Source organism: Ambystoma mexicanum, chromosome 5q (genome assembly GCF_040938575.1).
Source record: "Ambystoma mexicanum isolate Mex_15411 chromosome 5q, UKY_AmexF1_1, whole genome shotgun sequence".
Lineage (NCBI taxonomy): Eukaryota > Metazoa > Chordata > Amphibia > Caudata > Ambystomatidae > Ambystoma > Ambystoma mexicanum.
Genome location: NC_090933.1, coordinates 417,801,405 through 418,771,660, shown reverse-complemented (window position 1 = coordinate 418,771,660; position 970,256 = coordinate 417,801,405). Strand labels below are relative to the sequence as shown.

Sequence of the window (970,256 nt, the reverse complement as noted above, 5' to 3'; positions counted from 1 at the left end):
TGTTAGGCAGATGAGTTTATTTACTAATTGACCTTGAGGGGGCTGATCTTGCTTGACTGTTCCGTAGGTGCTGTTTTATAGTGTCACCAGAAATTGAAATGTCAACAAGATTTATTGCTTTTAGGTGGCCCTTGGGGTTTTGTCTCACTTGGTAGCTGTAGAATATACAAAATTCCTGTATAATGTATAAGCACACCTTTAGCAATTGGTAGTGGCTTTTAAATGTATTCTTTATGCTTGTGGTCTCTTAGTATCCTCACGGAGCATGAATTAACATTTCATGCGTGTCTTTTATTGCATCTATACAGGTCTTTTACTGCATTAATTTCTCTGTATTACGGTTGCCATGGCTACATAAATACACTTACTTCTGGCCCCAAAATGCCCGTCATGTTACGGCACGCCTTAAGGTTCTTTCCTTGAATGACTTTGCCGTTGAGCGAATACTCAGGGGTTCATATGATGCGCTTGCACTCATGGGGCGTCTGAGCTGATAAAAATAGCTTTTTCCCTTTATTTTCCTCACTCACAGCAACTGCAAGCAGCTCTTCCTGCGCACACTTGATGCCGCACACAGAGATGTCGGATTGCTGCTGCTCCGACACCAGCCTCTCATCCGCGGCGCCGTGGCAGGATCCCCCTCTCGTCTGCAGCCGTACGGCGCTTCTCACACAGCTGCGGTCTCAAAGGGAACTCTGGGGCCACCTTTCTGGAAAAGGTACCTCATCGCCAATTGTTATAGATGAATCATAGGCATTACTTGTATAAGTAAGTTTATTGACAGAGCCCCCGGAGTCTAACCATCCGAGGCAAGATTACAAATCACAATGGTTCTGGAATGGCTACATTCCTGAACCATGACAGCATTGAATTCCACACACTACACGGTGATGACGCGCAGTGTGTGGAACTACATAACAGGCACTCACTCGAAAGATGTACTCCAACATATGTGCACATACTTACACGCCGTACACAAGGCCCGGAAGCTTAAGATCAGGCTAGGTGTATTAGAGCTCTGGAAAGCCTTTGAGGAAGAGACAGAGGGGCCTAAGAAGGAATGGATGCTTAACATGTGTGAGGGGGAGCACGAGCAGCCCACAGCCCTGCTCCCTACTTCCTCTGAGGAGAGCGCTCACACACAGCCAACAGCCCCGCCATCACCAGCTGAGGCAGGCATCCACACACAATTCACAGTACCGCCTCCATATGAGGCAAGCACACCAGCCCTGACCATCACAGGAATATACTCACTACTAGCAGGAGCTGTAGGGTATAGTAATCCCAGATATGAATCCCCTGATGAGGAAAGTGATGATAGTAAGGAAAGGGGCCATCAGTGCCAATGGAGAATGATGCATGGCGCAGCTCACAGAGACAGTTAAGGGATTAGGAAGAGTATAGAGGACTACAAAGCTGAGAAAAGCAGCTAAGAACAGCTAAGGAAGAACTCTGGAAAGTCAGAGGCATGCAGATAGATGGTCACAGGGTGAGCAGCGTACCCATAGGTAATGGAGATAGTGGAGGGACGATGATGGAACCAGAGAAATGGGTAGGAGAAAAAATATTGTTAAAACTCAATGGGAAAGGCACAGAAAATAATTATGTGAAGGTAGTGGAGTATGAAGAAATGAAGGAAGCAGCCAGGGAGGATTTCAGGAGGGAGGCACAGGAAGAGATAGAGCAAAATGCACAAAGGGAGAAAGAAAGGGAACGGAGAGAAGCAGCAGAGGAGATGCAGAGAGAGGAACAGGAAAGGCAAAGAAAGAAAAGGGAGGTAAGAAAAAAGGACGAGTATGTAAAGAGGCTAAATGATAAGAACAGGAGAATGGCAAGAAAAAAGGAAGACATTGAAAAAATGAGGAAGGAAATTACCCAAAAGGTGAGCAGAAATATGATGCCAGAGATGTGGGGAGAAGGGAGTGGGACAATAACCCCAGAGACCAGGGTCAGAGATGTGTTGGCAGAGATAATGAGTGGAACATATGTAAGGGAGTCTGTTAGGGAGTGAGTTTTGATCTCATACTTGAGGATGACGAAAGTGGAGCAAGTATCAGAGAGCCAGATTGGGTAGGCATTGATGATGAAGAGGGGGGAGCGGAGGTGACGCAAGCCCCACAAATAGATACCACAAGACCAGGAATAGGAGAGATAGCAGATTTGCTGGTGCCAAACCTAAGCCTATATCCACCACTCACATCAGTACTCCCCATAAATCAAGACCATAGATAACCATATTTCTTAAGAAACTTGCCAGAACGCAAGCCATATAGCTGTGACATTGAAAAGGTGAACCCACGCAGCATCACCTTTGCGCAAGAAAGGGATAACACAATTCTCCCTGCTCCACAAGGGATTAGAGCAGCCCCACTATAACCCATGGAATCAGACAGACAAAAATAACTTGATGGATAAGCTACCATTACTGACAACAGGGGGGGTGTGGATCTATAAGCTAGAGCAAAAGACAGCTAGGATAGCATTAGCTATAGGTGACATGAAAAGCCTATTTGCATCCATACCTGGTGATCAGGCAGAGGATGTGTGGAAGCGAGCAGGCTATTTTGTAGTGACAGAACATAACACCACCAGATATGACGGGTCACCATTCAATACATGTAGAGCTAATATCTAGAAGGCATTTAGGGTGCTATTTACAGACCAATCTGACATCAGTGCCATAATGACTAGTAAGATGGGGCCTGCTGAGGACCCCACCGCCTATATTCAAGACATTAAAGAACGTTGGTGTTTGAAAACTAGAGACCATTGTGATAAAAATATACCAGTGTTTTAATATATTTTATGTCAGGGCCTACCTGAAGAAGTACAGAGACAGTTAAAAAGGATTGTGCCGATTGAAATGAGAACATGGCCAGAGATACAATTGACTATTGTCCATCACTGTAGGTTAACGCAGGAGAAGGATAAACAGAAAATAGAGGAAAGGAAAAAGGAAGAGGCAAAATCTGTGCAGAATGAATTATCCAAAATGGCAGTAGAAGAAGCGGTATTGATAAATACAGGAAACTGGAATAATGGACAGGGATCTGTCATGCTAGAGCAGGGCATAGGTGGTTATTTTGCAGGAAGAGGGGAGAGTAGTTTTTACCCCAGTAGAGAAAGCAGATTTATTCACAAAGGGAGCGGATTTGGGTTTGGAGCGCCACAATGAGGGTTTGGTGGGGAACAGCCCCACTTCAGAAGACCTGCGGGCACTGTAGCAGTATGTTGGACATGTGGGAAAGTAAAACACATTCCACGAGCGTGTAGAAGTAGAGGAGCAATGCAGTAAGGTGCAATGCAGTATGGGCCAAGAGTGGGGATGGCATATCCACTACCACATGGAGCACCACAGCAAGTCTATGGTTATTATTACTACACACAATATTCACCAGCTGAGACACAAGCACAGGAGGTGCAGCAACCACAAGGGCCACAGAAACATAAACGGTGCCATACCATACAGCCACAGATAGCACCACAACAACCAAAACAAGCACGGCAGATGTTGATACAGCAACCACAGAATGCAGCGCAATCACAACAAGCAGTGACAGAGTGTGATACAAACATTTTGTCACAGACACCCCGGATAGGAGGAGTGACAGCGGTTGGGGCAACCCTTTTCCAAGGACAGGACGGAACATGTATTCCCAAGAGGACAGCCCACAGAATAGCTTGATGTGCCCTATCCTATCAGTAACCACAGACCCTGAAGAGGAACCAAGGATGGCGGTAGCTATAGGCGACCCTTACTCTTTTAGTTGACACTGGGGCAACAAAATCCTGTGTCAGAGAGGGAAGATTTCCGATGTCAGGAATATTCATGGACAATTAAGGCTTTTCTGGGGGTAAAAATTCAATTCCTTTTACTGACAGTTTGCCATTGACAGAAGGAGAGCAGACAGTAGCTATCCCAGTCCTGTATTAATAATAATAATTTAGCATTTATATAGCGCTACAAACCCTCAGGCATCTGACTGCTGCTTATTATAACCCACGGTGTGTGGTGCTCATTTGTTGACCTCGTAAGGATGAAAGGCAGAGTTTGGCCATGCCAGGATTCAAACCTGCGGCAGCAGGCTCGGCATAGATGTCAAAGCAAGCTCTCTACTCGCTGTGCTATCGGACCCAGCTGGGTCCAGGAAGTCACCTGTTAACATACTGGGATAAGATCTTATGGCCAAACTCAATATGTCAATATCATTCACAGAGGCTGGCATAATATGCTCTACATTAGGCATATATTTCCAGAAATCAAAGGAATAAGTATGAGCCTTTCATGGGCAGAAAGTCCAGAGGGGAGTGCCAGTGGATACTGAAGTATATTTTTATGGAGTACAAGTGATGCTCGCATGGCTTCCCCGCATTGATGGACAGCTATTGAAACTACCCACAGACCTTTATTCAGAACACAGGTACCTACAGAAGCAACTGAAGGAGAACAGGTTACAATTGAGCTAGAAATGGCTGTAGTGGGGGAGGATAGAGTGATTTTACACGACAATGATGAGAAAGGGGAAGTTGGGGCACAGTGATAGCACATGACACATCACACTGACTGACCCAGTTGACAGATGATGAGTTGTTTGACTAAAGAGACTCTCATGATGAGGTATTGTTTGAGATACATATACAATGTCAATTGAGAATAGAGTATACAGAGGTGCCCCAACAAATACTGCTAGCTAAAAAAGTACCATCATTTATAGAGGAAGATTTGGCAAGGGTACCCGGCACACTATGGACGACCAGTCAATATGATGTGGGGTTGTTAAAAGGGATTGGAGCAGTAAAAATCTAATTAAAGAAAGGGTCAATTTTACCTTTAGTGAAACAGTATCCAATGTCCAAAGAAGCAGATGAGGGTATTTATGAAACAATATATTTGCTCATTAAGAAGGGAGTGATAACGCCATCAGAATTTCCTTGCAACACTGCTGTATACATAGTGAAAAAATCTCAGGGAGGTTCATAGAGATGTATTTATTTATTGATTTATTTATTTTACATTTATAAAGTGCACAAAACTCTCAGGCATCACGGGTTAGCAAAATTAGCACGATTGCGTGACATGCTGCATAAGGACTGACTGTATTACGCACATGCAGACCGATGCCCAAAACACTGTGAATGCGTCAGTAAATGAGTTACAGGACTATTTGATGTCCATGGCTAAATACCTGTCTCTTTCATTTCTTGACAGGAAAAGGAAAGGCAGGGATGTATTGCTAAAGGCACAGAAGAAGACGAAATAGAATTGAATACTATTGCAGTTGTTAACTTTTTCCTGTAGGTCAACATAGCCAACATAAGATGATACAAGAGTGCCGCCTCTCTGGCCAACTACTAGGATCCAGAGGGAGAAGAGAATGAAACCGACCCATTACAAAAGACCAAGTGCATGCTGAGATAGAAGATAAAAGGAACTTGAGAATAAAGGCGATATAAATCACGTTGCACCACTTGAGGAACATTAACGCTGAACTATCACTGGAACAGTAAGAAAGGAGTTAATGCTGAGGTATTTTTTAATATATCACCTGCACAGTATTAAGGACTATTTTTTACAAGAGCATACATCTATATTGGACTATTCTTTCTACTTTTCATCTTTACATTTTTACTGGGACTATTTTGTATCTTCCACATTTTATATTTTTATGTTTTTATCAGCACTATGTTTATATTTTTATATGTTTACAGTCTTTATCAACAAACAACTAAATAGTGGAAGTGGTTTGAAAAACAAATCAATCAAATCTTTTATTATTGTCATTATCAGTGGTTGCAAGTGCTTGAAAAAGGTATATACAGCTCGCCTCACTGTACGAATGTTTTCATATCCTTATGTTCCTGATCTCTTCATAATACCCCGATCAAAACACCACAGGACAAATCTACAAATTACTGACACTATGGCTATTACAGTCCTTCTGTTTTTCTTTGTCTTTTGTTGTTTTTATTTCTTATTTTATCTCACACTGCATTTGACTGATTTTGATAAGATACATGTGTACCTATGGCATAATGTTAGTGAAGAAGGTAAAAAAAATAGATATCCAGTTAGAGCAGGAAATGGTATTCCACCCAGTTGTGGAGACAGTAAGGGCTAGGAGAAGTATTGCAGATGATGAATATGGGTATTTTAACAATTCCATAAATATTGAACAAAACTCGTGGTATAGGTCAATGGAGAGCGTGGGGAGAGAGAAATCAACGGAAATATGCTTTGGTTGCTCACTTATCCCCTATGCCATGACAGCCTCTGGAGTACTTATACCTCAAGAAGTACCTAAGTCCAGAGCACACAGTATGCCAGACCAGGGCACAATTTCAGAGACAAGCAGCCATGATGAAGTATCTCACAGGATCAGCATTCCCATACGTACAACTATGTAAAAGAGGCACACATGATGGGGAGTATAAGAATGAAAAGTAAGGTGCTCAAGTTCATACTATCAGGTCCGAAAAGAGGAGCTGTCAAAGTAGTGGATCAGCAAATATTAAGGTGTACAGATGCCCAGTTTAATTTGATACCTCATTGTGCCAACAGACCACAATTGCAAATAAAAGGAAAAGTATATTCCTCAGGAGGATGGGTTGATGGAATAATGGGATGCAAAGCAGAGGCAGTATGGACTGCACCAATAGAACTGATAAAAAAAATGCAGACAGAGTGTGCCATGAGGAATGGAAACAAACTGCAACATTTTTAACATGGGTGGAACATGAAGCAGGACCTTTACCCATAACCGACATTATGCTTTAGAAATAATGGTTCAGTAAAGCTTGGTAACAATGAAGGGTGCAAACTCATTATGGATTGACCAGGTATGAAAGTTGGCCCAGCTGTACTAATGGACCATTACTGGGCCTGCAGTACAAGAGTTTATATGCAGCTTTCACCCAACTGTGGTGGCATATGTACAATACTGCTACCAAGTGCACCAGCATTGGTAATACCACAACGTGAGGTTGACATTGGGACTTTTCCTTCAATGGCACACAACAGGAAGAAAAGATCCCTAGGCCTAAAATGCAAATATAGAACTAACTATGTTTCCAAGGAGGCCAATGCTGCATTCAATGAAATCCCAGAGAGTCATACCTTGTTTAGTAAAACAACAATTTTCATCACATCCTTTCTAATGCCCAGCCTGCAAGCAGCAGTAAATGCACACTGGATCCAGCTAACCAGGTGGGACCTGTTACAAATGATTAATGCCACAATAAAAGGCTTCAATGCCATCAAGGAGGAGTTAAGAACAGTTAGATTGATGACCCTACAGAACAGGTATGTTCTGGACCTCCTCACAGCCATGGAGGGAGGAGTGTGCACAAGAATAGGGCCAAGTTGCTGTACATATTCACCTGCACATGATGAGGAAAATGGGACCTTGACAGAGGCCATATACTCCTTGAAAGAGCTGCATGATAAAATAGAAGAGGAAGTGGATGACATTGAGGACAATAGCTGTTTCAGTTATCTATTCTCCTGGATGCCTACCTGGCTGACAGATGCATTCAAATTTCTGTTGGCAATTTTGGTACTGGTCCTAATGGCATTTTGCATCTTGAGAATAGCAATAAGGCAATGTAAAAAGACTGGCAAGAAGGCACTCCAAATGACAGTAATGGTCAATGTGGCTGACACCGTACATCAGTACCCATTGGGTCAGCCAGCTAGATGCCTGTAGCATTGTTTACATGCCCAAAGGATACCCATAACTACAATGAGTATTGGATGAAATGTGACGACAATGGCAAGTGCTGGCTTATGACACACGGTCCAGCAGAATACGTAGCACAAGGAGGTAACTTGAGGGGCATCACCAGAGTGTGGCTGCCCAAGGATGGCTATAATATGAATAGAAAAAATGAAGGAGTGGTCGATGACTCGACTAGAGGGGTGGAATGTAGTGGGGCAATTATTGGCTAGAGAGCATGTTTAGGCTCTGCCCCCTGCCTTCCTCAGATTATAAAATTATAAGATAAGAAAGGACACATTTGAAACTGCACTTTAAATTCTCCTGGAAATGCAGCTGACTCAAAGAATAGTTATTTTGCACTACATAAGTAGGGAACAGGTAAGGCATTCGATTGCACAATTACTGTGTTTTAAAATAGAATAGATTAGGTGACAGGAAGGCATGTACACAAGATAGGGACCCACTACACAAGTAGGGCAGAATATTGTAGGTAGATAAGGTTACTGCGTACACATAGGGAGGAAAATAATGTGACAGGCATGCACCAGGAAATCAGTAGATAACAAAGCAAATGTATCCTGTAGAGGAAAGAAAACATGACAAGCAGTTGCCATTTTAAACTGCACAAACACAACAGAGAATTAAGCTCTGTAGCTTTAACAGGGGCCTCACAGCTAAGCACGCTATTTGAGACAAATACATTTAATTCAGGAAAAATGCTTCAGTGGCTGGACATTGCTGCCTCAAAGGAATGTCAAGGCCGAGGACAGATTAGGGGAGGTTTACATAACGGAAAAAGATACCATTGTGATCATTCAATTATTAAGGTAATTCAAGTTACAACAACACAGCAGACTATTTGAAATCGAACAGAGTATCTCAGTAAATTTCCCAAGTGACTGACAGATTAATATCTCAGCGATTGGCTAGGCGTGACAGAGAAGCGCGGATGCAGCTAAAAAGACAAATAATTGCTGTGACGAAATCTTAACATGGTGGAAGTAGCATGACTCACAAAGTCCTTGAAACTCACAGACATCATAGCGGAGATAACATGGACGTCTTATTTAATTAAGAACAAAGGCGATACGCTTGTCCTCTCCTCACATCTACATACACAGGTCACCATGCCGTCAGTTCACGGAGAGTGTGACCGCATGTTAACTGATAAGCATATGTCCTTTTCACGGCAGAAGTAATTTAGAGATTACCAATAATTTTCAAGCACGATGAGGTCGTACATTTTTATGGGATGTTTTATGGGTGGGACCTTAAATTGAGAGTTACCCAATCAGTAGGGTGGGACATATAGATACTATATGTAGTTTAGCAATTAAGACCAGTGAGCAGTAGAGATTGCTCAGTGATTATGATGACATCAGAGCGACTCATTTGCATTATACAAACTGGGTTTTCTGTTCAAAACAGTGAAGAATTTGAGAGAGAGAGCTTTGCTGTTGATCTTGTGTTCTCCCTAGCTTTGCATACTTCCAATAAAGCTGGGTTACCTTGCATTTGGCATACCGCAATCCACTCTGTGTTGTCTCTTTAGTGTCAAATACCAGGTAGAGGACTATACTGTTTTTGGACCTTTGATTTTCAGAATAATACATTTTAAAAACTGGAATGCATGCAATCATCAATCTAGTTGTGTCATCTACCTTCCCAACATTGACAGTAATCCATTCCAAAAACTATGATTGTAGAAGTATTACATGAAATCTTTTATTCTCTAAATGGTCTATGTATGTATTAATATACTGTTGTTGGACAGCTGAAGTGCAACAAATGAACAACAACATTATAATACAGTATATTTTTGGTGTCAATAATTGATTCCCTTAATTTTTGCAGGATGACAGAATAGTGCTAATTCTAACGCCAATTCCCTGTGACATCAGTGAGGTTCAACAGGTACATTTCAAAATCAATTATTGTTAAAATGTTGTACTTACATACAGTGTTTGACTTTACCTTTTAATAAAGTACATTTTTTGAAAGTTTTTACCAAAATGCTCTTCAGGGGATTACTGTTTCTGTGTTTTATGGATAACCTATGGCTGAAAGTCAACAATCATACAACTTTACTTCTGAAAATCTAATCTTTGTGGTCAAAGAAGTTAACGTTAAATTGTCTAACTAGTATCCAATTCTTATTGAATGTGTTGTTATGTACAAGGAGTCTACTTCTGAAGAGGTTGAGATGGAAAAGACACATACACCACAGGTATACAAATAATACTGAAAGTCATCATGTATCATCTAGTGTACCTTTAATGTAATTTTGTGTATTAAGTGTTTTTTCTCTTTTTTCTTTTTTATATTTATTTATAGGATTTTCAATTATAAAGTCTCATATAAGACCAAGGATTAGAGATGCAATAGATAAACATATAAACCTAAAATGCTAATTAAGGACAGCACATCTATGGCAAAAACAGCAGTTATAAACAATCAAGAGAAAAATAAAGGAAAGAGGGAAGGAAAGAAGCGGAGGAATAAAAGTAAACTGTGAGCCAAACTAAAACAAAAGGTACACATAATGTAAAAAAACGTTCACACATATAAATCATTATATGTACCCAATATTGCATTATAATCATCTATAGATGTTTTCCGTATAAAAGGCATTCCTCATGCAGTGGCTTGTCTGAACTCTTCAATTTTCTTAGGATCATTTTCTTGGACATTGTTAAATCTCTGTACAACCAGTGTTTTGTCTCATAAGGCACATTCGGAATCAATGACAATTGACCCAAAACAATAAGCATTGGTGGCCTGGGAATATTACAATTTGTCACTATCTCCATTCCATCAATAACATCATAACATCATACCAATAATCCCCAATTTTGCTACATTCCCAAAACATATGCAAGTTTTTATCCCTCGCAGCTTTACATGACCGGCATAGGTGAGTTGTTAACAGTTTACAGTCTCGCATCTTGGATGGCGTCCAATATAAACAATGAACAATTCTCTGTTGGGTGTAGCTCAGATCCAGTTCTACCTTTATCTGAAAGATGTTGCTACATATGCCTGAACAAACAACTTCTGATATAGGAACTTGAAGCTCGTTACCCCAGAATAAACGCTTTGAGTCAGCAATACAGGAAGTTGGAACGAGTAGACGATATATAACATTGAGGCAGACATTGAGTGTACCCTCAGAAGACAACTCAACTCTGGTTCATTATTCAACTTTGCAATAAGTGGGGAAAAAATTGAAAAAAGAACAGAAATTTGGAAAAAAATAGACACTTGAATGTTGTATAATAATTGATACTTATGTACCTGATGCACGTAGCTTATATTTGTAGCGTAAAAACAAAAAAGTCTGCCAATCCATCTCAATCAAGGCATCTTTAAGCCAGCTTTCTGCCAGGAGTGCCAATGTATTGTAGAATCCCCCCATGTAATAGCTGGATTGTACCAGAGGCTTGATTCAAGTGACAGCAGGTTTTTAACATGTAAACTGATTAGATCTGCTAAACCCTTCCTCTCAACAAGCAGCTGTACCACACTGCCAAGAGCACTTGTGTTGTCCAAGTTGGACTACTGCAACGCCCTATATATTGGATCCAGCAAATACATCACCATGAAAATTCAAATGCTCCAAAATAACACCCTAAGAGCAGCGTTAGGAATGACCAAAAAAGATCATATATCAGCAGTAAGGAGACAATCTAACTGGCTCTCCACTATCGTCAAAATCACACTCAAAACTGCCTCACTAACATTCAAGTGCCTTAATAACACAGACCACGTTACTTGATGGAGAGGTTCAATAGAAGACCTACGATCCGATCTACCAGAGCAGCCTACACCAACTGTCTGACAGTCCCCTCCTTCAAACGGATGAAATTTGGCGGTAATAGTTTCCCTGTAAAAGCTGCCCAACTCTGGAACTCCCTTCCACCCATACTCAGGGTGGACCGAACTTACCCACACTTCAGACGAAATATCATCAACTGGTTTAAAACCAATGATTTTTAATCCCCGACTAGCCACTTCCGCTCAACCTCCTCTCTTCCCACCGAAATAACCTAGCTTAAATGTTCTATTTACAGTTACAACAGCACACATCTGCAATCTATCCCTTGTATTTCCCCTGTCCCTGTACCTGTTATCCTACAATCTACATCACATGCAGGTGGTGATCCTTACTGTAACTAGAATGATACTTTGTACTGTATTATATCCTTGTATATTTGTGTAATATCTATGTAATCCTGTAAACTATGCTATATTTTGTATCGTACCTTGTAACTATGTAAGCTGAAAACTTCCTTGTCCTCACGCCCTGATACCCACGGGTCTGGTGCGCATTACAAATCAATAAACAAACAAACAAACAAATAAACAAACAAACATTATGTTCCTTATCAACATTTATTTAGGTTTCTACAGTATGATGAATTGGTGGTGGCACTAATCTATTCATCTGATGTTTTCCCATCGTCAACAAGCAGTCCATAGGAATGAGAGCCACAGCATCATTCTCAATAGAGACGCAAGCTGGGTTTGAATTAGAACTCGTATTAAGCTATCCCTGAAAGTCTCATAATGAGAACACTACGTGGTAATTCTTCAGTTTTGGATAACCGAAAACACCATCCTTGACCAGAAAGCCTCAACATCTTCATGGGGATACAGGGTCTCTTTGTCGCACCCCTCAGGAAATTATTTAAAATCTTCTGTGCCTCCTTCAGAATCTTGCTCAGAAGTGGAAGTGGGAGCATATGAAGAGGTAGAGCAATTTAAGCAGGATAGACATTTTTATGGCACCATTTTTTACCCCATAACATGAGATTCAATTTAGACCAGAGATTACAATCGGAAATAAAATCTTGTAATGTGATCCTAATGTTGTAGATAAATAATTGTTGAATATTGCTTGTTACTTGAATCCCCAGGTATTTGAAACTGTCTTTGGCCCATCGTACCTGTTGATCCTTGCAAAAGTTTCTGAAACACATCCTTGTTATCGGGAATATCAAAGTCTTTGAAACATTCACCTTGAAGTTGGAGTATGTGACATATCGTAAAAAAGTGTTTCCAACATATTGTTATAAGGAATTTCTGGATCAGACATCAAAATAGGTAAATCATCAGCATACAATAAAACCTTAGATGTATAAGAACCGCAATTCATTCCTTTAATAGCCTCATGAGAACGAAGAGAGGTTCCATATAATGATCAAAGAGAAGGGGTGAAAGCGGACAACCTTCACGCGTTCTGAAACGTGTCCGAACGTAACCCATTAACAAGAACTTGAACTTTTGATTCATTATATAAAACTCTGAAGAGACTCAAGAATTTAGGTCCAAAACTAAATCTTTCCAAAACCTGGTAGAGAAATGGCCAGTTCCCTCTATCAAAAGCATTTTCAGCATCAATGCTTATCGCGGCAACTTGTTCAGATCGATCTTTGAAAAGGTGGATCAAGTCTATTAATTCCTTCATATTATCACAGCTTTGTCTACCGCTGAAAAATCCTGTTTGGTTATTATGCACTAGTCGTGGTATCAGCACCCCTATATGGGTAGCAAATATTTTTGTCAACATCATGATGTCAACATTTAACAAGGAAATCGGCCTGTAATTAGTAGAGCCAGTATGATCTCTAAAAGGTTTAGGAATTAACGTAAGAAACGCATGGACTCTAGTAACATACCCCTGCCCACAATATTCACATAAACCTGCCTCAGCGCTGGTTTCAAACATTCCTGGAATGTATAACTGTGGTTGTTAGGAGGCCGGAACCAACTATGGGGATGTGGCGAGGGGCCAGGGACATGGCCAAAACTATGGACGATGGTAATAGCCAATCAGGGGGAGGGTGGGCGGTAATGGGAGACGGGCACGAGGATTCAAGGCAGGCGAAACAGGCATGGAGAAGAAGGGTGGAGTGGGGCTGCAGGCGGGCTGAGGAAAACTTTTCCAAACAATTTAACTGGCCCGAAAAGGTCAGTTGAGCTTTAACACTCACCTGTGGGTGTTAGGTGGCCAGAACCAACTATGGCGATGTGGGCCGGGGACATGGTCAAAACTATGGACGATGTTAATAGCCAATCAGGGGGAGGGTGGGCGGGATTGGAGGCGGGCGGGAGGATTCAAGGCAAGCAAAACGGTTATGGGGAAGAAGGGTGGAGCGGGTCTGAAGGCAGGCTCGGGAAAACTTTTCCAAACAATTTAAACAGGCCCAAAAAGGTCAGTGGAGCTTTAACACTCAACTGTGGGTGTTAGGAGGCCAGAACCAACTATAGCGATGTTGCGAGGGGCCGGGCACATGGTCAAAACTATGGGCGATGGTACTAGCCAATCAGGGGGAGGGTGGGCATTATGGGAGGTGAGCGGGAGGATTCAAGGCAGGCGAAACGGGTATGGGGAAGAAGGGTGGAGAGGGGCTGCATGCGGGCTGGCGAAAACTTTTCCAAACAATTTAAACGGGCCCAAAAAGGTCAGTGGAGCTTTAACACTCACCTGTGGGTGTTAGGAGGCTGGAACCAACTATGGCAATGTGGCGAGGGGCCGGGGACAGGGCCAAAACTATGGACGATGGTAATAGCCAATCAGGGGGAGGGTGGCCGGGATGGGAGGCAGGCAGGAGGATTCAAGGCAGGCGAAACGGGTATGAGGAAGAAGGGTGGAGTGGGGCTGCAGGCGGGGTGAGGAAAACCTTTCCAAACAATTTAAACGGCCCAAAAAGGTCAGTGGAGCTTTAACACTCACCTGTGGGTGTTAGGAGGCCGGAACCAACTATGGCGATGTGACGAGGGGCCGGGGACATTGTCAAAACGATGGACGATGGTAATAGCCAATCAGGGAAGGTGGGCGACATGGGAGGTGGGCGGGAGGATTCAAGGCAGGCAAAATGGGTATGGGGAAGAAGGGTGGAGCGGGGCTGCAGGCGGGCTGGGGAAAACTTTTCCAAAAAATTTAAACGGGCCCAAAAAGGTCAGTGGGGCTTTAACACTCAAATGTGGGTGTTAGGAGGCCGGAACCAACTATGATGTATATGTGAGTAGCTGCGTAAATGGTCCACATCGCAAAGGTGCGATGGTAAACAAATCCTTTCATGTTGCAGTGTCTTACTGCACTCCCTGAAGCAAGGCTGTGTTCAACGCAAACAGTGGCATATCTCATCGCTGCTGCTGCAACAAGTCTAACATGTCCTCCATAATAAATCTGCAAAGGTGAGCACCTTAGGACAGTTACATATTTAAAAGTGTGTGGGATGGAACAACGTAAGGTTGTAATAACGTTCCCAAATGAGCGAAGGAAAAGGGAATGCACTCTGTATACATATATGTGCAATCCACATACCAGTATCACACTGATCCCATGCATGGCCGGTTTGCTTTGCGCGGGTTTTGGGGGTTGTGCCCAAGGCCTAGGCTCTTGGGTACACCCACTACAAGGCAATGGAGCCATGCATGGTAACATGTGGCCACGTACCGTAACTGACTACAGTTACGTATGGGTATAGGAACGCACCCAAACAAGGCAACAATCTGAAACCTACTTCCAACCAGTGGCCAGCCTGTTAGGTCCAAGGGCCCCAGCCATTCGCACTAGGCAGTAGGGGCTTTGCAGTCACAACACAACATTGTACGCCGAATGCAAATATCCACATATCATCTGCAATACACTCCCCATCCCCAATGGAGTCTGCCTGCACTCACCACAGAAACTAGTCACATATGCAGCTACCCGAATATGTGAGTAGCTGCGTAAATGATCCATATTGCAAAAGTCTGATGCTGAAGAAATCCTTTCATGTCGCAATGTCTTACTGCACTCCCTAAAGCAAGGCTGTGGTCACGGCCACACCATTCCAAACACAAATGGTTGCATGTCTCACTGCTGCTGCTGTAACAAGTCTAACATTGCCTCCACAAACAATCTGCAAAGCTGAGTAACACTTACAAATGTAAAAGTGTGTGGAATGGAGGAGCGTATGGTTATAATAACTTACCCAAATGAGTGAAAGAAAGGGGAAAACACTCTACATACATATGTGTACAATCCATATACCAGTATCACACTGCTCCCATGCATGGCCGCAATAGTTGTGCGTGTTGTGCCTAAGGCCTATGCTCTTTACGCCGAATGCAAATATCATCATATCACCTGCAATGCACTCCCCATTCCCAATGGAGTCTGCCTGCACTCACCACAGAAGGTAGTCGGCTCTGCAGCTACCCAACTATGAAGTATATGTTAGTAGGTGCGTAAATGGTCCATATCGCAAAAGTGTGATGGTACAAAAATCCTTTCATGTCGCAGTGTCTTACTGCACTCCCTGAAGCAAGGCTTTGTTCACGGCCACACCATTCCAAACGCAAACAGTGGCATATCTCACCGCTGCTGCTGCAACAAGTCTAACATGTCCTCCACAATAAATCTGCAAGGGCTAGTTCCTTAGTACAGTTACATATTTAAAAGTGTGTGGGATGGAACAACGTATGTTTATAATAACGTACCCAAATGAGTGAAGGAAAAGGGAATGCACTCTGTATACAAATATGTGCAATCCACATACCAGTATCACACTGATCCCATGCATGGAGGCATTGCGTTCTGGGTGTTGTGCCCAAGGCCTAGGCTCCCAAGAGCTGAGGCCTTGACCACAAGCACTACAAGGCAATGGAGCCATGCATGAGAACATGTAAATTGAAATCCAAGAGATTCAAAAAATAATAATGGTAAAAAGTTGAAATGAAAAGACAGACAAAAATAGGTGGGGGAGTGGGATGGACAGGAAGGGTCAAGAGATGGGCATAGACAGCTCAGTTAGTTAATGCTTCATCCTTAATAACATTATTACCGTTTTACAACGTGTCATAATAGTTGTGTTACCTCTTGTTCTTTGGAGTGCCCCTATTGTTTAAACTTGTGCAGATATAATCTGCTCATCCAATAATGGGTTAGATCCCTTTGAAAAGAATAACATATATTAAGATTAGCTATAATGTTCTGGTGATGCCGTACGGCATTGTGATGTTGGTGCAGTAGGCATGTTACACTTAAGATAGTGCACATGTTTGATCCAGTTTACTCGTCTATCAAAATAAGATCCGCGTGGGGTTTAATGTTACAGTATATTCTGAGCTCACGGTACTACATCACATTTAGAAGAGGAAAAGTGAAAAGAAAGAAACGAGAATTCCCGCCGCAGTTCTGCGATGGTCTCTCACCTGCAGCTTTAGTGTTTCGCGTACGATCACGCGCTGAGTGTTTGAAGGGGGCGTCAGAAAGCGTCTCCTTGTTAATAAAGTAAGTGGAGGTCGCCATGGCGACGTGCTCCAAGTCAAGTCCGTTTTCTAATTTTTGAGTTCATTGTTATCCTTCTGATTAACGTGGCGGCCATTACAGAGTGGTAGTGAATTAACTGCTTAATATTTGCTCGTAATTGTCTATTCAAAGATCTCAGTCGTGTAAATGTTTACTGTATGTTACTTAGTGTTATGGTTAAAATATATATTCAGAATCTACAAATTATTAATTAATTTGATAAGCGTGATAAACGCGTTATAGTGAATCAAATAAAATTCTATTTTAAAATAATAGTCTATGCCAAATGCTTAGCGATAGTGTTTGCCCACTGCAAGGAAAATTAAATCCTTTGAATCTGAGTACATAATCTTAATGGAAACGCAGCATTCAGGGCAGGGCTATTGCTACGTATTGCCATAGTCTGGAACAACAAATCATAAGCCCATTTCAAACTGGAACATAAGTAGATGCAGAATCGCCCCTTATTAGAGTCGATTGTCATCCGAGCTCCAGGCTAATAATAGTAAACATATTATTCGTTGACATAAATGTATACAGAGGCTATGTCCTGTATTTTAGACAGTAATCATATATTTATAGACATAATAATATGGTGTCAAAATGATACCCTAGTATAAAACCGTGAACTTGATCTTAGTTTATCTATGGGTTGTTGTATATATATTGAGAGTTTCTTAGTGGGAGTGACCCATTAGTCTGATACATACATTCTAAGACTTAGGCAATCTGTGAGTCATTGTACTTATGATAAGAATTCTATGGTCAATGCGATAGTGTCTGGTCCCTCTTAGAGGAAAGAGACCATTTCATTGTCTGTGTTAACGACGGTGAACTGTAGAGTTGAATTTACATATTATTCTCGCTTCCGCTTGTCTCAACTTTTTCTCCTTGTTGCCACCTCTTTTTCCCATGGAGATTTTCCGGAGACCAATAAATTTTATATTTGCCTTGTTGTCCATTTGTTGACTTTCTTGCCAATGGATGACTAGTGGTAGCCTTTGGTCTTGACTCCCAATTTTGGCCAAGTGTTCTCGAATCCGAAACCTGAGTTCCCTGATAGTACTGCCGATGTAGACCAGGTTGCATACGCATATGATCCCATAGACCATGTACTCGGACCTACAATTAATAGGTTGCAAAATCTCCAGCGTTCTTTTATTAGTGCCAGTGAATGAGTCTGTTGTGTTGTGTGCATATTTGCACATTGTGCATTGATCCACACTTCCTGAATCCATGTAATGGTGCTTGTAGCCAGGTTAGAGGTTCCTCCCTGGGTAGGTCTGGTAGATTTGAGGGACTCAGTTTGTTTTTGAGAGTCTGGGCCTTCTTAAAGACAAAGTACATAAAGACTATGATCGAATCCCAGAGGGCAGACCAATTCTGAGTGGAATAGGGTGGGCAACGGAGAAAGTCTCCCAATATTTAGATAATATCTTAAGACCTAGAGCAATGCATTTGAAAGTGACAGATGTCATTCTAAAGCTCAAAAATGTGATTTGGGAAAAGGGTTATCAACTAGCAACATTACATGTAAAAGCCCTCTACACATCTATCCAACATATCTGGGCTTTAAGATCAATAGATCATGCCTTCAAGGATGACTCGGCTTCAATGTATCAGCAAATACAAACGGTGCTCTTCAGCTTTAACAATTACTTCTATTGACAGACCAAGGGTGTAGCAATGGGCACTAAATATGCTCCGGCCCTGGCCAACATTTTTATGGGACTACTAGAAGACAAATGAATTTATCAAGACGAAGCGTATCGGAATCAGCTTGTTCATTGGATGCGATGTATCGATGATATATTGATAATATGTAAAGGAACAACCACAGAATTTGTTGAAATTAAGGACAGGATCAATTGGAACGAAATGGACATACAGTTGACAGGGTATTGTCATGAGGAGAGCATTGACTTCTTGGATCTTACAATATACATCAAGCATGATTGAATCAAAACCCGCACATATAGAAAACCTACGGAAGTAAACTCGATTTTACATGCAAAGAGCTGCCATTATGGAGACCACCAGGGGGCGCAGACGCGATGGTCGCTTGAGCCACCGTCTCCCTCTTCAAGCCCGATAAAATCGCCTTTTCGAGCAGTGCAGGGGAAACTAAAGCACGGAAAAACCAGCAGACGAAGAAGATAAGGCGTCCTGGCACCCACCCAGCCATAACCCAGGTGACGAGGCTGCGAGGAAAAGCAGAAATCAGCCTCCGATCGGAAGCCCCCGGGCAGCACAGAAGGCCCGTACTCAGAAAAGCGAGGAGAGGGGAGAAAGAAAAAAAAAATGGCCGCCGTCATCTGAGATACGCGCCGCGCGCATATGAAGAAACCCGACAAGGACTGAAACCAGCCCACCAGTAGCATCCTGCGCCCAGCGAACGGGAGAACTCCAGCCCTACAACGAGGTGCGGCAGCTACGAGAACAGCCACAGCGGTCCGTAGCGCCCGGCTTACCGGAGGAGGTTAAGCGACCGGCCAGGCAGGCAGCAACCGGAGTGAGCGGCCCGGCGCGGGTAAGCAGTGCCCCAAGCGGGCCTTTCCGCTCGGGAGCCAGTCCCCCCCCCCATCGGAGCCAACTCCTAAGACTCTGCAGTCCCACTCTACGGCGCGAACCGCAAGCGAGGGTCATATCCCTCCACCCACGCCACACCTCAACACTTGCACGCTCGGGCCACGCCGCACCTCCGTTCAGCAACTCTCGAGGGCCCAGGCACACAGCCACTATACGTTTTCTCCTAGGGGGCCGTACACGGCAGTAGGCCACAGACACCAAGCCGCCTGCGGAAGGAGGCCCGTGTTTCCTCCGCCCAACTGAGGCTCCCCCCTCCTCACCAAGCATCAAGAGAGCGGCCATTCCCGCAATCCCAAACACAGAGTGACCACAAAGTCTACCCCAACAGCTCCGATCCGCCGCTCCCACATCACGGACCCCCACGAGTACCATACCCTGTGGTAGCTCGTCACCACTAGCGGAGCCTGCGGCCAACCTAAGGACCATCAAGGGCCCTCCACGCACCTTGCGGGGCGCAGAGACAGCCGTACAGCGAGGCACCCGACCCACCCGAGCAGTGCTTTTGGGGGGTGGGGGCGATACTGAGTCCGCACCGGAGTCACTTAGGGCAAAAACGCAGGCAACGTGCCACGAAGTCCAGGGCAGCCCACCACGGAGCTGAGAGTGTCTCCACCCGAAGATCCAACCAACCACAGAAACACGATCGTGGGTATAAGCACACCTCGGCACAGCAGTCCTTGCTCACTGCAACAATAGCCTGGAGCCTCCATAGGTATCAAAGCTGGATCCACGAACCTTGGCAACCCTGAGAAAGTTTAGACGTAATAACGCAACCATGGAAGCGGAAGAAGCCCAAAGCACTTCAGATATTCCAGGCAATGACGGCGACAGCGCAACAAAGTCGGACATCCGTCTGCTGCTTGGGGAGATTAGATCAATGAGAAATAACCTAACTGAAATAGTGTCAGACCTACAAACGAAAGTGGCCAAAGTTGAGGACCGCCTGGAAGCGGTTGAAAATAACCAACAATCAGGAGACATCGCCACCATGCAATACGAGGCTAGACTACTAGACCTCGAGCAGAAGGAAAGGGACATGGAATCAAAAGTGGACGACCTTGAAAATCGGGAGCGACGCTCCAACATCCGCATAATCGGTCTGGAAGAAGAGCGAGGAGAGACACAGTCAAGCCTGGAGAGCACAGTGAAATCCCTAATCTTGTCTCTCTATGATGAATCCGCCCCCCTGACCCTTGAGTTCGACAGGGTGCACAGGGCAGGGGGCTCGGCGAGAGGACCTCGATCGGTCCTAATCAAATGTCATTACTATATGCAAAGGCAGGACATCCTACAAAAAGCAAGAACGAAGGACACGATCAATTTCCGTGGCTCAACAGTCAAGATATACCAAGACCTTTTAGCGATGACCCTCGCAAAAAGAAGAGGGTGTCGTCCCCTCACGATCTGGCTCCGAGAGAAAGGCGTTAAGTACCGATGGGGCCACCCATTCTCCCTCACATTTGAGTTTGACAGCGAAGAATACAGGCTTACCTCGGTGGAAGAGGCGGAACGAGCTCGTCGCCACCTACAAGGTCCAGCAAGAGACTCAGACGCAGAGGGCCGAAGGGCCCGCGCCGAGATCCAACTGAAAAGCCCTCGAGAAGAGGCCGTGCGCAACAGAAATGGAAATTCAAACGTTTGAACACTCCTTGAACTGCCTACACTGCACCTTGTGTCTGTACACTGTTTAGGGGCTCTAACTCGGGCCGAAATGGTCGCCATGAAGCTCCATGAAAGTTGTTTTTTTTTTTTTTTTCTCTTTAAAGTTTGTTTGCCTAGACGGGGTTAGGGGCTGGGAGACACTCTAGGTCTATGTCCACCATTACGGTCTCCTATGCATTCTGTCCCTGCACAAAGAACAAAGTTACACCCAGGGCTTGAAGAGGGGTTCTCCTAAAGTGGCCCTCTTTGAACGAGGGTGTCTCCTTTCTTTTTTCTTTACCCTCTTCCCTTTCCGTGGGGTGAGGATGTCCCGTATAGCACTCCACACTAGGGAAGGGGCGGAAGGGACGGGGGGATCCAATTAACCACTCGACAAAGCAAGCTCGTGAAGCACAAAGAACCAACTCAAAAGTACCACAACACAAGGCAGTTATTCACTAACTCTAATATGGAACAAAGGGGTCAAGCAAGCCACAATACGAAAAATGCTATCCAAACCCTAGAATATGGCTAACTCACAGGGCATAGTCTTCGGCTCCCTCAATGTCAAGGGCTTAAATTCCCCGCAAAAGAGATCAATGCTAGCGAGACAGTTCGCGCAATCCAAACTAGATGTTCTCTTCATACAAGAAACAAAATATATTAAAGGTGGAGAAAGAAAGATCTTAGGGAGAGACATAGGGGAAGCATTCTGGGCATCTGGACCGGAGAAGAAGGGGGGTGTGGGCATTTTGCTGTGTAGGTCCCTGGGAATGCAGGTTCTTCATATACACAGAGACACGCACGGGAGATATGTCGCACTCAAGGGGACACTGAGAACACGTACCATCACACTGTGCGCAGTCTACGCCCCCAACCAGGGGCAAGCAAGCTTCACTGACCCCCTGTTCGATTTCATTGAGGAATGGAGGGAGGGTTCACTAATTTGCGGGGGTGACTTTAACATAGCTATAGATCGTGAATGCGACTGGTACTCAGCTCGACCAAATTCCCTACCCCCAAGCACGCTACAGGGCGACAGATTCGCAAGTCAGCTCAGGGAACATCATTTAATAGATACCTGGTGTGTAACTCACCCAGGGGAAAAAGCCTTTACTTTTTATTCTCCACCACACCACTCCTTCTCCAGGATTGATTACCTACTACTGGGGGCGGAAAACGAGGGTGACATCTTAAGTACATCCATCCAAATAGTAGCCTGGTCAGATCACGACCTGTGCGGCCTAGAATTAGACCTGGGCCCACTCCCAGCCCTGGACCGCCGGTGGCGATGTAACGACCTGTTATGCAGAGACCCAATTTTCAAGGACTTCCTTTCGGAAACCATCACAGAATACTTTGACATCAACGACACTGACGGTATGTCACTGAACACAGTGTGGGAAGCAGGTAAAGCCACATTAAGGGGCATTCTTATATCAGAGGGGGCCGCCAAAAAAAGACTCCGGCTACTCAAGGAGAAAAAACTTAAGGAAGAGATCACTCGACTGGAACGCTCCCTTAGGGAGCTCCCCACCAGCGATATTGATACAGAAATGAGAATTAGGAAAATGAGAGAGGAACTAAAAGATATATGGAAAGGCAAAGCCCTCACTCAGATTAAATACCTCAAACAGAAGTTCTTTGAAAAGGGGGACAAAGCGCACACCATGCTAGCGAACAGACTCCGCAAACAAAGGGCAGATAGAGCAGTCCACAAAGTAAACGATGAACAAGGCATCCCACTCACAAATCCCCAAGACATAGTGTCTCGCTTCTCCAATTTTTATGCAGACCTATACGCTGCTAAGACTGATGGCACCTCCCCCGACATCAAAGAATACCTAACCAATATGTCACGCCCACCCATCACTGAAGAACATCTAGAAATGCTAAATGCCCCAATCTTGGCAACAGAGGTGCAGGGAGCGATCTCAGCCCTCAAGGTTGGCTCAGCCCCGGGACAGGATGGTTTCACGCCAGCCTTTTATAAGAGAAACGCCGGCACACTTGCGCCATTCCTCGCCAAACTATTTACTTCCATCTTAGAATCGGGTCGAGCTCCCGACTCCTTCACTGAATCTATTATCATAGTAATCCCCAAAGAAGGTAAAGACCCCATAGAGTGTTCATCATACCGGCCAATTTCTCTCATAAATGTAGATGCAAAAATTTACTCCAGCATATTGGCCGCCCGCCTCGCCCAGATTCTCCCGCAACAAATTCACACTGACCAGGTAGGGTACGTAAGAGGCCGGCAAGGGGCAGATAACGTTAGAAAAACCCTAGACCTCATGGCAACTCTCCGAGAGGCCGGCGAGGACCCCCTCTTGTTATCAGTAGACGCCGAAAAGGCTTTCGACCGTGTAGAGTGGTCCTTCTTGAGAGCTGTTCTAGAGTGGGTGGGGTTGGGAGCTGCATGGACACAAGGAGCGAAAGCACTATACCGATCTGCCCGGGCCAAAGTATCGATCAATGGTATCTCATCGCAAACCTTCAACCTTACTCGAGGTACAAGACAAGGCTGTCCGCTCTCCCCTCTCATTTATGCCCTGGTCATTGAACCCTTCGCCCAAGCCATCAGGTCCAACCCGAGCATCAGAGGAATCCCGCGAGGCGGCAGGGAGTACAAACTGGCGATGTTTGCCGACGATATCCTTTTATATCTGACCGAACCCTCTACTTCTATCCCCGCTTTTTTCCAAGAGTTGTCGCGATACGGTCCCCTATCAGGCTTTCGGGTCAACCTACAAAAAACCATAGCTGTCCCCTTGAAAGACAATACTGACCTAGCACTACGTTTAAAGACAGATTGGGATTTCAAGGTGCAAACCGACTTAGTCCGCTACCTGGGGATTAATATAACGGTCTCCCTGGCTGACCTTTTCGAAGCCAACTACACACCACTGTGGGTAGCCATCCAAAATGACATCTCCAGATGGCGCAAACTCTCCATGTCATGGGCGGCGCGTTTTACTGCCATCAAGATGAACATTCTCCCACGATTCCTATTTTTATTTCAGTCCCTCCCAGTCATTGTTCCCGATTCCTTCTTAGTAGAGGTAAAGCGCATACTATTAAGATTTCTATGGGCAGACAAACGAGCAAGGATCCCATATTCCACACTGATCCAACCTAAAGAGATGGGGGGCATGAGCTTTCCAGACCTGGGAGAATATTATGGAGCGTCACAACTCCGCATACTCCCGGATCATCTGTGGGAAAACCCAGAGAAACAGTGGGTGGCAATAGAGAACGACATCTTTGATCCGGTCACCCTGGGAGAGTGGTTGTGGGTCCCAAGATCAGCCATGACACAAAGGATTAAACAGCACCCCATTCTGAAAGTATTATGGTCTCTCTGGCGTCCATCCCGTGCCATGCAGGGAATCACAACATGGCCCTCTCCTTTGAGTTGCATCTGGTCCCCACCTATTCAAAACTCACTGAGAGCAGTCCAGCAGTCACAGTCATGGTACGAAGCGGGTCTAAGTCGGGCGGGACAGCTTTGGAAAAATGAGGTGTTTACAACCCGGGAGGAATTACAGGCTGACTTGCAGGGCACAAGTGTCTCCCCTTTGTCCTTCCTCCAGTTGCGAAGTGCCATGCACGACCCAAGGTGGGGCAATTCGTTAAAGCGCCCTTTGACACCATTCGAGCAAATCTTAAGCTCCCCCCAAGCATCGAGAGGTCTCATATCAAAGTTGTACAGAGCACTAGTCACGAGGGGTCACAGTCCACGCCCACCTTCAGAAGTGAAATGGGAAACCGACCTATCCATAGAAACCCAAGGGGAGGTATGGAAAGGAATATATAGAGCGGTATGGTCATCATCGGTCTCCATGCAATACAAAATGCACAATGTGCGATTACTGATGAGATGGCACTACACACCCCTTCGCCTATCCAAAATGTTCCCCGGGACATCTCCCTACTGCTGGAGGGGTTGCGGAGAGCAATGTGACTACTGGCACCAATGGTGGGGTTGTGACAGAGTCCAGGTGTACTGGCGGGAAGTGCTGGGCTGGATTCGAGACATAGATGGGGTCCTCAGAAACCCAACGCCCACACTAGTTTTGTTTGGAGTTGAGTCGGAAGATGATGAAACATACGAATCTCTAATGTACCTACCACGCAATCTTCTATTAGCAGCCCGAGTGTGCCTGACCATAAAATGGAAATCGATGATCCTACCATCAAAGAGAGAATGGTTAATAAAGGCCCACGCAATATACGAAATGGAAAGCCTAACGGCAGCGATAAATGAATCTCGCAGGAATATCGAAATGATTTGGTTGCCCTTTCTAGAATACTACACGACATATTGGGAGCCCACAGACTAAGAACACTTGCTTACCATCTCAGCCAACCAAAGGAATCAGGGCATCGCCCTATGCCACCGGACGATTGCTTACCCCAAGCCCTGTAGGGGCTTCTTCCTTTCTTTTAGTAGCAACTTGCAGAGCCCATGCAATGCTGTAATGCCTAAAGTGGTGTTGAACTTTTATTTAGAGTGGTGTACAAAGCGACCGTCTCGAGTGGAGGGGGGGGTGGGGGAAGGCCGGGGAGGGGGAGGGAGGGGAATCAGAAACACAAGACTAAAGTTCATCATCGCTTTGCACTTCTCCCCTCTTTATGTTTCCTATATATATGTTACATGAAAATAATACAAGGGATTTTTGTTGAAGTAACCAATATTGCTATTGTCTTGATGTTGAAAATGCAAATAAAAACATATTTAAAAAAAAAAAAGAGCTGCCATTATAGACCCACCATCATGAATATACCCGCAGGAGAATTCCTAAGGGTGCGAAGAAACTGTCAGACAATGGATCACTTTGATAAAGAATGTACATTACTAACATCAAGATTCCAGGCAAGAGGTTACACAGAGAAATGTATTAAGAAAGCTTGAGATAAAAGTTTAGCAATCACTCATGAAGAAACTCTCATGGCCAAGAATAAAGAGATAGAACAACCGACCATTGGTTTCATTACCAAATACAACACAGACCACAGAATACTTTATAAAGTCTTAGCCAAACACTGGCATCTGCTTAAACCTGACGAGAACATTGCAAAGAATGTAGATGACAAACCAAGGATTGTCTTTAAGAAGGCCCAAACTCTCAAAAACAAACTGAGTCCCTCGAATCTACCAGACCTACCCAGGGAGGAACCTCTAACCTGGCGACAAGCACCATTAAATGGATTCAGGAAGTGTGGATCATGCACAATGTGCAAATATGCACACAACACAACAGACTCATTCACTGGCACTAATAACAGAACGCTGAAGATTTTGCACCCTATTAATTGTAGGTCCAAGTACGTGGTCTATGGGATCGTATGCGTATGTAACCTGGTCTACATCGGCAGTACTATCAGGGAACTCAGGTTTCGGATTTGGGAACACTTGGCCAAAATTGGGAGCCAAGACCAAAGGCTACCACTTGCCATCCATTGGCAAGAAAGTCACCAAATGGACAACAAGGCAAATATAAAGTTTATTGGTCTCCAGAAAATCTCAATGGGAAAAAGAGGTGGCAACAAGGAGAAAAAGTTGAGACAAGCGGAAGCGAGAATAATATGTAAATTCAACTCTACAGTTCACGGTCTTAACACAGACAATGAAATGGTCTCTTTCCTCTAAGAGGGACCAGGCGCTATTGCATTGACCATAGAATTATTATCATAAGTACAATGACTCACAGATTGCCTAAGTCTTAGAATGTATGTATCAGAATAATGGGTCACTCCCACTAAGAAACTCTCAATATATATACAACAACCCATAGATAAACTAAGATCAAGTACACGGTTTTATACTAGGGTGTCATTTTGACACCATATTATTATGTCTATAAGTATATGATTACTATCTAAAATACAGGAAATAGCCTCTGTATACATTTATGTCAATGAATAATATGTTTACTATTATTAGCCTGGAGCTCGGATGACAATCGACTCTAATAAGGGGCGTTTCTGCATCTACTTATGTTCCAGCTTGAAATCAGGCTTATGATTTGTTGTTCCAGACTATGGCAATACGTACCCATAGCCCTGAATGCTGCGTTTCCATTAAGATTATGTACTCAGATTCAAAGGATTTAATTTTCTTTGCAGTGGGCAAACACCATCGCTTAGCATTTGGCATAGACTATTATTTTAAAAAATAATTTTATTTGATTCACTATAACGCGTTTATCACGCTTATCAAATTAATTAATAATTTGTAGATTCTGAATATATATTTTAACCATAACACTAAGTAACATACAGTAAACATTTACACGACTGAGCTCTTTGAATAGACAATTACGAGCAAATATTAAGCAGTTAATTCACTATCATTCTGTAATGGCCGCCACGTTAATCAGAAGGATAACAATGAACTCTAAAATTAGAAAACAGACTTGACTTGGAGCACGTTGCCATGCCGACCTCCACTTAGTTTATTAACGAAGGAGACGCTTTCTGACGCCCCCTTCGAACACTCGGCACGCGATCGTACGCGAAACACTAAAGCTGCAGGTGAGAGACCGTCGCAGAAGTGCGGCGGGAATTCTTGTTTCTTTCTTTTCACTTTTCCTCTTCTAAATGTGATGTAGTACCACAAGCTCAGAATATACTGTAACATTACACCCCACGCAGATCTAATTTTGATAGACGAGTAAGACTTAACTCATATAACTTTAACAAACATTATGACCGCACCACTATTATAGTGTCATCAGAGTTCTTTTGTATTCCGTTGTCACACACTACCAATTTTTACGAAATACCTAGGTGTTTATCCGATCTGGACAAGCAAGGAAACTGGATCAAACATGTGCGCTATCTTAAGTGTAACGTGCCTACTGCACCAACATCACAATGCCGTACGGAATCACCAGAACATTATAGCTAATCTTAATATATGTTATTCTTTTTAAAGGGATCTAGCCCATTATTGGATGAGCAGATTATATCTGCACAAGCTTAAACAATAGGGGCACTCCAAAGAACAAGAGATAACACAACTATTATGGCATGTTGTAAAACGGTAATAATGTGATTAAGGATGAAGCATTAACTAACTGAGCTGTCTATGCCCATCTCTTGACCCTTCCTGTCTATCCCACTCCCCCACCTATTTTTGTCTGTCTTTTCATTTCAACTTTTTACCATTATTATTTTTTTAATCCTTTGAATTTTCATTTACATGAATGGATATGTAATTTGTTTCTTTGCTCTATGTGGATTTGCTTATTTCTGTTCATTGTATAATATGGGACCAAATACAATGTCGTATTGTTATTTTTGGCTGTTATTTTTGGCAAATATATATTGTACAGCCCTGATTTGAGAAAGGTCTATTAAGGGACCGAAACACGTGTCATCATGAAGGGCATTTCTACAGATTAAACTTCATATTGTTTTTTTAAAATTGGGCGCAGTCTCATTTTCGGTGTTTAACTTTTTCTCAAATACTTTTTTGAGTGGTTCTTTCTTGGCTTAACCACTAACCGTTTGAGACGCGACCTTGGAAAGAGGAAAGTTTAGTGAATAACCAATTGTCTTCTTCGACAATAACATCACATAAAGGGCATTTCTACAGATTAAACTTCATATTGTTTTTTTAAAATTGGGCGCAGTCTCATTTTCGGTGTTTAACTTTTTCTCAAACACTTTTTTGAGTGGTTCTTTCTTGGCTTAACCACTAACCGTTTGAGACGCGACCGTGGAAAGTGGAAAGTTTAGTGAATAACCAATTGTCTTCTTCGACAATAACATCACATCATACAATTTGAAGTACAACTAAAATGTCGCAATGTTAGACTGGACCGATCTAGCCAAGAACACGTAACTTTCCATGCATGGGAACATGTGGCCACGTACCATAACTGACGAACGCCACAACACAATGGGAACCCACTAAAGGCAACATAACCACCGGCACCACTAGCCAACAGCACAACACATTGTCAATATCTTTGTATCATATGCAATGCAGTCCTGATTCCCAATGGAGCGTCCATGCAGTCATCACAGAAGGTAGTCGCCTGAGGAGGTACGCTCAAATTGCTGCAGTGCTTGCAGACACCACTCGCACACCACCGTCCTCTTCGACCTAAACAAATATATCATATGTTCCGCTTTTCACTCCCCCAAACTTTTCTTCCCCTCTTTACACACCCGATCCTGCAAACCATGTTCTGCAACCCCTTCCGGCACCACACTATCCTCCGATACACCATGACAGCGTTTCCCAAACAATTTGACACACAGCACACTTCCCTCCAGCCAAACACCGGCGCGTCCAATGTTCGCCAACATCAGGGCATGCTGCAAGCCAATGAGACTTTTGTCGGCGGAGTGAACAGGGAAATGGGTCAGTGGACTAGAGCCGGATATCACACATTTTTTTAGATGTACATTTCAGTTCTTTGCAACAAACAAAATTACTGGTCAGATTTCCTCCAAAACCACGCGTTCGGAACCAAGCCCCCGCTCCTGCCGCAAATTGCGCAAAGTTTTTGCCCATTCAGTCTGTGGGGAACAAAAAAGAAATTTGGGACCCTCCTATAACTTTGCCCCCCACGAAACCTCACCAAACTTTCCAAAACAAAAATCAGCGGGCCCCATTACTTTTTTGGCAACGTTTCATCCAAATTCGTCCACTGGGAGCAAAGTTATAAACTGCCCAAAAAGTGGTCTTCCTATGGTTATAGCAATTTAACTATAACTACACAGCTGCTACCACAGGCCATGTTATTAATTCTCTTGGTGTTATTGTAAAAAAATAAAAATAAAAGTTGATGTCGTATAAGAATTGTAAGTGTTGTTGTTGTAAATTCTTTGTAAATCTTCTGGGAAAAATGTCTATAAAAAGTACTGAAACTTGTTTTTTTTAATCTTCTATTAGAGAACTAACATTCCTAAATTCCAGCCTGGAGAGGACCCCCGGGACCTGTAAGGGAAGGAAGAAAGGGGGTGCCCTGCCACACTCTCCAACCCAAAGATGGAAGGGGATACTGAAGTGCCCTCTCCCAAAGGAAGGAAGGAAAGGGGGTGCCATGCCATACCCCCTAACCCACAGATGGAAGGGGATACTGGAGTGGCCACTCCCTGAGGAAGGAAAATTATACCAAGGAAACCCCACTCTGCCCTACTCTTCCCCAAAAAAAAAGTCACAGAAGAGCAGGGGGGATGTGTGGGGTACATTTAAGGCCCTAAACAGAAATCTCTTTTCACCTCAAAAAACCCCATTGAAACGCTGCACCAAAACAGCTGTGCTTTGCTTTCCCTGTCACATGAGGGGCAGGCAGTTGAAATCTGCAATCCAAAAATGGCCCTGCATTGCTTTTGTTTCACTTGAATGACATGGAGTCATGCACTGCATCAAAGACGGCCTTATTGTACTGTTCATTCACATGAGAGGCAAGCAGTTGAACCCTGCAATCCAAAAACGGCCCTGCATTGCTTTTGTTTCACTTGAATGAAATTAAGTCATACACTGCATCAAAAACAGCCTTATTGTACTTTTCATTCACATGAGTGTGAAGAATTGCAATCCTACAACCAACACAGCTTTTGCTTTTCATTTCACTTGAACGTCTGCCCTTGAAAACATTGCAAATGAAAAATAGCTTGGCTTTTTCTTTTATTCAGTGTTAAATCAAAGAACCCAGTGGAAGGGGGCCTACCACTCATTGTCAGTGGACCAACAGCAAATGCCAACTCACTCAAAAAGAAAAAATTAAAGAATCCGTGACATACAAGATAGGAGTTCAAACATCAGATGCAGAAACAGATTTCACACATGTAAAACATAAAGAAATGGCTTTAAAAAGCCACTGTGAAAGGATAGCTTTGCTCGCACAGAAATGTCAGTGTAAAATGCTGTGGGTAGGGGCTTGACTAAGCAATGTACATTATGTGCCCACCCACTAGACTTCAATCACCTTGGAAGAGGCTCACAATACAGAAGAAAACAGTTTTTGGGCTCAGGCAGGAAACTTCTTAACTGAAAGCTCTGCTCTTCACTGAAAGTCGCAGCTACTAGTGAAACAGCCTGCAATGACATGTGATGTACTGGGGGAAGCTTATAATTCCCTGCTCTGCCAGACTTAAAGGCAGGGGCTCAGGGATTTCAATGAAGGCAAGTGTTGCTAAAAACTTAACTGGGATGTGTGAGTTCCTCCTGCATCCACTACCAAGGACAATCTGACAACTTCAAAGGGGGTAATCAAAATCTCTGGTCACCGGCTGTGGGGGATAAAGTGCTCCTCCCACAGAGGGGGACAGATCTTCCAAATTGACATTAAAGGACTGAGTCCATTTTTAGGCATTTTTGTAACAATTAGAATGAGAAATCATTTCGTTTTATGCTATGTTTTTATGTAATTTCCAGGTGGTTTTTAAGAGCTGTAGTGCATTTCCCTAGGACTGTGGCGACTGAAATGGCCAGTTAAGACTAGTTTCTGGCTGCTCTGAAAATGTGACAAGTATTTGATTTTGATGGAAAGATGGATGGTAAAATTAGGAATATGCTTGATCATTTGCAGAATCATAACTATTATATATTTAAGAAAAGCAACTAAAATATACCAAAAGGCCCTACTACTTCGTAAAGAGTTGGTGATCGGCTTACCTAATTCCCTATGACCATCTCAAACCGCATAGCTAATGCATATGTCAGAGGCTAGTAGAAATATGAAGTTATGAGACATAACTGGGTTTTTGTCAAAAAGTGGCCAAGAGAACAAAGAAAGGCAAAAAAATGCCAATAGACAGATGGTGCTCTCTTACCTTGGACTAATCATGCCAGGGGCGGAGAGATGAATGGTAGACTGTCCTATCTGAGGGATAGAGGTAATTATAGAGTACTCCCCCTAGATTGTAAAGTGAGTGATGTAATTTGGGCTATAAAAAGGGGACTGTATTAAATCAGGGGAACACACAAGAATCTGGGGAGACAGGAGAAGGAGGACGGAGAGGAGGCAGCTGAACAATACCAATGAGAGTGCAGTGAGCAGACCCCTTGCCTACCTGTCCAGAGTGTCCCGAGATCCAGCTGGCTGTCCAGAATCCCAAACCAAGGAGAGTGCAGTGACCATACCCCTTGTCTAGCTGTCCAGAGGGTCCTGAGATCCAGCTGACTTTCCAGAATCCCAAGCCAAGGCTTACTTTGTAAGTAGCAAATAAGCCCAGCCCTAAATTGCATAAGCGCTTCCTTTTGTAGAATTGCTACCATTGAAAACCCAGTGAAAACACCATTGAAACCCCCAATTGAAAACCACATTGACAACCTCACACTGCTAGAATAATTCAGTCACCTTCCCATAGAAGAATTTGTGTTTAGCCTGTGTGTGTTAGCATATTCCCTTTGGTAAACCTCTCAGTGTCTATGTAAATCCTTAACATATTCTTAAGTAAATCAAGTAATTCCCCATTGAGATTCAGGGTACAAGTTGGTTAAAATTCAAAATTAACCCCCTTGTCCCCGGTGTCTTTCTTTTATAATTATAGGCATTAAAGTATTGCCTCAAAAGAATTAGTCTCCTTGCAACTGAAAACCGAATTTGTCCATGCATTGTGTGCTTTACCCCACAAATTCCTAGTTGCATCTGTCCTATTAAAACCCCAAACCGTAGCCAGATTGAGAGCAATCCCTTTTGTCTACAAGTCTATCTGTCATGTGTCTCTATCCCTGTCAATGAAAAACGATTTGCCTATTCTGAGCTATACCCCTTCCCTGAGTTGCCTGTCATTGTAAATCCTGTGTAAAACGAATTTCCGTTTGCCTTTTGTAGTTTTTCTTTTGCATTTGCTTTCTCCCCAAAATCGATCTTCCTACTTTCTTTCCACCTTGCCCTGGTGTGCTGATTAGTAGTCTCTAAGCTTCCCTATCTCCTCAAGTGTAGCAGCACAAATTTCCTTTCATTCTGTCCCATAGCAGTTGTGCGTAATGATCAAAATCCCATTCTGCCATTTTAGCTGCAAAAAGGGGTTTTCACTTTCTTTGCTGACTTCCCATCTGGGGGAGATGGGCTGTAATCAAAATATGATTTTCTCTCTCTATCCCTACTCCTTGCCACTACCTTCCATTCAAAGGAATCAAGTTAGCCGATGTTTGGGGGTGAGTGCTGCAGGGGAGAGTGCTTAACCGTTGGTGTTATCTCTTTCTAAAATTGCTCTTTTTCTGTGATGCCATTAACTATTGTGAGAATTGTAACAGTATATCTTAACCTAATTGTTTTGTAGAGATTAGTGCAATCGCTTACCACAATAGTAGTGGCTGTAAAATTGTTTGATTTTCCTTTCCATTAAATAATAAATTAATAAATATCTTATTTATACACACCGGCCTGATTCCTGGTCCATTGTGACATGGGGTGTTTGTGGTGGTTGGGTACGAGACGGGTTGGAGGCCTATTCAAATAAAAGAACCTGTGGTTTATTAAAAAATAAAAAGTGCTTTATTTTAGGCCACATTCATTGTCGGAGAAGGAGTCCCTGGCTGGATTGTGCTGTGTAACAAAACCGTGACACTACCGTTCCCTTGGGGACCTTCTCCCCCAGGTAATCCTCCCTGCTAACACCACCCCCAGGGTTGGGATCAGGTAGCAGCTGCCTTCCCCATGCCACCTTGGAGGAGATTTTAGGTAGATTATTTGTGAGGGCTATGCAGTATTCATCACACTACCCTCTACAACCCCCTCACCCTTTCCTGAGACTGTGCCAGTGGGTCTGTTTGGCCACATCCATTGAGACTGGGTTGTCCAATGGCCTGGTGGAGGTGACTGGGCCACGGCGTGACACTCTACGAGGTCGGGCAATGCAGCTTGGAGGGATCATCACCTGTGCTCCCGTACCTCCACTGCAAGACTGGGTCCTTTTTTTTTTATAACTCTGTTTATTGAGTTTAAACAACACAACATAAAAACAAACATGAATCATAGGCTTACATAAGATGAAGGCAGCATGGCATTAACAACAGCTAGAAGGGCCCCACGAGGCCTAGGACCGTAAGACAGTTATGAGACAAGGCAGGTAATTAATGCAACATTGATACTGATCTACTCCCACCAGCGGGTTTCAGTGAGCATCAAGCCATTTACCCCATATTTTTTCGAATTTTCGGGGGCAACCCCGTGCGTTATAGATCCGGCGCTCTGAAGCTGCGCACCTGTCCAGCTCATTACCCCAGCGGTTCAGGCACAGTGGGTCGGCAGAGCCCCATTTAGCCGCAATAAGTCTTTTGCCTGCCCCCAACGCAATTTTGACAGGTCTACTTCACCCCAGATGCCTAAGAGTACCATATTGGGATCCCTACGGATTGGCGTCGCCAGGGCAGCAGAGATCGTGTTAATACAGTTCTCCCAGAAGGCCTGTAATACCCGACAGTCCCATATCATATGGTAGAAGGTGGCAGGCTCAGTTTTGCATCTAATGCAGGTCCCGTCTTCTATTCCCCCCCATCTGGCCATTGCAGTACATGAGTGATAGGAGCGGTGAAGGATTCTCAATTGTATTAGTCTGAGCTTGGATTCTATACCAATTTCTCTGGGGGACATTAATGCATCAACCCAGTCTTCAGGTTCCAGTTGACCTACATCTCTTTCCCACTTTGCTTTGTGCCCGTCTAACTGTGTAGCCCCGAAGGAGTTAAGGGCCTGGTAGAGAGTGGAGGTGACCTTAGAGGAGATGCGTTGCGGGAGGATATTGGTCTCAATGGGAGAGCAGGGGGTATGTTTGTCGTGTCAGGGAATTGGGTGCGGATGGCGTGGGCCAGCTGCGCATGTCGAAACCGGTCCATGGGTGTCAGGTCGAATTGCTCTTGCATGGTCTCAAAATCCAGGAGGCAACCCCCTTGTATCACATGCGCTTTTGTGTGTATCCCTTTTGCGCGCCAGTGACCAAAAGAGCCCATTTTCACTATTTCCGGGAGGAGTGCGTTGTGCCATATGGGTTGTGATAGCGTTGGCTTTCCTTTCCAGCCGATTAGTTTGTGTGCATCCCGCCAGGCACGTCGAATATGGTGGGTCATTTTGGGCAGCGTCAGGAGCTGGTTGTGGGTGGTGTACAGGATCTGCAGCGGGGTTAACGGGGCCATGATCTCCAGTTCAATACGGATGTGTGGTAGTGTGGGGTCTGCGTGTGTCCAGTCGTTTACTACCCCTATATGTGCCGCCAGGTAATAGGTGCGTATGCAGGGTAGACCGATGCCTCCCTCCCATACTGATCTCTGGAGAGTTTCAAGGGCGATCCTGAATTGTTTCCCACCCCATAGCAGCGTGTGTAGGTTTTTGTCAATGAGTGCGAAGGTTTCTCGGGGGATGAGGAATGGGGTATTCTGGAGAACATACAACAGTCTGGGGAGGGTCATCATCTTGAATAGCGCGGCTCTACCCATTAGCGATAGGGGGAGTGATTGCCAGTAGGGGGTGTCTCTGTTGAAACGCTCAATTACTGGTTGTAGGTTAAGTTGGAGGAACCCTTCGAGTGTCGAGTCAAGCCGTATACCCAGGTATTTAAATTCCTTAACAGAGACATGGTATGGCAGGTCTCCGGGATCGCAGACCCGCCACCCTGAATCGGGAAGAGAATGGTTTTGGCTTCATTGACCTTTAGGCCCGCGAAGCTCTGATATTCCCTAAGAATGAGGGAGACAGCCGGGCATGAAGTGCTCGGGTTACTGAGGTATATGAGGAGGTCATCCACGTAGAGCGATAGGCGGTCCCCCCCGCCCCCTTCCGGTCAAACGAAACCGGTCCAGTTGGTATCAGCTCTGAGCTCAATTGCAAGTGGTTTGATGGCCAGGAGGAAGAGAAGTGGGGACAGCGGGCATCCCTGCCTCGTGCCATCCTAGCCATGATCGCCCACAGAGCATCCCACCCCACAGAGTCCAATGCTTTTTCAAAGTTCACCACCAGGAGGGCTAGTGGGGCTGGAATTTCTTTGGCTCTACTCAGCGCCAGTTGGACTCTGCGTAAGTTCATGCGAGTGGATTTATTGGGCATGAACCTACATTGGTCTGGGTGGACGACGGTCTCTGTCACCTGCAGTAGTCTGTTGGCAAGTGTTCTGGCGAGGACCTTGGCTTCGCCGTTGATCAGGGATATGGGACAATAGGAGGCACATTCCTCCGGGGGTTTCCCAGGCTTGTGTATAACTATTATGTATGCCTTCCTGAGGTCTGGGGGGAGTGCTCCTAGTTCTTTGCTGCGTAGGCACATGCGGTGCATGTGGGTAGATAGTGTGCCACCGAGGTATTTCCATGTTTCTGTTGGGAACCCATTGGGACCCAGAGTTTTCCCGGGTTGGAGCTGTGCAAGCGCCTCTTGCACCTCGGTGTCAGTGATTTCAGCATTCAGGAGATCCGATTGGCGCTGTGAGAGTTTCGGGATCTCAATCCGGTCAAGGTAGCGTGAGGGTTCAACTGGCAAGCTCCCGGTGGGTGGGGTAGAGAGATTTTGGTAGTATGCGGCGATTGCTTGAACAATGTCAGAGTCATCTGTCAGCAGTGTTCCATCCGGAGATTTAATGGCCCGTACATGTCCCCTGCTTTGTTCGCGTCTCTCTAACCAGGCCAGGGTCTTATTCGCTTTGTCGCCCCGTTCATAAATTTGGCTCCAGACTAGTTGATGGGCTGTTCGTGCATTATCTAGAGACAGGTTGTTAAGGGCGTCTTGTGCTGTGAACAGCGCCTCTTTTGCCTCTTGGTTGCTGTGTTCTAGGATTTGCCGTTCAGACTCCAAGACTCGTGCTTCTACTTCTCTGATCTTTTGGACTTGTCGTTGTTGGTGGGCGGAAACCGCTGAGATGGCTTCCCCCCGGAGGACAGTCTTGTACTCCTCCCAGATCGAGATTGGGCAGTCCACTGAGCCTTCATTGAGTTCGAAATATTCCGTTGTCTTTTTTTCCAGCTCCTCTGCAATTTCAGGCAGACGTAGATGTATGTGTTCAGGCACCAGTTACGATCCGGGCGTCGGCAGGAATTCTTCATAGTTAGAAGGAGCGGAGAGTGGTCCGAGATTCCCCTTGCGAGGAATTCAGCATCCAGAAGTCTGTGATTTATGCTGCGGGGGATGAAGGCATAATCAATCCTGGAGAGCGATTTGTGGACGCCAGAAAAAAAGGAAAAACCAGCCTCGTCGTTATGAAGTGAGCGCCATGTGTCCGTCAGTCCCAGGGCTTCGGCGAACATGGAGAGTGGTGTGGAGGTGGGGCGGCTTCCAGATCTCCTATGAGATCTATTGACTGCGGAGTCCATCACTTCGTTGAAGTCCCCACCAATCACCCATATATCGGCCTCTTCTTCCAGGAGCAAACTCCGTAGTTCGGGGAGCAGTTCTTTCATAAGCGTGGGGGGGGGCATAGATTGCTGCCAGACCCCATTTCTCACCCCAGATGTCAGCAAGTATCAGTACGTAGCGGCCCCGGGGGTCAGTTTTGACCTTCCTAACCTGTAGGGGGACTCGTTTGTGGAAGAGTATCATCGTGCCCCTGGCACCTTTCGTGAATCCGGCATGGTAGGTACGCGAGTAGTTAGATCTTTTGAAAAAGTTGGTGCTCGTGCCTATCAAGTGTGTTTCATTTAGGAGGGCAATGTCTGGCGAGTGCCGGTTAAGGTACTGGAGCACCAATTTTCGCTTTATGCTGGAGCCGAGGCAGTTAACGTTCCAGGACAGTATGGTTACCTTGTTGGAGTTCATTCTATCTGTGTGAGTCTCTTGTTTGGGCATCTGAAAGGATCAGTGGCAGTTGCGCGTTTTCCGGAGGCATGTAGCGATTTCCTTTCAGGGGAGGCGTCCGGGGGTCGCCTCGTAGTGATGTGCCTGCTGACTGGATGATAATTGCGTCAACGGTCCTGGCCATAGACAGTGCTTGGCTTCCTTGCCAGCGTTTGTCAGCTTCGAGCCTTCTTGTCCCATGATTCTGTTTCCTTAGATTCCCAAAACTCCCCCCACCCTGTACTTCCCCCCCAACTGGGAGCACCTGTCACCCAAACATTAAACTTATATCTTGGTAAACTTCCTCAGGATAGCCTGGACTGTGATAGCGCCAGCGCCGCATTAGGAGCGGCGGCCTCTAGGTAAGCGCTCCCATGTTATTATGTTGCAGATTAGTCCCCCCATATTGCGTGGGCCTTACCCCATTTCCGTAGGGGTCCCCGTCTTGTCGTCGTCTGCATTGGTCGGAGATCGAGGGGGCGAGGTCCGCCCGGATCAGGGCCCCTGTGTGGGCGGGCCCGGTGGTGTGTGCCTCACTCTGGAATCCGTGAGTACTTGGGTTTCAAGCCAGTCCCATGCATCTTTGGGATTGTAGAATAGATGAGTGGTGCCCTCATAGTGGACTTTGAGCGATGCCGGGAAGAATAAGGCATATTTGATAGAGAGCGACTGGAGTTTCATCTTGACCGAGTCAAATGATTGGCAGGCTTTTTGGACTTCCTTGGTGTAATCGGGGTAGAACCCGACCCTGTAGCCGTTTTATGTGATCGGGCCAGAGGCCCTTGCCATTTGTAGGATCGCATCTCGGTCGCAGTAGTTCAGCAGGCGTGCGATTATCATTCTAGGCGGGGCGCCCGGGGTAGGTTGGCCGGTGGGGACTCTGTGTGCCCTTTCTATGGAGAAGAATTTGGACAATTTTTTGGGGGCAAAGACATGAGCGAGCCAATCTTCAAGGAAAAGTTCAGCGCTGGGGCCTTCCTCCTTCTCCGGTATCCCTAGGATCCTGAGGTTATTGCGCCGCGCTCTCCCCTCACTTTCCCCAGCACGGTATTCCAGTTGAGCAACTTTTTGGGTAATCGCGGTGAGTTGTTGCTCCAGTCGGTGCACAGCGTCTTCTGTGTCTGACACTCTCTGTTCTGCCTCACCAACCCTAGCCGGCAGGTTGCGAAGGTCCTGGCGTATAAGGGACACCTCAGTGGATAGACCTCCTATTTTGAGTTCCAATGATGTCCTTGAGTCCCCAATCGCTCTCATGAGGTCCGTCAAGGAGACTGGGGGTCATGGGGCTTGTCGCTGGCCCCTTCTTCATCTGGGGGCTGAGTTTCGAGGTGGGGAGGAGCCCCCACAGTGTAGAGGTCCATTTTGCTTTGTAGAGTTTGCCGCTTAGACTTTTCTTTTCCCATATCGTGGTTGATCAGCCCCGTATGATGGGGGTCCGGGTGCCTCACGTTGTCACCCAAAGGGTGAATGTAGGGTTTGGGAAAGGGCTAGCGTGAGCCAGGCGGGCGTGTAGAAGCAACGCAGGGGCCCGTTGTGTGTCTGTGCAAGGGCTGCGCCAAGAACAGAATAGCGTGGCCTCTGTAGGTATTGGTCTCTTTTCCTGGGCCGCCGGGCATGAGTGGAAAGCAAATCCAGCGCGGGGGCAAGCACGTGGCAGGGCCCTGCGAGGGTCGTTCTGGCACGTATCTCCCCGGATTGCGGTCGCTGCTCAGCGGGGGGCAGAGAGGGAAAAAAGGTTTGAGGGTCCCCCGTACACGAGGGATGGTCCAAACAAATGCGCAGAGAAGTGTCTCTCACCCACTCACTCGTAGTTTAAGGCCACTGCGCCTAAGCCTCATTGGGGGGGCCGTGCCGGAGTTTCATGCAATGGTATGCTGCTGGCCAGTGCCTTTCTCTGTCCCTTATGGTTGTACTTGTTGGTTCTGTAGTCTACGCAGCAGGTTCGAGCTGTATGGGGGGGCCCTTGAGGGGGAGACAGGGTTAAACCCCCACGCTGCCCGCACGCGTACCTTATTATAAATGAGTCTGTCGGCGGCGTATCTTCAATCCGCGGGGGAGCGCAGCACACGGTTCTCCTTGTCCTGCTGCAGCTCGACCCCGGGCGCTGCCGTCTTGCTGATGGGGGGGGGCAGACAGCGTGGGCCCGAGCCGCGGGCAGATATGCAGGCAGGCCTCTGAGTCACAGAACTCCGCCCGTCCCCAGCGCCGACGAGGCCAGGCGAGGCGCCGTAAGGAATGACTCCAGTTGCAGCTGCTTCGTGTCACGCCCACCGTAGGCGTTTCAGTGCCGGGTCGATGAAGGAGACCGCAGTGGGCCTCCGGCGGTGTCTGTAGGGCGACGTTGGTTCTTGGAGGCGAGTTGGCCCTGTATGCCGGTGCGCCTTCTCGAAGAGAATTCCCCACGTACGCCGTGTCGTGGAGGAGGCGGGCGCTATGCCTGTGCCTCAACGGCCACGGCTCGTCCGTCTGCAGGATTCAGGCAGAATCTCGCGTCTCCTGCTCCGTTTTTCCTCGGGGTTGCGGGCACTGCTTCTTCGCTACATCTGCCGCCCCTGGAGTTATTACACAATGAGGGAAGTTATTGCAGGATAATTGTAGCGCCCACCGGGAGCCGAGATGATTAGGTCCGCATGCGCCACGCCTGCATGCGTAGTCCCCAAGACTGGGTCCTTTGATGGGGCTGCCTGACGGTACCTCATTGATTGTTACTGGGATTGCTCTGCCGGACTGCTGTGTGTTGCCAAGAGGGTGGCAGCAACCCCGTCAAGGATTTCTGTTCGTGTGTGTGTGCCCTGGGGGCCTGATCCTCGTCTGTTGGATCCTGCTGCTGCAGCCTCCCACAACCTTCATGGGGAGCTGGCCCGTTATCTTTGTGGGCCTGTGAGCCCCCTACTCCTCCAGGCACTGGATTAAGTACTTCCTATCTAGACGAGTTGAGCACGTTGGGGAAACGGTGTGACTGGTGCTGGGTGTTCACATAGCACTACAGCTGGTGCGGACTGTGGCATTGTTCTGGTGGACACAGCGTCATTTCTCAGAGGGCTCCTTATGTTCCCTGTGGGTTTGGAGGTGCTGATAAGGACTGAAGGAGCTGTAGTCCTGCCTGCAATCTCTGCTGAGCTGTTGATGATGACTGGGGAGGCTAACAAGAAACATGGCCCTGTGGACACATTTACTAGTACTCCAGCAAGGACCTTAAGGGCAGTACACAGGCAGGGTTGCAGGTGTGGGAGAGATCCATGCAGGCCTCATTAAAACCCTACCCAGATCCTATTGTGGGGGCCATGCGGCTGGGTTTTACATCTGTTAACTCGAAATTGGATGACCTATCGGTTAATATCTGCTCCTTCTATGTAAAGCTTGAGAAGGAAAGTGGTCGGATCACGATTGCTGAGACCAGGATTAGGGAGACCAAAAATAGGGTTTCCACAACAGAGACTGACTTGGTTATTCGTAAGAGGGAGCTGACAGTGACCAGGGCAAAGTGTGAGGCTCTAGAGTCCTGTTCTAAGCGTAATAATGTGAGGCTACTGTGGGTACCTGAACCGCCACTCCAGGGCTCTATGGAGACATTTGTTGAAGAGCTCTTAACCACCATCCTAGATAAGCCCACACCACATTATTTTCCTGGTTGAGAGGGGGCGCATAGAGCCTTTCAGCCTCCTCTGAAGCCTGAGGCACTGTCTCGAACCATTGTTGCGAGACTTCTTAATTACAGGGACAGAGACCTTATCCTGAGATTGTTCAGAGAGAGAGGCGAGCTGCGGTTTGAATCTACCTGGATTTTCATCTACCCGGACCTCTCTCCTGATGTGCAGTTGGTATGAAAATCATTTGATTCTGTCACGAACCCCCCTAGTAATTGCCAAATACTGTATGCTGCCCTGTTCCCCTCGAAGGTACGCATTCAATTCAAGGGCCGGGCATAATTCTTTACATCACCAACAGAGACCATGCTGTTTGATGAATTCAATATACCTACAAGGCCCTCAAACCCAAGTAAAGCAGTTGGCGCCACAGGGGATGAGCCTACTCCTCTGGCCTGAGACGATGGTTGACTGATCCCACTTCGTCACCCAAGATGTGAATCTGTGCACATTGTTTCTGAGGATGCCCACTGAGTGGACTGTACTTCACGCAGTGTTTTGCTTAATATACTGTGGGGTACCGGTAATGCTAGCATGATATGATATATGATATGATATGATGTTGCGTTTATAGCGTGCCAGTAGACAAGTGTTTCTAGGCCTGACAAGACAAGGAGGGGGAAACAAAGGGAGAACAAAATAATGGACTAGGCCTTGTCTCATTCAGATCGTGCAAGCGTGGGAAAGAGTGAAGGGGAGAAGCACCAGGAGGGAGGGGAATTGGGAAGTGCAGTTTAGCCACAAGTACAGCCAGCGGTGGCTCATAAGTGCAGAGAGAATGGACTGTAGGAGTACCGATACAGATCCTGAAGTGCTGGGGAGCCCGGAGGCTTTGAGAGGACAACTGGACATGTGGGAGCCTGGTTTCACAGGGTGACCGGTGCGCAGAGCAGTCAGGTGCATCAGCAGAGGAGAGGAAGAGAGAAAGCAGACGCGAAAAGGAAGGTCTTGAGTTGCTTCTGGAACCAGAGGTGGTTCTGCTCGAGTTTGAGAGAGGCACGGAGGCTGTTCCAGAGGGAGGCCATAGCCGAGGAGATAGATCTGCCTCCAACTCTTTGCTTGGAGAAGCATCTGACCCTCAGAGTGTTGGAGGTGGATGAGCGAAGAGCTCGAGAAGGAAGATGTTTTTAAGAGAAAGCTGGGGGTAGAGCGGTCCCAGGCCCCAGAAAGCCTTGTGGACAATGCAGAGGGTCTTGAACTTGATCCTTGCAGCCACGGGGAGCCGGTGAAGAGATTTCAGAGCTGGAGAGATACGATCCCTGGGCTTGAGGCCAAGGACAAGTCTCACAATCCTGTTCTGTATAAGTTGTAAAGGTCGAAGAGTAGAGGCAGGAAGATTAAGAAAGAGGCTGTTGCAATAGTCCAGCCTAGAGAGGACCAGAGCTCTGGAGACAGTGAGCTGCTTCTGGGAGAAAGTGAGAAAAGGAAGAATATCTCTGAGGAGGTGCAGCTGATAGTTTGACTTCTTAGAGACGTCAGAGATGTGAGGAGAGAAGGAGAGGGTGGAGTCGAAGATTACACCAAGGTTCTTAGCCTCATAAGAAGGAGCAGGAAGAGGGCCGAGAGTGGGCGGCTAGAGAGAGAGAGAGAGGAAAGGAGGGAGTGGGTGTCCCAATGAGGATGATCGCAATCTTACTGGCATTAAGGCAGAGATCATTAGCGGCACACCACTTCTGAATTTTGGCAGACGGTCTGGTATGAGAGAAGAAGCAGAGGTGGCTTAGGGGAGCCTGAAAGAGAGCTGAGTGTCATCCACATAACATTAAAAGTTGGAGCAGAAAATAGTGATGCAGTGGGCAAGAGGTGTCAGGTAGTGGGTGAAGAGCCAGGGAGAGAGGTTAGACCCCTGGGGAACACTACAAGTAAAGGGAGAGATAGAAGAGAGAAAAGACCCCAGTTGGACCTGAGAGGGTCGGTCAGGAAGAAAGGAGGTCAACCAGACCAGGGCCTGATCAGAAATACCAATGTTGTTGCAGAGGCAATTAAACAGGATGGCATGGTTGACAGTGTCAAAAGCAGAGGATAGATCCAGGAGACTGAGGGCAGAAGGGAGATTAGAGTCAAGATTGCAGAGCAAGTCTTCACAGGTGTACAGGAGAGCAGTTTTCGTGCTTCTGGTAGCTCTGAATCCAGACTTGTGGTCATGGAGGCAACCAACAGATTCAGTATGTAGATTAAGCTGGGAGATGGCCAGCTTTTCCAAGAGTTTGCCCAGGAAAGGAATGATCGAGATTGGGCAATATTTAGCCAGAGATGAAGGATCGGCTGAGGGCTTGGGCAGGGGAAAGTTCCAGTGGCAAAGGAGTGACTGCAGGAATCGGCCAAGGCTGGAGAAAGGGTGTTGATGTGGTCCTTGATGGTTCTGGATGAGCAGGGGAGAACCTGCTTTGATGAGAAACAAAAAAGTGTTTTGGGTTACTGTTTCTCTTCTGCGCCCTTATAGAAAGAAAAAATATGTATACCAAACTTTTTCTTGATTTTGTAATAAATAGATATCTTTTATTCAAACATATTGTTATGTTTGTTGAATTGCCCTCTATGATAACACGTGTTTCGGCGAAACCATCGCCTTTTTCAAATCAGGGCTAATGTTTTAATTTGGATATTCATAATACTTGAAACGTTCATTACTGTGGTCCCATTTGAAACAGTATTCGCGGCTGAAGGGATTTAACCCATGACTTATTGAAGTCCACAGTAATGAACGTTTCAAGTATTATGAATATCCAAATTTATCTTTGCGGGCGATGGCTTCACCTCGGATCACGCTCAGTTGGGCTCAGACCCCTCTTGCCTCTTGCAGGATTTCTCCTGTCTCAATTTCTCAAAGTCTTTTTCTAGGGTGATGGCTTCACCCCTTGGATCTCCCTCAGTCGGGCGCAGACCCCTCTTGCCTCTTGTGGGATTTCTCCTGCCTCAATTTCTCAAAGTCTTTTGCTTGGGTGATGGCTTCAACCCTTGGATCTCCATTGGTTGGGCTCAGACCCCTCTTGACTTCCTTTTCACTCTATTCTCAAGTGTTACGGGATTTGCGTCCTTTTCTTTCTCTCAATGCAGGATTCACATCCCTTGTTTTCTCTCAATGCGGGATTCACTTCCCTTGCTTTCAATGTGCTTGTAGATCAAATTCTCTCGATTGTACAGGGATTTTGCTCGACCCTCTGTATGACCACTTTGACCTATTTCGCTGGCCCTCCTATGGCCTTCTGGTGTTTGCCGTTTCTCTCATATGGGGCTCGACCAGAGTCTCTTGAATTAGCACCCATGTGGTGCCGGTTTCCCTTTCCAGCTGGTCTCCCCTTCCCCTTTTTACAGTTAATTCAAGGTTCATTAAACTTGGTTCAAACTTGCCACTTTGCGCTTCTCATTCAACAAAGCCCGGTTCTTATCAGCTCTCTCCTCGACTCAGCGGCTGTGATGAACTGCTTGGCTGTTGCCTCTCTGGAGTCAAGGCCAGCACCATGGGTGCGGGAACTTCCCATGCTCTTGCTTATCACCATAGGTTTGCCCTGTGTACCGTTGACATCTGCTGTTGGACACTTGCGCTTTTATTTGTGGTCTTGGGCTCTCTTCTAGGAAGGCTCTGTGGGTCTGGGACGAAAAGGGCAAGGTCACTTCTCTCTTTGCCACCCTCCTGATTCGTCTTGTCATGCTGTCTGCTGTATTCGCCTTACTCGTCCCGTGCTCTCTAGCTCCACCTTTTATCCCTGTGGCGAAGGGAAAGGGCTGTTAGCTGTGTGTGATTCTGATCAATTGCCTGACTTTGTCTGACCCTTGTATTGGCACATGTCGGATAAACAGCTGTGGTGTTAGTCCGTTGTCCTTTGTGTGGTGCGAAAGTGGAAAGTGTTAGAGATAGAAAGGGGGTTGGAGGCAGTGGTTTGGAATATCCTCCGTGAGAGGATGGGGAAAAGGTATAAAAGGAAGGGGAATACGGTGTCTCACCCGTTGGTGTCCCACTCCCACTCCCAGAGCACCCCCCTCCAGGTGATCCTCCCTCACTGGTCCACCCCCTGGAACTGGATCCAATAGCGATGGCCGTGTCCTGGCCACCTGGAAGACATATCCTCGAGGTTTAGACAGGGAAACAGCTTCAGGTTTCTCACACAAGCCAAGGGCACACCCTGCAGAAGTGTTGGAGGTGTCCTAGGATGGGCAGAGGAGGAAGGATGTCATTTCCTATGGAGGCACTTTACTCATAACCTCCTTATTTTGTTCAGGTTCAGTGAGCCCTAGGCTGTGCTGCCGTGCCGCTTGGAACACATCCACTGAGTTGTCATACAGTTATGTATTTGTTGCGATCGTCTGTCTGGTTGGGGTGGACAGTGTGAGTGGGAGCAAAGGGGATAGGGTATTCATAAAAAGTTAAACAACAAATCAGTGGAATCACATGACGAACGGGGGGTGGGGAGCTTGGCACAAGCTTGCATTTTACTATATTCACTGTTATGGCACTCCCTCAACTTCCAACCCTGGTGATGCTTCAGTTGTGGAACGTCCGTGGTATCAACAATCCCGCAAAGGCAAGGAAGCTGATGGCATACATTGAGCAACATGCCCCATGAATACTTATGTTGCAAGAAACCCATGTACTTGCCAACATGCATGAACTCTTTGCATCCAGATGGGGTGGAAACAGATATTACACAGCATACTCCTCACAAGCACGGGGAGTGCAGATGTTAATACACAACTCCCTGCATTTCCAACATTCTAATTCTGTCATAGATGCTGGGGGCAGGTGTTTCATTACACAGGGCATATTGGCTGGCTTTCCAATTCTTCTAGTGAATTCCTAGGGCCCGAATCTATAGGATCCTGCATTCTATAGGTGGTTGGCTGCTATACTTGATGCGTCAGCTGAGCTTCCGATACTCTGGCGTGGATACTTCAATACTATCCTTGATACACTGCTTGACCGATAGACAATGACCCATAGATGGCTCTAATCCGTGGCAAAGGCCATAAAGCAGATCATGGAGATATTTAAACCCATAGGGTAGGGAATATTCGGTCTATTCATCAGTACATGATATGATGCCCTGGATTGACAATTGGTTAATTTCTTCCTCGCGGCTCCATTCCCTGTTGGGTTGCTGCATTCTAGCTTGCACATATTAGGATCATTCCCCGGTAGTGCTCTGACATTGGGGGTGAATTGCCCAACGCGCCCCCAATGGAGAATGACTCTGTCAGTGCTTCTGGATGGGGAATTTGTGGGTGCGTTGAGCGAGAACATTGAGGTTTTCCTCACAGCTAATATGGGCTCGACCTCATCTTATGCTACACTCTGGGAAACTCTTAAAGTGTTGGTTGGGGGGGTTATCTCCACCTCTGTGGGGATATTGAAACAAATTAGAAGGGAACTGCAAACACAAGAAGGTAAAATACGTGCTCTTGAAAAACAGTATGGCAGGTGCCAAGTGGCAAGGTTGAGGTGGTTAATCAAAAGTTGCATGATTTGGCTGAGAGGGAAAATTATCATATAAACAAACCTTTAATGGCATGAAGTTATGGCGAGGTCGACAGGCCGGGCAGGGCTCTGGCCCAAGATGTACACTCAAACTATACAGGGACAACGAAAGCGAGTGTCCAGACACAGGATGGAGTGGTCCACACAGATAATTCCTCCATTTGCAGCGCCTTTGCTGACTTTTACAGGGCATTTTATGTGAACCAAGATGGGAAAACCCGGTCGGACATGAACATTAACCACTCTAAAATTACGCTCCCAACCCTTTCCACAGAATCTGCAGTGGCTTTGAATGCCCAGTTCTCACTGGAGGAGATTCTGGCTGTAATCTCAGACTTCCCTCGGGGAAAGCCCCGGGCTCGGATGGCCTAGTCACCGAACTGCATAAAGAGTACAAACATATCCTTGCACCACTGTTCCTCCAGGTGTGGAATGATAACCTGGAAAGAGGTGTGCTCCCCCCACACTTCAGGAGGCTATAATCACGGTCTTATTGAAACCTCATAAGCCACCTGAGATGCTTGGTTCCCTCGTATCATCCCAATCCCTGATTAATACTGATGCAAACATTTATGCAAAGCTCCTGTCATCCCGATTAACTCCTATCATGCCTTAATTGGCTCACCCGAACCAGGCCGGCTATATTCCCTCCATGTCCACTGTTCTCAAACTGAGCCGTCTCTTTTGTATACTCTCCCAAAACAATCCCCAAAGGGAGGCAGTGGCAGCAACCCAAGATGCCGAGAAGGCGTTCGGCTCAGTGTCCTGGGATGTTTTATTCTTGGTGTTGGATGTGTTCTAGCTGGGATAATTTTATATCAACTGTGTTAAACTACTCTGCACGTCCCCACTCGCTAGGGTATGGGCAAATGGCATGTTCTCCCCCACCATCACATTGGGAAGGAGCACCAGACAGGGTTGTCCCTTATTCCTGCTCCTTTTCGTTCTATGCATTGAACCGCTGGGGTAAATAATCTGGGTATGACAGGGACATTATGGCCTCCTTATCTCAGGGGCCTCCAGATATAATATCTTAATATGCCGATGTCACGCTATTGCTCCTCCCCAAACCCAGCCTAAACCTCTGACCAATATTCGCGGAGATTCAAATCTTCTCCCAAAAATCTGAGTACCATATAAATTGGTCTAAATCGGAACTGTTCACACTCACGGACAAAACAAATCCCCCTGGGAACTTGATGGGCTTTCTATGGGCCACAGCATCTTTTAATTTCCTTGTGATTCGGGTTTCACTATCCACCGATATCTTGCTTGCCGAAAATCTGGCAGCATACATGCCGATTCTGAGGGCTAAACTAGAATTCTGGTTGAGGCTTCCTATATCATTATATGGCTGCCTTTCTCTCCTGAAAATGATTGTTCTCCTGAAGCTCCCGTATTATTTTACCGATATGGCTGGAGAAGGTATTTTTTATTCAACTCCTTTTGCTTGCGTCAGGTTTAGTATGGGGCACAAGCACCGCCAGACCTGCATGGGCAGACATGGTGAATCAAACCATACGATTTGGGGGTCTTGGCCTCCTCCGACTTTGAGTTATACGAGCTGGGGTCCCAGGCCGAGATTGCAGCAAACTAGTATGTGTCTCCCTCCTACTTATCGCCACTTGGACATTGAAAGATTTGCAGCAAAACCACTGAATCTATGCTCAGTCATTTTGGGAACACTATATGGTGATGACTGTTAATTCGACCAGGTGCAGACTACGATTGGGGCATGGGCCAAATTGTTTCACCGTCTGGATTTAGGGACCCATTCAGTAGAAATGCACCATCTAGTAGTTTCCCTGATATCCTACCTTCACAAGATCGGCTGTGCAAATTAGGTGGTTCAGGGACTGGGTACTGACGATGGGGAAATATTTTTCCAGAAGGGAATTGTGTCTCTAGATCAGAACTTATGGCCAAAATAGATGATACCCTGATTCTATTGTTGCAATATGACGGCATCAGAACAGCTTTTCAAAGGAAATGGCCATCTTTTCTGGCTGAACCAGAAATGCACGTGATTCTTGACACGGGTACCAGGCCTCGATGGGGCATAGGGTGGTGTCAGACTTGGACCACAAAGCCCAACTGGCACCTGCGAATATTATGCGTGTACGATCCGTGTGGGAAAGAGACATTGGACCCATGTCACCTGATGATATTTGGGCATGTTACTGTCTGCTTACTAAGGAGGTATCTATAAATGCTCCATACCGATTGATTCCGTTCAAGGTTCTCAATCGGCTGCATTATACCCCGGTTACTATATTCTCCCCAGGTACTTCTGATGCTGGCCCTCAGTGCCAACAATCCCCTGCTGATTGTCTACATATGTTTTGGAGAAGCCCACCTGTATTCGAATTCTGGGCCGAAGAGGCAGAAATTCTGTCCGAGATGACATCCATGCCCCCCTACATTCGCCCCATTGAAATACCTCCTTGGCGACATTGGTAAAACGACAATTGTGTGACATAGGCTTTCAATTTGGCGTGTATACTCTCCAAGAAGTGCACACTTAAACACTGGAAGTCCCATGGTGCCCCAACTGGGCAGGAATGGCTGCCTGGGCTGACATACCTCTTTGAGTCTTGTTTTGACTGTTATTTCTGTGAAACTATATATTTGTTATCTCAATTGGCTGACCTATATATACAGCAGAATAATCACGAGACTGGCTTGTATGGATCAAATATGACTTTTCTTATCTTCAATGGTTAAGTTGTCCGTAAGTCACGTTTTACAACTTACTTCTGAGAAAGTATTTAATTGTTCTCTCAGTTGTGTGATACAGTGCCATCTCAAAAAGAGCACATTTCGAAATAATAATTTCTGAATCCATGATCGCTTGCTCTGCAGTGCTGTGCCTCATACAGTTCCTGCAGCATCCCATTGGTCAGGGCGGTTTCCCGCACTCGCCTCCTCTGGCCGCTCCATTTACTTTCACTTCACAATGCCAATGACGCAGAACTGGTTGACGTGTGTGGTGTCTTGTGTTCTTGGCCCGTGCCCTGCAATTGGGTATCCTGCTGCATTATTTCTGACACCCCGCAGGTGTTCCAGTATTCATTCAGTAAGCCTTGCCGCGGGAATCTTAAGCATGTATACAATGAGCTTTGTCGCTAGTTGATGAAATAGTTGATTGTGTACATCCTGGTATCTGCTAGGTTTACTTTTTGAGTTTTGCTCTATGCATACAACCATGGTGAATAGGTGGCACATTCACAAAAGCCATTTGGCTTGGCTGTGGGACACATAGTTGGTTCATTCTTTGGTAAAAGATTTAATACTATGTGGTAACTTGAGGGAAGGTTTATCAACACTATTTTACCCTTTTCTGTCCTCTTTTTAGTACAGCTTTCATACTGGTGAATATGTTTAAACCTTGGAAGGATATCTCAGGGGCAACATGCTCGTCTTGGAAGCAAGACGACATGGATCAACACAGGTTCGATCCGGTATTAGGCGCATTACAAATAACCTAACATATCCACTTGTGAAGTAAGCAGAGATGTAGCTATGCACTAAACACTGATAAACAACTCAGGGGCGCACCATGTCCTAAACTCATTTTAAGAGCCAGTATTCATTTAAAATATCAGTTCAATGCATCCTCCACTTTTTTTTTCTTGCCTTGTTTTCGGAAATGCCATACTCCCCTGTGAAAAGCACCTGCTGGAATTGAAAAAAAACCAAACACCCTAATGTTTTGGAGGAGAAGGATTGGTTGTACTATCGATGAAGATCACTGGTTAAGTATTTGTGCTAATACGTGTCTATGCTCTTTAAGCCTAGTAGAGAGATCCCGACAGATTAAAATCATCAATAGAGTATACTGTACTCCTGAAAGGCTGGAGGAATGTCAAGACAGCTCAGACTGTTGGTCGTGTGTTCATGATATGGGTACATTTGAGCATGTGCTATGGGCATGTACTAGTGGGCAGGGCTTTTGGTTCGAATTTGGCAGGATTTGAGATGCAGTGTTAGATAAGAAAATAAACTTTGATTTTAAGACTTTGATACTCGGTAGCAACGTTCTTTTGGAGGATCTGCCAATATCTCAAAAGAAGTGGGTCTATCGAGGTGCGATGATTGGTAAAAAAATCATATTGAGAGGGTGGAAAACGACAAATCCTGTTCTGATTGAAGTTTGGATTGATGAAATGCATGATATGGCTGAGATTGAAAGTATTATATTTTGTAGGAACAAGAAACTTATTGTATTTGAGAGAATATGGGGGAAATTCCTTGCCTTATATTAATTTCTAATTGATGGATTTGATATGAACCTGGTTGTGGGTGAGGGGAGGGGGGTTTCTTTTGTAAATATTTAGAGGTTGCATGGATGTGTGATAATTTTGTATTTTATAAATTGTTTCTTCTGGATGTTTCATATTTGTTACTGTTAAAATTTTAAATAAAGTTTTTTTTAAAAAAAGAAAACATTTTTATTCATCATTGAATTCCATCCATGCTTTAAGCAGAATAACTAAGACCCTGGATTTAAGGTCTGTTTGTCTCTTTCATGTATCACTATATTGATGCCAACTTCAGTGGACAAAAACGCTATGGATGCTTTTGTGAAATGCTGTTTGCAATGGCCTATATCACTTGGATGACAAAGTCAGTAAAACTACCTGGAAGGGCAGAGTGTAAAAACAATGTTCAGAACTCAAGAATGCAAAGGAAGATAACGACATAACAGTAAAAGAGGCAGATAAAGGTGGTAGTTTAGTAGTCATGAATACCTGTTACTGCAGACAAGGAGTGTATCTGTAGTTCAATGACAAGGAATGCTACAGAAAGCTGCATGGGATTCCAGTTCAATAGTTACACTTTCGTATCTTTAGATGTTAACGTTCATGACGCAAGCATTGATCACACTTTGGACTTGGTAGCAATTATATAATTTTTAGACAAAAAAAACAGCATCTTATAATGAACAAAACATAATGATACTAGAGATGTTAGTGGCCGAAACATGTCTGGGGATGCTTGTGGTTTGTGGTTTTGTGCAGAAGGGATGTGATCATTCAGTTCTGGGGTGGGACCAATCCTGATTTGCATATTGTGTGTCCCCTTTTGTAATGGCTTGGCAGGCAAATAACAATGGTCAGGAGGGTTGCCCATAGCAATGCCAGAGGTTAAGATTAATTATAAATCTTCTAGCCATCACCCCTTTTGTTTTGCTATACTCACCCCGAGTGGGACAGGTATGCCCAGACGTGGATCCCAAGCTACTCCTCATTGATGAGGCACAACAAGGCCGAAACATATCTGGGGATGCTTGTGGTTTCCTGCAGAAGGGATGTGACCAAACAGTTCGGGCTGGACTTGCTCATTCTTGGGTGGGACAAAGCCTGATTTTCATATGGTCTTCCTCCTTTTTGAATGGTTTGGCAGGCAAAGAACGATAGTCTGGAGAGTTGCCCAGATCAATACCAGAGGTTAATATTAATTATAAACCTTCCAGCCATCACCCATTTTGTTTTGCTATAGTCACCCAGAGTGGGACGTTTATGCACAGACGTGGGTCCTGTGCCGGCTGAGCCTAGAGAGCCAAGCTACTCCTCTCTGATGAAGCCCAACAAGGACGAAACATATCTGGGGATGCTTGTGGTTTCCTGCAGAAAGGATGTGACCAGTTTGGGCTGGACTGCCCCCTTCTTGGGTGGGACAAAGTCTGATTTGCATATGGTCTATCTCCTTTTGTAATGGCTTGGCAGGCAAATACCGATAGTCTGGAGAGTTGCCCAGAGCAATACCAGAGGTTAAGATTAATTATAAACCTTCCAGCCATCACCCATTTTGTTTTGCTATAGTCACCTCGAGTGGGACGGGTTATGCCCAAACTTGGGTCCTGTGCCGGCTGAGCCCAGAGAGCCAAGCTACTCCTCTCTGATGAGGCCCAACAAGTCCAAAACATGTCTGGGGATGCTTGTGGTTTTGTGCAGGAGGGATGTGACCAAGCAGTTCGGGCTGGACTGCCCCCTTCTGGGTTGGGACCAAGCCTGAGTTGCATATGGTTGTTCCCCTTTTGTAATGGCTTGGCAGGTGAAGAACGATGGTCTGGAGGGTTGCCCAGAGCAATGCCAAAGTTTAAGATTAATTATAAACCTTCCAGCCATCACCCCTTTTGTTTTGCTATAGTCACCCCAAGTGGGGAGGGTATGCCCAAACGTGGGTCCCGTGCCTGCTGGGCCTAGAGACCCAAGCTACTCTTCACTGATGAGGCCCAACGAGGCCGAAACATGTCTGGGGATGCTTGTGGTTTTCGTGCAGAAGGGATGTTTTGGTGGGACCAAGTCTGATTTGCATATGGTCCTTCCCCTTTTGTAATTGCTTGGCAGGTGAGGAACGATGGTCTGGAGGGTTGCCCAGAGCAATGTCAGAGGTTGAGATTAATTATAAACCTTCCAGCCATCACCCATTTTGTTTTGCTAGTGTTTAACTCGTAACACAACTTGTTCACATTCAATACGTATTTGCTTCTGCAAACCAAGTGTACCACAATGGGGGCTCTGCCTGCCCCATTCTTTGCCAATCACTTTATGAAGTACGAGTAAGAAAAATCTGACAATATCAAGAAATAACTTGATTTTGGCTGTAAAGACTTTAAAGCTAGAAGACACTGCATTAAAACATAGTATTTTTGATGGAAAGAGTTTAACTAAACTCTAGTTAGGGACTAAGACATACCCTTGCAAAAATATCCCGTATGGTCCTTATATGCAATACCTCTTTTTTGACTAAGGTTTGTTATATTACTTATTTTCTGGATGAATTACTAGATCACTGTAGCTAATCTCATTCAAAACGAATGTTATGTGTCTTTGCAAGGAAACTCAGCAGCCAAACTCTGAACAAAGGAATAACAGAAGTACGAGTGAGGACAACAGTAACAGAAATATCTAGCGAAGAATAGGCAGTCAAAGTAAGCAAGGTTCAGGACAGAGACCAGGGGTTAAAGGGGAAAAGCACGTAGAGAAGAATCTAAGTGCAATGGTACAGGAGACTGGAACTGCAGACTAGAAACTATGGACCCGAATTAAGGAACAGCAGAATGAACTGTAGACCAGGAACAAGGAAAACTCAGGACTGAAACTCTGGACTAGGATAACAAGGACGGGACTGTAGCATGTAACACGAATAAAAGGGACTGCAACTCTGGGCTAGAATAAAAAGAACGGAACTGCAGTCAGAGAACAAGGAAACTCAGCACTGGAATCAAGGAATCTAAAGCCAGTAAGCACGGACTATGGGCACAGAGCAAGAAACTGCAGGCAGGGAATACGATAATTGGTGGTAGGGAGAAAGGGCTGCAGACAAGGAACGGGAGACTGCAAGCAGGAGAGCAGGGCTGCAGTGCAAGAAGCATGGAGGTGCAGGGAAGGAGACAGGGAAGAGTAAGCAGAGTAGCTGGGCTGTCAGGCAGAGAGCACAGGGCACTGGAACAGGAGCAGGTTCTTGCAGCAACAGGAAACAGCTAAATTCTGCTGATCAAGTCACAAAGGGCAGAAGGTGAACTCAATACAAGAGCCCTGTGCTCCTGCAGGCAGCTGCTTGAATACTGACCTACCCTGTGCTGAAGCAGGCTCATTAGCAGCACCTGCCTGGAGCAGCACACCTGAAGGTAATCTGCCTCCTCCCGCTCTGGTCCTGGGAAAGTGAAAGCAGCACTGATATCTAGGGCTTCTGGATATTGTGGTTTCAAGACTGACGCTTAGGAATAATCAGGGAATGAGAACTGCCCCAAGGTGCATTATGGGAATTGAAGTCCATGTTTTCGGATATACAGATGTGTGAAAGGAAATCTTAAATAATGATTTAGGGTCTTCTCTGAAGATGGTAGAAAACAACCTCCAGATCTCCAGACAGTACCACTCAGGGGCAGAGATGCAGAAAAGTGACAGTATCCCCCCTTGAGGATCCAGTACTTGAAGGGAAAAAAGGGAACAGTCATTATTTGCCATAATGTGCAAAATGACAGAAACTACCAGACACAGCCTCACAAACCAGCACCCTCCATGTTTTGCTGAATGACAGTCCTTCCAGTGGCACGAAGAGACATTCTTTATATGCGCAGAATCCCTGACTCATTTCTTGATAAGCCATTTGGTACCTGATGACACAGTTGGAGTCTTCAGGCCTGCAATCATAGGCTTGGTTTTAAGTCCAGCAAGCCCCACCCACCCGGTGCCTTCCTGGTTGACGCTCTTCTTCCCTACTTAAGGAGCCCTTCAGCCTCTTTTCCTTTGCAGATGGGAAACAGGTGCAAGTGGATCTTGGTCACCTGGCCTAAGCCCCACCTACCTTCTCAGCCCTGCCTCTTCCTTCCTGATCTTAACTCTTAGATCAAGGGCGTCTCTCGCCCGGGTGTCTGAAGCAAAGGGCAGACGAAGAAAGTTGCAATTCCTGTTCGGACCAGGAGGATCCAGGGCCCGAATCCCAGCTCAGACAGCAGGTAAGCATGCGCCAACATGTGTTTACTCCCTCTGTCCCCACAGGCCATCCCCACCCCTCTGGTCCCCCTGTTATGTTCCCTTGTGCCCCCCCCTTCTTGAACACAGCTGTTGCTGGTTTTGCTTGATTCTTCCACCCTGCTCCCCCTGCCCCACCTCCAGCCTACTTCTGCAGGAGTCTGTCCTAATACATTCTGGTTTCACCATCACCATCTTGTGGCCAATGCTGGATTTGACTTTTATGGACTTCATTGATTCATGGTACGACACCCTATCTCATGGTGGCCCTGAATCATGCTGTTCCCATCTTCATCTTGTATCCTGGCTTGCAACATTATGTGTTACTACTGACTTCTGCAATTGTATTCGCTCTCCCCTCTTGCTTCGCCACTCTTTTTGAATGCTTACTCTCTGTTCTCCCCTCCTCTCCCTTTCTCCCTTTTCCTATCTTATCCACTCCTCCCATTACTTTCTTCTATGCACTTACTCTATCAGAATTGTCCCTGGATTTAGTATGATAGCAACCTCGTCTGTCTCCTCCCACCTCCCCTTACTTGTCCCCCCACACCCCTCCAGCACTATCTGAAATGTCTCCAGGCCTAGTACGATAGTCGCTAGTTTTGTTCCTCCCCTCCCTTTCTGCACCCCACTCCCTCACCTTTGGTTTTCTCCTGCTCTACCAGAAAAGTCGTCAGGCCTAGTACGGTAGTCGCCTGTCTGTTTCAATTTCCTTCCCACTCTCCCCCTCCCTTCCTTATCTATGTCTTAGCTCTTGCACTATCTGAAATGTTGTCAGTCCGAGTACGATAGTTAATTTCACATCCTTACTGTTCATGTCCTGTAAGAATGTCATTGTGTTTTCCCGTGTTCCCTCCCTTGCCTTGAGGCGCTTTGAAACACATTGTGCATAGGCGCAATATAAATAAACTATCATATCATCATAAGTAAAGTTTTAGTGTATTTGCAGACTGGAGAGTTGAAAACAACTGGTAATTGATGTGATTTTCCTTCCTTGGCAAAAAACTGTATTTTGTCAGCAGCAGGCAAACCAGAAAGTGTTGGAGATAGGGGCAAATGTTCTTTTGTCATAGCAATACAGTCACTGGTTGCACTCACAGTCTCACTCGAAAGGGGAGCTGTAACTTCAATAGCAGACTCAGACGATTCCAAGCAATCAGAAGCAGGAATTGAAGGTGCTTCTTGGTCAATTGACTCCAGCAGTGCACGGAACTGTTCATCAATCATAGTCTTCTCTCTGCTGTAGTTTGGTCGGAATTAGCAGCCCCACTGGAGCTTTGAAGTAGATTCATGGCATCAGCACGATCATTTGAAAAGTGAACAAATGTTTTATGTTGGATTAGAAATTGTTGGAGCATCATGCTAATCACAGTGTTTATCATCACCTCTTCAAAAACTGGGCTAGGGTTCAAGTCTTCCGCCATATTTGGAGGAATACATTTGGTTAAAGAATGGTTTACAGTCTTTTGTGGCTGGGATACAGAAGAAACAGAAAGTAGAACTGAACAACTGAGTTTGGGTTCAGGTTCGAGAATTGGCATATCAAGGACAAGTCCATCGTTCACGTGTGGGCTTAAAACTGGAGCCACAGATAAATTTAGAGGTATGTTGAGTCCAGGCAGTAGAGCAGTGGTGGTTTCTGATTCTAGGGACAGACTGGAATCTCATGCGGGTTCTGTAGCAGAGAGTAGGATATCAGTAGCAGAGCAATCTTCAGAAAAGGTGATAGGCATGGGGTCAGGAATAGTCGTTACCTGATCAGTGCTCAGAAAACATAGAAATAGACCCTTGTTAGAGGATGCAGACGCAGTTTGGAATTCCCTTTTGAGAGAGACATGGTTTTTCCTAAGTTCTAAGCATATGCTTTGTTCATGGCCTCCAACTGCTCTGCATGTGTTTGCAACAATTTCTTAAGCTCTAGGCCAGGTCTCATTTCACTAAGGGTGATAAACAGAATGTCAGGTTCTGGACACTATGAATCTTGATCAGGTGACAAGTACCCAAGGGAAGGATTATGCTAATACAAATAAAGGTATTCATCATAAAGATCTTCTGTGTGTCTTTTCAACTGCCAGAAGTGCTCTTGTACTTGGGCTATGCTCACATTGTTTTCACATTCCTATATCTTAGGTGCTGATTTAGCAGGGATACTAGTTGTTACAATGTGAGCGCTAGCTGCTGGTTGGGAATGGACGCTAGCCACTGGTGTTGAGCTGATGGATCCCAGGGTGTGTACTGGTTTCTTATGCATGGGTTGTACCCATTTGTCTTTGGAAAACTGAATGACTTGTTTGAGAAACAGAGTTCCAGAAACAGGTTTTGAGCACTGGACAGCTAGCCAAGCAGATCCAGAGCAAACAACTTGAGCCACTGGAATCTCCATTACATACTCTGATTGCAGGTCCACCAGTATGTGTGAAAAATCTTTTGCTGCAGCAGTGTTTTGACATTGGGCCTGAAGCATGGCAGCCTGGGATACAGGAGTACATGGTTTGTGCACGGGATGGGAGTCGAATGCAGGGTCAGTAGACATGCTAGAAAGCACGTGAGTGTTCTCCACTGTTTTGGCTGACAAAATCTCCAAACATTCATCATCTTGCTGCAGTTCTTTTACAGATAGGGACTGCTGATCATAATTACACATTTCATAGTAGTTTAACATAGAAGGGTCAGAGAGCCAGTGAGTGTAGTACTGTGCTTGTAAACTTTTGTTTTCTAGGACAAGTATGTCTTTTAAACTAGGGGTTTTGTTTGCTGTCTTTAGGAAACCTTTAGATTTAGGTAGAGGTTTCTTAAAATGAAAGGAAATCATTTTAGGTTGTGGGGTAAAAATACAGCTCCAGAGCAACAGAGATGGAGAGGCCATGCTAGGCCCCTATTGTGAGAGTGAAGCTGGCTAATTTGGAGTTCCATTGAAATATAAAAGCCAGTATAAAACAGTGATTTCGACATAAGGCCTAGTGGAATGAAGGAAATTATGTAAAACTGCAGCAGTGCACGTGGAAATAAAAGACACATTTGAAACACTGCGCATGTGGAAAATACCAAGGAGGAATGATGCCTGACATTTATGAAATAAAGTCAAGTCACAGATTGCGTTTATCAGGAATAAAGAGACATCATTTTCATCATGGCCTATTTCATTTTTATAGCGGTGAACACTGGTTTGTTATGTAACTATGGCCTTTCTGTGTAAATAATACTAAGAGTGGACTTATTTCTGTTCAAGCATTCTATTAAGAAAAAGTGTATTTCTTGTCAGCAAGCCTAGATGTAATACAAAATGTCATGTGTAAATATGTTTGTTACATTTAAATGTTATTTTTCAGAATTGTGTAACTGAACTGGTTGTATCTGGAACTGTAACCCGCCAACCCCTCCAGATCTTTGGACTGAGTTATCAAGGAAACAGGTCTGGAACTACAGTTAAAAATATAAAGAAATGTTGCAAGAGAGATCTGCAGTGATGAAGATAACACAGCCAAAATAAATGACCTTTAAGGTCAGCTCCCCCATTAGCTGTGCATTAGATTGGGAAAAAAAAACTTTGAAGCTCAGGAGGGGAGGGCATGATCATATGGGCCAGTCAGTTGGTGGGGGCTACCTGAAACTGAGTGACCTATGTGATAAAAGAGAATCTATGCCAAATTGAGCTCACCACAGATTCAGATTAAAGGGGATAAAAAGCCAGTCGGGACCATGTAAAAACAAATTTTGTGTGATGGATACAACTTGAGTTATGAGAAGTATTATAATTCCAGACTTCTCATAATTCCAAGGGAATAGAAAGTTGTTGTGATGATAGGTTATTGAAGTAAGTTTTGAATCAGGAAGGGGCAGATGTGCGACTATTTCGGCTCAAGAGTAAATTGATAAAAATGGTAGCTCCACCCAGGAAGGACATGCCGAAATAAAATTAATATTGCCCGACTGTCAGGGCCACTGGTCATTGGCCAGTCACTTCACATCCTGCAGGGTCCCAATGGACCCAATCTTGGTGCCTTTGGCACCAAGCTCATGATAAAGTGTGCTTTGCACACAGACTGTTGAAGGTACGTGCATCTGGGCAGGGCGGGGCCCTAGCAATGCATGGAAGGCACGTGCAGAAGGCAGGAGGAGTGATAAGGTGGGGCCTCAGGGCAGGGCCTAAAGGGAGTGGCTAGGGCCAGGCTATATAAACCGGCCCCACCTGCATGCTGGCACTTCGCGTTAGTCTGCTAGTGCAGTGTAACACTTACCGCCGTACAGAAGACCTTACCTGTTTTAGCACGTGTATCCTCGGTCTCCGGAACCCTCCAGCATCTTACCTTGAGGTTAGCCACAACATCGCCTCACTTCTACAGCTACTCCAGCATCTTACCTTGAGGTCAGCCACACCACCGCTTCACTTCTGCAGCTACGCGCGCATCTTACCCGAGTCAGCCGCACCTTCGCTGGAAGCACTGCTATCGCTTCACTTTGGTAACTACACACACATCTTACGTGGGTCAGCTGCACCATCGCTGGAAACACTGCTATCGCTTCCCCTTCTGCAGCCACGCGAATATCTTATCTGGTTCTGCAGATCCTCGCAGGTGCCGCCTGGCATCCTTACCAGTCCCGAAACTACCATCAACACGGGATCTTCTTCCGGCACACCATTCTCGAGGATCTTCATCTCTGGCCGCCTGTCGGAGTTCGGAAACCGCCCATAAAGCACTGATCAGCTGCACCTGCAAAGGGAAAGGAAACACAAGTTTAGCACTTGCATAGACTTTCATACTCTAAGCAGCGAGCTTCAGGTGGAGGCCATTTACCTCTGGTAGCTCCTCCGGAGTAGACTTTGTCATCACATTTTCATGGGCCAGCTTCATACCTACAGGAGAGAGAAAGGACAATATAGGGTTACGGAAAATAATCATGGAGGAAGATTAACACTATCAATACAAGCAATAATCATAGTTACAAAACTTACCTTCAAGACGGAATGGTCGCAGCCCGTCTGGACCTTCACGCCAAGGACCAGTGATGCAACTAGGTCCATCTACAGCGCCCCTGCTGGAAGAAAGCAGGACGGAGAGCTGATCTCTCAATCAAAACAGGTGAGCCTGCATGGGCAAACTCTTGCTCACAACCTTCTGGCACGCAAGGGTTGGGGGGAATCCCAACAAAACCACGCCATTTTCACCGTCTTTCATCTTCTCTCAGGAGCAGAACCAGTGTCCTGGGTCCTCGACAATGCAGTGGCTGGGGGAGAGAGCTGATCCACGGGAGCCAGGTCCAGGGAGGGCTTCAACCGCGCCCCAACGCCACCACGGAGACCAGGTGAGTGTAACAGAACGCGAAGCCTCTCCGAATCTCTGCCTGGGCGTTATGTATGCTTCAGAGACTGACCAGTTGGCTCAATTGTTAGGGGAACTACGAGCTGAAGTACATGCCTCCAGACATGAGACTAATTCGTTAAGAAGGGATCTTATTGTTGCACGAGAAAGAACTGATGAACTGGCAAAGCAGGTACTTCAAACACATGCGGGGCAAGTTCCGTTACCTGGGATCGCCCCAGCCCCTTTGCCACCATCACCACCAGTACAAGTGGTGCTGCCAGGGGCTGTACCGTTGGCTGCAACCGAACGATTTACCAGCGACCCCAATAAATATGCGATATTTATAAATCAGTGTCGCCTGCATTTTATGGGCCGTCCAGGGGCTTTTCCGAATGACAGTTCCAGAGTGGCCTTCGTACTTTCATATTTAGGAGGCAGTGCTGCAGATTGGTCAATACCCTTGGTCAATCAGGACGACCCAGTACTCCACAACTTTGGGGGGTTCCAGCAGAAATGGAAAAGTTGTTTACGAGACACTCCCAAGGACAAGCTCTGGATAATGAACTATTGTCTCTAAAACAGGGAAATCAGGAATTATTGACATATATAGCCACCTTTAATCACCTCATTGCACAAACCAACTGGCCCGAAGAAAAAAGGACCACGTTATTCCATCGAGGATTGTGTGGGGAATTAAAGGATCTGCTAGCCCAAGTGGTCAATCCTCCCGAAGGTTGTACAGAGTACATTAATCTGACGCTGTAACTGGACTGTAGATTACAAGACCGGAAATTAGATTGCACAAGAACTGAAGGGAGAACATTCTAGATGCGAATCAGGGATAACCACATCAAGGCCCATCAAATGGCCAAACCCATGCAAATCGGGGGATTACGAGCCCCCATAGCTAAGGCAGAGGAGGAAAAAAGGAGGCAACAACAGCTTTGTTTATATTGTGGCAAGGCTGGACACCTTCTGGGAGATTGCCCAATGAAACCTCCAGGAAAACTGTAAGTGCAACGGATAATAATGATAACGAGCAAGACCAGGCTTCGGCTCCGGAAAACTCCAACGCCCGACAAGGGTCGGGGTCCCCTTGTTGAGCGAGATGAAGAAAGCAGTTCAAACCTCACACCTAGTCATTCCGGTACTTATAGTCCACCCTCAGCAACCATCAAGGGTACACGCCTTGGAGGCGTACATCGACAGTGGAGCAGTTAGTAACTATATTGATCAGGATCTAGCAGCACAAATAGGCCTTCCTCTTCAGCATAAACCGCAGGCGGAAAACGTAACTGCAGTGGATGGCTCTCAACTATCCTCAGGACCAGTAACGCAACACACCGAAAACGTTACGCTGATATGTCAGGACGGTCATCGAGAAGACATCTCTTTTGATCTTATTGGAGCACCACAGTTCCGGATGACCCTAGGAATGCCGTGGCTGGAGATCCATAATCCCAGAATAGACTGGAAAACACGAGTGCTGAACTTTCCGCAAGAATGCACCAAAACCTGTTTTCCTACGAACTTGTAGAAACCCAAATCCAAAGCAAAGGCACTTCTGGCCCTTGTGAGCACCTTACCCCCGGAATATCTGGACTTTCAGGATGTATTCCAAAAGGAACAAGCAAATACGTTGCCCCCGCATAGACCCTATGAGTGCCAGAGCGACCTGATACCCAGGACCCAAATCCCGTGCAGTCGAATATATGCCTTGACCGAGCAAGAAAATCAACACCTACGAACCGACCTAGATCAGTACCTGGTGAACAGATTTATTTGTCCAACTAAGTCCCCTGTATCCTCAGCGCTCTTCTTCATACCCAAGAAGGAAGAAGACCTAGGAACGTGCATCAATTACAGGGCTTTGAACCTAATTACGGTTAAAAATAGGTATCCTCTACCACTCATCCCAGAACTACTCGACCAGGTAAAGAGCGCTCGGATCTACGCGAAGCTAGACCTCTGGGGGGCTTATCACCTTGTACGAGTTAAAAGTGGCGACGAGTGGAAAACAGCATTTCGGACCAAATATGGACTTTTTGAGTATCAGGTCATGCCCTTCGGGTTATGCAATGCACCAGCGGCATTTCAGTTCTTTATGAACGATGTACTCCACAAACTATTGGATGTCTGTGTTCTTGTTCACATCAACGATATCCTCATCTATTCTCAGTCCAAGGAAGATCATGTGGGCATATAAGAGCTGTGCTGGAAAAGCTCCGTCAGCACCGATTGTTTGCCAAACTGGAAAAATGCTCCTTCCACATCACAGAAGTCGAATTTTTGGGATTTATGCTTACTCCACAGGGTGTTCGAATGGACACACGCAAGGTTGAGTCTATCCTCAAATGGCCTTCCCCGACCTCTACGAAAGGGGTCAAAGCGTGTTGGGATTTGCTCATTTTTACAGACGATTTATACCACAATTCTCTCAGATCGTCCATCCGATCACATCCCTTCTAAAGAAGAACAAGAAATTCTTATGGTCCGCTGAAGCAGAGAGTGCTTTTCAGAAATTGAAACAAGCCTTCAACTCGGAGCCTGTACTTCGACATCCTCGACCGGATCTACCCTATGTGGTTGAAACGGATGCCTCCAGCATTGCCATGGGAGCAGTGCTATCGCAAAAGGACCCTGAGACGGGCCAACTCCATCCCATAGCATTTTGGTCTCTCAAATTTTCAGCACCCGAAAAGAACTATGCAATTACCGACAAAGACCTCTTGGCAATCAAAGTAGCCTTCAAGACCTGGAGACACTACCTGTTAGGGGCCAAACACACAGTCACTGTTATTACTGATCACTGTAATCTACAATATTTATAAACAGCTAAAGCTCAGTCCTCACATCAACTCAGCTGGGCTTTATTATTTGCTGAGTACGATTTTATAATAACCTATCGATCAGGAGTGCGTAACAGAAAGGCAGACACCCTATTGAGAATGGGAGAGGACCAAGATGCCTTCAATCCAGTCGACCCCATTGCCATTATACCCGAAGAATGGATTAGACACCAGATCGCCGTAACTACCTGCTGGGAAGACTTAAAAATTGATCCCCAAGGTCAGATGAACCAAACTGCCCAGAAGGAATGTTTGAGTAAGGGGGATCAATACTCTGTCAAAGACAATCTGCCATACTTCCAGGGAAGACTATGGCCCTCATTACGACCCTGGCGTTGGACCATGGTGCTAATGGCACCATGGTCCATGCCGGTAACTTACCGACTCCGCCATGGCGGAATGGGGAATTACCGCCCCATTCCGAGGTTGGCGGGGCGGTAATTCCCCATGCCGCCATGGCCCTTCCCCATTCCCATTTTTGCCCCAAAGGGCTCAATGGGAAAGGGGAAGGCGCTAAGTACGGTGCCGCAAATTGCGGCACCGTTCTTAGCACCAAGGTCCCTTTGCGGGTTGGTTTTTAACGCCTGCAAAAAGCAGGCGTTAAAATCTCCAACCCGCAAAGGGACCTCGTAATAAGGCGTTAAGGGGTTAACGGCGCCGCCACCTTTTACGGCGCCGTTAACCCCTTAATGCCAGGGTTGTAATGAGGGCCTATATGTTCAAAACAAGGAAACACGCACTAAAATAATAGCGAACTATCACGAGTCACTGGTGGAAGGACACGCTGGAACTGCCAAGGCTAGAGCCAAAATCCATGCCAATTAATGGTGGCCCTCTTGGAGGAAAGATGTAACCCTGTTTGTTACCACTTGCGGTGTCTGCGCACAAAACAAAGCCCAAAAACTAAACCCTGCAGGACTATTGAGACCATTAGGAGTACCACCGACACCATGGCATACTTTGTCACTGGACTTCATTACTGACCTGCCACCCTGTGATGGGTTTAATACGCTATTAGTAGTGGAAGACCTATTCTCCAAGATTGCGCATTTTATCACACTGACAGGACTTCCCACCACCGCTTCTCTGGCCACAGTATTTCTGGAACAAATCGTTCTACTACATGATTTCCCATCTGTACTGGTTTCTGACCGGGGAACTCAGTTTTTTTCGGCCTTTTGGAACAGATGTTGTATGATAGCCAAAATTGACCTCTGGCTTTCCACGAGTCATCACCCCCAAACCGATGGTCAAACGGAAAGGACGAACCAGACGCTGGAACAATACCTGAGATGTATGTTGCAACAAACAGGAAAGTCCTGGAAAAACATTTTCTGGCTAAGCGAATTCGCATACAACAAGTTTATTCACACCAGCATCGGGCAGACCCCATTTAACACAATGATTGGTCGACGCCCAAGAACATCCTCTTTTGATCCCCTTGACGAGTTGGAGATGCTGGCTGTTATATCATTGCATAGGATAATCACTCAATCCCTTAAAGAAGCCACCGAAAACTTGAACCGTGCTAAGGAGCAACAAAAGAAATTTGCCGACCGACATAGGAGAGAGGCTCCACAATATCACGTTGGGGATAAAGTGTGGTTGGCATCCAAACACATTCCATTAAAAGGACCCTGTGCATTTCGGCCACGATACCTGGGACCATATCCGATTAAGGCCATCATAAACCCTGCGGCCATGAAATTGGATTTACCAGCCAACATGCAAATCCACCCAGTTTTCCATGTCTCTCTTCTAAAGCCAGTGAAACCGGACACACACATTTCAACACCATCTGAACCGAAGGTTATTGCAGGGGAACTGGAGTATGAGGTAAAAAACATCCTGGACTCCAAGAAAGAACGCTCAAAACTTTATTATCTCATTGACTGGGATGGCTACGGCCCCAGGATTGTACTTGGGAACCAGCTGAATTTGTCCATGCTCCACGACTCATCAAACAATTTCACTGGAACAACCCCACCAAACCGGGACCTGAGGGAAGGACAATCCTGAGAGGGGCCTTTAGGGGGAGTGCTGTCATGGCCTTTGGTCATTAGCCAGTCACTTCACATCCTGCAGGGTCCCAATGGACTCAGTCTTGGTGCCTTTGGCACCAAGCTCATGATATAGTGTGCTTTGCACACAGACTGTTGAAGGCACATGCATCTGGACAGGGCGGGGCCCTAGCAATGCATGGAAGGCACGTGCAGAAGGCAGGAGGAGTGGCAAGGTCGTGCCTCAAGGCAGGGCCTAAAGGGAGTGGCTGGAGCCCGGCTATATAAGCCGGCCCCACCCGCATGCTGGCGCTTCACGTTAGTCTGCTAGTGCAGCGTAACACCGCCATTCAGAAGACCTTACCTGTTTCAGCACGTGTATCCTTGGTCTCCGGAACCCTCCAGCATCTTACCTTGAGGTCAACCACACCATTGCCTCACTTCTGCAGCTACTCCAGCATCTTACCTTGAGGCCAGCCACAACATCGCCTCACTTCTGCAGCTACTCCGGCATCTTACCTTGACGTCAGCCACACCACCACTTCACTTCTGCAGCTACGCGCACATTTTACCTGAGTCAGCCGCACCTTAATGGAAGTTCTGCTATCGCTTCACTTCAGTAACTACGCGCGCATCTTACTTGGGCCAGCCGCACCATCGTTGGAAGCACTGCTATCGCTTCCCCTTCTGCAGCCACGCGCATATCTTACCTGGATCTGCAGATCCTCGCAGGTGCCGCCTGGCATCCTTAACAGTCCCGAAACTACCATCAACATGGGATCTTCTTCCGACGCACCATTCTCGAGGATCTTCATCTCTGGCTGCCTGTCGGAGTTCGGAAACCGCCCATCAAGCAGCGATCAGCTGCACCTGCAAAGGGAAAGGAAACACAAGGTTAGCACTTGCATAGACTTTCATACTCTAATTAGCGAGCTTCAGGTGGAGGCCATTTACCTCTGGTAGCTCCTCCGGAGTAGACTTTGTCATCACACGTTCCTGGGTTATCTTCATACCTACGTTAGAGAGAAAGGACAATATAGGGTTACGGACAATAATCATGGAGGAAGATTAACACCATCAATACGAACAATAATCATAGTTACAAAAATTACCTTCAAGATGGAATGGTCGCAGCCGATCTGGACCTTCACGCCAAGGACCAGTGACGCAACTAGGTCCATCTACAGCGCCCCTGCTGGAAGAAAGCAGGACGGAGAGCTCATCTTTCAATCAAAACAGGTGAACCTGCATGGGCAAACTCTTGCTCACAACCTTCTGGCACGCAAGGGTTGGAGGGAATCCTGACGTCACCACGCCATTTTCGCCATCTTTCATCTTCTCTCAGGAGCAGAACCAGTGTCCTGGGTCCTCAACCATGCAGTGGCTGGGGGAGAGAGCTGATCCACGGGAGCCAGGTTCAGGGAGGGCTCCAACCTTGCCCCAACGCCCAATGCGGAGACCAGGTGAGCGTAACACCGACTGGCCATAAAATACATAAGTTCATGCAGTTATCTGAAAAATCAGGGTAGCTGCCACGTTCTGAGATTTTTCACCACAAAAAGGTAAAACCCACCTGTCATTTTGAAATTATGTATTTTTCCTCCTCCCTCAGCTTTTATAACCCATACCTCCCAACTTCTGGTCCTATAAGCAGCCAGTTGCTGAACTTTCTTTGACTTATCAATTTATCGACTAGTTGACCTATCGACTTTTGGGACCTTTCTTTGGGCTTTTGATTTCTCCCTTGACTTTCCCACTCTATTGCTGGAGGTAGTCTGCTTCTGGACTCTTGCAAAGAACTAGCAGAGGGACAGGAAGAACTACCAAGGCCTTACACATTGTAGGGGAAACAGAGACTGGGAAATCTAGAAGCTAGCTAGGCCTGCCATTTGAGGAGCCAGAGGAAGTCTGGGTGCGGGAGACTATCCTTGACCAAAGCCTTTGACCTGGTCTGAGCTGTTCTCAGAGGAGCCCTGCTGTTTCCCTGGATGCCCCATAACCAAGGTCTCCCATGTAATGAGAATGAGATATATCCCAAAGCATCAAAATTGTGAGGGGGCGGGGGGACTCCCAGCCTTTATCTCCATCTCGCATAGCAGGTAGGGGGGTGGTACTGGAAAGACCCTTGGCACATTTTATGAAATCCAATTAAAATTATTTCCACTATAGAAAATCACCCTGTGCATTTAAATTAAATAGTGTTGGGAACTGCCTCTCTTAATCCTTTCCATTAAATTGTGGGTAGGGGGGAAGCTGTGTAGATCCTTAATGCATTGAATTGAAGTTAAATCAATTAATTCCCATATAGGAAATCACGGGATGGGTGTTGTTAGAGGTAAAAACTAACAAAGTACATGCCCAGTGTGTTAGAGTCGGTATAGACAATAAAGTACTTGGGTGACTCTACCTTTCTGAAACCCCTGTTTTCTGTACCGAAGGGGGGTTTCCATAATCCCAATATAAGTAAGTCTAAAGCGCTGCTATTCAAGTGTATGTAGAGAGTGCAAAAGAAAATTTCCCCTTCATTTACTTGCATCCCAAAACGATGTCCCAGAGCTCTGCATTCAATGCAAATAAAAAGGCCACAACGATTTTCCCATTGAGTTCCTTTATTGACTTTGCCTTTCAAAAAAAAAAATGATTTTGCTACTGGATTCCCACTCCCTGTACATTGCCTTAAATCAGAGGGGTCATATCTAATTGATGCTTGCACGGTGGGGTTTCTGGGAGATAGGAGTATTGTGCCAAACTAAGAAATCACTGTGTGTTTTGTGTGTTTCCTATTGGTTAATTTGCAAGAAATCTAATGTAAATTGTGACTGCCAAATTCGAAATTTTACCTGTGTCATATCGAAACTGAACGTTCTTCAAACATGTGTTAGTCAATTGGTGAAAAAAATTTGATTTTGTGATGTCTAGTGCCACAGCATTGGTGGTTGATCTTTTGGTTGCTAGTACATTTTGTCAAACCTTAAATAAATCTATATATTCTTATTATACACCAGCCTGGCTTCTAGCTCATTGGTGGTACATGAGACGGGTTGGAGGCCTCACTAAAGTTGAATCTGTATAAGGGCTTTGGTTGTGCACCACCTTGCTTTTGGGGAAAGGAACTTCCTGAGTTGAGAGTGACTGCCTAATATAACGTGACACGGTCTGTGGATACCTTTCCTGCCTACTGGACATGAATGTATAGGCTCTTGCATTCTGTCAGGGTTTACACAGGACACCCAGGTAGGATTGGGGTGGCTGTGCCAATGTAAGAGGGCAGGCAAGTGCATACAGCAGGCGGGTAAACCAGAAGGAAGAATAGACAAGGTCATTCTGAACAACATAACAGGATGAAAGGGCAGACCTTAATGGGGAACAAGAAGGGATGGGAACCATGCACTGGACAAACAATGAGGAATCCCACTAGGGGTGTATACACAGGTTGGACTAGAGACTACCCACAGATATAAGGGAAGCTAAATGACCCTGTGTAAGTTACTTTTACAGGCACCACTCCTTGCAAGCCCATGGCAGGGTGAAGCAGGAGTGGCTTCTGTGTCTGGACCCTTGGACACAAACAAGGAGTGTACTTACACGAGACAAGCCGGTACAGGTTCAGCCAGAACCTCTAGCGGATGCCCTCTGAGGGAACAGAACAGTACAACACAGTGTTACATTGAATTCACTATATACTACAAGTAAAACGAGACAAAGGAAGGGGCAGAGATTGCCTGCTGGGAAACCCAGCAGCCAAACTCTGAACAAAGGGATAACAGAAGCACAAGTGAGGACAACAGTAACAGAAATATCTAGGGAAGAATAGGCCGTCAAAGTAAGCAAGGTTCAGGACAGAGACCAGAGGTTAAAGGGGAAAAGCAAGTAGAGAAGAATCTAAGTGCAATGGTACAGGAGACTGGAACTGCAGACTATAAACTATGGACCGGAGTTAAGGAACAGCAGACTGAACTGTAGACCAGGGACAAGGACTAGGATAACAAGGACTGGACTGTAGCATGTAACAGGAATACAAGGGACAGAAACTCTGGGCTACAATAACACGGCCGGAACTGCAGTCAGAGAACAAGGAAACTCAGGATTATAATTGAGGAAGCCGCGTGCTTCACAGACTTAAACAGACATCAAATACACGTTTAGATTCTCTATGCTAGCAGCTCAGAAAGACCACTAAGAATAAAGGAGCAAAGAAAAATGTCCTGCTCTGCTCGCTCCACAAGCTAGTGCCCACCACAGAGGCACATTGCATATTGGCCAATCCTCATGCGGCTAGCCTGCCTGAGCAAAGCTAACCATGGTTCCCCTGTAGCATGGTCAGAGAGAAATTGTCAGGATAACCAACACCATTCCTACAAATGTCTCACCCTTGCCTAGCAACACCAGATGTCTCTGAAGTACACAAGCCTAATCTCCAAAGTGTGTATCCCTCAAGGAAGCGTCATGGGGAACTGATCTGGTTAACACACAGAGAGGGAAATTAGAATCCAAAGTGGTGACTCACCTATATAAAGGGGTGATTTCACCTGTGAACCCCAAATCCCCTGCAAGTTAACCAATTAAAAGCAGCCAGTCATTAGCCCTCACTCAGTTGCCAACACAGGTGCAGACCATCCTAAGGAGGCTAGCTCAGGGATGGGGCACAGGGCTATATAAATGATGTTCTCAGTGATTGGGTTAGGTGCTGGAGTAGGAGCTGAAGAAGGGAGTTTGGAGGAAGTGGGAGAGAAGGGATTATGTGGAAGATGTTGGAAACAGCAAAGAGGGTTTGCAGAAGGAGGGGTAGAGAGGAGAGAATTTGGAGAGAAGTTGGGGAGAGAGAAGGGGTTTGGATGAGGTTTAAGACTAGAGGTTGCGAAGGAACATCAAGAGGTGAAAGGAGAAAAACATCAGGAGGAGAAAGGAGGAAGACTGCAGAATAAAAGGAGGAGATTATGAAGAGATGGTGATATAAAATTAGGAGGAGGTTACAGAATAAACGAGGGCAGGAGACAGGAGCCGGGGTAAATGAGGTGATGGAGGCTACCATAACATTGATTATTGGAGAATCGTTGAAAGAAAAGTTGTGATGGTCCTTCTTAAGACCAGGACTGAGGACCATGCCAGGAGAAGAACCTGAGAGCACGGTGGGGGAGACCCTTTAAACATGAAACTAAGAATCCAGGATAAACCTCACTATCGTCTGCAGCTGGTAACAGAGACCCAACAGCTTTTGCTGTCAATGGATTACTTTTGACAACTGTAATGACTCAAATATGACTTGAGACTGTTGAACTGTGGTGAAGAAACCAATCATTTTAAAATGTGATTGAGAGAGAATGCTATTTTATGTTAATAAAAGCCTGATGTTTCCTATATCTTGTGGCCGGCCACTTTGTGGACCCTACTCGTTTTCCGAAAATAATGTACATTAAAAGTTGGTCAGCGATGTTATCTGCACTGCTTCATCCTGGGAGCTCTTTCAGATCAGACTGCCAGACTGATATTATGTGATTTCAGTAGTTTTAAACAATTTACTGAGCCACCGAAAATAAAGGTTAATTCGGAAAAGCTGAGGTTGATATCTCCACACCTTCTTCGTAATATTCCAAATGTTGAAGGCAGGACTACGGTCTGCCACCAATGCTCAGGGTAGCATTTAACTAATAGTTATCTGCGGCATTAGCTGGTATAACTCAGTATGACAAACCACAGATTCTATGCCCCCACTTGAGTCTTTGTGCACTTCCATCCAATTCTCCGATATATTCTGTGATCACCCTGCTAATCTTTCCAACATGACACTTAAAGAGGATTTCTCAGCACATTAGCCACACCTGAGGAGCACAGCAACACTATATGAAAGAGGCAAAAGCACACATGTGCTACACATTCAAAATGATACAGCTCTATGACAACCAGACTCAAACGTGTCATCCCGATGCACACTATTCTCAAAATATTCATCAATATATTGCCAGCATCACAGCACTAGACCTAAACATATCAATCCATCAAAGATTCCTTATTTTTTGTTACCAATCTGTAAGCCCACATAGCCCCAGGAATTTTCCCAGCTGACAACAAATCACATCTGTTTTTTATACAGCTTCAAACATCACAGTTACCTTATAACAAAGAACAAAGAACTTTTACTCACTGTAGCAGCAGGCGTTGTAAACAAGTATTTAGCCCCCGTGTAATGTAAGAGACTTCTTCACTTTCATTCCAAGGTCCTTTTCTCTAGTTCAAGCCTCTCAAACCTAGGTAGGGGGCTCCTTTTGAAGTATTCTAGATATTTCAGCTATCACACTGGATTCATATTAATGAATATCCTCATTCAAGTAACTTACTAGTAAAATAGTGCCACGGTCTGCCGCGGTCTGCCACGTGCGGGTATTTTTCCGGAGCGGGATATTTCTTAGAGCGTATTTATGACAAAGGGCACCCTCCAGGACTGCATCCCAGCATGCGGTGGACAACCACGTCAGCCACACATAGCGCCATTTGCACATCACACGGAAGCTAAAACGGCATCCAGCTAAGACCCAGTGCTTCCCAACAAGCCTTATTTGCTGTGTGGCCTGCATTTGCTACATGGATGTTTTCTGGGGGCTATGCATCCTCAGTCTGCTCCCTGTCTCAGTTTAAACAATTCTTTCTTCTTGTCTTCGACCCCCTGCCTACCTCAACATGGACTGCTCCAAGGAAACCCTTGGATTTGCCAGTGGGGACTATTTTCTTCTGGTCTTCGGCCCTCCTGCTGTGAAACATAGACTGCTTTTGTATTCCCTCGGCATTGGCTTTTTGGATTGTTTTCACCATTTCTTCGATCATGGAACACAAATTACTTCAGAACTTTGGCATTTCAGACTACTCCTTCCTGGTCTACAACCCTCCCTCCTCCGGATTGCAGATTGCTCGGGGAATCTCCTTGGTTCTGGTTTTCTTTGAAAACAATAGAGCATGGAACTGAGATAGACTTGCTGATTCGCTTTGAGCTTTTATGTCTTCCTTGGAGAGCAACTGCCTTGCATCTACTACCACTGGTACCCAGGGTATTGGTCAAGGGAAGGGGTTGTGTCTTGCCTCCCTGTGGGATACCATCTTCACTTCTCTTCCTTTATTCATAGCCTAGCGAGAGAGCCAGATGACATTATAGCTTAGCGAGAGAGCCAGATTACATTTCTCCGGCCCTTTCCCAAGCGTGTTTCCGATTCTTGGAGCTGGACAGTTGGAAGGAAAGCCTTGCAACCACTTGAGGCTGGGCTTTCGGACAGATGTTAATCCTGTGGCACTCTGCATAGCAGATAGCAAATAAAATGTTTCCATGTCTAGTTTCTTTCCAGTATTTAAATTCACTTTCCCATGGATGCCTGTAGTTCTGAAGATCCTGCACATTAGAAGCAAAATATCCTGCAACATTAGAAGCAGAAGATCCTGCACGTTAGAAGCAGAAGATCCTGCACATTAGAAGCAGAAGATACTGCAACATTAGCAGCAGATGATCCTGCAACATTAGAAGCAGAAGATCCTGCAACATTAGAAGACGAAGATCCTGCACATTAGAAGCAGATCTTGCACATTCGAAGCAGAAGATCCTGCAACATTAGAAGCAGAAGATCCTGCAACATTAGAAGTAGAAGATCCAGCAACATTAGAAGCAGAAGATCCTGCACATTAGAAGAAGAAGATCCTGCAACATTAGAAGCAGATGGTCCTGCACCTTAGAAGCAGAAGATCCTGCACATTAGAAGTAGAAGATCCAGCAACATTAGAAGTAGACGGCCCTGCACATTAGAAGCAGAAGATCCTGCAACATTAGAAGTAGAAGTTCCAGCAACATTAGAAGCAGAGGATCCTGCACATTAGAAGCAGAAGATCCAGCAACATTAGAAGTAGAAGACCCTGCACATTAGAAGCAGAAGATCCTGCAACATTAGAAGAAGAAGATCCAGCAACATTAGAAGCAGAGGATCCTGCACATTAGAAGCAGAAGATCCTGCAACATTAGAAGCAGACGGTCCTGCACCTTAGAAGCAGAAGATCCTGCACATTAGAAGCAGAATATCCTGCAACATTAGAAGCAGAAGATCCTGCACATTAGAAGGCACACTAGAAGCAGCAGACCCCACAACATTTATTTCATCCTCGACTCCATCCGACAGTTGACATCTCTAAAACATCCCAGCACCCGAGGGTTGGGTTTGCTGTGTATTATCTAATTGCATGCTTCTAGTTACTACATCTTCAATTTCTGCCCCTATCTCCTATGAGGAAAGAACAATGTTCTGATGATTATCGCTTGATTCACCGTAAAACAAAAACGAATAATGTGGGGCCGAGCATCATTTCACCAAATTTAGTGAAGGCTGGTAGATCTGCTTTGAATGATGTATGATTCAGTAGATAATGTTCCGCTTTCGCTTTTTCTTTTTCAACAAATATTTTGATGAATAAATTCCAATGTTCAAACCATTATAACGTTCATGTTACACTTAACCCAAGGCAGGTACATATCGCTTACAGGAATAAACAAAATGCTTGTTACAATCACTATTAAACCTTCACAAGCCCCTCCTCCCCCTCATACTATTAGTAAAACACACACGCTAGACACAATATACCACATAGGTGGAAGTAGTGCACACTGGTAAAATAGCTTGAGGGTTAAGCGCTCTGCTTAACATCTCTGTGTGATCTGCAGGTTGCAGGTCTGAACTTTGGCAAAGCCAACTCAGCCTTATGAGGTTTACTAATAAGTACCAAGTTTGGTTAGGTGATAATAATTGCATATAAACATTTTCTACATAAAGTGCTTCAGTGAAAGCATGGGAAAAATAACATATTATTACTGTTACTACACAAGCTCTGACAAGAGTGGTGTAACACAACATGTGGGGGCACACCTTCAAACCCCCCCCCAAACTCATCAAGAAAGCAGAGCTGCATCACACTGCAGGCTGGCCTGGACCACCACGCATGTGCAATGCGCATGAAGAACATGCTGCTGCACTGGCACACAGCACACGGCACTAGGTGAAAAATGTAAGTATATGTTTTAATCAAACCTTAAATATTTCACCTAGCATAAAAAGAAGGGGGCTGTGCCTGGCCCCTGGTACACAAATGTACCAGCCATCTGTGTTGTGGCCAGTAATAGCATGCATGGAAATGATGCAATAAGAGGACATGTTCATGCTGACTCTGCCAATATATGCCAGTATCCCCATGTAAGAACATACTCATATTGGCTTTACCCTTAAAGGCAGTAATAATACCATGCCACAGGAAACAAAACACATGTTATTGCTGGCTGCATAAATGTCATCCACCGACCATGTAAGAACACTCTTCTTGTTGAATTTGCCCTTAGTGGCAGCAAAAAAAATGCCCAGTGAGAAAACACTACTTGCTGGCTTCACAAATGCTTCCGCCTCCACCATGTAAAAACACTCATCAAGTTCAGATTCGCCATTTCACAAAAATGCCAGGGGTAGCGGAAGTGATGTCACATGACCCTTGACCAATGATGGCATCACAGGAAGTGATGTCATTTGACCCCACCTGACGTGACATCACAGGAAGCGATGGAACACGACCTTTCACATCTTGACAAAACAGGAAGTGGCATCACATAACATTGTTCCTAAGTACACTACGTAAAACATGGTTACAATATCACTGTAATGTGATATACATTTCATACAAGAGAGGATCACCATATGTATCGTTGATTTCATTGTGTACTGCCATATTACCAAATTAATGTGAATGCAAGCAGCGTCAGAGACCAAATGATAATGATGTATTATTATATAGCATTACGCTTAAGTGCTTCATATAGAACATGTATACATACAGAATAACCCAACCTGTGTTGGAACTCATTTATAAACCTCAGACAGATGAAAGACTGAGTTGGCCTTGCCGGAATTCGAACCTTCAACCTGCAGATCACACACACATTGCAGCAGCGAGCGCTCAACTCACAGAGCTATTTTACTCGCTATAGCTATTTTACCGGTTATAGTAAAATGGGCAATTACATGTCTAAAGGTTCCCAAATTTAGAAAGCAAATTAAACTCGAGAGTGGATACCATTAAACTAGTAACTGAGCCTTAACAGCAGGCCAGTTCATCTGCAGGTCTGGTGCAAAGTTCGTCACATGTCAAGCCTGCATGGATTTACTTTTCAGACTTTAGAGGTTGGCAAAATACATACCATTGGGCGGGTTCATAACTGTGTAGTAAAGAATTTAGAGTAAAGCAGGGAAAGCAGCGCACCCACACGGCATCGCATACTGTGGGCACTCGTTACCTCTTATTTACAAACAAACATCCTGAATTGCATGCCATGGAGATAGGAAAGATAGACACATTACAAAAAAGCATTAGTTGTGGCACAATTAAATCAAGGCCCACTTTATGTGCTATGGTAAAACATTTCTGCACTGTACACAAGCTTTTAGGCACACAGATTTTGTCACATGACCGAGGACACCGAGATGGAATGTCTTGTGACTCCTGGAGACTGCCCTTGGGTGGTAGCAGTGTGTAATGATTCATGTTTGTTTATGTTTGTTTACTTTTGCCTGTCGTTCCAGTTTCACGAGCCGTGCTTAAAGTTCCATTAGGTTCGTGAAACTGGAACACAGCGATTAGTAGTTGACTCTTGGACTGTTGGGCGTGTTGGTGCTGATGGGCCCGCCTTGAATAAACTTACCTGAAAAGAAATCACTTGGTTACGGTAATCCTTTCATTGGCAACAAGGTGTCCAGGCGGGCCCGCCGCACGTCAGTTCCTGCCATCTGGGCCGTGGAGCACATCGCCTACAGTCTGCGTCGGCTGGTAGCCGGCGTACGAGAACGACGAAGGAGGGGCGGATCCGCCTCTCCCCGGGTTGTCGCAGCGGCCAACCGACTAGAGCCTGTCTGTGTCAGCTCCTGCTGACAGAGAGGGTCTGCTCCGCATCGCAATGAGTTGTGGAAGCAGCGCAGAAAAGGGCTGTTTCAAGTTGAGGTCGGTTCACAGTTTGTGAACATAGTAGCCGCTCCACCCTTCCCCTGGGTGTTGCAGGGGCCAATGAACATCTGGTGAGGGGGTGCCTGTCATCTTCCTGCTTTCTGTCAGCTGGCCCAGTCACGCCCACTAGTTTTTGTTGCTTGCCTCTACCGTATTAAGTTAAGTTGTATAGAGGGGCACTGCCAGACACCAGTTACCGTTACATGTAAACAACGAGCAACTGTTTGCTTTAAAGAGCATTCAGCTCAGCCTGGCCTGGGTTTACATATATTAAGCAAGGAAGGGTCGAGGCAATTAGAACCCTGAACTAAAAGGACAGTAGAAGTAGTAGAGAGACCACAGAAAAAGGGACACCAAGTGAAATTACAGCCAAATTGCATAATTGCAGCACTAACTTGAATTGCCTTCAGTTCAGTCAAAGAGTTCAACGCACTCATATAATTTTTTTAAATCAAATTAGCAACAATGGCAGCTGCCAGCATGTCTCCTCCCCCACCTTTTCTGTCAGAACCTGGTACTCCAGTCATCAGATGGGACAGATGGAAGAAGCTATTTGACACTTAATTAATTGCCATTGGGGGAGATAAGTTTGCTCCAGCTAGGAAAGAGGCTGTATTATTGCACAATTTGGGAACTGAAGGATGCAGTGTCTTTGATGGTTTGTCAGAACCTACAGAGGTAGGACAAGGAGATGAAGATCAGTTTTCAGTAGCCATCAGGAAGTTACAATTGCACTTTGAGCCAGGGAAGAACGTTACTTTCAAAAGACATAAATTCTTCTCAAGGGGCCAAGAGCTTCAGGAACCAGTTGAAACCTTTATTGCCGCACTACGGACCCTGAGCCATTCATGTGAGTTTCGACCTTTGGCTGATTCACTCATTCGTGATAAGCTGGTACGCTGAACAAGCAACAGTAGGGTACAAGAAAAGCTACTATCAAAGGATCTATCTCTTGAACAAGCAGTAGAAGTGGCGAGAGGAATGGAAGAGACCTCCAAGTATATGGCGAGTATGAAGTCAGAGAAACAAGTCAATGAAGTTGCAGCAATCAGAGGTGGCAAGAAGTTCAACATTGGGAAAAGTTCAAAGTGTTTTTTTAAGTGTGGTAGTGCTTGACATGTCTCTTCAAATCCGTTTTGTCCTGCCCGAAATGCCAATTGTCTCAAGTGCAAAAAGAAGGGGCATTTTGCCAGACTTTGCAGGGAAAATTCTTCAATAGAAAGTATAGAGACAAATACAAGATGTCCTGAACAGGAAGAAAATGTTGGAGAATACCAACAGGCACAAGTTAAACATGTGCTTGAAATTGGAGACGTGTCAAATGTAGAGAAAGGACTGATTGATGTCTTCATGGTAAATGGCAGATTAGTCACCATGAAAGTGGACAGTTGTTCCCCGTGGACATAATGTCTAGACAGACATTCGAGAACTGTGTAAATGGGAAGATCGAGCATCTGAAGCAACCTGACATTGAACCCTATGCATACGGCAATGTCAAGCTAAACGTAATAGGGAAGTGTCCTGCTACCATCAAGTTTAAAGGGAGGAGTTGCGAAGCTGAAATTTTCGCAACCAGAGAAGGATCATTGCTTTTAGGATGGAGCGAGCAGAAGAAGCTGGGGATACGAATGCAAGCCAATGCTCAGTTCCCCGTCATGATTGCTGAAGTGAGGGACCATTGGGAAAAGGAGTTCCCAAATGTGTTCACAGAGGATCTTGGGGGATTGAGAGGTTATGAGCATGGAATCAAGTTAAAGAAAGGTCCTGTCCCAAAAATACACAATGTCAGACCTGTTCCACAGAATCTTAAAGACAAAGTAAAGGCAGAGATTGAAGCTTTACTCCAGAGAGGCATCATAGAAAGGGTGGAAGGATCAGAGTGGTTGTCACCAGTTGTCGTAGCTACAAAATCCAGCGGGGACATAAGATTATGTGTGGACTTGAGGGATCTTAATAAGAACATTTTGGTAGACCGTCCTCCCCTGCCCATAATCAGTGAAAAGCTGGCTACGTTGAGCAAGACGAATAACTTTTCAGTGATTGACTTGTCGCAAGCATACCACCAAGTTCACTTTCAGAAGATTGTCAACATCTCACTGCTTTCATCACCACAGAAGGGACATTTAGATATTGTAGGATGCCGTTCGGCTTGGCATCAGCAGCAGCAGTATTTCTGAGAGTGATGGAGAAGGTGATGGACGGTGTTCCGAATGTGATCATTTTCCAAGATGATATATTGGTGTTCGCTGAGTCTAGTGAGAAACATGATCAGTTGTTGATATGGTACTGTCGAGGTTGGGGGAAGCTGGACTAACAGTAAGGAGGAGCAAGTGTAAACTGTCTGTAGCCAGTGTTGAGTACCTAGGTCATGTTGTGTCGAGTAATGGTATCAAACCTAAATTGAGTCTCGTGGATGCTATTGAGAGAGCTCCATGTCCTTCAGATAAGGACCATGTTAGGTCATTTCTTGGTTTAGCAGAGTATTAGCATAAGTTTGTGAAGGATTTTGCTAGCATATCCACTCCTATAAGGGCTTTATTGAAAAAGGGGGTGAAGTTTCAGTTGTCCATGCAATGTGAGGAAGCATTTAGAAAGATTAAACAAGGAATTGCACAAGCTCCTTCCATTGGGAAATTTGATGCCATTGACCGGACTGTACTAGTGGTTGATGCTAGCATGTTGGGTTTAGTAGCCACGTTGATACAATATGATACCAATAAGGTTGAAAGAGTTATAACGTTTGCCTCCAGAACCCTCAAAGGAGCTGAGGAAAACTATTCATTTATAGAGCGAGAAGAGTTGGCCATGTTCTGGGCTGTTAATCATTTTAAATACTTTCTGTGGGGAAGTAGGTTTATTGTGAGGTCGGACCACAAACTCTTAGTACAGTTGTTTGATAGTGGGAGATGGGCTGTGGGATCTCAAAGGATAAGCAGATGGGGTCTTGGTCTTCAGTTGTATAATTTCGATGTTAGCTATCTGCCGGGAAAGAAGAACTTGGTGGCAGATTGCCTGTCAAGATTGCTTGTGGAACGGGGCCAACCAGTACCAGTTCAAGATTGTGAAGAGTGTGTTGTTGCTGAACTTGTAGGTGTAGACCGAAGGGAATGGGAACAAGCTGAGCTTGTAGATCAGGATCTTAAACTAATTAAGCAGTGGACTGTGGACAGGTAGCCTGACAAGGAAATCCTTGAGAAGAAGTTTGATACCTGGTGGGAAGTTAGAGAAGAGTTGAGTATGGTGGGAAGCAGACTGAGAAGGAGGAGTTGTATTGTTCCGCCAGAAGGGGTATGAATGGGTTTGTTGGAGCTGGCACATCAAGGCCACATGGGCGAAGGAGCTACCAAGAGGAGAGTGCGACATAGCTACTGGTGGCCCAGGATGGACAGGATGGCTGAAGAATTTGTAAAAAATTGTAATGTGTGTCAACTGAGTGATAAAAGTAAGGTTGTGCGAGAGGTACCTTTGAGTCCTAACACTGTACCAGTTCAACCGTGGCAGAAACTAGCTGTGGATATTTTGGGACCCGTGGCGGGTTTGGGTGATGGATTCAAGTATATTTTTGTTCTTGTCGATTTCCATTCCAAATGGGTGAAGTGGGAAGAAACCAAGGAAGTGACGGATAGAGATTTAGTTTCATTCTTAGAAAAAATATTCCTCAGGGAGGGTTGTCCTTCTGAATTAGTGTCTGATAATGGTGTGCAGTTTGTTTCCCAGTTTATGAGGACATTTCTAGAGGGATATGGCATTAAACACATCAGAACGGCACTTTATCATCCAATGGCTAATGGATTGGTTGAGAGGGTCAACAGGTATATCAAGGGAGGTATTCAGCTTGCCATGCATACTGGACAGAACTGGAGAGATGTATTTAATCACATGATGTGGAGTTATTTAGCTACTCCTCATTCCACTACAAATGTGTCTCCCTTTGTGTCACTCAAGGGCAGAGAGCCAGGGTCTAAGCTTTGTCCCGGTTGGTTAGGATTGGCAGGGGCAGTTGTTGTGGATAGAAAGGCTATTATGAGACTTATAGAACAGGGGCAGAATATCAATAAAGAGTCTTTTGACAGGAGAGAGCGTGTGAAGAGTAGGAAGTGGAAAGTGGGAGACTGGGTGTTAGTGAAGAACCCCAGGTTTTCACAAAAGTGTGTGGATAGTAAATTCATTGGACCAAAGAGAATTGCTGCTGTGCGTGGAAGCGTCGTCATCTTGGAAGGAGGTGAAGTGTGGTCTCAGGGCAGATTGGCAAGAGCTGAGACAGTGAGGGATGAAGACTGTGAGGATCCTCAGGGTGTGAGTGATGAGAAAATCACATGTGAGGAGGATGATAGTAATGCCTCAAGTACAGGTTCTAAAGTGACTAACAATGATGCCTCAAAGAGACTTGCACGCAAACCGAGTTGGTTGAAGGATTTTGTTCAGTGATAATCTCAAAATTGAATTTTGTTTAGTTCTTGTTATTTTTTATATGCTATATCTGTTTTGTTTATTTCTTTGGGTGTTAGTTTCTGTTCTGGGGGAGGGAGATATGTAATGATTCATGTTTGTTTATGTTTGTTTACTTTTGCCTGTCGTTCCAGTTTCACGAGCCATGCTTAAAGTTCCATTAGGCTTGTGAAACTGGAACACAATGATTAGCAGTTGACTGTTGGACTGTTGGCCGTGTTGGTGCTGGTGGGCCTGCCTCGAATAAACTTACCTGAAAAGAAATCACTTGTCACGGTAATCCTTTCACGGTGCAAGGTATAAATCAACATAACAGTAACAGAGGCAACCGCTGAAAAAAAAATGCTATAACGGCAACTTGCGAAAAGCAAAATACATAGGGCCTCATTATAACCGTGTAACCTGGCAGTAAACTGCACACGGGCCTTGCTATGGTAATGTTTATTTGTATAGCGCCTATACACAAGCAAGTGTCTCAAAGCACTCAAGGAGGGTGGCAGCATGGTGAAAAAACAACAGTCGTTCAGAGTCCTTGAAATTCTGAAATGATAATAGTCTGCACAGGCAGAGTAAGTGCATATAATACAATTAACAGTTGAAACAACAGCAAATAGGTCTGACGACGACTCTGAAGTTTTCCAAGTGCAATTAAGGAGTGAAGAAAGGGGGGAACAGACAGACGATCTTCGGTGTATTCGGATCGTCCAAGTGCACAGACGGTTACAGGGGAGGGAGAGGTGAAGGGGGGGACAAGTCCTGCGGGTGGAGGGGGGGTCCAAGTGCACCCAGTCGGTGGAGACTGGGTTAAGTGCAGAGAGAGCCCCTCTCTTGGGTCATTGCTCAAGTGCAGTGGTGATGAGACGGGTGCAGGGCATCTTTTATGAAGCTTTGCCGACGGACAAAGACGCCTCCGGCTTTGTCCGTCGGCAAAGCTTTAAAAAGGATGGATTGAATTGTGTACTTTTCAAGCCATCTTTTACAAACATAGAAATGTTTTAAAAAGATGACTTGAAAAGTATGCAAACCATAAGGCATGCACACAAATATATAAATGTTATATATTTGTGTGCGGACCATACTTTGGTTTGTTTACTTCTCGACCCATCTTGAAGTACACAAACCATAGTAAGGCACGCAAACAAATATATAAATGCAAGCATTTATATATTTATGTGCGTACCTTACTATGGTTTGTGTACTTTTCAAGCCATCTTTTATAAACATATTTCTATGTTTATAAAAGATGGCTAGCATATTAAACAAACCATAGTAAGGTACGCACATACATTTATAAATGCTTACATTTATATATTTGTTTGCGTGCCTTACTACGGTTTGTGTACTTTTTTAGTCCACGCCCACCCAACAAGCCACGCCCCCAAATGAGCCCCCCCCCCTCGAAATCTTATCCCACTTAAAGCCCCGACAATGCCCTAGCAGAGCTCCAACAGAACAAAGCCACCATTCGTGTCGCCCACAGTGATTTATTGTGAGAGGTGATGCTGCTGCCTGTTTGTGTGAAAAGAAGGATACTGTTAAAAAAAAAGGGAAGAGTGGAAGGAGAAAAATGGAGAAAAAAAAGAGCTATAGGGTCATTCTATGCATGTATGTGTTTTCGTTGTATGATTACACATCCTACATGGGGATAATGGTATATAGGTGATTCCTGGTAAAGTAATTTGTGATAGGCTTCCCCTTATGAATAGTTATTCTGGTCAAAATTCTTACTAGGATGGTGTGAGAATTCATGTATGTATGTATGTTAATTAATTTTATTGAAAATACAAATAAAGAGTTTTTTTTTAAAGGATACTGTTCTTTGTGATAGTCTAGTGGCAATGAGTTTTTAAACAGTATGAAGGAAGGATAGAAAAAAGCAGGGAGAAAAATAAAAGAAGGTTAATGTGGGAACAAGAACAGACCTGGAAGAAAGGCGAGACATTGGTCGAATCACAAAGGAATGAAAACGGATAACTGCAGAAAAAGAGAGAAATGGGGGGCAAATGAGATGAAATGTGATTCGAGAAGCCGGATAAACAGTCAAAACACGAAAGGGGCAGCGTTAATATGGAGATGAAAAGAGAAAGATTGAATAGAGAAAGAAAATTGCAGCGAGATAAAAGGAGAGAAGAGAAAAAACACAGTAAGTGACGAAAGGATAGATTGCATTGCAAAAGGAGAGGAAATAAAATAGAGGAAAAAGTTTAAGTGAAGAAAATGGACAACCATGGCAGTAGGCACTTGGGGTAGAGGCTGACCTCATTCATCACTGTGTGGTCCTCTAGACATAAAAAGAGTATTTCAGTCACCTGGAATTCCGTGACCTCGCAAAAGACTTTCAGTCCGCAGCCCCGTCCCTCTATGCTCTCGCACCTGCTCTGTGGCTCTTAATATCCTTACACTCATTGGTGCCCATTTTGGATTTTCGCTGCAGGGCACATTTTTAACACTGACCTGTTAAAAGTATCACGATTTGAAACGAAAATGTGTAAACACCTTAAAGTAGTTAGCTAAAGGATGTGGTTCGTGTTAAGGTGTCTGAAGGTGCTCGCAGGTGCCTTGTTTTGTAACACAGGTGTTGCTATCACAGAAGCGCAGGGACAGGACTGCCCTAATTCTAGCATATTGTCACAGTTTGCACAGGCTCCCAGGAGATCTCCATATATGTTACCAGCAAGCCTCTGGAATGAACTGGAACGAACTTGCCTGTTAGGAGAGGTACACGTTTTCGCCTCAGCCACAGAATCGTGCTCTACATGTAGTGGTGGCGGGGGGAATTTTTCAATTGGAGGGGTGCACATTGTTGCCATTAATAAGCATGAGTGAACGAGCAAAGTGAGGGAGCCTTAATCAACCAAAGGGGATTCCGCTGTTTCTCCCAGTGAGAACATTGAAAAATAATGTCTTCCAATGGTGCATTTTACAGCACACCTTCTGTGTAAAAGTGGGTAAAAATCCACACAGATTGCAATTGATTTGTAAGGGAACACATGAAAAAATGCAATAGTTGCCACCAAGATTGCACAGGTGCATCTTCCAATGCATTTTCATGATGCCTTTTGCACGCAAGCGCCACAAAGATTCGCCAAAACAATTCATGCTTACTGTGCCCATACATGAATGTTTATGCTTGATGCACAAATCCAGGCCAGTATCCCCACATAAGAACATACTCCTGCTGGCTTTGCCAGTCAAAAATGCCATGCCATGTGTATTTGTTTGTTTACCAGATACACCATTTCCCTTTACAGCTTCAAAAGGTTCTACATTGTTTTGTTGAAGTGAATTACTTTGTGGTAACAAACTTAGGCAAAACAACTTTGTGGGTTTTTTTGTTTTTTATTTTTTACACGGACGGTTCCCCGCCTTACCCTCCTTTCACCTTCACACCCCTGCCCACCATTCTCACCCCCAATGGCCACATTATTTTGTCAAAGTGGATTACCATGAAGTAATTCACTTTGATAAAACAATGGTATATGCTTCAACAAGATACAGACCTTTTGGGTAATATTGTGTGGTTGTTTCTGCAAAGCTCTGGAGATCCCTGCTGGAACACTTCTGTTCTGATCAGAAACTATGCGTTTTGAAGAAAGGTGAAAACATTTTCGTTTTAATTGCTTTCGTTCTTTTGTCTGTCTTTCCCTATGTTTTAGACCGAGTTCTGAAATACCTCTGGGTGATAGCGCCTCTCTGCCCCCTACACAAACAAATCCAAATACATATCCAGACTGGATTCACTGTTGTAGACCACTATGACCACGCAAGAAGACTCATGTCAGTTTCACCTTGGATGCAGTGAAGAGGGAAAATTTGAGTGTCCCTTCCCTCCTGATGGGCACCCTAACCGGAAGAAGCACTCCTGAAAGAACAACTATTGACTATCAGAGATTGCACCCGGTCCCACCGCTCCCATCGCAAGCTCACATCACGATAGACAGCCAGCCATCCGCCCACTCAATCCCACGATGTCAAGAGCCTTAGCCAACACCACCAACGGTAAACAAGACCGAGCTGGAGATGATTATATGGACCAACTAGATTGATGTCCCTGTAAACCATGTTGCAGGTCGTTAGACACTTCATGACGACATAGACGCGTTACACAGGAAGCACACGTGCAACAGGCACAATCGGGACATTCACACACCAATCTACACGAAGAACATATGCATACAGTTCTATGAGCTAGAGGACAGTGAGACACATCATGTTTGCATGTTTATTATTTTTTATATAGGACGCTATCGCACAGCAGAAACGCAAGATGCCAGAAGAGCTTGTGCATATGCTTGCAGATGTTACTCGCTATTTACTCTATGGATTGACAGGAGCACTCAAGGGACCTGATTACTCACTGCATGCGCTTAACCCTTGAACAATCATATTGGAAGAATAACCAGAAATTAGGTAGGTCTCAGAGCGATCCATTATACTAAACTCCCTTTACAGAGATCTCGACGCTGCAAGCTGCTGAGCGAGCAGAATCACCCTGGCAAGAACGACACCTCAAGCTAAAATACAAATCAAATCGAAGTAATTTGACTTCCCTAGCGGTCTCCTCACACGTGATCCGGCCGACCTGACATGATTACCAAGAACTGGAAGCTGGGAAGATGCAGCCATCCCACGTCTGAGACTGAACCTTGCCACATAATTGCAACAATCCACCTAAAATATGCGCTGGGACTGGACTGCCCTCATGGCATTAGCAAAGACCTCATTGTTACACACTGTCACATAGTTACATCTTGTTGATACATAATATACGAGAGCAGGTGTCTCACGGGCTGGTAAAATTGTTAGTCCCAGGCTTGGGGGTCCGCAGCCTGACCAATCAGTACACTGGAGGATAGGGGCTGGCAGCTGGAAACTCCAGCCAATCATCAGGGATTCTAATGTAACAATTGTCAGGTAGCAATTTTTAGGGATGAACCAAGTGCACCACCTGACACTGCGACCACCAATAATCACACACCACTATATGTCTCTATACTGGACCGACCACTCTGGTGACGTCACAAGTGTACAAAAAAGGCCTGCGAGCCTGAACTTAGTGAGATGTACTCAGTTGGAACTTGATGCCTTGTATGTTGTCCCTGCTCATTTGATATAATAAAACTGCAATTAATCTTTGCTCCTTGTGTGGACCTCGACTTCTTTGGGACATTGGAGGGAGTTAGGGCCCTCTGTGAGCTGGAAGTCCGCCGACCCTAGGTACGGCTCTGACGACCCCAGAATCTCCCCTAACAAGTTGGAGGCACTGCTGAATTCAGCTCCTGAGGCCCCTCGCAAGACAGCATGCAACGTCAGCTCGGCAAGGTGCGGCCCCCTCCACCCTCAGACCTCGGAGGACTGCAGGACCCTCGTGTAATTGCGACACCACCAGACAGCATAACCGGAGATTGGCTGTCGGGAGCCAACTTAAAGAAGGTATCCCGCCCGCAGTTGGCGAGTGTCCACAAATGGTCCAAAAGAGGCGAGACAAGCCAACTGGGAGGGAAGCCAGCAGCCGAGTGGCATCTGCAGATGTGCACCTAAATGTAAGTGTGGTCCGCACAACGAGCAACAACATATTGTGTGGGTGGGGGGAGGATTTGTGCGTAGGGTGGAGGGCGGTATCACATTATCATAACATTCGGAACCAAGGTAGTGATTGCCAGGTGTATAAGTAAAGGGAACGGAGCGGAGGTAGTCCCTTCTTGTGCAAGCTAGCTTCTTGGGGGTGGGACAGTGGGTCCTTCCAGGAAATGGAAAGGCTGTTACGCCGAAAGGTCTGGACAGTGAACACATGTGTGGGGGGAGAATATGGCTTTCCTATAAATCGACGTTGTAATTCAGTGAATAGATGTGGTTATGGACGGTCTTCCTATTAATTGAGTGATTTAGTTCGATCAATAGATGTCGAATTCCCGTATAAGTTTATCTTAAGATTGCGGAAGATAGGTGACTGGTTGAGTTTCCAGTATGGGAAGCGTATCACACGACAGGCGACGCGACAGGTGCAGTACACCTATAAAAAGGAGAAGAGGTGGTTGATGTATACTCCACTCCGAGGGAGGTAGGAAGACAGCTGTGGGGATTTTGGATGTAGAATTAAGAGGGCGGGGGTATGTGTATGATACGTGTATGAAATGTTAGCATGAAGATTTAGCTTGGTGACGTCACCCATAGGCCATTGCGTAGGATATTGCTTGATTAGCAGGTGTAGAGCTCGCGACTCAGCGCTCAAATTATAGAACAGGTGGATTAACGACAGCGCAGACAGGTCCGGCGAGATTGAGGGGCATGCTGAGCGGCAGCAGCCCAGTAAAGGCGGGGTGGTACGAAGGTATGCCGCACTGGAGTACGGTCGCAGGGGGCAGATACATTGAAGGGGCTTTCTGGGAGGCGACAACAACCATGAAAGTGGATTATACTGCATAAGGAAGACGGTCGCAGGGGGCCGTAGGCTTTTGAGGAGCATGCAGGACAGCGTCAGCTCCTTAGAAAGCAGGGCGGTACGAGAGTATGCCTCACAAGACGAGCGGCAGTTAAACGCCACATGTAGCACCAATTGAACATTAAACTGTATAATGAAAAAAAAAGTAATCCTTCTTCTAACAGCGGAAAATCGAAAAACCTCAATTTGAAGTCAGGTAAAACACAAGAGTGAAAGACAACAATGTATCACAGGGGTGGGGGAGGAACACCATACAGGATGCCTGGGATGGCACTAACCTCAATCCAACATATTTGCAATAAATTGCCTAACTACCGAGATAAAATAGTGCAGGATAGTGTACAATGGACTAAGGGTACGGAAGGGAAAGCATTGATACAATGGCCGTCTAACAGCAGTTTCTCAAGGAATACTTTGCAGTCACTACTCACATACGTACACAACACATACAAGGAAAAGAAATTAGCAAGCCGCCTGGAAATATTTGAACTGTGGAGAATGTTCCAGGGGCATTACCATGGAATGCTGAACTTACAGGAGGCAAAGAAGGAGGGAGGGAACACATACGCCCCAACTTCTGCACCTCCCAGCATCGCCTCAGATGATGCGGATGAGGAGGAGGAACAGGGATTATACCCGATTAGGGAACTAAAAGAAGCTGCAGAACCCTGAGAATTAACTGCAGTGGAAGGATACTCAAACCCCACATACAAACCACCCCCATACACCTCAAAGGCGCACGCCACACGGACAGAGGTAGGTAGCCCAGATGTCAAAGAAGGGCTGAGACAAACAAAGAATGAATTCGCAGGGATAGGCACAGATGAGTGGATAGGGGTGCAAGTGCTATTGAAATTACAAGGAACCACGACGGGAGAACCAGAAGGGCTAACAGAAGCAATAAAGAAGTTAGAGTTGGGGAAAGGATGTAAGAGCAAACCGATGAATACCACGGAAAAGGAGCAATTACGGGAGGAGGAGGAGGCAAAGCTGGAAGCGAGGATAGCTGAGCTGAAGGAGAAGAGGAATGCGTTAGTGAACCAGTTAGAACAGAAGGAGCGGGAACGGGAGGCGCAGATAGCATCAGAAAGACGGGAAAGGGAGGAGTGCAACAGAAGGGAATGGGAGGAATTGCTGGAGAAACAACGGAGAAAGGTAATGGGGAGGATAACAACTGGGAGGTTTGAGCAAGCTAAATATGGAAGCAAAGGTTATAGAGCGCTAGAGAGAGAAAGGATTGAGGCTGAACGAGAATAGGCATTCTGGTGATGGAAGATATTGCTGGACAGCTCCCGGAAATACGAGGAAAGCAGGCTGAAGGAGTTAAGGTTAGCAGTGACAGAGGAAACGCGAAGTAAGAGAGAAGAAGACGAGGAAGCACTACGGAGGATACACAAAGAAGTAATGGAAGAAATAGATAGGGCACGGGCGGGTGCGGAAGAGATCGAAGAGCACCAGCGTAGATGGATACCGACGAGCGCAAGAGGAAAAGAAAATATGGAAGCAGCAAACTTTACAAACATGGATCTTGAAAGTGTAACAGTGCGGTACCCAATACCACGCAAACTAACATTCTCAAATGTGTTTTGCAGTGAGGAAGACGAAGATAGCAATAGTATAGGTAAGGAAGGGTTAAGTAAATTGCACATTACACGAACAGGCACAGGAATGTCATGGGAAGGTAGAGCTCAAGATGAAAAGAATGGGGGACGACACACTGACACAACCACAGAGGACGCGACAGCAACAGTGGCACCGCAAACACCCTACATATATAGGCTCCGAGACCTCCCAGGGCGCAGAAGAGATAGAACAGCAATTACACTATAGTCACACACACTGGGGGGATACTCTAGCCGAGATACACAGACTGCTCAGGGAATTTGACAGTCTGGCAAGGAGGGAAATACAATATATTGCGGCCCCCACCCGAGCACGCAGGTACGGAGAGGGAAACAAGGCGGGGAAATTGCTGGCTAACCTAGTAAAACACGAGAAGCAACAAACCCGGATCACTACCATCCAAACAGCACAGAACGAGATAATCACAAGCAAACAGGGCATAAATGATGAATTTGATCATTTTTACAAAATCCTATATGCAAACAAAGATAAGAAATCTCTTACTGAAATTAAAAACTACCTTGCCGCACTAGATCTCCCGACACTTCCAGGCGTAAACAAACTGGCCCTAGAACAGCCCGTCACAGCAGAAGAACTCACGGAAGCAATCAAGGACCTCTCAATTGGTAAAGCTCCAGGAGCAGACGAGCTCAACGCATAATTATATAAAGAGTTTCGGGAAGAGCTGGTCCCTATATTGCTCAAGACATGGGAAGAGGCCCTAGGAAAACAAATATTACCCTTAACAATGCGGGAGGCCAAAATCATGGTACTACCCAAACCGCGGCGTCCGCCACAAGAAATGTCATTTTACAGGCCCCTATCGCTTATAAATGTAGACGCGAAAATCTTCGCGAAAGTACTGGAGAACCACATGCTGCCTATAACACCGACGCTGCTATATAAAGACGAAAGTGGATTTATCCCGTAAAGATCCACGGCATTGAACCCACGTAGGCTATGTGCCATAATGGCGCAAATAAATCCCAATAAACAGGCGGTAGCGCTGTCCCTCGATGCCGAGATGGCGTTCGATTCTGTCTCCTGGGAATACCTCTTTTTGGTACTCGAGGCATTTGGAATAGGCCCCAACTTTATAAAATACGTCAGGCTACTATACACTGCCCCTAACGCAAAAGTGTGCACCAACAGAACCACCTCGGAGCTGTTTGAACTAGGCAGAGGCACCAGACAAGGGTGCCCGTTCTCCCCAATTCTATTCGCCCTAACCATAGAACCCATGGCAGCAGCTGTTCGACTGCGACATAAAAACAGGGGTATCATGCTGAAGGGAGCCACCCAGATAATTTCATTATACGCAGATGATAAACTGCTGTATGTTTGTGAACCCGAGGTGAACATCGCCCCCATAATGGCAGACATTCACGAATTTGCTGAATACTCCGGATACAAGGCAAACACTGCGAAGTCAGAAATCTTCCCACTCACCCCCTCCACAAAGTGCCCTGCGTTATCATGTGGTCTCAAGTGGTCAGAGCGTCATATCAGATACCTAGGGGTACTGTTCTCTGGGAATAGACAAACCCTATACGCTGATTATCATGAACAGACACTGCAGACACTCAACTCCAAACTGCAAGTCTGGAGACAATTCCCCATTTCGCTTCACGGTAGGATCGCTATACTGAAAATGATCGTGCTTCCTAAACTGCTATATTTATTTGTAAACATCCCTATATGGCCGGGCAAGGAATTCTTCTCCAGACTCCGATCCTTGGCAGTGGCATTTATTTGGAATGGAGGGGTGGCTAGGATGGCCTGGGAGAAGATGGTAGAACCATACGATAGTGGCGGAATTTCTGCCCCAGATTTTGAGTTGTATAACCTGGTGGCGCAGGCACAGTTCCCGAAGTTCTGGTCTGAAGCAATAGACAACTCGCCCCACACATGGATAGAGACACATACCACCTCACCCACTGATATCAGATCGGTTATTTTTGATACAATATATAGAGATGCATGTGATTATGACCCTGTGAGTTGTACTGTAAGAACCTGGGGGGCAATATACAAGAAATTGAAACTAGAGATACTCTACAATCCGGAAATTCCCCTCTGGAACTACCCAAATATCCCCCCACATTTGACATAAGCATACAGGAAACTTGGGATCCCATTAAAGAAATGAAGGTGGGAGATATGTATGTAGACGGAAAGTTTGCGACCCTAGCGGAATTCACGAGAGCTATGGGTGGTGGTCCTCTCCGAACATTGCAATACTATCGAATGCGGTCTACTTATCAGGGACGATGGCCATCCTTCCCTGACGAGCCCCCCTCTCACCCAAGTCTACAACTGGCTACATCGTACGGAGGGTTGGGGAGATTAAAGAAAAATGGGAGTCGGATATGCAAATATCAATACCAGATGAGAAATGGGTGAGATACTGTGCATTTACCAAAACGTTATCGCTTAACGCGGGGCTACGGCAAATACAATTCAAAATACTCAATAGGCTGCACTATACACCTGCCAAAAGGGCAAAATTTATGCCGGATGATTCTGGCAGTTGCCCCAAATGTGGGACTCCACAAGCAGATTCATATCACATGTACTGTAAGTGCCCGGCCTTGGTACAATTCTGGGGGAGGGTGGCTGAAATGCTTATAGAGATCACGCAGATTCCCCCACAGCTGACTCCTCAGAAGTATTTGTTCGGAGATATTGGGAAATGCTCTGAAAAAGTTAGAAGACTATTTAATGTATCATGTGCAATCGCCAAGAAGTGTATTCTACAGGCATGGAAAAGCCCGGCCCCCCATGCATGGAGACATTCCTGCGCGAATTGACGTACATTAATGAGTGCGAGGAACAGTACGTCCTAACACAACCAAGCATGTGCCGACCAAAAGACGTTTGGGGCCCCTTCAGGGCATATCAATGTGATTTATGCTCGGACAATGAAATCTCTATGTAAAATGTATATTGATTGTATGTGCACAGAGCCATTAATGTACACTACACAGGATGTAATGTTGAGTTGATGCCTTATGTCTATTTTACCACCAATGAAAAGATGTTTAAAAAAAAGAACAGCAATTACACACGACAGGGGGCACACGTTTAAACGGGGCAGGTATACAGGGCCCCGGGAACCATCACACGAAACACCCAGCAGAAATATCACAGACATCGAAGCATCACACACAACACCCACCAGAAATATCACAGACATCGAAGCATCACGCACAACACCCACAAGAAATATCACAGACATCGAAGCATCACGCACAACACCCACAAGAAATATCACAGACATCGAAGCATCAACCACAACACCTACTATATAAATTACAGACATGAGAGTGGAAGACAAGAGATTCCAATAAAGACAACATTACTGACAAACCACAGAGGAAAGGGCTGAATATTCACAGATGCCATTATTAGAGAGGGGGGAGTAAGCCACACTATATACCATGGAAATACGCAGACAGAGAAAACATTAAGAATAGGTTGCCATCACGGAGCGGAGGGGCTGGGAAGTGAATATATGAAATGGAAAAACAGATGGCAGGGCACAGATTGGCAGTGGGGGACATAAAGGGACTATTGGTATCAATACTGGGTGACGCAGCAGATGACATCTGGAAGAGGGCGGGATTCCCAGGGGTAACAACACAAAACACAACACATGATGGATCCCCATTTGAGAACTATAGGCACATGGTGTGGTGAGCATTAAGGGTAAAATACCCTGATACATCAGACATAGGGGCAATTACTTCACGTAAGATGCGTGACGATGAGGATCCCGTCAGCTACCTTCAAGATATTCAAGAGCTTTGGCGCCTTGAAACTCGTGAGCCGTGGGACAAAATGCTGCCTATCTTCTATCACATCTTGATACAAGGGTTGCCTCAATCTTTGCAGAGGCAACTCAAGGAATTAGTGAGAATGGAGGCCAAAGCATGGTCAGAAATACAACTAACGATAGTACACCATTGTTTGTTATGGCAGGAAAAGATGAAACAGAAAGCGGAGGATAGAAAGGCGGATGATGCTAAATTAGTACAAAAGAAATTGTCAAAATACGCCCTAGAGAGAGCATTAATAACAAGCCCTGCACCACCAACTCAGACAGCAGTGTCCAAACAACTACCACAACCAAAAATATAACAACAAATACCAAAGCCACAACCACAACAACAATTGCCACAGCAGTTGCCACAATACAACACAGCACAACAGTACCAACCACAGATGGGGGGGACACATGAGTATGGGTGGGTACCAACAGAACTTTAGAGGAAGAGGAGGGGGCAATAGGGAGTGGGGATTTGGGCCACCAGCACACTATCCAGGAGGAGGGTTCTGGGGTTACCCACAAGGGGACAGAGGAGGAGGATTTCCATGGCATGCACGTGAACCCCCCCCAATGTTGGACCTGCGGACTAGTAGGCCACATCTCCCGCACGTGCAGATACAGAGCAGCACAACAAGGATGTGGCGAGCAAGGGCCACAAGGCAACCAAGGGGGTCAGAATGGGTATTATCAGCAAGCAGGACAACCACCCATGGTACAACAGCAAGGCATGCCCCATATCAACAAGTACAATGGACACTGCTACCCCAGCAACAACAACAACAGCAACAACTACAACACATCCAGACAGTACAACAACTGACACAATTACAGGATGATATACAACAGCCAATGGACACAATGGCGGTAGTACCGGTAACACGAATGGGAGGGGTGACTATAATGGGACACAACCCTTATACTGGCAACGGACAATCACTATACCCACAATAGGACAGCCCACAGACTACCTTATTGTGTCCCATCCTATAAGTAACACCTAACCCTGCGGAGGAACCTCGCATAAAGGTGGTGATAGGTGACAAGATGTTTTCCTTTTGGGTTGATACGGGGGCCACAAGGTCATGCGTACAGGAAGGGAACTACACGTTGTCAGGCAATGCCATGAGCACTCAAGGATTTTCTGGGGCTCGAGAAGTGGTTCCATTTACTGATAGCATCTCCCTATCTATTGGGGATCATGACTTTTCACTACCCTTACTATACTCTACACATGCACGCATAAATACTTTGGGACGTGACATAATGAGCCGACTGAACATGACCATCTCCTTCACAGAAAAGTGTATAGTGTGCTCCACACCAGGCATACACATGCTCACAGCAAGACAGATACTCCAGGCATATTGTGGCAAGAGTGTACAGAGGGGGGAGCCGGTAGACCCAGAAGTATTTCAATACGGGAGGACATGGCAATGGCATGGTTACCAGGAATAGCAGGGAAAGTTTGGAGAGGACCAGGTGAGTACCTTTTCAGGCCAGAAACGCCCACAGATGAGAAAGAAGGAACGTTTGTGTCAATAGACATTGAAGGGATAGTGGCACGGGAGGATTGGGTTGCAGTACACGCCCTAGACAATGAAGGGAAGGCCTGGAGGGCAGTAATAGCGTTAGCAGAAAGGTGCAGATTGATGCAAATATCTGATGAAGAACTCTTCTCACAAGAAAAGGGAACAAGTGAGATGATGCTGGGAATAAGTGTGTATGTTTGGATACGGCTAACACACACAGAAGTGGGCCAGAAAATGGCAATGGCACTAGAAGCACCACTCCCAGCACCACCCTCATTCTGTGAGGAGGACTTAGCAAAGGTACCATCTTCCTTATAGACAACAAGCCCCTACGACATGGGGTGCATCAAAAGCATAGGGGGGAGTAAAAATAAAAATGAATAAAGGAGCAATTTTGCCCAGAGTTAGACAATACCCATTGTCAAAAGAAGCAGATCAGGGCATTTATGAGACAATAAGCGCCCTCATTGAACTAGGCATTCTGGTACCATCAGAATCACCTTGCAACACTGCTGTGTACCTCGTCAACAAGGCAAACATAGGTTCATGGCATTTCATACAGGATTTGAGACCCCTAAACCACATTGCCGAAGCAGAATATCCAATAGCAGCCAACCCAGCTACAATACTTTGACGCATTCCAGCAGAGGCTACACCGTTCACCGTGATTGACCTCAAAAACGCCTTTTTCTCGATACCATTACACCTAAATTCCCAAGACTTAACAAGTTACATGTATCGCAATACAAAGTGGAAGCACACAAGACTACCCCAAGGATACAGCGAGTCACTATCAATTTTCAACAGAGTGATCCAGATGGACCTAGGGAATATAGAGACAGAAAGTCCGATTTTACAATATGTGGATGACATCCTCATCTACAGCACAACAGAAGACGAATGCAGGAAGGACTCTATCAAAATGCTTACAGTACTAGCAGAAAAAGGATACAAGGTAGATAAGGCAAAATTGCAATATTGTCAGGAAGAGGTTCTATAGATAGAGCAAATGATATCTCAAAAGGGCAGGCACATAGCTCCACAGAGGGCACAGACAATACTAAACACAGCACAAACACAGACAGTACGAGAATTACAATAGTTCCTCTGCCTATGTAGCTTTTGCAGGGCATGGGTGTTTGATTACAGTACATACACAGGTCCCTTACATATAGCTCTAAGGGACGCACAAAGGTGACAGAGGTGCTGAATTGGACACGGGAAATGACAGATGCATTTAATGAATTAAAAGAGGTGATATCAACAGCACCAGTCTTGGGTACCCCTAACTATAAAAAGGAGTTTATAAATTCTCACACTCCGATGGGGTAGTAATGAAAGCGGTACTAACACAAAAGACAAGCATGGGCCACAAACAAATTGCATATTACAGTGGTCAGTTAGACCCAGTAATGACAGGACATTTGCTGTGGGAACAACACTTGGCTGATGCAGCTTTTGCTGTAGAAAAAGCATCCTCAATAACAATGGGATGTTCTCTTTTTGCAATTTTACACAAGCCAAAAAGCACCGACTGACTACACAAAGAGCAACAGGCTATGAAATAATCCTATTCCGACCAGAACTAAAGATAGTAAGGTGCAAAAATGTTAACCCAGCACAATTCCTAGCAGAAGAAGTAGGAGAGGGAAAATATGTCCATGATTGTACAAAAGCTATTGAACTATACTCAGAAACACGTAAAGTAGAGGAAGACGCACTTGAGGGGGGAGATGTACTATACAATTGACCAAGGAGATGGGGTAAGAAGAACGGGGGCAGCATTGGTAAGATTAAGAGAAGACTGGACAAGCAAGGCAGTAAGATGTGTTAGGTTACCACCTCAGTATTCAGCACAAGCAGCTGAATTAGTAGCCCTGATAAAAGCCCTTAGAGAGAGTGAAGGAAAACGGGTCACTATCTATTCAGATAGTGTCTATGTGACATCAACAGTGCATTCTGGTCTAGCAAGGTGGTTAAGGAGAGGGAAAATGGGCAGATCGCGCACTCCTCCTAGGGGAACTAATTGAGGTTGTCACATAACCAATAAAACTAGCATTAGTAAAGTGCCAAGCACACACTAATGGAGAGGACCCAATATCAAAAGGAAATGAAGCAACCGACTTCTTTGCAAAACACGCATCATATTTTGGGGAGTTATGGGACCTCCAATAAAAACAAAAAGAGAGGGGAGGGGCAAGACAGATAATAATGAAGGAAGGCTATAACAATTTACCAGAAACCAAAATAATGGAAATACAGGCAGCTGCATCTATGACAGAAAAAGAACTCTGGGTAAAATGAGGGTTCTCAATGTCCCCTACAGACGCCCTCTGGAGACAAAATAATACAGGAAAAGTAGTGATGCCTCTCACATTATTACAAACAGCATTAACACAATTACACCATCCTGCACATACTGGGAATGAAGTGATAGCGGCACGAATAGGAGAATCATGGTTTTGTCCTGAATTAAATGCCCTTGTAGCGAATTTCATTAGTAATTGCATCACCTGCCAGCAATTAAGGCCGGACATACACTTAAGGTGATCAAAGGTATAATACCACGACGACATGTCGACATGATAAACGTATGCCAAGGATACATTACATGATTGTGGTAGTGTGTCCCTTTACAAGGTGGATAGAAGCAGGCCTGTGCTCCCATGCTGATACACTAAGGGTGACAAAATTCTTAGTTAGAGATGTCTTCTCAAGGTGGGGCATCTGTGAAGTCCAAAGGTCAGACAACGGCCCCCACTTCGCCAACAAACTTTTCCAACACATCACCACGTTGCTGGGGATAATTCACAAGTTTGCGTGTGCATATCACCCACAGGCCAATGGCATCTGTGAATGCCTCAACGGCCTTCTAAAAGAAAGAATTGCTAAAACACAACAGTCAACCAAAAATAATTGGCTGTACTGCCTCCCCCTGGCTCTATTTGAGCTATGGAGCAAACCCGGGTTGGACTACCACCTCACACCCCACGAGGTGGTGACCGGTCGCCAAATGCACCTCCCACTGGCTCCACCCACAAGGGCCATATATGATTGTGGGGGGTAGCGGAAGTAATGGGGAAGGAAATGCATGAATATGTCAATTCACTGGTTACTAGTGCCTCAGCTATCTCTCAACAGATCCAACGGACCCAGGGAGGTCAGAGAACGACCAACAAGAAGCCAACGACAGTCAAGGCACGCTTTTAACATCAGGTGACCTTTAAAAAGATCAGAGCTTCGTGCTCACAATGTAACCGCGCGAACGGCCAAGAGGACGCCGCCGTGTTACAGCTTGACACCGCCGACGAAAGCACAGGTAAGTAGATAATTCTGAGTGTGTGGGAACGTGGGAATCACCCGTATTTGAAACTGAGCTTTCCCTTCATTGAAATAAAGCACATACGCCCGCTCCACTGTGAGACTGCAGCACAAAGGTGGTTGCCTTGGCAACCTAACGAGGAGTTAACATTGTAAACCTAGAGCTATAGACGCTCCTAAAGAGGGCGCAGCCTATAATTGAAAAGTCTGCGCCCCCCTTGACCATTTACCGCTTTTTAAAAAAAACTATGTTAACGGGTAAATAGGATTAAGGAGAGGATCTCCAAACTAGATGAAAAGGAAGATACCTAAATCAAAAAACCGGCCAATTTATAAATGGTTAAAGTGCACGTATAATGGGAATTGAACTACCTATATTTCACGTGTTTTAATCCTCTGTTTAAGTAAAATAACAGTGAACGCAGTCCCTTACAGAGTATGTATGCCTCCATTGGAGTAAAAAACAATGAACTTCACAATAGGTATTAGCGGATACGCCAACTAAGTAAATAGCAGTTTATAACATTAGCACATTGATGCCAGCACGCTCGCTCAATGGGGAAGTAATTGATTGTGCCTTACTTATAGGCATGTTACCGGATGTCGTGGATGACACCAGATCAAACTAACAACAGTGGATCACGAGATATCGAAAGAAGAGAAAAGAAAGCCTTCTGAAGAGTCAACCACTCCCTTTTCACATTCGTAAGTCACTTCAATATATAAAGGGGATCATTGCCATCCATGCTAGCCGTCCAATGTATTAACTACGATCTATGTGTTCCCTGTAAACAGGGTTCCAGATACTGGGAAATACGAAAGATATCCGGTATTTACAGCTCCAAGGTCTGCAATAATACAAGTCGACCATAGGTGGGTGTTTTGTTTTGGTTTATGAATTTGGCCATCACCTTGAATAAATACAAGTGGGCAGAGCCCGATGCACAATGTAATGTATATGTAATTTATGTTTTTAGATTCGTCGTTTTGTATGAGGAAAAGGGGAATGAAATTAAAGTTCAATATAAGCACGACTGTCCTGAAGATGGCCCAATACCTACCATATTGACCATCGCAGACTACGATGGTACCTGAAAGAAGGGCCGAAACATATGTCGACCTAGAGGAAATTCCAATGTGTTTTCCGTTGTCATGCATACTGTAAACAGCCAATATGCTTAAAAAATTGTAATCTGTCAAACCCCTAGTCCATATAATATATGAATTGGAATGAAAGGTGTGATTGATGAATGAACAATCCTATGAATGTTTTTATGTCAAGGTTTTATGTAACTATTAAAGTGATTTACAATTTTGTATTCATCGGACTCAGTCATATAACTGGCTCACTAAAGGTCTGTGGGACTGTAGAAATATAAAACAGTTCTATTGCACTTTCACCTGTGTCATCGACAGGCCGTAGAGAGAGGGGTAGTCAGTCTGGTTTGTTCCTTGTTCGTTCCAAGCAATAGACCCAACGATAAAGGAAGGTGCTCCTGCACAACATTAGCCACAGGTGGAATGCACCCAGATTTAAAGGCCCTCATACAGTAGAGAGGGTTGTGGATAGGGCCGTCAAATTAGAAGACAAAACTGTTTGGTCGCATCTTCATGACATCAAGCCCTACAAAGCATCAACTTTGCCCCACCTCAGCATCGACAGGGCCGATGCTTCAGCAACGGATACAGCAGATAACAGCAGCACCTCATTTTCAGTATCTACCACTTTAGATAATTCTAAGGACACAAATTAACAAGAGCGCACAGGCCACTCAATGGTTGGGCGCTCACAGACATCTGACTTTCCCACAGGGAAATTGATGGAAATTTAAAAATGGGATGCTACCACCAAATATATGTCAAATTTTATTACAAATGCTGGTTGTACAAATAAAGAACGCTACGACATAGATAGGGCTATGCAGCAAACACCCACCCATTACAAATACACTGTGTCACAGTATCTTTGCATGTTCTCTTCTTCCTTTTGTCTCACACATGCAGGGTTCTGCATTTGACAAATGTATGTGACTAAAATGTTGAAAATAGATTGAAAATTCAGTGATTTAGAAGTGTCTCCCATTGAACACCCTGAAGCACTCTCCCACCAATATATTCACGCCCTGCGAAGACCCACCCACTCCAGACCAAGGCCACTACGCATGTATTATAATGCATTTATTGAATATATAGCACAATCAGACCTACAACTCCACCACACACTACCCATACTCAGAAATAGAGCAATGAGGAGGATTTGGGAGGAACTTTTCTCCTGGGCATTAAACGATCACTTAGTTCATCGGGCTTAAAATACTTACCAATACTAATAGATTAACGCTGATTTACTGTAATTTTCAGGCAAGCAACTATATTATCTCAATGACTGCAAGACTGCAGGGTAAGTGGTGATAATGGCTACCTTAAGAAAGATTGTAATAAAAATAATATGGGTAGTCTTGTCTACTGGACTGGTAGCTGCCATTGTGTGGCAAGCTTACACAGCCTTGCATGTATCCGCAACACCCCATACTAACATTTCTCACACCCAAGCTTCAAGGAGCACTGTGTCAGGTGGTACGACAAGCACAAACGAGAAGGTATGAAGAGCTAAGCGTAGCATTGGCACTGATGTTAATGGGGTTGACACATATCTCACGGGTACAGCACATGTTACAAACAACATGTGGTTCAAGCACATGTCAAAAATTGGTAAGGACACAACACAGGATAGCTGCTATGTCTGCTCCTTGATCCTGTATGCCATGAGTGCTTCCAGAACCTTTGTAGCCACAGAAATACCAGCAACAATGGCACAATGTCTTCTATACCTTGCATTGTTCGAAAGACAGGGGAGATTCCAAGGAAAAATGACAACCCTCCGGTGGAGATCAAAAGCAACGTACCCGTACGAGGATAGTTTTTGATGACTACTGGCAGCACACACAAGCACTCCGGTACATAACTGACGGGCCAGAGAAAGGAGAGACGAAGGAGGTAACGTTAGACTATCTGCCATGCAAATGGAGAGCCAGAGAAACAGGCAGAGAACCTGGATGCTGGGAACTCCCCCAGATGTTGACATACAGAAAAGTATACACAAAGGAAGGATGGGTGGATGGAGTGGTGAGAAGCAAACCATTAACATTAACCAAGGCTGCAGTGAACAAAGTACAGGAATAAAACAATAAGTGCCTCAAGGAATGGGCTAAGAGTGCAAGTCTGCTGACATGGCTGGACAAAGAAGACGGGCCACTAACGATCATTCCTCTTACAACACCGATGCTATGTTACCAATACGATGGAGATATTGAAGTAGGGACAAACGAGGGATGCAGGAGAATAGAGAAGCTAGGAGACATGGGATTATCCACAGCGGTACTGATGGACCACTATTGGGCATGTGGGACAAAAGCATATGACAAACTACCGCCTAACTGGGGAGGGATCTGCTCCCTGGCACATGTCAATGTACCCTCGCTAGTGGTACCCCAAAAATATGTCAAGATGGACGACTTCCCTAAAATGGATGAAAATGACAAGCGTAGAAAAAAATCATTATCCCCTACCCACTACCATCCAACAATGGCATCACCACAGAGTCACCATTATGAAGAGTGAATAGGCAGGGAAATTACTTATGGGGCAAATCAGAAGCTGCACTGGACAAAGTACCAGCATCACATCGGCTGTTCAGCAGGGCTGCCATGTTTTTCTCAGCAATAATACACCCAGGGTTCCAGACATACGCAAATGCAAAGTGGCTCCAGATTACACGGTGGGAACTGATGATGACGATTAACTCAACAGTTAATGGATTTAACGCAATAAAAGGATAGCTCTGAGCTATTCGGTTAGTGGCCCTACAGAACAGGTACGTGCTGGACCTGCTCACAGCCATGGAAGGAGGAGTATGCGCAAAAATAGGGAGCTCCTACTGCACGTTCACACCAGCGAATGACGAAGATAACGGAACATTATCAGAAGCAGTATCGCAATTGGCAAAAATGCACACTAAAGTGGAAGAAGAATCAAAGGGCACGAAGAAGGATGGAAGAAGATGCTCATATCTCTGGTCATGGATGTCATCATTGCTAGCTGATGGCCTACAAATACTAGCGGGGGGGCCTGATACTGGGATTTGCTTCTCTACTTGGAATAAAACTGTGCATGGCAAAATCAAAGACAACTGCAGAAGAAATTATTGGGATGAAGCTAATCCTACCTGCAGAAGGCGAGCAACAAAGGGACATAACACATATGGAACGAGAGAGGCTAAGACAACAAGTAATGGAATCAGACATGTACCCACCATCAATGAGATTAGAAAACCCAAGGAATCCCAAAATGTATGTCGGAAAATGGGTTTACTGCAAGCCCGGAGGAGGATGTGTATACATGTACTGGTCATTTGAAGATCATGTGAACCACTATGGACATCTAGCAGGAATGACAAATGTATGGCGCTTGAGGGACTGCAAGAGAAGCGACAATTTTGTGGTCAACAAGTTGACCAGAGGGGGGACTGAAGAGGGAAAATCTCAGTGTCCCTTCCCTCCTCATGGGCCCACTAACCGGAAGAAGCACTGCCGACAGAACAACTATCAACTATCAGAGATTGCACCCGGTCCCACCGCTCCCAACGCAAGCTCACATCACGATAGACAGCAAGCCATCTGCCCGCTCAATCCCACGATGGCAAGAGCCTTAGCCAACACCACCATTGGTAACCAAGACCGAGCTGGAGACGATTATATGGAGCAACTCAATTGATGTCCCCGCAAACCATGTTGCAGGTCATTAGAGACTTCATGACGACATAGCCGCGTTAGACAGGAAGCAAAAGTGCAATAGGCACAATTGGGACATTCACACACCAATCTACATGAAGAACATATGTGTACAGTTCTGTGAGCTAGAGGACAGTGAGACACATCCTGTTTGCATGTTTATTATTTTTCATATAGGCCACCATTGCACCGCAGAAACGCAAGATGCCAGACGAGCTTGTGTATATGCTTGCAGATGCTACTCGCTATTGACTCTATGAATGGACAGGAGCACTCAAGGGACCTGGTCACTCATTGCATGCGCTTAACCCTTGAACAATAATATTGGAAGAATAACCAGAAATTAGGTAGGCCTCAGAGCGATCCATTACACTAAACTCCCTTCACAGAGATCTCGACGATGCAAGCTGCCGAGCAAGCAGAATCGCCCTGGCAGGGACTGCCCCCACCAAGGCCATAATGTTGGAAATTGACATTCCTCACTCACGGTGCCACGATGAGCCCAGCTACAAGGAAGGACACTTCAAGCTAAAATACAAATCAAATCGAAGTAATTTGACTTCCCTAGTGGTCTCCTCACACGTGATCCGACCGACCTGATATGATGCCAAGACCTGGAAGCTGGGAAGATGCAGCCATCCCACGTCTGAGACTGAACCTTGCCACATAATTGCAACAATCCACCTGCAATATTCGCTGGGACTGGACTGCTCTCGTGGCATTAGCAAAGACGTCATTGTTACACACTGTTGCATAGTTACATCTTGTTGATACATATTATACCAGAGCAGGTGTCTGGCGGGCTGGGAACAATGTTAAACCCATGCTTGGTGGCCCGCAGCCTGACTAATCAGTAGACTGGGGGACAGGGGCTGGTGGCTGGAATCTCCAGCCAATAATCAGGGGTTCTAATGTAACAATTGTCAGGTAAACATTTTTAGGGATGAACCAAGTGCACCACCTGACACTGTGACCACCAATAATCACACACTGCCATACGTCTCTATACTGGACCTGCCACTCTGGGAGCCAACCCGGCATGGCATTAGGTTCGGGGAAGGATTTTGGTAAGTGACGATGATTGTGACGTCACGAGTGTACAAAAAAGGCCAGCAAGTCTGAATTTAGTGAGATGTACTTGGTTGGAACTTGATGCCTTGTATGTTGTCCCTGCTCGTTTGATATAATAAAACAGCAGTTAACCTTTGCTCCTTGTGTGGACCTCGACTTCTTTAGGACTTTGGAGGGAGTTAGGGCCCTCCATGAGATGGAGGTCTGCTGACCCTAGGTACGGCTCTGCCGACCCCAGAATCTCCCCTAACAGCAGTAAAAATGCTGTGTGACCATAAGAAAACATGTCCAGACTGGCTACACCAATGTAGGCCAGTAAGACCACAAAAGAACAGTCATCATGTTTGCTTTTTATATTAATGTCAGTAAAAAAAGCAGCTTTCCCCCTCCCGGACACTCTCTACACCCCACAATCAGAGGTCCACTCCCTGACAGGCACACAGACAAGACTACATATTCATACAACGCACACTCTCTCATTCATACATGCACCCAAAAATAATACACGCAATCTCATTCACAAGCGCACTTACAGACACAAACCCTTGCACGCACGCATGCACACATACATACATACTTTTTTCTTACATTCAGCCTCGGTCCAGACTTCAGACACCTCATCATCATGCCACCTCCCAAGATGGCCTCTGGCTACTGTGCAACATGCAAACAGGAACCAAGAAGCAATGAGAGCACCTAGTTCTTGTGCATGCGTGGTGGAGCCTGATTACCACCATCTTACATCAGGAGCCCCCCGTAGCACATTTGGCCCTGCACTAGCACTGGGGAAGAAATACACCCCCAGCCTTACATGGCCCAATTGACATGTACACTGAGTACTGAACTGTCAAATGGACACCATGTTTGCTTGTGCAATTGAAGCCAGCCCAGGAGCACTACCACAGCTGCTTGCTACAGCTGAGGAAGTGCTTCACGTTTTCACTGGACTGGCTTGGTTCCTCCATAATGGGTTGTGGGGGCCACCCGATCACCCATTACAGACAAGCCGCCACGTCAACATGCAAAGCATCTATCCATATAAAAATTCTAGAGTCCAGCAAAGGCAGTAATGCTGGCAAAACACTGCCCACCTGCTCAACTGAAATCACCACTTCATTCGCACTCTTGTTTATTAAACATATGCAGATAAATAGCACCATTTACTCTGCGCCCATGATCATAATATGCAGGCATGAGTACTTTATTCCCTACCTGATGTGTAGTCGGAAACAGAGGTGCCGAGCGCAGGGGGGCAGAGGAGGCAGTTGACCGTGTACTCCTTGAACTACGGGAGTCGGGTGGGGGGGCTTGGGGGGGGGGGTGTCACCTTGCTCCCTGCATATTCCGCACGTATTCGTATGTGGGCGACCAAAAACAAAAACAAAAAAAAAAATTGAGTGCTGTGCGGTTTTAAATCGCTCGCCACGACAAGGCTTCTGGCTCGTCTCCTGCTGGGCTGAGGCTCAGTGAAATGTTAGCATGCATCTTGCAAAATTATCAAGTGCTATCCACTTCAAAGTAGGAAAGCCACCTGAGCCCTAAGTGCAGGGTGGGGGGGGGCTTCCGGTGGGGGGAGAAGGATGCCAAAGCTGTTTGGTAGTCAAGAAGTACAGGGAAGGTGGAGATCCAAAAGCAGAATGCTGAGGAAAGGCAGCTCAGCAGGTTAGGTGACTGTTGTTGAAAGGTTACATATTTACACATGCCTGTAAATGCATTTTTTTCTATTCTTGCAGCAAAATGGACTCTAAAATGGGTTGTTTCGACCTGGGGATGTATATGGCTCCCTCGCTTCCCTCCGTGTGCGAATTTCTGCCCCAAAGAAAAAATCAAAAGTTGGCACCCATGGTTAGACTGACATTACCCTGTGAACATTGTTGATGTTAGTTGAGCCCTGCCTAGCACGGTATCTCCGTGCAAGGCCATGATTTACCTGCAGAACGGCCGAGCACGCATGGAATGTTACACATTTACAATGTGTTATTCACATTCCAGTAGAATGCATTCCAGACATGATAGGTTCATTGTTACAAGAAATGTTTTGGGCACAACTAATTAATGAATAATAAGCCAGCACTGTGTTACTCCCTTCCCCACGAAATATTGCAGGGATGAACCAGTGGTGAAGTGTGTACACTGTGAATGTTCTCTGCTCAGTGGCGTACCGAATGGGAGGGGCAGGGAGGCAAGCTGCCCCCCACCCATCTGGCTCTTTTAAGAGCCAGACCAGGACATTTTTTCAGTGGGACACCTTTCCCGTTCGGCACCTCAATGAGGGTTCCCAAAGGGAAAGGAGTCCTGCTGACAGGACAATGTGTGCCGAGCAATTCCTGGCGAGCAATTCCTGCTCAGCACGCTCATTGTCCTGGCAGCTAGACACCTTACCCTTTCCTAACGGTAGAGGTGTCCCGCTGCCAGGACAATGTCTCAAGGAGCTCAGGGCAGCAGAGGGGCTCTCGTGTTGATCTGTGTAACAGAGCATTACAATGTGAGCCATTAGGCACTGATGGAAGGGAGGAGGGTAAAGAGGGGACTATTATCAGCGACTTTTGTCCCTTTAGAAATCTGAATGGGACTGAGTGTTCAGAAGTGAGAAGGGTGCATAATGCAGCAGGCTTTATGAAATAATGACTATAGCATCAAAACCCAAGGGGGATTTATTAGACTCAAAGTAATCTGCATGATGCTATTCTGACTTTGCATGCAGGATGGAGAGAGTAAAACTAAAGCCATACTCTTATTGCTCAACATATTTCTATGACAATGTATGTAGTGTATAGTTAGTATACTATGAAAGGCTAGTTTATTATGTAATGTGGTTTTCTTCCAAAGCATTGCTATAAAGTATTATTTAAGCACATAAAATGAAAAGCAATACCTTAATAAAGATCTATATCAACTAAACCTGGCAAGATGTGCTCAGTTGCTTAAATTGTTCACATCTCGGTTTCACCATTTAACCAAAGTCTGTGATCCTGGGCAAATCATTTAATCGCACTGTGTCTTAACTGCAGCTCTGTAAATGATTCTGATTCACTTCATAGCTTATGTTATTATATATCATGCTATTATTAAAAAAAGCCTAATGACTATTTATTTATTTATTTATTATTTATTTATTTATTCACATTTGTAAAGCGCACGTACAGCCCGGGGGCATTGTGGCGCTTGTTACAAGAGATTGCAAAGAATTTTCATTGGGGAGGTTACATCTGACCAAAAGGTCTCTTAGTTACAGGATACAGTAGTCAACATTTTTCTTTGAGCAAACAAAAACACAAAACACAGCAGGTTATGTTGGTTAAATGAAGAGTAATGCTTTGAGTGCTTTGCGGAACGCAAGGTGGGATTGAATTATTCTGAGGATAGGCGGGAGGGCATTCCACTGTGAGGCAGCTATCGTAGGGAAGCTGGATCCTCCTGCGCGGGCCTTTTTGGTTTTGGGCATCTGGATAAGGTTAGAGTAACCCTCCCTAAGGGGTCTGGTGGCAGTGTGTTTGACAATCCTCTGTACAAGGTATGGAGGGGCAGTGTCATGGAGGCATTTGTGTGCCAGTGAAAGAGTTTTAAACGTGATTCTCTGTTTGACTGGGAGCCAATGGACTTGTCTCCTGATTTCTGAGATGTGTTCTTTCCTTGAAGTCCCAGTGGCTGCCCTGAGGGCATTGTTTTGCGCTATTTGCAGTTTAGAAAGGGTTTTACATGACGTCCCGGGAAGTAGGGCATTGCAGTAATCTAATCTAGAGCCAATGATGGCTGTAGCTATGGTGAGGCAGTTATGTTGTGAGAGGAATGGTCTGGCTGCAGTAATGATTTTGGCGTAGTAGGCTGATGAGGTGGAGATGGCATTTACTTGTCTGTCCATGGTGAGGTTTGAGTCTAGGTAGACGCCCAGTGTTTTGACGTGGTCAGACACTTTTACAGGTGTATTGTCGGTGGTGAAGGATGAGTATTCCTGACTGAGGTTACCCAGGGTGGTAGGTGAGCCGATGAGTAGGAGTTCTGTTTTTTCACTATTTAAACAGAGCCAGTTGTCGGCCATCCAGGATTGGATGGTTGAGTATATTTCCGAAAGATTGGCCATGTCAATCTTGTAGTCACCTGAGAGAGGGATTAACACCTGCGTATCATCCGCATAATCGGTGTATGAAATGCCCATGGCATCCAAGGTGCTGAACAGTGGCCTAGTGAACAGGTTATAGAGTGTAGGTGCTATGCAGGACCCTTGTGGGACTCCACATGTAAGTAGGTTCGGGGCGGCAGTGGCCGAGTCGGAGAAGACTTTTATAGCCCTGCCTTGGAGAAAGGAGGTGATCCAGTTGCGTGCTTTGTGTGAGAAGTTAGCTGCAGAGGCAAGGTGACGGTACAGCGTGTTGTGGTCGACCAAGTCAAACGCAGCGGATAAGTCGAGGAGTAGGAGAAGTGCAGGTTTGCCTAAGTCCCTCAAGTCGTCCATTTGGTTTTTTAGGTCGAGGAGGGCTGATTCCGTGCCATGTCTTGGGCGGAAACCTGATTGGGGCAGGCCTAGGAGTTGGGTTTTCCTCGAGGTGTTTTTGGACTTGTATATAGGCTGCTTTGTCGAGAATTTTTAGCAGGAATGGGACTGTGGTGATTGGTCTGTAGTTACCGGGGACAGTGGGGTCGAGTGTTGGCTTTTTGATTAATGGGCGTACCCAAGCTTCTTTGAGATCTTTAGGGACAAGGCCTGATCTGAAGGAGGCATTGATAAAGGCAGTGATAAAGGGAACAAGGGCGGGAGAGGAGTCTTTGATAAGTTGGGCAGGGCAGGAATCACCTTTGCAGTTGGAGGGTTTAATAGACTTAAGCAGGGTAATGGCCTCTAATTCAGTGATGTCTCTAAATTCAAATGGGGGGAGGATTTAGGTGCTGGTGAGACAGGGACTTTACTATGCTGGCTAGCTATTAGCTTTTCTAGCATTTTTTGGTGGCCAATGATTTTGGCCTGCAGGGTGTCGAGTTTGTCTAGCATTGCAGATTGAATGCTGTTACACCATTTGGCATCCTTGATAAGCGTGGGTGGAGGAGTAGAGGGTTTTTCCAATTCTCTGAAGATGGAGAATATTTCCTTGGAGTTGCATTTGGCGTCATTGATTCTAGTGTTAAATGAAAGGACTTTGGCTTTGATGACATTGTTTTTATATGACCTGGAGATGATTTTGAAAGCCTCCCTATTTGTTTCTGAGGGGTTGGCCTTCCAGGTGGAGAGGGCGGATCTTTTTTCTGAGCGTTGCTTGGGTAGCTCATTGGAGAACCAGGAATTGGAGTGCTTTATTTTCTTGGCTTTCTTGAGGGTTAGGGGAGCAATTGCGTCTATAGCTTTGGTGATGATACTTTTGAAGGTGCTTGCGAGAGTTTCTGGGTTGTTGGAGGTGGGCGTTTGTAGCGCGGGGACCATTAGGAACGGTGCCAGATTTTCTACTCTAAGTTTACGTGAACTCCTGGCGTATGCTGCTAGGCAGGGGGTCTGAGTGGGTACGGAGTCTTTTTTAGTGGTGAGGTTGAATTGGATATAGTGGTGGTCGGACCATGGGATGTGGGTATTGGCGGTGACCAGGATGGAGCAGTTGTGTTGGCTAATCCAGTCCAGGGTGCGTCCTTTGATGTGGGTAGGTTCAGTAATGGTGAGCGTGAATCCGAGATTGGTAAGGGCTTTGTTAAGCGCTTTGGCGTGCTGGTCTTTAGGGTCATTGAGCCCTAGGTTGAGGTCACCCTGGAGGATGGTTTGGGATGTTTTTTTTATATTGTCCGATAGAGCGTGGACAATGGAATCTTGGAAGTCAGTGCAGGGGCCAGGTGGTCGGTATACAATATGCATATTAATGGTGCAGGTGTGTGACACATTGATTTTAAGTGGGCGGTATTCACAGTTGAGTCCATTTAGTCCCTGGTGTGCTGGTGATTCCCTAATGATAAGGGAGTTCTTGGCTATGAGGGCGACGCCCCCTCCTCTCTGGTTAGTACAGTCATTCCTGAAGATAGCATAGTCTGCGGGGATGGCTAGGGAGAGGGCAGGTCCTGAGCTATCATTTAACCAGGTTTCCGTAATGGCAAGTATGTCTAGATTGTCTTTGGTGATCAGATTGTGGATGTCGAGGGGATGCGCAGGAATAGAGCGAGCATTAACTAATGCACACTTTAACGTATGGGCAGAATGCTGTAGGGTGGTTTGTGGTGTGGTGCGAGGTGCAGGCAGTTCAGTGGGCATAGGCACAGTGGCAACAACAGTGGGTGCAGGCAGTTCAATGGGCATAGGCACAGTTGCAACAACAGTGGGTGCAGGCAGTTCAGTGGGCATAGGCGCAGTGGCAACAGCAGTGGGTGCAGGCAGTTTAGTGGGCATAGGCACAGTGGCAACAACAGTGGGTGCAGGCAGTTCAGTGGGCATAGGCACAGTGGCAACAACAGTGGGTGCAGGCAGTTCAGTGGGCATAGGCACAGTGGCAACAACAGTAGGAGCAGGCAGTTCAATGGGCATAGGCACAGGTGCAACAACAATAAGTGCAGGCAGTTCAGTGGGCATAGGCACAGTGGCAGCAACAGTGGGTGCAGGCAGTTCAGTGGGCATAGGCACAGTGGCAACAACAGTGGGTGCAGGCAGTTCAATGGGCATAGGCACAGGTGCAACAACAATAGGTGCAGGCAGTTCAATGGCATAGGTAGAGTGGCAGCAACAATGGGTGCAGGCAGTTCAGTGGGCATTGGCACAGGTGCAACAACAATAGGTGCAGGCAGTTCAATGGGCATAGGCACAGTGGCGGCATCAGTGGGTGCAGGGAGTGCAGAGCCATGATAGTAGGCAGGGTAACTATAGTGAGCAGTAACCTCCTTGCAATGCTTTTGAGTAGTGGTTTTAAAGGCATTATACGTGAGCTTGATTGCACAGTGATGTTCAGTGAACGGGGCGAATCTGAGAGAGTTTTGTGATCCGCGTACATGAGTGTGTCGGTGGGAGGCTTCGTGTGGGAACCTGCTTGAGAGCCTGAACTTTCGGACGTTAGTGGGCGGAGCGTAGTAACTCATCAGAGCTGGTATGATGCGTGTTCGTAGACGGAGGTTCCTGACAGGTAGGGGAGCGCGGTATGTATGGGTAGGGAGCTCATAGCAACGGTGGCCATACATTTGACAAGTGTAGGCGGCATGCGAGGGAGTGCGCTCTGAGCCTTACCTCTCCTAATGAGTTGGGCACCATCGAGCGCCGACGAGCAGCGAAGAGCTGCTAAGAGGGATGATGGCCTTTTCTCCTGGCCTTACCTCCGCGGCTTTGCCTCGGCGAGCCTCCTCTCCCTTTAAATCAGGAGAGGAGGTTGCGGCGAGGTGTGGGGGCCAATCCGGCATCTCCGAGGCTGGTGTTGTGCCGGTCACAGGCACGGCGGCCATTTTGGCTTGGGGACGGCTCCCTTTGTTGCTTTTTCCGGACGAAACAGTTGATGTTGACGAAGTCGGCATCGGGTGGGTGGGAGGGATACTTGCAGGAGTAGAGGGAGACTCGACTGCAGTGTTGGAGATCCCTCGCAGCGGAGCTGCTAAGAGGGATGATGGCCTTTTCTCCTGGCCTTCCCTCCGTGGCTTTGCCTCGCGGCGAGCCTCCTCTCCCTTTAAAGCAAGAGAGGAGATTGCGGCGAGGTGTGGGGGCCAATCCGGCATCTCGGGGGCTGGTGTTGTGCCGGTCACAGGCACGGCAGACATTTTGGCTTGGGGACGGCTCCCTTTGTTGCTTTTTCCAGACGAAACAGCTGATGTTGGCGAAGTCGGCATCGGGTGGGTGGGAGGGATACGTGCAGGAGTAGTGGGAGACTCGACTGCAGTGTTGGAGATCCCTCGCAGCGTAGCTGCTAAGAGGGATGATGGCCTTTTCTCCTGGCCTTCCCTCCGCGTCTTTGAGTTGTTCCATATATAATAATAGTGCAATTTAGGGATTCTGCACCACAAACCTATTTGGCACTTTGCTTACTTATGGCAACTTATTCTAAAGTCCTTTCCATGGTGCCTCCAAGTACCAAAGACTGATGATGCTCCTTTGGATGTCCTTTTCTGTGAAGTCACTTCTGTTGTTGCAATCCATATGCAAATTAGGAGGTTTGTTGTATTTTGCCCCAGAGCGCCTGGACAGGCTATAATATATGGGTTTTCTGCATCTATAATGATCCAGCAGTTTTATTGCTTTTGTTATGTGTTAAAATGCCATCTGCCACTAATGTTACAAAAAAAGTAGATTGGGGCTGGGGTGGGCAGTTTGATTGCACGAACGAGGTCGTACGGAATTGTGTGCACTACATTTGGGGGCAAACTTAGCCGGTCAGTTAGAAACAGCAAGTTCAGAGCTTGTTTTGATATTCGTGCAGAGCCCGCCAACGCAGGTTCGAATCCCTGTACGGCCAAACTCAGCCTTTCATCCTTCCCAGGGCGATAAATGAGCACCGCACAACGTGGGTATAGTAAGCAGCGCTCAGATGCCTGAGGGTTCGTAGCACTATATAAACGCTAAATTATAAAAAAAAAACATTTTTATGAAAGTAGCAGGACCTTTTTCGTGGCTCGGCCTCCCTCCACCATCCAGACTTGCACTCCTCCCCTATCCGCCCCACTTCTTGATGCTGGATAAACCGCTGTCTGTGCCTTTACACCAGCAAGGCGCTCCTGTCGCGTGGCTGAGTCAGCTTTTATCTGCTTTCATTTTGCTCTGGAGTCGAAATTCCGAAAGTCCGGGTTGATATTAAGCGAAGCATGAGAAAGGACCCAGCAGAGGAACACAGGAATGCGAGGGTAATGCGAACCTTGCAGACGGTTTCCCGTTCAGGGCGGAGGAGTACAGGACATGGCGCAGGACGTTTTGCAGTAATGCAGTGCAGAGGCGGCACTGGCAGGAAGAGACAGAAACAACATTCAAGAAAGCATGACGTTGGAGTCGGAAGGAGACATAAATCAAAGTACCAATGAAAAAGTGGCACAGCCGCAAATGGAAATCAATTCCTTTTGTGGCTGACTGGGCCTGATTTATAAAGCGTTTTCCAATGGGATTTGGCCATTGTAAAACACTTGTTTTTTTTATTTTGTATTGTGTTTTTAGCCGCACTTGCGCCTTTTCACATCACATTACAAATACAGTTTGTAATAAATATAAAACAAGAAATTTTGATGTGTACAATTTTCAGATACATTTTTGCTCCGTTAGCACATTCACAGCTCTCTGTGTCAGCATTGTTTCGTGCCCTGAACAAATTCTTTGCCAGAAAGAGGCTGCTTCAATCCACCATTCATGATTCACACATTTTGCAAATTTTTGAATTCTTATGTCCCCATTCATGGAATATTTGCCTGGCTCAAAGTGAATTTACGCTGCTGAAAAGTGACTTTGCACTGCTGACCCAACCCTGATTCATGGAACTGTGCAAAGTGCATTTTTGCAGTGCAAAGTCGGGGCAAAGTCAGCACATAAGGCCTCATTACAAGTGCGGTGGCCACGGAATGAACGGTGCCGGTAAGGGACAGGCACCGTTCATTCCGGGCCGCCACATTACGAGTTCTGCAGCGAGTCCCGCTCTGCACACCTGGTCAGACCAGACCTGCAGATTGGGACCCGCTAGCAGAACAGGATGCTAACAACGGGCCCGTCATTAATGGGCCCGTTGTTAGCATCCTTCCCATTCCCATTGAGCCCTATGGGGGCTCAAATGGGAATGGGGATGTACCAGGACCGGGTCCCGCGAAAGGGAATTACCGGGCCCTGCAAGGTCGGATGGCCCGGTAAGTCCCCTTTTGCGGGACCCGGACCCGAGTTTGGTGGTAGCCATGCCGCCAAAAACGGCATGGCTACCTCTAAACTTCGTAATGAGGCCCATAGACATTTTTGCGTACAAAATGACTTTGCCTGGACTTTGCAAGGCAAAAATAAACTTTGCACAGTTCCATGAATCAGGGTTTGTGTCGGCAGTGCAAAGTCACTTTGAACCGGGCAAATAGTCCATGAACCAGGCCCTAAGACTTTGAGTTCCACAACAATTTTGAAAAATGAGGCCCATTGGTTGAGTAGTATCTATTAGGGAGTTTTTTGGTAACGTGTTGAAAATGTTATCTTTTAAATAATATTTGTCTAGTAACATTGTTGAAAGCTACACAAGCTGCACTGTGAAGTGACCAAAAATGGCCTACTTTGTCCCAAAAACTGTCCCACTTTGCCCTAATGCCCTATAGACCAGTCCGAACCTACAGGACATATTCTTGAAAGTAGTGTAGGTGGGGGAAAATGGCACCAAGTGACTTGCTAATAGGTTTGAATGGTAATGAAGAGAGCAAAAAGAGTGTTGGTGGAAACAAATGCAAACTGGAATGTAGAAATCATAGACGAAAGAAAGAGCAAGTATTGACAAATGCAATAGGCATTAGTTTTATATGTTGAGCCTATGTCCAACCTACTTGTACCTGCACTCCCCCCCTCCAATGCTTGTTTGTTACAGCACTTGCCCTTCCCGAATGCCTCAAGGCCTAGTAGAAATGTTTTTTGTTTGTTCTCCCCAACCTTGTTCCCCTGCATTTTTGTCTTGATGCCTTCTTGTTACAGCACCTACACGATTGAAATGTCTCAAGGCCTAGTAGGAATGTTTTTGTTTTGTTTTTCTTCTCCCTTGCCCCCCCCATTTTTGTCTTGATGCACCTTGAAACACCATGTGAAGTGTAGGCGCATTACAAATAACCAATGCAAATAAATAAGGTTCTTTGGCAATAATGAAGCATTAGTGACCCACACCAGAAGGCTGTAATAAGTGGTTGGTGCCCACATGATGTAATGGGCTCTCACGCTTGTGCAGGGGGATACAGGGGAGGCCTCACTTTGGGCATTCCGTGACAGAGTATGTCTATGTCTCCTTGACTAGTAGCCAATTTATCCTCTGTTTCTGTCACATCCAAGTGGCCTGTTTTTTATCATGCTGTAGGTTTGACAAGTTGAATGAAAACCTCATGCCCTGGTAGTCATATTGATTTACAAGAGGAATAATTCTCAGCAGTATTAAAACCGACCACAACTCACCAAGCTTCCACATGAAAAAATCCCGATAGCTGATTTTTCGCCATTTACCTTCAGTCTTTGTTTTTTCATAATACTAGTAAAATCCTCTGAAATGCCAGAATGGGGCAGGCTGATAGGACACAATATTTGGTGCATGCCAAAATAGAAATGTGCATTCCATCCACTTGAGGCATGTCCACATTAATTGTACACAATATTTAATACAGGGGGATTGGTAAAAATAATTCAATACAAGGCGAGAACACACCCCAGACCCACTCCAAGGGAAACAGTGAAGGGTGTTGTTGCCAAACCTTTTATGCAATAGTGGGCAACTGCAGACCTTCCTGCATGCAAAGAGAATACAACTTTTAGTAGATTAGGAGGAATACTTACTACCAGGAGTGTAGCTTAGAGCAAAGATCAAACAACAGAATGGAATGTAGTTGCTAAATCCATAAAAGGAACATATAGTGGTATTTATTTGACAAATATGGATTTGGAAACTAAAAGATGAGGATTAAGAACTTGATGTTGTGTGCCAATACCTTTGTGAAACCCCATTTGAATGGGAGCTAAAATGTTGTTGGAGTTCCCCATTCAGTATTTTCTTACTTATGACGGCTTTCCCAATGATGATCAATGAACAGTCAAGCAATGGAACAAGACTGTGGGGTTTAATTGCAGCCCCAGGATCAAATGAACTGAAACTCCAAGTTAGGCCCAAAATGTTCAAAAATACCTTCTTGTCATGGGAAGGCACACTGGCCGACTGAAAAGCCAGCATCAGGAATGTCAACACTGCAAATGTGCCTAGTAAATTCAGTACTTCTGCAGTTGAATGAAGGAATATGTGAAAAATGAGAGTAGGCTGCAGAAGGTAATTGGAAAGGCACATTGAGAGCTGACAGATAAAAAGGCAGCATTTCATTTTCAGCTGCCACATCCAAAATGTGATTTTTAAAGACAGAGAAACATACTTATTAAGTGGGCCTTGCACGTAATTGTCAAAGCTAAATAAAACAAAAAAAGAGGCCTACTTTTCATTCAAGGTGATTGATGCTTGAAGTGATCATTTGCAAACACAGACATTGCTATCATGGAAAGGAGTGTATTTGCAGCTTAAAGCAATGAACAGCTGGGAAAATGAGCAGTAGTGGCAAGATGCAATTATATTTAAAATAAACAGAAGCCCTCATGTGCGCAAGGAAATGTAACCATCACAAACCTAATTGGCTGTTTCTAGAGAGATGACTTTACATTTCCATTTCCTTAGAAGGGCTCGCTTTCTATTTAGAACACTGAAGCAGTAACAAGGAATTTTATTGGGCCTATTCTCTGAGATAAGCAACAAGATGACCATTAGTCCTGAGAGATGAAAGGCTGAATGGTTAATTGAAGGCCCAAGTGAACAGCGGAGTAGCAGAAACTGGAGCAGATGGTCCGAGGAGAAAATAAACTTAACTGTGAAATGAAAGTCAGGATCTGCATATATGTTTGAAGAGTCCCATTACCTTAAATGGACAGTCATAATTTGTTCAATTTCTCAAGAATCATAATTCGCACCATAATGGTTCATGTATCACTAAAAAGCTGCTGAACAGGCCTATCTATTGAAGTAACTCTTATCAAAATTCGACCTTGGTCCAAGAGTTACAACCTAAAATATGTTTTTAACTCCCCAGAACATGGCACAAAGCAGAAGTGCAGGGATGTAATAACTTAATAAATTAGATATTTATGTAGAAAATATCACATTCATAACTATTTTCATTTTTTATTAAACCGTGAAAAGCAGCAGTTTGAATGTGCAACCTCATGCAAACATTGGAATCATTTCATCAAGTGCGGCATGATTAGGGGAATCTTAATATGTATATATTTTTATGTCTATTTGTAAAATACAAAATTTTGCCATTTAGTGACTTTTTAGGTGAAAAATTGATAAGTGTAAAATGAAAACTCCAATGAGTGCATTCATCCCTCCCATCATTTCAACTACATAACTCTAGGAAGCTATCCATAAAAACAGGCTCGGCCTTGGGGGTGGCGAGGACTGTAGGAGTCCAATGAAAATTCAGGGCTAATAAACTAGCACCTCCTAATAAAAAATTTTCAGAGGTGTGGATTTGAGATTAAAAAGTTGATACACGAGATTCCAAAATGGCCGCGATCCTCTAAACACTGCAGCCACCAAGCTCCTGACCCATGAGGCCCCGTAGCCACATATCCTGACTTAATAAGCCCTTCCCAAGTGACGATAAAGGACACAGCAGCCTCAGGAGCACAGCGAGACATCGGGGGGACCCCTTTCAGCCTTCCACAGATGTTGAGCCGAGTTCCCAGAGGGCGGTCTGCTGAGGTGCCGCAGAGCCACGGCGAGCGCAACATATCCGGCCCCAGACCCAGAGAGGGCTGTGGAGCTCCCACTCCTGGAGCGCCAGCGTGGCAGAGCATGACGACCCAGCCGCCGGACAAGAGAAGCTGAGCCCTCCCCTTCCCGCCACCTCTATCATCAATCCCCAACGCGGATCTGGGGACCTGCAGGTAGCACGAGCAGGTCGGCTGCGCAAGCCACATCAGGCGCTGGATCCAACCCGCAGAGGTACCGGAGGGGGTGCACCCCGATGCCCAGCGCTCACCTCAAACTGCGGACTTCGTCCTGTCTGCACCATCCAGGGTGCAAAAAGAGTGGAGTGGCCATGGGGTGGCCCCTTACCGTGGACAGAGTGGTGGAATTAGGGGACCCGCACACTAACGGCTCCCCCTCATCCTGAGACACCAACAACGGCCTGCAGGCAGACTCGCATTGGGGAGTGGCCCGCCCAAGGGGACACCAACGCCAGAGCGTTCCCCCAACTGCAACACAGCAGGGGCCTCCGTGGGGAGAGGACACCGCACAACCCACCACACATCCAAGGTACAAGCAGCACCCACTCCCGCAGACAGAGAGGGAAGCAGGGCGGACCCACGCACTAATGGCTCCCCCTCACCTTGAGGCACCAACAACAGACTGCAAGGGGAGTCACACCAGAGAGCACCCCGCCTGAGGTGACATCAACACTGGAGCGTGCCCCCCACCATAACACAGCAGACCAAGGTACGCATGGCGGCCACTCCCCACTGGTCCCCCACTCCACCCAGCAGCACACACATAAGAGCGGGGGGACATCTTCGCTCCTTACTGACAAACTTTCCCACCACCTCCCGCGACCACTGGGCTCATAGTGGCCAACTCCCCAAGTGGGGACTAAGACATCTGAGCGCATTAGAAGTGTACAGCAGTAGGTCAAGTGAGGGTGCCGTGGGGCTCCCTCCTGCGATCAGTCCCGGCTGGGGATGCCCCGCTCGTGCCACGCCCACCGTCTGCCTGCCGTTCGTGCCCACCGGGACCACCAAAATCCGCCTGTGCCCCCCTCCCAGGACTGAAGGACCGCAATACCAGTGCAGGGGTGCTTTGTCCTGGCCCTTGGCCCCAAAATCAAATGCCAAACCCCCAGGACATTTGACCTCAGCACTAGGCATTGGGATCCCAGAGAGGGGTCTATTCTAACCGCAACAACAACCCATCCTGGGGAGGAGATGTGCACACGGAGGCTACCCAGACATCCAGGCCGTCACGAGGAGGTGCACCTTCCTATCCTCTCCTCAGTCACCCCGTCCGGATGCTACAGTCAACTGACACTGGGAGGCAGCGCGTCTACAAGAAGGAGTGATAGCATCACAAGGGCCCCATAGAAGAACGCCCTCCCTGAACTGGCCCAGTGGGTGACCCCGCCAGTACAAAGGAGCCTAAGATTCCAAAGGCATGTCTAAAAATAAGAGCAAGGACTCCCAACTGCCCTTAAAACCACCCAGGAGAGCACAGGGGGGTTCCCTAGACACAATATGGGCCAAAGACCAAGAGGATGCCCAGGGGAGTCACCCCCGCAAGTGGTTTACAGAGGTGCCCCAAACGGACTGGTAGGACAGTGAACAACCAGTCACACAAACAGCGCTGAAACATCTCCTTCCCGACATAGTAGACAAGATCACCACAGCCGGGCAGAAGCAAATGGATGCACTCAGAGAGGATCCAGTGGAAGGTCTCCAGGAAATCAAGAGGGATATCAATAAGATAGAGGAAAGAGTCGATACGAACGAGAGAGCTATCCAGGACCTGGCCGAGGATGCAAGGAAGACGGATTCCCTCCTGGACACTCTGGCTCCAGGTGGAGGACTTGGAAAACAGGTCCAGGCGCTTGAACATTCGCATTAAGGGCCTTTCGGAGGACCCGCAAGACCAAGACTTGCGCCAAGTGGTAAAGGGTATCTTTGCTGATCTCCTTGACATGGCAGCTACGGCGGACATAGTGTTCAACAGAATTCATAGAGTAGGCCCTAGAAGGTCAGACCCTGGCTCCAGACCAAGGGACGTCCTGGTGGCGTTGCATAGCTACACTTTGAAGGAAGAAATTCTGTCGAAAGCACGGCAGGCCAGGCAAATCACTTACAACGGAGCAGAGATAGCATTATATCAGGATCTAGCTCAAGCAACCCTGGTCAAAAGGAGAAGAATGGGACCTGTCTTGACCTACTTAAGGGCCCAGGATATACGCTATAGATTGGCGCATTCATTTGCCCTGACGTTTGACTGGAAGGGGAAGTCACAGAAAACCACGACATGTGAACAGGGAATCGCCCTCCTGGGACTTGAAGAAGAAACTCCACCGGCGAACATGACATCCTCTACCCAAAAGACGGAGCGCAAACCATGGGAATGGTCAACGGTGCGGTCCAAAAAATCAAGGAGTGATGCCCATCCACATCTGTGAGGCCCCCGGCTGAGGAAGGAGAAGGAGGTCCAGGAAAGGCTATGGCATGTCATGAGCGAAAAAGCAAGATGATTGGGGAGGGCATAACTGAAGATGAACACGGCTGCGGTTATACAATAAAGCCTAAAGTGGGGCCTTAAGGCGGGAGGGAGACTCATTACTTGGAATAGGATTGGTACCTCCCGCATTGGACAACTGGGGGCAATCTGTGGAATGACTCTCAAGGTTATGATTCAAGGGGGGGGCCACTGGCCAGTTGTTCCGGCCCACTAGGGGAGGGGGTTGGGGAGGAGGTTCAAGGAAGCCCGATCTGCAGAAGGAGGGAACCAGGTCAGGGGTCCCAGGCGAAAGGGGAGAGCATCTGGGAGCAAATTCGAAGCCAAAACCCAAGAACCCGAGAGGCCTATATAAAAATATAACTTCCTGACCCAACATGCCAACTAGAGGTAAACTGAAGATCCTCTCCCTTAACGTCAATGGCCTAAACTCTCTGGTCAAACGGGAAAAATTAGAGCGCTATATCAGACGCGAACAACCGGATATTGTGACACTCCAAGAGACCCATATTCATTCCCTAGACAGGGGGAGGGTTAAAATTCGGAGTTACTCTAGAACACTTCAAGCCACTCAGCCCGCCGAAAAAGCAGTGGTCCTCTTAGCCCTTAAAGACGGATTAGACTTGCACGTCACAGGGAAGGACTCGCACGACCAGAGAAGATACTTAGTGGTATCACTGGAGGGGAGTGGGGAGGCTTACACGATGGCCACCCTGTATGGCCCAAACACAGTGCAAGATCCCTTTATCCAAACTGCCATAGAGAAACTCGAGAAGTTTGCCAAGTCCCCTACCCTACTTACTGGTGATTTCAATATCGCATGGGACCCGACCAAAGACAGGAGCGCCAGTTCGGCAGCCCCACAGGGGAGACCAACGCATGAACTGGATGAGAAAATTAGTAACCTGGCCCTAGTGGATGCATGGAGGGGGATTCAAGGGGAGAAAGAGGGTTATACCTTCTATTTGCATGCCGACTGCTCCCACTCAAGAATCGATTACATTTGGGTCTCAGCCATCCTACTGGGGAGGGCGCAGGACATCACCATCGGCACTATGATACTATCTGACCACACCTCTATAATCCTAACCTTGAAAGCGAATAGGAGACCCTCTGGGCTGTGGAAGTGGCACTACCCGACACCCCTTTTCAAAGACCACCTCCTTATCTGGTAGGTCGAGGAAGAAATAGAGCGCTTCTTCACGAATAACAGCATTGGGATACGACGCTCCAGGTTAGGTGGGACGCCTTTAAAGCTACCTTGAGAGGGACAATAATAGTGATCAAAGCGAGAACGGACCGGGAATTAAGATTAGAGGAGGTTCGACTAGAAGAGGAACTCAAAAGGATAATGGCCAAAATGGGGACATATCAGAACTCGGCTACTAAAAGAGCGTACAGGGCAGTCTGAGGACAATTAGACATAATCCAGACCCGAGCGGTGGAGCGCAACCTTCTACACCTTAGGCAGAAATACTATATTAAACCCGATAAAGCAGACCGCTTGCTGGCGAGAATGTTCCGAAGGGAACAGAAAGATAAAACAATACTGAAAATTAAGGTGGGGGAAGAGAGGACTAGCACCAACAATGAGGATATCAAAAGGGAGTTTACCTGATTCTACTCCTCTCTCTATGCCTCGGACAACCCATCATAGACGCGCCAGCTATAAATATTTAGACAGAGTTACCTTACCCTGCGTATCCGAAGAGGAGAACAAGCTTCTAGAATGGGATGTCACTGAGGATGAAGTCAGTGCTGCAATCAAATCCCTACCTACGCTTAAATCGCTGGGCCGGGATCGCTATGTAGCTGAATTCTATAAAACCGACAAGGACGTACTAATTCCAATTCTAACTGCCCTTTTTAACCAAATTGGTAGGGACAGTGCCATTACAAGATCAATGGATGAGGCAAAAGTCGTCCTTATCTACAAGAAAGGTAAAGATCCCACCAAATGCAGCTCCTACCGCCCCATAGACCTGATATATGTAGAATCTAAGATACATGCCAAAATCCTAGCAACAAGACTCAAGCAAATATTCCCAAATTGGTCCAACCGGACCAAGCAGGCTTCGTTAGGGGCTGGCAGACCGGCGACAATGTTAGGAGATTGGTGCATCTAATAGAGAAGGCCCATAAGAGAGGAATCCCTGCTCTCCTCATGGCGGTCAACGCGGAGAAGGCCTTCGATCGGGTGGAGGGGGGTTTCCTCTTTGCAACTATGCGGAGAATGGGCTTCGGCCCCAAATTCTTGGACAGGATCAGGGCCAACTACCGTCACCCAATTCTCTGTTTAGCAGTAAACGGACAATTAATGGAACCAGTGACTGTTGAGAGGGGTACTAGGGCGCGGCTGTACCCAATTCTTTATGTGTTCCTCTTGGAACCTTTCCTTGCAGCGGTGAGATCCAATCAGGATATAACAGGTGTGCCCTTTGCAGGGAGAATGCATAAAATCGCAGCTTTTGCGGATGACATGTTACTGTCCCTGACGCACCCAGATACTGCCCTGGCAGCGGTAGAAAGCGAGTTAATGCAATTTGGGGCTGCGGTAGGTCTTAATATTAATGGCTCTAAGACAGAAATCCATAATCTTACCATTCCAATGGAAGCCGTCATGGCCCTAAAGGAAGCCTCCTCCAACAGATTGGTTGGGCACTCTATGACTTACCTGGGTATAAAACTGGCCAAAACAACCGAACAACTGTACCAGGCTAACTACCCAGCCTTACTGGAGAAACTTAAGACCAAGATGATCGACTGGGGCCCCGTGACTATATCATGGTTAGGACGCATCAATGTGTTAAAACTGGTCATGCTCCCACAATATCTGTATTGTTTTGCTGCCCTACGGGTATAGATCCCACCAGCCTTTTTCAAGGCCCTGAATAAAATGACTAATAGGTTTGTGTGGGCTAACCATCCCCCGAGGCCGGCGGCTAGCTTGATGAGAGCCCCTACAGATCAGGGGGGACATGGGGCAACCAGACTTTAGGGCATAATATAGAACCGCCTAATTGAAAGTAATATGTGACTGGCAGAAGGATGATCGGGGGAAGATATGGAGGCCTATGGATACGGCAGTGATGGGGGAAGATCTAGAGGGAGATCTGTGGAAGCCTAAGCCGGACAGGCCAATCCGGATGTACAGTAGTGCAATCCTATAGCTGGTGGGCCAAATGTGGGATGAAGCGGTGAGGACAGCCTATTTTACAACTTACCCATCGCCCTACACCCCCCTGTTCGGCAATACGCAATTTACGTCGGGGCACAATACTACTGCATTTAATGCATGGCAACACATTGGATGCAGGTTAGTACGAGATATGTTAGTGAGGGTCAGGTGAAGCAATTTGAGCAATGTAAGCAGACTTCGCGTTAGGCGAAAGGGAAAGATACAGATACTACCAGTAGAGTCACTGGCTTCACCACCCACCTTGTTACAAGCGGCAAACCGCCAACTAACCCCCTTCGAAAGGTATCTTAGCAGGGATTCCGGGCACAGGCACCTGATCACGGCTATATACAAGCATATAAAAGCAGGAGAGGATCCCCCATGACGACCCTACATGAGGAGATGGGAGGTAGCCACAGGGTGCGCAGTGGAGGCGAAAGTGTGGGCCTGGCTATGGACACAGATTCCCACGTTAACAAGATCCTTGCAAATAAGGGAGATGTGGTTGAAATTGGTAATCCAGTGGCACAGGACTCCCTCGAAGCTCCATAGAATGTACCCAGGGGCCTCACACCTTTGCTGGAGGGAATACGGAGCAGTGGGCACATGGGGCACATATGGTGGGAATGCCCTAAAATTGAGAAATACTGGTCCGGGGTCCTAGAGGCAGTCAACCAAGTCCTAGGAATTAACTACAGGGGAAATAAGGGTCTTGCGCTGATGGGTTTGGGGGATTCACTGGGTACAATAAAGACCAAGGCGGGTCGTAAGCTCTATGTAATAATGATGATGGCGGCGGCGGCGCTGGTTCTGGCCCGTAAATGGAAAGCAAGGGACCCTCCACAGGACCACAAATGGGTGGCTAAAATCTGGAACCTGTTAGCACTCGAGTGGCTCACGTACTCCATTCAAGGGGACCACATTAGGTTTGCTTCAGACTGGTCATCTCTACTGAAGTATCTGAAGGACGGGGCAAGGGTAGTATGGTGCCCTCGGGCCATGTGGCTCTTGGGTTTAGTAGAACGCCCCGGAGAAGGTGACCCCTGAGTGGGCAAAGGATGTCGGCAGCCACTCCCAGCCGGACCGCCAATGTCATGCTTACCACAGAACATGGACACCCAGAGAACTGCTTTACCTCTGGGCGACTCTCGAACCAAAGTGATGGGAGAGGTGTATGGGGGGGTTCCATTCATGTTCGAATGTGTTAATGTTTATAAAAATGCCAATAAAAAGTTACATTTAATAAAAAAGAGTTGATACACAAGCCAGAGAGGGGAGAGCGGTCAAAGAACATCTGGGTGAATACTGAAAGAGAGTTGCAGAATTTAGCTTTGCCTGGAAGACTGCCTGACACTACCTGGGCTGGAATTGTTGGTGAGAGTGATCAAGGAAATCAGGGAAACAGAAACTGATGATGGTATCTTTGCGTGCAGAGCCAAACAGAGGGATGAATGGGAAGGGGCGTCCTTGTCTAAAAACAAAATTCTTAATTGTTCACCATTCCTCAGACCTAGCCTTAGAGCAGAGGGGTGATAAATATACACTGAATGTCAGGGTTTTCGGGGCTGGGGCAGAGAGGTGTCTTGCTAAACGAAATAAAGCAAAGTCCCGAATTGAAATGTAGACTCTCTGCAGAGAGTGAGAAAGCGACTCCTGGTAGAAGAGATTCTGCGTTGCCTAGGGGCGAAGGAAGAACTTTTCTATCAACCCAAAAGGATTATCAAAAGTTTGTTGCTAGCATTTCTAAGTGCACAGGGAAATGAAATATACAAAGTGCTGCATGTGTGAAATTGCTTTTGTAAATAGAAAAAGGTTGCAATTGATTTCAATCTAAACCTTATCAAGGAATGCCAATGCTCTTGATCTTGTAATGTTCGAGGTACTATCTAATGTTGATATTAAGGAATGTGTGTGTGATAGAAGATTTCAACTGTTTATTTCACCTGTGTTCCATTTCCATGAGACCCAGAAGTGAAAACACCCATGGGGTGCAATTTCATTTTCTTTTCTTAATGTTGATTCCCAAAAAGTGTGTCTTTGTATTGCAGCTTTGTTTTGTGCCACAGAGAAAGTGGTGTAGGTGCAAGTATTAATTGAACCTATTATGTAATAGATATATATTCTTTCAATACACAGGTCTGGTTCTTGGCTTAACATTGATCAAGGGGAAGAGATTCATAGGTTCTAGGTGAGCCATAGAGAGGGCTAGATAGAATATCAAGGTCTATTTGTGTGGCGCTGTTGATTGGGGGGAAGTACTCCTCAGATTACCAGTCAAGACAATAGGTGAGATGTGATGACCAATCACCCTTCTTAATAATAGGGATAGTAACGGATCATCAGAAGAACTCCCTAACTTAATCAAGATGCTAAAAACATTACAAAAAAAGCAGAGCCCAGATTTCCAGATTAGTTTTCAAAAAGACCTGATGGTACATTATCCGGTCCTGGACATTTGTTTGCTTTCAGGAAGCTACGGCCGCTATTATATCATCAAGAGTAAAAGAGGTGTCAGAGCTAGTGTCAGGATTAGCCACATACACTTTTGCCAAAGTTACATTCTGCAAATGTTGGAAATCACCGTAATTATCAAAGTGGCATGTGGAGATAATTTCGAAAGCCTATGTTTGTGAAGAGGGTGGTCTCTTGTTGAGCTCAGCTGAGAGGGCAGAGATCAAATGGGCATAGCGTCTGACTTACTCTTCAGAACAGATGTGATTTAAGCAGGTGAGCGGAACAAGCAACTACTAGTAAGAAGCAAAGGGACTGGCACACTTGCATTGAAATAATGACAGCCATGATCCGAATGGATGCTGTACTATTAGTAGGACAGTGCGTGCAATTATCAGCATGCCTTCCATACTTCTTGTAGGGAATAATGACACTTCTCAGCTGGGATGATATACGTGTAATGGGATGGAGCCAGCACTTATTAGGACAGCTGTGGCACTTTTAAAAGCGAGAGTAGCATCCCTTCTCAGCAGTGGGGGCTTGTTTTCATTATTCTCAACAGAGTTGCTATTCCTTCATTGGCCCAGGACTGCTGCATTATTAATGTGAGTGCACCAGCTTTTTGTAGCAAAACTGCTCTTTGTGTAATGGGACAGTGCCCATAATTTTCTACAGAGCTACTTATATATTATTTCACCATTGCTGGCTCTCCTCTTCGCACACAGGGCACACTTTGAATTTGACAGTGCCATCACGTTACAGTAGAGCTTACAATCCATAGTGCTTTTTTCTATTGCTATAGCCGTCTTCAGGAGAGAGCAATTTTTTTCAAATTCTATGGTTGTTTCACAAATCCGAAAGTAGCATTCAAAAGAAGAGGCAAACTCGAGGACTCTGAGTCCCTGTACGAACTACACAGAATAAAACACATTTTAAACTGCCAGTGCAAGAGGCAGTGCCTTCGCTATGCGAGAGACATGGCAACGTCAAGAAATCACAAAGCAGCTTGACTGAAACCTTCGGGCTGCTACGACCCGCAAGAAACAAATCGAACATTGCTGTTGCCAACAAGAAGGACAACAGCATCTAATAATCGAGACACATCTATGACCACTTAAGCAAAAGCATCATATAACTTTATGATCGGAAGGCAATAATCAGAAGCCGAGTCCTCATCAAGAATCTGTCAATGAGGTCAAGACACCTAAATACAACCTGTCCATGAATACAAAGAGGGTGTGAAACATCTGTTGAAAAGAAGGGGTTCCTGTGAAACACGCACGCAATTTGGAAGAAATTGCTCTGTCCTAAAGACGGCTATAGCAATAGAAAAAGGTACTAGCAATAGTGCCTCATATATTTCTTAATAGCCGAAACCTATGCCGACAGTTCCAAAGGCTAGAATACCATGCCTAGCTGATGGAGATTATAACTCACAGTCTCCCTAAATAAACAATGTGATTAAAAAGTAGGACTATCACAAACAAATAACAAATCAGTATGACTTGTATAGTTTTCGCAATTTTGAATAAAGACCATTAAATATGCGAGAGGACCATAGGATCACGTACTAACCCCACTCTTCCCTGTAAGAAACGAAATGACAAATGCCTGTAAGAAAAATGTATAATAACCTTTATGGGTCTGTAACAATTGTATATTCCAGCAGTGCTTTGACTGTCAAACTTGTTTATGATGTTTGCATAATGAAATTTGAATAAAACTTTTTTTAAACTGAAATGGTGTGGAGCAAGTTCAAATAGCTTGTTTACAAAAATAGTACAAGTACTCAGCTATTATTTGGTGCACGTTCCTTTAAAACAGTTGTCTTGAGGGAGGGGTAATTGGCTACTGTGATGCTGGAATTGCATCGGAGGGACAGGGCCTCTGTATCCTTGTCCTTTACTGCCTTTTTATCGTGTGTTCTGTCGTGTTTTCCGCGCAGGAGTTCATGTGGGACTCCTGGCGGTGCAGCTCTCTCTCTTTTGGTTTGGTGAGCAGACGCATGGGATACCCTTACGGCACCCATTGGTGGGGGTACAACCCTGTGCCCCTAGGGTATGTTTTTGGGCACCTGTGGGTGGCCCACAGAGCAGGGTATGGGCTGGTGGCAGCTCCATGCTGAATTTGACAGGTGTGCTGAGTATCGTCCATTTTGGGATACCCAGGCTCTGCCATTGGAATCAGTTGGTTCCTGATGGAAAACAAGATGGCCCCTGTGGCCTCTTGCTTTCTTTTGCTGTTACCTTGTTTTCCCAAAGTCCTGGGAAGCCATGACTCTGTCCCTGCCCCCTGACTGGCTTTTGGGTGGAAGTTCCATATATGGTGTTGTTGTGAAGTCCAGTCCAGTCTGGCTGGAGCCTTCCCAGTGACTGTATGTTGTGGGTACACCCTGTGGGTGGGACCTGGGTGAATGGAGTGTGTGACCAATATGCACTTCTTGTTGTGGCTGTCTGGTTTCTGGTATGAGAGACAAAGACTGAGACAGCCCTGCCCGACACTGGCCTGAATGCAGTGTGTAGTGTTGAATGGCTGGGTACTAGTCCCAATCCACATTCCTTGTTGTGAGTGTCTGAGAGGGAGGAGGATGGCCTGAATGCACTGTATGCCTGATTGGCTGATTGACTGCATGAATGCCCTTCTGTATGATTGGCTGCTGAGTGTGAGCCAGCAGTGTGGATGAGAGACAGGATAGTATATCTGGGGACCTCTCACCACTGGAAATTGTTCAGAAGCTGTGTCTACACTTGAAGAGTAACTGGAACTGCTGATCCTCGATGCCCAACTGGAAGAAGAAGACTTGCTGTTGCATTTGCTTCGACCTGATCTGAAAGCTGCCGAAATCGTTGAAGACTGATCCGAGAGAGGACCTGGTAAGTCCCCTCTTCCCGTGCTTCGAGGGACCATCGAGCACTGCTGACCTTCGCTGAAGCTCCCTGGAAGTCAGACCCTCGAAAGGCTGCCGACCCGAGACGGGACCGTTGAGGAGAACGAAGTGAAGCAGCAGGACTTTGCCGCTGTCGAAGTCCATTGCCGTTGACCAGGGTTCGCAGGTTTGTGTAACCGCTGGAGGCCCGTCGAAGTTGTATTGCCCCAGAAGAGTGGACTGCTTGACGCTGTGCCGCTGACAACCAGAACCGCCCGCTCCTTTGCCTAAGAACATTTGAATCGAATGACTCCCTTGTCCGCAACGTCGACCGCTTTGTCCCGCCGGAGAAAGTCAAGGCCACCGACGCACCAAGGAGAATCCGCCGGTGGGTTTCCCGCCACGCAGAGACCACAAAGACTTCGACGACTCGACGCCCTTGCAGGGCCACAGTTCTTCAGAAACTCTTTGCGGTCCTGAACAATCACTCACTGAGGTGCCCCGCACACCTCATCCTCGCAGGACGTCGCCAACGAGCACCGCCTGGATCGACGGCGTGGTCTCGGCACCCTCGAACTTCTCATCGACGTCGTCGACACCAAGTTCACCTTCTTCAACGCCTCTCGACGATCTGTGGCTCCTGCTTTAAAGGGAGTCACTCAAGAAGGATCCGTCGACGCTTCTTCGAAGAACTCTACTCCACCAGGTACATTGGGGAGGTAAAAACATTATAGGAGAGAACAAGACTATTTAGCAATATATGGATTGGGCTTGTGCTATATATCTTTATTTTACAGGTTGCCCAGGTGGGGGATCTCCACACAGAACTGTGTCTAGTGGTACGGGGCCAGTATTCTGCCTATTGTTTCAACCAACTTGCTTTCCCTCCTATCTCTATAGCTGGTTTCCTTGTTATTGATCTGTGTGACATTCTAACAGTATAGTTGATGCACTTTAATGAGATCTGATAATATTGGTGGTACCACTTTAGAATTGTATACATTTACCATTGTTGATTTCCGAGTACAAAGTGTGTTATTGTGATAGTGTACATACCTTTGAATATTAATTATATAAAGACTGTGTTTTCAGTAATACAGTGTGTGGACATTCCTTTGCGGGGGCTTGGGAACTACACTGTACTTAAGAACCAGCCTGCATCACCTCCTGAGAAGCTAGGCCTTGATTGCTCGAATACGTAACCAGGAATAGAGAGTCTTGGCTGGGGCCCTCTGTGCCTCTCCTCTACCATATAGAGAGCAGAAGTACAGACACTCCCCTCCAGTCTTTACACCTCCACAACCTTTCGCTTGTGTAGTATCTTCCCTCTGGAAGGCAATCCCCCGATAACAAAAAACAGGGATACACCCACATTTGAATACCTAGCATGTGACTACTACTGAACTAGCCTTATCAACCTTTTTTCATACTAAATATTAGTTAGCAGTTGCACGAACAAGTTCCATAATTCTTTTATAGGGAGGAGAAGATTATATTCAGTAGTTGTAACTGAGTGTGTTGTATCTTAGTGGCCATATGAAATACTATTTGCAGTTAGCAAATCTTACATTTCTTGGTAGGCAGGAGGAGATTATATTCAGTGTCTGTCCGTCTCAGTGCCATCTTTTAGTGACTGGAACAATTTGGTGTCTGTAAATTAGTGCATTGTATTTTAGTTGACATACTGAATATAAGTTACAGACAAAAAGTCTTGTATTTCTTGGCAGGCACGAGTAGATTTTATTTAATGTCAGTATCTGATATATGGCAGTAACCTGGCATTGTCACAAGGGTATGAAACTCCTCTCAGCCAGGGGTGCGTGGCCTAAGAAGGACACATCCAGTGGGGGGCGGTGGCAGTTGAGAGGGCCCAATTCCTTTACCTTCTTGTGCCGGTATGTCTTTTTGCAGTACACCTCTGTCTCACGTCATGCCTCCATTGCAAGATGCTCACCAGTGTTTTTTTTGTTTTTTGTAGAGACACATCGACCCCAAAGCATCTAAGCAAGATTTCTAAATCAGCACCCTAGATCAGCCTACAGGAGGCAGGCATTAGACTAGTACTGAGCCACAACAATGATCACCTGAACATAGGCCCACGAAGCAAAGCCGAGACACCAGCGTGGCTCTACACTGCCAACCTGACCCAGCATGGATAGATAGAACCGCAGTGGAGAACTGTCTCCAAATGCGGCCGGTTGGAGGACTGCAGCCTGCTCACCGGCAATTCCAGTGGGCCTGCTCCAGCACAAGGACAATCCCTTGACCACCAGGGACAACAAGGCAAGTGCTTACCAGGGACTCTTACCTCAGGCACACCCTGAAGGGGTCCCCAAAACATGTATCTGAACTGTTACCTCCACAACCACCGTTGTTGTTCCATGGCTGAACCTTGGGGAGAAAGTGTTTGGGGCGTAGACCACTACTTATGTTTTTTTTAATGTTGTCACACCCAGGGTGGGGATGATAGGGCCTGATTGGCGAGGGACAGGAAACCAATACCACCAAGAGAAGGGAGATACAACTCAGAGACCAGCTAATGGTAGGCAATTTCGGGAAAAGGTGAGGAATTGGCTCAAGAATGGAAGTGATACTGCGGTGTGAGGGTGCATGATAGGGTGGTGAGTGTGGTTAGGTGAGTCAGTGTAGGGAGTGAGTGTGAAGTGTATGATACAGGGAGAAAGGAGGGTGACTATTAGTTGGAGGGAGGAGGGATTTGTAGTTTGGAGAAGGAAATAGTAGTAGGTGTAGGGCATAATAGTGTGGTGGAGGGAGTAGGGAGGGAGTAGTAGTGTTGAGTATGGGGTAGTAGTGTGGATGAGTGCAGTTTAACATTAAAGGGTGGAGGCAAGATTATAATGAGTGGGAGACATTGAAGGGACAGAAGAGTAGATAGAGGAGAGAAGAGTGGTGGGTGGATTTGGAGTAGGAGAGTAGTAAGAGGTCTAGAGAGGAGATGGGAGATAAGAGTGTGAGTGTGACAGATACAAGGGCAAATTGGGCAAGATATCTGCTATGCATATTCCCTATCCCTGTAGAACACTAATCACTGTATAGAGCGGGGACAGTCTTAGGAAGTCCTTGATGGAGACTAGTCAGAGAAGGTAACTTGCCTTTTGGTCCTCCCAACTAATATAAGACAGTAATCAGAGAATAGGTGAAGAGCGGGTCCCAGGAATGCACCTCCTCACCCCCATGAACATGACGGCCCGAAGAGTTAAGGATGCCCGAAGTCACTCATTTTATGATTTATAAAATCACAGGGCTTTTATGATTTATAAAATCACAGGGCTCGCATTCAAGCCCTGTGTTTCCTGTGGATCTACACGCGAATTACTTTGCCAGAACTACAGCATCCAGAAGGCACTGGTCTGTTTACGCTGGGCGGAGCTATTTAACGGGAGTCGCGCGCGCACCGCGCGCGCGCACCGGCGAAGTCCCGGTCTAAGTCCCGCTTTGCCGCTGGAGAACGCTGCTAACGCTGCTCGCATTCAAGCCCTGTGTTTCCTGTGGATCTACACGCGAATTACTTTGCCAGAACTACAGCATCCAGAAGGTGATTGCCGACAGAGACAGACATTCACACACTCATCAGAGCGGACTTCAGAGCGGACTTTGCTGGATACTAATATTTTATTTATGTTTCTTGTGTAGGCACTGGTCTGTTTACGCTGGGCGGAGCTATTTAACGGGAGTCGCGCGCGCACCGCGCGCGCGCACCGGCGAAGTCCCGGTCTAAGTCCCGCTTTGCCGCTTCGCCGCGGCGACCGTGGCTAGTGGCGAAAACAATCTGCACATTGATAGTGTTTTCACACATTTTAGGTAAATTCTAGTCAACTTGACTGAATTTAGGATATTTGGTTGCATTCTTTTTTTCTATTTTAATCATGAAACGACATGCAAACACGTTAAAGTCTGGCATGCCGATTGTAACCATATTACATCGATCTAATGGCGGCAGTTATTCTAAGTCTCCTACCACCGTCACAACAAAAAGGTCCCGACTTAGCTCCACTCCGAGATCAAATTTCAGTTGTACGAAACAAAGCAAAACAGACATTCTCCAAAGAATGGATATTCGCCCGTTTTGCAAAGACTCAAGGCAAACTTATCATGAAAAATTGACAACGGAAAAGCTAATAGGGACAAATTTGCAACAACCAGTGACAGAGTTTGCAAACTTGGAAAATTACGCAAACAGTGACTCTACGAGTAGAGATTCTGGTGGATTAAATGCAAATGATAAAGAAAAAATGGCGATACAGGTGGGGAAAAGTTGTATCGGTGAGTCACACAAATCAATTATAATCACCGAACCTATTGTCATGTTTGCTAAGGAAAATGTCTCACTCACTGATAGTGCTATACTCACGAATGTAATAACTGGGAAGGTAGTTCCTTCTCCTGAAGTGTGTAATATGTCTGGCATAACTGTAAGTGATACCTCAACTTCGATGCCACCGGTGGAGCATATGTCTCAAGATTTTCCCGTTATTGATTTAGAGATTAACTCCTCTGCTACACTCTCTCACACAAGTATGCAAAATTTATCTAAGTCACCGGCGTTATTTACGAATACGAGCCCCATTGACTCAGATGCAAATCCCTCTTTTATTGCTCCTACGCCAAGAAGGGCAACGGGAAAAGTCCCCGTGGATAGGCGCTTTAATGATTCTCGAACGGTAAATACGAGTATAGCTCTAACATCAATGAATAATGCTATCTTGGCGCTGGCCAAGCTGTTCGAAGTTCTAGTTGTGAAAGCAGACACACACTCAAAACAGTTTGACCAGATATTTGAGAATCAACTTATAATATCTAATAGATTAGAAAATCTGATCAATACAAACATACTATCAACATCTACACGATCTGTGTTAACACAGACGACACCAGCTGGCGAACCTACTGCTCAAGAGTTTCAACCTATACCGTTTATCCTGGAGCCCATAGTAGACTCCATGGAAATGGAAATCGAGCCAAAAATTAAAACACAAAAGATACCCACATATGCCTTGTTTGATACTAAAAAAATTGGGAATTTTAGTACTAAAAAACCACCCGTACAAGAACAGATAAAAAAAACAAAAAATATGAAAATGGGGAGCCGTCAACCCTCACAAGTTAAAGCTTTCATTAAGAAAGTCTCAGCGTCAAACACCCTAACTATTGCGGCTTCTAAAGCTATTACAAAAAAATATGCGTCACAGAAACGTACAAAAAAAGCAAACACACAGCCAAAACCTGACACAACTAATGTGGCCCCAGCATATAGCCCTCTGAATAACTTGATTAATGCAGCAAGTCAGATCTCACGTAGTAACCCTAACGAACTAAGTGGCAGTCTAGTGACCAATGACACACTCAGTAGACGTGATACAACAGCTGCTGACAATACCGGCAAGCCGCCGATGACCCAGAGCATAGAGGGCGATGACCAGCGCCGCAAAGAAATACGAAAGGCTGTGGACGATTATTTGGCCTCTAAATCAATCCCAAAAAATCTAAATTTCCCGCAGGTGGACTCAACTAATGTACAGCCACTTGCGCTGGACACAGCTGCAACTTTAAAAGAACCAACTTCCCTGGATATAGGGGAAGGGCTTTCTACTACGGCCCTACAACCTACATGGAATGCGAAGTCTACAAAAAGTGTCAGGATAGAGGCTCCGGAGACTAATGTAGATCTTACTGGGGACATAGAACGACTGGTTCAGACAACTATAACGAAATTCTTGGAGGCCTCTATGGTCTCGCAAACAGCCTCTTCTCTAAATAGACATATTGGCGTACCTAAGAAAATAAATGAGCCAGTACCTTTAGCCAAACAAAAACCTGTTAGTGATGGCATCAAACGGCCGGCGACACATTCTCTGACCCTGAGTTGCTTGCCGATGCCAGCTATACAGTATAATTTAAATCGGGCATCAGTACTAGCAATTTTCCATGACATCCCAGATCTTGAGGATATAGGAACTGGAGACATCGAACTTGTGGAATTCCCAGACGCCTCCAACCAATCCCTAGTCAACCTATGGATTAATTCGAGAGTAGTAGTAAACACAATTTGGGCTGCGAAATCGCAAATCACTGATCTTGGCTTTTCAATATCTGTAACTCCAGAGGCAGTGGAGAAGATCTCTACATCCCGCCCGCTACTCTCAATCCAGAAAAAAAATCGAATCCAAGAGCGTTCAGAAAAGACTTGCAGCTGTCAATGCCAGTTGAAGCAAGGATAGCATACGACACTTGAACCACCTAATCTCCAGTTTGCCAGTTGGAATTCTAGAGGGCATCGTCATTTAATCAATAATCCCACGCAGCATGAACTGAATTATGATGTCATACTGCTCCAAGAATCCTGGTTAACCAGTACCCCTTCTTGGGACAATTATGATGTATGTTTAATTCCAGCACAAAAAAAACGTTTGGGACGCCCGACATCGGGTCTACTAACTGCTGTTAAACAATCTTCTGGACTAAAAATAGCATCATGGTTTTGTCCGAATCAGTTTATACAAATGACTAGAGTGAGGGGCGAAGGGCTCACATGTGCGATCATTAACATCTACTGGAATCCTGCGGGAATTTCTGATGAAAGCCTATTTGAATCCCTGGCACAAGCCTTTGACATAATTATGCTGGATGGACTTGTAGATTTGATCTACATGGCAGGAGATCTAAACTTACATTGTCTAGGTCCATACACTAAGTCGGAACAGAAACGACTTGATATGTGGTCGATGTTTACTAAGGCACGCAACCTTCACATGCTGAATGGAGCCTTTACACATGACATTCCTCCTAGACCCACATGGCAGCGGGCCAATAGCAGTGGGATCATCGACTTCACTTATGTTAATGGGAAGATGTTAGATTTGGTCCTAAATTTCTGTATAATTGAAACCAAAGAAAGCGATCACAACATTCTGCAGACAACCTGCAGGAGTAATAAAATGCCCTGCAAGATACAACCTCTCTATCTCAAAGGGACACATGAAGTGAATCCGGCTGGAAATCGAATGAAGTGGTCGGAACACTCACTAAAAATTTTTAGATCAAGCTATGATGCAAATCTAACAAATAATACCATGAGCGATATTGGGGCTGTGGATATTTATTATGACCTAATGCAGCTCTTTTCATCATCTTCTACTAAACATAAACAAAAACAAATACCGCATCTACACATCCCTAATCATGAAGTTAAACTGAAAAAGGCCAGTGTTCGAGCTGAGAAAAGAAAGGCCAGCAAACTCCCTACAGAATTACGTCAGGCAACTATCGTACGAATACAAACAAATTATAGAAATTGGGCAAGACACATGAAAGCTAAACTTTATCAGAAAGACGGGGAAGAAATGCTTGCCTCCTTAGCTTCAAAAAATCTGGCCCGTTCATGGCACACTATAAACCAAATAACATCAGGTCATCAAGTAGCAATTCAATCAAACGATGTCTCAGAGGACTTATGGGTAAATCATTATTCTGACCAATTTAAAAGTGCCCAACCTTTTTCATCCAGTTCAGTAGCAAAGTTTGATGCTACATTTAACTTACGTTTCACTAAAGAAGACATAAAACAGCTAATAAATCAGGCAAGTAATTCCAGAGCTCCTGGTCCAGATGGCCTATCTAACAGTCACCTAAAACAATTCCCGGATATTTGGGCGGACATTTTATGTCTCATGTTTGCAACAATTAACAAATCTCAAAGAATTCCCTCATCCTGGAGACAATCGATCCTTATTCCAATATATAAAAAGGGAGATCGCGCATGCCCGGCAAGTTATAGACCAATATCACTATTGGATGTCTCAGGAAAGATTTTTTGTCGACTCATCTTACGAGATCTACATGAGTGGACCAAGAATCAATTGAGACGTGATCCCCTTCAATCGGGTTTTGTCACTGGACTAGGAACATGTCCTAACATTATGACTATTAATATGCTGAAAGCCCAATACTCAGTAAAGAAACAGACTCTTTTTTTTGCATTCATAGACTTCCGGGCTGCGTTCGATTCTATAGATCGAACTCTTCTTTTTAATAAATTGAAAGCGTTCGGTTGCCCCAGTTCTATTTTGGCCCTAATTGTGCAACTACACACTAATACGACGACGCGCGTGAGATTAACACGCGAAGGCCTGTTGTCGGCATCTATTCCGACATCTGGTGGACTCAAACAGGGATGTATATTGGCATCTACATTGTTCAACCTCTTTATATTAGACATAGGCATGGCCTTTCTTGGTATTAACGCTGATCCTCCTGAGTTGAGTGGGCGACGCATCCCGTGGATGCTCTATGCAGACGACTTAGTTTTGATATCACAGACACCAAAGGGGTTGCAGAATTTGCTAACTGCTCTTTCACACTACGCAGCTGCAAACTTTCTCAAAGTGAATATAGCCAAATCTCAGATTATGGTGTGCAAACCCCACGGGAAAGGGAAAACTTACAATGGGCCGTGGTTTTTACAACAACAAATCATGGAAATTAGTTCCAACTACAAATATCTGGGTGTGGGCATTCATAATACTGCTAGCTATCTTACTGACTCACACATTTTTGACACTAAATTGCTGAGCCTTATATCGCAAGCAAAAATTTTGATATATAAATATGGGAAGTTTACGTTAAAACATATTCTGATGTTTTTTGAACAAAAAGTAGCTCCAATTTTGCTCTATGGGGCAGAGACCAAACTATATAACGATGACAACCATTGGAATAGATTAGAGGCCACTTTTTGGAAAAAGGTGCTGCGGCTGCCAAATTGTGTACCTCTTCCTATACTAAGATTTGAATTGGGACTGAAATCGCTGCATAGCAGAGTGAAATGGAAAATGTGTGTCTTTTTTCGGAAATGTTTGCTTGGAATTACTGATAATAACATTTTGAGCACAGTTGCTTGTCACTTAGCAGGTTCTGTTGCCTTCTTTCCCTTGAGATGGCGAAACCAGGTTATAGACACCCTAGCTAGAGCGAACATCTCCTTGCAATATCTCATGGATAATCCAACTAGCGCTAAGAAAAAATTCTTTAGGTGGGATTGGATTATAACCCATGAATTATGTGTAAAGTACAAAGACTTCGACTCAAATCTTTTCGGCCCTAAACGATTAGGACAAGCGGCTGGATACTTGCTTAAATGCCCCTCGGCGTACATTCGTAATAAATTCTTACGTGTGAGACTGAATCTATATCTGACAAGAGAGATAATGATCAGGCGTAAAATTATTCACGCAGATCTTAACTTTTGTCGCTTTTGCAAAAAGCAAGAGGTAAAAGAGTCTCTACAACATTTAATTGTGTCATGTCCACTGTTGCATGATATTCGCCAGAAACACTGCAAAAAGCTGTTTGAATTGTACATGGAGAAGGATGAGAAAGAGATTTGGAGTATGTTATTCAAAAGTACCAGATTCCCAGTTATGAAGGCTATGGTGCATTTTTTTGAAAATGTTCTATTTGATGAAATACAATTATAAGGATTTTGAATAGCCCAACTGATAATGTGAACTATACAAATGTAAAACTTAATAGCTACACTTGGACTATTGGTTTTTTTTTTTTTTTTAGATGAGTTTGTAGTTAGGTCGACTAGTTATTATAATGATGATTTTAAAATGCTTACATAAATGTCAAGTAATTGTACCTTGTGTAGACAGAAAGTTGTAACTCCGCACCTTCTCATCCTTCTGTTTTATCCCTTCTATCATGTTTTTACCTTTTGTACGTCTAATATATTTAAAAGTAAAAAATTTTGAAAAGTTGATGTAATCAGCTATAACAAAATAAAAAAAAAAAAAAAAAAAAAAAAAAAAATTATGATTTAAAATGAAAGTGCAAACATTCCATTCACTCCCTTTCTAGGCGAGTTTTGATAATGTTTCGGGTTTCATTTTCGCTTGTAACAATGATACAGTGTTGTGTTGGCCCAACAGTAATTCAATGACAAAAAAAATGATCTTCGTTATTCATGTGTGAAGGATGACAAAAGTATTCAGTTTTCCATTTTTGTGCATTTCTTTATTGTGATACAAGTCTCAGTTGTGAAAAAGAAATAACCTCAACATGTGTTTCACCACTTAACATGTGGATTTTCAGGAGGTGAGTAATTTTTAAATCAAGATTACTTTTTTCTTTCCAGTATTTTGGCTCGATTTGTTGGCACGTCAGCTTTAATCCTTATTTTTTGGATTTCTATTTAAGTTCATTAGACTTCCAATTTCTTGAAAGTTGATAGAGGAGGATCATGGAGGATCATTCCTTCTCTCCCTGGCTGTGCGCCATCTCACTCATTTCATGAACAACCCCCAAGTGCACCACTGACTGGCAAATATGCAGAGAGGTATTCCCTCAGACAGCCATTTTAACCATATCCAGTGCCTGTCCTCACGGATACAGGTGACTCAACGGTGACCATGGATCCAAACACTATAATGGACTGCATCGATTAGGTGGCCATCACACACAAATGTCTTAGGGGTTCTGGCCCATGCTACCTAACAGGAGCACTAACAAAAAAATGCAATATTAGAACACTGAGGTCAAATAACTGAAATCAACTACAAATTCCCAAATGCCACCTTACCAAAGTTATAAAAAAGTGTGTTTTTTTATGGTAGCTGCCAAGGCATGAAATGATATCCCACCTGAACTTAGAGATATCGACTCTATAGCAGTTTTTAGAAAAGGAATCAAGATGATGCTATTCAAATAACATTGGATACTTGCTGTTAATCGTTATAAGAGCTCTCTGACTATTTGCTGTGCCCTCACGTCCCCAGGTGTCAACATGTGCAGCCATGCACAGCTTACACAAACACTCACTCGCATACGTGAAGATCATGCTTACACAGTTCTGTAGACAGAGGACAGATACATATTCATACTGTCAAAGCTTTGATTATTTTTCTCATTAGCCAAATGCAGTAAAACTAAATGCAAGGCATGAAGGGATCCTCAGCAAGCTTGCAGATGCTTATGGCAATAAACCGTATGGAACTACAGGAGTAGTGTATGGAGCCTGGTAGGACCACATACGACTAACTTATAGGAAAAACAGTGCAGTATAAGCGTATAGAAATCACATTATAAGTCTAAGGAAAATTACAAAAGGACTCAAGCTACAGGACACCAGGCAAGGGAAGCAGGCTCAGGATGCACGAAGCAGGAGACCAAGCTCACAGCCAAGGTCAGAGATAAACAAGCGCATTCCAAGCTCCAAACGACAAAGGGCCAGCTGCAGGAAAGCAGAATAAATCCTCATAAATTCAGACTTAAGGAGCTTGATTTTGTGGTCCACCACCACATGATGCGGCCGAACTAGACAATGGGTTTTCACCCGTGGTGGGAAGCCGAGCCGATCTCAGCAACCCAGACGAGAAGTGAAACAAATGTTGCAACATGGAGCGCACTCTCATAGGTAAAAGTGGTCTACTACCAGATATATTTGGGACACATGGGGCTTCATTACGACACCCGTGTTAGCCGTGCCAGTAAAAACGGCACAGCTGCTGCCGGAGTTGTGTTATTTTCCAGTGCCTGGCTTCGGGGAATTAATAAGGGCATTACAGATTATATTGAATGCATGTACATGACAGTGTCACATTATAGTAGGCAGGGACAATATTAGTTGTCAGTAGTTGCAGAGAAATCGTTAACATTCTTGGGAAGCAAAAGGATGTTATGACTGTAAGTGAGTGCATTTGTTTTGTAGTTGTGAACTAAATACCAGTTGCAGAGAAAAAGTCTTATATTTCTTGGCAAGCAGTACAAGATGATATCCAGTGAGTCAGCAAAGTTCCATCTTCTTGTGGCTATGGTGAAGTTTTCATTGTGTGCACCAATATGTGTGGATCACTTTAAAGTGCAAGAGCAAGAGGTTCAGCCCACTGTCTCTGGAGCAGAAGGGAGAATGTAGTTCCAAATTGTATCTGCTGTGCATATGTGCAGAGGTGCAGGTTGTGGAATGACCCTGGTCTCTCCCACCACCACCAGATCCACTGATGATGGATCACAGGAAGATAATGAGGATGATGGCCACAAAAAAGGTGGTAACCCATCTGAATCAAAGGCTGTCATGATTCCTGCCCCTCATGTCTCCAGCCCTCCAAGATGTCAGGCTGGAGCCAGGCCACGATCACCTACATGACCCTCAAGGGCCTCTCCATCCCTCCAAAGACCCACTTGGAGTCAGACTTGGCGCTTGTGGCACCAGACTCACTCACTCCCATAGGATAACATTGGGGATTGGACTTGTAGTGCATTGATGGGGACAAGATGGATTCCCCCACATAGTTCGGTTCCCAGAACTGCATGTGCAGTCTAGTCTTTTGGGTGTGGTTCAGCCCAAAGACACCTGGGATACCCAGAGACTATTTAAGCAACGCCGAGGCTGAGAAACATGCTTTGTGTTTTCTGCACCTGCAGCGTGACACTCACCGTGTTCGGATCGGTCTCCAGTAGGCCTGCATCTTTCTTCTGCGCTCAGCTCCTGCAAGAACACCGTTAGGAACAGCCTTACCTTGCGGTGCTTCTGCCCATCATTCATCGCTCCTTCTGTTTTGTGGGCATCTTCGGCAGTGTCATTCCTATCCCGGCACGCCGCTTCCTAAGATAAAGGGAAAAGAACAGAAAAAAGGCATTAGCAAGCATTCAGCAAATCTTCGCTTATTTTTAAAGACTGTACGAGCTTCAAACGCTTACCTGAATCCCAGCCGCTCTGGGGGAACTCTGTCTCTGGAACTTCTCATCCATCTGCAAGAGGGAAAAGACACTCCAGGTTAGCGTGGAAACATCTAGAGGCGCCGCATACCGCGCTTGCTCAGGGCATTTCTTCTTCATAACCGGCATCCATGCTGAAAACGTCGCGGCACCTAAAAGACACAGAAAAATAACTCAGTTCAATACAAATACGAAAGGGTCGCATCGCGCATCGTGCTCTCACTCACCTTCAGCTCTACTCATCTCAGCAGCACGTCGCCATCCCCGGACGCCGGCCATCATCTAAGAAAGGAAAGGAACAAAGTTAGAGAACTGATCAAAAGACTCATTATACTTACCTGTCGGACTCTTGCCAGTGAAGTAACTAGGTAGAAACGAGCCTGCATCAATCAACGCACCCCTGCGCTGAAAGCAGGACGGAGAGCACACTTTCCAAGAAAACAAGGTGAGCTGTGGATCTGTTCTGACTTGAGTGTCGTGTAGACCGATGAGTCCTCTGTCCCCAAGTGACGCACAGGGGAACTTAATAGAAACCCGCTGTGTGACCTTTGAGGCCACAGGTGGGAGATGTCTTCCCAGATCCACGGAGCCTCTGGAACACCGATGCTGCTGTCGAGAAGGAACGGGGTTAAGTACCAGGCAATCACAACACAGTCAGATAAACAAAAGGATCTAAAATGTCTTACCTATCTGGTGTAAGGGTAACCCAGGGAACCTAGTAGAGAGGTTTGAGGCTCAGTTGATGCGGCGGTCCCTGGAATGGTAGAACCGCAGGTTAGCGTGGATGAAGGGCTAGCCACCTGTAGGAGAGAGGGCTTGACTTGAATCCCAAGGAGGGAAAGGGCGTAGAAGTTCAGCAAGGTAACCAGGGATGATCCAAAGGCAAGTCGAGGTGAAGTCCAAAATCCGGCAACAGGTCAACAGTTCCAAGCAAAGGTACAAAAGGGGTGTCCGAGGGAGTCCGAGGTAGAGTTCCGTGATCAAGATAGCAAGGAGCAAGTAGTAACGCCAAACAGGGTCTGAAGCCAGCTGAGAAGCAATGAGTGTTCTGTCTCTCAGACCTTTATACTGTGTGTCTGGGAGTCATGTGACGTCTCTGGATCATGTGACGTCCAACAAGGACACGTGACTCTGGATCACGTGACCGACGTGGTGACGTAACACCGCCCCTTCTGCCATACGCTCTCCAAGGCAATTGCCAATGCAGAAAGGGCTGCAATCGAGCCCGTACACCAAAGCTGGTACGGGGTTTCCGGTTCTTTGGGTTAACCGAATCACCTGAGCCTGGAACCGTGGGAGGGGATGGTGGAGATATGTGAGCAGTGTTCTGATGTGTAGCGAACTGGTGTGCAGAGGATCGTCTAACATAGCCCCCCCCAACGGCCCACGACCCCGTGGGCTGGACGGATGATCCTTATGGAAGCGGGTCACCAGCCGAGGGGCGTTCAGATCCAAGGCGGAAACCCATGAACGCTCCTCCGGGCCGTAACCCTTCCAATCCACCAGATATTGGAGCCTACCCCTAAACCATCGGGACCCTAAAATGGCCGACACCTCAAAGACATCAGGAGAGGACAGGGACACCGGTGCAACAGGGGTACGAAGGCGGACAGAATCGGGGCAAGGCTTGAGGAGGGACACATGGAAGACAGGATGGATACGCCAAGAACTAGGAAGCACTAGACGAAAAGCCACCGGATTCACTACCTGTGAGACTACATACGGGCCGACAAAACGAGGTAGCAGTTTCCGGCAACCCACTAGGCGAAGGTGACGTGACGACAACCAGACCCTAGAACCCACCACCAAAGGGGGAGCAGCCAGACGTTTGCCATCCACACGGGCCTTCATGGCAGTCTTCGCTTCCGTGAGATGCACCACAGTACTAGCATGTACAGCAGACAGATCCCTAAGACACGTCGTGGCCGCAGGATTCGAAGAACCAGAAGCATCAGGGACTGGCAAGACCTTGGGATGTTGGCCGTAGAGGGCATAGAAAGGAGAATAACCTGTAGCTGAATGAGCCGCGTTATTGTACGCGAACTCAGCAAGCCGCAAAGCGGCCAACCAGGAGGTCTGATGTTGCAATATAAGGCAGCGAAGATACTGCTCCATAGATTGATTCGTCCTTTCGGTCTGCCCATCGGTCTCAGGATGATATGCCGAAGAATACCTGGTATCAATGCCCAACAATTTAGTCAACGACCTCCAAAACCGAGAGGTGAACTGTGATCCTCGATCGGATATAATGACCGAAGGGAGGCCGAATAACATGAACACATGTTCAAAAAACAAGTCCGCCAAGACCGGGGCCGAAGGAATACCTTTACAAGGGACAAAACGAGCCATTTTTGTAAACGTGTCCACCACTACCCAGATGGAGTCAAAGCCTCGTGATTTGGGGAGATCGGTAACGAAATCCATAGTCAGTGTATGCCAAGGCCTGGGAGGAACTGGAAGTGGAAGTAGCAACCCAACCGGTCGGCCTCTCCGATGTTTAGCCTGAGCACACACTGCACATGAATTGACATAGCAGTCTACATCGCGCCTCATAGAGGGCCACCAACACCAGCGCTTGAGAAGATCTAAAGTGCGCTCTTGACCGGGATGGGCATTAAAAGGGGCATCATGAGACCACTCAAGGGCCAGATTACGAGTGTCAGGTGTGGGAAGGAATAGACGTTCATGTACGAAAGGCAACCCATCAGAAAACACGGGGTCCCATTCTCGCAACTGGTCGGAGAGATTGCTAGTCCAAGATCGGACCGAGTCTAATAACGACAATGAAGGTGTACAAAGACAAATCACATGACTCTTTCCGAGAACAGTGTCAGGAAAGGTTGGCAACACGACCCCCCCTGGGGAACGTGACAAGGCGTCTGCTTTTCCATGTGCAGTGCCAGGACGATGCATGATACGAAAATCAAAAGAGGAAAAGAAAAGATGCTATCGGACCTGTCTGCTATTAATGCACTTCAATGAGGCCAGATCCTGCAAATTCCGGTGATCTGAGTAAACCGTGATGGGATGTTTGGCCCCCAGAAGATGATGGCGCCAAACACGAAAGGCATCCATGACAGCCAAGAGTTCTTTCTCCGTAACAGTGTAATGAGTCTCAGTACTGGAGAACTTACGGGAATGGTATGCCACTGGATGTAATTTGCCTGTCGTAGGACACGTTTGTGACAATACCGCACCAAGAGCAAAAGAAGAGGCATCTGCCTCTACTATGAACGGAAGATCAGGATTGGGGTGCTGGAGTACCGGTGCGGTAGTGAAAGCAGTTTTCAGAGCCTCAAAAGCCTCCTGATGTTCCCCGTGCCAATGGTAGGGTACCTGAGGACTAGTCAGAGCCGTGAGCGGCGCAACAATTGTGGAAAATGATGAAATGAAACGTCTATAAAAGTTAGCGAATCCCAAAAAGGACTGCAAGGACTTCAGTGTTTGGGGTACTGGCCAATCTAATACTGCTTTGACCTTAGATTCGTTCATGGATAACGCCCCAGGGGTGATATGGAAACCCAGAAACTCAACAGAAGTTTTATGGAACTGACATTTCTCAGGTTTGGCAAATAAGGAATGTTCTCTCAAACGGGATAGTACTTCTCGAACATGCTTTACATGGTTATCAAGATCACGAGAAAAGATTAAGATGTCGTCCAAATACACAACCATGTAAACGTCCAGAATATCCCTGAATATGTCATTCATGAATCGTTGGAATGTGGCTGGGGCATTACATAGGCCAAAAGGCATGACTAAATATTCGTACAAGCCGTAACGAGTACAGAAAGCCGTTTTCCACTCGTCTCCCTCGCGAACGCGTACTAAATTGTATGCGCCACGTAGGTCAAGCTTGGTGAAAACGGAAGCATGAGTTAAATGGTCCAGAAGTGGGGTGATTAACGGGATTGGATATCTATCCTTTTTTGTGATAGCGTTAAGACGCTGATAATCCACACAAGGGCGTAAATCCCCCTCCTTCTTGGGTACAAAGAATATGGGACTTGCTGCTGGTGAAGTGGAGGGACGGATGTGTCCTAAACGTAAGGCATTCTGTACATACTCTTTCAATGCTTGTTCCTCCGAAGGGGACAAAGAATAGATCCTGCCCGAAGGGATAGCGGAATCAGAAAGTAATTCGATTGGGCAGTCATATGGTCTATGTGGAGGAAGTACCTCGGAAGAGCCCCGATCGAAAACCGATTCGAATGCATTGTACTCAGGAGGAATCCCAGACACCAACCCCCCAACAGTATGCGAATGAACAATCTCTGGATCATCAACAGTGAGTTGAGCTAATGCTCCTAAGGCCCGAGAAGGTGTGTCAGAGGCTTGATGGACCGGGAGACAGTAATTCTGACAGACTTCGGACTCGAAGAGTACAGTGCCTGACTGCCAATTGATCAGTGGGTTATGTTCACGTAACCATGGAATACCTAGTATGATACCAAATTGGGGTGTGGTAATTAAATCAAAACATATGGTTTCTGTGTGTGTTTCTTGTATGTTCAACAAGAGGGGTGCAGTTTGGTGTCTAACAGGACCAGAAACCAATGCAGAGCCGTCTACGGCTTGGACATGTTCCGGTCGTGTTTTTACCACTAAAGGTAGGTTGAGGGAATGGGCCAAATCGATATCTATGTAATTACCAGTGGCACCTGAATCAATGATGATATTGACTGCATGAAGAAGGCCTGTAGAGGGACATAGAGTAGCCTTTACAGAGACGGGTTGGACACGAGCAAAGGCAAGAGAGGTACCCGGAGATGATGACGGGACACTCGACCTGTTCTCCGGATCTAAGGTCGAGCCATCCGAAAAACCTGGCTCTTCTTGGGACGTCGAGGGCACTCTTTCACAATATGCCCAGTAGTGCCACAATAAAAGCATGCATTGTCCACCCTTCTACGTTCCCTCTCTGATGTTGTGATAGGACTACGTAAACCTCCCACTTGCATAGGTTCTTCTGTACTGGAAGCAGGAGTGCTAGCAAGAGTAGGATGGGAGGAGACCCCCAATTCAGCTCTACGCTCTGATCGTCGTGCATCTACCTGCAAGACGAGATCAACCAATTCCTGATACTGAGTAGGCATAGAAGGGATCACTGATAAAGCATCTTTCATGGTATTACTCAACCCCCTATAAAAGACCACCGCCCGCTTGTTTTCTGGCCATGATGTTTCTGCAACTAGCTGATTGAAACGGGTGATGTATTCTATCAAAGTCCTTCTACCCTGAGTCAGTTCCAAAAACTCCAAATCCCTAGACTGCGCCTTGTGTCGAGTATCGAATACTCGGGACATTTCTAGAACCAACAAATCAAAGTCGTAAAGGACTGGGCTATTATTCTCTAGCAGGGGATTAGCCCAAGCGGCAGCCGTTCCGGCTAAATGGGAGAGGGCGAAGGCGACTTTAGTAGTGGCAGTAGGAAAAGCCAAAGGTCTGCATAAGAAGTGTAACTTGCACTGATTAACAAAGGTTCTGAATTTCTTGGGGTCACCTTGATAGCGTTCCGGAGCAGCCAGGGGGGAAGGAGATGGGAGGATCATTGGAGTTGGGACTGTAGAAGTAGCCAAGGGAGGGGGTGTAGTGAAGGAGCTGGCATCTCCAAACTCAGGGTCTGCAGGAAGGGAATGCTGAACACTTTGTATGGAATCCAACCTTTGGTGGATCACTGTGTTCGCGGCTGCCATATCTGCCCTTAATATTGTAATTGCCTGGACTAAAGCAGCTATGGGTTCTTCCGTGGATCCCTGCATCGTCGAACACGACTATACGGCTTCTCAGTCTGTTCTGACTTGAGTGTCGTGTAGACCGATGAGTCCTCTGTCCCCAAGTGACGCACAGGGGAACTTAATAGAAACCCGCTGTGCGACCTTTGAGGCCACAGGTGGGAGATGTCTTCCCAGATCCACGGAGCCTCTGGAACACCGATGCTGCTGTCGAGAAGGAACGGGGTTAAGTACCAGGCAATCACAACACAGTCAGATAAACAAAAGGATCTAAAATGTCTTACCTATCTGGTGTAGGGGTAACCCAGGTAACCTAGTAGAGAGGTTCGAGGCTCAGTTGATGCGGCGGTCCCTGGAATGGTAGAACCGCAGGTTAGCGTGGATGAAGGGCTAGCCACCTGTAGGAGAGAGGGCTTGACTTGAATCCCAAGGAGGGAAAGGGCGTAGAAGTTCAGCAAGGTAACCAGGGATGATCCAAAGGCAAGTCGAGGTGAAGTCCAAAATCCGGCAACAGGTCAACAGTTCCAAGCAAAGGTACAAAAGGGGTGTCCGAGGGAGTCCGAGGTAGAGTTCCGTGATCAAGATAGCAAGGAGCAAGTAGTAACGCCAAACAGGGTCTGAAGCCAGCTGAGAAGCAATGAGTGTTCTGTCTCTCAGACCTTTATACTGTGTGTCTGGGAGTCATGTGACGTCTCTGGATCATGTGACGTCCAACAAGGACACGTGACTCTGGATCACGTGACCGACGTGGTGACGTAACACTGCCCCTTCTGCCATACGCTCTCCAAGGCAATTGCCAATGCAGAAAGGGCTGCAATCGAGCCCGTACACCAAAGCTGGTACGGGGTTTCCGGTTCTTTGGGTTAACCGAATCACCTGAGCCTGGAACCGTGGGAGGGGATGGTGGAGATATGTGAGCAGTGTTCTGATGTGTAGCGAACTGGTGTGCAGAGGATCGTCTAACAGGATCAAAGGGAAGGGTTGGACCCCGGGGAAGAAGGGGTTCAAGCATACAGAGACAATAGGGAGTTAAACTCTACCAATCCTGTGTTTCAGGCCCAGTCTCCAGTCGAGTAGACTCCAGGGAAGGGTTTGAGGTCGTAAGAGGTCAGAAGAGACTGAGTGACGTCCCCGTGGATACCAGGTGAGCGTTACAAAGGGCCCTGCAACTCATGAGTTTGGAGATCAGTGATACAGAGGAGAAGTAGGAAGAGGATGATGGCACTGTTACATAGATAGGAGGAAGGAGCAAAGATACTCTTCACATTTGTACATGGTCTTTCAAAGGAAGTGTAAGGGATCAATAGTCAGACTAGGACACAGAAATCAGTTTTGGTACAACATTGGTGTTTTACTGATAAGAAATTGATAAGGAGGGTCGGGGAAATCCTATCTGTCCCTAAACCTAAGAGTGGTTTCCCTGCCTCACCAAAACTAAGGAACGTCTGTGTCAGGATGTTACACAAAAGATTGTCCTCTTCCCTCTGTCCAAAAATCCTACACTGACTCTCACACTCTAAACTCAATATAATGTAATAATAATAATCTTTTATTGTGGTTAGTTCAACTTGAACTTTACACAAACACATTTCAATTGTGAATGTCATGACAAATTCCTTCAAGACGTTCAAAACAATTAAGACAACAATTCAATTCACTTCATCTTCGTTAGCTATACCGTCAATCATTCATACAATTTATAAAATGTATACAATTTTTACAATTTAAATTGAAAATTCTTGATACTAAATGCCAAAAAGAAAAATGATCAAGAAATCGTGCAAAACTTTGCAAGTCAATTAAAACAATTAATTTTTTAACAGTTAATTTAAAACATTAAATTAGATTAGATTACATTAAATTGAATTCAATTATAGCACAGCAATCTGTTCACCCATGATTTATGATTTATATTTCAAGCCCTTAAAGTACTTCCCTTTACGAGTACCTCAGCCTAATGTGACTGCTTCAACAGGCAACAACAACTTCTTTACCTTTAACCAGACCCGATACAAGGCAATTTGCGAGGAAATAGAGTCCATGTTTAGACAGTAGTCCCAGAAAGATTCAGGTAAAATAGCCTCGTACCTATGAACAAGACTCCCAAGATTACACATATATGTAGGGCCCATTCGCACTCACTGAGTCAGCACGTGCCTAGAGGTTTCAGCTTTATCTGGCAACTTATAAATGTGACAAAAGCGGTCCTGAGCAGCTATGCCCATCTGGGGTCCACGGACGGTCAATATTGGTTAATGATTTGTCCGTAGCTGTAATATGAATCACCTTATTGCAGGGTCTGGACACAAAAGCAAGTATGGCTGCTTCCTCCTATAGCGGTGCACCATGTGGGACACAACCTTGTATCCCTTTAGTTTCGAAAGGTGGGAATAATTGTTGCCACAATACCGTTAGTTAAATCCCCTCTCAAAAGACTTTTTCATATGTATGGAAGTTGTGCCTTTGCTGAAATCTGGGATCCAAATGATGTCAGTAAAAATGACTTAGTTCAAGGTCTTGTAATTGAAACCCCTAAATACAGCTTCCCCATCAAAACTTTGGGCCAAACCTGTCAATAGCTTACAGATAGTGCAAGATCTAGCTTTTATGTACACACATCCTGTAGCACGGAGCGCCATTCCCCTCAGTGAAGTCAGCCCAAGTTCCAGGTGTAAATATTCGATGGAGCAAGAGGGGCCTATTCCCAAGACCGTATGCCCAAAAGGAGCGCCCTCTAATTTATTCAACCAATAGTAATCCTGCATGGAGAGGGCCTCAAGGCCATAGAGTACAGCTGGTACAAAGCACTACCTGTACAGTATAATAATTCTGGCTATTGAGTATCCGGCATGGTTTTCTGCGAATTTGCATGCCTGGAGGGTTAGTTGCTTGGCTCTTCTGCTTTTGTTGTTCATTATATGGCTGTAATCAGGAACAGCGTTTATCCCTGGTCCCAAATACGAGTCAGACTAAACATACTCGATAGTACCAAGCAGAGTTGAGCATACGCTGCAAGTTCATTCAGCATGTTCTTCATACCAGTGTAGGTGCGGTCATACAGGACCAGGGTGTCCACATACAACATACCCACCATAGGTTGTTCACCTATGTTTGGGGGACAATTTGCTTTGCTAATCAGGTGTAGTAGGAGGTCAGCTAGGTACAGGTTAAACAGCATGGGAGCCAAACATCCTTGTTTGACTCCCTTATTTAGGCATATAGCTGTTTCAACCGTTCCTTCATTTTCCAACCTTACTCTTGCCCTATTATCACTACGGAGAAGGATCAAGATCTGCACAAGCCAGTCAGTGCATCCCAGTTTCCTAAGTTTAGACCAAAGTGTATCCCTGTTCACTTGGTCGAATGAACTTCTGAAGTCCACAAATGCAACATACAGTGTGGTATCGGTCTTACTATGAGTGGTCTGTGTCAGGAAATCTAGGGCTCTGATGTTATGGGTAGTACCTGACCCGGGCCAAAGGCCAGTCTGGGTGTAGTATGTTGTTACTGTCCACCCACCTCTGCAATTCTCTTAATACTAGCGTAGCAAAGAGTTTACCTGTAACGTCCGACATGAACAGCAGCCTGTAGTTATTAACATTTGTCCGCTCCCCTTTCTTGTAAATTGGTATAAGGACAGGCTGCTGCCATGAGGACGGTATTCTTCTTTCTCGACATACTCCAGAAAACAGGATAAGCAGAACATCTGCCCAATTTTCTGAGTCCCTTTTTAGAACTGCATTTGCTAAGCCGTTCGGGCCTGGTGCTCTTGGTGTCTTAAGTTTTCTGATGGCAACCACCAGTATCTTCCTTCTCATAGTGAGTGGCCAATACACTTCTGATCTAGCAATCCCTGGAGGGGCTGTCAGGATCAAAGAATTTGGAAGTGATGTGACTACTCCATTCAGCCCCAGAGATACCCAATCTCTTTATGATCTTATTTAACTTTACACTCTGAGCTATGGCCAGTATTTTCCATATTTCACCAGTGTCTCGTGACTTTAGAGCTCAAACAAATTGCTGCCATTCTGACTTTTGAATAATTAACTGATGGTGTGTTAACCACGTTCGATATTCTCTTTTTATAGTTGCGATTGCGCTTTACACCGTCAACTGAGGGCCGTTGGGCTTACCTTGAACTAGTAAATCCCGAATGGCCCTGCGTTTCTTTCACTTACAATCACAAACCTTTATGTCGAATATTTTGCTTAGCCTGGTGTTACTCGTTAATATAGGGTTTCTGGGACATGCCCCTGCGGTGTGTGCCAACTGATAGAGCCATTCTTCTATTTCATCCGCATTTTTACCTTTGAGCCTTCTCCAGCCAAATTGCCCCTGTGATAAAACAGTGGCACATAGTTTTGTTATTTCTAATTGATTTCAACTAACACAGTTTCCTGCATGGTTGGGCATTAGATCACCACACATATGAACACCCATGTCACTGATATTCTCATCAAAAACCAGGGTAAGCACCAAATGATCGCTATATTAATTAAATGTCACTTTCAATGAAATAACCCGTTCCAACAGACATGTGTTAGCGGTGAAATATTCCAGAGTGGCCTTTTTTACACCTACCGACCAAGTCAGTCCACCAGGACAGTCCCCTACAGTCTGTCCGTTTAATAAGGACAGACACCATTCGTGGAGATAGCCAAGCCACTGCTTACCCTTGGCATTAGAGGTTTGGTGAGGCATATCACACTATTCGACCACATTTTGTATGCCTCACCCCCTTCCCTGTACACACATTTGGCATTGCAATCGCCACAAAGAATTATCGTGTTAGTAGCTGCTAAATATATTGTGGCAGAACATGGTCAAGATTGTCAAACATATTGTCTGTGGAACTAGTACCAGGAGGGTCATAGATGTTAACAATTAGCACTGATGAAACTGGACAGAGTAAATAGCACTGGATGGAAAAGATGGAACTGAAAAGAGTGGATGGAACTGGACTAAGTGGATCGAACTGGACAGAGTAGATTAAACTGGACAGAGTAGATGGAACTGAACAGAGTGGTTAGAACTGGACAAAGTGGATAGAATTGGACAAAGTGGATGGAACTGGACAGAGTGGATGGAATTGCTGCCATATATGTTGTCCACGTGCCTTGTCTCAGGTGCTACTACAGATAACCACCATATCACACCACTACGCTTACTCTCTACTATACACCATCATTCAACTAGAATACAGCTATACCCCTGATAATTCGGCCTAGCTGTTCACTTACGAATACGACCCCATGAACACCTCATCACACTAATAAAACGCAGCTAGCTGAGCACATTCCAGCCTAGCTGTTCACATAGGCCTTCCTATGGCCTAACGCAGCCAGAACCCAATCTGAGTGTCCATCCACTAGACTACACACATCCAAATGATATCCTCAGCACCAAACCTATCGCTAGAAAGCAGTTTTCATCCAACAACTACACCAGCTGCACACATATCCGGTGCACCCATGCACCATACAACACTATCTCTCTCTACTGACTTGAACTATGGTTCCCAAGAGCATTCGACCTACCAGCGCTTTGGGGTCATACCATTGATATATAAGGCGCTATATAAATGCCAAGTAACATAACATAACATAGCATAAATTGCTGTTCCAATCCACTGCTGTTGCCACATATCTCTACTGCCAGAATATTGCTACCTGGCGGCCTTGTAGAAATCAATTTGGGGTTAAGATTATTTCTGACACCTATCAACAACCCATCCGCTGGGCGACTCACACTCCCCTTGGTGGCCTCTATTTGATATATAACATATCCGTCCTCCTCGATATTAAATGTAACCCATGCCTCTTGTAGCGCAAATACTTCCTGTCCTGTTAATAAATCCAGAGAACCGCCTGTATGTAGCAAGTGATTGAAGCCCCTAGTGTTCCAATTTAGGGCTGCACAACTTCACTGGTTGGACCTTATTTTTGGAATCACTCTCTGCAGCCATTCCCAACTCTTAGCATCATCATACTTTTTCCCCAGCATATGGCATAATAATTTGCATTAGAGATTTTGCTGCAGGATTGCGATCTTTTGCATTGCGTACAGCATGTGGTCACCTTCACCTTTGTTGTTTTTTATAAAGCACAAATGCCAGGTGTAGTAGGGATGCCTGATGCTGGCAAATTAAGGCAGCGGTCTCAGGAAGACAACAGTGAATCCTTGTCACCATCCCTGGTTTGGAACGGAGAGCTTCTATAAAATCACACTCTCCCGAGTTTAAAATCATCAATGATGGAACTTTATTAAACAATGCCATAAGGGCAAAGCAGTTTAAATTTCAGGACCCCCTTGCTTCTATTGCTGGGTCAATGGTAAGAAGTTCAATTCTGCTGTTTTCAGGCTACTTGTGATCAGTACCGTAGTCTCAAGGGTTACATCTTTGTTAGTGGGATTCTTGTCGCTAGAAAGCTTACTATTTCCTCTACTCGAAGTAGCTTGCTGTGCTATGGGGATGGTTTGTTTGGGGTGATCCTCCCTTGCTACCAAGCTGATTAAGGTTCCAAAATTCTGAGCAGACCTCCTCTTGCCGCGTGCTGCTCGTTTCTGCTCTTTCTTGGATTTCATGTTGGTATCTGATCTGACTGTTGAGTTAAGCGGCTGTTTTTTCTGGAGAAGCTGGCTGTAGAGGTTTGGACTTTGCTGTCTTGAGCGCCCTCACCTGGAGCATTTTAGCCAGCCTTTGTTGTTTTCTCGGGGTTAGTTAGTAGGAGAATTTGCTTCTTCCTCAATGTTGTTTTGAGTGTCAGTGTTGATTATTTGGACATTGTCAAGGGGTTGAGGGGGCAGCGATATATTAATGGTGTTGATCAAAACGGTGCAACGGGCAACACCAAACGTTTGCTCAGACATCATCTGATGTAGTTGTGTAATGGAGGCCCCCTGCTTTTTTAATCCTTGTGTATTGACCCACAAAGTTTCAGCAGCATTTTAAGGGCAAATTGCAACACTCCGTTGCTGGATACACAGTCAGAGGTCTTGTGCGTACTGTAATTGTGGGTAAGGTTGGATAGTGTAGGATCGTTATCCGTGCCATAGTGCAAGTTGGGGCTCGCTGACAGTCTCTGTTGGGAGGCGGTGCTAGGTAGGGCATTCCTGGCCCTCCCGTCTACAGCAACCTCTGGGGGCTCTTGTCTTCCTTCCCTGTCCACACCCTCAGCAGAGAACACCATTATTTGATTCTCAGAAGCTCTAGGAGCATGCAGGGTGCCTCCCTGTAGTGCAAAGCACATCTTCAGTAGCAAATTATCATCAACGTTGTGGGCAGAGGTAGTCGTGCTCCCTTGTGATGTACTTATGACCTCTTCAACTGTTGTTAGTGGAGCATGTTGGTCGGGGCAAATCATTTTTACTGGGAAATATGCTATCATTGTGCCTCTGCAACTGTTCATAAGCCCTGTTACAGGAGCTATATGGCTTCTCTCTTCAGTAGCAGAATGCTCACTTGCTGCTGCAATTTGATTGATTAGTGATTTTTCCAATCGTAAAACGTAGGGCCTTTTTGAGAGACAGACAAGGGCTTTGGAGCGACTTTGTATTTTGTCTGGAATCAGTTGGGAGGGACAGGAGCGATGGGAAGGGGAGGAAAGGCGAGTGGAAGGGAATTGGCGGTGGTTAGGCAGACATGTGTGTCACTGTGCTACACAGTAATCCTGGGCTTTCAGTGCATACGGCAGATAGAAATGCCTGTTTTTTTTTTCTTTTTCCGCTCACCTTGGGTGGTGGAGAAGTGGGTTGGTAGCATTGCCTTGTCAGAGAATCACGAAGCAGCTTCCGGGTTTAAAATAATTCTTCCAACCCCTACGGCCCCCAAGCGAACCACGAGCAGACCACTTGCCTTCACCACTTACATGGTCTGCGCTGCGCTCCGTGCTGTGCTTGTGGTTTTGTAGTGGTGAGTTATGGCTCCTCCTCAGGTGTTAGCAATGAACAAAATACTCTGCAGACCAAGAGCAGATAACTTGCATTCACCACTTACACAATATAATGTGTAAAAGGGGATTCTGGTAAACTATATAGCTTTCTTTTAAAGTACTCAACATAACGTTTTTAATGTGCAGAATAGAAAAGAAATGAAAGTTCTAATAGAAAAAGGGGGCCTCCCTTCCCCTATATTTTCTCTGGTCCTTCGATGTTGTGAAGAATCTGATAGGATTCTCCCCAGGAACATGGCCTGGGACCCTTCTCATGTGGCCCAGTAAAGGCAGATGCTTCCTGATCCCGAACCTGGGGCTGATGTACTGCGGGAGGATCACATGCGGGGGAAGCAGGCCAGGGAAGACTAGGATAAATCCCTCTTTAACTTTCCCCATAATCCCACCCTTTTAATGGCTTTTTGCCAAAATGAAAAAAGTAGCAAAATCTAACTTTAAAGAAAAAAACAACATGTCCCAGAATCCTAGAGGGACTGAGACGAGGAAGGGGGCCGAAGCAGCATGTAGAGGTAGTCATTGCAGAAGTCGGGCAACTGAGGTTAATGGCTCACACCTGAAGCCAATTGCCAAACCTGTGAAGCATAAAAGGGAGGAGCAGGAAAGGAGAGGGAGAAGGAGCTGGAGTATAAGTTGGAAGGCTGGTAGTAGTATTAGCAGAGGAGAAGCACCAGTCTGGTAATTCACGAGGAAGTTGGAGCACAGAAGGGACACCAAAACGCGGAGACAGCAGATTTCACCTGCAAGTTCTGAACAGGGTCCTGTGCACCCAAAACCTGTATTGCCGTGGCTGCATCAAAGAAGATGTGCTGATAGTAAAGTTTTCCCCATATGCGCCAAGTTGCTGTGATTGCAGAGCCATGATCATGTTAATGCCCGAAGGCAGAGGCAGAAGGCAAGCCGAAGGACTGGGGAGTAAAGGAGACCCCCAATCAACGTGCCAGACCGGAGACACCTGTGCTGGAGAAGGGTGTGGGTCCCAAGTGAGCGCAAAGTAGTAGTAGAAGTTGAGGAAGTTGGGAAAGTGAAGCAACCCGCAGTTGCAATGTTCCTGTAGCCAGTGAATGAAGCTCAGCATTCAGGTTCACTCACCGAGCATTGCCGGTAACTGTAACCAGCTCTAAAATAACTTGTGTATAATTAAAAGCAAGTAAAAGTTGTATTTTGCTTTGAAAGCAATTCTTAACAATGGAAATGTAGCACGCGCACTAATTGTGAAAGCCGTAGTGTTCGCGTGAGAAGTGAAGAACATTTCATCCATTGTTGAAAACATTTTCTGTTACTGTAGTGGTCGCGTGTCCATACTTGAAAAGGGAGCGCTTGCTAAAAACATTTTGAACACTAACATTGACCTCTTACAAGAGTTACAAGTGAATACAGCATCAAAGGAAAGTTGCGTGTGGCCAATTGTGTTTCCAGAGAGAAGTACAAAATCATCTCTGTGGATAATATATGGGAATACAATTATTTGCAACCCTTTAAGGTTAAAGATCTGTTTTAAAGAGTGGTTGTGTGTGCCCAATTATGTTTTCCCTTTGAAGACTGAACCTTGTAGTATCCTGAATTGTCCTTCTTTATTTCAAGAAGTTATACTGACGAGGAGAACAAGCATTACCCAACCCAAGAGGCAAACCCTTTCTGTAGTGAAAGAAGTCCTGTTTAAACCCATCAACCTAATCTGGGAGGTTGCTAATGGTCCAGTGGTCTCTGATACATGTGTGGCATTGTTACCTGAAGCTGAAAGAGTGGCACTACAGCTTCTGGGTAGTGACTTGAACAGCTACAGTGTGAGTAAAGCTGGGGAAGGGAGATGGGTGCTTGTGAAGAATATGCTGGAAGTAGCCTGTAATGCGTAAGACTGTTGAAGCTGAGTGTAAGACAGTCGTGAGAGAGAGGCAGGTTATATTAGTGGGAGTGAGGCAGAATGAAAAGGCAAATAGGCTGCCCCTGTTCTGGAACTTATAGAACGGACGAGTGTCATGCCTACCGGTATAGGTCGAAGTACCTTGTTATTACCTGCCTAATAATTCTGAAGTACAAAGTAGATGTAGGACTACTTGAACTCTGGTAGTGTATAAAGTTGTCAATGGATGTCACAGTGAAGTGGTACAAAGAAGTGGCATACTGTGGAGCAAGTGTCTGTTCTCCTAGTAACTATATATTAGAAGAGTTGTTGTTAGAAGGGAATCAGCAACCCAAAGAGAAGCATCCCAAAAAATATACCAAATGTACTGCAGAAGTCCTTATCAATTGTAAATCTGTATATGAGAGTGTTCTATACCTATTTGTTGAACTGTGGCAAATAATCTTGGAAAAAAAAAGATCCAGGTTTGGTGCTGGTTCCTTGTCTTGAATTGGAAGCAGATCTTTTCAACCAAAACCAGAGAATTGCTACCAGTGGATTATTGTTTGATGAACCTTTGGTTTTGAACATTTGGAGAACTGATATGAACTGGTTCAAGACTTTTCTTTTCTTTGAAAATGGTGAAACTGACTTTAGAATCTGGGGTAGGGATCTACCCAGGACAGGTGATGGTCATCCAAACTTTGTCCAATATTATTATCCTATGTTGCGTTATTTCTTTATTTTGAATGTTAGTTGTTTAGAGTGAGGGCCAGTGTACCCATATTAGAGGTTGTTCCATTAGCATTTAGAATAGGTAGGGAATTCCCTGATAGAGTAGGACAAGCAAGACTTTATTTGCAAACGTTTACTTTAATAAAATATCAACTTTTGAGGAAACTAAACAGTTTTCCACCTCCTATTACTGACCACACACGCTGTGTATCCAGCACTTCTGGAAATAGGTCAATAATGTTCATCCGAAATGAAGGGGAGGAATCCTCCCCTTTATTTTGCTCTTTTCCAACTGTTTCCGTCCACAGTTTTAAAAAGGGACAAACTCTTCCTTGCGGTCCTCCATTTCTTATATTCCCATAGTTGTAAGAAAAATACTTCTTTTCCCTTGACTTCTTCTATCTTTCACATTCAGCACTTTAGAGTCGTTCTGCTTCAAACCAGGGGAATGTCACTTCCCTTTGAATTCCTCTATTTGATACATGTTACTTCCACTATTCAACTTTACCCCAGGGGCCGGAGTTTTCCCTTTGAGTTTTCCCTTAAGCACATAGTTCTTTACAACGTTCAATTTCTCACACTCTGTCAATCTTCTACCCTTGGTATAGTCTAAAGCCAGGATATTTGTAACTGTCTAACTGATCCTTTAAAGGGGTAGGAGTCCTCCCTTTTGGATTCCCAATTTCAGGTTCACTTCTTCTCTCACTTTTGGTTTACTCTCCTTCCAGGCTATTACTTCTCTTCTCCCTCCTGGTTTATTCTCCTGCCAAGATATTGCTTCACTTCTCAATCCAGGTTTCTTTCCTGCCAGGATGTTGCTTCACTGCTCATTTCTGGTTTACTCTACTGCCAGGATGTTATTTCACTTCTTTTCTTACTCCTTTCCTGGGTGTGAGTCCCAGACTAACTGGTTGCCTGGTGCACTAACCTGCCAGGGCTTTTCCTTTCTCTGTTCTCTTTTTCTTTCAACCACGTTACAATGTTTCCAATATTGGCTACCTGACCCTTTCTTGACAAAGTTCACGATTGTGTTAATTCCTCTTTTCAAATGTTGGGTCTCTGACACTCTCTCAACACTATTTGCATGTATATGAAATCTCCTTCTCAAGCATTGGGACTCCAACCCATCCTTAACACTGTTCTCATATGTATTAAGTATATCAAATCCTCTTCTCAAGCATTGGATCAGCGCCCCTTTTTCAACAATGTTTACATCCGTGTCAGTTTCTTTACTGTCTTCAGTTGAGCTCTCCCGCGCTAACACTGCAACACAGCATTCACCTTCAAATGCCCCAGTAACCCACTTGTTCTCACTGGGTTTACCAGGCAGCTTTGGAGGCTCTCGTGTCTCGTCTTCTACTTCTCTCGCGATCTGCTGATTGGGCATGAGTCACGTCAGTTGGTCAGCTATCTCTTTTCCTTCCTTCACTCCGGACGGCTCTAGGTGCCCATGGTCATCAAGTGGTAAGCTTCCTTCAGCTTGGTCTCCATACACACTGTTTGTGTCAGCCTCTGTGCTGCTTCTTACAGCCATCTCGTCTCTGGCATCCCGACCAACATCAGAACAAGTTACATACAGCTTCTGACTCTGCCTCTCTCTTGCACACAGACCAGCTGTGGCAACTTTAAACTTTCCGGCATTGGTCAAATGTTTCCAAAGACTAGAACGCGATGCTGGCTTCCGGCTTCTAGTCATCTTCATTGCTACATTCTTCCTCCTCATCTCAGTACTAAAATGGGGAGGGGGGAAATAGGGTGATTGGTTGGGAAAACCTGGAAAATCATCATCTATGGCACAATAGGCCATTCAGGTATATTGTAAAGACATATGGGTTGAATTGGGGCTGTAAGATTATTTTGATACAAAGGTTTCCTACCTTTCTGGAGTTGGTCTTCCCCTGCATGGTCCTCCTGTAGATAGCCACCCCCAGGGTCAGAGTCAGGTACCTTCTGCCTTTCCCTCCCCACGTAAGAGAAGCTTCCCTCCAGAGACTCAGTGAAAAAATTGCTAGATTCGTCACAGCATCTGTGAGATTTGAATGTTTGTGATGTCAGCTGTGGTAAGTCAGAGTCAGGAGACGTAAAAAGAGGCATGATTTTGTTTTCTCTTCTAATTAAAAATACCTAATCTTTACCTAGGTGTGTAGAAGGGAGAGACATAAGGTAGGCAAAGGTAGGCAAAGCCCTACTTTATAAAAAAGAAAATCCAAAAGGATGCTCATCTAGGTGTCACGATGGCTAAACATAAATGCAATCGTCCTTCCAGAATCCTAATCTAAGCTAATGTCTCTACCTTCTACTTAAAAGAAAAAGATAATACAACCACAATATCGTTTTTTGACTTTGCTCAATGAAAGGGAAGACTGCTGGCTTCTGACCGCCAGCCCTGCGTCTCCTTGCCATAGACCCTTGCCTATGTTCACAGTCCAATAACTATAGTTTGTGCACTGCTATAGAGGCATCCTGGGATCCAGCTGCGTCTCTCTGACTCGCCTGCTAAATTGAATTTCTCACAGTGTTTCTCCCTTTGGGGAGACTTTCCTCTATTTGGATCCCCATCTATCAGTCCTTTCTCCCCACTCTGGGGCTTCTCAATATTCTCCCCACTACAGGACCTGTCTTTCTCCCTCCTCTGGGGCTTCTCGGTTACATCCCCGCTCCCGGGCTTGTATCTGTCTTTCTCTCCACTCTGGGGTTTCTTGGATCTTTCCCCACTCTGGGGCTTGTCTCTGATTCTCGCACCACTCTGAATCTTCTTGGTTCTTTTATCGCTCTGGGGCTTGCCTTTCTCTTTCCCCTTGTGCCTGACTCCCTCCCCCTTCTGGGGCATCTCTGTATTATCCCTGCTCCAGGGTTTGTGTCTCTCTGTCTTGTCATGCCACCCACCTCCTGTTCCGCTGCAGCGACTGCATACCCACTAATAATGGGCAGTGCTCCTCGGGAGGGTTCTGTAGTCTGTCTGGCATTCCTCTCTCCACTGAGCCTCTTACTGAACTCTGCATCAGTCAGTGGATCTCTTCTTTCTTAGTCTCTCTGCCAGGACCAGTGGGACGTTTCTTCTCTGGGCCTTTCCTTTGCCGTTCTGGTTCTCTGTTCTTGCTCCTGTTGTGGAGTTGACCACTTCTGGTTAGCCATCCAGGAGACCTTGCTGCACTCGCCAAGTGCACGCCACCATATGGTGCACCGCGTCTGGTGTCTTTGCTCTCCTGCTGGCCATACCTGCTTTTTGCGCTGCAACATATTTGGAATCTGGGAGCTGCGCTGATACCTTCTCCTGATTGACTCTTCAGATGACATGCCTCCAAGTAGCTGTTCTTTTCACCTTTCTGCTGTTTCCTATAAGGACCCAGTCAGGTTTGGGTCAGAAGCACAACCAGCCATTAAATGGTTTATAGGTATATTATACATCTTAACTCCTACATACCCAATAGATGAATTAGTGTCAGGGAGGAGGGATGGTGATTTACAACCCTCTCTCAGGGTTTCCTGTCCCCTCATGGGGAGTCACTTATATAGGGATCCTGCTACCCTCACGGACATCATTTAGGGGTCGCCAGGGGTCGCAACTGCGACCCCTGAGTTCTCACTTTCTACCCCTGTGGTCTGCCTTGCTACCCCTAAAAAGAAAGAAAAAAAAAACTTAAATTTATTTTTAAATGGAAAGTCCTGGCCTGGGGCCAGCACCATGTGGCTGTTTGTTTCTGGAGGGGCTGGCTTTCTTGTTCAGGCCTCTTAAAAAACAGGGGGTTCCACAAGTCTACCACTTTGAGCCATGACCCTAAAAGAAAGTATAGGAATAACAAATAAGATGTCTTTCTGGAATTCTATACATTAATTGCTAGACTCATTAAAGGTTTATTTCAGGCACACTTCAGGGGACGAGTCACTGATTTAGCCTGTTCTTAAACACCTCAACTTCACAATGCAGGCAAAAACTTCCAAAAAGCACTAGAGTAGAATAATCATCCATCCCAGACCATGTATTTTGCTTTTTGCAAGTTGCAGTTATAGCATGTTTTGGTTTCTGCTGTTGTCTCTGTTATGATCATCACAAGACATTCCATCTCAGTGTCCTTGGTCACTTGACAAAAAATCCTTGTGCCTAAAAGCTTATGTACAGTGTAGAAATGTTGGACTATAGCGCATAAAGTGGACCTTGATTTCATTGTGCCACAATGAATGCCTTGTAATCTATCTATCTTTCCTATCTCCGTGGCATGCTGTTCAGGATGTTTGTTTGCATGTATGAGGTAATGAGTGCCCAGAGTACGGGAGGCCATGTGAGGCAATCCTCCGAAGACTAAAAAGTAGATACACGCAGGCTTGACATGTGGCCAACTTTGCACAAGACCTATAGATGAACTGGCCTGCTGTTAAATCTGTTACCAGTTAAATGCTATCCACAACCCTCGCTGTAGTGATGTGTGTGATTGGAGGTTGCAGGCCCGAATCCCGACAAGGCCAACTCAGCCTTTCGTCCTTCTGAGGTTCATAAATGAGTACCAACACAGGTTGAGTGATGTTGTATGTATATTCATTCTATTTAAAGTGTGTAAGTGTAAATGCTATAGAGTAGCACATCATTATCATTTGGCCTTGGACGTCTGCTTGCATTCACAGTAATTTGGTAATATGGGCCCACACACACTGATATTAATGATACATATGGTGATCCATTCTTGTATGAAATGTATATCACATTACAGTGATATCGTAACCATATTTTTTGTAGTGCACTTAGGAACAATGCTATGTGATGCCACTTTCTGTGTTGTCAAGGGGTGAAAGGTCATGTTCCATCGCATTCTGTGATGTCACTTTGGGGTGGGGTCAAAGGACATCACTTCCTGTGATGACATCAGAGGTCAAAGGTCGTGTGATGTTACTTCTGGTAACCCTGGCATTTCAGAGAAATGAAATCCCTAAGGTTTTGAGTTGTAGTTGGCTCATCTCCTTAGTCCCAAAGGGGGTGATATGATATGATATGATATGTTATTTATAACCCACTTAATACCCAGAGGTTTCTAAGCACGGACCCGGGGATCGAGCCTGTGGTGCTCTGTGTCCTCTTGCTTCCAAGGCAAGCATGTTGCCCCTGAGCTATCCCCCTTAGGGAGAGTTGACAAACTCCTTTGATTCATCACACATCATGTGGCAGTTACAGAACAAACTCTGCCACTTCCAGCAGTACCTTCTTGCAAAAAAAGTCCAAAGAGTTCAACTTCTTTATGCTACAGGACAAAGAAAGAAAGTCTCTCACCAACTGCACCGTGTGCAATAAAACTGTGTGCTATGATAAGTCTGCGACCAAGATGAGTAACTCATTCTTGCAGTGTTATCTGATACAACACCACACACAGGATCAAGATGAAACCAGAAAACTTAATTTGGGGCCCTCTCAGCACCAGCAGCCAGTAACCATGCCATCCCTACTGTGTACTCTGCTGTGTGCAATCTGGGGACTTCTAAACATGAAGATCCTTTAGCATCGACGTGCTCTCTCAGTTCCGGCCCTCCTCGCTAGGTGCCTGCCCCACCCCTGTCCTGGTGCGGCTGGATGTGTCGTTATCCTGAGTTTCTTGCGCATGCTTCTTCCATCTGTGTTCACTAAAGAGATGTTTGGATTACTGTGTATTCCCACATAGGATCCAATTGGTGAAGGCTTTTCTATCAAGTACATTGGACTTCTGTAACACAATTTATCTGGGAATACAGCCACAAGGATGCAGTTGCATTTGGCCCACAGGGATCATATCTCTCTTGCCCTTTGCACTTTATATTGACCCCCAGTTGGCCAACATTAACATTTCAAGGCTCTCTCGGTTACTCATAAAACCTTTCACAACTCAGCCCAGCGTTCATGAGCCGCAAGGTTCAAAGGTATCGACCCTCCAGAGTGCACGCTCAACCTCAGCGAGTGGGTTTTCTTGCTACCCCCAGATTCAGATTGGAAAGATGGAAGGTTGCTTGTTTTCTGTCCAGGCAGCAAAGCTATGGAACTCCCTGTCTGTGGCCCTTCGTGGCATCTCAAACCATCAACACTTTAGACATAAATTAAAGACGTGCTCCTTTCTACCATTATGATGGCTTTCTTGCTTGGGCTAAGGGGGATGTAACTGCCTCTTGAGTTTCTTTTTCTCTGGCTGTTCCCTTTCCCAGCACCATGATGCCTTTTCAAGGTGGATGTTGTGCTTTACAAGTGATGATACTATAGCATACCATTCCATACTGTCACCCCAGGAAATTGTGCTGCTGTTGTGCCATATATCTAGCAACTGATAGCAGCATTATTCGTCCCATTAAAAATCCAAATATATTTCTGAAAGGGGCCTCATCAGTTGAATAAAATACAGTTGAACATCATATCCTGAAAAGCATACTGTTTGAATAAATCACATATGATAATAATAACACCAATGACAGAAATGCTAGGGAGCTCATTTTTGAGTTCTGCATAAATTACGTGGAGCAAACATGCTACTTTTGCATCGACAGATTGCCTCTGGGCGATTTTCCACTTTTGCATGATTGAGTGAAAATGTGGAGTGTAAAAAGGTGGTGTGAACACTTGTACGCCACTATTTTCACTCCACCGTGCAAAATAATCAACCGAACCTGCCATGTAAGTGTAGAGGACGAGCTAAATAACCCTACCAGAAACTCCACCCCCATGTTGCCTATATGTTGTGAACCAGAAATTGTGACATGTGTAGTACCAGTGAGGATGCCTGTACCTAAGAGAATCCTGGAAACAAGGTATCCATTGAGAAAACCCTACATGCATTCACGAAGAAATAATGGTCTTCTGGACAGAGTCCTGGAAGAAGTATGAAAATGAATGAGAAAGAGGACTGGTGATGTCACGTAAAGTAGAACTGACACACCTGGAAAAAAGACACAAATGAAAGACGAACATAAACATTCTGTAAGATCTGAAGAGGAGGTGTCGAAGTTAAGCAACATTTCGGGATCAAAATGAAGATGCTTGTGCAAAGAAACACTGAAGAAAATGCAAAGTCATTTTACACTTGTACAGATGCTGTAACGCAAGTAGACGAAGTAATCCTGAGGCTGGCTACATAGTGAATAGACTGCGGAGATGCGCCAACGTAAATACATAGGAATGTATAGAATCTGGATGTTCCACAATGCACTTTAGTAAGCTTAAAACCTGGTGAAGAGAAGGGGCTTGAGTGTGACGCAGTTAGAAAATAGCTGAAGGCGAAGGAGAATTCAAGAAAGGCTTGGCTGGCCCAGCAGCAAGATTCAAGGCCACCGTGAGCCTAGTTGTCTGTCAAGAAGCTACATGAATGTGAAAAAGAAACAAACTTCTATTTTCAACGGGACTTGTGACCCTTGGGGATGTATGGCAAGAGGGCGAGGCACTAGACTTCAGTAGGCTGATGGAAGACACCGGGGTGCATGTAGGCCAACATATTACCCACACTAGAGTCATTAAACGGGTGTTGGACAGATGGTCTGCGGAAGTGCTATCAGAGCAACCTGACATGGTCATCAAGACAATGTATGATATCTCGGAGGGTGGGCAAGAAGTGTCCCGTATATACGAGTTACTCATGTCTAGGGTGGGTAAGGAGGTGCTGCAATTGAGACGGGATTGGGAGGAGGAGGTGGGAGAACCCCTGTTAGATGGACAATGGGACAGAGTTCAGAGGTACCACAAGAAGGTGTCTCGCAACGCAGGACTTCAGCAGATACAGCATATATGAACCCTGGTAGGATTGCCAAGTTTGGAAACCCAGCGGCGCCAAAGTGCCCACGGTGCGGGAAGGCGGAAGCAGGGCTGGTACACATGTTTTGGGCTTGCCCGTAGGTGGGCAGATTCTGGACAGAGATCAGGCTATGCCTGGCGGATAAAGGGATTGCATTGGAGGTAGAATCAGTATGGGCATGTTTGCTGGGGGTGTTCGCCAGGCCGCGTAACCTGAAGCACGGTAGTAAACTGAGGGACCTGGCCTACATTCTGGCCAAGCAGAGAATCGCAATGTGTTGGAAGGCCGCCTGGTGCCCCAGGATAGAGGCGTGGTGGGCGGACCTCCTAAAATGGCCGGAGGCAGAATTGACAGTTTGGTACGAAGCACTCAGTAGGGGTGGGGAGGAAGAAGTGGGACCCTTGATAGAATGGAGGCAACTGGTGACCACACTAGCAGGCACCCCCAAGGTGGGTCCCAATGAGGTCACTGCACAGGAGACGTGAGTGCAAAACAAGATACTTTGGCGGGCAGCATGGGAATAGGGGCTCGAGTTAAAGCGGAGTGGGGGGGACCGCAATGTTTGATGTATGACTATATCACAGTACACTTGAATGTACAGGTCCTCTAAGTTGTAATGTTTGGTGTGTTGATATTAAAAAATAAAAAATATAAAATAAAAAAAGAAACAAACTTCTATTTGAGGTGGAATGGAAAAACACTGAAGGAGTCAAGAGTTCATCATTTAATAGTCTTATATGCAATGAAGAGCTCGGAAACGTGGTCTCCAGTCACATGGTCAGATCGAAATATACTTTGGGTCGAGATACACCGAAACCAGAAGATAAGACCATGCCACACTCCCTTTTATCCTCAGGCACACTGAGCTTTTACAAGCCCAAGTTCAAAGCCTAATTGAATGACAGACCGCAGGGGTGATGATAGATATTGTGCTAATTGGGTGGGAGGCATGACCAGGCCAACCTTCCCAGCACCTGGGGTAACCAGCTTGCGTGCTGCTAGCAAGTGGAATATTCCAGAAGGGTACAAACGTGCCAACCAATTATAGAGAGCCACGTATCAAAGAGCCCTATTGTTTGTGTAACCAATAGAGTGTCGAATATTAGTATGACACAGAAGATGGCTTTGGCTTGGGATGTGCTTAGTTGTGCATCTGATTTTAGAGACCCAATCACAATCCCAGTCAGTATCGAATGTATACCTAGATGTTCCCGTTAAACCTATCACATCCCCAAGTAGGTTTTCTTAGTTTGCCACGTAGTGTGACGTAAATGATGATGAATGTGTGCTATAAATGTGTTTTTTCATGTAACATTTCAAGAGAAATCGAGTGAACGTCTGTTGATGTCTGTTGTAACTCCCTGTTTTAGATAATTGTTAATAAAACATTACTAAATTTTGCCGACTTCCTGAGTCGGTTTGATTATTGATGTATGAGTAAGGTCTGCATCCCCATCCATCTCTAAGTATTGCTACTTTGTCTTAAAGGTCCCCAGGTCCCGGAGTTCACGTGGTAGCAGAGGTTGGATGGTTAAAGATCCGTCAACCAAGTAGGCTTTTATGGGTCTCGGAATGTCGGACATCCTCCACCATTTAGCTGGAGGACCGGGAGGCTTCCTGTGGATAGTGGCCCAAAAAGTTTTTTCAATACATAAAGGGATAAATGGGATGGGTCCCTCTTTCATGAAATCCCCTCCTGGTTTCTACAGGGAGCTGAGAAGACCGAAAGCAACGGTGGCCGGTTGAGGAGGAGACGATCGTGAGGGTCAAGAGCTGAAAAGTGAATGATGAGTAGATTGAGAAAGGTGGCAAAAAATAAATGAGCATTGATTGGGGAAAGTGATAATGGGAAGAAAGTAACAGAGGGTTGTTGGATATTTAGTTAACGACGAAGAGCATCACATAGATGTATGTATGACGAGGAGTGTCACATATTAAGCCCATAATTCTACATTCAAGGATGTATAGAAGAAGTTATTTCAAAATCCAAGTGGATAAATAGGCAACAAGTGAACAAGGTTTGCTTATGGAAATAACTCCCATCAGAGTCAAATTTAGGGGCAAGAATAGCAGCGAGGAGCGCTGAGAATAGATATATGTTGGGGCCGGTCAGTTTGTCCGTTTGTGTATTGTATGTATTTTATGTATAGAGGAAACAATGAGATGTCGAAGAGCGACAAATGATAGATTGTATTAAGAGGTTGGGAGTACATTATTTATTTATGTTGGCTTTGATGGTATTGACTGAATAGGTGGATTGAAGTAAAGTGAGACATAAAGATTTGGAGCAACGACAATTGGTGGATGCTCATATTTCATTGTTTTTCTGAGAAGTATCTCTGTGAAAAACAATGGTAAGTATCGACAGTCAATTGATACTTGTCACAATGGAAGATGTTACTCCACTCATGCACCTATGCAAACAGCTGCCAAAACATGCACCCAAGCTTAAGCAATATAGTGCAGAATTGGCTAAAGGCACGGCAGATAAAATGTTCATGCCATGGCCACAAGGGGGATCACTGTCAAAAGCAGTTTTGCAACAAATGACCACAAACTTGCAAGCTGCGTACACAGGAAAGAAATTAGAGAAATGGTTAGCTAGCCTCAAGCTTTGGAAGATGTATCAGGAGGAACGGGAAGACCCTCCTCCTGAAGACTGAATGCTTAACCAATGTAAAGAGGGGGTTGATGAGCCTTCTGCTCCCCCTACCGTGCCTGAAGTAAATGGTGATAGTACAAAAGATGAAGGATTGTGTCCATTAAGGGAGCTTAAAGCAGCGACAGGATATAGTAATCCGATACATGAGCCACCTGTGTATAGCAGTGACGAGAGCCCAGAAAGAACTCCAGAAAAGGAGGGGATCTCTAAAGTCCCACGGGACAAAGAGAAAGGTGAACAGCCGAGTGTGACCCTAGATATAGAATGGGAAATTAAGAGATGGAAAGGAAAAAAACACAAAGCTGACAAGATAGCGCTCATATAGCACAAATGGATGGGTGGTCATATACTGCTCAAACTTGATAGGAAGAGCATCGAGGAAGTAAGACAAGGGAAAGATCAAGATGAGCAAGATTAAAAGACAGGGAACAAGAGAAGTGATTGAAAGAAGACAAGTGTAAAAGAAAGAGTAGACAAAGACAAGAACAGATAGTTAAGAAAACAAGAAAGAGCAGAAGAGCAAATAAGATATGACAATAGACAATAGACAAAGAACAATTGAAGATAGGCTAGAAAATATGAGAGAAGAGGAGGCAGAACCAAAATTAAGGGATAAAAGAATGCAAAGACAAAGAGACAAAGAGGCACGTAGGGCAAATGAAAGGAGAGAAGTGAAAAAAACAGAAAGAACAAAGGGTTAGAGAAGAAACAAGGAAACAAAGGGAATTTGATGAAGAAATAGAACGAAAGAGAAGACAGAGGGCACACGACATTGATCGCATCGAGAAAGAGCTAATGCAACCAAGTGCAGTAGTATTATGGGACGACATAGAGGAGAAGACATAGAGGAGTTTCTCCCATTGCAATTAGCGATGTCAGGACCCTTTAGGGTAAACCCAGAGGAGAATTTCAAGACAGGAAGTATCAGAGACAGAATTGAGAAGGCTTATCAGGAGATGAGGACAAAAAGTGAATTGAGAAACAGAGGGAAAGACGATCGATCTGAAATTGCCCAGTCACAAGGCAAGGAGGGAAGATTGTTTAGTTTCAAGCACAGAGCCTTGTCTTTGGACAGGCTGACTCTAAACAGAGATGGGAAAGATGATAGCCATACTAGTTGGGGACAAGATATGTCGGACGAAGACAAGGAAACCTTCAGTGAGGAGGAGGCTAGTGCATGTGGTCATGAGGGATGTTTCCAGACAGGCAAGGAAGTAAGGTGGTCAGACTTAGACCAACCTAAAGAAGGGACGCCAGAGCCTATGGTTAACCCAAAGTGACCTAAAAGGTGATCTCATAGTGAGAGGGGGTAATCGCCACCATATGTGAACAGACTGAGTTCATTACCAGGAAGAAGGCGATCAGGAACCATTGTCCCTACTATGGATAGGCAGACGATGGGAGCCGATTGTGATTTTGTGATTTCGCAATTCCCCTTGTTAGAAAAAGGAGGGGCCGGACCGTAGTATATCCCATGGCCCGAGATGGATAAGAACAATTTAAAATGCAAATTGCCCAGCTTAACGGCGGGGCGGGGAAATGGATCTATGACTTGGTAGAAATGACAGGAGGAAATACTTTAGCTATAGGGGACAATAAGGGTCTTCTAGCAGCTATCCTTGGGTAAAGGGCTGACAACATTTGGATGAGAGCAGGTTACTCAAGTGTCACAGGACGGAACACAGCGCATGATGAAGTGCTGTTTAATAATTGCAGAGCAGCAGTCTGGAAAGTGCTTAGAGTTCAATATCCTGATACGTCAGATATGGGTGCAATTATGGCAAGCAAAATGCAGGAATACGAAGATCTGCTTGCTTACATTCAGAATTTTCAGGAACAGTGGTCTTTGGAAACTCGAGAACCTTGGGGGAAATCAATATCTGTATTCTATCATATCTTGTGTCAGGGACTGCCAGAACAGGCACAAAGACAGCTCAAGAAGCTGGTGGGTATGGAAGCAAAGCCATGGCCAGAAATACAGCTTTCCATTGCACACCATTGCTGATTGTTGCAGGAGAAAAATCGAAAAAGGGAAGATGCTAGAAAGCTCGAGGAAGCTAAGCTAGTACAGAATTAGTTTTCAAAATATGCTATAGAAGGGGCGACGTTGACCAGCGGAGAGGGGTTGGGGACACAGCAATTAGTGGGGGTGCCACAGGTGATAATCAATGGCAGTCGGATCAAGGAGGGAACAGATTCATGCCAAGAGGCAGGGGAACAGGTTTTAGAGGAAGAAGAGGCTTTCAGAATCATCAGGAAAGCTTCCAAAATAACCAAGGTGGTTTCCAGAATGTGCAGACTTATAATCAAGGCATGCAGGGAGGGCAGATTAGAAGGGTCCCTCCTGTGTGTTGGACATGTAGAATGACAGGGCACATTGCGTGAACATGTGGGAGACAAGGGTATGTACAGAATGGGCAATTCTCAAGAGGGAGGACAGCTTATTGTCCAGCATATAGCGTAAAAAGTAGGGATGGGTTCACCCAAGATCAGACAGTGTATCAAGCACAAGTGCTGCAAACACATCAGGCTTTGCAACCACAGCAAGCACCATTGAATCCGCCACAAGGGCAGTCACAGCACACAACCATGCAGATACAGCAGAGTGCAAACACAGGACAGTTATTGACTCCTAGAGTAGGGGGGGTCATTCGCAGGAGGGAATCCTTTTACAGGTACAGGAATAAGCATGTACCCACAATATCACAGCTCACAGGGTGACTTGATATGTTCAGTACTATCAGTGACGCCAAATCCTCAAGAGGAACCAAGGGTTGGTGTTACCATAGGAGGCAAATCTTTTTCTTTTTTAGTAGACACTGGGGCAACTTGCTCATGTATACGAGAGAGAACATTTTTGTTATCAGGAAATGCCATGAATGCTCAAGGGTTCTCTGGAGCTACAAGTAGAGTTCCTTTCACTGAGAAATTACCAGTCTCTATAGGAGAGTGTGATATGTCTGTCCCATTATTGTATTACAAAAATACACCAGTTAATATTCTGGGCCGAGATTTAATGACGAAGCTAAATATATAGTGTTTTACACGCAAGGAATACATTATTTAAATGTGGGTGAATTTATCATGGCCATTACAGGATAAATAGCTGCGCGATGAACGCTGTTAGAGCCAGAGGTTTTTCACTATGTCGTATGCAATTTGTTAACGTGGCTACCCGGTTTATGAGAATTCCTGATTAATTTTTGTTCATGCGACATATACCTATGGACGAAGAAGGGGGACATATTTTTCCCCTGGAATTACAGGCAGCCATTGTGCGAGAAGGATTTGATGACAAGGGCAGGCCATGGAGAACAGTGATTGTCATTGGGGAAGGGTACAGGTTGACTGATATCAATGACAAGGACATGTTTAAAGATGACCCGTCAGACAACGAAGTAATGTTTGAAATGAGCATTACTTATTGATTCAGGATAGTGCAGCAGCGTCCAGCATTTTTTGATGAGGACATGGAAAAAGTGCCAACTTCTTGGACTATTGGCCTCTATGATGTAGGCCTTTTGAAGGGGGTAGGAAAAGTCAAGATTAAGTTGAAACCAGGAGCAATTTTACCTCGAGCAAGACAGTATCCTATGTTTTTTGTATTTTTTAGACTATATCAGCCATGATGGAACAAGGCATCTTGGTAACGTCAGAGTCACCATGTAATACTGCAGTGTATTGGATTAAGAAATCGAAGGGTGGGTCATGGCGTTTAATCCAGGACATGAGGCCGATTAACCAAATTGTAGGCAGAGTTTCCTCTAGTTGCAAATCCTGCAACGATTTTAAGTAGTATTCCCCCAGAAGCACGATATTTTGCGGTGATTGATTTGCAAAATGCATTTTTCTCATTCCCATTGCATAAAGATTCCCAAGATCTTGCATCATTTACGTTTTGTCAGACTAAGCTGAAAAGCACACATTTGCCCCAGGGGTACTGTGAGTCCCCATCGATCCTTAATAGGGTCCTGCAGATGGACATAATCAATATTGATTTGCCAAGTGTTGTGCTGCAATATGTAGATGATATTCTAGTCTGTAGCACAACAGAAGAAGAGTGCAGACGAGACTCGATTCAGCTAATGATTATTCTGTCAGACAAAGGATATAAAGTGGATAAGGAGAAATTGCAGTATTGTCAGGAAGAGGTGTTGTACATAGGTCAGTTAATTTTGCATTAAGGAAAGAAAATTACACCTGAAAGAGCTAAGGCAATCATGAAAACAACAAAACCGCAAACAATAAAGCAAATGCAGCAGTTTTTAGGACTGTGTAATTATGTCAGAGCATGGATATTTGATTATAGTTCATATACGAGACCCCTTTCACAGGCTCTGAAGAAAGCACAGGTGAATAAGGAACAATGAATGGACTGAGGAGATGTAGGAAGGGTTTGATGAATTAAAAAAAGCAATTTGCACAGCTCCAGTTTTAGGAATTCCCAATTATTCTGAGGAGTTATTTTTATTTTTGCACACAAATGGAACAGTTATGACAGCAGTGCTCACACAGAGAACCACATTGGGGTACAAACCCTTGGCATATTATAGTAGGATTTTAGACCAAGTTATGAAGGCTCACTTCCCTTGCAAACAATCATTGGCAGCAGCCACATTCACTATAGAGAGGTCTGCAAGCATAGTGATGGGGTGTTCCATGAATTTATTTGTTGAGCATGCTTTGTTTGCTGTTTTGGAGAAACCTAAGGGTACACTGACGTCTCAAAGAGCTTTGGCTTATGAGGTGGTTATATCAAATCCTGTGCAACCTGTACTGGAACTGTAATGAGCCAGCAGCCAAGAAAGTCATGGACCGGCTGTTGGAGGAGGTTGACGCTGCAATGATTAACAACTCTAATTTGAATGTATATTTATTTGTATATTTTATTTATTTATATAGAGCTCCTGGCCCAGGGGCATCCGGGCGCATTACTTAGGTTGCATAACAGAAATACAGGCATAAACAGTAGGGATAACATACAGTGTTGGAAAGAGCAGGAATTTACAGTCATGTACAGGAACACTATTATGTGATTGTTGAGCAAAGGCAACTATAATACAAATTATACAAGTATATACATATTCATCTTTATACAGTAGGAGAGGTATACAGTTAGTGACTACCGTGCCAATTAATAGATGGGCAAGTCTTGTACGGTTAGCCACACTTTGGCCTTGGTCTTGAAGGCTAAGAACGAGGGTTCAGCTCTGAGAGGGTTAGGAAGTGAGTTCCATAATTTCGCAGCCAGAACTGGGAAGCTGTTCCCCCCTGTTCTTTGTAGCTTGAAGCGGGGTATAGAGAGGCAATTAGCCTGTGCGGTTCTGACGGGTCTGTTGGTGGTGTGGTAGGCAAATCTGCAGGCCAAGTAACTGAGTGCCTGATTGACCAGGCATTTATGCGTCAGAGCAAGTGTTTTAAGGGACACTCTTTGTGTTACTGGGAGCCAATGGAGACTTTGGGCCTCATTCCGAGATGGGCGGTAAGGGGTTAACGGCGCCGGTAACGGTGCCAGTGCCGTTAACCCCTTACTGCCGCATTACGAGGTCCTTTAGTGGGTCCCGCTAAGGGTGGCTGGTTTTACCAGGCGCCCTTAGTGGGAGCTGCTAAAGTACCAGCATGCTAACAACGGGCCCGTTATTAACGGGCCCGTTGTTAGTATGTTCCCCATTCCTATTGAGCCCTATGGGGGCTCGAATTGGAATGGGGATGGGTTCCCTGAAGGGGGAAATACTGCGTCCTCCAAGGTTGGAATGGCCTGGTAATTCCCCATTCAGGGAACCTGGACCCGGTATGCGGTAAGGGGGTAGCCATGGCGCTAATAGTACCATGGTTACCTCCAACCTCGGAATGAGGCCCTTCGTCTAGTGTCAGATATGTGGTAGTTCTTAGGGATATTTAGTGCTGCTCTAATGGCGTTATTTTGGATAATCTGTAACTTGTTGAGATTGCTTTGGTTTGTGGCAAGATAGAGGGCGTTGCAGTAATCAATTTTGGACATCACCAAGGTCCTGGCCAAGGTAGTGCAATTGGCTGGTGTGAGGAAAGGCCGACAAGCTGTCATGAGCTTGCAGGTGTACGCAGCAGCCGAGGGCATCGCATTAGTTTGTCTAGAGAGGGAGAGAGTGGAATCTAGATATATGCCTAGAGTTTTGGTATCATTTGTGACTTTAATGATGTTGCCATCAATGATGAAGGATTTGAAGGACGGGTCTAGTTTATTAAGTCTCTGATGGGAGCCCAAAATGAGGAGCTCTGTCTTTTCGTCATTGAGACAGAGTTCGTGTTGGGCCATCCAGGCTTGAATAACTTGGTAGATGGTGTTTACAGCTTGTGTGTCAGCTGTGTGGTCAGCTGTGATGGGTATGAGTATCTGGGTGTCATCTGCGTAATTCATGTAAGTGACACCCAGATAGCCCAAGATATCGAAGAATGGTTTTGTAAACACATGATATAGTGTGGGGGAAACACATGATCCTTGTGGTACCCCACACGGGACTATTGAAGGTTCTGAGGTCGCAGTGGAGAAAACGACCCTCATGGATCTGTTTTCCAGGAAAGAGCTGATCTCCGCAGTGGCTTTGTCAGAAAAGTGGGCAGCTAATTTGAGGTGACGACAGAGGATTTGGTGATTTACTAAGTCGAATGCTGCTGATAAATCAAGGAGGAGTAGGAGGGCCAGCTTACCCTTGTCTTTTAGATCTTCAATCAGGGTTTTTAAATCGATGAGTGCCGTTTCAGTTCTGTGATGTGGACGAAAGCTAGATTGTCTGAGGCCTAGGAGTTTATTAGTTTCCAAATAGTCTTGGATGCACGGTCCAAGATTTTTAACAGGAAACGCACAGTGGTGATAGGCCTGTAATTTGTCCAAATGCTTGCATCCAAGGTAGGTTTTTTAAGAAGTGGGATGACCCACGCATCCTTCAAGTTGTCTGGGACAATACCTGAGTTGAATGATGAATTTATAAAGGCAGTGATGAATGGGGCTAAATTATGTGATGCCTCCTTAATAATGGTGTCTGGGCATAGGTCACCCTGACAGTTGGATGATTTGATAGTGTTGATGATGTTTTCGACTTGAGTGATGTTGAGGGGCGAGAAGCTGAATGGTTTATGCATGTGTTTGCTAGGTTTAGTATTATCGTGTTGGGGCTTATGTTGCGGGTCAATCTGCAGGGAGATTTTTTTATTGTTGATTTTGGTTTGGAGTGTGGCTATTTTGCCAAGGAGCACCTTCTGGATGTTGGCACACTAGGTACTGTCTTTAACACAAGTATCCGGTGGGGCAAAAGCGGATTTCTGTTCTTTTAGGATCTTAAATAACTCTTTAGTGTTTGATTTGGCTTGTAGGATACGCTTGTTGTACGTGTCTTTTTTAGCCTTTTAGCCTGGATGATGGCATCTTTGTAGTTCAAGTGGCTAGGGCCAGGCTCTCTTTGTTTATTTCAGTGGGATTGCTTTTCCAGCGAGCTTCTAGGTTGCGTTTTTCTTTATATAGAACCCTTAACTGTGGTGTGAACCACGAGTTGAGGTGAGCACGTGGTTTAGGTTTCCTACGTTTAATAGGTGCAATAAGGTCTAGCGATCTGAACATAGTCTGATTAAATGTGTCTATCAGGACTGTAGGATCAGCGCAGGAGGAGGACAGTTTGTTGAGCGCTGGGAGGAGAAGGGGGAGTAGTTTAATGTGATCTTATGTGGGGTATTAATTGTTTAAATAATTGTGGTGCTCTTATAAATTACTATACGAGTAATTTACAAGAAGCGGAAAAACGAGGGCTGTCATTTAGGAAGGAGTTCCAGTTGAGAAATATCTCATTACTAAATGGCATAACAATGGGGGATATACCGCCAAACCCCACTTGGAGGAGAGGGACTGAATCCAGTATTCTGGACTACTTCCTTGCCTCCAATAACTTCCATTCTAGTGTAGCGGCCTTGTCGGTTATTGAAACCGCACAAAGTGACCATAACATGTTGAAACTATGACTCCAATTGAGTGCCAACATAAAGCTTACTCCCGAAGGAGGAGATATCCTAGAAGTACAGCCAGGAAGGAATAGAATGAGACTATCGAGCGAACATGTAACAAAATTATCAAGAGACCTAAGGGACAATGGCAGGCCGGAAGATATAGACTATACGCATTCTCTGGCCATCTATAGTGAAAAAACTGGCCCAAGTAGATTTAAGGGATTTTGCCATATATATTAATTCGACCATGAAGTTGATACAAGAAAAAAAGAACTATAGCGAATACAGAGAGCGCATACAAAAAATCCTTCCCTGGTATCATATGCAGTTGTCAAGAAAACTAGGACAGCGCATAATAATTGGTTGAAGCAATATAGGTATTCCCTAATGCAGTCAAATGCGGAACATATGCTGCAATTGGTTGCATCTAATAACTTGAGGGAAATTTGGCAAATCTTTGATATGCTGGATGGCCCCCAGCAGAGTCTCATTTCTAATCCTATTCCAGCGAAGGACTGGATGGACCATTTCTCCTTGCTCTTCGCAAAGCCCAATTTACATGTTATGAAGGCTGCAGAGAATTCCTGCTTAAGTTGGGAGTTTGAGACCGAAAGGGAGGACATCCTTGCCTTAATTAGAACCTCCAGTAAGTCCAGAGCCGCAGGTACAGACGGCCTTACAAATTTGGCATTAAAACAGCAACCAGAGGAATGGGCAACTTTTTTACATCGCCTATTTCTCCTGGTGAAAGCAAAACGTACCATTCCGGCCACATGGAAAAAAACTATTATCGTACCAATCTTCAAGAAGGGGGATAAGTCTGTGGCAACAAACTACAGACCTATCGCCCTCTTGGATGTTATTGGGACCTTGATTCTTTGCAGCCTTGATTTTCAATCATTTTACGTACTGGAGTTGGGACTCCAAACTTCCGGATGGCTGGCAAGCTGGTTTTGGAAAAGGAATTGGGACATCGCTCAACCTTTTTCTAATTAATTATCCGAAATTAAGAACTGCAAAAAAGAACAGCAAAAATATATACCTTGCATCAGTGGACTTGTCACATGCTTTTGACTCAGTCAATAGAGAGAAGCTTTGGCTGAAGTTAAGGGACTGGGGCTGTCCTGCTGATTTACGGGAGGCTATGGAGGCTCTTCATTCTAATACTAGTATTCAGATCAAACTAAATCAAAGGGGTGACATGACACAGCCCATTAAAACAGGAGTGGGCATCAAGCAAGGGTGTCGCCTAGCACCAGCCACCTTTAAACTGTATATTTCTGACATGGATGATGGTTTTACGGATATTAGGGGCTTTCTACTATGTATTGTGGGCATCCTATTGAAAAGACTGTTGTATGCAGATGATGTTATTCTTCTGGATGAAACTCTGATTGATCTTCAGCACCAATTGGATGCCTTGGCATCTTTTTTGTCCTCCAATTACCTGAGAGTTAATGCTGCCAAATCAGCGGTGCTCATTCTTGGGAAGTTAAGGCGCCATTCGTTAAAGTTTAAGGGTTGGTATATAAATGGTGATCAGATTCGAGAGACAACATAAATGCTCTACTTGGGTATACCAATTAACGCAAGCTATAGCGAAGCCCCAAGAGTAGCAGTGCTGGGGCGCAAACTGAAGATGTTAATAGCCCAGGCTAGATTGATTAAACGTAGATACTGCAAATTTACAATGGCACCCTTGCTACGCTTTTACACCATGAAGGTAGTTCCCATTATGACCTATGGGGCTGTGAGCTCTCTTCAGCTGAGTTGGAAGTTATGGCAGGGTCTCTTCTGGAGAGCCATACTTGATCTCCCAAATTGCATACCGATGGCGGTGATAAGACAGAGTTTGGACTGAGCTCTCTTATTACCTATGTCAGTTGGAAAACACTATCCTTCTATCGCAAATGCTTATTGCCTCCACCGGATAACGGTTTTGGGGTGCTGGGACAGGCGCTAAAAACAGGAAAAGAGCATTTACTCGTTGAATGGAGTACAAAGTGTTTGGGACTGTTGGACTCAATCAACACCACAGAAAAACAACGCATTGAAAATCCAGACTACGTGAAAAACGTCTGTATGAGTATGACTGGATTGAGACGTCTGAGTCTGCGCAGTCGTCCAAACTTTATGGCAAATATTGTGTAGCTCTAAATAAGCACGGTTCAACTAAGTTTCCTTTGGCTGTGTTGCGACAACAATTTCTAAGATTGCGCTTTAACATCTTTCCTACAAAAGAAATTCTTGAAGCCAGGAAGCCGAAAAGTATTAGAGACTACAAATGCAGGCTTTTTGGTCACAAAATGGAAACACTCTGCCATTTTATCATGAGCTGTCAGGGCGTTATGGAAATTCGATGCAATCTGTTAGGCAGATTTTTTGTGAACAACCGAACCCTAACCAAGAAAGATATTTGGTTACAACTGTTACAGGGTTCAAGGTTATCTGCTAGTTTCCTTGTTATAGATGGTATCAATCATTTTCTAAAAGCACGAAGGAAAGAAGCAAATCTAGATTGATAAACTAGTTGATTTCTTGTGTATTATGCTGTACAGGTTGCTGGTAATTATGATTTCATGGGATAACAAGAATTGGTCGTTTTCATTGGTTTTAGTTCTTCGCTAGTTTTTGTTGTTTTTTTCTTTGTAGTTTTCTTTCCTTTTTTTTTTATTGGTTTAAATGGTTGCATTATGTGCTTTTATTGCCACCTAAATTAAAACTAAAATTGTAAATGGTAAAAAACTTCTCTTGAAGCTAAATGCTAATTAATAAAAAAAAATTAAATAATTGAAAAAGAATATCGGATCCAGAGATCAAGATAGTCGGGTGTAAAATGATGAATCCTGCCACATTTGTAGTCAAACCACTGGCAGCGGATGAGCAAGTGCATGATTACTCAAATTATGAGGAGTTCTATGATGAGATTCCAAGGGTAAAGGAGAATGCTTTAGTAGCTGGGGAGGTTCTCTTTATTGATGGGTCTTCGAAGATTGATCAAACTGATGGAGAAAGACATTCAGGTTCAGCTGTGGTAAGGCACAGAGTGAACAGGGAATTTGAAGCAGTAGCAAGTGCGAGACTTCTGTCTCATTTTTCACCGCAAGCTGCAGAATTGGTTGCACTTATTGTCGTGCTCAAGAATAAAGCAGGGCAGGAAGTGACAGTGTAAAGTGACACTGCCTACGTGATGTCAACTGTGCATGCAGGGTTAGCATATTGGAAAAGGAGGGACTACCTCTGAGCAGACGGCACTCCAATGCAATATGCCGCATTATTGGACAGGCTTATTAAAGCACTACAACTCCTAGTAGGCCTAGCAATAGTTAGGTGTGCAGCACATACTAAGAGAACTGACTTTATTTCATGTGGAAATCAAGCCACAGACGAAGAGTCCAAAAGGGTTGCATATTCATCTGATATTACTAGTTTTGATACGACTGATGTGAAGGAAAAAAATGGTTGTAATAATGGTTGTAAACGAAGGATTTAATCATTTGTCAAGAACACAGTTGATGGAAATTCAAGGTGGAGCGCCACAGGAAGAGAAAGAACTTAGGACACGAAAGGGGGGTTCTTTATCCCCTTCCGAAGCACTGTGGCGACAAGACAGTGCTGGTAATCCAGTGATGCCTGTAGCCTTATTAAGGGCGGTGTTAGAACAGCTACACTACGCTGCACATTTTACTAGGGAGAGCCTCATAGCAACCATTGCAGAGGACTGGTTTGTACTGAACCTGTTAGAACACATTGCTTTTTATATAGTAAATTGCATCGTATGTCAAAAGTGTACTGCTGGGCACATGCTGCGAACAGTCAGAGGAGTAATTCCTCGACGAAATGGTCCTTTTCAGCATTTACATATTGACTATGTTGACATGCTGCAGGTTTGCAATGATATAGGTATATGATAGTGTGCTCCTTCTCAAGATGGGAGGAGGCTGGTCCATGCACACATCCTGTTGCCACTTGTGCTGCAAGGGTTTTAGTTCAAGAAGTATTTCCTCGATCGGGAGTATGTGAGGTGCTGAGATCAGACCATGGACCTAATTTTTTGAATGAGGTATTCAAACAGATTAGCTTATTGCTTAGTATTAAACATAGGTTTGCTTCTGCTTATCACCAGCAAGCAAACAGACTTTGTTAGAGACTTAACGGTCTTCTCAAGGAAAGGAGAGCAAAACTGAAATTGACACTGAAGAAGGGGTGGCTGCATTGCCTGCCTCTTGCATTATATGCATTGAGAAATCAGCCCGGCTCTGACCACCACCTCAGACCCCACAAACTAGTTACAGGGAGGTGGATGAGAATGCCTCTGACTCCTCCAACGAGGACTAGGAGTGATGCCCAGACAACTGCAGAATTGTTAGTAAATTAGCTACATGAGTACTTAACATGTATGACCGCTAGTATCTCTGTCATTTCAGACCAACTCAAGCGGAAGGGGTGTGGGTCTCAGAACACAGATGAAGACAATACAGCAACCGGACCTAAAAAGCTATTTGTTCCTAAATGATTTGCTGGAGTCACAGTTCTAGTAAGGAACTTCACAAGGAAGTGGCACAAGCCCAGATTTAGTGGCTCTTTCGTAGTGGAAGACATTACTCAGCAGTTAAAGTCCCAGGGAGGTGAGCTTGGATTCACTTAGGAGATGTGAAAGTCTATGCTGGAGAGGCCAACATACCCCCAACCCATTGGGAAGCAAGTCAAGAAGAAGAAGGTCAGCATGTGCAGACTCAATCGATGATGAGGAAGAAGGACGCAAAGACTATCCAGTAGATAGACGAAAGTGTACATTTGGACTGCGGCTCCTCTGAAACACTCCTTATGGATATTATAGCAGAAAGTGAGAAATGTACTGTTCTTGCGCCACAGGAGGTTGTTGACATTGAACTTTGGAGTGCTGAAGTAAATGTTAAAATGCCTGATTTAGACTTCCTTTTTGACGACTGGAAAAGGGAGCAGTTCCCTCACTCGTTTCTCACAGAGTTTCTCGTCCTGTCTAATAACGATGCCCATAGACTACTTGTCATGATATTTTACTATATACTTCAAGTTCATCCTTATCTTGTCTGGTGCAACACCAACTCTTATGTGTTTCCACAAGATCCTATAAATTGTCCTGCAATCAGTCGGTTACATATGGAGATTATAGAGCAAATCAGACATCTACCTGAGCAATTAATGAGATTTCATGATTCAAAATGTTTCCTTCCTTAAGAAGTAATTACAGGCAAACATGTGGTCTATTGAACATATTGCAATTCCAGAAAGTGAACAGAGTCAACGACGTGTGGAGAGACACCGATGGTGGAGCCTAATGTACTGGTGCATAATTTATGCTTGTTCAGCATCTATTATCATTTTTCTGTTTCTATTGATCCACACTGTTTACTTTAATGGTCCCAAAAGGAAAGGAGTCCCGTTAATCCTTCCCGCTCCAGTTATCTTTGCAGAACAAGGCACTGTAAGAAGGCCAAGGACGTACGTGTTTGCCCCTACAAGAGTAGCCCATGTGAAGGCACTGATAACTCTGACAAGTGTCCCTAGGATTCCTCCAGTAGGAAGAATGTATACTGATGTATTTCATGAGTTGCTTATACAAGCTCATCTGGCAAGAAAGAGACCTAAGAGAAGTGCAAGGGAGGATGATTATGAATTAAATGATTATTTAGACAGTACAGCACATTTGGGGAATAACATGTGATATCAGAACATGAATGAAGTGGGAACAAGAACTTCTAAGGAGGATTGCTATGTATGTACTCTCTTGCCTTATGCTATGGGAAAGTCTAAAATATTCATAGCTATTGAGATAGATGTCCAAACAGCGCATTGCCCATCTCACCTTGCACTCTGTCATACAAGAGGTTAGTTCCAGGGTCGTACGGCATCCTTGGTATGGGTAACAGAATGATCAGCCCCAGAACAAGATGATTATGTCCAAGATTTGAAGACAAGAGAAAGAGTACACACCAGAGAACATGTGATGGGATATGAACAGCCTGGCATGAAGGGAGCTGTAATCAGATGAGAAATAAACAGGAAGCTCAACTGCCAAGGAAAAACTGATGAAGAAGTTTGAAACTGCAAAGAAAGAGGCCAAATGCTAATATGGGGAAGAACACTCTCTCCAGATGACTGGGAAGAAGGCATAGTCCTATGCAAAGCTGTGGCAGTAACTGGTCATCATAAACCAGTTATCAAACAAGTGGAAAATGGATGCAAACCTCTCTGGCCAAGGCTTGTAAAGCTTCTGACATGGGTCAAAGACAAAGGAGACCCATTGCAGATAGTGCCTTTTGCTAGTGCAGAGCTATGCTTCAGAAACAATGGCACGAGAAAAGTTGGAGAGCATCAACAGTGCAGTCGGATTTTCGATGTGCCAGGAATGAAAGATGGGACAGTGGTGATAATGGATCACTACTTGGCCTGCGGATCCAGAGCATACATGAAGCTGCCCAGAGATTGGGGAGGACTGTGTTCGATCATGATTGTTCATGTTCCAGCATTGGTGATCCCGAAGAGTGACCTGAACATTGGCGAGTTTCCGAAAGCAGATGCTCACCTAAGGAAGAAGAGATCTGCTGATCCCCTTGATAGAATGAAGAGAGAAACCTGTTTCTCTGCCAAATCAATAGAGGCCTTTGATTCTATTCCATATGAATACAGGTTTTTCAGGAAGACTACTTCAGTTTTTAGTGTTATCTTTATGCCTAGGATCCAGAAGATGGCAAATGCCAAGTGGTTATAGCTAACCAGATGGGAGCTTCTGCAGCTGATCAACACCACCATAAAGGGATTCAATGCTATCAAGGAGGAGCGAAGAGCCATACGCCTGATGATTCTTCAGAACAGATATGTCTTGGATATGATTACAGCTATGGATGGAGGTGTTTGTGCCAAAATCGGAGATTCATGTTGCACATTCATACCTTCTCACAACAACGAGAATGGCACCTTGACAGAAGCCATAACGTTGCTGACTAACCTACACGTCAAGATGGAAGGCAGGTTGTGTCAATCTTCTCATAGGTTCCACAATGGTTCCACGATGGATGGTGAACATTTTCAAGTTCCTGGGATCCCAGTTGGTGATGATCATGTTTGGGTTATGTGTGATCAAGCTAATAATCACACAATACAAGAAGACTGCGAAGAAAGCAGTAGGAATGAAGATTGTGATTGATGTCGAATCCGGATTCAAACCTAAATATCTGACTGATGAAGAAATCAAAGACTACGTAAAGGCCCAGCATTCGTGCACCTGAGGGAACAAAGTTCCTGTATCCGAAGAACCACAAGAAGTATGTGAGAAGATGGATTTACTGCAGTCCCAATGGACAATGCAGTCTTATGACCTGGAGTATTGATGAGCATGTGAAATCAAAAGAGTCATAAAGATTTGGACTCCAAAGAAGCACTTCTTCAGACGAGGATGTCTTGATGTGCAGATTGATGAGAGAGTGGTTGATGAATCGCCCAGAGGGGGGAGTGCAGAGGGAGACCCAAATACCCCTACCAGAAGCTCTGCCCCCATGTTGCCTATATGTCGGGAACTGGAAATTGCGACATGTCCAGTACCAGTGAGGATGTCTATACTGCAAATAATTCTTGAGACAAGGTATCCATTGAGAAAACCCTACATGCATTCACGAAGAAATAATGGTCTTCTGAACAGAGTCCCGGAAGAAGTATGAAAATGAATGAGAAAGAGGACTGGTGACGTCACATAAATTAGAACTGAAGCACCTAGAAAAAAGACACAAATGAAAGACGAACATAAACATTCTATAAGATCTGAAGAGGAGGTGTCGAAGTTAAGTAACATTTCAGGATCGAATTGAAGATGCTCATGCGAAGAAACACTGAAGAAAATGAAAAGTAATTTTACACTTGCACACATGCTGGAATGCACGTAGACAAAGTAATCCTTAGGCTGGCTAAGTAATGAATAGATTGCAGCGATGCACCATTGTATATACATTGGAATGTTTTGAATCTGGATGTTCCACAATGCACTTTAGTAAGCATCAAACCCTGTGAAGTGAAGGGGCTTGAGTGTGGCACAGTTGGAAAATAGCTGATGGCAAAAGAGAATTCAAGAAAGGCTGGCTGGCCCAGCACCAAGAGTCGAGGCCACCGTGAGCCTGGTTGCTGTCAAGGAGCTACATGAACCTGAGAAAGAAACAAACTTCTGTTTGAGGTGGAATGGAAAAAACACGTATGGGGTCAAGAGTTCATCATTTAATATTATTATATGCAATGAAGAGCTCGAAAGCATGGTCTCCAGTCACATGGTTAGATCAAAATAGACTTTGGGTCGAGCTACACCAAAAGCAGAAGATAAGACCATGCCACACTCCCTTTTATTCTCAGGCACAGAGATCTTCTACAAGGCTAAGTTCAAAGCCTAATTGAATGACAGACCGCAGGAGTGATGATAGATGTTGGGCTAATTGGGTGGGGAGGCATGATCACGCCAACCCTCCCAGCACCTGCGGTAACCAGCTTGCGTGCTGCTAGCAAGTGGAATATTCCAGAAGGGTAAAAACATTCCAACCGATTATAGTGGGCCACGTATCAAAGAGCCCTATAGTTTGTTTAACCAATAGAATGTTGAATATTAGTATGACATGGAAGATTACTTGCACTTAGGATGGGCGTAGTTGTCCACCTGATCTTAGAGTCCCAATCACAACCCCCATCAGTGTGGAATGTATACCTAGATGCTCCCGCTAAACCTATACATCCCCAAGTAGGTTTTCTTAGTTTGCCACGTAGTGTGACATCAATGATGACACATTTTTGCTATAAATGTGTGTTTTTTCATGTAAAACGTTGAGAGAAATCGAGCGAACGTCCGTTGATGTCCGTTGTAACACAATGTTTTAGATAATTGTTAATAAAACAGTAATACGTTTTGCCAACTTCCTGAGTCGGTTTGATTATTGATTTATGAGTAAGTTTCGCATCCCCATCCATCTCTAAGTATTGTTACCTCGTCTTAAATGGCCCCATGTCCCGGGGTTCATAAGCATGGCAGGCAGTGTTTACAATGGATTCCTATGGAGTCCACCTGCTTTTTTGCTGGTGTAAAAGGAAGACAGGTTTCATAGGAACCAATAGCTTTTGAGTCAGCATGAAAATACATGCTGGCACAAATGCTGGAGTATTTGTATGGTATTGAGGAAGAGTGAGGCGGAATTGTAACTTATGATCCCCCCCTCATCTCCGCAATCCATATGAATGAAAATATGATTTGGAGAACAAGCGATACGTACAATTTTATGTATATTTATGCACTGATTTTACTCTATGGCATATCTAAAAGGAGCTCCAAAGTATATCATTAGACTCTTCACACCGTCACAAATCAAAGAACTTTATTTGATGTGTTCCTGCACATTTACATAAATTATTATATCAGAATCAGAATATTCCAATCCAGAATTCTAAGGGAGGGGGCTACTTTGCAGCTAACACATCACTCTTATTACACACCAAGTTCAATGGTCCAATGGAAGAGGGGGTGGCGCTGTTCGGTGTATATTAGTGAATGAAAATTATGCTATTGGGTAGGGGTTGGCTTACTATGCAAACTCATGTTTCTCTGGGAGAAGGAGAACTGAATCAGTTTCTGGCTACCAGCCAACCAACACAATTTGACTGAGAAAACCTCTATGAAATTTGCAGTGTAGGTTGAGATACTCCGGCAGAAAGATTTGTGAACTGAGCCATAAGAGTCATATCTGACAAAACGAAAAAGGTGTCTTGAAGTAAGTACAAAATCCTATAGCACCAGTTTTGTATTTGTTACCCAAGATACACAAAATTTGATACAGCCACCAGGATGCCCAATTATAGCAGCTATGGGGAGTCTATTACAACCGTTGGCACAGTATTTAGATACAGCTATCCAACCCCTCATTCGGGACAGTCTAACATACATTCGAGATACAACTGACTTTTTGAACAAGTTGAAGGGGATACAGTTTGTGGAGGGTCGCGACATTATGTTCACCATGGATGTCGCATTCCTCTACACGAATATGATATGATAGGATATGTTATATATAACACACCTATACACAAGTGTTTCAATGCGTGAAGTGCACAAAGCTGGATTGGAAGCCATTGAATGGCTACTATTAGCGAATGAGTCATGTAAAGCGAAAAAGATATTCCTTTTAATCTTGCTCAAACTGGTACTCCAAAATAACTTCTTCAAATTTGGTGATGCGTTCTATTTACAACTGCCGGGCACATCTATAACTGGTGCAGAGTTATGCAAGTATCTTTATGCTATATGTCGAGCATGTATTGAACTCACCAAGATTGATACAACATCTGACAATGTATGTAAGATGTATTGATAACATCTTTGGGATATGGACAGGACCAGAAGAGGGCCCATTGGAATTCTTTGAAATGATGGACACTATGAACACAAGGATCACATTTACCACGGCATCTAGTAGGTCTAACATCCATTTCTTGGATGTGGAAATTTACCAGGATTGTGGCGAATTAAAGACAAGGATATTTGCTAAAGAGACCGTTAGAAACAGTTTATTATTAGCCACAAGTTTTCATCCAAAACGGACACTACGCAGCGTACCATTGAGCCAGTTCCTGAGGTATCATAGAAATATCTTGAGTCCAGATGAGTACCAGAGAGAAGCACTGAATCTACAACATAAGCTTGTAAAAAGAAAATATGATCCAGAATTGATTGGGGAAGTAGCGGATAAAGAGGGACAGATCCTTTGATAATCGCTGCTGACACCAAAGCCACCGAAACCAGACCCAGGAATGATTTATGTAACCACCTACGCCACACAGAGTTCACAAATCAAGAAAATAATTATAAAAAACACTGGGCAATGTTGCATATGGACCCTACTTTTGAAAGATTATTTCCTACAGTGCCAAAATGTACATATAGGAATAGTATGGCCCTGAGGAACTCGCTGGTGAGAGTGGATCTTCTCACTCCCAAATAACTGAGAACAAAATTGACGTGATGTAATTATAAGCACTGTGACAAACTCATCAGAGGTGACACTATCACACACCCTTATTCAGGAAAAGAAAATCCATTTAAAACACTCCTGTACGTGTTATTCATCTAATGTTATCTATGGATTGAAATGTCCCTGGGGGGTTTTCTACATGTGTATGACCACGAGGAAAGCCAATACATGCTGGACTCAGCATAAATCCAATCTATGCACTAAGGACCTTAACCCACCAGTGGCAACATACTTCCTAGAAGCCAGACATACCATAGCCCAATTAAGGTGTACCATTCTTGAGCAAGTGATTTTACCAAGCAGGGTAGGGTGACCTTGTGAAGAAATTGTTACAGATGGAGATTGTATGGATAGAGTGCATGGAAGCAATGACACCAAGGAGTATAAAATATGATCAATATTTCACTTGTTACCTGTGAGGGGTTACATGCGCCTTCTGGGTAGTTCTGTTATTTAGAGGTTGGTTGTCCCAGGTTGATATGTCAGGATAATAGACTGTGAGCAGGTACACCTGCAGGCTGTTTTGTAATTAAGACACTTGAATGCAATGCTTGTGTCTAACCTCCAGTATTACTACTATATTATAGGGGCTTCATGGTGAGGGGTTTGGTGCATGCTGTTTGGTGAAATGATGCCCCTGACAGCATCACACCTGGCCACTGAAGGCAGAACACTTTTGTAAAACTATTCAAAAACTATTCTTGGTACGTTCTTTTTGGTGAACTTTGGGAACCTCATTTAGGTTTGATCATGCACTGGTTGGCACGTAGAGGAGAGATCATCTATATTACCTTGGAGTCATGTACACTTGTAATGACCACAGATGGCTATCTAATGGCTTTGATCTCATGGGTGATGGCGATTGAGTCCACTGAGTGATGCAAGTAAAGTTTACATTTCTACTGACTGCCACTGTGCAATAAGGTTTTAGTTTCCTCGTGTTACGCAGTTGCACTATTTGAATGTGTACACACTAGCCACTCCAAGATAGCCATCCCCCGAGAGCCGGCCTCCACGGACCCAGAAGTGCTCAACCGCACATGTCTTTGCCATAAGTACGGACGCAGGGCAGCAGACCGGTTCGCCAGCCCGTTGCCCTGCTGTCCGCATGTATATTTGCAGTTACATTTGCAAGTACAATTTAGAGGTTGATTGTAAGAAGAATGGGGTGGATTAAAGGGGGAAAGACTATTTACGTACTGTTTTACTTATGGATCGTGGAGAGTTTAGCGTAGAAGGAGCTTCTTGCGTATTGAGTACATACGACTGGCCATAGATAAGTGGGTGAATGGAACGTGCCTTTAAGGGCACTTACTAGTGTGATTCAGATGTTGAATTGATGGGAATTTGATCGAGGTGCTTGCTTGTGTTTTTCCTTTAGGTGCTTCACAAAAGGTTGGTGTTACTGTTATTTACTGGCAGCTTTGAACCCATGTGCTTTATGAATTATGGACAGGTTTACTACAAAAGGCATGATGTTGATATATATATATATTTATGTATATGTATATATAATCAATGAAAAAACTTTGTTAAAGGGACATTATGGGTAAGTTGCACTAATAAAAACCTAAGCAATTCAATGAAAAAACTTTGTTAAAGGGGCGCTATGGTTACAAGTAAAACCGAAAAACCCCAGAAATTCGCCAGTTATGGTAAGCTAAGCAACCATAGCTCGTGCCACCACTGTGCACTGCTAAGACTACCACTCAGGACATCAAAGATGACATCTCAAATATCTCAAATGTCATTGATGACATCACTGATGACATCACATATCTGGGCCACTTGTTTTTGTTCACTGACATATATAGGCCAGGCGGTTTTGTTCACTTCAATCAGAATATTAAAATTGAAAAGGTGCTATATATCTTGACGTTAACCTTGTCACATGTTCTTAAAGTACTTTGCTTAGAGTTTGGTCTCAGCTCATGGTGCACATACATGTGCAAATGAGCATGCCTCAAACACACAATTCATATACATGAAGATAAACTTTAATGTTATTAACATTTTCTGATGATGCTGTTTCTTTCTTCATTACTTTTGTTTCCCTGTATGTGCCTCTGACTCGTATGCATTGTGCTTCTTCATATGTATTGTCTGTACTACCACAAGTCTTGTAAGTCTTGAATTGCTAGCTAGTTATTACATGTTTAACATTACTCAAAACTCTGATAAGGTAGCATTCATTTGTGTATTATCCAAAATTACACGATTATAAATATTGTACTGCTATGGTGCATGCTGCAGGTTTCTGTTTCTGTATTAACAACAGCACTCCAATACAATGATTTTAGATGAGTACTTTCTTTAATAGATTAAGTAGTTCATGATAGGTCTCCCGATCACCCCTGACATCTTGTTACCAACAATATAAACACAACCCTTGTAGGGACTTTTCATCAAAATGTATTTCACTTGTGATGTCATCAGTGATGTCATCAATGACATTTGTGATGTCATCTTTGATGTACTGGGTGTTAGTCTTAGCAGTGCACAGTGGTGACGCAAGTTATGGTTGTTTAGCTTACCATAACTGGCAAATTTCTGGGGGTTTTTGGTGTTACTTGTAACCCTAACGTCCCTTTAACAAAGTTTTTTCATTGAATTTCATAGGTTTTTATTAGTGCAACCTAACCATATCATGACTTTAACAAAGTTTTTTCAGTGAAATGTATAGGTTTTTATTAGTGAAACTTAACTATAACATCCCTTTAACAAAGATTTTTCAGTGAATTTCATGGGTTTTTATCAATGCATGCTATTTTTCGTACAACTTACTAATATTATAGTTACCCAATATAGCAATATTTGTGTCCAATTTACAAAGTGTCACCTTAAAACTCTGCTATTTCCCACCTTTTAGAATCATTTTTAACACTTCTATACACTTTTTTAACTATTTCAACTGGTTTTGCATCCGTAGACGTCTGCGAACATCTGACTTCATTGCAGACCTTCCGGACAGTGCCACATGACCATACGCTGGCGTGAGGCATGATGACGTGTCCAGGAACCCGTCCGCACTTCACAATAAGATCCGTGCTTCACGGACAGTTCGGAACTGCATTTTCTACTGATCTAGTAACTTTCAACTTCAAAATTTCCCTTGCACAGCTCCTACACATATTCCTACTCATTATCCATTACCAATCTAGTACACAGTACATACTTTTAGCAAAACTGCTATTTATCTTAAAATGGCATCAGCTAATGCCATCCCTCCTCCTCAAGAGCCACCACCCCTGCTGTAATCAAGGAGCATGATAAACACTGCCCCCACCTTAGAAATAACACACGCGTAACATTTTCCCCTGTCCACTTGCCCCTCCATATTAGTGTTTGATGCCTCTTCCCACATTTCCCTCCCAACCTTTTGATCTAAGCTATCCTGCCCAAAAAAAAAAAATACATACGAAAACAACAAAAGAAATGTTCCTTTAGGAAACACCTTTCACAGTTAAAAAATGTTATGCTAATGAGAATATTGTGGCATTCATCCCCCGTTCCAGGGACTGGAATGGTGCATACCGGCCCGGCAGCCCAAATTATCAGCCCCCGCGAAGCGAGGGTGGATAACGAAGTCTCTGGACCATTATCCCCCATTCCAACCCCTGTAATGGGGGATGAAGGCCATTAGCACCCTAGGTTCCCAAAGCAGGAACCCTGGGTGCTAAAAAAGAGAATTGTTCTTCCTACACCGGGACACCTGCGGCTTCCCGGTGTAGGAAGGAAAATCCTTTTCCAAGAGGGCCACCATGGAAAGGGAAGGCAGGGTTCCATACAGGCCCCCTCTTCGCTTTCCATGGCAGCCTGCAGAAGGCGAAAAGAGAACCCTATGACCATATTACCACGAGCACATTTTTCTTCCCTTTCAAATCTATCCCAATTTCGAATAACTTTACCAAAAAGCAAGTCCCAGGTGGACATGGCCACTTTAACCCCATTTGTCGTCCCTCGTGGTCATGGCCAGTAGCCAGATTGTCCGGATCATGACCTTATTAAATGACCCAGACAATCGGGCCACTGCCCATGGCCACAGGCTACACCTCAGTCACCAAAGGTATATCTCTATTTTTTGTACCTACATTATGACACTTGTCAAAAATTAAAACACGGGCACATTTACATAATCATGCTTTCAGGTCCTTGCCAATGCTCCCCGCATAAGTTTGCTGGAAATCCACCCATGTTTTATTTTTTCAAAAGTGTCAAATATGTGCACATACAATAGTCATATAACCTAGCCCCCACTTGACAAAATCCATTCAGACTTTACAAAAACATTTATATCTAGATTTATAATCTTTTTGCAAACCATTGTGTAAATTCGTCAAATGGCACCACATTTATAAGCCTTTACAATATTTTGGGACCCACCCTCTAATTTTGCCCCCTCTTGACAAAATCCACCAAACTTAGCAAAAACATTTATATTTAGGTCTATTATCAGTTTGCCAAATTAAGTGTACATTCGTCAAATGGCACCTCATTTATAAGCCTTTAAATTAGTGTGGGACCCCCCCTTCTAATTTTGTCCCCTCTTGACAGAATCCCACCAAACTTTGCAAACCCAGTTTCATTAAGTGGCGCCAAAGTTATAACCCATCCAAGAACTGCTTTTCACCAACCCTGTAATGCAGAGGTGTCTGCGAACTTCACAGGACTTCCTGAACATCTGGACCATTCGCGGACTTTACGACGAAAAACACCCGTCTTTTTGCTTCTTGCAGCCATATCCCATCCCATCCTCATCACCCCTCAACTCCCCAGAGATTATTTGATAAGTTTGACAAGTGCAATGGTGTGTTTTTTATATGTTTTTACCGCGATGTCAGCGGACAGCGGCTGAAGTCCACGAATCCAAGATGGCAGCGTTTCCAAAAATCTGACGCACTTCACGCTTTTCACCAACCAGTCAGTGGGTGTGTCTGATGCCCGTCGACAGCACGTTGCCCTCTAAGCCATTCAGAGTCCGGTCTGCGGACCGAACAGGGAAATGAGTCTGCGGACTGGACCCAGATAGCACTAATTTTTATGGACCTACTTTTTGTTCGTTTTAAAAAGAACTGCTGGACGGATTTCCACCAAATTTACAAAAGCACGCTTTCGGGACCAAACCGCCGCTCTTGCCACAAATTTGGTGAAAATCCGTCCTGCGGTTTGGGCTGTAGGCGTCAGCAAAGTTTTTCTCCATTCAGTCTATGGAAGAAAAAAAAATGTGGAAGCCTCCTATAACTTTGCCCCCCCCCTTGACAAAACCTCACCAAACTTTGCAAAACAATTCAGAGCGGAAACTTTTGCAAAGTTTCATGAGGATTCGTCCAGGGGGAGCAAAGTTATAAGCTGCCCAAAAAGGGCTCTTCCTATGGGTTTAGCAATTTAACCATAACAACACGCCCGCTACCGCGGGCCGTATAATATATATATATTACACGCCCTGCGTTAGCGGTCATGTCATTATGATTAAGTTGCTCAACCCAAAGGAAGACCACTTTTTTGGCAGTTTATAACTTTGCTGGTGGAGTTGGATGAGGTTTCGTGGAGTGGGGGTAAAGTTATAGTGGGGTCCCAAATTTGTTTTTTTTCCATAGACTGAATGGGCAAAAACTTTAAACACGGCTACAGCCCAAATACTTTTTTGGCAGTTTATAACTTTGCTGGTGGAGTTTATAACTTTGCTGGTGGAGTTGGATGAGGTTTCGTGGAGTGGGGGTAAAGTTATAGTGGGGTCCCAAATTTGTTTTTTTTCCATAGACTGAATGGGCAAAAACTTTAAACACGGCTACAGCCCAAATAGATGGACGGATTTTAACCAAATTTGCGGCAGGAGGGGGGGCTTGGTTCCGAAAGCATGCTTTTGTGGGTTTGGTGAAAATTCGACCAGTACTTTTGTTGCAAAGAACTGAAATGTACGTTTATAAAAATGAGTGATATCTGGCTCTGCTCCACGGACCCATTTCCCTGTACGCTCCGTGGACAAATGTCTCATTGGCTTGCAGTATGCCGTGATGTCGGCGAACATTGGACGCGGCCGGTGGTTGGCTGGTGGGAAGCGTGCTGTGCGTCAATATATTTGGGAAACACTGCCATGGTGTATCGGAGGACAGTGCAGTGCCGAAAGGGCCTGGCAAACATACTTCACGCCATGTGGTGGCGGGAAGAAGGGATGGAAAGGGGGGAGGAGAGAGAAGTGGTTCATCTGAGATATGTCATTAGGTGGAAGAAGACAGTGATGTGCCTGCAGTATCCATGCGTACTGTACCAATTGGTGGGTCCCTCCACAGGTAACTACCATGTGTGGTGAATGAAGGTAGCATTTGTTACAGCAGGCTAGCTCGTGCAGCGACCTCTTACCGTGGTGACTGTTGGCAGCTCAATTGCGGAAGGGGAGTGCATTGCACATGACATTAACATTGTAACATAGCGTGTACTATGGTGTGTTGCATGTGGTAAGCCCATAGCCCATTCGATGCATGGGTGGAGGCCTTGCACCGACAACTGTGGGCCTCATCACGACCTCGGCGGTAACCCTTAAATCCGGCGGTAGCGCTATTACCGCCGGATTTAAGGGTCCGCGGGATCAGGGCTTCGGCGGATTTCACACCAGCTCTGAGCTGGTGTGAAATCCGCCAAGAATTCGCGCTAATACCGCCGGTGGGAAATCCGCCAGCGGTATGAGCGCGAAATTTCCCCATTGAGCCCAATGGGGAATGGGGCATTCCCGAATGGGCTCAATGGGGAATGGGGACTTCCAAGTCCGCCCAACTCCTGATCCCGCGCTATTAGCGCCGGGGGCTATGGCGGTCGCGCTAATAGCCCCCGCGCTAATAGCGCTACCGCTACCGCCGAGGTCGTGATGAGGCCCTGTGTGTCCGGGTTGAAAGTAGGTTTGACATTGTTGCCTTGTGTGTGTGGTTCGTCAGCATTGCATACATTGTTGGTTCCATGGGTCTGGTGATTGTTAGCACATCCTACAGTGTTTAGTCCATGGCTGCAGCTAATGGACTGAACAGTCCTGCAGTGTGTGCACTGGGTGCAGTGTTGAAGTACTGTGTGAATAGAAGTGGGTAGGGTTGAACTGCATATTTTATCGGCTTGGGTAGTGTCCATTGCTCGGAGTGCTGAGTACTGTACTTCACTATGCAGTATTGGTTTTGTGCACTTAATAGAGTGCTGGGAGCACGGCCACTGTTGTGAAGATTTTGTGGTTTGGTTGGCAGTAATACAATGCTATGTGAATGGAAGTGGGTAGGGGTGCCGGACACTGTGGTATGTTTGTCAATTCTGCTCATTGTTAAATGTTTGCATGCATCGCTGTATTATGGTGCGGGGGTTGGGTAGAAGTGCTGCTGCCTATGTTACGTTTGTGGATTGTGGTACCTGGTCAAATGTTTGCCTGCATGGCTCTGTTATGTTGTGCTGGGTGTGGGCAAGTCCTAGACTATTGGGTGCATGGCGAAAGGCCGTAGGCGGTAGGCCATACACCCAAGAGACTAGGCCTTCACGACAGCCACCACAACATAATGCAGCCACGCAGTTTTAACTGTGCATCTATCCAAGGGTGGTGACCTTTAAAGAATGGCTGTGGAGGACATTTTACACTTGGTAGAACACCCGAAGGGAGGTGATATGCGTACATTACCATATGGTGTAGGTCATTGCACGTGTTGCACATTAGGGAGACACATGTGACCATTTGCATTTGATATGGTTTGCCCCTTATAAGACCCTTGCTTTAGGAAGTGCTTTACGATATTGCGCCATGAAAGGAAGTCCTCAGCATCACACATTTAAAATATGAACAATGTACACAGACACCCACATACTGTTCACCACACCCCATGCAACGTTATGCAGCCATGCATGCAAACGTGGCCAGGGTGAAAGTTGGCAGGCTGAATTGCAGATGGGGAGTGCATTGCACATGACATGAGCATTTAAACATAGGGTATATTATGGTGTCATGTGTGTGGTGAGGCCCTAGCGCCTTGGATGCATGGCTGGAGCCCTTGCTCCGACAACTATGTGGCCTGCTTGCAAGTAGGTTTGACAGTGTTGCATTCTGTTTGTGGTTTGTGAGCATTGCATACATTGTTGGTTCCAGGGGTGTAGTGATTGTTAGGACATCCTACAGTTTTTAGTCCATGGCTGGAGCTGATGGAGTGAACACTCCTGCAGTGTGTGCACTGGGTGCTGTGTTGAAATACTGGGCCTCATTACACATTAGGTGGTAACCATGGCGCTAGTAGCGCCATGGTTGCCACCGGTATTTTACCGTGTCTGCCTTGGTGGATGACAGAATTACCGCCCTACTCCAAGGTGAGCGGGGGCGGTAATTCCCCATTCACCAAGCCCCCATAGGGCTCAATGGGAATGGGGAAGGCGCTAATTACGGTACCGCAAATTGCAGTACCGTAATTAGCACCAAGGTCCCTTAGCGGGCCTGTTCCTTGACGGATGGTAAAACCAGCCGTTAAGGTCGGGTCCCGCAAAGGGACCTCGTAGTAAGGCGGTAAGGGTTTACCGGTACCGGTGCCCTTACCGGTACCAGTAAACCCTTACCGCCTACCGTGTAATGAGGCTCACTGTGTGTATAGCAGTGGATAGGGTAGAACTGGATATTTTATGTGCTTTTGATATTGATATTGATATTTTATTTCTATCACGCTCGTACACAAGTGTTTCAGAGCGCAACAAGGCAAGGGAGGGGAACAGGGGAGAACAAAACAGCGATCTTACTAGGCCCAATGGTATTGAGAACGCGCAAGTGCATGGGTGAGGGGGAGGAGAAAAGTGCATGGAAGGGGGGAGTGGAAAGTGCGGAGCAAAGGAGAAACAGATCAATAATAATAAATAAATAAATAATAAAGGCAACAAACAGTGGTAGTGCAGCCATCAATTGGCAAGTGCTGGGTTTAAGGCAGCAGACAGGGTAGGTCTGATAAGTGCAGGAAGAAAAAGGGGGGACTGTATGGGTACAGATACAGACACGGTGCTAAGAGAGAACAGATCAGCAGGTGGGGACAAGGGGGGAGAAAAGGCAGAAGCAAAAAGGAAGGTCTTGAGGTGCTTCTGGATCCATAGATGGTTCTCCTCAAGTTTTAGAGTGGCAGGGAGGCTGTTCCAGAGGGGGGCCCAGCCGAAGACACAGATCTAACCCCAGCTTGTTTCTTTGAAAAAAACGACTGACCCTGAAGGAGTTGGAGGTAGAGGAGCGAAGAGCTTGAGAGGGGAAGTATTTGATTGGGTAGTGTGCTTTGCGCAGAATACTGACTATTGTACTGCACTTTGATTTACTGGTTGTTTGCACTTACTACAGTGCTGGGAGGAAAACAAACATTGCTACCTGTACTTTGTGGTGATGGGTGCCGCTCTGGGTGAATCTGGATGCTGAAAGCGTAGATAATTTTGAAGAACTTTTTACTGGAGGTGCGTTGAAATCACACGAGACGTGTACTCTGAGTGTGTACCGGTACATATGGAGTACTGTACAGAAATGATAGTGTTCGATGCAAAGGTCTTGGATGTCATTGGTGCATGCCTGTGTGACTATTTAATAGTACCTAATGAGGGAGTGCTGGAAAAACAATAGTGGAAAGGGAAGAAGGACTGTCCCTGCTTTACTGGGGCGCGGCCCTCGCTGTAGCTGGGAAAGCACACGTGCCATATCCTGCCCTTCTCAGCATGGTAGGCATGGTAATGCAACTGGGGGGATTATCAGGTGTCGAAGGTGTGCTTCATATGAAGGGGCAGTACTATTTTTTCCCAATACTCTGTGTGCTGAGGTTGGCAGAGATGGAGAGACACAGAGTACTGATCGTGGGTGATACCTTTGTGCAAGATCTGCACAGGCATGCCATGCAAAGAGGCATTGCTGCTTATTTTGAGTTAGAAGGGGTGGCAGCTTTCTGGGGCACTCTCTATGAGTGCAGTTTCGGCGGTATGGTTAACCTCTGCAGATATGCAGCTTCTGTTGGTACAGTTGATGTTGTCGTGGTGCAATATGGAGCTCTACATTTGGGGTACATGTCGTGTGGACGTTTGCTCCGTCACCTGGAGAAGTTGATGAAAGCAGTGATGCAGATTTTTCCCACTGCCAAGGTAGTTTTCTCATACATACCACGAAGAGGAGCCTGGGACCATGCCAGTGTAATTTGTCCACAGCCAGAGGTCGGAAGGTGTCTTATAAATAGAAGCATGTGTCAATTTATGTGCAGTGCTGGGATGTTCTCCACCGACTATGACATCATTCATGAGCGGAATTTGCACTGGTTCCATGCAAATGGCATTTCTTTCACCACCATTGGCAATGCTGTTTTGTTTTACAATGTGCCAGAAGCGTTGAATCCTGTAAAAATTTAAGGAGGAAAAGAAAACAGCAACTGAGATAAAGAGCAAAAACACGTTAAAAAAATAAAACAAAAATAAAGGCGCTTTTCAGAGCCACCACTGAAGATGAAATCCCCTACCCTGGTTGAAATGATATGGGGGGTCATTACGACCTGGGCGGTAAGGTATCCCGGGCACCGGTAAGGAGACCGGTGCCAGTAATCCCTTACCGCCCTATTCCAAGGTCCCTTGGTGGGGACCGTAAGGAACGTGTGGTCTGACCACACATCCCTTACGGGTCCCGCTAAGGGACCAGGGCGCTAATAACAGGCTTGCAAGTCGCAAGCCCGTTATTAGCGCTCTCCCCATTCCCATTGAGCCCTATGGGGGCTCAAATGGGAATGAGCAATGGTTTGTTCAATGGGGACTTACCGGTCCCGCCAGGGTCGGACTGCACCGGTAAGTCCCCATTGAACAACACCGGTGCCGGACCCGTTATTGGAGGCAGTCATGGAGCAAATAGCGCCATGACTACCACCAATCTCGGAATGAGGCCCTCGATATGATAGGTTATTTATAACGCGCTTAATACCCAGAGGTTTCTAAGCATGGTCCCGGGGATCGAACCTGTGTTGCTCGTTTACTCTTGCTTCCAAGGCGAGCACATTGCCGCTGAGTTATCCTCCTAGGACAAATGTATTCCCCCACTCCTGGCGATGTGGATGAATCTGAATGCAGAAGTTTTGGATAGTTTCACAGAACTTTCTAGTGGAGGTGCTTGCGAATCACCTGAGACTTGCACGCTGAATGTTTAACAATACACATGGAGTGCTGTATAGAAATTATAGTGTTGGTTGCAGAGGTCTTGGATGTGATTGGTGCATGTGTGTGTGAATATTTCACACTACATACTGAGGGAGTGCTGCAAAAAGAACAGTAGAAAGGGAAGAAGGACTCTCCCTGCTTTACTGGGGCACGGCCCTCACTGTAGCTGGGAAAGCACACGTGCCACATCCTGTGCTTCTGAGCATGGTGGACATGGAAATGGAACTGTGGGAATTATCCAATCAGGTGTTCAGGGTGTGGTTCACTGGAAGGGGCGGTACTATTTTTCCCCAATATGCTGTGTAGTGAGGTTGGCAGAGATAGAGAGATGCACAGTGCGGATCGTGGTGATACCTTTGTGCAAGATCTGCACAGGTATACCATGCAAAGAGGCCTTGCTGCTAATTTCGGGTTGGAAGGAGTGCAGGCTTTGTGGGGCAGTCTGTATGAGTGCAGTTTTGGCTGTATGGTTGACCTTTGCAGACATGTGGCCTCTGTTACTACTGTTAAAGTTGTCGTGGTGCATTAGGGGGGTCTACATTTGGGTTACATCTTGTGTAGATGTTTGCTCCGTCACCTGAAGAAGTTGATGAATGCAGTAATGTGGCTTTTTCCCAATGCCAAGGTGGTTTTCTCATGCATACCACCAACAGGAGTATGGGACCATGCCAGTGTAATTTGTCACCAGCCAGAGCTCTGAAGGTGCCTTATAAATAGAAGCATGTGTGCATTTATGTGCACTGATGGGATGTTCTCCACCCACTATGAGATCATGAAGTCGCAAAATATGCATTGGTTCCATGACAATTGCATTTCTTTGAACACCATTGGCAATGCTATTTTCTTTTACACTGTGCAAGGAGCGTTGACCATATTTCGGTACAAATGTAAGGAGGAGAAGCAAACAGATACTCATATAAAGAGAAAAACAAAAATGGTTGTTTGCAAGCACGTAAACAAAAATAAACATGGAAAGACAAAACGATAAAACAAAATAAAAACAAATCTTTTCAGAGTCACCACTAAAGACCCGATCTGCTACCCTGTTTCAAATGTCTCCCCCTCCTCCCATTCCTAGCAGTGGATTCCGCAGTAGTTTCAGGATTACACTTGCCACATCCGTCCATTTTCAGGATGGCAGGCACGGATATGGGATTGTGGAAGCTAAGGCATTGCTCAATAAGGTTTCTGGTTTTGGTGTGTATGCAAAAACTGTGGCAGAAGGTCTATTTGTAAGGAGAAATGCAGAAGGTGGTGGTTGAAGTGTGCAAGATAAGGGGCACACATCCTGTTTGTATGCATGCACTGTATGTACTTGCTAAAGTTGCTAAGATATATTCAGTGCTGCTTTTGTGTGAAATTTTTGCGAATTTTGTAGGAAATAGGTTACTGCGGAAAATAATTCTGTGAAGTGTGCAAGGTAATTGGCAGGCATCCTGTTGTCATGCATGCAATGTGTGTATGATATGATATGATATGATATGATATGGTGTGATGTGGCATTTATAACGTGCCTATGTACAAGTGTTTCAAGGCGTGACGAGGCAAGGGAGGGGGAACAGAGGGGAGAAAGAGAGACAACGATCCTACTAGGCCAGGTGTCACTCAGATCGCACAAGTGCATGGCTAGGGGAGGGAAAAGTGCAGTACATGGGAAGAAGAATAAATAACAATAGGTAAAAATATGGCCCGCATATGGCAAGGATAAGTGCAGACATCAGGTGATGGTGGGACTTTTAGGGAAATAGAAAACAGTCGTCAAGTGCAGGGGTTGCCAGAAAGGCAGTGCAGGAGTGCCACTGGTGGGGGGAGGTGGCCTGGGCCCGAGATCAGAGGGTGGCCAGGTAACCTGTGCAGAATCAGTTTCAGCCAGGAAGTCAGCAGGGGAGAGGAGGAGAAAAAGCAGAAGCAAAGAGAAAGGTTTTGAGGTGCTTCCGGAACCAGAGATGGTTCTCCTGAAGTTTCAGGGAGGCTTTTCCAGAGGGAGGCCCCAGCCAAGGAAAGAGATCTACCACCAACTGGTTGCTTGGAGAAGCAACTGACCCTGAGGGAGTTGGAGACGGATGAGCGGAGAACTCGAGCAGGGAGATATTTAGGAAGTGAGGGTTGAAGTTATTGAGGCCCCAGGGCCCAGAAGGCCTTGTGGATAATGCAGGGGGTTTTGACCTTAGTCCATGCAGCCACTGGGAGCCAGTGCAGACATTTCAGTCCTGGAGAGATACAATCCCTGGGCTTGAGGCCAATGAAAAGTAGCGCAATCCTGTTCTGGATGAGTTTCAGAGGGCGGAGAGTAGAAGCAGGAAGATTTAGAAAGAGGCTGTTGCAATAGTCCAGCCTAGAGAGAACCACAGCTGTGGAGACAGTGAGCTTCTGGGAACTTGGTTTAGGTTGGTAAGATACATTCAGTGCAAGTTTTGGTGCAATATTTTTACGATTTCTGTAGGAGATGGGTTAGTGCAGAAAACAATTCGTAGCATTGTCGGAAGGAAAGAAGAGTGTTCCTGTTTGGATATTACAATGGGTGATATGGGTAAATGAAAACATTGAAAGCATATACCATCGAAGTGCCATTTGATGGTAGGTGATGGGAGAAAAAACAGTATGTTTTTTAAGTATGTAATGTATGTTCAGTGGCAAATACCGTGCTCAGGGGCACTTATAACAGAGTTGTAAACATACTTCAGAAAAACTATTCATACCTCTACTTTGTGGTGATGGGTGGCCATGTGGATGTATGTGGATGCAGAAATCTTGCATAGTTTTACTGAACTTTCTACTGGACGTGCCTTCGAATGACACGACACTTGCAGTCTGAATGTGTAATGGTACATATGAAGTGTTGTACAGAACTGACAGTGTTAGATGCTGACGTCTTGGAAGGGATTGGTGGATGCGTGTGTGACTATTTCACAGTAGCCAATGAGGTAGCGCTGGATAAAAAATAGTCAAAAGGGAAGAAGGACTGCTCCTGCTTTACCGGGGCGCGGCCCTCGCGGTACTTGGGGAAGTGTACGTGCCACATTCCGTGCTTCTTACCAACCTGGCCAATGGTAATGGGAATGTGGGGATTATCCAATCAGGTACTGAGGGTGTGGTTCACAGGAAGGGGTGGTAATACTGTTTTTCATTACTCTGCATAGTGAGGCGGGCTGATATGGAGCAACGTATTGTGTTGGTTTTGGGTAATGCCTTTGTGATAGATCTGCACACGTATGCCCAAGAAAGACACTTTGATGCGATTTCGGTTTGGAAGGAGTGGACGCATTGTGGTGTGCTGTCCATGTCTGCAGTTTGGGCGATATGCTTCTTCTTTGCAGACAAGTGGCCAGTTTCGCTACTGTTCATGTAGTCGTCGTGCATTATGGCAGCATGCATTTGGGTTACATGGCTTGTTCACATTTGTCCCATCAACTGAAGAAGTTGGTGAATGCAGTGAATAGGCTTTTTCCCACTGCCCAGGTGGTTTTCTCAGCCATACCACCAAGAAGAGTATGGGACTATCCTAATGTATGTTGTTCCCAGCCAGAGGCTGGAAGGGGTCTCATCAACACAAGCATGTGTGATTTTTTGTCCGCTCGTGGGATGTTCTTCTGCAACAAAGACAACATTAATTCTTGAAATGCTGAGTTTTTCCATGCAAATGGCATTAATTTGTCCAGCATTGGGGATGCTCTTTTGTTTGCCCATCTACAGGAGGCGTTGAAAAGTTTATTGTAAGAATGTGAGGAGGAGAATAAAACAGAAAACAGAAAACCCAATAAAAAAATAAAGATGTTTGTCTAGAAGCACCTAAAAAAAAGGCTCTTTTCATCGCCACCACTAAAGACGAAATCCCCTACCCTGGTTGCAATTTATTCCCCCACGCCCGCACACAGCACGAAAGCCACATCCGCTTTTGAGGATGGCAGGCCTGGAAATGAGACTGCGAAGGCTAAAGGATTGCACAATAACGTTTCTGGGTGTGGTGTGTACGGAGAGGACTGTTGTATAGAACTGATAGTGTTACATGGAGAACTCTTCAATGTGATTGGTGGATGCGTGTGTGACTATTTAACCGTACCCAATGAGGGCATGCTGGAAAGAAGATAGTGGAAAGGGAAGAAGGACTGTTGCTGCTTTATTGGGGCACGGCCCTCGCCGTACTTGGGGAAGCGCACGTGCCACATACTACCGTTTTCAGCATGCTGTCCATGTGAATGGGACAGTGGGGACTATATGTACTGATGGTGTGTGTCACAGGAAGGGGCGTTAATATTTTTCTCCATTACTGTGTGTAGTGAGCCGGGCTGACATGGTTGCCATTACTTGCAAAGGTAACGTAGCAGAGCAGATTTGGTCCGACATCAATTACAGCTCAAAGCTATATGGCCCGCTACTCTGTTCTGAAAGTTACAGATTGCGGAGCACCTCTGGGGTGTGGCCTTTTGTAGGGCTGCTGTGAAAACCTTGCACCCGGAAAACAGGCCTACATCATTCAAACAAATACATACATGTGGAATGGCACATTGCGGGGTGTTTGTTAGCGTGTACTTTCCCAATAACACTCTGTAGATTGCAGAACACTACTTTTCTGCTGTCCGAGGGTCCGGATCATGTCTGCGAAATAAGGGCCCACGCGTGGGTGCGGTTGCATGGTGATGTCGCAAATGTTCTTGATTGGGATGGCTGTCCGCAGGACGCGTTTTGGGCAAAATACTTTGTGCGCATGTGCATAGGTGTCCTATGCACACCGTTGGGAACTCTGGACTGATTAATAGTGTGACACACGTGAGCCGACCATTTTGGGACACGCTGGGTGTTTATAGGGTATGGCAGGTGGGATGTTTATGTGTACAGCTACCTGTAGGACGTGAGTGGGTGGATCGAACTAATTAAAGTTTGTCACAAGTTTGTCCGTATATGCTGCACAGGGGCGGTGACACCAGGAGACAGAGGAAGAGATGCGCAAGCGCGTACTTGTGCAAAGGACAAACGTCCACTCCCACAACTAATTAAAGATGGTTCACAAGATGCAGGCATGCGGGTTGTACTCGTATCATACAGATGCCTCCATTGTGATTGCGGATAGGCCAGGCAGGTGCGGTGTCCGTAGGACACCTCCCTTTTGCTTAATTACAGTCATTCCTACCAGTACTGTGCACCCCTGAGTCATAACAGCATTTTAAAAACAAAGGAAAAGCCACATATACACTCAGCAACAATTTAAATATCAACGTTTACTTCCACACATTCATTCATACCATTAAGAAAGGGAAGGGGTAGCAGAAGTGGATACTTATTGCGGGGAACTGGGGATTTGCAGTGCACGGTGTTGGCGCGAGTTATAGTTGCTCAGCTTACTATAACTGGCGAATTTCTGAGGTTTTTCAGTTTTACCAGTAACCATAACTTCCCTGTAACAATGTTTTTCCATTTAATTTCATAGGTTTTTACTAGTGCAACTTAACCATAACATCCCTTTAACAATGTTTTTTCACTGAATACATACATATTTAAATATACAAATGCTGAAGACATTGGAAGTAACAGGTTAACAGCCTTGAGAAAGGATCAGTGTTTTTCTGAATCTTGTCGGCATATTTGAATCCTCTATTATTGACATCTAGTACAATGGACACTCCATGTTAATACTGTTTCATTATTATTATTATTATTATTAATATTATTATTTGAAAATGTATAAAGTGCAAACTAAGGCTCAAAGGCATCTAGGAACTAATGTCAGCAGCACTGCGAATACGCTTCTTACTCATAAACTGCATAGAACTGATTTAGAACAAGTGGGTTTTCAATGCTCTACGGAAAGGGAGATAATCAACAATGGCTCTTAAAGGTAGCAGAAGTGAATTCCATAGACCTGGGGCCAGCACTGAGAAACAACAACCACCCAGTTGCTTCCGCTGGTACCTTGGTATCTTAAGAAGTAAGTGTGAGACGTAGCATAGTTGTCTGGCTGGGCAGTAGCGCTCTATCTTATTTTTTAGATACTCTGGGCCAGCATTGTTCACAGCCCGATGGGTGACACAGAGTGTCTTAAACTCAATCCGTGTTGCCAGAAGCGGCGCCATAAGAACCATAAGTACCGGTCTTGCTGCTGAGTTCTGGAGCACCTGCATGTATGCGCTGGATCTGATATCTGGGTTGTCCCAAGTATATCCCATTGCAGTAATACAGTGACCCCATTATAGTTGCTGTTACCAGTGTTGTTTGACTGGCTGGGGGTAGCAGGGGAAGACTTTTCTGAAAAGCCTTCAGTTTTCGGAACCCTGCGTTACAGTGGGCAGGAGCTTAACCCCAAGGCTTTTTACTGATACACAGGGCACAGAGCAGGGACCCAGCAAGTCAGGCCAGTACTGCGTGTTCCAGACGTAATCTGCCTTTGAGGCCCGAACACCAGGACCTCTGTTTTGCATCCATTCAGTTTTAGCCAGTTTGCCGACATCCAACTACCTATTTTCTCCAGGCAGTCACAAAGTTTTCCGGTGAAGGGAAAGGATTGATTTTCATGTGTAGACAATATACCTGTGATGGATAACAGTTGTGATATTGGGCCTCATTACGAGTTTGGATGTAACCATGCTGCTATTAGCGCAATGGCTGCCTCCAAACTTGTGTCCGGTCCGTGTAGTCAGAATGGGGACTTACCGGGTCATTCCGACCTTGCAGGACCCAGTAAATCCCCATTCTAAAAATTATTCCCCATTCCCATTCGAGCCCCCATAAGGCTCAATGGGAATGGGGAAGGAGCTAATAACGGGCCCGCAAATAGTAGGCCCGTTATTAGCTCCCTGGTCCCTTAGCGGCTCCCGCTAAGGGTGGCTGGTAAAACCAGCCGGCCTTAGTGGGACCCGCTAAGGGACCTCGGAATGTGGTGGTAGGGGGTTAACGGCACCGGCATCCTTACCGGTGCCATTAACCCCTTACCGCCGCACTCGTAATGAGACCCATTGTCTTTAAGGTAAATGGAGTGTGAAATTGGTTATTCACACTTTTGGATTGTACTACATTTTATGTACACTTTTTAAACAACTAGTAAAGGTAACAATAAATATATCAACAATTAGGTTGGAAATGACTCGTTTTTTCTAATGTTTTAGAGATGAATATTTATTTTACCAATTGGAAAGTGTAACAAGTTGCATTGAATGTGTTATGGATTTCTTTCCCACAGGAGTGAAAACGGGTTTCACCAGTTGGCATTAACTGGGTAGTTTTTGGCTGCGCCATAGGAGGACCAGAGCTGGTGGACGCCTTGTTACCTTGATTCAAAGGCAGAGGAGAACCAGATGACCTTGAATTCCAGTGCCTTCTCATTTCCCTGCAGTGAATAGCGCCAGCCTCAAGGGGCTCTGAGATATCTGATTGCTGCTCACAAAATGGAATTTGACATCTAAAATGCAAGTGAACTCTGGGCCCATTGTATTTCAATATAAATCCCTTTGCAAAAGAACTACTGGGGGGCGGGGGGTCATTTCTCTCCACAAACTAAATTAAATAGCAATTTTCTGAGTTTGTTTCATAAAGCAGTTAATCTCCTGGAATCAGTGGTTTATAATGCATATGACGTTACAGATTTGGCAGCAAAGGATTTAAAAGACTATACATACAAGAACCATACTTTTACAATTAAATGACACAAAATAGAATATTTACTCCAAGGAGGAAAAATAGTGTGGGAAAACCAAAAGGAAATTTAATTTTTTAATCCGCCTTTTCATAGTGTTTTAATCCCTGCACATGTCCCTGCTCTCCTCTCTCATTAAAAAGAAAACATGTGAAATGTTTGCTTTCACCTATACACAACTTCAAAACCAAACTCAATTTTTCTGAGAAAAATATCTCTCTGTCCATGAGTTTGGAATAGAAACACGTTTGTCGCTACCAGAGAAGCTAAAACCTGTTGAAGTTCGTGTTATTATTGCATTCCAATACAATGATTTTCTGATAGAATTCCAAATGCATAGCCCATTAGAATAGTTTCCCCACACTTCTAAATTGTTTATTCTGAGTCGCCTGTTATTTTCAACAGGAAAGCTGAATGTTTCAGTATGAGTGTTTAATTTAGAGTGTCTATCGTTAATTCAAGTTGCCATTTATATTCAAACCAGAATTATCAAGCCATACTTGGCTCATGAGAGAATGTAAATATCTGTGCTCATAATTGTTTTCTAATGTTGATGAGTTTCTCCATTGGATGAAGTGCATTTCATTCTCCCTTAAAAAACTGTTTTATAAATTCAATTTACATCTAAAATAATATATTATAATGACGATTGCAGTGTAAAATACATGAGCATGTAATAAAGAATACCCATTCATACTTGCTTATATAGATGTTTGTGAATTTGCAAAGGAACCCATTTTTTTGTGTTTTGATAAAAAAAGTTAGTAGTGAGGCCAAGTAGGCAGAATGCAGGGGTAGCATATTTTCATTGTAGTCTGAATTCAACTGTATTGTTTTTAAGTAACTGCCACATCATAGTATGTTAGGGGAGTTTTGACTTTTACTTTTTAAATGAAACGAAAATATTCTGGTTAATACAGCCTGCTTCTTGTCCCAGATGGCAGGGTACACATGTTGTAGCAGGGGAGGAGAGTTGGGTGAGAGCATTCAATTGGTGTCATTCCTCCACAATAAAAGAATGAAATATTAATTTGGTATTTTTACACCACCTTTGTCTCCATTAGTTCTTTCTCTTTCACCCTCTCCTTCATCTTCACATGCAACCCCTTTTTGTCTGGCTATGGGCAGCCCAGCACTCCTGCTTCACCCTTATCCACCTCCTCTAACACTTCAAATCTTGATGTGACATTGTCCAGGAATGACACCAGGGGATCTGCAACTACAATGCTCCTCTCCTACATCAAGTCAAGCATTGCCTGCTATTCCATCCCAGTCATATACAACACCTCTGGCATAAGGATACCCTGCACCAGCCAGGCTTCCTCCACCTGTACCTCTACTGTTTCCTGTTGTGGCAGTGGCAACCCTTGTGTTGTTGTCAGCCCCACTTCCTCCTCCTCATCTGCTCCCTGTGTGACACTGGCAAGCCATCTGTCAACCTTGCCTCCTCTCCTCTGAGACTTCCTCCAATAACTCGCCGACCTCAAGCAACACCTGCTGCGGTTGTAGGAGCCTGGAACCTGTAGGGCCCATACCACAAGAGGCACACCATTGTCCTCCAAGAATGCCTTCTGGCAATTACTATACTCGTGCCATGAAAGGTGGAGCTGCTTTTTCTCCTCCAACTCTCCTCTTCCAAATCTATGGTTCCCACTTCATCATTTCAATTCTCTTTCTAGCAGGAACAAACACACAAAAAAAGCAAAGACAAGTGATGGACTAGGGAAAACAAAGAGACACACACAGGGTTATTATACACCCAAAGACAGATGACTAAATAGGAAGGCTTTAGGTTCCACAAATAAGTGAAATTACAAAAATAAATACATATATCTAAAAACATTTTTGGAGGTAAAAAGCAAGGTAATGGGCACAAATGGAAAACGTCACACAAGGCCTAGCAGGAAAACACATTGTCAAATGGGATTATGAATTCAAAAGGGAAATGATTGTGTTGCTTTTGTAAACATTCTGAGGTGGCCAGACACAAAGGGGGGAGGAGCAGCGGAAAGGGAAATCTTTTTGAAATGCAACCAAGCAAGGATAACATGGGAAGACAACAAAGAAGACCTGATAATCACACTAACACATGAAGGTCCGCAAATAGAAACCACAAAGCACTCAAGTATAATGTATTGTCAAGAAGGATCAGAAAACATTGCCAAATTGTAAGAAAACACCCAGGGCTGGAAATGTATTTCAAAGTGGCCCCATATTTTGCCGAACGAGCGAGCACAGCGCATGAGCCCAACCCTTCTATGAGAGGATTGAGAGTATCCCCAAGAAAATGTTGAATAAAAATAGTCGAAATAAGCGCATTTAAATCATGTTTTAAACATATATGGATTAAAAAGTGATGTTTTAAATAAGTTCATGTTCTCTCAAAGTAGCTCTTCAATGATCGAGGGACCTGGGATTTTATACATTTTGCAGATGAGAAAAATTATTCATCCGGCATTAAAGGTGCATTAAAGGTGCATTAAAGGTGCATCCCTAATCCATTTCATCCTATACCTGTGCTGGGCAGGGCACACAGATAAAATGAATTCTTAAACGATTATTGGCAATGCCAACAGTTTTGGCTTTTGTGTAGGCATGGGAAAGGCATTAGCCAGGCACCGCCGAGTGGTATTAACTAGATTGTAGAAGCTGCAAAGTGGTGAGAGCACGTGTGCATATTACAGCAGTGCCCGGTAAACGCCCAATACGAGAAAACACTGGCAGGCACTTTGAGCACAGAGTTTGAGGGCAAGCCATGATAATACTGGTCCAAAAAGATCCCAGGAGGACGTGTTTTGGGTGGAGAGGGGCAGAAAGCGGTGGAAATGGCCATAGGAATTAGCATAGCCATGGGCAGTCAATGGGTTTATAAATAACCAAACAACACGTACAAGCTTTGTGTCCCACCTCATGTGATATTTCTACCTAGCTGTACTCTAATGCAATCGTTTCTGCTTGTAGGTGGCACTCTAGCCAAATCTAACGAAAAGGTCGACTTTGTATAAGATCAGTGAGTCATGCCAATGAAGCGCCCGCAATGTTCTGACAAAGTGGTTCAGCGCCTGCGCGTTCAGCCACAGTGGTATGCTCATCAGTGGCTCCACTTCACCAATGACAACGTATTTGCATGTTGCACTTTTTGTTAAGGTAAAATCTGGATAGAGAGTTTGCAGCTTCATTCAGCACCATACATCCAAAATATCAAAGCATGTGGTGGGTGTGTATTCACGGTACAGATTCACAGTCCATCTGTGTGCCAGAAAATAAAATATAAGAATTCTCTGTTGAAAGCTCGCACACATTTCGCATGTCAGAAAACGAAATTGCATGTCATTCAGACAGTCCATTTTGACAGCCCTTCCTCCTCAATTCAAAGTGAACTAATCATTGCAGGGGAAAAAACCTCCTGTTATCAGTGACTATTGACAGGTGGCAGAGAGAGTGCGTCCACATGAGCTGTGAGTGGAGCCAACGAGGCTTTTAGTTCACCCCCTTCACCCCACTCACCAATGCGTCTAAGCTGCAAGGACGCCCAGGCAGACAAACCAACAAATAAATACACTCACAGAAAAAGAGATGCAGAATTAAGGAAATGTGCTTTGACAAAAGCAAACAATGTAGCACAATGTAGCATGGTAGTGCGTGTTCACTTAAGATGACTGTACAGGTTTTATGAGGACTTAATGTCAAGTACCTAGGCATGGCGTTTAATAGCAGTATGACACAAGGTTTAAACTATTTATGTGTAAACAGGTAACAAAATGGACCTATTACAATAAAATACAAGCAGCAGCAGCCGACATTTAAAAATAATAGCGCGTTTTATATATGCAATAAACTGTTGTCAGTTCCTAAAACCATAACCATTGCTCGTGTCGACTCGAGTTGTGCGCGTTCTCCTAATCTCGCTGCGGAACGTTGTGCGCAAATTGATTTCTACGCCACTATTATCCAGGCCCCGTGGATGCAAATCTTCAAGCGAGCATTATCCCCTGGTAATAGGACAGTTCGGATGATTGAAATGTTAAGTGTTTACATTTTAAAAGTTAAAACAACGTAAAGCGTCAAGGTTTTCAAATTCCTGTTTCTTTGTACCCCCTACAAAAGAGTGGAACTTACTCGGGCTGGCAGCTCATTTTTCTAATCAATACATTTCCTGGGCCCTGTGTGTGTTTGCACATTTCTCATAATCACTGTTTTAATTGGCATGTGTACATGCCTGGACTGTCCCATCGGCACACTGGGAGTTTCCCTGCTAGGCCTCGGGACATAGGGCCTCTTTTTCTTGGTGGAAGGATACATGGGATTAAAACCCATCCACTCATGATTTAGGCCAGCCTGCCAGAGCCAGGCCTGCAGGCCTTGTGCAGTAATATTGCCCAGTGTGCCGCCTGTCTACCGTTGGCTCACCTGGCATCTGCACCATGTCGGGGGTGGCCACCCGGGTGATGCGCATGTGCCCTAGTGGGCTGCTGCCTACTACTCTCAGTCTCAGACGCAGTTCAGTGCTCCAGTCAGACATGTGAGTTGACGATGTGAGCACAGCTTAGCAGCTGCCGGCCGCCTGTGTTGAATTTCAACAAAAGGCATAAGCGCACACTGGCAGTGCCAGCATCAGCGCCAGTGGCACTGGGGTCCAATCTTGAGTCCCGACCGTCTGACGCCCCCTTAGTTCCACTTCCACAGAAAGATGTGAGGTAAGGCCGAGTCAAGAGCACCAGGGTGGCGTGGTGTGTGTGGTGCTATTAATCTAAGCGCTGTTGTGAGCAAGGAGAAGAAAGGCAGTTTCAGAAAATCATGAGATGTGCTGCGCATGTGCTGCTGCTACCGGTACTGCGTTCAACCCCTCATCAATTTAATTTACGGTCAGATGAATCAGATGTATAGTGGGAGAATAATGCCTATAGGCAGCCTGTAGAAAAGTGTGCTGCGAGAGGTCCCGCAGCAGGCCCCCGGACACCCACAAATGTTCATATTCTCGCCAGAAAGCAGAACGATAGCACCCTGTCAATCACTAAACAGCCTTAGCGGCAACAAACCTGCAGGGCACACCACTGCGTTCGGACAAGTAAGTCACGCATTGCTGCACAGGTCCCATTAGCAGGCAATTAACCCACTAAGATATTTGTTTATTTAAAGTTTGCCACTCTTCCCTAAACACGCCCCTCGTCCCCTCCAAATATCCTCTCGACAACACGCAGCATACCATAACAAACAGCGGGACGGCCAACAATCATACAGAATCCTTCGCTATTGGGGGTGGGTGCAGGGGGGGTGACATCTCTTTTCATTACAGAAACGCAGCCTGACAAATGAGGGCTAGCATAACAACTCTGACTCCCCTGTGTGTCTCATGCCTTTATTCTGTGCCCCCACTCACACCCCGCTGTGTCATCAGGGCCACCCACTCCCAGCCCACCGAGAAGGCTGGTAATTACTGCCCTTTCGGCAGACCCCACAGGAGAGGAAAACAAAATAGACAGCCCTGGAACAAAGCAAATGAGATAAGGGAGGTGTGAAGCTGTGCGTGCTGGAATGTGATATCATCGGAGCAGAGCTCCTCACACCTCCATAAATTAGCGGTATAACCCCGATCGCGGGGGGGGGTGACAGCAGGGGAACCTTCAAGGACCTGTTTTCTACCTATAGCAAGAGACAGAGCAGTGCCTCTGACACCGTGAGAGTGGTAACTGCCGGCAGCTCCTGTCAGCCAATCGGAAAAAAGCATACTGGGCTGATCAAATACGATGATCTCGAGGTCGGGCAGTTTTACGTGACTGGGCTTCAATATGATTATTGCAAACTGGCATGCTGTGGGACCTCTGAATAACAATAGATAGTTTCAAATAATTCTTTTTCATCCAAATCGTCGACTTGTGAAGAGCTCTTCGCTCCTCTACCTCTAACTCCCTCAGGGTCAGTTGTTTTTCAAAGAAACGAGCTGGGGGTAGATCTCTGTCTTCGGCTGGGGCCTCCCCCTGGAACAGCCTCCCTGCCACTTTAAAACTTGTGGAGAACCATCTCTGGTTCTGGAAGCACCTCAAGACCTTCCTCTTTTCTTCTGCCTTAACTCACCCTCTCCCCTGCTGATCTGTTCTCTCTTGGCACCGTGCACCTGGCCAACCTCTGTCCTCCGGGGCCAAGTACCTGCTCACCATCCCAACCTCCCGCACTGCCTACTGGGGTCTGTATCTGTACCCATACAGCCCCCCCCCTTTTTCTTCCTGCAATTATCAGACCTACCCTGTCTGCTGCCTTAAACCTAGCACTTGCAAATTGCTGGCTGCATTACCACTGTTTGTTGCCTTTTTTATTTATTGTTATTTATCTGTTTCTCCTCTGCTTTGCACTTTCCACTTCTCCCCCCTTCCATGCACTTTTCCCCTCCCCCCTCTCCCATGCACTTGCACGTTCTCAATGTCACTGGGCCTAGTAAGATTGCTGTTTTGTTCTTCCCTGAGCCACACGCTCCCCTTTTTTCATCATTAAGTATTCACGACGATGCTGAATAACTCCATGTTGAAAAAACAAATCGATTTTATTCACACAAACACTGCCTCCCACATGTGCAATACAATTCAGATTCAAACAACATTCCTTCTCAAATAAACAGTCTGCGCGATGTTTCTGTCTTATGTCAACAAACTTTCTTTCCATGCACTCATTAAAACTCAAAAAATTCAAACAATCCAAGTTGTCAAAACATCCAATTTTAGCACTATTCACTTTATCTACGTTCTCCTTCGATGCTATCCAAGTTTCTATGTCATTATACAAAAAAATATATATTTCACTCGGTAACAAAGGCAAAATACTGGTGTTATCACTCCTGCAAACAATGTCATTACAAATGTCATTTCTATTCAAATCAAACATTTTTACATTAGTGCATTCTTGCACAGGTGTCTCCAAAAATACAGTTTCACAATGCAAATCTTCATAGGCAATCCCTCTATGCACTCTCTTCATGTCTGTGAAAAATGCACTATCGCTCATATTATTCTGAGGTAACTCTTTCTCCCCACGAACAATATTCATTTCTCTAGGAACTCTGTTCCCACCCATCACTGCTGTTGACAAGGATATCAATGGGTCTACTACTGCTGGGACATTTTCCCAGTCTTTAATTATATTTCTGAGACGATATATTACTGCTTGCAAGTCACCAATATATGGATTCATCTCTGCCATGGCTATTTCACTATTCACTTTTAATATGGTTGGTGCCAGTGATACATCCCAGGCATCAAGCATATTTCTAAGCCGATTCCTTATTGCTTTTAAATCATTAAAAAATGAGCTAATTCTGCAGTTTTAATTTACAAACCTCACTACACTCAAGTGAGTTTCGGAAAACAAGTTCCAAGACTTCTCTAAACAAGCAGATATAGTCTATAGCTTGCCAAAAATGTGCACACACATTTCACCCAATAGGACTCCAAAGCAAAGGTTAGATTTCCCCAAAAAGTGTCAGTCTCTGCGGATTACCAAACATACAAAATACCACAAGCGTCTTCAAGAAAAAACTGTTTCTCTAGCTCGGCTAAACAAAATGTACATTCATTGCCCTTAAAAAATTGCCAGTCATGAAATACTGATCTAGCATCAATTCCAAATTCAAATACCGGTTTCAAAGTTAGTCAGACAATTGCGTTCTCCTTCCTACGGTGAACAACATTGTGGACGAAGCATGCTCAAATTCATAACAACCCCAAGACAGACAAAACATAAAACATAAAAAATCTGTTCGCACGAACTAACAGAAAACAAAACACAGCTGCACACGATGTTCAGACTTTGACTGCTGCAACATCGATAAGTGAAACCCTCTGTTCCATGTTATCAGTCAGCATTAGTGAAGTCCCGTGTTACGGGCGCCATTTTGAGAGACCGTAAACAAATCCTATCACGGTCTAGCCCCCCTTGGGCAACCATGCACCAGTCTTAGACAATCTTAGATAAACTCATAGGGTGGAGTGGATCACTATAACCCCCCCTGCTTTCGTATCTCAGGGCCTTTGTGCACTGTGTTACTTCTAGATTACTTCTAACATACTCCTATAAACACAATAACATACGACACAATGAAAACACATGAATTGATTCAATTATAACAATAGAATACATTTATTCATACATAACAATGCATGATGATGATGCAAGCACTACTAGACTATGCAAATATCGAATTTGAACCTTTTATGCTTCTGGTGCAAATCTACCATGCAGTGAATAACTATAAGCCTTACAGGCTTCTAATGCAAGCTATCAGTGTCTAATGCAATATACATATGGCAAGTGCCAGCATTCAGCATTCCTCTCCATTCCACACCATGCTTCACACTCACTCTCTCTCTGACAATCCCTGTGGGATTACCCCAACTATCTCTGTGTGAGTTTCTGTTCAAATCTATAAGTTTAGGCCATAAACCATACTTCCCATTTGCATGTGCATCTCTTCCCTCTCCAGCTCTATCTTTGTCAAGTCTCTCCTCTATGCACAACTCTGCAACTAGCCAGTCAGTGTCTGCCTCTCAAGATCTGGTCACTCGAACTGCCTCTGCCAAGCTCTCGATCTCTGCCAAGCTGGTCTGCCAAGGCTGCATTACTGCCACACCAAAACGTCTCTCTCTCATCGAACTCCATCAACATCTAAAAACTCCCCTCTCTTCAACTCTGGTTCTACTAATCCATGACGTATACAAATCCCTATGGTTACTTCGTTCTCTAAGCTAAGAATGTTGCTTTCTCTGCCAGCATTTCTAAGCATGAGCAATGCCTGACAGTCTGTGTTTGCATGTACTTTCACTTCGTGTTCTTGTTGTGTTCTTTCACAATGTGAAATTTCAAAGCATATCTCTGTCATGGCCTTCTGTCTGCCTGCACAAAACACCATCTATCATCTTCATATTTCTCCATTCACAAACCATGAAATCTCTCTCTCCTTCTCATGCATGCAAAGCTCTGCAAAAGCGCCTCTCCCTCTCACCATGGCAAAAGAGCACATGGCACTGCCTCCCACCTTTTCTGTCTCTGCAAAGCTCAGAGCCATGCTGATAAGGCTCCTTCGCCTTCCCCACAAGGCCAAAGGTCGTGTTCTCTCTGTTTGCATTCCTTTCCTTCACAGTGTACCATAACATTTCGCACAGAGCCCAGTGGCGCTTCTGTGTCGCCATTCAAAATGGCTTTATAATGCCAGCTAAATGCTTTCTAGCGTTTACGCTTTCTCTCGCAAACCCAAGCGCTATATAATGCTCAAAGCATATTCTAAGTGAACACTCTATGTGCATGGTGTCTCTACAATGCATACATGTGTACATGTAACTACAAAACCTAACATGTGTCTCTAAATGGCTCTACATGTCATTCCAGGCCTCTTTCATTCTCTGAAGTGCCTAGCACGTTTCTCTCTCAGCCTAAGCACTACATAAATGGCATAATACATCATTCTAAAAGCATCTCTTTCGACATATATGGCAATAACATAACTAAGCAAACCCTTCATATAACAGGCCTAACTTGCTACAATTACGCTGATGACACACAGATCGTTTACAAAATACAAGACACACAGGAAGGCAACACAACCCTGGACTAATGCCTACAAGAGCTCTACAGCTGGATGAATACAAATAGCTTCAAACTCAACCCGGGCAAAACGGAAATAATGATCATAGCTAAAAGCGGAGAAAACAACCACTACATCCCATACCTAACGGAACTGGGAACAGCACTGACTCCATCAACGATAGTAAAGAACCAGGGAGTCTTGATGGACAACGAACTAACACTTGAGCCACAAGTGAACGCTATAATCAAGAAATGTTTCTTCTTCTTCCTGCACACGGTAGCAGCCTCTAACTAGGAATGCCGGTTCACCTATTAAAGAAACTTCAACGTATCGAAAAGCAGTCAGACTCCTGCTCAAACTCCCATGAAGAGAACACATTATTCCAGCACTAAAAATGCTACAATGGCTACCAATAAAACAGCAAATAATGTTCAAAAGGATGTGCATAACACAAAGAGCAATCCACGGCGAGGAGCGGAGTTCCTAAATGAGAAAATAGCCATCTGCCATTCGGCAAGACCACTTGGATCAAGCAACAACATTCGCCTGGAACCAAAACCATACAATAAAAGAACATTCGGAGGATCATCTTTTGCTTAGCTGGCAGCAAAAACCTGTAATGGCCTACCAAAAATCATACGCAATAGAAGGGGTCACCTGGAATTTAAAAAAATACCAAACACTTGGCTCTTCACTCCAGAACAAGAAAGAAACTACTAGGAAACAGACCTAGCTGGAAACAGGAAGCCGGGGACGGACCCACAATAAAAAATGCCACTCCGCAACATGCCTGCCAACTAGGCTTTCAAACAATATCAAAAACACACTGGATGGTCATAAATGTTGAGCGCAGAAACCCAAAGCAGGGAGATAAGAAAGAACCTGCTAACCCAACTCTAAAACCTAAAATGTCTGCATATTTTTCTACAGAAACTCACACCACCACTTATCTGCACAGCAATCCGCACAGACTTCACCACAGTGCAACAACATAAAAATAACACATAACCCGGCACAACAGCACATGGGAATAGCACTGACCCATAAATCACACCAAAGCTCAGAGAACGGTGCAAACCGAACTGAAGCTGCCAACAGGACATCACAACTCTCACTTCCCTATTCCCACTATACCCTACTAACCCCTCATACACCCCCCTGATTTTTCACACCCTCCTTTTCAGATCCGCCAGAGCTCCTGGGGACCACTCCGGTGGTGATAATGTGCAGTATAAGTACCCTCTAACATTAACATTTACACTTAGTTATTCAGGCAAATTAAAAGATACATTTTACGATTCATATGTGGAGAACAATGTTATTTCATTTTTTGTTAATTGCACACTCTACGTGCATGGTGTCTCTACAATGCATACATGTGTACATGTAACTACAAAACATAACATGTGTCTCTAAATGGCTCTACATGTCATTCCAGACCTCATTCATTCTCTATAGTGCCTAGCACGTTTCTCCCTCAGCCTAAGCGCTACATAAATGGCATAATACATAATTCTAAAAGCATCTCTTTCGACATATATGGCAATAACATAATTAAGCAAACCCTTTATATAACAGGGCCTATTTCTCTCTTCAAATGCATGGTCCAATGTGAATATCTAATGTTACTATTTCATGTACTCCTAATCAGAATATATGATGGATTACTAAACAGGATGAATGGATAACTAAAGGGGTACTACTAAATAATGGTTCTCTAACAATAGGTAATGATGGGTAATGGTGTGTAATGATTCTGTACTGATAACAAACCAGGCCTCTATATTCTATCAGGTTCTACATCTCTATGGCAAACTGGATAATCATGTGCATTAACTGACCTTCCTCAATGCTCTACCATGTGCTTGTTGCCACTCCTGCAATGGTTCCTACCCCTTCTGATCTTGTATCTACCACTGTCTGGGCCAGACGCATCCTTTGGAACCTTCCTGTTCTGACTCTCTGTGTCCTCCAGCGTCTTGATATTCACCCAGTCTCTCTGGTCTCCATTTGTTACCTTATGATATTCCTCATACTACTCAATGACCACCTCCTGATGTCTTTGCTTCCTCTTCTTAACTCCTCAAACAACTTAGCTTAAAGTCTGCAATCCCTCTTCCTGATATTCTGCCATCTCCTCTAGATAGTCAGCATTCTCTTCCTCTTCACTAATTTCAACCACTTTTCACCTAATGTTCCCCCTCCTCCTGAATGTATCAATTCACCACCTTTTGTTGTTCACCCTCCTATTTCTCCAACCGCCTCCTTCTGCCCCTCTGATCCTAAAGAGTCCTTCTCCCCTCCAAGCTTCTTCCCCTCTCTTGGCTCCCCACCTTCTTCCGACTCCTCACCCTCTCAAAGCTCCTTCTCTTTACCTACACACAAAAACCAACTCCAAACGACCTCCAACAACTCGCTCTCTGAAAAAAATGTTGGGTTTATATATACCCATGACCCCTCCCTCTTTGGTTTGCCTCCACGTGATGATTTGCTCCTTTGTTGAGGAACAGATGGGGGATTGGGATTGTCTTGACTTAATCCGCTCACCTGTGCTAACCAAGGGACTGGAAAGGTATGACAAGCTTTCACAGGGCTTGTCTACCATTTTGGAATGCACAGAGTTCTTGTGGTTGGTACCAGCGGCAGCTTGGGGAGGCTTTCATCTATCCTCTTTTTCTCCTTTGGTCAGAGAGCCAGTAGCTACTCTCTGTGGGAGGTGCTGTGTCCGTATGGTAGTGAAATGCAAGTTTGCAAGTTTGCTTTTCCTGTGTTTCGTTTGTTACTGTAATTTGATGCATGAATGTCTGAGAATTCTGCAGTTTTGATATTGGGACCAATCAAGGATTTCTCTTTCAACGCAAGGAAAATGGATGTCCATGCTAGAATGATCCATGTTTGCACGAGGAAGGTGTTGCATGCAAATGAGCCTGTTTTGGGCTTTGCCAAGTGTTCACTTGCCATCACGAGGAGAATGGAATCCCTCACTACAATATTTATGTTGATTATTGAGTATGTTGCATATGATTCAAGGAGGTGTTTCTGTTACTATTTATTACTCTATTGCTGAGCCATGTTACTTTAAAGGTGCCACGCTGGCGTCATGGGGAGGCTGCTTGAGAAAAGCAGATAATGAGCTAGTTGACAGTGAGGGGAGGTGTTATTATTTAGTCCTCCGCGTCCGCGTGGAATCCCTGACTTGTACATAGATCCACTTAAAGGGCCAGCAACCCTCAAGAGGTCCCTGTGACTGTCCCCTGACCTATGGTGGGGCTAAGTGGGGACGACCAGGGCACCCCCATACACCATCGCCGTGGCCCTCATCCTCTGGCTGCAGAGGCACCCAACTTCCTTGGTCACCCCACTAGAAATCCCCAGATCAGGCAGAAGACTTCATCAAAATAAGCATGCACGCATAGGTCTACACACACACTCAAACTACATGTGTGTTATGTTTGCCACATTTCAAGAATCTAATCCATTGGATTGCCATACAATGAAAGAACCTTCCATCCACTGAAACGCCCCTTAAATCTGAAGGTCATTTAAATTGCATTAAGCAATATGACATAATTTCATGAAAGGCCTTTTATATTTGCATGTGCCATTGTGACCTTAGCTTTAATTGGGCATTTTAGATACTTAGGCCTTCATTACAAGTTGTAATGGTAAAAACAAGCAGGTTTCCGGATAGCACATGTCTGGCAAAGGTTTTTTTTTTTTTAATAATCCAGATTACTGGTCACCGGGGTTAGGGAGAATTCTCAATAAATGGAAGATTCACCTTACCTAATGAGTCCCTCAGCAGCTTTGCTGGATTTCTAGGGTTTATTTTTCACCTGGTAAGAGTGTGAACCTTTTTCCCACTCTTACATATGTTTTGGTGTGTGAGTTTTCACTTTTTTTGTGATCTTGGGCACTGGAGCCTCACCTACTCCAAGTGCACCACTTTATGTGTGTGTTACACAGCACCTTCAGTGCAGTGACACTGGGTTGTCTTTGAGACTTCCGTCTGACTCCATTTTTCTGGGGCTGACTACTGTCCCCCAGAAATAGGTGAAGTTGCCATTAACTTTTTATAGTCTCTTTAAATTACAGACCCAGTACACCCCATCTTTCATGGAGTACTGGAAAGGGTTAACTCCTATCCCTTTTTGTCTGTGCCTCTTGGAGCCTTGTTTTGCTCCCTTAACGTTAAGACTTGGCTGGTGGCAGTGGTATCTACCCAAACCTTTCTACCACGATTATACCATATAAATGTGGTATTGATATAGGCTATAATAGTAGCCTCAAACATAAACCCCGCTTGGCCAAATACATTTTATTTTTGTTCCGGCTGGGTTTATTCGCCATTTCTTTTTGTTAAAGTCTTTCTCATGTTTTACTCTGCGCGCCAAACTGGGGATTATTCCTTTGTTCGCTGTCTTCTGCACAGAAGCTCTCCTTAAGGCGTCTGATAGTCTAGAGGGGCAGGATGTGAGGGAGGGATCTTCGGACCCCTGCCATGGGTTGCCTTAGAAACTCAAGTCACACTCTTGTCTGATTGGCTAAGAGGACTGGCCTTGCCAGGCCAGCCACCCTGCTGTGTGATTGACAGCCAGGCTGTATGAATGGGGGAAAACTGCATAAAAAGCAGGTCTCTGGGACTGGAAGAGCAGAGTCGCCACTGGAACAAAAGAACCAACGAGGAACTGGAAGAAGAGGACCCCTACAACAACTGAACCGCCCGGTGAAGCCCTGCTGCAGGTCCCAATCTCCAAATCCGACGACAGAGAAGATCCTCCAGGAAACTTCTTCCCTTGAGCTGGTGGGACCAACCAGTTCACCCAAACTGCAATCCAGGACTCCTCCTCTGGTCGAATTCGCTGTACAGACCTACAGTGGGCCGGATAGCAAGGAAGGTCGGACCCTGCTTGGGTTTTAAGAAGTGCACCTTTTATTTGTTGTTTTGCTCTGCTGCTGGTTTCTTCCCCGGGTGGCGCAGGACCCTCCAGTCTTCCTATTTCTTGTCAGTCCGACAGTCACTTCAGGAACCATGAGCCTGCAGGAACCGCCAGGAACGTCCGCCTCAGCTACAGCTCCCTCTCTGTTTTAAGGTACTGTGCAAATCCGGTTGTGCATTTCGCTCAGCCGCGGTGAAAGTGTTTGAAATCTTTCTCCAATCCTAGGGCTTGTCCTTCTCTTCTCCTTTACCTAACATTTCTACCGACCAACCTCGTCCAGAATCTGTGGCAGAAACTTTACTGCGAACTACACTGAACCTATTACCTTGAGCAAAAGACTTTTGAACCATTGACTTTGGCCCTAAGCCTTTTCTATCTGATTTTACCCTTGTAGTCTCTCTTGTTCAGTTGCCCTGCTTACTTACCTGTTGGTTTTGCCTACTTTCTAATAACTTTGTCTTTCCCTCCCTTTTAAATTGCTGGAGTGCCATTTTGCTCCCACTTCATTTTCTGAGCCTAACTTTAGAATTTAAGGGAAGTGGTGTGGTGTATTTTTGATTGTGATTTTTATCTTGCTTATAATAGTGAAATGTTATACAACTGTTGAGTAAATAAATATATATTCCTTTACTTAGAAACCTTGAGTCAGTGTTTGCCTGAACCATATTAATTGCCTTCCCTTGTGTAAACACTTGTACAGCTCACGTACTCTTGAGATAAGTCTGGCTGCTCCGCTACTGCTACCACTATAACTGTGTAGTACAGGCTTGTACCAAAGTTGGAATTGTACTGTCACTTGTAGTCTTAATTGTGTGTAGTGTTCCCAAAGGGTACTGCATGTAATTCAGCCTAACAACAGGTGCTGACAGTATTGTTCCCAAAAATGTCGGAAACCAGAAAATTGCCACCTAGCTGGGGTAAATCTATAATTATTCATTTAAAAAAAGGGTAATGGGTCAAATCCAGCCTTATAGATTCCTGGCGATGTTGGACTCCAGTTAAAACATTTTTGCGGGCCTAATATTAAGTAAACCTAATGTCTGGATATAGCAGAAGGGCCTGTTGCCACGTTACCAAACTGGGGTCAGATGTGGTTTTAGCACCACCCATAATATGTGGGCCCTTAATTATATAAAGGCAAATATAATTTGAAAATTGGGTAGGAAACTCTATCTAGGTTACGTAGATTATTCCTGCTCAGTTGACAGAGCTTGCCAACCCTGGTTATGGAATACAGTGGAGAGCTGGAACATAAACCCTACACGGCTCCATTTTATAAAATTACTTTATAAGAACAATACAGCATTAGTGTGTTTGGATGCTAATGGATTATTAACTAAACCTATAAGAGCAAATAGTCCCCTCTTCTAAAAAAAACATTAAAAAAGATAACTTTGATATGGGGCAGTGGCCGATACCTCTGGAAATGTACTTTAAAGAAAAGGTATGAAGAATATACCAAACAAGGCTTCCTATCAGGTCAACCGAGATCTTACCTCACTAAAATCTGCTCTCAAGAAGAGAGGAGATTCATAAGTTACGTGCACCTAAACAGTCTACACACATTAGATTAGATTGGTGCTTGGTACAAAATAAATAAAGGGGATCAGTGATGCCGCTTTTGTGGACGGACAACCAGACATTTTCTTACTAAATCTGAATCATTAGAAGAAAAATATAAAATTAGTTATAAAAGATTCACCCGTATGGAGAGAGGCTACAAATCAGATCAATTCTGGAATACACTCTTTGGGGGGAATTGCTACTTATCACGATCTCAGGTTTTCAAGTATGGAAGGAAATGGGGTTCACTGAATGTTATTAACAACCTAGCTCAGCTCGATCCTTTGATAATGACTATAATTGCAACAGTGTTGCAGTTGTTTTTTCACTGTATGCGATAATCACCAATATAAAAGAAGGGGTTGATATTAGACTGATGATGATGTCTGATATATGTGCTGTGCAATATAACCATTGCTATGTTATCTCTGAGTAGGCAATACAATGGAATATAAGTAGTTATCCAATAGGGTTAATGACATGCGGACAAATCAACATACTATTTTATTATCAGGCATCCGTGAGCACTTGGCAACAATGGCTCCCGGCCTGTATTCAATAGGAATGATGGAGAATAAGAATGTTTCCCCCATATAATCAGGAAGATATTGTAAATTAAGATGGAGCGCAAGATGTAGCTCTGATTAACAGGCCAATTTCAGATGAAACCTTAATATAAACCCACATAATCCAGTGGAATCAAATATGGCCATTGGTGGGGAGACCTGAATATGTCATGCATAATCAAGTGGAATTTAATGTGGCTATACTTCTAACTGGAACAGGTTATTGGTGTTAGAATCCCTGGGGCATTTTGATATTTGTATGTAAGCCCCAGTGAACATAATAGCTCATGGCGCAACGCAATGATATCATACCACGCATTTGTAAGCGACCGCCATTTTGAAAAACTCTGTGTGACTCAAGACATTTTCTACAGGAGATTTGGCCTCACACAAGCCCTGGGAGGTGGGTGCCCTTTGCTCTATACTAGTTCAAGGCCACTGGCAGCTGGTAGTTTTCAGTTTCCCTAACTGTTATTTGGTTTGGGCTTTTTTCCAGATAGTATCCTCACTGGGCGCTTTTCAAAGTGTTCAGGTGGGCCTGTAAGGAATAGGACATTTCCCCCGTCTGGAACTGGGGTCTAAGACATTGGATAGAGATGATTTTACAGCCGTCTCCAGTAAAGACTCAAGTACGTTTGTGAGTCTATGGTGCCTAAATGTCTGGACCTTACTATTGACAATCAAAGGTCTAGTAGTTAGTTGGTGCTTGGTTTTTAATCCCTAGAGAGCTATTGATGCGTCGTATGAAAGACGGAGTGCACTCAGAGAGAGGTTTTCCATCTGAGGTAAGAGTGTAGACATTAGTAGCAGATAGTCACAATCGGCTATGAGAGAATCCACAACTATTGAGGTTGTTTTACAGGATTGCAAGAGGAAGACCTATTGACGTATTCTAAGTGAGGAAGCCAGGGATAACAAGAGAAGTGGTTGCATTTGGTATAGAGAAGTCATTTCAGACAGACCACTCAGGTATATTGCTAAAGTTTATATCTAAAACCCTTTGAGGAAGGGTTGTTGTGAGGGTAAGAGACCCTATAAGTGTAATAAATGTACGTTTGTTATCCTATTAGGGATCTCCAGGAAGACCAGGGCGATAGATGGTTGGAAACATCACCAGTTAACACAAATATGGAATAGGTTTGCCCATGATGAATGTCCAGCAAATTTTGGTCTTGACAGCACAGAATCTTGCACAAGTTGGGCTCTTAGTATAGCGCAAGAGAGTGGGATCTACTTATCCAAGCTAGCAAAATTCAGATTATATTTAATGGTGGATTGATATTGTACAATTTGTGTATACATACTTCTATGTCTTGCTATTTTTGTATTAGATTGTGGTTTTATCCATTACTTTTTGGGTTTTATGTAAATATTATGGTGTATAACAACATTTTGTAAAAACTTGTGTCAAGCTTTAGGTCCAATATATGTTTAGGACCAACTCCTTTTTTCTGCGGAGGTTAACCTAGGACACACTTCATATCACCTTCCTTTTGTGTATTTACTATATACTTCCCATCAAGTCGGAAGGCTGTGAGGGTTGGCCGATGTGAGATCAGTGGAAGGAAATAATTAAATTACTTGAAAGTTTGGACACAAACTGAGTAAAGTCATTAAAAATTTTAAAGAAATTGAGTTAACCGAGTTAATAAGAGTAATAATGAGATTTGTATTAATTGAATGACTGGAAAATGGTATATGCATAGGTGATCTGTTTAAAGGTTTACTTTTCTCTTTTAGATGTACGTATTAAATGTATCAAATGTTAATTGATGTATTTTAGATATTTAAAAGGTGATCTCTTTATATGAATGATTTAATATGGTGCAACAGGTTTATGTATTTTCACTTGTAACCATAAAGCACTTTAATAAAAAACAAAGCAACCTAGGAGGAGATATTCTGCAAGTGTGCCAAAGTCTGTAGCACAATGTAAAATCAACTACGCCTCTCCTTCAAGACCATCTCTGGCCTGTGTGGTGTTTGTTGCAGCCATTAAGTTCAATCACTTGTGGAGGGCATCTGCTCCCAAACTGGTTTACTATCCTGCGGATGATTGATTAGACCGCGTTGCCATTACAACATTCTGCATTGCCACCACTTCTGACTTGCCAGATGGTCTTTAGCACTCTACCGTGCATTAATCGTCTACAGCGGTACACAGAATCCTGGTGGGTCTCTCGCAAGGTGGACCATGTGTCAGCAGGAGGGACAGCCTGGACAGCATCTGGTGCCTTGTACCCTTCAATGCATGGGTCAGCTGAGGTTTATTGTGGAAAGGCCACATCATCTTCATCATCACCATTACCCCCCATCTGCCTGGATGTGGGTGTTGACAGCTGCACTGCAGAGTTGGTGAAGTTGGTGGTGGTGCATAGGTAATGGAGGCAATGGGAGCCATAGCTGTGGCACTGGTGCTAGCACCACCATCTTGGCTGTGAGTCTTCATCATCCCCATCTTCCTCCTCCACCACATTAACTCAGCAGATTTGCCAGCTCTTGTGCAGGATGGAGTGACCAGCCAGTCAGAAGCTGTTGCAAGACGCATAGGGTGTTCAATACACAACAGGCTACTTGACGAGCTCTTGCAGAGTCCTACCTGCAGCCCCGCTTCCTGAGGTGGCTGAGGGGGGTGACTGTAGGGGCAGAGCCTAAGGTGCTCAGGAGGTAGGGGGCATAGGAAAGGTCCAACCCACACAGCTGCCTCTGAGTTCACCACCGGTAAAAAAGTATTCCTTTCTTTCAAATAAAGGAATTCATATTGCAAAGGCAGCAAGCAGCCTTTGAGGTGCTCTAGAGACACATACCCTCTGCCCCATCTCAGTGTCCAGCGTATGCTCTTTGTGCTGAAAGAGTCTTTAAAGTGGGGGTAATTTATAAGTGATGGCTCATTTATCAAGCCACTGCTTTTACACCACAGGGATAAGAACTGAACATGTGGCATTTTCAATCTGAAGGCCAGCACAAAGCATCAGTTAGCTGACCAAATCTATGCATTCTCCCAAGAGAATTAACGTGCCTCACAGAAAAAGTTTTAAACTATGTTCTTTACTATCATGTCTTTTTATTTCAGGCTCCAAAACATTTTTTGTGTATTACTTTTTAGTTACATATGGCGCATGCATGAGAAGGTTAAATGTCATTTTCTTGCCTAAATGGTCTGGTGGCTGCTTTGAGGCATGGACTAAATGCATTCTCTCAGCATCAAAGACGTTTTCATTTCCTTAACATGCCAACCACTGGCAGATGGCTGCTCAATGTGACTTGGCACCTTGATTAGGAAAACAGGGTCCAGTGATATGCGTGCAGCAGTCATTTGTGCGCTGTCCAAGTCACCACCCTGTTTATCAAGGCGTCTATATGCTACTCCTCTATGTAACAGCACAAATGACTCTTTTTGTTGGATGTGTCCCATGTCCATACAATAGCGCACTTTTAATACTTAAACACATATAGTAATCAAAGAAGTACCCTCAAATATTACCTCCACTAGGTCAAACACCCTTTCGACACCACCACACCATGATTTTCACTAACTCCAGGCTAGCACTAATAAGAGATGCTAATGCCAGCTCTGGTAGATAAAGCATGGGCCTGCTCATTTTTGCAGAAATAACCCCTAAGGCCTGCGCAGTGTTGAGGAGGTACAGGCTTAGGAACTATGGACGCTGTACCACATATCAAAAGCCGGTTTTGTTCAAAATGCTTCATCAGTTTATTAATGGTCAGGCTAATATACAATCCTTTCTGTACATTTTTCCCTCTTTATTGGTTGTCTCTTGTATGGGTATCCATTCTAGTCTAAGGATATAACTCCCTAAAGATGTCTCTGTATTGGCGACTGGGCATGCTCAGACTAAAACACAGCCCCATCTCATCTAAAATTCTGCAGAAACAAGAAGCAAAAGAGCTCTTATACCCCATTTCAGACCCTCCAGGATTTTGCGGCATGAAATGGCAAATTTTGCGGCAAGAAATGGCATATTTTGCGACACAAACCTTTATTTATGGAAGTATTTTTGCAGCACAATTTCTATTGACTGGAGGGTGCAAGATTGGTACATTGCAGGAAAGAGGATGTGTGCAAGGCTACAAGAGAGCCAGGGTGTCAATATATGAATCTTTTATATCAAATAGAAAGAGTCCTAGATGTCTCTGGCTTGGCAGAACAGTGTTTGTTTTGGCTACGTTTTTTGGTTTAATGTGCATGCCTGTTTATTATTATTAACGTTATTAATCATTTTCAGTTGTAATGCTGAAAATATTCCCCTTCTATGCAAACACCAAAACACTTCTCACCCAACACACCTCACACGTCTCACCAATTCCCCATCACAACTTGTATTTTTGAACCTCACACTCAGTCATACACATACTCACATGCTCTGTCACACTGCTAAGTCACAATTTGCGCTCTCTAGTCCCTGCCAAACTCCAAATCATACTCCCAACTCACACGGTACACTGCCCAATTCCTCCCGCAGTATACAGTCCTTCATTCTTGCATGCTACTTCTGCATCTTTCATCCTTTCTCCCTTTCTATCACACTCTTCCCTCATCCTTTCTTCCAATCTGCAGCTTAGTGCCCCTTTTCCGGCCAACCCCTCTCTGCTTTTGGCCCACTACTTGCCCTGAGCCCATGTTCCTTCCACCTTCTGTACCTACGCTCTCTCGGATTTCTGGCCCACCGCCCCCTGCATCTGCCCTGATCTCTTGCCCACCACTTCCCCCTCTGACCCACTGCTCTCCCTCTGATCTCCCTTTGCTTTCTTTCCTACCACGCCACAGCTCACCCATCCCTCCCCTCACACTCCTTTCTCTCACATATTGTGACTATTTTTCAATGTTTGAAGAAAACTGTAGATTTTGTCCTAATAAAATGGGGCATCTAAAAATAGAGAACAAGATGTGCGGTTTTTAGATTACCTATTTTTGGAAATGAGCAGGCCACCTTAATCTCAAAGGTGGCCTGCACATTTCAACGGGGCTGAGCTGTAGCGCAAATGATGCGCTGGCCAGCCACCTTGAATGGGTTTGTGATGGAAGCGCTCTCCTGACAATGGTCTACAAGCTCCCCGTGCATTTGAACGTGACTGGCCCTTAAGGGTCCTGCCACTGTAAAATTAAGTATTGCATGAGTCAGTAGGGTCAGTCAAGACCCTGTAAAGCAGTGGCACCCCTCGTGCACCTATTTAAAGTGGGCACATAGGGTGGCCTACAATTTCTACACTTTTAAAAACGCATATTCCTTGTCAATTTGGGATGCGCTTTTAAATGCGCAGAAACGCCCGCTGATTTGCGCGAAGGGGTGAAAAAGGACATCTGAGTGGGTGCATATAACAAGCGTCCATTCAGATATCCTTTGTGGATCGGACTGCTCTTTTCTTTTTTGCTGAAGTGATGAAATTTGCTTGAGCATTTCATTTCTTGAGTCCAAAAGAAAGAGCTGAGAAACTGGCCCCTTGAGTTCTTTAAAAAGTATTTTATTTCGAAAATGGAAATTTATGTGGATGTTTTTGCAAAAACAGCCGTTTTTTGTGCTTTTTTTGCAAAAACGGCCATTTTGATACTGCATTTTGCAGTATCACAAAATTGCAATAAGCTGGAGGGTCTGCCATTTGAGTGGCTAATGTTGCAGCCATTTTATCATTAAATCCCAAAACCTAAGATGTTCAAATGAGTATGTATGGTTCATGGTTACAAACATTTAATGTTAGGATGAGTGTTGTGAACAGCCATGTGAGCACCAAGCCATGTGTCTGTTATGTATTTACTGATTCAAACATACATTTTTATCACAGACTTGTTTTTATCAAATATAGAGATCTCTGATCTTTGTTATATTTCTGCAGTGCTCTGTGATTCAATTCAAAGCAGACAGGAACACTCATTGGTGCTATGTATCCCTGTTCCCTCTCTCATAGGGATATTTTGACAGAGTACAATAGGAGTGTAACAGACTGTCCACCTTGGAATGATAACCTTCTATCAGAAAGTAATTCATACGGTTAGTGCTTAGCATAGTGTTACTGTGATGCTGGAAATGCATTGAAGGGACAGGGCCTCCATGTCCTTGTCCTGTTGTCCTCATATCATGTGTGTTCTGTGTTATTTTCTGCACGGGAGTCCATGTGGGACTCCTGGCAGTGCAGCTCTTCCTCTTTTTGGTTTGGTGAACAGACCCTTGGGATACCCTTATGGCGCCCATGGGTGGGGGTACAACCCTGTACTCCTATTGTATGTTTTTAGGCACCTGTGGGTGGCCAATAGAGCAGGGTATGGGCTGGTGCAGCTCCATCTGCAGTTGACAGGTGCTCTGAGTATCCTCCATTCTGGGATACCCCGGCCCAGCCATTGGAATCAGTTTATTCCTGATGGGAGACAAGATGGCCCATGTGACCTCTTGCTTTCCATTGCCTCTTACCCTGTTTTTCCAAAGTCCTGGGAAGTCCTGACTCTGTCCCTTCCTCTGACTGGCTGTTGGGTGGAAGTTCCATAGATAGTATTGTGGGGCAGTCCAGGCCAGACTGGCTGGAGCCTTCCCAATAACTGTATCTTGTGGGTCCCCCCCTTGGGTGGGACCTGGGTGAATGGAGTGTGTGACCAATATACATTTCATGTTATGGGTGTCTGGTTTGTGGTGTATGACACAATGACTAAGACAGCCCTGCCCGAAACTGGTATGGATGCAGTGTGGAGTGCTGAATGTCTGGGTGTTTGTCCCATTCCACAGTCATTGTGAGTGTCTGTATAGAGAAGAGGGGCCTGTATTCACTATGAGCCTGATGGTTGGCTGCCTGCCTGCATGAATGCCCTTCTGAATGATTGGTTGCCTGAGTGTGACCCAGCAGAGTGAATGAGAGACCAAAGAGTATATCTGGGGACCTCTCACTGATGGAAATCGTTCAAAAGCTGAAGTCAAAACGTGATGCTTGATCTCGAAGCCGAGCCGGAAGAAGAAGGTTTATTGCTGTTCCCCTTCGACACAATCTGAAAGCTGCCGTGCCTTCAAGAAACTGATCCAAGACAGGACCTGGCTAGGAGACCTCTTCCCGAGCTATGAGGGAACATCGTGCACCAGCTCACCTTCACTAAGGCTCCCTGGAAGTCAGCCATCGAAAGGTTGCTGATCAGAGACGGGGATTGCTGAGGAATCCTGAAGTGAAGCACCCAGACATTGAAGTCCATCGCTGTTGACAACCATCATCGTCGACCGGAGCCGCAGCACTCCATTGCCTAAGACACTTCAATCAAGGACTCCCTTGCTCATCACCGTCAGCCTCTTTGTCCCACCGGAGAAAGTCAAGGTCGCCGCCGAACCGAGGAGAATCCGGCGGTTGGTTTCCCACCACCCGAAGTCCTCAAAGACGCTGACGAAGATCCGAAAGCTAGACGTGGGCGAGTCTCGATCGCCGACGCCAAAGGCAGATGACTGTACACCCTTGCTGGGCCTACGTTCTTCAGTGACTCTTGTGGCAACAAACTATCATCAGCGAGGTGCACCGCATGCTTCATCTTCGCAGGACGTCCACGACCGATCACCGACCGAAGCTGCTGTCTCAACGACGTTGTTCACCTTTTCTTCGAGAAATCTCGATGCTTCGTGGCTTCTGCCTTAAAGGGAGTTCACTCAAAAGGGATCCGTCGACGACCCATCGTCAAACTCTGCTTAACCAGGTACATTGGGGTAGTAGAATATTTGTAGAAGGAAATAAGACTCTGCTAAACAATATATGGACTGGGCTTGTCAATACTTTATTCACAGGTTGCCCAGGTGGGGGGATCCCCAAACAGAACTGTGCCTAGTGGTGGGGGTCCATTATTCAGCCAGTTGTTTAACCAACTTATTTTACTCCCAGGATTATGGCTGATACCTTTTGCTATTTGATTTGTATGCCATTTAAAACTGTCAGCAGTTGGTGCATATTAATGGAATCAAAAGTAATTGTTGTACCATATAGAGACTGTATATATTTATCATTATAGTATTGCCTGAGCACAAAATGTGTTATTGTGATTGTGTATATAACTTGAACCTTATTTATATAAAGAACTGTGTTATCACTAACATAGTGTGTGGACATTCCTTTGTGGTGGGCTTGGGGACTACACTGTACTTAAGAACCAGCATGCATCACCTCCTGAGAGCTTAAGCCTTGATTTCTCGCCCATAGCTACCGAATAGAGAATCTTGGCTGGGGTGCTCTGTGCTTCTACTCTGCCATAGAGAGGGCAGGAGTACAGATAACACCCCTCCAGTCTCTACAGTTACCCCTTGCACAATCCAAGTGAGGTGGTTCCAACAGAGTGCCTGCAAGTTGTCTGTGGGCTCTCAGACCCCGGCAAGCTGGTCACACCACTGTGTGTCAGTATGGGTAGTTTGAAACTGAATTCAGGGAAGCCCTTCCCTAAGAGCAGGTGAAAGAAGTACCATTTATTTGGGCATCAACAGCTGTGTTTTCACATTAGATTTCTTCTGTAAAATACTTGAATTACAATGTAATGAAACCAGCTTCATTTGTTTATCAAGTACCTGGAGCAATTGTTAGCAAAGGGTGGTGATAGTGCACCAGAATCTGATATAGATGGTTCCCAGTTGGCTGAGGAACTGAGACATATCCAGCCAGTTGATAGTGACTGTTTCGACAGTCAAAGTGTCTACATACAAAAGTTGTGACACAAAAGCATACAAAACATACAAAACAAAAGTTTTGAATGCATGTTTTTTTCTTTTTTTTTTAATGGCGGGGTTTCCCCCCAACCCCCTGTTTTCTTTTTAAAAGAAACTTTTTTTCTATACGAAAAAAAATAAAACCTGTAACATGAAAAAAAATGCATTCGAAACTTTTTTTTCGATGCTTTTGTGTCGAAACCTTTGCATGTAGAAACTATTTTTTCGAAACTATGACTGGACACCATCCAGCCATCGCTTCAGAAGAGTTCTATTATGCCCCTTCAAGTTTTGCAGCACATTCATCACACAAAAACACATTGGTTGTTTCCAAATGTGTGGGTTGCCACTTACAGTGGCAAGTGGTGAGAGGAGCTTTAGTAAATTGAAACTGATAAAGACATATTTGCGCTCCACATTGGCCGAGGAAAGGCCATCAGCCCTTGCAATACTTTCAATTGAGAGGGAACTTGTTGAAAAAATTGATTATGCAGCAGCAATAAATGCTTTCGCAGCAGCAAAGTCAAGGAGAGTGCCCTTAACATAGACTAAAAATTGACACAAAACTTTAAAAGTAGTATGTACTGTTTGTGTGCTCTGCTTTGTCCGAGGAATTACTGCAAAGTTCTTGAATCATGATGTAATAAAACCGGTTTCATTTGTTTAGCTGTGATTTATTGACCTTGGGTAGGAGTTACTCAACAGTGTAGTTTGGGAGAGGCGAGTGGGCGGGACGCTTTCTATTGTTTTGCCCTGGGCATCAAATGGACTACAAACTGCCCTGATAATATTACCTGCGCAGGCTAATGATTGCAGAGGTGTACTGTCTCCAGCTCCTATAGTTTAGTTATGTCCCCCTTCACCTCTTGCAATGATTGGGACAGTCCCGCTCGCATAATGCTCAATTGCGACTGAATGGTGTTCACTATCTTGTCCCCAAAATTCTGAAAGAATTGGCAAAGGACCTCCTGGGTGACCACTTTATCTTTTGCAGTGCCTGCCAATGCCCCCAGGTGCTCTCCTGCCCTGGGCCTCTGGTTTCCTCCAGCCGGTACCTCGTTTTCTTGGTGCCAGAGTCTCTGCAGATTGCCCTCCTGTGGTTTCACAGACTTGGGGGCAGCTTGCATGTCCTTCCTCTTGTTTTTGGACATAGTGCGTAGGCAGGTCTGATGGGGCGAGCCCTGCCCTCGCCTCTTCTCCCTGATATTGTTTTGCATCCTTTGGACCTGTTCTGGACATGTTTTCAGGGCGTAGGAACCTCCTCCCTCTGCCAGTTTGTGGGTCTACCCCTGACTGTGCGGGGGGGTTGGAACTCCGCTCTAAATGTGCGCAGTTGAGCAACTGTTTGTCCTCCTCCTCATGTTTCAAATGATCCTCCTCCTGGCATTGGTTCCAGGATCACTCTGCCCTGAGCCCAACCAAATTGCCACTCGCTTATTCTTCCTTGTCCACCATGGATGTAGAGGGACTCTTTAGCCCTCTATTCGGCCTTATGATTGGTCGGGGGAGGCCGGGGACGCCACCGGTCACTGTCTTCTATGCGTGGTGCGCCTCTTGCTCCCTTGTCTCCCTTGCTGTGCTTCTGGGTGGAGGTGTGCTGGCTGAGGCACTATATGCGTTTCCAAAATCCAAAATTTACCTCAAATGGGCCTCCAGCCACCCCAGCTATAAACACCAAAGAGCCTCCCTGGTCTTCGCTGCAAAGTGCTGGCTTCAAAGCTTGGCCAGGGGCCCTCCTGCCACGCTCCACGACTCCTCAATGTCACTCTGCTCAAAGTTGGTGATCACTGCCTGCTGATCACTGCCTGCACTGGCCAGCCTCTGCCTGCTTGCACACTTTTCCTGGGCCAGGGCGCATGCTTACCTGTGATGGTTCTCCCCCCAAGGGGGGGCAAGGGAGAGTCAAGCTCCTCAGGGTCGCCGCCTTCCTGCCTCTTTGATATGCGGCACCTCCCGGGCCACATGGCCGCTCCGGGTGCTCTTCTCCGGTCCGCAGCTCTCAGCAGTGGGCTACAGGTTTGGCCTCTCCAGGTCCTCCTGATCTCTCCAATGAGATGCTGCTTTGCCGGCGCGGGGGTGGCCCAGTCCGGACTCGATATTCCCGCTGCTGCTCACCCGCAGGGGAGCCCCTGATCCAAGAATCCAGCCCCTGTGGACCTCCAAAATCGCAGGCAGCTCCTTCCTGACGGGCTCCTCCGCCGTCCGACAGCGGCTGCTTTCCGCCACACCACCTTGCAACCGCACTGGATCCTCAGCCATTTTGGGTCTCCCTGAGTGGTTCTTCTTGCTCACGGTCTGCAAGCGTATCTCTCAGCTTGGCCTGCATTGACGTAGTGCCCCTGTGCCTCTGACACTGCGGAGACGAAGGCCGCTCACGCGCCTCTGCAAAAGTCGCCCACCGTACCGGGCTGTTGCACTCCACCACAGCAGCCTACATTGATAAATCCTTGCCTGGGGAAGGCTATTTTAATATATCTTTACTGTCTTTGGCCCAGGGGGTGGGGGGAGTGAGAGATCCATGATCACGCTGCTCTCCCCTCGGTGGCCATCTTAGAATCCCAATCAATTTAATGGGTATCCATCATAGATGTTAGTACAAAAGGCTTTTGTTTTTACTAGAAAGGATGATATGTGCTTTTATGTGGCTGCACTGGTATTTTGGGGCACCCAGTCTAGCCATTCTTTGCTGTGGCATGACATTTTTTTTTTTACTGGGATTCTATGACAAAGCAAGCATAATGAGTGTTATTATGTGTCTAGACTGGCATTTAGGGAAGCCAATCAAGCCATTTCATACTGTGGGGTGCCTTTTCTCACCGGGTATCAAAGGTAAGGCAAACATGATACGCATTATTACGCATCTAGACTTGCCTCCTTGTGCAGTGTTTGGACATGTTTTCTTGTTGTGACAAGACATTTTTAAAGGCAAAGCCAACAGGAGTCTGAGACGGAGCCATGATGGACAAGTTTTCTTATATTATCATTACTGGCATTGTGTTATGTGCAGTTGATTTGTACCGCACCACTGTCACCCAGGGGAAGTGTCCAGGCACTTGCGTGGATCTGCAAAAAAGTGGGGTGGGGGTTAGTGGGGAAAAGGGTGAGAGAACAGGTTCAGAACCAGGAGGAACTGGAGCCTGTGAGTGTTTTGCATGTGGTCACTTGTGAGCAGCCTCGCGCATTGTAACCGTATGGGTAAGATTCCATGCCTCGGGTGTTTGGTAGTGTTTGGCATTGGTGTTAGTTTTGTGTGGTTATGATGGGTTGGTTGTGTGCACTGGTTAGATAGTGACCATAAGGGATTCAGTCACAGGTGGTTGTAGCTGTAAGGTCGTCCGGCATCTTGGTGTGTTGTTGTATTTTGGATGGTATTGGGCTATGTGGGTGGTTCACTCTGAATGTCGGCATAGTAATGGTTCTCTGTATGTTAATTAGGGTGACCTGTCCAAGATCTGGTGCAGAGGCGTCAGTTATATAGGAGGAGCAGGAAGGGAAGAAGGTTAGTAAAATCAGGCAGTTTGTTTTGGTCTCTCTAGGGCGGCCCTTTGGATACCGCTTGACAGTATTTAGCCAGGTTCTTGTTTGCAGTTCTTTGGCCCCTCTCGTCTCCTCTCTAGTTGTTTGTCTATGATGTTGTTGTTGCTGGTGTCCCTTCTAGGTTGACATTGTCTGCTGAATAGGTTTTGAGCAGTTTCCAAAAGGTGATGTGGTCGTCTGTGGTTCTAATTACTTTGGGCAGGTTGTTCCAGGTGTTAGCAATTAGATGTGAGAGTGCTGTTCTGACGAATTTCCTTTTTTCGTGGTGTTTTTTGCCTCTATTTGTAGGTCGTTGCTGGATTTTAGCTCCCTTCCTGGGCGATACTGGCTAATCTTGTCTTGGAGGAATTCCGCTCATTGTCTGTGCAATGCTTTGTGGGTGATGCACAGGGCTTTGAATTTGATGCACTTTTTTACTGGTAACCAGTGTAGAGTTTTCAGTGCTGGAGTGATGTGGTCTCATCTGTTTAGTCTTAGTAGGATCCTGACTGCTGTATTTTACACCCTTTGAGGTTTCTTGGTGAGTCTTTCTGGCATTCCTAGGTAGAGGCTGTTTGCGTAGGTAATTCTTATGAGTATCAGGGATCTGAATAGTTGTAGGAGGAATAAGCATTTTTTGGTGGTTGCATTGACGTGCGGTTCCTGTGATAGTCCATTGTCCATGAGTATTCCTAGGTTGTTTACTACATTGGTAGTCTCTGGTTGCATCCCCATGCCAATTGGCCAGTCCGATTGTGGGTTCCCTCCGTCGAACACTGCGGGTGAGAACATTATTTCTGTTTTTGCTGGGTTCAGCTTGAGGTTGTTCGTTGTCATCCATGTCTGTGAGGCAGTTGTTGAGGGTTATTTTGTTCCTGTGTTCTGTTTATTTTCACAATCAGTGATGTCGTCTGCATAGTTGTAGGCAGTAAGTCCGTAGGATCAAATGATTTTCATCAGTGGGCACATATAGATGTTGAAAAGTAGAGGGGAAAGGCTGGAACCCTGGAGGGAGGACTCCACAGGATATATTTCTGGTGTTTGAGGTGAACGGTGGTAGGTAGGTTCTTACAATTCGGTTTGTTGGGAATGAGGTAATCCACTTTAATGTGGATTCGTGCATGCCACATTCCATCAATCTTTTTTTTAGTGTTGCATGGCTGATTGTGTCAAAAGCCGCTGAAATGTCCAATAGAAGGAGGGCCGATTGGGTTTCGTCAGTGTTAATTTTCAGGCCGTCCCATATTGATAGAAGTGCTGATTCTGTTCCTCTAATTGGTGTGAAGCCAACTTGTGATTGGTTGAGTATTCCGTTTGTTTTGATGTGTGTAAGATGGATTTTGTGGACATGATTCTCCAGGATCTTTGCTGGGTAGGGCAGTTTGGCTATCGGTCTGTAGTTGCTTGGGTCTTCTGCGCTTTCTGACCTTTTTTTATCAGTGGTTTGATGTATGCTGATTTGAAGGAGGACGGTACTATTGTTACGCTCACCTGGTATCCACAGGGACGCCACCCAGCCGGGTTACTCGCTGGTATGCTTCTCAGTTTTGCCCAGATGTGGTCTGCGGGGATAGTTCTGCCTGAAAATACAGGAGGACTGTGTTCAAGACTGGCCGACTGGGGTAAGTATCCTCCCTCCAACCCCCTATGATTTCAGCCCCTCAGTGGCCCTCTTCTCACCTTGTGGTAGAGTTAGGCGTGCTCTCCGTCCTGCCTTCTTTGCAGAGGCGCGTTGTCTTTCGTGGGCGTGTGCGGTCCAGTTACTTCACTGACGCCAGCCCGTTTGATATCGTTCAGGTAGGTCTTATTGCTGTTCTTTATTATTGTTGCTATCCTACATGCCTCTCTTTGTTTAATAATGTCTCTTTTTCTCCCTTAGGTATGCAGAGCTTCAGCGCGGCGAAATGGCTTGGTTGAGCCCCGCTGGTAAATGATGGCGCTTTAAGAGCGCTATGATGCGGTAAGTAAGCGCAATGCGCAGCGCTGCAATGGCTTGCCTTTGCTAACCTGTTTTGTCTTCTTTCCTTGCAGCGCGTGTGGAATTTCCGGAGTGGTGCCAGCCGAGAGGCGACCAGCCAGGTAAGCCTTTTGAGCAGTTCGGAATTTGCAATGTCTCTTCTGCTTTCTTAATGTTGCATCTATCTTCCTCTTTCAGGTCATGCAGTCCGGGAGGCGTGTAGATCCAAGGAAAGCTGTTCTCAGGTGCTGCAAGTAACTAAAGATAAAGACTGCAGGTAAGATGCTGCTGCTAATGATGTTCCTTTTGTCTCCATGCAGGTTCTGCTTCTCTGAGGTTCAGGGTTAAAGCTGGACACAGTGAGCGTCACTTTGCAAGCTGCAAAGTAACGCGAAGCGTGTTGTCTTGCTCGGGTGTGGTGTAAATAGCCCCAACAAAATAGTCCAGGTAAAGTAGTCCCTAGGCTACCACACCCAAAACACTAGACCGCATAGCTTGGTTCCGAGGAACCAAGCTAAGTGGATGTCTCCATGTGGGCTGACAACACAATAAAGTAGTTCCCAAGCACATTGTTTTTCATGATGTATGAGCCTGGTGCCATAGGCGCCTGGACTGGCCCTAAGAGGGTTTTGGAAGAGGATGCCAGGCTCTAGAGGCCCGAGTCCTGACTCCACCTGGCCAATGGGTTTGCCAGAGGGGGTTTTAGGCGAGGGTCATGACAGCACTCCCCCCTAAGGCCCCTCCCATGGTGTTCCTTCTGTCTGGGCCAGGGTTGGTTGGGAAGTTCCGATGGAATTTCCTGATTAGATGTGGTGCGTGGATATTCTCACTGGGCTCCCAGGATCTATCCTGTGGTCCAAACCCTTTCCAATCGACGAGATAATATAGCTTGGTCCTAGAGTATTTAGAGTCCAAGATATATTTGACTTTGAATTCTGGTTCTCCGTCAACAAGTATGGGCTTAGGTGGTGTCCCAATCCGTGTGCCGGGTTGCATTGGTTTCAGGACGGACGCATGAAATACCGGGTGGATTTGTAGATCAGGTGGTAAATCCAGTTCCACGGCTATTGGGTTGATAATTGCCTTAATGGTATAGGGTCCTAAGAATCTGGGATGAAAGGTCCGGGTTCCCTTGATGGGTACGAATTTAGCGGCTAACCAAACTTTGTCTCCTACTTGATAATCATGGGCCTTTTTCCAGTGTTGGTCGGCGAATCTCTTTTGTTTTTATTTGGCATGAATAAGATGTTCCTTGGCCCTTTTGAAAGCCTGAGTAATGGTTGTGTGTAGAGTCTTTACCGCTGGCATTTCCAAGCTGGCTGGAAGGTCTAGTTCAGAGGTACGTGGATGTCTGCTATAAAGGGTATAGAAGGGCGTTTGTCCCGTGCTTGAATGCAAAGAATTGTTATATGCATATTCGGCTATCCATAGTAGGTCTTTCCAATTCCTTTGTTCGTGGTGCAGCATGCACCGTAAATATTGCTCGAGTGTCTGGTTGGTTCTCTCGATTTGGCCGTCCGTTTGGGGATGGTGACTGGTAGATAGCCGAACGTCGATCTGCGCCATTGCACAACATTTTGTCCAGAAGTTAGAAAAAAACTAGCTGCCTCGATCTGAGACCAGAACCGAAGGGAAGCCATGCAGCTTAACCACGCCCACCAGGAACACTTTTGCTAAAGTGGCTGCGTCTGGGAGGCCTTTGAGAGGAATAAAATGGGCCATCTTAGAGAATAAGTCCACAACTACAAGCATGGTGTTGAACCTTTGGCTTGGAGGTAGATCAGTGATGAAGTCAAGGCAAGGAGTGTGCCATGGAACTGGAGGAATGTCCAATGGTTGTAGGAGACCAGATGGTTTTTGTTTCTGTGATTTATTTTGTGCGCAGACACCGCAGGACTGAATATACTGAATGATCTCCTTACGCCAGGTAGGCCACCAAAAGTTCTCTTTCACCTTAGCTAGGGTTTTGGCGATCCCAGGTTGCCCTTCGATCAGTGAATCGTGATAGTTTGAAATAATATGCTGTTGTAATTCCTTCTTGGGTACATATAGGCGATCCCTAAAAAAGGGTAGATGGTCCTTGATGGTATATTGTTCTCCTTGAGTTTGCCATGCGAGGAAGGCATCAGGATTCATTGTCCGTTGGATTTCTTTTCGTAGTTCTGCTTGTGTTAAGGCTGTCGTGATACCCAAGAGTTTGTCTTCAGGTATAATAGGTACTGGGTCTGGAGTTGTATATACCATGTCATCTATGCCCATGCGAGATAAGGCATCTGCCTTTCTGTTTCTGACTCCTGGTCAAAATGTGATTGCATAATCATATTTGGCGAAGAAAAGGGCCCACTGAAATTGGCGCGAGGACTGGGCCTTGGCTGTTTTGAGATATTGCAGGTTTCGGTGGTATGTGATGACTGTAATGGTGTGTCTGGCCCCTAGAAGGTAGTGCCTCCAAGCTTTAAAGGCAGATTTGATAGCCAGGAGTTCCTTGTCCGTGATGGCATAATTAATCTCTGGAGGTGAGAACTTTTTCGACCAGAAGGCCACAGGATGTAGCTCGCCGGTTTCCGGGTCTCTCTGTGAAAGGACAGCCCCCATTGCGAGACTGGACGCATCAGTTTCAACGACATAAGGGAGGTCTGGACGAGGATGTCGCAGGATTGGAGTGGATGTAAACCTTCATTTAAGTTCCTGAAAGGCTTCTTCTGCTTCTTCGGTCCAAACAAACTTTTTATTGTTTTTTCGTAATAGTACTGTGATTGGGTGCACGACCTGAGAGAAGTCTGCGATGAACCGGCGGTAGAAGTTCGCAAAGCCCAGCATGCATTGTACCCCTTTCAGAGACGTCGGTGAAGGCCATTTCGCAAAATGTTTTGGCAGGCAGCTGATTATCTGCTAAAATGTCCGTCTTCGCTATTAAGAAACCAAACATTGAGATTCCGGATGAATCTATGGCCAACAAAACAAATCTTACTAAGAAGAGGCCTAATTAAAGCTGAAGCATCATATTGTCGATTATGTAAAATTAGTGGGATGGAAGAGACACTCAAACACATACTAATTGTGTGTGTTGCTTTGGAGAGGCAGAGGGAAACTATCATCTATAAGCTAACACGACCACATTATATAACTCGTTCTACTGATGAATTATGGTATGAATTGTTTGCTACACCTAAAATTTCGATAAGAATAGCTACTATGCAATTTTTAAATTAAGTTCTACTCACAACTTAATCCTTGATTTTTATTTATTAGATTTTGATTTTTTAACTATTGAACTGTGATTCTTGCTGAAACTCGGACGATGGTGCTTAATAGGCCTTCTCTTTCCTTCAAAACTTTTAAAAATTCCTAAAAATGGATAAATGTGTCTCTCAAATGTAATGTAAAATAATGAAATATTGTATCTTGCATTTACATTTTAATGATTTATTTGCACAAAAAACTATGTTTTGAAAGGTTATATTAAAATTTAACCAACCAAAATAAATTTTAAAAAAAAGAAGGCCATTTCAGAATGGCATCTACCTTGTGCACGTCCATTCTGATGCCTCCTGGAGTAAGGATAAAACCAAGAAACTCTACTTCGGTGATGTGAAAAAAGCATTTTTCAAGCTTTGCGAACAAGCGATGTTGACGGAGCTTGGTGAGGACTGAACGAACGTGACTGACGTGATCTTGTTTTGAGGCTGAGTATACTAAGATGTCGTCTATGTACACTAAGGCGCACACATAAATTAACTCCCTTAAGACGTCATTCATGAAATATTGAAATGCTGCAGGAGTGTTGCATAACCCGAAGGGTATGACTTGATCTTCAAACAAGCCATACTTAGTACGGAAGGCAGTTTTCCATTCATCTCCTTTTCTGACTCGGACCAGCTGGTACGCTGCTCGAAGGTCCAATTTGGCATAAATCTGGGCATCTTTAACTTGGTCTAGCATCTCAGGGATAAGTGGCAAGGGGTAGCGGTTCTTCACAGTGATCGGGTTCAATGCATGTTAGTCAATACAGGTTCTCAAGTCCCCATTCTTTTTCGGTACGAAGAAAAGAGGACTGGCTGCGGGGGACTTCGAAGGATGGATAAATCTGTTTGCAAGGTACTGGTCTAAACAGGATTTCAAATGAAGGTTTTACGGTTCTGTGAGAGCGTAGATCCTGCCACAAGGGATTTGTGCACCAGGAACAAGATCGACCTGACAGTCATAGGGCCTGTGTGGCGGCAATGTATTGGCTTGGTCCTTTCAGAATACATCCTGGAAATCATGGTATTCACTTGGCAAAGTATTAGTTGCTCCCAGGGTTGATACTGTCACTCCGGGAGTCACGGGGATACAGACGTCGGGTTTCTCCTCTTGGTAATAGCAGGCATGGGAGCAGTCACCGGGGAAGGTTAATTTTCATGCCCGCCAGTCTATCAAAGGGTTGTGAGCAACCAACCATGGCATCCCTAGTATTAGCCTGAACTGAGGTGCCCTGATGAGATCAAATGAAATAGACTCCCGATGTCCGTCCTGGCACAGCAAGGTTACCCTAGCTCTGCACTGGGTTACTGGTCTGGAACCGATTTCTGTCCCATCCACGGTGGTTACCTTGTCCATAGTTGGCTTAGAACACAAAGGAAGCCCCATCTCTGCTGCCAGTTCTTGATCAATATAATTTCCAACTTCTCCGCTATCGATGTGTGCTTCAACGGCATGCATTCTTGACGACTGTTGGTGGTTAATTAAGATCACTGGTATTGCAAAGTGCGAGGTCAGCAACTCTTTCTTCTCACTCGACAAACTGACCTCTACTTTTGTCGAGCTTGGTAGTTTTCCGATTCCTTAGCTTCATCCTTCTCTGTGGCCCCGACTGTTCTTCTTGGGGGTTTTACTGGACAGTCCTTCAGGAAATGTCCTGGTTTCCCACAATACAAACAAAGTTGTTGTTGTCTTCTTTTGTCCCGCTCTTGTTTTGTTAATGGAGGCCGTATCCCTCCAATCTGCATGGGTTCTACAGCATTATCAGGTACACGGGGTGTGTTTTCCCTTGGTCGAACATAAACGGTCTGAGGGTCCGTCTTAGACCGGTCTGCTTTTCACTCCTGCAACTGGTGGTCTAGCTTGTTACTCACCGGACGGGGAGTATACCAAATCGGTGGCCGGAAGGCGCAGGACTGAACTATTGATTGAAGAGCTAGGTCGGGGCCTCCAACCTATCCTCCTCTTTTTGAGGGCACAACACCTTTTTAACGATATGACTCTCTGCTGGGTAGGACCAGGCAGAGAGACTGATCGCTCAAAAGGGCGGGGAGAACACGCCGCCACAAACCCAGTGTAAAGGAAAAACAAGAGATGAGCAATTGGGAATACAGAAAGATCCCTTTCCCTCGATACTTCTTCCTAGTAGTACCTGAACTATGCCCTCCCCTTGAGTCAAGGCAACTGGAAACCACCTACAAGTAAGAGAGGAGAATGTAACCTGTCCTGACTATAGTTGTCAATTAGCGAAGGAAAATGAACAACCACACAAAAGAAAATACTTACCACTAATATGCTATTGAATCTGTAATATCCAAAGAGTTCATGACAACGGAAGTGCAAAATAACAAATAGGTAGGTTAGTTAGGGAAACTGAGCCCGGGCGGAACGAGGGCCGCACTAGAGTCGGGTAGGTGCACTATCCGCAAAGCGTCCCTGTGCACTACTGAAGAAAGTTCAATGGAAGTCTGATTGTGGCAAGAGGATGGTAACAGCAACAGCAAAGGACACAATTGAGTTGGAGTGTTGCAGGTGATATAGTTCAGCGGCAAGGTACAATGAGTACAGGAGATGTGCTTGTTAGCAAGTGGTGAAAAGAAGAGTCTTACCGATGCCGTGATTACAAGGTTCCAAACCGGCAGGCAAAAGCAGTCTGTGAATGAAGAAACAGGTCTGGTATACGAGCAAGTTGATTTCCAAAAAAGCGGCAGGCAAAAGCAGTCCGTGAATGAAGAAACAGGTCTGGTACACGAGCAGGTAGATTTCCAAAAGCGGCAGGCAAAAGCAGTCCGTGAAAGAAGAAACAGGTCTGGTACACGAGCAGGTAGATTTCCAAAAGCGGCAGGCAAAATCAGTCCGTGAAAGAAGAAACAGGTCTGGTACACGAGCAAGTAGCGTAGGGTTGAAGACGGAACTTCTAAATACCGGGATGCAGCTTTTAATCAGAAGCAGCGTTTCGTCCGGTTCCGAGGTTTAAATCGGGAAGGAGAAGGCGGAACCGGACGAAACCGAGGCTCACGCGTCATCACCTCTGAGCTGACAGAGGGAGGCGGAAAGCTGGGAATTGCAGTCCAAAATTGCCGCGGAGTGAGCCGAAGCCACTATTCTCCAGGGCAGTTGCCAGTGGGTATAGAATGGGTTTGCGCAATGACGCATACCCTTACGGAGGGCAACAACCTTCCTGCGGGCCTGCCGAGGCGTAACAGCATCCACCCCCAAAGGCGGCACCACCCCCCTACGGGCATGGAAGCGGCGAAGCAGGGCCGGGGCATGGATATTAGATAAAGGTTCCCAAGACCTATCCTCAGGGCCAAATCCCTTCCAGTCAACCAGGTAAAAAGGACGACCCCTCCGAAGTCGAAAGTCCAGGATATCAGCCACCTCGAACTCATCATTGCCATCCACCCGCACCGGGGGTGGGCGGACCGGCAACCGCATGTTGGCTGGGCAAGGCTTCAGCAGACTGACATGAAACACTGGGTGCTGTTTCCAGGAAGAGGGCAATGAAAGGCGCACATCAACTGGATTTAAGACCTTTGTAACAGGAAAGGGACCCACAAACTTGGGTAAGAGCATACGTTTACCAGGTATTCTCAGGTTGCGTGATGACAACCAAACCTTCATACCCACACGGTAGTTGGGTGCAGGTTTCCGATGCATGTCTGCATATTTCTTTGCTTTTGCCTGAGCATGCAGCAGGTGTTGATGAACGACCCCATGAATGGACTTGAGGTCCCGAACACACGCATGAGCAGCTGGATTGTCAATGGGAAGGTCAGGATCCAGGGGCAAGGACCGTGGATGGTGTCCGTAAAGTGCAAAAAAGGGAGATACACCAGAAGCGGCATGCAGAGAATTATTATAAGCGAATTCAGCGGGTGGTAGCAACGCCAACCAAGAGGACTGGAAACGAAGTGTAAGGCAGCGTAGGAATTGCTCGAGAGTAGCGTTGAGCCGTTCAGTCTGCCCATCGGTCTGTGGATGGAAGGCAGAGCTGAACCTGTCATCAATGCCAAGAGATGCCGTCAGAGCACTCCAAAAACGTGACGTAAACTGCGGCCCACGATCCGAAACCACAATAGAAGGCAGACCAAAGAAACGGAACACGTTTTTAAGGAACAATGAGGCCAATCTCAGAGCAGAGGGCAAACCCGCACAAGGAATGAAAAGCGCCATCTTTGTGAAATAATCAATTACCACCCAGATGGTGTCAAAACCGTCTACCCGTGGCAGGTCCACAATGAAATCCATAGAGACCATGTACCATGGCTTGTGAGGGACCGGGAGTGACTGCAATAAACCCACAGGTTTAGACCGGGAGACCTTACATTGAGCGCACACAGAACAGGAGGCCAAATAGTTAACCACGTCTTGAGACATAGACGGCCACCAGGCCCAACGACGGAGCAAGTCCAGAGTCTTCTTTTGGCCTGGATGAGCAGCTATCAAGGAGTCATGGGACAAAGCAAGGGCATGGAGACGAGCTTTCCCCGGGCCCACAAACAGGCGGCTCTGAATATAGGGAAGTCATTGTACCACGTCAAGATTTAGGGCTACACATTCCTCCTTATGTGTATTCACCCAGTCAGAGATTAAAGAACGGAGCAAAGGGCGTGGAGTACATGCACATACTACCCTAGAAGGCATCAGAAGAGGGCAATCGGGTTTGCTTTGCTCCGGGTGAGAGGGCAGGCGAGACAAGGCGTCTGCACAAACGTTGAGACGGGCTGGCCAATACATGATGGTGAAATTGAACTGAGAAAAGAAAAGGTGCCAGCGGGCCTGTCGGGCAGTGAGACACATCATCGACTTGAATGCCAATAGACTCCGATGGTCAGAGAAGACAGTAACCGGATGACGGGCCCCCAATAGGTGATGACGCCATTCCGAGAAAGCGTCCTTGACTGCCAGCAACTCTCTTTCCGTGATAGAATAGTTGCGCTCGTATGGTGTCAGTTTTCTCGAAAAGAATGCAACCGGATGAATCTCACCCGAGTCCTGACAGGGTTGTGACAGTATAGCCCTGATGGCCGTCCCAGAAGCATCTGCTTCCACAAAAAAGGGTAGGAGCGGATCGGGATGTTGCAACACTGGAGCTGAAGAAAAAGCCGCCTTTAAGGCCTCGAAGGCGGATTGCGCTTCTGGTGTCCATCGGTATGGTTGTTTCGAGCTAGTTAAAGCTGTTAAAGGAGCCGAGATGGTAGAAAACGAAAAGATAAAGCCCCTGTAAAAGTTCGAGAACCCCAGGAATGACTGTAGGGCTTTGGTTGTAGTAGGAACAGGCCATTCCAAAACGGCCTTAACCTTGGACTGGCTCATCCGGATGCCCCGATTGGTAAGGTCGTAACCTAAAAACTCAACCTCTGATGAATTGAAGATACACTTCTCGGCTTTGACGAAGAGACGGTTCTCTCTCAGCCTTTGTAAAACGAATCTCACATGTTCGGTGTGTTCACTCTTGGATGAAGAATAAATCAGTATATCATCTAGGTAGACCACAACAAACCGGTCCAGACAATCGTGAAAGACATTGTTCATGAATGCCTGAGAGGTGGCCGGGCCGTTACACAACCCGAAGGGCATCACAAGGTATTCAAATAACCCGTACCGGGTCTTGAAGGCGGTTTTCCACTCGTCCCCCTCTCTTATGTGGACTAGGTTGTAGGCACCCCGCAGGTCAAGTTTGGTAAAGATTATAGAAGAACCTAGCTGATCCAAGAGTACAGAGATCAAGGGGAGAGGGTACTGGTTCTTAACTGTGATTGCGTTTAATGCCCTGTAATCAATGCAAGGGCGAAGGTCGCCTTCCTTTTTAGGGACAAAAAACAGAGGAGACGCTGCCGGTGATCTCGATGGTCTGATGAACCCTGTAGCCAATGCCTTGTCAATGTACTCTTTTAGCACCTTGTCTTCTGGCAGTGTGAGCGAATAAACCCTGCCAGCAGGTATTTTAGCCCCCGGTACCAGGTCGATAGGACAATCATATGGCCTGTGTGGGGGCAACTGGTCTGCGTCACCTTTATCGAAGACGTCCCGGAAGGAAGCGTATTCCACAGGGATATGCGGTTCGATGGCATTGGTAATGGCACCTATCAAGGCCATTGAGGCCACCGGGGCTTGACAGGAAGTACCGGAAATGCTACTGGTCTGAAAACACCTTTCGTTACAGACAGAGGAAGGGAATTGTACCACCTTCCTGGCCCAGTCGATGTCAGGATTGTGGTGCTGTAACCACGGAATGCCCAAAATTACACGAAGCTGGGGGGTCTTAATTAGGTCAAATGTGAGTGTTTCAGTATGGCCGTCGTCCGTCTGCATACGGACGAGAGACGTGCTTTGAGTAACCAGACCCGAGACCAGAGAAGAGCCGTCTACAGCATGTACGGCTTCAGGTTGTGGTTTAGAAACCACAGGAACGTTATTGCTCATGGCATAGTCATAATCCATATAATTCCCAGTAGCACCGGAATCAATTATAGCCTGAGAAGAGAAAGAACAGTCAGTTGTAGTGGTAAATACCACTGGCAGACTAACGGGTATGGTAATTGCCACATTCGAGTCCAAAGATAATACCCCCGGCGTAGGGACTCCTGCTATCGCCGGGTTCTAGCGTTTCCCGCCTTCTTAACAGGTCTTTTTGGACAATCCTTGAGTTGCTGCTCAGACGAACCACAGTACATACATAAATTGTTGGATCGTCGGTGTTCACGTTGTGCAGGAGACAACGGACCACGCACTGCCCTTATCTGCATAGGTTCAGAAGAAGCAGAGGAAGGAGGATTAACGGAATCAAGGGAAAGGGGTACTGGAGCCACATTTTTCCGTTCTCCCTTCCTTTCAGATCATCTAGCGTCTATTTGTAACACCAAATCAAGCAACTCCCCGAATGTGGTAGGAATTACTGGCACAGTAGCCAGGACGTCTTTTAACTCCTCAGACAATCCTTTGTAGAATACCGCAGATTTCTTCTCTTCTGGCCAATCCGTCTCGGCTGCCAACTGATTGAACCTAGTGAGGTATGCAAACAAGGAAGACGTACCCTGACGTAAATTCAAGAATTCTAGGTCCGTGGCCTGTGACTTGTACCGGGTATCAAACACCCTATTCATGGCTGTGATAAGAGTGTCACAGTCATACAAAACATAGCTATTGGATTCAAGCAGGGGATTAGCCCAGGCTGCCGCCGTCCCTCCAAGGTGTGAAAGGACAAAGGCCGCCTTCGTGGTAGGATTGGGAAAGGCAGAAGGACGACAAAGAAAATGGAATTTGCATTGGTTGATAAATGTCCGGTATTGCTTTCGGTCACCAGTAAAACGTCCGGAGGGGCCAATGGGAATTGTATGGCCATCAGAACAGGGCCAGAGGTGAACCCAGAGGCAGAGGCTGTATGGGCTCCAGAGCCTGAGGCAGTAGCACCGGACGGATCAATCCCCAGAGTCTGGGGTGCAGGAAAGGGCCTCAGGTTATCAATCCGATGGTGTAAGGCATCATGCGCTGCAGTCATGTCTGCCCGTAGTTCGGATACCAAATGAACCAGAGTGGCCAACGGATCCGCTTCTTCCATGGCTTCTGATTTTGTTACTCACCGGACGGGGAGTATACCAAATCGGTGGCCGGAAGGCGCAGGACTGAACTATTGATTGAAGAGCTAGGTCGGGGCCTCCAACCTAGCCTCCTCTCTGTGAGGGCACAAGACCTTTTTAACGATATGACTCTCTGCTGGGTAGGACCAGGCAGAGAGACTGATCGCTCAAAAGGGCGGGGAGAACACGCCGCCACGAACCCAGCTGTAAAGGAAAAACAAGAGATGAGCAATTGGGAATACAGAAAGATCCCTTTCCCTCGATACTTCTTTCTAGTAGTACCTGAACTATGCCCTCCCCTTGATTCAAGGCAACCGGAAACCACCTACAAGTAAGAGAGGAGAATGTAACCTGTCCTGACTATAGTTGTCAATTAGCGAAGGAAAATGAACAACCACACAAAAGAAAATCCTTACCACTAATGTGCTGTTGAATCTGTAATATCCAAAGAGTTCATGACAACGGAAGGGCAAAATAACAAATAGGTAGGTTAGTTAGGGAAACTGAACCCGGGTGGAACGAGGGCTGCACTAGAGTCGGGTAGGTGCACTATCCGCAAAGCGTCCCTGTGCACTACTGAAGAAAGTTCAATGGAAGTCTGATTGTGGCAAGAGGATGGTAACAGCAACAGCAAAGGACACAATAGAGTTGGAGTGTTGCAGGTGATATAGTTCAGCGGCAAGGTACAATGAGTACAGGAGATGTGCTTGTTAGCAAGTGGTGAAAAGAAGAGTCTTACCGATGCCGTGATCACAAGGTTCCAAAGCGGCAGGCAAAAGCAGTCTGTGAATGAAGAAACAGGTCTGGTACACGAGCAAGTGGATTTCCAAAAAAGCGGCAGGCAAAAGCAGTCCGTGAATGAAGAAACAGGTCTGGTACACGAGCAGGTAGATTTCCAAAAGCGGCAGGCAAAAGCAGTCCGTGAAAGAAGAAACAGGTCTGGTACACGAGCAGGTAGATTTCCAAAAGCGGCAGGCAAAAGCAGTCAGTGAAAGAAGAAACAGGTCTGGTACACGAGCAAGTAGCGTAGGGTTGAAGACGGAACTTCTAAATACCGGGATGCAACTTTTAATCCGAAGCAGCGTTTCGTCCGGTTTCCGAGGTTTAAATCGGGAAGGAGAAGGCGGAACCGGACGAAACCGAGGCTCACGCGTCATCGCCTCTGAGCTGACAGAGGGAGGCGGAAAGCTGGGAATTGTAGTCCAAAATTGCCGCGGAGTGAGCCGAAGCCACTATTCTCCAGGGCAGTTGCCAATGGGTATAGAATGGGTTTGCGCAATGACACTTTCCCTTGCGGAGGGCAACAACCTTCCTGCGGGCCTGCCGAGGCGTAACATAGCTGCACAACCAGATTTATGAATTCGGCACAGTCTCTGGGTGGATCAACCACCTGGGCTAAGACGTCCTTTAATTCACCTCAGAAGCCTCAATGGAATAACGTGGTTCTTTTGTTTTCTGGCTACCTAGCTTCGGCAACCAGTCTGTTGAAGGTAGCAATGTAAATTAACAAGTCCTGATTCCCCTGTCGGAGGGACAAGAGTTCATTGTCTACTCTTTGTTCCTGGGTATGGAGAGCAAAAATTTTTTCCATTTCTCTCTGGAACCCCCCAAAGTAATGTAATAGAGGATCGTCATGGGTCACCAACGGCACCGACCAATCTGCTGCACTATCACTCTGGTATGATAAGACAAAAGCTACCCGAGCTTGGTTGTTTGGAAATGCTCCAGGCCTACAAAGAAAATGAAGGCGACACTGATTGATGAATGCTGCATACTTCCGTGGGTCGCCTGACAACCTTTCCGGTGGTGCCAAGGGAACTGTTCCAGGTAACGTGATCTGTACTGGAGTGGGGGTAGTAGATGGTGGGTTGCTCCCAGGCAGAGGAGTCTGCCCTGCCTGTGATTGCAGGATCTGCCTACTGATTTCCTCCGTACGATCTTTGGTCACTGGCAAGTCCTTCGGAGAGCATTAGTCTCTTGTCGGGCAGAATGAACCTCAGCACGAAGCTCTCCTATTAATTGGGCCAATTGGTCAATTTCTGATGTCTCCAGGGCGCCCTGGTGGATTTGTTACGATAGGCTTTGCGTTCTGTTACGCTCACCTGGTATCCACAGGGACGCCACCCAGCCGGGTTACTCGCTGGTATGCTTCTCAGTTTTGCCCAGATGTGGTCTGCGGGGAAGGTTCTGCCCGAAAATACAGGAGGACTGTGTTCAAGACTGGCCGACCGGGGTAAGTATCCTCCCTCCACACCTGTATGATTTCAGCCCCTCAGGGGCCCTCTCCTCACCTGTGGTAGAGTTAGGCGTGCTCTCTGTCCTGCCTTCTTTGCAGGGGTGCGTTGTCTTTCGTGAGCGTGTGCGGTCCAGTTACTTCACTGACGCCGGGCCGTTTGATATCGTTCAGGTAGGTCTTATTGCTGTTCTTTAGTATTGTTGCTATCCTGCATGCCTCTCTTTGTTTAATAATGTCTCTTTTTCTCACTTAGGTTTGCGGAGCTTCAGCGCGGCGAACTGGCTTGGTTGAGCCCCGCTGGTAAATGATGGCGCTTTAAGAGCGCTATGATGCGGTAAGTAAGCGCTATGCGCAGCGCTGCAATGGCTTGCCTTTGCTAACCTGTTTTGTCTTCTTTACTTGCAGGTCGCGGTGTTCTTCGGCGCGTGTGGAATTTCCGGAGTGGTGCCAGCCGAGAGGCGACCAGCCAGGTAAGCCTTTTGAGCAGTTCGTAATTTGCAATGTCTCTTCTGCTTTCTTAATGTTGCCTCCATCTTCCTCTTTCAGGTCGGGCAGTCCGGGAGGCGTGCAGATCCAAGGAAAGCTGTTCTCAGGAGCTGCAAGTAACTAAAGATGAAGACTGCAGGTAAGATGCTGCTGCTAATGATGTTCCTTTTGGCTCCATGCAGGTTCTGCTTCTCCGAGGTTTGGTTGTATAGCTGGACACGGTGAGCGTCACGTTGCAAGCTGCAAAGTAACGCAAAGCGTGTTGTCTTGCTCGGGTGTGGTTTAAATAGCCCCAACAAAATAGTCCAGGTAAAGTAGTCCCTAGGCTACCACACTCAAAACACTAGACCGCATAGCTTGGTTCTCAAGAACCAAGCTATGTGGATGCCTCCATGTTGGCTGACAACACAAGAAAGTAGTTCCCAAGCACATTGTTTTTCATGGTGTATGAGCCTGGCACCATAGGCGCCAGGACTGGCCCCAAGAGGGTTTTGGAAGAGGATGCCAGGCTCTAGAGGCCCGAGTCCTGACTCCACCTGGCCAATAGTTTTGCCAGAGGGGGTTTTGGGCGAGGGTCATGACAACTATTCCTCTTTTGAGTGATAAATTGATTAGGTTCCGGAAGAGTTTTTTTTTAAATCTCTGATGATTTTGAATAGTTATTTCTGTGAATTGTTTGACGATTCTATTCTTGTGTCGTAGTAGAGGTTTTTTTTTGCTTTGATGACTATTGCTTTGTATAGTTTGAGTTGTCTTTGGTATTTTATTTGGCCTTGTCTGGTGTATTGTTCTCTCCATTTTGTTTCCATTTTTCTGTGGAGTTTTTTCAGTTCTTCTGTGAACCATTTTACTGCCAGTTTTTTTGGTGTTTCTTCGAATGTTTTAGCTGGTGCTAATTGGTCAAGGGCCTTGGTGATCCAATTGTTGATTGTGCCTTCTGTTGTATCTATGTTTGTATCGGTGAGATCTCTTGTGCCTAGGTTGTCGTGGTGGATTGATGGCATGGCAGCCTCGTCTGCTAGTTTTGTTGCAAAGTTGGGGTTGTAAGAAGATGGTCTGTAGAGCAGGAGCAATACTATGTTCGATTGATCGTTGAGTTATATCTTGATTAGGTGGGATTCATAGTCTTCCGCATTGCTTGTGGTGATTTGAGATGCTCAGGCGTGTTTTTTGTGGATAGTTGCGATTCCGCCTCCTCTCCGGTTTCTCTGTTGGCGTGTATTAATTTATAATTGTTGGGTATTGCTTTGTTCGCGATGCTTTATAGTGGTCCGATGGCCAGGTTTCTGCAAGTAAGAGCACGCCTGTGCCTCCTTCGCTTAAGAGGTCATTGATTTCTGTTGAGTGTTTTGCCATGGATCTAATGTTGAGGAGGCTGCAGTGTAGTTTGCTTGATTTCCCTTTCGTGTTGTTGTTAGTATTATTTGTTCTTACCAGTGTGTTGCTGGTTGGGTTTCCGGTCCAGTTGGGTTTTTCCCAGTGAGTCTTTTGCGTAGGGTGGTTCTTTGTTGGTCAGTCTCTTTGTCGAGTACACTGATAAGGTTTATGGTGGGATTGGTTAATTGCGGGTGGTAAATAGGGTAGCTAACCCTCTGTTCCAATCTTAGTGATACGGGGGGTGTAGAGTGTGATGGATTACAATTTGTTCCTTGTTCTGGTTGGGGTATTGTCCATGGTGGAGCCGGGTTGGGATGGTTTATTAGTTGTCGTGTTCCGTTTGGTGTCCTGGTTGGGTCTGTATTCATGATGCCTGTTAGCTGTCGGTTCGTTGTTGCTCTGCTGTTTTGTTTACCATGTTGTCGTATGTGGACGGGTAGCGAGCATTGTAGTCTGTCTTTGCTCTGTTATTTGTATGTCTCCTTGGGCCATCTCAGATGTTTGTCGAGTTTTTGGGGGTTGTGGGATCATGCTGGTTGGTGCCTTCCCTAATGGTTTGGGATTTCTTATTATTTCTGTTGTCTTTTCTGGCCTCTCTGTCTTTCTTGTGGCGAGGCATGATGTGTGGGTTGTGTTCCTTAGTAGGCGTCCTCTTTCGATTGGTGTTTTTCCAGGTCTTTTGGTTTTAGTCTTTGCTGTTTGTGGTTTGTTGTTGCTTGTAATTGATGAGGTACTTTTGTTTAGCGTTGTTGATTATTGGATTTTGCGCAACGCAAACATGAATACTCTGTGAAGGAGTGCATGTGAATACTGGCATATATTGGTGCAGTCATGGTAGGAAGAATTCTCCCTTCAACCTTAGAGACCCCCAGCTCTTTTGCTGGACTGTAGGACATTCTTAATTTTAACCCTGGAGTGAGTGAGACCTTTTTCCCACTCCCTCATGTGTTTTGACCTGAATTGGATTATGCGTTTTCACTGTTTTGGTAATCTGACAAACTCCACAGGCATCTACTTTTTGTAATGTGACACACAGCACCTTCAGTGTAGTGTCACTGAGAAATCCTTTCGATTTCTCATAAGGTTTAAAATACCTTTTCTTGTGTGAACTACTGGTCCCAAGAATAGTAAAGTGACATTAAATTTACTTATCTCTTCTCTTTGTGGGTCCAGCACACACCATCTTATGTGGAGTGCAGGGGGGGACGGGTTACCTAGTAGCCCCTTATCCTACATTCTCATGTAACATTTTGATGTTACCCTCCCTACTTCAAATGCCTGGTGGCAGTGGTTTATGTTTTCCGACTATTGTGCTTTTCTACCGCTGGCTGAACCCTCATCTGCAGGGTAGCACCCATGTGTGACCATGTTATCAAAATGGCCCCTGTCTTCTTTTTTTGACATTTTCTGTTTGTGAGGTCTTTCTTGAGTTTTACTCTGTGCATCGAAAACAGATTGGCGTCCTTTGTTTGTCTTTTCTTCAGTGGGCTGCAGCAGCGAAACCAGCCTCTGGCTCCAGTGTGTCTGGAAGGGCAGGATGTGAGGGAGGGTCCCGAAACTCCCCTGTCCTTTGTCTCTAGCAATGCCTGAATGCAACCAGCCCTGATTGGCCACCCTGCTGTGTGAATGACCGCCTAGGCTGTTCATGAATGGGAGAAACCAGCCTAAAAGCCGAAGGTTTTGGCACTAGAGGCATAGTCGACCACTGGGAGAAACACCCGACAAAGAAACCGTGAGCGAATCTTGCTACATCCTCCTGGACTTTTGAATTGCCCGGTGGAGCCCTGCTGCTGTGCTGAAACTCCTTTTTCAATTCGACAGAGAAGCTCCGGAATGGACAACTTCTCCCCTTGGGTTAGTGGGACCAACTAACCGAGAGACGAACTCCAGTGGACCATCATCTGTGTCTGGCTGTACTTGTTCATTCCTGCGAGAACAGAGTGCCAGGGGTCGAGTAATCCGTAGTCTAGTGCAACGTCTGAATCCAGCTAGAAGCTCCAGGATTCTCCTAAGGGCACTTCAGAAGCAGGACAACCAGAGCTTGAGTCCCCTCACCAGAGTGCAGGACCCAAGGAGTGAAGGAAGCCCAACCAGTATCCGAGATCCGCAACGGTGCCGTTTACTAAGTGCTGAAACCGCGAACTGCAGCTGAATTGAAAAGAGCCAGTAGCTGCTGACAGCCTCCCAATTATCGCTGGAGCCCTACAGATGTCCTCCCTCTTGTCTCCATGATTGAGGCTCAGGAACACTGGGTCTGCATCGCTGAGGACAGAAGCCAGCTGGACCACTCTTCTTCAAACCAGAGGTACTGTTTAGACCTGGGGTACTTACGTCACTGTCTTGTAGCCGTGCTTTTCTCAGTTGGGAATTGCAGTGGCCTACTTTTAGAGTTGATTCCAACTCTGTTTTCACAGGCCTAACAGCGTGTGACCCTACAAGTGATTTTCTAACAAACTCCCTAACTTTGTGCAAGACCTTTGATTCTAAGAAGTGCCTCAGCTCCATTGACTGTTTCAAATTGACTTTGGCTGTCCTGGCTCCCTGCAGTGTCTTCTAGTCCATTGACTTTGATATTGTTTGTCCCTCATAGGTGGTAACTTGTTTTAGACTCTTACTGCTGGGAAAGGCTTGTCTAGATTTCATTGGAAGATTTAGTTGTCCTCACATATACTGAGAAACTATTTAACCTTTTCCCTTCCTTAAACCTTTCCTTTCTGTAAGCTCAGAATCTGATTGAAGTCACCCAAGGGTGTAGGAATTGTGTAAGAAGCATACTCAAAGATTATCCACTAACTTGCTCTAAATCTGAAAAGTTATTTTAAAGTATATTTACATTGTTACATGAATTGCCTTTCTAAAGAGCGCGTATTTAAAAATGGATGTTAATTAAATAAATAACTATTTAAAACTGAAACTTTGAGTTAAGTGTTACTTGGCTACTTGTATTTACAGATTTCATTTGTACAGCTCTACAGTTCACATTTATCCCTCTTGAGATAGGCCTGGCTGCTCAGTCACACTATCAACATGTGTAGAACAGACCTACACCAAAATGTGGGTTACCTAATACCAAGCAGATGAGTGTTGTGTAGTCTCACACAGTGGGACTACACCAATTCTTACCTACCAAGTCAGCATGATAATGTATTGATTGTGACAGTGCTGGGTTCCTGCTTTTGACTGGGATGGCAAAGGATTCTCACCCAGCGGGTTTATGCTACGTTTAGGCCTCTTTCTTTTTTTTCTTAATTTGTATATCGTTTCAGAAACAGAACCTTTACCAAAAAAAAGATATTCCAATACATAAAGAGAACAACATACAAATAATAAAAATAAACTTATCATACATGATAATGAAGTAAAATGAATTGCTTATTTTTTCACCAACATTTCATAACATATTTCTAAAGTTTATTCACAACAATCTACAAATCCTGATTTCATCTTAAAATACAATTGATATTTTTAAAGAAATCGATTTGCCATGCAACATGTTTCACCAAATTACATCTGGGAAGTATCTTTCTGTTTGAGATGCAAATTTACCAAAATAAGTTTCACGCTCCTTACTAATGGACTCACATTCTAACAGTAATTGTCTTAGAGTTTCCTTTATGGTTGCACTTTTACAGAAGCGACAGGGTACGTGTCCTTTTCCCAATGTATCTCTTATTTCTTGAATGTGCCCTGTAGGCATCACGTTAAAGTGAAACCGCATAACTTTACACCTTCAATTTCTGTCTGGGAATTTATTTAAGCATGGTTCCAAAGTACCCGCCAACTTCCAATCGGATACCAAATGACAATACAAAGGTGACCTCTTTACTTTTTCATTAGTTTCGGCCCAACAGACCATTTGATTCAGCTTTTTACTTGCATCAGCTTCCTAATTAGGAGTTCTAGATCTATACTGATTTTATCTACCAGATTTCGGGTCGATTCATACAGGGAAAGTAAAAAATTTGATTTAGTTTTACCCAGTCTCAGTTGCAGGCCCAGAATTGAGCATAAATTATTGCCTGATCCCAATAAGAGTTTTCTTAACAATGCCAATCTTTTCCATTCAATTTGACTTTCAAGCGATTGAAGGCCTAATTCATACCTATTGGCTGATATAGGAATACATTTTGGAAGATAATATAGAATACTTCTCCAATACTTAGCCTCGATCTTTGCAATAATTAGGTCTGCACATTGTGGGAAGAATTCTAGGCCGTAGCTGAGTTTGGGAATAACTTTCGAGGAATAGAAACGTAACAGAGGTAGAAAAGAAAATGTGCAGTACATCCTGTCAACTCTCTTGGTCTGTACGATCAAAGTAGTCAAGCGTTGTTCGAGCATATTACAATATGCACATTTTGTTATGTTTGCAAACACAGGATAGTCCAGGTACACAAAAGATCGTTGAATTTCAAGCTTATGATTATTTAGGTACCAGCTATATCTTGTAGATTTACTACTTGAACCCAATATTAGAATCATAGATTTCTTTTCATATATACTTAAACCATTAACCTCAATATATTCCTTGAATTTGTTTATCATTCTTTGTAATCCTATCTGAGTTCGATCTATCAATAGGAAATCGTCGGCATAAGTACACCAATTTAGTTTTATCCCTTCAATTTGGGGTGAGATAAATGAGGCCGCATCCATTGGGGTCCCCACATCAACAACAAAAAGATTAAACAAAGTGGGGCTAAAGATACAGCCTTGCCTCAAGCCATTCCATGTATGTATAGGAATTGATAGTTTGCCGTCCCTCGTGCAAATGAATAAGGAGAGACAATATATTCTTAGGCATTCCAAGTAATAACATTTTGTCCACAGCAGAGGCCTGTTCACTCTATCAAATGCTTGAGATAGATCTATGCTAGCCACATAAGTCGGAAAAACGTCTTTCTTACTTTGATTATCCTGTAAAAGTGAAAACATTAGACCATTCACTTTCTGAAGCCAAATTGGTTGTACTGGAATATTGCCTCAGTTTCTATCCATTCTTCGATCAGACTCAGTACCAGACCAGCGAATATCTTAGAATCGGCGTCCATTAGTAACATGGGCTTATAATTTTGTGGTGCACCTCTATCCCCCTTTTTATATATGGGATTAATATAAGAAATTCTCCAAGAGGATGGAATATGCTTTGAGACTGTAATATTTCCAAACAACATATAGAGGGCATTTGCCCATTGAAATGGGTGCCCCTTGAATATGACATTTGCTAAACCGTTGGGTCTCGCCGCTCTGGATGAATTCGATTTTATTATTTGGGTCGTTATCTTGGCTTCTGTAAAATAACACTCCCAATCAAGTTCATAGATTCCAGGAATAGGTAAGGAAGGGTTTTTGTTGGCGGCATAAAGTTCCCCAAAGTGTCCTACCCAATCCTCCTCCGAAACACTATTCACCTTAGACATTAAGAGAGGATATTCCATTGCATGTATAAGCTTCCAAAAATTTCTGGAGGAGCCGTCTTTAAGTGCTCTTAGCATAGCCTCACTATCCATTTGTAACATCTGAGCCTTACGTAATTACAGCCAATTTTTTTATTTTTGTTTTTCTTTGTGAATGAACACATTTTGCCCTTCCCAAGCAATTGGAAGAGTTTTAATTTTCCGAATATTTTTATTACACATTTTATTATGGTTGTTAACTAGATGGTCAAAAACATGTGGATGATTGAGACTAGCAATACTCCTCTTTGGGCTGATGGAACTAGTAATTATATTCCCAGTGTAGTTACTGAATTCATCACTCGAGAATGACTTTCATCTTTCTTCTAGTTGTAACCCTTGGCTATCAAGATTGAGAGCTGTGTTTATTTTCGGCACATTTCCGGGATGCCAGGTTATTCTATTTTTTGCTGTGTTCACTTCTATGTTACTCTTTATCTGAATCCTTATGTGTTGTTGAAGTTGAACGTGCATTTGAATTTGTAGAAATCTATGATCACTAAAGTCATTGTTAATCAGATCCAAGGATGGACATACTTTAAACAGAGAACCTGACATGAATATATGGTTGATAGTTGAATTGTATAGACCATTCGATCAGGTGTAGGTGGCATCCAAGCTTTCATTCAGTTGATTCACGTGATAAAGACCCCAATTCGAAAAAAAGTATACCAAATATGACCTTGGAGTTTTTTCCGAGGGCAACCTGGTGGGCTTCCCTCAATTGTTTGACCTTCCTTGCCGACTCCAAACAACAGTATACCTATATTTGGTTCCAATTTTTAACCCTTGTTGTCTGTTATTGGAATTTCAGTGTTCAAATCACCTGTGATTATTACATGTAGGCCTTTATATTTAATGTTCAAATCAACCAAGAGTGCATTAATCTCCTTAATTTTGTTACCAAGGTTATGAAGGGGGTAAAAGTATATATTTACCACCAAGACATACATTGCCCCCTGCATTTAGACATTTCTAAAACGGCTACCAGGACTCCAAGTACCGGAGAGATAGTTTCTAGGATTTTTAAGCCAACACCTATCTTTACTGCAATGATTAGCCCCCCTGAGGGGCGACCCCTACTTGATTTGGTCACCAATTGAAACCTTGAGTCAAAGCCATCAATGTGGAATTTTGATGTCAGCCATGATTCCTGGATACAAATAATGCTATTGGTTACAAGTTCCGCACACAACTCCTTGGAGGAGGTTATATGGGAATAACCCCTTGAATTCCAAGATAATAGAAGGATCTTATTCTAGTCCCGCTTTTAGATTTTTAAGTTCTACTACCGATTCCTTCAGAGTTTGTGCCAACCACATTCATGAATTGACGTCATCACTTTTGGGAGGGAGCCAGTTGCTTTCATAGACATTTCTCTCTTTCCTGTCCTCTCTAACTTCGTCCACCTGTACATAGGGCCCAACCCCGAAATTCCTGTTGTACCCCTCTAGTCTTTCTCTAAGATCGTCCCTCTTATTTCCACTTGGTATATGGCCCTGGGTTTGCGTGTTTAAGGTAAGATTAAAATCTTCACATCATATCCCAATCTATTCAGTTCCATGATTTCCTTTAGAACCAAGTCGTGCATGGTGCGTGCATGGAAAACTAATCGTACAAAGTCAAAGCATTCAGGATGAATGTAGTCTATTAATTTTAAGTCGGCAGATGTAAGGAGTCTCAAGTTAGGAACTTCCTTGAACAGAGAAAGCACACAGTTTCTGATCAGGCTGGGGGGACCTCCATAGTCGAATAAAAAGAATATAAATAGGCTCGTATGGTCTATCATTATTGGTCTACGCCAACAGATTTTCCCGAAATCCTAGTTCTGGGGAAGGTTAATTGTATTGCCCTCCAAGTCTGCGTTATACTGAGTTGATTCTTCATTGAAATGGTTCCCACTATTTCTTCCAGCATCCAGAAGAGTTCCTTGTACTTGAGACTCCTTCATTGCTGGGTTGCTAGTGCCTTCCTCATGAATAACACTTGTCTTAACAAACAGATTGCTAACTAGAATTTCGTTTTTGGGTAGAATTGGATTTGGATGGTGTAATAAGGTTTGTTCAATCGTACGTTTGATCAAAGAGACCAGGGAGGAATGATCCAAAGCTTTCTGCTCTTCTATTTTAGCAATATCTATCAGATCCTTGTCCATCAGGCCCGCACTTGGATCTGATTTATGAACCGTGTCATCTTTTGGTAACACAGGTTTAACTGATTTCAATTGCTTGTTAAATACCTCAAAAAATGTATTTGGTCCCACAAACTGATCCTTAATCACATTTGGAGAATGATTTGGATCATTAGATTTCTTCTTACCTTCTATTTAGACATACCCTCCTTTCTGGGTTTTACTAAGAGGCGCTGAATTATGGGACTTTAGACCAAACACATACGGTACTTTTTGTGGAGGATCATATCCTCGTAATTTTTTGGAAAACAACTGGTATATTTCTTTACTTTCGGTCTCTTTCATTCCTTTAGTACCCTTATGCCTCATTTCCTCTGTAAGGGTATTCGAGGCTGTACACACATCAATTTCTTAGAGCTTGTCGGGTACACAGTATCCCGAGCGGGGCCTGTATTTCCTTTTTTCTCATTCTGGCCATTATACCGAAGTGGGTCGGGTTTATTACTTAATTTTTTGACCTCTTTGTCATTTTCCAGCACATTTCTCTTATTCACTATTTGGGGAGCCACCACCGACTTTGGAGGGTGACTAGGGTTTGTTGTTTGCATTATACCTAGTGAGGATTTAGATTCCTCATCCAACTGGTGAAGGTCCTTCAGGACATCGTCGCATGACTGATTTTTCTGTTTCCTTTCATATTTGTTATGACTTATTTTGGAATTGTTATTTTGTTTTGCCTTCCGTTTTTCTAGGCGCATCATAGAGCGTCTTTCTTTACGGGTAAGTACCACGATTGGGGTTCAATCGGTATGTGTCTCCCCCTCCAATTCTTTGTGATTACTCTGGGATACAAACTTGCCAACTTCCGTTTCAATATCTATCAAATCCGTCAGGACCGAAGGACTATCGTGTGTGATAATATCCTCCTTGGAAGAAGAGGTAAAAGTAGCTTCCATACATTGCATAAGATGCAAACATTTTATTGCGTCCGTCAAGGTAGTTACCAAAGATATCAGCTCACTGGTTTTCTCAGTGTTTGATGGTACTTCTTTCGTTAGACACCCATCCTTTTGGTCTTCCCTTTCACCCACAATTCCACTATTTAGTTCAGGTGCCAGGTCTTGGGGGTTAAACAAGTTTGTAATTCCCCCCACCTCTTTATCACCCTCTGTGCCTACAGTTGGGGTCTGCAGGAGAGGCCTATAAGGCGGAAGGATCTCACATTGTGTGCAGCTAGTTTTTTTTTTGTTCCATTATCATTGAGGCTATTACGTCACATGTAAACATCGCTCCATCCATTGTATTTAATTTAGCCATAATTTCCACCTATGTATTTTTCATTGACCTTATTTCCCAATGGGTTTGTTCGTGGTCCTTGTCTAATAAATTCAAAATATGTGTTATTACCGGGAAAGTATGCTCTCTATCCAGAAGTGTTTCTGCTTCAATAAATGAACCTCTTGTTCCCCCATGATTAGAGTTGTCGATGGGCAGTTCATTACTCTTACTTTCGTTACCGTAGCTAGAATTTGTTTCCAGGTCAATGTCTATGACCCTAGATTTTATGTTTAGTTCATGAACAGGAGAGCTAGACTTTACTTTAGGTGGTGCTATGGGGTGCTGATGACGCGATGCTGGACTTGTAATTCCAGAAAGAATTGTGGATACATTTGCCTTATCATTAATCGCCCGAGAGCTTTTAAGCATAAAGACGTTTTCCACTCCTGTTGGCCAACGCTGAACAGGTGTAGAGGGGCCCAGGGAGAAGCGAATACGTCTACCCAGCTCCTCCTCAATGGCAACTAAAGAACAGTCCAAGATTTTATTTCCAAACTGTTCATGCAGTGCTCCATCCATGTAGGAGACCCAAACTCTCCTGGTCCCCCCACCCCACGGAGTCACTCTACTCTCCTGCTACCAGATGCCTGTCATTCATTTCCTTTAATGAATATGTTGTAAGAGTACTATTACTAGTAACATTCATTCAACCGCCCTGCTGCCCAATTTCATTTTTTTCAGTTTTTTCAGCATCTATTTTTGGACTACCATGAAGTTGCGCAACTACTTCAGTACCCATACATTCTGTGCCTTCTGTAACTTTTTCTTGGATGCAGGAAATGTCTAATTCAACTATATGTTGCTCATCCATATTCACGTATTGTGGGGTGCCCGTGAGCTTTCTGCCACTCCTTAAACCGTTAACCATTTTCTCCGTGGGTTGTCGTATTGTGTGGAAAAACACAAATTGGGACCTTGTTATTGTAATAGCTCACTGCACAAGCAGTACTAGTAAAGGGTTGCTGCATAAGTATTTAGTCACATCTATATTGTAAACCAGAGTGACAATTACCTTGCTTACCATTGCGTATATAACATCTGTGTTTCGGACAAAACTCAAAACTTTTAGATTCCGGGTTTGTTATCTACAGCTTAGCAGTGTGGCGTTGCCCCGTAAGGGCTGCGCACGCGGCGGCGTGACGTTGCACGTTGCCGCGTGCGGCTTAAATAAACGGGGCGTTCCCGGAAGCCTTAGAGCGACCAGGGAGCCCGAACCTAACGGACGTGTGCGTGTGAGCTCTATTGGGTTGGGGGCTCACGGGCACGCCTGGGGGCAAAGGACAGACCCCCAACAGTGGCGACGAGTGATATCGATGCCCGGGCCCGGCGGTGAAAGGCTTCCGGAATTTTTCAAACAAACGGAACGTTCACGGACGTTTCGTTTCATGCCGTGGCTGCGGACCGCACACGCGGCTGGCGGCCATTTTGCATACGAGGCCGCGGAACTTCTCGGAGCTCCGGTTCGGACCGAGAAGGTGATCCGGGTCTAATTTTTGGATTTTGTGGCTGCTGAGTGCATGACCTGCACGCCCATACCCAATTTGTGTGTTTTCATCAGGTTTTGGGACTGTTACGTCGAGTGTAAGCCAGGATAAGGACTAATATGGTAGGGCCTGCTTAGTCCAGTCCATACACGTGGCTCAATTTTTGGGACTTCTATACGGCAGTGTTTTGCTGCAAGGCGGCAACAAGGCACTTCCTCACCCCCTTCATCATCAGGACACTCTTTTTGATCCTCTTCATCATCACGAGGTGGTGGCCGTTCTGGGAAGTTCTTCGTGTGTCTTCACCAGGCTGTGTGTGGCAGAGGGGTGCATCCTTCCGCATGGTGATGGTGGGAATCTGAGTTGCGGCCCCAGGTCTGGTAGTGGGGTGCCTGTGCGCTCAGTCCCATGTCCGACAGCGACCAGGACGGTGACACCGCGGATCCTGGGGAAGAATCTCAGGACGAAGGTCAGGTGGCCCAGCCTGCAGCTCTGCAACCGCTGCCACCGGGGAATCAGGGGCCTGCACCACAGGCACCACTAGGGGCACAGCCTGTTGCTCCACAGGGCCCCCCCATTATGGCTCAAGCTAGAGCCCAGGCGGCCCTGCAACCGATACCAGAATTCGATCCTACGGGCCCCCCGTCCAGTCTGGGGCCCCGATGGAAGAGGTGGGTGGCCCGCCTGGACATGTACTTCAGGGCTGCTCTAGTGGATGACGATGACAGCATGGTAGCTACCATGCTGTACTCGGCGGGAGCCGCGGTTCAGGAGATCTTCGAGTCGCTGACTCTGGTGGACCAGACCTATGGTGAGGCGAAAGCGGCTCTCCTTGCACACTTCCTTCCACTTGCCAACGTGGACTTTGAGAGATTCGTGATGCTGTCGGCCAAGCAGAAGGATGATGAGACCTTGGACACGTTTTACGGCCGCCTGCGCCGCCTTTCCCAAGGGTGCGCGTGGGGGGACGCGGAGGACATGATACGGACAATGCTGATCCAAGCATGCTCCTCCGGCAAACTGAGGAGACAGGTCCTCAGAGAGCCGGGAATCACTCTGTCCCGTATACTAGAACTGGGTCGATGTCACGAAGTGGCTGAGGCACGGGCAAACAAGATGGAAGCGGGTTCACGCTCGATCAAGGCCGAAGAGGTGTGCGCTGTGTGGCGGGGCGGCAGAGGAACAAGAAGGCCTGGTGGAGCCCCCCGAGACAGGGCAGGAAGATCGGGGGAGCCATGTCAGAAATGTGGCTATGACCTCCCCCACCCCACAGAGTGCCCAGCCGCAGGAAGAACATGTGGCCTATGTGGGCTGCCGGATCACTTCTCGAGAGTGTGTAAGTCGGCTCTACCTGTCATGGTACCCAGAGGTCCTGCCCGAATCTGGACTCCACGCCAAACCCGGCCATCCAACGTGGCCCAGGTGGATCAAGCGGAAGAGGAGGCTCAGGCAGAGGAGGCTGAAGTAGAGGAGGAGGAAAACATCTTCTTCGTCTCAAGCATGGGGATCCTGAAAGGCAAAAGCAGGAGACAGCCAAGGTGCGTGGTGGAGGTGAACCGCTCGCCTGTTCCCGTGCTGGTGGACACCGGGGCATCGGTCAATGTTATGGCGAGGGGACATTATGACACTCTTGACCCATTAACAAACCTGGCTGTGCCAAGAGCTCACATCTTCGCCTTCGGTGGACTCGAGCCCATACCGCTGGACGGAGCGTTCATGGCTGAAGGTGGAGCATGAAGGCTCCAAGATCAGAGCCCGGTTCTATGTGACCCCCATAAGCAACAACACCCTGCTGAGCTGTGCGGCTGCGGAGGCACTCGGGATAGTGAGTTTTGCGTACTCAGTATACCTGGAAGATATCAACGATCTGCTGGACAAGTACGCAGCCCTGTTCAACGGCATTGGGAGAATGACCGGTGATCCAGTCCGGCTACACATTGACGACTCAGTACAACCAATTGCCCTGAAACACCGGAGAGTTCCTTTTCATCTGAGGGAGCAAGTCGACAAAGAACTGGACAACCTGGTGGCCTTGGACATCATCGAGAAAGTGGAAGGCCCAACACCATGGGTGTCCCCCATTGTCGTGGCCAGGAAACCAAAGCAGCCGGACTCCGTTCGCATCTGTGTGGATATGAGGCTACCCAACAAGGCCATAAAAAGGGAGCGACACCTGACCCCGACCATCGATGACATAATTGCTGAGGTACAGGGGGCCAGATTCTTCTCCAAACTCGACCTCAGAGCAGGGTACCATCAAGTTGTCCTCCATCCGGAGTCCCGGTACATTACTACATTCACCACCCACCGGGGTCTCTACAGGTACAAGAGGTTGAGCTTTGGGGTATCGTCAGCTGCCGAAGTGTTTCAGAACATTATCCGGGGTGCACTTGCTGATCTTGAAGGGGTACTCAACATCAGTGATGACATTTTGGTGTTTGCCAACACGGAGGTGATCCACCTGAAGCGCCTGGCCAAGACCTTCGAGAGACTACAGTCACTGGGCCTCACCCTCCATAGGGACAAGTGCGAATTCTTGCGCCCATCAAAAGATTCTTTGGGTTCGTGTTCAAGGAGGGAGGGGTGTCACCCGACCCGCGGAAGGTTCAGGACATAAAGAGTGCACAGCCCCCGGAATCTGTGTCGGAAGTGAGAAGTTTTCTGGGCATGGTGACCTACTGTGGTCGGTTCATCCAAAACCTGGCCTCGAGGTCTGAGCCGCTCAGCGCTCTTACCAAGAAAGAGACCGCCTGGCACTGGGGTCCACTGGAACAGTCGGCGTTCGAGGACATCAAGAGCGCCCTAACAACGGAAGACACCATGGCGTTTTTCGACCCGGCGCTACCCTCGGAGATTGTGGTCGACGCCAGTCCGTTCGGCCTGGGGGCGGTCCTGACCCAGGTGGACCGGGATGGAAACCTCCGGCCCGTAGCATACGCAAGCAAGGCGCTCTCGGAAACGGAGCAGCGGTACTCCCAGATCGAGAGGGAGGCCCTGGCGGTCTTGTGGGGATGCCGACATTTTCGCCTCTATGTGCTGGGGCGCCCGGTGACTGTGGTGACTGATCATAAACCCCTGCTCCCGATTCTGGCAGGCTCGTCATCTAAGCCCCCGGCCAGAATTGAGAGATGGATGCTCGCACTGCTTGAGTACGGGGTTACGCTGGAATACCGGCCAGGTGCCAACAATGCAGCGGACTTCCTGTCCCGTCATCCCGGAGTGCGTGGGGGAGTGGCGGGAGACACCTGCGCAGAAGAAGCGGACGACCATGTCCGGATGGTGGTGGAGGGAGCAACACCAAATGCACTGCCCCTGTCGGAGCTGGAGGCTGCGGCGGCCGAGGATGGGTGTTTCCAGATACTGAAGCAGTCGATGCAGAGCGGTTCCTGGAAGCGCGTCTTGGAAGCTCTCGCAGGGCGGACCCATGAGGCGAAGACCGCCCTTGAGCAGCTGTGGAAGGTGAAAGATGAGCTGTCCTACTCGGAGTCGGGGCTCCTGCTCCGGGGAGATCGCATAGTGGTCCCCCACTCCAAAGTGGGTGAGGTGATCGCTTTGGCCCATCACGGACATCAGGGTGCTGCCAAGACAAAGGCGAGGCTGCGGATGAAGGTCTGGTTCCCGGAGCTGGAGAAAAGGGTTGATGACTTTGTGGCAGCCTGTGTATGGTGCCAGGCAGCCTCCCCGGTGCAGAGGGAACCGGCTATCGAAGCAATGCCTCGAGGGACCAGGCCCTGGGAGGTCGTACATGCGGACTTTGGGTCCACGTCCGTGGGCACCCATTTTCTGGCCATAGTCGATGAGTACTCCCGGTACCCCGAAGTGGAGTTTGTGGAATCGGTGGCATTCGAACATGTGGTAGTCGGCGTGGAAAAGATCTTTGCAACCCACGGATTTCCCCTGACGCTGTGCTCGGACAATGGGTCGCCATTTCAAAGCGAACGTTTCTCGGAGTTCCTGGCCAGTTGTGGAGTTCAACATCGAAAGATATCCCCTCTGTGGCTTCGGGCCAACGGCGATGCGGAAAGACTGATGCGAACACTAAATAAGACATTACGGATTGCGCAAGGACAAGGCCAGCCCCTCCAACGGGCATTGTATCAATTCCTGAGAGTGTATCGCACCACCCCACATGCCTCCACTGGTGTCGCCCCGGCGGAAGTGCTGTTCCGGCGATGCCCCCGGGGTCTACTGCCGGAGGTACAGGAGAGAGAACCCGGGATTATCAACGACCAGCAGGTTGAGGCCGACCGACTGGCCAGGATCAGCCAAGAGAACGTGCGCCAGGGCCTGCGGCCCCAGCGGCTGGAACCCGGGGATGAGGTGCTCATCCGGAACCGCCATCCTCACGGGAAGTTGTCCCTACCTTATGAACCAGCGCCTCTGGATGTGGTCGCCGTGAAGGGGTCAATGGTGACGGCCTCCGATGGGCGAACGGCTGTCACCCGTAACGTCAGCTTCTTCAAGAAGCTGGGGGACTCGAGAACTGAACCCCCTCTGGATCCTGGTGTCGCCGAGATCCCTGAGGAAGATGGGCCCCCTCTCGGTGTCCCGGCCTCTCCGTGTCGGGAGGCTACTGGTGATGGACTGCCGGTGCCGGAGGTGAGCGGGAGGTACCCCCAGAGGACTGGGTGAGGGAAACCCGCTTACCTCAGTGAGTATGTGTTGGGACAGTTGGAGAGTCGTCCGGGGTGAGGGTGGCTGACATTAAAGGGGCCTGGGTCCAGTTTGGGCAAGTTGTTTGTTGTGTGATATGTTGTGTTTAACTAATAATGTAACTGTGTGTCCTCCTGAAAAAGGAGGAGTGTGGCGTTGCCCCGTAAGGGCTGCGCACGCGGCGGCGTGACGTTGCACGTCGCCGCGTGCGGCTTAAATAAACGGGGCGTCCCCGGAAGCCTTAGAGCGACCGGGGAGCCCGAACCTAACGGACGTGTGCGTGTGAGCTCTGTTGGGTTGGGGGCTCACGGGCACGCCTGGGGGCAAAGGACAGACCCCCAACAAGCAGTAGTAACCTTCGCACCTCCTCACTTGTCAGCCTAACAACCACTTGCCACAAGTTGTATACGCACACGCGAGTGCACGAGAATAGAGCCAGAATATGGTTGCCAGAAAAGGAGACGAAGGCTCAGGAAGTTGCGTGATGGGTGAAATAACGTACAGAGCTCCAGGCGTTTGTGTACAGCCAAACTGCATCGGAGAGACTGCGGTACACGGTCAGCGAGGCAATCCCCAGCCTAACAGATTCTTATCAACATTTGCATGTAATATGTTTATTGCTCAATAAAGAAGTCACGAAGTGGCCCAATATCATTCACTATCTTCCCTCGGGTCCAAGAACTGAATAGGCAGCATGAAGAGAATAGCCACCTCCCCGCCTCACCCCGAGCAGCGAACAGCAAACAGTCGCTACTTGGGAGCTACTTGCCGGAGCGCGCGCGGCTTCTGGGATATGCAGTCTTTCAGACAGAGGGGGAGGGGCCAACACCAAATATTGCCTAAAAAAGCAAAATACAGGGTGTAAACGCTTATATGATACTATGGCCCTCATTACGACCCTGGCGGAGAACCATGGTGCAATTTGCACCATGGTCCATGGCGCTAAGCTGCCAACTCCGCCATGGTGGTTGGCGGACTTACCGCCCCATTCCGACCTTGGCGGGGCGGTAAGTCCCCAATCCCCATTTACCCTTCCCCATTCCCATTTTTGCCCCATAGGGTATAATGGGAGTGGGGAAGGCGTTAATTACGCCACCGTAAATTACGGTAGAGTAATTAACAAGTCCCGTAGCGCCATGGATTTTTCCGCCTGCAAAAAGCAGGCGTAGAAATCACCATGGCGCTACGGGAACTCGTACTCAGGCGGAAAGGGGCGCCATGGTTTACGCCAGCGTAAACCCCTTTCCGCCAGGGTCGTAATGAGGGCCTATGTATTTCTCACAACACCATTCTAAGGTATCCTAGGAATGTAGTTCAAATTAAGAGCATACCATTACAAAGATAAAGTCCAGTGCAAAATCCAATGCAGCGTAGCAGTAGAATCTCGTGCCAGCAAACAGTCGCTACTTGGGAGCTGCTTGCAGGAGCTCGCACGCTGGAGCGAGCCACACCTGGGATATGTAGTCTTTCAGACAGATGGGGAGGGGCCAACTCCAAATATTGCCATTACAAAGATAAACTCCAGTGCAAAATCCAATGCAGCGTAGCAGTAGAATCTCGTGCCAGCAAACAGTTGCCACTTGGGAGCTACTTGCCGGAGCAAGTAGGCCTCTTTCTTCAACGTTGGCCCAACATAGGGCCTGATTCACAGAACTTTTTCATATGGGATTGTGCCATTATAAAATGCTTCTGTGAATTAGGCCCAGTCTCCAACTTCACCCATGCCACATTGGGTATTGTGAGGGTGCTCGGTGCCTGCTTTTGACTGGGATGGCAAAGGATTCTCACCCAGGGGGTGTATGCTATAGGCCTCTGCCTTTTTTTACTTTGGCCCAACATAGTCTCATGCTTTACCCTATCCACAGTGGGGTGTCATTCAGCATAGGTACAACTGAGCAAAAGCAGAATGACAATCTGTATTGGTCCGCATATCATCCTACAAACTCTGATGTTCTGAAGTAATCAGTAAGTCATCCCCAAATCATCAAGAACAAACATGTTTCATGGAAGTGCTCGTGAAGTAAGTGGCAGGTCATACCAGAATCATCCCCAAATCATCATGGAGAAACATGCAATCTCTTGAAGTGATCAGCAAGTCATCCTAAAAGCATCAGGACCAAAGAGTTTTCTAAAATAGGGAGGATGTTAGCATATTCATTGTCATCCTAAACTCATCCCAAATCATCTCCCACCATTCTGAGATATTTGCTGATGACTGTAACAGCGTGATGACTTCTGATGATGTGGGAATGACTTCTAGTGTAGTTCGATGATCATCAGATGACCCCAGGATGGTCTCTGAAGTCATCCTTTTAGACCAGGGTTATTGATATTAAGGAGGGTTTTGTCGCCTGACACAGAGGTGTAGTTTGGGAGTGACGTGTGTCAGTCAGGGGGGCACATTCTAGTGTTTCGTCCTGGGCACCAAGTTGGCTATAAACTGCCCTGCCTGTCCGTAAATTATTGTGCCATTGTTTTCAGTTGGAGCTAGATAGTGGTCATCCAAAATGTAATCTGCATGTGATGTACACAATGTCATTGCTGACAGGTCGTCCCACTGATTATTGATTTTCGGGACAGGGTCGGATCAGCTCCTCGGCCTCTCGGCCCGTGGCAAGGTCAAAATCGTCCCAGGGGAGTGGGGGCCGGTTTCTGCCCATGCCTGGGCTGGTTTTGGAAGAAAGAAAGATTGTGAAAACATTTTGAAAAAAAAAAATTGAAAATATTTTTGAAGAAAAAAAGAACACCTGCAGCGGCATAATTCATCAAAGCAAGGTAACACATGTTACCTTGCTTTGATGATTGATTTGCATGCATGATGTGTGCATCATAAATTATGATGCATGCATCATTCACATGCTGCTGCAGCATGCAAAGTTGAGGTGTCGGGGCTGCCGCCGGGCCGGCACTCCGGGTGGCAAGGTACCCCCTGGAGTGTCTGTGCTGTTGTATTAGTGATACATATGTAGTAGTGATATCAGTGATAAACGACCAATTTTAGAGTAAAATAAGCATCTATTTTGGACTATGTATTTTCTCTTTCGCAAGTGGCAGTAATAGCATGTTTTTTTTCTGCTGTTGTCTCTGTTACAATCATCACAAGACCTTCCATCTCAGGTGTCCTCGGACACTTGACAAAATCCTTGTGCCTAAAAGCTTCTGTACAGTGTAGAAATATTTCACCATGGCACATCAAGTGGCCATTGACTTCATTGTGCCACAATGAATGCTTTGTTGTAATGTGTCTATCTTTCCCATCTCCCTGGCATGATGTTCAGGATCTTTGTTTGCATGTATGAGGTAACGAGTGCTCAAAGTATGGGATGTCCTGTGAGTGTGCTGCTTTCTCTATTTTGCCAACCTCTGAAGCCTGAAAGTAGATGCATGCAGGCTTGACATGCAGCCAACTTTGCACCAGACCTGCAGATGAACTTAACTGGTCTGCTGTTAAATCTCAGTTACCAGTTTAATGGTATCTACTACAGAATAATTGCTCATTTTACTATAGCCGATATGATAGCTCAGTGGGTTGAGCGCTCACTGCTGTGATGTGTGTGATCTACAGGTTCGGATCCCAGCAAGGCCATCTCAGCCTTTCATCCTTCTTAGGTCGATAAATGAGGTTGGGTGATATTGTATGCATATTTGTTCCATAAAAAAGAGCTTAAGCGTAAGTGCTACACAATAACATATTATCATTTGCCTTGGACGTCTGCTTGCATTCACAGTAATTTGACAATATGGATCTATACATACAGATGTTAATGATACATATGGTGATCCATTCTTGTATGAAATGTACTTCACATTAGTGAAATCATAACCATATTTTTCGTAGTGTACTTAGGACCAATGCTATTTGATGCCACTTCCTGTTTTGTCAAGGGGTGAAAGGTCGTGTTTCATCACTTCCCGGGATGGCACTTTGGGGTGGGGTGGTGATGTCATCAGAGGTCAAGAGTCGTGAGGCGAGGGGTGGCACACTTTTTTGAGGCGAGGGTGGGGCACTTTTTTTGGGGTTCCGGGCCTATTTCTTGTCCCCAGTCCGACCCTGGTTCAGGATGGGGTTAGACTGCACTATTGTTTGTCGTAGCACTGTGCTCTTGTAAGTATTCAGAATGGACTCCAAAGTTAAAATGGCCGCTGCTGTATATCCGGTTTTCGATACATGTGAATGAGGGCCTTAGTGGCTGGGCTGAATTAACGAAGAATGATTCAACAGCTCCACTGTTTTTAGAATAATTTGGCAACACCAAGAGCGAGTAATAAGAGTATATGCACATATATTTTCAAGAGTGAGATAGCAATAATGAAACTCATGTGCCTCTGTAAAATAAATATCTTCGGCCTTCGGTGAATTAAATGTGGGGTTTCATGGTAGGTAGGAATGCAAGTGGTTCGGTCGGCCTGCTGGTTTCCTACAGAGACATTTTTCTTCTTTAAAAAATGTCCAAATGGCAGCCTACAGATGTTAAATCCAAGATTTACTCCGCCCACGCCAGTTCCTAATAGAATCACAAAAGAGGATTTCTGGGATCCGTCGACTAGCTACTGCATTGACCTGACGACATTTCCACATTTCGAGTTGGCCCTGAGAACAGCTTGTGTCCCGAGTTTAATGCGTGTGCACTCCAGCAGCATTGAATGACCTACCCGCCTGTTACATACAGTGCAAAGTACACCACATGGGGTTTTACAGTGCTGATCTTAACGGAGCTTGAGGAAAATACAGGGAGTCTCCTTGGCAACCCCACGTGTGTTGCATTCGTGTATATGTAAGCTATCGACAAGAAGCAATTAAGCTGAGCAGTGAGCGTTCTGCAAATAACTGTAAACCTCTTTTTATAATACCAATCTTTTGGGGATGACGATGTTAGAGTCTCAAAGAAACAATTAATTCGAATGTTTTCAATCTTGTCGAAGTCCTTAGAGGCAATTCGGGAATTGGGAATTGATCACGGAACGCTAGGGTGTCTGCTGACAAATGACTCGCAATATTGTCCTATCTCTTTATTGTTTTATCATACTAAGGAACGTCCAGCAGTGCAGTGGGAAGTTACTACTATCTTCTCAGAATGTACTCACTTCTCATCGTGAATAACATTAACACTGTTCTCGTTAAGACTTATAGACCTTGGGAGGGGTCATTATCGCTGGATAATAACCCACCCTAAAGTTATTGGCTGAGGCAAAGCCATGGGCTTTAAGTTCAGGAAGAGTAATTAGTCCTAAGCGATGATATTCCTCGCTGCCTTTACACAGTGGAAGACAATTGTTTCTGTGCTGGGAGTCAGGCTGCGCATAAGTCAACATTTTTGGAATGAGGTCTACACCAGAGGTCATAGATGCATTCCAAGCTTTCTGATTGGCTGAAAGGCGGTCTTTAAGCTTACTTGACCACAACCAAGGGCTGTATGAGGAGTTAAAGGCCCTGAAGACGAGATGCAGGCCCAAGCGCAGCTCATGAGCGTCGCTCCTGATATTATTTAGCATGTGTATTCTTTCAGTAGCCGACTAGATTTTTTGGACCGTAACTCCCATGATCCCTTGCCAGAATATTGAACAGTGAAAGAACATCAGGGATGAAATCCCAAAACATCTCGGAGGGCTGTCACATAATGAATAGGAATCTGACTGTGAGGTCAAGGCACGATGGACGTTGACGTGAGGAGGAGCAGGACAGACATGGAAGGAGGATGCCTGCAACAGGGAAGGCGGTAAGGGGCGAGGAGTGAAAAGGGACGAGGAAAGAAGAATGGGCGGGCCAGCAGAGCAATACAGAGAGTTAAATGGCGGCCAAATGGAATTAAAATCAGTTGGAAGTGATCGACGTGTGGCCAATCTACCACTTATGCGAGAACATTCCAGCTATACTGGCTCATGTAGCCTGCAGATTGTCCAACGGCGTGTAGAGGTGGACTCGAATACCCCCACCCAAAGCTTCTCTTCAATTATGCCTATATGTTGGGAGCCAGAATGAGAAACACGTGCATTGCCAGTAAGAATACGTATATCAAAGAGAATCCTGGAAGTAATATTTTGATTAAGGAAGCCGTACATGCATACACGACAATATGATGGCCATTTGAATGAAATCCCAGAGAAAGAGGGAAAAGCAAGCGAGAAAGCAGATTGGTGACATCATGAAAAGCAGAGTTGATGCACTCAGAAGAGATGCAGAAGACGAGAGAGCATAAAGATTCTATAAGCACTAAGTTCAAGGTATTAAAGATGAGCAACATTTCGGGCTTGAGATGAAGATGTTCATGCTGTAGAAATAATGAAGAAATTATCGAGTCATTTTATAAGTGTACAGAAGCAGTAACGGAAGCAGACAAACTATTCTTTAAGGCTGGCTATGTAGTTAATAGATTGCGGCAATGCGCCAATGTATATGCCTGTTATAATCTGAATGTCGTGCAGATATGTGAGACCTCTGTCCCCAAGTGCCGCACAGGGAGAATGACAATTCGCTCCCTAGACAACCTTTGAGGCCACAGGTGGAGATGAATCCGGGACCGTGAAGTACTGGGAGTCCCAGGGAAGCTGTAAAGGAAGGCAATGTTAAACACCAAGCAAGCAGGGCAAAACGTAGGTAGACAAAAAATAAGGGGAAGACTCTTACCAGGATTCAATAGCTGAAAGGGATTCTGGGGCTCAAGATGGTAATGGGCCCTGGATGTGAGATACTGACTGGAAGGCAATCCACTTGAAGAATTTCGAACACTGGACAGTCCCAGGTCTAAAACCAAACGTAGCAGTATGAATATGGAGAGCAATGAAGAACACAATCCAAAAGGGGAGTCCGTGTATGCGGTCCGAGGTCAGAAGCCCAGAATATCAGTCCAAGCCAAGGTACAGACAAATCGTGATCCAAAAGAGTTCCAAAAAAGGGTAGCCGAGTTCAAGAATCCAACAAGACACAAGATAACGGGACAGGAGCCAAACAGAGTCTCAAGAAACAGCTGTGAAGCGTGGTACTGAGGTATTCCTCTGCTTAAGTACCTTTTGGTGTCGGATCATGTGATCGTGAAGCCAAGTCACGTGAACGCGAGTTCCGGTCACGTGATTTCTGATCACGCGACCGTGAAGCCAGGTCACGTGAACGCGAGTTCCAGTCACGTGATCGGGTAACTCTAGCAGCATAATGCGAAGAATCAAACCTGTTCTTTTGGTGACCTAATCTCCATGGCAGCTGCCAATGAAGAAATGGACGCAGACGTGAGTGTGGAGTAGTGGTGTGCGTATGTTGTGACTGTGTGCGAGCCGGTCTGGACCGCCCATGTGAGCTCCGGAGAATGAGTGGGGGGTGAATTCGGGCTGAGGGGGACGAGGGGGAACTGGTGTCATCTGATGTTTGGATGGAAGTCATGACAATGCCTAAGAAGTATAAGGAATATGGATGATTGCACAATTCACTTTAGCAGAGCTGGATTCCGAAAGCAGGAAGACATTTTCAGTGTGTCGCAGTTAGAAATACAAAACTCAACCATGGAGGCGGATCAAAGAAAGGTTTGGTTGGATCAACACCAAGAAGTCAAGGTCGCTTGGGGCCTGTATGTGCATACAAAAAATTACAGAACTGTGAAAGAGCAAAACTCCTGTCTCTAGTGAGAGGCGAGATCATTGAAGATGTAAGAGGTTCATCAAATAGTAGTATTTTAAATGCAGTAAGACTCAAAATCGTGGTCTACAGTTACGTGGTCAGATGAAAATAGACACTATGATGAACTATGTCGGAATCTTCAGCATGGAGAACATGGCCGAGTTCAAAGCCGAGTTCAAAGCCTTAATTGACTAGTGGGCTGCAAGTGTGATGATGGATGCCAGGGCTAATTGGTGGGAAGCCATGGCTGTGGCCATCCCACTGGCACATGGATGCCAGCCTGCGTGCTCCTTACACATGTGGAATATTACAGAGGGATACAAGGGTGCCAACCAATTACAGAGAGACACGTAATAGAGAGCCCTATAGTTTGGATAACCAATGGGTCGTCGTGTATTTGATGACGTTTGTAGTGACCTGCTCTAGAGGAGGGCTTAGTTGCCCCACCTGATGTAGAGACCCAATCACTTTCCCTGACCAGTATGGAACGTATACCTAGATGTTCCTTGTAAGCCAATAACCATTCCAAATAGGTTTTTGTAGTTTGCAACGTAGATTGGCATCAATAGTGACAAGGTTGCAGTACATAACCTGCTTTTTTATGTGTTGAAATGAGTGTGAGGATCGAGCAACGTGTTGATGTTCGTTGTAACTGCTTGTTTTAGATAATAAACATTAAAAACAGTTGCATTTTGCCAACTTCTTAAATTAGTTTGATTATTGATGTTTGAGTAATATTCTGCATCCCCATCTGTCTCTAAGTATTGCAATCTGGTCTTCAGGGCCGTCACGAGGGGAGTGCAGGGGGGGCAAACTGCCCCGGCCTCGCACTTGCGGGGGGGCTCGCGGCCCCCTCTCCTAAGTGGAAGGCAGCACAGTCTCCCGTGTCCTTCATTCACACGGGGGACTGTGCTGTCTGCCCCTGCAATGATTTTGCTGTTTGTTGCGAAGCCGTTTGGCTCCGCAACAAACAGCAAAATAATGGGAGACAGCAGGGCTCAGAAGTGAGCTCTGCTGCCTCCCGTCATTCAGCTCAAAACGTGGACATGATGCCTAACAGGAGAGGACTGCTCTCCCGTCAGTCAGTGTGTTCATGTTGCTCAGCGTGACCACGCTGACTGATGGGAGAGGAGTTCTCTCTTGTCAGTCAGTGTGTTCACGTTGCTCAGAATGACCACATTGACTGACAGAAGAGGAGTTCTCTCCTGTCAGTCAGTGTGTTCATGTGTCAGTCAGTGTGTTCACGTTGCTCAGCGTGACCACACTGACTGATGGGAGAAGAGTTCTCTCTTGTCAGTCAGTGTGTTCACATTGCTCAGCATGACCGCATTGACTGACAGGAGAGGAGTTCTCTCTTGTCAGTCAGTGTGTTCATGTTGTCAGCGTGATCACGCTGACTGATGGGAGAGGAGTTCTCTCTTGTCAGTCAGTGTGTTCACGTTGCTCAGCATGACCACACTGACTGACAGGAGAGGAGTTCTATCTTGTCAGTCAGTGTGTTCATGTTGTCAGCGTAACCACGCAGACTGATGGCAGAGGAGTTCTCTCCTGTCAGTCAGTCCTGTCAGTCAGTGTGTTCATGTTGTGAGTGTGATCACGCTGAATGATGGCAGAGGAGTTCTCTCTTGTGAGTCAGTGTGTTCAAGTTGCTCAGCGTGACCACGCTGACTGATGGGAGAGGAGTTGTCTCTTGTCAGTCAGTGTGTTCACGTTGCTCAGCATGACCACACTGACCGACAGGAGAGGAGTTCTCTCTTGTCAGTCAGTGTGTTCATGTTGTCAGCGTGATCACGCTGACTATTGGGAGAGGAGTTCTCTCTTGTCAGTCCGTGTGTTCACGTTGCTCAGCATGACCACACTGACTGACAGGAGAAGAGTTCTCTCTTGTCAGTCAGTTTGTTCATGTTGTCAGTGTGATCACGCTGACTTATTGGAGAGGAGTCCTCTCTTGTCAGACAGTGTGTTCACGTTGCTCAGCGTGACCACGCTGACTGATGGGAGAGGAGTTCTCTCTTGTCAGTGTGTTCACGTTGCTCAGCATGACCATGCTGACTGATAGGAGAGGACTCCTCTCCTGTCAGTCAGTGTGTTCATGTTGTCAGCGTGATCACGCTGACTGATGGGAGAGGAGTTCTCCCTTGTCAGGCAGCATGTCTACGTGTCGGCTGCGTGGGTGCTTTTTTTTAAGGGTGCATGGATGTAAGGTAAGTGTTTTTTATTTTAAATGAAAAGTGTATATGTGTATTTAAATTAAATTGGTATGTATATGTGTATGTATGAATGATGCGTGCATGTTGGTGTTTGTGTCAATGCTCTGTTTGGTTTTATGTATACATGCATGTATGGAGTTGTGTAACTGGTGGATGAATGCATGGGTGAAAGTATTTTTTGTGAGTGTGTGGTCAGCACCACCCCTAAATGTAGCCGCCCTTGGGGCCACTTGATTAAGGGGTGGGTTCATGGCATCAGAGGTGCACCTAGGCTAAAATGTCAGGGGGGAAAGGGACCTAACACTTCAAATGTTGGGAGAGGCGCTAACGCCCGAGGCTGTGAGGAAGGGGCAAACTTCCTTGTGCGGGGGCACCTAACATCTTTCCACATTTTGAATGAGACTATTCTGGTGAAGCTTCAATGTTACAAGCAGCTACCTCTTGCCTTCATTTCTGAAACGTCACACTTAAGGACTGCTGTGAGAATGAGATGTCTCATGTCACCACTTCCCATTTTATCACTCCCCTAGCATGCAAGTCCTAACCACACATCACGATTTCAATTACCTAAAAATGTATGGATATGAATGCAGGTGCTAACAGTGAAATGAATTCTCATGGCCATGCTAATACCTATGGCAATTCTCACCCAGTTCCTGCCCTCCCCACCCAAAACTCCTCCTCACTAGAACTCTTTGAGCTAGCTTTAAACATGCCTTCACATCAAACTTTGCCCTCAATGTGCCAGCAAGTGTTTCTTCAAAGGAGTGTTCTGAGAGTTCATGACTTCATTGGAGTTGTAAACATGGAACTGGTGTAATAAAAATGTCTTAATCAGGTCTGCCTTTGGCCACTCAATTTGAAAACACCCTGTGTGTCTTTCGTTGAAGTTCTTTTAAAAATAAGAATTGGCAAAGCCAACAGGTTTGGCTTGTGTATAAGTATTAGGCATTTACCAGGCACTGCTATTAGCTGCTCATGTACAAAAACCATTTTGCACTGGCACTATCAATGGCCAGCTAATACCAATACAGAAGTGCCTTTCCAATGCCTACACAAATGCCCAAACTGTTAGCATTGCCAGTGCTCTTTTTGCTTTACCCATGATGCACAGGACTATGCATCAAGGTTAAAGCAAACATACTACTTGGCTAAATTGGCCCACATTGAATGTAGGCCAATCTAGCCAGTAATAACACTTATGGTACACAGTCAGCCTGGATATACTTTCTGTGGCATGGCATTTTTACTGGCTGGGAGTCCGTACATGGTAATAATGGCATATATTGACACAGCCTGCATCGACATAATGAGAACAACCAGCATGAATATATTTTTGTACTAGCATATCTCGCGTGGAAAGGCGGCATGAAATGTATTGAAAAATGTTCCTATGCACAATTTGTGATGTGCAACTATTGGGAATTTCCATGTGCTTCCACACAAAACCAATTGCAAACTGTATGGGTTTCTACCCAATTTTGCAAAGAAAGTGCCGTAAAATGCATGCTTTTAACCCAATGTTTCAAACATTTTCTTGGGGGTGAGAACCCCCCTCAAGCAACCCTTGTTTGGTTTGGGCTCCCTCCCTGTGCTCTGTTGATCCTGCCTAATTGGCACAAACATTTAAGCCTCTTAAGTTCAGAAATGTACCAGCCTCCACTGTACATCATTTGTCACTGTGTATGATGTGTGTTTTAATGCGCACACGGGGGCAGGGTGCTCCTTAATGATATGATATGGCATTTATAACGTGCCTGTACACAAGTGTTTCTAGGCGCGACAAGGCAACGAGGGAGAAACAAAAGAGTAGGACAAAACACAGATCTTACTAGGCCTTGTGTCATTCAGATCGCGCAAGAGCAGGGAAGGGGGGAGGGGAGAAGTGCCAAGGGTGGGGTAGGATGCAGAAGTGCAGGAACAAAGGAGAAACAAGAGTGCAGCCAACAGGGGGCAAGTGTGGGTACTCATAAGTGCAGCCAACGGGTGGAGAATAAGAGCAAGAACAGGGACTCTAGGGTTACAGATACAGACCACAAGTGCAGGGGAGCCAAGAGGCAGTGCACGATTGAAACAGGACAGGCAGAGACCTGGGCCCGAATTCAGAGCTTGACCAGGTGACCAGTGCATGGATCAGGCAGGTGATCAGCAAGGGAGAGGAAAAGAGAAGGCAGAAGCAAAGAGACAGGTCTTGAGGTGCTTCCGGAACCGCAGATGGTTCTCCTCAAGTTTCAGCGAGGCAGGGAAGCTGTTTCCAGAGGGAGGCCTCAGCCGAAGAAAGAGATCTGCCCTCAACTCTTTGATTGGAAAAGTGACTGACCCTCAGAGAATTGGAGGTGGCGCAGTGGAGAGCTCATGCCATCCTATATATATTTATTCATATGATAAAAAAGTTAGTCTGGCATGAACCTTTCTTCAGTAGAGAAATCTAACTTTGCTGTAGTTGATTTGCAGTTGTAGTAATAAAACATATTTGGGATCCTGCACACAAACTCAAGGGGAGATTTCTCGAGTCTCCTGTTTGCGGAGGTGCCGCCGCTGGCCGAGTGCAAAAAATTATAAGGGGGCCTCACCAAATGTTTTGCCCCGGGCCTCACCACATCTTCTGACAGCCCTGCTGGTCTTAAAGGGCTGGGTCGGATGTCCCAGTTCAATCGGAACACCATGAACATTACATGGGTTACAATACAGTTTATAATGCATGCACTCAGAAATGTACTGTAACATTAAGAAATTGCTGCTCCATTTAATCCTCACTGGAAAAAAAACATGAAAACGCTTCCGGTTGGGTGCAAGAAAATGCATATATATTTTAATGGTGAACTTCTTCCAGCTTGTGTTTCTTGCACATGAGGGCACGCACATCAGCAGGACAGTTTTCTGAAATAAAAAGGAAAACAGAAAATGAACAATTTAAAAAGCGGATACATGTACTGTAAAGGAATTATGATGAGCTGTGTTGATGACGGGGAGGGCAGAATTGTTTAAGAGGAGATTCAATGTACCTGAATGGCTCCTGGCAAATAACATTAGCATCAGGCAAATGCAATGCAGGTGCATGTGCGTTAGTGTTACTGCTGTTTTTGCGTGGGCAAATTATGTGCATGCACAAACTGTGATTGCACATGTGCATGTTTTCATAAACCCACCCCTAACATTAGTTACGTGGAGGAGGCTGAAGATCAAGTAAGAGCGAAAATGTGAAATCCAATCTCAGGAAATTACAGATAATCTGAAGACTTTGCAAGGAGTAACCAGAATAACTAATCATTGGACCCTGGCTGAAGGTACAGTCTGCCTTACATCTTCTGCTAGCGAAGGAAGGCCATGACCTCCCAAGAGGGAGCAAGATCTCTCCCCTAAACATCTCCCAGGGAGCAGAGGGAGATACCAAATCCAGAGGACCCCCCAGCAGCTCCAAAACCTGTACCAGCCAGCACATAGCGTGCCCTGCTAAGCTCTGCATCAAACTTCCTAGGTGGGAAGTGCCAGAAAGTCTCTGAACCTGGAACCAAGGACAATGAAGCTGCCTGCAACAGACTCCTTAGCTTTGGGCCATCCGTCTTAAAGGACGACACAAGCCCAGTGAAGAAGCTAGAAGTGCATCGACAAGCATCTACTGACATCCGCCTTAAAGGAAACTTTAGATCCAGTCGAACCCCTCGAGCTGCAACTGAGTGCACCGCTGACTGTTGGTATGCGGCATTCGCTAAAGACATCTGAGACGCATCGACCCGTGCTTCGGAAATGCCAACCAGCAATGAGAAGATTCCTGACCCCCGAGCAGCCGTGTAGGCCTGCCTGCAGCTGTCCGTCTAGCCTCACTCACCAAACTGGTTCCCAACTTATACCTGCTAATGTCTCCTGTCTTGAACTCTGTTGTAGAAGCTGCAAACCGCCCTGAAACGGACTCAACCCTGTCGAGCACAAAGAACACCTACAAGCACAAGGTACATTGTGGTTCTGTGCCCCTGGTCCTTCTCTGAAGGCCACTATTGACATTTTATGACCCATTGCTCCTTTTGTGCTGAAACCAAGTATCCTTGAACTGTTGTGATTATTTACTATACCGACTATCCTCCTGTCAGTATACAGAGTGCATCCCTTTTTCTTCTTTGAAACTGTCTGTGCTCTGCATTCCTATACAGGGTGGGTTATATTTCGTAGTTTGCTAGAATTGTCTGTTGAGATAATAATAGATATTTTTATACAACCTTGTCTGGACAGTGCCTTTTATCAATGGGTAATCATTGTATTTTTTCTGTGTTGCAACTAACCAACGATCCACAACCTTTCGGAGATAAGCCTGTCATTCCGTCCATGTCACCAAAACTGGACAAGGAGGTTTATAATTTGCTTGTGTTTGCAATCTGCTCGGATTCCTTCTGGTGTACTAGAGGTGTGGGGCTGATTGATGGTTTACAAACCAATATTCATCCCAGGACCACTGGTGCCCCGGAAGTTGATTTGTCACACCACCAAAGCGAGTGAAGCAACTGTGGCATCGTGTAGGTAATCTCTGTTTTTCTTTTTTTCAGGATTGTCATCAACTTGCAGTTTTCCAAAGCTTTTCACTCTGCTTCCCACGGGGTTGTGCTGTATAACCTCTCATATGTTCTCACAGCTGCTCAAACACAGCCTTCCAGCAATAACAGTTCACTCTTGCCGTTGCCCAATCATGCACTGGTGATACCACATGTATGTAACAATTGCAGTAATTTAGCATTTACCTCTACTACATGTCTACCACCTGTACAAAGAGGTCGTCAACCTTGCTCATAGCGACCGCACATCTAAAATGCCTTAAATGAGTTTTACCTGAAATAACCTCACCCAACCCAATTATTCCTGTCAGGAGCAACAACTTGACAGAGTATGTCAATTCAACTCCTGAAAAACTGTTAGTGGGTCATTGGACCTCATTATGAGTCTGGTGGTAACCCTGCTGGTGCTTCCGGCGGGTTGCCGCCAGACTTGCAACACTTTACCGGCACCTGGCATCCCGGTGCCACTGGGACATTACAAGTCCCGGCGGTTCGGGAGGTAAGGTGCCAGTAAATGTAAATCCCCATTCCCATGAAGCCCCAGAGGACTCAATGGGAGTGGGGAGACAGAAGCACCGGCACCGTTGGTAACAGTGCTGGTGCTTCCGTGGAAACTCTGCGTGCAGGTGCCATTGCGGTCAGACCTGCCGGCCACAACGCCCCCCGCCCGCAGAGTTGTAGTGTGGCGGCCTGGAATGGGTGCCGGTACGTTGCTACCGGCACCCTCAATTACGGACAGCCACACTCGTAAAGAGGCCCATTGTGCTGTTCGGTCCACTGCCAGCAATATTAAACAAAAGTTAAAAAAAGGCGGAATAACCTTTACTCTTCACTTTTATGCTCGGTTTTGCTAAACAGTAAACGCCACCTGCTAATTATGCTTTGCAGGTGGCGCTTACTGATGGATTTCTGTGGAATCCACCTGCTCATTAGCAAGTGCAAGTGCAAAGCAGATTCCTTAGTAAGGCATTGCTTTTACACTTGCATATTGTGGCATGGGTGGAGAGTAGAGCAATTACTCTACTCCAGAAATCATGCCACTCTACAATACCCCACCTCGGAATTGTGAATGTTAGCAAGTGCCACACTCGGATAAAATTGTGAATGTTAGCAAGTGCCACACTCGGACAGAATTGTGAATGTTGGCAAGTGCCACACTTGGAACCGTGACTATTATCATGTGCCACATTTAGATAGAATGGTGAACATTAGCCTGCCTTGCATCTAGATAGGACTGTGAAGGTTAGCAAGTGCCTCCCTTAGAACTGTTTTATTATGTGCCACATTTAGATGGAATTGTGAACATGTCACAGGTTTCCCCCTTCACACCTGTCGGCGTTCTTTATTTGAGTTCTTCGATGGAGTCTTCTTGCGCACAGTGCGGGTCTTGTATAATGCTGTGTGGATGTCCTCGGGTTCCAGCGTGCGTTCAGCGTTCCAAGTCCTGGATCGTTCAGAAGTCCGAGAAGTCCTGGAAACAGCAAGGCGTGTACTCAGGAAGCGAGTAAATGGAGATCCAGGATGCAAGTGAGGACAAAAGGGGAAAGGAGTGGAAGAGTAGGCAAAAATAGGGGACCGAGAACCAGGAATCATGAGGATAACAAGAGCGAACTACGGCAGCACACGTCTAGCCACAGTAAGCGGTAGCGTTGAGATGCGCAGAGCCGCGGGGGGGTGTCTGCTTTATAGAACGTGATGCGTCTGACGCGGAAACTAGTAGACAGCGTTCCGTGTTTGGCAGCCATGTTGGGAGTACTGCTGAGTGCAAGCCCCTATGTGTCAGGGACCAGGAAGTCCAGAAGGGACGCGTCCGATGGTTCATGACAGCATGCCCCCTCCGAGGGCCTGTTCCTCCGTGTTTGCCCGGGTGTATAAGATGATACATTTTGAGCAATCTGGGGGCATTAAGGTTTGAGATTGGTTCCCAGGTGCGTTCACTGGGAGGGTATCCTTTCCTCTCAACCAGATACTGTAGCTGACAACGTCTGTACCTGGAGTCACATATTCTGGACACTTCGTACTCTAGCTGGTCATCGACAAGTACAGGAGTAGACCTTGGAGCAGTCCGGGAGGACTGGACGTATGTTTTCATTTGAGATGTGTGAAACACTGGGTGGATCCTCTTCCAGGAGTCCGGTAGTTTGTGTCGGAAGGCCACTGGGTTAATAATTTCCTTTATGGAAAAGGGGCCATAGTACCGGGGAGACAGCTTATTCGGCCAAAATGGGGTAAGTTTCTTTCTTGGATGGCGATTGAAAGGCCTGCAAGATCACAAGTTTGCTTTGTCCAGGAGAGTTCAAGGATGGAATAGACGTGGAGCAAACATCTCTCTCCCGAAGCTGTGCTCCATCTAGGATCGGGAGCTGGCGTCTCCCGAATGCCGTGGAGGAGCTAAGGGATATTCTCTTACAAGATGTTTATCTGAGGCACAATACATACATAGCCTAGTGTGAATCCGTTGCATTCTTTCTTGCGGGGATATGGGTCCACGTAATGCCCCTAGTTGCATGGGTTTTGGGTCTGTAGTGGGGGCAGGAATGGGCTCAGGTTTAGAGGAAGGTTCTGTCGAGGTTTTTTGGTAAGGCACTTTAGTCTTTTTCTTTTCCGCCTTCCTTTCCTGGATACGGAAGCCAATTTGTAAAGAGAAATCCATAAGAGCCTGGAAGGAACCTGGGCGAGCTACCCTGGCCAGCTCATCTTTTATTTCCTCATTCAGTACTCTTTGAAAAATGGTAAAGCAGCCCTCCGAGGACCAATCTGCTTCCTTGGCCAGTTGCTGAAAGCGTGTCACATAGGTCAGCATATCCTGGGAGCCTTGTTGGAAATCCAGTAGGCGTTCCTGGGCACTGCAGACCTGTTCTCGGCATTCAAACATGGTCTTTAGAGCCTGTACGAACCCATCATAGTCATCCAGGAGGGCATCTCCAGAATTAACCAAGGGCGTAGTCCAAGTTAATGCATTCCCGGAAAGATGCGAAATCATAAAGCCCACCTTTGCCCTGGGGGTAGAGAAGCAATAGGGCTTAAAGGTAAAGTGGAATAAACATGAATCAAGGAATCCGCGAAGATTGTGTGATGAACCATCATATTTATCCACTACTCTGCCCAGCAATACACTTTTCTTGGTCGCAGAATCACGTGACAGGACTAATTGTTTTTATGCAGCATTCTCGGTTTTGAGGTTCTGAACTTCTGTTGTCAACTCCTGCAAGCCGCGCATAAGGTCTTGGACTGCTGCCTCCATGTCCGTGTTAGTTTGTTGGCATCTCAATCTGTCACAGGTTTCCCCCCTTCTCACCTGTCGGCGTTCTTTATTGGAGTTCTTTGATGGAGTCTTCTTGCGCACAGTGTGGGTCTTGTATAAACCTGTGCGGATGTCCTCGGATTCCAGCGTGCGTTCAGCGTTCCAAGTCCTGGATCGTTCAGAAGTCCGGGAAGTCCTGGAAACAGCAAGGCGTGTACTCGGGAAGCGAGTACACGGAGATCCGGGATGCAAGTGAGGACAAAAGGGGAAAGAAATGGAAGAGTAGGCAAACATAGGGGACCGGGAACCAGGAATCAAGAGGATAACAAGAGCGAACTACGGCAGCACACGTCTAGCCACAGTAAGCGGTAGCGTTGAGACGCGCAGAGCCGCGGGGGCGTGTCTGCTTTATAGAGTGCAAGCCCCTATGTGTCAGGGACCAGGAAGGCCAGAAGGGACGTGTCCGATGGTTCATGACAGAACATTAGCCTGTGTCACATCTAGATAGGACTATGAAAGCTGGCTAGTGCCACACTCGGACAGAATTGTGAATGTTGGAAAGTGCCACACTTAGAACTGTTTATTATCATGTGCCACAATTGGATAGATTTGTGAATATTAGGCTGCACTGCATCTGGATAGAACTGTGAAGGTCAGTAAGTGCCACACTTGGACAGAATTGTGAATGTTAGCAAGTCCCGCACTTAGAACTGTGAATATCAGCATGTGCCACACTTGGACAGGATTGTGAACATTAGCCTGCGTCGCATGTAGATAGGACTATGAAGGTTGGCAAGTGCCACATTTGGATAGAATTGTGAACGTCAGCCTGCGTCGCACCTGAATAGGACTGTGAATGTTAGCAAGTGCCACACTTGGAGCTGTGAATGTTGGCACGTGCCACATTTGGATAGAATTACAAGTCCCAGCAGATCGGGTGGTAAGGTGTCAGTAAATGTAAATCCACATTCCCATGAAGCCCCATGGGAGTGCGGAGACAGAAGCACCGGCACCATTGGTAACAGTGCTGGTGCTTCCGTGGAAATGCTGCGTGCAGGTGCCATTGCGGTCAAACTTGCCGGCCGCAACGCACCCCGCCCACAGAGTTGTAGTGTGGCGGCCCAGAATGGGTGCCGGTACGTTGCTACCGGCTCCCTCAATTACGGACCGCCACACTCATAATGAGGCTCATTGTGCTGTTCGGTCCACTGCAAGCAATATTAAACAAAAGTAAAAAACAAGGCAAAATAACCTTTACTCTTCACTTTTATTCTTGCTTTTGCAAAAAAAGTAAACGCCACCTGCTAATTATGCTTTTCAGGTGGCGCTTACTGTTGGATTTCTATGGAATCCACCTGCTCATTAGCAAGTGCAAGTGCAAAGCCGATTCCTTAGTAAGGCATTGCTTTTACACTTGCATATTGTGGCATGGGTGGAGAGTAGAGCAATTACTCTACTCCAGAAAATCCTGCCACTCTACATTACCCCACATCGGAACTGTGAATGTTACCAAGTGCCACACTCCGATAGAATTGTGAATGTTAGCAAGTGCCACACTTAGAACCGTGATTATTAACATGTGCCACATTTAGATAGAATTGTGAACATTAGCCTGCGTCGCATCTAGATAGGACTGTGAAGGTTACCAAGTGCCACACTCGGACAGAATTGTGAATGTTGGCAAGTTCCACACTTAGAACTGTTTATTATCATGTGCCACACTTGGATAGATCTGTGAACATTAGCCTGCGTCGCATCTGGATAGGACTATGAAGGTTAGCAAGTGCCACACTTGGACAGAATTGTGAATGTTAGCAAGTCCCGCACTTAGAACTGTGAATATCAGCATGTGGAACACTTGGACAGGATTGTGAGCATTAGCATGCGTCGCATCTAGATAGGACTGTGAAGGTTGGCATGCGCCACATTTGGATAGAATTGTGAACATTAGCCTGCGTCGCATCTGGATAGGACTATGAAGGTTAGCAAGTGCCACACTTGGACAGAATTGTGAATGTTAGCAAGTCCCGCACTTAGAACTGTGAATATCAGCATGTGGAACACTTGGACAGGATTGTGAGCATTAGCATGCGTCGCATCTAGATAGGACTGTGAAGGTTGGCAAGTGCCACATTTGGATAGAATTGTGAACGTCAGCCTGCGTCGCACCTGGATAGGACTGTGAATGTTAGCAAGTGCCACACTTGGAACTGTGAATGTTGGCATGCGCCACATTTGGATAGAATTGTGAACATTAGCCTGCGTCGCATCTAGATAGGACTGTGAAGGTTACCAAGTGCCACACTCGGACAGAATTGTGAATGTTGGCAAGTGCCACACTTAGAACTGTTTATTATCATGTGCCACACTTGGATAGATCTGTGAACATTAGCCTGCGTCGCATCTGGATAGGACTATGAAGGTTAGCAAGTGCCACACTTGGACAGAATTGTGAATGTTAGCAAGTTCCACACTTAGAACTGTGAATATCAGCATGTGGCACACTTGGACAGGATTGTGAGCATTAGCATGCGTCGCATCTAGATAGGACTGTGAAGGTTGGCAAGTGCCACATTTGGATAGAATTGTGAACGTCAGCCTGCGTCGCACCTGGATAGGACTGTGAATGTTAGCAAGTGCCACACTTGGAACTGTGAATGTTGGCATGCGCCACATTTGGATAGAATTGTGAACATTAGCCTCTATTGTCATACCAATGTGAACATTAGCCTGCGTCGCATCCACTCTGCAGGATGCTCAAATCTAAGTGTAGCCTCCATCACTGTCTGTTATATGTTAAAACCCACTCACTGCGGAACCTAGGCCTTTCTTCCAGTATACAAGACACTCAAATCCAGGTACAGCGCCCATCAATGTCTACTGTATGGAGAAATATATTGTGAAACCTAGGCCTCTCCCCCTCTCTACAGAATCCTCGGATCCAGGTGTAGCCTCCATATCCGTCTATCATATGTGGAAAGATCCACTTACTGTTGAACCCGTGACTTTTACGTCACTTTGCAGCACTCTCAACTCTAGGTATAGCCTCCATCATTGTCTATTGTATGGTGAAACTTAGTGTAGTGTGAGACCTGGGCCTCTGCCCCACCTTACAGGATTCTTAACTCTAGGCATTTAGCCAAACTGTTAAAGCCAGCTGCGAGACATATAGCCCACTAACCAAATAAAGCGCAAAACCTCTGCATACCTGACTCATACAAAAACCTACACAACCACCTCTCGTACAGCAAGAAGCACGCACTTTACCACACTGCAACAACAAACACATGCGCCACACCAACAGCACACAAGGCATGACTTCGATCCGATACTCGCACCAAAGCTCAGCACACGGTGTACACCGAACTGAAGTCGCCAACAGGACACCACTTATCTCACTTTGCTACTCCCGCTTCACCTTACTAATCCAACCCGCCTTCTCGTTTACAGATCTGCCTGAGCGCCTAGGCACCAATTCCATTGGTGGCGGTCCGCTGTACAAATACTTTTAACATTAACATTAACATAAAAATCTTATTCAGGTTTAAAGCTTGGTGCTCTTCCAAGACGAGGAAAAAAGGAAAGCAGATTCAAAATCCCCGTTGTGCCCCTCTTACCCCACAAAATGGCATACTTTTAAGATGGAGCACAAAAAGAGTGTGTAAAAGCTTTTCGCCTTGTTTTTACGCTTTCGTTTTGCACTTTGCTCAGGGAGTGCTTGGAGGTTGATGGTGCTTGGTCCTTCTGAACTTTGCTGGTTGCCCATTTTACAACCTGACCTAAGATGGCAAACTTGTTTAGGCCAGTGGCTAGAGGTCAAAGTACAAAAAGAGTAAACAAGCATAGGCATAATAACAGTAGCTTGAAATGCCAGCCACATGTAGGATTATGGATGGGTATCTGTCCAATATGGGGATATATTTCACACAGGGGCTCAGATTCACATCAGATAGAGAGGGAGGGTGAAGCTCGAGCTGTCCATGCATGATGTCCTATGGACAGGGTCGGATTGGCCCCTCTGCCGGGCCGAAATCGTCCCTAGGGTGTGGGGGCCGGTTTCTGGCCGGTTTTGAAAAAAGAAAATGAAAAGAAAAATATATTTTTTCCACATTTATTTTTCAAAAAGCCTTTCATCCTTCTTAGGTCGATTAAATGAGTACCAACACAGGTTGGGTGATATTGTATGCATATTTGTTCTATAAAAAAGAGCTTAAGCGTAAGTGCTATACAATAACATATTATCATTTGGCCTTAGACGTCTGCTTGGATTCACAGTGATTTAGTGTACTTAGGAACAATGCTATTTGATGACACTTCCTGTTTTTTCAAGGATCGTGTTTCATCGCTTACTGGGATGTCACTTTGGGGTGGCAATGGCATCACTTCCGGTGATGTTATCAGAGGTCATGGTTTGTGAGGCGAGGGGTGGGACACTTTTTTGAGGCGAGGGGTGGGCCACTTTTTTTTGGGTAACCCGGCCTATGTCTTGTCCCAGTCCGACCCTGCCTACTGAAGCCCAAGAGGAAAACACACCCTAGTTAAAAGCTACCCCTTTAGGGTGTGTATGGATTCCAGCAGTGCAGGGAGTGGAGGGGAGGAATGAGCTAACTATATACAATATGGACATACAGGGTTCGCAAACCCCACAGCAAGCCAAAAAGAAAGAAAAAAAAATAGCGGGCAGAGAAAAAGTCAAAATCCCCTTCTGTGAGCAGTTGATTATGAATTCCTGAAACCCCTGCCATGACGTCACCCTCAGCCTTCAGAAAAAAAAGTATTTGCTAAAGCTTTACACAACATTGCTGTCCTAGTAGACATCGAAGAAGCAATATTAGTAAACTGTGGTAATATTGAAGGTAAGAAGAAAAAAATATGATTGTAAAATCCCACGTAGCACTTCTATCATGCTGACACAGAACGTTTTAGCTCTGCCCTCACAGTCGCAGGAGGCTGGCGCTGGTGTCACAACTCGGTGTAGGCAGGGAGGTGTCGAACAAGGAGACAGCCAATGAGCCCAGGAATGTGCTGACGGGCGCCAAACCTTAATGACGCAGTCCAGCTGTGCAGCAGTAACAGCAACTGTTCCGACAGCTTATTCCGCAGTATGACTTGAATGCGTAGGTGCTGTGAATGACTATATGCTCAAGACGTCATCAATACAAGCATGACATGGATGTATTCACTGGTTGTGAGGTGCGTGTGTCCCTCCGTCTTATTACTTACCCATAGTTAGTTCACTTGTCTGTGTCCTCGTTTTGGCTTCCGCAGAAGGATTCGGACCCGTGATTTAGCTTAATTGCCTCGTGCGCTTCTATCATGTAGAATATAAACCTTTCCAACAGTTGTAAGTCACACCGGCAAAAAGAGTAGCCATTACTCCTCTGAAGAACGGTCGACGTACACGGAGCTCACAGCACTGAGAGCACAACCGTCATCTTGAAGAGTGGAATGCAAGCACTGATGTGCTTAAACATACATGTTAATATTGTGTCACTGGACTTCAGGAGGCAGACTTACACTGAAATGTTTTCCAATCACATCTCTAAGACATATTTTGGAGGAACTATAATGGGGTTTGAACTGTACAGTTCTGCACTTCTGTCAATCGTGTGCAACACTAACCAATGCATTGAAGACAAATTCATATGCCAACGATGCACATGATACTGAGAAAGAAATGCAGTTTTACAAATGTTTGAAGATTCACAAAGGAATAAGAAAATAAAAGCATTTACAATGACAGAGGGATAACACTGATTATTCAAAAAGCGAATAAGCAAGGGCAAAACAACAAATCAAACAATGTTTCTGGTTCTGAAATAAATAAGAAATGGCAGGCTGGGCTGTGGCCTAGATGCTGAAGTGACTCAGCATTTCTCTCCACCGTTTGTGCCTAATGAGTCTGGCCCGCACACATGCTCTGCTCCCCCTGCAGGTACCAAATTCATAGTGGGCGAGTGAACCCCTGTTGTCTGGCCGACCCCCAGCTGCATTTTGTAACGTTATCTAGAAGTGATGTACTGAGGTCAGACAAATCCAGCAATGACTGCACCCACCTCTAAAATGGCTGCCCATGGCTAGGTAGCATGAGATCCTCACCTCCCCAGAAGTATAAATCCAGCGCCACATTTCCACATTGCAGGGAGCATGGGCCTCTAGGAGAGCTGGAAGGGTGGCCGACTCTGGCAGTACACAAGCTGGGTGTAGAAGACAGAGGGGCCTGCTGTGACGCCATGGCATCAGAGGGTTGATAACCAATCCTGATGTGCTCCAAGAGCTGACACATCCTGTGTGGTGTCCTGTGCAGACTCCTCCCCACGAGACAGAGGGACTTGCAGTGCCCCCATTACATCAGAGGGTTCATAACCAATCCTGATGTGCTCCAAGAGCTGACACATCCCTGCAGGGTGTCCTGTGCAGTCTTCCCCCCACACTGGGAGTTTCACTGGCACAGCTCAGAGTTCAGAAAATGGACGATGTGCAGAGAGCCCTTCTTCTCTGGCCTCAGTGCTGGTAGGAGCTGGTTCCCAGGCCAGGTGCCAAAATGGAAGGACCAGAGAGGCGGACCTCTCCTGTTGAGAATTGCGAGTTTGGGGAGAATCTTGGTGATGTTGGGGATCAAATGACATGCGTAATCTGCTTCCAAATGGTCAGGGAATCTCTCAATGAGAAGACGACCTTGGAGTTAGTTTAGTGGAAAGTAAAAGTCTTGCAAAAAGAAGTAGGTGCTGTATTACTTTTAAGCAAACTCTAAAGCGCTAAAGAACTGGCGAGAGAGCGCTAGTTTGACTCTACAAGAAATCGGATCCTCAGAAGACGAACTAGTGCTTAACCCAACAAAAGTGGCGACAAAGTTGGAAACTTGGGACTGGATAAAGACTCAAGACTTAGCAGGAGCCTACAAACTGGCTGCTCATATAACTTCAGCTAGCAGAAAAATAAACTACACAAGGAAATACTTAGAGACTTCCCCAAACAAGCAATATCGTCAAACCTTCATGAGAGCCCGCCTCAACATTCTGACAACGAATGAAATACGAGCAATTAGAGGCACATCATATTCAGATGGATGTCGATTTTGTGGGAGAGTTGATCTTAAGGAATCCCTGAGACATCTTCTATTAAACTGTATTGGTCTCACGAAAGAAAGAAACATTCACATGATCCACATCTTTAAGGGCCTCTACCACTATGAAGAAGAGAATTTGTGGAATCGTCTAATGGAGGGCGACAACGTCAGCGAATCCATTGCAGTAGGTCAATTTCTACATCACATTGACTTTTCAAAACCACAGAAATAGGTTTACACTCGAGCCCTGTAGGATTACAAGTGGATAAACCCTCTGTGAAAGCCCTTGGAGGTTGGGCAGGAAGCGCCCCCACTCTCTTCCCCCAAGCCGGACTTTGCCTCCCTCTGGGTGGACAGGTTTGATGTATCAGGACCAGGTAAACCGATCAAATATGTCAATAGACCCTGTGTCATGTGGAACTATGTGGAACTCCCACGTGGTTCGCTTTTTAGTTTTTCTCCAAACCAACCGGACCACGAGGAGGCATATTGGGAAGACATTGGGAAAATCTGGACAGAAAATGCTTGTATAGAGATTGTAAAAGAATGTGTAAACATTTTGAGTCAATAAAAAAAAATTACTTTTAACCACATCAAAGAAATCTCTAGGATTTACTTGGATTTAAAATAACGTAAAACTGGACATCTTATTTATTTGGGGCTTCCAGTTACCGCCAAACCCAGTCCTATATTTGTGACTTTCTTTTGCCACAAGGCTAAAATCTTAGCCGGTCAGATGTGTAAAACCAATACAAAATACAGTACATGTTCAGCGTTACTACTAATTCAATTTTATGAAGATAAGGTGGTCCTGAATTTAGTCTATGGCGCTGATATCTTGCAACCTTGGGTCATGGATGAATTGGAGTGCCTTGAATTAATGATGATATTTCGTAAAACACTTGAACTCCCTAATTTTGCTCCGGCAGCTGTCATTTGTTTTGAGTGTGGACTTTTATCCTTGTGAGCGAGAGTAAAAGTGGAAGAAATTGCTGCTTTACCGCATTTCTTGATCCACCTGAGGAGTCCTTATTTAAGGATCTTCAGAAATTATTGATGGCCTCCGTAATGAACTCCTCATTATGAGTTTCTCTTTTTTGTGCCTTAACATTCTCTAAGAGGCTGAAACCACTAGTGAGATATTGGTGCCGACCCCATGTGGTGTTAAACTAGCCTCAAAACGTAAGGGTTGGGCGAATACGTGTAATATAACCCACAACTACAAACATTATTTTCAATTAAAGAATAACCACAAACATATAGGAGGTTTGGCATCGTACCTTAGGTGTTTTCCAAATGCCATCTATGGGGGCATTTGATGAGGTTTAGATTTATCCTTTTACCCACCAGAGACATTTTAAGTATTTGCAGTCAGCTGCCAAAAGATATTTCTTATGACCGATGTTGCAGTTATGAAAATTTAATTGACAATTTGACACACCTAGTCATGAAATGCCCAGCTTTTCTTCCACTTCACATTTTGTATTGTATACATTTCTATGTAACTGTGACTTCATAGATGTGGAAAAGTTGTGGCAATGTGTGTTGGGGGAAACTATATTTCAATGGCTTTATCTGTTCTTAGATATCTTGCGCAACTAAAGCTTTTTATGATGTATGATTTGGATATGGAATTTTAGTTATAAATATTTATGACTCTTTTTTTCTCTCTTTTCATTGTATTAATCTTTCTCAACTTACTTTTGATATGACTTGTAAAAGGTGGATATAAAAAATAATCTAGGTTCCTGGATGGAACAGAGGAGTATAAGGAAGAATGTGATTCAAATAAATATACTATAGAATCCCTCATTGAGCAACTATGCTAAGCTTCACGTGTTCACAGTGAAGATCCACTGTGAAGTTTCTCTAATCAGCTACCAGGCAGCTACTCGCTGACATGTGCACATCGGGTCCAGACATTCATGGAATCCATCCATCTAGGCTTTCTGATTAATCAGTGATTTCCAACACTCCAGAGATAATCAAGCGACTTGCAGCAACACATAGTGCAAGCAGGTTTGGCAGAAACATCCAGGGCACAGCTCTGATTTAGCAAATCCTATAGAATTAATTTAAGAATGTGAAAGAAGACCTGAGCGATATATTCCACAAAAGAACTTGGTAGGCTGAGAGCTGATGTGCCACCATCAAATAATGAGAACAAACGGAGTATCATGGAATGTGGAGACAAAGTTAAAAGAGCAACTCCCTCCTCCAAATGTGTGACCACTTCCAACTGAAGTATGAGGACCTACAAAATAGGTCCGAGTGCAAGGATGCCTGAATCAAATTTGTGTAACGCTCACCTGATTCCCGTAGAGGCGCCGGTCTTGACTGGGCGTATACCGTATCTTCAAAGGTGATGTGTAACACACGGCTGGGTCTTTGGGCTGGTAAGATGTCTGCAGATAGAAAATATGGGATTAATGAACTGGGTTATTGAATGTCTCTCTCTTCTTCCCTTTCTCTTCTCCTGTAGAACCCCGAAGGTTAACGCTCTCACCTTAGGTAAGTGAACGCCGTGCTCTCCATCTGCCTCGGGGCAGGGTGCTGTAACCAGTTTCTTCACTGGATAAGGGGAGCAGGCCTCTTGACTTCAGAGGACTGCTGTCCGTCGTTTACTGCACGAACGGTAAGTTTCGAGTAATTCTAATGTCTTTAAAGTCTTTAGTAATGATGTCTCTTGTTTTGCAGGGTTCCGGCGATGGTGGATGACGGGCTGAAGTGAGTTGAAGATGGAGCCCGTGTGATGAATAGAAGCGCCTGGAAGCACGTAAGTAAGCGCTTGTTGCCTGCTTCACGATGCGCTCTAACTGTCTTTTTATTTTGCAGGTACACGTTCGGAGCGGCTGCAGGGTGCAGGAATACCCACTGGGTTAGATGTGGAAAGGAGTAATGGCACGTGAGTATTAAAGTTCCCCAATGTCTTTAAACGCACCTTGTTTTGTCTTTCAGATGCGGGATGCAGCGCCGAACGCCTCCGGAGCGTGCGAAGAGTTGGTAAGCTTTTGTCTTTCAGATGCCGGAATGCAGTGTGAAGACCTCCGGAGCGCACGAAGAGTAGGTAAGCCTTTGTCTTTCAGATGTCGGAATGCAGCGCGAGGCATTGGTGACAGCCGATGGACCAGGTAAGTGAAGAGCTGTCACTGAAGACCGTAATGCTAACCTGTTCTTTCTTGTCTTTATAGGTGTTGCTGAAGACTGGATTCAGGATGGTAAGCCTTTTTCCTTAGGCCCAGGATCAGATGCAGAAGACACGATGAGCGTTCTGCTGCAGAGGATGCAGAATAACACAAAGCAAGATTCATCCATCGGGTGTGGTTTAAATAGCCTCCTGTAGTGCTTAGGTGTCTCCTTCCACAGCCACGCCTAGGTAAGAAAAGAGTTCCTGCTTTCCAGAAGAGTTCCAGTGTTCTGAACCTAGGGAGTGGCTCCTGCCCCACCCAACAGGAAAAGTAGTTCCAAACAGAAGAGGATCAGAGGCTCAACTGGCAGGCAAGTAAGCAGCATGGTCTGCTGCAGGTAAGTCCACCCAAGCATTATGAGCCCGGCGCTTCCAGCGCTGGGACTGGGCATATTTATGAGCCTGGTGCCACTGGCGCCAGGACTGGGTCCAAAAGGTCCCAATTGGGACTGGTTGGCACTCGGAACCTGGGTTATGGATCTGCTTCCAAGGGAGTTGGGAAAACCCTGACCTTTTGGAAGCAGAGATCATGACAATTTGTAAACGAGGAAACAGAGGGAGTGAACATCTTGGTCTGTGTCCAGGACGTATTTAAACTATTTCTACTGTATTGATTTTCATCATACCCTGCTTACCAGAATGTAACAACCAACCCAAAGGTAGTTAAAATGTCAACCTATAGCTGTGACAGGGTTTGTGGCAGACAACAATGCTGTACTGCTGAGCACTTTACAGGTTTACCAGTGGACAGTAATATTGTCATGGGCTATCCCCAGAGCATATATGAATCAATGTCTATTACCCTTGTGTGAATAATAACATTAGATATTATCAATAGTGTCCCACCACAGTTTATCACTAAAAGGTCAAGTATTTACACTTGTCATATAGTGCCGTGTATACTCATAATTAGAAACACACCAATAATGCTTCACCCATTTTGTTTACCATGTGCACATACTTATTCTCTTGTAGAGATGATAGATTAGAGTTAAAAATTGTATAGTCAAACAATATGGAATTTTTGACATTGGCAATAATGTATTGGAACATAGTCCTAGCATCCCACCCTTCACATATGGACTTCTAGAAAATCAAAGCAATCTACAGCCAATTTGATTTATTTAATTTATTTATTTATTTGCATTTATAAAGCGCACAGTCGGCCCGGGGCATCGAGGCGCTGTTATAGAAGGCTTTTTCTTATGAAACATGCGTGACATGGTTTCTCAAATTACACACATACATTACAGTCATCAGATGTGTAGTTACTTAGGATGCAGTTTACGACGTCGTTTCAATACATGTGGTTCTAGCAGAATAGTTTTGTTTTCAGCAGTTTGCGGAATGTGGGGTAGAATTTCTTCGTTTCTTAGTGAGGTAGGCAGGGCATTCCAGTTCTTGGGTGCCAGGTGCTGAAAACTGGACCCTCCCGCTTTGGTTCTTTTGAACGTGGGTACGTTTATCTGATTGGAAAGATGTGATCTAATGGGTCTTGTAGAAGAGCGGAGGGTGATTCTTTCCGACAGGTAAGGTGGGGCTTCCCTGGAGATGCACCTGTGCGTAATGGCCATTGTTTTAAAGAGAATGCGTTTTTTAACTGGTAGCCAGTGGGCATCTTTCCTGGCATGAGAGATGTGTTCCCTCTTAGGAATGCTGAGGGCTGCTCTAAGAGCACTATTTTGAATGACTTTAAGTTTATGCAGGTTTTTGGCCGAGGTACACCAATCAATTAAGGTGTATAGACATGTAAATCATGGTACAGTACACTTTAGAATTATACCCAAAGTAAGAAGTCTGTCAGGATTGGAGAGTGTGGAGAAAGGTGACATTATACCAGCCCATGTAAAACCATTAAATGGAAAAGGCTAAAAACTCTGTCAAAGGTCCATGGCTTCTACGGGCAGTTACCTAAAACAATCTAAAGCAATCTAAAGTTATGGATTAAAAAATACAGGTAAAGTATGTTAAATTGACCGGTTTAAATTCTTCTCTTCCATCTTCCAGTGCTGTGATTGGTTGACATATGCTGGCCAATGAAATGCTGGTCGGGCAAAGGTTTCAATGTGTTTAGCCCAAACTCATATCACAATAAACTCAGTGTTTCAAAGTTTTGTTTTTTGTGTTTTTAAATGTATTTTTATTGATTTATTTATTTATATAGAGGAGGAACAATGCTCTTTTGAATACAAAAAAACATACAATTGATAAGAAATCAGATTTGACGGGAAACAGTGAGCCTCTTACAATGGGATGAGTTTGAGGGACATTCTGACCAGGTTGTGGACGGGAAATAAATGGAACAGTCACTCGGTATAATTCATAAGTGGACATTCATAGATTAAGGACTACGAACATTGGACATTTTTTAATGCAGGTAGGCGGCACGGCCAGCTGTGCTTGGGATGTGCTCATGCTGGATTAAGTGCTAGAGTGGAGGCAGAGGAAGAGAGGGACAGCGGCAGGTTAGAGGTGGGGGGGGTTAGCTAGCCGGATGATGAGAGGTAGCTTAAGGGGGTTACTCAGATTCAAAGAGGTAGTTTTGTTTTGAACAAATCCGTTTGGACTGTTTCTCGGATGTCTGGGGGAAGAGAATTCCATGCAAGAGGAGCCGGAAGAGAGAAGGAGCGGAAGCAAGAGTAAGCACAGGGAGGGCGAGGAGCCACAAGGGTCGAGGTCGCAGATTAAAGATTATGAGAAGGCTTGTAGAGTTGGATAGGTGAGGATAGATACAGTGGTGCCTTTCCATGGATAGATTTGTGAACCAGGAGAAGACATTTAAATCTGGCCCTGTTCACCATCGCCGGCCATCCAGCTTGGTGACAGTACGAGGAAGTAGGTGTGAAGTGAGGGAGTTCAAAGTGAGTCCAGTTAGCAAAGTTAATGTTCTTGTCGAGAGGAGGGAAAGCATAGTTGGGGAGACCAAGGAAGATGCTGGCACAGTAGTCCAGTGTAGCGAAGACATGAGTGGTTAAGAGATGCTTGGCGGTGTTAAAGGAAGGAGGTGCCTGATTTTCCTAATATTTAGGAGGTTGATGCAACCTGCTGTTCCAGTTCTGGAGCTAAATGTAGAGAAGATGTGAGGAGGGTCATAAATGACACTGAGGTTTCTAGCTGAAGAAGAGTAGGAGAGAGTGTCAGGTGGGAACTGGATAGGCAGAGGAAGTTATGAGAGAGTGCTTTTGGCAGGGAAGAAGAACATCTCTATTTTGGTAGAGTTTTACATCAGAGAGTGCGTAGCCATCCAATATTTAATGGCAGAGAGACAGTTGGAAATTTGGATAGAGAGATCCGAGGAGAGTTCAGGAAAAGTAAAGAAGATGTGGTTGTTGTCCACAAAATGTTTGCACAAGACCCCAAAGGAGGAGATTAGTGTGCCAGGTGCAGAGGTGTATAGTGTAAAGAGGAACAGAGCCAAGACAGAGCTTTGTGGAATACCAATAGTTAGGTGTGAATTGAGAGGTGTTGTTTCTCCAGGAGACAGAGAATTGACAAGGTGCAGGTACGACTCAATCCAGGCATGGGCTCAATCGCGAATCCAAAGCAGAAAGAGAGGTTTAAGGAGATTAGAGTGAGCGACAGTGTCAAAGTGCTGTGTGGCTTGTGTCCAGGCAGACACACAGGTGCTCGAGGAGGCTGCCATGGAGACGGGGAGGAATTTTCAGTGAAATTTTACAGCAGAGGGTTGGAAAGACAGAGACAAGGACAAGGGAGCAGGCAGGGCTAATGCCATAGATAATTACTTTAAAAGAAATATACTCAACAACTGGCCCCCTCTCTGCCGTGTGTATACACTGCAAACGTGGTGGTGATTGCTCGTGAATCCACTGAGCCCCGCAGCTGGTCCTGGATGGCACTGGGACGTTGGAGCTCAGAGCAGGAGTCTCCAGATGAGCCAACCCCTTAATCTCTGTGTCCCTGCGCATAATCATTTAACTACCTCCAGTCCACTGTGTTTTTGGGAAGTATCTGGCCCGCTGTCACAGTCGCGAGCACCAGCAATTGCCTTAAAGTGAAAGGAGGATACATCGACACGCACAAGTACAGTCGTACCGTATTGCCTTGAATACGTGCACACTCTGCAAGGGGAAACACTGCTGCTACCGTAACTCTCAGTGTGTGTATGGCAGGGAAACCCGCCCTGTTGCTGGTTTGCCTGCTGTTTAATAGGCTCAAGAGGTGGAATCTGCTGGCCCAACATCCAACTTCCAGCAGCCTCACTGTCAAGTGGAGATTAGAGTGGGACATCAATACCTTTATTTCAACACTTCCAACATAAAGGCTTTCATTTTGGCACTTCGTTCCACAAGGAGGAACTAATATTGTATTGTCAGTGAAATTGAACAGCATTATCATATTGCCTGCCTGATCATCACCATATCCTGCTGACATGGCCTTTAATAGTGTTCCTCCACCAGCTTTCTTCCTCCAGGAAATTGAAGAGCCTGCTGTACCCTGGAAAAGGTGGATAAAGTCTTTTGAGCCCTATGCAAATGTTCTATGTGGTGGCAATTATACTGTTGACAGGAAGACATCTCTCCTACTGCACTGTTTGGGTTCTGCAGGACTGGGCAAATTTGAGGATCTTCCTGACCTCTGAGAAAATGTTACTCCTAGGATATGAACGAATATGAAAAATCTGTTAAGAAAACGAGTAAGCACTAGGAAAAGAAGTTGAGTACTATATTGGAGCGAATAAAATTTGGGAGGAGTACACAATAGGAGGGAGACAGTGTGGAACAATATATCACTGCTCTTAGGAAATTAGCCAGGACATGCAACTTTAGAACTCAACTGGATTAATGCCTAAGGTTAGAGACAAAATGTGGTCAGAAGATGATCCCCCATTGGAAACAGTTTTGAGAGTCGTCAAGGAAGTGGAGCATACAGAGAGATGTGTCAAGGTCCTGGAGGACTGGATAAGGGATACAAATGTAAGGGGGCAAATCACACCGCAACCAGTGGTGGTGCCCAAGGTTAATGATGAAGTATCTGCAGTGGGCAATAATTCATCTGGAAAGAAGAAGCCAGGAGGTAGAAAACCAGAGGGGTGGATGGAAGGACGATGGGAAGAGCAAACCAGTCTTCCATCTGAGGAAGCGGAGTAGTCCAAGATGGAGTAGCCCAAGAAGATGTCTCAGATGCGACAGCGCAACCCACTGGGCAGAAAATCTGGAATGTCCAGTTTTAAGGATCATCTATTTGATTTGTAAGATGTTGTAGGAACAGAAAAACGGCCACACATTGGATTGGCAGTGATCACAGTGAAGAGGAAGGTGAGGAATGTATATTGATTGTGGTAGATGAAGATGAAGATGAAGAAGAAGAACTAGACAGTGCCAAAGCTCCAGTAGCTGTTGATGCCATCAAGATGTCCATGGTGATTGGTCTGGTACTAAATATATGCTCTTGCCCTGAGTCAATGGGAACATTTGGGGCACCAGTATCTCAATAAGGCTGACATTAATCCAAGAGCCTTTGGAGGAGCAAGAGTTGATTTACTTGTACGGTTTTGGGCCACTCTGAAGTTCAAGGATAGAGAAGCCAGGGGCAAAGTTTACGTGTCAAAGAAAGGTACCACTGCCCTATTGAGCTGGACGCATCAAAGGAAACTTTGTGTAGGACTAGATCACAATGCAGATGGGGCGGTGCTGACCATTGAGAATGCAGGTGGCAGAAGTCGTTTGCTGGATGAGGTATTTCAAGACAAGATTGGATGTCTGTGTGGATTTGTACTTAAAATAAAGATGAAAGACAACTGTGTACGGGTTGCGTAAAAATTGCGTAACATCCCCTTATCTATGAGAGAGAAGGTCAAACAAGAGATAAGAAAATTAGAAGACCAGGGAATCGTAGAGAGTATAGATGCATCAGAATGGGTAGTTATGGGTAGTTCTGAGGATGAGTGCTGGCAAACTCAGGATTTGTATGGATATGAGAGAACTAAACAAGCTATCTCGGGAGGATAGCTCAGGGGGCAAGGTGCTCACCTTGGAAACAAGAGGACATGGAGCAACACAGTTTCGATCCCCGGGTCCGCGCTTAGAAACCTCGGGGTATTAAGTGTGTTATAAATACCCTGTCATATCATATCATGTCAAGTGTATGGTCCCGGAGAGACACCCATTGCCAAACATTCAAGAGATTATATCGACCATGGGTGCAGCAAGATATTTCTCCACGTTAAACCTCACTTCTGCCTATCATCAGGTGAGACTGCATTTCATCACCCCGGAGGGGCTGTTTCAATACAAACGCATGCAGTTTGGTCTTGTGTCGGGGGCCTCAGTCTTTCAGAAACGTATGCATAAGCTGTTTGATGGAGATGAGGGCATTCTGTGTTTCCAGGGCAATGTCTTTGAGTATGCAGATGACCTCAAAGTTCATGATGAAAGGTTAAATGGGGTGTTCAAGAAATTGTGTGCTGCAGGGATGACGTTGAGTCACAAGAAGTGAAAGATCAATATACAGGAGATTGAATATCTGGGGCATGTCACTTCGGCAGATGGCATAAATCATAAGAGACATCTAGCAGAAGTCATTGAGTGAATGCCAAGTCACAAATGCTGTGAACAAGTCTGGACATTCCTAGGGATGGCCGAGTATTATTCTAAATGTATTCGTGACTTTGCAAAGCCTACTGTGGCCATGTGTGAATCAACCATGATGAAAGGGGCTTTGGGGCATGCTGGGTGGCAAATGTGTTTCAGGTGGAACGGGTAATATGGAAAAAGATTCTCAGTAGCTTACATGTCGGGGGATTATATAGTAGGGACTTGCCCTGGAGTGTGGACCGAACCTCCGCTTGGCACTTGGATGGTAGGGATCTCTGGGTTGGGGGGGCGAGGGGGTCTTGAACAGTGGGTGATCTGTTTGAGGATGGGAGATTACTGCTGTTTGAGGGGTGGACGGCTCGCTATGGGGTTTTGAAGGGACACTTTTTGATGTATGGGACAGTCACCAGGAGATTGATGGCTATGTGGAAGGACATTCCTGATGAACCGAGCGTGAGCCTGTTGATGCAGGCATTTCTCACACATGACAGGGGAAGGGCTAAAATCTCCCGCATCTACCAGGCAGTGTGGAATGAGTTCCTGTTGAAGGAACTGGGAGTCAAGAGTAAGTGGGAGAGGGATATGGGCAGCCAGATGTGACGAGGGGGAGTGGACAAAGGTTTGGGAACGGGCCCGTAAGGTTTAGAGAAACACATGGTTTCTACTCATACAATTTAACATATCACACAGAGTCTACATGACCCCGGCCAAACTGCATGCAATGAACAACAACCTTACTCAGGACTGCCCTCAGTGTGGGACTGGGCCAGCAGGGTACTGGCATATTGTATGGGAATGCTTGGTCATAACACACTACTGGGGAGCGGTGGTATCCAAGACACAGGGCCTCATTCCGAGTATGGCGGTAAGGGATACCGGTCACCGTTAACGAGACCGGTGCCGGTAATCCCTTACCGCCACATTCCGAGTTCCCTTTGCGCCCTCGTCCTTAACGCCTGCTTTTAGCAGGCGTTAGGGACGAGGGCGCAATGGGGCTTTTTAGCCAATAACGGTGACCGTAAAGTACGGACACCGTTATTTGCAATTTCCCCATTCCCATTGAGTCCTATGGGGGCTCATTTGGGAATGGGGAAGGGCCCTGGGGAATGGGAAATTACCGCCCTGGTCAACTCGGAATAGGGCGGTAATTTCCCATTCCACCAGGGCGGTGCCGGTACGGGTCCGGTGCCGACCAAGACGCTACTACCGCCATTGGTTAGCGCCGGACTCGGAATGAGGCCCACAAAGTATTAAATCAAATGGACCAGTTTATGTTGATACTAGGCAAACAGAGGATGGCCATTACCTGGATGAAGCCGCAGTGTCCATCGGTAGAGTGGTGGATGGAATATATCCGCAGGAGGGGATGGTGGAGTTAGATATTTTGCAGAAAGCTAGGGATCCTGGGCAGGAGGAAGGGGTTACGGTGGACTGGAGCCAGATGTTAAAAGATCTATGGTCGTCAGCAGACATGAATCCCCTGTGAATGGGACAGGTGGGACAGTAGGCGGTATGGAGGAGGTGGGGGTTGGATCATGGGGGAAAAGGGTGGGTAACTTTAGGGATGGGAGACTCTTAGAGGAGGAGGGATGAGTAGGGACGTCATTTCATCAAAATGCATGGGGTAGAGGAAGTGACATCACATGACCATTGACCTCAGATGACATCACAGGAAGTGATGGAACACAACATTTCACCCCTTGACAAAACAGGAAGTGGCATCACATACATAGCATTGTTTCTAAGTACACTACAATAAATATGGTTACGATATCACTGTAATTCGATATATATTTCATACAAGAATGGATCACCATAAGTATCGTAAATATCAGTGTTTATAGGCCCACATTAGCAAATTACTGTGAATGCAAGCAGACGTCCAAGGCCAAACGATAATGATGTGCTATTATATAGCACTTACGCTTAAGTGCTTTACGTAGTACAAAAATACATACAATATCACCCAACCTGTGTTGGTACTCATTTATAGACCTCAGAAGAATGAAAGGCGGAGTTGGACATGCCAGGATTCTAACCTGCAACCTGCAGATCACACACACATCGCAGCAGCGAGCACTCAGCTGGCTGAGCTGTCTTACCAGCTATAGCTATCTTTCCGGCTATAGTAAAATGAGCAAATACATGTCGGAATGTTCTCAAAGTCAGAAAGCAAATTACACTCTGTAGTGGATACCATTAAACTGGTAACTGAGATTCAACATCAGGCCAGTTCATTTGCACGTCTGGTGCAAAGTTGGCCATATGTCAAGCCTGCGTGGATCTACTTTTCAGGCTTCAGAGGTTGACAATATATATATACCCCTGGGAGGGCTCATAACTGTGTATTAAATAATTTAGAGTAGTGCAGGGAAAGCATGGCACTCACTCAGCATCCCTTTCTCTGGGCCCTCGTTACTACATACATGCAAACAAACATCCTGAACAGCATGCCAGGAAAGATAGGCACATTACAACTAAGCATTAATTGTGGAACAATGAAATCAAGTGCCACTTGATGTGCTATGGTCAAACATTTCTACACTGTACACAAGCTTTTAAGCAAAAGGATTTGGTCAAGTAACCGAGGACAGCGAGATGGAATGTCTTGTGATGATTGTAACAGAGACAACGGAAGAAATAAACACGCTATAAATGCAACTTGCGAAAAGCAAAATGCATATAGTTTTTGTCTGCATTGTGAATTTGAGGTGTTTAAGAACAGACTAAATCAGACTAAATCAGTGACTCACCCCTGAAGTGTGCCTAAAATAAACCTTTAATGAGTCTAGCAATTATTGTATAGAATTCCAGAAAGACTATTTGTTATTCCTATTCTTTCTTATTTAGAGTCACTGCTCAAAGTGTTGCACTTGTGAAAACCCCTGTTTTCTTCAAGAGGCCTGAACAAGAAAGCCAGCCACTCGAGAAACAAAGAGCCACATGGCACTGGCCACAGCCCAGGAGCTTCCATTAAAAGAAAAAAGGGGTAAGGGTAGCAAGGGAAACCACAGTGGTCGCATTTGCGACCCCTGGTGATCCCCAAATGACATTCCTGGGGATGAGGGATAGGTGATTACGGAGCTTTACCCTTAACCGAAGGTGAACAACACTTTTTGCTTCCTGATTGGTGAGACCTGTATGCTAAGGAAAGACTTGAATGCCTAACAGTTCAAGTAGACTGAAGGGGTTGAGGGGGCTGTTGTGATGGGACTGGGGCAAAGGGGGGTTGTTGCTGTTTGTTTTTCATGCAAAATGCCAATACAATACATACATTAAAAAAGAATGAACAGGGGGCGTGGCCTGCAGCACCAGCGATGTGGCAGCTCCATTGATCGCCTCCGCATGGGTCCACGTCCTTTGATATAATTCCTCCGGTTCCTGCCATGCCACTCGCCTGCACGACCTGTTATGAGATGCTGGAGCCTCCCCTGCGTCGCTGACCGCATTCTGGGCACTTATCGGACCCGGGTTTGCTGAAACGCGGCAGGGCCGCTCTCCGGAGCCGGCGTTATGGTTCCCCAAGATGGCATCTGCTACTGTGTACCCTTCCCCCCATGGCTCATTGGCCGCATTAAGCCCGCCGGGGCCTGGCTTCGGGGACCGATCCCCCTCCAGCTTCAACCAACGGTGCACCGATGTGGGCACTGCCTATCTCTCGAGTGGCCCCTGCCTTCATCATCGGCTGGCCTGGGACTTTTGGCCCGGCGGTGGTGCGGCGGTCCTCCGCGCGGACGAGCCTGCCTGCGGGACCTGAGCCGCCCGGCTCTATCTCTCGGCCCCCCCGCTACCTCCCTTCAGCAGGGCTGCCTGGAGTTTGCGCAGAGTCTGCCTGCGTCCAACATTTGCGCAGGGCTGCCCGCGCCCCCATTTACCCGGCCCGTCCGTTGACGGATCTGACTGCACGGCCGCCAGCTGTTCCGGGTCTTCTGGCCCAGCTGCGACGCAGCAGACCTCCGTGCGGCAGACCTCGCCTCCTGGCCTTGAGCCTCTCCGGCTCCATCTCCCTCTCTCTACCGGCTGCCTCCCCTGACAACACCCTCCAGCAGTCTTGCGGGGCCCGCCCGCATTCATCATTCGTGTGGGGCCGCCCGCTCACCTAGCTGCCCGGCCCTTCAGTGGTGGACCTGATCTTCACTCTTCCTGTGGTCGCGGAGTCAGCCCGTTGACTCCTCTGGCTGGGGCCTTAATCCTGAGGGACCTCGCCGGGGCTGCTCCCCCCTCCTTCCACCGGAGTCTACTGCCTGCCTGGGCCTTGGCCCCATTGGGTCCACCTTACAGGAGCGCTATACATCCCCCATTGGAGTCGGGGCCACACATCACCTGCTATTAGGCTCCCTCACGGCGTCGGCTGCCCCCGGCTCCATGTCATCAGCGCTGGAGCTGTCCGGATGGGAGCGGGCCACCCCATACCTTTAGCAGCCGTCTCCTGACCGCTGCACTCCTGGTGCGGACCGGCATCAGCCCCAAGTCGATAAGGAGACATATTTCATTCCTGGACTCCCGCTGCTCATCGCCCTCTGGGGCAAGGAACCCACCCTGCTCCTAGGCAGGACCACCATCGTCTGGGACAAGGGGGTGCTGATAGGCATCCGGGCCTGTGGCTGCTCGGGAGATCCAGGTCCCACATGAGAAGGGGCAAACCCAGCATAGCCGCCCTTCCCCGCAATAATCAGTCTCCTTCTTCTCTTGGCGCAGGGCCCCCGCTCTCCGCGGTGACCCCCCAATCTGCAAGCCTCCTCCTTGGGGCCCCTCTGCCAGGTGCATTCTGATTCTCTATGGCCCAGAGGAGCCGCTCCCCCCATCCTGCAGTCTAAGCTACGCCACTGACTTCCTGGGGTGCCCCTGCCCACCCCCATTTCTACAGCCAAAGGGAGCATGCCTACGACCCCTGCAGCCTGGACTAATCTGCGGAGGGTGACCTCTGGACCTGCAACCACTCTGCCTCACGGATCGGCGCCACCAAGGTATTTGATCGCTCTTGAGGGGATTTAACCACTTACTATCCGCACAGCCTCCTGGGGCGCCCCGGCCTACTCCACCTCCCTAGCCCTCGCCATCCCCGGAACCTGCAGTCGGCACCCAGAATCCCTGTGCGCAGTTGTCGTGCCGAGCCCCCTGAAGCTGTCCTTCACCTTAGAGCTATGTCTAAAGCTTTAAAAAGCACTAAATCTGTTGACATTTCCACCATGCTGCTGGCCCCGGAGAGGGGGAAGAAGACCGACCCCCCCCAAACTCACCCCCCAGAAATCCACTGAAGATAAAGGGTCGCTTGCAACCAAAGAGGACCTCCAGGCTTTCATGACCGACATCAAGTCAGAATTCAGGTTCTGCATGGCCGAACCTACGACCAAACTGAAGCAAATCGAACAACGAGTCAGCAACATCGAACGTAGGTTGGGGGAATCTGAGGAGCTGGCTACGGATCACTCTAACACATTAACGGAGGTCCAGCCCTCCATCCAGGCACTAATGGACAGAACCGAAATCATCGAGTTTAAGCAGGAGGATTTGGAGAATCGCTTCTGGCGCAACAACCTCCGCATTCGCGGGGTGCCCTTCACGATCTCTGATAAGGAGCTTCCCAGATACATAAGCCTCGTCCTTCAATCCCTGCTGCCAGACCTGGATGAGACGCAGCTCCTGCTTGACCGCACTCACCGGTTGTGCCCCCACAGATACAGATCCCCCTCCAGACGTCATCACAAGAATGCACTTCTACACCACCAAGGAAGCCATCTCAGCGATAGGCCACTCAAAAGATGAACTCTCTTTCAAGGGTTCCCCATTACAGATTTTCCAGGATCTCTCCCCCTTAACCCTTCAGAAGCGCAGGTTGCTGCACCCTCTCTCTCTCTTCCTGCGAGACCAACAGATCCGCTACCGCTGGTTGTTCCCCATGGCACTACAGTTTTCGTACTGCATGCGGAACACGACAGGGATGTCCTCTATCCACCCTGCTTTTCGCCTTGGCTATGGAACCGTTGGCCCAGCGAGTTCGCCGAGATCCCCTGATCTCTGGCCCTAGGATCGGCACGACCCACCACAAAATTGCTCTCTATGTGGACGATGTTCTGCTGACCATCACAAACATCAGAAACTCCATGAGGGCGGCCCTGGCTGAATTCCGGGCCTTCAGGAGAGTCTCAGGTTCCGCTATTAATTTCCACAAATCGATTGCACTCGGAGTGGGCCTGCCTCCAGGCGAAAGGGAAGCCCTAGAGAACCACAGTCCGTTTCAATGGAGCACCCAAGTTATCACATACCTGGTGGTCTGGATCCTCGTCGACCCAACGAAGGTCTACCAGGTCAACTTCCCCCCACTTTTTGCGGAATTGGAAAAGGACCTAGCCTGCTGGCAGACACAGGAGATTTCGCTGCTGGGGTGTATAACGACGAGCAACATTAATCTCCTTCCTCGCTTTCTCTACATGTGCGCTGCCCTCCCAACCGCAATTCCCCTCCCCCCCTTTGCAACGACTTCAAAGGAAAATCAGTGGCTTTATCTGGAAGGGCAGGATCCCTCGGAGAACGTTGATGGTCAGCACGAGATTGGGTGGGCTCGGGGTGCCGGACCTTCGAAAATACTACATTGCACCGCAGCTGGCCCACTTTCAAGCATGGGACCTCGCCTCCGGATGCCCGAAATGGGTAGAGATTGAACTCCCTCTCCGCTTCCTCCCGTTCATCCCTACCGCGCTACGCCGCAGCTGGCCAGATGTGCTGACCGCCACAAAGCAATTGATAAAGGCATGGGAGTGGGCCCGCAGACGGGGAGGTATCACAGGAGGCTTCAGCGCATCCTCCCTGATTTTCCTCAACCCCGCCTTCGCCCCGGGAGCCCGCCCACGGAACTTTAGGAACTGGGTGGCAGGAGGCCTCGAAACTCTGGGGCAACTCTTTGAAGGGGGGGCCCCCCTCACCTTCGAGCGCTGTAAATCAATCTTCCAGCTAACGGAGGCATACAGATTTACCTATGCTCAGCTGAGGCACTGGTGCTCCCACCCCCAGACTCGGGCAGCCGCAACAAGGCCCCTGGCCCCGCTGGAGCTCACGATGAAGGACCTGCCAGCCCGGGGAAAGATCTCGGCCCTCTACAAGCTATTGCAGGATGATCCCCTCCGCTTCAGGCCCTCCGATATGGGCCACTGGGAGTCGGACCTGTGTCATGCGATCGAGGACCACACATGGGTGGATGTTTGGACTAGAACACGCACAGCATCTCGGTGCGTCACCAACTCGGAATGCGCCCACAAACTCCTGTTGCATTGGTACTACCCTCCCCTACGCCTCCACCGCTTTCAGAGCGCCTTGGACCCCCACTGCTGGCGCCTCTGTGGCAACCCAGGCTCCTACTTCCACATGTGGTGGACTTGCCCTAGGGTGAAGGAATTTTGGACCCAGTGTCTGGCCACCATTCGGGACATCACCCAGGTCAAAATCCCCTTGATGCCTGAGCAGGTCCTCCTGGGAATCCCACTCCCGGGCTTATACCCGAGAACGGGGAGCAGGGAGGCGCTGATATCCCGACTCCTGTTGGCCGCCAAAACCACAGTGGCTCGCACCTGGAAGTCGGCGGACTGACCACTGATGACCCTATGGTGGCTTAAATTATGGGACATATTGATAGCAGAAAAGGTCACAGCAGCCAAAGCGGGACTGCTCTACCGATTTACCGACATTTGGGCCCCGGTCCTGGACTATGACCAGAACTACCCGGCCCAGACCTTCAAACCACGCTTGATTGCGAGAGCCCTTCATACGATGGGGGAGGACTCGCCGCCTGCCCAGGCCGAATGAGGCACGTATCACCGTCTTTCCGGGAAATTTGAGGTGGGGGACGGGACACTGTTGTCTGATATGCTCTGTGAGATGTAATCATCGTTAATGCTCTGTTATCCTGTGTGTTGAATTATAAATAAACAATTTAAAAAAATCAAAAAATAAAAAGAATGAACTGTGCAAAAATCAATTATGGTCTGCAATCTAGATATCCTCCCTAGAACTCTAATCTTTTCTCCTAACAAAATTGAGCCAACCCGCCACAAATATTTAGACTGCCAACTATCAAAAACTGAATAGTGCCCAAGAGATCTGTTTCCTATAGATTTGCAATTGATTTAGCAAAAATGACCATGCAAAGGCAATCAGAAGCTAGTCTAAAGTGTTTCCCACAGTACAATTCTAGCCAGCCACAGAAAAGCAAACTTAGCCATACAATTGCTTTATTTAGGTTTAACATGAAACCTCTAATATTAAATCTCAATTGGCATTAGGTACACAATTTCTCCCATGGGGTAACATTGTCTTTCTGAATATGAAAGGGCCAACTAAATGACATGGCAAAAAATAGCCTACTCATGCATTATCCAAATGTAAATTTACAAAGTGGTTGAAATTACATTTCACAAGTCCTCTTATAATGGTGTGACAAGGTTAGTAGCCAAGCCTTTTCACAAGGGGATGGGAAACTGTCTCAGCCAGGGTCGAGAAACCTACCTGGGACCAATCCAGAGCCAGCTCTGCCCCTGAGTTGGATGGCAGTAGAGAGGGCCCCAATTCCTGCCTCCCCCCACTACTAGGTTGAGGGTGTACATCACTGTAGGGAATGCTTCGGTTCTTGAGGGAATGGGGAGATCTGAGTGTGATCCCTTACAGGTTGATAACTGATAGATATGCTGAGTTATGGGGGCACTGATAACTTCAGGTGGTGCCTGATAAAACATGCCCTCATGGAAATTACTAATATGTGGATGATGAGTGGCGGTTGAGGGGGGCAACAAGTAGCTTGTATCAACAAGCTACTTGTCGCATGACTTTGTCATGAGGCCAAGAGGTGTTACAACAGTCGAAATAGCTGACATTTTTTAGACTAGCTGACAACTAGGGTCCAGGAAAGTCTAACTTGGGAATGTAAGGGAATGTTTGGGAATTGGAAACTTACAGTTTGCGGATTGGGGGATTTGTGGCAGGCTTCCCAGGTAGCATTTTGGTTTCACTAAATTCTCGGGCGTAGGCGATAGACATTTTCTATATTACATATAAGCATTTTACATCACACCATATATTTCAAATTATGGTCTTCAAATGTTAAAGGATTGGATTTGTCAAACAAACAACAGGTAAGGATATAGAAGGAGATGAAGGATGCAGGGGCTTCATCGGTGGTGCTCCAGGAAAACACATCAAAGGTTATGATCAGAAGAGACTCAGACACAGTGACATCACACAAAAGCATGAGTAGATGTTTTGTTTTAGAGGAACCTTCATTTTCGGGTCCTGGATTCTAGAAGGGATAGAGAAGGAATATATACCATGATTAAGGGTGATATAGGCCCAGTTCTTCTTACAATTGTTTAATTTTATGCCCCAGATTTAGGGCAAGATGCTTTTATGCACACTCTGTAAAAGGAGCTGTTAGCATTTGGAAAGGAATATGGATCCTGGCATGAACTTAGTCATAGACCCAGATATGGATAGATCCTATGTTCACATTTGCCACTCAGTTGGTGGGACCTCTGCTAAATTGAAGGACAAACCTAGGGAACTAGGCTTGGGTGACCTATTGCACACCCTTTAACCTGAAATTAAATATTTTAGCGTAACTCTTATTCAAGAATTGATTATTCTACATGACAACGTCACTACTCATTAAGACTGAGGGGGTAACGATGGAGGGCATCGGACTTTCCAGCCATGCTCTGTTACTTCCATTGTCTAACATGGGAGAGACCCTACACAGAACAAACATTGGGCACTGGAAGAAAACCATAAAAAATTTAGGGTTAATGAAGAGCTTAAAGAAGCAGTTTAATAAACTGGGTGAAAAATCCCTGAGCAATATTTGAGATGTCCTAAAGGTGGTCACAGCGGGGACGTTATTAGTGCTGGCTGCATCTATGAGAAGAGTGTGACGTCTGTCTGAGAATGCTTTTCAGAAAAAGCTGAAGAAATTGGAACCAGAATGGATCTCATGGCACACATCCACCATCTCTATTATCCAGGGCGGCACACAGACAATTGGCTTTGGTGACGGGACAATCGTAAGCAATCCAAATTAATAATGCAGAAGATTTCCTTCTCAAACTCAGGCAGTCATTTATGAGTTGGGCAGCAGGGCAGAGTGACCACAAACGCAAGAAGAACGAGGGGAGGGAGGACAAACATGCACTATTTCTGCACTTTTATGAAGCTTTGTATCAAGCAGTCTCTTTAGATGACGCAGCCCACACTATATAGTTAAGCTTCACATATCTGCCTTCAATGACTGAATCCTGGAAAATTCACTAGACAGACCTATTGCCTCACATGAGGTTCTAGATGCCATGAAGCACCTGAAAGCCCACAAATTACTTAGCCTAGAGGTACTAATGTAGCTAGAAATCCTGTTAAGTGCAGAAAATAGACTCAGAGGAGGCATCAAGGTGCTAGAAACAGATCTCAGTTGTGGGCTGCCAGAAAAAGCCAAACTCTAGGCAACAGCCAGGACTTCCAAGTGTCTCCTGAAAATGAAGTAGTCAGACTCATCCGAATTGTAAAGGGTAAAGAGTTCAGTCGAAGCCGGGACAGCAAAGGTGCAGCCAACCCATCTATGTCTATAATCTGGACTAAGAGACCTCTTTAATTACTCAGACTCTCACAAAGCCCATTTATTCATTCAGGGATGGGGAGAGCATAGCTCCATCTATGACTTATGCGCACATGGAAATCATCCCTAAACAAGGTAAGGACCTTAAAGAATGGGCTTTGTACCACCCAATAGAACTTATAAACTTAGACATGAAACTATTCACAAGAGTATTAACTCAAAGTCTGGACTCAGTGCTTCCTAGGATGATAGAGGCCAACCAGTCAGACAAATGTAGCCAATCCTAACACCTTAAATAAGAAAGAGAAGGTTTTTATTTGATAGACAATGCACGCAGAACAGTCAACCCTACCATACAATTGGTCTTAGATATCAAAAGGGCATTTGGCATGTTGACTAGGAGTTACTGGGGAATGTACTTTAGCAATTCAGTTTTAGGGCATTCATAATACAAATGATTTTGACCAACTATTCTAAGCCATTGTCATACATAGCGGTAAACGGCAGAGGTTTAGCTTGTGGATTGGTGCAATACATGGCTGCCCTTGTTTCCACAACTATTTGCCCTGATCATGGAGCCTGTTGCAACTGTAATCAGAAAGAATGCCTCCATAAGGGTCTTAACGATTGGCAAGATCTGCATACATTTTTCCTGATTGTAGACAACATGGTTTTAGTGGTATCAGATCTGGAAAACTCCTTGGTAGCCATAACCAAAGAAATTAAGGCATCCTTTTCAGTGTCAGATTTTAAGTGGGGCCATTAGAAATTGTGAGATTTCGCATTCCTATACTTTGTGAAGTTTACTGCAAAATCTGTTTTCCACCAGTACCATTAAATGCCTGCAGAGTGGTTTGCTCTGAAGGCATATAAGTATGTATATGTGATTATTATCCGGATAAAGGATGCTCTGAATGTGCTGCACCCCCTCCCACTCGCAAACAGATTTCTCTAGCATATTACCTGCCAAATGAAAGAATTGGGTGAGTAGAAATATTCATGTAAAGCACTGTTTTCTGAAATTATTTCTCACAGAACAATTACTTCCAGGTGAAAGGGATGGAAGAGAAGACCATGGGCTTCATTAGAAGTCCAGCAGCCGTACCAGACTTGCTTTGCAGCCCCGGCGGTCCGTGAAGCCAGGCGCCGGAATATGAAATTCCCCATTCCCATTGAGTCCAGCAGGACTCAATGGGAATAGGGAGCACGGAAACATTGGCACCGTGTACAACAGTGCCGGTGCTTCCGTGTAAGTCTGCGGGCGGTTGCGGTCCCGCCCGCCAGGTCAGACCATGGCTGGCGGGATGGCACCCGCCCGCAGACTCGTAGCGTGCCGGTCCGGTAACAACGGTGCCGGTAGGCTTACCGCACCGTTGTTACTGGACGGGCACACTTATAATGAGGCCCCATGCCATGCATTGAAGGCAGCAAGCAGGATAAAGAGTAAACCACTTCCACTTCCTGTTTTTCTCTTGGGCTGATCTAAGAATGAGACTGTGTAAAGAAAAGGTGTTCTACTGCACACCTAAAGTGAACTTTATAGAAAATTCCATTTGATTTCTTCTTGTCTTAAAGATAACGAGTATCCAAATTTCAAGCACGCTAAAGGGTCTCTAACAAGAAAGGTTTGATCAATGCAGTTCTACGAACTTCAGATAATACACTTTCTTGCTCCAGATGAAGGGATTATATTCCTGAAACGCGTTGAGCTCATCTTTTTATTTGAAAGAAGACAACTACTGAATAATAAAAGTAAATTCTCCAATAACGAGACAATGGAATTATGGATCACATTTATTGAAAGGATTGAAGGTACAATGAATGGCATCATCAATTACATTGGTTTATAGCAACTTTGCCTGTGAATTTACAGTAAATTACTTAATTCATATGCAAACATCGAATTATAAATAAGAATTGACTGGTTTAACCTGTACAAAGGTGTGCAGGGGATAGGGGTATCCTCACCTTAGGATATCATTTTCTTATATTTTTTTTAAACTGTTTTTATTTACTTTTTTGCAGAGCAATCAAAACAAAAGGCAAATACAAAACATAGCCCCAACCTTGGACAATACCCCCCACCCCACCCACCTTCTTCCGTGTCATGTAATTATTTAACCGTTGCACATCTATACACCACTGTCATGAAATGAAACGTAACTTATATCGATCACGCACCAAAGAGTGAACACAATCTCAACCAAAGTTGCATCGGGATACCATGCTCAGCCAGTCCCAGAGAGCTTTACCCTCGGGCGCAGTGCCTGGGGATCGTCCAAGTTGGCCTGTGTTCACCTCATTGGACATGTAGCTCCTGAAGGCTGTCCAGTAGTCCCTGGGTCTGCTGTTAAGAGGAAGTGTTTGGTTATTTAGCGTCTCCCTTCGTTCACAGCTTGACATAGTATTGACCCACTGTTGTAGGGTAGGTGCCGTGGCTGACCCCCACAAGCGTGCTATCAAAGATCTGGCAACAACAGAAGCCATACCAACCTGGCGTTTCTCAGTGCAAGACTTCACATCTACCATTGCCAACAACCATGTTTCAGGGGTGAAGGGAATAGAATCCTCCACAATCCTCCTCATAACCCCAGCTATAGCAGACCAATAAGATTGAATTTGAGTACAAGACCAGGCCATATGATAAAAGTCAGCCGAATTATGTTGACATCTCTTACAATTCGGGGATCTAGGAGGAAACAGTTTATGTAGGTGTACGGGGGAGTGATACAACTGGTGTAAAAGTTTGAAGTGGATCAGGCGAAATCTATTATTAGCAGAAATAAACTTGGACTGGGTGAGAATGGAACACCACTGGTCCTCTGACATCGACTTCTCCATATAACCCTCCTATTTGATCTTATATTGGGTTGTGGGTGGAGGCCCAAGAGATCGGGTCAAGCCATATAGAGACGAAATCACCCTTCTAAAAGAAGTTGGAGCTATAATATATTCCAGCACAGGTAATATCTGAGGTGCGTTAGGGAAGTCCGGACATTTTACTCTCAATACCTCCTGGAGACGGTAGTTTAACAGCAGGGTAACTGGGGACCAGTCTCCTCTACCCTTAAGCACCTTCCATGTCATGAATTTACCACCCATGGCCAAATCCCCCAATATGAAGATCTGCAGGTTGCGGAAGTGTTGAAGGAATATGTGCTCGTGTGTGAGGGAAATCCTGTGGACCTTATATATGGCCATTGAGGGTGAGTACCAAGGACCCAGTCCGGCCCACTTCGCCAACTGGCCCCAGGCCCTGAGGGTGATCTCCAAGGGTTGTACCTCTGCCCTCAAGTGACGATCCTGAACAGCCCACAGCTGTCCTCTAAGGTCATCGGGCTGAGTAACAGCTCTCTCGAGGCAAGAATGAGGAAACTCATTCGTGGGGGACCACCACCAAATGGAATATTGAAGTTGGGCTACAAGATAATACAGAAAAAGATTGGGAACCTCCAGACCACCATTGGCATACGGGCAACACATAGTATGCAGAGAGATACAGGGATGATTCCCGGCCCATATCAACTTGGACATAATTGAGTTTACACGTTTCCAAAAGGATACAGGAGGCCAAACCGGAACATTGTTAAAAATGTATAGTAATTTCGGCAGAATGACCATTTTGGATAAGGATATACGAGCCGCTTGAGACAGATGTAGCCAAATCCATGTGTCTACTCTATGTTCCAGGTGTTGCAGGGACGCAACATAATTCTCCTCGAATAATTGAGAAGGGGAGTTGGAAACCTGTACACCCAGGTAGCGAATGCCCCTTGGACACCATACTAAATTCTCCCCAACATCTAGCGGGGAAACCCCCGCTTTGAGTGGGAGCAACTCTGATTTAGACCAGTAAATTTGAAAGCCGGAGAGGGCACCAAACACCGAGATCTCCTCCATGAGGGGGAATACATTTGTCTGAGGATTATTCACATATAACAACATATCGTCCGCATAAAGTGAGACGATAGAAGTGTAAGAACGAATCGCCACCCCGCGATGCGAATGGAATTCCCTCAAGACGCAGGCCACCGGTTCGATGGCTAGAGCAAACAAGAGAGCAGAAAAAAGGCACCCCAGCCTAGTACCACGCGATGGGTGTATAGGAGTTGACTGGATCCCGTTGTTGTACACTAGGGCACGTGGGGCTGTATAAAGAAGTCTAATCCAATAAAGAAACGTGGTGGCTACACCTGTATGTCGGATGACCTCAAACAGGAAAGGCCATTTCACTGAGTTGAACGTCCAAAGCCCCAACCGCAATAGGAATGTCAGAGTTCACATTGTGCATCAAAGTGAATAGTCTACGTAAATTATTTTGAGTAGATGGGCCAGAAATAAACCCTGCCTGATCAGGAAGGACCAAGGCGGGCATGTGAGGATTAAGCCGGTTAGCGAGTAAAGTTGCAAAGATTTTGTTATCTGTATTTGTCAGCGACAAGGGCCGATAAGAGGAGCATTTTTTTGGGGTCCTTGTTAGGTTTAAGCAGTACCCTCACCAGGGCTGTCCTGATGGATTCGGGAGAACCCCAGAAGAAGTAGCCTCCTCAAACATACTGCGTAATTGGGGGATGAGCAGGTCGGGATACCATCCGTTCCCGGCGCCGTACCGTCAGGTAACAAATTTATCACCTCAAGGAGTTCCTCCTCCGTAGGGGGGTTGTTAACAGGCACCCCGGACTCCGGGTCTAACCATCCCAAGGCAATCCTATCAAGGTATTGGGTGATGTCATCGTGCCCCACGGTACTTTGGGTAGTGTACAGTCTTTCATAATATTGGTGGACAATTTCATTTATCTCCCCTGTATCTCTAGTGAGCACCCCATCCAAGGATTCCACTTTCAATATAGGGTCACGACGGTGTTGCTGCCTAATTACCCAAGCTAGGGTTCTACTGGGGCGGTCCCCCTCCCCATATCTCGCAGCCGTGATGGGGTCCCCCAGGTGCCTTTTCTCCCCTCCATCAATGAGCCGATTTCCCGTCTTTTCGCAGACAGGTCGGCCTGCAGCTCGGGGGAATCCATCCCAGCCTGTAGGAGTTCCAGGTCCCTAATTTCCTTTTCTTTAAGAGCAATGGCCCTACGAATACTTTTCAGGACTCCACCCTCCTGGCACATACAGCAGTCCCGCAGGAACACCTTAAACGCCTCCCAAACAACCCCCAAGCTCGGGACAGAATCCTTGCTGAACTGAAAGAACTCTATAATGGCTTGGCGCATGTCCTCCTGGAACACCACATCCTCGAGTGCACAAGCTTGAAACCTCCATCTGGGTTGTTTTGGAGGGGACAATGGACCCTTGAATTTTACCAGAACCGGGGAATGATCCGATAGGGTAGGAGGAAGAATCATACCCCACCTGTCACCCGCACAAGTCCCGGAGACAAGTAGACATAGTCTATCCTGGAGGAGCTCCCATGCACGCTAGAGTGAAAAGTTAATTCCTGGTCATTCAGGTGGAGAAATCTCCAAATATCAGTCAGGGAATAGTCTGCAGCGATGGATTGCCAGGTTTGGGCCGCTTTGGGACCACCTCATATCCCGGGAATGACTGCAGGTGCTCCGAACACGCTAGAAAGAAATCAGGGAAATCATAGTTGGGGGCGTAGATATTTATAAATAGGACAGACCAAGTCGCGATTACCCCCCCCCACTAAGACGAACCCCCCTTCATCATCGGACACCTGACTATGCAGTTTAAATTCCAATGAGTGGTGTATATGAATAGCAACACCCCGAAAGTATGTGGAGTAGGAAGACCCATACCTGTGGACACCCCAGCCGGCTAAGGCAGGAATTTTGTGCTCCTTCCTGAGATGGTACTCCTGAATACATAAGACATTAACAGGATGTTTTTTGACATAATTAGAAATAAGACAAGTCTTTTTCCCATTAGTAAAACCTCGTATATTCCACGCAAGCAAAGTGATGTTGGAATTTATGGAAGCAGGAAGCCCCTGAGGAAGAGTCACGGTATCTCTAGAGGTATATTTATTGTTTGATATGTAACACCTGGTGCGTCACATGGTACATCACCAAGTGGACATATTACAAAAACTTGATGCGATTATGATACCATGGATCAGGAAGAAAAATCCCACCCACCCCACCCCTCAAAACTAAGAATATCAACCTGAATGCATCTGTTCCCACCCACCCTCCACCCACGCCAGAAACAACAACCTACAGGCCATCGTAATCCTCCCCCCACCCATATACCCACCAACAGAAACATCTTAACCCAAACAAACGCCGCTAGACATGGGGGGTGCCGGCGGCCGCTGTGCCACTCGTGTCAGGAGGCCAGTTACCAAGTATGTCACACCACATTTACGCTCCAAACATTTCAAGTAGTCTTGAGAGCAGCCCAGTGGGAAGCAAGTCCTTACCCTCGCCTCGAGGTGCCACCCGGTAGGAGAAATGACATAACTTCCTTATGTACTATGTCACGGGGAGAAACCCCAGAGTCTGGGATTTCTACTGCGAAGCGTTCTGCCGCCTCTGGAGAGGTGAAGAAGAATGTCTTTCCGTCATGTACTTTTCTGAGCTTGCCCGGATACAGCATTGCATATCGTATACCTTTCTTCCGAATATTTTTGGCATTTTGAAATGGTTTCCTCTGGTCCTGAACCTGCTGGCTGAAATCTGGAAACGGGCCTATCGTCGCACAGCCCCACCTCAGTGTCTTTTTCTCTCTTGCAACATGTAACAGAGTGTCTCGGTCACGGTAATTGAAAATACGTGCAATGATGGCTCTCTCAGGTGCACCCGGGGGGGTCTGGTTGCTAGCGATCGGTGGGCCCGCTCTACCATGAAGTGCCTCGTGACCGGGGGGTTGTCAAGGATCTCAATGAGTAATTTCTCTACAAACAGCTCCATATTGTCTATCGAGGTGCTTTCTGCCACCCGAGTAATCCGTATATTATTACGCCTGGATCTCCCTTGCAGATCATCATTTTTGGCCACAACTCTCTGCACCGTCTGTCGGAGAACAGCGACTTCACTTTGTAATGTGGTGATGTTATCTTCACTGAGACCCATTCCTTTCTCCGCCTCCGACACCCTGCCGCAAAGTTTATCTACTTGGACTGCTGATACGTCAACCTTGCAGGTTAATGCATCAATTTTGGCACCAAGACTATCTGTACTGCCTTTCAGGGCCAGTAGGGTCTGATTAAGCACCGGGATGTCCAGTTGCGAGGAGCCCGGGTGTTCCCCTGTGGCGGGGAGTCTCAATCCGATCTCGTGAATTCCTCCATCCTGGATTGCTTCTTCTGGTTTCCCATCCCCCATAGAGCTCCCTATAGTCAAGTGGTTGCGGAGATCAAGAGTGCTACGATGGCAGTTTGGGCTCCCACCTCAGAGCTAGGTGCTCCTGCCAGTTGCTGAGTCAAACCGAATGGGCAAGAGGGAAAAGGCGCTCACAGCACTGGAAAGGTAAAACGAAATGCGATAGCCCAAAAGCCAGCTCGAAAGACCATATGGGCAACAGAGGTGGGGAGCGAGTGGAACCCCCACGAGGACATCAAGAAGCTCAGGTAGTGAGGGCTGGTTGATGCGTGTACCAAGTAGATTAATAAGGAGTCCACCTTGGAGGCAAAACACATGCTACCTTATCAGGCCAGTCCCCCTTTCACAGTAGGGGCCCTCTCCCTCTGCTGGGTGAGAGCTCTGGGGCCTGAATGAATGCTCTGCGGGAAACCCGGGGGTCCCGGGGGCAGATGCCGCTCATCAGATGAGGAATGTATCGGGTGGTGCCTCTTCAGGTCACGGGGCCCCCTCCCCATCAACGCCAGTTAATCCGGGCAACACCTTCCTCCCGATCCCTGGCGATCTGCTCCCCAGAGGCAAGCGGGACCGCTAAGCTTGAGCTTGAGCGGTCATGGAAGGCTGCAAATGTCACTGCCGGGCTGTGGGTAGACCCGCGGCCGCCTCAGCAATGGCCCCGCAGCTCGTTACTCTCGGCGTTCAGGCCAAGGAACACACTGCGACCCAAATGGGTCCCAGGCAGTGTGCGTGGCGGGTCGGTCCCGGGGAGCCACGGTCGCCACAGGCCACTTCCAGCGCCCGGCCCTCAGCTCTGATGCGTCCGCCCCGCTGCCACCGATGAGAAGGCCGGTGGGGGATGGGCTCCTCACTGCCTCGTGGTCTCACAGTTTGTCGCTGAAATATTGGAAGCCATAGCCCAATGGGGACCGGAGTGGCTCCGGTCGATGCAGCAGGTATTCAAGCAGGCCCGGAGTGCAAAATCCGCATCAACAGCTGTTCCAATCTGTGAAGAATAAAGCCATATATTCCGGCCCCTAACAGGACACTCACAGGTTGCGGCCATCTTACGCGCTGCACAACAGTGACCCCCCATTTCCTTATATCTAAGAATGAGATTAACCTCGTCCTCATGATTGGAAGAATCTAGATTCCCCCTTTGGTCTGATGTGTGTTCTCACACTGTTTTTCGTACTAAAACAGAGGTGGTTATTGATTACATTTATTAGAACTAATGTGTTATTTCTTGGTGATTTCTTTTCGAATTGTTTTGGGAGGGATGTGTGGTGGGGAGTATGCAGAGGCCCCAATCATGGTGATTTAATTGCATATTGCATTTGCAATGTATGATTTGTGTGTGGGTACACGGTGTGCAGCACAAGAGAGGAGGCAGAGAAACAGAAAGACAGACTGTGCCTAAGGATGGCGGAGAGGGGGTGCAGAGGGTGCATTCACAATTCTGGCCAGCACCTTCCTTTGTGATTTGCGGATGATGGGGAGACATTGGGGGCTTGAAATGAAAGTACATTATTTAGAAAGTATTCAACTGTGTGAAACAATGAAATAATACATGCCCTGTATATTTTTTAATTTGTTGTAACTGTCTAAAAAAATAAATCTAAACCATTTATTTTATTTGAACTGCAATTTTCTAAAAATGTGTTACACTATATATAACATGTATGATATTTTACACTTTGCAATGATATTTTTGTGAATTTGATTGCCAGTAAATCTGTGTGCCCAGTGTAAAAAATCTGATATTGTGTTCAAATTCAATGCTCAAAAAACGGAAACTCTTTTATGCGCTCCTCCCGTGCCCGCCCATCCGTTTGGTGAAATGGAAGGTGTTCTGGCCCCAGAGCCTTTTTGTAACTCCTCTTTGGTCAGAGGCGCTGGGAGAGTGTCCAGCCCTGTTTCAAACGTGAGGAACCTTGGTGTCTGGTTGGAGACTTCCCTCTTTAGAGAGCTAGGTTGCCTTGGTGGCTAGTTCCTGCTTCTATCATCTTCGATCACTTAAGAGACTGCTGGACTATTTACCTTTCCCGCACAAGATTGAACTGCTGAATGCGCCCATCTCTGGTAGATTTGATTTTTCTAATGCGATTTACCAGGGATTACTCAATCAGACTCTTCGCCGACTGCAGATTATCCAGAATGCGTCTGGAAAGATCATTTTCCATTTTGGTCAGAGAGATCATATTTCGTCATCGCTATGGCCAGTACACTGGCTCCCTGTGGCTCAACTGGTCAAATTTAAGACACTGGGCCTCATTCCGAGTCTGGCGGTAACCCTGCCGGGGCTACTAGCGGGTTGTCGCCGGACTTGGAATGAATTACCGCCACCTGACTTCCCGGTAACACCAGGGGATTACAACCCTGGCAGTCCGGGAAGTCAGGCGCTGGCAATTTGTAAATCCTCAATCCCATAGAGTCCAATGTGACTCTATGGGAATGGGGACCACAGGAGCACTGGCACCGTTGTTAACAGTGCTGGTGCTTCCGTGATGGTCTGCCTACCGTGGCTGCTGTTCACAGCAGGGTCAGCCCTGTTGGGCACAAGGGCTCCAGCTGGCAAACCCGTAGTGTGACGGTCCGGAAAAAATGGTGTGGATAAGCTTACCGGCACTGTTGTTTCCGGACCGGAACACTTGTAATGAGGCCTATTCTGCCTTATGCATAAAGTCTTTTATAATACTGCTCTCCTGTTCTTCAGAGCCAGATTTCTTCGGTACACTCCTTCTAGAGCACTGCGTCATCTTCTGCTGTTTTTTTTTGTGCCACCAAGATTCAGATTTGAAAGATGGTGCGGACGTTCATTCGATGTCCAGGTAACCAAATTGTGGAATGGACTTCTTTTGTCCGTATGCCTCATTAGCGATGACCTCCTGCTGCCTCATCACGCGTTTGGCAGAAACCCTTAAATGCGGCGGTAACGCTATTACCACAGCATTTAAGGGTCCGCCAAATCACAGGCTCAGCGGATTTACCCCTAGCTCTGATCAAATCTGCTGCGATTATGCCGATTTTCGGCACTATTACCGCCGGCGGTAATAGCGCTGAACATTCCCCATTGGACCCAATGGGGAATGGAAAATTCCGAATGGGCCCAATGTGGAATGGGGACTTACCGTTCTGCTGAACCCGTGATCCGGCGTTAATAGTGCCGGGGGTTTGGCGGTAGGGCTAATAGCGGCCAACTCGTGATGAGGCCTGTGAAGACCCTTCTGTTTCCCTAGTCATTATTTTTCTCGAGGGCAATTTTCAGGATAGCTCTGTCAGTTGAGTCTTTTCAGCACTGTGATACCTTGATAAGGTATATGTTTCACTTTGTAAGTCTCGCTCACATACCATACCATACCATTTATTTATTATTCATTATTTATTGGTCTAATAATTGCCAATTTAATTTTGTATTCATATTTTTTATTGTTCATGTATTACGTTTTGCATTTTTATTAATCTTGTTTATTCTAATTTCTGATCAAAATGTTTTATCACTATAGTATTTTTCATGTATGACAGCGACTTCTTTTTTCAACTTGATTATTATTATTTGTGATCAATATGGTCATTTTCATGAATTATTACAATGTTTTAATCACCTTGAAAATCAGGAATTCTGATATATGTATGTATTTATTTGCATATTTATTGGCCTTTGTAGTTCACACATGCAAACAAGTTCACCTCAGAGCACAAGGAGGAAAGTGGACCGTCAAGAAGAGGGTGCAGGAGACGTTCAGCAGTCATAGGAGAAGAGGTAGGTAGGTCTTCAGGTGTTTGTGGAACCAAGCCCGGTTGTCTCCACTTTGGAGGTAGGTGGAACGGTTGTTCCAGATATTTGACGCTAGAACTACAAATCTTCGGCATCAACTTCTTGTTTTCTTAAAAGTAAGGACTTGAAGGAGTGTGGTGTCAACAGACCACCGAGTACAGGTCGACAGTATTTGTTATGGTCCTGCAGATAAGTAGGTTCTGATCCATGGAAGCCTTTGGGGGTAAAAGGTAGAGCCTTAAACTTGATTCAAGCCTCGAAAGGTAGCCAATTAAATTGTTTCACGACTGACATAGTATGGTTGTGGGGCAGTAACTAGAAGATGAGCCTTGCCACTTTGCTCTGATTTCCTTGGAGTATGTTCATTATAATATTAAGGAGGATGATATATAGGGCATTGTAAAATTGCGTCTTGCTAGGATTTTCACTCTGGATAATTGGGCTCTGTGGTGGTTTGGAAGGTAGTGGGTGATGTTTTTGTTGAGCCTAAGATGGTAGCAGCAGCTATTTACAACAGAGTTCAGTTATCTCACTAATTCATGTTTGTCGTCAAACAGTGCTCCAAGGTTCATGACAGGGATGATATCAGACAGCAGTGAAAAGTGATGTCCCAGTGGGGACGTGGCATATGATTAATTGTGCATCATTCCCATACATTTGAATATAGACTGAATCTTCTGATGAGAAACTAGAGAGTGTGCCTGTGGGTGTTAAAGAGAAGGGGGGCCTTTGTGGGCCCCATGATCTAGGGAGGGAGAGAGGGAGAATAAAGGGCCCAATCTGACCTCTTGCAATCTTTGGTCTAAGAAGGAGATGACCCAGTCTACAGCATGACGGGTGACGCTGGATGCACTTCCAAATGCTCATAAGAATTGGGTGGGTAGAGGCAGACAGTGTGGCATCAAGTTGTTCTAGGATATGTTCTATAACGTCGAGCAATAAATATTCTCTTCTGTGAACTGCTCTGAAACCTGATTGATGTGGAGGTCGTTGTGTTGGAGATTAGCTAGAAGTTGTTTGATCACCAGCTTTTTCCATAAGGTTTACCAGGCGAAACAAATTGGACATGGGGTAGTAATTCTCAGGATGGTCCAGGGCTAGAGAAGCTTTCTTTAGGAGTGGGGTGATTCAGGCCTATTTAAGTATAGTTGGGAATCATCCTTCTTAGACAGATGTGTTGATTATCTTGGAGAAGACATGGAGAATACTGCCAGTCAGACAGATTCGACTCAAATGTTTTCAGTTACCGATTTTTCTGTAATGATGGGTCTATTTAACAGGCTGATGCTTTCTGAATTAAGAAAGCAAACTGATGCTATTACAGGTCTGACTGCAGAAATAACTTTATTACCATCAAGATTTACAGAATCATTAACCAAAATAGTATCCAACCAGGTTAGGTTAACCCACAAGGAAGGTCTGGATATTATTGACACTGAGAATTGGAGATTAACCCACGTTTTGTCACCTGACGAGATCATTGTCATTCCTGCAACCCAGGAAGAATTATCTGAGTTAGCTTTTGAATGAATGAAAAAAGTACCCGAAGAACTTGATAAACTAGTTCAGGTGGCCTGTGAAACTCATAAACAAAATGAAACTGGAATTCAAGAACCAAAAATGTCTAAGAGACAGGGAAAAAATTTGCAAAAATGAAGAAAAAAACAACAACAATAAAAATGGGGCACTTAAAAAAAACTCAAGAAAGTTCTTGAGGGATTGTGATCCTATTAAGGACTATGATGAAGTTATAGTAGTTTCCGAACAGAAAAAAATTAAATGCAAAGAGTCTTTAATAAATAACGAATATTCCTCGAACCTGAACAGGTGTAAAGATCAAGCAACACAGAGCGTTTATACGGAGGGGGACCTTGCACTCTGTGATATTATGAAAAAAAAAAAAATAAGAGTTGATATGTTAAAAATTTTCTGTAACAAATCCTTATATGTTAATACTTTAGACTCTCATAAATCCCCACACGAGAATGGCCCAATCAACCAAATAAATCACGGGGTAGTCATGACGGAGAGAACGACTAACTCCATGGGTGACAGTGGGGTCATCTCAGACTTTGCAAGGAAGCATGTGGGTATTAATATCAATACTGGCTTAGGCAATATCGACTGGAAGGTCCCGCTAGGAAAGGCATGTAGTGATACATCTATTGGCACCAACTCCAATGCTACCTCCAATAATCTCACAAGTTGTGATACACCTTCATCTAGCCTAACTAAAGACGTAGCCACATCACAAACCATTAAAGATGATGAGCTATATCAATCAATTATTAAGGTTTTGAAAGAAAAACATCTGCAAAGAATTTATGCACCTTCTGGCTGGGCAACCTCCTGACAGTAAACCAGTTTCAACTTATGAGGAGTATTGTGCAGACACTGGTAGTTCAAAGCAAGTAACCAATCTTGCGAGCTTGAAAATACAGGGTGGGGGAAGAGAACAACTTGCGGACCACCGGGTTTCTGATCTGAAAGACCCTGTACACCCTGATCTACCCGGGCTAATTTTGACATCCTTATTCAAAGACTCAGGTAATACACCTCTAAACAGGCCTTATATTCTATCTTTATTGGGTTAAATTGCAGACTTAAGTCTTATATCATCGGCAGACATAGAGCTAGTCGACTTTATACATAAGTACAGACTAGACTATGTACGATTGGTGATTCTCTCGCCACTGGTGAGAAATCTGCTATTGAAAGAGGCTGAACAGTTACAATGTAGAGGCTTCGACATTTTCGAATTTGTTCACACTCTGCCTAACACCAAACAAAGACTCTTGAAATCGAGTACATATGAGAAGGAAGTTCCATCTCTTTCAAACTCTAGAGCAAACCACTGCACAGATGATAACTTGGAAAAACAGGACTGGAGGTGGCTAGCCCTGTCGTTACGCGAGTCCATAGATACCCTTAAACAACTGGGGAAGCCCCTGTAGTGCCTTTTCAAATCGTAAAATTACTTAGTTGGAACTCAAGAGGATCTGTGAATTTGTTGCACAATGTGAATCTTATGAAGGAACTCTCACAATATGACTATGCTTTCATTCAAGAATCATGGTCAAGGGTTCATTTATGTTGGGAGGGTTACACTGTTTCTTTGTTATGTGCACAAGGTGGCAAGGTGGGCTGTCCTAAGGGAGGCATCATCATTGCTCTCAAGAATGTACGAAATCTGAGATTTACTGGGGAATGGTGCTTTGCCAATCACTTCTTACAAGTTGGGTATATACTGACGTTCAATGCAGTTGACACCTCTTTTCTGTTTGTCAATATTTATTGGAATCCCTCTGAACAACCGGACCATCAACACTGGAAGGAATGGTGTAACCTAGGCTCACTAATAGAAACTTGCTAGTAGCAAATCCGGGGGGTAACCTTGTAATTGTGGGGGATTTGAATGCAGATTGCCTGGATGACCCTTTAGTCGGTGACCTATATATCTCCAATTTAGATCCGTTGACCAGAACAGGGAGAAATTCTAAGCTCCGCTGTAGAATCTGGTCACACTTTGCTGAGGTATGGGGACTTGAACTATTGATAAATAATCATCTTACTTGGAAGGCTAGAGGATATGAATCTATTATTGATTACATCTTTTGTTCTGTGGGTTTGTTCAACTGTATGGGGACGTTTGATACAATTGAAAATAATTTTAGTGACCACTGTATGCTTACAATTGAAATCTATTCTTTTGTCCAACAATCTGTAAAAATGAGTTATAAACATGGTGTGGTAACGAACTGTGTAGGTAACAGAATAAAATGGACTCGAAAAAAAACGCTAACTTTATCGCCACTATGGTAAAAGATCACGAGAGCCTCTCCTACTATCAGCGGGCGGACCAATACTCCGCCCTAAAGTTTACAGACTATATAAGTATGTCCCTTTCTAAAATGGAGGAGTTATTCAGCCACAAGACTATTTCTAGGAACTCAAATGCCCATCTTTTTGACAGGGAAGTTTGGGATCGTAAACGCCAGTTGAGGAAAGAGATTAGAATCATCAATAAATCAGGATACCCTACAGTTTGTATGGCCAGTATGAAAAAGAAATTAAAACAAGGTTATAAAAATTGGTCAATCCATCATAGAAGTATTAGATTTCAGCGAGACGGTGAAGCTATGTTAAGATCCTTATGAGGATCTAACTCCGCCAACGTCTGGAACCTAATCAATGAACTTGACAATCCACAGAAAGAGGCTTTCTTTAACCCCATAAGTAAAAACACCTGGTTGGGGCACTTTTCCAAACTTTACTTTTCCAAACTTGTCCCGGGAGGATAGCACAGCGGCAGCGTGCGCGTCTTGGAAGCAAGACGACACAAAGCCACAACAGGTTCGATCCCCGGGTCCGCGCTTAGAAACCTCCGAGTGTTTAAGCGCGTTATAAATACGTAACTAAGACAAATAAAAAAAAAAATCTAATCTTAATCTGTGTTTCCTCTGTAACAGCGCCTCGATGCCTCATGGGCTGCAAGTGCGCTTAACAAATGCAAATAAATAAAAAAAAAAAATTTACGGTACTAAAGGACCAAATGTTTCTGTAAATCCGAATAGGAAACCCACATGGCTTTTGGACTTCACGAAGAAGGACATTGCAGATCTGATTATCAACAATCTATCAAACAAAATCCTTAAGCTTGAACCGGATATATGGGCCAAAATTCTGTTTGTTTTGTTTAATAATATTCAAATTACTAAATGAATCCCTCAGTCGTGGAGGGTTTCTATAATTATTCCAATGTTTAAGAAAGGTTCTAGACAATGTCCGTCTAGTTACAGGCCCATCGACATCACAGACCCGAAATCTAAATTGTTTTCTTCTTTGGTGCTTAGAGATATTCAGAAGTGGATTCAAGAGAAACAAATTTTGGATCTGAGGCAAATAGGATTAAAAAAAAATATAGGTACCGACTGCAGTGGTTTAATTATAAAATGTTTGATGGCAAAATCCTTGACAAAGGGAGCAAGATTGACCTTTGCCGCATCTATGGATTTGAGTTTGGCATTCGATCTTGTAGACAGAAAAACTCTGTGGCAGGTGCTAAGAAATCTGGATATGCCCCCGACCCTTTTGGATATTGTAATGGCCATTTACTCCGATATTGGAATGAAGGTCAGACTGGATTCTGAAGGTACTCTTTCTAAAGAGCTTAAAACGTATAATGGCCTCCGTCAAGGTTGTATGTTGGCACCTACGATTTTCAACCTTTACGTCAGTGACACCGACATAGCTGTCCAATAATGGTCTAGTGTCTCCTAGATTGTCTGATGTTTACCTTCCTTGGATGGCTTATGCGGATGATTTTCTGCTTATGGACAACACCAAGTTTGGCTTGCAAAGACTGCTAAAAGTATTTGAAGAATTTGTCTGTGATATTTCACTCAAAATCAACCCATTAAAAACAATGATAGTTCGCCTTGGAAGAGCAAATAAGAAGGAGAATTCATATACTTGGTTGTGTGGTAACAAAAGAATTAAAGCACAGCCTGTATTCAAATACTTGGGTTTTTCTATATCATGTACTAACTCTAGGACTTTGTTGAAGACACAACTAAAACTAAAGGCGGACATAGCCATAAGACAAATGCGTGCTCTGGAAGCTAAATTCAGCAAATTTTCGATGGTACCACTCAGGGAATTCTATCTTAAAAAAATAATTCCCTGGCTAATGTATGGTATTGAACTCCAATCGAATAAATGCTGATCTGACATATATTGAGAGTTATATCTGGAAGTCGGTTCTTTTCTTTTTACCGAAATGTATCCCATATGACTTGATAAATTATGAATTTGGATTAATTTCCCTTTCGGCTCATGCAAGATGGAAAAGAATGGGTTTGTGTCGGAAAAGTAATTCTGGGGAGGAAAGGTCACTGTATTTATGTGCAGGTGGGGATTCCGCTAACCCTTTTATTCAGAATCTAAATTCAGAGACTTTGAACTATCTAAAAGCTTTAGGTATGTCAGTAAATACTTTACTGAACAAACCAAGAAGCGTGTGTTGGGTTTCGACTGGTTAAAAATCAAAAATAAAAATCAAAAATAAAATTTTGGAATACATTTTGTATAATCAAGTGTGTTCGACACTGAAATGGTATCCTGTAATGGAAAGCTATTTACTAAAATATCCAAGTAAACAAATCTGTCATGACCGTAGTAACTCTGGAGCTTGGACTTGGTGTAGATTCTGTTTAGTAGAAGGGATAGTGGAATCTCTACAACACATCTTGTTGGTATGTCCGGCATTGAAGTCCAATAGGTTTATTTACTTTGCACAATACATACAAAATGCTGATAATGTAAATAGAGAATTCATTTGGACCAGAATGTTACGTAACAGCGGTGATAATCTAACCATTTGTGTAGCCACCTTTCTGAGGAATGTTTGTGCTCTATACTAGTTTTAAAGACGTCTTTTTTGTTGAATTTTAGCTAGTAAGGAAGACTGAAATGCTCACTGTTATTGCTGTTAATTCTAGTTTGATCTAAGTCAAAATGTTTATTGTTTTGTTAGTATTTGTCTGTTTTGTTCTTTTTTCTTCTATGTGCTTTTAAATATGGATTTCTTTGTACATTTTACGGTTTATAGTAAAAAGAATTAAGGAAATTGTTCTTACAACTTTGTAAAGGTTTAACATAAACCAAAACAAATAATAATAAAAAAAGAAATACTGCCAGCTGATTTGGTGAGTCGTTGGTGGGCGCCAAAGTTCCTGCATTCTTAATTCAGTATTGAAGAGATTGAAGCAGGGGCGGTAGAGGTGGCTCAAGGGGGCATGGACGACGTTGGCCCAGGTGGGGAGTTGGCAATTCTATCTTTGAGCTTCTCGATTTTTTAGATAAAAACGTTGTGTATGAGGTTAAGCTGATACTTTGTATGTATGTGTAAACATTAGTGTGAAGTGGATTGTTGAGTGAGCTGGGAGGCTCAATTTGTAAGTCTAGATTCAGTTAAAGGAGTATAAAACCAAGGTGAAAAGGCTCACACCTGCGTTTACACTGATTTGTTAGCTGTGGGACAATTTCTACACGTTTTGCAGACAGAGTAGGAGAAAGGAGGGGAAATACACTGTCTGCAAAACCACCTACTTTTACGCCTGGGTGAGATTTTCATGCAGGAATAAAACAAATGGGATTCCTATGGAATCCGGCCTGCATTTACTGCTGGCTAAAAAAAAGCAGGCAAATACACTGGGAATCCATTGTGAATGCTGCTCGCAAAGCATAATTGACAGGAGGCATTTACATTGTTCACAAAATGGAGAGTAAAAGAAAAGAGTAAAGGTGATTTTTATGCTTTCCCTTTAAACTCCATTTTGTGAAAATGAGAAATTGCCTTCAGGGGATCCGACAGTAAGTGCCAACGCTGGCGGTCCTTTACATGCAATTACCATTTTTGATCAAATGAGGCCGTGGCTCTTTACAGAGCAGGCAACTGTGGAATTGCATATGGACGAGCTGTAACCTCAAAAATGTACATGCTAATCCTATCAGTAGGGTCCTCCTAGAGTTGTGGACAATGTGGCCAAAAAGCGTGGGCTTATCTCTTTTCCATCCGCCTTAGCCCTCTTTCTTCCGAAGAACGACTTCACCCAAATGGGATAGGAGTTGCGAGTGCTGGAAAGAGAGGAACTGCGCTATAATAGGGAACTGGTCTACAAAGCTGCTCTCAAACCTTTAAATCAATGGTACTAGGGTGCGGGATTTAGTGAGAGATAGAGGGTGCAGTGCCATCAGGTCAGGCCCTAGGTATCACACAGAGAGGTAAAAAGAGCAGTGTCCCAAAAACTGATGTCCTCTAAACCTCTTATACGGAGAGCAACCCTGTCTAATTTTTTAGGTATCCAGTGATGTTACCGAAACGAAAACAGAGAATGGGCCTCATTACACGGTAGGCGGTAACCATGGCGCTATTAGCGCCATGGTTGCCGCCGGTACCGTACCGAGTCCGCCATGGTGAATGGCGGAATTACCGCCACATTCCAAGGTGTGTGGGGGCGGTAATTCCCCATTCACCATGGCACTTCCCCATTCCCATTTGAGCCCCCATAGGGTTCAATGGGAATGGGGAAGACGGCAATTACGGTACCGCAAATTGCGGTACCGTAATTGCCTCCAAGGTCCCTTTGCGGGCCCGTTCCTTAACGGCTGGTAAAACCAGCCGTTGAGGTCGGGTCCCGCAAAGGGACCTCGTAGCAAGGCGGTAATGGTTTACCGGTACCGGTACCCTTACCGGTAACGGTAAACCCTTACCGCATTGCGTGTAATGAGGCCCAATGACCTTTTTACCGAAACCGAAATAACGAAAACATATCACATTTCTTTACAAAAAATGTATATAGGTGTGGGGTAAAGGGGTAGAGGTGGCGGTTGCAGGAGGGTTTTGAAGCACGGGGGATTTGGGGAGACCCCCAATTTAAAAAAAAGAACAAAAAATATATTTTTGCAGTAAAAAAGGTTTGGTAAAAATGTATTCTCTGATATGTCATTCGTTAACATCACATAGATCCCGCACTGTGAAATGTGAATCGCCACCATTTCAAAAAATCTCTAAGAACCACTGTCTGTGTAAATACGTCCTATGTCCTTGTTGACACCTCCCAACTGTCCTCTTTCTTCCCCATCACACTGCTCATGGTGCGAGGCTAGCAAGCTTTCGGGAAATGTGTATGGTTCCCAGCTTTACCATTACAAGAGAAATGCTGTTTAGGTCCCATCGCGTGCGGATTAAATGTTATATAGCTCTTTACAGTGCATTTATATTATCTTATGTTTTATTATGCTACGTCACTGGGATTTAAACCAAGCATCAATGTCATTTGCGTGGTCTCGGGGCGCTGTGCCTATGCTATAGAAGATGTATTCAACTAATATCACTAATATTGTAGCATGAAAAAACGGTGTGTTCACATGCAGGAAAATATATAGAAAAAGCCCAAAGATAAATACAGTGAAGATTGCGGTCAAACAGAATGCACAATATGCTGACATGTGTACAATGCCAGAGACCCATATGGGAGCAGCCATGCTGTATAGTAGACATGTGCAGCGTGCCTCCTGCCTGCTGCTGGCGCATATCATGTTCGCGTGTGTATTGAGTGCAGAGGGCCCAGGCGGCGGCTCCCCGGGGAGCCGTAATGCAGCTCCTGCTTTTGCTGCTGCTGCAGCAATGACTGCTGGTAAGAGAGAGGCTCGGCTGCCAGCTTCCGCAGACTCCACAGCCGCACCGCGCAGCCTGTCCTGGGCTGACACTCTATGGACTGGAGGCTGACACTCTATGGACTGGAAGGCGGGGAAGAAGCAGCCGCCGCCGCCGCCGGGGAGGCTGCCCCATGCATTTCTCGTGCGCCCTGACTGGGAATGAGGCGTCGCTGAGATGTGCAGAATGTCCTTCAAGGTAACGTGCTGCGTATGCCCTCCCGCGCGCTGGGGGCCATTGTGTGAGGTGCCACCCGGGCCTTGGTGCGGCATGGGCAGGGTCTTTACAAAGTGACGGCATCTGTCGCTCTTCGTGCTCACGCAAAGCCACGTTTTAACGCTTCCCCGTGAGTGGTCCTTTTGCATGGTATACCCACGTTCACTGTGTAGGTGTTCTCACTAAAATGTTCCCTGTCTGTGATTCTTAGCCGAGTTACTGGGGCTGTTCCATTACAGCGCGAGCCGTCAATACCCTTTTCCAACACTCCTGTGGGCGGGGGTCTGAAAGCACACAGCCACTGCTGCCCTGAGTGATGTTAGCCTGGATAATCACATACATTATTGGGTCTGTGGAGCCTCGCCTTTAATATTGGAATCCTCCGACTCTTCTTCGCACTCTTGCACATGTACTGCCTGCCCTCTTCTAATATCCTTGAATCTTTAGAAAAAAAGAAAAGAAACGTGACTACTTCCACCCCACCCATCAAGACAGCACTACCCCGCCCCAGCTAGCCGAACACATTCCCCACAGACCACCCAGGTCGGTTCTTGGGCAAAGCAAGACTAGTTGGCTTCCTAGAGCACCACTGGCAGTGGTCCCTGGATTTGTCTGTATAGTCTGCAGGGGGTGCCTCTGTGCCAAGTGGAAGGGATGGTAGACATATTTGCCCCCTCCTGGCGCGCAACACTCCACCAAGTCAGAGCACACCCCTACCCTCAACCCTGCTCCCATCAACACTCTGCCCCTTAGATTGGGCTTCCTCATCAGAGCAGAGGCAAGTAAAAGGCAGCACACACAACTCACTGCATACATGGAAGTCACTGCCATGCTTCCGGGTCAGTTGCTATGTCACGTGGGAATGCAGAGCATCAACAAGACATTGCACGTGTGCATGCTTTTGTGAGCGTGCGGGTGCTGAGGGTGCTGGCACTTGTTGGTAATCCCGTCAGGGGGGGCGAGGGTTGACTGGGCCAGCATATCGATGTTCCCTTGCAAGGAGGCTGCGATCCACCCTGATGTGCAGCGTGAGAAGTTGTCAGCCCTTTTCAGCAGGACTACGAGACCGTGTACCCACAGTTGTCAGAAGGTTCCAAATGTCAGTGGCCACCATCCTTTCCTGCTATGAGGCATACATCTGGTCAGTGAAAATGAGCCAGATCTTATATCCAAAACTACAAAGCGTACACTCATCACTTTAACAAACCCCTTCCCGTCACCTCAACAAATCCCCTAGTCCCGGGCAGCGCTACTGTGCCATTTCTGCAGGACTGAGGCATTCAATTTTTGATAGGCTCTATCTTTTGGGGTAACACGCATACACATGCTCCAGATTAACCTGTGGTAGAAACAACTGTTGGATCTTCCTCCATTCACAATTGACTCAAACGATTGACACCATGGCCCTCATTCCAAGGTTGGTGGTAGTCATGGCGCTATTAGCGCCATGACAACCACCAACAACGGGACCGTGTTCAATGGGGACTTACCGGTCCAGTCCGACCTTGGTGGGACCGGTAAGTCCCCATTGAAAAAGCCATTCCCCATTCCCATTTGAGCCCCCATAGGGCTCAATGGGAACGGGGAAGGTGCTAATAACGGTACCTCATATTGCGGTACCGCTATTAGCTCTGAAGTCCCTTAACGGGCACTGTCCATAACGCCTGGTAAAACCAGGCATTAAGGAAGGGACCCGCTAAGGGACCTCGGAATAGGGCGCAAAGGGATTACCGGTACCGATGTCCTTAACGGTGCCCTGTATCCCTTTGCGTCCACCTCGTAATGAGGCCCCATGAATTTATTGCAAGCAGTGATTGGAAAAAACAATACACGTCTGAAATTGGATTGCTTTTGTGTGTGCAACATGAACAATGAAAACAGCTCTTGTCATAAGAGCTAGCCTCACCTATGTCAATGTCAGCATTGATCCTTTCCTCAATCTCATTCATTGACATGGGACGCAACCCGACCTGGCGTTGAGGTACTGCAGCCCTACTGCTGCTTTCAAACCTTTTACATTGTATTCCCCAATTCCTTGGCCCCTTCCCACCTCCCCCGCCCTCCTTCCTCAGAAAATGAGTGTTTTCTGTGAGCTGGTTGCATCCATGCCCACTGCACTCTGCCTTTATACTCATCCTCCACCCTGGTTGCATCTTTTCGTGGTGGACATAAAAAAGGGACTCTTGGGCTAGAGGGTATTGTCTGCACTGCCTGGGAAAGAAAGAGGACTTGGTGTGCCAGTCCCTAAATCCTTTGCCTTTCTTGTTTTTATTTTACATTGTTCTGGATCGGTCAGCCGGGCGAGCTACCAGTAACTCATGAGCTACCTGTTGGAGACTACTGCCCCATCCAGTTACTGCCCTTCTTAGAATCACTGTAGTGCTTTTAATTGTTAATTATCGCTTCTCGGTGGTAAATTGTTTTCATAATGCAGCAGGACAATCACTTTCCAGCATGGCGGCTACCATTTTAATCTGACAGCAGCAACACTTAGGTGGCTATACCTTTGAAAGGGTTTTGTGAGCAACTGCCAGGGACAAGAGTAGTATTTCCCAGTGGTGCTCCTATCCCTTTCATGAGACAGTATCACACCCTCATCAGTGGTATAATAATGTTATTGGGAAAGTACCAGAACATCTCAGCAGGGAACAGGGTGCACATTCGCCAGTAGCAGTACTTTTCAACAGGGCCATTTTTTGGGGTGCTTCATTTGAATTACAGCTTGGCTGCTATAATTTGAGAAAGGGGCAGTACTGAACTTCTGCCAATGTCTTTTTCTTCTGACAGTAGAGTTCTGCTGCGTGTTAGCCATCTCAGAAAAATGGCCACTGTTTGAAAGATGGGCGCTTCCAAACACAATTCACTTGCTGTATAAGCGCCTTACACATGCACAATAAAAAATAAATAAATAAAAAGATCCTGCAAAACTCCCGACCTAAACTCCCGACCTGCTGTGATCCGCTATAAACATGGCAGGATCTAGGGACAGGCACATTTTCCCATGCACCACCCAGTTTGTAGATGTACACAAAACATCTCTCTCTCTCTCTCTCTCTCTCTCTCTCTCTCTCTCTCTCTCTCTCTCTCTCTCTCTCTTTCTTTCTCTCTCTCTCTCTCTCTCTCTTTCTCTTTCTCTCTCACTGTCTCTCAATTCTCTCTCCTTTTTCCTCCAAACCAGTGCCTCTGTCGTGCAGAGTCTCGGAAGGCTCAGCTCTGTCACCTGTTCAACATATTGTCATGACCACTGTGAGGGGGCACAAGTTGTGCCACAAGCAGGCTCCCACCAGAACCCTGAGGGCCTTAAAACCACTGCAAAAGGGCTCCTGGAGCCAGTCCTGGCTCCTTTGGCACCAGGCTCATATGTAGGAAGGAAGGGCTGTTCAAACTAGGTCCCATTTATGTACATGGGCCTTTAAATCCAACATGGAAGCACCCACACAGTCTAGTTCTATGAACCAAGCCATGCGGTCTAGTGTTTTGGGTGTGGCAGGCCTGGAACTACTTTCCCTGGTGGTACTACTTTACCTGGGGCTATATAAACCACACCCTGACTGCAGAACATGCTTCGTGTTATTCTGCAACCAGCAGCGTGACGCTCACCGTGTCCAGCTCCTGGTCTTCAGCATCTTCCTGTAATCCTGCAAGAACAAGATTATTCTGTTTTACCTGAGAAAACACCATCCAGCCCGCAGCATCTCAACTGGACTGCAATCTGTGGAAACCGAGAGAAGAAGAAACATCACTCACCTGTGAGTACTAGCTTAAGGCCTTCCGGCGAACCGCTACCACAGCTGCTGTTCGAACATTGCGACCTGCAATAACGAGAAAGGGAAAAACAATATTAGAACGCGCGCTTCCAAAACATTGAATTCCATCAGTCTTACCTGAATTCCATCGCGCTACGCCACGCTTCCATCCGGAGCACCACAGCAACATCTGCAAAGGAAAAGAGACATATTCAGGTTTGCTTTCAATATCAGACAACCGCACAGCGCTGTACTTACCTTAACGGATTCCGGGGGCCTGTTTTTCATCGCGCTCTCATCCACTCGCAGCACCACAGCGGCCTGTGAGGAGAAGAAGAAGAAAACACAGGTTAGCTTTAAAAGACAATAAAGGCGCTGCGCTTTGTGCTTTCTCTTACCTAGAAACGCGCCTCTCTATCCGGCACGCCAGCATCAAGACCTTCACACCAGAAAAGAAGGAGACAAAGACATTAACAAATTTCCACCATAAGCAGAACAAAGACTTACAATTAACAAACCTACCTGCCTACCAGCAGATTCGGGATAACAGTAGGCCTGGGCCCAAGGAAGGCGTACTGCACCAGTGAAGCAACTCGGGCAGCTCGCCAACAAACGTCAAGCGCCCCTGCACAAGAAAACACAGGACGGATAGCTCACCCTACAAATAACTAAGATTCATTATTCAGCACTGGGCAACTACGCATCCAGGGTTCCAGATCTCAGAGCCTTCCAGGCGCCCCCGGGGATATCAGGTGAGCATAACAGAACACAAAGCCTTTAAACCTTATCCACCTGGGCGTCATGGAGACATATGAAACTGATCAGTTAGCCCAGCTTTTGGGACAATTACGCACCGAGGTACACGCAGCCCGGCAGGAAACCAATGCCTTAAGACGAGAGTTAATAGTCACAAAAGACCGTACTGATGAACTAAGCAAACAGCTACTACAAACACAGGCGGGGCAGGCTCCATTACCCGGATTTGCCCCATCCGTCGCTACACCATCATCAGTCAATCCAGTACAGATATCGTTGCCGTGGCACGACCAGAACGGTTTAATGGAGACCACAGAAGGTACGCAACATTCGTGAACCAGTGCCGCCTCCATTTTCTTTGTAGGCCTGGGGCTTTCCCAAACGACCAGGCGAGGGTGGCCTTCGTGTTATCATATTTGAGTGGAAGTGCCGCAGACTGGTCGGTACATTTAGTGAGTCGGGATGACCCATTACTGCAGAACTTCAGGGGTTTTCAACAGGAGATGGAAAAGTTATTAGCTCGACACTTGCATGGAGATGCTCTTGATAACGAACTCCTGTCCTTCCGCCAAGGTAATCAAGATTTGCTGACTTATATTGCCACCTTTAATAGACTGGTTGTAGAAGCAGGGTGGCCAGAAGATAAAAGAACCACGTTGTTTCATCGGGGCCTACGAGGAGACCTGAAGGATGTCCTTGCTCAAGTGGTAGACCCACCTAAAGACTGTGCAGAGTTTATCAACCTGGTAGTTCAGTTGCACCACAGATTACAAGATCGAAGAACAGACCGAAGTAGACTCGAAAATCGTGCCACATACGTACGTTCAAAAGATAATGTTCAACGCCCATCAGAAAATACCACAGAACCCATGCAGATTGGAGGAATACGACCCCCTTTAACCAAGGTTGAAAGAGACAAGAGGTGACAGCTACAGTTATGCCTATACTGCGGTAAATCGGGTCACTACCTCAAAGAATGCCCAGTGAAACCTCCAAGGAAAGCGGTAGGCGCTACAGAGAAAGAAGATGATGGAAAGGATTTGGAAAACTACCAGGCCCGGCAAGCGTAGAGGTCTGCTTATCGAGCGAGAAGGATGAGTCACAGACCTCACATTTCGCCCTACCAGTAACCTTGATCAATCACCAAGGACTGTCACGGATGCATGCCATAGAGGCATATATAGACAGCACAGCAGTTGGTAATTACATAGATCGAGATCTGGCAACAGAAATGGGACTTCCCTTATGCACAAAACCAACAACTGAAAAGGTAACTACTGTTGACGGTACAGAAATTGCTTTGGGACCAGTAACCCAATGCAGAACAGAATTAACCCTTCTGTGTCAGGATGGACATCAAGAAGCAATCACGTTTGACCTCATCAAAGCTCCTCAGTTCCGGTTGATCTTAAGGATGCCATGGTTAGTAACTCATAATCCCCACATAGACTAGCAGGCTAACACATTACCGCCACATAGGCCCTATGACTGTCAGATCGACCTGATACCTGGCGCACTGGTTCCTTGTGGTCGAATTTATGCACTTACGGAAACCGAAAATCTCCACTTGAAGTCCTATCTGGATCAATACCTGGCTAATGGGTTTATCCGCCCTTCAAAGTCACTGGCAGCCTCTCACTTATTCTTCGTACCCAAGAAGGAAGGAGATTTGAGGACTTGCATCGATTACTGCGCACTTAATCAAATCACAGTAAAAAAACTGCTACCCTTTGCCCCTTATCCTGGAACTGTTGGACCAACTCAAGGATGCCCGAATCTACACCAAACTAGACCTCTGAGGAGCATACCATCTTGTACGTGTTAAGAAAGGGGATGAATGGAAAACCGTGTTTCGCACCAAGTATGGCCTATATGAATATCAGGTAATGCCTTTCGGGCTGTGCAACGCTCCCGCAGCGTTCCAATACTTCATGAATGATGTATTACGGGAATTAATCGATGTCTGTGCCCTGGTCTATATTGACGACATCCTAGTGTATTCCCCCTCTGAAAGAGATCATGTAGAACATGTTCGCCCAGTCCTTGCAAAACTTCGCCAGCACAAACTGTACACTAAACTCGAGAAATGCTCCTTCCATGTCACCAAAGTTGAGTTCCTCGGTTTTGTTCTCTCGCCAAAGGGAGTCAAGATGGATTTACACAAAGTAGATGCCATCCTTAATTGGCCGTCACCTTCTTCACTTAAAGGAACCCAAAGCATGCTCGGCTTTGCGAATTTATATCGCTGATTTATTCCAGATTTCTCACGGATAGTCCACCCAATCACATCGTTCTGAGAAAAAACAACAAAAAATTCCAATGGACTGAAGAGGCGGAACAGGCCTATCAAGAACTCAAGAAAAGATTCACCTCTGCGCCAATTTTACGACATCCTCACCCTGATCTCCCCTATATAGTGGAAAATGATGCTTCCAGCATAGTTATGGGAGCAGTTCTCTCTCAAAGAGATCCAGGGACAGGCCAATTACACCCGTGGCCTTTTGGTCATGTAAATCCTCCCCACCAGAACTTAACTATGCAATTACAGACAACGAATTGTTGGCAATAAAATCATCCTTCAAAGCCTGGCGGCGGTATCTATTAGGTGCCAGACATACCATCACAGTAATCACAGATCACCGAAACCTTCAACACCTAAAGTCACTAAAAGCCCAAACATCACGACAGTTGCGGTGGGCTCTATTCTTCACATAATTACGTATAACATACCGACCGGGAGTTCGGAATAGGAAGGCCGGTGCCTTGTCTCATATGGGTGTTGAAGAGAAAATGAACAGTACCCTGGACTCTGTTGCCATCATCCCAAGTGATAAACTACTGGGACTCACTACCACATTGACTCTGAGTGAACTTCAAGATAAGATTTGAACCTTAATGAACCCTGAGATTTTGCAGAAATGGAATTCCCAAAATGAACATCACACGGTTCTGGATGGATGACCCTACTTCAGGGAACAACTATATCTACCAAGTAAAGATCTGCAAGAATTGGTCATGTCTGGTTATCCGATTCCCTGATCGAAGGCCGTCCCGGAATTGCTAAGACTCTAGCCAAGGTTAAACGGAATTATTGGTGGCCAGCCTGGCGTAAGGACATTGCTTGATTCGTTCTATCCTGTGGGATGTGTGCACATAATAAATCACAAAAACAGAAACCAGCTGGCCTCTTACAACCACTGGATATTCCACCGGCTCCCTGGCATACTCTTTCTCTTGATTTTATTACGGACTTACCTCCCTGTCAAGGTTTTAATACCATTCTGGTGGTTGTAGACCTGTTCTCTAAAATGGCACATTTCATTCCATTCAAAGGATTTCCTAACGCTACCGGTCTGGCAAAAGCATTTCTTGAACAGATTATAAAACTGCATGGTATCCCCTCAGTCCTAATCTCAGATTGTGGAAGCCAATTTGTATCCAACTTCTGGAGGAAATGTTGTACCATGGCACAAATCGATGTTCGATTATCCACTAGCCATCACCCCCAAATGGATGGGCAAACAGAAAGAACAAACCAGACATTAGAACAGTATCTATGTTGCATGCTGCATCGAGTGGAAGAGAATTGGAAAGACTTGTTATGGATAGCGGAATACGCATACAATAACTCCATACACACCAGCACGGAACAAAGCCCGTTCTAAACAATATACGGAAGACATCCACGTACCTCTGAACTAGACTCTCCCACGACCTTGGAAATGCCAATGGTAAAGACTCTACACACAAGTATAACCCAAGCCTTCAAAAGGGCAAATGAACATTTACTGCAAGCCAAAGACAGACAAAATAAATTCTCGGACCGACATCCAAAGAAAGCTCCCGATTACCAACTTGGAGACGAAGTCTGGTTGGCATCAAAACATGTGCCCATAAAAGGTACCCGGACCTTTCGTCCAAGATATCTAGGACCCTATACCATTGAATCGGTGATAAATCCGGTGGCCTTCAAGTTAACTTTACCACCAAGCATGCAAATTCATCCGGTGTTCCATGTGTCACTTGTAAAACCTGTACAACCAGGAACCTGAGTCTTAACACCAACAAAACCTGTGCTAGTTGATGGAGAGCCTGAATTTGAAGTTAAAAAGTTCCTGGATTTGAAACGTACCAGATCTAAGCTATACTATTTAGTGGACTGGAAAGGGTACGAGCCTCAAGACAGAACTTGGGAACCAAGTGGACATATTCACGCAGCACATCTGATTAAGAAGTTTCACCTGGATAACCCCACCAAACCCGGACCGGACAGGAAAGATACCATGAGACGGAGCTTGGGGGTGGAGTGCTGTCATGACCACTATGAGGGGCACAAGTTGTGCCACAAGCAGGTTCCCATCAGAACCCTGGAGGCCTTAAAACCACTGCAAAAGGGCTCCTAGAGCAAGTCCTGGCGCCTTTGGTCCCAGGCTCATATGTAGGAAGGAAGGGCTGTTCAAACTAGGTCCCATCTATGTACATGGGCCTTTAAATCCAACATGGAAGCACCTACACAGTCTAGTTCTAAGAACCAAGCCATGTGGTCTAGTGATTTGCGTGTGGCAGGCCTGGAACTACTTTCCCTGGTGGTGCTAATTTACCTGGGCTACATAAACCACACCCTGACTGCAGAACACGCTTCGTGTTATTCTGCAACCAGCAGTGTGACGCTCACCGTGTCCAGCTCCTGGTCTTCAGTATCTTCCTGTAATCCTGCAAGAACAAGAACAAGATTATTCTGTCTTACCTGAGAAAACACCATCCGGCCCGCAGCATCTCAACTGGGCTGCAATCTGTGGAAACCGACAGAAGAAGAAACATCACTCACCTGTGAGTACTAGGACGGATAGGTGGACGCGCATTTTCCGTTGCTGCAACAAAAGCTTGGAATTCTCTTCTATTTTCCCTCTGGGCTATGGACAATCATTTCTCCTTTCGCTCTTCCCTGAAGCCATTGTTTTCTAATTCAGATCTAAACCTGTCCTTGCTGGTTACTTAGGGTCCCTTTAGTGCCAAGATGCCCTCGGGCGGCCGTCGCACTTATCAAATTCCGTTAACATAACATAACATTGGCCCTGCCTTATACATCAGCCTTTCAAACATATTCTGCAAGAAGGGTGTGGCCAAAAAGATGGCGTAGCAGCTACTCTTCATGCTCCTCCACAAACCCTTCATTTTCCCCTTAAAGGAATGTAACACCTAGATCCTGAAGAAACTTGAAAAACAAACAGATCCCAGATTTGGAGCATAAAATGTGAGAAGAATCATTAAAGATAAGTGAGTCGTATGTGAGATGCATCCTAAAAGTTATAAGGGTCCAAGACCGCGCAACCTCCTTCACAAATGAAAAGGTACCATCAGCAGCGAAACCAGTGTCTCAAATGCACACAAACAGAACTGCCACAACATGTGCAGTGTTAATGCAACCACCCTTCAAAGAGACACCAGACAGCTGCAGAACAGGCCCTCGCTCCCTTCCCTACACAAAGCAGTGCTCCAAACCTTCTTCACACAAAGAGAAGGTTTGGAAGGGCCTGCAGCTTCAATCACACACATAAAAGCAACTCTCATGAACTGAACAGCTATAATATGGACAGCAGCAGTGCAAGATTCCCTGAAAGACATGGCACAGACACAGTTTAGGCAGTAGAACCTGTCCACTGCGCACTGAAGTGATGACTGAGAGGCAGCAGCTGTAGGAGCTTATTTGAAGTTGTCACTCACACGCAAAAACATGTGCAGAATGTGGAGAAGCTGTGCAGGTTCAACTGTCACACAACTGTCACACAAAAGAGTCAGTTCATGCCCAGCTGCTTCCCTCACACACCCAATAGGGGCAGGTCAGGAATAGTACACTCTTCCTCAAAACACAGAGCAACAAGCAAGGTCCTGTCACACAGCTGCATCATGGCCAGCCACAGTCCAAGCTTGTATCGTAAATACACAACGCATAAGCACGTGGATCACAGCCAGGTGCAGGGCAATCTTCGAATACACACTGAATATGCTGCAATGTAAACGTCATTCATAAAATAAACACCTACAGTAAAAGGAACGGCATCACAACATCTCTCTCAGGCACAATGAACATGTACAACATGAGCAAAACATCACACACTGAAAAGGTACAGCACTAATCCGACTGCCCTGTGCACGTTCCTTCAACCAGACATTTAGCAGTGACAATCACAAGATTCCAATTTCCCCCAAACAATGTAAATAATAGTGAATTACATATTGCTGACGGGATGTGTTCCGAATCAGAAGAAGGACTTGGACTACATTGGGTCATAGTGAATGAAGTTTATTTAAATAAAAAGAAAAACGCCTAACGTGTCCTATATATGAGGGAAATTCCCAGCCTAGCAAAACAAAAGCTAAGAATGCACGTCAAGTCCAACGTAAAAAGTCTTCTGTCCGAATCCTAAACAACTAACTTGCCCTACCACTTTAGAAAGCACCTAACTAAAAGGAAAAAGGTGAGGCTTGCACATTGCCTCGGTATGGGCTTCTGCCTGGCCCAAGTTATGCTTGACTTTTTCTCAGTCTTCAAAGTTCCTTGTCACAGAAGGATATTCTTCACAGTCTTTGCATGAAGTTATAGGTTTCACTCTACTTTTAATAAAATAAATGGTCTCTTGGTGCAAACATTTCCATCCCTCCAGAATTGCTTGGAAATAAAACACGTTCACCTTCAAGGCGTTGGGACTCTCCCAAAGTCCTGAAGTCCTCCGAAAGGTTGTTTTTCTTTCACCCAAGTTATTTGCAAAGGGCGGCTATCCACTCAGGTTTGTCAGACTTTTATAGCTTCTCAGCCCTAATTCAAAGTGTTCATGTCTCTTTCTTTTCCCCTTAAATAGGGTATTCAGACATTCAGGTTTTTCAGGCTACCGTCACCTTGAAAGCTTTCGCAGAAGTTATTCACAATGTTCACATCTCTCTCATTCCCTCCATCACAGGGTTTTTGCACATTCGGATTTCCCAGGTTCCCGTAACCTTGATAGCTTTCTTAGCCGTTGCTCACAATGTACGTACCTTGTAGCGGTATGCTCTACGTCGGGTTTCTCAGGCTCCTGTAACTTCGTTGATCTTTGTAGCTTTCACTCCAGGCACTGGTACATCTAAGCGGAACGCTCTCCCTCGGGTCTCTCAGGCTCCTGTAAATTCATAGGCTTCCCCCTTGGTTACTTGTCTCGCTAGCTATGGGCCGACTTGTGCAGAGCTCAGTGATCTGAACCCCCTCATACGATCTGGTCTCTGAATCCATTACTGGCCCACCACAACTCCTTCATGGTTGCAACACCAGGTGAGACTGGGGTGTTTCCCTCTCTGCCTCTTATTTGACCTCAGCTCCTCGATTAGGTATAATGCCAAGCTTCAGGCGTTCGGCCAGCGTTCCGCTCACCTTCATCACAGCAAATGGCTCTGCATCCCAGCATGGCTCTGCCCCTCCAGGACATTGATGCTGTGGATGTTAGCCTCTGCGTAGCCATTCTCCTTACTCCATAGAAGTCCATCTTCCCATTACACCACGTTCTGCTCTTACACACGATACAGGAATAAACAAAATGTGTTGATTGTGACATTCAAGTTGTGTTCAGTATTACCTGTAGCCAATAGAGGTATAGAAGGATCTTTGTGAAATACGGTAATTACAGGAGATATTAAAGTCTTTTCCACATCCCTATATACAGACCAGGTGGTTTGGACTGTGAGTTCCTCTCTGGAATGGGAGTCCTTCTCCCCAAGAGGGGAGTCAGTCCCATTGAGTTCCCACTAGCCCAGACCCCTCGCGAGGGTCTTGTGTAGCGGGCTCAACTCACTTGCCTCGCAGAGAGTGACTCCCCTGTGGCGAGAAAGGACGAATTGTCCAGATTTGTCACATATATTAAAAGGACGCACACCTGATTAATTTCAGACAGAGTTAGTTTACAGCCGATCCAGCCATAATTAGTGTGATAATTCTAAGAAATCAGCCGATTAACCACTCTCAGAATGTACACTTTTTTCCAAATTCACTCCCGGACAATATTGTTCCAGGAAAGGGTCACTACTGTAAAGGTTCCTTCCGCTGTGTATTACTTTTTATGACCTGGCCTGACCCATTTGTTAGTCAGTGGTTTTGACTGTCCTCTCTGCTAGGGCCATAGTGTAGTTGCGTTCTTCCTGAGGCCAACCGTTGTGGCTCTGCTGCAGCCGCATGTTATGTGAATGCAGCACCCTCACCTTGGAATTTGTTATGGTAGCTTCTTATTGTGCCTCTGACCACCGTGCAACTCTGCCAAGGCTCTTTGGAAGCTAACTGATGAGTAAGTGCCCGTCACCTGCAACCCATGCCCCAAACCTATTTGCACCCATTTCTCTCCAGTGCCCCCCATATGTACAACATGAACAGGTAGTTACCAGCTCCAGATAGGTGGACTCCATCTGGCAAAAAAAAACCTGTACCGTTAGTAAAACTGTGTCTGATAAAACCCAGACATCTGAGTATTTTTCCAAGTTTATGTCCAAATAATGACTACACAATTCACTGCCAAACTTTGTCCCGTTTTAATCTACCCTATGTGTGATCTCAGACCAAATTAAGTCTGTTGTTCCTAGGATGGAGGTTAGGTATATTAGAGTACCTTTTATTTTTTGGAGTACTAGGGTGCTGACAAGATCTGTCAGACCATTACACCCCAGATGAGTTACTATTATGTTTTGGCCAGGCTACCTTGCCAGCCTTGAACTTACTGCACCCAATAAGGCATCCCATTTCATGCCAGGGGAACCCAACTATGTCATCTTAGATTCCATGAAACCGAGGCAGTGACCTTTGGGACGCCTCCAGCTTTGCTGTGCCACTCTAACAATATAAGAGTGTTCACTGTCCCAAATATGCATCATTGAGGAGAACATAAAAGGGGGCAGCCTTCAATTTCGGTCAAAATTAGTTAAGTCACACCATAGCATACGGACACATTGTGCCTGAAAAAGAGGCTGAGTCAAGGGGACAGACCCTAGTAAAGGGGATCTTGAACTGCCCTACCCACCTGTCATGATGCACATGAAAACCCAGAAAAGGAGGAGAGTCAGGTGGAAGCAGTGTAGATAAAACAAAAAGGTCTAAGGTCTAATGTTGGTCGGAAGCATAACAGTCCAAGGCACACTGGTAGAAGGTCAGTGCACACATGCTCCTCTGCATGATCAAGGGGAGGGCTGGCTGCAGTATACCAGAAGAAGGCACAGGTCTGTGTTTGTGCAACCCATGGAAGTAGCTGAACAGGGAACCAAAGGAGGCACAAAGCACAACGACGTATTATCTTGTGTGCTTTGCACATGAATGCACAAGCCTGGCCTCACTATGCAATCACGCATTCTCTCCAGATGAAACAAAGCAGAAGGCCCTATTTTGGAAGGCACATGTGAGTCAGCTGCTTCCCCACTGCCATGATTGACTGTGTTTTCTTCCTTGCAGATATTTCTTGCCCCACTCATGAAGCTCCATCCTCAGAAGGCATGCTACTTTCTGCAGCAACACATAGAAAGGGGGGTTTGACAAATTCTGTCAATCTAAAATTTTATTCTTGGGTTTATCTAGATTGCACATTTCTATCAGCATCCAAGCGATTTATAGTCAAGGAAATGATTTTTATATAAGATCAAATTGTAGACGTAAATCTAGAGCGATCATTAGAGCTGATGATATAGTAAGGGTAAGAGCATTGGGATGCGGCAGTAGATTTGAGGTTTCAAATACTTTGGATGAGAATGATTGACTGGCGACAACCAGGAGGCCCCTTGCAGTTTGTGCAACAGTGCATATGAAAGGGGGGCGTGGCCAACGGACGTGCGATGCAGACGTGATCTCTAATCGCTCCCGGGCCGCCAGCCTGATCCTGCGTCCATCCTGCTTTAAAACTATATGGGAGATACCCAAATACACCTCAGCGAAGCTTGATATCCTGCTCCAGCGAAACGTGGCACTGCGGACTACAATCGGTGTGTATATCAGGAGATGCACCATTTGAAACTACGGACGTTTGCCCGTGGATGGACCGTCCAAGATGGCCACCGGGAACCCAACATAGGAGCGAAGCGTGGCGACGCAGCGAGGGAGTCAACTGGTGCTGAGACAGAGACGTCCTTGGCGGCGTTGCCACCGTGAGCACAAGAAACAGCCTGTGCATTGACCCCCCGTCTCGCGGGGTTGTGCGGTGTGCGCGGGCGAGCAGAGTTGGACTGAGCCCGCCGCCCTCCGAGGCGGACTCGAGGCAGATCACCATACTCGCGCTGCGCAGCGGCGGAGAACAAGGCCTGTGCCGGAGAGGCCCTTCCCCTCGCCGCCACATAACAACAAAGAGCGGACACATTCCAGGGACTCGAGGGAGCGCGATCAACATCCATACCCCCAAGGCCCGAGAAGACCGGAGAACCGTGGTGCGACCTCTCCCCTTCCCCGTGATACGGCGCAGGCACTCCGCTTCGCGTAGAGCTCCTGCCAACTCCCCATCACAGCGGCAACATCCCCCGGAACTGCAAGGAGCTGTAACTGAAACCACCAGTAAGGAGGAGGCGGGGAGGCTGACGGGGGGCGGTGGTCATGGATGCGGGTCCGGGTCTGGGTCCCTGCCCGCTTCCTGGCTATACCAGCGCTGCTACAGAGCTACAGAGCCACAGAGCCCTCGCAAACCCCGGCAGCCTCTGCTCGGGTACGTTGGGATCAAGACATTGGGCCTCCTATTAACTTGGACACACAGGCACCTGTCCTTAAGTAAACTAAGTGTCATAACGATCCCTTGAGGCACTGAAACTGTGATGTGGAGGACAGTAAACAACCCCAAAATACGCTGCAGCCCATTCCGCGCGGCTCCGGCCGTTGATACCCAGCATTATCGGAGGCGATCCAGCACGTGCGCTTCACAGCCAGTCTGGATGACGCACCACACCTCTAAACAAACTAGCCAACAGCCATAATCAGAACAACTGTGACCACGCACTTGCGACAGCCGCAATCCCAAACGGAGCCCTATGGCTGGTGATTACCCCATGCACACAGCGGAGACGGAACATAGGTGTCTTGCATGATTTTGGTCCACAAGACTAACCATACACTGCAATCAGAACCAGGAGCAATTGCCCCCACTGCCACAAAATCAGCTGCTTACCCGAGTTGTCGCTACCTTCCCCCCCTCCAGGCGGGGCCTCCAACTCCAACGCCGCCTTGCCAAATAAGCAAAATGGGGAAGGATAAACCTAGGAAAACATCGACACAAAGCAGGATCGAGCAATACGCTACAACACCAGTGTCCCGCTCCCCGGGGAGGCTGTCGTCTACGGAGGCGGACTGCGTGGAGGATAATATCTCCCTCAGAGACATAATGAGTGCCATTGCCAGCTCCAGAACATCGATGGAAAAGAAGATAGACAGTATTGGTGCGGACGTGTCCCTGCTAAGGCACGATCTGTAGAAACTAACTTCACGCACAGGTGAAGCAGAGGCACGGATCTCAGAGACTGAAGACAACATGCGAGGGGTAAACCGTCAAATGTCCAACATGCTAGCCCGAATCAAAACCCTGGAAGCAAGAGCAGATGACAGTGAGGGCAGATCCCGGCAAAACAATATTCGCATTCTTGGCCTTCCCGAGAAAGCAGAAGGAGACTGCATGGAACTGTTTCTTGAAGAATGGCTGATAAGCACATATGACGCAGAATCCTTCTCCAGGTTCTTCTCCATCGAGCGGGCACACTGCATACCAAGTGGCAAAGTCATACCTGGCAAACCACCACGCACAGTTATTGCGAGATTCCTGAACTACAGGGATAGGGACACTGTGCCACAATTAGCAAGATCGAAGGGAACAGTTAAGTACAATGGATCAAAAATCGCTTTCTTCTCTGACTTCACCAGAGAGGTCCAGAAGGTGCGCCAGTCCTTTGACCTGCTCAAAAGACGCTTACACTCATTGGGAGTCAAATATGGGTTAATCTTCCCTGCCCAGCTCACAATTTTCCATAAAGGCACGACAGTACATTTCACTGATCCGAAAGAGGCGTGGAACTGGGCTGAGACACATATAGATGGTGACTGGAGTGGCGAGGGGAGAAGGAGAAGAAAACATAACAGACCACAACCTGAACGACCACCAGACCAGGAACCCCAGCAGCACCCACTACCTGGGATCCCGCAACAAGAAAATGAATAACGAGTCCTGATACCACCCAAGTAAATCTTAATGCACCAATTGTGAACTAAAGTGCCCACGTCCTGCACTATAACTCAACCATGAAGCACACGATGGCTGGCGGCCACCCAGCAGCCACCCCCCTAGACGAAGTAACGAACTCATAGCACCGATAGGAGCCACTATACCACCCAGTCTCAAGTTGTTTCCAGACTGGAGAGCCCGGCTACGGCAAAGCGGGCACATGCAAGCGAAAGTTTAACTGTTTATGAGTTTGCGTTGGGCCGACAGATGCTTCAGTTGTGGGCGAAGTATGGGGAGTGGGGAGTTGGTACTAATATTTTTATTCAATATTTAGCATACAATGACACCATGAGCACATTATACGAGGCATTTGCTGCGACAATACCTGCCTTGTTGTGTCCAGCACAAATACAACCTACAGAATGCATCTGGGAACCTCACAACCAATTGCCTGATGGCGCCTGCATCGACTCCAAATAACAAACGCCTAAAAGCTCCTGACATGGAATGTGAATGGACTGGGCTCCAGCATCAAAAGAAGACTTAATCTGCAATACATAAACAGGCACTCCCTGGATATAGTCCTCCTAACAGAAACGCACCTGGCGAGAACCACAAAACTATTCCAGAGATCCGACTACCGCACAGCGATACATGTGGGTTTCTCCATGGGGCGAGAGGAGTACTGATACTGATCCATAAAAGACTACCACTTGAGATCAAACATGTAAACGAGACAGTGGTGGACGATACGTACAGTTGCAGGCTACACTATGGAATCAAACTCTGGCGATTATGGCAATATACTCTCCACCGGCTCTCCTCAATACTTTGCTAGCTGACATTACCCCCATCCTAGCGACAAGTATGGCAGACACATGCGTGACAGGAGGGGACTTCAATGAAGTAATGAACAACGCCCTATATCATACGCATTTGAGGGCCAGAAACCCCACCACTGTCACCAGACTCGCCGCCTTTGCGTCCGCACTGGGGCTCTGAGACACGTGGCGAGATCTACATACAGAGGAACGTGAATACTCCTTCCACTCAGGAGCGCATGCCTCAATGTCTAGGATAGACTACTTTTTTTCTTCCATCCCAGAACATTCATAAAACCTGTAATGCATCCTTCCTTCCACGAGGCATATCCGATCACTCTCCACTATTATTAGAACTGGAAATGGAGAGACCACGCCCACTGCCCACTTGGCGTCTTAACTCCTACTATTTGGGGTTTCCAGACCTACAAGAGAAAATAGAAGCTGCCACCTCCAACTATTTCGAGTTAAACACAGGCTCAACAGATGACCCTGCTGTTCTATGGGAAGCATACAAGCCAGTCCTCCGAGGAGAGATCATATCATGGACTTCCGCGAAGAAAAAGATGCAATGTGAAATGATTACTGAAGCCGAAAAAGAAGTTGTGACCAAAGAAGCAGAACATATCTCCGGCAACACCCATCAGACACATAGAGCCTTAATGCTGGCACAGAAAAAGTTACATAATCTGTCATTAGATTGTGCCAAAAAAGCGCACAGTGCCATGAAAACACGGCTATATGAAACAGGGGAAAAAGCAGGCAAGATGCTCGCATGGTTAGAAAAATGCGATGAAGGACAGCGTACAGTAAAGAACATTAAGACAAGAGATGCCAAAATAGGCTCCACCGATGCAGAAATAGCAGAACGCTTTGCTGACTTCTACAAAGGACTCTATGCGTCCCAAATTGGCACAGCAGACAGCTACATACTGGATAATACCAATCTTCCAATCCTCACCACGGAACAAGCTGAGGCGCTAGATAGCAAAATAACAGAAGAAGAGATCTCAACAGCCATTGCACAACTCCAAGCAGGCAAGACCCCAGGCCCCAATGGTTTCCCAATCCACATTTGGAAATGATTAAACCACCTAGACTTACCCACCCACCTACTCAACCTGTTCGAACACTTCTTAATAAAAGGCGAGCTCCCGCCAGACCTTCACAAAGCCACAATAATAGTGATTCCCAAAAAAGACAAACCCCCAGATGAATGTAGCTCCCACAGGCCCATATCATTGATCAACAGCGAAGCAAAAATACTGGTGAAAGTGTTAGCGAATAGACTCCAAACGGTCATCAGGGCACTGATCCACCCGGACCAATGGGGCTTTATGCCCCAAAGATCAACAAGAATGAACATCCGCAGGCTGCACCTGGCATTGGAGGGAGCACCCACACTACAGCAGTCTGGGGCACTGTTGGCCATAGATTTTGAAAAAGCCTTCGATTCGGTGTACTGGGAGGCGCTATGGGCAATCTTGAGAAAGATGAACTTCGGTGAACCGTTCATACAATGTGTCCAGCTTCTATACAACAACCCGCTGGCAGAGGTGAGAGTGAGCGGATGGCACTCGCGCATTTTTCAATTGGGGAAAGGCACCAGGCAAGGATGTCCCCTCTCGGCAATGCTGTTCGCCGTAATAATTGAACCAATGGCAGTCATTCTGCGAGACGCAACCACATGGACAGGTTTCCGCTGGAATTCGGAATGGGAAGATAGGATATCCCTATACGCGGAGGGCCTCCTGATATACTTAGGTGACCCGGCAATCTCAGGCCCCATAGTCACTGAAATTCTAATAAAATACGGAGCCTTTAGCGGGCCTCAGGGTGAACTGGCCCAAATCTGTGCTTTTCCCAGTGAAGGGTGTAGACTGTATACCATCACACGGCTCCCCATACCAAATTGAACTCACACAGTTCCGGTATCTAGGCATCATAATCACCAATACACTCGATACTTACATATCCTGAAATCTATACCCACTAGTTAACAAAATTGCTCAAGATGTGGTCCACTGGGAAGCATTACCGCTGACACTACTAGGCAGAGCAGCGCTCTCCAAGATGTTGGCTTTACCCCGGTTCTAGTACATCCTTCAAAATGCCCCTCTTCACATCCCCACGGAGGAATTCCAAAAAATAGACGAAACAACACGTAAACTGCTGTGGGGAGAGAAACATCCGAGGATAGCTCTCAGAACCCTCCAACGTTCAATCTGGGAGGGGGGAATAGGTCTCCCCAACATCCAAGTCTACAACTGGGCGACCCAAATGGCGATAGTAAATGATATACTTCATGGCAATCCAAAACTCCCCCACATACAGGTGGAAATAGCTGCACGACACGACATGTCCCTGATCGAAAGCCTTTACAGAAAGAAGTGTTACTCTCCCGAGTGCTCAATAGTGGCGCAGACAGCCCAAATATGGAAAGAGGCACACAAACATATTGGCTGGGATAATAGAATCACCCCAGTCCAGCCCATCTGGAATAACGCCTATCTTACAGGCCTCAGTAAACGCCCCAAATTGCCTAGCTGGAAAGCAGCCGGTATACAAACTTTACAACACATATATGTGAATAACCAGCTCATGCCATTTGCCGAGATCTCTGTTAAATATGGCCTCCCAGCCACCGAGTGCTATCATTACGGATAGCTGCATCATGCACTCTCAGCACAAAGGGACCAAATGGCTGACATGCCGGAATGCACACCAATAGAAAGAAACATAGTCATAGATAGTGTAGACAACAAAGTCACATCCGCCATGTATAACGCCATCTGCTCATTTGCCACACCAGAATTATCAGGCCTGAAGCTGAAATGGGAAAAGAGATGTGGGCCCAATTCTACCCGCAGAATGGATTTCGACCCTAATGTACCCCAGAGACATTGCAATCTCGGCCAGAATCAGGCTCATTCAACTGAAGATCCTTCACAGGATACCCGCGATTAACACTATAGAATTGGGGAAAAGCGACTCACCCTAACTGCTTACGCTGTAAACAGTAGGAAGGAACCTTCTACCACATCCTATGGCAGTGCACACAAATACAAGACTTTTGGCGACAATGCAGTGAAAGACTCTCGAGGGTCATGGGCCGCCCGATACCAACCGACCCCAAACTCCTCCTCCTGGGGATCAAATAAGAAGGAGAACTGTCTCGTTTTGAAAAGCTGCTACTCTCAATGTCCGCAGGGATTGCCAAAAGAAACATTGCACAACTGTGGGGATCATAAACAACCCCAAGCTATGATCAATGGACTGCGGACGTAGATGCTATCATCCTAATGGAATGCCGAATATACCAAGCACGTGGCTGCCCAGGCAAGGCGGATAAAATATGGGGAAAATGGGAACAAATATCATGAACATGCAGGGATCGTGCGAATGTACTTCCTCACGTATCTTCGCCACCACTCCAGGACACAATACAACTACCTGTTAACACCCGGTTGTGAGAATCAAGAATATGCTGTAGTTGGCCATGTATATGTATAATCCCTCTTTGTATATGTATATATACACGCACACAGCAACTATGCACAATGCTCTTTCATACTTATGCACAGTTATATTTCTTTTGTTTGTTTGGATATTGAATGTTTTGGATGTTTTGAAACTCAATAAAAATGTGTTATTAAAATAAAAACTGCATATGAAAATGGCATGGTATAAAAATGTGCCCTTTAATGATTGGATACCAGAACATAGCTTGCCTTTCGTCTTGTATCAAAACTGAGTTTTTTTGGTCTTTTGTCGACATCTTTCATATTTGTATGCTCAGAGAGACCTTGTAGGATTGCACAATAGAGTGTGGCACGTAAAAATGTAGAGTCTGTCTGCTTGATGTCCATGTTGGCAGACTGTATAAAGTTGAATGAAAAAAAAGTTTCACAATTCAAAGCAGCACAACGTCTGTAAAATGTACAGATTTTTTTGAAGTTCAAAGATGGACACTTGGTTTCATGGAATTATTTGCATGTAAAACAGGGATTTGCGTGCCATTCTGCCCGCACATCCCTGTTTGGCGAATGGGGATTTGCGGGCAGAATGGCACGCAAATCTCTGTTTTACACAGAAATAATTCCATGAATCAAATAGGTGCCAACAAGGCAATGCATCAGTCAGCTGGAAACAGAAGTGGTTCTATTGCTTTGCCTAGACTGCACAGCTTTTCTCTGAAGTAATTAGGACATAGGCCCGGGTTTGGTAAATGGTGCAATGGGTACAGCAGTAAAGCCATGCCCCAAGCAAGATGAGATTCAGTTTGTCACTGTCAAGCTTAACAAATGTCATTGAACCAAACTAACTGCTCACACATGTGCATGTGTCTTACTTTATAAAGATATGTATGATATACTATGATTGGTTATTTATAACGTGCTTAATACCCAGAGGTTTCTAAGCACGGACCCGGGAATCGAACCTGTGTTGCTCTGTGTCGTCTTGCTTCCAAGGCGAGCACGTTGCCGCTGAGCTATCCTCTTGAGACACATAAAAGAGTATAAAAGAGAACAGTTGCCCCTTTCTCTGGCATGCACAGTTAGTACGTAAAAGTCACAAGGCCTCAGCCTTGACCATGCTCTTGTGGATGTAAGCCACACGATTTTCAAAGAAAGTATACGTTAAGTGGCACTGCCAAGAGTTTACACACTAGCAAGTCTCTAATTACTAGACTTTGATGCAAGAAAAGTCTATGTTAGCATCCCTTGCACTGTTGACTATAACAGAATTCATTTTGATACACTCCACATGCATACACGTATTGAGTGCCCAAAAAGCATACACCTCTGAAAAACGTACAAACCTGAAATTGCACAAGTCCCTACTCAAGCTGATAAAAAATATTTAAAAACACACAATTTAAAGCACACGTTGTTCCTTTTCAGAAAACACTACCAGAGTCAACTGCTCTGCAAAAGTTTACAGTTTCAGCTGTCACCATGTGTAGCCAACATTTATTGCATGCTGAAGGACAGCCAAACTCAACCAAAAATCCAGCTGTACATTCTGATGTATTTTCCGTAAGAGATTGGTTTAGTGGCTAAATGTGGAGGAATTGGTCGAATTCACCTTGAACTCATAAGAGGATCCTCAAGACTTCCTACTTAGTTTCTAGTTGTTGTATAAAGTGGACGCATTTCTGTGAAGGGTATTCTGGAGATTGCCTGTACATGGAAGCATTCATACAGCCTCTGCAGCCATGTTTTAAAAGCCACTGTGCCTTTTGGCAATTAAAGAAGCAGAGAGGCAGGCGGCAGCAGTCCCTGACAATGGAAAGTGTGGGGGTTTGGACTCATGGGGGAGAACTGAAGGAGGGGCATTTAAGGGGCAGCCAGAGCAAAGGGCATGAAGTGGCAGAGAAGCAGCCAGAGAGCTTGGACAACATTAGATTACTTATGAATTACTCTGACTAGTCAGCTCATGAGTTCTTGGTAATCTAACCTTTAGAGTACAGAGTACTGCCCTGCATTACTGCTGACACAACTACTAGTAACCCAAATACTGCTAGAGGCTACAAAGATGAATCATATCAAACCTGATTGTTTAATGGCTGTTTCCATGGTTGAGTACCTTATTGGTTACATAAGGAGTTGTAATTTGTAATTGGGTATTTATAACGCGCTTAATACCCAGAGGTTTCTAAGCACGTACCCGTTGCTCCGCGTCATCTTGCTTTCAAGCTGAGCGCGTTGCCCCTGAGCTATCCTCCCGTCTCACCGCCTGTCTATTGGGTTATGTAGTTTTAAGACTTTTCTTTCCAATGCTTTCAGTGCAGTAATCTTGGTTTGTGGCCTCGGATGCATATACATCTTTAACACCTCACACAGCTGCGGCTTCACATTTTATGATAAGCTACATGTTAGAGCTGATTAGAGATTACAGACTGCTGAGTACTGTATCTGGAATAGCACAGGAGTAACCACCAGGACTCCTAAAATACCATCTATGAAGTGTTCAATGTCTTGTCTCGGTGGCATTAGATTTTGGTGGAGTCACCCTTCTGCAAGGCAGCGGATAGATAACTGTACAGGAACCGTGGGAGAAGTCAGACTTTAGCTGCCTCTGTAGCCAGTCAGTGTCTTGATTTCTTTTGAATTTTTCTTTTGATTTTTGGATGATATGTGCTGATTCCTCAGATATGGTGCACTGTTTGTGCTGCTTGCTGCACATATGAAGTCATCAATTGTCAGAATGTATTCTAATACATGACGTGTATGTTTTTAGATTCTTCTTAATTGCTACTGCTTTTATGCGACTGAATGATTAGTTGGGTTTACCTCCGATTTCAAATGATGTTTTAGCTAGGTTGGTTAACTCGTTTTATTGAAATGTTGCTAAATTAGAGCCAAGAGATTTACTTGTGACAAGGAAAGTCACTTGGGTCAGTTCATATGGCAAAAACATAAGTGGGGATTGGATTGGCATGGCATTTCTTTCACTATATTTAACTAAATTACTAATGAGCTGTTATTTTGAACAAGGTTTGGGAGTAGCAAGAATGAAATTGTACATTTTCATGGATGTTTATCAACCGTAAGGGAGATATGCAACACTAGGTGTAGTTGTTTCAACAAGTGCACTAAACCACAATAACATAGTGAAAACCACATTAATATCATCTAGCAAACCCTCTACAAAAGGATAAGCAAATGCAAGGGGTTTATACTGTAGACAACCCAAAAGAATTTAAGGATGATTCACACCCATGCATGAATGTGTACATTGATATACAATGCTTTTCTTACTGGAGGTTAATGAGTGACTTGAATCAGAGAGTAATAACCAAATAGACACAAAGCAAAATAATCAGAGGCCCTACATTTTTTTTTTATCATGAAGCATAACAGAAATAATAAATATATTAACAGACATGAATGGAATTTCCTTTTTCCAATTTTATGCAATAAAATGACTGGAAACTTGGGCTAATTAAGCTCCACCCATTGGGGATGAAACGTTGGTTGCAGAGGACACACAAAATAAACATGATAGGAACTCTGGGTGGCCTTTGCATCTGGAAATTATTAATGCTGGGCTGTTCATTTGGTAAAGTTGCGATAGGGCTGTCTAGTAATATTTAATTGTGGCTAGCATGCTGTGTAATTATAAAATGTTCCATTCGAAACATCTTTACTACACTCCTAAGAGGAAAGCTCACTCTGACCTTGTTGGAATCGCTCTGTAAATAATAATGGATTTTATTATGGGGCAAGCTAGGTAACAGAATTATCAAGATATTGTGAAACAACTTTATGTATTTCGTCGAGACAGACAGAGTACAATTAAACCAAGCATTTGTGTCATTGCAAAACGTACATAATATATGATATTACATTGATACAGTGGTCGAAGTGTACGAAAAGAAGTAGTGGAGCTATTCTGCTGGTCTGCCCCGCTCCCCACAAACCCCTTTCCTGCACCCCCTCCCACACACAATCCAAACCCCCAAAAAACACACCTGCTATTTATCGGAATAGGCAATGCAGTGCGCTGAAGTGCAAGCTTCAACTTCTTCCTACAATTATATTTTAAAACTAAACCATTGCAGAAAGGTTTCTTTTTAAAATAAAAGTATAGGAACAGTGAAACTTAAAATTAAAAAGTATGGGAGCACCGCTCCCGCCCACTTCGACCTCTGGATATTACATTGCACATTCCCCAATCCTGACCTCATCTGATTTACACCACTTTAAAGCAGATTTGGCCCACATCTTGCTATACCCTTCACTTCCCAAGTTCACCTTTACAACAAGGCAGTAAAACAACCAATATTGAAGGAAGACAAACAGAAGGTGGATGAATTGGAGTGAATCCATGGAAGGATTTCTTTGAAAAGAATAAGAGTAGAATTAGAAAAAATTGTCCTGATGAGGACCTTGTACAGACAGAAACAGGTAGAAATACGTGCCAGCTGTTGTTGGACAGGAAATAGCTGTAGTTGGACATCAAATCTTGAAATAATCTATTATCAAACTAATGTGTCTATGTGTATGGCGCTAAGGGGAGCATGTGTTTCAGCTACATAGTGAGTAACTAAGACGCCATCAGCCTATATGGAGTTCTTATATTCCCTATCTTTGTGGGGTATTCCCCTAATGCTTTTGTTCTTAAGCACATGAGAAGCTAAAGGTTCCATTGAAAGATCAAACACCAGAGGGGACAAAGAACATCCCTGCCTTGTCCCTCTAGTCACTGGGATAGGGAGCGTCCCTTTACCATGAACCCATATTTTCGTAGGGGGGTAGCGTAATGGGCTAAAATATGTTGCTGAAATGTTGGGACAAGGCCACTTCTCTGAAACAGCTTTTTAAGATAGGTCCAATCTAACTGATCTAAAACATTATGGGCATCCAATGTGTTTACTCCTGCTTTCATACTCATATTTGCTGCTATTTCCTCCTTATTAAGAACCCTTCTAATATTGTCCTGCATGTTTCTATTGACAATAAAACCTGTTTGATCACGCGGGATCAGGGCAGAAAGTACCATCATAAGACGGTTGGCTAAAATGTTTGTGTAGATCTTAGCATCTTTATTCATGAAAGTAATCGGATGGTATGAATCAAGCAAAGCAGGGTCTTTATTTGGCTTAAAGATTAATATAGGTGATGTCTCTTGCATTGTTGCTGCTGTATGCCCTGTTTCAGGGACTGTATTAAATAGTTTTTTTAGGTGTTGAACGAATAAGCTGCAAAATGTTTTGAAGAACTGAGATGTGAAACCATCTGGGCCAGGAGTGGTGTTCTTAAGCGATGTGATGGCTGCTTCCACCTCCTCCTCAAGGATTGGTTGTTCCAGTTGTTTAAATACGTCCAGAGGGGGAGCATGAAAAACTCCAGCTCTTGGGTACTGCCTCTGGCCGACCTGATTTAGGGCTGAGCCGGTCATGGCTGCTGAGGAATGCTGATGAACAAGGTTAAGCTTACTGTTGTTGTCATAACACATCGACACCGATTGACCTTTAAGCGCAGCAATATTATTACCGGATTGTCGCTTAGCTATAGTTTATTCGCCTTGTTACCCCTGGTATAATAGTATTGTTTAGTCTTTAGAAGTGCTTGCGAGGTACACTCTGCTAAATGGGCCTCCAGTTGAGCCCTAGCAATTCTCAATTGGCGCATTGCTTTCAGTGAACTGGTTGATCTATAGAGTTCCTCCCTTTTTTGGACCTCATCCTCCAAGACTGTTCTAAAACTTTCCCTTGTTTTGAAATAGGCGGTTGTGAGTTTTATTATTTCACCTCTTATGACCACTCTGATGAATCTTGTGATGTCATCACTCCCTCTCCAGAGAAACATTCTCCTCATATGGCCAGGGAAAGGCAGCCGTTACCTGTCCATGACTCTGAGGGTGGCTGCCTGAGGGATGACCATATGGGGGAAACAACCCTCGGAGGAGGGAAGGAGACACGCTAGCAGCTACATGGTATCCCCCTTTTCATTCAGGATATGGTATTCACCACTGTAATTCCCAATCCTGTATGGCCTATTGTAGAATAGTAACAGACCATCCAATATGTACTGATACTAAGACTCTTTCAAATACCTTTAATAAAAAGAATGGGTCGTGGAAGAGCACAAGAGTAATGCTGAGCGCTGAAGCCACAGAACCAAAGATGTGCTCTAGTTGTTGGATGGATCCAAAATGCGCCGGGACATTTAAAAGCCTGTCAAAGTGAGAAAGATGGAGGACCACTACTCCTGACGCAGGTCGTGGAGCGAGGGAGAAACCAGCTGCATTAGGGAGTAGAAGAGCTCCAAGCAACATCGTCACGAGAGGCTCAGAGATACGCCGCACAGAGGTATTCAGCAGGAGAAGCTGTGGAGAGAAAGCGGGGACAGAGCGGGTACCGCAGAGCAGACAGATCGCCAACAGAACGAAGAGGCACCTCGCTGGTGGGCCTGCAGACTGCGGAGAACACAGAAGCCACCACCAGAGACCGGTGAGCCCAGAAAGGGGAATTGGAATGCCAGGGCGCTTTGCAGAGTACACCGCACAACAATAAGAGACACCAACATTGATGGGGTGAACCTGAGCAAGGGAGCAGGGATGCCAAGTTTACTACAAACGGAAGCAGATGAAAGAAGGTCAAAGCCCCAATGCTTGAATGACTGTTATATGTTGTGAAAGTCCTGGCAGGAGAGTTTACCAGGCAACCTGTTTGCGAATCTGGAACCTGCACCCAAATATGAGATTACACTGAGAAAGTCCTGGCAGGAGGGTATATCAGGCAATCTGTTCGCGAGGCTGGGACCTGCACCCAAATATAAGAGAACAGTTAGGAAGACCTGGCAGGAGAGGGTGCCAGGCAATCTGTTTTGCGAGTCTGGGACCCACACCTACAATTGAGGGAAGAGAATACCAAAGAGTATACCAGGTGAAATGATTGCAAATCTGTGACCTGCAGCTAATGATGTGAAATCCAGGGGAAAAGAAGCTTACCCCCTGTACTGGAAAGTGGAATAGAATGTGAAATTGTGAAAGTCAGCTGTGAAATTGTGGAAGTCAAGGCAACCCTTTTAGTGTGTAAAATCCAGGGGAGGGGAACCTTGCCCCCTAGGCTGGAAAGTTGCATATTGTGGAAAAGAGAAATTGAGAATCAGAACAAACATACCTCGTAAAGTACTGTGAACTGTAAAGTGCCTGAGAAACTCAGGGAGAGAGAAGCACCTCCCAAGAATTGTGATTGTGAACCATAAATGCTGGAGAAACCTAGGTGGAAGGAAGCCCCTCCTGTGAATTGTGATTGTGAACCATAAAGTATCTGAGAAACTCAGGGGAAGGGAAGCACCTCCTGAGAGTTGTGATTGTGAACTATAAAGTGCCAGAGAATCTCAGGGGAAGGGGACCCCACCCCTTCCTGAGAACTGGGAAACTTTGATTATTCGTTTCCTTTTGTACTTTTGGGAATTTGTTGCTGGAAATGCTGAACAATCCACAGATGGTCAGCTGAGAGTCTTTATCCCTTTTCACTTTATCTTGAGTTTAGTATGTTAGGGTCGGGTTCGTTTTCTGACACAGGACGGAGAACTCTTTACTTTTGGACATTTTGAAATAGGCATCCTTTAGTTTTGTTGAGGCAGCGAAACCCCTCATAGCAATAGGGTGAGATAGGTCTTTCTCTTTTTACTTTAATAAAAGTCTATAGCAATCATCACAATGCTGTTGTGTCTGAGTCTTACTCCTGAATCCTTACACAGTCTTATTCACGTCCCATGGCTACTCCCACCGGCTAGTCATCTTTAAGATTTATATGAAAATACATTTTCAATGGCTTGTGTAAGTTCCTTCCTGACCCACCAGATTACCTATTAGCACTGGATCAAATAATCTCTGAAGTTTATGAGTTGGAGGTTCCGATCCAGTAACAAAGAGAGCAGAAAAAACAGATCATGACCGGAAAGAGTAGTTATTTCTGTATTGGAATCTGGAATTAAGGGGATCAGCAGCAAGGACACTAAAATAAATATGAAATAACCGCTGTAGACATGTGAGTAGCGTGTATAGTCTTTCTGGGTATTGTTCCTAAAACTCCAAATATCTATAGCGGCCCATTTCCCTAAGAATGTTTGCGAAGGCTATTGAATTCCTAAAATCCGCCCGGGTAGTGGGTAGCATTTTATCCACCATGGAGTCGGGGGCTAGGTTAAAGTCTCCCCAATCACTACAGCTCCCTTTAGCAAACATCTGAGCATGCTGCAGGAACTCCGTTAAGAAGAGCTCCTGCCTATCATTCGGGGGTGTATAGAAAAATAAATGTGATTCTGTGACTCATAAAGGTTCCCTTGAAACATTAGGATCCCGTAAGTTCCGTGATTTCACAAACACAATAGACCTTGAAAAGAGTATTGCAACCCCTCTTTTCTTTACCCCACTTGATGTGAAGTAACCTGTGAAAACTGCAGTGCTTTAGTCTTCCTTCATCCGCCTTTACAAGGTGGGTCTCCTGCAGAAATACCACTGAAAGGGACATGCCACTCAATTTAATTCAGACGGATCTCCACTTAATGAGGGAGTTCCATCCCTGGACATTCGAGGTCAAGAACTGCAGGGAATCCTCCAGTTTACAATCTGGGGGTCTGTAATAGGATCTCTGAATCAGATTGGTAAATTTCAGAAGCCCCCCCATCAAAGTGTCCCAGTTTGCGATCACTTCTCGTGACTTGTCTGTCTCAAAAGTTTCTGCTCTTAAAACATTTCCCCACTTCCACCCTCCCAACATTACCCATCAAACAGATTACCACAGCCGTCATAAATTGACTTAACCATTAGACAATCATAGAGTCAACCTGGGGAACACAGCAAATGGCCCCTCAACTACAGCCATAAACCTCAATTTGACACCCCAAGATAACTCCCAGTGGATGCAAGGATTACATTCAAAACCCTCTGCATTGTCCACAAGGCTTTCTGGGGCCTGGGACCAAAATACCTTCAGCTATCCCTGCGCAAATACCTCCCCTCTCGAGTTCTTCGCTCCTCTACCTCCAACTCCCTCAGGGTCAGTCGTTTTTCAAAGAAACAAGCTGGGGGTAGATCTCTATCTTCGGCTGGGGCCTCCCTCTGGAACAGACTCCCTGCCACTCTAAAACTTGAGGAGAACCATCTCCGGTTCCGGAAGCACCTCAAGACCTTCCTCTTTTCTTCTGCTTTCGCTCCCCCTCTCCCTTGCTGATCTGTTCTCACTTGGCACCGTGCCCCTGGCCACACTCTATCCTCTGGGCCCAGGTACCTGCTCACCCTACCACTCTCCCGCACTGCCTCCGGGCCACCCCTTGCACTGGGGTCTGTATCTGTACCCATACAGCCCCCCTTTTTCTTCCTGCACTTATCAGACCTACCCTGTCTGCTACCTTAAACCTAGCACTTGCAAATTGCTGGCTGCACTACCACTGTTTGTTGCCTTTATTATTTATTTATTGTTATTTATCTGTTTCTCCTCTGCTTCGCACTTTCCACTTCTCGCCCCTTCCATGTACTTTTCCCCTTCCCCTCTCCCATGCACTTGCGCGTTCTCAATGTCACTGGGCCCTCCCTTGCCTTGTTGCGCTCTGAAACACTTGTGTACGAGCACGATAGAAATAAAATATCAATATCAATATGAACAGTTTTCCCGTTGGAACTAGAATTTAAAGCGTTACGTTTCCAATTATGAATATGTGTCCGGAGGACTCTTCCTTCACAATTCAGTTGTGTTTTCTTCATCACTCAGAGTGAGTCGTTACGGCTCTGCATAGTCTTTTTCACTTCACGACTTCTTCTTTCTTTTGTCCACGGACCCACTCTTGTAGTGCTACACATGGACGAGGAGAGTGACAAGTATTTGCCAACAGATATTTCATAAAACGATAACAGTTGCTCCGCTTCCTGCATTGACTTTATGATCTGATTGCGGTCCATGTAGGCAAACAGCAGTGCCGTAGGGAAGCCCCATCTATAACAGATCTTTTTCTTGCCCAGCCATTCCATCATCGGTATCAGAGCTTTACGTTTAGCCAAGGTCACTGCAGCCAGATCTTGGCAAAGTCTGATTGCTGTCCCTCTAAAGATTATCTCGTTGAGTTGTCGTGCTTTAACCAGGATCAGAGTCACTTAGTATCCAGTAAGTCTTCTTAACCGGCTCCAACAGCGAAGCTGATGATGGGACAGCAGTGCACGTCCACACAGAGAGCTCCAGCCTCTGGGTCACTACAGCACTCCTAAGTGGGAGCCGGGTAGCCCTTCCGCAACTATTATGGCTGGAACCACTAGACACGCATCTCGAGTGGCCTGCTGATAATGCTGGTAAGACACTTCAACCTTTGATCTAGCTCCTCCCTTTTATTTCAGGCTCTGAGAGAGGAAGGACCGATCTGACAGGCTTCTCTGGCCTGCAACCAGCGTTGGGCCGCTGTGCAAGGCCCCGATTCTACAGTGGCAGTGCCACTATCCTTCTGCCTTCTGTGTCAGACTGCATGGCCTCACTCCCAAGGAACTCCTGCTGAGCTGCAAGTCCAAGGCTAAATCTTCACCAGACAGGACTCTGCTGTATCAGCTGATGAGCTGTTCAGATTATTCTTCCGTTGAGCGTCAATAAGGAAGCTTAATTCAGGCCCTTATCGCTCGATTTGCCATGTTGTGTTCAGGCTTGATACTCAATAGAGTATTTGGGCTTTGATATTCCGCTTCTAAACTCCAAGTGTCTGAAAGTTTGTACTGAGGGGGTTAACATGTTTATTCTTTTTAAAAGGATCATATATTTACACACTAAAAGGAAGAGTTAAAGGCAACACTCCTGTTAGACCAACGTATCTGCATAACAATTGGGGATCAGCAATAGATTATATCCTTGTCCAGGGAGAGGATTGGTTTATGATCGAGGAATTGAAGGTTGGTTTGCAAAACAGAAGCAATAATTTGCTAATGGAATTGATTATGGCTTAAAGCCCAGTTAGGGGGGGGGGGGGCACGATTTGAAAAAATATGAAGAAAATGTAACAACTATTAATAATGTGAAAAATGTGAGATGGCTTAACCATGACTAAAAATCTATCTTTGTGTAGTAAGGTTTAATAGATCTGAAATTGAGAGTTGTTTGGATAGGAATCTCGATCCTGTGAAGGTGATTGCAGATTTGGTTCAACTAATGAAGCCATTTGTTTCTGTTCCAGATGGCAAGAGAGCATCTCAGCAAAGGATAGGGTGGCACAGAAAAGAATGTAAAGCACTGAAAAGGTCTCTTCTTAATGCATTGAAAGCACCACAATCTCTTGTGTGTAGATTTCTTCTCAGGAGAGATTGTAAAAACATGTGTGCAGTGAAGAAAAAAGAGTTTGAGTTGAACACCTGGGATTAGTTAAGAAAGTCAACTGATGATCGAGACTGCAGAAATTCTTGCCATTGTTAGCCAAAGCTTACTCAGAGAATCACGATAATACCTGTGTTGACAACCAGGTGGTTGTAAAAGAGTTTGTAGGGTATTTATTTAGTATTATGATAAGTCGGAGGGCACACCACTAAGTTCACAGCAGCAGTTGGTCATGAAAGTGAATTAAAGCACTGTGGTTGATAGTGGGGAAGCCATCTGAAACTCAAACAGGACAGTATAAAAAAGTACTTTTTTGTCTATTTACCCCAAATGGAGTTTGGAAACAATTAGAATCCCAGAGGCTGATGAATTAAAATATAACTAGCTGTTCCTGGCATAACATACGCTGTTTAAGCATGTCTTAAATGTCAGTATCAGTCGATAATTCATAGGGTCACTTCTGTACCCTTTCTTAAAAATTGGAATTACAACTGAGTGCTCCGAGGATGTGGGTGTAGGTCCCTCTGACTTGTCATTGAAAAGGCTACATGTATCAGATGGAATGAGAGGTATGTGCGGTATAAGAACAGTATCTAAGTTTCATAGATCACACAGGCCTCCATTATGTGTCTTTGTAGACACGTAATGGTCAACCGTGTTCCTTTGCAGAGTCCCTGTTATGGCATAAGATTGTGTAGTAGCATAATTACAGCACCTACTTTCAATTTTAGCTTGTGAGGAGTCATTTGTTCTACAGAGTTTTGCTCTTTAGAGATTGAAACGTTGAGCCAGTAATTAACTATTTATTGACACTGAAACCGCTGTGCCCTCTGTGAAGAGAAGTGGCGGTGGAAAGAAGTAACTTCTAAATGTTTGCAATAGTGGAAGGTGAAGATGACTGCTGGACGGCAGAGGGCAACCTAACACTGCTAAATTGCATCCGTATGTTGAAATGATAGCTGTTGTTGAAGTAGGTGCACTTTGTCATTTGGACATCAGAGGGCAACCTAACACTGATCAATTGCATCAGCTGAGTACGGAATCATACCTAAGCATTTTATATATAGAGATTTCTGTTATAATTCTCCCATCCTGGAGACAAGTAGTGATTGTTCTGATATTTCAGAGAGGAAATAAGACAAAACCATGGTCATACAGCCCATTGTCGCTAATTGCCATATTGGTAAAAAATGTGTTGGAAAAACATCGGAAGTGAACACACTAAAAGTTCAAATCCATTGCCTTGATAAAGACCCCTGGTCGAAACATGCGTTGGCAAAACCACAGCAGAAATATTGACACAAAAAAAACAAATAACATTTTCTTCTCACTTACTAATTGGGAGTGAAAATAGGATCATCATGGAATTTTCAAAAAAAGTAATATAATTAATAAGATAGTTTTTGCGTGATGTCTTCTCACAATTTGATACTTCATACTTGATGTCTTACCACAATCTGAATTGAACAACATGTAATTTCGATATTGTGCTTTACACTGTCTATTTATATTTGGTGGATGCCGTAAACAACAAAATGTATCATTTACAGAATAGAACGTATACTATAACTGTATGTGGAATTGACTTAAGTAACATTAGAAAGCTCATTTTCTATTGATAGGCTGAGTGCTCCTTCTCACTTTTTGAATTTGTTTTCCTTATGACATCTGGCTAGGTGTTGTGAGTGGTCAGTAATGGGAGCGGACAATTGCTTGTAGATTTCTCAAAATATGCCATTTCATTAAGGAAATTATAGACAGAAAATATGTTACTTGCTTTACTCTAGAGATAAATTCCCTGCCTAGTCTAACAGGTAAGGGAACATTCTCTAGCATGAGATAAACGACCCTCACATTAAACAACAAACATATACAGAAAATATATATAGCAACACAATATTCTAAACAATATTAAAACAATGTCTAAATGGCCGCCTGTCCTGTGTAAGATCCCTTCCCAAGTATTCAAAGTCAACTCAAAATGTTAAACAAAAAAAAGGTTGAATCAGCTCTTGGTGTTCCAAGTCAAAGAAAAAAGTTAATCAAACAAAAACCCACTGGTAATAAATCCTTGTTCCTGGATGAAAGGTCCACTTCCAATTTACAGAAAAGAAATAGCACCAATGGTAATCCTGGTTATGATAAATTGCCTCTTCTTCCAGATAGTTTGCCACACTTCAAAAGAAGGTGACATTCCCCTGTCTGTCAACAACACTCAGTTCTTACTCAAAAGTTAGGACTTTGATATTTACAACTTTACATTGATATATTTGTCAGAATGCTTTCTTTGTGCTGCTGCTTCCACTTCAATAACCAACTTCTACTGTTGGTACCATGAGAAAAGTCACCTTTGTCCCACAGTACGTTACTAGTTCATACCACTTCAATGCTACATCTACTGACAACTTATTACACCACTACAGTTTAAGTACTATTACCACAGCTCAGTACTTTGAATTGTTAGGCAGGCTTTGACAAGACTCTACGACCTCTTCAGGAAGGCAAGGCACTCTTCCTTTTAATAACTTTCTCAAAGGGGCAGCCTCTTTGCCTCTCCTATCTGTCTGCCATAATAACAACCTGGTCCTGCCCACAAGACTCACTTCTCTCTGGCTTCCACAGTCTTTGGCACTACAGGTTGTGTCTACCTTCAGAATATTCTTCACAAGCAATTATTTACCCATCCCCTGCTTTACTCACACTTTTCTGTTAGTTATCAGCCCCAAGTAATTACCAAATTGCGGTACCGTAATTAGCACCCTGGTCCCTTTGCGGGTTGGTTTTTAACGCCTGCAAAAAGCAGGCGTTAAAGTCTCCAACCCGCAAAGGGACCTCGTATTAAGGCGGTAAGGGTTAACGGTCACCGGTACCATTAACGGTGACCATTAACCCTTACCGCCGTCCGTGTAATGAGGCCCAAAGTCTTTTCCCTAAAATGAAGTCTCTTGTTCGCAAGATGCCTGGACACATACAAAACAAAACAAAGTTCCTTCTCTTCTTCAGGTTTTTTCAAAGTTCAGAAGTTTAAGGGTTCACGGTTTCCAATGGATCTCCCTCAGCCGGGCTTGGAACCCGGGTCTCCCTCAGCCGGGCTCAGACCTGTCGTTTAGGCTCGGACCTCTTTATCACAATGTTCACAATTGGTCTCTCTCTTTCGGGCATTGGACCCCTTAAGCACAATGTTCACAATTGGTCTTCCTCATTCAGGTGCCGACCCCTTAAATATAATGTTCACAATTGGTCTCCCTCATTCGGGCATGGACCCCTTAAGCGCAATGTTCACAAATGATCCCCCTCGTTCGGGCTTAGACCCCTTATTCACACATTTACAGATCTCCCTCAGCCTGGCTCGGACCCGTTATTCACAATTCCTTCTTCCTTAGATAATCGAAGACTTTCAACTGTGCAAGGCCTTTGCTTAATCTCCGGATGATCAATAAGATTTATTTCACATTCATTCCTTTGACACTTGAACACACTGGGGTTCTTTCATTCTCAGAAACTCACTGGTTGCCGTGTTCACAGTTCTCCTGTACTTTGCCTGCATCGCCAGCAGCTTGCAGCCTCTCCCCAGCACTGAGCCAGCGTCTCAGCTCCACGTTGCCCTCCGGTGTCTCAAGGCTTCTTTCTGCACACTAGCTTTCCGGGTCCTCTCCGTGATTTCGTCTTCTTCCCAAAAGGTCTTTGGGTTCTCAGACGGTATGCAGTGATAAAATCGCAGCAAAAATGTCACCTATACAAAAAATCACTGCAAAAATGCTGTGGTTTGACCCGGTGAAGGTGAACCCTGTTATACCATTTAAGGGGAGAGGGGGTTGCGGGGGTGTCCCCCGCTCCCCTTAAATAGTATAATGGGTCTGGGGGTTGCAGGGGTGTCCCCCGCATCCTTTACATGGATTGCGGCAGCAAAAACACAGCATTTTTGCCGCAATATTTTGTAACCATAGCAATTTTTCCCGCGATTTTAACACATGGAACCTCTCAGAACCCTCCTTAATGCTCACATACAAGGGTCTCCCTCAGCCGGGCTCGGACCCCTCTCTGTTTAAAAAAAAATGTTTTTGGACTTCCAGACACAGAATGCAGCTCCTTATATTTTTCTCCCACTTCACCAGCTCCCCGAAAATGGCATTCTTTCAGTTTGGGAGCAACAGGAGCACAAGGGAGTGTTTGACTGAGGTCAGGTTCCTACCATCTGCCCCTCAAAGGCCTGGGCTCTCCAGCTTCACCCAGGGGAGGACCTCTGATGTGGGTGCCCCCAGGCAACCCCAGCTGCCCCTGGTTTGGCTCCCTGGAGGCACATCTCCCACTTCACACTGCAGCCTCCCCTGCACTTGCAGGTCCAGAGTCTGGGCAGTTCTCCCTCCTCCAGGCATTTCAGGTTGTCCCCAGCTCGATTGGTCGCCCTCCGGCTTCTCCGCACCCTCCAGCATCCCCAGCTCACTCAGAACGTGTTCCTGTGCTCTGCATTTTATACTGGTAGGGAGGTTTAACCAGTTTCAGGTGTGGGTGGTTGAAAAGGGAGGCCTGACTCTGCCTGTCCTCGTTCAGGGGACAAGATGGAGACTGCCCATAGGGATCCTTGGTACATTGGTTCCTATGGACAATCTTCATAGCTCTGTTACTCTTCTTCTTCGTCCAAGTGGTTTTCGAAATTGGGGAGGGGGAGACAGGGTAAGATTCACAATATCCCAATTGGGTTGGGAAAGAATCAGATTTTTGGTAATTAGGAAAAGGGGAATACCGCGTCTCACCCATCGGCATCCCACTCCCAATTCTCAAGGTCCTTCACTCAGGTGATCCTCCCGCACTGGACCACCCCCAGGGTCTGGATCCAAAGGCAATGGCCGAGCCCTGGCCACCTGAGCAGAGGATCCAGGGGAAAAAGAAGTTAGAATACCCTCTGGTTTCTCACAAGTTGCACTGCTTTCTCGACTTCCATTACCACTTCGACTGCTTCTGGCTCGCTGGGGACTCACACCCTTCTCCTGCATGGGTGTCTCTGGTTACGCTACTCGAATTGGTAGTTCCTTTTCCTCCCGAGAGCTTTCACTTGCCTCTTGCTTCTCGCCGCAGTCTCCTGCACGTTCACAGCTCTGCAATCACAGCAATACAGCTCAAATGGGGAAAACCTAGACTTCTGCAGGTCTTCCACTCCGCAGCCTCTGCATTTTAGATTTTGGGAGAACATGACTCTCTCAGAACGTGCAGGTGAAATCAGATGTATCCAGGTTCTGGTGTTCCTCTTAACAATTCTCAGGTGTGGGCTGTTAGGCTCAATTTCCTGACTATGGCCACTAGGCCTAATCGCCTGAGTGCTAAATAAGCACGCCTCTTCCTCATCCTAGTGCCTGGGATTCCGGGACTTGTAGTCCCCTTCAACAAAATTAGTTCTTCTGACATCTGAGTTCTTTTAACGGGTAGATTTAATTTCCCTGTACTCTTTGAGAGAAGGACTGTTAGAATTAGTTGTCATAGAGGAAGGTAATTTATTAAAGACAACATTGCCATATTCCTATACATTGTACTCTTGGCAGTAAGGAGGAGTTTTGATTTGGTATACTAAGAAGGCATCATGAAGAAGGACAGAGACAACAGATTCTAAATTCAAAATAACTGAGTTTATTAACTTAAATGTCAGGATGGAAAAAGCCCTAACTTTCCCTATAATAAGGTGCAATTTCCCTTACTAAATTCAACTAAGGAAAGTCTGAGTCAAAGATTTCAATTGAGGAATCTGTATCCAAAACCTATGTTTGCCCTCAGAACTATAACTATACAATGTGCAGGGATGTTAGCAACCAAAAAGAAAACAGTGTTCTACACAAAGTCCTGAACTTCTTCCAGCTGCTAGCTCTTTTTCAGCTCCCTTCCCCAAGTATAAAACAGTTCAGCAGAGTAAAGTCTAAAAATCCAGTTTCTGAGAAGAAGTACAATAGTCTCTTAAGGTCTCAGGGTTTCCTCCCACAAGTTAAGACTCAGGGTTCCCTTCTCCAAGTCCCAAATCGCACTATTTAAATGATCTTCAAATGAAAGGATTCTAGTTAGGACCCAGGGATAACCTTCCAAAGTTCAAAGTGCCACAATTCCAAAAGAAACCCAAATTGTCCTTGTATTTAATAGTTTAGTTGGAGTGTAAAGTTCGAGATAATGTTATAGCTTTCTTACAGTTTGAAAATGTCACTGAAAATTAGGCCTTCAGTATTCATTGTTTGCCTGTTCTTTTCACATGCTTTTATATTGAAGCATACAGTGATTGGTTAATAATATATATTCGTTTTAGCACTTCAATGTGTGATGATTTGTATTCATTTAAACTTTATTTCCTCCTTTAGATTTCACCTGTTTAAATCTGTTTAGTAGCAAAGTCTTAGTTCTGTGTAACGGCGAAGTCTTAAGTCAATTTGGTGTTCAATAATTAGACCTCTGGTTTAGGGTTTGTTTTCCCTTCATATGGAGGTCAATAATTGTTTGTTTTACTTTAAATGCAAAGTTCAATGTGCACAGACCTTCGAAAACATGATTCTTGCTACACGCGACTACTCCAATGCAAGAGATTCCCTTTTATTTAATATTGAACAATGTAACTGATTGTTGCACTTTAATTAATTAGTTTGGGGTTCAGAGACTTTCAAAAACATGTTCTTTGTCACAGGCGACCACTCTGATACAAAGTATTTCCCTTTGTTGTATTGTTAACATATATAGTTGTTAGTTTCCCTTTAATTGAACAATTTGCTGTTCAGAGACCTTCAAAAACGTGCATCGTGCTACACGTGACCACTCCGATACAATGTATTTTAGGAAATGCTTCAGTTCACACCCGCACACCGGATTTCTCAAGCATTAGAAACTCACTGGTCACTCTGAATGCTTGTGCTGCCGCACGGATCACACAGCCTTCTTACGTCTGTGTCAGGGCTTCAGTTCCTGCTCCTCAGACACTCATGGGGCGGTCCACCACCCCAGGGGAATGGAAAGGAACGGCCAGGCTTCATTCACGGCTCCCTTCAACTTTCCTATTCTGTTCCAGGGAGCCCCCACTCCTATGCAATACAGTCTGGTTCTCTGCTGCCTGCACCGACCTCCTGCTCCTGCCCCTGTCAATTCCCCCTGCCCTCGGTTGGGCTCCATTTATACACCTGCAGCGCCTTGACAGGCTGCAGGTGTGGATGATTATTCAGCCCTGCCTGACTCTCATTAATGGGACATGCCTGACATTTACTACTCTTAGCAGGCAGCTTCTTCAACCTAGTATTAGAGTGGTAAAAGGGCACAGTCTTCATTGCTCTTAGTTGCCTCTTCTTCGTCCCAGTACTGTCAAAGGTAAATTGTGGAGAAATGAGCGGAACTGGCCTACAATAGCCCATAAAGATTGCAGAACGGTTGGGTTGATTATCACTATGGAAAGGTGGGATACCATGTCTTGTCCAAGGGTATCCCACGTTTTCTCACCCTCCTCCTAGGTTTTCGTGGCTTGTCTTTTCTACTGATGATAATTTGATCAAAGGGAATGGGATGACAATATCCCTCAAAAGGTTCTGGGACTAGGTTTCATCATGGGGTGAAAAGGGGAAGTACTGCGTCCCACCTGATGACATTTCCTTCCCTCTCCCTGAGAATCCTCCACCCAGGTGATCCTCCCTCACTTCTCCACACCCTGGGCCAGGATCCAAAAGTGATGGCCTCTCCGTGGCCACCTACACAGAGGATCTAATTGGGGAAGATGTGAGAACACCCTCAGGTTTCTCACAATACCTTAAAAGATATTTCCTTTGCTAAGTCTTGTTCAGTTTTTTTATAAAACTTGTGTCCACATTTCTAATTTAATATAGGGGTCAGGGACATTACAACGACAATAAGCTATTACCTCTTTAGATACATTTGGAAGAGTCTTACTATCAGAGGACAAATACTGTGCCTTATCCCACGGAATCTCCTCACCACCCTGGGCCCTGTTTCCTCCCAGCTGATCCTCCCGCAGAACACCACCCCCAGGGTTGAAATCAAGAAGCGTCTGCCTTCAACTAGCCACCTGGGAGGAGACTTTAGGCAGGGTTTCAGTGAGGGATCTGTAGGATTCTTCACAATGTCGGGCAACTAGAAACAGCTAATTTGTCTCACAATTTAGAGCCTATTCAACTGTTAACTTGATACGTCTTGTCGCCAGTCATTTTAGGTACTGCCAATTTCCTTTTATTTCTTAACTGCACTGCACTTTAGCTGTACCTTGGGACAAACATCACCGTTCTCACGTATGTTGGTAACTGGTACCAAATTATGTGAGTTTACCTGCTCAGCCAGGACCAGGCTAAGCATAGCCCCGACCTGTTGCCCTTCCAGGGTGATGGTGTTGTAATAGGTAGCCTGTGTGCAACAAGAAGCTGGGAATTAGAATATGAGGAAAGTGGACAGCCTGGAGACTCCACTCGTTACCATAGGCTACATGCTAAGTGTTATGAGAGGCACAACATTGTGATTCAAAGAAAGGGTTGCTTGTTTTATGAAGGCTTCAGACACCCATTTCAATCATTTTCCTCAGTATGTTTGTTGGCAGAGCGAGAACCACCTCAATCCTGACTCTAACTTGCTTATATACTGTACTCAGTGACGGTTGAGACTTTGGTCAATCAGGGCAATGTCTGTCAGGGTAGTGAAAAGCAATTGTCCAGCATTTATCAGGTGATTGAGGTACCTGCCAGAACCTGCAGTCTTTTTTTCCAGAGGATTACCCTACTGTCTGCCAAAAGTCACAAACACTGCTTACACAGTGCACACAGTCAAGGACAAATTGAAATTCCACCCGCCCCCACTGAACACCAATCACCTGGTATTGTGGCAGCTACATAACTTTGGTTTCAAAATGATGGACTGTGGATATTCTTGAAGTGCCCCAAAATGCGGCGCACACCATCATTTGACCTAAATTGGTACCTTGGCTGCAGGAAAGTAAAGAAAAGCATGTTGATAAGCAAAGAAGGGGTGTTGGAGCTGGGGATAGGATGGCCAGTCCAAATACATTGGAATATTGAATTTGCAGAATTTCGGGCCCCTTACTGGGTACTCATCATCTTCTTAAGCTCATGGGAAAGTGTTCTGGAAGAGCTAAATAATGAAACGAGGGCACAAGCAGCTATGTAGCATTAGTCTGATTTTAGGGGTTGTCCTTCCAAAGATAAGTAGGGGCTCTCAGGAATATCATACGCACAAACTTTGAACTATCCCCACAAGGAGGCTTCAAGAGCCACAAAGGAACCTCCTCACCCATGAAAACCTATTTGCACTACAAAGGAGCAGGAAAGGAGAGAGGGGCTGTCTTTCTGGACTAAGGTTGGCTTCACTGATTTGGACCCTAATATTTAGACTTTTAAGCAATTTGGTTTGATTTCTGGGATTAGAATCAAAGATTGTATTTCCATAGTTTTGAAGCTGGTTCCAAAAGCTATGAAAAGACAGATGCGTTGGCAATCTGGTTTCCCTTTGGTTGCCTTGCCATGCTCTGCTTTATTATTGCATGCAGGCCCTTCAGAGTCCCCAATATTTTCGATTTACAAGACAACTCTGTGTCTAAAACCTGATTCTGTGCACTGCAGTATGTGAGATTTAAGGGCATCACCCTGTTGTCTAAAGCTTGATCATGTAAGGTGAAGTATATGCAAATAAGCAGATAGATTTGCTGTATAGAGCCTGATCCTGTAGGGGGCAATATACACAATTTAGGAGGATAGCTCTGCTGTCTAAAACCTGGCCCTGTAGGATATGGTAGATGTAATTTAGGCGATAGCTCTTCTGTCTAAAGATTGTGTTAGGTACAATATATGCAGTTTAGGGGGATACTTCTGCTGTCTAACAGCTGTCCTGTAGGCAGTGGCAGAACCACCCTGAAAATGTTGGGGGGGGTCTAACCTACAGTTTTGAAAGCTGGTCATGAGCAGGGCTGCCGACGTCCCCTTCCTCTAAGCCCAGGCAGCTGAATAGTCGGCACACCTTGCTTTGACCCAGTAGTTGCATCTTTTACCCTAAATCAGAGATTATAAAGCAATGCTAATCATTAGAGGCATGGGCCAGCTGAGCCCAGCAGTTAAGCCTTTGGCTGCATCATAGGGAGTGTATTGATATAATCGCCGGGCAGACACTTGTCCTCTATCTCTGTACATTTGCTGCTGCTAATGCCACATTAATGATTGTTTAAATATTTCCCCCTCCCAGGTGAGAAATTGACATTGTCTCTTGTTCTCAGATGTAGGGTTGCCAGCACATTTCTTCCTTGCAAAAGTCCATACTAGGTTCCCAAACCCTACTTCTCAAGGTCCCTGGGCTAATAGGGGTCCCTGAGCCCTTGCTCTCTGCCTTGAGCTTCACTCTCCTACTGTGGTGTCTCCGGTTTTAGGAGGAGTTGGCATTCAGGTGTCAGGTGGAGCCATGGACCATGGGCTCTTTGTATCTTTAGAGGCTAGGCACACATGTCTCTCTCTCTCTCTCTCTCTCTCTCTCTCTCTCTCTCTCCCTCTCTCTCTCTCTCTCTCTCTCTCTCTTTCTCCAGTCCTTGATCTTGCACCTGTCCTTTGCGGCTCTGGGCCTCTACTAAATTCTCTGCTGAGTGCTCCTTCCTCCTCCAATCTCAAGCATATGCCTAGGTCAAACCAAGTACACCAGAACCTTCATGAGCTGACTAGCTATTGGGATTTCTTTTTTCACTTACTCTTGACTTCTTACAACCATCTCCTTCTCCTTCTTGTTTCCAACCCTCTCTAAACTATTATTATCAAATTATTGATGGTTCTCCACTTCCCGCCACCACCTCCTTATAGTCTCCAAACCTATTCTGAGGTGCTCCAACTTCCTTCTGTCCTTCTCCACCTCCTCCTGATGATTCTCCATCTCCTCTTGATCTTCACAATCCTCCTATCTGCCTTCACCAACCTCCAAACTGACACTCCCCATCAACCTCTCTTTATGTTTCCTAACCTACTCCTTGCCATCACCAACCTTCTCCAGATATTTTTCACCAGTCCCCTCCTGATGCCTTCTACCAACTGCATTCTGATGTTTTGGCACCTCCTTCTATCACCAACCTACTCCTGACACACTTCTCCAAGCCCCTCTGGATATTTCCCAACCTCCTCTCACTATCAATACCCTTCTCCTGATGTTTTTCAGCCATCTGCTTTCTATCCCAAACCTCCTCCTAATGCCTTCCATCATTCTCTGTATGATGTTTCCCAATCTCTTCCTCAATGTCACATATTTCCTCCTGATGTTTCCCATATTTCTCCTCACTAACATCAAGCTCCTCATTAACCACAGCCTTCTCCCCCTCTGGTCTCTCAATACCCCCTTCTCACCTTCAGTCTTATTTCTAGCTCCACTTTCATGTGTGTGCTTATCCGTACTTGCTTCTCTACCCACACCCCCTGCCTCCTCTTCAGCTCCTTCTCCTTCAAACTTGCTGAAGCGCCCATACCACCAGATTGAGCTTGCAGGCTGGTAAGGGACTTCGCTGCACATTTCAACCACACTCTGGTGTTAGGGGACTCAGCTTTGACAGCTGACTGGGAAATGACATTTCAGAGCCACTCCTGAGGATGGCCTATTGCCCTGAGGTAAAACCTCCACTTCCAATACCTGACAATATCTTCCTCCATCTTGGGGTAAACCCCTGCGTCTGCACTCTAATTCCCACCACCTCCTCTCTACTCCTAGGCCCCGCTTTTGTCCCTTGCCCATGTACGTCTTCTTCTTCCCCTTGATTCTAAAAACCTCCTCCTGCCTTTCTCCTTCTTTCCTTTAACTGCCTCCTCCTTCAACTTCCAATTACCCAACTCATTGTTCTGCCAACTCCCCCCTGAGGTTACCACCTCCTCTTTCAGCTCCTTTTGCCCCACCACCACCTTCTGTCCACTCTGAATCCCCAATCTTACCAAATCCTCCTACACGCTGATAGCTCTTACCACCTTAAAGTGTGCTGGCAAGGACACAGATAACAGAGACGCGGAGACAATGGCAACGAGGATGGGATGCAGGTGCAAGGAGAGACCTTGTGAGACATGTTAGGCAAGTGACAGGAATATCTCTATCGCCCTCCACCTCTACAGATGTCACCCAAAAGGATTAAGTTTATACAATGAACGGAATGACCCCAGCATCGGAGGGAGACATCATGTTACTGGTGGGTGATCAACAGGCTAAGTTCCTCATGGATACCAGCGCCACCCTAAACATCATGTGTATATCAGAATATCGCAGGATGACGTCTCCAACCCAGTTGAAGTTATCTGATCTCAGAGTTTTTCAGTCGGCTGTGAGAGGACCGGTGCAGAATCACAGGAAATTCTCCACAACAATCCGCTACAAGGAGAAGTGTGGGGAATTTCACGTACTGCAAGGGGAAGTCCCTGGGAGCAACCTAATGGGGTGCACCACTGCTCTTGAGATGGAAAATTCTGCAGTGTCCTACACCGTGTAACATAGACTGTCAATCAAGCAAGCCTTCCCGACTTTGTTCGAGGGCATCGGATGCCTCAAGGAAGACCCTGTGACGCTTCACACTGATGACTCCATATCGCCCCTGGCTCAGCACCCGAGGAGAATACCAGTTCATTTGTAATCACTCGTCTAAGAAGAGTTACAGTGTTTGCTGAAGGAAGGAATAATCAAACAGGCCGATGGTTTGAACCCCTGGGTGTCCCCCATAGTGGCTGTACCCAAGAGAGTATCACGCGTGAAAGGCATCCCGGAATGCACCTGGATGATATGATCAGCCTGCTGAACGGGGCAAAAGTCTTCTCGAAGCTCGACTTGAACAAAGGCTATACTCAGATCATGATAGACCAACAGTCCCGATACATCACCACGTTTGCCACACAAATTGAGCTCTTCAGATACAAGAAACTCAGATTTGGCATCTGCTCGGCAGCTGAAATACTTCAAGAGAAGGTGCGGGGAGTGATTTGGCATGTGAATAACTGCTTCAACTACATCCTGGTGTTTGGAGCCACCATTGCTCAGCACAATCAAGCTCTTCACCAAGTCTACACAGCACTAGGAGAGGCTGGCCTGACACTGAACAATGTGTGTTTTACAAGTCTCGCCTTAAATTCTATGGATACGTTTTCTGACACGAAGGCATGGCCCCTGTTCCAGGCAAAGTGGCCCCATCTCCATGATTTCAGCTCCCCAGGATATCATGTGAAGTCAGGTCCTTCCTAAGGATGGCCAGCAACTGCTGCCAATATCTCTGAGACTTTGCGACCACCAGTGCCCCTCTCTGCGAACTTACCAAGCAGGGCAGGGCTTTCCGATGGCCTCAGCAGTGTGAGGAGGTATTCGCACAAATAAAAAAATACATACTTTGGCTGAACGCATGGCCTACTTCAACCCAAACATGTGAACGTGAGTGACTGTAGATGCCAGTCCAGTTGGTCTAGGGGCTATTCTGGCGCAACATCAACCTAGGTGAGAATCCCCCAGAACAGTGATTTCCTATGCCATTAAGAGCCTGTCAGAGGTAGAAACAAGATATTCGTAACCTGAAATGAAGAGGATGGCTGTTGTATGGGTTTGCCGGCATTTTCAGATGTCTCTTCTTGGCAAGCCCTTCATGATTGTGATGGATCACCAAGCCCTGGTGACCATCTATGGAAGCTCTAAATGCAAGATGACGCCACGGATAGAGAGATGGGGCCTGTGATTGCAGGATTTTGACTTCACAATTGTTTGCAAGCTTGGGAAGGAATGCAAACCAGCTGATTTTATGTCGCGGCACCCCCCAATTGGACACTTCCACCAATAACTCAATGGCAGAGGAGTACGTGAACTTCTTCACCCATCACGGACCCCAAGGGCCATCACGCCAACAAAGATCCTGGTACACACTGAACAGGATGTCACACTGAAGCGAGTACAGGACCAGATTAGGTCCGGAAGGTGGAGGGACACAAACTACACAAACAGAAATGTAAGGGAATTGTGCCATAACAGAACTTCAGGGCTTCAGGAACATAAGAGAGGAATTATCAGTATTTGCAGAAGGGCTTGTCATATGAGTGCACAGAATAGTGATCCCCATGGATTTGCGACAGCAGCTCATAGAGCTAGCTCATGAAGGAATGAAGGACACCGGGGGGTGGTGGCCACGAACAGACAGGTGAGAGACACCATGTGGGTCCCAGGACTAGATCAGATGGTAGAACGCACGCTTGGCACCTGCCACCTGTGTCAATGCACATCCAAGCCTAATAACCCTGAGACTCTAAAGATGTCCGACATGCCAGAGCTCCCATGGACTCACCTGGCGATTGACTTCTTCAGTTCCTTTGGGGAGAGCAAGTGCTGGCTGGTCATCATGGATGAGTATTTATGATTCCCTCTAGTAAACATGATATCATCCACGGCTGCCAGTGCTGTCATACCAGTGCTAGATAGCATCTTCTCTGCATGGGGTATTCCCGAACTCCTCGAGTCGGACAACTATCCGCCATTCAGCAGCCCGGAGTTCGCAAAATTCATGCAATACATGGGTATCCACCACAGAAAGATTACTCCCCTATGGTCAAAAGCAAACAGCATGGTGGAGTGATTAATGGGCAGCCTGACGAGAGTCCTCCGACAGAAAGAGCTACGATCTCTGTCACGCAGTCAAGCCCTGTGCAACATGTTGCATGACTACAGGAACTCCCCGCATGGCATGACAGGAAAGTGTCCCTCAGAGTCTCTATTCGGCAGGAGAATTAGAACCAAGCTTCCTTACCTGATAAGTGATCCAAATGAGGATTCTGAACAGGCCAGAGCGACGGACGCACACAAGAAACAAGACATCAAGGCATATGCCGATAGCAGGAGGCAAGCCAAGAGCTCCAACCTGCAAATAGGAGACAAGGTGCTTGTATGTAGATGGCAGGAAAGGAAACCAGACTCGAGATTTGATCCAGACTACCTGACAATATCCCACGTCAATGGAACCATGATGACTGCCCAGTCTCCTACCAAGGTGGTCACTCAAAATGTCTCCCAGTTCAAGCTGTACAAGGAAGAGGATCAAGAACAGGATGAGAGAGATACCTCGGTGGCCTCAGGTAATGAGCCAGTGAGAGAAGAGACTGAAGAGGAGCCAGAAGGATGTTGAGCAAGGCTGGCCAAATGCATTAGAAGACCTGTGCATCAAATTGAAGAAATGTAAAGACAGAACAGTGACTCTTGTTTTGCTCAATGGGGGGAGATGTAGTGTCGGTAGCCTCGGAGTTCCGTCATATGGGCCAATTGGCATGCGCAGTAGGGAGCCTGGGGAGCAGCAGTTCACTGCAGGGAAAGAATAAAGAAGGTTCAACCTACTGAATGCTCCTGTTATTATTGCAAGCCCTGGCCTGCCTTTATATATGTGTGTGTGCCTGCATTTCCCTATGCATGCTGTACTCTGACGAGAGTCAAAGTTGAAAGAACCCAAAAGAATCAGACACACCTCTTCCTGATCTCGACTGCTGTCGCTTTCCAGTCTTTTCCGGCTCACCAGGCTCTTTCCTCTCCAGCACTTTCTAGTCTAAAGTCTTCTCCAAAAGCAAACCTACTGTAGTCCACAATCAGCAACATTGGCTGGGTGCTTTCACACAGTGCTCCCTACTCCTCCTGGATGTGACTTTCATTGAGGGTCTGCACTTGTGACGGTTGTATGTGATTTTTAAAAAATGTTATATGTAAATTTCTTAGTTTATTACAAACTTTACTTTACATATATACATGCTTTCAATAGGTTCCGGACAACATAAGCTAATTTATTAGAATTTTATCAAGATAGTCTATTACTGCACAGACTAACATGAAGTTTTGTCCAGACAGAATTGCCAGCCACCACATTTCCAAATCGTCATTTTTGGGTGCATATTTGCTCAAAAACAGGCTTCTTTGGGATCTCAACATTGAACATTTGATGAACAGATGTTAAACTGATTCTACCGCACAGAATCAACAGTGATTGTTTTGAGTCTCTACTGATGTCTTGTCAATAGCATCTCTTTCTTAGGATAAAGATTTAGACAAAGCCGCAGAAATTGATCTCAGTGATATCTTGATGCAAACCTCTCCAAATATTTTACAGTTTTATTCACGCCCCTCGCCTCGCTAACCAGATCTAATGTAGTGGTATATTTCAGTCTTCCATTCTGGGTTGCTATCCAGTCGCAATATGAGCGTTTTTTCTTTGCAGTACTGGGGTTATTTAATAATGTTTCGATGTCAATGTTGGCATGTATTAGTTGGACATGTATCTTCACGATCCATTCCTTTAGCAATCCATAGAATGGCCTCTCGGCTATGGCACTAAAGATTTTATATGAGGGAACTGACATCTTTAAAGACATTTTTCTCATCATTGCAATAGATTTCCACAAGACAGTTGCAAACATGGGCTCGAGCCCAATTTCATAACGAATTGCAATTGGCACACATCTTGGTAATCGCAGGAGTTTACGCCAAAATTGGCTTTCCAAAACATCCCATACTACTCTGCTGATATTCAAACTCGCTTCGCTCCCAAACGTGATTGTAGCTACCACATTTTGACGATAGAACATTAAAATGCATGTTATTTTAACAAAAAACCAAAATACTCAAAAAATACCACATTGTTTTATTTGGGGGGGTCGCCCCCAAAAACGCCCCATTGTTTTAACCCATCCCAACCCCTCCCCACCTGTTTTAACCCCTTACCCCGACTGTATATATTTAATCTTTTTCTGTATTTTTTCTGTAGGTTGGTTTTGGTAAAACTTACCTCGTTAAAATGTTTTCATTAATATCACAGGATACCCTTGTGACATCTAACTAAGTGAGACCTCGGATTGTTTTTTTAATCTCTAAGTGCACCTGTGACTGCTTTAAGCGTAGGGGGTGGAACTAATCCTATAACTGGCCTTTCTGCCATCTTGGAAGAATCCCTCTGTGACCCTCTCCTGGGCTTCTAGTGCTATGCTGAAATCTCCTGCTTTCACACTAGGTATGTTTTCTACACGGAGCAGTCTACTGAATAGTCTGTGTGCTCAGAAAAATTGCAATATTGTATCATTGGCAGATACAGTCCCAGGTTGGAAAGCCGCAGACTTGAAACATTTTATCAAGAAGACTAGCTGGATTATTGAATGTCCATTCAAGTATTGCAATTACTTACCTGATATTCTGGATGAAGTTTTCAGAAGGTTGTAATACGCGGTGCCTGTGTCTAGTGAATGGAGATGTTTTCTCTTAAAGAAAAATTACCTTTTGCTACAATGGAGCTGGATGTTTGTTTAAAGAGAGCTGCAGTCTCTTTCACTTCAGGTGGGGGTGCCTTCTCTTTTTCCCGCAGGGTCTTACCAGGGGTTTGGGCAGGGGTAGTACTTCCATAACTAACCTGCCCTAGTGGACTGGTAGATTGTGACAAGGCTGAGGAAATGTCTCCTGCCATGTGTCCGTCACCACTAGGTCCAACTTCCATTGGTTTGGTTGGCACCGGGCCCCATGAATTATCATCTTGTCGGTCCCCAAAACCATGACAGCGCCTTAACCAGGGGCTGCCACGGATACCTGTATTGCTTACTTTTTATGTCATTTTTCTGTTTGAACTAACACCCCAATATTCAATAAATACAAAATATAGTACATATATAGCATGCAAGGAAACTTTGGATGACTTTATTTCCAGTATTCCTACTTCTCCTATGGCCGGCCTGGATCTTAAACCAATATACCCATTAAGGATAGAGTCCTTTGTAAAATATGCCAGTGTCTTCCCAAGATACCATGACATTTTTGAACTTTCTGACGTGTGTAGTGTTTAGTCTGGGTTGCGTTGATTTCGATTTTTCTGCTGGTCTCAGAAATAATCATTTCTGTCCGTCTGCAAGATTTTCCCCAATTTAATCCTGATCCGCTGTCACTGTTTTATAACTTCTTGTACAAAAGCACTGTCACATGTTATTAAGTATCTAGTCAAAGTCTAAATCCCACAAACACTGGTGTCTGGCCTGCAGAAATGATGCATAAAGGATATTTTGTAATGATGCTAGGTCGATTGTATGATAGTGCACGTGATATATTAGTACCTGCTGTGGGCTCCCTGTGCATAGTTGTGCATATCTCATTCATTATCACCTTGAGTCTGAGATCTAAGACATCATACTGGTTCTCATGATAAGTGACAGAGAACTGATTGGAGATTTTGAGGATTAGTATTTAGGAAATCAACAAAGAGAAGTAGGTCTGAAATGTGGCCTTTTCAAACTAAAACCATGTCATTGATATAACATAGCCATGCTATTCCTTATCTTTGCATGTGTATGTATGTAAAGAACAGACATGTCAATTTCAATCAGTAGGGACTTAATGTAACACATTATCAGTTGGCAGAGGCATTCCCCTGAAGGGTAGCTGTATATTAGAGAAAGATGAGAACAAGTGGTGAACCAGTTTATAATGGTGTGAACAAAACGAGGCATAGACCGGGGGAAAAACAAAACCAAAACACCACAGAAATATGTGACTTATGAAGGTAAAATTAACTTAGGTTGGCAAGTGCTTTAAAATATAGAGGAGTACTGTCCAAATAAATGACATTACACTATGAGACCACCCTGGAGTGAGCAGTGGTTTGAGAAGGTTAATACGTAAAGCAGTGGTGGTGGTAGAGTTGAATTGTTGCAATCTGAGGTCGCTATCAAATAGGACCCCAAGGTTGCTAGCCTTGGGCGAGGGAGGAAGCAGTTCGGGCAGGAAGATGACAGGAGAAGGGGGGGTAGGGATGATGTTGTCCATTTCTAAAGAGTTTAGCACGAGGGAGTAGAACAGCCATTCAGTAACCGATTGCAGTGAGACGTTGCTAATTAGCTCTAGGATGGTTTGGGTGAAGAGAAGAAAGGAGAAACAATTCAGTATTGTCAGCAACGAGGTGCTAGTGAAAGCCAAATGACAAGATAACTCTTCCTACTGTAGAAGTATAAAGGGTAAAGAGCAGAGGTCCAAGATCCAATCCCACCCCACAGGAAGAGGGGTGGGGTCAGAGGTCTGTGAGTTCCAGGAGCTTTTAAAGGAGTAACCTTGCAGATAGGAGGCAATCTAGGCTAGAGCAGATTGGAAAGCCCAAGGTCCTTGAGAGTGAGGAGGGTAGAGAAGTGGTTGACAGTGTCAAAAGTAGCAGAGAGGTCCAAAAGGGTGGGTATAGAGGAGATTTTGAAGTGGTGAGCATTATAGAGAAAGTTGGAGACATGTATGAGTGCTGTGTCGGTGGAGTGTTTACTATGGAAGCCAGATTGAATTAGCTCTCCCAGGCCATTATGCTCAAGGTACTTAGTGATCTGATGAAGACCACCGGCTAAAGGTCCTTGGAATAACAAAGTTGGAGGGAAACCGGATGATAGGCCAAATGGATGTTTGGGTCAGCAGAGGGTTTCTTCAAAATGGGTAGGACAGTTGCAGGTTTGAAGTAGGACCAGAAGAGTTCAGTGGAGAAAGAGCGGTTAAAGAATTCAGAGAGATATGTGCCTGTGATTGAGACTAAGGGCCTCATTCCGAGTATGGCTACCCCCATACCGGGTACAGTGTCCGGGTTCCTGGAATGGGGAAATACCGGGCCATTCCGACCTTGGAGGGCCCGGTATTTCCCCATTCAAGGAACCCGGACCCGGTACACTCCCATTCCCATTCGAGCCCCCATAGGGCAAAATGGGAATGGGGAGGATGCTAACAACGGGCCTGTTAATGACCGGCCTGTTGTTAGAAATCCTGGACTGCTCGCGGATGCCGCTAAGGACGCCTGGTTTTACCAGACATCCTTAGCGGGTCCCGTGAGCAGACCTCATAATGAGGTGGTAGAGGGTTAACGGTGTTGGCAGCTCTACCGGCACCATTAACCCTCTACCGCCTTCATCGTAATGAGGCCCTAAGTCTTTGATTGTTTGAGCTGCAGATGATGGGCTGGCACTGGAAAGGATCAGTACTAGCATGGGAGTAGAGGTAGGGGAGAAATAGTCAAGAGATGAAGGAGGAGGGGCAAGAGGTGATAGACAGAAGGAGGATGGAGGCGGGATAGTGGGCAGGGCTGTGAGAGTGTCATACATTTTAGAGATTTTAGGGGAAGATAGTGAGCAAAGATATTATCAGAGAGAGAGGGGGCAACAGATATTGGCTTGGAAGTGTGAGCATAGCTTGGCGGGTATATGAATGTTTTCAGGGGTGATTATGTAGGGAAGAGATTAGGTTTGTGAAGTTGGAGGATTTAGTAGACTCAAGTGCATAGGTGAGGGCAGTGTTAGGCCTGCCATGCGTATATGACTTGTGCGTGCGGCATGCCCTCACTTACCTACCGGCAGGGTCCTGGCAGGCATACCGTTGGCGGTGGCTCCTCCAGCGGTGGTCCACCATGAACCTAGCGCAACCTTGATGCCACACGCGGGGCACGCGTTGAACACCACACATCGGTGCCGCCATGTTGGTGTCTCTGAGGTGAGGTGGAGCACCGCCCCTTGGCTACCCAGTACTTCCATCAGCGCCCTGGGTTGCCAGGGCAATGTGTCTCCTGCTATGGCACGAAATTCCAGTAAAAAGGGCAGAGAAAGACTAGGAGTCCTTGCATATTAACGCTTCTTGCCAGTCCTGTCCCTATGTTAGTTCTGGCCTCATCTGCACCTTGCTCTGAGCCAGTCACTGGGGTTGTTCCCCTCTCCTCTCCACCACTTGCCTGCCTTTTGGATCCTGATTCTACCTTACCGGAACATCATCCATAGGATCAACTTGCAGCGCTCCACAGTACTTTGGCTACTATTTCACCTGCACCTCTGACAGTGTTCCACACTGTTCCTGTACCACGTAAATACAGGAGTGCTATACTTTGGTATAGGAAGCTTGTCCAAGAGGTCTGGGACTTCCTACTACTCCAGAGCCTACTGGGTGAGTCTCCTGTGATGCTTAGACTACAGGTTCAGTCACAGCTGCTCCTTCGAGATCATGAGATCCAAGAAAGACTTCAGGACCTCCACACAAAAAAACATGAGTTACACAAAAAAACATGAGTTACTCCTTGACAGGCAGAAGGGGAATTTTTTGTACAATAGCAGTGGTGTGGGAGTCAATGATTTGTAGGTCACAGTGCATGTTTGTTTTGAGGGTTTCGATTTCAAAGGTGATCTAGGGCTGATGGTGGGTGGTGCAATGGTGTGAATGTGCATGCAAGATAGTGTTGGTCAAAAGGAGACATAAGTGCATAGTGAAAGTTAACAAAAACACTATCAATGGAAGAAAGTTAACAAAAACACTGTCAACACTGTGTCCCCTCTCATTGGAGAAGGGAGAGAAGGCGTACAGGGTGGAGGGACGAGGACATTACAGAGAATGGTTAAGGGAGAGGAGTCAGAAGAGGAGAGTGAAGTAGAGAGAAAGGCATGGTAAAGAAATCTCCCACCAAAGTGGGTATGCTGATCATGAAGGGAGTACACAATCATTCCATATATTCCTCTCATTTTCAAAAACCTATGTTTCCTCCCAGTATCCCACGAGGAGGTTGGCATAGGACAGGGCAAACGTCACTCCTGTATCCATCCTTTTTGTCTGAGAAAGAAATGGTTGTTGAATAGAAAATAGCTATTGGTTGAAATAAAATCTATCTTTTGGACAAGCACGTGTGTATTGACAGTGAAACATTTATAATAATGTGTATAGGAAGGCGAGAAGTGACAAGAAACTATGCACATGAGCATGCATAGCTGACTCAGCAATCCCAGGGATGGGTGCCTTTCATTGGTAGATGAGATGCAGAGATGTCCTGCAGTCCTTTTAATGAAACAAAATGGGCAAATACAAATTAATCCAACCCATCCTGATGAATTTCTATACTGGCCATACATACATATGGTTATTACGGAAAAAAGGTAAATAAAAGTGGGCAAAAAAGGGAAAAAAGGGGCAAAAAAGGTTGAGGAGAGGAAGCATGGGTAGGGTTGGGCACGCCCATTAATAAAAGAAGGGTTGTCAAAAAAGATTGCTCATTTTGCTCTTTTTGTTAGGGCATTGAGAAAAATGCCAGTTTACATTTCAGACATACAGGCAGATGCAAAAAACGGGTAGAATACAGGCACTGGGGCTGCCTCAGGGAATGACTGTGGCATACAGTTCAATCTATAGATATTACAGAATTAACAATTTAGGGTCTATAAATATGCCACAAGATCACACTTTTCTGCATGTACCTCTATGCACGGGTAAAAGGGCAGGTTGCAGGATCGGGTATGATATGATAGGTTATTTATAACGCGCTTAATACCCAGAGGTTTCTAAGCGTGGACACAGGGATCGAACATGTGTTGCTCCGTTTCGTCTTCCTTCCATGGCGAGCACATTGCCGCTGAGCTATCCTCCCGAGACTAGGTAGTGGAATAGTGCAGTAAGACTCCTCGGGTGTCTTTCAGGGAAAGGAAGTTCCTATTCAGGGTAGTCTTGGAGCCAGATAGAGTTGGAATTGCCATCAGGTTGGGGGAAGGCGGGCTCGGTGATGGGTAGCACGTAGTGTGGAGGAGCGAAAACAAGAGGTAGCGCAGGGAGGAGGAGTGACAGAGAGGTTGCATGGGGGCGAGTAACAAGGGATGGAGTTACCTTGAGGCGGTGTGCAGAGGGGAGAGCATATGAAGGGATGTTGAATGGAAAGAGAACACAGGTAGAAACATGTAGTATCATTTTTAGGCAGGGTAAAGGATTAGAGAGAGCATTCCACAAGGAAGCTGGAGCAGTAGTCCACCTTCCCGAGGGTAGAGATAAGTGTTCTAGCGGAATGAAAGGGGTGCATGTTGAGTAGGTTAAATCTCCCCACTATAGAAGGAGAGGTAATACATTGTCGAAGCTTCAGATCGCTGTTAAAGAGATCCCAGCGGTTGCCAGCCATGGGAGTTGTGGTGAAGGTATCTGGGGATAGGTAGTGGAGAAGGAAGGAGGAGGAGGTATCAGAAGCAGTAGGTAGATAACTTGAGTTTTAGAGGAATTAAGGGCCATGCAGTGAAAGGAAATCCTGTTATATATGGTAGTCAGGCTGTCGGTCATGTGGAAGACAGATCTGGGGTAAAAGAGGGAGGAAAGAAATGATGGGTGTCTCATCAGCAAATACATGATATGAGAACTCAAAGGAAGAGATGAGCTTGCCAAAAGTTGAGGCTTTGAGAGTGAACAGGAGATGGCCAAAGTCAGGCCCTTGAGCGACCGTATCGGGTAGAAAGGTTACAGTGAATGTTTCAGAATTCCAGAAAATTGGAAATGAGTAACCAGCTAAGTTGGATGCAAGCCAGGCAGGGCTTCTGCCCTGTAATATGAGGTAGGAGAGAGTCAGGGAATAGATGAATGATCAACAGATTTGAAGGCAGCTGATAGATCAAGAAAGATTACGAGAGAAGATAGGTGGGAGTGGTTGGCAATAGCAAGAACACACCGAGAAATTACCCTTTAGCAGTGATCAATAGACCAATTCATGAAACATGTATTCATGTTTTTTTTATTTTTAAATGGTTTCTGTTAATTCTCAGATTTTTTATACATGGAATTCATTCTCAATATAACATAATCATAACTCATAATCATAAATCAATATTTGTAACCTGGAGCAAAAACCTGCTCCCACACATTCATGGGTGTCAAAACAACCCCTTCTATATTTCTATCATCCACATACTTACCACATGCATACCATTCAGACATAATACGTTGTAAGGAAAACCAAAAAGATACAAAACAGAGATCCAATGTACATATAGTAATGGTTTTGCTCATTCGTCAGAAACGGGGGTGTCACAAAATGATGGACATTACTCCACCTCTTCTTTCAATCTGGAAGTTTAGCAAACAATGAAACTGAACTTAAGGTAAGTAGTGATCTGAACAGTTATCTCCATACAGAGCTTGATTGAAAACATGTTTGTATCTAATGTCGTCGACTCGAGTTTCGGCTTGAGTGCTCCTCAAGATGACAATTGGACCAGCCTCATCAGGGCGAGATGAATTAAGGTGTAGACAGAGAAGGGTCCTAACAACCATGAAGGTGAGTCTCAGAAGGAAATCGTCGTTGAATTGTGTAGTGTTCAACAGGGCTCAGTGAAGATTCCTGAACAAAGGACGTCGGCCCAGCGGTGCCGATACAATTTTGTGTGTTGACAGGGCAGCGACTGGAAAGAATTCCAATGGCCAAACTGTGTCACAGACTTAATCTTGCTATTTAAGGATCGCGCGTGCCGCGGTCTAAACTAATGCCATGACGGACTAGCGAGTTGTGAATCTGAGGTAGGAAAGAGTCAGGGGAATAGATGAATGATCAAAGGCGCTGAAGGCAGCAGATAGATCAACAAGGATCAGGAGAGAAGATAGGTGGGAGTAGTGAACAGTAGCGAGAAATCACTTAGAGATATAAGTAAGCATTGTTTCTGTTGTGGGACAACTGTAGAACTCAGCCTGAGGAGTTTTGGAGGGGGGGTGTGACAGAGTCTGTGTGTTTCCAGGAAATTGGGTGTGTGGTTGACCGTCCTGTGCTCTAGATCTCTAGACTAGTTTGGGAGAAGAGAAACAGGTCAGTGATGCTGGGATCAGCTATGAATCTTTCTAAGAGGGGTAAGATGGTTACCACTTTATAACAAGCTGGGAAGAGCCATGAGGACACGCGAGTTTGGGAAGAGGGAGAGGTAGGCGCAGGTCAGGGGTGCCAGTCCCTTAGCGGACTAGAGATTAAAGGGGTCTGGAGGACTCCAAGAAGGGTTGTCTGGCCAGATGTTCAGATGTAGAGCTAATAGACCCGAGAGTCAGAAATCACCACCACATGGACCCACCCTTTATTGCCTCCAAAGAGGTCACCTGTAAACCATGCTGTACACTAAAGACGTGATGGCCAGCTGCATATCAAACACATTCTTGTGACTGAACTGCAGTGATTATGGATGTTAAAGGTGGACACTGAGCTATGTTACAATGTTACAATGTTTCATACTGGACTTATAAGGTGCATCACGCAATGAGCAGCCAGCAGTGTGTGAATGGCTCCTACCATAGCAAGGAACTGGTATCATTTTTTTTCTCATACTTGAAAAAAACATCATGGGGGTCATTCCGAGGTTGGAGGTAAGGGATCACCGGCGCCTGTAAGGGCACCGATGGCGGTAATCCCTTACCTCCGTATTCCGAGTTCCCTTTGCGGGTCCCTCTTTACCTCCTGCTTTTAGCAGGGGTAAATTACGGGACCCGCAAAGTGACCTTGGAGTAAATTACGGCACCGTAATTTACGGTGCCGTAATTACCTCCTTCCCCATTCCCATTGAGCCCTATGGGGGCAGAAATAGGGATGGGGAAGGGCTATGGTGAATGGGGAATTACCGGTCCATCCAACCTTGGAATGGACTGGAAATTACTCCATTCACCATGCCGGTATTCCATGGAGTAAATAGCTCCATGGTTGCCAATCATGGAGCTATTTACTCCATGGTGTACTCCTGACTCGGAATGAGGGCCCATTTTCTTCTTAATTTCTTCCCATTGGTTAACTGCATTTGCATACTCTCAATCATTTGTTTGTTATAGTCTCATAATACATTTAAACTTAACTTAGACATCGTTCCATAGAATCTTCAAGAGTGTCTGGTCATTGGGGAATATTGATAACTGAAAAGAAACACGACGTTCCAGAAAAGAAATCTTACGCTATGCCATAAACTCCCATTAGACAAACTCTGATCCTCCTTTTATGTCTGTGATTGATCCTGAGAATAAAGCCATACTTCTCCTTTACTTTCTTTTGATATTCTATATGCTACCATAGTGATGTAGACTGGTACTTGGCTGGATGACATTGTGGATTGTTGCTCCTCTAGGCATCATTGCTCAGCGTCCAGGTGTTGCTTGGGAAAAATGCCTCCTCAGGTTTTATTACCTGAAGAAGGGTCTGTAGTTTCCTGGCAAGGACACAGTTAACAGAGCTCTGGAGCTCTGCTGGCTGAGCCAATGAGCATGTGCGAGGCTTACGCATGCAGGGTGAAGAGCCCAGGAAGCTGCAGTTCGCCACAGCGATCGAATAAAGACAGTTCAGCCAGCTGCAGGCTCCTGGTCTTATTACAGGCTTGGGCCTGATGAGTGTGAGTGCATGCTGTTTTCCCCTATTGCATGCTGTCTTCCCTCAAGGAGCAAATTAAAAGGCAAAGGTGGAATTTCTCTACTACAAATAAAGGAGGACAGGAACATTTGTCACAACGTGCCCTGTAGAGGAGGTCATGAGCTTGCGCCAAAATTCTGCTAACTGTCGGAATGTCAGAAAATGAAGAATAAGGTAGTGCCGCAGCTTTTCGCTGGCCTGGACCATTCGATATGGGTGATCAGCAGGCGTTGGGGCCTCGATGGGAAAGATGGATTTGGAGATTTGAAAATTACTTCCATGCCCACAACCAGACTGCACCTGACAAATCTGCAAGGCGACTACTGGTAAATCTAGTAAGAGATGAGGTGGAGGATCTCATTCCCACTTTCCCGCCTGAAGCCATTGGAACATGCGATGGTCTCAAAGCAGCGCTGAGCAACTACTTTCACAAGCAGCACAACATTGACCATGAGAGGCCCACCTTCAAAGTAGCCTGCCAGATGACGAGCGAGTCCATGGATGCCTTCGCAACCCGCCTTCGAAAACTAGTGGCGCATTGTAAATTTCACAAGTTCACAAATGAGGAAGCCATCAGACTGAGGATTATAGGAGGATGCCTGTCCTCGTTCAGGAAGAAGTTACTCTGGGAGCCACTTCCACTGACAACGATATTACAAACATGAGCAGACATGCAAGCTTTGCAATTCGAGATCGATAAGACTCTGAGCCGAGAACAAGCCTAACAGATATCATCGATGGGGCCGGCTCGGACAAAGCCTACCAGCAACATCACACCCAGAGGGTTCCCCTTGTCCGGAAGATGCTACAGGTACGGCCTTCAATTTCCTCACCAGGAAGGTGTGAAATGTCCTGCCTTTGGACAAGCATGTACCAAGTGGGGTTGGGAGAACCACCTAGCAGTTGTCTGCCACTTCCCACCAGGATGGTCACAGGGATATGGCTCCACGACATACCGGTCAGAGTCCAAAGCATGCAGTGGTGCTGGAAAAAGAGATGCTGTTGCAAGGAGAGACTGTGTGAGACACGTCAGGCAAGTGTCTGCCATCTACAGAGGGTGTCCCACGGGAAAATGTATACATGGTGAACAGAGTGACCTCGACCTTCGGAGGGCGATATCACCTTACTAGTGGGCGATCACCAGGCCAAATTCCTCATTGACACTGGCGCAACCCTCAACATAATGTGCATATCGGAATATCACAAAATTACGTCTCCACCCTAGCTAAGGTCATCGGACGTCAGAGTCTTGCAGTGGGCCAGGAGATGTCCTGTGCAGAACCAAGGGAAATTTGTCACGACCATCCGCTACAGGGAAAAGTGTGCGGAAGCTGAATTTCATGTCTTACAAGGGGAAGTACCCGGAAGTAATCTGCAAGGGCGTCCCTCTGCCCTTGAGATGGAAATTGCGGCTATGTCATACACCATGCAACACAGACTATCAGTCACACAAGCTTTCCCGGCGCTGTTTGAAGGCATTGGATGCCTCAAAGAAGACCCTGTGACACTTCACATCGATGAGTCCATAACGCCAGTGGCTCAGCACCCGAGGAGAATTCCAGTTCACCTGCAACCTCTCATTGACAAAGAGATACAGTGGTTGCTAAAGGAATACATATTTGAACTGGCTGATGGTCCGACCCCCTGGGTTTCTCCCATAGTGGCTGTACCCAAAGGAGGATACTCTGACAAAATATGCATCTGCGTGGTTAAACGACAGGTGAACAAGGCTACATTCGCTATGCCGATCGTACTCTTCAGTTACAAGAGACTCAGCTTCGGCATCTGCTCGGCAGCCAAAATATTTCAGGAGAGGGTACGAAGAGTGATTAAACATGTTGGCAACTATTTCAACCACAGTGATGATATCCTGGTATTTGGAGCCACCCTTGCTCAACACATCCAGGCACTTCACCAAGTCTGCATGGCACTCGGAGAACCTGTCCTGATGCTGAACAAGGACAAATGTGTGTTTCACAAATCTCGCCTCAAATTTTATGGACACATTTTCTCACATGAAGGTATGACCCCCCACCCAGGGAAAGTGACAGCCATATCTCAAATCTCAGTTCTATAGGATGTCATTGAGGTGAGGTCTTTCCTGGGGATGGCCAGCTATTACAGCCAATATCTTCAAGATTTTGTGACCATCAATGCCCCGCTTAGGGAGCTCACCAAACAGGGCAGGTGAACTGGATAGCCCAGCCCCTTTGATAAGTAGCAATTACCCTTGAGATGGATGGGGATGCAGATTTTATTCATACATCAGTAATCAAAACGACTCAGGTAGTTTGGCAAAAGGAAATCTGTTTTAATGTCAATTATCTAAAACGGAGTACAACGAACATCAGCACTCGCTCGATCCTCTTACTCAACAAATCTTACAAAAAACTGAGGTTATATTAAGCAAAATCGTCATCAGTGGCGTGTTGACCTGCGTCATTACCAACGTCATCCTCTGTGACAAGCTACAAAAACCTATTGAAGGAAGTGATAGGCTCGAAGTGAATATTTAAGTATAAGTTCCATATCAGTATAGAACACTGAAGGAAAGTGATAGGGTACTTAACATCAGGTGGGGCAACTAAGCACTCCCCTTAAAATGGCCACTATGAACGTCACTAAATACACGACGTCCTATTGGCTACACAAACTATAGGACCCTTAATTATGCAGTCCTCTACAATTGGTTGGCTTCTAACCCTTGTCAGTACTTTTCCACCTATGTCCAGCAGCTTGCAGACTGAACATCCAGGTGCTGGTGAGCTCGTCTTAACACTAGCTTCCCACCAATTACAAATTAATCCATCATCACTTCAATGGTCCAGTGTCAATTAGGGCTTTGAAGCCTGGCCTTGAGTTTGTACTGTGCTCTGAGAAATTTTAAGGAGTGTGGGCACACTCTGTCCTTGTGCGTAGGTGTGACCACCTGGTTCTTCCAACTTCATTCTTCCACGTGACTGGAGACCATGGAATAGAGCCTTTTAGTGTATTAAAATACTATTTTCTAATAGTCCTCTGACGTCTTTTATTTTGATCAAGCCTTCTGAACAAGAGTTTCTGTTCTTTCACATGAATTATATCCAGTCTCAGTTCACTCCAGTTTGATAAGACCTTGGCTTCTTTTGCTCATCCAACTCCTCTGCTGAGATTAATTTTGTAATTCAATTTGATTTTTAACTGAGACACACTGAAATGAGGCATTCTTGCTAATGTCTAGCACTGCTTATAATTCGTTGTGGAAACGTCCATCCTTTACTCGTCCATATGCATTTATATATATATATATTGGCGCTTGCCGCAATCTACGATAAAGCTATCCTCAAGATTGCTTTGTCTGCTTGCATTTCTTTTGCATCTGTACACAAATAAACTAGCTTACTATCTTCATCTGGTTCTAAGGCATAAGCTTTTTCACCTTGATCGAAAGCTCTCACTTATCCTTGATACTTTCTTGATGCCTTATAGAATATCTGCATTTCTGGTCACTGCATCTCTTCTATAGACATCAGCTCAATTCTGTGTGACGTCACCATTCTTCTTGGCCATTCATTTGCTCTGCTTCTTCAGGAATTTCATTCAAATGGCCATCATATTTTCTTGTATGCAGATACAGTTTTCTCAATGGGTACCTTGCCTCCCAGATCTTCTTAGGTATTGGTACTTTCCCTGGTACTGCAGAGTCCATACTCTGCTCTTTGTCTGTTCAACTGCTCCGTGTATGTCTCATACTCTAGTTTCCAGGCGGGGCAGGGCAGTTGGAGTAGGTGTACTTGGCTCTACACAGGGCATTCCACAGGTCTCACCAATGTGAGGAGGCCTTCATGCAAATTAAAAGGGACATTGCTCCAGCTGAGCGCATGGCCTACTTCAATACAAACCTATGCTCAGAGGTGACTGTCAATGCCAGTCCACTTGGCCTGGGGGGGGGATCCTAGCACAACATAGACCTGGGCGAGAATCCCCCAGAACGGTGATCGCATATGCCAGCAAGAGCCTGTCAGAGGTTGAAACACGATATTCACAACCAGAAAAGAGGGGCCTGACTGTTGTGTGGGCTTGTGAGCTTTCAGATGTTTCTACTCGGCAAGACCTTCACAACTGATCATCAAGACCTGGTGACTATCTATGGCAGCTCCAAACGCAAGATGCTGCCTCAAATAGAGAGGTGGGTCCTGCCACTGCAAGATTTTGACTTCACAATTGTTCACAAACCGGGGAGGGAGTACAACCCGGCGGACCTTATGTCACGGCATACTGTGTCAACCATCAAATCGATAGCCAAAGAATACATTTTCTCACTCACAATGGGCCTCCAAGGGCCATCACACCAGAAGTAATCTGGGGACACATGGAACAGGACGCTATGATGTTGCGAATACAAGACCTAATTAGGTCTAGAAGGTGGAGAAATGCAGATTTCGCCATCATAGAAATGGGCGACTGGGCCGTGACAGAACTGCAAGCCTTCAAAAATATAAGAGAAGAACTATCAGTATTGGCAGAAGGGCTTGTCTTGCTAGGTCACAGAGTAGTGATCCCTCTGGACCTGTGGCAGCAAATCATAGACCTGGCCCATGAAGGACACAGGGGAGTGGTGGCCGCGAAGAGACGGGTGAGAGACACCATGTGGTTCCTGGAACTCGATCAGATGGTGGAGCGCTCAATCGGTGCCTGACACTTATGTCAGTGCACATCCAGGCCAAATAATCTGTAACCCCTAAAGATGTCGAACATGCCAGAACTCCCATGGACCCACCTGGCGATAGATTTCTTCGGCCTGTTTGGGGAAAGCAAATACTGGCTGGTTATCATGGGTGAGTATTCATAATTTCCTATGGTACACCTGGTATCCACCAGAGCCGCCAATGCCATAATACCATTGTTGGACAACATTTTCTCTGCATGGGGCATCCCGGATGTCCTTAAGTGAAACAATGGCCGGCCATTCAGCAGTCTAGAGTTTGCGAAATTCATGGAATATATGGGCATCCGCCATCGAAAGATTACTCCCCTAGGACCACAGGCCAATGGCATGGTGGAGCGATTCATGGGAAGCCTCAAGAAAGTACTCTGACAGAACAAGTTACGTGCCATCTTGCTCAATCAGGCCCTGTGCAACATGCTACGTGACTATCGGATCTCCCCTCATGGCATGATGGGAAGGTGTCCCTCGGAATTGCTGTTCGGCAGGAGAATCAGAGCCAGACTAATTCACCTGGCAAGCACTCTGAGAGGAGATGGGGAACGGGTGCGAAAAAGGATGCCCGCAAGAAGGAGGACAGGAAGGCCTATGCTAACAGCCGCAGGGGAGCTAAGAGCTCCAGCCTACAAGTGGGAGACAAGGTGATCGTCTGCAGAAGGTAGGAGAGGAAACCGGGTTTGAAATATGATCCAGAATACCTAACAGTATCCAGCGTCAAGGGGACAATGGTGACTGCTCGATCTTCTAACAAGGTGGTCACTCAAAATACCTCCTAGTTTAAACAGTACAAGGAAGAGGATCAAGAACAAGATGAAAGAGACACCTCAGGAAGTGAGCCAGTGAGAGAAGAGACAGAGGAAGAGCCAGAAGAACGTCGAGTGAGACCGGCTAGGTGCATCAGGAGACCTGTGTGTCTAATTGAAGAAATATAAAGACAGAACTGTAAATGACTGATATGTTTGTTCGACAGGGGGAGATGTAGTGTCCTGGCAAGGACACAGTTAACAGAGCTATGGAGCTTTGCTGGCTGAGCCAATGAGCATGCGCGATGCTCGCGCATGCAGGTTAAAGATCGCACGTGCAGAGTGAAGAGCCCGGAAAGCAGCAGTTCACCACAGGGATCAAAAAAGATAGTTCAACCTGCTGCAGGCTCCTGGTTCTATTTCAGGCTTGTGCCTGTTGAATGTGAGTGAGTGCTGTTTTCCCCTCTTGCATGCTGTCTTCCCTCAACGAGCAAATCAAAATAACCCCAGGCAATCTGACAGGGTCTACATTCCTTACAAACCAGTCCTCCCTGGATAGGTGCACAAATGCCTTTGCTAAACGTTTTGTGAGTGTGTAGACAGTGGCATCATTTATTGGCTTGTGGGCACATGCCACGAGTGACAGATCTTTGTAATGTTGCATATGTCCCTCTAAAGAGTCCTGATGATTCATTAGTCTACTCAAGTCAGATGGTTATGATTCTTAAGGCAATACAGAAATCCTTTGAGCTTCTCAACCTTGCATGAAGACAAAGCATAGTTAATGGCCATGATCGCCCATATGGGGCTGACTCCCAGTATTCCCATTAAAATCCCTTTCTTCCAGATCTAGCATTCGCCATCCATGTTACCGTGGATTTTTAAAAAGCAAGAAATGTCACATGCTAACTGCTGTGTGATAGTAGAATAGGGCACTCCAGCTAAAAAGCCACAAATGCACATGCATTGCAAGCGGTGGGCACTTAGGCGTATGATACGGCCCACTAAACCAACCCACACACTCACAGGATATACAGTACCACTGATATATGATGTAATGGTGCACGAGCTTACCCAGTGTGACTGTACACCACACCTTGACGGTGCTGCAAGAGTGCCATGTTTCCACACAGTGCACAGCCCATTAGAAACCACGATCTTTGTCCATAAACTGCATTACTGAGGCGCAATGGTGCAGTCACATAAGCAGTACTTTAGGCCATGAAGTGTTGAACGAGGACATATTCCCATTACCCTCCGAGCTATGGGTGTGTAGAGCGTCCACGCTAGACATAATAGCGATTATTACAAACCTAAAAAAAATCACGTGTCTTAGGGCCTGATGGGGTGTGCAATTTGCTATTAAAAAAGCAACCAGAGTTTTGGGCTGCAGCTCTGCACCTATTATTTGTTCAAATAGGCACATTAGGAACTATTCCTAAATCCTGGCAGTCTAGCCACATATTAACTGTACACAAAAAAAGGTGCTTGGGATTGCCCGAGTAACTTTTGCATGTTAGCAATGCTCGACACTTCATCTAAGATATTTGCCCGTGTCCTATTGCAGGAACTGAATGTGTGGATCAGAGAAAAAAAGATCTTGCCACCCAACCAAATTGGATTTCGAGAGGTGTCTAGCACTGTGCATGGTCTGCTGGTACTATCCACCACGGTTGAACACTCCTGGGAGAAACTTAATCTTGATGTGTACTGTGCATATATCGATTTCTCTGCAGCGTTCGATACGGTGCAGAGAAATAGACTATGGAAGAAGTTCTATGCATGGGGCATCCCAATGGGTCTCCTTAAGATGCTCATGTTGCTGCATACTGACACTGCAGTGCGGATTCGTTTAAACGCAGAGGGCAAATTATCAGCATCTATGGAGACGTCCAGTGGTGTAAAACAGGGGTGTATGGTCGCTGCAGTATTATTCAATCTTTATTTGGCGGACATGCAAACTGCATTCCTTCTTAATACTGCTAATCCTGTGAAGATCACCGATGTCATCATCGGATGGCTATCACATGCCGATGATCTTGTACTTTTAGAACACCCGCAGGTCTCCAGCATATGCTAGATGCTCTTGTCAAATATTGTGTTGATAATGGATTGTCAATCAATATTGACAAAAGCAAAGTGATGGCTTTTACAAAAAAAATGAAAGCCAAAAAATATATGTGTGGTCGCTGTATGGGAAAACAGTGGAACAAGTGACGACCTATAAATATCTGGGAATTATTGTGGATGATCGATTGACATGGGCCGCACACTGGGCCTCTCTTCAAGCTTGGTGTTTAACCTCCACTAATGCACTGAGTATATTTATTGGAAGAAATTGTGGATATTCTGTTTCTGCAGTGTTGACCATATATATAGCAAAAATAAGATCAATTGTACTGTATGCTATTATTGTATGGGGCACAATTTAAGCAGGCGGGTGGAGTGTTTTGAAGCTCGCTTGTTGCGTAAACTGCTCCGCTTACCATTGAATGTAAGTGTGGAGTATCTTTACTTGGAATTTGACCTGCTTGGGATCTCATACGCATTTATCAATCACTGTGTGATGGGTTTTGAGAAGCTAAATAGGCTAGAAATGGACACAATTACGGCACCCTATGTTGCAGCGTTTCTGAGTCTGGGTGGTAAAGTACCGATTGGCAGAATGGGTAAATTTAAAATGTTATACACCAAGTGGGTTGGTGTATCTTTAATTCCTGGACAAACTAGTATATATAGTATGAAACACATGCTAAAACGTAAACTGAAAGTAGTTACGAACAATACCTAACTAACCTAGCAACAAAATCACATAGTAGCACTTATTGTCAAAAACGCATTGCCAGATGCTCCCCCCGGGCTACATCAATGCCTATCCCAGTCCACACACTGTCCGGCTATATTTGCTGCTGAAATTTAATACATCTGAAGCGCTGGAAACAAAAGGTGCCCAGATAGGTATACAGCGCGATAGGCGAATGTGGTAACGAAGTAATCGAGTCAATACATCATCTTTTGATTGTGTGCGACAGTTTGAATACTTTGCGTCATAAGTACATGAAGTCATACAATAATCTCTTGGATCTTGATGAAGTAGATGTATTATTGAAGCAATTCATGAGTGGAAACGACATCAACTTGATATATTTTTTGGTTGTATGGGCCTCATTACGACCCAGGCGTTGGACCATGGTGCTAACAGCACCATGGTCCATGCCGGTAACTTACCGACTACGCCATGGCGGAATGGGGAATTACCACCCCATTCTGAGGTTGGCGGAGCGGTAATTCCCCATGCCGCCATGGCCCTTCCCCATTCCCATTTTTGCCCCATAGGGCTCAATGGGAAAGGGGAAGGCGCTAAGTACGGTACCGCTAATTGCAGTACCGTGCTTAGGACCAAGGTCCCTTTGCGGCACCCTACTTTAACGGCTGGTCTGTACCAGCCGTTAAGGTCGGGTCCCGCAAAGGGACCTCGTAATCAGGCGCTAAGTCTTTACAACAGCCCGGTGGCCTTTTACGGCTCCGTTAAACACTCAGCGCCAGGGTCATAATGACCCACAATGTATTGAATTGTAAATTGATGAGAGATGTGATTGTTTTAAATTCTGTTTGGTTTTAATATTGGTGATGTGCATGTTTAATCTGTGTTATACAAAGCATTTTTTTGCTATAAGTATACAAATAAACTTTGAAACTTTATATGATGTAATGGTGCACGAGCTTACCCAGTGTGACTGTACACCACACCTTGACGGTGCTGCAAGAGTGCCAATGTTTCCACACAGTGCACAGGCCATAAGAAACCACGCCCTTGGTGAAATCAACCCGTCCCCGCCTGTCTACTCGCTGGCGTGTGTGAACAGGCTCGGAATGTGCATTGGCCCTTCTGATGGGTATCTCTGCGCTTACAGAACATATTACATTATCAAAATGACTAATTCAGGAGGCGTGCTGGAAGGAGAACATTCTTAAAATAGCCGCGAGTCTGCAGAACAATCGCCTGATGAATGTGACAGTGAAACGGGCGCATTGTTTGCAGCGCACCTGTCAACATTACGCCCCTGTTGCCAGCCGTGCTACTCGGCAAAGCAAGACGCGGCACCGCTGTTTGATTTGGAAAGAACACTGCTTCGGTCTGTATGCCTCAAAATAGCTTTTCATTATGGTCGTCGAGACACTGACTGACCATGTTTTTTTTTCTTCTTTTATTGTGATATTAGTCGACATTTTTGACTTTTTACACAAACAAACATTACAAACACTAACTGACTGACCATGTTCTTTGCAAGTCATTGCTAAATGTAGCCTTTGACGAGAAATGTTTTCTGGGCATTCGGTACGTGTAGGCCTCGTTACGAGTGTGGCAGTAATTCCTGATGAACCAAATTTAAACATTGTTAATGCCACTTGGTCTGGTGGGTTTAGCGCAGGATTACGAATGGGGTAACGGCATTGTTAGTCCCCATTTGCGGAGTCCGTGTGGCATTTGGAGGAATAATCGGGAGTGTTCATCCACCTTTTGACAGTAAAGTGGAGGCCATACCTTCTTTATCACGAAACTCATCATGTGGCGTTGCGAAAAAGTAGCCGCAAAGTGCGGAATGGAATTACCAGAACGTTTTACTGGCCCGACAAACTTGGAATTAATCCCTATGTATCGCACGATTCATGTTGCACGTTGACTTTGCGCAAATCTCTCTTTGATGATTGGCTGTTAATATTCTGATGAAATTGACAGAGGAGTAATTAGTGCTTTACACTAGCATGTGGAAGAAGTCAAGTTGATTTCTTCATTACATTCATGTAACGTGGACATGCATGTAAAGTGTGGCTTCAAAGGGTGAAAGAAGTATTGGGGTGACACATTATTGTGAGGTTGAGGCACAAGGTCCACCGTAGGGATGACGCTTAGCTCTGAAGGAACCCTGTCTTGAGGCCCTTTCAGAATTTCAGGCAGGTTGTTCGCAGGCAGAGTGTGGTTAGGAGTGAGTTCCAGCGTGTGCCACCATGAAACGAGAAAGCCCTGCCTCCTTTGGTAATGGGCAACCAGAGGAGAACAGACGGGCCTCATTACATGGAGGTAGCCAGGCCCTTAATAAGGGCATGGCTGCCTCCACACCTGGTTTCAGGTCCGAGTTCCTTCAATGAGGAATTACCGGGCCCTTCCAACCTTGGAGGACCCGGTAATTCCTCATTGAAAAAACCCATCCCCATTCCCATTTGAGCCCCCATAGGGCTCAATGGGAATGGGGAGGGAGCTAATAACGGGCCCTTTAATAATGGGCCCGTTATTAGCTCCCTGGTCCCCTTGCGGGACCCACTAAGGACGTCTGGTCTGACCAGACGCTCTGAGCGGGTCCCGCAAGGGAACCTCGTAATAGGGCGGAATGGATTTACCGGCACCAATACCAGTGCCGTTAAACCCATTCTGCCCACCTCGTAATGAGGCCCATGGTCGTGGGATGTGCCCCATTACCTTGTGCACACAACTGAATTCACAGAAGTGTTTTATAATGACAAAACCCCATTGGAAAACGCTCTGTGAATCAAGGCTCTTGTGTGTGCATAGGAAAGGATAATTGCCTTCTGAAGTAGAAAAATGATAAAATTATCATTCTTTCAGAACCCTAGATCAGGGGGGCACCGGGGAGGATTAATGTTTGTCTTGGTAATTGGCTTGGCAATTCTGCATCTTATTATATATTTATCTATTTATTTATTGTTACTTATTAAAATGTATAAAGCCATTTCATCAAAGCACTGTACATTAGTTAAACGTTTGCCATAACTAAAGAGAAATTGCAGAATTTATCAGACATGAAGAACGATTTCATTTAAGTAGAAGGAAGACTTTTTTTTGAGAGAAGAACAGAAAGTAACCAACCTGGAATGACCGGAGAAAGAAAGGCCATTCCAAAGTTTGGGCGCCAAGGGGGCGAATGACCCAAAACGAGGATGCGAACACGGTGGGCGAGATACTGTCATTGAGATCAAGGACGAAGTGTCTGAGGTGGAGCATATACTGAGAGCGAGGAAGCCAAGTAAGGAGGAGTACGATCATGGAGGCATTTATATAAGATGCAGATGAAATGAATGTGGAGGCACAACAAACATGGGGACCTCTTTGGAAATGTATTCTATTTGATATTATTTGAAGTCACCCATTAATTACTAACATCACTTGAGTTTTTGATGTGCATTATTGAGATATAAATACCCTAATAAGCACAGTCGTGCTATAGAACCAGTTTTTGTTCTTTGCCATATTGTGTTTCATGTTGTCACATGTGCTTTTTAGAAAAAGGACCAATGGTGTCCATTTTACTATGTGTTATAGAATAAAATGAAATATATGTTTGTAACCCAAACCTCTTTTTCATCTTTTGCTATTTGTTCCACATAAGATGATATTTTTGGTTCAAACACTGTGAGTTTGAATTTCCAACCTAAATGTGACATCAGTAGGTAGCTTGCTGTGGACTCCTTGTTTCTCCACTGTTTTGCAGTCCTCTCCCAATGAGCCACTAACAAAAAAGAGGACAAACCTTGCTCTGTAGGCAATTTCCGGCAGGCAGGGAAAGGAGGCCAATGAAGTGAAGCAGGAGACGGGGGCAAAGAGAGCAAAGCAAGCAAACAGCAGGAGTAAAAGTAGACTGAAGAGGAGTGGGAACACAGACAGGTTTACCCGCAGGAAGACAAGAGCATTAGTCAAGATGCGAAAACATCCTGGCAAGGAGGAGAGCCTTAAGGTCATTCTGAGTCATAATGTGAGAAACCACAGGTGGATGATTTGGCCTCGCAAGCATTAACCTCACTGGCCATCTTGCTGTAAAAATGCAAACAGAAAAATGAAACTAGTACATGAAGATGGGCAGGCTGACAAAACAGGAGCGGTGATAGTAGCATCCGAGAAAGTTCAAATAGCCCCACTTTAGCAATGCTCCCTCTGTGAGGATGTGAGGAAACTCAATGCAGAACCTGTCATGTCTAACAGCACACATTACCTGAGTGGCCTATTTCCTCTAGAAATATGGCCTGGCTCCCTTGCTCCTACCGCTTCCGGTAACCGCCATTTTATGGTTGATTTCCAGTCCTCCGTAAAGTTATCACCTAGTTTTGAATCCCATTGGACTCCAACGGGGAAATGTTGTATTGCTGCCTGGGTAATACCGCATCTGTTAATGCATTTGTGCGGAGGTCATTTCCTCTACACAAAAGCAGGTGCATTTTTGGGAAAAAGTGATAGTAGTGTGGAGCGGTAAAGCATGCAGTATTTCCACACTACTCGTAACGAGGCTCTAAGATGCTCATTATAGAAGAATCACCGTCCACCTTGGCGGACAGTGATTCTTCCCGCCATGTAGGGAGCCCAAGCGCAGTGGAATTAAATACAATAAGCCCGTTCTATCTTCGGTGGGCAGGGAAATGGTCAAAACGCCCACATTTCCTAAAACCGCCTCCCCAATGCCATCGCAGGGTCCTCCGGCCCTAATTCTTGGCAGACTGTTACCACCCATACTCTAAAGAGGTCTTCAGTACATCTGGGATGGCCCAAATATCAAAACAAGACCCGGCGCACATAACAGCTTCCAACATATCTATTGCACGTGAATGCCAACAGAACACAAGAGAAGAAGGATTTGGTATACAATAGGTGAATGAATGTTCATCATACCTCAGACGTTAGCCAATAGACGTGCTCGCCATGATACAGAACGTGTCCTTCAAAGTATTTCACATTTCAATGAGACATGATTGGTTTCGTAATTAGAAAGTGATAACACGCAAGAGCAGGGCAGCCCTTAACTAAATAAATAGAGCAATACTCCATGCTGTGTTCCACAAGGCATGGCTAACTGAGGATACCAGCCTTTCCTTTGTGTGCAGCGAAAACACGGCAATATGAATTCATGTGCATGGAGATCCACGCGATATGGGTCTGATGAAGATACCATTGGTGTGAAAACAGCCCTTATTACGAAACAGCTCTAGACCCAGGGTTTCTGGCTTCCCAAAGACCTATACATTGTGCACCAGGGCCTTTAGGGGGATACCAAGGTGTGTGGGTGACTGCACATTCCTCCCGTGCTTCCACAACAATGCCCACCTGTGACAAGGCCAGTACCCTGACCTTGTCAGCGTCAGGGTGGGGCAAAAGCCCCACTCCACAGGAGGTTGAAGAAGTTAGGGGGGAAAGTAGAAAATAAGGGCACCTGGCGGAGTCCTGATTTACCCAGCTGGGTACATGTATACATATCAAAAATAATCAGGATGAAAGATCCTACAAGCGGTTTGTCGTTCTGAATGTTGATATTTATTTCAAAACAACAGAGAGCATTATTAGTGACTCAATGTTTACTTTACATTACTTTCAATAAGCACGAACGTTTAGAGCAAAACAGACAAGGGTGATTGTATTCAGTGGTAACACAGGTAAGTGTCAACCTCAGAGATATTGAGGTCAAAACTTCACATAGAGACACATTCAGAAATGAGGTAGGAAGGACGTACAATTCGAAGAGGGTGCGCCTGGGACAGAACGTGGTCTCAGGCATGGTTTACACAAGGTGTACACAACAGTTTTTACAAAAACATACACAAGAGGGGGATGGTCCAGTTGTGTCACAGGGGATCGACACAGGTGTGTTTCGGCCAGATAGGGCTTGATTGGAGCCTGTCTGAGTTTTGGCCTTCGTCAGGATTGACACCAGTTGCTCTGTAGTCCGTGGTACCTGTGGGTGAGAGAAGGCTGTAAGGATCTTGGAACGTGGTTGACTTGTTTAAGAGATTACTTAATAATGGCTGAGTGGTGCCGTGATGACACATCACATGGTGTATCAGAGTACAGCTTACCTGCTGCTGCTGTAGCAATGAGAGGCTGTGGGCAATCCTCAAGTGGTTGCTGGTTGCCAGGTGCCTGTTGCACTTAGAGTGGTCTCCTGAAGGCCGAAGTCCCTCAGTGAGCCGGATAGGGCCAGAGTGGGTCCCAATTCTGAGAGAAAAACAAAAGTGGACCATGAAGCGTGAGGCGGTCCAAATTCTAAATGAGTAATCTAGCTTGATGGATTCTCTGCTTTAATAAGAATGCATCAGGGGTCAGAGACCTCAATACTCCGTTGTGGGTGATCGTCGTAAGCCAGGGCAGAGCGCTGACCCTGATGAGGAGTGAGGGTGGATGGAAGCGAAGTCTACTTATGTGCTTGGCCGTGGTGATGTCCAAAGGTGTAAGTGGGGTGAGCTGGTGTAAATCCAGGTGAGGACGGGCGCTTTAATGGCAAGCGTAATCCTACAGCTGTGCAGAGCCGTGCAGAATTTGTTGTAGCAATTGGTGTGAGTGGTGGTAGTGCTGACCATGTTCAATGGGACTGAACACAGTGGTCTAATAATTGGCTGATCCGGGAAGCGGTGTAAAAGGACTTCAATCTGTAGGTGCAGCGTTTATTGAAAACTGGCACATACAGAGTGGTGGTGGTGAGTGGTGGTAGTGCTGACCATGTTCTATAGGACTGAACTCTGTGGTCTAATAAATGGCTGATCCGGGAAGCGGTGTAAAATGACTTCCCTCCGTAGGTGCAGCGTTTAAGTGAACACTGGAACGTTCAGAGTAGTGACAGTACCCGGATGCGCGAGGGACCTGTGGTAGTGGTGAGCTGGAACACGGGGCGCAATTGTGCCTAGGGGTCTCTAGTCAAAGCACGTAGACATAGTGGAATAGTAAAAGTCGGTGGCAGCTATGCTACAATACATCCGAAATTATAGGAGCCAACAATAAAAGACTGGGAGGATCTAAAACAACGGGTTGAGCCAAAAAACGTCAAACAACTCGGTTCGTGGTGCTAGCTAAACATGAGGAAGATAATACGGCGCTCCATGGGGTCAAACTTACCGCACTGTGTCCGGAGCGAGCGTCTACACAGGGTCCTCAGCAGGCAGAGGTTGCTGTGTGCGGTGGACCGGCTTCCGGGTGTTTTGAACATTAACACTGGAAGCAGGTCAACCAATGGGGGAGCGTGGTGGATTGGGAGGCGGCCGCTTCAACGAATCCCCACGGACTCCAGGGGTCAGCTTATTAGGTGCGGGCTGGTTCATTGCAGGGAGGCGTGGACAAACACTCGAGGTGTTTGGACTACTCAATATCCAAGGCATCATGGGAAAGGTAGTCTCATGTGTAAAGCCTGTATACTCTGAGCAAATTATGAGTAAATCAGCCGGGGGAACAGGTGCGCAAACGTGGCGTGTGATGTGGGCGCACTAGAGGGAATGCTCTGGTTGAGTGGGCCACGTACCTCTAATTGCCAAAAGAATGTGTACGAACACTTATGGAACCTATACTGATTTGGGACGGTACCTCTAATTGTCAAAAAAATGTGTACAAACACGTATGGAACCTATACTGATTTGGAACGGTAGTCCAAAGAATGGAAAAACACTGGTGGGTACCAGGGTCGGATTGGCCCCTTGGACTTTCGGCCCGTGGCCGGGCCGAAAATCGTCCCTGGGGAGTGGGGGCCGGTTTCTGGCCATGCATGGGCCGGTTTGGAAGAAACAAAAAGAAAAAAAGAAAAAAGAAAAAAATGTCAATTTCTTTTTTTTTTTTCAGAAAGCCTTTCATCCTTCTTAGGTCGATAAATGAGTACCAACACAGGTTGGGTGATATTATATGCATATTTGTTCTATAAAAAAGTGCTTAAGCGTAAGTGTTATACAATAACATTATCATTTGGCCTTGGACCTCTGCTTGGGTTCACAGCATTTTAGTGTACTTATGAACAATGCTATTTGATGCCACTTCCTGTTTTGTCAAGGGGTGAAAGGTCGTGTTTCATCGCTTCCCAGGATGTCACTTTGGGGTGGGGTCAAATTACATCATTTCTGGTGATGTCATCAGAGGTCAAGGGTTGTGCGGCGAGGGGTGGGCCACTTTTTTGAGGCGAGGGGTGGGCCACTTTTTTTTGGGTGACCGGGCCTATTTCTTGTCCCAGTCCGACCCTGGGGGGTACATGCAGTACTATGCATGTGTGACATAAGGGAATACTGGATTGCGTACTCATAAACCGCAACAGGAAAAGTAGTTCATAAAGACACAGTTGTGGTCACATTCAAGTGATGCAGCGCCATACCAAAGCATATTGGGTATTGGTGGTGTGTCAAGTCAGCCTCTGAAAGGTCCTGTTATGATGCCCTTTCAAACCATTTTCTGTGTCCCTTGCCTGAGTATGCATTTTAATTTTCTTAAATGTCACACATTTTAATCAATGTATGCACCTTTCTTGTTCTGCCGTTGCTGGGACAGGACCAGTATTCCCTTATGTCACACATGCATAGTACTGCATGTACCCCCAGTGTTTTTCCATTCTTTGGACTACCGTTCCAAATCAGTATAGGCTCCATGCGTGTTTGTACACATTTTTTTGACGATTAGAGGTACCATCCCAAATCAGTATAGGTTCCATACGTGTTTGTACACATTTTTTTGACAATTAGAGGTACGTGGCCCACTCAACCAGAGCATTCCCTCTAGTGCGCCCACTCACACGCCCCGTTTGTACACCTGTTCCCCGGCTGATTTACTCAGAATTTGCTCAGAGTATACAGGCTTTACACATGAGACCACCTTTCCCATGATGCCTTGGATACGGAGTAGTCCAAACACCTCGAGTGTTTGTCCACGCCTCCCCGCAATGAACCAGCCCGCACCTAATAGGCTGACCCCTGGAGTCCATGGGGATTGGTTGAAGCGGCCGCCTCCCAATCCACCACGCTCCCCCATTGGTTGACCTGCTTCCAGTGTTAATGTTCAAAACACACGGAAGCCGGTCCACCGCACACAGCAACCTCTGCCTGCTGAGGACCCTGTGTAGACGCTCGCTCCGGACAACGCGGTAAGTTTGACCCCATGGAGCGCCGCATTATCTTCCTCATATTCAGCTAGCAACACGAACCGAGTTGTTTGACGTTTTTTCGCTCAACCCGTTGTTTTAGATCCTCCCAGTCTTTTATTGTTGGCTCCTACAATTTCGGATGTATTGTAGCATAGCTGCTACCGACTTATACTATTCCACTATGCCTACGTGCTTTGACTAGAGACCCCTAGGCACAATTGCGCCCCGGGTTCCAGCTCACCACTACCACGGGTCCCTCACTCATCTGGTTACTGTCACTACTCTGAACGTGCCAGTGTTCACTTAAACGATGCACCTATGGGTGGGAGTCATTTTACACCGCTTCCCGGATCAGCCATTTATTTGACCACAGAGTTCAGTCCTATAGAACATGGTCAGCACTACCACCGCTCACCACCACCACTCTGTATGTGCCAGTTTCCAATAAATGCTGCACCTACAGATTGAAGTCCTTTTACACCGCTTCCCGGATCAGCCAATTATTAGACCACTGTGTTAAGTCCCATTGAACATGGGCAGCACTACCACCACTCACACCGATTGCTACAACAAATTCTGCACGGCTCTGCACAACTGTAGGATTACGCTTGCCATTAAAGTGCCTGTCCTCACCTGGATCTACACCAGCTCACCCCACTTACACCTTTGGACATCACCACGGGCAAGCACGTAAGTAGACTTCGCTTCCATCCACAGTCAGCTGATTTTATGGAAATCACTTCCACCCTCACTCCTCATCAGGGCCAGCACTCTGCCCTGGCTTACGACGATCACCCACAACGGAGTATTGAGGTCTCTGACCCCTGATGCATTCTTATTCATGCAGAGAATCCATCAAGCTAGATTACTCATTTAGAATTTGGACCGCCTCACGCTTCATGGTCCACCTTTGTTTTTCTCTCAGAATTGGGACCCACTCTGGCCCTATCCGGCTCACTGAGGGACTTCGGCCTTCAGGAGACCACTCTAAGTGCAACACACACCCGCAATCCAGCAACCACTTGAGGATTGCCCACAGCCTCCCATTGCTACAGCAGCAGCAGGTAAGCTGTACTCTGATACACCATGTGATGTACCTTCACGGCACCACTCAGCCATTATTAAGTAATCTCTTAAACAAGTCAACCACGTTCCAAGATCCTTACAGACCTCTCTCACCCACAGATACCACGGACTACACCGCAACTGGTGTCAATCCTGACGAAGGCCAACACTCAGACAGGCTCCAATCAAGCCCTATCTGGCCGAAACACACCTGTGTCGATCCCCCGTGACACAACTGTACCATCCCCCTCTTGTGTATGTTTTTGTAAAAACTGTTGTGTACAACTTGTGTAAACCATGCCTGAGACCACGTTCTGTCCCAGGCGCACCCTCTTCTAATTGTAGGTCCTTCCTACCTCATTTCTGAATATGCCTCTGTGTGAGGTTTTGACCTCAATATCTCTGAGGTTGACACTTACCTGTGTTACCACTGAATACAATCACCCATGTCCATTTTGCTCTAAACTTTCGTGCTTATCAAAAGTAATGTAAAGTAATCTTTGAGTCACTAATAATGTTCTCTGTTGTTTTGAAATAAATATCAACATTCAGAATGACGAACCGCTTGTAGGATCTTTCATCCTGATTATTTTTTATATGTATATATGGAGTTAGGGGGGATCCAAGCCAGCCCCATGGACAGGATATTGTGAAAGGACCCCGAATTCCATCCTTCCTTTGTGCGGAAGTGTTTCTGTGTAGGCAACTCCCATCTCAGGTCATACCTTAAATGACCTTATATCTGTGAGGGTGTCTCTAATTTTTCCAGAAAGACATTATTCTACCAGTCAGGAACCAATAAAAAGCATCAAAGGCGTAACCCAGTGTAACACAGTCCCAGTGCCAAATGGTTGGGAAGAAAGTATCAGCAAACAGAGGAGAGAGAGAGAGAGAGAGAGAGAGAGAGAGAGAGAGAGAGAGAGAGAGATTTCACCTCCTATGCAGCCCAGTGCTGCTGGCAAGCCCCAGCGAATAGAGAGAAAGTCACAAGGGAAAGCTGCAGTCAGGCGAGATCAGCAGCAGGACCACCCAGCACCACCACAAGACCGGCTACCAAGAAGAAAGGCTTAAATAGTCCCTAGACCACCAGGGACAAAAGAAGCGGGCCCTCTGTGTGCCAGCCCTGATTTGTCATTATTTTTTTTTATTTTTTTTATATGTGTGTGCACCAGCATGTGTAGTGTGCTTGTCCTAGGTACATGGTTGCTAGCGCACCTGACCTGCTCTACTCCTTCCAGGGTGCGCTTGCTGGATTTGTTCCCACCTGGTGTGTTTGCCTGGCCCTGAAGCGAAGACCAATAGGTAAGTGTGAAATGTATGTTTGTGCACCTGTTTGATTGTAACGAGTGCACTCTGAGAGAGAGAGAGTGTGTGTGTGTGTGTGTGTGTGTGTGTCTGTGTGTGTGTGTGTGTGTGTGTGTATGACTGTGTGGGTGTCTGGGTGTGAGTGTGAACATGAATGCAATTCATTCATGTGTTTGTATGGCCAGAGGAAATCAGCATTGCTCTGTCCCCCCGACCATATGTGGGTCTTGCACTTGCACCAGTGTCAAGTTTCTGTAATCTGGCACCTGATAGGCAGACCCACTCACACTACCATGGTGCTAGCTCTGCCAATGCTTTCCCTATGTATTATCTACCTCTATTGTACCGCGCTTTATTGCGTCCTAGCTTTATGTAGATGCATAGCTAGTTCCTGAAACAGTGACTGGGGCAAGTGTGACAAATCAACTTCCGGGGCACCAGCGGTCTAGGGATGAATATCGGTTTCTAAACCATCAATCTACCTATCCGAATAGATTGGAATACAAGTACAGTATAAGACCTCCTTGTCCAATTTCTGGTAATGTGGGTGTCCACAGTTCAGGATGAAACCGCTGCAGCCACAAGAGACCTGGCCACCATTAAAAGAGCAATTAAAGAGTTAACTGAGAAGCAGGATGACCTCGAATCAAGATCTCGAAGGAACAATCTGCGCATCATAGGGGTGCCCGAGTCGGCGGATCAGTGGGACATGGAGGGTGGAATCCCTGTTGAAAGAGATCCGGGAGGCGAGGCGTTCTCAGCTGTGTTTATAGTGGAGAGAGCCCATCGCATACCAAGTGCCAGAAAACCTGTGCCGGGTGCCCCAGCTCGGCCACTGATCGCCTGACTTCTCAACTACCAGGACAGAGACCTGGTGCTGCGCAGGGCCAGGGAAAAAGGTTCCTTGTCATACCAGAACTCCCTGATTCGTTTATTTCCGTACTTCTTAGACAAAGTTCAAACATCCAGGAAAACCTTTCTAGACGTCAAAAGACAATGCAGGGAAAGGAACTTAAAATATACAATGCTATTCCCGGCCAAACTCTGGGTGGAACACAATGGAAACATGCTTTTATTCCACACCCTGGAAGAGGTGAATGCCTTCCTGGAGACTTTGCCTACGGCGCCACACCGATGAAGGATCGATAGGTTACGATGAATGAATCCTTGGAAAGTGCACCAGAGATCAAGCACAACACGGAACTATGGGTACTTGAACACCATCTACAGTCTGGAGACAAGCACAGTTACAGGTTGCCCGGATAACTGGGCCCAGGTGAGCCCCCAAGCGGGAGCACAAGTTGGTTATTATGGTTGTGATAGTTAAGGGGGCGGGGGAGCTGGCAGGTTGGGGTTGCTGGTCGGGGTGTGGGGAGGGAAGACAAGGGAGGTGGCCTTGTGGGTTTTATGGTGGACAAAGAGTTTAAGCGAAGGTGGTACATTGAAGACTGGGACTACAGAACAAACTGGTGGTTGGGAGGGCATAATGTAATTATAAGAGCAATAGGGCTCGGTCACTTAGATACTTAACCTGGAATGTCAGGGGCCTGAACTGTCCATCCAAGCATTTCAGGGTTTTGTTGTACATGCAACGTCACCAAATAGATGTGGCGCTTCTCCAGGAGACTCACTTGACCTGGGAGGGGAAACAACATTTGGGAAAAGCTGGGGGTGTCACTGGTACTTCTCCTCCTATTCCTCATACTCGTAGAGGGTATGCATTTTCCTGCTTGCTACTGTGGCGTTTTGCCTGGACCCGGTCGCCAAGGACGAGGAGGGCAGAGGTCTCTTGGTAAGGGGCTCTATACAAGGTCGACAAATCACTTTAATAAATTACTATGGGCCTAAGCAAGACACACTGGAATCCGTGGGGTGGATAGATCAACAACTCGAGAGTGCACCCCACAGGGAAATGATCTGGGGAGGGGGTTTTAATGTCGTCATGGACCCAGACGGGGACAGGATGGTGGGAGCCTGTAATTCGCCACCCAAGGCAACTAGCAAGTTGAAGGATATGTGCTGGACATGGGAAGTTGGGGACATTTGGAGATCCAGGCCCCTTGGCGATACTGGGTACACATTTCAGTTGTCAGTCCACAACTCATCCTCCCGGTTGGATTACTTCCTGGTCTCTGACCCAGCTGCAGGACGCGTCTCAGGTATCCATTCTGGCACGCACATTATCGGACCATGCCCCTGTGTCGTTGACTGTAGGAGTCCCTGGCCGAGAGACCGGGAGACCGCCATAGGTGTTAAAAGTGAAGGGCTATCGGATGGGGTGTTCCGAGAGGTCCTAAGCAAGGCTATAGATACCTTTCTTGAGCTTAACATGGGATTGGTGGAGTCTTGGGTGACACTATGGAAGATCTTCAAATGTGTTATAAGGGGGGAATGCATTTCAAAAGAGGCCGGGGTACTTAAGCAAATCCGTAGCCAAATAGCCGAATTAGAGACACACATTCAACAGCTGCATTCAAAGGCACCCATACCTACACTAGTAGAAGAGGCTAAGATTAAGGAACAGTTACAAAGATTTAGGGAGTTAGCAAATAGGGAAGTGAAGCCAAGGTAGCGAGAGCGGACAAGTCAAATGGTTGTGTTACATTTGGGGTCCGTACATACACTATTTGATGGCCTCCTCTCAGGCACGACAAGTGAGTATCAAGTACCCCCCTCCCTCCTCTGTGAGAATGTGCAAGACTGGGATGGGTATGTTAATTTGTAGGAGAAGGGGTGATGGGGACAGACCCAATGCCACTACTGAGAGGCACATGCCGAACTACCAAGGCCAGGGAGATGTTGGGAGGCTGTGATGTACTATTGTTGAGAAGTATAAACAACTTGAGGAAGTGGAGGGCTCTGAAAACCACCAAGGCACTCTCCAGGGGTTGTTAGTACTTATTGTAATGTGCCGTAAGGGATGATGTATGGCGCTGTTTATGATGTGAAATATTAATAAAAAGAATTTCAACAAAGAAAAAATGGTTTGGCAAACACACAGCGATCCTGGCTCTTCTGTCTCGTAGGTTGCTATGAGCCCCAATCCAGGGGTTCAGGGACAAGACAGTTCTTTTTTGTTCTCCCAAACATGGGGGAGGCTGGGAAACACCTCATTGAGGTGCAGGATACCAGTGTAGCAACCAGTGTAGCTGGCAGTGAGTCTTGCTCCAGCAGAAGGCCATGCCCAATGTGTTCTGGGGGTGGTTAGGGAGCAGCACCTGCCTCATCCTTGGACACTCAATCTTCGCCTCACTGGCAGAGGGGTTTGTAAAGTCAACTCTCCCAAAAGAGGTGGAGAATGAATTCTTTATTCTGCCTGGATGGTTCAAAGGTGAATCAAAGAAGGAGCGGGAAACCCCCTCTTTTATAGGCTTTCTGTCTGCTTTCTCCATCACATCCGATTTCCAACATACTGCGACACCCAACATAACTCATCTGATTCTTGTGCCTTATATTTGACCCTTCAGAGCCCCATGTTTGTTTCCTGCTTAGTGATTGGCCTGTTATTGCTCTGCCCTGTTTGTGGGATGCCTGGATGGTGGAGCTTCATGTCACTCAATTTGCACTCTCTTTGCACGTCCCTGGGTGGTGAAGTTATAAAATGCCTGTGAGACATTGTGAGGTCAGGCAAAATGTGTGCCCCTCTCGTTTCATATGTGTTCTTTAATGTGAGTCCAGAATTCGCACGTTTCCATTGTACCCTATCTGTGGCACTCCTAACCTGTTTATGTAGGGTTTTTACCTGGTTCCTTCTTCTGTTCACAGTCTAGATTCATCTCCATCTCTCTCTCTTTATCTCTCTCTCTCTGCCCCTCTCTGCTTCTCCTACCTGCAGAGGACCAATCCTACAGATGCAATCCTACAGGTCCTTTGATTATAGTATACCTGGTTCCATCAAAAGCAGCCTATTTCGGGGCACAGTAGCTCTGCGCTAGTAGTGAACGTAGTCACAGATTCCACTTGTATGTAGATTCCTGCCACCATTGCCAATAGCACTATGGCCGGGATCTACAGTGCCTTGAACCTACCAATAATCACTATGGGGGTGGTAGGTGTTAGCCACACAACACAAGACTGACTCTTTCTTGGGGATATTGACATTATAGCCTGGGGAAGACAATAGATGTGGCGGTGGTCCCTGGATTTCCCACGCTTGTCCGGCTCCAGTTATCGCACAGCCCTGGATAGACCACCTTATAGGCTGGCTTTCCTGGGCTGCAGAGCAACCTCCAGGCCTGCTGACGGAGCCAGACCTTTGCCGTGTCACCATTTCCAAAGTTCCCATTTTCAGGGAAGCACTTGCCGCACACATAGACAGAGCAGCCTGTACTGCTTACTGTAGTGGTTACTGTGGTGATAACACTAATGGTCAAGCATTTTTCACTTCTTCGAACAACAGTTGCTGCTAAACACTTCAACTGTAAAGCATATTACAGGTTTCAAGGATGACATACTTTTGGAATATGGAAGAGCGTATCTTCCATTTCCCAAAAATATGTCATCCTTGAAATCTGTAATATGTTTTCCATTTCCACGTTTGTGACAAAATAGGTTGGCATTGCTGAGCATGATGTAACCAGCAAAAGAACACAACATCAGTTCCCTGTATTTGCCCCAGTGGAGTGCGCTGCTTTATCCCTTCCTTATCATCTGCAATGTGTTTTATGGATACACAAGCAAATAGTTCCCAGCAAGGGAGATGTGGGAATGAAGGAATTAGGATGTTGCCGAGAAGTCTGTTTTGTGAGGGAATGGAATTGAAACCTAAATCAAGTATAAAGTACTTTAGTTCATTGGCGCCACCAAAGGTGTGTTGATGACAAAGTTGGAAAAAGAGACTAAATAATTTAAGGTGACAAAATGTCTCTCTAGTAGCAGTTTCCTGGAGATGGACAATGTAGCGGGGGGGGTGGGGGGTTGTTATGCATTATGGCCTTTTTGATGGTCAGGCTGCTCCTTTTCCGAGCAAATCTGGCAGGCTTTATAATTTGAGCAGTGAGAGTACCAAGAACAACCATGTTCCCCACCCCCAACACTACCTCCTGCAGCACCAGAAATACATCAGCGCCTTTGCCATCATCATTCCTCTGCCAGGCATCTCAGCTGGGAGCATAGCACTGTCGCCATGCCTGAGCAGGTTCTGGTAGCCACAGCAAAGATGCCAGCCTGACGTCCTTGTCATTCCACATGCACAACTCACTGTGGTGGGAGACCTTGCAGATCAAAGGGTATGCTTCCAGAATCACTGCAGTCTTTAGGTGACATGATCATTGACTAAATCAGGGTAAGACAGCATAAGGCCAGGCATCATTGTAGAGTATACCAGAATTGCAGCCCCCCCGAGCCCCCCAGCCACACCATTTGAGCCCCTGTTGGCTGTGAGGCATACCAAGTGTCTTGTCTATTCCAGAAGAAGCCCTGCCCAATACGATAAAAGGACATTGATTTTTGAATTTCTAGAATTTATTTTTTTATACAAGTTATTAACACCGACATGACTGTAAGACACTCTTGTATCATGCAACATCTGTTTAAATGAAACAGAATTCAAATGGACTAAACGTTCATTTGTTCTCGCTTCATACAAAGCGAGATGTGTTGTTTTCTACATTAACTGGGTGCCTGTAAGTATATGAAATGAACGCGGAGCCGCCGGTGGGAGACATTGGCTGAGCCAGGGTTCTGCCCGTGGGCAGAGCCACTCCACCAGCCTGCAAACCTAGAACTGCAGAGTCTGTCCAGACAGCATGCATGCTCTAGCATTCACCTCTGGATGCATGCCAGGAGACACTCATGGTGTGGCATGTTGGATTCCCTTGTGCATGTCTTCCTACCAGGTCTGGCGGCAGTTAGAACTTTCAACACAGGATGCACCTGTTTCTGATGTGTACAATGGAATAAATGGCCCTGAGCTCTCACCCGTACAATTGTGTTGGCTCAATCTTCACCAATCTGCTTCAATATTTCCATTATTTATGGATGGATTTTAATGTCTAATGTCTCATTTGAAAGATATTTTAAGGCCTAAAAAAGCAGTCCTAATAAGTGGCAAGTGCATGGAGCGGACCGACATCTTTAACTGATTTCAAAGAAATACGCTGTGATTGGTTCTTGGAGACAGGATTGCTGAATACTACATCCATGTCAAAAAAATAATTTTAAATGTTTTCAGGGATGTTTGCGATATTATATCTTCATCTTTCGCACCCTTTGAGTAACAGATTTCCTTCTAGGGTTGCCCAGCATCTGCCATAGTTCCTGAATTGTACCCGACTTACACATTCTGGCACATTTGGTGGCATCTCAGGAGGGTTTTCATCCCTTGCCGAGGCATTGTGTACATTCTTCACATGTCTTTGTGGAATACTTAGTGGTATGCATGAGCATCTCTGGCTTGATGCACCCGCTCAATGTCAGTTTCCATTGGCTATGTTCACTCAGCAGCATTGCGCATCTTCTGACTTGTTTCCTCGGTGTAAACAGTGTGCAGTGGACACCTCCCAGGTCTCTTGCAAAAGATGCAGGCTTTTCTTGTCACTTCTTAGCAGCAGTGCTTTGGGATCCTGTACAGGGAAACGCCTTCCTGCTCACTGTGCTCCCATCAGCATCTTCAGGCTCTGCTTGTTGTATCTGGCCCGCGGTTTATCAAGATTACCAGTGTGTGCCCATGTCTTGTAAAAGGACGAATGCCACCTGGTATTTTAGTGGTTTATTTCTTCTGCAGAGGTATTTTCAAAGTGTTCTGCGAGGTGTTTATAATCACTTTCTTCGCGCTCATTTAGAATTCTTAGAGCTTCAGGTCTTTTTTGGTAGATTTTGTGCTTTGAACTAAAGCCTCGTTTTGTTGGCGTTAACACAATAATCACAGGTGAAAGGCTGTACCACTCATGCACTCGCGTTTGGACAGCGATGGGTGATCTAGCTGCATTGCACCATCCATAACTTCACACTGTTGCACCTGAAACAGATATTAAAAGTCAATCATTGAAAAAATATGAAGAACTGAACATATAGCACTGATGCTGTAGTCGCACATCTGTACTATCAATATGAAGAACTGAACATATAGCACTGATGCTGTAGTCGCACATCTGTACTATCAATATGAAGAACTGAACATATAGCACTGATGCTGTAGTCGCACATCTGTACTATCAATATGAAGAACTGAACATATAGCACCGATGTGCTTCTGCCATCCAAATACACAATAAGTCCTTGCAGCATCATCACAAGCAATGATTCCTTTTGTTAAACTCTATGAATCAATGAAACAATCCATCCGTGACCAGGCTGCCATCTTGATCACCTTAACCACCAAAATGGAACAAATTGATAACTTCATCGTATTTCTGAAACAACAAATGCAGGCCGAAGCTGAATCGACGATGCAATGGCAACTACGGCTTGCTGATCTAGTAGCACGCCATCACTGTCAAAATGACAGTCTGACTTCCGGCCTGCTAGATGCAGTCAAATGGATGAGGAAGCAGACAAACTCAGTGGATGATTCATGTGGATGCCAGCATAAATAATCGGGAGAAGGAAACCTAGCAAACCTGGGTGCTCAAAGACCCTCTGATGTGAATCCATCAGTTACGAACACCACGGAAGCTTCCGTCTCAAGTGATGTATCAAGCACGCCACCAGGAGAACCTCTGATAGCATTGACTTAGTCGCTTCTGACTTGCCAACGCGCTCCAATAGTGGTGTGGCTCAGTCCATACCCGGGGTCAAAAAATCTTTAGACAGGTCAGGTTTACCGGTTTCCTTCACTGGGCCTGAAAAGCCTCCCCAAGGTCAGCTCAAACTGGACCCGCAAGCACCCCAATGTGCCTCATTTGGCATTTTTGTCGGTCCTGCAAAATCAGGCAATGTTGGTATTTCAGCGAAAGTAATAATTGCCGTTCCCTCAGTCAAACTGACGGCGCCGTCCAAGAAGCAAAAGTGTGTACGGCTACAAGGTCCTACAAAAATAAAGCCAGCAGCTCTGGTCACTCTAACACAAAAAAATGTGTAAGGAACTTGACGACTCCCCCAAGACTGGGGTTATTTCTACGCAACGATGGTGCTGGTGGAGGTGCCCGTTCCAAAGTGCTTGATGGCACTGTGCCGCCTTCGAAACTACTCTCAAAAAGAAGGCGAATTAGCTCTGATGACTGTTAATCAGTGACGTCTGTGGTGTCTGTTTCAACGGAGCTTTGTGACTTATCCATGTATCCTTGTTCTGATGAAGATGACAGTCCTCAGATTCCTGATGCTAATCTAACTTCGGACACTACACATACAAATCGTCAAGCAAAAGGTGCCAATGGTCCTGCTTCTTCCAATGGCCATGTCAAGTTCCAACCTAAATCCGGAGCGGATATCGGAAGGTTGCCGATAACAAGTCCGATTGCCCCGAGTCTAAATCCAAAACTTACTCTGAATCAACGTAAACAACTTACGCATTTCAAATCTCGTGTTCACGATTCTAAATCAACCCAACTGGCTGGGAATAGCTGTAAGCTAAGGCTCCAGAACATCCACAGTGACGATAAAGAGCTGAATCTCAATAGAGGTAATGTGTTGAGGCTGTTTAAGTGTATTCCGCCACTCCGCTCGATAACTTCAGATGACATTAAAATCGTTGAATACGTTACGGAGCAGTGCTCTGACTCAGTTTTGCTTCACATTGATTCAGCGGGGGTGCGTAATTCGATTCTCAAAGCTGCAGACAACCCATTGTTTTTTGGCTTTGACATTTCCTTAGAACCTGTGAAAGCCACTGGAACTCGTTCCTTTGACTGTGTTGATTACAAGCTGAAGACCAGGAAAAGTTCGGATGTGTCTCATGTGCGGACTCTTATGTGCACTGCTCCAACTCAGAGTCGCTTTTATAGCTCAAATGCAAGCCATGAAAATTCTAACAGACTCTATGCACAGGCCTAGCCATGATTGATCCCCTTGGAAACGCAAAACTTTATTCTATCATGGAACACCCGCGGATTTAAACATTTAATAACTTTGAGGTCTCCTTAGATCAAGTTTTCGCAATTTGCCTGCAGGAGACGTGGTTATTAGACACTCCTTGGAGAGATGGCTACACTATGTCAGTTAACCCTGCAGTTAAAAATGCCCAAGGAAGACCAAGTGCTGGGCTAATAATAATGACTCGCATTACTCAAAACTGGTCATCTCCGATCTGTTCAAATCCTAACCATTATGTACAAGGAATCATTATGCACACAACGAATTCCAATTTAGCGATGAGAAAATATCTTCTAATTGTCAACAGCTATTGGAACCCTGTAAAAATCAGTGCAAAGGTTTTTGTTAAGACTGTATGTAAATTAATAGATGATGCAATGCTGTTATATAACAACTTAACAATTATTTGTTGTGGGGATTTTTACTGTTCTTGGTTCCAATTTGATCAGCCAAACAACTGTTACAAGCGGCGTCCATTGAGGGATGTGGTGGCCAGATGGCAAATGTGGGCTGAGGCAATGAAATCGTGTGACTGCATTATGTTAAACGGTGCTGTCCGCGGCGACATCCCTGCCCAGCCAACCTGGCATCGTGAGCCCCACCACAGCATCATAGATTACTTTTGGGTCTCAAGGAATTTTGAGTTGAAGCTCTTAAGTCTTCAAATCCAAAATAAGACCAATAGTGATCATAAGCTTTTGAAACTTATCTGTCTTCTAGACACTACTATTTCTGGTCAAGTATATAATCCTCCAGTTGAATCTAATAATGTGGGTAATCATCTTCGAATAAATGCCTCGCAGATTAGCCGCTTGACCGACAGATTTATCGGCTTATTGAATGGCGTTGATTATCCCACATTATTAACTGATCATCAATTCGCCATTAGGGTTCAGGGCCAAAAGCACACCCAACACAACCATGCGTTCAGCTTAGTTATGCACGAGAAAAAAAAAGCTTTGAGTCGAGATTTGCGCCTAATAAAAAATAACTCACTAAAAAGCAAGGTACTAGATGCTGTGAGAGTTAGAAGAGCCATCTATAGGAACTGGGTTACCTCACATAAAGCCATTATCGAACAAGATCGTGCCGAGTTGATGATAAATCTTATAATCACTAAGAATACTCAGGAAATTTGGCAGATATTGAATATGGGCACAGTCGACCGTTTAGCCACACCTCAAAATACCATCTTTGGTGACAGATGGTCCATACACTTCTCTGGTGTTTTTGCTAGCTCAACTACCCCCTTAGTGTGTCACTTGGTTGTAAGTTATGGTTCTTGGGCTGTAGAAATGTCACTCGAGGAAATTGAATCAGCAATCAAGCGTCTAAAGAACTCTCGTGCTGCTGGCCCTGACCTGATTAGCAATGTGATGCTTAAAGAGAATCTAACGGTCTGTGCCCTCTTTATTGAACGGTTATTTGCCAGTATTGCTTTGCAAAAACGTCTACCTATGTCATGGCTAACAGCCATTATAGTCCCCGTCCACAAGAAAGGTAGCTGGGACCTTCCTGACAACTACCGACCAATTGCCATCCTAGATTCAATCGGAAAGATCTTTGGCTCTCAGTTGCGACTGAAGCTTGTTCAATGGGCACAGTTAGCTGGCATGATGTACGGCAAACCAACTTCGCAAAAGGCGTGGGTGTCGATGTTAATCTTTTGATTCTCACAATCCTGAAACTTGAAGCCCAGAAAGCTAGGCATAACATTTACCTAGCATTTATTGACATGAAGCAGGCCTTCGACTGTATAAATCGAGGCCTCCTCTGGAATAAATTAAGAAAGTGGAATTGTCCATCAAATATTCATGATCCAACAATGGCTCTTCACTCGAACACCTCGATCCGGGTATGCCTAAATAGAAGTGGTGAACTGTCCTATTCTATTCTGACGGCAAGGGGTGTAAAGCAGGGGTGCCTGCTTGCCGCGGATTTGTTCAAACTATTTTTGGCGGATTTACCGGGTCATCTTGCACATGCCCATTGCTTTCCTCCAAAGATTAATCGAGTTCCAGTAAGTTGTATTGCCTACGCGGATGACGTAGTGTTGATTGATAGAACTCAAATTGGTCTTCAAGGGCTCTTCAGTTCTCTACATGAGTATCTATTGATCAATGAGCTCACAATTAACACTGAAAAAACTAAAATTATGTAAATCGGCATTGTCTCAAGCAAAAAGGCTAAGGCGTTCAGATGGGCTGTATGTGGCCAGTTCCTCGATACTGTGGACTCTATAAGATACTTGGGTGTGCAGTTCAACAACTCCATCTGTGAACACCAATGGGTGAAAGATCTGAAAATAAAAACCATGAGTCTTGCTTTCCAAGCAGCAAAAATAAACAAAAGTTATGGTAAATTTTCTTTATCACCGGTTCTGACGTTCTACTTACAAAAGGTAGTTCCCATACTCACTTTTGGAGCTGACGCCAGCTGGAACATCAGTGAGCAAACTTGGAATTCTTTAGAACAGCGTTTTTGGCGCTATGTCCTCCGCCTACCACAATGTGTTTCAATGATATCCTTACGAGATGAATTGTCACTGAACTCTTTGTACAGCCATGTGATCTGGAAATCAATTACATTAATGTGAAAAATGTCTGTTGAAAATCCAGCACCCGCCTATCAAATATTCAATAAAACCTATGCTGATAATAATGTCACCTTACTAGACATGTGGCGACTCAGAGTACAAGCCTGCGTTGATGCTGCAGGAATCTCTGAGTTCGATCTTCTTATTAGACCACAACACGCAAAAAAGAAATTTGATTCTTGGGCTTGGATCGTCAACATAGACAAACAGGAAAAACTGTCCTCAGCAAATTGGTTAGGCATTGAACAAAAAAAGCTAAATATCCGGTCGCATTATTTAATACATTCTCCCTCTCGCTACTATCGTGAGCAATTCCTCAGATTTCGATTGAAAATCTTGAAATCCAAGGAAATTCTCTGGCAACGAAAAGACAAACTGGTAAAAGACAATTTATGTCGTTTTTGCTCCTTGCCAGTTGAATCATTGAAACACTTAGTCATTGAGTGCGAAAACCATTGCTCTGCGTTCTGTACACTTTAGTCAATTTGCTCCTCTAGACGATGATTGACCGCTTGGTGGCACAAGATTTCATCCGGTGCAAATGTAAAACATGTTGGTGCAATTGTGAACTATTTAGATGCACTTCTGAAATGTCCACTTTGAGCAGTGATCCGATAGTTTTGTTTTTGTGTTCTGGAGGAAACTAATTGAAAAAGAAACGATACTTCTCCAGCATGGGGTCTGGCATGGATTCACATGCTCATGAATATTCCCCGTCGTCAGGCTGGGAATCCTCGGTAAAGAAAAAATCAGTATCAGTTTCGTTTCTGATCTGTCTGGGTCATACTGCCCCCAGCCAATGACTGCCCTCTCCCTAAGCCCCGCCTCTGGCAGCCATCCTCAGATTTTTAACGCACGCTCAAGTGTTGGGCGTCCTCGTGTTTAGCTCTCGAGTTTTTTTACTGCGTTTTCACGTTTTTTCAGGAGAATTTCTCATTTTTTCAGTTTAATCGAGCCTCAAGCTCCACCGTTTCTACTTCCGATAACGTGGACCCGTTTCGGAATTCTTCTACGCCCCTCAAGGGTGAAGTTTTCATCGAGTTCACACTTCTCGGAGGATTCCGGAAGATCTGCGGCCTACCTCAAGGACATGGCCCAGGACAAAGGGAGCTCGACGCCTGGATCCAAGCTGTTCAGGAACTGCCCTGCATGCAGATTATATAACGTTTTCAAGGAGGACGAGCATTTGCGATGTCTCTACTGCCTCCATGGGGACAAGACGCACGTGGAGAAGGACTGTGCATTCTGCAAGAACCTTTCTGAACGGACCAAACAAGATCGTCGTTCCCGCCTCGCCACCTGGCTGGAGAAGGGCACAGCAAGTGAGAAGGCGAAGAAGAAGTCTGAGCGGGCTTCTAAGCCTTTTGATGGCGCCCCGGCGATGGGGGCCCAACAGAAGGCCAAGCACCGTGAGTCCGCGGGCTCCAGGAGTGCCGAAAGGTCGGGCTCTTCGGTTGCCAAACAGGGCGCTACTTCCCCGGCACGTTCGACCACGAGCCAGCGCTCTGGGCCGGGGAAGAGGAAGTCCGAAAACCCGGGTAGGCCGCTGGAGCGGACCCGGTCGATCTTGAAGGGGGAGCGAGGCGTTGACCCTCCCCCCAAGGCGAAGGCCCAGGACGCACCTAAGGTGGTGAGGGCCTTGATCCACCCGGCTAAGGCCTCTACCGAAGTGGTCTCTGCGACCCTGGCGGAGCCGGCTGAGACTACTCCAATGGAAACGGTCTCTGGGCCCAGAGTATCCCTGCCGCCGCGGAGGAAATCCTCTTTCCAGCCCATCGCTAAGACCCCCGTGAAGCCCCCGGCTGAAAAAGAGGGGGGGGCGGTGGCCGTTACAGACTTGGAATCAGCCTCTGAGCAGGAACTGTTGGAAACCGAGAGGGGCCTCAACGAAAGGTCCATAGGCCTCAACGAGAGGTTCATAAACCTCAACGAGAGGTTCGAGAAGGTTCGATCCCAGGGGACGGTCCCTGCTGACGTGATCGAGGATAGCGACGAGGACGACGAACAGGGCCCACTGGAGCGGCCATCCTGTCCGTCGCAGCCATTGCCCGAGCCCCAGGATAGCTCGGCGGCCATTTTGTTGGCAATCCAATCCTTATGTACCGAGATAAGGACGAGATTACCACGCACCCCGATGGAGGAGCCAGAACCAGGCCCGTCGGGAAGCCCTCCGAACAAGCGGAGGAGAGTCCACCCCGCTCCACCCTTCGTGACTGCGAGACCGGTGGACCCCTCATCCCCCTTGCCGGGAGAGGATACGGCGACGGATACAGCGACTGGGACGGACGATGACGGCGGCGATGACACAGTAGACATCCCGTCGTCATCCCCCCCGTGGGCGTCCCCAGCCAACGAGGTTGGCTCTTTCCACGCCATGATAACCAGGGCATCTGAGCTCTTCCAGCTCTGCCCTGAAGAACAGAAAAAGGAGGGGTTTCTGTACCAACGACGGCAGGCTAAGAGGAAGACGGTCCTCGTGGTGCCTTTACTCGACGACATCTGGGACGAGGGGCTTGCTGTCCTCAAGAACCCTGCCACGACACCGGCCAAGAGGGACAGGTACGAGAAGAAGTACCGAGTCCCCGATGCCGCCCCCTTGTGCCTCAGGGCCCAGCCCACGCCGGACTCGGTCGTCTCGGCAGCGGCTAAGAAGAAGGCAGCAGGCACGGAGGCCTCAACTTCCACTTCCCCGCTGGACAGGGAGGGTAATAAGTTGGACTCTATGGGACGACGAGTCATCTCGTCTGCGGTGACGACGATTAAGGCGGGCAATGCCTTAGCGATCATGGCCCGCTAGGACAGGGAGCTCTGGTTCAAGATATCTCCCGGGCTAGATTTCCTGCCTGATGACAAAAGGGCGGAGGCCCTAGAAATTCTGCAGGAGGGCGAGGTGGCGTCGGATCACGCCATCACGGTGGCAACAGACATTGCCGATACCGGATTTTGCCAACTGGGCAACAGGGTTTGCCCCCCGACGACGAGGATGGCTCAAGACGACAGACTTTCGCCAGGACGTCCAGACCAGAGTGTTGGACTTGCCGTTCGACAGCAACAACCTCTTTGGTAAGGCGGTGGATGAGCCTCTACAGGCCATCAAGACCGACTCGGAGATGGCCCCGGCCCTTGGGGTGCTTCAGCAGCGACGGCCCTTTCGGAGCTCTGGAGGCAGACAGGGTGGCTCCAAAGGATCCAGCGGTGGCTCCTCCACCTACCGCCAGGCAGCCCGCTCCTCTTCCCAGGAGGCCTACATAGGTCACGGCAAGCAAGGGGGTTCCCGCCATCGTCGCCAAGGAGGCCAAGGCGGCAAGGCTGCTTCCAAGCAAGACTGACCCGGCCGGGTGGTCGGGCCTCCACCGAAGCACCCCAGTGGGAGGCCGACTGGCGAAGTTTGTCAGGGTGTGGGAGTCCATTCCCACCGATCGTTGGGTGTTGGACACCCTGGCCAACGGGCACTCACTGGAATTCCTAAAGAAGTGCCCTCGCATTCCTCCCGTGGCCAGGAAGGAGAATCACGTCCCTCAACTGCTGTTGGAGGTAAAGGCGATGCTCAAGAAAGGTGCCATCGAGCTCGTCCCCAGGAGGCTCCGGGGCTCCGGAGTATACTCAAGGTACTTCCTTGTCAGGAAGAAGACAGGCGGTTGGCGCCCCATCCTAGACCTGCGTCGGTTAAACAAATACATCAAGGCGCAGAAATTCAGGATGGTCACCCTCCAGCACGTACTGGGGCAGCTGGAGGAAGGCGACTTCCTATCATCGCTGGACCTGGAGGATGCTTACTTCCACATCCCCATTCTAAAAAGGCACAGGAAGTTCCTCAGGTTTGTGGTTCAAGGACGCCACTACCAATTCAGAGCCCTACCGTTTGGATTAATGTCGGCACCCAGGGTTTTCACCAAGTGTCTGGCACCAGTGGTGGCGCGGCTGTGCCTGCAGGGGATCCACGTCTACCCCCACCTGGACGACTGGCTAATCCGGGCAAGGTCAAAGGAACTCGCCTTTGATCATATGGCGAGGACCGTCCGGTTGCTCACGGAGCTGGGGTTCTCCATCAACTACCCCAAATCCCACCTGGTTCCGTCGCAAGTAGCACTGTTTTTGGGGGCGAAGCTCGATACAGTGGAGCAATTGGCCTCCCCTTCAGAGGAGAGGACCAAAACCATCCTGGGCAAGGTACGGCGACTGTTAGCCACGGACGTGGCCAGGGTGAGGTCCATCAAGTTCAAGTCCCTTCTCGGGATGATGTCCTCATGCATCTACATTGTGCCCCTTTGCAGACTTCGGATGCATCCGCTACAGGAGTTCCTCGACGCCCGCTGGTTTCAGGCGGGGGGCTGCTTCGAGGACAGGATCCCCCTCGACGACGAGTTCCGTCGGGCGATGCTATGGTGGGGCACCCGGGCTCACCTCACGACGGGCACGGACTTTCAAACCCAGGCGTTTCAGGAGACGGTGACTACGGACGCCTCTCTGGAGGGTTGGGGGGCCCACACCGGAGATCTCCACGCAAGAAGCCTTTGGCTCCCGGAGGAGAGGTCTCTTCACATCAACATCTTGGAGCTCCGTGCAGACGGAAGCAGGGGGACACCAGATCCCCAGCCCTATCCAAGGAAGCCCAGGATCTGTGGCACTGGGCCGTCGGCCATCGGATGTTTCTGGTTCCCTTCCACCTGGCAGGAATAAAAAACACCATCGCCGACTCACTCAGCAGGGAGCTGCGCTCGTGCCACGAGTGGGAACTGCGCCTGGATCAAGTGGATCGACTCTTCCAATGATGGGGCAAACCCCAGATCGACCTGTTCGCGAAGGCGACAAACTCCAAGTGCCAGAGGTTCGCCAGCAGGTTCCCACAGCCGAGGAGCATGGGAGATGCTTTCTCGTTCCCTTGGGATGGCCTGTTTCTATATGTGTTCCCTCCATCGCCGTTGCTGCTCCGCCTCATCAGCCAGCTCAAGAAGTCCAGGTGCAGGATGATCCTCGTCGCACCGGCGTGGCCGAGGCAGGTCTGGTTCCCGGACCTCCTGGACTTGTCAACGTCCCCGCCAGTCAGGCTGCCGGCGGACGCTGATCTTCTCTCCAGAGAAGGAGGCACCATTCTACATCACGACCCACAGTCGCTGAACTTGCAGGCCTGGCTCCTGCAGCACTAGAGTTTGGAGGGTACGATATCCCGGCTGATTGCAGAGAGGTTCTTGCAAAAGCCAGGGAGTCCTCAACTCTCAAGTGTTACGGTCATAAATGGAAGAGGTTCTCTGTCTGGTGCCGTGCACAGAAGATTAACCCTCTGCGGATTACGGCCCCTCAAGTGCTGCCGTACTTACTGTCGCTGGCCAAAGCTGGACTGGCTCACGCCTCCATAAAAATTAATCTGGCTGCCATCTCCCGATATACCAGGACTACGGGACGGGCGTCCTTGTGGTCTCATCGCCTGGTAAAGGAATTTATGAAGGGACTATTCCGATCATTCCCGCCGGTGAAGGCCCCTGCCACGGCGTGGGAACTTAATGTGGTGCTGACCAGGCTCATGGGAGCCCCATTCGAGCCTATGCATTCGGCGCCTTTGAAGTTGCTGTCATGGAAGACAGCGTTCCTCGTGGCCATCACCTCTGCACGACGAGTGGGAGAGATTCAGGCCCTATCTTGCAAGCCTCCATACTTGACTTTTCATGACACAAGGGTAGTGCTTAGGACGCACCCCTCCTTCATGCCCAAGGTGCCGTCGGACTTCCACCTCAACGAGCCCTTGGTGCTACCAGTTTTCTTCCCGTCGCCTTCGACGCCGGCCGAGAGGACTTTGCACTCGCTGGATGTAGCTAGAGCGCTGAAGTTCTACGTGGACCGCACAAAGAGTTTTCGGAAGACGTCACAGCTATTCGTGAACATTTGGGTCTGTGAATCAAGAGAATGCTCTCTCGAAGGCTTCCATTTCCAGATGGCTCTCCGGCTGCATCATGCATTGTCACCGGTTGGCAAACCGACCGCTGCCCGGCCGTCCGAGAGCCCATTCGACCACAGCGATCGCTGCTATCATGGCGTTCCTGTCTGGTGTGCCCCTGCTGGACATCTGCAGGGCTGCTACGTGGAGGTCATCGCACACCTTCACAAGATTCTACTGCGTCGATCGGGACTCCAGGGAGGAGTCCAGGGTCGGCCAAGCAGTGCTGTGCAACCTATTCGCTTAAGGTGAGCCTGGTGAGGAGGTAAGAGATGCTTAATGTTGAGTTGTTGTATTGCTTAATGTTGAGCCTGTTGCCACCTCCCGTGGTTGTGCATGTGTATACTGCTATGTATTCTTTTATTCATGAGCATGTGAATCCATGCCAGACCCCATGCTGGAGAAGGAACAAGTTACTTACCTGTAACTGTTGTTCTCCAGCATGGGTCTGGCATGGATTCACATGCGAACCCTCCCACCTACCCCTCTGCGGCTCTTCACTTGGTCATACTGCCACTTGGCATGCTACCAAATCTGAGGATGGCTGCCAGAGGCGGGGCTTAGGGAGAGGGCAGTCATTGGCTGGGGGCAGTATGACCCAGAGATCAGTGATTGGTTACTACTAAGAAAGACAGATCAGAAACGAAACTGATACTGTTTTTTTCTTTACAGAGGATTCCCAGCCTGACGACGGGGAATATTCATGAGCATGTGAATCCATGCCAGACCCATGATGGAGAACAACAGTTACAGGTAAGTAACTTGTTCCTTCTCATGCTCTGTACAAACTGGTTGACGTGTCCTTCTTCTTGTTTTTGCTCATTTACCTCCTTTCTCTGATGTGCAGGGCTGCTGGTCTTCTAAGAGCTTTTTGAGTTTTGAGTTGGGCCAGCAGAATTGAAACAAAATTTTTGTTACGTATGTTAAAACTGTAGATTTTTTCAATAAACAAAAAGACAAATAACTACACCTCTGCACGGTGTGGACCTAGATGCAAACCTCACCGCCCTCGTGCAAGGTTTCAGCCATAACGAAAATGTTGCATTATCCACTGTCCTTCAGAGTAGCCATCCAACACTATCCCTTTGGGCCCAGGTACCTGCTCACCCTGCCACCCTCCCGCACTGCCTCTGGGCCACCCCTTGCACTAGGGTCTGTATCTGTACCCATACAGCCCTCCACCCACCTTTCTTCTGTACTTATCAGATACACCCTATCTGACTTACCTAGCACTTGAGACTTGCTGGATGCACTACCACTGTTTATCGCCTTTATTTATTTATTTATTTATTTGTTTGTTTTACTTATTATTTATTCTGTTCTCTCCTCTGCTTCCACACTTTCCACTTCTCCCCCCCTTTTCCCTTTCCTATGAACTTGCGCGCTCTTAATGTCACTGGGCCTAGTAAGGTCATTGTTTTTGTTCTCCCCTATCCCCCTCCCTTTGCCTGGTCACGCTCTGAAACACTCATTTCACTATCCACATGACGGCCCTTAGCACATAGTGACCTGCCATGCTTAGCATTTAAGCTTCTATATGCTTTCGTAGGCATCCTGAACCAGGCATGGTGGCATCAAAGTGTGAACACGTGACTTGATAAAGGGAGCCGCCGTGAGAACTGAGTTTGAGCGCTCATTGAATGCCATTTTTAATGTGAACTGTTGCGCCCTGGAATGGCAGGCAGTGGACTGCAGATAAAACAAAGTACTAGGAGTATAAAAAGTTGCATAAAGTATCATTTTCCTTTTTAAACAAATCGACACCGGGCAATTTACTTTTGAATGACTGAACTGTCACGTCACAATGGTCTACACTTTAAGAGCACTGCTTGATGAAAAGGTGTTGCACTGTTTGTAGAGTGAACTTCATATCCAGCAGGTCTCACAATGAATTGGCAGAGAATGGGGGGGGGGTGTCTGCGGCTTGAGGGAGTTTTCAGGGGGTGCACTGATCATTTCAAATGTGTGCTATTGGTTGGCCAAATACAAAACGAAACAAAGATATTAAAGTAAGGGTTAACTACGGCGAAGTCCTAAAAATCTGAGGAGCAAAAAGTGACCACCTGCTAGGTGGCTGTCACTAAGCAATGCAAGCATGACACAATAACAGCACCATTTTCTTTGCAGTGGCAATGACCCTCATCTGGCTGCTTCAATTGTCACAGGCCCTCATTACGACCCTGGCGGAAAGTGACTGACCTGACCGCCACAGCGTAAATAGCGTTTCCGCCATTGCACGACGGAGCAAAGTGCGGCTAATTCCGACCCATCGGGCACGAGCACTACTCCATGGCGGAAGTGCAATGTCCGCGATGGCGGAAATGTCCCCAAAACGCCCCCCACCGCCGTCGTACGGCGCCCTAGGTGCAATTCCGCCACCCATCTTAGCGGTCACCGTAATGAGCGGCAATCGGAAAGTACGGTGACCGTAAATATACGGAAACGGAAGTAAAAACATGGTCCCGGAACGGGAAACAGCACGCCGTACACCTATAAAATCAGAATTCCCACACAACCATTAAAAATACTACCCTGAGACGCATCACAACCCGTCATCCACCCTAGTGAAAACAATAACAATGGGAAAAGTAGCGAAAAAAGAGTGCGACCGCAAGCGGCAGGTCCACTTCTCCCGTGAGGAACTCACCGTGCTCACAGAGACCCTCCAGGAGAATGCTGCCGTCGTCTTCTCGACGCAAATGACCAGGACGGCACTTGCGAACAAGAAGGCCATATGGGCCCTGGTGGCACAGCGGGTAAGTGCGGTGGGGACCGCACCCCGCAACCCACAGCAATGCAGAAAGCGATGGGACGACCTGCGGATACGCGTCCGGAGCATACTTTCTGCCAACCGAAACATTGCCACAGCTACCGGGGGAGGATCGGAATCACCCATCAAGTTGACCCCCTGGGAAGAAATCTGTGCCTCCACCATTGGAATGGAGAGTATAGAGGGAGTCGGAGGGATGGAGAAAGGAGTGCAGACATCCGAAGAATCAGGTAGGTGGGCCAAATAAAACAATGCTAAATCCACAATGTCCAATCATGTGAAGTACCATGTGTCCACATAGTCCAACAGTAACACATGTCCAGGAGAACGTCCACATACATCGGCCTGATAGCGCACTTCAATACTCACAATAAATACATAAATAATTAAAAACCCTAAAAACACCCTCTACACGTGCAGCATGCACACCCTAACTGCAGGCTGCAAAACAACTGCATCCTCAATCCACACAAAAATGAAACCACCTCCAAGGCCCCGACCCAAATCACCCTCAGGTACCACCCCAATGCATCTGATACATTGCCATTCCAATTTCAACAGACCCATTAATAACGCTCGCCCTCCTTTACTCCACCACAGGGTCCGATTCAAACGACGAGCTCCAGGACACCCCTACCAGCACACCTGCAAAGAGGGCCAAGACCAACGGCCAAAGACCCTCCACCTCAGCTGCACGCATCAAGACACGGCAGCAGCACAAATCAAGTGACAGCACACAGGAGGGAACTTCAACAGGCACCCCAGCAGCCAGCATGCCCACAACAGCACCACCACAGGTCCCCCCAATGGATGCCACAGAAGGCACTGCATCTGGTGGCAGCAGCACCATAGGTGACACTGCATTAATGGCAGCATGCTCCGACACAGAAAACGGGGATGTCGAAGTAAGATCCATCCATGACCTGTCTCAATCCCCCTGTTTGTTCCATCCCGTACACCATGAGGATAGCACGCAGGGGCACCCACAAGACGACGACTGGCCATCCCCCACAAGCCCTGTGGCAAGGCAACATGAGGTGACCAGCCCTTCTGTGACACCACCGCAAATGGCCATGGCCCAGCAGAGGCAACAGTCCCTCGACCAGGTGATCGTGCAACAGCAGCAACTGGCCACGCTCCTCAAGGACCATGCTGATGAATGTGGGGGTACTAAGGCAGCCATAGAAACATCTACTGAGACACTAAGGGCACAAATGGAGAGTAGCACCGAGAGCCTGAGAGTACAAATGGAGAGAAGCACCAAGAGCCTGAGAGTACAAATGGAGAGAAGCACCGAGAGCCTGAGGGGTGAACTGCATGCGACGTCCAAAGACGTATGTGCTGAACTTGCCGCTGTGCGCCGTGTGCTCACTGAGCTCTCACAAACCCTTAGGGACATGCATGGACGTGAGCAGGCAGAGACATCATCCGCTGCAAGTTCCGTCCAGGGCAGCCCCCAACGTAGATCTGGGAGGAACCTGCGCTCCACAGGCAGGGGTGCCCCTGATACCCGGAGAGGGGGCTTGCAATAGCCTCTGCCCACTGACAATGAGCATCTTTGGACACTGGTGTTCGGGGGGGAGGTAGGAGGGTGGAGGGGGTGTGTTGGGCTTACTTGGGTGGCGGGTCGATGGGGTGTGTAACATAATTTCACATATGCGATAAACATTTCACTATCATCCAATGAGATGTGTGGACATTGATCTTTGTGTACGAGGCCATTATAGGCGTACAGTCCATATTGTGCATGTTCCAGACACACACAGTGCCACAAGTCCCGTGTCCATGTATCAGCCACCAGGCGTGAGTGCTAGAAGCATGAATCTATGAGAATCTGACGAATGTCTCGGCCCTCCTGTGCCTCGCGGACTCCTTGAGGTGCTGCCACATCCCCACCCTCATCATGACCATCTTCAGGTGCTTGCAGTTCTGCGTCAGGGGGCATGGGCACATTTCTACGTACGCACATGTTGTGTAGCATGACACATGCCATGACCATCTTTGCCACCTTCACATGGCGGTACAGGAGTGCCCCGCCAGACCTGCTGAGGCAGCGGAAACGAGTCTTCAGTAGGCCGAATGCCTGCTCTATGACTACACGGGTACGTGAGTGGGCATGGTTGTAGTCCTCCTCATGCTGGTTCTGTGGGTTCCGGAGTGGTGTAAGGAGCCATCTCTTCAGTGGATACCCGGCATCACCTGTATGTGGACAATAAAGGATGTTTGTGGAATGACATTGCTACGTACGGCCCCCCCCCCCTTCCTGCCAGGTCATTGCCGCATCACATACCCCACATTATCATGCATGAAATGAGACTCACCGAGTAGCCAGGATCTGTTCCCTGCGTGTTGCTCCATGTAGCGTGGTATTGTAGAGTTCCTCAAAACCATAGAATCATGGGTTGATCCAGGAAATCGTGCACAACAATGTGTAATGATCCTGTTGGAGTCACACACCATTTGTACATTCAGAGAATGAAATTGTTTTCATTCTCTGAATGTACAAATGGCGGTTGGGCTATCTATCATGCTGACAAGGTCAGCCTGTGTCATGTCCACAATGGCGGTTATGGTGTCCCGGTCCAAACGGTAGAGGGTGTGGATCTGCTCATCCGTGAGGTCGAACGGATGTGCTCGGAGGCGTGGGATTGCGGGCTGCCTGCGTGGTGGTAGTGGCTGTGCTGGCGGGCCTTGCTGGCCCTGCCTTGCCCTCCTCCTCCTCCTGCGTCTCCTCTGTGCGGCCGGTTGTTGTAGTAGTTGCTGTTCGTCTTCTTCTTGAAGTTGGAGTACTTGCAGTGCAATCAGGTCCCCCAGGGCCAACATCGCTAGTCCTGCCGGTAGCATTTTGGTGTGGGTGTGGGAGGGGGTTGGGTGTGCAATTTATGTGTTTTCAAGCTGTATTGCCTCCACCTGTGGTGATTCATTCCACCTGCGCAAGCTGCAATCCCCTTTGGGCGAGCACGTCCCGCACACAACGCTGCAATTCGACGCATGGCATCTTGCTATTACAATCATGTATATGATCCCGATGGCAGTGAAATATTGGTTCATATGTTCATTCTGCTATGGTTCCATTGTTTCACATACTATCTTTGCAGTCGCGAACAAACTTGTGAAGTGTCAGTGGAATGTAGTACTCGATTAACGGTGGACCCTCATGCAGCACTGTACCGCGGTTCACCGACGGGCGGGGCGTCCCATTTGTGAGTGAAGCCAGTTTGCATTTACACACAATGCTGCACTACATGGATGGATTTGTGATTTCAAGCGGTCACAGATGCCTTTTCGACGTGATGTTGCAAATGAGGTATTCGAAGGACGGCGCTTTCGGTCTTCAGCTAGCGGCGAGGAGACGCCCACAGGTCTGACTGCAAATATAACGTTCTATTGTTTAGTGTCCTTGGGACAGGGGCCATGGCGAGAATGCAATGATTGATATGAATAGTATGGGATGCGCAATAGCGTAGTGGACGATGAGGCAGGACGTTCCCAAATACATCTTACTTCACAACACTGGAATCCCGGCCTGGAGCACAGTGGATTTTGCAGACTGCATTACGCACAGACTCAATGGAAATTTCACATGTGATGTGAGTAAATAATCAGGCATTTTCATACCGGGATGAGGAAATGATGTATGGATGCATGGACAGATGATTTGATGGAGAGTTTGCCATGTACAGGGCTTTTTGGAATCTATTCACCTCCCCTGCGCTATGTGATGCAGAGCTGCCATAGTGGGACCATCGTCTATCTGCCCTTGTTGTACCCTCCCTGTCTCGACGCGCCTTCATACACTTGTGTCTATGCACGTTACTAATCCCATCGAATGGATTCTGTTTTGACAGACGCATGCACACAAGCACTCGTGTGTAATAGTGTTTCCAGCTCGATTTTTATAGTTATGATTCGCAAGTGATTTTTGGGTGGGAATAATCCTTTGGAGTGGGCTAGCATGCATATGGCTGTAGATTTAGTGTGATCATTGAAGTGAGTAATACGAATCAAGTTCTGATGGCCTACTATTCTTTTTCATTTCATTTGGGTGACAGGTATCTCCTCCCCTTTTGCCGCTGCCATCTGTATGCCACTCCTGCAGATGGCTTTTACTCCCGACACCTGCTGCTTCGAGTTAATCAGTGGAGCACCATTACGATCTTATGGGACGATCGCCAATGGGCCACATGCCCTTACGCAGTACTAGTGGCTAGGAGCAACATTTCGAGCTTTCAGCTGGACTAGTGCCTACCTAATGGGACGGCCCTGCGGTTCTAGGCGCTTCCATGTTGCCTTTTTGAACGTGAATGTAGCCCCTGTGTACCATGAAGGAACAGGGCGTCACACAAGAAGAAGCTGGTCATTTATTGCGGATGCAGCCCACAATGATGAAATGTATTTTGGGGTTCATGACCTAATGGCTGTATGGGCTTGGTGATTTTGTGGTGCATTAAATGTCTATTCTGATATTAACCGTGTAGCGTTCTTCTTTGCAAGTAATGTAGCATATTCCTATTTGTGGTGCGATGTTTTGTGAGAAGATCTGCATTGGGTTCCGGCTTATGAGTATAGTTGCGTGGTACTGTACTGGCCGCGTTTGCCTACGAAGCCCAGTGTGGTCAGGGATAGGGGCTACCATTGTGACTGTTTTAATGATGTCCTGCTCATGGGCGGGGGATTTGCTTTTGTGTAACAGATGCCGGTCAGCCAGGTGGATTGGTGGAATGATGTGATTATCTGAATATGGCTGGTCACAGGTGCCTGTGTTTGCGTGCGTTTCTTGGAGGGAGACTGAGGTCATGTCCATTGGAATAGCTTCTGTATTCGTGCCATCTGTGCCCTGCAGCTCCCATTGGCCCCTCTTGAGATGTGCCTGGCTGCTCAGTCACTCTGCCAACTTGTGTGGTCCATGCTTATGCTGATGGTTGGTTGGTTTACTGGCAGGAGTACAGGGCTGCTGCAGTCTCCCTCAGGATACTGCTTTGTATGTTGCCTTACACTGGTGTCAGTCGATGGGGGGGCCTGTTTTTGTTTGTCTCATTTTTCTGCTCATGTTGCTGTACTTGAACCTTCACATGCCTGTGCTGCATCAGTGCGGCAATGGTGCCATGGCAAATATGGATGGCCACTCACAAGGCACTTGGAGCCCCTAGATTCATTTGTTCGTTGGCATGCATGGGTGGCTTGTACATTTCACTGGTTGCATTTGTGTCTTCATTGTGCAATGTGGCCAGGGAGTGGTGTACAGGCACTCAGTAGGGCCGTTTACGGTTGATTCGCGAAGCCGTACTTCTCACCATGGCGGAATGGTACTTTCCGCCATGCTTGATGGCGTTAGGTACATGTCCGCTTGGATCGGAATTCGCGTATCATTACGCCATGGTGGTAATTACGGTTTGGCATGGCGCGCGTGCGCGTACTTGGTGCAGTTAGCGTTGGCGTTCACTACGGTGTCGCTAATGGCATCGTAATTTACGGTGTCGGGTCATAATCGCACCGAGCGCTATTCGATGGCGGTATTGCATTTCCGCCATCGTTTTTCGATTTCCGCCAGGGTCGTAATGAGGGCCACAGACATTAGAAAACAACACAGGGAAAAGAGAGATAAAGCATCACTGCTCGGCTCGGGCTTCTATCTTCACTGTCCTGACCAATGGAGAGACTACCTCTAGCAATTCCAGTGGCAGGCCTGCTCGGCTGTTAATGCCTTATTTCATAAGTGATCATTATGAGATAATTATTATGCTTAGCAGTTCCACCCACATGAGCTACACATACATTTGACACAGAGCCAGAGCTTCCCAAAAATACATATAACACAATAGGAACATTGGCTGACTGTCCAATGACCCATGGAAGTAGCGTGTTCAGATGCTGCTCTTTTGTCCCCATGGAGAATGCAATCAAGAATTGGTGACATTATTGTAAACGGAGCTCAGCACATAGTGGCATTCCATGCTCAGCTTTTGAATGTGTGTGTGCACTTTGTGAGCACAGCATTGGTAGTGTAGAGGTCTGAGCACTCGACGTAGAAAGAGGGTAGGCATGGGTGCTGGATGCATACCTCTCATTCAAGGCCTTTTTTTTCTTTGAACGCATATGGCTTGAAATGGCTCATAACGGCCTATTGTAAAAGCAAATGAATAATATGGTGAGTTATATGGTTTTTCTATATTCGGCTATTAACACTGGAATTCCTACACTGCGGCTGTACAGTGGCCTACACATCAAGCACACTGCTTGATTGAAATGTGTGCTACTGTTGGTAGAGCAATTTTAGGGAGCAACAAACGTGATCTACGGAGGAATGTGTACATTTCGATCATGTGCTGTAAGGACTACATCCTCCAAAAGAAATAGGTCAGAGAAATGAAAGCCCCGATTGCTGTACTGCCAGTGTGGGGGGGATAAGGAACGGATAGCCACGCCCGGGCCATGGATGACTGGCCAGCAGTGGGAATGCCCATAGCATACCGTACCATAGAAAGAATTAAAATGCATATTACACATGCTCCTTCACTGTACTGTATGTCAGGAATGCAACCAGAAATAAGATACACATTCTCTGTATCTGAAAATCAAGTTTAATGGGTCCTACACAGGAATTGCACTGGCTGCTGTGGCCTAAAATAGCCTGTGCCTGCATGAAAGGGGGCTGTATTCAACGCTCTGCTTTTGATAAGGCCAGTAATCATGTGCAAAAGAGCCCATGACTGCATTATGACTTGTTGTTCCCTAGCCTCTTGCAAGGGGCTGGTTTGCTGTTTTCATGTGGGTGCTTGCTGTCTCCCTGGGATGCAGGGACCTATTGGCTCTTGATTGTTGTGAAATGACTGCCGATGAACACATACGCAGTGGCAAATATACGTCATCTATTCTTTCTGATGTGCTCTCAATGCTGTGTTCCGGTCCGTCCTTGGACTATTCGAGATCGTGTAACTCTATTAAAGCAGTAAGGTGAAACATTGGAAGTAATGTGCTCTCACTGCTTTGTTCCGGTCCGTCCTGGGACTATTCGAGATCGTGTAACTCTATTAAAGTGGCAAGGTGAAACATTGGAAGTGATGTGCTCTCACTGCTGTTTTCTGGTCCGTCCTGGGACTATTCGAGATCATGTAACTCTATTAAAGTGGTAAGGTGAAACATTGGAAGTGATTTGCTCTCACTGCTGTGTTCTGGTCCATCCTTGGACTGTTCGAGATCGTTTAACTCTATTAAAGCAGTAAGGAAACATTGGAAGTGATGTGCTCTCACTGCTGTGTTCCTGTCCGTCCTGGGACTATTCGAGATCGTGTAACTCTATTACACCGGTAAGGTGAAACATTGGAAGTGATGTGCTCTCACTGCTGTGTTCCGGTCCGTCCTGGGACTATTCGAGATTGTGTAACTCTATTAAAGTGGCAAGGTAAAACATTGGAAGTGATGTGCTCTCACTGCTGTGTTCCAGTCCGTCCTGGGACTATTCAAGATCGTGTAACTCTATTAAAGCAGTAAGATGAAACATTGGAAGTGATGTGCTCTCACTGCTGTATTCCAGTCCGTCCTGGGACTATTCGAGATCGTGTAACTCTATTACAGCGGTAAGGTGAAACATTGGAAGTGATGTGCTCTCACTGCTGTGTTCCGGTCCGTCCTGGGACTATTCGAGATCGTGTAACTCTATTACAGCGGTAAGGTGAAACATTGGAAGTGATGTGCTCTCACTGCTGTGTTCCGGTCCGTCCTGGGGCTATTCGAGATTGTGTAACTCTATTACAGCATTAAGGTGAAACATTGGAAGTGATGTTTGTTTTTTGTTTGTTTGTTTGTTTGTTTGTTTATTTATTTGGTAATGCGCTCCAAGCCCTTGGGCAGCTGGGCGCAACACTACAAGTAGACTCGTAACTTAGTTACAATGCCTGACACAGGCTATTACAAAACAGTGGTAACTTACAACAAATGATACAGGTGATACAGTACATATTGGATCAAGATGGGTAAGCGCAGAAGAATACCATGTTAACAAATGTATAATGTGATCAGTTAGATAAGGGTGAATATCGTTACATATCATTGTTATGCAGCCATTTGAGAGCGTTGGATCTAAATCTAGTGTAGGGTAATGGTTGCCTAAGGTCAGGTGGGAGTATGTTCCATGATTGTGCAGCTCTAACTGGGAAGCTAGATCCACCTGCCGTGGAAAGTTTGAATCTCGGAACTTCAAGTAGGAAGGTGTTGGCAGATCTCGTCAGTCGGTTAGAGGGTCTCCAGTTGATTCTTTCAGCTAGGTATGGGGGTGCTAGATTGTTGAGACATTTGGATGTGAGAGAAATGGTTTTAAGGAGGATTCTGTCCTTTATCTTTAGCCAGTGGGCCTCGGTCCGGTGTTTGGAGATATGCTCTCTACGTGGGATGTTCAAAGCTGCTCTTAGAGCGTTATTTTGTAGTCTATGGAGTTTGTCTATGACCGACTTATTTGCACCTGAGTATAAGGCGTTGCAATAGTCCAGTCTGGACATGACAAGGGCATTGGCCAAGGTGAGCCACTGGCACTGGACAGGAAGGGTCTGGCAGCACGGATGAGTTTACACGTGTAGGTGGTAGTAGAGGCGAGGGAGTTCACTTGCTTTTTGAGGGTGAGCGCTGAGTCGAGGTAAAAACCTAGAGTTTTAACCTCTCGCATAACCTTAATAGTATTATTGTAGATGTTAAATGAGGCATAGTCCGGGGTGAGTTTAGATAGGTTATGGTCTGATCCGAGGAGCAGGATTTCAGTTTTATCGTCGTTCAGGCAGAGGCCATGGGTGGCCATCCATGCCTGAATGAGGATGTAGATTTTATTCACCAAGGCCAGGTCCGCTCTATAGTTGCCCAGAAAGGGGTATGAGGATCTGGGTGTCATCTGCATAATTTGTGTAGGTGACACCCAGTCTGTCCAACTTGTCGAACAATGGCTTGGTGAAGTGTTGTACATGGTGAGTGAGACACAGGAGCCCTGTGGGACTCCACATGTAATTTGGATGGGATCGGCACAAGTGGAGGTGGAGAACACCCTCATGGTCCGGTTGGCTTGAAAGGATTGGACCCATGCTATAGCTTCTCCTGTGAAATTGGCAGCAAGCTTGAGGTGGTTGCATAGAACTGCATGATCCACCAGATCAAAAGCTGCTGACAAGTCCAATAGGAGTAGCAACGCTATTTTCACACTATCCTTGAATTCCTCCATTTTAGTTTTAAGATCTATCAGGGCCTTTTCAGTGCCGTGGAGAGGGCGAAAGCCCGATTGGTGCGAACCTAGTAGATGGTTAGCTTCTAAGTAATCTTGAATTTGGAGATAGGCTACTCTATCAAAATTTTTTAGTAGGATAGGTACAGTGGTGATAGGCCTATAGTTGGTTGGGATGGATGGATCAAGGGTTTGTTTTTTAAGAAGGGGGAGGACCCAGGATTCTTTTAGGTTGGCTGGCACTGTGCTGGATTTGAAGGAGGAGTTAATGAGCTTCAAGATGAATGGGGCTAAATCTCTGGCTGCGTCCTTTATTATTTGAGCTGGGCAACTGTCGCCCTTTCAGTTGGAGGGCTTCAGTGAGAGGATCACCTTTTCCGTGTCGATAATGGAGATAGGTTTGAAGCTAAAGGGGGGGATAGTGGTAGGTTCAGTCACTAGAGGTGCTTGTTGATCAGTAGGAGTGAGGGCGTCTTTTTTATTAGTTATTTTAAGTTGGAGGGTGGAAATTATATTCGATAGGGCGTTCTGTATATTAGTGCACCATATCTTGTCCTTGGGGACCGTGTCAGTTGGTTGAATGGGAGATTCCATTTCCCAGAGGATGGCAAAAAGTTCCTTGGTATTAGATTTGGCATTGTTAATTCTGTCATTGAATACGTTTTTTTTTGTATTGATGATTTCAGTCTTGTAATATTTGGTGAATTGGGTTAAATTCGCTTTGTTGTCGTCGGTAGGCGAATTACGCCAGATAGTTTGGAGTTTTCGTTTCTGTTTTCTAAGGTCCTTAAGCTGGGGTGTGAACCCAGCATTAAGGTGGGCTTCTTGTTTAGCTTTACGTAGTTTTGGAGGTGCAATAGTATCTAGTGCATGAGACATAGCTTTATTAAAGGTGTCTACTAGGGTGTCTTGGTCAGTAATGTTCTTCAGGCCATTAATAGTGGGCAGGAGGAGGGGGATGAGATTTTCTGTAGTAATGTTTTTTTTACTTCTGGTGGGGAGTGGTGGTATCATTTTGATAATTTTAGGGCTGAGGAGGTCAAGTGTGGCAGTGAAATTTATTAGATAGTGGTCGGTCCATGGCTGAGGGGTGATGTCAGTAATGACTATGTTGCAGTTAAGTTCAGATACCCAGTCAAGGGTTCTGCCTTTGGCATGTGTGGGGGAGAGGACTTTTTGGGTAAGGCTGTGGTCATTTAGGATAGCTGTTATAGAGAGGGCATTTTTGTTATCTGGCTCATTAAAGCCGATGTTAAAGTCACCCATCAGCAGCGTTTGCGAATGTTTTTGGGTATTGTTCGCTATGAGGGTGGTAAGGTCATCTTCGAAGGTTCCCAAGGGACCTGGGGGCCTATAGATCAAATGAATAGTTAGCGTGCGGTTATTGGAGAGTAGCAATTTTGCAGAGAGTACTTTGCAGGAAGCACAGGGAGGTGAGGTGGTGAGTCTGATAGGCAAAGTGGTTTTAGCGATGATGGCTAGGCCACCACCTTTAGCATTAGGTCTATCTACTCTATGGATCTGGTAATTGTCAGGTACGGCTAACATCAGGGAGGGTCCTGCTGCCTCGTGGAGCCAGGTTTCTGTTACGGCAAGGAGGTCAATACTGCTGTTGTTTAGTATGTCAGCAATTTCAGTTGCATGGGCTACCATGGATCTAGCGTTGATAAGGGATCCAGTAAGTGATAGGGTATTCTTAGGACTAGGATAGCTTACAGATTTATCTGTGTGCTTGTTTTGACTCGGGTGTTTCTTTTTATCAGAGTGAGTGGGATTTGGAGTCGGAGTTAAGGGTTTCGTGGCTTGAGTTTGCTTATCCAAGTGCGTCTGTATAGTTGGAAATCTAACAGTATTGTTTATGCTGTTTCTTTTGGGTTCGTATATGCAAGGTAGTCTTGCCCTAAGTCTCAAGTTTCTGTCTGTGGGGGGCTAGTGCTGTAGGTAGCAAAGGCCATGATTGTGGTTAAGAGGGTCAGGGAGGTCAGGTTTCTGCACATGGTAGTTAGAGTAGTTAACTGGTACAATTTACTTCCCTTACTTCGCTAGGATGTCTGGCTAGGGTGACGCAATATAGATTGCGGGTGGGTGGTTGTAACCGGGGGTTCACCTAGTGATATGGAGCATGATATTCAAGAATCACAATATGAACTAAAATGCATAGTCTGTTAGCGACCATGAGGCACAACGCAATCAAAGTGGTCTGTTAATGACCATAAGGCACAACACAATCAAAGTGGTCTGTTAGCGACCATAAGGCACAAATACAATCAAAGGTGGTCTGTTAGCGACCATAAGGTACAACACGATCAAAGTGGTCTGTTAGCAAACATAAGGCACAACACAATCAAAGTGGTCTGTTAGCGACCATAAGGCACAACACAATCACCGTGGTCAGTTAATGACCATAAGGCACAACACAATCACTGTGGTCAGTTAATGACCATAAGGCAAAACACAATCAAAGTGGTCTGTTAATGACCATAAGGTACAACACAATCAAAGGTGGTCTGTTAGCGACCATAAGGTACAACACGATCAAAGTGGTCTGTTAGCGACCATAAGGCACAACACAATCAAATGTGGTCTGTTAATGGCTATGAGACGCACTAAGGGGCAATCAACAGGCATATGTGGCATAGAGCAGCTATAATGTGCAATCGGAAGGCAAATGTGGCCTGCGACTATGAGGTGCAATTTTTTTATTTTTTCGGGGGTTTAGGGGTATGCAGCATTTATACTTTCTCTCCCCGGGGATAGGACACTACTAGTGGAGCGGAGGCTGAAAGCCGACAGTGCACAGATAATATGCCATACGTGCAATGTGCAGGTGCATTTCGTTTAGTTTAGATCACAGAGCCTATCCTGTGTGTGTGTGTGTGTGTGTGTGTGTGTGTGTGTTTTCTCGATAGTTAAATGGGAAGTTCTTCTTAAGTAAATCCATCTGGCAGGACCTTCTTCATTCATCTGATGTACCCTCCTTATCCCGTTGTCCACATCTTGTATTATCACATAGGCGTATTATGCAGTATGCAGCACGTCAGGACGATGCAATGCACCTTGTCTGTGCCATTCGTCAGGACCCCCTACTCCGGGTGGTGTCGGTTAGTAATGCTTCAGAAATCTGCCCAGTCATGGAGCGCGCCCTGACGAGGGCCCTTCGGTTGCATTGTAATCGTTTCCCAGAGGTCTTAGCGGGTAGCTCCCTAGGAAGAGCAGCCATGTTAGTGCGCAGTGAGTTCCCAGTCCCCTCCATGCAATGGCACAGCAGGACACGGTTTACCTAATAACATTAAAGCACAGAGTACATGTCACTGTTGCTTAGATGTGTGCAGTGCATGTGCATTGCCCTCTTCTTCGGGCGAGTCCACACATGCAGTCTCAAAGCAGCAAGCACACGTTTCACATCAGGTCATATGCACATGGGTAGTTAATCAAGAAGCTGAATGCATTTCTATGATAGTGAAGTTTGAATGACGGCCCGGTGCCCCGCCTGCAGACCATGCTTTAGTACATTCACCACAAAGGTAGGTCACAGAGAAACACTTTCTGATGTATATTCATTTGGGAACAGATCAGAAAGGGCATGACACTACCTTTGGAGGCACCAACCTGTACTGCTGGTGGTGTATTGGAGTGTGTGTGTGTGTGTGTGTGTGTGTGTGTGTGTGTGTGTGTGTGTGTCTGTGGGTGCGTGTATTAATTCATCTTGATCCAAACATAAGACCAGTCTTTTCCACATGGGTTACTCCTTCACCGGGCATGGAATCCATCATGTACCTTTCTCTTGTGATGCTGTATGAGGTTGCAAATGCAGCATGTGTTCATGTGCCCTCAGTGTACATTCCACAAACATGGCACCATATGACTGTATCTTCAATGTCCTCTCTGGCTAGTCACTGCCATGATGTCTAGGCCCCCTGTCTTGGGTGCAAACAGGGTGTATGAGTTGACAGATGACACATGGCACTGGAGAGTAAGACCAAGCATGAATGCGCCTCGATGCCTCTGGGCTGTGGGAGCGCTTTATAAATGTAAATAAATAAATAAATAAAGCTTTAGCGAGGCCCTCAGCTTACTACCCTACACTCTGCCTGAGCAGAGGTAGATTTTCCGCTGTGCCATCTCCTCAGCACTAGTCTCTGTGAGATCTGAAGTACGCTTGCATGTGGGTCGTGACCAATGTCTCATTCCCGTTGTGTCTGCCCCAAACCCCGTCTCTTTTTCACTTCTCCTCCATCCACATAACGCTTCAAAGCTGCCTGCTCGCAGCGCAATTCATTACACCATCCCGATAAACTAAAACAAAATCATCGAATGAATTAAAGCTATTTTCTGACTCTTAAGTATTAAAAGCATGTCTCCATCACAGATCACCTGCATACAACTGTGCCCTCCATGCAACTTCTCTAGCATTGAATTGTATTAGGTCTTTGTGTGTGCATTCAATGTCACAAGCCATATCTGTAAAGCCTGTTATGCCATGAAAGTTGGCTTTAATCACATTGGCAGCACCACTTTACAAATATATACGTGGCTTCATACATACATTGCATCCTGACAGCCCACAACTACTCTGAAATGATGCTGAATGTGGGATTTTGTATTCACCTAGCAATTACAACACTAGTACAACAAACAGAGGCAGTAGCCGTATAATGCAGGATAGTCAACACCTTCACTATGGACACTTTCCCAAGGTTTACTAGCTACCACCACTTGCGCAAGTGTCGCCAACGATGGAGCCAAGAAGCCCAACTCAAGTGGGACCATATTAGATGACGTTGTGTGTGTGTGTGTGTGTGTGTGTGTGTGTGTGTGTGTGTGTGTGGAACTGTGCACCAGGATCAGGAAGTATTTAATGAGATGCTATATATCACAAAACATATAGCGTCTGTGGAAGTGGCCTGAAGGTGACAGTCGGGCAGTGGAGGCTGTTATTTTTGACCGAGATATGTACTGACTGAATCTGGAGCCCAGTGTGCTCAGTGAGGTGGGAAGCATTTACCTCTGTCTGTGATGATCAGCGTTCTTTGGAGTGGACTGCTACTGCTTTAAAAATGGAAAAGAGCGCGTCAGCGGGCGTGTCTGTGGAAGTGCCCTGAAAGTGGCAGTTGGGCAGGCAGCTGTTCGACAGCTTGGCAGTTGGTTAATCTCTCCAAAGACCACTCCATAAACCGTCAGTAACATATTTTTGATACGCGCTTATTAACTGCGCATTTGCCTTACGTTGGGGCAAAACTGCCGGTCATCTCTGCCTTTGCCTACTGTGAAAATAGTTCTGAACACAATAAGGGCAAATTTTGCTAAAAAATGTACTGTAATTTAAGGCACAAACCCCCACAGAGCAAAAGTAAGGTTATCAATATTGACAACGCCAAGAAAAAGGCGACAGAAGAAATGGTAACAATGAATTCACCGACCAGTAAAATGCTGCTTGGGAGAAGGAAAATGTGAATGGAATTCATTGTAATGCTGAAACAGCGGACACGTCTTTGGCACCAATTGACAATAATTCCCTTTGAGATCTATGCTATCCTTTGCAAAGCATCATTGGAAGTGGAACAACGACAACAGAGCCAGCGACAGAGCCAGCAACCATAAGCAGTAGATCAACAGAGATGCCACAAGCTAAAAATGCCAAAGAAGTTAGGGCTCCCAAGGTGATGTTACAGAGATTATCAGCTTCTCTCAATCTTTCTGTAAATATAAGCACAAGTAGCAGCACAACTAGTAACACTACCTTAGATGCCCCGAACAGTGAACTGCAGGCAACAATGGCATCAATACAATTTGCCATGAAAGTGCTCCTAAGGTTATGTTACAGAATCCTGGAGAAGATCAGGGACAATAAAAAAGAAAATCACATAGACCCAGATGCACTCGATGGAGTAAAATCCGCGGCACATTCTATTAGACCTATGACACCCACAAATCAGGAAGTAGATCAGCAAATTTGCAATAACTTAAGTAATACTGTTGGAGGGAGTGGTGTGTCCTTGGGATTATCAGTTATCTATCTGACTAGGATACAGAAAAGACAGATGAGAAAACGGCAAAACCTGCGTGCAAAGCAATTGAAAAAATCAGTTCCCGAAGCTGATGCTATCAGCGAATGCCCTAGCAAGAAAGTCTTTAAAAAAGCCAGGTAAAAAGGCAAACCAGAAACGCAGAACAGCCAACCAACAATTTATAGTTTTGACCAGCTGGCTCATCAAAAACAGCGCAGTGGGCTCTACTGGTGAACTAAATAATATAAACGAATCTACGGAGGTAGAGTCTGATTGCAGTGGGGTATCAGAGGATGAACTACCCTGCCTGAACACAGTAAATAGAGTACTCGTGGAGCCTGAGATACAAATAACGGGGGTAACATCTGGCCCCTCTACTGTTCCCAAGACCAAGACATCAGAACATTTGTCTCCAGTGTTCTCAATAAAATGGCTGACCCAACGCAATCCTAAAAAAAGCCTAAATAGTTCAGATCTGTTGGAATTGCTTCAAATGACCCCCCCCCCCGCTTCGTGTTCTTGATACTGCTGATTTCGACTTGGTAGAGCCCTTAAGTGTGTGAATAAAAACATATAACACATACATTACGTGACTAAAGAGACGTCCCACATGATACACGATTACAGAGTCAGAATACGTGAGCTGGGTTATGAACTTGACGTGGAGGAAGGACCTATAATATCTGAGATGTCGAGACTGGCGGGACACTTAGTACTAAAAGCGATCTAACTGGGAGTAAAAAGACCAGTGACATAACCTGGGTGACATCAGAGGAGTTTTGAAATGACTGCTTGATGCTGTAAGAGCCAAAGGTGAAGCTTGAGATTGAACCTGCAGTTTGATTTCGTGTAACACACGCAGCTTTATGCATCTACTCAGTGAACAAGGCTCTGTCAGGGCTAATAGCACTGCCGCCAAACCACCCAGCGCTATTAGCGTCGATCATGGGTTTGGCGGAACGGTAATTCCCCATTGGGCCCATTCGGGAATTCTCCATTCCCCATTGGACCCAATGGGGAATTTTCAGCACAACTACTCTCGGCGGTATTACCGCGTGGTTATTGTGCCAAAAATCAGCAAATCCCTGGCACATTTACCCCCAGCTCAGCTCAGAGCTGGGGGTAAATACAGCCAAACCCGTGATTTGGCTGACCCTTAAATGCAGCAGTAATAGCGTTACCGCCACTTTTAAGGGTTACCGCCAGACTCGTGAAGAGGCCAGATGTCTTTCTCCTCCAAGAAACTTGGTTGACTACCCCAATAAAAGTTGATGGATATCAACTGCATCAAAGACTGGCAAAGAAGGGGGAAAGAGGTTGACCAAGTGTGGGCCTTATAATTCGGGTATCATTTCACAAGGGTCGGCATATAAATACCAGGTTTGGATGCTAATCTTCTAGCCATAGCTATTGTAAGCCCGAGTAGCAGATCATGACTGGTGGTAAAAAATCGATATTATCCTCCTGGTGGCACCCAAAGTGAATTTATATTTAAAACCATTGCCTCCCTGCATTCTGACGGAACCTGCATTGATGGAAATGATATGATCATCATTGGAGGGGACCTCAACGCCCGCTGCACAAGTCTGAAAGGGTGCGAGGAACCGAGTGTGTTAATACCAAGAGCGTGATGAAACAATGCAATGCAAATCACCAAGGGAGACACTGGTGTGATTACCTGTATGACTGAGGCCTTACTATGATGAATGGCAGAACATATGGTGGTCCTCCTGGTGATAACACATGGCATGCAGGTAACCAAGTCGCAACATTCAACTACATTTCTGTAAATCAGAACCTATTGACCCTCGTATGATCTCTAATGATCACTAATAATGAACACAGTGATCATAGTATTCTTAAATTAAAATGTGAGAGTTGGAGTATGGTTAATACACAAGAGGAAATTGGAGACCTTGATATCACTCCTGGCAGAAACAGGATTAGCTGGACCCATAGAAATGTAGAAAAAGCACAAAACGTTGTCTGCAATCCTTCGACCATGGACCTGGAAAGGTCTGGTAGCCTGTCGGTTGACGGGATGGAAGACTGGCTAAAAGATTTGGTTGCAATTATAGCAATTCAAAAAGGCAGCTTTATGCTGTCAACCAAAGGTGTCCCTCAACATTATTTCAACAAGGAAGTTAGAGATGCCAAGAGGGAGAAGCGCAAGGCCATCCGGGCCATTAAGTCCAATACTCCCATAACATACATAAAGATCAAAGCAATTAAGCAGATAAAGAACAAATATGGGAGGTGGATAAAATGATGGCGCGCATCACATAGAATTGCACAGTGGCAGCACTTAGTCGAGGTGGCCAAATTGAGAGATTACAAGAAAATGTGGAAACTCATGAGTAAGACCAGAGGCTGCAGAGAAAACCAGATAGTCAATCCCGTCAGCTCAGTACAATGGCTGAGAATTCTGTGTGCCCACCAGTCCCTCTCAATCCCACAAATAAGGGGCTTGGTGGATTTAACATGGTAATTAAGAAAGAAGATATCATACATATGATATCTAAGTTGAAAAGCTTCAGAGCCCCGCACCCTAACAACCTTGCAAATGTGGTATTAAAAAGAGACCCAGAGACTTGGGCCACAATATTAGAAGTCCCGTATAACAAGGTTTGCACAGAGGGCAAAATACCAGCTTTCTGGAAGAAAGCTTTATTAATTCCGGTCTTCAAGAGAAGCAAACACAGATCCGTCAAATTACAGGTTGTTGTCTCTCCTTGACATTACAGGCAAAATATTTGCATCTTTTTTGCTCGATGAAATTCAAAGGTGGCATACAATTGTTGGATACATTTCAAACAGGCTTCAGACCTGGCACGGTGGTAATTAATAATTTAAGACTCATGGATAAGAGGATATCTCACGCCGGAAAGAAAGAAAGCCCGGAACTCTATTGAGCATTGGTGGACTTTCACGCTACTTTTGACTATGTTGACCGATGGAGACTTTGGTAGAAAATGGAAGCATTGGGGTGTCCAGGATCCATACTAAGTGCTATTAAGATCTCACACAAAAACACCAGTAGACAGGGTAAGATGGACAGCAGGGGAGCCACTATGGACCCGATAACTATCAATGAAGGTGTAAAAAAAGGATACGTGCTGGCTCCCCTGCTGTTCAACATATATTTGTCGGATTTGCCTGTTTTTCTGCGAGATATTGACAATTGTTCACCCACAACTGCCAGTGAAAAGATCTGCTGCCTCTCATATGCAGATGATCTGGTGATATTTGATCATACATATGTGGGGGAAAACATATTACTGGATGCCCTGTATAAATATGCAGATCAAAATGCGCCATCCATTAATTTTGAGAAAACTAAGATAATGTATTTCACTGGCAAGAAAACTGGAAAGCCAAAATGTGTTGTAAATGGGAATCATATCAAGTATGTTGCTAGCTACAGATATCTAGGGTTTGAATTGACAACCAGTGGAAACTATGCCGAAATCATCTGAACCAAAAGTAGGAAGGCTGTTGTGTTAACATCTCTTATTGCAAAATGTGTGGCAGAGTCCTCAGGCTTCAGCTTTGTGGGCATCCTGACATTGTCTAAACAGTGCTTCTGTGCCACTATGCTTTATGGCTTAGAGGCATAAACGATGCAGGATCTCACAAGTGACTGAAGGTGCGCAAGGGTACCTTTTGGAGGAGGATTCTCGGAATAGCTCTTTGTGTCCCCATTGAGTTGCTCCAATTAGAATTGGGCTTGATGTCACTCCCAGCCATGGCATTCAAATGGAGAGGTTTGTTCTTTATAAAATCAAGAACTAATCCCAAATGCCCCTTATTAAAATGCTTGGGTAGGTATGTGAAGTGGGACCGGGGTCGGACTGGGACAAGAAATAGACGCGGTCACTCAAAAAAAAGAGGCCCACCCCTCGCCTCACGACCCTTGACCTCTGATGACATCACTGGAAATTATGTAATTTGACCCCACCCCAAAATGACATCCTGGGAAGCGATGAAACACAACCTTTCACCCCTTGACAAAACAGGAAGTGGTATCAAATAGCATTGTTCCTAAGTACACTAAATTACTGTGAATCCAAGCAAACGTCCAAGGCCAAATGATATGTTATTGTATAGCACTTACGCTTAAGCTCTTTTTATAGAACAAATATGCATACAATATCACGCAACCTGTGTTGGTACTGATTTATCGACCTAAGAAGGATGAAAGGCTTTTTGAAAAAAAAGAAAAAGAAAATGTGAAAAAAAAAATCTTCCAAACCGGCCCAGGCATTGGCCAGAAACCGGCCCCCATTCCCCAGGGACGATTTCGGCTCGGTCACAGGCCGAAAGGCCAAGGGGCCAATCCAACCCTGAGTGGGACAGCTCGAGAAGTATACGCTAATGGTGCAAACAACTTTTCAGATGATTGAATGGTGCCCCAATTGGGGGAGTGAATATTATGAGCTGGAGAAACAATTCACTCAAAAACTAAAAAAGTGGGACTGGGTGAATAATATGGCCATATGGACAGCTTCAGACAATATAAAGCCATATCAGTGGTAATTTACAACTTTAATAAGCCTCACAAGTACCTTTTGTTATGCCCTGCTCTGAGTTTGCGTAGATTTATACTGCTCCTGTGCACAAAAAGGCTTCCTGTGTTGGCTGCCAAAGGGGCTGAAAGGGGTATTCCCAACTCTGAAAGAACGTGCCATGTTCGTCAATTACCAACTATGGAGGAATCTGCAAAGCACGTTCTGGTCGAATGTAGGGGCAAGGGGCCACTATACATGTCTCTAGGGGGGTTGGGGGGGTTGTCGATTATTATGATAGCCTGAAAGATGCTCATTTCTGGACGTGCTGCCGGAACGCTGAGAACAAGCTGCTGCACATTGCTTTGCACTGTATATGGGAGCAGGCAGAAATGCTGTTGTTGAATAGAAGATTATAAGGAATTTTATGATAAGAATTACTAGAATGTACTAAATTCTCCATTTCAAGCTGAACTATCATTTTAATGTTAATGGACGTATTATAGTGGAAGTGAATATGATGAATAACTATGTATAACTCTTAGTCAATATGTATGGATTATTCTATATATTTTATGGGTGTATATGTAGTACAGTGATTCAGTGTGCCTAGATGAATTGTATTGAATTTGATGTATTATGCATCTGATATGTGTAAAGCTCAATACGAGCTAATCACATTAATAATAAATAAATAAAATAGTGGGACTTGCGTTGCTGAAGATCACAGTCTTAAAGAAGGCTGTGTTTGTCACATATTTATTTCTTCTGATCTGCTAAATGTAAGGCTCTGGTAAATGGGTTATTTCTGCTGAGAAGTATGTCATTTAACTTTCACCAGGAATACACAGTATGCATGCAACCCCCTGGTGATGAATTAGAGGAGCACTAACACCCCTTCACTGGATACCAGCAAAAGAAAGAGTTGCTGTCGAAGCAGTGTATCAGATTGGTATAAACTACGCACACAAAACATTTCACAGGTGCCCTTACAAGCGTAGGTACCATCCTTAATGTCCCTTCACCCCAAGATCCATTGCCCTTTCCACCTGCCCTACATACACTCAGATCAGGAATAAGCAATATAGGGCAGGGACCAGTATTGCCTAACATAGCCCACTATGCCTATTGAATCACCTACTTTTGCTTTTGTTACAGTCTCTTCTACTCTTATCTTATCCTAATCCTATTACGCCCGAAGGCATCATGGCGCTGAAGCACAGCAAGGGTAGTAACTAACAGAGGAACCACATTAGACCAAACACGTCTTCAAGAGACAACAAAAAGATAAATGATCCTTGGTGGCACGCAGCGGTTGCGGACGTGCACGCGACGGCTTTGCTGCTAGCACAGAGAAAGCACGACCCCCCACAGGAGTTAGTGGATTCGAGGTACTTGGATAGTGAGAGATTTTTGAGAACGCAAAGGACGACTAGGCACAAAGGGGCGGAATTTAAGCTGTAAGTATTCCGGCCCGTGCCGTAGAAGGCCCAATGAACTTAGCACATGGCCTTAAATTGAACTCTCTGAGCAACTGGGAGCCAATGCAGTAGTCTCAGGGCAGGGGAGATATGCACACAGAAGGGAGTCTGGATTTGCAGCCTAGATGCAGCATTTTGCAGGAGCTGTTTTAAGTTACTTTCCAGGGCTTACTAGCATAAAAAAGAATTCCCATGTAATGAAATGATTTACCCGGCTGATGCTTTTCCTACATATAAAACCAATCTCGTTCACCCAATGCCCCAGGGGGATTTATCATGCTTTCATTAGATTTACTTTCCAAACATTGGTTTTTATTGAGATTTCTGGTAAAATCATATTTTGCTGCGTCCTGTACATTTGGCACTGTTTCCTTTTAATTGGGATCAAACACCATCATCAGCACATGGCCAGTATGGAACTTTAGGCTTGTTGAGTACCTTTTGGCTCCACAGTTCCAAAAGGGCAGATAGGAAGGGGTTAAAGGAAACCACAGCCATGCGGCAGCTTTTTATATGTCCCTCAGACAATATACCCCAAGAAGTTCGATACTTCCCTTCTTCTCATTTATTTAGTCATTCAGCGTGTCGCACCACAGTGTCGATCATAGCCTTTCTCGATTTACGAAACGTACTCTCACCGTTAGCATCCCATTGGGTATCCCAAAACCTCTTAGATTGCCACATAATTTATTTAGCTCTATTCTTTCTGTTTTATCAAAGGAGCATGAACACGCTTTCGATTGTCTTAACCAGTAGATTTGTTTGCCAGACATGATAAGACTCCATTGATATCGGTAGAGTTTCCTTGGCAGAAGCCAATGTTCCTTATTGGAAATGTTTGTTATTCCTGGAATGCCTTTCATAAATACCTCAATCCCATCTCATTCACATTTTGTCCTGGGCAACAGAGAATGTAGCAATCCCTAGAGTATATTTTGTGGGTATATCTTTTGCAGATATGCGCTTATCTGCCGAACTTGAACAAGTGCTCCACACTGTTGGGCCAAATCCATTGCGTTACTAGGACTGCTTGACTGTGGCGCGCGCGCCGACTTAACTCCATGTCAACTAGTGGTGGTTGCTTATATGAGCTTTCTGGCCGCATATGCCCACATGCACACCGTCCGTGCATACATGGCCGCTCCTTGCTTTCTGCATGGTGTAGTTTATGTGTGGGCCAGCATCTTTGCTTGTGCACTGTATTCATTATGTGGGCTTATGGTCCGGAGCCGGTGGGGTACAGTCTTGTAATTGTGCCATGTCCAAGCCAAGGATGCCATACACACTGGCTGTAGTGATACATGCTGCTGGTTGACTGCCAGCCAATGTTGGCACGGGATGCTGTGTATCAATGCTCATCTAGATAATAATCCAGAAGCGGGTCACTATGCCCACTGATGTCCTGATCTGATGAAGGAAGCAACAGTGAGCCTTGGCAGCTTGCTCGGCAGGCTCTCCTGGCTGGCAACTCATCCCGGAGGTGATGCTCTGCCTTTGCCACAAACGGTGCCATTCACCTGTCATGGTTTCTCAGCCTCTGTGGTTGTAATGCCAGGTCAAGCAAGGGCAGCAGACATACTGTGCCTGATTGACACGAAATGTGGTAGTGGTCTGAGCAGAACAAGAAAAAAGAACATATTAACACAAGCAGGAATGGGTGAAAGAGAGAGACACATTCTGTGCGAAAACAACAATTCCCAACGCAAAGTGTAATGCAGTTAGCATCAGAACAGGGCGAAAAGAGGAAGTCACACAGAGAGAGCATGCAGTGTGCTGCAAAAAAAGGCCTACCAAAGAACAACAGGTTACATTTACCCTTTACCCCATTGGTTTCAAGTCCTTAAGGGAAAATAATTGAACAATGTCTAACTGTATACACATTTATTGGGGTCCATGTAAATCAATTTCTCCTTAAATAATGAAACCGGTGATGCCATCTTACTTTGAGTATTGGATTGTGGAAACTGAGTGGGTGCTGTGGAAGTGGATGGGGTGCCTTGGGTGTCTTGGTCTTGGTCGCGGCCTTCTACAACGGGGTCCTTGGCAAAAGAGAAAAGGTCAAAAGGGAGAGAAGAGCGCAAACAAAAATGACAGCGGAAATAATTGGGAAAAGCACCAATTGGCACATTTTACAAACTCTACAGAATCCCTTGGCTACCATTTGTAAACCTCAAAAATCAAAAACAAACATTTTTCAATAAAATAGAGCAATTATAATAATAATAAGTCAAATATTATTGGGTAAGATACATAATATCAAGGAAGCTCATGACAGGAAGCCAGCTAAGCCCTTAAGAGTTAAGCCCCTTAAACAGTTAAAAGGGGGAGCAGGGGGGGCCTTCTACAGTCATCCGTGAATGTTGCCTTTCCTCCTCCAACTCTGAGGAAATGAGTCAATAAGCTCAAAGTTCGGCCTCCCCTATTATATATACTATAACGCATTCAGGCCAAACAACAATTTAAAAATGATTTTCGTAAGAGAGGAGATGTAAAGAATAAAGAGAAAGGTACAGAGGACTGACCATCAAGGTGCTTGTCCCGAAAGAAGGTTGGCTGACCACCAAGGTGCTTGTCCAGAAAGAGGGTTGGCTGACCATCAAGGTGCTTGTCCCGAAAGAGGGTTGGCTGACCATCAAGGTGCTTGTCCCGAAAGAGGGTTGGCTGACCATCAAGGCGCTTTTCCCGAAAGAGGGTTGGCTGACCATCAAGGCGCTTTTCCCGAAAGAGGGTTGGCTGACCATCAAGGCGTTTTTCCCGAAAGAGGGTTGGCTGACCATCAAGGCGCTTTTCCCGAACGAGGGTTGGCTGACCATCAAGGCGCTTTTCCCGAAAGAGGGGTGGCTGACCACCAAGGCGCTTGTCCCGAAAGAGGGTTGGCTGACCATCAAGGCGCTTGTCCCGAAAGAGGGTTGGCTGACCATCAAGGTGCTTGTCCCGAAAGAGGGTTGTCTGACCACTAAGGTGCTTGTCCCGAAAGAGGGTTGGCTGACCATCAAGGCGCTTTTCCCGAAAGAGAGTTGGCTGACCATCAAGGTGCTTTTCACGAAAGAGGGTTGACTGACCATCAAGGTGCTTGTCCCGAAAGAGGGTTGGCTGACCATCAAGGTCCTTGTCCCGAAAGAGGGTTGGCTGACCAGCAAGGCGTTTGTCCCGAAAGAGGGTTGGCTGACCATCAAGGTATTTTCCCGAAAGAGGGTTGGCTGACCATCAAGGTGCTTGTCCCAAAAGAGGGTTGGCTGACCATCAAGGTGCTTTTCCCGAAAGAGGGTTGGCTGACCACCAAGGTGCTTGTCCCGAAAGAGGGTTGGCTGGCCACCAAGGTGCTTGTCCCGAAAGAGGGTTGACTAACCATCAAGGTGCTTGTCCCGAAAGAGGGTTGGCTGACCACCAAGGTGCTTGTCCCAAAAGAGGGTTACCAGAAGAAGTACTAGCATTACAGGAGATGGAAAAGGTACTGTCAGCCAGCTAGGTGGTGGCCCAAGCAGGCGCTTCATCCTAGAAGCCAAGCTGGGCGAGAGTTTAGAGGAGAGAGCAGCAGAGATTGCAAGGAGGGTGGGGTGGTGCATTGGAGACAAGTGGGGAGAAAGATGGAGACATGAGTGGGCTCCAGCTTTTGTGGACAATCTTGTACAACTCCCAGATTGGAAAGGGTCCTTCAGTCAGATCAGATCAGGAAATACGTGTATTTGGATAATTGAAATTACATCCATAATACTTAAAAGAAAAGAAAAAGAATAGCAAAGCACGGCACACAATAACATTCGGTCAAAAGATCATGAAAGTGGGTCCTTATGGCCACGTAAAACGACTAAATGCTATGCGCAAGGTGTGTTACAATGAAGTTGAGTAGGCACATTAATAAGCAGCAACATATAACACCATCTCCTCCAGTACACCTAAACATTGGCTATCTGCTACTCAGGCTAGTCAGCCTTACTCAATTATATGACAAAAGTCCACATAAAGTATTAAAATGCTGATTGTAAAACGTAGCCCCGATGAATAGTTTCCATCTGGGATTTTGGAATGTGCTTTTAATAAGAGTGATAGGACCTTTATTGCAATTGGTTGTGTGTGTCATTTGTATGCTTTCTTGGTAGTATGTGCAGGCTTAAGGGTAATTTATGTTGCACCTTTTCATGACTTGGTCACAAAGTGAAATAATGGTTTGACTCGGTTTAAATCATTAACTGTACACAGATGGAGAATAGCTATGGTCAGTTTGATCCATGGGTCAGTCTATGAACTGAATTTTCCCGTTGGATTGAATTTGGGATAGAATTATGTTAGGAGGGAGAAAGTAAAAAAAATTGACATTTTTTAATAGAAAATTTGGGAGTCTCCCACCTAAATCTGGAGGGTTGACATGTATGACACAAAACATGGCTGCAGTGTGGGATACAGGAAGGAATCTGCTGGCATTTGCTGGAACCTGCTATAATGTGCAGGGTGATTGACCTTCTGATTGGCTGAGGTGCCTGTATTAATTCGAATTTTGAATTCTTGAGGAAATCAACAGGACTGATGGCTAGGTACCCAGCCACGACAGAGACGGTTATTTGAATAAGTGTGTCTTTAGTGCCTTCTGGGAACTGAGGAAGTAAGCTAACACTTGATAGCACTTCGACTGTCTAGTGGCACCCAGAGATTTGGCAGCGGTTTAGATGGGGATTAGGTTTCCGTCGATGTTGAAGGAGTTTACCCTTGAGTTCAGGCCAGTGGCGTTCTCTTCAGCGGGTCAATCAGAGACACCAGGCCTGGATTAGTGTTCTCTGGGTGGTTCAGGGACCTATGAAAGAAACAGCTCACATTTACTTTCTCTTTGTGGGTTTTGGTCGGAGTCTACTGGGCAAGGTGGTGGATTTTGAAGGGGTTTGGTAATCTTTCATGACCGTGCATTAGATGGTATTGCTTTTTGATTCTTGATTGCCCCCCTTTGGGTGTTTATGGGGTCCCCTTTGTTGCTTTCCCCCCCTTTCCCCTTACTTTCCCTCATAAAAAATAAAAAGAAACACTAAAAAAGTTTCTTTTGTCTTTTCTCCTATTTCTTTTCCGCATTGTATTACTCCATAAAGTTAAAAAAAACAAAAACCCATTAGGCGGTATGTTTGTCCCACTAGGCCTTGTGTGACTTCTTCCATTTGTTTTCCAAATCTTGCTGTTAACGCCCCCAAAAATATAAACATTAAAATACTGGTCACTTTTGTATTGCTACTTGTTTGTAAACATTGGAAAAAGCCCTAGATGTGTGTGTGACTCGGGAGTGTCTGCAGGTTTGTCCCAGGAGGACACACCTGCTCATGCCCCATCCTGGGCACACCAGCTCAAGCATCCCTCAGTCCTCTTGCAGTCTCAGGCTGACCAAGCACCCTGTCCTCCATGTGTACTGTGCCAGAAGCAACGTCCACCAGCAGGCATTCTCTACAGTCAGCAGCAGCACCACACCTCGCCATTGGTCTTGCGGGTGGTAGACATGCAGGTGTCCAGCTATTTGGGTAGGCACGAAGTGACCGAATGATGCATCATGCTGGCATGTATTGCCCGGTGGCCATCAGTCATGGGAAGCTGAACACCATGGCAGTGGTTCTATGTCATTCCATCGCCCGTTTTCTTTGACGCTGTTTTTTTGCTGCAAAAACTCATTGTTTTTGGGGGGGGAGTTTTCCCCCAAACGCCCCTTCCCAGCTATTTACAAACTCGTCCCCACACCCCCCATCCCATTATATTCCCTTTACCGGCCACAAATCGGCGGCAAAACATTGAGCAAAAGAAAACGGGTGATGAACGAATGTCGTACCCATGGCAGTGGAGGATGACATGGAGCATCACATGCGACCCTCTTGCAAGTGACTGAGGGGTCATTGGGCAAGAGGAAATAAAACGGCAGATGGAGCGACTGCCTTTGGACACAGAGGCATACGAATAGTTCCCCAAATGTTGAGGCAGTGCTCTCCAGCTGTGTGATAGGGTCGCAATGAGTTCAAGATGCAGCTTATTTGCACCATTGTCTATAGACATGGGTTTAAACACGTTGAGAAAGGAGTTAAGGAGTTAAGGCATTATTGAGATTCAATTATTAAAGGATATAAACTTAGGCCTGTGATAGTGCATGGCTGCATTTTGAACGTGCAACAGTGTCATAAAAACCCATGGAGGCAGTAATCCAAATACTTCTACTCCACCTGTTCTACAATATGTGCCATTGTCAACTAGCGCATGCACAATGCTGATCCCCATGTTAGTCAATATGTTGCATGGTAAAAGGAAAATGCACAAGGCAACCACTGAATTCAATGTAAATATTCCCTGAGCTGGATGAAGTAGCACCCGAAAACATAAGGCCTTGAAGAGGCTGTCATGTGGCATCACACAACAGGTCATCTACTAAGACAGCGAGACCATCATGCTTGGTTAGTTCTATGAATTCTTCATCTCGACATTGATGGCCTGGAAATGATGTCATGTTCTCTACAACACCTGTTTAGATGAGGGATGGGTGAACCTGCTCGAAAAAGATTCACGCCTATCCAAACAATGGGGACTCCAAAGGTTTGAGCCATTTGATGCTGCGGCTTGAAATGATTTGGCATTTTTGGATAGGAATTTGAGCCACTCGTATTGATGTGAGTATTTGATAGTTTGACTCGACTCAACGACAGCTCTTTGGTCATTCTGGATTCTAGGCTACTGCTCCAGCATCCTAGAATTCAGTTTTACTTGTGCCTGAGGAAATTACACAAAACTGACAAAAAGACTGCAAATAAAACAAGCTCAGAGCATGCACTTTTTTCATTTGTGTTCATTTTAGAAATGTGCAGATCACCTTATCCACAAAGTACATTTCACCCAGGCTTTGTGGCAGCGCAAATGATGTGCTAGCCAGCCCCCTTGTGTACATTAGTCACGATTGCACGCTCCTGGCACTAATGTATGACAGGCTCCCAGCACCCATGTCGATGCCGGGACCACATTTCGCAATGGCATGCCCTTAAAAGGCGTGATACCATGAAATGTCAAAGAGAAAGGAAAGTGTCTGCACACAATGTGATGCACACATTCAGACGCCCTTTGAAAGTCAAGGGATGAGATGTGCAAGCATATCTAATCACTTGCACCAACAATGTTTTTAGTATCTGCCCCATCCTTTCTTACACTGCACATGGATTTTAAATGTTTCTAACTTAACCCAGCACATAATGCCCTATGGCTCGAACTGGGTCAAACCAATTCGACCTGAAATCAGACATTTACCAACCGTGCCCGATTCGACTCGCAAGCTGTCTATATGGCGGCTCGGAGAAGTTGAGCCGATTCAAACCTTTTCTTCAAAGGTCCTCACCCGCATTCAAGTCAAGCACTTTAAGGCTCACACATCCCTAGTTTAGATCTTTCTAGTTCTGCTAAATCACGTGATAGCAGTGGCAATAGAACATGAAAATGCACCCAAGCAATGTATTGCAGTTGCAACTCTTGCCATTTGTTTCTGGATGCCATGCAGTCATGAAGCAGGGACTGGCAAATTCAAAAATGCCCATCTTTTCAGCTCTCATTGGACAGGGAGAACTGATCAAATTGCCTAGGGCACTTCAGTTTATCATGTTAGAAGGTGGCTCTCTGTGCACCACTTGGGTTCTAAAATAGCTGGAGCAGCACTCAAACATAGAACTGTAGCATCACAAACAGTAATGGCATCATTAAATATTATGGTCAGTCATCAACACAGCAGTCAGTCACTGGAGCGAGCTGTGGGACAACAGCAGCAACATTTTCTGGGGCAAGACCACCGGCTGGCTACGGATGAGAGAGCTGCATTAAAAGTCTTCTGGATTAATTCCCGACATGTGCATGGTGTCGCCTCATATAATAACCACAAAGATGTAGTACCGACTTGGCCACCCTGGCACCCAGTATTAAAGCACAGAGTGCAGGTGAAAGATTCTGTTTTTGGTTGCCCTATAGTTTTCAGAACATCTACACTTTGCAGGTTTTGGTGGACCATGAAGCCATGCCCTGCTACACTCATCTGGCTACAAAGGTGGTGATGGTGGTGTTGGTAGTGAGGCTGCCACACACTGATGTTTTGACAACCCTATAGAAAGGTGTAAGGGTAGCTTTATAGCTTTATCCTTGCCTCCTGTCTCTGTAACTCTGGCATTGGCCACCTTCTTCCCCTCCTCGGGTTCTCTGGTTTCCAATGTCATATTCTGTGGCCTGGACTCAGGTGGGTTAGTTTTACCTTGGCCATCATCATGGTCATCATCAACATTAACCTCAGACTGATCATCAGTGAATGTGGATGGTATGAAAAGAGAAACATCCCATATGCTGTACTCTGTGTGTTGTTTTATTCTGGCTAATCAGATGAAATAATCTGCAAACCCTATTCCCTTTCTGTCCCAGAGACAGGATTTAGCTTAGGATCCGACTAGAGACTGACCTGTGCTTCAGTGCGTATTTTAGGCGCTTCTCCTCTGGCAGCGGGTCTGCAATGAAGTCTTAATTGCGTGTCCCGAAGACAGGGAAGATCCTCTCTGGAATCCACCCTTTAAGGGAACAGAGAACATGGTGACAGGCAGGCCGACCCCCAAGACTGAGGAAAATCCCAAAGTGAAAAACCCCTGGGTGATGACTGCAGAAGGTGGTGTCAAAGGGTTAGCTGAAGAACGGTTTGACAGGAATACCAATTCCGAAAGCTGGGATACGTAGAAGGTAAGCAGCCAGGCACTCACTTCAAGGGGATAGGAACAGAAGGTAGGTCCAGGAACGAAGCGCACAACAAGGACGGAAAGAAAAAAACAGGGAATGAACCTACAGGAAAACAATGTGGCAACAGATAAGGATTACCTGAAGTTGCAATGCAAAGCTGCAATGGAGAACGAGCAAGATAGCAGCTCCAGCACCGGAATGGGAGCTGCACCGTGGATGTAGGTAGCCATCCTGGACAACAACGTAACGTGCACACAAAGCACGTTACAGTAGTCACCTTGGTTGAGGCTAATACGGCTGTACAGGCAGTCGCAGCTGGGAGCTTCCAGCGTAGCGTTGCCTGCTTCCTCCAGGATCCATCCAATGTCGGCATCGATGTAGGACACCTCCTCCACATGCCTCCCAGTCCTACTTTCACTCACTTCTAGGTATTCCGGATATGTTTACACCCAACATGGTTACTTTTCCTTAGCCACATGAAGATGGCATGTGTCTTGTGCACTTTACAGCCACTGACTATAACCTGCCCCTACCTCCAAATCACTATAAGACTTTTTCTATGCAAGCAGCAAGTATTTTCTGTGGCCACAAAAAGAGGGCAAACTTAGTTATAGACAGTTAATCTTCGATGAGTTATTAAACCATTTCTACACAAGCAACTAACAGGCTGCCTCACCACTAAAAGATGGGACAAAAATGTACAGCCACTCAAAGCATTTTCCTTCTAAGTAAGAATTCCATACATTTGCAACTTCACAAGCAACAAGCATTGTGTATACCAACAAAAAGATGACACACTCAGTTACAGTCACTGAATGCAGTACCCTACCTGCAAAGAATGATATGACTTTTTCTATGCAAGTACCACATTTTTTCTCTGGCCAGAAAATGTCAATGCACTCAGTTACAGACAATGAATCCTCTCTCAACTATAAATAGCTATATGATGTTTTTCTATTCTAGCAGCAAACATTTTCCATGGTGACAAGAAGATGACATGCTCGGGTGCAGACAGTCAATGCAATTTCCTGCCTCCAAAGAATTATACGACTTACTCTGTAAGCAAATAATGGATCTTTCCAGTAAAGGAAGATATACTGGTTTACAGTCATTAAATGGAATGTCCTGCTTGCTCCCATACAACTCTGTTATGTTTTTATCCTCACAATAACAAGAAAATGGCACATGTGTCTTTGCTATGCAATGTGATCACTGGGACTCTCTCCTTCCTAATACTAAAATGGCACAATCACTTTCAGCCTCTGAATAAAATCTTCTCCTGGTTACCAACAAATATTAGACTTTTTCTCAGAAACGAGTATTTCCCCTAACCTCAAAAATACAGTGCACTCTCCCTCCTCCAAATAATTATAAAATGTTTCAATACAAGCCACACTAAATTTCCCTGTCCACAGAAAGACAGCACACAGTTCTCGAACCTCCAAAGAGTTGTACAATGTTTTCTACGCAGGGAGCTAATGTTTTGTCTTGCTACTAACAGATGGCGCACTGGTTTACATCCACTGAACATAATCTCCTCCCTCCCTCTAAACGGAGGAGAAATGTCCATGAGTTTACATCATGCAAGGTGGTTGCTGGGATGTATTAGCAGTAGTCACACGCGCATAGCATTTATTATTTCACTTTTGACTCCTCCGCCTTCACTAAATCTAATCTAAATTTTCTGCCTGTCCCTTTGAAGTCTATTTTACTTTTTCTAACTTCCCTTAACATATCAACATAATCTTATTAATGTCACACCTATCCTTCCACTAAAGCCTATTCCCTCCTCTTTCTGTAGCAACCTTGCGCCTCTGCCCCTATCTAATAAGAATGAATCCTGAATCGATCCATGCATGTAAATATTAAACAAATTTAGCCCCAACTATGGAAGATATTTTGCAAAAACCACTGATAATGTTGAGAAAAACTTGATTTGCCAAAAATACCCAATAATGGGATTTTTAAAACAATGATTCAATATTTTTCACAGGCTTACCTGCCCATGCAAACATAAGCACAGAAGACCAAATGGACAGAGGTGTGAACTTAAAATGAGCCTATCGGGTGGTGTTAGTTTAAAAATCAGTCGATGTTGAGCGTGAACCTCTGCCTGGGTAGCACCATGTGTGCCTGCTCCAATCCCATCCGAGCTGCTAGGCTCTATGAATAGGTAGAAGCTGGGAGGGCCAATGAGAAATACAAATAAGAACAGCCAACAGCAGCTGCTGGATGTAAGATAGGAACAGTCCGAAAAAGAGCCAATAAGAGATGACGAAAGAGGAAAATCTCACAAAGGCGCGCGAGAGAATGAGAGTAAACACGTGCATTGAACACCGACAGCGTCCGCCCTTCTGCTGCTCTTCCCGACAGCACACACCGCGCTAGCGGGCCAAGGCCCCCGATCACATAGCGACCCAGAGTGCCCCAACACACAGCACCTGCTACCAGCGCGTCAAAGTGTCAACCCAGGACCACGAGATACTTCTTGGCCTGATGTTGAGGTGCCGCTAGGATGGGGGCCTACACAGCGTCAACCGACACCCGCTAGCTTACACAGAGGAACAGGGTGTTGCTACAAGAGAGACACGATCCGAGGGCCAGACGGAGGCATTCTTTAATGCACCCGAAACATCCATGGACACAGCAACTTTCTGCTTACACAGTCCATAATACATCGAGGGAAACATACCCCGGCGTAGTCCCAGGATTGGTCTTTATTCGTTCATCTGCAGAAAAACATGACACACATACAAATTCATCCATGTTATGGTTGTGTGGTATTATGTTTAAAAACGCCAAGTTCTGTGTGATAATAATTAGTTCACAGTGATAAATTATGTACCAGCACTGAAGTGCAAATAAGTGTCTATGCGATTTAACTTAATGTTACCGATGTTTGTATCACAATTGTACATTTTGTTTGAAATGTCTTCCAAAAGTAACTGTTAAAAAAGAAATGCTGAAAAAAAGTTAACAGCAATATGATAAAATATGAGAAAAAATTCAAACATTGCCTGAGATGAATGCAAGAAAATACTTTTACCAATGGAGAAGTACATGGTAAATACCAATAAAAGTGTCTTGCCCAACTTTGAAAAAGTCTAACTGCATGATAATTTAGTGCAATTTATACAACCTCACTTGGACAACCGGTCGCAATCGTTGTTGTAGGATTATCGGTGGGCTGACTTACTCCAGCCACTCTTATGAAGAACTATTACATAAATGATTTATAGTATATCTAACTTGCAAGTGACAGGACTTCTTCCATTTCCTTAGCCTTGTTTGGCCCTTATCCCTCCCACTCAGGGGCACCCCTCTAGTTTTCTACTAGTAAACATGTTACTGGCAAGCCCTTTCATTTTTACCATTTGTACCTTGTATCACTAGGTTCAATTTTTATTTTGTATTTTTACACTTTTCAGTGACATTCAAAGTAAAGAGAATATTGTAGTGTGCAGTAGAAAAGACACACGTATGTGATGATTCTTTCCACTTAGCTCTCCTAATAGTGGGGCATCATAACAACCCTATTGTGCCTTTTATCATAAAGGTGCCATATATGGCACATATACACCTTGACATGTATTATTATTATTGTATTTATTGAACGCAGACCTAGCTTCGAGAAGCAACAGTGCGCTTTACAAAGGTATTCAACAGTACAGATGCATTACAGAGTGCTTTTTAGACGTAACAACAGAACAGATATACAGCGAGGGTGGGATACAGAGGGGCACAGAGGAGAGCTACTGCTGTACTGGGTGGTGGGGTGGAGTGGGGAGGACGGCGTCTAGCGAGTCAGGTGGCACGAGGGGTGATGTGATGGCCTAGGTGTTGAAGCAGAGAGATTCCTAGAAGAGGTGGGTCTTGAGTTCTTTTCTGAAGTGTAGGAGCGTGGGGGCGAGTCTGGTGTTGACAGGGAGTGGGTTCCATAGTCTTGGGGCGTATGCAGAGAATGCTTGCTTCTTGGTCTTTTCCTTTTTGCATCGGCGGATTTCAAGTCTGCACGTGTCCTGGCTTGTGGTGGTGTGCTGTCCACCGGAGATGCAGAATTTCTTCCCAAGGGAGCTGGGTGACTTGAGAGCGACTGCCTTATAGATGATGAAGCAAGACTTGGAGGTGATTTGTCTGTGCAGTGGGAGCCAGTGAAACTCGATGAAGGCCGGGGTGATGTGGTCGTATCTGCGTAGACCCTTGATGAGGCGTGTGACCGCATGTAGGATACTTCTCAGAGGCACAAGGGAGGACTACGGGAGGCCTTCGAGGAGTGCAGTGCCCCATCCAGGTGTTATAGGACTAGTGCTTGAACGGTGGATCTAAAGCTGTCCAGAGGGAGGACTTGACTTTTCGTAGGAGGGAGAGCTGATACCAAGCTGTCTGAGTTTTCTTAGCTATGTGTGTCTTGAAGGAGAGGTGTTTGTCGAGGTGGAACCCAAGGGACTTGGTGCAGGAGATGAGCTCAGGTGTGAATCCCTCAGAGTTCATGGGTGATAGCCAGGTCTATATGTCTGGGTGTTCGATGTTGTTGGTGAGGAGTATTAAACAGATTCAAATAGGAACCCACTGCATATTTGGTCAAGGCTATTGTGGGCATTTTCCAAAATGGCAACCCAGGAAAGTAAATCTGTGGTTACAACAGCCAATTTCTGAACACCTATGTAACTTCAGGTTTAGGTAGTTGAAATCAAAGCTATTAGCAGGTTGTGTAAAATAATTTGCAGCAGGGTATTGCTGTTGTTTGACTCATTTAATGGTTAAATAAAAGATGAAAAACAATTGCTTGCACACATTTGTACCATAATAAACTAAGAAAATATCATTTTTAAAACCAAACTTGCCTCTGAAGTAACCTAAAACAATCAGCGTCGCTTCTTTTGCAGGTTTAGATAAACATTTAGATGACGCCCAATTCCCACAAATAAATGCATATTATCACATTGTCTGCAACTACAACACTGGCATGGGGATAATCCGATGTGCATTCAAAATCTCAGTAGGGCACAATCATAATAATAGAAGACTCAGGCTCAAAGGATCAGTCAAAATAATTGGTCGTTATCAGCAACGAGACATTTTTCCAACCGTTCATATAAGTAAGCATCATTCTCCCACTCAGTGACCAAGGAGTTAACTTTGTGAACACTCACCTTCACAGACACATGGAGCTGCGCAATCAAGTGCAGCCTTTTTTCACTTGCATCTTATCAGGCAATTCTTTGTGCGCGCTTGCATGGCACACGCTTAGGGGAGGTTTTTGCTGTTTCTGGAAGTCTTGTCCAGTTTAGTTCATACAATCCCTCATCAGTTTTGTCCCAGCCCCAGTTAATTGGCAGAGCCAGTTTGGGTCCTGGGGGGAGTATCTGACCCCCAAACATGGCTTGCATGGTAGACTGTCTTCTTCACTTGCTCCTCAAGAGCGTCCTTGGTTGGTTGATTCTCCTATCCGCTGGAACCAGTCATAAAAAGCAGGTACTTCTCCACCATCAGCAGTTCTCAGCCATTCTCTCTCATAAGCCCTATGCTGCAAGTTATATAGTGCTGCTGTGGTGATCCGGTGAGCTGTCCTTCTGAGAGCCACATGTCCAGCTCAGAGGAATGGGTCTGCTCTCCCTGGTGTTACAATCTCAGCCTGAACCAGTGCTTGCACTCACCGCTTCCTTGGAGCCAGTCTCCTAGTCTCCTCCATGCTGCCATCTCGATATGTAGTCCACCGAGCATAAATACTACTTTGTCCTCACCATAACTGTCTGGCCACTTCCATTGAATTTGTTAGCCAAGGCAAGCAAGGGTTGGTCGCAGGTGTGTGTCCTGGATCTAAATGCTGGGCTGCATCTTTTAAGACAGGAAACGAGTATCTGATCACAGGTAGTATATGCACACTTTTGAGTAACAGTGGACGCTGGACTGTGATATGGCTCAATCGTCTACTTGTTGGTGGCTAGCATGACAAGCTCAACACGCTATGTTGCCTTATGTCCCAATTTTGTTTTCCAAGACTTGTCTTGAATGCTCTAACCACATTTGTTCTTTATCAGTCTGCTATTTGGAGCCATCCCGGGTCAGTGTCACCACCATAACTGGTGGGAGAGAAACTACGTGATGTTTCTGGTAACAGGAGGCACGTCAGTGTATTGGTGTGGTGACTGGTTGCTAGCTTTAGCAGCCAGTTGCCACACCAATACACTGAGCTTGCAGCCCCATATCCTCCAACAATGACAGAGCCTTGATACACTCCTTCACTGGGGAAAGAGGGATACTGAATTAGGGAGATAGCAGTGCCGTGGAAGGACTCCTTTGCTGTTGTTGCCCTCAGATTGTGTTCTATATTGTCTACAGCAGCAGTTGTGAAGACGTTGCCATACATCTTCTGGGGAAAGACCACTTGTTCCCTGAGAAACTGCAGACAGACACTATATCCCACCTGAGACGAGAGTCGAAGAATGCGGTCATAGGAGATACCCAAGCCCAGCTGTGACAGTCTCGCTACCAGTTCCCACTTGCATCTGTGAGCATGTAACATCAGTCCTGTATATCCGGGTACTGCCGTCTCTTGTGTAATGCTGGGTCAAACAAGGCTTGTTGCAGTCCCACGTGTCCACTTGAGTTTGATGCTATTGTTCTTCATGTGGTCGATAAGAGGGCTGCAGAGAGTGTATCTGCCATTAGATATTTGATACTTGGACCATCTGCGATCATGTGCACCAGGGCAAGCTGTATTGAAGGCACCCCTTTAGGGAAGCCATTGAATGGCTTGGCTTCTCCAAACATACTGCTAGGCACAATTTGTGCAGCATGTGCAGGATGAACTGTGAGGCTAACATGGTGCAGCGCACATGTTTTGCTGAGAGCCACACCTATGTTCTCTTCAAATGTAGTCATCTCTTCCCTCACTCTGTGCCTGCATGCCTGGAAACTAAGAAAACAGGCTTTCCTTGAATTGGGTAGAGTGGACCCTGGTGCAAGCCTGCGCCTCAGCTGTTCCATCCTGGACTGATAGTGGTGGGTGGGATCAGCCATCTTCCTGGTGGTGTTTCTACATCTAACCTGGTCTCCTTAGAGTGGGAAACCAGTTCAGCAAAGGCGACTGCTGGTGCTTCTCTTTCTTGATCAATGTCCGTGGATACAATAAACTTGACTTTTCTTGCACAGGTGTACAGATCCAGTGAGAATGCTGTGTGAGATTTGGCTTCAGTAGCTATTGTGTCTCCATCACAGAGTCAATCCAGCAGTACCGTGTCTCAAAGCATCTCTGCACAGCAGTCCCTCTTGTGTTTGTCCTTTTTTAATGTTGCTGCTTCATAGTCATTGTGGCATTCATAGTCAAAATACTGCCTAGACAAAGTGTTTAGATTTGAAATCAAAAAGAATTATCTACTGTGGACACAGAACTGTTTGTTTGTTATGGAAACCAGTGGAAAGATTTTTGTAAAAATTGTATATCAATTAAAGCAAATTAAAAAAGTGTTTAAAAAAATGTTGCTGCTTTATGTGGACCTTCTGCCCAAGCAGGCTACCCGCTGAAATAAAACATCTTAGACTTCTTTCTAGGTACTTCTCGAACGTGAATGTGACCTGCTTTGTTTACATAAAGTGAGTGCATACTCACTGTCACCTTCTATCTAGAATGCTTGTTTTTCTTCTCTTTTAAGTTTAGTATTGTTGCACATTTGTCTGCATGTATTACGGATACCTAACCAAACTAAGGTTCTCGTCATCTGTAGTGAGGAGGAGTTGCTGCAGAGTTTCTGCAGTCATTGCAGTGAGCGGTGTGCTGTGAAACAGACTTGGAGTCTTTCTACGCTTGCTGTCATGGCGTGCGTGGAGCCCTTCATAAACCCTGCGATGCCGCGGAGCTGCCGCAGAGTTGCTGCAGAATTTCTGCAGTCATTGCAGTGAGCGGTGTGCTGTGAAACAGACTTGGAGTCTTCCTACGCTTGCTGCCTTGCCGTGGGTGTGGCCCTTCATAATCCCTGCGAGGCCGCAGAGCGGCCACAGAGTTGCTGCAGAGTTTCTGCAGTCATTGCAGTCTCTGCCGCAATGGCGGCTTTGGCGGGCCCGCCCCCTGATCCATTGCTTGAAGAAGAATCACTTAGCAGACTGCGGAGCGGTCGCCTGAGATAAGAAGTGACGACTCTGCCGCTTAAGCTGGATCTCGACTCCGAGCTTACTGCTCCCCACTGTAAGATTCACCCACCACTGACGACGATTTGCGACTCACAAGGTACACAATATACGCATGTACAGTCGCACAAAACCAGCGACTCGGATCAGTTTTTTCTTGCAACAAAATCAAGGTCGGAGCGGGTGTCTGCATCCACCCCTCCTACCTTGACTTCTTTTGCCGGAACTCTGCTGACCCAGAACCTCCTGCCTCGAGCACTACCTCTCCCCCGCTGGACACCGGAGACGTAATAAGGGAGACAGGGGAAGAGGGAGCTGGGGATCATCGTATGTGCCAGAGCATGGGAGGCTGTGATACACCGGCACCCCCCTGCGTGCAGCGGAGTAGACTCAGTGTTTATGCACAGCAGGGCTCGGGCTGAGTCTTTCCCTGTTCCAGAGATGGTCTGCAAACGCCCTCACGTCCAGAGACGGCGACACTCACATGCACCAGCGGGGGCCCATTAACAGTGGCGCAAATAGACGGGGAGACTTATCTTCCGACTTTGCAGACTTCGGATAAAGAATGCAACCGGAATATTGACTCACCTAGTTTCACCCTAGAAGCTGGAGGGTCAACAGACATAAAGAACCCAGTTGCTATACAGCCTCAAAACTCGATTGAAACACACCCTGTCTTAGCTATGGCAGAACTGGAGACCCCCCTAGAGGACCTGAGCATGTCTAACACATCGTTCAGAGCTATGATTACTTCATACTCAACCGACGATGAGTCTGACACCTCTATGACTCAAAAAATGTATCAAAAGGAAACTCCTGTGCAAATGAGGAAATTCCAACTTCCTAACAAACTGGAACTAAACAAAGCAAAATGGCAGAAAAAAACGCAGGATGGCTTGAAATCTGGGAGACCTATCAAAAGGAAGAGAAAAACAAACTCGCAACCTCCCAAATCTTTATGCCAACGGATAAAACTGAGCAAAGACATGGAAGACACAGGTGCTGAACTGACTACGCCATTAGACCCGAATAAAGAAAACGGCCCGCAGACTGACAAAGCTGACGAACAGGCAAAATTGAATGAATCAAATGTGAAAATACTCGGGCCACTTGATAACTTTTTTCACAAACGAAAAAAATGTTAACATCCTCAAATGAACTGTTGGATGCAGAACTTTTAGAAGGTGCAACAGTCTCCCCAATAAAACTAACATCAAGTCAAAATTACGAGGACGAACAAAATAAAAAAAGAAAGGAGCAACACAAGAAAATAGAAGGGAGTGTCACAGTAACCCCGGCCAGATGGCACTTTGGAAAACCCCGGGAGCGGGCTACCACAAGCAAGACCAGACAAACATAACTCAGCCACTTAACACTGGATCCATGCCCAGAGACTTAGGAGACCAAAACAACCCTCCAAGTGAACAAGAAAAAAAACTTATGGTGGACAAGAGAAAAAAACAAGAAAACCAGAGCACGATACTCCAACTAAATATCACAGTTGATCAAACACAGAAGTTGAAACCATCAAAAAGGTGCGTGAGTGAACTAATAATAGACTCACCGACCAAACGAAGAGGCATTGTTACGGATAATCAAGCTTTGTACGATGAACTCCTTCTGGTGCCTCAAGAAGGGCATAACGGCAAATCTAAATCAGCCTCAACACCTACACCAGAAAACTTTGACACACCATTCAAAAACAAAAGACTCATTGTAGCTCAACAACTAGTATCCTAAGAGTCCCCAAGCAAAAAACCAGACCTGCTGGCCATAATGTTCACAGTGACCATAGCGTTGGCACCCTTCAATAAACTATATGAATCAATTAACAACACATTAAAGGATCAATCAACAATGGTCTCCTATGTTCAAACTAAACTTACATTCTTGGAAGGCTACCTCATTCACTAGAGGCCTACAAACTAGAGATTGGGGAACTCAAACAAATAAGGAAAATACAGAAAAAGCCAGATCTGTGGCCTCACAAAGTGATCATTACCGTAATAACCCGGTCACCAACCTGGTTGGAGCACCGTCAAGACCTCCCACAAACCCCTCTTATGTAGATCTTACTCAAGAAAATATGGAAGTCCCACAAGATAAAAGTGCAATGGATAAAACACAGATCCCTGCAAAATTGCCAAAAGAGGTCTGGACTAAAACAAGCAAGACCCAGACTGGCGGGCCTATTGGAATAAGTCACAATAAAAACACAGGGCTGAAAGATGGGAAAAAAATGACAGAAGCGAGCCCTTATAACTCATCGAACTTAGAACCAATCCTAAGATTGACTAAAACCACAAATCAACTAAAGACATACAATGGTCCCATGGCTCAACAAACGACCAAACAACAAACATTGAAATGGTCAACGAAGGCCTCAAGAAATGAAGAAGACCATCCAGCGCACCAGCATGAGGAAACGAGATCCTTCCAAAAATCGAATTTTAGAATCGGGGAACCTCAAGGTATCATACAAACCCCAGAGCAACCCAAACTAGATGAGGGTTCCTTAAAAGATAAGGATGGATCGATAACAGACTTATTGGACATCAGCCAATACCCGATAGACGACCCTGAAAACAATTTACCAGAGAAAAAGGAAGAAGAAAAGAAGCTGACAGCTACAAAAGAAAACTTACCAGGACCTATACTGGCTAAAACTCCAAAAATTGCGGTCCCAGACTCTCCAATTTTCTTAACTCTTGAGAAATGTAAGAGAGCAATTAACCACAAGACGCTAGACAAACAGGAGGGTAATAAGTGCCAAGAAAGGTCTTGTGGTCAAACAGGAAGTAGAAGAGAGACAAAGGCAAACTCAAACTGGGACAAAAAGACACGGACAAACAGCGACACCCGGAAAGACGGGTTTAATGCTAAACAACCAGGAAGACCAAATACCTGGGAAAACCACAAACTCAACTCTACATCTTCACAATCCCACTTAAATAACAACTGGAGTGGTTCAAGATCTAATATAAAGACGGTGTCAAGTCAACATAGCTAACAAGACGTGAACCATTCAAGGCACTCAACAAGACACAATAGGTCGGAAAATCACAAACCTAATTCCACTCCTATACAAAGGAATCCAAACATTTGGAGTGATGCAACAACAAACATTTCCAGGGACACTAAAAGAGCGCAAATGACGAGAACCCTGCGGACAACAAACACCCATTCCTTTAAACTAGAGAAAATACTTGAAGAAGGAGGAAACATCAGTTTAAACAGAAAAACAACAATGAAGCTCTTTACTAACATCCAAAACTTGAAATCTCTCAGAACAGACAACATTGATATCATTGAATTTACGGATAATAATCATATGGACAGTGTCTACCTCCCTATATTATCATCACGAGACACTTGTTATCAGCGACCACAGACAAACTGCGATCTTTGGGCTAAGATCATGCCCGTCAACAGGATAAAGAGCGGCCACACAACTACTTTAAAAGGGCCCGCTCACTCAGTACAGAAAAAGAGCGACATAGAAACCAAAGAAACCACTGACTTACCCGGACCCAAGAAAAAGCGGCAAACTCGCGCTGTGAAAACCAGAGTGACACTGGCCTTGAACAGGGCAATAAAAGATCTTCAAGATATACTCCACCATCGAGACGAACGGCATACAAGAAAAAATGTGTTTCTAGAATGGAACACCAACGCCAACAGGATACACACAAGGACTCTAACAATGTAGACACGAGTACACAGACATTGACGAAGATCGACTTCCCCAGGGGACACTCCCAAATTGGAACATCACCATCACCAGGGAAAAACCGAATGCAAAAACTGACGAATTAACCCAAAAAAACAAGTAGGGTACAGAAGATATGGATCTTAAAAGATGGGCTTAGTTATCGGAAACGTTAGCTCACTCTGCGAGATTCTAGCGACAAAAACAAAATCGAGAGATTGAACGAAACATATCAGAGAAGGTAAAAACCTGGCAAAACTCTAACCTAGTGACCTTGGGATCCTGGAATACGCGAGGTTTTTCTCACCGCACTCAATCAGGATAAGTAAACCTAGGAGCTTTCGACTTGCTGTGTCTCCAGGAGAGGATTTGAGATCATTACTTCTCTAGCTATTAAAGGTCCAAAGGGGAGACCAGCGACTGGACTACTGATAGCTATACGTTCAGGCAGTGGCTTCACGCTCGAATACATCGTGAGGAGTGATACATTTTTTTTAGCCATAACGATCTCGGGACACCAGCCACCGCCAGCAGAGGGAAGAAAGAGAAAAGTCCTTCTACTGTTAATCACCATTTACTGGAACCCAAAAGCTCAAACCGACAAGTGCTTCTTAAACAAGCTTGAATGTACTATCGATGAAGTGACAGCCAGACAGAACATTGGTCAAATTGTGATATGTGGAGATATGAATGTTACCTGCCTACACTCCACAAAAGACACTGGAAAGGACGCTTATGACCTAGGGAGCTCAGACCCTGCACTGATAACAAGATCACTGCAGCAGGCCAGAGGGGTATTAAGTTGGAACACCTCCTGTCATCCCGAGACCTTCACAACCTCCACACCACAAGGTCAAAAGAAAATCTCACTGTCTCGACTTGGGAACAGGAAGGTATGAGAGCAAGCATCGACCATATCTACGTCTCTAGGTCCATACTAGTGCTGATCACCAACCTGGAGGTTAGACGCACGACAAATAGTGATCACAATATCCTAATCACAGACTGGGAGATACCACCTAAACCCGTCATTCAATATATGGAACATCAGATCAAATTAGCAACACAGAGCACAAGACTAAAGCTAACCAGTACAGCAATAACAAATGTCACAGCCCAATACTACAGATCTAAAGGAGAAATAACAACAATCTCAGATCTAGCAAAGCTGGATTACAGACCGCTACTACAACCATACCTTCAATCCATACAGAAGAAACATCTTAAAATCAAAACTCATTTACACACCAGGAATAAACTGCTAGTGGAAAAAAGAAGGTTTATGAGACAAGTAACAAGAACGGCTAAAACCTGGCTGACTTTAAGGAACAAACAAATTGCAAAACAGGCAAAAAGAAACTACAAATCCTGGCTGAAAGATAACAGACTGACTCTATATCAAGATAACAGACTGACTCTATATCAAGAAGATTCGGAGGCCATGTTGAGATGTTTAAGTGGAAGGCGAACAAAAGTCTTCTGGTCCCTCATCGATTCAACAGGCAACTCTACTCAGGACGCCTTGGTGAACAACGTCGGAGAGCAAAAATGGATAGACCATTTTTCAAAGTGCTTTAAGAAGTCTGAAAAAGCAAAACCACACAGAGGCTCCTAGCCTACCACAATATGGACACTTGAATATGACCAGTTAAAATCAAGAAACTAAAATCATCCGTGCTCCGGGACCAGACAGGATAACTAATCAGGACCTTAAAAACAACTGGGAAACATGGGCCCCCTTAATATCCAACATCATTGGCACGTGTGGCAGGTCAAACAGTATCCTGCCTTCTTGGAAAACCTCAAATGTAGTCCCCATCTACAAGAAGAATGAAAAAACTGACCCTGGGAACTACCGCCCTATAGCATTGCTGGATGTGACGGGCAAACTCTTTGATTGCCTATTGCTGGAAAAATTTCAATCATGGGTGAAAACCTCAGACTGCCTGGATCCATTCCAGTCAGGCTTCGTCAAAAGCTCAGGGACCCAAGCTAACATTCTGATATTGAGTGTTATGAAGGCAAAGATCCTGGATGGTGGCCGAAGAATATTCTTGGCTTTTGTGGACGTAAGCCAAGCCTTTGATCGTGTGAACAGGGACAAGTTATGGGAGAAATTAACAACATGGAACTGCCCTAACTCTATCATAGAACCGATTAAATGTCTATACTCGGAGACCTCAATGCGAGTGCGCCTTAGTGGCGCGGGTCAGCTGTCTAAAGAAATTCAGACCTCGCGAGGAGTCAAACAAGGCTGCCCGTTAGCACCTGCTTTGTATAACACTTATACAGGTGACATCGGACTCCACGAAATCAACTTAAGAATCTTCCTGCCAAAATTAGGCAATGACAAAATCAGTCAGCTACTGTATGCAGACGACATCATTCTGCTCGATCAGACCGCAATCGGTCTTCAACAGAGACTAAATGGTCTCCAAGAATATGTATGCGAAAACGACCTGGAAATTAACATCAACAAAACAAACATTTTGATCTTGGAAAAACATTGCAAACACAAAGGAACCGGACAATGGTTCATTGAGGGGAAAACGTTAGAAAATGTGACATCCTTTACATACTTAGGAGTGACCATTAACTGTAATCCGCAAGAAAAAACAATGCAGGAAACTCTATGGACCAAAACAAAAGCCTTGACATCACAAGAAAGAAAAATTGACAGAAAATACGGTCGATTTTCTATGCAAGCGGCTATCAACTTTTACAAAGCGAAAGCCACCCCGGCCATTACTTATGGCACTGAAGCAATGCCAGACATCCCAGACAGTATTTGGCCGAGACTGGAAGGTTTCTATTGGAAAGAAACGCAGAACTTACCGCAATCAAACCCAATTGCCTCAGTGAGGAGTGAACTAACCCTGGTTTCCCTCAAAGCGACTGTAATGTTAAATGGGTTGATGCTGTACCGCAAAACCAGAATTTCCAAACTTGAACTATTCAAACTAATCAGAGAGGAAACCAAAACCAAACGCCATGTTCTTTCTGGAGAGGAGCGCCTGCTACCTTTTTTGAAACAAGATGTTGACAGCCTGGTCCAGGAAAAATCAGGAACTGCTCCAGGAGATTGGAAGCTCGGAGACGGAGCTAGAAGAAAATCCCAACAAAGCAAATGCCAGACTAAAAGACTGGGACTGGATCCAAACTCTCCAAGACGCCAACAAAAACAAACTCACTCAACATCTTCCAGTGAATTTACAAAAAGTCAACAAACGGTTGAATACCTGCTTAAGTTCCCAGACAAAGGTACTCGATCAACCTTCCTAAGAGCTCGCTTAAATCTGTTAAAAACAAACGAGATTTTAGCGATACGAGGAATCTCCCAAAACAACACATGCCAATTTTGCAAGGGAGTAGAAATCGTGGAAACATTAAGACATCGGGCCTCATTACACGTTGTGCGGTAAGAACCGGAAATTAGCGGCATGGCGCTATTAATGTGTCCGCCCTCGCAAAAGGGCGCTAATAGCGCACGATCACGAGTACGCGGACACGAGCATAGCGCCATGCCGTTAATGACCCTACCGCCATGCCGGTAAAGTCCCCTAAAAGTCCCTTACCGGCTTCCATGATAGTGCAGATAGCACCTCCGCCCTCGCGCTACATGCAAATAGCGGTCACCGCTATTAGCGCTGACCGTTAAATTGCGGAACCGGAAATAGCGTCATCGCACAGGAACGGGAAAGAGCACGGCGGCCATCTTTAAAAACACAATCCATTGCCATCCTCTGCCCCCAGGACCTGTTTCGAGTTGTGAGCAGTGCAAAATCATCTGGGACACCTGCATCATGCCCAAGGCACTAAAAAAAACCTCCGACAGGCAGCGCAAAGAGAAATATATGCCAGGGGAACTGAACATGCTAACACAGACCCTGGCTGAGAATGCTGAGGTAGTGTTTGCTAATGACATGCGCCGGCCAACTTTATTGAAAAAAAAGCCATCTGGGAGGAGGTAGCTGTCAAAGTCAGTGCTGTGGGCACCAGCACGCGCACTGTGCGCGAATGCAGGAAGAGGTGGGACGACCTCAGACTGCGGGTGAGGGGCATCCTGGCTGAAAACCATCGCATTGCCAGTGCCGGTGGAGATGGTTCACCTATCCGAATGAAGGAATGGGAGGAGACATGTTCCAACCTGATTGCCGTCGAATCCATTGAAGGAGTGGGCAGCATGGAGTTCGGCGTGGGTACCACTTCAGATGCAGGTGAGTGTACACATGACAGGATGCGATGTGAATGTACTGCCCCCCCATATGTGAGCACAGACTCCTCTCATGCATGGACACACATCCACACATGCATCCATCCCTCACCAAGTCAGTGTCAGACCCAAACACACACACATGCACACATCACCAGAGACAAGTTCAAAACACAACCATGCATGGATGAGGCACTGAACTGGCACATCACCTGCATCCACAACTACTAAGTCCCAATGGCCACAACTGCACCATTTACGTAATCTGCATTAAGTATATTGAAACGCAACCAATGCCATCCCCCTTCTCGTCCCTGACAGGCTCACATACAGATGGTGAGGATGCCACTGATGCATCACAGGCACCAGCTACGTGCAAGAGGCCAAGGGCACAGGAGCCAAAGGACACCCCAACAACATCCAGGGGCAAGGGTGGAAGGCCACACCTGACGAGCAGAAAACATCGCCACAGTGCCACTGCCAGGGCAGTAGTAGCTGCACCAGAAACTGCAGCTCCACCACCAATGCCTGCCACCGAGGGCCTACCATCAGCTGCGGCTAGCTCCGCTGGTAAGGCAGCCGCCACTGCCCCCCTATCCGATTCGGAGGACACCCTAGTGGAGCCTATGGTGATGCACACCCCAAGCCCCCCTAGAACCCCAGAGCCAGCCCCAACCCAGACCCCTGGGTCTGATGTGACTGTTGAGGACAACTACCCAGCAATTATGTCCCCCATGTTACCTTCACCTGCTGCAGTGGGTGCATCAGAGGGTACAGCATCCAGTGCACGGTCACCCAGCACTGCCCCACAACTGACCACCATCCTGGAGCGACAAAATGAGCTGACTGTGCTGGTTGGCCAGCATGTCAAGGAGGCTGCCCGACTCAGGGAGAACATTGTGGAGACGGTGAGGCACTCCACTGAGAGAATGGATGCTAACACCGACAGGCTATGCAATGAGATAGCGATGCTCAGGGAGGTCCTTGTTCGCATGGCCAACACCATGGACCGCCACTTTTCACAGCCAGCCCAGTCTGCCCCATCATCATCTTCGGGATCGAGACAGACAAGCCCCCTCAGGCGTTCTACACGCACCACCAGGCGCACGACTGACCGTCCCCAAAATCCTGCCAAAGACAATGGCAAATAGGGTGCCAATGGAGATTCATCTGTGTGCATTGGCCAGGGCAAACATGCCAGACACATGAGGGACTGTTGGTGCGGGGTGGGGGGTAGGGTGTTATGGGTCTGTTGTGGGGGGTGGGGGGTAGGGTGTTATGGGTCTGTTGTGGGGGGTGGGGGGTTGGGTGTTATGGGTCTGTTATGGGGGGTGGGGGTAGGGTGGTGGGATGTTTTGTTACTTGCACTTCTACACCTTTCTGTTTCTCAATACACTGGTTAATGATCAAAACACAGGCTTGGACATCTTCATTGTGTATGTGTACTTTATTGGCGACAGGGTCCATTGCATGCTCCCAAACATACACCAGGGCATTGATACCCATATCCATGTGACAGTACGTAAACATGTTCCTCAGAATATTTGGTTGATCAGATGCTGTCTCACAGCACGTCCCTCCTGCCGATCCCCTCTTCAAGACCTGCATCCCCTTCACCTCCGTCCTCATCACCATCATCATCCTCATCAGGTGCTTCTATATCAACCTCAGGGGGCAGTGGCACATTCCGTCTGATACACATATTGTGCAGCATGACACATACCGTGGTGATCTTGCCCACCTTTTCATGTCCATACAGGAGAGCACCGCCAGACCTGCTAATGCACCTAAACCGTGACTTCGAAAGGCCAAAAGTCTGCTCGATCACGATGCGGGTACGGGTATGTGCACAATTGTATTCCTCCTCGTGCCTGTTCTGTGGGTTCCGTACAGGTGTGAGGAGCCAGGTCTTCAGGGGATAGCCCGCATCACCTGTGTGGGGGAAGGAACGGGGTCCTGTTACTGTTCACCTCAAGAGCGGCCTGTTCATATCACTCAAATTGATATTGCATTGTGATTCAAGTACACAATTGACAGCATACATGCAGATGGTCTGGGTGGCAGCAACGTGCAAGGGGGAGGTTGACCCTGCAAGTAGACATGCCACATTGATGCCTCAAACATTAATTGACATGTCCTGGGTGATGCGAGGTCTTCGGTGTCCCTGGGCCCAGGCAGATATGTTTCCACACTGCTGGTGTACTGCCATTCCAACATTGATGTTGCCATGCAGAGAGGCATCTCTTCAGTGGTGGAATAGCTGCGTGGGGAAATGCTATGGCTAGTGGCGATCCCTTTGCATGCATTATAGGGCACATTGCATTATTGATGTTGTGCTGGACTAATTCATGATGCAATCTTGATGGCATGTGTGGAATTTTTGTATTTTGTGGCATGGAATGTTGTGCAATATGTATGTGGATGGATGTTTAATGTTACTAGACCTGGAATGTCATCTGTGTTGTGTAGCCTATACTTGTATGTCGGTTCATCTCAAGTACGTTGGCGCCTTCCCAGATGGACATTGCCGTACATCTGTATGTGCATTTTGCCCACATACGACAGGCTACACCCAGTTGGAGTACGTATCTCCCCCCCCGCCCCTCTTCACACCCAGTTGGAGTACGTATCTCTCCGCCCCCCTTCACACCCAGTTGGAGTACGTATCTCCTCCCCCTTCACACCCAATTGGAGTACGTATCTCTCCCCCCCCCAGTCACATTGCCATGTACTTGCCCTGCTACTCACCAAGTAGCCACGAACGTTGTCCGGTGTGTTGCTCCATGTAGCGTGGGATAGTTGAGTTCCGCAGGACCATGGAATCATGGGTTGATCTGGGAAATCGTGCACAGCAATGTGTGATTATCTTGTTGGCGTCACATACCATTTGGACATTGATAGAGTGGAATTGCTTCCTGTTTCGGTAGACTACTTCATTGTGATGTGGGACCACCAATTCCACATGGGTACAGTCGATGGCCCCGATGCAACTTGGGATGCCTGCCAGTGAATAGAAGCCAACTTTTGTGTTTGCAATCTCCTGGGCAGTCCGTGGCATGGATATGTGTTCAGGTGCATGCTTCAGGAGGGCATCGAGTACCTGGTTCAGCGTGCGGGAGAATACTGGTTGTGAGATGCCATGCATCTGTCCCACTGTATGCTGGTAGGTGCCTGTGGCCAGGAAGTGCAGCACATTCACCACCTTCAGTAGCGGGGGTATGGCAGTTCTGATGTCTATGAGGCTCACAATGTCGTCGTGGATCATGCTGGTGATGGTAGCCCTGTCCAGACGGTACAGGGTGTGTATCTGCTCAGGGGTTAGGTTAAATGGACTGGCTCTGATCCTGGGGATTGGTGGGTGCCTCTGTGGTATGATTGGGTGCCGTGGTGGTGCTTGCTGTGCCTGTCTTGCCCTCCTCCTCCTCCTGTGTCTCCTTTGTGCTGCCTGTTGTTGTTGCAGCTGCACTGCAATGAGGTCCTCCAGGCCATGTAATTCTGCCAATATTGGAACCATCTTGGTGTTGGAAGGGGTGTGGGAAGGGGTGTGGTGTGCTCCTTTTGAGCTGCCACAGTCTCCATTGCCTCCACCTGTGCTGATTTTCTCCACCTGTGGCAGGTGGGAACACTGCTCAGTTCTCTTAGCGGGTGGTTCGCGATGGCGGTATTAGCGCCATGGCGGTAAGGAGTTTTAGGTGCTTTACCATGCCGCTATTAGCATGGCCGCTTGACTCGTGATAGTGTGCTATTGGCGGCATGGCGCTATTTACGGGATGGTGGGTCGCGCGCACGCGTACTGCCCGCTATTAGTGGCAGCCTACTTAGCGGTGCCGCTAATAGCGGTGAGCCGGGTCGTGATCCGCATGGGGATTTAACGTTACCGGTATTCCATTACCGGTAACGTTAAATCCCTACCGCCTACCGTGTAATGAGGCCCATCTACTCCTATCATGCAAAGGAACCACTATAAACATGCAAATCCACGTGGGAGACCTGTTTAAAGACGCCTATATTCTAGACGAAACATACTGGTGGAACCATTTAAAGAGTGGTAAAACCACGAAAACAGTGATTGCTGTAGCAAGATTTTTCAAATGTCTGGGTCTGGATTCAGAACCTACAAGAGCAGCGGATCATGAAGCATCCACATAGCTGAGGAATGAACTTAGTGTTGACTTTATTTCAACAAAAAGAAAATGGAGTAAAGGACCGTTTAACCGAATCGACGCACACATCTTGTGAAAACTGTAACAAACAGTTAAACCAAGAAATAAAAAAAATAAAAAAATAAAAATTATGGCACTGTATAGTGTTTGCAATAAAGGCTGCTTCAATGCCGTGACCCTCGGGAATCTTTTCAACTGGAGAGTTTGTGGAACTTGTCCTAGTTCTTTCACCTTGATCAGGTTCCATTCTAGGGAATTATACCCACTTGGCCTACCTTTCCATGTGGACTGTGGAGGGCATGACAGAGGGTTGTCTGTCTTGAATTCTTGGGAAATGAGGCGTAGCTTCCACTTATTGTGAGCTGGATGGTGATGGCATAGGGTGCTTAAGATCAACTAGCTGGAAGCTCTAGGGCATTATTTCCTTACTACCTGATATCAGTCCTGGGCAACACTTTGTTTAGTATAAAGCCATCAGCAACCACCACCATCAGTCAAAGGGCTTGGACTAGGTTCGAATTTCTAAGCAACTGCAATGACTAGGGCCTAAGTATATGGCCAGATTCTGCTGATCAGCATCCACAGCCAGCAACTTCTGGAGGAACCTACAAAGATGAAGAAATATGAATATGTTAATGCTAGCAATGTTGCAACCACATAACCTCCAGCAAGTCACTGCAACAGCAGCAACAGCACCCTATACAACCCCTACTACTCATCAACCACTGGATGCTGAGCAAGCAATTTATTTCTATATGTATTGCACTGTTTTATTTTAAAACTTTTTATATAATAGAATATTTACAACAAAGCTACCATTGGTGATTTAAGAGGCAAAGTCAATGGCAGTACTGCATTAAGATGTTTCTGGTGTTGGATGACATCAACCAGTTGCTGGTGCCACCAAGATATTTTACACATCAATCACTGGTGGCAACCATATTGTCAGTTGAGGGGTTAGTCTTAAATAGATAATATTAGTTTTTCCTGTAACAAATGGATAGAGATAAATAGCAATTGCTTCTCCAGGGTCTCGATGGACATCCATAGTATGCATAATAGCCCCCTCTCGACATGCAAGGCTCCCCATTTCAACAAGTATGTGAAGTCACAGTAGCTGGAAGTAGCCATTTTTAAAAATGGGTGCTACAGCTGACCGACGACCACATCTGTAATGGCTTGCTATCCAAATCAATGCACCCTATAAGTACCTACATTTGTGCCAATTGTATTGATTTTATTAGAAAATGCACAATTGTCATGGATGTTGGGGCTATGCGGCTACACTCTCAGGTTTGTAATACAGCCATATTTGACTTAAGGCATGACACTAAAAGGCCACGTGGGTAGTGAATCTCCAGTGTACAACTCTATTTAACCTAGTCTGACATGCACACTATATAGATTCTTTGCAGTCAAACCAAAAAGAAAGCATAAGCTATGCAATGCACACATCTCGCGTTGTCACTCTGATGGTATAAAGGGCTGCATGCTGACACCTTTTTCAGCAGGAAGCACCAACTGAGATGATATATTGAGCACGTTAAATACATGTTTTTGTTTCATCTGCTCAGCATTTGGTACTAACTGCGCTAAACTAACTCAACATTTTAAGCCAACCGCGGTACTCATCTGTTGGCGGATTGTCCCTAAAGTCCCTCAGTTGGTCAACTTAATAAAACTGTCACAGGAACCCCCAGACGAGGTGTTCGCCCCCTCGTGTACAAGCTCATTAGCATTAGAGACATTGTCATCGTGCTCTATTGTGTCCTTGGTGGCCTTCAAGGCACTTGCCTTAGACTCAGGACCAATAAGTTGGGCGGTGGTTAAGCGCCACACAATAGAGCCCAATGGTGTCATTCTTATCCTCCAATGGTGAATTATTTTAAGTGGTTCAGTATTGTCAGTGGCTCAGTGTTATCTCAGATACATCAGTGGCTTAGTGTCTTCAGTGGCTCAGTGTCATCAATGAGCAAGAATCTGGCAGCCTGGGAGAGCTCACTCGCCCATTAGCTGTCCATTTCTGTGCCTCTACCTTATGCAATAAAGTTCCTGTTTGTGAAGCGCCCTCCACTTAGCTGTAATGTAAAATACTACGTGGTCTGAAGCAAGTTGGGCCAGGCTAAGAAAGGTATCTTCCAATCTTGATATGCAAGCTAGGGTGCTCCACGGCTCTGGCGCGACCTGAGGTGAACCTACAGGTTCTGCGTCTGCCAAGATCACCTGAGGATAACGCTTGATGTCATAGCGTGTGGACTGAAAGGAAGACAAACTTCAATAAAACATGATGTTTAATTGGAGACGAATGAATGAACATAAAGTACAAGTAACAGGTCAAAGTTTAATCTGATTGCTACGGAGGCACTGCCTTAATTGGGTGTGTGCTTGGGCACTTCTCCTCTACACTCAAAGCACAGAAGAACAAAAATAATGTATGTTTTCCCAAGATTAGCAAAATTCTACTCAACCCTTGGTATTGTCTGAAAGATCTGTGCTGGACTCTTCCTGTTGTTATATAATAAGAAACGAAAACCTAGAGCAACATAGGAGATCTTTGTCATTCAATAAACTAATTCAGCACCTGAAGAGAGAGAGGGTGAGAGTGTGTGTGTTTGTGTGTGCGTGCCCATGTGTGTGCGCGTGTGCAATCCTGCATATGAAGGAAAATGTAAAGAAATGTATAAAAAGTTTAGTCATGTTTCCTTTTCTTTGTTTTGGCTCTTTGTTACTGCTTGTACCACCAAAGAACCAAAGAAAGGCTGTATGTGGGCAAATTTGCAGAAACCTGCAGATTTTTGTTCTAACCACAATGTGGTGTCCCTTTACGAGGACTGCAAGTGTAGTCACTTGTGTACGTCAATAAAGGCGGGTCCCTGCGGTGCATGCACCAGTTGGAGACCACCGACTACTGACCTGTGTCCGTGTCGGTCTGTTCACCACTCTGGGGCTGACCGGGACCAGGTCCCATACCTACCAAATTGGCAACGAGACAGGATCCCCGGTTTGTTAAGGCTCACTGCTGGTACTGCCACGGCAGGTTTCCTATGTCTGCCGGCAAACCTGGGTGAGTTTGTGGCCCCTCCCAAAACTCCCCTGCCCTGCCTCACAGCCTGTGTTACATGCTGGGCATGCAAGAGTACAGAGGGGGAGGCACGCATCCCCCGATTCGGTCCACTTAATGGGGACATTGTTCTTCTCCTTGAGGTGCAACCCCTCGTTGGGCATCTCGTTCCACTAGCCACCAGCTTTCAGCACAGGGCAATCCTGCCCCTAATCCAGCGCCATGTACTACCACCAGTCCAGTGCTACGCACTGCTCGTTGGGCACCTCATGCCACCAGCTTCCAGGACAAGGTTTTCCTGCCCCCAATCTAACGCCATGTGTTGCCACCAGTCAATGCCACGCACTGCCACCAATACAGTGGGCAGGGTTGCAGTTCAGGAGGTGAGTGCTTATGAGCCCTGACCCCATATTAGACTGTTGCTCTGGTGTATTCCTCACCAGTTGGCCTTGAACCTGCGTCTATGAAGAACCACCACAGTGCGTGATCATGGGGGAGGAAGAGGATGCACCGCAGGCTGCCAGACTACCATGCTCATTGGCACAACTCACCCCTTTACAAGAGTTTGACATTTCAGGAGCCCCGTCATTGCTGGGTCCAGATGGATTGCATGGGTGAAAAGGTTGGACATGTTCTTCAAGGCCACGGGCGAAGATGACGACAAAACAAGGCCCAGGTACAACACCTTTGAGACTCTACGACCCGTGGATGATTTGTTCGCAGCGGCCCAGTCTTAGAAGCACAAAAAGATCAGCAGAATCCACCTGGCGTAAATCACCCTCCATCTCCTACAAAACTGCATTTACATCTGCATCCGCTATTTACAAAGCTGCCATCTTTTCTGCAAAAAAAGAAACATACAATTCCAGAATCCAGGATGCCAAATCCAGTACGAAAGAACTCTTCAGCATACTAAAAGAAATCGAATCCCCTGCATGGCCCACACAAGACTGCATCAAAAACCATTATATCATTGGTGTGCTAAAATACAGCAAGCCCTTGCAGATAAAATCACCCTACTCTAAAATAAGATCAAAGCTAAAAAGGCAAGCATCACCATTGTCTCCCAGCCCACCCCTGACCCAGAAAAAACATCTCATCCTTGCACCCCTTTCTCCTTCTCGCAAGTAACGTCTAAGGAAGGCATCATAAAAAGCCTAAAACTATCCCACTGCCAAGGCGATATCTGCCCTGCCACCATCATTAAAGATGTAGCTAAAAAACTAGCCCCTTTCATCACCACACTGATAAACTCCTCATTCTCTTCCAATCAGGTACCTAACAATCTCAAGGTTATGCCTTTACTAAAAAAAAACAACCTTGATCCTAATGTCCCCACAAATACAGGCCCATCCCCACCGCACCGTTCCTTCTAAAAATTCTGGATCGTGTGGCCTATCTACAAATAATTCAGAAGCACTTAGAGGAGAATGATCTCCTAGGACTTAGACAATCAGGCTTCAGACCCAGACATGGAACTGAGATAGCCCTCCTAGATCTAAAGATCCAAATGGACGAGGCGAAGGACAAAGGCAAGCTAGCAATCCTCCTACTACTCGACCTATCTGCAGCCTTCGACCTCGTCGGCCACAAAATTCTCAACAAGCACCTTAACACAGCGGCAGCATTCTCCACTGATGCATCCGACTGGGTTAAATCCTTCTTATCAAACCGGACCAACAGAGTCTTCTCTCCCTCGGCCTCAGCAGACCCCACTCCGATATTGTGTGGTGTCCCTCAGGGATCTTGCGTGTCACCCACATTATACAATATATATACAAAGCTACAATTCGACCGCCTGGACAACATGGGTGTCGTCTACACTAACTATGCAGATGACACTCAAGTCCTTATCCGCCTCACTGGCTGCTACGATCACGATTCCAAACTGCTAAATAATATCTCTCTCGAAATCCAAGCCTGGATGGCCACCAACAGCCCTTGCCTCAATGACGATAAGACTGAGTTAATGATCGTGGGTACTCAGGCACGTCTGAATAAACTCGACACTAGATACTCATCTTGCGTCATTGACGGCAATATAATCAACGTCTCCAAAGAGATAAAAACATTGGGCGTCTACCTCGATTCAACTCTTTCTCTCAAAAAACAGGTTAACAGTGTGGCGTCCTCCGTGGCCTACACTAATAAACTTATCTACAGCTGCAAATCTTATCTATCTGCAAGTATTTGCTTAACACTGGCCAGAGCACTTGCTTTATCTAAAATCGACTACTGCAACACACTATTCCTTGGCTCCTCAGAACATAATCTAAACAAACTCCAGGTACTCCAGAATAACTCTCTGAGAGCAGCACTTAGTCTTTCCAGATCATGCCACATTTCCACTCACAGACAGAACGCCAACTGGCTACCCATCTGTGACAGAATCACACTACGCACCCTGGCCATCACGCACAAATGTCTCACAAACTCAGCCCCGAAATACCTGGTTGACAGAATTTGCAAACATCAACCCACACGCACTACCAGATCATCTCACTCCCACAACTTGGTGGTCCCAAGATACAATCTAAAAACAGCCGGAGGAGCCAGCTTCCCTATTCAAGCTGCCAAACGGTGGAACTCTATCCCCATCCCTCTTAGACAGGAACCCTCCTTACTCACCTTTAAAGCCAGTACAAAACATTGGCTGTGTAACAAGCCTCCTCATTAAAATGTACTCACCAGGCAAGCCGTTCACTGCCTATCTATGCTACTCCTCAGCATCTTGTTTAGCCATACTACTGTGCATTATCTCATGTATCTCATTATCTGACCCACCTGTAACCAGGGTCCTGATTGTTGATCGATTGTATTCTGCCTACCTGCCTATGTCTGTAACCTCTAAGTTTTTCAAGCGCCCAGTTACCTCAGGGTTTGGCGCGCGATACAAATATTAAACAAATACACAAATACAAAAATACAAAAATACAAAAGCAGCTCTGCTGGAGTACTTTGCACCCATGGCAAATGTGGACTATGAGAGGACCCTCATGAGGACTGCTGTGCAGAAAGAGGGAGAATCTCAACGCTTTTCACAGCAGGCTGTGTCTCATGTCAATGGCGTGTGCTTGGCTGGACGTGGAGCATGTGGTACACCATCAGGTCATACAGGGCTGCCCCGAGATCAAGCTGCAGTGCTAGATACTGCGTGAGCCTGGAATCACGCTCACGTGCATCCTGGAGCTTGGACACTCCCATGAGCTGGCAGATGTCTGGGCGAACAAGATGTGCTTGGTGCATGTGCGGTAGGACAGAGGCAGTTTCAAAGGAGTGACAGGTGCCAGCAGTGGAGCAAGAAAGAAGAAAGAGGGGGGGACACATACCAGTGCCTCAACTGCAGTTATGACATCCTCAAACCCCAAAGACTGACCCGCGAAAGGCCATGTGATCGGTCGCTTTGGTATAGCAAACCATTTTGCACTTGTCTGCAGAGCACCAGCACCATCAACTCATTCAAGAGGCTAGGTGTCCTCGAGACCGGTGACGCAGAGGTCACAGCGCAAGGTAGCCCGGTCGAACAAGGAGAGGGGACACATCCCAGTGCCTCAACTGCAGTTATGACCTGCTCCACCCCAAAGACTGTCCCGTGAAAGGCCATGTGTTCGGTCGCTGTGGTATAGCAAACCATTTTGCACTTGTCTGCAGGGGCCAGGTGTCCTCGAGACCGGTGACGCAGAGGTCACAGCACAAGGTAGCCCAGGTCGAACAACCATCAGCGGAGGAGGACGAGCCCGAGGAGCGGGAAGAAGATGAGGAGGATGTCTTCTTCATTTCGAGGATGTAGGTCCTGGAAAGGTTGAAACAGCGTCAGCCCAGGTGCGTAATTCACAACTGTGACACCCCGATACCCGTGTTGATCGACACTGGCGCCTCTGTGAGCATCATGGTGGAGGACCATTACCAACAGCTGGATAGCACAGCACCCCTAAGAAAGTCAAACGTGCACTTTTTTTACATTCAGCGGGAAACAACCGTTGCACCTGGAGGGCGCAGTCGTGGCCCTGGTCACTCAGGAAGACACGTCAATCAGGGCCCTTTTTTTGTCACCCAGGTGAGTGAGGTGACTCTACTGGGTTGCGCTGCTGCCGAGGCATTACACATTGTGAACTTTGCGTTTGGAGTGTATCTTGAGGACATCCAGACGCTGCTCACCAGATATGCGAAGGTATTCACTCGAATTGGGAAACTGGTGGGAGAACCAGTGTGGCTGCACATCGAAAAAACACGGTTCAACCGGTCACTTTGAAGCATTGCAGGGTGCCTTTTCGCCTGAGCTCGACAACCTGATCAAACCAGACATTATCGAGAAGGTAGAAAGTCCGACTCTATGTCTTTCACCTATGTCCAAGAAAGCCCAAACAACCAGACGGTATACGCATCTGCATGGGCATGTGTCTCCCGAACAGAGCAATCCGTCGGGAGCGTCACATCACGCCCTCCCTGCGCGACATCCTGACTGACCTACAGGGTGCACGTTATTTTTCCAAGTTGGATCTCCTTGCCGGATACCACCAGCTCGAGCTGGATCTGGAGTTGAACTATATTACCACCTTTAGCACACCTAAAGTCCTATACAGATATAAGTGCCAGAGATTCGGGATTTCCTCGGCTGCAGAGGTATTCCAAAACTCCATCAGCGGGGCGCTGGCTGGGCTACAACGAGCAATCAATATCAGCGACAACATCATGGTCTACGCAAAGTCAGATCTGAAGCATCTAGAGAGAGTGTTCTGCAGCGCATCCAACATTTAGGTCTCACCTTGCACCAAGACAAATGTGCGCTTATGCAAAGAAAGATCGAAGTCTTTGGATTTGTGTTCCAGGAGGGTGTCTTATCCCCTGACTCGGCGAAGGTGAAGGACATCAAGGAAGCATGTTCCCAGTAAACGTGTCAGAGGTTAATAGTTTGATGGGGTTGGCCACATACTGTGGCAGGTTTATACGGAACCTACCCACCCTTGCTGAACCACTCCAGAGTAAAACGAAGAAAGAATGCACATGGAGATGGACGGCGCTTGAGCAGAGCATGTTCGATGACTTCAAGGGGGCTTTGATGGCAGAGGACACAATGGCGTTTTTTAAACCAGAGAAAGGTTCAGAGATCATAGTGACGGCCAGCCTGTTCGGCTTAGGGGCCGTGCTTATTCAGCCGGGCGAAATCGGTGTGGACCGTCCAGTGGCTTTTGCCAGCCGGGTGCTCTCAGCGACCAAGCAGAGATACTCACAAATTGAAAAAGAAGCCCTGGCAGTGCTTTTGGGGTGAAGGCATTACCATTATTACATATATGGCAAACCCGTGAAGGTCATCACGGACCATAAACCCCTGATACCGATCATGACCGCTTTTTCTTCCAAGCCACCAGCGAGAATAGAGAAGTGGCTGCCTGCTCTACAGGAGTATGATGTTGAATTCACGTTCTGCCCAGGGATCACCAACGCTGCAGACTACTTGTCATGCCACCCTAGCCCGGGTATCGAAAGTACTGAAGAGGTGGAAACAGAGGAGTACATAAACAGTCTAGCAGATGTGATGACCCCAACCCTCATGGTGATCAACGACATTCGAAAGGCTTCAGTTAATGATGAATGCTTCAGAATTCTCCAGTGTGTTGGAGCAAAAGGAAAGTGGCGCAGAGTCCTCGAAAAGTTTGAGGCACGGAGCACAGAGGCAATAATGGCGCTGGAGCAGTTGGGGAGAGTAAGGGGAGAACTCACATTTCTGGAGGATGGCCTGGTACTAAGGGCACGAAGATGGTGGTTCCTGCTAGGCTTGTGAGCAAAGCACTGAAATTGGCACACAAAGGCCATCAGGGTGTTGCCAAGACCAAGGCATAGTTCTGTATGAAGGTGTGGTTTGCGGTCCTAGAAGAGCGAGTGGAAGACATGGTCTGCACTGTGTGTGGTTCCAGGTGGCACTGATGCACAGACGAGAGCCCCGGATCGAGTCTATGGAAAGGAGCCATATCCCATGGGGCACGGTACACATGGACTTCGGTTCGACCTGCAAAGACAACCACTTTGTGGTCCTCATCGATCAGTGGTCAAGATACCATGAGGTCCAGTTTGTTGAATCCAAAGCTCTGGAGGACGTAATCCCGGCGTTGGAGAGGGTATTTGCATTGCATGGTCTTTCAGTCGAAATATGCTCTGACAACGGGCCTCCGTTTCAAGGAAGAGGGTTCGCAGAGTATCTGCGCGACCACAGTATTACCCACCGGAAGATCATGCCACTGTGGCCGAGAGCAAACGGGGATGGTGAGAGAGTAATGAGGACATTGAATAAGGTCTTCTGGATAGCCCACGGACAAGGGGAGTGCGAGAGACGCACCCTATACAAGTTTTTGGCAGAGTATCGTGTGACTCCTCACTGCTGCATGGGGTGGCACCCGCTGAAGCACTATTTCAACGATGCCTGCAATGGTTACTCCCAGACCAAATGCCACGCACACCTGGAATCAATACAACGGTGACCAAGAATTCCTGTTTCTTCAGGAAGATGGGACAGTCCCCAGAGTCAAGCCCTGAGTGACGGGGGAACGACTCTGCATGGAGGTGGCCAAGCATAGACAGCGAAAAAGAAGAAAGGAGCCAGGAGGGCCCGACATACAGTGCCAGGGGTGATAGCGTCACGACCAAGGAGGAGGCTTGACCTCGGCAGAGAACGACCCGGGAGGGGAAAGGCGCTACCCTGTAAGAGAGCACCGCAGGCAGCACACCTACCTGCGTGAATTTGAAGTGGACTTTCCCTGATGCTGGAAGGCACCCGTTGGTGCAATTCTTCATTTGGTATAGTTGAACTGATATATCTGTGTTTGAAATTGATGTACTAGATTTACAAAGGTTGATGTTCTGTAATAAGTGGCCATATCATGTTTGCTTGAAAAAAGAAAATGAAACGGGAAGAGTGTGGTGTCCCTTTAAGTGGACTGCGAGTGCAGTCACGTGTGTACACCAATACCCTGGGAGACCACTGCTTGGGGCCTGACCAGGACCAGGCCCCATACCTACCAAACACAAGTCCCTTTGAATCCCTCATGCCTGACCAGACTCCACGACCCTGCTGCATCTGTCTCTTCAGCTTGTCCTGTGCGCTAGGCACAGCAAGGGTAGAACGCATGTTGCTCTATGAGGAAGGGTCACAGAGTCCCTTTTCTCCGACGGCAGCGAAAGTGGCATTGCATGCATCAGGAACGCAGCTAAAGGCCAAGGACCAGAGCCGGAGAGAAGCTATGCTCCTTGTCGGCTGCTGGCAAGCAGAAGGAAAGGGAGAATAGTCCAGTGGCCCTGCTTTTCTGGCCTCCAGGCTCACCACTCGTGCAAACAGTAGCTGCCATTTGATGGTTATAAGTAGGAAATAATGTGAGGAGCTGGGCATCTGAGAGCGATATATGGCAAATCATGTGCGTATCTGGGTATTCAATGACAAATGACATGAGTAAATGGGCAAGTGATGACAATGCTTGGGAAATGCTGTGAGCAAAGGGGCATTTTTGTGGCAAAACATAGTAAATGATGTGAATCTGGGCAACTGATAGCAAAATCTAACGTACGCTGTAAGTAGCTGATATGATATGGCATTCATAACACGCCTATACACAAGTGTTTCAAGGCGCGACGAGGCCAGGAAGGAGAACAGAGGGAAGACAGAGACAACGATCTTACTAGGCCAGGTGACATTGGGATCGTGCAAGTGCAGGGGGGAGGGTAAAAAGTGCGAGGGGCAAGGGAGAGGAGAAGTGCAGTACATAGGATAACAGTAAATAATAGAAACAATAAATAGGAACAATAAAATAAGAAGTGCGGCCAGCTGGTGGCAGGTGCAAGGATAAGTACAGACATCAGGTGTCAAGTGCTGTTAAGGGGCTGCAGGGATACAGAAGCAGCCCCAGAGTGCAAGGGTTGCCAGGGGGGCAGTGCAGGTGTGCAACTGGCGGCGAGGGGACCTGGCCCCAAGAACATAGGGTAGACAGGTGACCAGTGCAGTTTCAGATTCAGCCAGGAATTCAGCAGGGGAGAGGAGGAGAGAAAGCAGAAGCAAAGAGGAAGGTCTTGAGGTGCTTCCGCAACCGGAGATGGTTCTCCTCAAATTTCAGAGAGGCAAGGAGGCTGTTCCAGAGGGAGACCATAGCTGAAGAAAGAGATCTACCACCAACTCGGTGCTTGGAGAAGTGACTGAACCTGTGGGAGTTGGAGGCAGATGAGCGTAGAGCTCGAGAAGGAAGATATTTAGGAAAAGAGAGTTGAAGGTATTGAGGCCCCAGGCCCCAGAAGGACTTGAGGACAAAGCAGAGGGATTTGAACTTAATCCTCACATCCACTGGGAGCCAGTGCAGCAGAGATTTCAGTCCTGGAGAGATAGGATCCACGGGCTTGAGGCCAAGGACAAGTCTTGCAGTCCTGTTTTGGATGAGTTGTAGAGGGTGGAGAGTAGAGGCAGGCAGATGTAGAAAGAGGCTTTTGCAGTAGTCCAGCCTAGAGAGAACCAGAGCTCTGGAGACAGTGAGCTTCTGGGGGAAGGAGCAGAAAGGAAGAATACCTCTGAGGAGGTGCAGCTGGTAGTGTGACTTCTTAGAAACGTCAGAGATGTGTGGAGAGGAGAGTGTGGAGTCGAAGATGACCCTGAGGTTTTTAGCCTGGGAGCAGGAAGAGAGCCAAGGGAGGCAAGCCAGAGAGAGACAGGAAAGGAGGGAGCAGGTGTGCCGATGAGGAGAATCTCAGTCTTACTGGCATTAAGGCAGAGATCATTGGCGGCACACCTCTCCTGGACAGTTGGAGATGAGAGAGTGAGAGGTGATGGCTGAAAGGAGCCTGAAAATGCGCTGCACTGAAAGTTGGGGCAGCGAGCGGCAATGCAGTGGGTAACAAGTGCCAGGTATTGGTTGAACAGCCAGGCAGAGTGGTTAGACCCCTGGGGAACAGCATAGCTAGAGATAGAGAAAAAGGAGAGGAAGGACCCAAGTTGGACCTGGGAGGGTCGATCGGAGAGGAAAGAAGTCAGACAATTCAGGACCTGATCGGTGATACCCAGGTTATCAGGGAGACGTTTGAGCAGAATGGCATGGTTGACAGTTTCAAAGGCAGAGGAGTGATCAAGTAAGATGAGGACACAGGGGGTGTTGGAATCAAGGTTGGAGAGCAGGTCTTCACCGATGTTCAGGAGAGCAGTTTCCGTGCTTCTGGCAGCTTTGAAGCTAGGCTGATGGTCATGGAAACAACCAACAGATTCAGTGTGAAGATTAAGCTGGGAGATGGCCAGCTTTTCCAGGAGTTTGCCCAGGAAAGGAGTGATGGAGATTAGGCGATAGTTAGCCGGGCAGGACGGGTTGGCAGAGGGTTTCTTAAGAAGAGGGTGCACAAGGGAGTGCTTCAGGGGGCAAGGGAAGACTCCAGTGACGATGGAGTGGTTGCAGTAGTCAGCCAGAGCAGGAGCCAGGGTGTCAATGTGGTCCTTGATGGTTTTGGAGGAACAGGGGTGTACCTGTTTTGATGAGACTTTCATAGATCAGATGTGTCTAGAAACCTCGACTGGGGAGGACAGGGGCAAGGCAGAGAAGGAGGGAGGAGGGGTGGCTGAAGAAAGGCAAGAGGAAGAGCAGGATGTAGAGGGAGGAGGGGGAGAGGAAGAAATAGAGGATAAGATGTCCTGAGTTTTAGAGATGAAATGGGAAGCCAGAGCTGTGCAGAGGGCCGGGAGGGGACAGGAGAGGTAGAGACTGCAGCAGGATTGGCCAGTTCCTTGTATATATCCTTCCATTGTATATTTTAAACAGTTCGGCTGAGTTGTTAGATGCCACAGAGACGCAGGCTTGGATGTGAGCTCTCTTCTTGGTGCGGACAGAGAGCCAGTATTGCCATTGGAGCAGGCAGCAGGCAGCAGGCCAGTTTGTCAGAGGATGTACCGGAAGCCCGCCATTTCCTCTCAGCCACCCTGCACTTGCGTTTGACGGTGACAAAGTCTTAGTCATACCAAGAGTTGCACTTGGCTTTGCGCTTCAAGCGGATCCTCATGACAGGGGCAAGAACATCAAGAGTATCAGATATAGCAGCGTAGAGCATGGAAGGGGCTGTGTCAAGGTGTGAGTCAGCCAAAGGCAGAGGGGTAGGTGAGAAAGTAACGGCGGAAGCCTCAATTGACACACACTTCATGGGTCGGATAACCAAAACGGTGAGTGGTAGTGCTGGAGGTGGCTTGGCCTGAGGGGTAGAGAGGGTGAGCTGGGAGGAAAGGAGAAAGTGATCACTCCAGGAAAGAGGAGTGGTGAAAGGGATAGAAAGGGGAAGATCTGAAGAGATCAGAACATCCAGAGTGTACAGTGCAGATTGAGTCGGGCCAGAGGGGAGAATAGAGAGCACATGATGGCAATGCCTGGCATTTAGCATGAGTAGATGACATATACTGCCATTCGTAGCAAATTGTGTAAGTGCTTGAACAAATGATGGCAATACCTGGAATTTGATGTGAATAACTTTGGCATATTATGAAGTCACCCTCCTGGAAATGCATGGAAAAGGATGAGCGTGCATAAACATTTCGAGTTAACAATTTTTATTGAGGTCAGAAGAAATCCGAACAGGCATTGGTAATGCCAACAGTTTGGGCTTTTGGGTAGGCATGTGTAGGCATGGGAAAGTAATTTGCCAGGCACAGCCGTGGTGGTATTAACAGCCCATTGATGGTAGCAGGTGTAAAATGGTGTGAGTACCTGGGTATCTAATAGCAGTAGCATGTTCACAACTCCAATAAAGTCATTAACTCTCAGAAGACTGCTTTGAAAAAACACTGGCAGGCCCTTCGAGTGCAATGTTTGATGGTAAGGCTTGATTAAAACAATCTGAAAGAATTCCTTTTTTTATTATTAGGCTTGTTGGCTAATACAGCCTTTAACACCATTTATTACAACATCCACACATGGTTAAAAAATCATCATATAATAATAGAAAGAGAAATCATATAATCACAGATAAATACAATAAAATTCATAATATCATTCACAATAATATACATTACTGTACTAATAAGATTAAATTAAATATTTTTAAACTAGTTCTTGCCATATATAAAACGCAGCGAAATTGAGCATAAAAAGCCCAATATGGATCTGTTTGAACACTCTTCAAGTCTCTAACAAACTTCCCATAACCTTGCCTATGGATGGGAGTTAAATAAGAGCAGCTGGTTAAGAGATGGCATAAAGTTTCCACCTCTAGGCCACATATTTGACAAACTCTGAGCTGATATGGGGTTTTAACCCATGCACCTAAGCGATCATTTGTTGGCAATTGATCATAGCGCTGCTTCATCATGAATCGTCTAACTTTAGAGTTTTGAGACCTTACAATATTGGTAAAAAGAGCATTACTTGGAAACACTTGCCGTACAGAGTGTTTGAAAAGTTGATTTCATAGAAAGCCATTGTGTATTATTGCTTCTATACCCACCAGTCAGCTTCTTTTTCATTTCTTTGCAATAGAGACCTACATTTAGAGGTGGGGGGGTTCACTGTGAATCCAATCTCCTCATGGAATATTCTAACATCCTGTATCCACATCCTGTATCCAGTCTCCAAGTGCCCCACTAGGAGATTCATCCCTTACAATTTTAGAGAAATTGGAGTAAAGAGAAGCTCTATCATTAGATTCTAAAATAAAGAGGACTACAAGTAATGTTTTGCCACGTGAGAAGGGTGGTCATGCCCAGTCCGTTGCAAATTGCCTCTTTTGGGTGGGTTTTCAGTAGGCCTAGCGCAGCTTGCCACAATTTACCTTCCAAAACCTTTAACCACCGGGTTTCTTTATTGTGGAAAATGTCAAGTCCATATATGCTTGTTTTATATATCTTAAGGAGTCCCTCGATAAAATATTATCTGCTATTAGTCACAAAAGATTGAATTGCATTAAACCTTCTTTGCACTTTTGTGATGACATCATTAACAATTAAGGTGGAATTAAAGGAATCATAAATCGGAACCCCTAAGTAAATATATTTCTTTATGTTTTGTAATACATTGTTATCAATTTTCCAAACAAAGCCTGGTGTCTTTTTCCTTTTGGACTTAATATCCTTAATTTGTGTATTATTTAAATTAATGATCAAATTGTTTGCAATGGAATATTTTTGTTGAGCAGCCAAGCTACGCTGAAGGTCAGTGGGAGTGCGGTTGGATATAACAGTATGGGCCACATACGTAAGCCAGGCAATCGACTGCTGACCAATTTGGGGCTGAAAATTATGACATTCTTGCAGTCATCCAGATCAGAAACTTGGGGCCAGGACGGAGCCGTGTTTTAACCCGTAATTTGTACTAATCAGTGGGGCCAATTTGTCCTTCTTGATTTAATCTCGGTGAAGAAGAAGTTTCGGAATATAAGGATTACATAAAATATCAAATCCGGAGGTGAATGCTCTGAGGTTCGCCCAAACTCAGGATTGGATGGAGCGGTAATGCAGCGGTAATAGCATTACTGCTGCAATTTACCGCTCCACCCCTGATGAAGCCTATAGCCTCAGTGGAAGCACTGCTCTTAAAATATAAGTCATGTACATATTTACACCAAATTATTTCAGGAATAGGCTAAATATCTCATTTATCTGAGAGATAAATCATATGGCTATTATATAGCGCCATGGCTGTGAATAGTTTGTGAATCCTAAGCCAATTTTATATTTAGTTTTTAGCCTTGCCACTGCACCCTGTGCTTCCAGTGAGGTTAATGCTGATTTTTTAAATTTCTTAATATTCACCCTGAGTTTATTTTTTCTTTGGCAATAATCACATCATATGTTTTACCAGTTTGATTTTCAGAGCAAATATTTTTCCTTTGCGTCATTGCAATAATTACAAGACTCACTCTTCAAAGGAAGCATGCTGAACCATCAAATGAGTTTCTGCATTGCAAGCTTTTCTCCAACCAAAGAAGTCTATTTCCAGTCATGTTGCTTCTACACATACCAAGAGGACATTTTACAGTGGCATTATCTTGAAGCGGAAACATACATTTCACTACCAGATGATCACTTAAAGTGTTAGAAATACGTTTAAAATCTAACACATATTTAAAGAAGGTATTAGTCAATAAAAGATAGTAAATCCAGCAAGAATGCAGACCATCTGACCAAGTATGGAAAGGGTTGTGGGAAGGTTTTTATTTTATTTAATTTCGGCAATCCCTGTATTTCTCTTTGTTTCTATATTGGTTTGAATGATGTTTCTTTTCATTGTTAATGGATGAAATGATGAATGACGTTTTCCTTTAATTGGATGTAATAAAAGTTTTGTAAAAAAAACTAAAATTACACACAAAAAAACAAAAAAAATATTTTGGAATTTACAGAGCGCATCAAACCCAGAGGCATCAAGGCGCTAGTTAGAGAAAATCCGTATATCAGCTGGAATAATGTATGTGATAGTGTTCATAGTCAAAGGTGGTTAGATCAGGCAGTTAGACAGAGGTCGGGCCCTGGGAAACCAGCAAGGTCTTCGGATGTTTTTGAAAAGCCCAATAAGATTGTTCTGATCTTAAATTCAGTGGTAGAGAGTTGCAGGTTTTGGCAGCAATGACAAGGAAGCTCAGTACACTAGATTTATTTAATCTAAATCTAGGGGAGATAAGCCGGTGAGCATGTGCGGAGCGTGTCGATCTTAGTGAATGAGCTTTTTTGAGATTTTTCAAAAGTAGTATCCGAGAGGCATTTAAGTGATGGCTAGAGTTTTGAAAATAATATGCTAATTGATGGGAAGCCAGTGAGCATTTCTACTGACTACAGATATATGTTAACGCCTTGAGATGTTTAGTGCGGCTCTGAGAGCATTATTCTGAATGATCCGGAGTTTATTGATGTTGCGGGTGCAGGTGCCTGCAAATAGGACATTGCAATAATCAAGTCTAGAACCTAAAAGCACCCGGGCACGGGCGGGGCAGCTGTCTTTGGACAGGAAAGGTTGTTAGGTGTGGATTAGCTTAGCGGTGTATCCCAAAGAGGATGCAATCGTGTTGACCTGCCATGTTAGGGACAAGGTGGCATCTAGATAAACACCCAATGTCTTGACGTTACTGGAAACAGGGATGGTGTTGCTGTCAATGGAGAAAGAGTTGTAGGCAGGGTTGAGCTTGTTAAGTATAATTTATGAGCTGACCAGGAGGATTTCAGGCTTCTCATCATTGAGTCAAAGGAGATGGGAAGCCATCCAGGCCAAGATAGCTTGGTAGACTGATTGCAGAGTGTGAGAGTCCAAGGAGTGGAAGGAGGATCTGCGTATCATCAGTATCATTTGTGTAAGTTATGCCTAGGTTGTCCAGAAGTTCAAAGAGGGGTTTAGTAAAGATGTTGTAAAGGGTAAGGGAGACGCAGCAACCTTGGGAGATGCAGCAGGTGACAATGGTGGGGTAGGTGGACGAGTCAGTGTTCGAGAACGCTCTCATGGATCTGCTGTCCAGGAAGGAGAATATCCAAGAGATGGCTTAAGATGAGAAATGTGCAGCTGATGCGAGGTGATGGCATAGGATTTGGTGGTCCACAAAGTCAAAGGCAGCCAACAGGTCGAGCAAATAGAGGAGGGCTGACTTGCGCAGTCTTTGATCTCATCTAGGTTCAGCTTCAATATATAATTGGAGCAGGCAGAAACTCTCAATAAAGGAGGGCCGATCTCTATTGGACCCAAAATCAAACTGATCAGCGGAATGCATGTCACCTTTTACAATGCCATTTGAATTTTTAAACAGGTGGTAATAGAATATGGGTTTTTTAACAGTGGCTGAAAAAACCGCAGCAGAAAAGACCGTAGTGGTTTTGGCCAAAAATTTGGTTTGGCTGTTACGATAAAATAACCCAAATTAAATACATTACCCAATCCCACCCACCAGCCCTTACTGTGACGCCTCTTCCCATTCACTTCCATGATCGGAAACCGGCACTAATGTGTCCTTTTCTTTTTTGTATATTTTTTTTTTAACTTTACGTGAACGGCTGTGGGGGGCTCCCCTGCTAACATTATAGTGAACAAGGTTGCAGGGGACATATCCGCAGTCTCTGCTGCCCTTGTTCACTATAATGCCACCGAATGGGGGATTTGGTTAAGATTTTCGTCCGTGTGAACTTTTCGGACAGCTGAAATTTGACCAAAACTCCCATTTGATAATTTATTTTCGATCAGTTTGGCCTTTTCCATTATGATAAGGATCCATTTTCAAATCTCCTACCTATAAGGGCAGCGTTGAAAATTCAAGTCTCCTGCAATAATGAAATGACCACCTGAGTTAAAATGAGACAATTCACTAAGCACTTATTCGATGTAGTCCAGAATATTAAAGTCTGAATACCTCCAGGTGGATCATTAACATCAATTATTTATATACACTGAAGCAAGGGAGCTAAATTAATAATTAAAACAGCGGCTAAGACACAATGATTCTTATTCAGAGGCATGAATTCTCTTAAACACAAATCGTTACTTGCACCTATGATCAGCCCTCCAAAAGGTCTACCTAAGAAATTATGCCGTGGCAGTCTCTGAATATTATAATAGCTATCCAATTGGTAACGATAAGTTAGCCATGTCTCCTGTAGAATAAAAATATCTAACTAATAAGAATCACTGGCCCTGCAAATTTGAAGTAAATGAATGAAAGTCCCTTGAATTCCATGTGATTTTTGCAAGAGACTTAGAATTTGTTTATATCGGTCAATGTATCCCCATCAAAATCTCCCTCCCTATTACTAGGAATTCTGGACTTAAGTGCATCTTCTGTGTAATCATTCAAGGCCAAGATCATTTTTTGAGCAATCAAGTTCAATTCATTGGAAGTAGGATTGGGAGATCTTTTCAAAATGTTGCAAAATCGTAGGGGGAGATAGAAGTGGAACATTTGCAGGCTTTTTATTAGTTCATACCCTATAAGTAGAAAATGTTGAGAATGAAACATTATTAGTTCTACAATGACAGGTGAAATGAAATGATATGATATGATATGATATGGCATTTATAACGCGCCTGTACACAAGTGTTTCAAGGCGTGGAATGCACAAGAGACTAGTTGACTTCATTTTCTGTAGCTAGAATTTCTACCAATGAGATGTTGTTTGAACTTATTACACGTAACTGTGGCAAACATGGTTACGATTCAAGAAAGGAACGACCAATGTAGCAAAATGTTCCACCATTTCTACTCTTTTACACACGTATTTGTCACCCCAGTTAGTGTCTATAGCTGCAGAAACTGTCTCTCTGGAACTTGCATAGCTGATCCAGTGGAGCTGCAGGTAATCATTTCTGATTCTCAGCTATCATTCCATCAATCACAACTTCTAGTGGAGACTGTTTGTGTCCATCAACAGGGTGGTCTATACTGCGAATAGTTGAACGCAACACCTTGCCTGTGTGGACAATCCAGGCGTCCAAAGGCGCCAGCTTGAGGCTTGGTAACAATTTGTTTGGGTCTTTACTCAGAGGAACTAATAGGTAATATTTCAAAGCGGTTGGAAGTTTCCGTACAAATATGGTTGAGAGGAGTTGTTATTGCCAATGACTGATTGCGTCCCAAGTTCACTTTCTGTTCTTTATGGTGGGGCGCGTTTAGTCTTTTTTTCTTTTTTCTTATTACAAAGTATTCTTCTCAGCTGCCATAAATGACATTTTAGTAATTAAACTAGTTCTATTGACGACATTTTCTTCGAGGGACTGACTAATCGGCGACATGGCCAGGGGCACATTTTCTGGCTGATACAAATTGCATTCCGTATATCATTAGAGTCAGGCACCAGCTGAGAAGTTTTATGCAGAATCTCATTACGTGCAATATTCTTATAATTGTCCCACTCCCCATCATGTTCTTCGGAGCTCGTGTCAATTTAAATCACATCATCAACCAATCTCATGCGTGCATACTTGATAATTTGTTGTTCTTTTTGCATGTTGTTGCAAATAGAAAAGAGCGCTTTCAATATTATTGGTGATTCAGAATCCATTTGTTCAACATCAGATGAGTCGGAAGAAGTAAATTAATCGTCAATTTCCTGTAAAGAGGCATATGTACTCTCACCTATTTGTGGTAAGTCAGGCAATTTGGAGAGGTAAGATGAATTGTTGAATTGGTGGGAGCAGAACCAATAATAATATCTGATGGGTCTATCGTGTGACCTGGCGAAAATAAATGAGGAGCCCTCAAAGAGTTTTGTTGTGAGTTGACGCACATATTTAATAAAGAGTTGCCAATTGGGTTGAGAAGAGAGGTTTGCGCTGGTTTATGCGGCACCACGTCATCACTTCCAACCATTGCCTCAGCCTCATTCAATCTGGAAGCTCCGGCTGCTGGGGTTTGAGGAAAGCTGTAATTTTACCTTCCTCACTGTTCTCAAGGACCCTCTTCCCTGTCACATTATTGGTAGTATCAGCGCCTTCCAACTTGCTCTTTACACATTTCTTAGGGTTCCCATTATTGGGCAGCACCCCACTTCTAGCAGCGCAAGCAGCACTGCGTAGCTGATATATTTTATGAGTCACGGGCATAACAGCACTTTCTGAGCACTTACAAATGCTACGTGTAACACGTTTAACTTAAAAAAGGAACAGTAACAAAAGAGTTTCCAAATTAAAATAAGGAATAGCTAAAAAGCAAAAGACCTGAGTTCCTCCGTTCCACAACAGCCCATCTCTGTCGACTGGCTCGTGGGAGTGGACCGCCCAAAGGGCAAACCGCTCCGCAGTCACCACCCACGCCCACGTTAATTCAATGCAAATACAGAATTGTAGCAAATTGCATGAGCAAGATGTCTGCCAGGGTTTGTATGCAAACTCAAAAATATGAAGAAGTCTGTGATAGTGCTGAGCCAGCGTAGCCGTATAATCGAGTGGCAGAAGACCAATGGCACTTCATTTAGTGTACTAGGACCATCCACAGAGGCTCCCCGCTAGGGTGTACTCTGTTGTTGCCTCAGCACCAGAGTTATTCAGAAATGGGCCACCGGGAATAAGAATAAAGCAGCCCGACCCCTGGCAACCTCAGAGCAGCCCAGCACTGTCCGGCTCAGGTCTGCGACTAGAGGAAGGAACCAAGGAACGAGGAACAAACAAGAGTGAAGCGTCAAGCTGCACTGATCGTAATCCGACACTCTATTAACAATTTGCACTGAACTGTTGTAGCCAGCGCTGCGGAGGGGGCTCCCTGCAGCTCGAAAGCGCGAGGAAGTAACTTGGGAGGGCAAGAAGGGCACAGGGGCATGGGCGAACACATGGGGCAGACACATGGTCAGCCCATACCCCTCCCCTCTCCCTCAGCTACAAAGGAGCCAGGCAGGATGAGGGCACCTCAAAGGGGCGAAGCACATTAGCATTTCCCACACCCACACAACAAGAGAGCAGGAAGATAGGAAATAACAGCAGGTCACCAACAATGGTCACCATGAGGCGCTAACTACAGTTGGTGCCAGCCGGGCCGGGGGCACAGAAAGCCGCCCCCACACCCATGCAGTGCCTAGGAGGATTCTACAAGGATGTAAGGAGCTGCCTGTGCAGCAAAAAAACACAACCTTGGTGCTCCGTACGGAGCACCATGAGTCATCTGTGTACGCAGAGGATTTTTCCTTTTCCCCAAGAACCCACTCACCCAAGAAAAGAAAAAGGAGAAAAGGGAAGAAGAAAAGAAATACAGGGCCACGAATGGGGCCCGCGTCACAGGGCCACGAACGGGGCCCGCTTCGTCGTGGGAAGAGGAAGGCGGCACGGGCCAGAGGGCACAACCCTGAACCTCGTGCCCAAAAGTGTACTGCTCCTAAGTGTTCCTAGGGAACTGCTATTATATAGTACTTATGACACATCCACATTATGAATATTCCCATGCATTGGATTGGACATTAATTTTCTCCCCACCTCTCTAGAGCCCTGCCTTTGCCAGCCGATAGGGCAAGGGATTTAGGAGGTCTAGATTATAGATAGAGAGGGGAGGAGAGACATGCATCTGTTTAAAATGACATTTAAAGTTACTTTTATTGTCTCTCAGAAAGTCACACATGACACCTTTCTGCACTTTACAGATAACCACAATAATATATATACATATTCCGATTCAACAATTATGTTTGATATGGTTATTATTATTATGACTATTATGTTTGTGTAATATTACGTAATGTACAATAAAAACCACTGCCTTTTTATTGCCAACACTTATACAATGTTTCAGTGATCATTGGGGAAACACAACATGGGTAACAGTTGCCAAAGCATCTTGGCTCCACTGGTTATTGTTTCAGTCAAAGAGTTCTCTTGAGTAGGTGTTTGGACAGAGAATGGCCATAGGGATTACCATGGTCAGGGGCAGTCAATTGGGGGGGGGCAAATAACCAAACAAGACATACAAGCTGTAGTGTCTCTCTTTCTCCCTTTCTGTACTCTAACATGTCATGCTAAGCAAGAAAATGATATAATAAACACAACATACAAAGATAATAAACAATGATAAGAAATAACGTAGTAAGTGTTTTTGTTATACAAATGTACACATATTCTTTATTTATATTTATTTTATTGTTTAAAGAACAGACCTAACTTGAGAGCATTGGAGCGCTATAGAGTGTGGGTAGCCAGTGTTTGGGCTGGCATCTTTAAAAAGCAGCGCAGTACTGTGAGGTGTGGTCTCTGCATCTGTTGGGATTAGTCCATGGTCAGGTGTTGTTGAAAAAGGCACTTTTTGAGAGCTTTGCGAAATTGGAGAACTGCCGGGCATTCTGAGCTGACACTGGGATTGAGTTCCAGAGGGTGGGTGCATGAGAAGAAAAGGATTGTCTGCGGGTCCTCTCTTTGTGTACAGTTGTGATTCGAGATGGCTACTTGATTTGCTATGCGAGGAGCATGTACCACCTGATATGTGGAGCTTAGCTGCCAGGTACGGTGGTATGCCACTCGTAACTGCCTTGTAAATATTACATGCAGTCTTGAAAAGTATCCTGGCCTGGAGACAAAGCCAATATAGTTTGTGTACAACGGGGGTGTTTCGATCAAACCTCCGTGCACCCATAATAAGAAGTGCTGCAGTATGGTGGACTGCTTTTAGGGAAGCCAAGGGAGCGGCTGCAGGCCCTTTCAGGAGAGCATTTCCCCCAGCCATGTGCGAGACCAGAAGGGACTACACTACAGTCCAGAGTTCTGTGGCTGAATGAAGGGTTTTGATTTTGCGAAGGATGGCGATTTGGAGCCAGGCCATTTGGCTATGTGTTTCTGAAATTGCACGCTGCGGTCAATGTTGAAGCCGAAGGATTCATATATATTATTTAGTGTAACAAAGAATTCAACTCAAGTATTCTATTTTTTTTAAAGTGTGGCTGCGGACTCTCGAGTGGGACTTTCCCAAAGAATAGGCGATTTTTGCCGTGTTCGTTCTCGCAGAGGGGCGCCTATGACTAATTTTTGATTGTTTCAAGGTTCTTAGGTCTAGTCACCCTAAGTGTCCCAGGGTCATCCAGAGGTGGACCCCTTCCTCACTGTTCTCAGAGAGGCACAGCACCACCTCACTGATGAGGCCCAACAGGGCTGAAACACGTGTATGGGGTTGATGTTGGTACTGCTGTTCAGAAGGGAATTGCCATAGCATTTTGGACTGGACTGCCCATGTGAGCGGGACAAAGACTGATATGCAAATGGATATTTCCCTTCTGTGAAAGGTACAGTGAGCTAAAGTGTGGCTGCTGACTCTCGAGTGGGTACCTTCCCAAAGAACAGGTAGTTTCTGCTGTGTTCCTTCTCACAGAGGGACACCTACGACTCATATTCAAATATGTATTTGCTTCAAAAGTAAGGATATACAAGCAAATATCATAAAATTAACAACACAATTGGGCGGGGAAGAAACGCATCGAGATGCTATTGACATTTGATGCCAAAGCCTGGCTCATGGAATCGGTGCCTGGGCATACTATGGGAAAACCATGGCATATGGTAGGAGTACAGCGACACAGACATTTCACTGTACAAAAGTCCGAGCTATTGACCTTTACAATTCTATTTGCTTTTAGTTGCGCTGAGGCTTGTGGGCATGTAGCGCGCTATAAAAAATTAAATAAGCTAAACTAAACTTGCAGGCAATTTTCCTGTTTTATTGGATGACAACTTTTCTTTTATCCTGTATTTGACATAACAGTGGCAAGGCTGGTGAGAGAAACAATAGTTGAGCATTTTCTGAAATGTTCAGCAGAGGAGTAGAACGCAGAATGCAGATGCCAATTTTGCCAGTGGCGCTTGGATATACATTAGAGGCACCTTCTGCTTAACACAAGCAATTGCATCATTTTGGGTGGGACAGGCCCATAGCGAGAGGTATAATTACTGGGAATATCCGTTCCTTCTGGATTTCCTCTGGACGCTGTAGGGAAGGAAAACCCATGATATGAACTTGTCTGTCGGCAATTAAATGTGAACCGTAAACAACTGAGAATGAAAAACTTCATAATCACTACTTTAATGTGCTCATAAGATGTCACCTCAAGTGAACTGATTTGTAAAGTCACCGAAGCACGTAAACGCATCCAAATAAGCCCTTGCTAACGTGCATATCCATTTACATCAGTGGTATTCAAACTGTTTTAAGGCGAGTCCCCCTTGAGTACAAATGTTGTTGCCTAGCCCTCTCCATTCCCCCCAACCTGAGTAAAAATATTGCTGTTATGTGCTTTCTGCTTATATTTTCTATTTTAGAATCAGGCACCATACTCCATTTTAGAAGCACCTCGTGTCCCCCCCGGGCCACAATATGAGCCCCCGGGCAGGGGCAAACCCACAGTTTGAAGACCACTGATTTACACCAATGAATGTGCTAAATGTAGGATAGCACAGGGGCAACCCGCTGCTATTGGAAACAAGACCATTCAGAGCAACAGAGGTTTGAATCCCAGATCCGTGCTTAGAAACTGAACTCAGATATGGTATTATGTTTGTTATAAAAAAAAAAATAAAAATAAAAAAATCCCCAAACACTGATATATATATATATATATATATATATCGAAAGAAAAAGAGGAAAGGGGAACCGCACTCTCCGCGGACAGAATAAAGGTGCCCAAATAAGCAAAAAAATAGTGCAGCTCACAACGTAGGAATGGTCATCAGTTTAATTAAATGGGTAATACAAAAATAAGATAAAAACACCACCGGAAAGGCAGCAGCAAGAACAGAGGCAAGACGCCTAGAGGCACGACCCGCACACAACGCTTTTCACGCTCAACTGAGCGCTTGATCACGTACATATATAGTGCATAATGCAGAAATCTATAACACTCACCAAATGTCATAAACTACATACGCACACACATCTGAAAAATATTTCAACAGTCAAATATATATTTAAACATACATATATCAATAGGTGTGTTGGACGGTCGGGTGAGAATGGAAGCTATAGTTCATGTGTAACTTTCGTCCTGTGCTCTTGGTAGTCTTTTCTCCCAGGATATGGTAAGGTGATGCAGCCGGCAGCACTGCACCCGCTTGAAAACCCCATTCCAGATGAGAGGGTGGGTTCATCAGACCCTGCAGAATATTGCAGCATTAAATTGAAAATTCGGCAGCAAAAAAAGCAAATTTTGTGCAACAAAATTGTATTTATTGCAGCATTTTTGTGGCACATTTTCTATTGACTTCAGGATCTAAGATTGGCAGGTTGCAAGAAAGGGACAATGTGTGAGGCTACAAGAGAGCCAGGTTATCATTGTTGGCACCTTTTGTATGAATTTAATAGGAAAAGTCCCAGATGTCCTGGGTTGACAGAAAAGTGTTTGTTTTACTCTACTTTTTGGTTTGATGTGTGTGCCTGTTAATATTAATTATTTGTATTGATCATTATCAGTTGTAATTGTAAAAGTATTTCCCTTCTATGTCCTCCAAACACTCAAACACCTCACTCACCAACACCCCTCACATTCACCAATTCCCCATTTCAGTTTACAATCCTGAACCTCTCACCCTGTCAGTCATGTGCATATGCACGTGTTCTGTCATAATGCCAAGTAACAACTTGCACTCACTAATCCCAGCCACACTCCAAACCACACTCCCAATTCACTCCTTCCACTCTCCAGTTCCTCCTGCAGTCTACAGTCCTTCATTCTTTCAGACTCCTTCTACATCTAGCATCCTTTATCCCATTCTGTTGCACTTTCCGTGCATCCTTTCACCCAAATCTGCAGCTTCCTGCGTTTATCTGACCAACCGCTCCCTCTGCTTTCTGGCCCACCATCCCACCTCTGGCCCAATGCTCCCTCTCTAATCCCTTGACCATCACTTCACTCTCTGGTCAACTGCTCTCCCTCTCTGCTTTCTCACCCATTGCTCCCTCTCTGCTCTCTTCATTACTGCTTCACCCTTTGCTATCACTCTGCTTTCTTGCCCATCACTCCCCATCTGGTCCATTGCTTCCCTCTCTCCTTTCACCCTCATGTTGGGACTATTTTGTAATTCTGTTTTATAATGTAGGTGTTGGGCCAGGCCCTCAAAAAATGGAGCATCTAAAAATAGAGCAGAGGAGGTGCTGGTTTTAGATGCTCCATTTTTGGAAATTAGAAGGTCACCATATTCTCAAAGGTGAACTGCGTATTTCCAGGGGGCTGAGCTGTAGTGCAAATGATGTTCTTGCCAACAGCATTGTATACATTAGTGTTAGGAGCGCTGTCCACACTTAGAATTGAGAACATTAGCCTGCGCCGTATCTAGATAGGATTGTGAATGTTAGCATGTGCCACACCTAGAATTGAGAACATTAGCCTGCGCCATATCTAGATAGGATTGTGAATGTTAGCATGTGCCACACCAGAATTGAGAACATTAGCCTGCGCCGTATCTAGATAATTATTGTGAAGACTAGCGAGTGCCACACTCAGACGTAATTATGTAGATCAGCAAGTACTACACTTAGACAGAACTGTGAATGTCAGCATGTTAAATGTAATATAACCCACTAACCGATATAAGCTCAAACTCCCTGCATACTTATCTCACAAGAAACTCACACAACCATCTCTCGCACAACAAGAAGCACGCACTTCACCACGCCGCAACAACACATAAGCCGCACCAACAGCACACGCGGACTGACACCGATACAATATTCGCACCAAAGCTCAGCACCCGGTGTCTACCGAGTTGAAGCTGTCAACAGTACACCACTCCGCTCTCTATCGTACTCCCTCTTAACCTTACTAACCCAACCCACCTTCCCGTTTACAGATCTACCAGAGCGCCTGGGGACCGATTCCGTTGGTGACGGTGCGCTATAGAAGTACCATTAACATAACATAACAATGTTCTACAGGTTCCGAGCGCATTTCACTGTGATGTGCCCTTAAAGGACCTGTCACAATAAATTGTGATACAAAAATATATATAAATATTTCTATCCTGGGGCCAGATTATCTAATATTTTCACCTGTGCTAAAAATTGAGCGAATGCTTTGGCAATACGGAATGGGGTAAACAGGTTTTGATAATCTGGCCCCTGGCTGAGGAATAGAAATGCAAGTGAAAAAGCAGTCGTTAATACCGCTGCTGTCACACTTTAAACAAGAAGAACCTTACATGACACGGTATGAAAAGACCATGTCATGCAGTGAACACCCCCCTGCACTTACTCCAAGCAGGTGCATGGGATTGCCTTAGTTTTCTGCACATTTAAAAGCATATCCTTTTTGTAAATCTGGGCTGCATTGTAAATGTGTAGAGACGGCCCCTGATTTACGCAAAGAGGTAAAAAAGCCATTCGAATGTGCACATATGAGATGTTTTGACGCAAGAAATGTGCCAGCACTTTTCCTTATTTGCGGCAAAGAAAATGAGAGAACATGGCTATTTATTTCTTTTTATTAAATGATGGCAGTTTTTGCACTTAAAAAAAACCTCCCGTTTGTCAAAGCATTTTGCCGCATCACAGAATCGAAGAATTATTCTTAGCTATCAGAGGGAACTGGGAAAACAGTATTTAACTGATATTTTGCTTTGTGGAAAACAGAGCATTAACTCCCAGAGCGTACTGAGAAAACATGCATTGATCAACATGCTGCTTGTTGAGAAGTTACTGCATGCTGGGAAACTGGGTTCTAAGTCCCAAATGACTTGAGCAAAGATTTGTTGGCTGAAAGACTGCAGGATTGGAAGGTGAGTCTTAACTCCTAGAGGAAATAGAGAAAACATTCACTCAATCCTATTTCCCTCTCTGAAAATTCCACCCTGCCTTCCTCCCAATAGCCTTTTAACCCTGAACCATACATCGAAACCCCTGGGTGCCTCTCCTTTGTTCATTAGTCCATTATTTCCCAGCTAGGTTTGTGCTCTATAAATCATACACTGTAACAAATAGGTTCAATAGGTTGAATATTTATTGGGGGGCCTCTCTCAGCTCGGGGAGTTCCTTCCCTCCCAAATCAAGGTGTCGCACAGTAAAAAGCTTATCAGATTCAGTCTTGGTCAGGTTTCCAACCTGTCTAATACCATTCAGCTTCTACTCTCTGTGCCACCAATATGCCAGGAACCAGGCCAATGTATAGAAATAGAAATATATATTTATTTAAGTTACACAATGAATAATAGCTACACCACAATAACACAAGCCACCAACTCCGTGGCACAACACAATAATCACAGCACCTGAAAAATATTCTTACGTTAATAGATTGACATGTATTTCTTAATAGACTTTCATTTGCAAACACAAAACACAGGCTGAATTTTAAATTATATCAAACATAGAATTTCCCTGCACATTAACACATAGGAAACTTTAAAAACACACCATCATTACTTCATTTATCAACATGCTCTTTTCTCCCATCACTCACCCCATCTACCCCCATTGGCATCAGTTATCTGTGACACCCCTTGATTTAAAGGCACGGTTTGGGTAGTGGGAGTATATTGGGAATTTCGTTTGGTTTATCAATTTGAAAGGCAGGATTTTAGAAATGAAATCTATGGAAACAATGTTTTGGAACAGAACACATTCAATCGAAAAGAGGCAGGGTCTTGGGATTCTTGTTTTGGAATTAATGGAAACATTTGATTGTGAACACAATACATTGAAAATGAAAGCCAGGGTTTTTAGGATACTTGTTTTGGGACCAGGGACACCTCTCTTCTGTAAGGAAGTCAGGGTTTACAGGAAAATAGGGCCACCCAATTACTTTATTGGCTAGAGTAACTATAACACACTGGGAATAGGATTTGTTAATTTCAATTTTAACAAGAATCATCCCGTGATCTTTTCTACAGGGGAATTGATTACATTAATTATAATCAAATGGCCATGGGTCTACATAGTTTTGCTCCCCCACCCACAATTTAATGGAAAGGATTAAGGTGGGTAGTTTCCCCCCACACAATGGATAGCTTTAGGATATATCTACTTACATGGGAGATCTCTGTTCTTAGCTCTGGAGGCCAGTCATAATTTAGGACCCTCATTTGGTAACCGATAGGCAGCTCACACCTCAGGCCTCTATTCACAGCAAGGTCCCACCAGCCACAGGCCTTTTTCCATGCAAAAGTCCCCAGCAAGTGCCCAATTGCCTCCTTATCTCTCTCTGTCTACATTCTGCCTTTCTTTTTCTGTCCTTGTCTGTCTCTCCAGCTCTGTCCTAGGGAACTGCTATTATATAGTACTTATGACACATCCACATTATGAATATTCCCATGCATTGGATTGGACATTCATTTTCTCCCCACCTCTAGAGCCCTGCCTTTGCCAGTCGATAGGGCAAGGAGTTTAGGAGGTCTAGATTATAGATAGAGAGGGGAGGAGAGACATGCATCTGTTTAAAATGACATTTAAAGTTACTTTTATTGTCTCTCAGAAAGTCACACATGACACCTTTCTGCACTTTACAGATAACCACAATAATATATATACATATTCCGATTCAACAATTTCTGCCGGGTCTGGGGATACTACTTGGATCATGTCAGGACCTTCCTGGAGAGAGCTATCATTTTTCATTTTTTATTCATTCACCCCAATAGTTATGGCCATCAAACTTCACAGAACCAACATTAATTTTTCTGTCCATCACCTCACTGACTTTTACATTTTCTCTGATTTATGAGGAGGCCAGAATCACAGTTTTCTTATTAACTTAAATTCTACACATCACATAAAATTGGATTTACATGGGAATGACAGGCCTTTGGAGAATTTCGAAATGCACTCATTACAATGCACAGTTCTCCTGATGTTAATGAAATGGTGTCCCATGTTATTTAAATGGCAATACATTAATATGGGCCAACCTTGAGTTTCCATTTCTCAAACCCCAGGCAGTTTTGTTTTCTCCAAAGTCACATGACCTGGACATCTGCTTATCCATCTTGGCTGTTTATGTAATAGTCTTTGAAGTTCCATTACCATTCTCCATTTGAAGAGAGGCAGTTTATTGGGGCCATGACAGTCCTCAAAGCTCAGGCATGTCTTACCTCATATGTCTCTTCCACAATTTTAATCTGAAAACAGAGTATTTTTTAGCATTTTGCTGAAACAGACATGCATTCCTAGTAGGCCTCAGCCAAAGGTCTCTGGGGTCAGTGATCCCGCTGCACAGTCCAGTAATTCAATGGGGGGTCCTGCAAAAGCAAGCTACATGTATAATTCTGAAGGGAATGGCCTTTTAAATCAAAAGAGATTTTTTCCATGTAACAGTTTACATGTAATCTGAGCTTTCTGTCCATGTGTAATGTATTTTAGTCTAACAGTTGTAAAGACATGAGTATCCCATATGTATTGTCCACACATAGGCCATTATTTACCATGGGAAACCAATGTCCACTTTAAAACTTTAAAACTCCAAGTAGGCCTTTCCATTTAAATGTCAGTTTATATGTTGGAAAGTGTTTCTGTTCATGTCAAATGAAATGTGTCACTTGGCTTCACTTGCAGATATGTCACACCTTCTCTTTGATTTCTAGATCACAGTCTTATAGTGCATTAGAAGTCAATGTAACATGCTGTTGTTTGTCATCCTCAGTCAAAATGTGCCTTTTCCTATTTTACATGAAGTCCGCCTCTGCAGCGCCACATGTCTTTTTTGAATCCATTTGACACATATAGCAATAGTACAGTTCTTTCCTGCACCTGAGTGCCTTTCCATTTTGGTAAAGTTGAGTGAGGCACCTTTTCTCACATTTACTAGGTCTCGTGTTCCAATGGGTCTCATCCATCAGCCAGCTTTAATCTCACAGCAGTGGCCTTGCATCGCCTCTTAGTTCATATCATTCTGGGGCTGAATGTAAACCCCTCCAACACATACATGCATACACACACACTCATTCACTGATGTGCTGCATGCTGGGAAACTGAATCTTAACTTCCATCGAGAATTCAGAAACCATTTCTAGGTAGTATCTGTATGATTGTGATGTCATGTGAGTAGCAGTCTGGGGAGAATGCAAGTGGCAGCTCACTGGAACATTCCAGGACAGATAGTCAAGTTACCCGCAGGGATGGGTCTGCTACCGATGATTCTGTCCACCTAGATATGTTTCTTGCAACTGTACATACAGAATAAAGATACAGGTACAGTTCCAATTCTTATTGGAACTGAACCTTGGTAAACACTTCTGCTGTAGGGTCTAACATTTCAAGTGGCAACAAGTCGACCACATTTGAGACAAGGAATCAGACCTTTTCAAGTGCTGTGGTGTGTGAAGCATGTGGAGATGGCCCACCACGGCACTACCCTGAAAATGGATTAAAGCTTCATCCTTGTCTTTGTGCTCTGGTTTCACTGCTATGTGAAGGGTGCACTTGTTAGGAAGTGTACATGGTATGAACTATTCATCTCAAGATAGTAACTTATCACATATGAGTTTATTAGGAGGAGCCCCCAGGAGGCCAACATCTTCAATGCAACATCTTCGTGTATAGCTCCATCAACATTCTGGAACGATACACGAAGACGTTGTCAGGGTTACAGTGCGAATGCATCTAATGGATTAAAGAACTAAAACAGATTACAAATGTATGTAACATCACAAGAACACTTTTTTAGCAAGGTGGTTATCACGGTCCCCAGTGACCATGTTACTTAGTGCTTGCCACATTGTGGGAAAGGAGTGCTTATTTGGGGACTGTAATCACACCCCACAAATCCTCAGTGAGCGCTGCATTGGTGTGGGGTTGTGGGCACATGCATTGTGATAGTGTGAAGGGCTAGTCTGATGTAGTGGTTGTGCAGCGGTCATGGCTGTAAGTGCTTGGCAGCTTGGACAGTACGACCAACGGGGGTCTTCAGTGCACCCTGGCATCTGAACTGCTAATGATGACATCTCCCAGTGGGGATTTTACAAATGAATCGGATATTTGGGCTGAGAAATGCGCTTTCAAGAAATGTCTCCTTCCTGCAGAGAGAAACACCACAATGGAATGTTGTGGCATCTAAACCCTCCACTGGGGTCGCTGTGTGACAATTAACAGTGCATCGATGATGACTGGTGACAGTGCTGCCATTTTGGTGGATAGATGCAATCCTGAAATCACCATTCATAAATCAGGTGGTGGCAGACAGGTGCCGGATGAGGAGTCTGGGGTGGAGGACATCAGACTGTTCGCGGTACAGTCCATGCTGTTGAAGACTCTGGTTGTAATGCCTGCTAGTCAAGGAAAGACACTCAGGACCTGATGTTGGGATCTTTGGGGCCACCATTTGTGGATGTCAAGGTGTGTGTGCTCTGCACAGCCGGTGCTGCTACTGCAGTGCAGGACTGCAGCCATGCTACGTGGCAGGATCATTATGGAGTTTGCCCCTGAGTTCCTGGTTTTGCTTATGGATGTTAGGATGCTCGGAATGAGTGGAGTATGAGTGCGCCCCCTGTGTTCTTACTGTATTCTTCTGTAGCAGCATTCAAGTTCTGTTGTCAAATGAAGTGTGGATTCGTTTCGTCATGAGAGAGAGGCCAATGCATGTTGATAGTTGTATGAATGAGGCTGCCTTATGTTAAGTTTCGGGTTCCCCTGTTGTTATGCAGGGTCTGTTACATGCGTGGTATGCCCATGGGCCTATGACATGGCCCCATTCATGTTTCTTGAGGTTCTTAGGTAGAACTCCATTGCAGGGGCCAAGTGGCCAACATCTTTTGTTCACTGTTAGTGGATGTTAATGAGGGCACATGAGGTTGGAATCAGATTAAAGCACAACTCATTTTTGATTGATATGTGAGTCCTCCATTGTTAGTGTATTTCGTTGTTCTTTTTGTTAAATTCATATTGTTTGCAAAAAAGGTGTGGTTTGTGCAAAGTTTAGGAGTGGGGTCTGCAGTGAGTTCTGTGTCATTTTTTGTAGCATCAGTATTTTTAGTATCACTAGATTGTTCATCTCGTTCAGGACCACTAGGCTGTGGTCAGGTGTCTGCTTTGTGTGTGAGTGTACTCTGATAGTGTGTCCTCAAGCCTTCAGTGAATGGTTGCAGCCTACATTTAGTTGCATGCTGAGAGTGCAGTGGGTGTACCTCGTGGGAGTGATGGGTGTGTGCATGTATTGTTAGTGGCCGACATGTGATTGAGTACGATTGCTGCTTTTGTGTCTGAGCGGAGTGTCAGGTGTTTGCATGGTGTAACCTATATTTACTCAAGTACTGTGACTGCTACGGCTGTGCCCAGTGGGAGTGTCAAGCGTGCACCTGGATTCTTAGTGACCAAGAGCTGTTTGAGCATTTAGACTGCTGTGGTTGTGCTTGGTGGGATTGTCAGTTGCGTGCATGGTCTATTTTGTAGCCTAACTGGCTACTGTAGAGGTTGTGACAGGTGGGAGTGTCACCTCCATGCAGAGTATTCTGTAGCCTGTATATGGTACTGTGCAAACTGTGCCTGTTCCTGGTAGGAATGTCAGGTGTGTGCATGGATTGTTAGACACCAAATGGTACTTGTGAGGTTATTGCTGGTGTGAGTATCGGTACATGCACAGATTGCTAAGAGTCACTATGTGGTCTAGCAATGTGATTACTGTGGCTGGGTCTTGACTAGCAGTTGTGTGTGGGTGAGCAGAGTGTTAAGCATTGTGCTGGCATCTCAGTTGTTGATTGCATGATGTGGTTTATATGTATGTGGTGTAGACATGGTTTATGGAAGAGTGAAGCCATCTCTATGATGTATGGGTGTGAGTGTGATGTCATGGGTGATGGTAGGAATGTATGTGGGAGCTCACTGGAACATTTCATGAGAAGCAATTAGCTACATGGATGGGTTTGCTACCAGTGGGTCTGTTCACCTGTTCACCTACATACATATATTGTAACCTTGTACGTAGGGAATAAAGATTGTACATGAATTGGAATTTAAGCTTGGTGACTACGTCTCCTGAAAGGTCCAGTGTTTCACTTCCTTTACCGACCCCCTTCATGTTATCTCTCACAGCAAATTTTGAAAATCTATATTTTCGGATATATTGCATGATGGGGACAGAAGTCTTAATCCCAGAGTCAACTGAGAAAGCATTCATTGTTTGATCTTCTGCATACTTGGAAACTGATTTGGATATCGAGAAATTCACGTGAAAGGAGCGGGGAGTGCAACATTTGGGATGTTACAAGTGGGCAGAAGAGGAAATGAGAGCACACCCAAACAGAGAATTAGAAAATCCAAACATGAAAATGAGTTAAGGGAACAAGAATCACAGCGTATGAGCCAACAGAGAGAACATTTAGCCCGTTTGGCTGGCATTGAGAGACAGAAAATGCAACCCAAAAAGGATTTTTAATAGACCCTCTATCCGTGGCAAGGATTATGGGGGTACCCCAGAACCTCTAGGTAGATGGGGAAATACTATTCTGAGGGACAATATGACATATCAAACTATCCGCCCCTTAGAAAATATGAGTCCCATAACCCAGAAGACCAATGAGAAAGAGAGAAGAGAGAGAGTATCCCCTGTACTGAACTCCTGAATGATCATCACACAAGCTACAAGGATCTATGAAGTACAGAACCGAACAACCTGCAAAAACAAGAACAAGACCCTCAAACAAACGCCTACTTCAGTGGCCTTTACGGTAGCTGAGGTGGAGTGTACTCCTCAGTTGGATTTATAGACCGGGGTCAAAGACATAGTGTACACGGATGGCGGAGAACCATGGCGCTATTAGTAAAATACCGGCACCGCCTTGGCGGAAAGGGGAATTACCGCTCCATTCCAAGGTTGGCGGGGCGGTAATTCCCCCTTCCACCATTGCCCTTCCCCATTCCCATTTTTGCCCCATAGGGCATAATGGGAATGGGAAGGTGCTAATTACGGTACCGCAAATTGCGGTACCGTAATTAGCTCCCTGGGTCCCTTTGCGGGTTGGTTTTTAACGCCTGCAAAAAGCAGGCGTTAAATCCCCCAACCCGCAAAGGGACCTCGTAGTAAGGCGGTAAGGATTTACCGGTACCGGTATTTTACCGGTACCGGTAAATCGTTACCGCCATCCGTGTAATGAGGCCCATAGTCTTCTGATGTTAAGGAACCTAATAGACAGAGAAGACCCTCTGTTCAAAGCCAGCTCACAAGTGCTCCACCTGGCAGCCAAAATATTATCAAAATATTGTTAACATATTAAAAACATAGAAGCCCATTTGCCCATAGCCATAAAATGTCCTCTATCCCCTTGTGTCCAACACCCATGTCATCTGAAGCAGTGTGACACAATGTAGCACTTAGTAAAACACCAATAAAGTAACATAACTACAAATGATGAACCTGGTCCACGCTTAAAATCAAAATACTTTCCAGGGCAAAAGCAGAAGTCAGAGATGCGGATGCCAAGAAGGTGCCATGCTGCACATGGCTGCTGAGCGCCCGGAGATGGGGAAATGGCGTTCCACGCTCTTGGAAATGCACATTACATTTGGCTTGGAAGAAATGCCGACTAAGGTGGGAGACACACATTTTTCATTCCCTCTTTTTGGGATGATTAGATTGTAATTGACGAGTGTTTGCTTCTTCAGGGGTTCCTCTCACCCAAAGCCCTGATGAAGGTAGGAAGTATTGCACAATATCAACCTATATATAAATGTAGCATTCTGCAATGGGCTCTTGATTCCCAACCTCCAAAAATGTTATGCAATGTACCCATTTCTGATTTTTGTAATGGTCATATCAGGTATGGGTCTGATGATTTTGTAGTTATCAAAGACATGATTTTTCGAACAGAAACACATACAGTGCGTTAGACAGTAAGCTGGGCTGTCTTGCAGACCCATGTATGAACAGAGGCTCTGGTAGTGTCCAAAAGTCAGACATTGGAATGAATAGGAGGATTGGAGACATGAAGAGTCATTTTGGGGTTTAAGAAATGAAACATGGACTGCCCTTTTCTGGGACATAGTTGGGTATTTTGGTGGCAGAAAAGAGAGATGCTATGCACTGTTCGTGTCTCCCAAAGGGGCTCTGCACATCAGCGATGTATCTGGCAGACCATATGCTATATTGCTATGTTCCAGACACTGCCTTGCAACCATGTTCAGTGCAATTGTGTTGTAACTCAGTGCGCAGTCATCGCTCAAATACAGCACACAAAGCCACAGTCTTCCGCTGCAGACCTTGTTTGTGGCATGTGTGTATACTATCTGGCGCACCAAACATTAGAATCACCTTTCGCTGCCGATTATGTACCTGTATAGATATGATCAGTGAAATAATCACTAAGCTGGGAGACGCCTGTTGTGTAGTGAATAGTACTTCAGAATAACTCAAAAAAGGGTTTTTTAAATCATAAATTTGACTTGTCAGAAAAAATCCATCAGTTCCTGAAACCTCTGTAACGTAGTCTTCTTTATTTATTTTTCATTTACTTTCATGCAGAAGCCCCAGCCGATGCATTTCTGACTTATAGTCCTTCTTCAGGGTGGCTCTAAAAAATACAATAATTGCATTCTTATAGAGACAATTTCTTATAGCAGCTTTTACATAACAAATTCATCATCATTTGCTAATACACGACACAATGTCACAATGAATCCTATGTTCATACCTTTTCATTGCAATTTCTAGGTATGGCACACACAAAAGCATGGCCTGCAGCTAGGCACTATATACAGCACTCTTATGCATCAATCAAAACCCACAGCTTTACTGTGGATCATTTTTAGACATATGTGTGTGCGATACACAGCCTTGAACTGTTAACAATGTGTTCAGGTCAGATAAAACATGCAAAGCTGACAGCCTATGTTTGACTACCAGGCTTGGCGTATGTATGTATCACCCCGATAAAGTGGAAATGGCTTTCACCACTGGCCCAGGCTAATTGCACGTGGATGGCAGCCTGCGTGTGCGCATTGTGCTGCTCAGATACACACAACACTGCCCCTATTCCTTTCACTGTGGACCATGTTCAGTACAGGTATGAAGCTATGGTCCAGGGCCTGTGGCCAAGAAAACAGTCAGCAAACAGTTAGCTGAGTAAGCACATTGCTGAGTTTTCATTGCATTCCTTGCATTCCCATAAATACGTATTCTTTTTGCATCACGCCTCGGTTTAGACACATTGCCAGTTTCTACAATGCCCCATTACATTTCCAGATGTCTGAATGTTACGTCAGTGATATTCCAAGTTTCCATAATGCCCCGGAATGGCTAGATTCCCAATGTGTAGACATTACAGGTTTTGATTATGCCACACATTTACCATATGGCCAGTTTGCATAATGCCCCAGTGTGGCTTCATTATGAGAGTCAATAGGTCTTCAACTTGCCCACCTTACTTATTTTCATTATGCGCCAATAGGCACGCATTACAATGTTCTACAGTGTACCAGAAGTCCCACATAACCCGCTTCTAGTCAGTGCTCCTCCATAACCACTCCCATGATCCTCGACAATTCCCATATTACACGTTTGCCTAATGCCCCAATATGTCCACATTACCAATTCCTATCATGTCCAAGTATGCCCACGCTACTAGTCTTCATAACCCATCACAGTGATCTCTTACCAGATTCCATAATAGCCATTATCACCACATCATCAGTTTCCACGCTGCACTAATATGGCCGTGGGGGAATAGCACCCCAGTTTAGTGCTCGCATTGGGCCAGCCTGCGCTTGGCACGTTTGAATACTGTGGCATGGCCAACTCAACCACTCATCCTTCTGGGGTCGATACACTGAGTACCATTAATTAGGGTAATCATAACTCCAGTTATTACAGTGTTTAGACGCAATAGAAATCTGACATGAACGACTATATAAGAACACATATTATTATCACTGTTATTATTATTAATATTATTATTATTATTATGCCTAGCTTCAGTACTGCCACAATTGCCAGAGAGGTCCAATTTAAAAAATGTCTCAGTTTGCAAGGATTTTCAGTTCCCATAATAGTCCAGCATTCAGAGGAACATAGTATGCCCTAAAACCTGTTTTCACAATGCCTCAGTTTGCACAGATGATCAGTTACCATAATGCCCATATATACCAGCTTTGCTGCTGCCCTTGAGTCATTGTTGCGTTCAAGGGCCTTTTTATCCTAAGAATACCTTCCGTTGAATTGACTCTAGTTGTTCAGTAGCTCCGACTCCATACAGCCCCAGAACTGTCAATATCTAAAACAGATACCGTTGAATAGAAAATATAGTCTCTATAAGATCTAGACTTCCTTTAATCAACTAATGTCAAGAATTGCAAGATGTTTTTAAGCAACACTCTCTAGTAAAAGGAGATCAGCTCAGTAATCACATGGAAAAGCAGAACATCGCTATAGAGCTGCCTCTGTTATAGGCTCCTATGTTTAAAGAGACAAATATGTTAATTTATCTAGGATTTCCAATTTATTCCAAGCCATCCTCTAAATTACTGTGTGCCAGGTTAAAAAGAAAATTGGCTCTGTTATATGCCCAAACCAAGAAGTTTCTTTGGCATTATTGTAAGTTAACGTTCACCCCAGTGATCAGGTTTTATGTTCGAAAGGTGCTTTCCTCGATACTTTATGATCTGGAAATCTATAAGCTAGACTGGAGTAAACTGGAAGTGATCGAAGGGATGTTTTGGAAGACATTACTGTGTCTCCCTGAATTTTGCCCATATGTCATGCTGAGACATGAGTTAGGGATACTGTCCTGTAGGTCATATGTTTTTTTCAGCTAATTTAAAACTATAGTGGAAAATCCTTGATCCCTTATACGCTACATTGCACTCAGCGTGGCTTCAAGAATCATGTAAACCATTGGATCTTTACACACTGGAGTGTGATCATTTCTTGAGGGGCATCGACTCTTGTAGTATAACATTAAGGGGTAATTCTACAAGAACGTATAAGTCTATTAAGCTAACGGAATGGTGCAGGGATCAAAATACACACTCTACATACTCTATACAAAGAGTTTGCCAGATTGCATAGAGCTCAGGATACATTGCCCAAGTACGTAGTGCAATTTCCAGACCACTTTTTAATCAGGTTTTTATGCGTTGTTGCTTCAATTTACTAGGAACCTTGTAAGGGTGGGGGCTTATTAGGGGCCTCCCTTTGCATTCTATGAATTGTCGCTTTTGCATATATAGGGGTTCCTGTGAAACATTAAAGCATTTATTAACTGAGTGCCCTGCCATCTAAACTGTTTGGGAGGTTTGTGAACAGATATGAGAAAGGAAGGGCAGAAAGGATAGCTCAGGGGAAGTGTGTCTTGGAAGAATGACAATGCATCGCAACACAGGTTTGAATCCCCATCTTGTGCTTTGAAACCACTCGCTGGTATTAAGCGTGTTATAAACGAGCAATTATAATTATATGAGGATACATCGAGTGACAGTTTTTGGGAGCGACTGATGAGAGGGGACCATGGCACTGGTCCACTATTTAATTGGGATCCATGCTCTTTTAAGAGAAAATGTTTACATATGTTTATAAATGATTGCACTTTTAAAATAACCGGGTGTGTATACAAATGCTTAACCTGAAACCGTTTAATCAGAGACCATTTTTTTTCCTTTAAACTTGTTTTTATCAGGTGTTACATCATTTCCAAGAGACCCACATCAGCATTACACATTCATGTATCCCTCTGTCGTTGATTATGGCACCAAAACATTCCTCATTGCTCTACTTTTAATCCCTGACTTGAAAAATCATTCTTAGTGACCTTGGCTTGAAGCATCTCAGTCTCATGGAGCTCAGGTGTTGTATCAAGGGATTCTATATTGTGTCAAATGTTGACACATTGCCCCTGAGCAGGGCGGTATGTTTCTCCATGGCAGCTATTTCCCAGAGCTTTTGCAGCCATTGGCCCGGTGACGGGGCTTCCTTCTTGCCCCGCATTGAGGCGATCACTAACTTTGCAGCCAATATCCTACTCCGAACCAGTCGTAGCTGGATGTCCATTCCATCCCACTCGCCTTCTGAAGAAAGCCCCAACAGAATAAATTCCGGGTTAAGAGCACACCTCAGTCCCCCTACTTCATATATCACTTCCTCTATGGCTTTCCATAGCTCACCCATTTTTAAGCAGCTCCCCAAGATGTGCGTTAGAGTAGCCTCCTGCCACACAGCCTCTTCATGAACTGTCTGCATCCAAATGCCATACCTTTCTTCTCTTTCCAAGATCAACAGCAACGCCAGTCACGCGTTTCTGCCACAGGGTCCTTGTCACGCGTTTCTGCTACAGGGTCGCATTGCGCCTATTTCTTTAGAACAGGGGTCTCCAACCATTATGTTTTCAAGAGCTACTTGTAGTTAATGTCCAATAGACAGGAGCTACTGGCGAGAGCTACTGGGGTGGTGATGTCCATGAGTATGAGAATGTGTACCACAATGCTGGTGGGCAGTTTATTTGCTCTTTATATCAAAAAGGAATAACATATACATTTGCCATATTATCATTAAAGTTAAAAACATCTTTATTACATTATTTTTTATTAGTAGCTGTCTTCTAAGAAATTTTAAGCATTTCAGAATGTAGGAAACCAATCGAGATAAACCCACCACGGGGGAAAAAGGGAAGTTCATGGGAATAGAGCCATAGAATCAATCAATGGAATATACTGCCCACTGTGAGGGAGCTAAATAAGGGGACAGATCAGGTCAAGGAACATAGAGATATATTCAATCAATCTTTAATAAACACATATTCAATTACCGTACAATTAAAAACAGCATAAAAACACATAATTGATGCTAAGCATATCCAGTTAAAGTGCATAATATTTTACTGAACATCCTAGGATGTAAGCATAAGTGCATTGTGCCTAGCTTAATTCAAAAGTACATAACTTCCGTGGACAGCAAAGATCCTCAATTGAACCCCCAACTGTATTTAACCAGGGGGATGTATTATAACCAATCTCTATATATATGTAAGAGTTAGTTAGTGAGGCTTAAGGAGTTATGTAAGGCACTAAAGTCACGCAGATCAACAATAATCAATATTGTCTGCGAGATGAAAAGGGTTATGCCTTAGTCCAGCCCACCATTTCTTTATAGAGAACAAACAGCTAACCTGTGCTTGTCCCCAATCTGACCAAAATAGTCACCATTCCTTTATAGAGAACAAACAGCTAACCTGTGCTTGTCCCCAATCTGACCAAAATAGTCACCATTTCTTTATAGAGAACAAACAGCTAACCTGTGCTTGTCCCCAATCTGACCAAAATAGTCAACAACCGGTACCTAGTACAGCTCCCAAACGTATCGTGGGCTGTACTGGTATCTGAACATAGGTAGTTTCGACGATAAAAATAATAACAATGTTTCAGCTGTCTGTCTCTCGCCGTAGCAGGAGAGAGAAGACTTGACAATCGTCTTCCTCAGGACAGGGCAGATTAGGTGATACATTCTAAAATCTAAACATCCAAATACTCTGCATTTAAATAGTAAAGAGCCATCTGGGGCCACCTAGTACAAACAATGTCTTTCTAGGGCCACATAGTACAAACAGTGTCTTTTGAATTTATTCCATATATCCAATCTTCTTCAAATAGTTCTTCCTTAATTCACCCAGATGTTCAATATATTCCCTCTTGTTGATATTCGGAAGTAAGGGTTGCATTGAAGGTGGATATATAAAAGACCAGAGGAGGGAAAAGAAAAAAAGGAAAAGAACAAATGTAAGGTAACACATAAATCAAAAATATGTATACAAAAAATGTTTTGATTAAAACATTCCTTGAACCGATCTAACAACCCCACATGTAGCATCCTCCACGCAGTTAAAAATCCTAGGTTCCTTAGTAATAATCCAGGATAAGCCCCATAAACTGTACGTAAATCAGACAAGGGGAACCCAATTGAATTAGTAAAAAGTGACAGAGGGGCTTATAGTCCCTATGTCAAAGCCGTGAATATACTAAAGAGATTATGTAATCCAACATGGCATAGCAGGGAGAGGGAAACCAGAGTCAATATGAGAATCCACTACCATCCCGGTGGCAATAAAGCTAAAATGCAGAGTGAGGGACCTCCCGGCAGTCCCATACATAGATAAATACCATTTCCATACCTTTAAAGGGAAAAATTTCCATTAGGTGTATTCGAAAAATAGCCATCAGGGTAGAGAGAAGAAATATTATTATTTCTCTTGATGATACTCCCCTGGAATCTTGTCCAGGTGCACAGTAGTTCAGGCTAAGTGGGGAAAATATCCCATCAACCGGTAATCCTGTGCAGATCCGATCCTGCATAGAAAAGAGGAAAAGAAATAAACAAGGAAAAATAGGAAGGGGTTATGAAAAGGAGCCATGAGAGAATCACATGCGCTCAAACATATCATTCCTTCCTAAAAATGGGCCCTCAGTCTCAACGGCATTAATAATAGACATACTAGATACAATAGGTACAATGCTGGAAGAGCCTCTGAATCTCATTCTCCTCAGGTAGTACAAATCTACTCTAGGAGATTTTCCTGGAAGCCGGCTACTCCACTCAAGCAATATGTCTCCTATAGTTCCAGAGGCCACTATATAGCGGGAAAGCCAGGAGACAAGGAGAGAGAAAGAAAAATGGAAAGGAAAAAGAAAGGGCGCCCACAATGGAGTCTGGCCCCCTCCCTTTCCTCCTCCTACACTAGTAAACACTAGGGAACAGGCCACGGAATCCGATAAAGTCGGCAAATAAGCAGTGACAGGAAAAAAGGTACAAAACAAAACAAAAACGATCTTACCGCGTCGGCATATAAGACGTAGTACAGGCGGTCGCAAAGCTGTCGCCGTTATGGAGCCAAGTTCCTCAGGCTAACGCCGGTTCCGTGTGCAGAATGGCCGCCGTAACGAAGCGCAGCTAAAAACAGCTGCTCACGCTGATTCCGTGTGCAGGATGGCCGCCGTAGCGAAGCGCAGCTCAAAATAGCTGCTTCAGCTAATTCCGTGTGCAGGGTGGCCGCCGTAACGAAACGCAGCTCAAAGCAGCTGCTTCCGAATTCAAGGAGGACTCTTGGCTAAATGAAATAACGCCTCATCGTGCCACGTGACTGACGCAAAATGTCATGTGACTTAGTTTCCTTAGTCTAGTGAATTTTAAAGGGGCAAAGCGCATATTTACGCCACCTAATAGCAGAGACCTCAATTGTCATACCGATATTGCAGCGAGGGCCCCAGATCACCGGAAACAATGCCGGGAAGCAAAAGGAACAAGAGAAAGTAAGTAGCAAACAGAAAAAAGGAAAGGCAAGCGATAGTAAGGCTAAAATGATCTCTAGTTTGGCATATAGACACCCGCACTGAATCTCAACATATACCAAGTGAATTTTTGATCCAGCTGTTGGAATTGGCACTTACCAAAAATTATTTTAGATTCAAGAATTCCTATTATGTACAGGTGAAGGGTACAGCAATGGGGGCATCTTTTGCCCCCAACTATGCTATCCTCTACATGTGGCAATTCGAGAAATCGCTCATTTTACATGAGTCCCACCCATTTTTTACAGCTATACGTCTATATAAAAGATATATAGACGATATTATCATGATTTGGGATACTACTAAAGGGGACCATACCACCTTTCTCCCCTGGATTAATTCTCTTAATCCGCATCTTAAATTTACTATGACCTCTAGCAACATCTCGCTTCCCTTTCTGGACTTAACAGTCAATACTGATGGTGAGCACATTTTTGTGGACTTATTCCTTAAAGCTACAGACCGCAATTCTATTTTGCGGTTTGATAGCTTTCATCCGAAAGCACTCAGAGAAAGTATCCCCTATGGGCAATTTCTGAGAGCAAGACGAAACTGTACCAAAGTAAGTGATTATTCTACTCAGGCTGATATCATCACTACCAGATTAAAAGCTAGAGGATATCCGGATCATTTACTCAGACAGGCTCGCAAGAGAGCTAGATATCAACATCGAGATATACTACTTACCAAACAGAATAAGCCAGATATTACTAATCAACGTATTGTCTGCGTAACTACTTTTAATTTGTATCATAAGGAGGTCAAAAAAATGATTTATAAACATTGGCACCTTCTACAACTTAATAATCCAGAATTGCGACGACCTTTGTTTGCCTTCAAAAAAGGAAAAAACCTTAAAAACTGGCTGTCACAGGCAGATCGAGTTAAACCTATCTCTCGACAACCCACATTAACTACACTATGGGGTTTTCAACCCATTATGGGACATTTCCCGTGTGGGTTTTGCAATGCTTGTAAGTCTACTACAGCATGTTCTAAAATATGCCTTAATGATAAAGTCTGGTCCCTTAAACAACATACGACATGCAACTCTTCTAATGTGATCTATGTTATAGTCTGCCCTTGTAATAAATCTTACATAGGTAAGACAGCAAGACCGGTTAAAACGAGAATTTCGGAGCATAAATCAAGAATTCGGACGAACACCCACAATGCTCCACTAGTGGCTCACTTCTTAGAATTGAATCACAACTTTGATGATTTCAAGTGGTGGGCATTGGAACGAGTTGTGGGTACTGATCGTCTCAATACTGCTACAAGATTGGCACAGAGGGAACAGTGGTGGATGTATCAGACCGACAGCTACCACAGTGGACTTAACCATCAGGAAGAATGGCTCCAGTGTGTGACTTGAGTACTATGGTTCATTTGTTCACCACCAATTATAAACAACCTCTTCCCCTCTTTTTGTACTGTCTTCATCTGTACTTAGAGGATGGTTTTCTACCGTTCAATATTGGGGTAGCCATTGATGGGCATATATCATTACACGCATCAGACAGTGATGCTGTAACAATTTAGAGAGTTTTATCAATTGTTTCTCTATCATCTTTTTGTGTTACAGCACCATGGCTGGTCATTTGATGGCTTTTTTCTAATAATGGCACGCTATTGAAGGTTCATGCTTCATACCATTACTTTTGTGTGTGTTGCCCCTGTGGAGGGGATTAACTAATGAAGCACTGTTGCATGACTTTTTGTGGTGGTCTATATGCCAAACTAGAGAGATCATTTTAGCCTTACTATCGCTTGCCTTTCCCTTTTTCTGTTTGCTACTTACTTTCTCTTGTTCCTTTTGCTTCCCGGCATTGTTTCCGGTGATCTGGGGGCCTCGCTGCAATATCGGTATGACAATTGAGGTCTCTGCTATTAGGTGGCGTAAATATGCGCTTTGCCCCTTTAAAATTCACTAGACTAAGGAAACTAAGTCACATGACAATTTGCGTCAGTCACGTGGCACGATGAGGCGTTATTTAATTTAGCCAAGAGTCCTCCTTGAATTCGGAAGCAGCTGCTTTGAGCTGCGTTTCGTTACGGCGGCCATCCTGCACACGGAATTAGCTGAAGCAGCTATTTTGAGCTGCGCTTCGCTACGGCGGCCATCCTGCACACAGAATCAGCGTGAGCAGCTGTTTTGAGCTGCGCTTCGTTACGGCGGCCATTCTGCACACGGAACCGGCGTTAGCCTGAGGAACTTGGCTCCATAACGGCGACAGCTTTGCGACCGCCCGTACTACGTCTTATATGCCGACGCGGTAAGATCGTTTTTGTTTTGAACCTTTTTTCCTGTCACTGCTTATTTGCCGACTTTATCGGATTCCGTGGCCTGTTCCCTAGTGTTTACTAGTGTAGGAGGAGGAAAGGGAGGGGGCCAGACTCCATTGTGGGCGCCCTTTCTTTTTCCTTTCCATTTTTCTTTCTCTCTCCTTGTCTCCTGGCTTTCCCGCTATATAGTGGCCTCTGGAACTATAGGAGACATATTGCTTGAGTGAAGTAGCCGGCTTCCAGGAAAATCTCCTAGAGTAGATTTGTACTACCTGAGGAGAATGAGATTTAGAGGCTCTTCCAGCATTGTACCTATTGTATCTATTATGTCTATTATTAATGCCGTTGAGACTGAGGGCCCATTTTTAGGAAGGAATGATATGTTTGAGCGCATGTGATTCTCTCATGGCTCCTTTTCATAACCCCTTCCTATTTTTCCTTGTTTATTTCTTTTCCTCTTTTCTATGCAGGATCGGATCTGCACAGGATTACCGGTTGATGGGATATTTTCCCCACTTAGCCTGAACTACTGTGCACCTGGACAAGATTCCAGGGGAGTATCATCAAGAGAAATAATAATATTTCTTCTCTCTACCCTGATGGCTATTTTTCGAATACACCTAATGGAAATTTTTCCCTTTAAAGGTATGGAAATGGTATTTATCTATGTATGGGACTGCCGGGAGGTCCCTCACTCTGCATTTTAGCTTTATTGCCACCGGGATGGTAGTGGATTCTCATATTGACTCTGGTTTCCCTCTCCCTGCTATGCCATGTTGGATTACATAATCTCTTTAGTATATTCACGGCTTTGACATAGGGACTATAAGCCCCTCTGTCACTTTTTACTAATTCAATTGGGTTCCCCTTGTCTGATTTACGTACAGTTTATGGGGCTTATCCTGGATTATTACTAAGGAACCTAGGATTTTTAACTGCGTGGAGGATGCTACATGTGGGGTTGTTAGATCGGTTCAAGGAATGTTTTAATCAAAAAAATTTTTGTATACATATTTTTGATTTATGTGTTACCTTACATTTGTTCTTTTCCTTTTTTTCTTTTCCCTCCTCTGGTCTTTTATATATCCACCTTCAATGCAACCCTTACTTCCGAATATCAACAAGAGGGTATATATTGAACATCTGGGTGAATTAAGGAAGAACTATTTGAAGAAGATTGGATATATGGAATAAATTCAAAAGACACTGTTTGTACTATGCGGCCCTAGAAAGACATTGTTTGTACTAGGTGGCCCCAGATGGCTCTTGACTATTTAAATGCAGAGTATTTGGATGTTTAGATTTTAGAATTTATCACCTAATCTGCCCTGTCCTGAGGAAGACGATTGTCAAGCCTTCTCTCTCCTGCTACGGCGAGAGACAGACAGCTTAGACATTGTTATTATTTTTATCGTCGAAACTACCTATGTTCAGATACCAGTACAGCCCACGATACGTTTGGGAGCTGTACTAGGTACCGGTTGTTGACTATTTTGGTCAGATTGGGGACAAGCACAGGTTAGCTGTTTGTTCTCTATAAAGAAATGGTGACTATTTTGGTCAGATTGGGGACAAGCACAGGTTAGCTGTTTGTTCTCTATAAAGAAATGGTGGGCTGGACTAAGGCATAACCCTTTTCATCTCGCAGACAATATTGATTATTGTTGATCTGCGTGACTTTAGTGCCTTACATAACTCCTTAAGCCTCACTAACTAACTCTTACATATATATAGAGATTGGTTATAATACATCCCCCTGGTTAAATACAGTTGGGGGTTCAATTGAGGATCTTTGCTGTCCACGGAAGTTATGTACTTTTGAATTAAGCTAGGCACAATGCACTTATGCTTACATCCTAGGATGTTCAGTAAAATATTATGCACTTTAACTGGATATGCTTAGCATCAATTATGTGTTTTTATGCTGTTTTTAATTGTACGGTAATTGAATATGTGTTTATTAAAGATTGATTGAATATATCTCTATGTTCCTTGACCTGATCTGTCCCCTTATTTAGCTCCCTCACAGTGGGCAGTATATTCCATTTATTGATTCTATGGCTCTATTCCCATGAACTTACCTTTTTCCCCCTTGGTGGGTTTGTCTTACTTTGGTTCTCCCCTGGGTTCATGGTGTTGGTGACGCCTATTTTTTTTTGATTACAGGAAACCAATCGAGAGATATTTAATGTAACACTGCAAGCTATCAATCAATGCTAAAAAATGGAGTATGTATCTTGAAACAACAACAGCACTCAGATGCTGCAGATGGAAACACAGTTTTGATTTCAGGAAATTCATGTTTAAAAAAGGTAGATTTGCAGAGATAGGCAATCACATTGGCTGATACACTACTTGCAATAGTGTTTGCCCTTCAGGCCCAGATGCAGCCCCTCAGCGTAGACACAGCTTTTGACTATTTTCTATGCAGTGCGTGACAAAGGACAGTGCACAGGAAGTGGCCCAGGGACTTCAGACACAAAAATAAATGCACAAAGCATTTTGGTGTCCGATGCAAGGAGCTAGTGGCTCACGATCTACTGTTTCGAAACACTGGGCGTCATTGCAAGTGTGGTGGTCTGTAAATAAGGGTGATGGTAGAAATGTACCGGCACCCTTTCCGGACCATCACACTACAAGCAGGAGCGGTTGCGGCTGGCAGGTCTGACCTACCTGGCGCAAAGGTTCCAGTAGGCAGACTTGTCATGGAAGCACCGGCACTGTTAGCAACGGTGCTAGTGCTTCCGTTTCCCCACTCCCATGGAGACCTATGGGACTCCAGAGGAATGGGGAACAACATTTTTCCAGCGCCTGACTTCCCGACGAGGACTTGTTATGTCCCGGTAGCACTAGGATATCAGGGGCCAGAAAAATGTACAAGTCCAGCGGCTATCCGCCGGTAGCACCGGTGGGTTGCCGCAGGACTCGGAATGAGGCCCACTGGCTTTAGAATATTTAATTACATTCACTCACCAAACTGATTGAAACCTTTTTCTTATCAGTCTTTATTTAAGCTGAGGATATGGAAATAGCTTTGCATTTTAATCCGGTAAGAAATCCCAAAATGGCATAATGCATCTGATGCATTAATTCTGAAATTGAGTAATAAAAATTTTAAAAAATGTAATCCGTCCTTGTCAGAAATCCTTCCAATCAGTGATTAGCAGTTGGACCGCTTAAATAGCGCCCAGCCAGAAACACTAGGGTCATACACTATTCCTTCGAAGATAGCAAAGAACATCGGAGTGTCCACTAACTCCAAGTTACCGCTGTCTACTTAATTTGGAAATGTGGTCAAAACAGAGTTGTTTTCTTTAGAACTGCCAGGAAGCCTCACCCATTGCATAGTATAGCCACAAGTGGACCAGCGAGGGCCCTGGTCCAGTCACGCCTTGGATATGCAAATGGGAGCTGCGAAAGAATGCTCTGGTCGCTTGGGGCAGTGCCTTAAATTATGGGTGAGGACAGTAAAGGGCTAAGTAGCCCAGATGAAGGATTATCTCCATTTAAATGCTAATACTGCTGGTAGAAGCAGGGACTGAGATTCAAAGGACTCCAGTGGGAATAGACTTCCCTCAATAAGATGAGAGGGTGGTGGAGGCACTTGGTAAACCACTATCAGAACAGGAAGTACTGGTGGCTGTGAAAGGATTGGGAACGTTATATTGCCAATGGAGCTTTACATATCAACTATAAAAAATTTAGAAAATAGGACCACCAATGTGGACGGAATTCCTAATGAAATCTACTTGATAACAGATTAAACAGGATTTTGGTGAGCTGTGTAGAGAACAACAGGGGAAACCTCAGAGTCTTAGCACCTTCAGAAGAAAGAACATAGCTTTGTCCCATTAAGAGAAACAACAAACTTACACATTTAAGGACCACCCAGGTTAATGTGGGTGTTTTCTTCGGGGTTCCCAGATGGTACTTACTAATCTGGGTACTCATGAGGATGGAGATTCCTGTGGGATTTCTGAAAATTGTGTCTGCCATGAAGAGCAACGTGGGCAAACCCCAGACTTTTTTGAGACATGTCAGTAGTCAAAAGGGCACCCTTGAAGGGTTCCCCCTAACCCAACCCATATCAGTTCATTATAATTGTAGCCTTTTGTTCATACAACTAAAAGATGTTAGATCATTACCCGGTTTAAATAGTTTGCAGAAGTTGAGGTTAAATAGCTCAGCACAATCTCACAACCACAACACTTGTGTATAGGCGCGTTATAAATGCCATATCATATCATATCATACCATGTTGAAATCATCCTTCTGGAAACATAGGGGCTGAATCATGGAATTATTTGTGCCGAAAAACGGGGATTTGTGTGCCATTCTGCCCGCAAATCCCCATTTGTGAAACAGGGATTTGCGGGCAGAATGGCGCACAAATCCCCGTTTTTCAGCGCAAATAATTCCATGAATCAGCCCCAGAATATCTTTCAAGGAGGAAGCTCTAGTCCAGTGACACAATCTCAAATTGCAGAGCACACCAAGAGGACCGGCCGCCTTATGGGGTATCCAAGCACGTGGTGGGGCACAGGTGGAGACTTATAGATAGGAAATGAGCTATTATGTGGATGTACACATGGGGGGACTCAGCCCATCAGCACAAGCACATTAAGAATCTCGGAAACAGTAAATACTCAGTTGAATGGGTATTGAGTTTGCAACACAACCACAATTATTGCAAACCACTAAGGATACCCTGGGGTTGATACTACAAAAAAACAGATTCATGACCCATTCTGGTTCCTAATGGGGGATGGCATGGTTGAGAGGATCATGGGCGTATGATACCATTATCAGTGGCAAGCAAATCAGAGGGTCCTGGATTTGTATTTATTTCTGATCACCAAACAACTTGTGACACAAAGTGCAGATTACTTTTTGGACCCTTAAAACCTGACAAATATCTCTTGTCAAGGAGCATTTGAAGTTTCCAGTTGAAATACAGATGCTATCAAGGCATCGAGGCAGGAGCTTCCATTCTGCTACTGGAAGAAGCATTCTCCTCATGGGGGATTCCAGAAATCCATGAGATGGACATTGGTCGCCCATTTAATGGACATGAGTTTGCACGGTTTGTCAAAAACATTGGCATTATCCACTGAAAATTCACTCCCCTGTGTCCCCAGAGAAAAGGGAGGGTGGTGTGCTTTATGGGAAGCTTTAAAAAAAAACCACTCCAACCCTGGAAAGTCAGTTGGGTAATTGGAAATCAAACTCTCTGTGTCACACTGCTGGCCTACCCAAACACACCACACAGTTCAACAGGTGAATGCCTAGCAGAGCTCATGCTAGGATGGTGGCCACACACGAGGCTACAAGGGATGACAACAGCCCCGCAACCATATCAGAAGGCATCAAAGCCACACGGTTTGTGACTTGTCAGAGACGGTCATGTGGGCACGTGATGTGACGGCGCAGGGAATCATCATGGTCATGTGACCATCAGTGGCGAGGGAGGAGTGTTGGAAAATAAATGGTGGTACAAGCCAGATCCTATACCTGTGTTGTGTGTTTATGTGAGGCGCCGGCATGCATGGGGGCTGCCCATCTATATAGAACATTGGCGACAAAGAGTTTCTCGAGTTTGCCAATCTAGCAAAGCGCTCAGGAGAGTGCAGTGCTCACGGGGGTGGTGACCGCCGGACCAGCTTTGTGAGGTAACCCAGACCCACCTCTTCACTAGTGCTAGTGTGGACGGTGCTGCTATTGCAGATCCCCACCTTCACTGCATGGCATTCCCGGGCCCCAAGCAGCTCTAACAAAGCTCTGCCATGCTCGCAGCAGGAGCGCGCCGTGGCACTGTCCCATGGGATCGGCGGGACCAGGTTCAAGATCGCAAGGAGCGCTTTGTGAGGGTTCCATGCCAGCGCAAGGAAGCTGGCCCTGCAGCTCTTAAGGTTGGTGCTGAGTCACAAAAACAACAAAAAAAATAAAAAAAGGCTTCATAGCATAACTGGTAACACGGACAGTGATATACAAGAGGGCCACAATCATAACTATGGGTGCTACTTCAGAAAAGACACAGCTCCCCACCTGTCACACCACAGTGCTGCCAGCGGCTGAGGCTACGCAGCTGCTGCACAATGGGATATACAAGGAGCACAGAGAGCCCACTATACTCTACCCAGGCAGGACCAGTAAGAGGAGTCACACTCACTGCCAGGTCCACAGCTACATATTGGACCAGCCCAATATCAAGGAAGTGAGCCGATAAGATGAGGGATCCGGATCCATCTCCTGTGCCACTGGCACAGCAGGTGAGGGACTCCTTCCCAGTACCCACACTCTTCCCGTTCAACACGGCGGACACCACGAAACTGGGCCCCAGGTGGTCCAGATAGATCAAAGAGTTTGGCCCTGAAGTCAGAGATATCTTATATTCGAATTACTGGAAGACGTCGAGAACACCTACCTAGACTTGAAACGCATCCTGAACGAATATTTTGTCATTCACAAAAACGTTGACTATGAGCGTCACGTGTTCCACACCACCAGGTAGCTGCCCAGCGTGGCCATGGACAAATTTGTGACACAGCTGAGAGCAAAAGTCAAACACTGCAACTTTCATTTGTACTCCAACGAGGAAGCCATTAAGTCGCACGTCATCGCAGGATGCGAATCCGTAACCCTCAAGAAGACGTTTCTGCAAAAACCACACAAACTGGCTGAAAATCTACTACTGGCTAGGACGTCCACGGCCCTAGAGCTCCAAGTATGGACCATGACTAACCTACACATCGGACCGCCGGTCACCATCAAGGAGGAAATCCTACACAAGGTAGCAACCCAGGCAGTCGTGACAAAGGACGACAGACGTCACTGCTTCAGGTGTCGGTATGAGTTCCCACATGACGGCACATGCCTGGCCATAGGGCAGGAATGCTCTGTGTTGAGAAGATCACTTAATGTCCATGTGTCCACACCAAGAACACCCCGACCAGGAACCTTGGAACACAGGACACTGAGATACAAGTCCCCTCTCCGTCCAGCAAGGGATGACAGACACAAGCAAACTGACAGAAAGTACCACGGCATAGAATAACGGGGCACCAGAACACGGCACTTACCGTCACCTGAGACGCGACAAAAAGGGATAAGGCATGTACACCACCTGCGCACTACTGCCTCCCCTCCACGAGCTAATCGGAATCACCATCAAGCTCACAATGGAGAAGGAGAGTGTACCTCTACGCCTTAGGTAATCCCAATGTGGCAGTCCACAGCCCAACACTACATCTCAGAGTACATGGAAAGTTATTTGACTACCTAATAGATTCGGGCGCATCCATCAATGTGATGCCAGAAGAAGAATGTTGAAAGCTAGCACAGCCCCCCATCCCAAGAAGGCACAAGTCGACATCTATGTCTATGGAGCCAAACAGCCGCTGCCTTGTACAGGAGCATTCACAGGAACCTGCACAGCCAAAGGGAAACAAGACCGCATCACCATCCACGTTATCGATGCTGAGGCATCCTCAGCTTACGGTCCGCAATCCAAATGGGACTCTTCCACATTCTCTACAACCTTATGGCTAGCAAAGACATCTCGCTAGCAGCCAAAGTCGAAGCAGTGTTACCAGCTTTCTTCAAAGGATTGGGAAACTGAAGGGTCGGCAAATGCAGCTTCATATTGACACATACATGAAGCAGACAGCACAACATTTTTGAGGAATACCATTTGACATCTGGCACCAATAGAAAGGGACCTACAGTCACTCCAGGATGCCGATGTCATTGAACCAGCCATTGGCTCTACCCCATGGGTCTCGCCGGTTGTGCTCATTCCAAAAAAGAGCCCAGAGGGACAGATACGGCTCTGCATTGACATGCGTGTCCCCAACCAGGCTATGTGGAGTGAACGCCACCAGTCACCACGCATCACAGATCACAGACATGATGCACCTATTGAACGGGGACAGAGTGTTCTCCAGACTCAACCTTAATAAAGGATACCACCAGGTGGCGTTGATTGAGGAATCCGGATACATCACCACATTCACCACCCACTTCGGTCTGTTGCGTTACAAAAGGTTACACTTTGCCATATCATCAGCATCCAAAATCTTTCAAGAAGAAATTCGAAGAGTAATATGTCATATACCACACTGCATCAGCTACAGTGACGACATTCTCATGTTGGGACAGTCACAGGAATCCCATGACACCACCCTACTAAAGGTTTGCAAGGTGCTCAACAAGGCAAACCATACCCTCAACAAAGAAAAATGTGCATTCAACAAATGAATGCTCACATCCTTCAGACGCATCTTTTCGGACAAGGGCCTAGAGTCAGACCAGACAAAATCAAGTCCTTGACCAAATCCCCAAGCCCTTCTAACGTGGCCCAAGTTTGCTCATTCCTAGGCTGGCAATCTGCTGCTCACGCTACCTCCCGGACTTTGCATCCACCAGCGCCCCACTACGAACCCTAACAAAGAAAGACCACAAGTTTACATGGACACACACCCATCAAGAAGACTTTGACAGGATTAGGAAGGAGATAGCGGCATCAGTGTGCATGTTATACTTTGACCCCCAACCTGCACACAGAAGTAACACTGGACACAATTCCAGTCGGTCTCAGCGCCATCTTGGCTCAACACTCAGGCGGCAACCATGCCCCAAGGAAAACTGTGTCATATTCCAGCAAGAGCCTGACAAGCAAAGATAGAGAGCCTTATTATCATCTGGACGTGCAAGCACTTCCAAGTATTCCTATATGGCAAACGTTCACTGCTGTCACAGATCACCAAGCCCTTGTTACCATATACGGCAAGCCTACTGCTCAAATGCCACCCTGCATCGCCCGATTGGGCCTTCGCTTACGAGCTTACCAATTAAATATTGTCCACAAACTGGGAAAAGAAGCTAACCTTGCAGACTTCCTGTCCTGGCATCCTCTGGCATGCACCTGACCAACCATTGATCGAGTGGATGGATATGTCAATTAGGTAGTACACCATGCAATACCACCGTCAATTTCTCTGAATGAACTACACCAGAACACGGCTGAGGACCCAACTCTTGAGTTAGCAGTGCCCTGCATTTGAGATGGGAGATGGAGGGCAGCGGAACACGTGGCAATGTCCAATCCAGCCGTCAACGGTAGGCTATGGAAGACGCTTATGAGGCTGAAAGATTAACTATCTCTCACTCCGTCAAATCTAATACTGAAGGGTGACAGGATAGTAACACCAGCACCGTTACAGCAGCGGGCGATCAGCATAGCACATCAGGGCCACCGCGGGATTGTGTCGACCAAAAGACAGCTAAGAAAGAAAGTATGCTTCTCCGGCATGGACAGCATGATCGGGAACACGCTCAAATTGTACCACTTAGGCCACAGCATACAACCGCATCTGGTTCCTGAGCCTCAGCAGACAATGCAGCTACCTAATCAGGTCTGAGAGGAGATAGCCATCGACTTCTTTGGGTCGCTCCGGGCGGGCGAAAACATCCTAATAGCCCTGAATGAGCACTCCCAGTTCCTTGATGTGGAAATCCTGCAGTCTATCACAGCCACCGCCGTGATTCCAGCACTGGACAGGATGTTCTTATCTTACAGCATACTGAAAGTGGTGAACTCTGACAATGGACCCCCTTTCACCAGCTCCCACTTCAAAGACTTTGCCCATTACATGGGTTTTCACCACAAGAAGGTCACCCCACTATGGCCCCAAGGAAATGGCAAAGTTGAACGCTTCATGGCCAATGTCAAGAGGGCAGTGAGGGTGGCCAACAACACGCAAACATCACTTTAACAAACACTCTACCAGCTCATGCCCCACTGAACTGATGTTCGGCCACCCAGTCCGCACAAGGCTTCCCCATGACGCAGTCCATCGGGCTGCGAGTGTACATGACCAAGAAATCAGAGAAAGAGATGAAGCGGCAAAGTCGAACATGAGAGAGTACGCTGACCTCTGCAGCAGGGCCCATGCCTCTGACTTTCAACTGGGAGAGAGTGTCATCATAAAATAAACAGTTACGCACAAGGACATGCCACCGTTTGACCCACGACCGTTGGTGATAAGGGACAAGAATGGATCCATGACCACCTCAGCACGGGCAGAGGAACGAATAACATGGAATGCCTCTTTCTTCCATAGAGTGAAGGAGGAACCTCGTGAAAAGGTGGAGAAGAGTGACTGTCAGAGTGAAGCGATAGAGGAGTCCGCGTTCACTGGTGGTGAAGTGGAATCGGCAACAGAGGGAAGTGTTGAGCAGAGCGAAGAATGTCCGCAAGCTGAGGGGCGACCTTGCCGGACCATAAAAAGACCCCGAAGATGGATTGAAGAAATGGGGTAGGACCTTGTTATTTTGGGGGGGAGATGTGATATCGTGTCAGGGACTGTCATGTGGACACGTGATGTGAGGCCACGGGGAATCATCATGGTCATGTGACCATCAGGGGTGAGAGAGGGGCATTGGAAAATAATAAAAGCCCGATCCTACATCTATGTGGTTGTGTGTTTATGTGCGGCGCCCGAATGCCTGGGGGCCGCCGATTAATACAGAACACGGTTGTGCATCATTAAAGAAAATGGAAATCTACCGAGACCGACAACGCAGAATGCATTCATCGACTATCGAGGAAGGAGACCAATTATTGGTACCAAAACATTAAACTATAAAACCCAACACCAAATTTCAAAGCGTGGCGCTGACGCTGCCAAATATCAATGGAACGGCAATGATGCACAAAATGTCTTACATTTGAAAAAGCTTCTCAAAGACATTAAGGGCGGGGGCTTAAAGAAGATTAACAATGGGAAGCGGGAGTGTCGCAAGGGCAACTTTCAGAATAGCTGAAGTACTGGTCGATTGAAAACCACCCGTAGAGACTGAGAGAATAAATGTGTGGCAAGGCGTTGACAAGGGATAAACCTGGCTAGGATCTGAAAAAACAAGAGCGTTCCCACACCAGAAACTAGGCTGACTGGGGACACTAGGCATACATCTTCTGAGGAGATAGGCAGGCCAGGAAGTTAGGGGTGGGGAGACACTGCAGTGGCAGAAATTATTAATAATTTGTGTTCTTAAATAGCACTTCTTGCCGCATTCCATAGGTTCGAAGAGTTGCAGTAGCAGGTGTATTATTACTCGATTTTTTAATAGTACTTGATTTATCAACCTCGGAAGGAGGAACAGCATTGTCGGCCCTGCCACAGGACTCGAACTTGTGAAGTGTAGGCTGCTCTCATGTCGGAGGAGAGCACCTAACTAGTGAGCTGCCCACCCCGCAACTAGCTCTCCATATAACTAGCTGTGTAGGACATGGAGGGATTAATAAAGAAAGTATTGGAACCTCTTATAAGCCTCAGTGTGGGCTTTGGCATTGCTGTCAATTGGCCAGAGACTGGACAATTATGTCCAGCAGTCATTAAGTTATACCATACATAGGAACATGTTGGTGCAGTGAAATGAACCCTTCATAAGTCACAACTTCCCCCTCCGTCTGCAATGTAATTCAAGACAATGGTTTGCCTGCGCCTTCCCTGATTTCCACCTACCAGCCTCTTGACATGGTTGGGCAGGCTGTTGTGTCTTGAGTCTCCCTTGCCTGCTGCTGAGTGAATGCATAGCTAGATGGAATGCCTGATGGAATGTTGATGTGGAGAATGTTGATGTGTGAATTCCCCTGAATGTTCCATGGATGTCAGTTGAAGCTGAGAGCCTGTGAGAGTGGGAGCCAGTGGATGTTTCCCTTACCTTCCTTTATAAGTACCTTGTAACTTACCTGCTTGCTATTACCTTGTCAACTGAAACTGAAGTAAAGGAGTTCACTTCCCTACCTGGTGTCTCTGAGGTCTTCTTCATTAAGAGCACACCCTTACTTACAATGGCGGCGAGCTGGCCTGGAGGGAAGAGCCAGGAACCTGCAGTAGCTGTCCAAGGGGAACAGCACCTGGAAGAAGGAAAGGGAGCATGAGACCACCTGAGGAACCATTCACCGGCCCCCGCACCATTTAAGGTGAGCTGACCCCCTGGCTAAAATTTTGGAGCAGCAGTGGCAGTGTAACAAGGGGTTGCTTTGGGGGCAAGATCGTAGCTGCAATGGGCAATGTGGGAGCAGTTTGGGCTGGTCTGTGTTGGCGCAGCACCTGTGGCGGCTTTAAAAACCTGGGAGAGACTCGGTGAGGCGGCTGGGACAGCCAGGCACCTGGAAATTGGCGGCTGTTATGGCCCGAGAGAGAAAAGAAACATGGATTGTAGTTTAACGCCGCGGTTCCAATGCCTGCGGTGTCTAAGGCCCACAGGAACATCAGGTACTGTTGCGAGGAGCTGGGGGTGGCACCAGCATTGTTGGGCAACAGGCATCACACACCTTTAAGTCGCGCTGCTTAGAGCGCAGTGCCCCTGGTGCTTTCCTTTTGTGTGATGTTGGAAGGGAGGAACTGCTTTCAGACCACATGTGGGACGCTCTGCTGTCCATACCAGCAGGTTTTTCCAGCATCTGTAGAGGCGCTTTGAGACAGTTGTCTTACTCGTGCAATCATCTTAGCGTAGCCATCAGTAGTTGCTATCTTGGTCACGTGAGGCCTGTGAACTGATTTTGAGATACTGGTGTATACAAGTTAGACATTTTCCATGTCATTTGTGTTGGATTGAATTAACATGTTTAATGGTGGTGAGCTATGGTTAGGTGTGAGTTTTGCTGTGGGGAATTTAGGATTTGAGTTTCAGTTGTGTTAAGTGACTCCGTTATGGGTGAGCAGTGAAGAGAAAATGATGTGGCCTCTATTTCGTAAACAATGATGATCCAATGGACAGCGATGTAGAATGTCAGATAAATGTGTGTGTTTTCATATATTTTGCGTACGCAGGACCTCCAAATATGATGGACTTGTAGCTCAGGGCAATGGACTCGGTAAGAGCAGGGACCTCTCGTTTACCATGTCTCATTGGGCTCATTGACCTATGTTTGTGTGGTGAGGCAATATGCGGTGTGTCTCATTATGTAAAATTCAGCTTCTGCCCTACAAAACCACCTGGTGAGTTTGTGGCGGCCCCACCCTGTTGAGTGTGTGTTTAGCAGTGATGTGTCCGCCAGAAGGCTCGACCTGACTGTTGTGTGGTGAACGGCCCGCTGGAGTGCCTGACCTGGCCACAGGCAGCCCGGGATGTTGGACACCTGGCACTTTGGTAGTCTTGGACCCATGCCTATTGTTTTGTTGTAGTGGTGGGTGTTGGACACCCGTAGAGTGTTGGATGGGTACCTGGGGGGTGTACATCCCTCTACTTTTGAAGACCTGCAGTTGGACACCCTGTACCCTTGTGCAGGTGGTCCCCTTTTTCCAATAGTGTGTCTGGGTGGGCACCTGTTGCCCTGTGTTCTGGCGTGTGTGGTTTACGTTAGCGCTTTTGGCGGTGTCGTTTTTCCAGGGTGTACTGTTCTCTCAGTGCACCGCAGTTTCTGGTGGTAGGATGTGAGATGGTTGTGGTTTGAGACTTTATGGACTTGTGGCGTTGGTCTGGTTTCCTTGGTTAGAGTGTCTCGTTGCGGGCCCGCAACAAGACTGTCATTAGTGTGTGGATGGGTTGCCCTGTTCATATGCAGGAGTTGAGGGTATTAGGTTTGAGGGAGTTTTGCTCCTTGTTCTCTGGATTGGAGTGAGTGGTTGTGGGAGCTTTTGCTTTCTGTCTGAGTGGGACTGGGAGTGTTGTCAGATTTCTGGTCGCTTTCTCAGATGGTTTTTCCTGTGTGCTCTGTTCCGTCCCCTTTTCCGTTGGTATGTGTTGAGGGGTGAGATGTGTTGTGTCTTGTGTCTCCCTTGCCTGGTGCTGAGTGAATGCATAGCTAGATGGAATGCCTGATGGAATGCTGATGTGGAGAATGTTGATGTGTGAGTTCCCCTGAAGGTTCCATGGATGTCAGTTGAAGCTGAAAGCCTGTCAGAGTGGGAGCCGGTGGATGTTTCCCTTACCTTCCTTTTATACTTACCTTGTAACTTACGTGCTTGTTATTAGCTTGTCAACTGGGACTGAAGTAAAGGAATTCACTTCCCTACCTGGTGTCTGTAAGGTGTTCTTCATTAAGAGCACATCCATACACAGGCACGTGCCAAAGTGAGAGAAAGAGCAGTAGCTCTTGTGTTAGCCCTATAGCCTGATTGCACCGCACCCTCTCTGAGTTCAGATACTAGTCTGGCTTATCATCGGTCAGTATTGGTAAGGAAGACCACATGTGAGTAGAGTGTGTGCTATTCCTTAGTTTTCTTTCTTTAATTAGCAAGCAGAGCCAGCAGGTATTATAAAGTGAAATAAAACACATCACACATACCGACATCTACACTGCATGAGTCCATTCGATGCAGTCTGGGGGTAAACAGTAAAGCACAGTCTCTATAGAATAAAGACTTGTTTGCGGCATCAAGTAGAATATGCCCTTCATTTCTCCATACCTTGGCTGTCAGAGCACCATACATGTGAGTGCCAAATGCATAGCTTTGTACACTGAGGGCCTCATCACGAGTTGGGCTGTATCCTGGCTGTAATACCGCCCGACTGTAATAGCAATAGCACCGACAGGTCCAGCGGTATTACCGCCGGATCGGATCACAGGTTGGAAGATAACGGTAAATCCCCATGCCCCAATGGGTCCATTGGTTTCAATGGGGCATTTTCAGCGCTAATTATGCGGGCTAATACAGCTGGCGGTAATACAGCCGAAAACAGAGGATTTTCACCTCGGGAGAAAGGCCGGAGGTAAAACATTCCATTTAGCGCCCAACTCGTGATAGGGCCAGTCCTTAAATGTGGCATTAATGATGAGGCCGTAAGTGCCATGTAGTTTAAGTGCCAAATGCACGTCTCTATACGCTAAGTGTACCATGTCAACTCTGATCTTTTGAGTTAAGTAGACTTGTCCATGAGCACTGGGTGGATCGGGGAACATACATGATACCATAAGCGGGAAAAAATGAGAGCTCTCATGTCATTTCGAGGGCCATCCTTTCACATGATGTGGATAATTCCTTGTGCTGTAGGTTGGCTAAAACTGGGATCTCTCTTTATAATGCCAAGCCAAGGCATTTGCCTTCTTGACTTAGCCAGCTAGGCCCAAGGAATTGAAGACTGAGAGGCATTGCGATGTTTACCTGTGGTTGGCAAAATCTTTATTCTGTATTTATTTATTTTTCCATTTATAGAAGCGCGCAAAGCCCCGGGCGTCTAGGTGCTGATCACAGACAAGAAATGATAGTGAGCAGAGCATATCTCGGATTAGTTGAAGAGGTGTGTTTTAGCCTTTTCCTGAACAGATGGTAGTGGAAGTGGTCTAGGAAGCAAAGCGGTGTTAGAAGCCGTATATGCACACGGCACTACAGCCTAAGTGTGTCGTGTGATCCCAGAAGCTCATCCCAGAAGCTCAGCAGGTGTTGATTAGCTATGGTCAGAAGTTAGAATTAACACTGCATGTGATTGGATGGTGTTGTTGTGTTTATTGCTTTATCTAATAGTAGGGATTAAGGGGAGAGCTGACACCTAGGGGCGGGCATGTGGATTAAAGACATGAGATGTAGTCTGATGACAGTATCCAATCACACTTTGGACTACTAGAAATTGGAAATTAAAAACTGCTTTTGTTTATTTTCCTCTTATCACTGCAGATCTTTAAAAATCCAAAGTGCAACACGCGTTGTAGTTTTACCTGGTAGTGGCCTGAATGTTCACATGCCTTCTCATCTCAGAAGCTAATTAGAGAGTTGAATTGTAAACTGTTGGATAAAAGCCCCCCTTATTATGCCTTTTTTAGTTTGGACTCTGTGGTGCTGAAAGCACTGCCTATAAGCAAAACGATTGTCAAGGGAAGTGAGGTTAGAGAGTGAGATGTGAGGAGGGAAACATAACCTGTGGATGTTGTTTGGTTGTTTACCCACCCGCGCATTGTCTGCCCATGGCCATGCTAGCCCGTACGGCCATGCCCATCCCCTACCTGCCCCTCCCTACCCAAAACACATCCCCCTGGGATCTCTTCAAGTCTAGTTCTGTCCTTTAAGAGCAGCCGTCTTGAAGGTAGCTGCATCACTGCAGCAATGCATCATGTTACGCTGGTCCTGATGTAATACAATTGTGTTAACCACGTATGCATTCAACGACTTCATTTATATGGGATATGGCTGTCCTTGCATCTGTCCCTTGCATGTAATTCTTGTTCAAAACAAGCATTGCCAAAGGCAACAGTTTTGGCCCTTGTACTGACATAAGATAGTTATTTTCCAGTCACTGCCATAATATTCCCAGGTACTAGCACCATGGGCCAGTTGTTGCCATACTGTGACCAGATAGTACCATTATGGCATTGCCTGGAAATGTGCATGCCATGCCTACAAAAAAACTGGCCAGCGCTTTGCCAATGCTTGGTGGTGTTGTTTGCACCAGTGGGCAAAGTTCAATAGACATCACATGGCAGAAAAGAGACCCTGCATAAGCGTTGGCTTTAGGTGATTAAGGTGTTATATGCGCAAAGCTAAGCATTGTCAGGAATGCTGATAACTTAAATAGGAAACCTCTTTATAGTAAGAAGGCATTGTTTCTTGTCTATATACCCTCTCAGTAGAATGTACCCTGCCCTCTCTAATTTAAGAAGTTAAGCAGAGTCGGTCCCGGTAAGTGGTAGATCGCAGAATGTATATCTGTAGCAAAGAGTTGTGGTAGTTTTTGCTTTCTTCTTACCCCAGTGAGAATAAGATGGCAGAATGGAATTTCAATGGGAAGGGAGAAAACGTATGCTTAGAACATGTTAAGTTTGTGTTGTTGACTACTTATACCAGCAGGATGAATGCTGGGCATCAATGGCCAAAAAACATATTCTCTGTCAGATATAGGTAGCCAACCTATCACCCTTCAGGTGCCTTGGCCTATAACTCCCATGAGCACTGACAATTGACTTGGCTGTCTGGAGCTGACGGGAGTTGGAGGCCAGGACACCTGGAGGGTTGCCCGTTGGATGCGCCACAGTCGGCTTGCACAAAGATGGGCATTACTTGGCTGAGAGGCTTTCAGGCAGGCACAGCAGAACGTGGCATGTGTGTGTTCCCGGAAAATGGGCAGACTGGATTGCGTTGCCTGCTTATGCTGCCCTTTAGAGTCTTCCTTCTTTCCTGCTTGGATCCAGGAGGAATCTGTGTGGATTACATTCTATTAATCGTCCTTTTGTCTTCTTTCAGAAAGAAACTCCACTGGCTAATGCTGCATTTTGGGCAGCAAGAAAAGGAAACTTGGCGCTTCTGCAGCTGCTGCTGAACAGTGGCCGTGTGGATGTGGACTGCCGAGACAGTGTACGGGCTAAGTATGCATTCTTTGATGTGAATGTTAATGAACTCTTATAAGGCGCAACTCGCCCGGAGGCCTAAGTGCACAGCAAGTAATAAAGAAAACAGAGACTAGAGAAGCCACGGAAAACAGACGCCAAAGACTAAGAAGATCTAATCATTGGAGTTGAAAAGAAATATTTTGAGAGATTTCTTAAAAGGAGGAAAGTCTGAGCCGAGACGTAGAGAGACAGGGAGAGAATTCCAAAGGCGTGGAGCAACATAATCGAAACTAGTGCCTCCAGAATGAGTAAACTTGTATAGTGGCTGCTCAAGTTTGTTTAAGTTTCTGGACCCAAGTGAGCGAGACGGGTGAGGAAGTTTAATCCTAGCTTTCAAATAGGATTGCGCATTTGTAGGTGAGGGATAGCACCTTTTGAGTAATGTGGTGCTTAACAGGAAGCCAGTGTAGAGAGCTACAAGCTTCAGTAACGTGGTTCCTTCTCAAGATGTCACATACAGCTCAAACAGCATTATTTTGCGCAACCTGTAAGGAGGCCAGGTTAGACTGAGTAGTGCCAGCCAAAAGGATATTGCCGTAGTCAAGTTTGGAATTACCAGAATAACAGCAAGGGCCGCAGTGTTAGAATTGGACATAAATGGTTTAATTTACCTAATAAGGCACACGAGGCCTTCAGCTGGCTGACAAGTTTTTTCATATTTAAGTTAGAGTCAAGACATATGTCAAGGGTCTTGATAATAACTCCAGAGATATTGAAAGCAGTGTATCTGAGTTCCAGCTTGGCAAGGCGTTGGGGAGTACCAACAAGCATTATCTCAGTTTTATTGCCATTGAGATCAAGGGAGTTCTTAATCATCCAATCTTCGATAGCAGCATAAACAGAAGTGATTTTTAGGAGGTCCAAATCGTAATTGCTAGTCAGTTTAATCACCACCTGGGTATCATCAGCGTAGTAAGTATAATTTACGTCGATGCTACCGAGAAGGTCAAAAAGAGGTCAAGTATATAATTTAAAAAGGTTAGGAGAGAGGCATGCTCCCTGCGGTACACCACATTTTAGCAATTCAATAGGAGATATAAAGCCCCTTAGAAGCAACACAGGCAGATCTGGGACCTAAAAATGAAGACAGCCAGCACATGGCATTGTTTGGGCAATTCGCAATGGCTCCTAATCTCTACACAGCAGTGAATGATCGACAAGGTCGAAAGCCGCAGAGAGAACCAGGAGCATCAAAAGTGCAATCTGTCCTGAATCAGCAATGTGACACAGATTGGCTTTTAAATCAGCCAAAGCTGTCTTAGTACCATGAAGAGCATGAAAGCTAGACTGTAAGGGACCCAAAGATAGTTGCTTTTGATATGCTGCTGTAATTGTGTATATGCAACCTTGCAAACCTTGTCTGAAATTTTCAAGAGGAAAGTGACATTAGTAATGGGGCGATAGTTATCCACAGAGGCAGGATCAAGCGTAGCCTTTTTCAACAAAACAGGGGACATAAAAAAAAAAATTAAGAGAAGCAGGAACAGTAGAGCTAGTAAAGGAAGAGTTAATCAGTCCGGTAACAAGAGAGGTCAGACAGCTAAAAACGTCCTTAATCTTAACAGGAGGGCAAATGTCATCAGGGCCGGGAGGTGGCTTAAGGTGCTGGGCAATGTCAGACAGTTCAGCTTCAGATATCTCTTTAAAGTAAAAGGTAGGAATTAAGGTATCAGAAGAATGATCGCCAGAGACCTCATCAGTTGAGGTGCTATGAGAATTAGTTAGTTTAGCTTGTAGTGAAACAATTTTATTAAAATACTGATTAAGTTTAGCATTGAAGCCCTGTTGGATGTCAAGACGCCACTGGTTACTTTCAGTGATAGTTGGGTAAGAGTTGACCTTGCCCTCAAACTCCTTAAGAATAACAAAAAGGTATTTTTGAGAGGACTCAGCATTACTAATCCGGTCATCGTAGAACTCATGTTTAGCAGCCAAGATGGCAGTTTTACAGTCAGAGGCAGCTTTACAATAAGAAGCAATATTGTCCTCAGAGAAATTCTTCCGCCATGCCTGCTCCTTTTTCCTTTTCAGTGATCCGAGTCCTAAAATTTCATCACAGAACCATGTTTTTGACAAATGTAACAGAAGAGGGGGAGAGGTTATCAGTAATAGAAGATATAATTGCTTTATATTGCTCTACTAAAGTAGTAGTACAATCTGAAGGTGGCAGGTTTAGTAACATGTATTGGGCAAGCTCCTTGAAGACAATAGTGGTAATCTTATGAATATTCCTGATCGTGTGTTCTACGCAAGGATTAGAATTCAGCCTAGTGACTTTGGCCGAAAGATCCATTAAAAAGGAAATGAGGCAATGATCAGACCCAGGACATGTAAGGACTTCAAGATTATTCAAAGATAAACGATGGGACAGCACCCAGTCCAAAACATGTCCTTCTCTGTGAGTGGGGGTCTTTATTAGTTGATGCAGGTCATAGGCCTCCAATGAAAGCATCACACTGATTGCTTCAGAGTCCTGCGCATTATATGCCCAATAATTGAAGTCACCAGGGATGACTACATAGGCGGAGGATTTAATGAAATCACCAAAGAGCATCAACAGCTGTTCTTCAAACAGGGGCATATATAAAGGTGGACGATATATGGTAAGAACACAAATAGAGGTGTTGGAATCAATAGCAATTTATTTTAATAAAGTGTATTGACAATCATCAATGGATGAGGAATTGCAAATATGTGATGTCAAGGAATCTCTAATAATGACTGTAGTGCCACCGCCCCGACCAGATTTGCGATCAGTCCTGAAGATTTGATAGCTGTTGGGAAGGGCTGTAGTAGCAACATGGTTAGTCATATCAGAGAGCCAAGTTTCAGTGAGGCATAAAATAGCGAAATGCTTTGTAAGTAATAGGTCAGAATTCTCGTCAGCATGTCTCACAAGAGATCGAGTACTCCAGAGCCCCACTTTATTTTAAAGCGGGAGAAAGTGGGAGGATTATTCACTGCATGATTAGCAGGGTTGGACTGGGACAACAAATAGGTCTGTACACCCAAAAAAAGTGGCCCACCCCTTGCCTCAAAAAAGTGGCCAACCCTTGCCTCACGACCCTTGACCTCTGATGACATCACTGGGAGTGATATCATTTGACCCCACCCCAAAATGACGTCCTGGGAAGAGACGAAACATGACCTTTTACCCCTTGACAAAACAGGAAGTGGCATCCAATAGCATTGTTCCTAAGTACACTACAAAAAATATGGTTATGATTTCACTAATGTGAAGTACATTTCATACAAGAATGGATCACCATATGTATCAATAATATATGTGTGTATAGATCCATGTTGTCAAATTACTGTGAATACAAGCAGATGTCCAAGGACAAATGATAATATGTTATTATATAGCACTTACGCTTAAGCTCTTTTTTATAGAACACATATGCATACAATATCACCCAAACTGTGGTGGTACTCATTTATCCATCTCAGAAGGATGAAAGGCTGAGATGGCCTTGCTGGGATTCGAACCTGCAACCGGCTGATCACACACACATCGCAGCAGTGAGCGCTCAACCCACTGAGCTATCATATTGCTATAGTAAAATGAGCAATTATTCTGCAGTGGATACAATAAAACTGATAACTGAGATTTAACAGCAGACCAGTTAAGTTCATCTGCAGGTCTGGTGCAAAGTTGCCCGCATGTCAAGTCTGCGTGCATCTATTTTCAGGCTTCAGAGGTTGGCAAAATAGGGAAAGCAGCGCACTCACAAGACATCCCATACTCTGAGCAGTCGTTACCTCATGCATGCAAACAAACATCCTGAACAGCATGCCAGGGAGATGGGAAAGAGACACATTACAACAAAGGATTAATGTGGCACAATGATGTCAATGGCCACTTGATGTGCTATGGTCAAATATTTCTACACAGTACAGAAGCTTTTAGGCACAAGAATTTTGTCAAGTGACCAAAGACACTGAGATGGAATGTCTTGTGATGATCGTAACAGGGACAACGGCATTAAAAAAAACATGCTATTACTACTTGCGAAAAGCAAAATACATTGGGAGTCATTACGAGTTTGGAGGTAGCCATGGTGCTATTAGTGCCATGGCTGCCTCCAAACTTGTGTCCAGGTTCTTTGAATGGGTACTTACCAGGCCATTCCAACCTTGGAGGACCCGGTAAGTCCCCATTCAAAATACCCATCCCCATTCCCATTCGAGCCCCCATCGGGCTCAATGGGAATGGGGAGGGAGCTAATAACGGGACCGTTAATAACAGGCCAGTTATTAGCTCCCTGGTCCCTTTGGGGGACCCGCAAAGGACGTCTGGTCTGACCAGACGTTCTGAGAGGGTTCCGCGAGAGAACCTCGTAATGCGGCGGTAAGGGGTTAACAGCACCGGCATCCTTACCGGCACCGTTAACCCCTTACCGCCGTACTCGTAATGACCCCCATAGTCCGAAATGGATGCTTATTCTATTCTAAAATTGGTCATTTATCACTAATACAACAGCACAAATGACCTTCGCGTAACTGAAAGCAGGAACTGGTCTCTCTCCCCCTCTCTCTCTCTCTCTTGCTTTCTTTCTTTCTCCCTCTCTCTTTCTCTCTGTCTCTTAAATTCACCCGCACTTTAGTAGGTCATCCAAAAAATGTTGTCCCCCGAAAGTTACTGCGCATGCTTATAATTTTTCCCTTGCCATTTGTTTGTTTAATCTCTCTAAGGTCTGAAAACTCAAGGTATTTTGGGAGCCATTTCCCTGCTTTCCAAAGAAACACATGCAGTTTCTGAACCAAAGTTATTCCTGATTTATCATTCAAATGAAAAGAAAAAACATCAGCACCATTAAAATCGAGTGTTTCGATAAGTAAAGGCCCTAGATGAATGTATAGCAAAATAAAAGATCAATTACCGCTGCATTTAAGGGCTGGCCCTATCACGAGTTGGGCGCTAAATCGGCTGCTTTACCTCCAGCTTTTTTCTGGAGGTGAAAATCCCTGTTTTCGGCGGTATTACAGCCGGCTGTATTAGCCCACAGTATTAGCACCGAAAATTTCCCATTGGATCCAATGGACCCAATCAGGAATGGGGATTTACCGTTAAGGCCCAACCCGTGATCCGGTGGTAATACCACCGGACCGGTCAGTGCTAGGGCTATTACAGTCTGCGGTATTACAGCCGGGAATTGTTCTGACTTGAGTGTCGTGTAGACCGATGAGACCTCCGTCCCCAAGTGACGCACAGGGGAACAAAATAGAAACCCGCTGTGCGACCCTTGAGGCCACAGGTGAGAGATGTCTTCCCAGATCCACGGAGCCTCTGGAACACCGATGCTGCTGTCAAGAAGGAATGAGGTTAAGCACCAGGCAATCACAATACAGGCAGGTAAACAAAAGAATCTAAAGTGTCTTACCTATCTGGTGTAAGGGAGACCCAGGTAACCTAGTAGGGAGGTTCGAGGCTCAACAAGATACAGCGGTCCCTGGAGTGGTAGAACCGCAGGTAAGCGTGGATCCAGGTAGGCCACCAGTAAGATAGGGCTTGACTTGGGCGTAGAAGTACAGCAAGATACTCAGGGATGATCCAAAGACAAGTCGATGTGCAGTCCAAAAATCCGGCAACAGGTAAACAGTTCCAGGCAAAGGTACAAAGGGGTGTCCAAGAGAGTCCAAGATAGAGTTCCGTGGTCGAGGTAGCAAGGAGCAAGTAATAACGCCAAACAGTGTCCGAAGCCAGCTGAGAAGCAATGATCGTCCTGCCTCTCAGTTCTTTATACTGCGTGTCCCTGGGTCATGTGACGTCTCTGGGCCATGTGACGTCCACCAGGATCACGTGAGGAACGCCACACTGTATCACGTGACCGACGTGATGACGTAACGCCGTCCCTTCTGCGATACATCCTCCAAGGCAGCTGCCAATGCAGGAAAGGTTGTAAACGAGCCCGTACACCAAAGAAGGTACGGTGTTTTCGGTTCTGTGGGTTCACCGAATCCCTTGAGCCTCGAAGCTGGGGTGGAGATGTTTGGGGAATGTGAGCAGTGTTCTGATGTGGGGAGGCCTGATGTGCTGAGGATCGCCTAACAGGAATACAGTCCGACTCGTGATGAGGCCCCAAGTGACCCCAGACCAGCCCCTCCCCCTGCCAGAGTACCAGGTCCGCCTTTCTGGGGCTGGCTGGCTGCTGGCGTGGCGAGTCGACACTGGCGGGTGAGTTGCTCGGGCCACGGCACACTGTCACACACTGGTGGACACTGGGCACGAGAGGGAGGGTAATCCCCGGGGCCCTGCCATCTCCATTCTATTTGTCCTCCAAAGCAATTTTTCCGGCTAACAGCCTAAACGTAAAACAGTAACTCTACTGCACACAGGACAAGGGAGTCTGTTCGATCCAACACACATGGCAGCCTCTTTGTACAATACATTGGGTAACTTGTTTCACATATTTGACAGTCTGCAGATGCTACCTAGATTAGGTAATGGCAAAAACCGACTGTGTGGAGATATTTGCCTAATGCAGTATTTTTTTATGGTGTTCACCTTTAAATGCCTCCTAAAGCCATAATTATTTCGACATAATTTTAACTCCCTTATAAGGAGGTGAACCCTATTTTGCCCTCTGCAATATTAGATGATGGGGAGTACCAAAGGGGCTGCGAATGTGTTTATTCTGCGCAGACAACAAAGGTAGTGGGGTGTACTTCTCGTCTCATCAGCAGCGGGTTGTACCCCTGCTGAACCGGGTGCATTTCCTTCCCTCAACCGGAAGAAAATATACTTGTACATGTATACCATCAGACATGGGGCAATTCTCGAATACCTCATGCAGTCTCCTAAAAATGCTGTACTTCAAAATGAATGTAATGGTGGTGGTAACGTCATAAAAGGTGTTTTCTTCTGAGAATACCACATGTGGAAAGAATAATTACCGAATACGGTAAGCCACAGTGGAAGTACCTAAAACTCCTAATGTACCCCATGTTGCGCAGCATAGCTTCCAGTGGACTCACAATATGCATAGTGGATGCAATTTTCTGGCCAGCATTTCGGGGGTGGGAACAGAACAGTTCAAAACATGTTTTGTGACGCAGTTGAATTGTCTAGCGAGTAGGCCCCACTTCACCACATTTATTTACTCTTTCTTTATCCCCGCTCCCTCTTTCTCGTTCTTTTCCCCATCCCAACCTTCTTCATACCCCCTGTTTCTCCTCTCTTCCGTGTTGTGTTTCACTAACCGCGCTATACTCTCCCTGGCCCAGGGATAGCCTGGCCCTGTCTCTCTTTCCCTGGTTGTCAGCAAGCAGGGTTGCTTTCAGATCGGTGTCTCTTGCCCGCAATGGAGACAGACTGCGAGATAGGCACAAACCCGGCAGAACTTGGCTGGCAGCATTAATGAATGCCGCTGAAATCTAATCATATAGTGAAGCGATCCGAGAGAGAGTAGAGAAAGAGAGGGAGCCATTATTTTTCCATATTAATGGGCATTCTATGATGTGAGAGACCTATCCCTGGCAGGGGTACCGTGACCCGCTCCCAACCTGTAGGTGTCGGGATTTTTGCTAAATGAGACCTCCCTTCTTTAGCCCCCAGCCGCTCCCAAACCTCCTCCCTCACTCTATGCCTGGAAGCTTTTAATTCCCCAGCCCCTCCAGGGGACTGCTAAGGTTACACATCTGGCTCCCATGGGGATGTCCCGGCCACCAAAGCCAGGCTGACTGCAGCCCTTTGGGCCCGACGAGGAGAGAGCTAGGGAAAAGGGGAGGGAGGGAGCTGGTTTTCCTCGAACTTCAGAAATTTTACTCACTTCACTCACCTCCCGGACGTGGGGGCCCTTGCCATGTGGGGACCCCAGGGAGGTGCGGGCGTTGTAGAAAATCTACAAGTTCTCGCCCGTGGAGTAGTCCTCCTTCAGGCTGCTGTACCCGCAGCGCTGCTCATTCTGCTGTGTAGACATAGGGGGCAGAGCTAGAAGAGCGCTCATGTCCGCAATGAGCTGCTCCACCCCCCTACTCCATGCCGTTGCGGGTGCTTTTTTGTTTTTTCTCCTTTTCGCTAAACGACAACCCGGCCCAGGCAGGGACAGAAACCTGCCCTTAGGGACTAGTCCACATATAAAGGATTTCAGCACGCCCACAGGCCGAGTGGCCGATGGGCCAATCTGACCCTGATGATTAGCACAAGCAATATTTGAGTCACGAGAACTAGAAGATACAGGAGCAGGCATAAGCTGCAAAGTCTAAGAACCAGCAGAATTAGATTAGTCATAGGGGGTGACATTAAGGGAACGGTCCAAAGCCAGTGTACATTTCCAGCATGGGCAGTTGTGGCAAATGCTTGCATGGCGGAAACGGGGCAGGTGAACCGGAAGAGGAAGGACGGAACAGCACGGACCAGCACAGACCAAATAGTTCCTCTAAAATAACAAGTTCAGTTCAACAGTGAATGACAAAATCATTAACTCAGTATTCTAACACCTAGACTACAATAGAATAGGGAACTGTAGTTCTTAGGAACAGAGGAAGGCAAAATGCTAAAATGAATAGGTCACGGAACACAAAATAAGCAGCATCCTACAGAAATTAAAATAAACAGTTCAGTTCCGCTGTGAATTCTAAAATCATTAACTCAGTATTCTAAAATCTAGCAGAGTAGAATCTGATCTAAAATAATGAATAGAATATAAATCAAAGATTCGAGCAGCAGCAAGTAAATAATCAAAGTAAGCAGGGGGAAGGCAGCACTTCCTTATAAAGACCAGCACAGACCGGCGGGTTCCTCCACCGCCGGCTGTTCACGCGCATGGACAGGAAGATAAGGAACCAGAAGACTACAATAGAATAGGGAGTTGTCGTTCTTAAGAACAGAGGGAGGCAAAATGCTAAAATGAATAGGTCACATAACACAAAATAAGTGGCGTCCTACAGCAATTCAAATCATTTATAATATGCTAAATGTATGATATCAAATGCAGCACTACAATGTTTCCACTGTGAAATGGCGAAGTACCATGATTTAACCATGTTTCACATTAAGCAAACGATTATACTTTTGTACAGTCATTGGTAGCAATATTAGAAATCTCAGCCATAACGAGGCGTGGAGTTTTCCCTATTGAGACCATTGACTGTGGGGCACCCATTTGTTGTTCGTCCCCCACACCAGTGCCATATTATCCATTAGGCCAAGTAGTTACCGGCCTATGGGCCCCTCGACTTTTAGGGGCCCCACCACAAGAGATCAAAATAAAAAGGTGCAGAAAATTAAAAACATATTATGAGATAATTTGCGAGGGGGTGCCTTGACATTTCGACTGCTTAGAGGGCTTCATAGGGTTTAATCGGGCACTGTCCCACACCAAAGGATTGCTGAAATTAACCATATTGTATTTAGAATATCATTATAAATAAACACTGAGCCCTTATATGTGATGCAAGATTCTTTATGGTCACGCACTTCACGTTCCTATGTGCTCTTTCTGTCCCTCTCCAATCCCTATGATGTCACTTCCTTCTCCCATGACCAACACTCCTCATTGTAAACAATGATTTAATTATTTATTATAGTGTTTAACAGTTAACTATCAACCTTTCATGCTGTTATATATTAAAAAATATAAAATGTATTGTTCTAATTGAGAAGATAAAATAAAAACAAAATCAAGCAAAATTCATGCAATCATTATTCAAGTGTTTCTATTACAATTACAATTACAATGACATAAGCTATCAACTAATCCTGGCTAGTTGCATTTAACTGTTCATCTACTCATATGCATCATTTAATTATTGCTGAGGAAAGGGAAATAGGACGACTCATCAAGAATCTCCTCCAAAATTCTTCAGTCTTGTTGCAACCTTCCCAATGAACACATGTACCTAAATATGCAACATGCCAATGTTCGTTAGCAGAGCAGTGCGTGCAACCATGAGTTCAGATGGATCCATGTGATCTACGTAAAAAAATAGAAAAATATTAACGCGGTGTAAAAGACCGAGTTTTTTCAGGTCAAATTCCATACTTTTTTTTGGTTTTTTGCACTTATTTTTTTAATAATGTGGGGGGAGACCCCCAGACCCTCCCCAAGTTCCCTATACCTTAAGTTATACCCTTACCCCACCCCCATCTATTGTTTAGTAAAAATGTGTGAAAATCTTGCAAAAAATCGACCAAACAAACCACCTTGTTATTTTCTCATTCGTATTTTGGGGGTTATACCAGTTCAGATGGCAAGTGGTCAGTGCAAAAAAGTACGTTGGTGCCTTCAGCAAAAAACGAAATTTCTCCTCCTTGGGAGTCTGCAGGATTTTGTAAAAACCTGATATAAACAACAACTCTACCTGCTTGAGCAAGTAAGACCGATTCACAAGGATGTGTTGCCCTTCTCATGATAGTCACTGCTTCAAATGCACACTTGCCCTGAAGCTTCTGGATCCCCTCAGGTTCCATCTGATAATGCCACATTGACCGGTAGCTACTGATCCTAATTGGTGCTTCTTATACATGCATCTGATTAAATGGACTGCAATGGATTTGAAGTAGTACAAATAAATATTATGCAAGTGATCATGATGTGGGTAATTACAAAGCCCAGCTGTTTATGTGCATTCAGACATGCACCTGGAGAATGTTCCCAGCAGGGTTATTTGAGCAGTAAACGGGTGGGGCATTGGCAGGGCTCTCCCCAGCACCAACCTCTTGTTCGCTAATGGATACGCTGCTGATGCATAGTCCAACCCTTTAAAAAACTCTTTCCTGGAATGTGTGGGAGAGCCCTCCACATAAACATGGCGCCAATAGAAGTGCCACGCTATCTCGATTCACCTATCAATTGGTACTAGGATGCCAGCATGCGTTGGTAATCGAACTTTGCTGGTTTTATATTTATGCAATTCTTTCGTGATAAAAACACGGAGGAATGCCACAGCATACCTGTAATTACTGTCAGGGTGACATTTCATTTTAAAACATATGAGATAGGCCGGCCCGGGTGCAGTTAACTCATGATGTTTAGATTCGTTTGTAGAGAATTATCTAACATTCATCTGTCTTCTTCACTGATACATGTTCCAACATTTCACCCACACCCTAATGCTTTTTTAAGGGAAATTGAAACAGGAAACAATTCACCAATCAATTTAAAATCACGTAGGCCTCCCAATGCTGGACTCTATGGGAATGGGGATTAACAAAATTACCAGCACCTGACTTCCCAGCTGCCGGACCTGTAATGAGGCCCATGCACATGAATGTCCCTTTTCTGATGAGAGTTTGTAAATGTATGTCAATTTGTTGAAAATCCATTTTATATTAACACCAATTTAAAATGAATATGCTAAAAATGGGCATGATGTAATAGTCTATTCTATCTTCTGTGAAAATTGTACAAGTAATTATAACATAAGGAATAATTATCAAATCAAAACCGTGTTCATAGCCCCAACATGTATGAGCATACATCCAGAAAGATCCCCCAACAGATTTTGATGTCAATACTAATTGAGACCATACATCTGCTAAACCAGTTCATGAATGACATCCTGAGAAGCACTTTTTGGGTTCCATTTATTAAGTAGGGAGTCCCTACTTAATAAATGAAACCCAAAAAGTGCTTCTCAGGATGTCATTCAGGAACTGGTTCTGTCCTCAGTCCAAACCTAAACTATCTAGCTGGCCCTACCACTATTAAAGGAAAGGAAATTCGCATAAGGGACTCCCTCCCATAGCGATAGGGCTAAGTGAGGGACTTCCTTTTCCTATAATAATACTTAAGTATTTTCTCAAACATGTCCAGTTGTCCACGTCCTATCTCTGATCCATCGCAACAGTCTGCCTTGTATTATCTTTCTATTAACCATGAACAACAGAACTCCATTTCCTATACTTATTCACAACAAACACACATGTAAATGTTTATTCCATATAAGAAAGCTTAACATTAAATGTAAGAAGTTCACAGCATCATTATCAATCATTTTGCTTTTGGACCATCTTGGAAAACAAAAGCTAAGTTACAGTTGAATTGCTGCACAATCACAAGATTAGGAAATCAAAATAGCATTGGACTAAACCTGGAGCTATTATTATTATTACAAATCAGAGAGGGTATAACTGTGGGGTTGGTGCGCTCAAGCCCTTAAATCTATTGTTAAGGCCGGCTGCATAGCCATCACAAGGTGATAGAACCCTCACCAATCCCAAAATCAGAGTTAGAAAGTGTGATGCAAATCGCGGTCAGCCGAATAGTTAAAAGGAATACAAATATTGTTTGATAATAATTATCCTTGAAATGTATGAAAAAAGTCCATTGGTAGTTTTGCTGCGTGCTTTTATTTTGTGTTCGGGTTCACGTGTTTCTAGGTCGTTCTCAAGGCTAATGTTGATATTTTAGAAACCAAATTGCAGCCTTATAGTAGGAGTGATTGGGTAAGCTGTGCAGCGTCAGGTCGTAGCATCTGTGTCCCGGATGATTATCCAAATATCAAAATAAAATCGCTGTTTGGATCCCTGGCACCGCGCGTCGGATAGCACCGGACTCTAAAATATCAACATTAGCCTTGAGAACGACCTAGGGTCGAAACACTTGTCGGCTGAACACAAAATGTTAGATTATATATTGTTGCACTATGTTAGATTATATAGGACCGCATTACAGTTTTGGTGGCATCTCGGCAGTAAATCCACTGAGATACCATCAAATGGATTTACTGTTACCACCACTTGGTCTGGCCGAATTACCAACAGATTACAATTGGTGGCGTGGCAGTGTTTGTCCCCATTTAAGGAGTCCATAGGGCTCCATTAAGATTTTTGCGGATTTACCGTCGGAAGTAATTCCGCAGAAATTGCTGGTTTTTGGCGGTAAGGTGGCAGAATTATGTCCAGCATTTTGCTGGAGGTTTCTCCTCCACCTTACCTCCACACTCATAGTTGGGCGATGCAGTAATGTGGCGGTAATGCAACAGTAACTCCGCTCCCGCCGCCTAACCGCCGCTTTGAGATGCATCGCCCAACTTTTAATGAGACCCATAGTGCTGTAACTTTTAAATTTAAGGTTTATTCACTTGACACAGGGCAGCAGGAGGTTTTCGTTAATACTCCATGTCGGGGTGTTTTTTCTCTTATCATAAGACCACATATTCTTCTTAGTCATTGGTTACCAGAAACAGGCATGGTTCATTGTGTACTGGACTTAAAAAAGAATAAGTCACTGGTCTAGGCCATAACTAAATAGAAGGGTAAAGAATTGTAAAAGTCTGGCAATGCCACATCGCAGCAGTGGGTCGTGCTGTGAGCAGAGATCAACACTGCACTTTGAAGACATTTTCCAACGGACCAATAACTTATATCTTAATTGTATTGCTTCCTTTACTTTACACAGTGCATTCATTTTCTTTTATGTATTGTGAGATGGTTTGGATGTTTTTATCCAGAACATCATCACTTCCTGAACTGCTAAAAAAGTAGTTTTTTTTTTCTGTCGCATTGTAACCCGCCGCCAAGGACAATGCTGCCCCATCTCTGGCCTTTTTATACAAAAATAAAAAACAGAATGTATGTGCTTTCTCCCTTCACCCACCCCTTCGCACCTGCCTGCCCCTCTACCAATGTACCATGTCTACCATGGCTTAAAGGAGAACCTGCCCTATGGGCAATTCCTGTGAATTAGGAGAAACTGTACAGACCTGGACACCTTAAAAAAACACACCGAAGGAATACAGCAACGTCTCTTACAAAGAGGGTATCCTAGAAGAGCTGTAAAACACACTCGCAAACGGGCGGCCAACACACCGAGAGAAGCTTGGCAACAAAGAAAAGGAACAACTGAACAGGTTGGTGTGTGTGACCCTGTTTAGTCCTATAAGCAGCATTATCAAAAAAACTATCAATAAACATTGGTACCTCATCACGAACAATGGAATTCTGGCAAACAAACCGTTCTTTGCCTTCAAAAAGAACAGAAACCGCAGAGAACACCTGGTCCACACGTATCGCGAAACAAAGACCAAGAACACTTTGGCGGGAAACATGGTGATTACCACCTGTCAGAGGACAGCACAAATGCGGAAATTGCGTAGCATGCCAGTTCACTGATACTAAACTATCTTTTGATTGGCCATGTTCATTGGGACATGAAAAGGCATACGAATTGCAATAGCAAAATGGCTATATATGCCATCCTGTGCCCATACAATTTGGTATACATCAGGAAAACCAAGAGGCCCGTCAAACAGAGGATCTCTGAACATCGTTCATTTATTTGACACTCTGTGGCTGACAAACCACTAGTAGACTACTTCAAACAAATGGGACACACAGACCGGGACCTCAGATGGTTTATACTCCAAACAGTCAGTCCTAGTAAAAGAGGGGCCAACAGTGAAAAACACCTAGGGGAATTGGATTAGAGGTGGATTTATCGCCTGGACAGTGTCCAGCACGACCTCAATGTAGTGATAGAGTTTCAGGGATTATGGCACCAATAAACTAAATTGTACTACCTCCAGAAAGGGTTCGCATTTATCCCATACACTATTTTCACCTCGCTCTTTGACCCTGTATGAATTAGCCATCTATGACTTTACGATGGACTGGAATGAAACAGGTGATGCAATATGAATACGTGATTACACTTCTACAACCTGTGTGCATTCACATGGAGGAGGAGGTCTGTTCCAATGCATCTTTCAATGGACTGCTCCATGAGATGTGATATTATAGGAATATGTAAACCCAATTTTCTACACCATACACACACACATCCACATTCCGCTGTAATCCACCTCCCCTTCTCCCAAGGGGCTCACAGACGGGTCTACAGTGCGTTATTTACAGCTCCATGATCATGCCATATGCGATCGGCCTGTCCTTGCAATATTGAGCAGTTCCACACTATCCGCAGCCCCACCATATTCGGGCCTCCTAGGACCACGTGGGAGATGTACCTATCAAATTGGAATGCAACCCATGGCTAAGTCGCTAAGAGCTTGCACATTTTTAAAATATCCTCTAGTCCAGTGCTGATTCTGTACACTGAACGGCGCATTCCAAGATGGCCAACAGCATACGACCTCTGAAAGCATCGCCTTCGTTGCCATGATGCCTCTGCACACAACACGAGGCGATGACTGCCTCTGGATTTGTCAACTGCAACCAGGCGAGCAAGAAAACCCAAAATAGGAACATCTCCACGATTGGAGGTAAGAACAAATGGTCTCCTCCGCAACCTACATGGGCAGTTTTCAAATTACTCAAACACGCTGGCAGCACAGGGACACAACATCTCTCCTTGCGCTCGCACAGGCAGCTCACTATCACCATTGGAACCACTAGATTACCAAGGAGCGGGCACGATCTACCGCACAACCTACTCGGGTAGGTTTCCAATCATTCAAATGCACTGGCAGCACAGGGATTAAACATCTCTCCGTTTACTTGCACACGCAGCTCACAATTACCATTGGAACCACTAGATCACCAAGGAGCGTGCACAATCTCGATCACACTCACACCTCCAGGCCCCATATTTGTAATAGATCCATTGGATATCTGCAAATTATCATTTGAACAGCTGGGACCTGGAATTTATGCTCTACCATGTCATTTATTCAGACACAACCGCCAACGTGGCAAAATTGGGATCACGCATGGATATCCATCCACGTAGGTAACCAGTTGGTACCCACACTGATCTTGCAGGCCTTAGAGTGCTTACCAGTTGGGTAAGTGCTACATCTAGTTCCCTCAATAATGTGTGTGTGTATTATTACCACATAGGTGCGGATGCACGGAATCATGGCCACTATGTCTAATCACTTATAGATCTCCCAGATGGACTCCCACTGCAGGGGGATAGTCATGCCTATGGCGTACCTGAATCATTGAATCATTGAACGCACGTGCTCAATCATTAAGGCACAGTAAGCATGCCCTCCCGTACACAGACCCACACTCATTCACATTATATTTGTCTTGTAGGACAGCCAACCTGAGACCAGACATCAATTCCCCGTCCTGATGAAGGCCTACTAACTTGTAGCCAACAGAATGGGCTCTAGGCTAAAACACAGTCGTGTCGACTTTTAAACTGCACAGTCCCTGATTTAGAGAGCGGGCACTCACTGTGTTGGTGTAAAAACCTGTATGAACTTTCTTTCCCATACTAGCCTCTCAGGGTAAATAAATTAGCTATCAGAAACTCTTCTATGTACTAACAGGCCGATTCATGGAATAATTAGCGTGGCGCAAGTGGCCAAAAACGTGCGATTCGCAGTGGAATAGCGAAAATCGCAGTGCAAGTGCGAAAATCGCACGAAAAGCAGCGCACATCGATTCATGGAAGGCCGTGCGCGAGAAAAACATCGGATGTGCGCTAAAAAAGTGCGCGGCGCACGTTGGCGCACAGGCCATCTAACGGCGTGCGCCAGGTCACAGCGAAAATCGCACAGGCCACAGCGAAAATCGCACATAGCGCGGCGCACACAACAAAAGTAGGCGGAACACGGGGCGTAACACTCGGAATGGGGAACAACTTGACAAAATGTGGGCGTCACGGGGGAAGTACAGGGTGCAAGTGCGCGGAACGCCCACACGCTCGCCTACAACACGTATTCATGGAATCGAATAGGGCAAAAAAGCGCACGGTCAAACCAGCGCACAGGCACAAACACGACCGCCACAAGAAAGCAGGCGGTAGCGTCTCTGCGCCTGTAATAAATGTGCGCCAAAAGGTGCGCCAACAAATAGCACCTATATACAGCTATGATGAATGTCCTATACTGTGGCCCTCCAGGACAAATGACGTGCAAAGGGGTACCCACAAACACGGACACCCGCTGACTGAAAAATAACGTGTGTGTGTATTGCGGGGTGCGCGGGAACTTTCACACGCGATTTGGCAGGGTACGTGGATTTCAGGGGTGCGCAGGAAGTTCCACACGCGATTTGGCCAGGTACGTGCGCGGGAATTTCCACACGCGACTTGGCTGGGTACGTGGATCTCAGGGGTGCGCGGGAAGTCTCACACGCGATTTGGCAGGGTACGTGGATTTCAGGGGTGCGCGGGAAGTTCCACACGCGATTTGGCCGGGTACGTGCGCGGGAATTTCCACATGCGACTTGGCAGGGTACGTGGATCTCAGGGGTACGCGGGAAGTCCCACACGCGATTTGGCCGGGTACGTGCGCGGGAATTTCCACACGCGATTTGGCTGGGTACGTGTATTTCAGGGGTACGCGGGAAATTCTACACGCGATTTGGCTGTGTGCTCCCAGGTATTCCCTGTACACCCTCCACGGACCCTGCAGGCAGCCGACACCACAGGGGACTACCCTGCACACCTGCTCATGTCACCCAGCACCCCCACCCCCCAGCAGTGTGGGGCACCCTCCACCAGGCCCCCACTCATGTCTCCCACCACCCCCACCCCCCAGCAGCGCAGGGGCACCCTCCACCAGGCCCCCACTCATGTCCCCTATCACCCCCACCCCCCAGCATCCAGGGGCACCCTCCACCAGGCCCCCACTCATGTCCCCCTGCACCCCCACCTCCCAGCATCCAGGGGCACCCTCCACCAGGCCCCCACTCATGTCTCCCACCACCCGCACCCCCCAGCAGTGCAGGGCACCCTCCACCAGGCCCCCACTCATGTCCAACTCATGTCTCCCACCACCCCCACCCCTCAGCAGTGCAGGGGCACCCTCCACCAGGCCCCCACTCATGTCCCCCTGCACCCCCACCCCCAGCATCCAGGGGCACCCTCCACCAGGCCCCCACTCATGTCCAACTCATGTCCCCCTGCACCCCCACCACCCAGCATCCAGGGGCACCCTCCACCAGGCCCCCACTCATGTCTCCCACCACCCCCACCCCCCAGCATCCAGGGGCACCCTCCACCAGGCCCCCACTCATGTCTCCCACCACCCCCACCCCCCAGCAGTGCAGGGCACCCTCCACCAGGCCCCCACTCATGTCCAACTCATGTCTCCCACCACCCCCACCCCTCAGCAGTGCAGGGGCACCCTCCACCAGGCCCCCACTCATGTCCCCCTGCACCCCCACCCCCCAGCCACCATGGGTATCCCCCACCAGGCCCCCACTCATGTCCCCTATCACCCCCACCCCCCAGCAGTGCAGGGCACCCTCCACCAGGCCCCCACTCATGTCCAACTCATGTCTCCCACCACCCCCACCCCTCAGCAGTGCAGGGGCCCCCTCCACCAGGCCCCCACTCATGTCCAACTCATGTCCCCCTGCACCCCCACCCCCCAGCATCCAGGGCACCCTCCACCAGACCCCCACTCATGTCCCCTATCACCCCCACCCCCCAGCATCCAGGGGCACCCTCCACCAGGCCCCCACTCATGTCCCCCTGCACCCCCACCCCCCAGCCACCATGGGCATCCCCCACCAGGCCCCCACTCATGTCCCCTATCACCCCCACTCCACAGCAGTGCAGGGGCACCCTCCACCAGGCCCCCACTCATGTCTCCCACCACCCCCACCCCCAGCCACCATGGGCAGCCCCCACCAGGCCCCCACTCATGTCCCCTATCACCCCCACCCCCCAGCAGTGCAGGGCACCCTCCACCAGGCCCCCACTCATGTCCAACTCATGTCTCCCACCACCCCCACCCCTCAGCAGTGCAGGGGCACCCTCCACCAGACCCCCACTCATGTCCAACTCATGTCCCCCTGCACCCCCACCCCCCAGCATCCAGGGCACCCTCCACCAGGCCCCCACTCATGTCCCCTATCACCCCCACCCCCCAGCATCCAGGGGCACCCTCCACCAGGCCCCCACTCATGTCCCCCTGCACCCCCACCCCCCAGCCACCATGGGCATCCCCCACCAGGCCCCCACTCATGTCCCCTATCACCCCGACCCCCCAGCAGTGCAGGGGCAGCCTCCACCAGGCCCCCACTCATGTCTCCCACCACCCCCACCCCCAGCCACCATGGGCAGCCCCCACCAGGCCCCCACTCATGTCCCCCTGCACCCCCACCCCCCAGCAGTGCAGGGCACCCTCCACCAGGCCCCCACTCATGTCCAACTCATGTCCCCCTGCACCCCCACCCCCCAGCAGTGCAGGGCACCCTCCACCAGGCCCCCACTCATGTCCCCTATCACCCCCACCCCCCAGCATCCAGGGGCACCCTCCACCAGGCCCCCACTCATGTCCCCCTGCACCCCCACCCCCCAGCATCCAGGGGCACCCTCCACCAGGCCCCCACTCATGTCTCCCACCACCCCCACCCCCCAGCAGTGCAGGGCACCCTCCACCAGGCCCCCACTCATGTCCAACTCATGTCTCCCACCACCCCCACCTCTCAGCAGTGCAGGAGCACCCTCCACCAGGCCCCCACTCATGTCCCCCTGCACCCCCACCCCCCAGCATCCAGGGGCACCCTCCACCAGGCCCCCACTCATGTCCCCCTGCACCCAGCTCCTCACAATCCCCAATCATGTGCGTTATGGTCAGCCTCCACAGCCAAAAGGCCCTACCAAGTAACCCATTCACCCACATGGAAATGGAAATTACATGTTACACCCCCAATGTTCATAAAGCAAATGAACCCATGTCTGTCACACACAATGGTTGCAATTGAATGGGAAAACACCCAACATGACATGCATGAAACCAATGAGATGATACCACACAGTGAAGTATGAAAACAAAATTGTATTAAAAAAATTGAATGCAAATGAAATGAAACAAACTACAATGGCAATGAAAAAAAGATAAGCTGCATGTCCGTCCAAAAAAATCAAAACTACAAATCCAAATCCCAAAAAATGTTGTCCAAAGTCACATTAAAAATAAAATCAATCCGAGAGAGAAAAATAAATGCAAAGACGATTGCTCCATGGTGAATAAATAAAAACAAAATAATAAAACAATCCAATGAAGAACTATGTACAAAATATCCAAGGGTCCATGAGCCCAACTGAACAAAGGAAACCTACAAAAAACCCTAACTAAAATGCAATTATATACAAAAAGTGGAGCAGTGTCCGTCAACTACAAATCATAAGAAGAAACAAAGGAAACCTAAAACTAAAGAACTATATACAAAGGCGGCGGGCAAGTCCAGCGGCTCACTCCGTGGTGTTCCGGGCCAGGGCATCATCAAACTCCTCGTCTATGTCCCGGAGGCGGTCCTGTTCCATGGCCCCAAGGGTCCGCAGGGACGACGCCATCTGCTCCTCCAACCCCCTGCGGATTGCCTCGAGGCACTCGGCCCGCCTCAGGGCCCTCCGCATGGAGATCTCCGTCCTGACCATCGTGAGCCGCGCCTCTTCCGCCCGCCGCCGCTCCGCACCTATCTGCTGGCCCAACCGCAGCCACACGGAAGACACTTCCTGTCCTGGGTCCTCCTGCCCTCCGGCCGATGCCTGCCCCTCCGATGTTGATGGCCCCGAGCCATGATGCCTCCCACGTTGACTCTGCTGCTGCCTCCGACGCAACTGCCTCTGCCAGCACGACGGCATCCAGGCTGATGGAATCCGCCGACGCCGTCGTGCACGTGCCCTGCCTGATGATGCCGGCACATCCTCCATCTGCTGGGGTACAGTTGCTGTGGTGTCCACCCCTGCTGGACCTCCGACTCCCGACTGTGGCAGGGATGGGATCCCCACCGAGCTGGCTGCATTGGTCAGGGCAGGTCCACAGGGGGCCCTGGTGGCATCTGGGCCGGAAGACGGCAAGGAGAACAACCGGCTTATAGCCTCCACAGAGGAGGAGAGGGCCGCCAGATTGGCCGACACATGCAGGAAACACCCGAACATGGAAGATCCCAATTGGGCCACGTCGGCACGGTGCTCTTCGTGCTCCCTGCTGGTGCATGGTGGTGCACTCACAGGGTCAGGGACAGCGACATGCACAGGCCCCTCCACGGTGACCTGTGCTGCCTCCTGCCCCTGCCCCTGGACTGCACCACTTGCACCAGCAGGGATGCCCCCACCAGGCCCCATGTGTACCTCAGTGGCGGCCTCCTCCTCCTCTGTGGAAACCACCAACCTGGATGGCTCCTCACCGTCTTCCGCCGTAGCAGGCCCCTGTGGGGGCTCACCCACCCCTTCCGCTGCAGCCGTGGGGGCATCCACGCCGCCTTGCTCCACAGCGCCGTCTCCGCCCTCTTCTTCACTAGCCGCTGTGTAGAGGGAGACATAGAACACAAGCATCAGGGTACTGTACAATGGTCCCCTAGACAGGAAGCAATAGCAGATGAGTACCACTGTCAAAGTACACTTCCATCATGTCCCTCCACAACACATGGGTCAGTCCAGGCAAAACACACACAGTAACAGGCATGGTGCATCCCATGGACATTTCCATACATGTCCAATGGACTCTTGAAACATACAATGATATGGAACTCACATGCATCATGGGTCATGCCTATCACATGCACACACTTCACCTCAGTCACATCCATCTGGCCTCATACACCCCAAACACAGCGGATACAAGGATAACTAGGCTGCATCAGTGAATCTGTGCATTGTCACACACATGTGTCATGCATCCATGGCATTCACAAGTCACAGACAGGCAGATCAGGCACACAGACATGGCTACCATATATGTACCTGGCATCAGCACCCATCCCTCACCCATGTCCAGGAACGGAGACCGGCATGCTCTCATGTGTAAAATCTGCATAGGGCTCCCCATGTCGCATTTAAACACATGCAACAACCATGTGGTTCACACATCACTGGTCGCACATGCATTACCATGATGTCCCTGCACACATACATGCATACATGGCCTATGTCACACATACAGGCAAGTATCAGACAACCAGCACACCGCAACATGCCCTGTCTCACACAGCAATGCTTGGCCACTTACTGCTCAACTCCAGACGGGTCTCCCTCTCAAGGTTCTGGGCGTGGAGCGCTGGGCGTACGCGTTCCAGGACCCTCATCTGGATGGAACTCATGCGGCCCCGGCCCCCCTCCACGAGGCGCCGGGCCTTTACGAGGGTCCTGGTCCTCAAGTCCTCCCAGCGCTTCTTGATCTTCTGGACGTCGCGGGTTGCCACCCCCTCCTCGTTGATGGCAACCACACAGTCGGCCCAGATCCTCTCCCGTCCTTCCTTGCTGGCGCGGTATGATCCAAAGAGGGCATCATACTGCCCCAGGACATGCTCCACCAGGACACCAACTTTGGTGGCAGTGAAGCTGGTGCCCCTCTGCCCCTCTGGCCTGGGGTTGCCACTGGTGCCAGATGTTGAAGTGCCCTACATGGCAACCCCAGTGGCAGGAGTGGGTGGGCAACTGGGTCCTGGGGCTAGGCTGTGGAGCGATGTTATCCCAGTCGGGAGTCTTCTGTTCCAGCAGGGGTGGACACAGCAACTGGACCCCTGCAGATGGCTGATGTGCAGGCACCAAATGGCAGGGCACGGTGGCAGCAGGCAGGCAGGCAGGCAGGCAGCAGCAGATGGCACGTGGGAGGCTGCTCGGGGCACTGGGGGGCAGTAATTCGGCCTTCTGGGCAGGAGCGTAGTCTTCCGTGTGTTTTCGCGTGGCCAGCTTGATACGGAGTGATTTGGCACGTGAAAATCCTGCACGTCAGGGTGAAATTCGAGGAAAGGCCCTTAGCGCATAAGCGCGTCAGCACGCATACGCGATTCTATTGGACCAAAGGCCCTCAGCACGTAAGCGCGTCAGCACGCATACACGATTCTATTGGACAAAAAGCCCTCAGCGCGTAAGCGCGTCTGTGACGTGACCCGCACGGGTGTTTCCCTCATAGCACGTGATGCTGGAGCACACGTGGAAAGACTGCACGTCAGAGTGTCATCGCGTGTAATTGGACAAAAGTGCGCGTACACGCGATTGGCCTATGTACGTGTATTTCAGGGGTGCGCGGGCACTTACACACGCGAGTACATCAGCGCACGTGTATTCCGGGGTGCGCAGAAATTTCCACAAGCTATTGGCCTGGGTACTGGATTTCAGGGGTGCGCGGGAAGTTTCACACGCTCGCCTACAACACGCGCAAAGAAACACGTACATCAGTAGGAAACAGGCATACGTCGACCCGCGACGCATAAATTTGCGCGCAAAAAACTAACCAGCTCAGACGCCAGGATGAATATACCGTTCCTAGCAGCAGTGGCCGTGGGCTACCAAAGGAGGAGGAGGAGGATAGTCAGGGCCAGAATTTTCACACCCAGAACCAGCCTTTTCGGGATGCCTGATGACCAGGTGTATGGGAGATGCAGGTTTCCACCACACATAATACTGGACCTGGTGAGTGAGTGGGAGGATGACCTCACATCACCCACCCTGTGCTCCCAAGGAGAAGGTCCTCAATGTACTGCACTTCTTAGCCACTGGATCATTTCAGCGGACAAGTGCCATAGTGGGTGGGGTGTCACAGGCCACGCAGTCACGCTGCCTACACCAGGTCTTGAACATCATCACTGCACGCCCATCAGTCCGCAGGCACATATACCTGCCCAGAACACCTGCAGAAAGGCATGCTGCCGCCCTGGATTTTTACGGTGTGGCACGATTCCCCAAAGTGCTAGGTGCCATCGACTGCACCCATGTGGCTCTACGTCCCCCCAGGGCATCTGAGCACATTTATAGGAACCGCAAGCACTGGCATTCCATCAACGTGCAGGTAGTATGTAATGCCAAGGGAATCATCACCTCAGTATATGCCAACTATCCCGGGTCCACCCACGACAGCTTCATTTACCGAATGTCCACCCTAAGCCGGGACCTAGAAGCTGGGCGGCATGGCGATACATGGCTGCTTGGTGAGTATGAATGCCACTGCACATGCATGCATGTCAGATACTGAGCAAGGTCACAACCCCACCAATGATACCCATCACCACCTCCACAGGGTCAGTGCCTACCCTCTCAGCCCCCACATGATGACGCCAATTCGGAACCCCACCACGCCACCCGAGGTAAGATATAACACAGCCCACATTGCAACCCGGGGCATAGTGGAGCGCACATTCGGAGTGCTTAAGTCACACTTTCGCTCCCTTGACCGTTCTGGCGGGCAGCTGTTATACGCTCCCCCAGTAGTGTGCAGGATCATAGTGGCAGCATGTGTCCTGCACAACGTTGCAACACGCCGGGGCCTGGCCGTGGACATGGTGGTGCCCCCACATCCCCAACCACATGCACGCCCGCTGCGCATGGGAGGGGAAAGGGCACGGGGGGAGGCAGCCCGTACACAGCTAGTGGCTAATTACTTCACATAGAAATCACTGCCCTGGCACATACCATCTGACAATCAATGATGACTCAACCTGACACTGATCCTGAATGTCTGGAGAATCAACCGTCAAAACCATATTAGCCTGAGATTGTTCACCTGGAAGTGTTACAATGTGTGCATCCCTACCTACACAGACACCACCAATGCAGTTTCGTGAAAAAACACATTCATGCAGCTAAAATGAATACCCACTTGCAAAATGCAACATGAGGACAGTGCCATGTCACCCAACCCATCCCCAGCACCGCCACACGACACACCGTGCCATGTCATGCTATGTGCAGGTAAACAAAGTAATCCCCACAACATGACACAAGTGTCACAAAGTACAGTGTCCCTAATTGAAACTCGCTACACCTGAAATGCTCACAGTAATGCAGGACCAACAACACACTTGAGCAGGTATTTAGCAATAACACTTATCAGCTACTGACCCTCAAACCTACCATTAACATGACATTACGAATGTAAGGAATCAGTAGTCTCACCACCTGGAAATGCCTGCATTCCCACCACTTCCAACTGTACAGTGTTGCCGCCATGTAGAGTTGTCGGTGCACTGCTGCCAACATGGACCCCATCTCCAAAGTAGAGGGCCTTGTGTAGACATGAGGAAAGGACCTGCAAATTAGGAGGTAGACATGGATGATGAGTTACACATCAATGCAACATGCAGTGTACAACACAACAGCAATATGCACTAGGAATGTATACACAGTATTGACTAGACTACCCACACATGTAGTGGGAGTCCAATGTCACCATGTACGTCAATGTCACTTGGGCACACCCTTTGCAAGCCCATGGAAACGGGAAGCAGGAGGGGTGTGTGTGACAAAAACCCAAGCATCTGAACCAAATACATGACAAGCCTGCATGTGCCCAGCCACAATGCAGCGTATGCCCACGGGAGCCACACAAGGCAACACACTGTCCCAAAAAACTAAAATTCAAAAATGGCCATTAATGGGCCCGGGGGGGGTTGGGGAGGCCACCCAGGAGGTCCGAGGACAGGGTGCACACCAAAACCCACCTGTGTGGATCTTGCGAAAAAAAAACACCTCCATGGGCTCATGGCCCACACGGCTACCCTATTGTGGGAGTATCACTGCTGTCGCTATTATCACCCTGTACAGCTGCATCCGGAGGTGGTGGCACTATGGGAGGCAGCCCACGCAAGACCCTAGTCTGTTCCTCCATGGCTGCAAGCATGCGGGTGTGGTAGGTCTCGTTCTGGAGGATGAGTGTGCGGAGGTCCCCATGCAACAACTCACAGGATGCCCGGACCTCCGCCCTAGTTGCCTGCATCTCAGCTGAGAGCGTACGGGTGAGACGCTCCAGCTGCTGTTCTGTCCTTCGGTTTGTTGAAGCCTCAAGCTCAACAAGAGTCGTCCTGAGGTGAAGGAGTTCCAGCCTCAGGGCTTCCCTGTGGCCCTGGGACTCTATGGAGATGGCTTCCTGCAGAGTCGCCAGTGCCGCCCGCCTGTCCCTGTTGGACGCCAACATGTCCTCCCTGTGTGACTGGCAGATGGAGTCGGTTGCCTGCTGTAGTCGCTCCATCAGCCTTTCGGGGGGGACAATGGAAGTGGCCACCCTATCCATGGCCTGAGCCATCATCTCTGATGATGCTGCCTGTTGGGTTGCCATACCGTAAATGGATTGCTCCCATGCGTTATTGCCAGGTGGCGTACGGCCACCACCTCGGCGGGCACCACACCTGTCTGGGGCAAGGCGAACTGCGCCTTGCTGTGCCGGCACTGCCTGAGGCTGCAGGACTGCATTCCCCCTCTGATCTGCTGGCCCAGGAACAGGATCAGACGTCACGGAGTGTGACCCTGCATCCGTAACCACCAAAGGCGTAGCTTCCAACACTGACATCCCCATTGAGGGTTCTGACCCTGGTGCAGGTGGGTGGGACAGAACAGAATCCCTCCCAGGAACACTCACCTGCGACGGCACGTAGGTCTCATCATCCGAATCAACACCTGAGTACAGCTCGGGGGAGGTGCAGCCAGAGACACCCCTTGATAGCACGACCTGCAGCAGTTGTGGGTTCTCACCCACCACCACACCACTGGTGGTCGGTCGGCCCTCAGACCCCTCCTGGGTCTGCACCATCTCCACAACCCCAGCAGTATCAGGTGCGTCTTCCCCTGCAAAGACATAAAAGCAAACAAATGGAAACAGGCATTAGCACCATGGCACACAATGAGGGCTGAGAAGCAACAGAACCAGTACTTGATTGACACATGTCCCACATGACTAAAACCCTCCCATGCATGCACCCTCACTGCGTATGAAGGGTAGGCAAATGGCACACACTGATGACACCAAGATGGAAGATGAACACATTTTCTGCATGCTGCCTGGCAGTGGCATCACACATTGGCCTGTGATTGCCCGGTGAAATACACATGCCATCACACAGATGGCATGTACCATTGCTATTGAGTGAAGATGGAGAGAAGGGCAGCACTTATTCATTCAGTCCAGTTCCCTCATGTAATAGCTTTTCTAATTCAAACAGGTCTGATTTTTCACCTGAAGCTGCCAGTCCAAAATGGTCCGATTGCACAGGGACATGTCTAAACAAATGATATCCAGGTAACAAAGTCACTCCACTTTACCATAGCCATGTCAGACATGTGACTAGAGGACTGAGAAATGCCTAGTAAAAGTGGTGGAATGCAAACAATCTGCCTGAATGAACAGAGAAAATTAAGCAACAATGTTGTGGCAAGGTGACACTTCAAGGGCAACTGGCGTGCTGTTGGGCTAGATGTCTACTGTTGGCAGAAGGGATACTGCTATGGCCAAATGCTGCTGCGCAGAATGTATTGCATAAAGCACATGGGTGACCCAAACGACTCAGGCGCACACACCCTCACCTGGCACACAAACAGAAGCCCTCACACACACACCATGCACATGGATGACACACACATGCATGTGCACTCACCGGACAATGCCTCATAATCAGGCAGATCTCCCACGCCTTGGATCTGTTCCTCCGTGACGTAGGTCCCAGCGACTGACTCATGTGGAGTGAGTTCCATGTCTTCTACTGGAGACCCACCTCCAGTCACTAGAGTTGCGGCATGACTTGAGGCCAGCTTATTCTTTGCCCTGCGCTTTAGGTCATTCCAGCGCTTAGAGCAATCATTGGCTGTGCGCCTCACGATTCCAAGGGCACTTACGATGTCCGCAACGGTCTGCCAGTGTGCCTGGCGTTGTGCAGGTGTGGTCTTGGATCCTGCAACAATGACCATTTCGTTATCATGTGCGGACACATACTCGACAAGTGCATTCAGTTCGGCATCCGTGAAGCTGGGCTTCCTCGACGGGCCGGACTGTGTAGCCGTGTCTGGGGCATCAGTCTGTGCCGGACGAGCACTCTTCCTCTTCCGCTTGGAAGGTGGTGGTGATCCTGAGTGTCCTACGCCGCTCTGGACACTAGGGGCAGGAGCCCTGGTGAACTCTGTATCAGGAGTGTGGGATTGCACACTCAGCATGGGAGTTGGTGCAGGCATTGGCTCAAGTGTAATGGTGTCAGGGGGAATGTCAGCAGGATGGACTAGGACCGACACTGTCCTGGCTGGGTGTGTGAGAGCTGGGGTGGATGGAGCCGCAGCTGCCCCTGCAGCCTCTCCACCCTGCCTACTTGGAGCAGCAGATGACCTTGCTGCCCCTGATCCACGTGGCCTGATGACATCAACGTGCACCAGCGCACGTGTCATAGGCCTGCTGACCTGGAAGTCAGCCATGGAGTCAGCCAGGTCTGGTGCCACAATGGGCTGGTCCAACAAGGGCTGAGCATGGATGGTGTCAGCCACATCAGCCTCAACCAGGGGGGGTGGGGGGTGGGGGGGGATTATGGGTGCCCTTGACTTGTCCTCCACACATGGGGGGACAGGGTCACCCTGCAAGTAATGACCACGTCCCCTACCGGATCCACCACGGCCACCACTTGTGGCTCGTCCACCTTTGCCACCCTTACGGATTCCTCGCCTCCCAACCATGGCACTGATGTTAATGTGCGTATGGGAGTGGCTGTAAACTATTGTCCTGGGCAATTGGGGGTCAAAGGGGTTGGGTACCAGATGGTAATTGTACCCCAGTGCTCTAGCAAGGCTGAATGTGACCCCTGGGGAAAGATGACGGGTCACGCAACGCACAGGAAGCCCAAAAAAGGGAGATGACGTGCACGCAACCCCTCCTAGACCACGTGTGTGGAAAAAAAAACCTGCACTACGCTGTGGCACCCAGTAACACAAGAATGAACGTATGCGTGTCACACGCAGCCTAGATTGACCTCTGAAGGGGTAGGCTACACACGGGGCAAGAACAGATGTTAGATACGTGCGTGACTCACCGTCTGCCAGGAAAAAGAGCGTGAAAAAGAAGCGCGTGTGCGCGTTGGCAACACCCCCGCCAAAAGAAGAATTGTACTCTGTCTGAGGAGACAGGAAAACAGTAGAAGGGAACGCTGTTTGAGGGAACAGGCCCAGGAAAACCAGAAAAAGAGAAAAAAGAGAAAAAGCTGTCAGAGGTAACAGGGAGTACGAACTTGAAACGCCGTAAAGTAAATCGCGTGTGAAACGACAAGAAGTACGGATTTCACCCACTCGCTCTCCACGAAAAGCACGTACAAGGAAATGGTGTTCTAACGTACCTTTTATGCAGGCCCACACGTCCAGCGTCACTTCCGCGTGTACGCGCTAGGGCCATTTCCACCAATTACACGCTTTGTCACTTCCGCGTGTACGCGCTAGGGCCATTTCCACCAATTACACGCTTTGTCACTTCCGCGTGTACGCGCTAAGGCCATTTCCACCAATTACACGCTTTGACAGTCGGACGTGTCTTTCATTTTTTTAACACGCAACATTTCAAATATGTGCCATATTCAACGTGCACGTGACTTCATAGACGCGCATACGCTGGTGGCCTTTGGGCCAATGAATGTACAGACGCGTGCTGACGCGCTTACGCGCTAAGGGCCTTTCCTCGAATTACACGCAGACGTGCTGGATTTTCACGTGCAAAATCACTCCGTATCAAGCTGGCCACGCGTTCACACACGGAAGACCACGCTCCTGCCCAGAAGGCCGAATTACTGCCCCCCAGAGCCCTGAGCACGCTCCCACCTGCCATCTGCTGCTGCCTGACTGCCTGCTGCCCACGTGCCCTGCCATTTGCTGCCTGCACATCAGCCAGGGGTGCTGTTGCTGTGACCACCCCTGCTGGAACCGAAGACTCCCGACTGATTTTCCATCGCCCCACAGCCCAGCCCCAGGATCCAGTTGCCCACCCACTCCTGCCTCTGGGGTTACCATGTCGGGCACTGCAACATCTGGCACCAGTGGCAACCCCCGGCCAAGGAGGCAGAGGGGCACCAGCTTCACTGCCACCGAAGTTGGTGTCCTGGTGGAGCATGTCCTGTGGCAGTATGATGCCCTCTTCGGAAGGTTGCGCGCCGACAAGGAAGGACGGACTCGGATCTGGATGGACATCGTGACTGCCATCAACACGGAGGAGGTGGCAGTCCGCGACTACGAACGTGTCAGGAAGCGCTGGGAGGACTTCAGGTCCAGGACCCTCAACAAGGCCCGGCGCCTCCTGAAGGCAGCGGATGCTAAGGGGCGCCGGGGCCACTTGTCGGAAGATCAGATGAGGGTCCTGGAACGCATATCCCCAGCGCTCCACGTCCAGGTCCTTGAGAGGCAGACCCGTCTGGAGTCGAGTGGTAAGTGTACATGCATACTGATTGTAAGCTGTGCGTGTGGTGTGCCAGGAGTGTGCAGGTTGAACATGTATTTTTATGTGGGCAAGTAGGGGGGGGTGTACAGGGCCGTGAGGGTGACACATGCGAGGGGTCTCATGTGTGACACATGGATGGTGCTTGTGTGTGTGGGCTTGCATGGCACAGGATGTGGAGGAATGATTGTCAGGTGTGACATGGATGTCGATCGGAACACTGCGACAGTTGGTGGAGGTGTACACATGCATGCAAGTTTGGTGGTGTGTGTGCATGTGTAGTGTACTCCCTATGTTGCATGTGATGTGTGGATGACCTTTGGCTGCTCATGCTGTTGTATGTGAATGGATGGTGCTGGCTGTTGCAATATGGCTGTGGTATGGCTCATGTGTGCAGGTTGAAATGACATGTGTGTTGGGGATTGTGATGCCATGTCTGACGTTTACCAATGCCACTCATGTATGACTGTCATGTGTGTATTAGTCCATTGGACAGTGCCCTGATGCCTGTGTTTTCTTTCTCCCTGTCTGCAGCGTCAACTGATGAAGAGGGCGGAGAAGGTGCTGTGGAGCACAGCGGCAGGGGTCGCACCACCAGCCGGAGACGCAAGGCCCGGATCCTCTCCCAGGTTCTGATCTCGTCGGGGAGTGAGGAGTCCGGTGCCGTGTCCCAGGCCGCAGCTGCCGAGGGGAGGTCCAAGAGGCGGAGGTTGGAGTTGGACTCCTCGGCAGCAGAAGGGGCAGCTGGGACCCCACAGGGCCCAACGGAGGAAGATGGCATGGAGTCATCCAGGTTGGTGGGGGGTTTGGAGGAGGAGGAGGCCGTGCAAGCGACAGAGGCGGGGTCTGGAGGTGGGGATTCCACTGGTGCTAGTGGTGCAGTGCAGGATCTGGGACAGGAGGCAGCACAGGCCGCCGCGGAGGTGCCTGTGTGCAATCCTGTCCCTGCCCCTGTCACTGCATCATCTTGCACCAGCAGGGATGCCTACCTCCAGACCCGTTCTCAGGGAAGGGATTGGCTTACAACACCTGGCCTTCCTCTCCCTGCGGATGTGGCTATCCTGCACCAGGTTTAACCTGTCCAGGGTGGGGTGGCGTTGCGTCAACGGGCCATGCGAGCTGACCTGCAGTCTTTTCATGATGAGTCTGCACGTCTTCTCGCATGGCTCGTTGACTGCGTTGACCCACTGGGACAGCTCACCAGGGCTGGATTCCTCCGTTTCCTGGACCTTGTTCCGACCCCCTCCTCCACGGAACCCCCTATGCCCCAGTCGTCCTCCATGCCATCTTCCCACCCATGTGTCACCTGGGTGCCCTGTGGAGCTGCCTCCGACCGTGCGGCCAGGCTGGTGGACAACAGATCCCTGCCACAGTCGGGAGTCGGACGTCCAGCAGGGGTGGCCACATCAACGACTGCACCCCAGCTGGAGGAGGATGTGCAGGCACCATCGGACAGGGCACATGGACAGCAGCAGCTGCAGCAGCAGGAGGCTGTAGGTGGGAGCCATCGGAGGGGCAGGCATCGGCCGGAGGGCAGGAGGACCCTGGACGGGAAGTGTCTTCCGTGTGGCAGCGGTTGGGCCACGCCATAGATGCGGAGCGGCGGCGGGCGGAAGAGGCGCGGCTCACGATGGTCAGGGCGGAGAACTCCATGCGGAGGGCCCTGAGGCGGGCCGAGTGCCTGGAGGCAATCCGCAGGCAGTTGGAGGTGAACATTTCGGCGTCCCTGCAGACCCTCGGGCCATGGAACAGGACCGCCTCCGGGACATAGACGAGGAGTTCGATGATGCCCTGGCCCGGAACACCACTAAGTGAGCCGCTGGACTGGCCCGCCGCCATTTTATATAGTTATTTAGTGATAGGTTTCCTTTATAGTTTATTTTTATTTGGAGTTGACGGACACTGCTCCACCTTTTGTATATAGTCCCATTTTAGATAGGTTTTTTGGTAGGTTTCATTTCTTCTGTTGGGATGATGGACCCTGAATACTTTGTACATAGTTGGACTTTGGATTTGGACATTTTTTTTACTATGAATATTTTTTCCCATGGAGCAATGGTTTTCTATTTCTTTTTTCCCTTCATTTCCTTTTTATGGAGTTGAACTTTGGAAGTGATTTTTTTGGATTATCATTTATTGATTTTAATTTGAAAAGGGACAGCCAGCTTAATTTTGTTTTTTTTTTACTTGTGTATTTTGTTTAATTTTGTTTGCCATTACTGTTGTTATTAATACATTATTTGGATTTTTTCATTCTTCAATGTGTGGTTTCATCTCATTGTTTTCATGCATGTCATGATATGGGTTTTCAGGTTCACTTGCAACCATTGTGTGTGTGTGAGACACATGTGTTGATTTACATTGTTTCCATTGGAGTAGTATCATGGGCGCATGTAATACTTGGTTGTGTCTTTGGGCTGTGGTGGCTGGCCATGAGGCCCATGCTTGAGGATTGTCAGGGCCTGTGGGCAGGGGGACATGAGTGGGGGCCTGGTGGGGGCTGCCCATGGTGGCTGGTGGGTGGGGGTGGTGGGAGACATGAGTGGGGGCTGCCCATGGTGGCTGGGGGGTGGGGGTGATAGGGGACATGAGTGGGGGCCTGGTGGAGGGTGCCTACACACTGCTGGGGGGTGGGGGGTGGGAGACATGAGTGGGGGCCTGGTGGAGGCTGCCCATGGTGGCTGGGGGGTGGGGGTGGTGGGAGACATGAGTGGGGGCCTGGTGGAGGCTGCCCCTGCACTGCTGGGGGGTGGGGGTGATAGGGGACATGAGTGGGGGCCTGGTGGGGGCTGCCCATGGTGGCTGGATGGTGGGGGGGTGGTAGACATGGGTGGGAGCCTGGTGGGGGCTGCCCATGGTGGCTGGGGGATGGGGGTGATAGGGGACATGAGTGGGGGCTTGGTGGGGGCTGCCCATGGTGGCTGGGGGGTGGGGGTGGTGGGAGACATGAGTGGGGGCCTGGTGGAGGGTGCCCTACACTGCTGGGGGGGTGGGGGGGTGGGAGACATGAGTGGGGGCCTGGTGGAGGCTGCCCATCGTGGATGGGGGGTGGGGGTGGGCGGGAGACATGAGTGGGGCCTGGTGGGGGCTGCCCATGGTGGCTGGGGGGTGGGGGTGATAGAGGACATGAGTGGGGGCCTGGTGGGGGCTGCCCATGGTGGCTGGTGGTTGGGGGTGGTGGGAGACATGAGTGGGGGCCTGGTGGAGGCTGCCCATGGTGGCTGGGGGGTGGGGGTGGTGGGAGACATGAGTGGGGGCCTGGTGGAGGCTGCCCATGGTGGCTGGGGGGTGGGGTGGTGGGAGACATGAGTGGGGGCCTGGTGGAGGGTGCCCCACACTGCTGGGGGGGTGAGGGGGGGTGGGAGACATGAGTGGGGGCCTGGTGGAGGGTGCCCCACACTGCTAGGGGGGTGGGGGTGGTGGGAGACATGAGTGGGGGCCTGGTGGAGGCTGCCCATGGTGGCTGGGGGGTGGGGGTGATAGGGGACATGAGTGGGGGCCTGGTGGAGGCTGCCCATGGTGGCTGGGGGGTGGGGGTGATAGGGGACATGAGTGGGGGCCTGGTGGGGGCTGCCCCTGCACTGCTTGGGGTTGGGGTGATAGGGGACATGGGTGGGGGGCTGGTGGGGGATGCCCATGGTGGCTGGGGTGTGGGGGTGGTGGGAGACATGGATGGGGGCCTGGTGGAGGGTGCCCCACACTGCTGGGGGGTGGGGGTGGTGGGAGACATGAGTGGGGGACTGGTGGAGGCTGCCCATGGTGGCTGAGGGGTGGGGTGGCTGGGAGACATGAGTGGGGGCCTGGTGGGGGCTGCCCATGGTGGCTGGGGGGTGGGGGTGATAGGGGACATGAGTGGGGGCCTGGTGGAGGCTGCCCATGGTGGCGGCTGGGGGGTGGGGGTGGTGGGAGACATGAGTGGGGGCCTGGTGGAGGCTGCCCCTGCACTGCTGGGGGGTGGGGGTGATAGAGGACATGGGTGGGAGCCTGGTGGGGGCTGCCCATGGTGGCTGGGGGGGGTGGGTGGGAGACATGAGTGGGGGCCTAGTGGGGGCTGCCCATGGTGGCTGGGGGGTGGGGGTGATAGGGGACATGAGTGGGGGCCTGGTGGGGGCTGCCCGTGGTGGCTGGGGGGGTGGGTGGGAGACATGAGTGGGGGCCTGGTGGGTGCTGCCCATGGTGGCTGGGGGGTGGGGGTGATAGGGGATATGAGTGGGGGCCTGGTGGGGGCTGCCCATGGTGGCTGGGGGGTGCGGTGGGTGGGCAACATGAGTGGGGGCCTGGTGGGGGCTGCCCATGGTGGCTGGGGGGTGGGGGTGGGTGGGAGACATGAGTGGGGGCCTGGTGGGGGCTGCCCATGGTGGCTGGGGGGTGGGGGTGGTGGGAGACATGGGTGGGGGCCTGGTGGAGGGTGCCCCACACTGCAGGGGGGTGGGGGTGGTGGGAGACATGAGTGGGGGCCTGGTGGAGGCTGCCCATGGTGGCTGGGGGGTGGGAGTGGGTGGGAGACATGAGTGGGGGCCTGGTGGGGGCTGCCCATGGTGGCTGGGGGGTGGGGGTAATAGGGGGCATGAGTGGGGGCCTGGTGGGGGCTGCCCATGGTGGCTGGTGGGTGGGGGTGGTGGGAGACATGAGTGGGGGCCTGGTGGAGGCTGCCCATGGTGGCTGGGGGGTGGGGGTGGGTGGGAGACATGAGTGGGGGCCTGGTGGAGACTGCCCATGGTGGCTGGGGGGTGGGGGTGGTGGGAGACATGAGTGGGGGCCTGGTGGAGGCTGCCCATGGTGGCTGGGGGGTGGGGGTGGGTGGGAGACATGAGTGGGGGCCTGGCGGAGGCTGCCCATGGTGGCTGGGGGGTGGGGGTGGTGGGAGACATGAGTGGGGGCCTGGTGGAGGCTGCCCCTGCACTGCTGGGGGGTGGGGGCGATAGGGGACATGAGTGGGGGCCTGGTGGGGGCTGCCCATGGTGGCTGGGGGGTGGGGGTGGGTGGGAGACATGAGTGGGGGCCTGGTGGGGGATGCCCATGGTGGCTGGGGGGTGGGGGTGGTGGGGGACATGGGTGGGGGCCTGGTGGAGGGTGCCCCACACTGCTGGGGGGTGGGGGTGGTGGGAGACATGAGTGGGGGACTGGTGGAGGCTGCCCATGGTGGCTGAGGGGTGGGGTGGCTGGGAGACATGAGTGGGGGCCTGGTGGGGGCTGCCCATGGTGGCTGGGGGGTGGGGGTGATAGGGGACATGAGTGGGGGCCTGGTGGAGGCTGCCCATGGTGGCGGCTGGGGGGTGGGGGTGGTGGGAGACATGAGTGGGGGCCTGGTGGAGGCTGCCCCTGCACTGCTGGGGGGTGGGGGTGATAGAGGACATGGGTGGGAGCCTGGTGGGGGCTGCCCATGGTGGCTGGGGGGGTGGGTGGGAGACATGAGTGGGGGCCTAGTGGGGGCTGCCCATGGTGGCTGGGGGGTGGGGGTGATAGGGGACATGAGTGGGGGCCTGGTGGGGGCTGCCCGTGGTGGCTGGGGGGGTGGGTGGGAGACATGAGTGGGGGCCTGGTGGGGGCTGCCCATGGTGGCTGGGGGGTGGGGGTGATAGGGGATATGAGTGGGGGCCTGGTGGGGGCTGCCCATGGTGGCTGGGGGGTGCGGTGGGTGGGCAACATGAGTGGGGGCCTGGTGGGGGCTGCCCATGGTGGCTGGGGGGTGGGGGTGGGTGGGAGACATGAGTGGGGGCCTGGTGGGGGCTGCCCATGGTGGCTGGGGGGTGGGGGTGGTGGGAGACATGGGTGGGGGCCTGGTGGAGGGTGCCCCACACTGCAGGGGGGGTGGGGGTGGTGGGAGACATGAGTGGGGGCCTGGTGGAGGCTGCCCATGGTGGCTGGGGGGTGGGAGTGGGTGGGAGACATGAGTGGGGGCCTGGTGGGGGCTGCCCATGGTGGCTGGGGGGTGGGGGTAATAGGGGGCATGAGTGGGGGCCTGGCTGGGGCTGCCCATGGTGGCTGGTGGGTGGGGGTGGTGGGAGACATGAGTGGGGGCCTGGTGGAGGCTGCCCATGGTGGCTGGGGGGTGGGGGTGGGTGGGAGACATGAGTGGGGGCCTGGTGGAGACTGCCCATGGTGGCTGGGGGGTGGGGGTGGTGGGAGACATGAGTGGGGGCCTGGTGGAGGCTGCCCATGGTGGCTGGGGGGTGGGGGTGGGTGGGAGACATGAGTGGGGGCCTGGTGGAGGCTGCCCATGGTGGCTGGGGTGTGGGGGTGGTGGGAGACATGAGTGGGGGCCTGGTGGAGGCTGCCCCTGCACTGCTGGGGGGTGGGGGCGATAGGGGACATGAGTGGGGGCCTGGTGGGGGCTGCCCATGGTGGCTGGGGGGTGGGAGTGGGTGGGAGACATGAGTGGGGGCCTGGTGGGGGATGCCCATGGTGGCTGGGGGGTGGGGGTGGTGGGGGACATGGGTGGGGGCTTGGTGGAGGGTGCCCCACACTGCTGGAGGGGTGGGGGGTGGGAAACATGAGCAGGTGTGCAGGGTAGACCCCTGTTTTGTGGGCTGCCTGCAGGGGCCGTGGAGGGTGTACAGGGAACACCTGTGAGGACCCACCCAGCCTAATCGCGTGTGATTATTCCCGCGCACCCCTGTAATACACGTACCCAGCCAAATCGCGTGTGATAATTCCCGCGCACCCCTGTAATACACATACCCAGCCAAATCGCGTGTGATTATTCCCGCGCACCCCTGTAATACACGTACCCTGGCTAATCGCGTGTAAAACTTCACGCGTACCCCTGTCATACACGTACCCAGCCAAATCGCGTGTGAAAATTCCCGCGTACCCCTGTCATACACGTACCCTGGCTAATCGCATGTAAAACTTCCCGCGTACCCCTGATATGAACGTTACCCGCTTTGCGTTCCTTGTTTGGCAGCCCTGTAAACTGGTCCAGGGTTAGCGCAGCCCTTTGCGATGATTTAGCGATTTTGATGGCTTTTCCTTGCGCGAGGGCGTTCTTGGGGGCGTTACTGGCGCTGCTGCAGGGTCGCTGCGATACTCTGCGCCACGGCTGGTTTGGGAGCCTGAAATCCATGAATACGCTGTGCGCGGAAATCTGTTTTGGCGCACGCGCCTTGCGCAGACAATCGCACGCGGACACTCTGCGCCAGCCGCTTGCGACACTTTTCTGCGTAATTCTATGAATTACCCTGTAAGTGTCACTATCACTATTTAGTACAGTGTATGTTAAATGTTGGGAATGTGTCAGTACCTACTGATCTATGGACTACATTGAACTGTTTAAATTACAAATGTTTGGTTATTGTAATAATCCACATTAAATTGTTTTTCTGGGTCATTGTGTTTACGGGCTCACCCCGATCTTTTGTTGTTTAAAATACCATGAAAATAGAAAATGGGTTCTTTCTAGAGCTGCCTTTTTTTTGGCAAGCATCTTTGTTTGTCTTCTTTTCACGTTAAACAGGTTTGTGCACCACACATTAACCTGTTTATCAAAAGAAAAGCCATAGCTGGTATTCTATTAGTATAAAAACTGGGGCCAAGCCATACTGGCTAGAAGCAGCATCATTGCCCTTTGTTATGGCGCTCACTTCACTCAGAAAACTAGCTTGGGGTGGTGCTAGCTGTAGATGAATGTCAGTGTATTTCTCCCCAGCTCCTCGCACATCAATCAATGTCCTCCAATCGACTAAAGTCTGCTTGGGAGAAATGTATTCCATAGCCCTTTAGGGTGGCAAACTTGTGCTTGTGCTGCCAAATTATGTCTGAACCATCGAGAATCTTCAATCCTTCCTCAAACAAGCTAAAATGTGTTTCTTTGCAAAATCCTACTATACAGTCTGAGTGTGTTGCCCTCTCCTACCCTGTCACATGATGTGTAAAGTCCCATCCACTTATACCCCGCTGTGCTTCCTACGTAATCTATATTATGTGTACATAATGCCTTGGAAAGATTGACAATATGATATCCTACAGGAACAGGGTAGATCTACTAAAAAACAAAGGTATTTTTCATAAAGCTGCATATTTGTTCTCCAATTAACATACAAGCTCAACTGCTCTTGGATTACATGACATACGATTGTTTATGGTACGGTGTCTGCTGTCAGAGACAACACAGAGTCAACCACATTCTGTTGGTCATGTATGAACTAACTTTATTTGCACCTCCTCATTTCCCAAGTCCCCTTTGGTCACATGACCTGATATGTCCCTTGCGCTTCTGACGTGCAGAGTGTCTACGACACTACAACCTCTCCGCAAAATGAAATAATGTCTTACGCTATCTCTTCAATCCACCTCTTGGGATGCCTTACGATTCTGCCAGGTCTGAACTCAGCTGCTGGAGCTACCTCGATTTCTCGTCCATTGACGAGCTCTGGTCCTTCATCAGTCAACTCATCTTCATCACCAGGGTAGCCGGAACCATCACACTCCCTTGGGGTGCCAATGCGTCAACTCTGCCTAAGGCAGGTTCAAACTTCCTGAAAAAAGAAACTTTCCTTGTTATGGTCTTGTCCAGGTGAGCTGCCGTGATCATTGACCCCTTTTTCCATGTCACTATTAAAGACTGCGTGCCAAACAGTGGCACTCCTTTATGAGCATTGGGTTGTCGCACCAGGATGCTTTGCCTTCACAAATGTCAGAGGGGCTTGCCCTGCGACGACAGCCCACATAATCCTTAATTTTTTCCTTTGCCTTCATGTAATTTGCTCTCATGCCCCCATCGCTGTCACCTGGCCCTTTCTGACATGGTGTTAGTGGCAGCCTTGTGCGCACTGTGCGTCCAAACATTAGTTCCCCATGGCAAACCCCTGTGGAGCTATGCGGTGTGTTCCTCTAGTCACGCAGAAGCTGATACAGAATTTGTTCCAGAGATCTGCAGGTAATATTAGATATGCGCCCTGCATGTTTCAAGTTGGCCATGAACCGCTCCACCTCCCCCTTGGTCTGTGGCCATAGCGGCATGACTCTCTGGGGTGTGAATCCCATGTAATCAGCAAACTCCTTGAAGTTATTTCCAGCAAACGGGTCGGGATGCCGTATATAGAGAAGATGCTTCCCAACGCTGGAATAACCGCTGTGGTAGCTGTCGACTGCAGCAGTTGCACATCCGGGTATCGCAAATGCTCACCCAGTGGTACCAGGATGTATGTGTCAGAGTGAATTGGTCCAAAGAAGTCAATCACCACTTCCTCCCACATGTGTTATAGTAGCGTTGTCATTTGTAGTGATTCTGGGAAGGTCTGCTGCTGCAGACTTATACAGATGTGGCATGACTTGAGGGTGTTCTCTAGTAGTCTGTCCATACCGGGGAAACACACTTTTTGCATGAGTAGCCTCTTGGTAGACACGATTCCCTGGTGCCCTTCATGTGCCACATCAATGGCCTGTTGATGTTGCAGACCTGGTACCACATTTGGGTTGCCTTTCAGTATGATGTCGGATTGGGTGACAGAGAGTTCATCCCTCAGTCGCACCAATGTTCTCCACAGTCTTGTGTCTATGGTCTGGCTCAGTGACACTGCGTTTGCTGCCGAGTGCCACTGCCCATTCTTGGTGCATGCCAACACCAGGCACAGTGTTTGGTCCCCCCTTGTCCACTTGCTGAGTTCTTCCAACGAGATTGTGTGCAGGTGGGCGTGGTGTACAACATAATTGATGTACCCTTCCATGCGGTTGCTCGAGCGTTCCTGGCTCTGCCATGGATGGCGGGAAAGGAAATCCACCAGATTGCCCTCTTTTACAGGTTTGTGAACTATATTGAACTTGTATTCCTGCAATCTTAGGCCCCACCGGGCGATGCGAGGGGGAATTTGCGCCGCCGGTTTGCCGTATATGGTAATCAGGGCTTGGTGATCTGTGATGACGGTAAAGGACTTACCGTACAAGAATAGATGCAAGTGCTCACATGCCCACACAACGGCAAGGCTCTCTTTCTCGGCCTTTGATTAGCGTTGTTCGGCTTCCTTTAGGCTCTTGCTGGCGTACTATTCTCTTCGATGCATGGTCAATTCCAGAATGTTGTGCAAGTATGACTCCCAGCCCGATGGGGCTGGTGTCTACCATGAGCTCGGTCATCAGGTTTTGGGGCGAAGTATGATGTGCATACAGCCTTAGCTATGTCATTTCTGATGCTGTCATATGCCTTTTGACATGGTGTATCCCATGTGAACATTTGACCCTTCTTCATGAGCTTGCGGAGAGGGATACAAACTCAGGGAGGTATCGCGTGCAGTAGCTCGCGAGACCTAAAAACTACTGCACTTGAGCCACAGTCATTGGGCGTGGGGCTTCTCTAAGCGATTTTATCTTGTCGGGATCTGGTTCTATTCCATGGGCTGAAAATATGTGTCTGAAAAACTTCAGCGTTGAATTGCTGAATGTGCATTTGTCCTTGTTGAGGGTCAGGTTGGTGTCTTCCAGTGCTCTGCATACCCTAAGTACTGTGGCGTCATTGGACTCTTGTGACTTGCCAAATATCAATATGTCATCACTATACTTTATACAGTCCGGGATGTGGCATATCACCCTCCTTATTTCTTCTTGGAAGATCTCAGCGGCTGAGGGTATCCTGAAATGTAGTCTTTTATAATGGAACAGCCATGCGTGAGTGGTGAAAGTCATTATGTAGCAGGATTCCTCACTTAGCTCTATTTGGTGATATCCCTTATTTAGGTCCAGCCGAAAGAAGGCAGTTGCTCCGTTCAGTAGGTACATCATATCTGTGATGCATGGTGTTTGGTGCGGCTCTCTCAGAGTCAATGCACAATGCAGACTCCTTCCGCCCCTTTCTTGGGTACTGGGACCACCAGTGATATCCATGGGGTAGGTCCCGTGGTGGGTTCAATGATGTCCTCTCTTATGAGTGCTTGCAGCTCCTTTTCCACCTGCAGCTGGATATTAAGAAGTATTCCCCTGTAATGCTGTGCCGCAGGTTTGACGGAGGAGTCTATGTGTAACTTTATCTGTCGTCCTTTGAGTTTCCCTATTTCCTTGAACGAGGATTGGAGGTTGCCTCTATCTTTGTGCTTGGAGTGATGTACTTGTTGGCCATTATGCAGTATAAAATGTGACTTAGTCCCATCTGGATGGCCAACCAGAAACTCAGTATACAGCCGCTCGTGGTCTCAGCATCAATGACATAGATCGTGATGCGATCCGAGTTGTCCTTGTAGTGACAAGTTGTGGTGAATATCCCTTTACATGACAATGGCTCCTTAGCGCCATAGGTGTATTTTTCTATCTGGGCTTTCTTCAGGCATGGTGGTTGTTTCAGTTTCATGAAATCATCTTTCGGCATCAAGTTCATTGTCGCTCCTGAGTCGATGAGGAAGTTGTGTGCCTTCCCTTGTATCACCAATGGAAGTACCGAATTATGAGCCATTGCTGTCGGATTGCCCAAAGTGTATAGGTTGCCTTTCACTTCTCTGTGCTTTACTGTGTATCTGACTCAATCGTTGACAGCGTTGTTTTACGCAAGTGATGAATCCACCTCTTTCCTTTCCTGCGTGCTTCGGGTGATTTCGAGTACCGCGGCTTGACGATGCGCATTCTCGGCATGTATATCTCTTATAGGGCATTTCAGTCTCTCATCTCGTTGCATATTGGGCATGTGATTTGTACCGATATGATCTGGATTCTTTATGGTATGTTCCTGATGCCTTAGTTGATCGACACGTAGATTTGAAATGGTCATCACCCCCAAACACTGAGCATTCTTGTCCCATTGCCGAACATGAGCCTTCGTGGGTGAACTCATACCTGCAATGGAAACATTGTTTCTTGTCCCTCTTTTCTTCTTTCACTGACGTGGCATAAGTTGCGAGTTTGTTCTCCTATTCCTCCTTTACCGCTGCCATGGGTGTTATCTGCGACTTGCTAAACGTCGACACTTGGTGTTCCAGCGCGGTGGTGGTTCTTACTAGCAGCAGTATTTCCACCAAAGTGTGTGTCTTCTGCAGTAATATTCTTCTTGAACATCATGGAGATGCAACCCGCAATAATCTGTGATCTGATTGCCTCTTCATTTGAATAGCAGAGAAAATCACAGTTATGGACTTTGGATCTTAGCCTCGTTACGAATGTGTCCATTGTCTCACCCTTCATCTGCATGGTAGTGTGGAAGATGTGACGCTCATAGTGAAAATGTTTGCATGTTGTGAAATGCTCATTCAGAATGTGCTTGAGCATCGGATAGGTATAGTCTAGGTCTTCAGGCAGCTCGAAGATAATGTCTCTCACTTCAGGGCCATCGTGAGCATGAGAAGTCCTTTTATTCGCTTGTCCTCTTATGGGCATAGGGCGTCCAGGTATACATCAAACTCCCTGATCCATCTAGACCATCTGGACCCCAGGTTTGTTATGTCCGTCATATCAAAAGGGAACATCGTGGGTATGGAAAATGTGTTCCCCACCTGTTGTGCAAGCCGCTGTGCCAGCCCTCCCGGCGCTGGGCCTGGGTTCGCTTGCATTTAATCCTGACCCTGCATTCTGCTTCTCTGAGTTGATGCACTTGTGCGGGTTCACCCTCACTGAATTTCCAAAAGGCGCTTGCCTTTATTCACCTTCTCTTTTCCCTTCTTTTGTATATTCTGACTCTACCTCAGCTCCTTCCCAGTCCCCCATGGCTTTGCCAGTCTTTACCCCTGTTCCGCCTAGCGATGCAGCAGCTCCTCACTGACTCGCAGCAGGGCTCGGACGCACTATTCAGGTGCGGTTGACATGGGTGCGACATGCTCAACTGCCTGCCTAGCCACAGCTGGGTTCAGTCTTTGTCGCTAGTGTGGTGTGGTGTCAGCCTTCTGGCCGACCCAAGTCAGAGACAACACACAGAAACGGCCACACTCAGTTTGTGTATATATGAACTAACTTTATTAGCGCCTCCTCGTTTCCCAAGTCCCCTTTGATCACATGACCTGATATGTCCGTTGTGCTTCTGGCATGCAGCGTATCTACAACACCACAGCCGGGTCATGTATACATTGACCTACTGGCTCCCAATGCAATTTTGGGTGTATTTTAACGTGATTACATTGCCAAAACTAAAATAACCACTCATGCTTCATGCTTCAGAGCACTTCCTCAAGACTGAATAATCTCAGGTCAGTGTCTGAGGCCGCCATCTATATTGTCTCGGGAGGATAGCTCAGGAGCAACGCGCTCGCCGTGGAAGCATGAAAACGTGGAGCAACATAGGTTCAACCTCACACGTCCGCGCTTAGAAACCTCTTGGTATAAGCACAAGGTAACATTTCATTTTTTGGCAATGTAATTACGTTACAAAACATCGCATTCTACTTGTATGAACCTTATTGCTCCATCAAAACTATCTTTAGTCAATATCATGTTGGATATTCTCACTGCAGAAAAACTAGTTCAGTTAAAATCACATTGGCAGTCATCGCGTTCATGTATAGCAATGTATTGCCAGTGGTCAAAGGGGGCGGCAGCGGTGCTCATCTACGTTTTAAAAAAAAGATTTACTGTTCCTATACTTTTATTTTGTTGTGGTTGTGGCTCTCCATTCTCAGGCATGATGGCCCTGCTGCTGCTGTCTTGAGCCCGGGACTCCTGCAACAATGTTTAAAAGTTGGTAAGGCAGGCGCTCTGTTACCAGTCATTAGCTTCTCCTCCAAAAGCACGTTGGCAACCATGGCTTTCCCCTTCCCCCCATCAAGGGGAAGATTTGTGCTATGGAGGGAGTTGTTTCTGGTCACCTGCCAGTAAAATCAAGTGTGAAAAATACAAGTACCAGAATCCTCAGAGTCAATTAACTTGCCACACCTGAAAAAGAAATGCAGAACACGCCTGAAAAAGCAAAGAAACATAGCCTCCCTGAAGACTGATGGAGTCATGAAAATGTGCGTTTGGAGGAGAAGCTAATGACTGGTAACAGAGCGCCTGCCTTACCAACTTTTAAACATTGTTCCAGGAGTCCCGGGCTCAAAGGCAGCAGGGCCATCATGCCTTACAATGGAGAGCCACAACCATCGCTTTCCCCCTCCCCCGATCAAGGGGGAAGATTTGTGATAATGACTGGTAACAGAGCGCCTGCCTTACCAACTTTTAAACCTTGTTCTGGAATGGTTTAGTTTTAAAATACAAGTGTAGGAAGAAGTTGAAACTTCCCATTCAGTGCACTGCACTGCACTGAACATTTCCTCAAACAGCAGGTGTGTTTGTTTGGGGGTTTGAATTGCGCGTAGGAGGGGCGTGGATGGGTTTTGGAGGAGCGGGTCAGGCCAGCAGGGAACATACTTCTGCTACTTCTTTTCATACACTCCGACCACTGTGTACAGCGATGTACAGCCTCCTCGACACTTTATAACCGGTAGGGCAGGAATACGCTCTGCTGTGCACCTTTTCCTTTGCTGCATGATTGTCCCAGGTGTTTACTGGCGCCTTGCTGCTTTGTGCCCTGAGACCTTGAAAAGCATGAACTGATTGCCAAAAGTCGACATTCCTTGTATTCCATGTTCATTTCAATAGCCTGGATAAAATTGTATGAGGTGGTGTGCTTTCTAATGTACCCACTACCTTTATAAATCTCCTGATGTACCTAAATCTGTGTGCGCGTGGGTGGGGCGGTTACGTCCTTTCTTGCATGGCTGCAACCAAATGCTGAGCTGGGTCTTGTTACAATAAGAAGCTACTTGCCGTTTCAACATTTTCCACAGGGTCCTGAGCTCAGCCGATGTGATGAGATCATCTGTTCGCTTCTATTATGTAAAGTTACGTTTCATTTGTGTTTCCACATGCCCAGCTTGGCTCTACTGCCCTCATGGTCGCCTCCTACTCTGGCCACATCGAATGTGTACGGGAGCTGGTACTACAAGGAGCAGACGTTAATCTCTGCAGGGAGGTAGGGATGCTTCGGCAGCTCATACCCACTTAAATTCCAGTGTTTGCTTGTGCATGTGTTTTCCTAACAAGAACAGAGCACCATTATCTAAGACGTTCTCACCAAGAACACGGCTCTCAGAAAGTGTTGACTGGCGTGGAAAGTAATTTATGTTTATGCTTATTAAGTTTATATAGCGCTTTAATCCAAAGCGCTTTACAATAAAACAACAAGATACAAAAATGGAAGAAGCAAGTTAACAATCATGAGACACACCAGCGTAACAATATGTAAAACAGTTTCCTTGCATATTGGAGGTGAGGGAAAGGTGAGAAGGAAGGTAGAGGGGGTAGAGAAGGGAAGGGGAACAAGATTCAATTATGTGATATAAAGTCAAGTGGATGTGAGGGGAAGGGAAGGTATGGGGACAGGTGAGAAGGGGAGGAGAGAAGGTAGGAGGTCAAGGGGGGAGTGAAGAAGAAGGGCTTTCGGGTGGAGCGGATAGAGAGCGGTAAGGAGTTCCAGTGTAGTGTAGAGGGGCTAGGAGCTGAAAGGAACCGAAGCGACAAGCAGCACATGGACACGCGGGAACAGTAAGTAAAAAGAGGTCAGCGGAGCGGAGAGAACGAGAGGGAGTGTAGAAGGAGAGGAGAGGAGAGAAGAGAGATAAGGAGGAGCAAGGTCATAGAGAGATTTGATGACCAAACAGAGGAATTGAAATTTGAGTTGGGAGGGGAAGGGAAGCCAGCCAAGTTGAGAGAGTGAAGCCAGCCAAGTTGAGAGAGTGAGGAGGAAATAGAGTTGCAAGTTTAAAGTACATAGCAATGAGTCTGCCAGTGCACATGTAATTCCCCCAAGTGGAAAAAGAAATAAACTTCAGAAGAGGCTTTTAGCATTCCCGATTGCTCGATTCATGATCTCAAGGGCATACGTTTGACTTTACTCAAAAGGTAGAAATTATGAGCCAGTGTATGTGTAGTGACCTAAGTCAGTAGTACTCGAATAGGACAGGGGGGATAATGCAGATTTCAAGATCAGCAGCAGTGGCTGCATTGTCTATACCTAGAACCAACTGGATCAATGGTGGAGAGCAAACTTGAATGGGTCAAACCTTTGAGAACTGAGGTCAAGAATGCCGATCCCGCCTCATCTGGCCCTAAATATTAAGTCTTCCACCACAATTGCTGAGCAAGATCAGGAACCTGAGAGTTATGTCTGTCAATAACATGCTGATGCAGTCACAATACAATGCCGTTCTTAGTGAAATATGGCAAGGAATATTGCATGCTAGCAAAAAGTACCCGTACTCCGCACAGGTTCTGTGGACAAACATGATAACACTCTCATCAATTGTTGAAAATCAATGATCCTGTAGGTCGCTGTTCCAAGCCGCTTATCGCTTGATGTGCTTTTCACCCTGAAGTAAACTACGCAGAGAATGGGTGTGTGTGGCTGGCTGACATACCCCAGAACAGACATGGAGGGGAGGCGAGAGTTGGCATGCTGCAGCATACTGGGACTTTCTCTGCATTCTCCCCACCTGTCCCCTCACCCTGGCGTGGTGCAGTGCGTTGTGGTGCAAAAGTCTCAGAAACGGTGTGTCCTTTGAAATATGGTTTTCAAGGTCCCACAGAAACCTCTGAGTTTTATTCTGTGCCTCAAGACGCTTAAAATGAGCTTTGTCCGGTCCTTCGGGCAACCGTCTGATCTGTGGAGGGGCTGAAATCTGGGGAAAGGGATGGGTGTCCAAATCTCATGTAGCCAGTAATGTCCAGAGGGTCCTAACAGGTAACTATACAACATTTGGTGCAGACTGGTGGAACAGTGTGGAATTGTATAAGGAACAACTAACAGATTTTCTGCTTTAAATATATAGAGAGAAGAGATTAAAAGAATATTGAAGGGACGAGGTAGGTTACTAATCATGAGGCTCACTGTATGCACACATTTCTGCCACCCAATGCATAAAGGCTCCACATAGAAGACACCCAGCGACCACCCGGGGTGTTCTAAAAAGGTAGGCAAAGGTAACAGGTAAAATCAGCTGTGAGTCACTTATTGGTACCAAAACAGCACCAACGCGGAGGGGGAGGTCTCTTTTTGGTATAAGGGTGCAACGTGATAGAGCATGCACCAGAACAGCAACCATGCTTTCAAAGGCAGAACAAGATGAACTGAAGGCTGAGAATATAATGTTGTTAGTTTGTTACATAACATCCTGAGGCTCCCACCCCTCACCACCCCAGCATACACAGAATATACTCCTTTTGGAGAAGTCTGACTGTCAGAGCGAACATCTGTGCCAGCCACTAATGTACATCTAATGTCAAACTTCTTGTTATATAATGGACTGTGAGGACACGTTGTTTAGCCTTATGATTCACTAACACAAGTACCAATCAAAAGGCTGCCTCTCAGATCTCATGTGAAACATGGAAGGATTGAAGGCACCGCAATGTGATTATGGCACCAGTGGCAGAGGGGCAGCCGAGGCATCCATCCCTTTTAGGGGCCCACCTCCATGTTCCAGTGCCCCCTCATGCACCCCTTCATCCTACTTGTCGAGCATCATGGCAAGCATGGCCTTGAGTATATGGGGAGCTTTGCCTGGTGGAAGGGGTCGGTTGAGCATCTGCACACAGGTTGCTTGACCACCAAGCTCAGTTCTGGGCTTGAGCCTCATGCATGTTCTTCTCCACCCCCTCTGCAGACCCACCACTCACCATCACTTGGGTACTGACTGACTCTTGTATGCAACATGCCATCCACAACAGACATCTTGGCCAAAATACGGCCTTTCTCCGTGCATTCAATGACCTCAATTACAGAAGGAAACAAGAAATCTGCACCCGATCACTGGAGTTGAGATTATTTTAGAAGGAAATATTGCCACCCACTGGTATTGGTAGCCTCACCCATGTGCAGGTAAATGTTCTTTGCCTTCAGGTGCCTTGAGGTATCTCGAGGTTGAGGAAAAGTTTCAAAAGGCATTTTAACAAATCAACTTCTTTCCATGATATCGAGTGGCGGAGACATTTTTGGTATCTACAATAGCTCCCAATGAAGAATTTCCTCATGGTGGTACACATGTGATTTCCACTGCATTCTGGCTCTCCTCTGTCTATCTTCGACAAGCAATTTTCGCTTGAGAATGTCAAACCATCACCTTACCTCTAACAGAACTGCACCTGATTTAGCATGCTAACCTTTCACAACCCCTCACTTTCTTACTAATTGTTTTCCCACTTTTATTAATGTGCCTGTCACATTTCTGATTTATTAATGATTCCAGAAACTGTGCCGGGACATCTACAACACATCGACATGCCCTGAAATGCAAAACACAATGATACAATCTACAATCTGAAGCCTATCCTCAGAACCCAAATGCCCCAAAAATATTGTTATATCCTCCAGTCCCCACCCGCACCCCTTCACCATGCGGTATGCGTCACTCAATGAAACAATTCTCTCATATTATTATTATTATTATTATTATTATTATTATTATTATTATATTTATTGAGCGCAGACCTAGTTTCGAGAAGCAACAGAGCGCTTTACAGAGGTATACAACAATACAGATATACAACAGAGCTTTTTACAGAGGTATACTCCATTACAGATGCATAACAGAGCGTTTTTCAGAGGAAACATCAGAACAGATATAAAGCGGGGGTAGGATACAGAGGGGGACAGAGGAGGGGTGCAGCTGTACAGGGTGGCGAGGAAGACGGGCAGACATGAGTCAGGTGGCATGGGGGAGACGTGATGGCCTAGAAGTTGAGGAGAGACTCCTTGAAGAAGTGGGTCTTGAGTTCATTTCTGAATTGTAGGAGCGTGGGGGCAAATCTGATGCTGACAGGGAGGAGGTTCCATAGTCTTGGGGCATAGACAGAGAAGGCTTTTTTTCTGGTCTGTTCCTTTTTGCAGTTTCGGATTTCAAGTCTACGCATGTCCTGGCTTCTGATGGGGTGCTGTCCATCGGAGATGCTGAATTTCTCCACAAGGTAGCTGGGTGACTTCAGGGCGACTGCCTTATAGATGATGCAGCAAGACTTGACAGTGATGCGTGCATGCAGTGGGAGCCAGCGATGGTCGATGAGGGCCAGGGCGATGTGGTTGTATCTGCGTAGGCCCTTGATGAGGCGTGTGACTGCATGTAGGACACTTCTCAGGGGCACATGTGAGGATGACGGGAGGCCTTTGGAGAGGGCATTGCCCGCATCCAGGAGTGATCGGACCAGTGCTTGAACAGTGTATCTAAATTGTCCAGAGGGAGGAAGGGCTTGATATTCCACATAAGGGAGAGCTGATACTAAGCTGCCTGAGATTTCTTAGCTATGTATGTCTTGAAGGAGAGGTTTTTGTCGATGTGGAACCCGAGGGATTTGTCACAGGAGGTGAGCTCGGTGTGAAACCCTCGGGGTTCATGGTTGATAGCCAGGTCTGTATGTCTGGGTGTTCAGTGTTGTTGGTGAGGAACAGGAATTCGGTCTTGGAGGGGTTGAGCTTCAGGTACATACTGAACATCCAAGACTGGATCAGCAAGAGCAGTTTTTGAGCCTGTGGATGTCCTTGATGGGGTCGATCTTTAGGTAAAGCTGTGTGTCATCGGCGTATTAGTGGATGTTGTGCGTAGCTAGGAGGGCTCTCAGTGGCTCCATTAGATTGAAGATCACTGGGTAGAGGATGGAACCCTGCTGCACTCCAAAGGTGATGGGTAGCATTGGCAATCTAGAGGAGTTCATCTGAACAAACTACTGCCTGTTGATGAGGTGGGAATTGGACCAGCATAGGACATGGTTGCTGATCCCCATGAGCTGATGCAGGGTGTCCTTGAGCGCCTGGTGGTCTACTGTGTTGAAAGCGGCTGAGAGGTCAAGTAGAACCAGGAGGCAGGGCTGGCCATCATCAATGATGTTGAGGGCATTGTCGTCCACCTGTATGGTTGCTGTCTCCATGCTGCATGTGGGTCTGAATCCGGATTGGTAGGTTTGGAGGAGATTGTTGGTGTAGATGTGTTGCTGCGGTTGCATTGCTACTACTTTCTCGATGATCTTAGCTAGGAAGGGAAAATGGGTGATGGGGCAATAGTAACCTAGGTTGTCGGTATACAAAGAGTGTTTCATTAGTAGAGAGAGGATTTGGCCTGTCTTGAGGGTCGATGGGAAGGTGCTTTGAGTTAGGGAGCTGTTGATGATCTCTAGGTAGGAAAGGAGAGCTTCTGCAGGAGGGTCTTGAGGATGGATGCTGGGAGGATGTCATCTGTATATGAAGTGGCTTTGAGGGAGGCCAGGGTTTCTTCCAGGTTTTCTGTAGATAGTGTCTTGAATATTGTTCATGAGGTGGCGATTTCGCAGAGGGATGTGAGGTGGGCCTGTGGATGCAGAGCCGGTGTCTATGTGCAGGCAAATCTTATATAATGGCATCCTACACTAGGACTGGATACAATCACTGTTATTGCCTACTTTAAAAGTTATGTTAGAAACGACACCCCTTTCTTCATTAAATACAAATAGATACTCTGATATGCACAATCCATGTGAATCCAGTAACCATGCCCTAATCCGTGAGGACCATTGTTATACCTTAACATTTTAACAAATGCTCATCCAACCCAAAAGTCATAACCTCTGGACACTCCAATTCTCAAAGCATACTCATACCTTGAGATATCCAGACATCCAAAAACCAATCAAGATCTGCAAGGGACAGCCTGGCCTGCAGACTGTTAACTATTTCCATGCCATGACTCATAAAGTCTAGAACAATGCTATGCATTCTGGAGTACTTAGGCATTCTGTACAAATACCCTTTGCACATTACCCATGCCTTCCCATTGAATACCCGCAATTGGCCAACATTTTGCATTTCCTACATCACATCCTATATCATCGATGTGTACACACAGGCACACACACACACACCCATTACAACTCTTTCAAAACAACATTAAAATGTCATTAGTACTATTAAAATATGTCAGAACACTGCTTCCTCCCTATTGGCTTTATCAGTGGGACAGTGTGGCAGTGCCTGGAGATTTCATTTCCATAAAAGGGGTGCCTAGTGAAACCTCTATCACAGAGGAGAGAAATTGCCTTCCATGTACTCCCAACCAGAATGAGCTAGACAAGGTGCCAAATTCACAAGGTAGCATTTTAACTTCTTTAATGGACAACAGGTTATCTCTCCAGGAAAATATCCTTACTTATGTTTTGGTCATTGAATTACCTTTGACTATTCAATTATTAATCGTAGGAGTTGTTACATTGTATGCAGCCATTTTATGGTTACCGGGAGTGAGAGCGATCACATGCTTCAGATTATGTTAGGTTATGTTATGTCATTGGGATTTATACCATGCACTGCCGCCATTTACATGGTTCCAGGCGATCTGCAGGATCTGGGGGGAAGGGGTTAGGTTAGTGGAGAGAGAGAGATGGAAAATGCATGAACGCTTTGCTGTTGGGTTGATGTGTGAAGTACATAGGTACCTTGAGCTCTGTGTGCAGGTCTGTTTCTAGGTGTCCTCTGTCACAAGCATAGAGACGGTTGTGTCCAGAGGAAAGCCTTGCACACCCGTGGTGCTTGGATGCATTGGCCGTGAATGTGATTTGTTAGTTGATTGGGGAAGTGTAGGATGTCTGTTGGGAGGGTTATTTGGTTACTGCGCTAGTGGCTTAGATGGAATTGGTATAGTGTGTTCGAGCACAAAGGTTGAAAAGGTTAGTGCAGAGAGGTTAGTGGATGGCCTGATAGGCAACTTGGAGCATCTATCCTGAGCAGTCATGGTGACTACTTGGTAGTGGGGCCCTTTGGCTGAGGTATTGGTGAGGAAATGCCCTCAGGCAACCTAGTTTGGTTCTGGTATCTGTGGCAGTGGAAAGTGCACATGGCTTCACCTTTTGTGAGAACAGAGAAACACAGGGAGCAGTGGAAGGCCTAGGGAGCACACAACAGTGGATAGCAGTGGGTGAGAATAGATTCTGAGAGGAGCTCAGAGTAGGCATTCCAGAGAGGGCAGATTCAAAATGGGGTCCCTAGGAACAACTCAGCATACAAAAAGGTCAAGTTGTTATATCTACGAGTCAGTCACGTGAATTACCTTGAGCATCAGAGAGCAAAACACTCCATGGCACTACACTAATTGGCCGCAAGCAGGCGAAATCACAGTGGTGCAGCAGGGAGCAAAAGCTCAGACCAACAAAATGACAGTAAGAAACAGGAGCAATATGGCAGTGGGACACGTGAGAGCCAATCTCAGCATACAGCATCACAGTGGGTCACCTGAGGAGCAGTGTAGTTTAAGGTAGACGTTTCCAAATTCTATGTGAAGAACTCTAGACCACATTGTAGAAGAAAACTCTAGGCGGCTCAAGACCGTTCACTAACTGGAAAAAGCTAGATGAGTCTGAAAGGCAAAGGGGTAGCATTTTATTCGTAGCTTGGTTTACGTCTCATCATGAGTGAGTGAATGTCTACGTTCCTGACTAGTATATCCTCTGACACTTCGGTCCTTCCACCAGCTAAACAGAGAACCTAGCAAAATCATACATAAAGGCCAACTGTGCCGCAGCCTAACAGTGTTCAACGTCTGTTATAACCAAGGGAGGAGCTACAAGAAGTCAATGCAAGACAAAAAAGATTTTCAAATGTTGGCTTGGCACATTGGCTGAAATAGAAAATGTTATGAGTGAAACATCATTGTCGCAAACTTTGACTATTGGTCAATAACAACTGGTTTACTACTGCAAAAACAAATATTGGTCTCATTGGGTCTGAGGACTGGGAATCTTGTAAAGCACTTTAGAACTACCTCAGTGGTTTCTGTTCCAATAATTCACTCTTCTGACTGGGCCCAACAGGGATGTAGCAGAACCACTAGTTGGCAAAAATGATACAAAGGTTAAGGACTATAAAGTTGCTGGGATTGGTTGTGTGAGACTGCATTGGTGCTAGATTATAGATACTGGGTCACATTTATGGATCAATGACATTTTATTTCATGTCAACTCACTTCTCTCCTAACCCAATGGAGCCATTTTAATGTGAGCCAACTCATCTTAAAAGCTTTCTCTGGCCATTTCACATCATGCCATCTCTTCGAACTTCGGGGTTTGTTTTTGCTATTTCTTTTAACATGTTTTCCACCATTCTTCATTGTAAAGCGGAGTTATTTTTCACCCTTCTTTATTGGAAAACAGTGTGAATTCCCCCATTTCCTCACTTTTAAGCCCACTATCTATTTTAACTTTTTTTTCTATTTTGTTCACCTTTTTTCATTCGTCTTTCCCTCTATTTGTATGCCATTTGCCCCTTTCCTGTTTACTGTTTACTATTTTATGTTTTTAATACCTTTTTGATGCTCCTTCCGTTGATGTTTGCAATTTCAGTAAGTTGGCCTTGCACTGAGTAGAGATTTCTTCGAAGTCTAAATGTCTTTCATCGATTTGACTAAGCTGAAATTGGCTGATACCACATTTTTACAAATTTCTTTTAGAGACTGCTTTTTACAGTAATTGGCCAAACACAAGACCCATGCTCCTCTGTCAAAACCCTCAATGGGCTCGGTGCTTGCTCCTCTATTGTCTAGGCTATTTAATTTCAATCTCCCGCAGGTATTATATACAATTGATGATATCCCCTGAGAATTTTCCAATTGTTGTGCCAACTCTGATACCTGCTGTCCTTGCCCTCTTGGCCTAGACTCCTCTGGGTCCACAGCGATATTTGTCCTGTAATGAAAATCAACCCAGATGGAAAGGGTTTAAGGATGTCAATAAAGTTCAACTCTACATATCCTTAAAGTTGGTGGCCAACGGCCATTTCCAATAGTTTGTTCAGAAAGGGTAGACATGATACTGGATGGAAACTTGCTTGGTTTGTTGAGGTGCATTGAAGAGTTCTTATGACGTGGAAGATCCACTTCTTGCTTAAAATCAACAGTTAGAAGGCCTGAAATGAGTGATCAATTAAATGCTTGGCAGGCTAACTCTGCACTGTACCCCTCTTTAGCTCAACACCCCACATAGCACAACCCTGGCCACAGTGGTGCATCCTACCCAATACCTAGCCAAGTGCCCCAAAAAGTATACACCTGAACCTAGTGAAACACCTTGCCCAACATGCTAGAAATCAATCCCCTGTCCTAAGTCATGGAATATGCTACCCCCTCCCTAGCCCAACACACCTGATGAAACAGAACAAGTGATTAATCATCACATTTGTCTGTTCCTTCTTCATACTGTCTCAGAAAGAGGAGCGGTTAAGGCCAAGAGCCCTGGCAGAATATCACTGTTGGCTTCAGGAAGCCGTGGTTGAGGACATGATGTTGGTGATAGATGTAGATGTGCCCTCTGGCATGTGCAACAATGTCACTAGGTGCTCTTGCAGCTCCAAGATTCTACAGAGCAGGTTAACCCTATGTATCATGTTGTCAGCTGCCTTCCTAGTACAATGGACCTGGCCTACTATGGCGGCAGAGGTTTTGACCTTATGCAGCGGAGGTAACTTAAGTAGTACCCACCCTTCTTCGTGTTCCTGGCATGCATCTGTTGGAGACATGCAAGGGCCTCCAATTGTCTTGTGGCAACCTCCTCTTGAACCGCCTGCCGTTGCTCCATGTCACAATGGTAGCCAAGTATATGGGCAAGCTCGAATCACTTGGAATATAATGTGCCAGAACCTCTAAGTCTCAATCGAGTGGGTGTTTCTTCCAGTGGTGATGTACCTGTAGATGGGCTGCGAAATGTCTATGAGTGTCTGGTCTTCATCAGTGTCAGTATCGTCATGATGGCGGCCAAACAGAGGCTCATAGCGGTCAACATTCTCAGCCAATGTAATGTCTTCCTTCACCTCCTCCTTCTCTGGAAAATGGCATTTGACAACCTCGACTGGCTCTATGATACTAAGCCTGAGGCTGCCTGCAGCGGTCAGGAGACCCAAAAGAAGCATCCATGATCGTTCTAGGCACTGCCCCTATGACCTCTGGCCCCAAAACAGCCATCTTTGGAAGGTCTTTCCCACTCCAAAAGGGACTTCAACTGGGCTGGGAGCAAACAGGGCTCACCCCAACATCACCAGATGCCCTCTTTCCATCTTCCTGCGGCTGCCTGCAGAGGTCAGGACACCCAAAAGAAGCATCCAGGATCGATCTAGCAACTTCCCCTGTGACCACTAACAAAGTTAGTTCCGGGTTAATTTGGGTATATAAGTACTCTCCTTTTGGCATCCTTTTGGCGTCCATTTGCCCATGCGGCCGAGAAAAGGGAAGACAAAGCTAAGGGTTGTGACTATATCCTTCTCTATTTCATTCTGTGTTCCCTGTTAGCCTGTAACGCTCACCTGATTCCCGCAGAGGCGCCGGTCTTGACTGGGTGAATGCCGTATCTTCAAAGGTGATGTGTAACACACGGTTGGCTCTTTGGGCTGGACCTCTGTGCACTGTATGTCTGACTCGAAGAGTAAGATGTCTGCAGATAGAAAATATGGGATTAATGAACTGGGGTTATTGGGTGCCTCTCTCCTCTTCCCTTTCTCTTCTCCTGTAGAACCCTAAAGGTTAACACCCTCACCTTAGGTAAGTGAACGCTGAGCTCTCCATCTGCCTCGGGGCAGGGTGCCGTAACCAGTTTCTTCACTGGATAAGGGTGCAGGCATCTTGACCTCAGAGGACTGCTGTCCGTCGTTAACTGCACAAACGGTAAGTTCTGGGCACTTCAAATGTCTTAAAAGTCTTTTGTAATGATATCTCTTGTTTTGCAGGGTTCCGGCGATGGCAGATGGCGGGCTGATGAGAGTTGAGGATCGAACCCGCATGAGGAATAGAAGCGCCTGGAAGCACGTAAGTAAGCGCTTGTAGCCTGCTTCACGATGCGCACTAACTGTCCCTTTTATCTTGCAGGTACAAGTTCGGAGCTTTAGAGAAGCTGAAGGGTGCTGGAATACCCACTGGATTCGGCGTGGGAAGGAGTAATGGCACGTGAGTAATAAAGTTGCCCAACGTCTTTAAACGCACCTTCTTTTGTCTTTCAGATGCGGGATGCAGCGCCGAAGGCCTCCGGAGCGTGCGAAGAGCTGGTAAGCTTTTGTCTTTCAGATGCCGGAATGCAGTGCGAAGACCTCCGGAGCATGCGAAGAGTAGGTAAGCCTTTGTCTTTCAGATGCCGGAATGCAGCGCGAGGCGTTGGTGACAGCCGATGGACCAGGTAAGAGATGCGCTGCCACTGAAGACAGTAGTGCTAACCTGTTCTTTCTTTGTCTTTACAGGTGCTGCTGAAGACTGGATTCCAGGATGGTAAGCCTTTGTTCCCTTAGGCCCAGGATCAGAAGCAGAAGACACGATGAGCGTTCTGCTGCAGAGAATGCAGAATAACGCAAAGCAAGATTCATCCATCGGGTGTGGTTTAAATAGCCTCCTGTAGTGCTTAGATGTCTCCTTCCACAGCCACGCCTAAGAAAAGAGTTCCTGCTTTCCAGAAGAGTTCCAGTGTTCTGAACCTAGGGAGTGGCTCCTGCCCCACCCAACAGGAAAAGTAGTCCCAAACAGAAGAGGATCAGGGGTTCAACTGGCAGGTAAGTAAGCAGCATGGTCTGCTGCAGGTAAGTCCACCCAAGCATTATGAGCCCGGCGCTTCCAGCGCTGGGACTGGGCATCTTTATGAGCCTGGTGCCACTGGCGCCAGGACAGGGTCCAAAAGGTCCCAATTGGGACTGGCTGGCACTCGGAACCGGGGTTATGGGTCCACTTCCAAGGGAGTCGGGCAAGTCCTGATCTTTTGGAAGCAGAGATCATGACAGCACCCCCCCTCAAGGCCCCTCCCAAACCGGGCTTCTCCGGGGGTTTGGGCTTGTTAGGAAATGTTCGATGAAATCTTTTGATTAGACGAGGCGCGTGGACATATTCTGCAGGTTCCCAGGATCTTTCTTGGGGACCGTAGCCTTTCCAGTCAATCAGGTAAAATAGTTTAGATTTGGAGATCTTGGAATCCAGGATGCTTTTGACTTCAAACTCGAGTTCTCCATCAACTAGAATAGGCTTTGGAGATGTAGTTAGTCGGGTTTGAGGTTGCACGGGTTTTAATAGAGAGACGTGCAAGACCGGATGTATCTTCATGTGAGGGGGCAAGTCCAACTTGACCGCTACTGGATTTACTATGGTAGTGATGGAATAGGGACCAAGGTATCTTGGGTTGAATGTGCGTGGTCCTTTTAGAGGTAGATATTTGGTGGATAACCAGACTTGATCTCCTACTTGATATTGGGGGGCTTCCTTCCGATGTTGGTCTGCTCCTTTCTTGTATTGTTCTTTAGCCCTTTGAAGGTGAGAAACGGCTTCCTTAAAGGCTTGGGTGATTGTAGAATGCAGGTGGTCTACTGCTGGTGTTCCAAGATCTTGGAGTGGATCCAACTCCGAGGTTCGAGGGTGACTACCGTATAAAAGAAAAAACGGGGTCTTCCCAGTTCCCGAGTGGACAGAGTTATTGTAGGCATATTCGGCTATCCAAAGGATATCTTTCCAAGTTTTTTCAGTTTGTTGTAGCATGCAGCGCAAATACTGTTCCAGAGTTTGATTGGTCCTCTCGGTTTGTCCGTCGGTTTGAGGGTGGTGGCTGGTCGAAAGTCTCACATCACTTTGAGCCGACCGACAGCAACTTCGCCAAAAATGAGAAATAAATTGACTACCTCGATCCGAAATTAGAACTGAAGGAAAACGTGGAGTCGGACGATGTTTTTGAGAAATTCTCGGGCAAGAGTTGCTGCTGTTGGTAAGCCTTTGAGTGGAATGAAATGCGCCATCTTGGAGAATAGGTCCACGATTACTAGGATCGTATTGTATCCGGAGTATGGAGGTAGATTGGTGATGAAGTCCATAGAAAGCGTATGCCAAGGGCGAGGCGGGATGTCAATAGGGCGTAAGAGGCCGGCTGGTTTTTCCTTTTGACTCTTGTTTTGGGCGCATACTCCACAGGACATTATAAAGTCTCTGATATCTTTTTTTCAAGACGGCCACCAGAAGTAGCGCTTGATCTTTTCCGAGGTCTTGGTCATACCGGGATGTGCTTCCATTAAAGAATCGTGATAACAAGAGATTACCTTTTTCTGTAAATCTGTGCTGGGCAGGTATAACCTTTCTTGGAAATATAATAGGTTGTCCTTCACCGTAAAGTCCTTTCCCTGCAGATGCCAATTCTGTATGTCTGCTGGAGTTACCAGTAGCCTGGCTTTATCCTTAACTTCCTCTATGGATTGTGTGGCGATTACACCTAGAATTCTTTGTTCGGGAATGATAGGTACAGGTTTAGGATTGATCAAATGTTCTTCCACTCCCATCCGAGAAAGGGCATCAGCTTTACCGTTTTTTGTACCAGGTCGATAGGTAATTATGAAGTCAAACTTGGCAAAGAATAGTGCCCAACAGAGTTGCCTAGAGGATTGAGCTTTTGCGGTTTTCAAATATTGCAGGTTTCGGTGATCTGTAATCACAGTAACTGTGTGTCGGGCCCCCAGAAGATAATGCCGCCAAGCCTTAAAGGCGGACTTGATAGCTAGAAGTTCCTTATCAGTAATAGTGTAATTGATTTCAGGAGGCGAGAATTTGCGGGACCAAAATGCCACGGGATGCAACTGATTGGTTACTGGGTCCTTTTGTGATAGAACTGCCCCCATGGCAAGGCTCAAAGCATCAGTTTCAACGATGTAGGGGAGTTCTGGGCGAGGATGTTTTAAGATCGGTGCAGAGATAAATCTAGTCTTCAAATTCTGGAAAGCTTGTTCCGCCTCGGTAGACCATTCAAAACGTTTGTTTTTCTTTAACAAGGCGGTGATGGGCTGGACTATTCGAGAGAATTCGGGGATAAACCTGCGGTAAAAGTTAGCGAAGCCTAACATGCTTTGAACACCTTTTACGGAGGATGGCGATGGCCATTTGAGAATTGCATCGACCTTCTTTGAATCCATACGCACTCCGCTAGGTGATAATATGAATCCCAAGAATTCAACTTCAGTCACGTTGAAAACACATTTTTCCAACTTAGCGAAAAGTTTGTGTTGACGCAATCTCTCGAGGACCATTTTCACGTGTTTCCGATGTTCAGTTTCCGATGAAGAACAAACGAGGATGTCGTCAATGTAAACAACAACACACACATCTATGAGCTCTCTGAGGACATCGTTCATAAAATATTGAAAGGCGGCCGGGGCATTGCAAAGTCCGAAGGGCATGACCTGATATTCAAATAGCCCATACTTGGTGCGGAAGGCCGTCTTCCATTCATCGCCCTCTTTTACTCGTACCAAGTGGTAGGCTCCTCTAAAATCCAGCTTTGTATATATGCATGCTTTTCTGACTTGGTCCAGGAGTTCAGGGATCAAAGGTAACGGATATCTATTCTTAACGGTGATCTGGTTCAGGGCGCGATAATCTATACAAGTTCTAAGGTCCCCTTCTTTTTTTGGAACGAAGAACAAAGCTGAGGAAGCAGGGGACTTGGAAGGACGAATAAACCCATTCGCTAGGTATTGATCCAGGTATTGTCGGAGGTGAAGATTCTCAGGCTCGGTGAGGGCATAAATTCTACTACAAGGAGGAGTAGATCCAGGTATCAGGTCTATCTGGCAGTCATAAGACCTTTGAGGAGGTAGAGAGTTAGCCTGATCCTTCCGGAAAACATCTTGGAATCCTAGGTATTCAGGAGGTAACTGAGGAGCCTCCGAGGAAATTGCTGCCAGTGCAACACCAGGTCGAGGGTGACAAGTGGAGACACATTCTGGAAACTGAACCGTTCTTGCTCGCCAATCGATCTGAGGATTGTGCTTCTCTAACCAAGGAATTCCTAGAATAATCTGGAACTGGGGGGCCTTGATCACATCGAACACGATCTTCTCATGGTGTCCATCTTGACTTACTAGCGTCACTTCTTGGGTGGTATGCGTTACTGGTCCGGAGGCTATCTCCGTACCATCCACCGTAGTAATGACGTCCTTTACAGCCTTTGGACAAAGAGTCAGATTCATCCTCAAAACCATTTCATGATCCACATAATTGCCGATGGCACCGCTGTCGACGTAAGCTTCAATCGCATGTAATCGATCCGGATGTTCAGGGCTAATGAGGACCATAGGTATCACGAAATGCGAGGTCACGGAACTGGTTTTAACGCTCGGCAAGAGGACCTCTATTCTTGTCGGGCGAGGTCGTTTCCCTGCTCAGAGTTTGTGACCCTGGTAACTGCAGCTCCTACTGCCTTCTTGGCTGGTTTCACCGGACAGTCTCGAAGAAAGTGCCCCGAGTTTCCGCAATAGAGGCATAATTGCAGCTGTTTTCTCCTTTCCCGCTCCTTTTGTGTTAGTGGTCCTTTCAGGCCCCCTATTTGCATGGGTTCCCCGGAGTCTACTCCTTTGGTAGGAGTTGGTGGTTTGGAAAATACTCGAGCATCAAACTTGGAACGATCGGCCTTCCTGTTCTGCAGTCTGTGGTCAATTTGAACGACTAAGTCAATATAGTCCGAACAGTCTTGCGGGGGATTCACTACTTGGGCTAACACATCTTTGAGCTCTCCACGTAGACCTCTATAAAACAGCGTAATCCTTTTGTCCTCAGGCCATCGAGTTTCCACTATCAGTCTGTTGAAAGACGCAATATAAGCCAAAAGGTCTTGATTACCCTGTCGCAATGAAAGGAGCTCATTGTCCAAGGCCTGCGCCTGTGAATGTCTTGCAAACAGTTTTTCCATACTGAGCTGAAAAGCTTGAAAATCATGGAGAACCGGATCATCTTGATTAACTAGAGGGATCGACCAGTCTGCCGCATTGCCACTAAGGTACGAAAGCACGAAAGCTACCTTAGCTTGATCAGTTGGAAAGGCTGCTGGCCGGCATAAGAAGTGCAACCGGCACTGATTAATAAATACTGCAAACCTCTTTGGGTCACCAGAAAATCGTTCGGGCGGAGCCAGAGGTACATTCCCAGGTAGGTTGATCTGCACTGGGTTCGTAGAGGATGTTGAAGGAAGATTTGCCCCTGATGCGGGTAACGGAGTTTGTCCGGCTGTGACTGTAGCAATTGTCTAGCGAGATCGTCTGTTCGCTCCTTGGAAATAATCAGTTCCCTTCTTAGCGCATTCTTTTCCTGACGGGCTGCATGCACTTCTGCTCTTAGTTCCCCAAGTAACTGGGCTAGCTGGTCGGTATCCGAGGTTTCCATAGCGCCTGGGTGGGAGTTTTGCGATAGGCTTTGCGTTCTGTAACGCTCACCTGATTCCCGCAGAGGCGCCGGTCTTGACTGGGTGAATGCCGTATCTTCAAAGGTGATGTGTAACACACGGTTGGCTCTTTGGGCTGGACCTCTGTGCACTGTATGTCTGACTCGAAGAGTAAGATGTCTGCAGATAGAAAATATGGGATTAATGAACTGGGGTTATTGGGTGCCTCTCTCCTCTTCCCTTTCTCTTCTCCTGTAGAACCCTAAAGGTTAACACCCTCACCTTAGGTAAGTGAACGCCGAGCTCTCCATCTGCCTCGGGGCAGGGTGCCGTAACCAGTTTCTTCACTGGATAAGGGTGCAGGCCTCTTGACCTCAGAGGACTGCTGTCCGTCGTTAACTGCACGAACGGTAAGTTCTGGGCACTTCAAATGTCTTAAAAGTCTTTTGTAATGATATCTCTTGTTTTGCAGGGTTCCGGCGATGGCAGATGGCGGGCTGATGAGAGTTGAGGATCGAACCCGCGTGAGGAATAGAAGCGCCTGGAAGCACGTAAGTAAGCGCTTGTAGCCTGCTTCACGATGCGCACTAACTGTCCCTTTTATCTTGCAGGTACAAGTTCGGAGCTTTAGAGAAGCTGAAGGGTGCTGGAATACCCACTGGATTCGGCGTGGGAAGGAGTAATGGCACGTGAGTAATAAAGTTGCCCAATGTCTTTAAACGCACCTTCTTTTGTCTTTCAGATGCGGGATGCAGCGCCGAAGGCCTCCGGAGCGTGCGAAGAGCTGGTAAGCTTTTGTCTTTCAGATGCCGGAATGCAGTGCGAAGACCTCCGGAGCATGCGAAGAGTAGGTAAGCCTTTGTCTTTCAGATGCCGGAATGCAGCGCGAGGCGTTGGTGACAGCCGAAGGACCAGGTAAGAGATGCGCTGCCACTGAAGACCGTAGTGCTAACCTGTTCTTTCTTTGTCTTTACAGGTGCTGCTGAAGACTGGATTCCAGGATGGTAAGCCTTTGTTCCCTTAGGCCCAGGATCAGAAGCAGAAGACACGATGAGCGTTCTGCTGCAGAGAATGCAGAATAACGGAAAGCAAGATTCATCCATCAGGTGTGGTTTAAATAGCCTCCTGTAGTGCTTAGGTGTCTCCTTCCACAGCCACGCCTAAGAAAAGAGTTCCTGCTTTCCAGAAGAGTTCCAGTGTTCTGAACCTAGGGAGTGGCTCCTGGCCCACCCAACAGGAAAAGTAGTCCCAAACAGAAGAGGATCAGGGGTTCAACTGGCAGGTAAGTAAGCAGCATGGTCTGCTGCAGGTAAGTCCACCCAAGCATTATGAGCCCGGCGCTTCCAGCGCTGGGACTGGGCATCTTTATGAGCCTGGTGCCTCTGGCGCCAGGACAGGGTCCAAAAGGTCCCAATTGGGACTGGCTGGCACTCGGAACCGGGGTTATGGGTCTGCTTCCAAGGGAGTCGGGCAAGTCCTGATCTTTTGGAAGCAGAGATCATGACATAGCCCCTGTTTTCCACAAGTGGCAGCAAAGATGCCCTGCATACAGCACACAATCTAACTCCAACACTCCACTAAAACAACTATTTGCAGACACCTGCACCTGTGAGCACCCCTAGCTTCCTAATTACTGTACTGCCTCTCCACACTGTGCTACTCGCCTATAATGCATTCTATCCTCCTCCAACTCACCTATCCCTATGCTTTGACCAATCACACTACAACTGCTTCCTTTCCTATCCCTATTACAAACCTCACAACTCAAAACTCCCACTACTCCATCTCTCTTCCACCACCTTCCAACAAACAAAGCCGACAAGCTAACCATACCTCTTCTAACATCTATCTACCTCACCCCTCTTCATCTGAGACTCAACTTCGATATTCTACCTACCCTCATTGACGCTCACACCAACTCATGAGTGGACTGGCCTATAGGGAACTCTGGAGATTTTCCGGTTGGCCTCTGCACCCTGCACCTCTTTTGTGTGGTAACCTATTTTGTTTCCAAATGTTCTCATAGGAAAAAGGTTGGGCTTTCTGAAAATGTGTACTATTGGACCACCTTGAAAATAATTTACAGGGCTTCTTTTGGTTCCCAGTCCACCCCTGCTCCAACCATCCTCGCCAGCTACAGGGCACCCTAAACTCACTCCTTCTAAGTCTGTGACTATCAACTCCACTCTCACATGACCTAGCTCAATACTTCACTGCAAACATCTCTAAAATTAGAGACTCACCCTGACCTTCCTCACAGTCCCTCCTCCTACATTTTACACTCTGCCTACTCTACCATCATCCACCGGCTCTATCTCCCACTTTAGTCACACGAATGCTGACAAAGTTCTATATCTACTGATTAAGACTAACCCCTCTTGTGCCCTATCAGACCCTCTTGCACCTCATCAAGTCAAATCTATTGCCCCTTTAGCGGCCCCTCACCTAGCCGAACACTTCAACCTGTCCTTCCACTTGTCTTGTTTTTCCTCTGTTTTCAAACAGCCACGGCCATCCATCTCCTAAAAAGGCAAGAGGCTGACCCGAACCTATCGGATAGCTTTCGGAGTGTGTCTCTCCTTCCACACTGCTCTAAAGTGCTTGAAAGGGTTTTGTTCAACTGTCTTACCAATTTCATAGACATCCCCAACCTTTGAGACCCCCAAAAAGAAGGTTTGCGCTCCTCTCACTCCACAGAAACTGCTCTCATGAATGTGTCCAACTTCTTCGCCTCTTTTAAACACTCCAACGTATCCTCTATCCTAATTCTCCTTGACACATCTGCTGTCTTTGACACTGTCGATCACTCTGATTTCCTTAATACTCTCTTTCTTCTTGAGATTCACGATTAAGCACTTGCATGGATTGAATCCTACCTTGCATCTCGCCAGTTCTCGGTCTCCTGGAGGAACAACACCTTTCAACTCACTCCTCTAACTGTTGGTGTTCCACAAGACTCTGTCTTGGGCCCACTCCTCTTTACATTCTACACCTCTGCACTTGGGGCACTAATCTCCTTTGGGTTCTCGTACCAACTCTCTGCGGATAACACCCAAATCTTCTTCTCTTTTCCTAAACTCTCCTCTGATCTTGCTATCAACATTTCAAACGTCCTCTCTGCTATTAAATACTGGATGCCTTTACACTCTATGCTGTTGAACTCTACCAAAAACACAGGTGCTTTTCTTCTCTGCTAAAAGCTCTCTCTCATCTCTTCCTCTGCCTATCCAGATCCCACCTGACACTCCCCACTGCTCTTCTTCAGCAAGACACCTTGGTGTCATCTATGATCCTTCTCACACCTTCTCTACTTTAAGCTCCAAAACTGGAACCGCAGCTCACCTCAAGCTCCTAAATATTAGGCAAATGAGGCACCTACTTCCTTTTAACACTGCCAAGCATCTCTTAACCACTCTTGTCTTCTCTAAACTGGACTACTGTGCCAGCATCCTCTTTGGTCTCCACAACGATGCTTTCTGTCCTCTAGACAAGATCATTCACTTCGCTACTAGGACTCTCTTTGAACTCCCACACTTCATACCTACTTACCTGTACCATCACCATGCTGGGTGGCTGACAATGCAAAACAGGGCCAGATTTAAATGTCTTCTCCTGGGTCACCAATCTTTCCACGGTAAGGCACCACTGGATCTATCCTCCTCTATCCAACTCTACAAGCCTTCTTGTAATCTCTGTAATCTCTGCTCTGCATCCTCAACTACCCGTGTGGCTCCTCGGCCTCCGAGTGCTTCCTCTCGCTCCGGCTCCTTCTCTCTTCTTGCTCCACTTGCATGGAATTCTCTTCCCCTGGACGTCCGAGAAACAGTCCACACAGATGTGTTCAAAACCAAACTAAAATCCTACCCCCTCACCTCTGAGTTACCCTCGTAACCTACCTCTCATCTGCCTGCTAGATAACATGTTCCCTTGCCTCTTACCTGCCTCTTTCCCTCACTTCCTCTGCATCCACTCTAGCACTTCACCCATCATGGTGACATCCCGAGCACAGCTGGCCGTATCACCTACCGGCACTTAAAAATGTCCAGTGTTCAATGTCCTTAATCTATGTGTGTCTACATATGTATTGTGCCCAGTGGCTGTTCCATTAACTCCCCTCCACAACCTGGCCATAATGTCCCTCAAACTCACCCCATTGTAAGAAGCTCACTGCTTCCCGCCAAGTCTGATTTCTTATCTATTGTACGTCCTATTGTGATCAAAAGAGCATTTTTCCTCCTGTATATATATAAATCAAATTAATAAATAAATCTGTCACCAAAATGGTTGCATGTGCTGCAGCTTCAGCAGGCGTTGATAGGTAGATGTGTGCCACGGAGACTGTTTAACTGCCTGATGTTCTGTCTGCCAGGGAGATATCCTTACAGCCATGCGACAGAAGCACTTGTGGTGGTGGCGCTAGCAGAAGTGATTGGAGTGGTGCCTGCAGAGGTGGTGGCGGTGCCAGTGCCACCAATGATACTGTTGGCAGCAGGAGTAACCGGATCACTGGTGGCTGGGGCACTCTTCGCTGCCGGGCCCTATGGCTGCAGGTCTCCTACTCCTCTGATTCAGTCCCTAACTCTTCTGTTTGATGAGAATACAACACACCGCTGCTGGACAGAGAGACTGGCAAGTGTATACCCGAATAATGCCCTCTGGGTTCGGTCCATAGGTACGTTATGTGCCGGGGACATGAGCCACTGAAATGACAATGACAACACTGGGTGAATCTATTGGGGTCCCTAGGCAATGCCAGCTGGCTTTTATAGGGCCATTAGGTATGAGCATGGGTCAGCTGATGGTCTGGCTTCCAGATGCAGAGCCAAGGTTTGGCTCTTAGGGGATTTATTTAGAATGTTCACCCCTATCCTAAGCAAATCCTCCAGGCGCATGATGCCTTTCTGTTGCCCTGGTGCAATAGAAGCTTTGCAGGTGGGCAGTCACACACACACCAGCACTTTCTGACTTACCAGTGCATCCCTATTGTCTTCATGTGATGGCAATGTGCAACCATTGTGTACACATTGGATGACACATGTTCACAATGTGTGTGAATGTCTCTCACCTCTATGTCAGCAAAGGAACCGCTGACATGTTGTATAGCTCTATGCCTCTATCCAGCACCCATAGATTAACTGAACATTTCTGCGAGTAGAGAGATCTTCCCAGAAGTATTGGCATGGGGCATTGGTAGACTGCATGGCTTGGCACATGGCTCACACAAGGTGTTCATATGTGCTGATGTCACACGGTTGTACACATGTCACATGAGGAAAGTTGGCTTGGGTACTACCAACCCCTACAATGGGCAATGTGTATTTTGCCTGCATATCACAGATCTACATGAACAGACAAGTGTGTTGTCCTTGACACTACATTGTTCCTAGCTGCCCATTACACTACCCAACTCGACATGGCTGCCCTAACCACTTTGACATACACTGCCGTGTGGCATGAGTTGTGTCACATAAGACAAACTTGCACTGTGCACCCCTCAGTTATACAACAGTGACACATGTGACCCTAATTCGTTTTGGGGGAAGTACTCTGACTGTGTGACATGCAGCTACTCTTTGTGCTGTTAGATGTGGTGGGTATTGTGCAGGCTTGCTTGTGTTATTTGTTTTAGCTAAATCGGCCCCTAAATGGTATTTTTTACAGGCGCAGTTGTCACAGTGGTCTTTGTATTGCTATGCCGCAAGGATGTGGACAGAACACAGAATGCCCGTTAGTACCCTGGACTAGAGTGGCCAAACCCAATGTCCTGTGGCCACTAAGGACTGTCTAATATTAGTTTCCACGTATATCTCAGCTGTGCTCCTACTATTCTGGTCACAGGAGCACGGTGGTGACAACATCCATATGCAAAGGTGTATTTTGAGAGGGTCATGCACGGGAGGAGTGTACCCACCGAGACATGGCAGGGATTCTGCATCGGCCTCTGCCTTCCCGGTGCCACAGGTGGTTATGGGTTCAAGGGTCCCACCCATTTTCTTCTCCTAGGCCCTCAGTACCAGTGGCTCCATTGTGGCTCATCCAATCGCCCGTTTCTCGGTCTGGTGTCTGGGCATAAGACTTATCCCCCACAGGTAATTCTGACACTTGTGTGCCTTATCTCCCATACAAGCCTGGGCAGCCACTGCAGTCACCTTGATCTGCTTTTTCTTCCCCATCGAGGGTTTTGCAAAACGAGCAAGGTGCCAATAGTTCCTCCTCTGCAAATGTAAACTTGCACTCTCTGTCCTCACCCCAGACTTTTGGCAACCATGGGAGATGGACAGCGCTCTAACAGGCATAACGACAACGGATTACTTTTTTCAAAATGGCCGCTAAGGCCGGTGTCATGCTGCTCGCTGCAGAAACAGACTTTTCTTGGATGAATGCAAACGGAAATTATTTTTTTCATGAAAGTCCACTGGCGGTAGTGGTATTTTGGTGTTTTCCTCCAGCAATAATGGTATTTCCAATACTTTCAAAACTGTTGCTGTCATCATGGCGGTAAGGTCATAAATGACTCGGCTGACTGCAAATACCACAAGTTTAGGTGGTATCAGTGTCAGACTGGCTTTTCATGGCAAAAACCACCACAACTCGTATTGAGGCCCCTAATGTGTAACACTTGAAAGGAATCAAATTCCTTTCTAAGAGATTTTTTTCTTTTTTCGTGTGCTCTATTATAATGGGTGCAGCCACTTGCGTCATTCCTTGGATGCATTATACTAGCTTAGTACTTCATTTGGGTAATAGAGGTTTCTACCAACTACGGTGCTAAACGGGAGCAGGTGTGTTCCTGCTACACAGCTCGGATGGGCCAGTCATCTCTCACTGCTTCCAATCTCTTCAGGACCTTTTTTTTTATAAAAACCGAATCATTCTTTCAACTGATCAAAAGTGTTCCTGTGATGTGAAATAGGAGATACAAGATCCTGCCCCTCCTATTTAAATTACATGGGAAAGGGGGACAATTTCTGTTTGTTTTTAGTTTTTTATCTAAGGCATGGCGGATTAGGACAAAATGTAAATTGTCTTAAAGCCTGGTAAAGATAACTGATTTTAAAATGTATCGTTTTTAGTACCTTTTATATAATTGCATTTTTATGCGATATGATGTTGTTCATGGTCAATTTCTATTTTTGAACCTTTCGAATAACTGTCTAATTGGTGTTCTTGTAGTAAAATGATCAATTTTCAAAAATGTTAAAACATTTTTTGGATTGATTGATTGACAATTTCTGCCAGAAGAAAAGGTCAGCGGGGATCTGTCCCGGCAGGGGTGTTGCTAGGTCTGGAAAAGATCTGGGGCTATGCCAATGTCGAGACTGTCGGAACTTGGGGCTAGTGAGCCTTTTGGTTGTCGTCCCTGAGCTTCTATCTGGGGCTACAGCCAAAACACTTGGGGCTATAGCCCTATCATGCCTCTGTGCATCGGGAACCGCCCGTAGCAAGGTTCTCACGAAAGGTGACTTGGTTTTTGAACCGGAGAGCGAATGAGGGGGCACAGCCCAATAAGTAAAATCAAAACTACTTTTAGAAAATGAACTATACGTGAAGTAAAAGGAGTAATGCAGCCACCCAACTAGCACTAATTGGGAAAGCAATGATCCACACTAAAGATTAAGGCCAGTTAGCCTTAATACCACGTACTCACATAGTAAGTGCACACATGCACAACACACCAATTGATTCAAAGTTTACGAAGAATAAGAAATGCACAGGTTTTTATAATGCAAAATCAAAATAGATTGGTGATTATCAATCATAAAAACACATAGTCATACAGAGGAGAAACAGTAAACATGGACAATGCACTTTGGATAGTAATCTATTCTGCTTCAGGGCAAAACGTTTCTCAATGGAAATAATGGCATACAATGGTCTTGAGTGCTTGCTCTATAAAGCTCATCATACTCATAACGAGGAGTAAGCAACCAATAGGGCTGCCAGCACGGAGGTGGTACGAGCTGGTGCCGCGACCAAAACGGGGTGTACCAGTCCAACAAAGGTGATAAGGTTTTTGAAATAGACATATAATGAATCATTGACCTCGGGAAAGACATGTGACTGTCTCAGCCACTGCACATTGTACAGTTTATGTCCCTAAGCAGTGCATAACTCCTACATTATTTTCTCCGCCTCTGTTTTGGAGAATAACTCTTTCTTCTCCATTGAAGGTGGATCATGCACGGACAGGTTTGGAAGTGAGTTTAGGTCATGTATCTAGCTTTAAGAGATTTAGAAACTAAATCTTTTCTGACCCCTGCAGCATTTTCCTGCCCCAAATAGAAATGCCCATGCTTGCCACAGGTCAGTTCATCAGATTCCAATTGCTGCCCAAGACCTGTTGGGCTTTATTACATAAGAACTACAATTTTTAGGGTGGATAGTGAAAACAAGCAGTAAAAAATTATGCATGTTGTTTACAATTATCAATGAACTCATATTGTGGTGTTGGTGAGAAAACCAGGTATAACAGAGGCCTGGGGATGGTTAGGAGCTTAACCGCTTGGCTCCCAAAGGCACAACAACCCTTTCCCCAGAATAAAAAGAGGACTCAGTCAACAGCAAGTTAGCACTGTCGTTTATTACAAACAACCAACAAAGACGATACAGGACAATCACGATTCTCCAGTACTTCTCAATTTCACAAGGTGCGTTTCACAGTTTTGATGTCACATGGCGTCATCACGTGGGCCCTCCCTCTAAAACCTATCCCCATTGCTGGTTGGGTGCTCGGAGTAGTATAACCTATGGATCACCTATAGGTGTCTTAGTCGATTGACCGTCTCATGTCAGGTGGCTAGTCTATCCATTCCCCATGAACCTATTACATTTTTTCAGAGACGCAGATTTACCATTGGCCCTTGCCCTCTGTCATCCACCCCTGGATTTCTGTCTCCTAATTGGTTGGAACTGGTCTCACTTGGCCTGGGACCCGATGCAGTTCTCAGACCTTGTGCACCTCTTCAAGGTGATTTGGAGTGACTATGTGTCCCAAATGTATCTAGTAGACCACCCTCGCCTATGTTCTTCGCGTTGCAACATTTGTTTCACTTATCATCTGGGTTGCTGAGAACGGCTCGTCTTCCCACCATGGGTGAATACCCATTGTCTAGTTCCTCCGCATCATGTGGTTGTGGACCACAAATTGTGCTCTTTGGGTCTGCATGTATGAGGATGTATTGTGTTTTCCTGCACTGGCCCCTTGTCATTTGGAGCTCGGAATGCTCTGGTTTATCTCTGACCTTGGCTGTGAGCTCAGCCTTCCGGCTTCGTGCAGACTGAGCCTGTTCACCTTGTCTGGTGGCCTGTAGCTGAGGCCTTCTGTGATTTTATAATGTGATTTCTACATGCTTATATTGTGCTATGTTTCCTATAGGTTAGTTATATGTGGTCCTACCAGCCTGTATATATATATATATATATATATCCTATAGTTCCATAGGGTTAATTGCCATAAGTATCTGCAAGATTGCTCAGGATCTCTTGTGGCCTTGAGTTTAGCGTTATTGCATTTGACTAATGAGAACAATAATAAAAGCTTTGCCAGTATGTATATGTATCTGTCCTCTACAGAACTGTGTAAGCATGTTGTTTGTGCATGCAAGTGAGTGTTTATGTAAGCTGTGCATGGCTGCAAGTGTTCATCGTGGCTAATGCAGCTATGTCGTGGTATCACCAGTGACGTCAGCACAGTGGCTTCTCAGCACCTAATCGATGCAGTCCATTATGGTGTTTGGATCCATGATTACCGTTGAGTCACCTGTATCCGTGAGGACGTGCACTGGATAAGGTTGGAATGGGTGTCTGAGGGAATACCTCTCTGCATATGTGTCAGTCAGTGGTGCACTTGGGGGTTATCCGTAAAATGAGTGACTTTGGGCATCCTTGACTCTTCCGGCCATCATATGCATGGGGGTGAGGAGGGGCATTCCTGGGACCCTCTCTTCAGTGGGTCTGTAGAAGAGGTCGCAAATCAGAGCACTTTTTGCAGGGTGCTTGTAGGAAGTGAGGTCAGGTCATTTGTATAATAAATATTACTGGCTAACAACAAACTGTTGGCTTAAAAAAAAGAATGAGTCTGTAATCCCATGTGTAATTTTCTCAGTTCTTACATTACCCACAGATAGTGTTCTGGCAATAGAGTACATCTTCATTATGCGTAATCACTATATATATCATCACCTGCATTATGGTACCCATATTCCATGCAGGAACTACAGGGGAATGTAAGAAGCTTAACAGAAAAAAACATGCATGAACACAATTTAACATTGCTTAGTCTTGAAGTCTAATTCTATACCTTTCAGAATGTTCCCTAGAATAATTAGTTCTTGTGACTTATGCTAATGGATTTCAAATCGCAAAACAACCAATTTCAAAATAAAGTAAACAAGGATTACAGTACAGGTGTGTGATCTATAGCCCTATGCAAGGGATACTGGCATTAACAAAGCTACTTCATAAAAGTTTAAGTGATTGGTCAATAGGCAGCCCCCGGCATTCGGGAAATGCTGTTCATGGCCGCGCACCAAAATAAAAATCAATGTGTCAAACACAGCTGTGTCCCACAGGCTTTCATCTGTGCATGCATAATTTAAAAGGAGGGGCATAAACTATGAGCTTCCTGACATTTTGCAGATTCTTCATCAATTTGTAGGAAGTGGCCACTTTTATGGTATGTTTGAAACTCTAGGATCTTTGAGAAAATTAAACACCTCCCACATTGGCGAAGGTTAATGAGTAGCTACGTACTCCTTCTCTTTCCCAACAGCCTGAAAAATGCAGCTTTTAGATGAGGCCTTACACTACTCACACGTTTGTTGGAATCGGGTTCTTTCCGCTGATTTTTACCCAATCCCTTTCCAGGTATATAAAAATCACAGGCAGGAGAATGTGATGGGTCAAAGTTCATTCAAAAGCGATGTCTGATTGCCCAGTGAGGATGTTCAGCAAGTTGGACACCAGGGGATCCGGAAGGAAGTGCAGCTGAATATCAGGTGAAATTGACTAAAGCCATGTTGATGGCATGACTGGGTTATTGCAAAGTAATATACTCTAGGCTCCCAAAGAAGCACAGCAAGAAACTCCAGAAACTGCAAATTTAGGTTGCCAGAACATAGACCTCCCGGAACGAGACCACGTGAAAGCGGCTCTCAAAGAACTCCACTGGCTCACACAGGAGTTAAGGGCTCTATTTGACTTATGCTGCATCATGAGGAAAGCCAACTGGAGAAGAGGCCCTGGGTCACTACAGAAACTGCCCCGCCTTCCTTCTCAATATGCTTGCAGTCGGGCAATGACTATCAATGACCTTTAAGCTGCACAAACATGTACAAGGACCCAAACACTGGAGTGCCCTGGACTCACGCCAAGGGCAGAATCTGATGAGGTGCACTTCTGAAAGCTTGTAAACAATTATTTGTGAGGGCCGGCTTTTCACTGAGGACAGTCAATGCACATGGTGGCAAGTGAGTAAAATTGGATATGCGGGCGTGAGTCCTTGTGTCATGTCAGATTTTAACTACCTGCATATGGTATTGTTTAAAATGTACTACGTAGTGTTCTGAAATTACCATAAGTTGACATGGTGATATCGTTCACTCTGCAATGCTCCAAAATGGTACCGCCTTGATTCACCCCCAACAATTTTTTCTAAACTATTTCTTTCAACAAAATTATTTCGAAAATAACTAATCGAAATATATAGGGGGGTGGAGTAAGGGGCTCCAAGGGGCGTGCAAGGGGTCAGGGTAGTGTTTCTAATATAAATTTGTACAAAAAAAACATTATTTGGAAAAAACACACGTCGATGTAGGGACATAGTACCCTCCATAATAAATAAAAACATGCCTACATTAATAAAATAAACTAAATCCATACAGTGTGAGGCATGTTATGCAGAGCTGCAACGCCTGCAATTAGAATTACTTTGACAGTGTAACTGTTGTTTGGAAACTCCAGTGGAAAATGACAAACTAGGTCTGGGCTTGTCAACTGGCCAAGTAATAAATGTCTCCTTGATTTTTCAGAATTACCAACATGTACAAAAGACTTCCTTCCTCACTGATCTCTTTGACATTCATCTCCCCCATGTCACAGGCACCTGTCACCCCCTAAGACTAGCAGCTCTTTATTAATTCTCTGCCACCTTCTTCCACTTCCCTTGCCTATCCAACAAGTGTGGCAGAGTGGGTCTACTAATCAGTAGACGCCCCATTCACATCCCTTCTCCGCTTGACATCATCCTCTCTTCTATTGAACATTACTGTTCAGATGCCTGTTCCAAATCCTCTTTCTATAACCTTCATCTACTCATCCTCTGTTGCTCGTAACCACCTTTTGCAGGACCTAGAACCTATACTCGAATAACAGCCAGCTAAAATGCCAGCCATGCTAATTAAAATCTATAAATAGAGTTGCCAAGATCAATGCCACAGATTATGTTTGATTCAAAACCTTCCAGCTATCACTTCCCTGTTTTGCTAAAGTCAAGTGGGAAGGGTATTCCCAGGAAAGAAAGGTTTCATGACTACATATCAATGATGGCACCCAATGAGGCAACACTTGTATCAGACTGCCTGTGGTCTCATGCAAAAGAGATTTGATTTAGCAGTTCAGGCTGGACTGCCTATTTTGAGGTGGGGCCAAACCCGACTTGCATATGATCTTTCCACTTCTGTAATGGCATGACATGCTGAAAAACGATGGTGCAGGGGGCTGCCTGGAGCAATGGCCCAGGTTAAAACGCATTCCAAACCTTTCAGCCATCCTGTATCTATTCTCCATACTCATTAAAGACTTCAACCTCATGCAAGTTTACAAAACGCAAAATCTTCAGCTCGATCCCAACCTCTCAGACCCCAATCTTGACACTCTGAACAAACAACCTACCCACATTTAAGGCAACTCACTGGATAGTGTCTTTCTCTTGGTCTCTCCCCAGCTGTCACCCAACTCTATTGACCAATGTACTTGTCCCCTCTTCACTCTACTCCTTGCACACCACCTAAATCACCAAATGCAAACTCCAACATGGCCCACGGCTCCCTGTCTCGATCAAGTGAGGTCCTTACCTTATAACCACTCTACCTCTGCTTCACTTTATTTCCCCTTAAACATATACCTACAATGATGTTGGAAAATGCGATACTGTCTATTTTAAACAGGTTGCCTGAGATGTACAAAACAATAGGAAAAGAACATTGGTTGAACAAACTTAAGCATTCCTTTGAAAGGTGGTGGGAACATTGAATGTCTCTTCAGCATTGACCCCAGACCCTAGTTTGGAACCTCGCTTCTTTTTCAACACTGCATAGTACATTGTCGCATCAGTGATATGCTACTAATCCTTTTAGTGCAGTGACCACAGTCTGAATTATCTAGACAGACCCAAATCTATCAAACTGAAAAGAACGTTCCCCTTAAGCACAGCCCTTCCTATGTAGTTGATGGAGGTAGTGTGCAGAGTGTTAGTGTTTCCGGTTCATCTGGCACATCAAAGGAGAGTTTTGGTTGAAGATCTGCGGGAGCCAAGCCGCGCGCCTCTGTTCTACAGAATCAATGCTTCCAGCATGTGACATTGTGAACGCAGAGAAACTGATGGAGAAGGTGCACGGCAGCGTCAACATCCCCCGGCAACATAAGCATACACTGGGGAAACACTCCCCACTCGCACAGGTGCCAACAACAGAGAAGACAAGAAGAGCTGGTGGGAGCTAAGGGCTTGAGGGAGGTGGTGACATCTAGAGGAGGACAGGCGCAAGAGGAGGAAATAACATCGGCACCTAGATGTAGGAGGAGGTTAGAGGACCAGATGAGGTGGTGTAACCTAGGGCCAAGGAGGAGAAATGGACATCAGGTTCTAGGAGGGACAAAGCAGACACCTCCAAGGAAGTGAGTTATAAGGAGGTAAGGAGGAGGTCAGGGGAAAGCGAAGAAGGACCAGGATTCAACGAGAATATGTGGAAGACCACTTGAACATAATTCCCTAATCTGACAATACCTGTCTCTTTCAGCTCTTCCTACTTGACAGAACTTAAAACACAAGGGGCCTCATTCCGAGTATGGAGGTAATCATGGCGCTATTAGCGCCATGACTACCTCCATTACCGGTACCGAGTCCGCCCTCGTTCAATGGGGACTTACCAGTCTATTCCGACCTTTGCGGGACCGGTAAATCCCCATTGAAAAAGTAATTCCCCATTCCCATTTGAGCCCCCATAGGGCTCAATGGGAAGAGGGAACGCGCTATTAACGGTACCGCAAATTGCGGAACTGTTATTAGCTCTAAAGTCCCTTAATGGGTCCCGTCCTTAACGCCTGCACCCGCTAAGGGAACTCGGAATAGGGCGCAAAGGGATTAGCGGCATCGGTGTCCTTACCGGTGCCCAGTATCCCTTTGCGCCCAACTAGTAATGAGGCCCAAGGTGTGTGCACCAGTCAGCACAGGCTGCCATCTGTAGAATAGAATTCAAGGCCCTTACTGTAGGACAGTAGATAAGGTGACATGTTGGATATGGTGGAACCTTCACACATGGGCAGTGGAATTTGTGTCTAGCACCACACTTTAGAGAGTGGATTTGTGCAGTTAGTTTTCTTTTAGTCGTATCCATGGAAGAAAAAATAAATACATTTGTAAAATGTGGCTTGCCGATGTGCAGGGTGTTCTGTCAAAATAAAGAGCACAGGATTTTCAAAAAACAAACACAAAAGTGCAATAGTACAAACATTTAAAGGAAGCTTGTTTACTGCAAATTATCACAACCACAACTGGATTAATGCTAGTAATGCTTACCGCAGGATGGCAGCCAAAGATGGGGGCTTTTGAACTAAATGATAGACACCCTCACCAGGGCTGCTCCACCACTGAAAGCTCCTTCCAAGGGGCCCATCGTAACAATCCTACTAAAACACCTGCCCTCGGAGGGTGGTACATTGTGAATGTTGCTCCTTGAAGGTTCATTTAAACGTCTGCACCGGGCACTGATATTGTTTGCTCCTGGAAGGCTTTGCTAGTGATCTCTACACTCTGGTGCATTCTCCTGTGGGGTTTGCTAGTGATTTTTACACTCTGGTGTCTTCTCCTGTGGGGTTGGCTGTGGTGTCTGCTCCTGGACATGGTGTCATTGATGCATGGTACCTACCCTCACTGTGGTGTCAGTGCGTCGGAGGAGGTCTTTTGTGAATATTATTCAACAATATTGAGGGGGTGCTTTGAGTGCACGGTGAGATCTCAATTTTCTGTGATCCTTTCTAACACGCTCAAATTCTTTCTTTTCACCATACCATACATGATGCATATTAACTGATGTCATACAACACAAGTGTGGGCAAAGGTTTAAGAAATTATACAACAGAAAATGATTTAAATAAAGTCCATATTTAGCCAATAATATGGAAAACAGAATCCACATAAACACAAACATAAATACAATAAATCTAATTTATAGAAACAAGCAATACAAAGGGCCGGATCACGGGTTGGGCGCTAACTGTTAGTCCCCATTCCCAATTCGGTCCATGCGACAATCGCGCTGGCGGTAATTGTGCGAAAATTGGCATTTTTCAGCAAATTTACCCCCAGCTCATAGCTGGGGGTAAATAAGCCACACGTGTGATAGGGCTAGCCCTTAAATGTGGCAGTAATACCGTTACGGCCGCATTTAAGGTCTAACACCCAACTCGTGATCAGGCCCAAACAATGAAAAGCATTAAAGGAAAAACTTTTTTTTCCAACTGTCATTTAAGTGCATACATATATCACAAAGGATTGTACCTAAAGTTGTAAAGTGCATAACAAATTACATCACATATAAGGTGCAATGTACTGAATCCTACGTGTATGATATAGGACCAGTATTTCGAACATAATAGCAAAAAAAAGTCAGATGTATTCAAAATCATTCATTTTGACATAAAAGCCCAAAATCAATCAAATCAAATTCACAGTCAACTAGAAGAGACAATCTATTTGCTTAATGATTACTGTCTTCTGTGTGAAGCGTGTCCCGTGATCAGCACAAGATCCGTTCTAGTTTCAACAAAAACCCATGTCCCCATTTTTTGGACTTGTTTGCCTCAGGACTTGCTCTTTACCCTCGAGATAGTTTCCTTTTGTTAATTTTTCAAAGGTAATCCCCCTCAACCTCTAAATGAAAATACATAGAGTTACTAATGTGTTACAGGGATTCTGATTAATTGCCCATAGAGAATAATTGAATAGCATACTTACTATGCCAAGGCTATCGGGTCAATGTCGGGCTTAAAACAGTTGTGATATGCGGCCTTAAGAAAATATTGTTTCAAACCAGGTTTTTTGTATAGCCATGTATCTACACCAAAACTGCCCCTAAAACAGTAATGAATGAAAAGCACTTACAACAGCGTCTCGTTCTGCCCATATGCAGTGATGTCAAATCCTTTTATGTGTAGCCCATGTGCAATAGCATATTTACTGAGCCAATCACACACAGGAATTTAGTACCCGTATACATATTAAGACTACCATAACCCACACTTCCCCCACAACCTTATATAACCCCATCCCAGTGTTGGCTTCGGTATGCCAGAGGACTCGGGGTTACCACAAGCTCACCGTCTCAGCTTCCAGGGCCCAATAACTCTCCCCCAGTATACAAACAGAGGACTCAGCCCAGGGCAAGTTAGAACTGTTGTTTATTACACAAACAGACAGGGATCATACAGGACATTAAAACATTCTCAGAATCATCACTCCTGATACTGTGTCGGGCTATATTGTTTCATTTCAACATCATAACATGGGCCCTTCCCCAAAAAAACCTAGGAGTCTGTCTGGTTGGTGATTGGGGTAGTTCCATAGGGTTAGTTGCGATAAGTGGCTGCAAGCTTGCTCTGAATCTGTTTGTTTACCTTGCATTCAGTGTTTCTGCACTTGGCTAATGAGAAAAATAATAACAGCTTTTGACAGTATGTATATGTATCTGACCTCTATCTACAGAACTGTGTAAGCATGTTCTTCGTGTATGCACGTGTGTGTTCGTATAACTTTGTGCATGCATTCGAGTTTACATTGTGCCTAACGTTGCTATGTCGTGGTGTCACTAATGACATCAGCACACTGATTCCTCTGCATTAGTCAACGTCATCCATCGAGGGGTCTGGGTCCATAACCAGTGTTGAGGCACCTGTGTCCGAAAACACATTCACTGGATAAGCTTTGAATGGTTGTGTAAGAGGGTATCTATCCACATATGTGGATGTCACTGGCCCTCCTGGGGGCTGTCTGAATAGTGAGTTGCTTTATGCATTTTTAACTCTTTGGGCTGTCATGTTCCTGGGGGTGAGGAGGGGCATTCCAGGGACCCTCTCTTCAGTCCCCCCTCTGGTCAACTTGTCAACCAAACCACCATACTTCATCACTGTTGGTTTTGGTAGCCATATCTTCATTACTCCTCCAAGATGCCCATAGTAATTTGTATGGTCATCGAAACTTCAGGTCATATGATTGCAGTCTCCTTCCGGGTTGCACCATACCCATTTCGCCAAGTACCTGTTGTTGTCAAAGGGATTGTTGAATGTTATCTCAGTCGGGAACAGTGGGCACTCCTTTATCTTTGCCCTCATCTTATTTCTTTCTTCCACTATCTTGTCCTCTCCTCCGTTTATATCACTATTGTTTTCTCAGTAGTTTTGTGACACTTTGTAATGCAGATCTTAATCACACACCGTCCTAATAGTACTAATATTAGTGTCCCTAATAATACCTTCCGTCCGGTAACAATGTTGGCATCCATGACCATATATATGTGACAAACCGCTCTGGTCTTTTCCTGTTCCTTTGGCTTCCTCCTCCATTGTGGTGTGCATTTTCTATAATCTTGTCACTGCTTCTGTCAGTGTGCCATTCTCTGTCATTTGCACATGCAACAGGAAGTTCCAATCTTGTGCAAACTCCTCCTTCCATTGCTGTGAGAAGGTCCAGAACATATCTGTTCTGGAGAGGCATCAACTTTACTGCTCAGAGCTCTTCTTTTATCACATTGAAGCCGTTTCACATTTGTGTACGTTTGCAGAGCTGGAACTACTGACGCGAAAAACATTTCTGTCCTACTGAACAGCCGAGGTTCAGGTGGCACATCGTCCACTAATGCTTCTGATGCTGATGAGAAATAGTTGTCTCTTTTCACTCTACTCACTTCTACTGGCCTCTTCTTTCTTCCCTTTTATTCTATTTCCACTGATCTCTTCTTTCTTTTGTTATCAATCATTTTAGGGAAGTCGTCCATCTTGATGTCCTTTTGTGGCACCACCAGCACTGGCATATTGATGTGTACCTGCGAGCAAACTCCTCCTCAGTTGGGTGGCAGCTTCTCGTATGCCTTGGATCTGCACGCCCCGTAGTGATCTATTAATACTGATTTGCCAACCTTCATTGCTGGATGATTTTCTGTGTACCTACACTCTGTGTTTTCTCCAACCTTTACTGCACCGTCATTCTGGAAACATAATGCTGGTTTCTTCAGGGGTATTATGGACATTGGTCCAGCTTCATTGTCCACCCAGGTCAATAACTCGGAGCTTGCACCCCATTCATACAGGCACTTTTCATTTTCTCCTTGTACTGTGTTTACCGGTGCTTGTACTAGGTGTGTGCCTTGCTACCTGCCACCGCCTCCTTACGCTGTGTATAACTGGCCATACACAAGCATCTGTGGTCTTTCCCAAAATCATGGTTCTCCTCCTGTTTCCTTGACCCCCCTCTCTTAGGGCAGGGTAATTGCTTCAGTGTTATTGATTTTGGCTCTCCTTTCTATGAGCCATCAGTTATGTATTGTATGGCCTGGTCTAGTTGCCAGTAATTGTTCATCATGTCAAGAGTCTTTATATAACTGTCTTCATAGTGAAATATTGCCTCAGACATCCATCTCAATGTTGTTGTTTTCCCTTGGAATCTTCCTCGGGTTGTAACCATGAAAAGGTACGTAAGGCAGTGTGCTCTTGCTGCTGGTATTTCAGTTGCTGGGGTCAACTGCTGGCATAGGGGGTTAGTGAGCAGACATAGCAGCTCTCCCCAGTGGTGTCTTTATCTACTTTGGTCATGTACATGTACTACATATTGTTAGATACTCGAGCGGTATCAGTGAAATATAGGTTCACTCCTCCCATGTCTGCATCAGCACTGCGCTTACCTCTCCTTACTGGGCTTACAGTGCTCCCCTGTCCACCTGACATGGTTGTTACACCTGCTGAAGTTGGGGTAATGTTAGTAGAGGATGCAGCGATAGCACTAGATACAAGGGATATTCGCCAAAAAATGAAAGCAAAAACACCACTTGGAAATGAGAGACAAGACAAAAAAGGCACCTTTTTAATAACCGTTTCCATTACTTACGCTCCTTGGATCCTGGTGCAGCTTGAAGATATCAGTTGCCTGCCTGAAATGTACAAACAAGCGTTATGGGGTTAATTTTGTATTAGTTCAAGGCCCGCAGACAAAGTAATCGACCATAGCAAGAAGGAATAGCTTTTCCCACACAGCCTTAATTCTAGGGTGCCTGAGTACTGGAGGGACTTAGGGATTTCCCCTTTCAAGGTATAAAAAGGCTTGGGCCATGTATGTTATGAAGACACGGAAATACACATTAGGAGGACATCTCCATGTGGTGTTAGATCTCCTAACAAATTGGACAAATTGGCCTTGGAAGGTTTCGGGATGAGGATCACGGGGAATCATGGAACAGATGCAATAAAAAAAGTCACACTTTCACGATGAATGTGCGCGGAAAGAACAATAACAAACAGTCTGCGTACCATTACTCTGGATATGTAGGAAGTCCTTGCACTATCTCTCCTGCCCCTGAGCGAGTAACCATTGGGTGTCCTTTGCGGGGCTGTGCTGATTCCAGGTTATTGTTTTGCTCTTCGTGTTGAGGTTTGTTGGCCCTGTCGATGTCGGTGCTAGGCGAGGCCAATGCTTTGTAGGGTTTGATGTCACTGAGGTGGTTCCAAGCGTTGTTCCTGACCAACTGGACAGCTGGCTCAGTTACCAGCTCAACAACATGCAGTCCTGTAAACCACAAGGCATCCGATGTTCGGCAAGAATTACACAAGTACATGATCCCCTGGATACAAAGGTGGCTGCTCCAGGCTTCTTATGTCGCTGCAGCTGGCGAGAAATAAAAGAGGCACTAGCAATCAAGGAAGTTGTGTGCTCCTACATTTCTTGACCCAATACATCAGACACACTTTCAGTATCTTTATTTGCCCTAGTGGGAGGAGCCAGAGGAAGTCACATGTGCCGTCCTATCACCACCTCATGTGGGGTTAAATGGTGGTCGGATCCAGGCTTATTGCGCAGTGCAAACAAGGCTAAGGGAATGCAATGGACCCAGTTTTTATTCAGTGTCTTTTTAGTTTTGGCTATTGCCTCCTTGAGGAAGCCATTGAGGCAGTCACATATACCGTTTGCTTGCGGGTGATAGGCACAGGAGAATTTGTGTTGGATTCCTAACAAGGTTGTAATGTGCGGGAACATCTCATTGGCAAAGTGAGGGCCGTTGTCAGACTACAGGTCCTCACACACACCCCATTGTGGGAATATCTTCCGGACCAGGAATTTCTATGCTTGAAGGGCGTCAGGATGGGAACAAGGATCGGCCTGGATCCAACAGGAAAATGGACACACAACCACTATGATGTAGCGGTACCCTTAGCAAACTTACATCATGTTGACATAGTCGATGTGCAGGTGTTGGAATGGACCCATTGGACGAGGTATGGCTCCTCTCACTACCCTCAAAGTATGGCCTGCAGTATATTGTTTACACACTAGACAATAAGTCATGAATTCAGTCATGTGTTCTGCCAAGTTAGGACATCACCATATTTCTCCAATATGAGCAGCAAGCACCTCCTTCCCTATATGGGTCAGATAGTTCATTGGGGGTCATTACGAGTTTGGAGGCAGCCATGGTGCTATTAGCGCCATGGCTGCCTCCAAACCCGGGTCCGGTCTCACTGAATGGGGACTTACCGGGTCATTCCAACCTTGGAGGACCCGGTAAGTCCCCATTCAGTAAACCATTCCCCATTCCCATTTGAGCCACCATAGGGCTCAATGGGAATGGGGAAGGTGCTAATAACGGGCCGGTTGCTAGCTCCAAGGTCCCTTAGCGAGTCCCGTAAAGAACGGCTGGTCAGACCAGCCGTTTCTGCTGGGACTCGCTAAGGGACCTCGGAATAGGGCGGTAAGGGTTTACCGGCACCGGCATCCTTACCGGTGCCCGTAAACCCTTTCCGACCAACTCGGAATGACCCCCATTGTGTCAGTGCAGTGTGCAATAATGCAAATGGCATTACCACATTGCCTGTATTGTTTTGCTGCCATAGGGCTTCTGTAGGAGACACTATACATTCCCTCCTTATCCACAGCTCTTTTTCTTCCCTGGTTGCAGGTCCCAGAAATTCCTTAATCTGTGTCACTGGTAATGTGTTGTACCCTTCTTTTAGTATCTTAGTTCTTGCATAACCACACACGTGGGATGGGTCCTCCATTTCTAAAATGTCCCCAAAATAGGTGTTGCGTTTTGCATCCGTGTCTGCTGCTTCATTACCCCTGGAGATGGGATCCTCCCCTTTCATGTGTGCTTGGCACTTCACTATTGCTATTCACTCTGGGAGATCTATTACCTCTATCAATCTGCCCAATAGGAGTGCTTGCTGCAGCAGTGAGCCATCAGCACGCCGAAGCACTGTGGATATCACGGCATTTCTTGTTGTAAAAGTCTTTATCATGTTTTACTCTGCGTGCCAAACCAGGTTTGGTTCCTTTGTTCGCTGTCTTTTCGCGGGCTTCTGCACAGAAGCCCTCTTTAAGGCACCTGAAAGTCTGGGTAGGCAGGATGTGAGGAAGAGGTCTTATGACCCCTACCATGGGTTCCCTTGGTAACCCAAGTCGCACCCGTGTTTGATTGGCTGTGTGACTGTCCTTGCCAGGACAGCCACCCTGCTTTGTGATTGAGAGCCAGGCTGTGTCAATGGGGGAAAACTGCATAAAAAGCAGTACTCTGGGACTGGAAAGGCAGAGTCACCACTGGAACGAAAGAACCAACGAGGAGCTGATGGAAGAGGACCCCTACAACGAATCAACCGCCTGGTGAAGCCCTGCTGCAGGTCCGAATCGTCAGAATCCGATGACAGAGAAGATCCTCCAGGAATCTTCTTCCCTTGAGCTGGTGGGACCAACCAGTTCACCCAAACTTCAAGCCAGGACCCCTTCTCTGGTCGAATTCGCTGTACAGAGCTACAGTGGGCCGGATAGCCAGAAAGGTCGGACCCTACTTGGGTTTTAAGGAACGCACCTTTTATTTGTTGCTTTGCTCTGCTGCTGGTTTCTTCCCTCGGTAGTGCAGGACCCTCCAGTCTTCCTAATTCTTGTCTGTCCGACAGTCCCTTCAGGAACCGTGAGCCTGCAGGAACTACCAGGAACGTCCGCCTCAGCTACAGCTCCCTCTCCGTTTTAAGGTACTGTGCAAACACGGTTGCTCGTTTCGTTCAACCGCATTGAAAGTGTGTGAAATCTTTCGCCAAACCGAGGGCTTGTCCTTCTCTTCTTTTAACACTAACTTTTCTGCTGACTGACTTCGTCTAGACCCGTGCCACGAACCTTACCGAGAACTACCCTGAACTGTGTGATCTTGAGCAAAAGACTTTTGTCCTATTGACTTTGGCCCTAAGCCTTTTCTACCTGATTCTATCACTGTAGTTCCTCTTGCTCTAATGCCCTGAGTACTTTCCTGTTGGTGTGGTTCAATTTCTGCTATACTTTGTCTTTCCCTCACTTTTAAATTGCTAGAGTGTCATTTTGCTCCCACTTCATTTTGTGAGCTTAACTTGTCTGGAACGTATTGGGAGTGGTGGTGTGTATGTAAGAGTGTGATTTTTAGACTGCTTATAATAGTGAAATGTTATACAACTGTTGAGTAAATAAATATATATTCTTTTACTTAGAAACCATGAGTCAGTGTTTGTCTGAATCATAGTAACTGTGGTCCTTTGTGTAACTATTTGATACTGCTCACTTACTCTTGAGATAAGTCTGGCTGCTCAGCCACTGCTACCACTGTATCTGTGGAGTACAGGCTTGTGTCAAAGGTGAATTTGTACTGTCACTTGTAGTCTTAATTGTGTGTGGTGTTCCCATAGGGTACTGCATATAATTCTGCCTAACACTGGTGTACATCGGTGAGGATAAACGTATAGTAATTACACTTAGAGTGCTGCTATTACCTTGAATCAACTAACCACAAGACTAACATCACAAAGAAGCAAAATTAATCATGTCTGATATGGAAAGACGCAATCAGGAGACCCTCCTGAGTTACACTGCTGATCATTTAAGAAATCTGTGTAAAGAGAGGAAACTCTCTGCCAAAGGCAAAAAGTCAGAATTAATTGAAAAGTTGTTAAATAACCAAAGTCTAGGGGGTGGGTCTGAAATACCTGACTCTCTAGCAAATGTGGAAAGTATTGAGGATTATACTATGGGCCTCATTACGAGTCTGGCGGTAACCGCGGAGGTAAAACCGCCTGGTTACCGCCGGACTCGTATTACCATTCCGCCTCCGTGATTCCCGGAATTACCGGGGCATTACAACCCCGGTTTTCCGGGAATCACGGAGGCGGAATGGTGTTAATCCCCATTCCCATCGAGTCGGGATCAGGCGGTCCGGAAACAACGGTGGCGGCGGGTTTACGCCACCGTTATTTCCGGACCGCCTGAGTTGCAATGAGTTGCAATGAGGCCCTATGTCTGTTACTGATGATTTGGAAGAGGCAGTTGTGTCTTCTCATGTAGGCCTCACTGCCCCTTGCCAGCTCAGCAACCTCAACCCTTCTCCACTGGGACCCCCACAGGTCCTACACTCAGTCCTGAATTCATTGTTCTAGAGAAAATGAGACTTGAACTGGAATTCAAACGTTTAAATGCGCATACTGAACAAAAACATCAAGAACTTAAACTCAGAGAAATGGAGTTGAATCATGAACTTGAAATGAAGAAATTGGGCCTCATTACGACCCGTGCGGTAACCATGGCGCTAGTAGCGCCATGGTTGCCGTCGGTATTTTACCGATTCCGCCATGGTGAATGGCGGAATTACCGCCCCATTCCAAGATTGGCGGGGCGGTAATTCTCCATTCACCATTGGCCCTTCCCCATTCCCATTTTTGCCCCCATAGGGCTCAATGGAAATGGGGAAGGTGGTAGTCACGGTACTGCAAATTGCGGTACCGTAATTACCTCCAAGGTCCCTTTGCGGGTCCAATCCTTACCGGCTGGTAAAACCAGCCATTAAGGTAGGGACCCGCAAAGGGACCTCGTAATTAGGCGGTAAGGGGTTAACGGCGCCACCACCCTTGGGTCGTAATGAGGCCCATTGTCTCTTGAGAATGCTTCTCTCCCAGATTCTTCTAGGTCTTCCAGTCCTAAGAGACCCTGTATGCCTAAAGAAATTGTTGGTATGTATGAGGCTAAGCTTGATATTTTGGATTGGTTGGCAATGTTTGAATATAACCATGGGATTCAAGACATTACAGGGAATCAGTTGCTTCCCTGGCTCTTCTCTAGGCTACCCCCTGTTGCATCTGATGTTGTAATGGAAGTGGGGGAGGTGGATAGATTGGATTATGAGTGTGTGAAGCTAGCTTTAATTGCTAGAATAAGAGGTTTAGGGCACTCAAAAAGCATGATGGTACCCCTTGGGCTACCTGGGTATGTGAATGTTTGAAAAACTTAGATGGTTGGATTAAGGGTTACAGAGTAAACACTTATGAAGGAATGAGAAATCTTGTTATGCTGGAGTCTATTTTTGATGTTTGCTCTCCTGAGCTCATACAGCACTTGGCCAAGTCTAAGGAGATAGATCCAAAGAAGTTAGCTAAGGCTGTTGACTTGTGGGTTGCCAACAGGGCTACTCACAAAGATTCTGGGGCTACTCAGAAAAAGGATGAGGGGAAACAGCCAAAGAAAGATAACAACGAGATTTCTAATACCTCCCATCCAAAAGAGGGCCACAAACAGCAACATAAGGATAACCAACCAGGGAAACCAAATCAGGCTATTGCACCATCTGGACCCAAACCAGATGGAGGTCAGAACAACCCCCCATTCATCAAGACATTTGGGAAATGTTATGTTTGTGGGTCAACTGACCATGTGAAAGGGGATCCTAGATGTAAGGGTAAACCTTCAGGGGTCCACACTGTCTCCTTAGCCTTCTCCCCAGAGGAAGAAGTCCCTATGGCAAGTGGAAACTTTCACCTACTAGCTGTTGAACCCATGAGAGTCTCAGCCAGTGTTTCTTTAGTGTCCCTGGGCTTGTGGGAACAACAGAATCTAGATGTCTATAATTCAATTCCAGATGATACTAAAGAGTATTATAAAGATAGTGTTCTTGTAAATGGCTAGGAAACCCCTGCCATCAGAGACACTGGAGCCAGCATAACTGTGGTGGATGAATCATTTTTCAAGGTGGAGGATGTTTCTAAGGCACACAAACGCCTCACCAAGTTAGCTAGAGGCCCTGTGCAAATGCTTCCCCATTTACCAGCTCTCATCCAATGTAATGATATGACTGTCAAAATACCTGTTAGTGTGCAGAGTGAAGTGCCTGGGAGAGTCCGGTTGGGTAATGACCTAAAAACTCTTGGAGTTGTGTCCAGCACCCCCATGCCTCCCAGTAAGAGGAGACAGGAGCTCACTAGGCCTGCAAGAGAGAGAACCTTGAGAGGCTCTCCAGAGGAGTTGATAGAGGAAACTATCACTCCCACTCCACAGGAGATGCTCACTGCTATTGCTAGGAAAACAGAGGAAAAGGGGAAACCAAAGACCTCCAGGAAAAAGTCAGACAGCACCCCTGTGCTACCAAGAAGGACATCCCCAAGATTGTCCAAAGTCACACCTGTGACTCCTCCACCTGCTGAGGCAGAGTGTGAGGTGCAACCTTGTGAGGTTGAGCCAGTTTCTGAAGAGTCAGATCTGGAAGAAGACACTAGGCCTCATTACGAGGTTGGAGGCAGCCATGGCGCTATTAGCCCCATGGCTGCCTCCAAAACCCTACCGACTCCTCCCTGGTGAATGGAGCAATTACCGGTCCATTCCAAGGTTGGCGGGACCGGTAATTCCCCATTCACCAGGGCCCTTCCCCATTCCCCATTCCCATTTGAGCCCCCATAGGGCTCAATGGGAATGGGGAAGGCGCTAATAACGGTACCGCTAATTGCGGTACCGTTATTAGCTCCAGAGTCCCTTTGCGGGTCCCGTCCTTAACGCCTGGAAAAACCAGGCATTAAGGGAGGACCCGAACAAAGGGAACTCGTAGTAGGGCGTTAAGGGATTACCGGCACCGGTGCCCTTACTGGTGCCGGTAATCCCTTACCGCCCACCTCGTAATGAGGCCCACTGTTTTAGTTGGAGATCTTGACCCTGTTGACCATCCTGACCTGCAGTCTTTACTGGCAAAAGGTGGACCCAACAGGGCAGGCTTCAGTAGAGGACAGAGAGAGTGTCCTACTCTTGAAGGTCTTCGACAACAAGCTGCTAACCAACTTGATAGGCAAGAAGTTGGAAAGCACAGGTTAAGCTGGGAATATGCCCTCTTCTACAGTGAACCCATTGAGTCTATTCCTGGGGACTGCAAAAGAATTGTAGTGCCCCTTGTCAACAGACTCCAGTTCCTACAGTTAGCCCATGAGATACATTTGGCAGGTCACTTGAGCTTCAAGAAAACCAAGGAAAGGCTCTCTCTCTACTTCTACTGGCCTAAGATGTGTTCAGAAGTTGACAAATTCTGTAGGAGCTGTCACACTTGCCAAACCTCTGGCAAGAGTGGAGCCAAGAATGTGGCACCCCCGGTGCCTCTCCCAGTGGTGGGAGTTCCTTTTGAAAAGGGTAGGCATTGACATTGTCGGTCCCCTTGACCCTCCTACATCTTCAGGGAACAGGTTTATCCTGGTTGTAGTAGACCATGCTACAAGATACCCCGAAGCCATACCTATGAGAACTGTTACGGCTCAGGCTGTGGCTAAGGCTCTACTTGGTATTTTTACCAGAGTAGGGTTTCCTAAGGAAGTGATATCCGACAGGGGATCCAATTTTATACCCCACTACATGCAAGCCATATGGAAAAACTGTGGTGTCACTTACAAATTCTCTACAGCCTACAATCCACAGACAAATGGATTGGTAGAGAGGTTTAATTGTACTATGAAGAGCATGATAGGTGCTTTAGAGGAACCCCTTAAAAGAAAGTGGGACCTTCTACTGCCATGCCTTCTCTTTGCATATAGAGAAGTCCCTCAGGACAGACTTGTTTACAGTCTCTTTGAACTTCTCTATGGCCCTCCAGTCAGAGGTCCTTTGGCCCTGATCAAGGAGGGGCTGGAGAGTGCTCCTTCCCCCAAGCCAGTCAGAGTGACTGACTATGTGATAGGTCTCCGAAAGAGAATGTCACACATGATGGCAGAAGCAAGTGATAACTTAAAAGCAGGTCAGGCTATGGTCAAACATTGGCATGACCAGAAGGCCAACATGGTTGAGTTTACTCAAGACCAGCTCGTGTTAGTTATTGTGCCAACAAGGCAGAGGGCCTTGCAGGACAAATGGATAGGACCCTTCAAGGTTGTCGGCAAACTTGGAGAGGTGAACTATTTGATGGACTTAGGCAGACCTAAGGAGGCTCCCAGAGTCTTTCACACCAACCGTTTAAAGGCTTATGTCTCGAGACCAGAAGTGGGAGCTTTGCTTCTAGCTTCAGCTCAAGAGGAAGAGGAGAGTGAACCTCTACCTGACCTCATCAGAGGTCTACCTTTAGATGAACAGATAGAAGGAGTTAATCTCTCTTCCCAACTGACTTCTGAACAACAGGAGGAGTGCAAAGTTCTGTTGAATCAGTTTGCCTCCCTGTTTTCACTTTCACCAGGCTTGACCCCTTGGGGCCAGCATGATATTCTCACTGGTGACTGTTTAACTGTCAAAAGCAGCGGGCACAGAATGTCAGAACATGTAAGATCCCACATCAAAGGAGAGGTCAACAAGATGCTTGATCTCGGCGTTATAGAGCCTTCTACCAGTCCATGGTCTAGTCCAGTTGTTCTAGTACCAAAGGCAGTTGAGATTCTGCGTGGACTATAGAGCTCTAAATGCAGTCACTAAGACTGATGCCCATCCTTTGCCAAGAACAGATGAGCTGGTGGATAGACTTGGTCCAGCCAAGTACTTCAGTACATTTTACCTAACCTCAGGATATTGGCAAATAGCACTGATAGACCATGCCAAGAAGAAAACTGCATTTTCCACCCCAGCAGGCCTCTACCAGTTTAAGGTTATGCCTTTTGGACTAAAGAATGCACCTGCTACATTTCAAAGGATGGTTAATCAAGTTCTGAATGCGATGGAGGACTTCTGCATGGCATTCTTGGATGACATTGCAGTGTTCAGCCCTACATGGAAAGAACACATTGATCACCTGGGATATGTTTTGCAGGCTCTTGAGCAGGCCCATCTGATCATAAAGTCAAGCAAATGTCAAATTGGTCAGAGTAAAGTGGTTTACCTTGGTCATGAGGTAGGAGTAGGTGAAATAAGGCAATTGCCCAGCAAAGTACAAACTGGGCCACCCCCACTACTCAAACCCAAGTGAGAGCCTTCCTAGGTCTCACTGGGTACTTCAGGAATTTCATAGAGAACTATGGGACCATAGCTTCTCCCTTGAATGTGATCTCCTCTCCAAAATTACCTAAAAAGGTTAGATGGAATGAGGAGTGCGCCCAACTTTTTGAAAGCCTGAAGAAAGCACTTTGTCAAGCTCCAGTCCTAAGAGCTCCTGATTACCACCAACCCTTCATTGTGCAGACAGATGCATCCAACATAGGTATAGGTGCAGTCCTTAGTCAACTGGATGAGAAAGATGGGGAGCACCCGATTTGCTTCATCAGTCGGAAACTGAAGGAACCAGAAACAAGGTGGGCAACCATAGAGCGTGAATATTATGCCATTGTGATTCAAACTGACCACCAACCCTTGAGAAGGTTAATGCAAATGAAAGGGAGAACCCAAAACTTCTAAGATGGTCAATCTGCCTGCAAGGGTTTGATTTTACCATTGAGCACAGAGCAGGATGTCACCACCAAAATGCTGATGGTCTCTCTAGGATGTTTATAACCGACTATAGGTAGAGATTCATCCAGGAGTGGATTAAATCCTCCTGTACCTTAGTCTGGAGGGGGGGGCGAGTGTTAGGGAGAATTCTCATAAATGGCTGATTTCCCTTACCAAATGAGTCCACCAGCAGCTTTGCTGGATTTTGAGGATTTATTTTTTTCACCTGGTAAGAGTGTGAGCCTTTTTTCCCACTCTTACAAGTATTTTGCTGTGTGTGTTTCTGCCATTTGTGTAATCTTGAGCTCTGGAGCCTCACCTACTCCATGAGCCCCATTTTCTTAGTGTGTTACACAGCACCTTCCGTGCAGTGACACAGGGTTGTCTTTTAGGCTACCCACTGACTCCATTTTTCTGGGGCTGACTACTGTCCCCAGGAAACATGTAAAGTTGCCATTAAATTTATGTAGTCTCTTTTAAACCACAGATCCAGTACACCCCATCTTACATGGAGAAATGGAAAGGGTTAATTCCTCTTCCTTTTTGTCCATTTCTTTTGGAGCATTGTTTTGCTCCCTTTACATCAAGACTTGGCTGGTACCAGTGGTAACTACCCGATTTTTTCTACCGCTGTTATCTTAAATAACCCTGGTATTGTTTTAGGCTATTTTAGTAGCCTCGAACTTAAACCCGCTTGACCATATTGATTTTAATATTACTCCAGCTGGGTTTATTCACCATTTCTTGTTGTAAAAGTCTTTGTCGTGTGTTACTCTGCGCACCAAACCACGTTTGGTTCCTTTGTTCGCCGTCTTTTTGCGGGCTTCTGCACAGAAGCCCTCCTTAAGGCATCTGAACGTCTGGGTAGGCAGGATGTGAGGGAGGGGTCTTAGGAACCCTACCATGGGTTCCCTTGGTAACCCAAATCGCACTCCTGTTTGATTGGCTGGGTGACTGTCCTTGACAGGACAGTCACCCTGCTGTGTGATTGACAGCCAGGCTGTGTGAATGGGGGAAAACTGCATAAAAAGCAGGTCTCTGGGACTGGAAAGGCAGAGTCACCACTGGAATGAAAGAACCAACAAGGAGCTGATGGAAGAGAACCCCTACAACGACTGAACCGCCCGTTGATGCCCTGCTGCAGGTCTGAATCTTCAGAATTCGACGACAGAGAAGATCCTCCAGGAATCTTCTTTCTTTGAGCTGGTTGCACCAACCAGTTCGCCCAAACTTCAAGCCAGTGCCCCTCCTCTGGTCGAATTCGCTGTACAGAGCTACAGTGGGCCGGATAGCCAGGAAGGTCGGACCCTGCTTGGGTTTTAAGGAGCGCAGCTTTTATTCGTTGCTTTGCTCTGCTGCTGCTTTCTTCCCTGGGTAGTGCAGGACCCTCCAGTCTTCCTACTTCTTGTCCATCTGACAGTCGCTTCAGGAACCGTGAGCCTGCAGGAACTGCATGGGAACGTCTGCCTCAGCTACAGCTCCCTCTCCATTTTAAGGTACTGTGCGAACCCGGTTGCTCGTTTCGGTCAACTGCAGTGAAAGTGTGTGAAATCTTTCGCCAAACTGAGGGCTTGTCCTTCTCTTCTTTTAACACTAACTTTTCTGCCAACCAACTTCGTCCGGAACCCGTGGCACGAACCTTACCACAAACTACCCTGATCTGTGTGATCTTGAGCAAAAGACTTTTGTCCTATTGACTTTGGCCCTAAGCCTTTTCTACCTGATTATATCACTGTAATTCCTCTTGCTCTATTGCCCTGAGTACTTACCTGTTGGTGTGGTTCAATTTCTGCTATATTTTGTCTTTCCTTCCCTTTTAAATTGCTAGAGTGCCATTTTGTCCCCACTTCATTTTGTGAGCTCAACTTGTCTGCAACTTATTGGGAGTGGTGTGGTGTTTTTAAGAGTGTGATTTTTAGACTGCTTATAATAGTGAAATGTTATACAACTGTTGAGTAAATAAATATATATTCTTTTACCTAGAAACCTTGATTCAATGTTTGCCTGAATCATAGTAACTGTGGTCCTTTGTGTAACTATTTGATACTGCTCACTTACTCTTGAGATAAGTCTGGCTGCTCAGCCACTGCTGCCACTGTATCTGTGGAGTACAGGCTTGTACCAAAGGTGAATATGTACTGTCACTTGGAGTCTTAATTGTGTGTGGTGTTCCCAAAGGGTACTGCATATAATTCTGCCTAACAATCTGTCCAATGTACAACACCTCTGTCTGGCAATATTGTAGCTTTGCTTTGCCTACCTTGTACCCCTTTTCTGCGTGTACTGTCAGCATGTGTACTAAGCCATTTCTACACTGTTCCTCTGTCTTGCTGCAGATTAATATGTCATCTACGTACTGTATAAGCATGCTCTCTATCTGTAGATTGCCTAAATCCATTTGGAGTACCCTATTGAATATGGAAGGTGATTCACAGTACCTTTGAGGAATGCTTGTATGTTTCCACTTCTTATTTCTATATAGAAATGAAGTTAAGCCCTGCAAATCTGGGTTTAGTGGTATAGAGAAGAACGCATTCTTCAAAAATTGTCGGCGGATTCAGAACTTAAGGAAATTCTGCTTCTACAATGTGGTTAAGAAGTTACAAGTCCTGTATAAAATGCCATGACCCCACTGTCGCCTTTTTGACAGTGTGCACAGCCTTGTTACATGGTGATTCTGATGGCATTAGGATGCCCTGCTTCACTAGAGCTGCAATGGTCTCATAAATGCCTTTGTCTGCCTCTCTCGTAAGTGGGTACTGCTTAACTCGTGGAAAAATTGCCCCTGGCTCCAGATTTATTTTCACTGCTCCTCTCCCCCTTAGAAGCCGCACATCAAAGGGACCTTTGCCAAATCTTCCTTGAGAAAGGTTGGTGGTGCTTTCAGCACCATCGCCATTCTCTGTGGTACATCTCTGTAATGTATCCTCACCGAATATGTGATGCTCATTTCGAACACCATCTCGTGGTCTGATCTGTTGTCTTTGAATAGTTCTTCATCTGTAACTGTGATCAACCTGTATCCTTCTTCCACAGCGATCAAAGCGCGCCATGGTCGCCCTGTGCCATCTGTCCCATGCACTGCTATCCAGTCGTCCACCACTATCACTGCCTCTAATTCTAGTGGCATCATTGTCCCTTCCTTCTCATCTAATGGTATCTCTGGCCTGAATGAGTACTCATTTGGAAGACACCACATTTTCCCCTGAATCCCTTGGATCCATGCCATTATTATTTCAGTCCCATACTGAAACAACTCTTCGTCTTCTGGCACCCCCCTATGTACCTTATGTCCACAATAGGCTAGAATAATTTCCCTCACGTTTAGAAGGTATATTCCTGGTGTGGAATGCACTATCCCCTAGTCAGTGAATGAAATGGTCATGTTAAGTTTGTTCATGAGATTTCTCCCCAGTATGTTCACAGGTGTCTGTCGAGAATATAGTGGGGGCAAAGTTAAGTCATGTTCCCCTACAGAAAGTGCAATATATTGTGTGAAAGGAACCACTTCCGTCGCCCCAGAGAACCCTTGAGCATTCATGACATCGCCTGACATACTAAATTGCCCTTCCCGGATGCAGGATTTAGTCGCCCTTCTGTCTACAAGAAAGAAAAGGTTTTGTCACCTATCGTCACCCCTATACGGTGTTCCTCCACACAGTTGGGTGTAATCGATAGGATGGAACACATGAAGTCCGTCTGTGGTCTGTCCTATTGAGGGTATAATGACATTCCGTTTCCCAAAAATGGGTTGCTCCCTACTACAGTGACCCCCCCTAGTTTCCTAAAGGGAGCCGTTGTCATGGAGTCTGTGTGTGCCACCAACCTGTCATTTGGTTGTGTACTGTTCTGCATCTGCAGTATTTGCTGTGCCGTGTATGCGTGTTGTGTGTTACCTTATGTCTATTGTACCTGTGGTGCCTGCGAATACTGCTGCATAGGCGCTTGCATTTGTGGTGCCTGTGTCATGGGCTAGTATGTCTGCGGGTATGCGCCCAGTGTCTATCCTCCATGATATGCTGGCTGGTATGGCATTCCCCCATTTAGTTGTGTCCCTCCCCTGCTTCTGCATACCCTTGAGATATGCCCTTTCTGTTCACACACCCATCACTAGGGTGGTTCTCTTATTTGCCTCTGATACCCCCCAGAAACCCATTCTGGGCCCTGCTGCATTTGCTGCCCATATCCTCGAACCCCCCCTGGAAATCGCCCATGGTTCTGCTGCATCTGATGCCCGTACCTGTGTCCCCTTGGTGGCCCCCCTCTTCATCGAAACCCATGCTGCGCATCCTCCTACCCCATGAGCCTATCTCCCGCGGGCGGTGGTCCGTACTGCATCTGTGGTGCCCCTTGTCCTCCTGTGCTAGTTAATACTGCCCCTTCCATGGCTGATTTTGATAGCTTCTTCCGTACTAACTTCGCATCCTCCTGCTTTCTTTCCTCGTGCTTTTTCCTTCATTCTCTTGCATTAACCTACAACATTGTACAATCAGGAGTTGTATTACTGACCATGGTTTTGCTTCCATCCCCACCAACTTCTTCAGTTGCCGATGCACCTGTTCTGGTAACCACTGGCATACTATATGATAGAATAATGCCACAATTTTATCCAACGGTTCTCGCATTTCAAGGCACCAGAGCTCTTGAATAGTCTGAATATAGTGTAAGGGGTCTTCGTCTTCCCCCATTCTGCGTGCCATAATTGCAGGAATGTCTGATGTGTCTGGGTACTGTGTTCATAGAGCGCGCCATACGGCCACTCTGCAGTTAGCAAATGGCACACCGTTGTGTGCTGTGTCCTGGGTGGTTACTCCTGGTTACCTCACCCTTTTCCCTACATTATCAGCGGCTTCCCCGAGGAGCACCACCAATAGTCTCTTTACGTCTCCCACTGCTAATTTCTGTCCCGCTGTCATCCTTTCCATTTCGTATATCCATTTCCCCACACTCACGGTTAACGAGGGTAGACTATGCCTCAACTTTTCTTTATCTATATGCTTCTATATGCTTCCATGATACGTATTGAGGTCACCCTCTCACTTTTCCAGAAAGGGCAACTTTGTAAACCTCTTCTCCCCATTCGCTCCTCGTGTCAGCCTGATCTGCCTATCCGATCTCTGTGTGTCCTTAGTGTCAGTAAATGCCCTTGCCGGTTCTCCTTTCCTTTGTCCAGGAAGGTGTCTAAGCCTCTGCATGTATGGTATTAGGTCATCCATACTGCGTGATGCATCCTGGACTGTGATCTCTCGTCCTTGTGACCCCTAGATCTCCCTGTGTACCTTTCTATTTCCCATGTCACACTTCTATCTGCGCTTCTGCCTGCCGATTGATGCCTGGTCACCCCTTTCGCTTGTCTTCACTTCCCCCTGCATCCACATCTGATTCAGTGTCTCCCATGTCACTGTCAGTATCGTCCATGAAGCTTAGCCTCTTGAGGTCGTGTCTTCACTTACCTTTCCCTCAAAGTCAGTCAAGTTCCCTCTGTCCCCCCTCTCGGAGGACCCCACGTCTGTCCTGTCTTATGGTGTAGCAGTCCTGTCATGTGTGGCTTCGTGGTCTTGCTCTGTTCGCTTATGTCCTCTCACCTTGTCATATATCGTGCCCATTCCCCACTTTATTCTTATGTCTGTCACTGCTCACTCCTCCTCCTCCTTGTGTTTGCGCTCTCTTGCAAGTTGCTCTATTTCCCACTTTCTCCATTTCCTTCTTACTAAAACTTGCTTTTCCTTCTCGTCTTCCTCCCTTCGCCTCTCTAACTCTTTGAGTGAACTCCTTCTCCTGATCCCGCTACTTCTCCTCTTCCCTTTGCTTGTCTCTCTGCACTCCCTTGCACTCTTCCTTTTCTTCCCTCTCTTGCCTTTCTACTTCCTCCATCATCTCAGCCTATTATCACGCTTCGCTGCTCCCCTTATGACCCACTATTTCTTTACTCGCCCTGCTGATTGCCTTCCCATCTAACTTCAGAAGTATCTGCCCTCCTACCCACTCATTTGGTTCTAAACTCTCTAGCCCCTCCTTGGTGTTCTTCTGGGTCTCACTGTGTGCTCCTTTCCCACCATCTTTCTGTCCGACCCCTTTCTGCCCCTCCTCCTTGGTGTATGGTGGTGGGTGAAATATTGGATTTGTGTACCACTCTGCTATCTTTAGCTCCCCTATAGGGTCTAGCCACTGCGCTCCTGCTGCAGCCCCTTCTTTCTCATGCTCAGGAGGAGATGGGGGAGTGGGGGCCTGAGGGCACTGCAGCCAGTGTCTCCTGCTGGCTCAGCATCCATTCATGCCTCGCTACTTCACCCTCGTCTTCCTGGAACATCTTCCAGAGTTCGAATATCGCCATGAGATTGGTCAACTTCTTCCCCTTATAGGTGTCTTGTATGTGTGCCTGTAATGGTTGCTGCACGTTTTTGGAGAAACTTCTGCATTGTGGCTATGGCTTAGTCAATTTACCTTCTGTGCTTTTACAAATCTTGTCCTTATATTGCAGAAGGGCCTTACATAGGTGCTATAGGGGTGTATCCCCCCACTTTCCCAGATACATTGCTTTATACTTACTTGACCTCAAGACGATACTTTTGATACTTCCGTTATTATACAAGCACAAAAAATACTTTCAATTCAGTTTTCTTAATTTCGCAAATACCAGTTCTCGTCAATTTTTTCTGAGCCCCTCTGGCTCCCAGGCGTGCTCCGTGCACCGCCCTTTTAGACCTCTCTGCTTCATCAGGCACACCCACCAATCTTGTGCATGCACCTTCCGCGCGCTGCCAACGAACAACCTGCTCAGTCAATTTTTAATTCTCAGCACCAACTTCTGTACCTCCTTGTGCTGTCCCAGTCCTATGCACAGGCCCTACGGGGGACATCACCACTTCACTAAATAAGGGAGTGCTAGAGACTACTTACACCGCTCACAATACTAATTTCTCATTACACAAACATTTTCACAACCCCAACATGAACCCACAGCTGTCTTCCGGCCTCCTAACAGGGCATACCAATATTTCTTGTGTTAAATCTGTACCTACAGTGTCGCCGTTGTAGACAAAATGCCTCTGTGAGACTTAACCAGAAGAACATGATCCGCAACCTAGGCTAACTCCCTTTGCTAGGCCTTTACACAGGGATGCCATCATCCATGACCCGAGCTAAAATGCACAATCCACAGGGAATCCAATATTCACATTGCTTCTGTCATTCGTACCCTTAAGTTAATAGCCTAGGTTATTCACCAGAACCTTTTACATCGAGACTGAATATTCCCTAACCACAGAAATGACATCTACCTCAGCTCCTTTCCCTACTTTGCTTCACAATACTCAACACTACTAAACAATACTGGACAAAACTTCAAATGATACTCAACAATACTCGTTACCACCCCAAACCCAACATTACTTTAACACGCCCCTCAGTTGCCGTGTGGCTGAGTCAATACTTACACTCTGTGGTCTGCTGATGCTGTTCGCCTACTGGTTCCCCCAAAGCTGCCACATCACTGTTCTGATCTGCTGAGCTCCTCATGGACGACGGGGAGGATATTTCCAAGCTGCCTCCTGACCGCCTTTTGTACAGGGGTTCACCTCCCCGAAGGGCTCGTTTTTCACAAGGTGCCCCACAGCCCTCCAGGCGCTGTGGCGGAAAAAGGCTGGTTATGCCGAATGGGCGTAGCCAACCATATCTCTGCTACCAACATGTTGGCTTAGGTATGCCAGAGGACTGGGGGTTACTCCAAGCTCACCGTCTCAGCTGCCAAGGCTCAACAGCCCTCTCACAGTATACAAAATGAGGACTCAGCCCAGGGCAAGTTAGAACTGTCATTTAAGGAGGGCGCTGTTGCGCTTCGAACAAGATGGTCGCCCTCATATAGTGCTCCTATGCCTGAGGCCGGCCGGGGTGAAAACCTTCTTCTTTTTGTAACTACTCAGCACCCACGATGAGCGACGAGCACCCAGACAACTCTGACAGCCCACAGAGCCTTCCCCGGGGGGAAGTGAGGGACGAGCAACTCGCTCCAAGGTAACAGTGAGGGACAAGGGACACAGTGCGGCCCGTGCCACCCGCTGCACCACGGGGAATGGCTGATCCACAGCAACCAACATGGTCAGACTCTAGGGACCGGGGTGAGAAGCTGGCGGACCTCTGCCCCTGGCTGAGCACAGCGAGAGCAGCCACTGGCTGCGGCGCATAAGGCCCCTCCCCCTTTACAGTGAGAAACACTTTGCTGCACCCTGCTAGGGACTTGGCACCGTAGTGGCAGTCTCCCGGCGCTGCTTGTGGATACTTTTAGGACCACAAACTCAACAGCAGCGCGAAACAGCTTTGTGGGGTACCAGTGGCCCTTCCCACCATCCTCTACCCTGTAGGGCCCAGAGAACTGAAACTACAGGCACAAAGCCACCCAGCGGCTGGGTCACCAGTACAGGTTAAGCCCTGCAACTCTCTTGGGCGAATATCAGCCGACATATAGACAACAGCAGGGTGATCCTCCAACTTTTCTGGTTCACTGGCAACTGCAGTGGTGAATGAGCACCTAACATCTAGTGCAATGACAGTCGATTGATGAGCCTACACGCAGCTTTGGCATTACTCTGCACTCTGATTACTTAGTATTGCAGAGGGGCTTGATTGAGGTTTGGGGAGATAGCTCTACCACACCCTACCACCCAAAGAGCTAACCCTATTACCTGCGCCCTCACGACGATCGAGGAAACATTGACCTATCACAATTGCCATACAACAGATGACTGGATTAGGACACTTGATATATTCAAGACGCTCTTAACGTTGGATTGTAACTCCTGTTCTTTCACAGTATGACAAAAGGAAGCACTAAATACCAACGCTGTATGAGCCAATACACCAAATCCACCTCTAACCAACCGACCACCAGCAGAGCAGCCACAGGCATGGAACTAGAAGCAACGCTGATGGATTCATTGAAACCCAACGTATGATGGCATGCATGCAGGAGGGATTTGCCAAGGTGCACAGCAAGCTTGACGACATGACCACCACCATACACTCAATCAAAACTTCCATAGAGAAAACCGATCAGCGCCTAGTGGAGGCTGAAACAAGAGTGAGCGCAGTGGAAGATGATGTATCTACCATGAGAAATGACTTCGCTACACTCTCGGGTGTGTGCTCCAGGTTGAAAGAAAGAACAACAACTTAGGATCACGCTCTTGTCGCAATAACATCTGCGTCATAGGATTTCCTGAAAGCAATACTGATTCACCCTTGGAGCAGTGGATTGAGACCACCCTGATGCCACTCCTGGGGAACCCAACGCTATCACCACAGTTTGCAATTGAGCGCGCACATAGATCCCTGGCTCCTTGACCTAAATCTGGGGCACCTCCATGACCCATTATTGCCCGTGTCCTTAACTAGCATGACCGGAACACGATCCTCCGAGAGGCCCACGAACAGGGAGACCTGATGTTGGGATCAAACAGAATACACGTTTATCCCAATTTCACAGTGGTCATTTAGCAGGAGAGGAAATCTTTCTTAGCAGTCAAGAAACGACTACGAGACCACAATTTGAACTACGCAATGTTATATCCTGCCAAGCTACATGTGAAGTGGAACAACAAAACATTCTTCTTCATGCTACCTGACAAGGCCATGAAGTTTCTGGACAATACAATACCAACGCTCTGAAATACAAACACAGTCCCCAAGGACTGCTCTTAAAATGATGGCCTACCTTCCTCCGATCACACATCTCCTACGGGTTTGCTCCACACGAAAAGTTGTGCACCTTGAATACTGCCACAACAGTACTAAGAATGGTCTCCCTCTTATCTGCCGACCCACAGTTGATGGTTGGCCTGTCACCCCTGGCAGGGGCAATTATATAAGAAGTATGTGAATACTTATCCTTCTTATTTGTGTTTAAGTCCTGTGCTGGCTCGGGTGATCCCGTGCACCAGCTCCCCCATGCAGTGTTGCATTCAACAGTTTCAGATGTTTTTCAGGGGTATCATCTCCATATTTCTAGGCAACATGTGGAAGGGGGCTAGGAGTGGTTTGTTAAGTTTGTTAAAAAGCACTTGGTACACACTGCACTTACAATTAAGAAAATAAGAATCACAAGCAGGAACTTAAAGACACAGGGAAGGTCAGATATACATATTATGGGAGGTGTCATTAATCACTCTGTACCCAAATGGGAGACATAACCTGCCGAAGTTGGAATGTCCGGGGCCTAGGTAATCCAAATAAGCGGCGGAAGATACACCTATACATTGAAAGGCACAAAGCCCAAATTATGTACTTGCAAGAAACTCATGCTCTCTCTGCGACTTGTGAAGGATTCGCTAAAAACTGGGGTGGTAACCGCTTCTATACTACATACTCCTCGCAAGCTAAAGGGATTATGACCATGATACACAAATTCTTCCCATTCCAGTGCAAACATGAAAAGGCAGACCCTCTAGGCAGATATGTCTTAGTGTACGGTGTTCTTGTGGGGAGAGAAATACTGTTGCTGAATATTTAAGGCCCCAACATAGATGGCCCGCAGTTCTACACACATCCTAGATGAGCTTTCCCGATATCCACTAATCCCGGTATTGTGGGGAGGTGACTTTAACACTATCCTAGATTTGAAACGAGTCAGATTCACCCACACCCAGAGAACACTTACACACGCTGCCTCTACGATTAAAGAGGGCATGCATGCCCTGGGACTGATGGATGCTTGGTGGGCATTACACACTAAGGACCGTTCCTATTCTTTCTATTCGTCGGTCCACGACTCTCACTCCCGCATAGACATGTGACTTATCACCGACACGCTACTAGGAGGGGACAGTGAGGCCAACATGCTTCCTCCCACCTACACTGACCATTCCCCAGTTAGTATCTCCCTGACACTGCCGACGTTCTCTAAGCACCGCAACAAGTGGTGCTTTAAACCACTGAAGCTTCAGGATTTGGTGTTTGCCTCCACCATTGATGAACATGTGCAACTATTCTTTGAAAAAAATGTAGGCTCTGCACCCTCGGCTGGTGTACTCTGGGAAACATTTAAGGTCTACATTCGGTGAATAGCAATGTCAGCAGAGTTCAGTGTCTTCAAAAACCATTCGACATACTATAGTGAAATGTGAAGGCAAGCTACGGAGGCTAGAACAAGAATTGGCTAATAATCCCCCTGCAGCCACACTGGCACTGATCAAAGAGGCCATTGACACCTTTAGGATACAAGCTGACCGCAAAGTCAAGTTCTTTGATACCCCAATGTCCACTAGGAGATACGGGAGGGGACAGACCTGGCAGACTGCTCCCTGGCATGGCTGGGTGACTCAGTTCACATGCCTATGGCCATTAATGAGGTATTTGCAGGTTTCTATAAGGATCTATACACTAACAAAGACACGTGTACACAGGAAGTTTCTAGATGCCCCCCTACTCAGTCAGATATCGCATGACACCAAGGCCCTATTGGACCTCCCGATCTCTCTATCCGACATTACTCAGGCGATAGACCACCTGCCTTCTGGGATGGCCCTCGGTACTGACGGTATCACAGCCGAGTTTTATAAACACTACAAGGAAACCCTTGCTGCACACCTTCTCCATGTCTGGCAGGAGTCTCTCGTATCCCTATCGCTCCCTGACACGAGGTGGTTAAAACGGTCCTGCTGAAACCCAAAAAGCCTGCGGATCCTACCGGCCCCTATCCATAATTAACTCGGATGTAAAGGTGTGTGTGAAACTTCTGGCCACTTGGCCGATGTCAATTATGCCATGCATTATTCACCCGGATCAGTCAGGGTTTATCCCGGGTAGCTCCACAGCATTGAACCTACGTCACCTCTTCAATATATTAGCACACATAGATCCTGGGGTTCAAGCAGTGGCTGCCGCACTGGACATTCAAAAAGCATTTGACTCTGTATCATGGTGATTCATGTACAATGTGTTACCTAAATGCGGATTTGGCTGAAGTCTGTTCGAGGCTTTGCACCTCCTTTACACAGAACCAACGGCCAGGGTCAATACAAACTGTATGCTCCCCTCACAATTTGAGATTGGCAGAGGCACCCACCATGGATGCCTATTGTCACCCCTGATATTTGCCATCATTATAGAACCATTGGCGGATATGATAAGGCTTCAGCATGGGCACTGCGGAATCAGAATAGTGGGCAAACCACAGATAATTTTGCTTTATGCAAATGATGCACTGATATATATTAGACACCCAAAAGCACATCTATTACCTGTAATGGAGGATATCCTACATCTTGGAGTGTTATCGAGTCTCCGGGTAATGTGCAGTAAATCCAAACTCTTTCCCCTCACAGATACCACCACCCAACCTGAAGATCTACAAGGATTCAAGTGGGCTCCAGAGTTCATACTCTACCTGGGGGTAACAGTTGCAAGACACAACCCTAAGATACATGACTGCAACTATGGTGTGTACATGACTCACCTACGATCTAAGCTTTCCAGCTAGACCCATCTCCTCATTACGATCGCCGGCAAAATAGCACTCCTCAAAGTGACTGTTCTTCCCAAGCTCTTATATTTCTTTCTCAACATACCGTTGTGGCATAGCCAACCGTTCCTTCAAGAGTTAGAGAGTGAAATTTGCAAATTCATCTGGCACTCTGGGGTGGTGGGACTGAAATGAGATACACGAGCACAGTCATATGATAAGGGTGGGTTTGCAGCCCCCAACTTTCGATTGTACTGGATGGCCGCACAGGCACAATTTGTGGCCCTCTGGTTTGGTGATAACTCGCCCACACCCCACACACAACTTGAAAAATACTCAGCTGGGGACAAAGACCTGCGCTCACTGGTTCTTCCTGACAGATTCACAGATGACTGCGTATTCGACCCTGCAAGCGTCACAGCACTAACTAGGCACAAAATATGGAAGGAGATAGGCGTACATGACCCATACCATGAAAACGTTCCTCTCTGGAACTGTGTTCCGTCCCTACCGCAAGTTGATGCTGGCTCACGTGGGACATGGACGCACCATGGGTTCCACACACTGGGGTCACTGTATAGGGAGGACAACTTCATCCAAACTACTGATGTCCTAGGGCTCGAACACAACACGTCCTCCCAGTGGTTGCTGTATGCAGGGCTGCGCAAAGCGTGCAAGAAATTACAGAGTTGCTTCCCGGTTAAGCCTGCAAATGATCCCTTGTTGGGATTTGTTTTGACAGCCGGTGACAGTAGAAGTCGAGTATCAACCCTGTACCATTTAATCCAAACTCACTCGGGCATATTGTATGTACGATCTAAATGGGCAGAAGATCTCCAAATAGATGTCACTGACGACTTTGGACAGACATGTACACACAAACACGCAAAGTGTCATATAACTCCCGATTTCAGCTGAAACAGCTTAAAATACTACACCGTTATCACTATACTCCGGACAGATACCGTATGGTTTCCAATGATGGGACTGGAGCATGGCCACGTTGTAAATCCCCCCATGCTAAATACTTCCATAGGCTGTGGGACTGCCTGCAGCTTGCAGCCTTTTAGAACAATATGTGTAAAATGCAGTCAGAAATGACAGGCAAAAATGTTACCCCTCTACCATTAATTTGCTTATTTCATATTTCTGACCCTTCACTGGGTAATGTGTGTAAATTTGTACGACTAAGTCTTCTATTGGCCAAGTGCTGCATTCTACTGTGCTGGACGTGTGTAATGCTCAGAGCAAAGACCACTGGCTAAAGGATGTGATATGGGCTAAAGATATGGAAGAACAATTGGCACACATGCATTCACCCAAGTACAGAGCAAAAGACATTTGGCATTCACTTAAATCATACCTCTGGTGCACAACAACAGAACTAGATACACCCCGGTCCCTATTATAGAAGTGAACGGCTTTCATGTTGTTGAACTCCGGCTACATGAGCCCCACTGACACATGCCTTTACGTGTACATGTTTTACCCTAATGCAGTCTGTAAGGTTCACATCCAGGCATGACTGTCCCTGCTTTACGCGATAATTGTACTGCTGTCTTATTATGCTATGAAGTTGTAACCGTGTGATACCAAGTGTACCAATAAAGAAAGTTAAAAAATAAAGAACTGCGGTTTACTACACAAACAGACAGGGATCATCCAGGACATTCACAAATTCCCAGAATCGCTGCTCCCGAGCCTGTGTCGGGCCATTTTGTTTCATTTCAACGTCATAACATGGTCCCTTCCCCAAAAAACCTAAGCGTCTGTCTGGTTGGGTGATTGGGGTATTATCACTTAAGGACTGCATCTATAGATATTGTTTCATTGGTCCTCATATGTCAGGAGGATGGCCTGCCCCTTCCCCAAGAACTATCTACTACATGGTTGCAGGGTTGCAGGATTACCATTGGCCCTTGCCCTCTGCCATCCACCCCTGGACTTCTGTTCCCTATTGGCTGGAGCTGATCTCTGTGCGCCTTCTCAAAGTAATGAGAATTACTATGTGTTCCCAATGTAACTGTTAGTACAGCCACTTTTGCCTGTGAGAGTGCCCTCCGTGTTGCAAAGTTGTTAACGATTCCATGTTTCACTTCATGGGTGTGTTGCTGAGAACCATTTGTCTCCCCACTGCTGGTTAATGACCATTCTCTAGCTCGGCTGCATCAAGTGGTTGATGACCACGAAATTGAGCTCTCTAGTTTGCAATTTATGAGGATTTATTCTGTTTTTCTGCAGATGGCGCCTTGTCGTTTTAGGTTTGGAATGTGCTGTTTGTCTCTGACCTTGGCTGCAAACCCTGATCTGCTGTTCTGTGCAGTCTAGTTCTGCTTTCCCTCGTCTCTCATTCTGTGGCTTATGGCCTCATATAATCCTCATTATAATTATGCTATAATGTGTACATATCTAGACCGTGCTATGTTTCCCATAGGCTAGTCGTATTTGGTCCTTCCAGGCTCCTTACATGATTCTGTAGTTCCATAGGGTTAGTTGCGATAAACGGCTGCAAGCTTGCTCTGTATCTCTTTGTTTGCCTTGCGTTCAGCGTTTCTGCACTTGACTAATGAGAAAAATAATAAAAGCTTTTGATTGACAGTATGTATATGTATCTGTCCTCTATCTACAGAACTGTATAAGCATGTTTTTTGTGTTTGCACGTGAATGTTCATGTAACTTCGTGCATGGCTGCGAGTTTACTTCGGGACTAACGTTGCTATGTCGTGGTGTCACTAATGACGTCAGCACACTGGTTCCTCGGCATTAGTCAACGTCACCCATCGAGGCATCTGGGTCAATAACCAATGTGGAGGCACCTGTGTCCAAAACACATTCACTGGATAAGGTTTCAATGGTTGTCTAAGAGGGTATCTATCCACATATGTGGATTTACTGGCCCTCCTCGGGGCTGTCCGAATTGTGAGTTGCTTTGTGCAATTTTAACTCTTTGGGCTGTCATGTTGCTGCGGGTGAAGAGGGGCATTCCAGGGACCCTCTCTTCACCAGCCCACCCTTGCACTAACAGGAGACAATGCTCCCAGCTGGACACAGAACCCTCAAATGCCCTAACACAATTGTTAAATGCAATGCTGACAGAGATTTTGCATATGGATGTGCACGTCCGGCTCCAGCAGGCGGGGGCTGCGGTGCCAGACCCCCTCAAGGCCATCATCCTTGATTCTCCACAACCAGGCCAAGAAGTCGTGGGGTAGGTGGAAGCGGTGGTTAATGGGAATGGTGGTCAGGGGAGCTGATGGAAATGACTGGGGGATAAAAGGTGGATGGAATAGAAAGGGGAGAGCAGATCGGAAAGGAAGATAGGTAGATTCATATCACCACACTATTTTTTCTGCTTCTCTTTTGCTATGTAATGTTTTTATAGCTCAATTTTTATTTATTTTTTATTTGCGTGCATCTGATTTTTTCTAAGTAAACCTTAACACTATGTTCAATAATAAGGCATACATTAAAAATTACCATACTTAAAAGAATAAACATCATAAAATAGTCACATCAAAATCAATTGGGTAACAATACATTAAAAGAAACATCCATAAAATTAATAAAATTGATAATGGTTTTACAAAAACAAATAGTCAGTTTCTGTGCAAAAAAACACTTCTAAGATACAACAACCCACCAGCGGGCACCTTTCACAATATATTGCATTTCAAAAGCATTATCTTCCATACATGATGGGTAACCGCAACCATTACCAAAGACTCAGCCAAATACATTGAACCCCAAAATTGGTCTGATAGTAACCTGCCAGGGTGAGATACCAATTTAAACTAGCATCTATAGTATGTTTCCTGTAAAGCAAAACGTTCCAGTAAAATATCTTGACTAGATTCAATCCCCTGCCCACAGAGGCGACAACGTCTCGCATTGCGCTCAATGCCCTGCAAGGCACCTAGATACTCAAAATTGGGCAAAATACACAAGCCTACATACGAGATAAAGCACCTCAGATAGAAGGAGCAAGATTTTACTGAAGATGTATGAGGACAGTCTGGGCTAAAGAAGTCAGATGTACAAGCAAACAAAGGGCGTCTGTATGGGGGCCACCTTTGCCCCAGACATCGCCAATTTAGTTATGCCCAGTACGAAATCGACAACATTTTTTCCAATGAAAACCTGTTTCAATCACACATTGCGACCTGGAAGTGGTATATAGATGACATCATCCTCATTTGGAATGGCTCATCAAGGGAACTATCACTCTTTCACCAGTGGTTAAACCAACGGAGCCCACACATTAAATTTACCATACAGTGGGACTACCAGAACATCGATTTCCTGGACCTCCACATCTATAGAACAGTGGGTCGACTCAAGACAGAACTGTACCAAAAACCTACTGACCTAAACAGTTTGCTCCACTTTAACAGTTATCATCGTAATGGCCTCAAATACAATCTCCCCTATGGCCAATTTCTACGCATCAGGAGGAATTGCACAGAGCCGGAAAAATTTAAAAAGCATGCACAAGAACTTCAGTCTAGACTGACTCAAAGAGGATACCCACGAAGAGCAATTAGAGATGCAAAGAAAAGAGCTGCCCACACTCCCAGAGACGCCTGCCTCAAAACCAGATCTAAAAGCAATTTAGATCGCCTGGTATGTGTAACCACATTCAGTCCTTTAAATGACCTGATACAAAAAACCATAAAAAAGAATTGGCATCTGGTAAAAAATTCCAGGTCTCTTGAAAAAATACCCTGTTTTGCATTCAAAAAGAATAAGAATCTCAGAGAATCATTGGTTCATACTTTCATGGAACCTATCGTATCTACTATTACCCTGTGGAATCTTCCGCCTGTTGAAGGCCATTACAAGTGCGGCCACTGTGTAGCCTTTACTCTTACCATACAAAAACAAGTCTTCAAGTATGAGAACGTTAAATGGACTCTAAGAGATCACACTAATTGCAATACTAAATGCGTGATCTACATCATCGAGTGCCCCTGTGGTCTACTATACGTATGCAAGACAATCAGACCAATAAAAATGAGGATTTCCGAGCACCGTTCTTGCATTAGGAACAAGATTCTGTATAAACCTTTGGTCGAGCACTTCGTCCTGAAACAACATAAGGACACAGACCTGAAATGGTTTATTTTACAGAAACTGAAACCCACCTTGAGAGGGGAAGACATGAACAAAATACTGACCCAGTTAGAGCAAAAATTGGTACATAAGCTAAATACTGTTAAGCAGGGATTGAATATTTCTGTGGAATGGAAATCCTTTCTATAACACCTAGAAAGATGATATGATCCAGATACGAGTGATATTTCACTCCTCCAGTCCGTCAGTACATTTTATTTTATTTATTTTATTTATTTGCATTTGTTAAGCGCGCTTGCAGCCCATAAGGCATCGAGGCGCTGTTACAGAGGATGCGCAAATTTAGGATTACAGACAGGTGCCAGGAGGGCTCTTAGTTACAGATTGGCAGGCATATATGCAGTGGAAGATACAGGTTCAGGTAAAGAGTCTGGTTTTGATAGCCTTACGGAAGGCTAGGTGGGATTCAATGAGTCTTAGGTGAGGTGGCAGAGCGTTCCAGTGCGTGGCTGCTAGGGTGGGGAAGCTGGAGCCACCAGCGCGCACTTTCCGAGTAGTAGGCGTGACAATTGAGTTGGCATAAGGGGACCTGAGAGGTCTTGTGGCGGTGTGCCTAGTAATTCTGTTGGTCAGGTAAGGAGGGGCAAGTTCGTGAAGGCATTTGTGTGTGAGAGCAAGAGTTTTAAAGACAATTCTCTATTTGACAGGGAGCCAGTGTGCTTGCCTTCTGATTTCGGAGATATGGTTTCTTCTTGAGGTGCCGGTGGCTGCCCTTAGCGCATTGTTCTGGGCTAGCTGCAATTTGGCCAGGTTTTTGCTGGATGTCCCCACGAGAAGGGCATTACAGTAGTCAAGTCTTGACCCGATAATTGCCCTGGCAATCGTGAGGCAATTTTGACGGGCCAAGAAGGGCCTGGCTGCATTGAGGACTTTGGAGTAGTAGGCTGAGGATGCAGCGATAGCATTGACCTGTCTGTCCATAGACAGGTCGGAGTCAAGGTAGACTCCGAGTGTCTTAACATGGTTCGAGACCTTGATTGGAATGTTATCAATGGTGAAGGAGGCGTACTGATCTCCGAGGTTACCCAGAGTGAAGGGTGACCCAATGAGGAGGAGTTCGGTCTTTTCGCTGTTGAGGCACAGCCAATTCTCCGCCATCCAGGATTGGATGGTAGTGTAGATAGAGGTGAGGGTGTTGGAATCTGCTAGGTAGTCGCCCGTGAGTGGAACCAGTACCTGCGTATCGTCAGCATAGTTGGTATATGAAATACCAAGGGAATCCAGGATGCTAAATAGGGGCCTTGTAAAGAGGTTATAGAGTGTTGGGGCGATACAGGATCCCTGAGGGACACCGCAGGTGAGGAGGCTAGGGGTGGCGGCGGCAACTTCAGAAAAGACTTTCGTGGCCCTTTCTTGGAGAAAGGAGGTGATCCACTGGCAGGCTTTCGGGGAGAAGTTGGCTTGGGTGGCTAGGTGGTGACACAGGGTGTTGTGGTCAACCAGATCGAACGCTGCGGATAGATCCAGGAGCAGTAGGAGGGCAGGTTTGCCTGCATCTCTGAGGTCATCCATTTGGTTCTTTAGATCTAGGAGGGCCGTTTCAGTGCCATGTCGGGGGCGGAACCCAGATTGCTGCAGGCCGAGGAGACGGTTGTCCTCCAGGAACTTTTGGACCTGCAGGTAGGCTGCTTTGTCCAAGATTTTGAGCAGGAATGGTACAGTTGTGATGGGCCTGTAATTCCCCGGGACGGTTGGGTCGAGTGAGGGTTTCTTGAGGAGTGGGCGTACCCACGCTTCCTTGAGTCCTGATGGGACATGGCCTGATTGGAAGGAGGAGTTAATAAAGGCTGTAAGGAAGGGGGCGAGGGTATTTGCGGAGTCTTTGATGAGGCTGGCTGGGCAGACATCGCCTTTACAATTGGAGGGTTTGATAGAGTTGAGCAGGGTGATGACCTCTTGCTCAGTGATGTCTTTGAATTCGAACATCGGGGATGACGTGGTCTTGATGGGTGGCTTGGCGTGGATGTTCGCCATAATATGGGAGAGGGCTTTTTGGTGGCCACAAATTTTTGTTTGGATGGTGTTGAGCTTCTCTAGCATGGCAGATTGAATGCTGTGTAAATGAGGGTGCCTCTATGAGAGACTGGGCACCCATACTCTGGCCTTATCTGCAAGGCTTCCTTTCATTCCACTTAGATGAGACGGCATATGTGGGCTTCAATTCAAGTATTGAGTTCTTTGTGCTGTGCTATATCTTACAAAATGATGTAAGTGAACTGTGTATTGTGATGTACTGTGATGATATGCACTAACCAAGGAATAAAACTCATCCTGTATTGTCTTGCACATTAACACAGATACGTAGTATACCACCCTGAGGTTTTATACCCCACTCCACATTAGACAGGGCAGTTTCTCCATGCACACAGCCTGCTGTGCAGATACATTGGATCTGTTTCATACACTTAGCTGGCTGTGTAAATAGGGAGGACTCGCAGGGCCACGCCCTCCCTTGACACGGTTCATGCCACTCTGCAATACAGGGCAATGCCGCACTTAGTTATTTTCCATTAAGTCTAGACCCAATACAGTCTCTATTTGGTAAATCTGGCCCACACTACATTCGTGGAGCCTTCCGTTCCGTTGCCATGGCAAAAGGCTCAAGAACTTGCTTTAGGACCTCTACTTTTCGCCGTTCAGACTGAGGACCTCCTAATATTCATTATAATTGTTCACAGATAGGTTTTTGAGCAGATAACCCACCCACAACATCGGATGCCACATTGGTATTCCCAAAATGTCCGCCGCTACTTAAACAGGGGTGACCATAGCAACAGCGCCTAACCCCAAGAGACGCCGGCAACTTCACTTCGGATCCAGTCCGTAAACAGATGTAAGCCACCCGATTACATAGGGATCAAGTGGCATTCTACGCACAATGACATTCTCGCAGCACATTACTAATTATGCGCCCGTTCTGTCCTGATTACAGGAATCACATGCCCGTGGTTCACTGTACTCTTGGTCAACGCCTGTGCCAGGTGCAGTCGCAATCCACACAGCATTTATCAGTCGGCGGCACCCACACTTGTGAGAATTTTCCGAAGATAATTCAGCCCTCAGGTAATCATGCGCTGTATTACTTTGTGGCCATTATTATCTAGCAATGAGTAGGAACGTGTGATAGATCAGTATCTAAATTTTGCCCATTTTTGCAGGTTCGCACTAAACTGCCCCGCAGCAAGTTACGATATACTTTCTGCTGCCTATAGACAGGTAAGCAGTTGATATTACTGTCAATATCACACACAATCTATCTTACTCTGGATACTCATACAGAGACTTTGTCCACAGATTTGACCTGTGTCTTTTCACCAAAGCCTCCCATTCAGTGACTCCTGACTGATCCAGGGTGTCACTCCTCAGCTTCCCGTGGTCCAGCTTCTAGCAGACATCGTAAGCCTCGCCTGTTAACTTGAATCATCACATTAAGTGTGCTTTACTAAGTAATGTTGATTTTTAGTAACCGACCCTTACAACACCATCCCCTCACTATGCCCCATTTGTTTTTGGCAGCACACGCAGAACACCCAGACGTCCCAGTCTTTTTGTCCTGATGAAGGCCCACATAAGAAAGGGTTACATTCCAGCCCCAGAAGGGCCAAAACACTGTGGTGTAGACTTTGACTTTTCAGTCAAAGTGTTGCAATATACTCACTGTTTTTTCCTGTAACTGTGTTTACTTGTTTTACTGATTGTACTCAACTCCAATCAATGTATCTTGTTGATATACCTGTTGTAATTGACATTGCCCTATGTACGCAAAAATGTTGTTCTGTGTTGTGTCTCTCAGTAGACATTTATATGTGGTTGTTTTGAACTATAATGAAATATTCTGAAACAATTGAGGTGTGGGATCAGAATTGATCTGTGTGATTTGTTTCTGCTCTTGCTTAAGGGGTCCGTGCTTTTGTTCCACTGACCCGTTCATTTGTGTCTGATGACAATTTAGTCCTCCTGGGCAGAATAAGGTCACAACCAGGAGCCCTGTGTCTTGATCAGTCTGGGCTAAAGCCTTGGGTGGCATACTCTGTGTATTCATCGCTCGAGAAGGTGGGTGGCAGTGACGGAGGTGACAGAGTGACGGAGGTAGGGAGTGTGAGGTGGGAGCAAAGGAGAAAGTGATCACTCCAGGAGAGAGGAGTGGAAAGGGGGACAGAGAGGGGAAGGTCAGAAGAGATCAGAACATCAAGAGTGTGTCCTGCAGAATGAGTCAGGCCAGAGGGGAGAATGGTGAGTGAGAGAGAGTCGCAGAGGTCGCGAAAGAGTCCAGAGGGGGGACATGAGGCATCCAGGTGGATGTTGAAGTCTCCAAGAAGGAGGAGTTGAGTGCTTTCTCTCCCCCTCTCCCCTGCTGATTTCCTGACTGAAACTGCTCGGGTTACCTGGCCACCCTTTCTGATCTCTGGCCCAGGCCCCGTGAATTGCCCACTTGCACTGCCTCCCTGGCAACCCCTGCACCTGGGGACCGTTGTCTGTATCCCTACAGTCCCCCTACCAGCACTTTTGTCTGCACTTCCTTGCACTTGCCACCAACTGGCCGTTTATTTATTTTTCTTATTTATTCGACTTTTTCCCATGTACTGCACTTTCCCCTCTCCCTTCCCCCGCGCACTTTTTCTTTTCCCCCCTTGCCATGCACTTGCGCGATCCTTATGACACTTGGCCTAGTAGGATCGTTGTCTGTCCTCCCTTTGTTTCCCCCCTTGCCTCGTCGCGCCTTGAAACACTTGTGTATAGGCGCATTATAAATGCCATATCATATCATATCCTACACATTAGTTTTGTCCTTAAGCGACTACGTAAAAAGGAATTTTCTTCACATGGAATTGCCAAGCCAATAGTGTCCAGGTGAGCCATAACGGTATGCTGCAGATCACGGTAAAGATGGTTTTGGCTATTATTTTTAATACTGTTGGCCCTTACACTTAATAACGGTTTTGTCCCATTCCAAGCCTAACATAACTTACCAAAATATTTGCAACAATGAATCATCCACTGTGCAGAAAGTGGTGTCACCTCAAGCTCACACCTCAATGCTTCAACAGGAACCACCCTATGCACAACTAGGATCGATCCTAAGAATTTTCCCTCGATCCGATCTAAACAAGATACAAAACCGGAAGGTAGCAGTTCTAACTCATATAAAATACCTGGGACAACACTAATCTTATATTTTTCTAGAAGGTCAGAAACATTGTGTCTCACTTTCCAATTATAAAACTCCTGCAAGCGCCCATTTCTTGTAAACTTTATGGGAAATAAAGGTATCCTAAAATGGTAAAGAAGGTCAATGCTTGATGGGAATTCCCAAGTATACATAAGGGTAATATACCATAATGTCGCCCTCATTTGTGTGCCCCCGCAGTTACTGCAACTTTGGCGGCGCATAAAACACTGACTGCCATTACTGCACCGAGGCAGAGCAGGTGTCCCCCGGTCTCCTTGGGGGCAGTAACGGGAGTCGGGGGTTTCAGGGGTGTCCCCCGCTTACCACTATGGTAAGCGGGGGACAAGAAGGTTAAAAAAAAGCACTTGCGGCGTCAGCTCTGTCCCAGGCAAGTGGGATCTACTGACGCCGCAGGGATAGCGGGGAGTCGGTGGCGCACACAGAAGTGAAGGTAAGTGGGGTAGGGGTTGGGTAGGGGTATTTGGGATGGGGGAGGTGGGTAGAGAGATCTTTTAGATCACTGCGCCACACCGTAATTGGCGCCAACATTTTCGTCGGCGCAGTTACAGGAAGCAGTGATCACATAGATTCTACATAAGTATTCACTACCTCAAGGGTATCATTATCCAGCTTCCAATTGAAGCATTCCTGATTTTTCTACACATTTTCCTATAATCATAATCTTCGCCTTCTTAAAATGAATACGCATGTTGTTCTTGGTGGCATAGATGGAAAGGCCAATTGGTATCGTCAGCATATGCCATCCAAAAAAAGTATTTATCTCCAATGCGAGGACAGGATTTTATGACAATGTCCTTATCTGCAACATAAAGGTTAAAGTCCCCGATTGGTGATGATAGGTTGCATAATATGTCCATCTTGATCGACCCCTGCCCCTAGTGAGGTATTAGAGTACAGGCACTTGATAAAGTATAATAGAGCTGGATCGATGCCCCAACGGGAAAGGTGTTACCATAAAATGGGCTGGGAGACACAGTCGAATGCATTGGGGAAGTCCACAAAGCAGATGAACAGTTTTTTACTAGGAATTTACACTATAACAGGACAAAAAAGATGTTTTCTACTTGAATCTAGCCTTGCTAGGAGCCTGTCATTTATGGGATTGAATCGGTTACTCTTTTGAAAAACAGGTACTAAAATGGTTTCCGACCAACTAGCTTGTATAATTCCATCATTAAGAATGCGAGAAAAATACAAAGCAAGGAAGTGAGACCACAGTTCAGGATTTTCTCTGATTACCGCATTTGCAAGGCCATCTGATCCGGGAGCACGTGATTCCTTGATTCGTTTAATAATGGCCAATACATCTTCCTTCTCAAAGCCATTATCAAGGCTTGGTGAAGGATGATAACTGTCAGCAAAAGTGTCACTTGGATTTTGATCACAATACAAACGAGAAATATGGTTAACCCAAAGGTCTTCAGAAAGCAGGTTAATCTCCACAGGGGCGGCTTCTGCCAAACATTTCCTGTAAACCCCCAGAATTGTTTACTATCCATTTGTCTTAGCACTGTTAAAAAAAACTTCCAATTGCCATTATTCAAATTATGTTTATAGTTATTTAGCCAAATTTGAGAAAAGAAAATCCACAATAATGGAGGAGCAAAAGTCAAAAACAGCCGAATTCTCAGGACAATCAATAGCGGGCAAGTCACCATGGTTAATGTCAAACATAGTAATAGCTTTTAATGCTGGAATTCTTTGCAAGAGTCTAAGACTGAATCTTCGATTCAGTAATGACCGAATGCAGTAAGTGAAATCTCAACGTACGTCATTCTGAGGTAGTGGCTGTAGTCGCGGCTGTGATAGGTTCGGGCAAGCTTTTGTATAAAACCTCAGCAGGCTCTTTGTGGATGGAAGTACTTGGCAAGTGGAGAAGGCTAGGATTGTCAGGGCGTTCCATAGATACATTTGGGAGAGGATATTGCAATGGTTACGCTATTGTATTATTAGTCAGTCGCGTGAGAGCCAGTGCTACAAGTACAGAAGAGTAAGAACTGCACTCTGCCGCTTTGTGTTGATAGAGGCAGCTGTCCAAAGGGCCATGGGGCTGACTCTGCAGCTGATTTGTTTCTGAAAAAGCCCCATTTGGACCTTCACTAGGTAAGTCCAAAAAATGGCTACCAGAACGAGTAGCAGATTTTTTTAACAATGCAGGCGGCAAACTGTAATCGCCAAATACATTTTCTTCCGTCTCAACCTGCCGACTTAATGCCAGCTGGCTATTTGGAGCACCTTGTTTTCTTTTCTGCCATCTTTAATTCTGCTTGGATGGAAGGATTGAGGGCTCCCAATACAAAACCTATGTTGTGTTAAGTGACATTATGGGCAACACTGGTGGTAGATCTTTTATATTTCTTTGAGTCAAAGTGGCTATCAGCTCTGATCTACTAGTCTTAAGAATAGGTCTCCACCAACTCAATATGCCCTGACTCACATGATTGCACAGAGGTATAATGGGGCGAAGCTAATATTAGGAATAGTAATTTCTTTAATACTGTCTTCTCTGTTACTGAGCCTAATGTCCACGACTTGACCAGAATTTTTTACAGTCAAGTTGTTCCTTTGCCATATTAGAACATAAGCCAAAGATGGCATCCACATTAAGAGCCACTGCACTCAAATTAGGCGTGAAATCTTCACCCCCTCATGACGCCGCCACAGAGATTAACATGGAGTCAGGTTCACTATCTGATGTTATTGAGTCAGACACTATGTTTTCCAAATTAGGCGTTGCTGATAGGTTAGTGCTAATAATGTTGTCATAGTCCAATGGAGCAGTTGGATTAATAGCAGTGGCAGAGGTACCCAGAGATTCCCTTTGAAGACTGAAGCAAAGGTCTAATAAAGAATTGTTGCTCACTATGGTGTGTGAAATAGAAAGAACTGCAGGTTGGGCAGTAATAGTAGAAGGGAGATCCACTGGCAATGCCGTAGAATCTGTAGGTGGAGCGCAGAAGCGAGAAAAATAATGATCTTGAATGAATCTCCATGAGTGTAGTCAGGTTTATCCTTTTTCGAGTGTGGAGTGGCAAGAGGTGCCGGAGTGTCAACCGAAGTGGGGCTCTGAGTCCTTTTAAATGCTCGTTTAGTTTTACTGCAGAGAGCATAAGCACGTGTTTTTGCTGATTTCATTTGTGCAAGATAAAATCTCTATATCGTCAGCATAGGATGAAGCACAAGCACTCACCGATGTTTTTGCTCCGCTACCACAATCTGCAGAATACACTTCTGTGCACCTCCGTACACACGCACTACACACTGTCTTCCGGCTTTTGATGTCTTCAGGCTGGGCATAAGATCACTGCACCACTCCAACAGACAACAGTAATATAGTCCCTTCAGCTTCACACGTATTCACTCCTGCAAGACTGCAGGATACACTTCTGTGCACTTCCGTAAGCTCAATTATAGCATTATGTTGACAAAAGGTACACAGCATTTCTTCTTAGGGAATGATTAATTAAGATCAATTTCTCAGTCTCTTGATTAGGGCTCTGCCATATTCATTTTTCATTTTTCATGCTTTGGCAGTAGTTTTCCTCATGGAGAAGAGGGGCAGATGGAAGCTTACGTGAGCAGCCAATGGAAGGTCAAAGTAGTGAGGGCGCTTATGGAAGGAAACAAAGGAGTCGATGGAAGAAGAGAGCAGAAGGGTTTAGAAGAGGTACTGGAGAGCATGTGATTTTGGAAGGGAAGAGGGGATTGAAGGAGAGACCAGATTTCCCACTTGAACAATTTGAGTGATCCTGGGAAAATTACTTTATGCCAGCAAAGCCTAGTGAGGTGACCAGGCTGTTTCGAGACAGAGTCATATGCCTAAACAACGAACTCCAGTAGTAGCAAAACATAGAGGTCAATTTAGAGACCACTTAAAAAACATGTAACATTTGTTGCACTTGTGACAGCCGTTAAATACTCCTTAAATACTCCTGCTATAAGCTCCACACCCATGCCCTGCCTACCCAAGGCCATCTGTCAGTTATGCCAAAGAATCATTTTGCCTTAAATCTGTGCAATCCTACTAAGCATCTTCATCAGACATTCATGTGGTCTTGTGGATGAATGTGTCACCCCTAGTCCTAAAAACCTGTGTTTGAATCAATCCAGGCTTCAGCACCTTTTAAAGCAGCCTAACAGACTAAATCAATTGGAGGGTGCAAACAGATTTTTCCAGATCCGGGAAGATATTATTTGCTGGATCACAGATCTGAGAAATGTGGCTCAACAGCAACACTTTGTTTAGGGTACTCCAACATCCGCACCCAATGGAAGTTGGCCCCCCTGTTCACAAACCTGGTCCACCCAGATGAAAATTCATGGAGCCAGGTCTGTAGATGTGGCACTAGAAATAAAGCTGACAGACATCCTCCTACACCCCAAAGAGACTATAAGGCAGATGCACCAGAAGAGGATTTCACTGCAGGTCTGCAAAGAGTCACCTTCCCAAAGAATCTTATTGGGGACAGACTATATATGACAAAGCCAAAATTGAAGCCTGGAAGGAGGTCATATACAGCCATGCCACCTGAACTGCAAATAGCCTGTTCCATGAGCTAGTACACCACATGCTCCATGCTGACCGATGAGTCCATTGTTGGGAAGGAGAGAGATGTTTCCACCCCCTAGGCGATACCGAATGAGAAATAAACGCTAAGAGAGCACATCCAGGGAGCAGGGAGGTAGGAGTGCACATATAGGAGGGTGCACGATCACCTTAGTGAATGTATTACAAGCTATATGGTAGATGTGGGTGTGAATGCCACCTTGGCGAATGACAGCTATCTTAGAATGTATGCTCACACGCGGCGAACATGTCAGTATTAGACCCCTTGCATGAGCGTGGACACCACCCCCACCTTGGCCAGGTTTCAGAGATCCAAAAAACCCACCATTGTCCAAGAAGTTACACGCTCTAGCACCTTGGGAAGAATGCGCCTTGCAAGGTCATGAGAAGGGAGCACAGCTCCTCTTGGCAGTACCATCCCACAGAATAGATAGGAAGGCCCTCCTGCCCCCAACGATCCCAACATAAGCAATACAGCCTCGCAATACTTTCATCCTAAAACCCCCTCATGCCACAGTGCCATCCAAACCCAGACCACCGACCATAAAACTTTTACACCCCTTGATCGATCACTAAGATTAGAAGGCAAGGCTATCGTGCCTTCAGAAAAGGGTCACGTGATTTGTGCAGCGAGGTGCAAGGTGGCATCAAATTATAGCCTACAACTAAGATGGAGGTCTTTGGGAGTTGCTGATCTGTCTAGGAGCAAGTGAAGCATGTGAGTTAGTGTGATCTCGGCTCTCGCCCCAGGCTCTTCCCTGTATCTGCCAGGTGCATTGTTGCAACAATAAAATAACATTGTTGTTGCAAGAAGCTAATTAATAGTTAGGCCGGCTTCACCGCAGATGACGAGCCCAGCAGTGCCCACGTCGACAGAGATGGACAGATGAAGACGGACCAATGGTCTGGCATCCCATATGGAGCATGCCCTACATGTATAGGGCTCCTCCAATCCGTATTGTAGAATTGTACTCTATGTAATTACACTATCAGTGATTTCGTTTGTGCTTATAATGGGTAACACATGCCTACGGAGCTCAGAACATTCGGCGGCAGCAGAGTTCTTTGCTGATGCACTTCTATTTCATAGAAATAAATACTTGTTATCTTGCAAGCGGTGTATAAGGCCTTTTTCTTTAGCAGGTTGTATTTTTTCTGGTTTGAGTGTGTAGGGCTGTGCCTTCATTTGGTGACCCCAATGTGATCCCAGCAAGCTCCACACTGACGGAGGCTTCCAGGCCCCTTCTCCGGAGGCGCCACGCCCACCTGCAGCGACCAGTCCCCATACGCGTCATTCCCAGAGGTGTACAGGAGCCATTTTTACAGAGGTCCTGTCTGCCCTTTGAAGTGGGGTGCGACTCAGAGGAGAGTGCAGGCCGTTGTTGGAACCCCCGTGACAGAGGAGTTCGGGTGAACACGCATGTGTGAGTATACCCTTGCAAGTGATAACAAGTAGGGGAATGGTACATGGGGAAGAGAGTGATTTGCGAGTGAGTGGAGGACGAGGTAATTTGTATGGTGTGGGTGTGATTTATTTGCTTTTATTATTATTGATTTTTTTAAGGAGGACATTACGGAAAGGAAAACAGGAGTGTAGGGAACCTCCCCGAGTGAGGGGAGAAGGTGACACCACTTATATTGTGTAACAGAGGAAAAGGAAATAAGTAGAAGCCCTGCATAATTAGTGGGCTTGGATATAGTCGTGGTTCTTACTTTAGCTTGTTATTTTAGCTAATTGTTTTAGTGTTTTGCGACTTTTCTATGTAAGGTGAAGGGCAGAGATGGGGCTTTGTTAAAATGCTGGCTTGTTTTGAGTGCGTGGAGTGTGAGAGCGGGTGCGTGTGAAGGTGAGGGGAGGGAAAGCAACGTGGGCTGACAGGGAGGCAGAACAGCAAATCGATTTCCTGGTTGTGACATTTGCAGCATGCAGACCGTGCATTGAGAAGCGTAGGCACGCTTTAGAGCTCACACATCACTGCAATGCGAGGGGAAACCCCCTTTGAGTACATGTACAAGGCCTTGCCCTTGTACCAGGTTACATTTGGAAAATACCATAAACAATGGGTGGCAGAAGCACAATGGAGGATGCACCGCTCAAGGCACCCATAATACGGGAATTCTGGAGCATATGACTACATTTCTAGCAACGAAATACAGGAGCAAACAGTTACATAACAGAAAGGACATTTTAGACCTATGGAAGATGATTGAGGACGTGGAAAACTCTGATGAGGGAGGGGCATGGAGCACTCACGAAGGGGACAAACAAGCAGAAGAGAGTGGGACACGGACAGAGTACAAGGGAATATATCCATTGACACCCCAACCAGCAACAGGATATAGTACCCAACCTATGTGTCCACCCTAGCAACGGCCCCTCCAACCCCATATATAGCCACTCCAGTAACCGCTTTGCCTCAGGAGTGCGCAGGACATAGGGAATTAGAAGGAGCACTAGAATTGGCTTGAGCAGAGCAGCGTGACTGTGGGCAGCATGGAGCGAGGCAAAAAGGAGCGGGGCAAATGTGTGGGTAGCAGGGGACATTTTGTTCAGACTGGATAGTACAGCAATAAAGGATGTACATATTGAGAAGAAGGAGGGCAGGTGAGCAAGCAGCACAGGGTACGAAACAGTAAGATCTGATAGAGGTCTAGATAGGGATCGAGGAGGTGATGGGTGGAGTACCGTAGATGAGTTTGAGGATGACGGTGAGGAGGAAGCACAACAGGCACGGGAAATAACACCTTGAGTGGAAGGTTTGTGGAATAAAGGGGTAAGGAGGTTCGGCTGGATGGCAGTAGCGAGGAAAAAGGGGAGTGCCATAAGAAAGGAAGGGATGAGAGTAGGCTTACAGATGCCCCTGATGAGCAAGGGTGTGGGTAGGGTGCAGTATGTGCCCTGGGCACAGATGAATAAGAACAATTTGATTAAAGTGCTCCCACCTTTAACAGCCAGGGCAGGGAAGTGTATATACGTATTTGAAAAACAGATGGCAGGCGTGCCCTTGCTTGGGTGTCATGAACATTTTGTTGGTGGTGATTGTGGGAGATCAGGCTGGGGATGTGTGGATTAAAGCAGGATACCCAGGAGTGAGTTTAGATGATGATGATACACATGATGGCGCACCGTTCAACAACATCAGAGCGCAGGTGTGGTACGCGCTTTGGCACACATAGCCCGACACACTAGACCTACAGTCAATTATGCAATACACTATGGGTGATGACGAGGACCCTGCGCAGTACATTATTGAGGTTCAGGAGAAGGCGGGGACGGGGGACCAGTGGGACTGATCAGTCCTCTTTTTTATTTAATCATCAAGAGGGGCTTCCCAAAGGAAGTCCAGAAGGCACTAGATGAAAGTGTGGGCACTGAAGGGAATGGGTGGGCAGAAATTTAGACTATAATAATACACCACTGCAAATGAATAAAGGAACACGAAAAGGAAACGGCACAGCAGCTGCAGGCAAATGAGGCAAAATGGGTATGGAGAAAGTTGGCTAAAATAGCTGTATATGGGGCCGGTACCCATACCTGTGCAGACGGAGACGACACAGAGTGCGGAAGCACCAACAAGCACCCGACTAGCAGTGTTTTGGCCAGAAGGAGGACAAGAGCAGTGGGGAGGTGGACCGCAATACCCCGCCCAGTAGTGGCAGCAAGAAGGTCTGCAGCGCGGGAGGGGTGGATTTAGAGAGGGCAGAGGGTGATTTGGAAGCATGGGACCAAGGGGGGCGGGTATGGGATCCTCACAGTGTTGGAATTGCAGGACATGGGGACATTTTTCAAGAGAGTGTAGGAACAGGCCAGGGTTCGGATATAATATGTACAATTACTATCACCCACCACCACAGAACACACAACATATGCTGACACTGAGGATGACCTCTATACCCTATGAAATACATGCAGCTCCCACCCCGATCCCCAGGTGCACAAGCACAAGAGCAGCAGCACTCACAACTGATTGCAATATCATTTACCTGGCCTGCAAGGGGTAATGGGTATGGATTATGCCTGCCAATATTCGTATACAGTATTAGGGCAACGGATATACAGATTACTAGAATGCTTTTCACACAATCTGCCACCTTTCCAAGTTTTCAAAGTTCCGTGGGGCATAGACCTTAACAAATTATAGGCAAACTCGCTGCTATGCAAAAATAGTTTCACTGAGCATTTTTATAATCCTACTCAACAAATTAAAGCTGGGGGATTTGGCAAACAATCTAGCATACACTTCATAGTAATTGTGCGCTTACAGATTCATGACATTTTCTTAAACTGGACATTATATCATGGTGAGCATCCCCATGTATCTTGTCAAACTGATAAAAGCAAATTTACTAAGAGGGGTACATATTAAAGAAGAAAGCACTCAATCTGTTGTACCTATGAACATTGCTGCTATTGACTTAAAAGGCAAATATATATGATTTTCTTCACCAGTCGAAACCTCAGTAAGACTCTAGTGGAATTGTGTCTAGGCTGTGGTGAGAAAGGGTGGGCAAAACTGTATGCTGTATTATGTATCCTGTCATATCACAGGGTTACAAGGAGGGCTCTGATATGTTACTCCCTACTACAAATCAAATGATTTTTCAGGGTGTAAGAAACTAAATAGCTTTGCCAGTAGGGATATTTCATGTTTATTAAAATATGTTTTTCGCTTTAAAATTCCTCTTGTGATTGGACAGTAGTATTATTTTCATTTCTACCAATGCCACTGCTCTGCGGGTCACTGATAAAAAAAAATATATCAGTGGATCTTTGTGGGTAAAAGCAGGGGGTAGGTGTCTATGTGTTTATGGTTTTCCGTTATTGTTGGGCACATTTTCATGTTTTAGGGAGTAACAAGGGATTGTGTATATGCCTCTTAGCTGTAAGGCTGATTTTGAGAAAATGTTACAACTCACAGGACCACGTAATGTGGATAGCAAGGCAGAGGCCCAAGAATTCTGATCATCATATTCTCTGGTACAACTATTCAAATGCAATTATCATCCTTACACACATTTTGAGGCATGTTCTCCTGGACCTTGAATTACTTCATTAAAGTGGCACACACATTCCTATTTGCATGTTTTTTGACACATTCCTTTTAGTTGCCATTATTTCATTTACAAAAATGTTATCCTGTATGAATTTTTTGACAGCCACATCAGTGACCAGTGATATTTGCTTTTTTGTAATAAACATGAGTATTTCTTTCAAATGGTTTTACACACTGTCTGCATTGTCTCTAAGCAGTGTTGACAAATGAATAGCCACAATTAAATATATTATTTATACCGACCATAGAAAGCTTTTTTGTGCATACACATTTCTTTCTCTGCACTTGAGTAATTTTGGAAAGGAACTATGGCATATCTTGAATCCTTGGACTGGTTGATGAGTTTTCTTTATAATCACATAAAATATTTGAGTTTTTTTAAGCGTATGTGTTTGGAAAAAGTGTTTCAATATGCAACTTTTACAATGACTTGTAAAGAATTGCAATGGTTGTGAAGGAAAAAATCTGTTCCAAGCTCTTTGGAGATGATAGCTCACCACCTACGCATGCTCACAAAGTAACGTGCCTCGAAAATTAGTTGCGCAAATGGAAAATAAGTTGCGCATGAAAGCTGAGCATACACGCACTTATGGAAAAATAATTAGAGGGAACATTGATCTAGGCCAGTTAATGTCGGCAAATAGTAAAACAATAATACCAGACCACGCTGCCTCTGTGAGTGCCACCTCACAGCCCACGACAGTGAAGGAAATGGAAATGTTCCAAGGGTTGTGCAATTATTGCAGAGCATGGATCCTTGATAACGCAGCATACACAAGGCCACTCTTACAAGAAGCACAAAAGACTGACAGTAAAGTAGTATGGACTGAAGAAATGTTACAGAGTTTCAATGACCTCAAAGAAGTGATTTCAACTGCCCCGGTGGTAGCTCACACTCTAAGGGCCAGCTCTTGACTTTCGTGTTGACACAGAAATGCACAATGGGCCACAAGCCTTTGGCATATTACAGTGGCACACTAGACTCAGTGATGCAAGGGCAGTTTTCTTGTGAACAGGCACTTGCGGCAACAGCGTTTGCAATTGAGAAGAGTTCCACTATTGTGATGGGTTGCTTCATCACACTCTACGTGGAACATGCCATTTTTGTCATTTTAGAAAGATTGAAATCTACTCTGACTACCTAAAGAGCATCTGCATATGAGATAATTCTCTGAAGCACAAATATCCATATTGTGCAGTGTAAGAGAGTGAATTTCGCAACGTTCAGAACAGAAATGTGCACTGATGAGGACTTGGCCAAACATGACCGTGTGACTTACGAGGGCGAGGAGGATGACATCCCCGAGGCAAATTACATGGCAAGGAGGTCCTTTTCATTGATGGATCATTGATGGGTCACTGACGATTGACCAGGACACGGGCCTCAGACATACTGGCGCATTGGTGGTGCGCCTAGTGGACGGTGAATATGAGACATTTATTCTAAAAAGACTGCCAATGCATTATTCAGCACAGGCAGCAATCACAAGCATGTCATGTGACCATTTATTCTGATTCGCATACATCACTACAACAGTGCACGTCAGTCTTTCGCGAAGGAAAAAGTGGGCTTTTAGTGGGGTGGATGGATCCACAGTACAGCATGCCGCATTATTAAACAAACTAATTTTTGCACTTTCGCAGCCTTCTGTAGTGGCGGTCATTAAATGTGCCACCCACACTAACAACACTGACGAGGTGCCACTCGGGAACGCTGTTGCAGACACTGCAGCCAAAATTGCAGCACATCTCCCAGTACCCGCTGAAGCAGAATCCATTGTCACAACACCTGCCACTGACCAGCAACCTGTCTCATACAATGCCCTGCACATGGCACAAATAATTGAATTACAAGGAAGTGTCCCGGAAGAGGAAACACAGTTGTGGTTAAAAAGAGGGTGCAAACATTCCCCTACTGATATTGTAGAGACAGGAATGTACAGGGAAAGCACTGATGCCACACAAAATGCTAATAATACTGTTTGATCAGCTAGTTCACCCCTGCTACAGCTCCAAACACTGCATTGCTGCTGATATACAAGAGGACTGGTTAATTTCAAACATCCAGGAACACTTGACAAGTATGGTTATTAGATGCACCACATGTCATAGTTTCAGTACGGGCATGACATTACATACACTAAGAAGCACTCTGCCCCGCCGCACTGGCCCGTTTCTGCGAGTTGCACATCGACTACACAGACATGATCAAGAGATGCAATGGGTCCAAGTATTTGATCGTTGTCGTCTGCCCCTTCTCACGATGGGTGGAGGCGGGTCCTTGTGCACATCCGGATGCCAATTGCACGACAAAACTTCTGGTCCGCAAAGTATTCCCCCGATGGGGCATGTGTGATGTATTAAGGTCAGATAATGGCACACACTTTTTCGAGTTGTTTAAGGAGATTACTGCACTACTGGTATTAAACACAGGATGTGTATGATTTACCACCCCAGACCAACGGAGTGGTGGAGAGGATCAATGGACTCCTCAAAAGTAGGCTGTCTAAGCTTTTTGCACCACGTTGAAGAAAAATTGGATGCATTGCTTATCCTTGGCACTATTTAGTTTGTGCACATAGCCCAGCAAGAACCACCATTTATCACCCTATGAAGTGGTAACTGGTTGCCATATTCACACACTCTTGTCTCCCATTCGGAGGGCCTCAGACGCCCATAGGGCAGCAGCTGTTTCAGGTGATGAATTCAAAGACTATTTAACAACCTTAACACAGGCACTTAAATGTATTTCCTGACAGATTGCACCACATCAACCTGAAGATGTACCAGATACCACAGCTGTCTCTACAACTCACTCACCACCCACTCAACCGCTGCTGCCAGGAGAACTTGTCTACGTGCAGTCCTTTGTCCGCAGGTGTAACAGCACCAGGTTCAATGGACCGTTTGAAGTAATATTCTCTACTCCTCTTGCGATTAAGGTGAAGGGGCTCTGCTATTAGATTTACCTATCTGACATTCGTAAAGCACCTTCGGACATTGCCCTGGCACTGTGACGGACTGGTAGTGTACATCTACCTAATTTCCATTTCCACTACCAGCATTCAAACATGAATTCCCCTAACCCGTCCACACATACAGCTGCTAAAAATGTTACTTTTGTACAGGAGGCTCTCTCTCTCTCTCTCTCTCTCTCTCTCACACTATCTCTCTCTCTTTCTTCCCCCCTCTTTCTCTCTCTTTCTCTCTCTCTCTCTCTCTCTCCCCCTCTCTCTTTCTCCTCGTTTTTCTGTGCATACATTTTGTCTTTCAGACAGTAAAAGAAGATGGAACGAGCGCTCGTGAACAAATCATTATATGTTAGAAAGAATTCTACTTGTAGTGTTAGAAAGTATTCTATTTGTAGTGTTATGTCCAGGTTTTCCTATTCTTATATGTGTGTGATGCATTTCATAGCAGGTATATTCGCTATTAAAATTTTTATTTTAGGGATTTATTTGGGAGCATCTTTTATATTAGAAGGACATATAAAAGGGGGACAGGAAGTATTACCTGTATTTTTCCATCAATTAAACTTGGTAAGAAAGCAGGTTTGCTCGTTTTTCTGTGGAAAGATGGTTAACATGTTCCAATTGCAACCTATACAATGTGAGCAAAATGTTAACAACTATAATGTGCTTAAAGAAGCACTTAAAGATTTTTAAACAAGTGTGTTACGTTGGTTTATGTTGTTTGGCATCTGTAAATTGCACATCTGCCATGGCTAGTGCATCCATCGCCCAAACAATCATGGGTGTTGGCAGTAGTGGGCCGGGAGTTGCCTGCCCGATGTGTCCCAAATGCGCTAAAAAATATTTGGGCCCTGGCCCTTATTTTTTTTGTACAAAATAAGCACTGCCTCCTCCCCTTGGGGCACCATGAAACGATTGCAATGCAGCTTGCTCATTAGAAATAATAAGGTGCCACTTCTTCTTGTTGGACTGCACAATAGCCTTTTCAAGCTTTGGTTAATTCTTGACCTAAGTATGCCTCACTTCTATTGTAAATTAAATATTACAATAGCCTGTTGTTTCTTTTTGTTGCAATCACTGAGTCTTTGTAGTGGCACCTTTTGGGCACTAAAACTCAACCTTTGTAATGGCACTTTCTGGGCAATACAACTCAGCCCTTGTAATGGCACTTTGTGGGCACCTAATATGATTCTACGTTGTTTGCTCTTAACCTACTTAGTAGTTTAAAGTTCAGACTACAAAAAGCTCCCTTTCTTGCCTTTTGTCCAAAATAATGAAGATTTATGTCTGCAAAGGCTTGGCAATTAGCTTCCTTAATAAAGCATGGTTTTCTGATTTCTTTTTCTAGTCAGGTGCCACGGCTCTGTTTTTTGCTGCGCAGCAAGGCCACGATGATATTGTGAACTTTCTGTTTCAGTCTGGCGCCTCAACCGAATTTACAACTAAGGTAAGACAAGCGGCTTGGGCAAGGAAAAACTTTGACAAGGTTGGTTTCTTTTCTACGGTAAAGTCACAGGGCCTCATTACAACTATTGCGGAATGGGTTTAACGGCGCCGCTAATGGTGCCAGCGCCGTTAAACACATTCCGCAATATTACGAGGTTCCCTCGCGGGACCCGCTCTGGACGTCTGGTTTTACCAGACGTCCAGAGCGGGTCCTGCGAGGGGACCGGGGAGCTAAAAACGGGCCGGTCGTAATCGGCCCGTTGTTAGCTCCTGCACCCATTCCCATGGAGCCATCCATACTCGGAATGGCCCGGTATTTCCCCATTCAGGGAACCTGGACCCGGACCCGGTTTTGGAGGCAGCCATGCCCTTACTAAGGGCATGGCTGTCTCAAAAGTCGTAATGAAGCCCACAGTCTAAAGTCAAAGAAGACTGCCGGTGCTGCCGGGTCCAAAGCAGTAAACACGGTAACCCTACTTTTGTGTAAACTTCCTGCTTTAGCCTCACAATAGAAGCAAAATATTATTCACCCCCATTCAGATGCGCACACATTCTGAACAAATCATAATTTCAAACCCCATCTTTAGTTGTGCACCACCAAAACCCATTTTTAGTTTTGCGCCACCTATAACCTCAAACTATTGCATTGGAGTAGGGATAGGAGGGGCCCAGTGGAGTAACTTTGCTGAAAATGTTGTGTGTGGGGCCATGACATCTGAAGAAAAGGTGCCCCAGCCAAATGAATGGGAACAAAATGGTGTGCCATGAAAGTTGGGGGGGACAAAAACCCCTGTCCCCCCCTAAATTTACGCCCATGGGCCTGGTTGTCAAAGGGACACACAGCTTGTGGATGTTGGTTATTTACCCACCTCTCACTGCCCCCGGCTATGCCGAGCCCTTTGGCCCTTCCCACCCACTTCCTGCTGCTCCCCAGCGCCAATACTGAAGTAGCATCAAACTATCGGCTGTTTAGGACCTGCAAGTGTTGTTCCTAAGCAGCGTTTTGAGTGTTAATGGTGTAATTGTAGCTGCAAATGCAGTACTGGTGTGATAATGGCCTAACCAGTTGTGCCTTCTTCCACTTGATTTATGTTATTTGATATTTGTATAGCACCTAGTGCCATTGTTATGGCTTCAAAGCACTGTGGTGGATTAAGGCGCTTCCGAAAGACAGTAGTCTGTGCAAATATGTAAACAGAAAGGCATTACATTGCATGCGACTAGTAATTAGAATTCGGTAAATATTCAATTAGTAGCAGAGATGACTAGTTAAAAACATTATAAAAATCATGCAGCTATGTTCCGGCGCAGAGATGATTGCTATGTCAGTGACTATGTGACAGTTGGACTGAATTTCTCATGGAACTCAGCTGTATTCTATGGGCTGCAGCATGAGAGGGAGAATGGGTATGATAAATAGGCTATCAATCCTTAAGACACTTGTCTACAGTTGAGGGCTGTGCTATATTGTACTTGCAGAACACATGCACACTGCATAACATGCACATTACATGCACAATAGTCAGATATAGCAAAGATTCATTCACTGCATGTCCTGGTGCTTGTATAATCGGGTTATTGCAGTACATATTAGCTACCTCAGGCTACTGGCAATTCTAGCGAATTATTATGATCCTGATGGGGGCCTGCAATGCCCCTTGCACCACCACATAAGCAGTACACATGTCCACACACCCGTTTCTATCATTGAAGCCCTGTTAAAACGAGCATTGGTAAAGCCAGTAATGTTGGCTCTTTTATAGGCATAAATATGCATTTGCCAGGCATTGTTTTCATATGCCTATGTGCTCACACTATTTTCCAGCTCTTGTCATCATATGGCCGGGGAGAAGACCCATTATGGCAGTCACCAATATATAAAAATGAGAGGTTTTGCTTCCAACCGTGTTTGCTACCCATCTGGGGAACCTTCCTTCACTCGGGCCAGACACCTGCGTTCCCCCTAAGGCCGGCCCATCTCTTTTACCGTTTCCTTCTTGCTCTTGTCTCCCCCGCCCCCTTTCTGAGGAGTATTAGGGCAATTGCGGATAAAATGCCCTGCTTGTCCACAATAGAGACATAGATTGTTACTTTTCCGCTGCTCTTTTTCCGCTGTTGATAAAGGTCCTCTGATACTACCAATCTGCATGGGTTCTACCTCACTCAACCTTCCTCCTCTACTTCTATCTAGTCTCACAAACGAGACAGCCTCCGGTCTTTTTCTTTCACCTCTTCTCTCGTTCAATCTGTGATCTAGTCTCAATGCCAAATCTATCATAGCTGTACATGTTCTAGGTTGCGGCTCCACTTGAGCAATGGCATCCTTTAGTTCATCCTTCAATCCTTGATAAAATAACACTGTTTGTTTAGCCTCTGGCCATTCTGTTTCAATCACCAATCTATTAAATTGGGTCAAATACGTTACCAAATCTTTAGCACCCTGCTTCAACCCTAATAATTCTTTATCTTGGGCCAAAGAAACTTCCCGCTGATCAAACAACCTTCCAAATTCTGCCAAAAACCCATCCCAACTATACAGCAAAGGATCATCCTTTTGAACCAAGGGCATTGCCCAGGCCGCCGCATCCCCTGTCAAGTATGATATTACAAATGCCGTTCTGGCCTGAATGGTTTCAAACGCCATGGGTTTACACAGAAAATGCAATTTACATTGTGTAAGAAACATCATATACTTCCGAGGATCACCAGAAAACCGTTCAGGTGCTGCTAACGGTACATTACTAGAAGATTGAACAATAACGGTAGCATTTTGACTAGTAGATGGTTCTCTAACATTAAACCCACTAGCCCCCTCCAAGGGAGTTCGCTGAGCCATAAAACTTTGTACTTGCACTTTTAAGTTGTCTGACTCTTGGCGTGTCTGTGCTAATTCTAACTGAATATCTTGAAGAGCCTTTAGCACATCGGCTAAAGGCGGAGGAGTCGTATCCATTTGGCTTGGGTGGTTTTAGTATCCCAATATGGGGGTGGCTTATTATGTCACAATGCACACAATAATGGAGGAGAGAAATCGACACTCTCCCCCGAACCACAGAAGCCGAATGAATTCGACCCTCCATCCGTGGTTGGCACAGGCGCCTGATTATATACACAGGACACCACGTGGCAGCCAATGGGGGGAAGAGGAGTTAGGAAGAGGTTGTGGATAGGATAGGGATGTAGGAACACCGGATAGAGGGTTAGGGAACTCCTAAGGTGGATAGGAAAGGGGAAGCACAGGGAAAAACCTCCTTATCTAGTTCTTGTACTCAACCAAACACATAGGGTATGCGTTATTAATCTTGCCTCCTGCCTACCTCTAAATCATATAAACACACCTTAATACGTGTGAACATGTAACAAGATAAACATATAGCAAGCATAGATGAACATAAACAATGGAATTAGATTCCATACATGAAATACATGACACATGGCCCGTTGGGCAAGCTGAAGCAACACTGAACACATATAGCCATAATGTACATGCCCAGACAAGGACACCAGATCACTGTTGTGCCCAAACAGCCCCTAACCCTGAATGTCCTGTACTGTATGTTACTGATTTAGCAACCCTAAACATTGTCCGCACTCTGCTGTGTGCCTTTAAACACACAAGTATTAAGCATAGAAGTCTTTAACAAGGATTTACTGAAAACACACACTTTGCTGTGAATTCGTAATGTGCCCAGTACTTATCTGAGCTCTGAGCGGCCCCACGGGACCACTCAGAGTCTGAAGAAAATGCCGTAACCACTGTCAGCCAGCCCGCCCGCATTCATCCTGCTTCCCAGTATTTACCAGTGTAATGTGCCCGTTACTTATCTGAGCTCCGAGCGGCCCCACGGGACCACTCGGAGTCTGAAGAAAACGCTGCATCAACTGCTAGCCAGTCCGCCAGCTTCGTCTTGCTCCAAAATCTTACGGGCTGTAAGGAAAGCTTTGCTCACATCTCGCTCCGACCGCACCCATCCTGGAACACAAAATAAGCCACACCTGCGGGCGCGAGCGTGTTGGCTTTATGCTGCCTTTCATTACTTGCAGCTGGCAACGCGCGGCAACTTGCGCTGAACTACAGGTCCTCTCCGGAATGCTGGGAAATGTAGTTCTCTTTACCAATGCTTTAATAAGCAAACTTAGTTACTCCCCGGCAGCACCAGCCCTTATTCCTGACACTAAGCCAGCCTCTCTGAGGGTTCTCATAATAGTCGAAAGGTGAAATAGTCTTCCCAAGTTTTACTATAAAGCACTATGTCGTCAATATAGGTCCCACAGAAATTGGAGTAAGGCTGTAATATCCTGTTGATAAGTCATTGGAAAGTTGCTGGCGCCCTATGCAGTCCAAAAGGGAGGACTTTGAATTGGAATAGTCCCATTGAGAAAGCTGTCTTTTCCTTATCGGGTCCATTTACAGGGACCTGCCAGTATCCCTTGGTTAAATCCAGGGTTAACAGGAATGTGGCATTTGCACGTTTATCTATTAACTCATCGATGCATGGCATAGGATAGGCATCGAAGGCGGAGATGGCGTTGACCTGCCTGAAGTCTATGTAAAACCTCCAAGAATGATCGGGTTTAGTCACCAACACAATAGGGGAGGACCATGCACTTGAAGAGGGCTTGATAATATTTGCCATCAGCATTTTTTTTAACGTCATCAATTACTATCTGCTTTCATGCTTCTGGGAGTCTATATGGTTTCTAATGGACCACTTTCCCTTTGGGGTTCTGATATAATAAGTATCATGTACTCTACCTGGTTTCTCACAGAATACATCGGTTAATGCCATAATATGTTTGTTCAAATCTTCTTGTTTCTGTTTAGATAGTTCTTGTGGAATAAGTTCAGAGTTGTCTATGTCCTCGGGTACCAGACAAGACAATATAGAGAAGGTATTAGCGGAAGGATTTTCTTTCCACTCTTTTAGGAGATTTACGTGGTAGAGGTGCGTCTTGTGCCTTCTATCAAGGTGGGCTATTTTAAAAGGTATAGGTTCCTGTTTGTTCTAGCACCTCAAAGGGCCCATGCTACTTTGAGACAAGTTTATTTTCAGAGGTAAGTAAGAGGACTAAAACTTTCTGTTCCATTGAAAAATGATCTTAAATGTACCTTCTTGTCATAGATGGATTTTTGTTGGACTTGAGCTTTCTCCATATGAGTGTGGACTAGACTCCGGACGAGTTTCATGTGCTCCCGCAATCGCGTAACCGTCTGTGAGAGGGGAATGGGTGCCTCTTCTCTTTCTTCCAAGGTCTCCCGGAACATGTCTAAGGCATCTCTCAGTTCTCTACCATAGAGTAACTCAAAAGGGGAGAATCCGGTGCATGCCCAAGGGTCTTTCTCACTGCAAATAAAGCCCATGTGAACATATGATTCCAGTCCTTCCCATCCACATCTACCAATTTTCTCAAAATCATTTTGAGGGTTTTGTTAAATCTCTCTACAAATCCGTCCTTTTGGGGGTGGTAAACTAAGGTTCTTAAGTAAGCTTACTCATGAAATTGAAAACTAAGGTTCTTAAGTAAGCTTACTCATGAAATTGAATTCCTGGCCCATTAGAATTTCCTTGGGAAACCAACCCTAGAAAAGAATGGCAGCAGGTGTTTTCAAATTTGCTGGGTTGTGTTGTTAAGCATAGGGAAGGCCGCTGGGTACTGGGTAGCATAATCTACAATTAAGAGAACATATTTATTACCCAGTCTAGAAGTTTCCAATGGTCCAATGATATCCATCCCAATTTTGGGACAAAGGGCCTTCTATTACCGGTAATGGGCTTAGAGGGGAAGGTAAGGGAATATGTGACATAGGTTTTTGCATATATCACATATCTGAATGAAGTTCTTTATGTCAGCATGGATACCCAGCCAATTGAATTTCGAACCAATGTGAGCTTGGGTTTTAGATTGTCCCAAATGTCCCCCTGGCAAATGTGAGTGTGCAATCTATAGCACGATATTGCAATGGGTTTTGGGTATTACTGAGTTCTACTTAGGACTTCCCTGGAGGTTTCCTTTCTATATAGTAATCCCTGTTTCAGGAAGAAAAAGGGGCTCCCCTTCTCTTATCCTTCTCCCTTAGGAATCACTTGTAAGAAAGCCTCTGCGAGTACTGGATCATTTCACTGGGCGAGGGCTAGATCGGGAAGGATAGTAGGTTCCTCTTCCCTTTTTGCCTCAATGATACATGTCTCATCAGCCTTTCCAAAGCCTAAGCTGCCTCTCTCTATTTCCTCTGGTTCACTTTCTTCCTCAAAACTGGGAAATAGAGCCTTCTCAAGAATTCCCTGTGCAATGTTGTCCCCAAGGCGTATTTCACTGGAGTTTCACTGTGGTTCTTTAGGAGAACCTTTATGTCTCCCCGAATGTCTGGATCTATAACGCCTGCTAGGACATCTAGACCAAACTTACAGGCCAGATTTTGAGGCCAATCTTAAATAACACCACACAGGGAGTATTAGGACTAGGTCCCTGGGAATCATCCCTCTTTTCCTGGGAGGGGTAGTGGCTTCTCTGCTGCTACAAATATCACAGCCTATGGACTCCTTTGTGGCGGTAGAGGGGACTGAGGCTCTATGACTACATTTCTGGAATTGTAGGGTCCCCCAATTTGTCTCAATTGAGTTGTATCCCACTCTGACACCGTATGTAGGAAAGGCATGGTATCACAAGTATGACACTGACACAAAAGGTACAATTCTGGGTTTGAAAAAACTCCTACTATGCCCTATAACTGGGATGGGAGTAGTCTTGACCATCAAATAATACATAAAGCAGTCCTAGTTGCATCCGTCAAATCAAACTGGCCTATGCTGACAAAACCTAATGCCTGCCCTATCTCTTGTACAAAAAGTGCATAAAGGAGATATGTATGTAAAGGAAAATCAGTGTTCAAAATATAAAGAAAGAAATGTGGTTGAGTCAGCTCTCCTCCCCATGTTAGACAGCATGGAGTAAGGTGGTCCTCGTAGGCAGGATGGCACATTCTGTCTTGGGGTTTCAACACAAAAACATTTTAAAATGAGGATCGAGCCCCACCTGGCCTTCCATGTTAGTCTCTCTTTTCAGTCTTCCAAACTACGTTCAAAATGTTCATGCCGGTCCCCCTCTGTCGGGCTCAGACCTTTTCAAAACAAAAGTTAAGTTCACGTTGATCCCCCTCTGGCAGGGTCAGACCTTTAACAACAAACCATTCACGTTGGGCCCTGTCAGTCAAGCTCAGACCTTTTACAAGAAAAGTTCAACAATATTCGCATGGGGCTCCCTTCCCCAATCTTCCTGCACTTCAGGTCTCCCTCAGTGGGGCTCAGACGGTTTCCGGATTTCAAAGACTTTTGGATGTGTGTGGCCTCCCCTACAGACCTCTGCAGGACCATTTCGACTCTTCAACGTTCAGCTTTTTACTCTCCCCTTCTCTCTGGATTAATTTTCATCACTTTGCTTTTACTGTTCATTCACTTTATCGCTACAAACAATTCACGTTTCACAGAGAATTTCAAGTGTGCTACTTCCTTTCGCCAGATGACTCTGTTACTCCTTATCGCTGATTTCACAGCTGCCCTTACTTCAAAGTTCATTCACAGGTCTACCTTACCTCACGTCTCATTCACACACGTGCAGCCTTCACTTGCGATATAATGTTGCAACTTTAATCTTTCCTTATCACACACTGGTCACTCAGGTTGCTTGCCAACTCACCGCCTGTATGCGTTGCATTATTGTCTTCACAGTTTTCCAATTCACGAGTCAAGGTTCGTACCACAGGCTTGGCCTCGCCTCCCCAGCTCTGCTGTTCACCCGGGAGGGTCGCTGGTGTCCTTGAAACACAATGCAGCCTTCTGATTTGGGATTTGGCCTTCTCCACATGTCTTTCGCTGCCTTTTGGAGGCAACGGCCTCCTATAGGGAATTCCTGGGGTTCTCGACCCACTGCTCTCATCCCTTGGTCCGTCGCTCTGCTCCAGTAGGTTCTCTCCTTTGACCCGGAAGCTCTGTTCCTACTCGTGTTCCACCTTGCTCAGAGAGTGTCTCTATGTTCCGCCTTTTATCCGTGTGAGGAGAGCTAATTGGTATCAGATGTATGCACTTAAAGTCAAGTACCTGACTTTGTCTGACCCGATTAACGGGACATGTCCAGTGCGATGTATACAAAAGCTAGTCTTGTTACTCTCAGTTGCCCTCTTCCTCGGCCCAGTGCTTGTGTATAAGGGGGGGTTGGACATCGGCGAATCCTAAAAAATAGGATGGGTTAGGTGTACAAAAAAGGGGGTATACAGCATCTCACCATCGGCTGCCACACCCCCACTCCCCCAAGACCCCTCACCTAGGTGATCCTCCAGCACTGGTCCACCCAGGGTCTGCATACAAAGGCGATGGCCGTGCCCTGGCCACCTGAGAGAGAGATCCTGGGGACTAGTAAGTGAGACGCCCTTTGGTTTCTCACAGAACCGAGACACCGAATCCACCTGAGGAGGCAAGGGAGAACACACTCTGCCAGAATGAGGCGCCACCACTGCCTCACCCCAATGTTGAAGCAGGCGAAGGTCGAGAAGAAGGAGAACACGAGAGAAGGATAAACACCCAGTATGGATTACGGGAAAGACCTCGACGGTCATCCTGCCTGCATGGGTATGTCCTACAACCGAAATCTCGGAGATGCCAAGACCGGTCCAAGAAAAGACTTATGGACACCCCCAAGTGAGTCGATTCCTTTATTCAAAAGATCCAAGTTTGGGAGGAATGTGGTGTTTATGCGAATGTGAGTCACAGGAGTGAGAGGGAGCCCACCTCATATGACAGAGGAAATGAGATAGGAAATTAAGTTGGCCATGATCGGAAATGGGCAGAAAAATCTGCCTCCAGTCCCACTCACGAAGCATCCAATTGACATATGAATGAGTGTGCAAATAGGAAATCATGCAGATGGTAAATGTTGTGCTTTCACTAACCAAAGGCTTTCTCAGCTGCTTCTGTCACTATGTCTGGTAGAAGAAGTTGGGTATGAAACATCTAAATCAGAGGTCGGAAACCTTTGTCTCTCCATATGTTTTTGACTAAAACTCCCACCAGCTCTGTCTAGCATTGTCAATAGTGATTGCTCATGGGATTTGCAGTCCCAAACATCTGGAGAGTCAAGAGTTTGCAGACCCCTAGTCTATAGTAACCAACGAGGCCCAGAAAGGTGTGCAATTCATTTTTGGACTTGTGGTTAGATATGTCCTGGGAACTATTGCCTTTGCGCCACTCAGGCCAAATTGTAACAGTGTCAATTGGAACAAACCCATAGGCATGACACAGGCTATCTTCTCTTTGTCTTCCTGGCCCAACAGGGTCAGCTAACAGCCACCTTTCGTGAGGTAAATGGTAGAGATATATTTTGCAGATCAAATCCATTCAATCATCTCATCTATCCATGGCATGGAGTATGAATCAAATGTTGATATCTTTTTTACCTTGCTGAATTCAAAACAGTAGCAACCGTTTTCTGTTGGGCTTGGAGGAAAGAAAAAATTTGACCACTAACTCCATAATAATTTGATTGCCCGGAGTTGGAGCATCCTATGGATCTCATCCTATATAGCCTTTATACATTACTCTGGCCAGCGATGCAGTCGAAGTCTGGTAGATTTCTCTGGGGTAGTGTCAAGTCCATAGATGAAGCCATTTTGTCAATTGTGGCCAATCACAAAAGAGATCTGAAGGTTTTGTAGGTATCTTTCGCCTCAGCAGGGAGATCTGCTACAATTAGTTTCACCATCAATGCAGTTCTGGAAAGTTGACATTGGGGAATTAGTAGGCCATCAAAAATTGTTCCATTGGCTTCCGTCATTCTTTCAGCCAGTTCACGTGGTATACCTGACTAATCTTGAATCACTCCCCTTACTGGACTCTGTAGTTGTTTACATTGAGCACCTGTTTGACTTAATGTGGCCCTTACCACTTAGCAACTTGTTCTCTGAGCTGGACAGCTGTACGAGCATCAGATCCCAAAACCTGAAATGCTTCAGTTGTACTTTCCAGTCACACAAATGTTTCCGCTTCCCTTCGCTCATCTGCCACTCCTGGGTTGCCTAGATGAATTCTCCGAACTCCCCTCTTTGTCCATTCCCTACTGCCCAAGCCTATTTCAAGATATCCAGGACATCACAGAGCTCATGGCCGTAGACCAACTCAAATGGGAGAAGCCGGTTGATGCCTGCAGTTTTTTGCTTGTATAAGATAATGGTACTTCACAAATTATTTGTTTTCGGGGGACCAGTTTCAAAACGGGAAGGAGTGAATACCACAAAATATACAAGGAAACAAGTTACCCCTCCTTTTCACACTCATGCACAACTGAGTGTACCACTCCCTGGTTATATTCTTAGCTTATTATCAGCATTAATCAACAGAGCATTTCATTAACCACAATATAAGTGTATTCTTTTTTGTTAAAACATGTTTTTGTTATATTATACATCATTAGAAACAATTACACAAAAAAGAAAAGACATATTCATTCCAAAAGTCTTTCTTCAAACTACGACACTTTAAAATTGTGCCTAGGGCTTAGTACGAGGTGACTTTTTCAATTACAGTACATCGTTTTTTATGAAAGAGTTTGACATATTTAATATTGGTCAAACACAACACCTAGTCTGTACCTCCACCCAAGGAGATTGAAAACAGTTCATTTTGTGCAGTATTTTGCTACCAGCAATCAGTGCGCAGGGAAGTAGCTTGTCCCAGTTTCTGACATTTCTGCACACCAATTTCCGACAAAAGGTCTTTAAGGTCTGGTTTGAGAGTCTTCAATGGCTATAGCGGGTCTCCCCAGGCCTGGGACCCTGTTCTGTTCACAGCGCTTAGTGTACATTTTCAAAGTAATGAGAAAGACTGTGTGTCCACATTGTTGCCACTGATATAGCTACCTAGGTTGGGAGAGTGCCTGCCGGTTGCAATGTCTGGTGGACAACGCATGTATCAATTCTGTCTGTCTTTCTGGGAACGGCTCCACTCCTCACCACGAGTATAAGACCATTGTTCCGCTCGGTTGAGTCACGTGGGTGATGACCACAAACATAGCTTTTCAGTCTGCAATTAGTGATGATTTTATTCTGGCTGCCTGCCCCTGTAGAGTCTGCATCTCTTCTTCTCTTATTTTGAGGCCTGTGCCTTCATGTAAATTCACTACATCATTCGGTTCCATGTGTTAATATCCCCGCAAAAATATTGTGATACAAAAATATCGCCATCTTTTTGCAGCGATATTGAGCCATGGACCCTGTGGGGGACACCCCCGCAATCCCCGCATTATTTTTCAATGTGCGGGGGACACCCCCGCAACCCCTGCTCCCACAAAATATCCCTCCCAAAAATATTGCCTATGGCGAGACAAACGACCATATGTACGCCGATATTCTTGGTGGGGATAATATGTAGGGATAGCAATCATTCTATAGTCTCCCTATATATTGTATTATTTTGTTTAGAGGTAAGTAGTACTTGAGCCCTTCCAGGTTCCTCATACATCCCTGAAGCTCCATATGGTTAGTTGCAATAACAGGGTTGCACGCTTGCTCCGGATGAACATTGGTTTCTTGCATTTCTCTGTTTGGCTATTGAAAAAAAGAAAAGGATTCTGAGAGTGCGTCTATGTATCTGTCCTCTATCTACAGAACTGTGTATGTATGTTCTTTGTATATGCATGTGTGTGTCTGCGTAACTTTGTGCAGGAATTCATGTTTACTTCGTGACTAATGCTGCTATGTTGTGTTGTCACTAATGATGTCAGCACGGCTGGACATTTACCATTAGTCAATCTGGTCCAGTGATGAGGCACCTTTATCCGCGAAGACATCGGCTGGATAGGGTTTGAACGGTTGTCTAGGTCAGTACCTGTTCCCATACATGGAATACACTGATCCACCTGGGGGTTGGCCAAACAGCGACTTGCATCTCTTGTTTCTCATCCATTAGGCTGATATGCGCATAGGGGACATGTGGGCTATCCCGGGGACCCTCTCTTCATAATGGTAACAATCTCTTCAGCTCATGGTTTGGGACATGAAAGGAGTGCCCTGATCAGTGAGGACTTTTTTAGTAAACCCTACTCGGAATGCATTGAATGGTAATACTTCTCTAGGGAAAGGCTTCGACATTTGAAGTAGCATAGTCAAGGATGCCATTTTCCTCATTTGAACAGAGTGAGGAGACCCATCAGATCCATACCTATCCAGGAGAAACGTTATTCAGTGATAGGTAAGGGCAGCAGGCATTGTTGCAGCAGGTATTCAAACGTATAGGGAGTTCAGAGCAGAACATTTGAATATATTTGTGTATACCAAGCCAGAAAAACGTACTGAGGACATGTTCTTGGATTTTAGCAATCCCCTGGTGTCTTGTTGAAAGGTGAGAGTAGACCAGATCCAGAACCATCCTTCAGAACTGGAGATGGACAAACAGTTGGTAGTGCGCTGTCCATCTCCCTTTATGTTTTAACAACCTGATATAGAGCTCCTTTTTTCTACACAGCAAGGGCCTGTTTGGCTTCTTCAGCAAAGATGGCAGCGTTGAAGACCAACCTGAAACAAAAGTCATTATGTTGGGCCTCCCTATTTTGTTTTTTTTTTTTTTATTTTTTTTTTTACTTGTGTATAATCAGAGAGAGTGATTTTTACAAGGGTGCGTTCTATGAGGTGAGGACAGCTTGGAATTTGTGAGGTCTGAATCCCGGCGTATCGAGTGCAGTAGTGGTCTCAAAGTTTATCTATGGCGCGGTCATCAGTTGCTGGGGGCCTGGGCACTGGAGTTCAATGGCCAGAGAGACGTCTAGGTTGCAGCGTTGATTTTGATGAAGGCAGCTTCCATTATTTTGGCCGTGGCGGCAGCCCAGCGGGATTTTTCACCAGATATCAAACAGTACCACCATGTTTGCTCATCGATCAGTACCGAGTCGAGCCATAGAGGAGACAGAAAAGCTGTACGAACTTGAGTTAAAACGGGGCAGTTTAGGAGAAGGTGGCAGATGGTCTCAATAGAGTCCGGAATTTTACACAGTCTGCATGTGGTGACGATCGACAGCCTTCTCATCGCAAAGATTTCTCGAGTGTGGAGCAGGTTTAAGCGCGCTCTTAGAAATGTGGAGCGAAGCTTTTTGTCCGGGAATCTCAGACAGTACGCCATGGGGAGTTTCAATTTGTTGTAAGTCGGTGGGAGATGGTTGAGGAACTTGGTTGCGACCGCTTTATCGATAGTGTTGATCCAGTCTTGCGATTTCAATTTTTCACTGACTCTTTGCGGGTTCGAGATCAGGTCGTTTAGTGTACATTGCAAGTCCTCCAGTTTGGTTTTTTGGAGGTGTGTCCATTTTTGGACAGCCTTACAGTTCGATGATTCGAGTTCCTGTCCAATGATGTTGGAAATTGGCAAGCCGTCTTTGATGAGAGTCTTCCTGAAGAGGGCCAGTGAGGACCCGCTGACGGAGGCACTTAGTGATAAGAGGCCCAGGTCTCGTCTGATGGCTTCGATTGGAATGGCGGTGGGTAGGCCTAGGAGGGATTTCCAAATGTAGCCCTCCAGTGTCCTCCATAGTTTGGACGGAACAGTGAACATGGCGTCCATGCCGTAGGTCAGGGCCGGAACCATTTTTCCTTTGTAGAAGTTAATGGCCGGCACTAGCGAGAATTTGCCATACTTTCTGTCAATCGCTCTTAGTTGGAAATTTAGTTGTTTGGTTTTAGACCACAGACGTTGTTGCAGTTTAAGTTCCTGCGAGGAGCCGTCGATATTTGAAGTGCGGGACCACTTCGATGTTGGTTTTACACATTGACCAAGATCGAGTTTTTTTCTGGGAGCGGCCCGATCTGGAAAGGATCATGATTTTCGTTTTTGTCTGATTGATCTGAGGTTGTTGGTGCTCCCAGGCTTCCAGGTTATCCAGCTGCTGCTGGAGGCCGATCGGGGTTTGGTCAAACAAAATCAAGTCGTCCGCGTAGAGAAGACGGGAGAGGGTACTGTTGCCAAACTTCGACGGGAAGCTTCGGACCTGGGCTTCCGAGTCTTTGTAGTCCCCCAAAAAAGCCACGAAGAGCGCCGGGGCTAGAGGGCAGCCTTGTTTTACTCCTCTGTGAGCTTGGATTTCTTTGGACAGTGCTCCCTGTCTGTTCAGCCGGACGTTGAGTGTAGTATTGGTGTGGAGGACTATTATTGGTAGTAGGACGTCTTTCGGGCAATTCCAATTTTCCAGCTTTCTCCACAGTCTAGACCTCTCGACTTTGTCGAAGGCCTGTGAGAGGTCGATGAACGCCACGTAGACTGTGGGGGACCCTTGTTTTATTTTGGCTTTCAAGATGGTAAGTATGAGGATGTTCAGTGCAGTACCACCGTTTTTCTTGAAGCCTAGTTGGAATGGGTCACTGCAAGGGGCCGATTTCGCCCATCGATTGAAATGGTCCAAGAGGAGAGTCGCAAAAAGTTTGCCCATGATGTCCAATAGGGCAATTGGGCGATAGTTTTCAGGCGCTTCCCTGCTTCCTTGTTTGAAGATTGGTATGATGGTTGCTTTGGGCCATGATGATGGAATCTTTCTGGTGGATCTGCAATGGTCAAACAGAATGCTGATGAAGGTGGCCCATTCAGTGAGATGTTTCTTTAGGTCTATATTCGTCAGGCCGTCTGGGCCCGGAGCTCGTGAGGCTTTTAGTTTTTGAATAGCTGCACTTATGTCTGCTGGGGCTGACAAGTCGATCCAGGGGGCGGCAGTGGTATCGAAAGATGTATTTGTGGCAGAGATCGGACTGGCGAAGAGATCAGTGAAAAAAGCGACCCAGACTTGTTCCGGGACTGAGTTGATCACACTTGAGGCTGTGATTCCTTGGGAGGCGTTTATCAGGGACCAGAAGTCCGCTGTTTTCTTTGTCGTTAAGACTCTCATCATTGATTCGGCATCGTGTTGGTATAATGCGCCTCCCTATAGTGAAGTGTTTTGGGTTCCCAGGGAGCATTAAGTGGTTTCTGGGGAGACTGGGGGCCCAATCCTTCTGCTGTCATTTCAGTGATTTACCCAGGAAGGTATGAGGGACCAAACCCAGCTGCCACCTACAGGTTGCATCCAGCTCGGGGATCTCTCAAAGCTCATTTATGGTGTATGGTTCACAAATTAGTTTGGCAACAGGATCCCAAGCTTTTACCAGAAAGTTCTCAGAACCTCCGTTGTTGTAAAGGAAGACTTTAACTGTTCCCTGTTTTCCTGGTCATCAAAACCGGTTCCCTTTATCTATCGCATACCTGACTGCTAGGCTGGATTTAGGGGCCAGGCATCCATAGGTACCTTTGGGGAGCACCATCCTAAGTTCTGTAGAAACAAGGGCCTGCCCCTTTGCCGCTATGTTGACTGTGTCAATACTATACAAATTTCATCTCACCAACCCGGGGTTGGGCCTTGTGGGAACATGGGCCATTCATACAATACAGTGCCCCTCAGGGGCTCAGCAGACTTCCACCACATTCTAAGAACATCCCACTACTGACACCATATTTTACAGAGAGCCTTGTGGGATGCTCAAACGACTGGATTCAGAAGGTAAGGTTTATAGTCTTTATTGTTACAAAAGTATCGACACAAAAACAAACTACCCAACAGAAAGTTCTTGAAAATAGTCAAGTGAGTCGCTCACCCTGGGTGCATCGTCCTTTCATCTTCAGTGTGGCTGGCACTATCTAGATGCTGCCTTTCCTGGGTCTTGTACCCACAGCTGATAATCCCTGAGTGACCAAAGTTCTGTTCTGCCTTGGTTTTCCTGGAATTCCAAATTGGGGTACTGCTCTGTCCCCTTCTCCGATTATAAGTATAAATCAAGCTTCAAAAGGGCTACGTTGGAACCAAGAGTCCCCACCATACGTGTCTGTACCACAGAGCTCCTCTCCACTTTCAGAGGAACATGCCTGGCCCTTCTCTCTTCTGGAAGTAGCTGAGGCACTAGGGGTTACTACGAATGGTCAAACTCAAACTGTTTTGAAAGATTTTGAAGCAAGTATGAGTTGTTACATTAATCGATTAGGATGTATTACTATTTTAGTGCAATACTAATTGTTGTAATCGATAGATGAAAAATTCGTTTAATGGTTTTAGTGCAAATGCATTATCTTTCTTTTACCTGGAAATATGTGATATACGAATTTGTATTGTTTTTTAATGTCTTTTATTAAAGTTCTTGTTGAACTATAAACAAGTAAAGATAAATAAATAAATAAATAAATAAATACACAGGTTTTTGTTATTAGCCATTTTCACTGTTGTATTCATCAGTGTATTGCATTAATGCCTCATTGCCTGCAGTGAGTTACTGAATTGTGAATTTGTAATTCGGTTGTGTTTCACATTAAGATCTTACAGTCAGCTAAATGTATCTATGTGAATGAACAAAACATATCAACACATGAGATCACATTTATAGAAGTGCTTGCACTGTCAATCGTTTAGCATAAATCATACGTTTGTCAAAATACTTCAATATTTTGTCTTTGTTAGGATGGAGGCACAGCCCTTCTAGCTGCCAGTCAAAACGGACATGCACGTGTGGTTGAAACATTGTTGAAAAATGGGGCCAACATTCGAGATCAGCTTTGTGTAAGTTCATTAAATACAGGTACTGTATACATGCCAAAAATACAGCTGCAAATATTGTAACAGGACGCTTGAATCTGGAATGCATGTATTTATTTCCAATTGTGTACTAGCATTATTGCTCTCCGATGTCATTATCAGGATTAGATGTGGGGGAGCCAGGTGAGGCACAGGCCATCTAAGGCTTGACTTGAGTTGGGAGCCTCAGGTGGCAGCAAACGCAAGTCGAGCCCTGGACTATGAAAACATGTTTATAACAAATCTTGCTTGGCCTACTGTGGGTGACACCTAACCTGGTGTTCTGTCTCCCAGCAAAGACCCTTGCATTTCGGGGCATCGAAATGTTCAAGGCCCTCCGGGTCAACATTGGAAGAAATGGTAAAAGAAGAGCAGGGGGCCCGATAAGGCCTGATACATATATTTTTCACACATCTCATTGTGTTTGAGCATTAAATAGAAACAGTTTTGCAAATGGTGAACAAGGACAGACTCTGTCAACACTTTGGATTATAAAAAGTGGATGGGCCATTTGCAGCAGTACCTGAAAGCCCCACCTCCGTCATAAGTCAGTTAATGCTGTGCCTTAATCCAAGACAAGCTGTTAGCTTATTTCCATATCTGCTAGTGTTTCCAAAGTAGTGCAAAGTATTTGCTTGTTTATGGCATTTCACATTTTCTGGTAGTTCCATTCTTGTCGCTACAGGAAACAATTTTCAACAACATTCTGTAAATGTAAAAAGTATATAATTTTAAATGAGTACACAAATTGGAAAATGTCCAATGCATTTTCAGACCAAACGTCCTTCTTCAAGGACAACATCTGTAGACAAAATATTATAATCTCACATGGTGGAACAATTATCATAGAAGAACTAGAGTATATCGTGACACAGGATCTCAATAACTGTCCATTTGTGCGGATGAGAACCAATGGAAAAGAATTCAAAGCTTAATATACATGCCTATTAAAAAGATATTTAAGTGCACAGACACAGGTTTGTATTATTGCTTTTTCAGAAATCAGATAAAGCAAGAAAGGTCTTGTTCCTCATTCATACCCAAAGGTTCCAAGGAGTCCAACAGATCTATCCACAATGTTTCTTTTTGTTCCAGCATATGTTCAATGTCAGTGTTATTCTTCTTGTCCTCGATTGTCTCCAGGACCTAAAACCTAATTTGGGCGACGTTATGCCATGCTTCGGTAAAGTGTCCTGCCGCTGATGACCTCTGGTTGCTGGTACAAACATTGGAGCAGTGTTTGTTCCATCTTGTCTTGACCTTTCATGTGGTCTAGCCAACATAGTAAATGCCACATGGGCATTTTATGGTAAATACTGGCTTACGGTGTGATGCATGATATGGGGCTACTTGACAGCTATGTGTGTTGCGAGGGGTGGGGAGCAGGTTTTTAAGCGTGGGTTTTGAGTTGCAGGGACTCAGGTGTTAAATGACAGGTTTGGGACTTGTGTTGTAAGTAGTAGGGAGTTAGGGCATCGGTTATGGGCTGTTTGCTGGCCAGCCTCGTGTTTAGCTGTTAGAGCCAAGCCAGATCCTGCTAGCTCAGCTCTATCCATGAATTCTCGGTCTTACCAACTCTAATCTGGATCACATAACAAACAGATGGGAAAAGCAACAACTACATGTATTTATGTATGCTCTAAGAATTGGATTGTGTAAAGTAGGGGTAACCTGTACCTTAATGGTGTTTAACCCAAATAAAATATACAGGTTTGTAAAACTTCAGGGGATGGGAAATGGGTGAATGGCATAACAGGTTGCAAGGCAGTCAAAGGTTCACCAAGTGGTATATGATGAGATGGATGGAAAATTATTTCAAAGTGTGTGTATCTAGGCAAGCTAAGGTAACGTTTTTTGACGAAATGCTTAGGAGCTCATGTTCTATTGTGGCTTACCATAAATGGAAGGCATAAAAGCCTTGAGTAAGCCATTTACGCCATGTTACATATTAAATCAATTGTATAGAGGCATGCAACCACTTTCTTTCCTCCCTCCCATACAAATGCTCCAGCATTTGTGCCGGCATGGATTTTCATGCAGGTGCAAATTCTGGAGATCCCTATGGGGACCCCCTGCTTTATGCATCAGCATAATGTAGGAAGCCCTAATAGAGATCTATTGTACATGCTGCCTGCCATGGCAGCGTTTACAAATACAATTAAACGCTGCCTGACATTTTCGCATGTCGCACAACGTTTATCTGTAATTGTGAATACTGCTTACCATGCTCGAATGGTAAGCAGTTTTCACCCAAAAATTAAACGGTTTCTGACATGCGAGCATATCAGGCAGTGTTTAATTGTAAATGCAAGCATGGCAAACGGCGCTCACAACAAAAAGTAAACGCAAGTATGCCAGGCAGTGTTTGCTCACTTTGCAAATGTGCAGGGGAAAAGGCGGCATACATGTGTGTACGTCGCCTTTTGCCCTCTACTTTTGCCCTCTGCCGTGCAAATGATGAACTTTTGTAGTCGGGAAACGGCCTAAGTGTATGTAAACTCGTAACGCCTCTCTGTTGCCAAATTATAAAATTAAAGAAAATGAGCTCCATACTGAATGCAGTTAGCAGTGTAGAATCAACAGTTTTCCCTCTTCTAAAAAAGGAAACTTGTTTAGTGTGTTTAGGGACTCTTTATACCGAACTGACAGGGTAATTCATAGAATTTCGCACAAAAGTGGCGCACACGGCTGGCGCACAGTGTGCGCGTGCGAATGTCTGCGCCAGCCGCGTGCGCTAAAATCGATTTGCGCGCACAGCGTATTCATGGATTTTAGCCTCCGAAACCTGCTGTGGCGCAGAGTGGCGCAGCGACCCTGCAGCAGCGCCAGTTACGCCCCCAAGAACGCCCTCGCGCAAGGAAAAGCCTCCAAAATTCCCAAATCATTGCAAAGGGCTGCGCTAACCCTGGACCAGTTCACAGGGCTGCCAAACAGCAAACGCCAAGCGGGGAACATGTATTTCATTGGTTCGCGCGAAGTTCTACACACGATTGTCCTGGGTACGTGTACATCAGGGGTGCGTGGGAAGTAACACACGCGATTCCATCAGGGAACGTGTATTCCAGGGGTGCGCGGGAAGTATCACACGCAAAAACAGCAGGGTACATGCATTTCAGGGGTGCGCGGGAAGTATCACACGCGATTCCATCAGGGTACGTGTATTCCAGGGGTGCGCGGGAAGTATCACACGCAAAAGCAGCAGGGTACGTGTATTCCAGGGGTGCGCAGGAAGTATCACACGCAAAAGCAGCAGGGTACGTGTATTTCAGGGGTGCGCAGGAAGTATCACACGCATTTCCATCAGGGTACGTGTATTCCAGGGGTGCGAGGGAAGTATCAGAAGCCAAAGCAGCAGAGTACGTGTATTCCAGGGGTGCGCGGGAAGTATCACACGCAAAAGCAGCAGGGTACGTGTATTTCAAGGGTGCGCAGGAAGTATCACACGTGATTCCATCAGGGTACGTGTATTCCACGGGTGCTGGGGGAGCACCACACGTGAACTGCACGTGTGGGTCCTCCCAGGTGTTCCCTCTACACCCTCCACGGCCCCTGCAGGCGGCCCACACCACAGGGGACTACCCTGCACATGACCCGCAGGCAGCCCATCCACCATGCCCATGCCCCCCAGCCAACCCACATGTCACCTTGCACTACTGCCCACCAACGCATGTCCCCCTGCACCCCCAGCCCACAGGGGCACCCACCACCAGGCCCCCACTCATGTCCAACTCATGTCTCCCACCAACCCCACCCCCCAGCAGTGCAGGGCAGCCTCCACCAGGCCCCCACTCATGTCTCCCATCACCCCCACCCCCCAGCAGTGCAGGGGCACCCTCCACCAGGCCCCCACTCATGTCTCCCATCACCTCCACCCCCCAGCATCCAGGGGCACCCTCCACCAGGCCCCCACTCATGTCTCCCTGCACCCCCAACCCCCAGCAGTGCAGGGGCAGCCTCCACCAGGCCCCCACTCATGTCTCCCATCACCCCCACCCCCCAGCAGTGCAGAGGCACCCTCCACCAGGCCCCCACTCATGTCCAACTCATGTCTCCCATCACCCCCACCCACCAGCAGTGCAGGGGCACCCTCCACCAGGCCCCCACTCATGTCTCCCTGCACCCCCACCCCCCAGCAGTGCAGGGGCAGCCTCCACCAGGCCCCCACTCATGTCTCCCTGCACCCCCAACCCCCAGCAGTGCAGGGCACCCTCCACCAGGCCCCCACTCATGTCTCCCACCACCCCCACCCCCCAGCAGTGCAGGGGCAGCCTCCACCAGGCCCCCACTCATGTCCCCCTGCACCCCCAACCCCCAGCAGTGCAGGGCACCCTCCACCAGCCCCCCACTCATGTCTCCCACCACCCCCACCCCCCAGCATCCAGGGGCACCCTCCACCAGGCCCCCACTCATGTCTCCCACCACCCCCACCCCCCAGCAGTGCAGGGCACCCTCCACCAGGCCCCCACTCATGTCCCCCTGCACCCCCACCCACAAGAATCCAGGGGCACCCTCCACCAGGCCCCCACTCATGTACCCCTGCACCCCCACACCCCAGCAGTGCAGCGCACCCTCCACCAGGCCCCCACACATGTCTCCCACCACCCCCACCCCCCAGCATCCAGGGGCACCCTCCACCAGGCCCCCACTCATGTCTCCCACCACCCCCACCCCCCAGCAGTGCAGGGCACCCTCCACCAGGCCCCCACACATGTCTCCCAGCGCCCCCACCCCCCAGCAGTGCAGGGCACCCTCCACCAGGCCCCCACTCATGTCCAACTCATGTCTCCCATCACCCCCACCCCCCAGCATCCAGGGGCACCCTCCACCAGGCCCCCACACATGTCTCCCAGCACCCCCACCCCCCAGCAGTGCAGGGCACCCTCCACCAGCCCCCCACTCATGTCTCCCAGCACTCTCACCCCCCAGCAGTGCAGGGGCAGCCTCCACCAGGCCCCCACTCATGTCTCCCACCACCCCCACCCCCAGCAGTGCAGGGGCAGCCTCCACCAGGCCCCCACTCATGTCCCCCTGCACCCCCAACCCCCAGCAGTGCAGGGCACCCTCCACCAGCCCCCCACTCATGTCTCCCACCACCCCCACCCCCCAGCATCCAGGGGCACCCTCCACCAGGCCCCCACTCATGTCTCCCACCACCCCCACCCCCCAGCAGTGCAGGGCACCCTCCACCAGGCCCCCACTCATGTCCCCCTGCACCCCCACCCACAAGAATCCAGGGGCACCCTCCACCAGGCCCCCACTCATGTACCCCTGCACCCCCACCCCCAGCAGTGCAGCGCACCCTCCACCAGGCCCCCACACATGTCTCCCATCACCCCCACCCCCCAGCATCCAGGGGCACCCTCCACCAGGCCCCCACTCATGTCTCCCACCACCCCCACCCCCCCAGCAGTGCAGGGCACCCTCCACCAGGCCCCCACACATGTCTCCCAGCGCCCCCACCCCCCAGCAGTGCAGGGCACCCTCCAGCAGGCCCCCACTCATGTCCAACTCATGTCTCCCATCACTCCCACCCCCCAGCATCCAGGGGCACCCTCCACCAGGCCCCCACTCATGTCTCCCACCACCCCCACCCCCCAGCAGTGCAGGGCACCCTCCACCAGGCCCCCACACATGTCTCCCAGCACCCCCACCCCCCAGCAGTGCAGGGCACCCTCCACCAGCCCCCCACTCATGTCTCCCAGCACTCTCACCCCCCAGTAGTGCAGGGCACCCTCCACCAGGCCCCCACACATGTCTCCCACCACCCCCACCCCCCAGCAGTGCAGGGCACCCTCCACCAGGCCCCCACACATGTCTCCCACCACCCCCACCCCCCAGCATCCAGGGGCACCCTCCACCAGGCCCACACTCATGTCCCCCTGCACCACCACCTCCCAGCAGTGCAGGGCACCCTCCACCAGGCCCCCACACATGTCTCCCAGCACCCCCACCCCCCAGCAGTGCAGGGCACCCTCCACCAGCCCCCCACTCATGTCCAACTCATGTCCCCCTGCACCCCCACCCCACAGCATCCAGGGGCACCCTCCACCAGGCCCCCACTCATGTCTCCCACCACCCCCACCCCCCAGCAGTGCAGGGCACCCTCCACCAGGCCCCCACTCATGTCCAACTCATGTCTCCCATCACCCCCACCCCCCAGCATCCAGGGGCACCCTCCACTAGGCCCCACCTCATGTCTCCCACCACCCCCACGCCCCAGCAGTGCAGGGCACCCTCCACCAGGCCCCCACACATGTCTCCCATCACCCCCACCCCCCAGCAGTGCAGGGGCACCCTCCACCAGGCCCCCACTCATGTCTCCCATCACCCCCACCCCCCAGCATCCAGGGGCACCCTCCACCAGGCCCCCACTCATGTCTCCCTGCACCCCCAACCCCCAGCAGTGCAGGGGCAGCCTCCACCAGGCCCCCACTCATGTCTCCCATCACCCCCACCCCCCAGCAGTGCAGAGGCACCCTCCACCAGGCCCCCACTCATGTCCAACTCATGTCTCCCATCACCCCCACCCACCAGCAGTGCAGGGGCACCCTCCACCAGGCCCCCACTCATGTCTCCCTGCACCCCCACCCCCCAGCAGTGCAGGGGCAGCCTCCACCAGGCCCCCACTCATGTCTCCCTGCACCCCCAACCCCCAGCAGTGCAGGGCACCCTCCACCAGGCCCCCACTCATGTCTCCCACCACCCCCACCCCCCAGCAGTGCAGGGGCAGCCTCCACCAGGCCCCCACTCATGTCCCCCTGCACCCCAACCCCCAGCAGTGCAGGGCACCCTCCACCAGCCCCCCACTCATGTCTCCCACCACCCCTACCCCCCAGCATCCAGGGGCACCCTCCACCAGGCCCCCACTCATGTCTCCCACCACCCCCACCCCCCAGCAGTGCAGGGCACCCTCCACCAGGCCCCCACTCATGTCCCCCTGCACCCCCACCCACAAGCATCCAGGGGCACCCTCCACCAGGCCCCCACTCATGTACCCCTGCACCCCCACCCCCCAGCAGTGCTGCGCACCCTCCACCAGGCCCCCACACATGTCTCCCACCACCCCCACCCCCCAGCATCCATGGGCACCCTCCACCAGGCCCCCACTCATGTCTCCCACCACCCCCACCGCCCAGCAGTGCAGGGCACCCTCCACCAGGCCCCCACACATGTCTCCCAGCGCCCCCAACCCCCAGCAGTGCAGGGCACCCTCCACCAGGCCCCCACTCATGTCCAACTCATGTCTCCCATCACCCCCAGCATCCAGGGGCACCCTCCACCAGGCCCCCACTCATGTCTCCCACCACCCCCACCCCCCAGCAGTGCAGGGCACCCTCCGCCAGGCCCCCACACATGTCTCCCAGCACCCCCACCCCCCAGCAGTGCAGGGCACCCTCCACCAGCCCCCCACTCATGTCTCCCAGCACTCACACCCCCCAGCAGTGCAGGGGCAGCCTCCACCAGGCCCCCACTCATGTCTCCCACCACCCCCACCCCCCAGCAGTGCAGGGGCAGCCTCCACCAGGCCCCCACTCATGTCCCCCTGCACCCCCAACCCCCAGCAGTGCAGGGCACCCTCCACCAGCCCCCCACTCATGTCTCCCACCACCCCCACCCCCCAGCATCCAGGGGCACCCTCCACCAGGCCCCCACTCATGTCTCCCACCACCCCCACCCCCCAGCAGTGCAGGGCACCCTCCACCAGGCCCCCACTCATGTCCCCCTGCACCCCCACCCACAAGAATCCAGGGGCACCCTCCACCAGGCCCCCACTCATGTACCCCTGCACCCCCACCCCCCAGCAGTGCAGCGCACCCTCCACCAGGCCCCCACACATGTCTCCCACCACCCCCACCCCCCAGCATCCAGGGGCACCCTCCACCAGGCCCCCACTCATGTCTCCCACCACACCCACCCCCCAGCAGTGCAGGGCACCATCCACCAGGCCCCCACACATGTCTCCCAGCGCCCCCACCCCCCAGCAGTGCAGGGCACCCTCCACCAGGCCCCCACTCATGTCCAACTCATGTCTCCCATCACCCCCACCCCCCAGCATCCAGGGGCACCCTCCACCAGGCCCCCACTCATGTCTCCCACCACCCCCACCCCCCAGCAGTGCAGGGCACCCTCCACCAGGCCCCCACACATGTCTCCCAGCACCCCCACCCCCCAGCAGTGCAGGGCACCCTCCACCAGCCCCCCACTCATGTCTCCCAGCACTCTCACCCCCCAGTAGTGCAGGGCACCCTCCACCAGGCCCCCACACATGTCTCCCACCACCCCCACCCCCCAGCAGTGCAGGGCACCCTCCACCAGGCCCCCACACATGTCTCCCACCACCCCCACCCCCCAGCATCCAGGGGCACCCTCCACCAGGCCCACACTCATGTCCCCTTGCACCACCACCTCCCAGCAGTGCAGGGCACCCTCCACCAGGCCCCCACACATGTCTCCCAGCACCCCCACCCCCCAGCAGTGCAGGGCACCCTCCACCAGCCCCCCACTCATGTCTCCCAGCACTCTCACCCCCCAGCAGTGCAGGGGCAGCCTCCACCAGGCCCCCACTCATGTCTCCCACCACCCCCACCCCCCAGCAGTGCAGGGGCAGCCTCCACCAGGCCCCCACTCATGTCCCCCTGCACCCCCAACCCCCAGCAGTGCAGGGCACCCTCCACCAGCCCCCCACTCATGTCTCCCACCACCCCCACCCCCCAGCATCCAGGGGCACCCTCCACCAGGCCCCCACTCATGTCTCCCACCACCCCCACCCCCCAGCAGTGCAGGGCACCCTCCACCAGGCCCCCACTCATGTCCCCCTGCACCCCCACCCACAAGAATCCAGGGGCACCCTCCACCAGGCCCCCACACATGTACCCCTGCACCCCCACCCCCCAGCAGTGCAGCGCACCCTCCACCAGGCCCCCACACATGTCTCCCACCACCCCCACCCCCCAGCATCCAGGGGCACCCTCCACCAGGCCCCCACTCATGTCTCCCACCACCCCCACCCCCCAGCAGTGCAGGGCACCATCCACCAGGCCCCCACACATGTCTCCCAGCGCTCCCACCCCCCAGCAGTGCAGGGCACCCTCCACCAGGCCCCCACTCATGTCCAACTCATGTCTCCCATCACCCCCACCCCCCAGCATCCAGGGGCACCCTCCACCAGGCCCCCACTCATGTCTCCCACCACCCCCACCCCCCCAGCAGTGCAGGGCACCCTCCACCAGGCCCCCACACATGTCTCCCAGCACCCCCACCCCCCAGCAGTGCAGGGCACCCTCCACCAGCCCCCCACTCATGTCTCCCAGCACTCTCACCCCCCAGTAGTGCAGGGCACCCTCCACCAGGCCCCCACACATGTCTCCCACCACCCCCACCCCCCAGCAGTGCAGGGTACCCTCCACCAGGCCCCCACACATGTCTCCCACCAACCCCCACCCCCCAGCATCCAGGGGCACCCTCCACCAGGCCCACACTCATGTCCCCCTGCACCACCACCTCCCAGCAGTGCAGGGCACCCTCCACCAGGCCCCCACACATGTCTCCCAGCACCCCCACCCCCCAGCAGTGCAGGGCACCCTCCACCAGCCCCCCACTCATGTCCAACTCATGTCCCCCTGCACCCCCACCCCACAGCATCCAGGGGCACCCTCCACCAGGCCCCCACTCATGTCTCCCACCACCCCCACCCCCCAGCAGTGCAGGGCACCCTCCACCAGGCCCCCACTCATGTCCAACTCATGTCTCCCATCACCCCCACCCCCCAGCATCCAGGGGCACCCTCCACTAGGCCCCACCTCATGTCTCCCACCACCCCCACCCCCCAGCAGTGCAGGGCACCCTCCACCAGGCCCCCACACATGTCTCCCAGCACCCCCACCCCCCAGCAGTGCAGGGCACCCTCCACCAGCCCCCCACTCATGTCTCCCACCACCCCCACCGCCCAGCAGTGCAGGGGCATCCTCCACCAGGCCCCCACACATGTCCCCCTGCACCCTAACCCCCCAGCAGTGCAGGGCACCCTCCACCAGGCCCCCACTCATGTCCCCCTGCACCCCCACCCACAAGCATCCAGTGGCACCCTCCACCAGGCCCCCACTCATGTCCCCCTGCACTGCCACCCCCCAGCAGTGCAGTGCACCCTCCACCAGGCCCCCACTCATGTCTCCCAGCACCCCCACCCCCCACCAGTCAGGGGCACCCTCCACCAGCCCCCCACTCATGTCTCCCACCACCCCCACCCCCCAGCATCCAGGGGCACCCTCCACCAGGCCCCCAATCATGTCTCCCACCATCCCCACCCCCCAGCATCCAGGGGCACCCTCCACCAGGCCCACACTCATGTCCCCCTGCACCCCCACCTCCCAGCAGTGCAGGGCACCCTCCACCAGGCCCCCACACATGTCTCCCACCACCCCCACCCCCCAGCATCCAGGGGCACCCTCCACCAGGCCCACACTCATGTCCCCCTGCACCCCCACCTCCCAGCAGTGCAGGGCACCCTCCACCAGGCCCCCACACATGTCTCCCAGCACCCCCAACCCCCAGCAGTGCAGGGCACCCTCCACCAGCCCCCCACTCATGTCTCCCATCACCCCCACCCCCCAGCATCCAGGGGCACCCTCCACCAGGCCCCCATTCATGTCTCCCACCACCCCCACCCCCCAGCAGTGCAGGGCTCCCTCCACCAGGCCCCCACTCATGTCCAACTCATGTCTCCCATCACCCCCACCCCCCAGCATCCAGGGGCACCCTCCACTAGGCCCCACATCATGTCTCCCACCACCCCCACCCCCCAGCAGTGCAGGGCACCCTCCACCAGGCCCCCACACATGTCTCCCAGCACCCCCACCCCCCAGCAGTGCAGGGCACCCTCCACCAGCCCCCCACTCATGTCTCCCACCACCCCCACCGCCCAGCAGTGCAGGGGCATCCTCCACCAGGCCCCCACACATGCCCCCCTGCACCCTAACCCCCCAGCAGTGCAGGGCACCCTCCACCAGGCCCCCACTCATGTCCCCCTGCACCCCCACCCACAAGCATCCAGGGGCACCCTCCACCAGGCCCCCACTCATGTCCCACTGCACTGCCACCCCCCAGCAGTGCAGGGGCACCCTCCACCAGGCCCCCACTCATGTCTCCCAGCACCCCCACCCCCCACCAGTCAGGGGCACCCTCCACCAGCCCCCCTCTCATGTCTCCCACCGCCCCCACCCCCCAGCATCCAGGGGCACCCTCCACCAGGCCCCCAATCATGTCTCCCACCACCCCCACCCCCCAGCAGTGCAGGGCACCCTCCACCAGGCCCCCACACATGTCTCCCAGCACCCCCACCCCCCAGCAGTGCAGGTCACACTCCACCAGCCCCCCACTCATGTCTCCCAGCACCCCCACCCCCCAGCAGTGCAGGACACCCTCCACCAGCCCCCCACTCATGTCTCCCACCACCCCCACCCCCCAGCATCCAGGGGCACCCTCCACCAGGCCCCCACACATGTCTCCCACCACCCCCACGGCCCAGCAGTGCAGGGCACCCTCCACCAGGCCCCCACACATGTCTCCCAGCACCCCCACCCCCCAGCAGTGCAGGGCACCCTCCACCAGCCCCCACTCATGTCTCCCAGCACCCCCACCCCCCAGCAGTGCAGGGCACCCTCCACCAGGCCCCCACACATGTCTCCCACCACCCCCACCCCCCAGCAGTGCAGGGCACCCTCCACCAGCCCCCCACTCATGTCCAACTGATGTTCCCCTGCACCCTCACCCCCCAGCATCCAGGGGCACCCTCCACCAGGCCCCCACTCATGTCTCCCACCACCCCCACCCCCCAGCAGTGCAGGGCACCCTCCACCAGGCCCCCACTCATGTCCAACTCATGTCTCCCACCACCCCCACCCCCCAGCAGTGCAGGGCACCCTCCACCAGGCCCCCACTCATGTCCAACTCATGTCTCCCATCACCCCCACCCCCTAGCATCCAGGGGCACCCTCCACCAGTCCCCCACTCATGTCCCCCTGCACCCCCACCCCCCAGCAGTGCAGGGCACCCTCCACCAGGCCCCCACTCATGTCTCCCAGCACCCCCACCCCCCACCAGTCAGGGGCACCCTCCACCAGCCCCCCACTCATGTCTCCCACCACCCCCCAGCATCCAGGGGCACCCTCCACCAGGCCCCCACTCATGTCTCCCACCACCCCCACCCCCCAGCAGTACAGGGCACCCTCCACCAGGCCCCCACACATATCTCCCAGCACCCCCACCCCCCAGCAGTGCAGGGCACCCTCCACCAGCCCCCCACTCATGTCTCCCAGCACACCCACCCCCCAGCAGTGCAGGGGCACCCTCCACCAGCCCCCCACTCATGTCCAACTCATGTCCCCCTGCACCCCCACCCCCCAGCTGTGCGATTTGCCTGGGTACGTGTATTCCTGGGGTGCGCGGGTAGTCTCCCATGCGATACCATCAGGGTACGTGTATTATGGGTCAGCGTGAACTTTCACACGCAATACCAGCAGGCTACGTGTATTCCGGGGTTCGCGGGAATTTCCACACGCGATTGCCCTGGGTACGTGTATTTCGGGGTGCGTGTCAAGTTTCACACGCGATTTTGCAGGGTACGTGTATTTCGGGGTGCGTGTGAACTTCCACACATGACTGGGCCTGTGAGAGTGGGGTATGTGTATTCGAGGGGTGGGCGGGAATATTTACTCGCGACTGGGCCTGGGAGGGTGTGTTACGTGTATTCCTGGGGTGGGCGGGAAGATTCACACGGTCGCCTACAACGCGCCGAAAAATAAATTGTCCAATCCTGAAACACGTACGCCAGCATGAAGCAGGCGTACGTCGACCCACACAGCATAAAAGTGCGCACAAGGAACAAACAAGCTCAGACGCCAGGATGAATATACCGTTCCTAGCAGCAGTGGCCGTGGGTTACCAAAGGAGGAGGAGGAGGATAGTGAGGGCCCGAATTTTCACTCCCAGAACCAGCCTTTTTGGGATGCCTGATGACCAGGTGTATGGGAGGTACAGGTTTCCACCACACATAATACTGGACCTGGTCAGTGAGTGGGAGGATGACCTCACATCACCCACCCTGTTCTCCCAAGCACTCAGCCCCCTGGAGAAGGTCCTTAATGTACTGCACTTCTTGGCCACAGGATCATTTCAGCGGACAAGTGCCATAGTGGGTGGGGTGACACAGGCCACGCAGTCACGCTGCCTACACCAGGTCTTGAACATCATCACTGCACGCCCATCAGTCCGCAGGCACATATACCTGCCCAGGACACCTGCAGAAAGGCAGGCTGCCGCCCTGGATTTCTACGGTGTGGCACAATTCCCCAAAGTGCTAGGTGCCATTGACTGCACCCATGTGGCACTACGTCCCCCCAGGGCATCTGAGCACATCTATAGGAACCGCAAGCACTGGCATTCCATTAACGTGCAGGTAGTATGTAATGCCAAGGGAATCATCACCTCAGTATGTGCCAACTATCCAGGGTCCACCCACGACAGCTTCATTTACCGAATGTCTACCCTAAGCCGGTACCTAGAAGCTGGGCGGCATGGCGATACAAGGCTGCTTGGTGAGTATGAATGCCACTGCACATGCATGCATGTGAGATGCAGAGTTATGTTACTACCCCACTAATGATACCCATCACCTCCTCACCAGGGGACAGTGCCTACCCTCTGAGCACCCACATGATGACGCCAATTCGGAACCCCATCACGCCTCCCGAGGTAAGATACAACAAAGCCCATATTGCAACCCGGGGCATAGTGGAGCGCACATTCGGAGTGCTCAAGTCATGCTTTCGCTCCCTTGACCGTTCTAGCGGGCAGCTGTTATATGCGCCCCCAGTATTGTGCAGGATCATAGTGGCAGCATGTGTCCTGCACAATGTTGCAACACGCCGGGGCCTGGCTGTGGACATGGTGGTGCCCCCACATCCCCAACCACATGCACGCCCGCTGCGCATGGGAGGGGAAAGGGCATGGGGTGAGGCAGCCCGTACGCAGCTGGTGGCTAATTACTTCACATAGAAATCACACCCCTGTGGAGTGCACACAGCCCTGGCACATACCATCTGATAAGCCATGATGACTCGACCTGACAATTATGACGAACAAAGGGACAGTCAACTGTCAGAACCATAGCAGCCTGAGATTGTTCATGTGGAAGTGTCACAATGTGTCCATCCCTACCTACACAAACACCACCAATGCAATGTCATCAAAAGACACACTTCCATGCTGCAGAAATGAATACCCACTTGCAAAATACTACATGAGAACAGTGCCATGTCACCCAACCCCTCCCCGGCACGGCCACACAACACACCATGGCATGTCATGCAATGTGAGAGCAACCAAATTAATCCCCACAACATGCCCCAAGTGTCACCAACTACAGTGTCCCTAATGGAAACATGGCCACACATGAAATGCTCACAGTAATGTAGGACCTACAACACACATTACCAAATACTTACCAAGAATACCAAGCACCTACACAACCTCCAACCTACCTTAAACATGACATTACAGACTTAGAAAATTGGTAGCCTCACTACCTGATAATGCCAACACTTCGAACACTTTCAAGTATACAGTGTTAGCGCCACGCAAGAGTCTAGGTGCACTGCTTACAACATGGATTCCAGTTCCAAGGTGGACCGCCTTGTGAAGACATGAGAAATGGACCTGCAAATTAGGAGGATGAGATGGATGCAGAGGCACATATCAATACACCATGCAGTGTAAAATACAACAACAACATGCACTATGAATGTATACAAAGTATTGACTACAGACTGCCCACACATCAAATGGGAGTCCAACGTCACCATGTACGTCAATGTCACTTGGGCACACCCTTTGCAAGCCCATGGAAACGGGAAGCAGGAGGGGTGTGTGTCACACAAACCCAAGCATCTGAACCAAATTCATGACAAGCCTGCATGTGCCCAGCCACAATACAGCATATGCCCACGGGAGCCACACAAGGCAACACACTGTCCAAAAAACAAAATGTAAAACATTTTTTTTTTTTTAAAAAATCAAAAATGGCCATCAATGTGCCCAGGGGGGTGGGGGAGGCCACCCAGGAGGTCCGAAGACAGGGTGCACACCAAAACCCACCTGTGTGGATCTTGCGGAAAAAAAAACACCTCCATGGGCTCATGGCCTGCACGGCTACTCTATTGTGAGAGAATCACTGCTGTCGCTCTCCTCACCCTCTGCAGCTGCATCAGGAGGTGGTGGCACTATGGGAGGCAGCCCACGCAAAGCCCTAGTCTGTTCCTCCATGGCAGCAAGCATGCGGGTGTGGAAGGTCTCGTTCTGGAGGATAATTGTGCGTAGGTCCCCATGCAACAACTCACGGGATGCCCGGACCACCGCCCTAGTTGCCTGCATCTCAGCTGAGAGCGTACGTGTGAGACGCTCCAGCTGCTGTTCTGTCCTTCTGTTTGTTGAAGCCTCAAGCTCAACAAGAGTCATCCTGAGGTGAAGGAGTTCCACCCTCAGGGCTTCCCTGTGGCCCTGGGACTCTATGGAAATGGCTTCCCGCAGAACCGCCAGTTCCGCCCGCCTGTCCCTGTCGGACGCCAACATGTCCTCCCTGTGTGACTGGCAGATGGAGTCTTTTGCCTGCTGTAGTCGCTCCATCAGCCTTTCGGGGGGGACAATGGAAGTGGTCACCCTATCCATGGCCTGAGCCATCATCTCTGATGATGCTGCCTGTTGGGTTGCCATACCATATATGGATTGCTCCCATGCGGTATTGCCAGGTGGCGTACGGCCACCACGTCGGTGGGCACTACACCTGTCTGGGGCAAGGTGAACTGCGCCTTGCTGTGCCGGCACTGCCTGAGGCTGCAGGACTGCATTCCCCCTCTGATCTGCTGGCCCAGGAACAGGATCAGATGTTGCAGAGTGTGACCCTGCATCCGTAACCACCAAAGGCGTACCTGCCAACACTGACATCCCCATTGAGGGTTCTAACCCTGGTGCAGGTGGGTCGGACAGAACAGAATCCCTCCCAGGAACACTCACCTGCGATGGCACATAGGTCTCATCATCCGAATCGACATCTGAATACAGCTCGGGGGAGGTGCAGCCAGAGACACCCCTTGAGAGCACGACCTGCAGCAGTTGTGGGTTCTCACCCACCACCACACCACGTCCCTCACTGGTGGTCGGTCGGCCCTGAGACCCCTCCTGGGTCTGCACCATCTCCACAACCCCAGCAGTATCAAGTGCGTCATCCCCTGCAAAGACATAAAAGAAAACAAATGGAAACAGGCATTAGCACTATGGCACACAATTAGGGCTGAGAAGCTACAGAAACAGTACTTGATTGACACATGTCCCACATGACTAAAACCCTCCCATGCATGCACCGTCACTGCGTGTGAAGGAGAGGCAGATGGCACACATTGATGACACCAAGATGGAAGATGAACACATTTGCTGCATGCTGCCTAGCAGTGGTATCATACATTGGCCTGTGATTGGCAGGTCAAATACACATGCCATCACACAGATGGCATGTACCCTAGCCATAACGTGAAGAGGGAGAGGAGGGCACCAATTGTTCATTCAGTCTAGTTTGCTCATGAAATTGATTTTTTCATTGAAATGGTTCAAATGTTTAACCTGGAGCTGCCAGTCCAAAATGGTCCTATAGCACAGGGACATGTATAAACAAATCATGTCCAGGAAACAAAGCCAGTCCACTGTACCATAGCCATGTCAGACATGTGACAATAGGACTGAGAAATGCCTAGTAAAAGTGGTGGTATGCAAACAATCTGCCTGAATAAACAGAGGAAAATAAGCAACAATGTTGTGGCAAGATGATACTTCAAGGGCAACTGGCGTGGTGTTGGGCTGGATGTCTAATGTTGGCAGAAGGGATACTGCTATACCCAAATGCTGATGCGCAGAATTTATTGGATGAGGGACATGGGTGACCCAAACCACTCAGGCACACACACCCTCACCTGGCACCCAAACAGAAGCCCTCGCACACACACCATGCACATGGATGACACACACATGCATGTGCACTCACCGGACAATGCCTCGTAATCTGCCAGTTCTCCCACGCCTTGGATCTGTTCCTCCGTGACGTAGGTCCCAGCAACCTGCTCATGTGGAGTGAGTTCTATGTCCTCTGCTGGAGACCCACCTCCAGTCACTAGAGTAGCGGCATGACTTGAGGCCAGCTTATTCTTTGCCCTGCGCTTCAGGTCATTCCAGCGCTTGTAGCATTCAGTAGCTGTGCGCCTCACCATTCCAAGGGCACTTATGATGTCCGCGATGGTCTGCCAGTGTGCCTGACGTTGTGCAGGTGTGGTCTTGGATCCTGCAACAATCACCATTTCGCGGTCATGTGCGGACACATACTCTACAAGTGCATTCAGTTCGGCCTCATTGAAGCTGGGCTTCCTTGACGGGCCGGACTATGTAGCCGTGTCTGGGGCATCAGCCTGTACTGGACGAGCACTCTTCCTCTTCCGCTTGGAAGGTGGTGGGGATCCTGAGTGTCCTACGCCGCTCTGGACACTAGGGGCAGGAGCCCCGGTGGACTCTGTACTAGGAGTGTGGGATTGCACACTCATCATGGGAGTTGGTGCAGGCATTAGCTCAAGTGTGATGGTGTCAGGGGTAATGTCAGCAGGATGGACTTGGACCGACACTGTCCTGGCTGGGTGTGTGAGAGGTGGGGTGGATGGAGCCGCAGCTGCCCCTGCAGCCTCCTCAGCCTGCCTACGCGGGGCAGCAGATGACCTAGCTGCCCCTGATCCACGTGGCCTGATGACACCAACGTGCACCGGCGCACGTGGCCTAGACCTGCTGACCTGGAAGTCAGCCATGGAGTCACCCTGTGCCAGGTCTGGTTCCACAGTGGGCTGGTCCAACAAGGGCTGAGCATGGATGGTGTCAGCCACGTTACCCTCAACCGGGGGGGGGGCATGGGTGTCCCTGACTGCTTCTCCACACATGGGGGGCTAGGGGCACCCTGCAAGTCACAGCCACGTCCCCTACCGGATCCACCACGGCCACCACTTGGGGCTCGGCCACCTTTGCCACCCTTACGGCTTGTTCGCCTCCCAGCCATGGCACTGATGTTATTGTGCGTATGAGAGTCGATGTGAACTATTGTCCTGGGCAATTGGGGGTCAAAGGGGTTGGGTACCAGATGGTAATCATACCCTAGTGCTCTAGCAAGGCTGTATGTCACCCCTGGGGAAAGATGACGGGTCACGCAACGCACAGGCACCCCAAAAAAGGGAAGTAAGGTGCACGCAATCCCTCCTAGACCACGTGTGTGGAAAAATAAACCTGCACTACGCTGTGGCACCCAGAAACACAAGAATGAACGTATGCGTGTCACACGCAGCCTAGAATGACCTCTGAAGGGGTATGCGACACACAGGGCAAGCACAGATGTTAAATGTGTGCGCGACTCACCGTCTGCCAGGAACAAAAGCTTGAAAAATATGCGCGTGTGCGCGTTGGCAACACCCCCGCCAAAAGAAGAATTGTACGCTGTCTGAGGAGACAGGACAACAGTAGAAGGGAACGCTGTTTGAGGAAACAGGCCCAGGAAAAAGAGGAAAAGAGAAAAAGCTGTCAGAGGTAACAGGGAGTACGAACTTGAAACGCTGTGAAGTAAATCGCGTGTGAACTGACAAGAAGTACAGATTTCACCCACTCGCTCTCCACGAAAAGCACGTACAAGGAAATGGCGTCCTACACGTACCTTTTATACACACGTCACAGACGCGCAGACACGATGAGGCCATTTCCACCAATTACACGCTTTGACACTCGGAGGTGTAGATTTTTTTTTACACGCGCCATTCTCTATGGCCATGGGCGTGACATCATAACTGCGCATGGGGGCCTTTGTGCCAATGAAATTGCGTCTGCGTGCAGACGCGCTTACGCGCTAAGGGCCTTTCCTCGAATTACACGCAGACGTGCCGGATTTTCACGTGCCAAATCACTCCGTATCAAGCTGGCCATGCGTAAGCACACGGAAGACCACGCTCCTGCCCAGAAAGCCGATTTACTGCCCCCCAGAGCCCCGAGCACGCTCCCACTTGCCATCTGCTGCTGCCTGACTGCCTGCTGCCCACGTGCCCTGCCATTTGCTGCCTGCACATCAGCCAGGGGTGCTGTTGCTGTGACCACCCCTGCTGGAACCGAAGACTCCCGACTGGGATTCCATCGCTCCACAGCCCAGCCCCAGGACCCAGTTGCCCACCCACTCCTGCCTCTGTGGTTGTCATGTCGGGCACTGCAACATCTGGCACCACTGACAACCCCCGGCCAGAGAGGCAGAGGGGCACCAGCTTCAGTGCCAGGGAAGTTGGTGTCCTGCTGGAGCAAGTCCTGGGGCAGTATGATGCCCTCTTCGGAAGTGTGCGCGCCGACAAGGAAGGACGGACTCGGATCTGGACGGACATCGTGACTGCCATCAACTCGGAGGGGGTGGCAGTCCGACTATTCCATCATGTCAAGAAGCGCTGGGAGGACTTCAGGTCCAGGACCCTCAACAAGGCCCGGCGCCTCTTGAAGGCAGCGGATGCTAAGGGGCGCCGGGGCCACTTGTCGGAAGATCAGATGAGGGTCCTGGAACGCATATCCCCAGCGCTCCACGTCCAAGTCCTTGAGAGGCAGACCCTTCTGGAGTCGAGCAGTAAGTGTACATGCATCATGATTGTAAGCTGTGCGTGTGGTGATGTGCCAGTAGTGTGCCGGTTGCACATCTGTTTGTATGGGGCCGAGTATGGGTGGGGGTGTACAGGGCCGTGAGGCTAACACATGCGAGGGCTGTCATGTGTGAGACATGGATGGTGCTTGTGTGTGTAGGCTTGCATGCCAAATGCAGTTGTGTGGGCACACATGTTTGGATGAATGTGTATGTAAGTAGGTATGTTCGTGATGTCACGCATGTATGTTGTTTTCAGCTGCATGTATCAGCACTGTGTACATGTGCATGTGTGTGTATTTGACAAGGGTGCAACAGTGATGCAACATGGATGCATGTGACAGCGGGATGTGGAAGCCTGATTGGCAGATGTGTCATGGATGCCCATCTGAACACTGCGACAGTTGACTGAGGTGTACACATGCATGCAAGTGTGGTGGTGTGCATGCATGTGTAGTGCACTCCCTGTGTTGCATGTGATGTCTGGCTCACCTTTGCCTGCTCATGCTGTTGTATGTGTATGGATGGTGCTGGCAGTTGCAATGTGGCTGTGGTATGGCTCATGTGTGCAAGTTGAAATGACATGTGTGTTGCCAATTGTGATGCCATGTCTGAGGTTTGCCAATGCCACTCATGTGCAACTGTCATGTGTGTATGTGTCCATTGTACAGTGCCCTGATGCCTGTGTTTTATTTCTCCCTGTCTGCAGCGTCAACTGATGAAGAGGGCGGAGGAGGTGCTGTGGAGCACAGCGGCGGGGATCGCACCGCCAGCCGGAGACGCAAGGCCCGGCTCCCCTCCCAGGTTGTGATCTCGTCGGGGAGTAAGGAGTCCGGGGCCGCGTCCCAGGCCACAGCTGCCGGGGGGAGGTCCAAGAGGCGGAGGTCGGAGTTGGACTCCTCGGCAGCAGAAGGGTCAGCTGGGACCCCACAGGGCCCAACAGGGGAAGATGGCATTGAGTCATTCAGGTTGGTGAGGGGTTTGGTGGAGGAGGAGGCCGTGCAAGCAACAGAGACGGGGTCTGGAGGTGGGGATTCCACTGGTGCTAGTGGTGCAGTGCAGGACCAGGGACAGGAGGCAGCACAGGTCGCTGCAGAGGTGCCTGTGTGCAATCCTGTCCCTGATCCTGTCACTGCATCATCTTGCACCAGCAGGGATGCCTACTTCCAGACTCGTTTTCAGGCAGGGGATGCGCTCATGACAACTGGCCTTCCTCTGCCTATGGACCTAGCTATCTGTGTCCGGATTGAGCCTGTCCTGACTGGTGTGGCGTTGCGTCAACGGGCCATGCGAGGTGACCTGCAGTCTTTTCATGAGGAGACTGCATGTCATCTCGAATGGCTCGTTGACCGCGTCGGCCTACTGGGACAGGTCACCAAGGCCGGATTCCTCCGTTTGATGGGGCTTGCTCAGACCCCCTCCTCAACTGAACCCCCTATGCGCCAGCCGTCCTCCGTGCCATCTTCCCACACATTAGTCACCTGGGTGCCCTGTGGAGCTGCCTCTGACGGTGTGGCCAGGCTGGTGGAGGAGGCATCCCTGCCACAGTCAGGAGTCGGACGTCCAGCAGGGGTGGCCACATCAACAACTGCACCCCAGCCAGCGGAGGATGTGCAGGCAGCAGGAGGCAGTGCACAGGCAAAGGCACAGCAGCAGCAGCAACGTGGTGGGAGCCATGATGGCTCGGGGCCTTTGACATCGGAGGGGCAGGCATCGGCCGGAGGGCAGGAGGACCCAGGACGGGTAGTGTCTTCCGTGTGGCAGCGGTTGGGCCACGCCATAGATGCGGAGCGGCAGCGGGCGGAAGAGGCACGGCTCACGATGGTCAGGGCGGAGAACTCCATGCAGAGGGCCCTGAGGTGGGCCGAGTGCCTCGAGGCAATCCGCAGGGAGTTTGGGGTGAACATGTGGACGGCCCTGCGGACCCTCGGGGCCATGGAGGAGGACCGCCTCCGGGACATTGAGCAGGAGTTCGATGATGCCCTCGCCCAGAACATCCCGAAGTGAGCCGTCGGACTAGCCCGCTGCCCTTGTAAATAGTTCTGTAGTTAGTGTTAGGTTTCCTTTGGTTTTGTATTTTTTTTGGACCTTTGGGACAATGGGCCACATTTTTGTATATATATATTTTTTTTAGGTAGTGTTATTAGATAGGTTTCATTTCTTCTGTTGGGATCATGGACCCTCGATTGTTTATCTGTATATAGTTGACTTTTGGATTTTCATTTTTTTTTTTATGATTTACCCATGGAGCAATGGTTTTCGATTTTAATTTTCCATTGGATTTACTTTTGTGGACTGTGACTTTGGACACCTTTATTTTGGATTATGATTTGTGGTTTTGCATTATTTCACGGACCTGCTGCTTTTTTTTTTTTTAAATTTCCATTATTGTTTGTTTATTTTTGATTCAATTTATGTTGCTTTTAATACATATTTTTCTTCAAACTTCAATGTGTAGTATCATCTCATTGGTTTCATGCATATCATGATATGGGTTTTGACATTCACTGACACCCATTGGGTGTATGTGAGGGACATGTGTTCATTTCCAAACTTGCAATTGTGGTTCTATCATGTTATTGCCATTTCTAAGTGGGTGGATGCAATACTCGGGTGGGTGTTTGGCATTTGGAGGCTGACCATAAGGGCCAGGGATCTAGATTGTGATGACATATTGGCTGGGGGACATGAGTGGGGGCCTGGTGGGGGGGTGCCCTGCACTGCTGGGGGGTGGGGGTGGTGGGAGACATGAGTGGGGGCCTGGTGGAGGGTGCCCTGCAATGCTTGGGGTTGGGGGTGCAGGGAGACATGAGTGGGGGCCTGGTGGAGGGTGCCCCTGCACTGCTGGGGGGTGGGGGTGGTGGGAGACATGAGTGGGGGCCTGGTGGAGGGTGCCTCTGGATGCTGGGGGGTGGGGGTGATGGGAGACATGAGTGGGGGCCTGGTGGAGAGTGCCCCTGCACTGCTGGGGGGTGGGGGTGATGGGAGACATGAGTGGGGGCCTGGTGGAGGGTGCCCCTGGATGCTGGGGGGTGGGGGTGCAGGGGGACATGAGTGGGGGCCGGTTGGAGGGTGCCCTGCACTGCTGGGGGGTGGGGGTGCAGGGGGACATGAGTGGGGGCCTGGTGGAGGGTGCCCTGCACTGCTGGGGGTTGGGGGTGGTGGGAGACATGAGTGGGGGCCTGGTGGAGGGTGCCCCAGCACTGCTGGGGGGTGGGGGTGATGGGAGACATGAGTTGGACATGAGTGGGTCCTGGTGGAGGGTGCCCTGCACTGCTGGGGGTGGGGGTGGTGGGAGACATGAGTGGGGGCCTGTTGGAGGGTGCCCCTGGATGCTGGGGGGTGGGGGTGATGGGAGACATGAGTGGGGGCCTGGTGGAGGCTGCCCCTGCACTGCTGGGGGCTGGGGGTGCAGGGAGACATGAGTGGAGGCCTGGTGGAGGGTGCCCTGCACTGCTGGGGGTTGGGGGTGCAGGGAGACATGAGTGGGGGCCTGGTGGAGGGTGCCCCTGCACTGCTGGGGGGTGGGGGTGATGGGAGACATGAGTTGGACATGAGTGGGGGCCTGGTGGAGGGTGCCCTGCACTGCTGGGGGTTGGGGGTGGTGGGAGACATGAGTGGGGGCCTGGTGGAGGGTGCCCCTGCACTGCTGGGGGGTGGGGGTGATGGGAGACATGAGTTGGACATGAGTGGGGGCCTGGTGGAGGGTGCCCTGCACTGCTGGGGGGTTGGGGCGGGGGGGGTGGTAGACATGAGTGGGGGCCTGGTGGAGGGTGCCTCTGGATGCTGGGGGGTGGGGGTGGTGGGAGACATGAGTGGGGGCCTGGTGGAGGGTGCCCCTGGATGCTGGGGGGTGGGGGGGATGGGAGACATGAGTTGGACATGAGTGGGGGCCTGGTGGAGGGTGCCCTGCACTGCTGGGGGTTGGGGGTGGTGGGAGACATGAGTGGGGGCCTGGTGGAGGGTGCCCCTGGATCTCGGGGGGTGGGGGTGGTGGGAGACATGAGTGGGGGCCTGGTGGAGGGTGCCCCTGGATGCTGGGGGTGGGGGTGATGGGAGACATGAGTGGGGGCCTGGTGGAGGCTGCCCCTGCACTTCTGGGGTTTGGGGGTGCAGGGGGACATGAGTGGGGGCCTGGTGGAGGGTGCCCTGCACTGCTGGGGGGTGGGGGTGCAGGGGGACATGAGTGGGGGCCTGGTGGAGGCTGCCCCTGCACTGCTGGGGGGTGGGGGTGGTGGGAGACATGGGTGGGGGCCTGGTGGAGGCTGCCCCTGCACTGCTGGGGGTTGGGGGTGCAGGGGGACATGAGTGGGGGCCTGGTGGAGGGTGCCCTGCACTGCTGGGGGGTGGGGGTGCAGGGGGACATGAGTCGGGGCCTGGTGGAGGCTGCCCCTGCACTGCTGGGGGGTGGGGGTGGTGGGAGACATGAGTGGGGGCCTGGTGGAGGGTGCCCCTGGATGCTGGGGGGTGGGGGTGATGGGAGACATGAGTGGGGGCCTGGTGGAGGCTGCCCCTGCACTGCTGGGGGTTGGGGGTGCAGGGGGACATGAGTGGGGGCCTGGTGGAGGGTGCCCTGCACTGCTGGGAGTTGGGGGTGCAGGGAGACATGAGTGGGGGCCTGGTGGAGGGTGCCCCTGCACTGCTGGGGGGTGGGGGTGATGGGAGACATGAGTGGGTGCCTGGTGGAGGGTGCCCCTGGATGCTGGGGGGTGGGGGTGCAGGGGGACATGAGTGGGGGCCTGGTGGAGGGTGCCCTGCACTGCTGGGGGGGGGGTGGGGGTGCAGGGGGACATGAGTGGGGACCTGGTGGAGGGTGCCCTGCACTGCTGGGGGTTGGGAGTGGTGGGAGACATGAGTGGGGGCCTGGTGGAGGGTGCCCCTGCACTGCTGGGGGGTGGGGGTGATGGGAGACATGAGTTGGACATGAGTGGGGGCCTGGTGGAGGGAGCCCTGCACTGCTGGGGGGTGGGGGTGGTGGGAGACATGAGTGGGGGCCTGGTGGAGGGTGCCCCTGGATGCTGGGGGGTGGGGGTGATGGGAGACATGAGTGGGGGCCTGGTGGAGGCTGCCCCTGCACTGCTGGGGGTTGGGGGTGTAGGGAGACATGAGTGGGGGCCTGGTGGAGGGTGCCCCTGGATGCTGGGGGGTGGGGGTGCAGGGGGACATGAGTTGGACATGAGTGGGGGCCTGGTGGAGGGAGCCCTGCACTGCTGGGGGGTGGGGGTGGTGGGAGACATGAATGGGGGCCTGGTGGAGGGTGCCCCTGGATGCTGGGGGGTGGGGGTGATGGGAGACATGAGTGGGGGCTGGTGGAGGGTGCCCTGCACTGCTGGGGGTTGGGGGTGCTGGGAGACATGAGTGGGGGCCTGGTGGAGGATGCCCCTGGATGCTGGGGGTGGGGGTGGTGGGAGACCTGTGTGGGGGCCTGGTGGAGGGCGCCCTGCACTGCTGGGGGGTGGGGGTGCAGGGGGACATGAGTGGGGGCCTGGTGGAGGGTGCCCCTGGATGCTTGTGGGTGGGGGTGCAGGGGGACATGAGTGGGGGCCCCGGTGGAGGGTGCCCTGCACTGCTGGGGGGTGGGGGTGGTGGGAGACATGAGTGGGGGCCTGGTGGAGGGTGCCCCTGGATGCTGGGGGGTGGGGGTGGTGGGAAACATGAGTGGGGGCTGGTGGAGGGTGCCCTGCACTGCTGGGGGTGGGAGTGCAGGGGGACATGAGTGGGGGCCTGGTGGAGGGTGCCCCTGGATGCTGAGGGGTGGGGGTGATGGGAGACATGTGTTGGTGATCAGTAGTGCAAGGTGACATGTGGGTTCGCTGGGGGCATGGCCATGGTGGATGGGTTGCCTGTGGGACATGGGCAGGGGTGCAGGGTAGTCCCCTGTGGTGTGGGCTGCCTGCAGGGGCCGTGGAGGGTGTAGAGGGAACACCTGGGAGGACCCACACGGCCAAATCACGTGTAGCATTCCCCGGCACCACTGAAATACACGTACCCTGCTGAAATCGCGTGTGAATCTTCCCGCGCACCTCGGAATACACGTACCCAGGCCAAACGCGTGTGGAACTTCCCGCGCACCCGAAGTACACGTACCCAGGCCAATCGCGTGTGGAACTTCCCGCGCATCCTGAAGTACACGTACCCAGGCCAATCGCGTGTGGAACTTCCCGCGCACCCCGAAACACACGTACCCAGGCTAATCGCGTGTGGAACTTCCCGTACACCCCGAAGTACACGTACCCAGGCTAATCACGTGTGGAACTTCCCGCGCACCCCGAAGTACACGTACCCAGGACTATCGCGTGTGGAACTTCCCGCGCACCCCGAAACACACGTACCCAGGCTAATCGCATGTGGAACTTCCCGCGCACCCCGAAGTACAGGTACCCAGGCTAATCGCATGTGGAACTTCCCGCGCACCCCGAAGTACATGTACCCAGGCCAATCACGTGTGGAACTTCCCGCGCACCCCGAAACACACGTACCCAGGCTAATCGCGTGTGGAACTTCCCGCGCACCCCGAAGTACACGTACCCAGGCTAATCGCGTGTGGAACTTCCCACGCACCCAGAAACACACGCACACGCTATTTTTCACACAGCGGGTGTCCGTGTTTGTCGGTACCCCTTTGCACCTCATTTGTCCTAGAGGGCCACTGTATGGACCATTCATCATGGCTGTATATGGGTGCTTTTTGTTAGCGCACATTTTGGCGCACATTCATTTCAGGCGCATGGACGCTACCGCCTGCTTTCTTGTGGCGTACTTGTTTGGCCCTGTGCGCGTCTTTCACCGTGCGCTGGTTTGCCCTATTCGATTCCATGAATACGGGTTGTAGGCGAGCGTGTGGGCGTTCCGCGCACTTGCCTCCTGTACTTCCCCCGTGACGCCCATATTTTCACGCGTTGTTCCCCATTCCGAGTGTTACGCCCTGTGTTCCGCCTACTTTTGTGATGTGCGCCGCGCTATGTGCGATTTCGCAGTGGCCGTGGCGCACGCAGTTGGATGGCCTGTGCGCCGGCGTGCTCAGCGCACTTTTTCAGCGCACATCCAATGTTTTTCACGCGCACGGACTTCCATGAATCGATGTGCGCTGGTTTCCCCGCAATTTTGGCACTTGCACTGCGATTTTCGCACTTTTACTGCGAATCGCACGTTTTTGCACCTCTGCGTGGGAATTTTCGGCGCACATTAATTCCATGAATCGACCCCTGAGTGTTTTAGCTTTTCACAGACAAATCGCATTGTATACTTATAGCCCTGGTTCACATTGCGTTTTCCAATGGGGGTGGTTGCCATTATAACACGCTTCTGTGAATTAGGCCCTGTATATTCACGGACTCCTGGTTTTTGAAAATGTATGTAAGCAGTTCACTGGTTAGGGTTCTTTATTTTTGCGAATGAACAAAGGTCATGTTTCCCAACTGCCGTAATGCCAAGTCAATGCTTGTGGACAATTTGTTAGAAAAAATGTACGTTCCTTTTGAGAAATCCCAGTGGGAATTAAAATCAGCAAAGTGATGGCATACCCAAGACCCTACCAACATTATTCACACTCAGGACTCAGCAGCTTTCAAAAAAAGCTCTGCTTCAAAGCCATTAATAATTCAAACTTTCCCTTGCACAAATTGCCACATGGAAGCTTTCTTTGGTTGTACATCCCAGTAAAGAAGCAGGCTGCCTTTGGTCGAGTTGTAGAGGGGCTTCCTGCTCAAAAGCCCAGAGCCCAGGCTTATGACAGTTACAGTTTTTAAATCAGTTTATTTTTTGGTTCACTTCTTTGAGCGCCTTTGCCACCTTTGTTATGTTCAAGTGCGTGTTTGTGTAGGCAGGTGTGCCATACATTAAGCTATGTTTTGCTCCGGTTGCGAAAGGGGCACATGCCTTTAAAATATCTTTGATTTTTAGTCGCTGTTATCTTGAAAGTCATTACGTCATTCAGGGTGTTGTCGCCATTTCCACTGCAAACCTGTTTATCTATATTCGCCTTGTGACCCTGGTGGAATGTATGGTGTAACCTACTTTTCCCAGCTTATCGTGATCAGATGGCAATAGACGCTTAAATCAGAGCACGGGGGAGGATCTAAGGAACAGCTCTGGGAGAAGCTTATGCCAGCTGATCTGGCTAATGACATAAGGGAATGTGTATTTTCCACACACCTTCTTGCTGCGCCACAATTATGTATGACCAAAGTTCAAAAATCACAATCGGAAAGGGCCAATAAACAAAACTAATTGGATCACCAACACATGTGATTTTGGAACTTTGTTCATACATAATTGTGGCACAGCAAGAAGGTGTGTGGAAAATACACATTTCCTTACAAACAAACGGAGTAGGGGATCTCTTAGTCTCCTTCTTTCACACACCAATGCGACACCTAAAAATCTAAATTAAAATACAGGTTGCAGGGTTTCACAGTGATATCACAAAAAACTCAGCAAACCAAAGTAATGATATAAGGGCTTTCAGGCACTAAGATAACACAACTGATTACACGGCTACGTGCCTTTTATTTCCGACTGCAGATGGCGTGACTATCTTTCTAATGTTCACCTGGGTTCCACTACTTAGAACCCCACTTTTAGTGAACACGACCACATTGTCAAGCATTAGGGACACAAGGCAGCAAATTCGACCGTGCGCATTTCCAGCCATCCAAATTACACATACAGTTCAGTGTGGTACCCTTATCGCTCAGAACCTCCTCCGCGGGTGCTCATTACAGGGAGACACCTGCAAGAATGAACTGTTCCACTCTTGGTGTAATCACCTCCTAATTGGAAAATAAACTCTTAAAGGTTTGAGATGGTTCGCTAATTAGAAAGCTTCCTGTGGTGGGTTGCTGTTATCTTTAGAATATTGGGTGACGATGGCGTGTTTGTGAGGTTTGGGAAGGAACTGTTCTCAGACTTGTTAAACGGGTCTCCTGTGTCTGATGCAACGCTTCACAAGAGAAAGTTCATGCAGACTGTGGTCATCCAATCAGTCGCTGCCCCATTGGCTGACGACCCAGCCTTCTCCGCAGCCAGTGAGCATATCCCAGTTTCACACAGCAAGGCCACCGAAGGAGACACCCAGTGGCAGTTTCTGAGAATCCTATGCCTACCCTCTGCTGTCACTCACTGACAAGATATGATATGATATGATATGGTATTTGTAACGCGCCTATACACAAGTGTTTCAAGGCGCGACGAGGCAGGGAGGGGGGGACAAGGGGAGACAGACAACGATCCTACTAGGCCAGGTGTCATTCAGATCGCGCAAGTGCAGGGGTAGGGGAGGGGGAAAAAGTGCAAGGGGAAGGGGAGGGGGAAAAGTGCAGTACAAGGTAAGTGGCGTACGTAATAAATAAATAAATAGGGCCAGCTGGTGGCAAGTGTGAGGTAAGTGCAGAACAAGTGCTGGGGGAGAGGGGGGCTGTAGGGATACAGAGACAGTCCCGCAGTGCAAAGGGGTTCCAGGGCATCAGTGCAAGTGGAGAGTGGCAGGGCCCAGGACCGAGGCCGTTTAGAGTGGTCCAGTTGCAGGATCAGTGCAGTTTCAGTGAAAATTAATTAGCAGTTCAGCAGGGGAGAGGGAGAGGGAAAGCAGAAGCAAAGAGGAAGGTTTTGAGGTGCTTCCGGAACCGGAGATGGTTCTCCTCAAGTTTCAGGGAGGCAGGAAGGCTGTTCCAGAGGGAGGCCCCTGCCGTGGAGAGAGATCTACCCCCAGCTCGTTGCTTCGAGAAGCGGCTAACCCTGAGGGAGTTGGAGGCGGATGAGCGAAGGGCTCGGGAAGGAAGATATTTGGGAAGAGAGAGTTGAAGGTATTTAGGACCCAGGCCCCAGAAGGCCTTGTGGACAATGCAGAGGGTTTTGAACTTTATCCTCGCAGCCACTGGGAGCCAGTGTAGAGATTTCAGTCCTGGAGAGATACGGTCCCCGGGCTTGAGGCCAAGGACAAGTCTCGCAGTTCTGTTCTGGATGAGTTGCAGAGGGCGGAGAGTGGAGGCAGGCAGATTAAGATAGAGGCTGTTACAGTAGTCCAGCTTCGAGAGAACCAGGGCTCGGGAGACAGTGAGCTTCTGGGGGAAGGAGAGGAAGGGAAGAATACCTCTGAGGAGGTGCAGCTGGTAGTGTGACCTCTTGGCGACGTCAGAAATATGAGGAGAGAAGGAGAGTGTGGAGTCGAAGATGACCCCAAGGTTTTTTGCCTTGCAGGTAGGAGCAGGGAGGGGGCCAAGGGAGGCAGGCCAGAGAGCTACAGGGAAGGAGGGAGTGGGAGTACCGATGAGTAGAATCTCAGTCTTACTGGCATTAAGGCAGAGGTCATTGGCGGCACACCATTCTTGGATAGTAGACAGACAGTCAGAGATGAGGGAAGGAGAGGGGGAGGCTGAGGGTAGCCTGAAAATGAGCTGGGTATCGTCCGCATAGCACTGGAAATTAGGGCAGAGAGCGGCGATGCGGTGGGCAAGGAGTGCCAGATACTGGTTGAACAGCCAGGGAGAGAGATTAGATCCCTGGGGGACACCACAGGTGGAGAAAAAGATGTCGGAGAGGAAGGACCCCAGTTGGACCTGGGAGGGTCGATTTGAAAGGAAAGAGGTCAACCATGCCAGAGCCTGACCAGTGATACCCAGGTTTTCCCGGAGACGGTTGAGCAGGATGGCATGGTTGACAGTGTCAAAGGCAGAGGAGAGATCGAGCAGAATGAGAACACACGGGGTGTTGGAATCAAGGTTCAAGAGCAGGTCTTCACGGATGTTCAGGAGAGCAGTTTCCGTGCTTCTGGCAGCTCTGAAGCCAGATTGATGGTCATGAAGACTACCAACAGATTCAGCATGGAGGTTAAGCTGGGAGATGGCCAGTTTCTCCAGGAGCTTGCCCAGGAAGGGAGTGATGGAGATAGGGCGATAGTTAGCCGGGCAGGAGGGGTCGGAAGAGGGTTTCTTGAGAAGAGGGTGCACAAAGGAGTGCTTGAGGGGGGAAGGGAAGACTCCAGAGGCGAAGGAGTGGTTGCAAAAGTCAGCCAGGGCAGGAGCCAGGGAGTCGATGTGGTCCTTGATAGTTTTGGAGGAACAGGGGTGAACCTGTTTAGACGAGACTTTCATAGATCGGACTTGTCTGGAAACCTCGTCAGCAGAGAAAGGTGGAAAGGCAGAGAAAGAGGGAGGAGGGGTGACCGCAGAAGGGCCAGAGGAAGGGCCGGGTAGGGAGGGAGGGAGGTGAAAGGAGGAGAGCGAGGACAGGATGTCCTGAGTTTTAGAGATGAAGTGAGAGGCCAGTGCAGTGCAGAGGGCCTGGGAGGGGACAGGAGAGGTAGAGACTGCAACAGATCCATGAAGGCAGTTCCTTCACTAAGAGGAAATCACAAAATAAAAAAATAAAAAACTCCCTTTGGGCTACAGAAGACTCATCTCAACATGCGCAACTCGTGCTGGTAAACAGTCATGCGGCTTCCCTGTGTGGAATCTCACGGCTGCGAGTGTTGGGAGGGGGTGGTGAATTCTCAGTCTCCCGCATGGCCAATGCCATAATAAAGGGAATATGTGTCTGCTGAGTGTGGTTGTGCAGTGCCACTACTGCTAGCTCTGATAGTGTGGCTGTGGCTGGGGGTGGTGGATATTGCAGTGACCACTGTGGTGGTCTTTTAAGAAACACACGCGACAGAGTGACGTAACTCCATGGCGTGTGTAAGTTAATAAATGGGGTGTGTCCCGTGGTGCCTCAGAGCATGTGCAGAGCCCGGATGGAGAAAAGGGTGCCTAATGTCATCTGTGGGGCTGAGGGGGGGCTCGCTGTGCGCACGACCCTACAGGTATTCATCGCAGACATCTTTAGGTGGCCAAGTGAATCACATGAAGCCTAGGGGGTCCTAAGTGAAAACATAGTTTTCACTAGACCGAAATAGAAAAAGATCGATTTAGAATGACAGCTCTGTGACCACACAGAGCAGCCATTCTAAATTGATCGGTCAGCCCCTGCCGCACACGAGTGCACGCAGGGGCTGACAGGCTGTCAGGTGAGAGTGTGTGTGTCTGTTACATTCTGGCTCCGTGCGGAGGCAGAACGTTGAAGGCCTCTGAGGTAGGCCGCAGTGGCGCAGCTCCGGCCGGAGCGAAATGAAACACGCCACACGTTGTTAGAGTCTGTGCCCGGAACTGCCTCCCTTGCGCGGGGGCGGGGCTTTTATTCAGACGCCCTGCGTCACCACGTTGCGGGGCGCCGGGTGGATATAACATTCCCCCTTTATTATAAATAAACTTAACAACTAAACACACCAACACGAATATTCCCATGCTTATGAACACAAAAATACAGGCACATTTCACTTTCCCAGGTCTCGTGGTGCAAACTACCACACATAGTCCTTGAGCCTAGCTGGCGACTGTGTGGTGGTTCTTAGTCCATATCTCCCACCCCGGGAGCTGGGCGCCGCCGTCTCATCTGATATCTCACCTTCCACCTCCGGCTCACCCAGGTCCGGTTCACTCCACTGCTCCCACGTTCTGTCACCTGCATTGTCTTCACCCTGAAGATTGGCAGGTTCGTCTTCGATCAGCGGGGAGTCCTCATCTTCTTTGGGACAGTCCCCATCAGTCCAAAGGTTGCGCGACACTGCCTTGAACCACGACGCATTGCGCGTCACCTGACGGTGCCCACTTTGCACGGTTATCATGGTCCCTTGTGTCTCGCGGACGGTCCATGGGAGAGTCTCATAGCGGGAGTCCATCTTGGACTTCGTGGGGTTCCGTAACATGACCACCTGGTCGCCCACCTGGTGGTTGGAGGGTTTCGACCTCCTCTTGGCACTCATGTGGGCATTGGCATCTGTTCTCCTTCTTTCTGTGCGTCCATTGTTGAGCTCGTCTGGTCTTCTGCTGGGGTGATGTGGAATGGACGACTTTATGACGGTGCCGAACATGAGATCAGCTCGGGTGACACCCGTTGTGCAGTGCGGGGTGACCCTGTAGTTTCTCTGGAAACGATAGAGGTCGACTTTCCACGGACTGGCATTTGCTTTTGATAACCTCAACACTTTGTTGATTGCTCTCATGAACCGTTCCACATCCCCATTCGCCTGGGGCCACCTTGGCATGATGTGGTGATACCGGATGTTCAGATCTTGCAGGTAGTGTTTGAACTCCTCCCCTTGGAAGGGTGCGCTGTTGTCACTTTTGATCGTGGTGGGTAGTCCATGTGTCGCGAACATCTTCTCGATGGCAGGGATGACCACTTCCGCTGCCGTGGATTCGACCACCTCGACTTCGGGGTATCGGGAGTGATCATCGATGGCCACCAGGAGGTACAGGCCCTCTCGTAGTTTGCAGAAGTCAATGCTTCTTGCATCCCACCTGCCAGAGCCTCGTTCCGCCGACTGGATCGATTCTGGATCAGGTGGGGCTCCGGTTATCAGGCATGGTAGACAGGTGTTGACTAGTTTTTCCACTTTTTCGTCTATCCGTGGAAACGACACTCGGTGTCGAATTCGAGCCTTCGTTCGAGCCATCCCTTGGTGGCCCTTATGGGCGAGGGCCACTATTCGGTCGTGCAGGCCTGGCAGGATGACGATGTGATTTCCGCAGATCAGCAGACCTTGCTCTGTTATCGACAGATCCTGGCGGACGGTGAACATCCCTGTGAGGAACACTTTTGCTTCTTCTGTCCTGTTGTGCGTGTTTTTCATGAAGGACCTCCAGTCCCCTGAAATGATGGCATCCTTTACCAAATCGCAACAGGGGTCATTGCATGTTTCTTCTGCGATGTCATCAATGCTGACAGCCTTCGGCCTCATGGCCCGCACCACTTGGCAGATGTGCTCCTCGGTCTCTTCAGCCACCTGAACCTCCTGTGGCGTTGCCGCCCGAGGGTGCCTTGAGAGGAAGTCCGCCGGGTTGCCGCTTACCGGCTGATACGTCAACTCGAAATTATACTGCTGGAGATGGAGCAGCCATTTGGCTATTCTGGCCGGCGGGTGCAAGGAGGTGCCCATGAAGATTGGTAGGAGGGGTTTGTGATCGGTGATCGCCGGGAACCTGTGGCCGTACAGATAGAGGTGGAAATGGCGGCACCCCCACAGTACAGCGATTGCCTCCTTCTCAATGTGAGAGTATCGCTGCTCCGTCGCCGTGAGAGCTCGTGATGCATAGGCGATGGGTCTCTTCTCGTCCTCTTTGGTGACCTGCATGAGGATGGCCCCCAGGCCGACAGGGCTGGCATCCACATAAAGTTCAGTCGGAAGCGCTGTGTCGTAGTATGCCATTTTTGTATCCACGGAAAGCGACTCTTTGATATTTTCGAAAGCTACCTGGCACGCTTTCCCCCATTCCCACTTCGCGTTGAGCTTGGTAAGTTCTCGAAGGGGTTCCGACGGAGTGGCCAAGTTCCGGATGAATCTCCCACAATACGTGGCCATCCCCAGGAAACTGCAGAAGTCGGTGGGTGTCATGGGCGGGCTCGCGGCCTGTATGTCAGCAACCTTCTCGGGGTCCGGTGAGATGCCAGTGCTGCTAAACTTGTAGCCAAAAAACGATATCTCCGTCTTGAAAAACTCACATATATCCTTATGGATGGTTAGGCCCGCATCTTCTAATCGGCCCAGAAGCATCTGTAGTCTTCTCGAGTGTTCAACTTTGTCCTGGACATGGATCAGGATGTCGTCACTCACATTCAGGACACCTGGTATGCCCCGGATGACTTCTTGAATGGTCTGTTGGAAGACCTCGGCCGCCGAAGATATCCCAAAGCTTAGCCGCTTGTATCTTCGCAGACCCAAATGTGTAGAAAATGTGGTTATGTACCAAGAGTCCCTGTGTAGCTTCAGCTGGTGGTATCCTGCTTTCAAGTCAACCTTCGAGAAGACTCTCGATCCCGTGAGGTCAGCCACAATTTCATCAAGGGTTGGCGTGATGTGGCGCTCCCTCTTGATGGCGTTGTTCGGGAGGCGCATGTCTATGCAAATGCGGACCTTTCCCGGCTGTTTAGGTTTCTTTGTGACCACCATCGGGGACACCCATGGTGTTGGCCCCGTCACCTCTTCTATAATGCCAGCTTCTTCCAACGCTTTAAGTTCTATCTCCATCTGTTCGCGCAGGTGGAATGGGGTCCTCCGGTGTCTGACGGCCTTTGGCTGGACCGACTTATCAATATGGAGCTTGATCGTCTTTCCTTTCAGACACCCAATCCCGTTTAGCAGGTTGGGATACTGTGCAAGGATGTTCTCGACCTCTTGGGCTTCCTTGACTTGACTGACGAACTGTACCAGCCCTAGATCCTCAGCCGCATCGCCACTCAGAAGGCATTCAATCCCTGCATTCACTACATATATTTTGGACGGTATCCTGTTTTCACCATGGCTGAGGGTGGTGCGGAATCTGCCAACCACCGGTAACGGCTTTCTGCAGCCATACGCAAACTGGAGAGTGTCTGTGTTCTTGAGGGCTGGTGTAACGCCCACCTGGTTCCCACGGGGGCGCTGATCTAGTCTGGATTACTGCGGCCTCTTCTAGCATGATGCGCAGGACCCGGAACACCGATTGGACAGGACCTCCAAATCCTGCTTCCTTGGCCCGTAGGAATATCCTTCTGCAGATGAGAAAGGGGATTAACAGTCTGCAGAATGGTGTGCTAGCTCCCCCCTTCCCCCCTCCGTTCCTCTCTATTCCTCCAAACCCGGTTTAAGCTCACCTTATGGTTTGGAAGGTTGAACTCTCCATCCTGCTTCTGGTGCAGGGGCGCGCGTTCGTCCAGTTACTTCACTGGTTTCCAGAGTGGCGCTAGCAAAATCCACTTGACTTTCCTGAGCGATGCGCCGTAAGTATGAAAGTTCAAAGTTCAAGTGAGGCCCCCTTTATGCTGTCTTTCTCACCTGTGATCTGTCCTTTATTTCAGGTGCAGAATGAAGGCGATGCGTCGAGGGGTTAACCTGCCGAGGTGAGTAGTAATGAGGGCGATCCCTCTAGATGTCCTTATCATTCCTCTGAAATGTCTCTAGTCCTTTCCCGAAATGTGGAAGAAAAGCCGGTAAGTATTATGGCTGTTAATCAGGCTTTCCTTCTGTGTGTCCTTCTGCTCACCTTTTGTTTCTTCCTCTCTCCCCTAGGTGCAGAGATGTGGCGTCCGATGCTGACAGCCGCGATGGAGCCGGGAGATGTCTCGAGGACAGGACAGGTGAGTGAAGCGTGGCGCTGCAGCGAGCAACGCGATGCTTTTAAATTGAAGTCTTCCTTCAGGGATGCTGGCGAGAAGATTCCGGATGCAGGTAAGAAGCTTGAAATAATCCTTGGTTTTCACCTTTCTCTTCTCTTCCTTCCTTGCAGGTCTTCCAGGTTCAAGACGGGCGTGGCTGTAGTCCAGGAGCAGGAGCAGACACGGTGAGCGTTAAGCTGCAGGAAGCAGAACAACGCGAAGCATGAGCTGCTGTCTGGGCGTGGCTTAAATAGCCTCCAAAGAAGTCCCAGGTATGTATCCTTCCCCAACTAGGTATGTATCCTTCCCTGGCCACGCCCGAGTGAAAAAATAGTCCCTATGAAAAAATAGTCCCTTTCAGGTCTCAGGGAGGCCTGAAGCGTGCAGCATGGTCTGCATCAGGTAAGTGCACAAAACACCTCCCTTTATGAGCCTGGCACCTATGGCGCCAGGACTGATGTCCAACATGAGCCTGGCGCCAAAGGCGCCAGGACTGAGTCCAAAGAGTCCCTATAAGGGGCCGCTGGGCTTTTACCCGAGGGCATGATGCCTGCTTCCGGGGGTGCTGGGCCTGGCCTGATGCTCCGGGGGTAGGCATCATGACAGCTGGTCGTGGTTGCAGTGTTTGGAAGGTGCTCGTGGGCATGACGTTCACCGAGGCTCCCGCGTCAATGGTCATCCATACCTGCTGGTTTTGAAGGGTGACCTGGCATTTGCGCCTCTGGAGCCCTTTCATCTGCGTAGCGTGCCCACGATCCAGGGCTGACACCAGGTAGACTTTCCTCCCTTTGGTCCGCTGCTCTCTACCGGGGTCCTGTTTAGTCCCTGTGATGTCATCCCCTTCTTCCTCGGTCGACGAGTTGGTTGTTTCAACTCGCCTCGTGATTGCCTGCTTCTTTTTCTTTGTTCCACTCTTCTCCTGGGGGTTCTGAGGAGGCGGTAGTGGAGTGCCCGATGATCGGCACACCTTGGCATAGTGGTCCTTTCTGCCACATGCCCCAGACGTTGTGCCTTGCACTGGGCAATTTCCCCGTCCATGACGCGATCCACCACACCATCCACACTCCGTGGGTCCCGGGGTCCGTGGCTGCCACCTGGCCGGCGAGTAGTTGCCGCCAGATTCATCTCTAGTGGACTGTCTATTGGTGACATGGGCCACCATGGATGACGCGAGGGCAGGTTGTAGTTTTTGCAGAGTCATGCCCATGTTGGCGGCCCTGGCATGTGCCAGCTCCCTTTGACGACCCAGCTCCAGAATGCGTGTTAGGGAGATGCCCCTCTCACCCAGCACCATCCTTCTTAGTTTCTCCGATTGGATGCCGTTAATGAGTTGTCTCCGGATTTCTTTCTCGACATCCGTGAACTCACACAACGTCGCCAACTTCCTGAGCCGGGTGTGGTAGGCATCCAAGGTCTCCTCTTCTGCCTGAACTGTGATGCAGAATGTGAAAGTTTCATAATCGGGGTTGAGTTGCGGGAGAAAATGAGCCGTCAAAGCGTCTTTCGATAGTTGGTAAATGTCCTGGCCATCCGCAATGGTTAGCGAGTTGAAGATTCGTAGCACCTCGTCCCCCACATTCACTAATAGGTGCGATCTCATTTTCCTGGAGGAGGTTACGTCTTTGCACTCCATTGCCATCTCAAATTTTTGGAGCCATAGCTGCCACCGGGGGCGAACCGAAGATGGATCCGTGAATGGGTCAAATGGCTGAATCATTGTGGAGGAGCTGCTTTGTGGGCGAGCTGGCGGTGACGACATCGACAGATTCGCCGCAAGTCTAGAGGGCGTGCCGGGCTGGGGTGGACGTGCCGGTCGCCATGGTGGGGTGTCGTCGTCACTTGATGGTCCCTTTTGAGGCCGACCTATGAAGTGTTGGCGGATGGGGCCGCTGCCTCGCTCCAGGTGCCCGCTGCCGTGATCGCACGTGCGCACTGCGTGTGCGGTGGGCTCACACGTCAAAGAGCGGTGCCAGTGGCCCCTGGATGCCGGTCGGTCGTGCGTTGCAAGAGGAATGAGATGGTAGGGCGCTGAGCACGTGTGTTGGGTCCCGTTTCCTTCGTCGCCAGTGACGTCGCCAGTGATGCGTGAAGGCAGAATGTTGAAGGCCTCTGAGGTAGGCCGCAGTGGCGCAGCTCCGGCCGGAGCGAAATGAAACACACCACACGTTGTTAGAGTCTGTGCCCGGAACTGCCTCCCTTGCGCGAGGGGTTGGGCTTTTATTCAGAGGCCCTGCGTCACCGTGTTGCGGGGCGCCGGGCGGATATAACAATGTCTATGTGAGTGTTTTTGTGTGCGTATGTGTGCAGATTTGGTGTGTCTTGTGCTGGGAAGGGGGTGGGTGGGTAAAGGGGAGGTTGGGGTGTGTGAAACCCCCTGTTTAACATAAAAACCGGCAAGAGAGGGTGGGGGTGGGCAAGTGGTAATCCTGGGGTGAGCGGCGCGGGGGTTAGGATGTGATATTGCCACATTTAAAAGCCAACATGAAAACGGCCGAAATAAATCATCTTTTTTGTGTTCGATCTTTTAAATGCAGTAATATCACATAGAACCAGGTTCGTTTTTTCCTCACTTCTACTGCCATGTGCTTCAAAAGGCATTGGAATGTCGTTGGTGGCAATGAATAGAAGAAATATTTTCCAGCTGTATTTCCGTTGTCATGGACGTGTGACCACAGAGTTTTGAGAGTGCTTATAGACACTGCCCTTATTTCTGACAGAACATAGCACAGTAATTTGTGGAGGAGGCAGAACCGAGGGCCATATCAATCACCACAACGAGCACCACCCCCACTGACTGATGGTAGTGTACAGTTGCGCACATCCTGAGTCCCTGCTCATGCCAAACCTTTCCCTCACCACTTAAAGATGCCCACGTTTATGCCATAAGTGGTGGCTCATTGGCAACTCCAGCATGATGATGCAATACACCAGTTGCCAGGGCGGTACTGTGCCCACATATTTTGTGCTAAAACAAGCATAGCATTCTGCTCTATTCTGTGCACTGTAGTGTACAGTGTCAACACAATTTCCTGTAAGTACCCTGCCCCGACCTCCGCTACCCTGGCTTTGCGTCTGCATGGCATGGGGCGTAATGAGTACCATGGTCTATTGAGGTGATAGGGGATGGGTACCGGCACTTGGACAGTGCACTGATCACACACTTTCCTGTTATTGCAGCGTCCATGTGTCAGCACCCCACCTTCTATCTGACTGGACTTCGGCTCCTGCAGATCACTGCTCAGCACCAGGATGTCACAATACCATTGTGATGTGGCCAGGGGCGGACTGGGAGGCCACCGGCAGCCGGAGGCACTTAGGCCCTCTAGCCAATTCGAAAAATCTTCTACTATTCCTCTGCCCACACCGCACTGTGAACGCCTTTCCACTCATGAGCACTGGCAAAAAATAAGAAGACTTCTGCACCCATTGCTAGCATGGCAATGCCAAAGTACACAGATTTAGGTTCTTGCTGCCCTTTTCTTAATATTAGCAATTTTATTGGGACACATTTTCTCAACAACAAAGGAAATGATTCTGTGCTACCTGGACTCAAAAATGTACTCTGCGGAGTAGACACGGATCTAAGGAACATACACCTAATGCAATGAGCTATGGGTCCTGCATGGAAGCATCCTCTATGCAGATGTAAATGTGTAACGTCTACCGCAAGCACCTTCGGAGGCAGGTGCTCCATAGAGTCTCGCAAGCTATTTAGTTATGCAAATGAAGCTTTTTAATTGCCTTGTCTCTGTTGATGAGGCCCGTGGCTTGAGAAGGAAGGGGGACGGCAGTGCCCACACACAGGAAGGCAGCCTTAAACTAACACCAGAGTAGCCCTGGTGCCTTTGTTGTGGCCGGCCCAGCGGGCAAATGCCTGAAATGTCAGTGCCAAGTGTGCCCCTGGATGTGGCACTAACATTTGTTTTCCATTGTTAGTGCTTTCATGGATGAGTTTTTCGGAAAGTTGAATGTGACTTGCGTCTTGCTGTAATAGAAGCCTATCCCCACGTTCATTCCCATCTTGCTCGCAGCCCCCTTTTCCTCTGTCAATCATCCTAACCCTACCCTTGCTGCGATCTTAAGAGGTTTGCTCTTCATGTGTGTGGCATCGGGGAGTTGACAGCCTAGTGTTTGGGTGGGAGCGGGACCGGGGTAGTGGGGCGGCAAAGAGAAGTGACGTTGGGGGAAGAGTTTGTTGGAGTTGGGAACTGAAGAATAAAGATGTGCTACCATTACGCTTGAGTCCACGTCTTTATGTAAGGTGCAGTGCGTGCTGCTATTGTGATCCAGGTAGCCCCCGGATAGGGAGCACCACATTAGCGACATTACGGGCAAAGTCCCTGGAGGTGGCAGCCCACGTCGGGGTGCTCCACCGATCAACACACGCACAACGGGTGTGGCGGTGAACAAGCTTCCTGTGTTCCAAGGGAGAGAGTGGCTGGCGGGACCGCAGGCAGCGGCCTCCGCGTGTGTGGTTTACAAAGGGATGCTCCAGCATCAACTCTGTCAAGGAGGTAGGCTTAAACAAGAGCAGGAGGGCTACTCATCCACAATACAGCAGTGCTCGTGCCTTAAGAGGCAGCTGCCATTTTGGAGGAAGGTGGGGCTGGTGGTAAGGCCAGTTACGGAAGATAAGGCCCCAGACCACAGTGGGTGTCACAGAGTTAGTTCCATACCACGTTTGGCACACCCAATCGGCTGCTGCAACTAGCTTAAGCCACATAACTCAATCCTACTGCACAGCACCTACAGCTTGCCCCCACAATCATCATGTCCAACCCTGATATTCCGGCCACTGTCCCTATTACACCCACAGTAGAGGCGCAGCAAAGGGTTCAGGAGTCCCTGGTGCTGCAATTACCTGGTATATTTGATGTCGCTGATACCAGCAACATGGGTCCCAGATGGGCCTGGTGGGTCAGCGACTTTGACCTTTATGTGTGTGCCATGGGGCCCATGGAAGACAACAGACAAGAGTACCTGATGAAATTGGCAGTGGGCCCGGCAATGAGAGACATTATTCATGAACTGCCTGCTGATTCCCTAGACACCATCCGAGGACTCAAAGCAGCTCCCGCCGTGTACTTTACACCACACACGAATGTGGACTATGAGCACCCTGTCTTTTACACCACCAAACAGCAAAGGGTGAGACAATGGACGCATCTGTAATGAGATTGAGGATTAAACTCAAGCATTGTGACTTTAACAATTACTCAAACACTGAAGCCCTCCGCTTGCAGATCATTGCAGGGTGCCAGTCGCAAAACCTCAAGAGGAAGCTTCTGCAAAAACCCAGGACACTAGAAGAGATCTTTAAGCTCGCAAGAGCAGAATTGGCAGTGGAGTCACCGGTGTAAGCACTGAGCAACGTGAAAACATCCGCACAACACCACGAGACAGTTCAGAGGCTGGTAAAGGACATCAACCAAGACGCAAGTGCAGCAATTTTTTGGTATCGATGCAGATACGAGTTTCCCCACAATGGTGCGTGTCTTGCCCTGGGACAGCTATGTTCGGCATGTGGAGGAGAACATCATTTTGAATCGGTCTGCAGAATGTCCAGAATCCTGGTCAAATGGGACAGTGAAGGCAGAGTGTCAACCCGACTCAAGGATCATACACCACCTTCCGCCACGGCAGTGTCGCAAGTGGCAGCACAGATCCATGGGAAGCACAGAGATGGGGGACGACGGGAGGACGATTCAGGAGAAGACAAGAAGGTGAAGGATAGGAGGCGCTTTTGCATCGCAGAAGCACGCCCGGCAAGGAAGTCAAGATGCCATGTTCGAACAGACACTTTCAGAAACAGAGCTCAGCTCCTCGGAAGGAGAGCAACGAAGAAAATGCTACTTATATGCCCTAGGAAACAAATAGGCCACAGCACACAGTCCCACACTGCTCATGCACCTCAATGAGTGGCGAGTGGAGATTTTGGTGGACACGGGTGCCACAGTGAATTTGATCAGTGAACTAATACAAAGCCCTCCCACAGACACCCAGACTTCACCCGTCAGAGATGTACATCTATCCGTATGGGCCCAAGTCCCCGCTAACATGTATAGGCCAGTTTGAAGCAAGGTCCCGATGTAAGACACCAGAGAGAAAGATTCCACTGCCCATGATATCAACATCAACTGAGTGCGGGTGCATTTTGAGTTTCAAAACGGCCATTGTCACGGGGCTCATACCTGTACTATATAGACTGATGGTCAACAAGTACATTGACATGGTGGGAAAAATAGACCAACTGTTCCCCACGCTATTCAAGGGAATCGGAAAATTAAAAAACAAACAGATCACGCTCCACATTGATGAAGACCTCCCGCTGGTGGCTCAGCATTACTGAGGTATCTGTGAGGAATCTGAGGGCATCTTCACTTCTTGCCCCAACATATCCTCCTCTCAGGTGACCAGGGAAAGGCTGTCACTTCCGAATCCTGTCCCTGGGGGTGGATATGCGAGGGAGGATCACCTGGGTAGAGGAGACTTGGGAAGTGGGGATGAGGCACCCTTGGGTGGGATGCAGTATCCCCCATTTCCTTTTTGTAAGGGGTGAAATATTCTGCGGACCCTTGTAGGGTATTATCAATCCATTCACAATTCTTTCGAGAAAATCCTCTTCCAATATACACCACTTAGGTACTGAGACGAGGAGACCACCAGTAAAATAGAAGACAGACTGGAAGAAGTAACATGAGCGGTCTAGTTGTTGGACTCAATATCATGGAGTCAGGAACTTTAAAACCGAGTCAGCTGAGAGGTTTATGGAGAGGCACGGACAGCACGAAGGAGGGCTCCAGGGCAGAAGTTGTGGCGGTGAGATGGCACCTTCCCGAGACGCTTGAAGGTATCAGGAGCGTGAACTATAGGAAGGAACTATGACAGGACCTATGTTTCCTAGCAGGAGAGAGTACTGGGAAGCATATGTTGGTGCTGCAAATGAAAGCTACTAAAAGAGTGATTGTTGACAAAGCCAGTGATAATAAAGCTTCAAGGGCACTTGAAAGGATATTGAGTCAAGTCTCATTGTGAAGCTAAGATTGTGGCAAGATGCATATGAAACAGATCCAAGTAAGGTGTGTTGTGTTGCGTGACCTGTAATGGGTGGACCGTGTGGTCCAACAACTGCGCCTAGACCGATTACACCCACCTAAGGAAAAGCCACGTAGTGATTGAATAAAGGAACCCTATGTGAACTGAGATTTATGAGTTGAACTTACTAAATTGGTGACAAACAACCAACTCTGAGGAGCTTAGAAAAAAGCTAAAGAACTGTGTTATTTTGGAACATTCGAATCTCAAGGAACTGTTATTTTGGAACATTGAACATCTTATGGGATTGTGTTATTTTGAGACATTGGAAGAATAGAAAGCTTGGGGAAGTGAACCCCTCTTTTGGTAAAGAGAACTATTTGAATCTTGGGGAAGGGAAAACCCCTTTTCCACTTTAGAGCTAGAAGAAGCTCTGAACTTCTATGTTGAACCCTTTTCATTTGATGCTGCACTCCCTACACATTGTTTACAATTAGATGCAAGGGCAAGTATAGGTTTTGGACACAGAGAGACATTTGCTTTGGACTTCCTGACACAGACTATCATTAATTTTATTTAGGCACTGAAATCCCACCTTAGCATAGGGCATGTTAGACCTTGTCCAACCTCATTTTTATTTAATAAAGTTTTATATCCCAAACCTTTACTTCAGTTGTCTATGTCTATTTCATGTTGCCATCACAGATCCCTGTCAACATACAATGACAGGTTGAAGACAAGGTTCACAAACTGTTAGAGCAAGACATCATAGAGCTACCTGTGGAACCCACTCCTCGGGTATCACCCATCGTTCCAGTGCCCAAGAAAAGCTCTGATGCCACCCGGCTGTGCGTGGACATGAGGGGACCAAATCAACCCATCAAGAGAGAACGGCATCTAGCCCCCTGTATCAATGATATGATACATTTACTCAACGGTGCCATGGTCTTTTCGAAGCTGTATTGCAACAAGGGCCATCACCAGCTGCTGCTGAGGCCTGAGAGCCGCTATATCACAAGCTGTGTGACACACCTTGGATATATAGGTATAAATGTTTCAGTTTTGGTGTCTCTTTGGCAGCAGAGATTTTCCAGGCAGAGATACGCAACCTAATAAAGCACATTCCCAATTGCATCAACTACAGTGATGCCATTTTGGTGTTTGGCAGTAGCGTGGAGAAACACGATGACACGCTCTCAAGAGTGTGCATGGCACTGGAAGCAGCAAATCTCACTTTGAAAAGGGAATAGTGTGAGTTCAGGATAAGGCACTTTGACATTCTATGGACAGTTCTTTTTGGAAAAGGGAATGGCACCGGATCCCGTGAAGGTGGCAGCTCTCAAAGACACGTCTCCTCCAACCAATGTTTCAGAGCTTCGATCTTTCTTGGGCTTGGCATGTTATTGTATGAGTTACTTAAAGATTTTGCCACCATAAGTGAACCGTTGTGGGCCCTCACCAAACAGCAGGTGCCATTTCACTGGTCGACACCATCTCAGTCGTGTTCACAGTCCTTTGAGAACGCATTGCAGAGGCCGAAAATTATTGGCATACTATAACGTCCCAAGAAAGTTGAAACTGACAGTGGATGCAAGCCCTGTGGGCCTGAGTGCCATCTTGGTACAAAAGGCGCCAGACAATTCGCAACAGAGCCATATAATATCGTATGCTAGCAGGAGCTTGTCGAAGACGGAACAGGCATACTCGCAGGCTGAAAACGAAAGGTTGGCCGTTGTCTGGGCCTGTGAACATTTTCACTAGGACTAGGAGTCATCATTAGGCCTTGGTGACATGGTGGTTGTGAAACAACCAAAGGTCTGCGACCACACTGCCACACTCCATGAAGATCCTCTGGTTATAACGGAGCAGAAACCTTCCATGATCATGGCAGAAGGGGACCAGCGCCAAGTGACCCAAAACTCCTCACCCTTTAAGAAACTGCCACTGGCTGGCTACAAGCAGAAAATAACCCTCTGTGTTATTTATCCTTAGATTGGACCAAGGGTTCTTTTCTAGTTAAACATATCCCTCACGTCCTTACTAAGCTCACATATTGGCTAAGATGTTTAAATGCAGTTTAGACATAGTTTTTGTCTTGTCATCTTCCAAATAATTGATGCTCGTTGGAAATGTTAAATCATGCATTTTTAAGATACCTTTATGTTGTTTGTATACATTTGGTGTATAATGATTAAAATATGTTAATTTCTGAGCATTTTTGTCTGTCTAAATAGAAATATGGCAGCTCTTGATCGGTGTTAAAGGTGGACTTTCACACCTGGTGTTTTGTGAAGGAGGCTAGCTACATTGTGGAACCTCCGTTACACACTGTTGTATTTTGGGTCCTCCCCCACACAGCCCCTAAAAAAGAGGACCTCTCAGCTCTGTACTCGTACACTCTGGCTACAAGCAGAGACATGTTCCCCAAGAGCTGGAGATGCTGTACTCATTGAATGAGTCCTATCAAGGTGATGGAGAAAAGTCAGCCTGTGCTGAACGAGATGAATCTGGCCCAGCACCTAGAAATGGACTGTACGAGGTGAGGTATGAACGACCTTGATTGTTTAAATTGGGGGGATTGTGGCATTGGGGAGTTGGCAGCTTAGTGTTTGGGTGGAGGTGGGACCGGGAGAGTGGGGCAGGAAAGGGAAGTGAGGTTGGGGGAAGAGTTAGTTGGAGTTGGGAACCGACGAATAAAGACGTGCTACCATTACTCTCGAGTACGCGTCTTTATGTAAGGCGCAGTGCGGGCTGCTATTGTGATCCGAGTGGTCCCCGGATAGGGAGCACCACAATGTGGTGTGATACAAAACATCACTAAATTAATACAAAAGAAAAATATGGATGATACAGTCAGGGTTATAAACAACCTTTTTCAGTACATGGAATGGGTTGGCAGTTGAGGGTCAAGGTGCCCTCACCAACTGAGCATTATACTAGTTATGGCAGTTGCTTTCTGAAGCTTGTGTCGTTGGATTCAGCATATTCCATTATGGACTGCTTTTTCTTTCCTGAATTTCCCCTACCAGCACTTTAGCGGCAAGTGTGAAAGTAATCAGTAAATCTAAATGAAGTGTTTGAGGATGATAGGCTGGTTGGTAAAAGAACAGTGGCATGCCTAGAGTAGAATGGATGGTATTGTTACAGGGGAATTCTGCCAGTAGCAACCCCTGGGACCAGAGCTCTTGTCATCCTTGGATGAAGCATTGGCGAACATGTTTGTTTCAGGTTTGCCAATCGGTTTGGGCAGGATGACTGGTGTACAGGTCACCATTATCTGGAGCAAAGTGCAGAAGGCTTTCTAGACTTGGATGTAAATTGGATTCCTCTGTCTGAAAATAGCCTGGGATATTTGTATACCTGATTCAAAAACTGGCATGCCATGGCACCTGCAGCGGGCAATTTGTTGGTTGGGATAAAGTGTGATACCTTGGTATAATACTCTATGACCATGGTGATGCACCGATTTCCTTGAGGTGTGGGCAGATCTGTTTTAAGATCTATGGGAATTTAACTCCATGGTCACATAGGATGAAGCAAAGGCATTAATTAGCAGACCTTGGTAGGTCTTTTTTGATTCCTTGATTGTGGGACAGATAGTAATACATCGATGAATGTAGTTTCGGCAGTGGTTCTTCACATCCGGGTGATAGAAGTATCTTGTAGCTTATATATTGTCTTGTGAATGCCTTCATATCTAGCTGCTGCTGTATCATGGCACCAATGTAATACTTGTTCTTGCAGATCCATAGTGGGCACAAAAAAGTCTTCCTTTTAGGAAGAACAAACCGTCTTTGGCAAGATTCTTTTCCGTCTTAACGTATGTATCCAAAGGAAATCTGCTCCCTCCAGACAGATGGGATCCAGGAAATCCCTAGACTGTACCTCAGTGATACTCTGCTGTTGTGAGAACATGTTGGCCCCTCCATTTCAGGAGACTCTGAAGAGGGCATCTGCTTTGGTGGGCTTGGTGCTGGAAATGCAAGTGATGGCAAAGCTGAATCTAGAGAAGAATGTTAATGAACAAGATGATCATTGATTACGACAATGAATTGTCCTCGGGTGTTGCAAGTTCTTGTGATCCATCTATAGGATAATGGGGATAATGGTGTCTTCCAAATAACATTTTCATTCTTGCGATGCTCCTTTTGAACCCAAAACCTCTTTGTTAGAATGGTATAATTTGGCTTGGCTAGGCTTTTCAGAGAAGAAGGCAATCAGAAGATTCCATGAGATTGTTTGTCTTTCTGGGACAAATGGCTCCCCAATCTATGTCAGATGCATCTGTTTTTGGGGCAATGGTTTTTGAGGTTTTGGGATGCTGTGGCACCTTGGCTTAGATACATTCTTGCTTAACTAGTTGGAAGGTAATTTGGGCTTTTGCTACCAAAACAAACAAGTGATTCTTCCTGATACAGTGTACTATGTGCAAGGTGTTTCTCCCTTGTGTTACTGTTTAAAGTATCTATATGGGTGGGCTGCAACCTGTATGAGACCTGAGTAGGGAGTCTAACACCCCACTGCATGCATGTGCATCGTAGTATTACCCAATGGGGACAAATAGATGCCCCAGTAGAAACCAAAGATGGTCCCTTACAGGGAAGCAAGCTAAAACAGTGCTCCTGGTCAAATAAACAAACACAGTCTGTTTTTTAAAATAAGCGGGACCGCTTTCCTTTATATAATTGTACACCTTAAAACAAACATTGATACACTTGTGCCATATGCCTTGTTGAACCCTTAAATTAAGCACACAATGGGAACAGTGTTTAACCCTTTCATTACATCCATTATACACATATTTGGATGCCTTTGAGTGGCCCTAGCATGTCCAGTGGGGCCGACCTGGACCCAGCTAATTCACTTTTGTTCACTACTTCTTCATATGAGTGAGTGTTGGCAATTGATAACCTGTACCTACACCTTTGTTAAACTTTGTTTGCATATACCTCCAATCAGAACGTGAGCATTTACATTCATTAAATCTCTGTTCAACTCTAATCCTGTAGGTTAGCAGAAACGTGCTCATTCACTTTGGTTAAATATGTGTTCAACATATCATGTAGATTACATGAGCAAGTGCACATTCACCTGAGGTACTTAACATTTACATAAGTTGTGGCATCACATGAAACGTGCGCATTCACCTTGGTTAAATATTGGCTCAACATATCATGTGGATTACATGAGAAGTGCGCATTCACTTGAGGTACTTAATATTTAAATAAGTTGTGGCATCACATGAAACGTGCGCATTCGCCTTGGTTAAATATTTGTTCAACATATCATGTGAATTACATGAGAGGTGTGCATTCTCTTGAGGTACTTCATATTTACCAACGTTGTGGATTCACATGAAAAGTGCGCTTTCACCTTGGTTTCACATTTGTTCAACATAGCCTGTAGATTACATAAGAAGTGCGCATTAACTTGAGGTACTTAATATTTAATTTGCAGCGATCCATAACTGCCCTATGCACACACTATGAAGTGGGCCTCCTCCGACAAATATCCCTGTGTGGTTTTATTAAAGAAAGTGCCCCTCCCAGAACGGGTGAATAGTTAAATAGAGGTCCCACTACCCCAGCCTAGGCCTGAACGGGCCGTGGAAATAATGTTAGGAACACTTAAGATGCCGCCACGGTCTCACTCCCGCCAGGCACCTCTGCGCATTTTTTTTAACTGTCTCTCAAAGTAGTCCCAGTTTCAATGTCCTCTCTCTGTCCCGTGGTATGGGGACCGAAGAAAACATATAGACATACGGGCCACTCCTACGCTCCCGGGTGACTCGACAGCCCGCACACGCAGGGCCCGGGATCCTGTTCTCTGTGTTCCGCTTTCCTACCTGCTTCCTTTTTCTATACTCGCTCCCAGCCGCTCTCTCTCCCTCATTTACGGACACCAGCCGGCAGACACACCTGGCAAGTGCGTCCTCCAGCACTCTCTCTCAACCCCAGGTGGCAGAGAGCGTCTGGTTTACTCAGGTGGACTGCCTGACACCCAGAGGGATCTTCTCTGGGACCAGAGGGCCTGGGTGCCCTCAGCGGCAATTCCGAGCTCCTTTCTCGGTTCGTCTCCCACCTGTTCTCTCTTCAGTCTATCCCACCCACCACTTATGCCAAGAGGGGACCCACCAACTCAGACCGCCACCAGGGGAGCCCGTTCCCGTCCTTAGGTAAACATCACCTCAGATGCAACCATGCTCCCCCTGCTGGTGGAACCTTCCATTATGGTTCTAACCTTCTAACCTCTCTCAGCACGCCAAAAAAACAACTTAAGCTCTCATAGAAACGTGCCATGAAACGAAAATTTACACACACTTACTGTCAAAACCAATTGGCGCCTATTACATGCTAAACAAAAAAAAATAACAGAACATGTGGAGTTACATATGGTAGCAACTTATTGAAAGAAATGAATTATAAACTGGTGGTAGAAACTGATGAATCCCATTACACTCTGACCACCTGTGGTAAGTCAAAATCAGGAATTGGGCATGGTGGCATTTTCAGTTAAAAGGTTCTTCATTTGAACACCCAAAACGCAAGCTGCCCTAGGTTTCTCAGCCCTACTCGAGGGACAAGAAGTCTAAAAGAGTGCTTGTCAGGAAGTCCTACTAAATAAATAAAGTTTGCCATCCAGAAAACCTCATCCGACCTGATTGCTGTCCCTACCCTTGTGAACAGAAAGAACCTCACTTTAAGAGAAGTAGAATAAGGGACTCTGCCCAAAAGGAAATAATGGTGGCTGATTTCCGACCAGGCCCTGATCTTTCTTTATCAAAGCAAATGGAAACGTTGGTCCATGGCACAGTCCATATCAGAAGACCAAATGTCTCTTGAACATTCCCCTCATTGGGGTGCATGTTAGTCTCTGGTTAGTCTCTTTTTCCTTGGTTTTGTCAGGCACTTTGTCTCAGTCTCTGGTTTTCTTCTACCCATGTATTCTCCTTGTTTTCCTCAACAAAACATGTTGTTGTACTTTGTCCACTGACTTATGTCCTGAGTTTTACGGGTCTCACACCCCACCTTGGGGTTTGGGTTCTCTCACCCTGCCTTGGTGTCCTCCAAGGGATAGTCGAAGTGGGTGGGGCTTGGCTTTCTGTCATGTATCAGCAAAAATGTACAGTGATCCTTGTCAGATTTAATTATTCATTGAATAAGGCCCAGTATTGGTGCAAAACTTCCAAGGAACTAGAAAATAAAATAAGAGTCCTTTGGGGGCCAGATTTGTACTAAGACAGGAGAATCCATGGACACTGGTAGCCAAGGAATGTTCCCTAGTGGCTAAATTGATCCAAGACAGGTAACACAGGCACTGAAGAACAAAGAAAATGGCAGAAAGAAAATGATCACTGAAGAAGAGGGAAGAGAGTCTACACCTGGAATAGTAGCAAAGAAACAAAAGAGTTTGGTGGGATGATTCCTTATATTTTAATTGTCATGTGTGCCTGCTGGTTGCATTGAGACTTTGCCACTGCTCTCCTGCACATGCTCAGCATTGCAAGAGAATGGTGATTCTTGGTGTGTTGCATCTGTGTATCCCATGATACTGTCCCACACCTTCCAGGATTTGAACCCTGGCACCTATGCAGATATCCTCCATGTGGACATTTACCTTGACCCTGGCTGCGTCAGGTGGATCCTGTGGTAAGGAGCAGTGATACACTGAGTCTCCATTTTCTTTGTAGATGAGCTCTGTAAATTGTCTTGAGGTTTTCTACCTTATCAAGTGGCGTTTCTTCTGTTAGCGGCTCCAAGCCGGTGGGGAGATAGGGTTGATCAAGGACAAGGAGAAGTGAAATCATATATAATTCCAGTGTATTGGTATGGGTGGTCTTTCCTCTGTTCACTAATATATATCTGAACATCACTGTCTTTGTGTTTGCATCCCTGAATGTGTCTCTGCACATTGGATATTGTGTTGATTCATTCTCTTCAGTCACACATTTTTGAGTTAGGTGTGTAAGATGTCTAATAAATGCAATCATGACTTAGTTTGATGTTTTCATGAAAAGATGCTTTGTGTAAATATTGTCTGATTATCTATGTTGCTAAATCTTCACATTTGTATGACCTTGCTGTCACCATTGCCTTTTCTCTTCGTTGTATGGCTGTGTGACACCCATTGCGCCTGCCTTGTACTCTATCAATGCAGAAAAATAATATTACACATTTCCTATAATACAAATATTTATATTGTGCTTCATGCCACATTCCCCCCGCTTTTACGCTCGTTGTAGCAATTGGTGGTATTGGACGGCTGCATCACATTAGGATATTGAAAATGTCTTTGAATATGCTGAGAAGTGTAGGCCCGCATCACACACCACCTCTACATCACATCTATTGTTGGATTGGCAGTAAAAATGAGTGAATGGTAAGCACCTTTCCTACATGTAAGCTGCATAGCAGATACTTTTACTCCATTAGGATTTAGCAAAAACAAAAAGTTGATGGCTGGAAGGTTTAGAATGAATCTTAACCTCTGGCATCCTCCCGTGCCTGCTGGGCCTAGAGACCCAAACTACTCCTCACTGATGAGACCCAACAAGGCTGAAACATGTCTGAGGATGCTTGTGGTATTGTGCAGAAGGTATGTGACTAAGCAGTCTGGGCTGGACTACCCCTTTTGGGGTGGGACCAAGCCTGATTTGCATATAGTCTTTCCCCTTTTGTAATGGCTTGGCAGGTGAAGAACGATGGTCTGGAGGGTCGCACAGAGCAATGCTAGAGGTTAAAATGAATTCAAAACCTTCCAACCATCACCTCTTTGTTTTTGCTTTGTCACCCCGAGTGGGACAGGTATGCCCAGACGTGGGTCCCGTGCCTGCTGGGCCTAGACACCCAAGCTACTCCTCACTGATGAGGCCCAATAAGGCTGAAACATGTCTGGGGATGCGCGTGGTCTCGTGCAGAAGGGATGTGACCAGGCAGTTCGGCTGGACTCCCCCTTTTGGGGTGGGACAAAGCCTGATTTGCATATGTTCTTTCCCCTTTTGTAATGGCTAGGCAGGTGAAGAACGATGGTCTGCAGGGTTGCCCATGGCAATGCCAGAGGTTAAGATTAATTCAAAACCTTCCAGCCATTGCCTCTTTGTTTTTTCTCCATAGAGAATTGCAAGCACTCCCAACCAAAAAATAGGGAGCCAAAATACTGTGAACAAAAATAGGAAACCATAGGCAAATATTAACCTGCCCCCTCTTTCCACTAACAGAACTCCAGGAATCTGTTCAGATGTGTGTAATCAGTGGTGCAGGAAGGAGCATCAATAGTATTACTGCCTGGTCCAAAGAGGAACTTCAAGGCAAAAATGCATTTTTTAATGTGCATGAATAGGAGAAATAGGTATAGATTACAAAAGATTGCAAAAAGATATTTTTGATTTGAAATATATTTTATTTGACTGAACACTTCTCCCAATGGGAATGGGAATTCTTTTGCATTCCCTACAAAATAATTTTACTTGAAGCATCAAAAAATAGGGAGTTTAATACCCCCATGTCAAAATCGTATGTAGAGTCCTGGGCACCACTCTGGCTTCTAGTTGGTGGTGTGTGTCCTGTGAAACACCCCTATGTAAATCGGGGGACTTCCTTTAAAATTGGCAAGGAACTCGCCAATCCTATCCCATGCCTCATGCTCAGCACTGGCCTCCCATTTTCCTCCAAAACGCTTCAAATCCTGTCCTCTCTGTCATCTGCACCCCTCCATCTCCCACCTTCTCTCTCCTCTTTTGGCCTCCCTCTCTGCCATTGCACCAGATGAGATCTCTAGAGTTGTCTGCTCTATAAAAGTCTCCTCTAAACAGGTGCTCCCTGCTCCTCTAGAACCATCAAGGACAACATCAACACTCTCGCTGCTACCTTGGCTGACCTGTGCAACCACTCTTTTTCCACAGGCTCTTTCCCTCAACCCCTCAAGCACTCTCTTGTGTACCCTCTTCAAAAAAAGTCATCTGCTGACCCCTCTTGCCTGGCTAACTATAGGCCTATCTCTATGACCACTTTCTTGGGCAAACTCATGGAGAAGCTGGTCATCCCCCAACTGACCCTCGACACTGAATTTGCCGTCTGCCTCCATGACCACCAGTCCGGTTTCGGGGCAGCCAGAGGCACTGAAAATGCTCTCCTGAATATCCGAGAAGACCTACTCTCTAATCTGGACTCTAACACTCCTTCTGTTCTGATCCTCCTCGATCTTTCCTTTGCTTTTGACACTGTCAACCACTCCATCCTCATAAACCTTCTCTGTGATACCCTAGGCATCACGGATAGGGCCTAGAGGCTTACCTCTTTTCTATATAACAGGCCATCCCAAGTGCAAATGGGTCCTTTTCTCTACTCCTGTGGCATCCCTCAGGGCTCTATCCTATCGCCATGGCTCTTCAACATCTACCAGGCCGCTCAGGCCCACCTGATCTCCACGTACTCCCCTCATTTCCAGTGTTACAAAGCTCTCTTTCTGGCAGCCTTCCCCTACCTCCTCCTCCTCCTCTTCCTCCCTCATACCCGACTGCCTGACTGCGATTCAGGCATGGTGCTCTGCCAATGATCTCTGCCTCAAAGCCAGCAAGACAGAGATCCTCCTCATTGGGACACCTGCTCCTAGTTTCCCCCTCACTCTCTGGACAGACTCCTTGGGTCCCCTCCCCTCACCCAGTTGTCAGGCAGAAATATTGGGATCATCTTTGACCCCTCTCTCTCCTTCTGTACACACATCACAGACCTTGCCTAGAAGTCAATTTTTCAGCTTCATCTCCTCAGGGGCATTCCATCTTTCCACACCTTCCCCCGGAAGGTCAATGTCTCCAGAGACCTGGTTCTCTCTAGGCTTGACTACTGCAATAGCCTCTTCCTCAACCTTCCTCCTTCCTCCCTTTGCCCCTACCACTAATCCAGAATAAGGTTGCAAGACTTATCCTTGGCCTCAAGCCCAGGGACTGCATCTCTCAAGCCCTAAAATCTCTCCACTGGCTCCCGTTGACTGCAAGAATCAAATTCAAAACTCTCTCATCATCCACAAGGCTGTCTGGGGCCAGGGACCTCTCTACATCCAACTTTATCTCCCGAAATACTTGCCAGCCAGTGCCCTTCGGTCTTCTGGCACCAACTCTCTGCAGGTCAAATGTTTCGCCAAGCAGAGAATGGGAGGTAGATCACTTTCCTCAGCTGATACCTCCCTCTGGAACACTCTTCCTCCTCCCTCAGACTTGAACCGGATCTTCTTAAATTCTGGAAACTTCTCAAGACCTTCTTTTTCTCCTCTTCCTTCCCACGCCCCCTCACGTGCTAAACCCTCGCCCCCTCACGTGCTAAACCCTCCATCTTTTTAATTGATTTATTTAGTTTATTTATATAGCGCAAAAGACAAATGCCTCTGGGCATAGGGGCACTAAACAATACATATGTACATAAAACAAAGAAGGGGGAAGCAGGGCATGCAACTGTTCGATTACTGGTTCAAGAAATTTAGCAAAACAGTGCTGTCTTCAATCCCTTCTTGAAGACAGGAAAAGATGAGCATGCACTTAGATTGAGGGCAAGCTCATTCCAGAGACTCGGGCCTGCATGAGGGAACAACCCTATTGTTATGTAGGAACGCTTGGAACCTTGCTTCACCAAAAGGGAGGTGTTGTTGGAACGCAAGCTCCTGTGTGCAGGCAGCCAGTGGAGATATTGGGCCAGGTATTCTGGGCCCGAGCCATAAAGGCATCAGTGAGTTATGCAATGCACACAGTACAGAATGTGGCTGTTAATTGGTAACCAGTGCAGGGCCCTTCTGGCTAGTGAGACATGATCTGCCCTCCCCAACTCCATTACAGCATGCACAGGGTTATTCTGCACCAACTGTAGTCGAGAGAGTTCTCCTTTGGTTACCCCCAGTAGAAGTCTAGCGCAATAGTAAAGCTTGGCCCCTATGATGGCACGCGCAATTGTGGCACAGTTGGTGACACTCAAGAAGGGGCGAAGCTGGGCCAACAATTTAAGATAGTAGGAGGAGCAGGAGACTAGGCTACTCATGTGTGCCTTCATTGACGAATCTTGGTCAAGAATGACTCCAAGGGGGGGCGTGGCCAACAGCGCGAAGAGGAAGACGTAGGTCTTCATCACTCCCGCAACCGCCGCAGTAATCCTGTTAAAATCGCCTGTTGCCGCTAACTGCGGAGTGTAAAAGTAACCCCTATTCAAAGCGGGCATCATCGTGCCCATCTAGACTGCGGGACGGAAGGAATCGGCTGCCGGGTGCGGAGCAGTGCCGAGGCGAAGTTGGGTGCGGGGCCGAATGGTGTGCTTCCAAGATGGCCGACAGTGTGGAGCGGCGCTGTCTCGGCCTTCGCTAGGTCCCCTCTGAAACCTGCACGGAGGAGTGTTTCCTCTGAACGAGGACTGCTCCGGCCGGCTGCCGGCCCGTGACCCGGGCGAGGGACTGAGCGGGAGGAGTTGCGTGTCTCCTGCGGACTCGGAGCAGCCGCCGCCTTGCAAGTGAGATCCGGCCCTGTGGGGCTGTTTGCTGGCTTCGATCTGCGCAGGAGGGACTGAGGTGTGGCCCCACGGGTGAGTGTCCTTGCAGGGCCCGTGTGCCCTAACACCGGCAGGCTCCTCCTCCCCCCCGGGACACGAACGGCCTTCAGGGGGTGGCTGTGCCGCCTTACAGCTGCGCCAGAGCTGGGCGAGATACGAGCGGCTCCCCGGTCCTCGGCCTGTGCCGGCCCCGGCTCGGGGCGACATATGGCGGGGGTGCCCCTCCAGGGACCACAGTACCGCCACAGCACGGAGGGACTCGGAGACCAGCAGCGCCCTGCAATAGGGGAAACAATAGCGCAGACTCATCGAGGAGATCCCATACGGCTCTAAAGTCTCCTTTTTTTGGAGAGACACTAACCTGCCTTGTGCCCTATGAACTGCTTTGTCCAAGGCACCCTGCAAGCCGTACTCCGCGCCACTAACTAGTATCCACAGCACTAACCCCCCTCTGAGAAGAGTGAGGGGGCCACAACACCCTCACCACTGGGTCTACAATCGATGCTCGAACAATTGCGACCACAGCAGGTACCGAAGGAGGGGGTCACTATAACCTTATAACACGCAGTGAGTGGATTGCGGGACAGTGAATCGTCGAGGGGAGGATAGTGGTGATGGGTCCAGACCCCAACAGAAACACAGCTCGCTGTACACAACACGGCAAATACCCTAAAGCTCCAGAATACCAAGCCGCCTCCACGGATTGCCACGGCCTGAATTGGCGGTGGTGTGTAACGCCACTTGCATAACCAACGGACTCTGCCCCCCGAACACGACACCTCTTGTCCTGCTGTGGCACACGTACGTGATGGAGCCCTAATCGCACACGCTGGGCGGTGCAGCTAACTGCGCCTCAGACCAAGTAACGCCTGAGTGCCCAGGGGCAGCGGGCATAACCCATGGACAACACCCTGATCCTCTTGGACAAAATCTAACACCCCTAAAATCGAAGGAGGCAGGAAGAGGGCCTGGCACTGCAGCAACTAATAAAAAGGCCAATTTCGCTGGTCCACCACTACGCGGCTGGGTGGTGGGACCGACTCAGCCAGCACCCACTGAGATCCCGACAGGAGGGCAGCTGTAAAACCACGGCTGCCAGGCCAGGCGGCGACCAGGGGCAAAGAAAAGATGAGAAAGTCCACTATGCAGAATAGGATTGAGCAATACACTGTCCCTTCGTCACAGATTGCGGACCCTCCACCGCATCACTCTGATGATACGGACACTGAACACACGCTTTCTCTTAAAGACGTTATGGCCGCCATTGCGGATTCCTGCTCATCTATGGAGCAAAAGATAGACCGAATAAGCCTAGATGCCTCCCTCATCAGACATGATCTGCAGAAACTGTCCGCACGCACTGGGGAAGCAGATCAGCGCATTTCGACTATGTAAGACGGCCTTCGCAATGTGCAACACCAACTCCACGGAGTCTCGGCCACACTCAAGACCCTGGAAGCTAGGGTGGAGGAGGGCGAAGGAAGATCCAGGCGGAACAACGTCCGCATTCTTGGTATACCCGAGAAAGGTATGGAACTCTTTCTGGAACAACTACTAACAGACCCTGTATGGAACTCTTTCTGAAACAACTACTAACAGACCTATTCGACCTGCAGTCCTTCTCAAAATTGTTCTCTATTGAGAGGGCACATCGTATGCCCGCAGGTAGGCCAATGCCCGGCGCTCCTCCACGCACTGTAATAGCGAGTTTCTTAAATTACCGGGATCGGGATGCTCTGCTACAGCTTGCAAGATCTAAGGGCACGGTCACCTTCAATGGGTCTAGACTGGCCTTCTTTCCCGACTACACGAAGGAGGTACAGAAGGCGAGGCAATCCTTTGGGAAGCTTAAAAGGCAATTGCAGGCACTGGGAGTCAAATACAGGCTGCTCTTCCCCGCACAATTGAAAATTTACCATAAAGGCACAACGGTCCACTTTGATAATCCCAGTGCGGCATGGTGCTGGGCAGAGCAGCACATCGAGGGGGACTGGTCCACACCCCGAGGCAATAGAAATGGAAATCCCAGGTCGCCACCGGACCAGCGCCGCAGGCCGGACCAACCATCGCTGGCGGACCCACCAAAGAATGGGGGAGACGAACTCCCGCCCTGACTCTTGTCGAGGGCCCAGCCTCCTGTCTGGCGTGCAACCTCCTTATGGACAATACCACAGTTGGGCCTTGTGGGGCAACCAAGGGCGGCTCATATACTTGTAATGCGGTAAGCGGGAGGTTGCTACTCTCCCACCGGGGCTTTCAAGGGGGAAGAAAACATAAACCTCCCCCCCCCCCAAGTTTTCTAGTTGAACTTTAACAAGGGCTGTTTAAGCTGACGCTCTACCTTTTTTGATTGTCAGCAATGTTTGGGTGACAGGTACTTCGTGTTGGGGAGGAGTATAGGGTGGGGGTGGGAGGAGTTTATTGGGAAGAATTTCTTTTTTACCCCAGGATAAACCTTCCCCGGTATGTATTAGGGGATGGTATGGTTCCTGGCCAGTTGAGACCGCATCACACACAAGTACCACTTCCACCATCAATCTTTGTCTATCTTGCACCATGCCACCATGCACCGCGCGTGCTGTCTTCCCGCCCCTCCAACAATCCTGTTAGATGCCATCTTACCAATCTCACTCGTCCATGACCACGCGCCCCAAATCCCTTAGGGTCCTCATCTGGAATGTGAACAGGTTGGGCTCAATGATTAAAAAGCTCCTGGTTAAGCAGCTACTCTCCAGACACTCCCCCGATGTGGCCCTGCTTACTGAAACGCACCTTGCCGGGACACAGTGCACATTTTTTCTCCAAACCAACTATAGGACCGCTTGTCACGCAGGATACTCCATGGGGTCCATAGGCACTGTTATTCTTATACACAAACGTGTCCTGTTAGCCTTGCAGGTACTAGAACAGGACCCTCGGGGACGCTACGTGATGGCGCTGGGGACACTCTGGGGGGAAACATTTGGGTTAGTCTCGATCTATTCCCCACCTTGACTGGGGCAGGAACTTCTCGATGACCTGACCACCCTTATGGGCAAACACCAACCAGACAAGTGGTTCCTGGGTGGCGATTTTAACAATGTCATGTGTAACACCTTAGACCGTTCCCACCTTAGACAACGCAATCCGCACCGTCCCACGAAGCTGTCCAACTTTGTGTCTGCCCTGGGTCTCTGCGATGTATGGCGGGAACTGCACCTGGGGACCAGAGGTTACTCGTTTCACTCCGGGGCCCACGCCTCCCTCTCCAGGCTTGATTACCTATTCGTAGCCCACACGGATCTCTTTAGAATACTCTCGGCGGACCTGCTCCCCCGGGGAATCTCGGACCACTCACCTCTGCTGGTAGAGTCGCGACTGCAGGGAATAAACCCCCCTAGAACATGGCGGCTGAATACCTATTATCTGGGCCTCCCGGAACTAGTTGTCCACCTTACGGAAGTCTCAAATGAATACTTTGAGATTAATGACACTGGCGATAATGACCCGAAAGTGTTATGGGAGGCCTATAAAACCGTGCTGCAGGGAGAGATAATCTCCTGGACGGCAAATAGGAGAAGGGAGAGGCTCCGGAAGATAACTGAGGCAGAAACGGAGGTAACTCACCAAGAGAATGAACACACCCTTAATCCTACCCCACAGACCCACACGTCCCTTAAACGCGCCACTGAATACCTCCGAAACCTAATGTTAGATAACACCAAACAGGCTCACTGGGAATCCAAGGCTAGGGTACATGAGCTGGGGGATAAAGCGGGGAAGATTCTGGCGTGGCTGGAGAAAAGGGATGAGGGACAGCGCCGTGTTCGGGAGATCATTACCCCGCAGGGTGAGACATACCGGTCAGACGCTGAGATAGCGGAGGCTTTTGCCCAATTCTATGCCAAATTATACCAAGCCCCAACTCTACCCCTGGGCCCGACCCTCCTAGACGGTGTGGTAATCCCCACTCTGTCGGCTCAACAAAGAGAGATGCTGGACTCCGAGCTTTCAGAGGATGAAATAATAGAAGCCCTTGGACAACTGCAGCCGGGGAAAACCCCGGGCCCCAATGGGTTCCCGGTTAAAACCTGGCAGAAACTAGGGGGTAATAACACAGCGCCTCCCCTGCATCAGATGCTGTTAGCTGCCTGGGAAAAGGGTTCCCTTCCAGATGATCTGTGCAAGGCAACCATAGTGGTTATCCCCAAGCCTGGTAAACCCCAGGAGCAATGTGCCTCTTATAGGCCGATCTCGCTGATTAACGGCGAAGCCAAGGTCCTGGCCAAACTCCTTGTCAACTGGCTCCAACTGGTGGCGGACACGCTGATACACCCGGATCAGTGTGGCTTTATGCCCCACAAATCAACCCGAATGAATTTGCGTCAACTCCACCTGGCGCTCGAATGGGCCCCTATTCTTGATGCCCCGCTTGTTGGCAATAGATTTTGAAAAGGCATTTGACTCGATCCGGTGGGACACCCTCTGGGAAATCATGACCCATATGGGGTTTGGAGAGAGCTTTCTAGGTTGGGTAAAACTGTTATATACAAACATCCAGGCAGAAGTCAAAGTGAATGGGTGGACCTCCCGATCCTTCCCCTTAGGCAGAGGCATGTGACAAGGGTGCCCCCTTTCCCTCCTCCTCTTCACCCTTGCGATTGAACCGCTAGCACTGTGGCTTCGCCAGAGCGGGGCATGGACGGGATTCAGATGGCCCGAGGGGCACGAGGACCGTGTCTCTCTCTATGCTGATGACCTTCTGCTATACCTGGCCGAACCAGTCCGGAATTGCCCCATAGTAACCCAGATGCTCATCACCTACGGGGAATTTAGCGGATTAAGAATTAACTGGAGGAAATCTGTACTTTTCCCGGTGAAGGGGGGAGAGCGGGTCGACTCCATGAGATGTCCATACCGGTTTGATAGACAGGGCTTTCAATACCTAGGGATCTGGATAACATCTGACCTAACCAAATATGTAATGCATAACCTCCAACCGATTATAGACAGGTTCGCTAGGGACGTTCACCACTGGAAGCTTCTCCCTTTGACCCTCATGGGGCGCGCCACACTCTTCAAAATTATGTCACTTACAAGATTCTTGTATGTCCTGCAGAACGCCCCACTCATGATCTCCACCTCCAAATTCACCCGCACTGAAACCCTCCTCAGGGAACTCATATGGGGGGGAGGCCAGTCACGCGTGGCATTAAGCACGCTACAGAGGTCAGCTTGGGAGGGAGGGATCGGCGTGCCCCGCCTCCAGACCTACTACTGGGCTTCACAACACGCGGTAGTCAATGATCTGCTTCATGGAGACCAGGCACTACATCACATCCGGGCTGAAGTGGAACCTATGCAGGGCACAGACCCATTGCGGGTACTATACCAGTCCCCACGGAGACCCCCCTGCCCACAATCAAGGCCCACTCACTACCATCTGGAGACAGGCACACGTGTTTGTTGGGTGGGGAAATAAAATAACTGCAGCGCAACCCCTATGGCGAAATAGTAACCTTCAGGAAATTGGGAAACTTGAACCATGGCCAAGATGGGTGAGGGCGGGAATCCTGAAGGTGGGAGATATCCTCAGAGATGGGAAAGTGACCTTGTTTGGGGACACGCAGTGCAAATTCCAATTGCCCACAACCAAACTATATCACTTTATGCAGCTGACCCATGCCCTGCGGACCCATATACCTCTAGAAGGCACGGTCCCCGAATATACACCGATAGAACGCAATATGATTCCCGCGCATATCCCCAGTAAATGCACATCCACTCTCTACAACGCCATCACATCATTCGCTACCCCCGAGTTATCGAGACTAAAGACCAAATGGCAAAGAGATGTGGGTGAAATAGACCCAGAGGACTGGATCCAGGTCCTAATGCATCCGTGAGAGTTGGCCATCTCCTCTAGGCTCAGACTGGTGCAACTCAAAATCCTGCATAGAGTATACTACCCTCGAACTGTTTTATATGGTTGGAAGAGGGCAACAAATCCAAATTGCCTCCGCTGTGGGGAGGAGGAAGGCACCTTCTATCATATCCTGTGATCATGCCCCCGGATCCGCACCTACTGGAATGCCTGTTGCACGGAATTATCCAGGGCACTCATCTGTCCTATTGAGCTGGACCCGAGAGTTCTAATTCTGGGCGTACCTGACATGTCTGATTCTAGCAAATGGGAAAAACCGTTATTGAACACTGCGGCAGCCTTGATGAAGCGCAATATTGGGCAAAAGTGGGGAGTGCCTGACCCCCCCCGACACTTGAACAATGGATACTCGATATGGACTCATGTTCCATGATGGAGCACCGGGTTTATGGCGCACGAGGATGCCTGGCCAAGGCATCCAAAATATGAGGGAAGTGGGAAGAGACTGGGCCTTAATAACCAGAGACAATGGTGATTACAACGGGAATAGATGGTTGGGGGTAGGGAGCGGGTCGTGGTGGTTTGTATTACTTAGAACACTATGTGAAATTGCGATTGAAGGTGTTGTTCTGGAGTGCTTCTAAATGCTTAGTTTTTTTATTTTTATTTTGTGGGTGTTCTGTTATCACCCCCTTGTTTGGTGGTTATCTCGTTTATGTCATAAAACACAAAAAACTGGCAATATTTTTGAAATATTTTTCGTAGTTGGGGGGCTGTGGCAACAATCATCAATTCTGTCTTTGAGTCATTTACGGCTAGTCTATTCACCTGCATCCAGTTTTGCATTTTTTCATACATACAATTCAGGGCAGTGGAGTCAGTGGTGTAGTCCCCTGATAGTGGTATGAGGCACTGAGTATCATCGGCATAGTTTGCAAAGATGGTCTGTGTTGCATCCAGTTGTTGAAAGAAGGGGAGCATAAAGATGTTAAATAGTGTGGGGGCGCTTTTGCGCACGTAACATATGGCAGCCTGAGCTAAGGAGCTCAGTTCCGAGGCAATTCCTGATGTAAATTGATCCTTTCAGGGGGCATCCAAAAGCCGCAAACACAGCAATGCTGGTCGCTGATGTCCTGGAGAACACCATCTGAAAATTTGGTAGAAATCCGTTGTGTATTGGCAAAGATATCATCGTTACTGTGCTCAGCGGGTGCGTCGCGGCACACGGGCTGCCCGTGAGTACCAGACAGTGATCACCTGAGGCGACGGGGAAGCCCAGTGGCAGGCCTTGAAAGGGGAGGAGCTGAGGGCCGGCAACATCGCGCCTATTCCCCACACACTGCAGAGATCCTACGCAGATGCGAATGCCTTGCTACATTCTCCTGACAGCCAGAATATAGCCTGCACTCGATCCCCTGGAAACTACCAAACACATTGGCGAGCAGCTGCGAGATACCTCACACCGAGGAACTCGTAACATCACCCAGATACCGGGGCTGGTACACTCGCCCCTCTACCTGGTGCTTGTGGTCTCAGCACGATTGGGCCCTGCAGCAAAGTGTCACACCGCACCAAGCTACCTGTGGGCCGCGCCGAACACCGGCTACCCAGAGACCCAGAAGAGCGGAGGATGATGGGAGTCCCGCGGGTGCCTCGCTGCAACAGACCCTGACAGGCGGGTTGAGCGGGGGCTGGGGCGGGCGAGCGCCGACTACTGCTGACTACAGCCCTGACATTGACCACAGGGCTGGGCTGCTCTGCTTCCTGCCTCCAACGGCCAAAGCGGAGTACATGGCTCCATAACCGCCCTGCTCAGGGGGCGCCATAGCAGGTAGTGGCTGTGCCGGAGCGTTAGGGAGAGCCTGTGCAGAATCGTAATCCTTCTTCCTGACCGTCCTGGAATGCGGCACACGCAGCACATCGGCTTATCAAGCCTGCTACACACAAGTGGAACAATCTTATTCTACCATATTCAGAGCAACCAGGGGGCACTCCTGTGCATTGGCCGTGGTCGGTGCTGTGTAGTGCCGGGCTCTAGCCCCTCGAGTCCCAGAAGAGATAGCCATGGCGGCTCGTAGAGGCTGACATCCCTTCAATCGGACCTTGCCTGACCTGTGCATCCGGTCACCGACCTGGCGGGCTACTGGGAGGCACACTGGAGAGACGCTACCCGGAACACAACGTTGAGTGGAGCTGCCCACACCCACTGCTTTAGTGTGCTATACAGGCCTGAGGTGCCTTGGGACCGCACTGGAAAACATGGGGGTGCTGGCATGATTTCATAACCCTACAACAAGGCGGTGCCGACGCAGTGGACTACTAACTTTGGACCCTGACACCTGGCCTGCAGATCACAACTGGCTGAAACAGGGTTAGGGTGAAACGGATACCCCTGTGAGGTGTGGTCTGTAGGTGGCTTAGATCCAGCGTAATACACATCTGCTGGGGGACCTTACTGTATCCTTTATCTGCGACCTGCGACGTGGGAGAGCACAGTCCATTCTCAATCCTACATCATAACACAAGGTGCAACCAGCGGTCGAAGTGGGCGGGAGCGGTCAGGAGCGGTGCTCCTCTACTTCTTTTAATTCAGTTTTACAGTTCCTATACTTTTATTTTAAAAAGAAACCATTCCGGAATGGTTTCATTTTAAAATAAAAGTGTAGGAAGAGCACTTTCAATGCACTGCACTAACAGTTCCCCTAAACAGCAGGAGCATGTGTTTTGGGGTTTGTATTGTGCGGGGGAGAGTGTGTGGCGATGGGATTTGTGGGGAGCGGTGCAGGCCAGTAGGGAACATAGTTCCACTACTTCTTTTCAAACACTTCGACCACTGGGTGCAACACGAACTGCATTGGGCCTGCAGCGACGCCGACCTCGCCCTCTCCCACCTCCAAAAGATGCATGGATGCGACCCACTGTGAGCACTAAAAATAACTGCGGTGGTATCTAGCATCATAATCCTAGTCCTCGCCCAAGACCACAACTTGTACTATTGACCCTGCCACGCCACGATCTCAGGCACGGTGGCCTGAAATTGGAAGACTTGGGTGCTGGAGTGGACTTTATTCAACTGCGGAGGTTCGAGTGGAACACTGTCAAACATTGACCAAAGCTGCGCAACTGGTGGGGAAGACTTTTTCCCTATAAGAAGAGTGGGGCAGATACTTGTGATTGCCACATACTGAGAGGTCCTTCTATGTGAACGCAGACACAATCAGTAACTTGGAAACTAAGGTGAGGAGGAAGGACGGGGAACAAAAATTAGTTCACGCCCTGTGCTCTGGTACAACACATGTAATTTGCAGTGGTACAACCCTGCAAAAGACAATATACAGGAAGTATAACCTATGGTGCCAATACTGCCAAAGCCCATTCGCAAACTGGAACACTTGCACTGAGCGCTATGCCGCTGTGCAAGGATGAAGACTACAACTGAAAATACCTCGTAGCTGGAATACTACTGTGTCAAGGCTCTAAGGTTCCATAGTGCATTTTGGGAACAAATGACTCTGTGTTATATGACGTGGGAGAACACAGTCCATTCCGTGTTACAGATCACAATACATGGGCCGGCATGAGAAGAAAGGTGCAGGTGCCAAAAAGACAGGTCCGATGGACTCCTTCACAAATTCCCAGTCCCCAAGGTCTACGTCGACGAAGTCGACTGCTGTCGGCGCCCGAACGGAGATGCCTGACGACTCAAGAGAAGACTGCCTGATGGCCACCATGCAGAGTGGATTCCTGGCTGTGAATGTCAAACTAGATGATATAATGGCAACCATCGGCTCACTCAAGGCTAGGGTAGGTGGGAAAGTGCCTGCATTACCGAGCAGAGGGCAGTATCAGCACAAATAAAGATGCGATTACCCAGCATGGCCGCAACATAGCACAACTAAAAGGGCACTTATCCAAAATGCAGAACAAGTGCGAAGATCTCAAATCCAGATCCAGGAGGAACAACATCCGGATTGTAGGAGTTTTGGAGTCCTTTTGCAAGTGTCCAATGGAGGGACATGTGGAGGCCCTACTGAAATCCCTATTTGGTCTGGAATCTTTTTCGGAGCATTTTCTGGTCGAGAGGGCACACTGCACCCTAGCCCCGGTGCCTAGGCCTGGAACGCCACCCGCACAATAATTGCCCGACTCCTCAAATACAGGTGCAGAGACGCGATCCTCAGACTGGCCAGAGAAAGGGGTCTGCTACACTACGAAGAGAACAACATACACATTTACCCTGGACTTTGCAGCAAGTATACAAGCACAGAGGAGGTCATACGAGCCAGTAAATCGACAACTCTGTCTGCGCCGAGTCCCTTATGGCCTGATCTTCCCAGCCAAAATCAGGATCCAGTATGGGGGAAGGGCACACTTCTTTGAAACTCCTTCGGCAGCTATGGCGTATGTTGAGGCCTCCATCCCTCTGCCCCCCAGAGAACGTGGGGCTGATCAGAACATGAGACCCGGACCAGATGAGGAGACCCCGCAAACTGACAGATAAATATGTTGATATCCTTTGCATTGGTTGAATAGTTATGAGAATGGGTGGCTCTGGTCACTATCGTTAAACCCAATTCGAGGGCAGCCAGGTAGCTGCAAAATGCGAGCCTCAGGAAAGCTCCACAAGTTTGAAGGATTACATAATCGAGTTGGAGGTGATGATGCGGGAGGGGGGTGTGGGAAGAGAGTTGGTCATTCTCCAAGGTACCTGGGGTGGGGCAGATGAAGGTGTGGAGTCTAAGACCTGTTGTGGGAGTTAAATGTTTTAAAATGTATGGTCATGCCGCTGCTGCCGGTACCTTCCTAGAAATGTCATACACGGTTAAGGATAATCGCAATAAAGACAGATGGCGCACAAGAACCCCATGGGCAAAGGGCTAAAACTAAAACTTAAACTTATGTCCTGGAACGTTCATGGGATCAACAACCCAATAAAATATAGGAAAGTGGGAACATACATCGCTAGGCACCGTCTACACATATTGATGTTGCAAAAAACGCATGGACTCAAAAAAGTCAATACCGACCTCATTCCACACTGGGGCCCACAGAGATATTACACGGAGTACTCACACTAATGCATCCGTCGATGGGATTCCGATGCGCAGACAGCAACATTGACCCCCAGGGACGATATATATTGGTCTGGGGCAATATAAGTGGACAGGCAGTGGTTTTAGTTAATACTTACGGGCCAAATATAGATGACCCTGATTTTTATATAAATATTCTGGGTATGCTCACCACTATAGATGACACATGGATATTATGGGGGGGCAACTTCAATACAATCCTAGATATCTCCCTTGACCGGTCTTCCGATGCGCACCGGGTACCCACCAGGGCAGCCACCACTCTACACCAGATATTACTGCAGATGCCCCTGATTGATGCATGGCGGACACTCCAACCGCTTGACAGGCAGTACTCATACTATTCCTCAGTACACGATTCTGAATCCCGTATTGATTACTGGCTCCTCTCCTCATCTCTTTCTAACACGTTGATGAGCTGTGACATACACCCCTGCACACTATCGGACCACTCCCCGATATCCCTAGAAATAGTACTACATGAGATTTGGCCGTCTGTTAGGCGATGGAGCATGCCTTCCAATATCCTGAAAGACAGCAACGTTGTTGAATCTCTCGACATGGAAATTGGCGATTTTTTCACTATTAATGAGGGGTCCGTCGACCATCAAGCGACGCTTTGGGAGACTTTCAAGGTCTGGGTGAAGGGGGGTCCTCATGTCTAAAACCACTGGGCTATTGAAATACGTCAGATCGGAACTGGCGGACGTGGAGGTCCGTCTACGGGAACTGTAACTCGAATACAGTGATAGCCATGAGAAAAAAATATTAGTTGGTATTAATAGTTTATTAAAGGAATTTAACAAACTGGCACCCGGGGAAATACAATACATGATAACCCCCTATAAGAGCATGCAGGTGCGGGGAAGGCAATAAGGCAGGACGCTCTTTAGCTGACCTATTGAAGGCTGAACGACATCACAGTCCCATTGCTACTATACACGCAATAAATGGCAGAGTAATCACAGAAGAGGATGGTATCAACCAGGAATACACGTGTTTCTAATCTGAGCTTTACTCAAACCGAGATGTAAGATCCACTATGGAAACGTATGACTACCTAAATGCATTAAAACTCCATAAACTTCTGTTTGAAGACAAACTGGCCCTAGAACAACCAATCAGCTGTGAAGAAATATTAGAAGCAATAAAATCCCTAACATCGGGGGAAGCCCTGGGATCAGACGGTTTAAGCATGGAACTGTGTAAGGAACACCATGTCGAACTTTCCCCTGTCCTGTTAAAGGTGTGGGAGGAAGCAATGGACTGTGGCATCCTACCAGAATCTATGAGGGAAGCCGTAATAACAGTGCTACTAAAGCCTAGGCGTCCACCTCATGACATGTCTTCATATAGACCCCTTTCAATAATCAATTCTGATGTGACCATTTTCGCAAAGGTCTTGGCCACTAGGCCCCTTCCCAGCATGCCTAGACTGGTCCACCCGGACCAATGTGGCTTTATCCACTGCTCTGAATCTCAGAAGATTATTTGAGGTTATGGCACAGGTCGATCCCGAGGCACGAGCAGCTGTGATCTCCATAGATGACGAAAAGGCTTTTGATTCCGTATCCTGGGAATACTTGTTCCCAGTGCTTAAAAACTTCAGGATGGGCCCCTACTTTCTTAAAAGTGTTCGGCTGCTATATGCCAAACCAGAAACTAAGGTCCTCACTCTCTCCAAAATCTTCTCACTAGGTAGGGGTACCAGATAGGGCTGCCTGTTCTCCCCCATACTGTTTGCCCTAACAATCAAACTGATAGCGGCATTGTGCAGCAGAACCACGGACACAAGGGCATTAGAATGTCAGGCCCAACCCAGTCTACATCATTATATGCGAATGACACGCTTCTTTATATTCGAGACCCTGAAGAGAACCTGGGCCCCATTATGACTGACATGCACAAGTTTGCTGAGTACTCGGGCTATAGAATCAACAAATCCAAGTCTGAAATATTGACACTTACACCTGCCACCACGTTCCAGCCAACACCTATGGACTCAAATGGTCACCTACACAAGTCCGATATCTAGGCATAATTGTATACAAGGAGAGACTAACACTATACCTGACAACCATGACCAAATCCTGTATTCTCTTGCTATTAAACTACAGTTCTGGACAAGGCTTCCCATCTCCTTACTTGGCCGGATTGCCATCCTGAAGATGGTGGTCCTCCCCAAACTCCTATACCTTTTCGGAAACATCCTGATCTGGCCGGGCAGGGTGTTTTTTACTAGACTCAAGTCAATGGCCACCTCGTTCATATGGAACGTAGGAGCAGCCAGGATGAAGTGGGAAAAGCTGGATGAACCATACAACACTGGGGGCATTGCAGCCCCAAATTTTGAGCTTTATTACCTGGTGGCACAAGCCCAATTCGCCAAGCACTGGTATGATCCACTGGACACTGCACCACATATCCCAATACAGCGATATGCTGCATCCCCGACCAAACTCCGTTCCATCTTATTCAGTACACGCCATAGGGACCCATGCAAATTTGATCCGGTCAGTACCACTGTCCACGCCTGGTCCGTGATTTACAAAAGATTACATATAGAGGCACCCTATGACCCGGAGGCCCCACTATGGAATTTCCCCGGCATTTCACCCTCATTCAACGGATATGCAGAGGGCGTGGGACCCCAATGGAGAGATAAAAATGCAGGACATGTTTCTGAATGGGAAATATCTGACCCTGGATGACTTTCTTAACACAGTCGGTGGAGGACAGCTTAGAATACTCCCAATATCATCGTATGAAAGCAGCGTTCAGTGCTAGATGGCCGTTATTCCCAGACGAACCGCCCTTCCACAAATGTTTGCGGGCCATGACCTCTGGGACCATGCCCGATATATCCAAATTATATGCTAACATACAAACGCACTCCCCTTCCTTAAACACAGTTAAAGCAACTTGGGAGGCAGACATGGGGGTAAAACACAACAGATGTCCACAACCTTGTGGATCTCTCCCGTACCCTGCACATCCAATAATTATTGTAAAGACAATCGAATATTATTTGTTTCATAAATTCGATTCATATTTCAGAAAATTATGTAAATCACACATGTGTTATATTTAGTAAATCAATTTTTTGTGAAATAAAATAAATTCAATATTGTACTCAAGTATACGTTGTCAATCAACAATAATACATTTTCTGTTCAATATCAATTTCTATACTTTTTCTCATTTTTTCACAATTTGAGTAGACAAATACAAATCATTGGTATCAGATAGTTTTCCTCTTGTTTTCAGTAATAACTCTTATTGAATATCCGATATTGGATTTGTGTCTCTACGCGTTTCGGGGTGTTCTATCCCCTTCTCAGGAGTTGTCTATTCTCTTTCTCAAGTTCAGATATCCTATCTACGATAAATAGGTAAATAGAGTGTCATTACTCTTATCTATAGTTTACATTACAACAATATTATATAAGTAAGTATTTTTGTCTGTCATATTTCTCCATCACATAATTACCTGTGTTCCTTCCTATTTTAACCACTTCTGGTGAGCTAAAAATGTATCCTGTAAAAACCATGAAAATAAAAGAGTAAACTACTGTTTTGCTGATTTCCAGAGTTGTTCCATAAATAATACCCCAATGATGGGTATTAAGAGTCACAAGCGTGCTGTCCCAATAACTCCTGTTTTACATCTTAGATATTCCAATGGACCATGGTAATACCCAGGATGTCTCTGTATATTCCGTGACTCTTGGAGTAGCCCTTGGATGTCAAGACTTTAGGTGGCAGTCTCTGTTTTAGGAGTATCCCAATAGAATCGCCTATCGGCTTTATTACTTTCCAAGTCCGTATCGTTAAATGCTGGCCTCCGCTTGATCCAATTTAAGATCCTGAATAAATTGCACTACACGCCGGCCAAGATGGCTAAGTTCACTGAAAACTGTACTGGGGGCTGTCAGAAATGCGGGGCTCCACGAGCAGACTCGTTCCATATGTACTGTGCCTGCCCACTGGTGAATAGGTTCTGGAGGGAGGTGGCCGAGATCAGTGAGGAGATAACGCAGATTCCGGCTTCACTCACCCCCCAGAAATATCTGTTTGGGGGAATCAGGAAAGCGGCAGAAAACACAAGAAGATTGTTTAATGTGTCCTGTATGATAGCAAAAAAATGTATACTGCAAAGTTGGAAAAGTCCTTATACACCACATGTTGAGCACATCCTCAGAGAACTAAGGTATGTTAATGATTGTGAGGAACAATATGTGATGACATTGCCCAGGACAAGTCATCCTAAGGACATTTGGGCCCCATTTAGAATGTACCTATGTGACATGGTACCTGCGGATGAAGCCTCTCCTATGCCATGACCTTTCTACAACCTGATTATACTGTGTCTCTGCAAATGACTTTTTCCCACGGTATTTCATTTAATTGTGCTGTATGACCATCAATAAATAAAGTTTAAAAAACAAAGATGTTAGATCGTGTATGAGAAATACAGGAGCCCTGTGGGATGCCGCAGGATACCTGGAATTCCTCTGCCAGTGAGTCCTGAAAGAAATCTCTTGCGGTCTGGTTAGATATGACTAAACCTAGTTAGCTGCTTCGATAGAGAAATGTGCTGTATCACATAGTCTGTCCGCAAGGATGGTATGATCCACAATATCAAATGCTGTGGACAGATCTAGTTGCACCAGCAGAGCTGAGTTCCCTTTGTCAAATATCTCGAACATATTGGATTTCAGCTCTAGAAGAGCCAGCTCAGTTCTATAGCCTCATTGAAAGCCTGATTGTTTAGCCCCCAGAATCTTATATTTAGACAGGAACTCCTCAATCTGTAGCGGTGCCACTTTGTCCAGACTCTTCAGCAAGTGCGGCAAGTTTGTAAAAGGCTGGTAGTTACTCAGCACATTCTGGTCAAGAGTGGGTTTCTATACAAGGGGTGAGATCCAGGCTTTTTTATACTGATAGGGACAACAGTCTCTTTAAAAGAAAAGTTTATAAATTTGGTAATGAGAGGGGCAAGTTGGTTACTGCATTCTTTAATTATTGAGGCAGGACAGACATCCCCTTTACAGCCTGTTCGTTTAAGGTGACCGAGTACCTTTTTCAAGTGTTGCTCAGAGATGAGCTGGAACTCAAATTTAACAATGTCTACATTGGGGCGAACTGATGGCAGGGACATCATTGATTTTGGGACTAGAGTCGATCTTGCTTTCTAGATTTTTCTTTATAGTCTCTATTTTATTTCTCATGGCTTTTTGGATGGATGTACACCAGCTGGCGTCCTTTACCACCTGCAAGGGAACTTGGGCAAGGGTCTTCCAGCTCCTTAAGAATCCTAAATAGTTCACCTGAGCTTGAGGTTGCTCCGGAGACGCTATTGTTGTAATAGGATCTTTTTGCATTCAACACAACCTTTTTGTATGTTTTTGTTTAATTAGCAAAATGGTTTTGTCTTCTGCTAAATGAGTTTTTTCATGTTGTTTCAATGCCCTAGCTGCGTGTAGCAGTTTGATGTCAGGAGAGAACCATTTTTTGTTTGGCCTGTCTTTAGATAGGAGTGTTTTCAATGGAGCCAGGTGATTGACAGCCCTTTCGAGAGTATCGCTGTAGGCCTTGGCCAGCTCTTCAGCAGAATTCCGAGGGTCTAAGTTCTTGATAGTGGCCGCTATAAAGGGGGCCATGGTGTCCGGTGTCAGTTTATGCAAGTTCCTGCACGTTACCCAGCTCTTATGGAGTTTGGTTCTCTTAAGGCTTGGGGCGGGACATATTCCAGTCTAGTATATAATGATCAGACCAAGGGCAGGGGTTGCACCTCAGATGGAAAATTAGAAGGTTTTGGGTAAGAACCCAATCCAGGATTCTTCCCCTAATATGAGTAGGTGTCTTAGCATGTTGCGTGAAACCCAGATCACAAAGTGTTCTAGTGACTGATGTAGATTGGGAGTGTGTTATGTTAGCCCAGATTGAAATCCCCCAAGGCCAATATTTTTGATTTAGGTTTAAGGCGAACAGTGATTAGGTCACTGAGATTAACTAAGAAGTCTGGCATGTTCTGAGGTGGTCTTTAAATGAGAAAGATGTTTACTGTCTCATTTGCGTTCAGATATAGCTTGGCCATTAGTAATTTGCAGTCTGCTGAGCAGATATTGTCAATTTTTCTGATTTTAAATGAGTTGTGGTATAATAGGGCTACCCCTCCACCCTTCCCTTTAGTACGATCTTCTCTCAGGATTTTGGGGGCAAGGCGAGAGTTAGTGCAGGTCCTGCAGCCTCATGCAGCCACGATTCCATAATGGCACAGAAGTTTATTCCCTGTGAGGTAATGTAAGCACGTGTGTTTAGCAGCATACATTTAAAGCCCATTTCGTGCCGCGGATCACTGGCAGCCGGACCTACTTGTTCTTGGTGATTATTATCAGCTGGGCTAAGTGTGTTAGCAAGTCGAGGCTTAGCACTTTCAGCTGGCTCCTCCTCTGTGTGGGGGGAAGTTGGGGTTCTGCTCTACAGGGGGTTACCTGGTCTTGGAAGGTTGTTCTCCTCTTCTCAGGCTTTCCCAATATCTATTTGGTCTCGTTATGGCCAGGATGCCTGCCTATACCCATCGGCAGTGACGCGCTGTGGATGGAAATAAGTTGTTGCTTAGCAGCTTGGGAAATGTAGTTTCTTTTAAACGACTGAAATTGTGCAATTGGCTGAAAATAGCTTTGAGCGCAACTTACAAATTTACCTGACTGAGTACAACAATCTAAGTGCAGCGTTCCAATCTAGCAGGGCTCACTGATGCAGTTATGGAGCTCTGGTAACAGAAAAAATAGTAGCACCCAGCTCGAGTAAATAAATTCACCCACTCATACACTCCGTTTTTTAACTGAAACATACACCCTGCAAACAGGAACCGAAACGTATAAACACTAGCATCAAGTGCTTTGAACGGGAAGACAGGCTTTAAGTACCGGTGAAAAGCGGCCTTGCCAATGCACCGGCGCTAATGCGTCGCAGATGGAAATAAGTTGCTGCTAGACAGCTTGGGAAATGTAGTTTCTTTAAATACTGCTGAAATTGCACAATTGGCTGAAAATAGCTTTGAGCCCAATGAACAAATTTAGCTGAGTACAACAATCTAAATGCAGCATTCCAATCTAGCTAGGCGCACTAATGCAAGTATGGAGCTCTGGTAACAGAAAAAATGGTACCACACAGTGCGAGAAAATAAATTCACCCACGAAGGAACTCTGTTTTTAACTAAAACATGCACCCAGCACACAGGAACTGAAAAGCATAAACACAAGTATCAAGCATCTGCCACTGGACTGGGGCAAGTTACCTTCAGAGTCATACAAGGGCTAGACCAACCCTCACCAGTCCCCCCCAACCCCCCCAGCATCCTCTGCTTGCACTTGCCCTTGGGCTCCCTTTCCTGGACTACCCCAAAGTAGTCCTGCTGTCTACTGCATTCCTCACCCACGCCCCCCCCTCTTTCCCCTAGCGCTTGCCGCCTTGGCCTAACCAGCACTTGCCTGCCCCCACCCATGGGGGCACCCCACTTCTGCACTTCTCCCTCTAGCCCCCTCCCCCTTGCACTTATCACCTTGTTCATGCACTGCATATAGGATTGTCACAAGACCAAAATAACTGTTACTTTGTTGTTGTATTCTTATGAATTCCCATGCCCCCCCCCCTTTTGTCTTGTGGCACCTGGAAACACGTGTGTATAGGTTCCATACAAATGCCCAATAAAATAAATAAATAAAAAATAAAGAACCTTATCTTAATGAAGCGCATGCAATGGCGGTGGGTGGAAAGGTGACTTGGCAGGTAACACGTGGTCCCCTGCCAGACTGCCTTGTGCGCAGAGGACTGTAAACTGTCAAAGGTGTGCCAGGTGACTCATAGCAGTCACTGAGCACGATGTAGTAGCATTTTTTAAACAGGAACGGTGTTTTAGTATAGTTACCTACCAGAGCCCGTAACCATGCACCTGGTGACTCTTGAACCCACTCTAAGAAGAGTACAAACCCAATGCAAACACTTTATGCGTTCTTATCGTGGTTGGACTGAACTGGTCATTGCAGGGCCCTGGGAGTGAGCCACTGGAAGGAAGGCCGTCAAGCAATTCCATGGGACTAATCCCCACCTTCCCATTGAGAGGCAAACAATGTCCATGTGAATCCCTATGGGGAAAAGGGCTGGGAGCATAAGGATTGTGTGATCCTTCTCCCTTCCTAGTGGGAAGGCTAATGTGTGGTGGAGCATCAGGATTATATGGGTACCCAGTGGCTCCCCCTTTGTGTCATTGTCTTGCTCACACACGCCGTCGGAATCCATCTTGAGCTCTGTGGAAATGGTCCTTTGAACCTGAGATGGAGGTAACTCCCATGGGCCCAATGTAAAATGTGCATGCCTTGGTGGCTAAACCCGCGGGTTAAGAGAAGGCTGGATTGGGTACTGCCCATGTCCAAGTCTTTAAGACTTAGAGAAGACTGGGTCACTACTGTAAAGTCACAGCCATGACAGTGCAGTGTTCGCCACTGCTTTTCCAGTGGCATGTACATGTCTCACACACATACATTACTTTTGTTTTCCCTTGTAATCCTGGGTAGAAATGGGTCAATTGTCCGAAATTAACTCCTAGTGTACATGCTGGTACCACAGAACACTTCTCGAGGCAGTATTGGGTACTTCACACTTGTAGTTCCAATTTCCCTATGACGTGTAGCACGGTCACTGGTGGGTATCCCAATTGACCAGTTTCAAGTGATGTCTACTAGACGCAGTGGCATAGGTTTTCTGAGTATTAGACGATGGATGCCCAGAGGAGAAAACAAAGCAAATTCTACTGAATAAACAACTAACTGAAACAAAGTGGCACCATCAGACATCAATAACCAGAATCAACTGGACCTGTCTCTATAGGCAGTGTCCCAGATACAATTTTGTAGTGAGAGTATTGTACTCCCTATTTTACAAAGTTGGGAGTAAAATGATTTTTGAAGGGTAAAAAGGTAAGTGCCATTTCCAATGAGAGTATTTAATAAGAGAGTAAAGCTATGTTTTAACTGAGGGGGCGATGCTGAGCAGCAACGAAGCTGGCTGCTTAGCCCATGAGCTCCAGCCCCAGCGACATCCTGTATGAAAATATATCCTGTATTGAGCTCTGCGGCTCGGCTCCCCTGACGGTAGCAGGTGGCGGAAAGTGGGAGGTAGGAGGTGCTGGAAGCCAGTGACGGTTGAAGCCGGGAGTGAGCAGCAAGAGATAACACGCTGCTCAGCGGAGTGAATATTTGGCTGCGCTCTGTCCATGTCTCCTGGCCTCCCGCAGAGCGGTTTCTGTGGGACACTGCAGCTTTGTGTGGCCTTCACAGAGTCAGCGCCTGCAGAGAGGAGGTGTAGAGGGGGTGCAGCTGACCCCATGCTGAGCCTGAAGACAGACAGTGCCCCTGCATAAGTATGGAGCATTGACTGGCGGCCTCTGTGGCGATCTAATACTTCACCCATGCTCTGGGATACACGGAGCAGCTTTTGAAGACGTGCAGACTGTACAGCGGAGGGACACATGAAATCAATGGCTGACCCTTGAGACAAAAGATAAAGAGGAGAGGGGAGGGGCGCACATCCAGAGACGCCTAGCCGGTGCGGCTGTGCAACCCCCTGAGTTAATGGGGGTGAGGTCGCGCCTCATAGGAAGCGGTCTCGGTGTAACTGAAGGCTCGGAGCTGCAAGGTGGTTCCAGGTGGTGCAGAGCATTACCCTGAACTGTCTACGTGGTGGGTGGTGCACCAGGGCTGATGAAGGGTATAGCTAGGCGACATCTGGGTGCCCACCGGGCAGAGCTGATGCACCGCACAGAGGTCACACAGGATTGGTGGCAGGGCCTGACGCCAGGTGATGCACGGGGAGGAGAAACTATAGTGACTTGGTGGCCGAGATGACCGGCTCCGTGGAGGAGCATTTGGCCTAATCTTTGGGAGCTTCAGTGACAGTCACTACTGCCATGTTGTTGGTGAAGAATGCTAAGGGAACAGTTGTCAGGCAGTACTGGATGGGACAATACCGAATACTTGGAAATTGAATCATAACCTCAGCTGCCATACTAGATCGCACCTACTTTCTTTGACTGATCGGGTGGCCATCTGCACTGCTACCTGCACACGGGCGATAAATCAGCCCTCAAGACATGAAGAGAGGGTCTGGGAAAACATGTAGGCCTGTGGATTCCTACACAAGCACACCTGCTAAAGAGGCAGTAGCGGGGACCACCTCGAATAATACCCCAGCGGGCAACCCTCCGGTTCTTACACATATGGAGCTCTTCATGGCTGCAATGCAGAACGGTTTCACCACTGTTAATTCCAAGTTGGACGACACTGTGACAAATATAAGTTCCTTACGGGCCAAGCTCGATAAAGAATTTGGGCGCATTACCGTGGCTGAAACCTGAATCAGTGATCTGGACGACAAAGTGGGGTGACACGACCAAGAGACTGCTGTAGTTAAGAAGGAATTGGCAGCGGTGCATGCGAAATGTGAGGACTTGGAATCACGTTCACGCTGAAATGGGGGAGGGCTATTTGGGGGGCCACTTTAAAAGCTTTGACAGACAGTCTGGTTTATGGCCTGCAAGGAGCGGCTACAACACAGTGAGCAATTGCTACATGAATTTGTTGCGATGGCTGATGTAAATGCTAATTGGGAGCAGGAGGAGATTACATTTTTCACATGGAATGTACGGGATTGAATAACCCGACTGGGGCCAGAAAGTTGCTAGTGTACCTGGAACGCATTGCCCCCAGGACCTTATGCTGCAGCAGATACATGCGGTTTGCAAGGTGCATGAGGCTTTGCCAAAAAGTGGGGCCATCAGAGATACTATACTGATAACTCGTCGCAGTCAAGAGGGCTAATGTCCCTCATTCATTCCCCGCTTCCAGTTCAAAGCCACCAGAAGCTGTATAGATCCCATGGGGCGGTGTGTAATAGTATGGGGGACTCTAGCTGGCAAAATCATTGGATTGGTCAACACATACGGGGCAAATATTGATGACCCTGACTTTTATAGGCAATTGTCTGATATCCTGGCTGGTGCAACAGATTTGCCATTATTTGGGGAGAGGATTTTAATACTATCCTGGATATTGGTAAGGACCACTCATCTGACCTGATTCTCCCTGATCCATGATTGCCGCAGCTCAAGCACTGTTGCAGACAATGTCCCACTTACAACTGATTGTTTCTGGAGAGGCCCTCATCCCGTGGAAAGGGAATACACTTATTACTCGACGGTCCATGATACAATGTCCAGAAAAGATTATGGGTTACTTTCCGCCGACTTGGTGTCGGATGTGCGAAAGTGTGAACATTCTCAGATCAGTCCTCGATGGGGTTGTCCCCTACAATAGACCAACAACGCAAACCCTGTCCTATGTGGAGGATGCCTTCCTCAATGTTGTTGGACCCAGGTCTGACATCTCCCTTCACAACAAAATGGGTACATTATTCATTAGTAATGTTGGCTCGGTATCCTTGCACGCCATGATCCGGGAAGCCATTTAAAGCATTTTTACACGGGCAGCTATTGTCATGTTAGTTTGGGACACTTAAAACCCTCAGATCGGAGCTGTGAGACATTGAGGCGCAGAAAAGGCGGTTGTTAAATAACTTTGAGGTGACGAATGACAGAGCACTGCTGGGAATGATTAAAGGACGCTTGTTAAAATTTCAGGAACTAGCAGAAAGGGGGGGTATATTATTACTTGTATAGCCGGTACTTGCTCACCGAAACAGAGAGGCAGATAGACCTGGGAAGACTCTAGCCTGATCTGTTAGGGCAGTACATAATGCAAAAACAATAGTGGGGGTTCCGGGGTCAGCCGGTATAGCTCTCAACACTGAGAGAGATAGTAACATGGAATTTAGAAATTATTATATGGCATTGTATGCTAATGCTGATAGATGCTCTGAGGAGAGCACGCTCGAATACTTGGGTGACATATGATATGATATGGCATTTATAACACGCCTATACACAAGTGTTTCACCGCACTGACTGCCCAGAGGAGGCATGACTTGTTCTCGGCTTACCAGTAACAGTCTAAAAGATAACTGCTGCTATTTCCATGGTGGCATCTGGCAAAGTGCCTGGGTCGGATGGCCTGGGTGCAGTTTTAAAAGAATTTAAACTAATCCTGGTGCCACACTTCAAGCATGCGAAGAATCCCTAGAATTTAAGGAAGCAGTTATTACTGTGTTATTAAAACCCAATTAACCACCAGATGATGTGGCCTCATGTTGGCCATTGTCCTTAATAAATGTAGATGTGAGAATCTTTAAATCTTTGCTAAAGTCCTGGCTACTAAACTCTTGCCAGACATGTCATTACTGGTACATCCTGATCAATCTGGATTTATCCCGACTCGGTCCACGGCACTAAATCTAAGGTGACTCTTTTGTATTATATCACAGATAAACCCACACGGTAGGACAGTGGCGGCTTCACTGGATGGCAAAAAGGCTTTTGATTCTGTGTCTTGTAAATACTTGTTCATGGTCCTTTGGCGATTTCGGTTTGGTCACTACTTTCTTAGCTGCCTCCAGGTCCTTTACTCACATCCCACAGCGGGGTCTGTACCAATAACACCATATCCCAGAGAATACAGTTAGGGAGGGGGATGCATCAGGGGTGCCCCTTGTCCCCTCTCATTTTTGCATCACAATATAACCGTTAGCAGTGCTCATAAAGGCGAAACATGGGCATAAGAGCATCTGCATAGCTGGGCCACCGCAGGTAATTTCATTAAATGTAGTTGACATATTACTCCATGTCCCTGATCCAGAGATAAACCTCAGACCCATAATGGATGATGTACATTAATTCACAAGATATCAGGATAGAGAGTCAACAGGATCAAATTGGAACTGCTTCCTTTAACCAATACAACAACTCCGCCCCCTGACCAGATGGGGTTTACGTAGGCCACTTCCTCATTCAAATATCTTGGCATTAAGGTCTCCAGAACGCAACAATCCCTCTATGCAGGTAACTATTTAGAATACCTACCAAATCTCACCGCAAAACTAAAAATATGGGCCAGACTTCCAATTTCAATGTAAGGGTGACTCTCCTTGCTGAAAATGATTATACTTCCTAAACTATTAAGCGTGTTATAAATAACCTATCATATCACATCAATAGTCACTCAGAGACTCTTTAATGTGGCCTGCATAGTGGCCAAAAATGTATTCTCAGACATTCGAAGTGAAAGTCGACCCTAACATGTTCAGAATGGCTGAGAGATCTAGTGTACACTAGCGAGAGGGAAGAGACTAAAATTGCCATGGTAACCCCAGCCTGCAGGCCTAAGGATATTTGTAACGCATTGCGGGTGTATCTATCGCAGACCGTGTAGACAGATGGAGATATCCCACTGGAACTATAGAGAGAAGATTAATGGACATGAAAAATGTGGTGCGGGACTGGTGCTCTGTGCAGCTCTACTGTGGCATATGTTATGTTATGTTCAAGGATATTTATACCACACACTATCACCACCGGAGTGGTCCCCTGACGCTCTGGCGGTTCTAAAAATCAAGGTGGTAGTCTAAGTTAGTAGGACTTAGCGGGAAAAGGCTCCAGAGAGCTGTGATGTGCTGTTGGCAGCTTCAGTTCGGTTTACACTGTTGTCTGAGTGTGGGTGTGATTTTTCGGTCAGTAGCTGTCGTATGCTGTTGTGTAATTTGTTTGTTTTGATGTTGCGGTTTAGTGAAGTGTGTGTGGTTTGTTGTGCGGTATAGGTATGGTTTTGTTATGTTTAGAATTTGAGAGGTGTGAGCAGAGGGATGAGGTTGCTAGTGGGTTTGGTTAGTTGTGGTGTTACATTGTACCTCCTACGCTATGACCACCTGTGATATCCGTCCCTGCTAGTGTCACGTATTGTGTTGCTCTGGAGGGGCGGAGGATCTCCCTTCTTTATTCTGTGTAGGGTTGTGGTTAGTCTGCTGGTATGATCCACTGGGCACTGCACCACATATCCCGATACAGCGATATGCTGCATCCCCGACCGAACTCCGTTCCATCTTATTCAGTACACGCCATAGGGACCCATTCAAATTTGATCCAGTCAGTACCACTGTCCATGCCTGGTCCGTGATTTAGAAAAGATTACAGATATAGGCTGGGAGGCCCCACTGTGGAATTTCCCCAGCATTTCACCCTCATTCAACAGAGATATGCAGAGGACGTGGGACCCCAATGGAGAGATAAAAATGCGGGACATGTTTCTGAATGGGATATATCTGATCCTGGATGACTTTGTTAACACAGTCGGTGGAGGACAGCTTAGAATACACCAATATCATCGTATGAAAGAAGCGTTCAGTGCTAGATGGCCGATATTGCCAAACGAACCACCCTTCCACAAATGTTTGCGGGCCATGACCTCTGGGGCCAGGCCCGGTATATCCAGATTATTTGCTATGATACAAACGCACTCCCCTTCCTTAAACACAGTTAAAGCAACTTGGGAGGCAGACATGGGGGTAAAACAGAACAGATGTCCACAACCTTGTGGATCTTTCCTGTCCCCTGCATACCCAAAAATTATTGTAAAGGCAATCAAATATTATTTGTTTCATAAATTCGATTCATATTTCAGAAAATGATGTAAATCACACATGTGTTATATTTAGTAAATCAATTTTTAGTGAAATAAAATAAAATAAATTCAATATTGTACTCAAGTATACGTTGTCAATCAACAATAATACATTTTCTGTTCAATATCAATTCCTATACTTTTTCTCATTTTTTCACAATTTGAATAGACAAATACAAATCATTGGTATCAGATAGTTTTCCTCTTGTTTTCAATAATAACTCTTATTGAATATCCGATATTGGATTTGTGTCTCTACGCGTTTCGGGGTGTTCTATCCCCTTCTTCAGGAGTTGTCTAGTCTCTTTCTCAAGTACAGATATCTTATCTATGATAAATAAGTAAATAGAGTGTCATTACTCTTATCTATAGTGTACATTACAAAAATATTATATAAGTATTTGTGTCTGTCATAGTTCTCCATCACATAATTACCTGTGTTCCTTCCTATTTTGACCACTTCTGGTGAGCTAAAAATGTCACAAGCGTGCTGTCCCAATAACTCCTGTTTTACATCTTATATATTCTCATCCAATAGACCATGGTAATTCCCGGATGTCTCTGTCTATTCCGTGACTCTTGGATGTCAAGACTGTAGGCGGCAGTCTCTGTTTTAGGAGTATCCCAATAGAATCGCCTATCGGCTTTAGTACTTTCCTTGTTACCTAGAGAAATATATATATATATATATTAGTTCATGGTTCTATTGTGTCTGACTGTAGTAGTTTTTCGAGTGATGTGTGAACTAACTGGAAAGTGGTATCTTACCAGTACAAGGTTATCAGTTGGTTCCCCTGGTGGGTGGTTTGATCTTGTCACCAATGCACGGGGTGACAATCACAGTGGAAAAATGGCTCAAGTGCTGTCAACTATCGATGTCCGTATCATTAAATGCTGGCCTCCGCTTGATCCAATTTAAGATCCTGAATAAATTGCACTACACGCCGGCCAAGATGGCCAAGTTCACTGAAAACTGTACTGGGGGCTGTCAGAAATGTGGGGCTCCACGAGCAGACGCGTTCCATATGTACTGGGCCTGCCCACTGGTGAATGGGTTCTGAAGGGAGGTGGCCGAGATCAGTGAGGAGATAACACAGATTCCGTCTTCACTCATCCCCCAGAAATATCTATTTGGGGGCATCAGGAAAGTGGCAGAAAACACAAGAAGATTGTTTAATGTGTCCTGTATGATAGCGAAAGAATGTATACTGCAAAGTTGGAAAAGTCCTCATACACCAGATGTCGAGCGCATCCTCAGGGAACTAACGTATGTCAGGTAAATTTGTTAGTTGCGCTCAAAGTTATTTTCAGCCAATTGCACAATTTCAGTCATTTAAAAGAAACTACATTTCCCAAGCTACTTAGCAACAACTTATTTCCATCCACAGCGCGTCAGCGCCGGCGCATTGGCAAGGCCGGTTTTTGCTGGTTTGTGCTGTGTCGCGTCGTTCGGTGGGAGACCCTTTCCCCGTTCTTTGCCAAAGGATATAGGCAGGCATCCTGGCCATAACGAGACCAAATAGATATCGGGAAAGCCTGAGAAGAGGAGAACAACCTTCCAAGACCAGGTAATCCCCTGTAGAGCAGAACACCAACTTCCCCCCACGCAGAGGAGGAGCCAGCTGAAAGTGCCAAGCCTCGACTTGCTAACATGCTTAGCACAGCTGATAATAATCACCAAAAACAAGTAGATCTGGCTGCCATTGATCCGTGGCATGTAATAGGCTTTAAATGTATGCTGCTAAACACACGCTCATTCATCAAACATTCATTGGATGTGGCAGATTACATTACCTCACAGGGAATAAACTTCTGTGCCATTATGGAATTGTGGCTGCATGAGGCCGCAGAACCTGCACTAACTCTCACCTTGCCCCCAGATTTTAAAATCCTGAGAGAAGATCGTACTAAAGGGAAGGGTGGAGGGGTAGCCCTATTATACCACAACTCATTTAAAATCACATCATTTTAGATGTGAAAATCTTTAAATCTTTGCTAAAGTCCTGGCTACTAAACTCTTGCCAGACATGTCATTACTGGTACATCCTGATCAATCTGGATTCATCCCGACTCGGTCCACGGCGCTAAATCTAAGGTGACTCTTTTGTATTATATCACAGATAAACCCACACGGTAGGGCAGTAGCGGCTTCACTGGATGGCAAACAGGCTTTTGATTCTGTGTCTTGTAAATACTTGTTCATGGTCCTATGGCGATTTCGGTTTGGTCACTACTTTCTTAGCTGTCTCCAGGTCCTGTACTCACATCCCACAGCGGGGTCTGTACCAATAACACCATATCCCAGAGAATACAGTTAGGGAGGGGGATGCATCAGGGGTGCCCCTTGTCCCCTCTCATTTTTGCATCACAATATAACCATTAGCAGTGCTCATATGGGCGAAACATGGGCATAAGAGCATTTGCATAGCTGGGCCACCGCAGGTAATTTCATTAAATGTAGTTGACATATTACTCCATGTCCCTGATCCAGAGATAAACATCAGACCCATAATGGATGATGTACATTAATTCACAAGATATCAGGATAGAGAGTCAACAGGATCAAATTGGAACCGCTTCCTTTAACCAATACAACAACTCTGCCCCCTGACCAGATGGGGTTTACGTAGGCCACTTCCTCATTCAAATATCTTGGCATTAAGGTCTCCAGAACGCAACAATCCCTCTATGCAGGTAACTATTTAGAACAACCTACCAAATCTCACCGTAAAACTAAAAATATGGGCCAGACTCCCAATTTCAATGTAAGGGTGACTCTCCTTGCTGAAAATGATTATACTTCCTAAACTATTAAGCATGTTATAAATAACCTATCATATCACATCAATAGTCACTCAGAGACTCTTTAATGTGGTCTGCATAGTGGCCAAAAATGTATTCTCAGACATTCGAAGTCAAAGTCGACCCTAACATGTTCAGAATGGCTGAGAGATCTAGTGTACACTAGCGAGAGGGATGAGACTTAAATTGCCATGGGAACCCCAGCCTGCAGGCCTAAGGATATTTGTAACGCATTGCGGGTGTATCTATCGCAGACTGTGTAGACAGATGGAGATATCCCACTGGAACTATAGAGAGAAGATTAATGGACATGAAAAATGTGGTGCGGGACTGGTGCTATCTGCAGCTCTACTGTGGAATATGTTATGTTATGTTCAAGGATATTTATACCACACACTATCACCACCGGAGTGGTCCCCTGATGCTCTGGTGGATCTAAAAAGCAAGGTGGTAGTGTAAGTTAGTAGGACTTAGTGGGAAAAGGCTCCAGAGAGCTGTGATGTGCTGTTGGCAGCTTCAGTTCAGTTTACACTGTTGGCTGAGTGTGGGTATTGTGTTGCTCTGGAGGGGCGGAGGATCTCCCTTCTTTATTCTGTGTAGGGTTGTGGTTAGTCTGCTGGACTATTTACAGATAGTGTCTCCTCCTCCTCCCCCCTCCACCCAGTATCCTGGATCATTTATTTCTGCACCCATTTTGCCCCTTGGCCTATACAGGTGTGCACCTATTACCTCTATCCTCGGCCTCTTTTGGGTGCATCTCGGGTGGCCGTGGGGGTGGTGGGACCTTTTCTCTGTGCTCTCAATCTACCTGGTCTCCCTCATGTACCTCTGTCTGGGGTTCAATCTGGGTTGCCCCATCTCCCTCTTAAGACTCTGTTAAGGCCGTCCATGGGGACCAGGCTCTACCTCCCACTCTGAGGTCCCTCCAACTCCCTGCCCTTGTCGAGGTATGCTTTAGTTCTCCATCTTGTGAGGTGTGTGTTCATTCTGAGGGGTGTGGGTGTTTGCTCATTTGTTTTTGTCCGGTTCTGAGTTTATCAGCCAGGTTTTCAGGAGTTTTCTGAATTTTAGATGGTCCTTCATGTTTCGAATTTCTCTCGGCAGGGAGTTCCAAGTTTTTGCCGCTAGGCTGGAGAATGCTGACGCACCAAGTTTTTTCCTGGTGTACTCTTTTGGTTCCAGGCGGATGTCGTTACTGGATCTGAGTGTTCTGGTCGGCTAGTAAATGGTGATTCTCTCTTGTAGGAATTCTGCTCCTTGGCCATGGATTGCTCTATGTTATGCACATTGTTTTGAATGTGATTTGTTTTTTGACTGGCAGCCAGTGTAGCATCGTTAGTGCAGAAGTGATGTGGTCCCTTCGCGATAGATTAAGGAGGAGTCTGGCCTCTGTGTTTTGTGTACATTGCAGTTTCTTCAATAAATACTCTGGCATTCCGAGGTATAAGCTGTTGGCGTAGTCTACCCTGGACATGATAAGGGAAATGATAGCTAGTGTTTTGTGCTTAAAGGAGAGGAATGGTAGGATATTTTTGATTGTGTGTAGGTGGAAGAAGAATTTTTTGATTATTGCATTTACTTGTGGTTCTAGTGTTAGCTCGTTGTCCATTAGGATTCGAAGGTTTTGAACTATTTGAACTATTTTTTATGGTCTGGGCCCTGTTCCTGGTTCTGTTGGCCATCGGTTGTATTGCTTGCATTCCCGGATTTTGTATATGATCATAATTTCTGTCTTGCCCGGGTTGAGTTTAAGGCTGTTTGTGTTCATCCAATCGTAGAGTTCTTTCAGTCAGTCTACTAGCGTTTTTGTCTCCTCTTGTACATCTTCGATTTTGCAGATGATTTGGCTGTCATCTGAGTAGTTGTAGCAGGTGAGGCTGTGCCTTTTGATGAGGTTGATTAGTGGGGTCAAATAGATGTTGAAGAGAAGTGGGGATAGGGAGGAACCTTGCGGAACTCCACAGGTGGTGTCTCGCCGCGAGTATCCAGTGATGTTAATGAAAATAAAATAACGAATAGCATTTTTAACGAAACTTAAATACCAAAGATCACTTAATTTGTAATTAAATATATATGTGGGGGTTGGGGTAGGGGAGTAAAAATGGTGGAAAGCTGGTTGGAGTGGGGTTATAATCACTACAAAACAAGGGGTTTGGGGGGACCCTCCAAATAAAAAAGAAAGAAAACATTCAGTATTCTTTTGGTATTAAGTGTTAGTAAAAATGTTTTTGAAGACATTTATCGTTAACATCACATGGAACCCTTACCGTGCTGATTTTAATGGTTTCATCCATACTGTTTATGTTCTTTCAGATAGGAATTATTTAAACCAGGTCAGTGCTGTGTCAGTTATTCCTGTTTCTTCCAGTCTTCTGATTAGGATGTTGTGGTTCACTGTGTCAAATGCTGCAGAGAGGTCGAGTAGTATCAATACAGAGTTTGTGGGGGTCTTTAGGTCATCCCAGATAGAGAGGAGTGCCGGCTTCGTCCCTCTAATAGGTCTGAAACCAAGTTGTGCCTGGTCCAACAGTTGGTATGTTTCCAAGTGTTCCAGTGTTTTTTCGTAGACGTAGGTTTCTAGCAATTCTGCCGGATAGGAAATGTTAGATATCGGTCTGTAGTTAGAGAGGTCTTTGACATCGCCTGTAGTATCCTTGAGGAGTGATTTGATGTATGCAGTATTGAAGGACCGCAGTACTCTCCCTGTTGTGAGTGATTGGTTGAAGAGATTTCTGTGGCATTCCAGTGGCATGCCTTGTTTGAGTACTGATTTATAGATGTCTGGTGGGCAGGGGCCCATTGGTGATCTTGCTTTATTGCTAAGATTCAACAGCTTGATGAATCTTTCTACTGATATTTCTGTGAAGATTTTCAGCTTATTCAGTCGTTCCTGGGTTGTTGATGCATGGTGCACGGTCTGGTTGAATTGGTCTGCTTTGTATGATCCGATGTATGCCTGCAATTCTTTTTTTTGAAGTGGTCTGCAAAGTTGGTGCCTAGTTTTTGTGAAGGTACTGGTGTGTTGTTTCATCCAGGTGAGTTGCTCACTCATTTATGATGTTAAATAGTTATTTTTGGATGTTTTCGTCGCTATTGTGATTCGGTTGTTGTAATATTTCTTTTTGGCTTTGAGAATTTCCTTGGCTTTGAGAATTTCCTTTTTGTATGCTCTGAGTTGTTATTTGTAGTTTATTCTTTTTGCTTGGTCATAGTCAGTGGTCGAAGTGAGCGGGAGCGATCGGGAGCGGTGGACATCTACTTTTTTAAATTAACTTTTACAGCTCCTATACTTTTATTTTAAAAAGAAACCGTTCCGGAATGGTTTTGTTTTAAAATAAAACTGTAGGAAGAAGTTGAAACTTGCCCTTTCAGTGCATGGCACTGAACGTTCCCTTAAACAGCAGTTGCAAGTGTTTGGTGATGCGTATTGTGTGTGGGAGGGGACGTGATGATAGGGTTTGTGGGGAGTGGGTGCAGGCCAGCACGGAACATAGCTCCACTACTTTTTTTCGTACACTTCGACCACTGGTCATAGTGTTTCCTCCATTCTAGTTCAAGTTTCTTTTTTTTTTCAATCCACTAAGGTGGAGTGTGAACCATCTTGCCACTCCTTTCTTTTGTGAAGGGGTAAAGGGTTTTTCAGTGGAGATGCGGTCTATTGTATCGGTGATCCATTTCTGGATTAGGTCTGCTCTTTCGTCTAGATTGGTTCCATCTAGGCTTGTGGTTGATGGTTTCAAGGATTCCAGTTGTTCTTTTAAGTTACTACTTTTGTTGGTATTCCAGTTTCTTTTCCAGATCGCTGGGAGCTTTTTTGGGCTGTTTGGGTGCTTTGGCTGGTAGTGCTGGCAGTAGGATCATTAATGGTATGATGAGGCGATCGCTCCATACCTATTATTTGTATTGGTGCCACAGTAGCGATCAGGATTTTGTTGGCGAAGATTGCGTCAAGAGTGTTCCCTGCTGTGTTTGTTGCTCCTTTTAACATCTGGCACAGTTTCATTGTCTTGAGTTGTTTGATTAGTGATTTTTGAGAGTTGGCGTTCTCTTCTTCAAACCATATGTTGAAGTCCCAGATGATGATCAGATGGTCGTGTTTGATGGCTACATTTGAGATGGCTTCTGTAAAGGTGTCTACAAAGGTTGCATCAGGAGTCTACAGATGAGTATGAATGTGAGGTTTGTTTTTGTGTTAGCAGTCAGGTGAAGGACGAGGGATTCACAGTTTCTGAAATCTGACAGGTCATCTCTTTATTTTCAGGTGTTCTTTGTCGGCTATTGCAAGTCATCCTCCTCTTTTTCCTATTCTGTTTACCTGTGTGCATTTGAAGTTGTCAGGTAGGCAGTTGTGTAGTGTGACTTTGTGTTTCTGTGACGAATAAGATGTCTATTCCGCCATCATTAAGTCGATCGTAGATTTCTGGAGCATGTTTGGACATTGATCTAGCATTGATTAGATTGCAATGTATGTTCACAGCATTGTTTTGTTTGGTTCCGGGTTTCTTCATATGGTAGTCTTGTTGGTGGTTTTCCTTATTGCTCTCAGGATGTGCTGTGTGCTCAGTGGGGTCTGTTTCTTCATTGAGTAGATCTACTAGTTTTTGTATCGGGTTGTTCCTGACTTCTTCTGGTTCCTCTTCTGTATCTCACTGCAGTTGCTGTAGGTGCTGTAGTGTTTTGATGATATATGGAGTGAGGGCATTGTTTTCCCATTTGCTCTTTCTGGGTGTTTCTGGTCTTTTTGAGAACCTTCTTCTTATATTGCCAGAGCGTCAAGCATCTTTGGTGGTTGTGACTTGTTCGGTTTGGAGGTCTGTCGCGAGGTACGATGTTAGGTAAAACAATATTTTCCCTTCTCTTGGAGTTTGTTCTGTTTTCTGTCATGCTGGTTGGTGTGTGTTCCGTTGTTGTGTCTGTGTTTATTGGCGGGGTGTCATGGTATAGTTGCATTTGATTTATTCTTTCTTCCACTTTTCTCTTGCATCATCCCGTTCTGTGTCACGGCATATTGTGGTTCCTTGGAATCTATTAGTTTAGTGGGTTTGCATTATTGCAGATTTTGAACCTGGGATTGAGTAGTTTACTAATATTTCCTTTGGGTTTCCGGTTTGTTTTTTAGTGTTTATCTTGTGGTCCTTTTGGTTGTGGTTATTTAACCACAGGTAGTGTACCCTTGCGGTTCAATATGTTGTATTACGTCGCTACCCTTGCATGTTATGTCAATGATGATTTTTTGATGTCTATCATTTTTGTTCAAAATAAGATTTTTTTTTTAAAACTATGTTTCAACTGTATTTCTTTGCACTAAGTTATACATGCACATTAAAAGGTACCTTTTTACCTTTTCTGATCAAGCTCTAAGTTACACTATCTACACTACTGACCCGAATGTATCCATGGACCTATGAGGGTAAAATCAGAACGATAGGTTCCTATGTGTCTGTTTCCTATTTTTGTTGGGAGTATTTTTATTGCCTAGTTTAATTTTTGGGGTAGAATTTGCGTTTTTTTAGGAAGTAAAAGTGGCCGGTACAGCCCTTATCTTTAGGGCTGTCTATAGGTGTACATTAGGCAATGAAGAAAAATGCCTGCAACTGGAAGAAGTAGAAATGATTTGCAACTGGTGAACAGGAAAGGCCACTGTGGTGGTCATTGACCATACTCGCCACTCATGCAGTTCTCACCTTAGATGATTCACAGTAATGACCCAGGCAGAATGCACTGGACTAGCTTAAAGCATGATGGAAAGGTGTCCCGCCAGCGAACACAGACTTCAGGAAAGGCACACATCTAGTCTGAAAAAGAGCCTTTCATAGACACAGGTGCCACGTTTTTCCAGAGCCCCAGTTTCCCCAGAAATCATGTAACTCTGAAATGGCTGCCCAATAAAAAGCTTCTTCAAGAAAGGACACCTGCACTCCAACATGGGTGAGAGGTTCAGGAGTACCTGCCTGCATCAGACTTATCGAGCTGAAAATAACAGGCACAACTAAGGGACTGTATATTGCCAAGCGCGGAGAGCTTACTTTAAAAGGAACGTGTAACGCACTACAGTTTCATTTCATAAATGCTCCTTACATGTCCTCTCAATGCACCTCCAGCACACTGGCGTTACAGGGGCCCCTGCAGCCCCCGCGGTGCGGGGAGCCCCACCAGCACATGTCCTGGGAGGGGACCCACTGGAGGAAAATAAAAGCAAAAAAAAAAAAGTTTCAACCTTTTTTCTTTTTTTCTTTTCGAATTTACTCTGCATTCATAAAGAAATGATTTCTGTAACAGAAATCATTTCTTTATGAAGGGAGAGTTGCTACAAAAAGAAACTTTCTTTTGGAAGTCCGAGGGCACAGCCCTCCCCATGGCATGGAAGACCTTAGGCTGGAGGCCTCCATGTCATGGGGTGGTGGGAGTTAATAACGGTGCCGGTGCTTCAGTGAAAATTCTGCAGGTGGGTGCTGGTCTGCCCGGCAGGTCTGACGGCAACCGCCCTCAGAGCTGTATTATGCCAGTCTGGAAACAACGGTGCCGGAAAACTTACCGGCACCGTTGTTTCCAGTCCGGCATAGTTGTAATGAGGCCCAATTTCTTTTTGAAGTATTAGGGCTCCCCTCAACCCCATGACGTGTGCGTGTGTGAGTGTATGGTGAAAGGGTGCACACTTAAATGTATAGGTGGCTGAGTGTGTGAGTGTATGGTGAAAGGGTGCACACTTAAATGTATGGGTGGCTACCTGGGTGTGCCTGTATGGTGAAAGAATGCACACTTAAATGTATGGATGGCTGGGTGTGTGTATATGGTGAATGGTGTGTGGGCTTGCATTCAGGGGCGCAACAAAACCTACATTTCGAGGGGCTAACCCTTCAAATGTTGGGAGAGGCGCTAAATTCATTGGCCGTGTGAGAGGGGCAAACTTATTTGTTTGGGGGCATCTCATTTCTTTATGCATTTTAATGAGACTATTCTAGTGCAGCTTCAATGTTACAAGCAGTTAACTCTCTCCTTTAAGGTTGAAAACACTCACTTATGGACTGCTGTGAGAATGAGTGGTCTCCTGTTCCCTCTCTACCCTTCCAATCACTCCCCTGGCATGCAAGTATTAAACCCACATCACGATTTCAATTGCCTAAAAAATGTGGCATTTGAATGCAGGTACTAACAGTGAAATGTTTTATGTTAGTAATTGATGCGCTCTTGTTAACAGCGAAACCCTGGTGCCATTTAACATCTGTGTCCTGTTCTGTCTGGACTCTGCTCTGAAGGTGAGTCAGGTCGAGTCAACATAGCCTAAAATTTCAGGGGGGGGGGAGTCCTGAATCCCAGTCAACTCAATGGTGTTGCACCAATACTTGTGTTTACGCCTTGATTACTCAGTACTCCTAGCCCTATTCTTCCTCGTCCCAGTGTGTATGAGACAGTACTTGTGTGTAAGGCACTCTGCCTCATACACAAGTACTTGGATGAGGTAGAGGTACTTGGAGGTAATGCCTGACTTAGCTACCTGTAATCTTCATTACTCCTAGTCTCACTCTTCCTCATGCCAGTACTTACCTATGAGGCAAAGAGTCTCATAAGTAAGCTCTGGGACAAGGAAGAGGGACGTGAAGGCAATTCTGGGCCCAGGAGCTGATTTTGGAGATTGGGGTAGGGTTGGGAGGGAGAGGGAATGTGTGGGGGGGCAGGATTGTGCAACAAATCATTATGGTTGGTCATAATGTCCAGGCTAAGCAGGCATGATATGTGGTATTAGTGGCTAGAGATGCATTTTGGTGCAGCCAGTCTAGTCATTCCTCAGTTTGGTATGACTTTTTTTAAACTGGGCATTTCTGATAAAGCTGTCCTGCTAAGTGAATTACCTGGCTAGACTGCCATTTGTCTGCTGCCAATCTAGGCGTTTCTAACTGCAGCATTGTATATTTTTCTGGGCATCTGTGATCAAATTATATGATATAAGTCATTTATATGCGCCTGTACACAAGTGTTTCTAGGCGCAAAAAGACAAGTGAGGGCAGAGAGAGGTAGGACAAGACAAACAATCTTACTAGGCTTGTGCCATTCAGATTGTGCAAGTACGAGAACGAGAAGTGCAAGGGGAAAGGGAGGGGGGAAGTGCAAGGGAGAGGGGAGGGAAAAACAGGGCAGAAATGCTCTGAGTAAGTGCAGCCAGGGCAGCGGGGCTTTGGGTAGTGAAAGGAGAACAAGGGTCTGTAGGGTTACAGTTACAGCCCCCAAGTGCGTGGTAGGCCCAGAGGCAGTTCAAGGGTGACTGATCAAGAAAGAATCTAGACTCAGTGAGACTCTGAGGGTAGCCAAGCAACCAGTTGGTACAGCAGACAGGTAGGTCAGGTAGGCCAGCAGGGGAGGGAGAGGGAGAAAGCAGAGGAGAAGGTGTAAGTTTTGAGCTGCTTCCGGACCTTCAGGTTGTCCGGCTTAAGTTTGAGAGGGGCAGGGAGGCAATTCCAGATGGAGGCACCTGCAGAGGAGAGAGATGTACCCCCGACTCTCTGCCTGGAGAAGCGTCTAACCCTTAGAGAGTTGTAGGTAGCTGAGCTAAGGGCTCAAGAAGGAAGATATTTTGGAAAAGAGCATTGGATGAAGTGTGGGTGGGCCCCAGGCCCAGAAAGCCTTGTGGACAATGCAAAGGGTCTTGAACTTGATCCTTTTAGCAAGTGGGGGCCAGTGGAGAGATTTCAGGGCTGGAGAGATACGATCCCTGGGCTTGAGGCCAAGGATAAGTCTCGTAGTCCTGTTCTGGATTAATTGCAGAGGGTGGACTGTAGAGGAAGGCATATTGAGAAAGTGGCTGTTGCTGTAGCCCAGCCTAGAAAGAACCAGGGCTCTGGAGACAGTGAGCTTCTGGGGGAAAGTGAGAAAGCGAAGAGTCCCTTTGAGGAGGAGCAGCTGATAGTGGGACTTCTTGGCGACGTCCGAGATGTTAGGAGAGAAAGAGAGAGTGGAGGCAAATATGACACCAAGGTTGTTTGCCACACAGGAAGGCGAAGGAAGAGGCCCCAAGGCGGGCGGCCAGAGTGAGAGAGGGAAAGCAGGTGCATGAGTCCAAATGAGCAGGATCTCCATCTTACTGACATCAAGGCAGAGATTGTTGGAGGCACAATAATCCTGAATCGTGGAAAGACAGTCAGGAATGAGTGAGAGAGGAGAGGAGTGTGAGGGAAGCCTGAAGGAAAGCGGAGTGTCATCCGCATAACACTGAAAGTTAGAGGAGAAGGTAGAGATCAGGAGGGCCAAAGGGGCCAAGTAGAGGTTGAAAAACCAGGGTGAGAGGATGGAACAGAGAGAAAGGGACCAAATTGGACCTGGGAGGGGCTGTCCAAGAGAAAGGAGGTCAGCCAATCAAGGGACTGATCCGTGATGCCCAGGTTCTCATTGAGTTGATTGATCAGGATTGATCAGGATGGAGCCGTTGACCGTGCCGAAAGCAGAGGAAAGATCAAGGAGGATGAGGACAGAAGGAATGCTGGAATCAATGTTAGAGAGCAGATCTTCACAGGTGTTCAGTAGAGCAGTTTCTGTGACTCTGGCAACTCTGAAGTCAGACTGAAGGTCATGGAGACAACCAACAGATTCCGTGTGGAGAGTAAGCTGGGAGATGGCCAGCTTTTCTAACAGTTTGCCCAGGAAAGGGGTGATGGAAATTGGGCGATAGTTTGCCGGGCAGGCAGGATCGGCAGACGGCTTCTTGAGGAGTGGGTGCATAAGGGAGTGCTTAAGGGAAGAGGGGAACGTTTCAGTGGTGAAAGAGTGATTACAGAAATCGGCCAAGGCTGGAGCGACGGTGTCAATATGGTCCTTGATGGTTCTGGATGAGCAGGGGAGCACCTGTTTAGGTGACACTTTCATAGATCAGACTTGTCTAGAAACCTCATCAGGCGTTGTCAGAGAGAAAGAGGAGAAAGGAGGAAGAGAGGTAGAGATGGCCTAATGGGGTCAGGGAGAGGAAGAGGAGATGGAGGACAGGATGTCCTGAGTTTTAGCGGAGAAGTGAGATTACAGAGCCATACAGAGGGCCTAGGAGGGAACAGGAGAGGTAAAGACTGCAACAGGATTGACCTGTTCTTTGCAGATTTTAAAGCGTTTGGCCGTGTTGTTGGAGGCCATAGGCTTGAATGTGTGTTCTCTTCTTGATTTGTGTTATTGCTTCGATTGGCATTTTGGTGCAACCAGTCTAGGTATGTCTAAATGTGGCCTGGCATGCTTTACTGTAACGTTATTACGTGTCTACACTGGTCTACATTGTGCAGCCAGTTGGACATGTTTTCATTGTGGCATGGCATTTGTAATAGCAAAGCATTAATGTTCCTGCGCACTGTTGGTGACTTGCATGTATTGGATTGCTGTTACCCTACAAAACAATTGCAAACACTCTGGCTTTTTAGCCAATTTTCCTCAGAAAGTGTGCTGTATATTGCATTAAAACACATATTTATATCTTTCTGCTCGTGCAGTGTGTCGGATACCCCTTCAACAGCACATTTGTGCATATTGCGCAAGCGTGATAATCTATGCCGGCCCAGAGTGAGGTGCGACCGGTGATTTATTGCCGAGTTGAGGGGGGGGCCCCCTCAGCATAGCTTGCAGGGGGGCCCCACATTTTGTGTTACTCCACTGCTCCAGCACCTACTATTGACCAATGCCCACACTGCCTGAGTGTTCAGATAGCAACTTCGCCCTCAGGCATCAGTGTGTAGAAATCGTGCTCGGTAGTATCACGCCGCAACTCTCCAGTGCTTGGGGGGCCCCTTCGGAACACAGCTGCACCTCCTCGCCACACACACGCGCAGATAAAAAGGCGCGCTCGCCTCGTGCAGGGACTTGCAGGCCCCTTCATGCTTTGCAGCAGCTGTGTAAAAAGGGCGTTCCTTGTTTGCTGTTACATAATCAAGATTGCATACCTTACCTGAGGGCGATGCTGCGGCCTACCCGCGACGCAAGACTCGGCGTTTATTTTTAAACATAACCAGGAGAACAAGGTCCACGCTGGTACTCGTAGAGGTGAAACATTCTGCATTAGGTCTCCTTTCCACCTCTCATCGTTTCACTCTAAGTGTACAGTGTGCCTCAATTATTGATAAAAGGGCTAAAATTGTGATTTAATAACCAAAAAGCACATTTCCTTTCTAGTGCTACTTATTTGTTTTTTACTGCACAATTACCGTACAGTAATACCACCGGCGGTAATTGCGCCAGAAATTGGCTTTTTCCGGCGTGTTTACCCCCACCTCACGCCAGGCTCGAGATTGGGTGGACCCTTAAAATGCGGCAGGGCTACCGGCCAACTCGTTAGCAGGCCCAAAATATTTTCTTGATTTTGACCTGATATCTTTATGCCTATCCAATTATACTGTTCACATCACCCAATCAGAATATTGTGTGTTTGTTTCGATTTTCTGCAGTGTTCGTGGACGAAACTGAAGAAATCTCTGTATTCGCTGTGCGTACAGTGGGCAGGGGTACTGAGCCTGGGTCGCAGCAATTGCTGCTCTGACAGAGTGACTGTGTAAGCTTGGTCCCAATTGGAGGTTCCCCACGCCAAGCCTCACCTTTCTAACCCTACAATAGGCATACGGCTTCTTAATTCTGCATATCTGACTCTGACGACTCCTTTGACTGTTTGGATAAAGCCTCAACCATATGTTAATCAACTAATCACTCACCCAAGAGAGTTGTCATTATCTTTAACACCATAAGGGTAATGCTTCACTCTATTTCAAAATTCCTCTTCACTTTTAAAATTAGAGTACAGTTCAGTGCTCTGATGTTTTTTGACTCATAAACGCCCCAAGGCACTATGTTTATTAATATATTTTCTCCGCTATGAATGGCCCTCTCGAGCTTCTTTTCTCATATCTAATTCACAATTTTCTAGAACTTTTTTTGGGTTGCCTTTTTACATACTTAGTTACAGGCAGGGGTGTTGCTAGGTCTGGAAAAGATCCGGGGCTACTCTAATGTCGGGACTCTCGAGACTCGGGTCTTGCTAGCCTTTTGGTTGTAGCCCCTGAGCTTCTATCCGGGGCTACAACCAAAAGAGACGGGGCTATATCCCCAAACCCCCTCCCCCCTCAGTGTCCCCTAGCAAAGCCTCTGGTTACAGGTATGTTGTAAACAGTTTTGCATAGCGATGAGCACAGCCTGATCATGAAAGTTGCAATGCACACGGTACTGTCTCCAGGTGCGTGTAGCCAATGACTGCACAGATTGGTAAGATGCCTCATACATTGTTTCGAAATGCAATAGTTTCGAAACAAAAGGATCCGGAAAAAAAATTTGAATGCCTTTTTTTACATGTTTTCTTTTTTTTGGCTTTCGTATAGGAAAAAATACAGTTTTTCCCCCAAAAAACAGGGGTTTAGGGGGAGGGGGGGCGCAAAAAGAAAAAAAAACATGCATTCAAATGTTTTTTTCCGGTCCTTTTGTTTTCAAACTATTGCATTTCGAAACAATGTATCCAACCCTTTCACTATAAACCTTCATGATTGCCACTGGCACAATCAATAGTACAGGAATGAGCCCAAATCGCCTTCTGTAATACAAGGTTGTGTTTGTGGCGCAGAATATATTGGATTTCGTGTATCTACGTGAAACGTCACCATTTCTGCCACAATCTCAAGTTATGTTGTTGGCCCTTTTTTTGCATACTATGCACAAAACGGGAATTTTGAAGTCCATCTCTGTAGCTACGAATTGTCTGGGAAACAGTGTGCAGCACTTATGGTCATTGTTATGACATAGGACGCCCCCTGCAGAATGTGCACCCTGTGGAGTGGTGTCTTCGCCAAGAGATGCAGCGTGCAAAAATTAAGAGGCCAACTCCATTCCGGGGCAAAGGCTGTTGTTAAAGCCAACCTGTGGGTACATTATTTCTTAAGCGTTCGCCAGTGATCTTCCTGCATTGGGAACACACCACGTTGAGGGCATGTACAAAGCTTCATGCTGCCCCAAGTAAAGTGCGATTTGAACCGTGCCCTGCACTAGGTGTTACCTGCCACAAGTGCGGAAAGCTCAACCATTTTTCAGCAGTATGTCTGAGCTCCAACCCCCAAGGCCAGAATGACAACAGGACCACTGGACCGCCTGAGGGAACAAACATGAAAGCACCCACAGCAGCAAACGCCCCACCAAACAATGCCAGCGGAGGAGCCTAGGACGAGCACGTGCAGTGGACATAGCTGATGACGACAGTGACAAGGAGGAACACTCTGAAGGTGAATCATCCCCCGACAGGCCGGCATGCCACCGAAAGCCGAGGAGAGGAAGAGTGCATATGATTTTGGTTGTAAACCCACACTACAGCAAAAATAAACAAGGGACGAACACCCATCCCACATGCATGATCCTGGCTGATGGCCCTCCCACAAAAAAGAATATTGACACAGGACCTAATGTCAACATAATGCCTGCAGTCCGATATGAAAACCTCAGCCCATACCCGACACTGCAACATAACTCGGTACAACTGTTCGCGTATGGGTGCAAGAAACCCCTACCAGTGTGAGGCTCCTTCAAAACAGAACTAGCACGTGAGGGAGAGAGATGCAAGTCACACATTTACATACTCGATGCAGGAATTGAGACACTTCTCAGCTGCGGTACGGCAGAAAAATGTAAACTGATTAATTTTGCTTTTGTGGTTTGTACCGGTGGAATCGAATCCATGCTGGAAAACATGCCAAGTTATTTCAGGGCATTGGGTGACTGGAGAACCGCACAGTCAAGCTACACATAGACCCCACGGTTGAACCCAGACACGTCTGACATCGACAAGTCCCCTTCCTCATGAGGGCCGCAGTGGAGTCTGAACTCAATTAACGCGAAGACCTCAACATCACAGAGAAAATGACTGGCCCAACGCTGTGGGTGTCACCAGCAAAACCCAAACAGCCCCGAGCTGTACAGATCTGCATAGTCATACGGCTGGCTGCCAAATGTAGCAATTGGCAGGGAAAGGCATACCACCCCGACCATAGATGAACTCATTGTAGATCTTACGGGGCGAGCATGTTCAACAAACTGGATTTACGCTCTGGATACCATCAGCTGAAACAAGCCAAAGAATCAAAGTATATTAAGACCTTCCCATCACACCTTGAACTACAGAGATATCAGTGTCTCAACTTTGGGATATCCTCTGCAGCCGAAGTGTTCAAACACGAGATAAGAAAAGTACTGCAAGACCTCCCCGGAGTGACCAATGTCAGCGACGACATTCTCGTGTACGGGAAAACAGACAAAGAACATGATTCCCGACTCGCAGTGACAGTCCAATGCCTAGAAGACTCTGTGCTAACACTACATGCGGAGAAGTGTGAGTTTGGGAACAAGACGCTCAGCTTCTTCAGGTATGTGTTCAACAAAAAAGGAGTATTCCCTGACCCGAGCAAGGTGGCTGACATCAAGAACACCAAAGCACCTAATAACGCCACCAAAGTTTGCAGTTTCCTTGAGATGGCCACTTACTGTGGGGGGTTAATTCCTGACCTGGCCACCACCGCAATGCAACGGCAGGAACTCAACAAAACAAATATCACCTGGGATTGGGGAGAAGCACACAAAGCCGCTTTCAAACGCACATAGGATTCCTTGCTAGGAGATACAAACATGGCCTTCTTCGACACTGCCTGAGAAACATAACTACTTGTTGAAGCCAGCCCGGAGGGACTGGGTGCTGTCCTGACACAGAAGGACTGAGAAGGGATGATCTACCCCATATCGTTTGCAAGCAGAGTGTTAACCTCCACTGAGAAGAACTATGCACATATTGAAAAAGAAGCATTAGCCATTCTATGGGGGTGCAGGCACTTCCACGTATACATTGTTGGGAACCGAGTCAATGTCTTCACAGACCACAAGCCGCTGGTACAGATATTTAAAGGATCTTCCCCACACCCTCCGGCACGCATCGAGCACTATATGCTACAGCTATAACAATTTGATGTAGTGATCCAAAACATGGCAAGAACTGACAACCCAGCCGTCTTCCTGTAATGACACCTCCGGCCAGCGCCCCTGAGAGAGTGCAAAGCAGCGATGGAAGTGGAAGAACATGTCAGCCACGCTGTTGCATGTCCCCAACTAAAACGATGCGGCTACAAGGCATCGTCGAGGAAACAGCCAATGACACCTGTCTCCAAATCACCAAAGAAGCAATGCTGATGGGAGAATGAATAACACTACCTGACTGCCATCACACACTGCACAGCCCAAGCCTAGGAGATGCTACAAAGCCTATTTGGCAAACTCCATTAACTGTCGGGCTCTCCAGAAGGCCTGGTGCAGAAGGGGCACTAAATTGTCTGTCCAACGAGTCTGGAAGAGAGGGCACTGCTCCTGGCCTACGAAGGACACAAAGGGGTGGTTGAAGCAAAGGCATTCTTGAAATCAGGACTACAAATGTCGCAAATCCAATGGGAGGTAATTGCGTGTGTGTCGTGCCAAGCTTCCTGTCGCCTGGGGCCCCCAGATCTGATTGCTAGCCCCCCACAGCCAACAGAGGTGGGATGCAGTCAGTATTGACTTCTGCACCATTGCCAATGAGACATGTCTCCTAGTGGTGGGGGACGAATTCACCTGATACCCAGATGTTGAGCCTGTACGCTCCACTGATGCGACATGAGTGACCACGGCCCTGGAAAAGATGTTTGCCGTCCATGGCATCCCCTCCACTATCAAGAGTACACAGACCTGCTTTCAAGAGTCATGAACTACAACTCTTCCTTGACAATTTAGGAATCCACCAGGTTCATGGGGTAAATAAACAAGGTGGTGCGAATTGCCAAAGACAAAACAGGAGCGTGACTCCCAGAGCTATATCGTTTCCTTCACTCCTACCACCAGACCAGCACACTTCGACACAAGTGAACCCAGCAGCGCTCATGTTTGGAGTCCTGGTCCAGGTAGGGCTCCCTCTACACCACACCTGGATTCCACCTCCTGTGGACACAGAGAGTGTTGAACAGCATTGTCAAGCGCACAACAGGAACGAGAGCCAAGCATGGCAAGCCACCCCAAACACCCTCCAGATTGGTGACATGGCGCTACTGAAGAAACAAGTGCCACCAAGGAAACTAGCCCTCACGTATAAATCACAACCATGGACCATCATGGAAAGGAACCACGGCATGGTGACAGTATCACAAGGAAGTGAGAAGGTGACCTGGAACTTCTCTCATTTTCAGAAAGTCCCAGCAACCATGTGACAAAAGACTGCTGGAACCACCACAGAGAATTACAAACAGAGTCTGGCGGAGAAGGAACAACCTCGAGAAGCCAAAGGCCTATCCCGGACATGGACCACAAGCTCCCGTCAGTGGATGAAGGAGAACCTGTCCTCCCAAGCACCAGCACCACCCGAGAGTAGAGAGCAACCACCTTTACTCACTCTGGTGGCAACCAGCAGCGCCCACCAGGCTCAGAAAGTCAGTGCTGCACAGGATCTATCAGCTGGCTGAGAAACCAGACAATTGTAAGACTGTGAAAAGTTCATTTAAGTTACTGATTTGAGTACGTGTTGGTATTGAATTTGGGGAGGGATGTGATACAGTCATGTGATCACAAAGGACGGCATGACGAGTAGCGTCATGCCATACGTGTAATGCAAGGGAATGAATAAAGGTGAAAGCCCGCCAACGGGGCATTGCGTCCCAGCTACCAATACAGTGCGCATGTGAGTCGTTAGCGTGGAGCCTGGAAACACACAGCCCCCCTTCTATGCATCACACTCCTCCGATACTCACACCTGAGTAAGCTGCTTACTATAGCCGTAATACAGCACAGACTCTGCTTATGGTCACACATACAAAATGCAATGTTGTTTTCCCAAGTTAGATTGTTGACCCTCTGTTTGTACACTGTGCCCAAAAGGGAAACATTCCATCTCTGTTACTAGGAATAACCCGGAGAAAAAGTGCGTAGCACTTATTGTCAGTGTTATGACATAGGACGCCCCCTGCAGGATATTCTATGTCGGTCTAACAGCTCATGCAGGGCACAGTGAGGCAGGACAAAGTGGCCGATGCCGGGCCCTTACACGAGGACATCTCAAGTGATGCCATTTCCATCCCAATTGCCCAGAAAAGGGAGTGATTCACGGGACGCTTGGTGGCCGCTAATGTTTGCCACGCCCTGTGGAGTGGTGTCTTCTCCAAGAGATGCAGCGTGCAAAAATTGAGAGGCCACCTCCATTCCGGGGCAAAGGCCATTGTTATCGCCAACCACCATGTAGCCGCATTATTTCACCGGCCTTTCGCTGGTGGTCTCCCTGCATTAGGAACGCACCACATTGAGGGCATGGCCAAAGATTCATGCTGCCCCAAGTAAAGTGCGATTTGGCCCCCTCAGACCCTTACAGTGGGGACAGAGCTAATGTCTTTTTGGCCAGAATGGCGCCCGCAGATGCTCCTCTGATACTTTCACCTGAGTAGGCTGCATACTATGGCCGTGATGTGGCATAGGCTCTGCCTATGGTCAAACAAACAAAATGCAATGTTGTCCTCACTGCCTGAGAGCTCTGATCACAATTATAAATCACCCTTTTAAATGATACGTCACTCGCGTTTAAGAAACATCAAATGCGGCTGTGATACACCCTAAATATGTAAACAATACACAGTCTACTTTAATATCTGAAATAAGAACCTGCGGGGGATATGATCTGGTGGATGAAAGAATCATGTGTTCCATTGAAGCTAGAAATGTGAGCTTAGTGCAGATAACGTAGGGTTGGCTTAGCAGGCAGCCCGCTATTTTATGTTGCCTGTGTTCCATGGTCAGGATTTCTTTCATGTGCCCCATGCAAGAATCAGGGCAGAGGGAGACAGCCATATAGGTGGCACACAGAATGTTAACAGGAGTCTTGTGTACCATAATGGGTTCTATACACTCTTCACCCTTCCATTACCGGAAGACTGACAATCTACGGTAGGTTTAACGCTTCTTAAATGTCCTATTCTATGTTATGTTAATGTTAATGTTAAAGGATATTTGTACTGCGCACTATCACCACCGGATTGGTCCCCTGGCGCTCTGGCGGCTCTGAAAAAAGGGATGGGGGGATGGGTTAGTGGGAATAAGTTGGAAAAGTGCAAGAGAGCAGTGATGTGCTGTTGGCGGCCTCAGCCCGGAAGTCCGTTGGCTGGGCTTCGGGTGTTTTATGGTCGTTGTGTGCTGTCTGTGCGAGTCTATGTGTGGTTTGTTTTGTTGTTGCAATGTAGTGAAGTTTATGCAGATTGTTGTGTTGTAGGCTTGTGGTTGTGTTTGGTTAGAGCTTGAGGGGTGTATGCAGAGGAGTGAAGTTGTTAGTGGATTGGGTAATTGGCATTGCTGTCTGGAAGTGAGGTGCTAAACTTCCGTATTCTCTCCAGGTGGGATGCACAAGCATCTCTGCGTCTCCGTCCAGATCTGGGGACCTCCGAAACTCACTGTCCCTTGCACACATGGCATCCACTCACATTCATAGCCTTGCCCAAGTTCAGCACCGGCAACTATGTGAAACCTCTCTGTATGCGGGGCAGGCAGGCGTTTGTGCGTCCCTTCAAGTCTAGCCCAGAGAGCATTTGCAGTCCAGTCAGTGCGCGGCATCGGTCAGCCAAGGCTACTCCATCCATATGTGGTGGCTGGTTGGCATTCATCAGCTTATTCAGTTGCTCATGAATGCTACCGCTCCCAGCCCCTTCGAAATGTGGCACATGCCAACGCTTGCAATTACGTCCAGGGGCAGCACCTGCCTTCATTCACAACTCCATCCAGTCAATACCCATGCCAATGTCCACAACTTAGTTTAAGTGTGGCAAGTGCTAACATTCACACAACTCTATACAAGTATGATACCTGGTAGCAATTATGGAGCAGGTGAGGTTGTTGGTTGGAGTTGGCTAGGGATGCTGATTCTGTCCTCACGGGTGTCGCTTGTGTCCTATTCGGCTTAGTATCGTCTCTCTTGTTGTAGTAAGAGTTTCTTTAGTCGGTTCTGGATGTTGTCAGTGTCATCCTAAATTTTGTCATCCTTTTCTTTGTGTTTCTCATTTGGTTGTTTTGCTTTTTCAGTTTGGATCTGTGATGTTGAAGAGCCAGGTTGTTAGTAATTTTCTGAATTGTGGGTGGTCTTTAGTGTTTCTTATTTCTTTCGCAATGTTGTTCCAGGTTTTTGCGGCTAAGAGGGAGAAGGAGGCGCCCTCATGTTTTTTCTTAAGGTATGGTTTTTGTTCCAGGCGGATTTTGTTGCTTGATCTGAGGAGTCTCGCTGGCTTGTAGATTGTTATTTTCTTTTGTAGGAATTCAGCTCCTTGTCCGCCGATTGCCGTGTGTGTTATGCACATAGTTTTGAAGGTGATGCAATGTTTATCTGGGAGCCAATGCAGTGTTTTTAGGGCTGGATAGTTTGAGGAGCACATACGCAATTGTGGATTTGATTGTCTAATACTTCCAATTATTTCATGAAGAAACTACTCTTTGGTAGAAAATCCTCTATGCTCTATGACCACACTCACATTTGGAGTAAACTACTTTTCATAGCTTCTGATGGCATGCATTTTTCGGAATGTGATCCCATTCATTCTCACAGTTGAGCTAGTAGTAGATGCATAAAGGGAAATTGGCCCTAGATTGTGTGCCAGCAATATAATGAGTCTATTGGCTATATGTTGTTCCCTATAAATTTCCTCCAGATGTGTAACAACATTTTTTTTCTGCTGCACATAGGGCATCCTTGTTTCCTACTGAGTCATCAAGAGATTCACAGGTGGTTGCATTTACTGCAAGGTGCATCCAATTGTTGATAAACCACAATTCTAAGTTACTGACATCAACATAACCTCCATGGTGAGGTGTCTGAACACACAGACCACTACCTTTTCCTAATCTTTACCCACTACTGTGTCAAAACAACTCAGTTTCACTTTAGTTATGTGCTGTTTTCCCACTTGCGTATGATTCCAGTTCTTCACATTAGGGCACAGCCCTTTCATAGTGTACAAGAGAGCAACATTGGAAACATGCTTGTCTCTTTCAGCAAAGATCACTAGTTAAAGGGGCAACTTTAACCGGGCATTGAACTACAGCTTTCCACCAGTGATGACGCCCCCTGCCTGGTGATAAGGTCTGACAGTACTTCAGGATGGTGGACCCAGAGGAGATATATGGGGGCGGGGGGTTCACTGGGGCAACGCATTGCAACCCACTTTCTTTGCAGGGGCCAGTTACATGGGCACTACAAGTCCAATAATATCATTGGGTGGAACGAAGAAAGTACTACTACTGCCCTCTGTGACTATGCTCACTGCCCAGGTCACCAATTTAGAGCACCACTGGCGGTTTAACTGGGCACTTGGGCTTGACATTGGCATTTTAAGGGCTACCCTGGAGGTGGGTTCTACCCTCATTGACTGTGCCCCAGTAGAACCAATGGGACAAGTAGATGAGCCCCTTTAAGAGACTCAGGGAGACATGGTCACGCAGAGCCAGAATCATCCACGCTCTCAGCTCCTAAATCTGCAAAGGGAGGAACAGGAGTAAGGTTGAGGATTTCATGAGGCAGTCAACAAGCCCCAAGCCCAACCTCAGAACTGTAAGCCACCATCATCGGAGAGACCTGTCAGTCAGTGCCTAAACCAACAAACTAAACATGAAGGAGTTAGGAACTCCAAGATGGCGGACATAGTTCCTCAGGCCACTTGTCAGGAGATACAAGGGCTGTCAGGTAGGTTTGGGGGTGGTTATGCCGATATAAAGGGACAGCCATGTGCATAAAGCAGGACGGTAAACAAAAAGGAAGAACAGACAAGGTAAATCAGAACAACAGAACAGAAAACAGAACAGAACAGAAAAAAGGGGAAGACCTCGATGGTGAACAAGAATGGGTGGGAGCTATGTACTGGACATTTAATGTGGAATCCCCTAAGGGAAGTTCGTATTACAGTCCTCAGCCTCTCTGCAGGTTATGTATGTCACATTTCAGGTTTTATCTATATTGCACACGGTTTCCTTTTCTTCTGGACCAACAAGGTTTTCCTAATATGATTGCACAATTTCCCATTCGGTGCTTGGCAGTGCCCTTGTCTTGTTTTTAAACATTGGAACCCTCCAGGTTCGCTTTCCTCCCAGTTCTGCGGGTTTCGTTGCTTTAGCATGGCCTTGGCGGGGCGTTTGCCCATTCGGGTTTTCCAGGCTCCTGTAACTCTTGTTGCTCTTGCCGCTACTTATGTTAATGTCTCTTGATTTCCCAGGGCTCCCCAAAGCCCTCTGTTAGCCTTGCTTTATTAGGGCCTCGTCAGAACGCTTGCTCGTTCGGTTTTTCTGAGCTCCCGTAACGCCTACAGCTTTCCCAGCTTAAATTCTTCACCCCTCTCAATGACGTTACCTCTTTGGGAGCAGGCGGTTCTCTTACTCTGCCGGGTTGGAAGTTATTGCACTTCTTATGTGGAGATCGGGGTTCCAACTTCTCCACTGCAGACTGGCCTTGGCCTCAGTTGACAGGTGCCAGGCCCTCCACAGCTTCTGCATGGTCATGCCACGACGTGAGACGGTCGCCTTCCTATCTCTGTCTCTTTCCCGACCATGGCTTCTCGTTTGGTCAGGACTCCAGTCTTCTGGCGTCTTGCTAACAAGTCGTTCACTCTCTGTGGTCTACAGTGACTCCACCCCTCCAGAACACCCTATCGTCAGAGTCTCGCCTCTGCATAGGATTCTCTCTCTTCCATTCTAAGTTCCTCTTTGTTTTATGTACATCATCACAAAAAGGGGTGTGTTGTTTCTCTTTGAGTGTGCGGTTCATACAAAATCCAGTATTACCTGAAGCCAAAGAGATAGAAGGAATGTCACTGTAGGGAGAGTCGAAAACATAAGTAACAAAAGTCTTTTCAATTCCTATTATACGGACAATGTACTCTGGGCCCGAAGTTTCTTGCCGGAATGGGAGTCCTTGTCCCTGAGAGGGGAGTCACTCCCAGTGAGGTCCCACTTGCCCAGCCCCCAAGGAAGGATCTTGCTGAGAGGGCTCACTTGCCTAGCCTCAAAGGGGGTGGCTCCCCTGTGGGGAGAAGGGACGAATAGTCCAGATTCGTCAACCTACCCAGAAAAATAAGGGAAGCTCAATACCCCTGTGAAAGTTACTCTCACAGGCACCACACCCTGCAAGCGCATATAAGGGGCAGCAGGAGTGGCTTCTTTATCTGGACCCTAAGGCACAATCAAGGAGTGTACTGTGAGAAACCTGAGGGTATCCTCACACCTACTCCCCCTGGATCCTCTGCTCAGGTGGTCAGGGAAAGGCCATCACTTTTGAATCCTGACGTTGGTGGTGGAGACGCGAGGGAGGATGGCCTGGGTGGCAGGTCCTTGAGGATTGGGGAGTGATATCCGCAGGCGAGACATGGTATCCCCTTTTCCTTGTGAGAGCCAACCTCACTTGCCCACTCCCTTTATAGGCTATTGTAAACCATTTTCCCTCATTTCAACTCATTTATAACATTATAGTACCAGGACGAGGAAGAGGCAACTAGGAGTAGTACAAACTAACATATAATTTCACCACTCTAGACGAAGAAGCCTACAGACTGGTGTAAGGGCCAGTTATGGCCCGAATATTCTGCTAACTATGGTCAGGCACTTGTACCTGAGGTCTCACACCTGCAACCTGTCAAATGGTTGCAGGTGTATAAAGGGCAGGAGAAAGCCCAGCAGGAGGGAAGCCGGGATGAGCCTTGTGGGCCTGAGGGGAGAATCCTGCGCAGAAGGAGGCGGCCGAGTTGGGTCCAGCGGGAAAGGCAGGACACTAGAATTTATCCCAAAGGAACTGTGGAGCTGAGTTCTCGGTGGGCCGTGAGCGAGCCACAGCAGTGGGAGCCTCACTGGTCGGGTGTCTGCAGCAGGAGCTGCAGACACAGAAGAAATCTGATAGCTGTAAGCTACCGGCAGCGTCCACGGGAAGGGTGCAGAGCTGCAGGCAACCCAGAGAGAGAAAGGAGCGAAGTGCAAGTGGGTCTCGCAATCCAACAGAACCCTGTGTGTGAATGAAGAAAGGAAAAGCAGTTGCCCGGAAGAGACGCCAGGGGCTGGTGAATGAAAAGGAAGGACCGATCGAACTGGGCGCTCCTGGGGCCTGAAAAAGGGCAAAAGTGAACGCTGAATGAATGAAAGATGATGTGCAAGATGCAGTGAACCCAAAATAAAGGGTCCTTAAAAGTAATACGAACAAGATGAACTGTGAGCAAAAGAGCAAAAGAATGAAGCTATGAACTATTGAATACTGAACTAAAAGGAATGCTTTTTGACAAACCTACGAAAGCTTTTGAAAAGCCTATGAGCAGATGACAAGTTGGTGTAAACTACATGCACAATATATTGCAAACGAAGAACAAATCTTAAGAAATGCAACAGGAAGCTAGTATTGAATCTTGCTGAAGAGTTTGAAAGCAAGGTGGTGAAGGGAAGAGAGCACCACAAAGTGAAATGTATGGAAAGAACACATGGTGACAAAGTCAAGAGACTGGCCAAGAGGAGAACAGATTGTGGCAAAGCCAAGAGGCTGGCAAGGAAAAGCCAAGTGAGTATGAATCAACACAGATACAAAAGAACCTGTGTGGGCAAGAACGCCAAGGGTTACTGGTTGCGTGGCCTGTAATAGGTGAACCGTGTGGTCCGACAACTGCGCTTGGACTGGGGATACCCTATCTGTGAAAGCCAAAGAAACATCTAGAGAACCAATCCAAATGTATGAAAGAGAATGATCAAGTGAAACCGAAGAAGGCAATCTGTAGGAACTGTTAAGAACCAGAAGGAGTGTAAAGTTGACCTATAACTGGTTTTGAATATTGAAAGACTGCACTTAATTACAAGTTGGCAAGCTGAACCAGTTGAGGTCTTGGGCAAGGGAAACATGAGACCTTGCGAACTTTGTTGTTTTCTTGAGGAAGGGAACCTCAAGAACCCTTTGTTTGGAACTGTGTTATCTTCTTGGGGAAGGGGACCCCGAGAGGTTGTGGAACTATCTTGAACTTGGGGAAGGGGAGCTGGAGAGTAAGCCAGGAGCTGAAAGAAGCTCAGTACTTTGTTTGGGGCGCTATTCCTTTTGTTGCTGACATCCCTACACATTGTTTAGCTTTAGTGGTGAGGGCAAATATGGGTTTTGGACACAGACAGGCTTTTAAGTTGAACTTACTGACTCAGACTATCCTTAGTTTCTTTAGGTAGGGAAAACCCACCTTAGCATAGGGCAAGTTATGCCTTCAACCATCATGACATTTAAGTTAATCAACCATTTCTGTTTGAACATTGAATCTGTTGTATGTGTCTTGCTTCATGATGCCTTCACAGTACTTACACGAGAAAAGCTAGTGTGGGTGCAGCAGGAACATACAGTGGATGCCTTCTGTGGGAACAGAAATCAACCCTCTGTTACGTGAAATACACTATAGACTACATGTACAGGAGGGGGCAGAGATTGACTCCTAGGGTATAGGTGCCAATCCCTGTACAAAGCAATGAACAGAGGTATGGGTGTGGACTCCATAAAACACATACCAGACACTAAGAACCCCAAAAGGTAAACAAGAGTTCAGAACAGGCAAGCAGGAACTAGGAATGCTGAAAACTTTAGCACAAAACTGGTACAAGGTAACAGAGGCAAAGATCTGGTACAAGGTAGCAGAGGCAAAGCACTGGTACAAGGTAACAGATCAGGGTACCCTAACAAGGTAACTAAGCATGGTACTATAGCTCAGTGGCAATTGTTAGTACAGCTCAATGGCACAAGCGTTCGTCTTGGAATCAAGACGATGCAGAGCAAGAATCCCGGGTCCGTACTTAGAACCTCTTCTGTATTAAGCGCTTTATAAATAACCGATTATAATTATAATAACTTGCACAAGGTAGGGTACTGCTGCAAGGTAGCTGAATAGAGGTATCAAAAGTAGGCTGGAAAAGTTGACTGGAAACATACGAACTATACAAGACAAGACTGTGGAAAATAGGACTAGAACAAAGGGCAAAGGATGCAAACAGAAGCAAAGCTAAAGAGAGAGTGACTATTGGGGTAAATGATGAGAGTAAATAGACTGGAAAGCAAGGGAAGGGCAAGTAACAGAGGCTGAAAGCTGCCGGGACACAGTACAGGGGTTGGGGCTGGGCGCTGCAGGAAATCAGGACAATGAACAGGGGTTAATTGCCGCAGGGCCACAGGAAGAAGAATTGGAGCAAAGCAGCAGAGGAACAGGGAAGAGCAGGGAAGAGTCAAAGGCAAAGCACAAGACAGAATAGCCAGCAAGACATAGAGAGATTCCGGGTGGGTCGCAGCTGCATGAGTTTTCAGAATGCAATGCAAGAACAGGGAGCTGGAGGGCATGGCAGCTTATAAGCAGTGCTAGCAGGCAGGAAAGCCTTGGGTGGAGCTGCGTGACTGGGCTGCACACTGGCAGTCACAGGTGTTGTTAATGGAAATACCTGGCATGGACTTTAGGGGAGGATCCAGTGCAGACGAACACCAGGAGTTTTTGTATAGAAACAAGAAACAAAAAATGGTTGCATTTCATTGAAATTAGTCTGTGTGCTTCCAGTTACAGTTAAACCAGTGTGCATGCAACTCAGATTCCAAAAGTGTTTCTAGATTGAGCTGACTGATCTTCCAAATATCTTGCTGGTGCATTATGGGAAGGGAAGTCCATGTTTTCGGAAATACAGATGTGTGAAACGAAATATTAAATAACGATTCACAGCCTTCTGTGGTGGTGGTTGACAATGCCCCTTCGGTCTGCAGACAGGGCAACGCAGAGGCACAGATGCAGAGACGTGACACCTCTATCCCATGTCTGCACACCTGACTCACCTTTCCTCAAAGAGAAGCTGGAAGGTGGGGCCAAGGTCCTTTGAAGATCCAAGGGCTCAGTCAGTGTGGAAGTTAGGACAGTGGTGAGAACAGGAGCAGGAAGGAGTTTGTATAGAGTAGAGAGTTGGCTGAAGCAGTGCAGAGGGAGTTTGCAGGGGAAGCATGGTGAGGGTAAGCTTTCAGGCCAGAATTGGAGATGGCCTTAGCGGAGATTGATGCGAGTAAGGAGGTAGATGTTGAAATTACATTCGAGGTGGTGGTGTGTTGGCGAGGTTGGAGAGTAAGTGGTGAAAGATCCAGGAAAGGTGTCGATAGAGTGCAAGGAGGAGGGCAGGCAGAGATAAGGCAGGCATTTGGTGGTAAAGATATAAAGGAGAAGACTAAAGATTTGTTGTTTTCAGAGGGGGAGAGCACTAAGGATGTGGTTGGAGTAGACATTTAGATGGTTGTGGAGGAGGTTATCAGGAAAGGATTTAAATTACTAAAGATATTAAGTATAGGCAGGGTGAGCCTCAGGAGAGTGAAGGAGAAACAGAGACTGGGGAGGGGAGGAAGTAGAAAGAGACTATTGATAGCTAAGGTGACATAGCTTGAAGAGAGGGATAAAGAGTTTGTAAGGGAACTGATAAGATAAATAGGAGGTAAGATTAAGGCGGTAGTTGGAGGAGATACTTTGGAGGTTGAGGAGTGGAATGGTACAGAGGGGATCTATTTGTAGAAAACCAACCAGAGTCAAAAGCGGAGAACGAAGAAAAGGAGGCTGTGTGGGAATTTGAGGAGGATAAAGAGAGTGCTGTGTTTTTATAGGCAGTTGATGAAGAGAAGGATAAGGAAAATGCAAGAGGCATTTTGGAACGCAGAAGAAGAGGGTGCATCACAATGTGCAAGGAACTTGAGAGAGAGGATGTGGTGATTAGTAAGTTGAAAGATTTAGTAACACAGCCACTTAAAATAAATCAGAGGGAGACTGTTCGAGAGTGGGGAGCTTAGGAGAGCGATGCAGTAGAAGGAGGCTTTGGGGAAAGCCAAGAATGCATCCAGTGTCAGGAGTGCGGGAGGCACGGGAGGGTTTGATAGACCCTAGGCAGGATTTAGAGTTGGGGGAGGACTGTGCCTCTGGTTAAGCAGCGAGGAAGGAGCTTATCACACAGAGGTGACTGGAACAGGGTGCAGCAGACCCAGGGAAGGCTTGGGAAATCCGGTAGAGAGGCCAGGATCACCAAGAGGCTATACATACAATCTGAGTCAGCACCTTCTCCACGAGAAACTGCGACACTCCCTTCAAGTGGCCCAGAAACAATTGTTTGGACTGTCCCTAAATAGAGTTCGGGAACCCCTTTAAACCAACATTGGGACCACCAAGGTGAGACCATCATAGCTTAAATCTAGATGACGGAATGAGGGAGACTTAATTACGAAGTGAGCCTGGGTGTGTCCAGCTTGAGAGACCGAGTAGCAGCCTTTGTACACCGGTTTGTTGTAAATCTGTGCTTATTCTTTATATTTAGGTGATGTCTGCTGATTTCTGGTGGTCACCATGACAGCCCCTTTAAAGACGCCAGCCCCCATCCAAATGCCAAGCAAAAGCATTTAAAAAACAAAAGATTGGCTCCCACTATTTCTCAGTCACAATCCTGCATTCCTGTGTTCACTCACAAATGGCAAGCAACATTTAGCAAATGCGAACAGAGTCTGTCAGAGATTAAGTAAGAAGTTATGTACAGTAACACTTTCTAACATATTTTTACACGTTGCAGATACTGAAAAATTTGGCAGCTGCTTTTTCAAAAAGGAAAATAAGCCAACACCAAATAAATATATTGATTTACAATTTTTACAAAGAAATACAGACAGGAAGGCTATCCCCCGTGACTCTCTCTGTGCTTAATAAAGTCCTTCCGTCCACTCCATCTTGTCTCGATGTCCTCCTCCATCTTCATATGTTTATTTCCTTGATTCCATGTTTCATTGTGACTCTCTTCTCACTATTAAAGAAGGGAATTTTGAAAAAAATAGGGCCACTGCTGTCACTAGTGATGTTTTATCCCTGTTCATTAGGTGTGACCACCAGTCTTCTTCGTCGTAGGCTTGAAATTTAGAAAAGTTATGGCCTAAGTATATCTTCCTGTTTCTGTTGAGGCCGAGCAAGAGAGTAGTAGATGTTTCACTTTTTTAACTTGCTCTGTTATTTTGCAATGTCTGCATTTGTTTAAGGTTGATTTTCCCTCGCAATGATTTCATTTGTCAGGAGCAAATTCAAGCGCACCCTCAGAAAGGGTTCTTTGGAGCACTCTACTTGGAAAAGTTTTCAGGTATACCGGGAGCTGGTTTAGCTTTTTGGTATTCATTGGTAAACTGTTTGTTAGCTTGTTAGCAGACGCAATGTCAATGGTGAGTATCCAGTCCCATTCTTCTAATTTTTTTCTGACTTTTGTTGGATTTAGTCTTAGGTCCATCTCGGTACAACCGATTTCTTCCAGTTTTGCCTTGTTTTTCTTTAACCAGTTCTTCAACAGTCTGCAATTTCCACCCATGAGCTCATTGTGAATAATGTCGAAGATTTTCAGGCAAGCTGATAAAATTACCTTTCTGTACAGCATCAAGCTGTTCCGATCGACTGTTGCTTGAATTAAGAGCAAACTCAGTTTGCAGCGTGTGGATGCCTATTGGTGTTGAATTGGGAAGCCTCAGCCAGATTTTATCTGGGATTTCCGGCATGGCCTCAACTCCATAAATCAAAGAGGGAATTACCTTTGCCTTGTAAAAATTCAGGACCGGTATATCATGGCAAATTGGCCAAATTTCTTGTCTACGGCCTTTGTTTGGGTTGCACATTTTTTTATCTTCTCAAAAGTAAAGCTTGCATCGGTGTGTCTGTAATGCTGTTGTTCAGTGTCACCCCAAGATATTTAAACTGCTTCACTCACTCTATCTGTGAGTTTTCTAGGTACCATTTTAATTTTTCAGTTTTTCATGATGATCTTTCAAAGGACATGACCTTGGTTTTTTCTTTGTTGATCTCCAAGTTGGTTTCTTTGATTTATTTCATTAGGCTGTCTAGTTGCCGCTGGAGACCATCTGCTGTCTGGTCCATCAAGATCATGTCGTCTGCGTATAAGAGGCGCGTCACTTTGGCGCCTCCTATTGTTGGAGGAAAGGATCTAATCAACTGCTAGATGTGCTGACAGTCTCCCAAATAGAAGTTATATAGGGCGGCAATGAGTGGACAGCCCTGCTTAACCCCTCTTGGAGTTGTAATTTCTGAAGACAGAAGTCCCGAGAGACTAAGCCGCATTCTCACAGATTTATTGGTGTGGAGTGCTTGTATAGGCTCTAGGATCTCTGTCAGGCACTTCCAGTCTGCCCTTTTTTTCCAGAGGATTTCGCGATTGATCTGGTCAAAAGCTTGGAGCAGATTGATGAAAGCTACGAAAATCCTAGGTCTTCTTCAGAATGCTTAAAAGCAAGATGTTCGCAGTCGTACCCATGTCCTTTATGAAACCTGACTGAAACGGATCTGCACAGCCAGCCGATCTTACCCACGATTGGAAACATCCTAGTGCGAGTGATCCGAAGACCTTACCGATTACATCCAATAGGGCGATCGGACGGTAGTTCCTCTGATTTTCTTTCCGCCCTTTCTTAAAAATGGGAACCACCGTTGACATCCTCCATGAATCAGGAAATGTTCTTGTTTGTATGCATTTTTTGAAACACCTAAGGGATGAAAATGGCCCCCTCACTCGGGTGTTCTTTCAGGTCTGCATCAGTGATCCCGTCGGGGCCTGGTGCTCTTGAGGTGTTTAATTTGGCTATTTTTTGTAGTATCGTCCCCACGTTGTAGAGAATATCCCAAGTTATGCTTGACTTTCCTCGTGAAGCTCCTAGAGCAGGAGTGTACAACTGGTTTTGACTGAGGGCCGAAGTACCTTACATGCCTGGCAGAACTGGAGAAGTCTTAAAGAAGTGTGTACTATTGACTTTGGGGAAACATGACGCCTTCTTTTGAACTGTTGAAAGTTGATTGGAAGTAGAGACAATTTATCATGACCAGGATTACCATTGGTGCTATTTCTTTGCTGGAAGCTGGAAAGGCATCTTTTCACTCAAGGACAAAAGAGTTGCTATCAGTGGATTTGTGTTTGATGTACATTTTTTTTTAACTTGGAACTATCACGAACTGGTTCAAGACTTTTCTTTTCCTTTGAAGAATACTTTGAGTCAACTTGAAATCCTGGGGAAGGGATCTTACCCAGGATAAGAAAAAGTCATTTAGATATTGAGTTAATGCTGTTTATTGATGGTGTTGCTATATCATTTCTGTGTAGGTTTGATGTTTGAAGTGAGGGCCAGTTTACCCATGCTAGAGGTTGATCGCTTAGCTTCTAGACTAGGCAGGGACTTCCTCGGTAGGGTAGGGCAAGCAAGGCTTTATTTTCAATTATTTACTTGAATAAAATCGCATATTTGGAAACATCTACAAGCAGTTGTCTGCCTTGCATTACTGACCCCTCACAGTAGCCAAGGCCGGCCTTTGGCCGGGCATCACAGTGGAAGAAATACTATTTGCCCTCCATGCGTTTTGTACATGCATGGAAAGAAAATGCATTTATATTAAGTATACCAACAGAAAAACGTTTTAGTTTGGAAGCAGATTTATGGGTATGTGTGTTCTATGTTTAATGAACGAAGTGTGAATGTTACATATTGCGGTTACACAATCGTAAAGAAAAGTGTATGTCAGCCACTGGATCCTTTATACGCCATTTGAGATACCTCAACATTGCTATAATTAGTCTGTGCTGGCTAATGCTTTTCAACTGAATGCACATATTTAAATTCATATTAATTGTTTCCAAATAACTTCTATTGAATCCAGTTGCTCACATACTGGCGCCTGTGAAACTCCTGAATTTCTATCCAGAAAAGCCCATGGGTGATTTTATTTGTTATGGGGAATTCCATTATTAAAACCCATGTTAAAAGTGAATTCCCTAGAAGGCAATTGAGCTACCCCACCATTGCTGTGATTAACATTTCCGGGCTCTTGCCTTCACCTGAAAGCAATGTGCTCTTGTACCAATTCCAGTTGACTATTTCCCAATGGTTTCTACTGGAACAAGTTGCTCACAGATAGTTGTCTAGATCTCCTGAATTCCTATCAAGAAAGATCTGGGGGCGGAGGGTTATTTTAGCAGGATAATCTCATCAATACAATCTATATGTTAGAAACTGGATGCAATAGAAACTATTTCTTTCAATTGGAGGTTTCAACCGCCTGACCTACTCACAGCCGACCTAGAACACCACTTTCAGTATTCCACCTGGGATCAGCCTCTGCAGTCTCTCGTTTTGTTTTAAAGGCCTGGTGTCTTGCTGAAAATTCCACTTTCCTGTTTGCAAAGAGTTTCTAATGGATCCACTCGTACATCTGGCTCAAGTCCTACAAATGAAAGTGAGGGGACTCATCAACAAACGCGATGGGAGCAGCATATGAAGGTGAAATATGCACATTTCATTAAATTGGCTTTGCATAGACACCCAAATTACACAGGACGAATGGCATTTGGCTTTCATAAAATCAACACACACACAAAACCAAGAGAGGATATTTTCTCATGAAACCGTTAAAAGGCGTGCATGTTTTAAACTCCAAACCACTACAAATGTTTTCCCTGGGACTTGCAGTACCGAAACGGGGCATTTCACCATTAGTTGTTTGTTATTGTTCAGTGCAGTGGTGAAGTGTTCGGCCTGCAAGCCTGACGACTGTGCTCTAATTCATAAATTCATAGACGACAATTAATGTTTCTCATTTTAGCTGGGGGGACTGGGTCCACCCTCTGAAAAAAGTGGATGGACTCCGTCCACCCGCGTGTACCCTCAACTTGAGCCCTGACACTGGAACGCTGTGATGGAAGTATGGTGGTGATGTTTGTCCCTCTCTGTTCCCTACGGCACACTCCCTCTCCCTGGCCAATCACCTGCAGGGAGTGTCATGTAAGCTCCCTTCCTTAACCCGCTAATTACCACTCCTTCTATACTCACATCACAATGCTTTCCCTCACCCTCTCTTTCCCTCACTGCTCACCGCCCCTTTCCGTCCCTCCTCACAGACCCTTTACAATCCACATGCCAAAGCTTTTCCAGTGCTTGTTTAGTTTGTATGTAGACATTCCTGAAGTGGTCACTACTTTATGCACTTCCAATCTTGACACTTAAGTGGACTGGGTACACAGAGAGGTGATGTGTCCAGGATCACAATAATGTTGGTAATGAAAGGAATCCATCTCTCCTCATCACAAATGATGCACCTATGGTTTCAACAATTTGAAAGAAACATGAATGGTGAGTGAACAAAACCAATGAAAAATAAACCCAAACAGGGATTTCCATATCAAGCACATTTGCCAAACCTCCCATACAAATAGGTACTGTGCTGATAGACATGCTTTCAACATGGGACAAGATGCAGCACACGTGTCATCTGTTAATGTTGCCTTTCAGAGACGTATCCCGAGTTAATCTCCACACTCACCAAATGTTGTGGTCTATACTTTGTTTGACTTTTCAATAAGAAAACTGTGGCTTATAAGTGAACCCAGACGCATGTAAAAAAGTCATCACTTAAACAAGTTGGGTAAAACAAGCACGCTTCAGTTTTCCATGTGAAATGGCCACAACAGACAATGGGCCTCATTACACGGTAGGCGGTAAGGGTTTACCGGTACCGGTACTTTACCGGTACCGGTAAACCCTTACCGCCTTACTACGAGGTCCCATTGCGGGTTGGGGAATTTAACGCCTGCTTTTTGCAGGCGTTAAAAAAAACGAACCCGCAAAGGGACCGGGGTGCTAATTACGGTACCGCAATTTGCGGTACCGTAATTAGCGCCTTCCCCATTCCCATTATGCCCTATGGGGCAAAAATGGGAATGGGGAAGGGCAATGGAGGAAGGAGGAATTACCGGATTCCAAACCTTGGAATAGGGCGGTAATTCACCTTTCCTCCAAGCCGGTACCAGTAAATTACCGGCATGAACCATGGCGCTAATAGCGCCATGGTTTACCGCCTACCGTGTAATGAGGCCCAATGTATTTCTTCAAAGGGTGATGCAGTAAAATAGTGTATACAGTCTTTATAACGAAAATGTAATAACGAAAATTATAAAATGGAAAAAATTACGACAATGTATGTGGGGGTGCAGTAAAGGGTTAAATCTTGTGGGGAAACGGGTGGGATGGGTTTTTATCCTTGGGTAAGGGGAATTTCGGGGGACCCCCCCAAACAAAAATGTTAAAAATGTGTTATGTTTTTCCGTTATATAATTTTCGGTATATAGTAATTCGTAGTAAAATAATTAGTTATACAGACATGTAATTGTAAAATAGCTGGATTAAAGCATTAGAACTGCATCTACGGAATTTCAGAAGGAGACAAGCTTGATGAACCAATGCATACTTCCATATATCAAAAGAGGTGACGCTGAAGTGCCTACATTGGAAAAGGAGACCACTCCTGTGAAAGCCTGCTCACAGCTTGAGCTCACAGATTGGCAGACTGCTTTCGGCACTTTGGCTGCAAGGACCTCATCAACCTGCCTGTTGCGGACGCTGCACAGACATGCCAACTCACACTTCCCATTGTGGGCATAGAAAGTGCTGTGAAATTGTATTGTATTGTTGCATTGTTTATTTATTTGTAGAGCGCACCGGGCCCTTAGGCAACTGGCCGCTTGTAAGTTATTAGGTTACAGTTACATAAATATCTTACATTTACAGTCAGGGTATCAGTTACAAGTGAGGTTATATTTGTATTTACAAAAAAACAGCTTGAGGCAGCACTAAGCAGGAATATACAGAGTGGAGAGAAGTATATGTGCACTACAGGTGAGGTTGCTGATATACATATGACATATATGAGGTTTACATTTACAGTTATTGGTGACAGAAAGGATTAGGAGAGGTATAGGGAGAGGAGAGTGAGCTTGGGTGTGTTGATTACAACACAAGTGTCTAGGTGGTGGAAACCGATCAGTCAAAGGTAAAGTGTCAGCAGTCGTTGGTGTGTAGCCAGAGTTTAACATTGGTTTTCAACAAGTGGAAGGAAGGTGTGGCTCTTAGGGAATCCGGGATGGAGTTCCATAGATGAGCTGTCAATACTGGGAAGCTTGATCCTCCAGTCCTTTTCAGATTGAAGTTAGGGATTCTAATACTATTGGCTTGAGCCTTTCTAATGGGGCGTTCAGAAGTATGCTTAGTGAATTTCTCTGTGAGGTATGCAGGTGCTTTGATATTGAGACAGTTGTCTGTAATGTTCAGGGTTTTTAGTTTGATTCTGTCATTGATGGCCAACCAATTGGCGGCTCTTCTTTGATCAGATATATGTTGTCCTTTGGGAATGCCTAATGCTGTTCTATGGGTGTTGTTTTGCAGGGTTTGGCGTTAATTGGTATTGTGTTTACTACTGCCTAGATAAAGTGCATTGCAGTAGTCTAGTTTCGATAGGATACGGGCTCGTGCAATGGTGATGCAACTGTCAGTGGACAGAAACTAGTGCCTAGATAGAGTGCATTGCAGTAGTTTAGTTTCGATAGGATAAGGGCTTGTGCAATGGTGATGCAACTGTCAGCAGGGGCGTTGCTAGGGGGTGGCTAAGGGGGCTATAGCCCCTGATCTTTTGGTTGTAGCCCCGAATAGAATCTCAGGAGCTACAGCCAAAAGACTAGCTAGCCCCCAGTCCCAACAGTTCCGACACCAGCTTAGCCCCGGGTCTTTTCCAGACCTAGCAACTCTGCTGACTGTCAGTGGACAGTGGACATGGTTTACATGCAGGAATTAGTTTGCAGGTGTAACTTGTTGCTGACGCTGTGGCATTTACTTGCTTGTCGAGGTTGAGAGCTGAATCTAAATAGAATCCTAAGGTTTAAACTTCCTTGGCTACATTGATTTTAATACCATCAATAGTGATGGATTTGTACATGTGGGATAGTTTGTTTAGTTTACTGGTGGATCCAATGATTAAAAGCTTGGTTTTATCGTCGTTAATACATAGACCGTGTGTGGCCATTCAGATTTCAATGATTTGATAGAATTTGTTTATGCGGTTAGTGTCTTTGTCGTAGTCTCCTTAGATTGGGATGAGGATCTGTGTGTCGTCAGCATAATTGGTATATGAGACACCCAGTTTATCCAAGATATCGAAGAGTGGCTTTGTAAAAATATTATACAAAGTAGGGGAGACGCATGACCCCTGAGGAACACCACAGGTGATGGGAACTGGGTCAGCAGCTGAAGTGGGCGAGAAGACTCTTATAGTTCTGTTGTCCAGGAATTAATTGTCCACGAAAGAAATGGTACGGCTAGAGGTGCCCCCTGTGACTGAGCGCCCAAGGCTGCCACACAACTCAATCATGCCCGGCACTGAAGGTGCAAACATATTCAACATGATTTGGCTAATTACCTCATAGAAAAGAACTAAAATGTCTGCGTAGTTTCTCGTTCCCTAGTTACCATATGGAATGTCTTTAACCAGTATAAAGCAGAATACCTTCTTTCCTGTCTTTTAGAAACATCTGAAGCCTGTCTTATTTCAACCATTTTTAATATGTGGTTTTGCATATCATATTTTCTAAATTATTTTACACCACTTGTTATTTGGGGTCTCTTCTACACTCTAATTTATAAATACATTTAAATTCGAGATTTAAGGTGTTTTGGCATGGCATCCAATGACATCTGCATGCACAACCAATATGTCACTAATATGATTCTTTAGTGCACATGTTCTGCACACATTTCTCTCATGATTGTTCATATGTACAGTGCTAAAGTCTGATCTTCTATTGCAGGATGGAGCCACGCCTTTGTTTCTGGCAGCACAGAGTGGATATGTGGACGTCATCAGATTATTGCTGTCATGCGGGGCAAGAGTTAACCAACAGAGGCAGGTAAACTAAATGTGCCCCCCCCCCACTCAACTCTGTACTTCCAGGTGCCCCATCTCACTCATTTCCTCACTTCAGGGTGCCCCTAAACTAAGAAAAGCTAGAAATCATGATCTGAGGGAAACCAGGAAAGATATATTTACAGAGGCAGAGGGGTGGGTAGTAGACCAATTCAGGACTAGTAACAGTTATTTCCAAGGAGGATCTACCTAAATTACAGCGAAAACTCAATCAAACGGTTTAAATGTTTTCAAGCATGGTTGAGAAGGACTTAAGCAGACGAATGGAAGACCCTGGTAACCATAAAAAAATTGTTTAGGATATAAACAACATACTGCTTTAAATATTGACAATACATGGCATAGCTTTTCGTTGCTCTATGTGATCATTCCCGAATATTGAAGACTGCAAGCAAAAAAGACTCCTACCACCTAACCCCTTCAATACCCCTTAAAGCTGATACCCCACCCACCCTGCCCTGCGCTGGAGGGGATTTCCTTTACATCGTGCTTTCACCTCCAACCCATGCCGCAGCACCCTCTATTTCCCAGCAAATACCTTCCTCCTCAACCCCCAGACATATACATACACACAGACACAAATACAAGAACAAACAAGCACTTACACGTATTCGTACCCCCGTCACCTCCCATCCCGGCCACACACATTTCTTCTCGCCCCCACACAGAAACAAACACACTGACACCCATCTCCCACCACCCCCTCCCTTCCACACTACAAACATTCCCCCACAACAGACACATAGACCCACGACCACTTACCTGTGACACCCGCAACTTCCATCAACTGACCAAGCTGCGCTTTTCAGCCCATGCACGCACTCGTTTGGCGTGACAGGTCGGTTTAGAAAGCCCGCTTAGAGCAATCTCCCAGGGGTCTTTCTTAATCAGCCTTTATTATTATTATTTTTTTAAAATAGATATCTTGACTCCAAAAGTGGACTCAGAAAAAAACATAAACAGATGTTCCGACCTCCACATACTTTTAAAGGGATTCCAAGATGGGGGCGGAGCAGAGGTGCTCACACTAAAGGGGTGCTCCGCAGGATTGGATCAGGTGGCCTTGTCAGGAGAGTGTGGTCTCTGGCAGATTTGTCCTTGGTCAGGTCTGGCATGACCCCACTGCCCAGGCCACTTCCTTCAGCCCATTTGAATGTGCAGTTTTTACTGGACCAGACTGCTCAGCGAGAAGTAATCTGGATGGAGGCACCGGAGGCCAAGGGGCACCCGTAAAGTCATGTTTTCTGACTACATACTTGTAAGGGAATTCTGTCATAGATGCAGATCTAAGGTGCTCGTGATGAATTGGCTTTCAACAGGATAGCATCAGGTGGTTTTGACTTGGATTCACGGTGCTGCGAATGGTGAAGCAGGAGTAATAGAAGAACATGTTGCAGGATCTTGTGGGGGTTCTCAGGTTCTTTGGATAGTGAGCATCAGGTGTAAGACAGCGGCAGGTACAGAGAGGGGAGAGGCAATGAGATGCAACCCAGTGAAAACTGGAGTACCATTTACTCACCTTGGTATTCTGCTTATGAACACGGGGGGAAGGAAGTAATAGACAGGTAGCAGTAATGATACACTGATTATGTACTCTTCTGATGGTAGCAAAGATGTGATGAACTTTGATAAAGAAATAATAGGATGGAACCGAATGTTATGAAGTTCTAGAAGAAAATCCAGCCGTACTCATGAAACAGGCTCTTAACTGGAAATTTAAAGACTGACATATTTTGGGAGCCTTTCGCGGTATTCTGAATTTGGATGGTTGTATTCCATAAAGTGTCCAAGCCTTAACGCAATGCACCTTTTACAATTCACAAGTCATCATGGCTACTCACCAAACTGGACGCCAGAACCATTAGCCTTTCCTGCCACTTCCCGCTCTCCCCGATGGACACAGTCACTTTTCACCTCCTCTACAGACCACCCAAGCCCAAAACCACCTTCAGCGAAGACTTCACAGACTTGGTCACCGGTGATGAAAGCAGGTCTCAAGGAAACAATGCAAGGGGGCAGGGAGGTAACAGAGGGCAGAGGCGGGGCAGGCAATTTGGCAGCAAGGAATCTTCAAGCGACCAGGGGAGGAAACAGTGGGGAGCAGATCCCCCAGTCTCAGGTTAATAAGGGAGTGAAAATAGCTCACCTTTGGAATTTAAAAAGTAGTCTCCAAATGTGAGGCATTGCAAGCCAGGGTTAGATATTCAAAGAAGTCTCTAAAACTGACAAAAGAAAAGGCAGTTGGCTAAAAACAGATTAAGCAATGTGGCATACTTCATTAAAATTATGCAACAAACTGTATCGATGCTAGAAATTATTGCAGAAAGCTCACAAGCCAAAATTAGGACTTGGAAGGTAGCTCTAGAAAGAATAACCTGAAAGTGACTGTCATGGTGGAACCAAAGTCATGAGCAACTTGGAGGTCTTCTGGAAGGAGTGCTTCAAGGAGGTCTGTGGCCATCCATCTTTCTCTACACTGCATTCTGTGCAGCCTGCCCGCAAAGAACTGGCTCGTGTCTATCCAGCTCCTGTTTTCCTCCTCGTCCCATCATTGCCCGGTTTCTTGATTACAGAGTCTGCAACCTAGTATTCAAGGTTGCCCAGAGAGAGCAAAGTTGTCGACCAGCTACCCCGGGTACATATCTATCCCGTTTGTTTAGCTGGGATTCAGTTTGCTGGGTGTTCTTTTTAAAATGCGAGAATTGCATGCAATGTTCAATCCTGTGTCCAGACAAATGGTGAATTATTCACAAGGGAAAGTTGTGTTTATTTACAACTCCCAAGCATTTTGGAGAACTCAGGAAATAGCTCCACTTCAGTTTGGTCCCTTTCCAGATCACATGGTGCAAGAGACTGTGATAGACCATAAACTATAAAATTCCCAATATGATGAAAGATGACTATGCCTTTTATTATGATGTTGGTCATATATATATTGTAATGCGGGTTGACCTGTAGACGGGCGAGGGATGTGAAAAACCTGATTTGTGCATTCTAAAGATTGGCGGTAGAGATGGTGCCAGACCACCTAGAGCAGACTGTTTTGGGGTGTTTAGTCCAGTTAGACTTCGTGGGTTTTTGCACTGCCAATTTGTGCATAGTCAATGTGTGTGGGTACCATGGAGATTGGTGTTTTGTAATCTAGTTCTGAGGAACGTAACTGCCATTTATTAATGTGGTGGTCTGATTAAATCAAGCAGTCAAGGAATGCAGGAACAAGAACTGATGGTGTGGACTGGAAGCGACCCTCAAGCTGCACACAATGTTCTTGCCAATGTAATTTTAAAGACTTAAAATACTCTTGGAATGAGTGGCAGACAGAGTGACAAAAGGTTGAATGTTTACTCCAGTGAGAAGCCTCAAAAACACAACAAAGTAGCAAGATCGAGGCACATTTGAAGCTGCATGAAATTCATATTATAATGATAGAGGCTAATTGTGTCTCTGATAAACACCAGGCAAACTTAGCCGGAGACAGGGAGGTCCACGGGCAGGGTAGGTTGAGTTTTCTTGCATCCTACGCCATAGTGGCACATGAAGTTGATATCCAAATTCACACGTTCCTGCAGTTTGTTTATTTATTTCATTTATTTATATAGCACAAAAGACGAGAGCCCGTGGGCATGGTGGTGCTAAACAATACAAACATACATAAACATGAAAAAGGAGGCAACCAGGGGATGAACTGTTTGGTTACTAGATCAAGACATTAGCAGAACAGTGCTGTCTTCAGGCTCTTCTTGAAAACAGAAAAATATGAGCATGCTCTGAGATTGAGAGGAAGTTCCTTCCGGAGACTCGGGGCTGTATGAGGGAATGACCCTCTTGTCACACGGGAGCGTTTGGATCATCGCGTCACCAAAAGGGAGGTGTTGTTAGAACGCAAGCTCCTGTGTGTTGGAAAATGTCCTCCGATAGAGAGGTGGTGGATCATCACGAAGTGCCCTTTATATATATTTGGGGGAAGGTTGCTGATGTTCTTCAATATGTACAACCCAAAAATAGACAACCCTATAGTTTGTGTATCTCCTGCAGCAAGACAATATGAGTTCATGGACTCTAGATTCATAAGCGTTGGGGGTTTCAACACACCATTAAATCTCAACTTGGACAGAGGTGCTGCTACTTGCTGCTTGGTAACTGAATCAGCCAGACCTATATAAGAGGGATGCATGACTGGGATTTGTTCAAGATACATGTATGTACACTTTACTCATTAGTGCATGTTGTGTCTTCCAGACTAGACTCTGGGTTGATTTCCACGGACAGCGTTTGTTACCTGAGCAGTGCTGTCATCCTGGCCTGCATATTATCTGCCTATGCCCCCCATGTTCAGACGTTGGGTGTCTCGTGCACAGTAGACAGTTAAAGTGGATGCCGTCATGGATTTGGCCTCCCACGAGTCACGTGCAAGGAAATTAGCATTTCATAGGAAAATGAAGGTTCTGTGGTAGAAATAACTAATATATGTGAAACATTTAAAGTATTTATTCGGGAAGTCTGTGTTCCCAAGAAGGCTGTATTTTTCATGTGCTTAGGAGGGGTTCAGCTATCATGGAGGATAGGGTGAAGGGTCCATATCAGTCTACAAGAGTATAAAGGATGGGATGGTGATGGCCCATATTGGGAATATTGGCGAGTTTAGAACAGCCCTGGAACTGGAATGTAAAGTTCACTGAGATGCATGTAACTGTCAGTGGTCCATTGAGTGGTTCAAGTGGCTAAAATGCAGGTCTGGTAGCAGAAAAATAGAAAAGGAATTCCAGTATAGAAGTATTGCTGGGGGGATGTGAGTCTTCAGTTCATATCAGAAAGGCAACAATACAATTCTAGCAGAGTTCCATAGATTACTTTATTTTACTAGGTTTGCCAAAACCCTGTCTCAGAAAGAGTTGTATATGTTTAAGATCAAATAAAATTGCCTAAATAAATGGCCACCAACGAAGACCAGCGGAAGAGCTGTTGGCCCCCAGATCAACTTGCACAAAACATTTTCAAATACAAGTCTTCCCATTGCTTATATGCCCTCCATGCAGGTACTACAAATTCAGTGAAAGTACAAATACAGTTAATTTAATCCACATTATCCTGCTTATGTTACAGTTGATAATATATGGCTATCTGATCACCCTTTTTTTCAGAGATCTTAATATAGCCTGCCGGCTCAAGATGTATACTGGGAACCGCTCTTCCTTTCCGATTCTCTCTCCCAGTCTTATGCCTCTCTTTCTCTCACTTTCTTCCCCCACCTGCACCACTTCCTTTCTAATTTTCATCACTTTTGCCTTATTCTGATCTCCCCCTTCTTCTTGCTGTTCGCCTCTTCTATCCTCTTTTGTACGTCACCCTTCTCCAACCTCACTTGGTTTTCTACTCCATCTTCTTTTGTACTTCCCACTCCTCCTTGATGTTCTCCTTCTCCAACCTCCCTTGTGCTCGCCCATCCTTCTCCTTGATGATCTCCATCACAAACCTCCTCTGTACTCTTCCCCCTCCTCCACAAACAGCTCTCCCTGCACCACCACCCCCTCCTGCACCTGTGCTCTCTCTACCTCATCCTGTACCATCAATTATTTTCACACCTCCACCTTCTCTTCTACCTCCAGTTCTCTCCACATCTCCACCTCCTCCTGCACCTTTGTCTCTCTCTGCATCTCAGAATGTTCCTGTACCTTCAGATCTCTGCACCTCCACTTCCCCTGCACCTTCAGTTCTCTCCACAGCTCCACGCCTTGCTGCACCACTAGACACCCACCCTTTTTAGCTCTGTGTGGGCTTTTTTAGGGCCCTGTATCCTCCCTCTGGGTTGGGCTCCGGTTGAGGCATTGCAGAGGTGTCTGGTAATTGGTCCTAGTTCAGGATTGGCTACGTGCTTCAAGTTCATGTGTGTTTAATATGTTGACTATTGGGCACTCTGCTCCAAAGACAGTGTCTTGAATAGGCTGTTCTGCCATTTTAGTACTCTCAGTTGTGCCTATGCCCAGGAAAAGACACATGTAGAGCTCACCGTGGAAGGGTGGCGGGGCCAGCAAACGTTCTATAACCTGATTGCGGGCTGTTGCGCCTGCTGGAATGAAGTCAAGTTTGAAATAGATGTTACAAATCTATGCTTTCTCCTTTTTCACAGCTGATTCCAGGGATAGATGCGTGCACAAGTGATAGCAGTTGGCTTTGCCTCTTGGAGAGCACTTTGTAAAGGGTCAGTAACAAGAGTAGATGTGAAGAGTAGGTCCCAGACCCCGAGTGTTGTGTGGGGGGGGGGCAAGGAACCCTTCCCATGCAATTCCCTGTGCCAGAACTCACGTAGCCGCGGGTTCTGTCTGGATCCCTGAGTTGTACCCACACACCCATAGGGGCAGGCATGGAACATCATTATCTACTCCCTGCATTTCCATCTGGGCCCCTTTTGCAGATTTCAAGGCATCTGGGGTTAGCGACTCTTCAGTTAGGGATGATTTATGGCATGAAACCCACATGTCTCATTCTTTTAATTGCTCTATGGGTTGGAGCCTGGAGGGCTGGGATTGTTCTACATTGAAATCCAAGGCCACTCCAAAGTATCCTTAATAGTCACCACTCCATCTCCATTCCAGTCATAAAAAAGCCTTCTCTTGCTTCAGGGTTGTGGAGTCTTCTGGTCTGGATTGTTCAAACTAGGTGTGCATTTCCAGTAGCTCTCTGACAAGAATTGCTGGTTCAGAAAGTCCTAGCATGACCTCCATCTCTGCCTGTATTAGTTCTCTGCACACATTCAGATGAGCCCAAGCTGTCTGGTCGATGTAATGATCATCATGCGCGCAGGTAAGGAATACTTTGCTTATCTGTAACTCCTCTTTTCCAGCATTAGTATCTTCATAGATTCACATGCTGTTGGAATACATTACACAGCAGTATACACATATTTGACAATGCCAAATCTAGAGGTGGAAAAGAGGATCACCTTAGGATAAACCTCACCTTAGGCGAACAGATGTCGAAGGACAGCTTGTGCAACTCTGAACTCCTCCATTGAATCCCTGTCGACACAGTAGAACCCGCTGATGGTGTGAATAGACCTATAAATCGCTGCACTGCCAATATCCATGAGGGGAACACCAGAGAAGAAGGCTCTGGTAGCTGAGACAGCCCCCACGGAATGAGCCTTAGGTCAAGCAGAAAGTGGCCAGTTGGCCATTTGATGGAAAATGAAAATGCAAACCGGTGGCCATTGGGCGATGGAGGACTGGAGAGCCTGATGCTGCTAGTCATGGGTCCAAATGCTATGAACAGCTTGGAGGTCTTTCCCAGAATGACTTCGTACAGGCAACATAGTACTTCAGCACTTGCATGACATCAGGTGGATATAGCTCTCAGCTGTCATGTTAGGGGTGTTATAAAACGCTGGCAGTATTAAAGGCCCATTGAGCTGGAATGATGAGGGGACTTAAAGCATGACAGGGGGGTTTGTTGTTAACAGGACCTTGGATTTGTGGGCGGAAAGATAAAGTGGCTTCACAGCGAGTGCCTAGATTTTGCCAACCCTTCCAGCTGAAGTGATGGCGACCAAGAAAGCCTTCTTTCATGACAAGAACTTGATTTCGGCCTTGTGGAGAGGTTCAAAAGGATGTTCCATCAATTTGGAAAGCACCACGTTGAGCTCGCAAGCCGGAGCCGGCATGTGCACTGGTGGACAAGTACAGAACAAGATTCAAAGAAATTCCTTAATGAGTCAGTTCAACCACAATAAAGGATTAGCATGAGCACAGGTAAAGTGGGAAATGGCGGCCAAGTGGACCTTGATAGAGGCATGGGCTAGGCCGCTACATGCCAAGGAGAGTAGAAACGTCATCCACTGCGTGATTAGCACACCACACTGAAAACCGTTTCCATTTTTCTGTTGTAGAAGGAGAAGGTAGCAGGTGATATCGTTGCCAAGATGTTCCTACAGTCATTGAGCATATTGACATGGCCGAACACTAATGAAGCAGGAGCAAGGCCATCAGGTTGAGCAATACTGGGTCGTGATGAAGGACTGTACTCTTGTTTATGGAAAGGAGGTTGTATGTGTGTGGAAATGTGATGGGCAGAGCTGACGACAGAGTAAGGAGGTCAAAATACCTACACTGCCCTGGCCACACTAGCACCACCAGGATCAGTCTGCATCACTGTTGTTGAAGACAGGCAAGGCTCTTGCCACAAGGGGAAATGGAGGGAAAGTGTACAGAAACGTGTTCGTTCAAGGACCTGCAAAGGCATCCCCTGGGCTACCTTGTTGTGAAAACCTACTTAAGAATGCAAGGCACTCCAAGTTTCCCCTGGTGGCAAATAGGTCTATGTCCAGCAGGTCTATGTCCAGCATCCCCCATGTGTGGCTGAAGAAAAGGAGACAGGAACATCCCATGGGAGAGCCCTCATCTCCAGAGGGATTGCGCATTGGTAGGCAGGACAGGAGATTTAGCGCCACTCAACATCTCCCTCAACTCCACAATAATGATATATGAGAACTGACCAGAGGCCCCTGGCATGAAGATCGCTAGTTCCCCAGCCTTCCATGGACGCATCAGTGGAAACTGTGACCTGGTGGGAGAGCGTCATGAACAGAGCTCCTTGTGTGAGGTTGGCGCTTTCCAGCCACCAGTGAATGGTGTTGTGGAATGGGTACGTGAGGGACAACTTGTTGTCGCAATAACCGGTGATCTGTTGCCAACGCGCATCCAGATGCTCCAGAACAGGTCTTATGAGCAGCCAGTAGTGTTAAATGAGAGAGATACAAGAGAAAGTCATCCGCTGGATGGATTTCAGCATCCAGGCCGCTGCAACTTGTCATTGAGACAGTGAATGTGCACTGGAGAGGATGATCTTGAACCTGTGGGTGGATGCAGTAGTGGTAAAAGAGACTGTGTTTAACTGCGCTCCCAGAAAAAGCATGTTTGGAGGGCGTCACAAAGGACTTGCTGCAGTTGATGGACAATCCCAATGAGGAGAAGCAGGTCATTGTAGTTTTGGTGATTTCTTGAGCCATGGGGAGACACAGGTCCCTGAGTAACCAGTCATCAGGGCATGGGCAGGCATGGATACCTGACGTCTAGTGGTGTGCGGCCCCTGGTGCCATGCATTTGGCGAACACCCTTGGTGCAGACTTGAGGCCAAAGGGCAGGGTGACTTGATCTGGTAGAGAAGGTATGCCACAGTAAGCCTGCGGAATGTCCGGTAGCAGCAATGGATGGGGACGTGAGAATGCGCGTCCTCTAAGTCTAGGGAAGATCAGAAATCCCCAATTTCTATCTGACTGAGGACCGTGATGAATCCTGGGGAGTTATCACCAAACCCCAGACTAAAGTCTCCTCCTATGTGGCCTGGGGAAGGTATCAGAGGCAAGGATCTCATGGGAGGAGACAGCTATTAAGGGAAAGTGATGACTCCACTAGGAGAGATGCAGTATTTATCTTCTGAAGAGGAGGAAGAAATAATTCCCAGATATGTAATGCCATACTATCAATGCTCCAATCCATCTAACATCAGGGATCCAGAAACCTGTTGTAACGAACCAGTTAAACAGAGTCAAGTTGGTACTTTAGAGGTTCAAGAATTAAAGAGAAAACCATTCGAATTTTGTGATTCTATCGTAAAGACAACCTCTCCCTTTAATGTTGAATTGCAGTCGCTTTATCCCGAATTCCCTTTCTCTGATAACTGTGAGTCTATATAGCAATCTAATGTAATTTAAAATAAAAAGAGAACAATTTAATATCACTCATTCCCTTAAGAACTCCAATTCCCAGAATAAAAAAAGTACTGGGATGAAGAAGAGGAACTGATGGGCCATAGGCACTCAGAAGTGTGAGTATCCAAAGGTGCAGTCTAGTCATTGCCAAATAGAGCACCTGAGTGGGATACTTAAAGCCCAGGATAAGAGCCAGCTGGAGAGGTCATGGTTGTGTTGTGAGGAAGTTGAAGCAGAGGAAGAAGCAGTTTGGATCTGTGTGGGCAGCATAGCAGAAGAAGCTCAGGCCATCCACGGTGCAGGTGCAGCCAAGGAGAGAATCCTGCCAGCGGAAATGTCCCCAATGGGTGAAAATCCGAAGGACTGCAGAGTATGCACAGCGGATGACGGCGTACTAAAGAGAAGCCCAGCTGCAAGGAAGACCAAAGCAATGTGAAGCAGACTGGGGAAGCTTCAGAAGGTCAACGGAGCTTCTATTGCTCCCGGGGACCGATGCACTACTTACCTGAGGCTCGGTGAGGCGCGAAAAGGGACATAGTGATCTTACTACTGAAGGGAGCCCCCGCGAAGAACCTGTGAGTATTCAGAGAGTGAGTACTGACACCGGGGCACTCTGTGAACGAAAGATGTCACAACTTGATGTTTTTGAATACCGATCACTTAATGAATCCAAGCAGAACATATTCAATGAATATCAATTAATGAAAACAAATGAAGATAAGTGGCAAAGAAGAAAGTCTTGGGCAAAACCCCCAGAGAGAGTTGGAACCAGTATTCCCTACAGCCAAAAGGCTGTTAAAAGACTTTGTGCAAATACCAAGAAGGGAAACATTGGAACCAGTATTGCCTACAGCCAAAAGGCTGTTATAAGACTTTCTGCAAACACCAAGAAGGGAAAGGTTGTAACCAGTATTGCCCACAGCCAAGAGGCTGTCAAGAGACTTTGGGCAAAGTACCAGTGGGGGAAGTTTCTAACCACCATTGCCTATCACCAAGAAACTACAGGTCTAGCAAATCAAGACAACCCCTGGGAAATGTTCACATCTAGCATTACCAAAAGCCAAGAGGTTATGGCAGACTCTTAATAATACAACCAAGGCATAAGTTCTCTTCTAAGAGATATAGTTCTGGAAAAATGTTTATCTCACATTGCCAGCAGTCAAGAAATGGTGAAACCATGCCAGAAGGCTAGTGTGAAGACTACTGGAATCAAACCAACAAGTTGGAAGTTGGTGGTAGTAGTTTTATTCCTGGCAGGTGAGCATACAAGGAAAGGTTTTATAGTAGTTAGTCCTCGCAGGAGAATGGACCAGGAAAGAAGTTGGTAATTTGATAATATTGTGGCAGAAAGACCTGCAGAAATAACCTTTGTTGAATGAAAATAACTTATATGCTTTATTCAATGTTAACAAATCGTAGCATCAGTGAAACAAGTTGTTGTTCGCTATCCTGACAAAAGAATGTTATTTTGACATGAAAATGTTTTCTACGATAACAGAGCAATTGCATTTAGGCTTTGGAACTTGTGTGTTGGAATAAAGTCAAGCATTCTTGAAAAGGTATATTGTGGAAGACATTAGACCTCATTACGAGTTTGAAGGTAGCCATGCCGTTTTTAGCGGCATGGCTACCCCCAAACTCAGGTCCGGGTCCCGCAAAAGGGGACTTACCGGGCCATTCCGACCATGGAGGGCCCGGTAATTCCCTTTCGCAGGACCCGGACCCGGTACGTCCCCATTCCCATTTGAGCCCCCATAGGGTTCAATGGGAATGGGGAGGATGCTAACAACGAGCCTGTTAATGACGGGCCCGTTATTAGCATCCTGTACTGCTAGTGGGTCCCGCTCTGCAGTCTGGTCTGGCCAGGCGTACAGAGTGGGACCCGCTTCAGAACTCGTAATGTGGAGGCCTGGAATGAACGGTGCCGTTCCCTTACCGATACCGTTCATTCCGTGGCCGCCACAGTCGGAATGAGGCCCTTTGTGTTTGCACTATCAACCAGTTGTGGTAAAAAGGACATTTGTTATTTTTTCAAGAAAGACTCTGTGGTTGGACAATACTTTTCTATTTCTTTGACCAGAACTTTGTTGGAACAGAATTATAATTTGAGTATTCCTGAATTGATCCACGGGAAAGGACTTTAGCCCTGGCCTTAGGAATGCTTCCAAGACATATTTGAGTTTGAATTCCAAAACTGTCTTTTCGTTGAATCAAAAGTCAGCCATATTTTCTTTGGATAATTTGATTGTATCTATATTATTTGATTGTATGTATTAGTGTGAGGGCCAGAAGGATTTTGGACACTAAGTCGGCTTGCTTTAGTTTTAGTTTGCTAGGAGGCAGGGACCTCTATGTTAGGCTAGGGAAAATGGGCTATTTATCTGAACCCTTTTTCCTTTGAATAAATGGCAAAATTTAAGAAAACATTACGTTTGTGTCAGTCTCGCGTTTCTGACACCTCACAGGATGTTATGCAATGTGACCATTGAGAATGTTTGAGCTCGAAATAACTTGTTTATAAAAATGGATGTCTAGTATGGACTCCATTCGCCTGACTTTTTCTTCACAAGGATTAAATGGCTTGACACCACTGGACACATGGGACGCGTTCTATCATTTCTTTGGAAAGTAAAACACAAACCTCACATTGCAACATGGAAAGTTGTTTTTCTGCCCTTGTGGAAGACGGCGTAGCGGGCTGGTTTTGTATAAACTCCAGGATATGGCTATGTTGGAGTACAGAAAGCACCCACTTATTGGTGGTAATTCATCACTGGCGATGGTGGAAGCAAGAACGGCGCCCTCCCAACGGCGTGTGGAAGTGCAGGGGTAGGCCCATTTCAGGGTCAGGCTTGCTTGCTTGGCTGGCCTCTCACCTGAGAGGACCTGCTGCATTATTTGTTGCCCCTATAAGACAGGGACCCGGTCTTGAAATTGTCCCCCGAAGCATAGGTATTCTTTCTGTGGGACTGGGAATGATGGGCAGGTTGATAATCACGGCCCAATCTTAGAAACCAAGTCTTGTTGGATTGAAAAGACTGGTATGGCCTGTGCTGTTGCAAGGAGCCCAGGGACTAAGCAGTATTGGTGTCCATCTTGAAAGGTATCTTCCACCTTCTTCCCAAAGGGGTCCTCACCATCAAAGAGCATACCTACATTTTTGGCCTGGACGTCCAGGGGGATGTTTGTGGCTTTCAGCTGCTCTTGGCGACATAGCACAACACCATTTCCCATATTGCAAAAGTCAGTATCAGCGAGGACAACTACTACTGAGGTGGCGTGGTCCGATGCAGTCTCACCCATACGGAGCAAAGCAAAGGCTTCTTATCATCAGGCAAGAGGTCAATGATGGGACCTGTCTTGTACCACAGCAACCGATCGTATCGGAAAAATACATTGTGAGGGAGTTATTGGCCTTGATCATGGTGGCTACGGAAAACAGTATTCATTTGCTGAAGGCATCCAAAAGTCACCCTCCCTTTTCTGGCAGTACAGCACACAGAGAAGAAAGGATGGTCGATATCTTGCATTCCGCAGTGGACACAACAGAATCGGGACTAGTTTGAGTATTAGGTGCAGTATTGGGTGTCCTATATTTTTTGTCAAATCTCTCCTTCTTGGGAGGCGCATTAAAAGGGTTTTCCATAGTAAGCAAGCTGTCCACCCAGATGTCGTCGAAACAAGGATAGACACCACAGGCTTCAAAGCCCATTCCCTGCATTGATATAGGAAACCCTCCTTCCTCTGTTCCGTCAGGTGGAGGTCAAACATCTTAGCCACCTTGGACATGATGGTGTGAAATGTCCAAACTTAAATGAGAGCAGAATCCCTGATCGGAACTCCTTAGGCTCATCATTCACTGGTATTAAATCATCAAATGCACCTGATGACAAAGTGTGAGTGGACTCAATGTCTTGCATAGGGGCTCCCTGCGAATAAGAGACCAAAAGATCTTCTGGAGGAGGAAACGCAGATGGAATGGGGAGATGATGATGTTTTGGTGGAACAGGAGGCTGATCCTGTGGAGGAGGAATGGAGGGACCCGCTTCGGCAGCCCCGATACCAGAATTTTCAAAGTACACAAAACATCCATGGATAAGTAGTGAGCTTCCGAAAAAGAGTAGTTGAAGGCACAGGTCATGGAGATAAAGGTGTTCTATGAGGTGGCTGCGCTGGAGGCAAGATGGAATGTTCATCTTTGTCTTCCTCTTCAAGTAAACCCTTTTTGTGCCCTCAAAGTCTGTGTCCAGCAGGTGTTCAAAATGTCTTTTGGGGGCCCATTCGATAGTCTGGGAAATACTGTAAATATATAGCATTTGAGAGAGAAGAAAGACTCTTTCCACCTCTTTGGAGATATGAGCACAGCAGGCATATCCCATGCAAGTGCAGTTGTCAAAGGGGTTGTGGACAGAGTGGTCTGTATTGGAGGTAACATGGTCATCGACGAGGTGGTCATCATCGAAGGTATGGTCATCAACAATGGTGCCGTTGATGGGATTTTTGTCATCAGCTGTGTTTTTTATCCTTGACAAGCATGTCATGGACGTCATGGATTTGACAAGTTTATCCATCGTCGATGAGGAAGGCATTGATGGGGTCGCCGACTGTTTCAGTTTCATGGATGAATGAGGTGCCATGGACAATGGCGCCTTGGATGTAGATGGCGATGTCGAGTCATTGAGGATGCCATAGTCGTGGACTTGGTCGACGAGCTTGGCGGTCTGTGCCATTTGCAAGGTAGGTCCTCTTTAGCTGGGGCAAAAAGAGCATGGGTGGTAGCTCCTTTCCGACCAGCCAGCCCACTAGTCTTATGTGGCAGTGTTTTAATGCTTTATTGGGAAAGGAGTGGCAAATGGACCAGGAGTTAACATTCTGGCTGACAATACAGACATTCCTCATGCTGAACAGCAATGTAAATATTTTTAAGGCGGCAGTTTGAACATTCCTTAGAGTTTTCTTTGCCTTGATTCAGTCATGGGGGGCAAGAAGAAAACACTCCACGGGGCTAAACACAGGGAGAAACGAAGGTGTCTGTGTCGAGTAGAGGAGCATCAACTGGGTGAAGGACTTCTAAATACCCAGAAGAGAAAATACATATCTCATCTTTCCAACACTGTGAAAAGCAATGTTGAAGGTTGTAAAAATTCATAGAAAATTGTTGAATGAAAGTAGAGAACTTGAAGAGAACTCCCAACACTTGAACGTGAGGTAAGAATCCGAAGATGCCTCCAGGAGATGAGCTAAGTGAGGCACTTCCTGTTCACTAAAGGGGTAAATTATCCAAAATTACAGAAAGAGAACCCTAAAGTGATTGCAGTTCTTAATTTCAACTGCAATTGCTTTAATGTTACTGAGGATTCCATGTCTGATGATGGGGAATATTCAAAGAGCATAGAAAACTATATATGTTGGAGAATATACCAGTTAGGGAGAAGCGCATCAGGGTGTTCCAGGTCTTGCCTGCACCACTGATTATTGATTCTCCGAATCTAATAGGATTGTTCTTGTCTTTCCATCTTTTAAAGTCATAAATAGAGTCACTCATGGTTTCCCCACTGACCCAACATGACCTGGGTATTGTCCAGGATATAAGCCTGAGTTTTCTCTTCAATCCATATGTCATCCAGTAAATTGTGTCCATTGGTTATGGCTCCAGAATAGAGGGGCAATGCCTGCCCAAATATCCCCCTTTTCCTCACACAAAACAGTGAATGGGGACTTGCTGCATCCCAGCTGTTGGGGTCTTCTTCCCCTCAATGGGGAGGGTCCTTTGAAAAACGGCCTCTGCCACTGCTTCCATCCCGCGAAAAAATCATGCCTTTGGGAGTCTTTGTAGCCAATATTAGATCTGCAGTGGACAAAGCATTTGAGATACTCGCCCCTCTTAAATCCTCTATAAATAAAGGTACTATTAAATCTTACACACCATTTACACCGGAGATAATTGAAGCTTGTGCACAAAAACGCAAATCAGAACGTTTATGGAGGAAGCATCCATCTGAGGCAAGCCTTTCTATCTATAGGCTTGCTGTTAAACATTATAAGACACTTATTGCTCAGGCCAAAGAGATACACCTGAATTCCAGGATTGCTAAAGCTAAATCCAGGCCAAAGGAGCTTTTCACAATCCTTCAAGAGCTGAAAGGCAGTACTGTGCCTGACTCACCTCATGTTGATAGCTCCTGGTGCCAAAATATTCATGACAGTTTTTCAAACAAAACCGCAACTCATAAAAAAACCAGTGAGGCTAAGGTTAAACTACTATCTGGTCATATCACCCCTATTATGAAGAGTGCAGAAATTAGTGTGGATTCCACTGCTACCTCTTTCAAAACAGTCTCAAAGGAGGAGGTAATTGATGTGGTCTCTAAACTTAAACCCACCTCTTGCAAAGGGGACATCTTCCCTGCTGCATTATTTAGAGAATACATCTCTACTCTCGCTCCCTGGGTGACTGCTTTTGTTAATCGATCTTTCTGTGAATCAATTGTTCCTGAAAGTATCAAAGAGGCATGGGTAACACCCTTACTGAAGAAGGAAAATTTGGATCCCACAGAGGCAGGTAATTATCGGCTTATTACAAATGTTTCCTTTATCTTAAAAATGTTAGATAAGATTGCTTACTGTCAATATCAGTCTTTCGTCGAAGAACATGATATACTAGCTGACCAGCAATCGCGTTGCTGGACTTAAAATCATACATTGCTGGGATGGTGGATGAAGGTAACACTGCGTTACTATTACTTCTGGATCTGTCTGCCGCGTTTGATCTTGTTGATCATCAACTCCTGGCGGACAGACTAATTACAGTGGGTAAATGCTCTAAAGAAGCAACTCCTTGGTTCAAATCCTTCTTGGGACCACGTAGTATGAGAGTAACTAGAAATAATGCTTTTTCAATCACCTCTACTCTCTTTTGTGGTGTCCCTCAGGGATCTTGTCTGTCACCATTACTCTTTAATATCTATTCTTGTCTTCTCTGCACACTTCTGATGGCTATAGGCATAAATATTGCCAATTATGCCGACTATATGCAGATAGTTATTAAGTTAACTGGTGACTATTATCAAGATCATGAGCGTATCAACCATATCTTTACGGAAATCCAGAACTGGATGGCCACAAATTCATTGGCTCTCAATAATGCCAAAACTGAACTGCTCATTTTAGGCACCCCACAACGATTAAAGAGACTGGATGTAAAATATGAGAATTTCCTGATTGGCCAAAATACCATCCAAGTCTCAAAAACTGTTAAAACACTGGAAGTCTTCTTTGATCCCCAATTGTCTTTTAATCGGCAGATCAGTTATTTGAAATCTTCTTGCCATTTCTATATTCAGCTTCTTTGGCAAACACGGTCTTATCTGTCTAAAGAAAATCTTGCCTTAATTGCAGCGTCGATCATGAACTGCAAATTAGACTATTGTAATAGTCTCTTTATTGGCACATCGCAGGCCAATCTTAAATCTTTGCAGGTGGTTCAGAACAGTGCTGTGCGTGCAGTGTTTGGCCTCAAGCGTATCATGCACATTTCTGAGGCCAGGCACAGCCTGCACCGGCTATCTGTTCAACAGCGGCTGCAGCAAAAGGGCCTGTCCATTGTATTCAAATGTTTGCGGGGCAATGCCCCATCCTATCTTACAGCTAGGATAAAAAAGAAGCCCATTGGTCGTATATTATGATCCAGTTGTGACATCTCTCTGATCCAATGTCTGTCTTCATTTAAGAAAATTGGGGGTGCTAGTTTCAATCTGTGGGCTCCTGCCTTGTGGAATTCCATTCCTGGATATGTGGCTGAAAGTAACTCACTAGCTTTCTTTAAAAAAACAGTAAAAAACATACCTCTTTGATGCAAGCCAAGGCTAATTTCCCTAGACTGCCGTAACATTCTCTCCTACTTTGCCTCTCATAACATCCACTAATATTTTGTGTAGGCTCTGTTGGCTGTCCTATCTTGGTCTACTATGTCTATCTGCGCTCCCATTGTTTCTGTTGCTTGTTTATCTGTTCATATGTTCTTTTCTTTCTTTTCTCTTTTGTGTGCGCCCTGAGGCCTTTGGGTTAGTGGCGCAATAAAATAACTTAGATAGATAGATAGATAGATAGATAGATAGATAGATAGATAGATAGATAGATAGATAGATAGATAGATAGATAGATAGATAAATAGATAGATAGATAGATAGGATGGCCGTAAATTAACGCTAAACCTCCCAACTGTTGCTCACATCTTTTCTCAGAATAGCCTCTATTTCTCATCAATGGGTTCCTGAAATGACCTTCCCATGGGGGCCCCTTTGGACAGCTTTGGAATTCACTGGCCACTTGTACAGCTTGTTCACAATAGACTGGTGTAGTTGTTTAACTGGTTTCTGAATGCGTGGAATGAATACATTGTTCTAAAACGAGGCGTGTCTTTATCTGTGTACAGGTCTTGTTTTCTGATTATTGCTAAAGTGTAGCCTGAATCCTATACATCATGTGGAGCAGGGTTTCAGAATATAGAAGATTTATCTGCCAGTGAAGCTCGGGCACATACCAAAGATGCTTTAGGATGGCCTCCGAGAGGGTTTCGTAATTGGTTGGAACATCAACACTGAATAATTGATAAGAGGCCTGGCGTTACCTGGTCAATAACGGCGCAATGTACTTGGGCCAGCATGTTTTCTTCCACGGAGCTGCTTTGATAATCCCCCCATCAAAGCTCCTGAATGAGGCTGCTGGGTCCTGACCAGTTGCAAACCTCTGGAGTAGGGGCACTGCCAGCATGGTTCACCGTCTTGAGGAGTGCAGGGGTGAGGTCGTCATCATTGCTAGATCCAATCTAGGTTTATTTCCCGCTACAGTTTCTTGCACAGGATGTGAAATTCTACATCTCAAAATGACTCCCTCCCCACACAACTATGTTAATATCGTATTGATGTATCACCCCTCAGTAATATGCCGGACTTCAACGAAGAAATCATCGGTCTACTCAATAACCTTATCAGCCCAAATTCGTCAACTCTATTTCTGGGTGATCTTATCCGCTGGAAAAGAAATGCACATGATAAGGAGACAGTAAACCTAAAAGCAGCATTAACGGATAGTGACCATGAAATCATCAATACAGACCCCATTATAGGGAACTCACACGTTCTGGACTGGGTGGTCACCAGGAAACTCAAACTAATGATATTGTTACCTCCCCTTGTATCTGGTCGGATCACAATATTTTATCAGCTTTACCTTGCACCTCCCAGCTCCTCTCATCAGACCCACCAACACGCTGAAATCCATCACAGGTAGACATTTTAAAAAGGTGAGGTCTTCCAACTTCGAGCTTAGTCTTGAATCTATCATGGCTAACTCTATGACGACTAACCGGGTAGATAGCCAGATAAGCAAATGTACTAATACATTCACCAAAATGCTCGACAATATCGCTCCTGTACTAACGATAATGGTTAGCGATAATCCTAGACATCAAAGTTGGTTTGCACCAGACCTGGAAGCTATAAAAAAAGAAAAAAGGGCACTGGAATTAACATGGATTAAATATCCCTCCGACACCATCCAGCTGGAGAGGAAGAAATGGGACAAATCCTACAAACCATTAATAGTGGAAACGAAGAAAAATGTCTTCAACTCACAGATAGAACAATCCTCCAGTTTAACCGGAAAACTATTTAGCATCTTAAAATCCCTGGAAAACGCAAAATCTTCAGAGCTTCCACTCACAGCTACAGATCAAGACTGTGCCCGAATAGCATCAGCATTTGAAGAGAATGTCCCAAAGGCAAGGGATAAAATCATACCAGCACAGGGCTTATTACCCTAGAAGCTTCCACCGAATTGGTTGAGGATGGCATATCCACTCCTGGTTTCTCGTTTTCTCCAATCTCTATTGCAGATCTAACTATCATGCTCTCTTCCATGCAGCTGACTTCCTGCCGTCTTAATGTTCTGCCCGGCAAGCTCACCCTGGAACATAAAGATTTGTTTGCACCCTTCCTCACACAGTTTGTCCATGCTTCCTTTAGAGACCAACATGTCTCTTTAGAACTTAAGAAAGTTACCATCACACCGATCCCCAAGAAACTGAATTTGGGTCACACTGACCCCAGTAATCTTAGGCCAAATACGAACAGCCAGTTCTTACTGAAGATCCTGGACAAGGCAGCCACGATTCAGCTACAAGCTTTTAAGGAATCCAACAACAATTTGCATAGCCGGCAATCTGGTTTTCGACCCCTCTTATAGCACAGAAACTGCTCTTGTGGATCTCTAATCCCATATGCCAGATATTGTAGATAGAGGGAAAGCTGGGATGTTGATCCTGTTAGATCTGTCAGCGGCGTCTGACCACATTGACCACAAGTGTTTGCTCGAGTGCCTACGATAGCAAGGGGCTTGTTATTCGAAAGCGGTCAATTGGGTCAAGTCTTTTTTGTCCAACCCTGAGTCTAACATTGCATGGGGTGCAGCCAGCTCCCCTGTTTCTTCAATCAGATATGGCGTTCCGCAAGAAGCATCAATGTCGCCTCTTCTCTTCAACCTGTATATGCATTCATTTTCCTCACTGTTGGAAGACCTAGGGGTCTTCTTTACCAACTACGCCGATGACACAGAGTTGGCCATTGAGTTGAGCGGGTTCCATGTAATAATGTCCCTGCAAAAATGTCTCCTGACAAAAAGACGCTGTTTTTTGTGGAGACATTATTACATTGAACATGCGGGGGACTCCCCCGCAACCCCTGTCTTTTTTTTTTTCAAGGGGAGCAGGGGACATCCCTGCAACCTGTCTCCATGCATAATGTCACCATATATAATGTCGCCAATGGCTTTTCCCGGCGACATTATGTATGGGGACATCATTACCTCATACCGTTGAGCAGAGACCACTTCCAGGATTCATTGACATTAAATAACATCTATAGTGCCATTGAGGGGGGGATGTCATCTAACTGGCTATGTCTCAACAGCAATAAGACCGAGCTATTGACATTTGGCTCTCCCCAGGCTCGTGCAAAATTGGATCCCGCCTATGCAAATTTCATGCTACAAGGCAATAAGATCTTGACCCAATCGAAGGTTAAGACTTTGGGTGTCTTCCTAGAGGCCTCCCTGAACTCGGACGCCCAAGTACAAAATCTTCGTGAGACCTGTAATTATCATCTCAGGCTCCTTCGGGCTATACGCCCATTTCTTAATAATAAGAATTCAGTGACCATCGCTCATGCAATGATTCTGACAAGGTTAGATTATTGCAACATATTAAGTGCAACTTCAAAATCTAATCTTCGGGTCTGCCAGACTATCCAGAATGACACAGTTCACGTGGCAATGGCAATCCCGAGACAATGTCACATATCTAACACTAGGAAAGAGCCACACTGGTTACCAGTAGAGGAACGAATCAAGTTCAAAATGGGCCTACTAATACATCGCTCACTTTATGTTAAGGCCCCGGAATACCTTAAATCACTGGTCATTCCATTCCTTACAAACTGGCCAGAAATCTGCGATCATCCTCTCTCGCCAAACTGCAGGGAATCAGAGTTAAAAGTGCCAGGGGCCTGGGTAGATCCTTCCTTTTGAACTCATTGCCCCTAGCAATCAGATAGACGCCCGGTCTGACTCACTTCAGAAGTACCTTGGAAACGTATCTCTTCAGGTAAAGTTCTTGGGATCTGTGCTTTAACCCTATGCCCATATAACACCTAGGGTCCATCATTGTTGTCCATAGTCCCGTACCTATGTTGTCCTTTGTGTTCATGTTTGCGCCCCAATGCCTGCAGGCTGTTGGGCGCATTACAAATAAATAAATACATTTACAGAACACACAAGATGCAGGTTTTGATACCTTTTATTGGACAAACTGAAAGTAATATGCAGCTATGGGACAGTACATTCTCTTTCGAAGTCCCACAGACTTCTTCCTCAGACGGATGAAGTCACTGGCACTTCGAAGGCTAATGCACTGCTCCATCCCTGCCTGTTGTTTTCAGTTAGTCCGAAAAAATGGTGTCTAAGCGTGCATCTTGTGGGAGCTTAATGGGAAGGAGTAACTGGTTCCTAAACGGAGGGCTTTGCTGTCAGAATACGGGAGCAGAGGAAAGACGAAAACAGTAAGTGCAGCCGTGCATGCACTGGACGCCATGTTCGCCACACTGTGTGCGAAGAAGACACGCGGAGACAGCAGGTCGCAGGAGCCTTTCTCTGGAGAGATACACACCTGAAGAGTCTCCAGAAATGTGTCCACCTTGAAAGCTCGACGCTGCTATTGTCTCCCTCCGCCGATAATCGATAAAAAAGGAGGCTGAACAGCCATACCTCCCCCTGGGTTCTTTGTGAGAATAATATGTGACATTGCTTGAAGTCAAACTTAACTTTGTAGTGGCGATTGCCGTATTTTCAAATATCCAATTTTGTTCAACGCTGACTAAACTCAAATTAGATGGCGGGATTTTGCTTAAATCTGGAACAATAGTCCCGCGTCCCCCCTCCTGTTCAACGTGAAATAGAAACTAAGAACGTGTTCGGTGAAACATCGGCAAACTTAACACGTGTGTCTCACTGTTTTTTCCCGTTCATAAATGTAGCTAACATTATGTTGCCCAGCACGGCTATTGTAAGCGTCAGTAAACGATGACAAACGTTGTGGAAGAGCGACATCTAGTGGGGAAAGGTTTCAAGGAAAGTAGCATCTCCACACTTTGGTTTAACTTCACCACCACAAACCCCTGTCCCTCGTAAAAAAAAAACATTGGCAATACCAATACATTTGCCGTTTACTGTTCTGTGCATTTTGCATTTATAGGCACCAGGATGCAAGAAGCAGACTGCAAAGTTTTAAAGGAGGGGTGCAGGTGTGCAATGGAATGAGAAGGGGAATAGAGCAATGGAGGAAGCCATTGATAGGTGGTGCTGATGATGAGCAAGAATGGGTGAGAGAGTAAGAGAAAAAGTTAGTGTGAGGGGAAGAATGAGAGAAAAAGTAAGGGCTGAGAGCAAAGGTGAGAGTTGGAGAGGATGAAACTCTTCAAGAGTGCCAGAGAGAGCAACAGCATGTGCTGGGAGACAGACAGAGTGACAGTGCAAGGGGAGAGAGAGAGCACACCGTGTGCAAGGAGATAGAGACAGAGCATGCACAGAGAACGGGAGTGACATCGCACCATGTGGAGAGAGCACAATTGTGGGAAAAATAGAAGGTGCAGAAGCAACAGAAGCCTTTGTGGCAGTAACATCTAGGCGAGTGCCCTTCATTTTGACACAGGACATAAACATGGGATAATGAATATGAATTTGTGTTCATGATATTGTTGCGAACACCACATATCCAGAAAAGTGCGGTGGCGCATTTATATACACGTATGTTCTTGCCGCACTGTACAGAATACAAACATGTTAATTGGCATGTCTCAAGTCATCCATCACCGAATGAAGGCGCCAGGACCAATGAACGGCCACGCACAGGGCCCAGCGCATGAAGGCCCAGGGCCCAGCGCATAAAGGCGCCAGGGCCAACGGCCACGCACAGGGCCCAGCGCATGAAGGTGCCAGGGCCAACGGCCACGCACAGGGCCCAGCGCATGAAGGCGCCAGGGCCAACGGCCACGCACAGGGCCCAGCGCATGAAGGCGCCAGGGCCAACGGCCACGCACAGGGCCCAGCGCATGAAGGCGCCAGGGCCAACGGCCACGCACAGGGCCCAGCGCATGAAGGCACCAGGGCCAACGGCCACGCACAGGGCCCAGCGCATGAAGGCGCCAGGGCCAACGGCCACGCACTGGGCCCAGCGCATGAGGGGGCCAGGGCCAACGGCCGCCCACAGGGAACAGCGCAACCCAATGAAAGTCTGACTTTGCCAGGTGATAAATGGCCTGTATTTTTTCAACAGCCGGGGCTTCGGGCGCACATTTGCTAGGGGGTCTTTCCACATGCACATTATCGCCATAATATATGTTGCCAAAGACAATTGAGAGCTGATGGAATCGTAAACACATCGGGCGTTCGGTCGGTTTGGCGCCAATGAAGAGGTACTTGATAAAATAGCAGAATATTTTTAATTCCCTGAACTCGTTTCGGCCTGTGTAAGTATTGCAGCCATTGAATCTCTGACCTGGGTAATACGGTAATGACAACGGCTCCCACGCGAAAAGCAGTGGAAAAGGATCATGTTTGCCGAATTCCTTGTAATTTCCAGATGCGTTTACCTGTTGACAAAGGCCAAACACATTTGCAAACACTATTTATCCAGCAATGAGTCTCCTCATATTCAGCACAGCACAGATGCTCTCTGCCTCAGTTTGTCACCAGCTGATGTATATACCCCTCTTCACAATGCAAATGGCGGCTTCAATTACTCCAGATGAAGACCAGCGTGGTTAACACGGGCCCATATACTGTTAGGTGTATCGTTGCCGTCCCATAATTACATTTAGTACCCGGCAAGGGCACAATCAGAATGCAAGAGCCATTCTGATTGGCCCTCGCCGAGTCATTACCAGGCCGAGAATCCCTCTGTCGGGATTCCACGACCTTTGTCCCCGGCGGGGGGCGTGGCAGCCCCTTTGCCAATGTGGAGGCTCGAAGCGGGGCCATCCCCGCTCCAAGCCTCCCCACGGCTGAGAGGCTGCCTTCACCCCCACCGGGCACTCTGGTAAGGTATTTTTTTTCCTACCCTCCCTCCCTCCCTCCTCCCTGCCCTCCCCACCCCACTTACCTTTTTGCTGCTGCGTCCCCGCTGGGGAACGATTGCAGGCTCCAGCCGTGTGGAGGCACACGGCTGGAGGCTTGCATCGTCCCCTAGCAGGGACGCAGGTACGTTTTTTTTTTTTCAGCCCTCCCAACCCTACTTACCTTCTGCTTCTTTTTTTTTTTTATTCGTGAGCGGACGACCTGGGAACAGTTGTGTTCCCAGCGCGTCCGCTCCCGATGGCCGCCATGGAAAGGGAAAACAGACTCCCATTTTCCCTTTCCCGGCGGCCATTTTCTTGGTGTTTTTTTTTTTCCTGTCCCAAAACACTGCGGCTTTTCAGGACAGAAAAAATGCTTTTAGTGCCCCGTTCACGCACATAATGCGGGCCGCGGTACTAAAAGCAATATGACCTGAGCGGCGGTGGCATTACCGACTCAGGTAATGCCTCGGGGCCTTCGTTAAGGCCCTCGCTTCGCTCGGGCCTATAACTATGGGCTCCGGGGCATTACCTGAGTCGGTAATGCCCCCGCCGCTCGGGTCATATTGCTTAAATATTTCCAGTCAGCAACAATAGGAAATATTGTCAAGTAAAAGCTCACACTATGTCAGTTGATTAGATGGGTTTTCAGAGACAGAAAAACGGACTACTTTCTAACAACTTGATTTCACAAATGGAAAAACAGCAGCTGGTGCTTCGGCCATTTCATCACAAAGCGTCAGTCAGCAAGTTGCCATCCCTTCGCCATAATGTGCTCCCGAACTCTCCTTTCTCTCGCAGAGTACCAATGTTTTGGGCATTAGGTGGCGCTAGCACCACCAAATGCGCCAAAACCAAAAATATACAAATGCAACTAATTGCACACCATAATAGATACTGGCGGACATCCTCACTATACCAGTTGACCATTGCCCTCATTACGACCTTGGCGGAGGACCATGGTGCTATTAGCACCATGGTCCATGCCGCTAAGGGTGCAATTCCGCCATGGTGGTTGGCGGACTTACCGCCCCATTCCGACCTTGGCGGGGCAGTAAGTCCCCAATCCCCATTTACCCTTCCCCATTCCCATTTTTGCCCCATAGGGCATAATGGGAGTGGGGAAGGCGTTAATTACGCCACCGTAAATTACGGTGGCGTAATTACCTCCATGGTCCCTTAGCGCCATGGATTTTAACACCTGCTAAAAGCAGGTGTTAAAATCTCCATGGCGCTAAGGGACCTCGTACTCAGGCGGTAAGGGTCGGCGCTGTTTACGCTGCCGTAAACCCCTTACCACCTGGGTCGTAATGAGGCCGCATGAGTTTAATAGCAAAAGGCTCTTTGCATTAGGTTTTATCTATTCACTGTGCAATGGCAACGTGTACTTGTGAATTCTACAAAGCAAGTCCTGTTTCAATACAGAACGGGGCATTGTTGTTTCTGCTCTCGTGTGTATGGCCTGGGGTATGAAAACATGGCTGAAAAATACACAGGAATACACAGGCCTTACTGTTGCTTCTAAAGCTCATAGGAAATTGTGAATGAGCTCAGACTTACAAGTATCTGGCATCTGGCTACTGGGTGGGGCCGATGTAGCCATTCACTCTGAATTCGATAAGTTATAAAACATCCCAAAAGTGACAGTGCCAGGAACCGCAGCTTACCCTATGGGCGGCCGGCCTTTCTAAAGATCCTTCGATCAGAGTGGACATTTTGGGCCTGATCACGAGTTGGGTGGTGTCCCAGCTGGGATACTGCCCAACTTTAGTGTTAGCGCCCACTAGTCCGACGGTATTACCGCCAGATCACATGTTGGGCACTAAATGTTAGTTCCCATTCCCCATTGGGTCCATTCCAATACAGAATTTTTTGTACAATTACCGTGTGGTAATACCGCCGGGGGCAATTGCACCAAAAATTGGCATGTTTCCAGCGCGTTTACCTCCAGCTCTGAGCTGGGGTTCAACACACCAGACTCGAGATTGGGCGGACCCTTAAATGCGGCAGTAACACTGTTACCACCGCATTTAAGGGATACCACCCAACATGTGATCTGGCCCCTATTCATTTGGGATAGTTAACCCTAGAGCAGCTTTTAACTGAATGCTCGACAACTCTCTTGATTAGGTACGAGCACTTTAATGGGTTTGTACCAGGAGGAGGATTATATGATCAAACACTCTTTTGGAATGGGATGTTAGCTGAAATCATGTTTCTTTGATACTGGCGACATTAAGATGTATAGAGGACGTTTTAGGGGGCAAGGATATGTTTTAAAGCGTAATGAATTGTGGCTATTTTATGTACTATCTGTGATGTATTTTATATATGTAATGAGGTGTTATATTTGTATTTTGTGATGTCAATGTATTATTATGTTTATAGATAAGAAGGATTTTATTTTTTCAATCCATATGCACAATAACAAAATAAAATAGTTCCTCAACTGTAGTGTACTCAGCAACTGCAAGAGGTGCTTTACAAACATCTTTGAACACATTAAATAAACATTGCTACCCCTTGATTTCAAACTCGAAGGAGCCCCCTCTAAACAGTGGGGCTCATTACGAGTATAGTGGTGCGGTACTAAAGTGGTGTCAACCTTCTTACCGGCACTTTCACCACACCGGGATTCTAGGGGTTTGGCCAGAATATAGAGCAGAAGCGTCGAGCACTTGCCTGGATATATTTCCACCACATTACGCCAAAAACTGGAGAAATTACAGCAACAGAATTATCATCAGCAGTAATTTCTCTAAAATCCCCATGAAATACTATGGACTCAGAAAATGGGGATTAACATGGCCCGCCTGCCACTTGCATTCAGTCAGATTTCGCCTGATTACAAGTGGCGGTAATGGCAATTGAGTGTGGCGGTAATTCCTGTAGGCCAAGCCAAAGGAAATGAAAGGGCCGATGAGAGTGGCAGAGATGACTGGCTCATGCAAATGATGGCCCTGGTAACAGCAGATATTGGCACTATAAATAGTATCCCTTCTGGGAATGACAGGAGGCCCATTTACAGTTCAATAGACACACCAATCACAAAGACAAAATGGCCTTCCAGGGGGAGGGTCGTTTCACGGCTCTGGAGAATAAAACGCAATCTCTGTCTGCTAATAAGGAGAAGGTTGGCCACAAACTCTCAAAGCAGGAGCGTCATTCCTGCTGAGAGGGGAGTTGAAAGAGCTAACCCAATGACTTCTTACAGAGAACATTCACTAAATTGCTACAACTCCCCCTGAACAATCCTTTGCCTGTGAGGGCTGACAGAAGCTTGGACCTAACTGGATGAAGTGGAGGGGCCCCATCAGAACAATTCCTGTGGCATCCTGTGGAAGAATTGGCTGTACAACCAGCCAGGGAATAAAACAAAGCAGGTGTGGATGCAATGAGTGTAACATTACATTTCATGTGTTTTATAGTTTGGTCATAATTGACAGGGGCCCATGTATTAGCAAGACAGCATCATCTATCATACTACATAATCCATATTGTGGGACAAAGCCCTAACCTTGGGGACTGACAGTCGGAGGGTCAAAGGGGCCAGACGTTACCCCGAGCTAGGAGATGCTGGATCCGGGTAAGGTATACAAGGGATCCCCACACCAGCCTAACTGGATCCACGCTCTAACGCAAAGGGCATTCACAGGAGTATATGCCTTTTTCCAACTCATATAACCGCCAAAGGGGTGTTGACAGGAGATTTTCCAACCTCACCATTCCTATAGATGCCCATGTTCACCTGGGGTATAGTAACAAGAGCTTTCTCACCCTACTGCTCATAGGTACAGTCAACCGTCCCGCTGTTCATCCTGATATGCAGGACCCCAATGGGTGTAGTCACATTGGGCCTCATTACACGGATGGCGGAGAACCATGGCGCTATTAGTGCCATGGTTCATGCCGGTAAAATACCGGCACCGCCTTGGCGGAAAGGGGAATTACTGCCCCATTCCAAGGTTGGCGGGGCGGTAATTCCCCCTTTCACCATTGCCCTTCCCCATTCCCATTTTTGCCCCATAGGGCATAATGGGAATGGGGAAGGCGCTAATTACGGTACCGCAAATTGTGGTACCGTAATTAGCTCCCTGGGTCCCTTTGCGGGTTGGTTTTTAACGCCTGCAAAAAGCAGGCGTTAAATCCCCCAACCCGCAAAGGGTCCTCGTAGTAAGGCGGTAAGGATTTACCGGTACCGGTATTTTACCGGTACCAGTAAATCCTTACCGCCATCCGTGTAATGAGGCCCATAGTCTTTTTTTCTTTCATTCTTTCGTGCCACTGGGACGTGGTGCCTGATCATGGGAAAAGTGCGGGATCAGCCGCATTTCGGAGCAAGTCTATTTAATCCCAGACCCTTATGTACAGCGGATTGCTGCTGAAATACCATTGGGAATGTAGTTCATCACATTACAAATATAGTATCAAGTCACAGATGTTAGCTTACATGAAACTGAGCACTGTAGCTCTCGAATAATTTGTGATTCTACAACCGAGTCCATTGGGGATACAGCCTAACTTTAGCAGTCAGACGGACTTATCCAGACTTTTGCAATGAACAGTATCAGGTTGAGTTAAGGAGCATGTAGATGGATTGCCATCCCATGACTCAACACAAAGGCCTGATGAAGACCTGGTTCAGGTCGAAACACGTGTCGGCATTGTGGTTCAGTTTGTCGGCATTGTGGCTCTGTTTTGAAGACGATAAAAAACAATATGATCTTTTGATTGGACTACCCTTGTTTACTTCTTTTCAATCAAGGAATTGAAATATTTTTGGTATATTTACCAACCAATTCATAATAGGCATGTTTATGGCTTTTGGGAGAAAGGAGCACATAGGGTTGAGTCTCACTGGTGTAACATAGTCATACATACCCACACAACATATGCTGATAGGCATTACTGCAAAGGAGGTAGAGAAAAGGGCACTCAGACCTCCGCCATCTCTACCCTTTCCAGTGACTCTGACAGGGTAAGAGGATGCCCAAAATCATTAAAGTGATTCCTTCCCATATGGTGCGCACACTGTAAGCCTCATTACAAGTTTGGTTGTATCTCGCCTGTTAATCCGCCGAGATACCACCAAATGGAATTACTGTTACCGCCACTTGGTAATACCGCCAGGTCTAAATATCTAGCTTAGAACAGGAAGCTACTCCCGGTAAGAAGACATTGTTGCAACATTTCAAAGTCCCTGACATGCTAGGAAATATGTCTTCTTTCTGCACTGATGCCGAAGGAACCATCGCACATGGCGTGTGACTCATACTTGCCGAGTACATGTAAGCCCTGTGGTTACAATGTTTCACTCCAACAATGAGTAAGTGATTACAACATAGCATGTGTTCAAGGAAACACATGAACCCCGCTTCCCAGTGGCACAGGGATTACCAGCTTGGAAATTCCCTGCAGCAAAGGCATTTTAAATGAAGCAGCCTGCTTCCTATGTGTACCAGAGGATGTTCCATCTCCAGATTCAAACACTGGGAAAGCAGAGGGATTCAGACTAAAGCAGGCCAGGACAGAAGGCTCCAGGGGGAGAGAAGGAGACTCCACACATGTCCATGGCCTTTCTGGAATACAAGATGGAGGCAGGAATTCATGCACCGAAGACCATGCCTCTTCCAAGCCCCCTAATCACCAACACATGGCCCAATGACAGAACAGAACAACCCTCAGTGCACATGTGTCTAATATCTTAAGAACCATCCAAGGGGAGGAAAGACCATACTATAAAAATCAGCCAGTTCCATCTGCCGGTGTCAGGAGCTTGAGTAGGAGTTGCACGAAGGAGTTTGGCAGCTAGTGCGAGAAAGAGAAGTGCTGATAGGAATTCAGGAGGAGAGAGCTGGAGATTGGAGGGAGGTTGGATGAAGAGAGAGTTGTCATCAGGAGGAGAAGAGTTGTGTGGGAGTAAAGGAGGCACATACCATCAGAGAAAGAGAGAGAGTTGAGAGGAGGCCGGAGAAAGAACAAGTTGAAATCAGGAGGTGCAGAGGTGATGGGGAGTGTTGTAGCCAGACCATCAGAGAAAAAGAGAGTTTGGAGGAGGTGGGAGGAAGAGATAGTTGTAATCAGAAGAAGAATATTATTTGGGGGGGGGGGGGGTGGAGGAGGCAGACCCCCAGAGAAAGAGAGAGAGTTTTGAGGCGTTTTGTAGGAAAATGTATACCAGCCACAGAGAGATAGTACGGCGAAGTTAAAGAATCAGGACCAGCAGAAGACCAATAGACCAGGAGGGGAAAGGCAGTGAAAGACCTTACCATTGTTGGTGGAGAGAGCAGAGCTAGAAGTGAGAGACACAGCCAGGATACCCGAGGGTGTGGGAGGAGAGCAGGCACTCCACTAGAGCAGAAGATCAGGGAGGGTCTGACAGACTAGGTCAGTCCAGGGCAGCTCATAGCAGCTTGAAGAGGGACAAAATGGTGCTGTCACACCGGGGGTCAAGTAGCTGACAGTAGCAGTAGCTAGGAGGCGTGTGTCCCAGGGACCAAAACCGAAGAAAATGGAGGTGGTCAAGAGAAGCAACGTTCACCTGGCACAACCCAGCACCCCTGAAAGCACAGACCCCTGTGAGAAGAAAACAAGGAAACGGGAGCAACTGTAAAGAGAGAGACTTTGTTGGACCTGTGACACGCTGGCCTAAGAGCATCTTCCAGCAATCTCATAAGAAGAGGGTTCAAGACTTCCCTCACAGACCGTGAAAGATAATTATTGGACAAACCACTACCCGCTGTGGGACTGAGTATGATTTCTGTGGAAAACATTAGAAAGCACAACCACACCACCAACCTCTTTGAAATAGTACATTTTTGTATCCGCTTTATCTCCATTGTCAGTCATTCTTTAAACCAAGAATGCCACATTCAGGACAGCCCGGACTGTTCATACCAGTAACTACACTTCGCTATGGTGCCACAGATTACCAGTCTGAGTGCCTACTCCGCGAGGTTTTACCCAAAAGACTGATGTAGAATTGCCAATTTAGCAAGTAGAACCCAACATCCAGCCTAAATTAACGTATGCTATTACCATTTCCTCTGGCATCTGGAGAGCCAGTAGCCCATTTTCCTTGATGTGGAAACTAGGGGTTCTCTTTTAGTGACGATTGGACTTCAAACAATGTGCCCCAAATGCTACAGTGCCCATTGTGCCAATGTCCCCAATAAGAAATGTTCCAAGGAAACATCATTGCTCTAGTGTTGGTGTGTACGCTTCCAGCCACAGAGGGCTGCCATCGTGTAATATTGGGACGCATCTCCACCAACCTAGCAAATGCACACACTCTAGGTCTCATCCTAGTAGACTGAGAGCTGATATTTTTATTTTGTATAAAGTAGCCATTATATCAAAGATCCTCTCAGCATTCGCATACTAACTTACGGAGGATAAATCGCATTCTTTTTAAAGAAATGTTGACTGAAAAATATTGTGTTTTAAAATAATATTTGTATACAAGCTTCTGAGATGGGAATTATGAAAATGAATAATTCCCTTGCTGAAAACAAATCATGAAAAAATAAGTTTCCTTAATTGGTGGGCACGCTCCGTCCCCTGCACACCTCGTGTACTGACAGCAAGTTCAGTTAATAATTAATATGCTTCATAAGTTTTAAATGGTTATTCTGTTGTAATCTAGACTCTGTATCGCATATAACAATTCTTCACATGTAACAATTGTATGAATTAGCAGTTTATTTACAACAAACAGCACATATCAAATAAATTCGAATTAGAAATAATAAAATGAGCTTGGTGTGTTTCGGGAGATAGTTACCCTTCTTCAGGAGCTGCATTTCACACGTTTCATGGGATTCAAATCTTAGGTTCAGTCTTCTAGCGTCCACCTTTATATTCTATCTATAATGTAAATGAAAGAATACAGGTCAGTGTTGTTGTACTAGGTAAGTTGTGCATTAGTATGCACTTAATCAATCTAGGGTCTGAATGGAAATCACCTTCAATGATGGCAGTGATTGGATACTGCTTTTTGTAGTCAGCTAATTTTCTTGTCTTGCTGTCCTTATCAATAGTCAATTCTGGAAGAGAATGCCAGACAGGATAATGTATGACACGGTTAGGTGTCATTTTATAGTTCTATGTACTGTTATATATCATGTTGCTTGCGAAGTGAAAGAGTGCATATAGGAATCAGTGCAGTTCACTATACATAGTATATGGTATCTCTTCATCAGTGATGGATAGCCTAAAGAGGAACGAAAATCACAAGTCAGGTGTGCTATAAATGGTAAAAGTACATAGTACCAATTTCCTGAGAAAAATATCTTATGGATGTTGCTCTGGCTTACGTTAATATCACAAGATACCCACTATATAAAGGCTTAAGTAGAAATTGTGATGGTAAAGGGATGTCGTCCCGTACCCTCTTATCCTATTGAAAAGTAGATATAATGGTCTTAAGTTCCTTTATCTCAAAAATAATATAACTGACAGTTGTGCGTCTCTCTAATAAAATACAGTCATTCTTACCAGCGGTCAGAAGTAGCTTTAAATGAGCCTCTGCATACATGCCTCATATGGTGTGGAATGCAAGGAAAAGGGTATTACTCCATCAATGCTAAACAGGGAGTAAATATAAGTAAACAATTTGTCTCACTACCTGTTGTAAGTAAAGCACTGGTTCTAGGTTGAGCACTATAAGATAGCACTTACTGGTTATCTGGAACGGTTTTCTTGCCTGCTGCCCGCTGTTAGAATGGATTTCTGAACTCTGCTCTGGTGAACAGAAGTTCAGGGGGGACACCCTTGGTAGTGAAACAGGGAACACTCCTGTACAGTTAGCCAGGACAATTCAAGGTAGCTTGGAGAGAAGTCAAGGCTAAGTCTCAGGAGTAGTGGGGTGATCTGAGGTCTTGGATGAGCACACAAAGGAGGACACATGAATTGCCCTTAGACAATAGTATATAAAAAAAAAGCACAATGTATTAAGTCCAGAACAAACACAAGTGAATAATGGAAAACACTGTAATATCACTACTTAAACACATATCATGTAAAATATATGTACAGTAATTTTTTCAGTCAATGCAGTAAAGTGCAGATTCCCACCAAAACTTGTAAGGAGGGAAATCAGACAAACTTTAACACATTGGCAAACTCCAGGGATGGATACCCCCTAACTTTAGAGGTCCAGCCGTACCAAGATTGGAGCCTTGTGCTCAATGTCAGGTCCGCGCGTAAAAGCACCCAGCTGTGCGTAGAGGTATAAAGTACAATATTCAAAGAGGAGGAAATGTTAGAGAGAGGATTTTGGAGTGAGACATTCGGTTCAGAGAGACTGGTGAAGACCTGCTGTGAAGAACAAAAAGATTCCCAACTTTCGGACGGCTTTAGAAAGCAGAGGCCACCCAAGCCAATACAAGGACCACAAAGGATCCCATGTGCGTAAAAAGGGTATGGATGAACTAGGGGCCACCGGTTAGTGGCATGATTAATCACTGCCCTTAGCTGACTTTGGGGCCAAACTTGCCAGGTCTGGAGAGGATCGCACGGGGTACGATATCCAACCCTTGGTTTAGCTTTGAACTGCTCAGGCGCTGCGGGTGCAGATGCAGGTCTGGTTTACAACTGGAGCTGGATCCCCTGCACCTGTCAAACACTTGAAACATTTTCTACAACCCTTTAGTACCCACTTCTTAATAAGATTTGCTTTCCTTATATACATGATTTGACATGAGAGATTATTTATAACGCGCTTAATACCCATAGGTTTCTAAGTGCAGACCCGGGGATCGAACCTGTGTTGCTCCAAGTCGTTTTGCTTCCAAGTCGAGCATGTTGCCCCAGAACTATCCTCCCAAGATGCTGAAAAACAAAGCAGCATATAACATGAGGGAATACGTTTGTTCTGCTTCTAGAATACCCCCAGGTCTGTTAAGTATTCTCTGTTAAGTATTCTCTCTATGTCCAATAATGTTCACAGAAAGGTCTTGGCCTGAGAGAAAAGGGGGAAGAGAGAAGAAGCACACAGTGGTGATGCAGGGGCGCCGTAGACCTCGGTGTTATTGAAAGATGCAGAGAGGGTGTAAGTGAGGCGTTGAGGTTCTCCCTTTCGCCCCTTTTACAACATAGTCCGAATGATTGAAAGCTGCAAAAATGACTTCGATTTATGGAAAAATTAAGTTTAACACGGAGCATTAACACAGGAAACCGTCCACATGGAGCTTTTTGGCTAGGTAGTAAGTCATTTTTCACAGCCCAAAAGGTTCAGTGAACATTTCTGGTGCCTCTGCAGTCCAATTGTTCTCCTTGCCCAATCCTGTCCCTGCAGCGCTGCTCTTGGCACATAAAAGAGAAACTACCAACCCTCTCAAAAGGGAAGGGTGCGCACCCATACAGGATACAAGGAGTAGTACTATTTTAAGCGGTCTCCCTTTGGAATGCAGATTGGCAATGAGCTTTGCAACTCCCTCCCTAACCCCCACCCAGAAAGAAATTAGCAACGTAAAGTAGAAACAGGATGGAGAGATGAAAATCAGGCCTCAAGAATAAGGATTCCCGTGAAATATGGCCAGATTTTGCCCTCAGCATGGCGGATATAACAGCGGCTGCCAGCAAAAATGAACACAGGCAGTGATGAAGAGAAACACTTGAAATGGGTTTTCTCTTTCCCTCATATTATGACCCAACATTTCACATTGGGAACCCCAGGTGTTATCCAAGAGCCTGTCTACATTTCATGAAGTAGCAACGGTCAATTTCATCAACTATTGTTTAAATGATATGTTGGACTGTTGGAAGACATTCGTAAGAGGCCCATTGCTCCATTACATGGATTCCAAACAGCAGAGGCGTTGCTAGGGGGTACATGGTGGGCTATAGCCCCCAGACTTTAGGTTCTAGCCCCCAGTAAAAGCTCAGGAGCTACAGCCAAAAGACTAGCTATCCCGAGTACCGACAATCCCGACATTAGCGTAGCCTCAGATCTTTTCCAGACCTGGCAACACCCCTTCCAAACAGGTTAATATCTCTTTTGCTGGCCTGTATGATTACCATTTAATTCTGAAACCACGATGCTTCAACCGATTTGACAAGAACTGCCATTTGGATCGAGCAGGACTAGTACGAAGTAAACCCTGATACGATGGCGTTTCACAATCGCCACTTCCGATGCAGGCGTGATTTTTCAGCAGGCTGAGGATGCTATCCAATCAGTCTCTGGGGCAAGGGTTTTCCCAGCATGCCAAGTCTACAACCCCAACGTGCCATAATAGGCCAACTGTCATTGATGTCCTCTTATTGTGATATATAATCGTTTTATACAAGTAATGTAATATTTTGTGAGGGAGGTGGTCCTTCTTGGCAGCACATACCCACGAGTCCCTGTCCCATGTATTTTTCTTGATTGGACACTGGTAATGAAATGCCCTTGCATCCCCGCAGAAACTCTAGATGCTTAAGAACATAGCTCTCCAAATGCTGGCACATGCCTATCTCTTTCAGTGCCTCCCTCTTGGCCTCTAGGCTCATTAAAGGCTTGCAATGAATTATTGTCTACACTTTAAGATGATTTTATGAACTATATACCCATGGAAGGATTTGGACCTTAGCATCCATGGGCCGTGTTGTCTCTCCAAGGGAGAAAATGATACACCATACCGGCCTCAGACACGCACCTTCTTGCCGTGCGTAGCCATCATCACCTCACACTTGGGAGAAAGCCTCTTCAGAAAAGTAATCTGTTCATGAAACTGCTCCCCATTCGGCCATGCATCAGACAATGGAGAAGTGGACCCGCAGAGAGCTGAGCCGGCAAACCCCGAACAAACATCTAAATAATACCAAAACATTGGCCCAAGCAGTCAACCGAAGGCAACAGCAAGTGATCCTGTGGGCCAATCTGGCCTGGCCCCTTCAACCAAGGATCTCTCTGAAGGACATCATATCAGCAGCCGGTAGACATGTTGCCCCTCTCTGAATCCAGCTGTATCCGACAAGGAGATACCGGGTAAAAAGCAAGGGCCGGGGAGTTACTGCCAAGTACCACGGCCAGTGAGTGAGTAATGTTCTGGAGGCCACCAGACCTGATGGCAGACGAAGGCGGGAGCCATACACACCAGGCTCACTCAGATAAGAAGAAGCGAGCCAGCCCTCGTAGCCTGCTGGGTGGTGACGGGCATTCAAGGGAACTAGGTAAGCCGCCCACACAACTAAAAGAAATAGGCACATTTATACAATGGGGTCAGCAGAGTATTCTTTTACAAGACTATTGCACCAGGGACTAAGATAACTAGGAAGGCTCTCACTAATGGTAGAAGGACCCACAGAGGGGAAACAGGTGCAATATGCTTTGGTGGACAGAATATGACTGCGGGTGGGTCGTTCATCAGGCAAAGTTTTTTGAGACCCTCAATGCATCAATGGTATATCGCCAAGCAAGGAGTATAAGCGTGTGAGGGTTAACCCAACTGCGTGCAAGCTTTATAAAGCTCCCTTCATGTTTGAAATGTGGAACGTAGAGTTCCTTGTGCATCTAATGCGGAACATGACTAATAACATACTGTGTAGTGAGAGGAAGACAGGAAGAGGGGTAAGGTAAATGCAATATATCCCCAAAAAAAGGGACACAAGCCAAGATTAAACACCTTCTCGCCATGGTTAAAGAGTTTTATCAGTGTCCAAAAACGACTGCTTAGACACATTCTTAAAAGCCACTTCAGTATTTTAAAATACTAAGTACCGGAAACATTACCATGACGTGACCCTAATGTTGTGCTCTATCCTGAGGGGCAAAGTGAATGCGGAATATTTCTAAAAGGGGGAGCATCCTGTATCATCATCTGGGATTCAACGACAATCTGTGGCTTTCTGTGGCTGACGACCTACTGATTAGTAGAGATGAGATACATATATATTGACACATTCTATAGGGCGCTGGCCTCGCTCACCAGCACTTAAAATGGAGGGAGCACAGGCTAAGAAGGTTAGAGGTCAGGCGGAAAGGAAGAACAGCCATTCACAGCCAATGGGAGAGAGGGGCCCAGCGACAAACGAGCTCAATGCTGAATATGATTCATCTGGACTAAAGCCGCATAGATTTTGGAGGGGGAAGTCACAACACTTCAGAGCAAGTGTGGCATTACAGCAAGACCCGGGGCAATGCCCCAAGATTCGCTGATACTGGGAAGGACATTTAACAAGCACCTTTAGAGCATTGATTCCTCACTTGTGCACACTTTAAAAATAAATCATACAAAAAGGAGTACTGACCCCCAGCATGAGATAATAAGGAATTCATTATCCTCTCAACGGCAGGCAGAAAGCACACAGCCTCAAGATTATAGCAAAGCTTGTGGGCAAAGGGGGTTAGAACATAAGATAGATGCGGACTGGCTTTCCTCTTGCTAGAAACGCGCCCCGCGGTCCGCTCAGATTGTACCGTTCGATGTCTGAGGGGATCAGGAACCAAACCAGAAAAGCCTTAGTATTACTGGGTGCTGGTGAAGCGCTGCACTCTCTCTGCCGGAAGTGGCTGTGTGTGGTTATGGAGATGATATGGAATGGCAAGTCCCTGCAATATGCCAACTATAATTAGGGTCATGGCGACTTCTCTTTGAAATAATACAGACTTTGAGGCCTCTTTGTAAACTTTGATACAGCCCTCCAGTCCAGGTCAAGGATTGTATTCACAGCAGAACCAGAACCATTTAAAAGTCTAAGTACCCAGTTCATTGTTAAGCCATCCTAGCCCATCTAATAAGAATTATCCAACAAGCCTTGAGAAAAGCGCCTTGTAGTGAAAAGCACAAGCCAGCTGTATTAATCGCACCAACAAACAACTTTTATGCAAATGAATAGGACTAGGTTATGACCGGCCCTACAGATAAGGGGTGTAGCGGCCACGTTTACTCCCTAAAAATAGGCGAATGCTCCCACAAAAACAAAAATATGGAGTAAAAATACTCCCAACAAAAAATAGGGAACAGAGACGCAGGACCTTGGTCCCCTGCTTTTTATTACTGCTTGATCGGAAGAAGTAAACTTTGCTCTTTAAATTTACATGAGTAACTAGGTGCAAAGAAATAATTATTACAAAAACATTTCCGTTTTCCAGTAAAAACATTTACTGGCTCATAAAATACTCCCATTAGGAAATGGATTTCCATTTTTACTCCCCAAAAAATGATTTTACTCCCATCTTTAAAAAATAGGGAGTAAAATACTCCCACTTCAAAATCTTATGTGGAGCACTGATTATGATTATGCATAAGGAAGAAGCATATTGCCAATTACAAGTAGGTTGCTGGATTGCACAGCGCCCTTAATCACTAAGGAGCCAGAATCTGCCCTTTTTGGTAGTGGCCACTGAGATGCAAGCAGACATCTCCCACGTGACTCAGAAAGCCAAGATCCACTGTTGAATAATCAGGAATCACCACAGTACAATGTGGGCAACGCAACACAGCTCTTCTGCTCTTTCCCACTCATAAATGCTAACAGACATCACAACCAGACTATGTTTAGCCCATGTCAGGACGAACAGACGTGGCTCAAGCATGTTCTCACTGCAGAGGGGTGCTTAGCAGGGGGCGCTAGCCAGGACACATGCAATATGGCATTGAGACTGAGGATAATAGGAGTCTATTGCCCCTCTACGCTAATGATATATTGTTAACTCGTGTTACTGATTGGCAGTCTGTCTGTCTGTCTGATTGGCAGTCCTGGCAACCCTTGATACTATAAAGTCATCCCAACCTAAAACGAGCATTGGCAAAGCCAACGGTTTGGGCTTTTGTGTATGCATGGGATGGGCTTTTGCTAGGCATTGGTATAATGGCCATAAAAATAGATTGATTACCTGGGCATTTGGCAGCATATCTCAAACCTAAACTGTTGGCATTGCTTTTGCCTGTTTTTAACAGGACTTCCGTGTATGGAAAAGATATGAATCAAGTGGCAGAAGGCACACTTATTTAAGACATTTGTATTACTCCAGTAGCCATTTGCAGCTGTAATTAAACCATTAGTGCCCAGCAGACTGCATAGAAATTACAGTGACAGGCTAAAGTTCGATGTTATCTCTTGACAGAATAAGGTCAAAGAGATCCCAGAAGGATATGTTTTGGGTGAGATGGGGCAGGTAGTGGGTGGGGATGGCCGTAGAGATTAGCATTTCCGTGGACACTCAGTGGGTGTGTAAATAACCACACAATACCCACAAGTTGTGTGTCCCTCATCGCGAGGGTCATTACAACCCGGGCGCAAAGGGATACCGGGCACCGGTAATGACACCGGTGCCGGTAATCCCTTTGCCCCATATTCCGAGGTCCCTTTGCGGGTCCTTCCTTATCGCCTGGTTTTAGCAGACGTTAAAGACGGAACCCGCAAAGGGAAACCGAGGTCAATTACGGTACCGCAATTTGCAATACCGTTATTGCCGCCTTCCCCCTTCCCATTGAGTCCTATGGGGGCTCAAATGGGAATGGCATTTCAAATGGGGACTTACCGGTCCCGCAAAGGGCGGAATGGACCGGTAAGTCCCCATATCACCACATCGGTGGCGGTACCGTTATTGGCGCTAATAGCGCCATGACTAGCACCAACCTCGGAATGAGGGACATGTCTTCTCCCTTCCACCTGTACTCAAATGCAATAGTTTCTACTTACAGGTGGTGTATAAGCCCCACCTATTAGCCCAAAATAAAAGTTAACAAGATAACCTTGACAAAGCTGTGCTATTCCCATTAGCAGGTGACCATATATGGCTAGGCGTAGGCAGCCCGCTATTGTTGGCCCAGGAGGAATTTAAGAACCTACGTATAGAAAGAACGGGAGGCATAAATACATTTCAGAAATACTGTCCGTCAAATATAATAGGGACACTACCGCAGAATTTGAAAAAATTGGGAAAGTCACAAATGTCAGTGATGGGACATCTTGTAGCAGTTACGAGGATTAGACTGCCCGCATTGCTTCGTTCTTTTACAAATAACCACTATTACATACTGCACTATATCTATAAAATGCTGAAGGGATTCTTCTGGGCTGGTCGACAGATATGAAAAAGAAAATGATATAAAACTAGTTGGATAGGGGCAGGTTGTCGTGCCTGACTTTCAGCAGAATTGCTGGTCAGCACAGATACACCACATGACTGATTGCTTGGTCTGACACCTAACCTACCCATGCAAAGGGTGGAGAAGCAGTCTTTCCCTGGCAGAACCCGCTAAAGATTGACATATCAATAACCTGGTCTATTACCACCTACAAAACAGTGTTGATGCTTTGGGGGGGGGGGCTGTCAAGATATTGCAGAATATGGATAAACCTGATGAGGATTCCACATCTGCAGACTTAGGGATAGTTCTCTCAGGAATTTCATTGGTCGCATGGATAGGCCATGAATTTTCGACCATATATTGATAGATCAGAATTCTTCTTCCAACGCATAGTACCTTTGATTTTCTCACATGTAGACATTCGAACCTCACGGGTCATACACCAACGTCTTGTGATAATCTTGTCTGTTGATGAATCGCCCTAAGTTCAAGTGCCCTGGCAGCAGTAAACCATAACACCCGCCTTCAAGGCGACATCAGCAGGCGCTAACTTTTAGCTTACGCCCCTTGTCACCACGCTTGTGCACGTCTCATTCAAACATCATCTGTGCGCAATCTATTGACATGTCTCTATGGAAATTCCAAGACGCCTATTTGATAAATATCAACAAACCCTTTCTGATCGGGCAACATTGGAGTTTCTGCTGCCTTCATGACTGTCTATTTCACCCCAAGTCTCAACGACTCCTTTTTGCTCTGTTCAGTTACCTAACAACTACGACGAATAGAACCGAAAAGGTACTTACACTCGCTCTATTGACTTTCACTTTCAATAATTATTACATAATTGACAAACGTGTTTACTAAACCAGATTTAAATTGCATATTTACATTGCTTCTTTTTTCATGTGCCAATGAGAACTTTCCAACTTCCGCGCAGTAATTCCGCCTGTGGTAAATCCACCAAAAGTGATAATATGGCGGTGTGGGAAAAGTGACAGGAACAGAATTACTGCCACTTTTTTCACCAGACTTCCAAACGTGTAATGAGGCGCTGTGTCTTAACTTTGGTTTGGTAGAATTGGTGTGGAAGCAACTAAGGGGAAAGCTCTCGTGCTGAGAATTAAGGTGACGTGCATACATTGCAAGCAGGGTTCCTAAGATATTTGGCTCCACATTTTTGAAACACTTGCCAACATTTCTGGAAAAACATCGGGGTGTTAGCGACTTGCAAATTGTTGTATTGTTTATTCATTTATATGGCGCTCCCAACCCTGAGATATCTGGGCGCAGGACAGTTAATGGTTACAGGCATTATAGACAGAATCACATTTACATGTGCATTTTCTGGCAAGTTACAAGTTATTTCCAACAGCAGTTATATATACAGAGACAGATAAATCCTCGTCATGCACAAGGTCATACCTACTGGTCAAGGGAGCGCAGCCACGCTTTTGCATCATTTTTGAAAGTTTGAAAGGATGGTGTGGCTGTAAGGGAGTCGGGCATAGAATTCCAAAGCTGGGCAGCCATGACCGGGAAGCAAGTTCCTCCAGTTTTTATCAGTTTAAATTTAGGGATCCTAAGACTGTTAGTTTGCACCATTCTGTATTCAAATATTTTCAGGACATATGACAGGCGTTCTCCGTTGGGATGTACTCCTTCGATTTCACAGGACATCAGGGGGAACATGCAAAGGTGTAGTTCATTCATTTACGTCTTTGGGTACAGGAAGGTACCACAGACCCAGCATGTAGGGCACAAGTCTTGCCGGGGACCTTCTACAATCCTCCAGCCAAGTCCTCTGTTCATCTGCAAGGCCGGACTTTCAGGCGAAGGTTTGTACTCTGCTTCAAGGATCTATGCCACCTCATCCATCCTCCTCCCCCAGAGTCAGCTCCCCGCTCCGCTGTATCTTTGCTTTCCTCACTGTGAACTTCCCGGTACTTTAGAAGGGAGTGTTGCTTCCTGAAGCTAGGTCGGCGCTCAATAAATACCCCAATAATAACGATAATAATAACCCATCAAAGGGGAGATCTGCTGGTTCCATGTAATAATGTCGCCACAAAAATCTCGCCATGCAAAAATATCACCGAAAAATGGCAGTTTTTTGTGGCGACATTATTGCATGGAACATGCGGGGGACACCCCCGCAACACCCCAAACTTTTTTTTAAAACTTTTTTTTTGTGCCCCTGTCCCCATATATATGGTCACCCAAATAATATCGCCACGACATTTTCCCGGCGATATTATTTACGGCGACCCTATATATGGGGATATTATTACCTGATACCGATCTGCTGGCACCAGGGTGAGTTGTTACTTCCGCAGCTAGAAAGGTAAGGTCCCATATTGTTATAAACCCTCCCGCAGCACAGCAATGCAGCCTCTCGAAATCTTCCTAGCGCCTCCTGGCAGAGCTGTGCAACGAAAAGAAGATTGGACGCTCTCCCGATATGCTGTGTATTGTGATCCCTCCTCCTCAGAGTCACAGCTCTGGAGTGTGTATCCTTCACAGGACAGGCCACCTGTCACCTCCTCCTGGAGCCTGACCTTTCCAGGGTAGGAAAGCAGGTGGGAGGCTTGTTTAGTTCTGTTCTGCTGGGCAGCCACGTGGCGTCCCCTCCCTTCCCGTGCAGCATCGCATAGCCACATCTTTATTCTGTATTCCAAGGGTAAATTAAGGAAATACCTATTAAAACATGTATGCACATCATTTCAAACATTAATATGACTTCATCAGGTTAGGAAATACAGATACATTTTAACAAAAGAGGACAGAAATGCATGCACAGTGCCTCCACGTCACTTGAATAGGCAGCCTACGTGTCTGACGTAGCAGTGAAACTAGAAGGTTTGCACAGTTCACATCTCATGAAGAAATAATATACCCACTTAACATCGACTACATATTTAGGAGGTCACATATAAAATACACTTAAGACATAACTGTCATTGGGCTTCACATATTAGAGGGATCCTGTTTAATACAGGGAAGCCTTTCAAAAATGCACACTGCACAGGGGGCGCTGTTGCACGCCGTGGAAAATGGCCACCTGAACCAGAAGCTCCGCAGCCTGTGAACCCCTTTTTGTTAAAATCCTGTGGTCTCCCGATGAGAAACTACATTCTCTCCCCAAATACTGTTGGCAGGGACGTGTGTGGAAGACTGGCCCAAATACCTGCACATTACACGGCCTCGGTCCGCGGGATTTGTCGACGCTGCTGGAGGCGGGAGGTCCTGGCTCCCTGTTCGGCCCCACGCTGAAACAATAACATCGGAGCTGGCGGACGGTTGTTCCATCCTACAACCAGCGGGGCCTGTGCGGGGGCCCAGAATCCGGGCTCCTTAAAGCAGTTGTGGTCCTGGGACTGTCGGCCCATACCCGGGTTGTAGCGGACGCTGGAGACGGGTGGAGGTGTGTCCGTACAGATCCTCGCGTGCGCCCGCTCCCCAGGGGCGCCGGCTGTGCGAGTCTCCCCTGAGCCCTGCTGCATGAAGACGGCGGGTAAGCGGTTCGGGGGGATGGATCGGCCCCCGGGGGAGGGCGCAGAACCGGGAAGGCCCTGAGGGAGTGCGGGGCATCCTCTGCGTAGGCGGCGGGTTTGCGGGGTGGATTGTGATCCCGCTCCCGAATCGCTGTGGGAGTAAACATACAATAAAAACAGAAAAGCCATACGGTGGACTTGTTGACCGGGAAGCTTGCCCAGGTTTGGACACTGTGCCTCGGCTGCCTAACTCACCATTGCAAAGTGACTCCTTCAGGGCAGCAACCCACCACCTGCTGAAGACTTGAGGCCACTGGTGCTGAATGGTACCCTGACAGATAACCCTAAAAGTGAAAGTAAGCCCGGCTCCTTTTTTTTTTTTTTTATCTACACGTCAAGCCGGCAGCTAGATACCATCACCACACACACGGTTGGGGGTCGCTGTCGCAGGCATGATGGGAGGAGGCTCTAAAAACAAGAAGAGGGGACCCCTGGACACATTTGCGTCCACCCCCACATTGACTCCAGTACAATCAGCACCCTTAGATAATCCCCCAGAGAATCCGCCAGAACAAGACATGATCCCATACATGTCGGCGATGGAGAAAGGATTTGCAGCAATTAACAGCAAGCTGACTACATAGGTGGGAACATAGCGTCCATATGGCCAGACATGCGGAAGGTCAATGCCAGAGTTGCAGAGGTGGAGGAGAGGGTGGGCACCTTAGAAGACACGACCACCACACACAGCAAGAATTTAATGGACATACACAAAACCATTAAGACTCTGCAGGCAAAGTGTGAGGATTTGGAAACACGGGCACGGCGGAATAACATTCGTGTGGTTGGGGTTGCTGAAACGAAGCTCAACAAGCCCATGGAGCAGTTCCTAGAAGAGATGATTCGCTCTCTATTCCCTGATGCTCAATTCTCCAGTCAATTTCTGGTGGAAAGAGCCCGTAGAGCGCTGGCCATCTATTGAATTACAGAGACCGGATTTGATCCTAAAGCTTGCACGCGAAAAAGCCCCACTGATGTATGATTCTAATCAGGTACACATGTACCCGGACTTCTCATCGGCGGTACAAGCTGCTAGGCGTACGTTTGATGGAGTAAAGAATGTGTTGCATGAGAGGAAATTGATCTATGCCATGATGTACCCGGAAAAACTTCATTTGCAACACGCAGGCAGAGCCCACTTTTTGGAATTGCCGGAAGAAGCCCTGAAATATGTTGAAGCAAACGTCCCTACCACCACAAATAATGGCTGAGAACTCACCAATAGGATGCAGATACGACCTCCCAGGCAATCCTGTATAAACCCGCCAAAAGGGGAGTGATGCAATAGTGGAGACAATATTCTAGAAGGCTGCAGACCTGGAGATGGCAATGTAGCATGCCACCTCCCCAGTTTTTTCTTTTTCGCAGTACTGCAAGTAGTTATGGGGGATACACCGCCCGATTGGGGGGTTGGTGAGGGAGGGGAGAGGGGGATTGGGAATCTTCCCCACGTTGGGGGATACTGTTAGACTTTGTTGAGTTTGATAGAAAATATGGCATGGCAAAACTCGAGAGGCAGGCTTCAGTGCGACATGGACAGGACACTTACCTCACATGGCAGAAGACTCGAACTCTCAGAGTGGGGCTGAGCATTAGGCTCCTATCCTGGAACGTAAGGGGGCTGGCTAATCCCATCAAAGCAAGGAAAGTTATGGCATATGCCAATAGACATAAAATCGACTTTCTGTTGCTGCAGGAAACTCATGCTACTGAAAAGACAGTGAAATCTCTACACCAGGCTTGGGGTCGCCAAATGTTTGCCACCAGCTACTCAACGCAATCCAGAGGGGTCGCAACAATCATTCACCCGAGAGTCAAGTTTGCCGTCACTAAAACTGCTTGTGATCCTGACGTCAGATACATTATAGTGTGGGGGACGATACGGGGGCAGGACATAATAGTCCTTAACACATATGGTCCCAATGTGGACTCTCTGGAGTTCTACCATCAAGTACTAGCAGCAATATCACCAATAGGAGAGGCAAGGGTGATCTGGGGTGGGGATTTTAATACCATCCTGGACCCTGAAATGGATAGGTCGATGACTTGCAAGAGAAGGGAGACGAAGACGGCATCTACCCTCAAACATGCCATGCGATTATTATCATTGGCCGATGCATGGCGAGAGCTATATCCCCACCGCAAAGACTTTACTTTTCACTCATATGTCCACGGCTCGAGTTCCCGCATTGACCTCTGGTTATGCTCTAAGGAATGCATCCAAGAGACTAAAGAATGTGTTATATTACCCCGCACCCTCTCTGACCATTCCCCGATTTTGCTAGACATCCAGCTCGACTCCACGCCCAAAAACTACAGAATGTGGAAAATGCCACCACAACCTCTACGAGACGAGTCACTGGTGGATGTGCTTCGTACAGAAGTGACTGAATTCTTCGAGCGCAATGAAGGCTCCGTCTCATCGGCTAGTACAATATGGGAAACCTTTAAAGTCTGGCTGAGGGGCCATCTGATTGCCACGGTGCACGGTAGACTTCGTGAGATCCGCTTGACCCTAACTCAGGCAGAAACCAACATAAAAAGAGCGTAGGAAGTATACACTGCAGCACCGGGGAAGAATACTTTAGCCACCTTACAGGAGGCTACTGAAACATTCAACAAGCTAGCCGACCAGGAAGTACTCTATATGATGCAGCCCATGAAAGCTAGGGGATATGGCGAGGGAAACAAGTCGGGTAGTCTTCTGGCCAACCTCATCTGATCGGAACTGGACCAGGGGCATATTACAAGCATCGTCAACGAGCATAGAACAACCCTTACGAACCAAAAGGAGATTAATGATGTCTTCCTTCAGTTCTACTCCAGATTATACCAGAACAATGACCAGGTATCCATTGAAGAACTTCAACATCACTTGGACTCCTATTCGCTTCCTAAACTCGGCGCTGAAGACAGGCTGCTGCTAGATACCCCGCTAGCAGTTGAAGACATAACCCAAGCGATTAAAGATTTAAAAAGAGAGAAAGCGCCAGGAGCTGACGGTATTACAACAGACCTTTACAAAACCTTTGTTATGGAGTTAGCTCCCCGGATTTTGAAGATGTGGGAGGAATCTCTGGAGATGGGCACCCTGCCTACAACTTTACATGAGGCCATAATAACCGTCCTGCTAAAGCCACACAAATCTCCCCAGGACTCCTCCTCTTACAGACCTCTATCACTTATCAACATGGATGCGAAAATTATAGCCAAAGCTATTGCCAACAGACTGAATCCGCATATGAACAAATTGATTCATCCTGACCAATCAGGCTTCATACCCTCTCGCTCTACTGCCCTAAATCTCCGCAGATTTTTCGCCATCGCATCCCAAATGGACCCAGGGAAGAGGACAGTGGCAGTGACTTTGGACGCGGAAAAGGCGTTTGATTCCATCTCATGGCAATTTATGTATGCCATCCTGCAGAAGATGGGCTTTGGCCCGGGATTCACTCGAAGTTTGCAAATCCTGTACCATAAGCCCACTGCCAAGGTCAAGACTAATGCGACTATCTCGACCAGCTTCGAGCTACAAAGGGGAACGAGGCAGGGATGCCCCCTTTCCCCGCTGATTTTTGCTCTTACCATAGAAGGGATGGCAGAGTTCCTGCGTACAAGGCATGCATGGAGAGGAATATGCATCATGGGGAAACCTCAGTTCATTTCCCTCTATGCTGATGATACGATGTTATATGTCAGAGACCCAGACACTCACCTCCCTCCCTCCGATAATGCAGGATATCGCATACTTTACGAAATATTCTGGGTACAAGATTAATCGGCTCAAGTCAGAAATTATACCGCTAACTAAATCTGTCACACAATCGGAGGCTACTGCACAATTTCAATGGTCGCCTACCATGGCCCGACATCGGGGGATCATTCTGGCGACAGACATGAAAACGCTATACGCAAACAACTACGGCCCGTTCCTGGCACAATTGAGACAAAACTCAAATTCTGGTCGACACTACCACTCTCCATGTACGGCCGAATATCCCTACTGAAAATGGTGATAGTGCCCAAATTATTATACCTTTTCAGAGGAATCCCCATTTGGCTGGGTCGGAAATTCTTTGAAGCCATGCAGAGGCACAGCACGCACTTCGTGTGGGGAGGTTGTGCACCCAGGATTGGCTGGACTAAATTGTGTGAACATTACGATTCAGGGGGCCTGGCAGCGCCTGACTATCAGCTATATTATCATGCGGCCCAGGCCCAGTTTGCCAGATACTGGTCCCAAGACACGGAGCAGTATGCACACATACACGCTGAGGGGTTTGCGACGGCACTAAAAAACCTCCAGGGCATGTTGTTTACCACAGCAAAGGAAGAGAGGGTTCTGGCGGATCCTGTATCGTCCACGGTCCGTGCATGGACGCAAATCCTGAAAAGAGTGCGATGCGACGTCCCGTATTGGCTGCATACCCCACTCTGGGCATACCCGGATCTGGAACCAACTATGGATCGCACGCTGCATCACAGATGGGATGCAGAACGCAGAGCCAAACTGGGGGACCTGTTCCCGGAAGGCCGCTTCATTACAATGATGGAGATCAATAACAGAATCGGCACTGGTTTGATACCGGCATTGCAATACTACCGTCTGAAAGCAGCCTGCAGAGCGATTTGGCCGACTTTTCTGGAGAAACCGCCAGTACATGGGTTCCAGACCGAGATCCTGACTCCGACAGGGCTCAAGAGTGGCATCGCTGAAATATACAGGAAGGTGCAATTGCATACCCCTTCGACTAATACGATGCAGCGCAAGTGGGAGAAAGACCTCAATATCGAAATTGACAAGCAGAAATGGACGTAATACTGCAAATTCACTAAAACCATATCCCTTAACGCCACCCTTCGTCTTATACAATTCAAGATACTAAACCAATTGCATGTTACACCAAAAAAGTTCGCCAAGTTTGACCCATCTAAACGTGCAGCTTGCCCCAATTGCAGAACGAAGGGAGCAGATTCGATTCATATGTACTGGTACTGCCCCCCGATTCATCAGTCCTGGAAGGAGCTAGCAGAGACAATGAGCGAGATACTGGACATCCATGTTCCGGCGACCCCGGCAAAGTACCTTTTCGGAGACATCGGAAAGGCCATAAAAGTGCGAAGGCTGTTTGCAGTGGCGGGGGCGGTAGTCAAGAAACTCGTACTTCTGAAGTGGAAGTCCAGAGCTCCCCCCACCACCCAATCATGGCTCAGTCACCTGATCCTCACGCAGGAAAATGAGGATATGTACGTGAGGGCTGTGCAAACTTACTCTCGGCCGAAAGACATATGGGCCCCACTTAGGTCATATCTGCACACGGAAACTAGTTATTCGGCAGAAGAGGAAGGGCAGATAGAGACTAATGATATTTAAACTGTGCCATGTAGCAGACGGGTTGTTTGAATGTTGAACTGAATATGTCACTCTCAGTTGAATGAAACAAATTGTTTATATATACCTAATGCCATGCTAATGATAAATAAAGGTTTTAAAAAAGTGCACACTGCACACCGGCGTCCCCGGCCTCTAAGAGAGCTGACTCCTATACATACGGCCAAAGAGTAAATAAAAGGGGGACTATAGAAAGGTGCACTAGAGTCCCGGGTCGTGGGCTCTTATAATCAGAATCGACTTAATCACACAATCAAAGTAGAGAGTTAGGAGATATTTCTTAAGTGATGTCACAAGGTGCCATATGTATACCTTCACCCCTGCCTACGTTGTAGAGCTTAGAGCCTGCTTGTGGGACATTAACTCTACATGGGACTATGACCTCTGCTGGGTATTTATGAACATGGTGCCTTTAAGGGAGGTGTGTAAAGGGTAAAACCACCCAATACACATGTCCTCAGTATAGTGTTTCCATGCACGTTCTTTGTACATGGAAACATGAACACTGGGCCAATGATAGACATTGGGCCTCATTACGAGTTTGGCAGTCTGGAAACAAGGGTGCTGGTAAGCTCACCGGCACCCTTGTTTCCGGACCGCCACTCTATGAGTCTGCCTGCCAGGGCCATTGTGCCCGCCAGGTCTGACCCTACCGGGCGCAGTGACAGCGGAAGGTAGAGTTGCCATGGAAGCAACGACACTGTTAGCAACGGTGCCGGTGCTTCTGAGTCCCCATTCCAATAGAGTCCTATTGGACTCCATGGGAATGGGGACTTACAAAACCTGCCGCCTGTCTTCCCGCTCCGCTGGGACTTGCAATGTCCCAGTGGCACCGGGAAATCAGGCGGCGGATCCGGTGTTACGGGGTCGGCGGCAACTCGCCGGTCACACTCGTAATGAGGCCCATTGTGTACCTAATCCTGGAAGAGTGACGGGATGACACTAAAACCCACATTCACATTGGGTCTCTGATGTCTCTTTCATTTTCTGGATCTGGAACTTGATGTGTTGTCGAGGGCCTTGAACAGCTCAACTCAATGAACCTTTATTTTTACTCCTACATCGTGGGCAACCTCATTGTAGTACATGTTTTAAATTGGAAGCCACAAGCAACGCTGGCTGTGAAAGGTTCATAGTGACTGTTTCGACAGTCACAGTTTCGAATGACAAAAGTTCTGACACAAAAGTGTCACAAAAAAAAAGTTTCTAATTTTTTATTTTTTTATTTTATGGGGGGGTCCCCCCAAACTCCTGTTTTTTTTAACACTTATTTTATCATACAAACTTAAAATAAACCCTTTAATATAAAAAAAATACATTCAAAACTTTTTTTTCAAAACTTTTGTTTCATTCAAAACTATTGTTTTGAAACTTTGACCAGACACTGCTGTGAAATATCTATCCACCTCCTATAATTATGGAATGCATAATCAAGTGCTGTGATGTCACAAAATGGGGCATGTCCTTTTCTCTGTCTCGCAGTCTCCCCTTTGGCCTGAGGGAAGCAAGGAAGGCCCAGCCCCCTTCCTGGGCTGGCAATAAACAACAGGCTGTATTCCCACTCTTGGTTCCGAGTGACCTCATCATAGACCACTAGATAGAAGAGGTCACTCGGGTCTGAATCTCTCGGAGGAATGCATACACTTAGATGAGAGCTACTAACCTACAGGATAGGGCCTGAGCGGGCAAGGCCCATCCAATATCTGAGCAGCACTGTGTGGGCATTTTCAGATATTAATGTCACTGCGCTGGGCCCAACTACATTAGCTTCAGGCCCCACTTGTTAGACAATCCTGGCCTCGCCTCTGCATATAAACTAGGTCCTTATCTTTGGCACATCTGTTTCGATGATGTATCCAGTGGGTTCACCCCAATATAACGCTGTGGCATACATGTGAGCAGCAGAAGAATTATCATTTTCATTTGCTCCATGCTTGCTCGTATAAAACCTATGCCACTCAACATTTGGTGGGCAGAAGCGGCTGCTGAGCAGAAGTCACGTGTCAGAACCTAATGGTGCCCGGCTTTTTTTGTGTATAGGATGGGACCACTCCTCTCTGGATCGCGTCACAGATGGACCACAAGGAGGTGGTGAGGGTGCTGCTTCTACGTGGAGCCGATCGAGATGCTACACGCACAGTGAGTACAGCGCCTAGAGATTTATTTATTTATTGCTCATTCATTAGGCGCTTATACAACAATTACATGCGTTTCAAGGCGCGCATGATGGTGCCTTTCCTTGGCGTGCACCTTGTGTCATCACTAATTCCTAATGGTATTCCCGGGGCTCCAGTTGAACTGAAGACCAGTTCTGTTCCTTTCAAAGATCAGGCCAATAGATTTGCATATTTATTTGCATAGCGCTCAATGCATTCCCTGAGCGATTCTAGGTGCTACAAGAGGCATAATTGTTACAAAGTTTCAGAGAGGCAGGTCTAGGCTACATTGGTCTGGCAGTGAAGTGTACGCAGAATATTGCATGGTAGGGAACTGTAAATATAGACACATGCCTTCAGTTTTCAAATGAACAAGACCAGCAGTGTGGAAGCAGAAGTAGGCTTTTAATGGCAGAGGTTGCAGGTGGCATTATTGAATCGCCCCTGCAAGGGTGTGGGGAGGATGTCATCGTCAAGTCTGGCTATGAATTGCACGTGCGACCATGCCATGAAGTGGAGAGTGCACAGGTGGCGTGTTGCCGTCTGCACCTTTGTACTCAATACTGGGAGCCAGAGTGCCAGGTGTGGGCAGAGCGGTGTTATATAACCCGTTCCCCGTGATAATTGTAAAAGGGATTCAATGCATTCACGGGCAGAGGATTTTAAAAGTGACCATGGCTTGCAGCAGAGTTCTGGACATTTTGAAAATTCTACATGGAAGTTTGCAGTTGGGCAGCATAAAACTTTGAAGAATTTTAGAGCTCAGTCGGTGCCCATGGGGGCTCTGGTTATGAAATGTTTTCAAGACATTGGGCCTCATTCCGAGATTGGAAGCAGTCATGGCGCTATTTGCGCCATGACTGCCTCCGATAACGGTACCGGCACCGGTCTCGTTCAATGGGGACTTACTGGGGTAGTCCAACCTTTGCGGGACCGGTAAGTCCCCATTGAAAAAAACATTCCCCATTCCCATTGAGACCCGATAGGGCTCAATGGGAATGGGGAAGTAGCCGATAACGGTACAGCAATTTGCAGTACCGTTATTGCCTCTGATTTCCCTTAACGGGTCTCGTCCATAACGCCTGGTCAGACCAGGCGTTAAAGGAGGGACCCGCTAAGGGAACTCGTAGTAGGGCGGTAAGTGATTACCGGCACTGGTCTCCTTACCGGTGCCCGGTCTCCCTTACCGCCCTACTCGTAATAAGGCCCATTGTTAGGAAAGCTTTCTCTTGGGGCAACTTTCCCCTCCATATTATCTGGACCCGAAAACGTTCTGCTTTTGTTTCTGAACCTGTCCTGCCTTTTTACAGGGAAGTGAAGCCTTCAGCATCACTTCCTTGGCCTTTTGCTCATTTTGTCATGAGGAAACTGATCAGTCCTTCAGACTACCATTACTGGGAGACTACGTTTTCCTTTTGTCCATTTACCCTTTTTAGTAACTTTTTAACAGTGCTCACACATCTTACAATGCAGTGAAGCAGGGATACGTTTGTATCACCCTAGTCTTTTATACTTGGGATTTTTGGTTACTTTTATAAGTGTCTAAAGACAAGCTGGTGGCAGCAGATACATTTCTACAATGTTTTGCTTTATTTTTGGTGTGCACATTGGCGTTTAACACGTTTGGCTACTAAACGTGCTTAGTGCCCTAAAATGGCTGTGCCACAATGGTTTTCGCTTGTCATTTGGCCATATTGATTTTTGGCCTTCTTCCTGCCTTTTCAGGTCAGGGAATCCCATATAAGGTCATGCACTTACCCGGGAAAGCTGCTGCTTTCGTGGGCTAGTGATGCCTTGTGAGTGTGTGATCCAGGAAGTGAGTGGATATGTCTGATCCCACTCCACATCCATGGTGTCAAAGAGTCTGGGTGTTTGGCATGAGTGAAACCCACATTGGTCCCTGATTGGACCACTTCTGGCTGTTTGAATGGTGCAGATCCTTACCATTGATGGGCTTGGACTTGCTTCCAGATATAGTTTAGGATGTGAATAGGACTCCTGCAGCCATTTCTTCAGATCAGCATTGGACCCAAGTATCCTGTGCAAAATAGTAGCCGCCTGAAGATTTGTGGATAGCTCCCGAACAGGCTTTGCATCCTTTTCTGCGTTTGGCCCAGTAAAGCCCTGCTGGACTACTTTATCTGCGAAGGCCCTGAACAGAACTTCAACCCTTGAACTGGTGGGACCAACCAGTCTTGGCGCATTCTCAAGGATCCAGCCATCCTAAACCTTTGGAAGTGTCCCTGGTCCACCTTGTGGACTGACAAGCTTTCCAGTGTGCTAAGTCGACAGAACCGTTGCCATTCCACATTCATCGTCGGAACTTCGGTGGTCACCAACTAGTGCCACTAGTCGCCTTCATGCCAAGCTTCAGCTTCTCACCATCAAAGGATCCTGCTCTGGAAGGTCTTCTTCACCCGTGACTGGAAAGACACCTACTGTTGCCTGTATGCGATAGCCGTCACTAGAACTTGCCTTCTCCCATCTGGGGAAGTATCCTGAAGAGGTCTGCATCGGTGCCTTCTGCATTTCGTCCTTGCACCCACAGTTCAGTGGCCACTTCTACTGGATCCCATGGCAGGACAGCCTACCTCCAGTGACCGCCAGTCGATATACCTACTCACTTGGGAAAATCGGAGTCAGGGGGGTAAGTAATTCCAATGCATTCACCTCCCCCTGTTCTCCTAAGAATAAACCTTAGAATAAACTTTGGTTATTCCATTCCATCACTTTTTGACCGTCGGATCTAAAAAATAGGAATAATAATTTACATACCTGTAACTTGCTGAATATCATCTGGAACATTTCCACCAACACAATAACTCTTCCTACATCTGTCCCATCTCCTAAGAAGAAGTTGTGTGACCTATGGGCAAAAGGCCCCATACATCATAGGGATTGGACTAAAGTTAGGGCATAATTCTTGTGAACTGGTTTTATTCTACTGCATCACTACTTACCTTCTTTTAGTTGTCTAAGTTATTGTATGCATTTCCAAAAACCTGAAGGTTACTATATATACGCTTAATAATTGATTATTGTGTGATATTACTACCTACTTGATTAATTAAGAGTGTTTCTGTACTTACTTGGTTTCATTGAATTATTGTGTGCTTCACTGTTTGGACCCCCTGATCCCAATCACTTTCTCCTGAGACTAAGACTTGACCACTCTCCACGCTTACCTTGATTGGGTTTAGCTAACCTCTCAGAGCTCCCCTGTTCACTATACCTAGGGTGGCATCCTAAAATCTGTTGACCAGGCCAGATTCTAGAAATCCTTCTTAACAGAGATGGGGCTTCATTACAAGCTTGCTGATCTCGAAGCAAGGGTGCCGGTAAGCTCACCGGCACCCATCTTTCCAGACAGGCAAACTATGAGTCTGCCTGTCGGAGCCGCTGTGCCCGACAGGTCTGACGGTGCCGGGCGCAGCAGCCACGGTAGGCAGACTCTTCACGGGGGCACCGGACTAGGACTCTATGGGATTAACAAATATACCAACGCCTGACATCCCGGCTGCCGGACTCGTAATGGGCCTGTGGCACCGGGAGGTCAGGTGCCAGTAAATCATTCCGAGAGCGGCGGCAACCCACCGGCAGCACCAGAAGGGTTACTGCCAGACTCGGAATGAAGCCCATGGTCACATGTATGGCAGCATTCATCTTTCGGTCTCGGCAATGAGGGGTGATGGTACCCAAGATCTTTGAGTGATCTGCTATGATTACTGCTGGGTTGTAGTCACCAGCAGCTTTGCCTCCAGTCCACCATAGTCTTAGCTCAAATACACAAAGACACGCCTAACCCCAAAGAGCTACTTTCCAAAACTGCCACAAATACCCAAACAAGAGATCAGTTTCCCCTTCTCAGCGAGAGGAGAACAAACAGTGATCCCCAACCCTAAGGCAACCAGACTTGTGTCTTGTGTGGGTATTAAAGGAAGGCATATGTTTGCGCCATATTGAACAATACAGGGCAGCTGTTGCTAGGCTCCAAGGACCCTGATTGGCAAGTGATTTTCTTTTGATGCAAATATGGTTTGTGGTAAGTTGTGCCTGATTATTTCACGTCTGGCTTTTCCAGCATGGTTGGAGGAACTTGTCTCAGTGGTCGAGGAGTGTCCAGCATTTTTGTTAATTCTGACTTATGAAGCAAAGGGTGCGTTTGCTGTCTACTTTTGCCCTCCTGGATGGAACACTAGTGTACCATAAGACTAATACTGTTAGTCTGAGCCCTATCAATTGACTGCAAATAGGTGTGAAGGTTGAGCCAGCAGAGGTTCACATGCACTTACATATGTTGCACGGCAGTTTCGTAATGCGGCGGGTTGTATAACCTTCTTGCCATAAATAGTGGTCAATCAAGCACTATAATTTACCAACTTGAATGTCACTATCCACACTATGCAATAGTGCATCTAAGAACTGTAAACAAAACATAAACTTTACCCATAACTAGAAAATGTTAAGAAAACATGTAATTGCATAAACTGCAATGATAAAGTAAAATATACTAGACAAAAGGACGACATGTGTCACAGTCATATAAAGTGCAAAAAAAAGAACAAATAGTTATACAGTGAATAAACATAAAAGAAATACTGACTGCAAGCATGGGAAAGAGTTGCAAATAACAACCGCCATAAAAGCCAAACCCGTGTTGTAACATTTAAATGTAACCAACATAATATATTAGCTCTGCTCCTCTTCACAGTAAGGTGCAGGCAAAGGCACGAAATGGATGATCTGAGGTTTGCTGAAACATTAAGTGCTGACTCTGCAAGCTAAAGAGAGCAGGTTCAGCCTGGATATGGCCTCAGCTCTACACACCCTCTGTGAGGGACGTGCAGTGAGGCCTTTGCTGCAATAGTTGCCAGGTTAGTTTGCCCCTTGGGGAGAGGATGGTGGCCGTGGGAAATTGCATGTAGGCTGAAGGAGTGATAACTGCCAGTCTTAACCGAGTGTATGACCATGCCAGTTCAAGCGAGAGATCCTGGCACAGTCCAGGTGTCCTGCAGTTGCTGATGAGGATAACAGCCTGGAGGTTCATGTAGGAATTGATTCTTTACAAAACCCCAGATGAGGTGCTCCCCCTTTAAGGGTCCCCTCTGTGTCCCCCTCCTTGTGGTTTGGGGAGCAATCGCTGCATAATATCCAAGCAGGACATCACCAGGAGAGACTCCCCCCTTGGAGACAAGGACTCCTGTTCTAGATAGGAACTCCCTACCGAATCCACCAGTAAACCAGTATTTATAAACCCTGCTGGAAGAAAACATAAAGGATCAGTGGATATTTGTTATTGCCATGTTGAACGGCTGAGAAAACTTAACACAAGGACCAAGTGCCTAGTGTCATCAACAATGCAGAACAGCACAAATAGATTGAGTCTTAAGGGAAAAAGAATTCAATTTGCCCTTATTATAAAAATATACATAATTCATTTTTATTTGATTGAACCATTATATAGTTAAGAAAACACTCAAGACTTAAAGTAAACCACATTCCAATACATACTGAATCAACAAGTGTACTGACACCTAAAGTTGTGTCAAAATAAAGACCGTACAAATAAAATATAGATAAAAAGCCATCACCAAAAAGTAGGAAAAACAATTATACCTATAAGCAAAATGCAAAAAAAAGAATTTTTTAACAACACTAACATTTGTTCGAATTCATGGTGTATAATCGATATGACACCTAGATACCTAACATGTTTCATTCCCAAACAATCATAGTACAATAAAATGAAGGGAAATTCTTCGGGGCTTTTATTGACTGAAATTTTGAATGACCATCGATACTCAGGAGACGGTGTAGCTTGCTCTCAACTGAAACATGGGGCCAAGGGCACCTTATTAGTAGTTGCTTGCGGTCAATTAATACAAGGCATTAAACCCCATAAAAGAGATAGCATTATTAGGCCAACTTCAATTAGTACTGCACTTGCACACTTACCTATCATTATATTTGCAATAGGGAGTGTATTACGCGGTCTCAATCCACCTTTCAACTGGCTGCCTTACGGAAGTGAAGGAATAAGGGCAAGGAATTAGTCTCACATCCATTCTTATTTGTCTCCAGAAGACTATAGTGTAATTATTTCAAACCACCAGTTCACCACCTAACCAGGATTCATTAAAAGCACTACAGCCAATTCCCCCAAATGAATACCCACATAGATGGCGACTTACTTCAATATTAGTTTGGCGTTGTTTTCGTATGGTAAAACGCTGTTGTTTAATTCCGATTGCCATTAGGGATAGGCAACAACCGTCATCATACAGCTTTTAAAGCGTGTCCTTCACAACCTGAAACACACAGGTAGTACAACTTAAGAGTACTACTCTATATACCCCTGCTGCTAACCAAATGTTAGCCAGAGTGGAGTAATTGCTGCGCTCAATTCATTGTGAGTCAATGTAACCAGCTAAATAACAAAATAACAGAGGTACTCACTTGTGCACAGGTTAAGTACTTGTCATTCTGGACGGTCAGATCCACAAGCTGAAGGAACCACATGTTGGATTTGCAGGAGAGGTTAAAGTATCAATTAATGGCTCTTATGTGCACTTAATAGCACAAATCATACGGCACTCATCGTTCTAGGACGCAACGTTAACCTTCAATGAGATAGGCAAAACAAAGAAGGAGAGGGGACGGAGCGGAGAGACAACCAAACAAATTACTAAGGGCCTCATAACACGGACGGCGGTGGACCAAGCTGCTATTAGCACCTTGGTCCATGCCGGTAAAATACCGGCACACCCTTGGAGGAAAGGGGAATTGCCGCCCTATTCCAAGGTTGGTGGGGCGGTAATTCCCCCTTCCCCCATTGCCCTTCCCCATTCCCATTTTTGCCCCATAGGGCATAATGGGAATGGGGAAGGTGCTAATTACGGCACCGCAAATTGCGGTACCGTAATTAGCTCCCTGGTCCCTTTGCGGGTTGGTTTTTAACGCCTGCAAAACGCAGGCGTTAAAATCTCCAACCCGCAAAGGGACCTCGTAGTAAGGCGGTAAGGGTTAACGGTCACCGGTACCATTAACGGTGACCGTTAAGCCTTACCGCCGTCCGTGTAATGAGGCCCTAAGTGTTTAGCTCATGGCAGGGCCATGTATAATGTGCGATCGCTTCACTGGCAAAAATTATATTTTTGCGTGCGCTATATGTCCAATACATTTACCTTGTTTGGGTATCCGTCTGGAAGGGCAATGACTCACAGCGCACTCGCTTCTACCTACATCAGGCAACGTCACTTTCTCGTACTCTTAACGAATATGTGTGCTGTAAAGACGGGCTCGCACAACAGCTGCCCCGCATCACTTGGTTTAGCTTGGCGGAAAATGTGGCGGCCATATAGTCCGCAATCATGTTTGAAAGCACACTTTGCAGAGTACCTGGATCTGCCAACCTAGGTGTAACACGAGATACAACAGCTTCAGTATAGCAGACTGTGACAACATCAAAGCAGAGCTATTCTCTCAACTGATACTGAACCAATCGATCAAATTGTTAATTCCGATTTCGTTACTCTTAGTTAAAAAAAAACATATGTGTTTCGCCCTTTGTCAACCTGATCATGTCCATCTGTTTCTTGAGGCTCTGATGCAATTTTACAAGCACTGTCCATTTCACATCATCACATGTATGCCCTGCAGTCAAAAAATGGCCAACCATTGGAGCCGTTAATACAGCATTCCTTATGCAGCTTTTATGTTCTCCAATCCAGATTTGTATTTGTCGTTCCGTTTTCCCAATGTAAATCTTATCACACAGGCACCAGATTGCATAAATAACCTGTGATGTATTACAATTTGTAAAATGGCGTTGTTGCCAATGGCTTTTTAATCCAATATCAAACACTGAGAAAACCTGAAGAGAATTACTTATGGGGTACTCAGATAAAGAATACCACTGGAGTGATACCGAGTGCAAGTAAAACACAAAAGAAGGAATCTAATGTTATGCCAGGGAAGTCCCAGCGCAGCATCATAAAACCACGGGGAAGAGACGCGAGAGAGAGAGAAGCATGGCAGTTCCAAATCGGCTGTTGGAACAAAGCTGAAGGAAATGGGGAAGTGCAGCTTGCAGTGATGGGGGGGAAGCTTGTGTGTAAAAGTGCCTGAGTTGCAGTGCAGGAGAGCAATTCTGACGGAAGCCAAAGGATCGGAACAAAGGTTCAGGAGCGACCTAGACTGGGATGGTGGCTTGACCGGAGACACAGGGAAGTGTCTCACCGACGCCGAAACCAATTGCGAAGAGGCACTGCAAAGCATATTGAAAGAAGAGTGAAGCACGGGCGAGAAAGACTTCCTGACAGCAAGAGAAGGAAGCCGTGCTGGAGCTGCAGGCCCAGTAATGCGATCCCTGAATCAAGAAGGTAACAGGGAGAGCGCAAGAACCAGGGAGAGCAATGAGTATAACAAATGGGGTACTTATACTCGACCCAGTGGGGAAACAGTTCATGAGAAGAGTGAGACTCACCACTGGGTTACTCATATTCGTCCCAGGGAGGCACAAGTTAACAAGAAGAGAAAGAATCATCACTGGGTTGCTCATACCCGTCCCAGTGAAGAACAAGTTGGCAAGAAGGTTGAGAATCATCACTGGATTGCCCTTACTCATCTCAGTGAGGCACACGTTGACAAGAAGAGTGAGCACCATCAGAGGGTAACTCATGCTCGCCCCAGTCGGTTAGCAGTTCATCACCAGTTTAGTCATACTCGTCCCAGTGAGGCACAGACTCATAAAAGCAGTGAAAATCATCACTGGGGTACTCATACTCGTCCCAGTGAGATACTAATTCATAAGAAGAGTGAGAATCTTTAATGGGTCACTCATACTCGTCCCGGTGAGGCACAAGTTCATAAGGAGGATGAGAATCATCATAGGATTACTCATCCTTGTCCCAGTGAGACACAAGTTGACAAGACGAATGATATTTATAACTGGAAGAATTTTGATTGTGGTAATCAAGATAAACTGCCTCATCACAAGTTTGACGGTAACACATAAATGCATTGGTAAGGCTATTACCGCCGCATTTAAGGGTCTGCCAAGTAATGACTTGGCAGATTTACCCCCAGCTCTGAGCTGGGGGCAAATCTGCTGTGATTTTGCCGATTTTTGGCGCTATGACCGCCAGAGGTAATAGCGCTGAACATTCCCCATTGGGCCCAATTGGGAATGGGGAATTCCCGAATGGGCCCAATGCGGAATGGGAACTTACCGTTCTGCCAAACCAGTGATCCGGCGCTAATAGCGCTGGGGGATTTGGCAGTAACGCTAATAGCCCCAGTGGTAATACCACTGGGGTTACCGCCCAACTCGTGATGAGGCCCAAAGAGTGGACACTGAACCAACAGGGACTTCCAAGTCTGTGTAATAAGGAAAAAGTAAGAGAGCTACAGTTAAGAAGAGAAAATCAAATCAATAAGACCTCAAGAGAAGAGAGAGAAGGAAAAGTGGAAGAGCCCACTAATTGAACTTGAAGAGTTGATAAAAGTAATAACCAAGAACTATCTAAAAATATGTTACTAATGGAAACTGCTGAGAAAGCAGTCCACAGCCGAAGGTAGAAATTTGCATGTGCCTTAGTTGTTTTGTTAGTGGTAGGGTCAGGTCAGATTAGCTTTTGGACAGTAGAAATACTTTTCTTTTGGACTCATCAATGACTGACGAGCACCCTAGTTAGTTTTGTTAGGTTGGAACACATAACTTGGGGAAAGTCATGTGTTTTTCAATTTTCTTTAAATGCAAATCAGTTCAACATGGAATTTCTGAGTCTGTCTCCGTCTGACCCACCACAGCTGTTATATACTAAAATATTTAAGGGTAAGCATGCTAACTTTATGTTGATGACATAAAACTTGGCAACAGGGTATTTCAAATCCTTGTATTGTGCAAATGTGTTCTGCTTTACAAGCTTTGAGAGCCCAAACAGCGATGAGCACCTACATCTTTCTGTATGGGTGCTCCAGTTTTACATCTGAAAACCTGCTGAAATGTGTAGCTGAATTCAGATGTCACATGATTCTACATTCCCATGCTAATCTTGATGAAAACATCTATAGTGTTTGCAAGAGAACTAAGCGATGTTTTCTCAGACAAATCTATTCTGTTCATCACAGCTGCATTTAATGCTTAAAAATGGCAGTAGGTGGAATAAACATAATGCAGTCTATCACAGATAGCCTCAAGAACACACTAGCTATCCATGACAGTTCAAGGATGTTTATTTTCAGACTTGAAAAAAGGGGTCACTAAGGGTCATCCCTCTCTCGTCTAGTGCAGACCATTCCCTCCCTACCCAGGCATCCCTCCAATCTTGTTACTAATGATCAGTAACCCCTACTTTCTACAGAACTGTCTGACTAGATATGGTGGCCTAAAGGCAAGCACCTTATCTATTAAAAAAGCCTTCTGAGAACAATCCAAAGTTCCCCTGCTGTAGTTCCCAAAGGTGATGTAACGTAAGGGTGTGTGTGCCTGCCAGACACTAAGACTTCACTTGGTGTTGGACGCTCTGATGCTCCTCTACCTATCTCTCTGTTCTGCCTTTTCTCCTCCTACTCCTACCTCCTAGTCTCCCCCTTATCTCCTCTCTGTCTGACACTTGCTCCTCTCACCCTCCATTGCTCCTCTCTCTACTACCTACCTCCACCATCTGATCTTACTCTCTGCTACTTTCTATCTCTCTCTCCAACCTACACACTACTCCTACTCTCCTGTCTCCACACTACTACCCCTACTCCCTTCTCTACACTACTACCACCCCCAACTCTGCACTACTACCATTTCTCTCTCCATGATATGATATGATATTGTATGATATGATATGATATGATATGATATGATATGATATGATATGATATGATATGATACAGCATTTATAACGCTCCTATACACAAGTGTTTCAAGGCGCGACGAGGCAAGGGATAGAAAACAGATGGAAGACAGAGACAGCGATCCTACTAGGCCAGTTGACATTGAGATCCCACAAGTCCAGGGGAGGGGGGGGAGGGGAAATGTGCGAGGGGAAGAGGAGGGGGAGGTGCAGTACATAGAATAACAGTAAAATAAATAAAGACAATAAATAATAAATAAAAGAGCGGCCAACTGGTGGCAAGTGCAAGGGTAAGTTCAGTCATCGGGTGTCAAGTGCTAGTAGGGGCTGTAGGGATACAGAAACAGTCCCAGAGTGCAAGGGTTGCCAGGGGGGCAGTGCAGGTGTGCAACTGGCAGGGAGGGTACCAGGGCCCAAGATCAGAGGGTAGCCAGGTAACCAGTGCAGTTTCAGATTCAGGCAGGAGATCAGCAGGGGAGAGGAGGAGAGAAAGCAGAAACAAAGAGGAAGGTCTTGAGGTGTTTCCGGAACCGGAGATGGTTCTCCTCAAGTTTCAGAGAGTCAGGGAGGCTGTTCCAGAGGGAGGCCCCAGCAGAGGAAAGAGATCTACCACCAACTTGCTGCTTGGAGGAGCGACTAACCGTGGGGGAGTTGGAAGCGGATGAGCGAAGAGCTCGAGAAGGAAGTTATTTAGGAAGGTGGAGTTGGAGGTATTGAGGTCCCAGGGCCCCAGAAGGCCTTGTGACAATGCAGAGGGTTTTGAACTTAATCCTCACCGCCACTGGGAGCCAGTGCAGAGGTTTCATTCCTAGAGAGAAACGATCCCTGGGCTTGAGGCCAAGGACAAGTCTTGCAGTCCTGTTTTGGATGAGTTGCAGAGGGTGGAGAGTAGAGGCAGGCAGATTTAGAAAGAGGTTGTTGCAGTAGTTCAGCCCAGAGAGGACCAGAGCTCTGGAGACAGTGAGCTTCTGGGGGAAGGAGAGGAAAGGAAGAATATCCCTGAGGAGGTGCAGCTGGTAGTGTGACTTCTTAGAGACATCAGAGATGTGAGAAGAGAAGGAAAGTTTGGAGTTGTAGATGACACCGAGGTTTTCAGCCTACCAGGTGGGAGAAGGAAGAGGGCCAAGAGAGGCCGGCCAGAGAGTGACAGGAAAGGAGGGAGAAGTTGTGCCGAGGAGGAGAATCTCGGTCTTACTGGCATTAAGGCAGAGATCATTGGCGGCACACCAATGCTGGAGGGCGAACAGACAGTCAGAGATGAGAGAAGGAGAAGAGGTGGCAGAAGGGTGCCTGAAAATGAGTTGAGTATCATCTGCATAGCTCTGAAAGTTGGGGCAGAGAGCAGCAATGCGGTGGGCAAGAAGTGCCAGGTATTGGTTGAATAGCTAGGGAGAGAGGTTAGACCCCTGAGGGACACCACAGGTAGAGAAAGAGATAGAGGAGACGAATGACCCAAGTTGGACCTGGGAGGGACAATCAGAGAGGAAGGGGGTCAGCCAAGCCAGGGCCTGATCAGTGATACCCAGATTTTCACAGATACGGTTCAGCAGGATGGCATGGTTGACCGTTTCAAAGGCAGAAGAGAGATAAAGTAAGATGAGGACACAGGGTGTGTTAGAATCAAGGTTTGAGAGCAGGTCTTCACAGATGTTCAGGAGAGCAGTTTCCATGTTTCTGGCAGCTCTGAAGCCAGAATGATGGTCATGGAGACAACCAACAGATTCAGTGTGAAGCTTAAGCTGGTAGATGGCCAACTTTCCCAGGAGTTTGCCCAGGAAAGGTGTAATGGAGATTGGACGATAGTTAGTCTGGCAGGAAGGGTTGGCAGAGAGTTTCTTAAGAAGTGGGTGCACAAAGGAGTGCTTCAGGGGGATGGGGAAGACTCCAGTGGCGAAAGAGTGGTTGCAGAAATCAGCCAGAGCAGGAGCCAGGGTGTTGATGTGGTCCTTGATGGTTTTGGAAGAACAGGGGTGAACCTGTTTTGATGAGACTTTCATAAATCGGACTACTCCCTCTCCCCAATACTACTGCACCCACACCTTCTCCAACAGCCACCCATCTTTGATCCTTCCAGTCACCTTACCGTGCACGCCCTACTCTATCAGTCTCACTCTCCTCCTTTTCATGCACACTCCCAACCCAGTACCACTTTCTCTCAACAACCAGTTTCTCACCTTGCACACTCCTTCAGCAATTCTCCTCCACGCTTTTCTCCACATCCTTCCTGGTCTCTTGGTCCTTCATCTCCTCCCTTGACCTCACCCAAATAACTCACACCATCCTGCTTCCTGTGTTTCCTTTTATCCTCTCCCTCCATTGGCTATCGTCCTCTGCTGGTTCCCTGGCCTAGCCGCTGACTGCCCTTTTTACAGAAGAAGAGGACATAGGGGTGGAACAGTGCTAGGTTATGTTTTAACACTTTGTGCACAGGGTAAGCAGAACTTTATTAAGTCATCAACCTATTGGTCCATGCATAATGATCAATGCCACTCACATGCTTGATGCTTCATCATGCTCCTACGTAAGTGTCCACTGTGGGTTATATCAATAATAAATTAGCAGGCGCCCTTGGGAGGATTCACTTTTTTACCCCATGCCAATATTTCTGTGACAACACTCAACTTGCCCCAAAATCTGCTAAACAGATCTTCCACTCCCATACAATGCCTTGGCTGCTCTTGTGATAAAATTGCTCAACCCTCGGCCACTGAGCATCCAAATGGTCTCTCTGCCACCATAAAGTTTGCTCTATGGCAGACAAGACTGTCACTTAGGTGATGAGGGCCCACACATCTTCTTTGATTACAATCTCAGGAGCTTACAATTGTAACATGACAAAGAATTGGCCACAAAGCTTTTCGGGTCTGGTGTGTTTGTCACTTAAAATTGTACTCTTGCAGGGCCACAGCCCATCTGTTAATCCTAGTTCAGGTGGATGGCCTGCTTCTGACAGTGTGTGAATGGGGAGCTTGTGATTCGGTTTTGACAACAAAGGGTATGCTCGAATAAAAAATGCACTGATCTACACCCTACGTGGGAGCACAGGCATCTTTCTCTATGGTTAAATATTTTCTTTCAGCTCCTCACAATTTGTGAGATGCAAATGTTACAATCATCTCATTCCCAGTCTCGCCATTGTGTCAGGGCTGCCTCATGACCGGCATTGCCAGTGTCAGCAGTTAAGACTGTTTGGTCGCAAGGGCTAGATTTGCCTAGGATGGGCTCCTGCAAAATGTCCTTATTAATGGTGGCAAATGCTGCATCTCATTTACTTGACTCTGCATATCTCACATGCTTCTTCAGCACCTCCCTCAGGGGAGAACATTTGGTGACAAAGTCCTTCACAAATTTACAGTAGCATTCCGTCTGGCATAGGAAGGCTTGTAAACTGTCTTTGTCCCATGGTACTGGAGCCCCAGTGACCACCTCAACTATGCTTAGATTGAGCTGAAGGCCTGCAGTACTAATCACATGCTTCAGATATGTTACTTATTGTACTATGAACTCACACTTCTCACATTTTATAGTCAGACGTGCCTATATTAAAATGTCTAGTACACATTTGGGAACCATGCCATGACTCTCCGAGTTTTCAGCAAACATTAAAAGGTCATGTTGGAAGCATTTTACATTAGTCTGGCCCCTGAAACGTTCCTCCATAACCATCGAAAAGACGCAATCCCTATTAGCATGCCCTTGACTCTAAATGCTCCCAGAGGGGTGATAGAGGGGAGTGGGCTCGAATCTGCACACAACTCGATTTGGTGGTAAGCAATGGACAGGTCTAAACTGGAAAGTTATTTAGCGCCTTCTAGCAGGGATAGCATTTCCTGCACCTTAGGCGAGGAGTATCTGTCACCCTAAAGTCTGTCATTCAGGAACCTATGGTCCACCCGCAGTCTGATCACACAATTGCCTTTTTTGGCAATAACAATGGGTGATAACCACTTTGAGGACTCCTCAATTATTTTGGTTAGCACACAGCTTGCCTAGCTCATCCTTGTAGGGCCCTTGTACCATGAGGGATATGGGTGCACCTTGTGTGCTACTGGGATACTACTTTAAAAGATAATTCTGTGTTTGAAGCCTCTCAACTTTCCTACAACATCATTTAATATGTATGGATATTGGTTCCATATGTTACAATCAATTGGCATCATTGGCTCTGGTGCATTAGGTTCTAATTGAATAAATTGGGCTGTTTTTTCATGACATTGGCTCAATAGCATGGCTCCTTTGCCAGCAAAATATAATTGCCCTTAATTTGTCTCCCCTTCAATTTCGAATGCTATGGTGCAGAACTCAACTTTGTTAAAGTAGACACCTCCATATGCTCTGGGATTGATGTTGACTGGACTCAAGCCTCAAAATCTTCATCCTGGTCCTAACCGCATGTCAATAACTATAATGCAACAGGAATAAGAGTCCACCATCATTCGCAATGTCTTTAAATTAAGGTGTATTTCACAACATTTGGCCCCTACATCCTCCTCTTCTACAGCGGTGATCACTAAATCACTCAACTCTTCCCTCACCAATTAGACATTTTCATTCATGAACATTATTCCTCTGGTGCCACGTGGCTTTTTTTCTCACACTTATGACACATCATTGCCAGGGTATAACACCTGGGACTGGAGGCTGCATGATCAAAGCTTCCACATCTGGAACATGCAAACCTTTTCTGCTCAGCTTGGCCACTCACTCAGGCATCACTGACTTTAGTCTGCTGGGACAGACTAGTATTCTCACTCTTTTCCTTCCTCAACACACTCACATCACCCCCTTCTGGAATATTAATAGCCTTAGTGTACTCTGCAGACTTTTACTCCATCCTAGCCGGGCTGAAGGCCACTTCCAGGGGGAGATCCTTAACAAGTAAAAGCCTCTGTTGTATAATTATTTTGTTGTAACTGTGTTCAACCTGGTCTCTGAGTCCTTTGGTCAGTGCTCCAAATTCCCATTCCTTGGCTAGCTCCTGCACTGCTGCTATATATGAAATAATTTTCTTGCTGGCCTCTTGTACCCTTATGAAGAATAATTGTCTCTCCAACACAGTGTTTTTCTTACACCCATACTGTTCCTCTAGCATGACCTCAGTAGCCTGGAAAACATCCCGGGCTTCCCCTCACCCTCACCCATGGATGCTACCCAATAAGCCCAATATGAAGTGTGCTGCATACTCCCCATGCTTCACGCAACAACCTCTGCCTCCGTTTCCTTCTCCTGTGAACAGCCAATGGGGGACATGCAGTGGTGACCATCATGCTCCCAAAATGGTCACCTCATCAGCAGTGTTTGCCGAGAAAGACATTGGAGGCTAGCCCCACGTTCCAAATCAGTTTGAACAGGCACAACATACTCACTATCTTCACCAGCTTTCGCTAACCAACCCTAGTAAAAGCCTCATAAGCAGACATTCCAAACATGCACCAACATTCTGTGTCAAGCCCAGTTCCCATAGTAGCACAACTGTCCATTATACATTGAAAATATGTTCTGTTCACTTGTGTGTGCCCTACACATACACACATTGATGAAACACTTACATTATATGGGTACACATATTTTAAAAAGTCAGTCCACCCAGAAAAAATGTTTTGTAAATCTAGATAATTCTTTTTGGGATCACCTGTGTATGAGCGCAATATAAATTAAATATTATATCATATCACTGCACTCTCAGAATGCAGTCAGTATGCTTGCCACAAGAGTGACTAACACAAACCAATGCACATTCCAATTCACATCCAAATCCATACTCATGCTTGGTGCTGATGAGATTCCCCTTTCATAGGTTCCATGCCAAAAGCATAGTAGCCTGATTGCAGCAGCTGCACTACAGTGGCCTAGAGCAGTTTCAGGGCATAGGTGCCCTTTTCACAGCTGAAGTGACAGCCAAAGTCACTGCAGCACATGGGTGGCATTTAAGATATGCACCACTGTCCCAAAATATTATGATTATAAGGAGCCTATGCTGGTGGCAGGGTAAACTCAAAATATAAGATAGGCCTGAATTAGGGCATGGTGCATGGCACTGCTCATAATCATTGCAACCATATCCAATATGATATCACACATGTGTCAGCTTCTGTGAGCCAGCTCAGCTGTGGAAGGTGATCTGTATTCTGGCCAAGCAGGCTGGTCCTGCCAAGTGACAGGACCGGAACCTGAATGGCCATGCCTCTTCTTTGATCTCTTTGGGATGTTAGATACCCCTGCATGAAGCCACTGAGCAGGAAGCTGTGCTGGGCCCAGGTGTCAAAAAAGCACACCAATTCAAGGGAGTACCCTTACATCAGGGTGCTGCTTAACAAAGGGGCCTTTGTATCTATTGAGCTGGGAAAGGGGTGGGTTAGTGCAGCGAGGGTGAGCTCTGTACAGTTGGGGAAGGATTCCACCATCTTGTTTCTCTCTGTGTTTCTCTCTCCTTCCTGTTCCCTCTGCTTCCTCCAGCACAAATCACTTTAGGTGTGATGTCAGAACAGCCAAGTGCATTTTTTTCAAGAACCGGGATTCAGGACTGTACCATTAAAGCAGGCTAGCTTTAGTCCAATCACCTGCAGACTTTTACCTTTAAAAGATTGGACTTCAATCCTTCAAGAAGATTTAATTGGACCTCTATTGGGAGAGTTGATCTCTCCAAAGTCATTTGCCAGGGAGGTGAAGAGTTTCCAAGGCAGAGGAAAGCTCTGACCCCTAACCATTCTCAGGGACCATTGGGAGTGAACCTGCTGTTGGAACAAGAGCTGCCTCTCTGCGGGCTACTGCGTTACCCAGGTCCTCACCCTGTGAAAGGACCCCTGCAGTTGTGTGCCAGCCTCTCCCTTGTTTGGGAGTATGAGAAAAGTACTCACTGTGTCCCTGATTCCCCGGATTAGGAGTCACAGCACACTAAGAGCCAAAAGATCCATGATCCAAGTGTTCTGCACCATTGAACTACTTGAAGCCATGTTTCCAGAGCTATCCGGTGCTGCTTCTTGCACTCTCCTGAACTTTGAATTGCTCGCACAGCACCAAGAAGTCTAGTTTGCTGCTGATGGACCACCAAGAATTGCAAAAAGGTACTATTGACTGCTAACGGCCCCCCTATCCATTTTTGGACCCTAGGGACTGGTTAAGGCACATTTTTATGCATTTTGCACCCAAGAACATATACTTTTAAAGAACACTGTGCTTATTACTTGTTTCATTATTCAGAGCATCTTGAGATTTTTGCTTAGTTTTAGTTCATTTTTCTAGTTAGTTATTATTATACATGGTGTTTAATTAAAGTATTGTTTAATTAAAGTATCTATGTTTTTATAGGACCTTGATTGGGCTTTCCTTTATTTTGGACTGTTATACTGTTTGGGTCGCTATTGAACCATATACTTTGAGAAACCTGAGGGCATCCTCATATTTACTTCTCTTGGGTTCTCTGCACAGGTGGCCATGGAAAGACCATCGCTATTGGATCCCAACCGTGGGGGCGGAGAAGCGATGGAGGATCACCTGGGTGGAGGGGAAAGGGAATGAAGCGTCCTCCGGTGAGACAGTGTTTACCTTTTCCATGCTGTGATGAAACCCTAGTCCCAGAAGCCGTTGTGGGATATTGTTACCCCATTCCCTTCGGTCAGAATTACATCAGGAGAAAAAACAAGCCTCGAAGACCCAGAAGGAGGGTGAGCAAGAATAAGGGGTCCTTGGGCGAGACATGGTATACCCTTTTCCTAGTGACAACCAATCCAATCCTTCCCCAACCTGTATGGATTATTGTAAGCCAGCTCCCCTCCACAATTGACAAGTGACAGTACTGGGATGAAGAAGAGGCAACTAAGAGCAATGAAGACTATGCTTTTTTACCACTCTAGCACTGGGAAGCGGAAGAGGCCTGCTGAAAGCAGTGAATGGCAGGCATGTCCCTTTAATGGAGTCAGGCAGGGCTGAATAATCATCCACACCTGCAGCCTGTCAAGAGAGTGCAGGTGTATAAATGGAGCCCAACCCAGTATCAGAGGAGAACGACAGGAGAAGGACCAGGAGGCCGTTGCAGACAGCAGAAGACCGTGTAGCATGGCATGGGAGTGGGAACTCACTGGAGCAGACTAGGAAAGGTGAAGGGAGCCGTGCTCGAAGGCTACCCGGCTCCCTTCTATTCAACATGCTCATTCCCCTGTGGTGGAGGACCACCCCTCGAGTGTATGAGGGGTAGGCACTGGAGTCCCGGCACTGAAGGAAGAAGGCCATGTGATCAGCACTGCAGCAAAAACGTCGAAAGTGACCAGTTAGTTTCTGGGGCTTGAGAAACCCGGTGTGGGTGTGTGAACTTGAGCCTTTCCTGAAATACATTGTATCGGGGTGGTCGCGTGTGGCAAAAAATACAATTTTGATGGTCTCCGAACAACAAGCCATTCATTCAAAGTGAAACTAACAGCTATATTTGTTAATTATACAACAAAGGGAAATATTTTGTATCAGAGTGGTTGCGTGTGGCAAGGAGCACGTTTTCGAAAGTCTCTGAACACCGAACTATTCAATTAAAGTGAAACATACAGTTCTATTTGTCTACAATTGAACAAAGGGGAATATTTTGCATCAGAGTGGTCGCATGTGGCAAGAAACACATTTTGAAAGGTCTCTGCACATTGAACAATTCATTTAAAGTGAAACAAACAACAATTGAACTTTATACGAAGGGAAAACGAACCTAAGCTAAGAGAGCCAATTATTGAACACTGAATTGAGTTAAAACATTGCTGTGAAACAGAATTATAACTTTGCTGCTAAACAGAATTAAACAGTTTAAATCAAAAGGAGGAAATAAAGTTTAAATCCATGCAAACCATCATACATTTAAGTGCTAAAATGAATATAATTATAAACCAACCACAGTGTGCTATAATATAACATGATTTGAAAAGAAAAGGCAAACAAAGGAAACAGAAGCCTGATTTATAGTGGCATTTTCAACATGTGTGAAAGCTACAAAATTATCTGAACTGTACAATTGAAAGCAACATTAACAAAACTGTGGAAGACAAGGACATTTTGTGTTTCTTTTGGAATTGAGGCACTTGGAACTTGGGGAAGGGAACCCTGAGTCCTGACTAGAAGCCTTTCATTTCAAGGTCATTTAAATTGTGTGATTTGGAACATGGGGAAGGGAACCCTGAGTCCTGACTTGGGGAAGGAGACCCCGAGATCGGAAAAGACTATTGCATCTTAAATCCAGGAAAGAAAATCCTAAGACCTTTTTCTGTGTGCAACTGTTGTATATTTGGGGAAGGGAGCTGGAGGGAAACTATGGCTGTAAGAATCTCAGATCTTTATGTTGAACGCTGTTTTCTCTTGGTTTCTGACATCCCTACACATTGTATAAATTAAAAGTGGGTTTTCTTCACACAAAGACATGCGCCAAAAGAAAGATCACTGAAACTGTAGATTGGTTGAGGCTTGTTCAAAGTTAAATTTTGTGTTAGTATTACAATATTCTAGCCCTTTATGATGACATGTGTTTCGACATTTTCTTATGCCTTTTTTCAAATCAGGGCAATAGCCTTGTTTTTCATGAATATCTTCTCAATCCATGTTTTTAAATTGTCAGGAGAAAGAAGCTAGAAGGATGGTTGAGAGACGAGAAACCAGATATTATTATGTATCAAGAAACACATATACGCAAAACTGAAATTTAGGGTATTTCTTAGATGTTTCGGGTGAACACTGAGGAAAAGAAGTGTGGGATCCTGTTCTGGGGTCCTCATAGCATTACATTATAGATTGGGGGGTGGGTTTTTGGGACCAGAGTGGATCAGAAGGGGAGTTCTCTGTTTATGAATATCATTTTGGAATCCCATATCATTACACTGGCCACGATATATGCCCCAAGCTCAGGGCAAGATGGACACTTATGGGGTGTGATCTCGAGACTGGAAGAATTTGCCAAAGGGGACATCATCTTGGCAGGGGATTTTAACCTGGCGTGGGAACCGCTATTAGATAGGAGCACCAGAGCTACACAGCATACCATGGCCCCATCCAAGGCCCTTAAGAAAAAAAATGACCACAATGGCCCTTCAGGATGTATGGCGTGTGGTAGAGGGTCAGGCACAGGGCTTCACATACTTTCAACATGTTTACTCATCTCTTTCCAGGATAGACTATATGTGGGCCTCCACAGGTTTTGTGGGAACAGTTAAAAAAGTGGAGGAAGGATCAATATCACTGTTGGACCACGCTCCACAATTGGCTCAAGGTGAATGGCAACAAGACTGAGGTGATGGTGGTGGGTTACCCTCCCGATCCCACTCTCTGGGTGTCCTACTTTTGGCCTTTCTCTCTGGGTCCTCTGCCGCTCTCGGTAAAAAAGGTGAAAAATCTGGGCATTATGCTGTCGGCCACCCTGTCCATGGACCATCAAGTCTCGGCTGTCTGCCAGGCTGGGCATTTTCAGTTGAAAATGCTTAGGAAGGTCTTGCCCTTGATTTCGGCTCCTCTACGTTCTCCAGTGGTCACAGCTTTAGTTCTTTCTTGCATAGACTATTGCAACTCTTTATATCTTGCCCAACCTAAGAACCTGATTAAACGTCTACAACAGCTCCAGAATCTGGCTGCTCGTGTGGCCACTGATACTTCGTATGGCTCACATATCTCTCCTGTCCTGCAATCACTCCATTGGCTCCCATTGGCACAGCGGGTGGACTTTAATGTTTCACCGGGCCCTTCATGGGCTGGGAGCGGAATATCTTCAAGCCAAATTCTCCCGCTATCTTCCCGCCAGAAGCCTTCACTCGGCCTCGTTGGAGCAACTCATTGTGCCTAAATACTCCCGCGATCGGGTGGGGGCCGGGCATTTTCTATTGCTGCTGCCTTTCTGTGGAATGGCCTTCCGCTGGCTATCAAAAAAACCTCCAATTATTTGGAATTTCGAAAGAAGGTAAAAACGTATCTGTTCTGATCCCTCCCTCGCTGCTCTCTTCTCTCCCAGTGCCATGATGCCTTTTGGCGACCGTGCGCTCTATAAAAGCTCATAACATAACATAACATAACATAGGGACACTCCCGGGGTGGGCTTTGTGGAAATGGAAATTCCCAACGGAATTGCTGTGCGACCAGGTACAAGTGGAGTTAATCAAAGAATAGATAGAACAGTCATTTGCCGAAAATGAAACCCCAGACTCTACACCGGAAATGATATGGGACGCATTTAAAGCAGTACTGAGGGGCCAGGTTATAGCAATTAAGGCAGCTAGGTCAGAACAGAGACTAAAATGGGAGAAGGAGTAAGAGGAGAAATTAAAGGAGACTCAAGCAGAAACAACAAAGGGCCCGAATAAAAAATTGGGGAGAACAATTAGGCATATCCAGGGTCAACTAAAGGGCAGAGAAAGCGCTACTATATACCAAGCAAAGATACTATATTAGGGCTAACAAGGCGGATAAGCTTCTGTCGAGACAGTTGCAGGGTAAAGCCCAATCTAAGATGATAGAGGGGTAGAAAGAACAACAAACGAAGAAATAGGAGACATTTTCCGGGAGTATTACCAAACCCTGTATACATCGGATAACACCGCAAATTCTAAGCAGAAGGAATATCTCTCCGGTGTCATACTTCCACAACTTTCAAGGGTAGAAAAGGAGACATTAGATGAGGACATTAAAGAAGAGGAGGGGACAAAAGCCATCAGATCCCTTTACAAAAAAACAAGTCCCCCGGCCCAGATGGGTATACAGAAGGCTTTTATAAACAATATCAAGAGTTAATAGCCCCCAGGTTCACAAACCTATTTAACACTTTTAAGAAAAAGGGACATATAACACAGATAATGAATGAAGCCAAGATGATAGTGTTACTTAAGTAGGGCAAGGAACCTACATCTCCGGGTTCATATAGGCCAATAGCCATGATTCATTTAGATGCCAAATTGTACACAAAGATCCTGGTGAACAGATTGGCGGATCTATTGCCAAAGCTTATAGGACAAGATCAATCAGGTTTTTATATCTCAGAGGCAAACGCATGACAACAGTCCAAGGATTTGCCACTTGATAGAAAAAAACTATAAGACCCAACACTCAGGGCTACTGGTGTCACTAGACACCGAAAAGGCGTTCCATAGAGTGGAATGGTCCATTTTGTTCAGCACAAAGTAGGCTATGGGGTTCAGGAAAGAATGCGTTTAAATGGTTAGGGCAAACTATAACTCCCCTACAATTTGGATAGCAGTGAATGGGAGTCTCACAAATAAGGTGCATCTAGGCCATGGCACAAAACAAGGTTTTTCTTTATCTCCAATGTTATATGCCTTATATTTAGATCCCTTGCTAGCCAAGATCTGGGGAACGTATCAGGTAAAAGGGATAGCTATGGTGGTAGAAGACCATAAGATGATAGCATTCGCCAACGACATGCTGGTAGCACTTTCACACCTGGAAATGTCATTGCCGGCGATGTTAAAAGAATTGGAAGGGTTTGGACTAGTATCTGGGTTAAAAATAAATAGGCAGAAGTCAGAAATGTTGAACCTTTGCTTAACCTTGACACGATGACAATGTTGAGTACCCTAACGCAAATGAGGGTTGCGGACAAGGGCATTGTATATTTGGGAATAACCCTCACCAAGACACTTGAGCAGGTGTATGGTGCGAACTCGCCTCAGCTATTGGACAGAATTAAAACTGACCTGGCAAAATGGAGACCGTTGAATATATCCAGGCTGGGAAGAATGACTACAATAATAATTGTAATGCTTCCGATATTACTGTATTATTTTCAGGCGCTGCCTGTTAGAAACCTGTAGGTCTTTTTTCACTCACTTACTAAACTGTTGACAACCTTTATATGGCGGAATAAACCACTGAGGGTGGCGATGTCTACCTTAACGGCACCGAAGAATCAAGTGGATTGGGATTTCCCCATTTTGACAGATATTTTGAGGCAGCTTAACTGAGAGTGATTTCCAGACAGTCCATGGAAAATCTGGGGCAGGCAGAAAAGGGCAATGGAGGGTTCATCTCCATCAGGGCTCTTGTGGCTAGATAAAAAACATAGACATCCCAATGTTCGGAACAGTGAAATAATTGGCATGGTATTTGAGGCGTGGGACTCAGGAGTAAGGCGGGGCACTCACAGTCAACCCATCTCCCTTTTTCCCAATGTTTTAGAACGCTGTTTTCCCGCCGGAATGGTAAAAGGGGCGAATAAGAAGTGGGAAGATTCAGCATGTCAGAAAATATGAGATAAGTACCAAGGGCAGACACTTCGCACATTGAAGGAGTGCACTCGGGATCTGGGAATAGGGGGAAAAGAAATGTCTCAATATAACCAATTGAAGCATTGGTTGACCGACCCACTAATTAGAAAGGCCGCCACAAGACAGCTGACTCCCTTTGAGGAGTATGTTACGACCCACTCAGGATCAAGGAATTTGGTGTCCATTCTCTACAGATTCCTTAATGAACAGGACGAGAAAGTACACTGGAATTATACGAAAAAATGGGAAAAAAACAATGGGTACAACTATTGCAGAAGAGTGCTGGGGACACATATGGGGAGTCATTTCAAAACTAAAACGCTCCATTCAGATGAGGGAAATGTGGATCAAAGTCCTATTCTAATGCACCTACACTCCGGATAAGTTGCATGCTATGTATCCATCGGTATCAGAGGATTGCTGGAGGCGATGTAGTATAGTGGTGGACTGGAGGCTTATTTGGTGGGACTGCCTGGTGCGGCAACCATTTTGGGAAGAGTTAAGAAAGCAGATGCAGGGGATGTTTCAAGGGGTGGAGCGATTGGAAAAGAGGGTGTGGACGTGCAGTATGAGGGACCCGAAATCAAAGGTATATACTAAGTCCCAGAAGCAGCGCATTATGACCCTGATAACAGCAGCATGGTTGGCAATAGCTCAACGATGGAAACAGCAATGGACCCCCACGGGTCAGGACTCGCTTCAAAAGGTATGGGGAGTGGTGACAATGGAGTGGGTCACATTCAATCTACATGGAGATCATGAAGCATTTTGACAGGACTGGGGCATGGTTTTGTCATACTTACAAAGTGACTATAGGTAGCAATGGTGTCTCCACAAAATCAGAATATTTGACATTTTGTGAATCCTTGGTGAATAAGCAGTAACCAAAACTTGTGGACTCTCTCTGACAACAAGTGGAAGAGGAGGGGGGTGGGTGGAGGTATGTTATAGCTATGGCATTGAAACATGTATAAAAGTAATGTTATTTAATTGTATCTTTTCTGACAGGACGGTTCCACAGCTCTATTCAAAGCCGCGCATAAAGGCTACAGTGAGGTCATAGAAGAATTGCTTAAATTCTCTCCTAAGCTCGGCATTCTTAAGGTAAGACCCACGCTGCTATCATAAATGAACAAAACGTGCTGATTTGTGAATAAAGTGGCAATGTGAGCATTTTGAAGGGCACATTTACAATCCCATTGAACAGTATCAAATGGCAAGAATGTAAGGGCACAGACCATAACATGTGAAATATGTCCAGACAGTGAGGGGCTATCATCCGAAAATCAGGTCAGGAGGAAACCTTAAATCCCTCCACCATGCCCACCATGCCAAGCAGGAACAGTGTTCTACATGCAACACCCTCCCCGAACCCTGACATCCACAGGGGTGCATAAAGATAGAAAGGTATACAAGCTCCCTAGTGCAGACTTCTGTTTTCTGCATCTTTCTTAAGGCAGGTACTTTCAATTTGCACATTTTACAGAGCAGACTTTCAATTTGCACATTTTACAGAGCAGACTTCTGCTTCTTGCACCAAGTGCAGACCTCTGCCTCCGGCCCCCTCGTAAGGCCCGGCTTCACATTCCTTCGCTGTAACTAGAATACACCACTGCTTCCTGCACCATGCATATGGCAGGCCTCTGCTTCCTGCATTTTCCGCAAGGAGGACCTCCAGTGGCTGTACCTTCACTGGGACAGCCCTTTGCTTCCTGCACCTGCAATAAGACCCTCCTCTTCTTCCCACGCCTTCTTATGCATAGAGCTCAGCTTTTTGCACGCTCCCCATGGCAGACCTTTTTCCTGTATATTCGTTTGTGTAGACCTGTGTTTCCAGCATCCTGCTTAGGGCAGCCCTTTGCTTACTGCACCTTCCCTCAGGCCCACCTCTTCTTCTTCCCACACCTTCTTATGCACAGACCTCAGCTTCTTGCACCCTCCGCATGGCAGACCTTTGATTCCTGTATATTCCTGTGTGTAGACCTATGTATCCAACCCCCTGCTTAGGGCAGCTATTTGCTTCCTCCACCTTCCCTAGGGCCCACACTTCTTGCACCCTCCCCAAAGCAGACCTTTATTTCCTGAACTTTCCTTTGGGTAGACCTATGTTTCCAGCAGCCTGTTAGGCAGCCCTTTGCTTCCTACACCTTCCCTAGGGCCACTCTGGCCACTTGAGGCCAAGTGTTCCACTTGACACAGCCTTAGCCACTCTAGGATTCGCTAACGCCATCACAGACCCCACTCAGGCCCTAGCAGATCATTAGACTGGATCGCCCATCCAAATTGCCCCCTCACAGTCACAGGCAATACCCCCACCCCGTGGTCTGACCGCCACACTATCACCTTCAACATCCCCACCACCACTACAATACCCCACCCCCTAACCCATACCACCAGCCCTCACAAGAAGTGCCCGCCAACTGACCAAAGAAATACTCCTACCCTTCCTACAGGGACCTGCCTTTAGACCCCCCTTCTCCAACGACCCAGAAACCCTTGCCAAGAACTATAACACTGCCATCATGGCAGCAATCAACTCTATCGCCCCACTTAAACCATGCAAAACCAAACCCACTAGCCAGACCAATGCTTGGTTCACCCAAGACCTCCTCAAACTGCGCTCAGACAAACGAGCAGCACTAACTCAGTGGCAAACATCTTGTCATGATAAAGACAAACTTAGCTTCAAATCTCTCGCAAATGATTATAAGAAAGCCATCATCAAAGCCAAAGCCAAATCATTTGAAGATAGAATCTCCGAGGCCAAACCAAACACCAAGGAAATGTTCGCCATATTCAGGGAACTTGAGACCCCTACAATCCACCCCCCAAAAATTCACCAAAAAAAAAAGCATGGTGTGATGACATCCAAACGGCCATGCGCAATAAAATTAGCTCTCTCCAAGCCAACATTTTGAACACCAAACTAGCAGTCCCTACCCTGCTCTCTCCCCCCCTACCTGCCCCCTCTCCTCACCCACAGAGGCCCCCCCTACCTTCTCTTTCAAAACCATCCAGAAGAAAGACATGATCAACATCATGAAAAACATCAAACCCTCTAATTGCAAAGTTGACCCTTGCCCCGCCTCCATCATCAAAGACTGCGCAGACACCCTGGCTCCTTTCTTAACAGCCTTCGTCAACACTTCCTTCACCACAGGGAGAGTCCCATCATGCCTCAAGGAAGCATGGGTCCGACCTCTCTTAAAAAAACCTACACTTGACCCTACCTCCCCCAACAACTACCGTCCGATCACTACAGTCCCATTCCTCCTCAAGATTCTAGACAAAGCAGCCTACCTACAAGTCCAGCACTTCCTTGAAGAGCACAACCTCCTAGGACTGAGACAATCTGGCTTTCACCCTAGGCATGGGACAGAGACCGCCCTACTTGACCTCAAAAACCAAATGGATGAAGCAAGGGATCAAGGCAAACCTGTCCTGCTCCTCCTCCTCGATCTCTCTGCAGCTTTCAATCTTGTAGACCACAACATCCTCTGCCATCACCTCACCTCCACAGCCAACTTCTCCCAAGAAGCCACCACATGGATCACCTCCTTCCTCCAAGGCAGGACCATGCAGGTCTTCTCTGACAAAGCCACTGCGTCACCCACCATCATGCTATGTGGTGTGCCCCAAGGCTCTTGCCTCTCCCCTACCCTATATAACATCTTTACACGCCCCCTCCTCCTTATCTTGACGCCATGGGTATCTCTTACACCAACTATGCCAACGACACTCAAATCCTTCTCACATTAACAGGTGATTATGACACTGACTGCGCGACTCTCAAAAACATATATAACACAATCCAAATGTGGATGGCTATCAACGGCCTCTGCCTTAACTCCGACAAAACCAAGCTCCTACTCGTAGGATCCCCTGACACCCTCAAGAATCTTGACACCCAGTTTAGCCACTTTACCATTGACCCAATCAGAATCCCAGTACTGGACACAGTAAAAACGCTAGGCGTCTATCTAGACTCCAACTTATCTATGACCAGACAAGTAAACGCAATCACCTCCTCTGCTGCTTACCATGCAAAACTTCTCAACTCAGTCAGGCCTTTTCTGCCAAAAGACACATGCACCAACATAGCCAGAGCCATCACTGGTTCCCGGCTAGACTACTGTAATGGTCTATTCCTAGGGACCTCCAACAAAAACCTTGAGAAGCTGCAAGTAATTCAGAATAACACCCTGCGTGCTACACAAGGCATTGCCAAGAGGGAGCACATCACCGCTGCCAGAAAAGCATCCCATTGGCTCCCCATAAAGGAAAGGATTATATTCAAGGCGCTAAGCATCACCCACAAATGTGTCCACCTCTCTGCCCCAGCGTACCTATCCCAGAGAATCCACCCGGTCTCCTCCACAAGACCCACTAGGACACCCTATGCCAATATGCTCTCTGTACCAAGGGTAAAAAGAGCTAGAGCAGGTGGCGCCAGCTTCCCTTACCTTGCTGCCTTACGTTGGAACACCCTTCCGACCTCCCTGCGAGCTGAACCCTCACTGACTGCCTTCCGCAAAGCCATGGAAACTACCTTGTTCACCTAACCAACCCCTTCTGTTCAAGCTCCCATGAATACCATGTATGATGTATTATGTTGTATGATACTCCCTACCGCTTGACACAGGATCCTGCCTTACTGTAACCCAAGGCACAACCTGTACCCATTGTAACTAAGTCTCTGTACAAGTAACAGTGCCACAATGCCCCTGGGCTGCCTGCGCGCTATACAAATGTAATAAATAAATAAATAGGGCCCACCTCTTCCTCCCGCACATTTCTATACATAGACCTGAACTTCTTACACCCTTCCCATAGCAAACCTTTGATTCCTGTATATTCCTTTGTGTAGACCTATGCATCCATCAGCTTGCTTAGGGCAACCCTTTGCTTCCTGCACCTTTCCTAGGGCCCACCTCTTCTTCCCATACCTTCTTATGCATAGACCTCAGCTTCTCGCACCCTCCCCATGGCAGACCTTTGTTTCCTGTATATACCTTTGTGTAGACCTATGTATCCAGCAGCCTGCTTAGGGCAGCCCTTTGCTTCTTGCACCTGCCCTAGGGCCCACCTCTTCTTTCCACACTGTATGCATAGACCTCAGCTTCTCGCACCCTCCCCATGGCAAACCTTTGATTCCTGTATATTCCTTTGTGTAGACCTATGCATCCAGCAGCCTGCTTAGGAAAGTACTTTGCTTCCTGCACCTTCCCTAGGGCCCGCGCTTCTTGCACCTTGCCTATGGCAGACCTTTGATTCCTGTAGATTCCTTTGTGTAAATCTATGTATCCAGCAGCCTACTTAGGGCAGCCCTTTGCTTCCTGCACCTTCCCTAGGGCCCACCTCTTCTTCCCACACGTTCTTATGCATAGACCTCAGCTTCTCGCACCCTCCCCATGGCAAACCTTTGATTCCTGTATATTCCTTTGTGTAGACCTATGCATCCAGCAGCCGGCTTAGGAAAGTACTTTGCTTCCTGCACCTTCCCTAGGGCCCGCGCTTCTTGCACCTTGCCTATGGCAGACCTTTGATTCCTGTAGATTCCTTTGTGTAAATCTATGTATCCAGCAGCCTACTTAGGGCAGCCCTTTGCTTCCTGCACCTTCCCTAGGGCCCACCTCTTCTTCCCACACGTTCTTATGCATAGACCTCAGCTTCTTGCACACTCCCCATGGCAGACCTTTATTTCCTGAACATTCCTTTGTGCAGACCTATGTTTCCAGCAGCCTGTTAGGCAGCCCTTTCCTTCCTACACCTTCCCTAGGGCCCAGCTCTTCCTCCTCACATTTCTATATATAGACCAGAACTTCTTGCACCCTTCCCATGGCAGTCCTTTGATTCCTGTATATTCCTTTGTGCAGACCTATGTATCCAGCAGCTTGCTTAGGGCAGCCCTTTGCTTCTTACACCTGCCCCAGGGCCCACCTCTTCTTCCCTCACCTTCTTATGCATAGACCTCAGCTTCTTGAACCCTCCCCATGGCAGACCTTTGATTCCTGTATATACCTTTGTGTAGATCTGTTTCCAATTTCCTGCTTAGGGCAGCCCTTTGCTTCCTGCACCTTCCCTAGGGCCCACCTCATCTTCCCACACCTTCTTATGCATAGACCTCAGCTTCTTGCACCCTCCCCATGGCAGACCTTTGTTTCTGGTATATTCCTTTGTGTAGACCTATGTTTCCAACTTCCTGCTTAGGGCAGCCCTTTGCTTCCTTTATCCTCCCATGGGAAGGCCTCTTCTTTCTGACCCCCAGCAGGAGAGGCTTGTTCTTACTGCTAGCTTGTAAGGTAAGGCCACTGCATCCTACCCCTTGCACAGACCAGGTCTCTGCTTCGTCGCTAGACCAGACGCCCGCTTCCTGCAGCCTTCTCATGGCAGGCCTCTACTACCTGCACCTTCCATAGGAAGCAACTGCTTCCGATATCTTCCAGAATGCAAGTGTGTTATTTAAACTGAAATTGGCTTTAGGACAACATGCACCAGCACCTGCTGGACGTTCGCAATGCCCTCCGCTTTGCCACCCCCATAGGTGCCCTGCTCGCATTGTGCCCTCAGGTGCAGACATGCACACTCTGCGCAGATTCGTACTCCTAGGGGAAGTGCTAGAAAGGTGCAGTGGGGCACAGGGGTGCACCAGCTCCCGCCTTTCAAGGAAATGCTCAATAAAGGTAAGTCAGGACTGAGGTGTGTAAGCGGGGGTATGTGAGAGTCCCAGTCCTGGGGTACAGAGGCAAAACGCTTCCAGTGAGGGGGGGCAGGCACTGAGGCCCCTTGATAGATCTGGCATGGATTCCGGTCCTCGCGAACCAGGGATCTCTCATGTAATTGGTTTTTACAGAATGTTCTGGGGTCTCTGCCCTTGATTGCTCTGTCATGGTGTTTGGGAACATTGGACGAGCAATTTGTGAGGTCACTGTCCTGACGTTGGGCTTTTATCCAAGTAGAACAGACACAGGGCATGTTAACCAAAGTTGCAGATTTCCCACAACTTCCAGCACGATTTACCATTCTGGTAGGTCTTCCACTACAACAGTGTTGGTATTACTGGGTAGGTAGAGCCCATGTATGTCCCGGGAGGATAGCTCAGCAGCAACGTGCGCGCCTTGGAAGCAAGACGACCTGAAGCAACACAGGTCCGATCCCTGGGTCCTCCGCTGGGTGTTTAAGCGCGTTATAAATACGTAACTAAGACCAAAAAAAAACAATTACGCAATTAAAGAAAAACAACAACAACAAAAAAAAACAATTCCTGTAACAGCAGATGCCCGCGGCCTGTATAAGTAAAATAAAATGTACTTACTGCACCCATACCAATAAATATAAAATGCAATAAACAACTGCAAACGCCTTTGCCAATGCTTGTTTGTGCCAGCATTTGTTTGCTTGTAGCCTGACTCTGCCACACTAGCGATGCACCTCCATTTCCCTGCAGAATTGTTACTGCGTTTGGAAAATGGACGTTTCACTGCACTTTACAGCTTTATTTGTATGGGGGTAAAGAGTTAGGGGGTAGAGAAATAGGCAGCATATTTGTGGGAGACTAAAGAGAAGTGGTATAAAGGGGAGTAGAAACACTGCAGTAAAACGTCCACCGCGGGGAAATGTCATAGTTCCACACTAGCAGCAGAACTACAGGCCCGCCAGTAGTGGTGTAAACGGTATACAGTTCTTTTGCCGTGGGGATTTTTCGTCGTGGGACTTTTCATCGCCGTTTTTTTATCGAAAAAAAAACGTTTTTTTTTGGGGGGGGGGTTAAAAATTAAATAAATATTTGTGGGTGAAAGGGAATAATAAAAAAGGGGGAGTTTGGGGGGAATTTTTTTCGATAAAAAAACGGCGATGAAAAGTCCCGCGACCAAAAATCCCGCGGCAAAATGACGTAGAACCGTGTAAACATGATCAAGGTTGCCATCTTATGGTTATGTATTTGACATCATTTTCCTTTGCAACGGAATGTATAATGCTGGCCTCTATTGATGTTTGTTGTTTTGCTTGCTCCCACTACCAGAACGGCACTTCCCCGCTCCACGCTGCAGTTCTGAGCGGCGACACCAGAGCAGTGGCTCTTCTCTTGGAAGCAGGGGCGGACCCAACCCTCAGAAACAAGGTAATGCCCCCTACTCTGTTGCGTAATTGGCAAGTTGGAGATCTGATAGCTGTGGACATTTAAATTACTAAATTATGACATGGGGTTATAGGGCCCGATTCACAAAGATTTGCACTGCAGCACGTCGAGGATGGCCAAGCGTCTCATATTTGCTGCTACTACCGTGTTCTTTATTATGAAAGGAGGCTAGCTCAGTGGCAACTTGCGGGTCTTGACTGAGCAACACTGGTTCGAATCCTGGATTTGCGCTTAAAATCAACCTCGGTATTAAGAACGTTCTAAATACCTGCACTTGCACGATCTGGATGTGCAAGGCCTAGTAGGACCGTTCCTCCCTCCCCCTTGCCTTGTTGTGCTTTGAGACACACGTGTATAGGCGCATTAGAAATGAACAATAAAATACAAATAAATACATTCACATACCTTAAACTGGAGTTAATCACGGGATTCCTGCAGCGCCTTTGCGATGCTTGTATGCAAATCACAAGGATCTGCTCAAGGGCATCTCAGAGAGGCTCCAAGCAGCTTGTGGTGAACTCTAGTTTTAGACTTTGTGACTCGGGTATTAGGTCGCAGGGGCAAACCTTTTGAAATCAGGCCCATAGTATTTTAAGTGCAAATTATAGTATGTAAAGTCCATATATAGTAAGACAAAATTTAAACCAGAAGAATAAAAAGGAAAAATATCTAAATGGTAAATTAAGTATTTAATTGTTTAATTGGATAGAAAAATGTATGTTTAATTTTGCTGCCTTACCGCCACAAATCGGCAAAATTGGCAGAATTACCACCTGCAATAATTCTGCCGAAAACCCGATGGAGCACATACATGTGAACTAACACCACCATACCACCACTTGTAATCCGGCTGTAATTCCACCGGACCAAGTGGCGGTAACAGTAATTCCATTTGGTGGTATTCTGGCAGATTTACCACTGGAATACCGCCAAACTTGTAATGTGGCCCGATGTTCTTAACTCAACAGAGACAATTCTGCTACAAACGGCTGAACTTTGGCGTATCCTCAGCCACAGAAATCTTCCAGATAGCTTGTGACAAAATGACTACTGCTCTGCAGGAGTACAGGGATGGTCAGCCTCAAACTACTACACAATCAGCAGTGCTCTATTCTCTCCAGGAGGGGTGTTGGCTGGCACAGATGCAATACAAACAACAAAAGTATGATGGTACCAAAATAAAAGAATATTCAACTAAGTTTCTATAGAAAATAGGATCTAATAGGATTACATCTTAATTTTAATAAGATTAAATTAAAGGGATGGTCTAGTAAAAAATTTTATTTCAAAAATAGATAGGCCACATAAAAAAAAATTCTAGCATCCTCCTTTTTAAAACTTCCTATGTAAAATTTTGAGCTATTCAAGCTCAAAATTCGAAAAAGCAAGCACAGGGGCGCAGCCATTTTGTGAAATGGAGGCCCTTCTGTGCTGGCTTTTGCTTTTGCGGCACTAATGAAGGAAAAGCCATCCAGCAGTAGTAAACAAAGTCTACCGCTGGGTGGCTTTCCCTTCATTAGTGCCGGGACTCGGAGCACGCGGACCGGAGACCAGAGCAGGAAAGCTGCAGCTGAATCTCGGTAAGTGCTATTTATTTTTTTTACAAAAAATAAGCACTAGCTGCGTTTTTTTTTCTAAGTTTTCCGGGCTGGAGGAGACCGGAAAACTTAGAAATAAAACCGCAGCTTTAAAAATGTTGTATTTATGTTTGCGGTCGCTTTTGAAGCGACCGCAAACATAAATACAACGTTATTGTGTTGGAAAACGCTGCGGTTTTAAAACCGCATCGTTTTCCAACACAACCGCGTTGTGTCTGCCTGAATCTGCTTTTCCATTTGGGGCTCTCGGGCTCTCGGGCTCCCTACAGGAGCCCGAGAGCCCGAAATGGGAAATCAGCTGCAGGTAGAAACACTGCGCGGCATGTAAACATAACCGCGTGTGTTTCTGCCTGCTGTGGCTTTCACTTTGGGTCTCCGGTGCTCACCGGAGACCCAAAGTGATAGCCACAGCAGGCAGAAACACACACGGTTGTGTTGGAAAACGCTGCGGTTTTAAAACTGCAGCGTTTTCCAAAACAATAACGTTGTATTTATGTTTGCGTCGCTTCAAAAGCGACCGCAAACATAAATACGTTTTTAAAGCTGCGGTTTTATTTCTAAGTTTTCCGGGCTCCTCCAGCCCGGAAAACTTAGAAAAAAAAACGCAGCTAGTGCTTATTTTTTGTAAAAAAAGTAAATAGCACTTACCGAGATTCAGCTGCAGCTTTCCTGCTCTGGTCTCCGGTCCGCGTTCTCTGAGTCCCGGCACTAATGAAGGGAAAGCCACCCAGCGGTAGACTTTGTTTACTACAGCTAGCTGGCTTTTCCTTCATTAGTGCCGCAAAAGCAAAAGCCAGCACAGGAGGGCCTCCATTTCACAAAATGGCTGCACCCCTGTGCTTGCTTTTTCGAATTTTGAGCTTGAATAGCTCAAAATTTTACATAGGAAGTTTTAAAACGGAGGATGCTAGTATTTTTTTTATGGGGCCTATCTATTTTTGAAATAAAAATTTTTACTAGACCATCCCTTTAACAGTTACCTAACAGTTCCACCTCCATTGTACTTTATCATACAAAAACCTTTATCAACAGCACACCCTGTATCTTTCGTTATTACTTGATTCTGTGGTAAATGGACCTTAATAGCACATTTAGACGGCTTAACCAACTACATGCATTTCTGATTTATTGCAACTGTATTTCATGTCTGTTGATCAAACTCGAATGTATGCTTACTACTGATTTATATTCCATCAATGTGAATTTATTCAATTTTCGATCAAGAATTATGCCAATATTTGTGCACATTGTATGCCTATATTTTGCTAATTGTGCCATCCCTAAGCATATACGCACTCGTAATGGCAACTCTAAGAACGATTCCTTACATGTATTGCCATATTTCACAGACACTTTGTTATTAAACCAAAAGGAACCAAAAATAAGCCAGCTGCCTGGTTTGCCCAATGCAGATTACTCCCTCTTCTACAGTTTTCTCACTGATTATTGATAGTAGGACCTTTAGTTACTTATATTTTTCTTATGTGTTGATTTGTTAAGTGTTATGATATGATATGGCATTCAAAACGCGCCTGTACACAAGTGTGTCAAGGCGCGAAGCAGCAAGGGAGTGGGAACAAAGGGAAGACAGAGACAGCGATCCTACTAGGCCAAGTGTCATTCAGATAGCGCAAGTGCAGGGGAAGGGGGAAGAGGAAAAGTGCAGAGGGGTGGGGACAGTGCAGTAGATGGGATAATAGAATAAATAAAACAATATGAGAGGTAGGGCCAGCTGGTGGCAATGCAAGGGTAAGTGCAGACATCAGGTGTCAAATGCTGGTGGAGGGCTGTAGGGATACAGAAAACAGTCCCCAATACTTTGAGTTTATGCTTTCCACGCATGCTATCATGATTACCATGGACTACTCTCTATCACATGCTGCTTTATCTAGATCCCAAACCTGAGAAATCAATGATGTCCTGAATCTTAGGTATCCTCTCCAGAAACGCACATCTAGCACTTTACCCTTCGTGACACACTCTATTGGGCCATATATACTCTATATTATCCCCACTTGATATATAATCTATACTACACAACACCTCCAGCACACACATGGGGGCGATTCAACTAGCTTTCTGGGGCTCAAGAACCAAACAGAACTTCCTACCTCACCATCTCTTTAGTCTTATATATATATATTGATCCCCAAAGTATGTCTTACCTAATGCACAGTATAGAGAACGTGATGGCATTGCACTGAAGTCCATCATGCCCCTATTACCCCTCCCCCACTCACCTCATGTTCCGCCCATGCATACATTTGTACTTATCCAATCTTTGGCACTAACCCGTCTGTCAACTGGCTTAGCAATCCCAGTTCTCTCCCATTTGGGGTGGGTGGATTTTCTAACAAACCAGCCTACTGAAAGCTTCCACAATGCTAGGGCCCATTTGAGCACATCTCAAGCCCATCACACACCCATCACCAACATCATTTAGTACCTTGCTTTGGCTAGTCAAGATTCTGACATCATGATAAAACTGAGCGGCACATAGCTGACTCCTCTTCTCATGAATACCAATAACTATCATCAGTTATGACACACGCATCCCTAAAACTACATCCATATGCTTGAAAAAAGAGCTTAGCTGAATTGTGGGTATGTGAACAGTTTCACCACTTCCTCATAAGGAAAAGCTTCATGCTGGTGACTAACCACCAAGCTCTCCTATCCTAGCTCGGAAATCCCAAAAGGTATCTGGTCTTTCCATCGAATACCTTTCCATCGAATACCTTTCCATCGAAAATTATTAATTGAATTGCCTTTCCATCGAAAAGCATATTAGTTGAATAATTTTCGATGGTTAATTTCGATGGATAGGGTTAGGGTTAGGGGTTGGGGCTAGAGTTAGATTTAGGGGTTAGATTAAGGGTTAGATTAAGGTTAGGGTTAGGGTTAAGGTTAGGGTTGGGGCTAGGGTTAGGGTTAGGGTTGGGGCTAGGATTAGATTTTGGGTTCGATTAAGGGTTAGATTAAGGGTTAGATTAGGGTAAGGATTGGGATTAGGGTTGGGGCTAGGGTTAGGTTAGATTAAGGGTTAGATTGAGGGTTAGATTAGGGTTAGGGTTAGGGTTAAAGGGCGTGGGCATGGGGTTTGGGGGCGCTGGGGGGAACCCCCCAATATACAAAAAAACAATAAAACATTACAAGGAGCTGGCCATTCAGCACTGGACAGCTCCATGTAACGTTTCAACGTAGAAAATAAAAGCATCAAAATGCTATCTTTTACATTTAACAGAACATATCCATTCGATGGAAAAGTTTCAATGGATATGTACTTTAATGTAAAACATAGAATTTCGATGCATTTATTTTCGATGCATATTTTTTGATGCATTGTCTTTTTGATGCATCTTTTTCGATGCAATGACCATAAACCATCCCAAAACAAAGAAGCTGCCTTGCAATAAATGTGGGGGATGAGGCTGCAAGTACATAGCTATCAAATCATCCACAGACCTGGCAAAGACCGCAACCCGTCTGATTGCATCGCACACAACGCCCTACCAAAACACACTAGTGCCATTGCCAAAGAAGGGGGTGGCTACCACAACTACATAGGTACCAATGCACTACCCCGACTCTCTTGGAAAAAACAATAATCACAGCCACTTTTAATGACCCCACACTCCAAATGGCCATAGCACTTACAAAAGACAAGAAATTTAAAGAATTGAAAATGCAAACATCATGTCACCCCAACCAGTGGTGATCATAAAAGAGCTGTCACTTTTTGTGGCCATACACACAAAACTAGTAGTAGCCAACAACTCGTGACTACTGAGAGACAGGAAACTTTATGAATATTCTTCACATGTGTTCTATGCCGAATGACAATTTTGCAGATTTTATTTTGATGATTTTCCACTTTTTTTCCACAAAAAATGGGGATCGGGGGCCTGCAGTCCCCCTTCGACCCTCCTCCCCCTTTCCATAAACCTTACCCAAACTTACCATTTTATATGTTTGCGTTAAAAAAAGTGGCAAAACATTTTTGCCTCAATTGTCATTCGGCAGAAGTGGGTAATACCCAAAATGTCTCGGGCGCGGTGGGTGTGCACAGCATCTTTTTACGTTCTCTTTTGTTAAGTGTTGGGGTGCAAACCCACTGGAAAGGTGCCTCTGTGAAATGCACTGCAAGTACAAACAAAAACAGGACCTTGGCTACAGATCCAGCGGTGTGGGCTGCGCTCCCAAAAACCACTAGGTGGTATGTAATAATATTTCAAGTTGTTTTAAATAAAAGCAGGTTTGTTAATTATTCTCCTTATTTCAGTCTTCTTTCATCCGTAATTAGTTTTAGAGGATGATGTCATCAATAATCTGCAGATGAATGCTAACAATGTATATGCATGGATATTTGACTTGATATGAATGGCATATCATGGATGCTGTAATGTATTTTGCAACCAAATTAATGCTAATTTGGGATTTGGCAATGTGCCGGATGCAATACAATATGATGCAATACAATAATGTTGGGTAATGGATTATTAATTCCACCGGATGGACCTAATGAATAGATAAGCACTGGCCCTGAAAAAGGACGTGACCGTCCGAAACGCATAGGCCCCAGCATTGATATGCATCGGCAGATTATTGATGACATTATCCTCTAAAACTAATTATGAATAAAAGAAGATTGAAATAAGGAGAATAATTAACAAACCTGCTTTTATTTAAAACAACTTGAAATCTTATTACATACCACCTAGTGGTTTTTGGGAGCGCAGCCCAGACCGCTGGCTTTGTAGCCAAGGTCCTGTTTTTGTTAATCCCCAAAATGTGTCATCCCTGACAGCCAAGGGGAAACTATCATCCACATAGCACATAAAGCACATCGTGGAATTGTCAATAGGAAACAACGCCTCTCCAGTCAAGTTAAGGTCCCGTACAAGGGGTGATCAGGTATTCTGAAGCATGCCAGTTTACGTCAAGGGCCAGCCTTCTACACCCCCTGCAAATTACTGATATTCCACAGCACGTGTTGCAAAATGTTGTCATTGACTTCTATGGCCCGACGCAAGATGGACTGTACATATTGGTTGCCATCAATGAATATGTCACACTGCTGAGACCGTGGAAGTTATGGGCAAGATGGAGGCGCTATTAGGTCCCAACAGTCTGTCTGTGAGCGGTCCAGTCTTTTTGTTGCTGCTGCATCTAAGGAAGCCACGCCCCCTGCGAGTCGCGTTGCAACTCGCTATGCTGACTTTCGATTTTGTGCCTACTACCGTTCCTGACATACCGAGCTCCTCTTTTGTTTTCTCGGTTAATCCCCGCGGCCCTTCGCCTTCTCGTTAGGCGACGGCCGTTCTCTCTTGCCTTTCCTTTCCTTTCCCCTTATCTGGTCCTCGGTTCCAGCCTAGCTTCCCCGTCGGCGAGGTTCCGGTTTTCCGGTTCCCTGTTGCTCGGGGTCTTTTCCGTCTTCCTTTGGACTTGCCATCCCTCTCTTTCACCCCCTCTTTCTTTCGCGCACTCTCGCATTCACTCGCTCTCTCATTCATACTCTCTTGCATTCACTCTCTCTCTCATTCGCGCACTCCTGCATTCACTCGCTCTCTCATTCATACTCTCTGGCATTCACTCGCTCTCTCATTCATACTCTCTCGCATTCACTCTCTCTTACTCTCACGGACTCACTACTGCTCTCTATTGCTCACAAGTTTTCTCTCTCTCTCTCTCTCTCCCCATACCTTTACCTGTCTACCGAAACAACTTACCTCCGTCTGCAGTCTTCTGTGCCTATGTTTGATCCTTCGGAAGCATAGAAGTTCTCCTTTGTGGCTCCACACTCCATCGCCTCTCCCAGGGCTCCTTCATCCATGCCAAGGAATCACAGTCCGGTAGCTGTCATCCATTGGAGTATCAACTGGACATTGGCCTCAAGACTTTTAAAGCCTCCGGGTCCGCAATTCCTCCAATCTATCCTCGCCTGCAGCCTCACAGGGTTTTTTCTGCCTTACTGGCTTTTTCCCTGTTTTGGGAGGGGCGGACTCCCCAGGGTTCACCTGACGGTATGTTCCAATAACGGTCAAGGTGGCCTCCGGAGGAGACCGTCCCTATCTCTTCGAACGCAAGAAGGGGAAGGAACATCTTAAGAAGGATACTGAAGAGGAGAGAACCCCGAAAGACCGGAGGAGAAGACAGAAAGTCGCCAGTCACAGTGAAGACCAAGGTGAGGAGACTCCTGGGGAAGGAACTGTGGGAAGTGGCTGTGACAGAATATTCCAGGTTCCCAATAACATGAATCATCTCTAGCGCACACACTCGAAGACTGTGGCCAAAATCCTTTTTGAAATATTCAGTGAATGAGGATTTCAAGAAGTAGTCAAATCCTCCAAAGAACCGCCGATTACCCGTCAAGATTTCAAAAGCTTAGCTGTATATCTAGGATTCAACCATTGTAAGATCTCCCCTCTCTAGAAACAAGCTAATGGAATGGCTGAACAGTTCATGGCCAGAATCAAGAAGACAGCACAGAGAGCTGAGATAGAAGGCATATCCCTGCAACAAGCTCTATGAAGGATGCCGAGACAATACCAAACAACTCCAAATGCAACCGCAGGAATGATCCCAATAGACCTGATGATGGCATGACTTCCCAGAGGCCCTATTCCAAGAGATGGCAGGGACACTGAAATCAGAGCAAAAACCAGGACAAAACAGAATGGCAAAGCAGCCTCTTATATAATGAGAAGAGCACAGGCCAAAGAATTTGAGATAGGTGAAGAAGTCATAGTTTAGCAATGTCAAGCAATGAAGACAGATTCCAGATGCATAGCTGAGCCTTTCCGGCTTACACCATAGAAAGTGACCATGGTGACCCCCCACTCAGCCCGAAGATAAATTACAAGAGCTGCCTCACACTTCGATATTTCCGGAGATCAGACTCTGAGAAGTCAAACATGATGCAATAAACGCCAACACAAAAACCCAGCCAACATGAATATGAAGGAGACATTGAGACACGCTCAGAAGAATCATCAACAGCACGAACAAAAGAAAAGAGTCAAGTGGAATCTCAAGGTGCTTACCCAAAGAGGACAATTAGAAGACCAAGAAGATTGGTGAACAAAATGTAGGCAGTGGGGGAGATGTTGTGTCCGCGCTCGGCTGCCGCAGCGGAGCTGAGAAGAGCTACGCTGTTCTTAAAGAACGTGGCAGGAGAAGGAAGGAGAGGGGCCTACAAGGGATTTTGGAATTCGGACGAGGAGAGGAAAGTGGGAAGTTGCACTGCATGAGACAGAGGAAACCGAACCAAAAAAAGAAGTTATTTCGTAGAGTAATGATGTTCGTGTGTTTAAGAGAGAAACTGCTGCTCTGCTCTTCGGGGCACAACAGGTACTAGCCTTGAATGTCACACCACCTGTGAGGAAAGAACCATTTTCTATATGTTGTTAATGCTAATGTTAAAGGACATTTGTACCACGCACTTTCACCACTGGAGTGGTCCCCTGGTGCTCTGGTGGATCTGAAAATGAAAGGGGGTAGGGTGTGTTAGTAGGACCAAGTGGGAAAGTGCAAGAGAGCTGTGATGTGCTGTTGGCAGCTTCAGTTAGGTTAACATAGTTCGCTGAGTTTAGGTGTGCTTTTCGGTTGGTAGCCATTGTGTTCTGTTGTGCAAGGCTATGTGTGATTTGTTTTGTTGTTACGGTGTAGTGAAGTGTGTGCGGTTTGGTGTGCTTTAGAGGTGTGGTTGTGTTTGGTTAGAGTTTGAGAGGTGTATTCAGAGAGGTGAGATTTCTTAGTGGGTTTGGTAAGTGGCATTGCTATCTCAATATGACGCATGCTAATCTCCCCGGATCTGGTGCCTGCCAATCTCCAAAATTCTATCTAGATGTGGCAAGTGAATATCTTCCCATTTCTGTCCAAATGTGACGCAAGGTATCATTCACAGTTCTGTCTAAATGTGACTCAAGCCAATACCCACAGTTCTGTCTAGATGTGACGCAAGCCAATATCTACAATTCTGTCTAAATGTGACACAAGGTATTATTTGCAGTTCTGTCTAGATGTGAAACAAGGTATTGTCCACATTTCTGTACAGAAGTGATACAAGCCAACATCCACAGTTCTGTCTAGATGCGAAGCAAACCATTATTCACATTTCTGTCTAGATGTGACGCAAGCCAACATTCACAGTTCTTTCTAGATGTGATGCAAACCAATATTCACAGTTCTGCACAGATGTGACGTGGGTCAATGCTCACAATTCTTCTGGAGTGGCTAGCACAGCTAGAGTACAGTTCATCTAGCTGTGAGATATCGCCAACCGCCAGTCCTCCTAGATGTGAGAGATGGCTAGGCGACACAGTTGACAACTCAGTGGATATATATGGGGTTAACAGTTGCTAAATAGAGATCAGTACATGCAGGCTACAAGCTCTTGGGTGGTGGGGAAGATAAGACAAGAGAGAGGTGGGCCAGTTTAGTGGGGCGCAGTGATTGCTGAGCACCCTGTCTGCACCACACCTACTTTGTCTGTCGCTGCTGGTTGACGGCTGCCTGCTCCCTGCTTCCCCTGCTGACACCTGCAGACACGGTCTGGCGCTGCTTCTTTGGGAGCTGCCCTTTGCCTCAGGGCCCTTAGCTGCAAGGCCTGCCTAGGCAGATGGGCTGCCCTGAGTGGCTATACTGATATGGATCCAGGCAACAAATGGAGACACAGGGTGAGGGCTGGGGCGGGAAAGCACTACAAACTAGGAAGCGAGTTAGGGGAATGTGGGAGAGTGGCGAGCAGCACTGGAAACAAAAAGGACAAACTGGGCATGGAAAGGATTAACGAAGAGTGTTGGGGTCACAGGGGAGAGGGGTTAGACACTCACCTGCAGCTCTGAAGCTAAAGAAGAGTGCAGGGGAGGAAGCATGTTGTTGCCACTCGCAGTAGCGAGCCCGCCAACCAATGGGGACATAGAGGGGGGCGGGCTCGGGTGGGAAAGCACTACAAACTAGGAAGCGGGTTGGGGAGGGTGTGAGAGCGGCGAGCAGCACTGGGAACAAAAAGGACAAACTAGGCACAGAAAGGATTAACGAGGCGCATCGGTGGCACATTTTCTATATGTTGTCTAAAAACCTGAATGCAAGCTTTGTTCTAGGACGTCCTGGGTTTATGACAGCTTCTCTTCGAGGATTATCCAATAGTCAGTCCTTTACCAAACACAGATGTCATGCCCCAAGTGTTTATCCTAGCTGTATTTGCAAATGAAGACTCTGAAATCGGTATCAATAGTGTTTGTCTGTACACAAACATTTTATTATTAATGGCATATGAAAAGACTATGGAATTGGGCAGTCGGGGGCCAGGCATTGTTTTTATCTGAGTACATTCCAACATCAAACTAATTTGACAAACGTAGGACATGAAGCACATGGGAGTGCCGTGATTTGCCCATGATCACACAATTGCAGAACATGAACTGGGGTATACCGGTTTCAGTAAATGTGTTACTGACCCCATTACTGACCCCATCTCTTTCATACTCCAATTGTGTTGCCCCGAGACCAGATGCAACATGTGTGATTTTGTTAAAAGTTTATGAACAGCCTGGCTGGTTTTCTCTGAGTGTTCTGCATCTGACTCGTCTCCAACACAACACCCCCAGAAGTTAACATTGTTGTTGCCCCCTTGACTATATATAGCATGAGGAGTTCAACGCAAAGTCATGCTTAGTGGTGTGCAAGCTGTCACCATGTATGGTGCCTTCCAAAGGCAAAGATTAAGCAGGCAATGCTTCAGGCGGTAGCGAGAGGCGATTCTGGTGGGAACAGGAACTGGAAACAGCACAAAACTAACAGCATAAATGATGTACAATATATGGGCATAATCAGGTGTTAAGGAACCCATCCGTGGTTGATTAAACAGTGTGTGTAACAGGGGAGATTAGGGGATTCAGAGGGAGGGTGCTATGCTGGCTGAGGTTGGGGTTAAGTTTTGAATGCAAGGACAGCAGTCTTCGCTTCATGAGCTCTTAGCAGGCAGGTAATGCCATCCATAAAAATGCACTCATTGGGCACTCAAGGGGCATTCACTGTTCAGATGATGAGCAGGGGGCAGTATTGGGCATCTCCACTGTACCTCTCCTAGACTGGTCTAACTGGATAACTATGTCCTTTAGGGCAGGGCATGGGGAGAGCCTGGTGGTTTCTGCAGGTCGCTGCATTGGCAAACATCCAGTTGGGGCACTGGAAAATGGCCTGAGTGTGGGGGGAATCGACGGTGGATGTTCACCAGATTAGCATTGAACGTTGCTTCAAACTAAAGATGGGGTTAGAGGAGAAGTCATCTACTGCCAAATTACAAAGTGTGGAACCAGGAAAGCTGGGACCAAATCAAGGCTCCCCCACTGCAACAGATGTTTTCCTGGACAAGCCCCTTTACCTCAATGTGCTGCAACAATTGTGAGCAGCGATAGCTGGTTTTCAGTGTACACTATACCAACTCATGGATTACATATGGCCGTGTAACGAGTACACAGCAAACGCTGCATTTTCTCCTAGCTCCCTGATGCCAACTTCTCTTGTGAACCATAGTTCTCTTACAGACAAATTAAACAAATGATGGACTATTACAATGTTTGATGGACAGGCGAGCTTCGCTGGAGCATGAGACAAACATATGTCACTTGATGAGAGTGGCGGGATCGTGACATTGAGTAATTGCTCTGCCAAGTTATTTTTACTTAAAAATATTGTGGGAGATCTAGAGTGTAAATCAGGGGGACTGTGTGATCCCGGGTAAATCATGTAATGCAATTTGATCCGTGGGCTTGTGCCACTCCACAGTGGGCTCAGTGTTACACCATGAGCCACTACGCCGGACTTGCCCCTCTCGCCCAGGGCCGAACTGTGTCAGTCCTCCCCTGAACTCACGCCAGTACAACGGCGAGATCCTCGCCTTTTCTGCATTCCAGCCTCTCTCACGGGCCCCGAGACGCATGCATGTCATCCACGCATGCACACTTGTACCAAACAAAACCGGGGAACATACAATACACGGGGAGAGTGTAGGAATCTGTTTTTATGCGGAGGGGCACTACCGAGAGAGATGAGAGCTCTCTGCCTTTTCACCAAGATGCATCTGCTGGAAATGGAAACAATGTGGTGAGGGATCCCTCAAGATCCAGGTGGGGGCGGAGTTTGGGGGGGAGGAGGCAGGGTTGGGGGGCGGAGTTGGCAGTTGACATCCAATCAAAGGAAATGTCCAAAATAATAGTTTAATTCAGCACTATTTCTTTATATATGAATTCCACTTTAAACCACTTCTATGGCACTGGTGATGAGTCACTTCAGTGTGCGGATAATAGTTTAGACCAGTTTTGCTGAGTAAATATTATTTAAAATAAACATCCCATTTTATTAAAAAAAATACTCTCCATCGGGTACCATTCAAACAGGGTGATTTCTGTTCACCAGGAGCAATGTTTTATTTACTTGAACCGCATCCGTACAGCTCTTGCAGCTCCTCTGAAAGCAGTCGGGTGGCTGCATTATGTGTCATTGTTTCAAGGTTAATAGGGCTATTTATTTATTCATTCAATGTTTGTGTATACCTGCATATTTCATTATTTATGCAAGTTTTGTCAGATACAAGTATCCAACAAACCTTGCATAGAAAAAAAATTATCCGGGTCCATGGATCCGACAAACATTACATAAATAAATAAATGAACCGGGTCGTGGCTGAGGACTGTAACTTCCACTGGTGACCCCTCACATGGGGTCACCCAAGGAAGTTACAGTTTGCTTGTCCTGCAGCTCTGACCAGAATCAAAGCCCTGTAGGGAGGCGGAGCAGCTCAGCAGCTCATTGCCGCCATGAGCGCTCTGCCGTCACAGGTGTTTTTCATTTTTTTTCAATTTTTTTTCTCCATGTAACCCAGCGCAGCGCATGGGTTTGGGGTTTGTGGTGGCTGACTTTGGCTGGATCCCGAGATCCGGCTACACATCTGGTGCCGGATCCCAGATCCGGCAAGAGCCGGCCCAATGACCAGCACTGCATCCAGGCATTAAAAGTACCAATTGGCCCTCCCCCCTCATTTTATTTAAGATGTTATGGAGTTTCAACGTATTCCGGCCTCATAGCTTCGGAATCCTCAACCCTAATAAAGGTCCTCTTTCTACTGCCATTGGTCACTTTGATTCTGCGCACTAGGAGGATGGGGCACACGTACAGATTGTCCTTAAGCGCGCGCATGTCAATTCCATTCATCACTGTTTGATTTTAATATGTGACTACTTGTTTTTTTCAGGCACATGAACTGCCAGCGCAACTGACTAAAAATGAGCGCATTCTCAAACTCCTGCAAAGAAAAGCAACTGGCACAAAAGGCTAAGAAGACCCCTCCCCCTCCACCCAGCAAAGAAAAAGGATGCCAGGCCCTGTTCCCAAGCTGCACTTCTGGCATGCGGCTGTTGTGTTGCACTGTTGTATATTGTTCATGCGGCCAAGCGGAACATATATATCTTGTTAATGGAGATGCCAAAGTGTACCAGATTGGGTGCTGTCATTGGACACAGAAGATGTTGTGCCTACATATATATGTGTATGACATCACAGGTTGTCCACCTGCACATCAGTTGAACGGATGTCGTCAGAGACACCTTTTTGACATATGCAAGCCCCCTTTTCAGGGTATCCTATGCAACTATGCTGTCAGTCGTGTGTTGGTAATACAGGAACACTTCCCTCTTTGTGCTGCAGACCATTTGTTTTACAACACAACCTTAACAACATGATAACCTGGGCACTGCCGCAACTGTGGTCAAACTAGTGTTCTTCTAGCCACAGCTGTGTACTGGCCCCATGCCATGTCTGATACCTTCAACCAGCCCTGGCATTTCGCCTGACAGCACGTTGCATTCTGGGACGTGTAGGCACACTTTTCCCCATTAGTAGTATGGGCCTGCCAATCAGAGTAGGCTCAAAGTGACCCCCATCTCCTGGGACAATAGAGCAGCTGCGTGCAGCAAGCCGCAGTCTGTTTTATTTATTTATTTATTGTGTCATTTGTAAAGCGCACCTAACCCCGAGGCATCTGTTGCTGTCTTAACTTACTCCAATGTCTGTTTCATATAATGCAAGCTTCACAACTGTATGCTACCAAATATTAGACTAGTGAACAATGATTGTACCACTGTTTCTATGCAGACGATCTAAAGATACACGAAGACAGGTGGGGACTCGTTTTCCTGGTGGGCAAATACCGCATAGAGAGAAAACACCTCCCTACCCCGTTTTACTTATTTTGCTGTATTTGTGAGGTGAGCTCATGTAAAATGACCCTGTAGCTGTATACTTTCAAATAAATGTGACTGACAATGAAGCCGGGGCTGAAATTGAGGGGAACCTGTGTATGCTTCCTTAAATTGAGGTCATACGTCTCCCGTAGAGTCGTGCGCACCTAAATAAAGACTTGAACTGCCTGAACTTCAAACATATGCCTTCAAATGCTTCCTGAGTGCTTCTGATTGTGTGCCACCTTGTTTTAAGAATTCACATTTCTTGGTAGCAATAGCTTTTCTTGGACAAACAAAACGAGAACTGGTGTTGGCAAAGCTTGTGGTGTTGGGGTTTTGTAGGAGCATTGAGGGATGAAAGAGGAAGTGGCACCGACGGAAATAGGGGTGTTCAGGTGTGGGGGAATGTGAAGCTTGCTCTAATGTAATGGACTGTTGCTGCAGAGATGTGTGTGTAACCTGCATGTTACAGGCACCGTTCCCAATTGAACAGGCCTGGGAGCTGGATACCGGTTTACAGGTATGTGTACTGTGTAGACCAGCCAATTCCATTGCCATTGTGATGGCTGAGTGGGTAGTGCCAGTGCTGCAGAGCTCTATATCTTCAGAGGTTTTTGTTGTGCACCCATCGTACATTTGATGTTGTGCTGAAGCTAAATGGAAACCAATTCATTTACCCTGAAAGGACATACAACCCTTGCACATTCACTCACGGCACCACCTTGCATGATTGACCGGGATGAGGATTGAAAGGGCCACATTGGAAGCCAGTGGCACCCACTACCACTTTACTTCCAGCCTGGGTACTTGTGATGGAGGTGTAGACAAGGATACAGGATGTTTTGAGCACCTGGAACCATGGGTTGCCGCGCCTTTAGTCTTAAGTTTTAGGTGCACTGGCAGCCAGTTGGTAGAAACTTAAAATGGCCCGTGCTCGTGGTGCCTGTTGTGTGTGTCATGGAGAACTGGTTTTAGTTTCTACTTGTATGGCATGCAACATGCACGACTCTAATAATGCATCCTATCTATTATCATATACCCATACAATATTGGTAGCCTTGAAAAAGACCTGTAAGGTCGAAACACGTGTCGGCACCACTTGTTTTCCTTTTATTTGAAGAATTCAATTGAATAAAATCAAAAAGAAACAATGAACTTTGTGGACCCTAATTCTCCACACACCTGAGCAAAGGAAGATCCTATATATACAAAGTCAGCACGCGCGCCGAACAAGTAGAAACTAAAACCAGTTCTACTTGTGATGGAGGGCCTTGCATGAAAAGTGTGTGATGCGGTACGATTCAAAAACACTATCATAGCTCGGCAAGTTTTGGCAACTTCGGCAGAGTTGTATGCGCACATACATTTCTGTTTAGGGCCCATCATACCTTCGATGTCAAGTTCCAAATACCACTTGGGAAACCTTTGTGTTAGCAAACCTGACCTCCGAAAACTCATATTTGAGCAGCTGTTTCAGCAGAAACGGAGTTAAAAAAAATCTTATGACCAAATAGAGGAGAACCCAACTGAAATCTGCAGAAAAGAAATCTCATGTACATCATTCTGCTGCTGCTAACACATCATGGCATGCATTCGTATGTCAACATATACTAGCTCGAAATATCTAATCGCTCTGTGTACCAGATCAGTCCATCCATCTGTGATTGCTTTAGGAGTGAGTCTACAAATGAAATTCAGAAACCTAACAACAGCAATCTGTAGCGATACTTTCTTTCCATGCAACATTTCCCACCCCAGCCTATCTAGATCTACATATTCTGAATTGATCACACATGTTTTAAAGTAATCGATTCATTCCTTTCCCAATGAGATACATATAGTTATGATGTTTCGATTTTAGGTATATGCACGCAGTCCAGATGATAAACAATGACAAATGAATACATTTCCTCCATAGCAATCCATCGCAACCCCAAATATCAGCAAATTATCCTCCATCCAGTTGCGGACATAGGTTGTTATTTCGCAAACAAGTAACTTATAAAAATGCCAGAAAATAAATACTCAGCCTTTGTGTGTAATTTGCAATATGCATGCTGAGAATGTGGAGTCCCACGAGGGTCAGCAGAGTCTCCAGGGTTCTTCATCGTGCACATGTGGTCACTAGAGACAATCGCGAGCGTGCCCAAGACCGCCTTACAACTATTTGTAGATGATGCACAGTTCTTGACACTGTTAAATAATAAAAGCAACAAACACAACACCTCGGGGTATCTCCGATAACTCCAGGCCAGGAGGGCCCATAGCTGTCTCTGCCTCGAGGGAAGCAAACCCACAATGTTGACCTCTGGCATGCTGAGGGCTAAGGGCCTGCCGCCTTCGATGGCTATTCCCCCAAACATTGGTTAGGTCAGTCAGGCAACAGGGGGACATCTTCACTCAGACATGTTCTTCAGACCTCAAATTAGCAATGGCAATATTGGCACCCAGAACGGCTACACATGCTTGTGCATTTTTCCCGTACTAAGAATTCATGCATTGCCTGCGTTAGCAGTGGTTCGGGCACCTGTCCAGTTCAGGTTGTATTACTGTAAGGATATATTTACTAGGCTCCTAAGAACATTCTCAGACACCCAAAGTTCTGACTATTGCCCTAAGTGTCTCCCGGTGGAAGTAAGAGAGCTGTCCCCTCTCCTCTGAAAAGGCCTACTGGAGAACCTTGGAGTGCAATGAGAAAGCTCCGAAAACACTTCCATTTCTGGAAAGCATCCTGCTGGCCGCAGACCTTCTAAGGCAACATCTGAGGCATTTGCCAGGCTCACCTGTTGAAATCTCACCTGCATCACGAATACAAAAGCATGGTGTTGTGATTAACTTTGCATGCATCTGGTGCAAGTGACGAGATTCTTAAGGTAGAATGCAGGGCTTAGAATGTTTATCTATGAGTGTGTTCCAGGTTTCGCAATTGCAAGGATGTAAGCCCTCAGAGAGGATGCCGGTGGGTGTCCTATGTTCCCTTTTACTTACCTGACTCTAAGAACTGTATTTGATGTACCTGAACTTAAGTAAATAAGTTAACAGTTCACTGGAGTGTCAGAGTCATTTATGGCCGGACCCTGAATCCAACACATGGGGCCTCATTACGAGTCGGGCGGTATAGGGTTAACGGCACCGGTAAAGGTGCCGGTGCCGTCAACCCCGTACCGCCCGATTCCGAGTTCCCCTCGCGGGACCCGCTCTGCACGTCTGGTCTCACCAGACGTGCAGAGCGGGTCCCGCGAGGGGAAGAGGGAGCAAACAACGGGCCATCTCGTAATGGCCCGTTGTTTGCTCCCTCTCCCATTCCCATTCAGCCCTATGGGGGCTGAAATGGGAATGGGGAAGGACCGTGTCCTCGGAGGAAGGAATTACCGGGCCTTCTGACCTCAGAACGGCCCGGTAAGTCCTCATTCCGAGGACCCGGACGCGATTTCGGCGGCAGCCATGCCGCCAACAGCGGCATGGCTACCGCCAAACTCGTAATGAGGCCCATGGTCTCTTGCTCTGATCACTGGACGATGGCCATGGCTGGAAACCTTCTTCAGGCAGCTCCTAGAACCTTTCACCTCGGCAGTGGGCCTACAGAAATTGAGCTGCAAGGCTGGATTTGAACAAAATTCTCCCTTCTCTCATTCCTATTCCTACCCAAACATCCCCCTGTTCACTCCTCCACAGTGCCCTGAAACAGTTTCTTTTGAGTGTGGCGCTGTATAAAAAATATATATAACCAAAGGAACATCACATTTTACAAGACAATCAAGCAAATGGGTCAGCCGTAACTACACATTACCTTTCAGATACAAAAAGGGGTGGGGAAAGGGGGAGGGGCATGTGGTGTGTGGGTAGAACTTTATCTCCAGTTTTTACAGCAGGCAAAGGCGGCATCTCGACCCCTGTCGCCAGGTGACCTCTGCGAGGGGTGATCAGGTTAATTTCACTGATGCAGCTTTCAAGCCGGGGCTTTTTGTTGACCGAAGTAATTGGGCGCAGTCAAGGTGCTCCATGACAGGCACCAGAAGCTCATCCAGTCCGGGTTTATTCCTTTCAATAGGAGAATCCTACTTTTGTGTTCATAGCGTGTGGATAGCATTCCTAGGGGTAAATCAAAACAGGTGCTTGAAGAATAAAACCAGGACTGAATGAACAACTCCACATGTCTCTGACATGGGGCCAACCAGAACTTATCAAGTTCAAATCCCTGCACGCCCGACTCCGCCCTTCACCCTTACATGGCTGATAAATGGGGCAATAATAACACCCATTTTTTAAAGTATTTAGAAGGAAGAGGAATCAGACGTACAGCCCTGCATAAAGACTTGACATTACTTTTGCCATGCCTAGAACAACTCGGGGGCTCTGCTGATGCGTTCTAGGACGGCAGGAGTGATGTATAGTCTAGGGGACACTGTGAGCATAAACACAACATTCGTGTGATTTGTATAAGACAACCCCAAGAATAAAAAGCGCAGTACCAGCGAGGTGGGGTCACCAGGTCACCTTACTACTGCTGCGTCTAAGCTAATGCGCCTCAGACTGTGTGGTGCAGGACTTTAGTGTGCCTCCAGGTGGCGCTAGGTGCAACTGATTGCTAACATTGGATTTGCAACCCCTTAGCCAGCTGCTGACACCGCAATGAAACTCTTTTTTCCATGCATTTGTCTAAACAGTAAGGAATGCATGTTCATCAATTAAATTAATAAATAAATATGCCTTATAACCTGCAGGCCCGCACGCCGCAAAATTATAACGTGTCCGGTCCCCGACATGCAGATCCCAATACCAGTGGCGTGTGCAGACTATTTCGACTGGAGTGGCCCAAGTGGGGCACTGACGTATGCAGGGGTGGCATGAAGTACAAGCGCACACATACATGATGATCATATTTTATGGAGTGGCACCTCAGGTGGTCAATCAGATTCCAAGGGTAGCAGCTGACCTGTGATAAACTCCCAACCCAGCCCACAAAAAACATCAAATGGTGTAGACGGATACACATGTGACCCAGCGATGAGGCCTGGAAAATCTCCCTCTGCTGGGCGCCGATTCTCATCCAGGCGCGCAGTGAGCGTGCTAACCAGGAGGCTTCACTGCGCCTTTTCCACGCCTATTCTGAAGTGGGCCAGGGCGTCCTCACAGTGCTCCACAGGGCACTGTCTGCAATCCGCCTGTTTTCAGAGAGAACGGGCGGATTGAAGTCTCACTAGCCGTTTCCTTAAATAGCAAGTTCATCGGAATTTAACAGAAGCGCTGCCGAGAAGACTTTGCTCTACTCCCACCCACATAGGTTTTATTATGATGGACTCTCCAACCACCTGACCCCATTGAAGGTCCTCAAGAAGTGCAATTTATCCCCACCGGCTGCCCTGGGTAAAAGGGGAAGGAGATGCTGCTATTATAGGGTCAAATAGTACTGCTGTTAGCAAGGATTAGGGGACAGTAGTGTTGGGGATAAAGTGAGCAAGGGGGTATACTTGCGGATTAGAAGAGTGGAAGTATATGTTGAGGTTTGGTGAGGGAGAAGTGTAAATGCGCATTTGACATCACATGTCATTTCATTCACACAATATGTGAAATATGTATTTGTGTAGTCCAGACACCACGCACACATATGTGCATGAGGCAGACTTACCAGTGCTATCCGTGGCACTCCTCCGCAACAGTGATCCAAACGCCACTAAAGAGGTAACTTGTATGGCTGCCACTTTTTGGCATTCGCTATAGTGGAGGAGTGCCACGAGGATCGGCACAGTAATTCACAAATTGCGAAATCGCCGGTTGCTAGGTTGGTTTACTGCCCATCTTAGCAACCGGCGCACATATTCCGAAAATAGCATCTTCATTCCGACTTAGGAACAATGCGCCAACTTCAGAATAGGTATTAAGTACCAAAAGTGTTGCAAACCCTTTCTACAACGTTTTCGGTACTGTGTTGAGAATCGGGCCCTCTCGTCTCCCCTCTCGTCTCTCTGCTTTTGGCACATTTGGTGGCACAGCACCACCTATGTGCCAAAAACATTTATAACAGACAATGGGCCTCATTACAACCCTGGTGTTAAGGGGTTAACGGCGCCGTAAAAGGCTGCGGCGCCGTTAAACCCTTAACGCCAGATTCACACTTTAACGCCTGCTTTTTGCAGGCGTTAAAGTCCAACCCGCTAAGAGACCTTGGTGCTAATTACGGCACCGTAATTTACGGTGCCGTAATTAGCGCCTTCCCCATTCCTATTGAGCCCTATGGGCCAAAAATGGGAATGGGCCATGGTGAATGGGGATTTACCGCCCCGCCAACCTTGGAATGGGACGGTAAATCCGCCATGGCGGAATCCAGCATGGACCATGGTGCTAATAGCACCATGGTCCAACGCCAGGATTGTAATGAGGCCCATAGTCTAAAAAGGTGGTCAGCCGACACGTGTTTCGATCCCAGAGGGTCCTTCTCAACGCAGGTTGAGAATGGTTGGTCTAAGGGAATGTTGCTTTGGTCAGCATACCTGAAGGAACACAGCAACGGCCATGAACACCAACAGCACTCGCTCTAGAACAAACCTGCCACACGACAACCTCTGAACTTTCTGGGGCAACATTCCCTTAGACCAACCATTCTCAACCTGACTTCAGAAGGACCTTCCGTGGTCAAAACAGTTGTCGGCTGACCACCTTTTTAGTCTATGTGTCTACATAAACGACAATAAAAGAAACACACTTTGAGACACAGCAACCAGCGTGAGAATCTTTTTATTTACAAGATTCAACAAAAACCTTCCTTTGCAAGGTAACCAGGACTTTCCGCAATTTCCCTACAAGAGGTGCTGAGTTAACCTCTTCCAACCTGTGACCTTGCACAGAACCATCAAGAACAACAAGCCTAATACAGAGCTCAGCACATGAGTGTTCAAGTCTAGAGCCCACTTTCTCTCCCCTGTTTTTCCCATTATAAATGATACATGGTTAGTGATGGCTATAGATCTGTTTGTTGGAGGAGACTGGATATTTTCCCTGACTGTGTGTGAATGACCAAGAGTAACAGGGGTGCCTGAGGCAATGTCAGAGAGTTAGGGCCCCCTACCCGAAGATTTTGTTTAAATGGTGAATTTTACACCATCACTTTGTTATTAAAAACTGGGTCAAAAGCCATACAATTTACAATTGTTTCTGTTAAAAAAAATCTGATAAATGAATGGTACACAGGAGCATTGTTCAACATTTCATGATGCCTGTTAGGAAAGATTTCGATTTACTGCACCTTTCCTTCCATCTTTATGGAACCCCCAATCTTTTTGCTTTTATTTTTTAATCGGACCTGTACCTTTTACAGGGCAGTAAAGCCTTAAGCTTAAGCCTAAAGCTTCATGCACTGGCTTTTGCTCATATGTCATGGGGAAACTGACGTGTCCTTTAGGCTGTCAGTACTGGGAAACATTGTTTCCCTTAGTCGTGTTACTGTGTTACTACTTTTGGTTACTTTTCTATCACTTATGGTTTGTTTGTTTGTTTATTGATTTTGTATGCCGCGCCAAACCCAAAGGTAACTGAGCGCTACAGAGAACAGAAAACAAGATTGCTAAAAAACTTAGTTACAAGGCACAATATAAATATGAAACATTACATCACGATAAATCAGTTAAAGAATATACATATGTACAGTCAGGATAATAGGTATAGATTGATAAACGGTTAGTTTTTTGGGGTCATTGGAATGTAGCCATGTGAGAATATTCCATCTAAAGCTATAGTAGGACTGGTCTGTTCTGATGTCAAGTGGGAGAGCAATCCAGTATTGGGCTGCCTTAACTGGGAAGCTGCTGCTGCCTGTTTTTTTAGTCTAAATTTGGGTATCTGTAGGCAGTAGGAGTTGGCAGTTCTGGTGGGGTGAGTGGATGTTTTTCTCACTATTCTTGCTGCCAGATAGGCAGCATTCCTGCCAACTCATAGGTACCCGCCAATCAGGATTTAGACCGCATTGCATTGTTAAGACATTTAAAGGTAGGTGATGCTGTCTTAAGTGAGATTCTGTCACAAGTTTTGATCCATTTGTGTTTTCTTCTATTGTTAGAGATGTGTTCTTTGGAGGGTAAGTTGAGGGCAGTTCTAAGGGCATTGTTTTGCAATGTTTGAATTTTGTCAATGATGTATTTGTTGGCTCCAAAGTACAGAGCATTGCAATAGTCAAGTTTTGAGAGTATTAGGGCATTGGCAATGATGATGCAGCTGGCTTGGGTGAGGAAAGCTCTACTTGCCCTAATGAGCTTTCACATGTAGGCCGTGGAAGATTCTAAGGAGTTAACTTGTTTCTTTAGTGTTAGGGCCGAGTCAAGGTGAAAGCCTAGTGTTTTCACTGTTTTGGCAACTGTGATTATATTGCCATCAATGTTAAATGCTGAGTAGTTGGGGCTGAGTTTTGTTAAGTTGGCTGCAGATCCGAGGAGCAGGATTTCGGTTTTATCATCAGTCAGGAATAGTCCATGTGTGGCCATCCATGCCTGAATGATGAGATATATTTTGTTTACCAAGGCCGTATCAGAGTTGAAATTGCCCAAAAGGGGAATGAGGATCTGAGTGTCGGCTGCGTAATTTGTGTAGGTGACACCCAGTCTGTCCAATTTGTCAAATAGGGGCTTGGTAAAGATATTGTATAGAGTTGGCGAGATGCAAGAACCTTGGGGTACACCGCAAGTTATTTTGATAGGGTCTGCTGATGCCAATGTGGAGAAAACTCTCATTGTGCGGTTGTCCAAAAATGATTGATCATTTGAAAAGTGGGTAGATGATGCCAGATGTTTGCACAGGACTGCGTGACCCACCAGGTCAAAGGCCGCCAACAGGTCAAGGAGGAGTAGCATGGTGGTGTTTCCCCTGTCATTGAGTTCGTCAATCTGTACTTTGAGATCAATTAAGGCTATTCCTATGCTGTGCTGCGGTCTGAATCCTGATTGGCGGGTACCTAGGAGTTAGTTGGTTTCAAGATAGTGTTGGATTTGTAGGTATGCTACTCTGTCTATTATCTTGAGAAGGAATGGTACCGTGGTGATAGGCCTGTAGTTAGTGGGAATAGCGGGGTCTAGAGTTTGCTTCTTGAGGAGAGGTAGGACCCAGGCCTCTTTTTAGTTGCTTGGGATGGTGTTGGAGGAGAAGGAAGCATTGATCCGTTTAGTTATGAAGGGGGCTAGGTCCCTTGCGGCGTCCTTAATTAACTGGGCTGGGATGATCCTTTCAGTTTCCAGAATGGATTTATTTTTTTATTTGACTGGGTCTAGGCCAGATGAGTTAGTAGTCAGAGGGATGGGGGTGAGTGGTGTCTCTTTGGGAGTTAGGGAGCTTTTTTTAAGGAGACTTTGATTTGGAGCGTTTAATTTTATTTGCTAGGGCATTTTGGATGCTTGTGCACCATTGTTTGTCTTTGGCAATGTTGTCGGGTGGAGGTACAGGGGATTCCAGCTCCCTTAGGAAAGCAAATAATTCTCTGGTATTGGAACTTACGTTACAGATTCTTTCATTGAGGAGGCTTTTTTTGTGAGTAGGATTCCTTTTTTGTAATTATTGGCGAAGAGTCTACGTTTCAGTTTGTTTTCTTCAGATGGGGTATGGCGCCATTTAGTTTCCTTTTTTGCATTCTTAATTCTTTTAGATGTGGGGTGAACCAGGCATTTAGGTAAGCTTGTTGTTTACCTTTTATCATTGTACAATGCAGCTTACACTACAATTCAAATGGGGTACATTTTTATTTTGCCCTAGACTAATACTCAGAGGAATTTTGGTTACTCTAGGTGTGCTAAAAGGATAAGCTGGTGGCAGCAGTGACTTTTTCCCCACTTTTTGGGAATTTTCGTTTTAGCCTTACCACGTTTACTGCGTTTGGCTACTAACTATGGCTACTGGTCAAACATGGCAGTGCCACAAGATTTTTCTCTTGTCCTTTTCCCATCTTTTTCTTTAGCCTGCTTCCTGGCCTGAGAGGCCAGGAACATCTTTATAAGGACCTCCAGTGTGTGGTAAAGCAGAGGCTTTTGCGGGCTACTGGAGGGCTGTGTCTGTTTTCTGGCAGGATGTGAGCTGTGATTGTCTGGTCCCAATCCACAAACTGGTTTCAGTGTGTCCGAGTGGTATGCATGAATGTTCCCACCAGTGGTCCTGATTGGACCAATGCTGGGGTGTGTGTGTGGGCTAGTCCTGCTATTGCCTAGTGCAGGGGTCCCCAACCTTTTGTTTGCAATGAGCAAAATTGGCATATCAAATTAAATGGTGAGCAACATCAATTTTTCGATGGAACATATTGGCGCACAGTTGGCAGACAAATTGTTTGCAACACAAATTAGAAATGTAACAAAGTTAAAACTGTGTATAGAACATTTAATTTGCAGTACTTAATAGTTATCTAGACCACGTGTTCTTCTAGTCAAGGAAATGTGGAAAGCCTTTAACTTCATTTGACGTTTAGTGATTTACAAGAAACGTTGAGGAGATTGAGTGGTCAGTAGAACATTTTTAGACATATCGGACCAGTCCAGCTGTTCAGAAATAGAGTAGGAGTAAGTAAACATTACCTAGGGATTTCAGGTTCCTGAGCAAAATATTAGTGCAAATGTATGGACGGTAAAAAGGGCCACAAACGGGGCACTGATTTTTCAGGTCTACTGAGATTCTGCCTAGGAATTTATGGGATCTTTAATGGCAAATGGTGCATTCCTAAGCATACGAGATCAGCAATACTGTTCCACAGTCATTGATGACTGTATTGTGGATGTTTTTTTTCTTCAGGAATGTTATGAAATGTTACATTTCTTATTGAACAAAGAGTAAACACAATCCTCTGGAGTTCATTTTCCAATGGCCAGGGTAGGCACCACAAAGAAGATATCTGACAGCCAGAGCGGCTGGTTGGCGATGCCTAGGCTCGAAAAGGAGGCCTTGGAAAGAATTAATAATTCACAAGAAATAAAGATATTCTCTTAAAACTGTTAAACAGTTCAGAGGCCACAAAGGAAAGCGTGAGTTTGTTTGAGTCTTCAGAAGAAACTATCCAGGACAGAGCTATTGGCAAACCATGCCCCCAAGTTCAGGAGCTCCAGGTTATAGGAAGGGATGCACCATGGTTTGATGCAGAATGTAGAATCTCAAAAAGAAAACCGAACCATGATTTAATGAGGGGTGTGTACCTCTGGTCAGATTTATAGTTTCAAAATGGCATAAAAAATTGCCTTAAGTTAACAATAACTTAATTGGATTGGAATACAGGGAAAATTAATTATGAAAAATGTGGACATGCATTTACCGTATCTGCCCATTAACCATGTGCGAGATGGGCACAGTATCAAACGATTACCATTTTTCCACTAGGACACTATGTAATATAAATACAGGTGACACCAAAATGAATGTTGTCGATAAATATGGTGGCATCAAACACAAACCTCACTTGTACAGAAAGTGTGCATGCACATTATTTAATAAAGGAAAGTTGGATATGCATACCACCTCCTTGTCCATTATGCTCATACTAGCTGTACCAAGGAACGGAATAGGCCAATTTTCGCCATGACACAAACATAATTCAAATAATGTACTCATTAATACATTTATCAGCTGGGCAAATTAACTGGAGATGACAGGGTTTTAGCAATGAGACTACCATAACTAGTAAGGACATTTACTGTAAAATTATGTGCATGATGGCACCAAACACAAATCTTGCATGTATAAAAATAAGCCAGCTGGAAACACAGCGGCTCATTGGCCAACATTCTTGCACAGTCCGGGACTCTGTACTGACTACAGTGCTACTGAGGTCTCATCCATTCAGCACCTCCTTCTAGGCCTCCACACAATGGCCCAGAGCAACTGGCGAGCAACAATTTAGGGTGCCGTGAGCAACATGTTGCTCCCGAGCTACACGTTGGGGATCCCTGGCCTAGTGGGAGTTTCAGCTCTTACCTGACTTTTAGCATAAGAAGAGGACCTCTGCACCAATTCTTGAGAGATCCTGGAGAAACCTGAAGGGGTCAAGTATCCTGTCCAGCTGTGAGACTCACGAGGAAACCTGAGACCTGACTGAAGGAGGCCTACCAACCAACTTCTGCTGCTGTGTCTGGAGGAGCCGGTGTCCAGTCATTTGGTCGACTACAAACTGGTCGACTGCAATTTGGTCGACGTCATTTGGTCGAAAACCAAATGGTGGAATTTTTTTTATTTATTTATATATGTGTTTTGTGGGTTTTCGTGTAGAAAAAAAAAAAAGAAAGAAAAAAAAGGGGATGGGGGGGGGACCCCCCCCCAAAAAAAAGAAAAAGGGGTAAAAATAAAAAAAATAAAAAATTCCACCATTTGGTTTTCGACCAAATTGATTCGACCAGTTGTCCAGTCGACCAATTGTTTTCGACCAAATGACTGGCAACCGAGGAGCCCTGTCTTGCTCGTCATCTTTAGCAGTCTTGTGATGGAGCGGCGACCCTTGGAGTGGAGGGACCATCCATTCTTGATGTCCGCTCGGTGCCCTGCCAAAGGAAGCCTGTCCTGTGGCTGATCAGCTTTGATTTTGGGCTACCGTGCTGCTGGCGTCACTGTTCTGAGTTGCACCCTGAAACTTGGGGGATCCTCAGCTAGCCCTATGAGGCTATAACCTCTGTGGAATGTCAGCGTCCTAGCATTGAGGGGACCAGAGATCAGAGGGAAAGGTTGACCGCGGTTGCTGAGTGCCTTTGCATCGCTGTGCTGTGGTGACCACCTTCTGAAATCGCTTATTTGACCCAAGTCCAGTCCTGAGAGGGGTCCTACATCAAGTTTTGCTGCATTCTTCAATCGAGAGTCCTTGCCCAGTGAAAGACACCAACCAGAGATCAGCTCGAACCTGCAACCCCTGGGAATCAAGGACTGGGACTTTCAGCGGGAAAAGCAACCTCGGACCATCTTCCTTTGTCCTGCCAAGTCTCGGGAAGAATCAGAGTACGAGGGTAAGTTACAGAGCTTCTAACCTACCCCTATACTCCCATTATAAGTCAATGGGCTTATAATAAACCTTAATTCTAACAATATTGACTTTGCCCTTGCTTGCTTGAGCAAGACCTATGAAGGTTGGGGCTACTTTTGGTAGTTAGTTTTACTTGTACCCTAACCCTAAGAACTCTTAACTGGAGCCCAGCGGCCCTACCTGCATTTTTTCCTGCTTCATAATTTCTGTGGAACTTTTACCTCAACTATTGGGCAAAAGGCCCCAGACAACATAGGGCCGGACAATTTTAGTTAGGGATCATCTTTCTGGACTTCGAGTGCTTAATACTATTATAACTTTTCCTTTGCAGTAGTTGCTGATATGTGTTATGCCCTATAACTAAGTGAATGTATATATGTATTTAGTTTAATAGTGTTGGGTGACAACTCTACTTGCTAGTAGTCATTTTTCATAGTGTGTTTTTAGCCAATAAATAATAACTGTATTTTTATACATCCTGTCTTAGTGCAACTTGTGATTCCCATTGTGTGACCTCATTGTGGACCCCTAACAAACTCACCACTTCTGAAGATCTTAGCCTAGACTTCCTGTCACTGCTACCTTAACTGGTTTGGCTACAGCTTCTCAGAATTTTCCCTGTCACAATATAGGTTGGCCTTCTATACATCTGTCCACCATGCCAGAGTATAGAAAATCAGTCCTAAAAATGCCTCTGCCCACAATATATGTTGGCATTGCCACTGTGATGCAAGTGTTTACTGTGCCTATGTCTATGATATATTCCACTCTTGACTTGTAAAACACTTACCCATGTTGCTCGTGACCAAATATATGCCAATATTGCCACTGTAAAACATTCATGATGATCATCAGTCTGCAATATATGTCAGCACTGCTACTGTAAAGCACATTTTCATGATGCCTGTGTCTGTGATCAATGCCAGCACAACCCTGTAAAACATTTTTTCATGCTGCCTTTGCCAAAACAGTATTAGCACTGTAAAACAATGTAATAATGGTGTCTATAATATACTCCAGTATGCCACTGTAAATTCTATTCAAGGTGTGGGTCCCTCACATTCATGGTGCCCGTGCACTGCCCCATAACAAACATGTACTCACAAACACACTCATTAAAACGTTCTTTCACACAGAAACACATTGCAATCACTATATGCAAACACACAAACAAATGTTGCCCCTTTTAAAAAATAAATTTACCTTTTCACTGTTTTGAGACATTGGGCCTCATTACACGGACGGCGGTAAGGGTTAACGGTCACCGTTAATGCAACGGTGACCGTTAACCCTTACCGCCGTACTACGAGGTCCCTTTGCGGGTTGGAGGATTTAACGCCTGCTTATTGCAGGCGTTAATATCCAACCCGCTAAGGGACCTCAGAGCTAATTACGGCACCGCAAAATTGCGGTGCCGTAATTAGCACCTTCCCCATTTCCATGGAACCCTATGGGGCAGAAATGGGAATGGGGAAGGGCAATGGCGGAAAGGGGATTTACCGCCCCTCCAACCTTGGAATGGGGCGGTAAATCCCCTTTCCGCCAAGGCGGTGCCGGTATTTTACCGGCATGGACCAAGGTGCTAATAGCACCTTGGTCCACCGCCTACCGTGTAATGAGGCCCATTGGGTCTGATCACGACTTTGGTGGTAACCCTTAAATCCGGCGGTAGCGCTATTACCGCCAGATTTAAGGGTCCGCCAAATCAGGACTTCGGCGGATTTTGCCCCAGCTCTGAGGAATCCGCCGGCGGTAAGAGCCCAATGGGCTCAATGGGGAATGGGGAATTACATTACCGCCAAACTTGTGATCCGGCGCTATTAGCGCCGGGGAGTTCGGCCGTAGGGCTAATATCGCCGGTGGTAATACCACCGGCGTTACCGCCAAAGTCGTGATCAGGCCAGTACAAAGCAGTAATGTGGGTGGTGGAAGCTGCAACATGGGACCAAGGGGGTGAGGGGAGTTTTAAAAAAGCAGCATCTACGTCATGTTTATGGGTAAAGATGCTATTGGGCATTTACAAAAAGTAAATGAATACAAATAAAAGAGGTTAGTAGAAATTTGGCAATTTTGCACCAACGTCCTCTGCACCAATGCAAGTAAAGAACATGGAGATTGGCAAAGGCAAGGAGCATGTCACAAAGCTTCACTAACCATGCTTGGTTTGTATGCAATGTAGTGTGCAAAAGTGCTTCGGACTGTTCTGCATGTAATTGCATACTTCAATGTCAAAGCAAGTCAGTGGCTAAGCAGTGGGGCGCCCCGGGACACATGGAAGGAGCTTGCATGGGCGACCACCCGCTTTCCCCTGTGCTTTGCCACTGGTCCTCTGATAGGCCCTATACCTCAGTTTTAAGAAGAAAAAAACTCTCCAATCAAGACAATGCCCAAGGACTTCATGCTGTTAGTTCATGGTGAATGTCCAGCTGCATTGTACCATAATCCCATCCAAGTCTGACTGGTGCTATTGAAATGTCTGTCTTTGAGGTGTCAGGGGACCATTAGAATGGAGGGTCCCTGCAACTGACAACAAAGTGTGGGCCATGCAATTTGTTCACTATCATAGCATACCTTAAAAAAGCATGATTTAACTCAGCATTGACTATACATAACTGGGAGCATGCAACTTGAAACAAATCTAACACAATTTACACTGAGGCGCGGCCTACCTATACTGCGCACATTAACATTACAACAAAGCAACCTTACCCAGCTCCTTCTACGCCTATGTTTTCCCCAAAATTTGCACATCCTGAAGTGCCAAAAGACAATGGGCCTCATTACGAGTGTGGCAGTGTTTACAAAAATGGTGATAATGCAGTAGTAATAGCATTACCGCTGCATTGCAACCGAATTAATGCACCACTATGGGTTTGGAGGTAAGGTGGAGGAAAAACCTCCAGCAGGATGCTGGAGGTAATTCCTCCACCTTACCGCAAAAAACGGCCAAATTGGCAATATTACCGCCAGCAGTAATTCTGCCGAAATCCCCAGGGAGTCCTATGGACTCCAATAAATGAGAACTAACACCACCTACCACCACTTGTAATCCGGCGGTAATTTCACTGGACCAAGTGGTGGTAACGGTAAATCCATTTGGTGGTATTTCGGCAGTATGTCTCGTCTTCCAGTTCCCGCCTGCAACACCACTCAGCTTTATGCAGGTGGCATCATGTAAGTGCCAATGTTGGTGCAATTGACACTTTCTAAAAAATGTTGCCCAGTGAGATTACATTATTTGCCTAGAATAACATAGGTCCTTTAAGCAGTAAAGCCGGTATTTGAACTGCCCTGAAATGTAGGCACTTTGACACATAACTACTGGACTCTAGATGGTAGAAATATTTACTTTTTGCTTTTCAAGAACTGCACAACTACTGTGTTATGGAGATCGCTTGTAACGTGCATAAATCAGCAATCTGACGAACACCTAAATCCATATATTAAGCAGAGTATGATTAGAGCTTTACTGACCACATTCTAAATGAAAGACTACAAATACCAGAATGCAGTGTTGAAGGCCTGAAAATCGGTTTAATAGCAGACATCATGAAGCACACTAAGCTTTAAAAAGACCTTTCACTTGCCCCACTTCAATTGTCTTGGAAGAAGGGACAGAATGTGTAGCTAACTGGGGCTGTCCTCCTGCCTTTTAGATGCAAATGCCCCATTGCCCCGATAATAGGCTGATAACAGAAAGGTGTTGACTAAGGGCCTCATTACACGTAGTGCGGTAAGGGTTTACCGGTACCGTTAAGGGCACCGGTACCAGTAAACCCATACCACCTTACTACGAGGTCCCTTTGCGGGTTGGTACTTTAACACCTGCTTTTTAGCAGGCGTTAAAAACCAACCCGCAAAGGGACCAGGGTGCTAATTACAGTACCGCAATTTGCGGCACCGTAATTAGCGCCTTCCCCATTCCCATAGAGCCCTATGGGGCAAAAATGGGAATGGGGAAGGGCAATGGGGGAAGGGGGAATTACCGCCCCGCCAACCTTGGAATAGGGCGGTAATTCCCCTTTCCTCCAAGGCGGTGCCGGTATTTTACCGGCATGGACCAAGGTGCTAATAGCACCTTGGTCCACCGCCTACCGTGTAATGAGGCCCTATGTGTCTACATCATGGGCAATAAAAAAAACACACTTTAAGACACAGCAACCAGCCTGAGAATGTTTTTATTTACAAGATTCAACAAAAACTTTCCTTTGCAAGGCAAACAGGGCTTTCCACAATCGTTTATAATGGGAGTGCCTCATCAGCATCCCCAGTCATTTGGCACCAAAAGCTGCCTCCATTACTGAGGAGGAGCAGCACTTCTCGCTGAGTAAGGATTGGGACAAGGATCAATGGACGTGGGGATAGTGACGTCTGCTGCCACTGTTCACTGTGAGAAAACCAGCCTACGGATGAAAACCCAATTTGAAAACATGAATGTGCCCTGAAACGCCTGCCCCTCAATTAAAATAAGAGTAACAACAGCAGTGTAACCTTCAAAGTCCTACTTTTCCATCTCCTCTTTACTTGTGTTTCATTCTCCTCTCTTGTTTTTCCAATACAGTTTAGTTTTTTAATTCGTTTTTGAGTAAAAAGTGCGCTCACATTTGGTTTTAAATGCAAACCCCATATTAATATTAAATACATGACTTATTTCCCATTGGGTGTTTCCACAAAACCCTGCATTTATCACAGACACAGGCATTATGAAAATGTGCTTTACAGTAGCAGTGCTGACATATATTGTGGACTGAAGATCATCATGAATGTTTTACAGTGGCAATATCGGCATATATTTGGACACGAGCAACATGGGTAAGTGTTTACAAGGCAAAGGTGGAATATAAAATAGACATGGGCACAGAAAACACTTGCATCATAGTGGCAATGTCAACATATGTTGTGGGCACAGGCATTGTTAGGACAGATTTTCTATACTCTGGCCTGGTGGACAGATGTATAGAAGGCCAACTTATATTGTGACAGGGACAACTCTGGGGAGCTGTAGCCAAACCAGTTCAGGTAGCAGTGACAGGCGGTCTAGGCTAAGATCCTCAGAGTTGGTGAGCTTGTAAGGGGTCCACAATGAAGTCACCTAATAGGAATCACAAGTTACACTTAGACAGGATGTATAAAAATACAGTTGTTATTTATTGGCCAAAAACACACTATGAAAAATGACTACTAGCAAGTAGAGTTATCACCCAACAGTATTAAACTAAATACATATACACATTCACTTTGTTATAGGGCCTAAAACATATCAGCATCTCCTGCAAAGGAAAGGTTAGAATAGTATTATGCACTCAGGGTCCACAGAGATGATCCCTAACTAAAATTGTCCAGCCCTATGTTGTCTGCCCAATAGTTCAGGTAAACATTCCACAGAAGTTATGAAGCAGGAAAACATGCAGGCAGGGTATCTGGGGTCCAGTAAAGAGTTCTTAGGGTTAGGGTATAAATAAAACTAACTACCAAAAGTAGCCCCAACTTTCAGAGGTCTTGCTCAAGCAAGCAATGGCAAAGTCAATATTGTTAGTATTAAGGTTTATTATAAGCCCATTGACTTAGAATGGGAGTATAGCGGTAGGTTAGAAGCTCTTTAACTTACCCTCATACTCTGATTCTTCCCCAGACTTGGCAGGACAAAGGAAGATGGTCAGAGGTTACTTTTCCCCCTGAAAGTCCCAGTCCCTGATTCCCAGGGGTTGCAGATTAGAGCTGACCTCCGGTTGGTGTCTTTCACTGTTGCAAGGACTCTCGATTGAAGAATACAGAAAAACTTGATGTAGGACCCCTCTTAGGACAGGACTCAGGTCAGATAAGCGATTTTGGGAGGTGGTCACCACAGCACGCGATGCAAAGGCACTCAGCAGCCGCGGTCGGACTTTCCCTTCTATCTTGGGTCCCCTTGATGCTAGGATGCCGACATTTCGCAGAGGTTAGCCTCGTAGGGTCAGCTGAGGATCCCCCAAGTTTCTTGGTACAACTCGGAACGGTGACGCTAGCAGCACGGTAGCCCAAAATCAAAGCTGGTCAGCAACTGGACGGTTCCAGGGTACGTCTGAAGGCTTCCTTTGGCAGGGCACTGAGCAGACATCAGGAATGGATGGTCCCTCCACTCCAAGGGTCGCAGCTCCTTTGCAAGACTGCTAAAGATCACAAGCAAGACAGGGCTCCTACAGACACAGCAGCAGAAGTTGGTTGCCAGGCCTCCTTCAGTCAGGTCTCAGGTTTCTTCGCAGGTCTCACAGCTGGACAGGATACTTGGCTCCTTCAGCTTTCTCTGGGATCTCTGAAGAATGGATGCAGGGGTCCTCATCTTATCCTAAAAGCCAGGTAAGAGCTGAAACTGCCACTAGCCAATAGCAGGACTAGCCCACACACACACACCCCAGCAGTGGTCCAATCAGGACCACTGGCAGGAACATTCATGCATACCACTCAGACACACTAAAACCAGTTTGTGGATTGGGACCAGACAATCCCAGCTCACATCCTGCCAGCAAACACACACAGCCCTCCAGTAGCCCGCCAAAAGCCTTTGCTTTCCCATGCACTGGAAGTTCTTATAAGGATTTACCTGGCCTGGCAGGCCAGGAAGAAGGCTAAAGAACAAGATGGCAAAAGGACAAGCGAAAAATCTTGTGGCACGGCCATGTTTGACCAAAGCCACAGTTAGTCGCCCAATGCGGTAAACGCGGTAAGGCTAAAATGAAAATTCTCAAAAAGTGGGAAGAAGTCACTGCTGCCACCAGTTTATCCTTTTAGCACACCTAGCATTACGAAAAATCCTCTGCGTGTTAGTATAGGGCAAAACAAAAATGTACCCCATTGTACTGTAGTGTAAGCTGCATTGTGCAAAGATAAAACGTTACCACAAGAGATACTAAAGTAACCAAAAGTAATAACACAGTAGCACGACTAAAGGAAACAATGTTTCCCAGTACTGACAGCCTGAAGGACATGTCAGTTTCCCCATGACATATGAGCAAAAGCCAGTGCAGTGACGCTTGAGGCTCAAGCATAAGGCTTCACTGCACTGTAAAGGGTACAGGGCAGATTAAAAAATAAAACCAAAAAGTTTGGGGGTTCCATAAAGATGGAAGCAAAGGTGCAGTAAATAGAAATCTTGCCTAACAGGCATCATGAAATGTTGAACAATGCTCCTGTGTACCATTCATTTATCAGATATTTTTTCACAGAACCAATTGTAAATTGTGTGGCTTTTGACCCAGTTTTTAATAACAAAGTGTTGGTGTAAAATTCACCATTTAAACAAAATCTTTGGGTGGGGGACCTAACTCTCTGACGGTGCCTCGGGCACCCCTGTTACTCTTGGTCATTCACACACATTCAGGGAAAATATCCAGTCTCATCCAACAAAAAGATCTATAGCCATCACTAACCGTGTATCATTTATATAATGGGAGTGCCTCGTCAGCATCCCCAGTCATTTGGCACCAAAAGCTGCCTCCATTACTGAGGAGGAGCAGCACTTCTCGCTGAGTAAGGATTGGGACAAGGATCAATGGACGTGGGGATAGTGACGTCTGCTGCCCCTGTTCACTGTGAGAAATCCAGCCTACAGACGAAAACCCAATATGATAACATGAATGTGCCCTGAAACGCCTGCCCCTCAATTAAAATAAGAGTAACAACAGCAGTGTAACCTTCCAAGTCCTACTTTTTCATCTCCTCTTTGCTTGTGTTTCATTCTCCTCTCTTGTTTTTCCAATACAGTTTAGTTTTTTTAATTCGTTTTTGAGTAAAAAGTGCACTCACATTTGGTTTTAAAGGCAAACCCCATATTAATATTAAATACATGACTTATTTCTCATTGGGTGTTTCCACAAAACCCTGCTAGATATCGAGCACAAACGATTATTGTACATTAGTTACCAAAGAGGAACCACAGATAACCATTGCATCTCAATTATCAAACATATTGAAGATTCTGCCAGAGTCTCATGTGTTTAAGTAACACTCCCCTAATAGAAGTGGCAACATGCGATATGCAAAACCAGGACTGTCTGAAAGTGGTGCCCACGAGGCAGCTATGCACCATTTTTACAGAATATACATCCTTCTGGAGACATCAAATACATGACATTTCCCAGCGTGTGCACTAGTAAGGATAAAGGACTGGGTGATGCAAACGTTAGATAAGACCTCACTCATTGAAGAGGCACTGCTGGTTCTCCGGTTGTAGCAAAGGCAGCCTCTGCTTTCTTGTTCCATCACTCACTCTATCCATCTCTTTATCACTCCCCCCTCTATGTGTTAGCAGCATGAAATTGTTTTACTCTGGAAATTGCAGCATATATTTGTTGGACAAGAATTAGAATTTTCTTTGGGCACACCTGACTTAAAAGAGAGGCAGCACTGGAATATATTATTTTGGCAACTTCTCACACGTGCCAACTTTCTATGACACTAGGACTACTAGAGGATGCATGCGGTTCTAACAGCCAGAACTAGAGGAACTAAACGTAAAGACAGATTTAGGAAGTGCTACCTTGTTCATGCTCATATCATGGACAAAATCTGTTTTTGAAAGTCTGAAAATGATGTGAGGGACACACCCCCAACTCCACCCTAAAGAGTTGTAGGACATGGCCCCAATTTGATGACCCCTCACTTTGGTGTTGCACCTTTTTAAATTGCTGAGAGCCGTCAGTGCATGTGAATGTTTATGAATGCTCTGATTACTTACTGGTAATCGTCATTACTCCTAGTCATACTCTTCCTCGTCACAGTGCATTCTTCTGAGGCCCCCCTCTACTCAAGAAACCCCTTTTCACTTTCTTTTTCTTTTGATGTATAATACCTCCTACTTACCCATAACCCCCAATTATCAATTTCCAAGCCGGGTCATGCGACCTTCCCCTCTCCCCCAGGGAGTGAGAGGACGACCATGAGTACTGTGACAAGGAAGAGTAGGTCTAGGAGTAATGAAGATTGCCAGTAAGTAATCAGAGCATTACCTCCACATTCCTCTTCCTCCTCCTAGTACTTACCTCTGAGGAATACCAAAGAATAAACAATGAGCAGAGATCCCAATGAGACACACAGAGACTGAAGTGCGTCAACACCCACCCCAACACCACTTTTTTCCCCAGAACAATTCAGCCCGTGCCTACAGACAAGACTCCCACCCAAAAAGAGCCATCCGTGGGGTTATGCACATTACGCATGTAGTGTCTGATAAACGTGCAGAGAAACCCCCTGAGCGTAAGCCCAGGAAACCGTCATTCCCCTGTTGGAGTGAACATGAACATGTTCCGGAGCGGGCAAACCCACCGACACATACAGCATGGTAATGACAGTCCGGATCCAATGGCTGATGGGAACAACAGAGACCTTTCTACCAACCCCAGCCAGCCCAAAAGTCACCAGAAGACTGTCAGTCTGTCTGAAATCTTCAGTCCTAAGAGGTACTCCAGGACTGCCCTCTGGACATCAATACAGTGCCAAGCCACCTCTTCAGGGCTCTGAGGATTCTGCAAAAAGGCAGGGAAAACTGGGTCCTGAGATGTGTGAAACTCCAACACTGCCTTCGGAAGTAATTTGGGATCACAGCGTAAGACAATTGCAGCTGTGAGGACCTGCAGAAAAGGAGGCCCACACAACAAAGCCCCCACCTCTCAAACATACAAGCCGAAAGTATTAGCGATCAAGAATGCAGTCTTGAGCTTCAGATGCCGGATGTCAATCTCCCGAATAGGTTCAAAGGGAATACCCTGTAAACATTTCAGTACAAGTGGCAGATCCCATGGAGGAAGGCCCTTATAGGAACAGGAGTGAGAGGAAGCAAGACCTTTATGGTTCTTCCCCACTACAGAATCCCCCTCCATTTTACCCTCCTGATTCCCTTTGGGGGGCCTTATTTGAGGCCCACTGGGAGCAAAGAGTGGACACAGCAAGCTTCTTGTCAACCCCCTTCTGAAGAAACTGAAGCACAGAACGGACCCCTTACACCATACCGGGAAATTCCCCCAGTGTCTCTCATAGGTTTTTAAGGTAGAGGGTCGCCTGGCATGAAGGATAGTGTCAACCACCAAGGCCTCGCAATTTCCAGACTGCCCATTGAATTTTCCTGCCGTCGCACCCAAGCCTGGCTTGTAGAGGGCAAGACCATTTCAGAATCTTTCACAGGTCCTAACACTGAAGAACCATGAAAGAAGCGAACCACCCTCTCGGGGCCAAAAGGTGGCCACCAAGAGGAGCGTTGCCCTGCAATCCCTGCCCTGCAACCCCAGATCCACTGAATCACCCGGGGGAGGAGGAGGGGAAGCATACAAAGGACCCCCGGCCATTCCAGGTTCAGGGCTTCCATCCCCCAGCCTCCCATCACCTTGAACTTTGAGCAGAAACACAGGACATTTGTTGAAGACCGGAGGGGGGGAGGCAAAGAGACTCAGGGACCTGAACCTGCGACAGATTTTCCAAAAATACTCCTGATATGAGGGAAACCACCTGCTGAGGCGATCTGCCCGGAAGTTGTGCACCACCCTGATGTGCGTCGCTTCCAGAGAGCAGATGACTTTCTCCCACTAAGCTATTTGCGAGGCCAAGGCATCGAGACACCGAGATCCCAAGCCTTTGTGACGGTTCATATAGGACAGGGCTTTAGCATGTAATGCCATTTGGTCTACCTTCCATATTTTCTCTGACCAATACATACTTGGGGCTATTCACCGTCTTAAATCAGCCTCTCCAGCTGATGCTATTCCTCTGGCACTCTTGAAGGAAATTTCTGGTGATTTGATCTCCCAACTCACTACAGCAGTTCACGCCTCGTTCCGTGATGGATACATTCCCAAACTCTGAAACACGCCCTGGTGATCCATGTACTAAAGAAACTTTCTTTAGATCCTGCGGTGCTGGCTAATTTTCGCCCTATTTCTCTCGTGCCTTTTCTTATGAAGTTGTTGGAGACTCTTGTCCCGCCCCTACTCTCTACTTTTCTGGAATATTCTGTTTTTTTTTACCCTTTTCAATCGGGTATCCGGCCTGGGAGGGGCATTGAATCAGTCCTAAACTCTGTGCTGGATGGCCTTGCTCGCCTGGTGGATCAAGGTGTTGTCTGACCTGTACTACTCTTAGATCTCTCTGTGGCGTTCGACACGGTTGATCATCCCGCTCTGGTCTCCCGACTATCTGCAGCAGGTCTATCTGGCCAAGTCTTGGTGTGGTTCTCTGGTTTTCTGCCCGATCACTCTCAGTCAGTTTCCCTGCCTCCCTTTCGTTCTAAACCAGTATTGCTGTCCTGCAGAGTCCCTCAGAGATCCGCTCTGTCACCTCTTTTATTCAACATCTACATTAGGCCGCTTCTTTTCACCATTTTATCCCATGGGTGCCGGTACTACTCTTACGCTGACGATACACAGATCTTGGTCCGTCTTGATCTTTCTCGATCTGACACGGCGGCGCAGTTGAGGAGGTGCCTTGGAACTTCTGCCAATTTATCAGGAAACCCCAATCCCGCAGGTCCTGACAGACAAGATGAAGATGTTCCAGGACTGTCCCCCTGAGATCCGCCTTTACGAAACAATCGTCCAAATAATATATATCCCCTGCAAGTGAAGATGAGCCATCAGGGGCGCCACCAACTTCGTAAATGCCATCAGAGCCGATCTCAACCCAAAGGGAAGGACCTCGAATTCTCCACCCCGTGCATGTCAAACAGCGAATACAGATGATTGATATGCCGCCTAGCTATGGAGTCACTTGACGGATGCTCAGACAGACATGCAGAGCAACTGTGAAGTGACTCCATACAGGACACCTCACCAAATCATTGTGAGACTCCAATGAGGGGGGCGGCTGGCTTGAGCATTATCCATATCATTTAATATTTACTTCAAAGGAACGCTCCAATCTACTTATTGATAAAGTATAGAAAAAACCCATTTGCCTTGAAAAATAGTTTTTAGTCGAAACACGTGATGGCTGTTTCTGCTAACTTAAATCCTAGACAATAAACTGGAATACTAAGCAGTTGAATACTTTGGGACACTTTGTATCTGGACAATTATTGTGAACTTTACTGGCCAAGCGCGGTGCACGAGTGGTTTTTTCACCTTTAAAAAGGATATAAGGCATTCGTTTTTGGCACCACTCTGGTCTCTTCTTCTAACATGCACAGATGTTACTGTGAAGTAGGTGCAACTGAACTATGTCCTGCATCCTGTGATTAGAACGTTTTTTTTTTCTTTAAAGCTCTGCAATCAGAAGGGACATTCGTAAATACTTACGTTTCTCGTGACCTTCTGTGAAAAGGCCATCCTGTCCTCTTTTTTTCCCTTTGGATTCAGAATTTGGAACAAAAACAGGAGTGGATGGGCTTCTCGCACATGGCCACAGGAAACGTGAGACCCCTGCTGATGTATAGGAGACGGACTTGGATACATCCATTGGTTGTTGAATGTGATCAAAATAAAACAAAAAAGCTTTGTACTCAATGTCTGGCTCTCAGTGGCAAACTGCAACAATGATATAACTTTGGGAATCACCCAAAATGAATCCATTCCTATGCCACAATGTGTTACTTTGCTCTTAGAGTCTGGTAACTTTGAATGTTTAGATTTTAAAATAGATACACATGATATCACTAAACGACATGAACAAGTGCACGTGTAATGGTGCAAATGTTTTCTAATATGGCCCAAATGCTTTTTTCACTAGGGCAAACTTGGCCCTCGTGCTAATACTGTGCAAAATTACACTTGCAGCAGTACTTTGGACCTAGGTCGTGAAATTTTATGGAAAACGTAATGTTCCCAAAATAAATGATAAACCTCATGTAATACATTTCGTTTTTTCCTAAGTGTTGCGCAACACTTTAGTCCCTCCTGAACAATGATAGTCATATTTTTACTTTACAGGGAGAGAGACAAAGATGTCAGAAGCCCTACAGAGCAGCCTGCCGTCAGAGCGGTAAGAGCTTTGTTGTCCTTTTCCTACAAGCTCCATTTCATCCAGTATCAGAGTCAAGTTATGTTTTATATTTCACCTTTAATTTGTCCTCTGTGATGAATCACCCTCTCTGCACTTCTCATCCAAGCCAAAAGAAGACTCAAAATACCAAAGTCCGTCTTTTATGTCAGTATTTTCTGTTCTGAGGTGCAGGGACGCCTTCTAAAGCACACCTATAACTGTGCAAAGGGGAATGAGGGGAATGAAGAGCGTGAACAGCACACAGGAAAGGGGGTGCTCAGAGAAAAGAAGGTAGCAGAAGTAGGACAAGGCATCCACTTGAGCAACACAAGACCTAAGAAGCTTTGAAGTCTCCTGTGAAAAAGGAAGATGCTGGAAAGACAAAGTATCTGGTGTGCCAGAAAAAGATGAAGTTGAGGCCCTAGGTCCCCTGCTGAGAAACTGTGAAAAACACTGTGAGACGCCTGTATGGAGTACACAGGTGAACAGCCCAGAGGAAAGCTGCAATGTAGAGGAACATAAGACCCAGCAGAGGTTATGAGTCTGACACTGCAAAACACATGCCCTGAACATTTTAGTGGCGAACCAAGAGGAAGCCAGATCAAGACAATAGGAGTCACAGAGCTCAGAGAGAATGGTAAACCAGAGACAAAACGCAAAGGGGTAAAGCGACAGAATATCAGGGATTGAGAAGTTGGTCCACAGATCCCCTTTTGAAGGTATGAAAAAACCTAGTAAATAAATTACGAAAATACAACAAACTCTCCCCTTGGAAGAAGGAGACTGCTCTGAACGCTGACAAACTTACAGTGCTGTTTATCAGAGTTGAACAGAGATAGCTGTTATCCCAATGGAGCTTGCTCCTAGTATCTTGGCCTTTTCCTAACTGGTAGAGGCGGTGTAGAGCTAAGTGTAATGCCGGTCAGCTGGAGTCATTGTGTGGGTGTCTGGTCATGCCATTGGTCCAGCGGGTTGACAACTGACAGTGGCTTTGTTGCAGAGCAGGGTATGTGGCCAACATGGAAGAGGAGAACTGCTTGAGGAGTGGCATGAAGTAGGATCTTGTGATGCTCGAAGGCAACAAGTGTAGATGACAGTCACATGTAGCGTAAGGAGCAGAAGGATATGGGACCCTTAACGTGTTAACAGTAAGTTGACCAAGAAGACATTAGGGGTTTAACATCATTGCCCCTTACCCTCAGATGCTATGCTAGCCTGACATAGTGGGGCTGAGCTTAGAGCCCTTTGGGTAACGTGTATGCAATGGATGGGATGCAGAATAACACAAAATAATCGAACCAACTCAGAAAGATGGCAAAGGTTTGCTGTTTTATTATCAATGGTCTAAACAGGGAGTAACAACGGAAATCAATGGACGTTCGCTCGAGCTCTCATAAATTTCACATAAAAACGAATTTATATACTAAAAATTCATCATATGTGATGTCACACTACGTGGCAAATGAGAAAAACCTATGAAGGGTTGTGAAAGGCTTAAGGGGAACATCTAAGTATACTTTCTATAAGTGGTGGGGTTATGATTGGATGTCTACTATCAAGTGGATAACTCATGCCTACCTCTAAAACATGTCATCTTCAACACTATTAAGTACATGATATATCATTGGCTCCCAAACTATAAGGCCCTTCGTTATATGGCCCTCTACAATTGGTTGGCACACTCATGCCATGTCTGGAACATTCGGTTCACTTAACAACACGTGAGCTCAGAACCAGGTACCAGGAGGTGGGCTTGACTTTACCTCCCCTCCCAATTAGCCCAACGTCTCTCATTACCCATGCCTTCTGCCATGAAGATTGTCATTGAACTTGGCCTTGCAAAGTATTCTTGTCTGTGAGAACATAAGGGAGTGCGAGCACACACTATTGCTGTTCTAGAACTCCAAGCTCAACTCTATTTCCATCCTTGGCTCACGTGACAGGAGACCATGATTTGGACCATTCTTCAGCATTTAAATTTCTTAAATAAATCAAACTTGGCATGCATGGGGTTAGTTTTTTGTACCTTAACAAAGAATGATTCAGCTTCTCACGATCACCACCTTTGAGAATAGATAACTGGCCTTGGCTGCTTTCACCTTGACACCATGCCAAACAGACTCGCCATTTGCATCCATGATCTCAGCTAATTCTTGCTGCAACACAGTTCTCGGCCTTTCTCTCCATGGGTCCGGGCTCATTACATCCATGACACTGATGTCCAGTTTCTATACAATGGCAGCATCGCCTGCAGTCTATTCGCTACATATAGCCAGCTTCTAAGATTACTTAGTCTATTTGCGTTGCTGCGTCTGTACAATTATTGAACGGCTTGCATTTTCTGCATTGCGTCGCACGCATGCAACCTTCTTTTCGCATATGAAAGTTTACTTGATTCTTTACTTTGTCATCAGTTTCTATAGGGACCATGCATCCTCTTCAGCCAGTCTTCTGAGGCTGTCACGTTCGTCTCTCGTGATGTGACCAGTTCCTCTTCCACTCTTATTCATATTCCTTTGGGGAGTTCCTCAGACTGTCGTCTCTTTGGGGATACATTTGGTGAGATTTTCTCAGTGGGTACCTACTTTTGAATATTTGCTGTGGTATGGTCACAACTGCTGGTGTCAAACATGACACAATCTCAGGCTTCCAGCATACAGGAGGTAGAGGGTGGGATTTCCTGCAGAAGCATGCAACAGCACTTCTACATTCCCCCCTCTGGTCGAGTCATCAACCACCTCTACACCAGTTTCCACATCTTGATATTTTTTCTTGAAGAAGTGCTTCTTTGGAGTCCAGATCTTCAACACCCCCATCATGGTGCCGGCTGATTTGACATGTCCATCCACACTGCAGGTCATGTAACTGCACTGTCCATTCATATTACAATAGACACATCATCCCACATACTTCTTGTGATTCTTCGGATACAGGAACTTTGTTCCCTCAGGTGCTGATCATCTTCATCAGTCGATTCCTTAGGTCCAAACCCAGATTCGACATTGATCATGATCTTCATTCCTACTGCCTTCTTTGCTGTCTTCTTACACTGGGCAATTATTATCTTGATCACACAGAATCCAAACATCACCATGAGTGATAGTGCTCCAAGAAACTTGAAGATGTTTGCCATCCAGTGCAAAATCCATGAAAATATGATGCAAACCAAATGTCATCTGCAATGTCCTCTGTCTCGTATTCCATCTGGTTATGCAGGTTCGTTAACAGCGTTATGGCCTCTGTCAAGGTCTTATTCTCTTCATCATGAGAAGGTATGAATGTGCAACATGATGGCCCGATTTTGGCACAAACTCCTCCTTCCATCTCTGTGATCATGTCAAGGATATATATGTTCTGCAGGGTCATTAGTCGTATGGCCCTCAGCTCTTCCTTGATAGAATTGAATCCCTTCATACTGGTGTTGATTGTCAGCAAAAGAGTTCCCATCTGGTAATTTGTAACCATTTGGAATTGACCATCGTCTGGATCCGAGGCATGAAGATAGTAGTAAATATTGAAGCAGTTTTACTGAACAACCTGTGCCCATAGGGAATGGATTCGAAGGCTTCTATTGACTAGGCTGAGAAGTAGTTGCCTCTTCTGGTTCGATTGAGAAATTCAAGCGCTCTTCTCTTTCTGAAATGGGCATCTACTTTTGGAAACTCTCCAATGTTCAGGTCACTCTGAGGAATCACTAATGCTGGAACATGCATGAGCACCAAGGAACACGTTCCTCCCCAATCCTTGGGCTGCTTCATGTAGGCCCTAGGCCCACAAGCCAAATATCGATGTATCAGGACGGCTGTGCCTGCTCCCATTCTGGAAATGTCAACTGTAGTTTTGCAGCCTATGTTATCTCCCACATGATTTCTTCCTTTTCTTCGGAAGAAATCAATTCGAAGCACAATGTTGCATTCGCCAATGGGATCACAATCGTTGGACCTGATTCATTTTCTACCCATGTCAGCAGTTTGGCATGCTTCACCCATGACTTCAAACATCCATCATTCACTCTTTGTACCTCTTGCACATATTCCTACTTCAGTAGATGAGCTGCACATGACATCAGCCCTCCTTCCCATCCTTTCTTGGTCTTCACTTGTCCATAGACTAAGACTTCAGTTTGTTCCCAAAATCCAGGTGATCCAGCTATCTCTGTTATATCACGGCATTCCATTCTCTTCATGTCTTTCATGACCACCTCTTCCTGCCCTTCTGCAGGATACACAAGCATCTTGCTCTCCCATTCTCTGTGTCAGTGGAAGTAAATACATAAAAAGCAGTTCCCGTAGTGGGGGAATCATAGCAGCCTCTGCCTCAGAGGGAATACTAGTATGATAGAGACTGTGAAAGAGGATAAACAGAAAGATAAAGAGTGTAATCGTGCAGGCATATAATATGCACCAAAACATAGACAACCACCTTTTGCGTCATCCTGGCACTTGTTGTTCATTCTCTAGAACTGTGCCAGCTTCCAAATTTCTCATCTTTAATACAATTTATCAACTTTCTTTACACCTGTAATTGCAGGATCTGTTCAATGATTGTAATTAGCAGCCTTCTAATCACAGGGCCATGTTTAGGATCCTGTAAAAAAGTGTGAATATCAACGTATCTTCTGACAAGAGCAGGATAAGCTTGAAGTATAAACACAAAAACAGCAAACACAAGCCTCTGCACATCACTATCAGTGAGTACCATAGGATTAACTTCTTAGAACAAGTATGCACCACGAAATGAATCTGGATACTGCTCTCGTTTCAAATTTCTGATCAAGAACTGACGTTTAGGCATAACAATGATGCTTCAATGTGTTTCTAGAGTTTACTTTTGGCCTACTAAAACTCGCTGCAAGTCTTTGTACTCCTGCTACAATATCTATAAGGAGTATCACCTGAGTTTTAGTCCAAAATAAATCTGTATCACTCGCAGGTTGTTTTATCATCCTTCTTTTTTGTCATCGATCGAGTCTGCACACGCTAAAATACTTCTTCTTGTCTTGCTTCTGGATCGGCAGCAGTGGGAGGGAAGGTCTCACCTTTATAGGCGTTCACATTGCCCAAGTGAAGCCAAGCTCGTCTTCCTTGGACCTTTACAGCTGAAGGGGTTATATTTTCAGAGCAAAAGGGGCCATTAGAACGTGGTTCATGCCACTTTCGGGTGAAGTTTTGAATCAGGATAAAATCACCAACATACAACTTAGGTGCCGATAAAAGATCAGTTGCGCTGGTTGTTGAATTGTCTTCATCTGTGTTCTGAGACCAACCCCCCTGAGGCTTGAGCTGATCTGAAATGAGAGGGATGCTAGATGTCATGCATGTCAAATAGTCATGCAATTCATCACCTAATGTTTTAGCTACACTCGGGGCATAACTTCTACTCATAGACAGAGGTGTTAGAGGCATTCTCATTCGCCACCCTGTCACTTACTCGTGAGGGGTGTGGTGATGGTCTGAACCAGGCTGATTCTGAAGGGCATATAAAGCTAAGGGTAGGCAATATAGCCATCCCTTCTTCAAAGTCAATTTAATCTTGGCAATCCTTTCTTTAAGGAGGCCGTTGAGTCTCTCACATACGCTGTTCACTTGTGGGTGATAAGCAGAAGAAGACATGTGTTTTTTTGGGTGATAAGCAGAAGAAGACTTGTGTTTAATGTTCAATAGAAGCCCTATGTGTTCAAATACCTCATTAACAAAATGTGGCCCATTGTCAGATCTCAGCACTTCACACACACCCCATCTTAGGAAGACTTTGCATGCTAAAAACTTCACTGCGCAAGTGGCATCAGGGTGTGTACACAGACCTGTCTTGATCGACCTAGAGAAGGGACGCACCACCACTAATAGATACCTATATGCATTACAAACTTGCAGCATATCAATATAGTCAATATGTAAATGCTGAAACAAACCATTTGGTTGAGGTATTACCCCTCTAATTGTTATCAGTGTATGCCCAGCAGTAAACCTTTGACACACGATGCAGTTCACTATAAATAGTGCAACATGTTCTAACAAATTTGTAATGAACCAGTCTTCCACAACTGTAGCAGCAAGACTCTCCCTAGTTACATGCGCGGGGTAATGCAGTTGTTCAAGTGCGACCTTCAATAATGCTACTGGCATCACTGGCTTTCCAGTGCTGTCTAGTTGCCATAATGCCTCTTTGGGGGATAAAGGACACCACCTTTGTTTCCATAATTCGTGCTTTTCCTGCTGTGCACTCCCTTGAATCTCCTCTAGTTGGGTTATCGATAACTTATTAAACCCTTCTTGCACTAACATGGTTGTAACTACTTTCTCTTTAATATTCGAAATATCTGGAGAATATGCAACCCTCTTGGCTTCTTCGTCTGCGGCTTCGTTCACGCAAGAGATAAAATCTGTTCGCTTAGTGTGAGCTGTGCACTTAATGACCGCTATGGCCACTGGGAGTTGTAGTGCCTTAATTAGTCCGTCCAATAAGGATGGGTGCTGTCAGCACAGAGGTAGCCCCTCTTTTTCCAACGCGCTAGTCCTGCATGTACAGTTGATATTATATAGGTGGAATCACTGTACACCATCACATCCTGCGCTTCGTGTTTCTGAAGTGCGACAATAGGCGCTACCAATTCTGCTGCTTCTGCTGAAAAGTGAGACAGTAGTCTTGCACTTGCTACAATTTCAAATTCTCCATTTAATCTGCACTGTATTACTGCTGCGCCTGAATGCCTTTCCCCACTAGTCTGATACATTTTCGAAGAACCATCAATAAAGAGAATTTCCACTCCTGCTAAAGCATTTTCCTTCACAAAGGGTATATCATCATAAATTTCAACATAATTTGCACAGTCATGCACATGGGCGCCCTCTTCTACTGGCTCAGCTATAAACGTGGCAGGATTCACTATTTTACATCTTACAATCTTAATCATCAGATTCGAAATCCTTACCTCATAAGCTGACACTCTTTGGATTATCAATGTACCTTTGGGTTTCTATCACATGGTAAATAGAGCATGCTCCGTGAAGAGGGTCACAGAGCAGCCCATGGCAATACTTGTAGACTTCTCAATTGCGAATGCAGCGGCTGCCAATGACTGTTCGCAAGGGAAGTGCCTTCTCATAACGGGGTCTAAAATCCCACAGTAATATGCTAAAGGCTTGTACCCCAATGTAATCCTCTGTGTAAGCACTTCTGTCATGACTGTCCCATTTGTGTGCAACAACAGATACAATTCCTCAGCATAGTTGGAAATTCCTAAAACAGTGGCTGTACAAATTGCTTTTTTCATCTCCTCAAACCCTTCCTCCATTCCTTCAGTCCATTCTATTTTTATTTTATTCACTTGTGCTTTCCTTAAAGCTTGCAAAAGGGATATCGTGTATGAACTGTAATCAAACACCCAGACTCTAACATTGTTGCTAAACCCTCAAAAAAGGTTGCTTCTGTTACACTGTATTTGGCTTTGCGGTTTTCATAATCGCTTCAGGTCTTTCATGTGTCATCTTCTTACTTTCATGCGAAATCAACTGCCCTATGTATAACACCTCTTCTTGGCAGTATTGTAACTTCTCCTTGTCTACCTTATATCCCTTGTCTGCTAGAATAGTAGTCAACTGAATAGAATCTTGTCTATACTCATCTTCTGTGGTGCTGTAAATTAGAATGTCATCTACATATTGTAACATCACACTCTTAAAAATCAATATTGCCTAAATCCATCTGTAGGACTCTGTTAAAGATCAATGGGGACTCACAGTACCCCTAGGTAAAACGAGTATGTTTGAGTCTAGTTTGGCGAAATGTAAAGGAAGTCAAGTATTGCAAGTCCTTATGTAACGGGATCGAGAAAAACACATTTTTCAAATCAATCACAGTGAAATATCGAGCTTCCACCGGGATACAACATAGTGTTTTTGCTGGATTAGGAACTAAAGGAAACTCTGCATCTACAATCTGGTTAATCCGTCTCATATCTTGTATAAATCTCCACGACCCTCCTTTAGATTTTTTGATCTGATACACCCCAGGGTTACACAATGATTCTGATGGCACCATAATTCCTTGTTTCATCAGTGATGAGGTAGTCTGAAATATACCTTCATCAGCCTCTCGAGACATGGGGTACTGTCTTGCTCGGGGTAAAATCGTTCCTGGCTTCAGCTTTATTTTAACTTTCCTTGTTCCCTTTAGTAAACCCACTTCATAAGGGCCTGTGGTCCAAAAAAACACATGGCACCTTCTCCAAGTCTTCCTGAAAATATGCTGGACACTGCCACATTATCGCCATTCGCTGTGGAACTTCCCTCTTGTCTGTTCTTATCCAGTATGTGATGCTCATAAAGAACACCACTTCATCATCTGTTTGGTCCTCTCTTAACATATCCTCATCAGTTATATCAGTCAATCTAAACCCTTCCTCGAAAGCTATTACTGTTCTCCATGGTCTACCCTCATCATCTACTACTTCAAGCATTGCCATTTCCTTTCATACTATGGCTGCTTCCAATTCTACAGGGATTGTCTGCCCCCCCTCTTCGTCCATAAGTATTTGCGATATAAACACAAACTCATCAGGTAGCCTCTCAATTTTCCCCACTAAGTCAGGTAGCCATGTAAATAGAATGCTCACTCCATACAGAAAAACCTCTGGATCTACTGGAACACCTAGCAGACCCACTTGCCCTGTGAATGCCAGTATAAATTCTCCCACGTTTAAATAGTGTATTCCTGGTGTGGAACACACTATTCCTTGATCAGTGAATGAAATCGTCATGTTAAGTTTTGTCATTAGATCTGTTCCCAAAACGTTAACTGGTGTCTGCCGTGAATATAACAAAGGAACAGACATGTCACCATGGACATCATTTAGGGGTTGCCAGGGCTCGCAACTGCGACCCCTGAGGTCTCCCTTGTTACCCCTGTGGTCTCCATTGCTACCACTAAAAATATATATTTTTTAATGTCTTCTTTTTTTATATATATATTATTTTTTACATTGAGGCTCATGGGCTGTTGCCAGCAGCATGTGACTCTTTGTTCTGGAGTGGTTGGCTTTCTGATGGCTATAGCCAATTAGATAGTTCAGTGGGTTGAGCGCTGGCTGCTGCAATGTTTGTGTGATCTGCAGGTTGCAGGTTCTACTCCCAGCAAGGTCAACGCAGCCTTTCATACTGCTGAGGTTGATAAATGAGTACCAACACAGGTTGGGTGATATTGTATGTATATTTGTTCTAGATGAAGCGCTTAAGCGTAAGTGCTATATAATAACACATCATTATCGTTTGGCCTTGGACGTCTGCTTGCATTCACAATGATTTGGTAATATGGGCCTATACGCACTGATATTAAAGATACATATGGTGATCCATTCTTGTATGAAATGTATATCACTTTACAGTGATATCGTAACCATATTTTTCGTAGTGTACTCAGAAACAATGCTATGTGATAACACTTCCTGGTTTGTCATGGTGTGAAAGGTTGTGTTCCATCGCTTCCCGTGATGTCACTTCTGGCTGAGTCAAATTACATCACTTCCTGTGATGTCATCAGAGGTCAAGGGTCATGTGGTATCACTTCCGCTACACCAGGCATTTTGGTGAAATGGCATCCCTGTATGTCACAGTCTCCTACAGAGACTGGTAATTCATTAGTAAAAAGGAACTCGACTCATAGCTCTAGAGAACTCTTGAGCATTCATGGCAATTCTCGACATTGGATATTTTCCCTCTCGTATACATGAACAAGTATCTCCAGTGTCTACTAGAAAAGAAAAAGATTTGCCTCCTATCATCACATCGACCCTTGGTTCCTCTTGGGGGTCTGGTGTCACTTATAGAACTGAACATATCAAGTCACCCTGTGAGCTGTCCTATTGTGGGTACAGGCTCATCCCCGTCCCTGTGAAAGCATTTCCTCCTACAACAGTGACACCTCCGATTCTGGGTGTCAGCACTTGCCCTGTGTTTGCATACGGCTGTTTCTGCATAGGGGCTTGTTGCAAATGCCCTTGTGGTGGATTCATGTGCACTCGCTCTTGCTGCTGTACCTGCTGCGCTTGCAGCACTTGTGTCTGATACAATGTCTGATCTTGGGCAAACCCTTCCCAACATACTGGGGGTGCTCGTCTGACAAGTCCCCCTTGGTTAAATCCTCCCTGAGTGCTCTGATTCTCATTCTGTTTATTCTGAAACCCACCGTGATTATTTTGGAATCCTCCTCTATAGCCCATACCTCTGCCTCATGGCACAAACCCATATCCACCTTTGTCCATCGGGCACTGATTATTGGCCTGCGATGTACCCATTTCTTCCTGCATTCCCAACCCTTCTCCGCTTGTCAATACTGCCCCTTCTATGGCAAATTTTGACATTTTTTTCTGAACTAACTTGGCTTCCTCGATTTTTCTAGTCCCATCCTTCTTCCTGTTTTTCTCTTGTACCAACCGACACTGATGCACTATCGTCAACTGTATCTCAGGCCACAGCTTTGCTTCCATTCCCACTTGTTTCTTCATTTGTCGCTGTACTGGCTCAGACAACCCCTGACATAAAATGTGGTAAAATAATGCCACTGTTTTTCCCACGGCTTGCAAGTTTCAAGCTGCCATTTCTCCTGAATGTCCTGAATATAAGCAATAGGGTCTTCATCTTCCTTCATCTTGCGTGTCATAATTGCACCCATGTCTGATGTATTGGGGTATTGTACACTGAGAGCCCTCCATACATCTACTCTACAATTATTAAACGGCGCTCTGTCATTCGCTGTGTTTTGTTTTTTCACACTTGAATACCCTGCTCTCCTCCATATGTCATCAGCTCTTTCCCCAATAATAGCTGCAAGGAGACCCTTTATGTACACTATGGCCAGCGTGTTTCCTCCTGTCATTGTCTGTAACTCGTATATCCCTTTCCCGGCGCCCGAAGTCAAATTCGGGAGTTTACACCTTAAATTATCCTTATCCATCTGTGGCCATGGAATATACTGTGCTCTTTCTCCCCCTTTTTCCAATAAGGGAAACTGCGTAAACCCCAACCCGCAGTTGGTTCCCATCGTTGGTCTATCCATGGCAGGGACGAGCGTCCCTGTCCGTCTCCTTGCCGGTAGTGACCTTAAACTGCTCACATATGGGGGTGATTCTTCCTTCTCACTATACGATCGTCCTCAGTGACGTTCTGGATATGCTATGGGATCCGGTGACCTAGCCTTAGGTTGTTCCAGATCCGACTATCTTACTTCTTTATCTAATTGCAGGCTTACTTCAGCGGCGCACGCGCTCCCTCCTCCTGCCTGGAGGACAGACTCTCTTTCTTCGTCTGACATGTCTTGTTCCAACTAGTGTGACTATCATCCCCTTCACATTTGTCTAGGTTAAGGACAATGCTATATGTTCTTGATTAAACAGATCTTTTTCTTCACTTCATGATTGAAATGCTAGGGATTGATTCCCTTTGCCTCGACTCCCAAAGTTACTATCTTCCTTTAATTCTTGATAGACCTTATCGATCCTGTCCCGACGCATCTCGCATCAAAGTTTTCATCTTCCAATACTACTCTAGATGCCCCTAACGTTGCTTCCTTTACTGGAAGGAACTCTTCTGTTCTATCCCATCATATTGCTATGCTTGACCTTACTGGTTCCTTACAACCAACACTGGTATCAAGACCCTGCTGTATTCTCCCTCGTTCTATTTCTTCATCTAATTCTCTTCGCTTTCTCGCCTCCCTCCTAAATTATTCTTCCTCTTGCATTCAATCTTCTCTCCTTACTCCTTCCCTTCTTTCCCCTCTTGCCTTTGTCTCTGTATTCTTTTGTTCCTCAATTTTTGTGCTTCCTCCTCGTCTCTCTTCCTTTCGCTTCTATCCCTATCTTCTATCGCTCTCTGTCTGCCATATTTTCTTTGTTCTTCTGCCCGTTCTTCTTTTCTCTCTTGCTCCACTTGGTACATTTGTTGTCCCCCTGTTCTTCCTTTTCTGCTCATCTTCTTTCAATCTCTTCTCTCATTCTTTATCTCTTCTTCCTTGCTCGTCCTTATCTTCTCTTTGTCTAACTTCCTTGATACTTTTCCCATCAATTTAAAGTAATATCTGTCCTCCCATCCATTCGTTCTGCACGAGCGCTATCTCGTCAACTTTTTCCTTCTCTCCTTTCCATATTTTAATTTCCCTTTCTATTTCTATAGATATATTTGACCGCTCACTCCTTTCTTCTTTGTCTTGCATGATTAGGTCTCTTCTTTTCTCTTATTCTTCTATGGACTATCATCGCTGCTATAAGTGGGAGGTTCGTATATTGGATTGCAATACCCCATTGCTGCTTTCAATTCCTTTAAAGGATACAACCCTACTTCTTCTGTGCTAGCGTCTTTTACTTTGGGTGAGGTAAGGGGAGATGAGGGCTGAACACCTTCCTCCTTACGCTGACTAAGCATCCACTCCTCTTGTGGCGGATCCTCTCTCTCTTCCTGGTACATTTTCCAGAGCACTGGAATGACAAACCTTTTCTCTAATTTTGTCCCCGTGAACGCAGCGTGCAAGTATGTGGTCATGTGTTGCAATACCACTTTTGACAGCGATCCCCCTTGGTCACGGCATGAACATCATATCTGCCGTTCCTTTGACTCATTCTGCACTATACTGTTTGAGCTTGGGCATGTGCTTTGCCATTGTCTTGCATGAGTGCCTCAAAGGAGTATCTCCCATAATGACAAGTCTCAATTGACTGTCAATAATTACCAGACTTATGAAATACCCTTTACATTTTTACTTCAAATCACCACTTTTTCAATGCCTTTAAAACATCAAATATTAGCGTGCACCATCAATCGCCGCTCAGGCCTCTAATTTCTCAATTAGCTATCTCTACTTTTGGATGGGTACCAACCTCTTTGCTAGGTAGTCACTATAGCTTCTCAACTTTTCTCAATTATTTCACAACTTCTATCGCTCTTCGATATTTCTACTCATAAACAGCATGCAGACTAGTCGACTTTACTTAATATGACGACTTTGAGTCGTCACCTTACGTGAACTTGTTCACGCGTGATATTTTTCTCTCTACTCCTATAGGAGTTTGAGATGTCTCCTTCTGAGCTCCCTTGAGCTAGGACTGTAGGTGATATATTTTCTTCACACAATATTTCCCATTACTCAAAAAATTATCACAACCCCATCCCCTTCATTTGCCATTACCCTTAGTCTACTCACCATTTGTTCGTGAATCGACTAGAGGCCTTCGGTATCGACTCCTCCTCCAACCGACCACTTCACCTTCCATCCGCTGACCGCCAGTGGAAACTGGGCAGGGATTTCATCAAAGGGGGGCTTGCCCACCGTCTAGGTACTTCTTGTAAATTTATTTCTATCGTCCGCTCTCCTTAGGAAACCCTGCGACCTTCTGGCTAATGGCAGAGGATACTGGATCGTTCAAAACTCTGGAGACAAACTAGTTTGGATCTTGAAGCATCCCCAGTGCTACCACATGAGCTTAGAGCCCTTTGGGTAACGTGCATGAAATGGATGGGATGCAGAATAACTCTGACACCAAATAATTGAACCAATTCAGGAAGATGGCAAAGTTTTGCTGTTTTATTATCAATTGTCTAAAACAGGGAGTTACAATGGACATCAACGGACGTTCACTCGAGCTCTCATAAATTTCACATAAAAACAAATTTATATATTACAAATTTGTCATATGTGACGTCACACAACATGGCAAATGAGAAAAACCTATGAAGGGTTGTGATAGGCTTAAGGGGAACCTCTAAGTATACTTTCAGGAGATAAAACAAGATGTGAACAAAATGGAGGAAAGGGTCGACACAAATGAGAAAGCTATACAAGAACTGACAGAGGACTCAAGGAAAATAGAAACCTGGGATGAGCAAATGGCAACCACGACCCATAACCTGGAGCTTCAGGCAGAGGATTTAGACAACAGGTTGAGGAGGTCAAACATTCGGATCAAAAATAAGGGCGCTGTTGCGCACTACAGTGATGGCTGCCTGATTTGTGAGCTCCAGCTCCGACTAGAAATCGTGGAATGATACATCCTGTTCGGAGTCACCTAACGTCCTGAAAATTGCGGTGCAGAAGGTCCATACACTCGTCCCCACTGTCAGAAAGTTTGGTCGTGATACGTCTAGAAACAAGTGAGCTGTGCCGAGTTGAGCCCCGACCGACTCTCGCTGCGGGTGGGGCCGCCAGGGAGCACCGTGAGGAATCAGTGAGAGGCCGCGGATCCGAACGTGCTGAGGGCCGCAGAGGGACGGGGCCTGGGACTGCACCCGACTCTCACCCGTGCTGTGAGGCCAGAACTAGCTAGCCGGGTCGGCTGGGAGGAGATAGCCGAATCGGGCTCTCTCCACGCGCCGGCCCCTGGACCCCCTGGGCGCATCGTGCCCTGCAGAGCCGCGGTGGGGAGCGTCCCGACAAGCGTCAGCACCATACGGCGTCCGGAAGGCATCTTACCCCAACAAGTAAGGAGATTGAGAAGCGGTGGCAGGCAGGAAGTGTCCGGCGGGCGGCCCCCATCTGCTGCTCGTCCTCCGCTTCCACACGCATTGGCGTGCCTGTGGGTCCCTGCGGGAGTGGCGGGCCTGGCCGACGTGCGAGGAAGCCGCTGTGTCCCTCAGCCTAGCACAGCAACGGGAGGCCCCGAGGGACTGAATAAACCCTGATTGCAGGCTCCGCGCAGCTGGCGACCCGGAAACCACACACATATTTGAACTGGCAAGTGGGGCACACCGACCCCGGGATTGAATTCATTGTGATCGAGCCTTGCTGAAACATTTGATCCGATGCATGAGAAGGCCGTGTGAGGTCTTGCGGAGCTATGCCACTGCAGTCCACCATTAATCACTGAACTTATTGATACGTGGGAGAGCACAGTCCATGATCAGTGCACGTCTCATATGCCCTAATACCCTGCTGCATATATCGCACTGCAACACTACAAATAATCTTACAGACACGATCGGGTGAGCTTAAGGCGACCGGCCAACGAAAGACATAACAACAGCAGAGGGTGGGACGGCACCTTGCCGCACACACCACCCCGAAGCATCACAAGGGCCTTAAAAGACACGGGCGAGCAAGCCCCTGGTAGCTAAGTAACGAGGGCCACAATACCAGCTGAATACTGGTCGACACCATGGGCGAACCCCAAAAAACAGGGAAAGGAGGCAAGACCCCCGGCAATAAGAAGAAAGGCCCTATGGATGCGTACACTGACATCCAAGCTCAAACTACTACTGCAGAGCTACACAGCACTGCCAATGAAACCCCGAATGCAGAGAGTGGTGATAAAGAGGACAAGCTTACACTAATTGTGCAGGATGGATTCCGTGCAGTGAATACGAAACTAGATGATATAGTGTCCACCATGAGCACCTTAAAGGCCAGGGTTGAAAAAGAGAGTGCGCGCATCACGGAAACGGAAGATAGAATAAGCACTAACGAGGATGCCATTGCACACCACAGTCGTGACATCTCCCAGCTCAAGAAGGCCATGTCCAAAATGCAGAACAAATGTGAGGACCTTGAATCAAGATCGAGACGAAATACCATCGGTGTGGTGGGCGTGGCGGAAACATTCGGAAAAGGCCAAATGGAAAAACAACTTGAACTGCTTCTTAAAACATTATTTAGTCAGGAGGCATTCTCTGAACATTTCTTGGTGGAAAGAGCGCACCGTACATCAGCCCCAGCCCCGAAACCTGGTGCACCGCCCGCACAATAATTGCTAGACTCCTTAATTACAGGGATAGGGATGCAATCCTCCGAATGGCCAGAGAGGCTGGCACACTACAATACGAAGGAAACCGGATACACATATACCCAGATTTTTTGGCCGGGGTTCAAGCCAACAGAAGATCCTACTAACCGGTCAAAAGACTCCTTAGAGAACATCAGATTCTGTACACCCTGATGTTCCCAGCCAAGATGAGGATTCAACATGCTGGGAGGGCGCACTTTTTCGAGTCTCCGGCTGAAGCCACACAATATATTGAGAAATTCCATACCACTCCCACCCAGGGGGGGCAGACCGGCACAAAATAATAGACCCAGACCGGAGGATTAGGGTTTAACGGTAATCAGTACGTGTCCTACCCTACTGTACCATAGAGGCCGCTGTACTAAGAATCCGATGATCAAGGTGGCTCCACAAAACACAATTATCGGAGATATGGAGACATTCTGGCGGTCATGTGGAGCAACATGGCCACCCCTGGAGGGTTCCATGAGTTATTTTGGGCACATCGTCAAGTTGGGGGTGATGATGAGGGCGGGAGGGCGGGAACAGGGTTTTGGAGTTTGGGGGGTTACTGTGGCGATGACAACTTAAAGAAGGAGGTCGACACAGGTGGTAGTTCGGCTACGGCCAATTGTTTGTTTTGTGTGAAAATAATGGTTGCACTGAGACTGACGATGATCTGCTTGTACCAAAAACACATTTTTAAGGGTCATGCATATAGAGAGTATCTTTACTGGCAAGAACTGGTGACGGGATGAGAATAACATTTCTTACATGGAATGTAAGGGGACTAAATAACCAAATGAAAGTCAGAAAAATTGGTAATTACATTGTCAGACACAGCCCACAGATCCTGATGCTGCAAGAAACGCATACAATGGGAAGCAGTAACATGAATATACTGCCTAAATGGGGGAAACTGAGGTTTTACACGGACTACTCCACCCAGGCCAAAGAGGTAATTACCCTTATACATCCGGCTTTGGGATTTGGAGTGGAAGGCCACAAGGTGGACCAACAAGGTAGATATGTTGTGGTTTGGGGCAGAGTCGCTGGGCGACAACTACTGTTGGTTGATACGTATGGACCCAATATGGAGGACCCTGCCTTTTATGTGAATATGTACCAATTGATTGCAGCCTATAGCATGGTTAATGTAATCTGGGGGGGGGACTTTAATGTGGCACTGGACGCCACGCTGGACAGATCTTCTAAAATCACTAGAGCCCCCATTAAGACTGCCATTGCTCTGAGCAATGTCCTCGCGCAGCTGTCGTTGACTGATGCCTGGCGTGAGATGCATCCTGGGAGCAGGAGGTACACATACTACTCTTCAGTTCATGATTCCGAGTCAAGGATTGATTATTGGTTTGTTGCATCAGGTATGTCCACTGCACTAAAGAAATGTGAAATCCTGCCACGCACGTTCTCAGACCACTCCCCAGTGATGCTAGAATTTAAAATCCTTGATGTCCCCTGCCCCGCGAAAAGATGGAGAATCCCGAATGGGATGTTGGGAGACCCAGGAGTGGTGGAAACGCTACATACTGAGATAGCGGAATATTTCATCAATAATGTGGACACGGTGGACAAATACTCCACGGTGTGGGAGTCTTTCAAGGTATGGATTAGAGGAGTACTGCTGTCTGGGTCCGTAGGTATGCTAAAGAGTGTGCGCGCTGAATTAACAGGCATTGAAAACAAGTTGAATGAATTAGAGGAAAACTACACTCGTACACAGAACAGAGAACTATTGGCTGACATACACAAGAATCTGCAGGAATTTGACAAACTGGCTGCCAGAGAGGTACGCTATGTGGCGTCTCTCATGCGTGCCAGCAGATACGGGAGGGTAACAAGGCTGGTAGAACACTGTCTAACCTACTTAAACATGATAGACAACCCAACCAAATCACCACTATACATACACCACAAGGGGAGGTACTCTTGGGGGAGGAGGAAATAAACAAGGAATTTGTCAAATTTTATAAACAACTATACTCTAATCAAGATAAAAAAACACTCGCAGGCATTAAAACCTACCTCGAGGCTTTCGCCCTTCCTAAGCTCCCTGAGGTGGATCGCCTTGCGATGGATCGGCCGGTAACAGCTGAAGAAATCACAGAGGCAATCAAATCATTGTCATCGGGTAGAGCTCCTGGGTCAGATGGGATAGGGGCAGAATTCTATAAAGAATTCTGAGAAGAGCTTATGCCGATACTGGTATGGGAGGAATCCCTCGAATATAATATACTACCCTCTACCATGAGAGAAGCAGTGATCACGGTACTCCCCAAGCCACGGAGACCACCACAGGATGTGTCTTCCTATAGACCCCTATCATTAATTAACACAGACGCCAAAATATCCACAAAGGTATTGGCCAACAGACTCCTACCGGCGGTTCCGGGACTAGTCCACCCGGATCAGAATGGGTTTATCCCTACGAGGTCCACGGCCCTAAACCTCTGGAGGCTCTTCGGCATAATGGCACAAATAGACCCGAAAAGAAGTGCAGCGGCCGTTTCTTTGGACGCCGAGAAGGCCTTCGATTCGGTTTCCTGGGTCTACCTTCTAGCTGTGCTGGAAGCATTCGGGATGAGACCCAACTTTATCAGATATGTAAAACTGCTATACACCGAGCAGGGGGCCCGGGTGTCCACCAATAGATCCATCTCTGAACTGTTCCTACTCGGCAGGGGCACTAGGCAAGGGTGTCCGTTTTCTCCCCTGCTATTTGCGTTGACTATTGAGCCGATGGCAGCTGCGGTTAGACTGAGACATGCTGATAAAGGCATAAAAATGAAGGGCTCCATTCAACTGATATCATTATACGCCGATGACACGTTGTTATATATCCGGGAACCGGAGAAAAACATAGCACCCATAATGGCGGAAATACAAGATTTCGCAACTTATTCAGGGTATAGCGTGAACAGAGCTAAATCCGAAATTTTACCACTCACACAGGCCACCAAATGGCCTGAGAGGGTAAACAGACTCAAATGGTCAGAACACCATATTAGATATCTGGGATGCTGGTATCTAGAGAAAGACACACATTGTACTCGGATAATTATGAAGCCACATAGCAAACTATTACTACAAAACTTCAGCTGTGGGGACGTCTTCCGATATCTCTGTACGGCAGGGTTGCTGTCCTTAAACTGATAATCCTACCCAAGTTACTTTATTTCTTCATTAATATTCCCATATGGCCGGGCAGGTCCTTTTTCGCTGAACTCCGTTCCATAGTCGTGTCATTCCTATGGAATGGGAAGACAGCTAGGATAAGCTGGGAATCGTACTCAACTGGCGGTATAGTGGCCCCCGATTTCGAGCTATATTATTATGTTGCACAAGCTCAATTTGCAAAATGTTGGTATAACACAACACACGAGATACCCCATGTATGGCTAGAAGAATATACTACACACCCCACAGACATACAATCAGTCGTATTTGACACGCAGTACAAGGACATGTGTGAGTACAATCCGGTCAGCTGTACGGTTAAAGCATGGGAGGCCATATACAAGAGACTGAAGGTGACAGTGCCCTACAACCCAGAGATACATTTATGGAACTACCCGGGTATACCCCCCACACATGACAGTACAATACAGGAATCATGGGACCCTAATTACGAAATGAAAATAGGGGACATGTTTATTGATGGTAAATTTGTGACCCTAGGGGAACTGGTGAGAGCCCTGGCAGGTGGGCCACTGAGAACTCTACAATACTATCGTATGAGGTCGGCGTTTCAGAAAAAATGGCGACTATTCCCTGATGAACCCCAACCACACCCGTGCATACAGCTGGTAACCGCCATGGAGGGCCTGGGGATTTCCAGACTATACTCTGCAATACAGGCCCATGCCCCCGCAGTTAACCTAATTAAAGAGATATCGGAAAGGGACTTACAGGCACTTATTGAGGAAGAGAAATGGACAAGATATTGCGGACTCACTAAGAAGGTTTCCCTAAATTCTGGGCTGCGGTTAATCCAATTCAAAGTGCTGAATAGACTGCACTACACAACGACTAAAATAGCTAAGTTTACCCCGGAAGCCTCAAATGCATGCCCCAAATGCAATATGCCACAGGCAGGACACCTACATATGTATTGGGAATGTCGGGTGGTGGTGGGCTTTTGGAAAGAGGTGGCAGTAATGTTGGAGGAAATTACACAAATCCCCCTGGCTCTGACGCCCCAAAAATATCTATTTGGGGACATAGGCAAATGCTCTGAAAAAACTAGAAGATTATTTAATATTGCTTGCGCTGTTGCCAAAAAATGCATTCTACAAAAGTGGAAAAGCTCTGCCCCTCCTAGCATGAACCAATTTCTTCGGGAGTTTACCTATGTAAATGAAACTGAAGAACAATATGTCCTGACCCAACCTTCGGCCTGCAGGCCCAAAGACATATGGGGCCCATTTCGAGTTTATTTATGTGATATGGCCTCTGACGATGACTAATCCATGTAACTATGTAGGACTATAATAACTGTGTAATGTACCCATCTCGACTGTATAAGGTGCAATGTGGAAAGGTGTGATGTATATCTATTTAGCCACTAATAAACAAAGTTTGAAAAAAAAAAAACATTCGAATCAAAAATATGACCGAGGAGGTTCTAGACAAAGGCCTTGAAGCAGTGGTGAAAGGCATATTTGAAGACTTACGAGATGCTGATGTTACGCTCACTTGGCACCCACAGGGGCATCGGTCGGACCCGGACAGCTGAGGTCTCCACCCACGTGATGCGTAGTGCAGCGATGACCGACTGGATCTGCCCTCCTAATCTTGTCTGCTTAACCCGTAGAAATATTCTCCTGCAAGTGGAGAGATGGATTTAGCCACTTGTGGATTCAAGTGATGGCACCCCCACAGTCCTCCCCAACTAATCACCTCCGAAATGCCATCACAGCAATCTCACCTTATATTCTTGAAAGATGAGCTCTCCATCCTGCATGGATTTGCAGGGGCGCGTCGATTCCAGTTACTTCACTGGTTTGAAGGCTCGGGAGAGTTCCGGAGAGTATTGACTCTGAGGTTCCTGGTGAGGACCAGTAAGTATTAAGTTCATAGAGTTCAATATGTCCGATGTTCACTCTTGTTCCCCCCTTCCTTTCTTGTCTTGCAGCTGGCTCGTGAAAAGATGCTCTTGTGGCAGCTGGTGGCGCTCAGGTAAGAGTCTATATTACCCGGTGCTGTCCGGTAAATGTTGCATGAGGAAAACATGTTGTTTTGTCTCTCTTTACAGATGCGGCACGTGAAAATATGGAGAGTCACAAAAGGATGCCTCCGGTGGTAAATCGGCTAAGCCTATGGTGGTAAGAATTATATTTGTTGGTTCCCTCAGCTCACCTTGTGGTTTTCTTTTGTCTCCTAGGTGCTGAAATTCGCGAAGAAATGATGGAGGCAGCGCCGACCCGAAGGATGCTGTGAAGACTGGTGAGTATGGCGCGGCGCTGCAGCTGGAGGTGCGGCGCGTGCAGAAATGATGTTTTTTACAGGTCCGGGGACAAGATGGATCCAGAATCAGGTGTGGAATAGAAATAAGTTTGTGTTCTAACCTTGTCCCTTTCTTCCCTCTTTGTTTTAGGAGCTCCGGATTCGAGGCGGGCGTGGCAGAAGACTGGATGCAGGCTGCAGGCACGGTGAGTGTTACGCTGCTGGGTGAAGAATAACGCAAAGCGTGTGTTGCTGGTCGGGTGTGGTTTAAATAGCCTCAAAAGTAGTCCCAGGTAAGAATTCCCTAGAACCACACCCGAGTAAAAAATAGTCCCTGTAGAAAAATAGTCCCTTTCAGGCTTCATGTTGGATTGGAGTCATTTGCAGAATGGTCTGCCTGAGGTAAGTAATGACTATGAGCCTGGCGCCTTAGGCGCCAGGACTGATTCCTACTATGAGCCTGGCACCTAAGGCGCCAGGACTGAACCCAGATAGCCCCTAGCCGGGGCTGCTGAGGTTTTACTAAATGTCTAGATGCCTGCTCCCGGGGCTGATGGGCTTGGTCCGGATGCCTGGGGGAAGGCATCATGACAGCACTCCCCCCCCAAGGCCCCTCCTAAAGTTGTTCTTCCCCTGGGCCCTGGTTTGTCTGGGAAGTTCCGATGGAATCTTTTCACCAACCGAGGTGCATGGACGTGGTCACTAGGTTCCCATGACCTTTCTTGTGGTCCGTAGCCCTTCCAATCATTAAATAAAAAAGTTTTGATTTAACCATCTTGGAGTCCAGGATATTTTTTACCTCGAATTCAGGTTCTCCATCTATCAAGATGGGGTCGGGTGGTTTGGTTAATCTTGTTCCTGGTTGAACTGGTTTTAAAAGTGAAACATGAAAGACAGGATGAATGCGCATATTAGAGGGTAATTCCAATTTGACGGCTACCGGGTTGATAATGGCCTTAATAGTGTAAGGTTCCAAATATCTAGGGTTAAACGTCCGAGTTCCCTTCAGAGGTATGAGTTTTGTAGCCAGCCAAACTTGATCCCCAATCTGGTATTGTAGAGTTTCACTTTTATGTTGATCAGCATTTTTCTTATATTTCTCTTTTGCTTGTTTCAAATGTTCTGTTGCCTCTTTAAAGGCTTGTGTAATAGTAGAATGCAAATGACTAACTGCAGGCATTTCTAAATGCTGAGGCGAATCTAGTTCTGAGGTTCGAGGGTGATATCCATATATGGTATAAAAGGGGCTTTGTCCGGTTCCTGAATGTACAGAGTTATTGTATGCATACTCGGAAATCCATAAAATATCTTTCTAATTACTTTCGGTCTGGTGTAGCATGCAACGTAGGTACTGTTCAAGGGTCTGGTTGGTCCTCTCCGTCTGACCATTGGTCTGGGGATGGTGACTGGTTGATAACCTCACGTCGATTTGCGCCAGTTGACAACATTTCTTCCAAAAAGTGAAATGAATTGACTACCTCGGTCAGAGACCAATACAGAAGGAAATCCGTGTATTCGAACAATGTTTTCAAGGAACTCCTTGGCCAGAATTGAAGCAGAAGGTAATCCCTTTAGAGGAATAAAGTGGGCCATCTTGGAAAAAAGATCCACAATAACTAGAATGGTGTTAAATCCATTACATGGTGGTAGATCTGTGATAAAGTCTAACGATAAGGTGTGCCATGGTGTAGGTGGAATATCCAAAGTTTGTAAGAGGCCAGCTGGTTTTTTCTTCTGACTTTTGTTTTGGGCACAAATGCCACAAGACATTACAAATGACTTTACGTCTTTTCGCCAGGTGGGCCACCAGAATTGTCTCTTAATTTTAGCTTCAGTTTTTGCGATACCTGGGTGTCCTTCCATCAGGGTGTCATGATAATTGGAGATGACTAGTTCTTGTAGTTCCTTGTGTGGTAGAAATAGTCACCCTTGATAATAAGGTAGGTCATTGATGACTGAGTAGTCCGGGCCTTTCTTCACCCAGTCCTGCAGGGCTGTTGGATCGAAGAGTTGTCAGATCTTTACTTGAATATCCTCTAGTGTCTGTAGAGTGGTTATGCCAAGAATTCTTTGTTCTGAAATTATAGGCACTGGTTACGGGTTCGCATATGCTTCTCCCATCCCTATTCGGGGTAAGGCATCTGCCATGCCATTTTTACAACCTGGTCGATAAGTGATCACGAAATCGAACTCGGCAAAGAACAATGCCCATCGAAGTTGACGCGACGATTGGGCCTTGGCTGTTTTTAAATACTGCAAGTTCCTGTAATCAGTGATTACCGTAGTAGATAATGCCGCCAAGCCTTGAAGGCGGTTTTGATGGCTAATAATTCTTTATGGGTAACCGCATAGTTTAACTCGGGTGCCGAGAACTTTCTGGACCAAAATGCTACTGGGTGAAGTTGACCGGTTTCAGGATCCTTCTGGGACAGGACAGCTCCCATGGCTAAACTGGATGCATCAGTTTCAACTATGTATGGAAGTTCGGGGCGTGGATGCTTTAAGATAGGTGCAGATGTGAATTTCGCTTTCAGCTCTTGGAAGGCCTTTTCAGCTTCTTCGGTCCACAGGAAGCGTTTGTGTTTTCGCAAAAGTGCTTTGATAGGGTGTACAACATGTGAGAAATCCGGAATGAATCTGCGGTAGAAATTAGCAAATCCGAGCATGCTTTGTACCACTTTAACTGAACTGGATGATGGCCACTTGAGGATTGCGTCCACCTTTCGAGAGTCCATTCGGACTCCTTTTGGAGTCAGGATAAATCCAAGGAATTCAACTTCCGTAGCATGAAAAACAAATTTTTCCAATTTTGCATATAACTTGTGCTGGCGTAGTTTCTCAAGGACTGCACGAACGTGCTTCACATGGTCTGATTCTGAAGAGGAGTACACTAGAATATCGTCTATGTATACAACAACACAGACGTCAATGAGTTCACGAAGGACATCGTTCATAAAATACTGGAAGGCTGCTGGTGCATTGCACAACCCGAAGGGCATCACCTGGTATTCGAATAACCCGTACTTAGTGCGAAAAGCAGTCTTCCATTCGTCGCCTTTCTTTACACGTACCAGATGATATGCCCCTCGGAGATCTAATTTAGTGTAGATGCAAGCGTCCTTTACTTGGTCTAGTAATTCAGGGATCAGAGGCAATGGGTATCTGTTCTTAACCGTGATCTGATTTAATGCGCGGTAGTCTATGCACGTTCTGAGGTCACCTTCCTTTTTAGGCACGAAGAAAAAGCTGAAGATGCAGGGGACTTGGATGGACGAATGAAGCCATTAGCAAGGTATTGGTCCAAGTATTGTCGTAGGTAAAGGTTTTCGGTTTCCGTAAGGGTGTAGATCCTACTACATGGAGGTTGTGCACCGGGTATGAGATCGATTTGACAATCATATGATCTGTGAGGTGGTAGGGTGTTTGCCTGTACCTTTTGGAAAACATCCTGGAATTCTTGACATTCCTGAGGTAACTGCACGACTGGAGTAGCGACTGTGGCCAGGCCTTGGTTCAAGGGTTTCTTTGGGTAACAAATATGTGCACAATCCGGGAAGGTTATTCTCTTCTCTCGCCAATCAATACAAGGATTATGTGTTTCCAACCAAGGTATCCCCAGTATTATTTGGAACTGCAGGGCTTTGATTAAATCAAACACAACAGTATCTCGATGCCCATCCTGACCCAATAGTGTCATCTCTGCGGTGGAATGAGTTACAGGCCCAGAGGCAATTTCAGTTCCATCGACTGTGGTGATGACATCCGAAGTGGTCTTTTTGCAGAGAGATAGATTCATCCTAGAAGCCAACTCGTGGTCCACATAGTTTCCTATGGCCCCGCTATCAATGTATGCCCTCACTGCGTGCATACGTGATGGCTGCCTTGGATCTATAAGGACCATTGGTATGATGAAGTGCGAGGTCTGAGTATCCTTCTTCAAGCTCGGCAAGCGGACCTCTACGCTTGTCGGGCATGGTCGTTTCCCGAATCAGGCTCTGTTTGATTTTTATCAGCAACTCCGACTACTTTTTTGGATGTTTTTATAGGGCAATCTCGTAGAAAATGTCCTGAGGCCCCACAGTACAGACACAATTGCATCTGCCGTCTTCTTTCTCTTTCCTTTTGAGTTAAGGGTCTCTTGACCCCCCCGATCTGCATCCGTTCTGATACATCTGTTCCTTTGAGGGTAACATTGGGTTTAACCAATACCCTATTCTCGAACTTAGCTCGATCAGCCTTTCTATTCTGAAGTCGGTGGTCTAACTGGACCACTAAGTCTATATATTCTGCACAATCCTGAGGTGGGTTCACAACTTGGGCCAAAACGTCTTTGAGTTCACCCCGAAGTCCACGATGAAATAATGTAATTAGTTTTACCGCTGGCCATCCGGTTTCCACCACTAACCTATTGAAAGTGGCGATATAGGTTAGTAGATCCTGGTTACCTTGTCGTAATGATAAAAGTTCATTATCCAGGGCCTGTCCCTGTGAATGTCTGGCAAATAGTCTTTCCATGCTCAATTGAAAACCTTGAAAATCCCGAAGAAGAGGGTCATCCTGGTTAACTAATGGAATTGACCAATCCGCTGCGCTGCCACTAAGATATGATAGTACAAAGGCTACTTTGGTTTGGTCATTTGGAAAAGCTCCAGGTCTGCATAAAAAGTGCAAGCGGCATTGGTTCATAACTTTTTTGGGTCCCCAGCAAAACGTTCGGGTGGAGCTAAAGGAATGCTCCCTGGTAGAACCACTTGCACAGGATTGCTCGATGAAACAGGAGTTGGATTCCCCCCGAGTCCAGGTAATGGTGTTTGCCCAGCTTGGTTTTGCAGTAATTGTCTAGCAAGATCATCAGTGCGCTCCTTTGACACAACCAGTTCTCTCCTGAGAGCATTAGTCTCTTGGCGCGTTGTGGGATGTATTTACCCATGCATCCGAGCCCTACCTCAAAACTGTGCAGTATTGACATGGAAAACATCATGATGGCCAGAGCTTCCCAGAAAATGCACAGGGAAATGCATGAAGAATAGGCTGCCACTCATTTTTGCCGATGTTATGGGCACAGAAGGACGCTGCCTAAAACCACCATTGGACTACCCACACAGTAGTCTGAAACCATTGGGAATGGCAATGCTGATTGCCAAAAGCAAACCCATAACTGTTGGGAATTCATTTTCTAAAATCCCAAAAAGGGGTGCAGTACCAGTACTCACCACTATCAAAAAGCCGGCGTTTTAAAACAACACCAGATTTTACATTTTTGTGTAAAACTGAATAAATGAACCCAAAACATGCCAAAGAAAGACATTTTAAGAGGTGGATCCAATGTAGAGTTATATTCTGAAGTGACTTGAAGGTTTATAACAAGACTGGCTGAGCTGTGGATTTCAGCAGTTTAAGTAAATTTGGACTGAAAGACACTACAAATCTAAGTGTTTAAATTGACTGAGTGACCTACTTTTGAGTGTCACATAGGTTGCAATTGTTTAAATGTCATAGTTTTAAACTTAGAATCAGCATTCTAACTGCATATGTAAAAATGTTTAGTTTTATTTGAATGCAGAAACTGGGGAACAGAAGTGACATTTTATCTGAAACCTGGCTTAAGGAACTGAATTCTGCCTAGTAACTACCCCCCATCAGGAGTGAAACTTGAGTCACAGCTGTGTTCCCAGGCCTATCTGCCTTTTGCTGGCCACACTAAGGATATGCCATCTCTCTGATAATTGAATTAAGGGGAGCCCCCACAGAATACAGGAGCTCTGAACAAAGCCCTGTCCTGACTCAGGCAAATGTTTTATTGGCGGGAGTCGTAAATGGAGCTTCCTCTTGGCAGAAGCTGGGAGGGGCAGGGTCTCTGAGCTTGGCAGAAACTGGAAAGACTGGTTTCTGTACCATGTGACATGAAAAGACACACCTCTATAGCCAGAATATGGTTTTAGAAAAAGATGAATAACTCATAGAGCGGACTTGTGAAAATTATTTAAATGACACCATAATTCTTGTGATTTTTCTGCCCACATTTTAAGAGGTTTTTAGAACCGGTGGCATGTTCAGGGGGGTTTTAGCGGAAAAGAGGATATTACTCAAAATGTGTGCATGTGAAAAATCTGACACTTCATCAACTAATGTCCATACTCCTTGCGCACATGTGTGTAAATTTGGGGTAATGTCCGAAATTGCAAACCAGTTAAAAAGTGCAAAATATCGCCATTTCTGAATGCAAGCCCCCAGGAAGAGCAGAGTTTGAACAGGGTATACCTCCTGTGATATGTGATGGGTGCATGTAATTTCAAACCACTGTGTAGCTATGAAATATGTATTTGGTTCAAATCTAGATTTGTGTGCAAGTTGACAGGAGGAGTGGACTTTCTGCAGGCTGTAAAATGACATCACTCTGACACAACTTAGCTCCCCCAATCAGGGGAGAAATGAAAGCTTGGCCAATGATAAGTGGAGAGGGGCTGGCTAGTGATGCTGCTCACACACACCCATTTTAAAAACACATAAAAGCAGAGAGACAGGACAGATAGGGACCTTCAAATCCATTTGCAGCTGGAAGCTCTGCCGGGAAAATCCATACTTTACCTCCATCAACCTTCAGAGACCCAGACCAGACCAGCAGAGTAGAGCTGACCTGTTAGCAGAACCAGAGAGAGCTGACCCAGATCACTGTGAAGTGCAGAGACCAGAGTCCCGTCTAAAACCTGACCAGATCCGTGGCAAGGCATATTTCTAAATATAGTGTGAGTACCTAGCAAAACTGTGCAGAACCAATCTCTTAGTTAAAATAATATAATTCAATCCTATTTTAATCTAAGTAGAATTGTCTCCTAACTGTCACCTGTCATTTGTAAAGCTGTCACTTGTCATTTTCTATTTGCAAGCTGCACTTGTCTTTTGAACTTTAAAATTTCAAATCTGAAAAATGACCTTTATTTAATCGCTCATATCTCCGTGACCGTTTGTGCTAGAGACTTGCAGTAACTTTCATCTGGAAGCTGAGATCCTAGGCTTTCATAGGACCCCAAAACGATAGTGATAGTCCTTGTAGTTCCTCTGTAATCGCGCCAGACGCATTCGCGAATTTTGCCGCGATTTGAAAATTTCTCCACTTGCAAAAAGATAGCTGCTTTTGCTTTCCTCTGAAAAAAATCGTTTGCCTCATAAAAACTATCCCTGAATCATTGCAAGAGTGAGCCTGGACTAATATTAACTAGATACCACTCACCCTGAACCTCTAGAGGGAATTAAAAGCATTTTAAAGTATTTTCACTCCATTGCCAGCACATATCAAAGCATTTTGCCTGTGTTTTCAACTTCTGTAGTCTAAGTTGCTGGGTGAACTGAATTACATTTGAATTGCATTTCTGAGAATTGTGTGCCTTCCTTCCATTTCCTTGCATTGCATAAAAGGGGGTGTGAATTGTCCAAGAAAGTGATTACATTGTCTTTTGCTGAAATCCTATCAAGTTATTTTCTGTACTGCATTTCATTCCACATTGCATCCATTTGAAACCATAAAAGTATTGTTGCTATCTTATCCATTTCATGTCAACTCCTTAGTGATTATCAAGAAGTGTGCTAGTGCCAGATTCTCCGTTGTTAATCTTTATCATATCAGATTAAGTGTGCTATTCAATTATTAATTTATTCTAAAGTGTGATATATATACCTATTGTTTAAACTATCAATTAAACCTTTTAACTTGCAAAACAGAACTACTTCTTGGCTCAGTGGGGTCAGGAGGATTCCAAGAGAGGGGTGTTATATAGGGGTAGTCATCCAGAACGCATGAACTGGACATAAAGATATATCAATAAGGGTTTTCATTCAGTATTATAGACTAGGCGTTGACTTAGCTGTAGTGTTGAATTGAATCCTCTTACAAATTGGGGGCTCGTCCGGGATGTTTGGATTAGATCTATCACTTGTGCAGATTAATACAGCGTGCCAGCTGACCAGATACACATATCCGGTCGGAGCACACGCGGTGTGACGCTGTAAAGCACTTCTCAAAGGAACGCCCTAAGAAAAAGGTCTGTTTTGCAAAAATAAAATACAAACTTCTGTAAGTCAGGACAGTGACCAATCTCTAGAATGACGACCTTAGTAGACATGAAAATAGCCAGAGAGCACTTCTTACATAAGTTATTTGTGAGAGGTGAGTGGACTCACCAGGACCAAACAGTCTGGTTGCAGGCCATCACACCCCAAATCACGGAAACAGGGTCAGATATATGGAGAGACCAGGGTCCCTTACATGTGGCCCTGAGTGAACTATATATGTCCTCTAAGGCCAAGGATGAGCACAACAAGATTGCCAGGGTAGCGGCGTATTTATATTTACATATGGGAGCCATGCAGGACAAATGTGCTGAAGGCCAAGATCTGGCGAGTAGGCAACTGCTGGCATTACAGAAGGCCCAATCTGAGCTGGACTCTTCTGAGCAGAGGCTGCTCAGGAGCCAGGAGTCAGAAAATGACAGTAGGCAGTATATCATTAAAATAAAAGAGGACATGGATATACTGCAACAGGAAAAGGCTGACCAGGATACTAGATTTCTGGTCCTGCAGAAGGAGCACCGAGACAGTTTGGACTCCTTACTGCAGAGCCAGAAAAAGCTGGAGCAACAATTAGACTTTAACAGGGCATGCACGGAGCAGGTAGCCACCCTGCAAAGTCATCTAGATAGAGTGAAGGTAGAGAGCAACAAGCTGATTTCGAAAGACCGGGATACCCAGGCAGAGTTTGATGAAGAACGCCAGAAAGCTGGTGCCTTTCAAAGGCAGAGGGACGACCTGGCGGCACAAATGCAGGCTCTTAGTCAGGAAAGAGACGCCTTAGGCCAGGAAGTCTGCCATTTAAAAAGAAAAATGGAAGAAAATCACCTGGCCCACCAGGGACTGGGTGACCTCCAAAAAGAACACTAGAACTTGTTAGAGCACACCAGGAGGGTGGAGGATGCTCTAGCAAGAAAGGAGCAGGCCAATAGGGACACAGCTCAGGAGGTAACCCTCCTGCAGCAAAGACTGGCCCAGTGCTCCAGGACCAATCAGGAAACGCAGAGAGAGAATGAGGCTCTCTGCCAGCACAATGATAGGCTCCAACAACAGGTAGCGATGCAGGAGAGACTGATAGAGTCTAGTAAGGCCTTAACTGAGGAACTGAAGGCGCAGGCTCTTGCATTGCAACAGGGAGCAGGGGCGGATAGAGATGAGGTTCGCTGGGAAAGAGAAACTCCTGAGCATAACCCCAGGAGCCCTAGTACCAGAGGCCTTTATTTCTCTCAGTCCCTGGACTCTGCCACCCCCATGTCCCCTGGCGCACATGAGCACAGGGCCACAGGGATGGCAGATTACTATCCAGCTAAAAGTATGGGGCTCATAGGCCAGTACCACTCAGGAATGGAGGGGTGGGCATCCGGGTATGGGCACCCAAGTACAGTACAGTTCAGTGGGGAACCCCAGGAGAGTAGGCCCCTTAAGGGCATCCTGAAAACCTCTGCCCAGTTAGGTCAGTGGGGGGGGTACCCAGCAAATCCTGGCAGCAAGGAGGGATCTGAGGACTCCTCTGAGCACCACAGGAAACAGGAGACCAGGTCCCCACATTCTGCCAGCCATTCCCAGGCTCGCAGAATCCGGGAAAACCTGGAAGATCTGACGGGAACCTCTGGGAGCAGTGCCTCTGAGTCAGAGGATGAATGGGCCAGGGTTACCCGAACCAAAAGGGCCAGTAAGGCAAAAAGGGCCTTGCTTAAGGACCCCTTAAAGCAGATTAAGGCGATCAGGAGTGTCATCACGCCTTTCCATAAGAACGCTAAGTATTCTGTTTGGGAGCACTTAGAGTTGTTTGAGCAAATGATGGAGACTTTCCATTTGAAGGACAGCCAAAGCTGTATTCAATATGTAAAGTGGACCTTCTCCCCGGAATACTCCAGTTTCTTTGCGGGGCTGGAGGACCAAAATCATTTAAGATGGTCCACCTATAAGGCGGCCATCTTGAAACATTTTTCCATTCATAGAAATCCTCAAGAGGCTCGCAAGGCAGCCTACAATTTGCAATGTGGGGAGGATCAGGCCCCACAAGAATTTGTGCAAGAACTGAAACGTGCTTTTGCGCAGACCACCAGAAGGGTGCTGTAACGCTCACCTGATTCTCGCAGAGGCGCCGGTCTTGACTGGGCGACTACCGTATCTTCAAAGGTGATGTGTAGCACCCGGTTGGCTCTTTGGGCTGGACCTCTGTGCACTGTATGCCTGACGTGTAGAGTAAGATGTCTGCAGATAGAAAATATGGGGTTAATGAACTGGGGTTATTGGGGTGTCCCTATCTCTTTCCTCTTCTCCTCTCCTGTAGACCCCCAAAGGTTAACGCTCTCACCTTAGGTAAGTGAATGCCGAGCTCTCCATCTGCCTCGGGGCAGGGTGCTGTAACCAGTTTCTTCACTGGATAGGTAGCGCAGGCCTCTTGACTTCAGAGGACTGCTGTCCGTCGTTTACTGCACGAACGGTAAGTTTCGAGTCATTCAAATGTCTTTAAAGTCCTTAGTAATGATGTCTCTTGTTTTGCAGGGTTCCGGCGATGGCGGATGACGGGCTGAAGTGAGTTGAAGATGGAGCCCGTGTGATGAATAGAAGCGCCTGGAAGCACGTAAGTAAGCGCTTGTTGCCTGCTTCACTATGCGCTCTAACTGTCTTTTTATTTTGCAGGTACAAGTTCGGAGCGGCTGCAGGGTGCCGGAATACCCACTGGATTAGATGTGGAAAGGAGTAATGGCACGTGAGTATTAAAGTTCCCCAATGTCTTTAAACGCACCTTGTTTTGTCTTTCAGATGCGGGATGCAGCGCCGAAGGCCTCCGGAGCGTGCGAAGAGTTGGTAAACTTTTGTCTTTCAGATGCCGGAATGCTAACCTGTTCTTTCTTGTCTTTATAGGTGTTGCTGAAGACTGGATTCAGGATGGTAAGCCTTTGCCTTTCAGATGCCGGAATGCTAACCTGTTCTTTCTTGTCTTTATAGGTGTTGCTGAAGACTGGATTCAGGATGGTAAGCCTTTTTCCTTAGGCCCAAGACCGGATGCAGAAGTCACGATGAGCGTTCTGCTGCAGAGGTTGCAGAATAACGCAAAGCAAGATTCATCCACCGGGTGTGGTTTAAATAGCCTCCTGTAGTGCTTAGGTGTCTCCTTCCACAGCCACGCCTAAGTAAGAAAAGAGTTCCTGGTAAGAAAAGAGTTCCTGCCTTCCAGAAGAGTTCCAGTGTTCTGAATCTAGGGAGTGGCTCCAGCCCCACCCAACAGGAAAAGTAGTTCCAAACAGAAGAGGATCAGAGGCTCAACTGGCAGGCAAGTAAGCAGCATGGTCTGCTGAAGGTAAGTCCACCCAAGCATTATGAGCCTGGCGCTTCCAGCGCTGGGACTGGGCATATTTATGAGCCTGGTGCCACTGGCGCCAGGACTGGGTCCAAAAGGTCCCAATTGGGACTGGTTGGCACTCGGAACCTGGGTTATGGATCTGCTTCCAAGGGAGTTGGGAAAACCCTGACCTTTTGGAAGCAGAGATCATGACAGTACCCCCCCTCAAGGCCCCTCCCAAACCGGGCTTCTCCGGGGGTTTTGGCTTGTCAGGAAATGTTCGGTGAAATCTTTTGATTAGGCGAGGAGCGTGGACATATTCAGCAGGTTCCCAGGATCTCTCTTGGAGGCCGTAGCCTTTCCAGTCAATTAGGTAGAATAGTTTAGATTTGGAGATCTTGCAGTCCAGAATGCTTTTGACTTCAAACTCGAGTTCTCCATCCACTAGGATAGGTTTTGGAGATTTGGTTAGTCGGGTTTGAGGTTGCACGGGTTTTAATAGAGAGACGTGGAAGACCGGATGTATCTTCATGTGCGGGGGCAAGTCCAACTTGACCGCTACTGGGTTTACTATGGTAGTGATGGAATAGGGACCAAGGTATCTTGGGTTGAATGTGCGTGGCCCCTTTAGAGATAGATATTTGGTGGATAACCAGACTTGATCCCCTACTTGATAGTGAGGGGCTTCCTTCCGATGTTGATCTGCTCCTTTCTTGTATTGTTCTTTAGCCCTTTGAAGGTGAGAAACAGCTTCCTTAAAGGCTTGGGTGATTGTAGAATGCAGGTAGTCTACTGCTGGTGTTTCAAGATCTTGGATGGGATCCAACTCCGAGGTTCGAGGGTGACTGCCGTACAAAAGAAAAAACGGGGTTTTCCCAGTTCCCGAATGGACAGAGTTATTGTAGGCATACTCGGCTATCCAAAGGATATCTTTCCAAGTTTTTTCAGTTTGTTGCAGCATGCAGCGTAAATACTGTTCCAGAGTTTGATTGGTCCTCTCGGTTTGTCCGTCGGTCTGAGGGTGGTGACTGGTCGATAGTCTCACATCAATTTGAGCCGACCGACAGCAACTTCGCCAAAAATGAGAAATAAATTGACTACCTCGATCCGAAATTAGAACCGAAGGAAAACCGTGCAGTCGGACGATGTTTTCGAGAAATTCTCGGGCCAGAGTTGCTGCTGTTGGCAAGCCTTTGAGCGGAATGAAATGTGCCATCTTGGAGAATAAGTCCACGATTACTAGAATCGTATTGTATCCGGAGCATGGAGGTAGATCGGTGATGAAGTCCATAGAAAGCGTATGCCAAGGGCGAGGTGGGATGTCAATAGGGCGTAAGAGGCCTGCTGGTCTTTCCTTTTGACTCTTGTTTTGGGCGCATACTCCACAGGACATTATAAAGTCTCTGATATCTTTTTTCCAAGACGGCCACCAGAAGTAGCGCTTGATCTTTTCTGAGGTCTTGGCTATACCGGGATGACCTTCCATTAAAGAGTCGTGATAACAAGAGATTACTTTTTTCTGTAAATCTGTGCTGGGTAGGTATAATCGTTCTTGGAAATACAATAAGTTGTCCTTTACTGCAAAGTCCTTTCCCTGCAGATGCCAATTCTGTATGTCTGCTGGAGTTACAAGTTGCCTGGCTTTATCCTTAACTTCCTCTATGGATTCTGTGGCGATTACACCCAGAATTCTTTGTTCGGGAATGATTGGTACAGGTTTAGGGTTGACCAAGTGTTCTTCCACTCCCATCCGAGAAAGGGCATCGGCTTTACCGTTCTTTGTACCAGGTCGATAGGTAATTATGAAGTCAAACTCGGCAAAGAATAATGCCCAACGGAGTTGTCTAGAGGATTGGGCTTTTGCGGTCTTCAAATATTGCAGGTTTCGGTGATCCGTAATCACAGTAACGGTGTGTCGGGCCCCCAGCAGATAATGCCGCCAAGCCTTAAAGGCAGACTTGATAGCCAGAAGTTCCTTGTCAGTAATCGTGTAATTGATTTCAGGAGGCGAGAATTTGCGGGACCAAAATGCCACGGGATGCAACTGATTGGTTACCGGGTCCTTTTGTGATAGAACTGCCCCATGGCAAGGCTTGAAGCATCAGTTTCCACGATGTAGGGGAGTTCGGGGCAAGGGTGTTTTAAGATTGGTGCAGAGATAAATTTAGTCTTCAAATCCTGGAAAGCTTGTTCCGCCTCGGTAGACCATTCAAAACGTTTGTTTTTCTTTAACAAGGCAGTGATGGGCTGGACTATTCGAGAGAATTCGGGGATAAACCTGCGGTAAAAGTTAGCGAAGCCTAACATGCTTTGCACACCTTTTACGGAGGATGGTGATGGCCATTTGAGAACTGCATCGACCTTCTTTGAATCCATACGCACTCCGCCAGGTGATAATATGAATCCCAAGAATTCAACTTCAGTCACGTTGAAAACACATTTTTCCAACTTAGCGAAAAGTTTGTGTTGACGCAATCTTTCGAGGACCATTTTCACGTGTTTCCGATGTTCAGATTCCGATGAAGAATAAACGAGGATGTCGTCAATGTAAACAACAACACATACATCTATGAGCTCTCTGAGGACATCGTTCATAAAATATTGAAAGGCGGCCGGGGCATTGCAAAGTCCGAAGGGCATGACCGGATATTCAAATAGCCCATACTTGGTGCGGAAGGCCGTCTTCCATTCATCGCCCTCTTTTACTCGTACCAAGTGGTAAGCTCCTCTAAGATCCAGCTTTGTATATATGCATGCTTTTCTGACTTGGTCCAGGAGTTCAGGGATCAAAGGTAACGGATATCTATTCTTAACGGTGATCTGGTTCAGGGAGCGATAATCGATACAAGTTCTATGGTCTCCTTCCTTTTTTGGAACGAAGAACAAAGCTGAAGAAGCAGGGGACTTGGAAGGACGAATAAACCCATTTGCCAGGTATTGATCCAGGTATTGTCGAAGGTGAAGGTTCTCAGGCTCGGTGAGGGCATACATTCTACTACAAGGAGGAGTAGATCCAGGTATCAGGTCTATCTGGCAGTCATAAGACCTATGAGGAGGTAGAGAGTTAGCCTGATCCTTCCGGAAAACATCTTGGTATTCTAGGTATTCGGGAGGTAACTGGGGAGTCTCTGAAGAAATTGCGGCCAGTGCAACACCAGGTGGAGGGTGACAAGTAGAGACACATTCTGGAAACTGGACCGTTCTTGCTCGCCAATCGATCAGAGGATTGTGTTTCTCTAACCAAGGTATTCCTAGAATAATCTGAAACTGAGGGGCCTTGATCACATCGAACACGATCTTCTCATGGTGTCCATCTTGACTTACTAGCGTCACCTCTTGAGTGGTATGCGTTACTGGCCCGGAGGCTATCTCCGTACCATCCACCGTAGTAATGACGTCCTTTACAGCCTTGGGACAAAGAGTTAGATTCATCCTCAAAACCATTTCATGATCCACATAATTGCCGATGGCACCGCTGTCGACGTAAGCTTCAATTGCATGTAATCGATCCGGATTATCAGGGCTAATGAGGACCATAGGTATCACGAAATGCGAGGTCACGGAACTGGTTTTCACGCTCGGCAAGAGGACCTCTATTCTTGTCGGGCGAGGTCGTTTCCCTGCTCAGAGTTTGTAACTTTGGTAACTGCAGCTCCTACTGCCTTCTTGGCAGGTTTCACCGGACAGTCTCGAAGAAAGTGCCCTGAGTTTCCGCAATATAGGCATAATTGCAACTGCTTCCTCCTTTCCCGCTCCCTTTGTGTTAGAGGACCTTTCAGACCCCCTATTTGCATGGGTTCCCCGGAGTCTATTCCTTTGGAAGGAGTTGGCGGTTTGGAAAATACTCGAGCATCAAACTTGGAACGATCGGCCTTCCTGTTCTGCAGCCTGTGATCTATTTGAACGACCAAGTCTATATAATCCGAACAGTCTTGTGGGGGATTCACTACTTGGGCTAAAACGTCTTTGAGCTCTCCACGTAGACCTCTATAAAACAGCGTAATCCTTTTGTCCTCAGGCCATTGAGTTTCCACTATTAGTCTATTGAAAGATGCAATATAAGCCAAAAGGTCTTGATTACCCTGTCGCAACGAAAGAAGCTCATTGTCCAAGGCCTGCCCCTGTGAATGTCTTGCGAACAGTTTTTCCATACTAAGCTGAAAGGCTTGAAAATCATGGAGAACCGGATCATCTTGATTAACTAGAGGGATCGACCAGTCTGCCGCATTGCCACTAAGGTACGAAAGTACAAAAGCTACTTTTGCTTGATCAGTTGGAAAGGCTGCTGGCCGGCATAAGAAGTGCAACCGGCACTGATTGATAAATACTGCAAACCTCTTTGGGTCACCAGAAAATCGTTCGGGCGGAGCCAGAGGTACATTCCCAGGTAGGTTGATCTGCACTGGATTCATAGAGGATGTTGAAGGAAGATTTGCCTCTGATGCGGGTAACGGGGTCTGTCCGGCTTGTGACTGTAGCACTTGTCTAGCAAGATTGTCTGTTCTCTCCTTGGAAATAATTAGTTCCCTTCTTAGAGCATTTGTTTCCTGACGAGCTGCATGCACTTCTGCCCTTAGTTCCCCAAGTAACCGGGCTAGGGGGTCAGTATCCGAGGTTTCCATAGCGCCTGGGCGAGAGTTTTGCGGTAGGCTTTGCGTTCTGTAACGCTCACCTGATTCTCGCAGAGGCGCCGGTCTTGACTGGGCGACTACCGTATCTTCAAAGGTGATGTGTAGCACCCGGTTGGCTCTTTGGGCTGGACCTCTGTGCACTGTATGCCTGACGTGTAGAGTAAGATGTCTGCAGATAGAAAATATGGGGTTAATGAACTGGGGTTATTGGGGTGTCCCTATCTCTTTCCTCTTCTCCTGTAGACCCCCAAAGGTTAACGCTCTCACCTTAGGTAAGTGAATGCCGAGCTCTCCATCTGCCTCGGGGCAGGGTGCTGTAACCAGTTTCTTCACTGGATAGGTAGCGCAGGCCTCTTGACTTCAGAGGACTGCTGTCCGTCGTTTACTGCACGAACGGTAAGTTTCGAGTCATTCAAATGTCTTTAAAGTCTTTAGTAATGACGTCTCTTGTTTTGCAGGGTTCCGGCGATGGCGGATGACGGGCTGAAGTGAGTTGAAGATGGAGCCCGTGTGATGAATAGAAGCGCCTGGAAGCACGTAAGTAAGCGCTTGTTGCCTGCTTCACTATGCGCTCTAACTGTCTTTTTATTTTGCAGGTACAAGTTCGGAGCGGCTGCAGGGTGCCGGAATACCCACTGGATTAGATGTGGAAAGGAGTAATGGCACGTGAGTATTAAAGTTCCCCAATGTCTTTAAACGCACCTTGTTTTGTCTTTCAGATGCGGGATGCAGCGCCGAAGGCCTCCGGAGCGTGCGAAGAGTTGGTAAACTTTTGTCTTTCAGATGCCGGAATGCTAACCTGTTCTTTCTTGTCTTTATAGGTGTTGCTGAAGACTGGATTCAGGATGGTAAGCCTTTGCCTTTCAGATGCCGGAATGCTAACCTGTTCTTTCTTGTCTTTATAGGTGTTGCTGAAGACTGGATTCAGGATGGTAAGCCTTTTTCCTTAGGCCCAAGACCGGATGCAGAAGTCACGATGAGCGTTCTGCTGCAGAGGTTGCAGAATAACGCAAAGCAAGATTCATCCACCGGGTGTGGTTTAAATAGCCTCCTGTAGTGCTTAGGTGTCTCCTTCCACAGCCACGCCTAAGTAAGAAAAGAGTTCCTGGTAAGAAAAGAGTTCCTGCCTTCCAGAAGAGTTCCAGTGTTCTGAATCTAGGGAGTGGCTCCAGCCCCACCCAACAGGAAAAGTAGTTCCAAACAGAAGAGGATCAGAGGCTCAACTGGCAGGCAAGTAAGCAGCATGGTCTGCTGAAGGTAAGTCCACCCAAGCATTATGAGCCCGGCACTTCCAGCGCTGGGACTGGGCATATTTATGAGCCTGGTGCCACTGGCGCCAGGACTGGGTCCAAAAGGTCCCAATTGGGACTGGTTGGCACTCGGAACCTGGGTTATGGATCTGCTTCCAAGGGAGTTGGGAAAACCCTGACCTTTTGGAAGCAGAGATCATGACAGGTGCGCACAGACAGTAGAGAATTCATTAATACATTTTTTCATGCCTTGCCCAAATACATAATGACCCAGCTCGTGAGGGATTTTCACGAGAAAAGATCTTTAGACTGGGTCATTGAACAGGCTACCCGGATCTATGAGGTGCAGAAACCGGTAGATAGCAAAAGTAATGCCCAGAAAAACCCCAAAGCCAACAGCACCCCTGCTGCTGCCAAGGTGGCAGAGGTAAAGGTCACCCCCGTTTTGGATTTGGAGATGGGGGGGCCTAAAAACCTACCTGCACCTAATAATGCTAGGCCCAGGAGGTCCTTGGGCCAGTCACAGACAGGGAGCCAGGGAGGCAGCCCCACAAATGGGGTCCCTCGCTCTCCTGATTATGTAAGTCCCCGTTACAAGGGAAATCGACCCATCCTGGGTTATGTGTGGACTCCTCCAGCCCAAGGGGGGGGATCCAGCCAAGCACCTAACCCAGGGAACTTCCCTCCCAACTTCCCACAGG

At 46.5% G+C, this 970,256-nt stretch overlaps 1 protein-coding gene across 2 annotated transcripts; it reads left to right on the top strand.

Moving 5' to 3' along the window:
• The first annotated feature begins 331,297 nt into the window (after window positions 1-331,297).
• On the top strand, window positions 331,298-905,410 carry ANKRD29 (ankyrin repeat domain 29). Of its 2 annotated transcripts, XM_069620907.1 has the most exons (10): window positions 331,298-331,592; window positions 543,282-543,392; window positions 588,162-588,260; window positions 670,301-670,399; window positions 686,905-687,003; window positions 806,547-806,645; window positions 858,037-858,135; window positions 883,240-883,335; window positions 890,255-890,353; window positions 904,226-905,410. In XM_069620907.1, exons 1-10 carry the CDS (start codon window positions 331,572-331,574, stop codon window positions 904,307-904,309), a joined length of 906 nt encoding a protein of 301 aa, XP_069477008.1. In that variant the 5' UTR covers window positions 331,298-331,571; the 3' UTR covers window positions 904,310-905,410. The 2 variants fall into 2 exon arrangements, with proteins under 2 accessions (XP_069477008.1, XP_069477009.1); XM_069620908.1 differs by lacking the exon at window positions 588,162-588,260 and having other exon boundaries at window positions 331,424-331,592.
• The last annotated feature ends 64,846 nt before the right edge of the window (window positions 905,411-970,256 follow it).

Bases quoted from the DNA above. Each gene is read 5' to 3' on its own strand.
- ANKRD29 (XM_069620907.1), top strand. From the start codon at position 331,572: ATGTGCAGAATGTCCTTCAAG. The intron at 331,593-543,281 runs GTAACGTGCTGC...GTCTTCTTTCAG, and splicing joins TGTGCAGAATGTCCTTCAAG to AAAGAAACTCCACTGGCTAA. The intron at 543,393-588,161 runs GTACGGGCTAAG...CCACATGCCCAG, and splicing joins ATGTGGACTGCCGAGACAGT to CTTGGCTCTACTGCCCTCAT.